Consider the following 1,078,807-nt stretch of genomic DNA (forward strand, 5'->3'; position numbering starts at 1 on the left):
AGTTTTTGACTCGATAAAGTCATTTGAAGTTTCCAAAAAAAATTATTCAGTGACTGATTTTTCTGTTAATGGTGTGGGATATCCTACGTCCCTCTTCTTCACAACCCCATTACAAGGTTGACTGACAAAATGACCCCGGTGCTGTTGAAGAGTAGCTGGGCCAGATTCTGTTTTTGCTTCCTGAGTAAATCTTGAGTAATTTCAGTGAAAACCCAGAGACACTCAATGGACTTCACAGGTGTAACTGAAGTCAGAGTCTGGCTCTATTTTTATTTAAACCTGGGGGGAAGAATTTGCTTTTATGAGAAATTTGAAACGATGGAGGAAAATGCTATAACTAGGAGTGAGGAGAAGGCTGGGAGAGTGACTGGTTGTTGGGAGTCAGGTTGCTATGCTCCTAGGCTTACCTCCATAACTGGCCTCTCTCCTGCGAGAAGCTCCTTCCTTAGGCTGAAGTGCTAAACTGTTAGAAGCATCTTACTTTTCTGTTAGGCTTCTTGCAGCTGAGTCCATTCTTTTTACACCTAGACAAGGAATTAAATTGTGACTTTGCAGCTGACTGCACAGCTTGCTAGATACAGTAGTGTCCTTTCCTTGGGAACTGCAACAAACAGCCAGTCAGCCACCTATACTTGCTAATAGTAATAATAACAGGGAGAGTAATTTTTAAACAGGGAGAGTAAATAACCATTAGAACAACTAGCCAAGTTATATGGTGTATTCTCTATTATGTTAAGTCTTTTAAATCAAGATTGGATAGCTCTGTAAAAGATAGGCTCTAAATTATTAGGCATTACTAGGTGAAATTCTATAGCTTGTGTTATCAAGGATTGTATCAAAATGAACTCTTCCAGCCTTTCTGATGTTATAGCAGGACCTTCAACTACTAATACTCTCAGGGGAGTTAAAGGCAGACTGTAGCATAATAAATCCATGGATGCCTAAGAACTTCATGATTGTCATACCATGGCCACTGGAAACCTTAGAGCAATAGCAGGTATTGAACTCAGATCTTCCTCTTTCAGGAAGCATAACAGCCTACCACTTGACTTGAAGGAGAATCTCCTTTTGCTCTCAGCAGTATAGGAACTATGAGACCCACATGAGCAGTTCTGATTCTATCAGAAGAGGGCACTGGTACACATACACTCATCAGTACATCAGAGTACATTGAGTGTACAGAATGTACAGTTTTGTTCCAGGAGGTGTGACTATATTAATCTCCATTCTCAATCTACACTGATTTCTTATCCATTTAACTTCAGTTGAGTTATCCTTCTGGTTTTCAAATTTCCCTATAGCTCTATACCAGCTGACTTTTCTAACCCCGTAGTCACCTGTGTTCTTTCTTATGTGTAAGGGGACTATTGCCCCCTTACTAACATTCAGTGGGGGTGTTTTAGTTGCTAGCTCCCAGTATTAAAAAGAGGGAAGGGTCGATGGGGAATCAGGACCCTGAGACTGACAGCCCCCAGGTACAATGGGGAGAGGCCAATGCTCCAGGTCAGCCTGAATGACAGGGTGGGCAGGCTAATCAGGGAGTCAGGAGGCCAGGGAGGTCCCGGATTCCCAGGTGAACTGGATTTGCCTGGGTCAGACAGAGTGGGGCCAGGTGCTAAGGGGAAAGCAGGGGCCCAAGCTAAGCTGGGGAGCAGAGCTGTGCCAGCTCCAGAAGGACCAGAAAAGCAGCCCAGAGAGAGCAGACCCTGTCCTGGGAGCAGAGCTGCAGCCCCAAAGCCAGAGGCACAGCCCAGAGAGAGCAGACTTGCCCTGGGAGCAGAGCTGCAGCAACCAGAGCCAGAGGGGCCAGAGAAGCAGCCAAGGGAGCTGGAGGCAGAGCAGCAGCAGCGCTGAGATAGAGTGGTGGGGCTGGGGCTGGAGCAGCCCGGAGCCGGGTGTGGTGAGCAGCTAGGGAGAGCGAGGGGGACCCTGGGCAGCAGGCCCAGCACAGGGGAAATGGCTCAGCCAAGAGGCTCTGCAGGCCAGGCTTGGATCGTAACCCCGACAGGGTGGGGGCGACACTGGAAAGAAGGGTCCTACCATTTAGAGCCTGAGACCGTGTGGCCACCATCAGAGCAAGTGTCCAACCCACAGCATCCCTGCAGCACGGCCAAGGCCTGAGAAGAAGGCCTGGGACTTACAAGGAACAGAGTGTGAACTGCCCTGACATTCCAGAGACACTGTTTGTGAAGTTCCCTGCCACAGAGTGGGTTGATGTGTTTCCTTTAACCTTTCCCATTTTTTCTTATTCTTTTTAAAATTAATTGTTGATTAAATAACTTGCATTTGCTTTAAATTGTATGTAATGGTCAGTGGGTCAGAGAAGTGCCCAATGCAGAGAGAGTACCCCGGAGTGGGGACACCCTAGCCCCTGTCATAGAATCATAGAATATCAGGGTTGGAAGGGACCTCAGGAGGTCATCTAGTCCAACCCCCTGCTCAAAAGCAGGACCCATACCCAATTAAATCATAGGTGTCCTAGGTGACCACAGCAGGGTTGGGGGTCGAGCCCCCCCAGGAATCCTGGGTCCAGCGTTTTTGGGGTTACGAGGACTCTGCCAGACAGGAGAGTGGAAGGGGAGTCCTCAAGGGCAGGGAGGCCACTGGGTAAAGGAAGTGGGAGCGAGGACTCAGATCCTTTCGCTAGCCCACTTCACCGGGGTAGTGCAGAAGCTAGGAAAGTTTCCCCACAATAGCGGGATTATTCCCCCACTTCCATATGCATTCTGTTTCTGCAATCTGGGCCCCTTCCTGTTTCCTCATTGTAACAATTACTACATAACTAGCTTAATAATTTGAATACATCTGTTGTTCAGTCTTTCAACAGGTAAACTAAGAATGCAAGTAAGAATGAGGGGAAAAAAATCTAAGTCTATATAATGGTTATAATTCAGACAAGAAAAAATGTTCTATAGAAAGACTGGAAAGGTAGTGGTCATTAACCAGGGGGGAAAAACCTAGTTTCCAAAGCCTCTTTTATATTGGGATAATATGTCAGGTCGGTAAAAATTTCAGTCCTGAGGATCAGTGAAATGAAGTCTGTATCCAAAGCCAGCCAGTATGCATAACAGCCATGTAGCACTGTGGCAGTTTCCTGAGTAATGGAGACCGTAAGTCTGTAAAATAGAGCTACTTGCTCAACTGTTTGTAAAGTCATTTATCATAGGAAAGAATCTAATAGAAAATGTACCCTCTAGTCAAATGAGACAGGCCTGAGCTCTGTTCACTTACTTTCTTTTGGTTACCACTACTGACCAGACGGAGAGGTGGATTAAGATTTATTGGGGCCCTGGGCACAAAGAACATTTGGGCTCCCCACACCCTAAGGGGCTAGGGGCACCAGAACGAGGGGAGCATGACTTTTTAACGTGGGCACGGTAGCCTCAGGCAGGTGTGGAGGGGCAGCAGCATGGGTGTAATTTGAGGGAGGCGAGGGTGTTGGCCCTCAACAGGCCTCAGGCCAGAGTCAACAGAAGGAGTGGAACCGCATGTGGTTGCTGCCTCGGACACAAATCCCAGGTGGCAGTGAGGGCAGCCTGGCAGCAGTGAGACCTGATAGGGGCAGCCTGGCAGAAGGAGCCGGGCCCAGGCACTGAGAGAGCCTGGGTGGAGTGCAGCGGCCGCTGAGGCCATGCCAGTAGCAGCAGGAGCTGCACCAGAGGAGCCCTCTCTGCCAGGCTCCTCACTGCCTGCAACCTTTCCGGAGCTCCCCACCACCTCCTTGGCTGGGGTAGGGCCTCCTCTCCCTGCAGATCCTGCAGGTCCTGGGGAGGGGCAGGAGATTGGCCCAAAACCCACACCCCTGGGTCCCAGCAGCAGCGGCATATCCGGGGTGATGTGGGAACACAGGCTGGGAGCTACTCTTGGGCACCCTGGCCCCCAGGCAGGGCAGGCGGAGAGTCTACAGCAGTCCAGGCTCCCTGGGTGTCTCTTACTACTGCCCAGCTCTGGCTTCCAGCCTTGCCGGGGGCGGGAACCCTGGGGGAAGAGGAGGAGCAGGGCCACAGTTCTGGCACCAGTGGCCCCCCCACTTCTACCCAGGTTCTGATGCTCCTGTGGGGCCCCTAAATTGGCCAGGGCCCCTGGGCATGAGCCATGCGGGCCCCTGCGTTAATCCTCCACTGATCATACAGGTTTATGATCTCCATTTTATTTCCTAACAGTGGGTTAAATCCTGCTCCCATTAAAGTTGACATCAAAACTCCCATGCATTTCAATGGGATCAGGATTAGACCTATAATCACTGACACTGTGATAGGTGTGTGATAGAACTGCTCCCGAATCCATATAATAACAAACCTTGTATCTTGGTACAAAGCCACAATCACATGTATGTACCACGTCAGGTTTCAGATCTCTGGATTTCATACAGGTGAGCAGTAAACATATGAAAGATCAATTTATAATTAAAACCTAAAAATTAAGCTGCTTCTATAAGGAGGTTTAGAACTGATTGTCGAACACATTGCCCATTGTTCAGGAACTTAATAGTTTGTAGGTTCGTCACCCAGTTCAGCATTACTTGAAGCTTAAGTGTTTTTTAAACTTTAGACAAAAGTTGTTGCTGAAGATGTCTCGTGTCTAAAGGGATGCATTCTCCTATCTGATTTGTAAGCCTAAGAATTTTAGATACCAGAGAGGGGAAATGTGTGCTGCATGAATGGACTTACTCTATGTCTATCCCAACTGTCCAGAATGCATGAACTAATTCGCCATCACCCTGTCTTGGAGACATTGAGTCATTTCCCCTTTTAAAATCTCCTCTTAAAACTTTCCTTTTCTTTTACTTTACAATTGACTCAGTATGTGATGTGTTTTGTCATACTCCGTAAGTATGGATGTGGTCTAGGGATACATTTTTATTGTATCTATGGAGCCTCCTCTGTTCTCTGCACCTCACTGTATGTTGCATTCTTTAAACCAGGGGTTCTCAACCTTTTCCTATCTGAGACCTCTTTCCCCCACCCCACCCCACCGCCCGCCATGTGCTATAAAAATTCCATGGCTCACCCGTGCCACAACAACTGTTTTTCAGTAGATTAAAAGCCAAGGCTGGTGTCGGGGGTAGCAAGCAGCACAACTGCACAGTGCCCCATGCAGAGCTAAGTTGCTCGGGCTTCAGCCTGGGGTGGAGGAGCTCACGCTTTGGCTTTCTGCTCAGGGAGGAGGAGCTCAGGCTTTGACTTCGACCCAGGCAGCAGGGCTCTGGATTCTGCCCTGGGCCCCAGTGAGTCTAACACTGGCTCTGCTCTCTGATTTATTCTGTCTGAGCCCCTGAAACCTGCTCGCAATCTCCCAGAGGGACTTGGATCCTTGATCGAGAACTGCTGCTTTAAACTCTATGGTCCTGATTCTGCAGTCTCTCCCACCGGTGTAAATCAGGAGTACCGCCCCTGAATACAGTGGAATTATACTGTGAAAGGGGTAACTGAGACTAGAATTGTGCCCTATGCCTTTACCTGTCGTACTCTATCTTGCTGGGACCCATGATGTTCACCTGGCTGACTCACTCAAAGGCTTGTGAAAGAGAATACACTTATAAAATATGCACTAGTGTATGTTACTGATTTTCATCAGGTTAATGGTAACATGACATGATTCTGGTATTTGTCATGCCAATTTGGTAAAACCTTTCAAAACTAGTGGAAAGAGTTGTATAAATAAGTAATTAATTTAATTTCAAATCCATTGAGCTCTCAGGTTTGGTCAGCATCACTCCATGTCTGGAGCTACAGTGTCCTTGTAGAAGCAGTAAGATGTGTTTCTGTCACCACTCTTCTATTATGATACAGCTCCCTGACTCGTTTGAATGACTAAATAGAGATAGACATAAAATGAGGCGTGACAGTTCTTGAATATCTTAACACACCATTTGCAAGCTGTTTGGCCACTATCTCTGCTGTAACTGGAATGACACTGTTCTAGGATAGAGTTGTTCTAAGCATTTACACACCACCTCCTCACAGTGCCTGATCTTGTTCCTATTACAATCACTGCCAAAAGCTCCTATAGACATCAAAGGGAGCAAGACTGGACACTTAACCTTCTGTTCTTATCTGATGCCCTATCACAGGGTGAAACAGAAACAGCTCAAAGAGTTTAATTGTTCCTAAAGGGCTAAAGTTGATTGGATCTGAAGGCCCAGTTTTTTTGGCTGGCTCAGAAGTACCTTACTCTCAGGGGTGCTGGAACAATTTGTACAGTGTGAGTGCTGAGAGCCATTGAACCAAACTGTAAACCTTGTATATGACGGAAACCACTTCAAGCCAGGAGGTGCGGCAGCGGCCATAGTTCCAGCATGTATGTTCGCTTTCCCACCTCCTATTCGTGTCCCTCAGAGACCTGCCTCTACACTCCCTTTCCCTTCCCTCCAAAAAGTGTGCCATTTCCTACTACTGCATGCTTGCTGGATACAGCTGCTGTTCCCTGTATTGACTATTGTGGAGGTGCTACCTAAATCATGCCTGCTGTCCTGCTTAGTCACCTCGTTCATTCAGCTCCTCACACCGCTTGCATTCCCTCTTTCCTACATCTCCTTCCATGCTCTGGCTTCATTCCTCCTCCTTCCTCCACTGCTTCCCCTCTGCATCTCCCACTTCTCCACTCAATAAACACTGTTTTCCCTTCAGCCCCCATGGCGATCACTTCTGGAAAAAAAATCAGAGATGATATTATTGTTCATTAATTTTGTGCAATGCCTGACAACGGGAGCCTAAAGACCAGAGCTCCATTGTGCTTGGCACTGAACAAAGATAAAAAAAAGACAGTCCCTATCCTAAATAGGTGGGTATGATATGACAAAGGAAAGAGGGGAATATAAGATAATAATGACACACTTATAAACCATAAACAGAATAAGCGGCAGTCACAATTGCATTACAATTAGACATGGGTCCGAGCTGAACCCTGAGACCTAAATACCCTGGAACTTTGGTCTGAGAATTTGGGCTCAAAATCCAAATCTAAATGTTGCTAATGGCCCCTGTCTTTATAATGGGCTGAATCAAATGCCTTATTTGAACACCACTGAATTTTGTGAGAAAGGCGTGTTAAAATCCAGATCTGCATCTTTCATAGCATGGGCCCATGTATAGGTAAAAGTGGGGGGGTGGGGAGGGGGAAGCTTCTGATTGCAGTTGTACTGCAAAAACAAAATACAGAAGGTGGCTTACTATAGCAACATTCTTTATTGAAACATTGTAGTCGTACAATGCTCAGAAAGGCTTTTGCAGGCGCGACTTCCTAACACGATAATTATTGATAGATAAATCAGCAGGTTTAAAAAAAAACTATAAAATTCTCCACTACCAACAAACATTTACATTTACGTTTCTCCTCTCTTTTATTTTGTTTTAGTATCCTAATCTAAGAGGTTATGTTGGAGCTGTGCATACAGCATGTAAACTTTTGGAGAATAATAAGTGAAAGTCACTATAGAAGCACAAGAGTGCTTAAGAATGACTTCTAAATGGTTCAGTGAAGTAGATGCTTGAACGGCAATCTAAATTCTATCAGACAAGGTAATGGAGGATGAAGAAACTGGTACGCAGAGTGACTGGAAAACTAAATGATAATGTAAGCTTAAGGTACAGAAGAATTGTTGAGCTTTGATAAGACTTTTGTAAAGGGGGCAAGAGGTGGTAATGTATATATAGATGGGAGGACTGTAATCTGAAACAGGGAAAAGGAATATCCAACTTGAAAAGATGCAAGGAGAGGATCTGGCCCATGCTTCTGTGCTCTAATTGCTTGGCCCAGAGTAACTATGGGTCTACTGCAGGTTTTCGGTGTTTTAATTTAAAACCTTGTACTGTTTAGAGCTCAAGAGATTCTAAATAGTGTCCATTGTCTCACTTATTTTCTCTCATTGTGGATTCCTTGAGGAGTATTTGCTGCCCCTATTATAACAGCAGTCAGTGGAGACTGATCACCTCATTTGACTTTGTAAACCTGACATCATGTGATGGGCAGTAAGAAATAAAGTCAAGGCTGGTGACACTCTCCTGCATTTCTTAGGCTCCCAATTCCCAATGAAATTAATTTAGATATAAATGTTGGGGTGGAGAAAACTGTTCTCATGGTTTAGTGTTTGTGGGCCTCCCAGAAGTAAGCAGACTCTAGGCAGGGTTTTGCACAAAGGAAAGGTAAGGGCTTGGTGGAGTGGGAAGTTGTTTTATCTCTAGGGGACAGTGCTGAAGGCATGACAAGGGGAGTAGAAGAAACAAAGGGGAAGAGGAGGCTGCTATCATTAGGCCAGATTTTCAAAGGTATTTGGGCGCATAGAGATGCAGATAGACACCTACTGGGATTTTCAAAATCACCTAAGCAGGTTAGGCATCTACCTGGAGTGAGGTGCCTAATCTGTTTAGGTGCTTTTGAAAATCCCATTGGGCACCTATCTGCATCCTTTGGGGCCTAAATACCTTTGCAAATCTGGCTCAAACTAGCTAATAGGATAAGGAGGGATGTTAAAAGGAATAAAATCTGAACTGAAGGCCAGGCTGGAGTCTTGCAGGGCCTTGAAGGTAAAGATGAGCCTTTCCATTTGTACAGTAGACAAGAGGGACCAATGAGAGGGTTCAAAGAGGGGAGTGATGTAGATTTGCTTGGGAGAAGATCATTTTTAGCAGCTGCATGTTTAAATGGGCTGGAGGAGAACAATGTCATAGTCATGGAGGCCTGCTAGGAAGCAGTTGCAGTCACTGAGAGGCAGGATGTGGTGTGGGTATATATCAGTGTTATAACCTCTGGGAAATGAAGAGTTGGATTTTGCTGGACTGTGGTGGAAGAAACAGGAAGGATTGGAGACAGCCTGGAAGTGTGAAAGGAAAAGGGAGAGAGGAGTCAAAGTTGACCCCAATGTTGTGAACCTGAATGATGGGGAGAATGGTGGTGCTGTCCATTGTGATGAGGAAAGTGAGGAGGGCTTGTGAAGGGAAAAATGAGGAATTCTGCTATGGCTAGGATTCACTTGGCAGGCCCCCATCTGGTGACAAACCACCTAGAGTAGCATTGCATATCAAAGTGGAATTTGGCAGCTGGATACAGGCATAAAGACTGCAAAGTTTGGCCTGTTAAATGATTAGGGTGAAATTCTGCCTTCAATTACATAATGTCACAATTTAAGGTCAAGCTTGACAAAGCCCTGGCTGGGATGTTTTAATTGGGGATCGGTCCTGCTTTGAGCAGAGGGTTGGACTAGATGACCTCCTGAGGTCCCTTCCAACCCTGATATTCTATGATTCTATGATAAGGCATGTAAGTAAAATGGGGACATATTTTTTTGGGGGGGGAACAAATGTGCAAGTGTGGTAAAGAGGAGAAAGGAAAAGACAATCTCATTTTAATATGAAATGTCAGCTACAATTGTTCTGAAAAAATGGGAATGTTTATTTTTGTAGGTGGCACTTATTTCAGAAAAGCATCATAAAAACAGAACACCAGCACTTTCTATCAATTGTTTATCAATTGTTGACAAAAAATTTCTTCAAATGTTCATTTAGAGTTGAAGTGTTCAGCTCAAGGGCATGTTTCTTCAGCAATCAAAGCTGCTCAGAAAGGAAACCTAAGCAAAACAATGGAGATGTGTGACAAAGCATTCTGAGTAAACAGAGTTGATATATTACTCATGCAACAACAAAAAAGCATTTTTTGTGTGTTTGTATTATTTTATGGATACTAATGATCTGGCTGCTATTGAATACAGTAAAGTAGCGTATGTTGCGCAAAAATTTTAACCTGAAGAGATGACTGTCAATACAAGTAAATATGATAACTATCTTGAAGCAGAAATAATTTTTAAATGTCTAATCAAATATGATTCCTTGAAGACTTGGAAAGAAGCTCAGACAAAAGAAAGATAGCTGAATAATGACTGATTTTTAGCATTGGCTATTGCAAAACATACTCCGTCAATAAGCAAATCTAAACTCCTAAACAGCTGAATTCAAATCCATTTCTATGATTTGTCCTCCCAATAGGGTTAAGTATCTGACATGACTGCACTATATTTGTAGCTGATTGGACAGTGTCATCCATTTAATTTGGATTTGCTCAGTTAATGCACATCTGCTAATAAATATTAAACATATTGACATTAGTATTTATCAAACAGCAGTACCACTCACAGTCTCCAAGCCTTTGCATCTTCACCCAGAAGTGCAGGTGTGCAAGTGAGGAATATTTTGGCAGTTAAGCAAAGCACCTTTCTGATATCAGCCCTGCCCATGTTTTAAATATAAATATGACAAACGGCAGCTTTTCTAAACTACAAGGTACCAATATCCCCAGACCAGATACCTGAGGGGCATCCACAGATATATCAAAGGAGCCTATAAGGAGTACCCAATCCTGTGAAGTGCAGAGTGCCTTTATTGTATGGAAGTTGATGGGAGAGGAAGGTGCGTGCCAGAACATTTCAGGAGCCATTTGGCACTATGCAAGACTGGGCCTTACTCAGCAGGCTGTTGGTAGAAAGGTATCACTGTGTGATGCCTGATCTTTCTCCCATTTAAGTCAATGGCAAGACACCCATGTGTCTTTAATGTATCCCTTAGCAACATCTTACCAGGTTACATTTCACATCTCCTTTTCTTTAAAATGAGGAATTCCCATCCTTAGTGCCACTTGATTTTTGTTGCACAAACATTTTTTGTTGCAATTTCAGGGTAGGTTTATTATCCCTATCACATTTCACACTCCATTGACTTCAGTGAAGTTATATCTGCGTTGATAAGCAATGTGTGGCCCTGTGTCTCCAAATGCAAGGTCAAACTCAGTTTCCTTAGAGAACCAGACCTTAAACAGTGCTAATTGAACTGTTGCCTTTAAAGATAGCTCTTCAAAGTGAAATGTGCATTGGAGATGAGAGAAGAGCCTGCTCCAGACCCTGCTGAAGGGCTCTGCTGTTGGAAAGTCCACCGCAGAGGGACTACGATGGTGCGAGATGCCCAGCTAGTTAGTGCAGTCTCTAAAGTGGGTACACTGGCTGGGGAGGCAACATGAGGGTAGCCAGAGAATGAACTGGTTCAGCTCATTCCCTAGGCAGCATTCATCAGTGGGGCTTTTGTAGAGAGGAGATTGAGCTTGACCTATGCCTGCAGAAATCAGAGGGAAAGCAAATTCTTTGGGTGAATCTCTCCCTGTGATATAGTGAGCCAGGTTGGCTCACAGAGGTGCTATTTACATGTAGACAGGTTTCAGAGTAACAGCCGTGTTAGTCTGTATTTGCAAAAAGAAAAGGAGTACTTGTGGCACCTTAGAGACTAACCAATTTATTTGAGCATAAGCTTTCATGAGCTACAGTTCACTTCATCGGATGCCGCATCCAATGAAGTGAGCTGTAGCTCACGAAAGCTTATGCTCCAATAAATTGGTTAGTCTCTAAGGTGCCACAAGTACTCCTTTTCTATTTACATGTAGTTTGCCAACACGAGTGAATCTGGCCTGATACGTATAACTTGGCTAAATCTCAACCAAAGGGGGTGGTGGTGGTGGATGTGGTAAAATATTTGAAGGGTGAAAACACTGTAATGAAGAGATGGAGCTGTTCAGGGTGGCCCTGGGGACTGCTATCTAATTAGGAGTAATGGAATGAAATTGAGAGTAAGACAATTCAGGATGACTATTAGGAAAACAATTCTTCACTTGAACTGTGGCTTTAATGTAGTCACATCTGGTTACAACTTATTTACAAGTTTTATCTGTTTTATAGAGGGATTTAGTCCAGTACACTACATGGGCATTAAATTCACTTAAAAACAAACAGAAAGGAAATCTTAGGTCTGCCCTGTCTACACTACACCTAGACATCCCAAGGTGGAGAGAATGATTCATAGTATGAGGGGAAAATAAAGAAGTAAATGGTCATGGTTATGGGGACATTTTAACTGTGCTGTAAGTGGGTCTCTTGACTGGGTTGTGTAAATGAGCCCTTAGTGTAGCTTGTATGTAAAAACCCAGAATTACACAAATACAGCAATCTGCATCTGGATTATAGTGCATCATTAGTATTGCAAATACTGTACTTATTTGGGGCTGATACTGCATGGACTGATCATCCTCTGGTGAGGTATTGATACCCAATGAACTTAATGGATGCAAGATGAGACTATGTGGGGTTTTGTTCTTGTGCAAGTTTAAACCCTGATCCTGCAAACATGAAGACACTTAATTTTAAGCATGTGAATAAACCCAGTGAAATCAATGGGGCTAGTCACAGGCTTAAAATTAAGCATGTGCTCAAGAGTTTTGCTGAGTCAGGGGGCTTTGCACAGAACAGGTCCTTTATTTTTCTTTCTTGGTATTATAAAATCATAATTTAATATGTTCCATAATTCATAGTCTGACAGTGACAGGCACACTATGAAATGCTGCATTGCTACTTAGTGATTGTTTGATTGAAGTAATGAAGTCCAGCGGCCACATGCAGTATGCAAGAGATCCAGACAGGTCTTTGACAGTATGTTTTCAAAAATCAGTGGGTGTCTGAACCAGTATATAAAAAACTTGAATGAATCCAACTCACTCTACCACTGATAGAGGACCACTAACACCCAGTAATTGCAGCTAAGAGCTGGAGAACATAGAAAAGGAAGATATTGTATGGGTGGGGAAGAATAAACAGAGGAGGCAAAAAAATTCTGCATTAAGTGAGCCATAAGAAAACATCTTCAGTAAGACTTTCTGTTGACAACAGAGACCCCATGAGTGCATTTTCCCCCCCCTCCTTCCAAAACAGAAGATTTGTGTGTTTTGCAATGCAGTTTTATGCAGCTTGAAACTATAAGAGCACTGCTGGAAAATTGGAAAAACAATGATTTATTCCTTGGCTGAAAGCTGAACAAGAGAAAACACATAAACACTGCACTATAGGCACAAAGGATGATTATTTTTGCCACATGAAACAATTTTTTAAAATTCATGGGGGAAAAGTAATTTTTGACAGAACTGTGTAGGTATTTTAGGTTTTATAAAAATAGCTGTCAAAGAAAGGTTTGTCAGCAACTGCTATCTCTGCTCTGCCATTCACAGCTTGTTTATGGTTTTTCCTGAAAAAGTGGAAGCATTTGTTTATTGACAGATGAATTTATATGATTCTAGCAGACTCAAATCACAAAAGTATAGTAGAGACAAATCCATGGTCTAATTTCAGTTATTTTTTTGATCAATTTGTCTTGTAAATAAATAAATAAAATTCCACATACTTTTTTTTTTTTTTTTTGAGGATAAATACATTGCTTTTCCAGATACAGAACCTGGTATCTCCTCTGAAATCATAGTAATTTGTATGGGATTTTAAAGAGCAGCTTGGTACTAAAATATTTAAAAGTTGCCTTCTGTTTCCTTGACATATTTTATAATTTAGATGCTGCAAATACAGATTTCTCAGGCACTCTCATAAGACATAGTTCCAGCTTCTGAAAGCTCGGATGGGAGATGGCACACCCTGCCTGGCTACTACGGAAAGACTTACACTAGTGCATCCCTAACCAGCATTGCCAATCCCAAACCCAAACCATGAATCAAGCCCTTCCCCCAATCATTAAATTGGCTTAAAAATCATTACATTTCAAAAAAAAAAACATGGGTGTTTTTCTGTGGTTTCTGAGCCTGTAGGGTGTGCTCACTTCACACTTTCAAGCTTTTCTCTGCAACCATGAAGCCTAGAAACTTACTTTAAAAAAAACAAAAACTGAGATTCTCATGCAGTCTCCTGGGGCTTTAAGAAAAATACCTGGGGTCTCTCCTGTGTGCTGCCCTGATTAAGAGGCATGAAGTCTTGCATCTGACTTCCTGTAGATCACATACTTCTAGTCCTGTGCCCTATCACTACAGCTCTCTGTTTTGAAGGTCCCAAGTTTTTACCAGGTATGCTGTGAAGCATGCTTGTGCTCAAAGGCCTAATATCCCGTTACAATCCCATACAAACCTGAAACTGACAATGGCCAGATTTCTAAAGCCATTGAGGCACCTGGTGCGATTTTCAAAAGTGCCTAGGTGCCTAACTCTCACTGATTTTGATTTAATTGATTTCAGTGGGAGTTAGATACCCTGTTATATTTGAAAATCCCACGATGTGCCTATCTGCATCTGTAGGCATGGAAATACCTTTACAAATCTTGCCCAATGAGAATTTCTTGAGGCTACTCTTGGAATACTTCAGGATGTTCCCTGGGATCAGAAAGCAACTCTTTTTGAAGGAAAGAAATAGAGAAGTGCATCTCTTTTGGGTACTTGATGTTTTTTCAGTGTGCAGCCATAAGATTCATATACAAAGAACTGGTTGTTCAAAATGGCTTGATAGTTTTGCATTGCTTTTGGTACTTTCACGATTAATTAAGTGATAATTAATTATGAGGTAGTACTAAAAAGCACTTGTGCTCTCTACTCCACACATTCAAATTAGAACTTTCCATCATGGAAACATGGGATGGAAATTTTTTTTTTAGACTGATATATATGGGGTAAAATCTTGACCTCATTTAAGAAAAGGGGCAGAGCACCCATCAACTTCAAGGGAGCCAGAATTTCACCTCTAGTGTCTACCAAATACTTTAGACACCCCATAAATGGATGCAATTATCGACCCAGACTGGAGTTTTCTTACTAAGTTATTTTAAAATGGGAAGAAGCATATTTTAGGTACAAGCCATTAAAAGTTTGCAAACACACGAAAGCTTTTGCAAACTTACAATCCGTTTTTTTTTTTTTGCTAGTGTGTATGGGTGGAGAAGGATTAAGAAAAGATTAATGTGAATTAGAGAAAATAAATAGGGTCCAATATGGAGCCAATGATGCCATGAGGGGGGAAAGCCTGGGGTTTGCACAGAAATCCCAATAACTTTTTTTTTTCATGTCAGCACCAAGTAATGCGAGTAATGGCAGTATGCAAGATTTTGTTCAATGTCCTCATTAAACATTACTTTCCACTTTTGGCTTGTGGTCAATACAGCATAATTTGCAGTGGTGGAATCCAAGATATTTCTCAAGGCTAGTATTTTGTAGTGGTGGCCATTTTCAGTTTTGATGACTACTGGCACTCCATAAACGGAGAATATTTTATTTCTCTTAAGTGTCTCTCTTCTGGGTATAGCATTGGCTATTTCAACTCCAAAACAGCAAGAATAGTGGTCTATGTCAGTGGTTCTCAACCATTCCAGACTACTGTACCCCTCTGAGGAGTCTGATTTGTTTTGCTTACTGCAAGTTTCACCTCACTTAAAAACTACTTGCTTACAAAATCAGACATAAAAATATAAAAGTGTCACAGCATTCTATTACTGAGAAATTGCCTCTTTTCTCATTTTACCATATAATTAAAAAACAAATTGATTGCAGTATAAATATTGTACTTACGTTTCAGTGTATACAATATATAGAGCAGTATAAACAAGTCGTTGTATTAAATTTTAGTTTGTACTGACTTCACTAATGCTTTTTATGTAGCCTGTTGCAAAACTAGACAAATATCTAGATGAGTTGATGTACTCTCTGGAAGACCTCTGCATATCCTCAGGGGTATGTGTACCCCTTGTTAAGACCGACTGGTCCATGTCTATCAGGAGATGCTTTCATTGAAGAGATTACAAAAGACCATACTAATTTCCATTTATGGAGTAGATTGTAATGGAGTAGCAAATTTATCAGAAATAGAAGTCTGAAATAATCAACATAATTGTACACAGAGTTTAGTTAGGTGGCCTGCATTTGAAAGCCAGACTGTTTGTTTCTCAGATTATGTTTGTTTTTTATGATGTCTTCTTCCTGTCCCTTGAGGCAGAGCAGTGGACTTTGAATAATATAAAGAGAGCAAAAAGACATTTAGTTATCCATCACTTAGGGGAATTTGAGTATAGTACCCTCTGAGCCTGTGAAAGTTGGATCCCCTAGCCTGGAGGGCTAGAGATGCTGATAACTTGCTGGTAAAGTGAGGACACTGTTTTAGGCAAAGATTGTAGCTTGCTAAAATTAAGTTTCAGTCACGAGAAAGTGTGTGTTTTTTTTTTAATCACATTTGTCTCTCTTTTTCTTGCTTAATGTCACTTAAATCTGTTCTTCGTTAATACATTTATTTTTTGTTTTATTACAAAACCATTTCAATGCTGGGTATTAAAGTGAAGTGTGAATCTTCAGCTAACTTAACAGGCTGATGTATGCTCTCTATCTTTGGAGGCAGCAAACGTAATAATTTCTGTGAGTGTCCTGTGAGAGGGACTGGACACTGCAGGGAGACACTACTGAGGAACTTGGGAACTGAGGTTCACCAATCATTACGTTCAGGCCTGCCGACAGCAATTCCGGGCCCCAGGGCCATCCCTGGTAGGGATGGAGGGGCAGAGGCAGGGCCAATCCGTCACTTCCGGGACCACCTGTGCTAACCAATCACGTTGGCCCAGGGTGTACCACAAAGCACAGGGCCCAGAGCGGTCACGCACACCTAGGAGCCCTCTGGCCTGCCCGGGCGATTTAAAAGGGCCCGGGACTCCCGGCTGCTGCTGCTACCACAGAAGCGGCCAGGAGCCCTTGAGCCATTTTACATCACCTGGGCCCCTGGGCAATTGCCCCCTTTGTCCCCCCCTATCAGCAAGGCAAGAGTTTGCTGGAAAGGCACACAGGCTGGTGTGTCAGGGAACTGACAGCTTAGCAACAGCAAAGCCCCTCTCATTCTTGCTAAGGCAGAGGGGTAACACAATGGCTCACAGTTTTAGATGTCCTGAGCAGAATGTCACACAGTAATTTCATTCACAGCTACATTCAGTGATGTCTCAGATAAGTGTACATTAGACTGAACGTCATTTTCTATTTATCTTGTTTGATGGCATGAATATGGAAAGGTCAGTTGAAACTGCAGTTATAAGTGAGCCAGTCCTTCATACCACAGTATGTCCACTAGTTGTTTCCCTTTTCTTTGTCTTCCTAGCTGCCTTTAGAAGTTACAAACCTAATTGCTGCAAATGCCCACCTTATTTTTCCAGTGGCAAATGCTACTTCATTTGATTAGGATTCCTGCTTTGTGTGCCTAAGCAGACCATCTTTTTTTGTTCAGTGATTTTACAGCACCTAGCAAGAAATTAGTTAATGTGGGCCTAGGGCCAATTACAATACTGGGTTACACCTGGAGGATGAGTCAGGCTTGAGGGAGGGAGGAATAGAGGAAGTTCAGAACAGAAGGAGGGAAAAGGCCCATGCAGATCAGAGTTGGGAAAGTTATCCTGAATAAATATAATGTTAACACTTCCCTCCAGTACACCATTTTTATCAGCCTGACCTTATTTAATATTATGATAAATGATCTTCCAAAACTAATAAGTGCTGTAGTGTCATTATTTTTACAGATGATTGTGCTGTATGGGTTAGGAGCAGGAATTATTTAGGTGACAGAAAAGAGAATCAACAAAGCATTATGAGGGACTTCATACTGGGGAAATCCATGTGGTTTTAAGTTCTCCATTGGTAAAACCAAATGATTGATCTTAAAAAAAAGTAAAGAAAAGAAAGCTACAAAGGAATGTAACTGTACCTGTATGGAGCACAAATAAATATTATTAAAAGATTTAAATTCCTAGGGGTAATATGTGATACTAAATTACTTTGGAAAGATCATATTGACTACTATGATTATGATAAATGCAATGGAAGGATCAACCTGCTTAAAAGTATTGCTGAGACTAATTGGGGGTGGATAAGAAAACACTGCTGATAGTATGCAGAGCTTTAATCAGACCAGTTATTGACTGTGGCTGCAAAGCTTTTGGGTCAGCATCAAAATCAGAACTTAAAAAATTAGATTCAATACAAAGAGAGGCACTATGAGTTGTGCACAGTGCATTTATTACAACACTGATATGTGCATTACAGATAGCTGCCAATCTCACTATGAATGAAAATATTGGACCTAAATTTCTGCACCGAAGTTAATGGGAATTGTAATGACAAAGGTATCAAACAAATATGAGGATTGTTGGGAATTTAGTAGACGACTAGAGCACGCATTGTTAGAACTCTACATTCTGTTTGGGTTCAAATGTGGATGCAGGAGTTGAAAGACCAAGAAATGCTAAGTGAAGTCAAAGCCTTCAGATATGGGGAAATTAGTTACGGATGGAAAGCCAGCTGTCCAAATGTGGAGTTAGATTTATTTTATGAACTTAAGGGTAAAAAGGAGACAATGGGTATACAAATGAAGTGTATCAGTATATAGATGAAAAGTGGCGTGTTTTTGGCAAATATATACAGATAGGTCTTAAAGAGAAAAAAAAACATGGGGGGGATGCAATATTGCACTAATTCTTAATTTTGGTATACATCTAAAAGAATATCTGATTATTATTATTTTTGTTAGCTGTCATGACAGCCAAACTAGTAGTAATAATCATAGAACTGGATCTGGGATGTATGCCCAGCAGCAGCAGTGTTTTTTTGGACTTAATATCAGGCAATAAAAAAGGGTGTCTTCTGTATGTAGAAGTGATCTAATCAATGACAGTATATCTCTAATAATGGAACGAGCACAGATAGGGAACCATGTAGCATTATCCGGATCCCAGCACATAGTGAGGTAACAGGAAATGAAATGGTGCACAAAGCGGTGAAGAGCGCTGTAGAAAGATTGACAGGAGTAAACAGGAATTCTAAAGCCTAGTACAGAAAAACTTAAAAGAGGAAAGGCAAAAAAGTTGGATCAGTGAAAAAAGAGGAGCATTTTTTGACATTATCTAGAGTTGAGGATAATGACATACTTTTTTGGAGGTGGGGGGGGAGAACTTGGAAAAATGAAGTGATTTTTGTGCGGAGTACTAACTGACTGTTGTGGTTTAAATGAAAATCTTTTTTGAATAAGCACAAAGATGGACTATGTGAGTGCTGTGAGGCAAAAGAAACAATTGATCACCTTTTATTGCACGTAAGGGCTTTAATAAAGAAAGGTAAAAGCTTTTTGAGGAATTTCAATGGCTTAAGGTAACAAAAGTTACATTACATTCTTTAGTAAAAATATGGGAGAACTGGGGTAGAATTAGAAAGGCATTGCTATGTTACTTGAAAGACACAGGGTAGAATGAGAGAATATAAACTGGTAGGTATTCAGTAATTATAGTTGATGGCAGCTATGGACTATCCAACCAAGTCTGCTTTGTCATGAAGTGGGAAAAAAAGGAGGGAACTCTGCAGTTACTCTCTGGGATTAGAGAGTAGGTGACCAGGAGATATCAAAGAAGAGGCTCAGGTGGATAGTAAGCCTGGGGTTCCTTGCCTGAACAAATAAAGCTGGGAAGGGGCCAGGAGATAGACAGAGCAGCCACCGGGGTGGAGCAGACTCTGAGGGTGCACCCAGAAATAAATGCAGGAACTGGACTTCTAAGGAGAGAGCCATAAAAGGTGTTTGAGAGGAATGGTGAATGATGAAAGGACAAGCCTGAGGAGGGCAGGAGTGGATTTAAGTTTATACTTTTATTCTGGGATTTACTGGAGAATTGCAGGGGAGGGCAATGTGAGTGCTAGCCCAGCAAGAAGGGTGAGCTTAGAGAGGCTGTGGAGAGTCCTGCTGACAGCCTCAAATAAGAAGCAGCCCAGGGAAGTAGCAGGGGTGGGGGGGTGAATGTAGCCATATATTGCCTGCTACCTACAGGATCCCTGCTCTGGAACCCAGAGGAGAAGGAGGGCCTGGGTTCCCCTACCAGCCAGCATAGAAGGTGATAAGGTTGACCAAGAAGGGTGTGAGAACCACAGGATCCAGCACTGGGGCCTGAAACCCTGATATAAGGACCAGGGGTGCTGCAACAGGGGGCCATGGCCCCGCTACTTTTTACTGGCCATAAGGGTGAGCAACTGGGAGCGGGAGAGGAGTGAAGAGGAGCAAGTGGGAGTGGTGGTCTTGGGGGGGAAGTGATGGTGTGGGAGTGGGGCCTCGGGGGAAAGGACAGTGTGAGGGCGGGAGCTTGGGGGAAGGGACAGTGCGAGGGCAGGGGCTCAGTGGGAAGGGGAGGCGTGAAGGTGGTAGCTTGGGGGGAAGGGACAGCACGAGGGCAGAAGCTCGGAGGGAAGGGGTGATGCCAGGGTAAGGCCTCAGGGGAAGGGGGGCACAGTTCAGGCATTGGTAGCCTCCGTACTTTTAGGAAGCTTTTGCCGCTCCTGGTAAGGACACCAAAATAGTTTTTGTTGTTCTGGTGGACTTCCAGTTACCCCAGAAGGGAAAGACTTTAAATGACCAAGTCACAGGACAGTCGCTGGAGTGACTTTCAGTAGGGGGTACTACCCAGGAGAGACTGCTATGCCATGCCTAGCCACAAGAAGGTGCTCTACCAGTGAGTCCACTCTGATACAGGCTTCTAGATGCTACTGCAATATAAATAAATAATAATTAATAGAGGATTTAGCTACAGAACTCCCACTGAAATGAACAGGAGTTATGTGGCTATATCCCCTAGTTGGCTCTGAAAACCTCATTAGGCATACACAGCAATTGTATAATACAGTTCAGATATTATTGCCACCATTTCCCTATTATACAGAGTCACAACCCTTTTATCATTGTGAATGTTTTATGTATAAAACATGTATATTTATGTTGCTTGTTTAATAATATGAAACACTTTTAAAAGCTGATTTGATTGCTGTAAAAATTGCTGGGCTGACAGCAGTGCCCTACATTTATCCAGAGCGTTTCTGTGTCATGTCAGTACAAGCTTTTTCCATAACCGCATCCCCCCCATCTGTCTTAACCATGGCCATCTCTGAAAAGATGAAAGAAAGGAATCCGGTCTTCATGTCCTTTCAGTCCTTGGCCTTTCCTGAGCTGGAGACCGAGGGAACCAATTAGTGGCAAGTACAATGGTACTTAGTGGCAAGCTGCATTAAAATGCCCTGGGGAAGGACATAGGGAGATGGGAATTGCCTGAGCCATTGACTCCAGTTTGCTTTGAAATCCTCTTGATTACATTCCATAGTGGTTGTTTTTTCAGTTGATTATGGGAAATCTCAGTGACCGAGAAGGTTAAGGATCTTGGTTCTCTAGAACCTGAATGTTCTCATCTATTTTCTTATCTGCTGCTCATAATGGTGCAGAGACACACTGTTTTTACAGCCCCCATTAATCTAAGAAGAAAAGGAGTACTTGTGGCACCTTAGAGACTAACCAATTTATTTGAGCATAAGCTTTCGTGAGCTACAGCTCACTTCATCGGATGCATACTGTGGAAAGTGTAGAAGATCTTTTTATACACACAAAGCATGAAAAAATACCTCCCCGCACCCCAGTCTCCTGCTGGTAATAGCTTATCTAAAGTGATCACTTTCCTTACAATGTGTATGATAATCAAGTTGGGCCATTTCCAGCACAAACCTGGATCTCTCCATGGAGATTGCCAAGAAAATTTCATGGAGGTAGTCTGCAATCCATTATAGAAGGTTTCTGGGGGGGGTCTGCCTTATTTCTTCCACCATGGTAGGACATTTTCCCATGCCACTCCAATATTAATTTGGCAGGCATCATCACAGTGCATAGCATAGCAGCATAAGGACCTGGTCTGTACCTGGAGGCATGCAGCAACTGTTCCCTTTCTGCCTCTGTTACCTTCAAGAGCGTGATATCAGCTAGGGTCATCTATGGGAGATGGCGGTAGTATTCATTTCAGTTGCTTGAACAGCAAACACTAGTGCTTTTGTGCCCCCCCCTTGTGATCGCTCGCCCTTCCCCCACCACCAGACAAGGATGCTGAAACCTGGGGGGCCAATAGGGCAGGGATGCCAGAATTGGGGGGGGGGCATGGCTGCCCACTGTTTAACATGGCTGTAGTTTGTGTGGCAGGGGTCAGTGTTGCCCCCACAAACTGCAAGCCTTGGGCAGGCAGGGTGCAGGGACACAGACTGGGGGTTGCTTTTGGGCATTCCATCCCCCTGCCCAGAGCAGGTGGACACTCCGAGCTCCCATGGCATCTCTTACCACTACCCGGGTCCTGCTTCTGGACTGGGCAGGGAGTGGTGCCTTGGGTGCCAGAGAGTGGCAGCAGCTATGGGGGTGGGAGGGTGGCAAAAGAAAATGTGGTGGCTATAGCCCACCGCAAGCCTCCCTCTACCCCCCAGCATCGCTCCTGTTGAGGCTTGCAATTTGGGGGGAGGAATGCCGGTCCCTGACCTCCACACTGTGCCCATGTTACAAAGGGGAGGTGTCATGGCCCACTGGCCACGCGGGTTCTGCCACAGGTTACCCCTCCACTGCTGCAGATGTTCTGGTGCCTCTCCCTGGGACATACCATGGCTGGGACAGCAAACCGGTTCAATAAATACCTTGTAGAAATGATAATGTTCTGCTTTACACTTGTGTGGATTCAGGAGAGTGATTTTTATTAGGGCTGTCAAGCGATTAAAAAAAATTAATCATGATTAATTGCGTGATTAAAAAACATTAATCATGATTAATCGCACTGTTAAACAATAATAGAATACCATTAATTTAAATATTTTTGCATGTTTGCTATATTTTCAAATATATTGATTTCAATTACAACACCGAATATAAAATGTACAGTGCTCACTTTATATTTATTTTTGATTACAAGTATTTGCACTGTAAAAAAATAGTATTTTTCAATTCACCTCATAGAAGTACTGTAGTGCAATCTCTTTATCATGAAAGTTGAACTTACAAATGCAGAATTATGTACAAAAAAACTGCATTCAAAAATAAAATAATGTAAAATTTTAGAGTCTGCAAGTCCACTCAGTCCTCCTTCTTGTTCAGCCAATCACTCAGACAAAAAAGTTTGTTTACATTTTCAGGAGATAATGCTGCACGTTTCTTGTATACACTGTCACCTGAAAGTGAGAACAGGCGTTCTCATGGCACTGCTGTAGCCAGCATAGCAAGATATTTAAGTGCCAGATGAGCTAAAGATTAATATGTCCCTTCATGCTTCAACCACCTTTCCACGGGACATGCGTCCATGCTGATGACAGGTTCTGCTCGATAACAATCCAAAGCAGTGCAGATTGACACATGTTCACTTTCATCATCTGAGTCAGATGCCACCAGCTGAAGGTTGATTTTCTTTTTTGGTGATTTGGATTCTGTAGTTTCCACATTGGAGTGTTGCTCTTTTAAGACTTCTGAAAGCAAACTGCATACCTCATCCCTCTGAGATTTTGGAAAGCACTTCAGATTCTTAAACCTTGGGTCGAGTGCTGTAGCTATCTTTAGAAATCTCACACTGGTACCTTCTTTGCCTTATGTCAAATCTGCAGTGAAAGTGTTCTTAAAATGAACAGCATGTGCTGGGTCATCATCAATAAAACACGCAAGTCTAAACCAATACAGTAAGAAAACTGAATACAGATAAAATCTCACCCTCTGATATTTCAATAAGCTTCTGTCACAGACTGGATGCCTTCCTAGTCTGGGCACAATCCTTTCCCCTGGTACAGCCTTTGTTCCAGCTCAGGTGGTAGCTAGGGGATTTCTCATGATTGCCACCCCCTTTGTTCTGTTTCACCCCCTTATATATCTTTTGCATAAGGCAGGAATCCTTTGTCCCTCTCTGGGTTCCCTCCCCTCCTTCTAAATGGAAAAGCACCAGGTTAAAGATGGATTCCAGTTCAGATGCCATGATCACATGTCACTGTAAGACTTCAAGTCCTCATTCCTTCAAGCCTGACTCACAGGAAAGCCTGCAAGCAAACAGAGCCATCCACAGTCAATTGTCCTGGCTGATGGGAGCCATCCAAACCACCGTTAATGGCCCACACTTTGCATAACTACAATAGGAGCTCAGAGTTATATTTCATATTTCTAGTTTCAGATAAAAGACTGATACATTTATACAAATAGGATGACCACTCTCAGTAGATTATAAGCTTTGTAATGATACATTACAAGAGACCTTTTGCATGAAGCATATTCCAGTTACATTATATTCACACTCATTGTCATAGTTTCATAAAATCATATAGAGTGCAACGTCACAACTTGTATGAGGTGAGCTTAAAAATACTATTTCTTTTGTTTATCATTTTTACAGTGTCAATAAGTGAGACAGGCTAAAAGTCAAGTAGAGTTGGACCTTGCAAAGGGAATTAAAACCAATAGTAAAAGGTTCTATAGTCATATAAATAAGAAGAAAACAAAGAAAGAAGAAGTGGGACCGCTAAAAACTGAGGATGGAGTGGAGGTCAAGGATAATCTAGGCATGGCCCAATATCTAAACAAATACTTTGCCTCAGTCTTTAATAAGACTAAAGAGGATCTTAGGGATAATGGTAGCATGATAAATGGGAATGAGGATATGGAGGTAGACATCACCATATCTGAGGTAGAAGCGAAACTCAAACAGCTTAATGGGACTAAATCGGGGGGCCCAGATAATCTTCATCCAAGAATATTAAAAGAATTGGCACAAGAAATTGCAAGCCCATTAGCAAGAATTTTTAATGAATCTGTAAACTCAGGGGTTGTACCGTATGATTGGAGAATTGCTAACATAGTTCCTATTTTTAAGAAAGGGAAAAAAAGTGATCCAAGTAATTATAGGCCTGTTAGTTTGACATCTGTAGTATGCAAGGTCTTGGAAAAAATTTTGAAGGAGAAGGTAGTTAAGGACATTGAAGTCAATGGTAAATGGGACAAAATACAACATGGTTTTACAAAAGGTAGATCGTGCCAAACCAACCTGATCTCCTTCTTTGAGAGAGTAACAGATTTTTTAGATAAAGGAAACGCAGTGGATCTAATTTACTTAGATTTTAGTAAGGCGTTTGATACTGTGCCACATGGGGAATTATTAGTTAAATTGGATAAGATGGGCATCAATAGGAAAATTGAAAGGTGGATAGGGAATTGGTTAAAGGGGAGACTACAACGGGTCCTACTGAAAGGTGAACTGTCAAGTTGGAGGGAGGTTACCAGTGGAGTTCCTCAAGGATCAGTTTTGGGACCAATCTTATTTAATCTTTTTATTACTGACCTGGGCACAAAAAGTGGGAGTGTGCTAATAAAGTTTGCAGATGATACAAAGCTGGGAGGTATTGCTAATTTAGAGAAGGACAGGGATACCCTACAGGAGGATCTGGATGACCTTGTAAACTGGAGTAATAGGAATAGGATGAAATTTAATAGTGAGAAGTGTAAGATCATGCATTTAGGGATTAATAACAAGAATTTTAGTTATAAGCTAGGGATGCATCAACTAGAAGTAACGGAGGAGGAAAAGGACCTTGGAGTATTGGTTGATCATAGGATGACTATGAGCTGCCAATGTGATATGGCTGTGAAAAAAGCTAATGTCGTCTTGGGATGCATCAGGAGAGGTATTTCCAGTAGGGATAAGGAGGTTTTAGTACCGTTATATAAGGCACTGGTGAGACCTCACCTGGAATACTGTGTGCAGTTCTGGTCTCCCATGTTTAAGAAGGATGAATTCAAACTGGAACAGGTACAGAGAAGGGCTACTAGGATGATCCGAGGAATGGAAAACTTGTCTTATGAAAGGAGACTCAGGGAGCTTGGCTTGTTTAGCCTAACTAAAAGAAGGTTGAGGGGAGATATGATTGCTCTCTATAAATATATCAGAGGGATAAATACCAGAGAGGGAGAGGAATTATTTAAACTCAGTACCAATGTGGACACAAGAACAAATGGATATAAACTGGCCACTAGGAAATTTAGATTAGAAATTAGACGAAGGTTTCTAACCATCAGAGGAGTGAAGTTTTGGAATAGCCTTCCGAGGGAAGTAGTGGGGGCAAAAGATCTATCTTGCTTTAAGATTAAACTCGATAAGTTTATGGAAGAGATGGTATGATGGGATAACGTGGTTTTGGTAATTAAATATTCATGGTAAATAGGCCCAATGGCCTGTGATGGGTTTTTAGATGGGGTAAGATCCAAGTTACCCGGGAAAGAATTTTCTGTAGTATCTGGCTGATGAATCTTGCCCATATGCTCAGGGTTTAGCTGATCGCCATATTTGGGGTCGGGAAGGAATTTTCCTCCAGGGCAGATTGGAAGGCCCTGGAGGTTTTTCGCCTTCCTCTGTAGCATGGGGCACGGGTCACTTGCTGGAGGATTCTCTGCTCCTTGAGGTCTTCAAACTACAATTTGAGGACTTCAATAGCACAGATATAGGTGTGAGGTCTTTTTTAGGAGTGGTGGGTGAAATTCTGTGGCCTGCATTGTGCAGGAGGTCAGACTAGATGATCATAATGGTCCCTTCTGACCTAAATATCTATGAATCTATGAATATTTGTAATAAAAATAATATACACTTTGATTTCAATTACAACACAGAATACAATATATCTGAAAATGTTGAAAAAAATTCAAAATATTTAATAAATTTCAATTGGTATTCTATTGTTTAACTGCGATTAATTGTGATTAATTTTTTTGAGTTAATCGTGTGAGTTAACTGCAATTCGACAGTCCTGGTTTTTAAATAGCAAGACTAGATGAAGCCAGAGAGCAGTGATGCAGATGAAAGAGAATGCACTATGATATGTGTAATGAGATAATGAACACCCCTGGGACAGTGGACGCTAAGCAGAGGGCATGGAGGATTGCTCTCAGGAAAAAATGAACATGGACATTATGAGCAGAACAAAAGCTCAGGAGAATGAACGTGGTAAACAGCAAGAGATGCTGCGGTTTCTGAAGGAACAGACAGACATGTTGAGGCATCTGGTTGACCTTCAGGAGAAACACCTTGAAGCTCGACTTCCTCTACATCCCATCCAGACTGTCATTCCACCCCACTCCACTGTACTCCACCCCGCTCATACATGGATATGTGACAGGCAAAGCCGGTGTGAACAGAAGATGAATGTGCTTTCCCGCTCCCAATTGTATTCCCCTGTATTTCCGAGGTTTACTTCTGTGACACATACTTCTGTGTACAATAAAATTCCATTTATTGAAAATGAAATCATCTTTATTACTTCAAAGTGTGTGGGGGGGGGGCGAGAGAGGGAAACTGAGACACAAAGGGAGGATGTGAATGAGTTCACACAGCACCAAAGCTGTGAATAGAACCCAGGAATCCTGGCTTCCATCCCCTCCACACTCTCTAAGCAGTAGCCCACACTCCCCTCACTTACGGCAGCCATAGTGGTGGCCTCTGTGAGGTATTAGTTGGTGGGTCTCAACCCATTCCCTGGGCATCAAGTACACCCCCCTCACCGGCAGTGTCTTTGGAGGGGTCACAGACTGAATGGAGCATGTGATTGTCTCCCCAGCTGTAGCAAGGGAGGGGGCTCTAATGGTTGTAGCAGGTGGGGGCTGGGAGTCATTTTCAGAGCAAATCAAGAGGTGTATTTCCACGGTTACATTACTACACAGACAGCAGTCACAGCAAAGTTCAGACTATTGGCAGGCACAACACAGAAAAGCAATACACATTACTGAGAATTGTTAATAAAATGGATTTTCAAAGCCTCCCTGAGCCGCATTGCTCCCAGCTGAGCTCTTCTTGTAGTCCTAGTATCTGGCTGCTCAAAATTAGCAGACAGCCTATCCACCTCTAATCCCCACCCTGTGGAAACTTCTCTCCCTTTGTTTCACAGATATTATGAAGCACACAGCAGGCAGTTATGAGGGCTAACTTAATGAGCAAACTGTACCAGCAACCCTTCAAGTGGACAAAGCACATTCAACTGCCATTCTGCACTTGCTGAGCCTGCTGAGCCTCCTCCTTGCTGCTGTTCTGGTGTACAGCTTCATGAGCCATGGGAGTAAGGGGTAGACTGAGTCTCCCAGGATCACTATTGGCATTTCAACATCTCCTATGGTGATTTTGCAGTCTAGAAAGTCCCTGCTTGCAGCTTTCTGAACAGGCCTGTGTTCTTAAAGATGCATGAGTCATGCATCTTCCCGAACCATCCCACATTGATGTCGATAAAACATCCCTGGTGATCCACCAGTGCTTGCAACATCATCGAAAACTATCCCTTTCTGTTTATGTACTCTGTAACAAGGTGGTCTGGTGCCAAGATAGGGATATGCATGCCATCTATCGCCCCACTGCAGTTAGGGAACCCCCAATGCAGCAAAACAATCCAGTATCTCCTGCATATAGCCCAGAGTCACTACCCTTCTTAGCAGAAGGCAATTAATGGCCCCGCATACTTGGATCACAGCAACCCTCACAGTGAATTTTCTGACTTTAAATTGATTCCCAACTGACTGGTAGCAGTCTAGCATTGCAAGTTTCCACACAGTGATCACCACTCACTTCTCCACTGTCAGAGCAGGTCTCATTTTAGTGTCGCTGTGCTGCAGGGCTAGGGCAAACGCTGCACCCAGTTCCTGGAAAGTGGTCTTGTGCATCTGAAAGTTCTGCAGCCATGGCTTGTCATCCCATACCTGCATAACAATGTGATCCCACCAGTCAGTACTTGTTTCTTGGGACCAGAATTGGCGCTGTACCATGTTCAGCTGCTCTGTGACTGTCAACAGCAACCGGGAATTGTTTCATTCTATGGCTTCCAGCCAGGCTACTTCCACGTGGCAGTTCCTCTAGTGGGTCTGGAAATACTGCTGGAAATAAAGCATGTCGTGTTTGTGATACCACAATAGTGCACAGCTCTGCAGGGTCCATGCTTCTCTAGAGATGGTGGATGCATGGGTATGCCAGGCTTTTGAAAAAAGGTGTGAAATATTATGGGATGTGGAGGAAATCAGGGGAGGGAGAAAATGGCATCATGGGATGTTCAAGCCATGTTCCCAGTCCTGCAAGAATGTTTTGCTCCCATGAGGCACTGCTAGCCCTTCCCAAAACTCCCTATGGAAAGTTGCACTGTGGGATAGCTACCCATCGTGCACTGCTCTCTGCATCGATGCAAGCACTGCTAGTTAGGATGTGCTCCACCAACACAAGGAGTGTGGTGTGCACATGCACAACTGACTGTATGTCGACTTACCTTACGTCTATTTAAGTTTGTAGTGTAAACATGGCCTGAATCTTTAATTTTGTGACCACATACTCCTTTTTCCACCGGAATTTTGCCCCATTCTGCGCACAGGAAATATACATACTTCTATTATAGGCAGTGCTAGTACAAGACTGTTAAGGTTGCCTTACAATCCCACTATAAAACCCTGTTTTCAGTTGCTTAAAACTTTATCAATTTTTAACCTTTTGGGCTGAAATTTTACATGCTGGTTGTCTGCTTTTGTCTGACCTTTTTGGGAAAATTTCAAAATGATTGAGCTGTTTCCAAGAATGAGACTAGGGAAATACATGTTTTGCCTATGTTGACAAATTCTAGAAACTTTTTTTTAAAGAAACTCCAGCATTCCCATGCTTTAGAGCAGGGATTTGAAATTTGACAAAGGCAGAGGGTAGCCTTTGTATCAGGTATTGCCTTTTGCCATCTCTGTGAAAACCTGCCCAAATTTGGACCAGTTATAAACCTTTGAAAAATCTCAGTTCACATATGCTCAGTAGAGACTTGCTAGAGTTTAACAGCTAAAATCTCTGAAGAATCCACCCTCACTGAGCATGCTCGAGGCTCTCACAGCTTTTAGCAGTCTCAGCATGTACTGTCCCCTCACAGCTCCTACTACTGACCTGACTGCATATGCTCAGTTGCTCTTTGGAATTGAAACATGCTTCAGCCTAGGACTACAGGGGGCTGAGAAAGAAGGATTTTCCCTGAAATGACTGGCTGCTCCAGGTGGGAGTGGGGCCAGGCACTGAAACTGAGAGCCTGTTTCTCTTGCACACTCAGTAATCCCATTGCTCACACCAGCCAGTGTAGAGGAGGAAGTTGTCTGATTCAGTCTTAGCTAGACCAGCAGGAAGAGGAAGGGGTAGATTGCGACAAAGAGTCTGGTGAGAATGTAAATGGAGTGGTGGTGGGGACTGTAACTGACAATGGTTGCGCAAAGAGACTGGGAGAAGGGGAGAAGGGAATTTTGGAACTTGGAGTTGTCAGGGAAATGGTGATAGACTGGAGCCAGGGGATGGGAAACAAGGAAAGACTGGGACTGGCTGCACAAGGTGGCTGGGACTATAAGCCATTGGGGGAGAACGGGGCAGAAGTGTTGACATTCCTTGACCATTGAAGTCCCTTGGAGCTGTGCTTGGTTACATAAAGTGCCATATAATGCTTAATATTCTGAAAAATCAGATCCTAGATGTCTCAAGTTGGGCACCCAGAATTAGTGGACACTTCTGACCTTAGTTTCTCTGTGCCTCAATTTCTCATCTGTAAAAGGGGAGATAATACCACTATCTCCCATCATATGGATATTGTGAAGATAAAATGTTTGTGAAGCACTCCACTACTATAGAGATGAATTCCATGGGAAAGCCCTTGAGGAAATTAATAATTCTATCTTCAGAGCAGGGTTTGACTAGTGTGCTATAACTAAGGCCAAAGGCCACCCACTGAACAATGAGGATAAAAAATATTGAATAACTGCTCTTTAATTGAACACCATCCATCCTGTGCAGTGTACTGAATGGGGTAGGAGTCCTATGGAAAAATATATGATCATGTAATTAAAGCAGTGGTTCTTCAAACACCTCACCTCCCTTCTGACAACAAAAATTACTACACAACCCCAGAAGAGGGGACCGAAACCTGAGCCTGCCCGAGCCCTGCCTCCCGGGCAATGGGACCAAAGGCAAAGGGCTTCAGCCCCAGGCAGGGGGGCCTGTAACCTGAGCCCCACCGCCCAGGGCTGAAGCCAAAGCCTGAGTCCCACACCCAGGGCTGAAGCTCTCGGGCTAGGGCTTTGGCCCCGGGTGGTGGGGCTCAGGCTTCGGCTTTGGTCCTGGGCACCAGGAAGTCTAACACCAGCCCTGGCAACCTCATTAAAACAGAGTCATGACCCACATTGGGGTCCTGACCCACAGTCTGAGAACTGCTGAATTAAAGTATTTGTATCCTAGGCATATACACAAGGGGGTGGAATTAAGATGGCATAGACAACTTTAATTCTGGCAGTTCCTAACTTTTGAGTGCTTGACTTTGCAACCTTAATGCTCTTTTAATGGGGCTTGTGTGTATGTAATTATATACACACCCACACCATTATTTACCAAGCACTTATACTGTATAAGGCTGAGCACAAGTCACACAAGAAGGACAGGTTTCAGAGTAACAGCCGTGTTAGTCTGTATTCGCAAAAAGAAAATGAGTACTTGTGGCACCTTAGAGACGAGCTCACGAAAGCTTATGCTCAAATAAATTAGTTAGTCTCTAACGTGCCACAAGTACTCCTTTCCTTTTTACAAGAAGGACAGGTTTCAGAGTAACAGCCTGTTAGTCTGTATTCGCAAAAAGAAAAGGAGGACTTGTGGCACCTTAGAGACTAACCAATTTATTTGAGCATAAACTTTCGTGAGCTACAGCTCACTTCATCGGATGCATTCATTGTAGCTCAGGAAAGCTTATGCTCAAATAAATTGGTTAGTCTCTAAGGTGCCACAAGAAGGACAGTTCATGTGACAAAAGAATCTACCCTCTAAAAGAAAAGACAGAGGCTGGGCCCTAGACACACTCTGAAGCCCAGAGGATGGAGTAACTTGGGATAGCTTGGAGTGGTTGTTTTCACTTCTGGTGCGCATTCATACACAAAGAACATTCAGGAACTGCAGGAGTTTAGATTTTGCAAGGCAGGCTGTAACAGCCAGCTGCGCTGCTCCTGTCATCCAGATGTCCATTATTAGCAGCAGGGAGCGGCCTCCAACCCAGGGCCACGAATGATCGCCCAGGAAGTCTAGGGGTGGGTGGGGGTGGGGGTGGGAGTGGGACCGGGACCCAGCCTTCCCAGTAACATTAGGTGCAGCTGTGCTGGGCTCTGCTTCTCTCCGGCTGCCTGCGCCTTGGGCTTCAGAGAGGAGCCAGCAGATGGCGGCGCCTCTCCTTGGCTGGGAGCGGAGTCCCGAGCACGTTGTTTCCAGTGTAAACCCTCGCTTTGGTTACAAACCCTGCCTCCCTCCCCTCCCTCCCCCCTCCGGAGGCTGTGTATCTGTCTCACATTCACATCCCAGCCTGTCACTAGCACATCCGAAGGCGAGCATGGCGCAAAGGGGGCCACTCGTGCCTGCAACAGGGACCCTCCGCAGGACAGCCCCTAGCCTGGCGCTGCTGCTGCTGCTGCTCGGTGCCTGCTGGGCTGCGCGCCCCTCGGAGCAGCGGGGCGGCCGGAGCTCCAGCTGGGTGACCCGGGCAAGCAGGAACCCGCGGGAGCTGCTGTTCCGCCCCGGCGGCGGCGGCGGCGGCGGCCGGGAGGAGGCGAGTGAGCTGGGGCGCGCTGGCGAAGGCGTGGGGGCTGCTGCGGGGAGTCGCTCCGGGAGAGCATCCTCCACCTCCTCCCGCCCGGCCAGGGAGCAGGTCTCTCTGATCAGCACCTCCTTCGTGCTCAAAGGGGACGCGTCTCACAACCAGGCGATGGTGCACTGGACTGGCGAGAACAGCAGTGTAAGTAGGGGCCCCTCCCCAGTCAAAGCCATCCAGCCCGCGGGTGGGGGCATCGTCCCGCCCGCCCCCCCAGCTGAGAGCCCAGCCCCTGCCGCCCCTGCGTTATATGGCCCCAGCCCTCCGCGCTGTATTACGGTAGCTGTTCCCTTCCCCACCCCGCTGCCTCGGGGAGCCTTGCCGGGGGGCCTGGCGTTCCGGCGTCGGTGCAGCAAAGCAGCCCTTTGCTTGCGTGGCTGGAGGCGGCGGGTGACAAGTGCATCCCAGGCTAGGGCTCAGGCAGGTCCAGGGCGGAAACTGGTCTCCTCCTCCTTGGCCACACGCCGGTACTCCGGCAGGGGAGGAAAGAGGGTCGCCCTGATTTGGGGGAGGCCGGGAGGAAGAGATGTGACCAGGGGCAGCGGCAGCAGCAAGTCCCACCCCGGTTGAACGACTTCCCCAGAAAGTTTGGAAAGTTTGCAGCGTGCATCCCGCACATAGATGGAGAAGGGGGTTGGGGGGGGTGGGACTGCACCTGGGGCAGGTCTCCCGAGCTCGGGCTGCCTCCTCTGGCCCGAGACGCTGCTCAGGCTGCATTGGCCGCTGGGGCTAAGGGGCAGGTTGGGGGTGACTTGGCGGGAGGATCGGGCCCGAGAGATGGAAAGTTATCTCGGTTTCTTATCCTCGGGCGGCTGTCGGCAGCTCCAGCAGACGCCTAGTGGCCGGTCACACCCGCCCCGTGTGATGGGGAGGGAGAGAGCAGCGGCCAGAGGATTATCCCCTCCAGCCCTTCATAAAAGTGCCAGATTAAATTGTCGCGGCTCAATCGATTCACCTCAAATCAATCGCCTGCTTCTAATCCCTGGCCCGTGTGCTAAAAGGCCCGAGAGGGTAAAAAAACACAGCGGAGGCACTTGGTTGTAAAACAGTGGCGCCGGGTCATCGGTCTCAGTTTGAGCTTCATTCTTGGGCCTGCTAACGCGCCCTTGGGCAGAGGGCACGGGTGGTGGGGAGGCTCCCGTTCGAACACTTCCATCTAGGGCGTACGCACCCACTCAGCTTTCCAGCTTTCCTTCCCATGACCCTGCTATTCTGTCTCATTTCACAGTTGCACGTTATCTTTTGTCAGCCCCCAAACCCAAAGACCCTTTCATGCCGCTGAAAACGGCGCTCTGTCGCTCCCTGCAGCAGCTGACCCTGGTCTGGTCTCACCTGTGCAAGTCGCACACAAATGGAGGCTCTGCTGTTTGATTTGGTCAAAAATGCATAGAGTTTATGGAGTCAGGTGCCTTGATCTCTCTGCTCAGAAACCCACGGGACCCATTCTGTCCTATGGTGTAAATGGATGGTGAAACTTTTATTTTACTGTATCCATTATACTTCATTGTACTTGCTCCTTTTTGAATCTTCTAACAAACTGGCTTCCTATGTACTGATCGAAGTTTTATAAAAATATTTTGCTGACACTGGTGCTTTTTTGTAGGTACTGTACACCAAGTTTCAGAACTTTGTCACAGTTAAAGCAGCGTGTGACCTTGTAATATTTACATTTAACTAATTATATAAGGCCAACTTCTCTGCTGGGATAATTCCATTAATTCAGCCCATTATCTGTTTTTAACTAATATTCAATCTCATCTTTATTTCCTCTATATCCACAGATGATGGGTATATATTTGAACAGATGGTTTCTGGGATTTGCTGCTTTTGAATTTATCCTACAGTAAGACATTATTTCATAACATTGTGTAGCATAGGTAAATATTACACAGCACCAGGCATTGTGTAATGTCTATATAACCACATAGGCGGTGAAATCTTGTTATGAAAAATCTAGAATGATTTTCTCCTGAAGATTTTTAGCATTTCTGGAAAATCTCTGCTTTATTTCATTGTAGATTAGCTGAGATCCTCGCCTTTGTTTGAACGTGAGCTTTGCAAATTATGCATAGTGTTCATTTACACTTGACTCCGTTCAGCAAGCATGCACTGTGTTTCCCATAAATGTATGGATTAGCATCTTCCCCTTCGGGTTGTCCAATCCACTTTGTGCTAGCTCTGCTAGTGGGTCGCACAAGAACAAGAGCTGTCCTGTGAGCAGGCTGGCTGCTTGTGTTAATGCTTATTATATAATCGGATATTTTCGTGTGTCAGAGTTGGAGTCAGCATCATAAAGCTTGATGCCTAGTTTCTGATTTACTTAGGAGGGAAATGTGAACTGATGGCCATTTTCTTTTCATGGAAAGTATTGCAAATCATTGGCATATTTCTCTAGTTTTGTCCTTTCCCTGTTTCTGCTTTCAGAATAATGCCATTTCTTTTCATGGGCAGTGCTGGCAGGCTGTTAGGGCTATTTTTCTGTCTTGAAAATATCACTATTAAAAAAGTTGGCTCAAGTTCAGATTTTTATGTACAAAAAATGTAACGGCGTTCATCCACAGTACTCTGTGCTCTCAAACAAATACCTTGCTAATCCACACACTTAAAACTAGTGGTCTCTCCCCATCTCTCCGCAAATATTTAATAGCAGATGCTGCAGTGTTAGCTTGTATTGCTAAGATTTCGTTATTTTTTCACGATATTCTACAATGTGTGTACTAGTATATGATGAAGTAGTTTCCTCAGTAGCAAAAATACATGACACTGTCAGAATGGAATAAATTTGATGCATTATCTTATTCTTTTATTGTTTGTGCACTTATTAGTTTACTAAATTCATTAATGTGTGGCGGGACTCCACATCATTAGTGCAAATAGATGTTTGCTACTGTGTTTACTAATTCAGAGACAAAAATGTTTAGTTGTGCTGTGCTATTTCAAAATCATGCTGTTCAGCGTGCCTGCTATCAGCTGGACTGTCCCATAGTGGGCTGGACCAATGATCTGGAGGTGAAAGGCTTTCTATCCCATTACCACACACCTGAGCACCTCGTTTGTTTGCTTAGCATGCTTTTAAAAAATATGTAGGTGGCAGGAATTTTCATCCCCCCTGATTCATTAGACTTGTCTGCTAACATGTTTGGTTGGTTGTGTTGTAGAATATGAGTTGATAAAGCAATGAGGAACCAAAAGCTGCTACAAAGAAGTGATCTGAGGATTGCAAAGAAGGTACAGAACTAGTCTGTCTGAGAAAAGTGGAAGAAGTGTGTCAAGTTCATGCAGTGAGGATGAGATGGAAATGATACAAGCAAATATCACTGTTCTTCATTCAGTTGTGAGTTTAAATACCACAGGCAAGAAAAAACCCTATTGAATTTAACTAAGGACCTGATTTACAATCCATTGAAGTCTGTGGAAGACTTCAATGGGCTCTGGTTCAGGCCCTACATCCATGTTAGAAAGCAGGAGGAACTTTTGATTAACTTCTGATAAGTGTTTGGAGCAAGGAACAATAATCTAAGAGAAAAAATTAATAGAAATGGTTGCCAACTTTGTGCCTTATCTTTCACCATTGTAATAATGTCATAACTCCCCTCGACCTCAGTAGGGAAGGATGGAGCCAGAAGCTACTGAGGGCCTGATCCAAAGCCCACTGAAATCAATGGAAAGATTCCCATTGGTAACAGTGGACTTCAGATCAGGCCTTGCGCCTCCTTGTGAGGTGCTGAGCAGGCTTGGATTCAGGTGGCTATCATGAACCGCCACCCATGCCGCTATTTTTAGCATGCTAGTTCCAGCAGAGCTAGTGTGTCTGCCTACCTGCATTGGGAATCACACCTCCCAGCTGCAGTGTGGATGTAATCTGAGGACAATGGTGCTGGAACAATTTTTATACTGGGAGTGCTGAAGGCAGAAACCTTGTTGTTAATACTTCAAGCAAGAGGGTGTGGCAGCACTCCCTGCACCCCTTGTTCCTGAACCTATGCCTGAGGATGGTGGGAACTTCTTTGGAGGCACTCAGCACTTTGGTTCAGGAGCTAAACTAGTTCTCTCATACTTTACAGTAGTGGTGGTTGAAAATTTGGCAGCAATGAGCTCTAGACAACCATATAGCCTGTTAAACACCTTGCCTTGTAAAATAAAGGAGAAAAAACACAGTAGGATTATTCCCTGGAGCTCCCTGACGGAGAGACAAATAATCATAAATGGTGAGTGGGCAGCTGTTTCTCAGAAGGTTGTTCACCTGCATGAGTATTTCATTGAAAGCACTGCCATGGAACACTCATGTGTGGATCAAGGACAAATAAACAAACTTGGAAAGGGCTTAGACTGCTTGATGTAAATAAATTTTAAAAAGCTCTGTGCTCATCTTGTAAATCCTACTGTGTTTCAAAGGAAGTGCTTAATTTGTAGTTGCATGAGGAGGCCATAAATTAAATTTATCCTTTCCCCCTCTTTTCTCTGCTTTAGAACTCTGCTGTGTACTTTTGTTATCCTTTCTTAGTGTAGTAATTTTTCAGAATTAAAGAAATGTTGGGTTTGATAGCAGAGGGTGTATACAGTTGCAATGGTTGTAAAGTGAGCTTGAATGTCTAGGAAGATCACTGAACACTTCCTCATTCTGTTAATATAGGGAGCCATGTAAATTGCTTCCCGTTTTGTGTCCTCATTACTTTGTTTTGTATGCTGAAGAATTAATTATTTATAAATTCCATAAACAGTAAGCTTGTCCCTGACCTTTTCTGACAGTAGTCTGTCTAGTCAAAAACATTGTTGGGGATGCAAGCCTTGCAAAGTTGGTACTTTTAATGTCAGTAGCTTAGCTGGTTAGTTCATTCCTACAGTCGATGTTTGCACTTCCCCTTCCCCTGTTGCTTCAAAAGTGCAAGGAGATCTGTCTTGCACTTGTACTTCCAAACAAAAGTTTTTGTAAGTGGAACTAATTTCCTAACCTGTCCTAAAAATCATAAATTGGAGGCTTGACTGCTGGGTTGCACAATGTGCCGTTAACATCCACAAGAGGTATTGATTGGTAGTCACTTATCTGATAAAATAACAATACTTTTTCTATCAGGGTATATATCACAATATTTACAGTTTGCCATTTGTACAAATCATCATTATGCTGTGCTAAATGTAATATGCAGCTTTTAAAGTTTACTAGGGATACAGTATTCCTATCTGATTTAGGGGAATATTATTTTTAGTGAAAAGCTTTAAACAAACAATTGTTCTTTAGAAGTAGAGAACTTAAAGCCATTCAGTGTTCTGTGATTACAAAGTAAACAGTTTCTTCACAGTATTGGACTCTTACTGACTCCTATAGGGAATATCTATTTTACCGTAGTGTTCACTTGTGTTTTAAAAAAAATCAAAATTAAGAGAAATACTTGAAGAATGAATCTTATATTCAGATATGATCTTGGATGATGTGTGCAGGCTGCTAAAGTGTTGTGAACAGGACTTCAGCCAACTAGTTCTTAAATCTTCAGTTTCACAGTGTCTGTACTTCCTTTTTTGTTTGCTTGACAATATTAAGTCTGTGCAGTCACTCATTTGCCCAGTAGGTTGGTGTCTTGGTCCTATGTAGCCCTCATAAATGTGTAGCACAGGGATACAATAAATGCATTTATATACTTTTAAAAAGATCCAGCATTTAGTAGTTTATCAAAGAAAGAAAGGTCTGTTGTGTATATAGACAGTAGTTACAGTAGTTATGTATACATAGGAATTTATCTACTTTAACAGCCCAGTTAATCCAGATTTTTCATTATTTGATAAACAAGTATTTTGCTTAATTTAAAAATGTTACTTTTTGCAATGCAGTTTCACCACATATGATTTATACAATCCAGTGACCACTAAATGTATTCTTTTGGCAGATATTTTATTTCATTGGTTTACTGTTTTGTTCAATTTGCAATAAATTGTGCTGTTGGAATCCATAAAGAAGATTGACTTCAATATTCCTGTAGCAAAATCTGTAACTGTGAATGTAACTATTCATCCAAACTAAGCAGCACTCCATCTTGGAGATTTTTGGCTCTCTTTATCATGAGTGGCCAGATTATTGCTTATGGGACAAAAAAGAGAACATAGTCAAAACTCCTGACTTCCCGGACTTAATAAATGACAGATGTATTGCAGACTGCAAGGCAAGTTCCCCACAGGGAGGATTTTTTTTTTTTTAAAGATTCTTTGAGGTGTTGGTGAAAATAAAAACAAAGTTATTCTGAAAGGATTTGCAGAATCTTACACCAAAAGCACTGAGCTTTTTTCGAATAAACTATATTCCAAGTTTAATATAATGATAAAACAAAACATAAACTTTGTAGTTTGTATTATTTTTTCCTCCATTTTACTGTTTTTTCCTTCTTTTGGATGTTCTCTGTATCTCAACAATTTCATCAAGTGAAGGTAGGGGGCAGCACCTCTGTAGACACAGACAACCCAGCCCCAGCACCTCCCAAGCAGACTCCTGAAATTGACCCATACATTCATAATTAAATGTGTGCGCCAACCCTTTTTTTTTGTGTGTGTGGGAAGGATATAATACATTTCAGACCTGATTCATCAAGGAGAGGAGCAGAATGTAAAGAAGTACCTCCCTACTGCTATGGCCAGAGACAAGGTGCTTGGAGGAGGGTGGGGGAAATGAAAATGGAGGTAAAAGAAATGTAGCAACTAATAATAAAGATGTAATATCTCTAATACTGCAGACACACAGTGTGTGCATGGATAAACCAAACCGGGATTTATAATATCTCATTGGAGAAGTATCTAGGTTTTTGGCATCAGGAATATATCCTGAAGTGGAAATTTCAGACACTACCCTTCACAGACTTGACAATACTAGAAACCTATAAATAGAGACATTTGGAGAGGGAAATGAGAAAACTCCTTTTAATGCTACTGATATTCAGTGAGTAGGAGAATCTTTTGGAAGGAAGAAGTAGGGGAAATGATTATTTTACTGAAGAACAGGGACTGTCCCTTATGAATAGGCACTTTCAGTTGACACCTTTAAATAACGTGAATGTCTAGTATGAACTGTTAAGCGATCCTACTGGTTCCTCAGTTCTTATTATATTATTTGCATTGGGTAGCACCTAGGAACTCCAGTCCTAGAACAAGACTCTATTGTGCTAGGCACTGTACAAATATAGACAGAAAGATGCTTCCTGCCCCAAAGAGCAATCTTGCAGTCTACAATTTAATCCTTCATACACTCACTGGGTAGAAGAAATGAGACTTTCATGTGCAGTAGGCATTGGTGCGTAGAGATTGTGTAACGTAAACCTGGCATCTGCACAAACAGATCCTCCTTTTACACATTGATATGTAAACACGTTGACACATGTTGCAAACTCATTTGAAAGTTTTCCTAAATAGATACATTTGTTATTGATGAGTTTAGAATTATGTTGTATTGTGATATTCATGTCTATGTAAATTTTAATAATAGTCATAGCTAGAAACAATATTTTATATATATATATATATATATATATATATATACAGTGTGCAAAATGCCATACTGTTTTTGGCAGTAGTGTGTATCTTTGACTGATTCAGCAATGCATGGAGTGCAGTGGAAGGACTTTGGCCATGATCATGCAGACACTTAAGCACACTGTAATGGTATTAACAGCTGTAGCTCTACTGTCTTCAACAGAATCACTCACGTGAGCGAAGTTCTTCACATGTTTACCAGTATTAAGGATTAGGGCCATTGACTGCAAATTCACCTGGTGAAAGTTAATCAGAATTCTGAAGGACATTAAGAAGGAGTAAGACATATGATCCAGTGTTTAGGACGCTAACCTGAGACTCAGTTCAATTCCCTGCTTCACCACAGACTTCCTGTGTGACCTTGGGAAAGCCACTTAGTCTCTTTCTGCCTCAGCTCCCTACCAGTAAAATGGGGATAATGGTACTTTCCTACCTCACGGGATTGTTGGAAGGATCAATAAATGCATTAAAGATTGTGAGGTGCTCAGATACTATGGTAGTGGAAGCCATTTATGTACCTAAAATAAATTAGATTTTCTATAGCCTTGGCAATTTTTAGTTTTCTTGCAACTACTTCATAATGCACTAAAATTGCAGAATCCTAGAAATTAGAGTTGGAAAAATTCTATTAGATCATTTAGTCTACCCTACTACTAATGCATGCTTGTTCCCATGAGTGGATCTTGTAGCGCTTAGTTCAGCCGATATCTTAAGTGACTGGGCTTCTGTTCACATCTGTAGGCAGATTATTCAAAAGTCTGAGTTTTTGCTGTTAGGACAGTGGGGTTTTTGGTTTTTTTTTGGTAATTCAACCTAAATTTTTCTCTTCTTATTTTGTCTGATTATTCCCAGTTACTCCATTACACCACCTAAAATAATTTTCCTTCCTTCTTAGTCTTCATATGCTTCCGATTCTTCTAAACAGTAATCATGTTTTCACTTTAGTCATTGTTTCATTAAGTAAAACTCACTTAAATCTTCCTTCTTGAAACAGACTTGCCACCTAAGTACCATTATTATAAACACAGACAGAGAGAGAGAATAGTTCTTTTCTGAATTTCCTCCAGTTTCTCTTTCTTCATTACCCCAGGTCCTCCAAAAATAAAACTGTAGAAAAGTCTTTGTTAGTAAACTGTGATTCATTTTTTTCATAATGAGAATTTAAAAGTACTTTGATAAATTTGGCCAGTACTTAAATTCCAAAGGGTTAAAGCTCATTTTTATGCATTGTTTAAAATGACATTGTTTGTTAATATTTTGTTCTTTTAGATGGAATCATAAATTAACAATTTATACATGTCCGTGCCCATTTCCCCTGAGATCTGTCTCTCTTATGTCTTCCTTTTTTAAGCACGTGCCAGATGGTTGAGCTACATGGACAATTGGAGCTGGGCAGGAATTTTTCAATGTACTGTTTGGGTGTTTTTTGGCTCAAAAATGTCAATTCATCAAACTCACAACAGTTTGCAAAACAGGGTTGATTTCAACAAAATTTACAGTTTGAAAAATTATTGGAAAACAAGTTTCAAAATTGTCAACCAGGGATGTTTTGATGACATTTTCAAAATGAACAATTTCTTTTTTGAGTCAAAATGACGCTTCAATATCTACTAAATTTAAACTTTAAAAAGTTGAGTCAAAATTATCAAAATGTTTCAGTTGACCTGAATAAAAAAAAAAGGATTTCCAAAAAAATTTAATATTTTTTTTTTTTACTTTTTGTCCTGATTTGGGATGGGAAGTGTTTTTGTTTTTATAATATTAAATTTATGCTGGATGGGAAAAGCATTTTCCTCCCAGCTCTATGGCCAATGCTGTAGAAGTCCAGTCTCCCATTCCCAGCTGCTCAAAAGCAGAAGGGTGACCAGTAGTGACAGGATGCATGTTTTGTATCACCCTTGGGCTAATGTGTGTAGGCAAGGCAGGTGGCAAGCTACTCTGTGTGCAGTGCTAGTCCATGCAAAAATGTTCTCATGTTGTTGTTGTTACTTGTCTTCCCTCCCCAACATGTAAGAGTTGTGGAGAAGGGATTGTCTTTTTCTGTTTGTACAAGATCTAGTACAATGGGGCCCTGACCCTCGACTGGGGCTCTAGATGCTACTGTAATCCAAATAAATAATGGTGATGCTGATTGAGAATTGAGCTGTTCCACCCTTCAGCTCGGGCTATGTGAAACTTCCCTCTCCCTAGACTCTCTCATTAAGCTACTGCATAAAGGAGTTGATTTTCTCAGCTACTGGAGAATAGCCTGTTTATGATTAATGCATACCCACACTTGCCTCCAACAACCATCGTTCCTGAAAGGCGGATGCTCAAGGGAGTGAAGTTAAAGGGTCAGCAGGAATACATTGAAACTGCTCTTTCAGCTTGGGGCGGTGTTTCACCTTTTTCAACATGACCAGTTTTGAAGAAGTATTGGTTTCTTTGTCGCAAACATGATTGCACCAGGGGATTGTAGGCTGTCACTAGATCTTCCAGGTGTCTAGCTTTATAAGATATTCTTCAGTATCTGGCTCCCTGGGAGTGCGCTTATCAGTTGTTCCTCTTGCAGGATTGGAGTTGTTTGTGGGTCTCTCACACAAAACTAATAAGCAGCGCTCATTAAATCTTAGTGTTGGCCTTCTGTGGTAGACAAGAAGTGTTCTGAATGTCTGTATTTGTTCCTTTTGTGGATCTACATGCTGCCTTGGATTCACCTATATCCCAGATACTGACTGTTTGCAGCCTGAATTTTCCATCTGTGCAATCTTTCTAACTACTTTAAAAGACACTGTCAAGGGTGGGAAACCTAAAATTAGACCTGACAGCTGTTCTTTGGTTTGTGGATCTGCATGTGTACATCACTTCTCTCATCCTCTGTCTTCTCATTCTGTGAACAACAGGGGTATTAATAAATGAGAAACACCTGATCAGGATTCTTGTATATTTCTGTATCCCTGGGGGTTAGAATAAAGCAGGCAGCTGTGTGAGTGCTCACATGGAATCCTGTCACCTGGGCTGGACTGCCCAGTAGAGTGGTTGGGAGTTTATCCAAGTTGCAGCTCTTATTTTAGAGCAACTGGTAAACTTTTGTAGGTCTCTGGAAGTCCCTCTAAAACAGTGTCCCATCTTTTTCAGCCTGCAGGCCAAATACATGATTTCAACCCAGTCAAGGGGCTACAAGAAACAGGTTGGGGCAGATTCTCTGCTCTGTTCTGCCCCCACTTTCTGGCTCAGGCAGCTTGAAGGGAGCAGAAACCACCCACAAGTTCCGGTTGGGAATCCCTCAGCTTCAGAAGGTACAATGGGTTCAAAGAGGGAGCTGCATTCCTGCAGTCACCAGTGGGGGTATTGTCCCTGGTGTACCATAACTAGCCGGTAAGAATTAGAGAAGCTAATTAGAGAAGCCTGTTCTTTCATCTGTCATGGCTGTGATAGAGAATCAGGGAGTCATAACTTGCTGTTGGCTCTGAGCTTCTCTCCTTCTCCTCCCCTGGGTTGGTCTGAGTGGCTGTGTAGGGGAGGGGAGTCAAAGAGACTTGAGATCTGATCCTGCTCTCTTTGGTGCTCCCACCATCTGGCAAGGAAGCAGACAGTGGAGCAACCAGAGCTATGCTCATCCCTCTTAGTCCTTGTTTCACGCTGTCTGTAGACTCAGATAGATGTCACTGCCTTGGCTCCACGAGGCTCCCATTTGGAAGATTAGACCCTTGTGGCTTCAGAGGCAGAAACATTTTTTTAAAAATTGAAAGATGAGATTCAGCACAATCTACATAAACATCTCCTGTGGTTTGAATCTGGCCTGTGGTCGGATGTTTGACATCCTTACCATGGAGGGTAACAGCTTTCAGTCATCACCTCCCTGGGTGGATTTGATTGATCACTTTGGAAATGAAAAGCTCCATATCCCATTACCAGTCATCCAGCTGTGTAATCTATCTCTCTGTCTGTACCACCCTAATCTAACTATTTATATATCCCCCCCACCGTGGTATCTGTGCCGTGGAGTCATCCAACCTCACTCACCCCAGTTTAATAAAAACTCTTAAATATTATGTTTAATACGCAAATGAGGCTCTGTGGGGAACTATGAATATTGCCATAATCCCAGATATCACTATGGATTTTGTTACCTGAATTTAGTTCAGATACTAGTGGATACTTATAATTCATATGACACAAGCATAGAAATGTAGGACTGGAATGAACCTCGAGAAGTCATCAAGTTCAGCCCCCTGCGTGGAGGCAGGACCAAGTAACCTAGACCATCCCTGACAGGTATTTGTCCAATCTTTTCTTAAAAACCTCCAAGGAGGGGGATTCCACCTCCTCTCTTGGAAGCCTATTCCAGAGTTTAACTACCCTTATAGTCAGGTTTTCTTAATATCTAACCTAAACCTTCCTTGCTGCAGATTAAGGCTATTACTTTGTGTCCTACTCCTTCAGTGGACACAGAGAACAATTGATCACAGTCCTCTTTATAACAGCCCTCAACATATTTGAAGACTATTCTCAGGTCCCGTCCCCACTCAGTCTTCTTTTCTCAAGACTCAATAGTTTTTTAACCTTTCCTCATAGGTCAGGTTTTCTAATCCTTTTTTCATTTTTGTTGCACTTCTCTGCACTCTCTCCAATTTATCCACCTTTTTGCTGAAGTGTGATGCCCAGAATTGGACACTGTACTCCATCTGAGGCCTCATACCGATATGACTTTTTGCAAAGCATTCCTCATTATTTTTTTGTTGCAACCTATTGGTACCAAATCTGTTTCCCCATGAAATTAAATATTTACAGGCTGTGACGTAGTGCAGCTATTGAATAAGAATACATCTGGAAGAATTAAAATGAATGACACGTCTTTGAAAAACAAATGTGAGCTGCAGATAGTACAGACAGCAAATGTATGTGGAGTTGTCACGATTGGGCACTCTGCAGCTCAACATTCAGGCTAAGCTGCTCACATGGCTGTAACTGAGCCTTGCAAAGGTGAAGTTAAAAGCAGCAAATGCAGCTGATGCCACTAAATGAAAACAAATTACTAAGGCCATATAGTGTGTCTGTAGGTAAGTTGTTGCACTGATATCAGCAGTTGTTGTGCAGTCCCTGCAGTTTATGCACTGAAGGAGATTGGTAGAATTAGTATGCTTTGATGTAATATGAAAGTGACATTGTCTTAAGGAGCTGAATTATAATAACTGAAAACTTTTCAGGTGCATAAATCCAGTGATGAGCTGCCAGAAGCTGAAGAACCAGTTTCTTCAGTCGCTCCGGGTCTTTGGCAGCACTGAAGGACCCGCCGCCAAAGGCTCGGAGCGAGTGAAGGGCCTGCCGCCGAAGGCTCGGAGTGCCACCGGGTGAGTAAAAATTCACAGGGGAGCCTGCCCAGCCGGGACGGGCAGGACGGTCCCATGGGCCGCAGTTTGCCCAGCCCTTTAACAACTGGTTCTAAACAGGCTTTGAAATTTAACAACCGGTTCGCGCGAACCAGCTCCAGCTCACCATTCAGTAAATCATACATCTTATTTTAAAGACATGAGCATCAGAGAATGTGTATGTATATGGAAGAGTGTGTGTTCTGACACAGCAGGTCTCAAATTCAGGTCTCTGTTAGCTTTTCATTGTTGATACGTTTGCCTATTACTGATCTTTGAGGGCTCAATCTTATCTTTGCCACCAGCTCTGAGCAAGGGGCAGTATGGTGTTGCACTGCCCCTGGAACAGACGAAAAGGCAGAGTTTGACACTCAGTCACAGAGCCATTCTGAGGAGGAAGTACCCTGTACCAGGTGCAGCACACATGTAGCTACACTCCTCACCAAGCCTGGCCCTCTTGCATGGGGAGGAGGGTAAAGTGACAGCTCTAAAGAGGCTGATCTTTTCTGAATGCTGCTCTGCATGATCTGGGTAGTACTCACTTGCCTCTGTCAAGCTCTGACGTCTAACTTTTGCAACTTTTCTTTGTTTTATTATTTTAATCAAAGCCAGTAGATTGTGATTTGGGTTTTTTAAATACTTGATAAGAATAGTGTATTTGCTTATCACTGGGGCAGTGCAGGATTTATGATACCCTTAACTATTCAGTGCTTGATCTTTGGAAATAATGTGATGAAGAGCTATCTCCGTATTTAGCAACCTTTATTTCAAAACTGGTTAAAGCTTTTTGGTTTTGGACTAGCAATCTTAGGGTCTGTCCCTGCAATGATTTTCACACGCTTAAATACAGCCATTCAAGTCAGTGAGACTACTTATGTGCTCATAGCTAAGTAAGTCTTGGCTGGATTGGAGTCTTGTGTGACTTGTAACAATAGTAGGCAGAAAACATAGACACAAGGTTGATTTTAAGTTGACTGAATCCTTTTTTACAAGCTATATTTGTATTAATGCAGGAGTGAAGGAACAGATATTAATGGGAGCCTTCGGTGTGTATCCCGGGAAAGAATTTGATCTTGCTATGGAAAACAACGCAACTACTCATGCAATTAAGCAGAAATGCTGTATTTTCATTATGAGTAATTTTAAGTGAGGACTGCAGTAGGAAATAGGTTGATTCAGGGAGGAGTATTAAGATCAAATTGGGGGAGGGGTGGCACTGGATCTGTGGTTGTGTAGCAAGATCAGGTCCCATGTGAAGTTATTGTGAAGTTTCTATCACCTTGGGCCAAAGTCTTTTGAAAACTTTAATTCTGGAAATACCAGAAAATAGACCCAAACTGGTTCTGAAATTGTAGGTTTGAGGTTAGACACAGGGTTTTGAATTCTATTCCCTTTGTGATGCTGGTAGATCAGGTGCCAGCTCTTGATAAGCTGGTAGGTGTCAGCTGAGCACTGACAAATTCATACCTGGAAACCAGACTAGCTCACCTGTGTGTTAATATTGTTCAAGATAGGTATTAGACTGGTAAAGATGTGTTTAGACTCTATAAAATGCTTGTAAGTTGCTGGATGCATTAACCTTTACTTCTAATATCCGTATTCTATGCTATAAGGTAATATGTAAATTTTGCTTGATCATGCCTGTTCTGAACTTGTGAATCCAGGCAGGAGGAGGGTTCCCCCACCCATCATGAAGGACTATCAGAACTAAGTGGGCCATTGTGAAGCATCACAATACAAAGAGTGGGCTAATGGTCCTGTCACACCTGTGAAGATACTATGCGCAAAGAAGCATGTCCCATCAGCCTGAATTCTGGAAGAGGGAAATAAAAATAGCTGACTTGAAAAGTTTTCATCTTTTTGCTGTTTGGACTCTCACAGGGTGAGAGCTAGGAAACAAAAGCAGAAGTCCCTGGGTTAGCCCTAAAACAGGGGTTCTCAACCTTTTTCTTTCTAAGGACCCCACAACATGCTATAAAATCTCCACGGCCCACCTGTGCCACAATTGGCTTTCTGCATATAAAAGCCAGGATCAGCATTAGGGGGTAGAAAGCAGGGCAGTTGCCCAGGGCCAATGCCACAGGGGGCCCTGCAAAGCTAAGTTGCTTGTAGCCCCTGGCTTCAGCCCCAGGTGGTGGGGTTTTGGCTTTCTGCCCTAGGCCCCAGCAAATCTCATGCTGGCCCTGCTTGGCAGACCCCCGGAAACCTGCTTGCAGCCCCCCAGGGGGCCCTGGACCCCTGGTTGAGGTTCACTGCCCTAAAAGATGTTCAGTGCTGAGAGATTCCTATAACTCTGTTACCTTTTGGAACCATAGACTGTAACTCGTGTATATATGCTGCCTGATTTAAACTGCTAATAAACCTTCAGTTAGTTTAGTACAGGATTGGCTATAAGCATGGTCTTTGGTGTGAGATCTAAGGTACAAATTGACCCGGGGTAAGTGACTGGTCTCTTGGAACTGAGAGCAACCTGAATATTTTGTGATCTTTGGTATAAGTGATCATTTATCACTAAGTCCAGCTTGCCTGAGTAGCAAGATAAACTGGAATGCCCAAGAGGACTGTCTGTGACTCTGTGGTAAGACTGTTATGTTAGGAGTTCACATTTTGTTTCTGGGTTGGTGAAATCTAGTTATAGAACATACCATCAGTTTGGGGTGGCTGCCCTGCTTTTTAACAGTCTGCCCTGAGGTTGGCACTCACACTTCAGACAGAGTGACACCCACTCATGTCCCAAATTGAAAAGGGTTCAGATTTGAGCTTTGGCTTCTGAATATTCTAAGCAGTAGAAATATTAGACATTGTAGCCAGAGCTTAGAATCTTGAAAATGATCCCTAAATAGTTTGATTAAAGTGGTATCTTATTTCCAGCGGAGTCTCTTAAAAATAGCAAATAAGCCCTATTAGGGTTGTGGTGACATTAAAAAGCATTGCCACACCCTGCTATGTGCCATTGTTAAAATAACTTATTGTTTTCATTTGCTCTTAAAATCTAGTAGCAGGTTCCGACTTAGTGAGGAACATGTATTGTTGCTTGAGTTAGAGACTGTTATTTCAGGGGGTGAAACATACATGAAAAACTGTCACCTTGGTGTCTTTTCGCTGTTGTGTACTGAAGCATTTTTTTAGAAATATTTCAATAATTCATTCATTGGAAAGACGGGATATATGTTCTGAATGTTTTCTCCAGCTATCTGAAGTTGGATTAATGCTAGTTAAATGGACAGTCTTGTCTGCTTGAGGATTAATCTTGAATTCAAGGCATTAGTCTTTTGGTACATGAGTGGTAGATGCTCTTAATTACAAGTGAAGTCTCATCTTTTATTTATGAAAGTTTACCTAACATTATTCAAATGTCTGGCCCTTTCTAAATCATTAAGAAATGGATACCTTTGATGTCTGAATGCTTGACTTTAAATAGTCGATCCTTCCTTGTGCTGTGTGGGAAAGCTGTTTTGATGTACACAAGCTTTGCTGCTTGTTAGCTGAAGGCTTCTGTGGCATAATTAGGCTTGGTTTGCTGGTTCGGTACAAACTGTTGGTGGAAATGTTTAAAAAAACAAATAAACAACCCCACCAACTTTCTGATCAAATGGAGAGTCATGGCAGTGATTTGAAGCCCAGTTAGTGGGTTTTTTTGTTTTTGTTTTTTTTAAAAGGCCTGACTGTTGCCTGTCTGTCCCCAAGGGTTTTGGGAAAGGCTGGGGGCAAAGGTCATTTGAAAACCTTCTTGCCCTTTCTTATTTAGGAATGTCTCATGATCTTTTTAAAAAGGTATCTAGCTCTTCCTCTACAGTTTTAAAATGAGCTAGAAGGGCAGCAATTAAATCATTTTCCTGTGTGACAATCTAGTGGGCTATCTATCTCTAGGCCCCAGGGAATTCTCAGCTGGTATAAATCAGCCTAGTACCATTGACTTCAATGGAGCTATATTAAATTTCATCAGCTGTAGATCTAGCTCCTAAATTTTGGTTTCTTCTATAATTCTCATTTGAAAAAAATAGGAGGAACCTGTGTGTGATGGGGTGTGCACCCCAGCCAGGCCCTGAAGGAGTTACTTTGGACCTGAGGGGTCAATTTGTAGCCAATCACTTCTTAGTGCAGGGGTGGGCAAACTTTTTGGCCTGAGGGCCACATTGGGGTTACAAAACTGTATGGAGGGCCAGGTAGGGAAGGCTGTGCGCCCACCCCCTATCCGACCCCTGCCACTTTCCACCCCCTGACTGCCCCCCTCAGAATCCCCAACCTATCCAACCCCTGTGCTACTTGTCCCCTAACCTCCCCCTCCTGGGACCCCCCGCCTCTAACTGCCCCTCCCAGTACCCCACCCCCTGCTCCCTGTCCCCTTTCCACACCCCCGCCCCCTGACAGGCCCCCCGAGACCCCATGCCTATCCGACCCCTTCCCCTGACTGCCTCCGCCCCATCCAACTCCTTCACACAGTGTTGGAAAGAAGGGAGGAGGGAAGGTACAGGGGAGCAAGAAACATATGGAATAGACTCAGATAACTTCACTGGTTCTTCATTCCTCTCTCTCTGCATTTGTCTTTCTTTCTTTTTTTTTTTTTAAATATCTTCACCATTCTCTTTCTCAACATTTTTATTGCATTTGTGTAGAAAAAAGCTGTTCACTCAATCATGGATTCCCCCGCCTGCTTCTGTCTTTGTTCTTTTTGTTTTTACTCCCTTTTTGGCCCCCTGGCCTCCTTTCTGTGCATTTGTTTATTTCATCTTTTTTCCTTCTTTCTTTTTTTTCTATTTGTTTTTCAATATCTGTAGGGTCAGCAGAAATAGACCAGAATAACATGTTACATATAGAAGGGCTGGCAGCTGAAAGAAAACTAATATCCTGGTCAGTTTCCCTCTGTAGCCACTTCCTACAGAAGGAAACTGACTGGAATTAGTTAATGGCGTTTTGCATCAATCTTTCTGCACACTGAACCAGATGCAGAGGAAAAGTGGCCCAGATTGCACAATCCTAGTCACTTTCCCTTTGCAGAAGGCTTCTTCTATGTGGTCTGATTTTAAGAAATGCAGAGTGCTGTAATGTCACAAAGGTATAGGGAGTTGTGGTTCTCAGGTCTTTCAGGATCAGACCTGTAAAGCCTTGCTTTCCCAGGATCTGATCCAAAGCCAATTAAAAGACTCCCATTAACTTCAGTGGGCTTTGGATCAGACACTGAAATACCAAATTGGCTGGGCTGCTTTCATGTCTGGTAGTCAAGATGCATCTAGGGTGACAGTGAGGCATAGTGGATGTCTGTCATAGGGTAGTGAACCTGCTGTACACAGGTATTAAATGAAATCCCTAACTTGCTCTCTTTGAGACTGAACTTAATGGGAAATCTGGGATATTTTCTTGATGACACTTAGTATGGCAACTTCCTTCTTTTTTGTACTTACTGTAACATCATATGCAAACTCAGTTTAGTAAGTACCTTTGTTGATGTGGTAGTATACCGTCAGCATGTCTGAGGCAAATGTCACCATGTTGTGATATGACAAATCTGTCACTAGCTTTTAAAAAAAGACAACCCTAACTGATCTTGAAAAAATGAACCTGTTTAGATTATTCCTAAATATGAGGTAAACAGGGTCAATCAGAAGTTCAGAAAGCAAAAGCTTAAACTAATTTTTTTATTACTTTTAATTTCTTAGAGGGTCTTTGTTATATGTTGATGTCATAAGACCAAATCAGGAGGATGAGATGGATGGGCATTTCTAGAATAAATAATAGAAATATCCAGAACACAAGATGTAGTAGTAATAGAGGACCTTAACTGCCCAGATATCTGTTGCAAAAGAAATATGGCAGAACACAAAAATGTCTGATAGGTTCTTGGAATGTATTGGGGACAATTTATTGTTTCAGAATGTAGAGGAAGTAATCGGGGGATAATCATTTTAGACTTGATTCTGACTAATGGGGGAATTGGTTGCAAATCTGAAGGTTGAAGGCAATTTGGGTGAAAGTGATCCTGAAATGATAGATTTCATGATTGTAAGGAAAGGAAGGAGTGAGAGCAGCAGAATGAGGACAGTGGACTTCAAAAGAGCAGACTTTAACAAACTCAGAAAACTGATAGTTAAGGTCTTACGGGGAGAAAACATAAAGGTAAAAGTCAATTAGGAGAACCGGCAGTTTCTCAAAGAGACAATGCTAAAGGCAGCAAACTATCCAGATACGAAGGAGAAATAGGAAGAATAGTAAGAGGTCAGTATGGCTCCATCAGGAGCTCTTTAATTACTTGAAATCAAAAAGCAATTAGTCCTTGTTTCTACTTTTTGTAGGTTTGTAACGAGGAGTACACAAGAATAGAACAAGCATTATGGGACAAAATTAGATAGGCTGTGGTACAAAATGCATTACACCTAAGAACGAACATAAAAGGTCATAAGAATAGTTCTTAGAAGCACATTAGCAGCAACAGGAAGAAGGAAAGTGTGGTCCTTTACTTACTAAAGAAGGAGAGCTTATAACTTATGTCATCAAGAAAGATGAGGTGTTTAAGGCCTATTTTACTTCAGCCTTCACTAAAAAGATAAATTTCAACCTAATACTTAACACAATTAATATTAACAAGGCAGAAAGAACATAAGGTAAAATAGGGAAAGAACAGGTTAGAGACTATTTAGGTAAGTTGGTTGTATTCAAGTTGGCAGGGACTGATGAAATTCATCCTCAGGGTACTTAATTAAATTGTCATGGGATAAGAGGCAAGATCCTTGCATGGATTGAGAACTGGTTAAAAGACAGGGAACAAAGGGTAGGAATAAATGATAAATTTTCAGAATGGAGAGGGGTAACTAGTGGTGGTCCCCAGGGGTCAGTTCTAGGACCAATCATATTCAACCAAAGCATAAATGATCTGGAGAAAGGGGTAAACAGTGAGGTGGCAAAGTTTGCAGATGATACTAAACTGCTCAAGATAGTTAAGACCAAAGCAGACTGTGAAGAACTTCAAAAAGATCTCACAAAACTAGGTGATTGGGCAACAAAATGGCAAATGAAATGTAATGTGAATAAATGTAAAGTAATGCACATTGGAAAAAATAACTCCAACTATACATACAGTATGATGGGGGCTAATTTAGCTACAAGTAATCTTGGCGTCATCGTGGATAGTTCTCTAAAGACATCCACCTTATGTGCAGTCAAAAAAGCAAATGGGATGTTAGGAATCATTAAAAAAGGGATAGAGAATATCTTATTGCCCTCATATAAATCCATGGTACGCCCACATCTTGAATACTGCATACAGATGTGGTCCCCTCATCTCAAAAAAGATATACTGGCATTAGAAAAGGTTCAGAAAAGGGCAACTAAAATTATTAGGGGTTTGGAACGGGTCCCATATGAGAAGAGATTAAAGAGGCTAGGACTTTTCAGCTTGGAAAAGAGGAGACTAAGGGGGGATATGATAGAGGTATATAAAATCATGAGTGGTGTGGAGAAAGTGAATAAGGAAAAGTTATTTACTTGTTCCCATAATATAAGAACTAGGGGCCACGAAATGAAATTAATGGATAGCAGGTTTAAAATAAATAAAAGGAAGTCATTCTTCACTAAGCACGCAGTCAACCTGTAGAACTCCTTGGCTGAGGAGGTTGTGAAGGCTAGGACTATAACAGGGTTTAAAAGAGAACTGGATAAATTCATGGAGGCTAAGTCCATTCATGGCTATTAGCCAGGATGGGTAAGGAATGGTGTCCCTAGCCTCCGTTTTTCAGAGGGTGGAGATAGATGGCAGGAGAGAGATCACTAGATCATTACCTGTTAGGTTCACTCCTTCTGGGGCACCTGGCATTGGCCACTGTCGGTAGACAGGATACTGGGCTGGATGGAGCTTTGGTCTGACCCAGTATGGCCATTCTTATGTAAGGAACTAGCTGAAGCAATCCTGGAACTGTTAACAATTATCTTTGAGAACTCCTGGAGGATAGCTGAGGTCCCACTAGGACTGGAGAAGGGCAAACCTAGTACCTCCCTTTATAAAGGGGAATTAAGAGGACCTGAGGTATAGAGACCAGTCAGCCTAACTTTGAGACCTGGAAAGAAACTGGAACAAGCTATTAAACAATCAGTTTGTCCATTCTTCAGTAGCTAATCTGTTTAATTGGCATATTCTTCAGCTTCGACACACACAAATTATGAATCTGTCCAAGGGCAACCCTGCAACTCTTACTCAGTAGTCTTTATTCAGGTGAAGTCTTTACAAGTGTTGCAGGATCAGGAACTAATATAGGATCTTCATATTTAAACAGCAGAATCATAAAATAATTTGGAACAATTGTGACTTGACAGAATTTGAATGCTACAAGAAGGAAGACATGGAAGACAATAGCTTTGTTTTTATTTGTATTTCTCTTTGTTCAAGGCTGGTTAAAGGCAATACCAAAACATACTGATGTAGGCAGAGTCAGGATGAGCTCTACCCTGACATCTGGTGGTGAGTCGTAGTGGGTTGTGGAAAAGAACTTCAGGGGCTGATCTCATATGCATAGGCACACCCACCCCGCCTAGATGGTCACTTTGCCTGCTGTAGGAGCCCCAGTTTCTCTGTTGTTGGGGCAGGAATAAACTGTTGTTATCCTGATTATGTGAATCAAGGACTGGAACTGTACTTGGCCTTTTTGTTATGATGGAGGGACTCACCATCCACTAAGCAGCACTCGCTAGGCAAGGGTCATAGGTTCTAAAACCCAGTGAAGGGAGAGAGGCTGGGGATAGGTATCAATACCTGGTGGTATGGGCCCCATGGTGAGGGCCTTACATGCTAATTGTACTTCCTCCTCTCTCCACTCTGGAATATCGGAGCTAATTTTGATTCCATTAGGAATCTAGTTACCGGCTGCTGAGCTGAATTCACTTTGGGCCAATGGTGCACCAGCACCGAGGCTCCCCTACTACAAGCTGAAATCACAAAAGAGCTGAACTGTCTAAGAGCTGAAATCACTGAGCGTTGTGTTAAGTAGTGAGGGAGCCTGAAGATATATTGTGGAGTAGTTTGCGGGACGGTTAGCAGAGCGGCTCTTGGAGCAGAGCAGTTTGTGGGATGGCTAGCAGAGCGGCTTATGGGACGGCTGGCAGAACAGAGTGGCTGGTGGAGCGGAGCAGTTTGTGGGATGCCTGGAGCAGCTCATGGGGGCGGCTGGCAGAGCGGAGTGATTCATGGGACGGTTGGTGGAGCGGAGCCCCATGGAGAGATGGGGCAATTGGCTTTGGACCACGTAAGATGCCCCTTAACGCGTGCCCCCCCCATCTCCACCCAGGTTGGGAGGTAAAACTCTGCAGATAAACTTTCGAACTTTGGGGCTGCAGTGACCAGGGAGAGAGACTTTTTTGGGGTGTTGGACTTTTGGGACTTTGGGTGATTTTGGGTTGCTGGACTCAAGAACCAAAGGGAAAGGACACGCCCCAATCTGCTTGGGGTCGGTTTTTTGCTCATGGGTTGTGTTATGAATCCTGTTGGTGGTGTTTCCCCAACATAATGCCACATTCTTTCTCTCTGTTATTAAAAGGCTTTGCTACACTCAGACTCTGTGCTTGCAAGAGGGGAAGTATCTTTGAGGCGCCCAGCGGGGGTGGTATATATTTGTCCCAGGTCACTGGGTGGGGGCTCGAGCTGGTTTTGCATTGTGTTATTGGAATGGAACCCCTAGATACTGAACCCAGCCCTTGTTGCTGCCAACTCTGACCGGCAGAAGGGTTACACTAGACAGTATGTCTTATACCATAGCTTCAGGGCATATTCAACTGGGATAGCTTTATTAGGTTAACTAAACATAACTAACCTAAAGCAGTAGTATATAACATATCCATACAGTGGGCCTTTTAGGAGGTTTTTATATTACACATATCTACAAATACAATGGCCGTATGAAAGTTTGCAATGAAGGTGGTAAGTAGGGAGATTCAGGGATAGGACATCCTTGAATCATCCTGAGACAAAGGGAGCGGAACCAGGACATAACAGTCCTAGGGTGTTCCTAAGTGCCTTTTGCCTCAGGTATGGCACTGCTTTTAGAGAGCTGAGCTCATGAGCTTCCCTGCTCATTGCTTTCAGTCAGTGTTGAGTTGGTGTTGCATGACTACACAACAGTGCATCTTAGTTCTCCCAAGTAGCGGTGGGTGAAGGGGCAAGTTCATAATTCTTTTCTGGTCTGGGGAGACCAAAGCAGGCGTCTATAGAGACGTACAAACCTCAAACAGCTTGAAAATCTGGTGTCTGGTCTGGAAATCTTCTGAAACCAGCCTCTCTTATGGGATTTACAATCCTATGAGCTTTTCCCCCAGATTTAGCAATATCATGAGAATAGAATGTAGTCGGTTCTGTGCCAGTGTAGGGACAGAGTGGTGGTGGGTTGTACCTTTCCTATTCAGGTGATGTCACACTATGGCAATTCCTGTGGAATTATCAAAGAAGGATGGTCTAATGGCTAAGGCACTAGCTTGGGATTTGGGAGACCCATATTCAATTTCCTATTGTAGCACAGACTCCCTCTGTGATGTTGGGCAAGTCACTGAATCTGTGCCTCAGTTCCGCATCTGTAAAATGCCTTCCCCCCCCTCTTATCTGACAGAACTGTTGTAAGGGTACATTAAAGATTTCAATGTGCTACAGTACTGTGATAATTAGGGCTGTACCAAATGGTACATTGTTGTTGATTTCATGGTCATAGGATTTCAAAAATAGTAAATTTCATGATTTTCGCCATTGAAATCTGAAATTTCACGGTGTTGTAAATTATAGGGGTCCTGACCCAAAAAGGACTGTGAGGGGGTTGTGTGTGTGTGTGGGGTTGCAATACTTCTTCCCTTACTTCTGTGCTGCTGCTGGCGGCAGCGCTGGCTTCAGAGCTGGGCAACTGGAGAGCGGCAGTTGCTGACTGGGACCCCAGCTCTGAAGGCAGAGCTGCCGCCAGCAGCAGCGTAGAAGGAAGGATGGCATGGCATGGTATGGTGTTGCTACCCTTATTTCTGCGCTGCTGCCTGCAGAGGTAGGCCCTCGGTCAGTGGTCGCCACTCTCTGGCCACCCAGCTCTGAAGGCAGCTCAAAAGTGAGGGGGCAACACTGCGACCCCCGTAAAATAACCTTGTGGACCCCCCCTGCAACTCCATTATGGGTCAGGACCCTCAATTTGAGAAACGCTGGTCTCCCCCCGTGAAATCTGGTCTTTTTTGTGCTTTTACCCTGTACTATACAGATTTCACGGGGGGAGACCAGATTTTGTGGTCCGTGACATGTTTTTCATGGTTGTGAATTTGGTAGTGATAATGAGGGTAATATAAGGTAGCTCAGATAAATGAAAGGGACAGAGTTGCACATTAAATAGGCAAGTCATGTTCTCATGTTAAGCCAGTATAGTTTCTTACACTGAGCTTCCATGTGATTTAAAGTGCTATTTCGCTTTTTATCATGCCAGGAATGGGGTCTTAAGATTGATTTTCTTCCTTCTAAATACTTTTCACAGAAAGTACATGTTTCTTACCATGTCAGCTTTCACTTTGCTGTGCTGAACAAAATAGGTGCAGTTTTCTGTTGGATGACTATTTACTTTTGAGTACACAGTGTTTAGATAGTGTTTACCTTCCTTAAACATTTGTTTTTCATACATTTTTATTACTGTTTCTTCTCTGCTTTAATTTGCTAAGGAACTTGTAAGTTTTTCTGAAGACTCATGCATATAGCAGCAGTTAGAAATGCATTCAGCATTATTTCTCTAAAAACAATCTGGATGGTCTGTGATCTGAATCTGCAGGGCCATAAAATATATACGGCACTGTATTAACTTTTACAATGCTCATTACATCAATGCTATATCTGTTGGGTAGAAAATCACTGAAGCAGATGAGAAGTAGTGCTGTTTGAACAGCAGTGTATTAGAAATGCTTTTACAGGAGCTCTTTTAGCTATGAGCTTCACTGCAGGGTTCAGCAAAGAAAATAATTGGTATTTAGGTGTTTGCTACGTAACACACCTATTTCTCCACAGTGGAGGAATTACAAAGCAGTGAAGTGCTGTAAAATTTTTCTTTGCCTAAAAAACCTGCCGTATGAAGTCTTAGTTCTATAATGAGACGTCTCTGTGGTTTAGTGAACTGAGCACAAGGCTGGGAGTTAGAAGGCTTAAGTTTTATTCCTGGCTCTAACATTGTGACCCTGAGCAATAGTCTCTTGGGTCCTGCTCCCATTGAAATTGATGGAAAATTCCAGTTGACTTTGATGGGAGCAGAATCAGGGTCTTAATCTCCTGGTGCCTCAGTTTCTCTATGCCTGAAATGAGGATGTGAATTTAACTTTTGTATTTTTTTAATTTTAGAGGGACATTATTAAGATGCTTAGGCTACAAATTCAATTTACCTTAAATGTACCTACCTCATAATCTGTTCAGCTGTTTCCTTTGGAGGCCTGGAATCTCCACATCTGCTATACAGAAGGTTCACTGCTCTGTTGCTGCAGTATGTCTTAAATGGTTAAGTAGTTAGATGGTTTAATGTTGAATACCCTACTACTTATAATTATAGACATAATAAACCTCTGTATTTATCTTGCACCTAGATATACTTGAAGGGGATTTTAATTTATGATCTGTAGATAATTCATTTTTAATGGGTTTTGCATTAACATTGCTAATGGTCATAATGCATTTGGTTTCAAAGAGCTACCCTATTTTAAGATTTATTGGAAAATAATGAATATTTCACCATCTGCTCCAGGCTGCGCATGAGAAATTAATGTAAATATTTTAGGTTTGGGGTACTGCACCATACCTTTCACTTCCATTACCAAAGTCATGATTGCTTACTCTTGATGGCAATGTACAGAACATGGGGTATTATCTTAGATGGAATCCACATATAAATTGCCCGTTGCAAAACAGCTACTGAAAGTGTCATATAAAAACATGATACAAAGCTATAAAAAGTTTAGAAGTCTTTTGTTAGGCAGCTCAACTACACAGCCAGAAAATGTCAACAAACTGGGTACATGGCAAACCTAATAGCAAGCAAGCCTGCTATCCACTAACAAGAGGAGCCTAGTCCCAACTGGCATAAAAATAGGGGGGATGCGGACAACAGACACTATTTAAAAAAAAAAAAAAGAAAGAAAAGAAAAAAAAAAAGAAAGAAAAGAAAAAAAAAAAGAAAAGAAAAGGAGGTATAAAATTGGTCTGGAATGAGCCTCTGAAATAAATGGGGCTTGCAGAATGCTAAAGTCCGCCAAAAAGGAAGCCTGGCAGACTGCCTCTGGGATGGACTGCTGCAGCCCAGTTCCCTTGGGCTGGGGGCAAGACCATCTCAGTCATTCTTGACTGAACCTAGGGACCTGCTCTGGCCAATTCTAGCTGCTGGGCAGGGTTATAGGCTCAGAAGTGACTCTATAAGTGCTTAGAGTCTAGATAATGAAGGGCTTTGTTTAACATTAAGGCCCTGAATTGAGTTTGCAGTATTGACGGCCACTCCAGTTCTCTGGGGTCTCCATTGCTCCAACCTAGGTTTTGCTGCAGTCACAGCCTCCAAATCAGTTTAACGGAAAGCCCAATTAGGAGTACATTTTACAGTGGTATAGCTTGGATGTGACATGGGTATGTGTGTAGTATTCTCTTGATGTGTGTGTGGAGTTATATACAAAAAATCTATTGTACTCTGCTGTGAGAACAGAACCCAGCAGGAGCTTTGTGGGAAAATTACAGAACAGGAATTAAAGAATAGAAACATAAGAAGTCTCTTGGATGCCTCCAAACCTTTTTACAGTCTTTTGCCGTCTTTCAGTAGCAGTTTCCTTATGCACTCTTAGTCACGTTTACAAAACTGGCTGCCTATGTGGTGTTTACAAAACTGGTGTGTACATTAATCCCCTCCCCAACTGTGCCTGGCAATGTGCTGCTGGGGAGGATTCAGCCTTTGAAGGTACCCACATGTGTCAATTGATGTGAGCAATTACCTGTTTTTTCATGAGAGTGATTACCTGTTTTTCATGCACCGATTTTCGTGAGCTTAATTGGACCATCAATTCTGAAAACCTGGTCCCCAAAATAACTCTGCAGCAGTCCAGCACTCCTGTCCCTTGCATTTTTGTGTGTGTGCTGCCTTATCTGACTCCTAAATGTGTTATACTATTGCATATGTGTTGGAGAGTAGATGTTACAGGTGGCCTTTCACCATTAAAGTGTGAATTTTCTGCTTCTGTTGTTTTCTGTTGTATCTCTAACTTGCATACTAATACAGAGTGTTTCTATGCGTAAATATTTTAATCTTCCCTTCATCTTCTTCCCTCCCAGTCCTCCCTGAAAAAGCATGGAAATAATGTTTACAAACCATTACCCTGGTCACTCTGCTTGTATGTTGGATCCCTGGCTTCCCTCTTTGCCTATACTGCCTATAAGGAGTATAAGCACTTGGAGCAGAGACACTTTCTTGCTATGTGTTCATATATCACCTACACAATCCCTCATCTTGATAGGAGTCTCTAGGTGCTACTGCAAAACAAATAATAATAGACAACAAATATTAGTGTTCTGAATGTGGCAGCAGTTTAGAAGCAGGCATCTCACTGTTACTGTACAGCTTTTAAGTGGCCCTAGCTCTTTCCAGTCAGCTCTGTGGAATTTATTGAGCAGAGTAAATTGTTTCAGGGTCTTTAAGAGCAGCAGTGACCATGTGATGCAATAACATTCACAAATACACAATTCCTTCCCTGCGCATGAATCCAAAAGCAACTTCTTAGAGAAAGGTAAAACTGAGCTACGACCCTGCACAAGCTATGTAAAATAAATTAAAGCCATGTCTGTCGCCAGGACCTTAGTAGTGATAGGATCTCCTACAGAATCATTCAGACAGTGGAAGGGAGAAGCAAAATAATGTTAAGCTCTCTGCCTAAAGGTTTGAATTGGGCTTTCAGACAAACAGAAGTCTAAGTTTCTGAATACAAGACTAGCAAGGAATAGTGAGGGAGCTAATATTAAGGTATTGTGGCAGCCAATATGTAAGGTGGTACAGATGATGAGAAGAATCTTTAAAGGGTAACCAGCACCGTAACAGAAGCCAATATGATCACTTATAAATCTGGGGTGCTGTGATAATACTATCAAATGCTATTTAATTGCACCTGGCACAGTTCATATAAAAATGTTTCACAGCTGATCATGTATTCTACAAGTAGCGTAGGTTACTCGAAGCATCCCTATAGATAATTGAGGGCTGTAATGGCCAAGTCTCTGGGAGAATGATTGAGCACAGGACAACTGAGATGTAAAGAAGTAGGATTTTATTCATATTGATTGCACAGTGCATCACACACCTGTAGGGCTTTACAAACCCAGAGTAAGATATGTTCCCTCCACTGAGGGACTTACAGTGTGCAGAGACCTTTAAAGGACGTGACGTGAGAGTTGGCACAGGTGGAGTCACAGGAGAGCAGTGGCTATGCAAAGAGAGTGGGCTTTAACAAGAGATACGAAGGAGAAGAGGGAGAAAGCTTGTCATGCAGCAAGAGTGAGGATTTAATTGTTTTGTAGGGCCTTAAGAAACTGTGCATTGACTATTTAGTAATATGCACACTGAATATTAAAGATCTCTGAGGTTGACAGTGCTGCTCCTTGGAATCATTCTTGAATATATGCAGTGAGTCAGTGACTTAAAATTCTTTATTAGTGAGGGAAAGAGCACGAGTTTCTTTGAGGTCAAGTAGGCACAGGACAAGAAATGGCCTCTGAAAAACAATTTAGGAGACCTCTAGGGACAGAGAGGTAGGGAGACTGTCAGAGGGTCAGCCATCTTGGAAAATCGATCTGTCACCCAGTGTGAAGGCAAAGAAAGAAGTTTGGTATTTAAGGGAACAGGCTGAAGGATAAGAGGTGTGTTCAGAGAGATGAAAAGGGATAAGTCTAGTGAGGAAAGATGGTCTTGCAATTAGAGCCACAAGGCTCTGTCATAGGCCTTTCTGAATTTGAACAAATCATTTAGTCTCTCTCTGTCTCTTTTATCAGTTTCCCATCTCTAAAATGGGAATAATTTCTTTCTCCCCCTCTTTGTTTTCCTGCTTAGATAAGCTGTTGAATGGAATGACTTTCTCTTACCATGTGTTTCTAGAAAATGTCAGACCAAGTGTTTTGGCTTCACTTCTTTTGATAATCTGTCCTACAGCAACCCACACTCCCACACAAACCAGCTACAGTCTAGATGAATAGTTTTGCCTGATGTTCTCTCCCTTTGTCATATCTGGTATTTAACTGGACTACAGCATTGGCTGGGCCAGTGCTAAGCCATTGTTCTCTCTAAGGGGTTCTATATACACTAATGTTAAATAGTAATAATCCAGATTTGAACTTTGTGACTAAGACCTGTGTCTGACAGTGAGCATCCCATCCAGTGTGGGAGAGGGAAACCCCCCAAAACAAACCACAATGGCTAGATTTCATTGGTGAGCGAGTACTGCCAAGGAGAGGGCACAGTCGTATCCTGCTGCAATATTAATCCTTAACACTCACTTATGCAATTTCCTACAATCTAGAGAGTGTGTTTTAAAACCTCAGTGCCAAATGGTTTGAGTCTCTGTTTGGCAAGCCAGAGGAGTTCCAGGGGTTCTAGAAAATGGTGTTTTTAAAAACACTGCAGGCACTGGTGCACAGGATGTCTGTGGCTGTAACTCCCAGGGGAACTGCACACGATGTGCCATCCATTTTAGGATGGTGAAGAATTCTCTCCTCTCTACATCTGGGCAGCTTCACTGGCTGCAAGAGTAAGGGGATGGAATTCCAGTCCCATCCTGCTGCCTTCCTCGGAGCCTGCAATTGTGACTGACTGAGGTGCGGAGCATGTAAGAGGGGAAGATGGCTTCTTATTCCATCCCTCTCCTTACCTACACAGGGACCAGTTACAGTGTGGTCTTTGGTTCGTACTGCCCCTGAGGAACTGGTTCTGAATCAATAGACTAAGTAGAGGTTATGAGTGAGATGTACAAAGAACACTATGGCTGAGCCCAAGAATCCTTTACAACCACATCTGTTGCCTTTAAAGTAACTCCTTCAACAAACCTGTTTAAGAATAGCTTTTTCGTTTGAGCCTGAAGATGACTTAGGATTTGTACAGTAATTGAAGTGGCAGGTTGTTTCATCACACTTAAGTTTATTGATTCCTTTAGTATATTGGCTTCCTTTCTGCAAAACCAACAGTTTGAATCTCGGCAGCTTGGGATAGATGACCAGGATACGCCTCTTTCCCTAACTGTGCAGACACCAGAGGTTTTTTTATGGGGCAGGGAGGGAGAAATGGTGATGCTCTGAATCGCCTTAGTTTAAGTATGTAATTGTTGTTTTTTTGCTGGTGATTGCAAGATGCTGAGTTGTCTGGCCAAGCTTAAAGTGGACCATCCATATTCCATTTGTCTTAATAAGCAAAAAGGCAGAAGGTAATAGAAATTAATAGGCAAGTAAGACCAGCCAGAAAAGGAATAGTGTCTGATTCTGTCTTGCATACTGCACCTTCAAATGTTAATTTACATGTCTGTTTGCTCAGGAATAGTGCTGTGAGCCAATCAGTATGTCTCTTCAAGAGTAACACATCATGTGCTCTCTCTGAGACTTGTTTGTTCTCTTTGCTGCTTTCCTTAATCTCTAATAAAAGTCATCCAGACTGAAAGGGCATATTTTTTTGCCTTGCGTATGGATAACTGAGCAAAACAAAGTGAGGGGGTTTATCCATTGGCCCATAGAGTAACTGAAGTAGGTTTGGGAAGGGGGAGGAGGGGAAAATGGATATTGTGGCATTGAAATATAATGTGGGCTAATGGAGGAAAGCCTCAAAAGCACTTGGAAGACATTCTGGCTGTCTTGTGTAATTCTGAGTACCCTATTGATGTAAATGTTCTGATTTAGAAGAGAGGCCTAAGAGGACTGATTATATCAAACTAAGATTCAGGACCTCTTAGCAGCACTTAGCTTCCAGTAGCAGGGATATTTAGTGAAGCCGTGTTACGGATACTATATTTTTAGCAGAATGATTTGTGCTTAGATTGCCACAAAGGTGAAGTGACTTCTGTCAAGTTTCCAAGACCAGCCGAGGCATGTTGTTTCCATTAGTGACTTTGGAAAAATGTAGTGGAAGAAATAGAAATCTGAAGCTACCAGATATCCTTTTTAAACGGTTTTCTGAACAGACTTGCTTCCTTTCCCTTACAAGGTGGAAACTTCAAGATACAGGGCCTGATCCAAAAAGCCTATTGAAGTCAATGAAAAGACTTGAATTAAGTGGGATTTGGATAGTCATAGAATATCAGGGTTGGAAGGGACCTCAGGAGGTCATCTAGTCCAACCCCCTGCTCAAAGCAGGACCGATCCCCAATTTTTGTCCCAGATCCCTAAATGGCCCCCTCAAGGATTGATCTCACAACCCTGGGTTTAGCAGGCCAATGCTCAAACCACTGAGCTATCCCTCCCCCATTAGGTCATATAGCGGAAAAGCAGAAGAGAGAGGGCTAGAAATGGAACCTGCTTAGAGGGCCCGAGTCTCCTTCCATTGACTTCACTGGAGTTATTCCTGATTTACACACATGTGCTGGGATGCTATGGTGAGAGGGGTGGTATAAGAACCTGAACAGAACAGAATTCATCTCCAGATCTTCTGTATGGGAGCAAACAATGTGGCCATGTTATAAGGATGGTCTCTTGTCACCCTTTCTGATTGTGCGACTCTAAATCTCTGCCATCTATGCAGGGCTATATTAGTATTGGCCCTCCTATTTACATTCAAGAGTTTACAAGCTTTCTAACAGCCATATATAGGACATTTCTTCTTCTTCTTCTTGTCTTGATAGCTTAGGCATTAGCTGCTTGTTATGTTCACAAATGGGTATACAAGCGGCAAAGAGTCCTGTGGCACCTTATAGACTACAGATTCTTGGCAAAATACATGATTACAGGCCTAGTTAAACTATGTCCAAAGAGTCCTGTGCACTTAGATTGACCCCTTTTACGTCATTTGTGTGAAACAAGGGTAGGTTGTTTTGCCTTTCATGTGAAACAAGGGGTGATACATTTTAGAACTGGAACAATATATTGACTTGACCAACCCCCGCTTTCCCCCTCCCAAAAGCTAATATTTCCCCCCCCTGTAAAAACTGTTTTACTGGCGGATTACAGTGATGAGGAATTTCTGGTGATTTGTATCAAGCAAATCCTTGCCATCTGACAAGAGTGAAACTCTGAGTTGCCAGGAAACAGGAAGGCGAATGTGATGTTAATTAGAGGAGATGATCTGTGTTTGCTTTTGCCATCTAACTTCCTTCTGCTGTCTTTGCATCACTACATAAAGGAAGCACGGAAGGAGCTAAAGATGTAGGCTCCAGCTGATTGTTTCTTATGTAACCCTTCTGCCAGGTGGAGTTGGCAGCAACAAGGGCAGACTCAATATCCAGGGGTCCCTGTTAACAGTACAATACACAACCGGCTTGAACTCCCACTCAGTAATCTGGGGAAAATTAAATACACTCCTGGGTGCCTCTAAGAGGCAATATTTGTCCCTCTTGCAAGCACTGAGTTTGTGTGTAGCAGAGAGAACTTTTAATAAAAAGGGGAAAGGAACCTAGCATTAATTTGGGAAAATGTTACAACCATGATTCGAACACATCTGACCATGAGCAAAACTCCCACCCCAGAGTACATTGCTGCTGTATTTGTAAATTATATTAGAATTTGCTTTGACATATTTCACCTATGTTTTTCATAGTGGGCCTTCACTCAGGTTTTCACTTTTGACTACTGTCATCAGCCCTTGTTCTGCAAACACACATGTAAGCTTAGCTTTAATGGAACTTCAGTGAAACTACTCATGTGCTTAACCTTCAGCATGTAAGTGTTCTCAGGATTGGAGTCTTGGGATGAGAGAGGAGGCTCTTGAACTGAAAGTCAGCAGCTCTGGCTCCAATTTCTGGCTGCGCCACAGATATCCAGTGTCACCTTGGGTAAGTCACTTAGGCCAAAATTTTCAAAAGTGAATACTTTGGGTGCAATGACTTTTGTGTGCCCAAGTTGAAACATTAAGGTCTGCAAGTCTGTGCTTCAATTCTATATCTGTAAAATGGAATTAATAAATTTTCCCTACCTTGTAGGGTTACTGTGAGAATTAATTCATTAAGGTGTGTCTGATGATCTGATATTATGGTGATCAGGGCCATACGAGTACCTAGAGAGAGTGTTAGTATTATCTAATCATATGCCTCTCAGGTTTGATTGCACAGAAAATAGTTGAAATATTTTTCTGGGTACAAGATGATATTGCTAAGTATGTCGAGGGCTGGGCAAAACTTGTGAAGTTATGTGAATGAAGACTTCTTGTTTTGTTCAGTTTGAGTTTGCACAACTTTTTCCTTGTAGTTTAAAACATTGTTCTTTTCAAGTTGGTTCAGTTAAGAACACTACCACTTACTTGTTTCAGATTAAGAGAAACCTGTGCTCTATTGCAGGAATAAAGCCCCACACTGTCAGTTAAATATTAGGCTGGGGTCTTGTATATGGTATGAAAAGTACATAAAATGGAAAAATTCTTCCTTGGGTTAAAGGGCCCAGTCCTCCTGAGGTGCTTTAGTGGCCCTGACATCCAAAGAAGTTTTATAGAATAAGTCTCTGATATCTGTGCAACCCCACTGAACTCAGAAGGGTTGCAAGAGTGTAACCCAGTCCTCTGTATTTATACTTTCATTAGAAATTTTCTCTCTTCCCCTCTCTGCTCCTTTATTCATGTTCTCCTTTTATACTCCTCCTGCTTTCAGTTCCACTATTCACCTTCATTTATTAATGGAACATTTCTTTCACAGTTTTCCCCAATGTGAACGTGAACCCAACTACCCAACATGAGTAGACATGTGGAACCTACAAAGTTCAAGTGGGCCAACATGAGTTTTCCCCTTCTAATCAATTTTCTAATAGTACCTGAATACAGTTTTCAGTGACTTGTTTTCAGTGAGAGATACCACAGCACAACCTTGAGAATTACCCTTGCCCCAACCCTACAGAACATGTAATCTCCAATGCATTGAATAATCCTTGAAAAATTGTAATGCATAGTGTATTTACCTTTAATTTAATCTCTGTTTTCTGTATATACACGCCTTTGCTTTTATCTAGTGCTTTAAGATGCCTCACTGCTGCTCCTTTGCTTTCTTTGTGAACTGGTGGACTTAGCAAGAGTGGATTGTTGTGATGGTCAGTGAGTCAGGGCTCCTGAATGTTGTCATTAGTTCAGTGCCACCATCTCTGGTGTGTAGTCAAACACTGTTGATACTTCTGTTTTATCTGCTACTTTTCCATCACACTCAAGAGTTATTGAAGTTCAGAGATCATTTTAAGGAAGTGATCTAAGTAAATCCACTTTGTGTCTTTAAATATGGAGTAGTAAGAGCATGGGACTGAGAGTCAGGACCCCTGGGCTCTTTTAGGGAGGCACTATTATAGGAGGTGACTTGGAGTGAGGACTTCTGGATTCAGTTGCTGGCTCTGACACTGTTGTTTGTTTTATTATCTGTATTACTGTAGCACCTTGGAGCCCTAGTCATGGACCAGGATCCCAGTGTGTTAGGTGCTGTACGAACACATTACAAAATCTGATGCTGGATGTCTGATATTAATGCTCTGAAATGGATATTTAGGCCTTTAAATAAAAATGGGCCTGATTTTTTCAAAGGTGCTGAGCACCTACAGCTCAAACTGCCTTCAGCTGGGGGTTAGTACTTGTAAAATAAAGCCAGATTTATTTAGTAGTCTAATACCAAGAGTTTCAAAAGTGACTTGTTACAGGTGCCTCAATTTTAGGGTACCCAACTTGAGACTTCCTAAAAGGACTTTCACAGGGTGGGTGCTCAGTACTTTCTGAAAATCAGGTCCCTTTAAGTGCCTCAATCTGAGGGTGACTTAAATCACTAATCACTTCTAAAAATCTTGGGCTCTGAAGTTCATATTCAGTCCAAGTTTAGGCACTCAAAGTTGGAAACACTGGCCTTAGCTTTTTTCATGCTTCAGTTTATCCCTCTGCAAAATGGACATAATCATATGTACCACACAATCTTGCTGTGAGAGTTAGTATTTATAACGGACTTTAAAGTCCTTGAATAAACGCTTGCTATATAAGTATAAAATATTCATTTATTTATTATTCCTGGCTCTGCTGCTGACTCATTTTTTTAGATGGGTTTTTAGATGGGGTAAGATCCAAGTTACCTGGGAAAGAATTTTCTGTAGTATCTGGCTGATGAATCTTGCCCATATGCTCAGGGTTTAGCTGATTGCCATATTTGGGGTCGGGAAGGAATTTTCCTCCAGGGCAGATTGGAAGGCCCTGGAGGTTTTTCGCCTTCCTCTGTAGCATGGGGCACGGGTCACTTGCTGGAGGATTCTCTGCTCCTTGAGGTCTTCAAACTACAATTTGAGGACTTCAATAGCACAGATATAGGTGTGAGGTCTTTTTTAGGAGTGGTGGGTGAAATTCTGTGGCCTGCATTGTGCAGGAGGTCAGACTAGATGATCATAATGGTCCCTTCTGACCTAAATATCTATGAATCTATGAATCATTTCTTTTCTGTGTCATTCTTGCTCTAAAATTAATATAATAGTAGTAGTCTACATTAATCTGGACATTAGTCATATGCATTCCTACCAGCAGATGGAGACAGAAAATCCAAATAAACTTGGCAACATGATTTCCTGTCACAGTCACTTACAACTGAGACATCGACTTCTTCTCGTCTAAACAGGTGGAAACAGCTGAGATGAAAATATTTGCTACTGCTCCTCTCCTCTTTCCTCCCCCCACCCCCCTGCTTCTCTCATTTTGGGATTTATTCTTTAATAGTAAGGTCTCTTCCTCTATCTCCTGCGCCCTACCTCAGACCTTTGTGTAGCTGTGAAGTATGTGTTATCCAAGACAAGAACCACTGTGCAAGGCATCAGTTTAAAAGTATAAAAGGCATTTCAACCCAAAGCCAGTTTATATTTATATTCAGATTGTGGTATTATCTATCTGTGAAATTATTCATCATATTCTTGTGTGAATGCTTTAAATGTTTTAATGTGTTCAGCTGATAACAAACTGCATGCTCAAACGTAATGTTGCTCTTTTTAGACTTGATTAAACTGCATCCTTGATTGTGATTTAATGGCTGTTCACAAGCTTGTTCACTCTTGCTGTTGCATATTAAGTACCGTAGTATCCAGCCAAGTCTGCCAAAGTCTTTTAAGAGCCCATGCTTTCTCAACGGAGATGAAAAGCCCTAAGTAGGCTAATGTTTTGATTTGAGCTTGGGATTGTATTTGATTGTTCTAGACCACCAAAGATCATGTCTGTAAATCTCCTTGGAAATGTTTAAGTGCTGAAAGACTGGCCTCAATGCTGGACTTTTCTCTTCCGAAAATCCTATTTAAATAATTAAGCAAAATCCTTTCAAAGGCAATTAAGCAAAAGCAATAGCAGTCAAAATAGTCCCAACTATGAGTTTTATTACTCCTGCCCTGTCCATTTTCCAAATGGCTATTTGAGGAAACAAATATTATTTCCGTGTAAAAGCTGGTAAAGGCTAAGGACAAGATCCCGGAGTACCGATTCGTTGGGGGTAATCCTTACTTGAACAAATAGTTCTGTTGACATCAGTGGGACTGCTCACCTGAGGACTACTCATGCAAATAAAAAAGGTCTGGATCAGAGTATTTTTATTCTGCCAGATGCTAATGTAAATCATGAATAACTCCATTGAAGTAATTAGAGTTACATCAATTTAAAAAGTGTGACATGAGAATCAACCCTGGTCTTTGTTGTTCCCTTCCATATTGTTCAGTTAAGGTGGCAGCAAAGAAATCACCCAAATAAGCACACTTTTCTCATATCAGTGAAATTACTTTGTAAAAGTATTTGGCCAGATCTGTAGTACAGGGCATGGGAGCAGAAAAGCTGAAGGTTATGATTGAGATTTCCCAGGGTCTTTTCAGCTGAATATGCCAGGTGTGGAGTGGACAAAAGTCTCCTCTTTAAGCAGCTTATACTACGTGGCAGGGATGCAACACAAGAAGGCAGTAAATGCTCATAAAGCTATTCTTAAAAGCCATAAGTTTCCACAAAAGCAAAGATTTCAAATGGTGCCTGTGTAGTCAATCTTGACAACTTTCTTCTTCGTGGAGGCGGGGAGAGAACTCTGCTTACCTCTGCTGGAATTCTACTTCCAGCACCATCTTCAAGGTCTTTGTTGTAGCCAGCACATTGATCCCAATCCTTGCAACACAGATAGCTGAAGGCTGCTAGGGAAATTGAACCCGACTGCCACATGCAATGTCATGGAACAATATGACTGAGCTATCCTGCCAATCTAAAGCAAAGCATTTAGATTCTTTATACCCTCCATATATCCTCTCATTATTCTATGTTGAGACTGGATATCTATCCTAGAGATTTATATAGCCCCCATTATCATAATATCTGAGCACATAACAATGTTTAATGTATTTATCCTCAGAACACCTCTGAGGTAGGGAAATATTCCTATTTTACAGATGCACAGAGACCAAAGGACTTGCCTGGGGTTACATAGGAGAAGGGACTTGAACTCAGGTCTCCTAAGTTAGTGCCCTAACCTTTGGGCCATCCTCTCTCTGAATACCCAGAACATGCTATCTTTACATATGTCACGGAGTCCCCGGGCGATGCTCTGGAACTGCTCCCTACAAAGCCAGTCAGGACTCTGGGGAAGTCTCCTTTCTGTGAGCAGACTGTCTGCAGGACACACAGCTTCCACCTTCCTGAGTCTGACCTCGGAGCATTCAGCATCCTCTCTGCCCCTCCATGCACTTCCCACAGCGAGTCCGCCCAGGCTGAGTCCTGCACCCCAACTCTGCAGTCAGACGTGACTCTCAGCCAGCCACTAAAACAGAGGTTTATTAGATGACAGGAACATGGTCTAACACAGAGCTTGTAGGTGCAGAGAACAGGACCCCTCAGCTGGGTCCATTCTGGGGGGCAGTGAGCAAGACAACCATGTCTGCACTTCACTTCATGTCCCCAACCAGCCCTAACTGACTCTCCCTACAGCCCCCCCTCCTCCTGGGCTTTGTCCCTTTCTGGGCCAGGAGGTCACCTGATTCCTTTGTTCTCCAACCCTTTAGCTCTCACCTTGCAGGGGGGAAGGGCCCAGACCATCAGTTGCCAGGAAACAGGGTGTTGGCCATTCTCTCTGTCCAAACCCCTGCGCATACCTGCCCTCTAGGGCTCTGCAATGGTCATACACCCTTATCCCACCCCCTAGATACTTAAGAACTGCATAAGGGAAACTGAGGCACCCCCACAATATTCAGAGGAAACGTTAAGAACAGTCCCGCTTCGTCAGAACATATTATGAAAGGGATCAGTGAAAAGTCAGAGAGACACTAAGTAGGAGTTTAAAACTAGCCCAGACTCAATCTAACATGAGAAGTGCCTAGACAACACAGTGATGGGTGAAACATCCCTTTTAGTTTATCTGTGGACAAAAAGGGGTGGAATGACATGTGATGAGGTGGTAGGAAAAAGGGACTGAGGAAGTGCAGGCACATTAAGTAGGGTGGTCCCCTGTCTAAAATATCTTATATTCTGATCCCTAGCTAATTCCGGTCCTCTGTATCAAAACAAAAGGATCTATATGAAGTAAATGAGTTTTTGGCCAGATCCTCAGCTGCTATAAATTGATGTAGCTCTGACTTCAATTGAACTGATGTACACCAAGTATCTGGGCCACTGACTTGCATTATTAGTAAAATGTAGGATTCTGAAGTCCTGATTCTTCTCTTGCTTATACCAAGTGTTTGTCTCCTGTCTTCAGCGGAATTACTCTTGATTTACACTTAAATAAGAGGTAAATCAGGCCCTGTGTTGTCTGTGCCTCTTTTAATCTTTGACCAAGTCTGATGTATTTTTATAAGAATAGTGTAGTTTTTGCTCAACCTCAGTTCTGAATATGGGGCATGGAGTTTGGATGTATTTCAGTAAACATTGATTGTTTTGACATACAGTAGATAGACTCTGGTCACCTTAACTTTGCAAAGATACTGAACTCATTAGTCTCCCATTAAACATACTAGATGATACCATGTTTAAATGTAGAGAGCCTAGTATAAAATAACTATTTCACTACAATAGATGTGTGACAGGGTGCTCTACTCACAATAGGTATGGCATCTCCTCCTGGCCATTCTGGGGAATAGCTCACCAAGTTGACACCTCTCCCCCATGGTTGCAAGTCATCCCCCCACCTGTTTCTTCGTCTGCAGCCCCGCTGTCGCTCCAGCTGGTGTGGCCTTTTTGTGACTCAGCCCTCTGGCTAGGTCATTATTGTGGTTTTCCCCTTCTGTGGGAGGAGGGGGAAGTCTCTTCTCCCAAACCGGCTCAGGTGGTCTTCCTACACACTGCCTCATTGGTGCCACTTCCCCGGTGTCTGGCTGGGGAACTCTGGCCCACCCGCTAGCATGAGCTAGTTCATGCTCAGGGACCCTCTAATCAGCAGTCAAGGCCTGTTTCATCCCATACCTTGTTGCATCTCCCTGAGCATTTTCCTGACCTTTTGGCTCTCCCTTCCTTCTCTGGGTCTGCCAGCTTCACCCTCCCTTCTCCTGGGGAGCGACTGGAGGCAGCACATCTCCGCAGCCTCCAAACACTTCTCCCTCTTACTAGGAAATGACTGCCGCCTTTCCCAGCAGCCCCTTCTGTTGCCAGCTTCCTGGCTTATATAGGCCCTGCTTGTTCCTGTACCAGTGAGTTTCTTCTAATTTAAGGCTTCTCCTGTAGTCTTAATTCTCTCTCCTCCCTCAGTTTGCCACCTAATAGACCAGGCCCCTCTGGCCTGCCTGATCCTCAGCCCTTTCAGGGCAAGTGTGGGGAGGGCACCCCATTACAAGATAGAAATCAAAGCAGTTCAGAAGTTGGTAAGAGCTAGGTAATACGGAGGTGCCATCAATAAAGATTACATTTACAAAGACAATGAAAGTATCATATTGGAAGTGGATAGCCCTCCAGTACTGTGCTTTAGAGCACTTGAAGAGATTAAAACTCTCCAAACATGAGTATTCTGGTACAAGCAGCTCCTTTGTGCTTGTATTCAACCCATTGCCTTCATCACTGTCTGCTAAAAGTCCTTCATTTTTCCATGGGGGAACAGTCATTCAACTGAAGTGGATCATGAAATATTTTCATGTGGATCATACTCAGTTTCATTACCGTTCAAGTGGCAGATATTTCCCCTGTGATATGCCCTCTCTTCTTTGGAACCAGCAGAAACATTTGGTAGAGGAAGAACTGCAGTGGATCTTCCTAAGGAATATCTTTTTTTTTTGACTAGTATTTGGAGGTGACTGGTATGTTAGCTCAGATGTTCCTTGAAATTCTTTCCTGTCAGGGGTAACAGCCTGCATAATGCTGCAATTATGCCCATATCCCAACATATAGGACCTTGCTTTCAAAGTCAGCAGAACATTTTGTAAGCATAAATTGAAGTATGATGCTTTGACTATGGGCCTGGCTATCAATTTTTTAAAAAATATTTGTGGCGGACATTTTTATTGGTTATTAATAGAAGCCCAGATCTGTCAAGTACATGATAATTAAATCATTTAAGTGGGAATAGATCAGTGGTTTTGTGAAAAATAGGTAGCTTATTTACTTGAGCTTGAAGAAACTGAGAATTATTGGCTGTTTTAGTTACAATGTAGCCTGAAGTATTTGTGTAATGAAATATGTCAGCTCTTCAGTGGAGTTCACAGAGGAAGAGAAACAGTGGTTTACAGTAAGGGTGGGATTTTTAGAAATACTTGGCAATGCCTTAACTGTCTGCTCCTGTTGAAACAAGTGGGACTTTTACCACAGACCACAGTGAGAGCAGAGCTAGGCCATGTAGAATTTCCATCCCGAATGAATAGTTTACTATACAGACCTAACATTTGTTCTGAATGAATTTTACAAAGTGTTTGGTTTAACATTGTGTTGGAATTTTAGCTGACTTGCTAAAATCAGGAGTTCTCTTCCAAAGGGAAGGAAGTGTTAAAGCAAAATTAAAAACATCTTATACTCTGTTATAGGACCGTCTGTCTTGTTAGCTTCCCACAGAGGTTGAATCAGCTCTTTAAGAACCAGCTCTGATGTTACCACCTTAAAGTAGTGCGAGAAAACACTCACCCACTCTTATTACATCAGTCATTCCCTCTCCTGTCTTAGTGATGCCCCATTCAGCTGTTTCTTCATTGGTCCTTTTCTGCACCAGTCCCTATGCCTAGAATATCCTTCCCAAACTGGTTTGCTAGATCTCTACCCTCATTCAAATAAATCCTTAAGATCACTGTGATGCCAGCAAGAAGTCAGTCAGCCAGGATATTTGTTTTATAAAACATATATGAATTTATATAAACATATGATTTATCACAAATGAGACACAGCTCATTTTTGTTCGAGCATGCTAGGCCCATACCTTTTGCTGTGTAATAGCATCATATTACCGTGATCCACCTCCTGCACTCATTTGTCCGTTCATTAAGTCACAAGTAAAATTAAACTGCAAGTCCTTTAGAGCAGGGAATCCATGCTATACTGTGCAGTTCCAGCAAACTTCTTGGGGGCTGTGAAATAACATAGCCCACACTAAGGGAACAGGAAAGGAAATTCTGAGACATCAAACGCACAGCTTTTAACCCACTGTTTTGTGCTTGGCTCCTGTTGATGTCCTTGGAAGTATTGTGATCTAATATGACACTTAATATGTATGGCATCATCTAAGCACAGTTGGGTACGTAACTGATAGGATTGCAGTCTTAACTTCGCATTTTCCATTCTTTTGAAACATTCAGCGCTTAATTCTGCTGGCTGCGTGTGTGTGTGTGTGTGTCCCCGTCCGTGCACATGTATGCTGGACAGAGGAGAAAATGCATAGGGAGTCCCCTATCCAGAGTGCACCTGTGCAGCAGCTGGGCAGGAAGCTAACCTAGTGCTCCCTTGAGTGCTACACCCTTGTCTGTCCAGGGCTCACAGCCCCTTCCTCCTGAGAGCACCAGTTACCTGAGGACCTGGACATCCCAAACAGCAGAACAGGACAGTGAGCCATTAGGCCTTTAGAATGTTAAATTGCACATGCTATTTCTGTCTTCATCTTCTGCCACAGAGCACTTAAGCAGTCAGGTTCTTTCCTCTGCCTTCAGAATGAATGTGCCTAGCCAGTATTTCAGGTCTGTAGCTGAGTGGGTAGGGAGCGGAATTCCTACCTTATCCCTGCAGGTGGTCAGCTGATGCCCTGAAGCATGAGATTAAAGATCAAATAACGTTTTATGAATTGACTATTGTTCTTGATGATGTTTTTAGGTGATCCATAACACTGAGTTTTAAAAGGATCTTATGTGGAGCCGTAAGAATCCAGGGGTTGCCATATGGCGTACAAAGTGGCTACAAAGTCGTCAGTTCTTAGTTATCCTTCTGGGTGCTAAGTGATTCACAGATTAAAATAAAGAGTGGAAAACACATTGACCAGTGACTGTCTCCAGCGATGCCTTTTTATTTGTAAAAATGAAAGCTGGTTTTGAGGTTGGCTCTCGTCCTCCAAACATTCTACTTGTTGCAAGAGCATAGCATGTAACCTGTCATCTGGAAATTCATAGCTGTAGAAACTGAATATAATTGCTTTTGAGAAGTAGTTATAGCCATTTTAGGGCTCTGTCTATTAAGCATCTTTATGAAAGGAGAGAGCTTTCCATGCACAATATATTTCATGCAGTTTGAAAATCTGTCTCCACAGCTGTTTTTTCTACCCTAACCATCAGCTTAGCTCTGTGCCAGAAGGAACAGAAAATTGTACATTTGCAGACTAGGAAGGCAGTGTGTCTAGATGTTCGCTCGGGGGACTGAGAGTTAGGTCTTCAGGATTTTATGCCCAGTCTCTACTCCTGATTCCCTCTGATTTTAAATCAATTATTAAGTTCAAAAATATTGAACTAAATAATTGATTTAAAATCAGAGGGAATCAGGAGTAGAGACTGGGCATAAAATCCTGAAGACCTAAGGGCCTAAAGTTAGGCTCCTAAATCTGTATGTAGGCACCTAAATAGAAGCAATCTGACTTTCATAGGTGCTGAGCCCCTTGATCTCCTTAACTTCAGTAGGGATTGTGGATGCACAGCACTCCTGATAATTGGGCCACTTCATTGTAGGTACCTAAATATGAATCTAGGAGCCTAACTTTAGGCACCCAGATTTGAAAATTTGACCTATGGGTACATCTTCCATTCACTCCTCTGTCAAACTGACCTAATAAGTCTGCCTAGCTCCAGGGATTTGCTATGGGGAATATCGATAAAGTCCTTTGAGATTCTCAGATTTTAAAAGTGTTTTTTATGGTTAAACAGTGGCTGGTATTTTACAGCTTATGAATAAAGATGTGCAGTGTTCCAGCATGAGGAAGACATTACTTTGAACCCATTACCCAAGCACCGTGCAGTCATTCCTGTAGCAATGAAGCCATCTAGGATGTTTCTGAATATCAGGACTGTGGTGATACACATAACCTAGCTTATTCTGCCCCTGCACTGAAACAGATAATTCACTTATTCTAATGAGCAGTGGGCTAGCTTCTGAGCCCTGGTCTACACTAGGACTTTAGGTCGAATTTAGCAGCGTTAAATCGATGTAAACCTGCACCCGGCCACACAATGAAGCCCTTTCTTTCGACTTAAAGGGCTCTTAAAATCGATTTCCTTACCTCATCCCTGACAAGTGGATTAGCGCTTAAATCGACCTTGCCGGCTCAAATTTGGGGTACTGTGGACACAATTCGATGGTATTGGCCTCCGGGAGCTATCCCAGAGTGCTCCATTGTGACCGCTCTGGACAGCACTCTCAACTCAAATGCACTGGCCAGGTAGACAGGAAAGGAACTGCGAACTTTTAAATCTCATTTCCTGTTTGGCCAGCGTGGCAAGCTGCAGGTGACCATGCAGAGCTCATCAGCACAGGTGACCATGATGGAGTCCCAGAATCGCAAAAGAGCTCCAGCATGGACTGAACGGGAGGTACGGGATCTGATCGCTGTTTGGGGAGAGGAATCCGTGCTATCAGAACTCCGTTCCAGTTTTCGAAATGCCAAAACCTTTGTCAAAATCTCCCAGGGCATGAAGGACAGAGGCCATAACAGGGACCCGAAGCAGTGCCGCGTGAAACTGAAGGAGCTGAGGCAAGCCTACCAGAAAACCAGAGAGGCGAACGGCCGCTCCGGGTCAGAACCCCAAACATGCCGCTTCTATGATGAGCTGCATGCCATTTTAGGGGGTTCAGCCACCACTACCCCAGCCGTGTTGTTTGACTCCTTCAATGGAGATGGAGGCAATACGGAAGCAGGTTTTGGGGACGAAGAAGAAGATGATGATGATGATGAGGTTGTAGATAGCTCACAGCAAGCAAGCGGAGAAACCGGTTTTCCCGACAGCCAGGAACTGTTTCTCACCCTGGACCTGGAGCCAGTACCCCCCGAACCTACCCAAGGCTGCCTCCTGGACCCAGCAGGTGGAGAAGGGACCTCTGGTGAGTGTACCTTTTAAAATGCTATACATGGTTTAAAAGCAAGCATGTGAAAGGATTACTTTGCCCTGGCATTCGCGGTTCTCCTAGATGTACTCCTAAAGACTTTGCAAAAGGTTTCTGGGGAGGGCAGCCTTATTGCGTCCTTCATGGTAGGACACTTTACCACTCCAGGCCAGTAACACGTACTCGGGAATCATTGTAGAACAAAGCATTGCAGTGTATGTTTGCTGGCATTCAAACAACATCCGTTCTTTATCTCTCTGTGTTATCCTCAGGAGAGTGAGATATAATTCATGGTCACCTGGTTGAAATAGAGTGCTTTTCTTCAGGGGACACTCAGAGGAGCCCATTCCTGCTGGGCTGTTTGCCTGTGGCTAAACAGAAATGTTCCCCACTGTTAGCCACAGGGAGGGGAGAAGGTTGAGGGGGTAGCCACGCGGTGGGGGGAGGCAAAATGCGACCTTGTAACAAAAGCACATGTTCTATGTATGTAATGTTAACAGCAAGGATTACCCTGAAAGAGTGTAGCCACTGTTTTATAAAATGTGTCTTTTTAAATACCGCTGTCCCTTTTTTTTTCTCCACCAGCTGCATGTGTTTCAATGATCACAGGATCTTCTCCTTCCCAGAGGCTAGTGAAGCTTAGAAAGAAAAAAAACGCACTCGCGATGAAATGTTCTCTGAGCTCATGCTGTCCTCCCACACTGACAGAGCACAGACGAATGTGTGGAGGCAAATAATGACAGAGTGCAGGAAAGCACAAAATGACCGGGAGGAGAGGTGGCGGTCTGAAGAAAGGTAAGTGGCGGACTGAAGAGAGTAAGTGGCGGGCTGAAGAGAGGGCTGAAGCTCAAATGTGGAGGCAGCATGATGAGAGGAGGCAGGATTCAATGCTGAGGCTGCTGGAGGACCAAACCAGTATGCTCCAGTGTATGGTTGAGCTGCAGCAAAGGCAGCTGGAGTACAGACTGCCATTGCAGCCCCTCTGTAACCAACCGCCCTCCTCCCCAAGTTCCATAGCCTCCACACCCAGACGCCCAAGAACGCGGTGGGGGGGCCTCCGGCCAAGCAGCCACTCCACCACAGAGGATTGCCCCAAAAAAAGAAGGCTGTCATTCAATAAATTTTAAAGTTGTAAACTTTTAAAGTGCTGTGCTTAAAGTGCTGTGTGGCATTTTCCTTCCCTCCTCCACCACCCCTCCTGGGCTACCTTGGTAGTCATCCCCCTATTTGTGTGATGAATGAATAAAGAATGCATGAAAGTGAAGCAACAATGACTTTATTGCCTCTGCAAGCGGTGATTGAAGGGAGGAGGGGCGGGTGGTTAGTTTACAGGGAAGTAGAGTGAACCAAGGGGCGGGGGGTTTCATCAAGGAGAAACAAACAGAACTTTCACACCGTAGCCTGGCCAGTCATGAAACTGGTTTTCAAAGCTTCTCTGATGCGTACCGCACCCTCCTGTGCTCTTCTAACCGCCCTGGTGTCTGGCTGCGCGTAACCAGCAGCCAGGCGATTTACCTCAACCTCCCACCCCGCCATAAATGTCTCCCCCTAACTCTCACAGATATTGTGGAGCACACAGCAAGCAGTAATAACAGTGGGAATATTGGTTTCACTGAGGTCTAAGCGAGTCAGTAAACTGCGCCAGCGCACCTTTAAACGTCCAAATGCACATTCTACCACCATTCTGCACTTGCTCAGCCTGTAGTTGAACAGCTCCTGACTACTGTCCAGGCTGCCTGTGTACGGCTTCATGAGCCATGGCATTAAGGGGTAGGCTGGGTCCCCAAGGATACATATAGGCATTTCAACATCCCCAACAGTTATTTTCTGGTCTGGGAATAAAGTCCCTTCCTGCAGCTTTTGAAACAGACCAGAGTTCCTGAAGATGCGAGCGTCATGTACCTTTCCCGGCCATCCCACGTTGATGTTGGTGAAACGTCCCTTGTGATCCACCAGAGCTTGCAGCACTATCGAAAAGTACCCCTTGCGGTTTATGTACTCGGCGGCTTGGTGCTCCGGTGCCAAGATAGGGATATGGGTTCCGTCTATGGCCCCACCACAGTTAGGGAATCCCATTGCAGCAAAGCCATCCACTATGACCTGCACATTTCCCAGGGTCACTACCCTTGATATCAGCAGAACTTTGATTGCATGGGCTACTTGCATCACAGCAGCCCCCACAGTAGATTTGCCCACTCCAAATTGATTCCCATCTGACCGGTAGCTGTCTGGCGTTGCAAGCTTCCACAGGGCTATCGCCACTCGCTTCTCAACTGTGAGGGCTGCTCTCATCTTGGTATTCATGCGCCTCAGGGCAGGGGAAAGCAAGTCACAAAGTTCCATGAAAGTGCCCTTACGCATGCGAAAGTTTCGCAGCCACTGGGAATCGTCCCAGACCCGCAACACTATGCGGTCCCACCAGTCTGTGCTTGTTTCCGGAGCCCAGAATCAGCGTTTCACACCATGAACCTGCCCCATTAGCACCATGATGCATGCATTGGCAGGGCCCATGCTTTCAGAGAAATCTGTGTCCATGTTCTGATCACTCACGTGACCGCGCTGACGTTGCCTCCTCGCCCGGTATCGCTTTGCCAGGTTCCGGTGCTGCATATACTGCTGGATAATGCGTGTGGTGTTTAATGTGCTCCTAATTGCCAAAGTGAGCTGAGCGGCCTCCATGCTTGCCTTGGTATGGCGTCCGCACAGAAAAAAGGCGCGGAAGGATTGTCTGCCGTTGCTCTGACGGAGGGAGGGGCGACTGACGACACGGCTTACAGGGTTGGCTTCAGGGAGCTAAAATCAACAAAGGGTGTGCCTGTACGTCAAGGAGTATTTCAGGCAGGACTTCACGGAGGATTCCAATAAGAAATGGTGCACCTAAGTTATTGTTCTTATTGGAACAAGGAGGTTAGCCTAGCCTCTGATTGATACATGGCTAGATTTACCTCGCTGCACCTTCTCTGTGAGTGACTGCAGTGTGACCTAGAGGAATGAGTCCCCTAGACAGGGGAGGAGGCAAATGAGTACAAAACAAATCTGGTCTATTTCTTGTTTTGATCCACTCCATCTATCTTTTACATCTTTGGCTGGCAGCAGACGGTGCAGAAGGACTGCATGCCATCCACATCTCATGGCTGCCTGGCAGAAGATGGTACAGTACAACTGCTAGCCATCCTCATCTCTTGCCTGCCTGGCAGAAGATGGTACAATACGACTGCTAGCAATCCGTATCGCCTGCCTGCTCACCATAAGACGGTTCAATAGGACTGACTGCAGGACTAAAGAGAATGACCTGGTCAAGTCACTCCAAATTTAGTCCCTGCGCCCATGTCTGCCCAGGCGCTCCCAGCCGACGTGGCCAGGAGCACCTCGGACATGACGAGGACGGCTACCAGTCGTATTGCACCGTCTGCTGCCACAAGGCAATGGGTTGCTGCTACTGTGTAGCAAAGCCATACCGCGTCTGCCAGCACCCAGGAGACATAGGGTGACGGTTACCTGAGTGGGCTCCATGCTTGCTGTGGTATGGCGTCTGCACAGGTAACTCAGGAAAAAAGGCGCGAAACGATTGTCTGCCTTTGCTTTCACGGAGGGAGGGAGGGAACGGGGGCCTGACGATATGTACCCAGAACCACCCGCGACAATGTTTTAGCCCCATCAGGCATTGGGATCTCAACCCAGAATTCCAATGGGCAGCGGAGACTGTGGGAACTGTGGGATAGCTATCCACAGTGCAACGCTCCGGAAGTCGACTCTAGCCTCGGTACTGTGGAAGCACTCCGCCGAGTTAATGCACTTAATGCACTTAGAGCATTTTCTGTGGGGACACACACACTCGAATATATAAAACCGATTTCTAAAAAACCAACTTCTATAAATTCGACCTTATTCCGTAATGTAGATATACCCTGAGTGACATGTGCAATATCAAACTGATGAGGTAAGAATTCGTTTGGGTATGGTCTCTGGCTTCATGAGCACCCCGTCTGAATGGCCTGAAATGAAACTGTTTGACTATATCACAGAGAAGTCAACTGATTCAGTAAAGTTTCTAGTCTACAGTCTGATCTCATTTGCACTGTTGTTGTTCTGTGGATCACTGTTGAAGACAATGGAGAGGCTTGGATTTATACAGTTGATTCAGTTTGACCATGTGCCTCCGGGTTTGGACCAAACAACCAGAGGCCTGCCTTTTAAAATTACTTGATGTCTATTTCCAAAGGGGGTCAACATGTTACACCCCTTCCTAATATAGGGAAAATGTGGTGTGTGGCTTGTTCAAAAGGACTGGTTTAATAGTAAGTACATTTGATAGGAAGTTTCAGCTTGACATGGAGGTAAAGGAATTATAAAGAGGTTCAAAAGTATGTACCCTAGAAAAGCGGTTCCCAATGTATATTAATACAATTTTGGGCACTTATGCCTGAAACTCTAGGCTCTCCTCCTGTACTGTAATATGGAATGAATGTGCGGAGTGCGGGGGCACTACTGTCTGCCAGTTTGGGGCAGTCCAAACTCTGTTGTAGTTTAAAGTGTGCATTGCTGCACACCTCCCATTCAGCTAAGCCTGCTTTTGCTCCCTTTGAATGTAATGCATTTTGCCATTGAGTTCGGTGGCAGCCAGATTGGATCCCTATTACTGTAACGTAAAGGCCTGATTTTCAAGAGTGCTGAACATCTGCAGCTTCCATTGACTGACTGTCATCTGGAGCTGAGGGAACTTGGCACCTCTGGAATTGTGCAGAACACAGAGGTGGACATGATTCCTCATCCAAGGAGCTCCCAGTCTAAACAGACAGACAAAATAATTCAGAAACAAACTTCCCTTGAGAATGGCTCTGCGATGACAAGGAGAAAGTCAGTCTCGGCTGGGTTTGATTCTGTGAGAGGTGTGTGGCAGCATTTTTCACTTAATTGCATTAACATTGAAAGGCTTTACTTAATTTGATAAAAAAAATTTTCTGAAAAAGGTTGAGATCTATTGCCCACGAATCCTCTTCATGACTCTCTGAAAGAGCAAAGTCTTAGCATATGGGTTCGATTAAACCCTTGATTTAGATCTTTCAAAATCCAGCTGTTGGCGAGAAGCAGTGTGAGAGTTCTATTTTGTATTTTTAAATGATCATTTATAAAAGGATCTTGATTTCAGTTTTTGTCTGTGTGTTTTTGTTTGGGGGGTGGTGGTGGTTTTTTTTTGTTTTTTTTTTAAACTCCAAAGTGCTAGAGCTGCTGAGCCTTGATTTGACTGGGACTACAGTTGTGCAGGTAGTATAGGGACTGTATGTGTTATGATTGCTTGACTTGTTTCTTTTTTTAACTTCTACATCAGCAGCTACTTGGATGAGTCACATTCATGGGATGAATTTTAGCTGGTGTGTACATATTGGCAGAATATGCCTGAGAAAATGTTTGTTTGAAAGGTTGAAAGAGGTGAAGTGAATTCGTTTTGGGTTTCTTAAAAGCCACCTTTTGATTGTCTGTCTGATATTTTTCCCCACCTTCCTTTTTCTAGTGTTGCACAATCTGTCTATACATATTTACGAATTTTCAGTCAGGATTAACCTAACTCCTTCAAAGAGTCTACTAGGAGATCATTGAGGGTGCTAAAACCAATTCTCTGATTCTTATAGGTGTGTGTTTGACTTGTTTATACCCATGTTCTGAATGTAATGAATATAATCTTTCTTTGATGTCCCTCTTTCTGTGGTAATTCATCCATATCAGGATTAGGGAGATGGGATCCAAGATGCTGCTTACTTTGTATGCTCAGAGACACAGTATCACCAAGTGATACCTGCATCCCTTGTCTGCTTGTGTGTGTGTGTGTGTGTGTGTTTGTTGTTGGCCAGCATATGTAGTTAACTACCGTATCTTGTTTGTAAATAATGCAAAAGCAGTGCAGCATGCTCCATTTAAAGTGGAATGTACTTAATAACAATAACTACCGTTTAATGGGAACAATAATTCTGCTTAATGGGGATGCCTTCAGGTGACTTACTGGCACTAGTCCTTTGTTTCATTCTGTTTCTGTTTGCTCCTCAAAGAGCTTTACCCTGGCTTGCCAGAACCCGCAACTACCATCACAAGAGTTCGCTATACCCCCTCCAAGCAGCTGCACAGACTGTTGGGGAGGGGGACTTACAGGCTGCCATTCATCTATCCGATGCGATGCATCCGAGTCACCGGCACCAAGATGTTAGGGGGCTTATTCCTTCGTCCACTTACTTCCCTGTTCCTTCTCGCATGAACCGAGAGCAACAATACCCGAAGTCCAAAGATGCAAACAATTTGATGTTTATTGGGGTGAATTTTCAGCAAGCATGATTCCAGTTTCCTTCCTTAGTGTCCCCCTTCCCAGCTCTGACGCCACAGAGCCTTACCTGTGTCTCTGTCTCTGTTCCTATTCCCTCCCTTAGCCAAACATGATTCCAATTCCCCCACCCACCCCCTGATTGACTGCAGACTATATAGTAAAACTTGAGTTCTGCTTAGCTATAGCTTAACCAATCATTTTACTGAAGTTTAGCTAACCAATCCTAACATATTGTAACATGATTATTTAACCAGTTATATCCCACCACCTTAATTAGTTTACACCCAGCAGACAGGAACAATCACAGAACCAGACAGAGATTATGCAGACAAACAATAGGGAAATGGGGATGACAGTGATAGAACAAACACAGAAATGAGGATTTCACATCGTAGCTATTGATAAGTGAGTTCATGCCAGACAGGATGCTATCAAACTAAGTTACCTTTTACATTTTCTAGGCACTTCCCTTTCTCTGGAGGTGATAGGCATTTTCAGGACAGGATCGTATTCCTTACAGCCCAATAGCACTTTCTTTCAATGTGACTGGTCTGGAATGTGAGGATGTGACCGTTCGCTTCCCAGTTTATGGCTGCCTCTGCTGCTTAGCCAAAGGCCTTAGCCTAAGAACAGGGCCTCAGACTGTCACAGTAAGAGAAGGCTCTTACACTGGCAGACAGGTATTTTGATTCTTTCTTTTATACCTCTATAACTAGCTAAGTGATAAGAATACACCTAAATTCTTCGAGTATAGGCCTTTACAGACAGGCCTGAATATCTATATCCTAACAAGGACTATTTAGAAAAGCCGGACGAGCACAAGTCCATGGGGCCGGATGCACTGCATCTGAGGGTGCTAAAGGAGTTGGCGGCTGTGATTGCAGAGTCATTGGCCATTATCTTTGAATACTCATGGTGATTGGGGGAGGTCCTGGATGACTGGAAAAAAGCTAATGTAGTGCCTATCTGTAAAAAAGGGAAGAAGGAGGATCTGGGGAACTACAGGCCAGTCAGGCTCACCTCAGTCCCTGGAAAAATCATGGAGCAGGTCCTCAAGGAATCAATTCTGAAGCACTTAGAGGAGAGGAAAGTGATCAGGAACAGTCAGCATGGATTCATGAAGGGCAAGTCATGCCTGACTAACCTAATTGCCTTCTATGACGAGATAACTGGCCCTGTGGATGAGGGGAAAGCAGTGTTATTCCTTGACTTTAGCGAAGCTTTTGATATGGTCTCCCACATTATTCTTGTCAGCAAGTTAAAGAAGTATGGGCTGGATGAATGAACTATTAAGGTGGATAGAAAGCTGGCTAGACTGTCGGGCTCAACGGGTAGTGATGAATGGCTCCATGTCTAGCTGGCAGCCGGTATCAAGCAGAGTGTCCCAAGGGTCGGTCCTGGGTCAAGTTTTGTTCAATATCATCATTTAATGATCTGGAGGATGGCGTGGATTGCACCCTCAGCAAGCTTGCAGATGACCCTAAACTGGGAGGCATGGTAGACAGGATACAGAGGGACCTAGACAAATTAGAGGATTGGGCCAAAAGAAATCTGATGAGGTTCAACAAGGACAAGTGCAGAGTCCTGCACTTAGGACGGAAGAATCCCATGCACTGCTACAGACTAAGGACCGAGTGGCTTGCCAGCAGTTCTGCAGAAAAGGACCTAGGGGTTACAGTGGATGAGAAGCTGGATATGAGTCAACAGTGTGCGGCCTCATCCAGGTGAGTACTCACCTGGAGTACTGTGTCCAGTTTTGGGCCCCACACTACAAGAAGGATGTGGAAAAAATTGGAAAGAGTCCAGCGGAGGGCAACAAAAATGATTAAGGGGCTGGAGCACATGACTTATGAGAAGAGGCTGAGGGAACTGGGATTATTTAATCTGCAGAAGAGAAGAAGGAGGGGGGATTTTATAGCTGCTTTCAATTACCTGAAAGGGGGTTCCAAAGAGGATGGATCTAGACTGTTCTCAGTGGCACCAGATGACAGAACAGGAGTAATGGTCTCAAGTTGCAGTGGAGGAGGTTTAGGTTGGATATTAGGAAAAACTTTTTCATTCGGAGGGTGGTGAAGCACTGGAATGAGTTACCTAGGGAGGTGGTGGAATCTTCTTCCTTGGAGGTTTTTAAGGTCCGGCTTGACAAAGCCCTGGCTGGGGTGACTTAGTTGGGGATTGGCCCTGCTTTGAGCAGGGGGTTGGACTAGATGATCTCCTGAGGTCCCTTCCAACTCTGATATTCTATGATTCTAATAGTGCTTTTTAATTAAATGTATATGGGGTAAAAGCACAACTTATAGAGTACAGAGTGACTGCTATTCCTGGATCTCCTAAGGTTTCTATATTCTGTGGACTTTAGAAGGGAGGTGACTTACTGGAGGAATTGGTATGAAACAGGGAAAAGCTGTGCGGCACAGGTAAGGTGAGTATAGGCATCATGGAGAAAATGGGGAACAGGGAATCCTCTGGAGCTCCTCAACCTTGCAAGTCCCATTGCATCACAGATACTGAGTAGTCTTTTCTCCATCTCAGCTACCCTCTTGTCCTGAAGTCCACAGGAGGCACAGCATGAACAGTGTCTCCAGTGAACACTTTAAAGAGTGCACATTTGGGCTGTGCAAACCTTCTGAAGTACTCATTGTTCCTATGGTCCTTCTGAAATCTGGAAGAGCTGCTGCAGACTCTCTTAACATGATGCTTAGGGGAAATAACAAATAACTTCATGTTAATCTTAAAGGAATTTCAGTGTCATATCTTATTAAAGACACTCTGTGGGCCATGAGGATATTTGAACCTGAGGCTATTTAACCTTTTGGTACTTGAAATGCTTAGGCTTTTTTCAATTCCCTGACTTTATGTACATTTTAGTTACTAACACTTTGTGAATTTAAAGTGAAACAGCAATTGTAACACTTCAGATTTTGTTGCAGTTTTTGTTGTTGGTGATTACAAACAAGATCTGCCCAGGATTTGTGAGGTAGGTAATGATTTAAGGAAAAGCAAAAAGGGAAGTTCTTAGTTCTCTGAGATAAAGGAAACAAAACAGAAAAGATGCTGTCAGCATAAGTCAGATGGGTTTTCCAAGCCATTGACAGTAATACAAGATTGATTAACATCTATAAATGGTTGAGTTAAGAGTTTCTTTCTAACCCCTGTTAGAGATTGTCTTGCCTTGAAGCAGGAAGGCTTGTATCCTTTCCAATACTGTGAGGTGAAATCTGGGCTCCACTGAAATCAGGGAAAACCTTCCATTGACTAAATGGTATCAGGATTTCACCCCCCTGCCTTTTAAAATCCTTACTATTGTAACTCTGGATGTTCTCATTATCCTTATAAATATTCCAGTCCTTTTCTTGAATTCTTAACCTCTTTGACTCAGTATGTTATAGTAATGACTTCCATAGCCAGATTCTAATCCTGGCCTCCAAAGTGCTGGCAACCCCTCCCATCTTAGTGTCATCTGCAAAATTTATAAGCATAGTCTCCATTCCAATAGTTTCATTAATGACTAGACTAATGAGTAGTACCAGACCCAGAATTGACCACTGCTGGACCCCACTAGATACATCCTTCCAGTTAGACAGTGAACCATTGATCACTGGTCCTTTGAGTACAGTTTTTCAACCATTTGTGTACCCACTTTATAGTGAAGTAATGGGGGACAGTGTCAAAGCCTGACTAAAATCAAGATATATCATGTCTACTGTGCTCCCCCATCCACCAAGCCAGTAACTCTGTCAAAGAAGATAATAAGGTTGGTTTGTCATGCTTTGTTCTCAAAAAGTCCATGCTGGCTATTCTGTATAATTCTGCTATCCTGTAGGTGCTTACAAATGGGTTGTTTAATAACTTGTTCCAATATGTTTCCAGGTATTAAAGTTTGATTGGTCTATAATTCTCTGGGTCTTCTGTGTTCTCCTTTTTAAAGATTAGTACTATGTTTGCACTTCTCCAGCCCTCTGGGACCTCACCTGTCTTCCATGAATTCTCAAAGATAATTTTTAATGGTTCCAAGATTGCTTCAGCTAGTTCCTTAAGTACCCTCGGATGAATTTCCTCAGGCCCTGCTGAATAGAATACATCTAACTTTTATCTAAATATTCTTTGATCTTTAACCTTCTACACTGATACATTTTAAACTGGGAATTCTGTTACCCAACCAGACAAATTCATTGTTTTGTGAGTCAGGTGCAGTACCCTACTTGGATCAACAATACCTGTATTTGTTGTTTTATTTATATTCTTTAACATAGTGCATATCCACCCAGGAAATGCTAGGAACTTCACAAAAACCCATGCACCACTTAAACAAACATTTGGGTTACCTTAGAGGACTAGTAGTGATAGAAAATTGATGCCAGCTGATAGTTCTTGGTTGACTAATATGAAATGAGTTGATGGTCTGAGTCCAGTCCCTTGTAGAAAGAAGTCTAAGAGCTTATTCCAAAGCCTGTTGAGTTTTTCACTGACTTCAGGGAGCTTTGACTCTGGCCCTGAATCATTAAACCACCGCTGCAGTTGACGTTAATTAATACTCTTGTTGGCAGGCTTAGCAGAGTCCATGGATGGAATAGAGACACAGATCAAATTACGCTGTCTCCGGAGATGGACTTTCCAGTTCATGTCTGAAACATAACACTTTGTGGGAAACTTTCATTTGTGCACAGTACTGGCACAACCTGGGCACAGGCAATGGAAGACTTTGCTTTCCAGCGCTGACTGTATGGCATTCTATATCACCAAAACCCCCAGCAAAACCTTTAAAGACAAAACCACATTGGAATTCATACCTGGTTATAAACAACGGTCTAATATTGTTTGTTCCATCTTCGTTATGCACATTCTCGCTCCATGACGACTCAGTGAGATTGCAGTGTTTAAGAAAATTGGATTTGGTGAGGATTGCCTTTGCTGGCCAAACTGGGGCAAAACTTAAATGTTTGTTTGATTAGCAATGTGTTTGATGTAGATTATAACTATTGCTAGAACATAGATACAAGCTTACTGTGGTCAGAAGGAAAGTTCTCTTCTCTCTTCCCCTAAGGCTCATAACTGTTTTTCATGGTAATGTCTGCTTTGGCCTTTGAGACATCCACATTTCAAAATGACTGTATGATCTACTAGAGTTGCATTGTTAATGAGGAACAAAATATACAGCCTCTCAGGAAGAGAATGAAATTACCTGCTATTTATTTATTTGCACATTAAAGCTTTTTTATGAATAAACAATATATTCATTTCTTCACCCTTCCATGAGATGTGATTTCTCCTTTTGTAAGATATTTACGATTTTATGTAAATGATTGTGATTGCAGAAACTAATCAAACCAAGGATGAAAGTAATCACAGTCTATTGTGTAGGGTATGGCTTCCTCACTCAACTTCAAGCCCCATGTTTGCCTTCACTTCAATAAAATATAAATGAACTCCAGTCAAGAGCTCATTTGGGCAAAACCATTAGACTTTGTTGTCAGAAGTTTGAAGTTCGTTTTCATGCACAAATGAGCCTGCTGAGTTTTAGACTCATGAAGGTTATTTGGGTGGGTGGAGTGGCAGAAGGGGCTTGATGGTTGGTGCAATGACCTGTTGTCACTTTTATGGCGACATCCTGTTAAATAGTATTCCCCAAGTGGATCAACACTAAGCACTTCACAAAAACACATGGACTAGTTAAACATATTAAGGAGAACGGAGACCTTAGCAGACCAGTAGAGACAAAGTTAATGCCAGACAATAGCTCTTGGTTGGCTAATGTGAAATGAGCTGATGGTCTCAGGCCAGCCCCTAGTTGAAAGGTGTCTAAAGGCCTGATACAAAGTCCTTCCATTGACTCCAGTGGGATTTGGATCACACCCAGAGAACACTATTCAAGCTGTCTGGATTTTTGTGCCTTTTAAAATCCTCTTTAGAAAAGCTCTAAACAGAAGGCTGCAGAAATGTACAGAGGGAATACAGATCCAGGATCCCAAGATAATTTTGAATCCAGCAAATTCCAGTAATTTACCATCAACAATCCCAAGCTTTTGGGAAACCTGTTGTGACTAAACTGTCACTTATGTCTTCCGGTGTGTGGTGTCTGTCAGTAAAGGCTTTCTTCCCTGGAACTGCGATCTTGGATATCGAGTTATGCTCTGGACTGACTGACTGAATCACTAGAATCTGCTTTCTATGTGTGCTTTATCAGAGATCATCTGGCAGCCATCAGTGTGATTGACTGACTCTGTGCAAAGTGTCAGGCAAAAGTAACTGAAATGAAGTAAAATGTGTGACAACTAAAGAATAAGCAACAATCTGTCTCTTCAAATGAGCTGTTCTGTTGGCAATTTGTCAAATTGTGCTGGTTTAACTGAAAGTTCTGCTGAATGAATGATATTACTTTATTAAAAATATTCTGTTGAGAACTGCTATTGTTTAAATTCTTCAAGGCAAAGTGCTTAATGACATCAATACAAATCAAGTAAAACCGATCTAAAAATCCTGAGACTGGAATTCTTCTGAGATTATAGTCCTAAATATACTTGCAATTTTAACTGTAAAATAGATATCGAGTTCCACGATCAATGTAAGTTATCATATCTCTCCCCTAGAGCAGTTGCATAGAATCCTGGCCCACAATGATACATGAACTTAATACAATAAGGTCTTTCAGCGATATTGCAGGAATTTGCCATGTCTGTCACATCTCCCTCCTAAAGAAATGGGTGTAACTAAGGTGCTTGATGGGCACCCTGGGGGAGCCTATTTCCTGGACAGAGCATCAGTAACCACATTTGCATTCCCTTTAATGTGAACCACTTTGATATCCTAATCTTGGCGCATGAAGCTCCATCTTAGCAACTTGGCATTTGTCCCTTTCATTTGAAGTGGCCAGGTGAGTGAGGAGTGGTCAGTGCACACAGTGAAATGCCATCCAAAAAGGCAGGGCTGTAATTTGCAGAGGGCCTGCACCCTGACCAAGTGTTCTTTTCCCACTTTTATACAATTTTTTTTTTTCTCCCTTGGGGAAGCAGTTTCTCCCTCAGATACACTATGGGTTATTTCCCCCCTCCCCCCCCGAGCCCTCTGTTAACACCATAAAAGGCTTCCCAAAGTCTGGGCTTACCAAAAATAGGTCTGTACTTAACGCTTCTTTCAGTCTGCAGAAGGCAATGTAACACTGTTTGGGCCAGATGACCTTGTCTGACTTCCCAGTGACAGGAGCAGTACTAAAGTGAGGGTAATATCCTGCCATCCCAATAAAGGATAGTACCTCTTGTCTTGTCTGGGGAGTAAGCCAGTCTTTATAGCCTCCACTTTTGCAGGCTTTAGTTTTGCACTGCTCCCTTCTCCCCCCGCCACCCCCCCGGGGCTGAGATAGACTGTGTCTGCCATCTCCACCTCGCATTTCTCCCTGTCAGGCCTGCTGTCTGAATGCTGTGAAGCACTCTCCTTATGTGGGTCACATGCTCTTCCCAGCTCTGAATGAAAATACAAGTATCTATAGATGCCAGAGAAAACTCCCCCCCTCCCATCCAGCATCAATCTTAACAGCCACTGGAAAGTTATCTGGGCCCCCTTGAGGCCAAAAGGTAGACCCAGGAACTCAGTGTGTCTACACAGGGGTGAAAAACCCATGGCTGGTCCCAGTCACAGGGCTCAGGCTTCACAGCCATTTAGATGGTTTCATCATAGTCACATTGGGCGCAGACAGACAGTTTCACCACACTGTTCACCTCACTGAGTTGTTTTATGATTTTAAAGGACTCCTCTCAGACAGCCTGGAGCCTATTCCTCCCTACTAGAACGAGTACCATAACTTGGTCCCATATCTTATGTCTAACCACCAGATTTTTGGTTTCTCTTGAGCTCTAGCTAGATTCTCATAGGCAAAACTCTTGAATTCTGTGAGGCTTTTCCCGGAAAGCCAATGTGTACTCTACCACACAGACTCTCCTCTCAAGAGGCCATACCTTCCCACTCTACCCTTATTAGGTCCAGGGGTCTCCATATCCTCCTCCAATAGAGTAGTTCAAAGGGAGAGGATCCTGTGGATTCCTGGGGAACATCCCACTAGGCCAAACAGCAGGTAAGGTAACCACATATCCCCATCGCTGGGGTGTTTGGTCAATGAAAGGTTTTAACATCATTTTAAGGATTCTGTTAAATCTCTCAACCAGCCTGTTAATCGGGGGGAGGGAGGGAGATGATCACAAGTGTTGCACACCACATTTTTCTCGTAGCCCTTCATGCAGGGCAGACATAAAGTTTTCCCCGAACAGTCAAAACCTCATGGGGAAATCCTGCTCAGCTGAATATTGCTAGCAAGACATTGACCACCTTTTCTGCCTCTATGCCACCCACTATCCAGAAGCAGTAGCTCTGCCCTCTGTGATCTGATACCACTAGAATATATTCTCCCCGCCCCATTAGCTTTGGTAAGAAGCCCCACAATGTCCATAGCGACCCTCTGAAAGGGTTCCTCTATGATGGGAAGGGGGATCGGGGCAGCCTTGCCATTACCCCTACCCTTTCCAACCCTCAGGACTTACAGTATTTTTGCACTGCCTCAAAAAGCCCAGGCCAGTAGAAATTCAGGAGTAAATGCTGTTTGGTGTGCTGTATTCCCATGTGATCCGAGAAGGGCATAGCATAGGCCAGACTGAGTAGCCTAAGACAGTATGTTTGTGGTACCATCAATTGTCTCTGTACTCCCATGACTCAACGTTCCCAGGGGGCATCCACTGTCTATAGAGTAGCCCCTGATTCCAGATAAACCTTTCCAGGTGTCCTTGTGCCAGCGGGCAGCCAGGGGAGTCTACTGCAGCTCAAGGTTGTTCCAGAGAGGGGTCAGTTAATTGCTCTTGCTTGAATTCCAAAGTGGGAGCTTTGAGGCTCACCTCAGCTGACCAGTGAGGCCCATTCCCCTCCCTCCTAGTGAGAGCAGTGCAACAGCAGGACTCTGAATGGCCCCGGACCATGCACACTTACTGTCGGGCGGTAGCTCACAGCTACTTCTCAGCCTGCAGGTCAGAGGCAGAGCCCAGGGCTCTGGCTTTCTGCTTGTATATCATAAATAACAAAATAATCTAAACTCATGCTAGATTCTAACATAGTATCCCCTACTTCAACCTGGGGCTCTGGTAGGTTTTAGTCCTTCAAAACTTACAATTAGGGTTTTCCCTTGGTTACAAGTTCATCCATCTTAGATCCAAAACCAGAACAGAGACTGGGCAGATCAACTCTTTCTTTGTATAGCTTGGGCCTTTCATCTTGGCCTTCTGTAACAAGTTATCATCAGACAAAGACTCTTTCCTCAGCATGTAGTTTCAAAAGGTTGGGTTTTTGCATAAGTGGAGTTGGGAAATTTGCATTAATTTCTCCCTAGGGAGTCCCCATGAAACCTGCTGAACACTTATTGTCTCAGAAGTCCGTATTTTTCTGGCACATAGTCAATATAGTCTTTTGAACTCCCACTCTTATATCTGTCATGTCTTGCCTCTGGAGAGGTTGCATACAATCCTGGCCCACAATAATACATAAACTTTATACAATAAAGTTTTTCAAGGGTATTGCAGAAAATAGCCATATCTGTCAAAGTAAGCATCTAACATTTTTGTGTAAAATTGATTTTTATCAGCTCTTATATTGTGGCTGTGCAGGAAGTTAAGAAAATGGTATGGTAGCACCTAGAGGTCACAGCCAAGATTGGATTCCCATTTTGTTAGGCACTGTCCAGACAGATGGTAATAAAGAGTTCCTGCTCCAAAGAGCTTACACTATAAATAGACAAGAAAGACAAAGGATGGGAAGGGAAACAGGTTCTCTTCCTTAATTGAAGCTTCCACAGATTTTTTGATCCACTGATTTTGTTTTGAGTAGTGGACAGTCTGGTCAATCTAGGTTGACTTCTGTCAGTGGTTGATTCAAGTCTGGCTCTTTTTCAGAGAAAAAAATTACATGGTTTTGGACCAAAGTTCTCTGCTTGCATGGTGGTAAGGTGAGGTCTTGAGAGGACATACTAATAAGTCTTTTTTCCTTAAGTTTCAGACTTCATTGCTCAGAGAGATAGCAATGGTGTTTGGAAGAATTTTGCTCCAAATTGATTTCCTTCCTGACTGGTGAAAGCCATTGGGAAGAACCAAGCCCAGCGCTGGGATGACTGTCATTTTCCCCCAATGTTTCCTTAAAATTGTCATGTTTGCTTAAGTAAATTTCAATTGGAGGTTTCTTGAACAGTGGCCATACTAATTTAGTATAACTGCAGCTCAAGAAACTAATTTGATAATCTGGACAATCATTGTCTCGTATCTGGGCTTGTCTACAAGGGAGTCTTATACTTGTATAAGCTAAAGTAGGAATTTAAATCAGTATAGTTATACCAGCATAACTCCTTATGTGGGCACTCATATTTTGGTATGAGTCCCTATTTTCAGTTTAGTTTATGTTGCTTTGGAAGCGTTTTAAGCTAAACTGAAAAAAACCTACTCATTCCAGAATAAGAATGTCTGCATGTGGAGCTTAGCGGATATAGTTATACCAGTAAAACTATACTGCTACAATTATACTGGTATAGCTGGTAAAACTTTCCCATGTGGACAAGCCCTAATCTTGCATTTTTGGGTAAGATTGTTTTGAAGACTGTGGCAAATCATCTAACAAGATCTAGATGCTACAGGTTTCCTTTGTCCTTGTTAATCTGGTTTCAGATCTGGTATGACATGAACACCACACTGTTTACATTGGCAATTTATTGGTTCCTTTCCATGAATGTATATCAAGGGCTCATGCTGGTGGTATTAGATCTTTTCAATACCATTGCCCATCATGAGGTGTTGAGTCACTTGGGGATCACAGTGGGAGTGGACAGGGCTGCTTTTAAGTAGCTCCATTCCTTTGTTTCTGAGAGATCCCTGAAATAGTGATGGGCAATTGTTCTTCTGCCCCAATGGTGCTTGCATGTGTATTTCCACAGGATTTCATCTTATCTCTCTTGATCAATATGTCTATGGTGCCGTTAGGAGTTAGTGTGCAGTGCGGACTACAGTACCTTCAGTATGCTCCCTCTCCTGCTTAGCTTGTGTGTGAGTATTCTCCCTTGCTTCCCACTTTCAATCTATTTCAATCACTGTTAGCACTGAGTTATGACTCCATCTATTCTAACACAGAAGGTGTGGCTGAGTACCTTACTCAGTACCGGGTTGATATTGGAACATGGATGAAGGCCAGTTGGCCCAGGCTTAATGCTGGCAAGAAGGAGGGATGGCAGTAAACCAGGGAAAGCAACCAGAAGTTATGGCAGAGATTCTCTCTGCTGATCTTACTGAGTCTTAGGGTTGCCAGATGTCTGGTTTTCGACCGGAATGCCTGGTCGAAAAGGGACCCTGGTGGCTCCGGTCAGCACCGCCGACTGAGCTGATAAAAGTCTGGTCAACGGTGCTTGAGGGCAAAGGCAGGCTCATTCCCACCTGTCCTGGCACCGTGCTTTAGCCCAGAAGCAGCCAGCAGGTCTGGCTCCTAGGTGGGGAGGGGGGGCATGGGGCTCCACGTGCTGCCCCCGTCCCGAGCACTGACTCCACACTTCCATTGGCTGGGAGCTGGGGGTGGGGAGCGCCTGTGGGCAAGAGCAGCGCACAGAGCCTCCTGGCCCCCCCGCCTAGGAGCTGTACTGCTGCTGGCCACTTCCGGGGTACAGCGTGGTGCCAGGACAGGTAGGGACTAGTCTGCCTTAGCCCTGCTGCATTGCTGACTGGGAGCCACCCGAGGTAAGTTCATGCCCCAACTCTGAGCTCCAGCCCCCGCCCCAGAGCCCCCTCCTGTACCCCATACCCCCCCACACTCTAACGCTCTGCCTCAATCTGCAGCCTGCTCCCACATTCCAAATCCCTCAGCCCCATCCCCAATCCTAGAGCCTCCTCCTACACCCCAAACCCCTCATCCCAAGCCCGCACCCCCAGTTAGAGCCCTTACCCCTCCCGCACCCCAACCCCCGCCCAATGAAAATGAATGAGGGTGGGGTAGAGCGAGCCACCGAAGGAGGGGAAATGTAGTGATCGGGGGCAGGGCCTCAGGGAAAGGGCAGGGCTAGGGTGTTCAGTTTTGTGTGATTAGAAAGTTGGCAACCCTACTGAGTCTGTGTCTGATCTCTGAGTTTCCAGTTAACTCCTAGCAGCCGTTAGATCAGGCAGCAGCAGTGAAAAGTGTTTTTTGTTTGTTTTTGTTTTGTTTTTCCTCCCCAGATGCAGCCATTGCTAGGCCTTTAATAATATGTAACTATCTCTCTATCTTCTATGTCACAGAGCAAGGAATTGAACTTGGGATCTCCCAAGTCCGTATCAACTCACAGTTGGGTTATGCTAGTGCATGCTATATGGGATAGAATCTTTAAATCTGTTTAGAAGCTGAAGTTGGTGTGGATGCAACTGCCTGTTTGTTATACAAGGCATTTTACTGAACATGTTACAGGAGGTACTTTGTCATCTGCACTGGCTAGGTGGTGGTTTTGTCCCATAAAGGACTTTGAGAGAATGCCTCTCTCCCCAGGTGATTTGGATATTGCATTTGAGATCAGTGGAGATTCTCAAACTGGAGCGCCTGCTGTTAAAAGGGAGGTACTGGTGGCTTTGGAACTTGCTTCCTGTCCCTTGATTTGAAATAGCACATATACCTTGACATTCAGGGCACACACCAAAGCTCATCCTCTTCTTGGGCTTTGGGGAGGAATGGTAAATAGGGTAAGTATGGTTGTTACCTGGAGACCATGCGGGATTTCTATGATCATTTGACAGGCTTACGTTTTTTATACAGTGAGAATTACCCACTGGGTTTGTCATTTTGTTCTGTAGTTTGTGCTTGAAAAAAACTTGCTAAAAGTTCCTAGGTCCTGCAATAGACACTTTTAATACATAGGTTGAAATAATAATAATAAAAAGAATGATAATGGATCCTTAGTGAATGTGTTTCTTGGAAGTTAATGTATCTAAGGCAGATTTATGAAACAAGTTGAATTCAAACCACTGTGTGGAAATATTATGTTGCTTTGCTAGTTATTCTGTTTTTTTACTGTACATCACTAGATTTATGAAATACATAGATCTTCTCTTTAAACAATCCCTCAAGCCTCAGATTACAAGTTAGTTCCTTGAAATATCAGCTGCATATATTCTGCATTTAACAAATTCAGTTATTAAGGAAGCCAAAAAATGCTTATTCAGTCACTGTGGATCAGGCATCAGACATTGGAGTGAGCTAGATGAAGCATGAAGTTGATCAATAAAATTTATTTTATCAGCATTTCTTAGCAATGAACTTGGATGTTTAAAAACCACCAAACCTAGTCTAACTAGGTTTTTCAGCTGATGTGACTTGAAATGCTAAAGATATTACAAAACAAACAAAAAATGTCCTTTGCATTGAGTTTGTGCGTGATCAGGGGATTTACATTATGTATGAAATGCAATTTGCATTTCATTCCAGGGAAAAACTATATGAAATACATATTTGTGTATACTAAATGGGTTTGAGTGAGATATATGGATCCCGTGAGTGAGAGAAGCAAAATAAAATTAACATACATAAAAACTTTGTGTATCTAATCTTAAAGTTGCATTGCAAACTAATGACCGCATGGGAATCCAGAGTCAGATTGCCATGACATTGCTGGCTTGTACATTTTTACCTCCTTCCTTACTCAAGAAGATTCTTTAAATTCGGACTCAACTTCTGTAGTAAAAAACTTTTCATTATTTCCTTGGTAGTAAACCTTTCTTCTGCTTTCAAGGCTCAACTTCCTAGCTACTGCCATTCTTTTGGCTGGAGACTAGACACAAGGCTGTCCTCAGTGCTGCTGCTTTGATGATTAGACAAATCATAATTGGGCAATGCAAGACTTCTTTCCACCAGGAGCTGAGCACCCTGCTTCCATAATACTCTGTGATCTGTGGAATGAGGCCCAGATCCTCAAAGGTATTTAGGCACCTAACTCCCATTAAAATCAATAGAAGTTAGGCACCTAAATATCTTTGAGGATCTGGGCTTGAGAGACTGGAATGGAAAATTTGGAATCTGATCCTAGACATCATCAGGGCTTTGGGAAAAATTCCTATTCACACCAGCAGGCTTTGGAGCAGGACACTAGTGGTGAATGCTTTTGGCCGCCATTGTCAAGCTTTTATCCCCAAAGTTAGGCACCTAAATCTCTATTTAGGCACCTAAGGAAGCGGCCTTAACTTTTAGAGGTGATGCCCATCATAGCTCCCAATTAACTTCAAAAGAAGCTGTGTGCGCTCAGGATGTTGGAAAGGCCTCTTGTTTAGGTGCCTATATTGTGATTGCTCCCACTGCAGTCAGTGGTATGGACTCGGACTCTTAAGTTTCTGTCTTCAGTCACCTCCGTTTTGAACATATTGGCCTTCGTAGGAAGTACAGTACTTCCCCATTTTGAGACCCAGGCAATACACAGCAATGGCAATGTAGCCATAACAATTTCTTTTCTTACTATTCTCTAATTTGAATTCTAAATATGGTTTCAATCTCAGGTGCTTTGATGAAGAACAATTATAGTGTCAGCCCTAGCACCATGTTGGCGTATTTTTTAATAACATCTAAATCTGTTTCTCCATTCCATTAAACCAGTTTTGTGTCAGTTTATGTCCACGGAAGTCTCCTTTTTAGGATCATGAAGGTTGTCTGTCAAGTATACTATGAGTGTAGACTTAAGACTGATTCTGATCCAGTGCTGGTTTAACTCCAGTGGCTTCAGTGGACTTGCTTAGGATTTACGTTGGCATAGCTAAAATCAGGGTCTGACCCTTGTTTTTCTTTCTTTTTTACTCAAATTGGTTTCATTCTGCTCATCTGTTTAAAAAGTTTCAACAGAGCCAAAAGGATTATTCCTTCGTGGTCTGGGAGCTTTCCTACTCTTTTTGAGCAGTTTTGTTTTGAGAGTAAAATTATGTAAACTGATTGTAGAAAGCATTTTGCAAAACTCACAGCATACAATCTGTGTGAGCTATGGCCTGTTACAGTCTCTTACAGCAAAAATTGGCTTGCTAACTATAGGAAGCCTTGTAACAATAGAAGATTCATTAATTTTTTAGCACCCCACCATCTGATAACCCATCAAAGAAATTAACACAAACCCACACAATTTCAAACTTAAGGCAGACATTGTGGCCACCTTTTAGCAAAACACAGCACTTAACTTTAAGCACATGCTTAATCTATGCTTATTCAAGAAGATAATCAAATGTGTCCTTAAATCCCATTGAAGTCCTGTTAAAGTTAAGCTCATGCTTAAACGTTTTGCTGAATCAGGGCTTATGCTCATTCCAGTGTGTATTGTACAGATTAGGTGGTTTTGTGTAACGTTTGTGCTGCAATATCTAGTCATAATGTGTTATAGTACGGATGAATTATCACCCTCTCTGAAACATTGAATTTTCTTTTAAGAGGCAAAAGTTTTCTTCAAATATTATGAGACACAGCATCTCTGGTATATCACCCCAGCAGTGATGATAGGATGCTTTGTGAGTATGAGAGGGAACTGGACAGTGGGACTTGCTTTGTTTTTTGTTAAAATTCGTATGGAAATATAAATGACAAAGGGTAAGTTCTAAAGTTCTCTATAAGCCTACAGAGTGGGATGGAACTAGCTTTCTCTAATTTGCCTTATTATTATGCATCTCAGTTAAAAGATGTGATCAGTTGGGTTGAAAATAAACTATCCAGACTCTGCGTTAAACTCAAACAAGAATTGAGCCCAAATATAACTATTCATAGCAACTTTTGAGTTAAAAAGAAAATTCAGTCACCAAAAATAAAAAATCACCCATTCCTCAACACCCACCTCAGCAGCTTTGGACAAATTTCTAAATGATTGTAGCTGAGACTCTGTCCCTTAGCTATTTTAATAATAATCAGGAATTTAATCAGAAAAAACATGCTTTGAAGTGTCCCTAACCTCTGTTTGCCAGAAGCTGGGAATGGACGACGGGATGGATCACTTGATGATTATATGTTCCATTCATTCCCTCTGAAGCACCTGGAATTAGCCACTGTCGGAAGACGTGATACTGGGCTAGTGGACCATTGGTCTGACCCAGTAGGGCCATTCTTATTTTCTTATCCCTAGGAAATATCAAAGTTGCTATTTTTTTGGGTATCAGCTGATATGATTCAATTCAGATAGCTGTTCCTGGGTCCTGATTTGAAATCCTACCAAGTGATACGTTATAATGTGAATAATATAAAGATCCTGTATTTTCAATATTTACAAATCAAACATTTTATAAGGAAATTTGGATATGAGGCAGATCTATCAAGACCTCTAACCATGTTGAGAAGTTGACCCAGGAACAAAGTTTAATTTCCAGGGTATATACAATTTTGATTGAAAAAGATGTGGATAAGAAAACAACCCAGATGAAAAGATGGGAGAGGGATTTGGAAAAATAAACTGATCTGGATGGGTGGGTCTCTATATGGGAAAGAGGATATATATCTTCAATTTGTGTGGCTCATAAACTTGTATTAATTACTGTATTGATGGCATTTGACTCCAGTTAAGATCCGTCACGTTTTTGCAAGTAGGGAGGCATTCCGTTGAAGGGGTAGCTGGGAAAGGGGAACATTCTTGCACATGTGATGGTTGTGCATAGGAATTAGATGGTTTTGGGGGGACATTATAATCCCATGACAAAATGCCAGCTTCCTAGAGATACCATGACCTGCTTCCTTAATGCATATTTAATGCTCCAGTAAAGGATCTACATTTTAAAAAGAACAACAAAAATCATTTCTATTTTAGTGTCAGCTAGACTTTGGTACTGCACATTGTTTGAAAAATGTGGCCCCTCCTTCTGTGGAACTGTGGTATAGAAAATATGGACTCTCCTTATAATGGAAAAGGTTTCACATCAAGTACATACACAAGAGAAGCCCAAAAAAGAGAATAGATATTTAGAAATTTGGTCACCTTTTTAGCATACTCAAAGGAAAAGGAGCTCTCCCCAGCCAGCAAGTGAGAATCTTTAGTCAGGTTCTTTGAATATTAACCTGATCCTGAATAACTAATGTATGATGTAGTATGTTAACGTTTTATTTTAACTTTGCCTTAATAAAGGATTTTTGGTTTTTGTGTTTTTTTTTTTTTAAAAGGTGTAGCCAGCAATATCTCCTGCCAGTGATCTCTGACCTGCACAAGGCTGCAGCAGTGACCAGTGTTGGGGCTGTTATTGCTGAAGGCGACACTATCTGACACTCACCCTGTGCTTTTCATTGACTGCAGGCAGGGGTGCTGGAATTAGTGGTACTGGGGGTGCAGCACATCCCTCAGCTTGAAGTGGTTTCCATCATATATGTGGTTAGCAGTTTTGTTTAATGGCTTTCAGCACCCCAGCTATAAAAACAGTTCCAACGCCAGTGCCTGCAGGCCAATTATGGCTGCGTCCTGCATGGATGCACTTGGAAGTTTCTGTGGGATGGTGTTCCTTGCAGCTCCCCCACACTCCGGTGCACCCACACAGGAGCAGCCTTACTCAAACCCAAAGATGGTTGTGAAGTGTAGCATATTCCCACGACTACCTTATGTGATGCTGTACTTAAAAAATAAATTAATAGATGTACCAGATGCTGCTCATCTGGTATAACTCTCAGTACAGGTTCATTGGCTCGAATGGAGCTACTGCAGCTCTTGCCAACTGAGGATCTGGCCCATATTTTTGTGTGTGTGTTCCATTCTGGGACATTGTACATTGAATAGGTGTTTAAAATGCAAAGATGTCTTTAGAATGAGGACAGAACACTTAGGGAGAATAAATGTTCATAATTGACTTCCATTTAGTTTCAAACCTTCTTTGGGATTAAATTGATTCTTACAGTGTTTAGGGCTGGTATCTCTTCCAGTTCTCAAAAAGGGCAGCAGTCTTTTTTTAGAGTGAGATTTGCATTGTCCTACCTCCCTCATCTGCTCCATTGGAAATGTATTTGAAAGGGTTTAAAAAAAGACACTTTTGATTCCTTGCATAGTGATTTCCAGTCAGACTGAGTTTCCTTATGGGATATGGTTTGTCAAACACCTGTCAGTCATTTAATATTCTTTGCTTTGTTGAATTCTGAAAAAAGGGTATAGGATCCTGCTTTAAAATGCTTTTACCTATGAGGAGTGGAATTTTTTATCAGACTCTTTGGCTCCTGTAGCCTTTTCTCGATATGGATCAAGGCACTTCAGGCTGACCGTAGACCCAGGGTCAGAAAGGGGGTGAAGAAGAGATGACCATCATGGAAGACCTTCCCCCCCCTTAGTGTTTATTTTAATAATAAAGCACCTGACCATTGCAAATAACTGCTAAGAGCTGCACGACTGCTAAGATGAAGGGAGACCTTACAAATGGAGCAGCGGTGTGAACTTCATATGTACCACTTATCCCAGTCTTCTACTGAATGTTCTTTTGATTACTGAGAAAATTGAAAGTATTTTTACTGCCTTTGGAAAATAAGAGAAGAATGATGTTTGAAAGACAGTATTGTGCTATTTTATAGGTACAGTACTTCTAGGGTTATCCCGCATCCTTGTTACATCCACAATGCAGTGCTCAGGGCCTCTTAGTGTATAGAGTGCTTTGCTGAACACCACCGTGATGGTGGTGTTCCACAGCAGAATGTTGACTTTGTTTTCAATGAAAAATGTCTCGATTCGAATTTTTTCAAGAGAAGAGAAAGAGACTTTTTATGGGAAAAATATTGGCATGTTCTGGCCAGCTGTACACTGTTCTTTCTTTTTCAACTCTTTTTGTCGTGGCAGTCATCTTGGCAAATGAGTCTGTTTCACAAAATTCAGATCCATGTGCATCCTAGAGCTAAGGTGTTGAGGTAAGCTGGTTTTGAGTTGGTTCTATTTTTGTCTTAATTTAATACTGGAGGTAGTTAAATGTGCATAAAAGGCAATACAGTCCTGAAGCCTTAACATTTCACCTGATGTGCTGGAAGGGAGAATCTTTTACACAGGAACTCAGTGTAATTCAGTGGAATTCCTCCTGCAGGACAGAAAGTGCCCTCCAGGACAAGCGGTATTTTTAAGGTTAAAGGATTTTACCTATATCAATGCTACCTAAGTCAGTGAAACCTTTCCAGTTCCTCTGACACCCTCTTTCAAACACAAACAGTCTTTCAGATTGTAAGTTCTTTGTGGCAGGAACTGTCCTTGACTGCATATTTGTACAGTGCCTTCCACAATGGGGCCACTGTGTGACTTAGGCCTGTAGGCACTACAGCAATATAAATGTTGAACAATAAATTCTCCCCAGCACTGCCTTTCAACTTAAGGGAAAAATTGCACCTCTAGTAAACTGTTTCATTTCATGCCTGTATTTGAAGCTGGTATTTAAATTTTTTAAAAGCCATTTATATGGGTTAGTCAAGGTTTGGTTACTCTTCATGACTAAATATTTGTGAAGCATGATACTTCTCAACACTATTTTTAAGATTGATTGGGCAGATGCTGTCTTTTTCATCTCTTGTCAGATAATGAGTAGGAAATAATGGGTGAAAAAAGATAACCCTTCTGGTACAGCAGTGTTACAGAAGATATGAGGACAATATAGCCAGGTAATATAGTCTATAGCTTGTTACTCCAGGAAGCAGCTTATATGTTTACAGTGTGGCACCGGAGAAACATTTCAATTATAGCTTTTGATTGTTCGAGCTATGGAGGACTCTTGTGACTATGAGTATGCCTTTTCCTCTCAGAATTAACCATTGAACTTTTAGTTTAGCAATATTTAAACTCTTCATAAACTCTAGCAGTATATAAATGCCATTTTGATGTAAATATTTTAATAATTTTTTTAAAAAAAGTAGTATTACCTAGTCACAAAACAAAGGCTACTGAATATTTCATGTCAGCTCTACGTTTAACACCTGCAGTGTAAATTTCAGCTCCAGGCAAACCATACTCCTAGATAGGAGGCAAACATAATACATGATTATGATTTCATGTTTATCCTGCATGATTAATTTCTTCTTATGATATTGAAATTAGCCTGAAGATTTATCAGTTTCAATTTGTTAAGCCAATAATGTCCCTCTCCCCTGAAGTAATATATTAAGCGTGACAGACATCAGCCTTTTAACATTTCTTTTCTCCAAATTCCTGTTTACTTGGGAAGGACTAGTGAGTGGAATCAACTGGGTACACATGTTCACAAATCCCTAGCATGGAAGACATTAGGGTAAAATAAACTTCAAAGTGGTTTTGAGGTCTAACCTGCTGAGTTGGATTATTCTCTGTCTACTCTAATACATCATAAGACATTCCTTGCTGATATCCTGGGCCATGAGCTATCAGGGCAGTGTAAAATATGACCTCAGGAACTTGATATTCTTTTATGCCCAGGGCTAGAAAAGATGTGCGTTCTTTACTTACTGTAATAACACTCTTTTTCTTACTTAAAATTCAGGAATATGCTCATGCTTACTGGCAGGTATAGGTTTGTTAAGTTCAAAACCAAGTGTTGTTGAGAATATAATATTTCCTGGGTGATTAGAGAGAGGAGATCACTTACTTTTCCTGTATGTTTGAGCAAAGGAAAGCAACTAAATGAATCTTGGCCAAAATCGGAGTGCCTAAAATTAGATTCCTAAATTCCTATTGCCAGCCTTAGTGGATTGTTTTATAAAGGTGCTAAATATGTGCAGCTCCCATTGACTCTGGTGGGATTCGTAGGTTCTCAACACTCCTGAAAAACATGCCTCTTCTATTTAGGTACCGACTTATGCATTTAGCTACCTGACTTTAGGCACCTAAGTGTCAGAATTTTGGCTACTACTTCAGTGATGCTGTTTCTTAAGCATGTTTGAATTTCTTGAAACTACAGTCTTCCACTTGTTTAGAGGAGCATGACCCTATGAGTCTGCAAGGAATGGCTTTCATCTTTAATTAAACACAAAAATACAGTACTGTATCCTTCTTGTTCCTACAGTGGGCCTGCATTCCTAGAACATTTAGAAACCTGCCATTGACGCTAATGGAAGGCTTGTATGTTCCAGGGAGCGCCATTACCTAGACTGAAGGTTCTCTGGGGCTGGTATCATGACTTCTTATCTGTTTGAAAAGTGCCTAGCACAGCATTAGTATTATGAAAATAATAACAGGTTTCAGAGTAACAGCCGTGTTAGTCTGTATTCGCAAAAAGAAAAGGAGTACTTGTGGCACCTTAGAGACTAACCAATTTATTAGAGCATGAGCTTTCGTGAGCTACAGCTCACTTCATCGGATGCATACCGTGGAAAGTTTAGAAGATCTTATTATATACACACAAAACATGATCGCAAAAAGAAAAGGAGTACTTGTGGCACCTTAGCAAGGTTTGATTTTTTTCATGCTTTGTGTGTATATAATAAGATCTTCTAAACTTTCCACAGTATGCATCCGATGAAGTGAGCTGTAGCTCACGGAAGCTCATGCTCAAATAAATTGGTTAGTCTCTAAGGTGCCACAAGTACTCCTTTTCTTTTTGCAAATAATAATGCACTATTAGCACAATACCGTGAAGTCAGTGTGATACAGGACAATAAGTTCTCTCTGTGAGCAGTGCTGCCAGTGGGTGTCTGGTTCAATATTTTAAATGTTAATTTATTAGAAGATAATATGAGTAAATGGGGGGGGGGAAGTTTGTGCAAATAATCGTTTTGATGGTACAAGGAAGAGTACTGTCTCATTCTTCTTCACTTATTGCCAAAAAGAAACATTAAAATATAACCATCAAATAATTTAGCACTTGCAGGAAACCTGCAATGGACTTTTGGAATCTGATTTTATGCAGAAGGTTGTCTCTCTCTGCGTCTGTAAGTTTTCCTTACTTACTGAAAGGATCCACCTTGTACTGTAGCTCATCTATGTAAGCACCCTCTACCATTGTACTTGTCCTTTCTCATAAACTCATGATCTGAATTTATCTCCTGTCTCAGTGGTGTTTGTTTATGGAAGAAATGGTTTTTAATGTACTAGGCAGCCTTGCATATTGTCAGAAAGAGCAGCTGGACTTCAGTCTGTCTAAGTAAGGTTTGATATATCTTGGATGAATGTACAATTTGGTGGAAGGCAGGAATTGATGCTTTTTATGATGTTTTGGCCTGCTAATGAGGTTCTGATATGGTGCAAAGACTGGGATGTTGCTGCTAGCATATGATGGAGGGACAGTCAAGCTCTCTTTATATATGGTGTTGATTCTGGTAAGTCATCTATGGTACTTCTAATTGGTAAGGTTATTCTTTTATTGGTTTGATCCAATACTGTAAGTCTGTTAATGACACTAAGACTTGTATTGCATTTTATTCAGGTAGTTGAAATAATTATGCGTCTTAACCGCTAGTACTGTATTTGGAAGAAAAATATTGTAAACGACAATTTATGTATTGGTCAGGTACATTGAATTTCTGCTGATAGTTACAGTGGGTTTTTGCTGCAATAGTTATTTTATACTTTGCACATACGCATGTGCACTTTTGAGCTATACCCATTTCTGTTACATAATTGTATTATGCATTTGTAAGTACCACTGCCTGGCTGTTATGCCCAAAAATAAACAGATGATAATTCAGGCAGATCAGTGATCTAATTCTACCAAAATGGCTACTACACACTTACCTCAGAAGGGGAATGCTGGCTGCAAACTAGTCAGTGAAATAGCTGGCTTGTAGGCTACTTTCCTCAGCATCTCAGATCTATGGCTTATGGTGCTCTCGGGGTCTGGCACTATCCAACTGTCAAGGCACATAGCCCAGAATGAGGCAATAATTAAGCTGACGATGGCTCCTGCTCTCAAATTAAAGTCTCTCTTCCTCCTGCAGTTTCCAGGACGTCTCTTGCTGGTGCCTCTGGGTTCAAAACAAGTGTTTTCACCTGTAGGTATGAGTATACAATTGCCAATATGGTCTGCATGGACAATGATAAAAGCAAAGGCTCTCCCTTAGAGGTTGCAGATGGTAATGCATCTTCTGCTGTGGCCTTCAGAGCAGGCAAATTTCTTTTTTCTTTGCATGGGAAAAATGGCATTTTGAAAAAATAGTTTGCTTTCTGGGGAAATTTTGTTTTCTTTGAAATTTTCCAGTCACCTCTGGTAATTAGCTGACTGCCGGGGATCCAAGTAACTAAAAGACTAGGCAGTTGCTGTCCAAGTTCAAGCAGCTTTCATTATTGGAATCCAGATATAAAGCTGCAATCAGCAGGGTGATCCGTATTCTGCAGGCACAGGGAGTGTGGTGTATGTAATAATCACTTTGTGTATATTGTAGCTTTTTGAGGTGGTTAGAAAAACCATCAGCCTTTTTATTACAGCAGTCAGCTTAGGGTTTCAGTTTATAACATTATCTCAGAAGCAGCACATAAAAACAGCTGTTGGGGAAGCTCTGCATATTCCTGTTCGCAAGGAACTTACACCTGTAGTTGTTTGGTTTTCAGTGGGTAGGTTGAGGTTGGGAGAACAAAGCCACTAAAAGAAGAGACGATTATATTTTTCATGCTTCTCCCCCTTCCCCTGTGCAATAAATAACTTGCGTGTAGCATCCAACTTGTAGAAACACACGCAAAAGCCACTGCATCCTGCACCACAGTGGATGCTAGTACTTGGCTTCATCTTTCTTGAGCATTTTATTTTGGTCCTGATTCTGCAATCCTCACTCATTACTTGTGTGTAATCCCAGCTCAACAGGAATACTGTTTGTTCATCACAATGTCCATGTCTGTATGTATGAGTTCCTAAAAGAAAACACAAAATAGAGTAAAATCAGATTAACCTAACTCCCAGGATCCATACATGACTGTCTACTAAACTCTATTATCATGACATGATGTCTATTCTTAATTTATGTGATCTCTTGATCAACCAAACTGTCAAGGTTCCTTCCCCACTCTGAACTCTAGGGTACAGATGTGGGGACCTGCATGAAAACCTCCTAAGCTTACTTTTACCAGCTTAGGTTAAAACTTCCCCAAGGTACAAACTATTTTACCCTTTGCCCTTGGACTTCCACTGCCACCACCAAACATTTATCTGGGTTTATTTATTAGGAAAGCGTTGTTTGGAAATGTCTTTCCCCCCCAAAATCCTCCCAACCCTTGCACCCCACTTCCTGGGGAAGGTTTGGTAAAAATCCTCACCATTTGCATAGGTGACCACAGACCCAAGCCCTCGGATCTTAAGAACAATGAGAAAGCATTCAGTTTCTGAAAAGAAGGATTTTAATAGAAGTAAAAAGTAAAAAAGAATCACCTCTGTAAAATCAGGATGGTAAATACCTTACAGGGTAATTAGATTCAAAACATAGAGAATCCCTCTAAGCAAAACCTTAAGTTACAAAAAGACATGCAGACAGGAATATCCATTCTATTCAGCGCAGCTTAATTTCTCAGCCATTTAAAGAAATCATAATCTAACGCATATCTAGCTAGATTACTTACTAAATTCTAAGACTCCATTCCTGTTCTGTCCCCGGCAAAAGCATCACACAGACAGATACAGACATTTTGTTTTTCTCCCTCCTCCCAGCTTTTGAAAGTATCTTGTCTCCTCATTGGTCATGTGCCAGCGAGGTTATCCTAGCTTCTTAACCCTTTACAGGTGAAAGGATTTTTCCTCTGGCCAGGAGGGATTTTAAAGGTGTTTACCCTTCCCTTTATATTTATGACACAAACAGATTTGGTGTTCCCAAGGGATTCAGATGTACAGAATTCCACTGTTTATCGGTATAAGGAAATAGTCTTATGTCTGGGTTAAATTATACATGAACATGCCCCCCAGGGGTAAATGCAAGCAGATTGGCCTATTTGTTTAATCTAAAGTAGGTATTAATTTAGGCCAGGATTGTCAAATATGGATGTCTAAAATTAAGCTCCTAAATTCTATTTAGGTACTTAAATAAAAATGGCCCTTTTTTCAAGGGTATTGGATACTTGCAGCTCCTCCTATTGTTGGGTGCTTAAAAATCAGGTCACATTTCTGTTGTTACCTAAAGATGGATTTAGGAGCCTAATTCTGGGCACTCATTTTTTAAAACAAATCTTGATCTCTGTATCTAAGTGTTGTTAAAAAGGTAGTGGTATCAGAATCTATACCCCCAAATGGTGTTGTTTCTCTGCATCATCTCATGAACACAGGAGTGTATTGATTTATAGGTTCTAAGATTTCATAGCTGGGGCACTGCTATTGAGAATACTCTGCCCTCACCACTTCTCTCAAGCTGCATTGTCTCTGTCAAGCTGCATTGTCTCTGTGGAGCATAGGCAGAGTCATGGAAAATGAAGTCACCTGTCAGGCGGCTTGCTTAAGAGCTTTGTAAATTAAGACCAGAACTTTGAAATTAGTTCTGAACTGAATAAGGAGTACTCATGAGCACAGACATGATGACCTTTTCTTACCCTTTGTGGTTTCATAGTCCTAGACTTTGCTGCAGATTGAAAGACTTAGGCTCTGAGAGAGCATCTGTGAAACCAAAGTCCACCGAGGAGTTTGCTGCATTGAGACTATCCTGCTCCTAGTTTCCTTAAAATCAAAAGTAGGAGGTGCTATCCCAACAGCTGTAGCAGCCCATTGCAAGAGAGGCGATCTCTAAGCTGGTTAGAACCCAGTTCTCGTAGGCTTCATAGATCAACGTCAACTTCTTCCACTGTACCTAAAAGTAAATAGGAAGGTAGTATGACCAGTGGAGAACTGGTCTGATGTGGGTAGCTGCATTCTGTGCTGACAGCAACTTCCACGTGGTCTTCAAGGGCTGGCACCTGCAGAGTTCAATGCATTATTCTACCCTTGAGGTCCTAAGGCATGAGTAACTATAAAGATTTTTCCAGTTTTCTGAGGCTCATAAGACATGGCTGAGTGGAAGTGGAAATCTTAAATCAAGGCAGTTCTTCTTTTTGAACAGTTCAAGCAAATGGGTCTTGGTGGTGGCAGTCAGTGTGGTAATGAAAATCTCAGTTACATCTATTGCTTGATGTAGCAAGGTGTGGGGTGACCTCACAAGGGTGCACAGAATTAGGGTTCTTTAGCAGGGACAGAGCTGAGGGACAAAGAAAATTAATCCCTCTCATTGGGTGCAGTATAGATTTCAGCTTAATTTGTGTGGCCTGTGGTGGGGTTTTGTTGTTGTTATAGATGTGTAGAGAGATTTACTTGGCAAATGTGGATACCAATAAAGAGAGCACTGGGAATTACATTGGTGTAAATGAGAGCAGTATGTGGATCTTAAAAACACTGTTATGGTTTGGGATAAAGCTCTTTGAAACTGGGGGTTTAACTGCTGCCCTTCTTTTAAAATAGTTATGAGAAGCCATTAAGATGCTGTTATTATAATCAGGTAGGTGAAACAATAACAGCCTCCACCGCAGACACAATCGTATGTCACCACCTAAAATAACGGCACATGTGGGCAGAGGAGTTTTGCTGACTACTGATTTGTAATTTGTGGGTCTGAGAGAAACGGCAAAAAAGACCAAAGGAGACGAGAGAGAAGGAAACAAGCAGAATACACAAAAACACTGACAGTCTGAGCCTGAGTAAAAGCTGAGAGAGCGAGAGAGCGCGCACATGCATTTTTAGGCCATGTGCTGGCTGAAAGGAGATTGGAACTGTGAGCTAAGCAACAGTCTTGTTTGATTCTTAATGTGTCTAGGTAAATAGGACTTTTTGTACATTCATTGTAAATAAACAGAAGTGCATCAGAGATACTCAACTTCACCATCAATTTCGCTTTCCTGTGGAAACAACCTGCAGGGACCCAAACTTTGGCTGACAGCTCAGGTTAAAAAATAAAAGAGAAACAATATCATTTTTTGCTGTGTAAACTGATTAATTGACCTGTGACTTATTACAGAGCAATGAAACAGATTCTCTAAAGATTAGGATCTGCGTCATTAACATGACTCACTGTTACCTTATTTTTTCCAAAACCCTAATCTGTTTGGAGTCTCATTTTGTAAATTAGATCAGTCTAAAGAACTTAAATAGACAATGGTCACGATGTTGAAGTCTGAAGTGCTCATTTAATTAAACATAATGATCTGTACAATTCAGTTTCAAGCAGCTTAACTAATTCTTGTTTACCAGTGGGCAACCTGAGCTGACATGAGTATTTCTAGGACCAACTGTCATGGAAAACTCCTGTGTTCCCTTTATTCCATTTGTATGCTTCTCCATCTTCTCACTGCTCTTCTCATCTCTTCACTAAACAACACAATAATGTCCAGTGTCTGGTGCCTTGCAGCACTGCCTCCCCTTTGGTGCTAATGAGTGTAGTGACCGCATTGCTGCGGAGATGATGATCCCTGGTTGGTGCAGCATGTGTGTTACCATGCAGAGCCTGGCAACAGCAAAGAAGTCAGAAGCAAGGTTTACATCAGGGAGCACAATATCGAGTGCAAATAGCTTAAAAAAAATCCTGGGGGAAAACCCCCAAATGGTTGCCATGGCGATGTCAGGACTGTCCAGGGCACTGTAAACATCCAGGCTTTTGGCGTTATTCCATTCTAAAGCCTTCGCTGCTGCTGACAGGACAATTATTGCTGCTGTGAAGTAACATCTGTAGCCTAGGATGTCAGTTCAGGAAATCAACTGCTTATGTGACTCCCCAGGAGGCATGGTCTGATGATCCTAACCCAAGGACTCCTAGTCCTCACTCTGAGATACTGACTCCTTCTGTATCCTTAGACAAGTCACTTTAGGGCCAGATTTTTAGAAGATGCAGGTAGGCTTCTAGTGGGATTTTCAAAAGTGCCTAAGCACCTAATGTACACTGATTTCACTGGGAGTTAGGCAGGCACCAAGGCACTCTTGCAAAATTGCCTAGTGGGATTATCATCTTTAGGCACCTAAATACCTTTAAAAATCTGGGGCCTTGATCTCTCCACCCCAATTTCTCCATCTAAAATGGATATAATAATTCTGAACCTACCTCAAAGGGGTGATGTTAGGATTAACTAGTTAATGTCTGGAAAGTGTCCCAAGGATGAAAAGTACTTTCAATTCAGAAGACAAGAGGTTTACAGCATTCATTACATCCTCACAAGGTTATTGTGAAATATATAGAGCTGGTCCTGAAAAGTTAGTGATGAAGCAGTAAGTAGGTTGCTCAGTCTCCCGCCAAGGAACAAACAGCCTCTTGACTGGCAGGACTCTAGACTCCTACAAAGGAGGACACAAACTCGCAGAATTCACAGGTTAAGTGAAACGAATTAGCAAACAAGTAATTATATTTGTGTGATCTTGTTAAGATTATATCCTGTCCATCTTAAAACTGTCATTATTAGTTGTATTTAATCTTTGTGTCACATGGAACAGTATATTATGTTTGACAGTTTCTAAAGTAAGAAGACCGAGAAGCTCTAATTGGAATGCTGGCATTGTATTATAATGCTGAGCATTTTTATCTTCAGAGGGCTTTGCAGATGATTGCTGGCTAATCTCCACATCCCCCTGGTGAGGAAAGTACATTTTATCCTTATTTTACAGATGGTGAAGCTGAGACAGAGGAAGAGTGAGTGGATTAGAACTTGCAAGTTCCTGGGTTCTAGTAGTCTTGTGCTAAAACACTGTCCCCCTCACACCCTGTTCTGTTTAGATTCTTATAGTGCGCCCATCACCCTGGTATTTGATCCTTCACATATGAAGTCACTCTACTACCAGTGTCATGGAGTTCTGTGGGAGTCAGACATAATAATAGTCATTACAAGTAAATTAAAATGTGTGGTAGGATAGGTTTGCTTTCTTTATTTCTGAAAGGATCTGCATATAGGGTGAGTGAAAGATCAGAACTCTTATTGAGATCAGTGGAATCATGCTCAGACGGAATGGAGGATCAGACCCATTGCACTGTCAAAAATCTCTGAGGGGTGCAGTGCTATACACTACAATATGTCTTCTGGTGGTCTGGCATTAAGGGAATTTGAGTTTACTTACAGCTGCAATGACAAAACTAACAGCACTGCTGACATGGTGGTCCCGTTAGAAACTATTGCTTTGGGACTTAAGAGGACACTGTGTGGTTAAAATTAATGTATTTTAAAAAATACATTTCCTTACCTATATTAAAAATGTGCAATGCTCTTCTATTGAACAGTGTAGTAGTTGTGTCAATTTCACTCTGGTTTTCAATCCCTCATTTCTGGCTTTAGTGCATTAGTGGGAGGGTGTGATGTTTGAGTTGCAAACAGAGTTGAGGAAAACTTTTTATGTATTTAAAAATTTTGTTTTTGATCAATGAATAATTCATTTCCACTGGTCTTAAATTTTGTAAAAGCTTCCCCTTACCCAACAAAACTTTGAATTTGAGTCCAAATTTGACCAGCTAGTGTAATGACCACTTTAGAACATATTGGATGACATTTGTGGAATGATTTGGGCAAATATGCAATATATTTTAAATTTTTAAACAACAAAATACCTAATGTGCAGGTGGTTTCAAATACTTTTTTTACAAAACAAGTTTAAATAAAAATATAAATTTTTGAATCCTATTAATACAACCAATAGTAGCCCCTTCCCTTTCTCTTCCTTTCTCCCCTATTACCTATTCTTCCATCCCAACCCTTCCCAATAATTTTGAAGAGATACTTTTTCTTTTCTCTCCTCTTGTTACCTCTGTTTTCTTGGGAAACTCCTACATGGGTACGCTTGTTCCTCAATAAAAGGGAACATTTTCTCTTAGCCTTTACATGAAGTCTATTGGCTGTAATGACAATGCTGTTAAAAAAATCAATATGCAGAAAGCCAAATCATTACTAAGGTTCTCCAGTGAACTATTCAGACAGTCAGTGAGCTCAGGAAAACAGCCTAACTGAGTAAACTGTTCTGTGATTGATTTCAAGTGCATCTGACAGAGTATAATTGTCTACCCATTCATTTCTTCTTCTCTCTCCCCATGCTGCCCCTTTTGGGATCAAATAATCACTAACAGAAATCATAAGCAGCATGAGTAGGAACAGTTTATAGCCTATAAACTATCCTCTCAGTTTTGCTTTCAACAATTTGGTCTGATTCCTTATATGCTAGTTCCTCCTTGTATGATTACCAATCTTCAGAGTCTTTGGGTGATGACCGGGCCCCACTGAAGTCGACGGGAGTTTTGCCATTGACTTAATTGGACCCAGGATTTCACTCTTTAGGGTCTTAACATTTCAATCTCTTCTTTTTCTTTCCTCTCATTTCATTTGTTAAAAACCTGTGGGTGGGGAACCAATCCAGTCAAATGCTAAACACCCTAAAGTTCTACTGATCACAATTGGAATTTATGGTACTCCCTTTCATAGAGAACAAGCTCAGCACTTTAGCAGATCAGGCTGTAATTGAAAATTATGTCTGGAAATAGAATATGAATATAGGGCTGTATTCTGATCTCTTCTCAACAGGTGTGAATCTAGAGTATTTGGACAGAGTACTTGTACTTCAGTGGAGTTACTCAGATTTTGCCCACATTCCTTACATACGTTATAAACTTACATCAATATGAACCACATTAACCATTTCTGTCTGTTCTCTGCAGTATACTGAGAAATCAGTAAAAATTAAGAATGTATTTTTATATGAAAAAGCAGCACTTACAGCCAACCTGGATCTGTCACCACATATTTTGCTTGTTATAAAAGTGGGTCCCAGGACACCTCCTAATTAGCTCTTTGTGGTTCATGAGTGAAGGAAAATTTTCTTCATAGTGTCATGTGTTGCACAAGTCTCCATTGTTATATCTAAGGGACTTCTTGAACAAAGATATGTAAAGAAAAAGTGTTACACCCTTTTAACTAGTGGCAGGCAGCAATATTCTGCTGAAGCATAAAGCAAAAACATGGTTGCAAAACATGACATGCCCAGCGTCCATTTGTAGTTAATGTCTGTTCTACTGTATATCTGAGTGGGTGATAGCCTGATAGCTGATATGCATCGCACAACTTCAAAATAGCACCTATCCCACCTAAAATGACTGTTTTACCAAGTAGTATTCTAATTTACCATATGAGAAGAAACTGAATCTTTTGGAGCATCCACTATCAGCCATTATTCTTTCTTGAAAAATTATTTTGTTTAAAATAGTCTTCTAAAGTTATTCAATAATTTAACATTTTGGATCTAATACAAAAGCTTATTCCTGACCTCTCCATAAACATATACCATTTTTTCATATTCATAACACAAATGGCTATTGAAGGGTACATGTATAATTCAGATCTACTGATCTAGGTATATTTATACTGTGTCCATCACCATGGTATCTGAGCACCTGTCATTGAATGGAACGTCAGGTCTTCATTTTTTTTTAATGCTACATGAAACTAAGCAGCATAATGAGCTAGGACAATGTTCCTGTGTCATATATAGGGCTTTTGTTTTTGGGGTTTAGTAATTTAAGTTTGTAGGGTTTATTGTTAGCAATTTTTTTAGTTCTATGTAGATGTCCAAAAACTGGGGTTTTTCAGGCTCTTTATACTGTAATGAGTAATGTATGCTATATATTATATACATTACTCATTACAGTATATATTACTGTAATCTCTTTGTAATGTTTCCTAGTGAACTTTAAACACTACTACATTTAAGTGGACTATGGAACGTTTAGTGTGTACCAGCAGTGTCTACATGGACCAATTAATTTGTAACACATTAGTGCACTTTAGGGTATGTCTACACTGCAATGTAAACCTAGGATTAGTGGGACTCGACTCCTCTAATACCAGAAGTCCAATTACTCGAGTACTAGAAGTCCAAGATGGTGTTTAGTACCAGCTGACAGGACCACCTGACCTAGTAATGTCACAGCACGGTCCCAGGACACCTCTCAGGAAGGAGAGAGATTAGTGTCGTTAAAGTCTTATTGTTTCTTCCAAATGGCCCATCAAGGCTGATCGCCTGTTGTCTGGTGGTTGTCTCCCAAATACACACACAGATGTAATTGTTACATAGTCAATATTCCTCACTTTAGATACAGAAATGATACATGCATAAAAATTGGATAATCACATTCAGTAAATTATAACCTTTCTGGTGATCCCTTACAAGACCAATCTTGCATAAAATATACCTGTTATGCTATATCCAGATCATAAACATATTTCCATAAAGAATATGGGGTGTAATGTCACAGTTGTGAAGGCCAAGACAATAACAGGGTTCAAAAAAGAACTAGATATATTCATGGAGGATAGGTCCGTTAATGGCTATTAGCCAGGATGGCCAGGGATGGTGTCCTTAGCTTCCATTTGCCAGAAGCTGGGAATGGGCACAGGGAATGCATCACTTGTTGATTACCTGTTCTGTTCATTCCTTTTGGGACACCTGGCATTGGCCACTGTCAGAAGACAGGATACTGGGCTCGATGGACCTTTGATCTAACCCAGTATGGCCGTTCTTGTGTTCATTCTTAAACCTAGGGCTCTGGCATCCACACTGCAGTGCACAGACCAGAGTCAAAGTAACCATAGCCCAGAGTCCCTAGCGCTGCCCCTGAAATGTGGGTGCTCTAGCCCTAGGACAGTGGTGCACTTTGGGAAAACTTTACTGCCTGCCCTGCATGTTACCCAGAAGCAGCTCGCTTTGCAAAAGGCTTGATTGGTTTGCTCTCCATTTGCAAACCCAGGAGACTCTCTGATAGCATGCTTGCAAATCAGTGATCAGAAAAGAAAGGGTTAAAGCTGACCTAAGCTGCTGCTGTTTGCAAAGGGGTCTGGCTTCTGTTTTCAACAGCATGGATTGCAGATTGTTGGGATAGAGAGGCTATAAAAGTTGTCTGATGGAAATGTGGGACACGTCTGGCTGACTCCTAAGACCCAAGTCAAGCAGGGCTGCGTCTACACTGCAAAGCAGTGGGGCTTGGGGCCCAGCTTAACTTGAGCTTGGGGTCTCCAGCCCTGCAAGACCTTGGTACCTTGGATCTGAACTCTGGGTTAACGCAATTGCAGTGTAGACACAAGGGGGTGGGGGGGCGGTAGGCAGTGTAGACATACTCTTCGAAATCACTCCGCCATAGTCCTCAGTACTGCTCCATTTTCACAAGCCGTTAAATACAAGAAATAAATTTCCAGTGTTTATTGGATAAACACAGATTTTATCAGTTAAAATCTAAAATCAGAAGCCCTCAGTGTATAGTATACTACACACCTAACCATATGTGTACCTGAAAAGCATTGTGCTTTCATATGTTATTAAACATTACAATGTGTTCTCAAATGTGAAGTCTCTTTGTACTTTGTTTAGTTCTAAACATTGTTCTGCTCTTAAAAATTGTGTTTGTGAAAATGACTAGCATTTCACATTTGTCATTTCCTGATGTTTCATGTATCAATAATGCGCCATTTACAAGTAAAACAGTTTTTTCTGGAGTTGCCAGGCCTCCAAACTTAACTTGACATCTCAGAGGTGAACTGGGCTCTTTCCTTCTTGTGTATCTCCACTAATAAAAAACAAGGTTCTGCAGGCCAAATTAGGCCCTTGGTGAGAGCTGTTGAACTCCCAGATTTTTCAAAATATCCCCTTTGTGACCCTTCTGCAGTCTCGTTGCCTTTGGTGGGTTTGCACAGGGTGAAGAGGAGTAAAGACAGTTACATATTATAGTAATTAAAGCCCTAGTCAGCTTGGAATATAAACAGCAGTTTCGTTGACGAAGAAAGTGACATTTTTATATAGTCACTCTTCAGAGTACAATGGCATTTGAATAGCTAATGAGGTTTCCATCACTTTCTTTGGAAGACTATTTCACAATCATACTTTCATTTTTTTCTAGGTATTCAGACTCCTTGCTGCACCCTTGATTTTTACCCATGCTAAAATATCCCTCTTTCTCTGATGTTTCCATCTTTCAACTATTTATAGACCATTTCATGTTTCCCTCCTCTACCTACCCCACAACATAGCTATTGCTTAGCCTAAGCTATACAGATTCAGCTTTAAGAAAAGGAGGACTTGTGGCACCTTAGAGACTAACAAATGTATTTGATCATAAGCTTTTGTGAGCTACATCTACTTCATCGGATGCATTCAGTGGAAAATACAGTGGGGAGATTTATATACACAGAGAACATGAAACAATGGGTGTTACCATACACATGTAACGAGAGTGATCAGGTAAGGTGAGCTATTACCAGCAGGAGAGCTGGGGGGAAAAAACCTTTTGTAGTGATAATCAAGGTGGGCCATTTCCAGCAGTTGACAAGAACATTTGAGGAACAGGGTGTGGGGGTGGGGAATAAACATGGGGAAATAGTTTTACTTTGTGTAATGACCCATCCACTCCCAGTCTTTATTCAAGCCTAAGTTAATTGTATCCAGTTTGCAAATTAATTCCAATTCAGCAGTCTCTTGTTGGAGTCTGTTTTTGAAGTTTTTTTATTGAAGAATTACCACTTTTAGGTCTCAAAAAGAAAAGTATTTGTGGCACCTTAGAGACTAACCAATTTATCTGCGCATGAGCTTTCGTGAGCTACAGCTCACTTCATCGGATGCATACCGTGGAAACTGCAGCAGACATTGTATACACACAGAGATCATGAAAAAATACCTCCTCCCACCCCACTCTCCTGCTGGTAATAGCTTATCTAAAGTGATCATCAAGTTGGGCCATTTCCAGCACAAATCCAGGTTTTCTCACCCTCCACCCCCTCCCCCCCACACACAAACTCACTCTCCTGCTGGTAATAATGACAGGTTTCAGAGTAACAGCCGTGTTAGTCTGTATTCGCAAAAAGAAAAGGAGTACTTGTGGCACCTTAGAGACTAACCAATTTATTTGAGCATGAGCTTTCGTGAGCTCACTTCATCGGATGAAGTGAGCTCACGAAAGCTCATGCTCAAATAAATTGGTTAGTCTCTAAGGTGCCACAAGTACTCCTTTTCTTTCTGCTGGTAATAGCCCATCCAAAGTGACAACTCTCTTCACAAAGTGCATGATAATCAAGCTGGGCCATTTCCTGCACAAATCCAGGTTCTCTCACCCCCTCACCCCCCTCCAAAAACCACACACACAAACTCACTATCCTGCTGGCAATAGCTCATCCAAACTGACCACTCTCCAAGTTTAAATCCAAGTTTAACCAGAACGTCTGGGGCGGGGGGTAGGAAAAAACAAGGGGAAATAGGCTACCTTGCATAATGACTTAGCCACTCCCAGTCTCTATTTAAGCCTAAATTAATAGTATCCAATTTGCAAATGAATTCCAATTCAGCAGTTTCTCGCTGGAGTCTGGATTTGAAGTTTTTTTGTTTTAAGATAGCGACCTTCATGTCTGTGATTGCGTGACCAGAGAGATTGAAGTGTTCTCCGACTGGTTTATGAATGTTATAATTCTTGACATCTGATTAGTGATCAATGGCTCCATATCTAGTTGGCAGCCGGTATCAAGTGGAGTACCCCAAGGGTCGGTCCTGGGGCCAGTTTTGTTCAATATCTTCATAAATGATCTGGAGGATGGTGTGGATTGCACTCTCAGCAAATTTGCGGATGATACTAAACTGGGAGGAGTGGTAGATACGCTGGAGGGGAGGGATAGGATACAGAAGGACCTAGACAAATTGGAGGATTGGGCCAAAAGAAATCTGATGAGGTTCAATAAGGATAAGTGCAGGGTCCTGCACTTAGGACGGAAGATCCCAATGCACAGCTACAGACTAGGGACCGAATGGCTAGGCAGCAGTTCTGCGGAAAAGGACCTAGGGGTGACAGTGGACGAGAAGCTGGATATGAGTCAGCGGTGTGCCCTTGTTGCCAAGAAGGCCAATGGCATTTTGGGATGTATAAGTAGGGGCATAGCGAGCAGATCGAGGGACGTGATCATTCCCCTCTATTCGACATTGGTGAGGCCTCATCTGGAGTACTGTGTCCAGTTTTGGGCCCCACACTTCAAGAAGGATGTGGATAAATTGGAGAGAGTCCAGCGAAGGGCAACAAAAATGATTAGGGGACTGGAACACATGAGTTATGAGGAGAGGCTGAGGGAGCTGGGATTGTTTAGCCTGCAGAAGAGAAGAATGAGGGGGGATTTGATAGCTGCTTTCAACTACCTGAAAGGGGGTTCCAAAGAGGATGGCTCTAGACTGTTCTCAATGGTAGCAGATGACAGAACGAGGAGTAATGGTCTCAAGTTGCCTGATAATGACTATGGGACTGATTCTCTTCTTACTTACACTACTGCAAATAGAATTACATCTGATTTACAATAGTGTGAGAAGAGAATACAGCACCAATGTCCTAAAGTGGGGGAGGTTTAGATTGGATATTAGGAAAAACTTTTTCACTAAGAGGGTGGTGAAACACTGGAATGCGTTACCTAGGGAGGTGGTAGAATCTCCTTCCTTAGAGGTTTTTAAGGTCAGGCTTGACAAGGCCCTGGCTGGGATGATTTAACTGGGAATTGGTCCTGCTTTGAGCAGGGGGTTGGACTAGATGACCTTCTGGGGTCCCTTCCAACCCTGATATTCTATGATTCTATGATTTGTGTCCATTTATTCTTTTACGTAGAGACTGTCCAGTTTGACCAATGTACATGGCAGAGGGGCATTGCTGGCACATGATGGCATATATCACATTGGTGGATGTGCAGGTGAACGAGCCTCTGATAGTGTGGCTGATGTTATTAGGCCCTATGATGGTGTCCCCTGAATAGATATGCGGGCAACGGGCTTTGTTGCAAGGATAAATTCCTGGGTTAGTGGTTCTGTTGTGTGGTATGTGGTTGTTGGTGAGTATTTGCTTCAGGTTGCGGGGCTGTCTGTAGGCAAGGACTGGCTTGTCTCCATGTGCCAGCAATGCCCCTCTGTCATTTACATTGGTCAAACTGGACAGTCTCTACGTAAAAGAATAAATGGACACAAATCAGATGTCAAGAATTATAACATTCATAAACCAGTCGGAGAACACTTCAATCTCTCTGGTCACGCAATCACAGACATGAAGGTCGCTATCTTAAAACAAAAAAACTTCAAATCCAGACTCCAGCAAGAAACTGCTGAATTGGAATTCCTTTGCAAATTGGATACTATTAATTTAGGCTTAAATAGAGACTGGGAGTGGCTAAGTCATTATGCAAGGTAGCCTATTTCCCCTTGTTTTTTCCTACCCCCCTGCCTAGACGTTCTGGTTAAACTTGGATTTAAACTTGGAGAGTGGTCAGTTTGGATGAGCTATTGCCAACAGGAGAGTGAGTTTGTGTGTGTGTGTGTGTGTCCCCGGAAAAATGGGGAGGGGGTGAGAGAGCCTGGATTTGTGCTGGACATGGCCCACCTTGATTACCATGCACATTGTAGGGAGAGTTGTCACTTTGGATGAGCTATTACCAGCAGGATAGTGAGTTTGTGTGGGGGGGGTGGAGGGTGAGAAAACCTGGATTTGTGCTGGAAATGGCCCAACTTGATGATCACGTTAGATAAGCTATTACCAGCAGGACAGTGGGGTGGGAGGAGGTATTGTTTCATGATCTCTGTGTGTATATAATGTCTGCTGCAGTTTCCACGGTATGCATCCGATGAAGTGAGCTGTAGCTCACGAAAGCTCATGCTCAAATAAATTGGTTAGTCTCTAAGGTGCCACAAGTACTCCTTTTCTTTTTGCGAATACAGACTAACACGGCTGTTACTCTGAAACCTGTCACTTTTAGGTCTGTAATCGAGAGACCAAAGAGATTGAAGTGTTCTCCGACTGGTTTTTGAATGTTCTAATTCTTGACGTCTGATTTGTGTCCATTTATTCTTTTACGTAGAGACTGTCCAGTTTGGCCAATGTACATGAAAGAGGGGCATTGCTGGCACATGATGGCATATATCACATTGGTGGATGTGCAGGTGAAAGAGCCTCTGATAGTGTGGCTGATGTGATTAGGCCCTATGATGGTGTCCCCTGAATAGATATGTGGACACAGTTGGCAACGGGCTTTGTTGCAAGGATAGGTTCCTGGGTTAGTGGTTCTGTTGTGTGGTGTGTGGTTGCTGGTGAGTATTTGCCTCAGGTTGGGGGGCTGTCTGTAAGCAAGGCCTGGCCTGTCTCCCAAGATCTGTGAGAGTGATGGGTCGTCCTTCAGGATAGGTTGTAGATCCTTGATGATGCGCTGGAGAGGATTTACTTGGGGGCTGAAGGTGATGGCTAGTGGCGTTCTGTTATTTTCTTTGTTGGGCCTGTCCTGTAGTAGGTAACTTCTGGGTACTTTTCTGGCTCTGTCAATCAGCTTTATTATTCTTTCGCATAAGGCAATCCCTCCAGCCTTTAATCATGTTCTGTTGCTCTTCTCGGAACTCTCTCCAATTTGTCTACATCTTTGAGGTAATGAGATGCCCATAGGTGGTGGTATCAGTCTAGTGACTTAAACCTTTAAAATCATATTAAAAATGTGTATATAAAGGAGATCTCTATTACAAGTGTATTGGCAAACACATTTTTATATGACATGCATGTATAATTGCTCTTCTGACCCATTTCAGCAGTGTCTTTAAAGGGGAAAAAGGTGCGTTTCTGTGATTCTGAATGAGTCTGTGTATATTTCACAAGAATATATTTATGGCAAACAGAGCTCAATCCTGCACCATTGAAGTCAATAGGAATTTTGCCACTGGCTTGGGTAGGAACAAGATCAGTCCCGTAATCTGCATGTTGTAATCCGCACTGACTTTCATCCGACTACTGTGTATGTATAGAGGTCACTTGGTCACTTTTTTTTTTAAAACGAACATGGACAGAAGATGCTTTGGTAACCATTTAAAATTGTTTTCAGAATCATTAAGAAAAGATATATTCTTCATATAATAAAGGTTGATTAAGCATGATTAGTATGTTACAAAGTATATGAAATATAAGCTTTATTTCATTTCATTTTCTCTTTATACAGAACACAGGGTATTCATTTAGAATTTACTTGGATAAGCGTCAGGTGAGACGACTAAATGGTAAGAGTATACTGGTCTGACATAGAGATCTTCACAACTAATGAACCATGTGGGCAACAATGGTGCTGCTGATTTCAGATATGTCTACATCATTATTAGTAAATAACAAAACACAGGATGTCTTGAGAAACTTGGAGTTAACAGGTAATGAAGATGGCTCAAAGAATAACTTACATTTCAAATATTTTATTTCTCTCAGTTTAGATTAGTGATGGATGTGAACTGCAAATTTCAGAGCAGGATCCAGATTGGAGTTTTGTCTCAGCCCATGAGAGTGTTGATCTAGGGAAAGGTCCACCACTTGTTGATTGTGGAAAAGATAAGGCTTGCAGTTGTGGATTCTCAAAGTTAAGATATTTTATCCATGATGAAATCCCTTTTAGTTACACATGCATAATCAAATATCTGGCTAAACTCCTGAGGGAAATACTACTAAGATAAATGTAACAGCTGATGCTGCATTATTCGTGCCTAACTCACAGGTTTGTTCCAATTGCACATTAAGACACAGCAGGAGGTATTTCTGATCTCCTCTGATTCCAAGCACAAAATTGCATGTTGTTCCTCGTTAATAGTAATTTTAAAAATAATAAAAGGATGAAGGGAAACTTTGGGCAGAGCTTATCTGATATTATAATACCCTGGAGCGTTAAAGATACTAATAGCGTCTGATCTTTATTAAAATAGTGAATGCCTAGAAAAAGAATGTGTATCTCTGTGTACCACAAAGGCAGTGAAACTCATGCCTCTCTCTCTCTTTGTCTTTGTCTGAGGTGCCTGGTTTCCATCTCTGTGTTTCTATGTATTTAACCAATACCTATCACCATACATCTGTTTCTAATTACACTTTTGTATACAACATGTGCATCATTCTTGCATTTCAATCCAGCACAGGTTCCTAGCTATTTTTTGAGTGAACGTAACATAATATATACACAATACAAATCACAGCTATTCTCTTTGGTTAACTCTGCAGAGTCTAAGCTGCTCAGAGAGACAGGATTGCCAAGCGGTTAGGGCATTAGCCTGGTACTTGGGACACCTGGCTTCAGTTCTCTGCTCTTCCACAGGCAAGATTGTGGTGGGCAAGTCACTTAGTCTCTCTGGCCCTGTTGCTCAAAGATATATATATAATGCAACTAAATACATTTGAGGATCTGTGCCACATCTGTAAAGTGGGGATAATAGTAAACAGGGGAGTTGTGAGGATAAATAGGTTAAAGATTGTGAGATGCTCAGAAGTTATGGTAATGGGCGCTCTATAAGTACCTTAGATAGATAGAACTTCTCCAATATATGAGCAGGAAATACTCACCCCCCCATGTCTCACATACATATTGTTTCTTTAAAATACTTCCCCAATAATACTAACACATACCAGCTCTTATCTCTTCCCCTCAAGAAAATGTTATCAAAGTAGATGTGGGGGTGGCTGGGAGGAGAAGGAGGAGAGAAATCGAGCAAATCATGGAATCAACAAGGCGTATGCTAAAAAACATTGTTCTTTCACTTCCTTTTTTGATGCCCATCCTTCATCCCTATGCTCTCTATTTAGCTTGTAAGACCAACATTTTTCAAAGTTGGATGCCTGGTACTAGGCATGTGTTGGAATTATTAATAATACAGGACACTACCATGACACCAATTTAACCATAACTGCCTTTATTAAATGTGAAGGCCATTGGTATTTCTTCAATTGCTGTAAAATGTATAAAAATGTCTAAATAATAAATAATTTATTACATCCAAACAGTAACAAAACATATATAAGCATGTGACAAAAATACTTACAAAAAAGGCTAAACCCAGGTATGGTTCGACCCAGACTAGTCAGCTCTAACTTGGTCAGGCAAATGTTAGCAATGAACCTTTTAAGGGTTTACTTTTTTATACCCTTTAACAAGCAAGTGATGTCATTGCCAATTGTTGGACCTTAGCTAAGGCCAGATGAAGCAGAGTATTTTTTATATTTTTTTAATATGTATACACCCAATTATTTACTGCACCTGGCAGCCAATTAACAACGTTTAATTTCTATTACCTCAGCCCAAACCTTAAATAAGATAAACTTGTAGTGACCCTTCAAAATACAAGTGTTAACATAACAAGTCTTCTTTCTCATGATCTCATTCTTTTTGGTCACATTGCTTTGGGCCTGGGGCTTATGCTGCTATCCCAACCCAATTTAAAACAATAGTTCACCTAGGTCTAACATGGGCCTGTTGTCCGACAGCATCTAAGTAGTTAGCCTGATTTTTCAGAGGCAGACAGTGTTTCCTGCTGATCTTGAATTAGCTGTTTTGAAATGAGTTGAATTTCATACCAAAATCAATAACAGAATCCATTGCACTAGTGGCCCATTTATTTTGGTTTTAGGACATTGGTGCTGTATTCTCTTCTCACACTATTGTAAATCAGATGTAATTCTATTTGCAGTAGTGTAAGTAAGAAGAGAATCAGTCCCATAGTCATTATCAGGCAGTGGTCATGGAGTGCTTCAGCTGTTCCTCAGGAAGTGGCTCAGTGGCTGAGGAATCATGGAGTACACAAGGAAAACAAGGAATATTGAACGTAAATAAATAACTGAAACCAAAATTAAAAACTCATCTGCCAGGGAGCTCTGTGCTCTCCTAATTGCTTTCAATTGTTTAAACGTACAGTGCAAGTTTAATTCTTGAAGTGAAAAGATAAAGAGAATCCGGTTAGTGAATTTGAGCCTTCTCAGTAGTGATGGAATGTTCTCTTCAGAGTCCCTGGGAAAATTCTTCTGGGAAATCCACCTAATGACAGAGCCAGAAAAGAAACTATAGAGGAGTTATAATGACAGCAGCAATATTAAAAGGGAATGGAATGAGGTTAACGGAAGGTAATATGAGAAGACTGAAGTGCCAGATATCCTGACAACCTGTCAGAAGAGTTGTTCTCTCACTGCTCTGGTACACTGTATGCAGGACAAAGGGATGAATGATTAAAGACACCTGACAAGTGACATTAGAAAGGATGTCACTGAGGCATCAAGTGCCAGCAGAGACGATATGGCTGAAGACTGACATTTCTGGTCTTGTAGAGCCTTATTTTCATTTACACTGAAGCCTCTTTACATCATTTTGGGAGCATAAAAGGGGCCTTATTAATCCTGAGAATTGGGCCCCTTTACTGTTTTATACATCTGATGGAGTGTAGAAGTCTCTATATGGAGAGGACCCTGAAGTCCTGCCACATACCACCATAGTGGTCCTCCTAGAATAAGACCCTGCTAAGCTAGTCACTGTCCTAAGACATTAGAGATTGATTTTCTCAGCCAGGTTTCAGTCAAGGAGGCACTCTCAGTTGGCAGATATTTAGATGCAGCAAAGCTTATTGGGATCAGCACCTTAAAGAAGTCTAGGTTATTCCCAGAGCTTGGAAAGGGATGGGTTATGCTGAGCAGAAGCCAGGGAAGGGATCTTTCTAGGGGAAACATAGGGAATACCCTGTGTGGTCTGTATTTTGTACTTTTGAGTTACTGCTTTTAAAACAGCCTGGAAGATATGTGCAGCTGGAGACATTTGACAAGTTCGTGTCAATTTGGGTTCGATCAGAAATACAGTAAGACCTTACCTGGAGAAAGTGACTTGCAGTCAAACCTGATCACCCAATGATCCTTTTCTCCCCACCCCCTGCTGTTCTGCCGCTGGATGCCCCCCTTCTCTGCATGTTCTCACATTACACACTCGTGCTAGTGTTCTCATGCACGCTCTCTCCATTAAAAGCACATTATTAAGGTTGCAAAGTCAAGCACTCAAATGCTAGGAAATGCCAGAATTCAGGTTGCCTCTGCTATCTTCATTTGGCCTCTTATGCATATGCATTTTGATATAGTTTTCAATGACATGATCACATACTTTTTTTTCCACAGGATTCCTGCCTTATTCAGTGCACAGGACAGACAGTACTCGGTCATTTTTTTTTCCTCCTCATTGTTCAGTTTGTGGGCCGCGGCCTTATTTACTGTACATAAACCATGTTCTGAATGAAGAATTATTAATTTCCTCAAGGTCTTTTTCTATTACTAGAGTATATGAGGGTTTCATAAACATTAATTCATTTATCTTCATAGCACCCCTGTGAAGTGAGGGAGTGGTATTATTCCCAATTGACAGATGGGGAACTGAGGCATGAAGAGGTTAAACTCAAAAGTTTCCATTAATTTGGGGTGCCTAATCTGAGACTCAAAGGAACTGAGTTTTCAGAGTATTTAACATTGTATAGCACTTTGTGTAATCAAGCACAGCTCTAATGATTTCAGTTGCAGCTTTGAGTGCTCAGCACTTCTGCAAATCAAACCTCAGTGTATCAAGTTGGGCACCCAGAAAATAAAGAACACACAGTCACCACCTGTGGAAAGCTTTGCTTATATGACTTTTAAGCATCACACAGGGATAGAATCCAGTTCTCCAGAGCAACATCAACTACCATAATCATGAAACTGTCTTCTCTCTTCCTGCGATCCTCTTACCTCATTCACAAGACACATTCCAATTTACGTGACAAATGAGTCAGGGGTCCTACAGACAACAGCCACCATTCACTACACAATGCTGATTCATCCCTGGAGCTGATCTATTCTGCGCACTGGATGAGGCTGAGGTTCTGTGGAAAAAATAGGAGATGATCATATAATTTACATTTGGTGCATAATGTGTACACACAAGAGGCCTGCATTAAGATTGGACTGATAACCTTAATTCTGGCATTTCCTAACTTTTGAGTGCTTGAGTTTGCAACCTTAATAATCTTTTAAAGTAGTTTTTGTGTGTATAATTTCTTAGTTTTTATAAAAGCAAAACTAAAAAAATTCAGTCAGCAACTGATAGCAGTAGTAGGTTGTCATCCTGTATGCAGACCAGCAATAGAGAGAGAGGAGAGGTACATTTTGTCAGTGGGTTTTACAGATATTTGCTGACAGAAGGGGAATGGTGAGATTCATAAATTTTGGGTTTCATTCCAGGCCCTGGAGGGGACTGTCCTCTAGTGGGCACAGACTCTTATGGTCTTATCCCTCAAGACTGACTTCCTCTGTCCCATTCGGATGTTCCCTGTTCCAGTCCCATTTCTTTCCTGCCCTGGCTTCTTGTCCTAATCCCATTATCCTTGCCTTCCCAGTCTCCACTCCTCAGGCTTCTCATCCCAATCCCAGTTTCCTTGCTTCATCAGCCTTGCCTCCTCCTCCTCCAGACTTACTGTCCAAATCCCAATCTTCCCTCCTACTCCCTAGTATCTTCCCTCCCCACAACTGGTCACAGTCTCTTTGTCCAGTCAGTTCCAGTTTCCCATTCGAGCTCCTGGTGAAATGTGCCTTTCTCTTCCCTGCCTCCCCACAGGCTCCCAGTCCTAGTCTTCCTCTCCAGGCTCTCATCCAGCTGTTTCCCTCACCACCCTCTCCCTGACTGTTTCTCCCATTCTTTTTCCATAGCTAATCCTGCTTCTTCTTGTGTTCCCCAACACCTTGTCAGCCCTGTCTCTCCTCCTCTTTGCTCCCATTTTCCTCTCTGCCGTTTCCTAGTCCAGTCTCCTTGTCCAGCCAGTTTCAGTCTCTCCCTTACCCTCCAGCTCCTTGTCTGATATCAGTCTCCCAGCCTATTGGCTCCCAGTCTCCACCCTATTTCCCTCGTCAGCACCCAGTCCTAGTCTGCTTCCCCTTCCAGCCTCATCTCCCAACCAGCCCAGCCTTCCTTCCCTCCTTCCTGGCTCCTAGTCACACGTTATCTCCCCTTCCCCTCTTATCCCAATCTCACCAGACTACTTGCCTCAATTTACACCTTCCTTTCCCATTTTTGTGCCACTGCCCACCCCCCCAACACCCCAAGAAAAAAATTGCCTGAGGGAGATACCCAGGGTGAATAATTGCAGCCCTATAGGTTAAAGTTTGGCAAAGTTATAAGCACCTGAAAATTATAAGGGGTAGTGTCAGGCAATAATAGGTGGCACTACCAGCCCTGTCTCATAAATAAGGATTCTTGTATTGTTTGAAAGTAAGACAAGACCCCCCCCTCAAAAATTAGAACAAATTCTGTGTTGGGTTCTTTGCTATTGTGGGAGGGGATGGCTATATAATCTAAGCTTCAGGTATGAAATATTTTTATCTTTTCTGGTACCACAGGGTCAAATCCTAGCAGGGTTGACTGAACTCTTCATCCATCTAAAGTACTTCTCTGCCTCCATTACTGTAGTATTTGAGCACCTCACCGTCTATAATACGTTTATTCTTTGAAGCACCCCTGTGAGGTAGGGTGTGCTAATCTCGTTTTACAGACAGATGACTTACCCAAGGTCACACAGGAAATCTATGGCAAAGCAGGGACTTGCACCAAGGTCTCCCAAGTCGTAGACTGGTGCATTATCATTGGACCATACTTCCTTTCTGAGTTAGACACATTGAGTTCTATTCCATTCACTGTTGTGGAGGAGAGGATCTTTTTAAAAACCTGATCTCCTCTGCTGGTATGGGACTGGAAGTCCCACAGCATTTTCGGATGGTAGCCTCACCAAAATACCCCCTCCTCTGAATTTGTAGGTTGGTTTTCTCCTTTGTGCCAAAGGTGTCTGCATGTCAGTGATGTATAGTGTTTGTGAAATGCTTAGCAATCCATGCCATTAAAGGACCACGGCAGATAAGGGCATTATGCTTTGAGGGGCTAAGTGCTCACCACTCCAGTTGACAGGAGTCAAAGTGAAAGTTGTGTGGTATTATGTGCCCATAAAAGTGAAAAAATAAGAAAACAAAAATGCTGAGCACGGGAACGAAGAAAATTGGCTTGTTGAACATTATTTCCTGTCTTTGCTATAGATGCTTCAGTGTAAAATCATTATTGGAGTGAGTGTATTGAAGGCTGCCACTTGTGCTGGATTTGGCATACACCAGGCCATTCAGCTGGCAAGAGATGAAAATGACGCACAGAAGTGGAATTTTTTTTTTTTTTTTTTTACAATGCTGCCATTGAAATGATAAGGACGGTACCCTGGACTTTGGGTCTATTTACTGTACGTTTAGCAGGCTAGACTAGAGTGCTATTGAACATCCCCTGCTAGTCTCCTGATGAAGAGGACTAATCTTGGGTGCTATGCTTGGGATGTCTTGGAGTCCATAGAATAGATTATATGTTGCTTTTTAAGGCAGAAGTTACAATAATTGAATTGATTGTCTTTCATTTGACTCTTGACTGAAGGGAATAAAAAGCTTCAGGATTATTGATTTAGCTTTGCACTCAAATATTTTTCTTTTGTTTCAACTTCCCATAGGACATAGCCTTGGACCACTTATGCAGTTGCGTGAGGCCCTAATGCAGTAGAGATAATGCAGTTCTGCTTTGCAGGAGTCTGAATCAGCAAAGAGCCCATGCGTCTATCGCCTTCGGCTTTTATCAGTCGGGCATCACTGTAGCACCTAAGACGCTTCCTAAAACAAATTAATTAAAGGCAGGTTCCACCAAGTAGTCTTAATTTATTGGCAGGTTGCTGGAATATTATTCTCTTTTATGCCTCTTGGAAACAATTTCTGGATAGATTCTAGCTGGGGAATGCAGGGGTAGAAAATATAACAACATCCTTGGAGGATGTCCCTTCCAGATCAGTGACCAAGACTTTACAACAACCAACAAAGAGATCAGCTCAGAAAATCCATCTCGGGTTTTACACTGGGCCCAGTGGGACAGCGGTTTTGGGGTCAGATTTTCACAACTGGTCAGCACTGACCTAATCTGCTCCTATTGAAGTCAGTGTCTTTAGCGGAAACGGTGTTATATCAACATCAGGCACTTCTGAAGATCCCATCCTGGGAGCCTGGTCAGTGTTGTGAGAATAGTCATACAATGGGACTTCAATTGTCGTGCTTTTAATTTTAGTAGCTCCCCCTACATCTTAGTGCTTTATGTAAACCACAGGAATTTGTCACAAACAGATTAGGATGTGCATAGCAGGTCTGCACACATCATTGATCCGGGTGGTCAGAAAACCCTGTAAGGGAGAACGAGTGGTTTATTCTACTCTTCCCCATCCCCAGCTGCAGTGTTTCTACCCTGGCCGAACAGGTAACTTGTTGCTAATGCACATGTTGGAACTAAGGATCTCTTTCCTCACCCCCGCCCCCCTCCCCCGCTGGTGCATCAGTGCTTTTCTCTTTGTCTCCAGATTGGGATTTACTGTAGAGTAAGTGGACACGTGCCGTAGCCTCTTTTTTTAAACGTTTCAAATTGGATTGTATCTTGAAAGAAATTACCCCCCCCCCTTCATTTTAAAGCAATTTTAAAGGATATATTTTAGGGAGAAATATACTGTAAACAGAGTCATGCCTGAAATCCAATAGAACAAACATGTAATATAACTAGGCATACAAAGAAAACATGAAATTAAACAGAGCAAGTAAGGCCCATTACATAGTAAAAAGAAAAGGAGTACTTGTGGCACTTTAGAGACTAACCAATTTATCTGATCATAAGCTAAAGCTCACAAAAGCTTATGCTCAAATAAATTGGTTAGTCTCTAAGGTGCCACAAGTCTTCCTTTTCTTTTTCCGAATACAGACTAACACAGCTGCTACTTTGAAACCTGCCATTACATAGTGGTTGTCAGGTTTGGAACATACAGACTTCCTCCAACCACAAGTTGAAATCTCAGCAGGCTCAGCAGAGCCACTATCCTTCTGAATCATTTTCACTGAGAACTGTATTAGCATGTGTGGATTTTTAGGACAAAACTCTTTTAAAACAAACGAAAAAGTGAGGTCTTGTCTACTCTGCACAGACATTAAACATCTCACTTTGGCTTTTTCATGTCATAATGCAAGCTTGCCCCAGTGTCCTTGGCCAAAATTACTGCTTTACTTTCCAACTGGTTTGGAGCAGCTGTTGGCTGGCTCTCTGCCACTCTCCACCATAAAATTGTCCGTGTTTCAATGTTGCATGTAGAGTGTTTTAAGAGCTTTGGGATGAAAGGTCTATTAAATGTAAAAATTATTGGTTTATATTAAATATAGTCCTTCCATTAATTTTAGCTCCATCTCCATCCCTAGAGTTAGTGGTCTGTGTGTACCAGGAAAAGTTGCTTGCTTTGTTTGTGAAGAAACATTTCTATGACAGTAACCTGTAAACACAGTGAAGTCCATATCAGTGGTGGAAGTCCTAGAGAACAGGGCACTGGACTGGGACTCAGAAGACCTGTGTTCTATTTCCAAGCTCTGCTGCTGGGTGACCTTCAGTAAACCATTTTCTCTTTTCTGTACCTCAGTTTCCTCACTGATAAAATGGAGCTAAACAAAGATACTTGCTTCCTGTGTAAAGTGCCTTGAGATCTACTGACGAAAAGTGCTATCTAACAGCTTGAGATTATTGTTAGCACCCAAGAGATGCTTCTTCCTCTGTAGATTCTTACAAAGGCATCAAAGGCCATGATCAGTCTCTCTTGTTCAAACATGATTTTTGCAATCTCATCCTTTTAACAGATGTTACTTTTATATGGTATCTTGCATCCAGTAATCTCATAGCACTTTACGAACGTGGGTAAATACTATTATTTCTATTTTGCAGGTGGGAATACTTAGTCTCCAAGAATCTTAAGAGACTTGTTCGTCAGTGGCCCAGGTTTCCTGTCTCCCAGGAGCTTTAATCACAAGGCCACTTTGCTATGCCATGTAGGAGTCACCTTGCAAAAGCCAAACTGCTCTGTGGTTGCTAGGTAATAATGGGCTGTCCTCAGGCCTGAACCAAATTCACTCAGATTTGTGCTTGTTTGTGACACTGTACGGTAGCAAGCTTAAGGTTTTCCCCCTTAGATTTGCACTTCAACTGGACTGTTCAGATTAATTGTGTGAATTTAACTACATAACCCATCAAGGTGTACACTTAACAAGGGAAGCTTGATGAAGCTTTAGAAAAATGCTGCTCTTTATACTTGCTTGCTGGAGCCAGCAACACAGATGACTTTAAAAAAAGTATTGTTAATAGAGAATACCAACACCCTAGGCATTAGTAAAATACTGCAATTTATGTAAAGCTTTTCATTATGGCTCTGTGGGGAGTTTCCAAACGTATTAGCATTTTTTAGACTCTCTTATCAGCACTTCAAAGATAAAGTGGTGTGGGATGAACACTTCTCCATTAACACGTACCGCTTATGCTGATGAACATATAGTATATGCCAAAAATAGATAGGAAAATCTAAAAGGGGAAGTATGAACAGATGTTTTTAAAAATGCAGATAGTTAATTTCTCTGGGATTTAATTATGATCTGTCACAGGGACTCTTATAGAAATGTTATCATGAACCAAAATATCAGTGGAAAATCTCTAACGTTAAGACAAAAATATTCATTGTCTCAGGATATTTTTTGTGAGGTGCTGCTTGTGGGCGCTGCGTGTGTTTCATTAGTGTTTATCTCCAGTTCGTCGTTGTCATGGAAGCTCACAGCCAGCTTGGAGATCTGGCTCGGCGCAGGACTGGATTACTGACCCTAATGCATGGAAGACTGAATTTATTAAGTAGCAGCATTGTCAACCCTAAGGATTTCACAAGGAATTTAAAACAAAAGAGCACAAACCTCCTAAGAAAATTTTCCTCCCAAAGACATTCTCATTTTTGAAAACACAATTAGCATCACTATAGAGAAGTATCTTGGAATGACCAAAAATGAGATTTCAAACCCCTTTAAGTGAAATTTCAATTCTTCTCCTTCGGGGCTGTCAGACTACTTTCTGTCTCTTGTACCAGATTTTGCCCTTCTTCACTCTGAAGAAGACTCTTTTGTATAAGATGTAGATGAGGAGAGCTAAGCTCTGACCTAGATGCTATTGGTTGCAATCAGCCTGGCAGTTGGGAAATCAAAGACACTGAAAAATCTTGCCAGTACATGGGGGCAGAACATGAAAGAGGAGAGTATCATATTCTCTTACAGGAGGTTAGCAACGGCAGTTTCTTGATTTCTACGTTCATAAATTAAGCTGAAGTTAGTGGTAGTGAAATTGAGTAAATTACACACACTAGTATGAGTGGTGGAATATTCAGGGATGTGGGGAATTCTTTTCTGTCGTTATCGTATGAGAAACTAAAATATTTCAGACTTTTAGTAAGAAGAGGCAAAATTCAGAAAAGGTCAGTGCACATGCAGAAAACTCAGATAAGCAGTAAGAACTTGGGTTGCATGTGAAGCATGGGCAAAAAGCACGTGTCAGATCCTTCGCACAGTGCACAGGGTGAAACATCAGAGTAGAGCACACACCCGGAAGCCATCGGAGAGGGGTTGGAAGGCTTGTGTCTGGAAGATAAAGGGAAGGCGTTGCTAGAGATGGGGCAAGCACAGATTCTGATGTGCTGGACAGCTTACAATTTATTGGTGATGTGCACATGACTGCATAACTAATTCCACCTTGTGGCCAACGCAAAGCAAGTCTCCACACATTTCAACTCCTAGCACTTAAGTCTTTGGGCACTGTGTACTGTTCTAGAGCAAACTGGCTTTGTCACATCTTTTCTACATTGTGTGCCTTTTTCCCTCTCTGTTTGCTGAAGGGGCTGGGCCTTTGCTCAATACTGAAGCCGTTGCATCCACCTCTAAGGTGTAAATGTGATATCTGTTTAAGAGAACAGCAACACTACTCAGCAATTAGGGGACCAGTTTGATGCCTATTAAAGTAACACAAAAGATTCCTGTTGGCTTCAATGAATGATGCGTTGGCTTTTTAGACAGATATGTAAACCATCAAATAAAAATGACAAAAATTGTGTGGGCATATTTCAGGAAAATAACCCAGTGGTGGTTTGCCACATGTGTCCTGCCCAAATTCCAATTTGGGTAATAATCCAACCTAAATCTCTCTTGTCATTTCAGTGGGATGTGATGATCTTTTTTACTTCATGTCCTAAAACATAACTAAAATAAATGACCACGTTCTCAGATGCAGCTACCTTGAATCCAGGCAATGCTGTTCTTACATAAGTGGTTAGACACCTACCTAATCTTTACCTGCCCATCTATATACTGCACTATTACAGTAATTGTGAGTACAAGAGCATTTACCCATTTGCACATAGACCGTTTCCCTCTGCTTTTTATCATTTGTCTTCATCTGACCTGCAGAGCCTATTAAAGGGTTTTAAGTACTATCATGAATATATGGGACGCTCCAGAGTGGAGCCAGAAATGGACATAGAAGAATCCTGGGTTTGGCTCCCATGTTTCTTGTAACATTTTGATCTGCGAGTTCAGCATGGGTCTCTTGAACCATTCTGAAGAAATCTCATAGCCACATAGTAAGTAATAGCAGATTCTTATACTTAATACTTAGTCCTATGTACTCTTCCTGAGCCTGGCCATCAGGACGTAATAATACTTAGCAGACTTTCTCCCTGAAGGCTGAGTAGGTAAGCTGTCACTTCGGAGAATATGTACCAGTCTAAAACAACACAGCACTGTAAACATAAACAGATTTTAATGACAGCTGTTGGCTTGTGAACATAGAAATAGTGCCACCAAAGCCTAATTTTTTGATGAGTCCAAACCAGGGGCATTACTAGCAGTACGGCCAATACTCTGGCTCTGTGCAGTAGGAAAATAATAAAACTTTCCATAGCTCTTTTTGTGTGCAGAGCACTTTAAACTACCTGAAGCTGGTATCCTTGCAGAACACATGCTCCGAGAGCTAGGCCAAACTTCTCCTGACCGTCAGTTTGTGTCTCAGTTTCTTGTGATAAAGTAACCCAGGCAATGCCCTTTGTTGGATCTATGTTTGATGGCAAAGGAATAATGATTGGATAAAAGAGCATTTTCTTTGTTAACCACCTATCTAATTTATTTAACCGTGTGTGTGTGTATAATATATACACACGTTACAGCAAACTTTAATAAAGGCACAGTAATAGTGACATTACAGTTTTACTCTTCAAAGCTGAATTGAAGAGTAAAATACTGCAGTATTTTTCTTAAAGGTGCTTGCCAAAATGCCACAGCATCCTTATTTCATGCACTCACTGACAGTCCAACATAAGTCACTGCAGATATCCTTTTTCTGCTATATCCTTTGGGTCATGCTTGTTGGTAGCTGTGACTTATAAGGTACATCTACCGTGCAGCTGGAAACGTGCTTCCAAGTTTGGGCAGACAGACGCGCGCTAGCTCTTTTAGAGCTAGCGTGCTAAAAATAGTAATGTAGCCCCGGAGGTAGCACACGTGGTGGCTTGGGCTACCCGCCTGAGCGTGTACTCGGGTGGCTAGCCCCAGCTGCTGCCGTGCTATGCCTGGCTATGCTGCTGTTTTTAGCATGCTAGCTTGAGTAAAGCTAGTGTGTGTCTGTCTACCCAAGCTGGGAAGCTCGCTCCCTGCTGTAGTATAGATGTATACTTAAAGGCGCGTGTGAAAGTTTTAAGTTTGGGTTACGTGTTTTATTCTTCTGAGTGGTGAGTTGTGGTTCAGGGATTAAATGATGACCTAATCAAGTTCAGAGTCCGTAGGCATCGTGTGACACCACGTCATGTTATGGTTCAGAGAGGTGTGATTCTATCTCCCCCCCGGTCGCCCAGAAGTCCTACAGTGTTGTCCACATTATTTCCAAGTGGAGCAGGGCGCGCTGTGTTAACTCTTTCAGTGCCTGGCAGCACAAGCATATATTAGAGGTAGAAACTGGAGTACCTACAGCACAGTGTAAAGTTTGAGAGGACTGTGTAACTTATGTGACAGAGGAGAGCTCAAAATGGAGAGGCATTTTCTTCTCTAGTGCCCTCAATAAGGAGTGGTGTTAGTACCTCCTTCAACTATTAAAAATAAGGCCTGGTCCACGCTTAAAAATGGTGCCAGCATAGCTACACCAGTTAGGAGTGTGGTCAGAGATGTGATTTTTTTTCCCCCACCCCCAATCTAGCTGTGCTGGCAAAAGCCCAAGTGTAGGTGCAGTTTGCCAGTATAGCTTATTTCGCTCAGGGAACTGGCATAAGCTATAGTGGAAAAGCACTCTTTGGCGGAGTGAGGGTGTGTCCCCTCTCTCTAGAAGAGAGGAGGCCAACGAGCTTCTGGGGTCTCAGCAGGCACTAACCAGACACACTTGTAAGGCTTGCTCTGCCTGGAGGGAGGAAGCTTAAAAAGGGAAAGCCTGCCAAAGGAAGCTGAAGAAACTAGGAAAAAGACTGCTGTGCTTTGGGGACTGCTGGCTACAGGAACAGATCAGCGAAGAGGAAGACAGTTGCAGACCCTGCTACCGGTGAGACTGTGTATGGACCAGGTACAAAGACCAAAAGGAGGGGCTGGAGGCAGACCCTAACCCTGATCAAGGACACTAGAACCTGCAGATAAGCCGAACCCCAAAGGGGTGACTAAGAGACTGCCTAAAGAGACTGACCACCTTTGCCTTTTTCTTTTACTTTGATTCTCCCTCTCCCAAGGTAGGAAGAGGGAAAAGAACCTGTTTGTTTTTGGAAAATCCCTCGTGAGTCACAAACAGCGGAAGGACTCTGCAAGCATCCCAAATCATGGTCTGGTGGGCACTTGGGTGGGGGTGTGTGTGTGTGTGGGGGGGACTGTCACCCAGCACTGGCTGGAATAAGCTTCTCCACTAGGAGGGTTTGACAGTACAGCTGTGCTGTCAAACCCTTCCTACTGTAGACAAGACCTTAGACTCTTCATCTAAAAGCAATGAGGGGAATGCTGCGGTTAACCCTGGAAGTATGAAAAGAGGCAATAGAGATGTCACCCTGCTAGGTAGCATCCTGTCCATCAATTGGGAATAGACAATTATGGCAAATGGACGTGAGATAAAACCCAGGCAGATTGGACCTATCTCAGACAAACACTTGAAGCTTTGTACGACTTGTCATGCCAATGAAATATTAAGAGGATAGGAACTAACCGCTGATGGGGATGTCAGCATTGGTACTTTTTATCACTGATGCTCCAGGCTCCCACTCTTTTACCCTATCCATCGGCCTCTATATCCGTTTAGTACCTGCTTCCCATTTGATTAGCTTTGCTTTAACTCATAATGGAACTCAGTTTCTCCAAGCCCAAGTCTTGTAAATGGTGGGATTTGGAGCAACCTTAGCTACACTGTTTACAGCACTCATGACTCAGAGGTGGTGGAGACTGACTGTACAGAGGGCATCTTAGCTAAATGGTACAGTTGTTTGAAAAAAGATTGGTAACCGCTAGTCTAATTCTTCTGCTCTGCAAAATGTTCCTGTGCCTCAAGTTTCCTGTCTCCTGGTGTTCATTTTCCCCAACCCCCTTTTTGTGCTGTCTTTCTCTCAGGCTTTTTAGATAATCTTGTTAATATTTTGTTCAGCCATCCACTAGTATAAGATTGCAAATGTTAAAATACATCTACTGATGTAGTTGTGTCCTAATTTTCATACTTAAAATGCTGGGCTTCAGTACGAACACACACACACACGACGTATTTGCAGATCATCTGGCTCAGGTCATGGTGTGAATGGTAATTGCAACTGACGTCAACAGTCTTGACTGGCAAGATATGGGAACTGTAGCCTCCCTTTTCTTCTGCACTTAGCGAGCTGAGCTATTCATGGAAACTGCAACTTCTTTTGGGTACTCTTCACTGTTGTTATTCTCCACAAATGAAACCTGGCTTCTTCATCCTAAACAATGCTCAGGATTTAAAATGTTGCCTCCGGGAGCAGAAAGTCTGTTTTCCTGTAGGATAGATATTTTGCTCTCCAGTCTGTTAATTATGGCCTTTTCTTTCAACAGGAATAATTGTGTTATTAATAGTCTTTTCATGAACAGAAGAAAGGCCTCTTTGGAAGGGGAATACTCTAGCTTCACAAAAGGTTTCCGATAGCCTTAAGGTGGATTTATCTGGTGGAGCCTTGGCTAACCTTCATATTAAGCAGACAGAGGCAGTTTAGGGCATATGGGGATGTGAAGCAAATTACAAAATAAATTAAAAGCATTATGGCTCAGCAATATAAATTAATTCAGCTGCTGTAAGCTTCCTCCTGAGAGAGTTGTCAATATCTGCTAAGCTGCTATAGGAGAAAAATAAATTAAGGTGTACTTTATCACTCTTGCTTCCCCTCCACCCCCCAATTTCAAGGGGTCCCACATCTTAACTCCTTCGGTGCCAGTTCATTGTGTGTACTCAGGGAACCACAGAGGGAGTTGGAGCAAACAGCCAATCAGTGGAGGAGAAAGAATGTCCAGAGTAAAAACTGTAAAAATCAGACACCAATGACATCATTTAATGTCCAAAGTTCTCCACTGCAGCTGGTTGTCTCGGCTCTTGCTGGCTTATTTTCGGGAGGGCTTTTCCTGTCAGTTGCTCTATTCCCCAAACTTACATAGCTTAGTGGAGGGGTGGGGGCACATGGGTCCTGGAGTCCCCAGATCAGGTGGCTCCTCCGTTCAGTTCTGGATCTGTGGGGTAGCTAACTCTGGCATTAACCTTCCCTGTGACAGCTGTATCTGCTGCAGGTGCTTGTTCTGAGTGCCAGTGTTATCTGTCTCCTGCTCACTCTCCTGGGACCTGGTCACGTGCTATCAAGTAAAATGTAGTCAAACCCTAGATATGATCAGAGAGGGCAATGGGGAATACCCCCCTTTGCTTATGACACAAGGAAGGGAAGGCTGAAGTGGGAAAACAACCATCCCAAAGAGACACTTGGAACAAAAATCCTAAAATGAAAGAATCTGAGGGATCCAGAACTTGAACACCGATGTGGACTGAGTGGTTCAGAATTAGCTGAAGACTTGAGATTTAGGATCATAGAGAAAACTGTGATTGCCTGTTAGTTAAAAATAAATAATAATCTATTTTGTGGTTTTGGCTCACTAGTTTGCTCAAGGCGTTGTCATGGAGGAGAGGCCCCCGGACACTGAGACAAAATGAAATTGAATACAATTTTATTACTACTTATTACAGTAGCTTCCAGAGGTCTTCATTGAGATCAGGCCCCATTGTTCTAGGCCTTGTCCAAACACAGCAGAGGACAGTTTATGCTCCAACTATCTGAATTAAGACAAGACACATCAAATGGATTTAAAAGATAAATGGAAGGGAAGGGTAACATTGATACAACACAGGGCTACATAAATTAGCTACCCATATCTGGAAAATTAGAAGAAACAGATTAAAAAAATATATAAAATGAGATCTCAGATGTTCCTAAAGGCTCCTGCCTAGCTACAGTTGGTTGCGAATTAACCCTAAGCATTGAGGTTAAAGCAGATCTTGAATGACAAGATTGCACTTTTATAGGTTAGACCTTGGATGGTTTGCTACATATAAGGAGTGGCAGAGAAGAAAGCACAATGGAATTTGTGGCAGAAATGGGCAAATGGCCAATTGAGGCTGACAGCATTGGTGGAGTGGAGAGGGGCAGGGTGACCTAAGATATAAAATGAGAGAAGCAGGGAGAAGCTAGATTGTGAAGGATCTTAACGCTGAAGACAAGGAGCCTGTATATGAGGAAGAGCCAGTGCAGATGGTCAGAATGATGGGCCAGTAAGATAATTTTAGCAGCAGAATGGACCTGCTGGAGATAACATGGATGTTGGGATGGTCAGAGTGGTTGGTGCAGATTCAAGACGGGATTAAGTGACTGGGAGGATGGTGGTGTCACTGGTGATGGAGAGTGTGGGGAGTAAGGGAGGGGGTGGAGGAATAAAAGGAGCTCAGTTTGGTCCATATTAAGCTTAAATTGACTTCACAGTATCCATGGGGGATGTCATGGAGGCAAAACTCTAAGACTCTGGGACGATGACATAATAGATTCTTTTGAACTCCATAGTGGCTGGTTCTGGAATTTTGAAGGAGGCTTCTCCTCCTCTTTGCTTTAAGGAGGGAGAGCCACTCATGTCCTTTGCTAGTCTTCTACTATGATTAAAAATTTAAGCTTAATCCTTACATTATAAAAGCTTTACCAAAAACAACTTACCACAAAGACACATTCCAGAACAACCAAGGAAACTCATGAGCCTTTAACTTTAACCTTTGTCCTCATTTTCCTCTTTCTGATTTCTAATGTTTTTTTCTTCATTTATCTTGTCTCTGTTTGCACTTGGGGATTGGGACTGTGTCTTTTCTCAAACTTTGGACGCCCCGTAAATATTTGTGAGGGAGGAAGATAGGGTTAAATGGGCAGAGGTATGTATGTATGTTGAGAAAGTTGGCACAGAATGAAGTGTTGAATGAAAGTTTTGGAACTTCCTTATGGGATGAAAGCTCACTTAACTATAGGCTTGCACCTGGTATGTGGAATGAGCTACCTGGAGCCTCCTCTACAAGGTAATAGTAAAATATCATTTTGGCTCGGTTCATTTAGGTTCCAAATAGAATGAGGAGATTTAACATGTGACTGTGGATGCTAACAGCTCTGTTCTGTTGAACTCAAGTTCTGTTGAACTTGAGTTCCCCTTCTAGTGCTGATTAAATTATTAGGAGCAGAGTTCTCATAATTGTCTTGTGAGAGTGGGACAGAAAAAACAGATGACTGTGACAGGGCCTGGTTAAAGGGGAGGATGTTGTGAAAAGCCTGGTACCAAATGAGCAAAGAAAAAAAAATTAAAGGGCAGGCGGAAGAAGGTAAACAATAAAGGTAAAGGCGTAGGTGTGCTGTCAGGAGTTAATTTCTTCCCTGTCTTTTGTTGTCTGAACATTAGTGATGGTTAGACAAAATGGTACTTGCTGCAAACAGTCTTGTCATAACTTGGGCATAACAGCTAAGAATGGTGGATGTAGAAAAAATGTTGCATTGCAGTAAGTGAACACATTGTAAAGGAAACTGTGATCAGTAAACAGCAAATGCAAATCAAGTAGATGGAGCGGAGCAACTGATTCTGACCAGCTTTGCTCTCTTTCCTGTTTCCCTTATTGAAGGTTCTGTCACATTATCCTGACTGTTAGTATTATGGTCTCCATTTTCATATGGATTACAGTGTCTCTTTCTGAAACCATCTGGCTTCAGATATCAAATGTAGCTAGCTTTGGCTTTTAAATGTAGCTAAAGTTCACCTCTCTGTGTAAAATAAAATCAAGCCGCACACACATTGACACTGACATGGTGACACTGGGCCTTGGGGAATTTTGTTTCTACTCTTCAGCTTCCTCACCTTCAGTCTTTCTTCAAATCTTGCTCACCTTACTCATGTGAACAGTTCTGGCAACTTCAGCTGGATTGTTTACTTGGGTCTTTACTGGGTGCCAAGCCATATAGGCTCCAAATGTAGGTTTTGATAAATAAATAAAGCTTAAAGGAAAGGAGAATTATAAAAAAAAAACCTAGGGCAAATGGAAATGTTTTAATGATTTTTTAATTTTAATGAATATTTTTTCAAGTTAAATATACCCCAGTGATACTGGAAACTCAACAGCATCTGGGTTAGTGTATGAGAGCCAGAAAGTGGAATTGTCTATGAATGGAGTGGCTGGATTCTAGTCTCACGTTGGTGTAGATCTGGAGTAACATGTTACTCCAGATTTGCACCACTGTTAGAGCAACATCTGGCCCAGAAAGTGAAACTGACCACTATTATTTTGCAGTCCAAGCTGAGTGAGGAGAGGTAATTGAAGAATAAACATAATGCATGAAAAGTAAATTAGGCTTCTAAAATTCTGAAGGCTTAGTAGTAGCATTAAACTACAGCCAGTGATAGGGTCACTGTGGAGCTACAGAATTCTGAGAGAACACCAGGTGGCCTTTGTTCTTGAGAAGACACAATGCTTCCAGGAGCTCTGGGGGAACACTGTTGTTGCTCCAGTCTTGATGAATTATGGCAGTCCCTATGCATGGGTCCAGCTCAGATGGAAAGATAGCAGGTTTGTGACCCTTTCCCTCCTTACTGCTCATTGGGCAGACTAGCAAAAGCAGCATTGCTAATCCGGAGCAGCCCTTGTGCTCAGGGAAGGAGGATTGCCATGTGACAGTGTTGAAGGGATGTATGAGTCTCCTTGCAACCTCTCACTTTTTGTGGGCCTGCATAATGCTGGATATAATCACACTTGTTAACTGTCCTAGCTGAAAGGGACACTTACAGGTAAGAAGTTCTCTCCAGCCCATGCCTAAAATGAAGCAAACAAAACTCTGCTTGTGTTACTCCTTTTAGTAATAGGTTGTGCTGTCAAAACGGAGCAAAGGAGGAGTGAACAATGAGAGGGGAAACTAATCCCATGTTTATACAAAATCATCTTCCTTAGATCTCTTTAGGAGGAACAAAGAGAAGAATGGAGGCAGGGGAAGAGTGTACAGCAAAATTGTGTTTCAATTACTTTTTAGAAAATAACTGTAAACATTTTGCTTCAGAATTTGCTAAGCTTCATTGATTTAACATTGCACTTCACATGGGAATTTTCCTCCTGAGTGGTTAGGTTACATTACACCTGACCTCTTTTCTGCTCCTTTTTAAAAAAGCCTTTTTTTGATAATGGTTTGAAAAACAAAATTAATTTGCTTGTATAAACTGTCTGTACTAACCTGTAGTTAGTGGCCATTGTAGTAATTGCTTGTAGGGGGTGATTATGTTAACATTCAGCAAAAATCTATAAACACGGTGTATCCAAATGCATGTCCCTACTCTGAATGGATTTATTTTTAAGATAAAGTGCACTTGTATATAGTCTAACGTTTAACAAAATCATGCAGTCTATAAAATACACAAGCATAGGTAAATGAAATTAGTATTAGGCTGGATGGGTTTCAGTATTTTGTGCTTCCTCAGTGGTGACTCTGGAGAGTTAATCAACCCTGCCTTCCTTTATAAAATATGGGCTTCCAACGAGCCAGAGAGCAAGAAACAAAAGGAACTCAAGGCTGGAAGAATTATTACAGGGAGTAGAGGACTAAAGGGAAAAGTTAACATTACAGCCCAGCTAATGTTTATATTTATATTGCAAATAGCTAACGAAAGGACAAGGACAGAAATTTGTCCAAAGTCTTCTGTAAAATATATAATAATGATACCCCCGCACTAGGGTAGAGTAATCTACAGACAGAGACATGAAAACGTTTTACAAATATCAGTTGAACGTCCTAACACTTCCATGAGGCAGGTAGGAATTACTGAAGCATTTTTCAGAAAGGTAATCTGAAAGAAAGAGGTTAAGTGATTTGCCCCTGGTAAGTGAGTCAGTGGCAAAGCTGGGAAGAGTTCTGTCAAGCAAATTTTATCAAGGAAAACTTACAAAGCAGCAAATTGTGTTCTAGTTAATTAGCCTTTTTGCAAAAGTGGTTGAATGAATCTTTTGTTTTAATTGTGGAATATTTTTCAATGCTTTCTTTTAAAATTATTCTAACGTTCCTGTGGGGGATACTCCCCCTTTGATGCCATGTAGAGCAACACTTCACTGGTTTTCAGAGCAGCAGTGCTATTAGTTATGCCATGGCATCTCCTTGGGTCAAGGGCCTTGTTACTTTATGTCTCGAGACCTCAGTATACACAGTAGGTATTATGTAAATAATCCATAAAAAATTTTAGTTTATTTCTGCTCTCCATATTCAGTTTATCTTTGCTCATATTTAAACACTTCCAGCAAGTGAATCTGGAGAGTCTGACCAGAGTTCAGCATCCACCAGGAATGATCCTGATTTCACTTAAGCGCCAATTCAGCAAGCTGCTTAAGCACGTGCTTAACTTTAAGCACATGAATAGCTGCATTGACTTGAGTGTTACTAACTATGCATAAGTAGTTTTCTGATCTGATCCATTAACTGGTCTAACAGCATTGGACTCCATTGTCTGTTTTTTCAGTGATATGCTAATCAAAAGGCAGAAATATACTATTGCTAGTCAACTTAGTTGCTAGTCCTAGAGGAAAGTTTGTTTTTATTTGAGTTTATCATCTCTCTTTTTTTTAAAGCAGAATGTACAGTACCTGGTAATTGATCAACTCTGTCTACAGAGGCCAGTCATTGCCTCTTGTGCCCTCTGGTTTGAATAGTAACAGCACATTTTCATGCTGAGTTTAGATGAATTGGCTCCGTATGTGTATGCTGGGTAATGTTCTTTCAAATTCTTGGCATTGGCAATGAATACGAATTTGAACATGACTTGCAGATGTTAAGCTTATTGTAGGAAAAACCGTCACAGCAACTTTAAGCTTCTAATATGTGTCCAAAAGCCAAGGAGGGTATTGGAATTACTGCATTAATTCAGTTGGTATAGGTTTTTTGCCTGCTCTGTGATGGTCTCTGTGGGCATTTAAACATGCTATTGGTGACAGCTTATATAGCTACAGAGCCCCCATAACTTCTTTGGTGTCTGAACATCATGCCTTAAGAGAAATCTACGGCAACTGTGCTGTTGTTGAAACAGATTATGGTCTCCTCTTTATTGGTATAAACCTAGAGTGATTCCTTTGATTTTAGTGGTGTAACTGTGATCAGAATCTGGCCTATTACTTTTTTTAAATTAAAAAGGAGCTGTATTAGGAACGCCAGTTAACTGCAGGGAGACCCCACAGCAAGACTAGTATATAAATGGTATATAAAATGGCGTCCTTTGTTAGCCACATAGTGATTTATTACTAATGTTGACCCATTGCAATCTCGAAACTGGCCATTTCTTATTTTGATGGGGATTTTTCTGAATAATAATAAAATAATAATAATAAATATCAACTAACGAACAACAAATCTTCTTTTTCAGGAATTATTGGGCTTTGAAGACCCTTTTTGTTTTTAACTCAGAATAATGCTATGGAAAAATCTGGATTTAGCATAGTCAGTTAAAAGGGATTCCATGTTTTGTGCAAGAAGGATGCTTATTTCAGCTGCAGTGTTAATTCTCCCTTCAAAAGGAAATGGGAGAGAGAGTCAAAGTGCCAAGGAAGGACTATAATTTTGTCCTATACTGTAATTCTGTTCATTCATATTCTTCTCTGGTGATGTGCAGTGATAGAGAGGATGCTGTTAGTGGGGTTGCACAGGTGTAAATGACTGGAATTCAGTTAACAGCCCTGTTGATGTTCTGTGAACCAGATTAAATTCCAGTTTACTCTCTTGTTTAGGTGTGTTGGATTTGAAGACTAACAATTAAAAAAAATCGGTAAACCTAATTTTTGTTACTACATTCTGCAGGTATGACTCAGAATACACATAGGGAGTAGATCTGTGGGTAAGAAAGTGAAATCAGATAGCTAGTTTTCTGCGTAAAACTATAAGTCCCTCAGGGGAGACTCGTCATTCAAATAACAGTGTGTTGTTGTGCTAAATCCAACATATATTGAGCAAAATAACAAAAAATGACAGATTTTCAAGGAAAATATTAGGTAAATTAATATATCACAGGTCAGCTGTTTTTACCCTAGCCCCTATGTAATCCGCCCCATATCAGAGTGGGGAAATAGTTCCCTCTCACAAATCTAGCATGGCTCCAGCAAGTGTTGGTGCCTAGTCTTGCCACTTGCTTTGTTCCAATATGTACAGGAAGGGTGGTTTCATTATTAAGGAGCTGGATGGGGTCTCAGGAGATCTGGGTTCAGTGCTCGGCTCTGGTGCAGACTTTCTGTGTGAACCTACCCAAGTCCATTTAATCTTTCTTTCCCTGAGTGCCCCACCTGTTCTGAGGGTATGTTCACTAATGCTTGTGAGGTGCTCAGATACTGTGGTGACAGGGTCTGCATGAATAGATAGTGATACGACAGTCCTCTTCTTACAAGAAATAGCCAGCTCATGGAAGGTTTTGTAAGTATGGAGGAAAAACTGCTCTGCCTTTCATAATCTTCTTGATAGAGCTCTTTTCTATAGGACATTTGACATCAAACTCTTTAATTCATTTTCCCAATTTATCAAAACCAAAGCCTCAGCATCTTTTTTAATAGAGGTGAACAAATGAGATATCAATCATACTGTTATACAAAACAAAGCACTCTGAACTCTACAAAGTCCTAGAACATTTTTGGGTAGACTTAAAAAAATATTAATAGTAAAACAAAGATAGAAAATACCAAGCAGCCCTCTAAAGTCCACTCTTTCTGCTCATGTCAACCAAAAATATCTAAAAATATTCTGGGGCGGGTGCAAGCTTCTCCAAATAGTGGCATGACTATGAAGGCCAGTCTTGTATTCATGGGTAGAGCAATATAAAATCAACAGCTGGCATTGTCATGTTTGCTTTGACAGATGGGAAAATCTTTGTAGTGTTTTGAAGAAATATGGGATGGTAATCTAAATATTTCTCTAAGAGATCTGACTTGTTGCAAATAATTTTTAGAATAAAGTCAAACTCTGCCTTCATTATTGCCTTCCTAATGCAGTCCTAGTGGACATTGACTATCCCTTTCTCCCAGGACTCTCCAAGTCCTTGATACTTCTCAGTTTGTGCTATGCATTAGGTATTCTGCTTGGTTTCTCAAAGCACTTCAGTCTAGGGATGAAACATAAAACTTAGGTCTTGAACACTTGGAGTAATTAAAGATCCTGTGGTGTTTGTGTGTAGCTGTATTAGCTAAGGTGTTTTGGCCAAATTCCAGCTTGGGTAATTACATTCTGCCTATCTGAATTCCCTCTGCAGTTTCAGTTGGATATGGTATTTTTATTCACATCCTGTTTTTCATAGAAGTGTAGGACTGTAAGGGACCTCAAGAGGTCATCTAGTCCAATCCCCTGCAGTCAAGGCAGGATAACATAATAACTAGACCATTCCTGAACGTTTGTCTAGCCTGTTCTTAAAAACCTCCAATGATGGAGATTCCACAACCTCCCTTGGCAATTTGTTCCAGTGCTTAACTACCTGACAGTTAGGAAGTTTTTCCTAATGTCCAACCTAAGCCTCCCTTGCTCCAATTTAAGCCCATTGCTTCTTATCCTATTCACAGAGATTAATGAGAACAATTTTTCTCCCTCTTCCTTGTGATCACCTTTTATGTACTTGAAAATTGTTACCATGTCCCCCCTGCTCTTCTCCAGACTAAAGAAACTCAGTTTTTTCAATCTTTCCTCATAGGTAGTGTTTTCTAGACCTTTAACCATCTTTGTTGCTCTCCTTGGATTTTCTCCAATTTGTCCACGTTTCCTGAAATGTGGTGCCCAGAAATGGACACAATACTCTAGCTGATGCCTAATCAGCGCGGAGAAGAATGGAAGAATTACTTCACATGTCTTGCTTGCAAAACTCCATCTAATTCCTCTGTGATGGGGTGTCACCCCCTTCCCCCCAAGGACTGGAAGTGGTTAAGGTGGCCAGGTAGGCCTATTAACTCCACAGACTGCACCTGGAGGAAGAGCCAGGGAGCAGGGATTGATTGCAAACCAGCTCAGCTGGGAAGGAAGAGGCGGGGACTATCAAGTCAGGAAGCTGGCAACAGACTGGGGCAGTAGCCCCTCCCTGGAAGGAGGATTTGGAGGTGGTACACCCAGAGAAAGGGGAGGAACCAGAAATTGTAGGAAGCAGTCCAGGGAAGGAGCAGTGAGGACTTGGGAAGTAAAGCCCGAACTACTGGGCTAAGGGTCTCTGAACTGGAACCCAGAGTAGAGGGTGGGCCTGGTTCTTCTACCAGCCACTGAAGGAGTGGCACTTGAGGCAGTGAATTGGAAAACTGCCCAGGACTGCTGAAGGAAAGACTTGGATATACCCCGGAAGGAAGAAACGCTGAATGATCTGGATGGAGGGCTGAGTCATGAAGAGAAGACCCTGCTTCCTGGAGGGAGAGAGGGGCTGCAGACCAGACAGGGAGCTGGAGTGAGGGCATGCAACTGTGGGAAGGGGCATTGACCTCCTGAGCTAATCCCCAGAATTGCCAGGAGGGGGCGCCAGAGTAGCAATGAGTGGAGCACCCCTCATAACAACCCAAAATGATGGCTTTTTTTTTTTTTTTGCACAAGAGTGTTACACTGTTGACTCATATTTAGCTATGATCCACTATGACCCCCAGATCCCTTTCTGCAGTATTCCTTCCTAGGCAGTCATTTCCCATTCTGTATGTGTGCAATTGATTGATTTGTTCCTGAGTGGAGTACTTTGCATTTGTCCTTATTGAATTTCATCCTATTTACTTCAGACCATTTCTCCAGTTTGTCCCAATCATTTTGAATTTTAATCCTATCCTCCAAAGCACTTGCTTCCCCTCCCAGCTTAGTATCGTCCGCAAACTTTATAAGTGTGCTTTCTATGCCATTATCTATATAATTTACAAAGATATTGAACAGAACTGGACCCAGCACTGATCCTTGCAGGACCCCACATGATATGCTCTTCCAGCTTGACTGTGAACTACTGATAACTACTCTCTTTCAACCAGTTATGCACCCACCTTATAGTATCTCCATCTAGGTTGTATTTCCCTAGTTTGCTTATTGAGAAGGTCATTCAAGATCTTCTCATAAGCAAGTATCAAAAGCCTTACTAAAGTCAAGATATACCACATGAACTGCTTTCCCCCTATCCACAAGGCTCGTTACACTGTCAAAGGAAAGTTTTTAGGTTGGTTTGACATGATTTGTTCTTGATAAATCCATGTTGACTAGTTACTGATCAACTTATTATCAATTGGTTGCTTGATTATTTGCTCCATTATAAGTAAGCTGCCTGGTGTGTAATTCCCCAGGTTATCCTTATTTCCCTTTTTATAGATTGGCACTATATTTGCCCTCTGGTATCTCTCCCATCTTCCATGAGTTTTTGAAGATAATCACTAATGGCTCAGATATCTCCTCAGTCAGCTCCTTGAGTATTTTAGGATATATTTCATCAGCCCCCGGTGACTTGAAGAAATCTAACTTGTATAATTAATTTTTAACTTGTTCTTCCTCTATGTTAACCTCAGATCCTACCTCATTTTCACTGGTGTTCACATTAGACACACAATTGCTACTTTTTGTGTGTGTGTGAAAACTGAAACAAAAAAGTCATTTAGCATTTCTGCCACTTTCATGCATTCTTTTATTGTCTTTCCCCCGACATTAACAGGCCTACCCCATCCTTGGTCTTCCTCTTGCTTCTAAAGTATTTGCAGAATGTTTTTTGGTTACCCTTTATATGTTTAGCTAGTTGAATTTTGTTTTGTGCTGTGGCCTTTCTAATTTTGTCCTTACATGCTTGTGTTGTTTGTTTACAGACATCCTTTGTAATTTGATGTAGTTTCTACTTTTTGCAGGACTCTTTTTTGTGTTTTAGATCATTGAAGATCTCCTGGTTAAGCCAGAGTGATGTCTTGCATATTTCCTATCCTTCCTATGCAGTGGGATAATTTGCTCTTGTGTCCTTAATAATGTCTCTTTGGAAAATTGCCAACTCTCTCTCGAACTGTTTTTTGAATTATGGTGTAGTATTATTTGCTCAGATACCACTCACATGGGCACAAGAGCCTAGATAGATGAAGTCCTTGGCCTACACGAGTCACCAGTGATTTTAGGTGTCTCAGTTTTGAGTGCCCAACTTGTGACATCATAAAATAAACTGATTTGAGGGGAAGATGCTGAGCAGTTTCTGAAAATCAGGCCCTATTAAGGTGTTGCAAATAGAGCACTCAATAACTGAGGTATTCAAAATCCCTAGAAATGTTGAAAATTTAGGCCTTTGTTGACCTAAACAGCTTCTGTGTACCCCAAGTGAGGTGTTTGCTCTCTATCTCTTACCTGCCTTTCAGGAATATTTTGGAGTGTAATTAGTTAAAATTTGGAAAGCACCCTAAGATTCTTGGATTGAAGGCTACAAGGAAGATCAAATTATTTGTTGTTTGTATTGTATTATGTTCTTATGTTCTTATTAGGACTGTTGATTAATCACACTTAACTCATGTGATTAACTCAAATTAATCATGATTAAAAATATTAATCGTAACTAATCGTACTGTTAAACAACAGAATACCAATTGGACTTTATTAAATATTTTTGTATGTTTTTCTACATTTTCAGATATACTGATTTCTACTATAACACAGAATACAAAGTGTAGAGTGCTCACTTTATATTATTATTTTTTGTTACAAATAGTTGCACTATAAAAATGATAAACAAAAGATAGTATTTTTCAGTTCACCTCATATAAGTACTGTACAGCAATCTCTTTATCGTGAAAGTGTAACTTATAAATGTAGATTTTTTTTTGTTATGTAACTGCACTCAAAATCAAAACAATATAAAACTTTAGAGACTACAAGTCTACTCAGTCTTACTTCTTGTTCAGCCAATCACTAAGACAAACAAGTTTGTTTACATCTAAGGGAGACACTGCTGCCTGCTTCTTATTTACAATGTCACCTGAAAGTGGGAACAGGTGTTCGCATGACACTTTTGTAGCTGGCGTTGCAAGGAATTTATGTGCCAGATATGCTAAACGTTCGTATGCCCCTTCATGCTTTGGCCACCATTCCAGAGGACATGCTTCCATGCTGATGGTAGCTCATTTAAAAAAAACACTGCAATAATTAAATTTGTGACTGAACTCCTTGAGGGAAAATTATGTGTCTCCTGTTCTGTTTTCCCTGCATTCTGCCAGATATTTCATGTTATAGCAGTCTCGGATGATCAGCCAGCACATTTTCATTTTAAGAACACTTTCACTGCAGATTTGACAAAACTCAAAGAAGATACCAATGTGAGATTTCTAAAAATAGCTACAGCACTCAACCCAAGGTATAAGAATCTGAAGTACCGTCCAAAATTTGAGAGGGATAAGGTGTGGAGCATGCTTTCAGAAGTCTTAAAAGAGCAACACTCGGATGCGAAAACTACAGAACCCGAACCACCAAAAAAGAAAATCAACCTTCTGCTGGTGGCATCTGACTCAGATAATGAAAATGAACGTGTCAGTTCGCTCTGCTTTGGATCGTTATCGAGCAGAGCCCATCATCAGCATGGACACGTCCTCTGGAATGGTGGTTAAAGCATGAAGGGACACATGAATGTTTAGCTCATCTGGCATGTAAATATCTTGCGACGCTGGCTACAACAGCGCCATGCGAACACCCATTTTCACTTTCAGGTGACATTGTAAACAAGAAGTGGGCAGCATTATCTCCTGCAAATTGTAACTAAACTTGTTTGAGCAATTGGCTGAAGTAGGACTGAGTGGACTTCTAGGCTCTAAAGTTTCACATTGTTTTATTTTTGAATGCAGTTATTTTTTTGTACAGTTATACATTTGTAAGTTCAACTTTCATGATAAAGAGATTGCACTACAGTACTCGTATTAGGTAAATTGTAAAATAGTATTTCTTTTGTTTTTTACGGTGCAAATATTTGTAATAAAAATAAATCTAAAGTGAGCACAGTACACTTTGTATTCTGTGTTGTAATTGAAATCAATATATTTGAAACTGTAGAAAACATCCAAAAATATTTAAATAAATGGTATTCTATTATTGTTTAACGGCGTGATTAATCACAATTAATTTTTTTTAATTGCTTGACAGACCTAGTTCTTATTATGATCATCCTTATTGTTCCCAGTTATAAAAGCATCATGGTTAGCAAAAGACATTGCCAGAAGTTTTATTTACTTCTCAGTATCATTCCACTTGATTTTCTGAGAGGTTTGACCTGGTTCACATTATAACACGTTGCTCTTGTGAGAACCCTTCTAAGTAATCTCTAAAGATATGAGGCTAAATTTTGCCCAGTTATTTTTGGGTAAACTTCCTTGTCTCATAAGAGTTTGTACAGATCTCACTCAAAACAGATTTTGACCCATGAGTTTCAGATGTAAGAGAAATTTCCCTATTACATACTTCATGCAAAACGCAGGCTACAAAACAAAACAAAAAAATCTTCCACAAAAGATACCCTTGAATTTGACTGGGAAAAGCTTTCTTCTTTGGGGGAGGTTAGAGAAGGAGTGGGGCAGCACAATTAGCCTGTATAGGAGTCCTCTAAACCAAAAGCTGTTTGGAAGGAAGCAGATAAAAAGACACTTGTTTGTTGTTCTGCCCTAATATGTTTTCCCAGAAGCTATTTCATAGGTCTTGGACATCTCAAGGTATAAATAGCACAAAGATCAACCAGTACAAGTAGTTCAGGGTGACTGTTGTTGAACTTGGCCTTTTTTTCTCAGAACACTCCTTGGGGCACATTGTGCTGTCATAGACCAGAAACACATGACATGTTGTGTCATATTGCTTAATTAGCAAATTCATTGAAAAATCAGACATCCAATCAGAAAGTGCCACTAGCATCTTATGAGGCCACACCCATGTCTGTGCACCTAGTTGTAACACAGAACTGACTTTATCCCTTTTATTTAAAAATTCCAATTTATAGCAACAAGACACTCCAGGAGAGCATCTCAGGAGATTATTGTATTTGCTAAGTGGTTAATGTCACCGAGACTATGATTTTATGTTTTATAATGTTGCCTGATCCATGCTGTACAGTAGCCCAAAAACATACTACCTATTGTGGCTAACATAATATCCCTACATATAGCTTCCTGTAGTTTATTGCATAACTGGAGTGTGACTTCAAAGTGCAAATTTCTAAAGGCTGCAGAATAGTTGTGCACTAATTAATAGGATTAGATGTATGCATCATGGTTTGAAGAAGAGGATATATAGAGAGAGACAGAGACAGCCTCTCCACTTGTAAATCTGAAGTTGATATCATTATTGATTGCCTCTGCAAATTGTAGTTTGATGTCTGGGGCCAGTGAGAATTACAACAATTCACTTAATGGATTCTGATGTGTCAAGTAAGCAAAGTTGGAGTCCTACAAAAAGTGGAGACATGGGCAAATTACCAGTGCTTAATTTGTCATGAAGGAGGTGCCAGAGTTTAAGCATTTAGGTGGCAGGGCTCAAGCAATTTTTTTTTTTTTTTTTACATTCAGAGCTGATGCAGCAAGCCCAAAGGTCCCAGGACTATGAACTGACAAACCGAGAGGTGCTGAGGCTCAGTCCTGGCAAGCTCTGGCACAAATTAAGCACTGCAGATTATTAAGGAGGAGTACAAAAGAATAGCACAATCAGACAGGGACAAAATCAGAAAGGCTACTGCACAAAATGGAGTTACACCTTAAATACATTAGGAGCAAGAGGAAGGAAAGTATAGGTCCTCTGTGTATTGGGGAAGGAGAGCTAATAACTGATGACATCAAGAAGGCTAAGGCGTTTAATGCCTATTTTGCTTTATTCATCACTAAAAGGATTGATGGTGACCAGATAGTCAACACAACAAGGGGGAAGGAATGCAAGCCAAAATGCGAAAGAACAGGTTAAAAAATATTTAGATAAGTTAGATGTATTCAAGTCAGCAGGGCCTGATCAAATTAATCCTAGGGTACTAGCTGATGCAATCGCAGAACCATTAACAATTATCTTTGAGAACTCCGGGAGGATGGGTGACATCCCAGAGGATTAGAGAAGGGCAAGCATATGTATCTTTAAAAAGCAGAGCAAAGAGAACCTGGGGAATTATAAATAGGTGAACCTAACTTTGATACCTGGAAAGACAATGGAACAAACTATTAAGCAATCAATTTGTAAGTACTTAGAGGATAATAGATTAATAAGGAATAAGCAGCATGAATTTGTCAAGAACAAATCATGCTAACGCACCCTATTTCCTTTTTCCAGGGTTACTGACCTGGTGGATGTGGGGAAGAAGTAGATGTGATATATCTTGATAATAGTAAGGCTTTTGACACAGATCCACCTAACATTCTCATAAGCAAACTAGGGATCTGTGGTCTAGATGAAATTACTATAAAGTGAGTGTATAAGTTGTTGAAGGGCCATACTCATAAAGTAGGTATCAATGGTTCTCTGTCAAAATGGGAGGACATATTTAGTGGAGTCCCGCAGGGCCCACTTAGGGGTCCAGTACTGTTGAATATTTTCATTAATGACTTGGATAATGGAGTGGAGATTGTGCTTAGAATATCTGCAGATTGACACCAAGCTGGGAGGGGGTTGCAAGCTCTTTGGAGGACAGGTTTAAAAATCAAAACAACCTTGACAAATTAGAGAGCTGGTCAGAAATCAGTAAGATAAAATTCAATGAAGATAAATGCAAAGTACTTCACTTAGGAAGGAAAAATCAAGTGCACAACTATAAAATGGGGAACAACAGGCTGGGCATTACTCCTGCTGAAAAGGATCTGGCAGTTATAGTGGATCACAAATTGAATATGAGTCAGCAAAAAAGTCTTATATTAGACGGTTATATGTAAGACAAGGGAGGTAACTGTCCCACTCCACTACGCGCTGATGAGGCCTCAGCTGAAGTACTGTGTCCAATCCTGGGCACCACACTTTAGGAAAGATGTGGACAAATTGGAGTGAGTTCAGAGGAGAGCAACAAAAATGAAAAATGTTTTGAAAACCTGACCTCTGAGGAAAGGTTTAAAGAACTGAGCATGTTTAGTCTTGAGAAGAGAAGGCTGAGGGGGGACCTGATAAGTCTTCTGATATGTTAAGGGTTGTTATGAAGAGGACAGTGTTGAGTTGTTCTCCATGTCCACCAAAGGTAGGACAAGAAATAATAGGTTTAATCTGCAGCAAGGAAGATTTATGTTAGATACTAGGGAAAAACTTTCTAACTCTAAGGGTTGTTAAGCTCTGGAACAGGCTTCTAAGGGAGACTGTAGAATCTCCATCATTTGGAGGGTTTTAAGAACAGGTTGGACAAACATCTATCAAGGATGGTCTAGGTTACTTGGTCCTGCCTCAGCACAGGAGGCTTGACGTGATGACCCTTCCAGCCCTACATTTTTTTGATTTTTTTATGATAAAGTTCTTTCCCTGTTCTAGACACGTCTTCATCATTAAAGAAGGATCAGGGAGAAAGAATTTAGAATGTGTTTAGCTATGAGCTGGCAGTGTAAGTAATCTCTAAATTGGATGGACCAGCATCAAAATAGGTCAGTGCTCAGAGGTGTTTTTGATCCTTTGCCACTAGTGATTTTCATGTGCAACAAAGTTTGGGATGTATTAAAGACCTGCTCCTTGAGCCTCCCATCAGTGATGTAGTTCCACTGATGTCACTTCACTGCATCTAAAAAGCTCAATCCAACTCCCATTACAGCCAGTGGAGACACTCTGACTTCATCTGTGGGAGCTGGGACAGGCCTTAAATCACTGTGGGCCTTCTGTAGTATCCACTACAGTCAATAGAATGACTTCACTGAGGACTAAATCAGGACCTATGTGACTGTCCCTTTGCTATTGTGGAAGCCAGGGTGTCAAACTCATTCATCTCTGAAGAAAGGCTCATTCCATTTTTCCCCATTACTAAAAAATACCTCAAGAAATCTTATTAATCCAATGCTGACTTTTATTTTGACCACTGTTGCACCAGTATTTATTTTCTAAACTTGACTTTTCCCCTTCCCATCCCTTTTCTAGACCTACTTGACTGGTTTTAGACCTACTTGCTGCAATTTTAGAATGTGGTCTTTTATTTCAATGTTTTTATTGCATTTTAAATGACTTTTTGTAGTGCGGTCTTAGGCATGGAGCCCCTTGATCAATAACATTGGTTGGTTGGTGCAACTAGGAGAAGTGTGGTCTTTCAACTCCTTTATACCTGTTTACTTCTTCCTAATCTACCTAGATTTTTATAGCAAGTCCATAACTAAAGTATCTAAGTGCCTTCTACAAACTAACAGATCAATCCCCTAATATTTTATTACCCTTCATCTTTTTTCCCCATGCATTTTAAAGAGTAGTTAATACTTGGCACAGTAATGCAGTGACAGCACTGGAAAATGCAGACGTTTGTTTTTGGACTAGAACAGCAATCATCCCCCATACTCTGTTGACGTGATGTTTAGAAACCATTTTTAAAAGTGCAAAAGTTAATGCCTCTTCTGTGAATTGAACTGGACTGAGAGATTCAATGTATTTCTCATAGGCCACCGAATAGTCATTAGATGATAACGAGCCAGATCTTCAGAAGGTATACATTCAGTTTACACCAGCTGAGGATCTGGCTCAATATTCTGATCATTGCTGAGCTGAGCGAGATCTGAGCCAGTGACCCAGAGGTGAAAAGCTCTGTATCCCATTATCAGTTCCCTGAGGGCATCCAGTCTTTCCAATTTTCACTGTGTTTAAGGATTCATGCTTTCTCAATGATGATTGCCTTTGGCAGAGGTGAACCATTCATAACAAATGAGATTAGACCGTTTCCTTCACCACCACACTTATCCCCCCACACCCTTTTATAACATGACAGTTTAGATAGCCAAGAAAGCAGTTATTTACTAACATTTTGCAGTAGCTGAGCAGAAAAGTGGCACAGCAACCCTCTAACCTAATCTTCAGCTCCAAATCATGCAGCCCGCTGCTATGAATGAGAGGAAATGCGGGTGGCACTGCAGCATGCATATATTTATAGCCCAAATCTTTGTCGTTAACAAAAAAAAATGGAAACCCTCTAAATCTGGACACTTTCTAAAATTTGGACTGGTAGTCACCTATGGACAATCTAAAAACAAGAGGTTTTTTCCTGTAACTTCAGACTTCCTCTTAGCACTGAATAAGAAATAGAGTATGTAGCAGAATCTAATCTAATCTAAACCCTGATGCAGTTTCTTGAACATTATTATTGTAGAACATAAGAAGTGCAAATGAGAGAGAAGCTGAGGTGTGGTGAACTTCAGCTTCAAAGTGCTCGGAAAGAATTGGCCTTCATCAGTAGAAGCAATTTCCCTATTCCAAGAGAAAATGAGTGGACCCAGGATACTGTATCCTAGTCTAATTTATTTATAAAGGTCAAAATGTTATAATTTGTAGTCTACATTTAGACACCTGGATACGAAATCTGATGCAGGAGCCTAGAGGTATGTATTCACTGCCAAAAAAACCCCCAAAACCAACCAAATAAAAACCAAACCCAAACCAAACAAGCCACACCCCTGGCAGTGAGTCTCAGAGTCTGAGTCTACACAGCTGGGCTCACAGGGCTCATGCTACGGCACACTAAACAGAGCAGTGTAGAGATTACCATTTGAGCTGGAGTTTGGGATTTGAAACCTGATGAGGATGGTTGGTCTTAGCGCCCAAGCTCCAGCCCGAGCAGAAACATCTACACTGCTAGTTTTAGTGTCGTAGGATGAGCCCTGCAAGCCTGGGTCTGCAGACCTGGGCTCCCCAGACCTGAGCTCTGCAACTTATTGCTGTGGGTTTTTGTTTGCAGTGTACATGTATGGTAAGTGACCTGATTTTTCAGAAATAGTGACCATCTGTGGCTCAGAGTGAAAGCCAGTTGGTGACCAGCAGCCATGAAAATTATGCCACGTTGATGTAGGTGCCTAAATATGGGTTTAGTTTATGTACCCAGTTTTGAAAATTTTGTCCATCACATCCACTTTTGAACAGAGATATTGGATAGCAAAAGCAGGCCAAAGCTTAAGTTTAGTGCACTCATAATATACCCAGGACACACTTCCTAGAGATCCAAGATACAGCTATGTCCAAATACCTTGCTTTTTTTTTGTTTGTTTGTTTACACTGATGTTATGTCCATTGATTGCTCATGATTTACAATACTGTGAATTAGAACCAAATCAGGTTTCAGAGTAACAGCCGTGTTAGTCTGTATTTGCAAAAAGAAAAGGAGTACTTGTGGCACCTTAGAGACTAACCAATTTATTTGAGCATGAGGTTTCGTGAGCTACAGCTCACTTCATCGGATGCATACTGTGGAAACTGCAGAAGACATTATATACACAGAGACCATGAAACAATACCTCCTCCCACCCCACTCTCCTGCTGGTAATAGCTTATCTAAAGTGATCACTCTCCTTACAATGTGTATGATAATCAAGGTGGGCCATTTCCAGCATAAATCCAAGTTTAACCAGAACGTCGGGGGAGGGGGGGTAGGAAAAAACAAGGGGAAATAGGCTACCTTGCATAATGACTTAGCCACTCCCAGTCTCTATTTAAGCCTAAATTAATAGTATCCAATTTGCAAATGAATTCCAATTCAGCAGTTTCTCGCTGGAGTCTGGATTTGAAGTTTTTTTGTTGTAAGATAGTGACCTTCATGTCTGTGATTGCGTGACCAGAGAGATTGAAGTGTTCTCCGACTGGTTTATGAATGCTATAATTCTTGACGTCTGATTTGTGTCCATTTATTCTTTTACGTAGAGACTGTCCAGTTTGACCAATGTACATGGTAGAGGGGCATTGCTGGCACATGATGGCATATATCACATTGGTGGATGTGCAGGTGAACGAGCCTCTGATAGCGTGGCTGATGTTATTAGGCCCTGTGATGGTGTCCCCTGAATAGATATGTGGGCACAGTTGGCAACGGGCTTTGTTGCAAGGATAGGTTCCTGGGTTAGTGGTTCTGTTGTGTGGTATGTGGTTGTTGGTGAGTATTTGCTTCAGGTTGCGGGGCTGTCTGTAGGCAAGGACTGGCCTGTCTCCCAAGATTTGTGAGAGTGTTGGGTCATCCTTCAGGATAGGTTGTAGATCCTTAATAATGCATTGGAGGGGTTTTAGTTGGGGGCTGAAGGTGACGGCTAGTGGCGTTCTGTTATTTTCTTTGTTAGGCCTGTCCTGTAGTAGGTGACTTCTGGGAACTCTTCTGGCTTTGTGCTGGAAATGACCCACCTTGATTATCGTGCACATTGTGGGGAGAGTGGTCGCTTTGAATGGGCTGTTACCAGCAGGAGAGTGAGTTTGTGTGTGTATGGGCGTGGGGAGGTGAGAAAACCTGGATTTGTCCTGGAAATGGCCCACCTTGATTATCATACACATTGTAAAGAGAGTGGTCACTTTGGATGGGCTATTACCAGCAGGAGAGTAAGTTTGTGGGGGGGGGGGGGGGGCGGAGGGTGAGAAAACCTGGATTTGTGCTGGAAATGGCCCAACTTGATTATCATACACATTGTAAGGAGAGTGATCACTTTAGATAAGCTATTACCAGCAGGACAGTGGGGTGGGAGGGGGTATTGTTTCATGGTCTCTGTGTGTATATAATGTCTTCTGCAGTTTCCACAGTATGCATCCGATGAAGTGAGCTGTAGCTCACGAAAGCTTATGCTCAAATAAATTGGTTAGTCTCTAAGGTGCCACAAGTACTCCTTTTCTTAGAACCAAATCAGATTCTTTTGGGCCAGATTTTGCTTTTGGTTCCACTCGTGTGACTAAACAACTTTTGGCCCTTTTTGTTTAACTACTGCAGGACTCAAAGTATTTACCACACTTCAATACAGTTAATCTTTTATTACTACTGTACCCGTTGCTGCTGAGATCAGTAAGTACAGATGCAGATGTGATCACCCTGAACTGGTACAAGTAGACAAGAATCTACTTAGTGAGACAAAAGAAAGTAATTCGCAACCAAAGGATCTGAGCTCTAGCCCTTACCTTTCATAGGATTCTCTGCCTTTGAGACTCTTGAGGAGGTGAGATAATGTGATAACTATGAAGTCATGCAGGAGAGAACTTATTTCAATAAATATTTGTGGCCACAATATTTAGATCAGGGGTGGGCCAACTTTTTGGCCCCGAGGGCCACATTGGGGTTGCACAACTGTGTGGAGGGCTGGGTAGAAAAGGCTGTGCCTCCCCAAACAGCCTGGCCCCCGCCCCCCATCCACTCCCTACCACTTTCCGCCCCCCTCAGAACTCCCGACCCATCCAACCCCCCCACTCCCTGCGCCCTTACCATGCCAGAGCCAGGACCAGCGGGCCAGAGTGCTGCCCACACGGCAGTGTGGCTGCGTGGAAGCGGGGACAGCAGGGGAGGGGCCGGGGGCTAGCCTCCCCAGCCGAGAGCTCAAGGGCCGGGCAGGATGGTCCCGTAGGCCAGATGGGGCCCACGGGCTGTAGTTTGCCCACCTCTGATTTAGATGATGAGCTGCTTGGGAACTTGATTTCTTTTCCCTCTATATGAAAATATAGTGGGTAAGGCAAGGACAGGCTTTTAGTCTAGATATTTCTGCATTAAATAAGTGGGTTGTGGAGGGAGATCTTCCCGTAAAATTTGTAAGACAAGAAAAGAGTTGAAGGAGCTGAAGTAATCGTTGTTTTTCGTATTTAACAAGCATGCTGAATCTCTCGGCATAAGGGCTTGTGAGGGTGGTCACATTCAACAGGCTGCTAGAAGCAAACCAAACAAGACATCTCTTAATATGTAAAGAAAATCAATTTGAACTGATAGCCTGAAATGGCAGTCAGTTAGTAAAAGCCACAATGCCACCAGCAGAGTCTGATCACATTCCTGGTGGAGCCTGATAGGATTCCTCAGCACAGTGTGTCTTTGCCACCTGTCTCTGATCCTTAGAGTGTGGTTCAGTCTATTCAGATTCAATTTGGTTTTTATTCTTTGAATGCTTACTAGCCATTTCCAAATCTTCATGCAGTTGGAGAGTGACATTGTTAAGAACAGGTGCAGCCAGCTGAAATTATATGGTAATGCTTATAACAGTACTTGCGAGAAGGAAAATGGAAAAGTTTAGTTCCTTCGTGGCAGAACTGGAGAAACTGAATGAGAGACTGGTATAAAATTATTATCCTTTCTCTTTGGTTGCTTTTTCATAGTGAGAGCAGGAGGATGAGCTTGGAGTAAGAAGACCTACATGCTAATCCCAGTCCTGACATTGGTTCACTTTCTGATTTTGGAGAGGTCTCTTAGACCACAATTTTCAATCCAGGGTGCCTATGTCCACAGTAGATGCTTAAATAAGTGACCTGATTTTCAGAGTTGTACGTACAACTCCCTGCAATTCATGGTGAGCATCCAGAGCTCTGAAATTCAGGTCATTTTATTTGGGCATCTAAATACAAATAGAGGCACATCAGGATTGACAGTTTTGGCCTTAATATCTCTGTGTGTGATTTTCAAAGGTGCTGGGCACCCAGGACTCTCGGGAAATTCAGTGGGAGCTCATCACTTTTGAAAATTGGGTCCTTTTTTCCTTGGTTTCCTTGTGGTTAAATTCGGATAATAAAACAGGCCTCACTAAGGTGTTATGAGGCTTCATCAATTAGGGCATGATCCTGTAAGGCACTGAGCATCCTCAGCTTCAACTGATGCTAATGGGATCTGAGGGCACTCAGCACCTGCATGATCAGGACTCTTAACGGAAGATGATATGGAAATTATTAATCTATACCTCAGTGTCAGAACCCCAGTCCACTGGGTCCTTAGACAGTGCGCCTATCGTCTACACTACAACAATATGCTGACCACCACCCTGACCAACAGCCCAAGTGCTCAGGGCCTGTGCCCCCACAGCAGCCATGCCCCAGACCCCTGACTGGCTGGACACACAGCACTATAGAATCCCGGGAAGGTGTCTGAAGCAACAGACCATTGTCTTCTGGTTGCTGCCTAGACTCACTACCTTGTGTAACCTTACCTTGTCACCCGTTGCCTTGCCAGCACTTGCCTTCCTAACCTGCTGGCTGGCTCCTGGGATTGGATTTACTGACTGCTGTGAGAACATCAACCATGCCCGGGACTGCTTCTGATACAGATTGACCTGCTGGCTATCTAGCCATTTGCACACACTTGACCACAGCTCTGGAATGCCCTGGCTATCTGGCTTTTCCATTAGCAACTGTTACAGTTAGCAACCTCCACTGCACCTTCAGTGGGGACTAGCCCTTCACACAATGCTGGTTTATTCATAATGTTTTTTACTTGTTGTTCTCTGGTCTTTTCCACTGGGTGTTTCACATAAATGGTTTGATGAATTCTTTTTTCTTTAAAGAGAATTTTCTGGTGATTGTGCAAAAGCCTCCCTTCCTTTGAGTATTTTCACTACCCTTTTCAGTTTCTTTTTCTGGGTAGTTCACTTAGATTTCCCTATGCTGCTTCAGTATGGTAAAAAAGCAGACGCAGCAATCCTGTCTTTTTCAGAGCAAAATGATTACAGGGGGCAGGTGGTGTAAAAGTACATATTGAATGGAGAATTCCCTACTAGAAAATCAGTTTATTGACTAAGGGAAAGTAGCTTGCTGGGGTAGCGGGGAAGGGGAGAGAGGAATATCAAGATCCTGACTAATTAGAGTAACTAAAGGTCCCATAGCACGTTTAGTAAGAAAAAAGTGCGTTAAGCTTGATATCCTGTCCAAACTGCAACTTAGGTGAACAGAATGTAATTACCTAAGTCATTTATTATCACCTAGATGGCACCATAGGTGAGCATGGTGCTTTACAGGCCACAAGTCTGATTCTTACCTCACTTAAACAGGCTTTATGCTGACCTAGATTGATTGACTTCAATACAATTACTGCTCATTTATATTTGTCAAAATATATGACAAAAGGTCCATGGCGGGTGAATGATGTGGGAAAGACCCTAGGGGTGTGTCAAGCAAAGGGGAATACCACCCCTTGTGGGGTGCAGTTTCTTGCTCAGAGATTGTGAGCTGTCTGGGGCAGGGGTTGTCTTTTTATTATTTATCTCTACAAGACCCCATATTAGAACCCTGATCCTTGATTACTATAATACAAATAATAAATCATAAGAATAGAGTGGGAGGTAAAAGTTACTTATTCTGCTGTTACTTTTACTATTTAAATATTTTATTTGTAAGTGAGGGAGGAGTTTTTCCGTGATCGATTAGCATTGCACTAGTGCCCATACAAGTCTTCAACTCCTGAGTCAGGCCACAAAAATCATGAGATGTAAAAAGACGATACATTCTGGGCTCTTTATATTTGCCTTATGGCTTTTCAGTCTGTACTGGACACTGGGATCATTTTCAAGCTTTTCTCTGCAACCACAAGGACTAGAAACTTACTGTTTTGAGCTGAGCCTCTCACATAACGTAAGAAGCTTGGAGGACCAAGAGCATGACCAAATATTGTGAGTCTCCTGGTAACATTGCAGTGGCATTGACAGGCTTTGCAGAAGAGAACTTGAAGGAGGGATTAGAATGAGAAGGAGGCTGGAAAATTAATTAAATTAAATGTTTTCATGCAGAAGGGGCAGTATGGAAAAAGTACTTAAGAGGAGGTCTCCTATAATGTCAATTGGACCATGTATTTTTCACATCCTGTCCCGAACTATGTATACCTTTGTTCACTCTTAAACCCAGGTGGATGCAGTATGATGAGGGGTGAAATGTTCCCTATATATTCCTTACCTATTTCACAGCTGTGTTGTAAGGATTGCTTAATGACTGTAAAGCATTTTGAGATTCTTGGATAGGAGGAGCTATACAAGTGCAAAGAATTATTATTTGTATAAATCTAAAATGTGTGATTCTTTGTATGAAGACCACTACAAAACATATAGTTTTGATGCTAATCCTGATTTGAAGAACAAAAAACTATTATTGTTGCATGGCTGTGTTTTATGGGGTAGGTAATGCGCGTGCACACCCCCTCCCAAAAAAGCCCCCCAAAAAACCCTACCCCAGTCCCCCAAATTCAAAACAAATATGGCTTTGGATAGAATTTTCCTGTGTGTCCCAATAAAAGGATGATTCACATGTTCAGAGCTGGATTCTGTGTAGATTCCATTCATTCCTCATTTTACTTTTCCAAAGTAAAGTTCAATGGGCATAACAGAAAAGAAATAGTCCATCAGACTTGGTACAACTTCTTTGCAACTACTGTTGCCCTTCCCACTAGAAGTTTTCATTGGTTCTGTCCATGAGAACAACACTAAATAGAAAGAGATGTTAAATTTATGTTCTGTAAACATCTAGATTGGCCAGTTGTACTCAAATTAGCAAAATACATTCAAGGACCTGGTCAGTATAGTCAAAATTTCACATACAGTATCTACATACAGTGAAACCTGCACTATGCACACTGTGTCCGATAGAGCTGGTAGTCTCTTGTACTGATTTAAGCAACCACTCTAAAGTTGCCTGAAGGTTTACAGTATAATCTTGTTCAACATTTAGTTAAAGATCCTCTCTACTGGACATCCGAATTTTGCCTGTCCTTGTGTGTTCACTGTTGCAGAGCTATCTACCACTGATGATGAAAGAGAGCCCAAAGGAGGAAAGCTATTAAAGGGCTAATAACAATGGGTATCTTAATTTTAAAACTCTTTCTTAAACCTTGTCTGATGCGTCGCTCCACAGGGAAAGATAGAGAATGAAAAACCAAATGAAAAAGGCTCTCCTTTTTCCTGCCCTTTACATTACCAAAAGCAGAGACCTGGATCATCTTACCCCAGTGGAGTGTTGTTTTTTGTTTGTTTGTTAGTAAGTTTTCTTGATTTGTTCCAAGAGGAGCCAGCAGTGCTTACTTGTGAACATAACCACAGATATCCAATCAAAGGCAATGAGGGTGAAGCAGATTTATAGTATTACACAGTGTCACATGTTGGCAGGAATGAAGTATTGCAGCATCCCATTGAGAAGAATTGGGAAACTGCCAAATACTAGTTTGGTTGGCTGTGAAGATCAGGACCTTGAATTTGAGCTGGTGCTCTGTGGGGAGCCATTATAGTGATAGGAACATTGGCATGATGTGTTTGCAATAGCCTGTGTTCACTAATGCGTGGGCACCTGCATGTTGTACCAGCTGGAGTTTGTGCAGACCTCTAGTTTTCAGTCCGATCTATAGTGCATTACAATAGTCAAGTTTGGAGGTCACACATACATGGATCACCCTTGTCTGTCTTGCACTAGTGGAGGAGAACATGCAAGCCTACGTGCATTTCATAAATAATTCACCTATTTTGCCTATCATTTTTCCACACTCTGGATAAAACAAGATATGGTTCCAACTACTAACACCTCAGACGTTCATATCTAAGAGCAGATCTTTTTTTAATGGATTTTGATGTTCTGTATGCTACCATATCTAGCAACGCCTGCTTCAAATCTTCCTTCTCCTACCTGTCAGTTCATCATTTCATGCTTCACTGAGTGGTGAAAATTGCAAAACCATCTGTTCATTACTCATGTAGCTATTGTGTGAAATATGAATGAAATATTTCACATCTAAAAGAGTCATTGTCAACTGAATGCAGCTTGTACAGGCTTTGGATCTAGAGTCTAGGTGTTTCCTTTATCGTCATTTATCTCAGTACAGTACCTGTTTAACCAAAGGTACACTTTGTAATTTTAAATCTTTTGTCTCTCTCCCACTCCACCCCATATCTTTCCCATTTTAACATAGTTTGGGGTGTGTTTCCTTTGTGGAGGGTTTGCCCTGGTGTGAATTCACCTGTCCCATTTTATTCAGGCCTTGGCGTACATGTATGTATTGTGGCAAGTGGCTGGTACGATTATCATAGGTCCTGCGCTTCCTCTTCTTGAGGGGTGTTCAGGGCGCAGTTTCCTGCCCCTGAACTAGGGTATCTACTGTCCCACTAGTAACCCAGAGAAGGGTAGTGGGGAGAGAGGGGGACCCGGGCCCGCCCTCTACTCCGGGTCCCAGCCCAGGGGCCCTCGGGATAGTGGTAAACCTCTTGAACTAGTGCTTCCTTCCCCCGGGCTACTTCCCTCTCCTGCTCTTCAGCTTGTGGGGCTTTTTGCCCTCTCTCTCTCTCTGCACAAGCCAGGTGTCTCTTTACCTAGGGTCTTGGTCTTCTGGCCAGCCACGGCACTTCTTCAAACTGCTCTCTGCTCCAACTCCTTCAAACTGCTCTCTGCTCCAACTCCTTTCCCTGGCTGATTGAAGCAGGGGGGTTTTATCAGGTGACTAGCTTCAGGTGCTCTAATTAGCTTCAGATGCTTTTAATTAATCTATAGAAACCTTTCTTCCCTCTACAGGGAATAAGGCTTCTCCACATCCTGGGACTTACATATCTCTCCTATATCACTCTCCTGCTGCCTTCTGGCCATGCTGTATCACAGTATGTATAAGTATGTTGTGTTAATTCTCCCCCCCTCCCCAACCAGCTCTACCTCACATTTCCGCTCTCCATCAGAGCCACTTTTGCAATCTTCTTTTGATCAGGAGTTGTACCTTTCGAAGCCACTGCCAAAATTGTTGCATGTATCAGATGGTGCTGGTTTCCACCACAGCAGGTTAATGTCAGTGTCTGACAAAATTAAATGCTCAACAACGCGCCTGGCTTTTTTACAGCTACAGGGGCCAGCCATATGCCATGATGGAGATGTGACATTATTCATCACACCTTTTAGAGAGTAATTAAATGACATGACTGAATCCTTTGTGGACTCATCAATTTGACTATAGTGAATGATGCAGCAGAAGACAAGAGGTGAGTAGTTTGGCAGAGCTGTGTCTCCAAGAATCAGGATCTCATTAATTGTCTCAGGATGATCTGCGTGCACTAATTAATTTTTTTTCTTTTAAGAAGAGGTACAAGATGTGGAAAAGTTGTGAACTCAGCCCAGATTCTCAGCTGGTGTAAATTGCCATATCTTCTTTGACTTCAGAGGAGTGATTCTGACTTATGCCAGCTGAGGATCAGGCTCTCTGTTTTTAGAGCAAAATAGACATTTCATGAATGAATTAAAATATGATCATCTTTACAGATCAAAGAATAGAAATGCTTTTTGCCCAGTTTTGTGGAGGTGCTAATAACTGAAACTTAATGTTGATTCAAATAACATTTATCTTGATTCTCTTTGACTGTAGCCTTGATTGTATTGAACCTGGCAAATTGCCTGTATTTTTCAGGCACAAAGCTGTGTGGCAAGTTAAACTTTTTTTGTGGGTATGGAGACACATGTGTTTGGAAATCTGTAATGAACTGGTGAAATGGGAACCTGTAACATAAAAATATGGCGCTATTTGTAGCTTTTGTGCCTCGTTGGAGTAAACTTTCACACAGCTTGAAAGCATAGGTATGCTATGCCCGATAGGCTAATGAGTCGGGCTAATCCTGGAATCTTAACTCAGTTTTTACTCAGTAGGATTTTCAGGAGTTGGCTCTCGATAAGTGAAATGTGCAGCTGCTTACTGATATCACATTTTAAAACTGCCTATTGAGGAACAACTTGGTCAGGGTATATATTTTTCTTTTACTTTCATGTTTTCTGCCAGCGAAGAATGAAATAATCATGTTCTAAAATCTGAACAGTTCATTTAACTATATACGTAGCATCGTGTGAACAAGCCTTTGAAAGTGACCCATGGTTTGGTTAACTCTGAGTATGTCAGTAATCCCATTAATTTCTGTGGGATTGCAAATATTTATGAGGAGTACTTCTCGCATGTGAGCGGCAACATGGGAGAGAGTGGGAAGGTGCTTACCTTAACTTTGGTCTTTCCAGACTTCTCAGTGTTTATCTATGTAATTTTTGCTTTCAATTAACATCATTTTTATATGGAATAGTGTATAATATTCAGACAAGGATGCCAGCTGCACAAAGTTTGCTAGGCTAGCCTGTAATTTAAGACTGTATTGTTGCTTTTTAACTTAAAAGTTTATAGCCATCTGGAATTAATCTTTTACCATCAAGAACAAACAAAAAGAGATTCCTTGGCCCCCATGTTCTGTAGCCTCAAGTGATCCCCATTAAGGGAAATTAACCCTTTTGTCACTGAGCTTCTAAGTGTAGCCAATTATAGTAGGAGTAAATATTAGTCTGCAGGTTTATGCTCTGTGTGGTTTCTAGGTTTATACAACGTGAGCTGTGCTGCTGGGTCAGCTCTGATACTACAAAATGACTCCAGGTACAGAAATCTGGAAAGCTGCTGGTGTTTGCTTTGCTAAATAAAGCAAACTGTAAGTCAGATGTTTAATCATGGCATTCTGACAGGTAATAGGGAGCCTAGTTTAATACAGCTCTTTTATTTGCCCTGGTGTATTTCAGAAATAAAGGCTGTTGTGGAGGATAAACTGTTTCTTAATACAAGCCTTGTATGGAACCTTTGTCTTAAAACAGGAGTGTTGTATAACAGTATGAATCACCAGCATGAGAGCTATGCTGATCTAGGGTGGCTTTCCATTAAGAAAATAACCTGCTGGCTTTATTAGTGTTTGTTTACTTTATATCTTTAGGGTCATTATTCTTAAATAGTCTTATCTATTTTCTTTATCTCATAGGAGTGTATGTAGCGGAGAGAGAGGGGATTGGAATGTTGAGCCTTGTCTCCTTTGAGGCTGTTCCTGAACATGAGAGAAAACTTCTTTTGCCTTTCTCAAACATTCCAACCCCATGCCAGCATACCACTGCAGGTGTACATTTTTGAATGTGGCTTTTCTAGTTTCTTAAAGACATTTGTGAGGGGGGATAAAGGGAGGGAGAAGACGGGCTCCTTGTCTCCTTAACAAGGACATAACATCATGCCCTTTCAAAATTTTAGACAGGAGCCTGTTTTAATCCCTTTAATGCCTTGGGACATTCTACATAGCTCCATCTAAAGGGGAATTTGTGGCTGTAGGGCCATGCATTGAATGTTCTGCCCAGCCAGTAGAATTCAACAGGATCATTTTTACATGGTGTAGCCTGGGGTGTGGGCACAGCTGTGGCACGGAAGAAATCTAGTACGCATTTTTACAAAATGACTTTGTTATTTTACTTTGAAGAGGGTTGTACACTTTCTCTGAGTAAGCTGTCTGGGGTGTATGTTTGTGGCTCTAATTATTCTTAGTTTTCTATTAAAGGATCTGGCTTTGCAGCCCTTTTTCACATAAATAGTCCCAATAAAGTATGTGACACTTCCCCCGCCTCCCCAAAGTCTCAAACAACAGTGGAAGAATAGCCGAACATTGAAACTTAAACTAATGGACCAGATTCTGATCCTACTTGCACTAGTGTAAATCTGGAGAAACTCTCGGGTTCACTGGAGTCATTCAGGATTTACACTGGTATAACTGAGATCAGAATCTGATTCAATGACCACAGAATTTTTTGACTGATTTTTAGTTGAATTATTTATTCAGAAAAATGCGGGTAAACTGTATTCACTAAAACGATATATTCTTTACACCATAATGATGGTACTAGTTCAATTCCCCAATACTCACAGCTCCAAAATTCTTTCATAGAGAGATTTCCAAAGGATTGGTATTCTGGATTAGATTTTATCTTTTGGTCCATTTTTTTTTTGCTTTCAGCATGGTGAGTTTCTGATGTTTTAAAAGAAGTGGAATAAGTCTTCCTCATAATGAACTTAGTTAATTGGGTGATGCAGAATGTGAGGATTTGGGAGGTTTTTTGCCCTTGATCTTTGCAGAGATCACTGTGACGGGTTGGATCACAGTTACCCCCTTAGGGCTGCCAACTGATGTGCCGAGGCTACTTCTGCCCTGCTTTCACTGCCAGCTTGGGACTCCAGCACCCTGTCTTGTTGAGCCAGACACGGCAGTCTGTTCCAACACAGACCCAGGGTCTGAACCACATGCCCCAAAGCTGCAAACGTAACTGAAAGTAGCTTAAGAAGTGTTCCTGTCTCTAACACTCAGTTGCCCAAATCCCAATGGAGTCCAAACCCCAAATAAATCCATTTTACTCTGTATAAACCTTATGCAGGGTAAACTCATAAATTGTTCACCCTCTATAACACTGATAGAGAGAAATGCACAGCCGTTTGCTTCCCCCTGCCCCAGGTATTAATACATACTCTGGGTTAATTAATAAGTAAAAAGTGATTTTATTAAATACAGAAAGTAGGGTTTAAGTGGTTCCAAGTAATAGCAGACAGAACAAAGTGAATTACCAAGCAAAATAAAATAAAACATGCAAGTCTATGCCTAATACATTAAGAAACTGAATACAGATAAAATCTCACCCTCAGAGATTTCAATAAGTTTATTTCACAGACTGGATGCCTTCCTAGTCTGGGTACAGTCATTTCCCCTGGTACAGCCCTTTTTCCAGCTCAGGTGGTAGCTAGGGGATTTCTCATGACTGCAGCCCCTTTTGTTCTGTTCCACCCCTTTATATGGCTTTGGCACAAGGCGGGAATCTTTTGTCTCTCTGGGTCCCCACCTCCACTTCTAAATGGAAAAGCCCCAGATTTAAGCTGTATTCCAGTACCAGGTAACGTGGTCACATGTCCTGTGAGACCCTAAGCCTTCATTCTTCCCAGCCTGACTCACAGGAAGGCCTGCAAGCAAACAGAGCCATTCACAGTCAATTGTCCTGGCTGATGGGAGCCATCAAGATTCCAAACCACCATTAATGGCCCACACTTTGCAAAATTACAGTAGGACCTCAGAGTTATATTTCATATTTCTAGTTTCAGATACAAGAGTGGTACATTTATACAAATAGGATGATCATACTCAGTAGATTATAAGCTTTGTAACGATACCTTTTGCATGAAGCATATTCCAGTTACATTATATTCATACTCATTATCATATTTTCATAAAATCATATGGAGTGCAACGTCACAATCAGTTTATGCCTTGAATCATGAGATTTCATTTAGCGCTTTCACCAATAATACACTGTGCAGACTTAATGCATATTTTAGAAAAGAGTGTTGAACAGTGGGTTTTCCATGTGTTAATATATGTTGGGATTCAAGTCTCAGTGAATATTTGGCTTGCTGGGGGAAAAAGTTACTCTTCAAAAACGCTTTTCTGTGGATGCTCCTATTGTTTGTCTGGCTGACTCCAGCTGGTGGGGCTGTTAAGAAGAGGTTGCAGGTAGTTTTGACATTTTTCTTTTTCCTGCATAGGAAAATTTGTTTCACCTTTTGGACTGCTGCTCATCTTCAAGTAACAAATGTTATAGCTTGTGGGATTGCCAGCTGGAGCCAGTTATAACCTGATGAACCAGCCTTGGCCTTAAAGTATTGAGTAGAACTTGTTCTGCCTCACTCTGGTGCTTATACCTGATTTCAGATATTCAGGTCGTTGTTAAAAACCAATAAATTTACTCTGCACTTTGGAAACCTAAAATCATGTTCCCTGTCCAAAAGAGCTTAAAATCTGAGGTAGACTGCTCGTAGTAATAGTATAGTAGCACCTAGAATTATTAAGTGAGATCAGGGCCCTGCTGTGCTAAGTCTTGTACAAACACATAGTAAGAGACAGCCCCTGCCCTGAAACCCTTACAATCTAAATCAGTCAGACAGAGAATGGTGGTAAGGAAAATCAAAGCAAAGAAGGTAAAGAGACTTGCCCTTGGGCACACAGCTGGTCAGTGGCAAAGCTGGGAATAAAACCCAGGTCTCCTGAGTCCTAGTCCAGTGACCCATCTATTGGACCATTCTGCCTCAAGAGAAGGGACACTTGTTCCAGCAGGAAGAGCGGAGATTGAAGAGAGAACATGAGTGAGAGTAAGATGAAGGTATGCCTGGATGCAGTAGGCCTGGGAGAAGGCTGTGAGGGCACTTGACTGACCGTTAGAAACTGCCCCAAGACACAGGAGGTGGCATGATAGAAGGAACAAAGCTAGGAGTGTGCTGTGCAGAGCTATAGGAAGCAAGAAGAAGAAGAATGGGGCAGGCAATTCTGCTGCAGTAGCATCACAAATTGCCAGCTGAATTGAGAATCCAGGATCCCACTTTCAGGATCCCAGTCAATATGGGGGTTGCCAAAGTACCAAGAATCATAATTGAAGAGCAGGAAAGCAGAGCTTAGTGGTGACTTTAGTCTTAGCCCTATTTTGTTTCAGTGGTTATTTGGTGACTAATTTGTGTGTATGTAATGCTGGTGCTGAATTGAGAATCCGCCTGAAACATACCACTGCGAAGAAAGAAGAGCTCTGGGTAGCTTGAAAGCTTGTTTCTTTCACCAGCAGAAGTTGGTCCAATAAAAGATATTGCCTCATCCACCTTGTCTCTCTAATGTTCTGGGACCAACACGGCCACAGCAGCACTGCAAACATACCAGTAGCTACAAAATTACTCACTCTCCCACCCGAACTCTTGTGCCCGGATCACAGTTTGTGCTGGAGTGTCTTTACTGTTAGACCAATTTGAGATGAAAATACAGGGCTCTGAGAAGACAGTCTTCAAAGAAATGAGACTTGGACCAGAGTCTCTTAAATTGATTCTGAAGCCACATGCCAAAATTTGAATGGATTTTCCTTTTTACAGCTGCAACAAACACCTACCCACATTTTTGTGAACCAGGCAGACCTAATTTTCAGGAGGCTCCTAGAGGTCTCTTCTACACAGCTATAACTCTGTGGTTCTCTTTGTTGTGACAGACAATCATGGCTCCTTCTAGACAACAAGGCCCTGGATTTGAGTGAGGGTGAAGATCACAGATGGCTCTGGCACAGGATTGAGACATGGTGACAGATAGTTGTGAGGAATGCTGCATGGGTGTTGCTCATGTTATGCTTATAGTGGGGCCAGATGTCTTCATTTTCTGAGTCAGTCAAGGTATCGCTTTTCATAGGTGCCACACTTAATATTTGGAATAATCCTATTTCAGATCTTAATAACAGCTTCAGAATGTGCAGAAGAAAGAGAGAAACTAATTGGAGAATGAACAAAGACCCTATGGCTAACAGCTTTGTTAGCTGAGCTGTAATAATTCCTAACCATTTCCCCCCACTGCCAGCTTAAAGTAAGTCTGCTGTTGGTCTTTTCCCTTTAAGAATTGTCATTGGAACAGGACTTGCTCTTCTTTTACATGTCTCGGTTTTTAAAATACAGTTTAGAGGATAATAAAAAAAAATGGAATATGAACAATTTGCAAGTAAGAGCCGTTGAGGTTGTAAAAAACCCAGGTAGGGATTTTGACGAGTTGGCATATCTCCTTCCACATCTATAATGTTATCACTGGTGAAAGAGATTCCCCCCCCCCCGCCCAGACAGTCAGCTGATTTATGGCAGACCTTTTATACATCATATGTTGACTCATAGCTCATCCTCATAGGATGAGCTGTGACTAATAGACCTCAGTGGCTGTACTGCAATTTATACAGGATTAGTATTTTAGGAGAATGGTGTGTGAGATTTAAGTAGGAGTAGGATACATTGCAGCGGTTCGTCCTTTGCTATCAGTGAAGCAATCATACGTTCATTTCTTTAAAGAAGCTCCAGGCCAAATGTCAAGAAAAATTAAATCAAGCAGTGATGTAGTTCCGTAGGGAAAACGTATTTCAGTTGTGAAGTATTCATGGTTGTAATCTGTCATTCTGTAGGTTGTGACTTTTGGGTGCACTTACAGGCAGTTTGGCCTGGTAACTGCTGCTTGTTAAGAAATTTGGCTATGATAAAAGACTACTACTTTCTTTCTTCAGTGAAGACTTTAAGGACATATATAAGTAAAGACAAATCCTCTGTGATACAGCATCTTTAGTGGAAGAATATCAGCCCTGTCAACCACTGAGCAAGGACATTAGAATCTTTGAGAACTTTGGTTTCTGGAGTTCGTGAGAGAACTACATTGGACGAGGCTTATCCTGATGTGGAAAATTAGGTTCCTTCTATGGGGTGCTACAAGCGTTACCAGTATCTATGTACATTGACTAAGGAGGGAACACTAAAGATGTTCTGGGATTACTTCTGCAGGATCCTGTACAAGAGCACTGACTTGTGGAGGAAGTGGCTCTTATACTTTGCTTGATCTTTGAAATTTTGCTACAAGTTCTGTCTTTCCTTCTACTATGGCCAGTGTTAGCCCAAGCACGAATAGCTTAGTGCAAAGCCATTTGAAACCAGTGAATAGATCCCCATTGACTTCAGTAGGCTTTGAATCTGGCCCACAGGCAGGAAGATTTCCATTGATAGATTATCCTCAAATCCCAACTCGGAGTCTGTTCCTGAGAGGTGCAGAGTACCAGTTACTACCAGTGAAGTCAGCAGCAGTGGCAAGATTGTGACTCCCAGGACACTAGTCTTGAGTTGCTTCTTTTGCTAAGAAATGGACTGACCTCAAATTTCTCCACATCCCAGTAAAATGTTGTCCAAATGCATTTTGGGAGGATGGGGAGAGGGAAGGAGAAACTACATTTCCCATTAGACTGTTTTAGCCCCAGATCATTATAGATGTTGATTTATAGCAGTAACTGGCCAGTGGCATGCAGTTCACACATGGAGATTAGAGAATGAGCATGGTAGGTAAAGAAGCAGGAGGGAGAGAATATGCCATGCCCTGATGATGAATCAGTAATTCATATTAAACCCTATGTCTATTGGAATGGACTATTCACCAGTCTTAATTGCTAATGCAAATATCCAAAGGATTCTCAGTGACTTCAACAGACGCAGGACTGAGCCTCAAACATATAGTGTTCTCACTGTGAGATCCCATCCTGTATAGTACGGTGTATTAAATCTTCTACATTTTTCAGGTGGTGTGGAATGGCAGTGGCTTTTTATTGCCTTTAATTACAGACATTCGTAAGCCTTGTTTTCCCACTAGCCGTGAGCACTGATGTGTAGAATTCAAATATCCATGTCACACTCAGCCATATTATTTGATTATTTTGAGGTGCTACACTTGGAGAGCTCATATCACTCAGGAAGGGAACCTGTTCAGATGCAAATAGGTGTTTAACTCCTCACAACAAAACAAATGCATGTTTAATACAAGGTTTTTCATTTTGGAAGGGCCACACTGCTTTTATCTTCTGCTGTTTTTCATTTTAGAGATAACAGGCCTGATTCCTCCGCTGCCGTAAATCAGGATTGTTCCTTTGACTTCAGTGACGTTATGCACTTTATACCATCTGGGGATCTGGCCTATTATTGTGCCCACATGTGAAAAGAGTGGAATCCAGTCGGGTCTTTCATGGGATTTTGAGAGCATCACAGACATGAGGGGCTAGATTCTGCTCAGTTATACTAATGTAAATCCAGAGTAACACCAATGAAGGCAATGGAGTTGCTCCATATTTACACCAGAGTAGCTGAGAGCACAGGTTAGCCCTTCATATCTGAAACCAGAAAACATAAAACAAACCGCGAAAATTAGGGAGTCTTGAATCACAAAAACCTCTGAAAAAAATTTCATTGTGTGATACCCTAATACAAGGGATATTTGATAACGTAAGCAGGTTGCACTGAGTTTTGAACAGAGAAACAATCATAAAGAACAACTGCAGTTAATAACCCTTTGTAGCATGCACACGCATATAAATGTATTAACTTTGCTGGCAGTGAGAAATGGGCTAGTGTTCTCAGGGCTAAGCTGCTGCCAGACAGCTTCAGCTTGCTCAGCTGGCACTTATGTGTCTGGTAATCCAAGCTGACACTTGCCATGGCGGCATTACAAGGGGTCACTTTATGGGAGGGTGAACTGCTCTTGATTCCTTTCCACAACACATTATTGTAGGTCAGATTCAGAGATGTCATGCATCTTTCCCCCCCCTCTCCCTTCTGTGCATTGAATAAACTGTCTCATTTTGAGCAGAGTAAGGAAAAGCCTCCTCTTGAGCTCTCTTTGTATTCCCTGGCATCTCCCTTTATGGTATATCCCAGAAGAGTCATGCAGTATATTATGGGAGCTGTAAGGACTAAAGTACTTTGGAAAGCAGTTATTACTTTAGGGAACAGTTCTGTATTGGTAGGAAGATGGGTTGAATGATCTAAAGGATCTTTTCCATTGTACTGAGCAGAAGTTTTTGTTGCACTGTCCACACCAATAGGCAGGTCTTTTCCCTGTGTGGTTACAGTTGATTTAGTATCCATTTACTTGTATGAGTAGTTTAAATTGTTCTTTCCAAAGTGCATTAGTTTGCATTGGTCTTCATTGAATTGCATTTGGTATCATGTTGCTCAGACCCCACACTTTATTAGGTCCATCAGCAGTTTTTCAGCCATCTCTAGACTTTAACCTGAATAATTCCATGTCCTCCATAAACAGTTACCAAATTATTAGATCATTAATATATTAAATATTACCAGCCCTTGTATGGAACATTGGGGCATCCATTATTGACCTTTCATTTGGAAAATGACCTCATAAACCTACTCTTCACTTGCTACATTTTAACCTGTTTCCAATCTATGACTTTGCTTCTCTTTCAGTAGCTTCAGTAACTCCTTTTTTTTGGGGGGGGGGGGGGAAGGGGTTGCTAGTTAGGGCCTATATAAAGGTTATTGGAAGTTTGAACATTTATTGTTTATCCATTGCTTTTTATCCCCTTAAAGAATTCTACTGGATTATTGGAGAGGCATGATTTTGCTTTACACAAGTTGTTCTCTTTTTGTCCCTGTCATAGCTTTTTCATCTAGGGAACAGATCCTCATTTGCCGTAAATCATCATAATTCTGTTTACTTCAGTGCTGCTATCATAACTTGTGCCAGTTGAGGATCTGGTCCTAGATGTTCTATAATTTTTTCTTTGTCATTTCAACCAGTTTTCCTGCTATAGACATTTTTTTTTACATTTTTTGAATTTTGAAATTAAAAGTATTTCTCCCCCCCCCCGCTATAGAAATGGTATTTTAAAATGGGGGATTTATCTCTCTCCCACCCCCAAAAAAGATTACACCCTTTTTTTCCTCCAACCAGTTCTCCTTGCTGGTTCCTAATTGTTAGGGTCAGCCTTTGCAGTGTTTCTAAAGATTAGTACACCACTTACTTCCCTCCAATCCTCTGGTATTCTATTCTATGTAGGTTCTTATACCACGCTCAACACGTTAGTATGAGTGCCTTCTAGTAGGGCTCTAAGCAACTGGATTAACATCTGTCATCTCCCCCAAGGGAGATACTTTTATACTAATTTGAAGGATTGATTTTTGTATTTTTAAGAGGTTGAGTCATTCATTCATTCTCTTTATTATCTGCATCATCACTGTGCAGAGGAGGCCCGGTCATGGCCATGGTGCTGGGAGCTATATAAATACAGAACAAAAAGGTGGTCCCTGCTCCAAACAGCTTACAATTTAAGTATAAGACACAAGACAAAAGATGGATACAGGCAGCCTGATGGGGGAGTATGAGGAAACAATGAGGCAGTATTGGTCAGTATGATAGGCAGTGGTCTTAGCACACCAGCAGCCTGACGGCAGCCAACATTTTTACAGGCATCATGGCCAAGAAAAGTTTTGAGGAGGGATTTGACAGTGAATGATGAGAAGTGGCATTGGGGGTATTTATGGGGAGCACTTCCCAGGCATGTGGAACTTGAAAGTGAAGAGAGGAAGTTTGTTTGATGTTTTAGAGAAGAGGGACCCCATGGAGGGATGCAAAAAGAGGGGTGATATGGTCAAAGTGCCAGGCTAGGAAAATAATCTTTGCTGCAGTCGATGGATATGAGCAGAGGAAGACTGCATTTGCCAAGGTCAGAGAAGAGATGTTGTAGTAATCAAGAGGCAAGATGAGTGCATGGATGAGCGTTTAGCTATGTGGGATGGCAAGGCGAGGGAGGGATGAGCTCGAGTTCCGATGAGAGGCGCAGCAAGGAAAGTAACTGAAATACTTCCCTGATGGGTTGTATTTTCGAAATGGACAACCTACCCTAATTCTCAGTTACTGAGGGACAATCTTCACTCATGGATATATTTGCTTTCTACAACCAACCCTCTGTACAACTTTTCTTGAGTGATGTACCTGAATACTTGGATGCTAATGTCTAGACTGTATTCTTAAATGTATTCACCTAAATGTGGGTTATTGCTGTTTATGCACTATATATATCATATGACTTTTAAAAACAAACTTTGTTTTTGTGGATAATCTAAGCACTACACCCATATGTACAGACACTCTTTTCTCAACCTGTGTATTATATAATTTTAACATTGTGTGACAGGGTCAGGCCAGACGGTTACAGGAGAGCAATAGAAGGCAGATATATTAGCCCCTGGTTAAGTAGGTCCCTTTTCCCTGGGTAAGGTAACAGGGAAGGTTTTTTTTTTTTTTTTTTTTTTTTTTAAAACAGAAAGGAAATTTATTTGTAACAATTACAGAGAATACAAAAGGAGAAAAAAAAACTTAGTAACAAAACAACGCAATCAAGAGGTATAACACAACAGCTTTCAGGAGGGAGAGGTGTTCAGGTTAGCCCGGGCCCAGAGCGGGGGGGCTTCCTCGGCACTCGTGGTCTTCCACCCTCCTGAGTTACCTGGTGGCCTAGAGCGGGGGGGCTTCCTCGACACTCGTGGTCTTCCACCCTCTCGAGTTACCTAGTGCCGCGCCCAGGGTCACCGACCCTCCCTCTCCTGAGAGTGCCCAACAAAATGGGCACGGCTGCGGGGTGGGTGGTTGGGAGGGAGGGGGGGTACACCCATGTATTATAGGACCCCTCCTAGAAAACAATAATGATGGTATTCACAGCAACTAACGGCTGTGACTGGCGGCTCTCGCTCTTTCCCTCAATCAGAGGGTCAGACGGAGAGAACCGGACGGGGTCACCGAGCAGAGAACCCCGGACAGCGCCCACCGCTCCTCGAAGGTGTCAAGGGAGTCGGTGGACGTTGCCCAGAGGAACTCCGCCCGGATACGTGAATGTACTGAGAGCCGGAAAACGGCCTCGCAATCGCAGGACGCCTCATGAGCCAACCTCCGCTCTCTGGTCTTATAAATGGCTGTTTTAGCCAAGGCTAGGAGGAGGCTAACCAGGAGATCCCGCGACTTGGTGGGGCCACGGATGGGGAGTGTATAGATAAAGAGGTGGGGGGAGAAATGAAGCCAAAAGCGCAAAAGAATATTTGTGAGGAGCCGAAAAAGAGGCTGCAATCTGGCACACTCGAAATAGACGTGCGCCAGGGTTTCCCTCACATTGCAAAAAGGGCAAGTCTCCGGAAGGGAGGTAAAACGTGTCAAAAACACGCCCGTGCTCACAGCCCCGTGAAGGAGCCGCCAACTGATGTCCCCGACGGGCCTCGGGACCAAGGTGGAGTACAGGCTGGCCCACCGAGGTTGCTCGCCCTCCAAAGGTGGTAAGAGATCTCGCCACTTTGTATCGGGGCGGGACACCAGGGTGCGGGCATGAAGGGTATGGAGCGTGAGTGTATATAAATATTTCCGTGATGCAACTCGAAAACCGACCGGTTGCAGTTCATGCAGCCGGCTCGCAGTGAAAGGATGAGGGGTGTGTTGGGATCGGCAGGGTAGGGGCCCGATGGAAAGGTCCGGCGGGCCTGGGGTAAGGGATGGGCGGGGCGCGCCCTCGCACAAGGCTCGGCTAACATAAGCCCGAGCGGCGGGGGTCAAAGCGGCCTCCACCTCCTGAAGCACGCGCCGGGGGGTGCGAAGGCTGGAGAGCCCCATGCGTCGAGCGAGCGTCAGGGGATCCAGCCAGTCCCCCCGGTCGTAGTCCAGGAGGTCCCCGACCCTCGTAACTCCCGCCAGGACCAACCTCTGGCGCACCGTGCGGGACTCCGCCGCCTGCACACAAAGTTGGGGGTTGTGTAGCAGGGGCTCCGTGAGGAGATCTGCCCCCACGATGGCCGCCACGGACCTGGTCGTTGAGAACAGTTTCCAGGCCCGGAGGAGGTCCTGGTAGAAATCCGGTAGCCCAGAGAGGTCTCGCGGAAAACCTCTCGGACAAAGATAAAAGAGCTGTCGGTCATATCGGAGCCCATGGAAGCGGCGTAAAAAGGCATGCGCCAATATGCTCCACGTCGAACTACCTGCACTATAAAGGAGCCTCTGCAGGGCCTGGAGGCGGAAAACGCGGACCTGAGTGTACAGACACTTCAGGCCCTGCCCTCCTTCCTTCAGGGGCAAGTGGAGAACTCCAACAGGGGCCCAGTGCAATCCTGACCAAAAGAACTCCAGAATCAATCTCCGGAGGTGGGACAGGAAACCCGGGGCCGGGGCTAAGGTGTTGAGCCGGTACCAGAGCGTGGACAGGACTAGTTGGTTAAGCACCAGTGCTCTCCCCCGAAGGGAGAGACATCGGAGTAGCCTCGTCCATTTCCTGATCCGCTCAATCACGCCGCCTTCCAAATTTTGCCAGTTCTCCGGCGGAGAAGGGTGCGTGGCAGAAAGGTAAACGCCGAGATAGAGCAGAGGGCCGGCACTCCACTGGATGGTCTGAAGCGCGGGTGGGAGGGGGCTTACCTGCCGCCAGCCCCCCACCGCCAAGCCAGAGCTCTTGACCCAGTTGACTCGGGCGGAGGAGGCTGCCGAAAAGATGGCTTGGCATGCCTCCACTCGCGCCAAGTCGCCCGGGTCCTGGACCACGAGGAGGACGTCATCGGCGTACGCCGACAGGACCAGTCGCAGCTCCGGCTCCCGCAGCACCAACCCCGTCAACCTCCTGCGGAGGAGACAGAGGAAAGGCTCGATCGCCAGAGCGTACAGCTGGCCTGAGAGGGGACACCCCTGCCGCACCCCTCGCCCGAAGCTGACCGGTTCGGTCAGGGTCCAGTTGAGCCTAACCAGACACTCCGCGGAGGCGTACAGCACCCGGAGAAAACTCACAAACTGAGGTCCGAATCCAAACGCTCGCAGGGTGCTCAGGAGGTACCCATGATCTACCCTATCGAACGCCTTCTCTTGATCGAGAGACAGGAGGGCGAACGACAGACCGTCTCTCCGCCCGAGTTCCAAAAGGTCTCGGACTAAAAAGAGGTTGTCAAAAATGCTGCGACCCGGGACAGTATAGGTCTGGTCTGGGTGAATCACGTCCGCCATCACGGACCCTAGCCGCAGCGAGATTGCTTTCGCTACGATTTTGTAATCCGTGCTAAGGAGTGAGAGGGGACGCCAGTTTCGTAAATCGCGGAGGTCCCCCTTCTTCGGCAGCAAGGCGAGCACCGCTCGTCTGCACGAGAGAGGGAGGGCCCCGCTCTGCAAGGACTCAGCCCAGACAGTGACTAGGTCTGGGCCAAGGATGTCCCAGAACGCGCGGTAAAACTCCACGGTCAGCCCGTCCATGCCCGGAGATTTATTGGTGGGCATGCGACGGAGGGCGTCCGAGAACTCGGCCAGGGTGAGAGGCAGCTCTAGCCGGTCTCGGTCGCCCACGCTGACCGTGGGGAGTTCCTCCCAGAGCACCCCGCAAGCGCCAGGATCGGTCGGATCCGGGGAGAAAAGATTTGCGTAGAAGTCACGGGCCCTCCCACACATCTCCTCCGGATCCGTGAGGGGGGTGCCGTCTTCCGCTAGAAGGCAGGTGACGTGTTTTTTGGCCCCCCTCGTTTTCTCCAGGGCGTAGAAGAAGCGGGAGCCGCGATCCATCTCCTGAAGGAGGCGGATGCGGGACCGGACAAAGGCACCTCGGGCCCGGTGGTCCTCGAGGGCTCGAAGTTCCTCCCGCTTCTCCCGGCACGCTCCGCAGAGGGACGGGTCCCCGGGGCTGGCGGCCAGGCGCCTCTCTAGCTCTAAGACCTCCCGTTCCAACTGCTCTATCGCCGCATTTCTCCGTCGGCTGGTGCCCCGAGTGTAGTTGCGGCAGAAGAGCTTGGCGCGTACCTTCCCTAAATCCCACCAGCGCCGCACCGAGGGAAAGGCACGCCACTGCTCCCGCCAGGCCAGCCAAAACTCCCGGAAGGACATCACAAAGCTCTCGTCCTCCAACAGGCTGTTGTTAAAATGCCAGTAAGCCGGCCCCGGTCCCTCTGCAAGGAGGGAGACCGTGACGGCAACCAAATGATGGTCGGAAAAAGGGGCCGGCCGAATGGTGGAGGAGTGGGCCTGTGAAAGATGGAGACGGGATAGATAAATACGGTCTAACCGAGAGCGGTGTGACCGACGGGCCTCCACCCGAACGAAGGTAAACGTGGAAGTATCATCTGGGTGATGGTCACGCCAGACGTCCACTAGGGAGTGATAGTCGACTATGTCTCGAAGAATGGTCGCGGCGGCCGGGCTCGGCTCGGCCCCCGAGCGGTCCCGTTCCTCGAGGGTGGTGTTAAAGTCCCCTCCCAGGATCAGGCACTCGTGTGAATCCAGGGTGTCGAGAAATTCGGACACCTGCTGGTAAAATTGCGGCCGCTGTGAGCTCACTTGCGGGGCATAGATATTAACAAAATTGACCACGAGCCCCTCCAAACGAACTCGGAGGTGCAACAAGTGGCCCGGCACGGCCTCAGTGACTCCGAGCACCTCGGGCCGCAGGGTGGGGGAGAACAGGGTCGCCACTCCAGCTTGCCAAGCCGTGCAGTGGCTAAAATATACCCCGTCCCCCCATTCCAGCCGCCACCTATCCTCGGCGGTTGGGTCCGTGTGGGTCTCCTGCAGGAAAACCACAGAGTACCTCCCCTCCCGAAGGTAGGAGAGCACCTGGGACCTGCGGAGAGCCATCCTACAGCCCCTGGTGTTCAGGGTTACAATGATGAGAGGTGTCATGCGGAGGGCTGGGGGGGTGGGGAGTTCTCAGGGGTGGGGGTACTCATGGCCCCCGGCGGGTCGCGTAGCAACCCGTGTCCCATCCCGTGAGTAAGTAACTCTTTCCGGAAGCTGCGGGCCCGCTCGTAGGCCGCGGCACCGCCCTTCCCTTGCCCTCTACCCTCCCTCATAAGGGCTCTCGCGGCCCGAAGGAGTCGATCAAAGTCCCCCCATTGCTGGAGAGCCAGCTGTGCCCTATCGCGGGCACCACGGCATCGTTTCAAGAACTCCCGTAATGCATGCTGCAGCTCATGGGGGGGTAGGGTTACAACTCCCAGAGCAGTCCCTGGTGGGGCTTTTGATGCAGCTTCGTGGTCCGCTAAGGCGGGTAGGCAGGGTGCGGACCGCCGACGGGGTGTCTGACAGGCTGGGGTTACTAACTCCATCTCGTGCCTTGGGGCGGACGGGGATGGCAGGGGGAAAGGTGCAACTCCTGGGGAGTCGCAACTAGAAAACATAAAGACTGCTCCCTGGGGGGAATCTGCAAAAGGCGGAAAAGAAATAACCCCAGGGGCGGCGGTAGCCTTGCAGGAGGAGGGAGACTGAACCGGAATAGGGGTGGGGGCAGGGGCAGAGGTAAGGCCCTGGGCTTCAGGAGGCGCACAGCGAAAAGAAGGCGCCTCCCGAGCAGGGTCGGGGGTGAAGGGGCAAGGGAGGGGGCTCCGAGGAATGCTAGGTACTGGCTCCGGGGTGGTCGTGGCAGCCATGGCCCCAGGCGGTAAACCACTGTCCGTGGGGTGCTCACCCGGAAAGGCAGTCAGGGGGAAAGGGCATGGGGAGAGGGGGCCTGGGGTGAGATTGCCCAAATCGAGGCCGGCCGGCAGTAAATCATCCCCTCCCTGGGTGACCGGGGTCAAATCCAGGGCTTCAATCTCTGCGTACACAGAGGAGAGGCCGACTCCCACCACCCCAGGGGCCTCTCCGCTAGGGCCCGCCTCGGCGGTCACGTCGGGGTTCGTTGGGAGTTCAGGTGGTATCTGGTTAGAAGGGGCTTCCCCCGGGGCTTCGGAGGGGAGGGTCCCCCGCGGAGGGGGGATTCCACCCTCCAATGCTGGTCTATCTTCACCTCCCGACACCAGCGAATGGATCTCACTCGTGGCCGAGGCGGGAGGCTCAGGGTCGGTACCTCCCTTCCTGGTCTTCCGGGGGGCTTCCGCGTCAGATGAATGCAGCGGAGCTCGAGCCCTCCGCTTGCCTCGCTTCCCCTGGACTACAGTCCAGCCCTCCATGGCGTCGTCCGGGGGTGGAGTAGCAGGGGACGGAGCGGGGCGCGGAGGCAGAGGTGCAGGGGTTTGGGGGGGTAGCGGTAAGGCAGCATTAGGGGCGGGGGGTTCTCCTTGGGGCGAGCCCTCTCCTGCACCCGGTAAAAGCTTTGCCACACCCCCCTCCATAGGCTCTGCCGAGGTGGTTACGGCAAGAGTGGGACTCCCGTGGTCGCCCGGGCGTTGTTGGAGGGGTGCCTCTTGGGCCCGGACGGGGGCAGCGGTGGATCGGGTGGGAGGGGGGGTGGTGTCGGGTGCCGGGTGGCCAGGGGTGTCGGCAACAACAGGGCCGATATCCTGCCGGGTCTCGGGGGTCTCAGGTGCCCCTCTCCCCCGGGCCAAAGGGCAGTCCCTGCGGACATGCCCTGCCGAGCGGCAGAGGTAGCACCGGGCCTCTCCGGTGGAATAAAAGACCCTATAGCGGGCTCCCTGGTAGGGAACTAGGAAGGACCCCTCGAGCGCCTCTCCGTCACGCACCCCCGCCGGCAGTAAAATCTGCACTTGCCGGCGGAACGATAGGACGTGACGGAGGGCGGGGTCCTTGCAGCCTAACGGGAGAGGGCTAATAACAGAAACAAGCTTCCCCAGGGCAGAAAGAGCAGGTAACAGGGCAACATTAGGTAAAAAGGGAGGAACGGAGGTGAGGACGAAGCGAACGCCCAGATCTTCTAGCGGTTCCAGGGGGAGAAACACCCCCCCCACCACTAGGCCCTTCTCCACCGCCTCCTGGGCGGCAGTCTCCGAGGCCAGAAAGAGAACGACCTTCCCATACATCTTGGAGGCCGCCACAATGGCCATGGGTCCTACCACTTTCGCCAACGCCTGCACGTATGCCTCCACGTGGGGCGAGGCGGGTACTAGGAGGCAACGAACACCGTGCTTCCTGGTCAGGGCGGGAAGAGGGCCCCGACTACCAGTAATGGCAGCGGAGGCAGTGGGAGGGCGAGATGAGGAGGCGGCAGGTGAGGGGGGGCCTGTCGCCACCCGGGCATACGTCCTGGGGGCCGGGGGAGGGATGGTCGCAGAGCTGGTGGAGGGAACAGCTGGGAGGGGTGCCGCGATCGATGACGAGGCCACTGTGGTGGGGGCGGCCTCTGCCACGGAGGGTCCAGCGGCATTAGCGGGGCCCTTCCCTTTTGGCCTGCTTCGATTTTTCCGTCTAACTGGGGGGGGGTTCCTAGAATCTAGTGGGGCAGGAACCAGAGCAGCAGTAGTAATCGCCCCGGTGCCTCCCACTGCCGATGCCCCAGCGGGGGCGGTGGCAGGGGTTCTAACAATGGAGGCGGTGGGGAAATCTTGAGGGGTGGGCAGGAGGGTAGATGGGGAAGGGGCAACCAATTTCGGTGGAGGGGCCTTGCGTCCCTCCTTCTCTGCCATTGTAAGCAGGGAGAGACAGGGAAACACTGGGAGGGGGGGGGGGGGGGGGCAAAAAATCGGGGTCCGGTAGTAGGGGTAGGCTATGGGGTAAACAATCCGGGGGGGGGGGTGGGGGGAGGACAACCCACCACAAGTGTCCAAAGAGTCTCGCTTGGTTGGTTGTTATGCCTGGTCCAAAAGGCAAAGTCCAAAGCAAACAGCTGGATCCGAAGGCAGATGGCAGATTGCCAGCAGGGACGAAGCAGCGGGGGCCGTGATAGTTGTAATAGTGGTGGGGGGGGTTGGGGGCACCGATGGATCCGGGGGTAGCTCCCTGCTACACCCCTGTGCCGCCGCAGGCGCAGCTGAAATGCAGTCAACTCCCCCCCCCGAGGGTAGAAATTCAAAAGAAATCCCTCAGTCTTACGGCCTCTCTCCACGATGATTCATAGCTGCCCGGGAGTTCTCCGGCCTCTGGCGTCTGCTACAGCTGTTGGCTCTGTCCCAAGGCTCTCGGAAAAAGTCCAGGCAAAAAGCAAAACAGCTGGGTCTGGGGGGGTCCACTCCCCTCTCCGGACAGCAGGTTGGCAGTCCTCCCCCCCTCCTCCGGGGGTTTCAAGTAAGCAAGGAGCAAAGTCCAAAAGCAGGCATCGGGGGGGGGGGGGGGGTGCTGGCGACTGGCCAGCACACTGACACAGCTCAAAAGAACGAAAAAAAACGAAACCAAAAAAACAAAGCGTCCGGCCCAAACGCGGGGGGGGGAAACTAAGCAAAAGGAAAAGTGTGAAAAATCCGGGCCGGGGGGCTTTAGGAAAGAAAGGAAAGCAAATAGCTCAGGAGCGAGTGAAGAACGATTCCGGCTCCTTAACAGGGAAGGGTCCAGAACAATCAGGAACCTTCTGGAGACAATTAAGATGACAGGCTGATTAGAACACCTGCAGCCAATCAAGAAGCTGCTAGAATCAGTTAAGGCAGGCTAATCGGGGCACCTGGGTTTAAAAAAAGGAGCCCACTTCAGTTTGTGGTGTGTGTGTGAGGAGCTGGGAACAAGAGGCACTAGGAGCTGAGAGTGAGAACGTGGACTGTTGGAGGACTGAAGAGTACAAGCATTATCAGACACCAGGAGGAAGGTCCTATGGTGAGAATAAAGAAGGTGTTGGGAGGAGGCCATGGGGAAGTAGCCCAGGGAGGAGTTGTGTTGCACAGCTGTTCCAAGAGGCACTCTAGACAGCTGCATTCCACAGGGCCCTGCGCTGGAACCGGGAGTAGAGGCGGGCCCAGGTTCCCCCCAAACCTCCCAACTCCTGATCAGACACAGGAGTCGTCGACCTGAACTGTGGGTTCAGAAAAACGTCCAAGCTGAGGGCTGCCATGAAGCTCCAAGGCGAGCAAATCCACCAATAAGCACAAAACCCACCAAGGTAGAGGAGGAACTTTGTCACAATTGGCTTTAATAAAAAATTTAAATCTGAGAGATGTTATGCAGAAAGAATGTGCAAGACTTAGACAGGGCCTGGATGTGAGGATCTAGAGCAGAGGTGGGCAAACTATGACCCGTGGGCCACATCTGGCCCATGGAACCCTCCTGTCTGGTCGCTGAGCTCCTGGCCCAGGAGGCTAGTCCCTGGCCCCTCCCCTGCTGTTTCCCCTCCCCGACAGCCTCAGCTCACTGCACCACCTGCTGTGTGGTGGTGTGGCTGGCTCCAGTCGGGTGGCACGGCTGCCTGTCCTGGTGCTCTGGGCGGCACGTCTGTAGCACCGCCAGCCACTGGTGCTCCAGGCAATGTGGTAAGGGGATAGGGAGCAGTGGGGGTTGGATAGCGGGCAGGGGAGTTCGGGGTGGTGGTCAGGGGACAGGGGTGTGGATAGGGGTCAGGGCGGTCAGAGGGCGGGGAACAGGGGGGTTGAATGGGAGCAGGGGATTCCAGGGAGGCAGTCAGAAAGGAGAGGGGGGTTGGATGGGGCAGTGGGGGGCAGTCAGGGGCAGGGGTTCTGGGGGCAGTCAGAGGACTGGGAAAAGGGTTGGTTGGATGGGGCAGGAGGGGGCTGTCAGGGGGCAAGAAGCGGGGGTGGTGGTCAGATAGAGGGCCACACCTGGCTGTTTGGGGTGGGGCACAGCCTCCCCTACCCCACCCTCCATACAATTTTGGAAACCCAATATGGCCCTCAGGCCAAAAAGTTTGCCCGCCCCTGATCTAGAGAGAGAGAGGTCTAAGTTAAATATAACTTCCAGGTTATGGGCCTGAGTGACAGGCAAAATGGTGGTTTTGCCCACAGTGATTGAGAAGGGAGGCAGTAGGGAGTGGATGCGGGGAAGGGAGGAGGGGAAATTAGGAGGTCAGTCTTAGCCATGTTGAGTTTGAGCAGGCTGCTACAAATCCATGAGGAGATGAGACAGATATTTTAGTTTGGACAGAAAGTCCTTCACACCTTTTGGATGAATTATCCCTCATTCCCCATGACGCATTGCGGTTTTAATGGTCAGTTTCTTCCCTCATGGGTACCTCCATCTCTGACAGTGCCTCATCTTTATTACCTGCAAAAATGGCTCTGGGGACAGGAATTTCGCTGTTTTCATCTGTGCAAAGAAGTCATAAACTTTTAATACCTCTGGGCCATAGTCTTTGTAAAGAATCCGATAAGGGTGAAACAGAGCTACTCCTATCTCCCTTCAGCTACTCTGCACACAGAAAAACACAACAGGGAATAAACAGATTCTAACCTTGAATCAGTCTCTCTCGTTCTCTCTCCCCCAAATCCCCCTCTTCTTTCTGTTCCATGCCTGACCTTTCCATCTCTCCAACTTACATTGGAACCTCCAGTTTCTTTCTACCTTAATTCCTCTCTCCTTCCCATCTGTTTCTCTCTTCCTTCACTGATTCCCCTAACCTTTCCCTCTTCTCCTCTACTACCCAGCAGCTGTACGTCTACTGTCCAGCTCCTCTCTTCTGCTCCCCCATCATTTCTCTCTCTCCTCTGGTTCATAGTGGGACTCTCTCCCCCTAGAATCCCCCATTTCTTCTGTCTCCTCTTCTCCTTCCTTTCCTGTACCCATCCCTCCCTTTTACAGTCGGGGTGATCTCCAGTGGCCCTCTGTTTAGCCATCCCAGGCACCTGCTGTAATTACAGTGGGCTCCCAATCACAGGGTCTTCTCAAAGGCCTGCAGAAGTTTTATTTCCTTTCAGACCCTCTCATATTGCTTGCTCTGGCAGGAACCATTGTGGTGGATGGGACATCCTCTAGGCAGTTAGGATGAGGCTTTCAGAACCAAAGTAATGAGTGTACTACTACAAATAATAAAGCTGTCTGTGGTGCAGAAGATCCAATAAGTAATGTAGTAATTCCAGTTCACTCTGCTGCAGCAACCAATTCAGTATTATTAATGGTGTGGTGGCAAGAAGTGCAGGGTACACTGGCTTTTTTGGGCCCTGGAGGTCTCCATTCCAAATCATGCCCAGTGCTGATCCAGCTTGGCTTATGAGATCCAATGAGATCATAGCCCAAAGCTGCATGGCTATAGTGTATGACACACTGTTCTGCCAAAAGCAGCAGTGGGAACTGAACCAACTTCTCTCAAATCAATGACATCTAGAAGCTTATTCTCTGTTTGTGGGGCAACAAGAGTGCAACTGTGTGTTTCTTTGTGTGTGTTTTCTTTTGAAAAGTGTCAATTCAGAGTTTCAAACTCATTTATGTAGCTCTGTGCATATTGATAAATTGGTGGTCAATATGGCTTTCGTGATAAACACTCAGAGCAGATCTGCCATGTCACTTTATTATTTATAAAGACTTTGAGGATACTTTCCAGGCCAGATGACTCACAACTTTGAAGTCACTGAGCAAAGATTCAACCTCTTCTTCACTCAATAGATGCTTTCAGCTGCAAATCCTACTTGTACATTCAGGGCTAAAATCTTGTCTATTGAAAGAGCTGTAGCTTCAAAATGTAGCAGAGCTGTGTTAACGCTTCATTTCCTAAAGTGAATCATTTTGTCTATGAAAGTGTAAGAGCTGGGGACATTAAAAACAACAACAACCACCCTCCGTTCTGTGGAATGGATTCTTTTCTCTTTCTCTCAATAATTTTATCCCACTATAGCAGTAAAATGCAGTGATATGGAATAATTATGCGTTTTAAGCCTTTCCAATTGATATACTGTTGGGTAAATATATGCACTGAATGCTTCAGAGTGACTTTGGACAGCAAAACACAAGGACAATATGAAGAAAAGAAGCATTCACTTAGACTATGGGGTATATTAACAACTTTTACATCATTGTCAGGCTCTATTCAAGATTAAAGTAGGTATATTGACAGAAAAGTGATTGTAAAAGTGTCATTGTGGGGCTGCATAATTTGTCGTCTCCCAATGGCTTCTATTATCAAATTTGCTCAGTTTCCAAGACCAAAGGTAATTTTTCTAGATGCCTGAAAATCTGGGATCAGAAAATCAAGCTCTGCTCTTTCTACTTCTAGCATCACTGCTGGGAGAAAGGGTGCTTTAACTGGAAACTGACTGACAACTGGGTTGGTGATATGAGAGGCAGAATGGAATCCAGCTCAGTTTCCTCTATTGTCTTTTCAGTGTTAGCAATATTACAAATTTGATTTAGTCAGCAAAGTAAACTGGAGGACACCAAAGTGGCAGATATGTTGAGTAAAAATATGCCTTTTTTCAAGGTGATTTTTTCTTAAAGTAGACACTCTCTTTAACTCAAGCCATTGGACTCCCTGTGAATGGCTATAAACTGTGAAAAAGAGATGGGAGAGACGGTTCTACCATAGATCAAGAATGTGCCTAATGTTATTTATGCCTGTTTTCTACTATATTTTCATCTAGTGAGTTTGTAAGCAGTATCCATAAATCTATGGAGGTAACAAAAAGTACAGATACAAGTCAAATGGGAAATTCATAATTAGAAATTTGAGAAATAACATATTAAATATTTTGGATATGTCAAATATATTTAATGCACATCATGTTTTTCACATTCTTATTAGTTTGATTGTGTAATTAACCACTACTTCTAAAACAGAGCTATGTAACTGCTAAAATAGGTAGCAGATAGGGTCATCTCCTTGTACAGTTTAGTATTTTGATGTTCACGGTTGTTTAAAAGGTACGTCTGTGGCTTTTTATTTCTTTTTATCATGAAAACAATAAAATAAATTTCTGGAAAAATGTCTGCCAATCTAGAGGCAATAAAGATAATGATGTGGAAAGTCTTTGGATGAAGATGGCAGCAAAGAACATTGGAGCATTCATGGTGGGAGAAAGCACCAAATCAGAAAAAGCTGAGCTCCTCTGAGAATATAACATTAAAATCATATAAAAAGATAACAATGTAGGGGATTTTTACCTGCCCAGATACGTTGGCTATAGAGTTGCTTTTAAGAAAAAGTTTGATGCGGGAATTGTTGGGTGAAGTTCTGTGCAAAAGAGAAGATCGTTACAATCCCATCTAGTCTTAAAATCTATGAAAAAAACTGTTTCTCAAGCGTTGTTTGCAAGATTCCATACCTTGACCCTGTAAACAGCAATGAGACTAAGGGCTCATCTATGCTTACCGGAGCATCAATACTGCGGCGATCAATGCATCAGTAGTCGATTTAGTGGGTCTGGTGAAGGCCGGATAAATTGACCACCGATCGCTCTCCCGTCGACTCCTTTACTCCATCTGATTGAGAAGCATGAGGGGAGTTGACAGGAGAGCGTCTTCCGTCGATGTCGTGTAATGTGGAACCTGCAGTAAGGAGACCTAAGCTACGTCGATTTGAGTTATGCTATTCACGTAACTCAAATTGCGTAGCTTAGATCGACTTTTCCCTTTAGTGTAGACAAGGTCTAATCCTCATTCCATCTGCAAAGCCTGAGGAAATGGTCTCTGTGCACAGACTTTTGCTAGGGTTGCAAGGAAAAGGAATGTTCTCTCATCTAAAGAGCATAATCCCCCGCACAGCTGCTAGTATAGTGTTAGGTCTGCTGTATTATCTGCAGTCCACTCTGTGGCAGCTACATGTGTTTTGGCCAGTGGATTTCTATAATTTCAGAATCCGCAGTCATTTCTCTAGCTTTGCTTCTATGCTGTCCAATCCCACTTGATCCTCTAACACTTCTCTCTGCTGTTGTGGCGCATAGGAATAGGTAGGCTCCATACAAATATTCTCCATGGCCATGCTCCATCCTTTCATCAGGACCTTGCTAATTCTGCTAACTGAGGCCTTTTGTGGCCCTTTCTGTAAATTGGAAGATTTAGTGTGATGTGCTGCAGTCTACTTTTGGCTAAAGATGAGGGAGTAATTAATTCTTCATGCCCATCTTTGGCCTCTCAGTAGTGATTGTTAACAAGAATACTCAAGAGTGCCAATTTTGGAGGTGGCAATCCCTCTACTAGTAAAGGGATTGGTCATGTCCCATAGGCATTTGAGATCTGGTGGAGAAACATTATTCACCTAGTTTTAATGCTGCATGGATCTAGATTCAATGTTACTGCTGTTCCTACATAAATGTATTGTATAGATCATGCCTTATAATTTAAGGCATAGGATCCATGAAAGAGCTAGACTTGGCCTCAGCCATTAATTGTTAAAGATGCTAGATAAACAATGAAAACCTCTCGGGTGCAAAAGGCTGCTATATTTTAAGACAGTTTTTCTTTATTCATATGATTGTGTGTGGGCTTTTTTTTTAAAAAAATTGCTTTTTGTGGATATGGAGGGCTAAGTACTCAGAGTAGTTGCAGAGGTGCAAATTGGGGCAGAATTTTGTTTTGCTTCTTTTTTTGTTTCATTTGTTTGCATTTAGAAATGAAAATCTTACAGCTTATGGTGGGTGGCTGTATTTATTACATTCATCAACTTACCAACCGTCACAGTAGCACAATAAGGGAGAGAGGTAATATGATCCTCGTTCTATAAAAGGGGAAATTGAGATGCGTGGAACCTAGATCTTGGATGTGGCTGAGTTTTGCTTGCTCTATGGCTAAAAGTTCCATGATGGATAAGTCAGCACTTTTACTGGTACATAGGAGTTAAACTATTTGCCCAACGTCTCTGAGGGAAACGGCATCATAGGCAGGATTTGAAGGCAGGATTTCCTGGCTCCCAGTTGTGTGGTCAGACAGCTAAACTACACAGTCTGTTCCTGGGTATATACTAGAGCTGGATGGATTCATCTATTGTTTGTAATATACATTATCCGAAAAATAACATGTTGGTGGCTTTTTGCTCTAGCTTCAGTCAAAACTCCTGTTGACTTCAGTATCCTGGCTGTAGTAGATTTTATACTTTTCCTAAATTGGCTTTGTAATTATGTTTATAATATTTTCCTTTTCTCTGAAGTTCTCTGACACATGATATGCTTTCCCCATCTGTCTCTGTCCAAATTAAAATGGTTTGTGAGGTTAGTTTTAGTTCTTTTATTGCATCATTATACTGAGCAGCCTGTCAGTGCTTCCATTCTAAACCCAGTTGTATAGGGCTTTATAACACAGCTGTACGATATTATTCTGAGCTGAAACTTGGCTTTAAATGACTCAGACTCAAGGCCACCCCCCCTCCCATCTTTTTTTAAATACAGCTAAGTAAAATAAATTGGTATGGGATGCATTTTGAAGTTAGAGGATCAAATGTTTAGACATGGAATGGTTCTGGAGGTTGGTTTTTGCCCCTCTTACTTAGAGGGAACATGTATCATTAGTATAGTTAGCAAGTATTGGTAATTAGTACATAGAAGATAAACACTTCTAACTTATGAGCCTGATTCTTCTCTCACTGGTATAATGCCATTAATTTCAATGGGGTTACTCCTGATTTACATTGGCATGAGTGGGAAGAGATTCAGGTCCTGTATGTATATGGCTCTCTCCTAATTTACTTCAATTTTTTCACCACTGTAACCAGTACACATACAGAGATATCAGACTACCACAGCTTTTATAGCCTCTTGTGTACACATGTATTGTACTGATAGGTAAGATACGGGTTGAATTATGGTTAAGGCACTGGATGCATTGGTGAGCAGTTTGGATGTGCAATTCCTGGAGACATTGGGACTCATTCTGCTCCTACTTACACCTAACTCCATTGATTTCATTAATGTAAATCAGGAGTAACTCCACTGTGAGAGGAGACTTGGAGTCATGATATATATCTTACACACACACAATCTAGATATATAATTCAAATAAATAAATCATCTTAGGGTCTGTCAAGGTTCCTCCCCCACTCTGAACTCTAGGGTACAGATGTGGGGACCTGCATGAAAACCTCCTAAGCTTACTTTTACCAGCTTAGGTTAAAACTTCCCCAAGGTACAAATTAATTTTATCTTTTGTCCTTGGAATAACCACCACCACCACCACCAAACTCTAACTGGGTTTACTGGGAAACGTAGTTTGGACAAGTCTTTCCCCCCAAAATCCTCCCAACCCTTGCACCCCACTTCCTGGGAAAGGTTCGGTAAAAATCCTCACCAATTTGCATAGGTGACCACAGACCCAAACCCTTGGATCTGAGAACAATGAAAAAGCATTCAGTTTTCTTTCAAGAAGACTTTTAATAGAAATAAAAGTAAATAGGAGTAAAGGAATCACCCCTGTAAAATCAGGATGGTAGGTACCTTACAGGGTAATTAGATTCAAAACACAGAGAATCCCTCTAGGCAAAACCTTAAGTTACAAAAAAGACACACAGACAGAAATAGTTATTCTATTCAGCACAATTCTTTTCTCAGCCATTTAAAGAAATCATAATCTAATGCATACCTAGCTAGATTACTTACTAAAGTTCTAAGACTCCATTCCTGTTCTATCCCCGGCAAAGCAGCATACCGACAGAGAGACACAGACCCTTTTGTTTCTCTCCCTCCTCCCAGCTTTTGAAAGTATCTTGTCTCCTCATTGGTCATTTTGGTCAGGTGCCAGCGAGGTTACCTTTTGCTTCTTAACCCTTTACAGGTGAGAGTATTTTTCCTCTGGCCAGGAGGGATTTTAAAGGGGTTTACCCTTCCCTTTACATTTATGACAGGGTCACATCTTACTAACCCTGACTCAGATGACACATGTTTAGTCTTGAAAAAAGAAGACTGAGGGGGACCTGATAAGAGTCATCAGACATGTTAAGCATGGTCATAAAGAGGACTGGGACCAGTTGTTCTCCATGTCAACTGAAGGTAGGACAAGTAATGGGCTTTATGCAGCAAGGGATATTTAAGTTAGATATTAGGAAGAACTTTCTAACCACAAGGGTAGTTAAGCTCTGGAATAGGCTTCCAAAGGAGGTTTTGGAATCCCCATCCTTGGAGGATTTTAAGAACAGTTTGGACAAACACCTGTCAGGGATGATCTAGGTTTACTTGATCCTGCATCAACGCAATGGGCTGGACTTCATGGCTTCCTTCCAGCCCTACATCTCTATGATTCTATATGCCTGTTCCCATAGTCCTGCATGGAACTAGGCATGTGAGAGAGAGTAATTATCACATTAGTAAGGGTTTGCAGAACGGAGTCCTTACTTATTATTTTGAAAGACTGGCTATTAGGGATCCTTAGAAACTCATTGTTTAATGTTTTCCAATACAAACGTTAGTTCTGCACTGGATTAATACACCATGGTTGGATATGATACACTTTAATAGCTCTGGTAGACCTGCTAGCAAATATAGTCTCTGACATCTTTTAGAGTCCTGACTAGCCCAATATATTGAAACAGCAAATGTCTGTGATCCATTTAATGACCTCTCTGAAAAATAAGTTGACAGAATCCACCATGACTAAATGTGTCTAAGGTGAGTGATCTTTGATGTGCTGAGCTGGGGAGAGCCTTGGTGCATTTGTTCAGATCAAGAATCATCTTTCCCAAAGACCTGGATTAAAGTGAAAGTGACTAGAAATTTTTGTTTGGCTGTCATGGCAGGCACTCGTCCCCGGAACGCTCCCTGGCAGCCCAATATGGAACCACGGTTAACTTTCTGCTTCAGTTTCCCCTAGTGGGCTTTCAGTAAGTTCAGTGAAGCTAGTATAAAGTGAACAGAGCCCATTCAAGGGTCTAGTTTGTTTAACTGTTACCGAAGAAGGAGAAAGCTTGTTTACTATGTCCCCAGGCTTTAGAAGGCCCAGATATTCCTTAACTAATTAACTACCACCCGGCCATAGCTGCATCTGGATTGGCGCATTCTCCATAGTGGAACCTGTCACAGGGAGGGTGAGTACCTGACCCCTCAGAGAGCCCGTCCCTGTGACAGTAACCATTTGTGTTACTTTTTAGAGAAACCTCATTAAATACTGCCATTAAAAATCAAAAAAGTAGGAAAGTTCAAATTAACTCCTCCAAAGTGCATAAAAATAACAAAAGAATGGCATGAATCACGGTTACCTAGAGCAAGACTGAATTTAACCTTCTGGGCCTCTGTATTGCAGCATGTGGCTAGTGCCAAAGGCAGCCTTTGATATGAATGAGTGCAACTCCACTGAAGTCAATGAGCATCATTCTGCCCAGCATCTTGTGGAGGGAATTACACTTGTGTAAAAGGAGTGTAAAGTGCTACCAAATCAAAGAATGGTAACATTTTACGCCCACTTAGCCCAGGGGTAGATGGTTCCACAAGGTTCTAGGCAGTAGACAGTTAAGCTCAATGTAACAAATTAACTGCAGTGGAATCATACCCAGTAACTCCAAGGGCTCAGTTGGGCACACAATATATAAGATCATGCAGAGTAATTATGGATAAACATATATACTAACATTGCATTCCTTAACTTTCACTATTTTCTCCAGGCCATTCCTTTATGTTAATATCTGCTCATAATATTTTTTTTACTGAATCACAAAATAGCTCTTTAGTATTAAAAAGAGGAATCTTGTATAAATATGTGTATGGGTGAAGGCTTCAGGGAGGGAATCCTGGCTCCACTGGACTCAATGGGCATTTTGCTGTTAGCTTCCACTGAGCCAGGATTTCATCCCTCATCTTCACATTTCTTATGGCCTCTTGTGTAAACATAGATAATGGCCTAACTAAAGCTTTAAGCCAGTGTCTGCAAGTGGGAGCAGGCTGGAGATGCGTTGCTGTAGTAGGAATTCCTGGAGATATCAGGCCTGATTTACACCAGTGTGGGAGGAGAAGCCAGCCTGCTGTTTTCCAGAGACAGCTGGGGAGAGAGCAGGCCAGAGTAGCCCATGAAACACCCTTTAAAAGAATGCAGCAGGAATTCAGTTTTGGCTCTGGATCAGTGCTGCAGGGTAGTGTGAATGCATGAGCAGGGTCATGGCTCTTCCTGCACCCCTTCCCACCCACTTTGAGAAGGCTCACAGAGGGAACGTATGAACTGGAATTACAACTAGCCGCTGTGCTTCTTGTGTGCTCTCTCCTTCCACCTCACTTCCATTGTGTATTTGTGCGGGGCTAGTCAGAATTCAGTCCTAAATATGTATTTACTGTAAATGCTATTTCTTATTAAAGCAGAAGTAATATTTTTTTTTGCAGCCATCAGGGTCAGTTGCATGCATATATCTTTTCCTAGCAGCTATAGGAGAAGGAAAAACTCCCCAAAGTGCTTTTGACTTTTCAGGGTTTTTAAGCTTAAATTGACCTGGCAGAAGTCCAGTATGGAAGGTTTTATCTGAAAATAACAGGGTATTAAATATCTACTGTCACTGTTCACATATTTGTTTATTGTTAGTTTGACAGTATATTATGTGTTGAGTTTTTTGGATGGGGTATTTAAATTACCCAAAGGTACATTGGAATGATGACAAAAAACATGCTTCATTCTTTGACTTCAGTGAAATTCGGATTTACATTGGTTTAACTAACAGCAAAATTTGTGCCATTGTTGGATTACAGGTAAGAGTGATTATATTGTCAAAATAGGTAAATTTGTTTAAGCTCCAAATCTTGATAATGTCTCTGAGAAGTAACACACAGAGATTTTTCACTTTCTTGTTTAAATAACAAACTAAAAGTGTGTCTGGACTACGACCATGAGCTCATGCATTCAGCTCTTTCACTTTCAGCTCTCCATTGCGTTCCAGCCATCTTAGGTTGTTGTGACTCCGTTGGTTTCAGTGGTGTTGTATTTGCATAAAACTAGTATAGTGAACTTGAAAATCAGGTCTTCACTTCAGTGGAATTATTCCTGTTTTACGGTGATGTAACAAAGATCTGAGCATGACAGATCTTTTGTTCAACATGGTAAGTTTTATAGGTGGTAGTGGGCCTGAATTATGGGGTCCCACATATCGGCTTTGTCTCTGACCCCTTTCTGCTGTATACTAGATTAAACATCTTGTGGTTGAAGGAAAAAAAAAACCCTTTACTTAGGACTATACAATGCTAAATCGTGCAGGAGAAAAGTGAAAATTATCTTTGCATGTGCCCAGGTGGTTAGACGCATGAGATGAATGAAAGCCCCTATTTGTGAGCCTGTCAAGGAAAAACAATGGACTTTCAGCACATGCCTACATTTTTCCATGTGTTTTTTATTCATAAAAGCAGCATCTTGACATAATATTAGCAGTTAATCATGTGAATAAAGACCTGACTTTGGCAGTTGTTAAAGCGGGAGGCAGAGATGCACAAGAGTGCCATAGTGCTATGTGTTTAGTTCAGCAAGGGAGGGGAAAAAAACAAAACAAAATAAACAAACCCACCACAACATCCCTGGAGTTATTAATGGATAACTTTCAAATGAGAATGGTGATGAAGATTAAAAATCTTAATTCCAGTAAGCACTAAACTAAAATAACAGTTGTGTTTTTGTTGAAAAAGTCTCAGAGGGCCCCTGCGGCTAGCATATAAATGTTTTACCACTGTTAACAACATTTTATTTTAAATTACAATAAATGCAGCTGCTTTGACCAAAAGAACTCCTAAAAGTGAATACACTGACTCAGTGGGTGTAGTACATTAAAATGGCCATCTTCTTGTATTTAAGTACATTTTAATAGAGTCTGTTTGCATATGGTGCATACCGGTGCCAAGAAAAGCAAAGTTGCACATGCCTTATCTTGCTTTCTTACTCCATGTTTTTTTCTGTCTTGAAAGCTGACATATTTTTGTCATTATTATCCCTGTAGTTCCCAGATATTTCAGATAATAGGCTCTAACTTGATTTTTCGGAGCGTGTGCAGGTCTGTAGTTTAGCTTTGGCTTCTTGGGGTGAAGTTTGTGTCCTTCCACAACCTAAACTTTACGCATGTTGGAAACAAGTTTAAATGTGTGGATATTTTAACACTGATTTCAGATGGACCTCAGTGGTATCTGTGGAATAGAGATGGCTCATGGGATCAGTACTGGGATACAAAACTCTTCACATCTAGGTACTTTGCATCTAATTCAGGTCATTACACTCTGTTGCCTGTAGAGGGGGCCTTGTTAAATGACAGGTTTCAGAGTAACAGCCGTGTTAGTCTGTATTCGCAAAAAGAAAAGGAGTACTTGTGGCACCTTAGAGACTAACCAATTTATTTGAGCATGAGCTTTCGTGAGCTACAGCTCACTTCATCGGATGCATACCGTGGAAACTGCAGCAGACTTTATATACACACAGAGATCACAAAACAATACCTCCTCCCACCCCACGGTCCTGCTGGTAATAGCTTATCTAAAGTGATCATCAAGTTGGGCCATTTCCAGCACAAATCCAGGTTTTCTCACCCTCCACCCCCCCACACACAAACTCACTCTCCTGCTGCTAATAGCCCATCCAAAGTGACAACTCTCTACACAATGTGCATGATAATCAAGGTGGGCCATTTCCTGCACAAATCCAGGTTCTCTCACCCCCTCACCCCCCTCCAAAAACCACACACACAAACTCACTCTCCTGCTGGTAATAACTCATCCAAAGTGACCACTCTCCCTACAATGTGCGTGGTAATCAAAGTAGGCCATGTCCAGCACAAATCCAGGCTTTCTCACCCCCCCCCTCCTTTTTTTTTTCCCCGGGGAGACACACACACACACACTCACTCTCCTGCTGGCAATAGTTTGGATGAGCTATTGCCAGCAGGAGAGTGAGTGTGTGTGTGTGTGTGTGTGTGTCCGTGTCCCCGGGGGGAAAAAAAAAGGGGTGGGGTGAGAGAGCCTGGATTTGTGCTGGACATGGCCTACTTTGATTACCATGCACATTGTAGGGAGAGTGGTTGCTTTGGATGAGCTATTACCAGCAGGAGAGTGAGTTTGTGTGTGTGTTTTTTTGGAGGGGGGTAAGGGGATGAGAGAACCTGGATTTGTGCAGGAAATGGCCCACCTTGATTATCATGCACATTGTGTAGAGAGTTGTCACTTTGGATGGGCTATTAGCAGCAGGAGAGTGAGTTTGTGTGTGGGGGGGTGGAGGGTGAGAAAACCTGGATTTGTGCTGGAAATGGCCCAACTTGATGATCACTTTAGATAAGCTATTACCAGCAGGACAGTGGGGTGGGAGGAGGTATTGTTTTATGATCTCTGTGTGTATATAAAGTCTGCTGCAGTTTCCACGGTATGCATCCAATGAAGTGAGCTGTAGCTCACGAAAGCTCATGCTCAAATAAATTGGTTAGTCTCTAAGATGCCACAAGTACTCCTTTTCTTCTTGTTAAATGAGTTTGCTCTCAATGCAGATATGAAACCTACATCAGTTAGCAGTCTCAGCAGGGTTAAATGGGAATGGAGACTGATCCATGGAGATTGCCAGTCCCGAAGGAGGCAGAAGCACGTCTGTGGGGCAGTGAGGGAAAGGTCGTACTACTTTTGTCTGAGCTGTATCTGTGTCGTGCATAACTAGAGGACTTGGCAACTAATTTGGCACATTTCATTCTTTTAAAAAAATGAGTCTAAGGTTACATCTACTTTGTATTTAATATGTCAAGAAGCAAATGCACTTCAGTAATTTAAATGAGCCATTCTGTTATCTGTAAGCATCTTGCTTTATCCCTGCGTGTATATTTTCACTCCATAACCACTAGCAAGAACTGTCATCTGAAAATGAGATGTAAGGAGTTCAGTAAAGAAAGGAGAAATCTCTTCTTTATGATACAATACCGCATGAGGAAAAGATCAATAATACTTTGATCATTACATTTTGAAAATGACCTGACACAAGTCATCAGTGGTTCAGCCATACTAAACGTGTGGTTCTCACACACACATGAAGATCAATATATAAATGCAAGGCAGGTGCGAAAGACAAGTTTAACTCTTTATCCTTGCCTGCTTTGCTGTTTCTTACCAAACTCACTACATGGGTGGCTCTGAGAGGTTGATGTGTTAACATTGCTTCAGCTGGTGCTGCCACATGAGCTTTAGCTCCACCGGTAAAATTCAGGCATGACATTTTCCACAAATGCAGGTAGTAACTGTGTGGAAGCTGTGATAGAGACCTGGCATGCACATTTTTACCCCTGCAAGGGAGAGCGTTAGGGGAAATGATGAGATTGACTATTCTAAATTCATTTGGAACCTGCATTTAGGTTCTGTTGTGTACAGTGATCGGTGTGGGTGACACTCACACATTTGTTCTATGCCCATGCATGCTTGAATGGTGTTGGGATGTGAAGATAAATGGCACTGCCATGCCCCTTTTTTCTCCTCATCTCTTCTTTCTCTTTTGCTTTTGTTTACTTCCTCTTTCTTTTCACTGGTGTTTGGTGCCAGGGTTGTCCTTTATATTCAAGATATTTGGGACTTTGATGATGTGACAAGAATAACTATGTGTAGTACTCTTGGTGTTAAGGATGGTGGTTATAAGTTTTAGTGGTTTAGAAATTAGCACAAACTTTTAGGCATTTTTGAAATCCAAAATCAGTTCTGAATTTTGTAAATGCCCCCTAAGTCTGTAATAACCTAAACCAAAAAGTCTGGCTAGAAAACACTCACATTTTGGGCGGGGAGGAGGGGTGTACTTCAAGAATAGATCCATATTCAGTTACCTTTTGTCTCTGCTGCTTATTGTGAAATTCCAATAAGGAAGAGGGTGTGTGTGTAATGTTCAAGGATTTAAAAAAATCCCTTCTCCCTGCAATTTCTCACACACAAGCCAGCATGGGGTTATTTAAACCAATACTCTGTCTTTACCTGCTCTGCGGACATGCAGGTGGACTGGCAGACTGTTTTGAAGCTGCTGTGGCTAGAGGAAAAAGCTGTTGTTCAAAGGAAAGCCAGCGTTTGAGAAAATAAAGCTGGTGTTATGATGATTGGAGCTCAACGCTGAAGTTTTTAAAGATCAGGTCCCATCAGATTCTTTTTTTTTTAAATAAAAAATCTTTTCTTTTTTCTGAAATTCTAGCTTTTAGGTTAAAATCATGCTGCTCCCTGACCCACAGCTACTTCAAAGGCATTCTGCCTACAGTGGCTGCACAGCTTGGGCTGACTAAGCTGTTGGATGATACAAACTGCTATAGGGTTTGAGATCTCACAGGGTCCTAACATCTGTGGCCAAAAGGCGCTTATTCATTAAAAATGAAATGTAGAGTTAAAAGAAAAATAGAAAAAGATAAACAATGTTGTTTTTTTTAAAAAAAACTTTAAGCCTTTAATTGCTTCTTGAATAATTAAAATGAGAACATGTTAGTGGTTTTCCAAAAACAAAAACTCACTTAACCCGTAGAATAACCCACTCAGTAGTATTAATATTTGTTGTTTGTATTGTGGTAGCACCTAGAGGCCCCACCAATGACTGGTGCCTCACTGTGATGTGTGTACTACAGGTAAGATTCAGTGCTTGCCCCAAAGAGCTTACAATCTCAATAGACAAGAGAGAGAAAATGTAGGGAAAAGGAAGTATCCTCATTTCACAGGTGGGGAAGGGAGGCACAGAGAGATTTAGTGACTTGCCTACGGTCACACTGGAAATATGTGGCAGAGCAGGACATTGAACCCAGATTTCCTCAGTGCTGATTCAATATCTTAGCCACATCCTTCCTCCTCATGGCCCTGTTTCAGAGCCCACTGAACTCAATGGAAAGTTTGATGTGTTTCTCTAAAAACATGAGAGAAACACCTTCCACATGAAGATCTCCCAGGCCTTTACAAACAATAATGAATGTAGCCTCTCAAAATCCCTGTGACGCAGGTATGGTAAATACTCGTTTAACTACCTGAGGAGGAAACGGAGACAGAGAAATTAATCAGCCTTCCCTCGTGTCTCAGGTTCAGTTGCACACCCCACTTGGCCATTCAGCAGACTACTGTGAGGGGATCCAGTGGATGGATTGTTTTAAAATTCTGGTGTCTAAACACAGCCTGACACTGTCCCTATCTTTGGGCCTCTGAGCATGCTGTCTGGGCGCAGATCTTAGATCTCGCATGTCTTCCAGAGATCTGAGACCACATAGCCCCATACCCAAGCCCTAGAACCAGTACTGACCCCTCAGATTTTCCCCGTTGCTTAAACACACCCTCTCCAAGAACTCCACCCAAATATTGCGGTTTACCTTTTCCAGAGGGCATGTGGTAGGTGTAAGGCATGAAGTGCACAGATACTTTGCATAGGATTCTGACACATTGCTCTTTTTAATAGCACAAGAAGTTCTCAGATCTGTATAAAAATAATAAGACCTACATGCCTTTCTCTGGCTCAGTTGCCTCACCACTCCTTAGCATTCTTTGGGCTGGAGCCCTTCTGTTGCAGTGCCAGGCTTGAAACATAGAGCCTTTCCCCCATACCTTGCCTTCTCTGATCTTGGTTGGTCTGTCTCCTGACCAAAACCTCCCGTGTGGCTCCCTGAACTTTTCCCCGAGGGGCATTTTTTAAAGCATTACACCTTGACAGGTTTCAGAGTAACAGCCGTGTTAGTCTGTATTCACACCTTGGTGTCTTTATTCTGCTGTTGATAACATTCCAGTCTTCAACCTCCCAGCCCCAACTGACCCATTGTCCCAAGGTGTTTCACCCTGTATAGGCACTTGCTGAGTTTCAATGACCCACTATTGTCTTTGGTCTAGCAGTGAAGTATCCAAGCCCTGCTAGCCTATGGTGAACTCCATATTTACATAGAGGTATTTCATGATACAGCAGTTTTCATAACAACAACTTCATAGTATCAACCAGAATTCATAAGTTGCCCGGGATCCAATTAATTGCTTTGTGTCATCCCCAGGCCTGACATCCCTCCCAAGTAGGAATTACGGGACTAGTGTAGTTCTATATCTGCAGAACTCCATTAACTTGAGCCAGGTTTCAGAGTAACAGCCATGTTAGTCTGTATTCGCAAAAAGAAAAGGAGTACTTGTGGCACCTTAGAGACTAACCAATTTATTTGAGCATAAGCTTTCGTGAGCTACAGCTCACTTCATCGGATGAAGTGATAAATTGGATAAATTGGTTAGTCTCTAAGGTGCCACAAGTACTCCTTTTCTATTAACTTGAGCAGCACTTTGCACCACTGCCAGTGAGAGCTGAATCAGCTTTGGAACCCACTGCTTTACTAAAGGGGCAGATATGTGAGAGATTGTGGGCCTGATTCCCAGCTGCCTTGCATGTACACCTGTGCAATGTGGGTGTAAAATGCTACCACTGCTCGAAGTGAGTTGAGAATTCTGCTTTGGCAAAGCTCTACACTCACTCTGAATAGGTGTAAATTACGCTGTAAAGTGTAAAGCCTTCCAGAGCCTTGTAAGCGATCACTTTGTGTTTTAGCCTGACTTATTTTATAACCTTTTCATACCATGATTTCTTCATATTTATCTCTGTTATGTTTACACCCACCCCTTTATTTGGTGTCAGTTTCACAGTTGGAAACTACTTATTTAATCCCAAATAGCAAGATTTACTACAGTTGCTTCAGCTTGTTACAGTTTCACTGTGTTGGTTCTAAGTTCAGTGGAGCTGTGTTTTTTTTTTTTTATTTTAAAAGCAGGTTTTGTTTTGGTTAAGAGTCTTTGAATACATAATAGTAACCATTTGACTGACAGGTCCATGGACTAAAAATGCTGTTCATTTTATCCTCTTGTAATAAACCATTTATTGTAACAGTGATGCCATTTATTTTAGCAGTGCAAAACTAACCCCTTGTATCAGTATGAAAGGAACCACCTGGAGCACTAACAATAATTTACATGGCCCTGGGACAACATTCTGCTCTTGATTACACCGCTGTAAACAGAGGGATAGCTCCAAGTACATTCCAGATAATTCTGTTGGCTTCAGTGGAATTACTCTAGGTTTACACTGGTGTAATGAAGAGAAAAATGGGGCTTGGTGTGTCCATCATCTAACTAATTCAGCAATAATGCATGAGAAGTAAATCTAAACTTTGTTGTGGGTCTAATAAGAGCTGCTAATCCTCGTAAGTAAACTACAAACTTGTTCATTTGATGCAAGCAGTATAACTAGATTGGTTCTAATATAAGATAGGTAGTTAGCAAATTTGAGAGGCTGATTGGGAGTATTATTGCTGTGACAACAATAGTTAATTCAAATAATGATAGAGTTTTAATAGACAAGGTTGTCTGACTGAATTAGCAAAAGCAGATTTGCTGAATAATTGGTTCCTTCTTACTATACTATGTCACTGATTCCTCTTTTTCCCGGCTTCTCCCCCGCCCCTACAATTGCAACCATCAACCTATTACAGTGCATTATGCTCTGGGAGTTTTTAAAGTTGCCAGTGCAGAAGGTAAACGTTTATCATTAGTAGGAAAAGACATCCATGGAATATTTGAGCAATGTTGGTAGATGAAATGCAGTATCATCAAAACAAACAAATCATCAAGTCAGCAAAGCCATAGACCTGAAGATGCGTATTGTGGAACAAAGAGAGGAAATGCATTCATCTGAGTTTCAAAATACTGCACTACATTGGAACGACAGCCTCTGACACCAGCTGTTTGATAAGTATAAGCCTGCTGTACCATTCTACCTGCTTCTAGTTTTCTTGAGGAATTAACTTGCTATCGAATCTAGTGCTTTGGAAGGGAAAATTACTGTTCCCGAAAAGCAGGTCTTATGTAATTGTTCTGTTCTTCATTTACTTCTCCTTAACTTGATCTGTTGTCACTTTTCTCTTTTTTTAAATAATATTTCAAGCTTTCAGATAAATGTTTACATGCATTTCTTATCACTTCTGTGTTGAACACTAATACTTTTGTATTTACATGAGCCACTTAACAAGTCACACACTAACATTTTTTACACACACACACTTTTGAGTGCTGCAGTGTTAAAGGTTTGCAGCAAATATCTGCATGGCATGTGGTTTGATGTGGTAGTTAATTCAGTGCAACTTTTTTTGGTACACTTTCCAGTGCAGCATGGATTTGCTTCCAGCTTCAGTACCAGGAAGCAGAGAATTTTTGTAATACATACCTTCTAATTACCAAGCCAAACACCTGGATGCAGATGACTAGAATTAAGGGGAAGTTTGTCTTTCCAGAAGGGCAATCAAACTTTGCCTGTGGCTTCTGTCTCTATAATGAGACAAACCAACATCTTGTACAGCAACATCCGTAAATACTGGGAAAGTTTGGGTATGGATCTAACTTTAGCAGGTTGGGGCCCACCTCTGATTTTAATTTTACATTCTGCAGAGTCCTGATTGGGCCCACACTTTAACTTGCTAACCTCTCAAGGACGTTACTATGGTGATGAGCATGTTATAAAAGCCTATATAGAGTCGAATAGAAACGAGTTATATAGATTAATCAATGCTCATTTTCTTGTGCCTGGGCTTCCTGACTTGTCCTGCAGCATGTGAAATGAGTAATAATCCCCTGCTGCTGTGACCACCATGATCTCTACGCTTCGCTCACATGTAACTAAACGTAGGGGTTGGGTAATTGGGACAATCAGCTCTGCAGATCTCCTAGGCCCCACAGGGCTGAAACAAAGCTTCTGTGTGGCTAAATGAAGGTTTTACATAGCTCTAGAGAAGCAGGGTTGTCTGCCAGGTACCAATAAACTGTTGCTTTTAGGCATGCTTTGTGTCACACCCTTGCAATTGCCTCCCTGTTCAAAAGGTCAAGCTCTGCTCAATTGTGTATTGTGTCCATCATAGCGTTTTCACACCATGTAATGTGTTTCTACTGTCACCTTCTCTTGTCTGTTGGTTCCCAATCTATGATGAATGCTGACCCATTGCTCCAGCTATTTGGCCATGTCTGACCCTACCTGCTATTGCACATCTGTCCAATCCGTGTAATTCTAAGCTATTTCTATGTGGCCTGGTGTGCTCAGCAATGTTTCCCTCCTCTCACCAACTGTTTCTCCTTGGAGCTGTGTGTCGCTTGGCTTTTATGAAGGTACCCTAATTACCCCTTCTGGAATCTACATGGGCCTGACATACTCCCCGGGACTCCATGCTGTGCTGTGTGAATGCATACCTTGGAGCACACTTTTGAAGGGGAATAACACCTTGCACTTCGGGCCAACACATCTCTGTACATTTTTAGTGCATTTGTTACAATCTGAGGCACAGAGACGTGTGTGATCCAGGAGGTCAGGATATGAATTCAGTTGTGTCCAAACTTATTCAAAGATGAGGAGGGCAAGAGTGGGATTCTGATCCTGTTTTCAGTTCAGGCCCATTTCTAGTAGGGTGCAATTTTGCGCTGATCCCCAAGGAATTGAGAAAGTAGGGCTTTTTCATTTCTAATTTCTGGGATTCTCAGAGATCTTTTGCAAATAGATTTACACTCTACGTGCTCTAGGCTGATCTTTCGGAGTTTTCTGACTCTATCTGGAACATTTTCTGCAGCTTTTCTTGATTAAGGAATAAATGGTGCATCCTGGCCAGGTCACTGCCTACCAGCATCTAAACGAATACATCTTGGCTATATAATGAAATATGTAGTTTTAATCTTATGTTTAGTGATTGGCTAACACAGACTGTTGTACTTAAGGTGCAGAGCCCAATTCCAATTAGGCTTTATGATCCCTATATTATGAAGGCATAAATTAGGCATAAGGGTTAAAGTAAAACAGTTTCTCAGGATATTGTAAATACCATTTTCTAAAAACTAGATATTTTTGTAAATCTTCCATTCTGCTTTTGTGATGTGGGAGCGTGTGGGCTTTCTACAACCTTGTACCTTGATCCTGCAAGGGCTTAGGCACTTGCTTAACTTTATGCACTGTGAGTAGGCCCACTGAAGTTAATGGGGCTACTCATAGCGTGTAAAGGTAAACACAAAGGTATATGAAGGATCAGGGCCTTGGTTGCTGCTTCTGCCTCACAAACTTAGAATTTAGCAAGATTCAAAGAGAGATTAGACGTGTATATGGATAACATGAATTTGTACAGCACCTAAGGCATTGGGGTCCTAGTCCATGTTTGGGGCTCCCAGATGCTACTTCAATACAAATAAATAAGAATAAAAATACCCAGAGTTGTCAGTCATTTCTTAAAAAGAAAGGATATAAAACCTCGTGTTTCAGGTTTTAAACGAATCTTTTAGAGATGAGGACGAGACTGATGACCAGCTGATTTAATGATCTAGTGAAACCTTCGGTTTCTGCTGCCATGGTCATACCAGAGGGGTCCTTGGCTACAGCCTCAGTTACCCTGGGATGCTCCAGTTGCTCTCCAAGAAGTTCTGTCACTACAGATCGTAGGGGGCCGGGGGGAGAGGTGGGGGGGGGCAGGAGTATGGTAAGGGACCCACTCTACTGGGTCTCAGCCCAGGCCTTAAGGCAGTGGTTCTCAAACTTTTGTACTGGTGGCCCCTTTCACACAGCAAGCCTCTGAGTGCAACCCTGTCTTATAAATAAAAACACTCTTTTATATTTAACATTATTATAAATGCTCGAGGTGAAGCCTTTTGGAGTGGAGACTGACAGCTGGCGACCCCCCAGGTAATAATTTCACAACCCCCAGTTTGAGAACCCCTGCCCTAGGGTTTATTGAAGCATCCAACCCAGTTATTGAGCTACCCCAAATCATGTTTTCCCCTGGGTCACTTCCTACCAGTCTAGAACGCCTCCGTTTGGGATGTGGTCATTGTCTTGTGGACTCTCCTTTGTCTCTTAACATCCTGTTCAATCAACCTCCTGTAGGGCTTTCAACTCCCAAAGGGAATGGGGGTGGAGGTGGATCCAAGTCCCTGCTGCTGGAGTGGCCTTCACCATGCTATTGCCACTCCCCTCACAGTGCTCAGCATTAGTCTTGCTTCCTGGTGTCACATACAGCTTATTCCCTGCCTCCCCTCCCCCTCCGCCCCTCCCTGGGCTACCAGTGTCCTTTAAACTGTTCCTCCAGTTGAGAAGGCCTCCCTAGACCAGGATTGTCTACTCTGAGTCATGCTTCAGGGTGGGACCTGTAGACCCCATCACTCCTTCATAGGGGGCAAATTACCCACTTCTGTCTGCTGTGGAATTTCTTGCACCTTCATTTGAAAGCTTCTTTTGCTGACTACTGTTGGAGTCAGGATACTGGAATATATTGACCACAGGTCTTATCCAATCTGGTAATTCCTGTGTTCCTGAGAGAAGCTGGATGACACACTGTGGGAGCAGAGGAAACCCAATTGTCTTCCATTAGTAATAGGTCTGCTAGAAAAAAGGATTGCAAAATATGGAAACTTTTCTAAGGTGCTGGAACATGGAAATGAGAATCTACAAGGAAGGCAGATGGAGACCAGCATCATGACCGTTGGAAATTCAAGTGCCTAACTTTGAGAGAGACAAGGTGGGTGAAGTAACATCTTGTTTTCACCAACTTTAGTTGGTCCAATATGACAAGCTTTTGAACGTTAGATAGGAGAGAGAGAGAAACGTCAAGCAGGTATGATTTTATTAATATGGAAAGTTTTCATAGCAGAGAGATTATGGAATGTTGAGAGTGGAAGGAGTATGCGGAGTTAAAAGGTGTGAATGGTTCCGGGGGTTACTGCCTTTCACCTACTGTGTTGTAGCTAAAATGTGGGATCAAGCAGTGCTGCTGGCAGTATTCCAGAGAGAAGTTGACCTTTAGTTCATGCCAGTGAATGAGAGGGTGGGGAGGGTCAGCCAAAAAACTCCCAGGATAAGGAGAAAATGCAGGGAGTGAATGGCACTGAGCTGCATCATCTCTCGGTGCCCTCAGATGGTGACCTCCAGTTATATGGTCGCTGTGGTCTCTGGCCTGGTGGATGGTGGGGACCTGTCCATTGTCTCTACTATGTCTGGAACAGGCTAGGCCTTAGGGGAATCTGCTGGGTCTGGGCCACATCCTGGTCAATAACATTATTCACTGCACCCAGTGCCATCCCTAGGAGGGTACGGGTCACAGGACATAGGCGCCGAGTTTCTAATCTGATGGGGGGTGCTCCCCCTGGCTCTGCCCAGGCCCCACCCCTACTCCACCCCTTCCCCCAAGGCCCCATCACTGCCTTGCTTCTTCCCACCCCTGCTCCACCTCTTTCTGCCCCTGCCTTGCCTCTTCCCTGCCCAGGTCCACCCCTCCACCAAGCACACTGTGCCCTCACTCCTCTCCTCTCCCCCCAGTGCCTCCTGATGCTGTGGGCCAAACACCTGATCCCTGCTGAGAGGGAGGGGGAGGTGCTGATCGGCAGGTGCCACCGGCGGGCAGGAGGCACTGGGGGGAGGTTCTGGTCAGGGCCTTCTCCTAGCCCTCACTGCCCACCTGCTGGTCTGCCACTCGCCTCCCTGTTCGTCTCCTCACCCCGCTCACCTGCCTGCCCACCTGACCTCCCACCCGCCTCCTGCGGGGTCCCCCAAAGCTCGGGGCCTGGGGAGGTTGCCCTGATTCACCATATCCTAGGGACGGCTCTGACAGCAACCGAGGGCATGAGGGCATGCTGTGGAAGGATTGGAAAGGAGCACTCTGGGACATGTAGCTCAGCTGGTAGTTGCAAACGCAGTGTTGATCGATGGCATTCAACACGCTTTCCATATAGGATAATGGCTTGAGACTCAGGGGAACATTTTGTCAAGGTGGTCCAGCCAGCCCTCTCTACCAGGCCTGGGCTGGCTTGTTTTCCTGAGTCTTTGTCTGGGTTCCCCGTGGGAAAATCAGATATAGCGTGATCTGGTTTGCCACAGTAGAAGTGCAGGTTAAAATGTTGCTGGTGCTCCGTTTCGTTGGGGTAAGTGGTCATTGGCCCAGGTTGACCTGCATTGGCTCGACTTGCGGGGTGGGACCTAATAATGGTGGGCGCAGCTCCAGTGCCACTCTTCTTTCTTCGTACTGGTCAGAGCAGGAGCCAGGAACCAGAGGTCAGTAACAGACAGAGTCAGGAGTCAAGCCAAGGGTCAGAGTCAGGAATCAAGCCAAAGTTTGGAACCAGGTGGGGCACAGAAGCAGAGATCTGGAACAAGGCAGGAGGGCAGGAAGAAGGTAGAGTTCAGGAGTCAGGTCAGAAGGCAGGGTCCAATCTAGCTGCTAGCCAGAGATTCACCTAGTTGCTCGGACAACTTGCTATGCCTCTTTCTGGCTTAAATAGTGAGTCTGAGCCAATCAGAGAGGCTGGATGTCTCCTCCAATTGGGAGCTTTGTGGGTAGTGCCAGCTGGGGTCCACCAGTCCAAGCTCACTGCTGGTACTAGTGAGCTGCCAGGTGGTGGCTGCAGTCTGAGGACCGCCTCTAGACCTGCAGTCCCTCACACTGATAAGGATGGCAGCATTTGAAAAATCAGATGTTTTGTTTTGTGGTTAATTCGCCGTTTTTCTCTAGTTTTATTTTCCTCCTTCCACAGCCATCATGAATGTAAATTTTATGTAGCATCTGGTATAAGTTTGATAAATTTCCATTGCATTCTTTTGTCTTTGGTGTGCTAGAAAAAGTAGGGTGTGGTACAAAGCATGTCAACCCAGCGTTCTATGTAGGTATAGCAAGTCAACATTGTGGATTGGCTGAACATGCACTAGAAATACTGCAGCTGAGCATAACGTTGACAACCATGAGCAAATCACTAAGTAATTGTTGGAGGGTTTTTCATTTAATTCAGCATTTCTTGGACAGATTAGCTTCCAAAGTTCTGTGCTGGAGTAATGAAGTTTTACATGAAGTCCCCTATAAAATGTTATATAAATAATATGTCTTTAAAGAGTTATGTGAGTAATTGGTCCTTGACAATAATTATAATGGTGGTTAATCCTTAAAGATCCAATAAATAGATTAAGCTAATTTGGTATTTCCAGAGCACCACTCTATTAATCTAGCTATTTAAATGTTTGTAAATTTAGTTTGAAAGTTATGCTGCTTTAACAATGGGTAAATCAAAGGTAGATGCCCAATCTAATATTTAGAGCAAGGGATTGGTAATTAGGTCTCCCAGCTTAATCTGCCCTCTGCTATTATATAGTTTCCCAATCTGTAAAATAAGCATCATACCTCTCAAGTTGTGAAACATACTGTTTGTAAAGGTCTTCAAGTTTCTCAGATAAAAAAGCATTCTAGAACTACGAAGTGAAGTAGTCAGGCTAGCTAAGAATGTACAGTCCTGTTTTGCTGTCCGTGTTTCTGTTTGTAATAAAATGAATTACAAGATTGATGAAAATGATAAAACATAGTTGTGTAGATGGCTGGATGCAAAGGGACAATTGATGTTTTAATATTCCTTCCTTCATTTCTTCTCAGGCCTTGTCCAGGAAACAAGTTGCACTGTTTTAACTAAAATAATTTGAAACCGGTTAACTGAAGCTGATGTAGATACATTTATATCAGTTGAAAAAGTGGTTATAGCAGTTGAGCTTGTGCCTGTAAATGTAATGACAAACTACACTGATTTAAAACTGGTTTAAATCAATTTAAGAGGGCTCATGCAGATTTTTCACTGGTTCAACGTAGGGCTGTAAAAAGATTACATGGGTGGGGGGAGGAGGAGAAAACCCCAATGTCAACTCCCACTCTGCGCAGCAGACAAGAGGCAGGCTCCCAGTCCAGAGCAGCTTGGCTAGGGGCGGCTCCATGGGGGGTGGGAGGGAGGAGGCGGGAGCAGCAGTGGAGCAGGGTGGTGGGGCACCCCTGCCCCAGAGGCCTGCAGTGGCGCACCCCCCCCCCCCCCAAACACGATGCCCTGGCGGTGGCCCCCCCCTCGCCCACCCCTAGAGCCGGATGTGTCTACCTCTTCACCCGGCTACTGCCACATCCCGTTTCCAGAGATGTGCGATTAATGCTCGTTTTAAAAAAAGCATTAATTTTTTGAGTTAATCACATGCATTATCTGAGATTGACAGCCCTGGTTCAACCAAATCAGTTTAAAACAACACCTTGATTAAACCTTAGCTTGTAGACCAGACATATGTCTCTCTTGGCTGTTTTTGATTCTTGGTCTGTTGTTTCTAAATACACTAAGGCCAAGATTTTCAAAATGGGGCACCTATAGTTAGAGTTCTAATGTGGGATTTTCAGAAGTGCCTAAGGAAGTTAGACTCCTGATTCCCATATGCACTGTTTAAAATCCTACCCGTAGGTTCATATTTAGGTGCCTAAATAAATTGCCTCATTTTCAAAACATCTGAGTGTCCTGTAGCTCCCATTGATTTAAATAGGAGCTGCTGGGTGTTGAGCACTGCTCAAAATCAGGCCATTTATTTAGGCTCCTACACAGAGATTTGGGAGCCTAACTTTAGGAGTCTAAAGGCCTGATCTGAGCCCCACTGAAGTCAGTAAGAGGCTATCCACTGAAGTCAATGGCATTGGATCTGGCCCAGATAGAATAATTCTATTTTGATTTACAGTTGTTACTAAACTTTTAAATACTTAAGTGAAGCTGAACTGGAAGGAATAGTGGTCAGGTAATGTGCATTGATCAACTGCATGTGCAATTACAGAACAAAATGTTGACATGCTTTGGAAAAAGTTGTTTGTTTCCAAATCTATGCAAATGGAAAGGCACGTTCTGTATAATTTGCAGAATTTCTATTGCTTATATTCAGATGTAATATTAAAAAATAAATAGACAAAGCAGGTTGAAAAGCTTTGGACTATACTTTTTCTCTGTTGAAAATTGCTTTTGTTGAAACATACCAGTTTTGATGAAATGTCTTTGGGAAGGTGTGTTGAGATGTGTATTGTCTGTGGCTTGGGGACTTCTGCAATTTAGGGCAGGGTTCAGATTTTCCCATCTCTATGGTTTTGCCTTTTTCCAAATCAAAGTACTGTGTGTGTTTTTTAAATGAAGATGTATAAAATCAAGATGAAGAATTATGCTGGAACCACATTTTTAAGCAAATTAACCATGATAAGATCTTTAATGTCATGTAATAGAATATATTTTTTAGTAATGCATTAAAATTGTCAAACCAGATATGATCATACAGTTAATGAGATTACATTTGATGTAAATTTCAATTCATTATTACAGTCACTGTGTTCATAGACTCTTTAATAACATCAATATGCCATGATAGTTCAAAAGGACAGCTCTGCTGTGGAATGCATTAAATGAGCAGATACAGAGTCTGCAAATATCTTAAATACACATTTTGATGCATTTCAATATTGTAAGATTTTTGTGATATGGTAGTGATTTGCAGATAGAGAATGAAATAGAAGTTAATTAAGGCAGTCCTCCATGCATGTAGAATAATAGCTTAGATAACAGTGTTAGCCAGTTTAATGAAGAGTTGTCTTCTAGATGTTTCTTTTGTCTTTTTAAACCTCCTCCCCCTCTGTCTCTCTCTAGATTTCACCTATTTTAAGCAATTCTTATGGAAATAACTAATCATTGTGCAGAAGTGGCTGGGTGTCCTTGCCTCATTATAATTGTTACAAAAAAGTTTAATTCAGCATGGAAAGAATAACTTATGAGCAACATAACTCACTTTCTCTCTTGCTTTTGGAGGTTAACAAATAATTAACAGACAGAAACTAACATACTTTACCTTTGTAAAGGAAGAGAGAGAATTTTTCACTAACTCAATCTCTTGCCATAGTTCCTACTCCTAGAGGGCTTCTCTAGTCCTCTTTTGGGAGCCATAGAGGTCCCTGCATTTTCTTTTTTTTTTGCTTCATCCATTACCCTCCTTTAAGCAAGGTCACCTGGACAGGGATCTGTTTTTAGAATCTAGGAGGGAGAGGGAATGAGGGATAATTACCTGAGTTCACAAGATTTTAGGGAAAGCTGGTGGAAAAACCATCATACCATGCTCTATGGTAGTGGACAAATCTCAGTGTGTACCTCCTGAAAGGCAAAGGTTTGAAACTTTAAACAAACAACAACATTAGTAGTTTTCTATTATTTTAAGCTGAATTAAAGACGAGAAGAGGCTTGCAAAGAGGGAAACATGTGGCTTGAACCTGGAAGCATGGCAGGCTGCCATCCTTCAGGGCAACCCCAACAGGCGATCAGATAGAGGGTACCAAGATTAATCATTCTTCCTTCTCAGCACTCAAAAGACTGCTTCTCTGGGAATGAAAAATGCAAACTTGAATCTGGAGCCTGAGTCTCTATGTGGCATTATATTTTGCTGCTGCTAGGTTGATGGGCCAGTTAACATGTCTTACACTAGTGGAAGGGGGAAGTCTTTTAACCCTATTTTAGAAGAGGTAGTCTGACAGGGCAGGCCTTCTCCCACCCTGGGGTCCCTCACAAACAGTCTTGCATGCCTCTTGCTTGTCAACATCTCTGTGAGTTTTAGTGATGGTACCACCACCACACCTCCATCACATTCCCTTTGTAGCACTTGTAACAACAGGGTCCATCAGCCCTTTCTTCAGGGAGTGCTAGTGATCCCACCAGCCAGAGACTTAGCTTCCTTTGGGCTCTGCTATCCCCACCCTTCTTTGTCCTTCCTTCCTGTGCTTTTAATTAATCTCTCCACCCGGTGGGATAATTAGCTTCTTAGCTCATGCACCCCCTGTCAGCTCAGACAATTAAGTACTCTCCTCCTCCATCAGACCCTTCCTTGTGGAGCTAAGTAATGCTTAAGTGACCAGAGTGCTGGGTCAGCTACTGGCTCTTGGAACTCCGTCATAGGCAGATAGTGACTTTCTATGGTAGGTCTGAGCCTTCCTGTTTTCTTATTCAGAAAAGGTGATGGCTGCCTTTGCTTCAGGGAGCTGAGATTTAAAATTGAGTCACTCTGATAGCTTTCTTTTCGTTATCCTGTCAGCAGGAAGAGGTCAATCCACTTCAAGATGATGAAGACCGATGTATCACAAGCAAGGTCAGAATCTCACTGCATAAGGAGCATAGTCTCCTTCCCAGCATTATTACATACCCAGTCAGAGCGTCACCTCAACTAATTTAATCTTGCAGAGACTATGGTGCCATATCACATTTTAAACCCAATCTATGCAAGCCCAAAGCTTTGCTAACAGGGCTGTTTCATTTTCTGGCTTTACAACAGAAGCACCAATAAATGTATGTTAGTGGTGAATTGTCAGGCTCGGGAGGATTGGTAATGGACAGTGGAGCCTTTCAGCAATTAATTGCTTGTCCAAATCCAGCCAAGGTTGAGAGTGTCCAAAAGATGCTTGTTACCATGTGATGGCCCAGCAATGGCCCATGATGCTGTTCAGTGTTTAGATACCAAGTGATAGGTACCTTGTGTGGCCAGTGATTAATTGACACAGCCCCCAGAGTTTTCCCCTCCAAGACAAGTTTAAGGTATGTTGATGAGCTATTGTGGGGAAGCTTTCATTGCTTCTGCCCTTCTTGTACCAGTTCAACAGCTAGTCAGGGGGTGTCTGTCTTTAAGGCTGTTAATGTGGCATATTCAGAAAAGAAGAATGTTTGTTGTTTCCAAAAAGAAAAGGAGTACTTGTGACACCGTAGAGACTAACCAATTTATTTGAGCATAAGCTCAAATTAATAACAATTACAACACTGTTAAATTTCTGATTTAAATAGCTGAAATCATTAAATTTACGATTTTAAAAATCCTATGACCATAAAATTGACCAAAATGGACCGTGAATTTGGTAAGGCCCTATTAATAGGAAATACTTTAGGTATGAGTATTTTAACCCAAACTATCATGTGTTGGTTTCTTTGCATTGTAAGGTCTTTGGCCACAATCTTCCCTTGTTCAAGCAAAGATTGTTTTCAAATATTTGAAGTCTCAGGATAAGTTTTGCATTAAGAGAAATGGGGAAAAAATCTTTCTTTTTGAACATCCCATCAACCAAAGGATGGACGGAATGAGTAGCTGCAGTATAAAAGACTTTACATGGGGAGTAATTGAATGGAAGGTGATATTTCAGTTGCAAGGTTTGTTGACTGACTTCCATAAACTATCACAACAAAGACTAGATTGGAATATAACCTTGTAATTGGTCAGCCATTGTGTGTGATCATCAAGTAGTAGGCACAGAAATGACTGGGCATATCCATCTCTTTCCTAATTTTTCTCTCCTTCAGTCACTCTCTAGCTCTTCCTATTTCAATTCACCATGTAGAACAGCTGCCCAAGGCCAGCTCCTGCTGAGCCAGTCGGATCTGGGAGTGCAGATTTTCAATCCTCTTCCCTGATAGGTTGTGGGTGGAAGTTGGACATAATGAACACAGACAAAAAATGCTTCATTTAAAATAAATACAAAGCCCAAGCTCTTTTTGGATGGGTCAGATGATGTGGTGGGAAAGTCAGTTAGCTGTGTATTCCATCTGTGCTCCAGTCTGAGTGAAATGATTATTAGTGTAGGTCATAGAGCACCACACCTGCAGTCCAGTCTCTGTGGAATCAGTAATTACGTGTTAATTAACAAGTCTGGAATGAGTGAGAGTTTGCATGTCAGCAGATAATCTATATGGTGACTAATAAACTGCAGAATGTTTTCAATTAGCAGGCTTGAAAAGGAAATCCCAGTGAGCGTTTTGCTTGGCTGGGTAAGGACTGAATGAATGCACTCTGTTGTTACGGCTCACAAAATAGGAAAGTGGCGAATTTAGAGAGTACATTGTAGAAATTGAGACCTTTAGAGTGAAACATTTATGTTACAGATCCTAGCGGCTGCTGCTATACATTGATGAAGTCATTTAAAGTAACTGCAGCAAAATGTACTAAAGTATAAGACAAGGGGAAATGTTGAGAATTTTCCATGTTTGCCCAATGTATTTTTTAAAAAAAACCTGATTATAAGTCTGAAATATATTTTTATTAAAAGTTTAACATGGGCAAGCTGGATGTGAGTCCAGGATGAATGGAAACAAATGCTGCATTCCTTCTTTGAGGTAGATGCTGGGAGCAGGAATAGCTCAATCACTGTTCTGAACCTCAGTAAAGTATTCACTGTGATTTCAGCATATAAAATTCCTGCCATGACATGTTTACATAGTAACTGTCAAGAGAAATGGTATTTCCCAGTGACCTGTCTATTTTGATTCACCTTATTTCTGCCCCAAACACCATACCTAAGTCCAGGCACACGCTCTAGGGCAGTGTTTGGAGAGGTGATTTTAAAACAATTGCATGATGATTTTAGTTTTTCTCTGTGAGACAATATTAGAATGGCAGGCAAAGGTTTGACCTGTTACAATATTGGATCACAACTTTTAATGAGATACCACTAAAGAATGCCCATGCACAGGGAGCATAGCTATCCATTCTGGCTGCTACCCTCATTGTAAAGTGAAATGTAAAACATTTATTCTCTGCATTCTTCAGGTGCTTTAGATAGACCAAAGGTGGTCAAACCATCCTAAAGGAATGATTATTTTAAAACCTGAATCTGAGTGGATAGGTTGTGTTCAAAGTTGTAGTCTAGGATGATGGCAATGGCCCAGACCATTTACCTCATGTGGAAAAACCTGTGAGAAAGGAGCATTGGGGGAGAAAGTGGCCACAAGGATCCTCTATGGAAATCTCCCTTTATTGTTATAGTGGGGTTTTCCTCCTATTGGGCCCATCTCAGAACCTGGTGGATTCCTGGGGATCATGGGAGGCCCCAGCCATTCACACTGAGCCTGGCTCTAGTCCACAGCAGGGCCCTCCTAGGCTCCCTGGTAGATGGCTCCATTGCTGCCATGTTATCAGGGCCTCCTTTGCATGAGGCTACTTCTGGAGTTCATGGGGAAACATGGGGGATCTACATAGAAAAGATAATATAGCCTAACCCCATGTACTCCTCCACCCAGTGTTTCTCCCCCAAATTGTGGGCTGTGTGGCGAATTCTCTGCTGGGACCAGGGAAGCAATGATGCCAGAGCTGGCTGAGTCTACTTTTCTTGTGGATGTGAAGAGGAGGAGGAACCTTCCATATGTGGGTTAGGGGACACAAGTGGGCCAGAGTTAAAAATACCCTGAAGAAAAGGTCTTTAATGGAAGAGGTGACATATGCTTAGCTGTAGTACTACTGACACCACATTATGTTTGGTTATAAACATATTGCAGCAAGTGGAAATTCAAGAGGGCAGCAGAGCATGGGGAGGAGGTGACCAGCCCTCTGTGGAGAAAGAAGTGGTTCGGGACTATTTAGAAAAGCTGAACGAGCACAAGTCCATGGGGCCGGATGCGCTGCATCCGAGAGTGCTAAAGGAGTTGGCGGATGTGATTGCAGAGCCATTGGCCATTATCTTTGAAAACTCATGGCGATCGGGGGAGGTCCCGGACGACTGGAAAAAGGCTAATGTAGTGCCCATCTTTAAAAAAGGGAAGAAGGAGGATCCTGGGAACTACAGGCCAGTCAGCCTCACCTCAGTCCCTGGAAAAATCATGGAGCAGGTCCTCAAGGAATCAATTCTGAAGCACTCAGAGGAGAGGAAAGTGATCAGGAACAGTCAGCATGGATTCACCAAGGGCAAGTCATGCCTGACTAATCTAATTGCCTTCTATGACGAGATAACTGGCTCTGTGGATGAGGGGAAAGCGGTGGATGTGTTGTTCCTTGACTTTAGCAAAGCTTTTGACACGGTCTCCCACAGTATTCTTGCCAGCAAGTTAAAGAAGTATGGGCTGGATGAATGCACTATAAGGTGGATAGAAAGTTGGCTAGATTGTCGGGCTCAACGGGTAGTGATCAATGGCTCCATGTCTAGTTGGCAGCCAGTATCAAGTGGAGTGCCCCAAGGGTTGGTCCTGGGGCCGGTTTTGTTCAATATCTTCATGAATGATCTGGAGGATGGTGTGGATTGCACCCTCAGCAAGTTTGCAGATGACACTAAACTGGGAGGAGAGGTAGATACACTGGAGGGTAGGGATAGGACACAGAGGGCCCTAGACAAATTAGAGGATTGGGCCAAAAGAAATCTGATGAGGTTCAACAAGGACAAGTGCAGAGTCTTGCACTTACGACGAAAGAATCCCATGCACCGCTACAGACTAGGGACCGAATGGCTCGGCACCAGTTCTGCAGAAAAGGACCTAGGGGTTACAGTGGACGAGAAGCTGGTAATGCGTCAACAGTGTGCCCTTGTTGCCAAGAAGGCCAATATCGTTTTGGGATGTATACGTAGGGGCATTGCCAGCAGATCGAGGGACGTGATCGTTCCCCTCTATTCGACATTGGTGAGGCCTCATCTGGAGTATTGTGTCTAGTTTTGGGCCCCACACTACAAAAAGGATGTGGAAAAATTGGAAAGAGTCCAGCGGAGGACAACAAAAATGATTAGGGGACGGGAACACATGAGTTATGAGGAGAGGCTGAGGGAACTGGGATTGTTTAGTCTGTGGAAGAGAAGAATAAGGGGGGATTTTTTAGCTGCTTTCAACTACCTGAAAGGGGGTTCCAGAGAGGATGGATCTAGACTGTTCTCAATGGTAGCTGATGATAGAACAAGAAGTAATGGTCTCAAGTTGCAGTGGGGGAGGTTTAGGTTGGATATTAGGAAAAACTTTTGCACTAGGAGGGTGGTGAAACATTGGAATGTGTTACCTAGGGAGGTGGTGGAATCTCCTTCCTTAGATATTTTTAAGGTCAGGCTTGACAAAGCCCTGGCTGGGATGATTTAGTTGGGGATTGGTCCTGCTTTGAGCAGGGGGTTTGACTAGATGACGTCCTGAGGTTCCTTCCAACCCTGATATTCTACAAATCTATGATTACACTCTTGGAATAAGCGCAGTTTATGGTGAATAACAGCCAGGTTCAGTTCTTATGGGTCACATGGATGTACCCTACTGGGTCTTGTTTGCAGGGGATGGCAATTAATTATTTGTTGAATAATTCAATGCAAGGAAATATCTCCTCCTCTTTATCCAGGGCACCTCGGGCCACACCCAAGGGAACTACTACACCTTAACCCAATGTTATCTGCAGATATTCATGGCCTGGGCCCCAGTCTCAAATTCTGTGAGCTCCTGGCAACTTCAGAGGCACTGGTGGCTGGTCCCCCATCTTCTAGCTTTGTTAGGCAGGGTTGCTGGCACCCATGCTGGCACCCAAAGCCTATAAAGGTGTTAAAATCCCGTCAGGCAGCTGTCTTGATTGCAGGGTGAGAGATAGGAAGCCAGAACTGTGCAAACTGAGTTTTATAGTTGATCATAGAATTAAGGCCAGAAGGGACCATTAGCTCATCTAATCTGACCTCCTGTATATCACAGGCTATTAAATTTCACCCAGATAGATACTCCAATAGTGGGTCCAATAACTGGAGTTAGACAGAAGCATTTCAATCCTCTGGAGACTAAGCTGGCACAGGTACCACAGGCAGAGAACAGGGGAAACTGAGGTGCCCCCCGTACCCAAGGCCACTGCAATGGTATGGAATTGATTAGATGAGTTATGCCCATATGGCCCCAAATCCCTGTTTCTCCTCCTGTTTCCTGGTGAACAGCCTCAGATTCCATCTCTGCAGCTGTGTTGGGATCCTGAGTCACTGACAGAGATCCTGACATCATATCGGACATCTCCAGGTCCAGTTCTTTGTTTATCTCTTTTTTCCTGGTTCATGGAGCCATTGTTTTCCACTTTCTCTCATGATTAAGGTGCAAAGTACAGATGTTGATCTACTAGTGAATTCGGCTGTGTGGAGGTGCAAGTCTTGAGGACTCAGCTCTGTGTAAAATAGGCTAGTTTTCTGCCAGACCAGACCAGCTGTTATACTAAATCTCAACCCCTTCAACTTCGTGGCACCTGGTGTTGCCTATCTTTGCCAGGCTTCGATGGAGTACATATGCCACACTGGTACTAATAGGTTTAACTGGAACTAGAGAGTTTAATTAAGGCATCTGAAAGTTGTGCCAAGACTAACTAAAGATGAAGCCCAACTGGGAGAGGAGCTCAGTGGTGAGTATAAAGGGAGGAAGTGCAGATGAGAAGGGGGCTACAGGGAGAAGAACTCTCCAGTCCTCCTTTGTTTGCTGGGGAGTGGAGGAAGGCCTAGAAAGAGGCATATCTACAGTAAGCCCAGGTAGGGGCTGTGGGAAAGGGCCTGAGGGGAGGCCAATGTAGAAAGAAGTCCAGTAAGACAGCAATGGAGAACCTTAGCTGCTCACCACAGGAACTTGGAGAAGAGGGAAGGCCTAGGTTATCCTACTGGCAACCAGAAATGGTGGTGCAGAAACCCCCTGATCCAAAGGGGAGGAGGACTATTGAGTTTGGAACCGGGCCTCCAGGGAGAAAGCCCTGTGAGATATCACTATGCCCAAGAGTGGGAGGACAGCCCTGCAGAGTCTGGGAAGGGGTGAAGAGGCTGCAGAGGAGTGAGCCTGGGTAGGGGTGAAGAGTTTGAGTTTAGGTTTAGTTGATTGGACTCCTTGTTTACCCCTGAAGGAAAGCAACTTCAGTGTGACCTGGCTGGAGGGTCATGAGAAGTCATGAGAAGGGGCAGACATCTGCAGGACTGGAACGATCATCAGCAGGGGATTCTGGAGGCAGAACGGAGCAGCTATTCAACAACAGCCCATTAGGTGGGAGCGCCAGTGGTGATTCAACTTTTCTGCACAGTCACACACTAACTTGCTGTGTCTGACCAAATTAACTTGGTTTAGGATCTCTTCCTCTCCCCAAAAGGATTCCAGTCATAGCCTGTATGTAGGCCTCAGGCCAGCGGGTAGCCTTTTTTGTAGGATGGTCCTCATGAGAGACCGCAGCAACAGAGTGAGAAGCAGGATGTATTTATCACTGTGAAAACACGATGCAACTTAGCTGTGCATTGTGTGCTGCTGTATTTGTACAGGGAAGTGGCTTTGGGCCTGCTTCACCCCTGTGCAGTATGTGGACCAGATAAGCCACCAAAGCAGTGTCTGAAACACTGCAGGACAGTAGTGGGAGGTCTGTTTCCACTGTTAAGGCTATTATACCAGTTAGCTCTGTCCACACTGGCACTGCACTGATGGACACTGGTACCATGGAGGACCACATGATGGCCAGTCTTGCTCAAAGCAACTGATGGTGGTTGATACACATACCATTGGGGTGTTCTTGTGTGTGGACATGAGGTGTGCTTCAGCTGTATTACACAATGGTTAGCACCCCAAATTTCTTTAGAATAGACAATGCCCTGTGGTAATGGTCAAGTCATTGAACCTCTCTGTGACTCCATTTCTCCATCTATATAACAAGGATAGTACTGATTACCCTACCTTATAGAAAGAAAAGGAGTACTAGTGGTACCTTAGAGACTAACCAATTTATTTGAGCATAAGCTTTCATGAGCTACAGCTCACTTCATTGGATGCATTCAGTGGAAAATACAGGAATGCTATTTATTAGAATTGTTTTCTGAATGTTTGTAAAGTGCTAATAATTAATATTATTTTTTCTCTAAATGACTTGTTCCAGCTTGTGCCAGTTTAATGCACACGATACCAAAATAAAACATGAAAGACTTTTTAAAAAACTTTCCAAATGTCTCCCTGTTTTTGGGGTGCACTTTCAGATAATTTATTTGCTTGCAGTTCCCATCACAGAACCTGGAGCAGCACTTACATCTTGTGCATTTTGAATCTTAACTTTGACTTGCCATACTACACGATATGCCAAACTAAAAATACCAGTGGAAGAACTGCACCAGTTCCCAGGGATGCCATGTCTGGTTTGGTCAGACCAGGGAATGGACAATGAAAGAGGTGGCACCCTTTGTTTCCATTTTAAACTACCATGAAAAGAAAGCACATTAAGGTGGGGGCCAAAGAGCTGCCTCCAGATTGCTGCCTTTCTGCACCCCAGGTGTCTCCATTTGTACAATAGGAATTATATCACTTGCATATTTTTACATGGTTTTCTGGGAGTTTCATTCATGAATGTCTGTTAACTGCTCTGAGACTCTTGAATGCAGAACTGCAAAATGGTTAATGAATACTAAACCATTTCCTCCACTGTCTAAGTTGAGACCATTTCCAGTGGTTTTAAGTGCAGGGAATTGCTCTCAAACTGGTAGAAATGTTCTCAAAAGGGAAGTAATTTGTAAAATGTCGCCACTGTACAAAACTCCACAAAAGTATGAAATTCCAAAGGGAGGCTGATGCTCCATTCTTAATGCATGCATATGGCAGGGGTTCTCAACTGTTTTCTTTTGGAGATCCTCTCAACGTGCTATAAAAACTCCACAGCCTACCTGTTTTTTCTGCATATCCAGTAGATTAAATGCCAGCATTAGGGGGGTAGCAATCAGGGCAATTGCTTGGGGCCCCACACCAGAGGGGACTTCATGAAGCTAAGTTGGCTTCAGCCCCATGCAGCAGGGATTGGGCTTTGGCTTCAACCCTGAGTGGTGGGGCTCGGGCTTCGGCTTTCTTCCTTGAGCCCCAACAACTCTAACAATGGCCCTGCACTCTGCTTTATTTTGGTGGACCCCCTGAAATCTGCTCATGGCCCACCAGGAAGCCTTGTACCCTTGGTTGAGAACCACTGGCATATGGGACCTGGTGTTGTAATCAGTACTGTGTGGGCAGACTATGGAAATCAACGAGGCTCTGTATGGATGCAGGAGTCCACTCACACAGATCTGATTGCAGACTTGAGGTTGTTGAACAAAATCCTGCCCTCCTCTGAGCTCCCTGAGAGAGAGAGAGAGAGAGAGAGAGAGAGAGAGAGAGTGAGTGCACTAAAGATAGAGCGGCATTCTGAATTTGGTATTTTCTCCCTTTGGGCATTTGAAGTTGGATCTTTACTATTATTTTTGCGTAGTTTTTGGTATTTAATTTTTTATTAGGCATGAGAATCTGAGGACTCATGAACGAGTCTCTTTTTGAGAAGCATTGTGATTTCACTGGATAAATATTTAAAACATGGCTAACTCAGTAGCCAAATGGATACAGACACTCAGTTTCCTTTGAGATAGCCTCTTAACTGTATACATATTTAAAAATCATTTTTATCATCTCCTTCTAAGTCAAGTTACTCTGCAGTAAGCATCTCTGATTCTCCCTTGAAGGTAATAATTAATAACAATTGTAATAATTAATAAAACAGTAGTTGCCTCTTTTTTTTTTAGTAAAATGTGTTGGATTAGGAAAATATAACTGGGTGTTTATTTTATTTTTCATGTGCCCTGCAAGCTGTGAACAGCTGTGAGAGACAGACTAGCAACATTCTGATAAGCTTGTCTCTTCTCTTTTTGCCTGCTTTCTGTGTATACTGCCTCTGAAGGAACTGTAATCTAGATACCAACTGTCTTTACTGGCCTGGGAGAAATCAGAGCTGCAGAGGATAAACTGATGCAAAAAAGAAATCCTTGATTGCTAAATGCATGGTTAAATGTTAACTTTCTATTAATCACCATTTCCCCTCTCCTCCCCACTGCAAAACACATGTGCTGTACTGTTTTAACAATACTTAATCAACAATAACAGTGGAAAATAATTAATATTTTTATACCAATTATTTCCCCCAGTGATAGAAAAAAAACATAATGGAATAAATCTGGCTTCCTGTCTGTTGCTGGGTTCATATCAAAGTGGTGGTTTTGACCTATAAAGATCTGAGTGGTTTGGATCTTGGTTACCTTAGAGACTGCTTCCCTCTCTATTATACCACAGCTGCAATGCTCCAGGTTTAAATAGGAGAGTAGGGTGGCTGCAGATATTTTCTGGGTCGGGCCCTTGAACAGGAAGAATGTTTTTGTGGTTAAAACCATGGCCTGGGATACTGGAGTTGGGAGGAACACTTCCTGGCTCTGCCACATAGATTCTATGTGACTTTGAGCAAGTCACTTAATCTTTCTGTGGCTCAGTTCCCCATCTATGAAAAGGCTGGATAAAAAATACTTTATCTCACAGGGATGTTGCGAAGCTACATTTATTATTATGCAAATAGCCTCTGTAATGGATGCCAGATAAATGCCTATGTACACAGGAACTTGCTTCCACCCGCACAGGGCCCAAATCAGTTGACCATCAGAGCTCACTGCAGGGTGACCCATTCACCCAGGCTCGTGAGAAGGGATTAGATTATGGAGTGTAGAGCCCCAATCCTGCACACATTTAAGTGAGTACATAACATTACGCCTATGAGTAGCCTCATTAAACTCAGTGAGGCTACTTGTGGGTGCAAAGTTACTCATGTGCCTCAGTGTGTGTTTGGGGCCTAAATAAATTAATGGGCAGTGGAAACCATTAACCTTGATATGTTGAGTGGGTGGGAGAAGGTTTGTACTCGATATTAGTTTAGTTTGAAAGTGTTTCCATATTGTGCGCATGCCTAGAGAACAGGATTTAGCTGCATTTTGTAAATTAAAAATAAAACTGATTGAATCATAGAATATCAGGGTTGGAAGGGACCTCAGGAGGTCATCTAGTCCAACCCCCTGCTCAAAGCAGGACGAATCCCCAGTTTTTGCCCCCAATCCCTAAATGGCCCCCTCAAGGATTGAACTCACAATCCTGGGTTTAGCAGGCCAATGCTCAAACCACTGAGCTATCCCTCCCCGCCTTGGTCAGCAAACTTTATAAATCCGCATTTCTCAGATGCACTTGTGCACAATCATGGAGTTCAGATTTAAGAAGTTCAACCCACCAGTTTAAGAGAGAACTTAGTCAAGGCATGTTAACTCTCTAGCCAGTTTTACTGGGCTGCCCTAAAATAGAGACAATTATGGACTCTCTATCCTACAAGAGGGTGGGGATTGGAGAAGAGCCTTGGCTTCCCTAGCAATAAGACGAGAGTTTATAAATATTCCATATTTGTCCTGTTTTCTTTGTGATCATCTGAACCATCCAGGCAACCACAAATTTGAAGTTCCTCGGTGGTAGCTCTGAAGCTGGTTTGCTGACAGGGCAGTTACATTTCTCTTGGCTGATTACAAGACCACGGTCCATCAAACTTGAGAGAACAGCTTCCTAATTGAATGGAATCCATAATTATTTTCTCTTCTTTGCATTTTTGACATGTATGGAACTTTTACTCTTTTCAGGCTTTGTTACTCTTTAAGAATTTTGCCAAGGGGATTTTAAAAACAATTTTTTTGTTTAACTGCAGCAGTGGTTCTCAGGCTATAGTTAGGAGCGTATTACCAGACAGCAAGATGCAAATTAAAATTTTACTTGAAAGTGTATTCCTTTTGGTTAGGTTAAAAAAACAACAACCCCAAACAGCCCAGTTTCCATTATATAAGGAAATCATCTGGTAGCTGCAATTCTGAGGTTTGGTGGAAATGCTACAAACTTACCAACATTTGAAAGCTATAAATAAAATGATGTGGGTGAAAATAAGGCAAGGGCCTTCTCCTGCAAAGCTTTACTCACATGAGTAGTCCCATTGATTTCCCTAGGGGTTACTCGCTGGGATAAGGCTATGCCAGATGGGCCCCATGCCTTTTAATTTTGCTTGAAATGCATTGGAATAAAAGAGCTCTTTGGAGGTACAAAATAGGTCTCTCTTTTCCCCTCTATATGAACAGTCAGCATGTATGAGTGAGCAGCAGACTGGGTCAGGTTGAATTGTTCTGTTAATCTCCACAGCACACATTCTGCTCAACCTTGTGAGCTGATTTTGTGGTTCACATTGTGAACTATCTTAGAACACCTCATTAGCAGAGGATGATGGCTTTATTTGGGGGAACAAGTAATAAAAACCCTTCCTTTGGTTAGAAATGAGCAGTTTAATTTTAATGTGATGACAGCCTGATAGCGAGGATTAGGCTTGCATTAATGCTGGAGCTTGGTGTCAGAATGACAGAGAGGAGAGCTATCTGCACTCATGCATATAAACTAGCCCCAGTGAAAAAAATCGAAAGGAAGAAAACCTGCTGTGTTTTTAACTTCTGAGGCTTTTCTCTCCTCTGTCAGCTCAGTGGACATCTGTTAAGTAGCAAAACCTTTATATGGAATCCGTTTCCCTGAATCTTTGTTTTCTGGCTGTAAGCAGCCATCATTTGAAACTATAACGATGAATAAAATACCAAAGGGCAATGCATCAGATGCAGTTTTTACTGCTAGTTATAAGGAAAGCATTTATATAAGTGAATATACATGAAGCAGTGCTGTATTTTGCCACCATGGGACTCTAGCCACAGAAAGTTTCCACAGCGTCTGTCCTAATGGGAACATTTAATCTAGCAAAATGTTTCAATAAATAAAAGATTTTAAATAATCTTGACACCTTTGATTTATATGATACTTGTCACATGTGTCACAAAACTCTTTGCAAAGATGGGTAAGTGTTATTCCCATTTTACAGAAGAGGAAAATGAGACACACAGATAAATAACTTGCTGCTACCTTGTGGTCCCTATCCACTCTTGATTGTTCCATCCCTCTATTGAATCTTGTCTCAAGCAAGACTGTAAACTTGGTGGTGCAGGGTATGTCTTTTTCACTGTATGTTATACAGCACTACAGTAATATTAATATACACAAATAATTTCAGGTAACACAGTGAGAGAAAAGCAGAGTGGGGAATAGAAGCCAGGCTTTCTAACCACTAGATCAGTGGTTCTCAAAGCCGGTCTGCCGCTTGTTCAGGGAAAGCCCCTGGCGGGCTGGACCTGTTTGTTTACTTGCCACGTCCACAGGTTCGGCCGATCACGGCTCCTGCTGGCCGTGGTTCGCCGCTACAGGCAAATGGGAGCTGCAGGAAGGGCGGCCAGCATGTCCCTTGGCCCTTGCCGCTTCCCGCAGCCCCCATTGGCCTGGAGCAATTTTAACCAGATTAAATTATAGATGGAACTAATGTATATATGAAGGGGATCTGACGTAACCACTTTATTACTACTGATTGATTGATTGATCCATCCAGTAGAGGGCAGTTCAGGGGTTTTCAGGACAAATTTTTTGGTGGCTCCGAGTGTGGCCACCAACTCTTGCTGGTGGCCGCTCTCATGCTTTTTCCTAAAATACTTAATTAGCTTTAGGAAAAACCAAAAAATACACACATAAACACATCCAAATCACTGTAATTTATTTATTGCTAGCTAGTAAATCTATTGTAAAAAGTGATATTATCAAACATAAAAGTATCACTTTTCACAGAAGACTTACTCAGCCCCAGCAAGCCTGAGCTACAAATTAAGCCCTGTATGGGGAGTGGTCAGGATAGGCAGTAGGGGCCAGGGGCGATGGAGTTAGGGGAGACAGTGGGGGCCGAAGCCCCAGAGCCAGAGCCCAAAGCCCTGTGGCTGGGGGACAGGATGTAGCCTGAAGTCATGCAGCTGGAGCCTGCTGCCCCACCACCTCAGGGGTGAAGCCCAAAGCCTGAGCCCCGCCATACCTGTGAAGATGGGGAACTCACCAGCTGCCTGCACCTTCAGCGTTGTGTCCCAGCTGTCTCCAGTGGGGGGCAGGGCCCAACCCTACTTGCAGCCCCTGCAGACAACACCAAGGTGGTGCATCCAGGAGCAACAGGGAGAGAGAGGGACTGCTGCTTTGCCCCTCCATAGCTCAGTGGTTTGAGCATTGGCCTGCTAAACCCAGGGTTGTGAGTTCAATCCTTGAGGGGGCCATTTGGGATCTGGGGCAAAAATTGGGGATTGGTCCTGCTTTGAGTAGGGGGTTGGACTAGATGACCTCCTGAGGTCCCTTCCAACCCTGATATTCTATGATTCTATGAATCACAGCCCAGGAGGCTGTGGCTGCAGGAAAAGCAACTGGTGGCCACATTTGAGAAATGCTGTGATATATGTGTAATAGAGATCTGTGCATTGAAATTCCACAGGAACACAAATAACCCCCCGTATCATGGTGTATGTGCAACCCCACTGTTAAATGTTTGTTACAAGCCTCCCCAGTGTGTCTGATTCGCAAGGATATGAGTCTGCTAGAGCTACCAACAAGTAGATTTAGTCCTTTTGCACAAGCTGTAGAGACTCATGCTTTAGCTCAGGAGGTCTCAAGTTAAACCCCAATGGCAGCTGAGAAGGCACTCATTGTGTTAGAGTATCTCCTGCTGAAGTAGAAAATAATGCTTGCAATGAATATTGTGGAATATTCATGTGAATAATCAGATTAGATAGAGCAGGGGGAAGGGATATTCCAATTAATAGTTCGGGCATCCTGATTAGCAGTTGTCCTGACTGGACATGGTTGCAGTTCTGTCCTCTTTGCCTTAAATGTAATAGGCATGATTGCATCCCTCTGGCATCAACTACATATATGTATACATGGAGAGAGCAAGCCAGACACACACAAAATATCCAGCACTTGCAAGGGATGGACTCACTAGTCTAAAAGGGGCGGTTTGGTAGGGTGGTTGGTCACTGAACTGGGATTCAGGAGACCTGGGTGCCACTAATATATGTGACCTTGGGCAAGTGGTTTCACCTCTCTGTGTCTTTTCCCTCCCACTCTTTGTCTGTCTTGGCTGTTTAAATTGTAAGCTCTTTGGGGATGGGACTGTCTTTTGCTATATGGTTGTGCAGTTCCTAGCTCCCTGGAGCCCTGATCTTGAGGGGGGTGGGTCTAGGTGCTACCATATGGTTCATAATAATGATGTATTTTTTCCACCTCTAAACTTTGATAGCTTATGCATAATCTTCTGTGAAATGTCTAGCTGTTCATTGTTGTTCCACATAGAGGAAGCTGAAAGAACATTAACTTGGCACTAAAAATATTGAATTTTAAAGCAAGCAGATCAACTATAACCATTTTGGGTGTTCTGGCACATTTGTATTCTCTAGGTTAAAGTGCTATTTATTCTCAGTACTGTTGACCTGATTTTAATCCTAGCTACATTAATGCCTACAGCCATTGCATGGAATATATTGAGTAGAAAAATAAATTCATTCTTACAGAATGATGATATAACAGTGTTTTTAAAAGGTCAGAGATGGAATTTGTTTTCTGAATGTTGTTGAAACTAGCATGCTTGAGCATTTTGAAATTCAATATGCCCTTATGCCAAGTGAACACTCGCAGGGAAATAAGGGCCTTATCCTATTACTTGGTGAGCCCGCTTGCCTCCCATGTTATTCAATGGCTGTTGAGAGCACTCAGTATCTCTCAGGATTGAGCCCTGTGAGTGCTTTTTAAACATTGCACAGCTCCATGCTTACGCAAGAATAATAAAGAATAGACTTCCCGGCATATCTGAGTAAATCGGGGAGGGGAGGCAGAATAAGTGTTAAATGTTCACATTTGTCAATTCTAGACACCATGGAATGAATGGATGATAGCTTTGGGAATCATGATGTATATCCTAAATGATTCTGCACGCAGCCTCGGAAATCATGAGTGGCATCATTTGAAATCTGCGCACCAACTATTCTCTAGTTTTCCCTTTGTTGTCAGTCATCAGCTTGGCACTGCACGCTATTATTATACTATTGTATATCTTTTGTGAAGTGCATTGAATTGTCTTGGCAAGATAAAGCTCCATCTAAGGGAAAGTCACAGTTGTAGGTGATAAACATTTGGTGAACAAAGCAAAGTTCACAGTATCTGTTTTCTTTTAGTGTTATCCAAGGACATATACAATTTCTAGGCAGATAAAGTGTTTACTTAAAAGTGGGAGGAGGAAGAACTAGAGATGTCCAAAACATCAATGAAATGATATTTCATGAAACATCATAACGGAATGAAAGATTCCAGATGGATTTTTGCAGATTTTTTGGCTTGAATAGAAATATACTCCATGAAGCATCCATGGGCATTGACTTTTGTTTTTGCTGGTGGGTGCTTCAGCCCCGAGTCCCCATTCCTGCTCGGCCCCTCGCCCCTGTTCCAGCCCCTCCCCTGAGTGCGTCCTGCCCGCTCCTCTCTGCCCCCTCCCCCAAGCACCTCCCACCTGCCACTCGTTCCTTTCTGCCCCCTTCTGCCTTAAGGGCGAGGGACAGGGGGAGGGTGTGGAGAGTAGTGAGCAGGGGGGTCTCAGAGGAAGGGGTAGAGGAGGGGCGCAGCATGGTTGTGGCCACAGGGGAAGAGGCTGAGCGGGGGCGGGGCCTTGGGGCGGAGCACAGGCAGGGCGATGGTCAATGGGTGCTGAGCACTCCCTTCCCCCCCTCCCCTGTGGGTGCTTGAGCCCCAGAGCACCTGGGGAATTGGTGCCTACGGAAGCATCTACATTGTGACTTTGTTTTTACTTGGTGTACTCCTATGGAAAGAAAGAGATGTTTATTAAAGGGCTGACTGATGATTAAGCTAATTTCCTGACAGATGCTTTCAAACACATCAGAGTGTCCAATTCATATGTGGATTTGGGTAAAGTGCTTGATGGTTGGACATGAGGAATGTTAGTATTACAGAGGCTCAGAAAGACTATAGGCCCAATCTGATCTCCTTACTCATATCAATGACACAACTTCTGTTTCCTTCAACGGGAGTTGGAATAGGTCCAAAGTGTCTGGTTAGAAATAATATATTTTTGGGAAAAAATTCCATACCTCTTTTTCTTACACCTGAGACCATTAAATTTACCAGGATTTAAAAACTGATTTTTCTTTTCACCATTTAATCCCATTTGTGTGCTTTTAGTTTGTTGTTTTTCTCTCAAACTTAACAATGAACCTACACTAGTTAGTTTCAATTCTATTTTTGGAAGTATTTCACTTCCTGAATCTCTGGGGAACATTTCATTCAAACAAAATGCTTTTAACTGAATTGTTAAAGTAATTATAAAAATATTGAATTCATACTAGGTTTTTTAAAACATGTTTTGTTTGTTTTAAATACATCTGCATTTAGGGTCTGTGCTTCTCACCCTTTTAAAGTGAGAACAGGTAGGTAAAGAAGACAGAGGAATTATTTCAGATTCACATTCAGTACTGATGTATGTAAACATATAGCAATACAAAAGCAGTGGAAAACTTTTTTAGTGTTCTGTTCTTTGTGTGTGGTTCAGAACACATGCAGGAGTGTATACACCCCTGTAAACAGAAAAGTTGCCAACAGATTTCATAGATTCCAAGTCCAGACGGAACTATTGCGATTACCTAGTCTGACCTCCTGTATAACATAGGCCATAGAACTTCCCCAAAATAATACCTAGAGCACGTCTTTTTTAGAAAAACATCTAACCTTGATTTAAAAAATGGTCAGTGATAGAGAATCCACCATGACCCTTGGTAATTGTTCCAGTCGTGAATTACCCTCAGTGTTAAGAATTTACACCTTAATTACAGTCTGAATTTGTCTAGCTTCAACTTTCAGCCATTGGATTGTGTTATAGCTTTCTCTGCTAGAATGAAGGGACCATTATTAAATATTTGTTCCCCATATAGTTCCTTATAGACTGTAATCATGTCACCCCTTAACGTTCTGTTTGTTAAACTAAATAGATTGGGGTCCTAGAGTCTATCACTATAAGGCATGTTTTCCTTTAATCCTTTACTCATTCATGAGGCTCTTCTCTGAGCTCTCCCCAATTTATGAACATCCTTCTTGAATTGTGGGCACCAGAACCAGATACAGTATTCTAGCGTGGTCACACCAGTGCCAAATGCAGAGGTAAAATAAATAGGGTTGTTGATTAATTGCAGTTAACTCACATGATTAACTCAAAAAAATTAATCGTGATTAATAGCAGCTTTAATCACACTGTTAAACAATAGAATACCAATTGAAAATTATTAAATATTTTGGATCTTTTTCAACATTTTCATATATATTGTAATCTGCGTTGTAATTGAAATCAGTGTATATTATTTTTATTTATTATTGGAAATATTTGCACTGTAAAAATTCACCTCATACAATTACTGTAGTGCAATCTCTTTGTCGTGAAAGTGCAATTTACAAATGTAGATTTTTTTTTGTTACATAACTGCATTTGAAAACAAAACAATGTAAAACTTCAGAGCCTACAAGTCCAGTCAGTCCTACTTCTTGTCCAGCCAATCGCTAAGACAAAGAAATTTATTTACATTTACAGGAGATAATGCTGCCCTCTTCTTACTTACAATGTCACCAGAAAGTGAGAACAGGCATTTACATGTTACTTTTGTAGCCAGCATTGCAAGGTATTTGCATGCCAGATATGCTAAACATTCATATGCTCCTTCATGCTTTGGCCACCATTCCAAAGGACACTCTTCCATGCTGATGACACTTGTTATAAAGATAATGCATTAATTAAATTTGTGACTGAACTCCTTGGGGGAGAATTGTACGTCCCCTGCTCTGTTTTACCCTGCATTCTGCCCTATATTTCATGTTGTAGCAGTCTCAGATGATGACCCAGCACATGCTGTTCATTTTAAGAATGCTTTTACTGCAGATTTGACAAAACGCAAAAAAGGTACCAATGTGAAATTTCTAAAGTTAGCTACAGCACTCGACCCAAGGTTTAAGAATCTGAAGTGCTTTCCAAAATCTGAGAGGGACGAGGTGTGGCGCATGCTTTCAGAAGTCTTAAAAAAGCAGCACTCTGATGCGGAAACTATAGAACACAAACCACCAAAAATGAAAATCACCCTTCTGCTGTTGGCATCTGACGCAGATGATGAAAATGAACATGCGTTGATCCACACTGCTTTGGATTGTTATCGAGCAGAATCCATCATCAGCATGGACACATGTCCCGTGGAAAGATGGTTGAAGCACAAAGGGACATATTAATCTTTAGTGCATCTGGTACGTAAATATCTTGCAACGCCAGCTACAAGAGTGCCATGAGAACGTCTGTTCTCACTTTCAGGTGACAGTGTAAACATGAAGCGGGCAGCATTATTTCCTGCAAATGTAAACAAACTTGTTTGTCTGAGTGATTGGCTAAACAAGAAGTAGGACTGAGTGAACTTGCAGACTCTAAAGTTTTACATTGTTTTTTTTTTTGAACGCAGTTGTTTTTTGTACATAATTCTACATTTGTAAGTTCAACTTTAATGATAAAGAGATTACAGTACAGTACTTGTATTAGGTGAATTGAAAAATACTATTTCTTTTGTATTTTTTACAGTACAAATACTTGTAATCAAAAAGAAATATAAAATGAGTCCCTGTACCCTTTATATTCTGTGCTGAAATCAATATATTTGAAAATGTAGCAAATATCCAAAATATTTAAATCCATGGTCTTCTATTGTTGTTGGTTCAGTGTGATTAATCGCAATTCATTTTTTTAAATTGTGATTAATTTTTTTAATCACTTAACAGCCCTACAAATAACCTCTCTACTCCTCCTCAAGATTCCCTTATAGATTCCATACAAATATGGAAACAAAGACCAAATTCTCCTTTACCTCATCAAACAGAAGTAAATATTGTCTAGATTTGTCACTGTTGCATTTCTAGCTAACGTTTTCAGACCTTGTAGCAACTCCTTTTTTCCCTTTACGGAAAGGTGATATTAAAAAAAAAATGTTTCTCATTCCAGGCATTTTGATATTTAATGAATAATTAAGAAGTGTCTACATTAGGGTAAACGCCTTTAGTATTAGGAGGGGATGGTATGATGGGATAACATGATTTTGGCAATTAATTGAGCTTTAAATATTCATGGTAAATAGGCCCAATGGCCGGTGATGGGATGTTAGATGGGGTGGGATCTGAGTTACTACAGAGAATTCTTTCCTAGATATCTGGCTGGTGAGTCTCACCCACATGCTCAGGGTTCAGCTGATCACCATATTTGGGGTCGGGAAGGAATTGTCCTCCAGGGCAGATTGGAAGAGGCCCTGGGGGTTTTTCGCCTTCCTCTGTAGCATGGGGCACGGGTCACTTGCTGGAGGATTCTTTGCACCTGGAAGTCTTTAAACCATGATTTGAGGACTTCAATAGCTCAGACATAGATGAGAGGTTTATCGCAGGAGCGGGTGGGTGAGATTCTGTGGCCTGCGTTGTGCAGGACGTCAGACTAGCTGATCATAATGGTCCCTTCTGACCTTAATATCTATGAATCTATTATTTTTTTAAATTAAAAAGGATTGGAAGAGGCTTTTTCGTATATATTTAGCTGCAAGTTGTCCCCATTAGGTAACATTTTTCATTTGCTCCAAAAGAAAAGGCAGTGGGCAAATTCTTCCCTGGTGTAACATCTCTGAGATCAGTAGGGTTACGGCACAGATGAATTTTGCCCAATGTCATTTTCGGTAACTTAATTTAGGCTTAATTGTTTGGCATAATTGCCAAGTGTACTATCAGTTTTATGATGGTTTATGAGAAATGGCCTCAGTCAACCATTGCTAACACAATGACCCTCTAAATGAAATGCTGCATCACAGACTACTAGTACTGGCATAAATATTTTTTGATAAGTAAATAAATGAGGTGACACAAAGAGATTTGGGGTGAATTCATCCAGCTTTAGGAGAATGAATAATTGTTCTCCTCCCCACACCCACCTCTACTGCCCATTTCAGCAACTCACTGCATGGTGAGATCCAGCATAAGCCATCCCCAGAACAGAAGGACTGGTCTGTCAAAGATAATATCAGTAGTTTGTTTCCCATTTGGTATCCTTGGCACATGGATGGACTGTAATAACAGTATAGCAGTCGAACACTGTTATTATAATCACATTGGAGAGCCTGCTGCTTATGAATAACATTTTTATAATGGGGGAAGGACTGGGGGCGAAACCATGCAAAATAACTTGTGTACCAGCAACCCGAACAAAAGGCTAGTGTTTCCTAACTGATATTTTAATTCAAAAGACCAGGGGAGAAGGCTGCCACCAGCAGCTATAGTGCTATATAAAAACTGACCATCATGCTGTTGTAATAACAACCCCCAAATCCTTACATTGAATTAATTAATAGAGTTCTTGCTTGAATGTTAGGAATGTAATGTTGTTTCATAGACCCTTCCAGGTGCCCAGGGTGGCTTTCTACTGCAAATGTAACAGTCCAATTACAGGCATAATAATTCTTTATTATTCTAGCATCAAAAAAGGATTGAGTGGATGCATCAAGTGGATGCTCAGCAGAGAAGAAAGCTACTGAAGTCAGGGTTGGTCCTTTGCTATCCAATGACCAGAGATTGTGTAAATATGAATCTTCATGTCTGTGAAAGGAAATAACAGGAATAATTCTACTGTGAAGTAGCCTCCCTGTAAATTTCCCTATGTGTGAGTAATGTACCTTTACATTAAATTACATTCCTCATCTGTGTCTTGTAACAGTATTTCCATTAGTTTCTCTATATTACATACAATCTTTAAGGCTTCTTTCAAGCTGTCTCATTAAATATTTGAGGAAGGTGAGCATTACCTTATGGAAATGCTAATGATCTAGGGCTAGATTCTGATCTGTTTCACTTGTGTAAATCTGGAGTATTTCAAGGCAGTTGAATTGTTCTAGATTTATGCTGGTGTAATTGATATCAGCACATGGTCCTTAATCCTGAGTGGTGTAACTGAAATCACAGTCTGCACCCCTAATTTCCTATTAGATTGATGTGCATAGCTCCCTTTATCCTTAATGGATGTTGCACACATATTAGAAGACTAGACCCAATTAGGAGCTGTCTAAGAAGTGAAATGAAAATGATAAAGACTGAGTCTTGGGTGAGGTATTGTATTTATTTTATGGGATTTTAAAGGATATTATAACATTTAAATTATCTGGTGCATTAGCAAATGGTTTAGATCGGCTTTGGTTGATTGACAGTAGTGGGTACATTTTAGAAAATTATTATCCACATTGGGATTTTCATTTTGCTGCAAATTATATTATTTTTGGACAGGTAAATTGCTGTTGCTCCCAGAGGATGAAAATAGCGTGTCACTTATTATTTGACTTTTAGCAATAATTAAAATGCATTGGTCCGTTATGCTCAGGTAGTATTAGTAATGAAGCAGGGCCCATTTACTTATGTGAGTGAGTTCTGAGTCCTTAAGGAATCGGAGGAGTTTTTTAGTAAAATAAATTGGGTACCCTGTGCTTCACGTCACAAATCACCCTTCACAGTTTGACACTTGTAAGGCATCCAGGTAATCTGCCCCAGAGACAAGGCTACAAAGTCTTTCACTTAAATTGAGGGTGGGCCCACTCCAACTCAGAATTAAGGTAATTGAAGAACAGATGAACAGAATTTTACCATTCCCACATCTTTCATTATATTTGGCTACAAGAGAAGATTCTATTTTCCAGTGTAGCTACTCCTGTAACTTTTATTCAAGGCCATTGAAATCAGGAGAGGGTGTGGTTTAAGAAGTAAGTACTTTGTTAAAAGAAAACGTCTTGTCATCTGAGCTGATCAAAGACCATAGTCCAGACCTTCCAGGCTTTGTGAAATGGCTGATGGGAAGGAACTAAGGTTTAAAAAAAAATGTTATCACTCTTGCTTGCACTTGAAGGCTTTTTACCAGTGACTACATTTGGAAGGTTTCAGAGTAACAGCCGTGTTAGTCTGTCTTTGCAAAAAGAAAAGGAGTACTTGTGGCACCTTAGAGACTAACCAATTTATTTGAGCATGAGCTTTCGTGAACTACAGTTCACTTCATCGGATGCATACCGTGGAAACTGCAGTAGACATTATATACACACAGAGACCATGAAACAATACCCCCTCCCACCCCACTGTCCTGCTGGTAATAGCTTATCTAAAGTGATCATCAAGTTGGGCCATTTCCAGCACAAATCCAGGTTTTCTCACTCTCCGCCCCCCCCCCCCACACACAAACTCACTCTCCTGCTGGTAATAGCCCATCCAAAGTGACCAGCTGTCCTATCTCGGGGCCTCTCCTTCTGCCCCTCCACTCCCACGAACATGATACAGTTCTGTGGTGACCTAGAATCCTATTTTCGACATCTCCGACTCAAGGAATATTTCCAAAATACCTCTGAACAACATACTAATCCACAGAGGCCTCCCTACCAACACTACAAAAAGAAGGATTCTAGGTGGACTCCTCCTGAAGGTCGAAACAGCAGACTGGACTTCTACATAGAGTGCTTCCGCCGACGTGCACGGGCTGAAATTGTGGAAAAGCAGCATCACTTGCCCCATAACCTCAGCCGTGTGGAACACAATGCCATCCACAGCCTCAGAAACAACTCTGACATCATAATCAAAAAGGCTGACAAAGGAGGTGCTGTTGTCATCATGAATAGGTCGGAATATGAACAAGAGGCTGCTCGGCAGCTCTCCAACACCTCTTTCTACAAGCCATTACCCTATGATCCCACTGAGAGTTACCAAAAGCAACTACAGCATTTGCTCAAGAAACTTCCTGAAAAAGCACAAGATCAAATCCGCACAGATACACCCCTGGAACCCCGACCTGGGATATTCTATCTACTACCCAAGATCCATAAACCTGGAAATCCTGGGCGCCCCATCATCTCAGGCATTGGCACCCTGACAGCAGGATTGTCTGGCTATGTAGACTCCCTCCTCAGGCCCTACGCTACCAGCACTCCCAGCTACCTTCGAGACACCACTGACTTCCTGAGGAAACTTCAATCCATCGGCGATCTTCCTGATAACACCATCCTGGCCACTGTGGGTGTAGAAGCCCTCTACAACAACATTCCACACAAAGATGGACTACAAGCCGTCAAGAACACTATCCCCGATAATGTCACGGCTAACCTGGTGGCTGAACTTTGTGACTTTGTCCTTACCCATAACTATTTTACATTTGGGGACAATGTATACCTTCAGATCAGCGGGACTGCTATGGGTACCCGCATGGCCCCACATTATGCCAACATTTTTATGGCTGATTTAGAACAACGCTTCCTCAGCTCTCGTCCCCTAAAGCCCCTACTCTACTTGTGCTATATTGATGACATCTTCATCATCTGGACCCAAGGAAAAGAAGCCCTTGAGGAATTCCACCATGATTTCAACAATTTCCATCCCATCATCAACCTCAGCTTGGTCCAGTCCACACAAGAGATCCACTTCCTGGACACTACAGTGCTAATAAACAATGGTCACATAAACACCACCCTATACCGGAAACCTACTGACCGCTATTCCTACCTACATGCCTCCAGCTTTCACCCTGACCACACCACACGATCCATCGTCTACAGCCAAGCTCTGCGATACAACCGCATTTGCTCCAACCCCTCAGACAGAGACAAACGCCTACAAGATCTCTATCAAGCTTTCTTACAACTACAATACCCACCTGCGGAAGTGAAGAAACAGATTGATAGAGCCAGAAGAGTACCCAGAAGTCACCTACTACAGGACAGGCCTAACAAAGAAAATAACAGAACGCCACTAGCCGTCACCTTCAGCCCCCAACTAAAACCCCTCCAATGCATTATTAAGGATCTACAACCTATCCTGAAGGATGACCCAACACTCTCACAAATCTTGGGAGACAGGCCAGTCCTTGCCTACAGACAGCCCCGCAACCTGAAGCAAATACTCACCAACAACCACATACCACACACCAGAACCACTAGCCCAGGAACCTATCCTTGCAACAAAGCCCGTTGCCAACTGTGCCCACATATCTATTCAGGGGACACCATCACAGGGCCTAATAACATCAGCCACACTATCAGAGGCTCGTTCACCTGCACATCCACCAATGTGATATATGCCATCATGTGCCAGCAATGCCCCTCTGCCATTTACATTGGTCAAACTGGATAGTCTCTACGTAAAAGAATAAATGGACACAAATCAGATGTCAAGAATTATAACATTCATAAACCAGTCGGAGAACACTTCAATCTCTCTGGTCACGCAATCACCGACATGAAGGTCACTATCTTACAACAAAAAAACTTCAAATCCAGACTCCAGCGAGAAACTGCTGAATTGGAATTCATTTGCAAATTGGATACAATTAATTTAGGCTTAAATAGAGACTGGGAGTGGCTAAGTCATTATGCAAGGTAGCCTATTTCCCCTTGCTTTTTCCTACCCCGACCCCCTGGACATTCTGGTTAAACTTGGATTTAAACTTGGAGAGTGGTCAGTTTGGATGAGCTATTGCCAGTAGGAGAGTGAGTTTGTGTGTGTATGGGGGTGGGGGGGGGTGAGAAAACCTGGATTTATGCTGGAAATGGCCCACCTTGATTATCATGCACATTGTAGGGAGAGTGGTCACTTTGGATAAGCTATTACCAGCAGGAGATTGAGTTTGTGTGTGTGGTTTTTGGAGGGGGGTGAGAGGGTTAGAGAACCTGGATTTGTGCAGGAAATGGCCCACCTTGATTATCATACACATTGTGAAGAGAGTGGTCACTTTGGATGGGCTATTACCAGCAGGAGAGTGAGTTTGTGTGTGTGGGGGGGCGGGGCGGAGGGTGAGAAAACCTGGATTTGTGCTGTAAATGGCCCACCTTGATTATCATGCACATTGTAGGGAGAGTGGTCACTTTGGATAAGCTATTACCAGCAGGAGATTGAGTTTGTGTGTGTGGTTTTTGGAGGGGGGTGAGGGGGTTAGAGAACCTGGATTTGTGCAGGAAATGGCCCACCTTGGTTATCATACACATTGTGAAGAGAGTGGTCACTTTGGATGGGCTATTACCAGCAGGAGAGTGAGTTTGTGTGTGTGTGGGGGGGGGCGGAGAGTGAGAAAACCTGGATTTGTGCTGGAAATGGCCCAACTTGATTATCACTTTAGATAAGCTATTACGAGCAGGACAGTGGGGTGAGAGGGGGTATTGTTTCATGGTCTCTGTGTGTATATAATGTCTACTGCAGTTTCCATGGTATGCATCCGATGAAGTGAGCTGTAGCTCACGAAAGCTCATGCTCAAATAAATTGGTTAGTCTCTAAGGTGCCACAAGTACTCCTTTTCTTTTTACATTTGGAAGGGGCTATTTCTTTCCATAGTGGAAAGAAGTCATGAAAAAATAAGGTAACATTTATGTCAGCTGATGGGAATCAAATCAAGTGCAATGGAGTGGGTGATCTTTATTGATGACTAGGTGGCAATGATACATATCACCCTCTCAGCAGAACTTACCAATTGTAAAGATTGTTTCCTTCCTAAATGTAACAGGTGAAGGTTGTCATGCTAGATGGATGGAATGAATTTGAGAGGACTTTGAGGATTCTTTTAGGCATGTAATTGAAGGGAATCAAGAGAGAGCCTGTTAAACTTTGAGGTACAGCAATGAAAATGTTATCATCTGTCTGTGAGCTTGTCACTTGATCCAGAGAAAGAAACAAACTAACTATTGATACTTTGAGACCAGAGGAACTTGTTTCTGAGCAGTTTGTATGTGTGGTAAACAACTAGTTTACTGCTTGCCTTTGCTTAATTGAAAGCTACAGGAGGTTAATAAACCACTGAAATGTTTTAACAATCAGGGGCTTGGCTGAAGTACAAAATCGGGATTTGAAATAGCATTAAGGTCTTGATATAAATCCACAAAAGCAAGGAACTTCAGAGCTAAGGCTTTCAATTCATCATTGACATAACATGTTGTCCCCAGGCATTCCTACACACATGGTAAAAATTAAAGTGGCTTTGCAACCTAACTCTAGCATTTGCTATTGAGATCCCTGTAATGTCCAGGCACGGGGGGATGAGTTAAGAATAGAATTACAGTTTGGTTCTGAATTTTCTTGCTTCTGTTAGCATCAGGTGGTCTTGCAGCAACTATCTCAACACACAAAACTTGAGTTTAAATTCCTTTTCCTTAAAGATTATCTACTTAGGTCCCAATCTTACAATTTACAATGTGGGCTAGATATCAGTTGGCACACCAGTCCATTTGCACATTGCAAATTGTAGTACTGGAGCCTGAGACTGCAATTTCTTTGGGGGCAGGGCCCCTTTTTGTTTTATGTCCATACTGTGCTCTGATTCTTGACTGCAGTCTCTAGCTGATACGACATTATCATTATAAGTGCTAACAGAACAATAGTATTATCATAAAATTTGATGTCAGCCATATTAGTCTGCAGTCTCTTTCTCCAAATCAGTACTGTATACTGTTTAGGGACACAAGCACTCCATGTATTTTAATATTTTTGTACTTATTAAAATAGTGTAATGAAAAGTAACTTTTTCTGTCCATCATTTCTAACAAACAGGAGTGTCCTGGCTAAGAGGCACTGTCTATAGTGAAGCCAGTTCCAGACTGCACTAAAGGCATTGAACTAGGAGAAGAGAATTAAATGCTGTATGCACAATGATGTAGTAAGCAACACGCTTAGTATGTAGCAAACACAAGTGTTCCTCATGGTGCTGAAGCATACAAAAATGTTGAATGAGCTACTATTTCTGCTCAGTAGCTGAGTTTCCAACTTAAATATTTTCTTGCTTCAAAACACCAGAACTCCCTCACAAGAGCTGCCTATTCTTATTGCTCAAATTAAGGTCTAGATCTTAGAATCTGATCTGTGCGGGCAGACTCTTATGCCTGTGTGTGGAATCCTGTTAAAGTCAATGGGGTTCCAGTGCGTGTGGAGGTCTGCTCCTGCAGTTCACATTGTGGCATTGGAGCCCAAGTCATGGCTTTGGTCTAGAGTTAACTGGATGAGAAACTGGCTGGGCTACCATCCCCTTTTTCCATTGAGGGAAACTGGGGCATGGCAAGTGTAGTTTCAGGTGTAATATCGGCTTCTTTTGTCTACTTCCTTCCCCTCCTGCACGAATTGGTGTTTGATATGTTGCAGTCCTATCTCCTAATTTAAATAAAAAGTTTCTGTCCCGTCTTGCTAGGTGATAGACCCCCTCCCCCCCGCCACCTCAGTACACAATAGAATCTGTGATTATGGCCCGAACCTTCAAATACTTATGCATATATTTAACTTTGCATGTGTGTTACCCATTCACACATAATAGCTTCTCCATGTCCTGTACTCCTGGTAGGGTCGCCTATGGTGGCAAGGTCGAAGGTGAGGTTTCAGACAAAGTGCAGCCCAAAACAACATATCCCAGTATAAGACCTCAACGGCAGAGCAGGCGGATGAAACAGGATCACCTCTCAATAGCTGCGAAGGCAGATGAAGGCTGCAACGGTGGAGAAACCCCCGGTCGTCTTGGACCTCCTTGGCACTGGACACAGGCTCCTCTTCCGCCAAGATTTGTGTGACTGCTGATGTGTGACATATTAAGCTACTCATGCACAGTCTTCTCTCACAGGAAGAACTTTTTCCCCACCTCCATGCATAAAAGTCCTGCAGCGATGGATGAGTGGCGTCAGGGACAGGTGAAGTGATCACCTGGAGTCCCTAGTCATAGAATCATAGAATATCAGGGTTGGAAGGGACCTCAGGAGGTCATAGAGTCCAACCCTCTGCTCAAAGCAGGACCAATCCCCAACTAAATCATCCCAGCCGGGGCTTTGTCAAGCCTGACCTTAAAAACCTCTAAGGAAGGAGATTCAACCACCTCCGTAGCTAACCCATTCTTGTGCTTAGTTACAGACCCACATGCAGGCGGAAGATGGTCATCATATGTCCCTGGGCTGGGATACAGAGGCATTTTCAGCAGCAGCGGTCATGACTGAGCAGGCCTTTTTAGGAACCCCTTTGCTCACCCCATATGGGGAAGGGGCTAGAAAAGGTGCCCCAAACATTGGCTATCCCACCATACCTGACTGGATAACCATGTCCAGAGGAATTACTCCCAATGCAGTGAAAAAATGAACATTTTTTTAAAACTTGGAATGTCCGTACCCTACTAGACGACTCAAAAAGTTAAAGACCTGAACACAGAACAGCAGTTATTGCCCAAGAACTCTTGAGGTACATCATCAACATTTCTGCTGCCAGCAAGACAAGACATGCAGGTGAAGGCCACTTGAGGAAAGAGGGTGGTGGTTACACTTCCTTCTGGAAAGGAAAACCAGCAAGCGACAGGTGAATACACAGTGTTGGCTTTGCAATCAAGAACCTTCTAGCCAACTGCCTGCCTGAGCTCCTTGTCAGCATCAATGAGCGCCTTATGACCCTCCACATCCAATTGGTCAATAAGTCATTTGCTACCATTATCAGTGCACCAACACTTGATGCTGATGAAGAACAGAAAGAATCATTCTACACTGACCTTGATAAAATTCTGTCTATTCCAAAAACATATAAGATAATTCTCTTAGGGAACTTTAGTGCAAGAGTTGGCTGAGATTCTGAAGTATGGAGTACCACCATTGGGAAGGAAGGTGTGGACAAGACCAATTCCAATGGCATCTTTCTAATCAGCAAATGTGCAGAGCATGATCTTGTGATCACAAACACAATTTTCAGAGAAAGCAACATGTACAAAACAATTTGGCAACATCCCCGTTCAAAACAGTGTCACCTCCTAGACAGTCATTATAAGAAAATAGGATTTAAGAGATGTACGAATCACATATCATGAAAGGAGCTGATAATCGCTGGAGTGACCACTGCCTGGTGAGATCAGTCATGTCCATCAGGATTGTACCGAAACAATCCAAATCATACAGCTGGCAATACAGCATCCAAAGACTTCAATCCTCAGTGCACCAAGAGAACTTCCAAACACTCCTCAGTGAAAAACTGGCTATATGCACACCTGGAAATGACAACCCAAGTGTTGTAGAAGACTGGGAAGCCCTAAAACAGACCATCCATGAGGCTTGCACGGAATCCATCGACCTTGTTACTTGCTACCATCAGGAGTGGTTTGATGACAACAACATTGAGATCACAGACCTTTTGAACCAGAAGAGAAAAGCTTTCTTCGACTGGCAAAATCATTCAGTGAGAAGCAGAGCTCTTTTCATCAGCTCAAAGCTGAAGTTCAAAGGAGGATCTGAGAAATTAAAAACAAATGGTGGGAGGACAAAGGAAAAGAAATCCAAATATTCGCTGACAGACATGATATGCGGAGCTTTTTTTGTGAGACAAAGACTCTGTAAGGACCAAGCTCATGTGGCCTCACCCTGCTGAAATCTAGAGATGGTAGTACCCTTCTTAAAGATAATGAATCCATCAAAGAGCTCTTGAAGGAACACTAACAAAAGCTTTTAAATTGAGAATCAACTGTGACTGATGACACCATTGACTCTATCCCTCAGCACCCAATCTGGGAAACTCTTGCCAACCTACCAACACCTGAGGAGGTCCGCAAAGCAATTAAACAAATGAAAAAAAATAAAGCACCAGGTCCTGATGGCATACCAGCTGAAGTACTGAAAGTGGGGGGAGAAACACTGACTAACAAGCTTCACTTGCTGCTCCTCAAAATCTGATGTACTGAAGAAATCCCTGCTGACTTTTGTAATGCTACCATAGTCACCATTTTCAAACAGGGAGACAGGGCCGACTGTGGCAACTATTGAGATGTTGCCCTCCTCTCCATTGCTGGGAAGATTCTTGCTGGAATCTTACTGAATTGCCTGCTCCCTCTTGCAGAGGAAGTACTTCCAGAGTCCCAGTGTGGCTTCAGACCATCATGAGGCACAACCAACATGACTTTTGCAGCCAGGCATATCCAGGAAAAGTGTCAAGAATGAGCCCAGGAGCTGTATATGGCCTTTATCGATCTGACCAAAACCTTTGACTCTGTCAGCCGTAAGGCTCTGTGGAAAATCATGTCAAAGTTTGGCTGCCCAAGCAAATTTATCACCATTGTAAGACTCCCTCATGAGCAGATGACTGCCTCCATCCTGTGCAGTGGCTCTACCTCTGAGCCCTTTTGTCGTCCGAATTGGTTTAAAACAAGGTTGTGTACTCACACCCACCCTTTTCTCCGTATTCTTAGCAGCTATGAAAATGTTAACCCAAGACTATTTGCCACAGGGCATTGGCATCCAATATTGGACTGACAGCAGCCTCTTCAACCTTTCTCGTCTCCATGCCAGAACTAAAGTAATATCGGCAACAATAACTGAACTCCAGTACGCAGATGATTCTGCTGTAGTTGCACACTCAAAGGAGGATCACAAACGGCCCTTAATTGCTTCTCTGAAGGTTACAAAAGCCTACGGCTAACTCTGAACATCAGCAAAACAGAAGTTCTCCATCAGTCAGCTCCAGGTCAATCATCAGACCCAGCAAGGAAGATCTACATTGACAAAAAGAACGGGAAAATGTAGAATACTTTGCCTGTCTTGGTAGCCATCTCTCACAAAGGGCAGACATAGATGTCGAGATTCAGCACAGAATCTGCTATGCCAGCCTTGCATTTGGTGGACTGTCTTGCCAGGTGTTCAACAATCACAACATCAGAACACACACTAGACTTTTAGTTTATAAAGTGGTGGTAATCCCAACTCTCCTCTATGGTTGTGAGTCTTGGGTGACCTTCAGAAAACACCTGAAAAATTTAGAACGTCAGCACCAGCATTTTCTTCGTAAGATCCTCAACATAAAGTAGGAGGATCTCTGCACTAATGCCAGTGTCCTCACAGAGGCCAACATCATCAGTACTGAGGCCCAGATTATCCAGCACCAGCTGAGGTGAAGCGGGCACTGTGTGCACATGCCTGATGTACACTTACCAAAACAACTGCTGTATGCCCAACTCACCAAAGGAGAAAGGAAATGAGGAGGCCAAAAGAAACACTTTAAAGACAGTAAACATCAAGAGATGTGGCATCAACACCACACACTGGGAGACAGTAGCCCAGGGTGGGGATAACTGGTGAAAACTTGTCAGAGGGAACATCCATTTTTGAGGAAAATTGCCTTGCCCTGATCTCAGAAAAGCTCCAGGAAAGAAAAGACAAACAACTGTCATGCAGCAATCATGGCCCAATTCTGACTTCCAACACCACCTGCCAATGAGCCTGTGGCTCAAGTATCAGACTCCTCAATCATCAAAGGACTCATAAAAAATAAACACTTGTGAAAGAGATCATCCTCGACCTTGAGGGATCGATGACATATAGTAGCATTGACCTCAGTGGGACTGTTTGGATGCATAAAGTTATTCAGGATCAGAGACTGCCTGTCTGTCCAAGAAAAAACATGAATCTGACTGTAAAAAACAACAACCACCCACTGACAAATGAACACAAAAATTATTATATTACATCAGATCAATGGTCCATCTAGTGTAGTCACTGTCACTAACATTGGCAAGTGCCTACTGCTTCAAAGGCAGGTGCAAGAAACCCTATAGCAGAGGTGAAAGTAAGCCGGTACGCCCTGGTACGGCATACCGGCAAGAGCTGGATTACCGTACTGGGGCAGCCAGGCTTCCCCAGGGGGCAGTTTAAAGGGTTTGGGGTTCCCAGCAGTGGCTGGAGCCCCATGCCTTTAAATTGCCTCCAGAGCCCTGTTGCTGGAGCCCTGGGGTAGCGGCTGCAGGGCTCTGGCGGCTATTTAAAGGGCCCCAGGCTCCCCTGCTTCTACCACCCCGGCCCTTTAAATAGCCGCTGGAGCCCCGCCGCCACTACTTCAGGGCTCTGGGGGCAATTTAAAGGGCTGAGGCAGTAGAGCAGGGGAGTCCCAGGCTCTTTAAACAGCCCCCAGAGCCCTAGGGTGGGGGGTGGGGCCCGGGTGCTATTTAAAGGGCTGGGGCTCCAGTGGCCTCTGCTGCCCCGGTCCTTTAAATAGCTGCTGGACCCCCGCTGCTTCCCCAGGGCTCCGGTGGCTATTTAAAGGGCTGGGCTGGTAGAAGAGGGGAGCCCCGGACTGCTGCTACTGCTACCCTAGGGGGGGCACTTACCTTACAGGGTGGGCTGGGGCTGGCTCTGACCCCCTCAACCCTGCCCCTTCCACCCTAGGCCCCGCCCCTCCCCTCCTGGGGGCCAGAACTGGCTCCAATGTACCTGTAAGTCACTGGACTTACTTTCACCCCTGCCCTATAGTGGGCAGCTATGGGTTACTATCAAATGCATATCATAAATGCTAATGATACTGAGCTCCACCATCAGCTAACTGGAAAAAAAAATTTCTGCGAAGGATTACAGTACGTGTAACAGGAGCATTTACATTGTGTTGATAGCCCTTTAACTTCTATATTTTTGATTGTGCAGCCTTAATTGTACACCATGAAGTTTCTGTTTCTCATGTATTTTGTTGGGTTAAAACAAACAAAAATATCTTGAGCTCAGTAACACTAGTGCTTACCTGTTTCCAGGTGCATGCTTTAAAAAAAAAATTGAACTTCCCCCCTCTGCATTCCTCTTTATCCCTTGTGCCTGTGTCTCACTGATCTCTTCTGTCACTTCAAACCATCATTCTCATCTCCAGTTCCTGCTGTTTGGAACAGTCATGTTGTATCCCTCTACTTCATCAACTTGCCTTATTGACTCTCCATTACCCATTGGATTTATTCTGAAAACATGTCTTTCCTCCCTTGTTTATATCTCTTAATTTCTCCCTCCCACAGTTATTCATTATTTCAGCCATTAACTGTATTTCACTCTGTCAGAAAGTTTGTTTGTTTGTTTGAGAGATTCTATAGAGGATGAAGTTGTATAATATTTGCTTGATTATGTTAATTCTACCTGGTGCTTATCTTTCTGCAACAATGACATTTGTTTGCTTGAAATGTTCCATATCACTTCACATCTCTGTGTTGCAAAACTGCATAATCAGGTTGTCTTATCTATGCTGATTATATAAATGAGTTTGGATAGTGGGGAGGGACAGTATGATTATTTTGCTACCATCGCCTATTAAAGTGAACGACAATTTTTTTATTAGAAACATAAAGAAACATTATGCTGCCACCCACGATTGCTGTTGTAGCAAGTGTGAGGGGAAAAGATATCAGAGGAAAATGCTTTGACATGGAAGTATTTCTATGTTTTCTGGAAACTTTTACACAGTGAGCATCATTCTGACGTCTCATTCCGATGTCTTGATTTGCCCGATGAGCAGAGTTAGTCCCAGCAGGCCTGATGCCTCTTCTCTGCCTGAAACTTGATGTAACTATTTACCCCAGTACAATGTGTATGAAAACTATCATTCTGATAGGATGAAGCATTTCGTGTCTCCTTTGCACAGATGTAAATGACCATCCATGGGGCACAGTAGGGTAGAATCCAGACTACATGTATGGGACAGACTAAGGCCAGGTCTACACTACAAACTTTTGCTGACATTGGGACGTTAGACAGAGCGTGATCAACCTAGCTGTGCCAGCAAAAGCCCCTCGTGTAGATGCAGTTATACTGGCAAAATTACACTTTTACCAGTATAGTTTATTCCACTCCCTGCCACTGCCCCAGCTGCAGTGAACTGATACTGATAAAAGTAAAAATTTTCGGTTATAAGCTGCTTCCATTTTGGAGCTCTTTCTTAGTATAGAATAGCTATACTGGCAAATTTCAGAGTAACAGCCGTGTTAGTCTGTATTCGCAAAAAGAAAAGGAGTACTTGTGGCACCTTAGAGACTAACCAATTTATTTGAGCATGAGCTTTCGTGAGCTACAGCTCACTTCATCGATGCATCCGATGAATTGAGCTGTAGCTCACGAAAGCTCATGCTCAAATAAATTGGTTAGTCTCTAAGGTGCTACAAGTACTCCTTTTCTTTATACTGGCAAAGCCTTCCAAGTGTAGAGCTGGCCAAGAGAGTTCAGGGAGGAGACAAGTACTGCATAACTTTGCTCCAGTGTCAGTTAACATTCTAGCTTGTCCTACTCATGTGTGTGTACAAGAGCGTTGCTTTACTAACGTGCAAAATGGCTTTGTGTCAAGGAATAGCATTGTCATGTTCGGGAAAACTGCATTTTCTGGCACAGATGAGCTGTGGTTTGTGCTCCCAAGGAATGATGTTTTCCTTTGCTAGGTATTTCACAAATGAATTCCTTAGTCTGAATTTGATGCCATAGTGTGTGGATCCATGTTATTCCTCCGTGGTAAGGTGTACAGAACCCCAAACATACGCAGCAGTCTGTTATAAGGCAACATAGCCAAAGCCAAGAAGCCTGCAACTACCACTTTCATTAACAGTAATTATCCTTGAGCAGCCGTGATAGGAGCAGAACCCTGAATGGTTATTAGCTCCAATTGTTATGTGATGCATTTTCAGGTTCCTGTACTGTTTTTTTCTCCCTGTTTAAGAATAGACCGAGGGGACAGCAATAAATTCTGGTTCCTTGCTGTTAGAGGGCAGAGCACTGAAATAAGAGTGGCTATGCAAAGCCTTTTTCTGCCTTTTTTGGGTTTAGAGCTAGTTGTTCACTGCTCAGTCCAAATTAGGATGTTTTTTAACATATCAAAATGGGCTCTGTTATGATCAGAAATCCTCCTGCCTTTCTGTGCTTCAGAGTCTTCACAGCAATGAGAACATTTCGCTATCCCTTTTCTCAGTGCCTGTATTGTGCTGTTTAGTTATATGTTGTAGTAAATTAAAGTGACAGTTACTGCAGACATGCTTCAGTTCAGATTTGTTGTATTTGTTGACGTATGTGTGCGTGTCACTGGTGAATAGAATTACCAGACTGGCACACTTACTGCCATTGAAAATCTTCCCAATCATTGAGACTGTTTAGCTTTTTTTATCTATCAACTAATATCCATTCTCAGTAGAAGTTAAATCATATACCTACATGAAAGGATTTTAAATATTTTGACAGGTTTCAGAGTAACAGCCGTGTTAGTCTGTATTCGCAAAAAGAAAAGGAGTACTTGTGGCACCTTAGAGACTAACCAATTTATTTGAGCCTCTAAGGTGCCACAAGTACTCCTTTTCTTTTTGTAAATATTTTGAATATGTCTTTAACGTACACTCTGATAGATATGTCAATATCCTGGACAAACCTTATTGAATAATATTTCAGTATTTTAGGAGTATTAAAAACATATTAATGCAATTGTGTATTACTGTGGGAATTTAGGGAGGAGGCATGACTAATATAGAGCCTGGGAAGTGCTATGAGCTTCAGAGGACTCTTTGAAACATTTGCTAGACAAACAAAGTTAAGTGGGGTCCTAGGAAGTACTTGGGAGGAGGGAAAGGCAACTTCTCACCTCCAGACCCAGCAGTTTTGAATCTGTGCCCTGAGGAGAAACCCTTTGTCTGCTGATTGCCTGTTACATGAGGACAAGATCAGAGGCCCAAACTGGGTAAGAGTGGCTCACAGATTCATGGGGTTTCAGAGTAGTAGCCGTGTTAGTCTGTATCCGCAAAAAGAAAAGGAGTACTTGTGGCACCTTAGAGACTAACAAATTTATTTGTTGTTTGTTATTCATGGGGGTGGTTCTGAGTTACTTGCACCAGGCCTATTGGTTGAAACTATAATGAAGAATAGAATTATCAGACACGTAGATAAACATAATTTGTTGGCTTTTGAAAAGGGAAATAATGCTGCACTAATCTATTAGAATTCTTTGAGTGTGAGCAAGCACATGGACAAGAGTAGATATAGTGTACTTGGACTTTCAGAAAGCCTTTGACAAAGGCTCTAAATCAAAGAAAGCAGTCATGGGATAAGAGGGAAGGAAAGCAAAACAGGTCTGCTTAGACAGTCTGTCTTGCTGTGGAATTCACAGGATAGGCAGGGAACTGGGCAGCCTGGAATAACTTGGTCAGGAGGGAGAGAGACATGCAACTCTGCTCAAGAGAGGGGACCACTGGGGAGCCAGAAACTTGAAAGTATGTGCCCTTGCTGGACCACCACGGTGAGAGGAAAATAGAGGTCCAGTTGCCCTGAACTGTGACATACCTTTTATGAAAGTTCCTTAGATATTATACACTCACATCAAGCAGTTGCTCTTTATAGCCTGTATTAAGTTCTTATTGTAACATCCCTTCTTGAAATGAGACTGAGTTATGAAAGGATTAATACATTTCTTTGCATATAAAACAAATCTGGTAAAGATCTGATCAACTCTGTCCTGGCCTGTGGGTAATAATAGTCCTTCGCCCTTAAATAATACTGCTCATCTTCAAAGCTCTTCACAAACATTAGTTAATTAACCCTCACAACACTATTGAGGCAGGTAAATATCTTAGTTTTTTATTGTGGTGGGAGGTAAATTGAAGCAGAGAGGTTAAATGACTTGTCCAAGGCAACAGAGGGGGAATCTGTGTCACAGCTAGGATTAAAACTTTGTGTTCTTGGCTCCCAATCTTGGGCTCAGGTCACTAAGACATTCTGTTTCTCTGTGAGCGCAGTCCCTGGGAATTGCTGAAGGGAGCTTTGGGTGAGAACATAGAACAAGGAAAGGGGAAAATGTGGAAACAAGAGGAGAATCCTACTAATCTCTAATTGTGCATTAAAACAGGGTGGCTCAGTGCTGCTATCTTCCCCTCTTACTCTTTGTGAAACCTATGAAAAAAAGCACTTGGTAACTTACTTCTTTGAAGGTATGTATATACTTAATGGCAGTTTGTAGAATACCAACACTGCATACCTTTGCACGGGTATAAATCGCAGTATACATGGTTAGGCATGGCTTAGGTGAATGGAGGGGAGAGTGCCCTGCATTTCTGAACCTCCTGGGTAAATAACTAACATGACTCTATACCTGCCCAAGCAGAGCCTCCCCATTCTGCACTGCTGTTTTTAGCAGTGTAGTGTCCAGCACCTGGAGCCTTTCACTGCAGCTACATGTGTAGTGCCTGTACTCTACATGTTTCCAAAAGTGTAGGCATAGCCTTAAAGAATGCCAGGTAGATTAAGAATGGAAGATATTCAGAAATGCAAGTACTCATACTGTACCCTGGAATGCTAGGATAAGGAATGGCAGTGAAGGATTTTGGAAGTGAGGGGAGTGGTACTTTTTATACCATATTATATTCCAAGTTCTTTGTAGGAAAGTTGCCCTGGGGTGAGCTCACAGTAACCCAGATTTTAATAACGTAGATCTGGAGACAGGTATTGTTGTATGTTCTATTTCAATATATTAATATACACATAGTGGATTTGTGGGATGCATTTTTCTCTTAATATTTTTTGTTCAAGTTCTGTGTTTCTACATATGAAAATATTCTCATGTCATATATGGAGGATAAATGAGGATTTGGGGCCTGATCTTCTGAGTTGCTGAGCACCTTCTGTGAGATTACTTAAGTGGGAGTTGAGAATACTCTGCACCTTCATGCAGGATGCTGGGCACCTCGTGGGATTGGGCCCTTGATGTACAGAAATCTTTTGGTGTTTCTAAGGAACATTATCAAAGATTGCAATCAATAGTGCAATACACCTACTAGTTATTCACTTCATTCTAAATTGCATTTGGGGATTAATGGTAGAAATCCCTGTATTTGTAAAACAAGTGTGAGTTTCACAGACCCATGCTTACAACTGAGGTGGTATGATATAGAATATCCTTTGCACATCAGTTAATGCACCATTGACAGTGATTACCCTTTGTGGGGAAAATAGAACCGTACTGTAGCAGAACTGAGGTATGAGCAAACAATGAATGCTGTGTACTGCGGTATTGTTTAACCTCTGTACATTGCGTGGATGGTAGTAGGGATTATTACCTAATTGAAGCTAAAGCCCAGGGCTAGGAGTCAGGAGATCTAGGTTCTGGTTTTGCTACTCTCTTGTTCTCAGAGTTGAGGCAAGTCATTTAACTCAGCAAAAAGAAAAGGAGTACTTGTGGCACCTTAGAGACTAACCAATTTATTTGAGCATAAGCTTTCGTGAGCTACAGCTCACTTCATCGGTTGCTGTAGCTTACAAAAGCTTATGCTCAAATAAATTGGTTAGTCTCTAAGGTGCCACAAGTACTCCTTTTCTTTTTGTGAATACAGACTAACACGGCTGCTACTCTGAAACCTGTCATTTAACTCAGTGGTTCTCAACCAGGGGCCCAGGGCCTCCTGTGGGGGGGGCGGGGGGGGGGTGGCACAAGCAGGTTTCAGGGGGTCTGCCAAAATAAACCAGAGAGCAGGGCCAACATTAGACTAGCTGGGACCCAGGGCAGAAAGCCCAAGCCCAAGCCCCGCCACTCAGGGCTGAAGCCAAAGCCCGAGCAACTTAACTTTGCAGGGCCCCCTATGGCACGGGGTCTTGGGCAGTTGCCTTGCTTGCTACCCCCTAATGCCAGCCCTGGCTTTTAATCTAGTGCATATGCAGAAAAACAGTTGTTGTGGCACAGATGGGCCATGGTGTTTTTATAGTGATTTAACTTGTCTCTACCTAGGCTTTCCTCAGTCTAAAATGGAGGTCATACTTGCCTGTTTCATAGGGGTCATGAGTGATGTAATTAATGTTTACACTTCTGTGACGCTCCCTCTGAAGATCTTAAAGCACATGAAAATGTATTGCTATGGAATCCTATGGTGAGTGAGGCAGTTGCAGCTCTGGGCCCATGCTTCCTGGTAAAGAGACGAGTGTTGTGATAAGGTGGGCTAGAGCTGGGTGAAATGCGAAGGAATGCATGGAAGGGTGTGGAGATGCATCGTCTTGATGGCAGTTTTCTGAGGCTTTAAAATGACAATCTACTTAATTAATAACTGAATCCTTCTAAGAAATTTCCGTCTCCATTTTTTTAATCCCCCTTCAGCATCTGTTCGCCTGTAGACTAGATTGGATTCCACATCTTTAAAAAACAAACAAAAAGTGCTTCCAACATTAAATGTACACACTCCCATGGGTTTTTTCCTCTACATTTTTTATAGCCTTAGACCCCAAATGATGTGAGATTTTAACTCTGCAGGTTGCTTACTGATGTTGTCCACAAGGTTCAGTCACATACTAGCCAGTGCTGCAGAGGAACAGGAGCAAAAATTTTCAAAGTGTCTAAGATTTGGCTTCTAAATCCATATGTAGATTCACAAATAGGAATTGTCCTGGTTTCCAGATAAGTGATTGATACCTGCATGTCCCCCTGAATTCAGTGGGAGCACAGGTTGCTCACCACATTTCTTAAATAAAATCAGCTTGATTTTAGGACTATGGATTTAGTAGCAATTAGACTCATATATTTGAAAATTTGTGCCAGAATTCCCAAATTAATTGTTTATATTGATAACTAATCTTGAAGAAATCATATGAAACCACAGATGGTGGTCTTTTAAATCACATGAATAGCAGAAAGAGGGGAACGATTTGTGTGCGCAAAGAACTCCTGTTTACAAACATCTTAATCTCATTTACTGAGGATAGAAGACTTGGTTAGGCCACATTTAAATGAAAGGCATTATCAATAAATTGCCCATAGACAATGGGTGATTAAAATGTGACTAAGATTTCTCGTCCTGTCAGAGGTGGCCTATAACATCTTACCAGTTATATCTAAGGTAAAACGGTAAAGCTGTCCAAGTATCTACAGTATTCCCTTGGGTTCCCCAATGCTTTTTATTGCAAATATCTTGAATATTGCAAATATCCAGATTATCTAAGAGGAAATAATTATTCAGTTACCTAAGACAATTGGTGAGTTTTAAAGAGCTGTCATTGTATGCAAACCTACATATTTGTTTCCCCTTCAAAGTTATAATTTCTGATTCACTTTTTTACTGCCTGTGTCTAGACCGTCATGTTTCTTTTAATTTGTGTGACCTTATTACTCAATAACATTTATCAAGGAACCATGTCCTGATATATATGCCCCCTGTGCTTTGGACTATTAGAAATGGATAGTTCAAAATGTGCCTCTTGATTTCAAAATGCTTTCCATTTTGGTCTTGTAACGCACACCTTTTTCATTCATCCTTTTAACCACTTTAGTGGGAATGTTTCTCTCAGGAGTAGCTATGGCTTTCTAGGTTAAATTACACGCCTGTGTTGTTATTTGACTTCACACAGACATGTGATGCCGCAAATTATGAAGATGTTATGGATAATCACAGCCAGTACAATCTGGAGAGGCTGCAGGATTTCAGATTATAATATGGAAGAAATGAGAGAGGAAGAGGATAATTTTATTAAGAAAATTTTATAAAAAGTTTAATGAGTAGCCCATCAAACTGGCTTAAATTTCTACAGTAAAAGATAAGGGACCATATTGACTTGGGGCTGATGCCAGTTTAAACCCTGGCAGATTATCAATACGGTATTTATGCCTACAGACCTTAACCAGGTTGGGTCCTGATTGTGCTACACATGTACAAACAAATAGCAAACCACCATCCGTGTCACAGATCCTAGTGAGTGCCTTGTTCTAGCCACCCACTAGGACTTCTGTGAGGGGAATCCAGACTTCTGTGCTCTGGGTCCCTGCAGTGAGGTAGGCTTCTAGAGCCTCAACATTTTGCAGCACTGGTTTCCCCCTTGGCATCTCTGGCACAGTTTCCTATGTACTGACTTTCAGTCTGCCACCACTTCTTGGGAACGGGGCTCCTCATCCCCTCTGCCTGAGGCCTCCAGGACCAGCACTGACCCCCTGAGATACTCCAGTTATTTAAACACACTCCTTTCCAGAACATCTCCCCAAAGGTGTGAAGCTTCTGGTCACAGCTGAACTCCCTCAGGGGCGCACAGTAATTGTAAAGCAGTCAACACATGCACTTTGCACAGTCTAATGACTTCATGCTCTTCTATACTTAATCATGTAAAGCACTAGAAAGTACAGATCATACAAAATGAACACATCCCTACCTCAGTATCCATTTCAGGGTGTACTTTGGGATAATGTTGTCCAGAATCCTTGGAGCCATCTGGGCTCAGAAAAGTGGGCAGGTTCCCCTATGAGGCTGCTATGTGCTAGGTGACCTCTCTCCTGGAGCCCCTTATCCAGCTTCTCTATGTTTCTTTTTTTAAACCCCTCCTGGTCACCTGGCCTCTTTTGTTCTTCTACTATCAACTTTACACTGCTTCTACTGTCCCCTTTTCCTTCAGAGGAATCAGCTAAATGGGTTCTTTGAAGGATGCAGCTATGGATTTTATTTATTTTTAGCATAAACTTTTGTGAGGTTTAAGTATTGTCGTTAACATTAAGTATTCCTATTGTCTCTTTCTGGGGTGTATGTCCTACACAGGATATCAGCGGTGGTGTAGCCACTTACATATATACGCACAGATGATACAGTAGTTTTTCATAATACCGCATCACAATATCAATTAGAATTCGTAAATTGTACTGATATAGCCCCGGTTATCATACTCTGCTTCTAAGAGTTTACAGTCTAAAAGACAAGATTACCAGGTGAGTGAAATAAACAAGTGGAGAGGGGGAGGTGGGGTTGGTAGCAATAATAATGACATCAGTGGCAATAATCACAACTTGCCTGTTAAGCCATTGGCAGAGAGCCTCAGTGGCAGAAGCCCACTAGGGGTTGGCTAAGTAAAGCAGCAAGAGGAAAGTAAAGGACTCTTGCAACTGCACTTTTTACGCTCTGCAAAAAATAAGCTGGCCAAGAACACAGCATTATCTGAGAAAACAGGGGCCTATACTGACTTAGAACAACCTGTCATCAGCCTCTGCCAACAGTTTCTCACATAAACCAAAAATGCCCCTTTACCCTGTTTGCAGAAAACCTGAAGGAATGTAGTTTTGGTGACACTACCTGTCCTACCTCATGGTCATTCAGCTTTGGGGTGCAAAGGGGCTTCCTAGCTTAGGGAAATGTGATTTACACTGTCCTTATCCAGCATTTATGGCCTTGGCCCACGAACTGGGTAAACTTCATTTTGCTGCCTGTGACAATGGATTTCTTAGTTTGCGTGCTTGTAATACATGGGGGGAAATAACCTGCAGCCAGGATTATAGCATTGCATTCTCACTCTTTCAGTACTGACTAGAAGGTGCTCAGCTAAATATGAGAACTAAATATTTTTGATTTGGAGGGAAAAATCCCAAAATTACTAAAGCCTTCATTCAGCTAAAACTCCCATTGAATGACAGCCTTGCCTGAGTAAGGGCTATGGAGTTTGGCCTGAAGTCTAAAAATGGGTGGTGGTGGTTGTTTATGTACATTCTCCACTTAAACATGTCCTGTGGATAGTGTTAGGACTCACTGCATATACATGCCACTGCCATGGATCCGAATAACCCTGCAGGATCCATCACAGTCTATTGTATCAAGAGGTTGTTGTTTGAATAGCCTCCCTAGTTACAGGTCTACAGGAGCAGCTCATTTCTTTCCCGCCCCATACCATAACTCCTAATTACATATTTATTCAGTAAAACAACACAGCTAAACAAATTTCCTCAAACTGTATTGCCTAGAGCCGTTACAGACTATTGTTGGGTAATTAGGTAGTTAGAAAATTGTTAAAGCGTGCACTGAATTTGGAAGAAGCCTTTTTTTTTTCCATACTGCTGCGGGAGGGGAAAACAAAAAGGAAATTCAGCTAAGGAATATAAAACCGACATTTAAGTAATACTTAGGGTTTTGGCTTAAGCTCAAAAATTCAAGGGAATCAGAGTTCAGGCTGAAAATCCATGTTGACAATCAGTCCATCGGAACACTATTGTGCCACCTTTTTCACAATGGTGTGATGTGAGGCTGGGATGCCGTGCCAGCCTTGATTTTCAGCTTCAGCTTTGAATGTCTATGCTTTTGTGCCTATAAATCAGGCCCTTACTGTTGCATAAACATTGAGGTTTTTTGTAACTGAGTTTTAGTCTTAATAGTACACTGTGCTGTTTCTGTGGGAGTAGAGGAGAGCCTGAAAGGCAACCATGTTCACAGTAAGTACACAGCACTCTTGGAATGATGAAGTGTCAGCATCGGCTTGGTCCTTTTAACCAGAAGTAAACCTCTGTAAGAAGTAGAGAAGGATTGTCCTGTGATCAAAGGAGAGGTTTGATCTCAAAGCCAGGAACTAGTGAGTTCTAATACTGCAGTGTTGCTGATCCCAAATTACCAAAAATCACAAGTTCGACAGCCCAAAATAATGTTTTATTTAAAAAAGTGATGGGCTCTTATTTCCTTTTTGGCTTTTGAGCCTTTAGGATGTACTCATTAAATGTGTTCAGGCTTTGCTCTGCAGCCACAAGTGCTAGAAAATTACAATAGCCATAAAATCACAAAGGTTGGAAACACTGACACTGACTCCTATGATAGGACAAGTCACTTAGGCCCAAATTTTTAAACATACCTAGGCTTTGCTGTGCTCAGCGTTGCAAACCCTAATTGATTTAGGAGGCTTAAATCTAAATTCCTGAATCCCTTTGGAACATGAGGAGTTCAACATGACAGTCAATGGGATTTAGGCTCCTAAGTGCCTAATTCACTTTCAAAACTGAGATTTAGGCTCCTAAATCAGGCATTGCAATGCTGAGTGCAGCAATGCCCAAATACCTACACACCCTTTTGTCTCTCATCTTGTCACAACATTGGCTATAAACATGGCAGCACCAGCACTTTCTGACCCCAAGAAGGAGAGAGTATTTGCCACACTCTAGTGCCCCCTTAGGCTGATATGAATTAAAATTGATAGGCTCTGAAGGGAGTGGCTTGGCTGGAAGAAAGCTTGCTCTTTATTCAGTGCCTTCAAGGTGGAGAATAATTCAGGGGTAGGAAAGGATTCTTTGAGTCTCATGAGTCATGCATGGGATCCCATTTAAAAAAAAGAGCAGAGAAGACAACTTACAAAAAATTTACTCTTTCAGGCTCTGTGTTTCCAGAATTAATCTTAAGAGCAGCTTGCCTGGCAATACAGGAGTTCTATTTTACTGGTATTCAAATAAATATTTGAAACAGGCATAAGGTTTGAGCTGAAATTAATTTGAAGTACATTAAACATCATTTTGGAAAATGTTACTTGTATCATAACTGTGTTTACAGAAGCAATAGAGTATAATGAATTGCTATATATTTCACTCAGTGAGCTATTATCTCTTGCCTGCCTTCCTCCAATTTTTATATAAAAACCAGGGATCATTTATATTCTGAACCCATCTGGGAAATTGCCATGCAGTTCAAAGTAATCTCCGGATGTTTGGAGTTTAAATTCATCATAAATTCCAGCATGCTTTTTAACAAACAATGTTAATATATTTCATTGGAAGATCATGCTTCAGGTTTTCAGCTGAAGTTAACCCAAAGCCCCCAAACAGATAACCATATATCTGCTGCTGCACCCTAAATTCTCTGACATGTCTATTTCTTTTTTGTGGAGGGACGATAATTCCTCATAGCTTCTGAGCGGCTCGACAGATCTCATGAGAGACAGACTCAATATGAGCTGTGCTGTGTGACCACGGACACTATAATATATAAAATATATACAAGGCACCTTTCTTTTGAGGACTTTTGTGGGGAAAAAATTCAGGTGCCAGAAAATGAAGGACAGTTCTACCAAGCACAAACTTAAATAGTTTTGTCATCCTGCTCTTTTATTTGCAGCAGGAAATACTGTACTGTGGTTTCAGATAGTCTGATTCTTTGGCTGGAAAGAGGACTTGAACTTTTCAGATTCCCTGCTGTGAATAAGTATCCTACTAAGGCTTGCTTTTTTCCTAATTCTCGATTTAAATGCAGTTTCAATGAAGTCTTACTTTGGAGCTGACAATCTTTCTGGGAAATTATTGCAGGCGTGGTGAACTTTTGGCTCTAAAATTTTGAATGAAGAGCTGATGCAGAGGCAAAAAAACTAATTCCTTTCCTCCCCTTCCCCGAGACTTACTCTCCATTTGAAACCAAATAAAAGCATGAAAGACATTTCGTTAAACATTGCTAATGACAGTTTGCATTCTGCACTTTTTTCTCCTAGGAGCACAGTTTGTTTTCTGATTATCTGAATAGGAGATATTTATTAATTTATTTCTAATCTCAAATATTTTAATGTAATCTCTCTTACTAAGCCTGAACCCAAGAATCAGCTAAACCATCATGCTGCATATCTGATAGTTGAGCAGTATGTCAAAGAATGTATCACCTGTATACGTGAAAAAAGGTTTAGCTTTAAATCCAGGTTTCACAGTATCTGTGACTTATGAAAAAGTGTACTAGTGTTAATTGTTAGTCATTGTAATAGCAATACATTAATTGGAAAAAAGACTGGACTGGGGACTAGTTAGCTCACTATTAGGTTGCTAGATCAAATCTAGCCCAATTATATAGTGATGGTAAGTTGCTTTACAAACTGATTAATGTCTTATGTGATGCAAATTTGGCACACAGTATACTTTCACGGGTGTCCACATTAATAAAGCCACGATCATAACTGGCTATTGTTAATAGTCTTGGCACAGAACATGGGGCTAGATTTTTAAAGGTGTTTAGGTGCCTAAAGGTTAGGGTTAGGATTTAGGTTTAGTGTAAAATGCAGATGCAGCACCATGTGGGATTTTCAAAAGCACCTAGCTGCATCTTTAGGTACCATACCTTTTGAACAGTCTGATCCATTAAGGCTAAATTCCTCAAGCTACACTTGGAGAGGGTCCCTATATGTCAGGATTGTGGCGTGAAGGCACAGCAATGTAATCTTCTCCACACATCATATGCCTATACTGTTTTTATTATGTGAAGAGGCAAAGAATTTCTGTCTTCAGGGGGTGACAGTTTTTTCCAATCCTAAATTCACATGGGAAAAAATGCAAGTCAATGAGAGGGTACTCTGTCTCAAAGGCAAGTCAGTAAATCTGTGATCAGTTGTATATGCAAGAGTCCCTAATGAATGAAAATAAAATCTTTACTTGCAGTAATTATTCAGCCACTAGACATCTTTATGTGCTCAAGGCAAGAGATGGTCCTTGCTTAATAAGGGACACAAAGCTGGAACTCAAGCTGTGTGGGAAGTCTCTATTTGTTTGACTGTAGTTGTTTTGTTTAACAAATGAGAGATTCTATATATCATGATTAGGGCCCTGTGAAAATCACTGTTTATTTATTTAGAAAATTCACCACAGTGCAAATGGAAAAGTATAGAATTCCACAGAGTTTGCATGGAATGAATTTTACAAGTAATGTTAGTCAATTTCAAGGAAAAAAAATGTAAAAGATCTGTGTGCCCTAAATAAGAACATAAGCAAAGATGAATTTGCAGAGTAAACACTGCAAATTTATGCTGTAGTAATATAATGCAATTCCCCTCCCTATTTTTTAAAATAGTAAAATTTTGAGAGTGTGAAGTTATCCAAATAAAAAATAGACAAGCATTTCTGGAATTTAAAAAAACCCTATCCGTTTGACTTCATGCTAAGACATACAACTACTCAAGATGGAAATATAGAGATGAATTAAACTATAGAGTGGGAGCAGAAAAAAACACCCCAAAACAATTACAGCCCCAATCTTACAAAACTCCCATTTGGCTTCAGTGGGAACAAGATTGGTTGTCATTTTCTTTGGGGTTGTATATCTTGCAGTGTAAAGATCACGTTGCATAAACTAAATCTATTAGTGATTAGGAATATTTATGATGACCATAAAATGTGATTATACTAACAGATGAAGTTCTCACTGCACTAGGGTGTATGGACTGAATACATAGTGATGAAAATGCAGCGTATGGCATTCAAATGGTATTCTTCTTGCTTTTCTACCTTAAATAGCATTGTAAAACAGAAGCACTTCATTGACTTTTGATGGTGAGATTTTCTTTGTTATCTCAAAAAGTGGAAGAATAAAAGGATTAAGAACCAGGAGACTGAAGTCTCTTCTTGGATAGCTTGCTGTCCTCTTGGTCAATATGGCAAGAAATGAACTCCTATTTTTAACTCCTATACCCCATCCACATACCCTGTTCGTCACTGCTGCGAGCAACATCCTTCTCCGTATCATCAACTTTTACGGCCTTAGGGGTTTTCCTCTCCTTCCATGTGCCCTGCCTCCCATCCAGGCTATGACCAAAATCACAGCACTTCAATAATCTGGCTGTCCTGATTCTTTCTATTTGTTCCAACAGCTAAATCACTCGTACAGGCCCTAGTCGTCTCCTGGTTTGACTACTTCATCCTCCTCCTCCTCCATCTTCCTGAGACCCAACTTGGTGCTTTCTAAACTGTCAAAAATGCTGCTGCTTTTTCACACATTCCTCAGACCATGTCAACCCCTCTTTGAAGGCCTCCAATGGATCCTCATTGCACCTCTGTCAAGTTCAAAAGTCCAGGTCTTCTTTTCAAGGTTCCATATAACTTAGATCTGGACTGTGTTTCTTTTTCCCCCCCTTCCTTTTAAATTCTCCAAGTCCCGCTATTCCACGAATGATGCTAGCCTTAACATCCCTTTAATTTTCTTCTCCAACTCTTTGTTTCTCTTCCTTCATTCATTTCACTCCTGTACAGAGAATAGTCTTGGGTTATCACATTAAACTGGATCTTGCGGGAACTGGATTCATTTCGTATCTCTGCCAAAGATTTCTTGTGTTACTTTAAAACTCTCTGTGTCTCAGTTTCTAACCTTCTGTCTGTATGTTGATCTTTTCCCCCACACCCACTAAACATATTGTACTGTGTAGGGTGCCTAGCATGCTGGGCCTCCTCAGTTTACTGTAATACTTCCCCATTCCCCTCATTTGTTTGTCACTTGTCAGATGCAAAAATCTGAATAGTAAGCTCTTCAGGTCATGGATCTGTCTCTCTGACTTGTTCTCTACAGCACCTACCACACTGTGTCACTGTAAAAATACTACTCGTGTGTGTCCATAGTGATGGTAATATTTCTGGGTTATTTTTAATTTTAACTTCCAGGCTGCAGAATTTCTCAGCCTTCCATCTTGCACTTCTTTTTTTGTGACGCTACAACTTGCTTGTGGCTGGGAATAAAAAAAGAAAGTTTAAGAAGCTTGTCAAATGCTTTGGGGTTCAACTTTGAGGGTTTTTACCCTGTTTAAAATGACCAATTCTTTAAATTTCAAAGACTTTCCACCACATTTTGGCCAAAAGTGTGTTTTTTGAAAAGATAAAAGCCACAGTTCATGTAGATCCTACTATAATTCTGTACTATGATGCCAGAAATGCATGTTTGTTTCAAATTCCAGTATAAATAAGCCAAGCTGATAATGAAGGATATTGATTTTTTTCCAAAGAAAATATTGCAAGCAAGAGAGTAGAAAATATGTTCAGCATCCTCTTGGGCTTTACTCTTCAGTGAAAGCAAACTTTACAATGTGAATAACCATCTCATGGCTGAAATACTTTCAGTAAACTCTGCCTGTCTTTCAGCTTCCTTCCCAGCCTTTCATCTCCAGAGTCTCTCTCTTTATTCTTTCTTTCTCCTTTGGTCTTCTTTAATAGCTACAAGTCCCAGAACGCAGAAGTCTCTTAGATGAATGCCTGACCCAAAGTCTTGATGAATATAGCAGAAGAGTCTGCCCCTATAAAAATCTCTCTCCCCATTGTTAAGGGCTTGTCTCTGTTTTGTCTTGAGGCTCAGGTACAGGGGAAATTATCAGCTCATATCTGTTGACTATAAACCTTACCTTTCGTATGAACTATCTTTAAAATTTTCAGTGTATCTTTGGCAACTGAAAGCACTGCAGTTTCTTTGTCCTTATTCATCCTCCTGCACCTTCTTCATTCTTTTAGTGTCCAGTTGTAATATTCTACATAAACTGGGATCTTTAACCCATCAGCATGACTTTTCTATTAATAGAAATCTCCATTGCCATTTGGTTTTGGAAGCTTTTCATTTGGGCTTCAACCTCCATTCTCTGTCTACAGCACCCTGACCCAGATTTTTAAAGGTATTTAGCCATTACTGTGCTCAGTGTCAAACAACCAACTGATTTAGGAGCCTAAATATCATTTCCCAAAGGATTTAGGCTCCTGTCATGCCTGAACTCCCTTTGGAAATGAGATTAAGGCTCCTAAATCAGTTAGGCACTGTGACACTGGACACAGCAATGCCTAAATACCTTTACAAATCTGGGCCTCTGTCTGGAGGTTTCTGTTTGTTGCCTCTAAATTCAGATACCTCTTTATTTGTATGAATGGTCCAGGCCCTTAAGAAGTCTGGCAAAGACTTTCCTCACCTCTCATAGGGTGCATCCGTACAACAGCTGGAAGCTGTGATTCCTAGCAGGGGTAGACACATTTGTTAGCTCTGGTCAAGCTAGTGCCCTACAATTAGCAGTGTGGCCAAAGTGGCTGGTATGGCAGCTCAGGCTACCTGCCAGAATACAATTCCGCCCAGCTCTCTGGGTATGTATTCTGCTGACTAGCCCAAGGGACTGTCTGTACTGCTGCAGCCATGCTGCTATTTTTAGCTAGCCCTTGTCAGTCTACCTGATCGGGGAAGCACCGTCCCAGCTACTGTGTAGACGTACCCATAGTTGGGATCAGGAAGCCCATGGGGATACTTGACCTGTCATTGTTTGCTGTATATAGAGACACATTATTACTGTTTGTTTGAGGATCAGCAGCATGCTCAGTTGTTTATGGAACATGAAGGAGACATGGGCCTTGCTCTGTGGGCCAATCCACAACCCTAATCCTGCAATCTGATTCATAAAAGTGTTTGCTTTTGCCCCACAGAACCTCAAAGACTTCACTGGAATCCTGGTTGGTGTATGGATTCACTCACTCAGACAGAAGGATGGTGGGCTCCTGGGAAAAAATGGCAAGATTAGGCAGTGGTTTTCTCTCTCTGGTGCCCATACAGTGGTCTGCGTGAAATAAATTGCCTAGTGTAGTTCCTACTAAATAGATTTCCATGTCTCCAAAAAAAAAAAAAAATCAATTGTTCTTCTTTTTGACACGATTGAATGGTCAGATTTAAACTGCCTCCTCCCTCCTAAAAGTAATGCCCCGGCTCAAGGCTGAGGCACACTGTCATCAAAATTTTGTAGCCTCATTGAATGTATTGTATCTGTACTCAGTACTGACAAACTATCAGCCTTAATGATTCACACACATTTATTATTTGTATTACCGCTGCACTGCATGGCCCTTGTGCCCCATCATGATAGGCACCGTACAAACACAGAACCAACAGAGGGTCCTTGCTTCCTTGAGGCAATAGTTCAGTGGCAGCAGTCCTGCCTAGTGACAATAGCTCTGCCCAATGGCAGTTGCCCAGGCAGGAGCAGGGGAACCCAAGCCCTTCCTACTCCACCAGGTTCCAACCCAGGGCCCTGTGCAGCCCACTCGATTGCTCATCCATCTTCATGGTGTATTCAGCTTTCCCACAGCTTCCTTGGGTCACTTCCTACCCTAGCGCGCCTCTCCTCTAGCCATTCTCTGTGGGACATCACTTCGAGCATCTGGCCTGTGTCTCCATTGTTGGTTGCTGGAGTGCCCTCCCCCCACCAACTCGATGTTGGCTCCACTCGGGTCCTCCTTGGGGGCTTCCGGGGCACATCCTGCTCCCTGGCTTGCTAGTCCCTGACTGAGCTGCCTGGCTGGTATTTAAAACCCGCCTCCTCTCCAGGGATGCTGGAACAATTTTTATAGTGGGGGTGCTGAGAGCTGTTGAACCAAACTGTCAACGCTGTATATAATGGAAATCACTTCAAGTCGGGGAGTGCGGCAGCATCCCCTGCAGCCTTAGTTCCAGCACCTATGCTCCACTCTGAGCATGCTTGGCAAGGCATGGGAGTGGGGCCTCTTTAGTCGATAACAGTTCATTAACCCTGTGATGGGGGGGGAAACGTTGTCGCAGGGGGTTCCTGCTTAGTAAGGGGTTCATACACCCTGCCACACAACCCAAAATACTTCAAGTGCAGAATATGGAAAATATAAGAATTCCACAAGAGCAAACATAGGGCTTCATATTCCACAGCAGAATAACTGTCTTGGTGGGCTTTTTCTTGTCGCTCCTCCTCATTTTAGATTCACCTGCCCCATCAGTTTGAAATCTAGTCATTTTTCCCCCTTCAAAATGACACCTGCTTCTGAATCCCCAACCATTTTTTGTGGGTCTGTAATGGTTTTAAAACCGCTTTTTTTACCCTGACTGTTTGGTGGGTCTTTCACCCTGCAGCAGGAGAAATTTGACTGACTATGCAGGAAAAAATGGTGCAACTGACTAGACACCAGATTCTATAAAATCCAGAAGTAAGTGTAACCCTTCTGCCTGTCAGAGTTGGCAGCAACAAGGGCCGGGTTCAATATCTAGGGGTTCCATTCCAATAACACAATGCAAACTGGCTCGAGCCCCCACCCAGTGACCTGGGACAAATATATACCACCCCCGCTGGGCGCCTCCAAGAGGCAATACTTCCCCTCTCGCAAGCACATAGTCTGAGTGTAGCAAAAAGTCTTTTAATAACAGAGAGAAACAATGTGGCATTATGTTGGGGAAACACCACCAACAGGATTCATAACACAACCCATGAGCAAAACAACCCCACCCCAGGCAAATTGGGGCATGCCCTTTCCCTTTGGTTCTTGAGTCCAGCAACCCCAAATCACCCAAAGTCCCAAAAGTCCAATGCCCCAAAAGTCTCTGTCCCTGGTCAGGGCAGCCCCAGAGTTCGAAAGTTTATCGGCGGAGCTTTACCTCCCAACCTGGGTGGAAATGGGACGGGGGTAAGAGGCACCTTACGTGATCTGAAGCTGACCGCCCCATAGCTCCATAGCGGCGCTCCGCTCCGCCAGCCGCCCCACAAAACTCCTTCGCTCAGCTGCACTCCGCTCCACCAGCCGCCCCACGAACTCCTTCACTCAGCTGCGCTCCGCTCCGCCAGCCGCCCCACGAACTCCTTCGCTCAGCTGCGCTCCGCTCCGCCAGCTGCCCCACGAACTCCTTTGCTCAGCTGCGCTCCGCTCCACCAGCCGCCCCACGAACTCCTTCACTCAGCTCCACGGCCCACAAGCAGCTCCTGCCATCCACACACTGCTCCGCGTCGAACTGCTTCACCAGCCGTCCTGCAAACTGCTCCACAATATATCTTCAGGCTCCCCCACTACTTAACACAACACTCAGTGATTTCAGCTCTTAGGTGAATTCAGCTTATAATAGGGGAGCCCCAGTGCTGGTGCACTGTCAGCCCAAAGTGAGCTCAGCAGCCTATAACTAGACTTCTAATGAAATCAAAATTAGCTCTGATATTCCACAGTGGAGAGAGGAGGAAGTGCAATCAGCATGTAAGGCCCTCACCAAGGGGCCCATGCCACCAAGTATTAATACTTGTCCCCAGCCTCTCTCTCCATTCACACAGTTTTGGAACCCATGGCCCTTGCCTAGCGAGTGCTACTTAGTTGATGGTGAATCCCTCCATCATAACAAAAGGCCACGTACAGTTCCAAGCACAGTTCCCATAATCAGGGTAATAACAATTTATTCTTCCTGCCCCGATAACAGAGACACTGGGGATCCCACGGCAGCCAAAGTGACCATTTGGGCAGCTATGGTCTCATTCTAGGCGTGGAGGATGTGCCTATGCAAATGAGATCAGCCCCTGAAGTTCTTTTCCACAACTTGCCACACCTCACCACCCGATGTCAGGGTGGAGCTCATCCTGACACTGCTTACATCAGCAAAAATGGAGGAAGAAACTGAGGAAAGTACTTAATTTATTCTTCTCTCATCGCTTTCCGTTATAACAATCTTTGATGGTACTTGTCACAGTAATAGCTAAACAATGTTTCAGTAGGAAGCATGATCATTAAGGACCAAATAGCGATAGGGTCTATTTTCTTGCCTCTCTGACCAATTGTTTGGAAAGGGAATTTTTCAGCCCATTGCTTAGGTTGATACCTATGAGATCTTCATACTGAATCCAATTTTGTGTTACGTGCTTCCATTCCCTTTCATCTGTTTGTTCCTACAAATTGTTCTTTTGGAGATGATGTATTGGCATCTTGAAGTTTGTTTACATGTTTTCAGTGATGATATTGTGCATGCAGATTTGCCAAAGTAAGGTGGTGTCTGAATAAAAATAGTCTCTCTGTATTTAGATTGCAGAATCTTCCATCTGGGGTTTTAGTAATTAGACTTCTTATTAATTAGATGTAATAAAGCTGCATAAGGTTAACAATTTATTCAAAATTGTGACATGAGTAATTGGATGCTTTAATTTTTATAATTTAACTGTAAATACTATGATATTGCTAATACATTCAGGATGTCCATGGTTTCCCCCCTTTGCAGGTTTTAAAAATTCCCTTTCAGTCATTCACGACACTTCTGTGGTTGCTATAGTGATATCAATTTCCTGTTTCAAATTATTACACTTCAGAGAGATACAAGGCTTTTTTAATCTCAAATTTTTCTTTTTAATTTCAATCTCAGATTTTACAGATGCTCTTGATTCAGGACAGAAATACTTACAACTTTGCCCTATTTCTTCTGTTATAGAGAACAGAATAAATATAAAGCTTTGTGCTTTTTTTTTATTCATGGGGCCAGTGAGAATTCCTTCTGTTTTATTATTAATGTTACTGCATATGTTCTGTGTTTTCCACAGTACGCTTTACAAATCTTATGTTCTGTTTTCATATGTGTCATTTAATTATGGAATCACCTAGTTGACCAGTCACCTACTTGACCAAATCAGCAACAACTGCATCTAACTTAATGAAACTTATACCTGTATGAAAAACAACTTGCTAAGTGGCATGACTGCTGGTTGGTATGGTGATGTTGACAGCTAGTCTTAGAAATTGCGTTGTGCCTAGCCTCCAAAAGACAGTTTAATAGAGGTGGGATCCAGAATAGAATAGCTTGTGTGCCTGTGCTATAATAAAAAGATGAAGTGATGGTTACTCCAGACAGGATCACCAGCTTATCAGTCTCCCAGCCTCTCTGTATGTATGTCAAAGGACACACAGTGTTTCTATTTTCTGAGAGTCTCTTACAGCTTGGGGATCAAACTCCTCAACTGATACTTCAGGTTCTGTTGCTGTACTCATGTTGTCACATCTCATGGTTGTGCTTATCAGCTGACTTATATTGTGTCTGGCAAGTATGTCTTTTGATGGAGTATTCTTGTTGATGCATCCATCCTAATAGACTAAAGCCTTGCTCTCCTCCGAGTAGTGTGCCCTGTTCATTGCCATGATTGCCTTGATCTTCTGACAACACACAACTTGGGCATGCTTTGTGATACAGTTAGCCCAGTGCAGCTTTGTTCCAGCATATCTATCAGAAAACACCTTCCTGTTCTGGAACAATTAATTCAAATGCTCAGCAGTTGCTTTGATAAAGCCTCGAACCACATCCCTACACCAGTATGGAGTTAAATACATTTGCAGAGTTTAAACAATAGCAAAGGGAAATTTTAAGAATAGGCTAGGGAGAAAAGAAGGGATTTGAGGAGGAGGAAAGAGCATCGCAGAGAGATAAAGGAAAGCAATTCCATATGGCAGGGGATGCTGAGGGGAAAGGCACATGTGGCAAGATCGAGAGGGAGCAGCAAGGGCAAAAGACAGACTATGTCCATGAAATAAGCTGGAGAAGTGCATGAGAAGATTTAAAACCAAGGAAGGCAGGTTTGAATGGGATGAACGCACAATCAGTGGAATTGTTTTACTAAACTAGGCAATGTGGCAGCACTTCTTTGTAAAAGGAAGAAGGCAGACAAGAACGCGCAAAATGTTCTGGAGATCAGTTTCTAATTAATGTAGTTCTTCTCTATGCATCCTTGGTTGGTGTGGAGGTTGTACCCCCTTTTATGTCCAAATTAGGCTCTGTCCAGTCTTGCTGTGTTCTCTATCGACTGCTGTCTCCCTTGAGTAGCTATGTAAGGTATAGCCAAATGGGTTTTGTTCTGTTGTTCAATGAAGTTTCCCATATCAGTTTGTCATAATCTTCATTTTCACTTCCATGTGCTGGCTTTTGTGACTCACTTTTCTACCTAAGCCCTTTGTTCATTTGTGTTTTTCTCAGAGAAAATACTGCCTGAAATAGAAATGGTTAAGTCTGTCTTATAATAAGAGCTGGACTTTCTGCTCACTTACTCCAAATTTACACTGGTGTAACGCAGTTAAAATTGATAGGGTTACATTGGTGTAAAATGAGGGTGGGGGGAAGACCACTGAGTTTTTAGTCCCCTTTTAATTCCATTCTGTCCGATGAAAGTGCTTCTATTACTAAGCCCATCAATAAAAGTTGTGGTGGTGGGGATGGGTGTGCATGAAGAGCTGTAGCTAACTGTACTATTGCGGTATCATTGGCAGGATACTTAGACTGCTGGAAATGTACTCCATGCTGTTTCTTACTTAATTTGACTACTGTACTGAGCATCTTGTTTTAGATTATTATTTTTTAGCTGCCTTTGTGTAGGTATAAAACGAATGCCACTGCCACTCTGCTATGGTTTTAATAGCAGAGAAGAGAGAGATTTTTATCTGACTTGATTCTTTGAATCTTTTTCATACAGAGGTGACCAGAACATTAAGCTCTTAACATGCACCATGTGTGCAAGGGCTTGTGCCCTTTTAGCTTCTTTAGCTGGAGATCAACTGTGTTTCTTTTTCTGTTAGTATTTTTTTTTTAACGTTGGAAATTCATGTCTTGTCTATCTTGGAAGACACTGTGGAAACACTTCTCCCCCACCCCCTTCCTGGCACTCATTTAACTCCAATGCCTAATGAACACCTAGTTGAAAGGATTTTTTAAAAATTAATATTTCAATACCATTTTCCCTCCAGCTAAGGTAAGATTTACTTGCAATAAATATCTCCGAGAACCCCAAGGAGTAATCCAGCTAGACCAAAAAAGACCAGTTCCGACATTCCTGATTGTTTCTAAACATAAAAAGGCAGGAAAAAGCTGGATTAAAAAAAGGGGGGTGCCTATTCAACTAAAAAACCCTCCTTTTCAGGTGACTATTTGTATAGCATTTTCAGTCAATCGGGTGCTGGTGTAGCTGGTATAAAGGGATCCTAGTGCAGTGTTGACGGTCAGGCAATAGATCTCCAGCTCTCCCTCCTGTCTTCCTCCCACCTTCCCCAAGTTCTATCAGAAAAAGGGGGGCTGAAAACAACACACAGACTAATGTAATGTTTGTCTGACTTAGCATAATGCTCATAGCTGAAAATTCCTTCTCTCCCTTATTTGGTTATTACTAAAAATTGCAGTATTCAGAAATATAACATTGCACACCAATCACAGATTCCCCCAACTGGAAGGGTGCTTAGACATTCTATCACAGTTACTCTTTACCAAGGCCAAGTGGTTCTTTAGTGATAGAGCTCACTTATACCTGTATGGCACTGTCCATAGCAGTGAGCAGCTGCAGAGATGCCCCAACCTGGAGTCATTGTGTCACTGGTAGGGACATTGCTCCAGGCACATAGCCATTGTGTTGCCATACTTGCATTGAGTGCTTTGGAAGGCCCACTCTGCTCCTGATGGCGATAACTGAGCATAGCTATGGCCCCACCCCTTCTGCGAGGCCTAGCACTAGCAGAAGCACTAGACCAAGGTCAGGTCTGTGCTACAAATTTACATCGGCGCAGCTGCACCAATGCAGCTGTAGCGTGTCTGGTGAAGAGAGATCTCCCGTCAGCTTAATAACGCCACCTCGGCCAGCATAGCACTGTCTACAAGAGAGGTTAAGGTTGGTATAACTATGTCACTCTGGAGTGTGGATTTTTCACACCCCTGAGCAATGTAGTTACACCAAAGTAAGGATGTAGTGTAGACCAAGCCCTAGGAAAATCTACTTAAAGGATGTGGGACTCTATCCTGGGAAGCAGTGACTCTAGAAAAGATTTAGGGGTCATAGTGGATAATCAGCTGAACATGAACTCCCAGTGTGACCGTGGCCAAAAGGGCTAATTGTGATCCTGGGATACATAAACAGGAGAATCTCGAGTAGAAATAGAATATTTTACCTCTGTTTTGGCACTGGTGTGACCACTTCTGGAATACGTGTCCAGTTCTGGAGTCAACAGTTCAAGAGGGATGTTGATAAATTGGAGAATGTTCAGAGAGGAGCCATGAGAATGAGTAAAGGATTAGAAAAAGTGCCTTATAAGAGACTCAAGGAGCTAAATGTATGTAGCTTAACAAAGAGAAGATTAAGAGGTGACTTGATTACAGTCTGTAAGTACCTACATTGGGAATATGGATTTGATGATGGAGTCTCAAATCTAGCAAAGATCTAACATGATCAAATAGCTGAAAGTTGAAGCTAGACAAGTTTAGACTGGAAATAAGGTGTACATTTTTAACAGTAAGAGTAATTGACCACAAGAACAATTTACCCCAGGTCATGGTGGATTCTCCATCACTGGCAATGTTTAAATCAAGAAATGATGTTTTTCTAAAAGATTTGCTCTAGGAATTATTTTTTGGGAAGTTGTATGGCCTGTGTTATACAGCAGGTCAGACTAGAGGCCTTGGAATCTATGAATGTGCACTCAATATTCAGGGATTGCAACTGTGCCCAACCTTTGCATAGGGTCACATGGGAAGGGGAACCACATCTGTAGTTTCCAAACCCTCTTGTACTCCCACACAGGGCTGGGCACAATTGAGCCCAAAGAATGTGGTAAGATGACAAAGGAAAGGTTTATTATACGTTGCTACTTATCAACTAGTTAGTATTTTTGACTCATAAGCTACATAGGTAGAGCCAGAAACACTGTTTAAAATTAATTTGGTCCTCCAAACTGGAACTATATTGCCCATAAATATAATGAGAAACCTGGACTTTACTGTAAATGCCTTTCCAGTGATGCAGTTGATATGGCACATTGTTACCCATAATATCCAAGTACTACAAGAACTCTGCATTGTGTCTTCCTTACTCGCTGCTCTGGTTTGCAATCTCATTACAGTGAGGTGGGTTCTACTGTTACTTTGACTAGCTGTGATGGAGAAATCTTAAGACAATAAGCATGTGTTTTTTGTCATGATCTATGCTATTAATAGGTCCAATTAACACCCTTTCTTCTCCTTCTCAGCAAACTCTTCATACTGGCCCAAGCCTATTGGCTTCCCAACCTGCTTTGCAGCAGGATGGCATAAGTGGCAACCCTATAACTTTAGGCAAGCTTAAGTTTCTGCCAGAAGAGTTCTCTCAGCCTTAGTTTCAGGATAAGGGGGTTCCAGGCAGAACTGGAAGATTTTGTTAAAATCTGTCACTTCTACAATAATAAAGTATAATTATTCTGTTTAGCTGCTTGAATTGACAGGTCACCAAACTGACTACTGTAAAGTAAGAACACCGCCAAGTTGAATGCTAGGACAAGGCCTATTGTTTTGGGAGCAAGTGGTAGGAACTTGAAAATGAAATAGTACTGCTTATCAGGCACCATCGTGTCTGATACTAGAGTTCCGAAGTACTAGACTTGCAGTAAAATCCAAGAGTCCAAAGGGAGTCTAAACGGTGCAGTGATGGAGACCAAGAAGTAGATGTCATGAGTGAGGCTAGTGCAGCAGTAGTCTGGAAAGCAGAGCCTTGACACTGACCTGTGAGCCACCTTTGAGTTCTGTGATGACCTCTGTTAGTGGCACGCTGATACACTATGGAAGAGGAGCCTGGTCAGGGAGTAATACAGTTATGTTTCCTAGTGAGTCAAAAGCTATGATGATTGTAACTAAACCAGCTCCCATTGCAGGATCCCAGTCTCTGAAGTAAACCTCAGCCAGACACTTTCACCACTGCGATTTCTCTCACCAAGGGACGCAAATCAATATCCTCCACCTGCTTGTTTCCAATTTACATATCATGCAGATGCAGCACCAGTTTTCCTTCTCATTTAGCTGTAAACACTGGAAGAGATTCTAATTTCTGATCTGTCTGTTTTGTGCTGGTCAGGCACCTGATACCCAACTATATGCAAAATACCTATTGAACGCATGAGAGTATCTACCGTCTTATCTGAAAACACTCATAGGATTTATACCACCCTTACTAAGGGCTGGTCTAGACTACAGGATGGGAGATTGATCTAACGTAGCTGAAGTCGACATACTTAGATCTACTTACCGCGGTGTCTTCAGTGCAGTGTGTCGATTGGGAGACGCTCGCCTGTCAATTCCCCTTGCCCTGAGATGGAATACTAGAGTCAATGCTAGCATGATCAGTGGTCAATTTATCGTGTCTCTACTAGACACGATAAATCGACCCCTGCTGGATCAGTCACTGCCTGTTGATCTGGCCAGTAGTGTAGACATGCCCTAAGGGCCAGATGTTCAAAATTTGCCAACTCCCCCCCCCCCCCCCCCCAGCCCCCTTTTTGTATTTTCAATCTGTGGATGTAAATAATTGCAAGTGAAAATCAGGTCATGTTCATGTGTAAGCACCTGATTGCACCTATAAATCAAATACTTAGAGGAATAAATAACCAGAATTGCAGCCACAATCATTTATGCAAAAATTGAGGATGCAAAAATTGAGAACACATTAAAATCGGGTTTAAATTGGACTCTGAATACCAACCAACTTATGGTAAAAATATCTGACTTCCTGAAAATCTCCTGTTGCTCAGTTCAGAGAAGACTCTGATTGTAGTGGTATTGTTCAGACAATGCACTAGGCCCTCTGCCAAGGGATGAGTGCTGCAGATTGAGACTAATGAAAGAAATATTAATACAGTATAGCATGTCAATTATCTTGGAAAGGTCTCCAGCAGCCATTTATCACTTAAACTTCACATCTTAAAGCCAGCTACCAAATTGTGTTACATGTTTGAATAGTTCTGCCAAATTTGATCCATAATTAACTTTCATTTGTTGATAATTTGGACATGAATTTTTATTCAAGTTATGCATCTTTGTCAATTTGATGAAAATGGCTCCAATTTTAATGTTGTCTTAGATGAGTGATGTTGCTCTCCCATTTAGAATGAGCCATATCCTCAAATACCCAAGAGGAAAATATACCCAGAAAAGTCAGGGCTTTTTTATTGTTCACATCGAGTCCATGTGGGCTTTTGTGACCTAAATTGTGACCGCTCTCTACAGAGGAGTGATCAACAGGTGAGGTGAGCTGTTTGACTTTATAGTATATCTCTATCTCAACAGCATGATAGATCTTAGTAGGGTTCATCATTAGGGTAACCAGATTTCCAAAGCACATCGGGCCAAGTATAAAGGTAGTGTGGGGTATGATTTTGTTGAGGTGTACACAAATGTATTATTTTGGGTATCTTGATGGTATGGGAGGGGAGCTTGTGTCAGACACAAGAGGAGCAAGGAATCATTGGGAGATCTCATGATAGGAAAGGGAACGGTGGTGACACATTAAGCTTCCTGGGGCTTGGAATGAACTATTGTAGGAACAAAGGACCCCCACAAACCTCACCACCTTCTGCTCCAACTGCAAGGCACGCTTCTGTGACCTTTCCTTCTCTAACATAAACACACAGCAGCATTTATATTTCAAAGTAACAACCATCCCCAACCTTACCAAAACAAACCACTCCCTCTGCGCACACAATTTCTCCCCTTGAGGAAGGGATGAGAGAGGATGAACCATACGGGACAGATGTTAGTCACGTTGTTCAATGCACTACTGGAAGGTGCTCAGATACTGTGGTCATGAGTGCCATGTATAAACCTGCATAGAATAAACAGACTACAAGTTGGTCCTTTCAGAGTAGCAGCCGTGTTAGTCTGTATCCGCAAAAAGAAAAGGAGGACTTGTGGCACCTTAGAGACTAACCAATTTATTTGAGCATGAGCTTTCGTGAGCTACAGCTCACTTCATCGGATGAAGCTCACTTCATCGGATGAAGTGAGCTGTAGCTCACGAAAGCTCATGCTCAAATAAATTGGTTAGCCTCTAAGGTGCCACAAGTTGGTCCTTGATGCACATATGCGCTTAGCCAGCCAACAGACAGTTTCACAAGCTTAGCTGGCTTCTTCAGCTGGGTAGTCAATAGGGGTTTCGAAAAAGGACCAAATACTTGTATGTTGGTAACAATATGTAATGCTCTGAAGACGGGGGAAGACCTGGTATCCAAGGAAACATGGTTGTCCTATTAATCACAGATAATTTTCATCTCAGATTGTCTTAGCATAATAAACCACATTAAAAATATAGCTGATTAATAATTTCACCTATGTTTACACAGCAAATGCAAATGAATTCATGTTTACACAGCAAATGCAAATGAATTCTGCTTGAAAATCCCCAGATAGTTCCCTCTACCTTGTCCTGCATTTGATTTAATTTACCATGGATTAAATCCCATCATCACCACACACACCACTGCAGATGGTACACACATGGCCTAGGCATTCCTAAACCTACTTTAGGAATAGATCACTGGGCTTTGAGTCAAGAGGTTTGGGGTTTATTTCCTGTACTTGCACTACTTTACTTTGTGGCTGCAGCAGAGTCATTTGACCCTTGTGCCTCATTTTCTCCACCTTTACAATGGGCAATAGTTAAGTATCAGTATTTTTTAATACATTCATTGAGTTCAGTGAGACTACTCAACTGCTTAAGGTTGTTATTACTTATGTGTATTGTGGTAGTGCCTGAAGTCCTGGTCCATGAGTGGGGCTTCTGAGGTGCTAGGGGCTGTACAATCTGTACTAACAAAGTTAGGCACATACTTAAGTACATTGCTGAATCAGGACTTATATTACTCAGTGATGATGCTTTAATGCATAAATACCAGATTGCCTACAGTACCTGGTGTAAATATCCAGAGACATTTCTGCATGTGCTCCCAGTTTTATGTTACTTCAAAATGCCGATGGTTCATTAGTATGGTGCTAAGGCAAGCTCTACAAGGAATATCTCAATTTTCTTTGTTTGCAACAAGTTGAGTAATTCCTTGATAATGGAGTGTGGAGGATTCTGCTTGTCTGAACTGTACTATAAATAATTCTGATGTGTACATCCTTTGAAATGTATAACTGAAAGAAACTGTCAAACATGATTTTCATTCCTTAATTTTGTGCATTCATCAAAACAAATGTACAGTATTGCTCACTATGTGTTATATTTTATTTCTTTGGGATTATGTATATCTCTGTTCAGAGAGTTCAAGCCTTCTGATCAAGGCACAGCCCGTGGATGGTGTGAGGCCGGTAGTGGCCCCCCGGCGCACTGGGACCGGGTTGTCTTGGAGTTTTCTTGCAGTCGAGTTGCTTGGGAATGCAGCAAGCATTCTTTTGATATCCTCCATTTTTTAATAACTTGCTTTTATTTTAGTATCTCATCTGTTTAATGACTGTTAGAAATGCCTTTTTAGAAACTGAAACTCAAAATATAATTGTCAACATAGAACAAATATACAGGTCCTTCATTCACTTTTACATAGGGACATAGGACTGGAAGTGACCTCCTCCTGGGTCATCAAGTCCAGTCCCCTGCTATCACAGGCAAGCCCATTATATAGTTCTTAGAATCATAGAATATCAGGGTTGGAAGGGATCCCAGAAGGTCATCTAGTCCAACCCCCTGCTCGAAGCAGGACCAATTCCCAGTTAAATCATCCCAGCCAGGGCTTTGTCAAGCCTGACCTTAAAAACCTCTAAGGAAGGAGATTCTACCACCTCCCTAGGTAACGCATTCCAGTGTTTCACCACCCTCATAGTGAAAAAGTTTTTCCTAATATCCAATCTAAACCTCCCCCACTGCAACTTGAGACCATTACTCCTCGTTCTGCCATCTGCTACCATTGAGAACAGTCTAGAGCCATCCTCTTTGGAACCCCCTTTCAGGTAGTTGAAAGCAGCTATCAAATCCCCCCTCATTCTTCTCTTCTGCAGGCTAAACAATCCCAGCTCCCTCAGCCTCTCCTCATAAGTCATGTGTTCTAGACCCCTAATCATTTTTGTTGCCCTTCGCTGGACTCTCTCCAATTTATCCACATCCTTCTTGTAGTGTGGGGCCCAAAACTGGACACAGTACTCCAGATGAGGCCTCACCAATGTCGAATAGAGGGGAACGATCACGTCCCTCGATCTGCTCGCTATGCCCCTACTTATACATCCCAAAATGCCATTGGCCTTCTTGGCAACAAGGGCACACTGCTGACTCATATCCAGCTTCTCATCCACTGTCACCCCTAGTTCCTTTTCCGCAGAACTGCTGCCTAGCCATTCGGCCCCTAGTCTGTAGTGGTGCATTGGATTCTTCCGTCCTAAGTGCAGGACCCTGCACTTATCCTTATTGAACCTCATCAGATTTCTTTTGGCCCAATCCTCCAATTTGTCTAGGTCCTTCTGTATCCTATCCCTCCCCTCCAGCGTATCTACCACTCCTCCCAGTTTAGTATCATCCGCAAATTTGCTGAGAGTGCAATCTACACCATCCTCCAGATCATTTATGAAGATATTGAACAAAACCGGCCCCACTACCGACCCCTGGGGCACTCCACTTGACACTGGCTGCCAACTAGACATGGAGCCATTGATCACTACCCGTTGAGCCCGACAATCTAGCCAGCTTTCTACCCACCTTATAGTGCATTCATCCAGCCCATACTTCTTTAACTTGCTGACAAGAATACTGTGGGAGACCGTGTCAAAAGCTTTGCTAAAGTCAAGAAACAATACATCCACTGCTTTCCCTTCATCCACAGAACCAGTAATCTCATCATAAAAGGCAATTAGATTAGTCAGGCATGACCTTCCCTTGGTGAATCCATGCTGGCTGTTCCTGATCACTTTCCTCTCATGCAAGTGCTTCAGGATTGATTCTTTGAGGACCTGCTCCATGATTTTTCCAGGGACTGAGGTGAGGCTGACTGGCCTGTAGTTCCCAGGATCCTCCTTCTTCCCTTTTTTAAAGATTGGCACTACATTAGCCTTTTCCCAGTCATCCGGGACTTCCCCCGTTCGCCACGAGTTTTCAAAGATAATGGCCAATGACTCTGCAATCATTGTTTATTATAAACTTATAAAGCTCCATCTTAAAACTAGTTGGATTGTTTGCTCCCACTAGTCATATTGGAAGACTGTTCCATAATTTTACTCCTCTGATGGTTAGAAACTGTGATGGGGTAGTCTGCCATACAGAACAGTAGTGCCTAGTGGTCAGCCCACCCTGCCACTTGGCATGGTTCTTTAGGGTTCATAAGGGACCAATAGATATACATAGAGTCCTAAGGGGATGAATGTTGCTTGGGGAAGGAATTCTGACACTGTACCTTTAAGGACCTGAAACCTTGCAGAGAGGGCAGGGCAAGGTGCCCCTCTGACCAATCAACTGGGAAGGAAGTGGGTGAAGGCGACCAGCATAAAAGCTGCCTTCTCCCTCACAGGAAACAGACACTGACAGGGAAGGCAGCTTGCTGAGATGTCCATCTTGACAGGCTAAGTGGAGCAGGTGCTCAATGAACAGAGCTGGCAATAGCCTAGCAGCTGACATTCCAAGGCAAGAGGGCCTGAGACACCAACCCCAGCTCCAGAAGAGGCTGAGGAAAAACCCCTGCTTGAAGGCGAAGGAGGACAGGTTACCTTAAGGCAAGAAGCCTAAGATACCACTCCGAGCCCCCAAGGGAGGACTGAGCGGGGACTCGTGTCTGGAGGAGGGAGATAGTGACTGCTCTAAAAGCTAGAGATGGAGAAACTGTTCTCAGTACAAGCCAGGCTGCTGGAGCGAAGGGCTGGGAGTGGTTTTGACAAAGCACCTCCTGAGTTGGTTAAGGGGAAGCTCTGGGGAACCACAGATCCAGGCAGTGACAGCAGAGTCAGGAGACAAGCTGAAGACATTGACAAGCAGAGTGAAGACAGGAACAGCTCAGGGAAGTGGCAAAGGGATTGAAAAAACAGACCTTATCCACCCAAAGCAGGGTTGCTGGGCTGGAACTCAGAGTAGAGGGCGGGCCTGAGTTCATAGACCAAGAGCTGTGAGGCCAGGATGGGGATTGCAGGCTGGGTTTAAAAAGTCATTGGAATTTGGGTTTTCTTATTTTTTAGACTTCTGTGTTTTCCCTGAAAGGGGAATTGAGTCGCACCCTGGCCAGAGGGCTAGGCCACATACAACGACAAACTGTTGTGGCACCAGAACAACTGAAGGGGATGCTAAACTGAGAGAACCCATGCAACACCACACCTGGATGCTAGGAAATGCTGTTGAAGTGAGAAGTGCAACTACAAACACCTTTTATTTCCAGCCTAAATATATTTTTGGCCCGTTTATACCCATTTGTTCTCATGCCAACATTGTCCTTTAGCTTAAATAGCTCTTCCTTCCTAGTGTATTTGCAGAGAGCGAATCATATCCACTCTCAGCCTTAATTTTGCTAGGCTAAAGAATCCAAGTTCTTAGTATTTTCTGGTAAGAGAGGCTCTCCATTCTCCTGATCACCCTGGTTGCTCTTCTCTGCTGCACTTGTTCCAGTCTGAATTCATTTTTCTTTAACATGGATGACCTAGAATTGTACACATTATTCCAGATGAGGTCTTATCAGTACAATGACATCAGTACTTCTTCATCTCTACTGGAAATACATCGTCTGATATATCCTAGGGTTATATTTGCCTTTTTTGGAGCTGCATCACTGTGGTGGCTCATAATCATCTTGTGATCGATTAATGCATCCAGGTCTTTCTCCTCTTTTGTTGTTTCCAACTGATGACCTCCTTCCCCGACGTTATAGCAAAAATTCTTATCAGACCTTGGACTTTGTATTAGAAAATTTCAACCCACCTGTCGGTCCAGTCCTCAGGGTCATCCGATTCTTCTTATATAATAATCCAATGCTCCTCTGTATTGACGGTGCCCCCCAACTTTGTATCATCAGCATAATTCATTAACACCCTCCTACTTCTTGTGCCACGGTCATTAATGAAAATATCAAATAAGATCTGTACCAGGACAGATCCTTGAATAAGTCCACTAGTAGCCTCCCTCCAGCCCAATAGTTCTCCTTTCAGTGTAACCCATTGTCCTCTCCTCTTTAGCCAGTTCCTTATCCATCTTCCAGTTCTTGTACTAATTCCCATCCTCTCCAGCTTAACTAATAATTTGTCATGTGGTACTGAGTCCAAATGCTTTACTGAAGACTAGCTCTCCTGTGTTTCTGTTGCCTCAAGAAATCCCCCCCCCCCAAACCCCAACAACCAGTTATCAGGTTAGTCTGATCTACTTTTGGTAAACCTATGTAGCATTTATCCCATTTTCCATTTACCTCTGTCTTTAATTTATTCTTTCCTTCAAAACTCGTTGTTACAATGTTTAACAGACTGATAGTGTTTTGTAGGCCGGCACCCTCTACTGGATGGCATCAGAACCACTGTACTGTGGCAAAGGCACTATACTGCTAATGGAGATGGCCCTTCAGCTCAAGCGTGAATCAAGTTCTATACTCAGTGACACCAGGAGGATTGCAGGATTGTGTCCTACAGCGATATCTATATTTCATTTTACTGCCTAAGGCAGGGTTTTAGTGAGGCTTAATTATTTGTAAGAAGTTTGAGATACCCGCGCGAAAGATGCTATAGAAGAAAAAAACCTGTGAAATAAGAGGCACTAATTGCAAGGATCTGGCACCCTTTTTCATGATAAGCACCTTACGTCATTAAGAGCCTCCCTTAAATAATGGGACTACTCACAGAGTAGGTTCTACTCAGTGAGTAAGAATGGCAGGCTTTGGCCCATAGTTAGTACAGAGTACTCTGCTTAGGTTTGTACTTTTATCCTTTTCTATTAACACTGTGCCAAATTCACCACTGGCAAAAGCAGCTGCGGTACCATAGTGCTCAGTGGAACTGTAAATTTACTGTATCCTACCGTGGCCATATTCTGTCCCCTCGTTCATATTTATGACTCACATTGCTCTCTCACTGGCTTTTGTGGTATTGCCTTTTCTCACTAACAGATGGGCTCTTAAAAAAAGAGATTTAAATTTCTGTGTAAAGGGGACCCAAACAGGTTGACTCTGTCTGTTTGAGTAATGGACATCCATCCTCTCCTTTTGTTCTGAGCTTATATATATAATGTGTGTGTGTCATTTATATACATGTGTCAATTCCAGCTGTGCACATGTTCTGTCTTTGCTTATAACCCATCATGCCTATTTCATGCAGCTTGGCCAGGTCTCCTCCAATATGGTGCCAGATGTTAGTTTTAAGACTGAAGTTTTTGCACTGAAAATAGCAGTACAGTGCACAGCCTGAGTGGTGCATGGAAAATGTGGCTGGATTCCGTAATGCTAAAGACATTCTCGTTCCAAATTACACCTGTGTCACACCATTGAAGTGAGTGGCTGGAGAACTGAATTCTTCTGTTTCCATGGCCACAGAACGCTAGCGAAGTTGCTGCTCTCACACTGTGCCTAAGTGGGGGAGGAGGGTTGTTTGGCCACTGGATCTACGGAGCGGGGAATCCACTAGCTATGCCTCTGTACCCCTTGTCCATGATTATGAATGGAATCTCCTGACAACAGAGTCTGTCAGGAAGTTCTACTTGCATGGGCACTCCACAGTACCACAGCATGTCATCCCTCCTCTCTCTTTAGTCTTTGGGGCCTTCTGTACCTGCAGGGAATGGAGAGGGACAGAGTTTTGACCTGGGCATTGATACATCCTTGTTCATTTGGTAGATCTGATTCTGCTCTCACACTAGTCTAAATCAGGAATAACTCATGGTAGTACACTCATGTAAAATTTGTGGATAAGGTGTTTAAAGCAGTATAGGGGATTTAGCCAAACATCACACCGAAGTTTAAAGAGAAATGTGTGGCTAAATCCCCTGGACTGCTTTGAAAATCTCTCAGCATGAGAGAGAATCAGACTCAATTAGTATTGTAGCTTGTTGTAACCAGCAGTCCATGTCAGATAATCCTCAATTTAGGTTTAAATTAGACAGTCTGGGCCCAGCTACTATACTTGTGAAACTCCAGTAAGGTTAGTCTGAACGTAAACAAAGCACAATTTGGCTCACTGTTTGAAAAAAAAAAATCTAAGTATTTGAAAAACCCAATTTCTTTGTAAGGTTTTACTACTACACTCCTGAGATTGTCCTTTTTACGATATTTCTTTTTTTAGGGGAGAAAATCAAGCCACAATGACTCTCTCTGTTACGTTATCAACAATGGCAGCAGAGCGCTTGCTGTTCTGAAGACAGTGCCTGTTAGCTTTACAACTCACCAAAATTTGTTGTCTAACCATTTTTTGACCTAAACCAAAAAATTTAGCAGAAAATTGGACTGTGGTGACTTTCATAAAAAATCTCTAGCCCCCATTGTTGTAAATGTTCTGCACATCCCTCTCTGGCATGTAAATTAGGCAAAATTCTTTGAAAGGCTTTTTAAAAGTCCTATATTTAAGATTTTACTCTGTTAGCACTTTAAAATGTTGACTGGCTGCAACAAGAGGTAAAAGACCATCACTTAAATGGATCACTGTCTTAGTCTACAACAGAGACTGTTACACAGTCATCTCTCTGAGTGGATGCCCATATAATTACCTTCAGAATTCACAGAGTTCACTGCAAGATATTGCAAGATACTACTAAAGTAAATAATGTAACTTTTAAGGATTCCGCATTTACAGAATTCATTCTGTAGTGACACTATCAGACCACAGGCTTCAGGGCATCAGAAGGCCTCTAAAAGGGGATTAGGAAGAGATACTTTCCATGGTATGATATCTTATTACACCATTATATGCATTATGGGAAGTTTATTCTTTCCTTTGGACCATCTGGCATTGGCCTCTCAGGCTGTGCTTATACTTGGAGCTAAGGGTGTGATTGATAGCTCAAGAAGACATACTTCAGCTAGCTCTCATCAAGCTTGTGTGCTAAAAACAGTAGTTGGACCACAGGGTCTGGGTGTGTTTGAACTCGGGATGCCTAGCCCTTGCTGCCACTCCCTGCTGCCCATGTTACCACAGCTACACTACTATCATTAGAGCACTGGCTTGGGGAAAGCTAGTGTGAATATGTCTTCTGGAGCTGGGAATCGCACCATTAGCTCCAAATATAACTGCAGCATCAGACAGACTTCCAGCTTAGATGAACCATTAGGTATTTCCCATAAGACTGGCTCAAGGTATTTACCAAAGGCCACGCTTTATAGTGGTAAGAATATATCAACTTTTGGATGAATTTGGGCATTGTAGTCCAATTTTTTATGCTGAACAACTTGAACAGTAGAACTATTAGCTTGGAGGACAGATGGATTTTAAACAGCTTCTTCTGAGTCACCGATGCCAAATAGTTGATAAGAAGTGATGTATTATAAATGTCTCCTTTTAAAAATTGGTAACTTGATCTAGAAAAAGGAGCAGCTGTAATAGAATACATTCTCCTTTGGATGTACATGCGTAGCAACTAATGGGAGTTATCCTGGTGCATCAAGATAGACTGTATAACTGATGATATTCATGTAACTGATGATCCTGTAACAGTGGCTGAGTCTATGCGGGGAAGAAAGACTCTGAATAGCTAATTTCAATTTTGCAAAAATCATTTTTTCCTAACTGCCTGTTTTAACCCTTCATATTAAGACAGGCTTAAAAAGAAGTCCTGAAGTTCTTTAACCTAATGAACATATGGTCATCTGCATGGGGGAGGGGAGAACATAAGATGCTGAAGTAAAATTTCCAATTTTTAAAAGATCAGCGACTTGGATCTTGCTGTATACTCAGCACTTACAGAAGCATGACAGGAACTTCACAGCTCATCCAATGACCTTTTACAGCTATCAAAGATCTGAAAAATGCAGATGCCACCAGGTGCAATAGGAATGTAGAAGATCGTCTACAAAAATATTCCACATGTTAAGGAAACAGAGTTAGATTCAGAATCAATTAAATAGCTCTCCTTCTCTTCATTATGTTAAAATTCACTCAGGTTTGAAGAAATTGTGCCTACTACAATAGCACTGGTACAGATAAAATAAATTCCGATGGAAGAACTTTCCATTAAAATGCACTAATTCTTTAAATGTAAAATGTTAATCTCCCATTGATAAGTAAAGCACATTGGCCAAATGCATGAATGGCATAAAAAACTGGTTTTGGAGACAATTACTACTCTTTGTGTAAGTCAGCAAAATAGTGTTTAAAGGATAATCAGCTTGAGCTTTTGGGTCTTGATTCAAAAAGGCACTAAAGCACATGCTTAATCTTAAGCAGGTACTTAACTGCTTTGATGAATCAAGGCCTCTGTGCTGAAAGTGCAGGGTCGTTCCCCGTGGATACTCATGGTTGGGTTGTTTATAAAGTGAAGACTGTAGAGGAATTTAAACTTCTGGGCAGCTTAGATGCCTGGGCTCAGCCTCCCCTGTCAAGGGAACATGTAGCACACTAGCTAAGTGTGTGTTAACTTGTCTCCCTCTAATACCTGGCTTAGACAGGGTGAGCCTTCTATGAAGTCCTGCTAATGGAGCTGCTCTTTTTGCACACTAGAGGCCTGTACGTGTAGTACAGTCGGTTGCGACTTCTCTGCCCAGGAAGTGCTTGTTTGGGGCAGAGTGGAAAAGGGGCATCTCATATTTGTGATGAGTGTGTGTAAATCCGCGTTTAGCCTTTGAAAATCAACCCCACAGTGAGAAACAAAACTCCATGCTTGTTTCAGTATACCTTGTGAATTTACTGGGGCCGCTTGGCTTTTTTATTTTAAGATTATGGTCTTTTGGATTAGAGATTTTACACTGAAAATATCTTGTCACAAGGCTGTCTTTTGTCTTGATCAGCAGCATTCAGTAAGAGAGTGAATCAGGAAGTCTTTTGGCATTAGTTTCTATTGTGTTTTTAATAATACATCATTATCTTCTTTCTACTTCATAATGGGTTACCACCTCAGAGTCCTAATAGCTCTGTGGCAATAGCAGGATGGACCCAGTGGAGAGATCTTTCTTGACTGAAAATAAATGGTGACTCCATTCTCTCTCTCATAAAAAGAGGCATATTTGCCAAGTTCATTTTGTTAGAGATTAATCCAAGCTTGTAGTCTGGATCTTGGATTTTGATTTCATCCCATTATTGTGCTCTGTTAAAACGGAGCTTTTAAGCTAGTGTACGGAAAGAGCTAAAACCATATGTTAGGTGGGGTAGAGCCCATCTGAGCTGTTCATAGGCTTCATTCCCTGACATGCACATCCTTTATGTGCTGACCAGACTATGCTTGTATCATCCCACAGTGTAATTGAGCATGCTCCTTCCTGCAGCTGCAGGGTCTGAGCAAGACTCTCCTTGCAACTGCTGCTCCTGGTAGCTGGGGGTCCCTGGCACCAGGCAACTAGAACCAAACCCGCAGGCAGATGGTCTCTCCTGTGCACTCAGTGCTCCCTCTGCTGGGCCCAGCATCGTGGAAGAACAGGAAAAAGCAGCTTGACGCAGGGTGTGCCTACACTGCAAATAAACACCTGTAGTTGGCCTCGGTCAGCTGACTTGGGCTCGGGGGCTGTAAAATTGCTCTGTAGACATTCGGTCTCAGCCTGTAGCCTGAGCTCTAGGCCCCTGTGAGGGGGAGAGTCCCAGAGCCAAGGCTCCAGCCTGAGCCCGAATATTTATGTAACCCATGCCTGCTTGGTGTTGTGCCCTGTCCACATCTAGTGGCACCTAGACCATCTAGAGATTAATGAGTCTGCTAGAGCCTGAGCTAAGAGCCATGTGGCTTTTAGCTCATGCAATAGAAGCTCATACACTAAACTTAAGAGGTCCCAGGTTCAATCCCGCCTGTGGATGACTAGGGTCTGTCGGTGTTGCATTTACACCAGTTTTACACAGGCCAGCTGTCAGGGCTGGTGCAACCACTAGGTGAACTATTCCTCACCCCAGAAATTTGGACTGTGGTGAGCATGCCGCCCCACTCTGCTTTTCTCCCTCCCAGGCTTGCATGCCAAACAGCTGATTGACGCCGCAAGCCTGGGAGGTGGGAGAAGCGGCGGCGTGCTCGGGGAGGAGGTGGAGCAGAGGTGAGCTGGGCCGAGGGAGGGGGCGGCGGGGAGCTGCCGCATGGCTCCCTCGGCCGAGGGAGGGGGCGGCGGGGAGCTGCTGCAGGGGGGGGGCGCCTCAGGGTGTATGTGGGGGGTGGGGAGCTGCTGCAGGGCTGGGGGCGGGCGCAAGGTGGAAGTTTTGCCTAGGGCACAAAACATCCTTGCACCAGCCCTGCCAGCTGCAGGTGTTTAATTGCAGTGTAGACATACCTTCAAATGCAGCGTTGTGAGAAGCAGAGATGGGACAGGGACAGGAGCCCTAAGATGGGGTGAGGAATAGGACCAGAGAGAGGCAGACTGAAACTGTGGAGGGAGTGAGGGGAGCTAGGATAACCTTAATTCTGGCATTTCTTAACTGTTAAGTGCTTGACTTTGTGTTAGCGGGGGAGTGGTCCCGCCATTGTGGGGAACTTTCCTCGCTTCTGCACTACCCCAGTGAAGTGAGCTAGTGAAAGGATCTGAGTCCTCACTCCCACTTCCTTTACCCAGAGGCCTCCCTGCCCTTGAGGACTCCCCTCCCACTCTCCTGTCTGGCAGAGTCCTCGTAACCCCGACAAAGCTGGGCCCAGGATTCCTGAGGGGGCTCGACCCCCAACCCTGCTGTGGTCACCTAGGACAGGGGTGTACTCTCCGGGGTACTGTCCATGCACTGGGCACTTCCCTGACCCACTGATCATTTCATATAATTTAAAGCAAATACAAGTTGCTTAATTAACAATTTAAAAAAAGTACAAGGAAAAATGGGAAAGGTTAAAGGAAAACACTTTACCCCACTCTGTGGCAGGGAACATTATAAACAGTGTCTCTGGAACGTCAAGGCAGTTCACAGTCTGTTCCTTGTAGGTCCCAGGTCTTCTTCTCAGGCCCTGGCTGTGCTGCAGAGATGCTGCGGGTTAGACACTTGCAATGGTGGTGGCCACACACCTCCGGGCTTTGCGTGGTGGGACCCTTCTCCCCAGCATCAGCCCGCCATTGAGTTAAGATCCCCCTCCCAGTTTGGCCTGCAAGGACCCTTGGCTGGGGGCATCTTTCTGCGCTGGGCCCTTTGCCCAAGGTCCCCCCTTGGCTGGCCCCAGTTGCTTAGCACACCTGGCTCTGTGGCTGCAGCCCTGCTCCCAGCACAGGATCTGCTCTCCCTGGGCTGCTTCTGTGACTGCTCCCAACTCTGACCTGCTTCCTGGGCTGCTTTTCTGGCCCTCTGGATCTAGCACAGCTTTGCTCCCCAGCTCAGCTTGGCCCCTGCTTTCTCCTTAGCTTGGCCCCACCCTGTCTGACCCAGTCAATTGCAGCTCACACAGAGGATAGGATCCCTCTGGCCTCCTGACTTCCTGATTAGCTTGCCTTCCCTGTCATTCAGGCTGACCTGGAGCATTGGCCTCTCCCCATTGTTCCTGGGGACTGTCAGTCTCAGGGGACTGATTTCTCATTGACCCTTCCCCTTTTAGTACTGGGAGCTAGCCAACCAAAACACCCCCACTGAATGTTACTAAAGTCCCCTTACATTTGCAACCTTAGCATTCTTTGAATGTAGTTTATTATTTGTAACACAGTAGCACCTTGAAGCCCCAGTCAAGATCAGAGTCCCATTCTATTCCATGCTGCACACACACAATGAGCTTACAATCTAAATTAACAAGACAAAATGTAGGTGGGGGGGGGCAGGAGGAAGTACTATTCTCCCCATTTTACAAATAACTCAAGTGTTTGAAACTGTCCAACATGGTAGTCTTTGGAGGATACTGGCAGACATCGGGATTCCAAAGCATTTAATTGAACTCATGCCACTTCTCTTATCTCCAACACCAGACCCTGGTGTGAACTGCAGCATGCAACGGTATGTGGCTTTCCACTGGGCACGTGTGAGACAAGGGTGTATTCTGTCCCCAAGCCTTCTCAACATGTATGCAGATGTTATTTTGAGACAAGCCCAGAAAGGTTTAGACAAAATGGAAGGAGCTGGGATTTCCATTGGTGGACACAGCTTAGCTGACCTTGGATACACTGATGGCATGACACCCTTTGCTCAACCACCGAAGCAATGCAGTGAATACTGGAGTCTGTAAAAATAGTCAGTGAGGAACATGGAGTATCCATGAATACGGCAAAAACTAAATGCATGCACAATGACCTGACTAACAAAAACAAGAGGCAAGTGGACAGCATAATTAACAGTCAAGTTGTAGAGGCAGCAGATGAATTCAATTATCTGGGATTGTGCAACTCGAACTAAGGAGGCTGTTGAAGGAAATCAGAAATCTAGGAGTGGCTTGCTCAGCGATGGCCTCCCTTAAGAAAGCTTGGAAAAACTGTGGCTTCTTGAAGCGTACAAAGGTTCAATTAGTGAAAAGCTTAATTTTTTTCATATGGACTTATGGATGTGAATCGTGAGAAATTAGTGCTGCTGAGAAGAAAGCCTTTGAGATGTTGTGGTGGCAAAAGACACTTAACATATTTCCAGGACAGAAAAGAACGCAAATCTTATGTTAGAAGGATTATTAGAGAGAAGCAGACCCTATTGTCAAAAATCAACCTGCACAAACATATGTACTTTGCTCACATCAGGTGTAGAAATGGAAATTAACCTTGAGAAAATTATCATGGAAGGAAAGATGGAAGGCCCTTATAGTAGGGGATGACCAGCAAAGAGATGGATAGATGGCAGATCACTTGGAGTTCAGCTTCTGAGCACTCAAAGCTAGCAGTGGATTGAGAAAGGCTTCTGAAAATTTTTTTATGATGTCAGCAATATTCAGATGTGAATAAATGGATTTTTACTTACACTTGTGGAACTGAAACCTCAGAGAAAGGGACTTGCCAAAGATGACAGCGGGCATCTGTGGCAGAGCTGGGAATTGAACCCAGATATCTCAAGTGCTAGGGCAGCATCTTAACCACAAAGTCAACCCTTCTTCTCTTCTTAACCCTCACCTGGCCCAGCCCAGCCTTACCTCTACCCACCCTCTGCACAGCCTCCTGGAATCCTGGGTGCACCCCCTAACTTGCACAACGGAATGGCGCCAGTTCCACTGCCAGGGAATCTTCCAGAGCTATTGGGTGAAGCTTCATCCCTAAATGTTTGTTCTCTGATGGAACCAAAGCATGCTGTCAGCTGTGATAGATTTCAAGCTAGATCAACTGTGTTTTGAGGGCGGGATGCAGCAGATTAAGGTCTTTAAGCAGTCAAAATTTAAATCTTAAATTACCAATTGCGTGGCTGACCGGAAAAGAAAATGTGAGGAGAAAAAAAGAGCCTGTAAACATGATGATTAAGTGGATCCTATTCGGAGTAAATTATAGCATTCCTGAATGAAAGCTTTCTCTTTAACAGAGAAATCATTAAATGTTAAACTGACACTATTATTTGCATTTTGCTGGAAATACTCGCGTGTGCAGAAAAATCCATTTTAATTAGTGCTTGAAAAGAAGTCTCTCATACAGAGCCATGCCTGGTAGGTATTTTTATACTCAGTGAACTCATTTTATATTATGATGATTTCCTCTAATTTTTAATTAACATGTCTAAGTTAGACTTGAGGAAAATGATCAGTGTTTCATTAACTAGCTCACACTTGGAGATCTATGCAAACCTAATTGATATGGTTGCTACAGGGTACTTTGTCAAAATGAGCCATTCTGCCATTACCTTTCTTTCCCTTTCCTTTCATTCAAATAAATGTGAATAAGAGGCAAACTGCAGTATCTTATTTTTTAGGCTCTTAAGTGACAGGACATTAATATATTACTACTAATAATAGGTCACATTTCCATATAGCTTTTCATTCAAAAGGATCCAAAGCACACTTGACTGTGCATATAGATCACTCATCTATCACTGATGGATTCAGTGGCTATTCCACACACACACACACAACAATACACAACACTTAGGAGGAGAAGTGAAAGTGTTTCTCGCTGTCACTCTGCAGGAAAACGGCATAGGCTAAAATGTAAGCATTCAGTTAGAATATGCCTGCTAGACTGTACCAAACCCACTCCCCACTCACCTCCTAATTTACAGTATTGTTATGATCAAAAGTGGTCAGAACCTTAGTTCTATACTTGTGATCATAACAATATTGTACAGTAGAACCTCAAAGATACCAACACCAGGGTTACAGACTTCCCGGTCAACTGGACACCCTGTGGAATCGGGCGTCCTCAATCAGGCAGTAGCACAGATGCAAAAAAAGAAGAAGAAGAAGAAAAAAAAGCAATACTGTATACTGCCTCGGGGCTTTAGTGCTGGGGCTCATGGCTTCAGCCACAGAGGGTTGGAGCTGCAGCTTGTGGGGGGTGGGTGTCAGGGCTCCAGGCGGGTGGAGGGGGGTTCAGGGCTTCTGACCCTCGGGCTTTACTCCGGGGAGGAGTGTTGGGGCTCGGGGCTTCAGCCCCGTGACACTGTTTCTGGCTTCAGCCCCGCGGGGGACACCGGAGCTCCAGGCTTTAGCTACAAGGGGAGCACCAGTTTCAACTCCAGCACTCCCCCCCGTAGTTAAAGTCCCATGCCCTGGCACCCCCTCTTGGAGCTGTGGGGAGCCCTAAACCGTGGCGCTCACCATGATGCTGAAGCTGGGAACGGAGCTTTGGGGCTGAAGCCCCGAGCCTCAGTGCCCCCCACCATGTCTGAAGCGCTGAGCCCCTGGTGTTCCGTGGGGCAGAAGCTCTGAGGCCCCCTGCCAGGAGGCCTGGCACCATGAGGGTCAGAAGCCCCGACTCCCCTCTCCCCCCGCTTGGAGCCCTAACACTCCCCCACTCTGCGGCTGCAGCCCCAGTCCCTCATGTGGCTGAAGTTACGGACTTCAGAGTTACGGAACATATCAGAGTTAGGGAGAACCTCCATTCCTAAGGTGTTTGTAACCCGGAGGTTCTACTGTATATCTGAAAATTGGATTGTATATCTGAAAGATGATGCCATCCTCGGAAAATGGGTTCAGGTGTTTGAAGGCAGTGTCACTAGTGGGTGGAACACTGGACTGGGACTCAGGATACCCAGCTCTGCCACTGCCCGCCTGGGTGATCTCAGGCAAGTCACTTCATCTCTCTGTGCCTCCATGGCACCATCTATAAAATGGGGATAATGATACTGACCTTTGTAAAGCACTTTGAGATCTACTGATGAGATGTGATCTATAAAAGTAAGGTTTTGCTATTATTTTAATAAATGGATACATTCATAATGACTAAGTGAGTGGGAGGTTAAGCTCTTCCATTAGGGTTTTAAATCCATAAACTGTAGTAAATAAATGCAGATCTGAAGATACAAAATATATAAAAAAACATGATGAAAATTGAACCCAACAGAACTCTATATGCAAAGTATGTACTATGTCATGAAAGTGAATTAGATATGGTAGAGTCAATGATTGGAAACAAAGGGTGGTTACACTGGAGATGCTGTCCTCTCTGGACTCACCATACTGCAGTGAAAAGCTGGGTCTCTACTGTTTGCTTGTAATGTAAAAAATCCAAGTCATTGCAATAGCTGTAGTGTTGATATGTTACAAATGTTGCAAATATGGTTTTATAAGCCATTATTAAATGATAGTAGATGTTTCTTTACACTTCACTTATAAAATATTTTCTTGCTACATCTTTTGTGGTGTGGTGTAAAAAGTCAAAACTAAGCATTTTTAAATTCAAAATATCATGCTGTCTTCTTGAACGCTAAACCTAGGAGCAACAGGAGGAATTTTGGACAAAATATGATGAAATAATGTAGGAATAACCTTGGCCCTCTGGTACATAGTGAGAATAATAAGAACTTACATTTCTTAAAAGCATCTTTCATCTTGAAAGATCCCAGAGTATTTTATAGTCCTTTTATTCATATATATATATATATCACTCAACCAGCACTGAAATGGAGCCACTGGTGGGAGCAAGCCCACCAGGAAGCAAAATGTTAATTTTCTCAAACCCTGTCATCTTCCTGCTTTAGTTGGTTTCAGGAGAGAAACTATTTTATCTGCAGGTTCACTTAACACCTTTATTTGTTTCCTTGACATGTATGGATTCACTGTGGATTTAGACATAGAACAGATGAATTCATTTAGGTGATGTGATCATTATTTGCTAAGAGGACTTTAATACAGCATCATAAAGCACAACACTAGAGTTAAGGTTGCGTTTGCAATTTCAAGGGTTTGGAATTTGGTTTTAAAATTTTGGGATAAGAGGACTCTAGCCAGAAACAGTTATTTTTATTTAATGACTTTTTATTGCTGTTTTTCTTTAATTTAAAATATGTTTTTTTAAGCAGCACAAAGGTAGTTCTTTTGAAACATGCTGTCCTAGAGTCCCACCAATCCCTCTTCATTTTCCCATTTACTTTGCTTCAAGACTTCACATGATAACAGACTTGCCCATCCAGATGAGTCAGATGAGATATTTTCCATGATCTGTCAATGGGAAACAGTCAGTGGAGTCACTGCAGAGCAATATGGTGACTAATAATTACAGATCCAGAGGAGAGGATCTATTATATTGCGCTTGTATGAATAGATCCTTCTTACAAAAATTAATGGTGCTATTTGAAAGCTTTAATTGTAGATAGCCACAATCAAATTTTATTCTAACACCTTGCTATTACTCATGATATTTAAACCGTTTCATAAAACAATGAATTGGATATGCAATTAGTAAATGTGGCAGTTTTTGTGCATATCAGTACATTGCACACAGCCCTGGATGGACCTTTAATGTCTGTTACATTGGGGACAGGGAACGTAGAACAGAACAACGTGGCTGTCACCAAATACCATGATATATTAAAGTTCCTTCTAGTCAGCGACTGTGGAATTGGAGAGTCAGCGTTCCCAATGGTATTAACAGAAAGGAGACCATCTCTGGCCAGAATAGAAAACCTAAGCAGCCTGATTCATTGACAACAATTGGAGTTGGATCAGACCGAAAGAACTGAACTATGGTTTGGGACTTTATTTTACCTTCCCTGGCTGATGCATCTGCCCACTAGCTTACACTAGCTCTTAGAATATCTTGTTCATGGAGAGTTGCCATTGCTCATATGGAATTTTGAAGACTCCCATATTTTTTTCCTATTATAAATCTTTGGCTGCCTTTAGTTCCCATGTTGCAGCCATTCTTTATCTCACCCAGGAGTGGACTGAAGCCTCCTCTTGATGCCTTTCATTTTAATGACTTAATTGGTCAGAGTGATTGTTGATGAGTTACATGGGTTGCCCCTTCTTCCCAAGGGACAGAACATTCGAGATAGCATTTGTCATACTTTTAACGATTTAAGGGGAAAAAGCTGTCACTTGAGTTAAATTGCTGTCTTCAGAGACTAAAAAGACCTTTCACCCTCTCTGGGCCCAGGGTGGCCTTTAATAAATAGGAAACATGATTTCTTTCGCTGGTAAATGCAGAATCGGTGTCTTTTTTAAATTGAATGGATTTCTGCAGATAGAGGATGGAGCTCTGAACTGAGCAGCCTGTAAATACAGACCTGAAATCAGGTTTTTTATGTGTTGAATTCGAAATACCTCCTGGTCTTACACTCACATTAAAACCCCTTTTACTGCTTTAAGAGTGCTCTTTCATTCAGGAGATACCAGTTCTTTTATTTTTATAAAATTCAAAGCTATACTGTGTTAAGTAACTAAACTTGTTCTTGCACACGGTATTCTCTCCTTTCAAATCTTCAAAGGAAAGCTTTAGTCATTTTGATGTATGTGCTCCTGTAGTAATCACAAAGGCATTTTTGCTACGTGTAGAACTGCTTGAAAACCAGATTAAAGCAGAGCTGAGTTAGAACAGTTATTTCACCATTTGTGAGGTTGATGTGCCTAAGGGAGACTCCATTAATTTCCTAGGAGGAGGGAGGAGGTGGTTCAAGAAATCTTAGGGAAAATTGGGAAGAAAGAAGAGGAGAAAAAAATGTGTGTTCCATTATTTGTATAGGACAGGGCTAAACCATCAATAGGTACCGGTTATTCTTCATTTGTTGTGTCCACTGTGGAAACAATCCATCTGAAGAAAACTCCAACAAGCTGCCTTGTGTGGAGGAATAAATGCACTATTTTCTCCCAATATTTTTCCAGCAAAGAACTTGTGTCCCCTCTCCTAGTCCTCGGTCTCAGAAAATGCTGACTTTTGGGAGATCTCAGCACTCTGTCTGTGCTAAGGAGAGGAATGAAGAGTTTGAGAAACTCTGAATTAGAACAATCTCTTTTGTTTGGTTCATGGAACTTATATATTACTTTGCATGTAACTTGCTTAAATCTTCAAATGTAGATCATTAAAATTTGACTCTTTGATATTATATATAGGTTAGCTAAATAAGGAGCCTGAGTATTTTCAGAGATGTTCACTGGAGCTTGGATATGGATTTAAGTGTCTAACTCAGGCACCTATGTTTGAAAATCTTGGCCTAAATGACTTGTCTGTCTCAGGCTGCATGGAAGAGCTGAGAATGGAAACCAGGACACAACCTGATTCTGTCTTGGGATTCAGTTACTAATTACTAGACCATCCATATTGCCTTAAGGTGACAAGATATTTTTGCTAACTAGTTGTGTCCATTCTGGACACCTCTTTCTCTAAGACCTTGACTCTGCTTTCCAAGACCATGATGTGCATTGCCACCTATTATCTGAAATCAGCTGTAGAATTTGTGGCAACGTCACAAGATTTTTATTGATGCACCCTTAATTTTAGGAGACAGGAGTGCAGCCCTAAAGATAAATATACTTGAATTTTCAATCATAATGAGCAAAGAATATATTTCTCTTGAAGTATTGAGACTAAAGAAGTTGGACATTATTCTAGGCATGTGAATTTTTTTTTTGTATCTGTAGTCTTGACAGAACTTTTGCAAAATATAAGATTTTAGTTTTGGTGTGGATGAATTTTCTTGTTTAGATTCATGTCTGTGGAGCTGAGATCATTTCTAGTAATCTATCTCCATTCATCTTCTCTAGTTTGTAGTTACAACAGTCTTGTATCTAGCAATGAATGTTTGTTGAATAGACTGACCTTCAGAAGGAAATGTATGGGTCTATCTTCAGGGTACAACAACATGTATCATTAAATTGAATTAGTTCTCACTTGGTTTCCGTAGGGTATGCTTAGAGGTCCCTTATGAACTGCAATGTCATTAGGTCATTGTGAAGTTCTGTGTTTATTTTAAAAATATAGTATTGGTTGCATTTGCTGCATATTAGACGCATCAAATCTTGGAGTCCTTTGGGAATTTTTGATTTTGTCAGCAATTATTTCTTTTTGCTTTTAAAGAACTTTTTCAGGGTTAGATTCACTTTTAACCTCTTCAGATTTCCTACATCTTCCAGGCTGCTAGTTGTGGCTTTGTTTAGATTCCCATTAACTTCATTGGACTTTGGATCAGGCTCAGAATAAATGCTTGGGGAGGTGGGAGGAAAAAAAGCCCACCTATTTAATAGGAATAATCATGTAATTAAATTGCATTTATGCTTCTTGGGCCACTTCACCTGTACTATGTCCACTCATCCATCTCTGGCAGGACTACAGCTACTACTTCAAAGCTTTGGCTGTTTGGAGTTGCTCACTTTTGTTGTTGTTGGTTTTGTAGCAAGTTGATTTAAAACAAACAAAAAAGTCTCTGCGCCCCCTGCTCACCTCCCACCCCCCCCACAAAAGTAAATTGGCTTGAGGCCAAGGATGGGTAGTGTTTCGTCCTGCACCAGTGACATGTATTAAGGTGCCATACCTCATAAACACGGTAGGATTAAAACCTGGTGGGCATAGTGCTGCATAAATCAGGAATTCTACACCATTAAAGTCAGTTGTGTAGAACTGAAGTGAGAACAGAATTGGGGCTGGGAGATTTGTGCTCTTCAAAAAGGAGAGGGCTAGCTTCTCAGTAGGGGGGCATAATTTTCTTCTACTCCTGGCAGATCCTGAAAGATCAGAATTCTAAACTTGTCTCATTGTCCCTGCTCTGCCTGCCACTGACCTCCTGTGTTACCCTGCGCAAGTTGCTTTGTCTCTTTGGGTATGTCTGCACTGCAGTTAGTCACCTGTGGCTGGCCTATTCCACTGACTTGGGCTCACGGGGCTCAGGTTAAGGGGCTGTTTAATTGCTGCATAGATGTTCCGGCTTGGGCTGCACGTGGAGTTCTTGGACCCTCCCACCTTGCAGGGTCTTAGAGCCCAGGCTTCAGCCCAAACCTGAACATCTACACCACAATTAAACAGCCCCTTAGCCTGAGCACTATGGGTCTGAGTCAGCTGGCACAGGCCAGCCGTGGGTGTCTAATTGCAGTGTAGACCTGCCCTTTGTGCCTCCATTACCATTTGTAAAATGGGGTTAATAGCACTGTCCTACGTCACAGGGGTGTTAAGGAGGAGTACATTGAAGATTGTGAGAGCTCGGATTTGGTGATAATGGGCCATATACGTATCAGAACTATTCTAGAACATTTGTTTCCGAGAGGCTATAAGTTAGTTTTAATTTTTCTCTTTTGCTCTGCTCTATGCTATTAGACCAGTGTACTGATCTTTACAGACAAAGGGATGAAAATGAATAGTCTTAATAATATTTTTAGAAACTCTCAAAAATATTTCTGAAATAATTTTGGGAAGAGACAAAGTATGTAAAATTTCAGGCCCGATGGGAACAGCTTCATTAAGAGGCTTCTCTGAAACTGCATTGCAGCCTTAATGATCACCTGGCAAATGCTGAAATACAAGAGAGTGCCTCCAAAGAGTTAGTTGCAATCTTAATTCTTTATTATAGTGAAATATGTATATGATTAATCAAGGCCTGGCATCCTTTTCTGCTTGTATCTCCTTAATCTGGAGGTCAGTTTGAAAAATGCATTGGAGCTTTAAAATTGGAACTTGTGAATATCTTGAAACTTGGCTTTAAGATATCCAATTGCACTAAAATTCTGGAAAGTGGCTGAGGTAGAACATAGTCTCTGTGTGACAGAACATGGTTGGTAGCTATCCAAACTACATAGCACCTCAGTGAATATGGGCATATCTCCTATCAGATATGGTGTAATTCCACTTAATTATGGTGGCTCTGGACTGTTAAAGTAATTGATACAATTGACAGGGTGGGGTGAGGTTAAGTATGAGGGAAGACTGAAGGTAGCTAAAAAACTCTGTACTCTCAAGATTAGAAAACTTCAGGTTTGGCTGTGGATCTGACTGTAGAGACCTCTCCAGAGCTCCCCTGGCCCTTTCCAAGGTTTTCTCCGATATATTTGGCTGCTAGCCAGCTTTTGCAAATGCTCCCAAGCCCTTTCTAATACTCTTCTGGCCCATTTGCATGCTCCCTCAGCCCTTCTACACCCTTTCCAGTGACATAGATACTTGATTTCAGCTGCTTCAGAAATAATGCAGAAAGTTAAATGTACTTTGCACCTCCCAAAGGGGCTGGTGCTGATCTCTTATACCAGTTAAGCTCCATTAACTTCACTGGAGTTAGTCCTAATTTTTCTTGCTGAAGCAAGATCAGAGTGGCCCAAAGTGGATGGAGAGTCTCAGGGTATGTCTACACTATGAAATTAGGTGGAATTTATAGAAGTCGTTTTTTTAGAAATGGTTTTTATATAGTCCATTGTGTGTGTCCCCACACAAAATGCTCTAAGTGCATTAAGTGCATTAACTCAGCAGAGTGCTTTCACAGTACTGAGGCTAGCGTTGACTTCCGGAGTTTGGTTGCACTGTGGGTAGCTGTCCCACAGTTCCCGCAGTCTCCACCACCCATTGGAATTCTGGGTTGAGATCCCAAAAAACGTTGTCGCAGGTGGTTCTGGGTACATGTCGTCAGGCCCTCCCTCCGTGAAAGCAATGGCAGACAATTGTTTCGTGCCTTTTTTCCTGAGTTGCATGTACAGACGCCATACCACAGCAAGCATGGAGCCCGCTCACTGTCACCATACATCTCCTGGGTGCTGGCAGACACGGTACTGAATTGCTACACAGCAGCAGCAACCCATTGCCTTGTGGCAGCAGGCGGTGCAATAGGCCTGGTAACCATCGTCATCGTGTCCGAGGTGCTTCTGGCTGCTTCGGTAAGGTCGGTCAGGAGTGCCTGGGCAGACAGGAGCGCAGGGACTAAATTAGGTGTGACTCGACCAGGTCATTCTCTTTAGTCCTGCCGGCAGTCCTATTGTACCATCTTCTGCCGAACAGCCAGGAGATGTGGATGGCTAGCAATCCTACTGCACCGTCTGCTGCCAGCCAAAGATGTAAAAGATAGATGGAGTGGATCAAAACAAGAAATACACCAGATTCGTTTTGTATTTATTTGCTCCCCTCTCCCTCACTCTGTGAAATCAACAGCCGACAATTGTTTTGGTGAGGTCTGTCAGGGGCACCTTGAAAAGTTTAATGGAGATTCAGTCCTGCCTGAAATACCGGGGGAGGGATAGCTCAGTGAGTTGAGCATTGGGTTGAGCTAAACCCAGGGTTTTGAGTTCAATCTTTCAGGGGGCCATTCTGTGTGACACTTGTTTTTGTTTCTCCTTGATGTAAAGCCACCGCCTTTGTTGATTTTAATTCCCTGTAAGCCAACCCTGTAAGCCATGTCGTCAGTCGCCCCTCCCTCCATCAGAGCAACAGCAGACAATCGTTCCGCACCTTTTTTCTGTGCAGATGCCATACCACGGCAAGCATGGAGCCCGCTCAGATCACTTTGGCAATTAGGAGTACATTAAACACCATGCACATTATTCAGTGGTATATGCGGCACCAGAACCTGGCAAAGCGAAACCAGGCGAGCAGGCAATGTCAGCGCGGTGACGAGAGTGATGAGGACATGGACACAGACTTCTCTCAAAGCACGGGCCCTGGCAATGTGGGCATCATGGTGCTAATGGGGCAGGTTCATGCAGTGGAACACAGATTCTGGGCCCAGGAAACAAGCACAGAATGGTGAGACCGCATAGTGTCGCAGGTCTGGGATGATTCCCAGTGGCTGCGAAACATTTGCATGCGTAAGGGCACTTTCGTGGAACTTTGTGACTTGCTTTCCCCTGCCCTGAGGCGCAAGAATACCAAGATGAGAGCAGCCCTCACAGTTGAGAAGCGAGTGGCAATAGTCCTGTGGAAGCTTGCAACACCAGACAGCTACTGGTCAATCAGGAATCAATTTGGAATGGGCAAATCTACTGTGGGGGCTGCTGTGATGCAAGTAGCCAACGCAATCAAAGATCTGCTGATATCAAGGGTAGTGACCCTGGGAAATGTGCAGGTGATAGTGGATGGCTTTGCTGCAATGGGATTCCCTAACTGTGGTGGGGACATAGATGGAACCCATATCCCTATCTAGGCACCGGTGCACCAAGCCGGCGAGTACATAAACCGCAAGGGGTACTTTTCAATAGTGCTGCAAGCACTGGTGGATCACAAGGGACGTTTCACCAACATCAACGTGGGATAGCCGGGAAAGGTACATGACGCTCGCATCTTCAGGAACTCTGATCTGTTTGAACAGCTGGAGGAAGGGATTTACTTCCCAGACCAGAAAATAACCATTGCGGATGTTGAAATGCCTATAGTTATCCTTGGGGACCCAGCCTTCCCCTTAATGCCATGGCTCATGAAGCCATACACAGGCAGCCTGGACAGTAGTCAGGAGCTGTTCAACTATAGGCTGAGCAAGTGCAGAATGGTGGTAGAATGTGCATTTGGACGCTGAAAAGCGCGCTGGCGCAGTTTACTGATTCAGTTAGTTAGACCTCAGCAAAACCAATATTCCCATTGTTATTACTGCTTGCTGTGCGCTCCACAATATCTGTGAGAGTAAGGGGGAGACGTTTATGGTGGGGTGGGAGGTTGAGGCAAATCGCCTGGCCACTGGTTACGCGCAGCCAGACACCAGGGCAGTTAGAAGAGCACAGGAGGGCACGGTGCACATCAGTGAAGCTTTGAAAACCAGTTTCATGACTGGCCAGGCTACGGTGTGACAGTTCTGTTTGTTTCTCCTGGATGAAACCCCCCGGCCTTGGTCCACTCTACTTCCCTGTAAGCTAACCACCCGCCCCTCCTCCCTTCGATCACCGCTTGCAGAGGCAATAAGGTCATTGTTGCTTCACATTCATGCATTCTTTATTCATTCATCACACAAATAGGGGGATAACTGCCAAGGTAGGCCGGGAGGGGTGGTGGAGGAGGGAAGGACAAGACCACACAGCACTTTAAAAGTTTAAAACTTATTGAATGCCAACCTTCTGTTGCTTGGGCAATCCTCTGGGGTGGAGTGGCTCGGTGGCCGGAGGTCCCCCCCATCGCATTCTTGGGCATCTGGGTGAGGAAGCTATGGAACTTGGGGAGGAGGGTGGTTGGTTACACAGGGGCTGTAGTGGCAGTCTGTGCTCCTGCTGCCTTTTCTGCAGCTCAACCATACGCTGGAGCATATTAGTTTGATCCTCCAGCAGCCTCAGCATTGAATCCTGCCTCCGCTCATCACGCTGCCACCACCTTTCAGCTTCAGCCCTCTACCTCTCCTCCCGGTCATTTTGTGCTTTCCTGCACTCTGACATTGTCTGCGTCCACGCATTCGTCTGTGCTCTGTCAGTGTGGGAGGACAGCATGAGCTCAGAGAACATTTCATCGCGAGTGCATTTTTTTCGCCTTCTAATCTTCACTAGCCTCTGGGAAAGAGAAGATCTTGTGATCCCTGAAACACATGCAGGAAACAAAGGGACAGTGGTATTTAAAAAGACACATTTTATCGAACAATGGGTACACTCTTTCACGGTAAACCTTGCTGTTAACATTACATACATAGCACATGTGCTTTTGTTACAAGGTCTCATTTTGCCTCCCCCCACCACATGGCTAGCCACTCCCCGCTCCCCGTGGCTAACAGCGGGGAACATTTCTGTTCAGCCACAGGCAAATAGCCCAGCAGGAATGGGCACCTCTGAATGTCCCCTTAAGAAAAGCACCCTATTTCAACCAGGTGACCATGAATGATATCACTCTCCTGAGGATAACACAGAGGGATAAAGAACGGATGTTGTTTGAATGCTGGCAAACATACACTGCAATGCTTTGTTCTACAATGATTCCTGAGTATGTGCTACTGGCCTGGAGTGGTAAAGTGTCCTAACATGGTGGACAGAATAAGGCTGCCCTCCCCAGAAACCTTTTGCAAAGGCTTTGGGAGTACATCCAGGAGAGTTGCGAATGCCAGGGCAAATTAATTATTAAACACGCTTGCTTTTAAAACATGTATACTATTTAAAAAGGTACACTCACCAGGGTCCCTTCTCCGCCTGGCGGGTCCGGGAGGCAGCCTTGGGTGGGTTCGGGGGGGGGGGGTACTGGCTCCAGGTCCAGGGTGAGAAATAGTTCTTGAGAAATAGTTGGGAAAACTGGTTTCTCCGCTTGCTTGCTGTGAGCTATCTACAACCTCATCATCATCATCTTCCTTGTCCCCAAAACCTGCTTCCTGGTTGTCTCCATCTCCATTGATGGAGTCAAACAACACAGTTGGGGTAGTGGTGGCTGAACCCCCTAAAATGGCATGCAGCTCATCATAGAAGTGGCATGTTTTGGGCTCTGACCCGGAGCGGCCGTTTGCCTCTCTGGTTTTCTGGTAGGCTTGCCTCAGCTCCTTAAGTTTCATGTGGCACTGCTTCGGGTCCCTGTTATGGCTTCTGTCCTTCATGCCCTGGGAGATTTTGACAAATGTTTTGGCATTTCGAAAACTGGAACGTAGTTCTGATAGCATGGATTCCTCTCCCCATACAGCGATCAGATCCCATACCTCCCGTTCGGTCCATGCTGGAGCTCTTTTGCGATTCTGGGACTGCATCATGGTCACCTCTGCTGATGAGCTCTGCATGGTCACCTCTGCTGATGAGCTCTGCACTCACCGGCAGCTTGCCACGCTGGCCAAACAGGAAATGAGATTCAAAAGTTCACGGGCCTTTTCCTGTCTACCTGGCCAGTGCATCTGAGTTGAGAGTGCTGTCCAGAGCGGTCACAATGGAGCACTCTGGGATAGCTTCCGGAGGCCAATACCATCGAATTGCGTCCACAGTACCCCAAATTCGACCCAGCAAGGCTGATTTCAGCGCTAATCCCCTTGTCGGGGGTGGAGTAAGGAAATTGATTTTAAGAGCCCTTTAAGTCAAAAAAAGGGCTTCATCGTGTGGACAGGTGCAGGGTTAAATCAATTTAATGCTGGTAAATTCGACCTCAACTCCTAGTGTAGACCAGGGCTCTGAAGCTGAGCCCTAGCATGTCCTTTCACATGCTGGAACAGGAGCAGAGTATCAGCACTCCTGTGGAAATGAAACCAATTTTTTTAAACCAAGGAACTGTTAAGGAACGGTGAAGGAAATGGAAAGTTAAAATGAAATAAAGAAGTAGGAGACGGCAAGGAGAAAGAAGGAGGAAAGAGGGCAGTCAACTCAGAATGTTTCTGTAGTGTTCAGTTGTTTGGTTAGGCATTCCCCAAGGCTTTGCTTTCCAGACCAAACTTCCTGACCAGTATCCTAGTCAGTCTATCTAATATATTTATATGGCTCCCATTGCCATAGTATCTGAGCACCGCACAGTTTCTCATGTAGTTATTCTTTCAATGCCCCGATGAAAGGCATCATGGACTACTGGATAAAACATTGGACTGGGACTCAAACCCTGAGTTCTGTTCCCATCTCTGCCACTGACCTACTTAGTGTCCTTGGGCAAGTCACTTCACCTCTCTGTGTCTGTTTCCTCATCCATAAAATGGGGGAAATGATACTGAACTTCTTTAGTAAAATGCTTTGAGATCCACTGATGAAAAGTGCTGTATAAGAGCTAGGCATTATTATTATCCCTTTCTAAAAGGTCGTATGCTATTATAGTAGGTTTTCACATCTGTAAAACACCAAATTCAGGTAATAGCAGCAGCAGCAAAGTACTAAATAATTTCCCCATTTCAAGGTTAATGAGATTAAAGATTTAGGCATTGATCCTGCATTAGGATCAGCTAGTAAAAGCACCAGCAGCCTCAGTGGGCTTGAGAGTCATGTTAACTAATATGATGTTAAATGTAATTTTGTTGTCAGAGTAGAGGGGGGGACAAGTCATGATTAACCCCATGGCAACTGGTCATGATGATTAACTCTGATTCTGGTGATAGATAAGCAGCTGTGCAGGGAAATGTGGATGTATTTGCCAAGATATCTAAATCAGATGAGCATTCTTCCCAGGTTACGGTATCCTCTGTAAATGTTTCCATATGTCCTGCATTATGTTACTTTGCAAAACTAAGATCTTAACCATAATATAATATAATTAATATAAAGACCCTTGCTTGCTTTAAAGAGGAGTCAGTGACCCAGACCGGAAATGTATTTAAATATTTCAAATGTTATGTTGTACTGTTGGTTGGTTCAGTCACATGACAGGGAGTAACAGGGAACCCGCAACATAGGATTCTATCTTTGGTAAATTGTGTCTGCAAACAATCGATGTTCAAAGTACGTGCTAAGCTTCAATATTGGGCTATTGGAGTATCTAGGGAAGAGTAAAAGCAATTGTAAATACAAATGGAAAACATCAGCTTTGCTAGATGATCTTGAATTTTAATTGGGAATGAGAGAGAGAGTGTTTTAACAATGGTTTAGCCTCTGTAGAGACACTCAGTCCATTTGGGAATACATTCTTTGAGATACAAAAATAGATGGTCTCCTAATTCAAACTTTGTTTTACTACAATCAAGCCAGGTGCAATGTTAAAAAATAATTTTTGGGATCAAGAGGAAAAAAGAAAAAATCGCACTTCATGTTTTGGAAATTTATTCTCTTAAACCTACTTCTCGGAAAACTCCCTCAGGAACTTGTAATGCTACAACAAATATGTAAACATCTAAAAAGAGTTTACAGGTTGCTTGGGAAAAGGAAATTTTAGCACATTTGAGATTTTCATACCATCTAAGGCAATGTCTTGATCTCTTGGGACCATATTGGAAAGCTGAGTAGGGTAGACAGTTAAAATTAGACAGTTAAAAGAAAGGGCTAATGCCCAAAGTCTGTTATGGGTTAATTCTAAGGGCTTGTCTATATGGGGATATTCAGGAAAATTAATCTGAATTAACTAAAGGTATGAATTTGAAGTGGATTAGTTAAACCACATTACATTCCTGTGTGGTTGCAGTTATTCAGAATTAAAGTCAGCTTAATTTGGTTTATCTAAATTAATTTCCAAATTCACTTAATTCACAGCGAATTAAGATAAACCAAATTCACTTCCAAAGTGAATTATGCTAAACTGAATTAAAACCACTATAATTCTGAATTAGAATGTCCGTACAGAGATTTAATGTTGTTTGTTTAATCCACATCAAAATTCACACTTTTCGTTAATTTGGATTAGTTTTCATGGTTGTCCTTGTGCAGACAAGCCCTACGAAAGCTAAGGAATAATGGCAAAAACCTCAGCATAATATGTACAGATGTTGGCCAACTGTAGACTGTAGGGCCTGTTGATTTGAATAAGGAACTCCAGTGTTGAGGTAGAAGGTAGGTTGCAGAAAACCATAGCTATTCCTGCACCTGCTCATGACAGGGGTGTAACCTTTTCTAACCCTGATCCACGTCAGGTGACAAGCTGGACCCAGAGAATAAAGAGCATTTTCTTACCAGCACTCCTGTGGAACACGGAAGGAGGCACTGGGTCAACAACCCATGCCAGCCCCTGCTCAGCTGGGGCCACCCCCTACCTACATCTCATGGGCAGGCAGGCTCCCATCCTAACCCTGGAGCAGAGGGAGCCCAGCTGGTGGGAGGGAGATGGACAGGATCAAGCAAGGAGGAAGAGGGGGAGAGAATGATAGGGGCAGGGCCTTGGGGGAAGAGGCGGGGCAGGGGGCAGGCCTTGGGGGAAGAGGTAGGGAGGGTGGAGGTTCCAGCTCTCCTGCTGTAGTGTCCGGTTTTCAGAAATTAGAAAATTGGCAACCCTATTACGGTGATGGCTGGAACCGACAGATGTCCAGTAATGGAGGGTACTGGACATCTGTTGATACCCGACTGTCCTGGTATCTCTATTTGTTCTTACTTTTGGTTAATATTTTTTTATTTGCATTTACCTTTTTTGTAAAGTTTCATGGCTTCTATAAAGTTTTTGGCTTTGTTTTGGCAGTCTCAGGCACAATGACAGTGGGGTTAATTATGCCAATTGTGGGGAACTTGGGAGAAGAAAGACCAAGAAGAAATAAGACTTATGGGTAGGTGTGTGGAGGAAAGAGAGAAAGGGATATGTTTCCTGGGAACATTTGGCCAGGAGCACACCACAAGCCATGACACACATTCCTAGGCATGCCCCTGTGCAATGCCATGGTAACTGCCTCTTTCTTTGAGCCAGACCCAGGATTCTGGGGTATGTCTGAGGTAAAATGGTTGCAAGTGGCTAAACAGGTTGCACTAATTTAATTAAAATAAAGAATCTGTTTAGCCTAATTCTCCTCTGTCTCTGTTTAATAAAATTACTTGGCATTACCCATGATTTAATATAATATAATAATATAATATGGAGAAGAATCAGGCCCAATTTCTTCATTGCCTTTGCGCTTCAAATCTCTTTGCTCAGAGGCAGTGCTGTCCCTCACCAGGGCAGCAGCACATACAAATATTTGGCTACTATCCAAGCTGCAAAATGCTTTATAATTAAAAAGTCCCACTGAAATGAAATGAAATGTCTGCAGAGTAAATCAAGGACCTGCTCTTCTAAATGAGGTGTGGAATTCCTAAGGTCCAAACAGACTTTTCTAAAGAGATGCCTGTAAATGTTTGGATTCATTCATTAATTTTCTGAAATCAAATACAACTGTGGTTGGTAGGATATTTGTTTAAGTAACATGAAAAGATGACTGCAATAAAGAGGATTACACTGAAGGATGATTGTAGAATAGCTGACCTATGTTTTTTCAGATGCTGGGATGAAATGCTTTGGCATAATTGAAATGGCTTTCAGCCCCTCCGACAACCTATGCATCAGTGTTTTTAGATTGCTGGACGTCTGTTAATGCTGTATAAGGGCCCAAAGATGGCTGTGGCTTTGTCTAGCCAATAAGTCATTTTTCATAACTTCATTTCTGATGCTGTGTAGGGTGTCTTTGTTTTTAAATAATTTACCAGCCCCATTGAAGAAGACAACATTGACATATATTCATAAGTGCTATAACTCTCTATTTGTGGATCAGAATTGGACTGCAGATTAGGTACCTCAGTGAGGCATTCCTTTACTACAGATGACTGCTACAGAATACAATTTACAATTACCCTGAATGAATGGTTGTCAGATATGCTCTGTACACTGGCTTTCTGATTAGGTGAATTGCTGACAGTCAGCAAAGTGGTGGGTACACTGGAATTTCTTGTTTGAACCTTTCAGTGTGAAAGCTCTGTATTCTGAAGAAGGATTTGACAATGCTGTGTGACAGGCTTTGTCTATTTGGGGGGTGTCTTGGAGTGTTATCCATAAGGGTTAAGAGAAAAGGGCACAGCTGAGCTATTAAAAAAAAATCACAACCTAGTGAGCTTTTCTATATGTGATATCTGGGCAGCCTAATTAAAGAATAAAGTTTCTTGCTTGATATTGGCAGATGAAGACTCCATGATACATTGCAGTGTCATTGAGAATCGGCAGTAATTTTAAAATTACATGTATGGGAAGCACGGGGATACAAAGTGTTGGTTTAATACAAGTAAGATTCATTGCTGTGGATAGGCAAGTGTAATGAAACATAAAGTAATACGGAACATTACTTTTTGTATCTTCTAATAATTTTTCCTCTGGTCTGATGGGCCATAATTATATTCTCAGGGCCCATAAAAATCCTCTGGGAAGATTTCTGTGATCTGAACAAACATCTATTGGTTGAAGAAAGGGTGGCCCAAACAGTCTCCCTTAATAAACTGAGCCAATGGGCACTTTTATCTGACAGTGAAGTTTCCTCCTTCTCCCTATCCAGGCTGAATTGCCAGCAAACCTGTAGTAAGATACTAGGAACAGAATAAATAGCTGACATGATTGGAACATGCCTGGAGCTGGAGCCAGGAGTTTGTGCAGTAGATCTCTCTCAATGGTTAGTTTCCTGAGAAGTCTTGGGTCATGTTTCTTTCTCTTGATTTTATAAGTCATGTTGTAACCTATTAGAACTAAACAATTTTTTTAAAAATTAAACACTCTTTTTTTAAGATGCCTCCCAGCTTTTATGTTTCTATACCAAACACCAACAAAATGCATAGAACAGAATGGCCTTTCGATTGTGCTGTCTTTAAACAATGTGAAAGTTTTAATATATTTTAGCGAATTAAGATCTGATTCTGCAGTTTTTTGCATCAGTATAAATCCAAAAGTAACTCTATTGAATTCAGTAGTATTACACCACAGGGAGTGAGATCCAAACTGTCTCAATTTTGCATAGTGCCCTGTACATCTATGGCACTATGTAAATAATGCAAATTGCCTGGAATTGTAGAGTCTTCCTCCACTCAAAATCTCCAGGGTATAGCAATTTACATTCTTATATGTTGCATAAATCTGTACCAATGTACTAATTACCTTGATAATCAAACCGAATGGATAAAATTTCTGTTTGCAAAAGATTTCATCTGGTGGTTAGGAATAAAGCTAGTGATAGCTAAATAAAAGCATGATCCAAACTGTTGGAGACAACTGATGTTGACCCCACATTAACCAAGCTAACAGCTGTGCAAGGAACCAGAGGTTCTTCCAATTTTACCTCTTTAGGGTTGCCATGGTAACTGGTGTAAGAAGAACTAATATGGACTGGCAGTGAGTGAAAGGAAATTTTATTTAAGTGATCCAAATCTAAAATGTAACAGCCAGCACCATGCAAGAGTTGTGGACTAGTGCTTCACGCTATTTGGCTAATGAGTTTGTCTTCCTTTGCAAATAGATTGTGAGATAAAACATATTTCTTGTTACTGGATTTTCTCTCTCGAGTGAAGACCTTATTTTTCAATGGGATTTAATCTATGTGTTAATTTTTTTTTTTTTTAGTTTTGGTAACGTGGATGAGTAACACAGACAGCACAGTGCTCTCTTGGAAAACAGCCACCTCTTCTAAAAAACTAATGATGACATATTTCAGTGTTTGTTTTTGGTCTTGCACAGAAGACCAAAGCGCCTCTTTCTGGATGAGATCCAGTAACGTTGTTTAACACTTTGGATAAGATAAATTTATGTCCATAGAAGCCAAGACAGCTGCATTGTAAATTAGGACTGGGGACTAACTCAGCTCTTCCTGCTGTGAAAGTCATTCAAACTGATTGGACCTTGTGGTTTGTGCGCTGAGGGGAATTTATGTGATAATTTCCACCCCCTCCTCTCACGAAATAAAAAGGAAAGTTTTACAAAATGGAGATGTTTACAGAAGATTTACAATTGCCCCACTCATGTCCCAACCCTACAAGCCCTGCTCTCTCCAATGGTTCAGGAAACTAGTCTACTAATATCCAGATCAGAACAGCTCTGAAAATGCTCTGTTGTTTTTTTATTTTAGCTCATATATCTGTATATATTTTTACTCTCTTTCTGTGTAGGTGATTCTGATCCTTACCAAGTATTACCATACTGACATGGGGAAGGTGCTGGAGAGCTCTTTGTGGAGGTAAGTACTCAACCTTTTCCTACATTCCTTGTTCCTATGCTGACCAAAGTAGGACTGCTTCTCGCGTCCTTTTATCTTTTGAAGTTTCCTAATGGGTTGAATTGCTGACTCTGTGCCAGATATAGGGTTGCCCAGACTTGCATCTTTTTTATGGACTGTGGTTGACAGAAGAAGAACTTAAAAGGGGATTAACAATTTGTACAGTGGAAATAAACAACATTAGAGGATAAGGTATCTTTCTGAGGCCACATTTTAAAGAAAAACAGAATTCTAACTGTAAGTTGGCATCAGGACCCAATTCTCCTCCTCCTCCTTTTTAAAAAAACTCCCAGAACTTTAGAAGTTTTGCACCAAAGTTAAGGGTACTTAATGTAGTCATTATTTTAATTGCTAGTAGCTTTTGCTGTTCAGCTCTGTTTAGTTTAGTAAATTATCTGTAGGTGTGGTGTATCTTTCTGGTGTAACTTGGAGCCTGTCCAGATTGTGTTACATCTTCTGATGTTTGGAAACCTGTAATATTTCAAATATAACTTTTAAAATAATTTTTCATTTAACCAAGATTTACCAATGACTTTGTCAACTTTGTCTCTTGTGCGCGTACACGCTCACACTCTGACGTGCACACACACAGACGTTTTTAGGGTTTCAGACACAGATACGGAACCAGTTAAATTCCTGTTACACCAGTACAACCCCATTGATCAAGATCAATATTTTCTTTTCTAAGGGCACCAGCGGCAGATGCAGGGTCATTAATTTTCCATGCTGTTTTTCTGCCGAAGTGCTGGGTTTTTTTCCAGGTGAACTGTTGTCAAATATCCAGTTGAAGTGATGGGTGCACTTTAATGTGTGTATTTAAAAAAATCATACTTCCTATTGAAAAATCTTTCATTTAAGTGCTTTGGTACTGAATAACAAGCCACGTATTGTACATTCAAAGTCATGGAAATATGTTTGTCCTGTGTTTCTAGATATACTTTGTACACCCTGCTGTTCCATCCACCAAGATGGGTTTTCAACAGAATACTCATGTCGTAAGCATAGATCACATGCATTTTAAATATAGAAGTGTTTCCTGTATTACTGATAATCAGGGGCCCCAGAAATCCATTTGTAATGGAAAAACATGGAATTTGCGTTTTTATAGAGAATCTGTAGTTTTTACACTTTGTGAAAAAATAAACACATATATTAAAAAAATTTTACAGAAAGTATCAGTGTCACTTATTCAATGTGCACAACCTCCCCCTCTTGTGGTTGATTTCTGAATGTGCTTTAAATTTACATAGCTAAACATCCTCCAATAAACTGCTTCCGGCGTATAGAGGTTACTCAACGGGGTATAGTGTTTCGTATTTTAATGCATCTCAGATTTCACTTCAGCTTCCAAGACTAACTCAGAAAGTGAATAATGTTAATATAAAAACAATTTTTGCTTTATTTTTTGTGCATTTAAATTCCCCCCTGAAAATATAGAATACAGACATAGAATTATTTGGTACATGTAAGAAATGCAAATTGCAATTCTATTAATTTTATTATTGATGGCAATGATAGGCTTTGAACTTGCTTAAAAATTGTAAATATATCAATAAAACACTGTGTTCAACTGATACCTATATGTATATCATGGGTAGGGAAACTAAAGTTCAGCATTTCATTTTAATTGTAGAAAAACATGGATTTTTATGTGTTTTTTTTAATCAGAGAATTTTGGTTTTTTTATCATGGAAAATTAGGATCCCTGCTGATAATGTAGGAACAATACTATTTTTAATCTGTAGCTGGAGACATTTTCCTGAGCCTTACTAGATAACTAAATAGTCAACACAAGCAATGAGGGAAGGAAACATAAAATTTCCAGGAATGTGAATTTCTGACACAGCCTGAGGACTTGGGTTCCAGAAATCTGCAACCAGAGTATATAGTATCTCCATTAGGGACGGATATGGAATCCAGATTGTTGCAAACTCTCTAACCACATAAACGCCTACATGGAACGTTCCTCACCATACGTAGCTCATGCAAGGGGAAGCCACAATTGCAGTCCTTGAACTCAAGGGAGTGCAGGCTTTGCTCCTTATATGTGGCCTCACAGGTCCACAGCACCCCAAAAGGAGCCAGGCGAAGGCAAGATCTATGGTCTGGCCTGGCTCCACACCCACTTGTGAAGTAGGCTGGCTGTGCTGGTTGGAGGAGTCTGCGTCCTCTTAATCTGCCCAGGTTTCCAACAGTAGAGTAGCCCTGCACCACCCAATATTTGTGCCAGTGGCTAAAGAACACAGTCTGCCCCAACCTCTTGCTGGAATACTGTACATTTTGCATAAGGGTAAATAGTACCTCTTTGCTTCATACCAGGTACGTGATAACTAGCATGTTATCTCTGAGTGTGAAAACTGAAGAATATGAGCCTGATCTGGCCATTTTCTGCAGAGTGGCCTTGGTTCCCACAGACCCCTAGAGGGAGTGGAGGGCACTCAGCATCTTTCAGGGTTGGCCCTTTAAGGGCTATGACAATTAATTTGGAATTGCCATTTAAAACTCCCAGCTTGTGGGATGGATAATTTTTCTTTTTAATCTTTGCACAACACCTTGTGTGAGAGAATACAACCAAATGAAAATTGGGATTACAGCTGGGTGAATTTTTTTGGTTGATTTATTTACTCTCAGAAAAATGAAGAAACTATTTGCAAATTCAGGTTGAAATTGGCAAATCATTTTTTGCTAGCAAAGTTTTGGCAATTTTTTTTTAAAGTCAAAATTGTTTGTTTGGACACTTTCGAAACAAAACATTTCAGGTCTCATTGGGCAACTCAGGGCTGATCTATACAGCCAGTTGTAGCGTGGCAAGCCAGGGTGTGAATCTGCAGTGTACCAGCACTTCCACACTCTAGGATTTTCACTGCGCTATAGCAGTGTCCATCTGGGACGTTACTGTGTGGCAAGCTTGCGTACTGTATTCAGGGCTTGCGTAGCCTGGCTTGCCACACAGTAACTTGCCATGTAGACTAGCCCTTAATTAGATTTTTTTTAAAAAAAATGTGCATCCTCCCGTTTGGAAACACAATAAAAGGAAATGAAAACCCCCAAAATTTCAGTTTTGGTTTGACCCGAAATGATTTTTTTTCCAGATTTTTTGGTGAAGCCAATGAATTGAAAAATCAATTATTCAGATAGTCCTAAAATTGCATAACCACGTGTTGTCTTCCTGTTAAAAACTGTTTGCCCATGTAATGTATGTGGTATGTGTCTAGTTTGCTAACTATAATTCAGTATAATCATAGAAATGTCGGACTGGAAAGGACCTCAGTAGCTTAATTAGGGTCCCACACTGAGGCAGGACTAAGTATTATCGGGACATCCTTGACAAGTGTTTGTCCAACCTATTCTTAACAACCTCCAATGATGGAGATTCCACAATGTTCCTAGGTAATTTGTTCCAGTGCTTAACTACCCTTACGGTTAGTGAGGACGTTTTTCCTAAAGTCTAACCTAAATCTCTTGCTGCAAGTTAAGCCCTTCTTAAGCCATTAGTTCTTGTCCTGTCCTCAGTGGATAAGAAGAACAGTATATCACCCTCCTCTTTATCAAAACATTGTACGTACTTGAAGACTGTTATCTTGTCCCCCTCTCAAGTCTTCTCTTCTCCAGACTAAAGAAACCAGATTTTTGCAATATTTCCTTGTAGATCATGCTTTGTAAACCTTTAATAATTTTTTTGCTCTCTGCTGGATATTCTCCAATTTCGCCACATCTTTCACAAAGTGTGGTGTCCACAACTGGATGCAGTACTCCAGGTGAAGCCTTATCACTGCTGAGTAGAGTGGAGGAATTACTTCTCATATCTTGCTTACAACACTTCTTCTATTCTTCTTCCCAGAATAATGTTTGCCTTTTTTGCAACATTATTACGTTATAGTGGATTACAAACTAACTCATGTTTAGTTTGTGATCCACTTTAATCCCCCAATACTTTTCTGCAGTACTCCTTCCTAGGCAGTCATTTCCCATTATATATTTGTGCAAGTACTTGTTCCTTCCCAAGTGGAGTATATTGCATTTGTCCGTATTAAATTTCATCTTATTTATTTCAGACCATTTCTCCAGATTGTCAAGAACATTTTTAATTCTAATCCTGTCCTCCAAAATCCTTTCATCCCCTCCCAGATTAATATCATCTATGCCATTATCCAGATCATTTATGAAGATACACTGAATAGAACCAGATCCATGACAGATCCCTATGGGACCCCACTTTATATGCCCTTCCAGCTTGACTCTGAACCATTGATAAAAACTCTCTGAGTAAGTTTATCTATCAGACAAGACTCTTTCAAAATTACCCATTGGGACCCTGCACTTTCAACATAAACATTAAACATGCTTCAGATAATGCTGTTATTTAAGAGAATTGCTTTAGGTCTGATTCTGCTCTGAATACTCATATAAATGAGGTGTAACTACACTGAAACCAGTGGAGTTATATCATCATAAAACTGGTGTGAGAAGAAATCAGGCCTTTCCCTCTGCTTTCACACAGTGGATTTACAAGATAGTTTGCCTTTTAAAACCAGAATGAAGCACCCCATGAGGAAAATGCTTAGGAGTAGCCTTAGAAAGAGTTGGCTGTTGATTTAACAATCAACGTATGTTTCTGGAATGCAGCTGAAATAGGAGCCTGGAGCAGGGGTTTGAAACTGGAACTGAACTTTGTGGTTTGGACATAAATCTACTTTTCTGTAAACAGGAGTTAAAAAGTGAATATACTCAGATTGTAGAATGTATTCAGATTACAAAACTACCCAAGGACCCAAAGAGAATAAGAATAGCATTTAGAATAAATCCCGTTTCTCTTGAAAGCTTCATGTACCGAACTGTGTGCAAAAAACAAAAAAAATTGGTAAACGATGAACCATAGCATAATAGAAAACTGAATAGTTGTACTTTCTTTATTTAGTTATTTCAAGATAGCTGGTATAAATGGAAATATCTCCATTGAAAGTCAATGGAACTACATCAGGTTACACAAACTGATGACCTGCCCCAGTGTATTCCTATGTAAAATGCCTATTTTATTAAAGATTTTTTTTTTGCTCTTTACACTTCTATTTGTATCAGAGCAAATACATAATAAAACAGATGTGGAAAAAAATCATAGAGACTTTTGGTTATGGGGAAAAGCCATTCAGCTCTGCAAGGTTTGTATGTTCTAATGGGAATTAATGCTGTCATATTATTTCCTGAATGAGCCCAGTATTTGTCTCTCTCTCAGTTGTCTTCCTGGCTGGAAAAATCCCACACATTTATTGTTCTCCGTATGGGGGCAACAAAGGTACTTTAAAGGCTGTAGATAAAGGTATTGTAGCACTCTGACTGCTATTACAGTAGAGTCACAGGGTTTCCTGCAAAGCCCTGTAGAATCCTAGATCTAAAACAAGGTTACTGAAAATGTGGCTTTTTAGCTTAATGAAGTCTCTATTAGCTGCGTAGCTAAACCGATCTTTGTTGTTGTTTCCTAGTGCAGCTCATGTACAGGGTCTATTTCTGATCTTGAATACTATGGATTTAGTTGAATTCATCCTGTTGTCAAAAATGTCAAAGAGATGAGAATCAGACCCACAGTAAAATTATGCTAATTTCACAAAATGGAAGCCACAGAGATGAGGGAATCAACCTCCAGGCTTGAGTCCTCTGGCCCAGATAATTACATCTAGGCAATCCAACCTCATTTCTAGTTAACAGCATGTTGTTTCATGTTACTCTTGTTCCCGAAAGGGGTGCCAGTCTCTTTCGCTTTGTACTCTAGTGCCATCCCTTCCCTGAAAGCCTTCCCTGATTTTTAATTTACTTACAAGTTACTTTAAAAGGAACACTTTCAGTTGGTTTTGATCAGTTTTACTCTTTTTGATGAAGACCTTCAGACCATTTCCTCACATCAAAATTCTTCGCTAAAATCTGACTCCAGACACTATTTAGAGAATTCCTTTATTTAGGACCCAATTGTGGTCATTTGGAGTTGTGTGATTAACTCTGATCAGTGTATTCTGAATCTTTAGTGCAGATCTGTCCCACTTATCACGCCACCAGACAATGTTGTCCCTCTGCTGAGAAGTAGCAGGTGTCATGGCCTTGCAGGTCAGCTGTCCGTTGGAGGAGAAATCGCTGACACAGCCTGGGCGTATGCTTCGTGTAGCTTGTTTTATTTAGGGCAAGTCTACTCTGCAAAATGAAGTTGACCTAAGTTACATTGATGTACAGCCACCACAGTAATTAAATTGCTTTTGCATGTCCACGCTGCGCTCCTGGTGTCCACGGTGCACGTCCTCATCAGAAGCACTTGCATTGATTTAACTGTCAGTGTGGGGCACTGTGGGATGGCTTCTGAAAGCCAGCAACAGTTAGCTGATGTAAGCAAGGCAGTGTCTACACTGACACTGCGTTGACCTAACTACATTGAGCTAAGTGCTTTGCCTCTCATGGAGGTAGTTATTAAGTCAGTTTAGTGGACGAGTTACATCAGTGGGAACTACATTTTAGTGTAAACGCTTACAGAGTTAGGTTGACATAAGCTGCCTTACATTGACCTAACTCTGTAGTGTAGACCATGCCTTACATCGGAGTTGGGCAAACTATGGCCTGCGGGCTAGCCCCTGGCCCCTCCCTGTCTGTCCTCCCTCCCCCCCAGCCTCAGCTGGCTGTGCTGCCAGTGTTCTGGGTGGCAGGGCTGCGAGCTCCTGCTGGGCAGTGCGGCGGTGTGGCTGGCTCTGGCCAGGCGGCACGACTGCCAGACATGGTGCTCTGAGCGGCATGGTAAGGGGGGGCAGGGGATCCCAGGGGGCAGTCAGGGGACAGGGAGCAGGGGTTGGTGGGATGGGGCAGAGGTTTTGGGGGGCGGTCAGAGGATGGGAAATGGGGGGTTGGATAGGCATGGGACTCCCGGGGGGCCTCTCAGGGGGCGGGGGTGTGGATAGGGGTCGGGATAGTCAGGGGACAGGGAGCAGGGAGGGTTGGATGGGGGGTGGGGTCCCAGGGGGTGGTTAGGGGTGGGGGGTCCCATGAGGGGGGGTCAGGGAACAAGGAGTGGGGGGATTGGATGGGTGGGGAGTTCTGGGGGGGCAGTCAGTGGGTGAGAGAGGGCAGAGGCCAGGCTGTTTGCGGAGGCACAGCCTTCCCTACCTGGCCCTCCATATAGTCTTGGAACCCCGAAGTGGCCTTCTGGCCAAAAAGTTTGACCACCCCTGCCTTACATATATCCACCAGCCCTGGAGCAGAGGTGGTGAGGCAATCCTCTCTTTCAGGGATCTCAGTGCAAATACAAGACGCTAGTTCCCAGGGAGCAACCCTGCCTCAAGAAATGATTCTTGATAAAGAGATTCAGGCAAAGAGGAAGTTCCCTTGCTGCTTATCACAGCTACTCGAAAGAACCTGCATCAGAAAACCAATGCCACTGCATTTCCTTCCCAGACTAAAAACTTACTCTCATGCTAAGAAAAAGAGCCATGTGAGAGTGTAACAGCTCCACGTGGTGATCTCTGCCATCTGTGTGCTGGGTGAAATTCTCTACATGTACCAGACTGGATGATCATACTGATTGCTTCTGGCCTTAAAAACCTTTAAATCTATAAAAATATTAAGTAGTATTATTGTCCTTGGGCTACAGAAAAGCCTCTTTCAGTTCTGAAACTTGCTTTGCCATTATCCCTTCTTCTCTTTCCCATCACACACACATCACATAGGCTTGGGGTACACCTAAATTTAGGTCAAACTACCTACATTGCTCAGGCCTGTGGAAAAACTTTGCACCTTGTGCAACTTAGTTGCATCAACCTAATCTCCACCATAGATGCAGCGAGGTCGGTGGAAGACTTCTTTCATCCACCTACCTATGGCCTCTTGAGGGGGTGGATTTACTACAGAGGTGGGAAAACCCCCTTCCATCGCTGTAGTAAGTGTCTACACTACAGTGCTACAATGTCATAGCTGCAGCTGTGTTGCTTGTAGGATGTGTAGTGTAGACCTACCCTTATTAATTTTTTCTCTACCAGTGAATCAGGGGGTTTGGGGAGGCTCAGTGGCCCAGTTGAAAAGGGGTGGTGACTGGTATCTATTCTCTGTGCCACTGAAGTTGCAATAGGAGCTTGGAGAGGGGAGGGAGACAGGAGATGGAATCAGATGTTCCAGATCAGACTGAAAGGAAAATAGCAGTTTGAGGCAGGGTTAGACTGGGATTCATACAATAACAAGAGAGACTCTGATTTTGCATCTGGATCTATACAGTCTGACCCCTGTACCCATGCAGAACCCTGTTAATTTAAGTAGGTAACTTCAATCTGCCCATGTGGGTTAGATTGTAGGATTGGATGCCTACGTTTCAGTTGGCTGCAAAGTCTAATAGTTGAGTAATAAGCTGGTGAGTGAATGGTACTTGGTAATCAAAGTGCTAACAACCCTGCTAGGTCAGCAGTACTAGCCAGTACTGATGAAATAGAAACACAAATCATCATGGAAGCAACTTTGGGCACCCATATTTGAAATTTAGGACCAATTATTCTATTTTAAATAAGCAACAGCTAGGAAATTCATACTCACACTTAGCACTTGTCTTCAGACATGAACTAATTAGTCATCATAACACTTCTTGGAAACAGGTAAGTAAATATTATCTTTATTTTACAAATGGGATAATTGAGATGTTCAGTGACCTTCTGAAAGTTACACAGTAACTCAGAAGCATGCATGGCCACAGTTGGAACTGGCCAATTTCTAGCTTTCAATCCTGTTGTCAGACCACTAGACAACACTCTGTCTCTGATATGGATTCAGCTTTTCCCTGCTTAACTTGTTATAGATGATGAATAATAGATGATGATGATTACTAATAAAGTTTTAATTGCGTAATTATCAGGCTGTAATGATATGGTAGTGCTAACACTACTCACCATGTAATTGCCATTGTTCCCAGTGGCATTATCATGTAGCTAATGCCTTGCTACAGCAAAATATCGTGCATTTTTGATGTTAACTATGCTGTTTAACTCCTCTTGGCGTTTTATGATGAACCCGCCATTTGTCAGTTCTCAGAACAGTGCATGATTTTACCCAATCTACCTGCTGTCATTGGGGCATGGCTGAATGACAGATCAGAAAGGTCACTTTCTTAGGAGAGGCAGCTGCTTCTTTTTACACACACACACACACACACACACACACACACACACACACACACTCTTCAGACATCAGTGGGGCATCACACACATGCACACACACGAACTCTTCGGACATCAGTGGGGCATCAACACATAATGACTGTAGGCTGTCCTAGCTAATATCCTCTTCAGAGAGAACCTTGTTTGTTTAGGCACATTTCTGAAAAGTGCCAATTCCCAACAGCTCTAGGCACTTAGACAAATATACAAAAGTAGGACTACATTACAAATATTACAGTAATAATATATACATATATATATGTATATATTAATACATATATATATTATTATATATAATATAATATATATATATATATTATTAATATATACATTACAGTATTTCAACAAATTCAGCAGGGAGGATCCCACACAGAAATTACTCTGCCATCTTTTAAATCATGGTGCTTTTAGTTCAAGCACATCCACTGATTCTCACTGCAGAGGTATCTCCCACAGAGACAAACTAGTTAGTTAGTTAGCTTCCAAACCATTTAGGGCTTTATAGGAGAAAAACTACACATAACCTCCTGGAAACTAATAAAAAGAAACTTGGTGGTAACTAATTAAAAAAAAAGTGTAGACTGCGGAGTAATATTTTCTCCATTTGAAGTTCAACCTAATATGCGGGCAGCCATATTCCACACTAACTTGCATTAGATGGTCTTAAATTGCGGTTCTGCTCTGAATAGTGACTTTGTTGGAATGGGCTTGGTGGATGGCGGGAGGGGAATCCAGTTACTGATTTGCTTACTTTCTGAGGAGGGAAAAAACAGAAGTATTTCTAATTACTGTACTAGCCCAGAAAACTCAGCTTGGGATCTGAAGTCAAACTGAGTTTTCTCTGGCTAGTTCATCATTGTCAGTAAATAAAGATCCTGTAAATGAAAGCTGCCCACATTTACATCTGTACAACTCAGTTTTCCTCAAATTGTGCCCTCAGTTGCACCTGTGCCTTCATGAGATGATTTTGGAGACTGTTGAGTTGCAAATATGGCCCTGCAGTTGGAACTTGGTCAACAATTGTATATGATTTCACATTTGCATAACAACATTTCATTGAAGTCAGTGTGATTTGTTCATGTTACAAAGGCCACATCTACACTGCTCACCGGATCTGCGGGTAGTGATCGACCTATCGGGGATCGATTTATCGCGTCTAGTGTAGATGCGATAAATCGATCCCCGATCACTCTGCTGTCAACTCTGGAACTCCACCAGGGCAAGAGGCGGAAGTGGAGTCGACGGGGGAGTGGCGGCTGTCGATCCCGCGCCGCGAGGACGCAAAGTAAGTGATTCTAATTCAATCTAAGATACGTCGACTTCAGCTACACTATTTTTGTAGCTGAAGTTGCGTATCTTAGATGGATTTCCCCCTCCCCCCTCAGTGTAGACCAGGCCAAATACTCTACTATGGATGGAGCAGCACAATTTTCATTTACTTAATTTTATTTTCCAGCATTTAAAATGTTTGGTTGCTAAATTACACTCAGAAAGGCAATGAGGACAACACACTATTCTGGCAGTCTTAACTTTTGCATATCCAGGATATAAAATAGATACTTTATATACTCTTTCTGATCTAGCATGAGGCAATTCCAATGATCCACAGACCCAAAAGGCTGTCAGTGGTTCCCGTACAATAGAGGCCCTTATGCTACAAAGGCTTAAGCACATGTTTGACTTCAGTGGGACTACTCATAATATGTAAGGGTAAGCAATGCATAAGTCTTTGCGAGTTCACGGCCTGTGAATGCAGTCTTACTTACTGTAAGCTACTGAGGGCAGGGACTGTCTTTTTTGTTCTGTTTGTACAGTGCCTAGCATAATGGGGTTTTGGCCTGTGACTGGGGCTTCTAGATGTTACTGCAATATAAATAATATAATGAAATCTATTGTATATTTTGATTTATAATATATAAAAACATAACTACTATGTATGATAGTAGTTTACATAAAGTCATAGGCAGTTTTTTTAATTAAAATTACCCATAATATCTAATCCACTTTGAAGCACTTGTTTGCAAAACAATTATTTTTCAAAACTGAGAGTCTTTGGGTCTATAACCACAAAGTAATCCAAGAAGTGGAAATTTTGTTTTATTAATTATCTGTATGACTTTTAAATTGCTATTTTTTCTTAACTATAATTTGGTAAATATATAGTCAAAGAACATAAGAAACAAATGACAAGTTGCGGACTGAGTACCCAACTGTCATTTCCAATTTGATACCATTTAAAATAGTTAAGGTATATATCCTTAACACAGGCTTTATATTGTTAAGAATAGACCCTTATCTACAGTATACAGATGCTAAAAGGTACGGGTGTAATACAGCAGAGCCTTGTTAAATACATAACCTTGAGGCACAGAAATGTTATTTCTTTAGGTTAATGTTTTGTTTTTGTTTTCTGTTTCTGGTTGAAGAATTTAATCATAGCAGGAATAAATTACTGTTGAATCTATTTTTACTTTTAAGATACAGTATTTATTTAAATTGATAATCCCATTTCATTTTTAATTCACTGAGATTTATTCACATAAGATTCTGATTCGTTTAACAGGAACAGGTTTGTTGAAGTTTCATTATAGGCACAGGATGTGGGGGAACTGCAGCATCTCTATTTAGTATTTGCCTTGAATGAGTTCCATATTTTGTGGGCTGCTTGGCTCTGGCTATTGGAAATATACAGTCTTTCATCTCCACTACTAGGTCACTTGTTCAAAGCCAGCTCAGGTCAGTAGTCGCTGAAAATTCTTGTCCTCTGTTGGCTCTTTCATAGTCTCAGTCCAGTCTCTAATATGTTATCTACACCACAAAAACTACTACCCCAACTAAATTGGCATCTTTCGTGGAAACCTCATAATGGAGGCCAGAGATGAGCATGGAGCTACAACTATCTTCCTGAGCCCTAGTGATTTTTTTCTGCAACTCATGGCTAAAGCATGTGTATGGGATGGAGAATCTTGTATTGGCACTGCCAATGATACACCTAATCTCTGATGAAACTGAGAACTTGAATTTGCAGGGCTTTCATTTTGGCATGTTTCCCCAAAAATAAATTCACAGTAAAACTAGCTGACCTACAGTGTGTTAGCTAACTAGGAGTAGGACCATGCTGTGTTGGGTTGCAGTCCATTAACTGTGGAACCCAAGAGTCCATTGTTGCAGTCCATTAACTGTGGAACTTACTGTCAAGAGAGTTGATAAATACTATTTCTCTTAGATGCCTTTTCCTATTCCATTCCAGGAGGAGGAATAAAGAAGGAACCATGTATGACGGATGCTAGTCAGATTGTTTAGCACTTTTTTGGAAGGGGCCACGGTGATGGACAAGTTATAAGAATCTGAATGGAATAGTAATAATCAAACTCCTCAGAAATGGTGAGCTCATGGCTTACAGAAGGCTATGTAATCTAGAGGATAGGGCATTGGACTGGGAATAGGAAGATCTGTGTTCTATTCGTGGCTCAGCCTACTGTGTACACCTACTGTGTAACTTGGGCAAATCACTTCATCTTTCTGCACCTGATTCCTCTCCGCCCCCTTTGTCTTGTCTGGTTAGACTGTAAGCTCTTTGAAGAAGCGACTGTCTCTTATGATGTTTGGTAAAGGGCCTAGCACAGTAGAACCCCAATCACTGTCAGGGCCTCTAGATGCTACTGTAATTAGAAATTGTAAAGTTCAGTTATTGTAGCATTCTGTCTCCCTACAGCTCTTGACTGAAGGCTGAGGGAATAGTGAGTCCATCAGATGACACTGACATACAGTGAGCATCCCACTCTGCTACAAGATGGCTGTTGTCTGCACCGACAGGCAGTAACATAGTGAGTCTTCTCAGCTGTTGTTTGCAAATGCTGTTGTGCAAAGGGGTTCACTCCTCTTGCTTCTCTGAGTATTCAGCTTCTTGCATCCCTTATGTGGTGTGTGACATCCTCATAGCTTTGCTTAGTCCTGCCGTACATGCAGAGTCTGCTCTAGTGAATCCACTCCTAACCAACTGCAAATTAATTTGGTTGTTGGGGCTGAATGAATGAACAGCTGTGTAGTTAATTATGCAGAATGGTATAGAAAAATGTAGTGCTAATGTTTTATACCCTCATTATCCCTGCAGTATGGAATATATTTTTCAACATGACAATGGCTAAGGCAATATTTCCCACATAATTTATTTATTACAGACACAGTGTGGTATGCAGCTTTCTCTGCCTTAATTCTGGCAGTAAGGAGGGGTTTAGAATACTGAAACCTCAATGCAACCCTCTTTTTAATTCATCTGTAATTGGGGTCAGGGAAATGGGGGGAGGAATGCAGTAGATAAATTCATCATGTAGAAAGATCTACATATGCTGATTTGTCTTGCTGCTTGTGGTGCAGCAGATGTATCAATGGATGGTCCCATCTTCACCTCCTGGCCTCTTCTAGGGTGACCAGACGTCCCGGTAAAATTGGGAGTGTCCCAATTTTTAGTTCTTTGTCCCGCGTCCCGACCGATGCATGGTCGGGACGCCATTTGTCCCAATATTGCAGGTTTGGCTGCTCTGGCCGCTTTTTTTTTTTTGCTTCCCCCATGTGTCCTGATATTTTGTCCGTTTCATCTGGTCACCCTAGCCTCCTTTCATCGAACGGTTGGCTATTGACTCCATCATTCCAAGCTGCCTTTCTACCCTCTTCTGTTTTATTTCTGTTCCACCTCCTCCCACTTGTCTCATGCAGAGTACTTTTGAACCACCATGAATAAGGTAGCAAGAACGTATTCTCTCCATTTCCTCAAGTCACTGTTTCTCCCTCTCTTTTTTAGTTGCCTCTTTCCTCTTTCATGGTGCTGTCTTTTGTTTCATCTTCTCCTTAACCCCCAAACCTTCTTGTCAAGGACTGATTGTCATTGGAGAAGCTGCTTCTGAAAGAAGGAGGAAGCTCAGCTTCTCAAAGGTATTTAGGTACCTAACTCTCATTGAAATCAATGGGAATTAGGTACCTTACCTGCCTTTGAGAATCTGGGTCCAAATCCTTATCAAAGATGTGCATTAAGTTCCAGACATGTCATGTGCCAGCTCTGTCCAGTTTCCTTTGCAAAGATGTTCTATAGCTACTGCCTTGCTACTGACGATGCTCTTTCCCACAATGCCCCAAACCTGCACTTGTCTAGTAACAGCCTCTGTGAAGTGGCCTGGGCAGGTTGTGGAAAGATTGGTGGTCTCTGAGTTTACCTGATCCTAGCACAGTAGATTAGAACTAGAATTTTGAATTCAACTCAGAAAAAATATGGAGCCAGTGATTAATGTGTTCACGCCAGCTTTTGTTGTTTAGTAGAAGAGCAGCTGTATTAATTGTAATTTTTGTCTGGCATGTACCTTAATCACCAAGTAGATATCGCTTCCCTTCATGGGGGTGTAATCCAAATCACAGCCTGTCCCTTTCTGAAGAGAAATCACATCAGAGTAAAATACAACTCTGGGCAAAGAGCAGAAGCCAGGGTGATAAGCAGTGAAGAGCTCATTGTGCAGTAGTGGGATATGTCATTGAATAAAGAACTTTATTACAATACAAAAAAAACCAAACCTTTCAACCTTTTGTATCAAGTTGTGCAGACCATCTTATTATGAATTTTACTCTCCAAGTATTTGAATACTGTTAGCATTTTTATCTTAATTTTTACCATATACTATCTTCTATTAATTTTGTAATGTAGCTTTGGGATACACTTTGCATGGAAAAATGCAGTCACAAATAAACCTGTGCTGTACTGAAATATGCTGACCCAAGGTCTGAGATTTCCTTTCTCTGTATGAAGTTTCCATCCAAAATGTAGGTCTCCCAGATTTTAATAGTATTTTAACTTGTCTTTTGTCCGACTCACCTTATACACCAGAATAATAGTCATTTTTGTTATATCTCAGCTTTTAAAATAATCCAAAATGAAATTCACTTATTGGTTCAGTGCCAGTTCCAGGTGAGCTTCATTTAACTTCTGAGCACCTTTGACACAGTTAGCAGCAGCTTAGCTGGGAGCCTTTCATGGAAGAGGACCAGGTTTAACTCCCTGTTCAAAGTGCTCTCCTAATTAAATCCTCATGGACGGTAAAATATTCTGCTGCACCGCTACGGGGCAGTGCATCCAGGTGGAGAAGAGTTAGAAGAAAAAGCCCATTCCTCTGCATTTTAGATGGCTTAAGGGAAATTTATGAACCTTCCAATGTTCCAGTGTAGAAAGCTTGCCAAGAAGCACATTTAAATAAAAAGAAAAGGAGTACTTGTGGCACCTTAGAGACTAACCAATTTATTTGAGCATAAGCTTTCGTGAGCTGTAGCTCAAATAAATTGGTTAGTCTCTAAGGTGCCACAAGTACTCCTTTTCTTTTTGCAAATACAGACTAACACGGCTGTTACTCTGAAACCTGTCATTTAAATAAAATTAAACAAGAAGAGAAAGTTAATTATTTAAAGATCAGAAAAGTGTGTTGTGTATAGTGAGTTTTTCTTTGTTCAAATTACTGCGCTGTCTGAATGGTTTAAAATCAAGAATCTCTTAACTGCTTGGTTACAATGTAGAATAAAATGCAAAAATATGAGGAAATTAATTTGACTGTTCAAGAGAGATCAGTCTTTAATAGATCTCTGCAACATGGACAAAAAAAGCTAGGAAGTTCTAGAATTCCAGCCTTTCACTTGCACTATTATGTAAAACACAGATGGTTGGGTTTCCAAAGAGCGCATATTAATAATCACACTCGAAATTTCTTTAGCACCTTCCATCTGATGATCTCAAGGTGCTTTACAAATAACAGTGCTCTTCAAGTGTAAATAAATACACAGGTAAACAATGAATTTTTTCTGAATTCCAGCTATCCAAATTTCCATGTTATATGATACTCTCATCAGGTCCTGTGTTTACCCTTTGTTTGGAAGACATTTTTTTTTTAAAGAAACCTCTCCATTTTATAAAAACTTTCCTGAAATTCCATTTTTAGAATTTACTTGTATTATTATCTTTATTTCCCAAAGCATATCTGTGGTAGAGCTGGGAATAGGACCCAAGTTTCCTGCTCCCAGATTTGTGTATTAACTGATGACCATTTTTCCTCTTCTCACCATTGAGAAGTTAATTGTGCATTGCATGTACAAAAATGTGGAACTACTTTCATGTGCACTAGGTACTTCAGTTCAGCTTCTGTAAATAATTCTGGATTTTCATAAATACTTCTGTGAGGCCTATCTGCTTCTTTTTTAAAATACGTAGTCCACTCTGTTAAGTTTTGGGGTGATATTTGTGCTTTTCTAGTTATATTAAAAAGTCACATCAGCTTTGAAATACGTGGCCATAGCGTTGACCCAGCCACTTATTTTCATGCTGTTATTCAGGCATGAAATTGAGGTTTACTTAAGCCTTACTTAAGGATGTTAGTGACTGGAAATTGTTTACAGGGGAATTTGTAAATTATGAATCTGCCTGCAATTTTTGCATACATACATTTGATGCATCTTTTTTGGAAGTGTAAAGTACAATTTTCAAGATAGCTTAAGAGCATAACGAGCCTAAATTCCATTTTCAAAAGTGAATTAGCTACTTAGGCTCATTGAAAATCAGTGAGACTTAGCTCCTAAGTCACTTTTGAACACAGGACTTAGGCTTCTAAGTCACTTAAGCACTTAGACGTTTTTACTGCCGGTCTCGTATGCACTGAACACTTAGGCACAAGGATGTTGAATTAAGGGTTCCAATGTTTAACTTTGTGTCCTTCCTTTTGTTAAGGATCACAATCTTTTCGATTTAATTGTTGGTGCCTGAAGTCCTCCATTGTTTATGAGATTTTTGCCTGCAACTGCTGTAATCTACTTCCCGGTCTATTGTTTCTACCCACAGAAGTATAGTCTGTTATGCAGTGACTCCCACCCACCTAGATAATATGTGCAGCAATTGGATGCAATACAGGTACTCCTAAATAAAATAATCAGACCGGTGAGAGGTTTGAGCAGTGTTTTCCCTTTAAAGAATAGCATGCCACAGGTAAATGCTGTTCCTTGTGGTCACAATGTTACAAAGATCAATTTCAGCAGAAGAGGGAGGAAAACTAGCACATGTCCTTTGCAATCTTTTCCTTATACATTTTTTCTGTCATTTACAAGGTGGAAACTCACAAAGCAAGGCTTGTGAGGGGAAAGAATTCACATATCCCTCCCAAATTCTGGGCAGGCCACGAGTGCTTGTGTAGGGGTGAACTTCATATAGGTTTTCCGAGCCACTAGAGCCACATACTTGTGGATGTTTCGGTATCTTCTTCATTTTCGACTAAATTTTTGTAAATGGCATCTTATTGTGGGTGCCTAAGGTTTTGAGGGCTCAGTTTGGATACTCAGAATCACAGGCTGCTTTTGAAAATCGCTGCTTATGGAATGGAAAAAATCCCTGAGGTATAGAGAGAAGTTGGTGGAATCTTATCTCCTGATGTCTTCAAATCGAGACTGGATACGTTTCTGGGATATACATTCAAATACCAGTTATTGGCTTCAATACAGGGGTGACTGACTGAAATTCTGAGACTTTTTTTTATACGGGAGGTCACAGTAAATGATCTAATGGTTCTCTTCTGACCGTAAAAATCTATGAAAAGTTAAGATTTTTCCAAGATCCCAGAGGTCTTTGGGAGAGCCCTAGCCACAAGACGATCCCCTTACTCCTATTGACACTTAACCATGGGAATGAGAAATAAATGTTAATCAAAGCACTTTAATACCATCAGAAGGCGTCATCAGGGACACACCTATTTTGACATTGGTTTTCCTTCATTCTCCAAGTTTTCTCTTGGTAAAATGTTGCCAGGCCCAATAACCTCTTATTTTTTTAAGAAAAGTCATATAATTAATCTAGATGGCTATTGTTGAATTTTCTTGTGAGGCTTCTTTCCACTCTCCCTTGAAGGTTGGTGTGGTGAATAAATTAGTGCATATTTACAAAGCAAATGCTGTAATGGCAATTAGAATTGAACCTGGAGCTGCCAGGCACTTACCTGCTTTTGTACCTTTTGCCTTCCTGAAGTCCTCCACCTCTGATATTTTGCTTGTTGTGGGTGGGAGCAAGGAGGGGAAAAAAACTCGCTGAAAAAGAGTCATATACTCGTTCTGCTTTACTCACAGCCAGGCTGGGTCCCCAGTCAGCAAGTCATTAAAGGTTTTCACTGCAGCAATGACTTAGAAAGACCACAACGGCATATTATTGCCACAGGAAATATGTTTCCCTACTTGCACCTTGACATTGTTATTAAAACAAACAAACAAAAAAGCAAGCAGTATTTTAGGGTCCAAAAGTGCAGTAACACTACTGCAAGCAATAGAACTCAATCTTCAGCTGGTGTAAACTGACCTAGCTCCTTTGAAGTCAGTGGAGTTGCACTGTTTTACACCAGTGAGGATCGGATCCTGAGACTTACAGTCTTATTTATACTAGCTGACCCCTAGTTTTTTTAGGACAAACATTGCACAATGCTGTGGCCTTTATTTCAGAAGAGGGTAGGGTTGTTTTTTTTTTCCCCCTTGATGGCATGTTCATCTTGGCAGGTTCTCTGTGGATGACTGGAATAGTTAAGGGGTTAATCTTGTAGACATTTTGCAGATGAGCCTCTAAAGCGGTGAAGGGGTTAATCTTCATCTCAACATTGAGCACTTTTCTGAGCTTGACATTTTGCATGGCAGTTTTTCCTGCATCACAAAGCATCTTCATTTGTGCAGAAATTCAATGATCAGACTTGGGGTTGGAGGGTGGGAGAAAAGGAAAGGCTGGTCATGCACAGGTTAGACTGTTTCAGCACAGAATTTTATAGGCATGAAAGTCCCTCAGGCATTTTTTCTCATGCAATAGCTGATTATTTAACTTCATTTTTTTAAAAGAATCTATATATTAGGCTATAAACTTCTAATGTATTTGTTCTTGGCCTTTTTACCTGTCCTAGTATTCCTTCTTTCACAGGTGAGTATCTTCCTTTAGCCTCATTCCTCCTTATCATTTAGTATTTTTGTCACTTAGTTCAGTGGACAGAAGATTCCAGGGAGGTGCACTGCAAAGGAAAGTGGATGTGGAATAGGTTCCTAGTTACTCTTGATCTCCTGGTTGCCTTTTGCCTTTGAAAACAAATGGCAGGAATCCCAGTGGCATGTTGGGTATAGTCCTTTCCCCCCATTCCCCTGGCAAAGTTCCCCCAGTCCCACCTCAGTACTCAAACTGGGATAGATGAATGATGGTGAGTTTGCCACGGGCATAAAGGCAATAGTTAGATGTGCCACAGTTGGCTTACAATACCGAGCTCTGCGTGTGTGTAAGTAAATAAAGTGTTGTGTGACCAACCACTGCCATTATATATAAGTATTAGAACCTGATTCTGAGAGGTGCTGAGTACCTTCACCTTCTAGATGGCACCACTCAGAACCTATTTTTAAGGTATTCACATGATATGGCATATGTAGGTCTTGTATCTGGTTTTTCTAATAAGAAACTACGATTTGCTCAAACTTAGGACTCAGGGAAACTGTCTGCAGTGATCCACCTTGTGCTGTTAAGTCCTGATCTAAAGCTCATTGAAGTTGATGGAAACACTCCATCGACACCGATAGGCTTGGAATCAGGCACTTATTTGTAAAATCTAAAATAAGGCAAACATTTTCAAAAACGACTATTGATTCATGGACACCTCCATATTTGGATGCCCCGCTTGAGACTAGAGCTGGCCAAACCTCAGAATTGCTAGTTCATGGGAAATTTTGACACTTTTTTTACTTTGGTTTCAGTCCAATTTGGAATAAAACCAATTTTTTCAAAAATTTCTATGAAATTTTGTTAACACAGACACTTTGTGTTTCTCAAATGAAAGATGCTCCCTGGGATCGCAGCAGCTTCCGACTTTTCTTTTCAGTTTCACCACTGCTATTTATAGGGTGACCAGATCACAACAGTAAAATATTGGGACACATTGGGGTGCTGTCAGCCCTGCCCACAGGCCACCCCCACTCTGCCCCAGGTCCCGCCTCCACTCTGCCCCAGGTCCCGCCCTTTCCCTCACTTGGCCCCCCCGCCACCACGCTCTTCCTCATCCCCCGGCCCGCTGCAGGCTTGAGGCGTCCCTCCTCAGTCCCCCACCCACCACTTGCTTCTTCACCCCCCCGCCCACCGCTAGCCCGCCGCTTGCCTTTTCACCCGCCCCACCTGCCACTTGCCTACTACGGCATGGACTTCCCTTCTGCCCAGTGGGTGCTTGCCTGCCCCCCGCCTCTTCCCAGCCCTGCACCGCCCTTGCCCCCATTCCACCCCTTCCCCCAAGTCCCTGTCCCTGCCCTGCCTCTTCTCTGCCTCCTCCTCCTCCCTCCTGGAAAGTCCTAAATGACAGCAAACAGCTGGTAGGTGGCGGGGGGGCAGAAGCGCTGGGAGGGAAGGGGAGAAGCTGGGATGCAGCGTGCTGGGGGAGGGGGAGGAGGGAGGAGCTTGGCTGCTGGTGGGTGCGGAGCGCCCGCTAATTTTTCCCTGTGGGTGCTTCAGCCCCGGAGCACCCACGGAATCGGCGCCTCCTTCCTGCTCACCTCCTTACCTGAATATCAGGACAAATGGAGTTCCAATTGTACATTGATCAGGACACGAAACAAAGGGTTAAATATCGGGACAGTCCCGATTTTATTGGGACAGCTGGTCACCCTAGCTATTTAGTAGAGAAAAAACTGAAAACAACCTTGTCAATTTCAGTCAGCAGCTGCCCAGGGCTCCAGGGCAGCTTCAGCTACCAGAGTCTGCTGCTCCAGGGCAGTTCTGCCATGAGGACTGTTCTGGGGAAGGGGACCTCAGGGTTTCCAGACTCTGGGCTCTGTAACAGCGAATCTGGAAGGAGACCCTGGCATAGGGGAACTGGCCTGGATCTGTGAAACCTTGAAATCTCGGGATTGGCGGCTGTGATTGCAGAGCCATTGGCCATTATCTTTGAAAACTCGTGGCGAACAGGGGAAGTCCCAGATGACTGGAAAAAGGCTAATGTAGTGCCAATCTTTAAAAAAGGGAAGAAGGAGGATCCTGGGAACTACAGGCCAGTCAGCCTCACCTCAGTCCCCGGAAAAATCATGGAGCAGGTCCTCAAAGAATCAATCCTGAAGCACTTGCATGAGAGGAAAGTGATCAGGAACAGTCAGCATGGATTCACCAAGGGAAGGTCATGCCTGACTAATCTAATTGCCTTCTATGATGAGATTACTGGTTCTATGGATGAAGGGAAAGCAGTGGATGTATTGTTTCTTGACTTTAGCAAAGCTTTTGACACGGTCTCCCACAGTATTCTTGTCAGCAAGTTAAAGAAGTATGGGCTGGATGAATGCACTATAAGGTGGGTAGAAAGTTGGCTAGATTGTCGGGCTCAACGGGTAGTGATCAATGGCTCCATGTCTAGTTGGCAGCCGGTGTCAAGTGGAGTGCCCAAGGGGTCGGTCCTGGGGCTGGTTTTGTTCAATATCTTCATAAATGATCTGGAGGATGGTGTGGATTGAACTTTTAGCAAATTTGCGGATGATACTAAACTGGGAGGAGTGGTAGATACGCTGGAGGGCAGGGATAGGATACAGAGGGACCTAGACAAATTGGAGGATTGGGCCAAAAGAAATCTGATGAGGTTCAATAAGGATAAGTGCAGGGTCCTGCACTTAGGACGGAAGAACCCAATGCACAGCTACAGACTAGGGACCGAATGGCTAGGCAGCAGTTCTGTGGAAAAGGACCTAGGGGTGACAGTGGACGAGAAGCTGGATATGAGTCCATAGTGTGCCCTTGTTGCCAAGAAGGCCAATGGCATTTTGGGATGTATAAGTAGGGGCATAGCGAGCAGATTGAGGGACGTGATCGTTCCTCTCTTTTCGACACTGGTGAGGCCTCATCTGGAGTACTGTGTCCAGTTTTGAGCCCCACACTACAAGAAGGATGTGGATAAATTGGAGAGAGTCCAGCGAAGGGCAACAAAAATGATTAGGGGTCTGGAACACATGACTTATGAGGAGAGGCTGAGGGAACTGGGATTGTTTAGTCTGCAGAAGAGAAGAATGAGGGGGGATTTGATAGCTGCTTTCAACTACCTGAGAGGTGGTTCCAGAGAGGATGGTTCTAGACTGTTCTCAGTGGTAGAAGAGGACAGGACAAGGAGTAATGGTCTCAAGTTGCAGTGGGGGAGGTTTAGTTTGGATATTAGGGAAAACTTTTTCACTAGGAGGGTGGTGAAACACTGGAATGCGTTACCTAGGGAGGTGGTAGAATCTCCTTCCTTAGAGGTTTTTAAGGTCAGGCTTGACAAAGCCCTGGCTGGGATGATTTAATTGGGGATTGGTCCTGCTTTGAGCAGGGGGTTGGACTAGATGACCTCCTGAGGTCGCTTCCAACCCTGATATTCTATGATTCCCAGCAGTCCACCTTGTGAGCTGGTAGGAAGCCAGGAACTTTTCTGTTGTAACCCTCCTTATCCTTTGACAAAATGTAGTTGCACTTGAACTGTTTCTTTGAAAGAGCGTTTTGCTGGAAAATTTCCAACCTACTCTGTGAGAGACACTTCAAAGAAGCCTAATTTTCAGAAATTGAAAATTGGGGCTCTTTAAAGTTTCTCAAGTTGAGCACCCAAAAATTGAGGCATTAGTTACTTTTGGCTCAAGGCCCCAGTGCGAAAAACGTTGTGCCCGGAAGATTAAAGATCTCAGGCTCTTCCAGCCTGTCAAAAACAGCAGGAGCTGCAGCAGCAAAGGGCCTGTACTGAGAACGTCCTGCTGCTGGACAGATTTCCAGTTCAAGAGAAACCCAACTGGTCTTACTTAATCATTGTGACAGGGCTTGGGAGTAGAGATCCACAGCCCCTTAAATAACTGGGTTTCCATTGCTTCCTTTCATAGGGAGTGACAGTCTTTAAGGAAGGGTGGTTTGTGATTAAGATACAGTGCTGGACCATTCTGCCTTAATGGGGTACTTTAATGAGTGACTGTGGGTTGTATTTTTGTGTGATCTCAGGTGAGTCACATCAGCTCCCATCAGTGCCTCCATCCTGTGCCAGTAAAACAGGGATCATAATGCTTTCCTGCCATGCAGGAGTGTTGGGAACTTAAACTCATCAATGTTTGTGTAGTGTTTGGACACCCTGGTGATGAGCCCATGAAAAAGCACAGTCGGTAAAAATAAACAATGGCTTTGTACACAGCAGATGTTAGATGTTGGCTACTGAGTGCTGAGTAGTTGCTTTTTCCCCCTCCCCTGGTAAGTTGGGTACTGCTCTGTTTATTCTGTGGAACAAAAAGCATAACCAGAGAGAAATGTTATACTCTGCTTCAATGATCCTTCCCTGTAATGTATTCCATGGGGTTAGTACTGTATGATGTTCTGATGGAAAAAATTAGAACAATAGAATTTCAGTCTAGCACATGTTAAATGGATTAAGAACTGGCTAACTGACAAATCTCAAAAAATAGTAGTCAATGGGGAATCATAATGGAGGTGTGTACAGTGAGGTTCTACAGGGATCGGTATTAGGATTTGGCACTATTCAACATTTCATCAATTATGAGGGAGTAAATGTAAAATCATTGCTGATAAAGATTGGCCAAATGGTGAATAATGATGAGCAGTGGCAGATCGAGGGACGTGATCGTTCCCCTCTATTCGACATTGGTGAGGCCTCATCTGGAGTACTGTGTCCAGTTTTGGGCCCCACACTTCAAGAAGGATGTGGATAAATTGGAGAGAGTCCAGCGAAGGGCAACAAAAATGATTAGGGGACTGGAACACATGAGTTATGAGGAGAGGCTGAGGGAGCTGGGATTGTTTAGCCTGCAGAAGAGAAGAATGAGGGGGGATTTGATAGCTGCTTTCAACTACCTGAAAGGGGGTTCCAAAGAGGATGGCTCTAGACTGTTCTCAATGGTAGCAGATGACAGAACGAGGAGTAATGGTCTCAAGTTGCAGTGGGGGAGGTTTAGATTGGATATTAGGAAAAACTTTTTCACTAAGAGGGTGGTGAAACACTGGAATGCGTTACCTAGGGAGGTGGTAGAATCTCCTTCCTTAGAGGTTTTTAAGGTCAGGCTTGACAAAGCCCTGGCTGGGATGATTTAACTGGGAATTGGTCCTGCTTTGAGCAGGGGGTTGGACTAGATGACCTTCTGGGGTCCCTTCCAACCCTGATATTCTATGATTCTATGATTAGCCCCTGGGCCAATGGGGCCGATGCTCAGGGACTCCTGTCAATTGGGAGGCCCTGGAAAAATGGGCACCCCATGCCCGAAACCACTCCGCCCACCTGGTGCTCCTGCTGGGGAGTAGGGGAAGCCCCCGAACTCCAACCCCGCTCCCTGACAGAAGTGCTGGGTGGGTGGGGAAAGCCCCCATGCTCTGACCCCATTTCCCCGGTAGGAGCCCTGGGGGGTGGGGACTGCAGGTAGAAGGGGTGGAGAGGGCTCCCCAAAACCCTAATCTGCCTCTGATGATGAGGACAAGGCATACAGAGCAATCTGGATGGCTTGGTTATCTGGGTCTGTTCAAACTAAGTACATCAAAATACAGTCAAATACTAAGTCTGGCCTCTAGGAACAAGGGATGAAGGCCATATCAATAGAATGGGGGTTGGTATCTGGGAAAGAAATTACTCTGAAAAGGAATTAGGTGTCATAGAGGACAATCAACATAATACAAGTTCCTAGTGCAACGTTATGGCAAATAGGCTACCGTGAACCTTGGCTATATAAACAGAGGAGTAGTGAGTAGGAATAGGGAGGTGATTTTACCTCTAGATAAAGCATTGATGAGACCAGTACTGGGATACTACATAAAGTTCTAGTTCACGATGTTGAAAAATTGGACAGGGTGCAGAAAAGGAGCCTCAGCAATTATTTGAGGGCTGGAGAAAATGCCTTATAGTGAGACACTTAAAGAGCTCAATATGTTTTGCTTATCAAAGAGGACTCTGAGAGATGATTTGATCATGCAATGTATAAGTACCTTCATGGTGAGAAAATACCAGGTACTAAAAATGGGCTCTTAAATCTAACAGAAAAAAGGCATAACAGGAGTGAATGACTGGCAACTGAAGCCGGACAAATTCCAATTAGCAATAAGACACACACATTTAACAGTGAGGCTGATTAACCACTTTGAAAAGCTGCCATGGGAAGTGGTGCACTCAGTTTCTTTATGTGTTCAAATCAAGACTAGATTCCTACCTGGAAGATATGCTTTAAAAGTTATTGGGACCAATATAAAGGTAACTGGGTGAAATGTAATGGCCTGTCTTATATAGGAGGTTAGAAAAGATGATCTAATGGTCCCTTCTGGCCTTGAATCTATGAATCTTCTGCACAAAGTAGTTCAAGATGAGTGGCTGATATCTTCCTGATTAGATCATTTTTGTATTATGTTCCCATGTCACTAGGGCTAGCAAGAAAACAAAAATTCCATTTTACAAAAAAATGAGATTTTAAAATTTGTTTTTGTTCTGTATTAGAGCAAAACTGAGACGTTTCAAAATTTTGAGAGAGAGAGAAAGACACAGACACCCAAGAGTTGGTTTAAGTTTCTGCAGTGCCTGATTCAGAGCTGGAACTCGAACCCAGGTCTTTCACATCCCAGGTGAATGCCCATACCACCAGGCTATTGGTTGTTTATGGATGGAGCTTTCTTTGGCTGTGACCAGAAATTCCTTCTTGGATCTGAGACACCTTCCCATCCAAAAAACTTTTCACAAAAAAAGTTTAGGTTTTAATAAATCAGCATTTTCAGATGAAAAAAACATTTCATCAAAAAAATTCCTGACCCAGCTCTGTTTGTCAGTAGTGTGAACAATTTAAATCTTGCTTAAATACTTGGTTACATTTTATTTATTAATTGATCTCATATAAATCAACTTGTAAACTCTTTTCCTAGTGTTTTAAATAGCTGCTGTTGGGAAGAAGGAAGGCTGAAAGGATGTTCCCTTGAGGCCAGAGGAGAAGTGGGGAGGTCCTGCTGTGTGGGGAAGAGAGCTGTGCTGAACCCTGAACATGTCTCATCTAAAGAATCCAAACCCATTCTTCTTTGTAACACTCTTTTTCCAGTTGTATTAACATCTGCAAATTTAGAGATTTTGGGTGAAATCCTGGCTTCTTTGAAGGTAATGGCAAAACTTCCATTGACTCCAATGGAGTCAGAATTTCACCTTATTAATTACAGTGGTTGAAAACAGCTTGAGTACTGTTCACACAGTCAAGGGAACTGGAATCTGTTCCCAACTCAATTATTGTCTTGCTGTGAGACCTTGGGTGAGTCATTTAACCTTTCTTGACAGTCTCTTAAAAATAATAAAGTGGTTGGAGAGCTACGAGAGAGTACAGTGCAAAGCTTTACTATATTTTAAAAAATTATACATAACATGAACAGGGATCCTGTCACAAACATCCAACTCTTTTTCCACTTGGAAAGTTTCCACTTGTGCCTACTCTTTATCTCCTGCTTCTAAGATAGTTTTCTTTCCATCCTCTACTCATCTCTTAGTCTGATTCTTTGCCATTAGTCTGTGATGTGCAATCTTGTCAAATGCTTTATTTATTTTATTTAAGTATATTACATTCAAAGAATTTTTAACATCAAAGCCCTTCCACTGACTCTAGGATGACAATAACATTAAATGTGTTAGTCTCTAAGGTGCCACAAGTACTCCCTTTCTTTTTGCGAATACAGACTAACACAGCTGCTACTCTGAAATAACATTTTCAGTGAGTTCCAGTAGATTGCTTAAGCATGACCTTCCTTTACTGAGATATCCATGCTGGCTATAGCCATAATCAAACTCTTGCTTTCGATATATTCCTGGACTCTGTTCTTTGAAAACGGGCCCCAGGAGAGATGAGAGTAGGGAAAAGGTAGTTGGTTGCATGCCATTTTTGTGCTCCCATCCCCCGGAGTAGCCAGGCAACGATTCAGCCTGCTCATAAATTAGAGCAACTTCAGGCGTGTTCTGATTTACACCTGTTCTTCGTCACTCCCTATTCCCCTGGCTTAGAGACAATGGGTCAAATTCTCAGTTATGCTGATTCACACTAGCAGACAATGTGGCCAAATAATACTAGGTGACTGTGAGAATTAGCCATCTAAATGTTTTACAGTGCTTTGAAATTATGATTCTTTAAGTGTGAAATATTATGAATATTTATTGTCCTAAACTATGATATTTTTAGTGTTGGTACAATAGCACTGTTCTTTTTGTAAAGGTTGACCAGAACGTATGATCATAGGTACTTCTGACCCTCTCTGATGGACTATCATTTAGTATGATGCCCCAAGGAATTAAATGCAGAAGTTCCAAACTACTGCTATTTTGCTGCATCGCGATCAGTGCATTGTTACCGAGACATACTTATAAGCTCCTGATTTGCCTTCTCTGCCTGAAAAAGAAGCTCTGCCTGTCCTGTGCTCTTTGCTCTTGCAAGTGGGTATCATGCTAAGAGCACCAGTTTCAGGTCAGACTGCATTCTACAGGATATATACCCCAGACTGGTGGTATACTCTAGCACAGTGGTTCTCAAACTTTAGCAACCCGAGGACCCCCATTTTTATTTAAAAATTTTCATGGACCCTGTGACAGGGCAGAGTGGCCCAGCACTGGTACCACAGGGGTTAACCCTTTCTTCCTGGCAGAGGAAGCCACGCCTCTGAGGCTCTGCTGGGCGTGCTCGAACTGGAGAACAGGTATAAAAGCCTGCAGAGCTGCTCAGTCTGGGCTGCCTGCCAGAGGGGAAGGAGGCTCACTGCCAGCTCCTGAGGAGGGACAGCCTATGCTCCAGGATCTGGAAGCCAGCCAAGCTGGGATGTGCCCAGACCGAATACATCACAGAAGGGGAACTGACCAGAGGACCCCCTGAAATGGAGGACCTGGAAGTTATGGTAGGAAGTGACCCAGGGGAACTTTAGAGGAAAATGGTCTTAGAGCCGCACAAAGGCTCAGCGTGTTTCAGGTGGATCCCTGCCGAGCCAGTGGTAAGGGGAACTTGCCATTAACAGGGCCCTGGGGTGGGATCCAGAAGAGAGGGTGCGCCTGGGTCCCCCTACCCCTCCAAGCCGCCTGCCCCCTTTGGAGGGGGCTGGCCCAGCACGGGAATCACATGGACTCTGGCCGCTAGGCCATACTATCTTGCCTGTGATGGGGGGTTATATGGACTCTGGCCATTGGGCCACACAGCCCTGACGTTTGGGGCGAGTTACATGGACTTCAGCCTCTAGGACTCACTACCCAGATGAAGGGGGTGATGGTGCAGAGAGGCAAGTGTGGACTTGGGAGTGGTGAGGCTTCAGCACCCCATCCCCCCCACCCCAAAGGGGCGGTAAGGTGCTAAACCCTTCACAGATCCCCAAACCCCCTGCTCAGGCCCTGCCCCCACCTCTTCCTGCCACCGCTCCACCCCTGTCCCTCCTTTTCCTCGTCTCTTTCCGCCCCGCCCCCGAGTGCGCCCTGATCCACTCCTTCCCCTCTCTCCCAGCGCCTCTGGCACGCCGCTGAACAGCTGTTGCCTGGTGTGCCAGAGGCACTGGGAGGGAGGGGGAAGAGTTGAGGGAAGGATGGGGAGGAGCTGATCAGTGGGGCCAGCAGACCCCCTGGAGTAATCTCGTGGACCCCCATGTGTCCACCGACCCCAGTTTGAGAAACACTGGTCTAGCGTAAGAGTTCACCACACCAGTAACAAATGCGTGCTTCCAAAATACGACACTAGTTATTATGGAGCCACAGACAATCCCCTTTCGGCCTTCTCGTCCCTCATGCACCACCCAGACAAACCAGACTTCTGTGATAAAGCAGAAATCACATATATTAGGTTCTTCCAGTTACAAAGAACCAGACACGTACCCCAGGTCAAAATAGACTTCAGATCTTACCCGAAGCGCACGCTGGTAGCCAATCCTTTAGTAACTAAAAACTAAAGGTTTATTAATACAAAGAAAAAAGGAAGAGAGTTATTAAGAGGTTAAAATGAATCCTATAGATTTCAGTTGAGTTCAGAATTTGTAGATCAGGATAATAGCATTGTTTTTAAATCTTCCAGTTTGTAATAAGTCTCTCTCTGGTTCATCCCAAATATTGGGGTTTTGAGTCCATTGTTCAGAGCTCTTCTTTGTTAGAAGTCATAATCCAGACATGTGGGGGAGGAAAGAATTGATGTCACAGCCTCCACTTTTATATCCTCCACTCATGTGCATGGAAAGTTACTGGCACAAACATGCAGTATTGGATCCCATGTCCTTATATGCCATCGCTGAGTTATGAGGCATCCACTGTCTACATGCCCTGTAAGGTGTCCTCGGGAGGGGCCTATTCAAAGAGTTGTTTATCCTAAATGGCCGATCAACCACGGCTGACTGGTCTTGATGTAAATTTGTCATGTGGGTGTTACTCAGGAACACACACAAACACAGCAAATAGCCATAACTTTAGATACATTGATGATACACGGATTTAAACAGGATAACAATACTTAGCAGCTCATAACTCTTCCAATGATACCTTACAAGACATACTTTGTACAAGATTTATTGCAGTTGTATTAACAGGGGTAGCAGCAGTGATATAAATGGTCGTCTTTCTTTCTCTACAAAGTCACAGTGGGTTTGGAAGGAGACACTTTTTTTTATCTGCTCTGCTGTGTAGGTATGTTATGTTCACTCCCTTATTGCAAAGGGAAATTTAAAAAGATAAATATTCCTCTTGAAAAATAGCTTTCTTAAATTTTTGGTATGTCAAAAATGCTTTTAAAATGATACTACACAGTGAATATCTACACAATTGATAGACTTGACACCCATAGCATTTAACAGTACATACCATCCAGTGTATGTTGAAATGAATCAGCAGTTTCAATTCTGTTGCTGCCAGCAAAGGAATTCAAATAATAACCATAAACTCCATTAATTGACACTCATTTGATCTTTGTTGGCAGTCTCATCAGAAAGGCCAGGGATTTGGTGGCATGTAGAGCTGGAATGCACTCTTCTGCCTGGAATTGTTTCCCTTCAGGTCAAAGTTTGGGTATATTAGGTGATAGTTTAGATAAGTTTGTACTGTAACTACCTGTTCTGTATGTGCTCTGTGGATAAATGAAGGATGTAATTTTCCAGGACTTTTAGTTGGCACATTTTTTACTAGAATTAGGGTTTTTAAAAACTGAAGTCCATTTGATTCAATAGCTGAGAAACTTACAAGGAGTCCTTACTGTGCAGAGTTCTTTGTATTTCAGTAGCTCCTACCATATGGTGATCTCTACATGCTTTACTAATGCTAATGACTCTTGTTAGGATATAGATATTCAGGCCTGTCTGTAAAGGCCTGTACTTTAAGAATTTAGGCGTATTTTTATCACTTGGCTAGTTAGAGGTATAAAAGAAAGAATCAAAATCACTGTCTGCCAATGTAAGGTCCTTCTCTTACTGTGACAGTCTGGGGCCCTGTTCTTAGGCTAAGGCCTTTGGCTAAGCGACAGAGGCAGCCATAAGCTGGAAAGCGACAGGTCACATCCTCACATTCCAAAGTAGTCACATGGAAAGAAGGTGCTATTGGGCTGTTAGGAATACAATCCTGTCCTGATAGTGCCTATCAGCTCCAGAGAAAGGGAAGTGCCTAGAAAATGTAAAAGAAAACTTAGTTTGATAGCATCCTGTCTGGCAAGAACTCACTTATCAATACTGGGATGTGAAATCCTCACTTCTGTATTGTCTTGCCATTATAGTTCCCACTTTGCTATTGTTTGTCTGTATAATCTCTGTCTGGTTCTGTGATTGTTCCTGTCTGCTGTATAATTAATTTTGCTGGGTGTAAACTAATTAAGGTGGTAGGATATAATTGGTTACATAATCATGTTACAATATGTTAGGATTGGTTAGTTAAATTTTAGTAGAATGATTGGTTAAGGTATAGCTAAGAATATTACTATATAAATTGGGGCAAACAGGAAGTAAGTTGGGATTCGGAAATAAGGAAAAGGAACTTGTATTTAAGCTTGCTGGAAGTTCACCCCAATAAACATCGAATTGTTTGCACCTTCGGACTTCGGGTATTGTTGCTCTCTGTTCATGTGAGAAGGACCAGGGAAGTGGGAGAGTGAAGGAATAAGCTCTCTAACAACTCTCACTAAAACTCCCACCAGGTAGGAAAGTTTTATAACAACACCCAGAGCTGGCTCTAGGTTTTTTGCCCCCCCCAGCAAAAAATTTGCCGCCCCAAGCTCCGAGAGTGCAACTGCCCAAGCAAAAAAAACCAAACCCAACAAAAAATGGGTGGCTGGAATGCCGCCCCTGGAATTGTGCCGCCCCAAGCCCGTGCTTGCTTTGCTGGTGCCTAGAGCGGTCCTGATAACACCTACACAATAAATGAGTAAAGGAAGTCAGTAACTTGAGGACACAGACCTTAGTATGGGGAAAGGCAAATCTGCATTGCTCGCTGAGAACACGAGGAGGTAGTACACCATAGTGGGGCACAATGTGTATAGACCCGGGTCTCTGTCTTTGGAATGTCTAGCATTATAGGAGGGACTGAAATTCTTCTTACCGTTCTCTGAGGGATACAAGTGTGGAGGTTTCTTATCCACAAGCCATCTTTCCTCCTACTCCCAACAGAGTAATGTATCCAATTAATTCCACAGAATTGTATTTAAATAAATTATAAAGGGAAACCCAAATATTTAAAATGGAAAGGTTATCCGTGAATGCTGCATAAATGAAAATGATGAACGAATAAATCTTCCTGGTTACTATTATTTTAATGTTGTTCATAAGGAGAATCCTAATAAAGGTCTGAATAAGTTCAGGACTTAAATTTGCAGTATGCTAAAATGCAATACTTAAGAGCGCCTTGCTATATTCTAATTACCTAAGCATTTGTAAAACGGGGATGGCACAAGAGAGAAGGAGAGGCCAACTTCTGGAATTCAGAAATGCTTTAAATTATGTTTCCCAAATATGGATTTCATTTAGGTTTTATAAGGATGTTAAGTGAATAGCAGTGGGTTATTAAAAACATATTTATTGATGCTTGGCATCTGTGTTATTGATTATTAAATGTCTCCGTGTATAAAACATTTTAATGGCCACTTTCTATTTCAGTAACTGTCTTGTTAAATCAGTCAAGTGTGTATTTGTTTACTAATTTTAAAAAATTATCCGAAGTTCTCTTTTGTACTGAGCTTCTAGGCTTGGAGTGAGTGAAAATGTTAGAATTTATTTAATGTTAATGGACATGGAGGAGGCAAAAAAATCCAAGATGGATCCTTTATCATGTGAGATATGGTTTGGATGATTGTAAGCTGAATCCTTGCTCCAAGTGACATTTAAAGCCATTTTGAGCAGGCAGAGACAGATTCCCTCTAGCACTGGGGAATCCTGGGATGTTGTAAAGCTGGCACAGCCAATTTTTGCTTCTCATTCCTTCCCTCCCTCTGTGCACACGGTGTATAGGGGGAAGTGAAAATAAGGGCCGCTAGGTGTGGGAAGGGGCAGGGGTGGAGCACATAAGAATGATTAAAGGATTAGAAAACATGCCTTATAGTGACAGACTCAAAGAACTCAATATATTTATCTTAACAGACAGAAGGTTAAGGGGCAATTTGATTACAATCTATAAAAACCTATATGGGGAACAAATATTTGGTATTTAGCAGAGAAAGGAATACCATCATCCAATGGCTTGAAGTTGAAGCTAGACAAATACAGACTCGAAATAAGGCATGCATTTTTTACAGTGAGGGTAATTAAACATTGGAACAATTTACCAAAGGCTGTGGTGGATTCTCCATTACTGTAAATTTTTAAATCAAGATTAGATGCTTTTCTAAAAGATCCGCTCTAAGAATTGTTTGGGGAAAGTTGTACAGCCTGTGTTATACAGGACATCTGACTAGGATGATCACAACAGTCCCTTCTGGCCTTGGAATCTATGAACAAACCTCCCCAGCCAGCATAATTCAGAAGAGCTTTTAGGCTGCGCTCAGTTATTCTACAGCCAGTTTCAGACCCTGGAAGCCCCAGGGTCAGGGTAGGAGGAAGCCTTCAGTATTGGACCCTTTAGGGAGAGGAAATAGACTTTGGGAAGCAAATGGAAGTTATATGGAAAGGAGAGTTGCAGCCCAAATAGCACATGTCCCTTCAGTGCAAGGCATTGTATTTAAGAGGCTAATGTTTTCTGTAGAGATAATTACACAGCTAAGAGTGATGCAGATTTAATTATGCTAATCAGTAGAGGCAAGAGAAAGCAAACATCAGATTTTAATTTTAATTTCTGATTGGCTCTAGAATTTATTCTTCTTTGTCAAACCTGGTGAGAGAGGTTTGTTGGCTATGTATGTATTTTGTACATGGAAAATCTGTAAAATGTTAATCAAGGCGAATGGTCTGCATTAAGATAATCTGCTGACTTCAGCCAAAATGGAACATAATGTAGCATATAAATTCAAATATTTTAACTATCCTTTCACATAAATATTTTTAATTCTTTCTTGTCATGTGGCTATCACCACTGTTGACTTCAAATCCACTAATGAGGAAAGAAGCTGTAATAACATGCTGTCTGCACTACCTTTGTGTAAAAATGTGTGATGATAGGTAACATCTATCCCTCTTATGTTTACTGCCCAGATGACATTTTGTCAGACTATTTGGAGGGAGGTGTTAGAATAGGGCAAAATTAAGATCCATTAAGAAAAGGAGCCCATAATGAAAAAGCATTCTTTCCTCCTCCTCCATCCTCCCCCCCCCCCCCGTTAGCAGCATCCCTGGGAAAATACTCTTTGAGAGGGGCGGACTTCATGAAATATTTGGCCATGTGTTCTTTGTACATTTACCATCTGGCCTTCTTTTTTCTTTAAAAAAAAAAAGTTCAGATACATAGTATTTAGTATGAAAAGAAGTTGAAGCTAACCAGAATCCAGTTTTTTGCTTTAGGGAATAAAAGATATTGTATATAAAATTGAAAAGCAAGGGATGTTTGTAAAAGCCTTCCACAATAGTTCCAAGTATCAGCCAGCATTTTATGTAGCCAAGATTTCAATGGAAGCAACCAGTACAGGGGTCAATTGCATCAGTTAGTGTTCAGCAGTTGTACAGCCCCTCATATCCATTAACTGTGGCACATAATTACATGTTTATTTTTGTGGAGTTTTTTGTTTGTTTGTTTAAGGGTAGCAACCACAAATCTTCATTTTCCTGTCTATTACTTACCTCTCTGCTCATTTTGTATTACTAGTTACAGATTCTCTGTTAGCTTTCTTTGAATACAGTTGTTTTGCCTTGGGTATTTGTGTATCTGTGTGTGTGTGTGTTTCTGTCAGTCATCTGTCTGTCTCTTAATATCAAGACATCCACCTGAGAGGTGGTAATTTCCCCCTTTTATTCAATGCACACAAGTAGGTGGATCAATAACAGAGGAGACCGAAATGTCTCGAGAAATTCCAGTGGATTTTAAACAGACTGTGTGGATCAAGTTCTCTTTATAAGTTCCTAAATGTTTCCACACGTTTAATTTGCTTTGATGTACTTTTGACAAAAGTTTTTAAAATGTAACCTCCACCTTCGATCTGCCTATGCTATCGGAGTTAACTAATTTTGTTGCTATGGAGTGGTTTGAGAGTACTGTATCTCACACAATAAGCAATGAAAAATTGGATTACCTCAGAGGAGATGGATAAAGTTGTAATATACTGCCTATGTTTCAGCAGGGGGATTCCAAATGTGTGGGATGAGAGAGGACAGTAGCTGAGGAAGCTTTCTGTGGTCAGGGATTAAAAACTGCAGAGAAATCCTGTGGAAATAATCTCATGCTCGCTCTCCCTTTTTATTTTCCTGCAGAAAATACAGATATCATCATTTAAAAATATAAGTGACCCAATGCAAACCAACTAAACTGCACATTGTTTTGTATAGTAACTGAATGGGCATTGAAAGTGTTAAGATCAGTTTAGAATACATTTTGCTTTTACTTCATTTGACCAAATCTGACTTGTACTTTAATTTATCACTTAAAATCTATCTTTCATAATTAATAAATTTGTTTATGCTACCTGAAGCAGTGCGTTTAGTTTGAAGCATGTCAGAGGCTCCCCTTGGGAGAACAAGCCTGGTACATATCAATTTTTGTTAAATTCACAAACTCATATAAGCTTGTGGCTTCCAACAGGTATTACTGGCAGGCGTCCAACGAGTATTACTGCACCAGCAAAGGAAGCACGTGCTTGGGACAGCACATTTCCAGGGGCGGCATTCCAGCCATCCTTCCCCACCCCGTCCCTGCTCAATCAACCAGTGAGCCCCTGCGTGGGGCAGGGCGGTGGGCTCAGTGCGGGGGTCCCGGCCCGGAGGTGGTCCCTGCCCTGGCCCCCCACTGCTGGGAGAGCAAGGCGATGCGGCTCCTGCCCCCCACCGCACGTCACAAGTGGCGGAGGAGCCGGAGCGGAGCCCAGGATTGGGGCAGGACCCATGGCCAGTAAGGTCCTTACCTGTCCCCCAGCCGCTCTGTCGGTTACTGTCCCCTCTGCGGAGGTGTGGCCAGGTCTGAGATAGGGCTGGGGGCCCACGGGCGGGATGTAGAGCCCTGAGCACTTCACTCCAAACACTGCTATAGCATTATGCATTCTTTTAACATTACCAGTACCAGTGGCTTCTGGTGAGCGCAGTTTCTCAAAACTGAAATTACTAAAAAATTATTTGAGGTCCACTATGTCTCAGATAGTTTGTCAGGACTCGCATTAATTTCAATTGAAAGTACCACTGCAAAAAATTTAAATTTCACTGAATTATTAAAAGACTATGCAAGTATAAAAACCAGAAAAAATCAGTTCATATAAATTCTTTTAATTTATGAGAAACTGGGCGCACTGGAAAACACTGTTTTTCATTACAGTATATAGTTGAACCCAAATTGTTTGTAATTTGTTATTTTGTTAAAATTAAATGAGTACACTAGTAGGAAATTGTTTTATTTCACTAACTACAAATTCTCTGTTTTCATTTTTTTTAAATTTTAAACAGTCAAAAAAAAAATTGCAAAGTGCAAACGTGTAAAAGCCAAAAAAAAAAAAAGGGGGACGGGGCGGCCAAAATTTTTTTTGTGTGGGGCGGCAAAAAACCTAGAGCCCGCCCTGATCACTGGACACTGCAAGATGGAGGTTCCGAGAGTTGTGTCTGGGAACAGAGATATTGGCTAGTGTCATTCAGTTGCAAGTAGCTGGGAGCAGCTTACATGCCAGAGGCTGTGCGTGAACAGCCGAGGAGTGGGGGTTCTCACAGCACAGCAGGGTAAGGGTGGCTCTCAGAGTCAAGGATTGGAGTGACCTAGCAGACCACCGGTCCAGACAACACCAGAGGGGAACATCGCAGTGTGTATGAGTATATTATTACACATGCACTTCTATAGAAGTGCAAGACTATGTCTGTGTTTGTACACATGTAATATGTCTGTATATGAAGTGTGTATTTGTGTGTTATATATAAAATGTGAGCCATGTAGGGTGGCAGTAATTGCCCTTTTCACCATGTACTTTCATGGGGAAAAATACCAGGTACTAAAGGGCTCTTCAGTCTAGCATCAAAAGGTATAACAAGAACCAGTGGCTGGAAGCTGACGCCAGACAAATTCAAATGAGATATAAGGTGCACATTTTTAACAGTGATGGTGATTACTACCCATTGGAACAGAGGACAAACAAACAACTGTCAAAGGAAGTGGTGGATTCTCCATCATTAGATCCTTTTCTGGAAGAGAGATGCTTTATCCAAACACAAATTATTGGACTTAATCTGAGAGTGACTGGGTGAAATTCTATGGCTTGTGCTGTACTGGAGTTCAGCCTAGATGATCTGTTGGACCCTCTGGCCTTAAACACTATGAATCTAAAGACATTAACATCAGTGCTGTGAACTAATCATACCTAAGCTTGGAAGCTAACAATTGCATTAAAATAATCAGGGTGGTAAAGATGATGGAGGTTGGCCTAATGGTAGTACACTGTGTTGCAGTGAAAATGATCTTGGTCCATGTCAGAACCAGGGTTTCTCAGTCCCTGGATTGGCTGATGTTGGGCATGCTGTTAAGATGGTGGTGTAATTTGGTAAGGTGAAAAAACAGAGCCCCAAAATATCATTTTTTTCTGCCTTTGTCTTGATTGTACCTTTTCACATGTAGAAATATTGATGTGTTTCTTTGCTGTCTTTCCTGGAATCAAAGGGTTGGATTCTTCAATCCGCCAAGTTCACTTCGCGGTGCTTTTACTTGCGCCCCAGTGATTTGGATTTGACAATTCCCCCTTTGTAAGAGGAATGTCCATGGGCCTTAAAGTGCTGGAGGCAGCATATCCACCTGTTATACCAGCTGTCACCTCACCCGTAAAGTAAAGGGGCGGAAGGGGTCTGAGAGGAATAAACTGAAGGAATGCTGGAGGCGGCAGCTTATACCAGTTTTGGGTGTTGATTCGGCCCCGGCTTCAAGTTCTTCAGAGGCGTGGTGGTAACTGACTGCCTCCAGGCACCACTCTTCACTGTGTCCTAGTGGAGCTCTGACAGAGTGGAAAATGGGGGTTCACTTCACTATTTGGAAGCTTCTACAATGTCAGGGTCTTTGATGAAAAATAAATAGGCTCAAACAGACACTCTGATCAGTCCTCTGTTCTTTGTTATGTAAATCTCTCTCTCTCTGCATTCTATCTGGAAGTATTTTGGCATTCAAAGACCGTTGCCATCCTCAAGAGCATAGAGAAGAAATCTTTAGGATCAGGTGGACAAGATCAACTTTCTGCAATTGCAGAGACTTACACTGGTGGCCTCTGTTCCCATCCATCTTGTTCATCTGTGTTTTGTGTAATTTTCTAATTCATTTTCTTAAAGCTACAGTAAAAAACTGTGTAATGGTTTCATGCAATAGTATGTAAGATTTTACATAGTCAATACTCTGGGGAGGCCTTTATGTATAGGATGTCCTTAGGGGTCTATTTCTTTTTATTTATTGATTTTTGGTGTGTGCATGACCCAGGAAGTCAAAATCTCTTTCTAGCTGTTTTCTCAAATTTTAAGTAGGTTAGGAAGGCTTCTATGAAGTCATCAGTTACCTAGTTACTGCACATAAATGTGTTCCCAACTGTAACAGGTTTCAGATTTCTGGCTGAATTCCTTCTAGTCTGTGTCAGAAACCCCACTAACCACAGACAGCTGCAGCTAAACAGAAATAATAACTCTGTGGAAGTGCCTTACACTGTACAGCAAATTGGGCTTCAGTTACTAAAATGCTTTTTGCTGTTTTTGACTGTATACTGTTGCCAGGATTAGATAGGGTATTTGGGATGATATAAATTTTAAGTAAACCTTCTTGTTACTTTTCTTACTGTCAAAACATTAAGAGTAATTTGGATTCAGGGAATTGTTTCCAGTGACCCGGATTCATTTGTTTTACCCAACCAATAAAATTACTTTTAAATATTTAATAACATCATGAATAAAGAAGAAAGGGGGAGGAGGAGTCAAGGCATTAAAAACTTAAAGGAATAAGCAAATCTGCACTATAACAAACTCCATTCTCCCCCTTTTCTTGTCTCTGATTGGACTTTTTTTTTTACAGGGGAAAACCTTTGCTTGCAAGTGTCAATTATGGCGTTAAATATCCATGTGGGAGCGGGAGGAGAGGGAATTGGTTTAAAAAGAGCTCTCTGGTTCTGATTAAAGTCTGAACTGCCAAAGCTAGACACACATACACAAATAAGAGAGAAATAAAGAGCACAAGATGGGAAAATGCAGGTTGTCTTTGATACTTGCAATTCAGCTAAGTTAAATTCTTGCTAGACAGAGAGCAATAGTAAAAAGGCGAGAAAAATTAGTTGGGGTGGAGAATGACACACTCAGGGAATGGGGGAACGAACAGCAAGGGACTTATTTCTTCTTCTCGGGAATTAATTAGGACACCACTGTGACAATGTTGAGGTTACCTCATTTCGCTCTCCTGAGCCAGTCTAGTCAGAGTACTTATCTGGATTAGGGAAAAGAACTATCACTGGTACATGGTAAATGTTTGGCTCCCAGTAGCTGGTGGTGGCAGCGGTGATCAGAGTGGTGGTGCTGATACAGATTGATATATTGGGAATTAATGTTGCTGTCCACAGTGCCCTGCCCTACTGAATAAATTGCCAAGTACCTGCTCCTAATAGGAAATGGTGGAGGGTCTGATTTCTGACAGAGCCATGCCTAGGCGAGGTGAATGTCACACCTAGAAGAGTGATTGCCCTGTAAAGAGCAGCTGAAGGCTGCAGTGAAGGGGGACGCTGAGAAAATGGCAGGGAGTGAGAGAGGTTTCTGCAAGGAAGGCCCTCATACCAGGGGAGTTGAGAAGTCCGAGCCAGGAGGCTGAACTCCAGCTAGGTAAAGCCTGTGAGTTATTGTTGAATTAGGATCAAACTATCAGAATGAAGGCTGGGGATTCCCTGTATAAGGGGCAAGAGACATTGAATAGGGGTCAGGGCTTGGCAGGCCAAAACCCTGAAGAGAGAGACTTTGAGTTGGGACTCGGCTCCAGGAAGAAGGGCTGGGTCTCACTCTCCCCCTTTATTAGGAAGAGACACTGAACTGGGGCCGGTCCTGGAGAGCCAGTGTGTATCCAGAGGGCTGAATAAATTGGACCCCTAGAAGGGGAGTGTTTAATTAACTTTGGGTTGTGTTTTTGAGTTATTGAGGAACTAAGAGGGGAAACAGAGGCAGGTGCTGCAGAGTTACCTCTGGCCATGAGGGGGCACTTAAGAGGCGGCTGACCTTGTTACAGGGTGGAAACCTCATTCCATCAAAACAAGGTTCTGATAGTCCATATATAGATGCTTTCTTTCATCTTAAGAAAGGAAATATCCTAAGTGTATGGTCTCCATCTGTCCATTAGGAAGAATGGTAATCCAAACATCTGGCTGCTATGGAAGAAAGAAAATTGTTAGGAAAATTATTTTCTATTTTAACTATGTAGAAGAATTACTGTAGGATAGTAAAAAGTGGAAAACATAGACTTGAACCTTTATGGTAAAGAACTATATAATGGAGAGGTGAAAAGAACAGTTGGGTTAATTAGAAATAGGGTTCTATAAATATTGCTCTAAAAGCCATATTATTTTTTTTTTAAATTCTCTTTATATATGTTTTGAACCATCTTCTAGAATTCTGTATTGTGGATGCAATCCACCATTGCATTCTATTGTGTGGATCAAAAAACTTATAGAAAAGTTACCATTTTCTGTTAGAAGCTGTAAGATTTTCCAGAAGGGAAGGGAATATTGTCAGAGACTTTATTTTGCTGTAAACTCAATGTGACTCTACCTTTTTCGAGCCTTTAATCAATAATGAGGACTAGTGCTCTGGAATAATTTTAGAAATGTTCATAATTATAGAATTATATTACTGTAGAATGTGTATGACGTTTTTGTGTTGCTAATATAGCTATCTGTATCTATGCTAATAAAATGTGTTAATACAGGCATCTCTCCTTAATTTGTCTTGCAGTCCTTCACTTGCATACATGAGGGTCTGTTAGTGCTAAAAACCATGTGCATACATCTCTTTGCCTCAACTTTTCTCCGTCAGACACAGGGATTTTATATGTCCTGGTGGACAGAAAGCCCACCTATTTTACACCTTCTAAGATGCGTGCAAAATTAGAACTGTTTGAAGTTGATATCATGGTCTCATTTTAAAATTAACCCACAGCAAATGTGTAAAACAGTAATATGAACTGTATTCTGTAAACTCTGCCTCCAATTTTTGATGCTATGTGTTTGCTTTTCATTTTGTCCTAAAATCGCTTGATTGTTAAGGGAAATGTGCCATTTTCCTTTCATTTGTATCCTGCAAAACATTATCACCTAAGGTAGAAATATTTAATATTTTGAAGATGCTCCTTTCTGTCCAGAATGCAAAAAATGGCTTCCCCTCAAAATCTGAGTCATTAATCTCTTGGTGATATGCTGCATCCTTTGAAATGCACTCAGAGGTAGAGCTGTGTGAAACTTACATATTTTCCTCATCAGGGGGTTGTGCAAACAGTGCATGGGGGTTGCGGACAACGTGGGCAACGGAGTTTCTTCCATTCTGGTGCTGTAGAACTGTTGCATGCAGGACTCTCATGGGGCATGATAAAGCCATTATAAGCATTCAGCATAGGTGAATCCTGGTATCAGTGAGGCTGCTTGGTAGTTGTGACTTTACTAGTAAAGTCCATGCTGAGATGTCATGTGGAGTGAAAGCCACAACCTACAGCTTTGGGTACCTGGACATGAGAAAAGATGCATTTATATGTGTGGTACAATAAACGTGCCTCTTAGAATTGGTATTTGGTGTATTCAGCAGATCACTGTAATGGTAATACAGTTTTCCCGCTTGACTTTGGAAAGCATCTTTAAACCAAAAAAGGGGAAAGCCTCTTCAAGGTGTGTGTGTGTACATCAGTAAGTACCTGTGTCTTTCCACAAAGATAATTTAAAAATATATATTTTAGTATTTTTTTCTACTTTTGTATTTCAGTGATCAAAACCAAAATGCCATGAGAGCAATTAATGTCATTATCTGTCCATTCCTTTATCTGGAGCATTGAGGATAGAACTTCTAAATGAGATCATGGCTGTTTTTTGCATCTGGAGATCAAAATAACTTTCTGATGGAAAGACAGGGCCAGCTACTGAACCCATTGATGTCAAAGTAGTAAGTGTCCCGTTGATCACCTTTAACCCAGGACTATTTTGAAAGGCAGGCAACATGTGACCACATGGATATTACACAGTTAAGAACAGCAGTGAACATAGGCACATTTTACGAGAAAAATTTAGGTGTTTTGCAAGGTGTCTTGAGCCATACATAGGTCAGACTGTTAATTGCAATGTAGTGCAACACAAGGGGCAACTAGTGTGTGCTTTGAGTGGGATTGCATCTGACATTTGTGCTCTATTTAATATTTTCTTCTCTTCAGGGACCACCACTCTTAACTACAGTGGGGGAAATGAATCCTTCTCCATGCCTACCTGAAATTCAGAAACTCCGTGCACTAGGGAAATGCTAAGTGTTTGGACTTTAAACTCTTGAGGCTTAGACTCAATTGTATTAGTTCAGCCTCAGTAGTGGCAATTCTTCCTTTTCTCTGTCTGGAATGAGGAATAATTCTTGCATAGACTTCACCCATTATTGACTCTGGAAAAAACAGCTGGCCAGCTTTAGGTGAATTCCTTATCACAATCTTTGTCATTGCAGCCTTACTGGCAGTGAGCCGTAGCACTTAACAAGAAGGAAGGTTGTCATCCCGGGAGGGAAACAGCCTAGTTTTAATGACAAATGGTTTCGCTTATTCGGCCCTAACTACACATTTGGCTAGAAGACCTTTTATCAGCTTATATCTTCAGTCCAAATTAGGTTTGAAAAGTAGGCAGGAGGAGCTGAGCAACATTTCTTTACCATCCTATTGGAATATACAGTAGCTAGAGCAGGGCTGCTGGCCACAGAATGGATACATAGATGTACCTCAGAGAGGGAATGCAAGTCACAGCCCTTTCATATAACAGTTGATTGTATGTTGCCTGATAACAGTTTTTGAGGTTCTTAGCAATGATGTGTTATTTCTTGCTTCCTGGGTGGGTGGAAAATTTTAAAACCATTTTGATAAACCCTATGAATGTTACTTTGGAAGGATTGGTCAATCTGATTCTTGTGGGACTTTATGCCAGCTTCCACTGCAAATGAATTCACCAGCATTCTTTCTTCAGTCTTACTAACAGGAAACTAATTTAACAGATGAAGGTTTTTCCCATTTCTTTCAAGGGTGAAATGCAAAGAGGACAATTTATTCAAAGCATCTTAGAGGACACATTGGTCTGTGTATGATAGAAGTGTCTAGTTTTGATCCTCAATCATGGAGGGTGAAATTCATCTCTGTGCAGAGAGCCACTTCAAGGCCTCTGAACCATTTAAGCCACCCTTCAACCCATAAGCTATGTGCTCGAGTGTGCACAGAGCTGAACTTCATCTGGAGATTTTTTTGTCTAGTTTATGGGTATAGTTCAGATGTTAGTACTGTATTGGGTTACCAGTGATTGAAAATACAGGTGTCTAGCAGGCCTGCTCTTTCAGTGGAAGTTTTAGATGCGCAACTATAAGCCTGCGGGTTGTCGTTCTAGAGGGAAGGAGCTCTTTGTCACCATCTATTGGTGAACTGGAAAAAGGGATGGAATGAGCCAGCCCTTATTTGCATGTTTCATGTCCACCATCCCACTATGAACATTTTGATAATTTGCATTAAAATTCATTTTAGTTTTGAAATGTTATCCTCATTGTGTAACAAAGGGGCAACAGAAATGTACTTAATATGCCCTGAGTGAGGAGTTGCCATAAACAGACCCTCAGTCTTGCAAGAGGGAGTAGTGGAGCGTGGACATAAGACACAGACAGGGAGAGGAAAGGGTTCCTATCTTGTGGCAAGGAGTAAATTTCTTCTGACAAGGACTCTAGTCATGGGTCCTAAACTCCATCTGCAGTGCAATGATAGAGCTGACTGCACTCTGGTATGGGCCCCTTACCCAGCACCACGAGGACCACCATTAGAGCCATAATCACCTGAGCAGGTTAGGGAGTGTAGCCTGAGGATCCAGGCTTAGCTTTGTGATGAGATGATGTGGAGGTGTTGGCATCAAGCTGCCTCCTGAGTGCAAGTGGGGGAATAGTCCCGCTACTGTGGGGAACTTTCCCAGCTTCTGCACTAGCCCGGTGAAGTGGGCTAGCAAAAGGATCCAAGTCCTCGCTTCCACTTCCTTTACCCAGTGGCCTCCCTGCCCTTGAGGACTCCCCTTCCACTCTCCTGTCTGGCAGAGTCCTCGTAACCCCAACAAGGCTGGGCCCAGAATTCCTGGGGGGCTTGACCCGCAACCCTGCTGTAGTCACCTAGGACAGGGGCTAGGGTGTCCCCACTCCGGGGTACTCTCCCTGCACTGGGCACTTCTCTGACCCACTGACCATTGCATACAATTTAAAGCAAATGCAAGTTATTTAATCAACAATTAATTTTAAAAAGAATAAGGAAAATGGGAAAGGTTAAAGGAATCACATCACCCCACTCTATGGCAAGGAACATCACAAACAGTGTCTCTGGAACGTCAGGGCAGTTCACAGTCTGTTCCTTGTAAGTCCCAGGCCGCCTTCTCAGGCCTTGGCCGTGCTGCAGGGATGCTGTGGGTTGGACACTTGCTCTGGTGGTGGCCACACGCTCTCAGGCTCTAAGTGGTAGGACCCTTCTGCCCAGTGTCGCCCTCGCCCTGTCAGGGTTACGATCCAAGCCTGGCCTGCAGAGCCTCTTGGCTGAGGCGTCTCCCTGTGCTGGGCCCACTGCCCGGGGTCCCCCTCGCTCTCCCTAGCTGCTCACCGCACGCAGCTCTGGACTGCTCCAGCCACAGCTCCACCACTCTGTCTCTGCGCTGCTGCTGCTCTGCCTCCAGCTCCCTGGGCTGCTTCTCTGGCCCCTCTGCCTCTGGTTGCTCCAGCTCTGCTCCCAGGACTGGTCTGCTCTGCAGGCTGCTTCTGTGACTCTGCTCCCAGCACTGACCTGCTTCCTGGGCTGCTCTTCTGGCCCCTCTGGTTCTGGTTGCTGTAGCTCTGCTCCCAGGGCAAGTCTGCTCTCTCTGGGCTGTGCCTTTGGCTTTGGGGCTGCAGCTCTGCTCCCAGGACAGGGTCTGCTGTCTCTGGGCTGCTTTTCTGGTCCCTCTGGATCTGGCCCAGCTCTGCTCCCCAGCTTAGCTTGGGCCCCTGCTTTCCCCTTAGCACCTGGCCCCACTCTGTCTGACCCAGGCAAATCCAGCTCACATGGAGGATGGGACCTCCCTGGCCTCCTGACTCCCTGATTAGCAGCCCTGTCATTCAGGCTGACCTGGAGCATTGGCCTCTCCCCATTGTTCTTGTGGGCTGTCAGTCTCAGGGTCCTGTTTTCCCCATCCACCCTTCCCCCTTTTTAGTACTGGGCGCTAGCAACTAAAACACCCCCACTGACTGTTAGTAAGGGGGCAACAGTCCCCTTACATGACCACTGCTAGGGCTGTAATCACTCTAGCTGGGTTAGGTGGTGGAGTTTCTGGACCCAACCTGGCACAGAGACAATATCGTGGCAAGAGGCAGCAGTGCAGCAAGAAGTGGTGTAGTGGCAGCAGCTGGGCAAGAGATGACACAGGTGACAGCAAGGGGTCCCTTCACAGAAGCCAGGCAAAACTCCCCCCTCAGGGCTGGAGATGGACCTGCATGACTGCACTCTAGGCCTTGGGACTTTATTAATCACTGACAACAAACTGTGCGTGGGGATGCACCCGAGGGGAAGGAAAAAAAATGAGGTGTTAGAGGGATGTTCTTTGAACAGTCACAGACTGAGAAAATGAGGTAAAGGACTACCGCTAAAGAAGCTGTGGGATGGGTGTTTTTACTTCTTTATATAAACTTACTGTTTTTTCCCAAATCAATGCTGTGTTCCTTTACCCCTTTGTAACGTTTTCTTGTTTTGTACACACTCGGTGCTTGTAATGAGTACTGTGAAATGTGTCCATAGAAGGTGTTCAGTTTTTCCAAGGTTTTTGGGTGGGAGCTCAAACCACTGGTGTTTGTTTATTTTAAGAGGAACCCTGACTAGATATTTGAACCTGGCCCTTCTTGGTGGCCCTGCTTGTTGCCAACATTACCTGGCTGCCAACAACATTTGGCTGAAAGGTTATACAAGGAATGCAGAATTTGGCACTTGCTATCAATATTTATGAATGAAATTGATGTTTCTCATTTTTGAAGTGGGAACAATGGCAATATTTGACAAAGGTTTGTCGTGTAAAGACAGACTGTCCATCAGAAACCTACTTTGGCCTGTTTATACAAGCAGTGGTAGTGCAAACAGCTTGCACTTCAGTTGTTTGTATTCTTTGGAGAGAGAACTTTAGTTCTCCAGGGCAGGGAATTTTGAACCTTACATAAGCCCTAAATTCACATGAAATCCTTGGAGGCAGAAGGAAAAAAAACCCCCAACTAAATAAAAACCCACCACTTAGTTTTATTTTCGAAGGCTTGTATTTATATTATACATAATTCTAAAAGGTTACTACCATCTGATGAAGTGATGCATAAGGAGTCTATTTAACTATTAAACTATTAAAATATATATATATATATGTATGTATAAAATAAAACAAAACCCCACCTTTATGGAACCATCAAAATATGTTTGTATCAAAGCTGAGTAACTGCATGACCTTATTCTTGTAACTCTCATCATATCTCACTTCCTCCCTTCTTCTGTTTATTACTGTCAGTGCCCTGTTGAAAATTAGGGGCTGATGTTACAAACACTTACACAGATGAGTAATATTACTCATGCTAGAAGTCCCATTTGATGTCACTGGCACAAAAAGTGTGAATAAAGTTACTTGTGTGTAAATGTAGTGTTTGTTTGCATTTGAATAATTTCTTCAGTTTTGAGATTGCTGGTTCCAGCTTTCCCCCCCCTATTTTTAAGTATAGGGAGACCAAGCCACATGTTACTCAGTTCAGATGTTTGTGCTTTTACCCCCACTTTGTACATGATTTCACAGTGTAGTGCACAGAGGTTTTTGGGGGCCTAGGGGCAAAATCTATAATTGAAGCTCCCTCCCCCCCTAAAAATTACCATGGAGATGAAAGAGGGGAAGGGACAGAGGATCAGAGGGCCCTGGCCTGTGGGGTTACTGCCCTACACATGAGGATGTACCTGTCCCTGAGCTACGGCCCTGCTACTAGGTGGGAGTGGTATCTCCAACCTCTGGGCACTTGGCTTGGCCGGTTGCCTCAGGTTTGGTGTGGTGATGCACTTGACAGTGGGATCTGGGCCCAGCCAGACTGAGCAAGTTGCTCCCTGCATTATTGATGACAGATGCCAAACCTGAGTGGCACTGTGACCCTGTGCACCGGGTCACAATGCCTTTCACCCAAACTTTGGCCTGACCACCTTAGAATTAACAAGTGCTACAAGAACCTTTAATCCATCTCTGAACCAAATTTAAGAAAGCCACTGCTTGACTAACTTATAGACTGGGGTTGATTAGGCTTCCCTGCCTCTTGCCCCCTTTATTCATTTTTAAAAACATATAATGCGAAACGAACATTTTCAGTGTAAAATAGTTCTTCTCAGAGGGAATACCAGCCAGCTGAAACAATGGGCTTTTGGCTTCATATTTTCACTAATTACTAGGGAGGATTTTTACTTGAGGCTCCATTAATCACAAATCCCCAGAAAATGACTCCTGGAAACACATGAGGAACAATGACTGAACTGAGGGAAGTGCTGGACCGAGGAGTCTTCGTGTGTGGGGAGTGAAGAGCAACAGATGATGCCACTCCCTGCCTTATATAGCTTTAGCATCTGGTGGGAGCTCTTTGTCCCAAACTCAGTTTGTGGAAAAACACCGACATAGAATCATAGAATATCAGGGTTGGAAAAGACCTCAGGAGGTCATCTAGTCCAACCCCCTCCTCAAAGCAGGACCAATCCCCAATTTTTGCCCCAGATCCCTAAATGGCCCCCTACAGCCTGTCATAGGAAGGCATTTTGATAGGTAGATTTTTTTTTAACACGGTCCCTTTTTACATTTATTTCCCCCCCCCTTTAAAGCATGCACCTCCATTATACCTACTGGAGATGGAGGAAATTTCGATCCATACTTCCCTGTTAGATCTTCTCTCTCCAGTGGGCCAGAACAACCCCCTGATTACAAACACACCATACTCACCATAGTGAAAATTCAGATCTGGATCACCACCATGAATCTCTGCCCTATTTTCATTACATTTAGTAAATTTTGATGAACAATTAACATTTGTATGAAAAAAGTCTTATGAAGAGCATCAAGATTTATACAGCCTGAACTGTGCCTACCATGCAGCATCAGGAAATAATACATATGTGCATTGTTTCAGGATGGTGCACATTGCCATTATTTTTTTTATGGAAACAGCAGCTTCCGATTACAGTGAACGAATATCAGCAATAGGACAGCATGCAAAATGCCTGCCATGAAGTAGAGTCCTGGACTTGCACCCCATCCCTGATGGAAGCCTGACTTATCACTTCTTTCCCTGATCTATTTGAAAGCATGACTACTTACCTTTTTATCCATTTATAGCTACCCACCCAAATGTGTTTTTCTCTTAATTAAATTAATACACAGATTAAAATTCCATGAATGAGGAATCATGATTAGAGTGGCATTAGCTATGGGTGGGCCCTAGGAATCTTTCCTCACCTAGTGGTGAAGTATATCTGACTCTAACCAATTGTGTTCATACACAAGGAGGCAGTATGAGTCTTAATCATTTGAGGCTGTCCAACACCATATGTCACTATGCAGTATTGCCAAGCCCAAGAGACTGAAAATCATGAGTCAGGCCCTCCAAAAATCAAATGGCTTAAATCACAGTTTTTTTTCTTAAATAGGGTTTGGATTATTATTGTTGGCCTTCAGTGTTTTGAGCTTTTAGGGTTCATATTTTCCAGGTTTTTTTCTACAACACCGGGGACTAAAAATCTTCCTTAAACAAGGTGGAATTCTTGCTTAATCTCATGGCTTCAGCAACTGGACTTTAAGAAAAACACCAAATATTGCAAAGCTCAAGGTAAAATTGTGAGAGCTGGCAACACTGTTATGTCACTGATATTTCTATATAAATACGAATTAAGTGTCATAACCATTCTGCTGTGTATTGAAGTCCTGATTTACACATTCTGTCTGTGCACAGGGAGTTTATTTTGAATTATCATTTGGCTTACGCTGCAGGAAGCAGCTGATTTAAAAACAGTTCAAAATTCTTGATGTGCTGCATTAGAGGGGAAAAGTCTGAAGCATTTTTGACTAAACAATACAAGTTACTTAAGAACAAAGCAAAGACCAGGGGGAGTCTATATTATCTAGCATTTTATTCCAAGCTGCTTGTGATTGGGGTCACAACATCTAAGCTACTTTATAAGTACATGATGAAATAGCTGTTGAACATTTGAAATTCACTGTATGTTGTGTGCTGACAAGCACATCGTAATTTTGTTTCAACATACAAACAATATTTAATATATTAGGTCTAGATTCTGCAGTTGGAGTTGTATATATGTACTGCCTGCTGACTTAATAGGGCACTATGTAGCACAAGGGTCCTGCCCAAATGAATCTCATTGCAGAATCTGGGCCTTAGATTCTTTCTGCTTCATTTTCCAGACAGGTTCTGAGTTCCATGTTTCTCTGCCACAGCTGAAGACATCACAAACATCCAAAGTCATGTAGGGAAATGCTCTGCTTTAGAGGTGTGTTTGTGTGTATGATGGGGTGTATCTGGCTCTTCAAGATCCACTGCAGGAGGCCCTGCAGCCCTACTACAGCCTGTCCCAGGAAAGAGCAGCGAAGATAGGTCCTTCAGGTCTGCTTAGAGAAGCATTGTGGAAGCAGCCAATCAGAGCCCAGCAAGCTTAGATAAAAGGAGTGGCAGGGTGTTAGTAGGGCTTGCCCTGGCCGGGGCCAGAGGGGTGGGATATCTGGCTGGCTGGCTGAACGCACACACGCATTCTGGACAAAGGAGCTTGATGGGTTGCATTTTCTAAACCTAGGAGCAAGAGGACCTGAGAGCTCTAGCCCTAAGGTAACAGTCAGAGGTAAGAAGACCAGGTGGGCCCAGGCATGTAGCTGCAACCAATTAAAGGAATCAGAATGTGGTTGATGTTTATAGGGTCCCCAGGTTGGGACCTGGAGTAGTGTGCAGGCCCAGGTTTCCCCACTGGCAAAGTGGTCTAAGCCCTGAGAAGGAGAAAAGACTCATTTAGAAGCCCAAATGAAGGGTGGGATTTAAAGGATCCAGAGATGGGACTCAGAGGAACAGCCGTGTTAGTCTGTATTCGCAAAAAGAAAAGGAGTACTTGTGGCACCTTAGAGACTAACCAATTTATTTGAGCATGAGCTTTCGTGAGCTACAGCTCACTTCATCAGATGTTTACCGTGGAAACTGCAGCAGACTTTATATACACACAGAAATCATGAAACAATACCTCCTCCCACCCCACTGTCCTGCTGGTAATAGCTTATCTAAAGTGATCAACAGGTGGGCCATTTCCAGCACAAATCCAGGTTTTCTCACCCTCCACCCCCCCACACAAATTCACTCTCCTGCTGGTGCTAGCCCATCCAAAGTGACAACTCTTTACATAATCAAGTCGGGAGGGCTGACAGTTTATTGAACGCTTTGCTACCCTGGAAGGGGTTTGTTTGTGTTGACTGTGTGACTTGGGCTGAGCCACTGACATACAGAATGCCAGGAGTGGGGAAAAGAGTTAATTACCACATCCAGCTGCTAGAAGGCACTCAAGAGATGAGTGCCCCCTGTTACAATATGTATTAAAAAAGTTTGAGTGCTGTCAGGTTAAAAACTCAATATAATTGTGTGTATGTTTAAAAAGCATATTTCCTTATCTGTGACTACTAAAACTGAAATGTTGGGCAAAAATCTCATTTACTTCTCTATTTATATTCATTTATTGTTTATGTTGCATTTTGTTTGAACAAAGAAAACAGAAGGGACAGCTTTGAATGTACTCACTGGTCATTGTTGTCCAGTTGACAGATGTGCTGGGATAGAATAGAATTAATTCATGATGATGGCTGCTTTCTAGTAAGTTTTATGTTTTGGTTCTCTGGCTTTTAACACAATGCTGCAGTGCTTGGATTTCAAACACTAGACCTGATCCTTCAAGGTAACCATAGTTTCCAAGGCCAGGAAGGACCATTATGATGATCTAGTCCAGTGTTTTCCAAACTCTGGTTCATGAACCCCTGGGGGTTTGCAAAATGTTACAGGGGGTTTTTTGGGGGGAAAAAATCCCCTAATGGCGGACAGAGCTGTCCTCAGTGTGATAGATATGCTTGTTTTGATCTGCTTAGCTCTTGGAAGTCCAGGGGCTCCGGGCTGCTAGCCCCGTGCTGCCCGGGGTCCCTAGGGCTAGCAGCCCGGAGCCCCTGGACTTCCAAGAGCTAAGCAGATCAAAACAAGCATATCTATCACACTGAGGAGATTTAAACTTCAAGACTCCTTATAAGAAATGTAAAGGAAGGTGGATATTTTTTGCTGTTTTTAAAATTAAATAGGCAGCTAGTATTATTTTTAAAATTATTATGAAGAACATGTTTAAGCTTTATTCTAACGTGCATTTGTTGTAACCCTGGACTTCTCAAGACCTGAATGCTTGTGCAGGAGGAACTCTTTGAATTGGCTTTTTAAATACCTTCGTGGTGTTTCACATCTGATACCCCCTGATGAAACATAGGAGCCTTGTCTTATAACGGGCTTATTCAAAGTGATACAAGCTACAAAAATGAGATCTTGGAAGTGTGTTGCCATTTTCATAATGTAATAAAAATACTGTAATGATAAATAATAATTAATAGTGTGTAATAAGCATCTCATAAAAACAAATTTTATATATTTCCAAGATCACTGCTTTTATAATTTATACTTTGGTAAAGGAGAAAATCCCTGGAAATATTCATTTTTAGGATGAGGTTTGTGAGACTTGACATTTTAGTGAAAGGGGTTCACAGGTTGTTAAAGTTTGGGAATGACTGATCTAGTTTGATGTCTGGTATAACACAGGCCATACATGCAACTTCCTTAAAATAATTCCTAGAACACCCTTTTTAGAAAAAAAAAATCCAATTTTGATTTAAAAATTTGCAGTGATGTGGAATACAGCCCAGCCCTTGGTAAACTGTTCCCATGGTTAATTACACTCACTCTTAAAAAATGTATGTCTTTTTCCAGTCTGAATTTGTCTAGCTTCAGCTTCTAGCCACTGGATCCTGTTATACCTTACTCTGCTAGATTGAAAGGCCCATTATCAAATATTTGTTCCCCCTAGAGGTACTTAAACTGTAATCACATCACTCCTTAACCTTCTCTTTGTTAAACTAAATAGACTGAACTCTCCGAGTCTGTCACTTTAAGGGATGTTTTTAATTCTTTAATAGTTTAATCAGACATGGTATATCTTGACTTTAGTAAAGCTTTTGATGTGGTTTTGCATGACCTTCTCATAAACAAACTAGGGAAATGTAACCTAAATGGAGCTACTATAAGGTGGGTGCAAAACTGGTTGGAAAACCATTCCCAGAGTAGTTTTCAGCGGTTCACAGTCATGATGGAAGGACATAATGAGTGGGGTCCCTCAGGGATCCGTTCTGGGTCTGGTTCTGTTCAATATCTTCATCAATGATTTAGATAATAGCATAGAGAGTATACCTATAAAGTTTGTGGACAATACCAAGCTGGGAGGCGTTGCAAGTGGTTTAGAGGACAGGATTAAAATTCAAAATGATCTGGAGAAATTGTCTGAAGTAAATAGAATGAAATTCAATACAGACAAATGCAAAGTACCCCATTTAGGAAGGAACAGTCAGTTGCAGACATACAAAATGGGAAATGACTGCCTAGGAAGGAGTACTGTGGAAAGGGATCTGGGGTTCATAGTGGACCACAAGTGAAGTATGAGTCAACAGCCTAACGCTGTTGCAAAAAAAGTGAACATCATTCTGGGATGTATTAGCAGGAGTGTTGTAAGCAAGATATGAGAAGTAATTCTTCTGCTCTACTCTGCACTGATTAGGCCTCAACTGGAGTATTGTGTCCAGTTTTGGGCACCACATTTCAGGAAGGATGTGGACAGATTGGAGAGAATCCAGAGAAGAGCAACAAAAATGATTAAAGGTCTAGAAAACATGACCTCTGAGGGAAGACTGAAAAAATTAGGTTTCTGTAGCCGGGAAAAGAGAAGACTGAGGGGGAACATCATAACCGCTTTCAAATATTCAAAAGGTTGTTACAAGGAGGAGGGAGAAATTGTTTTTCTTAATCACTGAGGATAGGACAAGAAGCAATGGAGTTTAGGTTGGACATTAAGAAAAACTTCCTAACTGTCAGTGTGGTTAAGCATTGGAATAAATTGCCTAGGGAGGTTATGGAATCTCCATCACTGGAGATTTTTAAAAGCGGGTTAGACAAACACCTGTCAGGGATGGTCTAGATGATACTTAGTCCTGCCATGAGTGCAGGGGGCTGGACTAGATGACCTCTCGCAGTCCCTTCCAGTCCAAATCTTTTTCAGAGTTGCTACTTCTGAGGATAGTCTCCCATCATGTACATATGACCTGCAGTCGTTCTCTCTCTCTCTCTAGTACAGACCCATTTATGCACGGATGTTGGGAGTCAAGCCATCATGAAAGCGGGTTAAGAGGGCCGTGCTGAAAAAAGCGTCTATGATTCACTTAGAAAAAACCGCTGTTATTTTCTGCTCTTTCTGGCTCTCATTTTTTTTCTTTCTTGTGAAGTCTGTCATTTGCCGCAGATGAAACGCGTTCGGGGTCGATTCATTGGCTGATCGGCTTTCTCCAGAAATCGATACCTGCACTATGCCTTGATGCTTTTTAAAACGACTTATAAACCCCTTGCTGGCTTGGAATGATTCATTCCCCGTTAAATTTCCAAATTTTGTTGCTTGGGTTTGAAGAATTGGCCCACTTAGCGGCATTCCTTTCAGCCTTTCCTGAGCAAACCCCATGCGCATGGCTTTGTCTATTGTGGGTTTTGCTGAATAGTGCACACGTTTTCACTTAAGCCCTGTGGCAGAATCGATATTTTGTACAAAGCCATTCAGTTTAGATTAGTTTTTTTAGCCATCCTCGGAGAGCAGATTCAGCAATCCCAATATCTTTTGAAACTTTGGCCTGGGTTTCTCTGCTATTTACTCAATCTATTGCAGCTAGCTTTCCTCCTACAGTGTAGGAATGCGGATGCTTGCCCTCTGCCATTATATTAGGCCTGCGGTTAAAATTTTCGAATGTAGTGTGTATATACGTTACTATAGAACTACTATATATTATATATCTCTCTAGCGTGACAATGCCTAAGCGTGTGTGATACATCTTTACCAATATCGGTAAAGACGTACAACGTGTTTCCACTCTGCACTTCCTGTCGATTTCTATGTCATTGAGTTAGTGAGCAAATCTGTAGCGCTACATAGCAAGTTCCTGTACCGCGTGTTAATGAGTCTTACGTGTTAAATAGGTAGCACTGGGAGGCATGGCGGTACTGCATGTTAAGCGAATTTGCGTGTAAACGGGTCTGTACTGTATTTACATATAGCCATATTAAAAAGCATATTTTGCTTGTGCCCAGTTTACCAAGTGATCCAGATCCTGCTCTGAATCAATGACCTGTCCTCTTCATTATTTACTACTCCCCCATCTTTGTGTCATTTGTGAACTTTATCAGTGATGATTTTATGTTTTCTTTCAGGTCATTGATAAAAGTATTAAATAACATAAGGCCAAGAGCCAATCCCTGCCGGACGGCACTGGAAACACACCCGCCTGATGACAATTCCCCATGTAGAGTTTCATTTTGAGACCTATCAGTTAGCCAGTTTTTAATCCATCTAACGTGTGCCCAGTTAATTTTATATTGTTCCAGTTTTTGAATCAAAATGTTGTGTGGCACCAAGTCAAACACCTTATAGAAGTCTAAATATGTTATGTCAACGCTATTATCTTTCTCAACCAAACTTGTGATCTTGTTAAAAAAAAAGTTGTTTTAATCTATTTCCATAAACCCATGTTGATTTGCATTAATTGCAAATTGCATAATTATTCTCATTTAGTTCTTTATTAATCAAGTCCCATATCAGCTGCTCTATTATCTTGCCTGGGATTGATGTCAGGCTGACAGGCCTATAATTATCCAGGGCATCCTATGTACCCTTTTTAAAAATTGGCACATTAGCTTTTCTTCCAGTCTTCTGGAACTTCCCCAGTGCACCAAGCCTTATTGAAAGTCAGCATTAGCAATCCAGTGAATTCTGCATCCAGCTGTCCTATATCTCTTGCAAGTTATCTGGAACTGTTGATTTAAAAATATCTATCTTCAGTGGCTTCTGTCTAACATCCTCCAGAGATAGTAGTAAAATGGAAAGTGTTATCACCATATGATGAGATTATATACCCCCCCCCCCCCGCGTGCGCACGCACACAAATATAGAAGAGAAATATTTATTGAACACTTCTGGTTTTTCTGCATTATTATTGATAATTCTTCCATTTCCATCTAGCATTGACCTATACCATTGTCAGGATTCTTTTTGTTCCTAATATATTTAAGAAACTTCTTATTATTATCCTTAACAATCCTGGCCACAGATTTCTCCTTCTATACCTTTGTTTCCCTTATCAATTACTACAGTTCCTAACTTCTGGTTTATATTCATTACTATCAACTTCCCCTTTCTTGCATTTGTTATATATTATTTTGTACAGATGCCTTCACTTCCCCTCTAAATGAGGTCAGTTCTTTAGCCTGCTTAGCCACCTTTGATTGTGGGATTTTGGCTTTTGGGGCATCCAGTGAGGTATTCATAAATGATTCCCGATCATCATTCACATTTTTCTGATTAAATTCTTTCTCCCAGATGATTTGGCTCATAATTGTTTTCAGCTTTGTGAAATTGGCTTGGTTAAAGCACCAAGTACATATATTACTGAGCAGCTTCAGGTGTCTTTGCAGGAATTAGGCCCACTGGGCTCAGTACATGGAAATATTCAAAACCCATTATTGAAAACTATATATTAACACTGGATTTCATAAAAGCTATTTTTACAAAACCATAATCGAGCTTCTCAATAATGTCCCCTTAAATCTTTTCATCTCTTATGGTTTTGGATATTAATTATTACTGTTTTAAACAAAATATTATTCTCCTTCTAGAAGATGTGAGTGATTCCATGGTGCTACGTTTACAGTTTGTCAGCTTGATTGACTTGAATTCCTTCCTATGTGGCCTCTGAATTTTTTGTCTTTCTACCTCTGTAATTGTAAAAAATTCATTGCAGTGTACTGTGGTACAACAAAATGTGTGCTCTGCCTTAAAATGGGGTGGTGGTGAGGGAATGAAACCTCCCTATTCAGTGTTTACATGAGTTGGTTTAGTGGAATCCAGATTTGAGAAACCGAGTTCTTCTGCCCAATAAGTCAATTGTCCATAATTTACTAACAGTCAAAGCCTGTTATTTGCTTGTCTTTCCCTTACTGAGCTGACTGACTGGCTTGAATTTCATGACTAAATGAATTTCTAAGCAGTAGTTTGTTCCATTCTGGCTTTAAGGCTTAATGAGAATGTAATGTACCCCATCTGAGGTTTCCGTTTGATCTTATAATAGTAGGAAACAGACAAGGAGATTGCACTAATCATTAAGAATTAGTACACTCATTTCTCTCTACTCTAACCCGAAGTGACTGTCTAATGTATGGTTTGGAGTGGGTCATACAGTCAAACAGGTTATATTATCTTGCTTATATAATGGCAGAGACAGAATGTATGTATGTCAAAGTGGTTTAGAGAAGGCTGGCCATCTTTGCAAATGTCACTGTGGTAGCAAAATTAACTGGAAGGGGGCCCAAAGCTTATAGGAATATAAAGAAATTTTCAGTGGGGTTAGTGTGCATCTCTCCCCCAAAAGTTACTTCCTGTCCCACAACTGACCTTGTTTTCCTCACCATTCTTGCAACTCAGAGTTGGCCTTCCTCCTTCTGCATAAAATTAAAGCTCATCTTCATTTCTTCTGAAGCCTTCAAGAATTCTGCTCCTGCCAGCATCTTTCCTCTGACACCTCTTCCTGTTGTAGCCTTAGCTATAGTTATGGGTTACTTTAACCAGTTACTCACCCCAAGGTGAGGGTTTATATCTACTTTAATCTGTGAGAGTTCAGCCCCCCAATTGACTTCAGTAGAGAGGTACTCAATTGAAGGGCTGTGGTACACAACAGGAGCAACACCGTGTTCTTTCTGTAATTACTTTTATTAGCCAACTAAATGACATTACGCACTCTGCAATCAGGTAAAGGAGAGAGAAAACAATGACATGTTTAGCATTGCATTACTCACACCATGAATTGAGGAGAAACCCGAAGTGTCAGTTGTCCTACTCCTCATCATAATTCTCATCACCATCAGCATTACCAATGGTCTTCATCCAGGCATCTCCCAAGGCACCCAGGCAGCAATACAGCTTTTACAGTGTGTTATACTGAGGCCCACTGGGATGTATATATAGTTATGAAGGTTTTAACCCCTTTTCCTTATTTGAACTTCCACATCCAATCACTTTTGGGCTGCCCTGTTTTCCTTGTTAGTTCCCCTTATACTCGTTAATATTTATATCGCCTTATCACCATAGTAACAGGCAGTTACTTTAAGGAAGTCACTAACATTTCACCTTGGCTATGAACCTTGTGTCTACCAATGACTGGTAGACATTATCCAAATTCAGTAGTTATTTTCCAAACATTAGCATATCAAAACGTAGACACAAGCTCAGCAAATGTATTATTAACTAACTTATGCTAATTTATTTGTAGAATAGGATAAGTTTGCTCTAAGTCCTAAGGCCTAATTCAACTAAGCTACATGTCTTACAAGCCTGAGGCCCTTGGACCCTGTGTTACAACATTAATTAATACTTATATTTCATCTCTATCCTAAATATACAGGATATTTTAATTGTTGGCTATACCTTTCTTTCTGTACCCCTGAAGGTTCTCGGTTTGCTGCACCACTAGATGCTTCTTCTTGTGAGTTGTATGGCATTTGGATGGTGAACAAAAAGGAACACAGGCTGGAAAAAAAAGCATTTCCCCCTACACTGATTATTTATTATATTTCATTACAACAATGCCTCTAGACAAATGGTAGTGAAAAGGAGTAGAACATACCAGTACAGTGAACAGTATGATTGTAGCAAATATCGCACATGCTCTGCAATTTCTTTCACTTGGTTTTGTTATGTAAGTGGGGATATGTTAGGAGGGAATTAGCTAGATGGAAAGACGAAGGGTTGGAAGCTGGGGATGGTGGATGAGGGAGCTGGAAGGGTTAGCATTCTCTCCCCTGTGCTGACTGTGCTATCTACTCAGTTTAACAGATTGGATCTGCAAGATGCTGGACAGCTTTAGAATGAAAGTGAGAGTGTATGCAGGAGTATGCCTTTCTCCTTCTGTGCACTCACTGTTTGTTGGCTTCTTGCTGCCCAATTGGCTTCTTTCTCTCCACACTCATTAATTAAAACTGTTGCCTGGGGTTTCTCAAGCCTCTTGCCCCATTTTACCTCTTTGTAGTTATATAGCATAGGAACTGTGTGTGTAGGGTGCTTTGTGTCTGGAATATTGTGTGCAGTTCTGGTCTACCATGTTTAAGAAAGATGATGGGCTACAAGGACGATCCAAGGGATGGAAAACCTGTCTTATGAAAGGAGACTCAAAGAGCTTGGCTTGTTTAGCCTAACCAAAAGAAGGCTGAGGGGAGATATGATTGCTCTCTATAAATATATCAGGGCGATAAATACCACAGAGGGAGAAGAATTATTTAAGCTCAGTACCAATGTGGACACAAGAACAAATGGATATAAACTGGCCATCAGGAAGTTTAGACTTGAAATTAGACAAAGTCTTTAAACCACGATTTGAGGACTTCAATAGCTCAGACATAGGTTAGAGGTTTATTACAGGAGTGGGTGGGTGAGATTCTGTGGCCTGCGTTGTGCAGGAGGTCAGACTAGACCAGTGGTTCACAAACTTTAACAACCTGTGAATCCCTTTCACTAAAATGTCAAGTCTCACGAACCCCATCCTAAAAATGAATATTTCCAGGGATTTTCTCCTTTACCTGAGTATAAATTATAAAAACAGTGATCTTGGAAATATTAAATTTGTTTTTATGAGATGCTTATTACACACTATTTATTAATTATTTATCATTACAGTATTTTTATTACATTATGAAAACGGCAACACTCTTCCAAGATCTCACGTTTGTAGCTTATATCACTTTGAATAAGCCTGTTATAAGACAAGGCTCCTATGTTTCATCAGGAAGTATCAGATGTGAAACAGCATGAAGATATTTAAGAAGCCAACTCAAAGAGTTCCTCCTATACAAACATTCAGGTCTTGAGTAGTCCAGGCAAAAAATGCACGTTACAACAAAGCTTAAACGTGTTCTTCATAATAATTTTAAAGATAATACTAGCTGCCTATTTAATTTTAAAAACAGCAAAAAATATCCACCTCCCTTTACATTTCTTATAAGGAGTCTTGAAGTTTAAATCTCCTCAGTGTGATAGATATGCTTGTTTTGATCTGCTTAGCTCTTGGAAGTCCAGGGGCTCTGGGCTGCTAGCCCTGTGCTGCCCGGAGTCCCTAGGGACAGCTCTGTCTGCCATTAGGGAGTTTTCCCCCCCAAGAACCCCCTGTAATATTTTGCGAACCCCCAGGGGTTCACAAACCTGAGTTTGGGAACCACTGCATTAGACTATCATAATGGTCCCTTCTGACCTTAGTCTATGATTCTATGATTGCCTGGTTTAGGAGCCAGGAAGGATTTTTTTCCCATTCAGCTCAGATTGACTGAGACCTGATAGTGGATTTTGGTTGTTTTTTGTGGTTTTTGTTTTTTGTTCCCTTCCTTATAGCATCTCGGCGAGGCAGTTGGGTTAAACAGGGATAGGACTTAGAAATTTAACATTAGGAATTCTATGAATATTTAGAAGCCCTGTAAATCCCACACTAGATGCATTTAAATGCCTGGTATGGGGAGACTGGGCAGGTAGCCCCCCACTCTGGTGTCAAGTTTTATAAAGGTGCAGCCTGCTGCTTAAAATTCATCCCTGTGTCTGTCGTCCTTCACTTGGATGTCCTAATCAATGTGCATAGTGAAAATTGCAGGAAGCACTCTTACCTCATTAGTTTTCCTTGGGCCCTGCTTGAACTGCTTTCAGCAGCTGGGGTGCCTGCTCCAGAGTATGACCAGCTCCTCTTTGCAGTTTCTTTTCCAAAGCCCAATGTGTCTATGGGAAACAGGAATGCTGCATGGCTCCTAGTGCCTCCAGAGCAGTGGGGTCTCCCCTATACTGACATACAAATGTTATGAGACTGTAGGCTAGGTGACATTGGAAGAGCAAGTACCCATATGTGAAAGTGAAAAGAAGTAGCGGAAGAAGGATATGTGACACAGGTGCAAATAGTTAGTGAGAGTCCAGCAAAAATCTATAAGTGTGGTACGATCCCTCCTCTCCCCCCAGTTATTGCAATACCTGGCCAAAACCAGACGGCAAGTTTTTTTATAAGGGAACTTTAAAAAATGCCTTTACATCTGTGTGAATCCTGCTGTCAGTTACCCTGGTGTAAATCTGGGGTAACTAATGTAAATTAGAATAACTTTTCTGAAGAAATTAGCGTCAGTGAGAGCAGAATTTGACCCATGTATTAAGCTAACAGCATCACTTGAAAGTACCGCCCTAGCCCAAACTTTCAGTCCCCCATGATGCCCCTGCTGAGTCAATGGAAGTGCTCCTGGTGAGGATGTGCACCACCGACAGAAGGAGCCTAGTGTGGACATGAACCTCCGCCGTAATTATTATTGTGGCTATAAGTCGACTTAACATAGGTTGATTTACATTTGTCGTGTAGACATACCCTTAGTGTGTTTGCACTTTAGTTCTGAATTGGGTATTTGAGTGGTCTGTGTTTTTTTGTTTTGTTTTGTTTTCCCCCCAGAGCCTCCGTACTGAATATATTTTGGGATACACTTTGTGTTGCAGTTTTCCTACCCCCCTTTTTTCCCCCAAGATGTCATATGGTTCCCACCTTTACTGATTTTGCTTTGCATACATCATGGGCCTGATCCAAAACCTGTTAAAGTAAATAGGAGCCTTTCCACTGACTTCAGTGGGCTTTGGATCGTCGTGCCCAATATGAAGAAGTAGCTTTGCTGGTGTTATCTCTGCAGATTGGCTGCTGGAGCTGTGAGCAATACCCATCAGCCCAGGGCACTGGAATTTAGGTTCACTCCTGAAACTCAGTGTCTTTTGGCTGTCATAGATGTTAGACTGAAATATCAATCTAGCCAAAATAGCCTGAAATTAAGGTATTTCCTTTAGGAAAAAATGTAAAATGAAATTAACATCAAAAGGCATTCTGTTGTTTCTTTTAAATAGGTACGTTAAATCCTGACTTGGTTTTCCTATATCTTGGCTTAACATCGGCAAGACTCAAAATTTAAGTGTGGAAACAAAGGGTAGTATTTCAGCTGTGAGCTAAAATTCAGTTCTTCGGCATGTGACCAGTCCTGGAAGATGGCCAAACTGGAGACTTGCAGAGGTGTTACAGACCTAGGCTCCAAGCCCACAGACCTTGCCTAGGTAAACTTACTGATATGAAGAAGTAATAGGAAATATGTCTTAACGCATCAAGACAATAATGTAATATATGTAGTGAAGTGGGAAGTTATCCTGGCCTGTTGAAAAACACCTGGACTTTCTTGTTTCGTTTCTTTTCTTTTTTAAGTTAAGCAAATATGCTACAGATTTTAAGTCCTATGGAAATAGCAAGTTCTCGCTAAGTGTAAGGATCCAGTGTTTGTACAACAACTTCCATTGTTGTTTAAGTGTCCATGTGATATAGCCTTGTTCCTCAATTCCCTCATCCTCTCCACCCTACCCCACAGTGCATCAAGACTGTCGGCTCATGGGCAGAATAGTGGTTAGGCCTCTTATGGGTGATGTCATAATGATAAACTAGAAGGGAAGTAGATCTCTGAAAAGACCAGCACAAGGACCTAAAACTTTCCAGCATTTTTTTTACTATTCAATTCACTTTCGACAGACTGTCAGCTGCACTTAAATACTATGGTGACAGGCAATTTTTATTTTGGTAATTTCAGTGTGACTAGCCAAAAGCTTGATTGAGTTGCAAAGAGAATGACCATACAAGTGTGGAAATGACGATGCATTGCTTTAGAACGCAATATTGATGTTAAAAAATAATCTATGCTCTGTTTGCTGCACTAATACTGGCAATATGCTCTGAACAGACAGTTTTACAACAACACAGACAGGGTTATTTACTCTTTCAAGGTTCTGCTGAGCTTTTTTTTTTTTTTTGTAAACTAGAACTGAACACTGGTTTTTGCAAGAAACCTTACGCTTTTTGGTTTCTCGATGACAAAACATATAAGGAAGTCCAATGGCTTTTCTTGGTATATGAACAACTTTTACTGACTGGAAGTAACAATGTGTCAGAAGAATCCAACATTTGCAGAAGAAAGACTAGCTGCGCAATATTATCGTTTGAAATGTTTTATCATGCACTGGACAAATGTCTTAATTTTTCACTAAATCATTTTGTATTTGAACAAAAATCATATAAATGGTAAATTTAAGCTTAGACCCTGGTGCAACAATACCAGGAAGCTTAAGCCGAAGGTGGGAAGACGGCAAAGGGAGCAATTCATACTATAGCCTGGGTTTAGTGAACCTAGGAGAACTGCCTATGTATTATGTACTAGGAATAAACACTAACACAGTGGTTCTCAAAGCCCGTCCACCACTTGTTCAGGGAAAGTCCCTGGCACGCTGGACCAGTTTGTTTACCTGCCGCGTCCGCAGGTTCGGCCAATTGCGGCTCCCACTGGCCGTGGTTCGCTGCTCCAGGCCAATGGGGACTGTGGGAAGCGATGCGGGCCAAGGGACATGCTGGCCGCCCTTCCCGCAACCCCCATTGGCCTGCAGCAGCGAACCGCAGCCAGTGGGAGCCGTAATCGGCCAAACCTGCGGACGCGGCAGGTAAACCCGGTCTGGTGCGCCGGGGCTTTCTCTGAACAAGCGGCGGACCGGCTTTGAGAACCACTGCTCTAACATACAGTCTGGGGTCAAGATTTTTTTTAAAAAACCTAAACCATAAGTACCTCAAGCAGGCTGACTTTCAGAAGTCCGGAGTACTCACCAACTCCCACTGAAGTCAGTTGGAGCTCTTGGGTTCTCAGTGCTTTTGAAAATCAGGCCACTTATTTTGGTACTTACATGTCAACTTAGTAGCTTGACTTTAGGCTCCTATTTTTGCAGATCTTGGCCTTGGTCCTCATTTTTGTGGGCTTTATTCTCCACTGCCTTTCATCTTTTGTGTAATCTTTTTCAAGGCGAGTGCAAAGTGAGTGTAAACGTGCAAGGCAGAGGAGAGTCTGACTGTTTAGCTGCAGCCACTCTGAGCACCAGAGCTTGTCAAGTAGGGAGGACTTTGCTTTCCTTCCAAAACAGCAGTAACACTTAGAAATGTTTGAGAAGATGAAAACTGTAACAACTGGATTTGTGAAACACTTTGTAGTTTTATTTCAAGTTTATACAAAATACAGAGGCAGCTCTGCCAGACACAACCTGGAGAGTCCTGTCACACCAAGTATGCATCCTATAACTCCCTTTTACCTTCCCTATCACCTTGGAAAGTTTCTAGGTTGTTAAAATTGGTGCCATCTAAGTACTGAAGAAGGTGAGGTAGTAGATTTTTTAAATTACTCACTAACTCAAAGCAATCCAGTGCATTCTTCTTTTGGTTCTGGATATTTTTTAAATATAGAGACTGACGTGTAACTGCAAGATGCTCAATTAGCACTCCTCCCTAGAAGTTTCTGGAATTGGGTGTGGTAGTTTTGGGTTTGCTCAGTAAGTTCTCTGTAGCTGGACTCGGACTCCATTGAGGGAAAGTAGTCATGGCAGCTGCTTTGCAAAAGGGCACGTGTACTGTGTGGGTTGGGAGAAGCTGTGCCACAGGAGCAGAAAGCAGGTTGGTTTTCCCAGACTCTGAAGTATTTTGCAGCAGGTTAGTGATATTGTTAACCCTCCAACAGGGAGGGTCCTGGCAGTGTTAAATTATCGAAAGGGGAAATTGGGAGGGAAAACTAATTTCTTTTATTTCAATTGTATACTTTGTTTGATTTTAGCCAAACTGTTTTAGATAAATTCTTAGCTAGTATGATTAACCAACCTTTCTCTTATTTGAATGTGATGATGGTGAAAGTCATTTATATTTTGTGAGCCTCAGTTTACTATTTTCTTAGAACAGTGTGGTTTTTTTAATCTATATACTTAGACTGAGTAGTTGGTTAATTGGTTAGCTGTCTAGCTAATGGAGTGATTTCAGCAGAGGAGGAGAAAGAGTCTGCATGGCTACCAGTTGTTGATCTTACAAGCAACAGGAGAGAAAATATTGTTGCAGTTCTTTTGATTTAGCAGATTTTGACTGTGCAGATTTTGGTGATCACAGACTGAGTTCACTGTTTCTGTGGGGACTGACCTGTTTAGATCTAATTTTTCTTTATTTACATTTATGTATAAGTGTGAAAATAATGTATGTGGATTATAAAGTAGCCATGTTATGTTGTAGAAACTAAATTGTTAGTAGTATTTAATATTTTTCTTAAGGTTTTATAAAATAGGTACTTGGGAATTAACTTAATTCCTTTTGTTCTTTTTTAACTTGATTGTGGGGAAGTTGACCTTGTGCAATCCTTGTTCACAAACCTCAATGACTGAGTTCTGGGTCTCCATGTCTTTTTCTATGGGAGTCGCTTTTAGGCACTAGGAGAAGGTCAGGGCAGTGAACTCTAGCCCACTCAAACTTTACATTGGCACAGCATTCCTAAGGAGTACAACCTTCAGGGAACAATCACAGATGCAACTGTGAGAGGATTGTTTGAATTTGAAGGGAGGTTCCAATATGTGGAAGCTGACCGAGAATAGGAATTCAATTTTTCCATTTGCAACTGGGCTTTTGAGTGAGGCTGGAGAAGTGGAGATTCCTGGCTTGAGAGTTTACAAGGTGCATTTTGAACAGGAATCCTTTTATGGAGTCAGATCAGTTAAGGAACTGTTGGGTGAGAAGATTAGTTATCTATCTGTTCTGTACATATATACTGAAAGGATTTCAGTCCATCCTGTTGACAATGGCTTATTAGAGTTCACTTGAGGAATGAGGCCATATTTTCTCTTTATCTGCAGGTTTTTGTTTTGTTTTTTAGGATGACTGCTTCACTGCTTTTCCTGGAGTTTCTGTTTAGGCTCTTTGTTTCTGTTTATAACAAGTAGGTGTGTTCCTCCTTTTAAAGGGTACGAAAGGTTATTCTTTAGTTTGCAAGATGTCTCCTGTAGTTACTCTAAGTTAAGAGAAGTGTTTCAGGAGTATGTGTAGCCTTGAGTAGTTAAAACAATTAGTCCCTGATGAGAAGATGTGCAGACAATGTTATATTTTGCATTTGTGTTCTTGGAGGTAGGATTGAAAGATAACATATAGGTCCTAGGTTCTGTCTGGGCTCTGCCACCGACTTTATCTTTGATGCTGTCAGGGGAATATTGGAAGAGCCTTCTTTGAGCACACTGCAGAAGATTTGCATGGCCAGTTTGGGGCACTCAAGAAACAAGAGGAATATTCAAATCAGAATGTGGCTGATGCTTGTTCTTTGAAAAAATCTGCTCTGTCTAGCGGGCATGCAAGCTCTCAGGGCATTCATGCCTTACCTGGGGATTATCACCACAGACCGCACTGTTGTGTGACACTATGCTTTCCAGGACTGCTGTGCTCCCTGTTTCTAAATGGCATAGCCTCAACGCACAATTGCTCCATCCAAGGTCATTCAAACAAAACCTTCCTCAATCATCTCGGGGTATCTGTAACATGTGAAGACAGTATTAAAAACCTTATCAGCACCTGCACTGATAGGAAAGCATCATATAAAGATCTGAGCTGGCAATTGGTCAATGGTTTCTAAAACCAGGTATTGGAATGTGGAATATGGAGCAGGTATAGGGCAATTTCTACACAGTATCAGCTTATAGTCACTTTGAAGGGCAGTGGGGCTTCTTGCATGCTTAGATGACTAGTAAATGTCAAAAAATGGGTGTGCCTCCTGGAATCTGCTTTGCCTCAGATTGAGACCCGTGTAGAAGATAGGCATCTGGTGCCTATTCAAGTTGGTGCCCCTCTGGAACAAAAGTTTTGGCACTTGGCATTGTTGATGATGGTAGTCAGGTCTATCATGGGAAATCCCCAATGAAGGAATATTGTCACTGAGATGGTTGCAGGAACCCAAGAATGTATATAAAGAGGTTCTGTTCACAGCTCTTCCCCTTGAATGGTTGCTATGGAGGTCCATTATAGACCCAATATTCCTGAGTACAACATCTTGAAGAACCACAGTCACTGTAGGGTAAGTAACCATTCTCTCTTCGTCAACTATGTATTAGTGTGGATCACAGTTTGGTGAGCAGCAAGCAGTGTCCCCTCTGGATGGTGGGAACTGCATCAGTCGATGATTGTCGTACTGTCACCTTGAATTTGGTGGCTGTCAGGACTGATGCCATCCTTGTAGTCCTTACTGTCCAAAGCAGTTCTGGTTGAAAGACAGGCCACAGATGTCCACCCAAACACCTGGCTAGCTTCGAGTGCAAGCAACATCCTCTGCCTGCTTCAGGAATGTGCCAGTTTCTCAGATCTGCAAGGCCACAATGTGGCATTAACTCACTGACTTTTTTTGTCAAGAGTTATGAGTTGGGTTGAAGACACTGTCATCAATCCTTCTCATCTCCATGCCAGAACTAAAGTAATATCAGCAACAACAACCAAACTCCAGTATGCAGAAGATTGTGCTGTAGTTGCACACTGAAAGAAGGATCTACAAACAGCCCTTAATTGCTTCTCTGAAGCGTACAGAAGCCTAGGGCTAACTCTGAACATCAGCAAAACAAAAGTTCTCCACCAGCCAGTCCCCGGTCAATCATCAGACCCAGCAAGGAAAATCTATATCGACAATGAATAACTGGAAAATGTAGACTACTTTGCCTATCTTGGCAGCCATCTCTCACAGGCGGCAGACATAGATGTTGAGATTCAGCACAGAATCCTCTGTGCCAGCCTTGCCTTTGGCAGAGTGTCTTGCTGGGTGTTCAACAATCACAACATCAGAACAAACACTAGACTTCTAGTTTATAAAGTGGTGGTAGTCCCAGCTCTCCTCTATGACTGTGAGACTTGGGTGACCTACAGAAAACACCTGGAAAACCAGCACTTTCTTCAGAAGATCCTGAACACAAAGTGGGAGGATCATCACAATAATATCCGCATCCTTACAGAGGCCAACATCTTTAGTGTTGAGGCTCTGATTCTTCAGCACTAGCTGAGGTGGAACAGGCACTACATGTTCATGCCTGATTACACTTACCAAAACAGCTGCTGTATGCCCACCTCACCAAAGGAGAAAGGAAAGGGGAGGCCAAAAGAAATGCTTTAAAGACACCCTCAAGATACACATGAGATGTGCCATTGACACCATACACTGGGAGACAGCAGCCCAGGATAGGGATAACTGGTGAAGACTTGTCAGAGAGGGAATGTCCACTTTTGAGGAAAATCACCTTGCCCTTGTCACAGAAAAATGCCAGAAAAGAAAGGACAGACAACTGTCACGCAGCAATTGTGGCCCAACCCTGACTTTCAACACCACCTGCAGTGTCTGCCAACAAGCCTGTGGCTCAAGGATCAGACTCCTCAGTCAGCAAAGGATCCATGAAAAATAAAACCTGTGAAAGAGATCATCCTCGACCTCAAGGGATTGCCGACGACACTAATGCAGATATAGGATAGTGAGTAGTCTGGATCGTTAGACTGTATTGCCTCTCTCCTTGACCCCCTCTGTGTGCTTTCTGCTGTGTCTAGTCCAGATGGCAGGTCACAGTGACACTGAATTCCTGCCTAATTTGGACTGTCTAGTCATAGGGCAGCAAATGTGGTCTGTAGGGTGTGTTCTGGACATGCAGCAGGCAGTCTGATGCCATTCATGTCCCCAGGGGTTCTCTAAAAGGACCAAGCATTAAGTGCAGTGGTGAACCTGACTAATACAGAGAGGGCCTGGGTCCTCTTTCATTTCAACACAGATGCTGGACAGGCTCAGGAGTTCCTGTGCCTCAGCGAGGCTGAGGATCATCTGCCAATATTCAGACCTTGTTACCAAACAAGTGTGAGAGCACTTTCTATTCTGAGCGTCAGCCTCCCTCACCAGCCACTTCCTTTCCCTGAGTTGCTTGGACAGTAGACAAAAGTCAGTATTAATTTATTAATGCATCCATCAAGCTGTGTAAGAGAAGTGTCTAGTGAAGTTCCACCAAGTCTAATGGAAAGTTATCTTCAGAGACTGAGGATTTTCTGAAGTTTTGTAGGATGACTGTAGGGACGGGAGGAGGGTCTGGGTTAGCTCAGGGGTTGGAGAGGGGTCTGATGGGGGCAGAGGGTTGAGGACACATGTATAAGGATTTGGAGTGGGCATTGCCAGGAGACTGAGGGACAGCAGAAAAGGAGTTGTACTAAGCTTAATCCCCTACCCTAAGTCTTGACATATTTGCCCCCAACCCTTTCCACATCCTCCCACTACCTCTTCTAGTCCCTGCCCTAAATCCTGAGACTTCTCCCTGTCCCAATACTAGTCCTATAAAACCTAAGTAAATCGTCAGTCTTTCTGAAGATAAATTTTCACTAGATACCCTCCCTTCAGTAACTTGAAACATTATAATTTCTCATGGTCCCTTAGTGAATTTTCAATCCATGTGGCAGTGTTCAAGAGAGCTTTTATAAGGGCAAGGGAACACACATCTTACTAAACCCCAGATATATTCCGTGCCTCATGCTCCTAGCAAACACCAGTTTTGTAATTCTATCAGACATAACCTAACCAGGCTGCTCTGCCAAGCCTTTGTGTGTTCTAGCTATAGAATATGTATGTGAGGATACGGAGTGACTGCTTTGGTCAGTTCATTTGCTTTTGAGGGGGAGTGTACATCACAGCAGGAGCTCTGCTCTTCCCACCCGCCCTGCTTCTGACCCTAGCAAGCTATTTTCCATACAAGACCACCGGCTCTTGCACAGTCTTGCCCTGAATAGTGCAGGAAAGATGATTTTATTATGAACATAGTTTCAAATGATATTCATAGTTATGGTACCCCATTTTTCACTTTAACTAGCCAGAGCTATTGGTTCTTGACAGATGAGCTTCTCACTTTGTTTTGGATTTGCTGCAAAATGTGTGGTGACTAAATAACCTTGTACTTTGACATGTTGAACATATGGCAAATGCTTTCAATGCTAATTGATAAAATGGGGCCAAGATTTCATTAAAGTGAATGCAGATGCCAAACAGAAGGAAATAGTGAGAAACCTATTTGTTGTAATTAATTTAAGAATAATTTTGGAAAACAAAATTTGCCTCGTCATGCTGAAAGCTACAGGAGTGGATAAAACAGCTTTACATAATATTCCTTCTTTTATCAGGAAAGAATTCTAATTTGTTACTAAGGCTTTCTTTGTAAACAGGTCTTTGTGCTTTGTTCTTTTAGTGTCCTCTGCTACAGGCAGTTAAAAGTAATGCAACAGATAAGTTAGAGGAAAAAAAATTAAAATTGGAGTCCTGGCAGCTTGGCCATGTGTGAATTTGTGATTGTGTTCCCTTTGCAGCTCCAAGCAAAGAAAAGTTCTTGCACTTCTTTATTTCTTGTCTTGATACATATACTCAGACAATGCGAGAGTCAAAGTCAGTGATAGATTTCCATGCATGAGACCTTTGAGACAAACTGGAATGGAGCTGTAAGAAATCAGTAGCACAATTCTACATCTTAAATTGATCTTAAAACCTTTTTTTGGTGTTGAAAGACCAGGAGTTGCCTGCAGATGAGTATTTTCTAAGAGTGGCAAAGGGGAGAATGTGAAGTATGATAGTTGGGATGGTGGGTGTATGCATGTCACAGGTCTGTTGTACCCTGCGGTTTTACTGCTGTATAATATGCTAGATAATCCAGCCTTTGTCTCAGAATTCTGTTCTTGTATCTAACCTTTCATTTTAAAAATATGAAAGTTTCTGTGTATGATAAAACCTTCCAAAAGTTAAGTGGGTAGATAGAGGCAGTTTTATGCCCGTCTGAGTCTACAGACAGCCTGTACAAAATAGCCGCGGAGGAGGGTAAGCTGTCGCATTTATCTCAGTGGATTGTTGACTATCAAATCTAATGATACAAATGAGAATATGAGCTATTTAACTATTTCTCTGCTGAACATTTTAAAATCTGGCCAATATCTTTATCCCACAAACCCAAACTGGCCTCAGTTCAGGATGTCTGAGCTCAGGCACCACAAACTGAATTGCTCTAGTTCAAAGATCTCACAGACTCTTCAAAATGGGTACCTCCAGTTCAAAGAATTCATATGCTATGCCTGTGCAAGATAGGGTAGCTAGCATGCTTTGCAAAGAGAGTAGCTCTGCATTTCTTTTTTCCTTTTGTTCTAGCTTCTTTTTGCAAACACTCAAAACACCAATGACAACTCATATTAAGGTTGAAAAAGCATGTGCACAAATGTCAGGAAGTGCAGATTTAAATGTGAACAATCAAAATAAACTCTGCCCTTTTTATATCCGCATTAAAATAGGATCCCTAAATGTTCTAACATATTAGACCATGTGATCACAAGACTGTGTGAAGTAGCATTCACTTGAATATTGCTCATTTGGTCAAAACGAGAAAACGTATCATATGAATGTGTGATACTAATATGTTGTAACTTACTTATCCTAGTGAAGACAATGCATGCAAAAGACGTGCCCATGCCCTGTGAGACTGTGATTGTCCTTTGACTTTGTCCAGGGGAAGAAGTCGGGTTCCTTGTGCTCTCCCCTTCTCTTCCCTCATGGGGCACACTCTTGCAAGGGCCAATCTGTCCCAGAACAACTAGTTTTAGAGGGAAACCTGTTCATATTACAACATGCCTCCCCTGTGTATATGCGAACTTCAGATGTGTCCAGGTTGATGTACACGCAGTTTACTAAAACATTATTACTTTTTTTTGGGTAGAGCTGGCTTTGTTATCCTTCACTGCCACAGTGAATGTTTTAGATAGGTGGTCAGTTTTCACGCCATGGGTTTTAGCAAGGGCTTCAGCTGTTGAAGACCTAAATCTCGTCTTTGGACTGCTCACACTGGAGACAGCATGATCACTCTTTTTTTCCACTAGCATTGCCATTTCCTGTAGCAAAAAACTTAAGCTTATCTTGATCACTTACCCACATCTGCTGTGTTGGATAGAATGAGACTTCTGAGCAAGATGGTGACCAAATGACCTTCTGGCTTCATAGAGTTAGGTTTAAAGAAATCCTGATGTAGGTCTTTTTTCTGTTGCTTTGCATCTTCTATCCTCCTTACTTATGTAGATGGCCCAGACTTCTAGCCAGGTGAGCATTTTCTGTGTGTGTGTGATGTTAATTCTAACACACATCTAGTCTCCATGACTTTTATCTTTATGACACCACCTACGCTACTTAATGATAAGTCTGTGCACTGAAGATTCAAACTTTAAATGCAAGGACAGTGTCTTTCACTTTTTTTCACTGTCAGTAAATTTATCCAGTGTCCCAGAATCATTGTTGAGACTTTTGGTTAAAAGATAAACTGAAATAAAGACTAAAATAGGAGTACAAAAGCTGGACTGTGTCCTTTCAGATTTTATAAATCGTACTGGGAAGCTTTCAGTTGCAAAATTGCCACCTTCTGAGGCTTTCCACTGATGCACTTAATCCCTTTAAATTGGTGCCAGTGTCCACTTTTTCTCAAAATCCAAGAATAAACTGTTGTCAACGTTCCTCCCCCACTCTGAACTCTAGGGTACAGATGTGGGGACCTGCATGAAAACCTCCTAAGCTTACTTTTACCAGCTTAGGTTAAAACTTCCCCAAGGTACAAATTAATTTTATCCTTTGTCCTTGGAATATCCACTGCCACCACCAAACTCTAACTGGGTTTACTGGGAAACATAGTTTGGACACGTCTTTCCCCCCAAAATCCTCCCAACCCTTGCACCCCACTTCCTAGGAAAGGTTTGGTAAAAATCCTCACCAATTTGCATATTTGCATATTTGCAATTTGCATATATGCATATTTGCAATTTGGTGACCACAGACCCAAACCCTTGGATCTGAGAACAATGAAAAAGCATTCAGTTTTCTTACAAGAAGACTTTTAATAGAAATAGAAGTAAATAGAAATAAAGAAATCCCCCCTGTAAAATCAGGATGGTAGATACCTTACAGGGTAATTAGATTCAAAACATAGAGAATCCCTCTAGGCAAAACCTTAGGTTACAAAAAAGACACACAGACAGAAATAGTCATTCTATTCAGCACAATTCTTTTCTCAGCCATTTAAAGAAATCATAATCTAACACGTACCTAGCTAGATTACTTACTAAAAGTTCTAAGACTCCATTCCTGGTCTATCCCCGGCAAAAGCAGCGTACCGACAGACACAGACCCTTTTGTTTCTCTCCCTCCTCCCAGCTTTTGAAAGTATCTTGTCTCCTCATTGGTCATTTTGGTCAGGTGCCAGCCAGGTTACCTTTAGCTTCTTAACGCTTTACAGGTGAGAGGATTTTTCCTCTGGCCAGGAGGGATTTTAAAGGGGTTTACCCTTCCCTTTACATTTATGACAACTGTGTTCCAAAAATGGCCTGTGATTTGCTTCTGTATCTTCCACTGGATTTTATTACCCTCTACTCTCTTCCACAGAGCCTACAGGAAATAGAGGCTATAATTTCGCTTCACAAAAGAAATGCATGATTACATCACTTAATTTTCAACAGTGTGCATGTTTAAATGTATGTGCAGTTTTGTGTACACTAAATTTAAACATACAATACTTCTCCCCTTAAGACCCTCCATCATCCCTCTATCCCACAACTACTGTACATGCATGTGTAATGGCAACAGACCCCAGTCGTTGGCAGGTGGAATCGAACCTGGGACCTCAGTGCATGAGCCTCTACCGCATGAGCTAAAAGCCAGCTGGCTGTTAGCTAAGGCTGTAGAGCAGACTCATTTAACTCCCTCAAAGTGGTCTTGGTGCCACTAGATGGGACAGAACAACACACACAGGAAGTTACACATGGGTTACACATGCATGTTGGTTTGCACAAATACCCCCAAAACTGTTTGGGCACATATATCCATCCCATGTTCATTTGTGTGTGCATGGGAAAGCTTTGAAGTATAGGACCCAGATTCTGAGAGGTGCACAAACTTTAGCTCCAATTAACCTTGACTGTTTCTGAAAGAGCAGTTATATCTTGGAACAAATATGTGAAGATACAATAAGAGAGAACTTAGAAAGATTAATCCTTAAATGATTTATAGATCTATGCTGATTTTCTTTATAAAGATTTCTGGAGAATCACGTTAAGAGAAACAGATCAAACATCATTTGTTCAAATAAAGGGCATAGTGATAACTCTTAAGTGTACTGGGCAAAGAGTAAAAAGACCCTCCTGTGAAGAATTGCATATGAAGGTGAAACTTTATTTAGTGGGCTAACCAAATTCAAACTAAATGCATGTTAAAGCAAACTAAGCTTTTTAAATCAGACAAACATGAAGTGGGGAGACGTAGGGTACATACAGTACATTCCACTGAGATGGTGTTGCATTTCATAGAGCAACTGGACAAATTTTCTACTGGCGTAACTCCATCCCAGCATGCAATTTCCCCCAGCTATTGGCATGTGAAAGCACTCATGGTGCTGCTGAAGACTTGGGGAAGCATGGCATTCAATACGGATTACAAGTACAATCATATTATGTTAGGTGATATATATAATATGAAAAATAGATTATTTTTTAGCCCACAGAGATAATATAATATATTAGAGCTCATGAAGAGTTCTCTTCATTTTTGCTTCAAATCACTTCTGATCATGAAGATAGTGATTACTGTAGGGTAGGAAAGCAATTTTTTTCCCTCTTGTTCTGGAGCTGTTGGGTCTCAAGCATGATTATTCATTTGTAAGTAAACTAACTCACGGTGTGCAAAATTTGAGTTTTTGCAGCCCCAAAGCAAGAAATTGGAACATTTAACTGCCACAGTCTGAGTACATCTTCAGGAGGGAAAGATCAATTGCTTTCCAGGTGATCTGTAGCCCTTCAATTTGTAATGCAACATATAGACTGAGGTTAGTGCACTCGTGGATAAAGCTGAAATAGAAATTGCCCTTCCCAAGACAATACAGATAAATGGCAGGACATAAAATACCTCTCCTTTTAACAATACAGCCCAGCATCCCAATTTCATGCAGTCAAGAGTTGAATTGCTGGACTTGGAGACAGGAATCTTGGCGCGTGACTATACCCTTTAGACTATCATGCAAGAAAAAAGATGTTCCATGAAGACTCCAAACCAGAGAATTACAAAGAGTAAAGGCTTATCTGTCCTCCCATCAAATCCACACAAATTTGCAATGTGCTGAATAACCTGTGGACGTAGTTTCGGTGAAGGTGGATGTTCCATGTGTCCTCCCAGAAGTGCCTATATTGGCTGCAAAATGCTGCAAAAGCACTTTAAATTTTCTTTGAAGCGGTAGCAGGCTCAGAATACAACAAATAGCCATAGCAACCAGCTCAAATGTGAAAGGTCTCTACTATGTATGGCATGGAGCTAGGGGTATTGGATAGCATCTGCTGAAGTGGGTAGAGAGCAAGTACAAGCCTGAAAGGTGAGAGGATAATGGGAATGTGATTCTGAATCTCAGGAGAGACAATCCCTAACAGTGGAGGTCAGACTGTAAGAGCAGAAAACCTCTGACTTTGATATAAGTGTGTTATAAGACATGAGACAAAGCAGTAATGTCTGTAGTGTTTCAGACATAATATGTCTGTTGTACCAGTGCACATCTGTTAGCTCTGGAGTGATGCTCCTTTTGTGCACATGTTGCTGGAAATACAGTATACGGTTGCATTCAATCAAAAAATTCAGAAACACAATAAGATGAATGGGGATGGATCATAAGCATAACAGATGACTGAGCCATTCAGATATGCATCTTTAATAAACACCATGAGCTCAGTCAATTACATACACCCGAACACCATAAAACCCACAGTGCACTACTATATGCATGTGGTCGGTATGGTAACAATATGAGTTCCATATGGCAAATAAGTCCTATATTACATGAATCACTGGTAAACCTCACAGGTAACCAGATTTCCCCAAGAACCAGACTCTATACTGGTATCAGTATCTCTTATGCTCAGAGTGGCATAAATGAAAGTACAATCTTCCTCAAAAAGATGGTCTGCTTTCTCCCTGCTTCTGGGAAGGATAATACTGAATAATGGTCAGTTTTGATCATTCCTTCATTGTGGAAGATTAGACCCACTTTGCTCCAGTTTACTGAACATATTAAGTCCTGTTCAGTGCATCTGGTGCCCCCTCTACTGCCCTAGCTTGCCTGGGATCACCAAGTAATTTTTTGAGGTGCTGTATCCTCCTCTCTTCTTGAGAGTTGTGGGTGTAGCTTGTACCACTTTTGTCAAATGAATGCCATATACTAGAGGGGATAGTCAGGAAATAGGATTTCAATGCCATTCCCATCTCTCAGAGTAGCAGCCATGTTAGTCTGTATTCACAAAAAAGAAAAGGAGTACTTGTGGCACCTTAGAGACTAACAAATTAATTTGAGCATAAGCTTTCGTGAGCTATAGCTCACTTCATCGGATGCATTCAGTGGAAAATACAGTGGGGAGATTTATATACATAGAGAACATGAAACAATGGGTGTTACCATACACACTGTAATGAGAGCGATCACTTAAGGTGAGCTATTACCAGCAGGAGAGTGTGTGTGGGGGGGGGCTTTTGTAGTGATAATCAAGGTGGGCCATTTCCAGCAGTTGACAAGACCGTCTGAGGCTTGTAGGTGCAATCACGCTATTTTGTGTTGGGTGTCTAGCACAATAGGGTTTGATTGGTGCTTGTAGGTACACTCACAATACAAATCATATAGTTACTCTGTTCAGTAAAGGGAAGTTGAGGAGGGAAAAGGAACAGTCTCAGTTTAGCAATATTTCTACTTGAGATTTAGTAGCTTGTTATGCTATTAAAAGCCATTCTGTTCAATCAGTGTACTAATTGTTTTTGATTGAGATTTAAGGGATGCAGTGGAATGGGGTGTACGGGATGTGGGTGGGTGGGGGCAGAGGGAGACAAGGAAAATGTTGCTCTTGTAAAAGGATATCAAATTCCATATTTATTTTATTGTGGTATTATTGCTTACATGAATGATTGATACGTGTTTAAAGTTCTTTAGTATGTATATCTGTAACTCATCTACCCTAAAAAGTATTATAAGTTCAAAGTGCAAGTGTGAATCATGAAGCATTGATTTGGCTACTGGTTCTCAAACTATTTAACATCCAGACCTTCTTTATCAAAGGAAATAAACTAGGAGGAGAGAGACTCAAGAGAGTAATAGGGAGTGGATGGCAATTCCCGTTTTAAGGGTGAGACCACCATAAGTGGAATCTCCATCTGAACAGCCATGAAAAAGATGTGCTTTTCTGTGTGTGTGCGTTTAAAGGTTGACATTTCTGAAATTATCACACACACACATTATCAGAGGAGTAGAAGTGAAGAAAGACTAAAATATGATTTGGTGGCTTTTGAAATTCCATGATATTTGGAGGTCTGACTCATGATTTTTGATCCCTTGAGTTTGGAAATACTGCAGTATTTTAAGCATATTTGCAGTTGTGTTGGACTGTGTGTCCAGAAGGAGCAATGGTCTCAAGTTGCAGTGGGGGAGGTCTAGGCTGGATATTAGGAAAAAATTATTTCACTAGGAGGGTGAAACACTGGAATGAGTTACCTAGGGAGGTTGGAGACTCTTCATCCTTAGAGGTTTTTAAGGCCTAGCTTGACAAAGCCCTGGCTGGGATGAGTTAGTTGGAGTTGGTCCTGCTTTAAGCACAGGGTTGGACTAGATGACCTCCTGAGGTCTCTTCCAACCCTAATCTTCTATGATTCTGTGAAGTCATATTTTGGAGCTAATAGCTAACTGTTGGGGACACTGGGGCATGGCCACTAGGTAACTCGAGGGAATGGAAGACGAGTGTCGATGAATCCCCCTCGCACTAGGCCCAAGTGTCCTTGGCCTCCCCTCCCTCCCTGCCCGCCTGGAGGCACTCGCAGCAGCTATGCGTACTAGGCCCAAGTGTCCTTGGCCCCCCGCCTCCTGGAGGCACTCGCAGCAGTTATGCTGAGGATCTGCAACAATATGTTGCAGAGTCAGACTGCCTGAAACTAAACAAGGCCAAACATAACCACTATCTTTATTTGGATTTTGGTTAAATGTCAGTGGCACAACATGTTCAGGTATTTTTACTCAACAGACAATCAGCATTCTGTTGACATCAGTGTAATTTGCACCATCTTGTAAATCATAATGTGCATAAATTATTAAGAATAGATTCAGCTATCATCAGGGGCAGCAGATATAATAGGCCAGAGAAGGCTAAGCCTTTCCTCGTGCAGCTGCCACCGTCCTGCCGCCGGACACCTGGGCCGCGGTGGCCCTGCCCCTTCCCCAAGGCCCTCAGTCTGCTGCTGCCTGCCTGCGTGCTGCAGCTTGTCGCGTCCATCCTCCTTGGGGGCGGGGGAGTGAGGAGGGTACGCAGTGAGCCAATGGTGAGCGGGAGGGTCTGGAGGGGGAGTGAGGCGGCTCCAAACACTGGGGCTGGCACGGGGTGGCCCTACCACTACCCCATCCCTGTACATGGACTCCTGCAAGGGGGGAGTCTCACGCAACAGGGACAAGGATTTTGGGGACGAGGAAGATGATGAAGAGGTGGAGGATGAAACCGTTCTCCCTGACAGCCAGGAAGTCACCCTGGATCCAATACCCTCCCAAGGGAATGCGGAGAAGGCACCTCTGGTGAGTGTACCTTTGTAAATATAATACATGGTTTAAAAGCAAGCATGTTTAATGATTAATTTTCCCTGAAGACTTGGGATGCATTTGCAGCCAGTACAGCTACTGAAAAAGTCTGTTAACGTGTCTGGGGATAGAGTGGAAATCCTCCAGGGACATCTCAAAGAAGCTCTCCTGGAAGTACTCCCAAAGCCTTTGCAAAAGGTTTCTGGGGAGGGCAGTCTTATTCTGTCTTCCATGGTAGGACAAGTTACCATGCCAGGCCAGTAGCACGTAGTCTGGAATCTCTGCATAACAAAGCATGGCAGCGTATGGTCCCGGTGTTTGCTGGCATCCAAGCAACAACTGTTGTGTTATCCTCAGAGTGATATCATTTATGGTCACCTGGTTGAAATGGGGGAATTTTATTAAGGGGACATTCAGAGGTGGTATTCCTGCTAGGCTGTTTGCCTGTGGCTGAAAAGAAATCATCCCCGCTTTTAGCCATGTGGTGATGGGGGGGCGGGCTGTTCATGCTGAGCTGTTTGCGTTTGGCTGGCAGGGATCTTCCCTGATACTAGTCACGTGGTGGGAGGAGGGGTGAAGCGATCATCCCAGAGAATTGGGGGGGGGGGGGTTAGTTGGGTTTGTGCTGCACGTTAACCCGAAAACTGCAGCCCCTCCTTTTAAATGGCCAACCCAATTGAATCACCATGAAATGGCCAACCCAGTGGGTGCTTGAAATGGGAAAGGAGGGCGCTGCTGTTTGAAACCATTCACCATGAAAGAGTCTACCCATTGTTCTCTAAAATGTGGCTTTTTAAACACTACTCTTCTTTTTTTTCCTCCTGCAGCTGCAAATGTTTCAACGCTCCCCCTATCATCTCTGTCCCAGAGGCTAGCACAGATAAGAAGTCGAAAAAAATGCATTCACGATGAAATGTTCTCTGAGCTCATGCAGTCCTCCCACACTGAAAGAGCTCAGCAGAATGCGTGGAGGCAAACAATTACAGAGTCCAGGAAAGCAGAAAATGAACGTGAAGAGAGGTGGCAGGAGCAAGATGATAGGTGGCGGCAGTGTGATAAGAGGAGGCAGCAGGCAATGCTGAGGCTACTGGAGGATCAAACTGATATGCTCTGGTGTACGGTTGAGCTGCAGGAAAAGCAGCATGAGCACAGACCGCCACTGCAGCTGCTGTGTAACTGCCCGCCCTCCTCCCCAAGCTCTATAGCCTCCTCACCCAGACGCCCAAGAACTCGGTGGGGGGCCTCCGGCCACCTAGCCACTCCACCCCAGAGGATTGCCCAAGCAACAGAAGGCTGGCATTCAATAAGTTTTAAAGTGCTGTGTGGCCTTGTCCTTCCCTCCTCCACCACCCCACCCTGTGCTTCCCTCCTCCACAACCCCTCCCGGGCTACCTTGGCAGTTATCCCTCTATTTTTGTGATGAATAAATAAAGAATGCATGAATGTGAAGCAACAACGACTCTATTGCCTCTGCAAGTGGTGATCGAACGTCCCTTGTGATCCACCAATGCTTGCAACACTACTGAAAAGTACCCCTTGCAGTTTATGTACTCGCTGGCTTGATGCTCCGATGCCAAGATAGGGATATAGGTTCCGTCTATGGCCCCACCACAGTTAGGGAATCCCATAGCAGCAAAGCCATCCACTATGACCTGCACATTTCCCAGGGTCACTACCCTTGATACCAGCAAATCTTTGATTGCATTGGCTATTTGCATCACAGCAGCCCCCACAGTAGATTTGCCCACTCCAAATTGATTCCCAACTGACCGGTAGCTGTCTGGCATTGCAAGCTTCCAGAGGGCTATCGCCACTCACTTGTGAACTGTGAGGGCTGCTCTCATCTTGGTATTCTTGTGCTTCAGAGCAGGGGAAAGCAAGTCACAAAGTTCCATGAAAGTGCCCTTACGCATGCGAAAGTTTTGCAGCCACTGGGAATCGTCCCAGACCTGCGATACTACGCGGTCCCACCAGTCTGTGTTTGTTTCCTGGGCCCAGAATCGGTGCTCCACTCCATGAGCCTGTCCCATTGCCACCAGGATGTCCAAATTGCCAGGACCCATACTTTGAGAGAAGTCTGTGTCCATGTCCTCATCACTCTCGTCACTGCGCTGCTGTTGCCTCCTCACCTGCTTTTGCTGGTTCTGGTTATGAACATACTGCAGGATAATGCGCAAGGTGTTTACAATGCTCATAACTGCTGCAGTGATCTGAGCAGGCTCCACGCTTGCCGTGGTGTGGTGTCTGCAGGAGAGTAGAGTTGCAGCGGAAGTGGTGGATGAAGATGGTTAGCAGGCCTACTGAACCGACTGCTGCCAGCAGCACCAGGACACAACAGCGGCAGTGTCAGTGAGCTAAGCTGAGCGGGCTGTACGCTTGCCATAGTATGACATCTGTAGGAGAGCAGGAAAGCAGAGTTGCAGTGGAAGCGGTTGCTGACGACCTGCGAGGTGGATTCATGAGAGCAGGAGAGCAGAGTTGCAGCAGAAGCAGGAGCCCATAACGGCCAACATGGAGAAATTCACTACTGAGACAAGAGCAGGAGAGCAGAGTTGCAGCAGAAGCAGTGGTTCGATGACTACGGTTAGCCGTCCTACTGCACCATCTGCTGAAAGCAGTATGGTGTCCGCACGGAAATAAGGCGTGAAAGGATTGTCTGCCATTGCTTTCACGGAGGAAGGGGCGACTGACGACATGTACCGAAAGCCACCTGCGACAATGTTTTTGCCCCATCAGGCATTGGGAGCTTAACCCAGAATTCCAATGGGCGGCGGGGACTGCAGGAACTGTGGGATAGCTACCCACAGTGCAACGCTCCGAAAGTCAACACTAGCCACGGTACTGTGGTTGCACTCCACCGACTTAATGCGCTTAGTGGGGACACACACAATCGACTGTATAAAATCGCTTCCTAAAAAATCGACTTCTATAAATTCGACCTAATTTCATAGTATAGACATATTCTAAGGGTATCATCATTGGCTCTATATTACAGCAAATTTTGTGCCAGAGTCTTCTGCTACTATATTGACCAAACTTGGGCTAAAGAATGCTGGTTTTGAAAACCACAAAGTTAAGAAATAAAAAAGCGAGTGCTCAGGTAAGTGCATCAGGGCCAGTGAACAATTAGTATGACAATACATGCTATTTTGCCATTTGACTAAATCCTCAAAGTTCTGATTGTGTTAGCAGCTGAGTCAATGCCTATTCTTCCCAGTGATATTGCTGCTTCTGATAGGATTTAGCAATGACACTCGTAGAAGTGACATTCAGACAGCACACACAGTAAGTAACCAGTACAAAACCCTAAAGAAGGAGATCTTCAAAATCTGAAGTCTACAGTAAAGATGTGTAGTAGTTTGTTCTTTACTCTCACTAGGAAGAGTATAATTTTGCTTCCAGTTTAGAAAGCTGGCACAGATGTGTGTTTGAAAAAGCAGCTTCCAATGGCTGTTCGGAGTCAGTTCTATTGTTTATATTTAAATTCCATATAAACAAAGTAGTAATCTAAGTAGTTACTCTAGCTGTGCAGAAAGTCTTATGCAGAAGAATTCCCCTGCACTGTTTGATGGGGTGTAGGTTCCAACTAGTGGATGAAAGTACAGAAGATTTTTGTTTAGGAGGGTTTTTTTGAAGGAAGACCTGTATTGCATTTTCATTGTCAGGACAGTGCAAATTTTCCCATTGTATATGTATAGCAGAAAGTTGTTGTTGTTAGAAAATCAGAAAAGCAACCTTACTTAAGAGAAGTTGGGGTTTTTTTTAAATAAAAATGTCAGACTCTCTCTCCAAACTGCATCACACACACTGCATACGTCACAGAAATGATTTGCAGGCATGTTCTAATTTGAGGGGCGTGTCATAAATATAAAGGGAAGGGTAAACCCCTTTGAAATCCCTCCTGGCCAGGGGAAAGCTCCTCTCACCTGTAAAGGATTAAGAAGCTAAAGGTAACCTCGCTGGCACCTGACCAAAATGACCAATGAGGAGACAAGATACTTTCAAAAGCTGGGAGGAGGGAGAGAAACAAAGGGTCTGTGTGTCTGTCTATAGTCTGTCTTTGTCGGGGATAGACCAGGAATGGAGTCTTAGAACTTTTAGTAAGTAATTCTCGTGTAAAGTCTGTGGGGTCCAAAAACGCGCACACAGAGCCATTATGTACTGTCCGTTTTTCTTCTTAATCTCCTTACTTCAGATACACCAACTCCAGGCATACTGAACTGGAGTCTTGTGGTGATCTCTGTATAAAAATAGACCTGTACTTTTTGCCTAACCACACCCTTTGTAGTTTGTTCTTCCTACCACCCAGTAAAGAATATTCAGAGACAATGGACCTGACTCTCCTCTTGCCTATTTCTTTCAATGGAGTTACTCCTGATTAACATTGCTGTTAAGAGGAAAATCATGCTTAATATTTCAAAAGCTGGCCGTAAAGCTGTCTATAACCATTTTGGTATATTCCATGCTAAAGACAACTGGAAGGAACTATACCTCTGGGCTAAATAATCCTTTATTCAGACTCTCAAATTTATCTTAGTGCCATGTAAATCAAATACACTTTTTATTATTAAATTATTTACCTTGGAAATGCCAAATTGTGCAATTAAGGATGAAGAACACATTATTTCTCTTAAAGAAATAATTGCTGCTTCCTAATAAGCTCCATATTCCGTTATGTTTCTCTCTCTTTCTCTCCTCCCCCCTTGCTTCCCTTTTGAGCTTTTGTCTCTGACTTGGATCTTGGGAGGTTGAGAGCTCTGCAGGGAAAACTTCATAAATGCTTTACAAATCTTCAGTAAATTAGGCTCTAAGTTACATCAAAGTAACTTTTGATCTCATTAGCTACAAAAAAGCATGTCTTGCTGCAGAATTTAATAGTGATTGCTGAATGAGATGATCTGTTTTGTGCTGGCTAGTATAATCTCCAGTATGGATTGATAACTAGTTAGGCAACAGAGGTTTTGCTCTGTGGAAATGATACATACAGTAAACAGTTCAAATCCAGGACAAAGAATTGCTGAAGATGTAAAGAAACTGCATTGTCCAATAGATATTTTGTTATTGATCCAGTTATTGTTGAGTACCTTCTGGACATGATTAAGTGAACCTGACAGATTTCACTTTGTAGTTGTAATGTTAAAAGGGAGAGTGCCTAATTCAAGTAAGTATGAATGATCTGAATTCTCACTAACAGGAAATTTAAAGGCAAATTTTCTGTTTAGTAACTACAACTTTAAAGAAGACGCGTAGGTTGTGGTAGGGTGGTACTAGAGCCATCACGGCTGGTGACTAAGGCAGAGTGGGGAAGTTGTACAATTGCTTGTTTTTATCATTTCTATTAGACCTTGTACCTTTCAAAATGATACTCATTAAGTTGTTCTTTAATTGGAAAACAGCATAAAGCCAATAGAGACAATGGTGTCTCTGGGAGATAACTCTCTTTCTGGTCTGGATCTGAAGGTAAGGCAGCAGGGTCTTTTCAACATCAACAGACAGCAAATTAAATGAACTAAAAAAAATATTTTAAGGTGAAAACAAAAAGGCTTATTTAAGCCTGAAAAAATTGTTTTCCGAGAAATTTAACAAAGGTGCAAATTGTATATATTTTCCCAGGAAACAACATATTTTGTGTATGTCGCGGTGCTTCGGAAAAAATTGGGCACATGCTCTTGATAACTAGGCATCCAGTGTTGGTGATAGATGAGAGGATAAATGAGGACTGATGTTAGAGGAAGCACCAGGCCTGTATGTTCAGATTGTTGGATTGTTGTTATACCACTATTACATGTTAGGGTCCTCTGGAGCTCTGATGAAATGGAATGGAACTAGCATCTGTCCTGTTTTATTAAAGTATGACTGACTGCTCCAGACTCTCATTATGTGAAGCTCATGTCAAACAGAGAAGCTCTTCTCAGTCCACACTGTACCAATAGACGTGGGTGATCCTGCTTGTTTTTAACTGAAGTGCCAAAAAAGTCCCTTCAGGGATGCTCCTGTCAAAAAGGTGCAAATTGAGTTACACCTAGCAAGGGAGATAAAAAAGCAATAAGAGGTTCTATAAAATACATTAGAATTAAGAGAAAGAGAAAGGAAAGTGGTAGCTCCTCTACTTAGTGGGGAAGGAGAGCTAAATAATAGTGGATCATATAAAGAAGGCAGTAAGGTATTTATGCCTATTTTGCCTCAGTCTTCTCTAAAAAGGTAAATTCTGGCTCCATAATTACCATGATTAATATTAACAAGGGGGGAAGGAAGGCAAGGAAAAAACAGGTTAAAGAATATTTAGATAAGTTAGATTCAGTATATTCAAGTCTGCAGGGCCTGATGAAATTAACCCTAGGATACTTAAGGAAGCAGTTTGAAGCACTCTCCGAATCACTATAGTATAGAAAACATAGTTTTCCATCTTCAGAAAGAGGTCCCCAGGAATTATAGACAAGTCAGCCTAACTTTGATACCTGAATAGATACTGGAACAAATTATTAAGCAATCAGTTTGTAAGTACCTGGAGGATAATCGGATTATAAGGAATAGCCAATGTGGATTTGTCAAGAACAAATCATGCCAAACTAACCTAATTTCCTTCTTTGACAAGGTTACTCACCTACTGGATTAGGGGGAAGCAGTAGGCATGATGTACCTTGCTTTTAGTAAGGCAGTGGTCCCCAAACTGTGCAGTGCGCCCCCCCCCCCCGGGGGGGTGGAGGGATGTGGCAGGGCCTGGGCCAGCTCCATGAGGGAGGGGAGGGAGGGAGCGCCACCCAGTCCAGTTCTGCCCCCAGCTCTGCTCCCTGTTCCCAGCGTCTGCTCTCAGCCCTATACCTAGTGTCCAGCCCCTGGCCTGGCCCCCCACTCCCAACCACGGCTCCCAGTGCCCAGGCCTGCTCCTGGCGCCAGCTCTCCACTGCAGTTCCTTGGGGGCCCGGGCCAGGTAAGTGGGGGCATGAGCAAAAAAGTTTGGGGACCACTCTAGTAAGATTTTTGACACAGTCCCACATGACATTCTTATAAGAAAACTAGGAAAATATGGTGTGGATTAAAATAATGTCAGGTATGTGCAGAACTGGTTGAAGACACTACTCAAAGAGTACTTATCAGTAGGTTGCTGTCAGACTGAGAGAATGTATCTAATGGGGGGGTCTGTCCTGGGTCTGGAACTAGTCAATATTTTCATTAATGACTTGGATAATGGAGTGGAGATTGGATGACACAAAGCTGGAGGGTGTTGCAAGCACTTTGTAGGACAGTACTAGAATTCAAAATGACCTTGACAAATTGGAGAATTGGTCTGAATTCAACAATATGAAATTCAATAAAGATGAGTGCAAAGTGCTACACTGAGGAAGGAAAACTCAAAAGCACAACTACAAAATGATGGTACTGCTGAAAAAGGATCAGAGGGTTATAGTGGCTCACAGATTGAATATGGGTCAACAGTGTGATGCAGTTGTAAAAAAGACTAATATTCTGAGGGAGGTAATTATCTGGTGCTATTCAGCACTGGTGAGGCCTCAGCTGGGGACAGTCCAGAGGAGAGCAACATAAATTATAGAAGTTTTACAAAACCTGATCTACGATGAAAGATTAAAAAACTTGGGCATATTTAGTTTTGAGAAAAGAACGCTGATGGGGGGCCTGATGACAGTCTACAAGTATGTTAGACTTCTATAAGATTCCTTATATAAGACTATAAGACTCTGTGTTAGACTTTGTTCTCCATGTCCACTAAAGGTAGGACAAGAAGCAATGGGCTTACTCTGCAGCAAGGGAGATTTAGATTAGATATTAGGAAGCACTTTCTAACTATGAGGATAGTTAAACCCTGGAATAGGCTTCCAAGGGAGGTTGTGCAATCCCTGTCATTGGAGGTTTAAAGAACAGATTGGACAAACACCTGTTAGGGGTGGTTTAGGTTTACTTGGTGCTTGAGGTCCCTTCCAGCCCTACATTTGTATGATTCTATGATCATGAACCCCTACTGGCTATGTTTTATTTCACCACTGGTGTTTGCTATGGATTAATTGGCCAGAGATTTATATCTCTGATATAATTTAGAGATCATTTATCAGGCTTGCCGGTACTCACCCAGCTCTGAGGTAGACTCTTGGTAGGCTATGTGTCACCCAGATGTTCTTTACAGACTCCTGAGAGGGTTTGGGTAAATGCTTCTTCAGAGCAAGATCTTACTGTTTTGTGTGTACTACTGAAAGAAGATAACATTTTAGTGGAACTGTATTTCCTGATAAATAACTTAAATCTTTTATCAAAGGAACTATACCTGGAACAGAACAGACAGCTATAACTAAGGCTGCCTAAGTGTTTCCATTCGAATTCACTCTTTTGAGTTACTTATATCTTTCCCAAATTACTCTTTGTAGGCGCTAATAGTCCAGGCTTGGTCTCTACCCAAAGTTGTTTTTTCCTCCCCCCAAGAACTTTGGAGCCAGAATGGTTCAAATGCTTTTGACTAGGAGGAGAGTTCAGAAAATTAAACAAAACTAGCCTTTCCCCATCATTATACAATATTCTTGAAAATACAGCCAAAATAGCTGGTGTAGGAAGTTGAAGTTTGGGATGGAAAAAGCAGCCGTTACTGAGAAGTGCATTTGGGTGTTTTGGTTTTGATTATACAGAGTCACAAACCTCTGCACATTGTGTAACTAGTACAATTTTTTTAATGTACCTGGTGCAATTTGTGTAACTGATACAATTCTTTAATACTCATCAGCAATGTTTCAGAGTGAACTTGGGCTGTACTGCACATGGTCGGTGAGTCTTGGAAGCATGCGCTGGGCCATGCACACTTTGTGAAGCTGCTTATTATTAATTTTATTTAAGCACAAAAAATGTACTTGACTCTGGGCAAGATAAAAAATGAAAGCCCTTGTCCTGAAAAGCTTTCCTAAAACCTGCTTTGTGAAGTGTACATTGAATGAGGTAGGATGTATAAAAAATAGTATGAATGGGTCAAATATTGAGGTGCCCAATGAGGGCCAGAATGTGGCTAGTTTTGTATGGGTGTGTATATGCACCTTCTGCTTGGGAGCCAGTCACATTTGCAGTCCCTATGCTCTCCTGAGCCTTGATAGTGCCCCCAGGGGTGCAAGGCATCCCACTAGTATCAGAATGGAGTTGGGGCCATTGCTGCTTTCCCGTGCACCAGTCAGAGAGGCTGGTTGGCTGCAGAAATTCAGCCAACTTCCAAAGGGGGATGGGATGCTGCGGCTGTGCACCGGGGTGGTCTGAGAAACATTGGGGCTTTCTGGAGCACTGTGCTTTCTGGTGGTTCCACTTGGTTAGTTCAGCTCTACACCACTCCCAAAGTGGTCCTATCAGATCAAGAAATGACGTGGTCCTTCATTTTCACTCCTTTAAATGGGCAAACTCCCATTGGCTTCTGTGGGAATTTGCCTGATTAAGGACAAATGTGTAACTAACAAATGAAGCAAGGACATGTGGCTGTGACCCCAATATCTATTTCCAGAAGCAACAAATAGGATTGGGGCCTGATTTTGTTAAGTGTTGTATAAACATAGAAAGATAGTCCCTGCTTTGGGTAGCTTAAAATAATTAATGTATGAGGAAAATAACATATTTTAAAGACATTAACTATTTGAGAATAGACACTTTTAATTCAGTGTAGAGTTCGACATGTAAATATAAAAACAAAGTTATACTACATTAGAATACAGTTCTGTTTTTTGGAGAGAAGCTGTGGCATGTGAAAGTTCAAATCAGTGTCATATTCTTATCAGTTAATACAAAGCTTATTATCCTGCTTAAACTTAAGCTTAATAAGACCACAAGTTGATAATGCAATATAAAAAGGAAACCAAACTATGAAGCTGACATTGCTTTATTCTGAGTTACATTTTGTCTTTGTTTACTGAATGGTAGTGGAGGTAAATCCCAAACAATCCTTGAAATGATGTGGATGGCATTTACATTTTGTCCCAAGAAGAATAGCAAAGAGGCAACCTAACGTGCTTACATTTCCATTGACAAATAATGGCAGGAGATAGTAAGACATAGCTGTAGACATTGCAATCGTAAATCTTGTACAAACTAATAGCATTATGTTGCTGTGGTAAGGTAGCAGGAAACGAAGAATATTTTATAGCCTTCATGGAGAAAATAGTCTAGTGGCATGCTAGGACTGTGTGGTCCTGAATCAGACCAATGGCAACACTAATCTTGTTTCTGTTCTTGCTGATTTTATAAAACCTATTACTTGGCTATATCTAGTATGCTGCTTTGGAAAAGGAAAAATAATGGATTTTGGGGTGTGTGTTTTTTGTTGCTTTTTTTGTTTGTTTGAAATAAATCAATATTGGTTTTGGTCCCTCACAGGAGTTCAGGAATGTGACTGGAAAAGAAACTTTCTTTCTACACAATGTATCCAACTGTTTCTCTACTGTTTTTCAGGTTATGAAGAATAACCTGTTACTGCATTGCTTTATCTCAGGTTTTCATAACTGAGATTCAGCCTGCAGTACATTACGAAGTTGTTTGTAGCTCAGAAGATCCCATAGCATAGAACAATAGGATCTACTTCACTAGATAAAATTGATGATAATCAGGGGTAGTAAGGTACATTAAATCACCAAAAATTAATCAGAATTTTAAGCTGAATTGATCTGATCCAATGCCAACTGAAGTCAGTGGAAAGACGACTAGTGATTTCAGTGGGCATATTGAGGCATTCATTTACATGATTTCAGACTGTATCTGAATGCCTGCTTTTTTCCCTTTGGTTACGGTAAAAGCCTCATTAATTTTCCTTTCAGATAGATGTGGTTTGGAAGAGCACCCAATACAAAATGTTGACAAAAATAAACTGGGGGGGAGAGAGAGAGAGAGTCATAAAATAACATTGAGTCACATTTTCGAATAGCCCCCATAATTACTAGAGAGTCTGATTTCAAACACCCTGAAACAAACAAATTTGGAATTAACCCTTAAAACACTGCATGGTTCCAGGTGCAGTGGATAGGTAGGAGAGAAGAAGGAAGAGATTGGCAGCTTGTAGGTGTAGTTTCTTTGTGGGAGGATTAGGCAACTGATGAGAACACCCACGCAGGGAACAGGAATAATCCATCTTTCAGCACTGGAGGGCATAGGGTGGTGATAGCTGAAAGTGCTAGCAGTGCTTGTGCCCCCAGGAGGTGGTATTTTGGGGCAGGAAGGGCTAGCGTGAGGGAAGGACCATTGGCTGTACTGGTTTGGTGCTAGTTTCTCATGTTGGTTAGACTCTTACTTCCCTGGTCCATGACTCTTAGGCACTATTGTAATAGAAATAAAAATAAAAATGAAATAAGCAATGGATGATGAATCAGGCCCAACGTGCCCTGTACGAGGTGGACCTCTGCTATCTCAGTGAGCCATTCATTTAGTCCCAGATCCAACAAAGCCCTTCAGTACATGCTTAACTTTAAGGATGTGAATAGTCCCATTGTCCTTAATGGGAATACTCATATGCTTACAGTTTGGAATGTGCTAGGCAGAGGAACACAGGAACTAGATCAGATCCACAGTTTATTAAGTCCAGTATCTTCTCTCCAGCAGTGGCCAGTGCCAGATGCTTCAGACGAATATGCAAAAAACCTCCAAATCTCTTGTAATTAGAGATTGGTTTAAGCTTTGAAACATGAGGCTTAATATCTCTTCCAAAATGTGTTGATATTATAACTCTGGATATTCTTTTATTCCATGTAAATGCCCAGTCCCTTTTTTTAATCATCCTAATTTTTTGGCTTAATCATCATCTTGTGGCAGTAAGCTCTACTGTTTGGTTATCTGTTGTTTGAAAAAGTATTTCCTTTTATCAGGTTGAATTTGCCATCTTTTAAATTTCACTGAATGTACCTTTTTTCTTCTGTTTTTGAGTAAGGCTATGTTTTAGTCACAGGTATTTTTAGTAAAAGTCATGGACAGATCATGGGACAGTCAACAAAAATTCACGGCCAGTGACCTGTCCATGAGTTTTACTACATACCCCTGATTAAAATTTTGTGTGTGGGGGAGGTGGCCCGGGGAGGGGAGTGTGGCGCTGCACGTGCTCGGTGACAGCAGTGCCTGGGTAGGGGGGCATGGCCCGGAGGTATGACATAGGTGCTCGGAGGGGATCACAGCCCGGGGGGCACCACAGGCGCTGGGGAGTGGGGAGGGTTGACAGGGCTGGGGCAGGTTCCCTACCTGGCTCCTGGGAAGCAGTGACCTCCAGCTCCTAGCTACATGAGCTGCCTCTGCTCTGCCCCAAGCCCTGGTTCTTCAGCTCCCATTGGCTGGGAGCTGCAGGGGAGGTGCCTGTGGGCAGAGGCAGCACATGAAGCTAGGAACTGAGGGAGAGGAGTTCCTGCTGCCCTTCCAGGGAGCCCCCACCCCAGGTAAGCACTGCTCACACCCCAATCCCCAGCCCTGAGCCCCCCCACACCCAAACTCCTGCTGCGGGGGGTGGGGGAGCCTGAGACTGCCCCACCAGCAGCTGGTGTGACTGGCCCAGGGGATGCCCGAGCTCCTCAGGCGGCTCCCAGGCCAGCCGCACGGGCCGCTGCAGAAGTCATGGAGGTCACACAAAGTCACAGAATCCGTGACCTCCGTGACAAACATGGAGACTTATTTATGAGACACTCAGAAGGAGAAGCTCCAGATCTAACTTCTCTATGCCAGATTTTCATCGTGCCCCTCTTATTTGTCGTCTTTGTAAGGTAAACAATCCCAATACTTTCAGTCACTCTTCAGATGAGGTTTTTTCCATGCACCTAATGATTCTTCTAACTCTTTTCTGAATCCCCTCCAATTCTGCAGTTATCCGTTGGGATTAAGCATATGCTGAAGTACTTTGCTTTATAAAGATGGACTCAAACACATGCTTAAGTGCTTTGCTGAATTGGAGTGTAAATTAATAGCACAGCAATTTATATTAATATTTTAGTATGTCTAAATGGGTCTAGTTCATTTACTGACTGCACGTTTTTATTTTTATTTATATATTTTACTTTAGATGAAGATAGTAAAATAACTTTTGAACACGCCAGAAAAGATTAAAGAAACATATATTTTTAAAACTTTCCTAATTTTCAAGGCTCTCCATGGCTCCATCCCCATTGGACTGTGTAGGTTACTCCAGGTTCTAAAAGACAAGTTGATGAACAGGATCATAGGAGCAACAAGAGGAAAATCAGTGGGAGAAACAGCTCAATATCTTAGATGTCTAGACACAAATGCAAGGAGTAGGGGAAATAAACAGGAAGAATTAGAAGGATTAGTACATAAGCTAAATTATGACATAATTGGTATTACAGAGACTTGGTGGGATAAGACTTATGACAGGAATATTGGTATAGAGGGCTATAGCTTGTTCATGAAGGTCAGGCAAGGTAAAAAGGGAGGATATCTTGCACTATACATTAAGAATATATACACTTGTTCTGAGGTCTGGAAGGAGGAGGGCGGCAGATCAATTGAGAGTCTGGGGTAAAGATAAAAGGGGTAAAAAATAGGGGTGATGTTGTGGTAGGGCTCAACAATAGACAACAAAATTAGGAAGAGGAGGTGGGTGAAGCATTTCTAGAACAAATAACAAAAATATCCAAAACACAAGATCTGGTACTAATGGGGGACCCATTCAACTACCCAGATATCTGTGGAACAGTAATACAGTAAAACATCAAATTTTGAATAAGTTCTTGGAGCGTACTGGAGACTTTTTGTCCTAGAAAGGGAGGCACCATTTTAGACTTGATTCTGACCAAGCCGGAGGAATTGGTAATGAATCTGAAGGTGGAAGGCAATTTGGGTGAAACTGATCATGAAATGATAGATTTCACAATCCTAAGGAAAGGAAGGGAGTGAAAGCAGCAGAATAAGGACAATGGACTTAAAAAAGCAGACTTACCTTATCTACCAGTTCTCAGTTTATCATGGGAAGAAAATCTAAGGGAAAAAGTTGTTCAGGAGAACTGGCAGTTTCTCAGGGAGACAATATTAAAGGCAAAACTGCAAACTATCCCAATAAGAAGGAAATATAGAAAGAATAGTAAAAGGCCAATATGGCTCCATCAGGAGCTCTTTAATGACTTGAAAATCAAAAAGGAATCCTACTAAAAGTAGAAACATGGATAAATTACTGAGGAGTATAAAAGAATAGGACGAACAAGTAGGTACGAAATGAATTACATCTAGCAAGAGACATAAAAGGCAAGAAAAAGAGATTCTTTAAATACATTAGGAGAAAGATGAAGGAAAGTGTAGGTCCTCTGCTTAATGGGGAAGGAGAGCTAATAATTGATGACATAAAGAAATCTGAGGTGTTTAGTGCCTGTTTTGCTTCAGCCCTCACTAAAAAGATTGATGATGACCAGATACTCAACACAACAAGGCGGGGGGAGGAATGCAAGCCAAAATAGGGAAAAAACAGGTCAAAGAATATTTAGATAAACTAAATATTCAAGTTGGCAAGATCTGATGGAATTCATCCTAAAGTACTTAAGAAACTAGCTGAAGCAATCACAGAACTATAGCAATTGACTTTGAGAACTCATGTAGAATGGGTGAGGTCCCAGAGGACTGCAATAGGACAAACTTAAAACCTCTCTTTGAAAAGGGTAACAGAGGTCCTGAGGAATTATAGACCAGTCCTCCTGACTTGGATTCCTGGAAAGGCAGTGGAACAAATCACTAAACAATCAGTGTGTAAGCAGAAAACAGTAGACTTGATATATCTTGATTTCAATAAGGCTTTTGATACAGTGCCCAATGACATTCTGATAAGCAAATGAAGGAAATGTGTGGTGTTCGATAAAATTACCAAAAGGTGGTTGCACAGCTGGTTGACGACCATACTTTCAGTAATTATCAGTGGTTCTCTAAAACTGGGAGGACATATCTGCTGAGGTCCTGCAGGAGTCTGTGCTGTGTCCAGTACTATTCAATCCTTGAATATTAAATAACTTGGATAATGGAATGGAGACTATGCTTATAAAATTAGCAGATCACACCAAGCTGGGAGGAGTTGCAATAACTTTGTAGGTCAGGGCTAGAATTCAAAATGACTTTGACAAGTTGGATGAAATTCTATGAAGATAAGTCCAAAGTGCGACACTAATGAAGGAAAAATCAAATGTACAATTACAATACAGGGAATAACTGGCTTGGTGATAGTACTGCTGAAAATGATATGGGTGTTAGAGTGGATTGCAAGTTGTATACAAGTCAACAATGTAATGAAGTTGTAAAAAAAGCTAATATTCTGGGGTGTATTAACAGCAGTGTTTTATGTCAGACATAGGAAGTAATTGTCCCACTCTACTCAGCACTGGTGAGGCCTCAGCTGGAGTACTGCATCCAGTTCTGAGTGCCACACTGTAGGAATGGTGTGGACAAACTGGAGAAAGTCCAGAGGAGAGAAATCTTACATGTTTAGGCTTGAGAAAACAAGTCTTAGGGGGGCACCTGATAAATCTTCAAATATGTTCAGGGCTGTTCTAAAGAGGGTGGTGATCAGTTGTTCTCCATGTCCAGTGAAGGTAGGGCAAGAAGAAACTCTGAAGTATAGTTAAGCTTTGGAATAGCCTTCCGAGGTATGTTGTGGAATCCCCAGTATTGGAGGTTTTAAAAAACACATTGGAAAAACACCTGTCAGGGATGATCCAAGTTTACTTGTTCCTTCCACAGTGAAGGAGGCTGGACTTCTGAATGCCCCTTCCAGCCCCACACATCTATGATTTTGTGAGTCTGACACCACTTTTTAAGAAACACATTTGCATTTAGGTTGGCAATCTATATGCCAAATGTTAGCCTAATGATTTTAAGTGGTCAAGATATTAAATCTACACCATATATATGAGTTTATAGTAGAAACTTTTACTGACCTTTAATGATGATGATACAGGGTTTCATTTAAAATAAATGAAATAAATAAAACACTTTGGAACAAATTCGTTCCCTTTGGTTATAACACATCTTGAAGTGTATCTTACGCTGTAGTAATCTTTCAATGTATGTTAGACACACCATATTTTAAAGCTTTGTGAGGGATAGATACACATACACAAACAATAAAATGATTGTATGAATTTTGGGGAAACATTTGGTAATGTGGATTTGTTAGGATTAACTTCTTCCAAGGTCAAGCCTTTTGTGAAGTGGGAGTATAGTGGGAAATATAATATGGTTTGTCTGGTTTTTCTCATTCTCCCTGGTGGTTCTGTTCCCAGCGAGTAACCTGAAGCTTTCAAAAATCCACTTTCATTCCATAGGGATAACTTTCTGGTAGTCGGTCAGCCTTCTAGTCAAATGTGTCTGTTGTTGGGTATTGACATCTGTGGCCCTGACCTTCCTGTGAACTCTCTAGGAAGTCTAGAACAGCTTTTTCTGTGTTTCATTCAATGTACATGGCAAAGATTCACTAATTAAATTTGCCATGGTATGCTACCTTTTGAAACACTGTTACATTGCTGTTAGATTTCACTTTTTCTTTTGTGATTCCCTGTCTCCATTTTCTTCCACAATCTCTGGAGCACATCAAAATAATTGTCATAAACAGAGTCGAGACCAAACATTTAGAATATTGTTCTGCTTCAATGACAAGCGGATAAATGTGTTATTGAGGGATATTGTATACAAATGGGGCTCTAATGACGTCAGGCCTGAAGAAATTATTATTCAATCACTAGTACATTAATTTTCAAAAATTAAATCATGCATCATTTCCAGGGTTGTAATAAAATAATTACTGTCTGCACTTTCTCATTACCAACTGGTTTGCTCTGATTTCTGTATGTGAAAGGGACTCTGTCACTTAGTGAGGAGTTTTATTATAGTCAAAAATTTTTACACATTTTATAGTCTTGCGTTCAGCTCCAAGAACTACGTGTCTAGTTAGGAAATGAATCCACCGCACCAAAGAATCTGGCAAGCTTCCAGATTTTAACTACTTAACATGAGGATAAAGGGCAAGTTACTCTTCCTAGGATGGAAAGAATAAAATTAAACAAAAGTCAGTTGTGCTAAATAAGACAGAAAACACCTTCCTAGAAACAATAGTTATATTGATAAATAACACAAACAATTAAAGCACACCAATCAGTTGTCTGTTAGTTCAGTTTGCCTAGCCTGAACTAACAACATCTAGGAAACTAAGCAAGCAGAATAAGTAGCAGCATCAGGTCAAGGCATAAGTTTTCATGACATTTGGGTTTGGGGAGGCTGAGTGAGGTAGTTGATAGAAAGAGACTGTCTACAGAAAAAATAGTGATATTCAAAGGGTGGGAAAGGCTGAGTAGGAGAATGGCCTGAAAAAGTCCTGTTGCAGAAGGATGGAGAAGTAGGGAGCATAAGGGGAACGGAGAAGTAAAGAGGAGGTCAGAATACTTCTACACAATGCAGTCCAACTTAGGGAAGCAAGAAGGTAATGAGGCAAGATCTTTGATGTGAGTTGGGGGGCCTGGGTTCTAGTATTGGCTGTACCCAAGACTTCCTTGGACAAGCCTTTTAACTTCTCCATGCCCTATCTGTAAATAGGGAATAACATTTACCCAACTTTGAAGATCTCAAAGCATTGTATAGATAAAGTGCAAAGGATTCTCATTTGTTAATTTTACAACATCTTATTCATGCACCCATCTAATGGTGCACAGTAGTCACAACAAAGTACCAACGCTGGTAAGGTCAGCAGAGCACAAAGGGCTGGTGCAGGGAAATAGTAATGGTGGGTATGGGAATTTATCAGTGGCTATGGAAATGTATCAGCAATATACTGATGGGTTGGCAGCCTAGGAGGTGTGAACTGCGTTTTGAAAAGGGATGGGAATCAGCCAGGTGCTAGGAAGCACAGCGGCAGACTGCTTCAGATATTGAAGCTAGTACAAGAGCTGCATAAGATCAGCCTCCAACAGAGAAGAAAAGGGAATTGGAGGTTGAGACGAGGTCTCAACTGGCAGAGAGGGAGCATGTTAGGTACAGGGAGGGATGAGATGATAAATAGTAAGTAAGTGAATAATATAAGAACAACGGTCCATCTTGCCCAGTATCCTGTCTTCCAACAGTGGCTGGTGCCAGATGCTTCAGAGGGGATTAACAGAACAGGGCAATTATCAACTTTCATCCAGTCCCAGCTTCTGACAGTCAGAAGTTTAGGGACACCCAGTGCCTGGGATTCTGTCCATCACCATTTTCCCTAATAGCCATTGGTGGACCTATCCTCCATGACCTTTTTAATTATTTTAAAACCCACTTGTACTTTTGGCCATCACAACATTCCCTGGCAACAAGTCCCACAGATTGACTTGTGTTGTGAGAAGTAGTACTTCCTTATGTTTGTTTAAAACCTGCTACCTGTTAATTTTATTGGGTGACCCCAGGTTCTTGTGTTGTGTGAAGGGGTAAATAAAATGTATGCACTTTCTCTGCACTATTCATTGATTTTATAGACCTCTCTCATATCCCCCATTGCCATCTCTTTTCAAAAATGAACAGTCCCAGTCTTTTTAATCCCTCCTTGTATGAAAGCTGTTCCTTATCCCTAGTCGTTTTTGTTTCCCTTCTCTGTACCTTTTCTAATTCTAATCTCTCTTTTTTGAGATGGGGTGACCAGAACTGCACATGGTATTTAAGGTGTATGTGTACCATGGATTTATCTAGTGGCATTATGTTATTTTCTGTCTCATTAGGAAAGGGATAGAGAATGGGTCATAACATTCTGTTAGTGTCCTTGACTGACTGCAGCTGCACGTTCAGCAGATGTTTTCAGAAAATTTTCCACAATGACTCCAAGATCTTTCTTGAGTGGTAACAACTAATTTAGATCCCATCATTTTATTGTATAGTTGGGACTATGATTTCCAATGTGTATTACTTTGCACTTTATCAGTGTTGACTTTCATCTGCCATTTTGTTGCCCAGACGCCCAGTTTTGTGAGATTCCCTTTGTAACTCTACATAGTAAACTTTGGACTTAAGTAATTTTGTACTGTCTACAGTCTTTGCCACCTCACTGTTTACTCCTTTTCCAGATCGTTTATGGATATGTTAAATAGCACTGGTTCCAGTACAGGTCCATGGGGGCCCCCACTACTTACCTCTCTCCACTGTGAAAACTGACCATTTATTTTTAACCTTTTTATCCTACTTTTAACCAGTTACTAATCCATGAGAGGGCCTTCCCTCTTATCCTATGACTGTAAACTTTGTTTAAGAGCCTTTGGTGTGGGACCTTGTCAAAGGCTTTCTGAAAGTCCAAGTATACTATATCAACTCAACCACACTTGTCCACGTGCTTGTTGACCCTCAGAGAATTCTAATAGATTGGTGAGGCATGATTTCTCTTTACAAAAGCCATGTTGACTCTTCCCCAACAAAATCGTATTAATCTATGTGTTTGATAATTCTGTTCTTTACTATAGTTTCAACCAATTTGCCAGGTACTGAAGTTAGGTTCACCAGCCTGTAATTGTCAGCATCACCTTAGGATCCTTTTTTTAAAAATCGGCATTACATTCACTATCCTCCAATCATCTGGTACAGAAGCTGATTTAAACAATAGGTTACTTACCACAGTTCTGCAATTTCATATTTGAGTTCCTTCAGAATTCTTGGGTGATGACCATCTGATCCTGGTGACTCATTGCTGTTTAATTAAACAGTTTGTTCCAAAACCTCCTGTACTGATACCTCAGTCTGGGGCAGTTCCTCAGATTTGTCACCTAAAAAGAAAGGCGCAGGTGTGGGAATCTCCCTTACATGCATATCATTCATTTAGCTTCTCCACAATGTCCTTGTCATCCTTGAGGGCTTCTTTAGCATCTCAATCATCCAGTGGCCCCACTGATTGTTTGGCAGGCTTCCAGCTTCTGATGTACTTAACAGATTTTGAAGACCCTTGAAGATGAGGGGAGAGATTTTGTAGTGGCTATGGAAGTGAATGGAGAACCACTGGAAGTCTTTCAGGATGGGTCTTACATGAATATGTTTTCACAAACAGATGTGACATTGTAACATGCTTGAGTTTGGGCATGAGCAGTTTGGGGAGGTTGTAGAGGAGGGGAGATGCAGTAATCTACAGCTGTAGGCAAGTTTGGACAGATAGCAGGAGCAGCAGCAACTGGAAGGGAAGGAGGACTGCTGCTTGGGGATTTCAGTTTCTATGACTTGTTTTCTTGGAAGATGGACTACACTTTCAGCCTGACATCTGGCTGTCTTCCCATGAAACTAAGACTCAACTTCAGTGCTACTCCTGAGCTTTCCCTTCACACCTGTTAGTCATCTTATGCTAACGCTGCTTTTCATTCTCCTCATCACCCACCGGGGAAATCACAGGAAAGATCATCAGTACAGCCTGGTTATGGAAACATGTTCAAATATAATATAATACTATAATTTAAAAATATTCACCAAACAAGAAACACATCGCTTATATGATTCTAAGGCCTCGTCTACACTACAGGGGGAGATAGATGTAATTTATGCAACATACTTAGGTCCACACTATGCTATGTCGATGGGAGGTGCTTTCTCATCGACTACCCTTGTGCTTCTCATTCAGGTGGAGTACAGGAGTTGACGGGAGAGCGACCTGCAGTCGATTTAGCGGGTCTTCACTAGACCCACTAAATCGACTGCCAGTGCATCAATCACTGCATGTTGATCTCCCAGTAAATGTAGATAAGCCCAAAATCTCTTATTTCTGTTAACAGTCAAATGCTCCAATAGATACTCTTTAATCTCAAAATGGAATAACAATGCACACACTAAGAGGAGCTCTAGTTAGACTTGTCAAGATCCAGAACTATAAGCCTTGCTATTCATTCACTGATGTTCCAACTTGCTAATGTTCATGGCTGTTACATGTAACATTAATTAAAAATATCATCCATATTCATTATTTTACTCATCCATCTCTAAATCAGATTTATAGATCACTGTGCATTTTTAGATTAATTTTACTACCTAATGGAAGGTACATCTATTATTCAAACACTGAGGATCATCCATGTGTACACTTTCTTTTCTTTTGCAGTCAATAGGCTCCCATCCATGAATAACAGAGAGAATAATGCTGAAAAGTGCATTTTGAGATCTTAAAGACAGTAGTGCCAACGCTTATTGCAAAGCGTGGTCAGGTTATTGAATCCTTTTACTATGCTTCTTTCTGCTTATGCATCCCCAGTAGGGTAATCCTGATTCAGGAAGGCCCCCAAAGAATTGTATTTCTGTGGCTGGATTAACTGATATTTCTGAGAACTCTCCACATTTTTTTTCCTTTTAATTGATCTCCATCTCTTTAAAAAAGACTGGTAGCTGTTCCTCTGGTGGATAAGGTCTGGTGCCCCCATTCACCAAAGCATCCATATTAAAGACAGCCCTTAAGCACATTCTAAAATTCCATAAAGGGATGGGTTTATGCACATGCTCAATTGCCCTCCTGACCTGAATTCTGGATACAGGTTCTTTGCTCTTATACTATAAAATCATAAGAATATGAGATGGATCGGACATACTGTGTATATCTTCATATCTATCCCAATAAACGTTCACAAAAGAGGTGGTAAAGAGCTGGGCAAATAAGTGCTATTTTTACTATTTAATATAACTCTTTTTATTGTTATTCAGTTATTATATTATTCTGTATAAATATCAGTTAATCCAGCCACAGAAATATTCTCCAGTGCTTTGTCCTGTCTAATGTTGACTCAAGTGATGTGGTTTCCCTCACTATCCTTAGCAGAGCATATACCTCAATCTAACAGATCTCCTCATTAGGATTTCCCCCCCTACTATCTACCCTATTTTTTCCCAATGGCTGCTCCATACATCTATCAGACAGCATTGTTAGAAAACAGCACAGTGCTCTGAGTCTTCCAAGGATGAGCTCCATCTCTCATCAACATTCCCAGGCCCTCTCGGATTGGGAACAAGTGTTGGGACCTTCCAAAGTTTGCATGTGTAGTGTAGTTTGCATGAACATGGATGAGAAACGCCGTTGGTTTTGGTGAACCATAAACATTTATCAAGGTACTTTTTTGTGGGGCTGGAATGGGGAAAGGAGGAAGGTAAGTTTGATCTCTGCTCATCGCATGGTGAAATTCCAAAAAAAGAATTCTCGGCACAAGCAGAGACTATACTCTTGATGATAAATCGTATCTAGCTAAAGTGGGGGCAACTTTAAAAGAGAACGGCTTTGAACAACTATTCTATAAAAACTGGATGCAGCTGTAGAATCCCCAGTGCTGAGCTGCAATGTCAGACTTCTATGCTAACCTTACCACACGGGGTACATATTATTTTTCAAGGTATCTTCTGGTAAGTCAGTTATGTTTCCCTTTGTGCCTTCTTCTGATCCCCCTTCATTCTGCCTCCTTTGTTTGTCCTTTTTCTGTCTACCAAAGATTTACTTGTCAACACTAATGCCCGCAGTGTTACCAGCTGAGTGATGAGGCTGTGGCAGTAGGGCCAGCCATTGATTCTGTGCATTTTCAAACTTGGCATGTGTCTCTGAAAAAGGCAAGAACTAACTCCCAGGCTTCGTGCATTCACCTTCTGAACCTGCTACTGATGGCTGTTTTGACATTCTCAATTGATTGACTAGCCTGTGCACTGAGCCCATTCTTTAGCTGGCAAAACCTGTCTCTTTTCACCCAGTTTTCCTTTTTCACTTTATCTCCCATTTTTCTTTTCTCTACCTAACATGCCCTTCTGAGGATTGCTATTGGGGTGGAGGCTGGAAACTGCACTTGCCTGTTGAAAGGCTTTGTCTGTCTCAGTGTGAAGTGTAGGAGGTGATGAAGCTGAAAGGTGATGATGTTTTGTTTCTTTTTCCTCAATAAACACTTTAAAAATCAGCAATGGCATTTTAAACATGGAAATAAATAAAAATAATAAGCTTCCAATGCAACACTATAAAAATAAAACTAAAAATATTCCATGACTTGTAAATTTTCCGAGCAACACATTTTTATTTATAGTTATAGAAAAAAATTTGAGTCCCATGGTATTGGGATTCTGTAATAGCTGCTGTGTGGATTGCCCAGAGGGAGATGCTCTCGTATTAGGAAGTCATCAGATTCCCTAGTACTTGTCCTACATCTACAAGATGAATAAAAAAACACTTTTATTTAAGGGTTACTCTTCACTTCTCTGTGCAAATCACAAGTGGAACAGATCTTAGTATCACTCAAAGAGGTAAAGCGCTTCAATAATAATACCAGAAGGAGATGGGCAGTGGATCCTATATAAGAATATTACTCACCGCTAGCAAACATACTGGTGCTTTATAATGAATTTTATATGCAGTCAGATGATCATTTTGGGACAGGGGATATCTTGTGCAGCTCCACTTATGCCAATGTTTTAGGCCTAACACCTAGGGTTAATTTGCCCCCTCAGTCTCTAGCTCAACAAAGAGCAGCGCGCTAGCCCAGCGAGTGGCTGGCAGAAAGTCACTGTGGTCCTTTTCCCATAGCGTGGTGACCTGGCATATGCTGACCCTTGAAGCACTCGGACAAGAAAAGTCGTTTGATGTTTGTCCAGACTGTTAAGTTCAAGCACCTTGTTTTCACCTTCAAGGACTTGCACAATTCTGTCTCTGCTTACATCACTGTTCTCATTTCCTCCCCTGCCTCTTGCTGCCTCTCCTCCCCATATGCCTCCTTCCCTACCACATCAATTGGTTTCTCATCCTCATGCCTTTTCCCCCCATACCACCCCCTCTGCTTGAAAGTCCTTTTCATTTGTTGAATACTAAATAACCTCTCATCTCCCTCTTTCAACACACTTCTTCTACAAAGCCTTTCAACAATGATTCCCCCTCCCAAATTTCCCAAAAGACAAACAGCCAAACAAATGAACATATACCGGACTGTCACTAGAACACGCTATATAGCGTGAATTCTCATATAATGTGGTCACGGCTATGAATCCTAAATTTAATTACTTTAATTGGAATTCATTTTAATGCAGTCCCTGCGTTAACGCAATACCGTGCATGGATCCCAAATCCCGCGTTCTAGCGAGGGTTCGGTGTCTATGCATCCCTTTGAGATTGGATGCTTAGATGAGGATAGCACATGTACAAGGTCCTTTCCATATACATAAGTCTGAAAGACAAACAATGGAGAAAGAAGTGGGGGTGGGGGTGAGAATACAACATGCCAACAGAGTGCGCAGGACTGTTGCATAAACTATCTCCAAATGATCTCCTGCATACGAATTATTCCTTGCAGTCTTAATGTCAGTGGAGAGACTCAGACAAGGAGAGGGCAGTAGAGGGTCATTGGTTTAGGAAGGATGTTCCATGTATAGGAGTTGGTGTTGGGGTGTAAAACAGCTTACAACGCTGGTATAGCAGCAGGGCTTGGGGAGTAATAGAAATAGATGACTTGTCTACCGTATGGGTCTGCCTTGGATTGTTTGTCTCTGATTTATAGCAGAAGCTTGTTGGGACAGCAACTGTATCTGCTTCTGTTTGTTAGAGACTTAAATGGAAGAACTTTGGATCAGGATCTGCCCTTCCCAAATGTTTTGAGAGGTTTGAATCCAGTATTCTTGTTCTGGCCCTTCTCTAATGTTTCTAGAGTCTGCAGATCACAATTAGAGCTTTTTAAAAAAAATCAAGTACTGGCTCTGGCAACTGAGGGGTCATCTTGTGTTAGGACATTTTTGATGCAGCTTATGGTACCTGTAATGTGCTTCAGAGAAGCTCCCATATTAAAAGCATAGGGGAGAGGGAATCAGATTCCCCAAAGTTCAAAGAAATCTATAAAAATAATTAGCTTCAGAAGACTGTTGATTCATAATTAATTATTCACAGCAGAGTTTCCCTGGCCCAATTTGGTCCTACACTTTTTAATCTCCTCAGTTTGTCTAGTTTCTTTGGTTTTGTTTGTAAATTCATATTATTTTTTTAAATGTCAGAGTTAGAATATAATCTTGCTTGTGTCTGTCGTGGAGCTACAAATCATAGAATATCAGGGTTAGAAGGGACCTGAGGAGGCCATCTAGTCCTACCCCCTGCTCAAAGCAGGACCAATCCCCAATTTTTGCCCCTGAGCCCTAAATGGGCCCCCTCAAGGATTGAACTCACAACCCTGGGTTTAGCAGGCCAATGCTCAAACCACTGAGCTATCCCTCCTACCAATAGGAGAGCTAGTCATCATGCGGATTAGATAAATGTACAGTGAAGCATCCCAAGGTGTAATATCATTCTACATTTCTGCCTTCGTGCAACACCAGTGGAAACATCCACGTGAGTGTATTCTTGTTTTACATGGCAGTGCTGTGCTCAGACAGTTACACCCACTTTGGTAAGGAGTGCAAAGCAGTAATAAGAACTACTCCAATTATTTTTAACTGGAAATGCAAGCTGAAGCCTGGCTAAATGTTCAGGTGAAGTGGAGAATTCCCTAATGCTGGTTTTCAGTTGCATGTCTTTTGTGCTTTATGCTGGCTTCAGCTGTCTAACGTATGGAGCGTGGTTTTGCACCGTGGTGTTGTAAAACGGCGGACAGCTTTGCTTTTTCTCCCTCTCTCTGTGCTAGTTCCAATACAGAAGAACCACGGAGTTACGAACACCTCGGGAATGGAAGTTGTTCCTAACTCTGAAATGTTCGTAACGCTGAACAAAACGTTATGGTGGCTCTTTCAAAAGTTTACATCTGAACATTGACTTAAGACAGCTTTGAAACTTTACAGTGCAGAAGAAATAAAATGCTGCTTTCTCTTTATTTTTTTAGTAGGTTACGTTTGAGACAGTACTGTACTGTATTAGCCTTTTTGTGTGTGTGTGCTGCTGCCTAAGGGTATGTCTTCACTAGTAACGATAAGGCACTTAAGCAGCCTTTAACATTGCTAGTGAAGACATATCCTTAGGCGGCAGCAGTACACACACACACACCCTCCCTGCACTATAAAAAAACCCACCTCCATGAGGGGAGTAGCTACCAGTGCTGGGAGTGTGGCTCCCAGCACTAGTGCACCGTCTACACTGTTTTTTCACACCCCTGAGCAGGAAAGCTTCAGTGCTGTAAAGTGCCAGTCTAGGCAAGCCCTAAGGGTGTACGTTCAGTTCCAAAGGACTGGGCAGTTCGTAACTCTGCTGTTCGTAACTCTGAGGTTCTACTGTACTTCACTCTGGTTGATATTGATTTATCAGCATCCAACGGCATGGTAGGCATCTTCCAGCACAGGTAGAAGACAAGATCCCTGCCCTACAGAGCTTACAAACTAATGCTGGACAAGAGGAAATAAAGTGAGTAACAAGATGGTATAGATGACTTGGAAGGCCAGAGGCAACACTGATAATGAACATACAGTTACTAAGCAAGGCTAATACACATCTTAATGGAGCCAAAAAAGTTGAATGAAATAAATTGATAGGATGAATAGGTAGAATATTTAACTGGTCAGTTTGATCAGCTTGTTCCTCTCTCCCCTTTTTCAATACATTTGACTGAGAGTGAGAGTAGGATCTTTCTGGTCTGTAATTTGCTTTAGGTACTCGGTTACACATGGATAGTTATTTGAGTTTGATAGATTTTTGAGCTTGATGGATCTTTTTTGATCCATCTTGAAATATTCCTAGATTTCACGTGTAACACCGACAGACCCCGGTCATCAGCAGGTGGGCTCAAACCTGGGACCTCTTGAGCTTCGTGCATGACCTGAAAGCTAGCTTGCTGTTAGCTAAGGCTGTAGAGCAGACTCATTTTATCTCTCGCTCTCTAAGTGGTCTCGGTGCCACTAGATGGGACAGAACACCACACCCCGGAGGTGTGTGGATTACAAATACAGTTCTAAGTATATTCTTGGTCAAACAGTTATGTCTGATACTCTCCTATGTGTCTTATGGACAATGGTTATAATTAAGTATTCACAGCTAGTTTATATTTCAGGAAGCAGGCTTACTATGTTCTCTGAGCTGTACTGGCTCATTTTACCTGTTGAAAAATCATTATATTGTTTTTCTTTTATACATAGATTCTAAACATGCTTTATGATCCAGAATAATTCCAGCTGAACAATTTCCTTACTCCCTGGTGCTAAACTGAGTGGTCAACCTAGAGAAGAGTCTCTGTTAATTAGTCTGTTGTATGTCTGTTAGTCTATAAGATGCCATAGGACACTCTGCCGCTTTTACAGTTCCAGACTAACATGGCTACCCCTCTGATACTCTGTTAATTAGCTATTCCCAGATTTTTGCTGGTAAGATTACGACAGAAAACATGTTAGAAACATTGATTACATTTATTAGAAACAGTCAGTAGATATTTCTATCTGTGAGGTTAAAATAGGCATAGCCACAGACTTCTAGTGCAGCTGTATGGACTGACTGACAGGCAGTGTTTTAATAGATCTGAAGCTAAGCCCGTCTCATCATTAGCAAACCTAGGTCTTTGCAACTGGGGATCAGGGAAAAGGGAAATGGGGTAGGTGGTTGGGATCAATATGGAGGAAGTTGTTACCTCTCTTAGAGCTGTTGTTTCAGGCTCTCTCCAGAGTAGACTTTGCCCAGCATCCATTCTCATTCCTTTTATATTTGGAAGGTATACTTTGCAACAGGAAGGACAAGAACATTTAAAGCAGAGGTCCTCAAACGGTGGGACGTGCCCTCCTACGGTGGTGTGGAGGAACATTTGAGGCAGACAGTGCGGCAGGGTCCAGGTCAGCCCCCACAGGGGGTAGGACAGGAGTGCCACCCAACCCTGCTCCAGCCCCAGTGACTTCTGCTCCTGGCGGCACCCCTGGCCATGGCTCCATTCCCTACCCCAGACCTGACCCCAGCTGCAGCCCCAGCCTCGGCCCTCTTACCTCTGTCCGCCTCGCCCCCAGCTCCCGTGGAGGGCGGGGGGTGGGGGGGTGACACGCAGACAGCGGTAAGGGGGCCATGACCATGAATAGTTTGGGGACTACTGCTGTAAAGTTTAGGTTCTGCAAATAAGCCTTTTGGGGAGGGCTTCTCCTACCCACCCACCCTTTGATTCACTAGTGCTTCTTAGTAAAGCATTTCACTGTAGCACAGAGAAATATCCTGAAGTATGAGAAACTGAAGTTGGTCAAAGTCACACTGCTCTCGGACAGTGAAATATCCCATGGAGTTAATGGAATGGTTAGCCAGAGGGAGTTAATAGAATATTTAGCCAGAGAGAGGGAGCAGTTGGAAACATCTGGCAGTTTCTGAGAGGATTAAACAAACTGAGCAGGTAAAATGAACAGGACGAGTGTGGAATGATGAAAGAAATATGAGCAGTAGGACTGTCTTGGGATCAGTGAAATAAATGCTCTACCAAATGATGGAGAAGAGTTGGAGTCTGAGTTTGCTCCTTAGATTGCCAAGGTCAACCCTGGGGTGAAGGAGTGTGTATCTCATGTTTCCCATCAGTGGTTGCCCCCCCCTTCATGTACAGGAACTCTTCACTTAAAGTCATTCCCGTTAACGTTGTTTCATCGTTAGGTTGCTGATCAATTAGGGAACATGCTCGTTTAAAGTTGTGCAATGCTCCCTTATACGGTTGTTTGGCAGCTGCCTGCTTTGTCTACTGCTTGCAGGAAGAGCAGCCCGGTGGAGCTAGCTGGTGGGGGCTTGGAACCAGGGTGGACCGGCAGCGCCCCTATCAGCTCCCCGCTCCCCTAAGCTCCCTGTGCAGCAGCCGCCCAGCAGGCTTCCGATTGCTGGCAGTTCAGCTGTCACTCCCACCACTGCCATGTGCTGCTCCTGCCCTCTGCCTTGGAACTGCTCCCAGGAGCCTCCTGCTTGCTGTGCAGGGGAGGGGGATTAATGTCAGGGTGTCTCCCTCCCCCTCCCCGGATCGGCTTTAGGCACAGCAAAGCAAGCATGGGCTTGGGGTGGCACAATTCCAGGGGCAGCATTCCAGCCTCCCTTTTTTCTTTTTTTGCTTGGGCAGTTGCACTCTCGGAGCTTGGGGCAGCAAAAAACCTAGAGCCGGCCCTGCCCCCTACTCCTGCCCCCTGCTTACCCCTTCTCCATATAGAGCAGCGTGGGGACAGGACAGGGCTCAGGACTGTGAGAGCTTGCTGGCCGCAGCTGCTGTCTCAACTTCCTGATCTTTTTAAAGGCAATGTACATAGAATAGTGTCAGCATACTTAAAGGGGCAATGACAGGTTTCAGAGTAGCAGCCATGTTAGTCTGTATCCGCAAAAAGAACAGGAGTACTTGTGACACCTTAGAGACTAACAAATTTATTAGAGTATAAGCTTTCGTGGGCTACAGCTCACTTCATCGGATGCATAGACTGGAACATATAGTAAGAAGATAGATATATATATACACACACATACAGAGGAGGAAGTTGCCATACAAACTGTAAGAGGCTAATTAGTTAAGATGAGCTATTATCAGCAGGAGAAGAAAACTTTTGTAGTGATAATCAAGATGGCCCATTTAGACAGTTGACAAGGTGTGAGGATACTTAACATGGGGAAATAGATTCAATATGGGTAATGACCCAGCCACTCCCAGTCTCTATTCAAACCCAAGTTAATGGTATCTAGTTTGCATATTAATTCAAGCTCAGCAGTTTCTCTTTGGAGTATCTTTTTGAAGCTTTTCTGTTGCAAAATTGCCACCCTCAAGTCTTTTACTGAGTGGCCAGAGAGGCTGAAGTGTTCTCCTACAGATTTTTTAATGTTATGATTCCTGATGTCAGATTTGTGTCCGCTTTTTTTTTTGGAGTAGAGACTGTCTGGTTTGGCCAATGTACATGGCAGAGGGGCATTGCTGACACATGATGGCATATATCACACTGGTAGATGTGCAGGTGAATGAGCCCCTGATGGTGTGACTAATGTGATTAGGTCCTATGACGGTGTCACACACCACACAACAAAAAACACTAGCCCAGGAACCTATCCTTGTAACAAAGCCCAATGCCAACTCTGTCCACATATTTATACAAGTTAAATTAAAACAACAATAAACAGTTAATTGTGAAACAGTAAAACATTTTAACATCTGCCACCAATAACTAAATTAGAAACAGAGGCTTGCAAATAAGGGGAGAATCCTCCTTTCTCCCTCATCTCTTTTCAAAAATCACTCATTATGTAAAAAAAAAATATGAACATACAATTTCATGCAACTGAAGTCAATACAGCCTGCCCTCTTTGGAAGGCTGTGGGAGAGAGCCATACATTGCATGTTATAACTGATAGATCTAAGTGTAAGCGGGGGAATAGTCCCGCTATTGTGAGGAACTTTCCTGGCTTCTGCACTACCCCAGTGAAGTGGGCTAACGAAAGGATCTGAGTCCTCACTCCCACTTCCTTTACCCAGAGGCCTCCCTGCCCTTGAGGACTCCCCTTCCACTCTCCTGTCTGGCAGAGTCCTTGTAACCCCAACAAGGCTGGGCCCAGGATTCCTGGGGGGCTCGACCCCCAACCCTGCTGTGGTCACCTAGGACAGGGGCTAGGGTGTCCCCACTCCAGGGTACTCTCTCTGCACTGGGCACTTCTCTGACCCACTGACCATTACATACAATTTAAAGCAAATGCAAGTTATTTAATCAACAATGGGAAAGGTGAAAGGAAACACATCACCCCGCTCTGTGGCAGGGAACACCACAAACAGTGTCTCTGGAACGTCAGGGCAGTTCACAGTCTGTTCCTTGTAAGTCCCAAGCCGCCTTCCCAGGCCCGGGCTGTGCTGCAGGGATGCTGTGGGTTGGACACTTGCTCTGGTGGTGGCCACATGCTCTCAGGCTCTAAGTGGTAGGACCCTTCTTCCCAGTGTCACCCCCGCCTTGTCGGGGTTACGATCCAAGCCTGGCCTGCAGAGCTTCTTGGCTGAGGTGTCTCCCTGTGCTGGGCCTGCTGCCCAGGGTCCCCCTCGCTCTTCCCAGCTGCTCACCACACCCAGCTCCCGACTGCTCCAGCCCCAGCTCCACCACTCTTGTCTCTGCTGCTCTGCCTCCAGCTCCCTGGGCTGCTTCTCTGGCCCCTCTGGCTCTGGTTGCTACAGCTCCGCTCCCAGGACTGGTCTGCTCTGCAGGCTGCTTCTGTGACTCTGCTCCCAGCACTGACCTGCTTCCTGGGCTGCTCTTCTGGCCCCTCTGGCTCTGGTTGCTGCAGCTCTGCTCCCAGGGCAAGTCTGCTCTCTCCGGGCTGTGCCTCTGGCTTTGGGGCTGCAGCTCTGCTCCCAAGTCAGGGTCTGCTGTCTCTGGGCTGTTTTTCTGGTCCCTCTGGATCTGGCACAGCTGTGCTCCCCAGCTTAGCTTGGGCCCCTGCTTTCTCCTTAGCTCGGCCTCACCCTGTCTGACCCAGGCAAATCCAGCTCACACAGAAGACGGGACCTCCCTGGCCTCCTGACTCCCTGATGAGCCTGCCCGCCCTGTCATTCAGACTGACCTGGAGCATTGGCCTCTCCCCATTGTTCCTGGGAGCTGTCAGTCTCAGGGTCCTGATTCCCCATAGACCCCCTTCCCCTTTTAGTATTGGGAGCTAGCCAACCAAAACACCCCACTGAATGTTAGTAAGGGGGCAACAGTCCCCTTACATAAGCAAGAGGTCTGACCTATATGGTATCATTATTGGAGAGGCAGCATGGATTTATCTTGGGGATGGGAACTGGGAATGCTTAAATTCTGAATTGGGGCTCTGCCAATTGAATTGTTTTGTGGCTTTGGACAAGCCACTTAACCTCTCTCTCATCCTTTCCTCCATCTCTACAGCCATGGATGATCGTTATTTGCCTGATGGAATGTTATGACAACCATTGCTATGATACTATTTGTACAGTTCTTTGAAAATGTAAAGGACTCTCTTTGGGAAGTGCTAAGTATTTTTATGAAGTATTATTCTTGCTGAGTGAGCATTATCTGCCAATCCTGACCCAGTACACCATTGGAAGGCAGAGGAGGGATTTGAAAAGTGTGGCATATGTATCAACCTGAAAGAGACTAGAGCTGTTGAAAATTCAGTCACCCGAATTGAGGTTTTTTTAAAACCTAGTCAAAACTTGTCGTCTCTGTGGGGCAGTGAGTCTTACCAAGGCAGAAGGCACCAAGTCTTTCTACTGAATTAATGGATTCCACTTGGAATTATTCTTTGTAGTCAAATCATAAAAGCATACAGTTGATAGTCATACGAATGACATTCTGAAGAATGAGTGTGATTGGAAGTTTGGAGGCACTTAAATATTCTGACTACCCCTCAGTTTAATTGGAGAACTGAAGCTTTTGCTAGTGAAAGTTAGAATAAGAAGGGTGTTAATAATGCATTCATCCAAGAAACCTTGGATCCTAGTATGGTGAGTGGAGTATTGAGGGGTGTGGTATGGATATTGATCTCAAAGGCCCAAAGAGTTAAAGATGTTTATCAGCTCTTTCAGTGTCCAGAATTAAACAGTGATAGGTAGATTCAGGGTTATTTTAAACAGGGGTCTTGGTGTTGTTCAGTTACTTGGAAAAAAACAAATATGTCATTTAAATTAAAAGTTTATTGATTAAACACAAGAAAGAACATGAAATCAAAATAGGCTTTTATATTGAAACTGTGATGGAGTGATTATGTGAAACAAACTTAGTCAAAACCTTTAAAGTCTTTTTCCTTTTGGAGACAAAATATTAGAGTCTCTTATTTTCTGAACAGCCTTTCTTTGACTAAAAGGAAAGGGTTAATTTTAGTCAGTCCTGATGTGTAGAGGGCATTTATTTACCCTGTTTTTAACAGACACACACAAGGTGGAGGAGAGACAGGATAGTAAAGATGGGTGAAGTGCAGCTTTTGTTGATGTTTTTGGAACACTTGTGTAGTTACAAGTGTATGCTTTTGGTTGGCAACGTAACCAAGACACATGCTGCTTGGATTCTGGTTTACGATTTGGTCAGAGATGTCATCTGATTGGATCTTTTCTTCTTAGAAAAAGCAGGCTTGGATGCATACAGCATAGTTGATTTCAGGCTTCGATGAAAAGCTAAGAGAGTGAAAGATAGGAGAGAAGGAATGAAAGGGGGCAGAAAATAACTAACATGGGAAGGGGAAACAGAGCATAGCATACATGCCTCTGCACTGCTGGCAACTAGATATCCCCACTGATGGGCTGAGGATTGGATGTCATGATAATGTAGTAAGTTTCAGCACTTTCAGGTGAAAACAAAGTTCCTTGAACAAGATTAAGGCCAGCAGGCCTTCTTCTCAGGAAGAAAGTCCTTTAGATAACTCAAGATGAGTTGCAGTGGTAGCAGTTTGGGGGATGAGCTGAGATTCAAGGTAGGACATGTGACGGGGTCGGGCCAGATGGCTATAGGAGAGTAATAGAAGGCAGATATATTAGCCCCAGGCTAAGTAGGTCCCTTGTCCCTGGGTAAGGTAACAGGGAAGGTTCCAGAACAATCAGGAACCTTCTGGAGACAATTAAGACAGGCTGAGTAGAACACCTGCAGCCAATCAAGAAGCTGCTAGAATCAATTAAGCAAGGCTAATCAGGGCACCTGGGTTTTAAAAAGGAGCTCACTTCAGTTTGTGGTGTGTGAGGAGCTGGGAGCAAGAGGCACTAGGAGCTGAGAGTGAGAACGCGGACAGTTGGAGGACTGAGGTGTACAAGCATTGTCAGACACCAGGAGGAAGGTGCTATGATGAGGATAAAGGAGGTGTTGGGAGGAGGCCATGGGGAAGTAGCTGTCGCACAGCTGTTCCAGGAGGCACTCTAGACAGCTGCATTCCACAGGGCCCTGGGCTGGAACCCAGAGTAGAGGGCGGGCCCAGCTTCCCCCCAAATCCTCGTCGGACACAAGAGGAGTTGACCTGGACTGTGGGTTCAGAAAAATGGCCAAGCTGAGGGCTATTGTGAAGCTCCGAGGCGAGCAAATCCACCAATAAGCGCAAGACCCACCAAGGTAGAGCAGGAATTTTGTCACAGACAGGAGATGAGAGGGAGAGCTGAGCTGAACCGATCGTGTCTTTTTTCAAAGTCTCTTTTTAAGGAACCCAAAAAGGGGGAAAGTGGGTGACAGTTCATCTCCTTCATTATTTTATCTCCCAATTAGTCCTAGCATCTGTCATACCAATTCTGGTCTGTGAACATCTGGTTCCACATCTTCTATTTTTACCAAGCATAATTTCAACCATCCTTAGATTATATGAGCATGGCCTTTTGGTTTAGACAAATCCAGCTTCTTTGGTTCTTTTACACATCTTACAACATTAAACATCGTAAACAATTTAACCTATTTTCATGGTTATTGTAATATCTAATGAACTTCCACAAACTTTTAACATTTTATCTAACAATAGGGGTACACCTCGTAGGTCCAATAGTCATAACAGAGGCTTAGTGCATTTTCTCTGAAACTACAGAGGTGTTTTGCAGGCCCCTAGGGCAGATTTGCCAATTTGTGAGAGTTTACAGAGCCTCTCAGCAGATGGCAAGATACTATGAATGGAAAACTGTTCTAGCTGCGTCAAGGAGGTTTAAGGCGAATCAGGAGCAGTGAACTATACAACCATTGACAATGGATCTCTCCAATGAAGAAATGCATGGGCTGCTCTCTCTCTCTCTCTCACACTCACACTCTCTCTCTCTCACACACACACACACACTGATGTCATGAATGAGAGTTTTTTATGTTCATAATAAAATTCTCAATATATGTAATGACTTTGAAAGTACTTTCTAAGGGCAAAATCCTGCCATTTTTGTACTTTGATACACTGGGAAGTAAGAAGACACAAGCAGCTTCTACAGCACTCCCTGTGCACCCATTAAGCAGCTGGAGTGGACTCCAGTCTAGTGCTTCATTGGCACTAGCCAAAGGCTCAGCTAATTTACCTGTACACATGCCACAGGGGTGTATAATCTAGTTTGGAAAGATCCAATGTGCTGCATTTGGTGGCCGGAGAGAGCTAGTGTGTGCCCATCAGTCTCAATGAAGAATTGTCTTTGTGTTTACTTCACCTGAGCCCTGTCTGTTATCTATCATAAGGGAAATTATCATTCTAAGACATCTAAAATGCAGTATATTTGTGTCTGTAAGGGCAAAGGCTAAATTAAGAGTGGGATGAAATTCAGACCCTAAAAATAGTCAGCTGACATCAATTCTGAACAAACCCAGCAAACCTCAGTCCATGCTCCCCTGCTGCTTAACAATAAGTAAGTCAGCAGTGGGGAACAAAAATCTTAAAGAAGTCCTAGATCTCTCTCTCTATTAATTTCTTAGAAATTACAGATATCTATTTAAACACAGATCTCTTCACAACCTTATGGGGACTATAGGTTAATCTTGGCATCATTTTTAATTTCTGAGTTTTAATATATCTGGCTTAAGATGAAGCCCAAAATGATTGCACAGATCCCTGTACTTAAATGGCTATCTCTTTCAGCATATGATGTTTTACCAGCCATCTTAGATTTCTATAACCGATTATTGGATTAAAAATGTTCTAATAGGTATGAAACTTTTAACTGATTTTTGTGTGTGTGTTTTGGCTTCATTTGTTTTTTAGTAGTTTGGCATGTACTATTGTCTCATTGTGGCTTTTGATACACTAAGTTCATATGACATTATCCAAAGGAATTGCCAGATGAGCTTCCTAGCTCAGCTATATTTCACTGGGAATGAATTTCATTATCGAAGAGTGAGTACCTAAGAGGCAAATAGACAGAATCTAGTTCGTCCTGAGATCAGAGGAAATTGCCAGATAGGCTTGTGTTTGCCTAGCAATGTATGCTTCACCCAAGTGACAGCAAGAGAATATTGCATGGCAGAGACCTAAAAAAAGAAATACTTTGTATGATTTGAGATAACGCAAACGATTGGTATCAGATGTAAACTTACTAATAGCTTTCACTTAAGTTGTGCTATTATAAATGAGCTTGCAGGTATAAAATTCTTTTCCCCCCAAGACCTCCAATCCACAACATGAAGATTAAAAGTAGTACAATGTCTGATAACCTCATTCACCAAAAAATTTGCTTTCTTAGTCTCTAGGTCTCAAAAGCCTGGTTACAAACTAGGAGGAGGACAGTGGTTATCTTTACAATTGGCAAAATTATAAAATTACCAACCTCAGTTGGGTACAACTAAAAAAAAATTTAATTTGCTAAAATGTTTGACTTTATTACTGCAGTTGCTATATTTCCTGTACTGAAAATAGGAAACAGTGCTGTAAATGTGACTACGCTTAGTATGGTGCTTAGATCCACAGTTATGGGTGTGGTACACGAATAGAACAGAGTTTGTTGTTTGTTTTTAGCAGAGCCTTTTGTATGTTGGGCACTAAAACACACACCATGTAGTGGACTATAAACGCAGCCATGCAGATTTCTAGCAGGTCTGCAAAGGTAAAACCCGTCACTTTTATTTAAGGGAGGATAGTTAAATTCAAACATTGAGACAAATTAGCTGAGAAGATAGCTGTCAACCCAGACTTACACATTTTGACTATTATTAAATGTAATTTCCATTGGACAATATGTTTTCCTGTAGCTGGACCAAGACCTTTGCAAATTCAAAGACCTGGCATGGGTTAGCTATGGGGCCTTTACCTTTTTAAGTTGCTGGTTCAAATCTAGTCCAAGCTGGTAGAGATTAAGCATTCTTACATTCTGAGGACTCTTTAGTAGACCACATGTAAAGAATCAATGCTTAGCCCAGCTTCTAGTGGACAGGTATTCCATATCAGAAATAAGTACCATCACAAAATTGATATTACTTGGCACACTTGGGAAACTGAGACTGAAATTCATCAGAATGGCCAGAATTTGTACAGGCAGGAGGACGTGAGTTCATACTTCCACCCTTAGTTATTGTCACTCCAGGCCAGGGCTAAGGCACATTGGCATGACAGTGATTGTTATCCCTATGCTCTATGGCTCCACTTTTATTCACTGAGTTTCTCTCACCATTAGCAAGTCTTATTTGAACTCCAGCCCACCACTTATCCCATCTGACCTAACCAGCATTGCTGCCTCTGCCAAATGCAGTCTGATCAGGCTTCTAATGTGAAACACTAAACTTGTTCATAGTTTATGGTAGAAAAACTAATGAAATGCTCCATTGATTATTTGATTTGATCTCCCCAATGTCATGAAGACTGAGAGGCAGCATTAGACAGGTTTAAGCATACAGGATTGGGCTTGAATGGGATAAGGCCATGACTGTTATGATAAGGGATTACTAAAGCCTCACATAATCTATGTGTTTTATTGCTTCGATGACACAACTAATACAGTATTTTAGGGGAAGAGGTTGAGACAGAGCGGAATAAAAGATCTTCTGAGATTTACAGATTTTTCTCTTGAATAGGGTTTTTTCATAATTTCTTCATTTTTTTCCTTTGAGTCTGACTTTTTCAGTAGTCTAACCATTTTTCAACATTTACATGTACCCTATTTTTTCTCAATTGCGGAACTGAAACAGTTCTGAATAGCTGATATTACAGTATTTAAAATATACGTATTGAATTTGGGCTTTACTTCATGGTTAAAATCTTGTTAATTGGTGGTTTGTGACCTCACTGTTTGCCAGTGAATCTGGGAAAATTGCTTGTTTTGGCTATCTGATAATCCTTTTTTTGGAACACTGCTATTAAAATTCTACTGAGCCAGGCAGAAATGGTCTATGTAAAAAATGTGTGCATGGTTACATTAGTCAGTATCAGCAACATTCTTGTCCTTGGGCCCGATGATCCCAGATTCAAATCCCAATTTAGAGACCTGGATATACTCCAGCCGCAGTCGTAGCACCCCAGCAGGGTGTCTGGTCCCATGGGTGAGAGACCGAACTATATTTGTCTTAGCAGCCTGGGCTCTGAAATTGGAATGGTAGCATACAAAGGAGAGTAGAGGAGTTCAGCATGGAGCACAGTCTATATTCCTTTTTGGGGGGAACATATACTTCCCAACCCTTATAATTGGGATGATGCCTCTATGGAAACAAGCATTGATATTCAAAGAGCTTTCCTTTATAAGTGTCTCCATTAAGTAAATAGATGTAGGAGTCATAGCAAAGCAATTTGTTGTTTAGCTTTAGAAAACAGCAGTGATCTGTGCTTACTGAATTTTAAAATAGCATGGAAAAAGTTAGAGCAGAATTTGGGAAATCGCTATTCAGTTCTTGTTCAGTGCTACAAAAAGTTGAGTGATGCATACAAATAACACTAATTAATTTTTCAGTAGGAAACCAACACTTCATGCATACTGATTCTCACAACACTGGCATGAAATTGGTTTCACTGTTATACTGGGAGCAAGAGGCATTATTGCAGAGAATTATAATGTGTGTAGAAGTGCACTGTATAATCAGCAGTACTCAGCCTTGCAATCTCATTGGCTAAAAGGTTTTAAAATGGGAAAATCTATAATCTTTCTACTTTTCCCTGTTACATTTTCAAAGTGAGTATTTTTTAAATTGAAATATAATTTGGTGACATTCACCATAAGTAATTAAACTCTGATCAATACATAACAAGTGCAAAGGTTGCCAGAGTCCTTAAATCAGAATAGATGGCTAGTGGTATGCAACGGCAGACTTGAAACTGGAAAACTTTTTGCATGTGAAATCCTGTTTGCCTACAAAGCACAAGAGTACAACAGACATAATTATTTAATCCTAGAAGTTCTATCTTAGGATCTCCAAGTGTTCCATATTGATTAGTGAAGGCTCAAAGTACGTAATAATAATGTCCTTTTATCTAGTAGAGGTCTGCAGGAGCTTAAAAAAATCCCTGTAAGGTTGGTAAGGGCTGTAGTTCGCATTGCAACTTCCTTGCATTTAACAGAATGAAAAAAATTAAGAGTATCTGAGCTCTTTGGTAAAGCAGAAACTCTGACGTGATCTTATGTTTTGTAATATGGAGAGGAAATTCTCTAAAGTGATCTTACAACAGAACAGTTCAGAGGAATAATAAATACTTAACAGTTAAAAGTTCGTCAGTGCAGGTATGTTGATTTACAGGATCGGAGGATCTGGCCCATATTGTGTTTTTCATCTGTAGATTTCAAAGCTTTCTAAAGGAGGGCAGCATTATTAAGGTACCTAACTTATAGGTAATGGAGTTTGAAAATTTTGGTCTAGACCAGAGGGGCCTTTTTCTTTCTGAGGGCCCCCCAACATGCTATGAAAGCTCCATGGCCCACTGGTGCCACAACAACTGGTTTTCTGCATATAAAAGCCAGGGCCAGCATTAGGGGAAAGCAAGCAGGGAAGTTCCCTGGGGCGCCACGCCACAGTGGCCCCCACAAAGCTAAGTTGCTCAGGCTTTGGCTTCTGCCCCAGGTGGCAAGGCTCAGGGCCCCAGGCTTCAGCTTTCTGCCCTGGGCCCCAGAGAGTCTAATGCTGGCTATGCTTGGAAGACCCCCTGAAACCTTCTCATGCCCCCACCCCCCCCAGGGGCCCCTGGATGCCTGGTTGAGAACCACTGGTCTAGACCCTTCTCACTCCCAATTCACAGGTCTGCATTGGTATAGATACTCATCCTGGGACCAAGGGTAATACTGTCAGATTGAAATATGTTCCAGTGGTAGGGCATTATTGTGGGACCTAAGAAACGCAGATTCAATTTCCTGCTGTGCCACGGATTTCCTGCGTGACCTTGGGTAAGTCACTTAGCCTCTCTCTGCCTCAGTTTCCCATCTGTAAAGTGGGGGCTATAGCACTACCTCTTAGTGGTGCTGTGATGATAGATACATTAAGATAGTTAGGTGCTCAGATACTACAGTAATGGGGCAGTATAAGTATCTAAGATAGCTGAGGTCACTAAACACTGGATAGCAAATCTTCCTCTGGTTTCTGTGCTGAAGGACAGTGAGCAAATTCGCACAAAAGGTACAAAATACTTGTAACAATTAGTATGGACATGCTTGTCTCTTTAGAATATAATAAATATAGCACTTGAATAACTTGAATAATTATGGGTTCAATCTTTCATTCATTTAAGTCAAGTATTGTCATTGACTTCATTGGATGCAGAATCAGACTTTACACATTTAGAGCCCTACACAAAATTCATTTTGACTGTCCTTTGAGATAAGTAGGTCTTCTAGCTTCTAGTCTCATGCTTTAGGGGCTTCTCTATGTAGCAAGTTAGTCCATGGCAAATGGGACTAAGCACCAGCTTGCCCTGCAATTACGTACTGTAGCAGTGACCATATGGGGTGCAAGTTGATGCACAGTCGATTCACACCCTGGCTTGCCTCATACCATATACAGTGCACCAGCTGGCTGTGTAGTAACATCCCATGTGTCCGCTGCTACAGTAGAGTGGAAGTCCTGCACTCTGGGACTTCTGCTATACACTAGCTGTGACCAAATTGGATGTTCGTACATGACAAGCTGGCATGCTGTAGATCCGTACCCTGGCTTGCTGTGAACTAACTTGCTCTGTAGACTAGCTCATGCTGCCTCTCTGTATGGCTCCTTTAAAATGTTATGGTGTTGATTAATCTGCCGTTATTATTTGGAGTGTTTATGAAATTTCTTGACTGGCTCCTACTCAGTTAGCTGGCAATAGCAATTCATTCTGCAGGGCAGACAACCCAAACAATTTCCACCAAGCTATTGTATAAGGAGGATGGATCTTCAGGAAACATCAAACAGTGCTGCTGTTTCAAACTGGGGAACAGCAGGGAATAAATTTTTCACAATTCTTGTGCTCTGTGCAGGCCATGACCTTGTTAATAATACATTTTTGCCCAAATGGAAAATTTGAACCAAACTGAGATGTAGCTTAGTATTTCTGATGATTTTTCAGTCCCACATCCTATGTAACAAAAAACTCAGTCTAACAGACCTGCTGTGTAATATCATATTGCTCTGTCTGTAGTCGCACATTTTCTGTATTCATTACAACTCAGAATTCATGCTTTAAATTATTTGGGGGCATAGTCTACTCCCTGATCTTTGTGCAAAATTCCTATTGATGTCAATTAGAGTTCAATATGAAGAACAAGGGTTGAATGTGGATCTTTGAATGTACAATAGTCCATTGTTGTTGCTTTTTTAACAGAGTGGTTTTAATAATAAGGACATTACAAACTCAGAATAGAATGATTTCTGTCTGTATGAGGAAGAGGAAAACTTTAATGCCAGCCAAAACAGCAACTGGTTTGGGATTGTAAGAATGTGCTAGAGCAATGCTTTGAAAAATGATTTTACTGCTGATGTTATGGTATTAATGCAGGTACTGTATAATACTTGGCACTTACATAAAGTCAATAGCCATTTTCATCTGAGGACTTTAAAGCAGTTTATAAACATGTCTTTTTGTTAATCCTTCATTCCTGTAATTAAGCTAATTATTAAGCTTATTTTACAGATAAACTGATAACCTCTGTACCACAGTTGGCTGTAAAATGGGTTTATGACAACCACTTTCATAGTGGAAGAGAGGAATAGAACCAGCGGTTTTAGACTTCTACTCCTCTGCTCTGTTGACTAGATCATACTGCTGTTGGTGGTTGTGATGGGGTGGCTGCCCCTTACTTGGAGAAGAGAGGTTAATAGAGCCCTAGAGAGGTTGCATAGGAGGCAGCCAATCAGAGAAAGGCTGAAGGAAGCAGCCGATCAGGGCTAAACAGGTCCATATAAAAAGGGAGCTGCAGAGCAGAGGAGTTCAGTTCTCTCCTGGGAGCCCAGGGATGAAGGACTGTGTCTCTGGTGGGGAATGCTGGAGAGAGCAGTGCTGCAAGCAGGGACTGGGGAAGCTAGAGAGAGCTCCTGACTGGCTGCTGGGGCCTGCAGGCTGAGGCCCTGAGGTAAGGGCAGAATAGGGTGCTGGAGACACAGGGGAAGCAGCCCCAGGATAATGCACTGCAGTTGCCACTGAGGGAAGTGGCTGAACAGAGATTGCAGGTCCCCCGGAAGAGGGGGAACACAGAGTGTGGCACAGCCGGAGGCAGTGTTGCTGAAGAGGACGCTGCGGTCCTTGGAGAGACATGGGTCCTAGAGTAGGAGTGATGGCAGCGAGGCACCACCCAAAGAGGGTGCACTACCATGCAGAGCTAATTCCCAAGACAACCAGCAGGAGGCGCCACAGTAGTGAGGGAACCCTGTTGCAGTGGTCTTCATAGGATATAGGACACTGTAAGCAAGAACAAAGTCTAGAAGCCCAGCTAGGTATGCCCCCTCGTGTTGAGTTGCATTTTTACTTTTATCCCACAATATTTTTTCTTCAGATGCTGTGCTTTAAAATCATACTAGCTGCTGCAACAGCTGCCTTTGATACTCTGTTTTCATATATTGTATTGACAAGTCTGTGTAAAAGAGTGCCTCTAATTCCTTTTGTGGCAGCTTTGTCCCTGTGTAAGATCTTCTCTCTTGTTATTGAGTAGGACACTAATTCAAACAGCCTTGTGAAGTCAATCTGATTTATTCCCTTCAGAATTTTGTATATCCCCAGATTTTTCTCTTGAATGTATTGTGGTATATGATTACTAAATTTATACTCTTTCCATTTTTTTAAATTTTATTTATATCTTCTGTTTCTCTACAGTGTATTGTCTGAGCTACTTATCAGGCCATGTTCTTAGTATATCTAAGTCATTAAGAGTTTTATTACCTCCTTCTGTATTAGCTGTAATTTTATATCAGTACATTTTACCTTTCGCTGGCCTCCTTCTGAGTCATTGATCAATAAATGGAACAAAATCAGTATTAATACAACTCATTTTTTTTTTTTAGTTTCAAGCCATTGCTCCTTGTTGTTCTATTTTCTACCACTGTAAACACTCCCTCACCCTCTCTTATACTATTACCCTGTATGCAAGCTATACATATTGCATTCTCTTAACCTTTCTTGGAGGTCTCATCTTAGAATCCTTTCATCATTTTTGTTGCCTCTCTCTGAATTCTCTCTAATTTATTAATGTCTTTGTTTGTAATACGGTACCCAAAACTGTGTGCACTACTTCCAAGCACAACTGATAAATAATTTATTTGCAATGAATAATTCAATCTATATTCTATTAATGAACTGATCCAGATTTCTGTGAATGCATCCATTATTCGTAACCATTTGCCAGATAGGCTGAAATTTGTGTGCATAAACTGTGGCATTGAACTGTTCATGGTATACAACTCTTAACCTAAGGTCCTATATATACACAAACTTACACTGATTTAGTTAAACTTGTGCAAAGGTCTCATCTTTCAGTGGCGGAAAAGTTAAACAAAAATAAGCCAAAACCTGTGCATTTTTGATTTAAGCGATGTACGCTGAAACAAGGGGGTTCATGCAGCCTTTTGCACCAATTTTACTAAATTGGTTTAAATCCTACTCAAAGTTTAACCAGTACCATACTCTGGATATAGATAAAAGCTTAGTAATGTTGATTCTGCTCCCTGACTGCATGAGTAAATAGAAAAACTAATAATAGCAAAATGACAAATAGTAAAAATGAACACAGGATATATGCAAATATATAAAACATAAGAATGGCCATACTGCATCAAAACAATGGTCCATCTAGCCCAGTATCCTGTCTGCTGACAGTGGCCAATGACAGGTGCTTCAGAAGGAATGAACAGAACAGAGCAATTGTTGAGTGATCTATCCACTTTCCCAGCTTCTAGGATTTCTAGGGTTTAAGGACATCCAGAGCATTGGGTTGTGTCCCTGATCATCTTGCCTAATTGCCACTGATGGACCTATCCTCCACGAATTTATATAATTCATTTTCTAACCCATTTATACATTTGGCCTTCCCAACAGCCCATGGCAATGAGTTCTACAGGTTGACTGTGCATTGTGTGAAGAAGTACTTCCTTATGTTTGTTTTAAACCTCCTGCCTATTAATTTTATTGAATCATAGAATCATAGAATATCAGGGTTGGAAGGAACCCCAGAAGGTCATCTAGTCCAACCCCCTGCTCGAAGCAGGACCAATTCCCAGTTAAATCATCCCAGCCAGGGCTTTGTCAAGCCTGACCTTAAAAACCTCTAAGGAAGGAGATTCTACCACCTCCCTAGGTAACGCATTCCAGTGTTTCACCACCCTCTTAGTGAAAAAGTTTTTCCTAATATCCAATCTAAACCTCCCCCACTGCAACTTGAGACCATTACTCCTCGTTCTGTCATCTGCTACCATTGAGAACAGTCTAGAGCCATCCTCTTTGGAACCCCCTTTCAGGTAGTTGAAAGCAGCTATCAAATCCCCCCTCATTCTTCTCTTCTGCAGGCTAAACAATCCCAGCTCCCTCAGCCTCTCCTCATAACTTATGTGTTCCAGACCCCTAATCATTTTTGTTGCCCTTCGCTGGACTCTCTCCAATTTATCCACATCCTTCTTGAAGTGTGGGGCCCAAAACTGGACACAGTACTCCAGATGAGGCCTCACCAATGTCGAAAAGAGGGGAACGATCACGTCCCTCGATCTGCTCGCTATGCCCCTACTTATACATCCCAAAATGCCATTGGCCTTCTTGGCAACAAGGGCACACTACTGACTCATATCCAGCTTCTCATCCACTGTCACCCCTAGGTCCTTTTCCGCAGAACTGCTGCCTAGCCATTCGGTCCCTAGTCTGTAGCTGTGCATTGGGTTCTTCCGTCCTAAGTGCAGGACCCTGCACTTATCCTTATTGAACGTCATCAGATTCCTTTTGGCCCAATCCTCCAATTTGTCTAGGTCCTTCTGTATCCTATCCCTCCCCTCCAGCGTATCTACCACTCCTCCCAGTTTAGTATCATCCGCAAATTTGCTGAGAGTGCAATCCACACCATCCTCCAGATCATTTATGAAGATATTGAACAAAACCGGCCCCAGGACCGACCCTTGGGGCACTCCACTTGATACCGGCTGCCAACTAGACATGGAGCCATTGATCACTACCCGTTGAGCCCGACAATCTAGCCAGCTTTCTACCCACCTTATAGTGCATTCATCCAGCCCATACTTCCTTAACTTGCTGACAAGAATACTGTGGGAGACCGTGTCAAAAGCTTTGCTAAAGTCAAGAAACAATACATCCACTGCTTTCCCTTCATCCACAGAACCAGTAATCTCATCATAAAAGGCGATTAGATTAGTCAGGCATGACCTTCCCTTGGTGAATCCATGCTGGCTGTTCCTGATCACTTTCCTCTCATGCAAGTGCTTCAGGATTGATTCTTTGAGGACCTGCTCCATGATTTTTCCAGGGACTGAGGTGAGGCTGACTGGCCTGTAGTTCCCAGGATCCGTCTATTGGGTGACTCCTGTTCTTGTGTTATGTGAAGGGGTAAACAACACTTCCTTTTCACTTTCTCCACACCATTCATGACACCCTTAGGGTGTCTCTCTTCTAATCTGAACAATCCCAATCTTTTTAATCTCTCCTTTTATGGAAGCAGTTCCATGCCTCTTATCATTTTTGTTGCCGTGCTTTGTACCTTTTCCAATTCTAAAAGATCTTTTTGGAGATGGTGTTACCAGAACTGCAGACAATATTCGATGTGTGGGCGTGCCAGTAATTTATCCAGTGGTATTATGATATTTTCTGTCTTATTATCTCTCCCTTTCCTAATGGTTCCTAATATTTTTAGCTCTTTTGACTGCCGCTGCGTATTGAACGGATGTTTTCAGAGAACTTTCCATGATGACTCTAAGATCTTTTTTCAGTAGTGACAATTAGGCCCCATCATTTTGTATGTATAGTTGGGATTATGTTTTCCAATGTGCATTATTTGTATCTATCAGTATTGAATTTCATCTGCCATTTTGTTGCCCAGTCACCTAGGTTTGTGAGATCCCTTTGTAACTCTTTGCAGTCAGCTTTGGACTTTATTATCCTCAGTAATTTAGTAAAAAGAAAAGGAGTACTTGTGGCACCTTAGAGACTAACAAATTTATCTGAGCATAAGCTTTTGTGAGCTACAGCTCACTTCATCAGATGCATGCACTCTGATGAAGTGAGCTGTAGCTCATGAAAGCTTATGCTCAGATAAATTTGTTCGTCTCTAAAGTGCCACAAGTACTCCTTTTCTTTCTGCGGATACAGACTAACATGGCTGCTACTCTGCAACCAGTAATTTAGTAGTATCTGTAGAACTTGCCACCTCTTGTTTACCCCTGTCCAGATAATTTATGAATATGTTGAACAGCACAGGTCCCATTAAAGATCCTTGGCGGATATGTATGATAGATGTGCTACTGCTGAACCATTTGTGTGAACAATACCCCTTTTAGACGATTGACTGCAAAGGGGATGGAATTCACCTGTAGTGGAATTTATTGCTGGCCGTCTGCACAGGGATGAATTTCACTTAGCGTGAGTAGTAAGGTGCATGAACCCAGCTAAACTGAACAGTTCATCCAAATTCAAATGCATGTTTTCATTCACTGTTATATCAGCTATAAGAGAGACCAATCCTCCCAGCACTTCCTTTGGCCTACATTTACACCCTTGGCATTTGGATTTTTTGTAGTTAATCACTATTGCCAGATCCCTGTGTATAATGCAGCCATGAAATCTCTTTGCTCCAGACTTGTGTTTGGGGAATACACATTTTCATTTAGACAAAACAAAAATTTGCCCCTTCTCATGGGAATACCAGTACTCCTTTTCTTTTTGCGGATACAGACTAACACGGCTGCTACTCTGAAACCTAACTCTTAGTAGGTTCTGTTTTAATATCCTCCAGAGTTACTAGTGGAATGGAAAGAGTATTATCACCATATGATGAGATTATATCGTCTGTTTTTAAGGAAGGCTTTAATTCATAAGGCTAAAATGAATAGAACATTGAGATTTAAATCAGCCAGTCTGGCTGGCTAATGTACATCACATTATTTTTCCAATAGAAAGCCCACTAAAAATGCATTGCCCTCAAAATATCCATAATTACATGGGATTTTTCATTTTTAATCTTGTTGGAGCAATAACAGCCATACAAGTCATTTCCTTAAAATGAATGTGTTACAAAGGTCTTCCTTGTTGCCTAAAGATGTGTTACAAGCACTGAAATTTGAAATAAGGTTGGGGAATATACATGATTCTGTTTTAATGAATAATGCTCAGAAACCTCATCAATGGGCAGGGAAGAATGAATACAGCAGAATGAACCAAATGGAAGAAAATACAAGTATAATACAAAATACAAGTACAATACAAATAATTTCCTGGGCGGACCCTCGGTTCTGTGTAACACAGCTGAGCTCTAGTACCAAAGTATGACCTAAGCAACTAAAAAACAGAAAAAGATGAAGGAAAATACGAAAAAACAGAGCTATTGGGATGGATTAAAAAAATCAATGATATAAAAAAAGCTTTTAATTTAAATTAAATGCAGGCTTATTAAAAGAACAATTTAAAATTAAATTTGTAATTTCATAACTTGTGTTGAGGCCTAAATTACTTATAATCTATTAAAAACATTTACATACAAAAATATTAGCAATATGTGTTTGCTGTCAAGTTTTAAAGAAAGTTCTACCAGTTCAGTGGTTTGAGTCACCGGCTAAACATCTAGAATCAGAGTTTAACTGCTAAACCAGCTTTTGACAGCAGTAGCCTCTTCTGCAGGTACAGAGAGAATATTTTTTCATTTCAATTTATTCAACTAGTTCAGTTCAATGACTAGTTCATTCAAAGTTAAGAAACCAAATGGGATTTGAAAAAGCAGGAAAGCTTGTTTTCCTCTTCTGGTCGATGAATAAAACATAGGTGTGAGATGATGAGGGGTCTATTACAGGAGTGGGTGCGTGAGGTTCTGTGACCTGCAATGTGCAGGAGGTCAGAGAAGATGATCTTCATGGTCCCTTCTGATCTTAAAGTTGCTGAGTCTCTGAGATCCACTTGTTCTAAAAACTTGATGGACATGGTGACCAGAAACAATCATTTCAATTCACTATCTACAGATAATACTTCCTTTGCTTAATAAATCAGTTTTAAATTTATTTTTTTATGTATCCAGCACATTTTAGATAGTTTTGTTTTTAATTAAAAAAATTTAAATTCTGTGTTTATGCATTTTAAATTGAATTTTAATTCCATCCAACTAGAGCTTCACATAATAGAAAGTAGAAAATTAATCATCAGGAAAATAAGAAATGCACCATTTACCGTTTTCTAACATACTGAATTTTACATTTTTAATTATCCGAATAAATGCAAATTAAGTGATGTAATTGCTTACATAAATGTGTATCGATATGTTGCAGCCTCCCACCTAGCAAAAAGAAGCTCCAAATTTAGTTTAAAGGCAATAGTTAGTACAAATCAACATGTTTTAATGGTTACCAACCAATAAGAATTAACCTTTGGTTAGGAAAATAATTAAAGAACAAATGCGAAATTAAAATTTATAATTTAAAATTAAATCAAGTTTTCCTGCTTGCTGATTTTAAATCCTGATTAAAACCTGTGATTTTTATCTTGTTTTGATTTAAATCAGATCACCCTGGAAGCTATTAAGTTAGCTAAAAATTGATTGCAAGAATAATACAGAATGCAGTATTTGAAATATATATCCTACAAAAGACATGTGAGATGTAAGAGAATTCTGAATATTGGCTTAAAGTTTTCTTTTTGGTATGTGTATAGCACCAAACAAACTGGGACTTCAACCACTCTTGGGGATCTTTAGGTGCTACTATGAGATATTTACTAGTATTTTGATATCACTGACACATAGAAGCAATGAGATCCAGCAGAGATGGCATTGACATGGACAGGTCTGTCAACCCTAACAATGGCTTAGTCTCTTTATCTTTGTTTACCACACAGAGCCACTACCCTTGTCTCTTAGATCATTTAATGCTACAGCATCATCTTAAACATCTGCTACTGATAACTAAACAATGAATTTCAAATTTGAAATGGCAGTTACACAGCTTTTTTTTTCCTAATTGAAAGATAATATCTAGTTAGTACCCTGTCATTATCTTTTAAATGTACCTTATGTTATGTGGGCTAGATTCACAACAAAGTCTTCAAAATTGTGCACTGATTATGCTGGCTAATTAATGTACACCTACAACTGTATATGGTAATGTCTGTTTTGGGGAAGACATAGATGTCCTTTCACTATTGCTGAGAAATAATTAAATAAATTAGTAAAAACATAGATGAAGAGTAGATTTTTTTTCCTTTGAGGAATATACTGTCAAATATGATTGCTAAGAACCAAGTTCAAGAAATCACTCGGGGGACTTAAGCATGTGCTTAATAGCATACATTTAGTAAAATTAAAGGTAATTCCATGTTTAAAAAATTAGCGAGAACTATTTTTGTTTGGATTTCAACCAAACAATACAAACATTGCAGCATTGGTCTAATGCATGAGAATCAGGTACTGAAACTGGTTTGTCTTTTTTCAGTATCTAGGCACAGTGAAAATGTGGAACCCTCTGTCATCAACTCGCATAAGGAAATATTGTTAGTTTGATTTTTGATTTTTCCTTTTAACAGAAAGATTCTGCTTTTAACTTTGTAGACTAGAAACCCTGAAATGAATAACAACTAATCCACAGAAGTACTACTATATACTAGCAGTGGTTCTAGGAGTGATAAAGCTTGGAAGTTGGTAGACTAGTCAGAATCTTGTGTATCCTGGAGACATTAGGTTATTTTCCCTCCAGTTACACTCATGTAAGCCCATTGAAGTCAGTAGGGTTGCACGAGTGTAAATAGTGTTGAATTTGGTTAAGTGTAGGTACTCCATTGCTTTAGGATCAAGTCTATTATAAATCCTGGTGGGGGAAAAGACATTCAGCTATAATCCATATGTTGTGATGCCTGCTACTTCCATTGCAAAACAGTTTGAAGGAGAATGTCCTATTTGAAATAGTAAGTCTCTGAAAAACTACTTCTTACTATATTAATGATTAACCTCCTTTTGGGATAAGTGCCATTCATCTTGTTGGATTTTGAAAAATAAATTGTGAACTCAGGATGATCAACACGTTCAATGAAAGAGTACATAAAATGTTATAATGGATTTCAAAGGACACAAGCAACGTATTTGTCAATATTCAAACAAAAAAAATACAAACTTGCCTCTGTTATGTAAATGTAACTCTGTCAAAGCTTGAAACTGCTTTCCTTACTGAAGTGGTTGTCAAGGTTCCCTCCCCACTCTGAACTCTGGGGAACAGCATGAAAGACATCCTAAGCTTATTTCTACCAGCTTAGGTTAAAACTTCCCCAAGGCACAAATCTCTATTTGTCCTTGGACGGACAGTATGCTGCCATCACCAAGTGATTTAGACAAAGGTTCAGGGAAAGGACTACTTGGAGTTCCTATTCCCCCAAAATATTCCCCCAAGCCCTTACACCCCTTTCTTGGGGAGACTTGAGAATAATATCCTAACCAGTTGGTTACAAAGTGAGCACAGACCCAAACCCCTGAGTCTTTAGGACACTGGAAATCAATCCGGTTCTTAAAAGAAGAATTTTATTTAAAGAAAAGGTAAAAGAATCACCTCTGTAAAATCAGGATGGAAGATAACTTTACAGGGTAACAAAAGATTCAAAAACACAGAGGAACTCCCTCTAGGCTTCGTTTCAAAGTTACAAAAAAGAGGAATAAACCTCCCTATAGCAAAGGGAAAATTCACAAGCTAAAACATAAGATAACCTAACACGCCTTGCCTGGCTTTACTTACTGTTTTTGTAATATTAGGGACTCGCTCAGGATTTGTTTGGAGGAGATGGATTTCTGCCTGGCCCTCTCAGTCCCGAGAGAAAAAAACACACACAAAGAGCACAAACAAAGCCTCTCTCCCGCCCCCGTCGTCCCTCGCCCCCCCCCCCCAATTTGAAAGTATCTTCTTTCCCCATTGGTCCTTTTGGTCAGGTGCCAGCTTCTTAACCCCTTACAGGTAAGGAGAAATGTTAGGCTACCCTTAGCTGTACGGTTATGACAGTGGTCTTCTCTCAATTTATCTGCCGGTTTGTTGTATGACTTCTTAGACCCGCTGTGCTGTTGGCTTTGATCATCGTTTTTTTTTTTTAAAGAATATTGAAGCATCTGTTTTCAAAGAAAAACAAAGGATTGCATGGAATTTTGCAAACAGAGAAAAAAACTGTGGATAGTGTCCATTTCAGCTGATCTATAATGGAAGAAATCATAAGCTAGGGAGCTATTTGAGCATTCTGCACATGAAGCATGCAGCTTTAGGTCGCTGAGCTGATAAAGGCCAATATACTGAGTTGCAAATATATCCCCTTGGTATTTTTTATTCTTTGCTATTGTGTTTTTACAAAATATGAAAAAAATCAGAAAACAGGAGTTAATACAATATATAGACTACCCATGCACAGGATGGGGGAGGTTTTCGAAACACAAATGGAAGTTAGCCACCTCACTCTCATTGACTTTGTGTCTAACGGCCATTAGTGTCTATGAAAATCTAAATAATTGTGTATGAACAGGAGTTCAGATGCTGTCTTTCAGCCTAGGTGGTCTGAGGGGTTCCTTGTTTATACAGATATTCATAAAGTGAATTTGTAAAGAAAGAATTAAAGACCAGGAGGAACAAAGACTCTCATAACTATTCAGTATGTCTATGCTTGATCATAGGAAAATGATGTTTAGAAGAATGTTTATTATAAATAATAAGATTAGAGTAAATAAAATAATTCTTCATATTTATCACATTTATTATGTTGAATACTACCTTAATGCATGAGTAGTCAAGTTAGTTTAATTGGGGCTATGCATAGAGCAAAGTATGAATCAGTGTAAGGGTGTCAGAATCTGGCCTTAAGTGATGTTTGGAATAACATTTTTTCAGATGTTTTCCTTTTTGCCCCCATAGGGGCTCCCACTAGCCCCCAGTTCTTAGAGGTGTAGGACCAGATACGATTTTGTAGCATGCGCTATCGGCTTCACAAGGATTTTTGCCTACTTAAAGGTCCTGATCCTGCAAGATACTTAGCACCACCAATTCCCCTTACAATGGGAGTTGCTGGCTCTTGACCTAATGTAGGAGCGCTCAGCATCTTGCAGGATCAAGCCCCATATTCTACCGTATCTGGCACATATATAGACAATCACAAGCACTGTATATCATGTTCAAGGTACCATTGAGAACTTGCCTGTTCTCAAGTTCATGGAGCTTTTGGGGCATGAAATAGCTCAATCAATCTGGGCTTCCACAAGAATATGAAAACAGTTTTTCATGGTGTATTGTTTCAAGCTGAGATTGGTTCCATAGTGAAATCACATGGTACTATTCATTTTTTGGTTCACTAAGCCTTTCTCATTTTAACTCTTTTCTAAGCCATTTATAGATTTTTATTGTACACTCTAAAATAGGAGAAATCTTAGAGTTTCTGATATTTATCCAGGGCCCCAAACCCTTGAGTTTCCCTGGAAATCACTTATTGCTTATATACAGTGTCCCATCCCCCCAGATACCTGTGAGCTGAGGTCAGGAACTGGCAGTAGCTCTCTGCTGCTGCTTCGTAATATGTTCGCAAGGCCCTAATTTCTCCATAACTTCTGATTGGGGAGGCTAAAGGGAAACATTATCTTGAAATTTCATCGTAAACCGAAATTTCAAGAATGCAAAGTTGCTTGAAATTGAAAAGATTTTTGAAAAATTCAAAGTGTTTGCACAGTTCTAATGATTATAAATTAACAGCACAACACAATCTTAATCAAACAGTACAGCCCTGCTAGAGAAGAATTGTTTAGGTTGAGATGAGGGTGAAATAGAAGTGAAGGATGGAGATGAAAAAGAATTTGTAGGTTGAATATCATGAAATCTGTTGGAATGTAAAATACTCTGCCTATGTAAGTAGTTGAGGTTCTGTCACTTGAGACATTTAAAACCTGATTGCATGAAGCGCTAGTAATATGGGGGTACTGGAGTTGATGATCTATCTGGAATTTCTTATGACTAATTTCTGCTACAAAACATTTAAAAAGAGGTAAAGCTTGAATAGTGTGTGTCAGTGGATTTTGTCTAATTTCCCATCACAATTTCTGTGTTTTTCATTAATGTAGAATTTTTTAATCTGCAAAAAAAAAAAAAAAAAGTACTTGTGGCACCTTAGAGACTAACAAATTTATCTGAGTATAAGCTTTCGTGAGCTACAGCTCACTTCATCGGATGCATGCAGTGGAAAATAAAGTGGGGAGATTTTATATACACAGAGAACATGAAACAATGGGTGTTACCATACACACTGTAATGAGAGTGATCAAGTAAGGTGAGCTATTACCAGCAGGAGAGCGGGGGGGCGGCGGGAGGGAAACCATTTGTAGTGATAATCAAGGTGAGCCATTTCCAGCAGTTGACAAGAACTTGTGAGGAACAGTGGGGGGTGGGGTGGGAATAAACACAAGGGGAAATAGTTTTACTTTTCTTCAAGGATCTACAGCCTATCCTGAAGGACGACCCATCACTCTCACAGATCTTGGGAGACAGGCCAGTCCTTGCTTACAGACAGCCCCCTAACCTGAAGCAAATACTCACCAGCAACCACACACCACACAACAAAAACACTAACCCAGGAACCTATCCTTGCAACAAAGCCCGTTGCCAACTGTGTCCACATATCTATTCAGGGGACACCATCATAGGGCCTAATTACATCAGCCACACTATCAGAGGCTCGTTCACCTACACATCTACCAATGTGATATATGCCATCACGTGCCATCAATGCCAAACTATTTCCCGATGTTTATTCCCCCCTCCCCACTGTTCCTCAGATGTTCTTTTCAACTGCTGGAAATGGCCCACCTTGATTATCACTACAGAAGGTTTTCCCACGCCCCACCCCCGCTCTCCTGCTGGTAATAGCTCACCTTACCTAATCACCTTACCTCTTGTTACAGTGTATATGGTAACACACGTTGTTTCATGTTCTCTGTGTATATAAAATCTTCCCACTATATTTTCTACTGCATGCATCCGATGAAGTGAGCTGTAGCCCACAAAAGCTTATGCTCAAATAAATTTGTTAGTCTCTAAGGTGCCACAACTACTCCTTTTCTTTTTGCGGATACAGACTAACACAGCTGCTGCTCTGAAACCTGTCATTAATCTGTAAATGAGCAGTTAAGGGATCCTGCCAGTTTGCCATTACTGTATAATCTCTCTCTCTTTAAAATATAAAACATACATTACATCCCGATCCATATATGATGGCTGCCATCATGGCCAACACCAGGGATTGATTTAGGAAACTTCAGAGCTATGAGAGTCTGAGCCAGGAGTTGTAACAGATTTACATCCTCTGTGGGCTGAGCATAGAGGAGGCATATAACAACTGACCAGTGATTTATACAAACCCCATTCAAATCAATGGAAGTCTTTCCATTAACTTCAGTCGGGTTTGGATTAGGTCCTAAATAAAGAGCCAAGAGTTTGAAAGGAATATAGTCCCAGGATACTTTATATTATGTGAGAGTTTTGTATGTTTTCTCATAGTATCCTGTATTGATGGAGTAGAAGAAATATATAATGAATAGAAATTGTAAAAAATATTGCTCGGGCATGTAGGAATGATATCAGGAGGGCCAAATCGCACCTGGAGCTGCAGCTAGCCAGAGATGTCAAGAGTAACAAGAAGGGTTTCTTCAGGTATGTTGGCAACAAGAAGAAAGCCAAGGAAAGTGTGGGCCCCTTACTGAATGAGGGAGGCAACCTAGTGACAGAGGATGTGGAAAAAGCTAATGTACTCAATGCTTTTTTTGCCTCTGTTTTCACTAACAAGATCAGCTCCCAGACTGCTGCGCTGGGCATCACAAAATGGGGAAGAGATGGCCAGCCCTCTGTGGAGATAGAGGTGGTTAGGGACTATTTAGAAAAGCTGGACGTGCACAAGTCCATGGGGCCGGACGAGTTGCATCCGAGAGTGCTGAAGGAATTGGCGGCTGTGATTGCAGAGCCATTGGCCATTATCTTTGAAAACTCGTGGCGAACCGGGGAAGCCCCGGATGACTGGAAAAAGGCTAATGTAGTGCCAATCTTTAAAAAAGGGAATAAGGAGGATCCTGGGAACTACAGGCCAGTCAGCCTCACCTCAGTCCCTGGAAAAATCATGGAGCAGGTCCTCAAAGAATCAATCCTGAAGCACTTGCATGAGAGGAAAGTGATCAGGAACAGCCAGCATGGATTCACCAAGGGAAGGTCATGCCTGACTAATCTAATCGCCTTTTATGATGAGATTACTGGTTCTGTGGATGAAGGGAAAGCAGTGGATGTATTGTTTCTAGACTTTAGCAAAGCTTTTGACACGGTCTCCCACAGTATTCTTGTCAGCAAGTTAAGGAAGTATGGGCTGGATGAATGCACTGTAAGGTGGGTAGAAAGTTGGCTAGATTGTCGGGCTCAACGGGTAGTGATCAATGGCTCCATGTCTAGTTGGCAGCCGGTATCAAGTGGAGTGCCCCAAGGGTCGGTCCTGGGGCCGGTTTTGTTCAATATCTTCATAAATGATCTGGAGGATGGTGTGGATTGCACTCTCAGCAAATTTGCGGATGATACTAAACTGGGAGGGGAGTGGTAGATACGCTGGAGGGGAGGGATAGGATACAGAAGGACCTAGACAAATTGGAGGATTGGGCCAAAAGAAATCTGATGAGGTTCAATAAAGATAAGTGCAGAGTCCTGCACTTAGGACGGAAGAACCCAATGCACAGCTACAGACTAGGGACCGAATGGCTAGGCAGCAGTTCTGCGGAAAAGGACCTAGGGGTGACAGTGGACGAGAAGCTGGATATGAGTCAGCAGTGTGCCCTTGTTGCCAAAAAGGCCAATGGCATTTTGGGATGTATAAGTAGGGGCATAGCGAGCAGATCGAGGGACGTGATCGTTCCCCTCTATTCGACATTGGTGAGGCCTCATCTGGAGTACTGTGTCCAGTTTTGGGCCCCACACTACAAGAAGGATGTGGATAAATTGGAGAGGGTCCAGCGAAGGGCAACAAAAATGATTAGGGGTCTGGACCACATGAGTTATGAGGAAAGGCTGAGGGAGCTGGGATTGTTTAGCCTGCAGAAGAGAAGAATGAGGGGGGATTTGATAGCTGCTTTCAACTACCTGAAAGGGGGTTCCAAAGAGGATGGCTCTAGACTGTTCTCAATGGTAGCAGATGACAGAACGAGGAGTAATGGTCTCAAGTTGCAGTGGGGGAGGTTTAGATTGGATATTAGGAAAAACTTTTTCACTAAGAGGGTGGTGAAACACTGGAATGCGTTACCTAGGGAGGTGGTAGAATCTCCTTCCTTAGAGGTTTTTAAGGTCAGGCTTGACAAAGCCCTGGCTGGGATGATTTAACTGGGAATTGGTCCTGCTTCGAGCAGGGGGTTGGACTAGATGACCTTCTGGGGTCCCTTCCAACCCTGATATTCTATGATTCTATGTAAGGATTGATTTGCCTGGTACTGTGAAATATATTGAATGTTGAACAGATGGTGTAGATTTCTATAACTCTATATGAACCTTGCTCCTATGTATCTTTTATTATACTTTGTAACAACTAACTTATGTAAATTTTTGTAGAGAGGGAATGTTGAAGTCTGCTAGTGTTATAATATTGCAAATGGACCCTTTGAGTTGGAAATGGGATTTTTATTTATGTATTTATTTATTTATTTATAATCTCCTTGCAATTATTTAGAGTTTGATTGGATAGTGTAAGTCAGTGGGCTGCTAATGAGTGATGAAGGATTGTTTAAGCGGCAAAGAGTCCTGTGGCACCTTATAGACTAACAGACGTATTGGAGCATAAGCTTTCATGGGTGAATACCCACTTCGTCAGATGCAGGGATTATTTGTGGCTTATAAGGGGGAACCAGCCTCAACTTTAACTATGGAGTTGGGGTAGGTGCTCCATAAAAATTATGATGCAGCCAAATGACAGAATGTGATGCACAAGAAATGAACCTGTATCAGAAAGTGTGGACTGAGTTCCAAATTTTCTCTCTTTCAGGAAGCTTGAGTCATGAGATAAGGTTGGTTCCTCTCTAGACTATATGAGGGGAATCATAGAATCATAGAATCATAGAATATCAGGGTTGGAAGGGACCCCAGAAGGTCATCTAGTCCAACCCCCTGCTCAAAGCAGGACCAATTCCCAGTTAAATCATCCCAGCCAGGGCTTTGTCAAGCCTGACCTTAAAAACCTCTAAGGAAGGAGATTCTACCACCTCCCTAGGTAACGCATTCCAGTGTTTCACCACCCTCTTAGTGAAAAAGTTTTTCCTAATATCCAATCTAAACCTTCCCCACTGCAACTTGAACTTGATTGCTCTGTAAAAATTGCTGTGGCAGAAAAAAATATTGAATAGCAACCAGTAAAAAAAAAAGTAGACAGGCAGAAAAGAAGAAAAATTAAGATACTGTTTGCAAGAGACACTCCATCAAGCAGTGAAAGAATTTGTTCTTTCTCAATGTGCTATGCTGAGTCTATATTGTTTCAGGCTGCTGAATCTTGTACTCAGTCATTCTTCCAAGTTCTTTGGCTAGTCTGTTCCTTTTTTAGTTGTTGACAGTAAAAGAAACCTTCTCCAGAGAATAGTAGTGATAAATGAATAGAAACCAGAACATCTATCTTAGTTGTAATTATAACCTTGTGACTTTTAAGGGGTGCTTGAGGGATTTCTTGCACAGAAATTCCCTAGAAGATGTTCATTCATAATAACAGCATCCCCAAATGAAACTGGCAGCAAACCTTTCTCAAGGTCAGTGAAGTATTAAATCATGTAATATTAGTTAAAGGGTGGGAAATTGAACTCTTCAGTCTAGATATTGTTGTCATCTATATAGTATATGTCCTCAAACCTGGCAGCAACAGATTGCTTAATCCTCTCTATCCAGTGCTGACATAATTATATTGTTGACTTGAAAGAACTGAAGTAGAAGCTTAAAGGTAATTAACAGAAATGCATTAAGACTGGCATACCTGATTTACCTTGGCATCCTAGACAGGGATAACTGATTAAGCTGACCTGCATGGAACCTGAATCAGTTGTTTGGAACCAAAAATAATATGCTCGACAAAACTGCTTTGGGTTGCATAAAGTGTTGCCTCATAAGTATTAGGTATCTCTTCTTCAGTGGGAAGGATTTATTTGTACAGCATCTAGCACAGTGGAGCACTGATCTTTGATTTGAACCTCTTAGTAATGATGAAATAGTATCATATGGGACTTGAGTATAGCTATGGAAATTTATGCAAAAAAAGCAAAACTTTGCCAACACTTCCCGTTCCTCCTCTTTTTGAATGAAGTCTGTCATGGTTTCTCTAATGCACTCTGTCTTCCCTTGTAGAGATTCCCCAGTGGCATCCTATCCAGTATTTCTACCCTTCATTCTCCTGCACAACTTCCCCCCACTGCTTCTCTGATTTTAGTCACTCCTGATAAAATATATCAGTCCAGATATGAACTTCAGGGCTCAAGAAGCCTATAGTAATAAAGGGGAGGGAAACAGTCTTTCCTTTCTGTTAATAATATATATTGTTCTTTGAATAATGTTTAGCTTATTGAATAATATTTAGTTTTGTTGACACATCCCTGTATCTGTGCTAATTGTCAACTAGAAAACTAAGTGGCATTTTTACACAGATGAGAAAATAACTGCAAAATATGTGAGTGCCTAAGCAATACAAATAGCAATGCAAGAGTAAGACAGTAAAATGTTGCATTAGCAATATTTTTCACTGAAGCAACAAAGAGTTGCACTACGTTCCTTAAAATCATTATGATAGGAATAGGACTAGCTTGGTTAGCCAGCCAACCAGCCATCCTTAAGTGTGAAAAATGATATATAATCAGCTAGAGAGGAAAATGGTATGGACGAAAACACATTTCTTAATGTGCTGGGTAGGGGCATATTGATTGTGAAGCAACCTGCAGCCTTCCATTATGAGACCATCCTGTTTATTATCTGTGTCTGCCTCTGGTGAAAGAGGTGTTCTGGAGCACGTCATGTTAAAAATTCCATTCCACAGGCAGAGCCAGCACAGCAAACAACACAGCACAACATAATGTGCAAGCAGAAAAAATAACGCCCATCATCCGTATGTGGTGCTATTCCTAGAAAACTGTTCTAAAAGGGAAGGAGGACTTGTGGCACCTTAGAGACTAACCAATTTATTTGAGCATGAGCTTTCGTGAGCTACAGCTCACTTCATCAGATGTTTACCGTGGAAACTGCAGCAGACTTTATATACACACAGAAATCATGAAACAATACCTCCTCCCACCCCACTGTCCTGCTGGTAATAGCTTATCTAAAGTGATCAACAGGTGGGCCATTTCCAGCACAAATCCAGGTTTTCTCACCCTCCACCCCCCCACACAAATTCACTCTCCTGCTGGTGCTAGCCCATCCAAAGTGACAACTCTTTACATAATCAAGTCGGGCTATTTCCTGCATAGATCAAGGTTTTCTCACATCCCCCCCACCCCCATACACACACAAACTCACTCTCCTGCTGGTAATAGCTCATCTAAACTGACCATTCTCCAGGTTTAAATCCAAGTTAAACCAGAACATCTGGGGGGGGGGTAGGAAAAAACAAGAGGAAACAGGCTACCTTGCATAATGACTTAGCCACTCCCAGTCTCTATTTAAGCCTAAATTAATAGTATCCAATTTGCAAATGAATTCCAATTCAGCAGTTTCTCGCTGGAGTCTGGATTTGAAGTTTTTTTGTTTTAAGATAGCGACCTTCATGTCTGTGATTGCGTGACCAGAGAGATTGAAGTGTTCTCCGACTGGTTTATGAATGTTATAATTCTTGACATCTGATTTGTGTCCATTTATTCTTTTACGTAGAGACTGTCCAGTTTGACCAATGTACATGGCAGAGGGGCATTGCTGGCACATGATGGCATAGATCACATTGGTGGATGTGCAGGTGAACGAGCCTCTGATAGTGTGGCTGATGTTATTAGGCCCTGTGATGGTGTCCCCTGAATAGATATGTGGGCACAATTGGCAACGGGCTTTGTTGCAAGGATAAGTTCCTGGGTTAGTGGTTCTGTTGTGTGGTATGTGGTTGTTGGTGAGTATTTGCTTCAGGTTGCGGGGCTGTCTGTAGGCAAGGACTGGCCTGTCTCCCAAGACTTGTGAGAGTGTTGGGTCATCCTTTAGGATAGGTTGTAGATCCTTAATAATGCGTTGGAGGGGTTTTAGTTGGGGGCTGAAGGTGACGGCTAGTGGCGTTCTGTTATTTTCTTTGTTAGGCCTGTCCTGTAGTAGGTAACTTCTGGGAACTCTTCTGGCTCTATCAATCTGTTTCTTTACTTCTGTAGGTGGGTATTGTAGTTGTAAGAAAGCTTGACAGAGATCTTGTAGGTGTTTGTCTCTGTCTGAGGGGTTGGAGCAAATGCGGTTGTATCGCAGAGCTTGGCTGTAGACGATGGATCGTGTGGTGTGGTCAGGGTGAAAGCTGGAGGCATGCATGTAGGAATAGCGGTCAGTAGGTTTACGGTATAGGGTGGTGTTTATGTGGCCATTGTTTATTAGCACTGTAGTGTCCAGGAAGTGGATCTCTTGTGTGGACTGGACCAGGCTGAGGTTGGTGGTGGGATGGAAATTGTTGAAATCATGGTGGAATTCCTCAAGGGCTTCTTTTCCATGGGTCCAGATGATGAAGATGTCATCAATATAGCGCAAGTAGAGTAGGGGCTTTAGGGGACGAGAGCTGAGGAAGCGTTGTTCTAAATCAGCCATAAAATGCATCCCCTTGTCTGCACTGAAATAGGTTAAAATAATCCTGTGTCTAGGATAATTCCATCATTGTTAAAGAGGATAGTCCCAAGGATGGGTAGGAGATGCATATATATACCATCTTTTGGATGGGGTCTTTTAAAAAATGATTTATGTAGCAACCTAATTGTATCAGATAATTTACAGATGAAGATAAAGTCCCTTCTCTGAAGAGCGTAGTCGCAAAGAGGTATTGTTTGTCTGGAAGCTGTCAAACTTCTACTGGAAAGTAGAAAGTTCATCTTATTCTCCAACAAAAGTGTCAGGTACTCAGAAAACAGCTCTTCCTGAGTCCTGTGACATTTTCCAAATCTAAGAATAAGTCATGAGATTGTAGAATAGGAAAAGAGGAGGAGGATTGATGTAGTTCAAGCTAGACAAGAAGAAATTAAAGCTCAACTGCTTTGAAAGATGGATTCCTCCCAGCAGAAACTGAAAGAAGAACTGCACATAAGAATAGAATGTGGAGACAGGTTGCTGGGAAACGGATTAATGAGCTGGAAGATAAATTTGAGAGGAAAAATTAAACAGCAGATAGACTCTGCCTTTAGTGTCACAGAGACTGATAGCGAGTAAAATTTCCATTTTAAATCCTCATGCTCCCAATTTTCAAATTACTACATGTTTTATGATAACCTCTCCTCAACAAGACAACAAGGGTCTGACTCTCCAGTGCTTTTTAGTTGTGTAAAGATGTATACACCTTCTGAAAGGGGGTATGAAATGTTACCACTTGTATGAGTGGAGAATTCTAATCTGGTAGTATTTTATACCCACTCTGAAGTCATTGTTTAGGTGTAAATTACGACAGACAATGCAAGAGGGGGTGAATTGAGACTTATGTACTTACCAGGACAACAACCAATGATGTACAGTGGTAAATCATACTGAGAAACATTTATCAGCTAAATGAATCTGGTCAGCTGACTCAGATGAAGTTTCTTTTCTGTCAGCCACTGTAGTCTTCTAATTACTCAGTACAATGAAGGAAGCAATCTGAAACCAAAGGCAGGAATGAATTACTTAGCTTTGTACAAAACTAATTCATGCATGGATTAAGCGTATGTCCAAAAGAATGGATGAAGCAGTTCAAGGACTAGTTTAGAATATACAAAGGCTGGTGAAGCTGACATTAAACTAAGTTGCCATTTCTGAGATACGTGATACATTGGTTCAAAATCAATTTTTAGATACTTGGGAGTCCTTTAGAGGATCCCAGGACAATGGAGAACCGGCACCAGTTGAAGAAATGCAGTACTGTAAAAGGTTGATTTATGGAAATGGGTCATATTCAGCAACAAAATCCAGTGCTTAAGAGAATATCCAAGAAGCATCTTAAGACTTGAAAGTGTAGTGACATGGGTATGGATGGTGCAACTCCACTCATCCGTTTAACCAAAAAGCAAAACTAGCACTTTTGAAGATCGGTTATAGACAGATAAGATGACAAATGAGGAATTAAGAGTTAAATGTATTGAGATATCCAGGGCTAACACCTTGTTATGGAATCATTTTATAAATATATTTTGAAAAATGTGTACACTGTAAGTAGCTGTCAGTCACAAACTTCAGACTCTTTCTTTTTGCAGATGCTGCTTTGGCAAGGTGCTGTACTAAGTCACACCAGTGTAAATTTGGACTCAGTCCATTGATTTCAGTGGAGTTTTCTGAATTTCCAGTAACGTAACTGACAACAGCATCTGGCCTCTGGTTCACAACATGACCTTGAACTGAATGCAGAAAAGGAGGAGAAGCATGTGAAAAAATCACCTACGAGGAAAACTTGGCTAGAGCGATGGGTGAAAATGATGGTTTTTGCAGGAGAGTTGTAGGTAGAATGAAGGGAAGAGATATTAGGTGTGGTGGGCAGGGAAAAAGTTGCAGTAGTCAAGGCTTAAAATTGCCATAGCATGAATTAGAACTTTGGGAGAAGGGAGGAGAGAGAGAAGGATAAATGATGGGTTCTTTGCCAGGATATCGCGTTGGTATGGATGTGGGTATATGAGAAGACCAGCCAAAGGTGACACCAGGTTGGATGTGTAGAGAGTGATGGTGGTTAACATTTTAGGGGTTGATTCTGCTCCCATTGATTTCATTGGTGCAGGATTAAGGCCATAGAGAATTGGAAGGAGGGGTATTTCTGTCTTTGGAAGATTGGATACAGCAAACCCTTTTGGACCATCTCTAGTAATGAACCGTCATACAAAGAGCATATGTGAAAGAACAGGTAGAAAAGAAACATTCAGGGCATTCTAAATACATTATTTTTCAATTTTTGGGGGTGGGAGTGTGGGAAAGACATTTTGTTTAACTGACCCACTTATGATAGCATGCCTTACCTTAATTAGCGTGCCTATTTGCCATCTATTTCTCAAAATATGCTAATAGGCTTTTTTCTCTGAATAGATTGAAGTGCCACACAAATTGCTTCCCCAGTTCAAATAATGTTTTACAGATTAATTTTGAAAATGTGAACAAACTCTTGGGTAGCATGGCTCCTTCAGTGTCCCTCCATGAAGATGATTATTTAGTCAAGCAAGGCTGTGGAGACAATCAGTATCATAATCTTCATTGGTTGTTCTCATCTTTTATTCTCTCTTTTGCTCTCTGTCAGGTTCTGAACAGTTATGTGCCAGGAGAAGCATCATCTTTAATTCTGTAGTGAACAAATTCTTCTGCTTCTAGCACTGATGTAAAATAATGGGTCTGACCTTTAATTTCAGACCATAGTCTTGTGGGAGAAAATGAAGCATAATACTTTTTCAACCCCTCTGCTTCTGGAGGTTACCTCTTTAATACAGTCAAAGGCATGGCAGTAACAAGACTCAGATTCCTATTTGGGCAGTTCTTGGGATTTAATTTAGAAGCATTTAGGAAGATGATAAAGGGTTAAATTAAGTCAACACAAAATATGCCCGATCTAAGGAATTCGAAGTACTTTACAAAACAATTAGCTACATCCCACCATGTCTCTGGGATGAAGGTAAATACAATTAATCCCATACATTTGGCCTTAACCAAGCCCCAGACTCAGGTCAATATACAAATCAGATCTTACCCACAAATCATGCTGTTGCCAATCCTTTAGAATCTAAAGGTTTATTCATAAAAGGAAAAAAAGATATAGATGAGAGACAGAATTGGTTAAATGGAATCAATTATATACAGTATGACAAAGTTCTTGGTTCAGGCTTGTAGGAGTGATAGAATAAACTGTAGGTTCAAATCAAGTCTCTGGAGTACATCCACAATTGGGATGGGTCTTTCAGTCCTTGGCTCAAAGCTTCAGTGTAGCAAAGTTCCTCCAGAGGTATGAAGCAGAACTGAAGAAAAGATGGAGATGAGGTATCAACCTTTTGTAGTCTTTTCCAGGTATAAGAACGCCTCTTTGTTCTTACTGTGGAAAATTATAGGAAAATGGAGTTTGGAGTCACATGGGCAAGTCCCTGCATACTTCGCTGAGTCACAAGGCGTATCTGCCTTCTCTCAATGGGTCAGTTGTATAGCTGATGGTCCTTAATGGACCATCAAGCTGGCTAGGCAGAGCTGACACCAACTTGTCTGGGGTGTCACCCAGAAGCATAGCATACGTTTGAAATACAGACAGTATAGAGCCAATATTAATAACTTCAACTACAAAAATGATACACACATATAGACAACATAATCGTAACCAGCAAACCATAACCTCTCCATAGACCCCTTACACAACAACCTTTATACAATATTTGCTGCAAATATATAACAGTGGTTGCAACAGTGATCTATACAGTTTCAGATTGTGTCAATAACGTCACACATTCAACTACCTGAAGGGAGGTTCCAAAGAGGATGGAGCTCGGCTGTTCTCAGTGGTGGCAGATGACAGAACAAGGAGCAATGGTCTCAATTTGCAGTAGGGGAGGTCTAAGTTGGTTATTAGGAAAAACTATTTCACTAGGAGGGTGGTGAAGCACTGGAATGGGTTACCTAGGGAGGTGGTGGAATCTTCATTCTTAGAGGTTTTTAAGGCCTGGCTTGGCAAAGCCCTGGCTGGTATGATTTAGTTGGGGTTGGTCCTGCTTTGAGCAGGGAGTTGGACAAGATGACCTCCTGAGGTCTCTTCCAATCCTAATCTTCTGTGATTCTATGATAATTTGAATTTTCTTTACCACTGAAATACTAGAAAATGAAACTTAGGAAAGAATTGTGTATTGGCTAGAAGATGGGCTGGATAATCTGATTGAAAAAATCTATCTCAATCTTTTATGATTCATAGAATCATAGAATCATAGAATATCAGGGTTGGAAGGGACCCCAGAAGGTCATCTAGTCCAACCCCCTGCTCGAAGCAGGACCAATTCCCAGTTAAATCATCCCAGCCAGGGCTTTGTCAAGCCTGACCTTAAAAACCTCTAAGGAAGGAGATTCTACCACCTCCCTAGGTAACGCATTCCAGTGTTTCACCACCCTCTTAGTGAAAAAGTTTTTCCTAATATCCAATCTAAACCTCCCCCACTGCAACTTGAGACCATTACTCCTCGTTCTGTCATCTGCTACCATTGAGAACAGTCTAGAGCCATCCTCTTTGGAACCCCCTTTCAGGTAGTTGAAAGCAGCTATCAAATCCCCCCTCATTCTTCTCTTCTGCAGGCTAAACAATCCCAGCTCCCTCAACCTCTCCTCATAACTCATGTGTTCCAGACCCCTAAACATTTTTGTTGCCCTTCGCTGGACTCTCTCCAATTTATCCACATCCTTCTTGAAGTGTGGGGCCCAAAACTGGACACAGTACTCCAGATGAGGCCTCACCAATGTCGAATAGAGGGGAACGATCACGTCCCTCGATCTGCTCGCTATGCCCCTACTTATACATCCCAAAATGCCATTGGCCTTCTTGGCAACAAGGGCACACTATGGACTCATATCCAGCTTCTCGTCCACTGTCACCCCTAGGTCCTTTTCCGCAGAACTGCTGCCTAGCTATTCGGTCCCTAGTTTGTAGCTGTGCATTGGGTTCTTCCATCCTAAGTGCAGGACCCTGCACTTATCCTTATTGAACGTCATCAGATTTCTTTTGGCCCAATCCTCCAATTTGTCTAGGTCCTTCTGTATCCTATCCCTCCCCTCCAGCGTATCTACCACTCCTCCCAGTTTAGTATCATCCGCAAATTTGCTGAGAGTGCAATCCACACCATCCTCCAGATCATTTATGAAGATACTGAACAAAACCGGCCCCAGGACCGACCCTTGGGGCACTCCACTTGATACCGGCTGCCAACTAGACATGGAGCCATTGATCACTACCCGTTGAGCCCGACAATCTAGCCAGCTTTCAACCCACCTTATAGTGCATTCATCCAGCCCATACTTCCTTAACTTGCTGACAAGAATACTGTGGGAGACCGTGTCAAAAGCTTTGCTAAAGTCAAGAAATAGTACATCCACTGCTTTCCCTTCATCCACAGAACCAGTAATCTCATCATAAAAGGCGATTAGATTAGTCAGGCATGACCTTCCCTTGGTGAATCCATGCTGGCTGTTCCTGATCACTTTCCTCTCATGCAAGTGCTTCAGGATTGATTCTTTGAGGACCTGCTCCATGATTTTTCCAGGGACTGAGGTGAGGCTGACTGGCCTGTAGTTCCCAGGATCCTCCTTCTTCCCTTTTTTAAAGATTGGCACTACATTAGCCTTTTTCCAGTCATCCGGGACTTCCCCGGTTCGCCACGAGTTTTCAAAGATAATGGCCAATGGCTCTGCAATCACAGCCACCAATTCCTTCAGCACTCTCGGATGCAACTCACCCGGCCCCATGGACTTGTGCACGTCCAGCTTTTCTAAATAGTCCCTAACCACCTCTATCTCCACAGAGGGCTGGCCATCTCTTCCCCATTTTGCGATGCCCAGCGCAGCAGTCTGGGAGCTGACCTTGTTAGTGAAAACAGAGGCAAAAAAAGCATTGAGTACATTAGCTTTTTCCACATCCTCTGTCACTAGGTTGCCTCCCTCATTCAGTAAGGGGCCCACACTTTCCTTGGCTTTCTTCTTGTTGCCAGCATACCTGAAGAAACCCTTCTTGTTACTCTTGACATCTCTGGCTAGCTGCAGCTCCAGGTGCGATTTGGCCCTCCTGATATCATTCCTACATGCCCGAGCAATATTTTTATACTTTTCCCTGGTCATATGTCCAACCTTCCACTTCTTGTAAGCTTCTTTTTTATGTTTAAGATCCGCTAGGATTTCACCATTAAGCCAAGCTGGTCGCCTGCCATATTTACTATTCTTTCGACTCATCGGGATGGTTTGTCCCTGTAACCTCAACAGGGATTCCTTGAAATACAGCCAGATTCTATGATCGCAGAAGATATTGCCATCTTAAACTCCCTCTTATGATGAACATTTGAGTTCTTTTCTAGTAAAACTGGGGTAGAGTTTTGAATCTGTCTTTTGACGTCAGGTTCACTTTTTTGGGGAAACAAGCAATGGCCACTAACTCAGTTAAATATGCAAAGGTATCCAGGTCCACAAATACGGAAAATAATTTAAGTTAAATTGAAAACCAATCATTCAGAAAATCAATTGATACGTAACTGTCAGGGCCGGACTCCCACTTTTATTGATTTGGAGGGTTAATACCCTCAAAGTAGCCTACCACCCCAAAATGTCGTCTCTTTTTAACAATCATCTCTCCTATTTTTGTTCAGTAGAGGTCTTCAAACAGATTAATGAAATCTCTATCTGAATTTTCCCCAGTCATTGATCCAGATTAAACAAGCTGTCCTTTATCAAATGGCATTATGGTATTCTCGAATATGCATTAGTTTCTCAAATTTCAGCTGTTGTATTTAGTCGCCTAATTTAATAATATATCTATTCAGAATAGAATAAACACTCATAAGATTTCCCTTCCCAACCTCAGCCGGTTATTTATTTGGAATGTAACGGAGAACGCACCAACACTCTCTCTATCTCTCCCATGGTGGGAATGGCTCATGACTTTTGCCCCATCTAGGGTGAATCTCCCTTTATTTTCCATAACATTACTACATCCAGAAACTTCCCTTCAGCTGCAAAGAAGCATAAGGAGAGATGGAGGAAGCACAGGCCATGACACATTAATGACCTTTTGGAGAACACAGTACAACAGTGGTAAATTAAGGTTTCAAAATTACCCAACATTCTATCTCATCAGTATTTCCAAATGAGACAAGTGTTGTATAAATAAATACTCAGGACAAGGTATTAATCCTACATTTGTGAGAAAGATTTTGAAAAAAAAAAGTCAGGCATAAGAAAATTGTAAGTTACCTTACTTTGAAAGAGCTTTTCACTCCAGTTTGGGACAAAAAGAAATTTGTGCAATATCAGCACTCCTTGTGGAATGCAAATTCAGAATTTCGACCTAGTCTAATATCTATCCCTTGCTTGGCTAGCTTCTTTCTCAAAAGGTCTTTCTCTCTCCCATCCTGAAAGCATTTCCTCACTCAGTGTGCTCTGTTCTTGCCAGAAGCTGATTTCCATTTTTTTGTCTTTGGTCACCATGGCTGACAGCTCATGCTCAAATAAATTGGTTAGTCTCTAAGGTGCCACAAGTACTCCTTTTCTTTTTAGTATAAAAATACAGTACAAAGAGCAATGGGTGGGGTTTCCACAGTTACTGAACATATATGAGAATTACCATAACTCATCAGACGAGCAGTCCAGTATCCTGTCTCCAATACTACTTGATGCTTCAGGGGAACTTGCCATAATACCAATATTGAACAGCTATAAAATAGCTAGGCTTGGCAGAATTTGATTTTTATGTCTTTATAATTTTGATGGGGAATATTGATTATTTTTAAGCTTTTTAATTTTTTTTATCTATTTTAGATTTTCACAGTTGCAGGAAATTATGGGGGGAGGCAGACAATTATTTAGTGACCGTAGACATTGAGATTTAAAATGTGAAAGCTTTTTAACTGTCAACATTGCATGTCAAAATTATACCAAGTAAATAGCCTTATATTTAACTCTCATATGTTCTAAGCAGCACATTTACCTATCTGTAAATTTCTGTTACTATCAATGGAAATATTTTTTTCTAGTTTCTGTGTGTACAGTGAAATTGATGTTTACTGACATTTATTGATAAATTCCTTCCAAGCCTAAAAATCATAAAATCATAGAAATGTAGGACTGGAAGGGACCTCAGTAGGTCATCTGATCCAGTCCCCTTCACTGAGGCAGAACTAAGTATTATCTAGACCATCCCTGACAGGTGTTTGTCTAACCTGTCTTAAAAACCTCTAATGACAGATTCCACAACCTCCCAAGGTAGTTTGTTCCCGTGCTTAACTACCCTTATTTAGGAAGTTTTTATTAATGTCTAACCTAAATCTCCCTTGCTGCAATTGAACCCATTACTTCTTGTCCTGTTCTCAGTGGATAAGAACAATTTATCACCCTCCTCTTTATAACAACCTTTTACATACTTGAAGAGTGTTATTATGTCCCCCTTCAGTCTTCTCCAGACCCAACAAACCAAATTTCTGTCTTTTCTCATAGGTCGTGTTTTATAGATCTTTAATCATTTTGGTTGCTCTCCTCTGGACTTTCTTCAGTTTCGCCACATCCTTCACGAAATGTCATGTCCAGAACTGGACACAGTATTCCAGTTGAGGTCTTATCAGTGCTGAGTGGAGTGGAAGAATTACTTGTTGTGTCTTGCTTACAACACTTCTTCAAATAGATCGTAGAATGATGTTCACTTTTAAAAAAAACAGTATTATGTTGTTGACTCATATTTAATTTGTGAAAATCCCTAGATGTTTTTCTGAGTACTCCTTCCTAGGCAGTCATTTTCCCATTTTGTGTTTATGTAACTGATTATTCCTTCCTAAGTGTAGTACTTTGCATTTCTTCTTATTGAACGTCATCCTATATATTTCAGACCATTTCTCTAGTTTGTCCAGATCATTTTGAATTCAAATCCTGTTCTCCAAAGCCCTTGCAACTCCATCCAGCTTGGTATCATCCGCAAACTTTATAAGTTTACTCTGTATGCTGTTATCCAAATCATTTATGAAGATATTGAATAGAACCAGACCCCAGACAAATCTGTGAGGGACTCCACTGGTTATGCCCATCTAGCTTGATTGATAACTATTCTCTGAATATGGTTTTCCAACTAGTTGTGCAACCACCTTCTAGTAGGTTCACCTAGGCTATATTTCCCTAATTTGCTTATGAGATGGTCATGAGAGACAGTATCAAAACCCTTACTAAAGTCTATATATATCACATCTATTGCTACCCCTCATCCACAAGGCTTATTACCCTGTGAGAGATGGATATTAGTTTGACATGGTTTGTTCTTGATAAATCCATTACAATTATATTCTGACTATTACCTATCACCTTATTATTTTTTAAATGATTACAAATTGATCATTTGCTCCAGTATGTTTCTAGGTATCCAAGTTAAACTGACTGTTCTGTAATTCCCTGTGTTGTCCTTATTCCACTTTTGATAGGTACTGTATTTCTTTTTCTAGTCCTCTGATCCTCATGATCCTCCATGAGCTCTCAAAGATAATAGCTAATGTCTCAGAGATCTCTCCAGCCAGTGCTTAAGTAGTCTAGCATGTATTTAGTCAGATCCTGCCAACTTGAAGACACCATCATAGGGCCTAATCACATCAGCCACCCTATCAGAGGCTCGTTCACCTGCACATCTATCAGTGTAATATATGCCATCATGTGCCAGCTGTGCCCCTCTGCCATGTACATTGGCCAAACTGGACAGTCTCTATGTAAAAGAATAAATGGACACAAATCAGACATCAAGAATTATAACATTCAAAAACCAGTCAGAGAGCACTTCAGTCTCTTTGGTCACTCGATTACAGACCTAAAAGTGGTAATTCAACAAAAAAAATTTCAAAAACAGACTCCAAAAAGAGACTGCTGAATTAGAATTAATTTGCAAACTGGATACAATTAACTTAGACTTGAATAAAGACTGGGAGTGGATGTGTCATTACAAAAAGTAAAACTATTTCCCCATGTTTATTATTCCCCCCCCCCGCTGTTCCTCAGATGTTCTTGTCAACTGCTGGAAATGGCCCACCTTGATTGTCACTACAAAAGATTTTTTTCCCCCGCTCTCCTGCTTGTAATAGCTCACCTTACCTGATCACTCTCGTTACAGTGTGTATGGTAACACCCATTGTTTCATGTTCTCTGTGTACATAAATCTCCCCACTGTATTTTCCACTGAATGCATCCAATGAAGTGAACTGTAGCTCACGAAAGCCTATGCTCAAATAAATTTGTTAGTCTCTAAGGTGCCACCAGTCCTCCTTTTCTTTTTGCGGATACAGACTAACATGGCTGCAACTCTGAAACCTGTATTTTGTCTAAGTAATTCTTAACATATTCTTTTCCTATTTTAACTTCAAATACTATCCCATTTACACTGATGTTCACTATAGTCGTGTCCATTCCCAGCTAACTTTTTTAGTGAAAACTGAAACAAACAAGGCATTTAAAACTTCAGCTATTGCTGAGTTTTCTGTTATTGTGTTTCCCTTCTCATTGAGTATTGAGCCTATCCTGTCCTTGGACTTCCTCTTGCTTCTAATGTATTTGTAAAATGTTTCCTTGTTACCCTTTATGTCAGTAGGTAGTTTAACTTCATTTTGTTACATGGCCTGTCTAATTTTGTCCCTATATTCTCATGTTTTTTTTTTTTTTTTTTTTTACTATTTATCCTTTGTAATTTGACGTAGTTTCCACTTTTTGTATGACTTCTTTTGAATTTCAGATCATTGAAGATCCTCTGGTTAAGTCAGAGTGCTCTCTTACCATACTTTCTATCTTTCTTGCGCATAACCCATCCCAGTGGTTCTTAACCTTTCCAGACTACTGTATCTCTTTCAGGAGTCAGATTTGTCTTGTGTATCCCCAAGTTTCACCTCACTTAAAAACTACTTGTTTATAAAATCAGACCTAAAAATGCAAGTGTCCCAGCATATTCTTACTGAAAAATTGCTGACTTTCTCATTTTTACCATATAATTATAAATAAATCAATTGGAATATAAATATTGTACTTTCATTTTAGTGTGCAGTATATAGAGCAAGCCATTGTCTGTATGAAATTTTAATTTGTACTGACTTCGCTAGTGTTTTTATGTAGCCTGTTGTAAACCTAGGCAGATATCTAGATGAGTTGATGTACCCCCACTCCCCCTGGAAGTTCTCTGTGCATCTCCAGGTGTCGTGTACCCCTGGTTGAGAACCACTGACCCATCTCATCAGTTAGTGGTTAACTCCAACCTCGAGGAATAATTGACTGCTTGTGTGTGTGTGTCTTGTTCTTGGAATTATATATATATATATTTTTGTATACATTGTATTCAGGTCTACTGAATTTTCATCTCTGGGCTTTTTAACCCCTGACTACCAACCCCTTAGTTTAAAAAATAAAATAAAAAGACCTCCAGCATGTTTCAATGTTTTGATTCACTAGAATTTACTGGTGTATTGTTACATTTAAGTAGTTTCTTTTTTGTCCATGATGCTCTCTGCTTTTGCTGCATCATGTCTGGGGGAAGTGCTTTTATGTTTGAGAGGTGCCCCTCCCTCCCAATGTAAAAGATTAATTTTAGTTTTCATGCAGTGTTGTCAAACATTAAGCTTAAGTTAACACAACCAACGCATTTGCATATGATAGTGTAATAGCTTTGATATTACAGGAGTAAAGATCCGATGAAGGCTAAATGAACATATATGAAATAAATATAAACTCAGTTTGGCCTTCCAGGACTTTTAAATTTGTTGTTAATTTAGATAAATGTCAGAAATTACATTTTTGACATCTCATTAATTAAGTTGATTACAATAGAGGTGGTAAGTATGCTAAGTACTTTAAAATGTGAAGTGGGAACTTTGATTGCAAGAGATGACTGAGAAATAGAGAGGAAAATCAAAATGTTTTTTTTGCCTTCTTCACTGCAGTGTCATATTTTTAGACAGAATCAACATGGTTTTATGTCAATTTATTAAAAATCTTTCACGGTTTCTAAAAAAACTGAATTAAGTTCAAATGATTTTCCTTTTAATCGAAAACTTGATTATACTGTCCAGATGCTGAATTTTGGGGCAGTTCTTGAGGTCTGGTGGCATAGTGAAGTGGTATATAGGGATCTTTATTGGGGTCCCCAAACTTGATCACATGCTTCCAGGCCAGCAGGGACTAAGTTGCTATGGATCTAGTGCACTTGGCCCCATATAGGGCAGAGAGAGGAAAGAAGGACGGTCTTGTGATGAAGGCACTGGACAGGGATGTAGGAGATTTGTGTGGTTTTAGGAAGTCACTTAATCTCTGTCTATCTGAATTCCCCACCTGTAAAATGTGTATGTTTACCTGGATCGATATTGGAATCAGTGTTGCCAACTCATGATTTTATCACAAGTCTCGCAATAATTTTCTCTTTTTCTTGAACATCCACTGCTGAAACTGGTTATTAGTTATGAATCTCAGCTTTTATTTTAAGTAAAAGCTAAGTTTCTAGCTCTCATGATTATGGAGACAAGCTTAAAAAACAGAGAGGCAGACACCTCAAATGTAAGGAACTGGCACTAGAAAGTCTCTGCAAACAAACAAAAAGACACTAAAATTTATGGTATATAAATTATGAAATTTTTAAAATAAATCTTAATCTCGTGATTTTTGGGAGCCTGACTCCCAAATTTTCCCCCCATTTTGGAATGTTTGGGAATGGCAGTACTCACAGGGTTGAGCCTTTTTTCATATTTGGCTATCTGGCAGGAATCAATATCCTTAATCTATTTTAGCACCGAGTTCAGATTTAGCCTTTCAAATAGAATATTGATAGCTTGGGACAAAATTTGTCTGATGATATGCTTCATGAAAATGGAACTTTGGCAGAACAACAGACATCCTTGGATTTTTGCAGGGTCAGCCATGGTCTCCTACAGTGAAAATTTGGCACCTCATACATGAGAATAATTTTAAAAAAGTCTCTTTGACTGATGGGTTAGTGGTTAAATGCTTCTAAATCAAGAGAAATCAGGAGGAAAAATGGAGTAAGAGACACTTTAGTGGCATTAAAATTGACCAACATAACAAGAATACAAAACACAGATTATCTCCTCTTTGTCAAGAGCATGTCCTGATAGAAAATTAAATGAAAAAGGAATGCTAAAATGAATTAATTGTACTTAATGTATTACAAGTGTCAACCAAGTTGTCATTAGATTTTAGTTGATTCTTCACCATCCTGATACACCATGTATCAGAGCCAGGGATTTTGAGCATAAATTTTAAGGAGATGGTGTCATAACCAGGGATCCTAGAAATTTGTTTGCTGTGGAAAACACAAAATTTGTGTTTTTACAAAGAATCTTTAGTTTTTACATTTTATGAAAAAATAAAAATATATATTAACTAGTAACTTAATTTTACTGAAAGTGATAGTGTCACTTATTCAGCGAGCACAACCTGTCCTTATTGTGGTTGATTTTTGAATGCACTTTAAGTTTACATAGTTAAACATACTCCAGTAAACTACTTCTGGCATAGAAGATACTGTGTATAGGGGTTCGTGTTTTAATGCATCTCAGATTTCAATTCAGCCTCCAGACGTGACTAAAGAAAGTTTTGAAAAGATGCTGAAAACTTTAAAATTCACCCCTAAAGACCATATTACTGACTTTGACAAGGACAAATTTCACGTTGATGGTAATGTGCATTTCCGTACTGTATGTAGCAAGGCTATCTATAGATTACAGTCGAAGGCAGACAACTGTAGAATGCATGGAAAGCGCTAAACAAACTGTGAAAATCATTTCCTCTGGATTTAAAAATTTCATTTGTACTTTCCTTGATTAAACTTGCATTCCAACTTTTTCAATGTCCACAATGGACAGCTAAAAATGTAATTGGATATTGATTACATTTTAGCCTAAATAGATTTCTCCTGCTAAAGATAGTGACTATAGCTCTGTTATTCCAGATTTGAGAACCTCTATAAGTCTGCATTGAGAGAAAGGCAAATCTAAAAATATTTTGCAATTTTTTGGCATGAAAAATACCGTCTTTGCTACTGTAAACATTCTGTTGCACATGTAAATGTTGCCTAGGTGTCTCCATGGCACCTTTTCATAGTAAAATATAAGAATAGATACACCATATATTATCTTTAATTGAGTATTGCTCATAATTGTGTCCCCCAAACATAATTTTTCTCCTTTATTAGACAGATGAAGTCAGGGGGAAAGATACAGACATATTTCCCTTCTCATATCACCCAAAGATGATAAGGAAGGACTAGTTTTTGGGGGGGAAGAGAGAGGGATGGGAGGGTATGTTTGTTTGTTTTTTAAAACCTCTACAATCTATAGGGGCACCCAGGAACTTTGATATGAAGAATCAGATACTGTTTGTAACAATTAATGAAGCTGGGGGACTGTAACAGGGTCCCTGCAGGGCCCTCCTTGCTCCTGCCCCCGCTGGGCTGAGAAAGTCACCCAGAGAACTTGGTGCAGTGCTCATCTGATGCTTTTATTTACAGGTTTTGTTCCCGCCACCTTTACACCATACAGATAGTCCCCTTCTTACAGTCCACCAGCAGGAGAGAGGGGGCACGCTATCTATCTCTGCTTCCCCTCACTGCCTTTCCTCTATGGCAGCTTACAGCCTGTCCAGCTCCTTCCCTGGCTTCCTTCCCCTGTGGCTTCTATCCAGCCCCAACCTGATGAGGCAGCAGCTGTTCCAGCTTTCCCAGTTAGGGCCAGGTGATCTACCCAGCTCCAATTCACCTCCCTTAGTTGGAGCTGGAGTGACAGACGGTTGGCTAAGCAGTTTTCTGCTTAGCACCCTGTCACAGGGACAGTCAAGGGAAGATTAAGTCATGTTTTGCTACCTTGTATTCGAATTCCATAGTACAATAGTATTTACAGTGTAGGTAGGAGCTTTGATATTGCGCTCTAATATAGTAAAATGGCTTACATGTTATAATTGCTGTGCTTTTTTACTTATAGAAACAGCCAGAAAAGCCTAGGAATTCCAAATGACTTAGTTAACAAACTTGGGAAAGGGAAGACGCAGTGCCTAAGGGAAAGGATAAATGGATTGATTGCCAAAAAGAGAATTAGGTAGTCAAACAGATGCAAAGTATTATCATGTAACACTGCAATGGATATAGACAAGATGGCAAGGTGTTATTGTATAGAGAGAGACTGAGTCTATGCTATGACAAGGAAAGAGGTGGGAAAAGTAATGAGCAGGAAATGAGGAAGCATTATGATAAGGCGAGAAGGCTTAGATATTTTAACTTTTGATTTATGTATTCCCAGTTAGTAGTTTAGAGATAAGGACTAAAAACCAAACTATACTCTTTAAGGTTCAAGCCTCAGGAGGATGGTTACAGATAATTTAATTTAGTGGAGGACTGTGAATGACACAATAAGTGATAAAAATTAAAAACTTTAACATAAAATAGTTAAGCAAACAGGCATTACAATATAACCATGCCCTGCATTTATACTTGTATTCTGAGATGAAATGCATTTAGAGGTGATCATTCCCTGAATGGGAAGAATGGGTATAATCCTTTCTCTAAAGATCCTTGATGGTGGATGGGTACGCCTATCTAAAATCAAGGTCTTACCCTTTTTATAATAAATTATAGTAACAACCATTAGTGAATTAATGTTTAATCTACCTTTTACCATATCTATATTTCTGTTACCATAATTAAATATTTTCTACCCTCTCATTGGTTATTGAACATTAAACATCATCTGAATTAGCATCAGCATAAATATCATATCAATTTCTGTCAACATAGATTAACATTTGATCTAAAACACTTGTAAAAACCAGTTAGAACCAAAACATGTTTACACCATGACCTGAGGTTAAACTTGCCTCTAACTCTAACTTGCCTCTGAATTGTCTAACTTTGTTTTACATATATTTTACCAGGCTTTGCTTGACTATTGGCAAGCCTATTATTAGGAAATAGATTTCTGGGCCTACTTACCTTTCAACACATTTCTATATAACATAAGCAAGCATTATCTCTGTCGGTTACAATATAAAAAGAATGATGCAGAAAAAGAGGAATTCGATGATGAGATATGAAATAAGAGAGGAAAAGAAAGATGGGATTTAATGATGTGGAAGAGAGGTGATTAGGGACGAAAGAAAAATAGAATTTAGAGATGAGAAAATCCTGTTAAGTTATCCAATACATCTCCTTGCCTCTGCAGTATATTTTTCTAATTCAGTGATTCTTAACCCTTTCCATGCACAACCCCCCTTACCATTTAATCAGAACTCTACTCCATTTAATTGTATAGAAAGGACTCAGAAGTTGCAAACCCCAGACACTTATTGTAACCTCCAGAATAAGAACTTTTCTAGTGCTTTGTCCAGGCTAGTTTTAAGTTATTGGGTTTTTGTTTTTACCTGTGGCTCTCCAAAATGTTCATTCCACTAGTCACTTTAGAGGAGAAACCCTCTGATTTAACACCTCTCCTCCAAAAATTCCAGTTATCTCTGTTGCTTGGATTCCATTCTGTAGACCAACAGAAAGGTCTCTGCAGGTCACAACCAGTGTGTCACTTTTTTAGACCATGTTACTTTGAATGCTTCTATTGTCATTCATTTCAGTGTTGTTTTTATCCAAGCTGAGTAGGTGAAAGCAGCGGTATGGCGCACAGAGCACACAACACTCCCATTGGGAAAGGATTCATGCCATTTTGTCTCCTTTTCCTTTTGATTTAATGTAGCTTCTCACAGTATGTCTGTTACCAGGCCCATTCGCTTGTCTCATGGTTATCTCTTGCTCTTCTTTTTAAGGTATGGTATAGGAAAATTTACCTGTCTATTCCTCTAGAAAGCTACTTGAGAGACATTTACATCACAGTGAAAATTATGGTTCTTCAGACATCATTACATTCTCAAAGATGTGACCATGTTCTTTGATATCATGTTCTTGAGACTTAATTTGGCACGAGCTTACCTTTCAGTTGAAATTTGATTTATCTTGGACTTTAAGATAGTGATAAGTGTGCATCTTTCACTGAAGGAAATGCCAGCAAAATTATGTAAAGAAACTCTATCCAGTTTTCATCAGAGAACAGTTTAGATCATAGAATCATAGTACTGGAAGGGACCTCGAAAAGTCATCTAGTCCAGTACCCTGCACTCATGGCAGGACGAAGTATTACCTAGACCATCCCTGACAGGTGTTTGTCTAACCTGCTTTTACAAATCTCCAGTGATGGAGATTCCACAACATCCCTTGGCAATTTATTCATGTGCTTAACCACCCTGACAGGAAGTTTTTTTTTCCTAATGTCCAACCTCAACCACCCTTGCTGCGGTTTCAGCCCATTGCTTCTTGTCCTATCCTCAGAAGTTAAGGAGAACAGTTTTTTTCCCTCCTCCTTGTAACAAGCTTTAATGTACTTGAAAACTGTTATCATGTCTCCTCTCAGTCATCTCCAGACTAAACAAACCCAATTTTTTCAATCTTCCCTCCTGGGTCATGTTTTCTAGACCTTTAATCATTTTTGTTGCTCTTTGGACTTTCTCCAGTTTGTCCACATCTTTCCTGAAATGTGGCCCCCAGAACTGGACACAATACTCCAGTTGAAGCCTAATCAGTGGGGAGTAGAGTGAAACAAAACAAAATGAAACAGAAGGACATCAAAAGCAGTACCTATGTAGTATGATAAATGGGGCTCTGTTTCAAAGTCAGCCAAAGTGATGAAGATATAGTGAACCATCTCCTAAAGTAGAATGAGTAAGAGGAGAGGATTTGCTGCAGTAGAATGTGGATAAGGAAGGCTGTCCTGTAAAGTTACAGGAAAAAATTGGTCCAATGTGCTGGGAGAGAGGGGAAGAAGGGTCAGTCTTAAAATGGCATGATTTATAGTCTATTAGACTGGAGAAAAACTAAATCTGCCACTGGTAAACTAGTTGCTTGTGGAGGTCCTGAATAGTACTGGGTATTCACCATTCATGTAGGCATTTTGTTTCACCTATATTGTTTTTAGACTTTCTAAAAATGTCCTTAGCATCTTGAAGAAAAGCCACCCCAGTTCAGATATTTGAATCAATGGGCTTCCTATAGAATAGAGAGGATTATTTAAGTCACCTTATTATAACATTTTTTGACAATATACTGTTATGCCCATCTTGTAAATAGGAGAACTGAACATGAATGGGGGAGTGCTACACTGAATCTTCCACCTCTGTGCCCAAACGGTGCCACAAGTCTATTAGATCAGCCTGCAATACATCTCAAAACAGTTCTGTTTGCTGAGCAATGTCAGGCTTATCTAAGTCCTTAGTTTTCAGTGTCACAAAGTTGCCAAGTTCCCATTAGTGATGGTCCCAGTCAGATAAAGCTTGCTGAAATCAAACCAAATCTGAAGCAAGCTGCTTTTATTTCCCAAAGTCAGTGGCTAGTAAATCTATCTCCTTTATTTTATTTTTCAAATTAGGGCATTGTTTACTTACTGTTAAACTGTAGATGCCATTAACAGCAATTTAGTGGAACAGCTTCTTGAGAAAAATTATCGGGAAAAAAACCAAATATCCAAGCCAAGCCTCAATACCACGTACTTAGGGAATGCGTTTAAATATGGAAAAGTATTCATAGCGACTATTACTTTGGCATTTTTTCTTTTTTTAACAAAATAGGGGGGGTTAAAAGAAATATATGTATATATCTAACTATATGCTTAGAAAGATAACTGCCCCAAAAATCAAATTGTATGTGAGGTGAAATTGGACAAGAGGGCTGCTGAAAGGAATTTTTAAAGAAGTATGAAATAAAATAGGATAGCAAAAGAAAGTTAAAGGAAGCTTCAAGTGGCAAGAAGAGAGGAAGTATTCTAAATTTATAATGGCAATTAATTATGCATTCATTGCTTTTGAAGAGGTCAGACATGATGAATTTAAATTGAACGTGAGGATGAAGGCAGTGCTTTGGATTAGAGGCATTACATCAGGGTGATAGAGGAAGAGAAGGGTAGAGAGAAAAGTAGATGAAACAAAGGGGAAAAATTGGAACTTTGAGGCAATAAGTAACGAGGATATTAAATCAAACAGATCCGCCTTGTGGCTAAAATGATTAATGATTCCTGGGCAGTTGAAAATAGTGATAATTTGTTAGCCATAAAATTACACCGAAAGGATGTTGAGGTTGCTGTGGAAGTTAATAAAACAAGGAATTTCTTAGTGGAGTCTCGCCTCCACACAAAAAATGGACAATCATTAAGGAAATTGTTAAAGAGGCACTCCATTGTATGGAATTTAAAGGTAGATTCTCCTCATACATGCATATATTTTTCTCCATGACTTTAATGGGTCCTATACATATGAATCAAGTAGACAATAGACCTGTGAAATAGTCGTCTGGAAATCAGCCTTAATGCATTTTTGTGGCATCTGTAACGTTTACATTGCACCATTTAGTTGGTAAATATATTTTTAAAAAATCAAAAAGGAGGTGTAACTGGGACTTCAGGCAATGCTGCACAATACAGCTTAGGACAACTAAGTTTGGGATAAATTAAAATGTCTCGGTCCACTCCCTGGACTAGTGGAACCTAGCTTACTTCATAAGTAGGGCCAAATTCTACTCAGTTGTTCTGGTATAAATCTAAAGTAACACTTTTGCCTTTGATTGGGTTACTCTGTACCAATTTAGTATTTGGGATGTGATGGTACCTCATTACTCAAGCATCTGTCTGTTTAGGAGCACAGATACTAAGATGATAGGGGCCTTACAAGCACCTAGGAAGATTTACACAGTACTCCTTACTATGATATCTGAGCACCTTCTGCAGACAAGTTGTTTGATGCAAGCTATTGCAAGGAGGCTTCAGGAGACATGAAGAATATACATATACTGTATCAGTGTGAATCAGAAGTCAGATACTTTTGTTGTTTTTTTCAGTCATAGGCACAAACTTAATTTACGTAAATACCAGGGTGGAAGGAGTCCTTCAGGAATTTCATTACTGCATTGCTGAGCTAAATATTTGCAAAAGAGAGCTAAAGCAGAGAGGCTTAGTAGTTAAGAAGTAGAACAGTAAATAGAATTTCTTTGTCACCTCAGGCTTTTACAGTACCACACATAACATAAAAAAAGAGATTTTTCCCTTGAAGGTGTTTTCATGCACCAAATTGTCCCTTGGGTATGGGGCCACCAGAACAGGACACTGACCAGCTAATTCCCCTATGGCAGGTGATATGATTCGCTGGTTTTAATGTTGCCCCAGCTCTGCCTGAGGGGATACAGCAGGCCACACTATGTTTTAGAATTTTGCCTAATTAGAAATACTGTTTTTAGTCTGTTGTTACATAAGATTATTTATTCACACTTGATCTCTACAGTAGCAGTGGCCTGGTACCAGAAGAGAGACATCATTAGATTTAATCAACTCCCCTTGCATATTAAACTTAAATTGTGAGGCACTGCTCTTTTCACCTCCCTGCACAGTACAGTGGCCCCAGTCTAAAGCCCACTGAAATGAGGAGGAGTCTTTCTGCTGAGTTCAGAGTGCTTTGGATTAGGCCCAGTATCCATTGCCAGTTATTTGCTTGCTAATTTAATTATAGCTAATAATTATCAGTAAATGCATTTGCATTGCCCTCTAATTTCAAATTCTCCGTGCAGCAGAATTTTTGCCTTGACAATGGGTGATTGCATGGTCATAGTTGGGGGGAAAAACTGGAGGTTTTAACAGTTGAGTATGGACCACTGAACCTTTTGGCACAAGGCAGGTAGGAGAAGGGGCTATGGTTTTTTTGATACCCATAAAGCCATTGAGGCTTTTGATGTTCAGAAGCGGATGTGCTCCTCTTTTCTCTCCCCGTTCTGGAAAGGCAATCAGGTGACTAAGCCCTTAACAGTTGTTGATTGCCCAGTTTCATCTCAATTTCAAATCTGCCACTGTACCCAACACTGCCAAATGATCACATTAGCTTGATGTTTCTGCTAAAATTATCGGCAGTGAAACAAGTTAATACTGACTTATCAATTTTTGTCTTAAGACTTCAGTTAGTTCCCACCTGAGATGAACAGGACAGGTTCACAGCTATCTGATCTATTGTTTCAAGCTGTTTGCAGACTCAGACAGCTTAGCATTGGTTTACACTCTTATCACATTATAAAGGTTTTATTGGCAACCGTAAATCATAGAGATTAAATTTTTCAAATAAAATTTTAACAGCAAGGTTATGCAGTAGCTAACTATGTGCATTATGCAGCAATTTGTGCAGCCACATAGTGAAAATCTGTACAGAGAGTTGGATTTAATATGCATTTATCTCTATATCCACAAGCAAGTCAAGTACTCTATTACAGAGGACAAAATCACTGTGACCAAATTACATTCCAAATCAGTTGCATCAGTGACCACCAACAAAATAGCCGGGCAGCTAGCTAGTGGCAGCTATGTGGCAAGGGGGAGCAGGAGCTCAGATTCGAGATGTGGAGGTTGTTTCTCAGAAAGGCAATTTACAAATTAGGATCAGAATTTCCCTTTTTTCCTCTTTGCAGCTCGCCATTTTAATACACCAGTGCTAGCCAGGGAACATCTTGACTTAAAACCCTCTGCTAAGGCTTTTCTTTTCTTCTTCACTTTCCTGGTGATTTGATGTGATGTCATTTCCACCCCCTTCTTCTTCAAGTAGAACTGTGCTGTTTTTCTTACTTTTAATAAGGCACAATAGGGAAATTCCTTCCCTGCTAGGACCCAATCAAATTTTCTCATCAGTTAGGCTTGACAGCAGGTTTAACACATTTCCTAATTACAAATGTAGTTACTTTATTAGAACAAACACGACCCCAAACCTTTCTCAAACCTGCTCTGATAAATATAATCTTGAAAAAGACTTCAAGGGTAAAGCTCAGCAAAAGAGAGAGGGGAATGGGGTTTATGATTGTCACTGTAAGTAGCTGGTCAGTTCACTTTTCTTTTCTTGGGAAAGAGAGTGATAGGCTGGCAGTGGAGTAAAGAAGGACGGGTAGATAGAGTGATAAGGTCTAGATAGAGTGACCCTCAAGTGTTAGGAGCTTAAGGAATTGGAATTGGCGGCTGTGATTGCAGAGCCATTGGCCATTATCTTTGAAAACTCGTGGCGAACGGGGGAATTCCCGGATGACTGGAAAAAGGCTAACGTAGTGCCAATCTTTAAAAAAGGAAAGAAGGAGGATCCTGGGAACTACAGGCCAGTCAGCCTCACCTCAGTCCCCGGAAAAATCATGGAGCTGGTCCTCAAAGAATCAATCCTGAAGCACTTACATGAGAGGAAAGTGATCAGGAACAGTCAGCATGGATTCACCAAGGAAAGGTCATGCCTGACTAATCTAATCGCCTTCTATGATGAGATTACTGGTTCTGTGGATGAAGGGAAAGCAGTGGATGTATTGTTTCTTGACTTTAGCAAAGCTTTTGACACGGTCTCCCACAGTATTCTTGTCAGCAAGTTAAGGAAGTATGGGCTGGATGAATGCACTATAAGGTGGGTAGAAAGTTGGCTAGATTGTCGGGCTCAACGGGTAGTGATCAATGGCTCCATGTCTAGTTGGCAGCCGGTGTCAAGTGGAGTGCCCCAGGGGTCGGTCCTGGGGCCGGTTTTGTTCAATATTTTCATAAATGATCTGGAGAATGGTGTGGATTGCACTCTCAGCAAATTTGCGGATGATGCTAAACTGGGAGGAGTGGTAGATACGCTGGAGGGCAGGGATAGGATACAGAGGGACCTAGACAAATTGGAGGACTGGGCCAAAAGAAATCTGATGAGGTTCAATAAGGATAAGTGCAGGGTCCTGCACTTGGGACGGAAGAACCCAATGCACAGCTACAGACTAGGGACCGAATGGCTAGGCAGCAGTTCTGCGGAAAAGGACCGAGGGGTGACAGTGGACGAGAAGCTGGATATGAGTCAGCAGTATGCCCTTGTTGCCAAGAAGGCCAATGGCATTTTGGGATGTATAAGTAGGGGCACAGCGAGCAGATCGAGGGACGTGATCGTCCCCCTCTATTCGACATTGGTGAGGCCTCATCTGGAGTACTGTGTTCAGTTTTGGGCCCCACTACAAGAAGGATGTGGATAAATTGGAGAGAGTCCAGCGAAGGGCAACAGAAATGATTAGGGGTCTGGAAACATGACTTATGAGGAGAGGCTGAGGGAACTGGGATTGTTTAGTCTGCAGAAGAGAAGAATGAGGGGGGATTTGATAGCTGCTTTCAACTACCTGAGAGGTGGTTCCAGAGAGGATAGTTCTAGACTATTCTCAGTGATAGAAGAGGACAGGACAAGGAGTAATGGTCTCAAGTTGCAGTGGGGGAGGTTTAGGTTGGATATTAGGAAAAACTGTTTCACTAGGAGGGTGGTGAAACACTGGAATGCGTTACCTAGGGAGGTGGTAGAATCTCCTTCCTTAGAAGTTTTTAAGGTCAGGCTTGACAAAGCCCTGGCTGGGATGATTTAATTGGGGATTGGTCCTGCTTCGAGCAGGGGGTTGGACTAGATGACCTCCTGAGGTCTCTTCCAACCCTGATATTCTATGATTCTAAGGGTCTAAGACTGCTCCTCATGGACCCTGCCGTGTGTTTTCTTGGTTTGTGTCCCCTTGCTCATCTCTCTGAGTGCACCACCTCAGGTCTTAAGCCTCACGCCTTTCTCTGTAACTGTGGAATTCCACAATTCTTGCATTCTTAGATGGGGTCCTGGGCTACAGTATCCCATGTATCAACCATGCTCACCCAGCAGGTACAACAGTGTTTGGCACCTGTGATTCTTCCCAATGGGAGTCTGGGACCAAACAGCCTCCTTAAAGTGTTGTTTATTTTAACAGTAGGAACAAAACCTTTATAGAAAAAAGAGAGAGAGAGTGTGTGTTCCTTTTTAAACTGCTACAATTCTCTTGCTCTCCTGGTTCCTAGGCCTTGGCCCTGATCATCAAAACCAATTCTGTGTATAAACCAAGAAGTAGAATCTTCAAAGTTCATAGTTTGGGCTTTCTCTTAATGACCCTCAATTATTTACTGTGGGTGGCTTATCTTGAGCAATTGTTTCCTTTCCTGCTCGTTTTTCCTGACAGCTGTCCTACTAAATTAAACCAATATATTTAGACAGTAAAACGGACCAATAACCAGGTCAACATAGTGTTTGCACATTATTACAGAGCAACTCCACTTCCGCTGCAGACCCAATCTTGCCAGGAGCTGAGTGACTTTAACTTGAAGTCAGATTGGGAGATTGAAATGCTCATCAACTCACATGATAGTGTGCTACATTGAGAGATTAACAGATGGTCCATACTAGCTGTACATTAAGAGACAGATGTGGTGGTAGTTAAATTGGGTAGCAATGCAGTTACTTATGTAAGGCTTTTGATGTTTTTTTAAAATGTATTAATAGGGCCAAATGTTTAGGTATGGGCAGGTATCTCTGTTTAAGCCACAAAAATTACATGTGCACCAGTTGTATGCATAAAACTCACATTTGCATGTGCACAAAAGGCAAATACCTGTTTGAAACAGGTGCAATCATATATTCACCATGCTTGTTCACATTCTTAAAGATTGCCACACTTGTGTTTTCCTGGGTGCAAGAGGAATTGCATTTCCATAGCTGTTGGACCTCCACCAAATTGCCCTACACTTCTACTTGGGAACCAGAAAACAAGAACATCCATATTTTCAAATGCTATGTCTACTGATTTAGCATACATGTAAGATATGAACGTGTGTATAAGTTAAAGTAAACTTTAGTAAAATAAAGACAAACAGTACGACCACAAAGCCATGTCACTCCCCATGTCTCTCATCTTCCCACGCTGCAACCACTAACAAGTCCTTTCCTTGCTACAAAAGCTGTTTGAACAGCTGTGTCTTGTTCCCATTCCTCTAGATCACCACACTTTCCTTTTCTGGGCTGCTAGGGGAACTGCATTCCACAGCTGCAGGACCTCCACTAAATTGCTGCACACTTCAACTTGAAAACCGAAGAACAAGAGCATTCATACAGCCCTAGCCCATGATTCTACTTATCACTTATAATTTCAGAAATTTCAAAATTATTTTTGCAGAACCAACAAGGGTTGTTCTTTTTTAGGCAAGTACAAAAGAATATATACAATGAGCCATGTTATATTCTTAGGGCTTGTCTAGATCAGGGGTCGGCAACCTTTCAAAGAAGAAGAGCCACTTTTTGTTTTTTCTCTATGACCAAAATATTTCGAGAGCTGCATCACATGCAAAGCTACTTGCAGAGTTAGAATTTATCAGCTAATAATAATTGAACATATTAAGGTTATTACTACTCATCAATACTTTTAATGCAACTTGTACCATTTGAATTTGTATATAAACAGGAGGTAGCCCTGGACTGGGACAGGGGATTGGGGTACACGAGGGGGTCTGGGAGGGAGTTTGTGTGCAGGATGGGGGTTCTGACCTGGGGCAGAGGGTTGGGAGGGGATGCACGGTGCAGGCTCTGGCCGGGAGGTGCTTACCAGAGGTGGCTCCCAGCCAGCGGCGCAGCAGAGCTCTAACCCATGCCACTCCTGGAAGCGGCTTGCTGCTGGCACATCTTTGTGCATCCCTGGTGAGGGGAGAGGCAGCTCCATGCACTGCCCCCACCCCCATCCTCCCAACTCCCATTGGCTGGGCCAGCCAATGGGAACTGTTGGGGCAGCGCATGCAGGCACAGGCAGCACTGGGAGACCCACTGCCCCCCTCCCTCCTCAAGGGGCCAGCCAAAGAGCTGCATGGGGGCAGCCAAAGAGCCGCAGGTTGCCAACCCCTGGTCTAGATGAACAATTAGTGAACGGCAAGCTGAGATGTAAAGCTAGGGTGCATTAGTGTTCTGCACGCTAACTATCTGTGCCGACCCTTGCTACTGCATGCTAAAAGTTCCCTAGTGTGATCTGACCTGCTCTGCTTTGAAATGGGAGGAGATTAAAGAATAGTAGGGAACTTTTACTGCAGGGCAACAGGGTCCACATGGATAGTTAGCGTGCTGTAGATTTGTACTGCAGCTTGCCACACACTAACTACTTGGCTAGACAAGTCCTTTGCTACACAAGTGTAAATCTAGGTTTCTCTAGTGTAAATTTGGAGCAATTCCAATAGAATCAGTGGGATTACTCCAATCGTACGTCGTTGTAATGAAGAGTGGTATTTGACCCCACTGTATTATTTTCTGTGGATATAGGACCTGACTTTTCCACCGAATTACACCCAGTTAATGCAAGTGCAACACCATTAGTTTCAGTGGAGTTACCCCAGTGAAAAAATTGTGTAATACAGTGGATAATCAGATCTGTAGTCACTAGGTTAGGTGATCAGGAAAGAAGAAAATATTATGGATCTATTAATGTGTCTGTGACCATATGCTAACAGAGTCAGTGTGCTGGTAATATGTACTTTTTTATATATATATGGAACTTGTCCAATACACATAGCAGAGTAGGAGAGGAAGTAGCTAAATTCTTTTTTAAAAGGTGTGTATGTGTAATTATGCGTGCGCACACACACTTTTTTTTTTTTAAAGAATTTAGCTACTCCCTCTCCTACTCTGTGTATTGGGCAAGTTCCATTATCATTCACATTTTTAAGATTAATCAGCAGTAAATTGAAGTCATGAAAGTAAAAAAAATTAGCATTCATTCTTCCTTTTTCTGAGCCAGAGCTCATCTTTTATATCTGAAAGTCTAAAATATCTGTTTTTGTACTATTTTCTATTGTCAAAGCCAGGCCCTGTTTGCCAGAGGGAAGGTGAATAAAATGTATCACTTTAAAATATATGTATATGTTTGTAAAATACTCAACCTTCAACAATGTAATTTGAATTAGTTTATATGATTTTGTATTTAGACAGGTATTTATTCTTTATTGTGTTGTTTCGCATCATAGTATTTGATCACCTTTGTATTATATAAAGATAAATAAATAAAAGTAAACCAACACAAAAATGTTAAAGCAATAACAATCAATCTATGGGCAAAATGTTAGAAGCACGAGTTATATCCATTCCATGACAAGGAAACAATGCAAAGTAGTATGCTTACCAAAAACTTCATTAACAACTAAAAGCAGCAACATGACATATAAATAAATCTGAGAACACAAAACATGAGCTCCATTAAACAGAAGTGTAGTCCCATGCACAAGGTTAAATATTACTGTCTACAACTTGTTCCATTGGATCTAAGATTTGTAATAGGTAGCATTTTTGTTTTGGAGAGGACGGATGATCTTGTCATGGAACCAAAGCCCTTGCTTGTATCAAGAGTCCAATTCTTTTCCTGGTTGTGCTGCAGCCTTCTAAGGTAACTTTGGGCAAAATGCTAAAGCCAGAAGTTTCAAACTTAGTGTCTAACTTTAGGCACTGGAATCTATATTTAGACACATAAATTGGTGACACAATTTTCAAAAGTGCTGATCTTTGACACTTCCTGTTAACTTGAATGGGAGTTACAGTTGATCAGCACTCTTAAAATCCAACCACTTAGATGCCTAAATATAGCTTCAACTGCTTGACTTTAACTTTGAACATTTTGATCATAATCTCTCTCAGATTTAGGGACCCTTTGTCTTGCCTGTGACCAGTACCAACGACCAGCATCCACACTGTCCAGATGCAGCTTCAGATCCAAGAGTCCAAATATGAACCACCTGAAATGTGGAGAAATTTGGGTATTAGGCTTCAGACCTTATTAATATCTGAAATGGTTCACTCTTGCTTATCATACCTCTATGTAAAGCCTGCTTTCTATAAACCTGACCCAAAGGTCTTTGAGATCAGTGGAAAGACTCCTACTGACTAGGGTTGCCAACTTTCTAACCCCAGAAAACCAAACACCCTACCCCACCCTGTCCCTAGGCCACACCCCTGCCCCTTCCCAAGGCCCTCCCCCGCTCAATACATTCCCCTTCCCTCGGTGGCTCACTCTCCTGCACCCTCACTCACTTTCACAGGGTTGGTGTGGGTTCCAGGGTGGGGCCAGAAATGAGGGGTTCCGGGTGTGGGAGGGGGCTCTGGGCTGGGGCAGGGGTGCTGGGGGGCCGGAGCGGGTGAGGGTTCTGCCTTGGGGTGCAGGCTCTGGGGTGGGGCTGGGGATGAGGAGTACAGGAGGGGGCTGGGGTTTGAGGCAGGGGGTTTGGGTGCAGGGGGATGAGGGCTCCTTCTGAGGGTGTGGGCTCTGGGGTAGGGCCAGGGATGAGGGGTTTTGGGTGCAGGAGGGGGCTGCAGGGTGGGGCAGGGGGGTTACAGGGTGTAGGAGAGGTCTCTGGGCTGGGGCAGGGAGTTGGCATACAGGGGGGTGAGGGCTCCGTCTGAGGGTGCAGGCTTTGGGTGGGGCCAGGGATGAGGGATTTGGGATGCAGGAGGGGGCTTTAGGTTTGGGGTGGGGCTCAGGGCTCGGGCAGGGGGTTGGGGCTTAGGTGCGGGCTTATCTCCAGCGGCTCCTGGACAGCAGATCATAATTCACAACTTTACAAACGCCTTTGTAAGTATTTCACAGGGGTACCCGTGCTACTCCCCACATTTGCTATAGGGAATATAGAATATTGTTGTCTAGTTGCAAAGATGACATTTTAGGTCTTTCTGGATGGCATCCTGCTGCTTTCCACCCATCCCTCTGTTCGCTTTTTTCATGGAAGATAGGTCCATCAAATGGCTATTAGCCAGGATGGGCGGGGATGGTGTCACTAGTCTCTGTTTGCCAGAAGCTGGGCATAGGCGACAGGGAATGGATCACTTGATGATTACCTGTTCTGTTCATTCCCTCTGGAGCACCTGGCTTTGGCCACTGTTGGAAGACAGGATACTGGGATAGATGGACCTTTGGTCTGATCCAGTATGGCTGTTCTTATGTTCTTTATTTTTTCTACATTATGCATTAATTCTCTTTCTTTCTCCATCAGAGACAGATGGCAAGTTGGTGATATTAATGAGCTCCCTGCTGCCCAGAGAAGTCAGACAGAAATGGTTTGTGTTCCTGGACTAGCAGACAGCTCACACTTACTAACAGAATGTAGCTTGTGTGTCGAGAGACTTGACACATGAATACTACAGCACATAACACTTTTCTTCACATGCACCTGTGATCTATGTTCCCCACTGCAAAATACTAGAAAAAAAATCTTGACCTCTGCTTAGTATGCTTGTTTGATGACTGCAATTAATTATACAATATCCATCTCCTTTATGGAGATGGAGGGAGCGTCAGGCTGGCACACATGGCAATTGAATGCCCTGCTTCTCTCAGATTAGCACACTGGAAAATAAAAACAACACCTGCTGTTTCTTAAAATTATTTTTTGAACATTTTAAATACTTTTATTTTGGGTGGGGGGAGCAGAAAGCTGCTATTTTTGGGCTAACTACAAAAGAACATAATTAATTATGGGAGCTGCAGGCCTCCAAGATAATTAAACGCAGTTATCCAAAGATTCAAGATGGATTGTTATTTTTTCTTTTAAAAAAAAAATGTGATTCTCAAAAGTGATTAGTAGTAGGGGTGTGCTTAAAGATAAGACAAGCTGATGGGAAGGTCCAGTAGTAGCAATCATGTGAGTGACCCAAAATTGTGGACTAAGTTCCCAAAGACTGGAAGTATTGTGGATGTTGTCCTTCAGGAAGAAAACACTCTGTATCACATGTCTGCGATCCCTTCTGATACATTAATGAAATGTTCTTGGTGGTCTCCTGCAGAAGATTTGTCAAGGTCTCCACAATCGGGGGAAAGCTGCCATAACTCACAACCTTTGAGTAAATGAGAAGCAAAAAATGTTTTAAAATAAATAAAATGTGACCTTGGATTGTGGCATTTCATGGCCAACCTTGAACATATGACTACTGGATAGGTGTCTCTCCAGTATCACAGTTACCTTCTCTTCTAAGAGTAGATAGTATAAGTAACTTAATATAAAGGATAACTATAGTATCTCAGATATATATGGGTCTGGGGCCTATTTCTAAATGTTGACTTTTTAAATAATGGCCAGTCTATTTACTATAATGACTGTGTATAAAAGATCGAGAGATATATTGAGAATGGCCAGGCCAATAAAAATAACTTTCAGAAAAGGATTGTATCAACTTGGATGTAAATAAATAAATAAAAATTAAATGGAGTTTACCAAATGCATGGTTTAAAAACCTCAAATGTTTTAACATTTTGTTTATTTTTGTTTTATGTTGCAACAAATCCATTAAAAATTAGAAAAGTAGCCAAGTTCACCACAGGCTTGAACAGATGTGATGCCAGTAATTTCAAATTACTGCCACTAAAGCCAGCTCCGAATTTGAAGGAAGGTGTTTGGTGTCTCTTTTCAGTCCTGCCTTTTCACTAGTTTTCAGCTTGCACATAAGAATGGAGCCAATCCAAAAGTGACTAGCTGACTGCATCTGAGCAACAGATAGCGTTTTACATTTGTAATCTCATTAGAAATGAAACATGACTTCTTTTGTGCAAAAAAACCCCTAAGTTTGGCTTTAGGGAAAGGTATGTCCTTGTTTTATGTTTTTGTTTTTAAAAAGGACATACACAATAAACAAACCATGTAAAAGAGATAAGCAGTACTAGCAGGTTATGAAGATGAGTTGGAACTACTGCTATTGAAGGAGTTGATAAAATAACTTAGATTGTATTTAACCATGCATAAATGTATTGACATATTTCCTAAATGAAGAATAAGGATTTAGACCATTTTTCAATTACATCCAATCAAGGAGAACCAATTAAATAGATAAGTGAAGTGACACTGAATTAACTTTAAGAACTTTAAGTACTCTACATACTAAACTATAAAACATGCACACCAATGCCATCATGCCATGGTACTCATAGGTGAAAGACACTTTAATTTTCAGAAGCTCTGTTTGGAGAAATCTCTTTTACAGGTATGCATTTGGTACTTAAAAAAACAGAAGTGGACAATTCTGAGAAAAAAGTATGAGCCTTACGAAAAAAAGTTATTTTAATTATAGGTAAAGTTGAGTACCTTTTGAAAGATAAAAGTAATAACCATAGGTACCAGTCACTTATTTCTGGCTTTTACTGAAGTTATTTTTGTTGTTAGTTATTATGAGGGAGATTTTTAAAAGCTAGAAAAGAGAGTTAAGTACCCAATCTGTGTTAAGTATTAATTTTTATTATGGCAGCTCCGAAGAACTCTAAAGGACAAGGGTCCCACTGTGATAGGCAGTGTATGGACATGGCTATGAAAATCTCTCCCTGTATTGTAAATTTAAGTACAGCTTTTCATCCCAGGAAATCTCAAATCACCTCTCAAATCATATAGATACTTGAATCACTTCACACTACAGAACTTCATCAACCTCTGGTGTACAGCTGAAGTGAGAACTGTAGCCAGAATTTAGGCCACCAGGACTAACAATACTTTTTGTGAAAAAAGAGACATGGAATCTTTAATTACTGCAAATGATCAGTAATTTGATTTTACATCTCACCAAAAGGCACAGTGCCCCTAATGCCATGTTGTGACATTGATCAGAGATAATATGTCCTTGACTCAAGTTAACAACACTAGTTCTTACAGGACCCTGATTTCTTCTTGGAGATATACATTTCATCTAAGTACCTTCTTGTCTCAACTGTGTTTCTTCTGAGATCACAGTCTGAGATGGCATGGTTACCTACATTTTTTAAGTTATATTTGATATTCTGTTTGCCAAAAATATTGATCTTGGCATTGTTTATAAATATTCTATATTGCCCCTATAGTAAAATACTAGTTGTACCAGGGAAATAGTTGCTGGGTAGTATGAGTCGCTTTGGAATGTTTTAATATGTTTTCACTTGATTTGTGCTAAGAGTACTTACCTCCAGTTTCAGATGGATGTAGTTATGAAGTTTTCATTCATTAACATGCTTGTGTTGTGTCAAATTAGGTCTGGGATTCATTCTTTACAGAGGTTGCATTGAAGAGTAAAATATGATGGAGAGAAAAAGGGTAGAGCTTTTGTGAATCGACATCATGAAACTCTTTCTAAGAAATCATATGGGATTCCCAGCTAATCTTTATAAAATGCCACCCACACACAAATTGTAGGAGGGATCTAGGCTGAAGTTCTGTATTTGGAAGTGTTTATGCTTCCTACTTCAAACATATGCCTATAATACTGTGTTTCAAGTAGAAAGGTAGGGAATTCTCTTCCAGTAAAAATAATATGAGAAAAGACAACTTTTTCATCTTGAATAAGCCACCTCTGCTTTAAATATGGAGAAACTTTGGAATTTTGGATTTAATGAGGCTTAAGTATGTCAACATTGGAGGCTGTTTGCATTTGTTAAATATTTGGCATGCTATGCTAACTGGCATTGTTATATTTCCTCCGTCAGAATCCTTTTTTAACTTGTTGGTTTCTAAGCCATAAGGATTTGGCTCTTTGGGTCCTGCTTTTATGTTAGGTCATTCCTTTCAGTCTTACCTTGTCTCCTCTTTCTTCTCTGTCTCTCTTTGTACCACTGCCTTTTATTTAGTTGTTTGTTTTATTTTTGTGGTTATAAGGCAGGTGTTGATACAGATCCATCAGCATGGATAAAGCAAGAAGAGGAAAATGATGCACTTAAAATGTGAACTCTGAGATTGCCTCGCCTGGGCCATCAATAGCCTATGTTAGACCTGTGTCCCTATTCTAAACTGGTGTCTTGATGTCCAGGGATCCAATCTTCCTCCCATGCTGGTCAGTGGCAAAACTCCTATTAAAATTAATGGGAGCGAGATTGGTTGGCAAACCGTTAAATCTGGAATCCGCTGAGTTGGCACTCTCACTTTGATGGGTTGTACATGTCTCCCAATAGCATCTTGTGGTTGATTGGGGTAGCATATGGTTCTAAAAGGATCTCATTTCTAGTCAAAACATAGTCCTGGTGCCATGAGGTCTATGTTTGTTGTTTGGTTAGCATTTACTAACAGTTGCTACAGTTATGCAAATAACTGTGGTAAATGTATAGTGTTCGTTGGCAGATGTTGACTTTTCCAGTGATGATCACTTTACTATATTGTAATGAAAGTACTTATGTGGAACACATTAATGTTCCAATGCTGCAACATTGAAGTCAGTGGGAATTTGGCCACTAATCTGAAATGCAGCAAGATCATGACATAAGGCTTGAGGGCAGTACATATTTAGAAAAGTCCACGTGGCTCTTCTTCCACAAATTTGGGTACCTTACCTGATCCCTTGGCAGGAGGGAAGTGAATGGACAAAAATATGTAATTGAATAAAGAGTTACTGTTTGGCTTTGATATTATCTGAAAATAAGGGTTACTGTTTGGCTTTGATATTATCTGAAAATACGGCATGGCAATCAGGACTGTTTACTGCTTTTTCATATGACCAAAAATAAATAAATAAAAATTTAGCACCACCAAGGATCACTTAAATTTATCTAATGGGAGAGTTTCTTAGATTAGCTAGGTCAGTGCTGGTATATTGATGCATAATTCTTTAATGAAGCTACAGTAGACTAAAATCAGATGCTCCTACCAGTTCAATCTGTGGCAAATTATATCTCGTTTAAAAGATCTTTTGGGGCTTATGGACATGCCTAAAATAAAAGGATCCACTGATACCTTGATGGTAAATTAAATAGACTGTTACCATTTGGGGGAGGGATAGCTCAGTGGTTTGAGCATTGGCCTGTTAAATCCAGGGTTGTGAGTTCAATCGTTGAGGAGGCCATTTAGGGAGCTGGGGCAAAAATTGGGGATTGGTCCTGCTTTGAGCAGGGAGTTGGACTAGATGACCTCCTGAGGTCCCTTCTAACCTTGATATTATGGTTTTTTTAGCATCAGATTTATTCAGATTACTACTGTGACCTCCTGAAAGTGATCATTCTTTTCAAAAAATGGTAAGAATGTTAATATGTTGCATAGTCCAAATCCAGCCTTGGGCTTTGGGCTGCATCTTAATAACATCAGTAGAAGTGTCCCTGTTTTACCAAGAAGGAACTTGACTCTATGTGCTTAGCGTTATACCAGTACATGCAACGATATGTTAATATGAAAGATAGGTTATTGTGTACAGTAATATAAGATTGGAAACTGATGCAAAACCTGTCACAGAGTAAAGTAATCTGAGGCACTGTTTGACGTGGAGAGGCAGGGAAGAGATGACGATTCCCTTGTTACCATAGTGTAGCTTAGCTTAATTATTATGGAGAAGGGCATAACAGAATGCAGGTGGAGTTATCTGTGTTATCTGTTTAATTTGGAAGGCCTGAATTAATCCTTTGTAGTGATGAGAGTATGCTTGATATTTGAAGTAATTCTAGGAGCCAGGGGCTTTCGAAACAAAACAATCTAATTTTCATATCAGGTAAATATGCATAGGCCAGATTAAATGCAGGTTTTGAAATGGATATTGTATCCAAATTATGAATTGGTGGAGGAAGATGAACTGCAGATCCAAGGAAAGGGTCCCAAAAAGGATCTCAATCTGAAGGTTGGTGTTAGTCATTAGGAAGCATTAAAAGACTCCTTCACCTGGTAGTGAAGTGCAATGTGGAACCAAAAGCTCAGGAAAATGGTTGAGAGCCTGGTCTTACCTCACTGCAATAAAAACACCTGTGGCTGGCCCGTTTCAGCTAACTCAGGCTTGCGGGGCTTGGGCTGTGGGGCTATAAAATTGCAATATGGATGTCTGGGCTCTAGCTAACATGGATGGGCCATGGGTATTTTATTGCAGTGTAGGCATACCTGGGAGTTTTGTCAATTGGCACATATACAACTGTGTTGACATATTAGTTAGAATATAAGGCACACGAAGGCCTTGTGTAACTCAGCTGTCATATTAGTTTGCTTAGAGGCACTAAGGTGCTGATCCTGTGAGGTGCTCACTTCACTGTGTATTGCAGGTGTTTGGTATGTCTCACGATGAAGTCCCCAGTGGACTATTGCAGCATAGATACAGAATTTAATAGAGCACCAGATTAAGAACTGACAAACTTTTGTTAAGAAAATACTCACTTGTGTTGATGCTAAATTAGCAAGAAATTGTTCTAGGCACTGTGATAGAAAATCCACAAACCTTGGTAATAGATGGCGCACAGCAAAAGTTACAATGTACTTTTGCATTTTCCGTGCCTTGCTTTGACACATTAATTGATGTCCTAATTTATTTTCAGTTCCTTCTGTTACCGTAAAAATCACGATGTCTGTCCATTTCTTCCAATATTAAACAGTTTTCCAAGTTTCATGCATTGATTTGCAATTCTTTCTTTGCAGTTTTATTACTCCCGTTAATAATGGAAAGATGAACTGTACAGCAAGCTTTGATCATCATGAAAAGAAGTTTTCCCTAGTAAATGAATTCAACACTTACATTTAATAAGTGTATGAGAATCACTATGTACAGATGTAGCTAACTTAATATAGAAAAGAGCATAACATTAGACCAGCCCCTGCAAACACTTACTGTGCATCATTGTTATTATTGTCAGCAAACCCATTGGGTATGTCTTTTGAAAACATAGTGGCCTGTGGGGACAGATCATAGTTGTTAGCATTATGCTCAGTAGTAAGTATTTGTAGGATTAGAACTGAATTCAGCCTATGTAGTTCTTAAATTGCAAAACTTATGCCACTTGGAAACATTTTTAAACTGATATGAAAGTTTTCCAAGTATACTAACAATCTACATGAAAAAGAGGAGCTAAGAAGGGTTTGTAGTTGTAGCAATGTGATGACTCACTGGTGTGGCGCCTCCTGCTGGTCATCTTGGGAATTAGCTCTTCCAGACTAGAGTGCCCTCTGCAGGCTAGAGGCTAACCTGCCGCTGGCCCCCATGTCCCTCCCGGACCCCGGTGCCCCTTTACCTTGGGGTCCTGCCCCCTGGCAGTGCCCCCACACTCTGGGTCTCCCATCCCAGGGGAACCCCCAACCCTCTAAACCCACCTTGCCCCAGTGGCTACTGCCAGTCATCATCTGCCCCCTGCTCACTGGGGCAGACTGCAGTCTGTAAAGGCCACTCATCATTGGCAAGGAGGTTAGGACTTGCTGCCTTTGCCTGTCCTCAGGCTGCCCCTCTGCAGCCCAAGTACCTTTTTGGGCCTTTAACGAGGCCTGCAGCCTGGGGGTTTACCAGGCTGGAGCTCCCCAGCTCCCTGTACTCTTCCCCAGCACTGCTCTGCTTCAGGTACCTTGCTGCCAGACAGCTAGCCCTTCCTACTCCAGGACAAGAGGGAGGCTTTTCCAGCTTCTGGCCCACAGCCCTCTTATAAGGGCCAGCTGTGGCCTGATTGGGGTGTGGCCCCAGCTGTGTCTGCTTCCCCCAATCAGCCTAGCTGTTCCCAGCCACAGCCCTCTCCAGGGCTGCTTTAACTCCGTCAGGGCCAGAGCGGGGTGACCACCCCGCTACAGTAACCTCCTCCAGACCTGGAAGCTTTTTTCGGCGACCAGGATTCTTTAAAATACAGCCAGATGGAGAGGTGGTGGTGCTGAAATAGTCACTTTGCGTAGAGTACTGAGTGGCTTTCATTCTAGAGCAACAGGTGGCTGTGTTTTGACTGATATATTGCTGACTGAGACGTTCAGGCATGAGTGGACTTTACCTTCCCTGAATTCTTATTCCACATTCCTATATATTCTGGGGATTCACTTAATTATTACCAGGACTGTTGCTGTTAATATTGCATACTGTGTAGCATATGGTGGAAATTCTTTCATTCTTGTCTCTCAGTATTTTGACACTCTGAACAGAGGAGGAATGGGCAGATTGTCGGTGCATCACTGAAGCTGTTGTAAAGTCCTTGGGTTGTTTTCCTCAAGTCAGGAGCCAGTATTATGCCGCTGTTTTTCAGGTAATGTTGTTTAGATGGAAAGCATTTCTGTGACACTGAACGTACTTGCGGCAGCAGTGTCAGGAGTGGTAGCATTTCTCTCACACTCATGTTTCAACGAGGAGCCAAATATTGCCACTTTCGAACCGGCAAGGGTGGGAGCCAGAAGAGTGACTGTGCCTGTTAATTTTCTCTTGGATGTTTTCCCCATATTTCATGCATTTGAGATTGACTGAATTTGGTTTTAGACAGGAAGCATATGGCAGTGGGCAGGAGAGCTAAGACTTCAGTGAGATACAGAACACACAAAAGAAACTGCATGAATAATTGAAACCACTTGTTCTGGTTGAGCAGCTCAGCTGAATATTACAAGTTTTTTCTATGAATATTAGCTGATATTTTAAAATTAAATTATTTCAATTGTGTGCATGCCTCTTTTGTGTTCCTGCAAATAGATTTTAGCAAATGGCAGGAGCTGCCAAATCAGGTGCTGTTAAGTAAATATTGCAGAATGCTCATGGAAAGCAATTCAGTATCCCAACCTGATTCTAAGATCCCAGCCAACCAGTCAGGGACTAAGACAGGGGTGGGCAAACTTTTTGGCCTGAGGGCCACATCGGGGTTCCGAAACTGCATGGAGGGCCGGGTAGGGAAGGTCCCTATCCGTGCCCTCTCACTTCCCGTCCCTTGACTGCCCCCTTCACAACCTCCGACCCTTCCAGCCCCCACTGTCCTTGTCCTCTGACTGCTCCCTCCTGGGAACCCCTACCCCTAAGCGCCCCCCCGGGACCCCACCCCCATCCAACCCCCTCTGCTCCCTGTCCACTGATTACCGTGACCCCTCTCCACACCACCGCCCTCTGACAGGCCCCCCGGGATTCCCACGCCTATCCAACTGCCCCCTGCTCCCTGTCCCCTTACTGCCCCACTCAGAATTCCCGACCTATCCAACCACCCATGCTCCTTGTTCCCTGACCGCTCCCTCCTGGGACCCCACCCCCTATCTAACCCCGCCCCGTTCTCTGTCCACTGACTGCCCAGGGAACCTCCTGCCCCTTATCCAACCCCCCACTCCCCACCCCCTTACCATGCCACTCAGAGCACCAGGATTGGGAGCTGCACCGCCTGGCTGGAGCCAGCCACGCGGCCGTGCAGTCTAGAGAACTGGGGAAGGCCGGCGGCTCTCGCAGATGTGCAGCTCGGCAGGAGCTCGCAGCCCCGCCACCCAGAGCTCAGGTGGCACTGGGAGCTGAGGCTGCTGGGGAGGGAGGACAGCAAGGGAGGGGCAGTGGGCTAGCCTCCCTGGCCAGAGCTCAAGAACTGGGCAGGACGGTCCCGCAGGCCATAGTTTGCCCACCTCTGGACTAAGAACTTAAATTATATGATCTGTGTGTCCAGTCAAAGCTGCTCAAAGTTCACGTACTGACTACTCTCAATAAATTTCTTGTTACAAGTTACAGACCAGGAATTACTTAACAAATAGTTTGACGACTGCAGCTGATTTGAAGACAATTTGTGAACGGAAAAGCAGTTGAAATGCATTGAATAAATTATTTGTTGTTCAACCAGTCTTTTAAAAATTGATGTAGTGAAATTAAGTTTAGAAGTGTGAGCAACAAGGATAATGTCGAGGTGAGAGTCTGCTATAGACCACCGGACCAGGGGGATAAGGTGGACGAGGCTTACTTCCAGCAACTAACGGAAGTTACTAGGTCGCAGGCCCTGGTTCTCATGGGAGACGTCAATCACTCTGATATCTGCTGGCAGAGCAATACAGCGGTGCACAGACAATTCAGGAAGTTTTTGGAAAGTGTAGGGGACAATTTCCTGGTGCAAGTGCTGGAGATGTTACCCGGGGTTCTTTCAACCCAAAGCTCTTGATAACTTTTACTCTCTGCGAGGTGGTGTCAGGAAATACATCAGGGGAGACATGGCCATCCGACCGATAGATGGATGGCACAAACAGGACAACACAAGAGTGCTTTCACTTAAAGCTAAACTTTACTTAGTCTCAAGCACTTACACACACGTCCGCAAGAGGTTTAAAACACCCCCAACCCTTGATAATTACCAAAGATGAGTGTGGCTCTCGAGTAGCACAGCGGCAGCCTGTCTGCTAGTGGGGAACACAAGATGCATCCAGAGGGAGAGTCCAGTCCTGAAGAGTCCCCCTACCTCAAACTTTTTCCCCTTATTTATACATTAGTAATAGAATGACATGTCCCTTAAAGCAAACTTGTTAAGTAAGCAGTTTCAATGGTCAAGCGAGAGGTTCCTTCTGATTATCGATTAACCAGGTGTGGGTTTTTCCAGAGTTTGCAGCCATGAGGCCCCAATAGACATTCCTGAGGCACATCCTGCTCTTCTAAGATGCATGTATCAGCAAATTCAACACAATTCTTATCAGGAAGGACGCGGGGTCAAGCTGCCCTCTCTGTGGCACCCAAAAACCCCCTTCCCCTCCTGCCTTGGTTAAGCTAAGCCTGCTGACCTTGCTAATTTACAGCCTGCTGACTTGGCTGCTTTTTGTAATAAGCCATAGTGGTTTCAGGCACTTTACTGGTTTGCCAAAGTTTCCCCGTACAGTTTCCCCTCCTTAAAGGTCATAAGGGGGCCTTTACATGATTGCTGTCACACCTTTTCTGAACGTAGCTGAGTTGAGATCCAACGAAAGCTCAAGGCTCTCAGCTGAGACCGAGCAAATTATCTTCTTGTTGGCATCCCATACTTAGCACACCAGCATAGCAATTGACAAGCGATTGCCTTAGCCTCCTTTCCTAGTTGAGGGAGGAGTGACAAGTTCGATATGTTCCTTACCCGGGGGTACAAGTGCCGGTGGCAGTAACCATTGACTCATCTGTCGGGGGGGGGGAGACTTGCAATTGCCGGATTTTGCGCCATATCCAGCATGTCATTAGGCTGGTAACAAAATAACACTACTATTTAGCACCCCAAGATTACTATGATGGGGTGTAGGGCCGAATTCAGGATGCCTGTGCCAGTGGGGGACCATCCCAATAACACTTCCCACCAGTGGTGTGACAGGTCCTGGCCAATTCTTGCAAATAGCCATTTAATTTCATTGGCATTATGATGCGCAGTAACCATGACTCTGCGCCCTTCCTGTTTTGCAGTATGTAACTGGTTCTGTAAATCAGGATGTACAAGCAATGTTTGTAAAGCAGTTAAATCCATTCCAAGGGGCACAGGTTTTACAGTAGAATACAAAGTATAAGACATTTTTAACTGACTATAGTTAAATTTGGATACATGAAATTCGAAATCACATCCCGTAATTGCTATATTATGACAGAAACATTTATAGCATAACTTCATTTGTCTGCCAATACCTCTATGTTAGGAGCATCCAGCACTCCAACTTCTAATCCAGTTCCATCCAAACCAGTTCAATACATTTCTTGGGAGCCTTTTCTTTAGGCTACCCACCCCTCCTGGCTGCCGGGCAAAATCCAATAGCCTTCAGTAGTTCACACTGAGATAGTATTAGGGCAGCTATACCATCACTATGCCTTTCTTTCCTTATATCCAGTGTCATACAACACCCAGGTGCATTCAGCTGGGCTTCCATGCAGGAAATTAAGTAGGAAGTAATAATTGGCAAGTCTTATTCTTTTAGTAACCCATGTTTTTACATACCCTATTTTCCCGTTGGTAATTTCACTTTGTGCTTTAAAACTTTTCATGCCCATCCTTTTATTCCCACCAACAGATACACCTTGTGTCTCATGCATATTTTGCTTTTAAATGTGCCTTTACCGCCTAAGGGTGTTTCCCTGTTAACAGACTGGCGTTTCTGTAAACACATTTAAAATGCTTGTTAATCCTTTTCTGCCTAATGTAGTATTTCCGTTTTTGTAACACAATACACAACAATGCTAGCAACAAGACAAACAACACAAGACAAAACATAAAACACAAAACACAATCTTTGTCGCGACAGTAGATACATGGTATTCTGGGTTGCTCTTTATCTGGTACCAGCTTTTCCTGATTCTCTGAAAGACAAAAAGAACATGTTTCTACCCCTTTTGGGGTGGCAGATTCTTGCTTAAAATATCCATTCCTTTCACAAATATCCTTGCTGATTGAATCATAGACTTTAAGGTCAGAAGGGACCATTATGATCGTCTAGTCTGGCCTCTTGCACAACGCGGACCACAGAATCACACCTACGCACTCCTGTAACAAACCCCTAACGTATGTCTGAGCTACTGAAGTTCCCAAATCGTGGTTTAAAGACTTCAAGGTGCAGAGACTCTTCCAGCAAGTGACCTGTGCCCCACGCTGCAGAGGAAGGCGAAATAACCCCAGGGCCTCTGCCAATCTGCCCTGGAGGCAAATTCCTTCCTGACCCCATCTAACATCCCATCACAGGCCATTGGGCATATTTACCGCTAATAGTCAAAGATCAATTAATTGCCAGAATTAGGCTATCCCATGATACCATCCCCTCCATAAACTTATCAAACTGTCTTGAAGCCAGATATGTCTTTTGCCTCCACTGCTCCCCTTGGAAGACTGTTCCAGAACTTCACTCCTCTAATGGCTAGAAACCTTCATCTAATTTCAAGTCTAAACTTCCTGATGGCCAGTTTATATCCATTTGTTCTTGGTACTGAGCTTTGGTACTGAGCTTAAATAATTCTTCTCCCTCCCTGGTATTTATCCCTCTGATATATTTATAGAGAGCAATCATATCTCCCCTCAGCCTTCTTTTGGTTAGGCTAAACAAGCCAAGCTTTTTGAGTCTCCTTTCATAAGACAGGTTTTCCATTCCTCGGATCATCCTGGTAGCCCTTCTCTGTACCTGTTCCAGTTTGAATTCATCCTTCTTAAACATGGGAGATCAGAGCTGCACACAATATTCCAGATGAGTTCTTACCAGTGCCTTGTATAATGGTACTAACACCTCCTTATCTCTAGTGGAAATACCTCACCTAATGCATCCCAAGACTGTATTGTAGGCAAAACAGAGGAATTACCCCCATACTTTCCTGTGTTTTTGTTCTATAGGCAGGCTAGGTTTCAATGGCTCCTACCTTTTAAGGGTTTAGGGGAAATTATCCTACTATTCAGTTATTAAATTCATGAGGTGGTGTACCTCAGTTTTTCTTCTTATACAGCAGACCAAGTTTGTAATATTCTTTCTGCTGTGCTAAGTTTTAAGTGTATTCACAGGTAATAGCTGAGAAGCATCATTACCATATGACCTTAAAGGTTTTTTCAAAAATCATACACACTATCCATTGTTACCAAGGTACTTCTTAACATTAAATTATCCCAATGTTTAATATTAACCTCAAATCTATTAAAAACTTCAGATTTTAGCACTGCATACACACACAAAAAGAATGTTTTTCCTACTTAGGGTTAACCTGTCCCTCTCTTATTTTTAGGTTTGACTTCTTTTTCCACCTTCCTCTATCAGTAAAGTAATTTGCATTTTCATAGACGCTTTCTGGCTTTTGGATCCAAAGCCATCAGCAGCTCAGAGACCCTCTCTTAAAAGGGGACACAATCAACTTCCACCTGAGTTTTTATTTCTTTTCACTTTCAACTTCTACTTCCAAAACACACAGTGATCTGAAAAAGAAAACACAACCTACTGTGGCTCCCTTTAGAGCCCAAATAGGATTTTAGTTAAGTAGCATGTTTTGTTTGCATTTCTTTGCACATGTCCTGGGAAAAATGCACATTCCTTTCATAGTTTAACTTCTATAACATTATATTAGCCATATCAATTTTTACATAAGGTGTAACAGTTTCTTTTGTGCTCACACAGTTTCCATGTACCTTTATTAAAGTGACAGTCTGATTACTCAGAGCCGCCTTAAGGCTCAGTGTTTCTAATGTTGCTTCCTTATTTTTGTGCACCTTACCCCTGCTGTTGCTTCAGAGGGGCAGTGTCTTTTTTTTTTTTTAAATTTCTTATACTACAGCTCTTATCTGCTATTTTGTTAGCCCCCCCCCAAAAATCCAGAATTTCTCCCCATTCTCCTTGGGTTTGACAGCCCTGTTGGAGCCAGGACTTTGGTCTTTTAAATAAAATATTGAACTGTATAAAGCATTGAGGTACCTTAAGGGTTAAATGATAAATACCAAAGCCAAACAACACTAGTCACCTTTGTCTGGCAAAAAAGTGTTTCTCAGTTTTGCAACTTGGAATGAAAGATTCAGATCGCTTTTTAGTGGTCGTGTTTAAAACCAAACCAAACCAAATAACAATTTATCTTAAACCCACAAAACAGAGTTTCACAAGCCAGGAGCACCAGCTTTGGTCCCAAACACTCCACACACTTACACAGTATATACACACACACACACACACACACAGATGCGAGCGTACTCTTCTGCTTCACATCCCTTACACTGCTTTAATTTTTACACAGCTGTACATAGATTACATTGGTATATATGTGGGGTCAGGTAAGTTCCAATAGAAACCCATTACGTTCTTTTGGCAAATTTGACTCAATTGTTCAGTCAAACGATTCAAAGCAGACTGTCTTTTTTGCCTGGCTTATTTATAAACATTCCTTTGGAAAAGGGCCCATTATTCCTTCAGAATGGCTGAACCAAGAATTCTTTTTCTATAACACTTTTTCTGTTAACATTTGTCCAAGGTTCAGCTGCTTAATTCCCTCCAGTCTCTGCAGAGTTAACTTCTAACTCTCTTTATCTGTTGCCTGCCTGCTTGTCTGGGCCTGATCCTGCTTTCCTCCCTGAACCGCCCCTTCCCATGGGCACAGGCTTTGTCCCACTAACAATTTAGCAAGGAGGTTGGGTTCCTCAACTTGCTCCCACCCCTCCTGGTCCCTTTTCTTTGTTTCCTTTCTCTCTTGTTGCTTTGGGGTGGTCATTCTGCCAGATAGGTAGCGACTCTTTCTGACAGAAGGCACAGGTACTTTGCTATTGTTTACTGTGTTGGACTCTATCAGTTCAGTCCAGAAGCGCTTAGGCTGCGTGCAGTGTCTCTACTGAATTCGTTACCAGCACAAAATTCTCTGTTACTCACACATTCAAGGGCACCCACCTTTTCCCCAGTTCCTAGGGCTCCAGGCAAAAAGCACCTAACTTAACTCCTCTGTGGGTTCCGGGCTCTACTCCTCCATGGGCTCCGGGCAAGTACCCATTCCCTGTAGACTCAGAGCAAACTCCCTTTCCCTGTGGACTCAGGGCTTAATCTTTTGCAAGTTTACAGGGTCTTTTACCAGTGAAAGAGCCTTACACAGTAATATCCTACATAACTGCTATTTCTTAACAATCACCAAAACAAAATGCACACACAGACAGTGCTCACCACTCCCAATAAGACAGATGGACTTTTCCTGATGGCCAGTCAGAATCAGGTCCACCTGGGGGACTCCAGTTTCTTCACGGTGTCATTGGCAGAGTGTTACGGTCTGGAAGCTCTGATCTTTGGGGCCGCGTCCTGGAGTTGGTTCCCTGTCTCTGGACATAATTTCTCCACTCAAGCAGGCAATCAGCCTGAGTTCTGAGTCCCAGTAACAGAATGTATCTGTAAATTAACTCACGAACTGCGACATGGGAACTTGTAGGGAGTGACCCCACGCCGCTGTCTTTTACCTCCTATTGCAGTGGACAAACTACAAACTGTTTGTACCATCCGTCTCCTTCCTCTCTACCAATCCTCGCTGGGGCCTCCAAATTCTGTTACCTGGGGTTCTTTCAACCCAAAGCTCTTGGTAACTTTTACTCTGTGTGAGGTGGTGTCAGTAAATAAATCAGGGGAGACATGGCCATCCAACTGATAGATGGCTGGCACAAACAGGACAACACAAGAGTGCTTTCACTTAAAGCTAAACTTTACTTAGTCTAAAGCACTTATACACATGTCCTCAAGAGGTTAGTAAAACACCCCCAACCCTTGATAATTACCAAAGCTGAGTGTGGCTCTCGAGTGGCACAGCGGCAGCCTGTCTGCTAGTGGGGAACACAAGATGCATCCAGAGGGAGAGTCCAGTCCTGAAGAGTCCCTCTACCTCAAACTTTTCCCCCTTATTTATACATTAGTAATAGATTGATATGTCCCTTAAAGCAAACTTGTTAAGTAAGCAGTTTCTATGGTCAAGCGAGAGGTTCCTTCTGATTATCGATTAACCAGGTGTGGGTTTTTCCAGAGTTTGCAGCCATGAGGCCCCAATAGACATTCCTGAGGCACATCCTGCTCTTCTAAGATGCATGTGTAACCCTTCTGCCTGTCAGAGTTGGCAGCAACAAGGGCCGGGTTTAGTATCTAGGGGTTCCGTTCCAATAACACAATGCAAAACCGGCTCGAGCCCCCACCCAGTGACCTGGGACAAATATATACCACCCCCGCTGGATGCCTCCAAGAGGCAATACTTCCCCTGTCACAAGCACATGGTCTGAGTGTAACAAAAAGCCTTTTAATAACAGAGAGAAACAATGTGGCATTATGTTGGGGAAACACCACCAACAGGATTCATAACACAACCCATGAGCAAAAAACCCACCCCAAGCAAATCGGGGCATGTCCTTTCCTTTTAGTTCTTGAGTCCAGCAACCCAAAATCACCCAAAGTCTCTGTCCCTGGTCAGGGCAGCCGCAGAGTTCAAAAGTTTACCTGCAGAGTTTTACTTCCCAACCTGGGTGGAGATGTGGGGGGGGGGGGTTAAGGGGCACCTCTCCATGGGGCTCCGCTCTGCCAGCCACCCCATGGGCTGCTCTAGGCATCCAACAAACTGTTCTGCTCCACCAGCCGCTCCGCTCGCTGTCCCGCAAACTGTTCTGCTCCACCAGCCGCTCCACTTGCCGTCCTGCAAACTGCTCCACCATATATCTTCAGGCGCCTCCACTACTTAACACAACACTCAGTGATTTCAGCTCTTAGTAAGTTTAGCTCTTTTGTGATTTCAGCTTGTAGTAGGGGAGTCTCAATGCTAGTGCACCATTAGACCAAGGTGAATTCAGCTCAGCAGCCTGTAACTAGACTCCTAACGGAATCAAAATTAGCTCCGATATTCTACAGTGGAGAGAGGAGGAAGTGCAATTAGCACGTAAGGCCCACACCAGGGGGCCCAAGCCACTAAATATTAATACCTGTCCCCAACCTCTCTCAATTCACAGAGTTTTGGAACCCATGTCCCTTGCCTAGCGAGTGCTACTTAGTTGATGGCGAGTCCCTCCATCATAACAAAAGGCCAAGTGCAGTTCCACTGTCCTTGATTCCCATAATCAGGGCAATAACAATTTATTCTTCCTGCCCCAATAACAGAGACACTGGGGATCCCACAGCAGCCAAAGTGACCATTTGGGCAGCTGTGGCCTCATTCTAGGCGGGGTGGGTGTGCCTATGCAAATGAGATCAGCCATTGAAGTTCTTTTCCACAACTTGCCACACCTCACCACCAGATGTCAGGGTGGAGCTCATCCTGACTCTGCTTACACATGTATCAGCAACTTTAACACAACTCTTATCAGGAAGGATGCGGCGTCAAGCTGCCCTCTCTGTGGCACCCTTCCCCTCCTGCCTTGGTTAAGCTAAGCCTGCTGACCTGGCTAATTTACAGCCTGCTGACTTGGCTGCTTTTAATAATAAGCCATAGTGGTTTCAGGCACTGGTTTGCCGAAGTCTCCCCGTACAGAGGAACCAAGTACGGGCAGAGCTCTTCTTGATCTGCTGCTCACAAACTGGGAAGAATTAGTAGGGGAAGCAAAAGTGGATGGGAACCTGGGAGGCAGTGACTATGAGATGGTCGAGTTCAGGATCCTAACACAAGGAAGAAAGGAGAGCAGCAGAATATGGACCTTGGACTTCAGAAAAGCAGACTTTGACTCCCTCAGGGAACTGATGGGCAGGATCCCCTGGGAGAATAACATGAGGGGGAAAGGAGTCCAGGAGAGCTGGCTGTATTTTAAAGAATCCTTATTGAGGTTACAGGGACAAGCCATCCCGATGTGTAGAAAGAATAGTAAATATGGCAGGCGACCAGCTTGGCTTAACAGTGAAATCCTTGCTGATCTTAAACACAAAAAAGAAGTTTACAAGAAGTGGAAGATTGGACAAATGACCAGGGATGAGTATAAAAATATTGCTCAGGCATGCAGGAGTGAAATCAGGAAGGCCAAACCACACTTGGAGCTGCAGCTAGCAAGAGATGTTAAGAGTAACAAGAAGGGTTTTTTCACGTATGTTAGCAACAAGAAGAAAGTCAAGGAAAATGTGGGCCCCTTACTGAATGGGGGAGGCAACCTAGTGACAGAGGCTGTGGAAAAAGCTAATGTACTTAGTGCTTTTTTTGCATCTGTCTTCACAAACAAGGTCAGCTCCCAGACTACTGCACTGGGCAGCACAGCATTGGGAGGAGGTGATCAACCCTCTGTGGAGAAAGAAGTGGTTCAGGGCTATTTAGAAAAGTTGGACGAGCACAAGTCCATGGGACCAGATGCACTGCATCCGAGGGTGCTAAAGGAGTTGGCAGATAAGATTGCAGAGCCATTGGTCATTATCTTTGAAAACTCATGGCGATCGGGGGAGGTCCCAGATGACTGGAAAAAGGCTAATGTAGTACCCATCTTTAAAAAAGGGAAGAAGGAGGATCCTGGGAACTACAGGCCAGTCAGCCTCACCTCAGACCCTGGAAAAATCATGGAGCAGGTCCTCAAGTAATCAATTCTGAAGCACTTAGAGGAGAGGAGAGCAATCAGGAACAGTCAGCATGGATTCACTAAGGGCAAGTCATGCCGGACTAATCTAATTGCCTTCTATGACAAGATAACTGGCTTTGTGGATGAGGGGAAAGCGGTGGACGTGTTGTTCCTTGACTTTAGCAAAGCTTTTGATACGGTCTCCCACAGTATTCTTGCCAGCAGGTTAAAGAAGTATGGATTGGATGAATGTACTATAAGGTAGATAGAAAGCTGGCTAGATTGTCGGCCTCAACGGGTAGTGATCAATGGCTCCATGTCTAGCTGGCAGCCGGTATTAAGCGGAGTACCCCAAGGGTCGTTCCTGGGGCCGGTTTTGTTCAATATCTTCATTAATGATCTGGAGGATGGTGTCGATTGCACCCTCAGAAAGTTTGCAGATGACACTAAACTGGGAGAAGAGGTAGATACACTGGAGGGTAGGGATAGGATACAGAGGGACCTAGACAAATTAGAGGATTGGGCCAAAAGAAATCTGATGAGGTTCAACAAGGACAAGTGCAGAGTTCTACACTTAGGACGGAAGAATCTCATGCATTGCTACAGACTGGGGACCTAATGGCTAGGGAGCAGTTCTGCAGAAACGGACCTAGGGGTTACAGTGGACGAGAAGCTGGATATGAGTCAACAGTGTGCCCTTGTTGCCAAGAAGGCCAATAGCATTTTGCGATGTATAAGTAGGGGCATTGCCAGCTGTTCAAGGGACATGATCGTTCTCCTCTATTCGACATTGGTGAGGCCTCATCTGGAGTACTGAGTCCAGTTTTGGACCCCACACTACAAGAAGGATGTGAAAAAATTGGAAAGCGTCCAGCGGAGGGCAACAAAAATGATTAGGGGACTGGAACACATGACTTATGAGGAGAGGCTGAGGGAGCTGGGATTGTTTAGTCTTCAGAAGAGAAGAATGAGGGGGGATTTGATAGCTGCTTTCAACTACCTGAAAGGGGGTTCCAAAGAGGATGGATCTAGGCTGTTCTCAGTGGTAGCTGGTGACAGAACAAGGAGTCATGGTCTCAAGTTGCAGTGGGGGATGTTTAGGTTGGATATTAGGAAAACCTTTTCACTAGTAGGGTGGTGAAGGACTGGAATGCGTTACCTAGAGAGGTGGTGGAATCTCCGTTCTTAGAGGTTTTTAAGGTCAGGCTTGATGAAGGCCTGGCTGGGATGATTTAGTTTGGGATTGGTCCTGCTTTGAGCAGGGGGTTGGACTAGATGACCTCCTGTGGTCCTTTCCAACCCTAATATTCTATGATTCTGTGAAATCAGTTTAATTCCTATGGCCAGCACGAAAGCCATGTTGTGACTCTGGATACACTGAGTTCACTAGGTGAGAGATGAGCCTGTTGAGAACAACCTGTGCAAGGATCCTCCCTGCTATAGACATAAATGAGATTCAGTGATGGTTGTCAAAGCTAGATATACTTCCCTTTCTTTTGTATATGTACCTCCCCTCCCATTCCCAAAGATAGGGTAAGTCTGCCTTGTGGCTTTTTTACCCAACTTTGGGAAACTGGGTCTAAGGCTCCTCTGTGTGCTCTGCAACTGTGTTGTGTGTCAGCCAGGAGCAAGGTTTTATTCTGTAAAGAAACACAGAATAGGATTACAGTCTGGCAGCCTCCTTTCTGCTTGCTTGCCTCATGCTCCCAGCTTCAGCCATGCTGGAACTTTCAGGAGGGCAGAGGGGACTTCCTGGTAGGAATCAGAAAGTTCTCCAAACATGCTGTAGTAGTGCATAACCTGTAGTTCCAGCTGCTGCTGCTGCTGAATCACACTGGATCTTGGGTTATAGATAGATTATGAAAGCATCCTTTATACTTCTGGAGCATGGTACCCTGTTCCTATGCGGTCTTGAAAAGGCAGGAGAGTTTCCTGACCAGGTGAGCACCTCCTCAATTGTATACTTGAGATGAAATACCATTGGGGCCTGGAGACTTGCCCATGGACAGCTGCTTGATGGCCCTAGTAACCTCATCTAGAGAAGGGTCCACGCATGGCTCCTCTAAGACAGATATGCTGTGGGAGTGAGTTGATGGCTTCATCAGACATAGCAGATTGACAGTTCAGGAGACTATCTAAGTGCTCTGCCCAGCAAGAGAAAATATCGGCTTTGTCTGTGAGCAGCCAGTTAACATCCCCTGTGAGAACAGGGGCTGTATCACTGGATTTTGGGCCGTACACAGCACAGAGACCTTCATAGAAGGCCTCTGTGTCATGCATGTCATGCTTCCTGGAGTCCTACAGCCTTCTGCTCCTCCCACTTATCAAATCGCTGAAAATGCTCCATTGAAATACAAGCCATGCATACTCTTTCACTTAGAAGTTTTTTCTCTTTTTCTCCACTTGATGGTATGAACATAATGATAGCTGATTTCATAGTCTGATGGAAAATGAAACAGCAGCTAGACCTCATAAAAGGCCAAATTAACCCTGGTCATAACTCCAGCAGCATTACAATAACAAATGATTTAACCCAAAAATTTTTGGCTTTCATAAACTGGTTGGTGGTAATGGATCTATAATGGCTTCATGGTGGTGGTTGTATTTTTATTTTATTACTATTTAATAAAAACATCTACAAGAACTATTTTTATAGGTGACTAAAACTTTATGAGTTCTTAATAATTAGTAGATAATGGGCAAGTCAGAAGGGTTTAATATAATAGCTATATCATCATGTTTGAAATGAATCACATTGTTTTTCACAGTGTGAATAACTTAATGCTTTTTAATAATTTAAAATTCCCTAACAAGCCATAACCCTTGTATTCTCTTATCAGTTGTCCCTGCATTTACAAAATAAGTGACCTTGAGCTCACTTTCTGTTGTTTTACTCATCTTTTTAACTGTGTGTATGCTTTCATATAGTATTAACCTTCACCTTTAGACTCTTCAGTGTGTAACTAAAAGAGAATGAATGGAATGCTTCTTCTAACTTTGTTTTATGCAAGCCAGAAGCTGAATGTTCTTCTGCCTTCCTTTAATGGGAAAGTTGAGGAATCTACAGTTTAATTACTTGTGTTGGATGTGAACTCGTTTCTCTGTGTAGAAACGTGAGTAATCATTACAAAACTCTGGGATGGATGTACAAGGTGTAATTGAAAAAAAACATAATCTTTAAATGCTAATCAAAATGCAACCCACACATCTGCTAAATAGGCCGGGTGAGGCCAATGCAAATACAGGTGTTACGTGACCATTCATTATAGGTTAGCCAATTCCTGAAGATAAAACGTGAATGTTAGAGGACAATTTTTTGTGGACCTTGATAGGTCATCTAATTAACATATATTATGCTCATAAATGTCATATTATAAAGTGGCTAAAAATGTGAATGACAAAATTAGTCCAACTATATTGGATAGAAGTTGAACAAAAGATCACCTTATTTTCTGAGAGAGGGTTGTGTGTCAAATCAATAGCTCTGTAATAATCATGAAGAATATTCATTTCAAGCAGTTTTGCCATCTTGTTATAGGAAACCCATCCTGAGAGAAGGATTTTGTTTGATCATCCCCTGGAATAATCTTAATGCAGTTCTGTGAATGAGAGAGAGAGAAAGAGAACCAAACATTAAAATGCTCATTTACTTCTGAATTCAGCCTTTTCTTCTAGGCTGTGTTCTGTTGAGTCTCATCTGACAGGTTTGCTGTTGGGAATCTGGGAAAGAAATCTTTTTTTTTTCTTTTTGGTACTTTGTAGCTACTAGATTTGAAAGAGTGAAATGACCTTGAGTTATGCAGAATTCTCCCTTCCAAAAATTGCCAAAAAAAAAAAAATCAGATGACAGGTGATCCTACTCTATCGCTAGTATAGCAGTCTTTGAAATAACACTAGAGTCCATTTTGGAGAATGTGCATTGGCATTAGTCATTTAAGTTCTGTATCCAGCACTGAACGGTATATGTTGTTGTCTTCACTTTCTCGCAATGACATACCTGATGACCCCCTGGGATGATGTCATGCTCTCCCTAAATCAGAAAGTAGAATAATGAAGATTTCTTTCTTGCTTAAAGTACATTAAAGATAACTCTCCTATGCCAAACTCACTATTCTTGGATATTTTCAAACCTAAAAAATGCTGACATCTTGTCATTAATACTCTTGTAAATTCTGAAGTAAACGGATTTCAAAGGCACTTGACTGTTAGTGTGCAGACAAGGTCAAAGAGTTGAATGACAAGTGCTCCTGGTACAATAAGACTATCCATCAATCAATTCTACCAGCAAGTTCTTTAAAAAGACAAGAGAATGGAACATGACAAAATAATGCGTTGAAAGATATATTTGTAGGAGGTCCATTTCAGCATTTTTGAACTAGTAGTTCATAAAGAAAATCAATTATGCATGGCTTAGAAATGGATTGGCCCCGCATTGAACAACCTAGTTTGCAATTTAAAATTGCTCAAAGGCATCTTGTCACTAAGTCTAAAAAATGAATTCAGAAATTGGAAAATAATCCATTCTGTCAAATTAAAGCTTTTTTGGTTCCACCACCACTAGAAGAATTAATATTGGTCTAGACAAAAAGACAGGAAATAATTGCAGAAATAAAATCCTACAATGGAAAGGAGATGGAGTGATGACCTGGTGGATCATTTCTGTAACTCCCATGATTCTCTGCTGGGGTTGCAGTGTTCCATGCAGTACAGTGGAAGGAGATGGACTTATTGGGATCCATTCACTTAGTAAGTCCGCACAGCTGAAATAAATGAAACACATTAATTTGGTCTAGGAAACATCAAGTTAGTAGTGATGACTTTCTGATGTTCTCACACTGCTTAAAAATAATTTGACTTCAATTATTAAGTAGTCTTCAGTAGGAGTTGTTTCAGTGTAGCAGCCGTGTTAGTCTGTATTCGCAAAAAGAAAAGGAGTACTTGTGGCACCTTAGAGACTAACAAATTTGTTTGAGCATAAGCTTTCGTGAGCAAAACAAGCTATAGCTCCCGAAAGCTTATGCTCAAATAAATTTGTTAGTCTCTAAGGTGCCACAAATCCTCCTTTTCTTTTTAGTAGGAGTTGTGTGAGCTGGGGGATATTTTCACTGTCACTGAGCTCAACAAACATGGAATTTAGATGTTCATTTGGACATAGTTCAAAAGGTAGGCCATCTTAACCTAATTTTCTGATGAATGCTTTTAAAACTTAGGCTATTCTGTTCTATCTCCATGTGTTTGTGGTGCCATTATGTTTTGTTTCCTTAAGTTTAATGTGCTGTTATTTTTCTGAGATAGTCATTCGAGAAAATGCGCTAGGAGTCCGACGTTAAATTCAGCTTTTCTATTTATTTTATAGGAGAAGGACTAGTACTAAATATAGATGGCTGGTTTAGAGGTGTTAGAAGAAAGGGTCTGTTCTCCCAAATAGATCAATGTACAGGAAAGAAAAACAGTTATCCATTGCATGGAAATTATGGACCAGGCCTCTCATTTTTTCATTAGCATGGGATAGTTTTTGTTGTTCATTCTTTGATTATGTGGTATCAATATGTTGAATTACTTCACCAGCATTCAACACAGAGGGCACCTTAAGTCAGTGGTTTTCAAACTTTTTTTCTGGTAACCCAGCTGAAGAAAATTGTTGATGACCGCGCGACCCAACGGAGCTGGGGATGAGGGGTTTGGGGTGTGGGAGGGGCTCAGGGCTGGGGCAGAGGGTTGGGGTGTGGGGGTGAGGACTGTGAGGTGGGGCCAGGAATGAGGGTGTGGGAGGGGGCTCTGAGTTTGGGGGAGGCTCAGGGCTGGGGTAGGGGGATGGGGCACAGGGTTTGGGTGTGGGAGGGGATCAGGGGTCTGGGCTGGGTGTCTAGACTCTGTGGTAGGGCCGGGGCTCAGGGCTGGGGCACGGGCTTACCTCGGGCGGCTTCCAGTCAGCGGCGCAGCGGGGGTGCTAAAGCAGGCTTCCTGCCTGTCCTGGCACCGCGGACTACGCTGTGCCCCAGAAGTGGCCAGCAGCAGGTCTGGCTTCAATGGGAGTGCGGAGCTTGTGCTCGGGGTGGGGGCAGCACGTGGGGCCCGATGCCCCCCCCCCCGCCTAGGAGCCAGACCTGCTGCTGGCCGCCTCCAGGGCGCAGCGTGGTGTCAGAACAGGTAGAGACTAGTCTGCTTTAGCCGGGCAGCACCGCCCACGGGACTTTTAACACCCCAGTCGGCAGTGCTGACCAGATGCGCCACAACCCAGTGCCTTACATTCCGCGACCCAGTACTGGGTCGCGACCCGCAGTTTGAAAACCACTGCCTTAAGTTATATCCGAGGTTTTTTACTCAGTCAATACTCAGGAAAATCCCCAATTATGTCAGTATGTGACCTTGGGCAAGTCACTTTATATCACCCTGGAATAACAATACATTCTTTCCCCTCCCCTTTGTCTGCTTAAAATGCAAGTTTTGTGGGGGCCTAACTCTTACTATATGTCTGTACAGTGCCTAGCAGAATGTGTTTCCTATCTCTGTTAGTATTGCAGTAATGCCTAGAATGACTAATTAATCATTACTGTATAATTGTAATTTAAAATTACAAAGCTCCTCAGAAAGAGACTGTGTATTCATTAGCAAAACAAGATTAAAATGAAGTGTTAGGAACTCTTTAAAAATGCAAGTCCCATGGGAGTAGGCCTGACGCCAAGAGACACAAATTGTTGTAAATACAAAGGGTCTATCACTGCACTCATTTACATCTGCGTTGTTCCACTGAAGTCAATGTGGTTGCTTGGGTGTAAGTAATGGTAACAGTTTGTATACAGAAGTTACAGCAAAACCACAAAAGATCCATCAATGCAAGAAAATCAAACAGAATGCTGCTGCAGTAGCAGCTTTTCCCTGCGCTGTTTTGGTGTTCCATAGCTTTGCAATACTATGACATTTGCCTGTGCCAGTGTTTGATATCTGATGCCCTGCTTTTGTGTCATATAATTGACTGCCACACTCTGCCTTTAGTTAGATCAGGATGTGATGTTTTACTTCATGCTCTAAGAAATCCTGAAAATACCACAAAGGGTGGGAGTGGACATGTGAAGGGACTAATTATGCCAGTTGAAATGCCCCTTAAATTTTTTCTTCTCATCATAAGTGGCTGAGCAAAATAACCATCTGTCAGGGTTCCTGCCCCACTCTGAACTCTATGATACAGATGTGGGGACCTGCAGGAAAGACCCCCTAGGCTTATCTCTACCAGCTTAGGTTAAAAACTTCCCCAAGGCACAAATTCTTCCTTGTCCTTGGAACGGTATCGCTGCCACCAGGAAGTGAGTTAGACAACGATTTAGGAAAAGAACCACTTAGATTTCCTATTTCCCCAAAATATCCCTTCACCCCCTTTCTTAGGGAGGCTTGAGAGTAAACAAGGTGAGCACAGACCAGTCCCTTGGATTTTTAGGATACTAAAAACCAATCGAGTTCTTAAAAGGAGAACTTTATTATGAAGAAAAAGTAAAAGAAGCACCTCTGTACAATCAGGATAGAAGGTAATTTTACAGGGTAATCAGATTCAAAACACAGAGGATTCCTCACTAGGCAAAACTTTAAAGTTACAAAAAAAAAACAAAAAAAAACAACCCAGGAATAAGCCTCCCTCTTAGCCTAGGGAAAATTCACAAGCTAAAACAAAAAATAATCTAACGCATTTCCTTCCTATTACTTACAATTTGTAATCTTAGATGCTTAGTTCAGGTATGGCTTTAGGAGATGTATTTTCCCTGCCCTGGTTCCTCGCTGTCCTGGAGAGAACACAAAGAAGCACACAACAAAAACCTTCCCCCATAGATTTGAAATTATCTTTCCCCCTTATTGGTCCTTTTGGTCAGGTGCCAACCAGGTTATCTGAGCTTCTTAACCCTTTACAGGTAAAGGAGGGATTTTATGCTACCCTTAGCTGTATGTTTATGATGCCATCGTTTTCAGCTTTGTCAAGCATCTAGGCAGATATAAAGATAGTGTAGGTGTTTTTTGGAAAGTACTGTAGAATATGTGTGTTAAACATGCCTCTCTTGTCAATTGAGAGAGATCTGTTGAAGTTTCCACAGTGATTAAATGAGTCATTAAAGAAGATTTGTTATAAATGTGTTTCCTTCATGTACTACTCTGGAAAAAAATTCAGAGTACTCAGAATTTTTTCCAGAGTAGGACATCAAGTTCAGTTCAATACAAGAATTATATAGAACCAAAAAGCTATCTAGGCATTGGTTGGAGTATTTTTTCAGGGCCCCAGAATTTACAAGCCAAATCTTGCAGTCTCTGTTCAGTCCTTAGATATTCCCTGAATTACCTCCTGGCCAGCTTCTAATCTCTGTTTTTATAACATCTGGTGAACCTGCACTGATCTATGGTTTTGTGTGGAATCTATGTAAAACTTGCTATTTGCCATGTAAACCAAGGTGAAATTTCCTTTAGTTTTGACTGAATTTTCCTTTGGGTTTGGAGTACATTCAAACCAAAAGCTAAAAACGAAAATCAGTTTATGAATCCGTGAAAACAGATGCCCCAAAACAAACAAACAAATAGTTCACATGCTACTGTGCAAACTGAAAGCCCATCACATGTGTGGGACTGCAGCCACCAAGTTGCAATCCAGATCCAAACATCTAAGTTTGAGAATGTTCGACTCCTCATACCCATTGTGATATATTGGCCTTGCCTGTTTGCGTAGATATTTGGTATAGCAAGTTCTTTTGTGTGGTCTTTCAGTTCCAGAAACACAGGCCTTACTCTCATAGCTGGAAGAAAGACCAGAAGTGAAATCCTGGTTCCACTGAAGTCAATGGCAAAACTCTCACTGATTTCAGTGGGGCCAGGATTTCACCCTAGAAAAGCTTTAGACAAGTTCCCTTTGTGAGTTAATCAGTAATTGTGTTGGTTATCTGCAGAACCCGGTTTTGTTACACAGTCTCTACCACTGTGGGTAGCTCCTGAATGGTACCTAGATATCCTGGAAGAGCTGTAGTGTATATAATAATCTTTGCTTCTATAGTGAGAATTCACACGCTTTAGCAGGAATCAGGGTCATTCTACTTCTGCCGTCCCCCACCCACCCACCTACTGTCTCTTTTAATGCCAGATATTATTTTGGGATTGAGGTTTTCAGCTCTCTTAGTGCTTCGTATTATCTTTACTGTAGTGAGCAAATCTTATTCTGTGGGGGTTGTTTTCACTCCCATTTAGAATTGCATGGCAGCAATTTATGGTGGACTGAGTTTCCATAAAGAGCAGTTAGTCATCATCAAGGGAATGAATGTATTAGGGTGTCACTATTGCCTATCAGCCCTGACACCCTGTACAGCATGATGTCAGCTGTGAGCATTTCTCACTGAGACTTTTTGTATAAACAGGATCCAGGATGGCATTTAAAAAAAAAAAGCGTCTTGGCTGCACCAAATCGTCCCTCTATTTATCTCTTGATTATATTTTTAGAACGGTCATTATCACACTGTAGAGATGCTGTGGGTCCATGTGAGTGTGTTAAGTGCCATCAAAATAGCTTGGTTCTAAACTTGCCGCTATGAAATGTCATGTTCTCAGTTTTGAAACTGTTACAGAAGAGGCTGTATTTGTGCTTCGATACTGCTTCCTGGTGAGTCGTGACGCAGGGCAAAATGTGCTGCATTTGCCATGGATGGCCTGTGTAATCTGTCTGCATAATTTAAAGGAACACTTCACTGCCTCATCTGCTGCTAATGGTCTAGCTGAGACTTGCAGAATAGGTTCTGTCCTCTTATTTTAAGAGTTGTAGTGATGACACTGCACTGTTTATCTTGTTTCTGGATCTCTTTTGGATTTATGCCTGGTGAAGGACTTGGAAGAGTTGCTATTGAAAGCATAAAGAAAAAAAACAAGAAAAAAACCCCAACAACCCTATCTGCTGGGGTTTTATGCCTACTTGCCAAGTTCAACAGCAGGCCCATCTATTGTTGATCAGTTCTGCCCTCACCAGGTGTCACTGCAGTTACAGGAGAAGGACTACTGAGAATTTAAAGGAACTTAGAGATGATTTGGCCACACAAAGTTCTAAACAAAATGTATAAAAAAGATTCAGCAACTGGATAAAGCTATTAGGAGGTGATGACTCTTGTCAGTAGAAAAAAACAGAAACAAATCCTGCTGAAGTGATTATGGGGCATTTGAATTCCCCCAGTCACCCTGGTAACTTCAACAGAGCTTCCGAAATGTGCCTCCTCCTCATATTAATTACATACTTTACTAGTCTGCTTTACAAAATGATGATCCAGGTGACACTCACTTATTGTAGTTTTAATGTGTGTTTCGACTATCTGATCTTGTTACAAAACTATCTGAATATTGTAATGACCTTTAATACAATGTGGCAACCTGGCTAATGGGCAGACACTTCTGAGGCAGGTGGTTTACAACACAGGTAATTATTTCTGCTTTGAGGTAGATGCAGACCTGTATTCCACTTTCGGTGGGTGTGTGCCCAGTGTGCCAGAGCTGGAGACTCTTGCCTAACATTACCTGTAGAGGGGTGGTACTCATGCCTCATGGCCATAGCCCTTCCCCGGGCAATATGAGGTGGCACCATGCCAACCTCCCGCAGTTTCTTCTTACCACCCCTGGCCAGAGTTGGAGCTCTGTGTGGTTGTAACCTCACAACCTTGCAGTTAGTCTTAGACTAGCATTTATTGTATTTAGTTGGTATTAGTGTTAGTTTAGTGTGTGTTTGTTCTAGTAGTATTGCTCTTCCTGGTGATGCCCTCACTGGGGATTAAAGACTGCCCTTCGTGTGGGGGAGCAATCTGTAGCAACGGTGCCTGCTTTGTCTTGGTGAGGCCCACCTCAAAGAGCATTGTTCAATCTGCAGATCATTCTAGATGACTAGAGAGGAGAATAAAAATATTGTTCGAGCATGCAGGGGCTGTAATCAGGAAGGCCATGGCACAATTGGAGTTGCAGATAGCAAGGGATGTGAAAGGTAACAAGAAGGGTTTCTACAGGTATGTTAGCAACAAGAAGAAGGTCAGGGAAAGTGCGGGACCCTTACTGAATGGGGGAGGCAACATAGTGACAGGTGATGTGGAAAAAGCTGAAGTACTCAATGCTTTTTTTTGCCTCGGACTTCACAGACAAGGTCAGCTCCCAGACTGCTGCACTGGGCAACACAGTATGGGGAGGAGGTGAGCAGCCCTCAGTGGTGAAAGAACAGCTTAAGGATTATTTTGAAAAGCTGGACATGCCCAAGTCCGTAGGTCCCAATCTAATACATCCACGGGTGCATTATGTGATTATGCCTGATGTGATTGAAGAGCCATTGGCCATTATCTTTGAAAATTCATGGCGATCGGGGGAGGTTCTGGATGATTAGAAAAAGGCAAATATAATGCCCATATTTTAAAAAGGGAAGAAAAAGAACCTGGGGAACTACAGAATGGTCAGCCTCATTTCAGTCCCCAGCAAAATCATGGAGCAGGTCCTCAAGGAATCCATTTTGAAGCACTTGGAGGAGGGGAAGGTGATCAGGAACAGTCAACATGGATTCACCAAGGGCAAGTCATGCCTGACTAATTTGATTACCTTCTACGATGAGATAACTGGGGAAAGCGGTGGATGTGATATATTTTGACTTTAGCAAAGCTTTTGATATGGTCTCCCACAGTATTCTTGCCAGCAGGTTAAAGAAGTATAGATTGGATGAATTGACTATAAGGTGGATAGAAAGCTGGCTAGATTGTCAGGCTCAAAGGGGAGTGATCAACAGCTTGATAGCTAGTTGGCAGCTGGTATCAAGCTGAGTGCCCCAGGGGTTGGTCTTGGGGCTGGTTTTGTTCAACATCTTTATTAATGATTTGGATGATGGGACTAGTTGCACTTTCAGCAAGTTCACAGATGACACTAAGCTGGGGGGAGAGGTAGATATGCTGGAGGGTAGGGCTAGGGTCCAGAGTGACCGAGACAAATTGGAGGATTGGACCAAAAGAAATCTGATGAGGTTCAACAAGGACAAGTGCAGAGTCCTGCATTTAGGAAGGAAGAATCCCATGCACCGCTACAGGCTGGGGACCGACTGGCTAAGCAGCAGTTCTGCAGAAAAGGACCTGAGGATTACAGTGACGAGGATCTGGATATGAGTCAGCAATGTGCCCTTGTTGCCAAGAAGGCCAATGGCATATTGGGCTGTATTAGTAGGAGCATTGCCAGCAGATCAAGGGAAGTGATTATTCCCCTCTACTCGGCATTAGTGAGGCCGCACCTGGAGTATTGTGTCCAGTTTTGGTACCCTCACTACAGAAGCGATGTGGACAAATTGGAGAGAGTCCAGCGGAGGGTAACGAAAATGATCCGGGGGTGCGGCACATGACTTACGAGGAGAGGCTGAGGAAACTGGGCTTATTTAGTCTGCAGAAGAGAAGAGTGAGGGGGGATATGATAGCAGCCTTCAACTGCTATCTGAAGGGGGGTTCCAACTACCTGAAGGGGGGTTCCAAAGAGGATGGAGCTAGGCTGTTCTCAGTGGTGGCAGATGTTAGAACAAGAAACAGAGGTCTCAAGTTGCAGTGGGGGAGTTTGGATATTAGTATTTGGATATTAGTTTGGATATTAGGAAACGCTATTTCAGTAGGTGGGCGATGAAGCACTGGAATGGGTTACCTAGGGAGTTGGTGGAATCTCCATCCTTACAGGTTTTTAAGGTCAGGCTTAACAAAGCCCTGGCTGGGATGATTTAGTTGGTGTTGGTCTTAAATACGACTTTTTAAATTGGACAGCTGTATACAAGTTTGCAGACCAGCTGCCTGAGGCTTCACGGGAAGAGTTTTGGGCTTTTGTGAAAGAAGACTACTTGGTGACCAGAACATCCTTGAAATCTGCCCTGGACATTGTAGCCACTTTGGCCAGGATGATGGCCTCTGTGTTCAGCATGCAGAGGGCTTCCTGTTTGCTAAATTCCAGAAAGTTAGGTGGGCCATCGAGGACTTGCCTTTCGATGGTAGAACCCTGTGCTTGGAGAAGACCGATCACATACTTCACTCCTTTGAGGACTCTAGGGCTATCCTGAGATCCTTTGGGGTTTACAACTCACTGGCACAGAGGTGCCGCTATGATGCTTAGCAGCAGATTACCTTTGAGCAGCCCTTTCCCTTGAAGCAGTGGGATTACCCTAAAAAGATGGGTAGCTCCCACAAGGAAAAGCTGTCACACTCAGGGTTGGGCCAGCCTACCCAGCATTGTCAAAGCCCATTTTGACTCATTGGTCCAGAGCACTGTTCCAGTCATTGCTCCTCCCTCCTCATCCCCTTGCCCCTTTGGGGACAGACTGGTGCACTTTTACAGCACTTGGGGCCTGATTACTTCTGACAACTGGGTCCTAGACATTATCAGTTTGGGTTATGCCAATCAGTTTATCTCCACCCCTCCTCCCCACCCTTCCTCCCTGTCCCTTTTCAGGGACCCTTCTCATGAGAGTCTGCTCATCAAGCAGGTCAGCTTTTTGCTGGCACCAGGAGTGGTGGAGGAGGTTCCACCGGAACACTGGGGTCACGGCTTCTACTCCCAGTATTTCCTGCTACCCAAATACAAGGGTAGGATGAGACCCACCATCAACTTTCTCAGCCTCAACAAACATATGAGATATATAAGGTTCCCAATGGTCACTCGTTCTACTATACTCCCTGCATTATCTCAGAATAACTGATTCGCTGGTCTGGCCCTCCGGGACACCTACTTCATGTGCCAATTCTGCTGAGCCACAGGAAGTGTATTCACTTCATTGTAGGACAGTGCCATTTTTCAGTACACAGTCCTGCCTTTCGGCCTCCCTGCTGCTCCCAGAGTCTTCACCAAGTGCATGGTCATGGTTACAGCATATCTCAGGAGACAGGGAATCCACATCTTCCCATACCTCAATGACTGGTTAATGAGGGGCAGATCCAGAGAGGAAGTTCTTGCTCATGTTAGCACCACATTATGCTTGCTTGACCCTCTGGTTCTCATTCTAAACACTGGAAAGTCAACCTTGTCTCCCACTCAAAAATTGAGCTAATTGGGACCTTGTTAAATTCCACAAGAGAGAGCACACTCCAGGTCACTCTGCCTAGAAGTGATCAATCTGTGGCAATTTTGCAATGAGGAGGATGTTACTCTGATAGTTGTACATTTAACCAGGGTGCCAAATCTTCTTGTGGACCATCTCAGGAGGTATTTTTCTCTGAGTCATGAGTGGTCTCTGAAGATGAGTGTCCTCCAGGTCATCTTCACAGTGTGGGGCATTTCCACGATCAACCTATTAGCCACAATGAAAAACTGGAAATCTCGCCTGTTCTGCTCTTGGGAGGCCTCACTCCGGGCTCCCTCTCCAATGCCTTCCATTGCTGCTGGTGATTGATTCTCCTGTATGCCTTTTCCTCCAGAATCTATCAGGTCATTCTCAAGTTCAAAGCCAATTGGACCAAGCTTATCCTGATAGCCCCGGCAGAGACAGTGCTTGTTCTCCAAACTTCTTGCACTTATGATTCAGCCTCCCATACCAGTTCCCCCCATTCTGACCTGCTCACTCAAAACCATGGCCATGCTTGCCATCCCATGCTCAACTCCTTGCACCTCATGGCATGGCAGCTGCATGGTTGAATGAAGAAGAATAGCAGTGCTTGGTGGCTGTCCAAGAAGTCCTACTCAACAGTAGAAAGCCCTCTATCAGGATGACTTACTTAGCAAAGTGGAAGAGATTTTTGGTGTGGTCCTTTGCCTGGGGGATCCAACTAGCCCGGGCTTCTATTCAGGACATCTTGGAGTACCTGTTACGGCTTCATAAATCTGGACTTGCGATCAGTTCACTGAGAGTTCATCTGGCTGCAATATCAGCATTTCATCCTCCTATTCATAACAAATCAGTCTTTGCCAATGCTATGGTGATATTTCTAAAAGGGCTTCTCCATATATACCCTGAAGTCCAAGAACCAGTCCCCCTGTGGGACATAAACATGGTTTTGGTAGCTCTAATGGGCCCTCCATTCAAACCCCTAGAATCCTGTCCACTGCACCTCTTGTGTCAGAAAACCATGTTTCTGGTAGCCATTACATCTGCAAGGTCGGTGTCTGAGTTGCAGGCTGTAATGGCAGGGCCTCCTTACACACAGTTCTCCAAAGACAAGGTAACCTTATGACCATACTCAAAGTTTTTTATCCAGAATGGTCTCTCACTTTCATGTGAACCAGGCAATGTATTTACCTGTATTCTTCCCTTAGCTTCATTCATCCATGAGGAACAGTACCTCCATACTTTGGATGGTAAATGATGTCTAGTCTTTTATTTGGATAGGACTGAACCATTTCTTTGCTTCACCTGTTTGTGTCATCTGCAGACTGCATGAAGGGGCAAGCGGTCTACAGACCATCTCTAGATGGATAACATCTTGTGTGAAGACTGCATATGATATAGCTTTGGCTATGCCCCCTCAGCCAATACGAGCTCATTTGATGAGTGCGCAAGCAATGTTAAGAGTGTTCCTCAGTGACATTTCGATGTTGAACGTTTGCCGGGTGGCCACATGGTCATCCATTCATACATTTTTGGACCATTATGATGATATCGCATCTATCGAACTGAGGGGGATTAGGGCAGTGCCACCTCACATAACCAGGGGAGGGACCACAACCATGAGGTGCAAGCGCTGCCCCTCCATGGGTACTGCTAGGCAAAAGTCGCCAGCTCCGGCACACTGGGCACACACACACCTAAGTGGAATACACGTCTGCATCACATTTCAAAGAACCACAGTTACAGTAAGTAACCATTTCATCTTGTTGCAGGACAGGAATTCATAGTGATTCAGACTGAGATCTCAAGGTATTGAGTAAACACAGTCAGTTAGAATCGTTTTGTCAGTTACAATAGCTTAAACGTGAAATTACTTTTCTTTAAATTAGAAATGTAGGAATTGTCATACTGCATCAGACCTATATTTCTTCCAGGCAGTCCCCTGTCTCCAACTGTGTCAAGTACCAGATGCTTCAGTAGAAGATGTAAGAAGCCACACAGAAGGCAGGCAGATGTGGGGTAATCTGTACCCCTATCCTGAAGGTCTCCTCCTATTCCTAATAGCTAGGGATTGGTTTATACCCTGAAACATGAGGTTTTATCTCTCCTCCAATAGTCTTTTTGTTAGCATTTAACTATTATAACCCTGAATATTTTTGTTATCCATATAAACATCAAATCCCTTCTTGAATCTTCCTAAATTCAACAACATCCTGTGGCAATGAGTTCCACAGTCAAATTACAAAGTATTTCTTTTTCAGTTTTGAATTTGCATCTTTCAATTTTGTTGAATATCCCCTTCTCTTTCAAAGTGTAACAAGCTGTGGCCACATGTATACAACCACAGCAGTCATAAGTGCAAATTGAAGCCAGGACCTTCACCCCCAAGAGTGCAAACCACTGCAGCTCAAGCTAAAGAATATCTCCTTTTATCTGAGGATAGGTAGCAAGTTATTATAGTTGCGGAGGCCAGTCACTAAAAGAAGATGCACACGCATACTTAAGTTAGTTTATTACAAGATCACCAACTCTGTCTTTTTTCCTGAGAGTTCTTGTTGCAAGCAGAAATGTTCGTTACACAAATACTCACCTGTCTTGTTCAGAGAAACAGATATTACAAGATACCTCATTAAAAACATAATGCCAAATTCTTCCCTCAAGAACATCCGTACAGCTTCACTGAGTTCCCTGGTGCTGCCTGGGTGTTAACAGAGAAGTAGAATTTGATCAGCAGGACTTTCAGTTGTGCACATTAGTGTAAATAAAAAGCAGTGAGACTGAACTAGCGTTTTTCTGTGGCAGATTATTGTAAACATTCTAGAGGAGCTACAAACATGGGGTGTTGATTAACAAGAATATATCTGTTAATTACTTATTATCAATCACATCAGTCACACAGGAGTAATAATACTGGAAGAGATACAAGAGATGTAAGCACTATTCTGTTCTTCAGCAATCTCGTTAGTAAAAGAAATGTTGAAAAATTGCTTTATAGCCCTGAGGCCTTTTTTTCAGTATACTCTGCTCCCCATCACCCCCAAAATGGATGGGACTTATGAAAGGCATTATAATGAAGATGGATTTGAAGTGCTCATTTTCATCTTTTTAGGTACTGAGCAAGTAGTTATGTGAAACCACTTGGTTTTTTTTTTCCAACTCAGTAAGTCCAGAAATAGGCTGACCTTCTGAAGCAGAGTCTATATATATTAAAATTTTTATGCATAACAGTCAACTTCCTCCCACATTTTCTGATCCAGTTAACATTTTTATGGCACCAGAGAAAGCAAATTAATATTTATCACTTTATATAGTGCTGTATGAATTATCAACAGTGGTATTTTATTTATGCTTTTAAAGTGGCTGTAAACTCCATTCCCAGGTGAGACCTTAATAGATGAGATGCTGGATTCTCTACTACTTAAACTAAAACTTAACCCGTCTCGACTTTTTCATGTACATTGAAGATCGCATTATAGAAATAATAGAAATGTAGAACTGGAAAGGACTTCAAGAGGTCGCCCCATTTATCCCCCCACCCAGGCTGGGGTATGATTAAATGTACCTAGACCATCCCTGAACAGATGTTTGTCTAACCTGTTCTAACTTGGGGATGTGCTAGCCTGACCCACTTCTGTATGTTTCTTTAGCTCTAAATCTGAAATTACTAAGAAAATATCAGCTACATGATACATATCTGTCATCTGAGAGAAGGATTTGGCCCTGTCTTCTTTGCCACTAGCAATGCCACTGTACAGCACTATGATTATTCGATTTAAAGACCCCTTACTTGCTGTACTTAAAGTATGTTCTGGTCTTTGCCTTCCAATGTGTGCTGTCCAGCATACCTGATATTTTGATGAAGTATGGCAAAACAGCTACTTCCAAATGGAAGTCCTACCTAACCTATCAACTTTTCAGTGCAATAGCAAGAGTGCTCCTTTTTTTCTCACTGGGGACAGTCAAATTAAGAGTGTTTTCTAAAAATCTTAGTTCCAAATCCCCCAAAAGATCAAAATGTCAGGAATTCAGAATTGGAATGGCCACTTGCAACTATATTAATTTTTTTTATTTTCTAAGCAGATATTTTGGAATTAAAGTTCCTTGTTCTAAAGAAGACTAGCCTTAAATCTATGTTCTTGTCAGTAAAATGACAGGAACATAGGGAAATCTGGGAGTTGCTGCTGGTCCTTTGCTGGTCTCTGCAGGGCAAAATTTGTGGACTAATAGTTTATTTGATGAAAAATGCAATTTTGGTCAACCCAAAACAATTTGCAAATTTCATACTAATAGTTTTAACCATGAATGGTGATAATGCTGCCCACCTCCCTTATAACTTTTAATCCAGTACATAGGGTACTCATTTGGATTGTGGAAAATCCCAGTTTCAAATCCTTGCTGTGGAACAGACTTGAAATCGACCTTTTCAAGTCACTGAAACATTCCAGATTTGGTTAGATCCCAAGCAATTTGTTTATTGATTTATTTTCCTGGAACTGCCACTGGACTGAAAAATTAGTTATTTGCCCAGTTTTACTGTACACTCCTCTCTGGTGGCTGATACAGTGACAATCTTCATGAGTACATTTACCATATATATCTTGCCCCATGCTGCAGTGTTTTAAGTGTAGAGAAGCATTCGACATTGGTGAGGCCTCATCTGGAGTACTGTGTCCAGTTTTGGGCCCCACACTTCAAGAAGGATGTGGATAAATTGGAGAGAGTCCAGCGAACGGCAACAAAAATGATTAGGGGACTGGAACACATGAGTTATGAGGAGAGGCTGAGGGAGCTGGGATTGTTTAGCCTGCAGAAGAGAAGAATGAGGGGGGATTTGATAGCTGCTTTCAACTACCTGAAAGGGGGTTCCAAAGAGGATGGCTCTAGACTGTTCTCAATGGTAGCAGATGACAGAACGAGGAGTAATGGTCTCAAGTTGCAGTGGGGGAGGTTTAGATTGGATATTAGGAAAAACTTTTTCACTAAGAGGGTGGTGAAACACTGGAATGCGTTACCTAGGGAGGTGGTAGAATCTCCTTCCTTAGAGGTTTTTAAGGTCAGGCTTGACAAAGCCCTGGTTGGGATGATTTAACTGGGAATTGGTCCTGCTTCGAGCAGGGGGTTGGACTAGATGACCTTCTGGGGTCCCTTCCAACCCTGATATTCTATGATTCTATGATTCTAAGCCCCAAGTTCCAGAACTGGTTTTTGACAAAAGCCTGGGAATGGACAAGGAACAAGGCCTGACACCTGAGGGCATACGCTCAGAGAGACCAGGAAGGAGACAGACTTGCAGGTAGCCCTATAACCATGATACTAAGAAGAACAAGAAGAAGAAGGTGATATTTAATTGAAATAGAAATGTTACTTAGCCATTCTTGAGTATGGCTGGACAATTAGCCAAGGGGGGAGAAAATGAGAATGCAGTATTATCTGGGAGTTTTCAAACAAATTGTCCAGATCACCAGTTTAGATGGGAACAGATCCAATAAGCCTGTCACGTTATTTGTATAAATGAGCATGTACATTTACAAAAAGAGGCAGCTTTCCATAGTACTGTAATGTACATCTGAATTGAATCATGAGATGCTCAGCTATCACTAGACTTTTCCCACAGCATCTTTAAGTTATTATTAACTCCTAGCTAAAAGCCAGCATGAAAAGAGCAGTATATCTATTGTTCATTGTTTTTCAAATAGGGCTGTCAATTAATCACAGTTAACTCATGCGATTAACTAAAAAAAAATTATCCCAATTACAAAAAATTCATTGCGATTTATCGCAGCTTTAATCGCACTGTTAAACAATAGAATACCAATTGAAATTATTAAATATTTTGGATGTTTCTCTACATTTTCATATATATTCTATTCTGTGTTGTAATTGAAGTCAAAGTGTATATTATTTTTATTACAAATATTTGCACTGTAAAATGATAAACAAAAGAAATAGTATTTTTCAATTCACCTCATTCAAGTACTGTAGTGCAATCTCTTTGTTGTGAAAGTGCAACTTACAAATGTACATTTTTTTGTTACATAACTGCACTCAAAATCAAAACAACGTAAAACTTCAGAGCCTACAAGTCCGCTCAGTCCTACTTCTTGTTCAGCCAATTGCTAAAACAAACAAGTTTGTTTATATTTACAGGAGATAACGCTGTCCTCTTCTTATTTACAATGTCATGAGACAGTGAGAACTGGCATTTGCATGACACTTTTGTAGCTGACTTTGCAAGATATTTACGTGCCAGATATGCTAAACATTCGTATGCCCCTTCATGCTTTGGCCACCATTCCAGAGGACATACTTCTATGCTGATGACGCTCATTAAAAAAATAATGCATTAATTAAATTTGTGACTGAACGCTTTGGGGGAGAATTATGTCCCCACTTTCTGCCATATATTTCATGTTATAGCAGTCTCGGATGATGACCCAGCACATGTGGTTCATTTTACGAACACTTTCACGCAGATTTCACAAAACACAAAGAAGGTACCAATATGAGATTTCTAAAGATAGCTACAGCACTCGTCCCAAGGTTTAAGAATCTGAAGTGCTTTCCAAAATCTGAGAGGGATGAGGAGTGGAGCATGCTTTCAGATGTCTTAAAAGAGCAACATTACGATATGGAAACTATAGAACCCGAAGCACTAAAAAAGAAAATCAACCTTTTATTGGTGGCATCTGACTCAGATAATGAAAATGAGCATGCATGGATTCGCACTGCTTTGAATTGTTATCGAGCAGAACCCATCATCAGCATGGACGCATTTCCCCTGGAATGGTGGTTGAAGCACGAATGGTTAGCATATCTGGCACATAAATATCTTGCAACGCCGGCCAGAACAGTGCCATGAGAACTCCTGTTCTCACTTACAGGTGACAGTGTAAGCAAGAAATGGGCAGCATTATCTCCTGCAAATGTAAACAAACTTGTTGTTCTGAGTAATTGACTGAACAAGAAGTAGGACTGAGCGGACTTGCAGGCTCCAAAATTTTACACGGTTTTATTTTTAATGCAGTTTTTTGTACATAATTCTACATTTGTAAGTTCAACTTTCACGATAAAGAGATTGCACTACAAAGCAGTGATTACCTATGTACTTGTATTAGGTGAATTGAAAAATACTATTTCTTTTGTTTTTTTACAGTGCAAATACTTATAATCAAAAATAATCAAAAACAAATATAAAGTGAGCGTTGCACACTTTGTATTCTGTGTTGTAATTAAAATCAATATATTTGAAAATGTAGAAAACATCCAAAACATTAATATAAATGGCATTTTATTATTGTTTAACAGTGTGATTAATTGCAATTAATTTTTTTAATCGCTTGACAGCCCTATTTTAAAATGCTTTCAATTTTGGCTTGCTGAATAATCCTTGTGTCTCTTGAAACATCTCCATTGTAATTTTCCTGGATTCCACAGAAATCTGCCATTTGACAGAAGCCCTCTTCGCCATAGAGATTCCTTTGGCTGAAAGAAAGCTAGAGTTAACCCTCAAAGGGACAAAGTAGAAGAGGGCATGTCAGGAAACGCATTTATAAGTGACCCCCCCTTTCGTTTCCCAGTGTGCTTTTCTTGAGAATAGATGAAAAATGGAGAGCAAACATTTGTGACTGAAATGTTAGTGATTTATTAAATTGGAAACTAGAAGTCTCTCTGCAGTTTTATTATTAAACTTTGAATAAAATACTAATAAGTAACAGTTTATATATTTAAATAATAAAAATGACTGACAAAATGAAACGTGAGTAATATTGAGTGGTTATTATGTGAATCCTCAGTGTAGAATGTATATAACTATACTTATTCTAGTATACTACTTCTAGTACTAATTCTAGCCCAAATGGGGTCGTTCCCAACTTTAGAGTTGTTCAGATCGCTGGTTTGGTGAAGGCCCATCTCTAGACTTCTTGGAAGCTTTTCCTAGATATTGCTGGAGCTCACATCAATACACCTGTCATAAGTTAAAAATACACTGTGCTGTCCTTGCTGTAATCCTATTATTTCCTTTAGATGAGTGTTATTTCAACATGGTGTTATTACTGAGAGAGGTGATTTTTCTTTAAGAAAACCCATCCGGGAGAATGGCATATATTTCAGTGGGGACATACACTTTTAAAGCAGTCAGTACTATCTCTGTGGCCTGTCAGAAAAAGGTTGTTGCTGGTGCCTGAGTTTGTACATGAGTAATAATGCAGTTCTGAAAATCTGGTGGCTTTATCTCTGCTTCTATGTCTTGAATGGAACGTGCCTTGAATGCTGAAGGCTTTTGTGCTTTTGATTCCTGAATCCCACTTCATTAAGTTGTGCTGCATTAAAAAAAAGTGTGTGTGTGTTTGTGGGAAATTCATACCCTTTAGCACAGATGGACAGGGAGCAGTGACTTATAAGGCATCCAGAATTTGCTGCTTATGCTGGAATTTCTCACTGAAAGCTAAACATGTTATCTGCAGTGTTCCTGAGAGCAGCAGCTCAGGCCTGATCTAAGAAATCAGTTGAGTTAATCCTTCACAGCTTCTCACTGTGGCTTGTAAAGTTCCAGTCCCTTGGTAAAGCAAAAGCAGAAATCACATCCAGTACAAATAAGCAACACTTATCTGTGTAACACTTTTAAAAATCCTTCTTCACTCTTTGCGCCAGTTGAACACATGGGCATTTTAAACTAATTTGTGTCCTTGAAACACCTACTTCACGGGTTTTAGAAAGGAGAGAGAGCTCAGGGGAATTTATCTGGCATGGTAAGCATAGTTATTTTTTTCTGGCTCCAGAATTCTTTTGAGCTTTTGGATCATCAGCAATTTCCAGCTGCAGACTCCACCCAACCTATCCCCACCAAAGACATCTGAGTAGCTTTTTAAAGTAACGTTACATGTCTCTCTAGATGGGGGATCAAAATGTTCAATATATTTGAAAACATTAAAATCAGGAATGTTACCTGTCTCTTTACTGGTGCGTTTTCATAGGCATGCAAAATCCCTAGAATAGCGACACTGGTCTGAGCTCAGTTTAACAAACAAACAAAGAAAAAATCTATTTGTTACTGGAAGAGGGTTTTCTTCCCTCAAAACAGCTTCCCTCCCTCCTGGAGGTAGGAACCACACAGTCTTCAGCTTTCCAGAGTTACTTCCAGAGGTGGGGGTCCTTCCCATCTGGAAAAGCTACATCTGCTAGGATCTATATGTGTAACAGGAAATCCTTTCCTCACTACACACTGAAAAATAACAGCTGTTTGCATATGCGAAGTCCTTTTAAACTTGAAACTTCCTTAAAATGATCAAAGTTGGACATTCTATTTGCCATGCTGCCTCCAGCTTCAGCGTTTGCGCAAATAATCTTCGTCAGGTACTTAAGTCAGTGGAGACTGATGGCTTCTCAACACTTCCCAAGAGCAGCTCCGTTCCTTGCAGAATCATATAACATGGTTATACACAATAATTTGTGCTCATTTTGCTCGGGATATTGCAGGTGCAAAATTAGAAGCTGGGTTGGGATGTATGGACAAGAAAGGTAGGGCTAGCCCGTCAATCTTGAATGATAGAGAGGAGGCCTTCAAAAGGGAGGAAGTTGCAGTCCCCACCCAGGGGTGCACAAGGAAGATTGTCCTAAGCAGCAGACTGTAGGAGTGACTCCTGAACCTGGAGAGGGAACTCCTAGCCAGGGGACCTGAAACCCGACCCTGAGGAGAGTACAGCGGACTCCCAGGGTAAGATGGACAGGTTGAGTCTGACTCAGAGACCAGCCCAAGTGGTTGCCTAATTCCCCTCTATGCTGGTGCTGGATCATTGGCAGCACTGTAGATTCATTGATCCCCCTCTTTGCTGGGAACACAGGGAGGGAATACCCCTGAATATGTCAGGGCTTGTGGCTTTCATTTTGATCCCCCATCTGGAGAGACTTAAGAAGGCCCACAAAGGGCAGCGCACCTCCCGGAAATAGTAAGGAAGTGAGGCCTGTGCGGGAACACCCAGGATAGGTAACTGGACGTGGTCATAGAATCATAGAATATCAGTGTTGGAAGGGACCTCAGGAGGTCATCTAGTCCAACCCACTGCTCAAAGCAGGACCGATCGCCAATTAATCATCCCAGCCAGGGCTTTGTCAAGCCTGACCTTAAAAACTTCTAAGGAAGGAGATTCCACCACCTCCCGAGGTAACGCATTCCAGTGTTTCACCACCCTCCTAGTGAAAAAGTTTTTCCTAATATCCAACCTAAATCTCCCCCACTGCAACTTGAGACCATTACTCCTTGTTCTGTTATCTGCTATCACTGAGAACAGTCTAGAGCCATCCTCTTTGGAACCCCCTTTCAGGTAGTTTAAAGCAGCTATCAAATCCCCCCCATTCTTCTTTTCTGCAGACTAAACAATCCCAGTTCCCTCAGCCTCTCCTCATAAGTCATGTGTTCCAGTCCCCTAGTCATTTTTGTTGCCCTCCGCTGGACGCTTTCCAATTTTTCCACATCCTTCTTTTAGTGTGGAGCCCAAAACTGGACACAGTACTCCAGATGAGGCCTCACCAATGTCGAATAGAGGGGAACGATCACGTTCCTTGATTTGCTGGCAATGCCTCTAGGTATACATCCCAAAATGCCGTTGGCCTTCTTGGCAACAAGGGCACACTGTTGACTCATATCCAGCTTCTCATCCACTGTAACCCCTAGGTCCTTTTCTGCAGAACTGCTGCCGCGCTGTTCGGTCCCTAGTCTGTAGCGGTGCATGGGATTCTTCCGTCCTAAGTGCAGGACTCTGCACTTGTCCTTGTTGAACCTCATCAGATTTCTTTTGGCCCAATCCTCTAATTTGTCTAGGTCCCTCTGTATCCTATCCCTACCCTCCAGAGTATCTTTCTCTCCTCCCAGTTTAGTGTCATCTGCAAACTTGCTGAGGGTGCAATCCACACCACCCTCCAGATCATTCATGAAGGTATCAAACAAAACCGGCCCCAGGACCAACTCTTGGGGCACTCTGCTTGATACTGGCTGCCAACTGGACATGGAGCCACCGATCAGCACCCCTTGAGCACGACATTCCAGCCAACGTTCTACCCACCTTATAGTGCATTCATCCAGCCCATACTTCTTTAACTTGCTGGCAAGAATACTGTGGGAGACAGTGTCAAAAGCTTTGCTAAAGTTAAGGAACAACACGTCCACTGCTTTCCCTTCATCCACAGAACCAGTTATCTCGTCATAGAAGGCAATTAGATTAGTCAGGCATGACTTGCCCTTGGTGAATCCATGCTGACTGTTCCTGATCACTTTCCTCTCCTCTAAGTGCTTCAGAATTGATTCCTTGAGGACCTGCTCCATGATTTTTGCAGGGACTGAGGTGAGGCTGACTGGCCTGTAGTTCCCAGGATCCTCCTCCTTCCCTTTTTTAAAGATGGGCACTGCATTAGCCTTTTTCCAGTCGTCCGGGACTTCCCCCAATCGCCATGAGTTTTCAAAGATAATGGCCAATGGCTCTGCAATCACATCTGCCAACTCCTTTAGCACTCTCGGATGCAACGCATCCGGCCCCATGGACTTGTGCACGTCCAGCTTTTCTAAATAGTCCCGAACCACTTCTTTCTCTAGGGGAGGAACCACTGATGACTCTGTTACAGGATCTCTTTGAAATTTGGCTTGGTAGTTTTTGTGACTGATTCTGTGAATCATTAAGCTACAGGTGGTGCTTAATATATTGACAGTTCACCTCCATAAATAGAGGACAGAAGAGAACTGGAATTTCAGACTTCGGTGTTAAGCAAGTGCAACTTTAACATAAGTAGAGTTACACAGGCAAGCACCAGTTCTGAATTTTTACTGTTACATATATTTTGTTGTTAACTAGTAATGAGCCTACTTAAAAAGGAGTGATATGCAGAAGAGCTATTTGAAAATTTTTGCATTATTTTTTGTCAAAAATGGCCTTTTAAATAAAATCAAACATTGTTTTTTAAAAGAAGAAGTCTATGTTGGAAATTTTCCATTATTTGCAAAATTTTCCATGATATCTTTTAACAGTTATTTTCCAAAATCATGTTAACATTCTTAACCCATGTTTTGTTTACTGAAAATGAGTTTATTGATGAGCAGATGGTTTTAATAATTTTCTTAGATCAGGCCTGAGTGCTCTCAGGAAGGCTGCAGTTACCATTTTTAGCCTTCAGTGACAAAATCCAGCATAAGCAGCAAGTTCTGGATGTCCTGTAAGTCACTGCTCCCTGTCCATCCATCTGTATTTTTATAAGCTATCATATGCAGGTGGCATGTCCATTATGATAATGGCGTACCTATTATTTTAATAGTCTGTAAATCTATTCATTTTTTTAAAAAGCCATCAAACTCATTGATGGCAAACTTATTTCAAATAAGATGCTCCTAAATATCACTTGGAACTTTGGGAGAATCCAAATATGTCCTAGTAATACTTTGTAGTTGACGTATTCAGTCACTTTCTGAGGACAAAATTTCCCTGGCGAGCAACTATGGGGCATATCCTCAGCTAGTGTAAATTGTCATAGTTCCATTGAAATCAAGATGAAGGTAGGTTGATTCACTGAAGACAGCAGGAGATGTTGGGTTCTCCATGGATTCTACTGGCTTTCTTTACAATTTCGTTTGCCCCAGAAATAGTTGTCCAAAGAGAGAAGACCCTCATGTGGAACTTGACTGCTCTTCCATATATGAATGAGAATCCATCTGAATCTGCTGGTATAGTGGAAGGATGTTGAAGTGCGGAAGAATAACAGAGCTTGGGTAGAGTGACAAGGTGACTGGTGTGGTGAAAGAAGGCTGTGGTAAGGATAGGGAACTGGATTCTGCTCAGTGAAGAGAGGAAGGATGTCACTATAAGTATGCTGCAGCTGGAAGGACAGAGAGAGTATGACCTGATGGTATTGCATGGGAGGGAGGACAGTAAGAAGTTTACCCTTGCACTGTAATCTTCCTGAATATAAACTTGTCCAACTTGTGCATGTTGGAACACATGCTCTGATTTTGTCATGTGATCTGCTCTCCCTGGATTGTAGAAATTCCAGTTGTTGACAGATTCAGACAGAAGATCCTCATTTTTCCTTGAACCATTTGTGCTGGCAAATGTGAATGCTGTTCAGATCATAAGGTATGCTGATATTCCTTCTCCCCTCCAGGCAGAGTTCCAAATAAACTTTGTGGATACAGCAAGAGCCCTTAACACAACACCTCTGCCAATCTGGACCCTTCTGCTTGGGCACAGTACAGATATTAAGATGAATTTAGACCATACATCTGCTTGAAACTCTTCTTCTCTGATTTTTTCACAGCTAGTGTGTCCCAGAAAATACAAGAATTTGACTGTTTAAAATGATCTCGCCTTAGTCTGGAAATAGCTCAGAAGTCATAACCTCCTTGTAGGGAGCCAGGGTGGCTTCCCTCCGAACCAGAGAGTAAAGAGCCACCCTCTCAGCCTGAGTGGGCGGGGCCAGACCAAGTTTATGCCAATCCCCGGAAGGGGAGGAGTGGGACAGGAAGTACAAAGGGCGGGGCCCGTTGCCCAGTGAGGAGAGCACCAGGGAGGGAGACAGACACAGGCTGTTGGCTGCTCCCTCGCGATCCTGCTCCCGACCCAGGGGAGGCCCTGGGCCAGGAGAAACCTGACTGGGAGGAAGGCCTGGGGCGACCAGGACTGCCAGCCGCTGAGTACCCGGAGGACCTGGAAGGGTTCAGTTGTAGCCCGCGCCAGCGTGAGTCCGACACAGAGGGGGAGCTGGAGCTGCCAGCAGCGGAATACCCGGATGAGCTGGAGGGACCGGAGAGACCCGCTTGAGAGACCAGGGAGGAAGTAGCCCAGGGGCAGAACTGCACCGTGTGGTGGGTGTGTTTGGTCAGCGGACGTGGATGGCACCCCGCTGACCGAGTGGTGGGACCTTTGGCCCCCGCCACTGTCAGGGCCCTGGGATGGAACGCAGTGGAGTTGGGTAGGCCTGCGTTCCCCTACCCCGGCCAACCTGCCTTGGGTAGCAGAACTGTGCGCGGCAGACTCGTGCCGGCGCTCCCCTGCCTGAGGGGCGCGCGGCAGACTCCGGCCAGCACATCTTTCCCGCTAATTCCCCAGTGCCCAAAAGGTGTGACTAAGGCCCGCCGGTGGGACCATAACTCTCCATCGCCCCCTAGGGGCTCGGAGGACCGATTGAAACCTGTCACACTCGTCTTTTATGACAACTTTATTCACTTAATTCAGGTCTTTTATTCTGAGTAGTGAGACTAAGCAGGAATATTTGGACAAGTATCTTTGAAATGGGCTATCTTCCTTGTTCTTCTCTGCCTGGATCATTCAGTTGTTACCTTGATACAAATGCAGACATAGTTCCTCCTGAGTTGGTACTCTCTGATGGCTCTTTTGCAGGATTCTTGGAACCATCTCTCTATGAAAATTGGAGAATTTTAAAAGAATTTTGTCATGAACTTGCCCCTGGGCAAGTCAGTGGCCTGGCATTCCTTTCCCTACAGAATGCACTAGTTCCCCATCTATGACTTGCATTTGGTTCTGTATAATTTCAGTATGCCTGCTTGATGCCAGCAGGTTTTAGTTGTAACTTTAATTACTGTTTTGTCCATCACCTCAACCAAATTAGGTTTAGAGTCTGTCCATTCTTATTTTTTTCCGTATTTTAGTTAGACTGACACAATATAAAACAGTATGGTCACTATGTATTTGATTTCTACGTAATTGTTTGTCCAACCTGAATTGCTCAGATTACATTTATTTTATAAATACATCATTGTATAGCGGCAGGTTATGCAACACTGTACAATGAAAGGATCAAAGCCACACAGAAATCACTGTAAAAATATATAAACCTGAAATTTGGTCCCAAAGCAATGTCAATATATGCATGAGGGTGCTGAGTATGTGTGCATGTGCAGAAGCCTAGATCAGTCATTATAAATACATAACATGTAACAGTCCCTGCCTTACTTTTTTTCTGGGTTGGTGAAGAGAGAAGGGAATTAATGGAAATGTCCTGTTGGTTGTTTCCATGGGTAAGATCCTGGCCCATGACTTCATCCCTTTTATGCCAGTGCAAAGAAAACAGAAAGCTGCCCTAAGCTATGTATTTTTCTGATTGAGGGGAATCTCTGGGTGGTGAAAAATGGGCATCGCTGGCTCTGTATGAGCTACTCCCCATTCCCCAGCATCAGAAACATCCCTCGCTGGACTAGGACATGACCAGGGTAGGAGGAGCTATGGCTAAACCATACAGTGCTCTGGACATTTCACAGCAAAGGGGTCCCAAGAGGACCATTCTAACTGGTGTAATTTCAAGCAACGCTTAAGCTTTGAGCTACCCTTTGAAGATACAATCAAGGAGCTCCTGGGCTCTTTGCTCAGTTTTTACTCTTGCTGTATTCGGTCAAGTTCCCATTGTCTTTAGTGATATGGAGTAAGTGACAATAGAGAGAGCTGATCAACAGGAAAACAGCAGAATGCAGCTATAAGGAATCAAATAATCTTGCTGAATTTTCTTTCAAATTGTTCCATTGGGAGATGGGATTTATTTCTGCCCCCAAGTCACAGGGGCTTGCACATAAACCCAACTGGCTCCTCTAGAATTGTCTGGGGGCGAGAGTTATCCATGTGAGGCAAGTGCCCCCTATGGCCTGAACTCCTTTGAGCTGCACTGAGCGGGCTTCCTCAGAGGGGAAAATCCCAAATACGGAGGGTCATGTGGCACAACTGAACCATGAATGAGGAATACAGGATTTGGTCCAGGATGTTTAGGGTTCAGGTTTTTAGCTTATAGATTTGATAAATTGTTTGCTTTGTTCAGTAACTGCAGTGATACGTACTTAAAATAGTCACAAAGGTTTGACTAATTGTAGTTCTTCCATGAAAACAAGGCTATGCGTGCACGCTACCTTTAGCTGTAGCACACATGCGTAGTTTTGTGCTTAAAACCTGTTGGAGGTCAAGCATTTGCTTTGCTGTTTAAGTCTCAGTACTGCACTGATGATCTGAAAAAGAAACAGATGTGTGGATGTCTTCAGTAAAGATAGTTTCATAGTAAGTCTACTTTCAGTCTTGTGCTAAATCCTTCTCCCACTGAGTGCACACACTCCCTCTGAAATCAGCTTCTTTCAGTAAATTCATGGTGAGCAGGATTTAGCCTCTTTAAATACACCCTAGGTAAATAACCTGAGGCCATTAGTACTGCAGTGGAGGCCTCTGGTACTGCAATGATGATAAGCATTTTCACAGGTTTATCTAAAAATATCAGTGTCAATTTCATAGAATCATAGAATATTAGGGTTGGAAGAGACTTCAGGGGGTCATCTAGTCCAATCCCCTGCTCAAAGCAGGACCAACGTCAACTAAATCATCCCAGCGAAGGCTTTGTGAAGCAGGCCTTAAAAATCTCTAAGGATGGAGATTCCACCACCTCCCTAGGTAACCCATTCCAGTGCTTTACCATTCTCCTAGTGAAATAGTGTTTCCTAATATCCAACCTAGACCTCCCCCGCTACAACTTGAGACCATTGCTTCTTCTTTATCTGCTTGTGGTCATGGACGTGTACTGAAGTCATAACAATTCCTGTGGTTTTGTATGTGTTTTACATCTGTGACTGTAAGCATATTGTATAGCATCAGTACAACTCTATCACTTTGAAGAACTGGATAATACAGAGAGGCCAAAAATTTTTCTCAAGCCTTGAGCATTGCTCGATAGTTGCAAGTCCATTCTACTACCTAATGACCTAACAACATAGAAAACTAAATTGCTGGTATGGAAGCATCAAAAGTAGATACCTGGTGTAACAAAGTACATTTCAGAGATGGTTGAAATACTGGGGCCTTTGGGAAGCACTTATAGCTGTTCAATGTTTCTTTCAGGTCATCGGATTTTGGGACATTATATACAAAGCTGAATCTGCAGCCCGGGATTACAACAGTCATTGACAATTTCTACATTTGTCCCACCAACAAAAAAAAGGTATGTGGCAAGAAAATATTCCTCTTTCCTAGAGATCCAGTAGCTCAGGCTAGAAAACTCTCACAGAGGAATTAAGACTCCAGAAATTAGTTCAGTAAAGCACATTTTCCAGAGCTAAAATATAAAGGAGTAATTTTCATAAACATGTTGATGAACTTCAGTAGAACTGTGACCTCTGGAAATGGGATATACATTTTAGAGGGACAATGCCAAGCAATGATGATCTTATGATCTTTCAATTTTTAGAATATCTGTGTGGACAAAAACTGTGGGCAGGCCCAGGGGTGAGTGTAGTCTGTGAGGCCATTGATTAAGGAGTAGGGTTCAGACCCCAGAAACTGTAGTTCCTCTGAGAGCCACGCAAATCTTGTAATCCACGGTAGATAAATGACCATCTCTTCATAGGGTCTGTCCTGCTGCATCAGCTTCGGGGCCTCCTGACTCCATCTGGCCTCCCTGGCAGGGCGGCTGCATTGGAGCTGTACTGCCCGATCCTCCCTTCCCTGCAGCTTCCTCTGGAGCTCACATTGAGAGGGTTCTGCTACACTAAGGTTGGTGTAGCTGAGCTGGCTACAGGCCCTCATCCCCCTGCCTCATTCTATGCACAGATTCTCAGCTTTTTTGCATGTTCTTTGGTGAGGTCTAAGGCTGGGCTGAGCTGGTGCTGTGGAAATGGTTGACAATCCCTCCACTGGGGAAGAAGATGGAAATTCTCATGCTGAGCTTCAGGGAATGATCTTACATCACTGAAAAGATATATTTTTTAAACTTTTATTTAAAAATTCCCCTGCACTGTTGGTGACCCCAGTAGCATTTAGGTTAGTGCATGAGGAACTGAAGTGAAATGAACTATAAACAAAGGTGAATTTAACCAGTTAAATGTGGCTGCCTGTGATGAATGGAAAATAGAATGCAAAGAAACATGGTATTTATAAAAAAATTTTTTTACAATTCTTGCTGTTTTAATTATGTAAAGTATTGTAAATAATAAGTGCAATAAGACATTTATGAATAAAGAATTTTATCTTGAAAAGTTCCTTTCAACCACAGGATAAAGTAGGAGAATTGATTTCATGCAGGGTCCATTGATTAGACAGACAATTTTAGCTGTAGTTATCTATTTGTTCTGCCTAATCAAAAATCAGTGATAAACTCAAGGAACCTGCCTGGGTGATTAAGTGCTGTTTTTATTTCTCCTGGTATTGTGGCTGGAGTCTCCATGACCTACTGAAGCAGTAGACGAGTTAGATAATATGTATTTAATCTGCTGCAAAGCTGGTAACAATTTTCTTATTCATCAAAGTGGATCTACCACCAGGCACAAAATTGTTTCTGAGCAGCATGCATCTCAGAGCTGGGCTCTGCAGATTATTTCAGGGCCAAAAAGAAATAATAAATAATAATAAACAAAACTTATTCATGTAATTTTCTGGAATGAAGACAAAAGGATGAGGCAGGATGGGAAACCTATGGAAAATTCTGCACAGCTCATCCAGCTAATGTGTTCTACATGAAATTAAAACCTGCACAGGCTTGCGGGGATCAAGGATAATGTAAATCTGCCAGTTTGGAGGGAAAAAAAGAAAGAAAATGAATAGTGGTTGCAGGATTGCTGCTGAATTTCATGAACAAAGGACATTCTGATACATAGAAAAATGGCACATTAACCCAAACTCAGAAAAATCTGATTTATGTTCAGGGTAACTCAAAGTACTTAGCACTTAGCGCAAAGACCCTCTTTAGCAGTTTAATGCTATATTAGAATTCAGCTCTTAAATTCATTTCATTTTGGTCCTCTATGAATGTGCTATTTGATGCTCTGTACTTTGCTCTTAAGATGTCAACCTACTTTAAACATAAAAAATTCCTTACATTTTAGTGCCTGTTAAAGGTGCCAGAGTGAACATTTCTAGAAATAAGTCCTCCTTGATACAGGCATAATACAAGCTGCGGAATAAAGCTGCTCTGCTAATATACTTCAGAACTGGCTTGGAGGAACCACACTGATAAGGAAGTCAGTCTCCATGCCAAAAATACCAGAGGCAGCCATGCCAGCCATCATGATAGTAGCTTTTGTGGTGAATGGTGCTTGACTAAGACCACCAATTTGTTTCACGAAGGCCATTTGGAAAGGATGGCACATTCATCCCAGTCTGGTTGGTCCAGCATCCCACTGCCAAAATCCTGAGCCACTGAACTGATCAGGAGGCAGCCATAGCTCAGCTGCAAAGTGTTGAAGAGCACAAGACCTAGAGGCTATCCCTTGTTGTCTGCAGTACTCCAGGCTCAAGAGGGAGCACGTGTGGATGGGGCAAGCCACTGGCCTCTCCCCTATGCAAAGTCTGGCACCTGCTGAGGGACTTGTTACAATTGTTTTAGAAATAACATGAAATTGCTAGTTTTCTCCTCTATTCCTGGAGTCATCCACAGACACAGTATGCCTGATCTTCCTCTCACACTGATTTAGTTCCATGGATTTAAATTAAAAAAATTCTATTTTTTGCTTCTCTATAAGGTCTCAGTCTTGCAAGGTGCAAAGCATACTGGCCCCAGTCTGGCAAAGGACTTACATATATGCTTAAATTTAAGAACAAGCAGTCACATATTCCCATTCGGCATTTGGAGGATGAAAATGCATCCAAAGAAGCAGAGGCAAAAAATGTGTGCAGGGTTTTTGCATATTAATTATCACAATTTTAATTCTATTCCACATCATCCTTAGAGAGTAATGAATGATATTTCTTATATAATTCTCATAATCAATATCAATTTTCTAGTGTAACTGAATGATTTTCTGTGGTAAAGAATCTGGAAGGCAACTCTTTTACAGCTGGCTGGAGAGGTATGCAAATGGTGGGGAAGCTTTTAAAATAGAATGCAACCAGATCAATGTGAAAAGTGGCAAAAGGCTGTGGTTTAGTTCAAGGTTTTGGCTGAGTTTATCTATCTGCACTAATATGCAAACTCCTAACTTGAATAAGAGTTTCATTGAATGTACTTGGCACATTCACTAGCTATCATGCTGTACAATCCAATGGACTGAAAAGTGCAGTTTACAGTATGAATCTGAAACTGTACTGAAAATATTCAATCCCTGGGGGCTGCATGGGTTTGCATTTTTCTAAGAAGACCAGTTGTGGAAAAGTGACAGTTCTTACCTCTCTAACCCAGTGTTTTCAGCAGGGGTTCTCGCAACAAAATTTTTGGTGGCCTCAGAGGGTGGCCACCAACTCTTGCTGGTGGCCTCTCTGACAATTTTTTCCTAAAATACTTAATTAACTTTAGGAAAAACAAACAAATAAGCACATATACATGTCCAAATCATTGTAATTTATTTATGTAGGGGTTTTTTTCAGACTCAGTGATAAAAATAGTGTACAGTTGTCTCTATTCTTTACTGGACCTAAACAAAATAGAAACATAAATAAGGCACTTCGCATGTTTTGATTTTTTTTTTTTTTTAGATTGCTAGTTAGGAAGTCTGCTACTGTGAAAAGTGATATTTTTATATTTGTTAATATCACTTTTCACAGCAGCCTTACTCAGCGCCGGCATGCTGGGGGACAAATTAAGCCCTGGATGATGAGGTGGGTAAGGAGGTGGGGGGTCAGGAGCAATGGGGGGCTGGAGGAGGCAGCGAGGGTTGAGGTGATGACAGAGGATGAGTCCAGGGATGGAGCCCAAAACCCTGCAGCTGCGGGACAGAGCCTGTTGCCGCATGGCTAGAGCCTGCCGCCCACCACCCCAGGCTGGAAGCCTGAAGCTCACCGCCTCTGGGAAGGTGGGGAACTCACATTGGTTGCCTGCTCCTACAGTGTTTCTGGCTCCAGACAGGGGTCGGGACCAACCCCTGCAGGCAGCCCCAGGGAAGGAGCCTCTGCTTTGCCCCCCACCCCACCCCGGGCCTGAAGCAGCATCCAGGAGTCTGTGGCCACAAGAAGAGCCCCTTGTGCCCACGTTTGAGAAACACTGGTTTACAGTGTTAAAAGTTCACATAATTATATTTCCTTTTATTAAGAGGCATATTTGTAAATGCAAATGTTACATTGTTAGAATCGTGTTATTTTCACCAGCTGCATGGAAAAGGGATTATGTAACAGAATCAATTACAGGATAAACTGATGGGTAGACTTCAGACCACACAGTGGAGGAGAACAAATCCCTTCAGAAAGCCATGGTGGGTCCTTGCTTGGGAGGAAGAGGGCTAAGTAGGATGTTGGTCCTTTTCTGTGTAGCCATCTTATGCATCTGCAAATTATTTCTGTTGCCCACTGTGTGTGGGATCAAAGGAGGGGCCAGGAAGGCCCCACATGAAGTGACATATCTCACCCCCTTAAACCTCCTCCCAGACAAAAAGCTTGTGCACTAACCAATGGAAAACTGAGGAAGCATTAATGCTTGCTCCACACTCTGTGACACCCCCTTCAACTCAGGAGAAACCTGCAGCAAATGACAGCAAAGATATTGGTCCTATCGTGCTGATATGGTTGAGGAGAGGCTGCAGATGAATGATGAGGGAGAGTGGACCTGTGCAACTAGCCTGGCATTAATTTGTTCATTTTGATGCACTTATGCACAGGACAGCCTTTGAACTGACCCTGACATCAAATAGTCTTACGAGTTCACCACATCAGGGCTTATCCTGATCTATGGTGGGCTGCACATATGTCCACTGACCTTGAATTTTCTTACATTTTAAATAATGGAACTAATTTAAATGTCTGCTCTCTTCTGCTAATATTGCCCGTAGAAAACTGGTGCAGGCATCCTTGAATTATACATGCACTACAGAAAAATGGAGTCTGATCTGTGGCCTTCTATTCCTTGAAATAATAAGGTATGACTGTGGATTGGAAGTGATGTGATTGAGCCACCCAATGCCTGTATTATATAGAATCAACCTTTCAGTCAACTAAAAAGGAAACCTTTCACGTGGAAGGGGATTAGTTATAGAGTAATAGGGATGGTAATTACATACCAGTTTCACTGAGATAAATTACAAGTGATAATGCATAGTATGAAATTGTGATTGGGATGTGTGCTGGGTTTTTTAAAGACAAATTTAGTTCACCCCTGGATAGTGTTTGTAGTTTCTAGAATTAATGTCCTTGGGATTTTATGGGGAGAATCCTTACAGATTTTGCTCTGAACATACTTTAAATGTACATTTGACAAATATTTTTGACTCCCAATGCTCCAGATGTTATGGATGTGCTAAAGGAGCACTTATGCAACATAAGGAATGTAAGTCTTGTTCATATTAGAGAAAAATAGACATTCTCTGTGGCTATGTTGATTTATTAGTAAAACGGGCTGAACAGCTAAGCTTCCTATTTGCTATGCTAATCAATAACTTCACATTTTCCAAATCTAAACAGTACATTAACAGGCAAAACCTACATGCCTGATGAACCACACAGAAACCTTGATGTAATAAGGAGGAAGTGGGCTATCTGTATAATAGTTAGATTGATGGTACTTTAAAATTAGCTTAAGTATAAAATATACACCATAGAGAAGGGAAATCTCCCATGGAGATAACACTTCCCTAGTCAGAAGAATGGTTTGAGACATTTTTGCAACCATTTGAAGATAAATATAGGGCTGCCACATTTTGCCATTTGTCTTGCAGGGCAAAATAATTGACAGTGAAACTTCCATGAGGCCACCTTTTGTAAGTAACTTTTTGTCTTAAAGAGACCACTCCAGAATATGTCCAAACATGTTAAGTAGAATTCGGCTCCCCCTTTGTTAGAGACAATTTCCGTTAAGCAGGCTTTTTCTGTCTGTTCCCTAAGTGGTTGCTTAAGATAGGTTTTGCTGTATTTGCGGTGAGGCTGAGTTGTGATGTTCTAACATTTGCATCTACATGTTGTGATGCTGCATCAGTGCATAATAGTGTTGCACCTACTAGTGGTGATACCGTGTCAGTATGTGATAGTCTACTCACATCCAGATATTGATGCAACATCATTATGTCATGTTGCTGTGAAACTTGAACTCAGTGCTGATTGGTCTATAGCTTCCAGGACAGTGTATTGCCTATAAACTTGGAATTCATTCAACTGGTACAGATGAATACTACTAATCGGTTTACTGTAGGAGACTACTCCCATCAAGTAGATAGAATTAAGAGTCAGTGAGGGGACTGAGAGTCAGCAGTCATAGAATCATAGCATATCAGGGTTGGAAGGGACTTCAGGAGGTCATCTAGTCCAACCCCCTGCTCAAAGCAGGACCAATCCCCAATTTTTGGCCCAGATCCCTAAATGGCCCCCTCAAGGATTAATCTCACAACAGCCCCTATTGCATGATTAGGACGGATTAAATTTTTGTTGGTAAATGTCAATAAATGCTGATTTCACCATAGACACAAAATGATAAATATTTCCATTGAATATAATAGAAATGTACAGATGGGAAAAATGAGAAAAATGCTGCTTGAGAAAATTAGAGTCAAACTCCAGTTATTTAGACTTTTGCATTAGGCTTGTTACAAATGGACTAACGAATGAATAATAAAAATAGGTATGATTGGTTGATTTAAGAATATTATCGTTGTATATTTTGACGTGTGATGTTGGCAGTTTGTTTTAATAAAGTTTAACTTTTCAAATCTCAACATTTGCCATCATTAAATAATTATTGTCTGATTCCCCCCATAATTTCCCAGAATTGTGAAAATTTAAAATAGATAAAAATAAAAAAAACTTAAAAGTAAACATAGGTATCATGTGTATGCAGCATAGTTGCAGTCGTGTCAGTCCCAGGATATTAGAGGGCAAGGTGGATGAGGTAATATCTTTTATTGGAGCAGCTTATGTTGGGGAGAGAGACAAACTACACAGAACAATTCTTCTTCTGAAAAGCTCTGTGTGGCTCTAAAGCTTGTCTGTCTCACCAACAAAACTTGGTCCAATAAAAGATATTAGCTCTCACCAGCCTCGTCTTTCTCTGGATATTATCAGTCAAATAAAATACAAATCTAGTTCTGCCAAATCTACTCATGCCATTGGAGGTTTTGCCATTGACTTCAGTGGCACCGGATTGTGTACTATGTGATTCTGGACGAGTCATGTTACTTTCCTCTGCCTCAGTTTTCCCATCCATAAAATGAGGATAATACTTACCTTTTTTAAAAAATGAAAACTGCTATATAAATACAAAGTAGTATTGTTGTTCATGACGAGGCCAGCACTCCCAAATCAATAGTTTGTATGCGCTTTATTGTATAGTGTTAGAGAAAGAGGTTTGTCTCTTAGTGAAAATCTAATTTACAGACACTTTCTTTGCCAATCTTTTGACCTGCCACCCAAACCTAGTTTCTACCTCTCCCTGTACTGAGCTTGCAAGGCATCCCCTGTTCTTATTAGCAGGTATGGTTATTAAAACCCACTAGGTTTGAGCTATTGACAGAATACGGTTCCCCTAGTACATGGAAGACTGCTTTTTGAAAAAGATAGCATAAACCTTATTTTGATTTAACTTCCATTCAATTTAGCAAAGCCAGTACATGATATGATACTGGTGAATTATATGTGGCAATGAGTGAGTTGTAGACTGTCATGAATTGTTTGTGGATTTATCGTGGCATGTGGGATAATTACTTATTAAGGTCAAGGAGTAGTGTAGGCAGAATGGGTTAATATTTGAACAGACAGTCTTGTATTATTAGTGTATCCTATAATTTCTTTAAAAAGAAAAGGAGTACTTGTGGCACCTTAGAGACTAACCAATTTATTAGAGCATAAGCTTTCGTGAGCTACAGCTCACTTCCTCAGATGCATATCGTGGAAACTGCAGCAGGCTTTATATATACACAGAGAATATGAAACAATACCTACTCCCACCCCACTGTCCTGCTGGTAATAGCTTATCTAAAGTGATCATCAGGTGGGCCATTTCCAGCACAAATCCAGGTTTTCTCACATCCCCACATGTGAGAAAACCTGGATTTGTGCAGGAAATAGCCCAACTTGATTGTCATGCACATTGTGTAAAGAGTTGTCACTTTGGATGGGCTATCACCAGCAGGAGAGTGAATTTGTGTGGGGGGTGGAGGGTGAGAAAACCTGGATTTGTGCTGGAAATGGCCCACCTGATGATCACTTTAGATAAGCTATTACCAGCAGGACAGTGGGGTGGGAGTAGGTATTGTTTCATATTCTCTGTGTATATATAAAGCCTGCTGCAGTTTCCACGATATGCATCTGAGGAAGTGAGCTGTAGCTCACGAAAGCTTATGCTCTAATAAATTGGTTAGTCTCTAAGGTGCCACAAGTACTCCTTTTCTTTTTGCGAATACAGACTAACACGGCTGTTACTCTGAAACCTATAATTTCTTTGACGTTTAACTTGGAGAGCTCAATTGATTTCTGAAGCTGACCTTTTGCAGTGACATGTAACTTCTGCATTCTCCTGGTCTTTGCTTTGTTCCTTGTTAAAGAGATATAGTCCCTCCCTTTCCTTTGCATGCTTAATATATGTTGTTTGGTTTTATTTTTACAAATTTCCTTCCTGAACACAGCACAAATGCAGAATAAAAATGTAATTCACAGTAGTTAAGTGAAAAATAAAAAGTCTAATTTGTGGAAATACAACATAGGAGACTTAATTGAAAAAGGAAAAGAACTTTGATCAAGTGCTAGGAGATGATTGTGCATATAATTCTGCATTTGAAAGACATCCATTTCACTCCTGGTATTTTTGGGAAGTGAAGGAATCCAACTATTGTATTTTCAGCAAGACTTTATTTCCCATTATGTCAAGTAGGGGCTTTCTGAGTAGAGCAATAGAAATTGTCGGTCAAAGACATCTAGGAGAACTAAGAAGGAACATTTGAAGCTATTCCAAGCAACTGAGGCAGTAAGTATTACTCGATGAATGGTTGGGGAGAGATAGGTAGTAACTGGAAAATGTAGAGTGTTCATTTGGAATTGGGACTTTATCAGGTTTGGGGCAATTTGCAACATTCAGATACAGGTTCTCATTTCAAAGCTCTTCAACCTAAAATTCAGAGATGATCAAATCTGGGTTTTTTTGGCTCAGGCCCCATGTCTGAATCAGGGTTTTATGGCACAGAAACATCTAAGGTACCTGTGAAGTACAGCACTGCCTAGTTTTTGGATGAGGGGTGTTGACTTTCTCCTAGACATTCCCCTCTCTCACAGCCGGCCCACCCTTTGGTGGTCTGTCCTTTCAGTGACTCAGCCCTCCAGCCAGGTTGTGCTTGCTCCGTCCCGTTTGGGGTATGCATAAAGGGTCCACAATCAGGGAAGTCTTCAGGATCAAGTGAGGGATTCAGAGCTTCCCCCTTAGGTCAGGTCTCGTGATGTGGACTCTTGTATCTTCAGGATCTTCCATCAATTAGGTGCCCTGCCAAGGGATAGGCTTCCATAGTGTCCCCTAATTAGGGGTTGGTAGGGGACCCCAGACCCACCTTTTCCTCCAGGCTCTGATCCAGGACCTGATGTTAGGCAGCTAAGCTCTGCACCTTGCGGTGCTTTGTGACTGCCTCCCTGGATCACTTCCTACAAGCCTGCTTTTCTCCCAGGTTAAAGTAAAGAACTGAACATAAAAATAAAGTTTCTGACCTTCAAAAGCCACTAGTCCCTTCTTTGTAGGCTGGGTCAGGTCACTGTCATCAGGCCTCAGGAAGCAAGAGCTCCCATGGTGCTCCTTCTCAGGAGCTCAGAGTGCATGTCAGCTCACCTCCACTGCCTGCCTGCCACTGAGCTACTCCACTTCCCCTTTTAAAGCTCCTCTTCCAACTTGTGCAGATGCAGTGGGTCAGGGCTGCATGGGCCCTTCTTCTACAGAGTGGGGTTTGTCTATCCCATCACAGTACCAAACAGTGTGGGTGACAGGTCACTTGCTCTCTCCTCCTTCCGATTACTCCTTCAGACCCATATTCCTTACTACATTAATCTCCTCAGCAATGATCTTTCACCTGCTCCTTAAACTGAACAGGTGGCCTGTGTTTTTAGCACATCTGTAGGAGACTGTAAATTTATTGGACTTGGAGATGTGCTGTGTATACCCCACGCTGGAGCGAGGAGAGAAGGTGAAACTAAATGTCCTGTAGGGGTGACCAGCCAGATGGTCTGCTCCACCTCACAGAACTTCTGTTACCTGTCAGATAGCTTTCTGGCCTGAAGAGGCCTGTAGATAAGACTGTTTAATTCCTTGTTTCATTTGTTTGTGATAAAGATTGACAGGATCATGCCAGGGGACTCACTGCAAAGACGTAGAGCTCAGGGAAATCTGGGTCTTTCCTGAGAAACCAGGCTGAGCTGTATAGGGACAGCACTACCATTTCCCTTTTTAGAGTAGCAGCCGTGTTAGTCTGTATTCGCAAAAAGAAAAGGAGTACTTGTGGCACCTTAGAGACAAACAAATGTATTTGAGCATAAGGTTTTCCCCCTTAATTTCACAGCCTGATGGTGCTACAGCCCTAGGGTAGCCTTGCAAAAACAGTTAAGGATCTGGCTTAAATCTTTTGTAAGGTTCTGAGTACATCCCTGCTACAGCTGTGTAAACCCTATAATCATGGTAGCTAGAGCTATGGGAATAACCGACTTTTCAGTTTGCAGGCAATTCTGAAAAACAAATTAAGATAAATGTGTTTTGACCCAAACCAACCCCTCTTCCCCCACCCGAATTTTTGGCAAATCAAAAAGTCAGCTGGCCAGCAGCCCAGTGATTAGGATTCTTACTTAGGAGGAGGGAGATGTGGGTTCAAGTCCCTGCTCCAGAGGGGGGATTTGAACTTGGGTCTCTTACATCCAGGATGAGTGCTTTGACCAGTGGGCTAAAGATTAGAAGAAGGTATCACTACCACTGCCTCTTCCAGTGTTGTGAATAGTGCCTAAATCTGCTTGTGAATCTATCCCGAAAAATTGGAATGATTCATTCTGATAAAGTCAAAGCAATTCAATGTGACAGTTCAGAAATATTTTCATTTTTGATTTAGATCTAAACAATTACTCAAAATCGACTGAAATTTGCAAAATGTTTTAATTGACCCAACTCTACATTTTTTCAGTGCATAATATATTTTGGCCAAAAAATTTCACTTGGCTCTAGAGAGAGCTTCTCTCGTGCAACATGGAGCCAAACATTTCTGCAGAGTTCAGTATCATGGAGAATTGAATAATAATGAATAGCAGAGTTTAGGAGGGGAAGCAAGTATAGTGGCCAAGGGAGAGAGTTGCTTTCATACGATGTTTGAAGAGAGATGCAGTGTTGTTGATATAGAGAGATGCAGGAAATCTGCTCCAGATGGCAGCAGCTGCAGAGGAGGAGGCTGTTGCACCAATAATGCTGAACTTGTGTGAAGGGAAAGAAAGGAGACAGATGCTAGATGAGCAGAGAGAATGGGAAGAGGATGATTCACAATCATTTAATAGTACAGTATATCAAACTGCATGCCTAAGCAGTTGAGTCACAGAGAACATAGATGAAAGTGGAAGCTAGAGGAGGAGGATGAAAAATTCAGTGGTGTGTTTTTGGAAATTCTTCTGAGATAACTTTCTTGTTTAAGAGAAACCATACTCCATAAACCCATCCTTCGTGGAATATCCTCTTGTCTATATTTATTATAACAACACTCTTCCGTTGAGATAACTGCTTTTCTCGAAATATTTTAGAGAGTTTTATGAACACTTATAAAGCTTCACCATACATCTAAAGGCACGTGTTATTGTTCCCATTTTATGGACAGGGAAGCTGAAGCCAGGTGCTGTCAAGGCTTAATCAAAGTCTGGCAAGAAATAAGTGTTAGTTCTGGGAAGAATACTCAGGAGGGAGTGAAAAAACTTGTAAATGTTCTTTGGAAAAAGAATTTTAATGCTGTTCAAAAGGTCTGCAAGGACAAATTATGGTACACACGTTCCCTAGAGAGACAGAAAATAGTGTTATTATGTATTTGGAACATAGTCTTCATCATGCTGCTGCGTCTTGTATCTCTCTGAGAACCAGTGCATTTCTTCATTGTGTCACCAATAATAAAAAGGCAACGTGAATCATGAATTCCACACTTCATGCACTGTTAGCATTTTCAAATCTATCAATGTGTCAAATTCTGTTCTCTTTGCTGCAGCTGTTCCGCTGCCTCCTGCTCATGCTGACCACACAACTGCCTCCTCTCCTGGGAGCAGCGGTGCAGCAGGATTTCTTTTTCCTTTTCAGTGGTTGGCATGGGAGTGCAGTGGCAACTAGTAGTGCTTAACTCTCTGATATTAACATTTGACAGGACTGACAATACCCACCCACTGAGAACCCCCTCTGGTGTCCGGCCCCTCCACGCCCTCAGAAATGAAAATACTGTCTGAGCTCGTCAGCTGCTGCAGTCATGCTGTCACCACATGATGTTCGTGACCTTGTACAGGACCGTTAGTTGTCTGTAAATTTCACAGCTATATATTCTGGTGTTCTTGTATGTTCCTACCAGAAATACAATGCCTGGTGACACTTGTTTTGAGGGATGCAAAGTGGCAGCGTGCTACCTGGTTTCAATGTGTTTATGCTCTGTACATATATTAAAGCAAATGCTGAATACCCTTAACCCCCTGTCATAAATATAAAGGGAAGGGTAAACCCCTTTGAAATCCCTCCTGGCCAGGGGAAAGCTCCTCTCACCTGTAAAGGGTTAAGAAGCTAAAGGTAACCTCGCTGGCACCTGACCAAAATGACCAATGAGGAGACAAGATACTTTCAAAAGCTGGGAGGAGGGAGAGAAACAAAGGGTCTGTGTCTGTCTGTAGTCGTCTTGGCCGGGGACAGAACAGGAATGGAGTCTTAGAACTTTTAGTAAGTAATCTAGCTAGGTATGTGTTAGATTATGATTTCTTTAAATGGCTGAGAAAAGAATTGTGCTGAATAGAATAACTATTTCTGTCTGTGTATCTTTTTTGTAACTTAAGGTTTTGCCTAGAGGGGTTCTCTATGTTTTTGAATCTAATTACCCTGTAAGATATCTACCATCCTGATTTTACAGGGGGGATTTCTTTATTTCTATTTACTTCTATTTTTTATTAAAAGTCTTCTTGTAAAACACTGAATGCTTTTTCATTGTTCTCAGATCCAAGGGTTTGGGTCTGTGGTCACCTATGCAAATTGGTGAGGCTTTTTATCCAACATTTCCCAGGAAAGGGGGGGTGCAAGTGTTGGGAGGATTGTTCATTGTTCTTAAGATCCAAGGGTCTGGGTCTGTAGTCACCTAGGCAAATTGGTGAGGCTTTTTACCAAACCTTGTCCAGGAAGTGGGGTGCAAGGTTTTGGGAAATATTTTGGGGGGAAGGACGCGTCCAAACAGCTCTTCCCCAGTAACCAGTATTAGTTTGGTGGTGGTAGCGGCCAGTCCAAGGATAACGGGCGTAATATTTTGTACCTTGGGGAAGTTTTGACCTAAGCTGGTAAAGATAAGCTTAGGAGGTTTTTCATGCAGGTCCCCACATCTGTACCCTAGAGTTCAGAGTGGGGGAGGAACCGTGACACCCCCATTGGCCTCAGTGGGTGTAGATGGCCTTCAACACTTTTCAGTATTAGTCCTTTAGTGGTGGGACAGGAAGAGGTCAGGAGGCTGGGGATGGTGTGCCATGTGATTGAGTGTGGGGCAATGCAACTCTGTCAAAGGTTCATCAAGAGGTAAAGCAGAATTTTTGATTTTTTCGTTATACCATATAATCATCTGGCTCTGTAATAGTGAAACAATTATCATTTTGTATGAAAGAGCCTGAGTTTCCCTCACAGAGCTTGAAACCATGTGTACCTCACGAGATCAACTCCTCTCTAAAGCAGTCCCCATTTTGGTTTGTTTTACCAGCTAAAAGTGGTCAGACTTTTCTTTCTGTGGCACTAGTGTCAAGGACTCATCACCCTTTCCTTGCTGTGTGATCTGCTTAATCTCCATGGTCCCAAAATAGTTCCTGAGTTGATACTGAGCTTGAGTCTTCTACAAGATAGCATGTATTAGTCTGTCTCCAAACTGTTGATTAGACTCCTAAGTCCCAACAACACTCACTCTCTGTCTTTCTTTTTTTCTTTTTCTTAATGTTTTTGAAACCTCCATTATCATAAAAGCGGTCTTTACACCAGGGGCAATCTGGTGACTAACTCAGAGAATTGTTAGTCAGGAGACCTGGCATCTATTTCTATGACCTTATGCAAGCCTGAATCTCTCTGAAGCCTGATTTTCCACTGTCTTGCACACTGCACATTTATATTTGTGCAAAATGGACATAAATATATTACTATATTTGATAACATTTTACACCTACCCTGACGTTAAATTATACAAAGTACAAAGCAGTGCAGAATGAGCTGCATCTGTGCCTTGGTTTCCCCATCTGTGATCCTTGTATAAATGCTGAGTAGTGTTCTGATTCAATTTAAAGAGAGCTGCATATTTATAATGCATTTCTGTAGACCCATTCCTATAGTAACTGAACACCATTCTAGTATCAGGAGCATAGTAAAAATAATTATGTTGTAAATATGCTTCCCTTTTCTTAAATTTAATTCATATTTACATAACACTGCCCTTTCAGAACATGTGATAATCCTCACTTCACCCCTTTGTGGTAAATAGATGGGGAAATATTTTTATTCTTATATGGCAGATGAGGAAATTGAGAGAGAAGTTAAATGGCTTGCCCCGAATGGAACGTGGTGTATCTATAGAACTGCTTGGACCAGAATTCAGGGAGGCTTGACTTTCATCAGTGTGCTAAATCCTCCAGCCCAGATTGCCTCTCCGGACATTTAAATGGAATTCAAATTTTAATTAAAATGGAAGTTCAGTTTTCCCATTCTTTTTCAAAATACACTAAATCAACATGAGGAATTATTGTGATGTGGGCTGGCTAGAGAAATGCCTGCCAGGTAGCACTGGGGAGTTCTGGAGTGTTTGTCTTGCCAAAGGCTAAAGATTTGCTCGTTGCACAAAGGGCTATGCTTCCTGTGTAACTATGACTACCGGTATCAGAACTGGATCTTTGGGAATAGAGCAAACATTTCACATGTCAATTTAAGACATTACATGCCTTGGTGTTTGTTTATTTATTTAATGCTAACATGTGGTAGGTTCATTTAAATCAGCTACATCTGTGGAACTAAAGCTTTTCACATGACATCAGTTGGATTTTACTTAGCTGTTTTAAGTCCAGTTCCTTTTGGTGCTCACAGTTTCTGCGTTACATAGGAGAGGCATGAAAAAACGACTGCACCTTTGATCGATGGTTAGATTTTTGCCACCCTGACTCCTACTGCATAGCACCTTCTCGCTCAGTGGTCCCACTGAACACAATGGGCCAGAACCTCAGCTGGTATAAATTAGCCTGGTTCCACTGAAGTCAATGGATCTATGCTGATTTACACCATCTGAGGTTTTGGCCAAATGATGATATTTCAATGCACTAAGGTACTACTCAGTGAGAGAGAAGGTGACAAAATATGGTCTAGATTAATGTGCATAGACTCTTGATTATAAAGACTGTGTTTCAGTTGCAAAGAAGGGTGTTGGGGTGGTGTCTCCTTGTTTCTTGATCTTGCGTGCTGAACAATATGGGAGAGGGCACAAGTTTTCCCTTTATTCTTATTGAAAATTATGGTTTATTTCTTTCCTCATCAATCTATGGGAACCATTGTTCTGGAACTGATTGCCACTCAGCAACCTATGATGCCATTAAATACAGTATAATACCATATTAAAAATACATTGTGCTTATCTGTTGCCCTCCATCATAAGATGGCATATCATTGTACACACATTATTGAATTAATGTATCTTCATCGCATCCCTGGCATTTAGGAATAATTAATATTAATATTCTCATTTTACAGATGTGGAAACCTAAGTGACTTGTTCAAGGAAATATGTGGGAGAGATGTGAATAGAATCCAGGTTTCTTAATGTCTCTGAGTCTTAATCACAAGCCCATATTTCCTCCTCCCTAAGGAAAAGCAATAGATGGGTTAAATACAATATGTTTCTCTAACAGTCCAAAGGGAATTACTGACTCAAGGAAGGACCCACTGATATGACAATTACTCCTAGCAGCCAGATGCGTAAGAGTTCATTTCTGGAAAAGGACAGATCTCCCAATATTAGTGGCCTAGAGAAATAAAGTATAGGAAATCCTTTCAGTGGTAAAAATGATAGCCTTATATCGGGATCAGTAAATTTTGTAGTATGGTTACTGTTTCTGGAATTTGAACAAACTTAGTACAGAGATGTAGATAAACATAAATGTTTTTAAAGATAACATATACAGGTTGTGAATAAGATTTGTTAATATTTATATGGGAAGTTACCTATGCTAATCATAAAATAAAAAATTATGAAAAATGTTCCTTCAAATGCTCAGAGGTAATGGGAGGTACAGCATGTTCAGCACCTATGAATAGCTAGAAATTTATTTACATGCTAAATATGGATTTAGGAGTGTGACCAGGGTTCTGGGGGGGGCACTCTGAGATTGTGCATTTAGGGCAAACTGCAAAGAATGGGGCAGACAATCTCCCAAACTGATAGTATTCTGATTCTTAGATTCACCAAGCCAACAACAAAGCAGCTTCTGCAATACCTGACTGGTTACCCAGAAGCCAAAACACAGTTCCCTTAAAGCAACCCAGCTTTGGGCTCCCACCGAGACAGACCACGTCAAATATGATGAGGATTACTAAAAATCTTGTTCATTATATAAAAAAATCTACCAATCCCAAAGGATTGGACACATTACCTGCCAGGTTAATGTATATCTCAGATCTTACCCAAATACACACTTACAGCTAATTCTTATTAACTAAACTAAATTTTTTTTAAAAAAAGAGAGTGAGTATTGGTTAAAAGATTATTATACATACAGGTATGAATAGAGTTCTTAGGTCAGTTTCATAGTAGAGATGAAAAGAAAAGGAGTACTTGTGGCACCTCAGAGACTAACCAATTTATTTGAGCATAAGCTTTCGTGAGCTACAGCTCACTTCATCGGATGCATACTGTGGAAAGTGTAGAAGATCTTTTTATACACATAAAGCATGAAAAAATACCTCCTCCCACCCCACTCTCCTGCTGGTAATAGCTTACCTAAAGTGATCACTCTCCTTACAATGTGTATGATAATCAAGTTGGGCCATTTCCAGCACAAATCCAGGTTTTCTCACCCCCCCCCACACACACACACACAAACCCACTCTCCTGCTGGTAATAGCTTATCTAAAGTGACCACTCTCCTTACAATGTGTATGATAATCAAGGTGGGCCTTTCCAGCACAAATCCAGGGTTTAACAAGAACGTCTGGGGGGGGGGGGGGGAACAAGGGGAAATAGGTTACCTTGCATAATGACTTAGCCACTCCCAGTCTCTATTCAAGCCTAAGTTAATTGTATCCAATTTGCAAATCAATTCCAATTCAACAGTTTCTCTTCTGCTGGCAATAGCTCATCCAAACTGACCACTCTCCAAGTTTAAATCCAAGTTTAACCAGAACGTTTGGGGGGGGGGGGTAGGAAAAAACAAGGGGAAATAGGCTACCTTGCATAATGACTTAGCCACTCCCAGTCTCTATTTAAGCCTAAATTAATAGTATCCAATTTGCAAATGAATTCCAATTCAGCAGTTTCTCGCTGGAGTCTGGATTTGAAGTTTTTTTGTTGTAATATAGCAACTTTCATTTCTGTAATCGTGTGACCAGAGAGATTGAAGTGTTCTCCGACTGGTTTATGAATGTTATAATTCTTGACATCTGATTTGTGTCCATTTATTCTTTTACGTAGAGACTGTCCAGTTTGACCAATGTACATGGCAGAGGGGCATTGCTGGCACATGATGGCATATATCACATTGGTGGATGTGCAGGTGAACGAGCCTCTGATAGTGTGGCTGATGTTATTAGGCCCTATGATGGTGTCCCCTGAATAGATATGTGGGCACAGTTGGCAACGGGCTTTGTTGCAAGGATAGGTTCCTGGGTTAGTGGTTCTTTTGTGTGGTATGTGGTTCAATAGCATAAGGTAATTATCCAGTAAGCAGTTCATAGACAGTTTACTACAAACTTCAAAGAGACATATATTACACCCAAGTTTCATCTACATGTTAATATTCCCTTTTGATCTCTGAATTAATAGACGGGAACCATCTCTTTATATGGTTAACATCTAACAAGATATAAGTAAACACATACAATTAGTATTACCTCTAATTCTCTAAGAATACAGGTTTGCATTTCAAAGCTCTAGTCCATTTAACATGGCTATGTTAGCTATTTATAAGGAATAGCCCTAATTACAATTTAGATACTTCTCTAAAGGTTGAATTTGGGTCATTTAGCCTGCAAGTTGCCTAACCGTTTCTGGCCCTGTGTCACAAGGAGCCTAACATTAGATACCTGGTCTTAAAAATCTTGGCCCTGTGAATTAGGATGGGAAATAATTCACATAGTTCACACATTTGGTTAACATTTACAGAGTGAGGAAACAGACACAAAGAGCCATGCTTTAAGCAGCACCTAGAGAACTCCCTCATCAGGAAGTTCCAACATTTATTAAGCTCCCCACTGCAACACATTCTAGTTCTCTTTGGTAACTTTGGAGGATCAGGAACCCTCTAGGCCCCCTACAACATTTACTTGCTGTAGCCCAATTAAAACAAAAAAGATAACTGGAATAGTGGGAAGGTATAAAGTGACCAAATCTTTCAGCTATGCACGGTTCCCTCAGATGTACCACAACACTTCGGGCTTGTATAATGTCTATATAGCAGGGACTTTGTTTCATAGTTTTAAAGCACGCTGGTTTACTTATTTATCTCGCCTGGAGATCCTTCAATTCATTAATAAGAGAATTTTCTTTTTTTCTTTGCTAACAGGCCAATTCATTATATTGATGCTCACAGACTATGTTTGTGCAGCACTCTTCTGTTTCTTTCTCTTGTACATGTAGTGATCTATGATTTGGATAATTACTAGTTGTTTATCTTGTCTTGAACATTTGGATAGCACATATTGTTTGTTTTTTTCCCCTTTACTTCTTTCCCTTTGGATAGACTAATGCAGCCTGCCAGCAGCTGAGAGAATACTATTTGTTATTCAAAGATACTACCAGGTTACCCACCACTGCATTTAAATGAGGCTCATAGTGTAAGGCTAATTATCTCCCAGCCCACTCCTCTCTCGTTCTGTGAGGATCATGGGACTTGAACCCCAGGGCAGCAGGCTACACTTTCATGCTGCTACCAGGCAGACAGGGCAGAGCCACATCTGGTCAACACACCATACATCCAGGGAGACCAGTCATTTCAGAAAGTGCCATCCATGACAGAGAAGACTGGCAGCTCCCCACATGACCTCTGTTGGATCTAGCCCTACTATTTATGCCTCGAGAGAGTACCAGGAAGTTGTCTGTGCCACTAGGGAGATCACTGACCTGCTGCTGAGACAAACCCTGCCTTGTTCCTGTCTCCTTGCCCTGCCCTTCGGTTCCTAGCTATTGACTCTGGTTTGACAAGGGGTGGGTTCGAGCGCGGCCATGCAGGGACATGGACCCCCCCCCACAATAATTGGCGGGGGAAGCAGAACTGCTTCGGCCCCTGGGCGTCGACGAGGGGTACAGAACTGCTCCTGCTTCTGGGCTGCAGTGGGGAGAGCAAACTTCTCCAGCCCCGAATCTGTGGTAGGGAGAGAGTTCTGTGCTCCTTGCTGGGGCCCTGGGGCTGGAGGAGTTTGTTCTCCCATCCCCAGCCCACCATAATAGTACTGCATCCCCCTACCTGTGCCCACCCAAGAGCAGTAAAATTAAATTCCTGCACATGCCTCTGGGTTTGATTATTGCATGGTGCAACCCTAGTCTCTTGTCCCCAGCTATTGACCTTGGCGTGATACTTGGCTCTAGATCTCAGCTGCCAACTTTGGCTAAACCTAGGGTTGCCAACTTTCAAATAGCACAAAATCTAACACACCTGCCCCTGCTGCTGCCCCTGGCACTCACTCTATCCCACCCTCACTCAGTTTCAACAGGACCTTTTTGAGCGGGCGTTGCTGGCAACGCTAGCTCAACCCCTCAGGCCAAAAAGCCCACAATTCGGTTCCTGTCGGGTTCCTCCACAAAGAGAGAGAGACCCATTCATGTTAGAAAAGGAAATTATTAAACTGTTCAGCACCTGTGTCACTGACAAATAGATGGCCAGGTCATGATTTACCAAACACCACAATGTGACTCAGAGACACAACCCAGGAGTCCTACTGCCTCCCTTAACCACAGATTAATTTGCATTCTTCATCTAATGAAATTATCCATGGGAAGCGTTGAGGTTGTAAATCTGTTCTGGGGTCTGTCAGTAATGGCTCAAGGGAAGCATTTCAACAAGAATCTAAAAAAGTCTCGGCTCGAGCGAGCAGCACCCATTTTTTTAAACAGATCAAAATGGAAAAATAAACAAATGACAGAAAATAAAACAGATAATTAATTGCCATGTGGTTCTAGCTCCACCCTGCAATCTGGTAGTGGTGATAATGTTACTATTATTGTTTTGCAAAAAGAAAAGGAGTACTTGTGGCACCTTAGAGACTAACAAATGTATTTGTAAGTCTCTAAGGTGCCACAAGTACTCCTTTTCTTTTTGCAAATACAGACTAACACGGCTGCTACTCTGAAACCTGTTATTATTGTTTTGGGAAACCTAAGGCAAAGAGAGTTTTTGCTCTTTGATCCGAAAGTGGTGATATTCTAGGTCATTTCGATTGCTGAGGAAGAAAGTTCCATAGTTGTACAAGAGTCAGCAAGAAAGCTCTGAATCTAGCTCCTACAACTTTGTTATCATACACAGCTCTTCAGGAGCACAGAGATATGGAAGTTCCTTTCTCACAGAAAGAGGCAGTTCCTCAGAGAATTTGACAGCGTTGAAGATTAGCACATTGCTCTTGAACTGGATCTGATGATCGGCAGATATCCAGTGTAGTGAAAGGAGCACCAGGCTGATGATCGTCCACCTAGGGGAGTTGTTTAGCAGTGTACAATGCTACATTCTGGACTTTCATTGGTGCTCGTGTGTTGAATTCCAAGTATAGAACATTGCAGTAATAAAGTCTGGATGTCCTGGACCCGGCTTGTCCGTTAGTAATGGGGAAGCCTTTTAGCCAGTGTAAGTTCAGGGAAGTGTTTCTAGTGGTTATGACTATTTGGGTCTAGTCTTGGTCCTGAAGCACCTGGAGAAAATGCACTGCTTTGATGATACGCACCTCTTGATGAAGGGTGATGCTGTGGCACCTCTTTTTCTTCAAAATCCTCTCTGAATTCAATTCCTTTCTTTCAAAACCTCCAGGATATGAATCTCTTTAGCATTTGGATGTCAGAATGATAGATGCCTTAGAAATACCTAAAACAGAAAATTAGATGATAGTTGCTGAGGTATTCATACTCCCCCATGGTCCTCTATACAGGAGACTAATTCAGGATTCTATTTAGAGGGGCTATGATCCAAACTAATTTCTCTCCACACCAGAATAAGAGTATGTATTATGGGAGGCAGAGCTGTCTAGCAGTTAGGGTTGGCAACTGGAAGTCAGGACTCCTGGGTTCTGTACCAGCTTTGCCACCAGCTCATTGTGTGATCTTTGACATTCTGCTTGACCTCTCTGAGTATCATCTGAAAATGGGTAAAATGTCTCACCAGGGTGTTAGAAGAAGTAATGGATGTTTGTAAAATATTTTGAGATCCTATATGATGTAGTTTTTATTGTTTATCTAAAGTAACTATTGGTCTGTAAGATTTGCAGATTATTTCCTAAAGGAGTTCAGCTGGGAATCAGGTGGGCACAACTACTTACCACAGATAACTCCTAAAAATGACAAGTTCACTTAACTCACCTTGGTTGTAACAGTCTGGCCATATATTATCTTATGATGAATATAGCACAGCTAGTATCTATGGAGCCCTCACTCATTTTCAGAATTCTTTGGCAAACAAATTAGTTATTAGTGACATTGACCCATTGGATGAAGAGTGGCAATTTGTTATCTGAAGTAATAGGGCAGCATATGTTTCACAGAAGTATGACTGGCAGTCTAGAAGCTTGCAAAATATGTTTCTGCATTCAGGGAATATAAACATCAACCTCCTACATCTCAGGAGGTGTTAAAACCACGTCTTATGAGTCAAGCTGCAGTCAAATTAACTACGTCAAGTAAGAGCAAGCAGCATATTCAAAGTACTGTCAACTCTGTCTCTCCTCCTATTTGCCTTTTTTCATTACAGAAAATTTGTCATGATTTCTTGAAGTTCACTGACTGGGAAGGTGCACTAAGCCACTAAAGTCTCTCTTACTCATGTATCTTCAAAAGTTAATCCCACAAGTCTTAGTTTATATTTCTGCCTCTGCTCTCATAACTTTCAAAAAGTTACTGATTTATTTACCTAAACTCTGATGCTGGGGGACTCAGGGGACCTTTCTTTATTCTGAAGGGAAATCAGTGCAAGATTGTCTATTTTGGGGGGATGATGGCTTGCCTGCCAGACCAAGAACCCAAAGTTGCAAATTCTGCAGATCCTTCATGCAACAGTTTAGTGGAGTGTGTGTCCAATCATAAAAGTCATTTAGTTTAGATAAGAACAAAAGAAAGGTGTGATGGGATGTTCATCCCCACACTAGCCTGGACAGCATTAATGAGACTGAGAAGGGACTAATTAACTGGATAGTTCATCTCTGAGGGGAATTAAGTGGCCTATGCAATCCCTGATGGAACCCAAATGAGATATTGTAAGAGCAAAGAGGCTGTGAGATGGTGATCTTTCAGCTGAATGTAAAAACAAAGAGCAAGCTGATAAACTGCTAAAACCTAAAATGCTAGGGACAGTTGAAGTAAGTTGCCAGCTACCAAAGTATTTGACTGAAATATAATGCCATTAGAGCTGACCAATGATGAAATAACCCAAAAGCATAGGAGAAGATAAAGTGTTAGTAAGTAACCGACTAATTAGTAAACGAGGAGGAGAAAGCATGCTGTCAACAGATGTCCTGATTACATTTGAGGGAGGGAGAAAGTAACAATAGGATTTCAGATATTCAGAACCAAATAACTGTGGTGGTAATTACAGTCCAGCATATAAAGGGTGTATAGGCAAGCTAAAGGGATACAAAAGACAAAAATGGTTAATAACCTTTCTTATGCAGAAGCTGTAAGGAGACTTTCACAGCATCAGATGGAGAAGGAAGAAACAATAGCACAGGAAAAGGGGAACTGCAGACACAGCCTCAATCTATAAAAATAAAAATACTGCAGAAGAAACAGGCAATCATATGCTAGTAATGAAAAAGGTTTATTGCATTTATGGTAGAAATGATAAATTGTACATCACAAACTGGGAAAAAAATCAGAAAAAGAAAATTATAGCAAGGGCAGCGGAAAAATATTTGTATATTAACAACTTGTCAGTGGACCATATTCATGCAATTTTGATTGAAGTTAATGATTAATATGACTAGAATGGGGAATATCAATATTTTGTCAGAATACACACAGTCTGATAGCACATGTTCAAGAACTAAAAGAAAATATCCTGGAAATGAAAGCTATATCAGTTGTTATATGTATCCAAGAAACATGGTTGGTTGATAAGCTTGTGTTTAAAATTCCTATAGGCAAGACCGAAAACTAGGAAGAGGAGGAGACGTTTGCACTTTCATAAGGGAAAGATTAAACTACATAGCAGTAGAGAACAGAGATGTAAACCTAGAATATAATGCTGTTGAGATCCCAATGCTGCAGAGTAATATTTCTTTAAGGATGTATAATATCTATAACCCATGTGGAAAATTAGAAAGTTCAGAGCTACAAGAAATAGTGAAGAATGGTTAAAGAACAGATATTATATGTGGTGACCTAATAGTCATAATAAATTGTGGGGAAGTAAGACAACTGATAAAAATGGTGCATGCTTAGACAAGTTCATTAATGAAAACAATCTAGTGCTTGAAACAATGGCACCCCAACTAGATTTAATAAAGCAGATGGTAGTTTTTTCTGCTTTGACCTGCGAATTGTAACTGCAGATATTGCAAGTAAATGCAACTGGAAAATACATAAGGAAGAAGGAATGGGGAGTGATCATTTCCCTATACTTATTACTTTTCAAGGACAAGATAAGGTGGAAGGCAATGGAAAATTACCCACCTGGAATTTTAAGAAAACTAACTGGGAGCTATTTACAAGTAAATGTACTGAATTTGTGAATGATTGTTGTGTGAGTGATGACAGAGAGAATTTCAATGATAATGTAACAAAGGGATTAATTGCAGCAGCTACCGTAGCCATATCTAGGAAATTGAAATATTCCAAAACTAAAAACTCACTTCCATGGTAGAATGAGGAGTGCAAAATGTCAGTTAAAGAAAGGAAGAAAGCGTACAGAAAAGAAAAAAAAATACAATCAGTAGTTAAGTATAATAATGAAGTATAAAAGAAGTAGGGATATAGCACAAAAATTATTAAAAAAACAAAGTATTGCGGGTAGATAACTAAAGAAAGCAAGACATTAGAAATATACAGGAAAATTAGAAGAATGAATGGAATTAAGACTAAGTAGCCACATCCCACTCTTACTGGAACTGACAACAGAGTTAGAAGTTCTGATAATGAGAAAGCAGAAGTTCAAGAAGAAACTTTCTGAGGGGTGAGTAATGATGAAAACCAAATTGAAGTTTTCTACCAGATTAAAAGGCAGTTCATTGAAGAGAATCATGATCTATTATGTATTTGTGGTAAACTTGAAGATACTATACTGAATGGTTTTGTATGTGAGAACTTTAGAAAGTTATTGATGTCAGCAAGAATACATCCCCAGGTAAAGATAATATATGTAACTTACTGTTTAAATATCTCTCTGAAAGCAGTTTGAGGGTTATTTTGGGATTATTCAATACTATATGGGAAAATGGAGTGGATACTGGTAGGGTGGAAACAGGCAGTAGTAATTCCAATACGAAAACCAGGCAAACTATCCACGAAAGTGGATGCTTGTAGACCAGTTGCCCTCATGTCTGTCTAGGTAAAATTATGGAGAAAATGGTGGATGAAAGATTGGTTGCCTATTTGGGAAACAATGGCATCACAGAGTAGGCACAGAGTGCTTTTAGAAGAAGAAGATGCATGGGTGATCATGTTGCTAAATTAGAAACTGAAGTACAAAAAAGCGTGAAGCGCATGGGTTTCATGATAGGTGTCTTTCTAGATAATAAAAAGGCATATGATAGACTATAGATGGAAGACTTATTGTTCAAAGTATGTGCACTAGGGATGAGGGGAAGAATATATGAGTTGACTTTTTGAGTAGAAGGTCCATGCAGGTCAGAGTTGGGAAAGTTATGTTGAATATATACAATATTAAAAATGGTACACCACAGGGAAGTGTTATCAGCCCAACCTTATTTGATAATTTGTAAATGATCTTCCAGAACAAATAGGTGCTCAGGTAAGTGTCACTCTGCTCGCACATGATTGTGCTCTGTAGGTTGGGAGCAGGAATAATGAGGTGGCAGAAAAGAGAATCAACAAAGCTTGAACGAGAGACCTCTGACAAGGGAAATGCATGGGGTTTCAAGTTCTCCATTGCTAAAACCAAAGGATTGATCTTTATAAAAAGGAAAGTCACAAAGGAATATAAACTGTATCTGTATGGAGAACAAATAGAGGTAGTTGAAAGGTTCATGTTCTTAAGGGTAATATTTGGTACTAAATTATGTTGGAAATATCATATAGGCTATGATAAAGATAATTGTACACATAGGATTAATCTGCTTAAAAGTCTTGCTGGGACTAACTCAGGGTCCGATAGGAAAACACTGCCGATGGTAATACAGAGCCTTAATCAGACCAGTTATTGATGGTGGCTGCCAAGCCTTTGGGTCAGCATCAAAATCAGAACTTAAAAAATTAGTTTTAATAAAAGCTCAGGCACTGTGAATTGTGTGTGGTGCATTTATTACAAGATCTGTATGTGCTACATATAGCTTCTAGTGAAATGCCCGTTACACAAATGAAACTACTTAACCTAAATTTCAGGGACAAAGTTAATGGGAACTGAAATGATGAAAGTACCAAACAAATTTATGAGGATTGTTGGAAATTTGATAGGCAAACTATAGCACATGATGATAGAACTCCACATGCTGTACTAGTTAGGGTGGATGCAGGAGTTGAAAGATAAGGAGAAACTTTCAGTCATAGAAAAATTAGTTATGGATGGAAAGTCACATGTCCAAACATGGATTTAAACATATTTCATAAACCTAAGGGTGAAAAAGAGAGTAGGTATTAAAAGTGAAGTATATAGTACAATAGATGAAAAGTGGAGTCTGTTTTATCAAATATATAAAGATGAGTCCAAAAAAATAAAAAACAGGAGGAGTCAGGATGGCATATTGTATCCCATAAATCTGACTATGTAGCCAAACTGGGAGCAATAATGCTAGCATTAAATTAGATCTGGGATGTACACCCAGCAACAGTGGTCATTTTTTTGTGTGCAGTCTTGAGCCTTATAGTGATGAAAAAGGGTGTCTTAGTATGTAGAAGTGATTTAATCAATGAAGTTATATTTTTAATAACAGAGTTAGAACGGATGGGGATACGTGTAGCATTAGCTTGGATCCCACAGCATATTGAGATAACAGGGAACAAAATGGCAGAAAAAGCAGGTAAAAATGCTGTAAGAAATAAAAGGATTGACATAGTAATACTTTTGAGTAAACAGGAATTCAAAAGCATAGTACAGAAAAATTTAAAAGGGGCTGTCATAAATATAAAGGAAGGCTAACCACCTTTAAATCCCTCCTGGCCCGAGGAAAAAACCCTTTCACCTGTAAAGAGTTAAGAAGCTAAAGATAACCTCACTGGCACCTGACCAAAATGACCAATGAGGAGACAAGATACTTTCAAAGCTGGAGGGGGGCAGGAAACAAAGGGTTCTCTCTGTCTGTGTGTTGCTTTTGCCCAGACCAGAGCAGGAATGCAGGTTAGAACTTCTGTAAAGGGCTAATAAGCAATCTAGTTAGATATGCATTAGATTCTGTTTTGTTTAAATGGCTGATAAAATAAGTTGTGCTGAATGGAATGTATATTCCTGTTTTTGTGTCTTTTTGTAACTTAAGGTTTTGTCTAGAGGGATTCTCTATGTTTTGAATTTGATTACCCTGTAAGGTATTTACCATCCTGATTTTACAGAGGTGATTCTTTTACTTTTTCTTCAATTAAAATTCTTCTTTTAAGAACCTGATTGCTTTTTCATTGTTCTTAAGATCCAAGGGTTTGGGTCTGTGTTCACCTATGCAAATTGGTGAGGTCTTTTATCAAGCCTTCCCCAGGAAAGGGGGTGTCGGGTTTGGGAGGATTTGTGGGGGGAAAGACATTTCCAAGCTGGCTCTTTCCCTGTTATATATTTGTTAGATGCTTGGTGGTGGCAGCAATAAAGTCCAAGGGCAAAAGGTAAAATAGTTTGTACCTTGAGGAAGTTTTAACCTAAGCTGGTAAAAATAAGCTTAAGGGGTTTTTCTTGCCAGTCCCCACATCTGTACCCTAGAGTTCAGAGTGGGGAAGGAACCTTGACAGGGGCAAAAAAATTGATTAATGAAAAAAGAGGAAGAAGATTTTTTGAATTGTGCCCTAGAGTTGAGGATTATGGCATACTTCAGGGCACGGGTAGGACTAATGAGTGCTTTTGTCTAGAGTACTAGCTGGCCATTGTGCCTTAAACAAAAATCTTTTTTGAATAAAGACACAAAGATGGACTATGTGCACTCTGGAAGATGAAAGAAACAATTGATCACCTTTTCTGGGTATGTAATGGCTTTGATAAAGAAAGAGAAAATCTTTGTGAGGAATTCAAACATCTTGAGGTAAAAAATACATTATGTGACTTGGTAAAAACATTAGGCAAATGGAGTATTATTAAAAAGGTGTTGTTCCATTACCTGAAAGATACAGGCTGTGTGAGAAGATATAAACCGCTAAGTATTGAGGAATTGTTGCTGGTGGTGTCAATAGACTATTCAGTCAAGTCTGCTTCACCATAAAAAAGAAAACAAAAAGGGGCTGCAGTGAGGAAGTCTGCAGTCACTCTCTGGGCATTACAGAGGGAAAGGAGGAAACCCAGGGGAGAGAGTAGAAACCCCAGGAATCAAGGCTCTGAAAGAAGGCGTTTACCTAGAAGGGTGGTGGAGCAGAAGCCTGAGAGAGGTGGAGTAGTGAAAGGCTCAGGGAAATGGCAGCAAGATATGACATTGCAGACCTTGACTGCTGATTAGAGGGTCCCTGAGCTGGAACCCGGAGTAGAGGGCAGGTCTGGATTCCCCCAACCAGCCACTGGGGAAGTGGCACAGTCAGGGCAGTGGATTTGAAGACTGCCTGGGAGAGTTCAACCTGTGGGACTTTGATACCCTGGAAGGGGGAAAAGTCATAATGACCTGGCCAGAGGCTAAACCACAAAGAGAGTGCACCCTGAACAGAGAGGAGAGCAAGGCTGTGGGGAACACAAACGAATGACAGAAGGGGTATCTGATCTGGAAGGAGCTAATCCCTGGAGAAGTCAGGAGGAGGCACCCTAGTGGTGAGTGTATCCCATGACAAATGATCATAGTGTTTCAAACTAATGGTCCATTTAGCCAAGTATCCTGACCGTGACCAATGCCAAATGCTACAGAGATAATGAACAGAACAGGGCGATTTCAAGTGATCCAGTCCCTGTTGTTCAGTCCCAGTTTCTGGCCGATGGAGGTGTAGAGACACTTGTGGCATGGGGTTGTTGCATCCTATGTCAGCATGACATACCAGAGTGAAATCCAGAATAATGAGTAGTGGTGTCACTCCTGCCTTCTCACCTGGGGTTCCCTTTACATTGCTTTGTTGCTGCAGCCTCTGGCCTGGACTGCTCACAAACAGCCTCCAGCATGCAAATCACTCCCAGCTATGTCTGTGTGTATTGCTGCCGCCAGCCTGCCACACCTTGGCTCTTACCAGCCTTGGTTATATTGCAGGGTAACCCCAACACAGTCCCGGTCTTAGATTTTCCTCCAGCAATGTACGTCCTGGACTGCCCAGCCCTCTCCTGGACAATACAAGTTTATATAAAGTCTATTATTTCTTTAATAGAAATATTAGGCACGTAAGTTGCTTTCCTAAATAGAGTTTCCCAAACACTTCCATTTAAACACACTAGATTAGGTAAAACATTAAAACAAGTTTATTAACCACAGAGAGATTTGAAGTGAGTACAAATAATGAGGCATAAAGGTCAGAAAAAATTACAAGAAAAATAAAGATAAAACACAGCTGGTGCCTAACTTAACAAACAATGTTAAATTCAAAGCAAGGTTTTCTCACCCTGTGCTTTCAGCAGTCTTACTGACCAAACTTCTTAGGTCAGGATCCCTTCTCCTAGAATCCAACAAATGCTTCCTTTGTTGCTTCAAGTGCCGTCAATGCAATGGGCAGAGAGAGAGGGGGGTGCCTTATGGTGTTTGTCCCCCCTTTTTACAGTGTCAGTCCCCCTCTTGAAAAACATTTCCAGCTGAGATTCAGGAGACAAAGAGTCTATGTGGAAGGACGTTCCATGTTGTTTTTTCCCCACTTGTTTGAACTTCCTTTGTCTCCCATTCCTGCTTAATGACTCTGTTTAATGCTTAGATGTAAATAAAGCAGAGCACACGTTCCTTTGTTTAGGACAGGCCTGTTTGCCAACTTCTGCTCGGGGAAGACTGTGGTTTGGAATATGTTTTAATAACACGATACAGGGAAATCTTATAGCTTCACATACAATGTTGCCACACATTTTATCAGAACAATATTGACCAGCAAATTATGAGTTTTCAAATGATACCTTACAAAACATATTTGTACAAAGATTATTAGAATAGTGTGTAGGTTGTTGACCTAGGGATACATTCTGTCAGTCGGCTAATAGCAGTTGATGGATCTATCCTTCACGAATACTAGTTATAATTGTACCTGCTGTTTATTAGAACTTCCGTTTTGTGCAGAAAACAAATTATATCTAGGAAGCTGAAGCAGAGCCATCAACCATGAACAGCCCTACTCTGGGGAGGACAATGTGGGGAAAGCTATTCACAGTCTTCTATGCCCAGCAGCCCATATGGGGGTTGTAGAAGGAAAATCCTAGAGTAAGAAGAGAAGCAGGAAAAGGTGTCAGAAACTACTTTTAAAGTGACATGCTGTCTAGCAAGGGGGGACACTGCATTGCCAGAACTGGAGGCCGCCGCAGGAGGAGTGGGGGAAGGAAACACCCAGCCTTCCTTAATGACTTGAATGAAATCCAGAGAGTACTCAAAGGGGCTGAAACACAACTAAGGGGCATTGCGTTCAGGAGTTCATTTTGCCGACAGCTGTAATACTCTGTTGTGATTATGAGTGAAGTGTGAGTGTATTTAAGAAGTTCCTTTGCAAAGCCTGTGTTTCTCACTTTAACTATCACATGGCCCCGAAGATAATAAATCAGAGTGCCCATAGGGGTGGAGCTCTGGGAGAAGCATACACAGGTGAATGGAGAGGTTTTGGAGGTGGGGGGAAGTCAGCACTGGTCTAGGGGTTTATGGTAGGTGAACTGCAGCATCCCATATCCCAAAGAAGGGGACCAGAGTATGCACCTGTGGAGTGTGCTGTAGAAGCCCAGAGTTTGAGAAAGTGACTGGATTCTGCTCAGACCCAGGTTTCTTGGATGCATTTGAGATCCAAAGGATTGGTCCAATATAGCAGACTGGTGACCGTCCATTAGGTGGGACTCAGCCTGGTGCTTCAGCCAACTGAGAAACATATAACAGGTCTAGCAGCCAACCTCAATTGCAGCAAATAGAGCATTCCACATTCTGAAATAATTAACAGCTTCAGTGCTGGAGCATAACCACCTATCAGTGTTCTGGACTAATTGATTGGTGTCACACTGCCATGCAAACTGAATATGCTTAAGATATCGTTTAGCAGCAGTTGCATCCATTATAAGTGGTTTGAAAGATCACGAGCTTGACTTAAAGAAATAATTCCACTTATGCTTTGGTGGTCTTCAATCAGAATTTCTGTATTTAGTTTCCTTACTCTATCCTTTGGATTTTTAGTACTACTTGCTGAAAAAGTAGTAGAGGAATGGGAAGGAAGGTTGCTTGCCTCGGAGGTGAGCCTTTTCCCCTTCTGGTAATGCTTCTTCCGTTCAGAATTCTTCTTCTTGTGAAAGTTATATTTATAATAGAATACAAAGAAAGTCAGAAAACCCCATTCATCTTCTATCTCTTTTTACTTTCAGTGAAAGTGGAAAACAGAACACACTAGAAAGAGTGACCTTTTATGGTTTTTTTTCAGATATTGAAAAAATAAAATGGATCAATATAGACTTGGCCAATGCACTTTGTACAAAATTGATTAATTGAACCATATCCGTTACATACTGGGGAAACTCTACAGTACTCTTTCAGGTGATATCCTAAGCAGAGGTCCCATGCTTTGTGAACAGATCTCATGTTTTGTGTATCACTTATGATTAAGCCTCAGATTTGGTCACAGATCTCTTTCGTAAAAATCATGGAGAGATCATGGGCAGGAAACAAAAATTGATGGAAGCCTGTGACCTGTCTATAATTTTACTAAAAATATCCCTGACAAAATGGGGAGGGAGAAGGGTCTACCACCCATAGCAGCTGGGAGCTCTGGGGTCCCCCCCCCCCATGGCTGGGCTGCTGCAGAGGGGCCCCACTGTGTGCTATGGCTGGGTGGCTGTGGGGAGTCCACCGCTGCGGCTGAGCGGCTGTGGAGTCCCCTTGCTACTGTTCATGTCTGGGTGGCTGCGGGGGGGTCCTCTCACTACCCATCGCTGCTGGGAGAGTGGGAGTTCTGGGGTCCCCTTGCTGCCTGCGGTGGTTGGAGCTGTGTGGGGGTTCCCTGCTACCCTCGGCAGCTAGGAGCTGCAGGGTGCCCCCTCACCCTCAGCAGCTGGGAACTGCAGGCTCCAATCGGCGGAGGCTTGGAGCTATGGGGTCCCCCTGCTGCCCAGGGGCTAGGAGATGGTAGCTGAGAGCTGTGTGGCCTGACAGCTGACAGTTCCAGCCCTGGGGCAGAAAATGTCAGAGAGGTCTCTGGAAGTCAGGATTCCAGATGTTCGCAGAGGGGCATTTAGCAAAGTGTTATGCGGAACATAAACTAGTTTTACCTATGTCATGCTTGCTCTATTCACATGCTTCATCAGCCACCTAAAGCCTACAGCTTTTATCTGCCACAAGAAGTGTAGCATTTTAAACAGGTTCTTTATTATACAATGTACTGTGAATATCTTTATCTGATGACATAATTGTGGTACACAGTGTAACCAGAGATGTACAATATGCAATAAAAGTATGATAAGAAATGTCACCAGTGCTCATCCTTGATTAAGAATTTATTTCATTCTGCTCTTAACAAGGATTGACTGGATCATGGGCCATTTCATTTAGGAGGCTGCATGTGAGAACTGTTGATTTTTAATTCTCCTCCATTGATTTTCAGAATGCAGAGAGCACTTGTTCCCTAATGGCTCCCTATGTTAGTATTTGCTTGCAAATTGAAGTCAAAGATAAATGGCTTTCAGGATAATATCTCTCAAAGGTCTCTCACTTGGGGGCTGGTGGTTGTTAGCAAAGCTGTGGCGGGTTTAGAAAAATTCTGTGTCAAATATAAAGAGCATTTCCTGAGTCTCTAAATGCAGAACAAAAATGGTTTATTTCTTGGCCTGATGTTGTGACAACCTCCAGCTGATTGATAATTCATTACAAAGAATGGTCCAGTTTGTCCACATTTCCCTATAAAAGTGAAATGCCCTATACTTTCCTTAATGGACGTTCAAATATTTTTTCCCCTGCATTGTTTTTCGTCAGCACACCATAGATTTTTAAGTAAAGAAGGAGAAAAATATGAGCTTTTATTTACTTTTATTATGAATGTCTTCACATTTGTATTAGAGCACAGCAGCATTTGTGCGTTTGCTAAGACTGAAAGTTTTCTCCTGTCTAATAGAAAACAACACTTTGAGATGGCTACAGATTTATTTTTAGAAATCTGTGCCAATTTGTGAATGAGGCTCACATGTAAACGCAATCTGTGGTATGTTTGGATATTTCAGGTTTGGCTGTATGCAGTCACTGGGACACACCACAGCACTATTGAATATTGTTAGCTTTTGTGCCCTTGACTGCTAATTAAGGGGCCAGTACTCTTTATTTGCTTCTGACTGAGGTCAGATTTTCCCTTCTGGAAAGCATAGATGTGTATGTAGGGCCTAATCCTCTGAGACTTCTGAGAATGGGAATTGAGGGCCCTCAGTTCTTTGGGGAATTGGTCCATAGATAATGGGCCTGATTTTCAGAAGTGCTGAACATCAGTAGCTCCTGTGGACTTCAGTGGGAACTGTGGTTACTCAGTACCTCAGAAAACTTGACTTGGCATGTCATGTATTTTTGTATGGAACCTGTGTGGACTGTAATATACACCTTCATATTAGTTCTATATAGGCTAATATGTGCCACAGACATCTAATATGGGTAAAACATATGCTACTTGCATAGTATTTATCTCTAAATCACTTAATTATTTTCATCACATAGTGGGGAACTTCAACCAGTGAAAGTTTGGGCTGAGGAATGACTGCTGAATAGGACCCTATTGTAAATCCTGCTATGCCTTACACCTTGATCTCTTTATATGTGGTCTGATTTGTGTTTCTACAGATAATATAATTGATGTACTGTTTTTTACAAAAGCCTTCAACAGCAGCAACTCAAGATTTCTCTGAAGAAATGGAAATTCAAATACTTCCACTTCTTCTTTATTTTCCCGCTAAAAGAGGCAACATAACCTGTAGCAAACAGAGTGAAAATTATTTTGCTTTTCATATCATTCTTTGCCTGTAACACACCACACCTGTTTCTTGGAAGGGTTTTGTAAAAATGCCTGATTCTAGTTTTGTGGAAGAGATCAAATCATAATATTATTGGTAAAACTTCTGACTGTTGTCTTGTAGAAAAAATAAGGGGAGGTCTTCAAATGATGGGCTTTACATGTATTCCACTTGGAGTGTGCATGCAGTCCACTCTCTGGGACAACAAGATTTTTCAATAGCAGTGTCCACTGCTGCACCCATGCGCCCTTTGCCTCCTCATGCTCCAAAATGAAGGTATAAGGGGAAGTGCAGACCAACTGCCTTTCTATTTCCTTTCCATCATCTGTGGTCTAAGACAGAACTTCTCCAGTGTCCGCAGCTTTAGCTTGTGTTCTTTGTCTAGTGTAAATAGATCTGTTCTGAGAAAGGTTTATTTTAGTGTAAGGAGTAGTTTTAGAAAGCCTTTAGTGATCTAGCGGTATGCCTTGCCTAAATTTGTCAACAGGTTGCCTCAGGAGCACAGATTTCAGTTCAAAGCAGTTACTGAAGAAGGGAAATTGCTGTCCAGGTCTTCTCCCAGGCTTCGGTAGATGCAGCAGAAACAGCGTCCTGCTCTGTGGCAACATGAAATGGGCTTTGTAATTCCAATTATCCAGATTCCCCCAAGGAAGTCCAATAAACCACAGAGAATCTTCTTTTGCATAATCTATTCAGTGAGAAAATGGATGAATTGTTACAAATGCTCAAATACCCCAGCACCACAAAGAAAATATTCACTTAATCTTACCATAGATAATAGACCACTCCTCACCACTTGTACCTTTCTATGAGCCTCCAAGAAAATGTCAAAGAATGCAATGCAGAAAGGAAATTGGTCCCCCTTCCTTCTCCTCTCAGTCCCAGCCTTCTACCAAGCAGTCCTTTTGATAGGATCTTTGAGAGCTGCAAACCAGTATTGCCACCAAGTCTGCTCAGCTCAAATTTCCCCCACCCTTTATGGTGGTTGTCCTTGGCTGGAGCTTACTTTTCCTTGGTATGGAGCCATATAACACCAGATGGTTTCTGGAAATCATGACACAATAGAGTTCCTGTCCAAACACCCTTTCCCTGGCCCTCTTCAGGGACCCCCACTCATGAAAGGTTACTCAGGCAGGAAGTCCTTGTTCCAACAGGAAGCTATAAAAGCCAGGGCCACACCATAACAAGGGGAAAGGATTTTACCTGAGACCTTTCGTCACCCTTAAGAAGAAAGGAGGCTGGAAGCCCATACTAGATCTCAGACAGCTGAATGTTTTTGTTGACCACCTGAGGTTTAGAATGACCATATTGGCCTCTATAATCCCCTTGCTAAACAAAGGTGACTGTTCTCAGCTCTCAGTTTGAAGGACTCTTATTTCCACATAGACAGATATGCACCTAGGAGGGTCCTGCATTTTACCTAAGGCCACTATCAATACAGAGTACTCCACTTCAGCCTTTTGACTGCACCAAGTGTGTTCATGATGGTATTATTGGTAGCGGCAGTGGATCTGCATCATCTGGTCATATCAGCGCTCCCCTACCTGGATGACTGGCTGTTCCCAGTAAAGTCAAGCCAAAAAGTTGAGCTAGCAACTCTATTCCTAGGACTTCAAGTAAATGCGGAAATGTGCACTTTGGCTCCCATGCAGTCTATAAACTTCATAGGAACACCCCTGGATATGGTCACAGGCAGACCATACCTATCTCAGGACCAGTTCCAAGCTATGACAGAACTCTTTATTCAGCTCCGAGTGAGCTCCCAGATGACAGTACAGTCCTATCTAGCCCTCAAAGGGCATCTACACGTGTCACATGTACATATTTGACTCCCTTTTTCAAGACTCCATTGTGATTTCTAAATGTGTGGTTGCAGATTGTCTGTGCACCATCAGGCACAGTTTGGATGTATGGAGTCTTGACCTCACTCACCTCGTGGGAAATCATGAATAGGTGTTCCCTTTATACTCTCCCAACCCATGAAAAGATTCATTACGGATAGCTTCCTGCTAGTTTGGGGAGCCTGTCTGGATGAACATATGTCTCCTGCTGGGTCCAACTAACTTGTGTTTAGGTTACACATAAAGCTATTAAAACTGTGTACAGTACATGAAGCTTGCAAACAGTTAGTGAATTTTATCTGGATCCTACATATTTAAGTTATGTACAGTTTGTTACATCAGCAAGCAGGGAAGGGCACAAAATCAATCCTTTTATGGATAGAGGCTGTCAATCTCTGGAATTGGTGTATCTGTCGTCATATCTCTCTCTCAGTAATGCCCCTATCACGGGTGTGGAACATTTGGGCAGATCACCTCAGCAGGCATTTTTCCAAAGAACACAAGTGGGAAATACATGACTAGGTGGTGCACAGCATCTTCCAACAAGGGGAGGTTCCTGTTGTGGGATCACTTTTTGTCCCCTGAGAACAGGAAAAGTCCAACCTGTTGCTCCCGATTAGCTCAGGGCCCCAGCTCCAGAGTACAATGGTTGGAACTGTGAATGTACACGTTTCTGCCATCCCACCCTTACCACAAGTCCTTAGGAACATCAGACAAGGCAAAGTGACAGTGATCCTTGTAGCTCCCTTGAGGCTGAGACAGTTCCTGTTCAGCAGAATCCTCCAGATGGCTGAGCACCCATGCATCTGCGTTCAGCACCTACCAGACCTCTTGACCCTAGTCAGAGACAAGGTCTTCCATTGCAATCCAGTGTCTCTCCATCTGACAGCTTGGTTTTTGGATGGACAATTAATTTAACTTTGGGTGCCGCGCAGTGCTTTGCTGTTGTAGCTCCCAACCTGGGCTGCTCACATACAGCCTAACAGCATGCATGTCATACACCCTGAGGGTCTGTGTATAGCTACAGCTCTGTTCCAGCAGCTCTGACTCCAACAGCCCGTTAACAACGCTCCAGTCACACTCTGGCTTTCACCAGCCTTGGTTACTACTTGCAGAGTGAACCCAACGCGCTCTCAATTCTGGATTTTCCCAAAAATGTGTGTTCTGCACTGTCCAGCACTCTCCTGGACAGTTAGACATTAAAGGTCCATTGCCCCTGTAAAGAGTCAACATGCAACAGTTTGCTACTTTAACTTGAGTTACCAAACAGTTCAGTTTAAACACAGAACTTAATTGGTTTAGATTAAAAAATAAAATAAGTTTATTAACGAAAGAAGATAGGATTTTAAGCGAATTCAAGTATAAGGTGTTAAAGTCAGAAATGGTTACAAGAGAAATAAAGATAAAATGATTTCTAGTAGCTAAAACTTAACAAGCTAGATTTGGTTCAAGGTAAAATCCTCACCACAAATTTCCAGCAACATGACTGAGAAAATTCTCAGGTCAGGTCTCTCCCGACCCCAAAGACAAAGGGCTGGTTCCTTTACCTTCTGAGGTGAAAGCGAGAGAGAGATAGCTTGGGGTTTTCTGCTCCTTTCTTTTACAGACCAGTTAAACTTTGAAGTGGATTCTTCTGACGTTTACCCCTCAAAGCAAAGTTTATTTAAACAGTAAAGAAGGTGACATGGAGTCTGGGGATGAAGGAGGCTCCATATTCTTTCTTCTCACCTGTTTTTTCTGAAACACAAATTTACTTTGTCTCCTGCTGTCTCTTTTCCTTGCTGTCTCGAGGACGCTGTTTACCACTTATATGTAAATTGAGGTAAACACACATTTCTTCATTCAGGATACTTCTGCCCTGGGCAGGGCCATGTGGTTTTGAACATGTGCTATCATCATCATACAGGGGGATTTCATAACTCTACATATAATGTTGCTATTTACATTTCACCATGATACTACTGACCAGCAAGTTATTAGTTTTCAAGTGATACCTCATGAGGCGTAATATTTACCCATCTTCCAAACTACATGGAAATGAACAATTTGTAGGATAAATAGTATAACTGAAGTCTTGCATCAGCATGTTTCATTTTTTAGTCATGAATTACTGATGTGCTTTGTGTGCCACAGATTTGTGAAATCTTTTGTTGTCTTTATGTTTATTGCTTTTGGGTCTTCCCGCACACCTCCCCACCCCCGCTTTGTAACTATGCTTATTACATCGGATGGAATTTTATTTTGTTTCTTCACTGCAGCTTTCCTGATGACTTCTGCTGAGATAAAAGGATTAAAACCACCATGGGATTCCCTACAGTCACAGCTTGCTCAGCTGTGCAGTGATGGGCAATGCAGTGTTCTGAAAGCAACTGAACTTTCCAGAAAAAAGCCAGAGCTGACAAAGCTGTTTCCTGTGTCTCTCTGTATTGCTTGCAGCTCAAATATATGTACAAAGGAGTGGTTACAGGAAGGAACATTAGTCAATAGTATTTTTTAAGAGAGTCATCTTTTCTTGGCAATATTGTTGAAGCTAGTTTGGAAATTGCAGGAGAGGGGTGGAGGCTCCCTGTGAATGGGGGAGCACAGCAGGGGAGCGAGGGAAGGTACTAAGACTCGGTGGTAGAAGGGGAGGCAGCTGGCTCCAGGCTGGGAAGGAGGGTCCTGGGGGTTCCTACTTTTTCCCAGGCCCATTCGAGTTGCTCCAGGTCTCAATCACTGCTCCCAGGCCCAATTCTAGGCCCCACAATGACAGTTTGACAGTTCAAGCCCTGCTGTGTCCTGTTCTTGCCTCTGCCCCCTCCTCCAGGATGTGTGTGAGCTTACTCATGGGCAGAGCCCCCACAGTATTTCCAGTGCAGGGATGCTAGCCCCCGCTGCTGCCTAGCTGGTTCCATTAACCCCAAGAATGCTGTTCAGTCTGGGTGCCTTCAGAATAGCCCGACATCTTTGGCCAGATTTGCCCTGGCTTTGATCTTTGCAGAGTTGTTTAAACCCAGTCAGAACAAATGTAACGTGGGTATAAAATACTATCAAATCAGAATGGTGGGGCCAGCCCATATGTCTCTTGGAACGAACAAAACAAAAAAGATATCTTTTAAAGCAACAAATCCGCTGAGATTAATTCCTGTGAAACGAAGACTAGTACTAGGGGAATGGTCACAACATAGGACCTAAAAAGATAGCATAGAGAGGGTTTTAGATGGGTGTTCTTTACAATGAGGTGAATAGCAAGGGAGGGGGGAGCATTTAAGAATAGTATAAAGTGGGAGACCAAATGTTTCTGAGGAATTAAATCCACTAATTCTGCCTGTAAGGAAAATAGCTGTTTATTTGGTAAATCATTTGAAATGTGGTTGTCAAGAAATGTTTGCAGTCTCCTTTCCAGGGTCTTACTGGTTCTATGATTTATAAATGGAACTTCCTGGATAAACAAATACATTGGGCCAGATTCCCTGGGGTGCTCTGGCTGTTTTATGTGGGTCCAGAGTGCAACTAAACTGTAAAATAAGCCAGTTTTACAGCTGCTTTGTGTTGCTGTAGTAGCCCAAAGGAGCCAGAGTGTACTGGTGAATCTGGCCTATTATTTGTGCAGGCTTTTACACCACGGTAAAAATAGAGAATCAGGCTCAAATTATATAAACCGTTTGCATTACTAAAATGACCCTAGGTGAACTAATTGTATATTTCACAATACATATTGTTTTTTCAATTCTTTTGAAAAACTTCCCTGTGAAATTTGTCACAGGTCTTATACCCATGGGACTTACCTTGGGAAGTCATTTACTCACTTTATGCCTGAGTATTCTCATCTCTGAGGTGGCTAATAAAACTTATTTTTGACACAGTGATATGGAGGACTTAATTAAGGCACACCGAGTTCCTTGGGTGGAAGGTGCTAGAAGTGCACAATATTATTTTAGTCAGTATCTACTACAATACTTAAAAACAGCCAGGCAGATTCAGTTTGAAGTTTCAATCCTAAGACTGTGTCTTCAGGCTTTTTGCCTCTCCAAGTCAGGCCTTTCTAGTTATTTCAATGTGTTTAATTTTGTATTTCCATGCCTTTAATGTTGGTCTGAAACAGCTAAAGAATCTGTTTTGCAAATCCAGTCAGTGTGAATGAGACCACTTATGCAGTCGGCCCAGTTATGAACTGTAGAAGTACAGGGCACTATGGCAAGGTAAAATGCTGTAAAGCAGGCTGTATAAATCCTTTACAATAGGCCTTCTGAGCTCTGAAGTCACCAATTGCTTACTGTTCACAGCAACAATGCAAGAATGTGTTTTGCTCCTTTCCTACAATTGGCCGCAGATTCTGTTTTAAAAATCTATTTCCCATTTCCTCTCCTTGGCATGCTGTCCCCTTTGTTAGCATCTGAGTTGGACATTTCCAAGACTGCAACACTTCCTGGCCTTAAAAAAAAGTCTCCTTGTGTCACCCTCGCTTTAGTGCCTAAGCCAGACAAGAATTGGTATCTTGTTAGACTGAGAGCACCAAGAATCCATGAGGGGACGGCATGAATACCATGCTGTTGTAAGCAAGATGACCCAAACTGGCTTGGTTTTGTTGCATTATGTATATTGATATTGGTTCTTTTGTCACTTGGCTGACTTGTCAGTTAATCGCTTCCCTGTTTTCGAGCCCAAATGACATTTTGAAGACCAGTTGGTATTGGGGCTCTGTTGTGTTGGAGTGAAAGATGTGTGAAGCTCTGGTTTGGAATGCACTGAATGCTGCTTAGTTCTTGTGGCAGATGTCATTAATTATGGTTTCCCTCCGAGCAAAAGGTTTGCAAATGCCTTTGTAGCTTGTTCATTGGTAAAGAAGAGCTGTGTTGTGGGAACACAGTGAAATGTTATCCTCTCCAAAGTTTTGTTTCCTTTTTCTATGCCTTCCATACTTTGCTATTTATTGTCCTGCTTCTCTTTTCTAATTAGAAATAGAATTTACTCCCTCCTCCTCCTCCTCCTCAGAAATCTCTTTAGGATGGCCGTATGTGGCTGAACTAATTTATACTTTGTAAGAATTCAAAGCTCTTTACAAATGCGAATGAATTAACTCCCAGTTGTGCTGTGAGGTTTAAAGGTTGTTATCCCACCTTTACTTTGCTATCTGAGGTGTGATTGCAGCATGAGTAGAAATACCCATAATATCTTTACCGGCCATAGTATGGTTAAAATAGCAGCGTAAATGCGGCGGTGTGGGCTAAATGAGCTCACCAGGGACCCTGAGCCACTTGCTCGCATTGCTAGCGCAGGCCACTGCATCTACACTGATATTTTTGGCCACATCGTGTGGGTACTGCTAGCATGGGTCTGTCTTCCCAAGCTGCAGTCACCCCTTGGATTGCATTGTAGGTATACGCTAAGGATATGTCTACACTGCGCACCCTACAGCGGCACAGCTATGCCGCTAAAGCTGTGCCGGTATAAGGTACTGTTGTCTGATCTTTAGATTATGTCCACACCTGCGCTTTTCGTTGGTAAAATTTTGTTGGTCAGGGTGTGGGTTTTTTCGCACCCCTGACCGACAAAAGTTTTACGGATGGAAGTACAGAGTAGACATAGCCTAAGGGTATCAGGAGGTGTTATTGCAGCTCCTGTAGGCATACTGGAAGGAGCTTGTATCTAGCTAGATAAAAGCTAGTTTGAGTAACAGTAGCAGTGTAGCTGCGGTGGCAGGAGCAGTAGCAAAGACTAACTTCCTGGGTACAACCCCACCAAGGACCTCGGGTACAGACTCAAGCAGCTAGCCTGTGCTGCTTCCCATGCTGCTGCAGCTACATGGCTGTTTGTTGCTCGAGCAGTAGCTTAAGTATGCCTGTGTGAGCTGCAGTTGGCATCCTGATTGCAGAGTAGACAGGCCCCAAGACCCAGAGAGGTGGAGTGGTTTTCCCAGGGTCACCAGCAAGTGTGTGGAAGAGTCAGGAATAGATTCCTTCCATTCTAACCAATAGCCTGTGTGCTTTCTCCCTTTATTTTGCTGAACACATGCTTTCAATATGGTCAATGATTGTACTTCTGGGTGCTTGACTATGTGCACAGGATTTTAGGAATCCTAAGTTTAGGTTTAGGAAGGATTTTTTTTTAACGTATACTCTTTAAGAAGGAGTTAGATTTACAATATTGAAGTATCAGGGGGTAGCTGTGTTAGTCTGTATCCACAAAAACAACAAGGAGTCTGTTGGCACCTTAAAGACTAACAGATTTCATTTGGGCATAAGCTTTTGTGGGTAAAAAACCACTTCTTCAGATCCATGGAGTGAAAATTACAGATGCAGGCATTATATAATGACACATGGAGGTAACACTTCCTCATCTATTACTGGGAGTGGACTACATCCACGCTGATCGAATTGGCCCTGTCAACACTGGTTCTCCACTTGTGAGGTAACTCCCTTCTCTTCATGTACAAAATGTACAAAAAATGTACATTCTGTACTGCATAGCAAAACTGGGAACCCATTCAGCTTTCCCAATAATGCACATACTGATGGGCTTTGTTTTGTGTTGGCATTTTCATCAGCTTTGCTAAGAGTCAGCATCGATACCCAGATCAGTAAAGCTCATGTGGATTTAGTGATTACACAATTCTCTTCTCCCAAGACCAAGTTGGCAATTGCAGAGCGTACTATATTTTCTCCTCGCTACATTCTTTTACCCCTGTTAGCTGGGGATGAGAGGTGTCAGAGAAGACAAAGTTTTCAGTTGTTTTCCTCCCCTTATGCCATTAAGGTTTACTAGGGGTTTCTTTTGTGGAGGAGAAAAATGAAAGTTTCCAAGTTACAGGCTTGGATCTGAAGTAGGCCTAAGGGCAATGACCATCAAGTTGAAACAAACCGTTTTGGCTTTAGGAAAAAGTAGGGGGTGTCAGTTCAGTTAATGATCTAAAAAAGCTCCTTAGGACAAAGACCTTCTCTTCCTCTTTGTATTATGTCATACTGAGCACACGAATTAATAATAACAGATGCAAAGATTTTATTATATAAGCTGTTGAAGTGACCTACATGCCAACTGTTGAGTGTTTATATTTTATTTCTGACTACAAATTTAATATTATTTATTTATTAGATTTATGGCCAAAAGTATGCTAGGGACTTTGGAGAGTTTTATTTCTGATCATCAATTTAATAAAAGTATCTATATTGTTTCCTTTAGAATTTACAGAAACTGTCACTCAGTGGAAGTGTGTGTGTGTTACACAATGAAAGCAAAGTTCAGGCTCAGTAGATGTGTACAAGTGGAGTGTCAGTCATGACAAACTGATGGCTAAAGTCTCTGAGGTGGGAGCAACTAATTAATTTCATTTAGCCCATCTGGATGTATGCACCGACAGTTCTACAAGTGGCCAGTCTCTCAGATTCTCTCTCTCTCTCTCTCTCCATGCTTTTGCTGAAAAAGGTACTGTATCTTTTTAGAAATACAGACCATCATTTTAGGGGGAAAATGACATAAATCAGTTAGAGCAGCGAGGAGAACTTTAATTCATTTAATAAGTTTCCCCAAGACTGGTTGTTCTTACCAATGAAATATTAATTATTTCAGGACTATTACAATTACAAAAGGAAAGCATAGAATGAAGGTAGCACAACATAGGTATTTCCCTTTTCACTTTGTCTAGTAAGCATTAATAATTATTTCTCTATTTCTGTTGTCTCTGCTTACCTAGAATAGGGCCAAATTCTCTGCTGGTATAAATGGGCATAGCTTCATTGACTTAATGCCATTAGAGAGTTTGATCTCCTCCCTCCATGCAGTTTCACTGGTGGTGATAGAAGGGATTTCACTGCATGGTCTGGCACAGATGTGTTGTGTAAATTGTGATTCAATACATCCTCACCGGTGCTGACATGTGCAAATTGCATCTCACTACACAAGCAAGGCTCTGAACACCTGGGGGGGATTCACTGCCAAGGAGGGGCAGGGAGTGTTTCCACTACCACCCTCCCTCAAGGGATATGTCTGAGGGACACAGATGTAGTATGTAGGAACCACAGGCTGTAGTGCGGGTGCATCGTTTACATAATACATTGTGGTGGCATTGTTGGTGATTATGAGAATCACTGAACCTCAGTTGTGATCTTGGCCAGTCTTACCCTTAAAATCATGATTGTTCCCCTCCTATCCACAATCACATAACATCCCATGGCAAGCTGCAGCAATTGCTTACGTGGAAAATTAATACAAGAAAAGAGTTTATGTGTAGTACAACTTAGCAGATGGAAGCAAGGAACAGAGTTAGTATATCATCGACAGATCATGGTAATCGGTGGGCAGAATTGAACCGGGGACCTCTGGAGCTTAGTACATGAGCCTCTACTGCATGAGCTAAAAGCCAAATCCCTGTCAGCTAAGGCTGTAGAGCAAACTCATTAATCTCTCTCTCTAAGTTGTCTCGGTGCCACTAGATGGGACAGAACACCACACCCAGGATGTGTGTGGGTTACATTAGCACCAGGTGGCTGACTAGCTCTGCATGGACTACCAGCCAATGATCCACAGGCCACCAATAGTCTATGGACCACTCTTTGAGACCCACTGCTCTGGACTGCAGACTTCTTGGATAACTGAATAAGGCTTGTTCAGAATTGACATGACACAAACCCCTTATATGGTTCCCTTGTGTAAATTATGCCAAAATTTGAGAGAGCTCATGTATGAGCAGCAGTGTTTCATGGTAGGCTATAGACGATGCTGCTGATTTTGCTCTCATTTACACCAGTTTGGCTTCTGCATAATTCCACTGATTTTTAAATAGGTTGCTCGAAATTTACACTGGTGTTTGGGATGCCCCATGGTGCCCCATGGGATGCCCCATACTAACATGGTGTAGCATGTTAGTGCTTCAGAATTGTATTCTTCTCATAGCTTATGACTGCTGTAGACATGTTAAGAAACAAGTGCAATCGGTTTTTTATGATTTGGATAGAGAGAAGATGCCAACAGTCTGAAAACAGCAGAACGCCAAGCCTGTTTCAGACAGAGAAAGAGGTGTCAGCATCAAATATCCAGTGCTCTAAAGGCAACATTCATTTTTCCTTTGCTAAATAAATTTATGAATAGAGACTGCTCTGCCTGGAGCTCAGCACTATGTGGGCAGCTTTCCTGTTCTAAAGTTCACAAGTAAAAAAGCATTTGAAAGGTCAGTTCGGTGGCCTAAAGGTAAGCACTGTGCATTATGGCATTAGTAGTTCTCCTTGTGCGGTGACAGGAGTTGAGGAAGCTAAAGAGGAAGGGTGCTCTGTTTTGGGTTATGGGCAGAGAGCACATATTACTGATCTTCTGTACCTCACCTGCTGCATTAATGGAGCTCTGAGGAGGAGCTCAGTTTAGCTCTCCTGATACAATTTAGTTGTCACAAGAAACTTGTATTCAGGACCATGCTGGATCTGACCATTGGTCCCTCAGTCTCCAGCAGTGAGCTGTACAATATTTTAGAGGAAGGCAAACAAAGAAAAAAAAGTTAATTTGCAGTACAGTAGATGGAGGAAAAAGCTCTTTCATTAACCACAGAAGAAATTAGTATGAGAAGCAGGAAATTTAATTATCCTCATAGCCTTAGTTTGCATATCTTCAGATATTTTTACATTGTTTTAAATTACTTTGTTACATTTATGAAGGTTAAATTTCAATTACTTTGAACCCATATTTACATCCAACTAAAATTTTATCTAGTTTTACTTTTTTTAAGGACAAAAACAATGGGCCTGAGCCCCACTTATAAAATTGCATCAATCAGCAGGAAATCCATTTAAATCCTAGGACTTACACTAGTGTAAAAGCAGTGTTAATGAAAGGCAAATCAGACCCACCTGCCCTGGGGGCTAGGCCAGTTTCCAACATGAATTAGAGCATGCCTGGTTGGCAGCTGTGCCAGGATGTGCCTACTGCACATCTGTTCCCCAGAAACATCTTAATTTAGTTCCTAGAGCCACAGAAGGATCTGTTTTCCCTCCTACACACCTCAGTAACATTAATAAATTTTTTGTGAATGTGCGTTCTGGGACAGATAGAAATCGTTCTTCTTACATCAGTTTGCACATGTTGCATCTGGGGAGTCCTGCGAGGTCCGATCTGCTGGGTTTTTGGCTGCTTTCATTCAGCAAAACAATATATAGCAGCCAGAGGAAAGCCAGTACTGTGATTTACTTCCTTTGTAAAAGATCAAGCTCAGCCTAGCTTAGAAATTCCACTGCATGGCTAGGCTTACATGGTGTGAACTGCCCCGATTTTCCCTGCCTAAATGGGTACAGCGTGACAGGATATATAGCTGGTGCGAAAACTCACAGCTTGTCATTGGCAAGGGCAACTAGCAAATTAAAAAGCCAAGAAGTACAAGAAAGTGAAATAACCAGGTGGAACAACCACTAAATCTAATGCAGTTTCTGTCTCTTGAGCCTTGCAGCAGTGGTGATGTGTAGCTGCAGCATCTTAGCAAATTTCCTTTTCTATAGCAGCTTTCATGTTTTTCAGCTTTTCCTGAACATTTCCACCTTTTGAGAGTGTATCGTGCTACTGTAGCTGTTGAAGAGGAGGCTTTGTGTTTAGCTCTTAATGCTGTGCTCTTCATTCATAGGGAGCAGTGGCTTGGAAAATGCCCCTCCTGTCATTCATAATAGGATTTCCTTTAATGTTGGCTCCTCAACAGAGAGAGAACCATTAGTTACTCAGCTGTGCAGCGGTGAATGTCATCTGAATAGCTGGCTGAGTCATTTCTGAGTTATTTAACATGTTGGGAGTAAGCCTAAAGGAGTCCATCAGCCAAATAGTATCTACGTGGATCCTTACCAACAAAGACCAGTTCTAATTTCAATGGTATTTTAAATCCAAGTTAATAAAAGTACAGGGGGTGATACTCTAATCTTTGTGAAGCTTTGTTGTTATATCAGAATGCTAATGAGCCTAGTAAATTCATTATTATACATTTTAAAGGCAAAGGGGATGGTAAATATTGAATAAACAGCTGGGTCAGCTTGTTGTTTTGGTAACATAAAATAAAAACATGAAAGATCAGTAGGTTGTCCTTGTAAAATCTGAAACTGTAAATATGTGATCACAAACGCAGTAGCTGCGTCATTATGGAGAAATGTGAGTTTCCTGTTTCTGTTCTGTTGTTTAAGGACTGGTCATGTGGCTTCCCATGTGTAGAAATTCACAAACTGTATTGCTAAAAAACAGCATTATTTTAAGATCTACACATCTCAGTGCTGGAGATATACAGAGTCACTTGCTTCACGTTAGCTGACATTCTCACACTGCTGCCTTCATTATCTTGGAAGCAACCCAGGGTTAAGTCCGTATCAAGGCCAAGTAAGAATAATGATATCCCTTCTAATTCAAGGCATCTGCAGACAATACATAGTTGGCACCCAGACCTATGATTCCATTACAGCAAAGGCAAGAACAACACCATCTCTGAGCTGTCCCAGTGTCTGGGCAACATCAGCACTGGATGAAGAGCAGGCAGCTGGAGCTAAATCCCGTGAAGACAGGATTGATGCTGGTGGAGAAAGGGGAACGTTCTGAGGGACTTGGAACTGCCACCACTGCAGCAGCACTTTCTGTTGAGGACATTTGCTTCTAGAGAGCCAGAACTTCAGCTGCTGCAAATTGATGAAGTTAATGGAACTACATACACTTACATCTGAGAATCTGGCCCAGATGGTCCAGAGTCTTGGCATAATTCCGGGTTGTTCCACTATAACTGAATATCCGACAGCTGGAGTGGTAAAAAATGTCATGTTCTATCAGCAGCTAGCCAGAAGTCCTGCATCCCATCTTGTATGATTCAGACTTGGCCAGTGGTGATTTCCACAAACCAAACAAAATAAACAAACACTGCATTCACTGTAATCATTTAAAGAGCAAGTGAAATGCTGTTTAGAAACAAATAATAAAACTTGTATGAGGTCATTAATGGACAGATTGTACTCCCAGTTGCCTTGGTATAAGCACTCTGATTTCACTGGCTTTATTCCAGCTTTACACTGGGGTGGCTGACAACAGAATCTGGCTCTAAGAGTTTACATGTCTGTGCCTGAAGTTGTAAATAGAGGGCACATTGACCTTAGCAGAGATTTGAGTGTGCAAGAATGCAAGAACAGGCCCAAATAAAGTTTAAAGTAAACTCACAGGATTTTTTAAGAGCCTATCCTCCCTTATGAAATCATTCTATATAATTTAATATAAAATTATATCCATGCTATAGAATTTTATAGGCTGGTTCAAGAAAGTTATAGAAAAAAGATATTCTGTTAAATTCTGTAGGTCAGATTCTACCTCCTTTACTCATACTAAATAGCACTCATCGGGGAACCTATGTGGCATTGCTCAGTATAAATAAAGGTGGCAGAAAATGGCCCTATATGTTTTGGAGTAATTTCTTTAGAACCTTATTAAATGCTATAGAACCCTATTGATTTTATCCCTGTGAAGTTATATAAGACTTTTCCATAAATATTGCCAAGGCCTTAATTCAGAGTTCTGTTTCTCCTCCAAGAATTAATGAATACCTATTATAGTCTCCTCCTTCCTGTGGGCCAAGTCTATTCCAAGCATAGAGTGCAGCATGAATAAAGGGGCCATGATATGAGTAGAAGAATGAGACACCAGGGACCATTGAAATGGGAGATAAAAATCAAGGTACATTTCAATAAAAATAAAACCATACTTGTATCTCAGAAAAGGAATGGATTCACATTATATGAAATCATCCTGTTAAAAAATCTGAGTCTCTCTATTTGTAATCTAATAATTTGTATATAACTGTATAACAATCTGCAAAGCTGTAGCATCTTCTATTCAGGGATCTCAAAGTGCTTTCCACATGTGACTGTAAACCAGCCATGTGCTACTGTCTTCATTTTACAGATGGGGAAACTGAGGCAGAGAGCAGTTAAATGACTTTGCCTTGTAGCAAAGCCAGGAACAGAACCCAGGTTTTCCAATTCCCAGTTCTGTCACGTACTGCATTTATGTATGGGGCTAGCTCTGTTGTGGTAACTGTAATACCTTCGTCTTCTTTAGTTGATTGTGTAGTGGGCCGCAGTTGTTAGACAAGCCCAGAGGTTGTCTTAATGGCTGTTGAGCAGCTGTGTGCTGCTCTGCACCTTTCCTCTGGTTTGTGAAGAAGATTCTGTCCACTAACACACACACACAAAGCCTGTTCACTCAGGCTTAGCGCAGAGGATGACAAATAGACTCTAGGATTTTCAAACTGATGTAAGGACAGAGAACTTCATTCATCTTAGAATGCCAACTTGCAAATCTCTTCTTAATATTACTGAGGCACACAGAGGAGAGAGCAGACCCCTTGGTGTCTGCAGAGATCAATTTCAGATGTTCCAAAAATTTAAAAAAGTTAGTTTAGTTACCAATATTATAAGCTTTAATAAAACGCCTGTGTATTCCTCCAAGACGGGATTTGTTAGAACTAACACTGAGAAGTAATCAGTTAGAAGTAACACTTTTTAGATTAGTCTAGATGCAGATTTCATTTTACAGTCACCACTGCTAATAATATTTTTAGCAGAACATGGGGAAATGTACAGTTCAACATTCCATACAGCTAGAGATACAGTGCATTACTACTTTCTTTTCTGCCTTTCTTAAGCTTTGCCATAGGGCATTTCTGGCACGCTTACTCGTTGCATTATGGTTGCACTTTTGGACAGAAAGAGTGCATGCTGGATAGAGAACACATAGTAAAGAATGTTGAGTAGCATAACACCATCCCTTCTCATGGACATTCAGTGGTATAGAAGTACGTGGAAAATTAAATGGGCTCGTTCCTGGAGCCTTAATACTCCAGCTGTCCTACAGCAGATTTCCTGTCCTGCAGGTGAATTTTACTGAATTACACTGAGTTCTTCTGATTGATATTCCCTATTGCATTTCTGCATGACGTGTGGGTTTAAAGGCATCTGTGTGAACCTGAAAAGGTTTGAAAATTTGGTTTGCTTCAGATAGGTACCAAAATATCCAGACGTTTCCTTAAATCTCATACTTGGCCCCTTATTTTGTGATGACACCATCACTAATCACCTAATTCTGATCTCCCTTATATTGGTTGTACACCTGTGAGAATCTGTTGAGCTACTCCTGATATCTTCCTGTAAATGAGATCAGAATCATATCTTATAGTAGTAGTCGTAACTTGTACTGATTCGTATGCTCCTGAACATTTCAGTTGTATGCCCTTGACCTTCAAAACGTCACAAGTCTGTCCCTCAGATTTTTCAAACAAAATGAGACCCCTTATGATGCATTTGATGTTTAACTTAATTTTGGCTTCATATTATATATGAACAACAGAATAAATAATATTTGGTTCAGTGTTTAATCCAGAAAAGTGTGTGTGCACTCTTTGTCTCTCCTTTCAGCTCCTGTAAATGCTGATTGACGTATGAGGAAAGTTTAATTGCACCAAAAGTAAATGTGGTTGGATGCAGCAAGAAATACATTTGCTTTAGGACTCACAGTCTGGTTTATTAGAATAAACTGGTTTACTGCTCTGCCAAGGCCTGTTAGGAGGGTTAGAATGAAGACACATGCTGCATCTTGCCTGCTCCACATAGCGATCAGATGTAGCCAGTCAGTCACTATTATTAAGAGATGTGGTGAGGGCAGTGAGTCGCTGTGGAGATGACAGTGTAACAGACTCCAGATTACATCTGCATGCAATACCTCATGTTCATGGCATTTGGTTTTGCTGTGGCTTTGTCTGAGCCATGTTAACAGCACTGAGAATTAGCTGTGTACGGCTGTGCTGAGCAATGGAAATGGGCTTATCTGACATCTAAATAACATTCCTAATGGAACTGCATGTAGAACTTACTCCTCTTTCTTGGTTACCTCATTAACAATGCCTTGGCTTGGGAAGCATGGACCAAATTCTGCTTGATCACATAGGAATAAGTCTGGAGTAACTGTATTTGAAACTTTCTTTCACTGCATAAAATATCTAACCACCAGGCTAGATATTGTGCTTTGCAGACTGTTGGGTTCAAGGCAGGCATGAGGACAAAGAGTAGCTGATGTTTAGGTCAGTAGCCTAAATAGCTGCTCAAAGTAATACAGTAATGGTGTGAAGACCATTCTGTTCTGGTGTGAAGACCATTACTGCTAATCACATTTCCTGGTCTAAACAATGCCTGAGAATGCTGGTGGGATGCATTGGCAGTCTGAACTATTTGGTGAAAATGCGATAATTTGGAGCAACTCATATTTTTATAATTTTATTTATAAGCATATTTCTCAAAAGGTTTGACAAAGCCTTTCATTATAGAACAGCAGTAGAATGAGTGCCCATAGGAAAATGTAGTTGCCATTTAAAGCTTGGCTATATCACTCTTACAGCTGCCTACATTAGTGTCAAGTAATGAGTAGTGGCGTGAGTGAGAGGCTATTGGCAGGACAATGGCTCTTCTTAGTGTAAAAGGCCATTGAATTTTTAAACTTTGAGTGAACAAACCACTACCTAAACAGGCAGGCAGGGAGACTTATGTTGAAGTTAATGCCAGCACATCCAGGTGTTGCCATTGTAAAGCAGATTAAATAAATAGATGCACAGCAAAGAAAGGAAATCTCGTATAGGGCCAGCCAATTAAAGTCACTGGAAAGATTCCCAGTGGCTTTAATGGCTCCCATAATGCATTAGTTCTGCTGAATGCTCTGCAGCACAAGTTACGCACTTAATGCCACATTGTTGACCCCTTACTCACAACTGTGAGCAGATACTTTAATTGCTCACCAGTGTGTCATAAGAGTTCAAAATCTGGCCTTTAATAATCAAGCACTGCCATCCAAAAGATCTCAAAGCATTTCACAAACATTTAAAGCATTTTCCCCATACCCTCCCCAATTTACAGCTGCCCTCAACCTTCAAAAGTTGTGATGTTTCTGGGGAAGCTGAGCTATGAAATGATTTGCCCAACATCATACAGCAGTTTGGTGACAGAGCTAGGAATACAATGCTAGTCTTCTGACTCCCAGTCTGGTGGGCTGTTCACTGGAGCATGCTTAGCTAAGCAGAGTTTAGTCACAGGTGGCATATGTCCAAGTTCTTCTGCTCAGTCCTGAATTTGGCTGTGACATTTAGTCAGAGTTGTAGGTATTGCTCATTGAGTTACCTGATAGACCATTTACCTTGTCCTACGTGATTTACTTGGACCTCTGTTTGCTCAGTTATCACCATGTTCAACTCAAGGTTTGGTAAATTGCAGTCCAATGTTTCTGATTCATTTAACATTACAGTTTTTAAACAGTAGTGTTCATAGTCTTGTTCAACTTGTTTGTAATTACTGAAAAGATTAGGTGGTGCCTATCTGCTAAAATATATTGGATGGGTAATTAGAGAGGCTGCAGAATATTAAACAAAAGATAAACAGAAGGAATGAAAAGGTAGGCAGTTAAACTGTTTCTGCTTTGCCATAATTTAGAAGTTGAAGTTTCTAAAACTCTAATTTTTTCATAGGGTAACATTTTTTTCACAAATAAATATTAGACACTGCGACTAGTAAAAAGGAAAAATATGCTACTTCATTTTTAGAATCCTGCAGACATTGGCCAGACTCAGAGGTGACATTATATCAGTAAATCAGTATAAATAGGTGTAAATTACACATATTCTGAAGAGAGGTTGGGATTGTAGCAGATAACGTGATGGACAGGACTGTTAAAAGCAGGCCACTCATTACCTGACTCCAAGAAGTTACCCACTTTCCTCTTGTTTAATCCTTGAAACCTGAAATACCTATTGATCCAATGTTAACTCTTGAATTTTTGTGTCAGAATAGGTTGTAGTTTGTAGGCTTAATTGTGGAGGATTGTCTGACATACATCTAATGCCACACTCAACTATTTTCTTGAGGAATTCCTCCAAGAATTCCTTTTGCTCCTATTGTAGCCCCTAGAAATATCAGAAACTGACGTATGCAACCTTAGACCTATGCTAGCAATTGCTCAGTCAGTTCACTTGCTTTTCTTATGGGCATTATTTTTGAGAGTAATAATAGTTCACAGTAATATGTATATTATTTGTATTTATATTATTTCTCTCTGCACCCAAAGGTGTGCTAAGCACTTCCCAAAGCAGGAAGACATGATCCCTCCCTTGAAGGTCTGTATTAGGCACGATGTAATGTGAGTATAGCAATATAGAAGAGAGGTGGAGAGGGAAGATGGATAGCACCAATAAGATTATGCTCAGCAATGGCACAGCACATAGAATGATGAATAAAGAGAGTTGGGGGGAGCTGTTTGCTTTTTGGTCCTTGCTAATTGACCTCATTCCCAGTTCGGGGCTTTATCGGGTCTTTGCAAAGTAAGCTGTGTTCTTTCTGCACCACCACACATCCTTTCCTAACCAACAATAAGAGCTTACCTGGCACAAGCATAACTCACCTTGCACTGTGGAGAATGAAGCTCATGTCAGAACAGACTCCAGCTCACTCTGCATCAACTATATTTACTCTGCACTGCTGACAGCAGTAAAAAACATTATTTTCTCGGTAATCTTAGCAGATATCTCTCTCAAGACATGCAGTCATAAAATGTGGCACCATTTCGACAGAGTCCCTCTCCTGATCATAGTGACACTTTAATTGTCATAATACATTCAAATGGTTTCTAATGTATATCATAGGTGGGATACACATAGTTTAGTGGTATATGCCTCAGATCTGGATTCCCTGAACTCTCTGGAGTGACAGTTCAACTACTAGCAGGGTTGACTAATCCTCTTCATCTTTTTGAGGCAAATGAATGATCTACCCTGAAATTTACCACATAGGTGTCTTTCCATTGAGTTTCTAACAACTGAAGTCGTGTTTCCTCTGTCTGGATGCTAAATATCCTATAGAACTTTTAATAAAGGATGGGTTTTGCATTGTATCCTTACAAATAAATAATCCTCCGTCCTCAGCTGTTGGATAACACACCCTGCTGGTTGCCATCCTGCCACCACAGAAGCAGCAGCTTTTCCGTGGGACTATCAGTATTTAGTATAAGTGCTTTGAGATCTTTCAGAATCTTTTAGTACTTTTGCGAAAAGTACTAATCACACAATGTAAATACCAAAGACGTTGTCTGCAGATCTACTGAGTGGGCAGTTTTGCTCTTGTGAGGATCAGCAGCAGGAGCAGTTGGGGTATTGACAAGAGCAATGCCAGCTTTTGATGCTTCCAAGAGTTGCAGAAGGCAGAGGCAAATTAACAGTTCTTGGAGAAAACAGTAGTGTGTGCTACCAGGCTTCTGACAGATGGGTTTCTGTAATAAGGCCTCCACTGCTGTTGTTGACTTAAGAAGTCAAGGGAGTTAACACTGGATCAAGACGATTTCAGAAGGTCTCAGGGATTATCATGGGAGGTGGGCGGGTGATATTATTGGGACAGCCTAGAGATTAGTTGGTGATAAATCAGGCGAAGACACAGAATGTAGACTGCAACAACAATATACTGAAATTATTATAAAGCTTGTGTGTGCAGGGCGTGTCTTTTCATCTTAAAACGTCACTTATGAAATATAACACCTTCACTGCTGTTTTCTGTGGGGCGATACAGAACAGTAGTATTCTTTGAAGTGCCATTGGTCCACTGGAAATGACACTTCTAAGTGTTAATGCCACGTATCTGATAATATCTTTGAAACACTGATGCTCCAGTGGAAGATGGGAGAGAGATGGATAACAAGAATATCCAGAGTTGTTATCATTAATGATGATACAATTTTTGGGAGGGATGTCAAAATTCATGGATCAAATCTTAAACACTCTCTAACTGTTAAGAGATCAGCATGAGACCTAATGTGTTGGGGGAGGGCATTATCCCAGATCTGTGGGGTTCTTACATCTTCCTTTGAAGCATAGTATTGTAGAGGCACAGGGTTAGAAGGGACCATAGGGGTCAACCCCCTGCCCAGATGCAGGATTTGTATCATCTGGTGCTGGAGACAGGATACGGACTAGTTGAACTGTGAATCTGGTCCTGTCTGGTAATTCCTGTATAGAGAGAGTGTGCCTAGTAGGAAAGCACAACAGAAGAGTGTAGCTGAACTACTATAGAAATCATTATTATATTAGGTAAAAGCAGGTACAAAGTTAGGTAGCAAGGAAAGGACCTAGATTATATAATGGCACAACTCAAGGGGAATCTATTTGTAAGTGGCAGAAATGTGTCTGAAGTATTGGGAGGCAAATCAAGTATATGGAATAGTAGTGAGTTTGCATATTGCCTCATGAATCCGTTACACTCAGCAGCCTGAAATAGTTGTGTATAGATGTATGTAGACACATTGGGGTCCTAATCTTGCCTGGGGCCTCCAGGCACTAATATAATACAAATTATACATTGAAATCATAATAATAATATTAGAAAGCATTGGAGATGCTGTTAGCATTGTAAAGGAAATAAAAATAAACCAGGGTTTTCTTTCTGATACTGGAGAAGACTTTTAAATAGACAAGGCTAAATCCAAAAAGCCATTTCAGACATTTTTCTTACTAGGTCAGATCACTGCCTCCTTGGAAAAATCAGTGGACGGTCTAATGATACAGAGAGAGAATACCAGAAGTTTACACTAACTGTACAAACAGAGAGTGGGATGTTTGGGATTCTTGTCACGCTCAGAAACAAGATTATCTGGGACCAATGGTGCCGCAGGAAATGTTATAAACAACTTGTCACACACATCCAAGAGGGCATCTTGTAAGCAGCAGATGGGCAAAGCTAATCAGGCCAGGGCTCAAGACCATGAGCAAAAGAGAGAGAGACAGCTTAGCAGGAAGCCATAGGTGTAATGTTTATCTGAGGTTTTCTTTTTTTATAAATGAGTAGTATTGCAATAATAAGCTGGTAAAAAGAAATGTAGAGCTAGATAGCAGAGAAAGAAGCCCAGGCCCTGATGATAACACAGCCAGGCAGCATAGTACAGTGCGCGTGAATGCAGAAATTCTGATATGTGGCTGTGTTGTGAAAAACAAACTGTGCTGTGAACACCGCTTAGCGGTATTTGTGATAACTTGACTCAGACGAGTGCCATGAACCAGTTACAGAATTACTCCTGAGGGCATTCTGCGCCAAAAAATACAAATTCTGTGCATAAATACTTTAAAATTCTGCAAATTTTATTTGTCAGATAAACGTGGAGGCTCCATCATGCTGATGGGGAACACTGTGCAGCTCCTCTTCCCCCCCCCTCTCTCCCCCCGCCCCCCCCCCCAGGACCTGGACTCAGTGGTGAGGCTGCACCCAACCCTGACACACCACAAGGACCAGACCTGCCCCTGAAACACCCCATCGCCCTGCTGCTCCGTGCCAGGTGTGGGCAGACAGGCTTAGCAAGGCAGGATCCAAGTGTGGAGGGGCTTAGTGTGTGGGGATCCAGGTGTGGGTTGAGAGGGTTCTGTGTGTGGCAATCTGAGTGCAGGAGTGATCTGGATGCACAGGGGCTTGTTGGGGGGTTGTGGGTGCAACGGTAATGGGACTCCGCAAGGGGGTCCAGATGAAGGTGGTTGGGGCTCAGCAGGAGGGGATCTGGGTGTGTGGGGGGGGATAGAGCTTGGCAGGGGAGTCTGGGTGTGGGGGGCTCAGTGGGGGGGTCCAGATACGGGGGGGTTTAGGCTCAGTTGGGAGGGGATCCAGGTGAGGGTGGCTTGTCGGGGTGGTCCAGGTGGAGGGGGAGTGGGGCTCATCGAGGGGTTCTGAGTGCGGGGGGGTGAGGCTTGGTGGGAGGGTCTTGGTATGAGGTGGTCAGGATGGATGGGGGTTGGGCAGATGGGGGAGCAGCTCCCTGTACATGGATCTCTCCCCCTGCTGCTGAGGAGCGATGGGTGCAGGAAGCAGGTGGAGGTCGGGGGAAGGATTTGCAGAGCTTCCTGCAGCTGAGGGAGAAATCTGGGGATGGGTCTGACCTGCCCCTAGATGCTTTGCTTTGCAGGGGAAGAGGAAGTCCTGTCCTCCCAGCCCAGGTGGGACTAGCAGCTGAGCCCGGCAGGGTAGGAGCTACCAGCCGGGTCTTCCCCAGTCCCGCCCCACAGTGATTTACCTCTCTGCCAGCTTCCCTGGGCACCTGAAACGTACTGCTGTGGAGGGTCGCATGACCACTTTTGTGGCTTCCCTTTGGTTCCCCGTCAGTTGGAAGTTTTCAGGTACCATCACTATAAAACAGTAAAACAGTTGGCTGAAAGCAGGGACTCATTGTCAATGGGTCTGCAGAAAAAGGTGGGTTTTCAGAATGAATTTGAAGGCATTTGATTTGTAAATAATTGAAAAGATGGGGCTAAATTCTGCTCTCAATTAAAGCAGCATAAATCCAGACCAATCCTAACTTCAGTGGAGTTATTGCAGATTTCCATCCCTTTAATTGACAGCAGAATATGGCCTGTGCTGTGCTATTTGCTTCAGATTATATTATAATGGTAAGAATGGGTTGACAAAGTTCATCCCTCATATTTTACCTACATCTGACTGTCAGTGCAGCATCTTCCTCTTAGGTGCAGACCATGCAAACAGCCTCCTCAGAGACTAATGGAAGTGTCATTTGTGAATGAGAGCTTGCAAAGTTCCTGTAAGAAAAAAGCAGCCACTTCTTCCCCCGGGAGACCGAGCTTGTCACCTGTAGGCTGCTTTCAATTTTCTGAGTCCATCAGGCAGGTCTGCACGAAAGTTGTGTTCTGTATTTGAGTTGAAAAATTCATGAAGATTCTTGATTGAAAGACTGGGAATCAGATTTAATTAGTTTTTACCATGTAAATATGTGGGATTTCTCTACAGTGGTCTGCTGATGTTTTGCTGAAAAAAGCATTGTCAAGACTGGCAGTGATGAGAAGTCCCATATAATTCTAAAGTAAAAAATGTATCGATTCTGATGACAGTTGCTTGGTTTCTTCATGAATTTGACTTACTTTAAAGTGTTGGGTTTTTTTTTTTTATGTTGTGGTGCTCCAGTAATGCATGTCAGAACAATATATGAAGATCTTGCAATCATCTGCTATACAGGAGAAGTGAGAACATAAACATTACTTCTTGCTTCATAAAGAAGCATATTAATCTCACTCCACCATACTTTTCTAAAGCTCTACAGTGGATAAATGATATTACAATTCTTCAAGCATGTAGGGAAGGGAAAGTCTATTGCTTTACTTACGCTGTCAGCTATCATTGACAACATAAACCCTGTATTCTTACTGATGCTGACAGTTTGTAGAAGTCATGAAAAAAATGAATTCTTACTCAAATATGCTGCTTACCTAGAGTACATTGTTAATGTGAGGTTCTATTTCTGGATGGAATATAAAATTTCTTATTCAGTAATCCTCTTTTGATGTTACTGTTTCATTTTCCAGTCTGTATTCTAAAAGCTATAAATATATCAGTGTGATCATTTAAATGTTAAACTTAGCAAGTATGGTAACTCCTGGATAAAATCCAGTTTTTTAAAAGGAAAATTAAATATATGCATACATAGTGTTCGTGTATCTCTCCCTATCTAGTATCTTATAATAATGTCTTTAATATATCACAATATATAAACAACAAAACCCATGTAATTACTCTGTTATAGGATGATAATTACAAGAGTAATTCTGCTTTGTAATCACAAGTGTTAACGTCTGATACAATGTGTGGATTGCAGAATGACTCCAAATGTAATAATTTTGTTTTGTGCGGGCCATAAATAGACATGTAAGTACACGGCAGTAATATGAGTTCTAATTGTAATGTAATTAGAGAATAATTAGATAGCTATTTGTCTCTTATAAATTGGTAGCTATATTTCCTGTAAATGTCAGCTGTACCTTTTAGTGTTTCCATTTTCTTTGATGCAACTGAAGTAAAATGTCATTTCCCAGTTGACTAAATCCTACATAAATACAGTAATATAAAATTTTAAAATGTCAGCAACAGCTTAATTTGAAGAAGACCATTATTTCTCTTTCTCTCTCTGTATACTCAGACATACAGATAGTAGGGAAAGGGAGATGCATGTTTTCATCACTGCTGTTCACGATGAAATTTCAAACAGCATTTTAAATCTCTCCATCACAAACAATTATATGGTGTAAAATAGTGGTCACAGCTTTAACGATACTAAAAGGGACGCTTAAGGCACCACTCTGTGAGAGAATCTGAAAGGGATTCTGTATAGAATTAGGCACTACGTAGCGTGACTATGGATGGTGAAATCTGACCTTTGATTTTTAGGGGCAAGAGTGATGTTTCAGACAACCTGTACCTTATTTATATGAATAGATTTGTTCATGATTTTAAATTACAATTCAAAACTGTTTTATGGGGTATAACAGTTCTCCTCATTGTTATGGTGCAAAGTACAAAAGCATAGTGCTAGTGCATCCCAATCAAATACTGAAATTGACGTAAACCAATGTGGCTCTGAAGAAGAACTGGAAAGCTTGTCTCCCTCATCAACAGAAGTTGGTCCAATAAAAGATACTGCCTCACCCACCTTGTGTCTCCAATATCCTGGGACCAAAATGGCTACAACAACACTGAATATAAACCAATGTGAACACAATTCATCGTTTAAATGATCTAAAATGAGTGAACTGCAGGATAAACGTGATAAGTAATTAGATTTGATATCTATTTGTACTTGGAGCTTTGGCAAACTTACGGAAGTGCTGCACAAGAACGTATAAAAGGTATCTCTCTGGGACATAAGGGACTAGAAACGAGATAGGAAGTCTTACAAGGAAAAAATTTCATTGAAACATGCAGCTTCATGGAAAGCTCAGGCTTCTGTTTTTACATGTTTATTTTTAAGCTGAGAAGATAAATGAGAGAAGGGGAACTTAGGACACCAGGTGGTATGTGTGAGGGGTGTTCTGACTAGAGTCTTCACCCATTCACTGTCCCTTTAATAGAATTTGCTTCCATTAGGAACATAAAAATTGCCATAGTCGATCGGATACAAGGTCCATCTGACCCAGTGTCCTGTCTTTAACAGTGGCAGGTATCAGATGCTTTAGAGGAAGGTGTAAGAATCAGACAATAGGCCGATCTAGGAGATGATCTGCCTTCCATGTTAGGTTTCAGAGTAGCAGCAGTGTTAGTCTGCATCCACAAAAAGAACAGGAGTACTTGTGGCACCTTAGACACTAACAAATTTATTAGAGCATAAGCTTTCGTGAGCTAGGTATGCATCCGATGAAGTGAGCTGTAGCTCACAAAAGCTTATCCTCTAATAAATTTGTTAGTATCTAAGGTGCCACACGTACTCCTTTTCTTCTTTCATGTTAGGTCTCGTCCTGATATGTACTAGAATTGGCTGAAGGCCAGTTGTTTCATATCCCTTCTGAATTTTTGTGTGTGTGTTAACAATGTTAACTCAGGATATTTTTGTTACCATATAAATGTCCAATCTCTCTCTTAATTTTGCTAAGTTCTTGGCCTCCATGATGGCCTCCATGATTTTCTGTGGCAATCGGTTCCAGAGTTATTTATGCTTCGTGTGGGAAAAAAAAGTATTTCTTTTTATCACTTTTGAATTGACTCCTTTACGTTTCTTTGTCTGTTCCATAGATGTTGTATTATGAGACAGGGAGAACAGAGGCCCATGTACCATTCATAATTTTATATACTTTAATTTTGTCCCCTGCTAATGTCTCTTTCCTATGGTAAACAGACCAAATATTTTCAATCTCTCTTCAAAAAAATAATTCTCTGCTCACAAAGGACTCCTAGAAATACAGGTAACCCTATATAAATTGAGCACGTCTATTGAGCACGTGCACACACACATACCATGGATGCAACATATGCACCAAGTAGAGTATGGAATCAGAAAATGATGTTCTGGCTGGTCAAAGACCTGGATTTGCAACTACCAGGCTGATGAAAGCTGATGTTAGCCTCAGAAAATCCATCTCATATTTTGGAGGGTAGGGAGACAGCAACGTCTGTCTTCTAAACCAAATATATTGATTAAGGCTGTCTCTGAATGGCGTTGCTGAATTCTCAGCTCCTCACCAATGTAATGGAGTCAGAGAAATAAACATTTGATGCCTGGTTTGGAGATCACATATAGAAATATAAAGCATGCAAGAAGTCCACAGAGATACATAGGTGGGTTTAAACATGGTTTTATGAATGCAGCTAAGCAGAATTTGAACTACCTTTCTTCTTGTCACCTATGGCCCTTTTTTCCTATTACACTTTCCCCCTTCTATCCTTTCTTCACCTATTCATTAATTTAACACAGCTAGAGACTCCCTTATCACCTTAGTTTGGACACATTTGGTACTTAAACCTTTTATTTTTTCAATTGTGCTGACTAATGAGTTATATGACTATGTTAAGTCACAGCAGAGCTGATCACCATAAAACCAGGGCTGGTTAAAAAAAAATGCATCAAAACTGTTTTTGATAGAACATTGGGTTTTAGTCTAAGCAATTTTTTTTCACAAAAAGTATCTGCATTCCACAGATTTTTTTCATTTAACAACCAAATGCTCCCAAACCAAACTATTTCAGCTGAAAACCTCATGTTCCCATTCTCCTCTATGGGCCAGACTTCCCAACTGAACTACAGCTCTCATGATACACCATTGGCTTGATTCCCATGATGCATCACCTCTCCTCTGAAGAAGGGAGCCCATGATACATAATAAGAAATGTAGTCTGACCCATGAGTCCAGAATTTCCAAATCAACATCTTTCGGGTTTAGAATTTTCACTGAAAATCTAAATTTTCCTCATTAACCCCCCCCCCCATTTTTGACCAACTGTACACACAAAAAAGTTCCATATTTTGCTCCTAATTCCTTGACCCATTTGATTTAAATTGTAAAACAAGTGCATTATCATTATGTAAGAAACATTTAGCTTTAAAATCTAATTTGAAGTGATTTTAATATCTCATTGCTTTCAAATTATGTCATCTTGACATGGATTCCTGTGTTCCTTACTGCCCATTCTTTTTTCCATGATGGTTATAGTCTCTTGTGTGTATAAATATTTCTTCCACTTTCCCATTATGATCACTCGCAAAGGCATCTGAAGATGGCCATGGCTAACTGCTTCCCAGAAAAATCGCTCATCGGACCAGTGGTCCAATCCTGTAAAGGCATGTGCTTAGCTTTACACAGAGTTGTCCCATTGAAGTCAATGTACTTCTTACATAAAGACTTTGCACTTGTTCTATAATTTAAGTGAAGTCAGCAGCGTCACTTATAATGAATATAATTGAGCATGAGTCTAATGGCATGTTTACGCTGCTCCGCAGTTCAGACTATGTGGGTATGATATGTGCACTGAAGTGCTGTGGTATAACTGCATTTGAAAGCTACGGACATGAACTAAAGGTTTCTACCTGATGTTAGTATAGTCCAGTTTGAAGAAGACTATGTTAATGCAAACTAGGAATTTTTCAGTTTGCACCCACAGCATCCACACAGAAGAGTTATGGTGCTGCTATTCATACCCCCATAGTCCGAACTGTGGTGCAGTGTAAACATGCCCTTAGACTCATGCTTAATTTTAATTGCTGCAATGTAGACATGCCCTGAGTCTTTCCAGGGTTGCTGCCTAAGATGATAAAAGCCTGGGAAACCGTTAGTTATGTGGCAGAATCTAGCCCTCAGTTTTGTAACATTGGTTTGGGATTTCTGATGGAATGGTATGCTTATTGGGTAATGCAGAAACTGTACTAAAACCATACTGTACATAGAAATTGAGAAACCCCAACTTTTTATACAAGCAGTTGCTTTATGTAGTTTAGAGTATATATTTTTGTTGAAAAAATACTGTTCTTTTAATTGTCAGATTCCTTGCACCTAACCTTAGACAAAAGCTGATCATTAGAAAAAGACAATGTATATGACAGACTCAGTGGCAAGTTTAAAGTCATAAGTACATCTGCCTATCCACTGTTTCTCTTTATGTCTCAAGGAGTCTGAAGATTCTATAAGCAGAGTATATTTCATAGGTGGCATCTGTGCTGGCTAACCATGACTGTGTTCAGCTAGGACCGAGTAGCTAGCATAGCCCTTGTTTCAGCAGTATTTACATATGTATGTAACCAGAGAGAGCGGGAGAAGAAGGGTTGACTCTTTATCAATCATGCCTTACATTATGCATTCCAGTCTTAATTCTGAAAAGAGAATATTGAAGCTATTAGTGTATGAATTATTAATACACTAATGAATTATTACAATTATTAATTGTATGAATTATTGACTTTCTCCGTTTTTGAAAATTTGGGCCATACATTATAGAGCCTTACTCTCCTCTCGCCTACACTGGTGCAAATCAGGAGTAACTCCACTGATGTCAGTGCAGTTACATTGGTATAAAACTGGTGAAGATGAGATGAGACTCAGCTATTATGTGTGTATGACTAAACCTTGGAATGAGAATTTATGGTTAGACTTGGTTACATTTTGGTTACATATTCCTTATGGGTATCATATTGCTGTAGAATAATAATTTTAGGTATACTTAGAAGCTTTTTCTTCCTGTTTATGGAAAATAAAAATGCAGTGTAAGTCAGTTTGTTGGGTAATTGCAATAAGTAAATGCAAAATGGGTGCTTATAGTCCTTATTTTATATCTAATTGGAACATTGTCACTTCTTAAATTTATTAAGAGACATCGTTACTATTTAAGCAAAGTTCTTGAATATATATTGCACTTTCTTGACTGTTATTGGCATTATAATATATACAACAGATACACACTTAAATTGATTGATTAATCCAGGTGCATACTGTAGTAACAGTGCTTTGCTTAGGTAATGAAATCGTGGTGCACAATTTCAGTGTTAAGTCATACACTTGAGAATGGGACTGCATCTGATGTAAATCTATGTAGCTTTATTTACTGTATTGGAGCATTGTTAATATACTTCAGCTTGAGCATATGGCCCTTGGTTTCTATGAGCTTCTCTAGGATGAAAAGGATAGTCAGTATGCATTGATCTCTTCTTTTATTGCTACAAAAAGGTATTCTAGGCTTCTAACATTTTCCAGATACACATTGTCTGAGATTTTGAACTATTTCTCTAACAATTTATTGCTCAATTACTTAAATTATTTATTTCGGAGCCATTGAGGGAATCTGTAGAAATGTTCAGGAGATTAGGTGACAATGGTAGTAGAAGATTGTTTTGAATAGGTTTCTTCAAAATCAAGTTACATCACAGTTTTGTTGTCTTGTAAGCTTTTAGTTTAATTACTAAAAATATCTAAGAAAATAAGTAAGTCTCAATTACCATTTTTACAGAGATCTCTGTTGCTTAATTGAATCAGAAATAATTTGTTGAATTGTTTTACTGATGCGATATTTCAGACAGGTACATTTTAATAACGCCATTAAAATTAAGTATATTATTGTTGATCGAGTGCACTGAGAAGTATTAGTTAGCTCTTGGCCAGTATTAACCTGAGTCATCAGGTATTCAGATTTCAATACAGAACCTTTTATTTCTTCTTCTTAAGACTGAATAATGAAAACAAAAGCCGGACATTTGCTGGAATTATAATCTAAAGAAAAATAATTCGTAAAAATCAGCAATGATATATTTAAGATATGAGGCAAAAAAACAACAACCCCCCACCAAAATCATGACCTTGTGAAATACTCCCCTCCCAGGCTTCCATAGCTTAAAGGTAGCTAAATTGATGTCTCCTTAGAAGAGACAAAACATGAGAAATTTCAGCACAAAGAGTTCATGTTAGGAGTGATAAATGACTGAAAATCGGGGTTAAGAATGAAAAAGTCTTCTCAGCCATAATAAGTAGGTTGCCATTGTCACTATACCATATACATATATAGACAGTAGTATTGATCCTTTATCAAAGCTCTCTAAAATAAAGCACACATACTTAAATCTCTGATTATATTTGGGGATTTGCTTGTCTGGATGACTTTTTCCTTCTGTTCTTCCAGTAATTGGTTTGTTTGACATCTGCTTCTGATGATGGAGCTGATTCCTTTGAAGGTTCCCCTGCTGATGAACTTAATAAAATTCATGATTACAGCAGAAGTTTATGCTATATGGGGTGACAAACATTTTTTGGATTATGTTTTGCTTTCATTCTTTCTATTCCAAAAGTAAATGTTAGCATGGTTCTTTGAATTCATTATTTGGCAACAAGGGCTAATTTCAGGACCAACCTTTGACTTCAGAACCTAAAATGAGTCTCCCTAATAGGATGCATTCTATAAACTATGTGGACATTTGATATAGAGTACAGTTGTGCTCATTATAACAAGTACTTTAAGGAGGGCTGCTGTCTTTAAAGCTAGAGACATGACTGACCTGTGCAGTGTTTTTTGGAAAGCAAGAGGTGTTATATCAGGGATAGTTAATCTGACCCTCCATAGTACATCACAATTATGTCATGTAAGTACAGCTGGAAGAATATTTGTCTGGCATTAAACCACAGAACTCAACTCTTTAAGACATCAGCTTACATATAACAGTTTTAGATCATTCATCCCTCTAGTTTTTGATCTATTGTGAAAAGCAATGCCAAAATTTATGGACTCAGTCATATGACAGACAAATTCCTCAGGATGCTTTGAAGAAATCTGACAGCTTCAATTTAACTTTACTAATGTGATAAAATGTTTTTTAAAGGGATGAAGAAATAGCTTTATGTAGGGAACTGCCAGGAGAAGTGTTGGGTATTTGGTTTTACAAACAAAACAAAGCGTCATACTAATGGGTCAGTAATTAGGTCAGCATAAAATTTGCTAAACAAACCAAACCTCCCTAGATTATTGGATCCATAGGGGAAGAGGAGACTAGAAAGTTCTGAAATAGGCTGAACAAAAGAGAAATTCAGTGGATTTTACAATCAAACTTCTTTGGTTTAGACATTTTGAAAAGTTTGTTTTTTGAGTAGTAAACAAAAGATAGAGATGACCCAGAACCAAATCCTTACCCAGACACCTACTGGGTTTGCAATGTTCAGATCTGAATCTGAAACTACTGGTTGGTCACTCTTGCTATAGTAGGCTAATCTGAAACTCTGGATTAAAGCACCCTCAAACTCTTAGAAGGTCCAAATCTGAACTACATGGCTCATCTCTAGTATTACAATAGACATCCCCCCCAAAACCACATTAAGGTGGTATTATAATAATTTTACAGATGGGGAAACTGAGTCAGAGTGTGGGTACTGTAAGTATCTTATCTAAGCATATACAACAAATCAGGGGCAGGTGTGGGATTAAAGTTCAGGAGTCTACTAAACCATAGCTTCTACACTATGTTAATCTCCTTGCATTGTAATATCTCTTATATTCCTTGGCAACAAAAAATAAGAAAATGAATCTTCTCCCTTGCATTGCAGATCAGGGCAGTTTACTGAATGTTATTCCATAAACACAGCAAAGGGGGAGGTTCTGCTTTAATACTAAAATACTAAGCATTTTCATCTGAATTTCTGAAATGGTTTAATTGCTATTAAGGATAACCACTTGTTTTTTGCCTCACTATAATAAATAATGCAATTTTTGCACTTAAATCCTTTCACTTTGACATATCAAAACCATCACTTCATTTAAGTATCAGAACACCCTGTCGGATAAGCACTATTCCCATTTCACAGATACGTACATTAAAACACACGGAGGATGACTGACTTGCCCAAGTGTGCACAGTGTGTCAGTTTTTGGAATCACTAGTTCATGCTTCTTTCATCCTTTTGACTAAAGTTATTTGTATTTACTGTAAAAATCACTCATCTAGCACCTTTCATCTTCTAGTTTTTTTAATATCTAGTACCACGGGGCTTATGTCGATTTTTATGTTACATCAATTCTAAATGCTCTTAAAATCAAATGTGTAAAGCTTGTCCTTTAAATAGATTAATATAAAATGTTAGCCCTCTGAGGGGATAATATGTCTATTTTCTGGAAAGTTGTGACATCAGAATGAGAGGTGGTCTATAGGATACTGTGCTATGTGTGGTTAAGTTGTCGGTTCAGAAAGGGATGTGTTAAAGGCCAAATTGAACATAGTGTCACAGATCCAACTGGACATCCCTTGCTGGCTACGCACTGGACTACTGTGCGGGGAATCCAAACCACTGTATCCCAGGATTCCTGGGTGTTTTAACATTCTCTGGGTCTCAGCAGGCTGCAGCACCCTTTCCTCCCTTGACCTCTCTGGCACGTTTCCTGGGCACAGTCTCTGTCTCCTACTCTTTCACAAAAATCGAGCTCCTCAGTGCCTCCGCCCCGCCTGCCCCATCGTAGGCCCTTAGGAGAAGTGCTGACCATAAAGATACCCCAGTTGTTTAGACACCCCTCTCTCAGAACTCCACCCAAAGAAGTGAAGCTTCTGGTTTCAAGTTTAACTCTCTCTGGAGGCACACAGTAGTTGCAAAGCAGTTAATATACTCAGACACTTTGCTCAGAGTCTAACACATTTGCTCTTTTACTTAATCATAAAGCACAAGAAAGTACAGGTCATACAAAACAATAAACCCTACACACATTTCCCGACCTCAGTTTCCTCATCACTACAGGACATTTTGGGGGCAGGGATCAGAGACCCTTGGGTAGTCCAGAGTCCTTCTGTTTCCTTCTGCTCTTCAGTCTCACAGACAAAGGTATAACATGACCCAATGGCTAGAAGTTGAAGCTAGATAAGTTCAAACTTGAAATAACGTGTAAATTTTTAACAGTGAGAGTAGTTAACCACAGAACGGTTTTTATCACTGACCATTTTAAAATCAAGACTGGATGTTTTCCTAAAACTTCTGCTCTAGGAATTATTTTGGGGGAAGTTTTATGGCCTGAGTTATACAGCAAATCAGACTAGATGACCACAATGGTCTCTTCTGGTCTTAGACTGTATAAATCACGGTATGGATTGTGGGCTGAAATATGGAGCCTTCTTCCCCATCAGTTAGCTTGCTTGAAAGCAGGAAGGACCCCCTTCCTACGGCAGACCCCTACATGCTGGATTGCTTCTCTCTCCTTTTGGACTAGAGACAGAATAGCCAAAGACCTCCAAAATATGAACTCCTTCCTCTTTATAACTTTTGGCCCGCTTTGTCAGGTGACCAGCTGACAAAGCTTCCCCATGGGAGCACACCCCTGCGGGGTTACTTCGTTCCCAAGGTGACCTCTCCCCTGCAATAACTTTTTTCTCCGGGTTGGAAGACAGTCTATTGTTTAGAGCTATTCCATGTCAGTGGAAAAGGACTTCAACAACTCTCTTGCTATTCTTTTCCCACCAGCCTTTGGAATTTCAGTGCAGCTTGGAGGCAAACAGACCATAGAAAAGGCAACAGGCTTCACGTTTAGAAGGATACGTAGAGTAAAGTAAAGATACATAGAGTTCATAATCTCACACAGAATTAGTAATTTGTATAGGCAGATTCCCAAATCATCACTCATAGTATGCCTGAAAATAACTAAGCTGATTCCATATGGAGTTCCTTACTCTTGATACTCAAATAAGGATGTACTCCTCAAGAAAGGAATATAATATACACAAGGGGTCGTGTTTTAATACATCAGTGCTTTCTATATTTCATCTTTGCTAATTGGCAGGTTTATGGAATGCACATGATATTGGGTGCTGTGACTTTTTTATAGTTTTCTAAGTCTTCTGCCAAGTTTCAGGAGAAGGTAAGGATGTAGTGTATTGGGGGAATGGATCTTCAAAGCGCACCCTCACACAGAACAGCACAAAAACTTCTGTCAAGTTATTCTTTTCTAGTTAAGTATTTACACTATGCTCATCACCCTGGTATCTACGTGCATACATTTATCTTGCCATAACTGCATATGTTTGATTTTAAAGGATTCATGTGCTTTCTGCATTATGAGCCAAATTTAAGCCATGGATTTTGTAGAATTTATGTTAATAATTATATTAAAATGACATATAATTAGAAGCAAAATTGCTTCTTTTATTTCAATTGATTTGTCATACTAAGCAAATTTTGAATTGGTGTTTCTGTTGATTTTACTAATCTGAATGGGTGAGAAACAGCTTCAGAGGAAGAGGAAATATTGATAACATATAGCTAAACTGTTAAATGAAACCACAAAAAATGTGTCATAAAAACTGGGGACCACTAAAGACCATATTATATTGATCTGTCATTGCACAATGAAAAGAAATCTTAGAATAATAACTCATATTTCTATGCATATTGATTTTCTGTTTCAGATTATAATTGGATTAGAAATATGTTGAAAACCTTTGTTAATTAACCATTCATTCAAGTATTGACAGTTATATGTTTTTTTAATATTACCTGATGCCCATTATGGAAGAGCTTGCATTCCAAGCAAATGGGTGTCTGCTGTCCTGTCAGCCATCTAGGAATGACTGCATGATCCCAACAAATGTATATTTATATTGATTTGCATTGTTTTCCCAGTTGAATGCAATGCTTGTGAAAAGTGCCCAGACTGACTGCCCATGCATATGAAATCCTCTTTTCAGCCAGAGAAATAAGTATAGCACATACAGCAGCTGTGTAAGCTTCTGAATACTACCCTTTCAAGAAGGGATCACCTCTAGGGGTGAGGGACTGATAATCTTCTATGCCTTTTCTGTCCTTAGTCTCTCAGAGGAGACATCAGGTAAGGTTGACAGTTGTTGTTGACACCTGTCCATTAGAAGTGGATTAAGATTACCAGGTAATTTAATATGAATAAGTGAACCACTACCAGGTAATGGCTTTAGGTTAATAAGAACCTGAGCCAATAGTGGTAGATTCTATACTCAATTATCAAACCCACTTATGATTTACATATCTAGGACCAAAACAGATGCATTTTAGGAGTGATTTTTCTCTTGTGCAATTTGGAATTAGAGGTTTAATCCACCACATATTGGATTTAGAGAGCAGCCACATTATCACATTTCTTATGGAAATGTAATGTAAAGAGGCACTCTTTGCTTTCATTTAAGTACAGTTTGCGTTGCTTATGAAAAATCAGTACAACAGCTTTTACACAAAATGAATGTCTGATACCAAAACGATCATGGCGCAAAGGAGCCCTTCTGGTCTCTCAGGGTAATATGTTTGCTGTGCATGCACCATGTATAATGCATAATAAATGTCATTGTGAATTTTTTTGTTGCAAAAATTTTTTTGCATGCATAATAGCATCCTGAGGCACAAGATTTTCCCATATAACTCCCACTAGTATTGATGGGAGTTTTCATGTGTAAATCCCCCACTTGGAGATGAGAATATCAAATGCTTCCTTACTTCAGTAGTGCAGAAAACCAGATAGTTTCCAAACAGAATAAATTAAAGTCTATCCCTGCACCTTATTCATGAGAGCAATATCACTAACTTCCACAGTGTACCTCTGTGAACAAGGAATATTCGAATGTGTAATGATTTGCAGGACAAGGCATTTAGTTATTTCCAGTTTACTTTTTCCCAAGAAATACAGCCAGCACAAGTTAGCCCTTGAGTGACACGAATAAGATGCAACTTTTCATGTAAACAACAAAGCCTTTAAAACTTAAATAAATAAAATAAATGCACGCATCTTATATTCCTCTCAATTATAAGTTTTAATATAGGATTTTTTTAAAAACGTTAAACTTGATTGTGCAAACTGTACCCATACAAGTTGTCCCAATGATATCAGATTTGTGAGTGATCCCTACATGCAGTTCCTTGGAAAGAGGAACTCTACCCCATCATGGGACAAATCTCTGTGAGGAAAATTTTCTGGATAATACATCCTTCTCCCTCTCTGCTTCCCCCCCAGTACACACTTGTGGGATTTCTTGCAGGAGGGGACAGTTGGGTCTCCTCTTATTTTTCTTCTTCTTTCTTTCTTCTATTCTCTCTCTCTCAGGCTCTGATCCCATAAGCACTTAACACACATGAGTAGTCCCCTTGAGTTCAGTGGGGACTACTTTTGTACGTGAGTGCCTGCAAGATCATATTCAAAGATGTAAATTATTTGGGGCAGGTGTTATCTGTAGATGTCACACAGTACTGAGCACAGTGTCAGCACTATAAACAGATAATAAATGATAACAATAATAATAATAGATCTGGCTTAGAGCTATCAGAGTGCAAAAAAGAAAAAGCATAGAACACTTTTCTTAAGTGAAAAATGCTTTCTCCCTTATGCCTGGATAATTCAAAAGTGGCAGAATGGATATTGTATCAATCTTTCCAAAATATTTTTATTCTGAGCCAAAGACCAGGCATGAGAAATTTCATCCCCAATTATATGTTTTTGAAAGGGTTACACATGACTGAAGACTCTTAGAATGAAAGTGCCATCTCAGCTCGACCTTTAACATCCATCTCATTATGATGCTCTGATAAATGGCCCAACTAGTTTTTACTTTGGAAATTTGTACTTAAAATAAATAACATCATGGACTAAAACCTTGCATGCCAAGTTTCATCCCAATATGAATCATAATCAGCTACATCTAAACCTCTGACAATATATGTTTGGTATCCAAAAATGCTGACACAAGCTGTGTTGGTGGTGGTGTTGATGTCCAGTTGGGGTTCAGTAAGCCCGATTATGGTTGCGTAGTGAGAAGTGCGAATATCATCCACAGGAGGACCATGGATGAGGTGTGGCTGCAGCACTACACCTCTGCTTTCAGAATAGCATGTGTTTGTATTATTTGTATTTCCGAAACATGCATCCTTCCCTCTGGGTGCATTACACACAAAAGAGTCACAATCTTCCATTAAATTGGAAGGCAAATATTTCCCAGAATAATGACAACCATCTCTATAATTTAAAGAAAGGAAGAAACAGTATCACCAACCAAACACAGGCAAGAGAAATATCCTTTCCAATCAGTGATTTGGTATATTTTTCTCTCAGGTAGCAAGTTGCTTAACCAGATTCTGATGGGGCTTACCCCCTGTCACCTGCAAGGCCAAGAGAAAAAGCCAATTTGTTATACTCTGCACTTGGGGAGTGATTAACTAATTGCCTCCTGGCCAAAGGCATGGAGCTAGGCCTTATAAGTAGATTGGGGGAGCTCAGTTGGGAGGAGACTGCAGAGGAGACAGGTCTCTTGTAGAGAGAAGTCCTGGGATAGGATTTAACTGACAGAAGACAATGGAGGAAGAACTCTACAGAAGCAGATTAGGTCTCTTCGGGGAAGGGGCCAAAAAGAGAACTACAGTGGCACCTGAGGGGGCAGATGATGTTTTAAGGTTTGTTTGGATTTTCATTTGGAATTTCTCTGTTAGTCCAGAAGGGATTTAGACATGCATGTCACTTGGCTGGAGGGTCAAGCTACAAAAACCTAGAGGGAGAGATGGGAGAAGACAAAGACTGGGAAAGGCCTTTCCAGGGCCAACCGAGAGCCCAATAGAGGGTGCCAGGGAAAAGGACTCTGTGCAGCCCTGCAACAAGAGACATTGGGGTCCCCACAAGATGAGGACACACTATTACACAGATAAATAACATGGTCACAGTACTGCTGTCCTGCAGCTATTGCCCTGTAGCTCAGTTAGATGAACCACCTTGTATTCCATAGCATGTACTACTGTAGTGGAAACAACCATCATCACCTCCTTCCAGTGGTACTTCCAAGCCATCTGGATTGGCAGCATGTTCTGAATCACGCCTATTAATCTTTGTGACTTTTATTATTTTGTATCATTCCAGTAATCTTTTCAATTTGTAAAAGTTTGCAGCTCTAGGAAACCTGATCACCCATTCAGAAGTACACCTTACGTCGTGTACTGTGCAAGGGGACTCATAGGGGAGATTGAGGGCACTAAATGGGTCTGAAGTAAAAATTAGGCTACAAGTATATTATGAAAGCTCTTGAAACTGTAAACCCTCTATATCCCAGAATTTCATGTGGCTTAGAAACCCCTATAGGGGCAGCTTTTTAAACTTTGAGAACGGTGATGGCTTAAAATAGGGCATGTCTACGTTTACCTCAGGAGCGATCGGTCCAGCGGGGGTCAATTTATCGCGTCTAATGAAGATGTGATAAATTGACTGCCAAGCGCTTTCCTGTCGACTCCGGTACTCCACCGGGGAAAGAAGCGTAGGCAGAGTCGACAGGGGAGTGTCTGCTATCGATCTACCGCAGTGAAGACACTGCAGTAAGTAGCTCTAAGTACGTCGACTTCAGCTACACTATTTTCATAGCTGAAGTTGCGTAATTTAGACCAACTTAGCTGGCCCTCCCCCGCCCCCAGTGTAGACCAGGCCTATGGTCTAAAAAGGTGGTAAAGTTCTTCTAATGGGACTGTGTAGTGTAACGATCACATTGTTAAGCACTGGCTGACATATCAAAGTGGTTCATAAGTTCTGGGTCCTTTGTGTAAGATGTTAATAGTTTATTTGAAATGCAAATGAGGGTGAACTAAATTTTATTATGAAACCACGTTTCACATTTGAAGTCCAACTTTGATGTGTGATTATGGAAAGAGAGTTTCTGAAATTTGGCTGCAGTTTCTACATCAGCTTAATGTATTCTTAGGGAGTTGCTTTTGTTTTAGTTAAAAGATGTGGTAGTCTAACAATATTTTTTTTTAATAAAATTTCCTTTCTTCCAAGACATCAAACAGCGTTGCTACTGTGGCTCATTTGTTTATCTCAAATGGACTTGGAAGTTATTTACTGGAGAGGGCAGGACTTGTGTACTGACATTCAGATTTCCTTCAGAGACCCTGTTTTATACAGCTCCACTTACGCTACTGACTGCTGATCAATAACACTTGATTGAAAAACAAACAAACAAAAATAAAAGCTCAAGAAGGTCTCCTGAACACATCTGCCTGCATTGCCTCTGTGAAATGAGAGCACTTCCTATCTTTAGCTTTCTGCCTTTGTCTTAAGGTATAGGCAGTGTGTCAGGACTTTAAATTAAATCCTCCTCATTTTTAGGACCTTTCTGATATTTTTGCACTGAAAATGTATAATTTTTTTTTTTGCAGAGCCATATTCTCCAATTCCCTGCACAAAGTGTAGTCATTTATAGTGGTGCAAAATAAGTATGTAAAAGCCACTGTTCGGCTCTGTAGTGTTCTCGCCCCACTTTGCACAGATGGAAATGATCACCCAACTTGCAAGATAGTGAAGAATCAGGCCTTGAGTGAATGGTCTGTCACGTACTACTGAAACTCTTAATATATTTGGCTTGTTGTTTGTATGGCTTAGGCTGTGTCTTATTCTTATTCCAGTATTCAGGAAATGTCAAAGCAGGTCGATAGGTACTTAAATTGGTTTATCTAAATGGAAAAAAATACTCTTTCACTACCATAGCAAGACCATGAAAAATTTGAATCAGGATGAGCATCTTCAACTTGTAGAAGGAATGGGAAGGAGAATGTTATTTTTATAAAAAAAATGAATGGTATGCCCTCAACTGGAATACTGTGCTCAGTTCTGGTCACCCCATCTCAAAAAGATATAGCAGAAATAGGTTGAGAGACAGAAGATGAGAATGACTGGGCATAGAAAAACTCTCTCATGTAACAAGAGATTGAAAAGATCTAAAAAAAAATGAATGAGAGGGTAAATAAACTACACAGTATCGTCACTAGAGAAGGCTGACTCAGAACTTCCAGTCCTTATTTTTATAATAAAAATAACAAATGGACACTGATTTAAACTTAAAGGAGGGTAAATTGAAAACTGATGAGAGAGAATACTTTTTCATAAAATGCATAATTAGCCCATGACACCCATTGCCACAAGCTGTCATAGAGACCAAAAGTTTAGGAGGATTAAAAAGGATTAGATATTTATATGGATAACAAGAATATCTGGAAAAAAGAAAAGGAGTATTTGTGGCATCTTAGAGACTAACAAATTTATTTGAGCATAAGCTTTCGTGATCTACAGCTCACTTCATTGGATGCATGCAGTGGAAAATACAGTGGGGAGATTTTATATACACAGAGAACATGAAACAATGGGTGTTACCATGCACACTGTAACCAGAGTGATCAGGTAAGGTGAGCTATTACCAGCATGAAAGGGGGGGGGGAAAAAAGAATATCTGGATTGATAATGGTAAATACTACACAAACCTCTTCAAAAAAAGCCCCAGAGAGCTTTGGATAGGATCTTAACCCTTCTACTTTGGGGCAAAAGCCAGTCTCTACTGTGAAGATTATAAGTTAACTATCTCTGGGGAATCCTACTGCCTACTTCAGCTTGTAGCAGAGCACTGATTTGATCCAGTATGGCAATTCCAGTGTTCCTATGAATAGTGTGACTTGGGAATTATTTTTAGGTTATAGATCTTTACTTTGGAGAGAAATGAAATGAATGGACAAGATAAAAAGCAAATGGCCTTGAGGAAAACGTTTCAACATTAATTTTTTGTTTATGTAAAATAAATGTACTTTCTGAAACCTTCAGATCTGATATTGCTAGATTCTCTTTTTTCTCATTTATTCAACTTCTTGCAAAATTTATTGTTATCCATTATCAGAATGGAGGCATCTTTTTTGTTCCGGATATACTAAAATCAAAATAGCAGCAATATTTCAAAAAGCACAGACTAAGGCAGTTTCAATGCATTTCTGGCTGGGAAGAAGAGCTCAAAGAAAACGCAAAGGAATTCAAACAGATTCCAGCCTTTAAATGCTAATTGGGTTTTTCTGCTATGTTGTTGATAGAACCTATAAGGAAGAGAGGGGGAATTCATTTTTGATACAGATAATTAAAGGAAGAGGGTGTGAATAAACCTTTTTCTTCTTCTAGATATATCACTCATTTGAGCACAATTACTAATGGTCAGTGTAATGTTTTAGTTTTTATTGTGTTTGAAGTTTAATTAACTGTTACTTTATTATTTTTATTTATTATTTATATTTTGATAGCATTTAGAAATGTCAGCCCCATTGTGCTAGACATTATAGCTGGTTAGAAAATGTTATTTTTCTTTTTCTTTCTTTCTGCAGAAAATTTAGACATTTTGGTTAAAAAAATAAATAAAACGTAAATATTTCAGCTGAAAACTGAAATATTTCAATTCAGAAATGCTGCCACAGTTGTAGCTTGTTCCCATTCCTCTCTATAGATTGTTTTCCCTGGCTGAATTTCATCCACCATCTCTTAGTGAGGGGAGGGAGGTGCGTAAACCGAGTCCAGTAGCTAGGGTACATCATGGGAGATGAAGTCTAGAACCCAGCCCATTGAAATGAAGGAGACATCGGATGATTTAACTACAGTTCCATGAGATACTGCAGCAGCATATCAAGTTAAAATATTTCAATTTTTCAATTAACACTTTGAATGACACTTTTTGTGAAAAATTTAATTTAATCAAAATCCCAATTTTTCCATCCAACTGTTTAGATGGAAAATTTTCAACTAGCTGTACTAGATACTGCATAAATGTATAACAAATAAATGATATCTGCTCTGAAGAGCTTACAGTTTAAGATCAAACAAGTGGATAAAACAGCATGTTATTTAGAGATGGCATGAAGCAACAAATAAAGTTGTGATCTGAAACTCAATTACATAGTGCATTTCTAGCCTCTGTACTGGGATCAGCTCTCTCTCTCTCTCTCAGTACATTCTGCAATGTGGGCTCAAGCCTTAAGTCCTTAACTGCCAGTGCTAATGATTTCCTCTAGTGACATTAGTTGGCTTCAATACAGTTTCTGAGTGAATGAGAACTAAATAAGGAATTCAAAACGGGGCACAAAGGACTATATTCAATAGTGTCAGCTTATTTGGGTCACACTGTTGATGCATGGCATCTTTAAACATGACATAAATGGCTAGTTAAACTGGGTCATGGGTTTATGGTTGCTTTGCCTCACATGTTCGAAGACATGTATACCGGTGAACCTGGCCCCACATTTTTAGCTTTTATTTGTGGAACCTAGGGCATTTGCTCCTTTGGATTAAGTCTGTGAAGTTAAGCCAATTGAAAGCTGGTGTAATAGGAGGATTAATAGTACCATAGTAACTAGAGGCCCCACCAAGATGGTTTATGACACTGTACACACACATCGTAATAATAGTCCCTTTCCCAAAGAGAGTACGATCCAGTTAGACAAGACTATTTTATGAAATTTCGCTGATATAGATAAGGCTTGAGTATGTCTATGCAGAGCTGCTGCTGTAACTTGACAAAGTTTACACCTCAGCTATGTCTTTGTGTGGTTTTTTTCCCCCATGCATTTCAGTGATCTCATCTTCCAGTGCTGCTACTAACATTTTTTGAGGCTATTTTTTTTTCTGTTGGTGAATAAAGCACACTGATTTAAACATGGATTTCAAACACAGGGTTTTCCTGCTCATTAGGATCACTTAAAAAGGGATTTCCTATCTTCCCGCATTCCCTTTAGAAGTGGCATTACAATATAAATATTATAATGTCCTGCTGAAGAAACCTAATATAGTTGAAAACTAAGTATAGTTACATGTAAATCTGATATGGGTAGGCAAAGTCATTGCTCTCCTCTCAATGCAGCATGTGCCCATATCCACACATTTGGTTAGCATCCAAAACACACACCCTTCTTGGAGTTCTCCTTTATTCTTAACTTCAGAATAAAACTATATAAACCTTAGGATTTTTCAGGATTACTGGCCCAATAGATATGGGGGAAGCTGTAGATGTGATATTTCTGATTTTAGTAAGGTTTTTGATGCAGTCCCCCATGACATTCTCATAAGCGAACTAGGGAAACACAGTCTAGATGAAATTAATATAAGGTAGGTGCATAACTGGTTGAAAGAGTAGTTATCAATGGTTCACTGTCAAATTTGGAGGATGTTTCAAGTAGGGTCCTGCAGGAATCAGTCCTGGATCCAGTATATTCAACATTTTCATTGATTACTTAGATAATGGAGTGGAGAGTATGTTTCTAAAATTTGCGGATGACACCAAGCTGGAAGGAATTGTAAGCACTTCAGAGAACAGGATTCGTATTCAAAATGACCTTGATAATTGGTTTAATTTCAGGAAGATGAAATTCAGTAAAGGCAAGTGCAAGTATTGCATTAGGAAGGAAAAATCAAATGCACAACTACAAAATGGGGAATAACTGGCTGGGCAGTAGTACTGCTGAAAAAGATTTGGGGGTTACAGTGCATCACAAATTGAATATGAGTCAATAATGGTGATGCAGTTGTGAAAAAGGCTATTATTATTTGGAGAGTATGTAAAAAACTGGTGGTAATGTCCCCCTCTACTCGGCTTTGGTGAGGGCTCAGCTGGAGTACTGTGAGTAATTCTGGGTGCCACACTTTAAGAAAGATGTGAACAAACTGGAGAAAGTTCAGAGAGGAGCAACAAAAAATGAGAAAACATAGAAAACTTAACCTATGGTGGAAGGTTAAAAGAACTGGGCATGTTTAGTCTTGAGAAAAGAAGACTAATATGAAACTTGAGAACAGTCTTCAAATAAGTGAAAGAGTGTTATAGAGAGGACTGTGATCAATTGTTCTCCATGTCCACTGGAGGTAAGAGATGAATTAATGAGCATAATCTGCAGCAAAGGAGATTTAGGTTAGATATTCCAAAAAAACTTTCTAACTATAAGGATAGTTAAGCACTGGAAAGAAAGGGGTCCATTAGAGATTTTTAAGAACAGGTTAGGCAAACACATGTCAGGTATGGTCTAGGGACAGTCCTGCTTCAGCACGGGGGTGGACTAAATGACCTCTGGGGTCCCTTCCAGCTCCACCCTTTGATGATTCAGTTAGCTTTCTCCTGATTAAATTATTCTGCTTCTTCCCTGTAAAGCCCCTTAGGTCTGATTTGACTATAACCCCCTTGTCATGCTGATTCAGAAGGAAACACAGACCCTTTTATACTATTGACTTGGGTCTAGTGAGAGCCGTCTTGTCTAACAGACGAGAAGGATCAGCAGAATACTATTTCACCATGCAAGGTCCAAGAACTTGATGGCTTGTCAAAATTTCAAACTTTTGGGGTACCTAGTTAAGCACCTAAAGCTTTTTGGTTTTTTAGGCAGCTAAATAAATGCCCTGATTTGCCAAGGTGCTGAGCAGCCATGGTTCCTAGTGACTTCAACTGGAGATGAAGATGATTGTCCTCTTTGCAACTGAGTCCACGTATTTTGAAGTGAATGTAGACGATTCACTTTGAGCCCAAACTTAAAAATTTGGGTCTTAGCCTCTTTGTTCACATGATGTTATGAAAATGAAGTAAAGTGCTTTGGTCTATTATATATGGTCTATTAAGTGCTATATGTGGGCCATTATGAAAAGGACATGAAAGATAATCTAAGCAAGCAAAGCAATCTAAGCAAAAATGGGTAACAAGTCCTGTATTCAAGACATATAATCAGTATGTGAGGAAGATTTAAATATAGCCACTGTCTCTAGTTTTGTTTTCAATTAATAGCTGACAGGTGAAGGAAAAAGCAGATACACCATTAACTTGGACTTGTTTCAAATTCTGCAAATACCATTCCTAGGCAGCCAGACTCATTGGGCTTCTTTATATTTTAGTTCTTAATGAAGAAAGTGAGTTTAAGGGAGCAAAAAAGAGTTTGTGAGCTTGTAACTCTCCATGCAAAACTTGAGTTCTGTAGCTAATGAGGAAACTTGCCAAAGTTTCCCAGCTCTGCTTCAGTATATACATGTATTAGTCCCCATAAATCAGTTTGCCTGCTAGCCCAGCCTTGTTAAGCAGAATAGAAACTCTCTAAATAAAGTCAGTGTGTATAACAAAGCTTTAAGATCACTAACGAGTAGAAATGTTTCAGAATGGGGATTTTAAAAAAAATATTTGAAGAAGAAAATGGTATCATGTTGAGGAATGGAACAATGACTTGATCTGACCTATCACACTCTGCTTAGCAATTCACCCTCAAATGAAATAAGACCTAAGAATAAGAGAGAAAGAAAGGGTCATCATAATATAGAAGGTTACTATAGTATTTATCTTAAATTGTTAGTATTCACACTGTGGTCCACAGACCACAGTGGTCCATTGGAACATTTCCAGTTGCTCTGCGGAGGTGCCCTTGTCACAATGGTGAAGCACCGTGACATTTGCTGCTCATTACAGATAAGGGCAACACTCGCTTAGGCTTTCCAGAAGCTATTTTGACCAACTACACTAAAAATAATGTTCAAAGCACTTTTCTTACCATCTGTATGCCTGTTTCGTGTCTCTCTTGGTCAAGTATTTGTTTGGTGCAAATTCAGTGATGGCCAGATTTGCAGAGGACACCAAAATTGGAAGGGTAGTCACCAGAAAAAGAAAAAGGGTGGGGGGAATTAGAGAATTGGGAGCTTTGGGCATTAAAGCAAGATTTGGTACTAATAAAGTCATGTACCCACCATAGATTAAAAATGAGGTGTTGTAACCAAGCTGTCAGTTGGATACCAGTAAAGTGAGTTTATTGCAGTTGTCTGATTTTCCTTTCTCTCACACCTGTGTAAACTGGCAATTACTCTGCTAAAGTCAATGGAATTATATCCGTGTAAAACTGTTGAGAAAGGAGAATAAGACTTAGTACACTCTGACTGCTTTCTGCTTCTCCAGTGATTCAAAGCATCTGTAAAGCTGTCTTAAAATGGGTTTAAATTACAAAGAATTTACCTAAAATTAAATTTCATTAAGTGGGGTTTATAGTTGCATTGTGTTGTTGAAGCAGTGGAAGGCAGCCAGAGTATATCAGTGAATCTGGCTCAATATTTGCATTCTATTTGCTGCAAAGAAGGAGTGGGATTAGAGTTGGGAAGGGAGGTGTCCATGAAAAATTTGCTTTAAGTGATTAACAATATGAAAAAGCTTGAGAGCCATCATCCCAAGAAATTAATCATGTCCAACTTAGTCCTCCTCATGCTTTCCCTCCCTTGGATCTTTCTTAATCCCTGGAATGTTTACTGAAGTTTCAAAATAATTATTTTCTCTGTCTGAAATGTTTACTAAAGTTTTATCTGCCTCCTCAGTGGGAAGCTACTAGTTCATACTGACAACATTCTGAATTAATATTTGTAAGAATTTTTTTCAAAGTTTCAAGGGAGCTCAGAATTATCCTTGCAATGGGACTGTGGTTGCAACCTTAACTATATAGTGGCTGTCTCCCCTCCACCATAAACCACACAATATAACAAAAAAAGCATTTGATATTTTTTTCTGAACATCTAACTATACATTGTGATGGGGCAAGGCCAGATGGCTATAGAAAAGTAGTGGGAGATAGATATATTAGCTCCAGGCTAGACAAATCCCTGGTACCAGAATAAGTGAAATGGCAGCTGTTCCAGGTCAGTTAAAAGAAAAGGAGTACTTGTGGCACCTTAGAGACTAAAATTTATTTGAGCATGAGCTTTCGTGAGCTACAGCTCACTTCATCGGATGCATACCGTGGAAACTGCAGCAGACTTTATATACACACAGAGAATATGAAACAATACCTCCTCCCACCCCACTGTCCTGCTGGTAATAGCTTATCTAACGTAATCATCAAGTTGGGCCATTTCCAGCACAAATCCAGATTTTCTCACCCTCCCCCCCCCCACAAACTCACTCTCCTGCTGGTAATAGCCCATCCAAAGTGACAATTCTCTTCACAATGTGTATGATAATCAAGGTGGGCCATTTCCTGCACAAATCCAGGTTCTCTCACCCCCTCACCCCACTCCAAAAACCACACACACAAACTCACTCTCCTGCTGGTAATAGCTCATCCAAAGTGACCACTCTCCCTACAATGTGCATGGTAATCAAGGTGAGCCATTTCCAGCACAAATCCAGGCTTTCTCACCGCCCCCCTTTTTCCCAGGGACACACACACACACACACACACACACAAACAAACTCACTCTCCTGCTGGCAATAGCTCATCCAAACTGACCACTCTCCAAGTTTAAATCCAAGTTTAACCAGAACGTCTGGGGCGGGGGGGGGGTAGGAAAAAACAAGGGGAAATAGGCTACCTTGCATAATGACTTAGCCACTCCCAGTCTCTATTTAAGCCTAAATTAATAGTATCCAATTTGCAAATGAATTCCAATTCAGCAGTTTCTCGCTGGAGTCTGGATTTGAAGTTTTTTTGTTTTAAGATAGCGACCTTCATGTCTGTGATTGCGTGACCAGAGAGATTGAAGTGTTCTCCAACTGGTTTATGAATGTTATAATTCTTGACATCTGATTTGTGTCCATTTATTCTTTTACGTAGAGACTGTCCAGTTTGACCAATGTAAATGGCAGAGGGGCATTGCTGGCACATGATGGCATATATCACATTGGTGGACGTGCAGGTGAACGAGCCTCTGATAGTGTGGCTGATGTTATTAGGCCCTGTGATGATGTCCCCTGAATAGATATGTGGGCACAGTTGGCAACGGGCTTTGTTGCAAGGATAAGTTCCTGGATTAGTGGTTCTGTTGTGTGGTATGTGGTTGTTGGTGAGTATTTGCTTCAGTTACCAAACATTCTGGTTAAACTTGGATTTAAACTTGGAGAGTGGTCAGTTTGGATGAGCTATTGCCAGCAGGAGAGTGAGTTTGTGTGTGTATGGGAGTGGGGGGGTGAGAAAACCTGGATTTGTGCTGGAAATGGCCCACCTTGATTATCATGCACATTGTAGGGAGAGTGGTCACTTTGGATAAGCTATTACCAGCAGGAGAGTGAGTTTGTGTGTGTGGTTTTTGGGAGGGGGGTGAGGGGGTGAGAGAACCTAGATTTGTGCAGGAAATGGCCCACCTTGATTATCATACACATTGTGAAGAGAGTTGTCACTTTGGATGGGCTATTACCAGCAGGAGAGTTTTTTAGGGGGAGGGGGGCGGAGGGTGAGAAAACTTGGATTTGTGCTGGAAATGTCCCAACTTGATGATCACTTTAGATAAGCTATTACCAGCAGGACAGTGGGGTGGGAGGAGGTATTGTTTCATGATCTCTGTGTGTATATAATGTCTGCTGCAGTTTCCACGGTATGCATCCGATGAAGTGAGCTGTAGCTCACGAAAGCTCATGCTCAAATAAATTGGTTAGTCTCTAAGGTGCCACAAGTACTCCTTTTCTTTTTGCGAATACAGACTAACATGGCTGTTACTCTGAAACAGGTCAGTTAGGACACCTGGGGCCAATTAAGAACTTTCCACAAGGCAGGGAGAATGCTAGGTTGATTGGGCCACCTGAAGCCAATCGGGGTGGCTGAAACTAGTTAAAAGCCTCCCAGATAGTCAGGTGGGTGTGCATGTCAGGAGCTGTGGGAGGAAGTTGTGCTGTTGGAGAGACTGAATAGTACACACCGTATCAGGCACAAGGAAGGAGGCCCTGACGTAAGGGTGAAGTGGAGTTTGAGGAAGTGAGGGCTGCTGTGGAGGAAGTAGCCCAGGGAATTGTACATGTCATGTTTCTAAAAGGTCAGCTACCACAGCTGATACTGTTAGGGTTCCTGGGCTGGAGCCCGGAGTAGAGGGTGGGCCCGTGCTCCCCCCCACTTTGCCCCCTGATTAATCACTGAGACTGGGAGACAGCAGAGACTGTGCAAGGAAGGATAGCTTCTCCTCACCTCCGTCATTGGCTTATGATGAAAATGGCTCAGTAACTGTGACCCTTGTCTCTAGAGAGAGAAGGGTTACGTGGAGGGTCACATTGAGCCTCTGAGGCTAGTGAAATCTGCCAGGAAACGCTAGCAAAATCTGCTAGCGAAATCTGCCACGGAGGCAAGGACAGAGCTTTGTCACAGTATACATACAGAAATAGAGCTAGACCCTTGCATCAGCTCAAAAAACAGAGACTCTGCCACTCAATGAAAGCAGGATTGGGTTCATATCCTCCTTTGTAATCACAGCTATCAACATCAATCATCATTAATAGCTGCTTCATTACAAACTATTCTCTTCAGATATAGGAGTACCAAGGAGATTTTGCCATGTGAAAAGTATGCAGAGGTAGTAAGAAACCATTTTGAGCTTCTTATTTATTAGATTGAATGCTTCAAAGCCAGGACTGTGTGGACAGAGCCTACTGTTATGGACTGGAATGTAGGCAGTCTGGTTTAGTAGTCAGAGCAGGAGTCGGATCTAGTGGACAGAGATGGCATCCAGGTTGCAGAATGAAGACTAAGGTCAGAGTCAACTGCCAATTACCAGAGCCAGGGGTCAAGCCAGAATCAGAACCAAGAATCCAAGCTGAAGGTCAGAGCCAAGGTCAGATACCAAATGCCAGAGCCATAGGTCTAGCCAGAATCAGGGTTAGAAGTCGGAGTTGGAGCCAGGGCTGGTAACTAGTTATTGGGGGTGAGGTGTAAGGACAGGAAGTGGAGGAGAGGCAAGGATCAAGCACAGGAGTGCAGTGGGAACAGGAGCAAAGGCAGTGGTGAGGCAGGAGCCAGGAGTGGAGCAGGAATTAAGAACAGGTGCAAGAGGCAGATACCAGCAGGGTCCAATGCAGTCAAAACAGAAGATCACCTTATTGCTCAGACAAACTTCCTGTGCCTCCTTCTGACTTAAATAAGAACATAAGAATGGCCATACTGGGTCAGACCAAAGGTCCATCAAGCCTAGTATTCTGTCTTCCGACAGTGGCCGATGCCAGGTGCCCCAGAGGGATTGAACAGAACAGGTAATATCAAGTGATCCATTCCTTGTCGCCCATTCCCAGCTTCTGGCCAATAGAGGCTAGGGACACCATCCCTACCCATCCTGGCTAATAGCCATTGATGGACCTATCCTCCATGAATTTATCTAGTTCTTTTTTGAACCCTGTTATAGTCTTGGCCTTCACAACATCCTCTGGCAAGGCTTTGGTTGTGCATTTTGTGAAAGAATACTTTTGTTTGTTTTAAACCTGCTGCCTATTAATTTCATTTGGTGACCCCTAGTTCTTCTGTTATGAGAAGGAGTAAATAACACTTCCTTATTTACTTTCTCCACACCAGTCATGATTTTATAGACCTCTATCATATCCCCTTTAGTCGTCTCTTTTCCAAGCTGAAAAGACCTGGTTTTATTTCTTTCTCCTCCTACAGAAGCCGTTCCATACCCCTAATCATTTTTGTTGCTCTTTTTGGAACCTTTTCCAATTCCAGTATATCTTTTTTGAGATGTGTGACAACATCTGCACACAGTATTCAAGATGTGGGCATACCATGGATTTGGCAATGTGATATGATATTTTCTATTAGCTATCCCTTTCTTAATGATGCCCAACATCCTGTTCACTTTTTTGACTGCCGCTGCACACTGAGTGGATTTTTCACAGAACTATCCACAATGATTTCAAGATCTCTTTCTTGAGTGGTAAGAGCTAATTTAGACCCCATCATTTTATATGTATAGTGGGATTATGTATTCCAACATGCATTATTTTTCATTTACCAATGTTGAATTTCATCAAATAGTGTGGTTGGACAAGTCGGTGGAGCCAGGCAATCCTCCAATCAGGGCTCCCCAGGTGGTACCTTGGCAGATGCTATCATCCTACTAGCTTCTCAGCCCACCAAGTTTCAATAGATAATGGGTGGAGGCCAGGAAGCAGCAGCTGTCTCGGAACACCCAAGCCTGCGTTCAAGACGGGACATCAAACCTACATGCATTGTAGGTACTACAGAAATACAGATAAATAATAATTATATCTTTAGAATAAAGCACTTTGTTCATACTCTAGATAGACGGGGTCAGATTCTTCAATATGTTTCATCAACTATGCGCTGTTCAGGTGGCACAAAGAGGTCAGATTCTGGCTGTAGTTGGTCACTGGAGAATTTCCCTGGTGGATGGGAATTCCTCATGGGCAGACAGCTTTTCAGTCAACAACATCCCCCCTCCCAACATGCATAGGGAGGTATGCCATGGAAGAAACAGGTGTGTGAGAGCAGAGGTCTTGCTGTGTTGATCCTCTGCTGTTTTAAGTCATAGCAGCCCCTGGGCTGTTCTAACTGACATCAGAGCCAGGCTAGCACAGGATCAGGGCATTGTTACTGCCTCCTTGGCACCCCACTCCCTCACCTTCCTTGGTGAGTGGAGTTCAGATCCCAGGGATAATTGAGCCAACAGTATATAAATAAGGTAACGGGGGATGGGCTGAAGAAAATAAGTGAATGAGAAGTTTATCATGTATCTTGCAAAGTGCGTTGCTTTTGTCACTATTTTGAAACTTCTGTTGTTCTGTTAACACTTCTGAAGGAGTACCTATGGTTTAAAGGCCTTATAGAATCGTGTTTGCAGGCAGGAAAGGAAGGGACATGTGGGGCAGACTGGGTGAGGGAATGGATTCCAGGGGTAGGGAGCCTGTATTTATAGGGTTATGTTGTGTTATCATTTAGTTACCAATAAAGCCAAACCCCAAAAATGAGATGATTTTGGAGACTAGCTCAGGGACTGTGCAGTGTTGAGGATGGGACAGGGACTCAGACCATTCCTAGGGACATATGGAAGAATGTCTGTAGGTGAAAATAGGAAAAGGGAATTATTTGTGGCATGTGCCAAGGAACTGGAGCATGAGGAAAAAGAGTAAAAAATGACAAGACCTAAGAAATATTCAGGAGCTAAAGTATACAGAGCCCTGAAGGCATGGCAAAGGTAAACATTTTGTGCACAAGATGATAGAAAAGGGTGTGAAGTGGGGCTGGACATGGCAGAGTAACAGGTACGCGAGATATTTTGGATTTCATTTTGATAGACTGAATGTGAGAATGCAGGGAGAAGGGAGAGGATATCTGGAAGTAGTTAGACAAACCTGACATAACCTCACTATGCTCTTTGGGCTGGGTCCCTTTCTTCTTTGATCTTCCATTGTGTTCTACTCTGGGGTTTGTGCAGCACACAGAAAAGCAGGACAGCCGGCACTGTCTATTTTGCCTGCACTGGACCAGCTGCTTCTGAGATTATGTGAATTTTTTACTGTTACTCAAGTATAGCTGCTGCTGACTGTTTACTGAAAGAGTAATTACTATTTTCCCATTTTAACAGGATTTTTCCTGAAGAAATCAGAGCACTTGTATCTGTGTTTGTTTCCCAATGATCTAGTGCATTCCCAGTGCATTTGAATTGTTCATTATCCAGATGCTGCCTACATTAAAAGGAAAAAGGTAATCTACCATGTAGCCTGACCTAGTACTCGCTACAAAAATGAACTAAATTCATTCCAAACAATAGCAAATAATGTGGGCTTGTCTCATGGGCTTTCCCCTGAAAATTTTATACACAGCTTATAAACATCACATCTGTGTGCATGTGCAGTTTGTACGGATGCCATTTTGTATAAAGAGCTGTCTTATCAGTACTGGAGTGAGTCAGAATAGCACTGTAGGAGCCATAGGCCATAGTCACTTTTGAATTCAGACCAATTTTTTCAGGGGGATGAATGGAGAAGCATGAATCAATACAATAAAAGCAAAAAATACCATATTTCTTTTGAAGCATGTTCATATCACCACCTGGTGAAGCTGACAAAAACATAGTTTCCGATCCTCCAGCTGGATTTGCACAAGTGGGCTCCTGCACCCGTGTGTTGTCCCATTGATTTCTGTGTGGCTTCATGAGGGCGTACAGGTCTGCCCATATAGATGCATTGGTATGATTGGAGACTGGGGGCCTAAACCCCGTTGAAGTCAATGGGACTTAGATGACTAACTCACTTAGGCACTTCTGTAAATCCCACTGGGTGCCTATTTGCATCTTTAGGCACCTAAATTCCTTGATAAATCTGATCTAAAAGCTCAGTCCTGCACAGTTACTATGTCTTCACTTCTGGGCATAACCCCCCTAGAACTACAGGCAGGAATAAATGTAAGCATGATAGTAACTAGTAGATCAGGCAACAAGGCTTATCTCTTTCCACATTCTCATTTTTACTGTTATAATTGCTTGTTTGTCAAGCATCAACAATGTGCTATATACGAGGCACAATAGAAGACACTGCCTTTGCCCTAAGGAGCCTGCAATTGCAGCCCAAAACTTTCAACTGTTCCCTGATTTTTGGTGCCTTAAATTTTCTGTACCTATCTTTGACTGTGTTTGACCTGATTTTCAGAAGTGCTGAGCACCTAAAACTCCTGCTCAAGTCAATCAAGGCTGTAGGTGCTCAACACATCTGAATATTAGAAACAAAGGAAGATGGGGATCTCACAACTGGACAGTTTTGCAAATTGGGCTTTACATACACAGCTAAGAAACAGACTTAAATGTATTGGGAGTTCCTTGCTTACTATAATTAGAGCATCTTTTAAAAATTATTTAATAATATGGTGGCATAACAGCCTTTTGGCAAGGATTAATGATTTTCTTGCAGGATACACCTTTCTGGTGCTTGCCTACTATACACAAGAAAAACTTTCATGCTGTTGTGATGTTTAAGGCTCTCTGTATTAGAGCTTCACTGATAAATGGCATTGATCTAGCTGGTTTAACTTTAGTTCATTGTCTTTCTTTATACTCTTTGTTATTTCTTGTCTCCACTTTTTCTTCAAAGATATCTTAGTTACACATTCATCTCTCTCTCTCTCTGATAAAATATTAGGTATGGAGAGGCAGACTTTGTAAAGTAAACTCTTTGAACGTTTTCCAGCAAATTCAAATTCAAACCAATTTTTTCTATATGTGAGTGTTTTTTCCCCTAACAAAAGTGGGTTCTTTGCTCTGTATTAGAGACAGAAGAACAACCAACTAAAAGCTAGGATGACCTAGGCTGATGCATCAAATCAGTTGGGCCAGATTCTCAATAGACTTCAATAGAACTATGTTGTTTGCAGCTGCTGCAGATCCAGCCATATATGTTGTAGAGACGGGCATGACCAGAAGTGCTTGGAGTCCTGCCCACAGATTAAACATAGACTTCTAGATTAGTCCATTTCTAATGATAATAGATATACTATATGTGAGAATTTCTCTTTCCTTGTCATCTCCCTTAGTTTAGCCCCTTTCTATATCCTTTCTGCTTCTCTGCTCCATCTCCCCTTCCCACCAGTGTTTTTTCCAGATAATTTTTTTCCTTCCTGCTCCTGTTTTTAAGTCTCCTGTAAGTAGAAGAGAAATCCAATAGTGTTCAAATCAAACTACGATGTTTGGATTAGGCAAAATGTGTTCACGCCTCTTTAGTATTAAAGGTTTCGGATGTGCTAGTTGTTCCTGTTTCTGAAACTTTTTCTTGCATGTAGGTATTGAATCACTGCAGGAACTTTTGAATGTTAAGGGATAATTAGACCACTCTTTCTTTCTTGATGTACCTTGAACATCTGCAATGTTATAGGCCTACAATATTGCTGTAAAAAAGTCTAACAAAATGTTATAGGCACTTTTTTTGTGATGCTTCTGGCAGCACCTTTGGCCTGTGAACAAATTGGAGTTGAGTTAATCCAAGGTGAATGGCTTTTTGTTCACAAAGGTGTTCAATTATTCATGAGCTACTTTGCATCCAATTCTAAAACTTCTGGGTGATCAAATGATCAATGCTTTTCAGCTTGTGGAACACAGTTCTGTGCAATAGTTCAATTCACTAAGGAAAGGAGTGTAAACAGAATTAATATGAGGGTAGGTATTATGCACAACTAAAAGCTCCAGTGCTAGGAGCTTATGATCTTTAGTCTCCAAGGTGCCATGTTGTTGTATGACTATGCTGTCCATATTTCTGTAGCCACAGTTTACTACAAAATGGGACGGGAACTCTTGTGGACCCTGGATACTCAGGTCTAGCTTGTATAATATGGGCAATGTGTAATATGCTGTCTTAGTGTATGTGACAGTGTCCCTCTTATAGTTTGGCCCCAGTGCTTGCTACTTAATGGTAGCCAATTGAGTTTCTTTAGCTCAAGTGGCAGATGCTAAATGTCCTAGATCTGAAGTCATGACTTATTTTGTACAGTGCCTAACACAGTGGGGTCTGGGTCCATAACTAGAGTTCCTAGGCACTATGGTAATGCAAATAAAAAATCATAACAATAATAATAATGGTATTAAGATCTGACTCCTTGTGTATTGTAAGATGTACTGTATACAAACAATACAAATTCAGTCCAGTCACTAGTGGTCCACAGAGAGCTGGTTGGGGACATGTTACTGCATTCCCTCCATGTTTCCAACTACTCAATTACATTTAAAGAAGTTAAAATACATTAAATAGTTTCCTAATATTATTTTTTCCGTAAACAACTGCAGATTCCTCAGGAACATTATGTGCTTATAAAAAGGAGGCGAGGTTGTCCATGTGACTGTGAATTAGGGAGGAGGTGGCCTACAGCACAGTATCTTTATTAAGATATAGCCCATGCTATTAATGTTTTTTTTTTAAGAAACCTCATAATAAATGACTGGAATGACCTGTTTCTGCAAATTGTTGGTTTCAGAGTAACAGCCGTGTTAGTCTGTATTCGCAAAAAGAAAAGGAGTACTTGTGGCACCTTAGCCCCTCTGCCATTTACATTGGTCAAACTGGACAGTCTCTACGTAAAAGAATAAATGGACACAAATCAGATGTCAAGAATTATAACATTCATAAACCAGTTGGAGAACACTTCAATCTCTCTGGTCACGCAATCACAGACATGAAGTTCGCTATCTTAAAACAAAAAAACTTCAAATCCAGACTCCAGCGAGAAACTGCTGAATTGGAATTCATTTGCAAATTGGATACTATTAATTTAGGCTTAAATAGAGACTGGGAGTGGCTAAGTCATTATGCAAGGTAGCCTATTTCCCCTTGTTTTTTCCTACCCCCCCCCCCCCGGATGTTCTGGTTTAACTTGGATTTAAACTTTGAGAGTGGTCAGTTTGGATGAGCTATTGCCAGCAGGAAAGTGAGTTTGTGTGTGTGGTTTTTGGGAGGGTGGTGGGGGGGTGAGAGAACCTGGATTTGTGCAGGAAATGGCCCAACTTGATTGTCATGCACATTGTGTGGAGAGTTGTCACTTTGGATGGGCTATCACCAGCAGGAGAGTGAATTTGTGTGGGGGGGTGGAGGGTGAGAAAACCTGGATGTGTGCTAGAAATGGCCCAACTTGATGATAACGTTAGATAAGCTATTACCAGCAGGACAGTGGGGTGGGAGGAGGTATTGTTTCATATTCTCTGTGTGTATATAATGTCTGCTGCAGTTTCCACGGTATGCATCCGATGAAGTGAGCTGTAGCTCACGAAAGCTCATGCTCAAATAAATTGGTTAGTCTCTAAGGTGCCACAAGTACTCCTTTTCTTTTTGCAAATTGTTGTTTACTGTAATTGCATATCAGGAACAGCATTTGTTTCAATTAACATCTAAGAATATGGCATAGACAATTGGCACCATTTCTTCAATTAAAGAAAAGCTGTAATGTAGTAATAATAATAATAAAAAAAGATTTTCTAATCTTTACATCTAATTTCAAAGGAGAGTTAAATCATTAATAACTTTTCAAAGATGTGAACTTACATAAAAGAAAATGAATAAGAAGCAATGCTGCAGGAAGCTTCCATCTAGACAGCTTGATGTCATAATCTGAGACACACAAAGGGTTATGAAAACATAAGTGAGAGATTTTCAAAGGCATCAAAAAGTCAGATTAGGAATTTCCCAAAGTGTTTGGGCATTCAGATCTGGGATTTGGTATGGGTCCAACTGCAGTAAATTACATGTAATGTAAGTCTTGTATTGCATTATGTACTTTAAGCTACTCCCTAATAAATATCAGAGAATTTCCCCTAATTGCCCGAAATTTGAAACTTTTCTCATACATCTGAATGGTGAGCAGCACTTTCTGTGTTTCATCGCCTGACTTAACTTCCTGAATGGAAGTGCAGTATCATTCAAATGGCTTCAGTCACTGAGAGATACCAGCACTATGTACAGTAATGGAGTTTCTGAAACAAAGGCAAGTATTCCTCAAAAAATTAAGCATTTCCTAAAACACAGTCTATATTTTTATTTAAAGTTAGGCTGTGCTCTTATTAGGGCCCATGTATGTGCAGTGGAGTGAGGGAGGACAAAAGAAGCCTTGCATCTGGTACACAGGACCTCGGACAATTGCAGTACCTGTTCTCTCCTGAGCAGTGTCATGTTCCCACTTGTGCTTTCTGGGACTGTAGCTATCCATAAAGGAGAGGGAGGAGACAGGGCCATGGACCTCATACATTTCCACACCAGCCAGCAGAGCTGACTTGCTACTAGAGCTGGTAATGAAATAAAAAAAGGTGACAAAAAATTAAAAACTCGAAATTGTTTTTGTTTCATGTGGTAATTGTTGGTTTTGAAAAAAGGCCATTTTCCTCTATATTGTTGAAAAAACTGTGACTATGTCTGTTTGCCTCAAAGTGACATGCACACTGTGCCCTTCTGCGGGATGGTACAGCATGCAAGAGGCATTCTTAGTACCAGAGGAACAGTGTTTTATTGCGCTTCCCTCCCCCCCCCCCCAGCTCAATGAGGCTCTACACAGGCCCCAGCGGGAATCTAGCTGCTTGTTGTTTTAGCTTTCAACTGTGGCTTTAAATGAAATGCATTAGTCCCATTTGTATAAGTGTCCAACATGAAATGATTCTATCATGATTAGAAAGGTAAATGATAGATTTATTTTTTCCATTCAGTAATTTGACAAATTGAATGATCAGAGTTCATAATTAAGAAATTAGTTTCTTGGAAAGCTCTGACTTCAGAATTAATGAAGTAAAGACCATAGAGTTTACTGGGGATAGTCACATCTCAGTGAACATACAAGATATTAATTACTGGTTTAGAGCTGTGTGCGCTGTGACGTGTGTATGAACCGAGGCCCTCTGATAAGTTAAGAAAGACATCTGAGAAATCTAGCATTAGTATTTCCTTCTCAGAGATTTATATTAATTGTAGTGTTAAATAATGTTCTTTATTATTTGTATTATCGTAGCGCCTCGGAGCCCCAGTCCTGGACCAGGACCCCTTTGTATGAGAAATGCCAAAACAAAAAAAGACAGTTCCTGCCTCAAAGAATTTAGAATTCCATGCTGCACTCCAGTTTGCTTCCTGCCAAAGTATACTGCATGTTTGGGATTTGTGATTCCAGTGACGACAATATTTCCCTGCATGGAAAAACATTAATAAATGCACTTCATCTTTTAAAACTGTGAAAGTAAGGAAGGTTCCGTTCACAGGGGATTTCATGTTAAAAATAATGAAATTTCTAACCCTAATTTTCCTTGGTTAAAATAGTACTAATATTGGCAAGGAGTACTGCTTGGTACATATCAAAGTTGATTTCTATATGTTGGCATCACAATTGGGTCCAGTCTTAGTAGTAATCACTTGGAAAAATTAGGGCCAATACCAATCACATTAGTACACAGCATTTTTTTCCCAGTACAGGATTCTGTTTACTGAGATTACAGATCATTAATATTTTGACCTAAAAATAGCTGTAAACTTTCGCTGCTAAATTGTTGACTGTTCTTGGCTACTCCTGTGGCTAACAATCAAATAATCAAGCTAAAGCTTGTCAAACTAATATTAGCAACTAAAATCTTATCCAGCTGATAGTATTCCTTTTTAACATATCCTAATTGAAATTGAATTTACTTGTTCTTAATTTTAATTACTTGTTCTTAATTTTAACAAAGAAAAATATTGTTCCATCTTGTAGCAACTTCTTGAAAAATGATTTCATGTAGGACAAAGGTAAATGCTCTTAGTTTTGAATTTTAGATAGGTCAGTAGGAAGGTGTCATGGAGGCATTGATTAGAACTCCACAGGTTAAGGTTGAGTTCTGTTTTGCACTTAAATCAGGGATTGAACCTCTTTTGGATTTTTATGAAAAAAATAGAGCATATGCTCCCCAAACTTAAGCACTTACTCTGAGTACACAATAAATTTTCTGAATATTTACATCTTCAACCCATTAGTCTCTAAGTAAAAGATAATTAAACACTGAGTTGTTTAAGAAAATTAGCATCTGTGTCAGTCTGTTCTTTTGTCCAAATGAATGTTCCATGCCATTGAAATTAATTGAAATCTTACATATAGGATATATTTGAAGAAATTAGGTTGTAATTAAGCTAAAATATTAAGTATTGTATCTAATTATTATGATTATATAGGCTTATATACAGGCTCAGATAACTTTTTTAAATAGGGTACTTGCAACAGAGATAACTCAAACAATCATCACTCTTCCTTTACAACTAATTTTCATTCAACAGTTCTGTTGGTTGTAATGACTCCGTGGCATGAGGAAGGCATGTGTCAAGAGTTCTCATTGGTAGTTTATCTGGCCAAGCTGTCACTATTCTTTATAAGATTCAAGGCCTGTGTACCTTGAAAGGGTTCCCATGGCACTGCTGCCTCATCTGTAATGTTCTGAGAAACTGAAACAGGAACTCGTGGGTTCCCTGGAAGCGCAATCATTGACACTCACGTGCTGAGCTCTCCTGCGCCCCTTTTACATCATGCCAATCTTACTACAGCCCTTTAAAACAATGTCAACTATAAATTACGGGTCAATTTTTGTGACCACTTTACATTACTTTGATGCAAATGCAAATCATCTGTAAACCCAGGTTAGCAGTCTGGTGCACTCTGGCTGCCTTGCACTATACTGCTTTGGTGTTCTAGTGAACCATAACTCTACCCTTTAGGAATGCTATGTGAGGGGAAAATATGTCTTTAAAAACCAGTTTAATCTAATCTGGCCTCACAAACAGTAAAATGCCTTAATTATAATCACATGGTTATTGCAAGACATCACTATAGGGTAGAGTTAAGGTTGTTTGGGTACCTTAATTGTACATTTCTTACCTTAATAAGTTTGGATTTCTCTTAAGTATAACATGAACTCTGAATTTTCAGAGATTATAACATTTGGTTTCAGGAAAATTACAACATCCCTGTAATTTTTATTTTTTTACTCTTAAATTACGGATTCTGTGAAATGTAACTCATCATAATGTAGTTTTGGTCTGTGAACCTTTTATCTGAGACTTTGAGTATGAAGGACGATAATGAATTAGTTATGCAGATGTTTACAGGAAGCTCTTCCCAAGCTTGAGGGCTAGCCTGGAAGAACCATGATGGTGCTTGTTTGAAAAAAAAATGTAACAAGTGGGCAATGGAGGTTGGCTTTATTCGCCAAACCAACATGGTTTAAGAAAAGAGTTAAACTGGTTTAAGTTTGTATGCATTACACAAGTTTATGTATCCATTTAAGATTGATTTAGTTAAACCAGTGCAACTTTTCCCATGTAGATAAGTCCATAGATGGGCACCAAAAGGTTAAGGCCAAGATTTTCCATAATGAGAGTACTCAATATCAACGAAAATCAGACTCCTTATTTATATGCCTAAATGTGAATTTAGGAGACTAACTTTAGGCACCCTTTTTAAATCTTTGCCTAATGACCTGCCCAAGGTCGCACAGTGTGTCAATGGCAGAGATAAATAGAACCCAGGAGTTATGTTCCCAGTGATATGCACTAACCGCAAGACAATCTTTCTTCTCATTTCCCTACTTAGTGGATTGCACTCCTGCATTTGACTTTCCACACCAGTCAACAAGATAAAATTATTGGCTGCAGTTAGTGAAATGTACTAAAAGAATACTGAAGGGTTTATGGATGAAAACTGCTATAAAAATACTAAGTTTTATTATTCTTATTTATTATTTGCAAACATAGGAATTTCATAAAGTTTACTGGTAAAGAAGCCTTAGCACATGGCTTGAGTTTCTGACTGTCTTTTGTGTTCCAAAAGCTTTATTCATCAGTTAAAATATTTAGTTAAAAAAGTGGTTGATAGCATGTTTCTGGTAACATGGAATTTATTCTTGGGGTGGTGGTGGAAATTAACATATGAATGACTAGTTATGAAAAATCATTTTAAATTAGCAACATTTCCTGCTGCCACTCTTTGCCTCTGTTCTTGAATGATGGTTATAGGGCTCCCTGCCACAAATACAAAGCAGCACCTGTTAGTGATTTCAGGGCTACATTCCAGTCACCAGCGATTCTACAAGGGGTTTTCTTTCAATGACCAATCATATTCACTAGTTATTGCATACAATCAATTTTCCAGCCTGAGGTCATTTCCCATTTTTTACCTATAGTCCTCCTTTCCTTCTCTGTCAGTTAGTGTGTGTCTGTGTAAAAAGGGCAAGGAAAGGGTTGTATTATCTGTAACCATTCAAAATGAAAAATTATATAAATGAAGGGCCATATTCTTTCTTTTGGACTCCTGCTGATTTAAAAGGGAGCCATATACAAGAGCTGGACTTTTCACTAAGAATTTAAATCATTGTCAGTTAAGTTGAGCAGTTAAATTAAGCAGTTTATAAAGCTTCATGCAATTGCCTTGCTCTGCAAGACTAGAAATGCATGTAACCAACAACAAAAAAACAGAACTCCCATCTTCACCTAGACCTGATCCTGTTCCCTTACAAGACAATGGGTACTTTGTATTACAGTGCTTTGAAAATAAAAAGTGCTTTTTATTATTACTGTCAGATTTTATTTCTTGTACAATTTACAGTACCCCCAACAGGAAGACATTAGGAAAAATTCACTCAGTAAGTCATGGAGTCCGTGATTTTTTTAAAATAAAAGTTGTAGTGCAGTTTTATTAGCTGAAATAGTTCAGCTTTCTGTACCTCAGTTTCCCCATCTGTAAAATGGGAATAATGGTCCATATTGATCCTTGTGAAGAAAGCAATTTGAAAATTTACAGGTGAAAATACTGTGAAAATATTATTACTGTTACTAATACCACCACACTGAAAGCAAGATATTACATCACCGTGGCAGCTAACAAAAAAGAAACCAAGAACCTGAATATGTAAAAAACGTATGCAAGGGATGTACTTAGCTCACAGTACTACTGAGCATTTATGTGACTAAGGTGACTGAAGCAGAAGGACATAGGGGGATACAGTTATATTCTATCTTCACATTAGATTAGAGGACAAAATTATAACCGCTTTCGCACACGTTGGGATGTGTAGCAATCTGCCAAATGCTTCATTTTTGGAATGCCATTTGTCCAAGAAAGAAATAGAAATCCATTACATAATAGCACTAGTTCATAGTTGTTAAGGCTAAATCCATATTTTTGTGGGGATTGCCATTCTGAAACAGATCATCCACTCCTGTTGCCAACTACGGCCATTGCTAGAAGCTTCAGGGGAAGGCATAAAACCTCATGGGGCTTGGGGAGATTTCTTTCTTACTCCAGTTGATCAGCTTATGTCCTGAAACATGAGGCTTGATGTCCCTTTTTGCTTAAGCTAGCTAGAATAAATGCAGATGCCATTCTTGTTCCTAGGTTTATCTAATCATTTTAAAATGTACTCAGCTTTTTGTGTCAATAATATGCTGCAGTGAGGAATATCATGGGTTCATTTATATGCTCTTTTGAAAAGATATATCACTGTATTCATTTTGTAGGGAAAGAGATGATTTTTGTTACTTGTGTAGATTCAGGTTATAAATATTATCTTTTGAAGAAACCCTTGTGGATTGAACCTGTGATTTGCTTATGCTGAGCTAGTCTACTAGTTTAAATCCCTATACTCAGAATTGGGAGTACCACAGTAATATTAATTATTTTCAAAGGCCTTTGGAAAGAACGTAGTGTCTACCACTGTGCCTCTCATTTAAACAAAATCGTAACAATACGGATGAGATGCTTGCTTCAGCCTTTCTAATATGAGCAAATAAAACATGGAGGGTGAAATCCTGTTCCTATCAAAGCCCATGGCAAAACTCCCACTGACTTCAATGAGTCAGGGAACATTTTATTTAGTGTGTAGGAAGGCAGGGCATACTTCTCTCAACAAGGTACCTGCCACTGCAGTGTCTGGTGAGATGGTGCTAGACAGGCGCCCATTAGGAGTGTTCAGAAAATGTAAATAGACGGTTAATGAACCAAAGAACAAAGTTAAAATGTTACATTAATTTATAGCCAAGCAAAGGGTCAGATTTGTGGCAGGAGGTTGCTACTTTCTTGATGTGATTTGTGTTTGTTTTGTTTTTCTTCCTTTGTCTCTGTTGGGATTCACAGTGCCACAAGGCAAAAAGGTTTGAGTGTATGAGTTAGGCACGTGACTTGGGAATGGGAGCGGCTTTTAGAGTGTTCTTTCTTGGTCAAGAGAAGTGAATTATATATTCAGCACTTCAGTAATGAATAAATAAGCAAAGGGGAAAGATACACAATGTAATTTAAGATGCTGAAAGCAGAAAGGGGCAGGATGGATATCAAGAATGTCAAGAGAGCTACACCTAACATTGGGCAAAATGGTACAGTGCCATTTGGTTGAAATTTCTCTCAGAATACTGCTATTTTTTAAAAAAAAATACATGTTGTAAGGTTAACATGATGACACAGACATTGGGTAGTGTGAGGCCTACACTCTTTGTGCAGCTGCGTATGACCTAGGCACAAATACCTGGCCTAAGGTACAGTCATATTACTGGTCCACCTGTGCATTCTAGCACCAGGGCTTTCTATTTCTTCCTTTCCATTTTCGTCTTATGTCAGCGGCATTTCACCACTGTAGCAGGGTGAGAAATAGGTTTGCCTCCTGACCTCTCTCTCTTTCAGGGCTGGCCTTACCATGAGGTGAACTGAGGCGGCCGCCTCAGGTGCCAGATTGGGGTGGAAGAGCGCCACTAGGATCCAGAGTGTAGAAAGTTGTGTCTGCTCCTGGTGCATATGTATTCTCTCTGCACTAGATGCACAGAGATGGTGGAGTGCTGTGCTGGAGGAAGGAGGGCACAAGAGACATAACAGGCAGGCAGGGGAAAAGGTGAGAGGGAATAACAGAATGCAGCAGGAGCTGCAGAGAGAGAGAGAGGAGGAGGAGCCTCTTATGTACCTCTCTAGCACCCCCAAGAGCCTGGACTTATTAACACCAGCTTCCTAGAGAGCTTCCTGTTTCCTACTGCTTCCCTGATCCCACTTCAGGAGAACAGGCAGTCAGCTGAAGTAGTAGGAGCCAGTTAGGCCCTTAAGACGCTGATATCTTCCCTCACTCAGGCCCTGCTACCAGCCTGCTTATTTGTCCCCTTCAACTGAATGTTGAGAGCCGTTATAGCTGGCACAGAACAGCAGTCATTAGTGAAAGAAGAAAGCATCTCTCTGGGGCAGCATGCAGAAAAAGAAAGAAAGCAAAGGAAGCTTTTCTATCTAAGCAGGAATGCGCTCTCCTGAGATACATAGACACAAATGTTCACAGTGAGCCTTCCGGTCGCAGTGAGGATGTGCATGGTAAGGAGATGCCTGATCTTCCAGTTAGTCAGAGTTCAGATGACCTGGCAGCTACTGCAGCATCCATATCTCCATCTCAAATGGATGTAACCATGCACATTGCTGAAGAAAAGTGTAGATCAGAGAAGAGTGTGGTGGAGGCGCAAGAAGCAGCTGCCGCTGAGTTTAGTTCCTTAAGTCTGGATGATCCAGGACTGTGGACCCATTTGAGCAGTAGCCTGAGGGACTTCCTTGTACTGCACGGGCCACAGCAAGTGAAAAACTTCATTTTCCCCAAAGACAATGAAAATAGACGTTTCCATCTAACACATTACTGGCGTGAAATCCCCAATGGTGACAAAGTGGAGAGGCCATGGCTTATGTACTTAAAAACCCAGAATGCTGCGTACTGTTTTTGTTGCAAACTCTTCCAGTCTAATGTTCCAGCCACATTGGGTTCTACAGGAACAAAGGTCAGGAAAAATCTGGCTAGCAGTCTGGCATGCCATGAGAAGACAGGAAATCACCAGAGAGCATTCCATAGGTGGAAAGAGCTTGAGATGAGATTAAGGTTAAAGGCCACCATAGATGATCAACATCAAGAGGCGATTGCAGCAGAGTCTCTTTATTGGCAAAATGTTCTGAAAAGGCTCATTGCCATTGTGAGAGTACTTGCTACCCAAAACGTAGCACTGCATGGCACTTCAGATCAGCTGTATGTGCCAAACAATGGAAACTTCCTTAAAATTGTGGAGCTGATGGCTGAGTTTGATGCTGTACTGCAGGAGCATCTAAGAAGAGTCACCACCCAAGAAATGTACACACACCACTACCTTGGAAAAACAATTCAAAATGAGATCATACAGTTACTGGCAACAAAAGTCAAACATAAGATTGTGGCAGATCTGAAGTCAGCAAGATACTACTCTATTATTCTGGACTGCACACCTGACATCAGCCATATGGAACAAATGACTTTAATGGTGCGTTTTGTAACCAACAACAGAACCTAGTGAAAATGTCCCTGCAATGGTGACTGTCAGAGCATTTTCTAGAATTTATTGACATTGATGATACTACAGGAGTTGGTATGATAAATGTGCTTCTTAAAAAGCTGGAAGATATGGAAATTGCAATAGCTGACAGGAGAGGTCAGGGCTACGAGAATGGTGCCAACATGAGAGGGAAGAACAGAGGAGTGCAGACACGGAACCGAGAGTTAAACCCTTGAGCTTTTTTGTCCCATGCAGTTCTCATTCATTGAACTTGGTGGTCAGTGGTGCAGCATCAGCTTCTAGTGAGGCTGCTGAATTTTTTTAATGTAATTCAAAGCATCTATGTATTTTTCTCTGCATCGACTCATCAAATTTTGAAGCAACTTCGGGGAACATCCTCTCTGACACTGAAACCACTGAGTGCCACACAATGGGAAAGTCGAGTGGAGGTGATAAAGCCTATTAAACACCAAATTGGGAAGGTTTCAGAGTAGCAGCCGCGTTAGTCTGTATCCGCAAAAAGAAAAGGAGTACTTGTGGCACCTTAGAGACTAACCAATTTATTTGAGCATAAGCTTTCGTGAGCTACAGCTCACTTCATCAGATGCATGCAGTGGAAAATACAGTGGGGCGATTTTATAGAGAGAGAACATGAAACAATGAGTGTTACAATACTCACTTTAACTAGAGTGATCAGGTAAGGTGAGCTATTACCAGCAGGAGAGAAAAAAAACCTTTTGTAGTGATAATCAAGGTGGGCCAGTTCCAGTAGTTGACAAGAATGTGTGAGGACCAGTGTGTATGGGGGGGAAATAAACATGAGGAAATAGGTTTACTTTGATCTCTATCAAGCGTTCTTACAACTACAATACCCACCTGCTGAAGTAAAGAAACAGATTGACAGAGCCAGAAGAGTACTCAGAAGTTACCTACTACAGGACAGACCCAACAAAGAAAATAACTGAACTCCACTAGCCATCACCTTCAACCCCCAACTAAAACCTCTCCAGCGCGCCATCAAGGATCTACAACTTATCCTGAAGGACGACCCATTACTCTCACAGATCTTGGGAGACAGGCCAGTCCTTGCTTACAGACAGCCCCCCAACCTGAAGCAAATACTCACCAGCAACCACACACCACACAACAAAAACACTAACCCAGGAACCTATCCTTGCAACAAAGCCCGTTGCCAACTGTGTCCACATATCTATTCAAGGGACACCATCATAGGGCCTAATCACATCAGCCACACTATCAGAGGCTCGTTCACCTGCACATCTACCAATGTGCTATATGCCAGCAATGCCCCTCTGCCATGTACATTGGCCAACCCAGACAGTTTCTATACGCAAAAGAATAAATGGACACAAATGAGACGTCAGGAAATATAACATTCAAAAACCAGTCGGAGAACACTTCAATCTCTCTGGTCATTCCATTACAGACCTAAAAGTTGCAATTCTTCAACAAAAAAACTTCAAAAACCCACCCCAGAGCATGCACCCCAGCTGGAGCCCTCACCCCCTCTCACCCTCCAATGAGAGACTGCTGAATTGGAATTAATTTGCAAACTGAACACCATTACATTGGGCTTGAATAAAGACTGGGAGTGAATGTGTCATTACACAAAGTAAAACTATTTTCCCATGTTTATCCCCCCCTCAACTGTTCCTCACACGTTCTTGTCAACTGCTGAAAATGGCCCACCTTGATTATCACTACAAAAGGTTTTTTTCTCTCCTGCTGTTAATAGCTCACCTTACCTGATCACTCTCATTACAGTGTGCCATTGTTTCATGTTCTCTGTGTATATAAAATCTCCCCACTGTATTTTCCACTGCATGCATCTGATGAAGTGAGCTGTAGCTCACGAAAGCTTATGCTCAAATAAATTTGTTAGTCTCTGAGGTGCCACAAGTACTCCTTTTCTTTTTGCAGTTGGGACGATAGATGATGCCAAAGTTGCCATTATGGAGGATAATGCTATGACAGGAACTGTTCATGGGAGAACAGTAGCAGAGGGAAATGGAATCACCAGAAACATGCATAACTTCAAATTTCTGTGTAGCTTAGTGTTGTGGCATGACATACTGTTTGAAATAAATGTTGTAAGCAAGAGGCTCTAAGGTGTTGACCTTGATATATCTGGAGCAATGGTACAACTGGACAAAGCAAAGTCATACCTACAGTCTTACCGGTCAGATGAGGGATTTTAAAACGTTCTGAAGGGTGCACAGAAGTTGGCAGAGGAACTTCACACTGAAGCTATTTTCCCACCCATTCAAGAATACAAGAATCACCAAAGAAGAAGACATTTTGATTATGAGGTGGGGATAATCCCATAAGAGACCCCAAACAACAATTCAAAGTTGAATTCTTTAACCAGGTGCTAGATTGTGCAATACAATCAGTTGAACGTTTCATGCAGCTCAGGGAACACAGCAGTATATTTGGGATGTTGTATGATATTCCAAAACTCCTCTCTATACCTGAAGAAGACCTACACCAGCAATGCAGGGCACTAGAGACAGTGTTGACAGATGATGACATGCGCGGTATTGATGTGAGTGATTTAGGTGATGAACTGAAAGCCCTTTCAAGATACATTTCAGCAGGATCTTACAGGGTAATTAGATTCAAAAACATAGAGAACCCCTCTAGGCAAAACCTTAAGTTACAAAAAAGATACACAGACAGAAATAGTTATTCTATTCAGCACAATTCTTTTCTCAGCCATTTAAAGAAATCATAATCTAACACATACCTAGCTAGATTACTTACTAAAAGTTCTAAGACTCCATTCCTGGTCTATCCCCGGCCAAGACGACTACAGACAGACACAGACCCTTTGTTTCTCTCCCTCCTCCCAGCTTTTGAAAGTATCTTGTCTCCTCATTGGTCATTTTGGTCAGGTGCCAGCGAGGTTACCTTTAGCTTCTTAACCCTTTACAGGTGAGAGGAGCTTTCCCCTGGCCAGGAGGGATTTCAAAGGGGTTTACCCTTCCCTTTATATTTATGACAAGTAGACACTGTATAGAGATCGAGGAAGCCCGTATTGCTGCAAATTGAAACTTATTAAATATATATCTACGTCTTATGCCACCATTTATTAGGACTTCTTATGCTAGGATTATCCCAATCCCAAACCTCCGTGCAATCCCAGCTGTTTGGTGTTTGTACAGTAAATAACAAAATATGCATCTAACCTAACAAGTTGTTATTACTGTTTGTATAAAAGAACATATCACGCTTAGTAACAGGACATAATAATAATATGTATTTTCCATAATACATTGAGTGCAGCATATTGAAATTAAGGTAATTGATAAACATTGAATTTCTGGCATGGGGTCATGTTTTATTATGATGGAATACATGGAATATTTGAGTAATGCCTTTTTTATTCCAGGCATTAAAACCTCACAATTGTGTTAAGAGGAAAAAATGAATGTTTCATGTGGGCTGGAAGTGAAACAAACTATTTTAAATTATATGTGCCCTTCTTCATCAAAGCACTTAAACATGTTTTGAAATGTTTTGCTGAACTGGGATGAGATTACTCACATACGCAAGCATCTTGTTAAAGCACAGCCATAGCACATGTATGAGTGGAAAATAGGTTATCTCTGAAATAATTTTGTATGTCACACCCTGGAATAAATTATAAGAATTTCAAACACTGATCAATTTCTAATTAAAACTGTTAGGAATTATTGTGGTATAAGAGTATTTCAAGTAGTAATAGAAGTGTGGTAAAAGTAATCTTTACCTCTCATTTTTTTCTTTGTTTTTCTTTGTTTTTTGAACTAGGAAGCAAGGTCATCCACTGGAAGAATCCAAAATACATAATTAAGTGCAAGCACGATATTCATTTTAAAATATTAATTTGAGATGTCCAGGAAAAGTTGAAACATTTTCAAAGATAGATTCCTAAATGTGTTACCTTGGAGTAGAATAAATGTGACTACATCTAGCAACTAAAAGGATTTTAACTTTTAAATATTGTATATTCTCTTGCCAATTTAAAAGAATAATTCAGAAAAGGACCAATTTAATCATGTCACAATGAGACTTGGAGTGCCAAGTTTTATCTTGGTTTATCTTAAAACCCAAGACTGCATAAAAACATAACAGATATAATTAGGTTTGACAAAGAAAATATAAGTTTTGAGACAAAGTATATTGGGCAGAATTAATCTGTATATTTCCATTTTAACATTCAGTTTGTAATGGTTCTGCCTAATCCTTGTGTGAAAAGTTCCATGTAAATGACAAGCAAAGGTGATAACATATTTACAAAAAACTTAGCCTCAAGCTTTTGTACACAGCTTTAAACCATTTCAGGTAAATATTGCTCAAACTTACATTTTCAATCATTGCAACTGAATACTTGCACTCCACACAGTCAAAAGCTTTTTCTATATTAACTAAAGGACTTCCATTTGTTTTATTCAATTGAATAAAGTGACCATTTTCAGTGTCTAATATTTATTGAAGGTAACTTTAATCCCTCTGTAAATATTAGGATATAAACCTTTCATTCTTAAACCCAGTATTTTATAGGATTTTTAAAATAATTATAACAGAAAAACTTTACCAACTACTGTTTTCTTATTCTCACCCCTCTTTTTTGTATTTTGTTTATTCATTCATTTGTATTCCCATAATTGCATATATCATATCTTATGGAAGTAAATCAGCATAATTTTGTCTACAAATTTATGTGGACTCTAATATGTGAGAACATCGCAATTTTAATGAAGTTATCCTTAAAATTCCTCCGTAGTATGAAGGTATTATAACCCATATTTTAAGAAATTTTTATTTGCTCGGGTTCATACAGGAAATGTGACAGATGGAATTCGAAGTAAGAATTACTCAAACTCCTTGATTAACAGTCAAATATTGTAAAAACAAGACTACGAACATTGCTATAAGACTATTAATCTTGTCTAAAAGCCTTACAAAAAACAAAGGGGCTAGGAACTATATGGGATGTAAGTTATAAAACTGCCATAAGAACTTCCTTTTTAATTTATGTCTTAATGATTATGTATTTGAGGGGCCACATCTATGTACTGTAACAGCATCCAAATACTATAATATTTTATTTGTTTTGAAATAATATTTATAAATTTACAGCAATTTCTCTATGACTTGTTTTGTAATGCCTTCTTTCTTGTGCACAGAATCAATGCTAGCATTTTTAATTTTCAACTACAAAGTCAGTAATTTGTTTATAAAATTTCTTTATAAAATATATTTTATGTATCAGTGAATTTAATATTTTCTTCTGAAAAATGAGCATTTGATTGTCCCTTACCACAAATTAGTTTTTATAAACCCTTAGAAAGTCCATCTTTTGTGGAATTGTTCACTTTAAAAAGCCTCTTTCAGATTGCAAAATCTATTAAAAACTCTTCGCTGAATTTATTTCGGCTTTTTCACTGGAATAGACAGAGTACAAAGAAGTATTTCTTGTCCATCACTCTCCAGATGAATTTCTATTTGTTACAGTTACAAAAAAGAATAAATATTCAATCTGTTAGCTAAATTGACTCTTCAGGATGTGATGAAGCTTGGGATATTGTACAGCTTGTTCTAATTCTCCAGCAGGAGGAATAGCTTATAAATTAGTCCTATTTTTTCTGCCTGTAGAATGCCTCTGTTGTACTTAACTGTTTTACATTCTGCGTATTTATTGTAATGTAATGATTCAGTGTTCTTTTCCAACTGAATGATAAGCCATCCTGGTAGCTTTTTGAAGAGACTGAATTACAGAAGTACCATCTTCAGGCTAGCTGGGGAATATGAAATCCTTGGGCCAGATCCACAGAGGGACTTAGGGATCCACTAAGGTGAGTGCCCTAACTAATGGACTTATAAAGAGATTCTCACTCTGTCTCTGGCCCCATTAATAATTAATTAAAGTGAAATGGCGTCAACAAAAGATGTTGACAGATGCTGTCATCACAATATCCCATAAGTCAGCAGTTTGGGCACTCACCAGAGAAGTGAAAAAACTCTATTCGAATCCCTTCTCCTCATCAGGCAGAGGGGAGAATTGAATTGGGGTCTCCCACATCCTGGGTGAGTTCTCTAACCACTAGGCTAAAGGTTATAAGGGATTCTTCATAGTACCCTTCATGGGACAGTTTTGTATTGAGTTAGGCAGGTGCCTAAACTGCAGTTCTTAATTTGTAATGAAATAAGTGGCAGGGCTCAAGCAATTATTTTACATTCATAACTGATGCAGGAAACCCAGAGGTGCTGGGGCTATCAACTGCCCAGCCTAGAGGTGCCAGGGCTCAGTTCTGACACAAATTAAGCACTGCTAAGCTGTCTGACTCCAGGAGAGGGGTTCCTGGCTCACAAGCGGAGACAGGTGCCTTCTTGCAGCCCAGATTTAGGAGCTTACCTCTTTGAAAAGGGCATGGCTTAGGATACACCCCTCTTATTCACATCTCCCACTGGTTAGCTTAAGCAGCTCCCCAATTAGCATGCTGTGTTTTGTGGATCCCATTCTCAGGCACCTATCTCTCCCCATTCATTATATAGGGAGCCTCAGCACCTATTTCAGGGTTTGTGGATTCCAGATCCACCTAACTCCCTTTGTGGATCTGGGCCCTTCTTAGTCAAGAACACTTGACCAGTCTGACTCCTAATGAGAACAGATAACTCTACTAGTAGGTTTCCTCTAGACATTTTGGGCCCTTACTGTGCTGAGTGTTATTGTCTGTGGCCAAACTGGGCATGAACTGTGACTCTGTAAATTTTAATGATTTATAATACTTATGCTATAGTTTTCTCTTTTCAAATAACTGTACAAACAGTAATGGAATAATTGCTAACATATGCTGCCTTCAGGATTTTAAAGAGACAAATGGCAGTATAATAACTACTGCACCTTTACTACAATATAGGCATTTCTACTTTTTACATACATGTGAGTGAATCTGTCCCTACATGGTGCCAATGAGACCACACAGTATTCAATTTTAGGAGCCTCTCTACTCTGAAAAGATATTGACAATTTTTATGAAATTTGGAGAAAGGCAACAAATATGGGGATGTTCAGTGCAACTTTTTGCCTAGTATGATGTCCTAGATACTATAATGGTGACAACTTAGAAATGCCATAGACTGATTACCTTAGAAGGATTTTTAAAAGCGGCAAAGAGTCCTGTGGCACCTTATAGACTAACAGATGTATTGGAGCATAAGCTTTCGTGGGTGAATACATCCTGGACAACGATCCCTCACTTTCACAGGCCTTGGGAGGCAGGCCAGTCCTCGCCCACAGACAACCCACCAACCTGAAACATATTCTCACCAGCAATGACACACCGCACCATAGTAACTCTAACTCAGGAACCAATCTATGCAACAAACCTCAATGCCAACTGCCCACATATCTACACCAGCGACACCATCACAGGACCTAACCAGAACAGCCACACCATCACCAAGCAGTTCATTCACTTGCATGTCCACCAATGTAATATACACTATCATGTGCCAGCAATGCCCCTCTGCTATCTACATCGGCCAAACTGGACAGTAGGAGAACCTGTAGGAGAACACTTCAGCCTCCCTGGACACACAGTAGCAGATTTAAAGGTAGCCATCCTGCAGGCAAAAAACTTCAGGACCAGACTTCAAAGATGAACTGCTGAGCTTCAGTTCATTTGCAAATTTGACACCAGCAGCTCAGGATTAAACAAAGACTGTGTCTGGCTAGCCAGCTACAAAAGCAGTTTCTCCCCTTTTGCTAGAAGAGGGCTTTATCCTCCCTGATTGAACTAACCTCGTTATCCCTAGCCTGATTCATGCTTGCATATTTACACCTGCCTCTGGAAATTTCCACTACGTGCATCCGACAAAGTGGGTATTCACCCACAAAAGCTTATGCTCCAATACGTCTGTTAGTCTATAAGGTACCACAGGACTCTTTGCTGCTTTTACAGATCCAGACTAACACGGCTACCCCTCTGTTACTTAGAAGGATTTTTTTTACTCTAATTTCTTTCCATCTATGACAATTGACAATTATATTTTTTAAAGCACAATGAACCCAATATCTCCATGCAAATATACAATCCACTAATAAAGTCACACAATATAGACATCACTCTTGCTCAAATGAAAAGAGAAACTCTTGTATACTACAGGAAATACTTTTTATCTAGGGAGAAGGAAGGTGCTCTTATTGCTGTATTTTATGTAAAGAGAATGACTTCTCAGTGGTAAGTGCATTTTGTCAGGGCTTTATTTCCTCTAATTATGGCATCAATTCTGCTATCACACATGACTGAAATCCAGTTGGGAGAAAAAGGAAATGTTGTTCTGAGGGGAATTAATTAACATTAATTCATTAACATCTATCATGCAACTCCATTTTTAATAATAAAATATTTAGAACTGAACATATTTGCCAGTAATAGTTTTGTATGGCTAAGATTACCATGAGAAATCCATATAACAGAATGTATTGTGGAGCCCCTCTAGACACTCACATTTTTGGCAGCACATTTCAGCTTTCAAGACTCTTTAAACACATGGCCTCGGTAATTGTAAATTAAGTGGCTGTCATGAACAATGGAACATATCATAATACCAGGATTACATGCCACTGAGGAAAACAAAGAGGGCTGCCATATGTTGCAGGATTTGCGCTAATTGAATCCAGCCAATATAGCAACAAATATTTAGCCCTCTCCCGTCCACATCCCCTCCCGCCACAATAGCGGACACATCTACAGCTGCTACCGCTGGATGATTATGGACTCATTTCCGGAAACCACTCTCAGAGGAAAGTTGTGAAGCTAATATACTCCAGAATTGAACTGTAATTCTGTTTCAGCTAACCCACAACTGAAGTTTCATAAATTAAGTGGCAGTGGGCAGGGTCCCAGATCCATGCTGGAGGAACTGCAGGAGTAAGAGCAGGCACAGAAGGTTGCTGATAAGAAACGTGTGGAAGCATGCTGAGTGTGGCAACAACCTGATGCCAGTATTGAAACTCACCCACAAAGTTAGGCAGCTCTACATTTGTGACTGGGCTCGTGGAAAGAGTGATAGGAATTCTGTAGGAGCCTGAGGAGGTGTCTCACCAGGTGTGACAGAATTTCATGTAAACCTGGTGCTTATTTTACAAACAAAACAATTTATTGAATTCAAATTGATTTATAAAAATGTAGAGGGTTCCTATGTGCTGTATGATTTAATATTTTTTTAGCAATGCATTGGAATGTAGTATGGTAGGATGTATATACAGTAGAGCCTCAGAGTTACGAACACCTCGGGAACGGAGGATGTTTGTAACTCTGAAATGTTCGAAACTCTGAACAAAGCATTATGGTTTTTCTTTCAGAAGTTTACAACTGAACATCGACTTAATGTAGCTTTGAAGCTTTACTATGTAGAAGAAAAATGCTGCTTTCAACCATCTCAATTTAAATGAAACAAGCACAGAAACAATTTCCTTGCCTTGTCAAATCTTTTTTTAAATTTTCCCTTTATTTTTTTTAGTAGTTTACGTTTAACACGGTACTGTAATGTAGTTGCTATTTTTTTTTTTGTTTAGTGTTTTTTTTGTTTCTGCTGCTGCCTGATTGCATACTTCTGGTTCTAAATGAGGTGTGTGGTCGACAGGCCAGTTCGTAACTCTGATGTTCATAACTGTTAGGTTCTACTGTATGGAGACTGAGAAGAAAGGAACAACCTTTACTCTCGCCCCCCCTCCCCTCCCATTCCTCCCATACAGGGGCAGCTACAGCTTATGGACTGCTCCATATACTAGCCCCTTAAAAAGTCAGGAGGAGGACATGGGTCTGCCTCTGTCTGCACAAGCTATCTGAACTGCCTTTGCTGGAGAGGGGAATGCATGCTTGTACCCCCTAAGGAGTTGGTGCAGCAACAGTGCTCCTCAGCAGCTCTGGGAGTGGAGTTTCTGCTGGAGAGTAGCGGCTTTGCCCTGCCCTCTACTTAAAGCTTTGGAGCAAGAGATTGGATAAATGAGAACTGGATCCAAACCATCCATTTTTCACTTGATTTTTCTAAACTTGATAACAATGGTATTGCGAGTTCAAATCCTGGTTGTTTTTGCCTGTCTCGCATAAGAATTGCTTTAGTGGCCACCAAGCTTCTTTTTTCTTTAGTGGCTTGCATAGGCCTAGTCAGGATCACTCATTAAATGCTATTCTTAAATGTGAGTTCTGAAGCCACTTTTCTGCTCAGAGCTGGTTCTGTTGGAAAATGGATGTCTTTTGGTTTTGTTCTTAAACAGAGGAGGGCCACATTTCAGGTCAGACTATTTATCGGAAAAGCACTTCAGAGATAAAAACAAGAAAGCTGAATTTATCTTGCAGTCACAGCAACATCCAGCAAATAATGCTGCAGGCTCCCTTAACTCCTGTGTCTGAGACCAGCCAACCAACTAAAAAGAGCTGTTCATGTCAATATGGATTCACAGTTTCAGCATTGCATATTAAAGGATCTGTGTTTTCTCAATTACTCAATTGTTTTTCTTGCTCAGGAGGTAAACAATCCTAGTTATTTTCAGTCATAAAGGTTCTCATTCCCTTTGCCTTCAGTGGGAGTAGAGGGCATTCATCAGCTCTTAATATCAGGTATAAAATCTGACAGCTACTGTTTTGTTAGCAGTTTTTGCTACATCAAAAAGAGTTAACAAAATAAAAATGGGGTGGTGGGGCGGTTGTATTGCCGCTTAGTGCAATGATTGAAAACAAAGCAACACAATAGGGAAACCTGGACTTATTCCAGTATTTAGTCAAAATAGTCATTAATGGCTAATTTAAATGTGAGCATACATGGCAAGTGTGAGTTTTGATCCCTTGTATCCCCTTTAATCAAATGATACCTAATCCTTTTTTACCTTTTTTTCTTTTTTTATAGCATGAATCATACCTTTTTGAAGGTGGCATTCTTATCTTTTGAATTGTATTTACCTCAACATTTAATTTGTCACTAGCTTAGATATTGCCATCTGCATTGTGAGCTGTGACAAATCAAAGCTGCTCTCATAAATATTCAGTAAAAGCTATTTGTTGAGGTATAAAAAGAATTATATTTATTTAACTCTTGTGTATATTCAGAGTCGCATCTACTGAATGTTAGTATTAAATATTTTTTTACTGTGTTTTACTACTGTTGGCTAAGGAGAATATGTTGGATTCTGTTCCTGCTTATGCATTAACAGTGTTGTTTACTAAATTACCATTAGTTATACCTATTGAAATCCACTGAAAATAGTGGGTTTGACCATGTCACTAAAGACATAATTTAAGTCAGTGGGGTTACACAGGTGTAATTGGCATAATATAGTCTGTAGAACCTTTATTACTGATGGTGATGCATTTTAAAAATTTCCAGTTGACTTTCAGATTCCATGCTGAGTTTGCAGGGGTGGCAGATGGGGGGAAAATGCCATAAACTGAGCATATTGCATATGGAAATCACTGAGAGACAATAAATTCCAGGATGCATCTTTAGTCACTTTTAAGAGCAGAACTGCACTTTAAACAAGATTTGGATTTGATTCAGTGCAGTTAGGGAAAATTCTTGTTTTGTCCAGTTTACCCTTCCTTAGGGGCAAATCTCTTTTTTTCCTTCATAGACTCTCCTCCGTGGTAGCAAATGATATTATCAATCATAGGACATGATACTATGAAATCTATTTTTTGTAAAGCAAATGTAAGAACCAATATGTTTGCAGTTGCAGGTCCCATTCTTAGGGGCCAGACCTTGAGACATACTCAGCTCATTTAGGAAACTTTTGAGTTCTTAGAACTGGACATTGGTTAGGTTCAGAGGCAAGCCTTGTTCAAATGCAGTTGCATTCATAAAGATGGCCAATTGGTTAAAGAATTCAGTGCTGTATCTTTAACATCTCTAAAATTGCACATTTTTGGATTCTGGCTTTAGAGGATTAAAGGTGATTTAGGTGGTTGTTAGAAGTGGATTTCACTGAAGGCTTTGAATAAAATCCTGATCTCCTATTCAAAGAAGATATAAAGCTGTAATTCTTTCTTTGATGAAGTCCACCACTGTGAGATTTGACACTTGAGTCCCCATTGTATTCTGTACACGCATGATGGATTTCTGATAAAAGTATATGCTGCTTTCTCATCTGGCTTTTTGTGTGTTTATGTGGGGTTATTAGAGAAGATATAAAACATCTCTATCCATTTTGTTGTCGGTGTTCTGAGGGTAGATAATAGGAGTTCTTCTAAAAGAGTTTATTATATAAATGCAATTGTAGATAAAGAGAAATGCAGTGGCTCATTGCTATGAGAGAGAGAGAGAAAAACCACCTCAACCTCTCCTTTTAATTGGTAGTAGCATTAAAAAATAGATGTACTTTGCTTTCTGGAGAGTTTTATAATGCTGTGCTCAGTGTAATGTTCCTCCCTCCTTAATACTTTTAATAAAGATGAAGAATTTGAGTTTTGTATCATTGACATGCAGCAGTTTGGCATAAAAACTAACTAAATCTAGCTACGGTCAGAACGTTTAGGAAGATTTCCTTTGGACTGGTTAAAACCAGATTAATCCTCTTATCCTGACTTTGCCCTACTTGAACAAAGTTGCTGCAGTGAAGTTATAATCTCTTAAACTTAAAATATTTCTACTAGTTGGTCTTAAAAAAGAAAAAAAAAAGGCGAAACTAGGACTCTGAAGTCAGAATGGCTGATGTGATCCTAGGTGACATGTAGTCAGCAAAATCCCAGAATGCAACCTTGTACAAATGGGCTAGTCATGACATTTTCTCCCATCAAGCATATTGTGACATCTGTTTTATTTCCCTTCTTTTCTCAAAAAATGTTCTATTTTGCTGACCCAGGATGGTGCTTTCTATTAAAAAAAAAATCCAAGCAGCTACCATTCCTTATGCGCACAAGACTTTTGCCACCTCAGTGGTGAGATTCTATGTGTCACATGAGTAATGTTCCAAGTGGTTTGTGGAATGTAGGTACATGATTGCAAAGTGTCTGTCAATAGTAACCCTTAGAATGCTACCAGACGTCAAGGTGAATAACACATGGAAACTGGGACATCTTGACTGCTGGGTTGATAGAACAAGGAAGTTCAGGTCAGTAGTGTCAGAGTTCCAGAGATGGTTGGGCATGAGCCACTGAACCTGTAATCTGTAGCCACTGAAGTCTGTTAGGGATGGTACCACCCTACTTCTCAACCTTAAAGTAGCTCAATCTGTTTACCTTGTCAAAAAGAAGATTGAGATGTGACGTGATTTTGACACATAAGTACCTTCACAGGGAGAAAATATCAGATACTATCGAGTTCTTTACTCTAAACTAGCAAATACACGCATAACAAGAATCAATGATTTCAAGTTAAAACTAGACAAATTCAAATTAGAAATTAGACACAGATTTTTAACAGTAATGGTGATTAACTATTGGAACAAACAGGGAAATAGTGGATTCTCCATCTCCATCTTCGGATCAAGACTGATGCCTTTCTGGAAGATATTTTTTTAAAAGGTAGTTTTCTATTGAGGATTTTCCTTTTTGTCTCAGGCATTTTCTTAAGCCATAAGATGGTTATTTTTTTGTATTTAAATGTAATTATCACTTGGTACTGGTCCTGAAAACATCTATAATTTCAGCTGGAAAAAAAGTTCAAAAATATTCCTCCTAAACATGATTTCTGTTACTGTCAGGCCATTATATGTGGTGATGTTCTATTTCAAGACTGCCACTACTGCCAAGTAGTACATTTGTAGAATGAATTTTAAAAAAAAAAATCCTGCATTTGTTTGCCTCTTGACTAACCCCCATTGGCTCACTCTATTTTCTTCATCAATGTCTCAGTCTTTCCTTTCTCTTCTTCTCATAGATCATTCACACTCATCTATGATTTTGTAAATTGGCTCTCTTGCCAACTGCTTGTCATTCTCACTGATGTTGAGCGGGCCATTGCTAGCTTCCTTCAGATATTTTTGGAATGATCCCTGTATTTTACACACAGTAGTAGAACCCAAAGGTAATGGAATTCCTTTCTGTCCTTGAATCCTTTTTTATGGAAAGGTAACAAGAATAAATGTACTGTGCAGCTATATTTCTGTGTTCTTATAAATAGCAAATTCAAAAGGACAATATATAGGCAGCGTCCATTTGTTATTCTGTTGTACTTCAAAGGGAAATATTTATACTGAAGGTACTGTAAATACAAGTTGCCATAATGTATCACCCATAATTCCTAGCATCCTCAGCAACAGAAGCATTTTCTTAACTGTAGGTCGATAGTTTAGTCTCCTGTGGGTTGTAATACATTGGTCTCATTCATGTTGTTGGGTTCAATGTGCAGGTGGATGGGTGGTGTTGGTGGCCTGTGATATACACGGAATCAGACTGGATGATCCAGTGGTCCCTTCTGGCCACAAACTCTGTGACTGATTGTGAGGCTTGTATTGATCAGTCATTGTCTCTCTCCTCTCCACCTGTCCTGTCCTTTCCAGCTGGAGTCAGTTTCTTCTGCTAATCAGTAAGAGAGATGTAGTTGTTGCATTGAACACTGTCATTTTGCCGACTCCTTTGTAGGTAGTGCTGAATTCAAGCAATCCATTTGAACTTGGAGCACTGGGCAAGTAGTAGGAAGAGAGAATAAAGACAACAGAGAATGATGGAAAATGGCGCCTGCATACACACACACAAAGTGTCAGGAAGATGTGGGTGAACAGACACACAAAAGAGAAAGGAATAGCGACAAAAATGCTTCCAGAAATAGGGCCTCTTCTCAAGTAACAGAGTAACAGCCGTGTTAGTCTGTATTTGCAAAAAGAAAAGGAGTACTTATGGCACCTTAGAGACTAACCAATTTATTTGAGCATAAGCTTTTGTGAGCTACAGAAATGCATCCGATGAAGTGATCTGTAGCTCACGAAAGCTTATGCTCAAATAAACTGGTTAGTCTCTAAGGTGCCATAAGTACTCCTTTTCTTCTCAAATAAGAGTCTGGAAACAATGGGGAAGACCATGGAGAAAAACCCTGAAACTTTGTCACACATTTTAATGGGACATTTCAAAAATAGCATTGCCACTTCTGAACAAAATTAATTCTAGAAACGCTTCATCGGAATGTCTACTGTATGGTAGCCATCTGCTTTCAGTCCAACAGTATTTGTACTTAATTTGCCTTGATGAATTAGTGATATTAATATTGCAAACAAAAAGGGAAATTGATATCAGATTAGTGTTATGCTGTACAAAGCACCTTTGTAATCTTTTATAAGAGAGAAGGCAAATACGCCATATTTATTGAAAATACAACAGTTAGCATATGCTTTTCAGTCACACAACATACCCACAAACACACACACACTCGCAAGTCCTGCAGATGGTCTTTATAGTTACCAGTCTGTTGTAGCTCAAGTCAATCTAATGGCCAGTTAGATTGAGCATGAGTGAGGAGCTAGGCTCTGTCAGTCGCGATCTGATGCTCCAAGGCTTTGCAGGACTGAACCCGGAGTTCCATGGCAAAACACCCCATCTTTATAGTTGTAAATTCTCATTTGAGTCCATGCATTTTGCAATGTCATCCTGTAATCATTAGTCTTTAAGTGGTGGTAATCTTGGGGGTTTCTGCTGCTATCATTTGATGGTTATTGTCGGGCTTCCCATCATTATCTCCTATTTGTTGTCTCGCCTTCAGGGGTGCCTGCCTCACCTCTGAGGTCATCAATGCTGCTAACATGTTTAGCCTCGGACACAATGGATATTTTCTGATTGTCTCCTGGCGTTTCCAAGTCTCTCACTTTTTCTTGACCATCTGGACATTTGTGATGGCTTTCACACCTTCTCTTTTCCTGATGTATGCATTCCTCATTCACACAAATAGTCTCTCACAGAAACCTTCAAAGGTATACAGAATACCTTGTAAATTAAGTCTTGCTAAATCTTATAACTAAAACAATTCACATTGGGGCTTCAGGCCCTCATCATTTCTCTAATCTATTTATCATAGATACAATACAAAATCCTGTCTTTTGCTTACTCAATCTTAAAACAAAGAAATGTATATTTAACTAGAGTGCCTAATTTATAATACATATAGGAAACCATAGTAGACATTATAACTTATCCTAAAACGAAAGGGTGACCATAATCAGTCATAAGGATTGTTCTGGTCTGTCCCTGCCTTAACATCAGTACAGACACTGACAGTCTGTCAGATGCATTCCTACCAATGTCTCAGAGGGGCATTCCTTTCTGCTATTCAAAAAGGATGGCTGGTAAAATGAAATCAGGACATACATTAGTACCTCTGTTCTTATAGTACAATTATAAAATCCTGCTCCTACATAGGCATAGCTTTTAGGTGCACTATGGATAGTGTCACCAAATGATATATACGCAGTGATCCAAAGTTCTGAGAATGAGCCCCACACTGTACTCGCTCACTAGACACAGTGGCACCATCTACTTTACTCATAATATGCACTCTGGTCTTGTTATAGCTTCTAGCATTTGTTTAAAATTTAAAAGCCTAGGAGCATGCTTCATCCCACTGTGGCGTGGTGATGGAGAGGAAGCTCAGCTCAGATGTCACCTCTGATTTTCTCTGAGGTCTTAGATTTTTACTCATTTTTTTTCCAGCTGAACTGAATGAAGGACAACGAGGACTTGCCCAAGGTCATACAGTCAAGTTCATGGCTCAGTGACTAATTTTCGCATGACTTCTCATCTAAACACCTGATCACATGGTCTCATTAAAAATGAACAAGAAACAAGAATGTGCAGAAATCCCATGCAAAATAGTGACATAGTTAGGAATTTTGTTATTCTAGCTGTGTGATTTGATCTTCAGCAGAAAACAAGCTCTCCTGAAACAGTGCTATTGAAAATCACCAGGCCAGGCAACCAGAAAGGGAGTCACTACCTTCAAGTACTGTCAAGACTGGAAGTGGTTAAAATTATTTTCACATCTAATTATTTATTATATACAGTATTTGAACACCTTTAGGGAGAAGAAAGCATGCACTTAGTAACTGGCTTCAGTTTTAAACTTGACTAAATAACTTCATATAATTTTTTTATAATCACTTTAGAAATAAATAATATGTAATTATATTGGTTGCAGAAATATCCAAACGCATTTTCTCTTTGAATGAGGCTCTGCTTTGTTTCTTCTCCATGGTTTTCTCAACTCTGACAAAGCTGGCATTGTCACATAAGCCTTAAGGCACAGTGTGACTACAAGTACATGGAAAGCATTGCCTGTTTTACAAAATGCCTTGTAGCAGAGACAACGGGACTGCTCCTATATTTTCTATGTAAAAATTGTTCAACATCAGCAAAGTTTTCTGCACTGTTCAAGACACAAAATATAGGCAGTCCCTGCACTTAAGAGCATACAGTCTAAAAAAGACAGATATGGAGTAGATGGGACTTAGAAGCTCAGAAGATTGGCTGCCCAAGGTTTATTGTTGTTTACTCATATCTTGTGGGCAATAATCCAGATCCTCAGATAGTAAATTCTGCTACATGGAAATCCTTGTATTTGTACTCCATCTAGACTACTTCTCATCAGTCTGTTCTTCTTAAACATCAAAAGGGCGGGTCATTACTGATCCTGTTGGTGTACATGCTGTGACATGAAGTGCAGCATGTGTTCTGATTGAATCTCACTTTGGCACAGAAATAAAATTGAATCTTGACAGGGTGAGATGGGGGGGTTATTACTTTGCACAGGTCTGCCACAGAGATACAGGGGAAAATGGAACCTTAAGGCCTGACCCTGCTGCCATTAGAGTCAATGGCAAAACTGCTTATAGGCCTGATCAAAAACCCATTGCAATCCCTGGGGGTCTTTCTATTGACTTAAGTGGGTTTTGGAGCAGGATTGGGTTCATAAACAGTCGGAAAAGGGTACTGGAAATCTCCCCATTGGCCATCTTATTGTGTTTTAATAAAACACCTAGAGCAGGGGTTCCCAAACTTCGTTTGCGGCTTGTTCAGGGTAAGCCCCTGGCGGACCGTGAGATGCTTTGTTTACCTGAGTGTCCTCGGGTGCAACCACTTGCAGCTCCCAGTGGCCACGGTTCGCTGTTCACAGACAGTGGGAACTGCGGGAAGCAGCACTGGGCGGGCCACCACTTCCCACAACTTCCATTGGCCGGGAATGGCGAACCACGGCCACTGGGAGCTGCGAGCGGTTGTACCTTCGGACACTCAAGTAAACAAAGCATCTCGTGGCCTGCCAGGGTCTCACCCTGAACAAGCCACAAAGCAAGTTTGGGTCACCCCTGACCTAGAGTAAGGGCTTGAGTTGTGAGAGGATTACTCATCCCTTTGAAGGTGATGGTTGCCCTTCTCTCTCATGTTTACTGAAGTCTTTGGGAACTGAGGACACTCAGCACTACTCAGAAGGCACTAAGCAGCTCACAGGACCACTGTAGCATCACTGTGACAAGCTCATAAAGGGTGAATTTACATTTCTATAGAAAGTATTACAATGATAACTTAATTCTCCTGTCTGCTGATTGATTCTGTCTGACCTTCCTTTCCAGTTAGCTATATTGGAGAATCTCACTAATTCAAATTAATGACTTGGAGACTTGTTATACAATCACTGACTTTGTGAACTAGTGAGTAAGCAAGCACACAATTTTTTTCTTTTATAAAAAAGGCAAGGATAATGCATCACAAAATATACTTTCTTCATTTATTTGACCAGTGGAATTTAATTTTAATTAAAGACTTCCTAAGATGCTGATAAATAGCCTATGGTATATTTCATAAAATTCATGAATTCTTAGTGAACAGCTTAGTAATTAGCAAATCTCACTACACATTTTATAAATCTGTCCTGAGAATGAACTGTGATTTCTTTTTCTTTTTTAATGCCAATTGTAGAGTATACGAATAAATAACTACCAGGGTGCTATTCTATTTATCTTTTAGGATCCATGTTTTCTCAGATTAATAACACTGCTGTATTCATTTTAGAAATAAATAGTCCCATGGAATCTATTTCTACTGTACATTAGGCTAAGGTACATTACAAATTTTTAATTTGTAGAGGAGCTATTAAAATTATATATTAAGACACTGTCTTGCTGCATCTTTCTCTCCCCCTCTGAAATTTTTACTTTCTTGTTTTCAGTGGCTGCTTACTATTAACAAATGGAAGGAAAGCTGATTTGAGCTAGTATGACATGACTTCCTGGGGGCCATGGGCACTTCCAGTGGCCTTAATTTTTCTAGATGAGCCATGACTTTACTACTGAATTGTCATGTTATCTTTCCCTAAAGTGATGGTGCTCACTACTCCTTTGACGCCTTGCTATGACTATGTGGTTGCCAGGAGCATTTACCTTTTCTTTTTTTTCTATATAAACAGGATTCAACTACTGAATTGTCTTTACATCTATGGTAACAACCATGTTTTAGCTGAAAGGTCAATTACAGTCATGTTGGTAAATGAAGGGCTTTAGAGATCAGAAGCTAAGTTGTGACTAATCCAATCTATCTGTGACCAGCACAAAGGTGTGGGTTGGTGTAGGAGGCCAAATAAGTCAATACATTTTTGAATTATGTGGCCTGCATGGAGACATCTTTTGCAAAGATCAGGGCAGCACAAATTAATGTCTTACAATAGTCAGAGTCAGACATATGTATACACTAAGCCCCTAGTCCTGTGCGGTGCCTAGAGCTCTCATCTTGCCATTGAAGTAACACAGAGTTGAGAGGAGGGACTCTGGCCGGTCAGGAGATACTACGCTGTGCACTCTCATCTCCTTCCTGTTGCTAGCTTTTGTACCAGACAGCCATGTTTGAATAAGTGACATTTGCCATTTATAACTATGTATTTTGTGAAAGGGCTTCAGCAGTTTCATCTCACTACATTACAGTACTTTACTCTAGAATGTGTAATAGGATGATTAGGGCTATAAAGCCATGCTGGATGTAACATGTGTCTTGAAAATAGATGAGCAGCAAGGTAGTTGCCATGGGTTTGTTAGCAATCAGTGCATTGTCTCTTCATTGCTGTTTAGCCCTAGCTCCACGGGTCCAATTTACTACTTCATAGAGGTGAGGAGTTTCAGAATTGAACAAATCCATACAGCCCTATTAGCCTCCATTTCATTGGTACCTGACAACAGACATGAAAAAGTGTACTCTCTGAAATCACTTACAAAGGGAACAATGCATCAAATACATCTGGAGCTAGCGAACAGGAGTTTTGCAGAGGACTGCTCCAGGTGAAGGAGGAGCAATTACGTGACCCTTGGGGTAAGTTTGTTGTCTGTTGTGTGTGTATTTGTGTGTGTTGTGGTGTGCTTGCTGCTGGACTGAAATATACCATGTGGTCTGTTCGTTTGGGGGACCGTATGCTGACCGTGTGAGTGCTGTGCATAGTGGCCTACTAGGCAAGGCTGACAGCTTCTTAATGAGGCTTTGATCCCTAAGCCCTTTAGCACCCATCAACCCTTAACCGGGGCTACTCAGGAAGACCAGGGCTTTAAAAAGCCCTCTCCTAAGCGACCAGGGGAGTTTTGCAAGGGAGTTTACAGGGGGAGAGCGGGGGGGGGGGGCTATACACATTTAACATTCTGTAAAATTAAGCCAATAAACATCCCTGATAAAAACAAAACAACAACAAAGAAACGAGCTGCAAGGGTAAAAAGAGAATGCAGGCAGAAATCCAGCAACAGAGTGGGGGTTACCCGGTTTATTACACCCAATGCGGCATGTATGATTACCTGCCCTATGGACAGGTGACATATGTGTGCATTCGGTGCAAGGAGCTCCTGGCCCTCAGAGACCGTGTACGGGCTTTGGAGACCAAGGTGGAGGAGCTAAAGGAGACAGAGGTACATAGATGAGACTTTCCGGGACACAGTAGAACCGTCCCACCCCTGTCTGACAGCCTCTGTGCTATTGAGGAGAATGAAAGTCTCAGGGAAGGAGAACAGCTAACTGGAGCAGAGGGAAATGATCCCATAGTTGGGACCCTCCTTCCAGATCATGTTATGGTATCCTCTCGCATTGAGGATAGCTCTCCAGGGGAGGGAACTCCAGTTAATAGGAAGAGACAGGTATTTATGAGGGATTCAATCATTAGAAACATAGATAGCTGGGTTTGTGATGACCAGGAGAACCGCATGGTGACTTGCCTGCAAAGGTTGCGGATCTCTCAAGATATCTAGATAGACTTATGTGTAGTGCTGGGGGAGGAGCTGGTGGTCATGGTACATGTAGATACCAATGACATAGAGAAGGATAGGAAAGAGATCCTGGAGGCTAAATTTAGGTTGCTAGGTAAGAGATTGAAGTCCAGGACCTCCATGGTGGCTTTCTCTGAAATGCTTCCAGTTCTACGCGCAGGGCCAGACAGACAGGCAGAAGTGCAGAGTCTCAATGCATGGATGAGATGATGGTGTAGGGAGGAGGGGTGTAGATTTATTAGGAACTGGGGAAACTTTTGGGAAAGGGGGAGCCTATACAGGAAGGATGGGCTCCACCTAAACCAAAGTGGAACCAGATTGCTGGCACTTAAAACTAAAAAGGTCGTAGAGCAGTTTTTAAACTAAAGGCTGAGGGAAAGCTGACAGATGCAGAGGAGAATGTGGTTTGGACAGAGACATCCCTTATGAGAGGATCTACTAATGAAGGTTCTCTATGTCCTAGTAAGGAGGAGAGGATGAAAGATGATAAAATACAGGTAGGATCTGATGAGAATCAGTCAAATGAAGTGAGCTGTAGCCCACAAAAGCTTATGCTCAAATAAATTTGTTAGTCTCTAAGGTGCCACAAGTACTCCTTTTCTTTTTTCAAATGAAAAAAAGTCTAATTCAATTACATCATGTAATGGGAGACAGCTAAAAAGTGACAAGTTTTTAAAATGCTTATATACCAATGCGCTGGCATCGGTCTTCACAGTTGAGGATGTGATGGAGATTCTCAAACCTGAGCCATTCTTTTTAGGAGACAAATCTGAGGAACTGTCCCAGTTTGAGGTGTCATTAGAGGAGGTTTTGGAACACATTGATAAACTAAACAGTAATAAGTCACCAGGACCAGATTGTATTCACCCAAGAACTCTGAAAGAACTCAAATGTGAAATTGCAGGACCACTAACTGTAGTCTGTAACCTATCATTTAAATCAGCTTCTGTACCAAATGACTGGAGGATAGCTAACGTGCCGCCAATATTTTAAAAGGGCTCCAGAGGTGGCCCCAGCAATTACAGGCTGGTAAGCCTGACTTCTGTACCGAGCAAACTGGTTGAAATTATAGTAAAAAACAAAATTGTCAGACACATCGATGAACATAATTTGTTGAGGGAATAGTCAACATGGTTTTTGTAAAGGGAAATCATGCCTCACTAATCTAGTAGAATTCTTTGAGGGGGTCAACAAGCATGTGGATCCAGTGGATATAGTGTGCTTAGATTTTCAGAAAGCCTTTGACAAGGTCCCTCACCAAAGGCTCTTAAGCAAAGTAAGCAGTCATGGAATAATAGGAAAGGTTCTCTCATGGATTGGCAACTGATTAAAAGGTAGGAAACAAAGGGTAGGAATAAATGGTCAATTTTCAGAATGGAGAGAGGTAAATAGTGATGTCCCCCAGGGGTCCGTACTGGGACCAGTCCTATTCAACTTCTTCATAAATGATCTGGAAAAAGGGTAAACAGTGAGGTGGCAAAATTTGCAGATGATACAAAACTACTCAAGATAGTTAAGTCCCTGGCAGACTGCAAAGAGCTACAAAAGGATCTCTTAAAACTGGGTGACTGGGCAATAAAATGGTAGATGAAATTCCGTGTTGATAAATGCAAAGTAATGCACATTGGAAACCATAATCCCAACTATACATATAAAATTATTGGGTCTAATTAACTGTAACCACTCAAGAAAGAGATCTTGAAGTCATTGTGGATAGTTCTCTGAAAACATCCACTCAATATGTAGTAGCAGTCAAAAAAGCGAACGGAACGTTGGAAATCATTAAAAAAGGGATAGATAATAAGACAGAAAATATCATATTGCCTCTGTATAAATTGATGATATGCCCATATCTTGAATAAAGCATGTAGATGTGGTCGCCCAATCTCAAAAAAGATATATTGGAATTCGAAAAGGTTCAGAAAAGGGCAACAAAAATGATTAGGGGTATGGAATGGCTGCTACATGAGGCGAGGTTAATAAGACTGGGACTTTTCAGCTTGGAAAAAGACGACTATGGGTGGATATGATAGAGGTCTATAAAATTATGACTGCTATGGAGAAAGTAAATAAGGAAGTGTTATTTACTCCTCACAACGCAAGAACTAGGGGTAACCAAATGAAATTAATAGGCAGCAGGTTTAAAACAAACAAAAGTATTTCTTCACAAAATGCACAACCAACCTGTGGAACTCCTTGTCAGAGGGCATTGTGTTGGCCAAGACTTATAACAGGGTTCAAAAAAGAACTAGATAAATCCATGGAGAATAGATCCATGAATGGCTATTAGCTCGGATGGGTAAGCATGGTGTCCCTAGCCTCTACTTGCCAGAAGCTGGAAATGGGTGACAAGGAATGGATCACTTGATGATTACCTGTTCTGTTCATTGCCTTGGGGCACCTGGCATTGGCCACTGTTGGAAGACAGGATACTGGGCTAGATGGACCTTTGGTCTGATGCAGTATGGCCATTTTTTTGTTCTTTTGTTCTTAAAATTCTTCTGAAATACTGTGGTAGGAAAACTATAGCTGTTGTATTTAAACTGTGATCTGTGACTTTCTAGGGAGGCAACACACAGTCTATCCCCAGGTACATCTAATAGTTATATCTTATTTCTAATATCCTGCATTTTCCATACTCACTTTAGTTTACATACTTGGATTATGTTCGTGCATATCCATAGTACAGAGGTCATCATTGTAAGAACAGTAGGACCAAGGAACAGACTGCTTCAGGAGGTTGTGGAAGCTTCTTCACTGGAGGTTTTCAAAAGGAGGCTGGATAGCCATCTGTCTTGGATGGCTTAGACACAACAAATCCTGGATCTTGGCAGGGGGTAAGACTAGATGACCCTTGCGGTCCCTTCTAACCCTATGATTCGAATCTTTACATTTTACTTTTGTAGGCAAGTAATGATAATTTGAGGCTTTCACAATGTCATGGATATGTGGATCCCATTGCTGGACTCTCTCCAGACTTCTGCATCCAAATGCTGAGTCCCACATGCCCTTTGCCCATGCCTACCAAGCTGAGTTTACTTCATGACTTTAGGCACACGCTCCACGTGCAGATCTCATGTCTGACATCTCTCTTGGCACTGCGGACCGTGCAGCCCAATTGACTAGGTCCTGAAACTAGTGCTGTCTTCTCCCAAGCCTCACTAGCAGCTGTTGTACGTTCCCCAGAATCCCATTGCGGGTGTGAGCATTTTGGCTTACCACTTACGTTTGCAGGGGCAAGTGAAAGCAAACAGACAGACTTTGCACAGCATTCAAAACTATTACGTTTCACTTAGCATTAGAAATACAAGGTCTATATAACATACTTAACACACCATTATGCATTTCTCTGGCTTGAGTTCCTCATTACTCTCATAAATTCTTTGGGCTTGGGCAGAGTCCTCTGGGGAGCTTGGGATCCTTCCTCTTCATCTCATGGTTTCTTTGAAGAAACCATGGGGCCTTTTTAGGTCTGTTAACTTTCCCTACCCGTGGTTGATCCCTTAGTAAAACTGGATACCCCTGCTTCCTTTCTTCTGACAAAAGCTTTCAATCTTCGTTTTTTGACTTTATATGTCTCCCTGCCGGCTGGGGCTGGGTTCTTTATTCTCTTGCTGAGGATTTTCCAATCCACCTCTCTGCAGAGAAGTTGGAGGAACTAGTGTTTCTACGCACATGGACCACTGTCCCAAGGTGCTTTCACCTAAATAGGTGACCATTAAAGCCTAATGATCCACCATTGTATCTGGTCAGGGTCAGATGTGCTACAACCCCTGTCAGTAAACGGTGGATTTCACATCCATCCACATAGAGGCATTCCATGATACAACAATTTAATAATAAAAACTTCATAACATCAACCAAAATGTATACATTGTACATAGACAGATTCCCCAAATTGTCTCAGTTACAACCACCTTGATGTCAGTTAGGCAAAAGATAAAATTGTAAAGCACTTTAATAACCACTGAATAAATGGCCTTGTGTAAGCCTTTAATGATATATTACTCAAGCACTCCAGTCCAGTCTAGACAATACTAGAGAGATGTATGCAGTCGGCAGATACACACTCTACCCTTAGCCCCTTGTCATTTAATGAATATACTGAATAAGTTGTATGCAAATGAAGAAAGCAAAGCAAAAACAGCTGAATTAACAAGATGTGTCTTGAGCTTCCCCATGCTTTCATCTTTTCACTACCCACTCTTACTTTATCTAGTTCAATTTTTGTGCTCTTCAGGGCAGGGTTCTGTTTATAAAGAGCTTAGCACATTGTTGGCATTTTACAAATAGTTAATAAAGGCTTGGAACCATAAAATTCTATCTGTTATGTCAGAAAGGAGAGTCCTCTTTTTCTAACAGGAGCTCAGTGTTAATCAATTAAACTTATTCTGTAATGCAGAAAAAATAACATGTAGGACAAGTGGAATTGTAAGACTTTGGGAAAGCATAATCACAATTTTCAGATGTGGTTCCTGGGGGAAATCACAAAAAGATTAGCTTAATTTGGAAAATTTACTTGATTGACTAAAACAGTTGCCCAGAAAGTTTTTCTTTTCTTCACTGTGAGAGTAAAACTCTTTGTAAAGATCATGTTGTCTTAAATGAATCTACTATGAAATGAGACTGTTTGATAATTATTCCTTAATCCAAATTTAGTCCGCCCCAGTGATGAATGCAGAGCAGACAGATATCATGTTTCAGCTGTGAATGAATGCCTATCAAGACCTGATAGCTGCTCATCAGCTGGGGCTGCAAGATGCATTTTTGAAGGATAGAATGAAGGTCAACATTTCAAAAATGTTTTTTTTTTAAATTGCATGTAGTCATTTTGCCTGTGAATAAATGTGCAAATCAGATAGTACCCAGTGTGCCATGTGCAGATAAATGGACAAAAATGTGCAGATAAATGGACATTGTAAATAAATGTGCAAATTTAAAAGCTGGGTTGAGACCACTTTGAGACAGTCATACAGGTTACTGTTTTACACTGTTCAGTGTTGCTTTGGGCCAGAAATGCCAATATTTGTAATTTTGTGTATCAAACCCTGTATTCTATGTTATAAATGTATGTAGCTTTCAGAGTTTCCCTGAAGGAACAGCATATGTCCAGTTAAAAGAGCACTTCTAAAGTACTGTAGATGCACACTATCTATCATGATGATAGCAATGGAATGACTTGAAAGGCAAAAGATCATGTTTGACTTAAAGTTTTGCATGCATAAATATGGGGGGTTAGTCTCCAGAGTTATATACAAAGGCCAGGAAAGCACATTGTATGATTAAAAAAAGGTATAGGATTTGGCTGGTGAATTAAATGAATATGGGGATGAAGTGCTGCCATCTTTGGGTAATCTACTATAATAGCATACGTCGGCTATAGAAACTTATGTAAATTACCAATTTGTAGATGAGTGATGCAGGGTGGCATTTGTCTTCTGTGAGCATGCCTAATGTTAGAAAACCAAAAAATTAGCCTAGTCATCGTCTTTCCCAAACTTTCCTATAAGAGGTATGATACCCCAGACCCTTTCTTTTTCTTGAGCTGTAACGGTGGGATGGTTGCTTTAGCTCAGTCAACCTTTAATAAACAGTTATTAATGATTTGTCAGCAAAAAAGGTTTTGCTCACATTTGTTAATATATTATGCCATGTGATGTGTAGTATCACCACAGAGTGAGGTCTAATCATGTAACTCCTTAACCCTTTTGGCTACAAAATATTAAAGGAAAATAGCTGCAACTCCCCAAATTCTTTTTCCTTTCATGAGCAGAGCTGGTCAGAAATTTCCCATCCCGCTGGTCTTTTTGTGTACAAAGATAATTGGTGAGTGCAAAAGCAGGTTGACGGGCTAGGTATACGTTATGGCATACAGCAATGAGCACATGGAAAGATTATTTATGACATGATAACAAACCAGTCGTCGACATTTCTCAGAACTAGAGCTGTGCAAAACTCAGTGGTTTTGTTTCTCTGAACGTTCTCTTCTTTTCGTCTGCAAGGGTGGCAATACCCAAATTTCACTTCGCATTTCCAGTGTGAAGAAAGGCAAATTCTCAATGCAAAACTCAGCCACAGCTGCCTAATTTTACCTGAGTTGGCATAGGAACTACATAGACCTGCTCATGACAAAGGAGTTTGAAGCAAAACATATGTTGGTCCTATGTTTTGCTAAAGGTGGACCCTGGTCCACTTGGACTTTTCAAATCTCAGTAAATATTTCAGCGAATTTGACCTTCTCTTTTGAATTGGTAAGGAATAGAGGCAATAGAATAATGAGGGAAAAAACCCGAATTTATCTGATGAAAAATGATAGTTGAATACATTGTAAAATCAGGGAAATTTTAGATTTAAATCTGGTTTCAGATTTGGTTGCAATAATTTCTAATGGTTATATACAACATTTCAATAACAGAGGATGTCTTGTATTTTTTTAATCCATTGGTAGCACTGGTGTCTAAATGCAACAACTGGATCAAGTGTTGTGGTTAGCAGCATTCTCAAGCCCAGTGATGCCCAGACAGCCATGCACAGATGGAACTAAGGGCAGGATTTATCCCATTAACTGTCCATGTGAATGAAAGGGAAGTGAGAACATACTAAACTTTATACGGAAAAAAAGATTGGACTAACATCTATCTCATTAGATTGGACTAACATCTATCTCATATGGCCCCCGTCACCATAGTCTCTGAGAGACTAGCAAAAGCTGACTGTGACCATACAAGAGCTATACTTGGTCCCTGGTGAGCTAAAGATTAGTCTGTGTTCTGATACCACGACTACTGCATACGGGCACAAGAAAAGCGTGTTTGGCAGACAACTGGGGAAGAATGTTTGTGGGAAGGCAGTGCTTCATACCCAGAATTGTAGAACTGAGTAAAATTCTATGCTAATGAATAGGGTTTTCTTGTTTTCTTTGTTATTATTATTATTATACGTGTTTTGATTTTTGATTATAAACCTCCTTTGAGGAAAACCTCTTGCTGACTGTACCTGTGTTTTGCTTCTGCTAAGACCAATTTACACTGAATTATCTTTGTTGGCTTTCAGTAGCAATTAATCACAATCCATACCAGCATGTAATCAGCATATTTGTTGTTCTGATAGCTGATGAATTGTTTCATGTCTGTGACTTCATGCTTTCTCTATGACTGTTCAGCTGTTTTGAGTATCATCTGTCATTCCCATTTGCCTTTTTGAATGGTTTTGCACATGCTACTTTCTGAATTTCTATATCCATCTCATATTTTTAACCTGGGGTGTAAAAATGGTTTGTTCTTTAGAACAGCCATGTAGCAACAGTGGTATAGTTATGGGGCTTGACGGATCTAACAATGAAGAAGTAGAATTTGGTTGATTTACATGGTTATTAAATAAAGTCTAACTGTGAGGGTCACTGACACTTACTGCAAGAAAGTATTTTTAGAGCTTTATGTTAGGTTCCCTCCTACATACACACATACAAAGCTGTGATTCAGAGATAGCATGCAGGTATCTATGATTGCCAGTATTCACTCTGCAATGTTATGTCCACTGTTGTAAAAAACCAGCATCAAATGAATGTCGCTCAAGACACTGAGAAAATCGCCTAGTCTTTAGGAATCATGATGTAAGATTTTTAAAATCCTGAATGTCTGTGCCCAGGACCAGATGGTACCAAACTCACTAAGCAGTGGCATATGATGATTTTACTGTTGAATTTCATGGCAACTGTCCTTCTACAAGGATATTTCTGTTGCTAACAGTTAATTACAGGAATCGTTCTAAAGGGATATTTTAAAAGGAACATCTTTAATTTGTAGAGCAGTTTTCATCTTTGGCTTTCATTGCCACATCAGAATCTTAACATTTTGGTAGTCCTTGACTGAGGTCCCCTGTGGGATGTGATTCATTATAGCAAATTTCTAGAATACTGGGAAATTTCTTCCCTATTCTTTAAATATAGTATATCCGTACAAGTGTACATTGAATCTCATTACTGCTGACTCTGAGGATATGTTTTTCATTGTATCAGTGTACCATTAGCATAGAATTTAAGTCCATCTAGTATGCTTTTGTGATTGCTGCTTCATTTCCAGCATAACTGTAGTGACACTTAATGTGCTTCACATCTTCAAACTTCTGCATAAAACATTAACAATCCTTGTACCACCCCATGATAGACGTGTTATCATCTCCACTTTACAGAGGGGGAAACTAAGACCTAAGAAGGTGAAGGGACTTTCCCACAGTGAGCCAGTAATAAAAAGTTAGTCAAGCAGCATTGCTGTGACACAGCCAGGGTTAAAAATGAGTAGTTCTGATCAGTTCCAGCAGTCTTGAAGCTTAAATGCCAGACCATGTTGCCTCTCTGGAAGGAAAAGAATTATTTTTTTAAATAAAGTATTATGAATCTAGTGATGGCTGCATTAGGAAATAGGGCATTTAATAAAAGAAAAATATGGCTATTGTATTTTCTTGCCAAGGAAGTGTGATTATGAAGGTTCCAGACAGATTTCTAATTATTCTTATTCAGTTAATAGGGCAGACTATGCAATTTATTTGTCTGGTTCTGTATCTTTGTAAAGAGAATTCCAGCTTCCAGTTAAATGGCACTTTGCCCTCTGTTGTCTTTTGCAGAATACTTATTGAGCATGGGTTTCAAATTTCTTATGTCTCCAGTCACTCTAACACCAGTATTTCTCTATTTAGACTCTCCTCCTAAAGGCGACTTGTTGATAGTTAGAGTGCCTAGAAGTTTTTTGTCATTTTATGTGGATGTTTGATAGTTGAAGAACTGGTTAGATTCAGTTGTAAAATAAGAAAACTAGTTGCATAGCTGAAATGTATATGGTCAGACTCCACAGCAGTCCAAAAGAGCTACTCCAGTTCACTCCAGCTGAGGACCTGGCCTGTAAATTATTGTGTGATTAGTTATGGTTAATATTTGCTCATAGTATTGTCAGAGTACTAGGGAACCATAGATTCATTGTGTATACAATACACGTAACTAAGGAGTAGGTATATTAAAAAACAAGTGTTTCAAGTATATCTTTATCTATGAATTATGTCTTCGTATCTGCTATCAGTCTTCAGTTGTCTAAGGTCATTTTAAAGAGTGCAATATTCTTTTTTGTGTGTGTGTGTGTTCGTCAGAAGGAGAGAGAAAGAGAATAAGTATTGGTTCAGTGCTTGTAAAAAGTGAGCTTGACACCAATCCCCTTTATCCACAGCATCGGCAATGATCGGGAGTGATTTCCCCACACTGCCCATCTAAATCTGCCTCAACTTTGACCTGACCTGGAGTGGTTACCAAGGGCCTATGGCTACCACAAGAGTGAGAGAATAGTTCTATCCTAGGAGTCTCTACCAAGATAGCCAACAAGGCTGATGAGAGCCATGTTCTGCAATCACTTTAATTGTATTTTGCATGTTTCCAAAATGGAACAGAAAATAGACTTTTCATTCAAAGCAGGGGCCCAGAATACATCTATAGTGGAGGAAGAACTGACTTCCCCTTACAGATCTTACTGTATATTAAATAGTGCTTGAGAGTACAGTGATGAAAACTTCAGAAACATTGATGGAAAATATAGTAGTTAGTCGATTTTCTCATATTTTTCTTTAATGTGAAATCCAGTTTAGCAAGTAATACAGTATTTCACTAAGTATATGTTTCAAGTTGGGGCATCAAATTCTGCTGTGTGATGCCAAAAATTGATAAAATGGTAGCACAATATTGATAAAATGGTAGCACAATACTAACACCAATTCCCATTTCGCCTATCACTTGGAGATTCCATATCACAAATGAGTGGCATATCTATATCCGATTGAAACATCACCAGCACTGCACTGAAGTATTAGCAAATTTCTAGAATCTGTACAATGTACTTTTCTATCAAAGATACATCTGGGAAGAATAAAGGGTTTAAAAAAATAAAAAAGATGGGGTCAATATAAAGTTGTTCATGTATATTTGAATTTCCCTTAGGTGAAAAGTCCAGAGGACTTCATATAGTAAAGTTCAGTAGTAAATACCATTTAACTATACTTGCTTTTCCCAATCCCCATTCATTTTTAGCTATCAGATAATTCAATATCCAAAGACTCAGCCCTTGAAAAATTTGGGCATGTGGGTGTGGAAAACTGAAGCAATAAAAATTGAAGCAAAGGCCTAGAAAGCTTCACAATTTCAGTTGTCAGAGGTTAAAATATGCTGACTTGATTAAAATTCATAGGGCTCTGGCCATCCCATAGTTGTTTCATGATGTAAGTTTTCTGCAGTGTTGCTAAATATTTACTACACACACAGTGTGTGCTCCATCGCTAATGGTGAGGATGCCATAAAACTTGAAGCCAGTATCTACATCTGAGTCACTAGCATATTCTTTTCCTTATACATGAGAAGATCATATTCAGACTGTAAGCTCTTCAGAGCAGGGAACAGTAAAGATTAATTGAGAGCAATCCTGCAGAAGCACAAGTGGTGTTCTTTTGTGATTGTTGCAAAGGGTCCTTTTTCCAAATGTTTGTTCCTTTGAAGGTCTTTTCCTCTGGCCTCTGTGTGAAGTTTGTTTTATAAAATTGATTTTTTGGCAGGTAAACCCTAGGAGGCACATCTAACACACATCGTATACATCTGTTCCTCTCTGATACTGAGCCCTGCTAGAAACATTCCTAAGCCTTTCAACTGCCAGATGGCCTTATGTGTTTTCAGCAGAGCTTTTTCTTTTTGAACCCGAACTCAGATTATCCAGGTCTTTTGCTCCTGTTTCATAAATTGTGAACAGAGCATTAGGGAAATACTGGAATGCACCATTTGTTTTAATGACACTTGCCTGTCAGTTTCCATTTCTGAGTGTGCTAACATTTAGGGAGAAAGGGATCCCTTAGGTGTATTAGATGGGGGACTAACTACATTTTTTGTTTGGCATTTGTTTTGTCATTTGGCTGTTGTGTGCAATATGCGTGTATTGAACCAGAAGCATTTAACTATGTATGGAGCAAAGTGATCAGACAACAGACCAGAATCAATTTAGATTCTGTCATCTTGTAAGATGCAATAAATGGGTTTTGTACTTTCCCTATTTTAATTGATTTTATAGTTTAACTGCATGTCTTTTGATTTAAAGAATCCTACTGCTTGTGTAACACCGACAGACCCAGGTCGTTGTGGGCAGGATCAAACCGGGGACCTTTGAGCTTAGTGCATGAGCCAAAAGGCAACTGCCTGTTAGCTAAGGCTTTAAAGCAGACTCATTTAACTCTCTCTAAGTGATCGTGATGCCTCTAGATGGGACAGAACACCACACACAGAAGGTGTGTGGGTTACATATTTCCCCTAGCTGAGAAAGCGCATCCCAAGCTTGAGTCTTCCCAGTTGAAATCCCTGAGGAGTCCCCACTTGTAACACCAACAGACCCCAGCCATCGTCGGGCAGGATCGAACCGAGGAGCTCTGGAGCTTAGTGCATGAGCTTCTACAGTATGAGCTAAAAGCCAACTGGCTCTTAGCTAAGGCTGTAGAGCAGACTCATTAATTGCTCTCTCTAAGTTGTCTCGGTACCACTAGATGGGACAGAACATCACATCCAGAAGGTGTGTGGGTTACACTTGCTGATTACAAAAAGGGTTTTTTCCCTCTACATGTATGTTTGGTCTTGCTTAGGTTAAAAAGATTAAAGCGTCTGGTGTTTCCCCATCAGTATAATCATGCAACCTTCATTAATATTAATAGAAGATGCTTCATTCATAGGGAGATGCTACAGGTCATTCAGTCTGGTTTTACATCCCCTATGTTAATTATCAACATAGTAAAATTTTCGGTCACCTAAGTGACTTAGCAGCCTAAGTCCCAATGAAAGCAACGTTACATTTGTAGATATAGATGTAAATTCTCTCTCTCTCTTGCATGCATGTACATACACAGAGAGAGAGAGAGAACAGGAAATACCACAATCAAGTCAAATGCCATGATATGGTTAAAATTGATATTTTTATACTGATCATTTGCAGAATATCAGACTAAGCCCTATCCATTGCTTTTAAAAATAATGGGAATGGATAAACAAGCTTGGAGAAAATGTAATTACCTTGAACATCCGCCCACCCCTCAGACTCAACCTGAAATGAACTCTTCCTGAGACTTGATTTATGGACCTTATTGTGGAATACTGTGTGTGTCATGTGGTGAGTAACAGATAATAAAGGTAATGTGAATGTTTAAAACATGGAGAGGAGCTGAAACACCTGTGAATGGTCTAGTGAATGCTCATGGGCTTGGAGCTTACTGTGACTCTGATAATGAGTTGCTTCATGGCCTGAAGTAAGACACATTCTGTGGTCTCATTTTTCTCTTTTGTAACCTGGGGTTAAGAGGGCCTTATCCAAAGCCCATTGAAGTCAACAGAAGTCTTTCCTTTGACTACACTGGGCTTTGAATCAGGCCCATAATGCAAAATTACCAACCTCCCAAGGTTATTATGAAGATTAATTATGTTTGCATAATGTGTTGAAAATGTAAATCACTACCTACTGTAAGTGCTGGATCAGCTTTGCAAAATTGACGTGCACTATTTACAAGAAAAGACATAAACTATCCATCTTCCTTTTGCCATGATGGTGGTTGATAATGAAAAGGAAATGTATATTCTCTCTTAAAAATATTGCTACACCCAAGGGTAATTGTGGGATTAGAATCTCACTTGGCTGTGCTAGATATTATTTCATGAACACAATGAGTGTTTCCTTTCTGTGACTCTGGCATGTTCCCTTAATCCCCAACAAGTCCTATTGCATGTGTTCGACCACGATAGGGACATTAAGATATTCTAGCCAAATGCAGGGATAGATTCTTTGCTGGGGTATCTGAATAGCAGCTGTAACTATTCCATGGCATAACTGAAGGTAGTACATTTAGATGAGTTCCCACAAGACACAGCTCGTTATATAAGTTAAATACAACTACTGTCCCATTTGAGAGCCCAAACATCTCATGTCATATTTGAATCGCAATGATCCCACAAGGAGTGAAGGCCGGAGGTCAGTGAATGAGCAATGCAGAGAGTCAGACCCCTAGGACAGGCAGAGAAATCCTTCACTTTCACACAGTGATGTCATATTTGGAATACTGAAACCAGTTAGAACCACTCTGGGCTTGTAGCGCAGTCCCTGTAGGCATGTTAAGAGAGTAAAAGTGACACATTAATTTTCAATTCTATTGAGCACCTTTAAATACGTTCTGCTTCCTGCTCTCTGGTATGTCTGTGCCCTTTCCATGTAGAGATTTGTTTAAAAGCCTAGTGTGTCACAAGAATCTATTGTTTAAACAGTATTTTAAAATGCTTGTGCTTGGAAACTAAAGACTGTTAAAAAGGTGATGCAAATGGGCCAAACATCTTTACTTTTTTTGTTATAGTCTTTGTTTTACTGATTATTTATTCCTAACAGGATTTTACTTATTTTAATACCTGACATTTTTCTGCCCTGTTATCCAGTAAGGTGCATTTGAGATCAGGCAGTAATAATGAACTTTTGAGGTTAAAATCAGGGACAGCTGCAAGGTATGTTTTGCAGTCAGAGAGAATTGCTTGTCATGAGGAACTCTGCATCCGTAAAGAGCCATGGGGAAGCTGCTGTCTCTGTACATATCTTTGCAGAATAATATAAAGATAACCAAAGGCACTGTGAAGCCTGTTTTTAATCCTGACTCTTTCACGAAAAATTCCTGAAAAATGATCAGTGAAGCTTAGAGAATGCACTCAAGTGCTGAAATAAATAAATACATTTCGCTGTGGCTGAAGAGTGTTGGACGTAACTCTCTCTGGATCTGAATAATGCAACACTATGTGTTAGTTATGGTGGTCAAAAAAGAGTGGTCTGAGCATCTTTCTTCCCCACAGGAGCTATTAATAATCATACTCTGACAAATTTGAATTATATTGGAGTCCCATATTCAAAGACTTCTGGGTGCCTTAAACAAAACAAAAGAATAACTGAAATCACTCTTTCCAAATAAACTACAGTGAGAGCAAGAAAAAGGACAAATAGACAGGGAGGGCAGAATAATCGAACCCAGCATCCCTCATACAAATGCCCTGTGAAAAAGCTCAGTCAAACACACAGGCGGCTCAACTTGAGTCTGGCCTGAAATATTCAGGTGAATAATGATTGAGAGAATCACAGGCCTCTATGGAGAACGTATCAGCCCATCCAGATTATGCCTTTTGATAGTCAGCAGTTCCTGTCCTACCAAATTAAACTGGCTGCCCAGAAGACGGGATGATAGGACATTCTCCAGGTAGATAACACTGATATTGCTCCTGGCTTAAAATACTAGAAGTAAATTGTTGATCCTCCCTTGCAGGATGATAGGCAGGGCAATAAGACAAAAGCCTCTGAGCAACACGCTTTTACTTTGTGCAGTATTTACAATTCATATGTAATATAACTCATCCAGAAGTGACAAATATATGAGTCCTTGTGGCTAGTCCCAGTACTGACAAAGAAAGCTTAAACTCTGAATGTCTATAAGATGGGGGAAAAAAACATTTCTGGACACTGCTAAAACTGCAGCTCCAAATTAAGGTCCCACTCCAAAAAAAAAAAAAAATACGACTCCCCCATTGCTCACCTCATCCAGATCTCTAGAGCAAATAGATATGGCAGGAATAGAAAAACAAAATTCTTCAGAAGCTTCCCCCACCAAAGCAAAAATACCTTTTACTCTCTTTTTATCTTAACATTTATTTTGTTTCCATATCATTACTTCTTGACTTTTATCCAGGCCAGGCTTACACCAACTGTTTCACATACAATGCGCAACCTGAGTAGAACAGCAAGATAAAGCAGAGATTACATCACCATGACTGATGGTAACAGTAGAACATAGATCTTCAGGGTATTCTTAGTATAATGATGATACCTCAAAACATGCTTCCTAAGGGGCAAAATGTGACTGGCCCTAATGTGCTTGTGCAGGAGAGTAAAGGCCGCACCCTTTTGCACTGCTCTCTTAGGGCTCCCAGGATCTTGGGCTGGGTGCTGGGACTGGGAGAGGAGGGCATGGGCTATGTGCTGGGTACTCTCCTCTGCTCCTTGAATAGGTGGCTGGAGAGGGGATGAAGGTGAAACAGCATGATGAGGAATATGTTGCACCCAGTAGTGAGATATTGCAATTTACTTCATCTCCAGGAGTAAATTAGGGAGCAGAGGTAGGGAAGGGGGAAATTATGAATCTCTAAAACCCAGCTCTTTCCCAGGGTTCCTCTTTGGGTAGTGTAGATAATTGCTGCCCTATAGATAGGGCATTGAGCAGTCTAGCCCCAAGCAGATCTCCTACTGGCCTCAAGTAAACATTGGACAATAATGGGGATAGAACCAGACCACAAGGGAAAACCCTCGGTACCACCAACTAATATATCTGCATATAGGAAATGCAATCATAGAATCATAGACTTTAAGGTCAGAAGGGACCATTATGATCGTCTAGTTTGACCTCCTGCACAACGCAGGCCACAGAATCTCACCCACCCACTCCTGTAACAAACCCCTAACTTATGTCTGAGCTACTGAAGTCCTCAAATTGTGGTTTAAAGACTTCAAGATGCAGAGACTCCTCCAGTAAGTGACCTGTGCCCCACGCTGCAGAGGAAGGTGAAAAACCCCCAGGGCCTCTGCCAGTCTGCCCTGGAGGAAAATTCCTTCCCGACCCCAAATATGGCGATCAGCTAAACCCTGAGCATGTGGGCAAGACTCGCCAGCCAGACACCCAGGAAAGAATTCTCTGTAGTAACTCAGATCCTACCCCATCTAACATCCCATCACACGCCATTGGGCATATTTACCACTAATAGTAGAAGATCAATTAATTGTAGAAGATCAATTAATTGCCAAAATTAGGCTATCCCATTTTAGCATCCCCTCCATAAACGTATCAAGCTTAGTCTTGAGGCCAGATGTCTTTTGCCCCCACTGCTCCCCTTGGAAGGCTGTTCCAGAACTTCACTCCTCTGAAACCTGCATCTAATTTCAAGTCTAAATTTCCTTGATGGCCAGTTTATATCCATTTGTTCTTGTGTCCACATTGGTACTGAGCTTAAATAATTCCTCTCCCTCCCTGGTATTTATCCCTCTGATATATTTATAGAGAACAATCATATCTCCCCTCAGCCTTCTTTTGGTTAGGCTAAACAAGCCAAGCTCTTTGAGTCTCCTTTCATAAGACAGGTTTTCCATTCTTCGGATCATCCTAGTAGCCCTTCTTTGTACCTGTTCCAGTTTGAATTCATCCTTCTTAAACATGAGAGACCAGAACTGCACACAATATTCCAGATGAGGTCTCACCAATGCCTTGTATAACGGTACTAACACCTCCTTACCTCTACTGGAAATACCTTGCTTGATGCATCCCAAGACCGCATTAGCTTTTTTCACAGCCATATCACACTGGCGGCTCATAGTCATCCTGTGATCAACCAATACTCCGAGGTCCTTCTCCTCCTCTGTTACTTCCAAGTGATGCATCCCGAGCTTATAACCAGAATTCTTGTTATGAATCCCTAAATGCATGACCTTGCACTTTTCACTATTAAATTTCATCCTATTACTATTACTTCAGTTTACAAGGTCATCCAGATCTTCCTGTATGATCTCCGAGTCCATCTCTGTATTGGCAATACTTCCAGCTTTGTGTCATCCACGAACTTTATTAACACATTCCCACTTTTTGTGTCAAGGTCAGTAATAAAAAGATTAAATAGGATTGGTCCCAAAACCGATCCCTGAGGAACTCCACTAGTAACCTGCTTCCAGCCTGACAGTTCACCTTTCAGTGTGACCCGTTGTAGACTCCCCTTTAACCAGTTCCTTATCCACCTTTCAATTTTCATGTTGATCCCCATCTTTTCCAATTTAGCTAATAATTCCCCATGTGGAACCATATCAAATGCCTTACTAAAATCAAGGTAAATTAGATTCACTGAGTTTCCTTTGTATAAAAAAATCTGTTACCTTCTCGAAGAAGGTGATCAGGTTGGTTTGGCACGATCTACCTTTTGTAAAACCATGTTGTATTTTGTCCCAACTACCATTGACCTCAATATCCTTAACTACTTTCTCCTTCAAAATTTTTTCCAAGACTTTGCATACTACAGATGTCAAACTAACAGGCCTGTAGTTACCCAGATCACATTTTTTTCCTTTCTTAAAAATAGGAACTATGTTTGCAATTCTCCAGTCATACGGTACAGCCCCCGAGTTTACAGATTCATTAAAAATTCTTGCTAATGGGCTTGCAATTTCAGGTGCCAATTCCTTTAATATTCTTGGATGAAGATTATCTGGGCCTCCCCGATTTAGTCCCATTAAGCTGTTTGAGTTTGGCTTCTACCTCAGATGTGGTAATATCTACCTCCATATCCTCATTCCCATTTGTCATCCTACCATTATCCCTAAGCTCCTCATTAGCCCCATTAAAGACTGAGGCAAAGTATTTGTTTAGATATTGGGCCATGCCTAGATTATCCTTAACCTCCACTCCATCCTCAGTTTTTAGTGGTCCCACTTCTTCTTTCTTTGTTTTCTTCTTATTTATATGGCTATAGAACCTTTTACTATTGGTTTTAATTCCCTTTGCAAGGTCCAACTCTACATGGCTTTTGTCCTTTCTCACTTTATCCCTACATGTTCTGATCTCAATAAGGTAGCTTTCCTGGCTAATCTTTCCCATCTTCCACTCTTTGCAGGCTTTCTGCTTTTTCTTAATCACCTCTCTGAGATGCTTGCTCATCCAGCTTGGTCTCCAACTCCTGCCTATGAATTTTTTCCCCTTTCTTGGGATGCAGGCTTCTGATAGTTTCTGCAACTTTGACTTGAAGTAATTCCAGGTCTCCTCCACTTTTAGATCCACAAGTTCTTCAGTCCAATCCACTTCCCTAACTAATTTCCTTAATTTTTTAAAGTTAGCCCTTTGAAATCAAAAACCCTAGTCACAGATCTGTTTTTGTTTATCCTTCCATTTAGTTTGAACAGAATTAGCTCACGATCACTTGAACCAAGGTTGTCTCCTACAAGCATTTCTTCTATGAGGTCCTCACCACTCACCAAAACCAAATCTAAAATGGCATCCCCTCTTGTTGGTTCAGCAACTACTTGGTGAAGGAATCCACCAGCTATCGCATGCATCTAGGAAAATCTGAGCCCGATTATTATTACTAGCACTTGTCCTCCGGTCAATATCTGGAAAGTTAAAGTCTCCCATGATCACACAATTCCCATTAGTATTTACTTCATTAAAAACATTAAAGAGGTCTCTATCCATATCCAAATTGGATCCCGGCAATCTATAGCACATCCCAAGCACTATCCTAGGGGAGGCTCTAGTAGCTTTCTTCCCCAATGTGATTTTTTCCCAGACAGACTCTGTCTTATCCATTCCATCACTTCTTTTTTCTTTACAGTCTACCTCATCGTTGATATACAATGCTACTCCACCACCTTTGCCTTTATTTCTGTCTTTCCTAAACAGCACATACCCTTCAATACCTGTACTCCGGTCATGACGACTATTCCACCATGTTTCTGTTATCGCTATAATATCTGGTTTCACTTCCTGCACCAGTAGCTCTAGTTCCTCCATTTTGTCACCTAGGTGTCTCACATTACTGTACAAACATCTTATTTTTTGCTGTTTGGCTTTGCTCACATTCTTTACCCGATTAGGCACAGACATTCTACCGCCAGTGTCACCTATTAGACTGGTATCTACACTACCCTTCCTCCTTATGTCCATTCTCCTACCCACAGCTGCATCCTTTCTTACTTTGTTTTCTTCCTTCTCAATGTTAAAATCCAGCATGGAGATTACCTGGACATCTCCCAACCATCTCCCCCAGATTTCTAGTTTAAAGCTCTCTTAATCAGTTGTGCCAGCCTCCATCCTAGAAGTCTATTTCCCTCCCTACTCAGGTGAAGTCCATCCTGAGAGAACAGTCCTCTGTCCATGAATGCATCCCAGTGGCCATACATCCCAAAGCCCTCCTTATAGCAGCATTGCCTGGGCCATCTGTTGATCATCATAATCTTGTCACACCTTTGTTGCCTTTCTCTAGGAACAGGCAGAATCCCACTGAAGATCACCAGAGCCTCAATTTCCTTAAGCGTCTTCCCCAGCCTGGCACAGTCTCTCTTGATATGGTCCAGCAAGAATCTAGCCATTATCATTTGTTCCCACATGAAGGACAATCAGTGGATTCTTTCCCACTCCCATTAGGATCCTTTTCAGCCTCAGGTCCATATCCCGTATCTTAGCACCCAGCAGACAGCACACCCTTCCTTTCTCTGAATCAGCTCTAGTTACAGGCCTGTCTGTTCTTCTCAGTTAAGAGTCCCCAATCATGTAGACCTGCCTTTTCCTGGTGATGGTGTGATTCTCCAGTCTATCCCCTGTTCCCTCTGGCCGCAAGTCCTCTCGATTCCTAGTCTCCCTTGCAATCCTCTGTAACCCATCCTGTATCCTCCTGGGGCTCATATTTGGTGTTATCTCCATTGATTCTTCCCCTCTTCCTACAGGACTAGCTGCTCTTCTCTTCTTCCTTGCCCTCTCACCTTCAGTGACCACTGCTGTGCCCCTTCTTCATTGTCCAACTCTGCAAACCTGTTCCTGAGCTCTATTTCTCCTTCACCAGCCCGTCTTTTCCTCTGCCTGGTTCTCTTAGTCACATGCTTCCACTGTCCACTTTCCTTAGCCAGCAGTCTCCCCTCAGAGTTCTTTGGTCCTGTTTCCATCTGCAAGTCTGAGCTTTTCCCTTCAGCCTCCTCATGTCTTTGCTCCATCATCCGCTCGAACCCCCTTCTAAACTCAACCAGAATTTCCACCTGCATCTCCAATCTTTGGATCTTTTCTTCCATCAGCTCTACCAGCCGGCACTTGCAGACAAAACTCTTTTCAGGTACCCCCCCCCCCCCCCGCCCCGGATCATGTACATGCCACAGCTTCCACATCCAGTCATCTTCATTGTGTCTTCCATTGCTTGGGTCACTACCGCTGCTGCCTCTGTATCTGTCATAGCCTTCCCACCTAAATCCTGTTAGTCTGGGAAACACAACCACACCAAAACACCATCACCCACAGCAAAACAAACCCCCAACGAGCACCAAAACACTGCCAGAACACCACACACTCCCTTCACTAGCCTGTCTGTTAGTCTGCCTGGCTCTCTTAGTCTTCCCGCCAAACTCCCCTTGTAAACTCCCACTCAAACTCCCTGTTTACAATGCAATCCTAGCATTCAAAAACTTGGGACCAGTGTGCGTATGTTATATTGGCAGGGGTGGGGGTAGTCATAGAGTGTATGTGTTTGTGTTTGTTGTTGTAGCTGTGCTGGTCTTAGGAGATGGCAGAGAGGAGGTGGGTGAGTTAAAATCTTTTATTGGACCAACTTCTCTTTGGTGGTGGAAGAGACAAGCTTTTGAGCTTCACAGAGCTCTTCTTTAGGTCTGGAAAAGATAACCAGAGTGTCACAGCTAATTACACAGTGGGACAGATTGTTAAGTATAAGGGGTTAACACATGTTGCAAGAAACCACTTAACATGAAATAGGCAATTAACACCTCTGCAGTCACAGGATTAAGAGGACTAACGTAGATTACAAATTGTTGTAATGAACTATAAAATCAGTGCCTTTGTTGAAACCGTGATTTTTAGTGTCTAGCAGAGTTATGAATTTAAGTTTCCAGGCTTGCCTTTTGAAAGTGTTGTGCAGGTTTCCTTTGAGGATGAAAGGTGAGAGGTCACATATAGAGTGATCACTTTGTGAAAAGTGTTAACCTGCAGAGTATATCGATGCACACAGAGTATACTGATGTTCCTTCAGACCATCGTCCCTGCTGATTCCATGCCATTAGCAGTTAAGGGCAGCAACTCACAAAGATTTGTTAAGTATTTGTTTTGCGATTCTGAATTTTAATCTGATATTTCACCTTTTGGGCTATTCTCCTGAACTCTGGGGAGACAAACAGATGCCAGCCTCTGGGAATCCTATTAGCCCATGTGAACTTTCAGCCTAGGGCTAAACCAGGGCCGCTGGGGGGAGGGGGGGAATGGGGCAATTTGCCCTGGGCCCCACAGGGGCCCCCAGGAGAATTTTCAGGGGCCCTCATGAGAGTTTTCAGCGGCACTTTGGTGGCGGGTCCTTCAGTGCCGCCAAACACACCAGGAGTGAAGGACCCGCCACCGCAGACCCGCCACCACTTTCTTCCGCTCTGGGTCTTCAGCGGGAATTTGGCGGCGGGGTCCTTCCATGCCATGTCTTCAGCAAAGTGCCCCGAAGATCAAAAGCAGAAGGACCCCCGCCGCCGAAGTCCCCAGGCCCCGTGAATCCTCTGGGCAGTCCTGGGCTAAACAGCGCTCTTACCATTGTGAGAGTCCTTGGTTGTATGTAAGCCCAACTAGCTACTCTTTAAAACCAGTAACTAATCCCTTCCTTTAAGTGTAGGTGAAAAAGGACAAAGATCCAGCATGTCACCTAACACCATGATCTTGACCGGTGGCTGACCAGGCCTGACAGGACCAACGGCCTGGCTGCTGCTTCCTCCTTCCTGGGATACTCTGCTATCCAGCTGGTTCTCAGAAGCGTATACGTGGTTTCAGTTTGACTCTCCAGAACTCCATAGGAGCACTGCCACTGCCCAGGACTCTAAAAAATTTTTCCATCTCAAGAGAGTTTAATTTGGAGTTTTCCTTCTCCTAGGTGAGTCATCAGCCACAGCTAAAGGGTCCCATCTGCCCTGAGAGCCTGATTTTAAGGCACCAGTCGCTCATCTTTCACACACTCACGTTTTGTTTGAAACATCTCCTTCACCAGAAGGCAAGTGGGAAGAGTTTGTTTGTCAAAGGCTACATGTTAACTCTGGCCATTTGGAGCATTTTTTATAGACTGAGAGCTCATCCTCACATCCATCCCTGGCTGTGGCAACACTTTAGCCCTTTTAGGATCAGGTTAGTGGCAAAAGCAGGAAAAACCACAACTGTAAGCCAGGCTGCAGAACAGGGTGGAAATCTGATGACCGATAAGAGTGGGTTATGTTAAATGGATGCCCAGATTGTTTAAGGGACAACTACACAAAACCATGAAAAGACCAGTTCTTCTGTGTCAATCAGAGACATGGGTAACCAAGTGAGGCATGTGAGAAGACTTAAAGCCATTAAAATGAGATGTTTGAGGGTCGTGAGAGGGGTGATGTTGCTGGACCACATGGGGAGTGATATTACACAGTATCAGAGAGAAGCTGCAAGAGAGGGGGTTGAGATGGTATGGACATATACGAAGGATGACTGAAGGATGAAATGTCTGATTAGACATTTGAGACTAGTGTTTGTGGAAGGAGAACAAGAAGATGGCCAAGGCAACGATGAATAAACTGTGTACCAAATGGATATGGAGCAAGCTTTGGACTGGCAAGCCTGGAAAAGACTGAGCTGGTGACCTGACCCCAAATAGCTATGAAAAAGGGAAGAAGAAGAAGAGGTGAGAGTCTGATGCTCCTGACTCAGCACACTACAGATATAACAATGGACAAACCAAGTGTCCTGCCACTGAACATGGTTGACCAAGCAAGTAAGTTTGTGCTCAGTCAGCCTTATGCAGTGCGTGACACATGACATATTCCGTTCCAGTGCAACATGACATGTAATTTTGTATGCCATGTTGCCCTAGTCCATAGTAATCTACTGGGACCTGCATCTGGTAAAAAGATGCCTCACATGGGATTTAGTGGCAGTATTATATATACTGGGAAGAGTATACTGTGTCTGAATCTGTTTGGGTGTGTGTATATATTTTTCTGTTATATTAAATGAAACATTCATCATTTTATAAACATGAAAATGTCTTCGTCTAATATACACCCCCATTTTCAGTTTACCTTAATCCCACCATATTGTTTTTTCACCATACTCAATTTTTGTTGTGCTTCTTCAGAAATAATGTGTGTTTCTAGAGCTCATTTATATGCTCAATTTCACTTAGTCACTTATTACTGATTTCCAAAAATGCAAGTGTGCATTTACCTGCATAGATATCCACACAATCTCATTCTCTTACCACAATAGTGCAGACAGACTCGGTATTTGCACCCAGAAATGGTCAGTTATGGATCTATGGCCAATTGGAGGATGAATACAAAGCATGCAATTATAAGTGCAGTTGAGTATACCTGCTTTTTGAAAATTAGATCCTTTGTGGTTTTGGTTATCTCTGCCATTGGCAAAACATAATTCTACTCTTCCCACTGTTTCAGGAGCATACTGATGGGCTCTTCATTTGTATATTGTTGTTATAGTCGTTTATAAATACAGAAAATAAGGTAGAACCTTGATTAATTGAAGGGCTTACAGAACAATAATCATCAGATAACTGTGAAAGCTGATTACCCATGGACCCTGCATGCTGACTTAAAAGCTTGCTTGCTAGCTCCTTCATTATACTTCCTTAGGGCCATCAGGCTAGCAGGAATCTACGTTTTAGGATATCAACACATAAGTCTTTATGTGCTGAATCCAACCATCGGAGCATATCTGTCCTTTGGAGAACAGGTGTTGGGATAATCAAGATGTGATTGTTTTGATGCATGGAAATGTTCTAGAAACAATAAAACCAGGGGAAGGGGAGATAAATTCTATTTTCTAATTTTGTCAAAAGTTGGAAAATTAAATAAACAAACCTGAAAATTGTCAGTTTTTAAAAAGGCAAGCTTTTTTAATTAAAACATTTTTGTTTGCAAAATTTCTACCAGTTCTAGTATTTTGGTATATTACCTACTCCTGTGTGTGAAGTAGTTTTGCCTGAGTAGTTATCCGTACCACGGCTGTACTCACAGTCCCTGCAGCAAAAGAGTTATAATATAATTCAGTTCCTAAGGTTCAGCACACCACACTGCTTCTTCCAGGCAATAATATTCTTCCTGTGCTGTGGAGGTCTGTGCTGTATTTGCTATTCTGGATATGATCTAAACTCTGAAACAGTATCACAGTTTTCATTTTGTGGTTCATTTCTGTGCTAAGTACAATCTGGTCTCTTTAGTTGTCTGTCTATACTTCTGTTCTATATTAAGCTAATGGGTTGTGAGGTTTTGGGTTTTTTGCAATAATTTCAAATCCTTTTTTCTGATTAGGTTGCTGAATCATTTTTCCTTCATATTCCCCAGTTTCATTCTTTGCTCCTGGACTAATTATTATACAAATCCTAGGTAAAGTTCACTACCTGAAGGATTTTTGAAATAGTGCTGTCTCCCAAATTGTAAAATGTCAAATGTTTTTAAGAAGATCTCATTAAAGCCTATACAGTAAGCTATCATTACAGCAAAATTAAAGAGGCAACCAGAAGAACAACATCAATTATACCAAATCCCTAACTATTTTAAGCAGTCCAGTTGGGCTACCAGTGTGTTTAAAAAGCTGTATATTTCATACTTCCCACTTTGTTCTCCATGAGGCCTCTTCTGTCCTTACTGCATTCTGACCAGGATTCTGAATTCTGAGGTTCCTAAAGATCTCACGACTAGATACTATAAGCATCAGCTGAATGTTTCAGTCTTTGTTATTCTTTGTTGTATTTTGTTCCAGAGTAATCAGACTCTTATGCAACACCCATCACTCTGTGTGTGTGTTCTCATGATATGTCCTGCCCATTGCCATTTTGTTTTTCTTGATCTTCTAAAATGTCTGATTTGTCTGGTGGTTTGTTTGCTGATTTCATAGCCTTTATATCATTTTCTGTGTATTACTAAGTGGTAAGTTTCTGGTTGGCTTTCTTGGGGGAAACTTCAGTTTTAAATATACTCCTAAATATTCGTAAAACACTCAAGCCTAGCCTTATGCTTCTCTTACCTTTTTATTTGGTATCTCTCTTGTTCAAGGAAGCGTTTTTCATTTTGATTCGTCAATGTTTTTTTTCTTCTGTGTTGGTTAGAAAAGAGGGATAGCAAGAATTTGTTCTCTGTGAAGGTACGTGCAAGTACTTATGTAACCTGATCAGCCAAGTACCACAAAAGTTGCTCAAATTGATTATATACAATTGTTTCCCCTACTTACGTGGCAAATAACTGTTGTAAAAGGCAAATTGTGCTCTCATAAGAACATAAGAACGGCCATAGTGGGTCAGACCAAAGGTCCATCTAGCCCAGTATCCTGTCTTCTGACAGTGGCCAATGCCAGATGCGCCAGAGGGAATGAATAGAACAGGTAATCATCAAGTGATCTATTCCTTGTTGCCCATTCCCAGCTTCTAGCAAACAGAGGCTAGGGACACCATTCCTGCCCATCCTGGCTAATAGCCATTGATGGACCTATCCTCCATGAATTAATCTAGTTTTTTTTTAACCGTTATAGTCTTGGCCTTCACAACATCCCCTGGCACAGAGTTCCACCGGTTGATTGTGTGTTGTGTGAAAAAATACTTCCTTTTGTTTGTTTTAAACCTGCTGCCTATTAATTTCATTTGATGACCCTGAGTTCTTGTATTATGAGAAGGAGTAAATAACACTTCCTTATTTACTTTCTCCACACCAGTCATGATTCTAGAGACCTCTATCATATCCCCCCTTAGTCATCTCTCTTTTTTTCCAAGCTGAAAAGTCCCAGTCTTATTAATCTCTTCTCATATGGCAGTGGTTCCATACTCCTAATCATTTTTGTTGCCCTTTTCTGAACCTTTTCCAATTCCAATATCTTTTTTGAGATAGGGCCACCACATCTGCATGCAGTATTCAAGATGTGGGCGTACCATGGATTTATATAGACATTGTCTGTCTTATTATCTTTTTCTTTCTTAATGATGTCCACCATTCTATTCGCTTTTTTGACTTCTACTGCACGTTGAATGGATGTTTTCAGAGAACTATCTACAATGACTCCAAAATCTTTCTTGAGTGGTAACAGCTAATTTCAGTCCCGTCATTTTATATGTATAGTTGGGATTATGTTTTCCAATGTGCATTACTTTGCATTAATCAGCATTGAATTTCATCTGCCATTTTGTTGACCAGTCACCCAGTATTGAGAGATCCTTTTGTAGCTCTTCGCAGTCTGCCTATCTCAAATAGTTTTGTATCAAAACTCTCAATGCTAATATAAATCCAAAATAATTTAATTTTAATGGAGTTACTTTGGATTTAAACCAATGTCTAATATTTAGTCAGCAATGCATATGGCAAACTGACAGCCATACATATCTGAATACTATTGTTTGAACTTGTTTGCCAGCTAGCCACCCTACAGTAAGACAGAATGTTGTGGGAAGGATTGTCCACAGTAGATGCTATATAGAGTAATCTACTAATGGTTCTCATTTTTTTCCGGTTTGGCATCATTACTGAAGAGGCAGATTAGAGTAAGCAAATATATAATCTGAAGTCGCCTTTTTTTTAAAGTTTTGTTTTAAAGTAAGGTGTTCAGTGATAGCTAACCTAAGCAGGATATTTCAGTCCATCACAATGTCACTAACGGCATTAAAGAACTGCTCTTAGACACTGACCAGCAGACAGTTCATGTAGGGAGCACCAATTATTTATCATAGCCACCTTTTCAAGTCCTGGCATAATGAAAGTTCCTCCTTGACTTCTGTGGACCCTTTGTCAATGGAAATATTCTTCCATAGAGGCAGATTGAAATGACTTGGACAGTAATGATGTCTCAATCTAGCACTGAGCTATTCCTATGCTCAATTTCAAGGGAACAAGGAACTCGCTGGTTTGATACTGCTTTGCTGGTGTTAATATGACTCAGTGTTGCTTTTGCCCTTTGGTTCATCTTGGAAACTCATTCTCTTCCACTAGCTGAATTATATTGTTAAAACAAAAGAAGAAAACTAGGGCTGTCAAGCTATTAAAAAATTAATCACAATTAATCGTGTGATTCAAAAAAATAATCGTGATTAATCACACTGTTAAACAATAATAGAATATCAATTATTTAAATATTTTTGGATGTTTTCTATATTTTCAAATATATTGATTTCAATTACAACATAGTTTGGGAAATTGCTCAGCAACATGCATTGTAAATGGGTGTTTTCAAAAACTGTTTGGCATTGATCATTTCAATTGTCAACAATAACAGCTGTACAGATGTGGGCCAAATTCTGCCTCCTAGAATCTGGGCAAATGAATGCCCTCAACAACTGGCAGCCTCACAACAGATATAGCTAAGAATCCTCCCATTGTGCCAGTATGAAGGCACACAGCAGAACATTTTATGACCTTTCTTACAATGCTTCCTTGTCTTTAGTGTACTGCATATACAGAGCTGACAAATTTCATCCTTCAATCTCCTCAATTGCTCAACTTTTGCAAACATACCCTGTACTTAAACAAAAATGTTGCTTACTAAAAGCATATTATAATCCTAATGAGTTGTGCTGAAACCGTCGTAAACAGTTTTTGAAAACACCAATTTACAATGCAAGTGCTGAGCAATTTCCCGAACTGTAAAAAGTCAATAGATTCATAAATTTTAAAGCAAGATGAGACCATTGTGATAATCTAGTTTGTGTATGTAATGTTGCCAAGATTTGTGATAGTACCACAGGTTTCTAATTGGCCAGTCTCAGCCTGATTCCAATCTCACATCATATTTATGCTGGTGTAACTTCATTGATTTAATGGAATTACTCCATATCTACACTTCTTACACATTTATACCTGGCCTATCACTGTAGTCATTATTTGATCACTTCTGATTTGATCCTGTTGTCTAGTCTGTAAATTCACAATCTTATGCACAAGTGACAGTGTATCAAAACCTGGTTAAGAAGCAGAAGCTCAGAAGGCAGGATAGGAATCTCAAGTACTATACCTTTTAAACTACACTTGAAACCACAGAAGAAAGTAGCAGGTAACAGTAGGTTGCTATCATAAAAGTTTGAGCAGGTCTGAGGTGTCATCCAGAAAAGGGTAGTGGTACATATCTGTGTTAGCCTTTATGGGTATGTCTACACTGCAGTTAGAAACCTGTGGTTGGCCCATACCAGCTAACTTGGACTTGCAGTGCTCAGACTAAGGAGCTGTTCAATTTCGGGGTAGACGTTTGGGCTGGGGCTGCAGCGGGAGCCCAGGCTTTAGGACCCTGCTAGTTGGGAGGGTTCCAGAGCTCGGGCTGTAGGGTATCTAATTGCAATGTAGACATACCTATATTAACAGCCATTTTTCATTCTCAGTTATACCTCTCTGTTGAATTCTTTGGAGTTTCTGCAAATGAAGGCAGAATTTAGCCATAAATGTATTGGAAAGGGATACTCCATGCAAAAGACTAATATTTGAAGTTCACCTGTCGGCTGTGTGGATATTGGGCTGTAACTGCACTGGAAGAGGGCCTGGTAAAAAGGGTGAAGAAGAAAGAAAAATGCTTTAATAAATTCAAACTCCTTACTCTAATGAATGTTGCTTGCTTGATTGTGTAACTTTTAGGTAGATTTGAATTGGGATAAATGTCAATGATGACAACTTGACAGCCTGACTTTCTTAAAGGGCTTTTCTGTCTCCTTTCCCCTTTAATGAAGTCTGTGGTGATTGATGTGTCTCTAACGAAGTATAACACAGGTCATTCCACTAAACAGAAAAGGCTTCTATGAATGACATCAGAGCCATAATCTAACAATGGAAACTGGATTATTTCTGTTTCATCTGATAGGAAGAATCTATGATGTTACTATAGTATTCTAAAGAAATATCCCCAAACTTATACTGTTGTTTCAGGCACCCATTGAGAGCACCAAGAGGATATCTGATTGCTATAGAAGTAAATAAAAGAGAGAGAGAGAGGGTGGTTTCAGCATGAAGCCCTGGACTGGAAGTGAAGATCTGGCTTCAGTTCATAGCTCTGTCCACAGACATCCTGTCTAAACTTGAGGAAGTCTTTTCGGGCTGAAAAAGTGGGACTTTTTACTCATGAAAGCTTATGCCCTGTCAAGGTTCCTCCCCCACTCTGAACTCTAGGGTACAGATGTGGGGACCTGCATGAAAAAACCTCCTAAGCTTATCTTTACCAGCTTAGGTCAAAACTTCCCCAAGGTACAAAATATTACCCCCGTTATCCTTGGAATGGCCGCTACCACCACCAAACTAATACTGGTTACTGGGGAAGAGCTGTTTGGACGCGTCCTTCCCCCCAAAATACTTCCCAAAACCTTGCACCCCACTTCCTGGACAAGGTTTGGTAAAAAGCCTCACCAATTTGCATAGGTGACCACAAACCCAAACCCTTGGATCTGAGAACAATGAAAAAGCATTCAGTGTTTTACAAGAAGACTTTTAATAAAAAATAGAAGTAAATAGAAATAAAGAAATCCCCCCTGTAAAATCAGGATGGTATATATCTTACAGGGTAATTAGATTCAAAAACATAGAGAACCCCTCTAGGCAAAACCTTAAGTTACAAAAAAGATACACAGACAGAAATAGTTATTCTATTCAGCACAATTCTTTTCTCAGCCATTTAAAGAAATCATAATCTAACACATACCTAGCTAGATTACTTACTAAAAGTTCTAAGACTCCATTCCTGTTCTGTCCCCGGCCAAGACGACTACAGACAGAGCCTTTGTTCCTCTCCCTCCTCCCAGCTTTTGAAAGTATCTTGTCTCCTCATTGGTCATTTTGGTCAGGTGCCAGCGAGGTTACCTTTAGCTTCTTAACCCTTTACAGGTGAGAGGAGCTTTCCCCTGGCCAGGAGGGATTTCAAAGGGGTTTACCCTTCCCTTTATATTTATGACACGCCCCCCAAATCTCAGCTAGGGTGAAACACTGGCTGGGATTTCTTCCTGGAGCTCTAGGAAAACAGAGTTAATAAGACACATGCATCTCTAAATATACTACCAAGTACATAAAGACTAACAATATTTTCCACATCTCAAGGACGATTTTAACCAGTTGATTCTGGGAAACTTTCACGGGAGAGTGCATCAGCCACTTTGTTAGAAGCTCCTGAGATGTGTTGGATGTCGAAATCAAAATCTTGGAGAGCTAAACTCCACCGAAGAAGTTTTTTGTTAGTTTCTTTGACGGTGTGAAGCCACTTTAGTGCAGCATGGTCGGTTTGCAGGTGGAAACGCCGTCCCCAAACATATGGGCGTAGCTTTTCCAGAGCGTAGACAATGGCATAACATTCTTTTTCAGTGACTGACCAGTTGCTTTCCCTCTCAGACAGTTTTTTGCTGAGAAACACTACAGGGTGGAATTCTTGATCAGGTCCTTTCTGCATTAAAACTGCTCCCACACCACGCTCGGATGCATCTGTGGTTACTAGGAACGGTTTGTCAAAGTCTGGGGCCCTTAGTACAGGGTCAGACATGAGTGTCGCTTTAAGCTTGTTAAAGGCCTTCTGACACTTTCCGGTCCACTGAACAGCATTTGGCTGTTTCTTTTTGGTTAGGTCTGTCAGTGGGGCAGCGATTTGGCTGTAGTGCGGTACAAATCGTCTGTAATAACCGGCCAAGCCTAAGAAGGATTGAACCTGTTTCTTTGACTTTGGGACAGGCCACTTTTGGATAGCATCCACTTTGGCCTGTAGGGGGCTGATAGTTCCTTGACCCACCTGGTGTCCAAGGTAAGTCACTCTGTTTAGGCCTATTTGACACTTCTTAGCCTTAACAGTTAGTCCTGCCTCCCTTATGCGCTCAAGGACTTTTTGTAGATGTTCCAGGTGGTCTGCCCAGGAATCCGAAAATATGGCCACATCGTCAAGGTAGGCGACTGCATATTCTCCTAATCCCGCTAGGAGACCATCTACAAGTCTTTGGAAAGTGGCGGGTGCATTTCGCAGCCCGAAAGGGAGTACATTAAATTCATACAGCCCGAGATGTGTGATGAAGGCTGACCTTTCCTTGGCAGATTCATCTAGCGGTACCTGCCAGTACCCCTTGGTTAAGTCCAAGGTAGAGATGAACTGGGCCCTTCCCAGTTTCTCTAATAGTTCATCTGTGCATGGCATGGGATAGTTGTCTGGGCGAGTTACAGCATTTAGCTTACGGTAGTCCACGCAAAAACGTATTTCCCCATCTGGTTTGGGAACTAGAACCACTGGAGATGCCCATGCACTTTCAGAGGGGCGGATTACACCCATCTGTAACATATCCTGGATCTCCCGTTCTATAGCAGTTTTAGCTTGAGGAGACACCCGGTAAGGTTGGACCCTAATTGGGTGAGCATTACCTGTGTCAATGGAGTGGTATGCCCGTTCAGTCAGTCCTGGGGTGGCTGAGAACGTTGGCGCGTAGCTAGTGCACAGCTCCTGGATCTGCTGTCGCTGCATACGCCCAAGGGTCATGGAGAGGTTCACCTCTTCCACACCACCAGCACATTTCCCTTCGTAGTAGACACCTTCAGGCCACTCAGCGTCGTCTCCTCCCTGGGCTGTAAACTGACAAACCTTTAATTCTCTGGAATAAAAGGGCTTTAGAGAATTAATATGATACACCTTAGGCTTTCGGTTGGAGGTGGGGAATGCTATGAGATAATTAACAGCTCCCAGGCGCTCCTGGACCACGAATGGCCCTTCCCACGATGCTTCCATTTTATGGGCCTGGAGCGCCTTTAAGACCATGACCTGGTCTCCTACTTTGAAGGAACGCTCTCTGGCATGTTTATCATACCAGGCTTTTTGCTCTTTTTGAGCATCCTGTAAGTTTTCTCTAGCAAGGGCTAAAGAGGTTCGGAGGGTGTTTTGTAGGTTGGTTACAAAGTCCAGAATGTTAGTTCCTGGAGAAGGTGTAAATCCCTCCCATTGCTGCTTCACCAACTGCAATGGCCCCTTAACCTCACGGCCATATACAAGTTCAAATGGGGAAAACCCTAAACTGGGATGTGGTACAGCTCTGTAGGCAAAGAGCAACTGCTGCAATACTAGGTCCCAATCATTGGAGTGCTCATTTACGAATTTACGTATCATGGCCCCCAAAGTTCCATTAAACTTCTCCACCATGCCATTTGTTTGATGATGGTAAGGAGTGGCAACCAAGTGATTTACCCCATGAGCTTCCCAAAGGTTTTTCATAGTTCCTGCCAGGAAATTAGTCCCTGCATCTGTGAGGATGTCGGAGGGCCAACCTACCCTGGCAAAAATGTCTGCTAGTGCCTGGCACACACTTTTAGCCCTGGTGTTGCTTAGAGCTACTGCTTCCGGCCATCGGGTGGCAAAATCCATGAAAGTCAGTATGTACTGCTTTCCTCTGGGTGTCTTTTTCGGAAAAGGACCCAGAATATCCACAGCTACTCGCTGAAATGGAACTTCAATGATGGGGAGTGGCTGGAGAGGAGCTTTGACCTGGTCTTGGGGTTTTCCCACTCTTTGGCACACCTCACAAGACTGGACATAGGTAGAAACATCCTTGCCCATTCCCTCCCAGTGGAATGACCCCCCCAAACGGTCTTTGGTCCTGTTCACCCCAGCATGGCCACTAGGGTGATCATGGGCTAAGCTCAAGAGCTTGGCCCGGTATTTAGTTGGAACTACCAACTGTCTCTGAGGATGCCAGTCTTCCTGGTGTCCCCCAGAAAGAGTTTCCTTGTATAAAAGTCCTCTTTCTACAAAAAACCTGGATCGATTAGAAGAGCTGAGAGGCGGTGGGTTGCTCCGTGCCGCCGTCCAAGCTCTCTGGAGGCTTTCATCTGCTTCCTGTTCGGTCTGGAACTGTTCCCTTGATGCTGGAGACATCAGTTCCTCATGGGATTGTGGACCTAGGCTTGGTCCCTCTGGAAGCGATATAGGGGATGGAGCTGTTTCTGTTGACTGTGAACCGCTCTCCGCTGGTGCACTATGTTGGGATTCAGGCTCCGGCTGAGCCTCTTGTGTAGGGTTATCGGCTGCTGCCAGTTCAGGTTCGGTGGGGCCCTCTGGTGTTGAGGTTGCAAGTACTGGATTCAGTGCTGACACGGGGTCTGGTGTTGGTTGTTCGGCTGGTTCCGGTTCTGGGACTGGTTCCGTCTGGGTCTCTGGGACTGGATCCACTACTGCTGTTGCAGACATTGGCCTGGGGTCCAGGTCCATCACCTCTGACTGGGTCCTGATAGAAGTTTCCGGAACAGAGCTAGGCCTCACGGCTTGTTTAGCCTGGTTGCGGGTGACCATTCCCACCCTCTTGGCCTGCTTCACATGATTGGCCAAGTCTTCCCCCAACAGCATGGGGATGGGATAATCATCATAGACTGCAAAAGTCCACATTCCTGACCAGCCCTTGTACTGGACAGGCAACTTGGCTGTAGGCAAATTGAAAGAGTTGGACTTGAAGGGTTGAATCGTCACTTGGATCTCTGGGTTGATTAAATTGGGGTCCACTAAGGAAGCATGGATAGCTGACACTTGTGCTCCGGTGTCCCTCCACGCGGTGACCTTCTTCCCACCCACACTCACAGTTTCCCTCCGCTCCAAGGGTATCTGGGAGGTATCTGGGCCTGTGGACCTCTGGTGTGATTCCGGTGCAATGAACTGTAATCTGTTGGGGTTCTTGGGGCAGTTGGCCTTTACATGCCCCAGCTCGTTACACTTAAAACATCGTCCAGCTGACGGGTCACTGGGGCGAGGAGGGTTGCTGGAGAACGGGGTGGTGGGACGATAAGGGGTCTGGAGGGTTCTTTGGGAGGTAGGTGGGGCTTTGGGCGGCCCCCGGTAATAGGGTGTGGTCTGGGGTGGTCCCTTCTGGTCTCCGCTCCAACTGCGACCAGTTTTCTTCTTCTCTGCCACCTCCACCCATCTGGCTCTAATCTCTCCTGCCTCAATTACAGTTTTGGGTTTCCCATCTAGGATGTATCTTTCTATTTCCTCAGGAACACCCTCTAAGAATTGTTCCATTTGCATTAGGAAGGGCAAATTTACTGGAGATTCAACACTTGCTCCTGATATCCAGGCATCCCAATGTTTTACAATGTGGTAGGCATGTCGGGTAAATGACATGTCTGGTTTCCACCTTAGGGCTCTGAACCTCCGACGAGACTGCTCGGGTGTTATCCCCATTCTGACTCTCGCCTTGGATTTAAACAGTTCATACTTGTTCATGTGTTCTTTAGGCATTTCAGCTGCCACCTCAGCTAAGGGTCCACTGAGCTGCGGCCTCAGCTCTACCATGTATTGGTCAGTAGAGATGTTGTACCCAAGGCAGGCCCTTTCGAAGTTTTCTAAGAAGGCCTCAGTATCATCACCTGCCTTGTAGGTGGGGAACTTTCTGGGATGGGAAGTGGTACCTGGAGAAGGATTGCTAGGGTTTGTTGGTATATTCTGCTGGGCCTTTATCCTCTCCATCTCCTCCACATGCTTCCTCTCTTTTTCCTTCTCCTCCTCCTTCAGCCGCATGAGTTCTATCTGTCTTTCATGTTCCCTTTGTTTTTCCTCAGCCTGCAATTTGGCTAATTCCAGCTGTAGTCGAGCTGAGGATTTGGCCATTCTAACCTCTCTGTTTTTAACTAACTTTACACCCGAGGTTTAGAAATAAACAAACAAAACTTGGCTGTAAAATTTTGCTGTGCTGGAATAGAATACCTATTCTCTGATAGTGATTGTCAGCCTACAGAAAAAGACAATTCCCTTGTCTCTGCTCTGGGCCCAAATTAAAGCAAAAAACCTCCAACTACTTGGAAACCTGCTTACCCAGCCCAAAGAAGAAAAAAAATTTCTTTTCAAACCTGTGCTCCTTGTAAAACAAAAAAAAAATCAAAATCCTAAAAAAAACCCTGCCACTTTTGTCTCCAGGCAAATGGGTAGAGCACACACCCCCTATTTACTTTTAGGAAGAAAAGAAGAAAAAAAAACCCTCTGGGTTGGAAGACTGTGAATTTCCCTGCAGGAGTTAAGTACCCTGCCTCCAGGCAAAGAAAACCTGCAATTCACAAGATAATCCCCTTTTGTCTCTGCTTGGCCACAAAGCAGAGAGAAACCAAGCTGCTTTCAGTTTCAAAGCTGCCTTCTGGACTTCCTAAAAATTCCTTTTTAAAATCTGTATTTCTAGTTCAAAAAATCTCAACTGGATCTCAAAATGATTTCAGGTTAATCCCACCACGCTGCCACCATGTCAAGGTTCCTCCCCCACTCTGAACTCTAGGGTACAGATGTGGGGACCTGCATGAAAAAACCTCCTAAGCTTATCTTTACCAGCTTAGGTCAAAACTTCCCCAAGGTACAAAATATTACCCCCGTTATCCTTGGAATGGCCGCTACCACCACCAAACTAATACTGGTTACTGGGGAAGAGCTGTTTGGACGCGTCCTTCCCCCCAAAATACTTCCCAAAACCTTGCACCCCACTTCCTGGACAAGGTTTGGTAAAAAGCCTCACCAATTTGCATAGGTGACCACAAACCCAAACCCTTGGATCTGAGAACAATGAAAAAGCATTCAGTGTTTTACAAGAAGACTTTTAATAAAAAATAGAAGTAAATAGAAATAAAGAAATCCCCCCTGTAAAATCAGGATGGTATATATCTTACAGGGTAATTAGATTCAAAAACATAGAGAACCCCTCTAGGCAAAACCTTAAGTTACAAAAAAGATACACAGACAGAAATAGTTATTCTATTCAGCACAATTCTTTTCTCAGCCATTTAAAGAAATCATAATCTAACACATACCTAGCTAGATTACTTACTAAAAGTTCTAAGACTCCATTCCTGTTCTGTCCCCGGCCAAGACGACTACAGACAGAGCCTTTGTTCCTCTCCCTCCTCCCAGCTTTTGAAAGTATCTTGTCTCCTCATTGGTCATTTTGGTCAGGTGCCAGCGAGGTTACCTTTAGCTTCTTAACCCTTTACAGGTGAGAGGAGCTTTCCCCTGGCCAGGAGGGATTTCAAAGGGGTTTACCCTTCCCTTTATATTTATGACATGCCCAAATAAATCTGTTAGTCTTTAAGGTGCCACCGGACTCCTCGTTCTTTTTGTGGATACCCCTCTGATATTTAGGGCTACTGCTTCTCTCTCTCTCTCTCTCTCTTTTCATTTTTTTTAAATAAGGATATTGTACCTTGTTTGAGATCGAAGTTATAACCTGTAGCATTAAGGAGTCAGATTTCATACAATGGATATATTTATTCACAGTAGGGATCTGTCAAGAATGATTTTTTAAAATTATTATTTCACAGAATATCAACTGGTTTTATTTCTCCTCAGATTGTAATAAAAATATTGTTGTTAGTATATCCTGTAAGAAAACTGCTCAATGTGAGGGTAAATCTGACATTTTCCAATCAGAGTCATAAAATACAAAGGTTAGCCATTGGACATAGATGATAATGATCATTTTTATAAGGTTGTGTTGAGATTTTTGTCTTGATGAATTGCACAAAGACCTGCTGGGTTCTTATATTTCTAAACCAGCAAGAAACAATCTTCAGAGGCCCTTAAAATGATTTTCATAAATATACATGCTGCATAGCACACAGCATAATTAAGAGACGCTCTCAGTGTGAATGAGATCTTTGAACAATTTGCACTAACAGGATGTTTCTCTTGAATCTCACTGCCATGATGTATATTCCCATTTGCATTAGAACATGCTATTATTGTCATTAAACAATAATCACACTCACTATATCCTCATCTGAAGCATTAATCATTTAGCAAGCCCATTGTGCCTAGGTGAAAGGTTGGGGTATGTCATGAACGCTCATCAAGCTGCCATTCAAAGTATACTTTTCAGAACTTGGATTCAAACCAGAGTTAAAGAAATGTATGTGGTTGCTACAATAGCACATTGTTGTCTTCTGATTATATGCAAGACCACTGTCTCCACCCCAGAGTCGGGACCTTGTGGGTGTATGCTCCCGAAGACACCCTCTCTCCCTCCTTCCCAACAACCATCCTCCTTGATATCAGTAGTTCAGGACTCTGTGAGACGACAAGAGAAAAAACTACATGACAGATGTTAGCCACGTCACTTAATGTACTACTTGAATACACTCCGATACTACGGTTATGAACACAGTAAAGAACCTATATGACATAGAAATATTAAATAATTCAAATTTTTTATTATTCAATTGAAACCATAAATCTCCTAAGGTACTCAAGGCTTAAAATGTATGCTATAAAAACTACTTATAAGCATCTTTTTGTCACACTCCAGTTGTGAATTCTAACATTTAACTGATTCAGTGCCCCGGATCATACAGCATACCTCATGTCAGCATCTTGAGAATACACTCATAACTCTTTTAATTCATTTTTTATTATGCTAGGGGCTGTGGCATAGGAAAGAATAGGAAAATAAAGCTAAAATTAATAAACCAATAGGAACAAAAATACAAACACTGATAGTGCCTTGTTCCTGACAAGGTCCAGTCATTAATGTAATAATGTAGAAACCATAATATATAACTGGTATTTAATGGTTTCTAGAGACTGTTTTATTTTCCATTCCTGTCATTACAGAGAAATAATAACACTTATGTGTCAGTAGATGCATTGAAATATTAAGTTTTATTGCTATTTGTATAAGTTTAGTAGCTGGAACACAAACTTATTTTCAGCAATAAATCTTTGTCCCATTTTAAAAAGATCTTTCAGATTTTTCTACTGTTTTTTAACTTGATTCTTCTCTGCCTTACACCAGTATAAGTCAGGGCTAACTCCACAACATAAAACTGGTGTCACTGAGAGGAGAATCAGGCCCTTTATTTCTCTTAGAACTACAACATGGATTTTATCATTACCCCAGTGATCTGAAGAAAATCTATTAATTGTCAAGAAAGGGAGTGATGATTTTATATTCAGTATAATATGTGGCCACATAGAAGCATGAGTACTATGGGTGAATTCATGAGGACTGAGATTTTAGCAACCATGAGGACAGATGAGCAGAATTAGTAGGTGATTAATAGCACATGTTTCACTGTGTTTTTGAAAAACTGTTCTTTCACAAAAGTAAACCTGATTAAGGGCTCAGTTTTGATCTCTGATCCAGATATTTGTGCAAAGTGGTATTAGAGAGGATAGTAGCAGCCTTGTCTCAAAATGATAGCTTCAGTATGGTAATGCTATCCTCCAATAAATACATTAGGATAAAGATGCGTCTGTGTTGAAAATCAACAAAGAATAGTGATGTGGTGTGACCAAAGATGAAGTTCCTTGTTTTACACACTAGGGGTGAAATCCTGACCCTGTCTAAGTCAGTGGCTAAACTCCCATTAACTTCTGTGTGGCCAGGATTTCACCCCCGTTATTCACATACATGTGTCTGAAACTGGGGCACACCTCATGAATGATACATATTTTAATGAGACAAGGTGGGGGATGTAATATCTTTTATTGGACCAACTTCTCTGAAGTTTGTCTCTCTCACCAACAGAAGTGGTCCAATAAAAGAAATTACTTCCCCCACCTTGTCTATCTCATATCCTGGGACCAACATGGCTACAACAACACTGTATACATATTTTAATGCACTGTCTAGAAGAAACAAACCACAAGAGACTTCTTGGGAAAGTATCCAATATGATGCTTGTACCCTAGGTGTGATTTGAATACATCAAACCTAATGAAGCCAAACAACCCTATGAAAAATCCACACTCAAAACATGTGAACTTGTAACACTCACTGTGAGACTCTGGTGCTAAGCCAATGAATGGATTACACTTCCTCATACTCAACATATGGCTTTTTTTTCACTTGTATAACTACAATATAGCTAATTATTCTTAATTTATTAAGTAATCCAAATATCATCCATTCCAAGTTATTAACATATTGGTAGGTGCTAAAGTCAACATTCTCTTCTGAGCAGTGAGATTGCGTAGTGATCATTATTGGATAAATATAGAACTATTAATTTTATATTAACTCTTTTAGTTAACTGGCACTCAACTGTTTTTGCCATACGGGGCATTTCTTAGCAACGTGACAGGCATGTTATGTTCTGTTTGTGACTGAGGATAGCTGTATAGGCTCAGGCATGCTGTAGACAAAAAGCCAATTTGGGATAATGCCTTTCATTTCGCTCAGAGGCAGCACCCATGTCCTAAAACATTTCAGTCCTAAAAGCAAAATGTTGCAGTTAAAGATGATCACAAACCACAAGCCCAATTCTGTAACCTTTGATCACTGTCTTCAATGGGACTTTTTGTGTGGATAAGTATCAGCCAAGTGAATAAAGGGTACAGGATCAGGCCCCAAAATCCAGAATCCTATCACCCCTGGACTTTTGGAAAGATCAGATGTGGATCTCGGCTTCAAGGCTCTAATTACAATAAACATATATGTGATTGTGATGGACTGTGTTATGTGTGGCACAGAAATATCCTTGAAGCCCATTCTAAGTCAACAGCCAGAGAGAGTGACATGGTCTATAAAGCGGAAAAGAGTCCTGTGGCACCAGTCTGTTAGTCTATAAGGTGCCACAGGACTCTTTGCTGCTTTTACAGATCCAGACTAACACAGCTACCTCTCTGGTACATAGTAGATAAAGGCCACTTTGGCATAAACCCACATATTTCCATGGACAAGGATAAAATACTAGATTTTCCAGGAGCCCTTAGGGGCAGGAGGCAGTTCTTGGAATAAATAATTGATGTCTTAATCCTCCCAATACTCCTACGATGCAGGCAGGTATTATTATCCCCATTTTATAAACAGACATCGTGAGACACAGAGATGTTAGTGTGCTCCTTCAAGGCCACACCCCAAATCACGGAGAGAGCCTGGAATGCAACTGAAGAGTCCTGATGCTACTCTCACCTTTAGTATAGAATCATAGAATCATAGAATATCAGGGTTGGAAGGGACCCCAGAAGGTCATCTAGTCCAACCCCCTGCTCAAAGCAGGACCAATTCCCAGTTAAATCATCCCAGCCAGGGCTTTGTCAAGCCTGACCTTAAAAACCTCTAAGGAAGGAGATTCTACCACCTCCCTAGGTAACCCATTCCAGTGTTTCACCACCCTCTTAGTGAAAAAGTTTTTCCTAATATCCAATCTAAACCTCCCCCACTGCAACTTGAGACCATTACTCCTTGTTCTGTCATCTGCTACCATTGAGAACTGTCTAGAGCCATCCTCTTTGAAACCCCCTTTCAGGTAGTTGAAAGCAGCTATCAAATCCCCCCTCATTCTTCTCTTCTGCAGGCTAAACAATCCCAGCTCCCTCAGCCTCTCCTCATAACTCATGTGTTCCAGTCCCCTAATCATTTTTGTTGCCCTTCGCTGGACTCTCTCCAATTTATCCACATCCTTCTTGAAGTGTGGGGCCCAAAACTGGACACAGTACTCCAGATGAGGCCTCACCAATGTCGAATAGAGGGGAACGATCACGTCCCTCGATCTGCTCGCTATGCCCCTACTTATACATCCCAAAATGCCATTGGCCTTCTTGGCAACAAGGGCTCACTGCTGACTCATATCCAGCTTCTCGTCCACTGTCACCCCTAGGTCCTTTTCCGCAGAACTGCTGCCTAGCCATTCGGTCCCTAGTCTGTAGTTGTGCATTGGGTTCTTCCGTCCTAAGTGCAGGACCCTGCACTTATCCTTATTGAACGTCATCAGATTTCTTTTGGCCCAATCCTCCAATTTGTCTAGGTTCTTCTGTATCCTATCCCTCCCCTCCAGCGTATCTACCACTCCTCCCAGTTTAGTATCATCCGCAAATTTGCTGAGAGTGCAATCCACACCATCCTCCAGATCATTTATGAAGATATTGAACAAAACCGGCCCCAGGACTGACCCTTGGGGCACTCCACTTGATACCGGCTGCCAACTAGACATGGAGCCATTGATCACTACCCGTTGAGCCTGACAATCTAGCCAGCTTTCTATCCACCTTATAGTGCATTCATCCAGCCCATACTTCCTTAACTTGCTGACAAGAATACTGTGGGAGACCGTGTCAAAAGCTTTGCTAAAGTCAAGAAACAATACATCCACTGCTTTCCCTTCATCCACAGAACCAGTAATCTCATCATAAAAGGCAATTAGATTAGTCAGGCATGACCTTCCCTTGGTGAATCCATGCTGGCTGTTCCTGATCACTTTCCTCTCATGCAAGTGCTTCAGGATTGATTCTTTGAGGACCTGCTCCATGATTTTTCCAGGGACTGAGGTGAGGCTGACTGGCCTGTAGTTCCCAGGATCCTCCTTCTTCCCTTTTTTAAAGATTGGCACTACATTAGCCTTTTTCCAGTCATCCGGGACTTCCCCGGTTCGCCACGAGTTTTCAAAGATAATGGCCAATGGCTCTGCAATCACAGCCGCCAATTCCTTCAGCACTCTCGGATGCAACTCGTCCGGCCCCATGGACTTGTGCACGTCCAGCTTTTCTAAATAGTCCCTAACCACCTCTATCTCCACAGAGGGCTGGCCATCTCTTCCCCATGTTGTGATGCCCAGCGCAGCAGTCTGGGAGCTGACCTTGTTAGTGAAAACAGAGGCAAAAAAAGCATTGAGTACATTAGCTTTTTCCACATCCTCTGTCACTAGGTTGCCTCCCTCATTCAGTAAGGGGCCCACACATTCCTTGGCTTTCTTCTTGTTGCCAACATACCTGAAGAAACCCTTCTTGTTACTCTTGACATCTCTGGCTAGCTGCAGCTCCAGGTGCGATTTGGCCCTCCTGATAACATTCCTACATGCCCGAGCAATATTTTTATACTCTTCCCTGGTCATATGTCCAACCTTCCACTTCTTGTAAGCTTCTTTTTTATGTTTAAGATCCGCTAGGATTTCACCATTAAGCCAAGCTGGTCGCCTGCCATATTTACTATTCTTTCGACTCATTGGGATGGTTTGTCCCTGTAACCTCAACAGGGATTCCTTGAAATACAGGTATTCCTTGAAATACTTCCTTGAAGTACTACTGCCTCCCTTTGCTGCAGTCTGGCATTTGGGGCAGAGGTATGAATGATTTTTTCATAGCCAACACACCTTTTAGATCCTACACTGAGTGAAACGGTTTTGAGGATATTTAATTTCATTCTAAAAGTTCTGTTAGAAACAGACCATGCATCTCTTGCAACCTTGATCAACTTTTGTGTTATGCTGTGAGCTTTGGGACATAGTTACTGTAAACAGCTTTCATTTTGTCAAAATATAATTTTTGTTGCCATCACCATTCTCCATTGGCAGGGCAAAATGTTCTCCATTGGCAGGTCAAAATTAGATCCTGTGAAAGAAAATTATTTTTCTTTTCTTCATATTTAACTAAATGAGTTAAGAGTTAATAAATGTTATTTCTGATGTGTTAACCCAATAATACAATATGGTAATGAATAATAGAGGGAAAAAAAGAAAATAACATCTCACTAAAAGTGCTCAAGATAGGAGTAGGTGTAGATAAAACACTGGCATAGAAGAGAGCTGTAAGCAAACAGGCCTTTATTATTGGATAAGTCAACATAATACTCTTGCAAAGTATGATCATGTGACAATGTGAGAACAATAGGAACTCTAAAGCAGCATATGTGTCTTCCTAAGCTGGCCAAGATCCAACACAACTGCATGGCACACTGGGCTATTTTTTAGTTAAAACATTTGACGGACCCACTTACATGAGTGCTACTTGTTAAAATAGCCTGTAACTTGCGCTACTTGTTCTCCTTCCTCTTCTGTGATAGCGCTTGTCAACTTCCAATTTTACTTAGACATGAATAACATAGACAGCTTAAAAGCTGTATCCTTGGGTTAAGAAAAATAATTACATAAATTCCCAGCATGAGCATGATAAATCTTGGATATTAATGACAACGTTAAGTGGAAATATGTATGGTAACATGATATCCCATGAACCTTTCTGGTGCCTTGCAGACATGCAGAGTTTATTCTGCCTTCAGTCACACTGGTGTAAACCAGGAGTAACCCCACTGAATTTCCTAATGCAAAACTCTTCTTGTTGATGGGGTCTAGTTTTCCACCATGAAAGGTACTACTGTGGAGTATGTTTAACCCCTGGTTAATGATATATTATGTGAACTCGTAGTTAGGCAGCAAAATGTAATGTGCTGTCTACTGTGCTACAGATAAACCTCAGTAAAAAGCAACATCTTTCAGCAATGTAAGGAGTAACACTCCATAGAGCTAGTTTTAGATGAGAGTCAGGCCTGCATTGGAGTCAAATATCACCCAGATGGTTGTAAGTTACTGAGGGTACATCTATATTTGAGCTTGGAGGTGTGAGTCCCAGCTCATGTAGATGAACCCGCACTAGTACACTTGAGTACATGCTCAAGGGGCTGGGTGGGTTTCTACTCAGGGGGCTGGCTGAACTGCCGCATGTGCTGTCCCGGCCACACTGCTATTTGTAGGCAATATGTCAAGCAGAGCTAATGTAGGTTCATCTGCATGAGTTGGGAATCACACCTCCCAGCTCAAATGTTAGACATAGCCCGGAAGTTGTATACATGTTCCACAGTAGTAACTTTTAGGGTGGAAAACTAAAGCCCAGCAATAACAAAGATTTTGTATTAGGAAATTTTAAAATCCTCAGTGTTTAGAACTCCAAATCTGTCTTTCTCTGGGTACAATTTGTTTCATTCATATCCAGTAGGATGGAGGAGCAGTCTTTTATGGCCAGGGTATATTTTACTTCTGAGTGTGAACCATTAAAGCAAGCAGAATGGGACACTAATCCAGACAAACCAAATGAGTGGCCTCAAAAAATGTGACTGATTTGTATCTCAGTTTGAAATGTTTCTTCTTGTGCCAAAATCTGCATATTCCACAAACACCATACAGGATGGTTCACAGGCCACAGGCTTGGTGTTTGTGTCTTTGTGACCTTTCACACAATTGAAGAAGCTATGCTTCCCTCCACCATGTGGCATGGTGATTTGATTCCCTGCCCTTTCCAGAGATGCAGAGCACCACAGCACATTGGTAAATCATTGCAAACTCCCATCTACGATCTCCAATATCATTGCAGTGCACTATGAAAAAAATAGCTTAGCTTCTCCACTCTTTGAGTTTCAACTAGCTCTGGCCAATTTGACATTTGTTAATCTGAGCTTGTTTTCCAGGTGACCAGTTCACTTTTTTAAAGTCTTGCAGTCATTATTGTCAGATAGAATGGTGACATGCAAGATTCTTCAGGCCTGAACCTCCATTTTTCAGTTTTATTGTCTCTCTCTTTCTGTAGTAATTGTCCTAGCAATTACAATAACCTGAATCATAACTAATGTTTCATTAATACCCACTGCATTCCCATGATTCAAGTCCAGAATTGTTTACTAAGTCACATTCACAGCTTCAAGATGCTCAGAACTCTAATGCAGGCAAGCCTGGAATGTGGAGTTCAAAATACCAGATTTTAGCAGATTCAGGTTTGATTTTAGGCATAAATTTGGCCTTGTTTCCAGAAGTACTCAGCAATATAAAAACTGATGTGAATGGGAGCTGTAATTGTTCAGCACCTCTGAAAATCAGACTGTCTTCCTAGCAGTAGCATAATGAATTAAAGGTGTTACATCAAGTTTACACTGGTGTAACTGAGAGCTGAATTTGGCCCATTATGTATAACTCTTTCACCTGAGTTGTTAAGAGAGACGCTCTTTACTGGTATAAATTTACATCAGTGGTGATTTTTTAAAACAGCCTAATTCTCATTAAGTACCTAAATAACAGCTGAGTTTCAAAAGTGCTCAGCACCCGGCAGCTCGCAAGGTGAAACTTAGAAATATTATTATTTATTTACATGCTTTACCAGTAGCACCTAGAAGCCAGGGTCCCAGTGTGCTAGGCACTGTAGAGACATTAACAAAGGGATAGCCCTGCCCCAAACAGTGGTAATTTAAGTGATAGCTAAATAAATAAATTTGGAAATGTGCTGAAATCTTTTAAAAATCTTGCTCTGATTGTGGGCACTGAACCATTTTGAATATGTGGCTCTTAAGGTTTTTACCATTTACTATTGCTACGATAGTGCTACATCCTGGTCTAGGTCACAGCTGTACAACCCCCTTCAGCACATCTGTTTTACCCAGATACAACCAAGAAAAGAATTTGGCTGGTAGCTCCTAAAGGTGCTTTGATTTTTGGGATCCTTCAGGTGCTGTATAAATGTACAACATGATTATTATAATCAGACAAAAACAATAAGCAGAAGGTGTTACACAAACAATGAAAATGGATCTGGAGGCATCTTGCCATTAATGGCTGCCTGCCCAGGTGATCTCTCTCTCTCTCTTAAAAGTAAACTGTGTGGTATGTCTTCATGTGCCCCATGGGGCTTTTTGTTCTCAGAAGCAATAATTAAGTTATAGGCTTATTTCTCTATACACTTCTCCTTCTTGTCTGCCTATTAATTCAGAGAAATGCCTAGGAGCAAGTTGCTGAAGCGAGGTAGATTTGAATGTGAGACATCGTCAGAAAGGAGGAAAGGAAATAACCTTTTTTTTAACCCCCCTGCCACCAGGCTGTTTAACTTGCTATAAATTATCGAGAACTGTTAGTAAATTAGTATGCCACCTGGGACAGTGTGTGGGATTATTGTGTGATTTCTATTTACTTTTCTGGAATGGGCTGCAGTCTCAGATGAGTGCTTCTTTCAGGAAACTCACTTGAATAAATGACAAAAGGCCATTTTTTCTGGGCATAAATTACACCAAGAGTTTTTAATTAACTTTTAATTACATGAAAGAGGCTCTTCATAACTCTCAATGTTTTTTTGTTTTATGACTCAGCCTTTCTGGCTGCTCTTACAGTCCAGGCTCCACACAGCAGATTGTGTTGTACTAGAGTTGTTTTGAAGGTAGTCACAAAGATTTTTTTAACAGTGGTACCTCAAAAACACTTGGTAGCGAAGCCAGTAAAACATCCTGCACTTTTAATCGGTGGCTAACTGTAGTCTGGGGCTGTAGTGAATTAAAATATGAGGGGAGGACAAGCTGGAGAGATATATGAGAAAGGCATTTATAAACCTAAGAAAACAGTCTTTGATGTATCCAGCAGTGGTGATAATATTAACAGGTATAAAGTACAAAGAAGCAAAGTCTGGAACAACGTGAAGAGTGGAAAAGTAATTTTGAGGATGCTCCAAAATGGAGATGGGTAGGTAATACTCAACCCTAATTTCATATAGTGCTAGAAAATTAAATTCATAGGGATAATTCATGTGTCCTGGAACCAGGGCCAATTCCAACAATGGTGCAAAGCCTGCTGCAGCAGGGGACCAACGGATCTTGAGGCCCCTTCCCATTGGGGCAGGTTGACATGGAGTGAAGATCATGCTCCAATAACAGGTGGTGAGGAGTACAGACTGTGACAGATTGATAATGTTTGTAATATGCTGAACAGCCCTTACAGAATTAAGATACATTTTATGGAATTAAGTTAAACATTACTGAATTAAGGTTAACAACTTTGGAGTTTGTTGTATTAGAAATGCAAATGTTTATGTACTGTTGTGAGATTGTATGGAACTGCTTTAGCAGGAAGACAAAATTTATGCCATCCCTAGAAGGTATTAGGAATTTCCAAAAGTCTTTTTGGAACAATACATACAAAATGGATCCCCTAGGAAATATGTTAGGGTGATGGGAATACAAATTCTCCCCTTCAAAGCCAACCCTTTGAAGATATGCCGGAGGGGGACACCCATTGTGCACACATTACACACTTCTGGAAACACCCGTTCAAAGACCCTGGTTTGTTTAAAAAGGAAACTGAACATGTTATGAATGTGCTTGTTCTGAGTTGAAGCTCTGATGAACTTGAAACCACAAGGAAGCCACTAGGGTGGGATGTTGAAAGATTATTCTTGCAAGAGCCCATGTGAGAATTGGGGTAAACCCTGGCAAATTTATAAGCATGCACATAGGTTCTTTGATTTGTTTTAATATGTTTTCTCTATAACCCTTTTTCCCTTAAGAATGAAGTAGACTTGCCTAGAAAACTCTGTATGATAACTTACATTTGTAACAATCACTCTATCAGTTTCTGAAGAAAAATCAAGCAGGTTTGTTTTGACAGGCTGTCTTTGCTGGGAAGTAGGCATAGAAGGTAGGGAAGCGCCCAGGATCTCCAGCCGAGAGAGGCAACAGCTGGAAGCCTGAGAATGGGTGCCCTTGCTGAGCTACTGAGAGGAGATACAGGTGCAGCTGCCCTGAACTGTGACACAAACTCCTTTGTGCTAGTTTAAAACTCTCTATTCCTTTCTCTATAGGTTCTTATACCATGATCATCACTGTAGCTATCTGAGCACCTTCCAGTAATTCATTAAAACCTGAATCTTGGCAGAGGGTTAGACTAGATGACCCTTGCAGTCCCTTCTAACCCCATGGTTCAATGATTCTATGATTAAGCCTTGTGGCTAACATCTGCCAGGTGTTTTTTCTCTTGGCCTCTCCCTAGGGGGAGAAGTGTGTGTGAGATGCAGTGGTTTGTTTTGGAAGGTTTATTGTGCACGCATGCACACACGCAGAGCTATCTGTGTTAGAAAATGGAAGTTCAAAGAAATGTGCCTGGCACTTATAGTAAAAGTTTGTGCGCCTTGTGAAGGTCCTTTTCCTGTCATGGTTCATTCCACAGTCTCAGGCTGGCCCCTGAGAAAGTGCCGTCTCCTGCACACAGAACTTTACCCGTTACTGTAAAAAGGGCCGTTGTGCCAGTGGAATGGAGTTATTAACCACAGTCTCCATCATGGAGCTTTAGTCAATCTTTTAGGGATCCTGGGCCCAGGCCCTTGTGTGCCTTGAAGATGAGGACTGAGCACTTGAACTTGATTGTGTAGTCTATGGAAAGCTAGCACAGGGAGCTGAAGACAGGTTTGATGTGCTCATGGTTACTGTGTTACTCTGGAGAAACACTGTAATGTTCTTTTTCGGTTGAAGTTTCCTAAGGGCTGAAGCCTTCGTGCCCAAATATATTGCATTCCTGTAGTCCAGTTGAGAGGTGACAAAAGACATGAGTAACTGAGGCCAAGTAATTGTTTGCCAGGGTGGCAGGGAGTCTTCTAGCCAACTGGAGATGGTATGTGAGAGTTTAGCATAAGAAATCCAGGAGCACCCCAAGCTGTGGACTGAAGTGACCAATTGTGCATTTGTGCCTTCAACCAAAGGAAATTGCACCATTGCTGTAAACTCTTTCAAACGTTTTCCTGTGCCTCTCTGGAAAACCTCTGTCTTGCTTGCGTTCAGCTTCAGCCAGCTGTTCTTCCTCCATGTGCTGATCTTATCCAAACACTGGTAACAGCATATGGTTATATGTGTTGAAAGATAAGTAGAGCTGTATCATCTGCATATTGCTAGCACTTGAGTCCATGTTGTCTGACTTGTTCATTTAGTGGCTGCATGTAAGTGTTGAATAACACAAATGAGAGAGAACAGATTATTATGGGACTCCACAAGAGAGCGGTCTAGTGGTGGAGGTGCAGTTTCCTATCACCACTCAGAGAGAGTGTCCCTCTGGGAAGGACTCATTCCATTTTAGCACATTACCCTGTATCTCTGCCATCACTCTTAAGTGTTGATGGTCAAGGCTAGTGCACAGTTATCAATGATTCACCAGATCCTTGACACTCTGTACTGTGGATGGAGTGCTGCTGTCCTAGCCTTTAGAATTAGGTGGAGGGCATGAGTTTTTGTGGATAAATCAGAATCTATGGTGATTAGTTATTAAGCTTTTGATGCACATTTTATTTTAGGATTACATAAAGCTGCACAAGAAAGAACAAAAACTAAAGTCCATGAGAGATTATGGTGTGTGCCTTCTCTGTGATATGCTGCATGATCTCCGCCTTACAAAACGTCAGTTACCTTCACCTGCACATCTACCAATATGATATATGCCATCATGTGCCAGCAATGCCCCTCTGCCATGTACACTGGCCAAACTGGACAGTCTCTATGTAAAAGAATAAATGGACACAAATCAGATGTCAAGAATTATAACATTCATAAACCAGTCGGAGAACACTTCAATCTCTCTGGTCACTCGATTTCTGACCTAAAAGTGACTATCCTTCTGGTAATAGCTCATCTTAAGTGATCACTCTCCTTACAGTGTGTATGATAAACACCCATTTTTTCATGGTCTGTGTGTATATAAATCTCCTCACTGTATTTTCCACTTTATGCATCCGATGAAGTGAGCTGTAGCTCTCGAAAGCTTATGCTCAAATAAATTGGTTAGTCTCTAAGGTGCCACAAATCCTCCTTTTCTTTTTGCGAATACAGACTAACACGGCTGCTACTCTGAAACCTGTCAGTTACCTTCTGCAGACTCTTAGAAGTTTTAAAATGAAATGTAGAGAAAATAAAATCATATGTTACAAGGCTGCCTACATGCAGATAAGAACTTGAGCTTCTAGAGGATTCAGAATATCTCCCCATTTGTTGTCACCCTTTCTAGGGAATATTTCAAATTGTCCCTTTACTGTTTAACAGGAAAATTTCTTCAGTTGTTGCCCTAATTCCTTCCACAGGCTCATGGTCCCTATACCCTCCAAATTCAAGATTTGGGAGCGCACAATCAAATGGCTTTGCAGATGACACGGCTAGCATAGAGGGACATTTGCTATGCTATTAGGCATCCTAGGAACAAAGGAGGTTTTCCTGATAGAAGTCTTTGACCTGAGTTGTGCCTGGTGAATAATTTGCGGTACCCAATTCCTGTCAGGAATCACTTAACACTGTTGTTGGTCTGAGGGGAAAAAACAGTTGCTACGAGTGGGCTGAGCTCTACTTGCATCTTAGAAATGAGAGCATGTCAATCTAAAAACAAAAGGAGAGAGAGAACTTGTAAAACTAAATTCTGCAAATTAAAGTTGAGAGGTACATTTTTGATGGAACACCTGGACAGTTTCCAAATGTGGAAACAGTGCTGGAGCACAGCAGCAAATCACTAAGTGAGGTGGCTTATTTTGATCCCTTATGACTAACATAGACTTTTATAAGACTAGGAGTATTTGTGGCACCTTAGAGACTAACAAATTTATTTGAGCGTAAGCTTCCGTGAGCTACAGCTCACTTCATCAGATGCATCTGATGAAGTGAGCTGTAGCTCACGGAAGCTTACGCTCAAATAAATTTGTTAGTCTCTAAGGTGCCACAAATACTCCTTTTCTTTTTGTGGATACAGACTAACACGGCTGCTACTCTGAAACCTTTTATAAGACTGTTTGATTCAAAGGTGAATATATGCAATTCCCTGTTCCTTTTTATACTGTTCATATGCGCGCTAGTACAAATAGCTGATTTCAACAAGAGATGTGCAAATCTGCGTATCTGAGATTAAAAGTCAGCCTTGGATTGAATAAGGCTCCCCCCCCCCATAAAGTTAACTCTAAGACACTGAGACTACCAAGCAATATCCAAATCTTAGCTATAAACATCAATATAGGGTAACTGGGTGAAATTAAATGGCCTGTGATATATAGGCAATCTGATGAGATGATCTAATGGTCCCTTCTGGCTTTAAAAGCTGTGAATCACTGAAGGTGTTAATAAAAATCACCTTCTTGCAAAGTAACTTTGAATGATAAAAGCAAATAATGCGGGGTATGAACCCTGATTAATATTTACTTCCATATGAGCCATAGTTGCTTGTCTTACTTTAGTTTTTCACTAAGAGGATTGGTCAGGTTAGGGTGTAATGTGAAAAAATTCTGGAGGTGTCCCTTGCCCCACATTGCTCTGTCAATGTGTATTAGCACTTGTCTGTATCTGTTTGGTACTTCCACTGCCTCCATTCCTGTAGTATCCGAGTGCCTTGCAAGCATTAATTAAGTCATTCTCCTAACACCCCCATAAATTAGAGAAGTATTTTCTAAAGATGGGAAAATAAGCCCAGGGAGATTAAGTGACTTGTCCAAGGTCACATGGGAAAGTTGTGGCAGAGCCAGGAACTCAGCCCATCTCCTGAATTTCAGATCAGTGCATTAACCACAAGACCATCCTTCATCCTCAGTCCTATTCTAGTGGAACCAACTTTATGATCTATGAGCCTGATTCCAGTCCCATTGAAGAACATGGCAAAGTGCCCATTTACTTTAATGATGCAGTGTCAGGCTCTGTATTAAGAAACATGACTTATGTCAGGCTGATGTTTTCAGACCTTTGTATAGCTTTCTCACTTAAAGGAATTTAACAAATAAATCAATCACTTTCATTTTCTTTTCTTGTTGCTGCCATACTTTTGCATGCCAAAACAAGCTCCTGAAATCTTCCTTGCGACCTACATTAGCAGTCCCCTCACTCCCAAGTACACAAAGCTCTGGAATTTCAAAACAAAATTACTTTAAAAAAACCAACAACAATCTAACTGGAGATTGTTGGAAACTTCTTACCAAAACAAAATATAAGTAAAAAACTTGAGTAAGGGGATTTGTTTCCTGTTTTCCTATTTGCTTGATTTTTTTATTTTATTTTATTTTATTTTATTTTATTTTATTTTATTTTATTTTATTTTTTGCATTAAAATGTGACCCAAAATAAGAATTCATATCTAAGGTGTCATGTTTAGAGTGGGGGGAAAGTACATCCCTTAACTATGATGGAATATATATCTGAGATAGGGAGCTCCACCCCAGAATAGCCAATAGCCCAGTGGTTGGGGCACTCACTAGGAGGTGAGACATCCAGGTCCAAGTCCCTGCTCTGCCTAATTCACATCCCAGGTGAATGGCTAATGAATATTTAATTATGTATATCAACTGAAACACCTGAGCTGAGCATGGAGAGAATCAGAACAGTGAGTTATCTTGGCAGATCTGTAGGTTTTCTAAAAACCGACCTTTATCAAAAGTGGGCACTGCAGAGTTGCACAAGCCGGAATCCTGATCTAAAAGACATGCTCTAGGAATTATTTTGGAGTGCTCTAGCCTGTGTTAGATGGGAGGTCAGACTAGATGATCACCAGAGTCCCTTCTGGCCTTGCAATCTATGAAAGGTTTGCTATTTACAGTTCTGCTAGAATCAGGGACAGCAACACTGAATGCTGTTAAATGTAAAAGCTCTATTCTCCAGTGAAGTCCTTTCTTTATTAATGAGATTCAGCCTGATGGGACCAAAAATTACTTTAAAAGACATTTCCTTTTTGCTCTTCAAGGGCTTTTTTTCCAGTCCATTTCAACTGGATATCAAAGATAAGGGAAATATTTCACTAGAAAGAGCTTTTATAATTAAGCTTTGTAGCCTACATAAGTGAGATGTAGCTGAATTCAAGTGGAAATTAATAATTATATTTCCAAGGCATGCTTTTGGTGCCCCAATAAATCACACAATTGGCTGTGCGTAACATGGTATGGACTTATGGCAACTCTTTCCTTAAGGTACGTCTGTTACCCTATATTTTAGAGGGGAAGGGCTGTGTAATCTTTAGCGAGAGCTAGACCATCATATAGGTTCTTATAGGAGTAGGTGCTTACTGAAGTGCTCTCAAAACCCCAGTCAGGTTTCTTCCCAGTTCCAGCTACCTTTTTTGTACTTTTCTGTACCTTTCAGGAGAGAGCTGGTCCTAGAATCCAAATATGTGAGTAAATAAAATGTATGAGACTGGCTTTTTCTAGTGTGTAGTGACCACATAGTTGGTAGGGGCAGGTAGGAGAAAAGGTGTCTATAACAGAAATACATGTACACTTATGATACATCACAATGCTCAAATGTTTATAAAACATAAAATAAATACATTCGATTTTCCCAAGCAGCCTGGCAAGGAGAAGACGAGAATCCTCCTTAAGCTCACTCCAGGATATTTTAGTGAGAGTTAATTGTATTCTGTCAAGATGAAGTGAAAATATGGTCCCCAGCTGGGAGAGCAAAAACAATTGGTTCCCCAGCATAAAGACACGGAGATCTTGTTCAAATCCCATATGCTAAATATTTAGCCATGGAAACTGCCTTTCTGTCCTTCCTGTCTTCTCTCTATTCATTGTATGCTAAACTAATTATTGCTATTCCAGTAATTGCCCTTAGAGCAGGGGTAGTCAATAGGTGGACTGCAGTCCAAATCCGGATTGCCAGGTGTTTTTGAGCAGATGCCAAAATCTTTTTATATACTTACTATTGTTATTTTTTATTGTTTTTCTCTGGCGTCTGGACCTGAACTATACCTTGAACAAGAAATGTGCACCTTGGAAAAAAAAAAAAAAAAAGACTACCCCTGCCTTTCAGGCTAGTGCTATCTTTGCTGCCTACAGATTTAAGGCCAGAGAGTGGGGACTGTTTGCATCGTCCTTTCATTCGATTAAAATACATATGCAGTCATTTGTTCTGCGTACAGTATCCTGCTTGGAAAACACTGTTGTTGTGCTTTGTGATGCCCTGAGGCAGAAAATATATGCATAGTTAACTGGGGAGGAGCGGGAGAAGGTGGGATCTGTAAAGCAACTTCTTGAATTATAATAATGTGCAAAAAACCCATATGTAAAAGATTAATGTCTGCCCGCTTCGTCTGGGAAATCGTAACCAATTGTGGAGATGTTAGGTCTCCCTCTTATTTTTTTTTCCAATATATAGAGAGAAATTTGCTCATTTCCATTGTGCAATCTAATTTTCTTGATTTCTTCACGTTGTGCAGAATGTCCGTATTGTATGAGAAATATAAAACCTGGTTATAGAACATTCCCCTACTGTGACAAGAATTGGTGGTATGCCTCCCCCACTGCCATTACTAATCAAACTGTTGACTTAGAATAAACCTGGGTGCAAAGACTATCCAATTTAGTTCTTGCATTTTAAAGGAAACCAGCTGAGAGAGATGTGTATATTTTACCCCATGTAACAGGATGATTTAAGATTTTGCTGTTTTTAAATACATAAATTATACACCCAATACACTAGATGGTCCATTCACTCCAGTAGCTTCCAGTAGCCGTGCCAGTGTTTGACCTTCAAGAGAACCACAAGACTTCTCTGTTTTAATTCTATCCCTGTTTACATTGCAGTGTCTTAGAGTACCATAACATGATGCTGTAGAAACTTGCAAGTTTACTCCAACACTGACACCCATGTAAAATGAAGTTAATTGTCTTAATCCATATTTAGACTCTAAAGGTGTATCTACACTGTAATAAAACACTGTGACTAGCCCAAGTCAGCTGACTAGGGCTTGGGCTGTGGAGCTATAGAATTGCAGTGTAGACATTTAGGCTTGGGCTGGAGGCCAAGCCCTGGGACTCCATGAGTGGAGAGGGTCCTGGAGCTCGGGCCTCAGTCTCAGAGCTCAGGCTCCAGCCTGAGCCCAAACGTCTACACTGCAGTTTTATAGTCCTTCAGCCCATGCCAGCTGATACAGGCCAGTCACATGTGTTGTAGTGCAGTGTAGACATCTCATAAGGCCCCAAAACACTTAAAGCTATGCTTAGAGTGCTTAAAGTTAAGAATGTGCTTGCATGTCCTGCTGGGTTGACTGGGTGTTCCAGCTTAGATGTTCATTCTCTCTCCAGCACACTTCATGTGCTACCATTCCAACTGGTTACCAGCTCATGTTAACATCTTGAGCCCTGAAAGGTTCATTGCGCATCACAAGTGTCTAACACGCTGTTGATACTCCATAATAAATAGCACAGCTAGTAGTGTCAGATTCAGAACGATTAACTAAACTGCTGTACGCAGTTTCTATTAGCCCTACAAGGAGTGTTTCAAGTAACCTTTCATTTTTTTATCCTGATTTTATATAAGTCCAGTAGATTTCTCAGGAGCACTTCTTAACATTTCCACCTTATATAATTGACATTCCCTGTTTACAGTTCACTTGGAAATCATCTACTGTTCTGGAATGTATCTCTTGAGATTTATCTGTGATACTTAAAAATTTACAAAAGGCCCTCAAGAAAACCTAAAAAGCTCCATAGAACTGAAAATCAGAGCTCTAGAAGAAGCTATGAACAACTAGAGTGTAACAATAACACAGTATCAAGGAATATAAATATGGGGGGGGAGTTCGAGTGCATGTGGGCACTTACTAAATTCAGTAAATAAATACGAGCCAGTTTTCTAGCTCTTTTTAACCGAAAACAACTGATACAAATGCATTAATAACATTAGGGTTTGTGAGGGGTGATTTAGGGACAGCTACAGGAGAAAACCTGACAATAAAACTTGTACCTGCAAGGCATTTTATTCCTCTTTCTGCCTGGAATTATCTTGGGTTGATTCTTAAGATATTGTTTTTCACCAGTATGGGAGGAAGGGGTCCATAACTCATTTCAGCTGTGCCACTCATGAGTTATCAGGTCTTTCATACCATCTGAGATAAAAATCATAACCCATGGCAGTCCATTTTGTGTGTTTTATGAAAGCCCTCTAAGAAACAACATCTCATTTACAATAGGAGCCTGTAGCAAGAGTAATTTCTGCATCAACCGATCACATCTAATAACACATAGATAATGTAAATTGTAAAAACAACAAAAATAGACAGGTTAGATACTTACGTTTGAAAAATGTTGAGAATGTGGCTGCAGTGCTGATGAACTGTTAACCACTGTCTGGAAATCTGTATTTTGTTATGAAGAACAGTTAGTTCCAAAACTCAATGAGTATGGTATGCGAGGCACATGAATCAGCAGTTTTAAGCTATTTCATCACTAAGGGCTGGATCCTTCAGAGTATTGAGCACTCTTGCCCCAGTTCAAGGCACTTAATCTGTGCTTAACTTTGTCCATGTCCCATTAATGGAAATTAATTGACCTTAGTGCTATAGCTCATCAGTGTAGAGTTTAGGCACATTCTAAAATGCTTTGCTATATTGAAGCCAGAGTGCTCAGCACTTTGCAGGATCGAATCCTAATAGCCACATCCTCCAACTTCAGTGGGAGTTCACTTTAATGGGAAAAACTTCAATATGACTTGAAGATGTTCACAGGCATCATTCAGCATCTTATTAGGAAGGGTCTGAAATATTTAAAAAGAGCGTTGCTTATTTCTTTAAGCTTTGTTTATAACTCAAAGAATATTAGTTCTTTTAATTTTAGAATATTTCAGGGTTTGTTTTTATAAAACGGCATGAATCAAGTGCTCTCTCTCCCTTGCTTACAATAGAAAGCTCTATTATTGCAAGACCATAGATAATTCCTCATGATCGTTCCTCATGTTACTTAACTATTCTGAGTATTGTCTGATGTTATACAGATGTTATGGGATTACCCATGTGCTATGTTTTTTTGTTTTGTTTTTTTAGACTTGCTAATTAAGAAAAACTTTTATGTTGAGTTTAGATTTTGAGTGGAGCTGTGTTTTGTTCTGCTAGGAGTCCTAAAAACATGTTCTCAAAGTATCTCCAATTATAGTGCAAGTGAAACGTTTTTTACTGAAGTCTGGCTAAAAATGCCCTCTGGAAACCCACTCTGGTTCACTTAAAGTAGTAGATAGCAGTATTTGTAGTAGCAAGATGTTGCATTAGTGGATCTAGCAAATTTGAGCCCTGATCCCAGATGTTACACACTGTGAGGAGTTCTCTGTAGGATTGGGGCAAAGTAGTCTTCCACAGTTCAATGGGACTACTCTGTGCCTAAAGTTAGCCACATATGTTAAGTCTTTCTGGGATCAGTGTTTAAATTTGCTGTTCCACGGATGCAACATCCTGCTACTACTACTATCCACTACCTCCAGTGAACCAGAGGGTTTGCAGGTGGCATTTTTGCCCCAGAGAGAGAGAGAGAGAGAGTGTGTGTGTGTGTGTGAGCGTTGGCCGCATGAATTTGGAGGCATTTGGTTCAATTTCTGAGAATTTAATGATTACTACAGTTATGTTCAGATTGGAAGCATTTTATATACCTATCACGCTGCTGGCCCTTTGTAACCATAAAATTATTAAGATAAAAATAAGAGATGGGGTAATTCTAAGAGATCCAACACTTTTTATTTACTGTGTTTTGACCTGTAGAAATGCTACTGAACTATTTTTTAGCTTATTTTTCCATTATATGCTTTTCTTCTCTCTTTCTGTTGGGAGGAAAGCAGGAGGGGGAAGTGGGGGAGTCATTTTGTTAGTTTAAGGCTGCCAGGTGCTGGGACCAAATCCAGAATAATCTCCAGCTTTTCCTTTCTCCCACAAACGCCATTGTTGACACCGTACTGCACATTGGCTAGATGTAGGAAAGGGAAGTGGGGAGGCCTGTGGTAACTCCATCTTAGGCTGATCATTAGAGTTCTGATTCAAAGTCCAGGGAAGTCAGTGGGAGTCTTTCCACAGACTTCAGTGGGCTTTGAATCAGGTGTTATGTCATCAGCCAGAAATGGGTGCTGAAGTACAGTATGTATAACTCCCACCCTGGTCCCTGTTCAGCACTCTTTACTATATTGACTAACACCATTGATTTCAGTGAGAGTTTTGACTCCCTTTGAGAAAGAAGTGTTTAATGAAGCAACTTTAGAACTATTAGATCAGAGTCCATTAGATTTTCAAAGCATTGTACAGACATTAACTTATCATCACAATATTCTTGGGAGGTAAATAAAGGCATATTATCATTCTGACTGGGTAGTTGGGGAAACTGAGACACTATGGAGTTTAGATGTTGCTTGTAATTATTAGAATTGGGAACACTGGCTGTTGGGAGTCTGAAAGGACAGGAAACAGGAAGGAGGGGGGAGAAGTTGAAGAGGGTGAGCTACTGAGGGTACAGCAGCAGCTTGGAAAAGAGGTTTCCACTTTTAAAAAATAAAGTCCTGTTGAAGTTTGTTAGTACCTTGCCTGGCTACTACAACATTTTGGCGAAAAGGATGGCTCTTCTGCCTCTGAACCAGCTGCACCCTTTCTACAAAGCCCAGGTGAGCCTCCAATAGCTTTTACTGCCTGGATCCATATGTTTGAGACTTATCTGTTTGCAATCAGTGCTACAGAGATTTCTGAAGTAAGAAAGCATGCTCTGCTAATCCATTGCCTTGAAGCAGAAGGGCAGCGTATATTTTACACTTTTACCCTTGCAAATGATAAATATGAGACTGCACTCACTGCATTAAAGAACATTTTTGTACCAAAAATGAATGTAGTAGCTAATCACTACAGATTTCGCCAGCATGAACAGAAACCAGGAGAGACTATAATGCAGTATATTGCTTCCCTGAGGAGTCTGATTATAAGTTGTGACTTTGGGAATATGGCAGATGAGATGATTAGAGACCAGCTCATTGAGAAAACAACCATGCTTCGTGTAAGAGAATGTTTACTTCTAGAACCACAACTTACACTAGAAAAAGCAATAACCGTTGCTACCCAGATTGAATCAGCTACAGCTGAAGCCAAAACAATGATCATGGATACAGGAGGCATAGTCCAGGCTGTGACTCCTTTGCAGAAAAGTTCACTATCACTGCAAACAAACAATTACAAGAGGTTTCAGAGTAACAGCCGTGTTAGTCTGTATTCACAAAAAGAAAAGGAGTACTTGTGGCACGTTAGAGACTAACCAATTTATTTGAGCATAAGCTTTCGTGAGCTACAGCTCACTTCATCGGATGCATACTGTGGAAACTGCAGAAGACATTATATACACAGAGACCATGAAACAATACCTCCTCCCACCCCACTCTCCTGCTGGTAATAGCTTATCTAAAGTGATCACTCTCCTTACAATGTGTATGATAATCAAGTTGGGCCATTTCCAACACAAATCCAGGTTTTCTCACCCTCCTTCCCCCCCCCCCCCACAAACTCACTCTCCTGCTGGTAATAGCCCATCCAAAGTGACCACTCTCCCTACAATATGCATGATAATCAAGATGGGCCATTTCCAGCACAAATCCAGGTTTTCTCACCCCCTCCCTTTTTTTCCAAAAACACCATCACAGGGCCTAATAACATCAGCCACACTATCAGAGGCTCGTTCACCTGCACATCCACCAATGTGATATATGCCATCATGTGCCAGCAATGCCCCTCTACCATGTACATTGGTCAAACTGGACAGTCTCTACGTAAAAGAATAAATGGACAAATCAGATGTCAAGAATTATAACATTCATAAGCCAGTTGGAGAACACTTCAATCTCTCTGGTCACGCAATTACAGACATGAAGGTTGCTATCTTACAACAAAAAAACTTCAAATCCAGACTCCAGCGAAAAACTGCTGAATTGGAATTCATTTGCAAATTGGATACTATTAATTTAGGCTTAAATAGAGACTGGGAGTGGCTAAGTCATTATGCAAGGTAGACTATTTCCCCTTGTTTTTTCCTACCCCCTCCCCAGATGTTCTGGTTAAACTTGGATTTATGCTGGAAATGGCCCACCTTGATTATCATACACATTGTAAGGAGAGTGGTCAGTTTGGATGAGCTATTACCAGCAGGAGAGTGAGTTTGTGTGTGTATGGGGGGGGGGGGGTGAGAAGATCTGGATTTGTGCTGGAAATGGCCCACCTTGATTATCGTGCACGTTGTGGGGAGAGTGGTCGCTTTGGATGGGCTTCAGAGTAACAGCCGTGTTAGTCTGTATTCGCAAAAAGAAAAGGAGTACTTGTGGCACCTTAGAGACTAACCAATTTATTTGAGCATGAGCTTTCGTGAGCTACAGCTGTTACCAGCAGGAGAGTGAGTTTGTGTGTGTTTTGGGGGGGGGGGGGGGCAGGGTTAGAAAACCTGGATTTGTGCTGGAAAGGCCCACCTTGATTATCATGCACATTGTAGGGAGAGTGGTCACTTTGGATAAGCTATTACCAGCAGGAGAGTGAGTTTCTGTGTGTGTGTTTTGGGGGGGGGGGGGCGGGGTTAGAAAACCTGGATTTGTGCTGGAAATGGCCCATCTTGATTTTCATACACATTGTAAGGAGAGTGGTCACTTTGGATAAGCTATTACCAGCAGGAGAGTGAGTTTGTGTGTGTAGTTTTTGGAAAAAGGGCGGGGGGGTGAGAAAACCTGGATTTGTGCTGGAAATGGCCCACCTTGATTATCATACACATTGTAAAGAGAGTAGTCACTTTGGATGGGCGATTACCAGCAGGAGAGTGAGTTTGTGTGCGGGGGGGGGGGGGGGGAGTGGAGGGTGAGAAAACCTGGATTTGTGCTGGAAATGGCCCAACTTGATTATCATACACATTGTAAGGAGAGTGATCACTTTAGATAAGCTATTACCAGCAGGAGAGTGGGGTGGGAGGAGGTATTGTTTCATGGTCTCTGTGTATATGTCTTCTGCAGTTTCCACAGTATGCATCCGATGAAGTGAGCTGTATCTCATGAAAGCTTATGCTCATATAAATTGGTTGGTCTCTAAGGTGCCACAAGTACTCCTTTTCTAATTACAAGAGGAAAACTAATGAAAAACCACCAAATCAGCAAATTCAAAATACAGTAAAAGCATGCTTTCTCTGTGGATCCCCACAACACCTTGCAAGCTACACACGATGTCCGGCAAAAGTAGGTTAGAGCAATCATTGCAAAAAGATTGGGCATTTTGCTAAAGTATGTCGCAGCAGCCAGTTCAATCAACAGGTGCATGCAGTCACAATACCAGATGTTACTGTGCTGAGCGTGGACAAAATCACTACTGCACGTACTCCAGAACAAATAAAGTGCACGGTGAATGTTTCCGCCGTACACTCAGGCAAATTACATTCTATTCAGCTAATGTTGGACTCTGGCTCAGCAGTATCTATACTACCTGATTCCATCTATTTGCATTACTTTAAAGGTGCGCCTCTTACTGAACCCAGCTTCACTTGGTGTGCTATTTGAAAAACCATATTCCAGTACGTGGCTGCCTGCCAGCAATTGTTACTTTTGGTGATTGCTGTGTAACTGCAGAGTTCTACATTGTCCACAAAGGAACTCCTATCCTTAGCAGAGATATATTGGCTGCTTTAAATCTCAGGGTAGTTAATGGATGAATTGATCTTCCTCAACAAAGCACTCTTGCGGTACACACACCAGTTTCAGCTGGGACCCAACACCAGGTTGAGGAGAAACTCGGCTTTGCTTATGGGTTTCTGCATAAAGTTAAAATGCGGAATAATGTGATGCCTGTATGACAGAAATTACGGCGCTTACCATTTTCAGTCAGGGAAGCTGTTTCAGAGGAACTTAGATAACTTGGTCAAGAGGACATTATTGAAGAGATGAACTCCTTGGAATGGGTTTTACCTATAGTAGTGACGCAGAAGAAGAGTGGAGGCATCCACCTTTCTGTGGACTTAATGGAGCCAAATAAAGCTATTGTGATTGACAGCCATCCTCTTCCTCACATAGAAGAAGTATTTGCAGAACTCCATGGAGCAAAGATATTTTCTACTCTTGATTTGCAGAGTGCATACCACCAGGTTATGTTGCATGAAGATAGCAGAGGCCTCACAGCATTTATTACACAAGGGACTATTCTGTTTTAAACGTGTTCCATACTGTCTCGCATCTGCCCCAAGTGCCTTCCAAAAAATGATGTCATTGATTTTGAAGAATCAACATGGAGTTCAGTGCTATTTGGATGATATTATTGTGTTTGGAAATACTTCAGAGGAGCATGACAATAACCTGCAGTCTGTACTAAACTGCAAAGCAGGAAAGCAGGCCTCAAGCTCAGTAGGTCCAAATGCAAACTTAGACAAACTGAACTCTCCTCTCTGGGGCATACAATTTCACAAGCTGGACTAAAACCTGATCCGGCTCATATCCTGACAATTTCAAATGCTCCTCCTCCAACAGATTTGCAAACCTTACGTTCCTTCTTGGGTCTTACCTCCTGGTATGCAAAATTCATTCCCAATTATGCTTCTGTCATTGAACCGTTATGAGAAATACTATGGGGAAGTTCAACCTTAGTGTGGACAGTGGATGCGCAAGCTAGTTTTGAAACAGTGAAAGACTAGATTGTACATAGTCCAGTACTTGCAGTATTCAGTCCTGCATTGCCCACAATTGTAACTACAGATGCTTCTGATTATGGACTTGGGGCTGTCCCCACACAACTTCATGAGGACAACACAGAGAGGACTGTTGTATTTGCTTCAAGGACACTAAGTAATGCTGAGAGAAAATATTCTACAGTCGAAAAAGAAGCACTTGCTTGTGTCTGGGCTACTGAAAAATAGAAAACTTACCTGTGGGGCTGCACGTTCAAGTTGCGCACAGACCACAGCCCTTTGACAAAGTTGCTCATCACGAAAGGACTGGGAACAGCAGGATATCGTATTGCTAGATAGTCTGCAAGACTGCTCTCTTTCAATTATGAACTGGAATATAAGCCTGGAAACCAAAATGTGGTAGCTGATTGCCTTTCTCGCCTGCTTTTGCCTTCACCAGATGGTCCACCGGAGGAGGAGGATGTAGTGGTTGCGCTTATTACAAGCACTCTTACTGCAGTTACAAGAGAACAATTTCAAGCTGCTTGTTCAGCATGTCCAATTCAACAAAAACTACAGGAATTTCTGACAAAGAGATGGCCCAATAACCCTAAAAACCTGGGCCCAGTTTTGCTGCCTTATTTTAGAATTCGGGATGAACTTTCTTTGCTCAATGGCTACAAGGTACACACCAGCTACTTGTGCTAGAAGAATTACAGTCAAAACTCATACACCTGGCACATGATACTCATCAAGGAATTGTCAGAACCAAACAACAACTACGCAATCTGTATTGGTGGCCAGGGGTGGACACTCAATCTAAAGCACTCATAAAATCCTGTTTCCTTTGCCAAGTGCATGATAAGTGACATGTACCCCTCCATTACAGCCTGTTTCTCTTCCTGAATCCTCATGGGAAAAAGTGGCAATTGATATTGTAGGACCCTTTGATACTGCTCCAATTGACTGTCGTTATACCATCACCTCAATAGACTATTTCAGTAAATGGCCTGAGGTAGCGTTTACATCACAAATCTCTTCTGCTACAGTAATTAAGTTCCTCTCTTCAGTTTTTAGCAGGGAAGGTAACCCCAAAGAACAGGTTTCAGATAATGGTAGTCAATTTACTTCCCTGGAGTTTGAAAGTTTTCTAGCAGAGAGGAACATTTTACCCAGAAGGTCATCCCTATACTACCCTCAAGCCAATGGGGAAATTGAACGGTTTAACAGAAGTTCGAAAGAGAGTTTGCAAACGGCTAAACTGGAAGGGCGATTGTGGATAACCTTCACTACTGATTTCTTGCAATCATACCAGGTTACACAACATGCCACAATGCAAAGATGACCCGCAGAGTTACTGCATGGGAAACAGATGAATATTAAACTGACCATTGCTGGATTGTTAAAGTCACGACCTGAGGCCCCAACCGAGGATGATGTGAGAAAAACAGTTGAACAGAACCAAGCAAAGTCTAAGGCTTTCACAGACAAGCGGAGGGGTGCTAAGGAACCAAAGTTTCGGTTTCAGAGTAGCAGCCGTGTTAGTCTGTATCCGTAAAAAGAAAAGGAGTACTTGTGGCACCTTAGAGACTAACAAATTTATTAGAGCATAAGCTTTCATGAGCTACAGCTCACTTCATCGGATGCATTCAGTGGAAAATACAGTGGAGAGATTTATATACACAGAGAACATGAAACAATGGGTGTTACCATACAGACTGTAACAAGAGTGATCAGGAAAGGTGAGCTATTACCAGCAGGAGAGACCAGGGGGACGGGACCTTTTGTAATGATAATCAAGGTGGGCCATTTCCAGCAGTTTACAAGGACAGTAGGAGGGGAAATAAACAAGGAGAAATAGTTTTACTTTGTGTAATGACACATCCACTCCCAGTCCTTATTCAAGCCTAAGTTAATTGTATCCAGTTTGCAAATTAATTCCAATTCAGCAGTTTCTCGTTGGAGTCTGTTTTTGAAGTCTTTTTGTTGAAAAGTTGTCACTTTTAAGTCTGTAATTGAGTGACCAAAGAGATTGAAGTGTTCTCCAACTGGTTTTTGAATGTTATAGTTCTTGACATCTGATTTTGTGTCCATTTATTCTTTTACGTAGAGACTGTCCAGTTTGACCAATGTACATGGCAGAGGGGCATTGCTGGCACATGATGGCATATATCACATTGGTAGATGTGCAGGTGAACGAGCCTATGATAGTGTGGCTGATGTGATTAGTCCCTGTGATGGTGTCCCCTGAATAGATATGTGCACACACAGTTGGCAACGGGCTTTGTTGCAAGGATAGGTTCCTGGGTTAGTGGTTCTGTTGTGTGGTGTGCGGTTGCTGGTGAGTATTTGCTTCAGGTTGGGGGGCTGTCTGTAAGCAAGGACTGGCCTGTCTCCCAAGATCTGTTAGAGTGATGGGTCATCCTTCAGGATAGGTTGTAGATCCTTGATGATGCGCTGGAGAGGTTTTAGTTGGGGGCTGAAGGTGACGGCTAGTGGCGTTCTGTTACTTTCTTTGTTGGGCCTGTCCTGTAGTAGGTAACTTCTGGGCACTCTTCTGGCTCTGTCAATCTGTTTCTTCGCTTCAGCAGGTGGGTACTGTAGTTGTAAGAATGCTTGATAGAGATCTTGTAGGTGTTTGTCTCTGTCTGAGGGGTTGGAGCAAATGTGTTGTATCTTAGAGCTTGGCTGTAGACAATAGACCGTGTGGTGTGGTCTGGATGAAAGCTGAAGGCATATAGGTAAGTATAGCGGTCAGTAGGTTTCTGGTATAGGGCAGTGTTTATGTGACCATTGCTTATTAGCACCGTAGTTTCCAGGAAGTGGATCTCTTATGTGGAGTGGTCCAGGCTGAGGTTGATGGTGGGATGGAAAATTGCTGAAATCATGGTGGAATTCCTCAAGGGCTTCTTTTCCATGGGTCCAGATGATGAAGATGTCATCAATGTAGCGGACACATTTGGGGACAATATATACCTTCAAATCAACGGCACTGCTATGGGTACCCGCGTGGCCCCACAGTATGCCAACATTTTTATGGCTGACTTAGAACAACTCTTCCTCAGCTCTCATCCCCTAATGCCCCTACTCTACTTGCACTACATTGATGTGGTTAGAACAACATTGTTTATTGTAATTGGGAGAGTTTCTTAAGAGAGGAGGGAACGTGGTGTTTAGATGTTGCTTGTAATTATTAGAATTGGGAGCACTGGCTGTTGGGAGTCTGAAAGGACAGGAAACAGGAAGGAGGGGGGAGGAGTTGAAGAGGCTTAGGGAGAGCTACTGAGAGTGCAGCAGTAGCTTGGAAAAGAGGTTTCCACTTTAAAAAGTCCTGTTGAAGTTTGTTAGTACCGTTCCTGGCTACTACAACAGACACAGAGAAGTTAACTGACGTGCCTGAGGTCACACAGGGAATCTTTGACAAAACAGGGAATAGTTCTCAGAAATTCCTGCATCTCAGCCTTAAAATCAACCCACTAAAGAATGCCTTTCTTCTAATATCCAACTACCATATAGTTTAAAAAACATAGCACTTCATCCACACAGCTCAGTTTATCCTGCCTCTTGTGTGTTGAAGGTTCTTCCCCTGCATCTCCCTATTTTTCTCAACATGCTCCCCTGACTCTCAGATCTGGTCGATATCTGCTGTGTTTTAACCTCGGTAATAATGATGTCTTATTTAGCAAACAAAGACTGACTTAGCTCCTGAAAACTGCTGTTGTATGATGGACGCGTCCCAGTGACTGCTGTGACTGAATAACAAGCACCCTTCTGATGAGGTGCATCTTCCTTGGCTATTAACATAATGTGAGCCATAAATAATTATTATTAGTAAGTTAATCAGTCTTTGTTATTCACTCCTCCAGGTCTGCTCAAATGCAATCCTGCCATTGGACATGTGCCAGTGCAGATACCTGGGCCTAGCACTGTAAGCTTTCTGAGGGAGGGCTGGTCTGTTTTCTGCTTTTTATACAGCACCGTGCTGTGCTCTTGTCACTTTATGTTGTATAGTAGTCAGCCCATTGTATGTGGGACCAGCTGGATCTTACCAGTGGCTTTCACTTGGGCTTAATTGAACTTCTGCTATTTGTTGGTGATCTGGGCAATATCACCACTAAGTAGATTTTGCTTCTATTTTTCTTTTTCACGGTCTTCTCCCTTAAAGTAATGGCAGTAAAACACAGGAGACTAAATCCTTCATTACACATCTTTTACTACATGTATAGGGCCCTAACAAATTCATGGTCGTGAAAAATGTGCCATGGACCGTGAAATCTGGTCTCCCCCCGTGAAATCTGGTCTTTTGTCTGCTTTTACCCTATACTATATAGATTTCACGGGGGGAGACCAGCATTTCTCAGATTGGGGGTCCTGACCCAAAAGGGAGTTGCAGGGGGTTGCAAGTTTATTTTAGAGGAGTTACGGTATTGCCTCCCTGTCTTCTGTGCTGCCTTCAGAGCTGGGCAGCACCAGCAGCGCTAGAAGTAAGGGTAGCAGTACCACAACTCCCCCTACAATAACGCTGCAGCACCCCCCCACACACACACACACGCACACAACTCCTTTTTTGGTCAGGAGCTCTGCAATTACAACACCATGAAATTTCAGGTTTAAATGGCTGAAATCATGAAATTTATTATTTTTAAAATCCTATGACCGTGAAATTGGCCAAAATGGACCGTGAATTTGGAAGGGCCCTATACATATGCAAGAAATTATGTTAGTATTTTTCACTTATATTATCGCTCTCTCTTTTTTTTTTTTTTTTTGCTGCATTCCAAGACAGTGACAAAGTCTATACTTTATCTTAATAGCTAGCCTGACAATGTAAATGTCAGGTTCTCTCTTTGAAACACTCACATAACTCCAGTTAATGCTAATGTGAGTTATGCATGCACAGCAAAAGATGAATGCACACCTAAGTGTCTTTGTTGCTTATTTAGAAGCCATATGGTTAAGCAGAAAAGTCAGAGATAATTTAATAGAGTTTTATAGTTTCACTGAGAAATAGTGGAGGATTCCAAAGGGAATGATGAAAAGCTATAAAAAAGTTATGAAAGGCTTAATTGAAGTTTAGAAGTGATTAAAATCTATTCTGGTTTCTGGGCCCAAAGCTATTCAAGCAAGTAGTTATTCATTTTGAGCTAAAACCACCAGCCATCACCATTTCATTCTGCTCTCCTGAAGGTATGTCCCTGTTACATTCATGAAGCAGTCGCAAGATCTTTTGCTAAGGGGACGATCTGTTGCTACTTGTCCCACTTAAAAAAAAAATCAAAGCTTGTTATGGAAAGTGCCTGATGAGTGTGCAATATTTTATCTGGAATATCACCCTCAATAAACAGTGTACTAGTCATGGAGTACATGTGAGTCTTTATGTATTAGTGGAGTGGTGATGTGGATATCCAGTATACTAGCAGAGGTGTGCGAACTCCTTAAAAACAGAAGCTAGAACTTCTGGTCTTTTTGGATAAGAGCATGAGACATCTATTGTATATACTACTCAACTAAGGACTTTGGGCAAATCATTCCCTCCTACACTATCTATGAAGGGGTGCAGAGAACTCTTTCAAACATGGTATTACCAGCAGTTGCAATTGTATTAAGTGTTTTTCATGAAGTCCAGCTCCTGGAGGCAAGTTATTTGGTGAGACTCTCAGCTTTCATTTAAAAAAGTTCGAAGTCTCAAACCCTCATTGTTTTAGAAGAAAGCTTGAGCCTGTCTCCTGATTTTTGAACACTTGGGGTTGGCAATGCTGCAAATGACCAAAAGTCGTGGCTGGATGGAAGTTGAGCTTAAGTGGCATCATGCCCTCACTCTTTCAACCCTGTAGAAGCCCCTTCATGTGACCTCTGTGTCATGTGGGCCTCATAGGTTTTGTGCTGTGTTTGGTGGAGCCAAACAAGAGTCTATCTATATGTCATCATTCCTACACAAATACCTGGGCGTATGCCCATGGGAAGTGATGTTTGCCCTGTTAACATTTAACTCTTCTAGACATTTCTCCAGCAATATAGTGGGGAATGGTGCTAATAGCTAGGCCTTGCTAACTCAGCCTTACCCCTCCATGGATTGCTTGAGATTTCCCAGATTTCCCGTCAGATTTTGGGACAGTTGTTTGGAACAACAATCCCTATGCATACCATGGGTGACCAAACTTAGAATTACCCTTTTAACTTTGTCCCTCCAACATCTTTTTTACATAGATTCATAATCTGTCTGTTTTGTTATTGTTTAGTTTAAAACCTGCCAAAGATCTAGCTAGGTGGACAGCTTTACAAGAGTAGGTTCAAAGGGATGAACAAAAGTCTGCTGGTCTTCATAAAATCTATAAATAACTATCTTTGTTTTAACAATATTGTTTTAATTACCACATACCCCTATGGAAATCAGTGTTTGACACATGATCCAGAACAGTAATAGCTTATCTTGAAAACAAATGAATGTTTACGATATGGATGACAGCTTTACTTTCTCTTTCGTGTGTGAGAGAATAGGCTTATTCTAATATGTTTCAGACTCTCAGTATCTTACTATGACAGGTTTCAGAGTAACAGCCGTGTTAGTCTGTATTCGCAAAAAGAAAAGGAGTACTTGTGGCACCTTAGAGACTAACCAATTTATTTGAGCATAAGCTTTCGTGAGCTACAGCTCACTTCATCGGATGCATACTGTGGAAACTGCAGAAGACATTATATACACAGAGACCATGAAACAATACCTCCTCCCACCCCACTCTCCTGCTGGTAATAGCTTATCTAAAGTGATCACTCTCCTTACAATGTGTATGATAATCAAGTTGGGCCATTTCCAGCACAAATCCAGGTTTTCTCACCCTCCGCCGCCCCCCCCCCCACACACACACAAACTCACTCTTCTGCTGGTAATAGCCCATCCAAAGTGACCACAGTCTTTAAAATGTGTATGATAATCAAGGTGGGCCATTTCCAGCACAAATCCAGGTTTTCTCAACCCCCCCCCCAAACACACACACACAAACTCACTCTCCTGCTGGTAATAGCTTATCCAAAGTGACCACTCTGGATGGGCTGTTACCAGCAGGAGAGTGAGTTTGATTTTCATACACATTGTAAAGAGAGTGGTCACTTTGGATGGGCTATTACCAGCAGGAGAGTGAGTTTGTGGGGGCGGGGGGGGAGCAGAGGGTGAGAAAACCTGGATTTGTGCTGGAAATGGCCCAACTTGATTATCATACACATTGTAAGGAGAGTGAGCACTTTAGATAAGCTATTACTAGCAGGAGAGTGGGGTGGGAGGAGGTATTGTTTCATGGTCTCTGTGTATGTAATGTCTTCTGCAGTTTCCACAGTATACATCCGATGAAGTGAGCTGTAGTTCACGAAAGCTTATGCTCAAATAAATTGATTAGTCTCTAAGGTGCCACAAGTACTCCTTTTCTTTTTGCGAGTATCTTACTATGTTAGTTCACCCAACTTTGTATTTAGAAATTAATCTTGAATATAATGAGAACAATCTGTGTGGTTTAGTAGTGTTGGTTTATTTTTAAATAACATGTAGATATAGTCAGAATTGTGAGTTAGGTACCAGCAGACGCTGTCTACAGTCACTTTCATAGTGTTTCATCCCAAACATTGCCCATTTAAGAATTGCCAGGGGTGGCCAGTCCACACAGGCGAACTAGGCAGTCACCTAGGGTGCCAAGTTAAATGCGGTGTCAAATTTGAGGGAAAAAATCAAATTTAAAAAAAAATGAAAAAGATGAAAAAAATACAAATAAAATAACGAAGATGCCATTATTTCAATTCTCATGCGCGTATGGAGGAATATGAATTATAATTCATTTTGCTACATTTCTGCGAATTTATTAATATGTCAAATCATTTATTTACTGCAAAAATAAATAATATTTCAGTGAGGTTTTTTTTTCAATTTGTGATGTAGGGTCGAGATGACCCACTCCACAATTTTGATAAGCAATAACTTAGCCCCAATGAAACACATCCACCAGAAGCAAGAGCTGCAATGCTATAGACACCTAACTCAAATATACATCAGGATTGCATAGCCAGAAATTCACGTAGAGTGGAGATATCACAGGTTGATACATGTCAAACAGTCATTTTAACATACATTGCAGGTAGATGGTTAAGAATCGAGCGAATACTTTGGAAAATTGTGTTTCTTGGTGCTAAAAAATAAAGAATAATGTTTTTCAGCATTATAAATCCAAAATGTGAGTATCTTTAAGTATTATTAACCCTTAGCGTTATTATCCGGCTGCATAATTAAGAAGTTTTCTTTGTTATAACTGGTTCACGTGTAATAAATAAGGTCTATAAAAGAAAAATAACAGCATTAACTGCTAGCGCTTAATAGACTACGAAAGTGATGATGTCACACTCCAAGCGGGTAACCGTGAGGAAAGATTACTTTCCAAACAACCGGTGTTGGGTTATAACATCGAAAAAGGTCATTTTGTTTCCATGTAAACGCTGTAACTAACTGCTTTAATAGGTAAGTGAGTGTATGTTACTAATCATTGAACCTTTAAGCAGTGAAAAGATATGTTGGGATGGCTGCAGTGTGGTTTAAATTGCCAGCCATCTGGTGTGTCAGCCATCCTTAATGCTATAATGCTTGCAGTTGGGAGCACAGTACAAAACAATATTCAAATGCCTCATGGCAGAAAGAGGAAAAAGATAACCCTCAGGAGCTGAGTATCATAAATGGAAGGCTGAGAGGGAAAAGGACCAAGCAAAACAGCAGGGATCCTTCCTAAAATATCTTCTCTTTCATCCAAATAAAGATGGAAGCAGTTCACAGCATCTAGATGAAGGAATTTTACTTGGAGAAGGAGGTTAGCTCACATCCGCATGGAAGCAGTTTGGAACATCAAGATGAAGATATATTGCTTCGAGATGAGGACAGCTCATATCCACAAAAAAGCAGTTTGGAACTCAAGATGATGGAAACTTACTTCTAGATGAAGGTAGCTCACAGCATCAGACTGATAGGAAGTGGAGAAAATGTATTCACCTTCAGAGACACATGCAGAAATTGACATAAATGAAGTAGAAGGAAGAAAGGATGAGGAAGTTACAAACAAGTTACAGTATGGGGACCCAGCTCCATGGCCCAGATGTGATGACCGTGTCCGGTAAATTCTCATGGAACATGGACCCGAACAAGTTCATGAATTTCCCTTCCCTAAGGTTGGAAATAAAAGAAAATTCTCTGCTCAGCATTACAAGAGTAAACTTGTTAATGGGGAAGAAATTCATTGAAACTGGTTACAATACTCAGTGTCAAAGGACTCTGTGTTTTGCTTTTGCTGCAAGTTGTTTAGAAATCAAGCAATTGGTACATCACTTACTGAAAATGGTTCAAAGGACTAGAAAAACATATCTTCAATTCTCTCTTCACAAGAAAGAAGTACAGAACATTTGGAATGTTTTCAAAATTGGAAAGAACTTGAATTACGATTGAAAAAAGGAAAAACAATCGATGAAGAAAATTTACATGTGATCAAGGAAAAAGAAGAATATTGGCAACAAATATTAGAGCATCTGATTGTGTTAGTGAGAGTTCTTGGTGGGCAAAATCTAGCATTCCGCAGCCGCGGTAGAAATGAAAAATTATACATGCCAAGTAATGGAAACTCTTTAAAATTTGTTGAATGCCTAGCTTTGTTTGATCCAGTCATGAAGGAGCATCTGCGTAGAATAACCAATCATGAAACATAGGTTCATTTACTTAGAAAAAAATATGCAGACTGAACTGATTCAAATCCTAGGAAATGCCATTAAAAATAAAATTGTAGAAGCTGCGCATTCTGCAAAATACTTTTCAATAATACTGGACTGTACACCAGATGTGAGTCATGTTGAACAAATGACAATGATCATTCGTTTTGTGGATATGGAAAAGTCTGCAGATGAAGATAATGCTGAAGTGCTCATAAAGGAACATTTTTTGGGTCTCATACACTGAAGGATATGGCTGGAGCATTTATGACTGAAATATTCTACAAGAGCTTAAAACAATGTCATTATCTGTTGAAAACTTACGTGGATAAGGCTATGATGATGGGAGTAATATGAAGGGTAAAGACAATGAATGATGGAAAACAATCCTAGGGCCTTTTTCGTTCCTTGCAGTGTGCATTCTCTGAATTTGGTTGTCAATGATGCTGCTAGATGCTGTTTGGAGGCAAGCAGTTTCTTTGACCTGGTGCAATGTGTTTATGTGTTTTTTTTTCTCAGGCTCAACATGCCGTTGGGAGATTCTGACTCGCCATGTGAATTCTCTAACAGTGAAACCACTTAGAGAAGATGGGAGAGTGACACTGATGCTTTGAAGCCTCTTTGCTATGAACTTGGAAACATTTATGATGTCCTAATTGAAATTTCTGATGATACTACCTTTCCTGGATCATCTGGCAATGCAGCACATTCAGATGCAGAAGCTCTTGCAAATGGCCTTTCCAAGTTCAAATTTGTGACTTCACTCATTTTGTGGTATAATATCCTTTTCGAGATTAACCTCATTAGTAAGCAGCTTCAGGAAAAGAATTTGAACATACATTCTGCTATTCAAAAACTGCAGCAAACTAAAAATATTCTGGAGGAATTCAGAAGTGATGAAGGGTTCGAAAGAACACTGGTAGATTCTCTCGAACTTGCTGAAGAAATAGACTTTCCGACAGAATTTGAACCAGAGCCAGTTCGCATTTGGCAAAAGAAACAGCAGTTTTCATATGAAGGACGAAACACTTCTAATGCATTTTCATTTGAAATTGGACTGAAATACCACCTAGCTGTCGTGTACAAATCTATTCTGAAAATTTCGTGTCTCTATTTTATCTGATCTCAGAAACATTGGTTGGACAGACGGATGGACAAACCGAATAATTAAGCCTCTGTTTAAAAAAAAAAAAAAAAAAAAAGCTTAAAAAACATTAAAAGGAGAAAAGGGACAAAATGTTTCCCAGTTTACCAAAAACCTCAGCCTAGATCTACCCTTGGGGTTTGGGGGTGGGGGGCACCGATTGCATGGTTTGCCTAGGGTTCCAGTTGCTGGCAGCTAGTCTAGGGCCGCCCCTGAGAATTACATTAGTAACCTGTGAGAAAGTTGGTGAAACATACAAAGAAGCACATTATAGCTGCATTCAGCTTTAATACCAAGGTGTGGCCCATATAGAATACTGGTCCTGATATGCAGTGCTCCATCTTTATTAAGGAAATGCAATTTTATGGTATAGAACTCTTTTGGGACCATATTTGGCTCATGAGCTGCACATTGGCCAGTGCTGCTTCAATTTATACAATTAAATACATTTTATTTGAATATTGTGTCCTTACAGGGGATCACAAAATGCTTTACTCAGAGTTTATAGACACCTAAAGAGAAAAAAAAAGACATTAAGGTGTGATGAGAATGAAAGGTAAAATTTGTAAAGATAACATTTCTATAACCTCCCCTTATAGATTCACATAAAAATTGCATATTTCACACTCCCATGTAAATCATAACGTTAAACAATACAGAATCTTATGCTGGTTATAGGCTACATCCTGCTTACTTCAATGGATTAGTTATATGAACAAGGCAAGCAGGATGTGGCCTCATATGCTTGAAATGTTTTGTTAAAACTGAGAAAAAGAATTAGTGTGTGATCCTAGGGGTGTATGCAGGATGGCCCCAATTCAGCAAAGTACTTGAGCCTATAAGACCATCTCTATTCAGCAAAGCACTTCATGCGTTACTTTAAGCACACGAAAAATCCCATTGACTGTCTGTGTACAAGTAAATGGGAATGCTCATATGCTTAAAGTTAAGCATGTACTTACATATCCTATTGAATCTGGGCCTGTGAATAACCTATTTACAAATTTCTTGCTGAGGAACAGAGGCAATAAAAGCTCAGGCCAGCTGTTGTATCTGTGCAAGTTTACCAGGGAGTCTAATTTTTTAAACTGCAGTTCTACTCCAAAAAGTGACCGACGCCTAGTATGTGCTAAATTGCTGCCGCTGCAATCAACACAGCTTCATCGATTTAATGGGTCTGGTGAAGACACAATAAGTCGATGGGAGAGCGTTCTGCTGTCGACTTAATTAATCCACCTCAACGAGAGGCAGAAGCTACGTCGATGGAAGAGCTTTAAGGCAATGTAAGTTACTTCAACTTAAGTTATGTAATGTACATAACTTAACTAGCATAACTTACATCGACTTACAGCATTAGTGTGGAGTAGGCCTAAGTAAAGTACTATTGTGCTTTACGCGAGGCACAGTCAACCTGTGGAACTCTTTGCCAGAGGATGTTGTGAAGGTCAAGACTATAACAGGGTTCAAAAAAGAACTAGATAAGCTCAAGGACGATAAGTCCATCAATGGCTATTAGCCAGGATGGGCAGGGCTGGTGTCCCTAGCCTCTGTTTGCCAGAAGCTGGGAATAGATGACAGGGAATGGATCACTGATGATTGTCTGTTCTGTTCATTCCCTCGGAAGCACCTGGCATTGGCCACTATCAGAAGAGAGGATACTGGGCTAGGTGGACCTTTGATCTGACCCAGTATGGCCATTCTTACGTTCTCAATAGATGCTCCCTGAGTGTGTGTGTTGTCATTTCTGCTTCCACTGCTGACTACCATTCACTCTTGTTTGCAATGCAGAGCCACCATAACTATGGGAGAGAGATCAGGATTCTCTGCTGACTTGTGCATGATCAACTGAATATTTTAATTGTTTTAATTGCAAAATTTGTGTTGTTGTTGATGTGTGAGCCAGAAAGAACACAGCTGGACTTTGAAATTCCACGTTGCATTTGCTGGGCTAGCGGTTAGTAAAATAATCTTTTTATTTACAAGCGGAGTACATTTGATCTGGAGACATGCTACAAATGGAACCTCACAATGCCATTTTCAAAAGCCATGCTGTAAGATTCTGGCAGGCTTTGAGGGTGAAGAAACTGAAAGGAGTTTGATTCTTATTAGATTCTGCAACGAAAATATTTCTTTGTTACTGAAAGCCCTATATGAAGTCCATGCAATCAGACAGCCAGCAGCTGCAACTTTTATTAGGTTTGAGTCAAAGTAATATCCTGAGATAAAAAGGAAATGCAGATAATTGACTGGCATTTATTTTTGCAAAGCATCAAAGTGAGATTGCTATCTGATCCAAACAGAGAGAGCACTGTTCAGCCATATGAGGATGTTACAGACCAGTTTCATCCCTGGTGTGTCCCTATTAACTTCAATTTAGTTACAGCAGTGATTAAGCAAGCCATTTGTTTATAAAAATAGCTTCACTACACAAAAGGATTAGCTATTTAAATGGTCACATTAAACAAGATATTACTAGAATTACTCCTTCCTCAGTAGTTGGAGCTCCTGCAAGTGGCTTTATCAACCCTGGGACAAGGACCGCAATAGAAATAACGGGATTAAACTCAATAGCTTTGAGATATGTGTAGGGTTGCCAGGCACCCATTCTGACAGGAACACCCGGTCAAAAAGGGACCCTGGTCAGCACTGCTGATCAGGCCGCTAAAAGTCCAGTCAGCAGCACAGTGGGGCTAAGGCCGGCTTCCTGCGGCTCCCAGAAGTGGCTGGCATGTCTGATTCCTAGGCGCAGGGGTGGCCACAGGCTCTCCGCACGCTGCCCCTCCCCCGAGCACCAGCTCCGCAACTCCCATTGGCTGGGAACCATGGCCAGTGGGAGCTGCAAGGGCGGCGCCTGTGGTTGCAGACAGTGTGCAGAGCCCCCTGGCCCCTCTGCCTAGGAGCCAGACATGCCACTGACTTCCGGGAGCTGCCTGAGGTAAGTGCCCATTGGCCAGAGCCTGCACCTTGCACCCTAACCCCTTGCCCCAGCCCTGAGCCCCCTGCTGCACCCCAAACCCCTCATCCCCAGCTCCACCCCAGAGCCTGCACCCCAAGCCGGAGCCCGCACCCCAACCTGGAACCCGCTCCTGCATCCCGAACCCCTCAGCCTCAGCCCAGAGCCCCCTCATGCATCCCAAACCTCTCATCCCAGCCCTACCCCAGAGCCCTCACCCCCTCCCACACCCCAACCCCCTGCCCCAGCTCAGTGAAAGTTAGTGATAGTGGGGGAGAGCGAGCAATGGAGGGAGGGGGGATGGAGTGAGCGAGGGCGGGGCCTCAAAGAAGGGGCAGGGCAGGAGACACAGGGTAGGGGTTGGGAAAGTGGTGTTTGGTTTTGTGTGATAAGAAAGTTGGCAAACCTAGATATCAGGTAGATACTTTGGATACAAACCTGCAAGGTGCTTAGTATAATCAGCTTGGACTGATTTGAAAGTTTATGGAGCCTGGCACCTGCTCAGGAAATTAATGGAAACTGGGTGTTCAAATCCCCTAGATGGCTTTGAAAATCTCAGCCACAGTGTGGTGCCTAATTCCTACCATCTCCTACATTTATGCAACAGAAATAATGCTGCGTTGCCTTCTAATATTGGCATTGAAAAATTCTTTATATAGAAACAGTGTTCTTAAATGTATTACCCTTTTTCGTTTTTAGATAATTCTTGTGAGTTCTTCACATAATGACCGGGACCAGAGCCTTTTCATGAGCATGGATGAAGGAGCCACTTTTCAAAAGCAGCCCATTACCTTCTTTGTGGAAACCCTGATTTTTCACCCAAAAGATGAGGATAAGGTGATTGCTTACACCAAGGAAGGCAAGGTAAAGCTTGGGTGTTCTTGACCATCACACAATGTTTCGTATTAACCTAATCAAATTGTCATGACTTGCTGATTAGGTTTATATAACATGAGTTGCCTAAGGTGAAGGAATACCCAGTTCCTGAAATGCTCCTTTCTTTATTTCAGTAAATTATATCAGTCTCAAAATGCCAGTGTCCTTTTAGAGTATTTTCATTCTCTGTCATTTCTTGTTGATACTGATATTGGCAATATAATCTATCCTGTAACGTAATTATAGTTAAGTACAATCCTAGAAACTTATTTTCCCCTAGAAATTGGCCATAAGAAATTCTATAGTATAGTAGAAAGTTAACTGAGCTGAAATATTGGCTCCAAAGCCATTCTTGGTTGTAAAATAAAATAAAATGAAATAAACCTTTGTTTAGGTGTAAAGCAGAATAAGATTCCGTAGAAACAGTACATCTGTAGAAAAGTAGAAGAATGCTTTCTTTGAAGTATTCAGACCACGTACAGATTTAGAAGTCATATCAAATTATTTGTAGACTTTCAGTAGTGTTCTGGATTACTGCTCCTTAAAGTATAAAGATTTATGGCATTTTTCTGGATGTGTTAATGTAAACACCTGCAGTTGAGCACATAATCCAGTAAAAATGTATATGCAATATTTTTTCATAGCACCAGAGCTAAAGCTGTAAAATCATAGAGATTGTGGCCCTGATTCTGGTCTGTCTTACTCTTGGTTTGTATTGAGATAACTCTATTATTACTCCTGATATGTGCAACACTGAGTGAGATCAGAATCAGGCCCTTTAAGCTTTGTCACCATGTATGGAGAGTTTATCTTGCTGATGTGATGAAGGGAGTAGAGAGCAAGTTGTTCATTCTACAGTAAAGTATTGCATAGATATTACTGAAGTTTCATTGAGCTACCTTTCAGGAATTGAATCTAAAGCTATGCTCAGCTGATCACCAGTGGTTCATGCTGTTCCACTATTTGAAAACAAGGCTACATCTAGAAGAACTAATGACAGCTTTGACTGTTTCTGCCTTACAAATATCATGGTGGATTTCTTTGTTTTGTTAAGTCAGTTTTAGGTCCTAACTAACATACAAAAATGTTCTGAAAATTTGACAACAGCAAAAATATTTACATGGGGAAAATACAGCACAAAAGCCTTCATTGTGGAAACCTCTGTTTTCAGTTGCGTTTCTGGTGGAATAATCTACTAAGGGAAGTGGTGGAAGTGCCGATTAAAATTAGACTGAACAAAACACTAGAAAATGTGCAATAAGTAACAATCCTGTATTGGCCACGAGAAGGATTAGGTGATCTAATAGATCTTTCCTTTCTATCAGTCTTACAATTAAAGCAGTGAATCATAGGGACATAAAAGACCAAATCGTGCAGTCTTTACTCAAGATGTATGTGAGAAAAGCTATCATTGGCTGGAAGGGGAGATTTGCCTGTGTAAATCTTGAGTAAGGACTGCAGGATTTGTCCTAAAAAGAGTAGAAGAGAGAAATTCAGAGGTAGAGACGAGGGGTAGAGAGAAGGAAGAGGTGGAGGGCAAAGTTCAGAAGTGGCATAAAAAGAGAATCACTGTGTTGAAATCCATGGCCCCAGAGGTAACATACTCCTTGAGAGTCTGGATCATAGTCTGGATCCTAGAGTTTTATAATTATATTTCCTAAGTGAAAGAAAGATGTATCAGAAAACTCATGAGAACAAGCTCTCTCATTTTTACAGCCTAAATTTGCAGACCCAAGAAGTTCAGATAATTTGGATAAACTGAGAAGAAGCTTTCTAATCAACCCATTACTTGCAGTAGCATTTTTGAGTGCACAAGAAATGCAGGATTGGGCTCTTTGACAACTAGCAATCTGTAAGCTTCTGTCTCCTGGAGCATCTCAATATTCTCATGATCTGGCTTGATTTAGTACCTACTTTATATAGCAAAACCTGGATTGTTCTTCTATTGAGTACCCTGTATTTTATTTAAATAAAGCTCCAATCTCTAACTGACACTCTGTAAATGAATACAGATCTAGTCAGTGCGGTTGGGTTAATCCACTTACTGGCTTACTTTCTTTTTTTGGCTATCAAAATAATAATGAACATCAATCAGTTGTTCACTGAGACAATATAAATGCTTGATTTCACTTTTAAGACTTGACAGGGATCACAGGAGATTTTAATTGTTTCTTTGAAAACTGTGTGAGGGTGGGGAGAAAACCTGAACTTCTGTATTCTGTGGCCTTATAAAAAGTGACTATACTAATTTAGTGCAAGGCTGGTAATTAACAGAATAAAAACTAATTCAGAAGTCTTTGCTGAAACTGAAAGTTTTGCCTTTTCCATTAATACAACTAATACCACAAATCTAATTTCAAATTTGATTTTTGTCATGGGTAATCAAAAATAAAATACACGATGAGCCAGAGTTTTCTCTCATTTAGGGCCTGCTTCAGCATGATATTTTAGCACATGCATAAATTTAAGCATGTTGAGTAGTCTTACTGAATTTAAGTTAAACACATTCTTAAATACCTTGCTGAAATGGGGTCTAGCTCATTACTCCTAGATATGCCTCTTTTTATTATGATAAATTATTCCTTCCATTCTTGGTGTTTTAAACTCTTCAACTTTGTGTTCATTTAGTTGTTTTTTGGCCAACCTCTACATATTTGTATAGGATACATCTATGCCAAATTATATATCTTCTCCATTTTTCTAATCCTTAGCAAGTCATTCCAATTCACATCCTTACCAATTGTTGTTCTCCCCTGAACTCTCTTCATTGTGTCTTTCTGACTGATAAAGGCTGGTGCTATTCCAGAGATGCTTTCACCAAATTCATAGACAGAATGGTATGTCCCTTTTCTCATTACATGCATTTCCTATGTCATATATGCAGCCTAATACCGCCTATAATTTATACCGTAAACAGCAACACCCTGTACAGTGAATATCCACAATACATTGTCTCCTATTCTGGTCACTTTACTTCACATTTCCATGGGGCAAAGCCCTGCTACTATGCATTATAATGCATGATAGTTGGATAGTGTTGTTCTTTGGCCATTCATATTATTTCTAATTACAAAAATTAATCAAGAAAAGGTGCGTAACTGTACATTCTTAAATATGTAGTGTAACAGGGTCGGGCCAGATGGCTATAGGAGAGTAATAGAAGGCAGATATATTAGCCCCAGGCTAAGTAGGTCCCTTTTCCCTGGGTAAGGTAACAGGGAAGGTTCCAGAACAATCAGGAACCTTCTGGAGACAATTAAGACAGGCTGATCAGAACACCTGCAGCCAATCAAGAAGCTGCTAGAATCAATTAAGGAAGGCTAATCAGCGCACCTGGGTTTTAAAAAGGAGCTCACTTCAGTTTGTGGTGTGCGTGTGAGGAGCTGGGAGCAAGAGTTGCTAGGAGCTAAGAGTGAGAACGCAGACTGTTGGAGGACTGAGGTGTACAAGCATTATCAGACACCAGGAGGAAGGTCCTATGGTGAGGATAAAAAAGGTGTTGGGAGGAGGCAATGGGGAAGTAGCCCAGGGAGTTGTAGCTGTCACACAGCTGTTCCAGGAGGCACTCTAGACAGCTGCATTCCACAGGGCCCTGGGCTGGAACCCAGAGTAGAGGGCGGGCCCAGCTTCCCCCCAAATCCTCGTTGGACACAAGAGGAGTTGACCTGGACTGTGGGTTCAGAAAAATGGCCAAGCTGAGGGCTGTTGTGAAGCTCCAAGGCGAGGAAATCCACCAATAAGCGCAAGACCCACCAAGGTAGAGCGGGAACTTTGTCATAGTAAATTACACAGTATGTAATATCCATAATAAAAGCACAATATGTACATAATGGACTCATCACTTTCACTTGTGCCTCTCCTGTTACAAACAAGTGTCTTTCTTAGTATTCCCTGTGAGGCTCTGCAGCACAGACTGTGCCTTAACAGATAAATGAGGCCTTACATTGAAAGGGAGAAGTTTTCCCTATGATTTTCATCTGAAATATGGCGGGGGGGAAGGAACCCAGTGATGTGTAAATTAAATGAAATAACAAATACAAGGGACTTCAATGTCTGTGTATATCTGACTTCTTAAAGCTGTGCTGGGGTTACTTTATATCTACAAAGGTCAGAACATGCAGGGATAAAGTGAGACAGGCTAAAAGTCAAGTAGAGTTGGACCTTGCAAAGGGAATTAAAACCAATAGTAAAAGGTTCTATAGCCATATAAATAAGAAGAAAACAAAGAAAGAAGAAGTGGGACCGCTAAACACTGAGGATGGAGTAGAGGTCAAGGATAATCTAGGCATGGCCCAATATCTAAACAAATACTTTGCCTCAGACTTTAATAAGGCTAAAGAGGATCTTAGGGATAACGGTAGCATGACAAATGGGAATGAGGGTATGGAAGTAGATATTACCATATCTGAGGTAGAAGTGAAACTCAAACAGCTTAATGGGACTAAATCGGGGGGCCCAGATAATCTTCATCCAAAAATATTAAAGGAATTGGCACCCAAAATTGCAAGCCCATTAGTAAGAATTTTTAATGAATCTGTAAACTCAGGGGTTGTACCGTATGATTGGAGAATTGCTAACATAGTTCCTATTTTTAAGAAAGGGAAAAAAAGTGATCTGGGTCTGTTAGTTTGACATCTGTAGTATGCAAGGTCTTGGAAAAAATTTTGAAGGAGAAAGTAGTTAAGGACATTGAAGTCAATGGTAAATGGGACAAAATACAACATAGTTTTACAAAAGGTAGATCCTGCCAAACCAACCTGATCTCCTTCTTTGAGAAAGTAACAGATTTTTTAGACAAAGGAAATGCAGTGAATCTAATTTACCTAGTTTTCAGTAAGGCATCTGATACCCTGCCACATGGGGAATTATTAGTTAAATTGGAAAAGATGGGGATCAATATGAAAATGGAAAGGTGGATAAGGAATTGGTTAAAGAGGAGACTACAGCGGGTCCTACTGAAAGGTGAACTGTCAGGCTGGAGGGAGATTAGCAGTGGAGTTCCTCAAGGATCAGTTTTGGGACCAATCTTATTAAATCTTTTTATTGCTGACTTCGGCACAAAAAGTGGGAGTGTGCTAATAAAGTTTGCGGATGATACAAAGCTGGGAGGTATTGCCAATTTAGAAAAGGACAGGGATATCATACAGGAGGATCTGGATGACCTTGTAAACTGGAGTAATAGTAATAGGATGAAATTTAATAGTGAGAAGTGTAAGGTTATGCATTTAGGGATTAATAACAAGAATTTTAGTTATAAGCTGGGGACGCATCAATTAGAAGTAACAGAGGAGGAGAAAGACCTTGGAGTATTGCTTGATCATAGGATGACTATGAGCCGCCAGTGTGATATGGCTGTGAAAAAAGTCTTGGGATGCATCAGGAGAGGATCCAGTAGGGATAAGGAGGTTTTAGTACCGTTATACAAGGCACTGGTGAGACCTCACCTGGAATACTGTGTGCAGTTCTGGTCTCCCATGTTTAAGAGGGATGAATTCAAACTGGAACAGCTACAGAGAAGGGCTACTAAGATAATCCGCGGAATGGAAAACTTGTCTTATGAAAGGAGACTCCAGGAGCTTGGCTTGTTTAGCCTAACTAAAAGAAGGTTGAGGGGAGATATGATTGCTCTCTATAAATATATCAGAGGGATAAATACTGGAGAGGGAGAGGAATTATTTAAGCTCAGTACCAATGTGGACACAAGAACAAATGGATATAAACTGGCCACCAGGAAGTTTAGTCTTGAAATTAGATGAAGGTTTCTAACCATCAGAGGACTGAAGTTTTGGAATAGCCTTCCAAGGGAAGCAGTGGGGGCAAAAGATCTATCTGGCTTTAAGATTAAACTCGATAAGTTTATGGAGGAGGTGGTATGATGGGATAACATGATTTTGGTAATTAAATATTCATGGTAAATAGGCCTAATGACCTGTGATGGAATGTTAGATGGGGTGGGATCTGAGTTATCCAGGAAAGAATTTTCTGTAGTATCTGGCTTGTGAATCTTGCCCATATGCTCAGGGTTTAGCTGATCGCCATATTTGGGTCGGGAAGGAATTTTCCTCCAGAGCAGATTGGAAGAGGCCCTGGAGCTTTTTTGCCTTCCTCTGTAGCATGGGGCATGGGTCACTTGCTGGAGGATTCTCTGCTCCTTGAAGTCTTTAAACCACGATTTGAGGACTTCAATAGCTCAGGCATAGGTGATATGTTTTTCACAGGAGTGGGTGAGTGAAATTCTGTGGCCTGCATTGTGCAGGAGGTCAGACTGGATGTTCATAATGGTCCCTTCTGACCTTTGTATCTACGAATCTATGAGGAGAATGCATTCTGAAGGTTCTGATTGAAATAAGGTAGTCTTTGAATGAATAGTGTTATGTATTGCGCATGTCATGGAAAGAGAATTATATCTGTGCTACTGACATTCCTTGTCTCAGTGTTCTTGTTGTTATTAGCACATTAATTTCTGAAATTAACTGTGGTGGGAAAGAAACCAAACCCAGTGTTACCAACTGTGACCAGTGCAGAGGAAGGGAGGAAGGTCCTGGCCCATCCCCTGCCATCTCCACCTTACCTCTTTTGAGGTAGCTGTTGCTCCTTGGGGTGCAATCAGGGAGCAGTCTCTGTGCTTATTAGGATCCCTGTTAAGCAAGCATTTTAAGTAAAGCTGTCAAGCAATTAAAAAAATCGATCCGATTAATCGCGCTGTTAAACAATAATAGAATACCATTTATTTAAATATTTTTGAATGTTTTCTACATTTTCAAATATATTGATTTCAGTTACAATGCTGAATACAAAGTGTACAGTGCTTACTTTATATTTTTTATTACAAATATTTGCACTGTAAAAAACAAAAGAAATAATATTTTTCAATTCACCTAATACAAGTACTGTAGTGCAATCTCTTAACATGAAAGTTGAACTCACAAATGTAGAATTTATGTACAAAAAAACCCCTGCATTCAAAAATAAAATAATGTAAAACTGGTTGAAGCACCAAGGGACATATAAATCTTTAATGCATCTGGCGTGTAAATACCTTGCGACGCTGGCTACAACAGTGCCATGCAAAAGTTCAGGTGACATTGTAATTAAGAAGTGGGCAGTATTATCTCCCGTAAATGTAAACAAACTTGTTTCTCTCAGCGATTGGCTGAACAAGAAATAGGGCTGAATGGACTTGTAGGTCCTAAAGTTTTACATTGTTTTGTTTGTGAGTGCAGTTATGTAACAAAAAACCCCTACATTTGTAAGTTGCATTTTCATGATTAAGAGATTGCACTACAGTACTCGTATAGGTGAATTGAAAAATACTATTTCTTTTGTTTATCATTTTTACAGTGCAAATATTTCTAATAAAAAATAATATAAAGTGAGCACTGTAAACTTTGTATTCTGTGTTGTATTTGAAATCGATATATTTGAAAATGTAGAAAAACGTCCAAAAATATGTAATACATTTCAATTGGTATTCTATTGTTTAACAGTGTGATTAATTTTTTTGAGTTAATCATGGGAGTTAACTGCGATTAATCGACAGCCCTAATTTTAAGCTTTGCAGAATTGGGGCCTTGAGCATTTGTAATTGGCTGGCCCCTGTGTTGGAAGAACCAAGGGAGGAAAAATTCCCTTGTACTCCTTCCTCTTGAACAATCACAGCAGGGTAAGCAACAGTCTGCTCCAAAATGAAATTGTACATTGTTTTCATGGGAAATAAGATGTCATTGACAGAGTGTTTCACTCTTATTTATATATATATAAATATAAATAATTTTATATATATATAAATATATATATTGTGTGTGTGTGTATATAAATTTTTGTGTGTATATATTAATGTTAAGGAAGTTTGTCTTTGTTTCACTTGATCAAAAAGATTCAAATGTTATTGCTTTGGAAAGCATTCTAGAAAATTCCTTGAACTGACTTTGATTTACGTGAAATCTGTCCTTTTAATAGCTTATTTCAAAGTCCCTTGGTTAACCACTGTCTTTTAAAATTTAAACTGTTAGCAGTGCTCTACCAGCTAATATTTTTCTTTTTTCTTTGAAGCTCTATGTGTCAGTTGACTTGGGGAAAAAATGGACTCTTCTGCAGGAACGAGTGTCAAAAGACCATATTTTTTGGTAAGAGGCATACATTGTTGTTAGTCTCCAATGAACACATGAAAGGAAAAAGTATCTGATACTATTCCTCCTAAGTGTTTCCTGAGGCAGGAGGAAGGATAATAAAACAAATTTGACATCTTTTGCAGGGGCAATTCTAGTCTCCTGTTCACCTGGGTCCAGTCTTGCAAATTCAGACTCATACTTATTCAGGCAAGGAGCCCCAATTGAATCGAATGTAAGAGTTTTCAGTACTGTGATCTAGTGACGTTGGTTTAGAGAGAATTTTAATGTCTACTCAAACTGCACTTCATTTTACAGATAAAAGTGATCTCTAGAAGCCAGATGTATCAATCTCAAGGGAAAAATCTATAAAGTTAAAGGCTGAATCTGGCATTATCTACATCTGTATAGAAAAATGTTCATTGCTTGGGAAGCAAGTGAAAAATCATGTTTTTGTCCAATTGGCAAAACATTTGCTGTCTTTCCACAAATATGGTGGGTTGTTTTCCCAGGGAGGAAAAAAAACTGTTTGTTGAACTAAAATGGCCACTGTTCTATGAAAGTTACCCGAAGCCAATCTGTGAAAATGTGTGACTTGTTCCAGAATGGAAATGAAAGAGAAGAAAAATTGTGGTCAGTTGTGGAAGTGATCAAATTTTATATTTAACTAATTGCCTGAATTCTGTTGGGAAAAAAAAAAACTAAAAAAAATCTCAGCTTCCACATGTGGGCTTTAATATAAAAAATACAGAGGGTTTCATCCAATTCTAATTTTAGCATTATTTATTATTATTTTGTATTCCAATCATACCCACAAAGTGCTAGACACTGTCTATCCACACAGGAAGACATGGTGTCTCCCCAAAAGATCTTATCATCATAGTTCCTTTGGTATTTCTGAACAGCGTGAATTGCATTGCAGTGTATCTTTATCCTTGTGCAGTCATCTCTGGCTTTCAAGATTATGGAGTTAGCCAGCTGTTGGCCTACACTCTAATGGACTTAACTAATTTCAGCTGCCTTCCTAACTAGTGCCTGCACTTGCTGTGTTCCCCCTCCCCAAGTTCTTTAGGCAATTGGGGTATGTCTATGCAGCAAAAAGTCAGTTGACTCAGGCGTGGGGCGTTTGTGCTCCAGGGCTAAAAATGGCAGTGTAGATGTTCAGGCTTGGGCTGGAGCCTGGGCTCTGAAACCTGGTGCTCTACAGGTGAGGCGCTAGGCCCTGGCCAACCCAGCAGTCACTCTGCTGAGCTTCTTATTTGGAGAAAGAACAAGAGGACTTGTGGCACCTTAGAGACGAACAAATTAATTTGAGCATAAGCTTTCGTGGGCTAAAACCCACTTCATTGGAGGTTTCTCTTTGTAAAATATGGAGATTATAAAGTGAGGGATAATATACTAAATACATATATATATAAAAATATCATGGTCAGATTGGAACCTGGCAATCCATCCCAAGTGCAGGTTAGCGTGTAGAGGCACTGCTCCAGAAGTGGGACCGGTAGCAAGCTGTGAGTCTGTGTCACGATCTGCTTCCTTCTTGGAAGCTACCTGTGTCACAGCTACCTGTGTCAGCTCTGGTGGACCTCTTTTCACCTGCGTGGGAGAAAGAATACCAGCTCCTTTCCCCCCCACAACTCCGTCACACAGTAGGGCTGATCATTGAGGCTCACAGCAGTATGTTTGTGCCACAAATGGCCAAATTCCATTCAAAACTCACATCAGCTGGGAATTTCCAAGGTAAGATAGATCCTTCTTCCTACATAACCATCATTATGAAGGTTCTTTTGAGTCTGTCTTAGCTACCTTGTCCTATACAGTCAAATTTAGAAGCAACATTCTGGGCCAAATTCTGCTCTGGTTTATTTCCCATTTTCTTCATTGGGGTTGCACAGGGTATATAAGTCAGGACGAGGTATGGTTCACTATCTTTAATTAGAGAAAAAACTTATAATGTGCTCGTAGTTCTATCATCTTGTGTTTTTTTAATCCTTGGCTATTATGAAACACAAATTAATAACAATTATAAAAGAAATCAGAACTTCCTTGTTCTACACACTTGTTTAATGATGGTTTTCTTATCCTGTTTTAAGTATATTTAGTGCAGATAGATTATGACAAACTGAACATTATATCAGAAATTAAAGCTAATTCTGAGTGAGTGTTACAAAAGCAAACAAACAAACTAGGAGTATTTCTTCTATCTTGGGCCCCGATAAGGTAGGGAAGACATTACAAATCCAGGAATTCAGTGGGATTTAAGCACATGCTTAAAGTTGAGTATGTACTGTACTGAGGTATTTTCCTGAATAGGGAACTTTCCTAAATTAATGAGACAGAATCAGGTTATAAATGCGGAAATTTTGGTTAAATTAGATAAATAATGGTTACTATTACTACACAATCTTATTTGTTTGAGAGCTTGTTCTTCACATTCAACACAGGTGACTGTAACAGTATTTAAACTAAGTAGTTACACTCTCTCTCTGAAGTACAGTATATAGTCTGTGTATATTTATATATATTGCATGGTGTGTGTGTGTATATACACACATACACGCACACCATATAAAATACTATATATATGCACATACACATACACCAGAAGGAATGGACTAAAGGAGCTGAGAGAGGTGCAGTCTCATCCAGGTCATATGACAATTGATCCAAAAGAACAGAAGGCACTTACAAGCCAGCAGACAAAACACTTAGAGAGAGCCTACAGAGATCATCACAGAATGTAGAGATGGAGAATCACCCACGCAGAGCGGGAAGAAGCTCCTCAGAGAATAGTTTCCTAGACTCAAAAACAGGTGACAGAGAGACAGAAATAGGTCACTCCCTGGGTCACTCCTACTGTGGTTGCCTGCTGACGAGTCCAAACTATTTCAAAGACAGTGTAATCTGCTGAGTCTGTGGTAAAGACCGGACTCCAACTCAGCTATGTTCTAGCAACATCTGGGTGAAGGGACTCTGTGGGACTCTGGGTGTCAATTATTTTTTTTAGTGTTTATATTAAAATGTTTGGAAAATAGGGAAGATGTATGATGATCAGTGGTACCAGAGTCAGAGGGCCCATGTTCAGTGTTTACTGAGGGACTGCTGTTGACAGGACACCAGTCTAGTGTAACAGGGAACGCAGGCTGGAAGCAACTCAGCCATGTGGACAGAGCAGTGCAAAGGGTTTAATAAAGTTCCATTTGTTCAACTTAACCTGAATTCATCTTCACTCTTTGCATATGAAACACTCATACTCTGGGAGTACCTAAAAGGTAAGGACAGACTGGGTTTACAGTACACCTCCACATCTTATACCATATAGTCTTAATTATATCATTCAAGTCCTCTCTACTGTGTATGGTCATCACATGCTTGTTAGACATTACACCACTACGCCTTAAACTAAGTTTACTTTGGCAGACCCTAAAGTATCAAGCTTGCTCTCTCTTAACATTGAGCTAAATTCACTGCTGATGAATAGGTGAAACTCTATTGAAATCAATGGAAGTGTGTCTGTTTACACCAGAAGAGAAATTGGCCCTTCTCTTTCTCAACTTTACAAAACTATCTTAACATCTAGTGTTAACAAAACTGGTTTTAATAAGGTCACTTTTAGTTCTATATTTATTACCTACTCCTCCCTTATACCCACCTATCCTTGTTCTCTTTGTTTTTTTTCACCCTCGGTTTGTGGTATTAACTCTTCTGCCAAGTAAAGTCCACATATGCTCTGTCCTCTACAATTCCGTTCAGAGGTCAGGAGGCAGAACCAGACTAGTCAGCCAGTGGCAAGGAGAGTGTGACCCATCCCTGGAAGATCCAGCCAGAGATTTTTTGTTTTGCCTACTCCGCTGCAGATAGGCTTTTCCAGATCTCCTTGTTGCAAAGCAGAGCACGTCAGAAAGTGGAATTTCTGTCCAGTATTTTGACATTTTTTTAATGTCCACAATGGGGATGAAAAGCCAAAATATTGAGAAGAAAAATAGAAGATAAAAATAAGAAAGAAAATAAGAAACATTTTGAAGACTTAAGAATAATAATAATAAAAAACCAGCTTGGAAATATTGAAAAAAAAAACTTTGACATTTTTCAGTTGAATCAAAATGTTGTGCCTTGAAAAAATAAAATGTAGATTTGCAATGGACATTTTATGTCAAAATATCAACTCAAAACTATTTAATTTCAAATTAACATTAAGAAATGAAATATTTTGTTTATTTAAAAGTGTCACTTCAGAAAATTGAAAAATTGCAACAAAATCATCATTTCTCCATGAAAAGTTTAAATTTCAACAAAACATTCTTTGATCAGAAACTTTTGTCACAAATTTTTGACCAGCTCTATTGCTGAACAGAAGCTGAAACCAACCAAACCTAACCAAAATGGGATGTTTTTATTACAGTTATTTAGCTTAATGGATTTTAACCCTGATTGACTCGTGTTTTATCAGGTACTTAGCATACCTATGGATGGGGACTGTGGGGAGGTTTCTCTAGAAATAGCATTATTTGGCCTTGTCCTGAAAGAGGTGAGGCACTCACAACTCTCAGCGAATTCAGTGACTGTTGTGGGTTAGGCCCATTTTAAAAAATAAAAAACATAATGTAATAACAATTCCCAAGAGGAGAAAATTTCATAGTTTGGGATTCCTCTCACTCCGTTGATATACAGTGAGTTGGACTCTACAAACCTTACTCATATAGGGTGAAATTCACCTCTGTGCAGAAGGCTAGCACAAGATCTATCCACCAGTTAAGTTCTGCTTAAGTAACACGTCAGTAATGCATGGGCTGCGTGTTGGCTGTCTACACAAGGGCTAACCTCACCCCAAGACAGTCATAGAATCATAGAATAGAATATCAGGGTTGGAAGGGACCTCAGGAGGCCAACTAGTCCAACCCCCTGCTCAAAGCACGACCAATCCTCAACTAAATCATCCCAACCAGGGCTTTGTCAAGCCTGACCTTAAAAACCTCTAAGGAAGGAGATTCCACCACCTCCCTAGGTAACCCATTCCAGTGCTTCACCACCTTCCTAGTGAAAAAGTTTTCCTAACATCCAACCTAAACCTCCCCCACTGCAACTTGGGACTATTACTCCTTGTTCTGTCATCTGCTACCACTGAGAACAGCCTAGATCCATCCTCTTTGGAACCCTCTTTTAGGTTGTTGAAAGCAGCTATCAAATCCCCCCTCATTCTTCTCTTCTGCAGACTAAATAATCCCAGTTTCCTCAGCCTCTCCTCATAAGTCATGTGCTCCAGCCCCCTAATCTTTTTGTTGCCCTCCACTGGACTCTTTCCAATTTTTCCACATCCTTCTTGTAGTGTGGGGCCCAAAACTGGACACAGTACTCCAGATGAGGCCTCACCAATGTCGAATAGAGGGGAACAATCACATCCCTCGATCTGCTGGCAATGCCCCTACTTATACATCCCAAAATGCCATTGGTCTTCTTGGCAACAAGGGCACACTGTTGACTCATATCCAGCTTCTCATCCACTGTCACCCCTAGGTCCTTTTCTGCAGAACTGGTGCCGAGCCATTCGGTCCCTAGTCTGTAGTGGTGCATGGGATTCTTCCGTCCTAAGTGCAGGACTCTGCACTTGTCCTTGTTGAACCTCATCAGATTTCTTTTGGCCCGATCCTCTAATTTGTCTAGGTCCCTCTGTATCCTATCCCTACCCTCCAGCGCATCTACCGCTTCTCCCAGTTTAGTGTCATCTGCAAACTTGCTGAGGGTGCAGTCCATGCCATTCTCCAGATCATTAATAAAGATATTAAACAAAACCAGCCCCAGGACCGACCCTTGGGGCACTCCGCTTGATACCGGCTGCGAACTAGACATGGAGCCATCAATAACCATTGAGCTCAATGATCTAGCCAGCTTTCTGACCACCTTATAGTCCATTCATCCAGCCCATACTTCTTTAACCTTCTGGCAAGAATTCTTTGGGAGACCGTATCAAAAGCTTTGCTAAAGTCAAGGAATAACACATCCACTGCTTTCCCCTCATCCACAGAGCCAGTTATCTTGTCATAGAAGGCAGTTAGGTTAGTCAGGCATGACTTACCCTTGGTAAATCCATGCTGACTGTTCCTGATCACTTTCCTCCCCTTTAAGTGCTTCAGAATTGATTCTTTGAGGACCTGCTCCATGATTTTTCCAGGGACTGAGGTGAGGCTGACTGGCCTGTAGTTCCCCAGCTCCTCCTCCTTCCCTTTTTTAAAGATGGGCATTACATTAGCCTTTTTCCAGTCATCCGGGACTTCCCCCAATCACCATGAGTTTTCAAAGATAATGGCCAATGGCTCTGCAATCACATCCGCCAACTCCTTTAGCACTCTCGGATGCAACTCGTCCGGCCCTATTTGCTTGTGCTCGTTCAGCTTTTCTAAATAGTCCCGAACCACTTCTTTCTCTACAGCGGGCTTGTCACCTTCTCCCCATGCTGTGCTGCCCAGTGCAGGAGTCTGGGAGCTGACCTTGTTTGTGAAGACAGAGGCAAAAAAAGCATTGAGTACATTAGCTTTTTCCACATCCTCTGTCACTAGTTTGCCTCCCTCATTCAGTAAGGGGCCCACACTTTCCTTGACTTTCTTCTTGTTGCTAACATACCTGAAGAAACCCTTCTTGTTACTCTTAACATCTCTTGCTAGCTGCAACTCCAAGTGTGATTTGGCCTTCCTGATTTCACTCCTGCATGCCTGAGCAATATTTTTATACTCCGCCCTGGTCATTTGTCCAATCTTCCACTTCTTGTAAGCTTCTTTTTTGTGTTTAAGATCAGCAAGGATTTCACTGTCAAGCCAAGTTGGTCGCCTGCCATATTTACTATTCTTTCTACACATCGGGATGGTTTCTTCCTGCAATCTCAATAGGATTCTTTAAAATACAGCCAGCTCTCCTGGACTCCTTTCCCCCTCATGTTATTCTCCCAGAGGATCTTGCCCATCAGTTCCCTGAGGGAGTCAAAGTCTGCTTTTCTGAAGTCCAGGGTCTGTATTCTGGTGCTCTCCTTTCTTCCTTGTGTTAGGATCCTGAACTCGACCATTTCATGGTCACTGCCTCCCAGGTTCCCATCCACTTTTGCTTCTCCTACTAATTCTTCCCAGTTTGTGAGCAGCAGGTCAAGAAGAGCTCTGCCTCTAGTTGGTTCCTCCAGCACTTGCACCAGGAAATTGTCCCCTACCCTTTCCAAAATCTTCCTGGATTGTCTGTGCACCACTGTATTGCTCTCCCAGCAGATATCAGGGTGATTGAAGTCTCCCATGAGAACCAGGGCCTGCGATCTAGTATCTTCTGCGAGTTGCCGGAAGAAAGCCTCGTCCACCTCATCCCCCTGGTCCAGTGGTCTATAGCAGACTCCCACCACGGCATCACCCTTGTTGCTCACACTTCTAAACTTAATGCAGAAACTCTCAGATTTTTCTGCAGTTTCATACCGGAGCTCTGAGCAGTCAAACTTCTCTCTTACATACAGTGCAACTCCCCCACCTTTTCTGCCCTGCTTGTCCTTCCTGAACAGTTTATATCCATCCATGATGTTACTCCAGTCATGTGAGTTATCCCACCAAGTTTCTGTTATTCCAATCACATCATAATTCCTTGACCGTGCCAGACTTCCAGTTCTCCCTGCTTGTTTCCCAGGCTTCTTGCATTTGTGTTTAGGCACTTAAGATAACTCACTGATCATCCCGCTTGCTCAGTATGAGGCAGGAGTCCTCCCCTCATACTGTACTTGGAGTCCTCCCCTCATACGTGTTCTTGATGAGTAAGGACTACGGAATGTGCCCTATTTCATTTTCAGTTAGAATTAGGGAAATTGTTTCTTTATTACTATATCTCAATCCTTAAAGAATTTATTTTCCTCAACTAAGTGGAGTATGTCGATCCTGTGCTACAGAAATCTATTTTTCAAAATATAGGCTCTTTATTTTCGCGAATGGTTAAAAAAAGACTTTATTTATGAAGAGCTCTTGCACTCTGGAGACCAAAGTTCAGTTCCTAACATGAAATCCTATGTGAGTAATCAGTCATAGCTGGAATCATGGATGTCAACTGTAGTGGGTTTCTGGCTATTGAAGTGCCAAGTGAAAAAGGGGATTTCAGACATGTCATGCCCTTAAGGAGGGGGAAGTGGAGATAGGATTTCACTGAGTCTGTAACACTGAATTTTGTGTGAAAGGCTTTTGACTGTTAATCCAAGAATCTGTATGGACAGTCATTCTTACATTTGGCTTGATCAGTTAAGGTAATATTTATTTTCACTTTTGTGCTGAGATCAATATGACAAACAGCTCCAGTACTGCTATTAAAATGAGATGGGCTGGGAGAATATTTTCATTAAAAAGTATTTAAACATGGGGGCAGACACAGAGCAGGGGACACTGGCCTGGTAGGACATTGAATGAGCAGTTGACAAATTGATTTTCAAAGATGATATAATGAATTCCCCTTGCCACGTCCTAAACATAAAGCAGTTGTAACTCAAATATATTATTATATTGTGTAAATCAAATTTATTTGTCTCACCAAGTAACTCAAATTCCCAGGAACCATTATCCTTTAAAGCTAATCAGAGCAGACATTTGCAACAGTGTTTAAAAAAAAAAATCCCCACAGTACTGTATGTAGTAAAAACAGTTTTTCACCTGGTCCTTCCATTGTAAGCAATGAATAATGCTGTTTTCACTGGATTTCTAAGGAGTGCTTTACTGTTGAACTGACAGTGTGAATTACTGAAAATCAGTTTCAGTTCCAGATCTTGAACCTATTAACATTCTGATAAGCATACTGTTATTATTAACGGGTTATATTAAAGCGGTGCTGGAGAACAGAGAGTGCAAACTAGCTAGTTTTCACTGGGTCTTTGATAGGAGGCTCATGTAACAGTGATGAAGAGGGTTTTGTTTGTTGTTTTTAGAGCTAGCTTATTTGAGGATCTCTCTGCATCAGCATGCACCACAGTAAATTGCATGAAATATTTAACAATGGAGCCCTTTTGTGTGCTTCTTGAGGAACCTAATTAGTGTAGATGAGCTATACATCCATGACAGGTTCCACCTGATTAGGTACCTAATTCTTGCTTCTCTTGAATAAAATGAGATTAAAAAAAAGAAATCATCCCCTGTCTCTTCCCCCAAATTAGCCCAGGGCATTTAAAATACAGAAGTACTGCCTATGTGGAGATCATATCCAAAGGCATCAGCTTTATATTATAGTGTGTGAAGGGTTATTGTTCATGATCCACATTTCAAAATGTACTGTGTGTTAACAATTTGTGTTTTTGACTCCCATATATTATGTGACTGTAGGTCAAATTATAAATGACCACTACTGCTTTTCTGATATTTTTTGTGATTGAAGTAAGTGAAAGCTGTTATGAGCAGCTCACAAGGATGAGAAATAATTAAATAAAATAACAATCTTGGTTAAAACAATATTAAAGGCTTGACAAACTCAGACAAAGGAATTCTGAATATAGAAATTCTTAGTGTTCTTACTGAGAAATGTAAAATGTGCACAATGTGTGAGTGTATATTTGTGTAGACACAGACACAGAAGCTTGTTTTTCTACTCCATTATATCATTTTTATGCTGGTGTAACTCCCTTCAAGTCAATGTTTTGCACAGTGTAAAAACTGAGTTAACAGAGTTGAGAATTAGGGTCCGTGAGATGGGGGCTGAAAGGAACAGAAGAGGAGCTTAAACCTCCCACACACACACTAAAATTGCAGGGAGCTCTGCATAATTAAGCGGCCTAAGTGAGAACCTATTAATAGCTGTTTGTATCAAATCCATCTAAAAGATCAAATTCAGGGCACTCATGATGTGTATGTGGGAACAAAAGTGGCCAAAACCCATGAGGACTGATGTAGCACTGACTTGCGCCTTGTTTAGTCATTTATACTCTTCTACAGTTGGGATGAGCCACTACCAAATCAGACTAGTAGTTTCACACTCACTTTGCTACAGGTATACACAACTCCACAATAGAGCTGGTCAGGAGATGAGAACATGAGAATTCAGGACTGGAAGAGATCTCCTAATTCATCAAGTCCAGCCCCCCTGCTATTACAGGTGACCCCATCCTATAATAATACACTTACCAAGCTCCATCTTAAAACCAGTAAATTTCTTGCCCCCGCAACTCCTATTCAGAAGTTCTTCCAAAACCTCCTCTGGTTAGAAACCTCCTTCTCTTTCCAGGCTGAAATTACTCACGGGCATTTATACCCATTTGTTCTTGCACCAACATTGTCCTTTAGTTTAAATAACTCTTCTCCGTCCTTAGTATTTACCTCCCTGATATGTTTAATGTCCTCCTTCCTCCATCTCCCCCCCCCCCGCACCCCGGGAATATTTCACCCAAACCAAAAAAATAGTCAAAATTTTCAGTGGAAATTTTTGACTTTTTGTCAACAACAAAGTCCTTCCCCCAAGTCAGCTGCTGGCAATCAAATATCAAAAGATATTGGGCTGAAAACTGCCACAAATTGAGGAATTTTTAGCTGAACACTGATGAAAATTAAAAATGATCAATATTTTTGGTTTTTAACACAAAATCTAACATTTTCAAGGAAAGCAGGTACATTGAGAAAATACTTGTTTCCTTGAAAACCCAAATTGATGGAAAATTTGTAGACAGAAGTAGTCCACAAAGTACACACCAGTTGAAAATCAGGCATTATGGAGCCCACATGCCATAGATTCTCCAGGGCTGCAGAAGTGGTATTCTAAGGTGGGCAACCTTGTAGTATATACCCCACAGATCCACCACGCACCCCACACTGCTGAAATCAGTTATGCACTTGGCACTAGTAATCTGTGTGAGCGGCTGAGCAGGCTTTCCTGAGCCAGCTAGAATAATATTGCTTGTGTATCAATAGTAACTCTGTCTGTATTTGAGGACAGACAACAAAAATGATTTTGGCAACAAAAATGATTAGGGGGCTGGAGCACATGACTTATGAGGAGAGGCTGAGGAAACTGAGATTATTTAGTCTGCAGAAGAGAAGAATGAGGGGGGATTTGATAGCTGCTTTCAACTACCTGAAAGGAGGTTCCGAAGAGGATGAATCTAGACTGTTCTCAGTGGTACCAGATGATAGAACAAGGAGTAGTGGTCTCAAGTTGCAGTGGGGGAGGTTTAGGTTGGATATTAGGAAAACTTTTTCACTAGGAGGGTGGTAAAGCACTGGAATGGGTTACCTAGGGAGGTGGTGGAATCTCCTTCCTTAGAGGTTTTTAAGGTCAGGCTTGACAAAGCCCTGGTTGGGATGATTTAGTTGGGAATTGGTCCTGCTTTGAGCAGGGGGTTGGACTAGATGGCCTCCTGAGGTCCCTTCCAACCCTGATATTCTATGATTCTATCATTCTATGAAATGTAAAGAGGGCCTGGATATGTCCCACAGTATTGGTAACATCCAACTGAGCTGTCCATCCATGAGCTGCATGTATTGTGTGTGTCCTGTAAATTAGTGTTTCCCATACTTTTAAAAATTTATAAGTCTTCTGCACCCACCAGGTCTGCAACCCCACACTTTAGTAATTCTTAGATTCCAAGGCCAGAAGGGACCATTGTAATCATCTAGTTTGACCAGCTGTATAACTAGGCTTGGCAGACTTTTTAAAATCATTTCAATGGATAATATATTATTATTTTTGAGCATTTTTTAATTTGTTTGGAAAAGTATTGTGGGGGTGCGCAGTCAGACAATAATTATGTAATCACAGTAGACGTTGAGCTTCAAAAAGCTAAAGCTTAATAACCATTAAAACACAAATTGTCAACATCACATGTTGAAATACACAAAGTAAATATCCTTAAAACAATCTTGAATACGTTCTCAAGCAGCATTTTTCTTATTTTGCCTATCTGTAAATTTTGATTATTATCAATGGAAATATTTTTTCATTGGTTTGTGTGTGTACAGTAAAGTCAATGTTTAATGATATTTACTTATAGAAACCTAACCTTCCAAGCCTATATATAACACGGGACACAGAACTTCCAAATGCTTGTGTAGATCTTCACAGTCTAATACTGTATCTTCTTTGTTACACGCTTTGAGGACCAGTGAAAATAGTTAACAATGTTGACCTTTAAAGCACCATTGGCATGTGAGTTATTTAAATGAAGGGAGCAGTTCACACTTCAGAGTTATTGTTTCAGGCTGTCTGCAAACTCAGTGCATTGGTTACACACACTTCATGTTTTGAGATTTTCTTTGCTACCATAACAACCAGAGACTGAGTTCTTAAAAAATGAAAGCTTGAGACTCTGGAGAACAATTCAGAGATCTATCCATGCCTTACCCTTTGTGGTCCTGAGGGGCAGCATCCCACATTTTGGGAGACATTGCTGTATATTAGTATAGCTGAGACTCAAATCTAGACCCTGATGATCTAAAGGTTACGCTTTTACTAGATGAGCCAAAAAGGAGCCTCCCCTATGTAAGCTGAATTAAACTTGTCTCAGCTGGTGGTTGTTCTTTAAGTATCTTACAGAATTGTAATAAAGTGAAACACAGTTTATATATACAAAACATGTATTGTCTGTACATTAATGTTTTTTTAAAGCTAACTTGCCTGTTTTATTATTGGACTATTAATAGGATCAAGTCCACATTCAGTGGCTTATGTATAGTTACAGCAAGTAGTTATGTTGGAAGAATACAAGAAAAACATCTGAACCAGAAACAAACAAACACATACACGCTATTTTCCCCCACCAAGCTAAAAAAACCCAAAACACTTTCATTTATCCACATCGGTTTAAATAATTTTTTAAGGGGAAGAGAGCATCTGGGGATCATAGAATATCAGGGTTGGAAGGGACCTCAAGAGGTCATCTAGTCCAACCCCCTGCTCAAAGCAGGACCGATCCACGACTAAATCATCCCAGCCAGGGCTTTGTCAAGCCTGACCTTAAAAACTTCTAGGGAAGGTGATTCCACCACCTCGCTAGGTAACGCATTCCAATGTTTCACCACCCTCATAGTGAAAAAGTTTTTCCTAATATCCAACCTAAATCTCCCCCACTGCAACTTGAGACCATTACTCCTTGTTCTGTCATCTGCTACCACTGAGAATAGTCTAGAGCCATCCTCTTTGGAACCCCCTTTCAGATAGTTGAAAGCAGCTATCAAATCCCCCCTCATTCTTCTCTTCTGAAGACTAAACATCCCCAGTTCCCTCGGCCTCTCCTCATAAGTAATGTGTTCCAGTCCCCTAATCATTTTTGTTGCCCTCCACTGGACTCTTTCCAATTTTTCCACATCCTTCTTGTAGTGTGGGGCCCAAAACTGGACACAGTACTCCAGATGAGGCCTCACCAATGTCGAATAGAGGGGAACGATCACATCCCTCGATCTGCTGGCAATGCCCCTACTTATACATCCCAAAATGCCATTGGCCTTCTTGACAACAAGGGCACACTGTTGACTCATATCCAGCTTCTCGTCCACTGTCACCCCTAGGTACTTTTCTGCAGAACTGGTGCCGAGCCATTCGGTCCCTAGTCTGTAGCGGTGCATGGGATTCTTCCGTCCTAAGTGCAGGACTCTGCACTTGTCCTTGTTGAACCTCATCAGATTTCTTTTGGCCCAATCCTCCAATTTGTCTAGGTCCCTCTGTATCCTATCCCTACCCTCCAGCGTATCTACCACTCCTCCCAGTTTAGTGTCATCTGCAAACTTGCTGAGGGTGCAATCCAGACCATCCTCCAAATCATTTATGAAGATATTGAACAAAACCAGCCCCAAGACCTACCCCTGGGGCACTCCACTTGATACCGGCTGCCAACTAGACATGGAGCCATTAATCACTACCTGTTGAGCCCGACAATCTAGCCAGCTTTCTATCCACCTTATAGTCCATTCATTCAGCCCATGCTTCTTTAACTTGCTGGCAAGAATACTGTGGGAGACCGTGTCAAAAGCTTTGCTGAAGTCAAGGTACAACATGTCTGCTGCTTCCCTTCATCCACAGAGCCAGTTATCTCGTCATAGAAGGCAATTAGATTAGTCAGGCATGACTTGCCCTTGGTGAATCCATGCTGACTGTTCCTGATCACTTTCCTCTAAGTGCTTCAGAATTGATTCGAGGACCTGCTCCATGATTTTTCCAGGGACTGAGGTGAGGCTGACTGGCCTGTAGTTCCCAAGATCCTCCTTGCTCCCTTTTTTAAAGATGGGCATTACATTAGCCTTTTTCCAGTCATCCGGGACTTCCCCCGATCACCATGAGTTTTCAAAGATAATGGCCAATGGCTCTGCAATCACATCCGCCAACTCCTTTAGCACTCTCGGATGCAACGCATCCGGCCATATGGACTTGTGCTCATCCAGCTTTTCTAAATAGTCCCGAACCACTTCTTTCTCCACAGAGGGCTGGTCACCTTCTCCCCATGCTGTGCTGCCCAGTGCAGTAGTCTGGGAGCTGACCTTGTTTGTGAAGACAGAGGCAAAAAAAGCATTGAGTACATTAGCTTTTTCCACATCCTCTGTCACTAGTTTGCTTCCCTCATTCAGTAAGGCCCACACTTTCCTTGTCTTTCTTCTTGTTGCTAACATACCTGAAGAAACCCTTCTTGTTACTCTTAACATCTCTTGCTAGCTGCAACTCCAAGTGTGATTTGGCCTTCCTGATTTCACTCCTGCAAGCCCGAGCAATATTTTTATACTCATCCCTGGTCATTTGTCCAATCTTCCACTTCCTGTAAGCTTCTTTTTTGTGTTTAAGATAAGCAAGGATTTCACTGTCAAGCCAAGTTGGTCGCCTGCCATATTTACTATTCTTTCTACACATCGGGATGGTTTGTCCTTGTAACCTCAATAAGGATTCTTTAAAATACAGCCAGCTCTCCTGGACTCCTTTCCCCCTCATGTTACTCTCCCAGGGGATCTTGCCCATCAGTTCCCTGAGGGAGTCAAAGTCTGCTTTTCTGAAGTCCAGGGTCTGTATTCTGGTGCTCTCCTTTCTTCCTTGTGTTAGGATCCTGAACTCGACCATTTCATGGTCACTGCCTCCCAGGTTTCCATCCACTTTTGCTTCCCCTACTAATTCTTCCCAGTTTGTGAGCAGCAGGTCAAGAAGAGCTCTGCCCCTAGTTGGTTCCTCCAGCACTTGCACCAGGAAATTGTCCCCTACGCTTTCCAGAAACTTCCTGGATTGCTTGTGCATCGCTGTATTGCTCTCCCAGCAGATATCAGGGTGATTGAAGTCTCCCATGAGAACCAGGGCCTGCGATCTAGTATCTTCTGCGAGTTGCCGGAAGAAAGCCTCGTCCACCTCATCCCCCTGGTCTAGTGGTCTATAGTAGACGCCCACCACGACATCACCCTTGTTGCTCACACTTCTAAACTTAATCCAGAGACTCTCAGGTTTTTCTGCAGTTTCATACTTGATGAGATAATGAACTTTAAATGTCAGCCCAATCCACATTAAAACAGATCAGTTGCAGCCTCTTGCTCTAGAGTGTTACAGTGGAAATGAAAATATATGTACAGATGCAGACCTTACTTTTGTCACTGCCAGGTGCTGCCATTGTGTGGAATGAAGCTGTCAGGAGGCAATTGTCAATTCTGGGATATTAAAAGAAGTATGAAAAGCCTAAAGCTATTGACAGACATCAAAATCTATGTTTATGAAGCCACTAGTGATAAAGTATGGATCTGAGAGGTTATTTAAAGTGTACCCCAAAAAACAGTCTTTGCATTATTGATGACAAATGGTATCTCCATCTCAACTTTTGAAAATTTCAGCTTGAAGTTTCTGCAGGTTTGTTGCTCGGTTGTATGGGGTCAAGTGCAAAAAGTAAAATATTCAGCAAACAGCATTCTTCTTCTCTGAAGAGCAACTGTTGAGCTATCATGGTTGATTTGACATATTACAAATATCTAGATGGATAGAGATGTTCCACACTGTGAAAAAGATTGAAGATCTTCCCACCATTCACATACACCTTAGCTTAAGCCATTCTGTGGGTTAAATAGCTTCTCTGGCTTAGGATATTGTTCACAAAATACCACAATAGATTTTAGAGTAGCAGCCGCGTTAGTCTGTATTCGCAAAAAGAAAAGGAGTACTGGGGCACCTTAGAGACTAACCAATTTATTTGAGCATAAGCTTTCGTGAGCTACAGCTCACTTCATCAGATGCATTCAGTGGAAAATACAGTGAGGAGATTTATATACACACAGAACATGAAAAAATGGGTGTTATCATACACACTGTAAGGAGAGTGATCACTTAAGATGAGCTATTACCAGCAGGAGAGCGGGGGTGGGGGGAAAGAAAACCTTTTGTAGTGATAATCAAGGTGGGCCATTTCCAGCAGTTAACAAGAATGTCTGAAGAACAGTGGGGGTGGGGGAGGGAATAAACATGGGGAAATAGTTTTACTTTGTGTAATGACCCATCCACTCCCAGTCTCTATTCAAGCCTAAATTAATTGTATCCAGTTTGCAAATTAATTCCAATTCAGCAGTCTCTTGTTGGAGACTGTTTTTGAAGTCTTTTTGTTGTAATATTGCGACTTACCAGTTGGAGAACACTTCAATCTCTCTGGTCACTCGATTACAGACCTTGATTATCACTACAAAAGGTTTTCTTCCCCCCCACCCCCGCTCTCCTGCTGGTAATAGCCCATCTTAAGTGATCACTCTCCTTACAGTATGTATGATAACTCCCATTTTTTCATGTTCTGTGTGTATATAAATCTCCTCACTGTATTTTCCACTGCATGCATCTGATGAAGTGAGCTGTATCTCTCAAAAGCTTATGCTCAAATAAATTGGTTAGTCTCTAAGGTGCCACAAGTACTCCTTTTCTTTTTTACAATAGAGTTTGCATTTTGCAGACCGATTTCTCAACAAAAGCAAGATTTTTCTCTTGTTTGTGATCTAGCAATTTCCTGCCTTGTCTTATCTCCTGTTCTCACATCTCACTTCTCTCCCCATTAATTTTGTCCAAAATACTGCTGCAAATATCTTTCTCACTGGTTCGTCTGATCATGATTTTTCTCATTGTTAAGAGCTAGCTTATGACTTTTCTACAAGCCCTGTGTATAGGGCAGCATGTACCTTGGATCATCCTAGGAGCAATGCCGGGGGGGCCTTGTGCCCCTCAGAGACACGCTTCCCTCCCTGCTTCTCCCATCGTCTGTGGGTAGGAGTACTACTTTGCTGCTGGCACACTACCATGTTGCATCATGTGTGCTAGCTAGCAGATTGTGTGGTGGATTCAAGGCTCCACCCATTCCTGACACACCTTCTCTGGGGGATGGGTAGCGTCTACATGCACAGTACCAAGTCATAGTCTAGTTCTGAGTGTCACACTACTACCCATCTTTTTCCATGATCAGGTCAAACTTCTCATCTGCACCTTTAAAGAACTCATTAGTATCTCTATTCACTCACTTCTCTCATCACATTTTCTCCTCCACACCATTTTATTGCATCCTAACCTTGTCCTCTTACAGAGGACTTCTACCAATCCTACTTGGAGGGCTTAAGTGGGATTAAAGTGGTTCATAGACCTTGGGCTGGCCCTCTGCTCACAGATGAATACTATCCATTTACAATAGCACTTTTAAGACACACTTTTCAGACACAGAAGCCGTGGGATGGGGGAAGCCCCAACAGCCCCTGACCCCCTCCCCGGTAGAAGCTGTGGGATGGGGGGAGCCCCAGCACCACCCAGCCCTGTCCCTGGCAGAAGCTGCAGGATGCCAGGGGAAGCCCCCAGTTCCACCCAACCCTGTCCCTCGCAGAAGCCTCAGGGCAGCAGGAGAAGCCCCTGCCCCCACTCTCTGGCAGAAATGCCAGGCGGGCAGGGCAGGAGAAGCCCAATCACCTGGTCCTCCACAGAAGCTTGGGAGTGGCAGGGGAAGCCCCAGCACCCGCTGTGGCCCTGGGCCTGAAGGAGCTCTCACTCCCTGCTGTGGACCCGGGACCGTGGTGCGGGGACAGAGCTTCTCTGGTCTTGGGGCTGCAGTGGGGAGGCAGAAAGGAGTGAATGGGTTGCAGGGGGATGCAGTGGGGGGTCAGAATGGGGAACCCTGGGTGGAACAGGGATGGGCCCCGGGGAAGGGGCAGAAAGGGGTGGGGCCTCGGGCAGGGCCAGGGGCAGAATGGGGGCTGGACCACAAGCGGAGGGATGGGAAGGGGCCCCCCACTTGCTCCGGCCCAGGGCCCCAGGGAGCCTTAATCTGCCTCTGAGTCTGACCCTTAATCTTTCCCATAAATCAGTCCCACCAATGCCATAATCAATCAGTCATTAAACAATTATGCAAGTTCAACATAAAGTATACTCTTTATTGCTCATAACCATACCAAGATCATCATTTGCTCTAAGTATTTTAGTGATTTTTAAAAAGTATCCAAATTGCACTTTCTCAGTCCATGTATTTGCTCCCTGTGTCTTCATGTCATATCTGCTTACTTTACGGGCTCTTATATTTTGCTAGTGTTGGCATTGAAAAGCCAATGCAGTTGCGGATGTGTGAGCTGGATTCTGTTTTGCTGGGTGTATTGTCAGCAGAATTGTGTCACCTAAATGTTCCTTGCAGAATCTTCCTTATGAACCATGTTGTAGGAGGCAGAAAGAGTACCACTTCATTTTCTAATCCTAGGCTGAGATAGAAGCTCTGAGGTTTAAAAATAATCTTTTAGCTGAGCAAATGTGACAGTTATCTGTTCCGAGAGAATCAGTCTGGATCCCTGTTATTTCTTTTATTAAGTTAAAATGCACCTTTAGTTCCATTCTCAGGATTTCCTACTGAATATTATTCTTCATTTTTGAATTGCTTTGTCAAAAGAGAATCTGTACTTCCAGTGAATGTGCCTAACAAAGAGTAATTGATTAGTTATAGGGGCTGTGTGTCAGGTTTAGAAGATTTCTAGTACAAAAAGAACCCCAAATATTTCTTAGCAATATATTTGCCCCTATTGTCACTAATGTCAGAGCTAGTTTTAAAAGAGAATGTGCTAACGTTCAGTACTGTATATTTATGAAATTAGGAAAGGATTAAACTGGGATTGCCTCAGAAAGATCCAGTTTTATTTACTGTTCCCCACCTATTTCTGTTCCTTTCTCCAGTTGAACTTAACGTATATCCTGGTGGTTTGTGTGTTCTAGTAATGGAGATTCTAGTAAAACAGAAAAAGCAACGCATAATGCTGAGAACAGGAAATGTATGATTTCCATCCATATAATCTAAAATTATAAATGGGGTTTATTTTAAATGGCCAATGAGGATGTGGGAGCAGTTTAGTACAAAATCTTTCTATTTTTCCATCCATGTAATTACTATTCTGTAGCAGGCCCAAGATAACTTAATTATATTATGTTCTCAGGGCCATTGCCGGAGTTGACAGAGACCCTGATTTGGTTCATATGGAAATCCAGGACCCCAGTGGAGGTATGCTGATGAAAATGATAGCAATAGATACCTGGTGTATGGCTGTTTCTTTTGATTTTAAAGACTACTTTTTGCATTCATTTATAAAAAAAAGTGGGAAGAAATATTTTCCACTTGTCAGATTCTTGCTCTGTTTATATGTATTCAGCAAAACTGTCCTGATATATAAAAATGTAGTATGATTTAAAATGTACTTGTTTTCCGCTCTGAAATAAATTGAAGTCAAGATGCTATGCTCCAGTGAAAAAGTCCATTAATAGTGCAATTTGTTCTGGCACTTAAACGTTGAACATTTTTTCCTGATTTGCAAATACAGCTGGCAGTGCAATGTAGTGCTGGATGAGTGTCTGCTAGAGTGAATCCTCGCATGTGTCAGCTCCACTGAATTAACAGTCTTTTCCCCGAAAATCCTTATGTTACACATTCAACATAGTTTTGTTTTTGTTTTTAAAAAAACATACTAGTAGTTACAAAAAGTACAAAGTAGACACTTCAATTACAACATATATGTGTCTGTCTTCTTAGGAGTTCTACCCTTGAAAGATGATTTAATTCTGCAGATGATCATCCTACCTCCTACACACTATTATACATTAATTGTAAAGGATGTATAACTTAACCTTTCAGACCGTGATAGCTCTTTCCCCCCACCCCTGCCCTCAGCACTGTGAAAAATTAAGGCCAACCCTTAAAAATCAGGTACCTAAAGTTCAGCTCCCAAATCCAAGTGGTCACATGTCACAGAAGCTCAGAACAGTTGCAGGACCCAATGAGTTTTTGAGTAGTTGGTTGGGTCTAGTGAGGGGAGATTCAATAGGAGCTGGATGGAAGAAAATTTCCCATTCATTCAACAGAATAGTGGTACGATTACCATGAGACCGTGGCATTGCCCTGATGCTACATTCGCCTCTACTGTTCCTGCAACCCTGTTCTTCAGAGGACAGTGGCCAGTCAAGGTTACATGTGGCAGAAGATCCATCATCGTGACCTGGTTCCTCCTCAATTCCACCCTTCCCTCAAACTGCTGTGTGGTGATAATTCCATTTCCTAGATTAATAGATTCTTAAAATGATTCCAAGTGGGTCTGTGAAGAGCGAGCACATTTTTTTCCCCTTGAGAATTCTCTCTTACCTCCACTTGCCTGATGAAATCATTTCCATTACACCTGGGGCTCTCCAGTTAGAGAAAAAGAGTTAGGGATTTGTCCTTTGGTTTTTTTTTAATTAGATGTGAACTCAGCTATGCATTTGGCTCCGTATTTTATGTGCCACCAAGGCCACAATGATAGTGGCCATTTGCAAAATTCATGTTCACAGATGTATTTGGAAGTTTAATGTCCTCAAAATGCAAGGGGGGCAAGGGTTGGATCCAGCATGTTTGATTTTTGCCCATTTCTAGATTTTATAACTCATTCTGTAACTTCAGAATAGAGTAGCAAAAATAGCTGTTGATTAACTAGTATCCATGTAATAGTTCACCGCTTTTTTTTTTTTGGTTAAATTCCATGAGAAAGTTGAACCATGTGCATTGAATCTGATTCCCTCAAATGAACTATCACAAGTAATTGTGTTGTGTTTATTTTCTAAAGAAGAATCTGAGAAAGGAACACTGTTCTCTTCCATGATTTTTAATACATTTATTTCCTGGCTGAGTCCTTTAGTGCTTTATCTGGCCCTGTTGAGGTCAATAGAAGTTTTGCCTTTGACTTCAATGGAAGCAAGACCTAGAGACTAGAGACTTTACTAGTTTCATGCTTGTCCATGTGAATTATGACTAATTAAAGGAATTTTGATGGCACTTGGCTGTGTTTGCCCCAATTTCCTTGTGAAAATAGTTTGGAGATAAGCAGTAGAGTATGGACTCAAGCTGCTTCAGATCCACGTACAGATTTTAAAACTGTCCCAAAAGTTTGACACTGTTTGGATTTGGTGTTCTGGTTTGGACCTTCTCATAAAAATCTTGATAAATGGGGTCTTGGGCGGTAAGTTTCTTATCACACTGCAGGAATAATGAAACACATGAGTGCTAAAGCTTTGCTCATTCAGACTGTGACAGAAGCGAGGTGATGTGTAGTGTTCTTATCTCAGGTTTGGGAGATAGGAATTTCCTTCATGGGCATGGGCAAGTCACTTAGGGCTGGACTGACTGTGTGCTGTACACAGAGCTCTATAGTGGGACAGGAGTTTGCTAGGCTCCACCATAAGAGAAGTTCTGTCCCATAGCAGCTTGGCGTACACGGTAGGTGGGAGCACTTTGCTCCATCCATTAGGTGGGAACAGATTGCTTCCCTGATCCACCAGTCTGCACCCCATCTGGGGTGACTCACTCAGTGGAGAAGAAGGAGTGGAGCTGTGCTCGTGACAAGGGCTGCAAATATTGTGGGCCAGAGCCTCAGCTGGTGCAAATCAGCATAGGCTTTTTATGCAGGCCATTTACCAAATAGACATTTTCACTTGCGAGGAAAATCCTAAAGCATTTTATAGAGAATTATAACATGTCTGGAGAACTTTGAAACCAACCTTTAAAATTCCATAGCAGGGATCTGTGTATTCTCTCTTAAATTCTATGGGCTTGATTCTATTTTCACCCAGTTTTACATGAGGGGAATTTTCTGGATTTCAACTACAGGACACCAGATCTCCACTGCTGTAAATGAGTGATCTGGCCATGTGAGGGGCCCTTGTGCAGGTCAGGCAAGCCTCCACTCTTGAACACCTCCACAAGGGCCATTCATCATCTATTCCTTAACCTTTCTGGGCCTCAGTTTTTCTGACCATGAAATGAGGCTAATACCTTCTTACCTCTGAGGAGTGAGGTGAGGATTCAGTAGTTAATGTGCATCTAGCACTTTGGAAATTAAAAGGTTTCTGCGGGAGGGTTAGGTGTAATTATTTTATAACTGACTATACTGATTAATGTGATGCTTCCCCCACACAAACAGAATGTCAAGATATTTGCTTCTCTGTCTTTGAAAATGCTGTAACATGTTTCTCCCCCTGTCCTCAGGTTATCGCTACATCACCTGTCAGATTCTGAATTGCTCTGATAAAACACCAATAGTCCAGTTTGCTGGCAACATCGACCAGGATTCCTTAACTGTACAGGATGACTACATATTCCTCCAGGTAATGTCATTTACTGCAAACACAAGCCAATGTTAAACTAAAATTGGGAAATACAAGCCATACAGCAAAACAGTAGCATAAGAAAACAAAGAACCCTATTGCTGTGTAGAGATGGATTAAGAATCTTCACATACAGCAAGGCATTCCGTATCAGTCTTATGAAGGATGACACATTTTTGACCCAGAGCAAACCAGCTGATTACACCCCCTTAGATTTTGATTTATCGTTTGATTTAGATGTAACTAGATTTGCCAAGATTTAGGTTGGACTATTGGGACAAATTCCTGCTGCAAATTAGGCAGTATTTAGCATTTGGAGTCAAATCCTCAGGCTCTGTTCTGGTTTCTTTTCACTGCTGTGACAGCACAAAGCAGACAGAAAGCTGCCTGAGTGGTAGCCAAGGGAATCCTTAGATGCTGTAAAGCCAGCGCAGCCAGTTTTTTGCTCCCCAACTGCTTACGTAGTGAGCATGTTGGGAACGGCCCCGGAGCAAATACCACTGTGGCCAGTCCTCAGCTGATGGAGTGACCCTTGTGTCTCTTTAGAACCACTCCAGTGGTGCAATTTAGACCAGACTTTAGATTTCTCCAAGTTACACTGCGGCCCTTTCATCCAACCAGCAGTCACAGGGTCTGGGAAGCAGCAATATGGCAAAAGGCCATTTTCCCCCCTTCCAGTTTCCCCATGTGTGAGTTTGGTGCAGCTGAAGATAACACGAGTCTGGTCCAATTGCAGGCCAGCAATCCCGGAGGGATCAGCCAACATTATCCCAAAGGATGGAGCAGTCCTACTGCAGGCTATTTGGAGAAGGATTTTTCCCAAGCCATCCCCGAGTTCCCTGTAGGGTGGTGTTTCTATGCATTGCCCCCTACTCAGTCCTGTGGTAAAATGCCACAATTTAGCCCCAATTTGATGTCATCTGCTTGCCGCAAGCCTTATCTCCTACAGGAAAGCAATATTGGTTTTGCTAGGTGGTATTAGAGGAGATCTCTCTGCTCCACAGCCTTGGGGTACATTAGATTGGCTTTTCCACAGCTTTCTTCCCTTGTAGCCTGTTTCTTTCAGAGGAATTGTGTACACTGGTACAGAGACAAAGAAACTGACATCCATGTTGCTGAGCACAACAATCTGGAGGTGCACATGACAGGAAATACTTATCACCACAAACCAACTATGAGAAATGCAACTGGAAATGAAATTTTGAATTAAAATTGGCATTTCCCAGCCCAAGCTGCTCATTGGTGGCAGCCATTTTGCTTAAAGGTGGCTCCCACCAGGCACGTTTTAAAATTCATTTCACAGTTAGTAGATGGTGAGAAGTGTTTCTCTCCATGTGCACTTCCAGACTGCTGTGCTCAGCAAGACACGGGTAGTTTACTCTTCAAGCATCTGTGTTATTTTAGGACAGTACATATTTGTAGGCAGTATTGTTCTGATCTGATGCCAGACACGGGCAGGCACAGCACAGAGGAATGAACTGGAAATCTACCCATATCAACTGAAAGGTAACATAAAACCACTACCAACAAAGTTATACAATAAATAGTGTATTCTCGTCTCCCGGTGAATTGGCCCTTTTTTGATGGTAGTGGAAGTGACGTGCACTTATTCCATGGGAGGAATACATCCTATCAGTGTTTCCTTTCATAGTATTTGCAGTAAATTTCACTGATATAGTGTCTTTCGTTCACTGGATCACTGTAAAACAAACCTAGTGTAGACATGGCCCTAGATATATGTGAGTTCTTCAGGATAGGAACCATTCCTTCTTACACTTCCAGCTTCCATGGAGTTAGGGACTAATACTGGGAGAGGAAACCAAATGGATGTCTCCCAGAGCACCAAATACCCTGATAATATTGCAGTTGTAAAGCACAGAACATAAAGCTGTTGTCATACTAACACCGTCGTAGCTTTTGTGTAATAAGGAAAAGCTGTCACTCCATCTAATTACTTGGACTAGGCAGCATCAGATGTGTCTCCAGCTTTGTTTCCCTGCAGTAATTCCACACCAGCCACAAGGACCTGATTTCACTTGAAAGACCAGGAAATCTATATTTACTGTTTAATGTGATGGATAAGACTGGTATTTAACAAAAATTAAAAAAATTGAAGGGGTTTGGTTTTGTCTCTCAGTTAACAACTCACATTCTGAAAGGCTTCATGTTTGTTATGCTACAAAAAAGGAGATGGACAGGAAAGAAGTGTAGAAATGGCCACTGTTCAGTTCGTTGTTACATTTAAAATATTCAGGCAGCTAGATCGGCGGTCATGCATCAGTTCTATTTTTACCAGGCAAAGGTCAAATTTGCATGTTTCAGCATAGTTTGTTTTTCGAACCAATTCCTTTTTTTAGACACGTAATTAAGTATGTGATGCTCTAGGGCCGAATCCCAGGGTCCTCAATTTGTTTCAACTATGGCAAACGCCAACTGATTTAAATAGGTGTTTCATCTGAGTAAAATCCCCAGCATTTATTCCTAAAAGTTTATTTTGAACAATACATTAAAACTTAGCTTTTCTGTGTATTTTTCATGAATTGGACAAAGGTGTTCCTTCAGGAATTACATTGCCTTAGTAGCTGCCTTCCATATAGCCACCACATTGTGATGTTTTTATCCATCACCCCTTCCTATGCTCTGGGGGATGCCTTTTCTGAGACAGCTGAGGTAGAGAAGACTGAGGCCAGAAGGGTTCACTGCACATTCGCCCTTTAAGCCAGCTTCTACTATGGCAACCAAGATTTTCTTCTGCATTAATCAAGCTTCGTTTGAGAGCTTGGAGTAGAAATTGCCACATATTTTCTGAGAAATAGGAAAGCTGCCTTAAAAACCTTTTCCCTGCCACAATGGAGGTGGCTTTGTCAGATGGGTAACTTTATTATTTTGATTCAGGGTATCCCCCCCTCTACACAAGGCAGGGATAAAGGTTGAAAAGAGGGAAAAGAAGGACCTGAATAATTGTTCAGTGCATGGCGTTGGATTTAATAAGGGATCCCAGCCTCCTCTAGATGCATGAGTCCACCTGTCTCAATGCAGAAGAAAAGTAGCAAAGACAGAGATTTGGATGCTAGGTATATCTTCTAACTAAAGGCACAAAGTTTGGCCATTAGTGCTGCTGACCTACAAAATGGTTTTTCTTTGCACGGTAATAAACCAGAGAAAAAAGTTATATATTTTAATTTTACCTTTTTTTAAATCAGTCTGTTACTGTTAATTTATAAAGCAATAACTTTTGATAAATCTAGAGTCAGTGGCTGAATTGCTGTTACCTAGGGGGAGAAGTCAGTGGTGCTAACCACGGCTGCAGAGAAGTGTTTTGGAAAATGAGAAATATTATTTATTAAGGGCCGAATTATCTGCTAGCATAATTTGATGGAGCACCATTGACTTCAATGGAAATGTGCCAGTTTACCCCAGTGAAGGAACTGGCCCTAAATTCATGATAGTGAGGTACAGTAGGGTATACACTGTCACTTCGTTGTTTTAATCCATCAGTACTTAATACAGATATGTTGCTACTTTGAAAAAGATCCTTCTGTTGTTGTTCTAAAAACTGCAAGGAAAGGCAAGGCTTGCAAATATCAATATGTCTGGTATGACATCAGGAGAGAAAGGTGGAAATGGAGAACATCTCCATGCTAATTTTCCATTCACTAGCTGCTTTTGCTTTGTTTTCTATTTAGGGGAAATCTTTTCAGGGCTTCTGGATTGTTTACATGGGGCCCAATTATGCCCTCCGTTACAGAGGTGAAAGGCCTATATTCAGAGCAAAAGGAGTGTCACCCATATTGATGAAGCTAGAATTGGGCCTATAGGATACAGTTAACCTATTTTCAAAATCACCACTGCACCAATAGGTTAAATGTTGCACTGTTACCAACCGTGGCACTTCTGGGAGACTTGTGCCAGAAAATGATTGATTTTAGCTAGAAAATGCTTGTCCAATATAGGGATTCAGAATGCTTTATATAAACCTTACACTATGATTTATTCAGCCTCTTGTGTTCTGTTTGAATAGTGCACTTGGAATAGCAGTTTTAAAAGAGAGACATGGTAGATGAGGTAGTATTTTTTATTGGACCAGCTTCTGTTGGTGGAAGATACAAGCTTTCAGGCTTCACAGAGCTCCTCTTCTAGTCTGGGGAAGGTAACCTGAGTGTCTGAGCTAAATACAAGTTGGAACACATAATTAAGCATAAGGGATTCACACGTGCTGTAGGAGACCACGTAAAATAAAGTAGGCATTTGAGGGATTAGCAGGCAGTGCGGTGTGCTACAAATGCTTGTAACGAGCCATAAAATCATTGTCTCTCATTGTCTCATACAATATCATCAAACAGTTACAACACATATTGGACGGGAACAACATTCTGAAAAAAATCTTTCCTGAATCCACTCTTCTAACCTTGAAACAACCTGTTAAGCTCATCGTTGGAAGCAAGCTCCCCACAGACCAGGACACACCAACTCAAAGTGGCACCAGACCCTTCCAGAACAACAGATGCAAAACCGGCAGACATATCTCCACTGCTATGATAATCAATATCTTCCCACAAGATTCGTGATCATACACATACCTATCACAACACGTGGTATGCTTCACCCAAGATGCCCCAACAACAACAATGTGGGTGAAACCAGTCAATCACTGTGCCCTCAAATGAACTTCTACAGAAAAATGATAAAAGACAAAAACACCCTAACACCCGTGGAGAACACTTTTTTTTACAAAGTGATCACTCCACATCTGACCTCTCAGTCCTCATCCTCAAAGGAAACGTGCACAACAATTTCAAAAGGCGAGCCTGGAAATTTAAATTCATAACTCTTCTAGATACCAAAAATCATGGACTCAACAGATACACTGGATTTTTGGCTTGTTACCACACTGCTAACCCTTAATTGCCTACTTCATTTGAAGTGGTCTCCTACAGGAGAATTGTGTGGATCCCTAATGCTTAACAATTTGTTCCATCTAGTATTTAGCTCAGACACTCTGGTTACCTTCCCCAGACCTGAAGAAGAGCACTGTGAAACTTGAGAGCTTGTACTTTCCACCATCAGAAGATGGTCCAGTAAAAGATATTACCTCACCTACCTTGTCTCTCTCATATTGTGGGATCAACATGGCTATAACAGCACTGCAAACTAGTTTTAAAAGATACTAGTATTCACTTCCAGTTTATATCCTCCTCTGTCTCTGTAGGATGAGTGTCTCTTGCCCTCTGTGCCCATGCAGCAGGTTGTGAGAGCAGAAGAATGAGCTGCCCACAGAGTGAGACATTAGTGGGGAGATGGGCTGGGGGTAAGGAAAGGATGGCGTCCCAGTGCACCAGCCAGCAGAGGAGAAGTCTATACCAGTAGCAGATTACTTCTTTCTGCAAAACAAGGGAGGAAATTATGATTGTTGGAACCTGTTGTCTGTTCCTGGGGTGACATAGCCACATGCAACCCCCTGCTATCAGCTGAGAGTAAACTCTACCTGGTCTTTAATCAGTAGTCTGCAGTACCACTACTGCAGGAATGTCCAGATACTGTGACAGTGGAAATGAATACACTACAATACTAATATTGCATGTATGTTTAAATTGTAACAAAAAATCTGTTTGCGTCTTTATGGACAATTGGGTTTAGTGCCAAACTAATCCTAGTTTTCCCTTTGTTTCTTTGCATAGACAACATCAGCAAATCGGACTAAATATTATGTCTCTTACCGTCGAAATGACTTCATACAGATGAAGCTACCAAAATATGCATTGCCAAAGGTAAGTGCACACAACTTATATTTCTTTCCACTATCTTTTTTGTCTTCATTCCCCTTTTGATCAGGAGTAGGCTTCTTCTGTGCCTATTAATCCTCACTATTTTGCTTATTTTTGCTTCCATACGGATTTCTGAATTCTTCCTGAGGTGTGTTTTTGTTTTGTTGCCTTAATGTGCATCCTTGAAGTATAGTAGCTTACATTGCAACTCATAGGACTGAAGAGCAGAGGCTAACATACTTGTCATCTGTTACCCCAATAACTTTCAATGATACAATGGTAATGTAGCGATAGTGAGTAACCTTTCAAGAATCAATTACAGTTTAATGTCATATGGTGTCTTTCTGCTAGAAACATGAATGGAAATAAGAGAATTTTACCAGCTGATGTGTGTTTTCTGTCACCAAAGAATCAAAAGATATTCCCTAGTCCCATCAGAGTGACAAGGTTGGCGAAGCTAATTGAGGAATTCCTGTGCTCTGATATATTTTTGTAAGGACAAGGCTTTCTGTATTTGCATAGCACACTGGTAATAAAATACAGGCATATAGTATTTGCATACAGCCTAACTGATGAGATTGAGGCTTTGCAGCACACACAGTATGCTCCATATATTTATGGATAGCTGGAAGGCTTCTGCAATCCCTGAGCAGAATGACTTGGTTAAGTACAAGAGTAACTGATAAATTTTATGTCTGAATTTTATGGATGGTGTATGTTTAGGTCACTACTTTACTGTTTAACATGTATGGAATTTCTTTCTTTCTTTCTTTCTTTCTTTCTTTCTTTCTTTCTTTCTTTCTTTCTTTCTTTCTTTCTTTCTTTTATTTTAAAGCAAAGAATAATTTGAATGATTCTTTTTTCTCCAAGTTTTTTTAATATATAATAGTTTTTTAATTTTAAATATACACATAGCAACTAATAAAGATACTGTTTGAATAAGAAGCTGGAACCCCCTTCTCCTCCTCTAGGTATAGCTGCTTTAAAAAAAAATCATAACCAAGGCCAAATAAATATATTAAACCCATCCACATAATATTTATTTGAATGTTCGGAACGGCATCCAAAGTAGACTTTGTGGTCTCTTGGGTGAATGTGTAATTAGGAAAACAACAGGAGAAAGAATATAAATTTCCAAACATGCAAAAAATCAAAGGGAACTATATCATTTACAGAGTCACAGAATTTAAGCCTTATTTCACATGAAAGAAATGAGTTTGAGAGTGTTGACAGAAACGGTATTTCTCAAATAAACTTCACGGTTTTCTGTATAATTCAAGAAACGTTGCAGTGACTCAGCACATCAGTCAAAGTCTTTGGTTGATTGTTTTTATTTCTTTGTTTGTGCTTGTGTTTATTTTTCATTTTTAGTTACGCTGATTGACAGACTAGGATTTTAATATAGGCAGGTATACATGGTGGGGAAGAAAGCACAGGAAGCCTCTTCCTCTTACCTCTCAAAGCCTGTGCTGGAATCTTCACCATTGGAGCTGGGTCTCCACTGTTATATCTAGTTTGCTGCTTTGTGGACATGAACAGCCCTATAGCCCCTCAGTTTATATATTGCTGTCCTTTATAACATATGCCAACCTAACAGTGTGTTGTGACCCTAACCAGTTAATGTTTGTAAATTGTTTTGAGATCTTTGGATAAATGGTCCTAGACAAGTGTGAAACATTATTCCATCAGCTTCCAGGAAATTTAATATATTTAAAGATTTCAGGAAACAGACCTCTTTAATGCATGAAAGTTGATCATAATAAAATGGATGCATGGTAAAGATCCTTAGTTCCAAAGGATGTTTATCACTCCTTTGTCAAACCTTATTTCATTTTTGATGAGTTTGCAAGTTTAGCTGCTAAAAGTAACTGCATAGATGTAGAACATTTAGATTTTTGTAAGGCATTTGACTTAGTACTGTATGGCATTCTGTTTAAAAAAAAATCAAAGTACAATATAAATAAAGCTCACACTAAATGGATTAAGAACTGTCTGATAGATCTTAAAAGTAGTTGTCAATGTAGAAACATCTACTAGGGGTGTTTGTAGTGGGGTTCTGCAGGGATTGGTACTAGACCAGAAGCTATTTGTTATTTTAATCAATGGGCTTGAAGTAAATATAAAATGATTGCTGTTAAAATCTTTCTGTGAATGATACAAAGATTGTCAAAGTGGTAAATAATGATGAGGACAGGACTACCTGGGTCACTTGGAATCTAGGCCCATTTAAATAAAATGTGTCTTAATAAAGCCAAGGGCAAGGTTATACATCAAGGAAGAAGTTATGCAGGCCATATCAACAGAATGTGGGGGACTCTTTTCTGAAAAGCAGTGATTGAAAAATGATTTAGGGGTCCTATTGGACAAACAAGTGAACATGAACTCCCAGTGCAATGCTGTGGAAAAAAGGGTGAATGTGATTTTTGGATGTATAAACAGGGAAGTAATGAGTAGGGGTGGGGAGGTGATTTTATCTCTGTAAATGACATTGGTGAGACAGGTATTGGAATATTGCATCCTGTCCTGCTGTCCCCTTTTTAAAAATTATGTTGAAAACTTGGAGAGCATGGAGAAAAGAGTTATTTGAATGCTGGAGAAAATCCTTTACAGTGAGAGACTTACGGAGCTCAGTTTGTATAAAAGAAAATCAAGAGGTGACTTGGTGGTAGGTAAGTACCTTCATGGGGAGAAAATATTTGGTACTAAAATGCACTTTAATTTAGCAGATACAGGCATAAGCCAAACCAATCACAGGGAGCTAAAGCTAGACAAATTGAAATTAGAAATAAAGCACAATTATTTAACAGGGAGGGTGATTATCCATTGTAACAAACTACCAAGGGAAGTGATTGATCTTCCAGCACCTGAAGTCTTCAGATCATTACTGGATGCCTTTCTGGAAGATACGCTTTAGTCAAACACAAATTATTGGGCTCAATACAGGAGTAATTGGATGAAATTATCTGGCTTGTGTTAATCAAGAGGTCAGAAAATTTGGTCTTAAAATCTATGTATCATCTATATAGGGCACTCACTTGGTTTACTGAGAGCATGAAATTATCCAGTGAGTATTAGTATTCCAGTGTCTCTTACATACACAAAACTTCTAAACATATACCTTTTAGATATGCTTCAGATGTAGCCTGGATTATTTGATGTGCTGCTAGATGCTGAGTCCTTTGTCCCGGAGTGTCCAGGCTTGACTGAATAAATGAATTAGATGCTAATTGTTTCATTTGGGATAGATTCAATAACCTTGTTAGGAACACACAGACGGTTTTATCTGGAAAAGTATGCAGTGTTGCTGTAGCTGTGTTGGCCCCAGTAGATTAGAGAGACCAGGTGGGTGAGGTAATATCTTTTATTGAACCAACTTCCGTGGGTGAGAGAGACAGACTTTCAGGCTTATACAGAGCTCTTCTTCCATTGATTTAACTACTGCCTCTTAAACAGGTGGATTAACTGCATCAAAAAACCCCCTTTTCGTTGCTGTAGGAAGCAGCTACACGACAGCACCCCAGTGGCAGTGCCGTAGTGGTGACACAATAGCAGCTGTAATGTAAACATACCATGTTTCTGCTTTTCAGGTGAACAGAGTGAGGCATCAGAGGGTCTTCTTTCAGGTGGGCTCTGCAGCCCTATGCATGTCACAGAGCAGAGTGGTTCCCTACATAAAAAGGGGAATTGTGGGCAAACCAGAGAGTGCGGCAGGCTGGGAAAGTGAGTCTGTCTAGTGCAGTGGTGGGCAGCACACAGCCCGTCAGGGTAATCCGTTGGCGAGCTGTAAAACAGTTTGTTTACATTGTCTGTCCACAGGCACGGCTGCCTGCAGCTCCCAGTGGCCGCGGTTCGCCATTCCCGGCCAATGGGAGCTGCGGGAAGCGGTGGCCAGCATGTCCCTGCGGCTCATGCCACTTCCCGCAGCTCCCATTGGCTGAGAACAGCGAACTGCGGTCACTGGGAACTGCAGGTGGCCATGCCTGCGGACGGTCAACGTAAGCAAACTATCGCAGCCTGCCAGCGGATTATCCTGACGGGCCACGTGCCCACCAGTGGTCTAGTGCTAGGAATAGCTATGATGGAACACCAGATGCTATGTGTTCTTAGGGAAAGAATTTTTGGCACTCCTTGATGTTCACTTCCTTCCTCTGTGCAAATGTCTTGTGTTCTGGTTTTGTGTGGGGAACCAGGATGAATATTTTAAAACTGATCGATTTTTAAATGTTGTTTAGCCTTAAGTTTTCCATGGAGATTAGAATGATTTATGTTGATGTCTTCTTGGTTTTCTGTGTTTGTGCACACATGCAAGTGCATACATATCCGCGTGCACACGCGCACACACACACACACACACACACACACACACACACAAAATAATATGCAGTGTATTTGTATCTTTTGGATCAAATTCAGGCCATCCATTTCACAAATGTGTATGTCACACATACATGCAGGCACCCTGGATGTCCACAGGGATTGGACCCAGGACCTTCAGCACCAAAAGCCTCCTTTAGTTGTGAATAAATAGCTGGCTGTTAGAGTTACTGAGGTCAGCCTCTATCAAATTCACAAGTACTAAGCAACTATTTTACATACTGCCCCTGTTAGGCAAGCTAGGATCTAGCTCTGCAGGAGTTCCAGTTGCACCTGGCCTGCCTTTTTGCAGCATATCATGGCTACATGCATATAAAACACCACAGTCATCTGTGGATACTAGACCGGGAACCTAGGCATCATAGCACAAGCACTGGTGCTGTTGCCAAGGCAGAATTCCTTTAGCCATGAGGAATTAACAGCTCTTATAATCATTTGAGTCAGTCACTAGAGGGAGACTGGATCATACCATACTAAGCCTGTGTTGCACAAGCAGGGGAAAAGACATAGCCAAGTGTTGCGCCTCACTTCAGTCTTCTCCAAAATGTACTTTGCAGGCCAGCCACAGCTGGGGAAGGGGTTTCTGGAGCATTGTCCACACTTGTTAGTGTGAATGCTTCTTGACCCAGCTGCCTCATGATTGATGTAGTTGACTCCTGTATTTGTTGGGACTGATATGCATGCATTACTGTGTTGACTGCTACCAATCAGAATACTGAATCACTTGTTTCAGCATTCATGGATGCCCATCTGCTCCCTAGAATAGAATAGGGCTTGAAAATCTGACCCTGTATTTTCAATAAAAAGAAAAGGAGTACTTGTGGCACCTTAGAGACTAACCAATTTATTAGAGCATAAGCTTTCGTAAGCTACAGCTCACTTCATCAGATGCATATCGTGGAAACTGCAGCAGACTTTATATATACAGAGAGAATATGAACCAATACCTCCTCCCACCCCACTGTCCTGCTGGTAATAGCTTATATATAAAGTCTGCTGCAGTTTCCACGATATGCATCTGATGAAGTGAGCTGTAGCTCACGAAAGCTTATGCTCTAATAAATTGGTTAGTCTCTAAGGTGCCACAAGTACTCCTTTTCTTTTTGCGAATACAGACTAAAACGGCTGTTACTCTGAAACCTGTATTTTCAATATCCACTTTAAGGTAGTGGGTCTATACTGAGTCTTTACTTCTTTACTTTATCTGGTTTGAACCAGATCTCGTTATGTGATGCTGAGATAGGTTTCAGAGTAACAGCCGTGTTAGTCTGTATTCGCAAAAAGAAAAGGAGTACTTGTGGCACCTTAGAGACTAACCAATTTATTTGAGCATGAGCTTTCGTGAGCTACAGCTCATTAGATTGTAAGCTGTTTGGGGTAGGGACCATCAGTGGAGTCCTGGTTCACGGCTAGGGCTCTAGATGCTATGGTAATACACATAATAAATAATAATGTTGAAACCAATTTACTCTGTTACTATAAGACCCATTAAGAGTCAGAATAGGTTAGCAAAAACCACTGAGAAAATGAAGTGATTTTCTGTCAGCTGTGTTAGTTTAATTGTTGCATGGAAGAGTCTAATAACTCTAACCCACTTCTCACCTTTGTAAATAACCCTTGGTGGTGGTAATATCTCTTCATAGGCTGCTAGTGCTACAAGTTTTTCCTGCATTCACTCATTCCAAGTTAACGTAACTAGATACTGACATTTTATAATGTAAAAGCAACATTCTCTTTTATTTCCTACTGCAATTTAGAAAAGCATAATGCATGGCTCTAAAAAGATAATGGAGTGGAAATACTGTGAATGAAAATGTCTGTTTTTTTTACTTGATCTCTATGTATCTGTACTATATTGCCACATGGATAATAAAATAAAAGTTTCCAGGTAATAGAAACCCAGGCAAAAGAGAATAGGAAATAAACAACCTGCTATTGCCTCAGAAATGGCTCTGTTTCTTTTACCTTTTCAAAGTGGTACATGGCTCTTTCGTATACGCTTTTCACCAAATAAATAAATAAAGAGAGAGAGAGCAAGATTTTCTTAATTTGGCTACCACCTGGAGATTTTTCTGTCTGTGAAACTTAAATCTACAAGGCTTAAAGAAAAATATGCGTTAGGAAAACAAAGTTAAACTCCTCTCTGGTGGGGAGAGAGGCTGTCTGCAGCTGCAACAAGACTTCCACTCTGTCGTCCCCATGCACTGCTGGAGGGGCTGGTGAGGAAGTGGTGCAGAGACTATGTGGTGCATCCCACATGTACACTTAGTGGTGCTAGTGAGCGATGAAGGAGGAAAGTTCCCCTTTTAGGATGTGCCACAGCAATGCGTGTATTGATATCTACTTATCACAGAGGTGTTGGGAGATTTAATCATCATTATAAACCAGGATGAAGGTGTTGATGAAAAATATTATACTGAGGTATCAATTACTGAATATGCATGACGTAAGGCTAGATTAAAAAAACAACAACAACAAAACAACCTCTCCCCCTTTGGCTTTTGTACCAGATCTGATTTTTGGATAGGGGCTGGTGCATTTTTCCATGGTAGGAAGTCAGGTTTAACTAGTATTGAAGATGATCCATGATTTTCTTCTGACTTAACTCTATACAAATGCTATCAGTGAAGTTCCTCCTCACTACCACTGAAAGCAGAAGACTTTTGGAAAAGGTCCACACAGGTTACTTTGGTACCTCACTATAGGCAGAAAGTAAAGGATTAATGAAACATTGTGGACATTTGTCAGGAAATTGTAGAGATTAGATTTCTGCTGTATGAATCTGGAAAAGTTCTTGCACGTGTTCCTTGGTGGGTATTTACTGTTCCCTGAAAGAACACACACAATTGTGTAGAAATAACCTACACGTGTCAGTTTCACTCAAATGATTTAATGCACCTGATTGAGACAGCTGCTAAGACAGGTACTGAACACTGTTAGCGCACATTGGTGTCCATGAGAATTGATGGCACTTTGAAGGACTGGGCCCAATATATAGTAAATGTAACCACTTCCTGCATTACTTCCAGCTCTGTGCTAATTTGAGTGTTTGCCTTTTCTGGTGTAGCTGTCAGATACAGGAAAAGGAATCTAGCTCAGAAGTCACCACGAGGGGAAAGCTGTCAGGTTTGCTACACCCCCTACATGGCATGTTTAGCCTGGCGAGCCTTTGATCACCAAAAGGATTTTGTAAGCAGTTCTATGTCAATTAATTCTGTTTCAGCACCCTAATGCCAATCACCTGGGCACGTGTACAAGATTAAACACCATCAATCTGAAATTCACCTTTCTGTCTGCAAATTTTATCCTCTATACTCAAAAGTAACACCTAAAATCACTCTAACTGAAAAAAGTTACAGTGCTTATGCTTAAAAGGTTCCTTCCATTTTGAAAGATATTGCTGTTTCCACTGGTATTCCCCATTTTAAGTGAGTGGAACATCTCTCAAACCACTAGAATCTTTCAAAGTGGAAGAAACTCTTTTTTTTTTTTTAAGTGCAACTAATTGAGTGGGGGAAAACATTTTCAACTTGTTTACGCTTTGCATTTTACAGCACTTTATGGCCAGTTTTACTATGAGGGGTGGGGGAGTAGGTTACACCCCAAACATATCCCTGATCCTCTAGAGCTGACCCCTGTGCAGTCCCATTGATTTCAGTGTAGACACAGGAAATATGAGGTTTAGCCTGATATTATGGTAGACAGTCATGAACAGAGCTGAATGAATTTTTTGACCAAAACTTTTTATCACCAAAAAATTAAGATTCAGGTTGACTGAAATATTTTGTGAAATAGATTTTGCCAAATTGTTTTGGCGGGGTGCGGAGAGAGGAGAGGGAGAAACCAAAAGGTGGAGGGTGGCAGAAAAATCAAAATGTTTCCTTTTGACATTTTTGAAACAAAGCACTTAAATTTCTCTGTTCAAAATGATGTTTTGGTTCAAAAATTTACTTCAGTTTTATTTTTAAAATATAAAAGTTTCTTTAAAAAATCAAAAGAAAACATTTTGTGTGTGGTCGAACAAAATATTTCATTCTACACAAAATGATTTTTTTTTACTTTTCGGTTCACTTAAAATTTTGATTTTTTTTTTCAGTCAACCCAAAATATTTTTTTCAGTTTTTTAGATCTGCTAAATGAAGTGAAAAATCACGCAGCTCTAGTCATGAATGTGAGAGATGATGATGATGAAGGGGAGGGTATGACAGGATTAGCTGGCAAAACATAGCGCACAAGAGAGGGGTCAGAGGAAACAAGGATTGAGATATTGACAGGGAGGCATGATGCAAGCCTTATAAGTGAAGAGGAGCCTGAACTATATTACTGTTATTTAGTGTGTGCTCAGTGCTGTACAAAGCACACAGGGAGACATGGTTCCTGCCTCAGAGAGCTTACAAACTAAAAAAATAAAATAAAGCAGAGGCAATGCAGTGAGGTGACCTGGATGGTCTTTTCTGACATGGGTTACCTTTGGGGGAAGAAGTAAGCTTTGAGGAGCGATTTCAGGGAAGGATGGGATGACACTTGGCATAGTAAATGGGGCATTCCAGGCATGAGGCCACATGAAAGAAGGCATGAGGATGATCTCAGGAGAATCATAGAATATCAGGGTTGGAAGGGACCTCAGGACGTCATCTAGTCCAACCCTCTGCTCAACGCAGGACCAATCCACAGTTAAATCATCCCAGCCAGGGCTTTGTCAAGCCTGACCTTAAAAACCTCTAAGGAAGGAGATTCCACCACCTCCCGAGGTAACCCATTCCAGTGCTTCACCACCCTCCTAGTGGAAAAGTATTTCCTAACATCCAACCTAAACCTCCCCCACTGCAACTTGAGACCATTACTCCTTGTTCTGTCATCTGCTACCACTGAGAACAGCCTAGATCCATCCTCTTTGGAACCCCCTTTCAGGTAGTTGAAAGCAGCTATCAAATCCCCCCTCATTCTTCTCTTCTGCAGACTAAATAATCCCAGTTCCCTCAGCCTCTCCTCATAAATCATGTGCTCCAGCCTCCTAATAATTTTTGTTGCCCTCCACTGGACTCTTTCCAATTTTTCCACATCCTTCTTGTAGTGTGGGGCCCAAAACTGGACACAGTACTCCAGATGAGGCCTCACCAATGCCGAAGGAAGGAACTGAATGGAGTGTGAGGCGGGATTGACTGATGGAACCAAGGTGTTGCAAGTACTGATGAGAGCAGGAGTGGAAATGATGTGCAAGATAGGAAGCAAGTGGAGAAATTACATTAGAAGGGATGACAAGCTTGGAGAAGCAAGCAGGGAAGATCATTTTAGCTGCAAGGAAGATCAGTTCTGCCGCAGGGGGCCCAAATGAGCAGCTCTATAATTTGAATATGGAAATGAAGGTACTAGTGGTCAAATGTTACATGAGCACAGTAAATATGCTAGAAAGTACACCAAAACCTGACTTGAGACAGTAGGAGGATTCCAGGTTCTTGAGGACTTTTAAAGTCAGCTGAAGGGCCCTGAGCCAATTACATCAAATAAATAATGTGCAGGTAGGAAGGTTAATGGCAAATTAAGAGGGCAGCATGGCTTTGAATAGCCTACAGAAGGGAGGAATGAATGCATAGCTTACAGGATCTGCTGAGATCACAGCATGACACAGTGTGGCTGCAGGCAATGAATTAGATATAGCAATAAAAACTGCCTTCTTTGGAACAAGATATTTTCTCTCTCACATAATATCTTATTAGTTAAACCTTTCCCTCCTGACAGGAAGTCCTGCCTAGCAACACATCTGCTAAAGGCCCAGTCTTGCAAAGTGCTAAATGTCTCCTGTGAAGTGCTGAGCACCCACTGTAGTCAATTGGAACTCACAGGTTTCAGAGTAGCAGCCATGTTAGTCTGTATTCGCAGAAAGAAAAGGAGTACTTGTGGCACCTTAGAGACTAACCAATTTATTTGAGCATAAGCTTTCGTGAGCTACAGCTCACTTCATCTTAGCAACTTACAAAACTGGGCCCTAAATCGGTTAAGCTTTTATCCTTGATAACCATTTCTTCAGCTTAGCTCTAATAGTGGAAGATGGTAATATGAGCAAGGCAAGGGAACAGGAGGGGGGATTATTTGTAACTTTCTTTTAGTTTGGTTTGCACAACCCATGTACCATTCAGAAGTTTAAAAGATGTTTTAAAACCAGGTATGAAACTTGCATCTTTCCTTACTTCCGTTAATTTCCTCAGAGTTATATTAGCAACATTTGGCCAGATGATGTTCCTCGGAACTGTTGGAAGGCAGTATAACCAAGTAATGGGGTTGTAAATCGTTGGGGAAATATATTGAAATAGATTATGCTGAAAAAAATCAGTAATCCTGAACTGAAAAATAAAAATCTTCAGTGTAAAACCTGAATGGAACAGACTGTGCCCGAGAAGGGTGAAGGGCACATTTGGTTACCCTCTGTTAATACAGACTAACACGGCTGCAACTCTGAAATCTGTTAATACCAGCATTCTAATTCCTGCCAGACACATAAAAAGTAGCAACTGATGTCTTGAACAGGATGAGTACACACTCCACTTTCTTACTATTGATAGTTGCAATTGGAAGAGAAGAGTTAGTGAAACATACTAATTAATATAAACTCCTCTAGTCTGGCCTTCTTGCCTTCCAGCTGTCCCCTGCCAGTCTGTCCAAAAATCCTTTGTTAAAGTCATCTTCTTCTCTCACTCCTCCAGTCATGTTAGCTCCTCCTGAACTTCCATTGATTTCCCATCTCCTAACACACAAAATTCAAATGCCTCATCTTGAGACACAAAATCACATCTATTCTTGCATCCATCTACTTCTCTGCTCTTACTTACCTCTTCCCAGGCCTCTTGCCTTTTCTCCTTACTGTTGGATTTTTCCCTTATTTACATCAATGCATATCAGGAATAACTTCATGGATGTCTATACAGCTACATCAGGGTAAAACTGATGTGAGATGAGAATCAGATTAGTCACATCTCCCATTCCCAGTTTTGTTCCCCCTGTGTCTGGTACCAGTCTCACAGTTTATCTGAAAATCACTTTATCTTTTCTCCTTTAAATTTGTGCGTAAACCCCACATCTCTAAGTAATCCCTCCTCCCACATTCTGATCAATAGTAGCGCTCAGAAACACCCTCTTTTGCACTGTTGTCCTATGTTTCATCCTGCGTTTGCTTTTCTCACTTTATTTAGATTCTAATCACTTGGGGCAAGGAACATGTCTTATCTGTGTTCTGTAAAGCATTGTGTATGTTTATGACACATTATAAACATTTTACTATAATAATGCTCTTAAGACTTCTGCTGAAGGGCTGCTAATAGCTATGACAACAATTTAAGGGGTTTTAGAACTTTTCACTAATGGATACCCTTTCAAACTCTTTATTCCTGTACTCTTTAGTAATTTATTTCTCCTCCCCCTCTATCCCTGTTAATTGGATTGGCAGCATAACCATTCTCAGGCTGTGTCAGGGAAGGCAAATATGATGTTCGTCATGGGTTATGGTGAACTACCAGATGTTGCATACCCATCCTCTTGCTTATTTATTAATAGTGCTGGCAATTTAAGACAGCAGAGTTCCATTAATGGGATTCTAAAAAAAAAAAGCTACTTCGGATTCAATACAAGTTTTACTTGCAATGCTTTGGAGAATGGCTTTCAGATCAACCACATGTGGGAGGTTTTATCTACAACAGAGACTCAACCACTGGTTCATTTGTTTTGGCAGATGTCTCCGTGACATTTTAAAAATAATTTGGAGTGGTGAATTTGATTCAACGAGACATTGAGGTTAACTCCTTTTATATACAAAAATGTTTTTGTCTAGCTTTTCATTATATATACTTTTCAAAGAGGTGCTCGCTGTGCAGTGTAATCACTCCTATATGTAGTCACCTCTTCTTCTGCACCTAGTCAACTCTTGTTACTTCTATGTAAAGAAATAGAAAAGTAATAAAGTTGTTTGTTACATATTTACTCAGATGTCATTCCCTCCTGCCACCTATCTGTTTTTGGAAGCTCTTCTCAGAATTCCTTCTAGGTTGTCAGTGTTTTTCCATTAATAAGGTGACCAGAACTGAATACAAGATGCCCGGTGGTTATTGCAACCAAGTTCGTGGAAAGGGGTAATAATCTCTCTCCCCTGATATGATGCTTCTGTGTATGCAGCCCAAAATTGCATTGGCCTTTTTGCTGCCATATCCTATTGCAAACACAGGTCCAATTTTCTGTCCACTATTACTGTCTATTTCAGCATTGCTACTTCCTGATTTCTTCCTCTGATTGAGTATTTGTGTATTGGACTATTTTCCTCAAGATGTATTAGCCTGCATGTTTCCCTGCAGAGGATGGAGAGAGGAAACAGGGAGTCCAGTAAAGAGACTATTGCAATAAGCAAAGCATGAAATTATTGAGGAATGAATGCAGAATGTTGTTGTTATTATTTAATATGTATATTACAATAACACTCAGTGGCCCTGCTGGGCTCAGTGCTCTGCAAACACATAGGAAGACATGGTCTCTGCCACAAAGAGTTTTTCTCATTCTCTAGGTCCTTTTGTAATATATCTCTGTCCTATTTGGTGGTTGCATTTCATCCTATTTTAGATCTTAAGAAGAGTTCATGGACTTTTGTCTATTTCTTGTAATTCACAAGTAATTCACATTCTGTGTCCTCTCAGTCTTAGGCATCTCTGCTGCAAATGTGAATATTGGTGGAGGTTTTGTGATGCAGAAACCTGTTGACTAGTAATTGGTTTAAGAACTCCAACTCATTTCTAATAAGAAACAAAAGCACCTCCTTCAGGCATTAATAAGTGGTTTGGATTCCAAATTCTAGGTGAAAATTCTATATCCCATAATCTGAGAGAGATAGGATATAGTAGATTTCCTAGTACCTAGGCTGAGAGAGCTCAGAGTCAGGGATCTTTAAGGTGTATCTGTTTTCTCTGGCACTTGACTCTCATGACTAGTTTGTTTTTTGTCATGTAGGCACAATAGTATCTTTTTTTTAATTGCCAATTATGATTCATCTTGTATCTTATTTCTTTTTCTGCAGGATTTACAGATTATCAGTACAGATGAAAACCAAGTATTTGTGGCTGTTCAAGAATGGTACCAGACAGACTCGTATAACCTGTACCAGTCTGACCCACAGGGTGTATACTACTCCATTTTACTAGAGAACGTCAGGAGCACTAAGCAGCCAGAAGAGAATGTCCTGATAGATATTCTGGAGGTAGGGTGCTGTGCAAATATTAGAACTTTGTTGCTTTCTGTCTCTTCCCTTGTCTCTCCTACATTATGTTGTCAGCAACTCTAATTATGAATGTAATTAATTTTATAGTGATAACATTCTCCCCAATTTTCTAGAGTGATGAGAAGGGAGTATTGTATTACTCTAATTCTCCCTCTCTATCCTCTTCCTCCTAAAGTGTTGGTCGTTTTATAAAGACACAGTTTCCACGGATGTGCAGGAACAAGTTTAGTATTTTTCACTTTCTTCAAATATTGGGTCTGGTGTTATTTCAAGTACTGAAGAGTCAAGCAGTAAGATTCAGTTAGCACTAGTTTATTGTGGAAGGAGGAATATAAACAGCTATGAAACTGTCTTATGTAACAAAATTTAGCTTCTAGGCAATACAACAATACTCTTTTTGGCCTTACATTTGTTTTATAGTTTGTCCGCATTTCAGATGCTGGCTGCTTTGTCTGAGAAACCGATGAATGTAATTATCAGATACTATGTAAGTCCATTCATTGAATTTTGCTTACATACTTTTTTTTTTTTAACCAGCAAGCTCTTTAGCCAATAGGGTCTCAGACCAATAGCAATTGTACGAACCTAGTACTGGGTCTTTAACATGTTGACCTCGACAAATGAAGAGCCAACAACATTAGATTTGAGTCAGACCACAAATCCTCTTGCTTTCTGTAGGTATTTTTCCCTAGAGGCGCTGCTGTGAGAGGAGCCATCTTTGCAAATACTCAACTCTGTATTTTAAACCTGCAGCAGTTGGCTAAAGAAAAAAGGAAAAATAGCAGTTTAGGGAAAAATTGCCATCAGTTCTCTTGTTCAGAAAGAAGGTAATGACAACACTTTAATTTAATAGTCTGCTTCCTCTGGAGCTTTAAAAAATATTCTTACTAAATGCACAAGACTTCTTTGCAAAGGATTCGCAATACTCCTTAGCCTGGCAAGTAGGGTTAGGAAGGAGTTAAATGATTCTCTCTAGTATTGTAATTGGAGGGGGGAAATGATGGCTTGCTCCAAATTTTTCTAATCTCCTCCACCTTTATATAACTCCCTCTTTTTCAATAGACTGCAGTGGGACAAAGAGGTGTGACATAATTACCACCCTCCCAATTCAAGCACTGATGACTGTAGGGGGGTTCTGCAGGGAACGGAGGGTATGGGAAAAGGCCACCTTCTTCCTCTTGAGTAATCCCATGTGCTGATTTTAATGACAAAATATGTTTTTGCTGCTTTTTTGCTCCTGTTAGCTAGGCAGAGCCAGCACAGCTAAGAGGAAAGAAGCTGGGTTCTCGTCTCCTCCGGCATCTTCTAGAGCATGGGTTCTCAACTGGAGGCCACAAAGAGGTGTTAAGGGGTCACAACCACTCTGCTGTTCCCTTATTACTAAGGAATTGCCAGTATAGAAAAGGTTTGGGGCTACTGATCTTGAGTATTGTTTACTAAAGTCCGTTCAGTTTCACCTGTGCAAGCCCACTGAGGTTCAGGAGTTGCAAAAGTGTCACTGGGGCAATATCTCTATTATTGGTGATGCACAAAAAGAAGAGATCCTAGATTATTTGCAAATTCCAGATTTAGTCTGTAGAGCTGGCTTTAAAAATTACTTATAATGGAGCATATTTAATAAGGAATGATTGAGACACAATAAACATGGAACCTTACAATGCCATTCTTACGTAGTCAATTTTCAGAAAAGAGCTGCACTGTACATGGACAAATTTCTCTGCCTACATGTAGAAAGTTTAAAACTTGCAGATCATTTCTGCAATATGGTGAAATACAATTAGTGTTTGTTTTCTCTACTAGAATGTGATGAGCAATAATATCTACAAGGGTTTTTTTGTGTTGACTTAGTTACACTGTGCAAAGTAGTTAATAAAAATAAGGCTTTAGGGATTGCTCGGCAGTTGTGATTTTGAGTTTTTTTCTGACTTGGGATATCTTGCAGAGTGTTTCAATAGAAGTGTCTTGGAAAAAAAATCTTCAACTCGAAACACAGACAACCCTCAATGGATTAAGAATTTCTCTTTCAACTAATGTATAATTCTGCTTGAAATTTGCACAGTTTGTCTTGATTATCTTCCACTGGCCTCATTTCATCCTTTACATGTGCATCTGCTTTATAGTCTTTTAGAGATTTTCCCCTGTCTGCATTCATTTTCCTTTATATCCTTTATCTCTTTTGTACAGTACATCTTTTCTTCTCTTGTTGCATATGTGCGCAGGGACTAACCTCTAAAATATATGTTGAAAAGAAAGAAAGAAGCAGTGAGCATCGATTCAAAGTCAGTATGGTCTTGAAATACTGTACCAAATGCTGTCAAAGTGAACCAGCCGCAAGCTTAGCATAGAGATCACTGCAAAACAAGCATGTTGATATCACGTTTCATGAAAAGAGTGGGAATACTCATAAGTAAAGGTCACAGCACTGGACACTTGATTTACAGCATACTCCTATTGTGCTAGCAATTGCTTATTTAATATCCCAAACTGCAGGCCTTACTCATACATTTATTCCCCAATCATGAGACTTGGCCCCATTGATTTCAGCTGAGTGCTTGTAATATTTGCACAATTGTCCATCAGGTGGTAACTACACACACTGTATGTTGCAAATGCTGAGGCACCCTCTGTATGCTCCCCCTTCATAGTAAAATGGCACAGAAAAGTTCTGCAATAGTTACTACAGAACAGATCTATGGTAGTTAGTACGTATCATACGGTCTAGCCATAAAAAGAGAATGACTGCCGAACAATAGGAGCTGTTGGCTGCTGAGTGCTGTTGAAAATGTGCTGCTTCACCTAGATGCCTGAACAGGAGCTGAACTCTCTTGAAAACATGGTCATTTATTTAGGTTCCTCTATGGGAGCTGCTAGGCCCTGAGAGCTTGAAAATCAGGCCTCATATGACTCCCATCACCAAACTATCTGAGCATTTTACAATCTTTTTATGTATTTATCCTCACAACATCCTTGCTAGGAGAGGAAGGACAAATATCCCCATTTTACAGATGTGGAACTGAGACACAGAGAGAGAGAGCCTAAGTGACTGGCCCCTAGCAGGTCTGTAGCAAAGCAGGGCATTGAACCCACATCTCTCAATTCTCATGCTAACACTTTAGCCGCTGGGTGATCTTTCCTGTCTGTGGGCTTTGGATCAATCCTGGGTAGTCTATCACCATGCAAATTATCAGTAATAAAATAATAATTAGTATCAAATCTATACCATGTTAACAGGTCTGCTGTCCCATAAGTCTGCAGGCAGAGCTCTCATTAATGTTAATATCAGAGGGAGTTTGGAATGAGGGCAAATATACTCGTAAATATTACAGATTGAGAGGGATGAAAGAGTATGCAGAATAACAATCTCAGTGAAAACTAGCCATTCCTGATTGTACCAAGAGCTGATGACACTTATTCAAGTACAAAGCTGTAATAAATCCTCAGGTTATGTTAAGCATCCACATGTCTGCTGGAGAGTGGGAGAGAACATTTGGGCCTGAATACAGGGAATGGCATTTAATCTGGCAAAGTGTTTTTCTTCTTGATGAAAACTTTAAAGAGTGTGATCCCAAAATCACAGGGCAAGCTCTCAGTTTTAAAAGTCTCTCTTGCCACACACAGGAACTCTCCTTGCATCGCTTCTTCTTCTTCCTTTAGCACATCTGTGTCCCTCCATACACCCTACTCCCCAAAAAGTAACATTCTGGTCCTGTTGTACTTCCATTAGATTCTGGGCCAGGTTCCTCTGAGAAGGTTCTGAGAGCATAGATACCAGAAGGGATCATTATGATCATCTGGTCTGACCTCCTATATACCACAGGTCATAGAACTTCCCCAAAATAAGTCCTAGAGCAGATCTTTTAGAGAAACATCCAATCTTGATTTTAAAATTGTCAGTGACGGAGAATCCCAACCCTTGATAAATTGTTTCAGAAGCTAATTATTCTCACTTTAAAATGTGCACTTTATTTCCAGTCTGAGTTTGTCTACGTGTTATACTTTTCTCTGCTACACTGAAATGCTCATTATTAAATATTTATTCCCCACATGGGTACGTAATCAAGTCACCCCTTAATCTTCTCTTTGTTAAGATAAATAGATTGAGCTCTTTGAGCTCTGTAAGGCATGTTTTCTAATACTTTAATTATGCTCATGGCTCTTCTCTGAACCTCTCCAATTATCAACATTTTTCTTGCGTAGCTGACACAAGAAAGGGACACACTATTCCAGCAGCCATCACAGTGCCAAATATACAGTAAAAATAACCTCTCTACTCCTACTCAAGATTCTCTTGCTCATGCATCCCAGGATGGCATTAGCTCTTTTTGGTCACGGTGTCAGACCGGGAGCATCTATTCAGCTGATTATTCACTACAACCCTCATATCTTTTTCAGAGTTGCTGCTGCCCAGGATAGAATTCCCCATGGCATACTTTCCTTTTTCCTAGATGTATACGTTTACATTTAGCCGTATTAACATACGTATTGTTTGCTTCCGCCCAGTGATCCAAATCACTCTGATTCAGTAACCGCTCCTCTTCATTATTTACCACTCCCCCAATTTTTGTGTCAGCTGCAAACTTTATCAGTAATGTTTTTATGTTTTCTTCCAGATCATTGATAAAATTGTTAAATAGCATAGGGCCAAGAATTGACTCCTGCCAGACCCTATTGAAAACACACCCACTCTATAATGATTCCATGTTTACAATTACATTTCATATAATTGTATTTTATATCGTTCTAGATTTTTTTTATCAAAATATCATGCAGTACCAAGTCAAATGCCTTACAGAAATCTAAGTACCAGTATATTATGTCAACACATTACCATTATCAACTAAACTTGTAATCTCCTAAAAAAAAGTATCAAGTTAGTTTGAGAGGCTCTGTTTTCCATAAATCCATGTTGTTGCATTAATTACAATACCCTTCTTTAATTCTTTATTAATCAAATCTCTTATCAGCCCCTCCATTTTCTTACCTGGGATCAGTGTCAAGCTAACAGACCTGTAATGACCTGTGCCATCCCATTTACCCTTTTTAAAAATTGGCACAACATTAGCTTTCTTCCAGTCTTCTGGAAGTTCTCCAGTACTGCAAGACTTACTTAAAATCAACATTAATAGTCCAGCAAGCTCATTAGCTAGCTCTTTTAAAACTCTTGAATGTAAGTTATCCAGACCTGCTGATAGAAAAATGTCTGATTTTAGTAGCTGCTGTTTAACATCCTCCTGAGATACTAGTGGAGGGTTGTCAACATCACATGATGAGACCATATCATCTGTTTTCCTCCAAATACAGAACAGAAATATTTATTGAATACTTCTGCCTTTTTTGCATTATTAACGATAATTCTATCATTTCCACCAGTACCATAGTTAAGATTTGTTTTGTTCCTAATACATTTAAAAACTCCTTATTTTCCTTAATTCTGCTGGCCATAGATTTCTCCTTGTGTCCGTAGGCTTCCCCTAGCAATTTTCTGCAATTCCTAACTTCTGATTTATATTCATTACTATCAACTTTCCCTTTCTTTTGTTAAATATTGTTTTTTTGTTTTGTTTTGTTTTAAACTGCTGTTGCTTCCCTGCTAAATCAATTTGGGTTTTTTAACCAGTATGGCCTTCTTTCCTGATTGTGGGATTGTGTCAGAAATCAATGGTTCAGGAGCCAGATTAGTGATCAGCATTACCCAAAAGAGCCACAGTAGTTTGCTGCACATTGATCTCTTTCTTTCTTTTCCTTTTACTATGAATTTTTATTGGAAAAGTTTTCATAGACATTTTAAAAGAACAAAAGACAAATATAAAATCCAAGAAATTAAATGAACATAGCTCTGTTCATCTAGCTTGCCCCCATAGTCTTTAATTATAGTACCCAATCACCCTCACTTCCTATTGAAGGATGGAGCACATAATAACTAAACTAAACAAATGTCTAGGGTCAGCCCTGAGCTGGAGCAAAATAGCATAGCTGTATTTATTTGGCTGGCTTTTAGTCATACCCCATCAACTCCACACAGGGGGACATTAAGGACTACCACATGCACTGACCTCTGAGAATCATGGTTGCTCTATGTGTAGCTGAAATGGACATGAATGTTCTTCTCCCTTCTTAAGCTCCATACATTTATTACGTTTGTAATGTATTTGCTATTTAACTTGCACAGAATTTTTTTGGAGTGTTTTGGTTATTCAATAACATTTTATTGTCTGGAAAATAATTCATCTTCATTAGTTCCCAATATATCCTGCAGAATGCCTAGCAGTACTGAAAGCACCCACTTACTTCTTGTTGTACAGTGTGGCACATCTCATAGAATCAGTGACAAACACAGTGTAATAATCATAAATGTACACCAAGCACAACACAATTCCTAACAGGCCCCAAAATAGCAGAACCAGGTTGAGCACAGTATACCACAGTGCTTTACTGTGGCTCACTGTCCAAGTGCCCTTTCAAAGCCTTCTTGAGCTGTACAGTCTGTGTTGAGCTCTTCAAATAGCCTTTGGTAGTGGCTGTTCAAACTCAGCAGACAGCTGCTCCACCTCTGTGCTCAACCCCCACAGCAACTTTTCCCCCCTTGCTTCACAAATATTATGCAGGACACAACCGATGGCTATAGCCATTGGGATGTTTTTTTCACGCAGGTCCAATCTAGTGAGTAGACAATGTCAGCATCCCTTCAGTCTGCCAACAGCACATTCAGCTGCTTTTATGCACCTGCTGAATTTGTAATTGAATATTTTCTTGATGGTGTTGAGGTGACCAGTGTATGGCTTCGTGAGCCAGGGGAGCAAGGGGTAGGCTGGATCCCCCAGGACCACTATTGGCATTTCCACATCATCAGTGGTAATCTGCTGATCAGGAAAGAAGGTCCCTATTTGTAGCTTTCTGAACAGTCCTGTGTTCTTAAAGATGTGCGTGTCATGCACCTTCCCTGACCAGCCAACGCTGATGTCGGTGAAGCATCCCCAGTGTTCCACAAACACTTGCAAAACCATAGAAAAGTAGACTTTTCTGTTGATGTACTCTGTGGCAAGTTGGTTTTTGGGGATATGCATGCCATCTATTGCCCCACCATATTTCAAGAATCCCATAGCTGCAAATCCCTCTACTATCTCCTGCACATTCCTGAGAGTCTCAGTCTCACGTAGCAGGAGACAATTAATGGCCCTGCACACCTGCATGAAAACAGCCTCCACAGTGGATTTTACAATTCCAAAATGTTATCCCACTGATCAGTAAGCAATCTGGTGTTGCAAGCTTCCACAGTGCAATTGCCACTTGTTTCTGTGCTGTCAGTGCAGCTGTGATTCTGGGCTCTGGCACTGAAGGGCTGGGACAAGCTTGGTATACAAATTTTTTATGCCTTGCACATCTGAAAGTTCTGCAGCCACTGCTTGCCATCCCAAGACTGCATTGCAATGCGATCCCATCACTCAGTGCTCATTCCTCAGGCCCAGAAGTGAGGCTCCACCATCTGCAGCTGCTCTGTGAATACCACCAACAAACTTGAATTGGTTCTTGCTATGTCCTGCAGCAGTCTGTCCTCTACAAAATCATCACAGTTCTTGCTGAATCAGTTCTTCTTGTGGCTCTGCAAATACCAGAGGATCATGCATCCTGTGCTTGCAATGCTCATGACAGTAGTACAGAGCTGTGCAGGCTCTATGCTTCTGTCGGAGATGGCAGACAGAGCGAAGGGCAGTGCAGGTTTGTGAAATTTTGGGAAAATTATGGGAGATAGATGACATTATTGGATGGACAAAGTTGCGTGCTGGGAAGTTGACCCCTTGCTCTCAGTCACCCCTGCGTGATTTGTTCTGCCCCACCATGGATTGCCAAAACTTCCCAAAAGAGAGTGCACTGGATGGTGCTGAGTTGCACATTGGGATACTCGCCCATAGTGCACTGCAGTGTGCATTGGCACAACCACTGCTGGTGAGTATGCACAGTGACGACTCAAGGAGCCACGTGTGCCAGCAATATAGTAACTGTGGCAGCTTCATGCCAACGTAACTTGCATTGGCAAGAGTTTGTAGTATAGACATGCCCTTAATGTCTTGAAATATGTTCAGAAACCAAAAGCACCAAGTGTTGCAGTTTTTTTAAATGTCCACTCTCTTCCCTTTTTAAGAGTAAGTAAGTATCTGGAATATTGAGTTTGTAAGGAACTTCTAAACCAGGAATGATCTATGCTGAAGAAGTGTTTGCAGGCTGGTCATTAACCCTCTTAATTTTATGCTCCAGGTCAGAGGCGTTAAAGGAGTCTTTTTGGCCAATCAAAAAATCGATGGGAAAGTTACAACTCTAATAACCTACAACAAAGGCCGTGACTGGGACTATCTGACCCCTCCAATCTCTGATATGAATGGTAAACCAACTAACTGCAAACCTGTAAGTGGTTCCTTTTAATGACTCCTATGTTTTGTCCAGTGTGCACAAGAACTATTCATAGAATATGCTGATATATAAATAAGTGAACAGTAGTTAAATCATCTCAAGCACCTAGTACCAAGCTATATTCTCCTCTAATTTACACTGGATGTAGATGTATGTATTCTCTATAATCGTGCACCTTCACAAGTTATTGGGCCAAATTAATCTCTGTTTGTTCCATCTGCAGCATCGCACCTTCTTATGTTAGGGCTTAATTTGACTTGTATGGGACAAGTGTGCTCTAATTTGCCTACCATGCATCCTGATCCAAGGCAATCAGTCATTTATTATTAATTATTTTACACAGCAAGGAGCTTGTCTGGGAATAAGAGCACTTCATCAATAGGATTAAAAATATGAATACCTTTTATTTCTGTTTTTGCATTGTATTATTTTATCTTAAAATACAATTACCCTATTATGGGTGAGGGGGGAGTTACACAGTTGCCTGGAAATGTAAATCAAATAGCTGTCAAAACCCCTTTTCTTTTTGTGAATGGACGTTATTACAGTTTACGTGTCACAGCTACCCACAACATTTTGGATTTTTTGTTGAGACAGCACTGTCAAGCAGATCCCCTGTGTCTTTCTCCCAGGCTCTCTGCTCCACTGGACTCTTAGATCTCTGCATTGGGGGCAAAATATACGTCTGTAGTCAGGGGGACAGACTAATGTTTATCCCTCTCTGCATAGTAGGAATAAAAGACTGAGACTGAGGGAGATGTTGACTCACTTCAGAAGACTGAACTACAGCAATACATGGTTCATGCTACAGGGCTTGATCCAAAGCCCACTGAAATCAGTGGAAGACTCCCATTGACTTCAATGGGCTTTGAATCAGGGTCTCAGTCCTCACTTAGGGTGTGATCTTGCTCCCATTAACTTTAGTGGGAGGACTATTGAGCTCCATGTACTACTGTGGAAAGAGCAGAAAGCAGTAAGTTAATTAACCAGAGATACGATCAAGCTCACTCCAAAAACATCATTTAAAAATATTTTTCATATCATGATTTTTTTTCATGACAGAAGATGTTTCACTAGAAATAGTTGTTTTTAATCTAATTCTCTTTTAGCTGATAAATGCATAAAGGCAGACCAGGGATGATGATAACCAACAACAACAAATAAATCTTTGGTGCGTTTTATTGCTTCTTCAAAAGATCCAAGCAGTCACTCTGTCACAAAGTTATTTTGTGCTATAATTTCACACTGTCTCTGTCTGAATTGCAGACCTTGTTTTAAGGCCACAGAAATATACAGAGCCAGGGTAATTGGTTCCCACTAGATACATCACACTAATATTTTATTCTGGACCTTGCCTTGTGAAATTCAGTCACTTCCCCGTTTTTGTAAGGCAGTTCTCACTGCATGCTAGTTTCTGATTGTGCATTAATTACCAAAGTAGCAGAACTGCTGTTAACAGCTTGTAAAATACTGTGTTCTTCCTCTTATCCTTAAAGCCTGATTGCCATCTTCATCTCCATCTCCGCTGGGCGGACAATCCATATGTGTCAGGAACAGTCCATACCAAGGACACTGCACCTGGGCTCATAATGGGCGCAGGTAAATGCACAAAATTGCTTTTTTTCCCCAAAACGTTGTTTCTTGTGAATCACATTTAGTCTTATGAAGAATAATATATTGACTGTATTATAAACATTGCCCTAGTGCGCTTGCGACTGAATACCACTGATTTTAGGGAATTTGACTGGTCAAATGTGATTGGTCAAATTGTTGAAATGGAGGTTATCAACCTTTCTGCTGGGTAGCCTGCAGGGATTGGAAAGAATTATTTATCCCAAGATGTCACAAGTGAACAGGTGCATTGTGTGTATCTAACTATCTATCCGTCATTTATGGTCCCCATTACCATAGTGTCTGAGTCCCTCACAATCTTTATTCTAGCAGCCCTGTATTTATTCTAACAGCTCTGTGAAGTAGGGAAGTGCTATCATCCCTATTTTCCATGCAGGGGAGTGAGGCACAGAGAGTCTAAGTGACTTGCCCAAGGTCACACAGGAAGTCTATGCTGGAGCAGGGAATTGACTCTAGGTCTTCCAAGTCTTTGGCAATTGTCCTAACCACTGGTCTAGCCTACTCTCTTCATATTTATATGGTGAAATGTTTCATCTTGTTTTGCAGGATCGTGTACTAGCCTCTGAGACCATTGTTGTAATCTAGTATGGCAAATCTTTTTTTTTCTTTACACTTAATGCACATATAATTATCTTACAGTATTTATTAACTTCTTTATCCATGACAAGGCAGGTATGAGAGATAAGGTGAAAGTAGCTATTGCAGCAGCGTGTTGGAGTCAGGTTTGGATTCTCTGTCATGCCACGTGTACTCGTATTGCATCAGAGCAGTGGTCCCCAAACTTTTTACCTTGTGACCCACCTTACCCCTGTCTGCACCCTTCCCACGGAGCCAGAAGTGGGGCCATAGGTCCAGGGGGCCGATGCTGGGGCCACAGCTTGGGGTAGGAGCATGCAGCTGCAGCCGGGGGCGGGGCCCCAGGCATGGGGCAGGCAACCAGGGCCTGGACCAAGTGTGGAGCTGGGCACCATTCCCTCCCTGGCCCCTTTGGCGGCTGGTCCAGGCCCCAGCTGCGCCCCCTGAATGTTACTCCACATCCCCCTAGGGGGGCGCTCCCCACAGATTGAAGACCTCTGCATTAGAGAGAAGTGACTAACTACCTGTAACATATAAAATCCCCATAGATATGCTGGCCAGTCAATATAAAAAATGTCCATATAAATCTGCTTTGTTTTTTTACCTTTGTCACTCAACAATTCAGTTCCTCTGAATATCATGTTTCTTCTTCTTCAAGTTATTGAGACATCAGGTTTGAGCTACAACATCAGCTTATCAGTTTATTTAGGTTTTATTTTCTTATTTTTGTGTCTCACGTTACATTTAAATTAAACACACACGTGCGCACACACACAGCTGCTCTGTTTGGAAAAAATATATTTTCTCATCGTTATTGGATGTTCTGTCTCAGTTTATACCAGTGGAAGGTTTGACACCATCAGTTTCTTTGATAAACTCTGGCAGATGGCATACACCTTCCAAAAACAAAATGTAATTGCTAATTATTGTTTAAATTGTTCTGTGGCTACTGAGGTGAAAACCGTGGTGAAATCCTACCCCACTGAAGTCAATTGGAGTTTTTCCATTGACTTATGAAGCCAAGATTTCACCCAATGTCTTTAAACTTCACTTTTCTATAAAATATCCAAATTAGGTATTTTTAAGTTACATGCATGTATCTTGGCATTTTTTAAAAGAAAAACAACTTCCTTTGTGGGCAGACATTATAGAAAAGTATCATAAATCTATTCTATTGTATTCTGTTCTTTTATATGTATGATGCTCTCATCACCGTAGTATCTGAGCACCTTCCAGCAGTGCATGAAGCAGTGTGACCAATATTGGTTACATGTGGTTCATTTTTTCTCTCAGCCTCTCCCTCTCTGTGTGCACTGTTGTGTTTGGATTTGGTAGGGTTGTTTTTGTTTATTTTTAAAAGGTGGGTTTATATAAGGAAAGGCTAAAGAAGTGTGCCTTGCCCTTGCAGTAGAAGGTGGTGAGGCTAGTCTGAGAGCAGCCCCTGAGAAAGCTCTGTCTCCTGCAGGGATGAGCTGTATTCTTGTGTTAAAAAGTTCTCTTGTGCCTGAGGAGTACAGTTGTCAATCACAGTCCTCATCAAGGCATTTTAGGCAATCTTTTAGATCTCCTGGGCTCAAGCCTGTGAGAACTTTGAAGATATGGACCAAGACCGTGAACTAGACTTGATTGTTCAAATTAAAATGCTAGTTCAAAAACTAGTTCAAATTAAAATGCTTTCCAAACTATGGGGCTATCCCTAATAACCCTTACCCACGGGAGTAGTCCTTACTCCAAGGAGTAGTCCCACCGAAGTCTGTAGGGCTATTCTTGTGAATAAGGACTTTTCCATGGTTAGCAGTTTGGAAGAGTTGGCTCTAAGTGCACACAGGAGTCAATCCGCAGCTGAAATACAGCTGTCTGTGGCAGCACAAGGGAGCAACCAGGTACACAGCTGGCAGACATCTCTCTACAAAACAACATGTGGTGGGAGAGGAGGAAAGTTTGGCCAAGAACACTGGGGCAGACCTATATGCTGACAGAATATGCCATGGAATCATTGATGTCCAAGTCAACCAGGGAGAAAATCTTGGCTTTTGAGGCCTCTTCTGAAAGCCCCCTTACCCAGCAAACTACTTGCACCAGGGAAGAGGAAAGGCCAAGTCAAATAACATGTATTACCTTGGTGTCGAGTCTTTCAAACCTGGTGCACGTAAGTGATGAAATGAGAGGTGTTCAGTCTTATCTGTCAAACTTGGTACAATAAACACACACTTCTCACCAGACATTCTTTACACCCAGAGACAGCCTATATTTCCTTTGGGGCCTGGTCAGAATTGATGAACATATGCAAATCAGTAGGGGTAGTGAGTGTTTCAACATGTATGAGAATCAGTGCCTTTGGGCCACATCATGCTCTGAATGAAATAAATGGGAATTTTACCATTATATTCAATGAGAGAAGGAGTAGAATGTTGGTGTGCAAATCACAGGGCTCAGGATATTAAACTGTACATTTATTTTAATTTCAAATAATTATAATTAAATAGAGAACAGCATTAATACCTAGAGTGCTTGGGACAGAGACATTAATAGGATGTTAACATTGCATCTTTTAAGCCCCAGCATTTGTAATTTACAGAATGAAAATTCTACTTTATTAAAATTTCATAAATAGTTCTGAGAAATAAATATTGTTAGTATTTAAATGTATGTAAATTGTGCAGACACAATATTAAATTTAATAGCGGCACATTAAAACATTATTTTAAATAACTAGTCTTCTCCCTTTAAGGAATGTAATAGGATTTTACATTTACATTTGATTTTACTGCATTTTAATCTCAGCAAAAGCTTCTATGGTATAAGCTATTCAACATGGGCCAATTGATGTGTAAATTTTTACGTTCAGCCTCAAACCTGTAAAGGATTCTTCTGTGAAAAATGCTAAGAGAAGAGTAAATTTTCAGATTCCAGTTTACTGACTTTCTGTTCTTAGCCTCTTTTCCAGTTAATAAATCAAGCAAATAGTACATATTGCACTCTTGAACAAATTGCAGAGGTTAATTAAAATATATATTGAGTACTTCAGCAGCTGTACAGAATGGTTAAATTACTCTTTGTCACCTCTGGCCCAGATGTGCTGTATATGTTTTATTAAAGTTCATGTCTTCATGCATGGAGATTGTATGTTATGACACCATTGCAGTACAGGAAAAAAGAACAGGCAGATGTTTGACTTTTACTAACACACACAGATTCTGGGGAACCCTCAGGGTTCTCCAGATTTTCTTGCCCCGCACCCTCCCATTATAAAACAATAACTTCAAATTGCCAGACAAACACCACTTGGCTGGGGCAGGGCCATTTGACCAAAAAATAGTTTTGCCTTATTGCTCTATGATGTGACTATTAGTTTTGAAATAAAAAACTATTGGCTGGCTAGCCGTTGCTTGAAGCAAATCACATGATTATGTGAGCTAACAATGTGTTAGACATTACAGAAACATCTGGAAGAGGATATGCATGACATTATGTGAAATTTGGGGGGGAATACCCCATATTTGAAGAATTTAAACCTATCCCATTCTGGGTTGCATTTGGGTACCCATTTCTTTGCATTGAAGCATGTCTTCCATAATGTAGACAAGAAAAAGATTTGAAAATTAATTAATTAAATAAATGATTACATAACACATGATAATGAATGGAAAATGTATTACTGAAAAAAGTTAAAACGGCATGAAAATAAAATAAACAAAAAGGTCACACACTGACTTGGGTCATAGAAGGGGTGTCAACAATGCTCTGAGTAACACTAAGTTTTAAATTGTGTAAGAAGAACAGAAACTAAAATTGAGGGAATTCACTTGAAGTAATTCAAGATAGTGGGCAGGACTATTGGTATACCTTTTTGATTGGCTGAGAAAGATTCACATGATCTTATAATGACAGGTTTCAGAGTAGCAGCCGTGTTAGTCTGTATCCACAAAAAGAACAGGAGTACTTGTGGCACCTTAAAGACTAACAATTTATTAGAGCATAAGCTTTCATGAGCTACAGCTCACTGTATCAGATGCATAGAATGGAACACATAGTAAGATATATACATACAGATAAGTTGGAAGTTACCATACAAACTGAGAGGCTAATTAGTTAAGATGAGCTATTATCAGCAGAAGAAAAAAACTTTTGTAGCGATAATCAAGATGGCCCATTTAGACAGTTGACAAGAAGGTGTGAGGATACTTAGTTTAAGGAAGGTTTCAGAGTAACAGCCTTTTGTAGTCGTAAACATCCATTTTTTCATGCTTTGTGTGTATAAAAGATCTTCTATACTTTCCACAGTATGCATCCGATGAAGTGAGCTGTAGCTCACGAAAGCTTATGCTCAAATAAATTGGTTAGTCTCTAAGATGCCACAAGTACTCCTTTTCTTTTAGCTTAAGGAAGTAGATTCAATATGTGTAATGACCCAGCCGCTCCCAGTCTCTATTCAAACCCAAGTTAATGATATCTAGTTTGCATATTAATTCAAGCTCAGCAGTTTCTTGTTGGAGTCTCTTTTTGAAGCTTTTCTGTTGCAAAATTGCCACCCTTAAATCTTTTACTGAGTGGCCACAGAGCTTGAAATATTCTCCTGCTGGTTTTTGAATGTTATGATTCCTGATGTCAGATTTGTGTCCATTTATTCTTTTGCATAGAGACTGTCCGGTTTGGCCAATGTACATGGCAGAGGGGCATTGCTGGCACATGATGGCATATATCACATTGGTAGATGTGCAGGTGAACGAGCCCCTGATGGCATGGCTAATGTGATTAGGTCCTGTGATGGTGTCACTTGAATAAATATGTGGACAGAGTTGGCATCGGGCTTTGTTGCAAGGATAGGTTCCTGATTTAGTGGGTTTTTTTGTGTGGTATGTGGTTTCTGGTGAGTATTTGCTTCAGGTTGGGGGGCTGTCTGTAAGCGAGGACTGGCCTGTCACACCAGGGCTGTGGAAGACCAAGTTTGAATTCTTGCTGAGGAGCACAGATTTGATCCCAGGTCTCCCCTTTCCCAGAGAGTGCCCTAATCACCAGGCAATTCTGGCCTGGGTCTCTCGCCATCTCTCCTGTTGATGTTGTGCCACTTTGTATAAAATACTTGAATAGCGGGTCTCCTGTGTCCCCAGTGAGTGCACTAACCAATGGCCTAAAAGTTATGACACAATTAGCACTATATCTTTTGGTTATTTTGCAAATCTAGGCCTTAAAAATGCCCAGAAATAAATATTTTTTGACCCAAAACAGACTTTTTGATTTGCCAAAATTTTTCACCAATTTTTGGGTTCCGGTCAAACTGAATTTTTTTTATTTGTTTTTCTTTTTGATAATGGCCACCAAACTGAAAAATGAGTTATTCTCCCAGCTCTACTTATTACCTCATGTAAGGGTAGGTGTTCCAAGCCAGTATAAAGGGCAGTGTGAAAGAAAGCATGGAGATGAGAAAAGAAGACAGACTGGTGACGCTGAGATGCTGGCAGAGTGAAGTGAGTGGGGGCTATGGGAGAAGAGGGAAAATCAGAAGCTATGATACGAAACAGTACCATGAAGCTAGAGCAGGGGTTCTCAACCTTTCTCTTTCTGAACACTCCTTCCCCAAACATGCTATAAAAGCTTCACGTACCACCAGTGCCTCCTCCCCCGAACATGCTATAAAAGCTTCACATACCTCCAGTTTTTCTGCATATAAAAGTCAGGGCTGGCATTAGTGGGTAGCAAGCAGGGCAATTGCCTGTGGCCCCATGCCACAGGGCCCCACATGAAGCTAAGTTGCTCAGGCTTCAGCTTCAGCCCCAAGTGGCGGGGCTTGGCACATGGTGGAGCTGCGGCTTTCTGCCCTGGGCCCCAGCAAGTCTAACACTGGCCTTGCTTGGCAGACCCCCTGAAACCTGCTCATGGCCCCCACGGGGGCCCGGACCCTTGGTTTAGAAATGCTGAGCTAGAGGAGATTTGTGAAGAGCCTTTCAAGATCAGGGCAAAGTTTGAACTTGGTGAAGAAAGCCGAGAGAGAGGTGACTGACCAGTGAGGGAAGATCGTGAACTTCACAGCAGCTACATGGAGCTTCAGAATTTGCTTGGGATTTTTTTTAACAGAACTTTTCAGATTGTAGCTCTTCAATATTTTTTCAGTTGCGTTGCTTTATAATGTCTTTCACTTCATCCTTCTCTCTCATGTGTTGGCTTCTTTTCCTGGGGCTGTTCACAATTTGGCTATTTCTCACTTTCTGTGTCACTTGATTGCACTGGCTGCTATTATGCACATTTTTTGTTGCTTTCTCTTGATTGCTACATTTATTATGCATATGGTTCATTAATGGTTGCACTCAGTTGGAGGCTGGAAGTGTTCAAGACACTTTGACTGCTGGTGAAATCCTTATTGTGTTGCTGTGTCTGATTTTTCACTCTATCTTTGTCTCTATATTTTCAGAGTTTCTTTAATTTGAGGGGTTTGTTCAGTTAGTTTTACCTGATTATCTATTGTTGTAAATTGGTTTATATTTTGTAGTGTTGTTAGGCAAACTTCTGGCACTGTGTAGCTGTCTGGTCTTGTCTAGCAGGTTTCTTTATGCAGTCGGAGACTTGACTTTAATAACATATATAAAGGGAACCATGAGAAATGCTGCATTGACAGCAGTGGAAATTTAAGTCACTTATAAATCCACAGAATAGGTGCAGTACACCCAGCAGCAATCATGTTTCCCTGTATGCATCGCCTACATGTCTCTTAACTCTGACCTGGAGAAGACCTAGGGCTTGTCTGTGCTGCCCTGCAGTTTGGACTATGGGGGTGTGAATAGCAGTGGGCACCAAAGTACTGTAACTCCTGCATGTAGATGCTGCAGGTGCAGGCTAAAAGATTCCTAGTTCACATTAACATAGTCCACAGCTGAAAAGGTTCATTCCTTTTCCCAGTGCAATACATCGCCTCTCTGCCAAGCATGTAAGCAAGAGCACCATTGGTGGCCATATTTTTGACAAAAACACATTTCTGCACAACAAAAACCAAACCTACCAACTCATTTCACTCATAGAATCATAGAACTGGAAGGGACCTCGAGAGGTCATCTATTCCAGTCCCCTGCACTCAAGGCAGGACTAAGTATTATCTAGACCATCCCTGACAGGTGTTTTTTCAACCTGTTCTTAAAAATCCCCAGTGATCAAGATTCCACAACCTCCCTAGGCAATTTATTCCAGTGCTTAACCACCCTGACAGTTAGGAAGTTTTTCCTAATGTCCAACCTAAACCGTCCTTGCTGCAATTTAAGCCCATTGCTTCTTGTCCTATCCTCAGAGGTTAAGAAGAACAATTTTTCTCCCTCCTCTTTGTAACAACCTTTTATGTACTTGAAGACTGTTATCATGTCCCCTCTCAGTCTTCTCTTCTCCAGACTAAACAAACCCAATTTTTTCAATCTTCCCTCATAGGTCATGTTTTCTAGACCTTTAATCATTTTTGTTGCTCTTCTCTAGACTTTCTCCAATTTGTCCCCATCTTTCCTGAAATGTGGCACCCAGAACTGGACACACTACTCCAGTTGAGGCCTAATCAGCGCAGAGTAGAGTGGAAGAATTACTTCTCGTGTCTTGCTTACAATACTCCTGCTAATACATCCCATGATCCCAGCTCATATTACTCAACAGCAAATGGATGGTAGTATCTTTCAGTCATCATCAAATTAACTACCTAGTATGAAAAACTTTCTATCCCAGTAACTGCTACTACTGCTGTTTAGTTTTCAGAAGAACTTCCTTTAGCCAAGGCACTTTGCAATTTAAAAAAGTACAGTTACATTGGAGAGAAGTACCAATAAGAGAGAAAAGAGATAAGAATTTTTAGTATTATCAGCATATAAACGATAGCAAAAAGCAAAACTAGCAATGAGTTGTCTACTATAATCTGTGCAAAGAAAGACGAGGAGTGGACCAGGAACGGAACCCTGTGGTATGGAATTAAAATGGAAAGAGAGTTTGCCAACCGGTGAGAGCCAAAAGAAATGCTAGGAAAGATAAGACTGGAATCATGAGAGTACAGAGCTTTGTATTCCAAAGAAGCAGGTAGTCAGTAGTAATGAAAGAAGTACAAAGGGCAAGGAGAGTAAGAACATGAGAGGGGAAGAGAAACATGTTTAGCAGAGGAGAGGAAATTAGAAACAGACAGGAAAGCAGTCAGTGGAATAGTTAGAGATATTCTGGCTGTAAAGGAGATCAGATAATGTGGTGTGAAAGAGAGGTTCAAAGTTAGGAGTGAACAAGCATGGTCCATAACTTTAAAGAGAAAAAGAAGATCAGAGATGTTGGTTTAAACCCTGAAGCTGCCCAGGGCTCCCTTTGAACTCACCTGTCTTTCAAATTATTCTCTTTGTTTGCAATTGTTTTTTGTGTTCCATGCTCATTGTATTTCCCTTCATTAGCATATTCATGTTTTGCTACTGTCTATTTTCTTTTCTTTGTTTTATATTGGGTGTAACAGACATTACATGATATCCTGTATGCAGTTACCCAGAAGGGACGTGAGAAAGTTTGTGCTTTAATTTGCTAGGATTGTTGCATAGATTTTGTTCATTTTTGTAGGTGTCTTTTAAGTTTGATGTTCCAATATCTTTTTAAAAGAATTCCTGATTATGGGGTTGGTCCTGGAAAGTGCTGAGTCCTCTCACAAGATGCTGAGTCCCACTGAGATCTGTAGGAGCTGAAGATACTCAAAGCAACTCCTCTTTACTTCCTTTTCTCAGTTGACTTTTAGGATTGGTAGTGATAGTTTCTTCAATAATTAGAGAGCGGTTCACACCAAAACCTAGATATTAATATACCTGAATTTATGGGGAAATTTGCATCTGAATTCAGATCCCAATTTTGCAGCTCAGACCAATCTCTTTCAAAAGGGTGCTTGCTATGTTGGTCCCAGGATTTTAAAGAGACAAGGTGGATGAAGTAGTATCTTTTATTGGACCAACTTCTGTGGGTGAAAGAGAAGCTTTTGAGCTTCACAGAGCTCTTCAGAAGAAAATGCTTGTCTGTTTCACCCACAGAAGTTGGTCCAATAAAAGATATTACCACATTGTCTCTCAGAAGGAGGAATGTTTAACAATATTTAATTGTGATAGTTTTCTGTGATGCTGGCATCTCAGTGTAAAAGAGAACAAAAGAATCCAATGTTACTATAACCAAAAGATTCGAGCACTGTAATTTTTAAAAGGACAGCAATGTATATAAAATGAACAGTGTTTCCAAAGGGTTCTTAGGCCTTGTCTACACTACACAGTTTTGTTGACAAAAGTCCACTTTCGTTGACAAAACACTGGAGGTGTACACACACTGAAGTGCTCCTCCCCTAATGTAACTCCCCTACTATGCCAAAATGGGCGGTGTGTGACTCCTCCATTCAGAGAAGCTGCGCACGCTCAGACCGGGGCCCAGCCCCGAGGCCTGCCCCTCTCAGCCTCCACCCCCTGGTCGCACTCAGCCCACTCCCGCCTGCCTCTCGTGCCTCTGCCCCCTCTCCGCTCGCACCTGTTCACCCCCTCCACAGCCCCCCACCTGCTGCTTATGCCTTTTCACCCCCTTCCCTGGCCCCACCCACCCACCGCTCATGCCTCTTCACTTCCTCCCCTGGGCCTCCCCCCTCCCGCCCACTGGCTGGCCAGCTAGCTATCTGAGCTGGCCGGCTGCTCATCACTTGAGCAAGGTCCCCATGTGGGCAGAGAGGGGACAGGAAGAGGCAGAGCCTCAGGGGGAAAGGACGAGTGGGGCCTTGGGGCGGAGCACAGGTGGGACCACAGCCGGGGCACCCATCCTTTCAGTGGTGGTGCACTCCAAAGGCAGCAGGCTGGCTGTTTGGGGAGGCTTAGCCTCTCTGACCACTTATACCTGCTGCCTATGTATGCCAACATCATAAACCCACCTCAGTGAGAGGCATAGGACATATATCTGTGTACTTAGGGAGATGCAGTGTCTGTGTAGACACTGACAGCCGGGTTGCTGCTGGTTCTCTGCTCCAAGCCAGGCTGCCACTCAGGCTCCTGGCTTGGGCTGCCACCTGGGCTCTCCACTCCACACTGGGAGCCCTGCTGCTACCTGGGGTCCCAGCTCCCCAGTACCCGCCAGGAGCACGGCAGGCTACCGCACTCCAGGTGCACATCTCCCCGTCAGAAGTGAGAAGCCCCGCACCACTGCCCCCTGCTCCTGGCTGGGAGTGTGAAGGTGAGAAGCGCCGGGAGGCAGCTGGGGTCCTGGTGGGTTGCTGCGCAGAGCTAAGGGCCCTCAGTCCCCCACGTTGCCCCTCTTCAGTCGGTGGAAGCACTCCTAGAGAGGACGTGCACCACTGACAGGAAAGTAGTATGGACATCAGCCACTGCAATAATTAATGTGGTGGCTCTAAGTCGACTTAACATAGGTCGACTTAAGATTGCAGTGTAGACATAGCCTTAGATGATTAAATGGTCAAATGTTTCCTTTCTGCAAGCGTTGATGATGTGGTTGTAGTTTTCTGCATCATTTCCAACTCTGAGCTTTCACTGTGATTGCTGATTTCACTAGATCCTTTCTTAAACCTAGAACAGTTTTATGTTAAAAACAAATAATCTTCTTGTGCAATTGTATTAGTAAAATCTTAGGTTTCAGTTCCATATGTGGCCTATTCCAGAGCTCAACCACCGTTATAATTAGAAAGTTTTCCAAATGTCTAACCTAAATCTCACTTGTTGCAGATTAAGCCCATTACTCCTTGTCCAACCTTCAGTGGACATGGACAACATATGATCACCATCCTCTTTATAACAGCCTTTAACATATTTGAAGACGGTTATCAGGTCTTTCCTCACTCTTCTTTTCTCAAGAGTAAACATGCCCAGTTTTTTTAACCTTTCTCATAGGTCAGGTTTTCTAAACCTTTTCACATTTTTGTTGCTTTCTTCTCTGGAGAGTCTCCAATTTGTTCACATCTTGCCTAAAGTTTGGCAACCACAGTTGGACACAGTACTCCAACCAAAGCTTCCCCAGTAGATCAGGACAGTGACCTCCTGTGTCTTACACCCCAGAACAATATCAGTCTTTTTCACAACTGCATCTCGTTGACTCATATTCAATTTGTGATCCACTCCAACCCCCAGATCCTTTTAATCAGCGCTATCACTGAGCTAGTTATTTCCCATTTTCAATTTTCAATTTTATTTTTCCTTCCTGAGTGAAGTACTTTTTACTTACCTTTATTGAATTTCATCTTGATTTCAGACCAGTTCTCCAGTTTGTCAAAGTCATTTTGAATTACAACCTGTCCTTTAAAGTGCTTGCTACCACTCCTATCTTGGTGTCATCCGCAAATTTTATAAGCATATTCTGCACTCCATTATCCAAGTCATTAATAAAAATATTGGATAGTACAAGACCCAGGAGTGACCCCAGCAGAACCCCATTAGATACACTCTCTCAGTTTAATCATAGAATCATAGAATATCAGGGTTGGAAGGGACCTCAGGAGGCCATCTAGTCCAACCCCCTGCTCAAAGCAGGACCGATCCCCAATTAAATCATTCCAGCCAGGGCTTTGTCAAGCCTGACCTTAAAAACTTCTAAGGAAGGAGATTCCACCACCTCCCTAGGTAACGCATTCCAGTGTTTCAGCACCCTCATAGTGAAAAAGTTTTTCCTAATATCCAACCTAAATCTCCCCCACTGCAACTTGAGACCATTACTCCTTGTTCTGTCATCTGTTACCACTGAGAACAGTCTAGAGCCATCCTCTTTGGAACTCCCTTTCAGGTAGTTGAAAGCAGCTATCAAATCCCCCCTCATTCTTCTCTTCCGTAGACTAAACATCCCCAGTTCCCTCAGCCTCTCCTCATAAGTCATGTGTTCCAGTCCCCTAATCATCTTTGTTGCCCTCCGCTGGAAATTTTTCCACATCCTTCTTGTAGTGTGGGGCCCAAAACTGGACACAGTACTCCAGATGAGGCCTCACCAGTGTTGAATAGAGGGGAATGATCACGTCCCTCGATCTCCTGGCAATGCCCCTACTTATACATCCCAAAATGCCATTGGCCTTCTTGGCAACAAGGGCTCACTGCTGACTCTCATCCAGCTTCTCGTCCACTGTAACCCCTAGGTCCTTTTCTGCAGAACTGCTGCCGAACCATTCGGTCCCTAGTCTGTAGTGGTGCATCGGATTCTTCCATCCTAAGTGCAGGACTCTGCACTTGTCCTTGTTGAACCTCATCAGATTTCTTTTGGCCCAATCCTCCAATTTGTCTAGGTCCCTCTGTATCCTATCCCTACCCTCCAGCGTATCTACCTCTCCTCCTAATTTAGTGTCATCTGCAAACTTGCTGAGGGTGCAATCCACACCATCCTCCAAATCATTTATGAAGATATTGAACAAAACCGGCCCCAGGACTGACCCTTGGGGCACGCCACTTGATACCGGCTGCCAACTAGACATGGAGCCATTGATCGCTACCTATTGAGCCCGACAATCTAGCCAACTCTCTATCCACCTTATAGTCCATTCATCCAGCCCATACGTCTTTAACGTGCTAGCAAGAATACTGTGGGAGACAGTGTCAAAAGCTTTGCTAAAGTCAAGGAACAACACGTCCACTGCTTTCCCTTCATCCACAGAACCAGTTATCTTGTCATAGAAGGCAATTAGATTAGTCAGGTATGACTTGCCCTTGGTGAATCCATGCTGACTGTTCCTGATCACTTTCCTCTCCTCCAAGTGCTTCAGAATTGAAGTTTGACAGTGAACCACTGATAACTACTCTTTGAGTAGGGTATTTCAACCAATTGTGCAACTACCTTATAGTAATTTCATCTAGCCACGTGTGACTGTGTCAAAAGTCTTACTGAAAGCAAGATCCATCTTATCTGATACTTCCTCCCATCCAATAAGCCAGTAACACTGTCAAAGAAAAAAATAGGGTTGGTTTGACATGGTTTGTTCTTGACAAATCCATGCTGGCTATTCCTTATAATCCTATTATCCTTTAAGTGCTCACAAATAGATTATTTAATAATTTGTTCCAGTGTTTTTCCAGGTATTGAAGATAGGCTGACCAGTCTATTATTCCCCAGGTCCTCTTTGTCCCCCTTTTTAAAGATACATACTATGTTTGCCGGTGTCCTATCCTTTGGGACCTTGCCCATCCTCCATGAGTTTTCAAAGATAATTGCTAGTGGTTCCAAGATAGCTTCAGCTAGTTCCTTAAGTACCCTAGGATGAATTTCATCAGGCCCCACTGACTTGAATACATCTAACTTATCTAAAAATTCTTGAACCTGTTCTTTCCCTATTTTGGCTTGCATTCCTTTCCCCTGTTTTTGTTTGTTTGTTTGTTTGTTTTTTAAATATTAATTGGGTTATATATCACCATTAACCTTTTTTAGTGAAGACTGAAACAAATAGGCATTAAACACCTCAGCCATCTTGATGTTGTCATTACTAGCTTACTTTACCCACTACGTAGAGAACCTACCTTTTCCTTCATTTTTCTCCTTATCCTAATGTGTTTAAAGAACCTCTTCTTGTTGGCCTTTTATGTCCCTTACTAGGTGTAATTCATTTTGTGCCTCAGCCTTTCTGACTTGGTCCCTACATTTTGTGCTCCTCTTTTGTTCACCTCCTCAGTAATTTGTCCATGTTTCCACTTTTTGTAGGACACTTTTTTTATATATTTCAGGTCATTAAAGAGTTCCTGATGGAGCCATGTTGGCCTCTTTCTATTTTTCCTGTTTTTTCTTTGCACTGGGATAATTTGCAATTGTGCCTTTCATCTTGTCTCTTTGAGAAACTACCAGGTCTCCTGAACAGCTTTTTCCCTTTAGATTTTCTTACAGTGGGACCTTACCTATCAATTCTCTGAGTCTGTTAAAATCTACTTCTCATGATCAGTCATGATCATTTCATGATCACTTTCACGCAAACTGCCTTCCGCCTTCAGATTCGCTACCAATTCCTCCCTGTTGGTCAGAATCAAGGCTAAATGACTTACTCCCTGGTTACTCCCTACACTTTCTGAAACAAAATGTTGCCTCAATACCTCCAAGAATTTACTGAAAAATTTATGTTTTGCTGTATTACTTTTCCAACAGATGTCTGAGTAGTTAAAATCCCTCATTACTATCGTGTCTTGTGTTTTGGATATTTCTGTTGTTTGTTCTAGAAATGCCTCATCTACCTCCTCTTCCTGATTTGGTGGTATGTATTAGGCCCCTACCTGGCATCATCCCTATTTCTTACCCCTTTTATCTTTAGCCAGGGACTTTCAGCTAGTCTGCCTCTCACTTCCTTCTGCACCCCTTGATGTATAATGCAATACCTGCTCCTTTTTTATCTTGCACATCCTTTAGCCCGCTGCCGGTCTGAGGTTCCATCCCCCGGCTCCTGCCAGCCAGGGTACTGGCTGCCAGTCCCACTCAGCCCACTGCCGGTCTGGGGTCCCAGCCCTGCACACATAGAGCAGGTGCCTACCTTCTTCCTGGTTCTAACCATTCTCTTCCCCTCTCTCTCTGCACTGAGCTGAGGGTGGGAGTGCACTGAGCACAGGGCTGTGGGTGAAGGAGCAAGCTGGGGGTTGGGGTGCAGGGTCTGGCCAGGAGCTAGAATGAGGGAGGGGGCTCAGGGTTGGGGCAGGAGGTTTGGGTGTGGAGTGCTTACCTGGGCATCTCCCATTTGGTGCGAGGGGTGCAGGTGGGAATATGTGTGTGTGTGTGTGTGTGTGTGTGTGTGTGTGTGTGTGCAGGAGCTCCCATTTGGTGCGCAGGGTGGGGCTGGGGATGTGGGGGGTGCAAGAGTCAGGGCATGGGGTGTGGGGGTGTGTGAGGAGGGTGCAGGAGTCAGGGTAAGGGGCTGGGTATGTGTGGAGGGTGCCGGAGTCAGGGCTGGGGTTGTGGGGGGGTGCAGGGGTGAGGGAGAGGGCTAGGTATGTGTGAGGAGGGTTCAGGGGTCAGGGCAGAGGGCTGGGGTGTGTGGGGGGTGCAGGGGTCAGGGCAGAGGGTTGGGGGTGTGGGCTGGGGTCGTGGAGGTGCTCCCAGCCCCCTGCCCTGAGCAGCTCACGGCAGGGGGCTGGAGGGGATATGCTGATTCCACCCCCTTCCCCAAGGTCCCCAAGGAGCACTGTGGCTCCAATTTTCCCTCTCCCCCTCCGTAGCAAGGGCCGTCAGCTGATCAGCTGCAGGGAGGGAGAGGAGGAGGGGCAGGAACCCAGCACACTGGGGGAAGAGGCGGGGGGGGGGGGGAAGCTTGCTTGCCCTGCAAGGAGAGAGTGGGGGGGGGGGGGCAGAGAAGAGCTGGCCGGGCTGGGCCAGGCTGGATTTTTAATGGCACGCTGCTGTAGACAGCAGCGTGCCATTAAAAATTGGCTCGCATGCCACCTTTGACACACAAGCCATAGGTTGCCAACCCCTTGTCTATAAGGTGCCACAGGACTCTTTGCCGCTTTACCCTGTTGTAATTTTCCATTTGACTCCCAATATCTGGCTCTGTTTATGCTCACATGTGAGTTTTTGTCACCTGCCCCCTTTGAAACTAGTTTAAAGCCATCCTCACTAGGTTGGCACCTTGGCTCAAAGATGGTCTTCTACTTCTTGGTCAGGTGGATCCCATCTCTTCCTAGCAGACCTTCTTTCCAGAACAGCATCTCATGGTTGAGGAAGCTAAAGCCCTCCCATTGACACCATCTGCAAAGCTATGCACGCATCTCCAAGATGCACGTGTCCCTCTGTAGGCCCAAGCCCTCAACTTAGAAGATGAATACAACCTACACTCTCAACTCCTTCACTTTGTCTTCCACAGCCCTGTAGTGTTTGCTTGCCTTACCACTCGACACAAGTAGTATGCAGGGGCGGGGCGGCCTCTATTCCACCCCATAGTGGCCTAGGGGGACTGAACTACATGCCTGCTCTCTGACCCTGAGTGATGGTGACAATTTGTGTGTTAATTTGGCAGGTGATGGTGACAATTTGTGTGTTAATGGTTTATAAAGCTTTAACATTTTGAATATCAACATCTAGTCTCACTAAATAATTGTCTGACCCCCACTATTATTTCCTACAACTGTGAAAATTAAAATTGCTAAACAGCTTTAAAAAACACTTAAAAATACATGTTGATATTATCCTTCAAAATTAAAATTAAAAATAGAATTCTGCCATCCTACGTATAAAGGTCAAGAAGCAATTTTCCCCTCAAAGAATTGCATGGGTTGTTTGTTGTACTTGATTTTGATTTTTTCAGGGTGAAGTGGGTTGAAGGGAGGATTGGTGATCATCTAAAGCATCAGGTACAGCTACTGTTAGATGTCAGTAGTAGGCTAGCTCCAATAAATTCTCTGATAGAATTTTCTGATCCCATTTTAGCTGTTATTAGGGTTAAATAGTTTAAAGTTAAGCTATTAAAGAGCCAAGTACTCATAATCTTGATGGTGTAAATGGAACATATAACTTTCAACAGTGTTTTCTCTCAATCTCTCTCAAGTCCCTTGCATCCTGAATAAACCCTAAGTGTGTGTTTTCATATCTAACACATTTGTTTATATAGTATGTTAGTAAAATTTCATAATGATATCCTAATCTCAAGTGTATTCTTTCCGTATGTCTCTTTTACTTAAAAAAATCTGACAAATGTCATCTATTTTTCCCTGAGAACATACAAATCATACATTTAAGGCAAAATCACCTCAATAATATCACTTAGGTGCAAAAGCATACTGTGATTGCATCTGTTCTAGCTTACTGTAAACTGACTGACAGTTGAACAGTTGATTATTTGAAGAGCAGCTTGTCACAAGATAGAAATCTATGCTTTTGAAACTATTTGTTGAGATCTTATGTCACAAGTTTGCTTTGCAGCCCTCTGAAGACTAGCTACTGCTCTTCAGTGTTTATTGTCAAAATATAGAGCCAGCTTTTTGGCCACTGTCAGAATAGAGTATATGATTCTACTTCAGGATCTTTTTTTACTTACACAGTTTTTGATACCTACTGTTTTTAAGTGCTGTAAATCTTCCTTCAAATGTTCCTTCCACTGAATAAAATCAGCCAGATAAAACAGGAACAGTGGTTCAGGATGAATAAAGAGGCTAATATGGTACTTTACATAATGCCATAAGAGAAAAGAAAACCACTCATTCTTATTTATTGCTAATTTTTTGCAGTGCTTCTGCCAAGGTAATCGCAAAAGATATTCACACAGCCTGAGTCTGAGAGATTCTTATTCCAAATACACTGATCATTGCTTAACCCTACTGGGGGTTAAGGGATACTATAGAATCATAGAATCATAGAATATCAGGGTTGGAAGGGACCCCTGAAGGTCATCTAGTCCAACCCCCTGCTCGAAGCAGGACCAATTCCCAGTTAAATCATCCCAGCCAGGGCTTTGTCAAGCCTGACCTTAAAAACCTCTAAGGAAGGAGATTCTACCACCTCCCTAGGTAACGCATTCCAGTGTTTCACCACCCTCTTAGTCAAAAAGTTTTTCCTAATATCCAATCTAAACCTCCCCCACTGCAACTTGAGACCATTACTCCTCGTTCTGTCATCTGCTACCATTGAGAACAGTCTAGAGCCATCCTCTTTGGAACCCCCTTTCAGGTAGTTGAAAGCAGCTATCAAATCCCCCCTCATTCTTCTCTTCTGCAGGCTAAACAATCCCAGCTCCCTCAGCCTCTCCTCATAACTCATGTGTTCCAGTCCCCTAATCATTTTTGTTGCCCTTCGCTGGACTCTCTCCAATTTATCCACATCCTTCTTGTAGTGTGGGGCTCAAAACTGGACACAGTACTCCAGATGAGGCCTCACCAATGTCGAATAGAGGGGAATGATCACGTCCCTCGATCTGCTCGCTATGCCCCTACTTATACATCCCAAAATGCCATTGGCCTTCTTGGCAACAAGGGCATACTGCTGACTCATATCCAGCTTCTCGTCCACTGTCACCCCTAGGTCCTTTTCCACAGAACTGCTGCCTAGCCATTCGGTCCCTAGTCTGTAGCGGTGCATTGGATTCTTCCATCCTAAGTGCAGGACCCTGCACTTATCCTTATTGAACCTCATCAGATTTCTTTTGGCCCAATCCTCCAATTTGTCTAGGTCCTTCTGTATCCTATCCCTCCCCTCCAGCGTATCTACCACTCCTCCCAGTTTAGTATCATCCGCAAATTTGCTGAGAGTGCAATCCACACCATCCTCCAGATCACTTATGAAGATATTGAACAAAACTGGCCCCAGGACCGACCCTTGGGGCACTCCACTTGATACCGGCTGCCAACTAGACATGGAGCCATTGATCACTACCCGTTGAGCCCGACAATCTAGCCAGCTTTCTACCCACCTTATAGTGCATTCATCCAGCCCATACTTCCTTAACTTGCTGACAAGAATACTGTGGGAGACCGTGTCAAAAGCTTTGCTAAAGTCAAGAAACAATACATCCACTGCTTTCCCTTCATCCATAGAACCAGTAATCTCATCATAAAAGGCAATTAGATTAGTCAGGCATGACCTTCCCTTGGTGAATCCATGCTGGCTGTTCCTGATCACTTTCCTCTCATGCAAGTGCTTCAGGATTGATTCTTTGAGGACCTGCTCCATGATTTTTCCAGGGACTGAGTTGAGGTTGACTGGCCTGTAGTTCCCTGGATCCTCCTTCTTCCCTTTTTTAAAGATTGGCACTACATTAGCCTTTTTCCAGTCATCCGGGACTTCCCCTGTTCGCCACGAGTTTTCAAAGATAATGGCCAATGGCTCTGCAATCACAGCCACCAATTCCTTCAGCACTCTCGGATGCAACTCGTCCGGCCCCATGGACTTGTGCACGTCCAGCTTTTCTAAATAGTCCCTAACCACCTCTATCTCCACAGAGGGCTGGCCATTTCTTCCCCATTTTGTGATGCCCAGCGCAGCAGTCTGGGAGCTGACCTTGTTAGTGAAGACAGAGGCAAAAAAAGCATTGAGTACATTAGCTTTTTCCACATCCTCTGTCACTAGGTTGCCTCCCTCATTCAGTAAGGGGCCCACACTTTCCTTGGCTTTCTTCTTGTTGCCAACATACCTGAAGAAACCCTTCTTGTTACTCTTGACATCTCTTGCTAGCTGCTAGTATAATAATACTAATAAATAATAGTAATAAGTGTAGTTTATTAAAGAGTAAGCAAGAGGCACCTGTTAAACCTTAGGGACTGACCATTTTCCTAGAGTTAATGGAGATGCCACTGTGGGGCAATGTGTGAAGAAAGAGGTAAGTTTGTGAACTCTCAGAGGAGGCTGGGACTCACAGCAGGAATGTGTTGCATTCTACACCCTTCCCCACCCCATGCTAGGATCCTTGCCCCTTCCTTGACTTGTAAGCATAACTTGCCCCACTTCACTTTCCAGCCAAGGCCTACCTCTTGCCTCATACTACAAAGCACCAGTGGGTATGTGGAAGCAGGAGAAGATGTGGTAGATGGTTAGATAAACTATGGAGTCCAGAGTGGCTGACCATCTGGTGTGTGAGGGCAATTTGGCACTTTTGCAGAAGAAGCTTCTTCCCATGTTCATCGCACAGGAGCAGTGGGGTTTAGGATGGGCTCTAGTTAGAATGAGGGATGTGAGAGAGATTGAATAAATCCAGGTGCAGGGAGAAAGGTGTTGTGGCAGGGAAGGAGATGAGAGAACCAGGAAAAGAGATGACACAGCTCCAGTGTCCAAGATAATTCGGAGAAGTTCTGGAAGTCTGGGTAAGTCTTCTTATGGGCATCTCACAAACCATGCTGTTTCTACTCAGGGGAGTCATTTTAAATCATATGGATTAGCCTGACAGTTCCCACCCTGCAGTTACTATCCATCTCTCAACAACCAATTATGTGGAAATTAAACATATGTAATAAAAACACAGCAAATATTAATTATTGTTATTGCAGAAAATAAAGTAATCCTACTTCATCATTTGGAGCCAGGGTGCACTTGTGACTCTCATTGAAATTAGGCCAGTCCCAGTCAAGGATCCCAGGGCAGAATTTGATTTGATCCTCATCTGTTTTCCTGCCTATTTTGCTAAGGAGAGAGGTGACTGTATAAGGAGAGAGGTACTATATAAATGCAAGCTTTGCCTTTTTATTTATTTATTTATTTACTTGCTTTCTTTGTGTCCAGGTAATCTGGGCTCCCAGCTGGTTGAGTATAAAGAAGAAATGTACATAACATCTGATTGTGGGAATACCTGGAGGCAGGTAAGGAAGGAGAAATAAGACACTTGAAACTAATTTTGAGCATCAAATTACTATTTTCATTGATTGATTGATTGTAACAACAATTATCACATTTAATGTATTAACTAATTAAGCCTTCTAATCCTCCTGTAGATGTAAGTAGCTATTGTTGTTCCCATTTTACTTTGAAACTGAGATGAAAGGGGAGATTTTCACAAGCAGTAGTGAGAATTAGGTTCCCAGCTGCTATTGATGTTCAGTAGGAATAGGGCACCTATTTTCTCCCTTTGAAAATCTCCTCCTGAGTAACTTGCACAAGGAAAGTGCAAGTCTTTTTGGTTTTGGTTTTTGTTTTTTGTTTTTTTTTAATCATTAGCCTTATTTCAGGATATTCAGAATGTATATACTCAGAGGTCAGACTTAGGATGCTCACATGCAAAGGTTTTGTACCTGATTAGCTAGAAAGGAAGAAAATCTTTTTTTCCCCCAGTTTAAAATTGGTCAGACCTTTCCCACCCCCCCCCAATGATGTTAATAACAGAATAATAACAACACCTCAAACTTTCCACAGAGTTTAAAATCACTTAAATCTTGTGCCTTGTGGCCATTTTGCAGGGGTCATCTATCTCCTATTGTTGTCAATGAAATCTCTGCCTCCTGACAGCATAGGAAGTCACCATCTTCCCTAGCTTGACTGAAGTTGGAAGCAGTTGGCGATGGTGGCCAGTTTGAAAGATGGCAATTCTTAATGAGTTTTTCTGAAGGGAAAAGCTTTATGCCTCAACTTCTGCTGATGGATAAACTTTCAGTTCTGAAAAATAGCAGCCAAAATAAGCATTCATCCTACATATTTATTTTCAATTGCTACCTGCTGCACCAGATCAGATCAGATCAGTAGAGGAGGGAGGAGGACACAAGGGTTTGTGTATGATTGTGTGCATGTGCAGGGAATGTAGGAGGTGCAGTAGAGATGGGGAAATAGGGGTAAGTATGCAAGGAATAAAGAGGATATGGAAAGGAAGGGGGAAATGATGTATGGGCATGCAGGGGTGTGTGAGAAGGTGTAAAGACAGGGAGAAACTGGAGGACAGGAGGGAGAGGTGAACCAGAATATATTCTCTACAGCTGCTTTGCACTGCTCTGGTGAAATAAGGTAGCTATAAACCCACCTTAAGTGACCAATATGGGAATAGTATAAAGCAGCCACAGCATACCTTCAGTGAAAATAGCCCTTAAGCTGAAATCTTTAAAAATGCTTTAAAGTTGCTGCTTCATGTCTTCACATCATTAGAAACATCACATGGTAATAGTCTATTTGGCTTTATTTTGTGTTTGTATATGAAATTTCTAATTTAAAAAAAAGACATTCCCAGTTAAAAACTATAGTAAAATTGCTGTGATGTTGAGAGTACATATCACTAATTTAAGGTAAAATACATTAAAGGGATGTTGTAATTATCCCAATACCAAGTGTTATGATCCTAGGAAATTCAGAGTTAAGGTTAACTTTTTAAAAAATCCAAACCTAAGATATGGAATGGACATGCACAGTTAAGGCACTCAAGCAGCTCAATCTTTGGATAGCCTTAACTGTGCTCTTTAAGGACAACATGAGGGAGAAAATGTGACTTTTAATATTTTGTTTAATGTAATCTGAAACAACAAACATGAAAATACCTTAATCATAATCTTATGATAATTGCATGGCATCAATTAAGTTTTGAATTTCCTGGATTTACACTGTTTGGATTTGGGATCATTACAAACATCACTGTAATGTATTTTACTCTCAATAACAAAACACAATAGTATAACATGAAAGATGAACATGATATTAAATCAAATAGGTAGTAACCTAAGGTCCTTCAGGAAATGAAAACCAGCTTTGAATGAGATTCCTTCCCCACTCAGGCTTTATAACAGTTTTGGGCCTCATTGAGCAGTTTTCTGCTGTCCATTTTTTTAAAACCGCGACTGGCCTGTCTAGTATTGAGGGTGATTTTAGTATTTTTCCACTTCGTAGCGTAACACCGACAGACCCCAGTCATTGGCGAGCGGAATCAAACCTTAGACTTCTGAAGCTTAGTGTGTGAGCTTCTACTGCATGAGCTAAAAGCCAACTGGCTAGTAGCTAAGTCTGTAGAGCAGACTCATTTTATCTCTCTAAGTGTTCTCACTGCCGCTAGATGGGACAGAACACCACACCCAGAAAATGTGTGGAATACAGTAGCACTCTGATAGTGATGATGATTATTATTATTATTGCAGAAGAGTGTAGCACCATTGTGCTAGGGGATGAGTAAACAAATAGTAAGAGACAGAAATTACCCAAGTAGCTTGCAGTTTAAATAGACAAAAAAAATATTGGGGAAATAGCATTATCCCTGTTTCACAGGGTGGACATCTAAGACTCAATTGTGAGAGATCAATTGTGTGGTCCAAGGTTACACAGAAAGTCTGTGACATGGCCAGAAATTGAAGCCAGATCTCTTGAGTTCCAGTCCAGTGCCTTAATTACAAGACCATCCTTCTCTCTACATGATACCTCTGTATTAGACAAGGTAGAGAAACCTTTGCTTAATCAGGACAAGGCTCAGCAACTTTGTAACCATCCAGGCACCAAAGAGAGGTACAGATTTTCTTCTCCAAGCAACCAAGAGATGGGTAGCATCTCTAACAAGCACAACAAGCAAGAGAGGCTGGAATCACTCCCTTTCAACAGCCAGGAAGAGAGAGTCAGCTAAGACAATTGTAGGAAAGTGTTCCAGCTTGGAATTTAGGAATGGATTTTTCTTGGTGAACTACACAGGGGACTGGGTGCATTTTTGCCTAGCTTTGAGTTCAAGGTAATGCAGAATTAAATCTCATAGGATAAATCCTCACCAGGTGTAAATCAGCATGGCTCCATTGACTTTATGCTGACTTTTACTAGTAGAGAATCTGTTCTGGTGTATCAACAGCTATTGCAGTAACAAAGACATAAACAATACACCATGAGAGAGAAAACAGTTGGCATTATTATGAAGCAAATAAAATTCCCTAAATATTACAAAAGAGCTACAAAGGATGGAGGACGCATGAGGTTCCAATGGTGTTGCCCTGTAGCAGCTGGCCACCTGAAATGACTAAACAAGTTCTAGTTAGTGGAGATGATCTCTAATTCATTAATTTGATTGTAGTTATGGAGAGAATTATGATTTGCACAGTTGAGACTTGCATATTTGAACTGCTTATGAGCATAGATAAGCATGCTGCGGTGGACTAGAAGCTAGGAGCTCCTGAGTTCTAATGTCCGCTCCGATGCTAACTTCACTTTTTACTTTGGGAAAGTCCCTCTTAGAGGATAGGGGTTACCATGTTTCCTTATGTGGGAATTTGGGGTAATATTTATTTCTGTAGTGTACTTCATTGGGTGAATTAGTTCATGTTATTACAGTGTTCTGAAGATGAAAAGCTACTCCTATAAGTGCTAGGCGTTTATACTGTGAACAAACAGAAAATTAGGAAAAGATGGAGATACATATTGGTGCTATTCCCTGTGTATCTTAATGGAAACAGAGGGCTTGACCACACTCACCTAGGCATTATTTATTCCTCTTGCTCGCTAATGGAAGGTAGAAGGTTATCGCAATATGATTTTAATATTCCTTTCTGTTAAAGCATTGGCAGAGTGCCAGTATTATTCACTGGAAAGTGAATTAGTCCTGGAACACTTTATGCCCTTTTCAACTGCACACTCAAGAATAAATAACACTACGTTGTATTAGATGCTCATGTTGTTCATAACTATTTTCTATTGGCTCTGCCATTTTGATGGTTTAGACCTACATCTAACTTATCGTGAGTCTTAAATTATATGAATTATTGCACATGCATATTATGGGCCCAGGTAAGAAGTCCTTCCTTGGTCTTTAGTCATAGACTGAATAGAGACTTAAAAATTAAGTCCTATGGGCCTGATCTGATACCCATTGAATTCACTGACATTCTTTCCACTGACTTCAGTGGGATTTGAATCAGGTCCTGATCTGAAATTCTTCCATAGATTCAATAAATGTTTCTGTTTCTAATTAAAGTCTTGTTTACTGTTGCTATTTTCAGTCCCTTCTCTATAGACAATATTTACACCAAAAGATAGATATAAAAACATTCCAAGGAACAGGTGAAATTAAACAAGCAATCAGTACCAGCAGAACGGAATCACAGCTTTAAGAAGAATATAGAGTAAAACTATGGTACCCAAGCAATATAACCATGAGCTGTACTTCCCTCAGTGGTATCCATCCAGCTCTAGCGCCCTCTGAAGTGGCACACGTATGCATCGGTATAAGGGGAGCAGCCAGCTGCCCTCTCCTTCAGTTCCTTCTTACCACCAGTGATGGTGCTGGAACGTCCCCTTGCCTCAGCAAGCTTTCCTTTTCAACTGTACCTACTTGTGAATCTCTTATATATATTTCTGAGAAAGCTTGTATAGTTTGTTAGTTCCCTTAGTGCATAAGTTAGAAATAGTTAGTTAGTCCCCTATGGGACTTAGCCTAGAGACAGGGCATGGTCTGATCCCCAGGCTTCAAGCCTTGTGACTACTGCAAAAAACCTATGCCAGACAGTGATCCCCATCAAAGCTATCTGAAGTGTTTGGGGGAGACCCACGTGGACAACAAGTGTTGTAAAAGTTTCAAGCCGCAACCCAAAGGCGCTCCTTATGGAGTTGGCCCTTACACCGGCTTCTGAGCTGGCTAGATCAAACTCCTCTCCAAGCACCACAGCATCCCCATCCCTGGTACCTGTTAAAAAGCAAAGAAAGACCGGGAGAGGGCATTCTCCTATGTCCTGTAAAAGGAAGGAGAGAGCCAGAGCAAAACGCAGGGCAGCTCCTCTCCTCTGGACGATGACCAGGCTGCAGCACCCGGTGAGCTGTCGAATCCCCTTTGAGACCCCGGGAAGCAGCAGAGGCACTCAGTACCTGGCGGTACTGTCCATGCCAGAGGCCTTTCAGGCTGCTAAGGACATATTGTCCCTTCTCATGCCACCCATGCCGAACCAGAGGGGTGCCCCATTCGAGGGGTAAACCAGTCCTGGGACCTTTCCAGTGGTCCCCATCAATGTGGCACCGCTCCCCGATGAAGGGGGTGCCCCACCAGTGTTCACCTGAGCACTGCTGCCAACCCCCCGGATATGGGTCGGCTTACCTGTCAGCATTCCCAGCGTAGTTCCGAGGACTCTAGGCAGCCTTCCCCAGGATCCCAGTGCCAATTGGCAGCTCTCTGGTGCAGACCTGTGGAGGCACCTCGCCAGTCCCCAGAGTCCCGGCACCGATCCCCAGAGCAGCCGAGTCCATCTCCAAACTCGTGGCACCACTCTGGAGAGTCAAGATGCCAGTCCCCAGAGTCCTGTCATCTGTCTCTGGTTCACTGCTACGGATCCCCATGGGCACGTCAACGAGCTCCTGAGCCAAGATGCTGATCCTCTCGCTCCTGCTTTCACTCCTGGTCCATGGAGCAGCACCGCTCTCAAAGTGTGAGGTGTCAATCACTGGGGTACAGGCACTGTTCTACCAAACGCTGCCACCGGTCACTGGAGGCGCGGCACCGAGAGCCATCTTCCCAGCACAGGTCAGCAGTGGAGACCTACACAGAGGGCTGACAGCCCAGGAACAGGGTAAACAGGCAGCATCAGTACCGTCCTGGTCCCTCAGATGAGTCTCTCCCTCCTCAGGCTCAGAGAGTGAGGAGGAGGATTTGCTTGCAGTCCAAGGCCACCCACTTGGGGCATCAGCATTCCCATCGGGACCACCAGTGGCCACAGGGCCTCAGGGCCAGTGGCTGCCTCCCTGGCAGCTATGGAACCCCTCGGGGTTTTCCCAACAATCACAGGGGCACCAATCAGACTCAGGGCATCTGAGAAACAGTGACAGTCTCCTGCCCACCCCTGGACTTGGAAGCGGAGTCAGCGCAAGGTCCCCAGGATCAGCCAGCCTCCACTGAGGCACCCCCGGTGGAGGCTGCAGAGTTGGCAAACCTGCCGTTACCTGCCTCCTCATCCTCTTCACCTGATGAGTTGGTAGCAGGACCTTCCCACATGGTTCCCAAGGATGATGTAAAGGGTAACCAGGAGCTTCTAAAGAGGGTGGCATCTAACCTGGGGTTCGAGGCTGAGGAGTTGGCGGAACCCTCCAACTCACTGTTTGATTTTTAAGCGCAGCAGTCCCTTCCAAGGTGGCATTGCCCGTCCACGAGACAGTGGCAAAGCTGATCAAGGCCTTGTGGCCAACTCCCTCCTCCCTGCCCCCCATCTCCAAGCAGGAAGAGAGAAAATATTACGTCCCTACTAAGGGATTTGAATACCTGTATACAAACCCCACTCCAAGCTCACTGGTGGTATCAGCAGCCAATGATAACGAAAGACAAGGCCAACCGGGATTGACCCCTAAGGATAAGGAGGCGAAGATGCTTGATCTCTTTGGCAGAAAGATTTATTCTATGGCCAGTCTCCAGCTAAGAGCGGCCAACCAGCAGGCCTTACTTGGCCATTATGATTTTAACATCTGGCAGTCCATGGCTAAGTTTGCAGACTTGTTGCCAGAGAAGCCCAGAAAAGAGTTCCTGGCTATTCTGGATGAGGGCAGAGCTGTGGCAAGGGCAGCCCTCCAAGCAGCCTCAGATGCAGTGGACTATGCTGCCCGGACCATGGCTTCGGCCATTTCCATGAGGCGTGCATCCAGGTTGCAATCGTCAGGCCTGTTGGTGGAGGTTCAGCAGTCCATCCAGGACCTCCCCTTCGATGGCTTGGCACTGTTCATGGGACAGACAGCAAGTTACATGACCTGAAAGACTCTGTGCATTACTCGATGCATTATGCCATCACCCAGCAGGCCAGAGATGATGCTGGATTTGGCAATGCTGTGTTGCAATCAACACGTCTATGAACTCCTACCAACCTCGGATACTGCTTGGGAGTCACTTAAAATGGAATGGACATGAGCAATCACTCGAAGAAGAAAAAACGGTTATTAATCTTTCGTAACTGTTGTTCTTCAAGATATGTTGCTTATGTCCTTTCCATGACCCACCGTCCTTCCCCTCTGTCAGAATTCCGGCAAGAAGGATATGAGGGAGGGGAGAGCCGCCGGCACTCCGTATACCAGCACATACGGGCGTCACTCCAGAGGGCGCCAGAGCCAATCCCCTACGGATACCACTAAGAGAAAAACTTACAGCATTGGTTCACGTGGTGAGCACACACACCTATAATGGAATGGACATGAGCAACACATCTCAAAGAACAACAGTTACAAAAGGTTACTAACCGTTTTTTTTTTTTATTTGAGCAGAAGTTCAGAGCAGGTTTGTAGAGGAATCCAAACTTTGCTTATCCGATTACATCTGATCAGATCCTTTCGAAGTGCATCTAAAATTAGTGTCTATCCACTGCTGAATTCTCTAAAATATGCAGCTGTATGTAATAAGCAGACAGGACTATAAATTTCTCATATCTGGTGCTGGTCTGTAAATGGAAGAGAGCCAAAGGGATTCTTGAAACTACAGGATTCTTTTTAAATAAGTTCTTATTAGGTGAGAGAAAGATATGCAGCCAAGCTTCTAGCTAGGGTGTTCCTGCTTTATGAATGCTTCCTCATTCCTTGGAGTGAATGTGAATGTACTTGGGGGGTAAAGAGTTTTCTTCTACACTTCAGTCTATCACTGATATGGCTTCAAAATGGGTAAAGAAAAGCTGTTAGCATTGTCGGTATTTTCTCATTCTCAAAGGCAAAGTAAAGCAAACGTCTTGTTCACTTTTCTTTGTCAGGTTGTATAACGGGTACAATGTCTGTGTATTAGTTTTCAAGGAGTGTGCATTAATGCTCACTTTATCTCATGCTGCTGTGTTAAATGAAGTTTGACAGACATCTGAAGCAAGCAGACACTCTCTTATGACAAATCTCAGATGTAGAAAGGAAAATATATTTATTTATTTAGTGCTTCCAGTGATTCAGGCTAAGCTTTTTCCTTTTTTTCCTTTTCCTTCCTCATGCTTTCATCAGTTATTTCGGCTCCGGGCTTTCAAAGGATTATTTTAATTTTCCTGGTATATAGTCTCCATTAAGCCTAGGTATTGTTTAGATAGGTTGCTGTTGAAAAGTCTGCGCTGACCAACAGCTGCCCCACAATAGTGTGAGATAGCTAATATTTCCCTCTGCTTAAAATAGGAAATAACTGTGTATCTCAGATACCATTGTATACTAACTTGATCAATCTAGCCTTTGTAATAGTAATCACCATACTCTTATTTTCCTTTGGTTGTTTGGCTGCAATTTCAATAGTTTATGAATATCAAGAATATTGAGATTCAGGACTTCCACCAGAGAGATTTTTGTGCAAATCTTTGAGCTGTGGAAAAGAGAGGGAAGAACCCTACATTTATCCTCAAATCTTGGTTATGATTCATCGCTTGTGTCACCAAGCCAGTATCACATATGTCCTAACTTTTTAGACCATTCAAAAGTCACAAAGTGACCTCATTGTTAAACTGCACAGAGTCTATAGTTAGACAAAGTAAGTATTAATAATAGCTTCTTTATCCTGAAAATATAACTCATACCAATTTACATCATGTTCTGTACATTTTGAAGAATGTGTTAGAATTTCACAGACAGAAATAACTTTCCTGTTTTTCTTAGAATTACACTTCAAGGCATGCTATTTTGCAAGACATATAGAATATGACAAATACCTTAAGTAAGTTGTTAGGTCACAAAAAGATATATAGTGGGAAAGAATAAAGAATGCATATTGTTAGAAGCACGAGTCTGGGCTGAGATCACCTACCGGCATTTTTACTTGATTGTGATTTGAGCCTGAACATTTCCCAATTCACCAGCATAATTTTTTTTTCCTTCACAACCGAGAGAACTTGATCCACATGGTAGAACCAGTCTTTAATAACTGTGTACAATGTAGGAGTAAAACTAATTATTATGTACTTTTGAATTTATTTAACAAAGCAGACTGTTAGAAAGCCATAACTTGATAAGTATTTTAATAATGTTTTGGTAATGCATTTTATTTTTTCCAACCCAGACATCTGCTTGGTCTTTTTATCTGATTTCTAGGTCTTTGAAGAAGAACATCACATCTTGTATCTGGACCATGGTGGAGTCATTGTGGCCATCAAAGACACTTCTATCCCTCTGAAAATACTCAAGTAATGCTGCAGTCAGTTATAGTAGGGTTATTACATATTCAAGACCTCAAACATACTTCAGAATTACTCAATAATGTGCTTTTCAGTAAGTTTGTGTAAGAAATCTAGGTGGAGCCACTTTAATTTAACATTCGTTAAACCAACAAAATGCAGGTGGACATTTTATTAAAGGATTCCCAGTGGAGTTGTTGGTAAAGTAGTTTGCTACAGCATTAATAATAACACTTGTTTTGCGTCAGTATGGCCCTGTTCATTCAAAAGCTTCCCAAAGTGGACTGCAATACAAACTATACACAGAGGTCACTTAATCCACCACTAAAATCCAGTGACTATTTTAACAGTATACACTACCATTGCCCTGCAGATTGGGGTAGGGAGTAAACTTATAGCTGTAGGATGCATTTAGGGAGGCAGTATACAGTTGCCCATGTTGGAATTTTGGAATAGCACGCAGAGCTATCACCTCTAGAATTATGCAAAAAGTAATGTATATGTACTGAATGCAAGTGATCAATGCTTCAATTTTACATAATGATATTTTACATAATGATAATTCTGACACGTATATGAGCCAAGTTTGTGATCAATTGTCTGGGGAGCGCATATATGAGGAATTAGGGTGAAATATAGGAAAGCAAAGAGATTTCTTGTTTTTTTGTCATTCAGAGGAGGATTATTCCCAGTTTTTGCAACTGTGTGTTGGTGATCCTGAGTCCTATGGAATCTCCTCTTGTGATTTTATCCAACATAATACCATAATTATAATATTTATTTAAGAATGCAATGAATGGAAGACATTTCTCTCTTTAAAGGTTCAGCATAGATGAAGGTCAGACATGGAGCACACATAATTTCACCAGTACATCAGTTTTCGTAGATGGGCTACTCAGTGAACCTGGAGACGAGACATTAGTCATGACGTAAGTTTTTGTTTATTTAGGCTACCTGTCAGCAATGCACTTAATCATGGGCTTAACTTTAAACAGGTGAGTAGTCCCTGCATCTGGAGCTTTAGTGTCTTGCAATCATGTGGCCTTTCACCATGACCAGGTCTGAACAGCACTAACAAGCAGCCTATCCTTAAAATGATCTGAATCAGATATTTCAAATGTAAATACGAAGCATTGTGTTTTATATTCTGTTTTTCATAGTTATGACCTGAAACAGTGGAAAATTATGGGCATAAATGGATATCTGAAAACTGTTCTTTCACATTATTTCCCCTCTGTTTTCTGCATACTCTAAGGTGTTATTCAATAATAATAGGTTTCTTGCTTTTTATGTTATAGAAATTGTCTTCACAGTGTAAACCAATATGCTGTTGTCCTAGTAACCTAGCATTGTAATAAATTATGTGTAACCAAACATCCTGTAAAAAAATACACATTCTCCCCACTTCTCTGTCGTTTTTGTGATGGATCCTATTAATAGAATTTAATATAAATATGGGCCTGAGCCACAAAGTTTGCTTTCGTATATGCACTTTCCCACTCTGGTCCCAAATTCTAATATTATTAAACAATCTGATCCTAAGAAACAAATACTCAATCAGTACCTCTAGCCTTGTGTTGATTGGAGGAATAGGTGGGGAGGAAAAATGAAACTTAAACCCCATTTGCACATATTTGGGAGCTGTTTTGGGACTGGCAGAGCCCCGAACACTTAAGGGCCCTGAAAAGTAGAGATTGGCCTGAATACAGTGTGTTCCCAGGGGCTGGAAATGGAGCTGCTGCATTGCTGTGTCAGCAGCTCTTCACTGACACGTGAGCCCATCTATACACCAGATACTCCCTGGAGCTGTTTCCACCCCCTTTAACACCCCTTCTCACCACCAGAGTGGCATAAAGGGATTGCAGCACAGAAGCAAATCGGACCCACTGTAATTAGAGCAGATTCACCCTGTTGAAAGCCTCAGAGATGAATTTGGCCTGTTGTCATCTCACTATCTTTCTGCCCCCAAAAGCAGGTCTTATGATTTCTTGTTGTACTTTCTGGTCTGGAAAGAAATCGAAGCTTTCTCTGTTAAATCTTCCTGGGATTTTTCTCCTTTCCCAACCTTTCTTCCCTCTGTCAATGATGAAGGATGAGACCATGGCTTCTTGTCTTAACTGCTGGTACCAAGCTGTGTACAAACCACTGGGTCTGTTGGGGATGTTGAGGGAGTTACTATGCCTACCTTACTCTTAGAAATTTTGAAAGTGCCCAGTCTCTTAGAAACCTACGTAGGAGAAGATTCACTCCCCATCTAAATTTGGTTCTCCCACTTAGCCACCTCCTACAACTACCTGTTGCTGCTATGGTGAGCTATTTTTGCCTCTGTATACCTAGGTATAAAATTTTACAGAGAGGCTGTTATGCCACAGTTTAAGATTTCAGGAAGTTAAAATGTGGTTCCATTTTGAAAAGTGACTCTAAATTTCCTCATTAGATTTCATGTTCATCTCTCATTATTTCCGTATCTAATTTGCTTTGTTTACAAGTCAAAAGATATATATATATATTTTTAAGCTAACAGTCCAGTGAAGTCAGGCTGGGATTTGAGAATCAAGCTTGGTTCTTTCTTTCTGAGGCATTGTTCATCCCAGAATTAAAGTTTGTTTTGTTTGTTTGTGATTTCCTCTAGGACAGATCCAGTTTTATCCTATATTCCAAGGACCTGAGCACAGCTCTGTTCACAGCTAATTAATACCAATGTTTCAGTTGACATAATGTGAGAGAATGCTGGGAAGTGACACAAAGTGCCACTCTTGCAGGGACTTAACATGTTGCCTTCCCAGTGGTCCCAGCATTTATAAGTGTTGGTAGGAAGGGGCACCACATTGCTCTATCATTGGACATTGAAGCTGGAACTCCATATTTAAATTTTCACTTAAATCCTAACATAGACACCTCCATCCACTGAACTCCCTCTCTTCCCCGCGTCAAAAAAACCCAAGTATTAAAACACCCCAAGTAGAGTTTTGTCCTCAAAAAGGAAGGTGGGCGAGAGACCCCATTAAGTCCATGAGGGACTTTGCTATTGTTATTGATTTTATGTGGAAGGCACTCAGATACTGCGGTGATGGGAAGCAATATAAAACCCTAAAATAGAAAGATAGATAATCCAACTGTGAATCAAAATTTTAAAACATTATATATATATATATATAAAATATTATACAAATATAATTTCACATGGCATTTGCATCTGGTTCTGGTTTAATATACATGATGGAAAGCTTCTTCAGTTATTTCTTTCTTAGCATTTTGTGTATCTCTCTGTTAAATCAGTAACTCATTCCAATACAATGTTTTTTCCCCCTGTGTTTGTCACTGTCTGAGAGTAGAAATAACTCCTCCATTTGCCAGTTATTTCTTAGTTTTTACACTTGCCTGAAGCTGTTTGGCTAACGTGCCCTTGGAAAACCTGTCATGTTCTATTTCAGCATCTCTTACAGATTTTTTTATCTCATTTGATCTGTAGGGATATACCATCACTTTAATCTAAGTTCTTATCAAAATAATCGTTGGCACTTTCTGTGGGGCCACAGATCCACACACAGCACTCTGGGTTTAGGGTCTGTGGATAATATGATGGAAACTATTGAACATGAATTGCTTGGCTTGCTTAATGTAACATTTCTCATTTGAAACATCACTGTAACATTCAAAAGTGATTGCAAGAGATTTTCTACTTGTTCATACAAAACTAGTGAATAAGGGCCTATGATGACCATTTGGGCAGTTTTTTTCATGCCATAAGGGCAACTGGACTTCCATGAGATTATGCCACTTAATTTTTTTTTAATCTGTACATAATGGCTGTGTGGGGCACTGCAAATCCTCTAAAACATGCAACATGTTAAAAATACGCCCTCCAAAGTATGTAAGATACCTATAGCTCTGATCTAAGATACATAGATTCATGAGCAAAGTTATCATCATCTTCCAAACTGTGGATCTGGGGATCAGATTCTCATACTTTTACTGCAGTTTAGCAGCACCTTACCGCACAAGCAGTCCTACTGAAGTCACTGAAAGCAGAGTAAGTTACTATTCAAAGTAAGTAGGGCAACCACGCTCTAGTCCTTACAAGATTTGAAACACTGTACCATATTCACCAATTTTGTATGAATTAAAGGGAAGAAAACGTTCTGCACAATGTGTTGCTAGTTGTATTTATTTCAGCTTGCTTACCTCACCTGCCTAATGCTTAACACATATGAGTGCCCTTGCCTGCTTGTCCTGTTTGATTTCATGTCAAAAACCTTCTGTTATACTTCCTCACTAAGGGCATGGCCACGGTGCAACTGGAGATGTGACTGCAGCTCAGGTAAGTGACCCTGTGCTAACTTTAGTCTAGCGAGTGCGGCTGAAGATAGAAGTGGGCTAGGAGCGCGAGTGTGTTCACAGAGTTCTGGGCAAGCCTGTGCAGACCACACTGAAATTTGCACTCTGCTGCGGCTTCGCTGCCACTTTTAGCCGAGCCAGCTGCACTAAAGCAAGCACAGGTACGCCTCTACAAGCTGCCATCATCCTTCAGTTGACATGTGGACATACCCTAGTGTGAGGAATCCAGATCCTCCTTTTAAAACCTCACACTTCTCGGGTCAATGATTGATTTTTACAGTAACTTGCTGCTTCTGAGAAACGTCCTCCACTGGGATACTTTTCTGTAGAAACATATCTTCTACCTTTTCCATGAGACAGAGGTATGAGACAGAGGCTGAGTTTTCTGCTGACAAGACAAACTGGTACATACTAATAATTATGGCTCTGATAGCAAATTGATTATAGTATCTTCCATCACGAGGGATCCCCAAAGCACATTACAAACTAGGGAACTGCTTCTGCACCTCTTCCTTGGACGAAATTCTAATTGGTTTTGGAGGTCTGTCCCCTCTTCCCCACCATCAATAGGAATATTGTCCAAGTAAAGAGTGCAGGATCAATATACTCTGCTTACATCATGAGAGATGGAACCATCTCTGGCATAAGAGGGCAATAACCAGTGGTGGGTGCAGTAACACTGTGCAAGTGTATGGGGAGGGTACATTTTGGTTAAGCCTTTCAGGGCTAATGCATGTTCCTTCAAAAAATGTCATGGGATCTTTTAGGTATACACAGAGCAGATACAAATCCAGGGCAAAATCCTGGCCCCCATGAAGTCAGTGGCAAAAGTCCCATTGAATTAAATAGGGTCCGGATTTCCCCCTCAGCTTTTAAGATTTCATCCAAAAGATAGATACATAATAAACATTATGGGAAAAGGCATCATTGGACCCAATAAGATCCCGAGTCTGTGCTCCACTGAAAGCAAAGGTAGGAATAGTTCTTTAATGGAAGAAACAATCACAAACCCAGTGTGTTTTGTTTATCTACCTAAGGAGGTTGGAGAGACAAGGTGGGTGAGGTAATATATTTTATTGGACCAACTTCTGTTGGTGAAAGAGACAAGCTTTTGAGCTACACAGAGCTCTTCTTTGGGAGGAGTGGGGTTGGACTGAGCCAACTTTGGCTGTGGCTTGAACCTGTATTTTATGTCTAAATCTTAAAACATTAAACCATTCCTCAACCATATCCAAAATAGATACATGCAAATGACAAAAAATATGCATTCCACTCTGTTCTACTAAGTTTTGAGCACTGTGAAGTATATATCTTGTGGAGAGAACATGTGCCATGTAGGCATCAATATGCAGTTGTATTGTATTAGAGTTCTGTAAGTAAAGAACCACATTTCAGCATTCATTGTTAATTCAGTGAGGATTTGTTAATGTTTTTTTCTGAATTAAATGAAATAAGTACAGTAATTTTATTTAAAATAACACATACTCAAATACAGTCATTTTTATTTTGTCTTAAGGTCTTAAAGAGTGAAAATTACTACTACATAATGTTATACTTTATAATATATTGCACTGGGGAAAAAAGTCTGTCTTGTACTTACTAGCACTGAGTTGAGTAATGGCCCCACTTAGTGGGAAAAAGGAGGAATTTTATGTATGTCTGAAATACTGACAACTCTCTTAAAAGTAAGCAGCTTACATAGGGAAGGTTTCAAGCCTGTGTTTTTTTAAATAACATAAACAATATGCATTATTGTACCCCAAAGTCTAGTTTAGTTAGAATTGCAATATAGCCCTGGTATCTGTGGCATCTTTGATAGAGCAGGCCACAAGGACTTGTGGACCCATTTGTTGGGCCGTGTCATGGGGTTGATTCACCTGCCACCCTTCGGGAGGGGGGTGGGGTGCGTTACAACCCCTCAGTAGCATCTATAGGACTGTCCTCAGTCACGGGGCTGTGTGGCCTTGTGGCCTTAGTCAGTGATGCAACCCTTGCAATCGGCAGCATGGCCTAGTGTCCAGAGTCAGTAACTCAGCCCTGGTTATCAGGGCAGTGCAGTCTAGCAGCCGGAGTCAATAATACGGCCCTCGCTAGCAGGGCAATGCGGCGTAGCAGCCGGACTCAATAGTGCTAGTGAGCTGTTGGGCAGTGGCTAGGATAGGGGACCCGGGCCTGCCCTCTCCACTGGGTCCCAAACCAGTGCCCTGTCGGGGGTGGGGCTGCCCACTACCTGCTTGGCGGGGATCCTACCAAAACACGCCAAGCCTGTCTTCGGTTCTACAACCACTTCCCCGCCAAGTTTCCCTGGGTCACTTCCTACCCGACAGTATCATATCTGGGTCTCCGCAGCCTCTTCCCTCTCTGTGGCATCCCAAGCCAGTGGGTCGGGGTTCAACTCTGGCTGGTTGGCTGGCCTCCACGACCTGGAATGCCGGCAGTCCTCCACCAGGAGTATCAGCAGCACACCTTCATCCTTGCCGGTGGTCAGCCCAGACAGAGCTGATGTGCTGCTTTTTATATCCTGTCTCCAGTTGGAGCATGCCCAGCAGAGCCGAGGGGGCATGGCCTCCTTGGCCCAGAGGGAGTGGTTAACCCCTGTTGCACCAGTGTGGGGTTCATACACCCCGTCACAGACCAGATGTAGGGATTTCCTCAAGGAATCCTTATAGGGATTCTTTTCCTTCATGCACTGAAGCACCACGATGTCAGATATCAGCAACTGCTCATGTTTCTACAGAGTTCTTTGCTGGGGTCCTGCAAGGTTCCGTCATGTCCGTTCTGATTTTTAACATGATTATATGGCTGCTGAGGGAGGTCGTGAGATCTTTGGACTGCAGTACTATCAGAGCTGATATTCAGTTGTCTGTCTTTCATTAAACTCAGCTTTCATAGTCTCTAGTGGAAGCAGGATCTTGGATAAAAACTAGCTAGTGTAAGCTTGATCCAGACAAGATAGCAGTGATATTAGTGGGTTACATATTAGAGGGAAACATTTGGAGGAACTGACTAGATTTGTGACTGCTGTCTCTACTTAGGGGACAGAGTTTTGGGTTCTTAATGGGTCAATTGCCCTTTCCCGTGTGGTAGTGGTAGCACAATATGCTGCCTACAGGTTGTAGCTATTCGTTTGCGATGTGGAACTCTTCACAGTTATCCAAGTCTGTATCAATTCAGTGTGTGATGCTACGATGTACTATTTCCTATTTCAGGAGGACAGTCCTTTTCTAGTTCCTATGTCAACCAAACAGTGGAGATGGGCTGGGAATTAGGAATCTTGATCTAACATAAAAATAATTACGTTTTATTTAAATCCTAACTGGGCTTTTAATCCATTTGATCATATATTGTTGTAATTGCTTTGGCTACATTATGGTGACACCCACACTCTAAGTGAATGTAGCCTGAGATCTCTCTACTCTTATATGTTGGAGTCCCAAAAAGGGATTTCATACCCATCGTAAAATATGTCAAGCTGGCCATAAATTAGGTTAAATACTGAATCTGAAATTGCATTAGCCCCAGAATAATAATTGCTGAAATATGAAACAGTTTAAAATGTATTTTCCTGAGACAGTAAGTCCTCAGACAGTCCCAGTCGTAGCTAATATATTTAATGCAGGAAAGGAAGCCCTGTTATCATGAGCAAATCCCTAATCACACTTTGCAGCATAATTTATTTCCATGGATGCATCCATTTAAATGAAGACTTTGCTATCCATTTTGCAAGTGATTTAGGCAGGGAGTTTCATAGAACTTGAAGGGTAGAGCCCTGCATGGATACAAAATTTATATCCGCATCTGATCCACAATCCGCAAACATGGTCTGTGGACCTCTGTGGATATAAAGCAGATATCCACAGATTTTCAAGGCTCTATTGAAGGGGACTAAATGCTGAACTCCCACTGAAAGGCAATCGGAGTTGGGCACTTGACTCCCTTCGAACCTTGGAAAAGCTTTGAATACTTGAGAATGTTTTATGATCAGCACAGCATATAATGAAAAGGAGTACTTGTGGCACCTTAGAGACTAACCAATTTATTTGAGCATAAGCTTTCGTGAGCTACAGCTCACTTCATCGGATGCATACTGTGGAAACTGCAGAAGACATTATGTACACAGAGACCATGAAACAATACCTCCTCCCACCCCACTCTCCTGCTGGTAATAGCTTATCTAAAGTGATCACTCTCCTTACAATGTGTATGATAATCAAGTTGGGCCATTTCCAGCACAAATCCAGGTTTTCTCAGCCCCCCCCCTTTTTTTTTCAAAAACCACACACACGAACTCACTCTCCTGCTGGTAATAGCTTGTCCAAAGTGACCACTCTCCTTACAATGTGTATGAAAATCAAGGTGGGCCATTTCCAGCACAAATCCAGGTTTTCTCACCCCCCCCCCCAAAAAAAACACACACACACACAAACTCACTCTCCTGCTGGTAATAGCTTAATTGATTATCATACACATTGTAAGGAGAGTGATCACTTTAGATAAGCTATTACCAGCAGGAGAGTGGGGTGGGAGGAGGTATTGTTTCATGCTTTGTGTGTATAAAAAGATCTTCTACACTTTCCACAGTATGCATCCGATGAAGTGAGCTGTAGCTCATGAAAGCTTATGCTCAAATAAATTGGTTAGTCTCTAAGGTGCCACAAGTACTCCTTTTCTTTTTGCGAATACAGACTAACACGGCTGTTACTCTGAAACAGCATATAATGTTATGTTTTTTCTTATGATTCAATCAGAAATCCAGATAGCGAGAGGAAACCAAGTGTAGTGACTGAATAACAACTCTGGGAGTATTTCCAAGCTCTGTCTCATATTTACTAGGGGATCTTAGGAAAGTTGCTTTACCAGTCTGTTCCTCAGTTTCTACTATGTAAACTGAAAAAATAATGACTCCCTGTAACTAAGGAGTATTCTGAGGTGCTTGTATACATTTAAGGAAATAATATAGCTTCAGTAAGGTGGTTCAAGTTCAGATGGAAGGTCCTAAAGAAGTGACAGTATTATTACTAATATGAAATAAGAGTCTCTGCTGTAGTGAAACAAGGATTTTGTGTAAGAAAATATTCTATTTCATTCCTGTTAAATTACTTCCCCCTGATTACAAGCCTTATCAAAGACAGTAATAGCCAGCATCCCTCAAGAATAAAGTTTAAATGTAGCTTAAAAACTACATTAATTCTGTCTTAGCCACCAAATGATGCAATCAAATTAAAAAATGATGTGCTCATAAGTGAACTTGGTAGAAATGTATTAAGTTGTTATGGCAATTGGAACACTGAATTTAAAGTTATGGATCCCAAATTCTAGCAAATACAAGTAAATGAATTTCTAAGGTAATTAGAATTTCTTTCAAAAATTATATATCTTGGTACCATCTTTCACGGTTACTACAGAATTGATTTGATGGCTTTCTAATGAAATCCAATTAATCAAGTAGAATGTTTTACTAGCTAATGAATTAATATTATCTTGGTATTCATCTTATAATCATCACTTACACTGTCCCCACCATTCCGTTTTTTCCTCATATGATTTTATTGAACATAAATATTTTGCATGTGAGCAATTAGATTATGATTGGTTTCGTGGTAACCAATATCAGATCCTTCATTTTTGGCCTTTCTTGGGATCCCATTTACATTGTGTCCTTATTTCTTTCTTCTGGAGAATGCTCCTTTAGTTTAACTCTGGTGTTAGGGGTTTGTTATAGATATAGATAACGGGACTTATGGGGCCAAATCTTGAAAGCAGCTCAGTAGAGTGGATGCCCAATGGGTGCTGAGCTGTTCTGAAAATCTTGCCAAGGCTGGATGTGGTTATTTTAATAGGTGATCATGTTTTCCTCTGTTGAATATATGAAGCCAAGGATTGTTACAGATTGGGACATGTGAACCCCAGAAACTCAGGGATGAGCTATACTTTACCATGGGAAAGGCTGAACATGTGATGTGCGTGCGGTGTTTTATCTAACATTGATCTTAGTTAGATGGAATCAAACCAGCCCCCATGTGCATCTATGTTTCTCCTTTGAGCAGGTGGCCTGCTGGGAAGATCATATCACTCCTGTTAGCTAATAAGAAATTCTCCTTTAATTCATATAGTGGAGGTCTGTAATTTTGGCACTGAAGGGATTAAGATCTACTGCCCATGTTACATCTATGTGGATTACTTCATATATGTAATTTATGAACCCACATTTTATTACAGTGTCACCTACTTACTGCCTGAGTCTGAATCCTCAGTGAATCACAGTGATCCTTGTTCTTTCATGACATCCATCCATCCATCCATCCATCGTACATAGTTTTAAAGTCCTAGTAGTTTCACTGTTTTAATAGTTTATAGATAGATGGGGTGAGTGAGGTAATATCTTTAATTGGACCAATTTCTGTTGATCAGAGAGACAAACTTTCAAGATACACCGAGCTCTTCTTCAGATCTGGAAAGGTACTGAGACTGTCACAGCTAAATACCAGATCGATCATATAGTTTAGCATAAGTAGTTGGCACGTATTGTAAGGGACAATTCAAGATGAAGTGGCCCCTAACTCTCCTGGAGTCCCAGGACAAAAAAGGGGGTAGTGGATTACAGATTGCTGTCATAAACCATAAATCCAGTGTCTTTATTAAGACCATGATTTTTAGTGTCTAGCAAAGTTATGAATTTAAGCTCCCATGTTCATTTTTTGAAAGTGTTGTGCAAATTTCCTTTGAGGCTCAGGTATGATAGGTCAGATGTAGAGTGATCACTTTGTGAAAAGTGGCAAAGAGTCCTGTGGCACCTTATAGACTAACAGATGTATTGGCGCATGAACTTTTGTGGGTGAATACCCACTTCGTCCGATGCATGTAGTGGAAATTTCCAGAGGCAGGTATAAATATGCAAGCAAGAATCAGGCTAGGGATAACGAGGTTAGTTCAATCAGGGAGGATGAGGCCCTTTTCTAGCAGTTGAAGTCTGAACACCAAGGGAGGAGAAACTGCTTTTGTAGTTGGCTAGCCATTCAGTCTTTGTTTAATCCTGAGCTGATGGTGTCAAATTTGCAAATGAACTGAAGCTCAGGAGTTTCTCTTTGAAGTCTGGTCCTGAAGTTTTTTTGCTGCAGGATGGCTACCTTTAAATCTGCTATTGTGTGTCCAACGAGATTGAAGTGTTCTCCTACAGGTTTTTGTATATTGCCATGCCTAATATCTGATTTGTGTCCATTTATCCTTTTATGTAGGGATTGTCCAATTTGGCCGATGTACATAGCAGAGGGGCGTTGCTGGCACGTGATGGAGTATATTACGTTGGTGGACGTGCAGTTGAATGAACCGGTGATGGTGTGGCTGATCTGGTTAGGTCCTGTGATGGTGTCGCTGGTGTAGATATGTGGGCAGAGTTGGCATCGAGGTTTGTTGCATGGATTGATTCCTGAGTTAGAGTTACTATGGTGTGGTGTGTCGTTGCTGATGAGAATATGTTTCAGGTTGGCGGGTTGTCTGTGGGCGAGGACTGGCCTGCCTCCCAAGGCCTGTGAAAGTGAGGGATCATTGTCCAGGATGGGTTGTAGATCACTGATGATGCGTTGAAGAGTTTTTAGCTGAGGACTGTATGTGATGGCCAGTGGAGTTCTGTTGGTTTCTTTCTTGGGCTTGTCTTGCAGCAGGAGCCTTCTGGGTACATGTCTGGCTCTGTTGATCTGTTTCCTTATTTCCTCATGTGGGTATCATAGTTTTGAGAATGCTTGGTGAAGATCTTGTAGGTGTTGGTCTCTGTCTGAGAGGTTGGAGCAAATGCTGTTGAAAAGTGTTCACCCACAGTTGATATATGTGGTGTTTTTGTCTTTTATCATTTTTCTGTGTGAGTTCATTCAGGAGTGTAGTGATTATCTGGTTTCACCCATATAGTTGTTATTGGTGCATTTAGTGCACTGGGTGAGGTACACCACATGTTATGATAGACATGTGTAGGTCCTGTGGATCTTGAAAGGTGTTTTTGGTGGGTGTTGATCATTATAGCAGTGGAGATATGTCCAACAGCTCCATCCAGGAGTACCATGCTGGACTTCCCTTCCCTACCACTTCAGCCAATGATGGATCTACCTTCTGATGCATGGGATCTGTCTGTACCAACCTCCTATACTCCTCAAACACAGGGATGAAGTAAGACCTTTATTTCCCGAGGGGTATTTTTGCCTTACTGTACTTGCAGTCTCCTCTTCTATCAGGTCTGGTCCTCCTCAGAGACATCAGTACAACAGAGGAAACCATTTAGAGGAATCCATCAGAGGAAACTCCACTACATCTACAAGTCAGAGCATTCTTCCTTCAGTACTGACAGGGTGATCGGGGGAGGTCCTGGACGAATGGAAAAAGGAAAATATAGTGCACATATTTTAAAAAGGGAAGAAAGAGAACCCGGGGGACTATAGACCGGTCAGCCTCACTTCAGTCCCCAGCAAAATCATGGAGCAGGTCCTCAAGGAATCCATTTTGAAGCACTTGGAGGAGAGAAAGGTGATCAGGAACAGTCAACATGGATTCACCAAGGGCAAATCATGCCTGACCAACCTGATTGCCTTCTATGATGAGATAACTGGCTCTGTGAATATGGGGAAAGCGGTGGATGTGCTATAGCTTGACTTTAGGAAAAATTTTTACGATCTCCCACAGTATTCTTGCCAGCAAGTTAAAGAAGTATGGATTGGATGAATGGACTATAAGGTGGATAGAAAGCTGGCTAGATTGTCAGGCTCAACGGGTAGTGATCAACAGCTTGATGGCTAGTTGGCAGCTGGTATCAAGCGGAGTGCCCCAGGGGTTGGTGCTGGGGCCAGTTTTGTGCAAAATCTTTATCAATGATCTGGATGATGGAACTTCAGCAAGTTCACAGATGACACTAAGCTGGGGGGAGAGGTAGATATGCTGGAGGTCCAGAGTGGGTCCAGAGTGACCGAGACAAATTGGAGGATTGGGCCAAAAGAAATCTGATGAGGTTCAACAAGGACAAGTGCAATATCTTGCACTTAGAAAGGAAGAATCCCATGCACCGCTACAGGCTGGGGACCAACTGGTTCTGCAGAAAAGGACCTGGGGATTACAGTGGATGAGAAGCTGGATATGAGTCAGCAGTGTGTCCTTGTTGCCAAGAAGGCCAATGGCATATTGGGCTGTATTAGTAGGAGCATTGCCAGCAGTTTGAGGGAAGTGATTATTCCCTTCTATTCAGCACGGGTGAGGCCACACCTGGAGTATTGCGTCCAGTTTTGGTCCCCTCACTACAGAAGGGATGTGGACAAATTGAAGAGAGTCCAGTGGAGGGCAACAAATATGATTAGGGGGCTGGGGCACATGAGGAGAGGCTGAGGGAACTGGGGTTATTTAGTCTGAAGAAGAGAAGAGTGAGGTGGGAATTGATAGCAGCCTTCAGTTACCTGAAGTGGGGGTTCCAAGGAGGACAGAACAAGGAGCAGTGGTCTCAAGTTGCAGTGGGGGAGGTCTAGGTTGGATATCAGGAAACACTATTTCACTAGGAGGATGGTGAAGCACTGGAATGGGTTACCTAGGGAGGTGGTGAAATCGCCATCCTTAGAGGCTTTTAAGGCCCAGCTTGACAAAGTGTTGGCTGGGATGATTTAGTTGGTGTTGGTCCTGCTTTGAGCAGGGGATTGGACTAGATGACCTCCTGAGGTCTCTTCCAACCCTAATATTCTATGATTTTCTATGACAGCACTGCCCTTAGAACTTGAGCTGATTTCTGTATCAGAGTAATCCAATGATCTGGACGAACCTGCGCCCCCTTTGAAAGAGATTAGTCTGGATAGAACCTTTAGGAGAACTTGGAGCCATCCTCCTCTCAGACATGACAACCAAAGGGACCTTTGGAACCCAATGCTTTGAGGGCCCCCACAGCCAATGAACTCCTCATATCAGCCTTAATTGGACACCCGGGATCCATGCAGGAATCACAGCAACCACCTTCCCTAGCCAGTACCTGCAGGCTCCATCAGCGTATGTGGCAGAGGCAGATCTGATGGTTCCGATGGGTGTATCATCCTCTTCACCCAATGAAGCTATTGCTCAGTTATCCCCATCCCCACCCATTATCCCCATCCCCACAGGCAACACCAAGAGCTTTTACAGAGGGTTGCGACCGAGCTCTCTTGAGAGAGTCTGTGACATGCAGCACAGACTCCTGGACATCCTTCAACCCTCTAGCCCTAGCAACATGGCTCTCCCAGTGAACAAGGCCATTATGGAACTGACTAGCCCAGTGTGTTTCCCTCCCAGATTACAGGACTCCATGTCAACCCATCTAACAAGTGTGATAAATGCCTTGACCTTTTGGGGTGGAAGGTATTTTTATCTACAAGCCTCCAATATAGAATTGCTAAGTATCAGGCCCTGTTAGTGAAATATTATTTCACAAATTACACTAAATTTGTGCCATTCAGAGATAAACTTCCGCAGGAGGACAGGGCCTGATTCCAACCCCCATCAATGAAAGCAAGCTGATGGCTAAGACATTGCCACAGGCAGCAGTGGATGCAGCATGTACTGCATCTAGAGTCATTGCCGCACTGTCATGAGGTCCAAATTGTGGTTTCTCTCTTTAAGGTTTCCCTGGGAGGTTGAAAATACCATTGAGGACTTACCCTGGCTGAGTCTAATCTCTTCAGTGAGAAGATCAATGAGTCATTTCATTCCCTTAACAACTCTGGGACAATCCTCCATTCCCTGGACATTTGCACCCTGGCACCAAAGATGAAAAACCTCAAGCAAATCTACAAATCCAGCCCCAAGGCATTTTATCACTAATCATGTAAACCATCATGTAAACAGCAGAGGGTGCCAACCCCCAGATACCCCACTTCCTCCATCTCAACATCTTCCGCTGCTCAACCCACCTGTCACCAAGGAGTTCATTTTGATGGGACATTCAAGAACCATGTACCTCCATTGATGCCATTACATACTGTCCCCCAAACCTTCAGTGATCATCTCACCCTCTTTGTGCACACCTGGAGGGTAATAACAACAAACAAGTGGGTACTGGAAATCATCCACTTCAGCTATGCTATCAAGTTTCTCTCCCCTCCCCCTCACTAATCCCCTCCTCAGCCCCTTTTCAGGGACCACTCTCAATAGGAAATTCTCCATCAGAAGGCGGTTTCTGTCCTTCAGCAAGGGACCATAGCGCAGGTGCTTCATCACCGTCAAGAAAGAGGTTCTACTTTGTAGTTCCCAGAGAATTGGAGGTGGGAGACCCATTTTGTATCTTCAGTAGTTAAATGTTTTTATTTACAAGTCAAGATTCTGAATGATTTTGTTGGGATCAACAACTCACTCCTTAGAGGAGGGCATGTGGGTTGTGGCTCTTGACATGAAAGGTGCTTACTTTCGTGTAGGTTTCAGAGTAACAGCCGTGTTAGTCTGTATTTGCAAAAAGAAAAGGAGTACTTGTGGCACCTTAGAGACTAACCAGTTTATTTGAGCATAAGCTTTCGTAAGCTACAAGCTGTAGCTTACAAAAGCTTATGCTCAAATAAATTGGTTAGTCTCTAAGGTGCCAGAAGTACTCCTTTTCTTTTTACTTTCGTGTAGACATTCATCAGTCCCCACAGAACTTTCCTTGGGTTTCTGGTAAGACAAGAACACTATTAGTTCAGAGTACTTTTGTTTGACTAACCACAGCACAAAGGTCTTCTCAGTAGTGGCAGCCGAGGTGAGACAACATGGTTACACCATGTTCCCATACCTTCCCAGTTGGCTACTAATGGGCAAATCCAGTCAGGAAGTCCAATCAGAAACCATATTTGTATTCAGTCTCCTGGCATCCTTGGCAGTCTGCATCAACAAAGAAAAGTCCACTTTGACTCCCACAAGCACTATAGACTTTATAGAAGTGACCCTAGTTTTGATCTCAACCATGGCCTACCAACCTTTGGAGAGATTCCATGCCATGAACAACTTGAAAAGAAAAGTCACTCTCAGTCTTCAAACCATAGTCAAGGTCTGTCTTTCCCTAGTAGGACACATGAGCTGGTGTACTTATGTAACTTCATTTGTCAGGCTCCATCTTCATTATCTGTAGGTCTGGCTCTGATCTGTTTACTCTCCATACAGAGACAACATGAACATCAAGGTAACAGTTCCTGACAACACTGTTCTCTTGTCCACAGCAAGTGCATGCAGGAATATCTTTCACTGCACCCACATTATCACGGATGCATCCCTCATAGGACAGGGATCCCAGATGGACCATCCAGGTTGCATATCTATCTACTAGAGCTGAGAGCAGTCCCCCTAGCCTGCAATCCATTCTTTCCACTAATTTGGTCCCACCATATCCAGGTAGTATTAGATAACATGATGAGTGAATTCTACATAAACAAACTGGGTGGAGCAAGATCCTTTCTCTGTGTGTAGAGGCAGTCAACTTACTGAACTGGTGCATTAGAAACTGCAAAACACTCTTGGTAACATACCTACCTGGTGCACAGAATTCTCTGGAGGACAATCAGCAGACACTTCGCCACAGACCACGAATGGGAGTTACACAGTTGCATCCTGAAAAAGATTTTCACCAGTAGGGAATGCTATCACACGTTTGCCTCACAGAGAAACAAAAATTCCATCCTTTATTTCTCCAGAGCAGGTCTTGGCAGGGATCTACATGTGTTGCCCTTCTATTATTCTGGACAGACCACCTGAGGTATGCCTTGCCTCCCATTCTACTACTGCTGCAGGTGCTGCGAAAGAGTCACCACAACAAAGCTAGAGTCATTCTCATCACACCCAAGTGGCACAGACAATTCTGGTTCGCAGACTTGATGTGGATGTCAGTCTGCCCTCCCACTGCCATGTGATCCTTCCTGGATCTGGTGACCCAGGCTAATGGCAAGACTAGACACCCCAAACTAGGCCCTCTCTGCCTCACAGCCTGGTATTTTGATGGACACCAGACTTAGAATGTTCATGTTCAGAGACCGTTCAATCCATTCTTAATCAAAGCGGATAAGAGTCAACCAGGAAATGCTATTGGGCTAAATGGAAACATTCCTCCACCTGGATGCAAAAGAACCATTTGTCCTCAGAGATGGAAGGTACTCCTGCTACTCTAGACTACATCCTTCACCTCAGGAAGTTTCACCTTCTGTTAGTTCACTGCAGGTCCAACTAGTGCCTTCCATTCTTCAGTGGATGACTAAATTATTTTTCTCACCCAACAATCCTCAGATTCCTGAAAGGCTTCACTGGAGCCTTCCAGCTGATAATGAAACCAACACCACAATGGGACCTCTATCTTGTACTTTTCTGCTCTTGAAGAAGAAATGGACGTTATTTACCTATAACTAGAAGTTCTTTGAGATATGTCATCCCTATCTGTATTCCACGACCCACTCTCCTTCCCCTCTGCTGCAAATCTTATCTGATTCATGGTGAGACGAGGGACTGGAGAGGCATCAGTTCACACTGCCACTTATACCCTTAGTTCAGAACACAAGGAAAACAACTACGCAGGTGTGGAACAACGGACACTGCTTTCAACAAATCTCTAATCTCAGGTACATGGAATACAAACATACCCATGTGTGGAATGCAGATAAGGACTACACACATCTTGAACAATAAAGTAACCTCAATTTATGTCAGAGCTGGACCATGGCTCCCCTGTGAAACATAAGCATCCATTCGGAATAGTCCAGTAGTCTGAATGTTCTTGAATGGGATCTCTGACCTCCACCTAAACAAAGCTCATGGACATTACCTGCTCCCACCAATGTTTTATGGTAGGTTGACAGTGTACCTACTCACTATACCTGGTCACCATCAACTAGTGTAGGTTCTGGGCATAGAAGGAAGTAGAGGGGTAGTCTGAATAATATTAAAAATGTATTTGTTCTGTAGGAAATCCTTTTTTCGGAGTCAGCAATGCGACACTGGAACCACACACTTGATCACATGTCTTGGCACCTGTGTCAAAAAAAAGAAAATATGAACAGATTGAGAGGTTCCGTAATGCACAGGTGACAGACTGTTCAGGAAGGAGTCACAGAGGCAGATAGCTGCATTAGCAGAACATGAAGTCTGCATTATTTTAGTACCTTGCATGAAAAAAAGAACAGACATCAAACATGGCAAAAGGTAGTTCATGCTTGCCAGCCCAGCAAGTCATACTGCAGTAGGCATTGTGGAAAACCATGAGACTACTTAGGTAGTCATTATCTAGTGTATGTAACTCCCATATGAATATCAGCATATCCCATATGAATATCATCAATATAGCAGACTATGGCTCCCTTGTCAAACTGAGCTACAAAGGAGTGAATCCTGTAGATCCTGATGAGCAATCTACATCCTGAGAAAAATGGATGCCATAATTTTAGGATAATACCCCCATTGGTCCAACAACATTTTTGAGATTTTGTATATGTTGCTTCTACCTCTGAGCCACTCCTGGTTTTTTGGGGCACAATTAAAGAAAAGAGGGCAGAAGACAGGTCATCTAACTGCTCAGATCCCAGAGCGTGGCTATACATTATAAAAAGGAGTAAAATAAGCAAACTAGAGGAATGCATGTTTCTATTTAATGAGGGACTTTGGTATTTGTCAATGACGCACTGATATCCCATCCTCGTGTGTTACAGCAAAGTTTTCCACGAGCATGCACAGCTCTATCATTATAATGTAACAGCATGGGCAAAATCCACGTCTCTGCACTGGGTCTGAATAGCAAATGTAGAATTATAAGTGAAGAGGGAACAAATCCTCCCTGAATCTTTAGCCCAGTGGTGGGCAACTTGCAGCCCGTGGGCCTCACGTGGCCCATCAGGGTAATCCTCTGGTGGGCTGCCAGACAGTTTGTTTACATTTGCACAGCTGCCCGCAGCTCCCAGTGGCTGAAGTTCGCCATTCCCGGCCAATGGGAGCTGCGGGAAGCAGCGTGGGCCAGAGGGACGTGCTGGCTGCCACTTCCCACAGTTTCTATTGGCCAGGAACGGCGAACTGCGGCCACTGGGAGCTGTGGGCAGCCGTGCAAATGTAAACAAACTGTCTGGCAGCTCACCAGCGGATTACCCTGGTGGGTTGCAGGTTGCCCACCACTGCTTTAGCCTGTGGAGCCATTCCACAACCCCTCTTGGAGCCCCAGACCTTTGTGCCTATAATCTACAGAAGCAATCCATGTGCAATCTGCAGATCCACCATTCCTATCATTCTATCATTGTTCCTAATTTAGTTCTACCTGTTCTAAGGGCTGGGGGACAGGAGGTCACATGTAACAGAACAGTGCCCAGAGAATGCAGGCCCCAAATCCTCCCATCTTCTGCTTACCTCTTGGTTCAACTGTGGACTTGGCCAAACTTATGGGCACAACAAAAGGAGTAAAGTAGTCAGTGGATGCTGCTAGAACCTGGAATAGGAGTTCTGTGGAAGCACTGAACAGAAAACTGTTCACTTCAGAATCAGACTTAAATTCTTTGGCAATTATGCCACATGAGACTGAATGAGGCTCTAATTCAAAGCACAGATATATCTGACTTTTACCCAAACAGAGTCCTTATCCTTGCTAATTTGTTGCTGGATGTCATACTTACTCATTTTGTTTTGGAAATAAATGGCCTCACTTTAGACATTGTGACTGCTTTGAAAGCACAGGCAGGTTTTTGAACTTTAATGGAGTTCCCATTTTGGTTAGAAGGAAATTGACTATTTTGGGCTATCCTTTACTACAGCTTAGGGGGTACTGAGCCTTTAGATGTAACTCTTTAGGGATAGGAGTCAGAATTTCTTCATGCAATGCACTGATGAAAAATAATTATAAACAATAATACATGTTTTACACTTATCCCAAATCTAAGAACATATATTACAAATCATTAACTATTTGAACCTCACAAAATCCCTGTGAAGTTGATCAGTAGTAATATTAGCATTTTATGGCTAGGTAAGGTAAGGCACAGACAGACTAAGGAACTTGCATCAGGGTCACATAATGAATGAGTGGTGGAGTGAGAAATTGAACCCACCAGTCCTGACTCCTATTCCACTTCTCTAATGACTAACACTCAGCCTCTCTTATCTTATTGCAGAAACTCAAAATATGTCAACCATAAAGGGGATAATTAACTAAAATGTCAGACCCTCATTAAAATCATGTATATCTCTACCTCAATCGCAGAACAGTTTACTGGAAAAAAATAGTTCTTTAGTAAATGAGCAATATCATTTCTTATGGTTCGGTAGACAATTGACAGATGTTTGCTCCCCATAGAGATCTCCTGAAAATGTATATCAAAAGCTGGGGGAAGTGGATAAGTTAAGAAGCAGCACTTTTATTTTCAGCAGAGGGCACTGTAAATAGAGGGGGAAGTGAATAATAATGAGAAATCTGTGAAGTATGAAGATGATTTTCCACAAGGTTTTTACTTTTGCTCTTTCTGTTCAGAGTCTTTGGTCACATCAGTTATCGTTCAGACTGGGAGCTGGTGAAAGTAGACTTCAGGCCATCTTTCCCCAGGGAGTGCACTGAAAATGACTATGAATCTTGGGACCTCACAGATCTACAGGTACTGGACACACAATGATCTTGTGTTAATAATAATACATAGTGCTTATGTAATGCTTTGATATTCATTGTACTGTACAAACATTCACTAATGAGTGTGGATTTCAGCACACAGCTTTGACAACCCCAGAGTGATTTTCAGGGGGATGAAAATAGTCCATTGCTGTTTTTATCAGTGACTTCAGAATGGCTTAGTCATTATACAGGAGATAGATTTTGTGTTTCTTTTATTATGTAAACTGGGCTGGGGAAGGAGGAAGTATACTTAATTACTTACCACAGTAATAGGTGGTCGTGATGGATTGTGAACTGTTAGGCACACACTGGAAATTAAAACCCATCTCACCAATTGAAGCAGTTTGAACATGCAGTTACATGTTCTGCCAACTTCCCAACCATGCACTGTACTCATATGTAAAGCACCAGAAGTAATTCCAGAATCTCAGTGAACTAATCATGTATTAGAGGCCAGTTGTTTGGGGCAATTGTTCTGTATTAATGCATTAATCCCAGTATCCTGGCAAAATTTAATTTTTGGCAACTACATTCTCTGTACTATTCTCTTTACAGTGTATTTTTTGTATAGACCACTTTGTGATCCTTTTGGATTAAACAAGATATATCCCTGTTAGTCATGATGCTCACTGTCATTGTTATTTTTACTCTTCTCCCTGTGAATTTATTCCCTTTTCTCCTTCTGTGCCTCTTTCTCTAAGTTTCTTCTTCATCTGCCATTCTGTAGTATTCCAACCAAACTTTCCTTCAGCACTTATTCATTGAATATATTATCACTACTGCTATACTCCTCCTCACCTGGGGCATGTTAGGTATGTACTTAGAATGTAACATAGCCCCTAGCCTTAACAAGAAAAGTACATTGAAACAGTGGAATTACACCTCTCCATGGACGTTTCAGAAACTGGAAACTTCTGAAATTATTTTAAAAATTGATGGAGTATTTAAAAATACCCACTTACAAGTACAGAATGTTTAAGTGACCATTCTCCAGGCATAAGTAATTGAGCTGTGCATATAACTGCAGAATTAGGGCCACAATTACCCATACATTTTTTAATGCATATCGTTAGACTTCTGCCCTTTAGAAAATATGTCTCAGTATCTGGAGAAGATAACTCTGTGTGCCATATGTGTATTGTGAATGATCCAGAAAGAGTGTTCTAACAAAAAGGAAAAAAAGAAGCAGTTGTTATTCATTATAATGCATCATAAGCGTGTACGAAACTGTACAGTTGCAGAACTGTGCTACAGAAATAAATCACTGTCTCAAACCGTTAATCACTATTGCTATTATTATTTATTTGTATACAGTAGCACCTAAAGACCCAAGTGAGATCTGGGCTCCATTGTGCTAGGGAGCTGTACAAGCATATAGTAAGAGACAGTCCCTGTCCTGAAGACCTTAAAGTCTAATTAGGCAAGACATACAAAAGGATAGAAGAGGAAAAAAAGTATTAGTATCCCCATTTTACAGATGAGTTCAGAGAGATTAACAAGATGTTCAAAAGTGACAAGATTTCAGGAGTCTTTGTTTTTGAGTGCCCAACTTGAGACATCTTAAATAGGCTTGTTTTACAGAAAGTGTGGAGTAAATGCCATCTGAAAAACCCCTTTAAGGTGTCTTATATCTGGCACCACAAACCAAGACGCTCAAAATCAGTAGGCACTTTTAAAAGTCTTGACCTAAATGCCTTCCAGAGTTCACCCAGGAAGCCTGTAACAGAGTCAAGAATTAAACCCAGATTTCCTGCCCCTGAGCCTTAGCCACAAGACCAGCCTTTCTCTGGCTACAGTCTAAGTCACAAGTGGGTGGACTTCATGACAGTATAATTTGGAACAAACACAGAAAAATAAAACTTCTCATAGCTTTGGTTTTTACACTCCTGTGCTTTAATGTTCAGGGTGATCGCTGCATCATGGGTCAGCAGAGAAGTTTTCGGAAGAGGAAGATTTCATCATGGTGCATTAAAGGGAGGAGTTTCACATCTGCTCTCACATCCAAAGTTTGCGAGTGTGCAAACTCTGATTTCTTATGGTGAGCCTTTCTATGGATTTTCACAGTTATCCTAAAGATGAAGTGTGTGAGAGTCTGGGATATATAAACCCCACAACTTTCCTAAGCTGAAAACAACAATAAAACACCCCGGCAGGATCTGAATGAGAGGTTGTTTTCCCAAATGTTAGATCTGTTTCTTTTTAAAAGGCAAAATTACTGCAATAATCCTATTACTGTTTATGTTGGTGGGTTTTGCAAGCAATTATATAGAATATCATAGCATGGCAGAGTAATGCAGAGCTATTGTTATTGCCATAGAAGCTAAGTGCTGTGGAGTTTCTTCTGAAAAACAGAACCACAAAAGCTCTGACATTTTTGAAGTAAGGTGTCAGGTGGAAAAAAACAAACTAGACAAGTCCTGATGTTTTTTTTACTCAGGCAAATTCCCATGGAGCAAAATGTGAATGATGATCAGAGGATTTGACCTATGGTATTTAATACAAATCCTCTCTAGTTCTGAGTGAAGTGGAGGAGAAAGCGTGGTCAAAGAACCCCTTTAAAAAAACTAAGCTGCCAACAGAGAGAATTCTATGGAACTCATTCACAAAACTTTTTGGACCCAATCCTGCTCTCAAATCACTGCCTTTGAAATCACCCTGAGGGCAGAACTGGGCTCAGCATGTTGTGTGTTGGCTTGGTACGAGATAGTATTCAAAAATAGGGTCTCCCTCACTTCTACCCAACCACAGAAAACAGATTTGCTAATAAAACAGGGGCGCTAACAGATTAATTGGATTTGTTTTGCAGTGATTATGGATTTGAACATTCAGCACCTCTGAAATCAGAATCCAGCAAGTGCTTTGCTAACTTTTGGTTTAACCCAGAATCACCCCCTGAAGATTGTGCATTAGGGCAGGCCTATGCGAGCAGCACAGGGTAAGTATTTGATACTTTACCAGCATTCAGGGGGGAGAGTACTCCTGCAGAGGATTACAACATGGCCTTAGGGAAAAGTAAATAAATACTCTTTATAGTTAAATTGTTTGCATCAAAATTGTCCATAGGTAGGGTTAGTGTGTAGGATGGTTTTAGTGGGGGGAAGGGCTAGGACTTGTAGGAAGGGCCACGGCACTGTCAGCTTGATTTTTTTTAAAATTGATAAAGCACCCTTTAAATGGTATGTCCTGATTTTTAAAAAAAAGGTTTTAAGGGTTTTTCTACTCTTTGAAAGCAAAAGCATCAAACATGCAAAATATGTCCAAACCCAAGCGCCCACAAGTCTTGTCAAACTCCAAAAATCATAAGATAGGCTTAAAAAATAAGGAGATTTGAGATTTTTTTTTCATTTCTTTTGTGATATTTAAGCCTTTAGGGATGTGATGAGCTTTACAGTTACTAAAGGAGTGAAGGAGCATCACTGGGCCAAGAGAGCCCACCTCTCAGCAGGTGCAGAGCATGTTCCAAATGGAGGATCTACTCAAAAGGAGACTCTGACAGTCAGGCAGGGAGGGAGAGTGAAGGAGAGACTATCCGAAGGGAGGAAGCCAGTTTGCAGCTTTTGAGGACAAAGCAATCCACAGGAGAGGGTCTGGACTGTGGGTAAGACCCAACTGGGAGGATAAGGGTCTGACCCTTTTCCCTCCCTTGACTCTCTGATGAGGGAGAATAACTGGATACTTGGACGAGAGCTGGGGAATGTTTGGTTGACTGACTGAGCTGCTGGGACTGACTGGGAACTCCCACTGGGGGAAGTGGGCTGCGACCACTCCCCAAACTAAAGAGAGAACAAAGAGGAAGGAAGCAGCCCAGGGGAGGCAGCTCAGGTGCACCACGAAGAGGCAACTGAGTCATTCCACACCTCTCCCCCTGGGGCTCTGGGCTGGGACCCAGTGGAGAGAGAGAGCCTGGGCCCCCAACGTTTCCCTTCCCCTCAAACCCCCAGTTGGTCCAGGAGAAACCTGGGGCACCAGGGAATTGGTGGGCTGGCCTCAGAGTGAAACCCCACTACAAGGTGCAAGGAATCTCAAGCCAAGGCCTGCCCGTTAGAGCTGCTGGCCTCTGAGTAAAACCTGCTACTGGGGTCACATTTTCCTGCTTTTCTTCACAATGATGAGAGTTAGAAACTTTCTTTTTTAAAATATGTGAAAGGTGAGATTCTTAGGTAACCACATGCTTCCAGGAGCTGGCATTTTCAAGAAAGCAGCAAACATCAAGAGACTAGTGAAAAATCACTAATGTTGGCAACAGTGCACTGCTTCCCATTTGTCTCCTGTTTGCACCCATAATTGGTGTCTTTTCAGTTTCAGTGTTGCTACTACTATTACTAGTAACCAACTTCTTGCAGAGCCGTAGTTAGAGCGTAACAAATGTATCTGGGCATAGGCTTTTGTGGGTTAAAACCCACTTCATCAGATGCGTGGAGTGAAAAATGATGCATCTGATCAAGTGGGTTTTAGCCCACAAAAGCTTATGCCCAAATAAATTTGTTAGTCTCTAAGATGCCACAAGGACTCCTAGTTGTTTTTGCTGATACAGACTAACACGGCTACCACTCTGGAGCTAGAGCATGTGAATGTGCTCCCCACAGAGCAGCGCATGAGGGATTCAACTTGCCATGTAGAGAACAGTCCTCAAAGGCCCTGAATAAACAATCGGAAAAGAGAGAGAGAAATATTTTTCTCTAAACTCTTTTCTGATCATCTTAGGAGCTGTTTATAACAATTGTAACTACACATTTTTCGGATATGACTTTAAAGTTGGCAGTGACCCTTTAATTTTAATCCTTTAATTTTATTTTGGAGCAATTTACCCTCTGATTCAAATAATTTACAGTTTTAGGAATAAGTATATATCCTCACTCAGCTTCTCCTTCTTCCCCTCATGTCCTCAGGGGTAAATAATCTGCAGTGAATGTATTCTTTTCCTAATCCTGTGGAGAACTGAGAATCAAAGGAAAGCTTTACCGAACTGTAAACAATAGCGCACAGAACATACACTACAATGTAGTATGATGTCTGTGCTGAGAATAAGTTGCAGCTGGCAATAACATCATCTTTCTCAGCTGCATAGATTGGGACCAAATGTTGAAATGTCAAATCAGGAAAGAAAATCACAGTTTGCTTTATCAGTGAAAATCCGTATTTTGTTTGTTTGTTTTTTGGTAGTGTATGGCCATTGTAACGTAGCATGTTTGAACTCAGAAGGATGAAACATCAATTGTGTTAAAAAGAATGGTTAAAAATAACAAACCTGAATAAAACTGATTCTTGCACAATTGCAGCATAATCCTGAGTGCTTCCTTGTTCACCCTCAGCCAATCTTTGTCAGGCTCTATTTTTTATTATTCTGTTATGCAAAATTTGTATTTTAAAGTGTTTTAAGAGCCACGCAGGCATAGAGTAGTTCATCAGCACTGGAATTAGCTCCTTGGGAATGCAGAAGCTGTTTGATCTGATTTCCATCTGAACTTTGGGACATTGACCAGCCCCACTGAGAAGTCAATTACCATGTGGTAGTATTGTTATACTGTCCTGCAGTGCCCCCAGTGGCACCCACCTGCTATTCCCCAGTCCTGTGTGCTCACTGCTTACTGTTTTATGCAGGTACAGGAAAGTGGTGTCTAATGTATGTGAAGGTGGTGTCGACTTGCAGCAGAATTTAGCCCAGCATATGTGTCCACTGATTGCTCCCAAAAGACTGCAGATTAGCATCAAAGGAGAGAGCCTGGCTGTGAAACCTGGAGAAGACATCACCTTTGTAGTCACGCAAGAGCAGGTAATGAAGAACTTCAGCCTCTTAAAAATGTCAACGCTCGTTTAGAAGTTATTTCTAGGCACTAATTTCTCTCCTCTCTGGATGGTGGGTGAACCGGGATTAGCCCATGGCTTAGAAATAGGTGCACAAACCTTTCTGTTGCTACTGCTGCATCCATTTAACCAAATGGAAGTATTCAGTGAACCTACAAAAATGATAGCTCTGTCTAAGAAACTGGGTTCACCCCTCAACAGCGTTTTTCTCCACTGTTCCTTAAAGACATCATTCAAAGTAGCAGCCGTGTTAGTCTGTATTCACAAAAAGAAAAGGAGTATTTGTGGCACCTTAGAGACTAACCAATTTATTTGAGCATAAGCTTTCGTGAGCTACAGCTCACTGCATCAGATGTGTAGCTCACGAAAGCTTATGCTCAAATAAATTGGTTAGTCTCTAACGTGCCACAAATACTCCTTTTTTTTTTTTAAAGACATCAGCAACTTTGAAAATTTTAGCTTAAGTGAGTTAAGTGCCAACTCGCTTGATCTGCTTTGAATATTCCAGTCTTCAGTGTTAGGGAGGATTCAAGTGAATTGTAAAGAAATTGTACTTAAAATCATGTGGAAAATGGAGTAGAGACAACATTAATACAGATAAAATGTTCAACCTCAGTAAAGGCATGGAGGGATGATGAAGCCAAAGAGCCTGAAGTAAATTCATGCATTTCAGCAAGGCTGTTGATACAACCTGCGCCCCAGATTCATTACTACCCACAGATGGGGGGATTAGCCATCATATCCCAGATTTTCAAAAAGGTACAGCACCCACAGTGTTACAGTGGAAGCTGCTAGTTCCAGATTTGAAAATCTGGACTTTGTTTCAGTGCCTAAAATGGGAGCTCCTATCTCTTTGTTGACCATCTGGCCCCAATTGTGGGTACTGAGCACTTGAAAATCTGGCTCTGAGCTCTTTTAGTCTCGCCTATCAAAAAAGTGAATCACATCTTGTTGGTAATCAGGTAAAACATAAAATAAAATCACCAGGTAGTAAAGGATAATCACATCTACTATGTATAGTCCTTATTGATAAGTTTCCCTGTGTTGCCTAAAAGAGGCAATACCTTAAAGGCATAACCAGACTGTAACAGTCTGATCTGTAGGATGGAACAGTCTGATCTGTAAGTTTGTGGTTCTTAACACTTTCTCATTAAGTGCCAGATTCTGCCATACTTTCTCTGGTTGAGTACTACTTTACTTTGTCACTAATCCCATTGATTTCAAAGAGTCTGAAGGAAATTCATGCATCTCAGCAGGCCTGAATTGGGGATACTTGCAGAGTAAGTTACTACTTAATATGTGGCAGAATCTGGCTCTAAGTAGGTATTGGCCTTAGCTATGGTAAGGTCAGATATATCTCCATTTCTTTTCCTAATTCTCTGTGCTGTCATCATTTCATTATTAGTAAAGAAACAGCACTTGACTATAATCTGAGAGCTCAGTGATTCATCATTTCTGTTAATTGTGATGGGGCATCTAAAAATATGATTTTTGTCAGAGTAGGAATTCTGAGACTTGAATGTGTTTCTCTGTCAACTGGTAGAACACCTAAGACATGCAAAGATGCTCAAAGATCACAAATGGTATTCTCTCTCTCTCTCTCTCTATTAGTGATAGCTATGCATAATACTCTGAACTATAAGTCTCCTTTACAAGAAACCTAACAATTTGCTGCCCCCTATGGCTGAGAATCAATAAATCCATAATAGTTAGAAGCAGAACGGCAAGTTTTACACAAGAGACCAATTAGATCTTCTGACAATTAGTGAGCTTACGGGATAGATCCAGTAACACCAAAGAGATGTAGTATTATATCTATCTGTCACACAATATTAGTTTATTGCTGTATGTGAATACCGGTTATTAGTTTCACAGAAGCAAGAGGCTTTGGCTCACACTGTGTTCATCTGAGTGATACATTACTGAGTTTATATCTAGTAATATTATTAACAACAAGAAGAAGAAAATAAGCTGTCCCAAGCTCTGCTCGCTCAGTCCACAAAATGCATGAATAAACAATGTCAAGAAAATCCACTATTCGCAGAAGAACTATGTAGATGTGTCCAAGTTCCATTTAATTTAGCTGAATTTTTCCTGTGTTCCTCTTTTGTTATCAAACCATTAATATCTTCCTATTTTAGAGAATGAAATCAGTGCTTTGAAAACGTCAGGGTCCTTAAATAGTATTATAGTAGGAAGGGCATTGTGAGAACAAAACATTCATTAAAACTCAGATCTGGTTTACAACATAACACCTTACTCCTATACCCCCCTGGAGATAGTATGTAGGTGCTTTGCTAGCATAAGAAAGCAAACAAGCAGTATTTCCACTTTAGTGTCACCTAAGTGAATTGCACTTACAAGGACACAGCTGAGGAATCTCCTTTGCTTTAAACTTTTAATAAGGTATTGTCTCCTCCACTAAATTCCACCCATCTGTATCCAAAGAAAATGGTGATTTGAAGAAAATGTTCACAGCAGAGGAGTGTACAAGGCAATAAACTCCTTGTGGGTGATGCATTCTGGAGTTGAGGCATTTGAGAACTATGCAGGATCTTCATTGTGAGCATTCTCTCACCTTGTGAACATTTTTTCCTTTTATCTGACAAGACAGAAGAAAATTCATCCAAACAGCAGCACTTAAAAAAAATGTTTTCCTTTCCTTTGTAACGCAAAGATCTGAAAGTTCTTGTCTGCTGTTGCCTCCTTTGATCTTCTGTTAACATCATGTTTTGGGATGAGGTTTTGAAGTATGACTTTTTCAGAAAGTGGCCAGTGTGGAAATGGAATAATGAAACTGAACATATAAAGATTTCAGGGTCATTTGGGAGGCGATAACACGTGATTTTTCAATGCTGTGATTGGCTGAAATCCTTTTGTAGTAATATAATTATTGTAATGCACTGTCAGGTGAGTAGCTGCATGACTGCCTTTCCTGGATGCAATCAGAACTGTTACAATGCATGTCCTAGGCAATGTACTGCTAATGGAGCGTCTCCTTTAGCTCCAGTCATGTGGCTCTGTCCAGATGGGAGAATCTGAGTTCTGTACTCACTGTTATGAATATCCATGGTGTGTAGCTTAGTGACAATGTAAAGTCATAAGTGGTTATGTTTTTTGTTTTAATGAAGTTGCACATTGAAGACAATCTTCATCATCCCAATACTTTAGGCCTGACTTTAGAAAGACAGTGTCATTTTCATGAGCACTTGGCAGAGCTATAATGAATAATAAATTATAGCAGATGGCTAAGGTGGTATAAATGCTATGCTAGCCATAGTAATACTGTGCTAACGCATATGCTATGTCAACTGGGTTTTTGCTAGCACAGTAGACGGGGCTTAAGAGTCCTAGATAAAGTCAAAGAATACTTATAGATTGGGATGGCTCTGCAAATCATGTTGGTCATATCCAGAGGCGTGGTCAGTGTAGCATAATGCAGTTACAACCTGTTGACTAATCTGGAATATTTTATCCTCATTAAACTGGATCTGTGTTACAGATAAGGGAATATTTATATAGACACACACAGAATCATAGAATATCAGGGTTGGAAGGGACCTCAGGAGGTCATCTAGTCTAACCTCCTGCTCAAAGCAGGACCAATCCCCAATTTTTGCCCCAGATCCCTAAATGGCCCTCTCAAGGATTGAACTCACAACCCTGGGTTTAGCAGGCCAATGCTCAAACCACCGAGCTATCCCTCCCGCCCCACATCACCACTTGTCCTAAACTGTTTGGAGTAGGGATTGTCTTTCTGTTCTGTGTTTGTACAACACTTACAACAATGGGGCCTTGATCCATGGCTGGGACTCCTAGGCACTACCATACACAAATAAGTAATAATAATGTGTCCTGTTTCTTTGAATCTTGGCTATTCAAAACATCTCTGATCTATTTCTTCTGCTAGGGAGATATTCTAAACACCAAGTACCAGGTGGACCTTGGAGATGGCTTTAAGGCAATATACGTGAACCTCACAATGACAGGGGAACCTATTCGGCACCGTTATGAGAACCCTGGGATTTACCGTGTCTCAGTCAGGGCTGAGAATGTTGCCGGGCATGAGGAGGCAGTGGTGTTTGTTCAAGTTAATTGTAAGTTGTGCTGTTTTGTTTTTCTCTGGTTTCACGTTTGCAACTTTACCACAAGTTGATAACACCTATGGGGCAGTGATTTCCAGAAGAAATTATATTGAAGATATTATCACCAAAATACATTTCTTTGAATGTGCTCATGCAGTAATGCACCTGCTGCACATGGTTAATGCAGATAATTGTAAATGGGGGAAGGTATTACCAATCAAAGGGAGACCTTACTTTAAAGGGAAGCATGATCTAGTGATTAGATAACAGGAGCATATAAGGCAGGAGTAGGGGTATCTGTGTTCTAATCCCAGTTGTGACACTAATTCCCTCTACGGTTTCAGGTACCATTTTCAATCTTGGGTGGTTAAATTTAGCCACGTAAATACATATACAGATACTTAAGTAAGTGACCTGATTTTCAGAGGTGTAGAGATGATGTCGTCTCTTCCCTGATTTTCAGAAGTCTCAGATTAGTGGGAGCAGTAGGTGCTCCCCATTTCTGAAAATCAGATCATTAGTTAAGATGCCTGAATCTAGATTTAGTTGCCTAATTTTAGCTACCCAAATTTAAAAATGTTGGCTCCAGTATATATTGACTTAACTGTATATTGCAGTGAGAATGTGCAGTACCACATGAAATAGACCATTTATTTTTCTTTTAATTAAAACCAAAATAAAAACCATCAACTAGAATTCAAAGAAAAGAAACAGCAGTGCACAAGGAATAGCATGCTCCATCAGAGGTTTAATGTACCTCAGTCAATTCATAATTGAAATAAAACAGGCAGCTCACTGCTGGAACTGCATTTTCCTCTCCTTTCAGAACTCCTAACAGCTGTTGCTTCTCCTGTTCTTAGATAGGTCAAATAGAACCCCAGAAACAAATAAAAAAAAGGCAAGTTACTTCTCTTGTGTTCTCCAAGTACTAGCTTAAGGCTTTGGGGAGTGGGATGGGTGGCCTCCATCATGAATCCTGGAACCAAGTAGAAAGCAGTAAACGTTTGAGCCTCTGCAGAGATTGGAATGTTTAGTGCAAGTCTACAGGAAATGGACAGTGGCTCCAGCTACCCATATTTCCCTTCTGTTAGCCAGAGTCTTTGAGATGCAGCATTGTCTAGCAAATGATGGGAGTAAAGAGATCTGGGTTCTATTCCTTCCTCTGCCCCGACTGACTGTGTGACCAGTTAGGGCCCTATCTTGTGTCCATTCAGATTAATTGCAAAATTCCCATTAAAAGCACAGGGAGCAGGATTAGGCCCATAATCTCTGTGCCTCAGTTTCATTATCTGTTTTTTTTTAAATTTGTGGTAGTAACATTTCCTTACAGCATAGTGTTCTCAGCTTTAATTTAGTAATTGTCAGGTGCTTAGATGCCAAGCTGGTAGATTTGATAAACAGAAGCAGGGAAGGAGAGTGGGTGAGTATGGATCTGTAGAAGCAATATATGCTGCGAACTTTCTCCCTTGAGAATTGTCGCACTCTTGGGAGGCTGACAAGCAGTAAGATGCCCTGAAGGAGGGCTGAAGGATTGCCTTCCCAAAAAGTCCCTGTGATTTGGCCCCTATATCGTGAGATGAGTGAAGGATGTAAATGGAGTTTCATGTGGTGGATTTACAAATGGCAGCGGGGGAGGTATATTTCTCAAGCATAAAATTAATGCTATATCTAATCTGGTATTGGAACACTCATTTGATTAGGATTGAGTACAAAGGTCGATCCACTAGGATAATTTCTAAACTGATTTTGAGTCCCATCCCCCCTCGTATCTCCCTCGGTATTCCCATTGGACTTTTACCCAACGTCACAGACAACCTTGGAGTCTTATGAAAGTATTTTGTCTCGTTCAGGGTGAGTAGATACTTTACATCTGATTTATGCAGGCCTGATAAATTGTGAGGTTTGAGGAGGATGACCAGGACTAATTAAAATGGAATCTGGAAATTCTGGAGGAATTTAGGTTGTGGGCTCAGAAACACCTTATCCCGTGGAATATCATGAAAGTGGAATAAGCCATAAACCCCAGTATCTCAAAATTCTTTTTACCTGATGTAACAGTCAGTAGGAATGTAGTTTTGAGGGACAGAGGGAAAAGACAGAGTTCATTAAACTTGTCAGTACTAAACTCAAGCCCCATGAATAGGAAAAGTCCCAAACGGCAGGACAGATATGCACCAGATCTTTAAAGAAACTTTTCATAGTAGGATGAACCAATATTATGGTTCTTTGATCCAGAGGATAAGATGCTGCAGCAGCCTAGTAAACTTTACCAGAAGCTAGAGCAAGCCTCAGTTCTTTTAAAAAGCAAGTTGGACCAGAATAAAGGGAATTGCTGAACGACGTGGATCTGTGTTTTGTTGCTTGTCTACAGTGGATGTGAAAGGGATTTGTTTTTGTGAGTGAGTTAGTATTGGGCACCAGGTATATTTTTAAAACTAAACCTACAAAAATTATAGTCTGGACAAACAAAAGTCTTGCAAACCAACTAATCAGTAATTGTTTCTCATTCTGTCTGTTCAGAGGTGTGATCCCAAAACACGCAACATCTTCTTCCAATTCATTCCAGGATGCTGTGACTCAGACAATCAAAAGAACTCACAATTACTAATAATTAGCTAATTCCACCTTCTCTAAGAGTGAAACCATAGCTCAGAGGGGCACTTTTCTCTGGGAAAGCTGAAATAACATGTAGTTACAACCAAAAATCAAGACAGTGATCCTGTTTGCTAATCTGACTAATCCAGACATTTTATAGATGCCCTCCCCCCAAAAAAAATTATTTCAAAATTAAGTAGTTTCTGTCTTCCTTTTGTAGAGGATCCGGACAGCTTTAATCCACATAGTCAAAAAGGGTTTGTTCCAAGTTTAAGAGATTTTACTACCATTCCTGAATTTTCCTCAAGATATTCAGCGGCTAGGGGAGTGCTTTAATTCAGCTTCTTAAAACAACTATTGAAGAAATTCCATTCACTTAAGATCACAGTATGTTGAACACACTAACTTGGTTTTAGAGTTATTTGAGAGAGAGTTTAATAAAAACAGAAACTCTTGTGTTCAAACAAAATTGCACACAATCTGGCCTCTGCGAAGTGGAGAGAGGTAGGTGTATGCTATATGGGCCACCTGCTCTCAGGGAGGAGAGATCTCTCAGAGTATGTCTATGCTGCAGCTGGGAGTGTGCCTCCCAGCCTGGGTATACAGACGCACCAGCTTTGCTTGAGCTAGTGCTCTAAAAATGAGTGTGGATGGTTTGGCATGCGCTAGCCTCCTGAGTATGGATCCAGGGAGTCAGGCAGACTTATACTTGCGAGCCAGCCCGTGACACTGTCTGCACATGCTCTACTCCCAGGTGGTAGGCATCCTCCCAGCTACAGTGTAGGCATACCCACAGTGAGTGTGAATTGGACGTGAATGGGCAGTGATGTAATTAGTGCAAGGAGGGTAAGGAAAGGCTCAGAGTGATGTCTGGATTGAGGCTAATTGCTCTGAATGACAAAGAGATGTTTAGAGTACAGAGAGAAATTATAAAATGGATTTGTTATATATAATGACTTACATGACGTTTGTAAAGCACTTTGGGTTTCTGAAATGGAAGGTGCAATATAAGTAAAAAAATAAGTGTTAAAAGCCTCCAAGCTTTGAGTGCTTTTCTGAAACAAATATAACTCATGCCTCCTATAAAGATTTTCTTTCAATAATATTATTTTAGTAAATATTTTTATGGACCCAAATACAATGAGACTAGTAAAAACCCGATACAGAGATTTTAAAGTGATGCAGTTTTTGTACTCTGCCTGCAAATACTTATAGCTGCAGGTATAGCCTCACAAGGTAAAACTTCAGAAAGGAACAAACTTACTCTAAGAGCACGTGTTTAATGTACAGAAGTTATACATTTAAATTTGAGAACCAATTAGCTTCTAATAGACAGATTTTTAAAGTATGTATTAATTGGATATTATGCTGAATATTAGCCTGACCGCTGATACTTCATAATGAAAATGAACAGTCAGCATCATTCTTCTCAGATTTTGCCTTAAAAATATCAGAGCCCTGGTAGAATTTCCATCAATTTTATCTTTGATTACTTTCCTTTTCCATCTTTTTTTTTCAATTGGGCTAAATTTACTTATGATCTTCTATGTCAGACTTGCACAAGAAAGACTCATGCAGGTGCACCAATAAATCACATTGTTCTGGATTTTTATTTGTGACCTCCTTTGTTTAATTAAAATGTCCATGACACACCTTCAGCTCTTTTCATTGATGTATGCAGAAAACAGGAGGGAGAAAAGTAAATTCAGGACCTTGTTCTGTGCAGGTGAGACTGCTGCAGAATTGCTGAACAAGAGAAAAAGCAGAGGCATTCAATAAATTGATGGATTCTTGATTAATGGCCTTTTTGGAACTCTATTCAGCTCCACTGCAGGCTTTACATCTAGAAGTGGTTCCAGTCATTGGGAGAAACCAGGAGATGAATTTGACAGCCATCGTATTGCCCAAGAACCCTAACTTGACAGTCTTCTACTGGTGGATAGGAAACAATCTTCAGGTACACACAAGATTTCACTGGAGATTTTTTTCCAGCCTCTCTTCAGTAAGGATTATGTCTAAGTCCTATTCCTTTCGGGAAAATACTGTCCTAGTATACATGACATTTTGCAGAATACCTAGGGGGGAGGGATAGCTCAGTGGTTTGAGCATTGGCCTGCTAAACCCAGGGTTGTGAGTTCAATCCTTGAGGGACCCATTTAGGGATCTGGGGCAAAATTGGGGATTAGTCCTGCTTTGAGCAGGAGGTTGGACTAGATGACCTCCTGAGGTCCCTTCCAACCCTGATATTCTATGATTCTGTTTCAAACAGTCTGTTATACCATCTATTAAATGTTATTTAAACCCCATTAAATGATCATGAATTTTCTTTATTGTTCCTTTCCCATTATTGCTATTTTTGTGATTCATTTTTTTTATTTTCATAAACAAACAAAAATACAAAAATATAAATGACTTGCAGTTTGCATATGTTATCAGGTACCACACATTTCACAGGATATCCCCTAGCATCTTTAATTTAAGCACCTTTATTGTTTGTCAAAGCTGAAAAATCAGACAATAACACAGGCATAAGATGTTAGGGTCGTGGTAATAATCATCAATCATCATCATCAATCATAAAAAGACACATACAAATAAGCAGAAAAGAGGAGGAGGAGACCTCAGGTATAACAGAAGTCTGGCATTATTTGAGCCATCTCAGAATCCCTTATCCAAATGTATCAAGAAACAGAGTCCAGTTTTTTTTAATTCATATCATTGCTCTCCACATCAATAGGCTGTTCTTTCTTTCGCTGCTTACTCAGTCAGGTTCAAATACCAGTGCTCTATTTTGGGCATAAACCTACTCCTCCATTTTTGTAAAATCACATACTTGATAATCATTGCAGCCTTCAAGAACCAAAGTCTTGGTGGTGGAGTTAAACCCAGCGTAGTAGGTACATAACCTAAGGTATAATTCTCAGCTGAGGATTGATTGCTGAAATCAAGCACCATTTTCAGTGTTATGTCTGCCTGACTGTTGGACAGTCCCATAGCATATGCTTCAGCGTTCGTTTTTCTTTATTACAGTGCCAACAAACTTCAGAGGATAAGGGCCTCATTTAGCACAACCTCTGTGGTGTCCATTATTGTTACTTATGTATAAATGGAAATTTCTCATTTAGAATCAGGCTACTTCTCCAGATCATGTCCTTTAGTGGAGTCACAATTATATTGCAGGTTTCAGAGTGGTAGCTGTGTTAGTCTGTATCAGCAAAAAAAACAAGGAGTACTTGTGGCACCTTAGAGACTAACAAATTTCTAAGTGGGTTTTAGCCCACGAAAGCTTATGCCCAGATAAATTTGTTAGTCTCTAAGGTGCCAGAGTACTCCTCATTTTTTAATTATATTGCAATTCACCACCTTTAAGGAAACTGTGATGTAATGCATTTGGGATTGTGGCATCAGTGAATTATGAGAGCTTCTATTTATGTGCTCATTAGCAGAGATGGGAATTGAAATACTGCACAGAAATATATATTGCTGACTAAGGCCGTTTCTGTGATGTTATATTCTTTACAGTTTGTTATAGAGGGATGAAGTTAAGTCTAAAAAGGAAGAAGACAAAAAAGGTGCTCATACACCATAATTATGGTCGTAGGTGGGTAGATAGGTTAGATACATGGATCATAAAACATTACAAATCTAAATCTACTGGGACAGGATTATTCTTTTCTGTTCATTTGGGCTAATTATCTTTCAAAATTATTATTTTTAAATGTATGAGCGCAATATAGTGCTCATAAGAGAGAGACTAAGATTACTGCCTGAGGGAGGAATAGTTCAGACAAGCACCATGTACCAGTCCATTATTTTAGTCTTGGGTTGGTCTTGAGCCTGGAATGCAAATCAGGTGATACTGTGTGGTGGATCTGTGATGTGCACAAATATGGACTAAGCACCTAATTCTGCACGGTACAGAGCACCTCAGGTCCCTTTTGACATCTTTAGGAATTGCAGAAGTGCAATAGCGCACCTGTATGGATCGGGCACTAAAGTCAGGCCACAAAATTAATTTAATTGTAACTGATGAAAGAGTCTGAACTCAGGTGTGTAGAGGGGAAAGGCCTATGCACTGAAGGCCTGACCCAGAGCCCAGTGATGTCAATGGGAGTCTTTACAGTCATTTCACTGGGCTTTGGATCAAACCCTAATAGTCTGTCAGTTATATTAGAAGGAGGATTTGCTCAGTCTTTAAAAATGTGTGTCCCTAAACTTTGTAACTCTAAAGTCAAACACTAGATTTTGAACACTGTTTAAGTATATTTTATATGCATTTTCTGAATGAAGGACTATTTTAGTTTTCAAGTATCCAACATAGGGCAAGCATACCTGGTGGTAGAAAATTGGAATTCGCTGACGTGGTTAACCACTGATTAAAATCACAGAAAAAAATCAATCTGTTATTTGATCGTTCCAATATATTTCCATCACTAGTCCTTCACACACTAAAACTTCTTTCATAATTCTTCGTAACATTCTTTTTTTTAATTTTCCTTCTTTTTTAGCCACTTCTCACTTTGGACAGTTTTTTGGTGACAAGATTTGCTGAGACAGGTGAGGTGAGAGTTACAGTGCAGGCCTCCTGTGGGAACTCCATGCTGCAGGATTCCAAGATTGTCCGAGTTTTTGGTGAGATAATTTTACTCCCTCGTTGTATTTTTTTTTTTCGGTCCATTGCATGTACTTTACAATTGCCCTTAGAGACCAGATCCTACTGTGAAATTTTATCCAATGCCATGTTAAACTTCTAAACTTAATACACTAAACTGATCTGTAGTGAAACTCCATTGAAATGGACAGAGAAAGGCTAAGGAAGAATTTGACCTGAATCCCTTATAGAAAATGCTACCATGTTATTCCAAAGCACTACAGATAACAGTTGTGTTAAAGCAGCACTTTGGGCCATATCTGTAGAATGCTATAGAACTTATATGTTTTTATAATATTTTTAGTCATTCTGTTGATCTTACTACAGAACGAATAATGTGAGGGAAAAGAGGTTCAGTGGGGCACATACTTTTATAATAAAAAACATGAAAGAATTTGCTTGTTGTGATAACATCTTTTTGCTTAATGATTTGGGCATTTCTCTAGGAGTTTGGATTAGAAAGAGCTGCTGAAAAATGTCAAATGACCTTTTAGCTAATGTGCTGCATTGTATCACAGTGTATTTTACTGTGCCTTGTAATGTGCTGACGAGGCCTGATGTACCATGAAAATGTAAGAAGGAAGAGGAAATATTTCAACTTGTATATCTGCTGTCAAATCTGGGTATCAGGGATATCTAACAAGTCTTACTTTGCTAAGGCTTGCAAATATGGAGAGCTAAAGCCTTCATATATCCTGGGGACACATACTTAGCTATTGTCCTAATATTCCAAGCAGACTCTGCCCTTTTTGCTTGTAATATGCTTTTTAATATAACATAATGGCAAACACCAGGATTCAAGCTAAATAGAGTGTTTGTAAACCTCTTGCCCTGGAACAAATGGATTTTATGAATACCTGTGATACCATTTATAAACCCGTCAGCTTTTTAGAAAGCTTTAAAAATATAACCCCATTAGCATGGCTTGTAAGCCTATCATGCTTCTTACTTTTCACTACTGCAGCTGCTGTTAGTATTGGCAAATCCTGAGTCAAAGACCAACAGGGCATTGGGGTTGAGGAAAATAAAGAAATCCTTAGAAAAAATAAATATAAAAATATGGTTCTGTCTAAACTGCCCAAGAGATCATGTTTGGATCATTCATGCATTCCACAGGATCTCTTTCTCTGCTTTGCATTAGGTTCTTCAGGTATGCTTCCAAGGAGCCTGTAAGGAGAAAGGAAAAAATAAAGTCCTGTTTACTAAGGAACTGTCCATTTCTAGTATTTCAGTTATTTTTGGATTACATTCATAGAAATGTTGGGAGTGTAGCTTATTTATTCTTTTAAACAATGCAGTAGTTAGCCATTGCCATACCATTTCTATTCATGTTTTCACAGCTAGACTATAGAAAACATAAAGAAGTATTTATTTTGCATGAAAAAAGGAGCATGCAATGGGCAAGAACCAGATGTTTATGTTTAAGTAAGAATCAAGTCCATAGAATCATGCCCATTAAAAATAAAAGAAACCACAGCTTTATGTGTGGTGTGATATCTTAATGAAAAATGACCAGAAAGATAATTATCCATGGAGTATATGAAATTTGACTTAACATTTTCCATGTTGCCTTTGATTGGTGGCTAGAAATATTTAGACATAAGATGCTGGGAAAGTGGGGAAAATACAAAAATCTGGTATTGGTCCATGGTATCGAATAATGTGAGGGAAATAATGTTAGATTGTAAACTCCTTGGAGCCTGAACTGTGTTTTCTTCTTTTTTAGTACAGCACCTAGCACAATGGGGTCCTGGCCTGCAAATGGGTCTTGTAAAAGCTTCTAAAAATACAAATAATAATAATTAATAACGCTAACAGACCTTTTTTCCAGAGTTACTATTTTCTACAAAACTGTTTTTCCCCAATTCTCTTTGAATTATTCAAAAATGTTTCTTTTCCTGTTTCCAGATCATTTTCAAGTCCTTTCTCTAAAGTTTACTAAACATCTGGACATGTACAACCCCAACATACCAGAGTGGAGGGAAGACATAGGCCTGGTAGTAACACGACTTCTTGCAAAGGTGCTCTCTCAGTTTGCTCGTAAACTGCTCCTTCTCCAGTCATAAAGTTGAAGGTTAAGTTAATGCCTCCCCATTTAGAAAAAACTAGGCAGAGCAGAACAATAAAACTATCCCCATGAGTGACATTTAGAAGCAGTTTGAGACCAGTGTCACTTGTGTATACAGGCCATAGATTACATTATTGCAATACTGTCAGTTTCTTTCCAACACAGGCTAATAGGGAATTAACAATAAATACTCCTCTCAGGGATTTTGGGGCCAGGTGGAAATATTAGCCAATACTGTTGACCTTGGGGGAAAAAATGTAACATGAATGTGATGTAGTTAGGGGTTACACAAAGGGTACTATAATATACAACACTTAGTCTTTGATTGATTGTTTGTTTTTTTTAAATAATTTACAGCTTTGCATGTGTAACTCTGAAAATTACAGAAAATATGTAAGGAATTAATTTGCTGCAGCCACTTTATGTAGATTGCAGGTATGAATAAGACATAGATTCAGATTCAGGGCTTCATTTATGCTAGAGCTTGCTAGGGCTCAGTCCCAGCACCTCTAGGCTTAGCAGTTCATAGCCCCGGTACCTCTGGGCTTGCCACATCAGTTATGAACATAAAAAAACTGCTTGAGTCTCCGCACCTACTTGAGCCCTGGCACCTCTTTCATTACAAATTAAGCACTGCTCAGATTTGAACGCTGAATTGTCCTGTAGGTTACTTAAGTCAAGCTTCACATACCAGCATTGTGACATGGATAAAGAGTAATGCTGTTAAGGTAGGGAGCACTTGAGTGATAATATTCAGATGCACACACTGCCAGAGATAAGCACATATTGAATTCTGTCGTGGAGCATATCAGTAAGTTATGACCCCAGAAGTAAATATTTATAGAAATAATTATCACCAAGGAAACACAGAGCCATATTGTCAAAGGGCCCCCAGTGAAATTAGTGGCCTTACAATGAATTTGCACCAGTATAAACCAGATCAGGATTCTGACCTTCTGTTTTACACCTATTTCACCCCAGTTTATAACCCCAACACCTACTAAATGCCAAATTAATGGAACTCACTCTATCACACATCAACTTCTACCCATTTCATAATGTACATCTGCCTGATTAGTGTCTTCCCTTCTTCCTCCCCCCCCGCCCACCCAAAATCAAATTGGCTCTACATCATAACTTTTAAAAAATCATATACAAAAAGTTAGATACAGTTATATGGATTTCAGAGACTGTTCATTTGACCTAAGGACTATGAGATTTGACCAGTTCTTTTCATTAAATTCTCACAACAGCCGTCCTAGATATATATCACACAACAGAAGAATTTGTGACGAATGGTAACATTTTCAAAAGTGATGGTGGCATTTAGAAGCCAAAGTCCTACTGAATTTCAATACGACTTGGGCACCTAAGTGTCTAAGTCACTTTTGAAAATGGAACTTGTACTTCTAAGACACTTAGGCACTTTTTAAACATTTTATCTTGGAAGATTACATGCTCACTGCACAGTTGTGGTAAACCTGCAAACCACTTTGGCTTCAGTTCACTCTTTCCCATGATACCATTAGAGCTCTTTGATATGATATGTGTGATAACACTTCTAATTTTCAAAGAGCTTTTCAAATCTCTGCTAATTAATGTAAGGTTATGTGCAGCTTTCTGGCTTCCAGTGACTTCCATAGAATTCTCTCTACATATTAAAAATCTTAACACCAAAGACCAGATCCAGAAGACCATATGTGAAAGTAGCTACATATTTTATTTATTTTTTGTATAATACTGACAGTATAAAGTTAGTATAGCATACAGGCCTGTAAATCTTTGCATGTCTTTGTCTCTGCAGGAAACTAATATCCCTGAAGAAACACTGGTGACTGTGGTGAAACCTGGTCTGCCCACAACTGCTGATTTGCTTGTGCTGCTTCCAGCAAACCAGCCAAAGCGGAAGAGAAGTGTAACTACTGATAAGGTAGCCAGACCAATCTGTGTCTGATTAGGGCCAAATCTTCATCCCATTGAAATCAGTGGCAATACTCCTACTGGCATCATTGTTGGGCCTTACACACCTCAATGTCATCCTATTCTTGGCATGACCTATGTAAGAGCTAGCAGCAATTGCGGTCCTTGTCTTTAGTAGAGTGCAGTGCCTGCTCTTTCCCTGTGCACTCTGGGATGGAATCTACCCCAAAGGCAACAGGAAGAGAGCAGGCCATGGTCTTGCCTCCTACTCTAGTCCAGCCCATAATGTGGGATGGCATGCAGTGGGGAATATGCTGCAGTCCCTGCATTCCTCTCCAAGCTCCTCCAGAGTGTCTCCATACCAGTCTCCATTTGCACAAGCCAGCTCCAACTGGTATCAAAATATTTCTCAGGGATGGCTAATATTTGTCTGTTGTTACATCTGCAACTAAAGTGATAACATATTGGTTTATAATGATCCAGTAGATTAAAATTCTCTAATCAGGAGTACAAACCTGTGGAAACCACATATTTAGAACATTAACATTTTTGATTAGAGGAGAGGCATCCTCCTCACTGACTTAAAAAATACATTAGACCTCAGATCCTACTGACTCAAGACTTTAGGATTTGGCCTATTACATGAAGAGCAGGTGGTTTCTGTCCTAATGGTCAGGAAGCTTATTCAGGTACTGAGGCAACAGGAGCAAAGAGTTTAAGTGCAAAAGGACAAAGCTCAAATATGAGACTTTCCCCTATCTCCCATTTCCAAGTGAAATATGCTCAGTGGGAAGGGGTCCTAGTTCAGTAGAAAATCAAAATTTGTCCACTGGCCCTACCTCTGATTTATAATGTATGACATTATGCCTTTTTTCCATAAAATGAATGTCTCAGCTCTGCACCAGTTTTGCGTTTCAAGCATTATCAGTTAAAAGGAGTTATCATTTCAGAAACCATTAGTTTTTAAGAGACTAGTTCAGGAGGGGAATATGTTACAAATAATAAGGTTCAGCGAATAGGCCACAATATCCATCTAGCCAGAGTGTGTCTACTGGTAGGCAGGCCCAAGCTCCCAGGGCAACATGGTACAAAAACCTCATTCATGGAATTGCTTAAAGAGGCAAATCTCAAAGTATTTTGATGTGACTTCTGAGTATTGGAGCAGGAGACTTTAAACTTAACTTTTAACTTTCAGAATTGGGTAAATTAGGATTGAGAATGGTCCTAATGCAAGAAAAAACATCCTTAGGCTCCCCCTCCCATCTCAATGTGACGTTCTGGAAGACTGAAGTGACAGTTAATTTCCAGGAAGCACTGTATTTTAATAGATAGCTTACAAAGCCCTATGTGAATTGTGGCTTGCAGCCAGGTGGGTGTCATCACCTTGAAACTCTTAACTTCTTTGCTCCTTTTAAGGAACGAGATGCTGATTTATGATGAAATTGTATCTTTTTCTGTTCCAAGTTTATGTGGAATGGACCTCTTCAATAGTTAAAAGCAACAGATTAAGGCAGACCCTTTTGTCCTGCTGTTTGTTTTCTTTTTAAAAAAGAATACCTAAATTATTCAGATTAGCTCCTTTAAAATCTCAGCCATTGCTAGTGGTCTGCTTCCAGGGAGCTCGAAGAATACCATCAGTTGCCTTCAATGCTGCCTCAGTGTTTTCATGGTCAGATCTGAACCACCTTTCCGGATATTCCAAGAGGAAAGACATGAAGGGCTACACTGAGCTGCTAATGATTTGGAGAAATTCCTAATATCAGGACTGGATAAAAATGAAAGCAATTTAGTATTGCACAGTTTGTATCATAAAGGTCCCCATCTGAGAGCTAACTTGTGGCTATTGGAGCACAAAAGGGATGCCAAAGTCAGGATTGAAAAGATAAATCTGAGAGTAGCTATATATTTTTCATCATACTTATATGTTGCTGACAGAGTCCAGTCAGCATTCAGCTGGGGGAGGGGCACACAAAAGGGCTTACAGATACCAGGAGCAGAAAAAGCACCTCCATGGACACTGGAAGGAGTGTGTTCCCTGGTAACCTTTTCTCCACAGTGGGAAGAGGTGCAGCATGCAGCTTCCCCACCACAGCCCTAGAGCTGCTTACTGGTGTATAAGGCAGTGTCGCCCCGGGCACACCCCTACTGACACACCCTGTGTTGAACTTGGAGTGGAGCTATAGGTGCTAGCAGCCACATCTTCACCACCTTAATGTAGGCAAGGCAGACCACTGAAGCTACTGGTGTGCGTGCATTTCTGTGCGGAGTGTTCTTTTTAAAGAGGAGATCACAAATTTTTATAACATCTACGATTGTACCAAAATCTGTGTTACTCAGTAAATATCCTTCCAGAAAACGTCCATGGCAAACTTACCACCCTAAGGCCTAATCCAGTGTCCAATGAAGTCAATGGAAAGACTCCATTGACTTCATTGGGTGTTGGGCTGGACTCTTACTTATCACTTGTGACAAACCGCCCATGTTTATGGATCATTCATTCTTGATGTATAACTGAGAGGAGAACCTCCAAGATCTTCAGTATTTCCCCCTTTTCATGTTTCAACAACGGGACATTTATTCTGCTGATAGCTCCAGTTCTGAAAGTTGGTGCCCTGGCATTCTTGTGAGGCTTTGTCATGTACTGAGAATGCACTCTGAGTCTGCCTATTAACCTGGGCAGCCCTTATGGACTCTACTTTATAGCTGTACTCTGAAATGTAAGTGAAATTAATGTCGCTATAAAAGTTTCAGATCTCCATGTCATTTCAAAAGAGAACTAGATAAATTAATGGAGGTTAAGTCCATTAATGGCTATTAGCCAGGATGGGTAAGGAATGGTGTCCCTAGCCTCTGTTTGTCAGAGGATGGAGATGGCCGGCAGGAGAGAGATCATTTGGTCATTACCTATTAGGTTCACTCCCTCTGGGGCACCTGGCACTGGCCACTGTCTGCAGACAGGATACTGGGCTGGATGGACCTTTGGTCTGACCCAGTATGGCCATTCTTATGTTCTTATGTGTTACTCACTTGCTTGTGTCTCAAAGGAATTTCACTAGGAAGAACTACTTTTAGATCTGGAATGCTTATGTGATTTGAGAATTGCTGGTTGTTTCCAGTTAAGTATGGTTCAAGTACAGAACTCTGTTGGAGAGAGACTGAGTAAATATATTTCAGCAATGGTTGCATTATTTTACAAGTTGCTGTTGATACAACTGTCAGAACTATTCCTCATGTCAGACATGGAACAGAATAGTGGAAACAATATATGGCCAAGTCACTAAGTTGGGGATAAAAAGTTAAGAATTCTCTGGAAGAATTCTATTGAAAATTAACTGAGGCCCAAATTATGTTACCTTTACACTGAGTGCACAAAGAGTCCTATTTAAGTCAATGAAACCATTTATGGACTGAGTGTGGGTATGGGGATCAGAATTTGGCCCTTTGTGAAATTCATGCAAATACTATAAGAGAAACAGCAAGGGCTTTTCTACCTAATAGGCTGTGAGGGCTTGTCAAAACCGAGCACAGTAATATAAAAAGAGCCTCTCTTAAAGGTTTCATAGATATAAAGGCAAACTTAGGGAGGGCGTGGAATCTCCATCATTGGGGATTTTTAAGAGCAGGTTGGACAAACACCTACCAGGGATGGTCTAAATAATATTTAGTCCTACCTTGAGTGCAGGGGACTCCATGGACTAGATGACCTCTCAAGGTCTCTTGCAGTTCTATGATTCTCTTAAACTTTTAATTTGGCATCCTGTGGGGAGCGGTATCTTGTACTAAGGAACAGTCTATAAAACTAGCCTTGATCCTCTGGAAAATTGCCTATGTTGAAGATGCAAGCAAGAGAAAGAGAGGGACCAGACGATGTGTCTGACAGTGGTGGGATGTGGTGGCACTTTTAACGGTGCTGTTCCACAAAAATGTGGGAGATCATATTTTAATATGCTTTGTCCCCATTAGAAAAATAGGAGAAACTGTTTCTATGTGGATGGAAATAACTGTTTTGACAGAATCTTCTTAAAAACATGTTACAAACAGCCAGCCAGCCCTAGAGATAAGCAAGTGAAGTAAAGCATGACATGCACTGAATTATCAAGCAACAGTTACTTTTCATGTGTAAGAAATCTAAAGTTCCAGAGAGGCCTGTCTTTTGGTATCATTAGAAGAATATGTATATTGGAGACAGGTATCAATGTAGATTATTCATTGTGCAAGTTACAGTTCGGGTGGGCCCAATAGCTCCCGTAAATGAAATGTTATCTGTCACATAATGTGGAAAAAAGTAAAGAGCTCCATAAGGGGAAGACAGATTTGGATATAAACATTTGTAACTTTCCAACATTGATGTGTTGCACAGATTCGAATGATTTTTAAAACCAGAATTGCCTAAAAATTTACAACTAATTGAAACGGTCAACAAATGTCTTCGGGTTTCTCACCATATTGAATGAACTTAGAGGTTTCTCAATTTAGTGCATTGAATTTCTCAAAGTTGAACTATGTGGAAGATGCGTGACATTATCTCTCTTATGTTTTCAGAGAATAGCTGCTATAAAGCAGGCCTTGAATGCACATAACATCAGCTTTTTCCTGAGAGAAGGATATTGGGTCTTAGTGACGTTAGCCAGCTCTGATTCAGGTAAAAACCCAATCTATAGATTGCTATTAGAGTTCTGAGAGAAGTGTTACATTAACTGGTTTCTTCTGCTGTTTGTTAATTTAAAATGTACCATCAAAGCAACTTATTTTACAGTTTTTCATTATTTGTTTGTGATACCCTGTTAGAAGCTTGAAAACACTCTGAGTGCAGGAAGTGGGAGCCTGCAAGGATTTTAAAAATTAATACTTGCCACTCCAGGCTTGTATTAAACTCCCAAGATTACAGCTTCTCTCTGACCTTGGCTTGGTAAACGCTGCCAACACCCAAATGCAAAAAAACCCCTTGGACCCAGGAAGGAGCACTTGGGAATTCCTCCCCGTGGTGTACCCTCAAGCCCTTTCACCCAACCTTCCGGGGAAGAGGTGAGAGAGAAAACAAAGGAAATTAGCTGTTGCCACCAGCTAATCAAACTGCATATGCACAAACCTCTTAGGACACCAAAAATCCAGTCCTGTTCTTAAAAAAGGTAAATTTTATTAAAAACAGAAAGAAAATACATCTGGAACTTAGGCTTTTGCTAGATTTTACAAAGAGCAATTCCAAAAATCAAGCACCCAAAATAGCTTTCTTCGGGGTTCAGTTTAAGGGTTAGAAGCAAACAAAAGCATCTCGGGTTAGCACAGGGGAGTCCATAAGCGAATAAGAAATAAAAGAAATAACCCTAATCGTGTCTTTTTAGACATTCTCTAATTTTACTTACATATCTGAGGCTCCAGATAAGTAAGTTCGAGGTATGAAGTGATAATCTGTAATCATGCCTGGCTTAAAGCTGGTTACAGCATTACTGCTCCGTGTCCCTACAGCTGAGAGAACAACAGACAAAGGGAAAGGTTTCAGAGTAACAACAGCCGTGTTAGTCTGAAACAAAGGGAAAGTTTCTTTCTGAATTTTAAAAAGTTCTGCTTTCCTATTGGCTCTTTTGGTCAGGTGCCCACTCCTTTTCTTTTACCTGTGGGCTTGTTAACCCTTTACAGATAAAGCAAGCAGAGGACAGACCAAGAAGGATTTTACAACTCACTGGCTGGCTGGGTGTCCTTCAAAGTGAGCTACTCCTCCCCCGCCCCTCATGTATCACACTCACTTTTGTCCTTTTCACTAAAAAGTAGACAGATTATCAAACACTGGCCAGCTTAATACAGGCACAAATTGAAAGCACAGTTTTGGATGCTCAGATATCAGAGTCCCCAATTTGCCAGCCTGTAAATTTGGACCCACAGATCCAACCTACAAAAGTAGAGACAAGGACTGAAAAGTTTTCTGCATTTGTGTGTGGGTATTTTATGAAGGGAGCATACAATGAAAAGGCTGTGTTTTAGCAGCAAGGACAGCTTCAACTTAAGCCCTCCCTGACAATGTCAAAGCCTCTTTGTTTGTGCATGTGCATCATCATTCATGACACCTGTTCTGTTTGTTGCTGTACGACACTGACCCAGCAAAAGAGCAAAGCACATCGGGCTCTATTCAGATGTGTCATAAATAGTGATATAAATTATATATTGCCAAGTTAGTTCCCAGGGCAAAATAAGGCACATCCTCTCTATATCTTAGGTTCCACTATAAGACTCATCACTGTAGTTTCTAATCTGAAAGTTACCGTAGAAATCACTTGTGTTAAGAGCCAGTATTCCCTGGTGGGAAGAACAGAGACTAGAACTGAGGATTCCTGAATTTCATTCTAGACTCTGGCACTGTGTAACTGTGCAAGTCAATTGACCTTGCTCTATCTCAGTTTCCCCATCTAGAAAATGAATATAATAATGTTTATGTATGTCAAGGTTCCTCCCCCACTCTGAACTCTAGGGTACAGATGTGGGGACCTGCATGAAAGACCTCCTAAGCTTATCTTTACCAGCTTAGGTCAAAACTTCCCCAAGGTACAAAATATTCCACCCGTTGTCCTTGGACTGGCCGCTACCACCACCAAACTAATACTGGTTACTGGGGAAGAGCTGTTTGGACGCGTCCTTCCCCCCAAAATACTTCCCAAAACCTTGCACCCCACTTCCTGGACAAGGTTTGGTAAAAGCCTCACCAATTTGCCTAGGTGACTACAGACCCAGACCCTTGGATCTTAAGAACAATGAACAATCCTCCCAACACTTGCACCCCCCCTTTCCTGGGAAATGTTGGATAAAAAGCCTCACCAATTTGCATAGGTGACCACAGACCCAAACCCTTGGATCTGAGAACAATGAAAAAGCATTCAGTTTTTTACAAGAAGACTTTTAATAAAAAATAGAAGTAAATAGAAATAAAGAAATCCCCCCTGTAAAATCAGGATGGTAGATATCTTACAGGGTAATTAGATTCAAAAACATAGAGAACCCCTCTAGGCAAAACCTTAAGTTACAAAAAAGATACACAGACAGAAATAGTTATTCTATTCAGCACAATTCTTTTCTCAGCCATTTAAAGAAATCATAATCTAACACATACCTAGCTAGATTACTTACTAAAAGTTCTAAGACTCCATTCCTGGTCTATCCCCGGTAAAGACAGACACACAGACAGACACACAGACCCTTTGTTTCTCTCCCTCCTCCCAGCTTTTGAAAGTATCTTGTCTCCTCATTGGTCATTTTGGTCAGGTGCCAGTGTGGTTACCTTTAGCTTCTTAACCCTTTACAGGTGAGAGGAGCTTTCCCCTGGCCAGGAGGGATTTCAAAGGGGTTTACCCTTCCCTTTATATTTATGACAATGTATCATATATAATAGAGAAATGTGAGGGCTGATTGACTATTGCCTACAGTACCTTTGGAGATCCTTGGAAAAATGGCACTATCCATGCAAATAATTACATTATTTATTTAGTTAGTTATTTATTTCATTTAAATTTGTCCTCTCTCCAGCATCTGTAAGTTGGTCTACAAATTAGTTTATGGTGCTACCTATTTTACTCCTGGGGGAATGGTGCGCCCTGCGCGGGGCGCAGAATTCACACCTTCCACAGATTTCTTGGCTCCCCCGCAGAACAATGGGGGAGCAAAGAAATCTCTGGGGTTCACACGCCCCTTCTGCAGCAGCGCTGGCGCGTCTGCTGAGATCAGCTGGCATCAGAGATCAGATCACTGTGGTGGGGTCGGGGGAGGGAGGCTAGTCCTGGGTCCATGGAGAGACAATAAGGGGGTGAGGCGGGGCACCTGAGTGAGAGAGACTCACTCTTTCCCTCTCGTCCCTGTTGCTGCGTCCTGGGCTTGGAGGCATAGGGCTGTGTGAAGCAGGCTCTGTCCCTGAGGCAGAGTAGAAATGTAACAACTAAACAGGCAGGCTTCTCATGTTATCATTGTTAGTTAATTGTTCCCATTCTTAGTCAATTAAGGCTCCTTTACCTTGCCAGAGTGGTGTAAAGGAGCCTTATTGTAAATGACAGTAAGGGAATCCTCAGCTAGGAAGGTCTGTGTGCTTTCTTGCTTTTTTTCCTGTGCCAGAGAGGAACAATGGGGTTAGATTACAGCTCAGGATCTATTTTACTTATCCATTTAAAACAAAATGCAGGACAATGATTAGCAAAACCCTATGACTTTCTTGTGTGAAAGTCTGAGTAATTTAAAGCTACCTTCCATTTTACAGAACACCAAAAACCAAAATAAAAGTAATTCAATTTAAATGAAAATCCAGGATTATAACTAGATGACAGGGTCTTGGTTAGCAAGTATTTGTAACTTAACTTTCATGCATTTAGGAAATGCTGAACAATTATGATGATTTTTTTGGTATCGTAGTTTAAATAAATTACCAAAATAAGTGAAACTGGTGTGATTATATTGAATTATTCTGACAAATAAAAAATGCAGAATTTTGGATTTGTTTGGTGCAGAATTTTGGAATTTTTGGCACAGAATTCCCCCAGGAGTACTATTCGAAGAAGTGACAAGGAGATGGTAAAAATAAAAATCTAGTGGTTTTTATTTAAGAGATTCAATAATAAGGCAAACCCAAGATGATGATTGGTCTGAAAGCAGATTTACTAAGCTCTTCAAATATATGTCTTGCATTTCAGACTCTCAGAGAAGTGGAGGAGGCAGTGGATACTGGGCTATAGTGGTTCTCTTTGTTATCTGTCTAGTTGTAGTTGGAGCCTTCATTCTCTACAAGTTTAAAAGGCAAGTAAACCTTATATACTTTAAGAACTAGATTTGTTCACATGTATCATTTCTTGAAAAGTAGCCTTTTTTGAAGCAATGCACTGATGGGTCTCTAGCTTTTAAAGCCCATGTTTTTTCTGAGCGTTTCAGACATCAAGGTTATAACTGATGTTGACGTAGGTAAATAGCAACAATGTGGGAGCGCGTTCAGCTTGCATCAATACAATCACCAAAAAATAGTCATTCTAAAATATATTCCTAATTATCTACTCTGAGGAGTAATGAGTAACCTAGGCAACCAGGACAATTAATTGATCCACAAGTCTAATTTCTTACCAAGAAAACAAAACAAAATGATGTGGAATTTCTCTGTTGAACATGTTAGAGTTTGATTACTGAAACAGTGCCACACAGGTTAAGAGTATCCAGCTGTGATAGAAATGATAAGTAAGAATTGAGTCCGCACGATAACGTATTAGGGAGGAGATGAAGAAGCTATGGAAGTGGCCTTAATATAAAAAATATGTTCTTGAGGAACAACTGATACCACATAAGCTGTGTAAGCAAATACTTATTCCTTTAAGAACTCTAAGACACTTTTAATCTGCATTTGATTATGGAGATGAATTCATTATTGTTCAGGTGGCAGGTTACTGGCTTTTTTATGCTGGTTTATGTATTTGTTTTATTATTTGGCCATGGTCCTGATATTTTTTGTTAGGTACTCAAAAGTCTTCAGGTTTGAGCAGTGTGGGAATGAACATTTATTATCATTTCACAAAATCTGCAGTCTTTAGTCAGTGAAAACACCTATTGATTAGGCCCATTATTATTTCAAGATGGATTTTTATTTAAAATAAACATTCTTTTAAAGGATAGACTAGGTACCATGCTGTGCTAGCGATAACAGCAAGAGTACAGCATTTAACTGAGAGTTCAAGTTAGCAACCATCTTTGTTATCTCATTAGACAGAGGTGCTTTGTTTCATGGAGGAAGACTCTCTTGGCTTTCCAACCGTGGAATCTTAAATTTCTTGATATTTGTAGTGACTTATTGTTTTATAGGATGAAACACAAAATTTGATATCAGACTCTGTCTACAGCTGAATAAAAATAATAAAAATCCATTTAGCTATTCTGGGTTCCCAGAGCAACAAAAAATCATCAAAAAAAAATGGATGATGTGATGCAATAATGTTATTTCATTTGCAGTACATTGTGGGTTGTCTGTTTGTATTACAAGATCATAAAACTCGGTGGCGGTGACTGTTATGAGACATTGTGATGTACATCTCTTGATTAGCCCTTAATTTGGAGGCAATTAGACAACAGACACATTTAATAAGCGGCAAAAGAAATATACAATATTTAAGAAAGAAAAAAAATATTTTTTATTCATCTTGATTCCTTTCTAAAATGGCCTCTTGGCTTATTATTTTCTGAATGGGACAGTTATTGCAGAGGAAGACTGTAGGAATGCTAGGAATTGAAACACGGCTTTAACTCCCCTAATACACTGGAATTTCTCAGTTGAACAGATCAAACTTCAGAGCCGGATCTCACAGCATCATGCAGCCCCCAGCAAAATTTGATTCTCCTGAAATGGAAAGCAGGGGGCTTAGAGACAGATATTACTAGAAATGGGTTAATCACCTGAAGCAGAGGCTCACCTATGAGTCCGGCTTAAATTCATGAGTGCACATGCTTCACAAGATCACATTCCTCCCCGAATGAAAAATGTAGAGTAAAGATTCCCTAGAACTGAGATTCATAAAAACAGAGCATCTGCAGCAATCTCTCCTAAGGTATGTCTACAGTGCAATAAAAGACCCACAGCCTGGCCATGGCTGGCCCTGATTGGCTGACTTGCGCTTGTGGGGCTAAAACTTGCAGCGTAGACATTCAGGTTTGGGCTGGAGCCCAGGCTCTGAGACCCCATGAGGGGAGGGGGTCTCAGAGCCTGAGCTGCATCCTGAGCCTGAATGTCTACACTTCAATTTTTAGCCCTGCAGCCTAAGCCCCATGGCCCTGAGTCAGTTGATCTGGTCTCTGAGACTGGGTGCTGCAGGTGTTTTATTGCATTGTAGACCGCTAGAAAGCAAACATTATCCAAAGACAGAAATCCACAGAGCACTTAGTTTTATAGGACCCGGATCCACAGGAGTAGTTGGTCCACCTAGACAGAGATCGACAAGCAGAAAGGGGTAATTTCCCTGCCAGAAAATGCTGCTGAAGCAAGAAACAGTTCAGAGAACAAAACTGAGTATCTCAGAGGCAAAAAGATCTCCTCCTCCTCTTGGCTTCAGACTGCATGCATTAGACAATTATCATGGTGCCTCAAGCTAATGATATGCTGCCAGATTCACTAGTATGCTCCATCAGCTTAACCATCCAGATAAACTGGGATCATGGCGCATCCTGTCACTGGAACAGCATAAAGCAGCTGGAAGGTTCCAGTGACTCTGGCCCATTATCTAGCATGGATCCGGAATCTGCATATTGTTTTTCAAAGCAATGTCATCTTTATCAGTGGTAATTCAATCAAAGAAAAATCCTCCTTTTCTTTTTCCGATGTATTTTTATGTTTGTGATGTTTTTCCTAGTAGGATTTCTTCATTCCTTCAGCAGCACTCTGAGCGGGGTTCCATGGTGTGGGGTACTCTGCAGTAATATAGACAAGACAAACAGCACAGTGTCCACCACGCAAAGGCAAGGGAAGGAAAATGATATTTCACCCACATCAAAGCTGTCATGTATTTAATACATCACTAGCAAAAGAGCTGAAATCGTCCTTCTTTTATTTTTGCAACAGCAGGAACATAGATTTCATCATACCAGATTAGACTATTGTTTCCTCTATTTAGGTATTTTGCCTACTTTAGTGGGAGTACATTTGATTCTTCAGAAGAAGAGAAAGATTTCTGTCTTTTCACAGGTTTCAGAGTAACAGCCGTGTTAGTCTGTATTCGCAAAAAGAAAAAGAGTACTTGTGGCACCTTAGAGACTAACCAATTTATTTGAGCATAAGCTTTCGTGAGCTACAGCTCATTCATCGGATGCTGTAGCTCACGAAAGCTCATGCTCAAATAAATTGGTTAGTCTCTAAGGTGCCACAAGTCCTCCTTTTCTTTTTGCCTTTTCACAGTCTCAGATACCTCCTCTCCCTCCCCTTTACCCCATTCATTTTAAAATCCTGTTAAAAATTACACTCGTTGTTGTTAAAAATATCCATGGACTTGCTGCAACCAAACTCAAGGATCTTTCTCTGTATTCACCCCCTTGCATCCTGTCCTTGAGTACCACCACCAATCTCACCACTCTTGGAGCAGAGTTTCTAATCTTCCCTCATCATTGATTTCCCATCTCATTTACACTTTCAGAAGAAAACCTCCCCTCCCCCCACCTTTGCCTATATTACTATTGTGTTGCATGAGAGCAAGTGTAGTCCCAATCCTAGCCATTTAGTTATAAAAACAGGTACTAATTTGATGATCCATATTTTATTAAAATCAAAATAATACCATGTAGAAAAGGCAGACTTCCAAAATGAATGGGACAAAGTAAGTCATGACTGCTCTAAAGCACAAAGAAGTCATTCATCTGAACATTAACCTCAAAACTAACACCACAATAAATACTCTATTCAATGTATTTTCATTATTATTGTTACTGTTACTTTAAATGCTGATAGCATGCTCCAGTACTCTGTATTATTTACATTTCAAAATCTTTAGTAGTAAGAAACAGTAGGAGGGGGATGAAAGAAAGATGGCCGAACAGACACACTATCCCTACTCATTTAAGCTATTCCTATCCTATTCCTCATGTAGTATCTGCCTTCTGAAGCCAGTGATTATGGTTTATTCATTTTCTAGAGGATAGATTAAGCGTTTCTTTGGAATATAATATGCATATAGTAAACAGTGTGTGTTCTAGGCTGATTAGGGTTGTAATGTAGAAAAAACACAGCCCTACTGTCCAGAATAATTTCTAGAAAGATGTGGGACCAAGAGACCATATACCTCTAAACTCTTATTGGTTTAGAATATCAGAATTCCTTTTTAATAGTTATTTAAAAGCTGCTGATGCTTTCTTGTAGCATGAATTGTATTAGGGCACCTAGAGCTGGTATCGGCATCTTTTTATCATTATTTAAATAAACATAAATAAAATGCCATCTTTCTCCTGAAGAGTGTCTTATCTCCTGGTTATGAAGACCCTTGGAGCCAGGACTGGGTGCTTTGATTTGCTATATATATTTTTAAATAAACCTTTTCAGTATGTTTTAATATTGTACAACACTGTGACTACCTCAGCAGAGGGGTTGATGAAGACACTATGGAAATTAAACTATGATGTCATACTGCTATTGTTCCCAGCTGGGCCACTGACTCTATGCAACCAGGGGCAGTTTGCTTTACCTCTCTTGTCTTCAGCAGCTATTAAACTGAGGTAACCTCAGGGCTGCTGTAGTGCAGTGTTTCTCAGTTGGTGGGTCACGACTCCCAGGGTCACGAAAGGCAGTCGGCAGGGGCAGGGGGTACGAGGCACTGAAAATGTTATTACAATCTGAAAAGCTTGCTGCACACCCTGACCTGTGAAGGTCCAGTATTGTCTGTCAATCCCTCGAAACAACACACACATAAACTTATTGTTGTTAGCATTGATACAAGGTCACAAAATTTCTTTTAACTTTGAATAAGGTGTTGTCATACTGCTGCAGAGTAAGACATAACTAATTGATGCTTTGTCATCCTTCTATGATGACATTTTCGGAATGCAAGAAATATTATTTATTCACATGTTTTCAGCTTCAAGTGTTTTTTTTAAATTATTATTTTTTTAAAATTATTAAATCAGTAAATATCTGAACAAAAAACAAAAAAGATCTGTGTTTATATAGAAATCCTTATATCAAAACCAGGCAAGTTCTTGATACCTATCTAGAAAATTCTTATAAAATGTAATAGGGATAAAACCAATGAGCTTTTGTAGATATTAGTAGGAAATCTATAGCTATTACTCTAAAATCCTATAGAATTAAATAGAAAATGTATTACCATAGAGTTCTATTGGCTGATTTAAAAATTCAGTGGAAACATTGTTCTTTATTTAATTCTATAGGATTTTTCCATAGGGGTTTGAGGTTAATATGATTAATTGTATATAATATGAAACTAAATTCCATCAAAGGATATTTTTCCTGTGCTATTTAGGAAACTGCCAGGCAGAAACGTCTATGCCCAGATGCACAACGAAAAAGAACAGGAGATGACAAGCCCTGTTAATCACAGTGAGGACACCCAGAACATCATCCAGGGTGAGGAGTTTATTGATGATGATCTGGATTCTCAAACGCTAGGTAACGCAAGAGGTAACTTCACCTTCACTTTATTAACATCTCAATTAGTATTTTGTTTGCTTTGTTTTTTTAAATTACGTTTTAATGTTTGCATTTTTAGTATCTTCATTTTTATACTCAGCTTCAAGAGGAATCGATTGGTAAACTGCTAACAAGGAAACACTTCTTTTATCCTCCTTTTTTGTTTTGTTTTAAATTCAGTCTATTCTGCTGATTTTTTATGACATGCCATATAAATACACAGTATGTAAGGTAGTACAATGCACTGTCATGAGATATATGTGAACAACATTAGGAAGATCGTACAATAAGCAGTATAGATTATAATTGATTAACTTCACTAGCATTTAAATTAACTTGAGCATGCCCTGAAATCAAAGTGTAATGAATTTTAGGCAGAGAGAAATGATATGTAGAATGAATGTTTCCATAATGCAGGGTAGATTATAAGGAGGTGTCCTCTCTTTTAGACACATTAAATGAATTCCCAAATACAAAACTTCATTGAATTCATCCTATTTTGAGTCCTGACTTGCCAGTATCCAATGGACAGTCATTAGAATTCCCATTCAGGAATCTTTTATGAATGTCTCTTAGAGCAGATGATTCAAAGTTAAATGAAAGTGCTTGTCTAGGCAATTCATGAGTATGCTGAATGTAATGTAGAGAGCTAGTCTAAAATATTCCAAATGTATTGAGAACACAGAACAGCCTGAAAAGTGTAGCTCACAAAGGAAGATCGTCTAGTGCTGCTTCGGACAACTCTGTGAAAATGGAACATCTGACCCTAAATCTCAGGCTTTTATAAAACTGGCTGAAATGGTGGTAGAGACAGACAACTGTGAGGTTAAATGGCTTCATTAACCCTACATAGAGGGCTAAGATCAGCCACGGAGGGCAGACGTCCTGGAAGTCCTTCTTTATCTCTTTGTTATTCTTACTATCTATCTCTAACTGTCTTTTGTTGTTGTTTTAATTTTCCTTAGCTGAACCATATGCTGCCATTTGCTTTGATTTTAGCTTTGATGAAAGGGAAAAAACATATTTCACCTGGAAATTGTTTTTGCCCAGATCTGTACGTTTTTTAACAAATTGCACACACTAAAATTCGTTGTTTTCATGAAAACCCTTCAAACAGAACCTTGATTATACTACAAAGCTCTACCAATACTGTAGCACTGCAGATGACCCTGGGACACAAAAATTGTTTGCATGACAAGATTGTTTCAATGATCTCATCTCTAGAATAGACTCCTGAATGCCAAGGAGGTACTCTCAGGGTTCTTCAGTTAATGTGAAGCACTCATAGCCACTTAGCGTATATCAGGTACTCTTTAGCCACAATCTTCCTCTTGCAGTTGTGTAATACCTCTTACTGTTTTTGCATATGTGCTGCTTAGGATGAAGGATATGGGAATGAAGAAGCTCTACCCGGATTTACAACCCATTCAAAAATAATCTCCTTGCCTGATCACTGTAGGCTATATTTGGTCTGATCCTGCACTCCTTACCTTCCATTGAGGTCAGTAAGAGTGTTGCTTGAGTAAAGAGTCCAGGACCAAGACCTGCCAATGAGGAAGTCTTAAGTTAGACAGTTAACAAATGCAAATCTGAAAGTGACCTGCAGTTCTGCCAGGTTGTCAGCACCAGCAGACATCCAGGGGAACAGGAATAGCTCATGTCCTTGGGTCAGAGCCATCTATGTTTATCAGCTGCCAGACAGTGTTAAAACATATAAGACTTTTTCTTGCTATACTTCTACACCGTGCACTTTTTGTTGTTTGCCTTCAATATAGCCTTCAATAGCACCCAACGCTACATAGGAAATCTTCCTAGTTGTCTCAGTATTGTGCTGTTTTGTCTGGCTGAAGTATGAAGCATATCACCATCCCTACTGAAATATTAAATTCTGTTTTATGTCATTATTTTCAGCTGGTTCATATGCTCTGGAGATTCCTACTTATGCTGATGGGATTTTCCCCCCTATTCTAGAGATCACTATCGTAGCCTCCTCTCCATGCACAGCTGGGTTTTACAAACCTGGTTTTCTGTTTGCTCTCTCTCTTTTCATAACTTTTGAATTGTCACAGTACAGTATTTCCAGACTCACCCATCCACTTTTTTTGTTTTCTATATATTTTGTTGCCTACTTTATCGCAACCCCCACCTTGGGACTCCTCAACTCCATTTCCTTGCAGTGACTCCTTCTGGGAGAGGTGGAAACTTGAACAGCTACAGAGTTCCCTTATTGCTGATGCCGATCAGTGTCCAGTCCCAGGTCAGTGGCATGTTGAATGGAAGCCTCAGGTTCCATTCTCCTCCCTCACCTGCTCCCCTCAAGACAACTACACCTTTTTAAGCTGCAAAGAGAACCACCTTATGCTGTCACTGGGATAGAAACACTAGGAATTCTAACAACCATCATGAGCAGACACTTTAAAGCACTGAAGTAGAAAGTATGTTGTAGGTACACTGAGCTGCTGCACCACCTGCACCTGAACTGTTGTTTGATAAGACAACCATCTAATTTGATTGTCTTGTCTCTGCAATAAAAGGGGAATGTATAGTAAAATGCTCAAAATATACTAATGTTAGTATTTTGTTTTTATATTTTTTTAGGCAATCACTCAGGCGTGGTTTTGAGCATTAACTCCAGAGAGATGCACAGTTACCTGGTTAGCTGATGTTTACAGCTGAACACAAAAACCGAAAGACTCTTCTCTGTATTGTTTAATTTTTCCCTGGGGATGTCACCAAATGGCAAACATGGCTGTACCTGCTGGAGGAAAGTAGGTTCCTAAACAGTCTTGAAATTACAAGTGTCCATCATCTGTTACTGTAGAATGAGAACTTGTTACAATTCAAACTCAAACTAAGGTAGCAAATTTGTAGCCCTTGGCATACTAGATGCCACATTTTCTCTGTCCTGTATATGTTCTAGTTCTTTATGTTCAGTTTTAGAAGGACTGGACTTTAGTTCTTTTTATTGGCTAGGGTGTTCAGTGGAAGACTGAAATTCAACAGCCCTGAAGAGTTGACTTTAAAAAACCAGTAACTAGAAAGTACAAAGCAGATGGCTGGTTGTTCGCTCCAAATTTGTACTTGTTTAAAAGGCGGGGGCTGCCTGTTCTAGTTCAGCACTATGAGAGGAATGAGTAAGGAGATAAATGTACTCCTTAGCTCCTCTTCAATCCAAGTTCTTACCTTTAAAATGTGTGAGACAATCTAAGGAGCTTCAGCTCACTATGTGAGTCCCTGCTATAAATTGAATAAATAATGTGTTAAGACTTTTTGCAAGTAAAATGAGTCCTAAGAAACACCAAACAACACTCCCCGAGCCCACCCCACCCAAAAAACCCCACTAGCTTGGTGCTACTTCCAGACCAGGTGCTTTCACATCTAGAGGCTGGTTGGTATAAGTTGCTCTTCTGTCGTCTTCTAACTTAAGCACCTCCATCATGGCAGTTGCAAGACCAGTTATTATATAATAAACAATTCTGACTGCCTGTCCCTTTTTCTCTTTTTAAAAGTGTAAATACCTCTTTTAAGTAGCTTTTTGTATGTTTTTAAAAAATTTCTAATTTGAGGGCAGAGGCCTAATATATGTAAGAATTCTCCCCCAACTAGGTCAGTACAGCACACCAGAACCTTTAGTCCTACAGATACTTGGAGTTTCCCTATGTGTTCAGTTCCTGCCTCTGATGTAAGGAAGAGCAAACTCGCAGCTGAACTTCACCACCTTTGACGTGTTTGACAATCAGGAAGGATCATAGCAGGGAACTGATGCAATTTAAGGGATTGCACTTCATCAGTTTCACCACCAGGTGTCACTCTTATTCCCTCATCACTGAGCTGGGCCCTATTTCTGCAGGGAAGGGCAGTGAAACTGTCAAAGGAGCCAGATTGGGAGAGGCATGTGGGAGGGTCAGTTCAGAGTTTGCTTATCCCCAGGAGTCCTAAGGCATCACTAAATCCACATCTTGCAGGTTGTTTGTATGTGGGTTTTTGTAGGGATTTGTGTAGGAAATGAACCACAGCATGGTTCAGCCAAATGTTTGGCATCCCATGTATCACAGCTGCCTGGAATTAGGACACTCTCTCAGAAACCTATTTAATCTTTTCACCTTTTGCCTTGAACAGGGGATGACTAGCTCTTTTTTACTCACTGAATGTTGTACTAATGCTTGTAGCTAAATTTCCATACCACCTTCCTTAAAGGGATTATACTCAACTATATACTTGTGAATGACCAAGCAGTCATGCCGGTGAGACAGAATGGCACTATCTAAAAATTCTCCTATGCAGTAGGTCGCTTTTCCATGTAGCCAGGGAATTAATGATATCATGAAATATGCTTTCTTCAGAAACAACATGTTAGCATGCCACCTCCTATGTGGCAATATAAGCTCTCACAAAGCTCACAGAATCTGTGTGTGTAAAGCACAAGAAAATCTAGTTTAGGAACGAACAGTATGAAAGTGGATGGGAACATGTAAGGTCTGAATGCTTGAAAAGAGTGGCAAGTGCATGCCAACTGCTCAGGAAAAGGTCTGTTTGTAACCATCTCACAAAAATTTCATCTTGCAAAGCCCTACAGGGCCCTGCAAACTAACCCACAGAGAGATAGTAAATACTTGAGTTGACAATGCTGTATGCAGGACTAAGTATAATTCTGACACAGTCATAAGAACCAAAGACCAAAGGTCCATCTAGCCCAGTATTCTGTCTTCCGACAAAAAGAAAAGGAGGACTTGTGGCACCTTAGAGACTAACCAATCTATTAGAGCATAAGCTTTCGTGAGCTACAGCTCACTTCCTCAGATGCATATCGTGGAAACTGCAGCAGGCTTTATATATACACAGAGAATATGAAACAATACCTATTCCCACCCCACTGTCCTGCTGGTAATAGCTTATCTAAAGTGATTTCCAGCACAAATCCAGGTTTTCTCACCCTCCACCCCCCCACACAAATTCACTCTCCGACAGTGGCCAATGCCAGGTGCCCCAGAGGAAATGAACAGAACAGGTAATCATCAAGTGATCCATTCCTTGTCACCCATTCCCAGCTTCTGGCAGAGGCTAGGGACACCATCCCTGTCCATACTAGCTAATAGCTATTGATGGACCTATCTTCCATGAACGTATCTAATTCTTTTTTTAACTCTGTTATAGTCTTGGCCTTCACAACATCCTCCATTCATCCATTAGTGTCTGTGTCCTGGATTTTCTGAGGTGAAGTGCCAATACAAAATCATTAGTGCTTTGGAAGCCTACAGGACTGTTGCACCATGGGCTAGCCCTATTCACCAGCTCCTTACTGGTTTTAGGGGAAATGAACTAGAAATAATACAGTGAAACAAGATTGCAAACAACTTTTCCTGGGAAGTAAATTCAAAATAGGGCAGGAGAGTGGAGGATTGAACTCTTAAATAATGTAAAGAATTGAACTTCTATATTAGAGTCTTTTTGTTGGTCTGCTTGCAGGCTAAGGGAATTATAGGGACTAATTCACATACACTAATTTTATGCTTTGACAACTATTTTTATACATTTACAACAGTTTAATTCATGTTTCTGTTGACAGGAAACTCCTGCTGCAAAGCAAAATATTTAACTGTTGCGCAAGACTCTACTAGTCATTATCATTAATACTTAGCACTTATGTATGATGCTTGTAATCTTCCCAGCATTTTCCAACATTAACTAATTTAATTCTTGAAACACACCTGTGAGGTTGGTATAACATGACTCACAAATGTGGTGAGACACTGTTTTTTGAGGAGTTTTCAGTATTATTATGTCTGTGTAAATAATAGCCAGTAGACAATAAAGCAAGCCTTTTGAGTTCCTGACCAGAATGCCTTTATAATGGATTATTTCTAAAATGGGAGGACCTCATTCCCATGCAATGTGACTTGTTTTTTGTTTAAATGAAAATTCATACCTTTGATAGAGTTTGAATCTGTTTAATTATGCCCATGGGAGCACATTTTGTTTTTAAAGGAAGAAGTGTGTATATACACACACACACTTTTGTATCTCTTTATACAGAAAGATGGACAAATGCACAGAAATAATATGTACACACACGTGTATATATAGCTGTGTACACACATTTATATTGTGATGAACTGCCAAAATCTTAACAACCGGTTCCCTCCTCACCCCATGAGGGGGTCGTTGCCCACCCCTGCCCCCCCAGGACTTCTTCCCCATCCAACCTCCCACATTCCTTGTTGCTCCCCCCCCCGGGACCCCTGCCCCATCCACCCCCTTCCCGCTCCTCTGACTGCCCCCAGAACCGGTCAGGAGGGTCTCATGGGCCACCGTAGTGGGTGCCCACCCCTCCCCTAAGAGCCAGAAGGACCTGCCGGGGGGCGAGGTGGGGAGTCCCAGCGGTGCTTACCTGGGGCAGCTCCCAGGAAGCATCCGGCAAGTCTCTCTGGCTCCTAGGGGCAGGGTAGCATAACTAGGGGAGGAGCAGGGGGAGCGGCCACTCCCCACTGATCACATCAAAAGTGGTCCCTTAGGTGCCGATTCCGTGGGTGCTCCGGGGCTGGAGCACCCACAGGGAAAATTTAGTGCATGCGGAGCACCCACGGGGAAAATTTAGTGCGTGCAGAGCACCCACCGGCAGCTCCGCGCCCGGCCCCAGCTCACCTCACCGCCGCTCCGTCTCCTCTCCTGAACGTGCCACCCTGCTCCGCTTCTCTGCGCTCCCCACCGGCTTCCCGCGAATCAGCTGTTCGCATGGGAAGCCTGGGAGGGCTGAGAAGCAGGCAGCAGCTTCGCACTCAGTCCCAGGGAGGCAGAGGTGAGCTGGGTCGGGGAGCGGTTCCCCTGTGTGCCCCCAGGGTTACCTGCTGCGGTGTGGGCGGCCCTCCTTGCGCCTGCCACCCTCCATCCCCCCCGCCCCAGCTCGCCTCTGCCTCCCTGGGCCTGAGTGCGAAGCTGCCGCTTGCTTCTCAGCCCTCTCCGGCTTCCTGCACGAACAGCTGATTCACAGGAAGCTGGGGGTGCGGGGTGGAGAAGCAGAGCCGGGCGGCGCGTTCAGGGGAGGAGGCGGAGTGGAGGTGAGCTGGGGCCGGGTGCGGGGCGGGGTGGGAAGCTGCCGGTGGGTGCTCTGCACCCACCAAATATTCCCCTTGGGTGCTCCAGCCCTGGAGCACCCATGGAGTCGGCGCCTAAGGCGCCACTTTTGGCCGGTTCCCTCATGGAAAAACCGGTTCTAAAAGGGCTTCTAAATTTAACTACTGGTTCCAGCGAATGGGCTCCAGCTCACCACTGCATCTATAGATATGCACAGAGGCATACACACACACAAACCCTTATAATTATATTAAGTTCTAAGTGAGGAAGGACAACATTACGGGTAAGGAACAGGATTTGGGAAACAGGTGACCTGGGTTCTATTCCTGTGTCAGACAATCTTTGTGCATGACTTTGGGCAAGTCACTTAGGCCCAGTCTTTCAAGATATTTAGAAGCCTAACTCATGAGAATTAGGTACCTAAATAACTTTTAAAATCTGGGTCTTAACCTCTATGTACCTAAAAATGGGGATGGTAATACTTATCTATTTCACAGGGATATCATGAGGCTAAATGTGTTTGAGATCCTCCAAATGAAAGGACTATACATGCAAAGTATTAATCATTAATTATTTCTTTTTCTTAATGATTGTTAGGATTAAAAGTATCATTTAAAAGGTTATGAATAAATATGGAAACCAGTAGCCCCACACAAAGGTGTTAAGAGTGTTAAAAAGCAAAAATGTAGTTTCAGTCAAAGATAGCTTATGGAATAGCTAATTGTTGTATGTTGGCATCGTGACATCGCCATTGATTTTGCTAATCTGCACACGGCTTACTAATGTCTTAAATTTATTCGCATTCTGCAATGTTAATGAGTAAAAGACCTTATAATGTGGGTTCAGTGAGCCACTCACCACATCGACGTCTACCAGTGCTGGTACTGGACTATAAACAGCATAACTGACCATCTGTTGGCCTCATCTACATGTTGTTTCCTTCTTAGAATGCCAAGTGACTGACGCTGTAAAAACCATGCCTTGAGTTCTAGAATGATCCTTGGAGCCTTGACTCCTTCTCAGTAAGGCTGTCTTAAACAGAACCTAGGGCTAGGGCTGCCACCTTGGATTTCCTCTCTACATTATGTGGAACAGCTTCCGGGGGCTGATTTAGACAATTTCATTTCAGTTTTAAAACACTTCCTTCGTAGCAAGCTGCAGCATACTCACAAATGCATTCAAGAGGTTTACAAAATACCCCCTCCCCCCACATAGTATAAGTGAACTCCTCAAAAATAAATGCAATAAACTCCAAGGTGTGTCTGTGATACCTTTGGAGCACAGTTCATTGTGGTCCAGCCCCTTGTGTAGGCATTTACACCAGGTTAAAGCGGGTGTAAAATGCTTCCTTATTAGAATGATGAGTAGTTCTTTACTCCTTAAACAGTCTTCAGATTGAGTCATACATTTCTCATCAAATAGACTGAAATGAATGGAGGTACTAGAGGATTAAGGTACGGGTATTAATCAATGTTAGAAAGGGTGGTACAGGCTAGCCCCATGTTAACAACTGTTCAATCTTTGCATGTGAAATACCTTGGCAATGCTCGAGTTGTACGTACAACAAAAAGGTTATTTAGGAATAGATTTTGATACCCTTAAGCATACTGTGTCATAATTTACTCCACAAATAGCCCTGTTTGAGTTCAGTGGGACCACTCATGTAGTAAATAGTAAAATCTGAGTAAGAGTGTCAGAATCGGGTACTGGGATTCATCAAGATTTCCCTCTTTCATTCTGCATCCTATTTACCTCTGTTTTCTTTTGGCCAACTCCTGATACATTGAATTGTGCCTTACTTGAGTTGTATGATTTCAATGAGATTATTCAGGGAATCAGGTGCTTTTCAGCATGAGTAAGGATATCAAATTCTGGTGCTTCAGTTCTATAGTTACTGCTGGTTGGACTAGTGTAGCCAGATCAGTGTATCTCCATGTATCACCAGGGGCTAGTACAAGAATGAGACATTTTTCATATAACCTTTTAATGATTACTACTTGTTTTGCCTTTTTGATTAAAAATCCTCTCTAATGTTTTTGAGAGGCCTTCTGCCAGTAGATAGTGCCTCTTGAACTGAGGTCAGTAAAATGTAACTATAATGGTGGCTATTCTCCTCTACACTGTGTGATCCTGTGTGTGAAGAAACAATTTTCTTTCTCAAAGAATAAGAAATATGTTCATTTGTTTGCAGTGTCTTCTTAACATTTTGGTTCTAGGTGTGTCTTGACTGTTTAGACTTATCAAAAGTTTACTACATTGTAACTAGGCTTATGGCTATTTTCATTCAAATCATAGGTTTTATCACATACCCAATTTTATTTCATTGAAAAAATAGATTTGTTTTTGAGGGGAAGGAATTTTTTTTATTTTATTCCTATTCATTGGCATTCAAAGTCTTTGTTATACATGAGCATTTGATTGATACAGTGCTAAAGTCACCATCTCCATTTATATTTCAGCTGTTTAAGATTAGAATAAAAACTTCACATTATCTCCAAAATAATGAATTTTGGTTGGGAAGTTATTTTCAAGCATTTAACTTTTCGTATGTATTTTTCAGATCATTTCCAACTCAAAAATTCTATGATCTATCAGCTCACCAGTACATTCAAATGTAAACTTGTTCCGAGTATATTTTCTATTTTTTTCTCGAGTCTAGTCCCAAATGAATATGGCTTCCACAACTTTCCTTGTGACACTTATACAGTCTAATCAAGCTAATCTATGGAAGTACTTATATGATCTCCATCACTATAGTATTTGAGTGTCTGGAAGTAGAAATAGTATCTGCCCATAATTGTTTATATGATATTCAGCCTAAATATGTGAGTTCTTTATTTCCTCTTAATATTTTTAGTGGTAATCCTCTCATGCCATACTGTCTAATAAATCTTTACCTCTGATGTTTATGTCCTTCATATTTTTAGACTTTCGCTAGATAGTCACTTAAAAGCTCAGACTCATACAAATGCGGCCAGATTCTCAAAAGAGTTCCACTCCGATTTAGACACCAAAATAAGTGGCCAAATTTTTGAAAGTTATTCAGCATGTTGGGTGCAGAGCACTTTTGAATAACTGACCCTGGCAAGAGAGATGAAGATAAGACGTGCCCTAACCACTGAGCAATGGAATAGTCTGATGTGGACCAGTCCCTTGGTTTCTCCTCTTAAAGCTGTTCCACTTTGGATAGAGTCAGTGGAGCACGGAGACTGGCTCCTGGGTCTCCCAGATCCTGGGTGAGTGCTCTAACCACAAGGTTATAGAATCTTTCGTATGCTCACTTGTGCTCTCTCTTTCTTATTCTCCCTCCCCCTACCTCCCGCTCCCGCCATTTGAGTGGTCTGCTCCAATAAGCAGCTTCTGAGCATGTCTGCCATATTGGTGCCCTCAGGCAAGTTAGGGGGAGAAATGCCTATTTTCTCCTGGTTCATGTATTGCTCTGGTGCTTAAGATTATCCAGACACCTAGAGTGAGATTGCAGTGCACAAGCTCTGATGCAGAAACATAGGCACCTAGGGAACTTTTTTATTGCAAAAACTTAAGTGTGAAGTGAGCGTAGGCACCTACAGCATTCAGCAGCAGCTGAGTGGGGGTGAATACCCATGAGGCCTGATTCTAGGATTTAGGTGCCTAAGTCCCTTTGTGATCTAGCTCTAGGACATATGGCCTTAGGACTGCAGAAACATATAGTTACTATCGCATATGCATACCCTCTCCCTCTCTCTAAATGGATGAAAAAAAACCCAAGTGACATTAATTGTCACTAAAAGGAAAAAGTGGAGACATTCTTTTACACTGACAATTCTAATGATAATGATTTCTTTGCAACACCTGAAAACATTAACTGCATTTGAACTTTATTGATCATTCTTGATTTGTTTTTGTAGAATTTACATTATCATGGTGTGATAATTGATTGCAATAGAAAGGGTGTAAAGCCTTGCCATGTAGCGAAAATTCATACAGCAGTATACAACATTTCTTAAATACTATGCCTTTGTAGTGTATTTTCTTAGTACTATAATAGGGTTATTAACCACTTGTGAGACCAGGCTTTTTAAATATCATATGTTGAAATGTATCTTGTTTTTATTTTGCATGGTGCTAATGTTAATGGGCCGAATTCTGCCTTTTGATGCTTATATCAACTCCCTTTGACCAGAACACTAGCTGCTCTAAGGTCAAAATTTGGCCTACTCTGTACAAATGTGGTATCATTTCTCACTTCTTTCTTGTTTACGTACTTCAATCCAAATTTGGGTTCTGCACTGTAATGGCTCACGTAGGAAAACAGCAGCTTTTTAGACTAGTGGCCTTTAAGGCAGACAATCTGGTTATGGATTATAACAAAAAGTCAATAGGGCTGTGTGAGATGAGGAATTTATCACCTCAACAGCAGGAACACACACATCTGCGCATACACAAAGGATGCGAGGCAATAAAGCTACAGCCTGAGGCTCATGAGTGCCGCTTTGCTGATAAATCACTGATAAGTGACCCGGATTCATGGAAGAGAATTAAGACCAGAGAAACATTGTCAAATCCATACTGGAACTTTCTGATTGTGCTTCACCCAAAGTCTTGCAGGGCATACTACATACTGTTTTTTCAGGGCATAGTACATACTAAATTTCTATTTTTTGAAAAAGGAATGAGTAGTGCAGGAGAGGTACAATAGGTTTCCACATGAGTCTTTCCCTTATGGTATCCTGGAGTCAGGTGGTGGTTGGCTCATAAAAGGTTGTCTCAACTCAGTTGCTAGTGGCTGTTCAGCCACATCATAAAAACTGCCTTATAAGGCAGCAAATATTTTCAGTCTCCCCTGAGTTTACCTGCACAATTCCCAAGTTTTGCAGAGGAGGGTTGGGGTTGCGGGGGGAGTTGCACTGATGGGAAAAGCCAGCTCCAGATGTGTCCTCTCCCTTGCATAACTGCCTTGTCAAATTCTTCCCTTAGGTCCTCAGCTGATGTGATGGAACTCTGTTCCCTGCAGCTGAGAGAAGTGGGGACAGGAGAGGGACAGATTAAAGGACAAGGGTGCAGTGGTCCAGTGTCTTGTGGAATTTCAATAGGAGCGCCCACAGTGAACTGAGACATCTGCCAGGGAAATATTGCCTCCTCTTCTCCATCCCATATGCATCTCATTTCTTTCTGCTCAAGTCCATACAACTCACTGAAGCTTAAGGTCTCTTCCTTGCCTGCTGCGCTGACCATATCACCCCACTAATTCCAGACCCCTCCAGTGGTTTCCTTTGTAATGCTGTATCAGCTTCAATCTTTGACCTCATTTTCAAGACTCAGTCTATTCAGTAAAAAGAAAAGGAGTACTTGTGGCACCTTAGAGACTAACCAATTTATTTGAGCATGAGCTTTCGTGAGCTACCGCTCACTTCATCGGATGCATACCGTGGAAACTGCAGCAGACTTTATATATACACAGAGAATATGAAACAATACCCCCTCCCACCCCACTATTCAGTATAACTTTTGCCTTCTGCTTGGCTCTTCTTCTTCCTCTGTGAATGACTTATTTGTCTGAAATAAGCCACAGCTTTGGGTTTATTATACTATGGCAGGCTCTTGGAAGTTTTGCTTTCTGCACTTTGGGCTAGGTCCAGAAAAGACCCTAAGCATTACAATGCCTAACTGATCGTGCCTTGCTACCTAGTGGAATCCATAGCCCCAAGTTAGGGGTCCAGGCTCCCTGCACAATGCCAGGAGAGAATTACTCACCTAAGAATGAGATCTATAGAAGCCACCCTACTGACTGGGGAGCCTCTTAAGCTAGCCAATTGGAAATGCTGAGGCATGTGGCCTAAGCCCGACCCCTCAAGGGGAGTTAGGCACCTGACTCCAGGCCCAGCCAGAAGCACCTGTCTCTGCTTGGGATGCGCTCCTGGAATTAGGTGCCTAACCTTGGTTTGTTACAAGACATGGAGGAGAAGAAGGTGATGGGGGCACCACCACCTCCCTTATTACTTTTAGCCCAGTGGTTTGGGTACTCATCTGGGATGAGGGAGACCCAAGTTCAATTCCCCACTCTGCCTGGTGAGTGGAAACGATTTGAACTAGGGTCTGCCCCCACCCAGGATAGCATCCTAATCACTGTGTTATAAGATAGTTATATTTCCTATTGAAGCTGTTCCATTGTATAGTCAGCAGGTAAGAGAGAGAGAGAATGATGCCATAGCCTAGGGGTGAGGGCAGGAGTGGGGAGACCCAGGTTCCAGACCCCCCTTTCTGTCCCACTCCCTCCTCTGGCTGTTTTGTGGAGTGTTAGGCATGTTCAGGCCCTGCAGGTGAGCTAGGCAGGGGAATGCTTAGTTTGAAGATCGTGCTGGGGCTTAGGCCTGAGATACGAGGCTGGATGCTAGGTTGAGGTGGTTGTACACATGCTCACTGGCAGCAACTTAGTGTCCAGGGAGCTTTTGCAGTTGAAATTCAGTACCTAAGGTGCCAGGTGAGTTAGACAGCCAGTGAGCAGGGGTGGCTCTACCAATTTTGCTCCCCCAACCAGGCACCGCCAAATTGCTGCCGCAGCGGGAAAAGCGGCTGAGCTGCCGCCGAATTGCTGCCGCAGGACACGGACTGCTGCCCCATTCTGAATACCACCCCAAGCACCTGCTTGGAAAGCTGGTGCCTGGAGCCAGACCTGCCTGTGAGAATCTTAGTGGCACCTAAATATTGAACTTTGCCATCTGAAGTGGCAGTTAGTGGCCTAAATCCTTTTGTGGATCTAATCCCCCGCCCCATTATTTTACCTCCCACCAGCATTTGGAACAGTTTCTTCTTCATTTACGCTAATTCCAGTTCTTCGAGAGTCACTCCTTTCAGCTAGCTTTCTACCCAGAAGCACCCACCCCTGTTTTACCTCACCTCACGGTTCTTCAGCATTAGTCCATAACATGAGCTACGTTAAAGAAAGCATAGACCAAAGATCCATCCAACGTACCTGCTCCATCACAGGTTTGATGTTGCACCTCTTCCTTTGTTCACATTTTAGCGAAGCACCTGGAGCTAATCACTAAGTGATTTGGCCACTTTGTTAGCCAGACTGTCATTCGTTTGTTTATCTCAAGTTTCTGTTTTTTCTCTCTCTCTCCTTCTCTGTGTTTTTCTCAGCTCTTCCTTTCACTCATGTCCTTTCACATTCCTAGTTGTCGGTTGTCCCTGCTCCCATCATCTGGTGTATATCCCACTACATGCTACCATGCTTTTCCTAGTCCTTTGTTTTGCACTCTCTTCTTCCTCTATCTAGGGTTTTATAATGAAATCCAACACCAGAGCCGTTCCATCCACAGGATGGACTAGGGCAAACACCCCGTGCTTCGGGGGGCCCCGCACTTCAGGATGTGGGGTCCAGGGTGGCCTGGGCAGTTACCCCAGCCTGCCCCGCTCTGCTCCGCCCCACCGGCTCCCAGGGTCACTTGGGGAAAGGGGCGGAAGCTGAAAAGAGGCGGGGTGGGGATTGGGGGAAGGGGCGAGGAGGGGGCAGAGCAGGGATGGGAAGAAGCTTGGGTGGAATGTGGGTGGGGCCTGGGCGAGAGGGGGTGGGTTATCCTGGGCCCTGCCCAACGCTGCAGTATCTGAGCAGATCTCGCAAGCTAATAATCAAAAATCATACCATGCTACCATCCCTATTTCTTCCCCTATTCTCTTTTATATTAACTCCGTCTCCCCATGTATTCTCTCTGTCCTCTTCCTTTCTGTTGTTTGCTGCCTTCCGTCTCTCCCAAGCATCCCAATCTTTTAACTTCCTTTTAGAGCCTCTAATTTTTCCAAATTGTCTCCTCCTCCCTCTATCTCTGCCCTCCTGCCTTTCCCAGGGCTCTTCTGAGCAATTTCCCCCCTCCCACACCCACATGGCTCTCATCTCTGTTCTCTTCACCTCTGGCTCCCTCACTAATCTGAGCCTGGGCTATGAGTTATAGTGACACCGCCTCGTCTGCCACTAATAGGGCTGCCGACTTCCTAATCTCACAAAACCGAACACCCTAGCTCCACCCCTGCCCCGAGACCCCACCCCCTGCTCACTACATTGCCCCTCCCTCAGGGGCTTGCTCTCCTCCCCTCACTTTCACTGGGCAGGGGCTTGGGGTGCGGGAGGGGGGCGAGGGTTCCAGCTGGGGGTGTGGGCTCTGGAGTTGGGTTGGAGTGCAGGACGGGGTCCATGCTGGGGGTTGGGGCCAAGGGATTCAGAATGGTTCCCGGCCAATGGGAGTGGGGAGCCAGTGTTCTGGGCAGGGGCAGCACCCGGAGCCCCCCGCCCCGCCTAAGAGACAGACCTGCTGGCTGCTTCCAGGGCGCAGCGCGCAACCAGGACAGGCAGGGACTAGCCTGCCTTAGCTCCACAGCACCACCGACTGGACTTTTAGTGGCAGTGCCGACAGGAGTCACCAGGGTCCCTTTTCGACAGGGCGTTCCGGTCAAAAACCAGACACTTGGCAACCCTAGCCACTAATAATCTTCCTCTCTGTCTCTTCTACACACTCACACTCACGTTCTGTCTTTGAGCTGTCCTTTTCAAACCCTTCCTCCCTCCCTTTACACACACCCATATCCCAGTCCCCCACTGCCTTCTCCCAGGGGCCTTTCCCCACCTTAGTTTCTAGGAGAGAAGAGTGCTGCTGTCGCATGCATGTGGCCACACAGCATGCCTTCTCTTGTCCGCCAAACACTTGGCCAGGTGCCGAGGGGAGGGAGGGCAATGAGGCTGGGCAGTCCCACAAACATGGACCTCCCTGCTCACTTCACTGGTGCCTGAGCTAGAATGTGGCTTACTGGCTCAACTGCCCTGGGATGGGGCTTCGCTTACGTAAGATGGGACAAGTCACTTACTAGAAGGCGGGGCAGGTGTAGGGGCTGTTTGCCCACTGGGTGGCATATGGTTGCTTTGTGTGGCATTGCTTGCTACCCACTCAGGTGTCCCCAGTGGGCAGCGGGGAAGGTATGAGGGGATGAGCCTATTCCTCACTGCCAATACAAGGGTACGAGTAACCCAGGACTGCCAGAGGACAGTGGGGTTTGGCAGAGTCAGGTGGGTGAGAGGAGCCTAGAGAAGCCGGTGGAGGGGGGAGGAGGGAATTGCAAGATTTCTGGGGCAGTTGTGGAGGGTGGAGCCTGTGGGTTTAGAGTGAGGCAGTGTGAAGGTGGTGGCTGAAGGGGGAGAGGTCTGAGAATGGGTGTGCAGTTCAGAGATCCTGGAGCAGCCTGAGGAGGTATGTAAGGTCAGGGTTGGGAGGAGGGAGGGCAGCGTTGCTAACTCTTGTGATTTTATCACAACTCTCGCACTCTTAAAAGTCATGATTTATGAGGAGAGGCTGAGGGAGCTGGGATTGTTTGGTCTGCAGAAGAGAAGAATGAGGGGGGATTTGATAGCTGCTTTCAATTACCTGAAAGGGGGTTCCAAAGAGAATCATAGAATCATAGAATATCAGGGTTGGAAGGGACCCCTGAAGGTCAAAAGAGGATGGATCTAGACTATTTTCAGTGGTAGCAGATGCTAGAACAAGGAGTAGTGGTCTCAAGTTGCAGTGGGGGAGGATTAGGTTGGATATTAGGAAAAACTTTTTCACTAGGAGGGTGGTGAAGCACTGGAATGGGTACCTAAGGAGGTGGTCCTTCCTTTGAAGTTTTTAAGATCAGGCTTGACAAAGCCCTGGCTGGGATGATTTAGTTGGGGATTGGTCCTGCTTTGAGCAGGGGGTTGGACTAGATGACTTCCTGAGGTCCCTGCCAACCCTGCTATTCTATGATTTAGTATTTTTCTTAACGCCCCAGCTCCTGGAATTAGCTATTTACAGGGCAAGCTCTGGTTTCATTTTCTTTGAGAAGGTAAGTTGCTAGCCTGCATGGTTGCAGAGAGGCTTTAGAAAATCTGAACCTTACATGCTCCAGCACCGGGAGGCATATGAAAAGAACACAAGCGTCTTTTTAAAATCTGACCATTATTAAGCCAATCGTGTGGTTTTCAGGGACCTGATGGACATGTTTCGAACAGGCGGGGGTTAGAAATACTTGGGGGGAGGGGAGGGCTGCAAAGGGCTGATGGAGAGTTGATGAGGGAAGGCAGTGGCTGGACTGGCTCTTTCACTGCACTCTCTTTGAGCCCTTCCCAGTGAAGCCATGGTGCCACTGGAGGCTCCCTCTGCCAGCTCTACAATGCCCCAATTCCACACTGCCTGGACCCCACTGAGAGCAAAGGAGATAGTCTCTCTGCCCATTGCTTCCAGGGTGGCCTAGTGCTTATGTGTGATTCCAGCAGGGCTGCAGGAATGAGGAGCAAATGTGTGAGTCTTGCCCAAAGTGTGACATTTAGCAGCCCTGCATAAAAAGGTCAGTACTAACAGCCACAGCACTGTGTTTACATACGGGGTAATGATTGTGAGCCACATTCGTGTTTGCTACCCAAGCTGCTCCTTAGCTTTTCCCCTGTATCAAGAGGTAAGGAGATGAGTCACAGAACAGCTATTCTTTATGGCATGTTCCCTGGAATTGATGACGCTTAACGCATCATCAGTTACAGACATTGTAACATCTGCAACTTCACAGTTTTGTAGAGGGGCTGTATTCAGCCAGTGTGGGACAAAGGAGGAATGGGGCTTGGAGGCCAGGTCCTACCATATGAAAAATTAATGGTGATTGGGTCCCCCCCACCCCGGGTCTTTTTCTGAGTGGGCCTTCTTCTGGAATCGCTCTGCTTCCAACTCCACCATTAAGGTGGGTTGATGGGGCAAAGTGGGAGCAACTCATGGGCTGCATTTCTGTTTTCCCTTCTGTGCCCTTTGATGGGAGAAATTTGAGGTCAGAATTAGGGTGATTAGATATCCCGATTTTATAGGGACAGTCCCAATTTTTGGGTCTTTTTCTTATATAGTCTCTTATTACTCCCCACTCCCTGTCCCAATTTTTCACATTTGCTGTCTGGTCACCCTAGTCAGAATAGCAGATTGGTAGAGGTGAAGATTTGAGTAAATTGTCAGAACTCAGTAGGGAAGTTTGCACAGTGTTTGCCTACATTATATTTGACTCCGTCCATTGCTACTTTATCTGCTCACTTTGAAAAACACACATATTTACTATGACTCCCTTCCCACCAGCTCCACTCATACCATTTCCCAATGATAAAGATGTTGGCAAATAATATAGTGTTGCAAGTGTAGCTTTAAGAGAAAGCAGCCACCCCCGTCTCCTGACTGAGATACAATAATTACAATAGCATAATTTTATATTTATGAAATTGCAAAACTAAACATTTTAATATATTATTGGGGAAGGATCATCAAGCTGGAGAATTTTCCATTTTCTTACTCTAGGTTAAATGTGATAGTATGAACATTTTTAGAATGGCTGTAGCCTGCATTTGTAGACCATGCAAATGATCATATAGCTTTTACTGACATTGCGTGTGTGATTAAGATAAGAAGGATTTGGCAAAGAGACTAGGTCAAAGTCAGACTTGAGGATTTGGACAAATCAAGCAACAGCTCTTGATTAAAACATGAGAAAGGAATAGAAATGAAAGATGACTTGTGAAGGTTTGTGAATCACATTATCCCTTCAGTGTATACTATTATTTGTTGGCATTACTGAGCTACTTCAGCCCTCACAACTGCACAACTCCATCAACTTCATTAGAATTACACTTTGTGTAAGAGAAGGCGGAATCTGATATATAGCAGTGGGCCAAATTAACCTCTTCTCACTCCAGCTATACTCGGATAAGCAGTTAACTATGTTACCTGTAATTGTTATGCCTCTGGTTATCCTGACAGCATTTAGCACAAACATAAAAGAGATGAAGCCAAGATGTAACTTACTCAGCTTCCAAAATTCTTTGAGTTGCTTTTATGAGCAACTGCTTAACAATGTATTTTTAGCTGGAATTCGAACAACCGGCCCCCTGCAACCCACTTAAATGCTCTTAGCAGTAATATACCTTTAACATCAACAAGATGCAGTCCTCTCTTTTTGCCTCCACATTTTTTCAGAGTTGTGAAAACAATACTGCCCTACTTTCCTAGGAATTTTGACTTTGTCCAAGCCTCTTTGTACACAGCATCAGGACTCAAGGGAAGAATGAAATTAAATCCATAATTAGTGCATTGTCAAAAATGAAAAGAAGTTCTTTGTATATTTTTTGTAAATATGTAACAGATTAAATGGCAGTTTTGTAGTGACGTGATGTTTTGGAGAACAAAGACTCAACTATGTTTGAATATGCTTTAATGTAACACGTAACTGTGATTCAGTTGCACAATCAATAGCTTAATCAAAAGTCTTGTGCAATATGTAGTGCACATACATAACCAAGTTTCTGTTCGTGGTCCACCACCAAATTTTAATTATATTTATAACCTGCACAATGCAGATTTAACAGTATTTTCAGCTTCCAAACATGTAGCAGGCAAACTACTGTATACGTACCTGTGTACTCCACTGCATCCAAAGGTATGCATTTGTCTTGAGAAACTGCACTACGGCTTTTTCTTTAATAAAATTTGTTTCTAAACTATTTGCATGCATTGTCTTTTTGGGTTAAACTTTTTTTTTTTTTTTTTTTTTTACTGTGAAACAACCTAATGGATATTTTTAGTGCAATTGTATTGACAAGTATAAGAACATACTGTGTCAAGCCAATGGTCAATCTAACCCAGCATCCTGTCTTCTTGCAGTGGTCAGAGGGAATGAACAGAACAATCATCAAGTGAACCCATCCCCAGACATCCAACCCTATATCAAGCATCCCCTGCCTAATCAAGAGGGATTTAGACATCTTTGTAACTGAAAAACTTAACAGAGCATTAACTGCAGCCTCACATACGGTTGTATGTGAAGATGCTGCTATGCCACCAGAAGAGCTCCTTACCTCCCCAAGACAGGGTAACTGTGTTGACAGATAAATCCCTCCCATTGACACAGGGGGGGTTAGGTCATTATAACTACATCACTCAGGGGTGTGAAAAATATAAACCCGTGACATAGTTAAACCAAAATCGGTCAGTACCATGATGGCTAGCCATAAAGTTGGATGTATTCAGTGGCCCTGGCCTGAGCCCCAAGCTGCAGGCTGGAGGTGAGCCACTGACAGCTTCAGGGGAGTGAGGGTGAGGCCTCGTGGCAGAGCATGGGCAGGGCCCCAGCCTGCGTTTTAGAGACTTAGGTTCCCTGGCCTCCGATACCCACCACCCCTGGTTACCACCTCCTTCCTTCCTTCTCCCAGCCACATGTCCCTATCCCCGGAACCATGGGGACTGTCTGCTGGCATCTTTCTAAGGTGCACAGGCACAAAGATGAATTCCTGGAGCATAGATTCTACACCTGGCGCCATCTTTATGATGCAGTGGCTGCCCTTCCTCCTCCAGCGTGGTCTGGATCGCTCAGGCTGTGGCGTGCTGGCATTGTGTAAGTCAGGTGCAGCGAAAAACAGGCTGTGGCCATACTTGTGCCAGTGAATGGTTCTGGCAAGGGCTGAGGCAGTGGGGAAAGGCCCTTGCCAGAGCCTTTCCCTGTTGCTTGAGCTGTTCGCTGTGGTGGAGAAAGACTCCACCAACTCCCTACTGTGGGGCAATAGCGGGACACGGCAGGCATGTTTGGGAGTGTAGTGTACATACCCTAAGGTGCTGGCATATTTTTACTCTACTTGCTTAAGCAGTGCCTTAGCATCTATGCTAGAAAGTCCCTCGTGGGGCAGGGGGGGGGGGGAGGAGGGATGAGGTGGCATGCAGTGCCGTGTCTGAGCTCTACTGCCTCCTGTACGTATAGACACAGCCTGAGACTGGATTCAGCCCTTAAAGGCTGCAGAGCCTAGGTCAGTGCTTTATAGTAAGTCATGGGCTGTTCTGATCGTGACTTGTTCGCCCCCTTAAGGTTGAGCGGTCTGTGACGCTAAGGTTTACTGAGCACCTGACTATGCTGGTGTACGATACCAGCTCAGTGCAGGGTAGTTGTAGCTGTGTCAGTCCCAGGATATTAGCACTACGGGGGGGGAGGGTGGGGGGGGGTGTGACATCATAGCTTTTAGTGCAGGCGGGGGGCGGGGGAGGATCTTAAAAAAAAAAAAATGTTGGTCGCCTCAGCATGCGGCCACCAACTCTTTCTTGCTGGTGGCCACTTTGACCAATTTTTCCTAAAATAATTAACTTCAGGAAAAATAAATAAATATTCACATATACATGTCCAAAGCATTGTAATTTATTTGTGGGGGGCTTTTTTGCAGACTCACTAATGTACAGTGGTGCCCCTGCCCAGCCACCCATTGCCGCTGACACCTCCCCCCCCATTCCTCCTGGATCCCCTCCCCCCCCCGCCATCCCACTGGCTTCCCCATCATGCCCACAGGCCCTGTGCTTCCCCCACATTACCCTGAGGTCCTTCCTGTGACCTCACACCCCACTCCTTGACCACGGTGCCTCGTAAGGCTGGCCCTGCTGAACCCTGTCGTCATTGGGCTGAAGTCCAGAGCTAGTAGGGGAGGGTCCTGAAGCCCAGAGCCCTGCCACCCCAAGGCAGGGACTGAAGCACAGCACCCACCCCCAGCGCCCCACGGCTGAAGGGGGGAGAATGGTTAAACTCGCCCTGAGACCCGCAGCTGATGTGGGGGGGGGGGGAACTGCAGCCCTCCCACAGAGCACCTGGGCGCTGCAGGGAGGGGCTGCTGCTTTGTCCCCCTCCCCATCTTTGCCAGGAGGCTGTTGCGGCCGCAGGAAAACCCACGGGTGGCTGCATGCAGCCACATTTGAGAAATGCTGTTTGAGTGGCCCAACGGCTGTTGGTAAGTGGGAGAGAGGGACTTTCAAGTCACACAGCGCGCTTGGTCAGGGCTGGCCATGGAATGCCCAGCTGCGCAGCAAAAGGCAAGGTGGAAGAGCTTGTTTAGCATACGTCATTAGCACATGTTATAAGTAAGGCTACGATTTAGTCATGGGTATTGTTAGTAAAAGTCACGGACAGGTCATGGGCAATAACCAGGGACTTGTCCATGCCTTTTACTAAAAATACCCCTAACTAAATCTTAGGTGCTGGGGGAGGGGTGTGTGCGCTCCAGCGGACACTGCTGTTGAGGCAGGGTGGGTGCTCTGGGGGTCACTGCTGCGTGGGGGGGAGGAGCGGCCTGGGGCGCTGCCCCAGGGCAGCACTTGGGACCAGTTGCCTGGGCCGATGAAGGAGCAGCTGGTGCGGCTGGCCCCAGTGCCCTTCCAGCAGCTTAGGTTGCCCTGGGGTCAGCTGCACCAGCCCCTGCAGCTGCAGAAGTCCTGGAAACTGTGACCTCTGTGAAAGCCTTGCAGCCTTACTTATAAGGCAATGGTGCCCATGGGTGGAAAAACCTCCCTCCGACCCCTTCGGGGAGGCTGGCCCTGCCTCTTCCACACAAGACCCTGCCCTGCATGGCAGGAGCCCTGAGCCCCCTTCCCCACCCGCCCCCAGCACAGCTAGAAAAACCCCAGGCTGGCCAGAACCCCAAGCTCCTCCCCATCCCTGCTGCCCCATCACTTCGGGGCTGTGTGCTGAGAGCCCCCTACAGTTACTGCCACCCAGCGCTGGGTCCCCCCACCCAGGCAGCTCTCACTGGTTTTGCGAGCAGTCAAAGGGGACTGAGAGCTGCAGAACAGCCCCGGGGCCCTGAGTAGCAACCATATGAGGAGACAGGGAACACTGCGGGTGCCCACTCCATGGCAGCAGCCACCCTACCCTGCCCAGCTCTGGCTTGCTGCCTCCGCCTTCACCGGGGGCAGGGGAGATGAGGTGGGGTATGTGTGCACGTGTGTGTGTGTAGCTGCCCACAGGACTGGCCCCCTCGGCTGAAGGCACTGCAGTTTAGGGGGGCAATGCCCCCCATATTTCCCAACTCCGCCCATTGGCTCAGGCTCCGTGATGCTCCTGAAACCAGCCCGCCTTCTTGAGACCCACTGTTGTAAGGGCCTATTCGAAATAGAATGGTCTGTTAACACCCCTGCAGTCATAGGACAGAAAAAGGTGGTTAGTGGGTAACAGATTGCTGTAGTAAGCCATAAAGACAGTGTCTCTGTGGTCAACACATGATTTTAGTGTCTAGCAGAGTTATGGATTTGAGTTCCCAAGCTCCTCTTATGAAAGTGTTCTGCAGGTTACCTTTGAGGATGAGGACTGATAGATAGAGAGATCACTTCATGAAGAGTGTTCACCCACAGGTGATTGATGTTTTATCATTTTCCTATGTCAAGTTTCAGACTAGCAGCCGTGTTAGTCTGTATTCACAAAAAGAACAGGAGTACTTGTGGCACCTTAGAGACTAACCAATTTATTTGAGCGTAAGCTTTCGTGAGCTACAGCATCCGATGAAGTGAGCTGTAGCTCACGAAAGCTTATGCTCAAATAAATTGGTTAGTCTCTAAGGTGCCACAAGTACTCCTTTTCATTTTCCTATGTAAATTCAGTAGAGAGTGTAATGATTGTCTCGTTTTATCCACATAGTTGTCAGCGGGGCATTTAGTGTACTGGATGAGGTACATCACATATTGTGATTGTGTAGGATTTGTGAGTCTAAACCAGCAAAGGGGGCACCCTTGTGGTCCTCAACTGGGATGACTGTGTTAAGGAAGCCGACTGACAACTCTGACACCACCTATTATAAGGAACTCAGCGAAGACCCCCAGTCACACCACATTTTACCCAGGAACTTAAGGATATCATAAAAGCCTTCCCTCAACCCCTCCAAAACAAAGTCCAGAAACTCATCCCCCCCACAAACCCACCCCAGGAACAGTCTACATGCTTCCCAAGATAAAGAAAGAAGGGAACCCAGGCAGACACGTGATATCTGGCCATGGCACTCTTACTGAATGCATATCGGGACTGATAAAAACCATCCTCAAACCAAAGGGCTCGCTTTCTCTAGGACACAATTGACTTCCTCCATTTACAACCTCTCTCAGAACACCATCCTTGCCTATATGCCCTTGTCCCTTCCCTATACACCAACATCCCCCACAATGATGAGATAGCTGCCTGCCTCAATTCAAGACAATGGACAATCGTCAGCTATTCACCCCAAACACATTGCCAAACTGATGGATTTCATCCTCAACAATTTTACAGTCAACAACAAACACTTTGTCCAAAGCATGGGACCAGCCATGAGTATGAGCCTGGCTTCCCAACTTCTTCATGAAGCTGTACTTCTGGACAAATATACCACAAAACCAATGATATACCTGAGTTACATCCATGATACGTTCAGTCTCTGGCCAGATGGCTTAAACGCCCTCAGATTACCACCACTTTAACAACCGCCACCCATCCATCAAACTCTCTCCAGAACACGCCAACAATGGAACCCTACAGACAATCATATACAAGAAACCCATACACCTTCAATCACCCCAACCCACCAAAAAAAAAATCTGTTATATACAGTCAGGCACTCAGATACCACAGAATAGGCACTGAGGCAAAAGTCAAGGCTATGCAAACTGCCTTCACCAAACAAGGCCACTTCACCAGAGCAGTAGATTCCATAATGGACTGGGCCACCCAAATACCCTGGGAGACTCTGCGGCAACACAGAAATAAAACCCCTCTGACTGCACACTCCTAGTTGTCACCTACTACTCATATTTGGGGTGGCGGGGGGGGGGGGGAAATCATCAAACAACTACACCCCATACTTGATGCCACCCGCATCCTGAAAGAAATCTTTCCTGAACCCCCAGTTCGAGCCTTCAAACAACCCAAACTCATCATAAGCAAGCTCCCCACAGACCAGGACACACCAGTGCAAAGCAGCGCCAGACCCTGCTGATACAACAGAGGCAAAACCATCTCCATGGCTACAACACTCCTTTCAAGCTCTATGGGCCCTACTCATGCTGCTCACATCATGTGATGTAGCTCAGCCAGTGCACTAAATGCCCCACTAATAACTATGTGGGTAACACCAATCACTATGCTCTCAAATGAACTCACACAGGAAAATGACAGGCAGCTCAGTCAAAGTCCTGAATGCTGCAAGAGCAGGGTAAGAAAGGTCAGTTCACTGGCACCTGACCTGACGTAGTTTTTCTTCTTTTTTAAACCTCAAAAAATAGGGCTGTTGGTGACCAATGTGGACGGGAAAAACTGGCTGTAGAGTGCCTACTAGTCTCGCACGCTGCAGCCAGCCTTCCACTTTGTTTGCCCCACCGTAACAGGTGAGCAGCAGCTAAACCAATAGTGGAGTCAGTCCAGCTGATAAACCACAGTCGTTTCTGACCTAAAACAAGGCTTTCATGGGAGCCCGTGTTGTTTGTTTCTTTATGGAAGAGTTGTGTACAAAAGTTGGACAACTGGAAGAAAAAGCTTCATAAATATGTGCCGAGAACTTTTCTTTAAAGCCATACATGGCAGTCTTGCAACAGTAATTACAGAAAGACAGGTCGGTTTTAAGACATCTATTGGCCAAGATTTGTCAGCCCATGCAATGACACCTCATGTGCTTGCTATAAGCAAGGCTGGATTCAGGCATCAATGAAAACATCATGCTGACCATGCACAGAGAGAGCGAGCAAGTTTTCCTCCGATGGGCAGCTGGGATTTAGAGGTAAAATAAAAAGTACTTCCATAGCAATAGCAGAGCCCCTCATTAAAAAAAAGGAGTCTCTTCTAATCTCAGGTTACTGTGTTTTACGTCCCAAGAGCAGTTCTCTAGCTGTGCAGGAGGCTAAGCATTAAAAATGGTTAATGAGGGAATGTATAAGTAGAAATAAAACGTATTGAACCTCCTTCTCCCCTTTCTCCCAGTGGTGTGTCTTCTATTGCTGTCCATGGAGCAATGAAACGTTATAGTACAAGGGTGGCCAAACTGCAGCTCGCAGAGTCCTCCATGCCCCCTCCACCCCCCATTCTCTGCCTATTGGGGGCGGGGGGCAGACTTGGGGCTTCTGCCTGCGGCGGGGTGGTGGGGCTAGGGGCTTCTGCCAGAGAAGATTGGTCCCTGCTGAGAGTGGGGAGGGGGACACAATTTAAAGGTTCGGGCCTCCCCACCATCTTGAATCATGCTCCCCCTCTTATCATCAACAGCCCCTCCCTGTAGCTCCCAGGTGTTAGCTCCGCCTGGCAAACAGCTGGGAGAGGCCACTGCTTTAGCTCCATGGGGCGAGGCAGCGGCTGTCCCTGCAGCTCCCAGCTGTTTGCTGCTGCCTCTGCCCAAGGCGCAGCTCTCAGCTTGCCGGCTCCAGCAACTGCCATGCAGGGAGGGGCCCAGTGGAACCATGTGACCGAACAGGGCCAGCAATCCCTGGCAAAAATCACATGCCGCCCCATGTGTTACCTCTGGCTTCTGCCCGTGGGGACGAGTGTCTTAGGGCTTCAACCGAAGCCTCGAGCCTGGGCAGGTGCCTCCCACAGGGCTGAAGCTCTGAACTCCCACTCCCTGTGGGGCTGAAGTCCTGAGTCTGGGCAGGCACACCTCATGGGACTGAAGCTTGGAGACTCTCCTCCCACTCGGGCTGAAGCCCTGAGTCCCAGCTCTCAAACTCAGAGGGTCAGTAAATTTGGCCACCCCTGTTATATGACATCCCAATGCAACATGCTAAACTTGAATGCAAAGGGCTGGGTTTCTCAAGCCCCTCATTTCCAAGAACAGGAAGTAAAATAATGCTCACACACTACCCTGGTGTTTTATTTGCTGTCTGCTTTAAAAACAATAACCAACAAATTACTTTGCAAATCTCCAAGAGTAGCCATTTTTCAATCCCATCATAAACTTGATTAAATTCCTGTCATGCAATTTCTGGGTCATAGATATATAAATGTTTTCCCCCATTTTCCAGTAAGCTTCTTCTTTTTTTTTTTTAAAATTACATCTGGAAATCTGCATCATTTTCTTATGAAACTCACTACTCTGATGAATGTGTTTACTCTGACCCCAGTGGTTTTTTTAAAAAGGCAAAGAGGGCAGGGTGTGTGTGTGTGTGTGAGAAACAAGCTGCTCACTACATTTTAAATTTCTGTTTAAAAGACATTCTCACCCTTACCACATCACATGCAAGCTGGCCTGAGATAAAGTACCAGGAGGAACAGTTTGGACTAAAAAAAAAAAAGGTTAATAAAGGCAAAACCCCCAAGAAATAATGCATTGGCAGCAATTACCAACCCATTTAAAAATGAATGATGAACCAAGGAACAGCAGCTTTTTCCCTTTTAAAATCTTGTCAGGAACATGTAGTGATAACTATAAGGGATGAAGCAAAAAGTAATTGGAAAAACTTATTTCCTTGATGCAAGTAAATTAATCTGATTATCTAATATACTCTAATATAGGAAAGACCTTAAAATGGTTCATTGTTTTCATGTAGTGACAGATGCAGAGTTTTTAAAAAGTGACAGAATGCTGATGGACGACAGTATGAGGCTATTTTAAAGGGAAAATGCTTTTGTAGCTGCTAAGAAGAAAACTGCTTTAGCTATTTTTAAAATAGGTAACAGTTGCATTTGATGGAGAAGCTGACTTAATAAAAGAAAGTATATTTTGTCCCGATACTATTGCCAGTGAGGCGACATTGTCAGCCTGTTTCAAATTCCTAAGCACTGAAATATGCATATCGGCACTTAAGATTCCTTTGATAATCCCAGTTTATAAGGGAATGAGATGCCCAAATTCCACTATATTTCAATGGGATTTGAGTTCCTAAGAGCCAAATTTTTAAAGGATTTTAGGTTTTGCTCAGCTGCAGTTTTCTCCTGCCACAAACGCTAAATGTCCTGAACTTTGTTTCACTTGTGTGGCATTACTTAGCCTTAGAGCTCCAGCTTTACAATTGGCTTTTGGGAAGCTAAAGGGATCACAGTGCAGTTCAAAAAAAAAAAGTTGCAAGTATCTGGAACAATTGTAATAACTTGTGCCTCTTTAGAACCCATTTAGATGAGTCATGCCAGGTACATTTTGATTTTCTTCTATCTGATCTATTTAGGTATTAATACCATGCTCCTCTCCATGGTGTCAGAGTATCCCATAGTATTCTTGTCACCAAGTTAAGGAAGTATGGGCTGGATGAATGCACTATAAGGTGGGTAGAAAGCTGGCTAGATTGTCGGGCTCAACGGGTAGTGATCAATGGCTCCATGTCTAGTTGGCAGCCGGTATCAAGTGGAGTGCCCCAAGGGTCGGTCCTGGGGCCGGTTTTATTCAATATCTTCATAAATGATCTGGAGGATGGTGTGGATTGCACTCTCAGCAAATTTGCGGATGATACTAAACTGGGAGGAGTGGTAGATACGCTGGAGGGGAGGGATAGGATACAGAAGGACCTAGACCAATTGGAAGATTGGGCCAAAAGGAATCTGATGAGGTTCAATAAGGATAAGTGCAGGGTCCTGCACTTAGACGGAAGAACCCAATGCACAGCTACAGACTAGGGACCGAATGGCTAGGCAGCAGTTCTGCGGAAAAGGACCTAGGGGTGACAGTGGACGAGAAGCTGGATATGAGTCAGCAGTGTGCCCTTGTTGCCAAGAAGGCCAATGGCATTTTGGGATGTATAAGTAGGGGCATAGCGAGCAGATCGAGGGACGTGATCGTTCCCCTCTATTCGACATTGGTGAGGCCTCATCTGGAGTACTGTGTCCAGTTTTGGGCCCCACACTTCAAGAAGGATGTGGATAAATTGGAGAGAGTCCAGCGAAGGGCAACAAAAATGATTAGGGGACTGGAACACATGAGTTATGAGGAGAGGCTGAGGGAGCTGGGATTGTTTAGCCTGCAGAAGAGAAGAATGAGGGGGGATTTGATAGCTGCTTTCAACTACCTGAAAGGGGGTTCCAAAGAGGATGGCTCTAGACTGTTCTCAATGGTAGCAGATGACAGAACGAGGAGTAATGGTCTCAAGTTGCAGTGGGGGAGGTTTAGATTGGATATTAGGAAAACCTTTTTCACTAAGAGGGTGGTGAAACACTGGAATGAGTTACCTAGGGAGGTGGTAGAATCTCCTTCCTTAGAGGTTTTTAAGGTCAGGCTTGACAAAGCCCTGGCTGGGATGATTTAACTGGGAATTGGTCCTGCTTTGAGCAGGGGGTTGGACTAGATGACCTTCTGGGGTCCCTTCCAACCCTGATATTCTATGATACTATGATTCGATGATTTCTAGTGAGCTGCTGAGGTATTATGCATTAATTATGTTAACAATTACAAAGAAACTGTGATATAAACACTTCTTGTTTTGACAGGGTAATTTTTATTAATAATGCACATAAATCTGTCACACCTAGTAGGCGCCAGTCCTTTTTCACACTCTAAGACTTCCTGGAGAACAAACTAGAAAGACAGAAATTAAATGAAGCTAAAGACACACACTTGCAGGTGGGTCCATTTTGGATTTTTTCAACATGATTTCCCATGGATGTGTCTCTAAAAATTAAATACATTGAGAAATACAGTAGAAAGAATATATTTACAATTATAATGGGCACTGCCAACATATCCAATAACAAAAATAAAACAAAAGCTTTTTTCATGTTTCTTGCATGCTTTTTTCCCCACAGAGATTTTTAAATATGATTTTGTTTTTTTTAAAAATACAATAAGGAAATAATTACATTCTTAATATGAGAACATTATCTTACAACATACAACCAGACCCAATTAATTTGAACGTGTCTAAAAATGAAAAACTGAAACTAAATTAAGTATTCTCTGTTAGAAAAATCAAAACACCAAAATCATCCTATAAAAAACACCTTTGGTCTTCCCAAAATTATGATCTGATATTTAAAAAAGCACCTGATACAGTAATAGGAGTTTGTTTAGGAAGCACATGTGTAACATTATCTCAGAAGACATAGAAATGCGATGATTTAAAATAGAAGAGTTTTCTCTTTAAAATGTCATACTGTCCTATTGCTGAGTTTGCCTGGTAATTTTGAAATTTCAAAACTACGAAAATACAAACTTTGTTGCTTTTTATTAAAATTTGTACAGTAAGAGTAACGCGCAAAAAATGAGTATTTCACAGCACTGAATATGTTCTGGAAAGAGGCTATTTCCGGAGTTTAGTATATTCTATATTATAATACCTTGGCCATTATATAGAATAGTCTTAGCTAGTATGCTAATTGCAAAATATTAGCAATGTACTTGCACATTTAGTTACATAATATATCATTTAGAACAGGCATTTGGGGTCCCATTCTTAAAGGTGTATGTGGCAGAATGGAAGAATCATTACATGGAGTCGTGCATCTTAGAAGCAGCCTGCAATATCTGTTTGCTTAGAGGAATTTCCACACTCATCTCAGACATGAGATAAAAATTTAACCCCACCCTCCCTACAAGTCACTCCTCACTGTGGGGAAAAAAGTTACAGAGACAATCTGGGGGAAAACAGACTCAAATTAGTTAGGCTATTGGCTGTTCAGTGTTATTGATATAGGACCACTTATTAACGACAACTGTTTCAGCATCACACATGTTGACTAGAGGCCTAATTTGCATCATAAATATGTACAGATATAAATTAAATATTTAGTGAAATATACAAATAAATAACTTTTGAAGTAAAAAGCCTAAATGAACTTACTTTTGCATCAAACTTTTTTCCTGATATTTCTGGGATACTTTATAGCACTATAGTCCATATCATGCAGCATAACTTGTGCCCTTCACCTAGAAAATGTTAAGGTCAATCTAAAATACAATACAATAGCCAGCTTTGAAAAAGAGACAATGCTGACATGTATTTCCCCACTGTATTTGCATTATTGTGGACCCTAAAAAAGGCAACAAGGCCTACTGCCATTTTGGTCCTGATCCTGCACCACTGAGGGAGCCTTGTCTTTGACTTTAATGTGTAACAGAATCAGACCCTGAGTAGTGGGCCATTATGACCCACTCTTTCAAAAGTGCTCAGGGCCCACAACTGGGGCCAGATTTTGGGGCTGCTGGGTGCTGAACATTTTAGCCTATGGTTGTAAGCCTGCAGTTTGCATGTGTGTGTAACGTCCATGGATGTCCTTTTGCACCTTACTCTGAGTTTTACATACCAGTGTACATTTATAAAGCTAAGTAAATTATTACCAATGATAGAACTGCAGGACTGGGACATCAAGTGATCTGTTTTTCCCTTGATGTCTGTATCTGCAATGTTGCCAACTCTTGTGTTTTTATCAAGAGACTGGTGATATTTGATGCTTTATTTAAAGCCCCAGCACTTGCAGACAAGTGATTATGTCAAAATTTCAACTTTAGTTTCAAGCCCTCCTGATTGTAGAGATAATCTTGAAAACGTGACCTGAGTGCATTATAAAGGCTCAAAAAACAGAAGACAAATAGAAATAACTTTTTTAAAAAACAAAAGTTTCATGATTTTTAAGCTGCTCTCAGTAATTTGACTCATGAATTTTGAACAGTTGGGGTTGGAAATAAGGCATCTGACTTTTCAGCAGAGACACATAGATAACAAAAGGAAAACAGACTTCTAATTATTCACAGACTAAAAGGAAAACCCTGTTTCTTGGCAAACAGAAAATGAGTCCTCTCTCACAAATGGTCTTGTCACTTCTTATTTCATCATCGTGTATAAAGGAGATTGGAAAATCGTATTTCCTCAAAAATATTATCCAAGTTCTGAAAGGACTGCAGAAAGCAAATACAATAGAGTTATAAAACCTGACTTTAACAATGTTAAAACAAGCAAAACAAAACTGCACGAGCCTTTTAAAGTTGCTGTTATTTAAAAATTAATTTTAGAGGCTGTCAGTGGGATTTTTTTGGGAGGTGCAGAAAGGAAGCAACATATAAAAAGGACTTTGTTGCCTTTTTTAAATCATGCCCAAATAATTTTTAGACTATATGAGAGAAACTGTTTGAAGATGACAGGTGCTTAGGAACAACAGCAACACTAAAAAGAACATATTAAAATGCATGTTTCAGAGTAGCAGCCGTGTTAGTCTGTATTCGCAAAAAGAAAAGGAGTATTTGTGGCACCTTAGAGACTAACCAATTTGTTAGTCTCTAAGGTGCCACAAGTACTCCTTTTCTTTTTATTAAAATGCATGGCAGCTTTTTGTGCCCTGATGACAAAAGCATCTGTCTAAAATGTATCAAAAAATGATTCACAGCCAAGTTGTCATTCCATGGTCGTCTCATAACCATTGAGAAAAGAGTGGTGGGGAAGAGTTCCTGACTTCCCAGCTCAAACAAGTCATGTCGTTCCTGTGGAAACATTTCTTCGATCTCCTGCCAAGTGAACAGGTAACAGCTGAATGAATCCTAACGAGCAAGCTTGTGAAAAGTCCTCTCTCAGGTGGTGGAATTCTGAAAGTAAAAATTAGCCTTAATAGTAAAACATATCTAAATGTATATGATTTTATCTGGGTCTCAAAGCGTGCACCAGTCTTGATTTCCATTCAGGACTTTTGATGCAATGGCATTTACATTGTTGTTTTAACCTCTTTCAGCAATGTAAACTTTCAGTTGCAACTATATGCTCCTTTTTACTAAGATTTTTACAAATAAAGTTGGAAATAAAGAGTTACAGATAATAAAAAGGGGCACACTCAGTTACACAATAATACAGTAGAAAGAGTACAGTCAAATGAGGGCCAAGCTACTGTTAACTGAACATAATTATAAAACCTTGTCACTTGACACCATTTTACAGATGCGTCTTTCGCAGCCTATGTCTTGGTCCATATGAAGCAAGGCCTTTAAGCAAAGGAAACAAATTTCTAATGCTTATGTTCCATTTTTCAGCTCCCATTCCTAGAAGGGAAAAATAAAAGACGAGGAAATATTATAGAAATCTAAGTGTCTATACATAAGTGTACTCTGTATGCTATTATCTAAATCACAGATAAAGATATTGAACAGAACCTGACCCAGAACTGATCCCTGTGGGACCCCTCTCAATATGCCCTTCCAGCTTGACTGTGAACCACTGATGATTACACTCTGGGAATGGTTTTCCAACCAGTTATGCACCCACCTTATAGTAGCTCCATTTAGGTTGTATTTCCCTAGTTTGTTTCTGAGAAGGTCATGTTGAGATGTTGAGACAGTATCAAAAGTCTTATTGAAGTCAAGATATATTATATCTACCACTTCCTCCCTATCCACAAGGCTTGTTACCCTGTCAAAGAAAGCTATTAGGTTTCTGGCGTAACACGCTTCGTTACTGATAAATCCATGCTGTTACTTATCCCATATCATCTTGTAGGTGTTTGCAAACTGATTGTTTAATTATTTGCTCTGTTATCTTTCTGGGTACTGAAGTTAAGTGCATGACCCAGATCTGCAAAGTTCCCGGAACAACTGCACACAAGGGCACAGGACATTGGGCAGAACATGCAGCCACAGTCTTTGGTCTGAAGTATTATCTGTGGAGCAATTACACATCTGATTCAGAACTGGGGGTGGGGGGGAGGAGAAGGGAGCGAGGTCCTTCTTCCCCCATTCCCATTGCAGAGATAGGATAATAGAAATGTAGGGCTGGAAGGGACCTCAAAAGGTCATCTAATGCAGGCCCCTGTGCTGAAGCAGGCCTAAGTAAACCAAGACCATCCCTGACAGATGTTTGTTTAACAGGTTCTTTAAAACCTTAACAATGGGGATTCCACAACCTCCCTTGATACTTAACTAAATTATCCTTATGTTAGAAAGTTTTTCTAATGCTAATTGGGCTTGATGCTGGATTCCTGAATTTGTTGCTCATTCCATAATCTTTATCTTGCTGCTGCTTAATAGCAATAATTTATCTTGTTAAGATAAATAGGTGCATCACTCCAACTGCATGATCCTTTTTGATGTTACAGTCATGGCAGTGCACCCGTGGTGACCCATAGCTGGTGTCCCTTAGGGATGCATGAACAGAACAGGCCCCAGAGTCTGAACTTTTAGATTTGAGTTGGTTCGTTAAGCATAAACTTCTCCCCGACTCCGTTACTCTCAGGAACACCCTCTCAGGCTCCTGTATTGTCAAAGATATTTCTATTAGGAAGCCGGAGGTTTGAGAGTCCCTCTGCTAGACGGGCTGCTCTGTTCTAATTCCTCCTGCTTCCCCTTTCAGAGGTGCACAATGTATGCTAGAGTAGTCTCTAACCAGACAGGCCCCAAAGCCTGGGAGATTTGCGGAGAGCAGCTACTCCAGCAGAGTGTGTGCAGCCCTGAAGTTACGCAGTGCCATATAACGCTCAAATGAGGGAAGTAACAGATAAAGGGGCTCACAGCAGAGAGAGTCAGCGCACCAGGGGTCTGATACAGAATGGACAGAGCTGGGGAAAGAGAGTAAGAGACAGACAAGGGGTAGAAATAAAAAGATAAAGAGGATCAGATAAGTATCCAAAATTTTCAGGGCTTACGCAAACACATCCTACCTATTGTGAAATGTATCCATTACTAGGGACTTTAGTGTTAGCACAGACATGAAATTGGCCTCACCTCCCACACACTATGAGGGAGGTTACATATGCTGAACCAATTCCACTCTCCGGATGCTCACAAACAACTCCCACTGATTAGTCAAATCATTAAGGGCCAAATGGCTCCCTAGGCTTACTCATAACTACACAAGGCCAAAACATTAAGTGCCAAATTCCACCCTCATATTTGTGCATTCAGCTCCCATTGGAATTAATGTGAGATGCAGATGCATAGCTGATGGTGGAATTTGGCTGTATCTAGTTTTGAATGAGTTCAGTACAGTTTGGGTTGTATTATCTAATTCAGCTAAATTTCACTGTTAATATTTGGAGTATGAGGTTTTATGAAAAGGTGACAACAGCTGTTAAATCTGAATTCAGTATGTGGAATTATTTCCCACTGATAGAAAAGTAGCTTCGTATTCTTTTAAATAGTCTAATCCTACACCCAAGATTCTTCCAGAAGAGACTCTGACTAACCAGTAGTGTTCTTTAAATCTTCCATTCACAACTAACAGAGCAGATTTTGCTGCATTTTGAGCAACTCTTGTAGGTTGTAAAATACATTAGTAAGTGAATAATTAAATTGCCAATATATAGTCTCTTTCATCCCAAGAACTTTACTTTTCTGAAATGGGGAAACTGAGGCACAGATAGGGTTAGTGACTTGCCTTATGTCACATGACAAGTTTGTGGCAGAGCAGGAGAGGACTCTCAGTTGCATGTCATAACTACTAGATGGTGCTCCCTCACTAATCCTTTGCTAAAATGCATTTGTTTGTAAATTCTGCTTTCAAACACTGCAAATATCTATAATGGATGAAAAAATATATATCTTAGCCTCAATGAAATGTTAAAATGCTTCCTAAAATACAACACGTATGGTTGTTTTAGACAAAAGAATGGAGTGCAGTATGAAGAACAGATGTGAAGGATTCTGGTTTATAACTATAGTTAGCAATGAACAGACCAAAACAACACAAAGATCTCAGACCCATGCCAGCAGTAACATCCCTTTTTATTTGCTATATGAGTTGTTCAGTAACATACCTTAACTAGCCAGTTCAGCCAGGCCCAGAGAACTGTCATGAAAATCCCATTTAACATAAAGCACAAGTAGCACGTATATTAAAGACTATATCAATGGGGTAGGAATGCAAAGTTTCATCCAGGCACTAGTCAGAACAAATTAAATTCAATGGATTTCTACTTTAATTGTACAGCAAGAGTGGTTGCTTGCACAGTGTATTTTCAATTACTACAGCCTAGAACTATTTAGCTCTTGCATCAGCTGGCAATGATTAGATCTGATATTCCTTTGATTACTAAAGCATTGGGTTTCACAACGACACTAAATACTTATTGACTAAACCCATTAGCGTAATGGTGAAAGGACTAAAGGACCAGTCTGTATCACAGGCCGTTTACAGTGAACTCCATAAAAGAACAGAGACAGATACGGAGTCAAATCTATCGTCTTAATGCAGTATTTCTGTTCTTCTGTCATCTGGTTCCCCAAATTTACTCCATCAGAGTGAAATTAATCCCTGTTCAGAGGACCAGCATGAAACCATGCACCACTTAATGTGAATGCAGACCTTGGGCCAGCCCTCTATACTGCTGTGAAATTTCACCCTTAGACATTCAAGCAGCAGGAACCCATCTTTCCCTCACCATGAATAAAGGAGAGATGAGAAACATGTCATGAGGGACAGGGGCAGAAGAAGAAAGTCAAACAATAGATGTTCTCACCTTTGCTTTTCGAAGGACATGGCCTCGACACGGTGAAGTACTTGATGAAGGAGGTTTCTTCAGCACTGCTGCACTGTTCACTGGTATTGAACATTCAGTATCACTCGTATCACAACTGGAGATAGGAGAGTTTTCCAGAGTTCGGTGCTTGAAAATCGGAGACTGACAGACAGAGCAGACAGAATGAAAATCTGAGACTGGGCAACGTTTCCTCCAAAATATTCATAAAAATAAAAATCTTCAATTGGGTAAATTTTTCTCCAGATATTCACGTAAATATTATTTATTTAAATTTAGAACTGCAGAAAACTACAAGTATTGTTTTAAAGTTATGAAAAGTACATTGACAGACAATCCTTTCAAACATGAACTACACTGATTAGGACAGCAAACGTGATTTCCTGAATAAGCAAAACAAAAGAAAGTAAATAGTTATATACTCTGTGATGGCTGCTTCAGTTCCCTCTAAATGACTAAACAACAGCGACTAGGTGGGCCACCACAGTGAACCAACACAATAACTGACCATTGAACCAACACAGTAATTTTGTCCACATTGACCCTTGTGATATTAAAGGTCTAGAGAGGTTAAGCTCTTTGGGGAAGGGACTGCATCTTATTATATGTTTGTACAGCTCCTAGCACAATGTGGCTGTGGCCTCTAGGCACTTCCACAATACAAATGGTAACACATGTTCCCTATAATTCCATACTATCAACTCAATTTCATTGTTGAACAGGACACCAGGTGCAGGAGAGCAATGGAAATAATTCAAAATAGAGCTTGGCTGCTTTATTTTCATGGCCTTTATAGATCATATGCCTGATCCGGCAAGATGCTGAACACTCTCAGCTCCTATTCCCTTTCCTGGATGTAGTAAATGCTCAGTACTCCCATCTCACAGGATCAAGTCCCACACAGTTGGGAGCTTTTCTGAAATCATTCAGCTGTGGACATACCTGTGGGCTTGAGGTTCCTGATTTGGGCTCGATTGCCAATCCCAGTGTGATGCCGCCAGCCAAGGCTTTCTTCAGGCTCTCTTTCACTTCAGTCAGTTCCAACTCCAGATTTACACGCTCTGTCTCCTTCAGCTTACATTCTTCTTCAAGCTTCCTTAACTTATCTTCAAGAATAACTTGAGTCTTCCTGCCTGAAATCCAGAGATGGGTGCTATGCCAACAACAGGCTACAGTTGATGGACTCAGTGCTAAACGGGGTTCACTTATTTACAAGTAGGGAACAAATGCTTTAAAATACTTGGCTACCCAAACAGCTACACACACTGTAAGGTTTCAGCCTCATTCAAGTAAAATGTTTCGCACTTCAGACAATGCTCAGTGCTTCATCTGGGGCAATTGTTCACTTTCTAGCCATGTTATTTTTCAGTTAGTCTCTGTACCACAAAAATGGAAGTAGCCAGTGATTTTTAAAAAATGGTGACCTTCCTTACTTCTCTGTGAGTTGCTGATAATTGTGATAGCGTCTTTTTGAGTTAAATGCGCTAATTGCACAAATATATTTGTATAGCAATTATAGTCTAATTTTACATATTTTAACACAAAAACTGAACCTCATGTTACACCTGTAGCAAGCAGTTTGGATTTTTGAAAAATACATTCCAGGCCCCAGGAAAGAATTCCATTTGGTTAGCTAGAATTCTTGGAGTGCCAGGCTCTAACACAATAAAACACCTCATACCAGCATTGACTTCAATGGCAGCTCGCAGGTCTTTCCTTTCTTTTCGGAGCTGAGCCAACCTGTTCCTCAGAGCTTCTTTTCTCCTTAATAACTCCTCCTCTTTGGTTTGTAACCTCTTCGCATCTGCCTCAACGCGGTTCTTACCATATTTATACTGATCAGCATCTATACAGAAAGATTAAAGAGTAATGATGATTTTATTCAGCTAACTCCTTCTCTGAATGGCTTAGAATCTAGGAACATCACTAATCAGAATTTGAGATGGGACAAACAAAATACAAATACCCCTGAAACTTTATGCTCTCAACTTTGTGACCTGGGCCCTTCTCCGATCTTTTTGGATAAAATAAGCAGTGAAAGAACCCTTCATCTATCCATCAAATCCAACCGCACCAAAACCTTCTGCAATGTCTGAGAAAGTTGGGTTAAGGTTTTTTCTTTTCTGTTTTCACTGGCTTTTCCCACACTCCTTGATCCCTGCTGAGATTTGAAGCACAAAAGCTGAAATAATGTGAGAAAGTCTTGTTTTCAAGAACTGTCTGGAAGAAATGGAAAATACCTGACACCTTGCAAGACACCTGTTCTAAGAATTCCTGCCTGAGAGTGCAGACAAAACAAGTTCAGAAGCATGCAAAACTTTTCCTCTGCATACCCAGACTGAATCTCTGACCTGAGACTTAACTGAATAATGAAGCTGGAAAACTCCCAGTTTTCCAGCTTCGCTCCGCCTCCATTTCTACCCCATGCAAAAGGTTGAGGTCCCCAGACATGTGCCTCTTCTCTCCCAGTGAGGATAGACTCTGACAAAATGGCAGATGTCTCACTCTCTTTTCCTCTGCCTAGGAAACTTATTGGCCTAGACTCCTCTGGCATCTTTAAGTCAGAGATGTTTACACCCCCATTTCCTGCAGAATGGGGGCTGAACCGCAGAAGATTTTTTCCCTAGATTTCAAACCTATTGGACTCCACCAAATGTCAAAGCATTTTATAACCTTCCAAATCTAGAATTAAATATTTAGATTATTAAATCCCATACTAGTATAGATTAATTTCCATAAGACACTATTACATTTGTATAAAATGTCATTAGTTTCATCTATATTATCATCATTATTAAACATTTATATTATAGTAGTACTGCAACGAGGTTGGGCCCCTAGAACTTTTCCAGAAGACTCTTCCAGAAGACCCTGGCATGAGAAATGTAATAACAGAACCTTCCAAGTAAAAATCTTGAGGTAAGAGAAGAGGGTGCTAGTACTTACTGAGGTTACTAAATGAAAAACAAGCCTGAAATTCAGCAGTCTGAGCTCTGGTCTACACTAGGAGTTGAGGTCGAATTTAGCAGCGTTAAATCAATTTAACCCTGCACCCGTCCACACGACGAAGCCCTTTTTTTCGACTTAAAGGACTCTTACAATCGATTTCCTTACTCCACCCCCGACAAGGGGATTAGCGCTGAAATCGGCCTTGCTGGATCGAATTTGGGGTACTGTGGACACAATTAGATGGTATTGGCCTCCAGGAGCTATCCCAGAGTGCTCCATTGTGACCGCTCTGGACAGCACACTCAACTCAGATGCACTGGCCAGGTAGACAGGAAAAGGCCCGCGAACTTTTGAATTTCAATTTCCTGTTTGGCCAGCGTGGCAAGCTGCAGGTGACCATGCAGGGCTCATCAGCAGAGTTGACCATGCAGAGCACATCAGCAGAGGTGACTATGATGGAGTCCCAGAATCGCAAAAGAGCTCCAGCATGGACCGAACAGGAGGTATGGGATCTGATCGCTGTATGGGGAGAGGAATCCATGCTATCAGAACTCCGTTCCAGTTTTCAAAATGCCAAAACATTTGTCAAACTCTCCCAGGGCATGAAGGACAGAGGCCATAACTGGGACTAGAAGCAGTGCCGCGTGGAACTTAAGGAGCTGAGGCAAGCCTACCAGAAAACCAGAGAGGCGAATGGCTGCTCCGGGTCAGAGCCCAAAACATGCCGCTTCTATGATGAGCTGCATGCCATTTTAGGGGGTTCAGCCACGTTGTTTGACTCCTTCAATAGAGATGGAGGCAACATGGAAGGAGGTTTTGGGGACGAGGAAGATGATGATGATGAGGTTGCAGATAGCTCACAGCAAGCAAGTGGAGAAACCGGTTTTCCCGACAGCCAGGAACTGTTTCTCACCCTGGACCTGGAGCCAGTATCCCCAAACCCACCCAAGGCTGCCTCCTGGACCTTTTATTAAAGAAATCACGAGTAAGATAGGTTTTGAAAGGAGAGGCCTACTGCTTCAACATTTTTGCCACAATCTCAAAAATTCATACCAGCAGCTAATGAATTGTGTGTTTGAACCAGTTATTTTTTGTTGTTTCCTGTTTTAGATTATTATAAAATCCTCAAGGGAGAGATCATATGCACTTATGGATTTATACAGCTCCAAGCACACAGCTGATGTTTACCTAATGATTCCATATGTTAATAAAATGATAACCAGAGATACAGGGACTGATTCTGATTTCACACCAGTTTTACATGGACTTCAATATAGTTACTCTGATGTAAGGCAGTTCAGAATCAAGTCTTCAGTCTGTCTTTCCATAGTGATGGTTATTAAAAGAATCTACCTGCTAGCACCACCAGTCTGGTCTTTACCTTGCTTGCTAGCGGGAAAGACACGTCATGTTTCCAGATGCCCAAAGTTACAAAGCAAGATCATTAAGAGATGCACTTACTCGATGCTGTGCGTTTCACACTTGATGCTGATTCAGATTTCTTCTGTTGGTTGTTTAAAATTCTCCCTTTTCCCATGATCCCATTTGCAGTTGCAGGGCTTTTTTTGCCCTTAAACTGTTTGAAAACAAAATATTTATGCAATGGTAACTATTATTGTACAGCTGGTGCCATAGTAACACTTTCACCACGAGCAAAGCTTGAAAGAATTGTTTAAAACAGTCTGCCTTCTAGCAGGCTGTTCATATGCTTAATTGATTCTGTTGGAAACAGTGCATTCTCTAGAGACTGTATCATTGAGAATTGCTTATTCAGTAAGATCAGAGGCTGGCAATCACTGGGAATTGTGAGATTCTCTCTCTCTCTTCCTGTTCCATCTGTGACAGCATCACTGTTGCTAATTTGTTCAATTTTTTTTAATCAAAACTGGCACATTTGAAGAGTGATGCTCTAATGCAGCTAAGTGGTACTTTGTAACAATTTTCTATTGCAAAGCCCTTTAAAAAACATAGTAGGGATGCACATTACTTTCATACCCATCACAAGAAGCTGTAGAACCATCAGCCTTGCCCACTCACAGTGAGGTACAATTTTAAACTGTTGCTTATATATTACAGGTCCTTATTAGGTGCATTTCCTCAGAATTGCATTGCTATAGTACATGGATGCCATTTCCAAATTAAATAATTAAAACCACACAACTTTATCCATAAGGAGTTAATCAACTGATTCTCTCCTAGGGTACCTCCAACAAAACAAACTCACTGAAAAAAGCAAAATTAGGGTGGTTTTCGTATCACATCCTTACAGTGGCTAGACACAAGCTCTAGCAAACTACTAGACAATATAAGAACATTTCAGAGCCCCGGAGAACACTCTGCTGCCAGTCTCTAGGAATGAAACCACATGGACAGACAACAAGAGCATTCTGGCCAATGACAAGTTCTGCAAAGTGCAATAGGATAGCTAGGTCATAGGGCAGTTAGGGCTTTTGAGATGATAATCAGCATCTTGGACTGTACCCAAAAGAGGAACTGGAGCCAATGCAGAGCACAGTATTAGGAGGTCGCAGTGGCCTGCCCAGTTTCAATGGGGGTTGCTATATTCTGGATTAACTGAACCTTCTATGTAGTGCTGAAGGGGAGCCCAAAGTAGAATACATTGCTGCATTCTATCCGGGCGATGACAAAGCTATGGATAACTGTGGCACTGATCCTATCCGAAAGAAAAGATTGAAACTGAACCCCCTGCAAGATGTAGTGATAGGGATGAAATTAACTTGTGCACCCTGGGTACAAAGGAACATAATCAGAGCCCCATTCACACTTTGTAACTGTTGATAAATGCGGGCTTTTAACAGCAACTACTGGACATTTATAGTAGGATATAGAAACAGTACAGTTGTGAGCTGTGCCAGATAATTTCTCTGAATGGTATGCAAAGACATAGTCCCTGTCTATTCACAGAACATTTTCTTCATGCCATACTATGGAATATTTCCTTATGTGGTCAAGATCGTAATTTCATATTTATTGCTACTCCTTTGTTGCATCCTGAGCAACAGGTTGCAAATAGAATCCAACAGGCAAGTTATTTATAGTTCTTTTCTGTCACCCTCACTCAGGCTGAGTAGCTCCTTAACCAACCAAGAAGCCCCACTGAATTCAACAAGGCCAACCCCAGCATAATATACTATACTAGAGGGGAGTAAGGGTGGCAGAATCTGGCACTTAATTACTGGAGAGCAGTCTGCAATACTGGCTAGCTGCCAGGATCGCATGTGGGTTTCCTGTTGGAGGTGTGCATGACTGAATACAGGGGTCAGAATTATCCTTTTCTTTCTCACTTGTTTTTTCCATTTAAAAAAATTATACTGCTTCCATCATTTTATCCAGCTCTTGAAACATTATCTAATTCTTCAGAGCAGTATTGCAGAATAATTTATTACAAGACACTCAATCAAAATAGCAGCTTCTTCACTAGACATGCAAACTGACTGGCTAAAACAGGGTCATGGTACTAAAAACATTATCTCTATAATTTTCTTTTAACTGGTCAGCCAGATGAGGTCTACACTAGAAATTTTTGATGGCATGGCAATGTCGGTTAGGAACATGCTTTCATTTGTAATCTTTCTACATCAGTAAAAGCAAAAGGCAAAAAATTATAAAATTATATTATAAAGGCAAAAAAGTCCTTTTTCCAGTGTAGCTTATTTTGCAACAACACACTTTTGCCAGCATAAGCTGAGTCTACAGTAGGAGTGTTTGCCATTATAGCTGTACTGGTAAACCCTTTCTCTTGTAGACTAGGCCCCAGTATTCCTAAAATGACTGAATAGGGATTTGTTAACCTAAGAGTAAAATTCACCCTTATACAAAAGGCTGACAAAAGATCTAGACAAGTGCCACTTAAACTATCTTTTGAGCCCTATTTTGAAGGCTTAAGTGTGACCTAAATGGTGCATAGCTTTTGTACTGACCCTCTACAAAGGGGTGAATTTTTTTACTACTTATTAAATGAAGGATTCAGCTGCTCTATAAAAGGTAGAGGATTGGACTCCCTGCACATACAAACAGCATCAATGTAGGAGGCTTGGATCTAAAAGTCAAGAATAATTTTTTAAAATTAAAAAGAGAAAAAAATGGTTTTGGTTGAAGCATACAGTGATGCTTATGTTATTTCAAACACTTTCCCCTTTGCAATACAATGAATAAAGGTTCTCTATTAAGTCTTGTAAATCTAAAAGTCACCTCATGTGATTCTTGTACAAAGGTCCATTTGTTCACAGACCTGTATCTACACGTATGTTCCTTACAATACATATTCTGTTTATTTGTTTCTAGATGCTTTTGAAATATACCAATAAAAAAGTCTGAACTGGTGGTGCAGAGAGTAACCTACTACTGCACTCTATTTTAGTCCAGGAAAAGATGGGCCTAAACCAATAACCCTGAACTTTGCTGCTCAGGCCCATCTCTGGTTCTAACATTAGATTCATAGTTTCGTATGCATAATTAGACCATACTAATGGTCAGGTAAGTAATACATATTATTTCAGATGCATCAAACAAGTAAAAGACTACATTCATTTTACTATTCTCTTTAAATTAGGCTAATAACCGGATTGAGAATTGCATGCCATTGTTCTTCACAATGGCTTCAGATATTGTAATATAGCTTATGACTGTAAGCAGGGAATCTTCGATTTCTCCATGGAAGAAAGCAACAGGGCAGTTAGTTAAATATAGTTACATTGTATGTTTCAGTAAACTAGTACCACAGTTAAAACTAAAATGCCAAGTATTTTATCTAATAAAAACAAATCATTTAAGGGGCCAACGCTTCAAAGGATGGTGCACAGAAATTTGCACATACAACTATTGCACGTTATAGCCCCTTAAATATTTATATGTAATATTTTTTGTTACAGTGGCAAGCTGTGCTGAAACCCCCAGTAGGAAATATGCTGAAGCCAACTTAAAGCCAGAAGAAGGCCTGCCGTTATACGGCTAAATTTTGGAAAGTTATGCCTATTGATCCAGCTACAGCACCAAGAACAAGCTAAGCAGACATTTTATGGACAAACAGGAAGACAGCACCTCTACTTCAGAATTTACTATTTAGGTGAAACTCTTACTTGTAGTGGGCCCATTTAAGTTGCAAGCATTCTAGTGTTAAAACCAGGCCAGTGAAAATAGCCCCAGATACAAACAGAATTGTGCTAAAAGGCTTTGTTACAGTATTAAACATTGTAGTACCTGAGAGCCAGATCCCCGCCCCACAGCAGAGGTGTTAGTGACAGACTGAGCAGAGGACAGATTGCATGAGACAGGGTTTTTGTAATGGTTAGAGGAGAGTTTGTCAGTAGATAACCTATTGGCTTTTCTCTCAGCAGGTGGATAGCGTGCAAAGATTTTCGGAGACGGCAAGTTATCGTACAGGCCTGCGTTATCATAAAGCACTTCTTCTCCCATATTTCTGCTACGAGAAGTAGGAAAGCCATCTTCCAATTCCCACTGCAATACACACACTTTTGCTGTTAGTAAACAAAACATCATGCAGAACCTATCCAAAATTAAAACATAAGCAGGTTATTTAGAATCATTAACACCCTCTGAGTTTAGCAAGATTTTGATTTTTCCTGACATTTGAGCCAAACTGGTCTAGAAAGACATGGGTTGCTATGGCGTGTTCGGATGACTGGGGAAAAGGGAGGATCATGTTACCTATTTCATAACCTGAATTTTCTTGTGTTTTCTGTTAAGCAGAGAAAAGGGGACTGTGATGTTACCCCTTATACTATTATTTGATTATTATTATTACTTTCCAGTTAGTAATTCTGAGAAAGAAAGCACTACAGTGCAGATGTTGATAATTACTTCCTTGTATAAGATAGGACAATAGTGGGGTACTCATGGGCAACGTAGATGAGTCTTCAGGAAAATCTCTAGGACATATTTTGCTAAACCTGGCTTGGTAATACAGATTTTCAGACCTGGCAACTATCAGAAGCTGTAAGGTTTTTCTTGAGGCCATGTGTCTTTTCAGGAACTACCGGCTGCTTGTGCCCTAGCTGCTTGTATTTTTTTTGTTGGAAAAGTATTACTTAGCTAAATACATATCCCCAATAGCTCCAGGCCATTTCCTCTTTCCATAAGAATGGAAAACTCAGTAACACTCACCGAGTGATTCACTCATTTAATCTTAAAAGAAGTTGTGGGTCTGAATGCCCAAGATCCTTCCTTAATCCACCCTGTCTGCATGAGTGCCCTCTTCAGATACAGTCCCAAGCACATATGCATCCCACTCACCAAACGCTTCGGTGTGTCCTACTCCTTAGAGATTTTTCCCTACTACTCCTCTGACATGTCATCTTGTGACATCTTATGTCTTGTTTGTGACATCTTATGTCTTGAATTTCTGTACATTTCTCTCAGTTCAGACTCAGGTCTCAAATCTGCCTTTAAGATAGAGCCCAAATGAGGAACTATGCTAAGCTGCAGCACCCCCAAACAAGGGTCTAGAGAGCATATGCCACTGTGTGCAAATATGCACTTTCCCCCTCTCTCCTACACAGGACCAGCTCTGCAGGACAATTCAGAGGGTGAGGTGGGACCACGGCCTTGCCCTCCGCCTGCTCTCCTTGGGATGAATAGCACAACTGTCAGTGGAAGCCTCGCCTTGGAGATGGATAGCCCTACTGTCAGCTGTTCCCTGGATAGTGCCATATTCCTGCAAGGGAGCACAGAGTGAGGTCTGACGGCTTGTTGCCCTTTCTTCACAACTTACAACACACAGCACAGGGCCTGGCACAATCAAGCCCTGAATTTTGCCTTGGTCTAATGAATGTTTCTTTTAAAAAATTCAAGGATTTTATTAATGGATTTGGCACAAATTGATCAACAGGCAGCTGTTTGTGTAAATATATGCCTGCTCATGAACAATTTAATTTAAACAATATGTCCCACTCCCCCAAAAGTCTCCAAATGGGAGAGAGGTTTTGTGGTTCCTGATTATGAAGAGTAGAAAACTTGAGTTCATCTGGAATCTGCCCAATGGCACTCAATGAGGTAATACAGTTTTCAGGTGTCCCTGTGTTCAACACATATAAGCCATTTGCGCTGTAAAGATTAAATTCTTACCGATCCATTTATGCAGGGAACATCATCATAATGAAGTGCCATTCCACTGGGACATGCGTAGCCATTGGTAGTGCTTCCCCGATATGGATTAGTAGATATAACACGTCTGTTCATAAAACTATGTAAAACAAAAAACACCACTTGATCCTTAGTCTTCAAGATGATTCAATGGTGCTACACCCACATTTGATTATCTGTCCTTTCTGGAAGCACAGAGCTTTTCTCTTTGTATTAAAGCTATAGATAGTTTTCCTCCTTCTGCAACCTCCGTGAAAGAAAAATAAAGCTCTGTATTTTACTCATATCCGGCTGCTAATATCTAATATCGCAACATATGGTTCTGTACCATAATCATAAGAGAAAGTGTAGGATTGTGTGAAAGCCAGGATGGAAACAGCTGTTTCCATCCTATCATGTTACATGTTAATCTGCTGATATAAACCAGTTTGCCAGACCACAATACAAATTTTTCTCCTGTGTCTATATAGGACAGAATGAAGAAGGTGTGCGTGCACATGGGGGAAGGAGAGAGGGGGAGGGGGAGAATGAGCCAAGACTTTACTACAATCATTTTAGGAACTGGAGCAAACCAAGGTCCAAATCCTGCAAATGCTGTGAGTGTGGAACTGTGAGCTGATCAAAATTTTTCAAATGATTTTTTTTCTGGCAAAGGAAGCATATATTTGAAAACCAAAATTTTCATGAAAACTTTTAGGTTCCAATCACTTTTTTCAGTTATATGAAAACTTTTCTTAGAATCTTTTGAAATGTTCTGTGCATTTTTTAAAAAATATTTTTATTTTTGGTTTGCTGCTGTGTAACTTTTGACTGGGGACTGATTATGGCATGTTGTCATGTTCTCTGGACTCCTTGCCTGGATGAGCGTGCACTCCAGCTGCCTCTCACACAGGGGTGTGAAAACTCTGAAATGGAAACTTTTTCTTATAGTTTTGAATGTTTTTAATTTTTTAAAAAGGAACAGTTTTGATCCAGCTCTTGTGGGATCCTTTATCTATGCAGACCACTACTGACTTCAGTGACGCTCCTTGTGACAACGAAGGTCTATCCATGTGAAGCAACTTGCAGATTTGGGCCCCAAGTAGCAATAAAAAAAGTTACCTACCTTTCATAACTTTGTTCTTTGAGATGTGTTCCTCATGTCCATTCCATTCTAGGTGTGTGCATGCCCATGTGCACAGTTGTCAGAGACCTTAACTGATGAAAGGGACAAGTCTTGGAGCTTGAGATGCATAAGGGTACTCTAGGATGGACTGGTTGACCTCTGACCAGCAGCCTTGTATACTGAGCTCCCCAGCCCAGGTCCGAGGTATTGGAAACTAGAGTTAGTGTCTGATTGGTCCGCCATCTCTTCTGCCTCTAGGCCTAAGATAGTGGCCACCCTTCGGAGCAGGGCTTGGTGTTCCTTAAAGTCATCCGGTGGGTTAGCACAGGAGGATCCCACCACAGCCTCATCTGGAGAGGAGGATGACGACTGAACCGCTGGGGAGCGGGGAGCCTGGGGCATCATCCCCCTCAGGGGAAGCGGGGGGCTCTCAGGGTGGGCACCTGTCTCTCCACCTCAGCGTATACTAGCGCTTCATGCACTAAGCCTGGTGCCATTTGGAGCTTGTCCAATGTGGTGACTGACGATTGGTGAGACAGGGGCATCGGCATAACTGGCACACCCCAGGCATCCCAATAGGGCCATTGTCCTGGCAGCAGGGCCAGTGAACAGAGCAGCAGAGCTGAGGTGATGCAACCTCAGGAGCCCAGTCGCAATGGTGCTGTCTCAGCGAGGGGTTGAACTCCCTCTCCGCGCTCAAGGAATCCTCCTCCAGTGACCAGGGCCTGAGTCTGGCAGCTAACTATCGCCATGGGTGACCAGTGCCTTGAGTATTCACACCGGTGCAGGGAGTAGTGGGAGCGGCACCATGTTGGGGACTGTGATCATCGGTGTGGAGAGGGTCAGCGCGAAGATGACCAGTGCCAACTATACGGCGACTGGCACTTCCCCCTGGGCGAGTCTCGACGTGAAGGCGTAGACTGGGAGCATGGTGCCGGCGATCTGTGGCAGCAAACTGGTGACCTGGGCAGATATGGAAACCAGGAGCATGGCGAAAAAGGGCTCTGCCCAGCTCCGGAGATCAGTGGCACTCACTTGCTTTCTGGCAGGCTTTCATGGCTGGCTTGCCCTCATAGGGAGCCTCTGCCGGCTCCCTCACCGCATGCGGTGCTGGCTATGGTGGGAGAGTCCTTTACTCTCTGGGCACCGGGAGCTGGGAAGGCATTGACTCTGCCATCAGGCTGCGTCCCCTACTGCTCCCTGGAGTCAGATCCCTTAGGGGGGGTAGGAGGTCCCCTTGGGGATGTGCCCCCTTGTGGCTCCAGCATGGGCAGACGGCCCGAACAGGGTCCTTTACCCAATGCCCCTTGGTCTGTCTTGCTTGGTACTGGGTCCTGCTTCTTAGACATCTTCTTGGGCACCAACAAAGGGGATGAGTGCCGTGTAGAGTCCAGTGCCGGGGGTGCTCTATGCACCGAGGCCAAAATGCTGGGCACTGCATGCAGCTGGGCTGGCTCCGAGGCTGAGCGAAGAGTGGCCTCCAGGAGGAGGGCCCTCAAATGATTGCCGTGCTCTTTTTGTGTCCTGGGACAAAAGTTCTTACACATGCGACACTTTTCTTTAACCTGGGATTCCCACCGGCACTTCAGACAGCTGCCATGCAGGTCACTAACAGGCAAAGGCCTATTACAGTCAGTGCAGGGCTTAGAATCACAGAATCATACAATATCAGGGTTGGAAGGGACCTCAGGAGGTCATCTAGTCCAACCTCCTGCTCAAAGCAGGACCAATCCCCAACTAAATCATCCCAACCAGAGCTTTATCAAGCCTGACCTTAAAAATGTCTAAGGAAGGAGATTCCACCACCTCCCTAGGGAACGCATTCCAGTGTTTCACCACCCTCCTAGTGAAAAAGTTTTTCCTAATATCCAACCTAAACCTCCCCCACTACAACTTGAGACCATTACTCCTTGTTCTGTCATCAGCTACCACTGAGAACAGTCTAGATCCATCCTCTTTGGAATCCCCTTTCAGGTAGTTGAAAGCAGCTATCAAACCCCCCCTCCTTCTTCTCTTCCGCACACTAAACAATCCCAGTTCCCTCAGCCTCTCCCCATAAGTCATATGTTCCAGTCCCCTAATCATTTTTGTTGCCCTCCACTTGACGTTTTCCAATTTTTCCACATCCTTCTTGTAGTGTGGGGCCCAAAACTGGACACAGTACTCCAGTGAGGCCTCACCAATGTCGAATAAAGGGGAACGATCACGTCCCTCGATCTGCTGGCAACGCCCCTACGTATACATCCCAAAATGCCATTGGCCTTCTTGGCAACAAGGGCACACTGTTGACTCATATCCAGCTTCTCGTCCACTGTAACCCCTAGGTCCTTTTCTGCAGAACTGCTGCCGAGCCATTTGGTCCCTAGTCTGTAGCGGTGCATGGGGTTCTTTCGTCCGAAGTGCAGGACTCTGCACTTGTCCTTGTTGAACCTCATCAGATTTCTTTTGGCCCAATCCTCTAATTTGTCTAGGTCCCTCTGTATCCTATCCCTACCCTCCAGCATATCTACCTCTCCTCCCAGTTTAGTGTCATCTGCAAACTTGCTGAGGGTGCAATGCACACCATCCTCCAGATCATTTATGAAGATATTGAACAAAACCGGCCTGAGGACCGACCCTTGGGGCACTCCACTTGATACCGGCTGCCAACTAGACATGGAGCCATTGATCACTTCCCATTGAGCCCAACAATCTAGCCAACTTTCTATCCACCTTATAGTCCATTCAGCCAGCCCATACTTCTTTAACTTGTTGGCAAGAATACTGTGGGAGACCGTGTCAAAAGCTTTGCTAAAGTCAAGGAACAACATGTCCACCGCTTTCCCCTCATCCACAGAGCCAGTTACCTCGCCACAGAAGGCAATTAGATTAGTCAGGCATGACTTGCCCTTGGTGAATCCATGCTGACTGTTCCTGATCACTTTCCTCTCCTCTAAGTGCTTCAGAATTGATTCCTTGAGGACCTGCTCCATGATTTTTCCAGGAACTAAGGTGAGGCTGACTGGCCTGTAGTTCCCAAGATCCTCCTTCTTCCCTTTTTTAAAGATGGGCACTACATTAGCCTTTTTCCAGTCGTCCGGGACTTCCCGGATTGCCATGAGTTTTCAAAGATAATGGCCAGTGGCTCTGCAATCACATCCGCCAACTCCTTTAGCACTCTCGGATGCAGCGCATCCGGCCCCATGGACTTGTGCTCGTCCAGATTTTCTAAATAGTCCCGAACCACTTCTTTCTCCACAGAGGGCTGGTCACCTCCTCCCTATGCTGTGCTGCCCAGTGCAGTAGTCCGGGAGCTGACCTTATTCGTGAAGACAGAGGCAAAAAAAGCATAGAGTACATTAGCTTTTTCCACATCCTCTGTCACTAGGTTGCCTCCCTCATTCAATAAGGGGCCCACACTTTCCTTGACTTTCTTCTTGTTGTTAACATACCTGAATAAACCCTTCTTGTTACTCTTAACATCTCTTGCTAGCTGCAACTCCAGGTGTGATTTGGCCTTCCTGATTTCACTCCTGCATCCCCGAGCAATATTTTTATACTCTTCCCTGGTCATTTGTCCAATCTTCCACTTCTTGTAAGCTTCATTTTTGTGTTCAAGATCAGCAAGGATTTCACTGTTAAGCTAAGCTGGTCGCCTGCCATATTTACTATTCTTTCTACACATCGGGATGGTTTGTCCCTGTAACCTCAATAAAGATGCTTTAAAATACAGCCAGCTCTCCTGGACTCCTTCCCCCTCATGTTATTCTCCCAGGGGATCCTGCCCATCAGTTCCCTGAGGGAGTCAAAGTCTGCTTTTCTGAAGTCCAGGGTCCATGTTCTGCTGCTCTCCTTTCTTCCCTGTGTCAGCATCCTGAACTCAACCAGCTCATGGTCACTGCCTCCCAGGTTCCCATCCACTTTAGCTTGGACTAATTCTTCCCGGTTTGTGAGCAGCAGGTCAAGAAGAGTTCTGCCCCTAGTTGGTTCCTCCAGCACTTGCACCAGGAAATTGTCCCCTACCCTTTCCAAAAACTTCTTGGATTGTCTGTGCACCGCTGTATTGCTCTCCCAGCAGATATCAGGGTGATTGAAGTCTCCCATGAGAACCAGGGCCTGCAATCTAGTAACTTCCGTGAGTTGCCGGAAGAAAACCTCGTCCACTTCATCCCCCTGGTCCGGTGGTCTATAGCAGACTCCCACCACGACATCACCCTTGTTGCTCACACTTCTAAACTTAATCCAGAGACGCTCAGTTTTTTCTGCAGTTTCATACTTGAGCTCTGAGCAGTCATACTGCTCCCTTACATACAGTGCTACTCCCCCACCTTTTCTGCCCTGCCTGTCCTTCCTGAACAGTTTGTATCCATCCATGATGTTACTCCAGTCATGTGAGTTATCCCACCAAGTCTCTGTTATTCCAATCACATCATAATTCCTTGACTGTGCCAGGACTTCCAGTTCTCCCTGCTTGTTTCCCAGGCTTCTTGCATTTGTGTATAGGCACTTGAGGTAACTCGCTGATTGTCCCTCTTTCTCAGTATGAGGCAGGAGCCCTGCCCTCTTGCATGCTCCTGCTTCCTCCCGGTATCCCACTTCCCCACTTACCTGAGGGCTTTGGTCTCCTTCCCCCAGTGAACCTAGTTTAAAGCCCTCCTCACTAGGTTAGCCAGCCTGCTTGCGAAGATGCTCTTCCCTCTCTTCGTTAGGTGGAGCCCGTCTCTGCCTAGCACTCCTCCTTCTTGGAACATCATCCCATGGTCAAAGAATCAAAAGCCCTCTCTTCAACACCACCTGCGTAGCCATTCGTTGACTTCCACGATTCGACGGTCTCTGCCCAGGCCTTTTCCTTCCCCAGGGAGAATGGACGAGAAGACCACTTGCGCCTCAAACTCCTTAAACCCGGAGACTGGGGCATGCCCTGCCTGGGGCAAAGTCCCCACCAGGACCCTAACTGCCTAACTACAGTACTAAACAGCTACTTACTAACTAATCTACAATAAACAAAACTATTTAAAGCTGGAACACGAAGTCGAAAGGGAAAGAACGGCTGATCACTTGCAAGGCAAGGGAGAGAGGCACTCTGACCAACCACCACAGGCGGTAAGAAGGAACTGAGCGGGCATAGGGCCGGCGGCACCTGATATACCGACACATGAGCGTGGCACTCAAGGGGGTGCCATAGCCAACCCTACGGATACCGCTAAGGCAAAAGTCTCCAACAACTGTGCACGTGAGCACATACACACCTAGAACGGAATCAGCATGAGCAAGCACTCGAAGAAGAACTATGATTCAGAGAGGAAATTGCTTTCACAAATGTGTAGAATGAGGAACAATGTTTTCTGCAGATATTTTTAATATTATTAACTAACCATTGTCAGCATTTAGAGCCTGGTCCTGTAAGGTACTAATACTCTCAACTCCCACTTAATTCAATAGGAAGTTGAAAGCCTTCAATACATTTCAAGATCTGATCCTCAAGAGAATGAACATACTGCAAATGTCACATCAAGCTGTAAAATAACTGAGAAAATAACTAGTGCCGTACTGTATGTTTTGACATATTACACTGTTCACAGTCTTTGATTATAATCAGAAGACATTATATATTGCTTTTGAAAATATAAACCTGGTATCTCTCTATAAATCAAATGCCAGATTAGAAAATTATTGTGCACAATGTTCACTGCTACATTTTTACTACTGATATGCTCCTTTTAGAACTCTTTCTTTGTGTGTATAGTGAAATTCACCCTACTGCAGAGGGGCCAACACAAGGCTCATGTGCTATTTAAGTCCTACTTTAAGCCCTATTTTTAGGGGTCAAATGGAACTTAAATGGCAAATAGGCACAGTGGTGAATTTCACTCTTATAGTATTATCCTATAATGATCTTGTGCAATAATCATGGTCTATTATAACATCCAGTACAGAATTCCACTATTTTCTGTATTAATGTTTCACAGCCAAAACATGTTTCCTTTGTGACAGAGGCTTTTTGATCTTCTTCCTCACAGCTGAATAAAAGTTCTTGAAGAATTTATAGTTGTTTACAATTAACAGCTTTGCATAGCATGTTTATGTTGCAATCCCTAATGTGGAAAAACTCTGATCTACTGACTCCTTGTCCTATGTAAAATTGGCAGAATCTGGCTGAGGTCCTGATCCAGCAAAAACTTAAGTAATTGAGCAGTTTTATAAACAGGAATAGTCCAGTCGAACTCCATGTGTGTTGTTACTGGCATGTGTAAGTATTTACAGAATCAGGTCTTGCCTTTGTAAGTAGTTTTCCATTGTAATCTGGATTTTGACACTTCCCTCCCACCCCCACCTGCCAACCAACACTTCAACCTGAAATTTATCACGTCTTCTTCCACAGGAGCATTTTAAAAATATATATATATATATATATTAGAATTGGACAAGATGATCATGAGATCAGAGTTTTCAGGGGGAAAAAAATCATAATTCACCATTGTAAAAATGCTCCTAACTGTATCATAGATAGCTCTAAAAACAAAAGCGTTGTCAAGAAACTCCAATATTTTTTTCTGCTATCCTTGATGAGAAACACTACCCAAATATTTCTGGACTATATTTAGAAATATAGACAGCCCCTACCTCAAATATTGTACTATCTAAGTATAAGACAAGAGGGGATTGGGGGGGGGGGGAGTGCAAGGAACCAATGAGATGATATTAGTCATATATGACAGGCAGTGGTCTCAGCACACCGGCAGCCTAACTGTTGTCAAATGTATTGTAGACATCACAGCAAAAGAGAGTTTTGGAGGAGGATAGTGAGGTAACTTTATGGATGTTTATGGGGAGCTCCTCCCCATCACAAGGGGCAGCACGGGATAAAGCAGAAAAGTACTTGTTGGAAAATGGAACAAGTGACAGAGTCTGGCATCATGGGTTAACTGGAGGCGAGAGTTGACATCTTGATAGCAAAGGAGAGATGACAGGCAGGATTGGAGAGGCTGCAAAGAGCCTGGAGAGCGAAGACACACAGTTTATGTTTAATGTGGGGGAAAACAGGGGAGGGATGTAAAGAGAGGGGTAACATGATCAAATGGGCCCCAGTCCATGACTGGGGCTCCCAGGTGCTATGGTAATACAAAACAAAAACAATCAAAGGATAGGGCAGAAAAGTGATCTTGGCAGGAGCATTCTGAATGGATATGAATGGGGCAAGACTGCATTACTTGAGGCTAGAGAGAAAGATGTTGTAGTAACTGAGATGTGAGAGTTTTTGCTATGTGGATGGATAAGAAAGGCCAAGTCATTTCTCATTTCCCCTTCTAATATTACAAGAATAATTGGATCAGAAGTTAAGAGAGACATGCCCAAGGTTGCTTGCTGATAAGCTCTTACATTCACTTTATTGTGGTACAACAAATTTAAACAAATACTGGATAGGGAATTTTTATTATTTTGCAAGTTAGGTTTGGCATTCCTTTCTAATATGTGGTCTAGTTGCACTTATTTTTTCCACTTGGTTTCAATTAATATCACATTTGTTCATAAAATGAAAGCCAAGCAGTATTCAGGCAAAAACATTTCCATCCGGCTTCTCTCTTACATGTGGTTATCACTGGATGCTGATGGAGGCGAAAAATGCATGTCACAGGAAAAGCTTTTTTGAGCCCTATTAACTTCAAAATGTATATAAGCACAAGCCTCTAAACTAACTGCATTATAATTCGATCAAAATTACTTGAATTTGACAAAAATGGGATTGTGGTAAGAGATGAATCAACCCTGATTTCTATCAAAAGCCATTCAAACTAGAGCAGGGGTGGGCAAACTTTTTGGCCCGAGGGCCATATCGGCGTGCAAAACTGTATGGAGGACCAGGTAAGGAAGGCTGTGCCCCCCAAACAGCCTGGCCCCCACCCCCTATCCGCCCCTTCCCACTGCCCGCCCCCCTCAGAACGCCTGACCCATCCAACCTCCCCCTGCTCCTTGTCCCCTGACCGCCCCCTCCCAGGACCCCCAACCCCAAACTGCCCCCCTGAGATCCCACCCCTTATCCAACCCTCTCTGCTCCCTGTCCCCTGCCTACCCCCTCACCCCCCGACAGGCTCCCCAGGACTCCCATGCTCTATCCAACCCCCCTTGTTCCCCGACCCCTGACCGCCCTGCCCCAGAACCTCCGCCTCATCCAACCGCTCCCTGTCCCCTGACTGCCCCCAGGGGCCCCCTACCCAACTCCCCCACTGCTGCGTGCACTCCGCCCCCTTACCATGCCACTTGGAGCAGCAGGAGCTCGCAGCCCCACTGCCCGCACGGCAGCAGCGTAACTTCAGGGGAGGGGGGACAGCAGGGGAGGGGGGACAGCAGGGGAGGGGCCGGGGCTAGCCTCCCCAGCCGGGAGCTCAGTGGCCGGGCAGGGTGATCCCGCGGGCCGGATGTGGCCTGTGGGCCATAGTTTGCCCACCTCTGAACTAGAGCATGAATGAAGTGTCTCATTTTTCTACGCTGCAGCCCTCCTGACCCTTCACTGCTGAGAGTCTGATAGTATTTGCAACAGAAAGCTAAACTAGGTTCTCACCCTTTAAGTATTTTTAGTCTATTCATATTTATGATGGCTATATTGAGCTTGATTCGACAAAGTGTTGAATCCCAGTAATTTCAATGGGAGTTGAGGGCACTCAGCACCTTGCAGGATCATGTTCATAAAGCCCTAGTAAACTGTCTGGCCAAGATATCTTCTATCCACACTTTGCTGTCCTGAGGCATATACTAACAAAATCTTCATTGTGTATTGAATTCATGTATTGGCATGAATTTCACAACTGCGAGTTTTTAATCCTTCAGCAAGGAACAATTGGATGTAGTGGGTCTATGAGAAAGACAAGGTGGGTCTTTTATTGGACTAAATTCTGTTGGTGAAGCTTTCGAGCTACACAGAGCTCTTCTTCAGGTCTGGGAAAGGTAGTCAGAGTACCACAGCTAAATACAAGGTGGGAGAGATTGTAGAATCACAGGACTGGGAGGGACCTTGAGAGGTCATCTAATCCTTTCCCCTGCGCTCATGGCAGGACTTAGTGTTATCTAGACAAGAGTTCTCAAACTATGGTTCACGGACCACCAGTCGTCCGTGAGTTCCATTCAGGTGGTCCGCAGATAGTTCCCTCTGAGGTGTGCCTCTGGGCAGCTGCACACGAGAGAACGAAGGGCCACCCACCTAATTAGTGGAGCCACGCAAGTATGGCTCCACTAATTAGGTGCCTGGACCCTGGAGAAGATGCACGTGTAAGGTGAGGTGGTGGTCTTGGCGGAAACAGGAGGAAGGGCCAGTGGGTTGAGAAGAGGGGGTGGGGGGAATTTGGGACATGCAAGGCTGCAGCGGCCAGAGGAAGAGGCGACTTTCCCCAGCTCCAGGGTTTCAGCTGCCAGGGAGAGACAGCCCTCCTTCCCAGCCTCAGCTCTGTGGCTGCTGTGGTGGGGGAGAGACCTCCCACCCTCCTTCCCAGCCTGGGGGCTGCCGGGGCAGAGGAGAGAGGGAGAGATCCCCCTTCTTCCCAGCCCCAGCTCAGGGACTGCTGCAGCGGGGGAGAGAGGGCACATCCATCGGATTAGAAAGGTTAGATTAGAAAGTAAGACTAGTGATATTAAAATATGAGTTGTGTGCTTTTATTTGTAGAACAAAAAAAACATTAATTATTAAGGTTCTTTTTAACATAGCGCTTTTATCCAATAGTTAGCTAATGGTAGAAACAACATTTGGAAAGATCATTAAGTGGTCCACGGAGACCCTCAGCAATTTTCAAGTGGTCAGCGAAAAAAAAAGTTTTGAGAACCACTGATCTAGACCATCCCTGACAGGTGTTTGACTAACCTGCTCTTAAAAAATCTGCAGTGATGGAGATTCCACAACCTCCCTGGGCAATTTATAACAGTGCTTAATCACCCTGACCAGTTAGCCTATGGGTAAACACATGTTGTAAGAGATCATTTAAGATGCAGTGGGCAATTCACACCTCTGCAGTCACAGGACAAAGGAGGGTTAGTAGGTTACAGATTGTAATGACACATAAAACCAGTATCTCTGCTGAGTACTGAGGGCTAAACCAATTCTGTGAATTTACATTAGTTCTGTTAAAACGCGGAAAGTGAATATAACCAGCGTAAACTCTTGTGACTGAATTGTGGCCAAGCTTCAACTTATTTGATCATTTAAAGCTTTAGGGCTGCCAGTAAGAAGGGGTTAAAATAGCACCCAATTACTAGATTCCTCTTACACTGTAAGTGTGAGAGTTGAATACATCATAAAAGTGGACATATTCTGCCTCTCTTGTAATACTTAGCCGGATGCCAGCAAGATAATCTTAAACACATCTCGTATGCTCAGAGACTCAAGATTTCAATCCCTCAAGTGTTTAATATCTTGCCAAAAAGGGAAGGTTCGATAAGGTCTCTTGATATTAGAGCTAATGTAAGGCTGTAAATTCTGAAATTACTGAAAACGCCCTTAAATTGCTTTTAATGCATCTTACCAGAAGGTCTGTTTTGCAGCTTGTATGACACTTGCAGTCATCTCCACATCAATATAGTCATAGTGCAGAGCTCCAGGATCTGTAGCTGAACCGGTTTCAGCCAGTAAAATCCCAATCCATCTGCCCATGTCTTCAGATGATGAAGGCTATGAGGATGAGAAGATTTTATGTAAACTCAAATTATCACTGAAACAATAGGCTTTTTCATATTAATTACTTCATAATTACATGAAGTAATTATTTTACTAACATATTGATATAATGATGCATGTGAAGTTCTGGATCACCTTTGCCAAACTAAGCTAACAAAAAGTAATATTCACTGAGGTTATTCTGTCATAACGAACACATTTAAAGCAACATGTTAATTGATTATGTAGTAAAGCAATATGAACAGTTCCAGCAAAATAACGAAAGCATACATGCATGAAGCCAGTGTATCTAGGTATGCACCTTCCTTATTTTAGATTTCAGAAAACTGAAAGCTGAGACAAATGTTTTCCACTACACGGCTAAGCTTTTAAGAAAGGTAACTTGTCCAAATTGTAGAGGCAGGATAACCTTGGACAAAGAAATACTAGAGCAGGTTGAAAAATGGAGGGGGGGGGGAATTAAAATGGTGGAAATCATTCTAGTTTTTGAAATTCAATGATTTTCATTTTTTGAAAAATTTCATAAAATTTTATAGGCATTTCAATATTTATTTACTTTAAGTTTCTTTATTCAATGTAACAGACTCAAAGATTTTTTTCCTTTATCTCAATTTCCTTACCATAGTTCCTCTTCTTTATACTACACTTCATTCATTTCCTGTTCTTGTAAATCATCATCCAAATAACCTGTATTGTGCATACGTAGCATGATCCTTCTTCAAGGACAAGACACTGACCTCATCTGCACTTAAGAAAACCTGAGTGTTCAAAGTATCTGACCAGAGTCTGAAAATGAAAGTCGGCCTCCCACTCGTTTCCTTACATGTTATCTTTATCTGAGGTTTCCAATTTTAACCAATAAAAAGGCAATAGAGCTACCATGGAGCAATTTTTCATAGTTCAAGTTTGTTTTTAAAATAAGCACTGAAAAGAACTTATTTTAGCTCATATGAAATTTCCTATTCTGTTTGTTTTATTCTGACTTTTTTTGGGGGGGAGGGGTTCCTACCCTTGGATTTGTTGCAAAGACATTAAATAATACAACTATGGAGCTCTTTAGTGTAGTTTTCCATTTTACAGCTATTCCCTGTGTTAAGCAAGAGCGTATTCTCTCAGATCGGCTCAGTGGTTGTCAATAGCTGTCTTCTCTTGGTCTTTGGACTCACAGAATCCAAGTCTAGAAGGGGCCATTGTGGTCATCTTGTCTGACCTCATGTGTAACACATGCCACACAACTTCTCCCAAATAACTTCTACAGCATGTCTTTTAGAAAAACGTCGAATCTTGATTTAAATATGGTCAGTGATGGAGAATCCACCATGACCCATGGTAAGTTGTTCCAATGGGGTAATTACCCACACCGCTAAACAATTTCTTGTCTGAATTTGCCTTGCTTCAACTTCCAGCCATTGGATCATGTTACACCTTTCTCTGTTAGACTGAAGAGTCCATAATTAAATATTTGTTCCCCATGTAGTACTTATAGATTGTAATCAAGTTACCCCTTAACCTTTTCCTTGTTCAGCTACGTAGATTGAGCTCTCTGAGTCTATCACTATAAGGCACCTTTTCTAACCATTTAATCATTCTCATGGCTCTTCTCTGAACACTCTCCAATTTATCACCATCCTTCTTGAATTGTGGACACCAGAACTTGACGCCGTATTCCCAGCAGTAATCACACTAGTGCCAAATGCCAAAGTAAAATAACCTCTCTACTTCTACTTGAGATTCCCCTGTCAACGCATCCAAGGATTACATTAGCCCTTTTGGCCACAGCATCGTGCTAGGGGCTCATGTTCAGATGATTACCCAATAGAACCCCCAAATCTTTTTCAGAGTTACTGCTTCCCAAGATAGACTCCCCCATCTTGTAAGTATGGCCTACATCCTTTGTTCCTAGATGTATGCATTTACCTTTAGCCATATTCAAAGTGCATATTATTTGCTTGCGCCCAGCTCACCAAATGATCCAGATCACTCTGTATCAGTGATCTGTTCTCTTCATTATTTACCACTCTAATTATTTTTTGTTATCTGTAAACTTTATCAGTGATGACTTCATGTTTTCTCCCAGGTCATTAATAAAAATGTTAAAAAAAGTATAGGGGCAAGAACCTATCTGTGTAGGACCTCTCTAAAACCACATTCATTCAATGATGATTCCCTGTTTACATTTTGAAACCTATCAGTTTACCCGGTTTTAATCCTTTTAAAGTGTACTATATTAATTTTATATCTTTCCAGTTTTTTAATCAAAATGTCATGTATCTTACAGAAGTCTAAGTATATTACAACACTACTACCTTTATCAACCAAACTTTTAATCTCATCGAAAAAAGATATCAAGTCAGTTTGACAGGATCTACTTTCCATAAACTCATGTTGAATGGCATTAATTACTTCCATTAATCACTCTTATAATTCTTTATTAATAGAGTCCTTATAAGCACTCCATTATCTTAACCAGGATTGATGTTAGACAGACAAACCTATAATTATCCAGGTCACCATGTTTACTCTTTTTAAAAATTGGCACAACATTAGCTTTCTTCCAGTCTTCTGGAACTGCCCCAGTGCTGCCCATCTGCGTGAGACATGCATATTTCCATGGAAGGATGCTTCGCTCACTGTGGGCCAGTGGTTTGGAAGAAGTTGATGCTCATAAAATAAATGCACCTATATCACCTTTATAGTGCAGGCAGTACTATTGGTACAGGTCACTTTCTTCTGGCAAATCTGACCCATGCGCAGCAGAAAGCAGACTAGAGAGGACACTACTTTGGGACAAAAAGAAAAGGAGGACTTGTGGCACCTTAGAGACTAACAAATTTATTTGAGCATAAGCTTTTCTGAGCTACAGCTCACTTCATCGGATGCATTCAGTGGAAAATACAGTGGGGAGATTTATATACACAGAGAGCTCACGAAAGCTTATGCTCAAATAAATTTGTTAGTCTCTAAGGTGCCACAAGTCCTCCTTTTCTTTTTGTGGAAACAGACTAACACTGCTGCTACTCTGAAACGTGTAACGAGAGTGATCAGGTAAGGTGAGCTATTACCAGCAGGAGAGCGGGGGGAAGAAACACTTTTGTAGTGATAATCAAGGTGGGCCATTTCCAGCAGTTGACAAGAACGTCTGAGGGGACAGCAGCACTAAGGCTATTTGCAGTACTGGAGCTATTATGCTAGCTTTTTCCATCCAATGCTGGAAGAGTACACAGTGCTTAGCCTTGCTTGAAACAAGTCTAATGTAAACGATGGTATAATGGCCTGTGTACAACTGGGAATGTTTCACTGATGTGCATGGTAGGAGGCCCAACTTGTGGCTAGGAACCAATTTCTCTAGTATAGATATACCACCTTACGATGACTTCAGAATAACAAATCTTAAAGTTGATTAATATTCCCAGGAGAAATACAGATCCAGCATTCTAATCTTCAGTGTAGTGAGCCACAGCAATGTTATTTAATTAGCGCTCAGTCATTTGTATTCTGAATTACCTCCTTGATAGAAGACTAACAGGGGAGGTGCATAGGCACTTATAAAGGGAAGAGAAAAGGTCAGAGTGGAGAGAGAGAGAGAGAGACAGCAGAAAACATCTTAACAGGGAAGACTGTTGTGAGTTAAAAATCAACAGTATTAGGGTTTGATTTAACATCAATTCTCATCCAGATAAGTCTCTTTTGCCTGTAACTCTTAATTTGTTTCTTTCTGTAATGATTGTTACCCAGCTCTGTAACTCTATTATTTAACTGTGGAAAGCATTTTGAAAGGCAGGTTGTATGAACGAGGTCATGTAATTAGCCCATATGCATCTCTGCAAAGTATGCACATCAATAAACATCGCACCTCTAACACTGCGACCTCCTGCCCATTTCGAAGCAGACGGAATGTCAAGGGATGCTTGGAATCCAAGCCTGGAATGACTTCACAGCCACGCAGAGGAATAGAAACAATGTGGGTCTTCAGATCTGTTCTGTCCTTATGGAAAATGAGCTTATTATCTTTCACTCTGCACCAGCGTTCGCGCCACCGGTTATTTGAGAGCACATTCAGATATCCTGCAATAAAACAAAATATGAGATATTTTATCCTTCACATTTTTTTAAAAATGTTTTTTCGATGTAATGCTAGTTCATATAAAACTTATTCCTGTACATGCAGATTGAAAATCCAGATGATTTTAAGAAGACAAATAAATGGCCTTTTAAATTTTTTTTATTGAAACTCTCACTGTACCAGTAACTCAGAAAGCCTGGCCTATAAAGATTTGATCCTGGTCATATTCCGAACATATGCAAATGACTGTGCTGAGTTAGTGACAGTTCTGGCTGAATATTCCAGAGCTCTCCTGCCACAGGGTTTCCCCGAGATTTTAGTAAAAATGGAGGTAGCAGTGTGGGAGTCAAGAGGTGTTCCCACCGTGAAGCCCAAAGTAGGATGATATTTAAAAATACGATTTAAAAGGTTTCAGCATATCCTAGACTACACTAGAAACATAACCTGCTCATGTGAGAGTTACAGGCACAGCTGATTTGTGCCCACACAGCTTTTTCACAACTGAACCATATTCTACAGTTCTATGGATACATCCAGATCTATCACACTGCTAATTGTGTTTTCATAGTGCTTTCTGTGGAAATAATGACAGCTAACCCATGATGATTCAACAAGCAACACAAGGACTAATGGACATGCACATAAAACAGCACCAGCAGCACATGGGACTAAGCACTCAAAAGACATCCCACTGCTTAGAGAGTTGGAAGGAAGCAAGATCAGTTAAAGTGGTTACACAGGCATGATTATGAGGTCCCAGCTGCACAGCAAAAATATGAATGTTATGACCTGGCTGCAGGAAAACAACTGTATGCAACCTAAGCTGCTGATGAGGGCAAAACACCATTACAGCGGCCATGGTTACCATGTGTTATTAATCACGTTTTTTGTGTACATGCAAGATGTGTAGAACCAACCATGTCATTAACTGGTTACAAACCCAGTATATGGATGGTAAGTTAAATATGGTGGTGGAGTTTCAGGTAACTATGTGTACAGGGCACTGGGAGAAAACCCTGTGCTACTGTGAGATGATCAGGGAGTGAGCTTGTGTCTATAATGTCTGACAACAATTCCATAAAAACCCATTTGGCAATTCATTCTACTTAGCTAGAACAGCTAAACCAGAGAGGTCAGTTTTACCTCTGCTGTTCTTTGGGTTCACAGCAGGGGAATTTTAAAGCAGAATAAAAAAAAAATCTCCACTGGGATTTCACTGAAATTAAAATAAGTAACTTAAAAACTAAACAAAACAAAAAAACCCCAAGAACACCTTCATATTAGGTTTAGTTTAAGCCACTAGTTTATACTGGAAGAGAAAAATACCTTTGAACTTGGCTCCCAATCACATATGGTTCATGAATTATAGACAGTATATTTCCACTTCCAAAGAGAGTATTAAAAGAGGAAAGGATTGAATGACATCTTCTTCCGGGCAGAATTTATATGAAATGATTCATCTTTTACCTCATTGCCGATTTTCATTTTCAGTTACAAGGAGGAAAGCTCTTAATCATTCTGGATAGCTATCTTTTTGGTTTTCATTTAAATTATGTGTTATATAGCTTAATTTTTCTGGGTTTCCATTCCAACATCACAGTTACAACTTCAGGGCTTGATCCAGCAGGATATATCAGCATATCTGAACTGTGCAACCCTTGGAAGATGCCACCAAAAAAATAAAAACCCCAACAACAACAAAAAGTGGAAATCTGGAGAAGGAAAGAGCTTCCTGATCGTGGTTACTTAGGATTCTCAGTATTGTCCACCCCACTCAAGCCCCACCTTCTCCCTCTTGAACCAGAGTTGGTGCAAAATGATACAACCACAGGGATGGAAAAGCCTTCTCATATACATTGTGGCTGACCTATTTAGGAACGATGAGTGGTTCCTATTATCTAACCCAAATCTCTCTTTTTTCTCCTATTGTGCCTCTTACAGAAGCTCTCCCAGTCCAATGTAGTCTCCCTGAATTAAAAGAGGACCCCCTCCACTTTTTTTCCCCTCCCAAATGGCCCTATTTAACTTTCAAAAATCAACATGTATCCAAGTCCTGTGCATGGTCTTAAGTGGGGGACGGTCCAGGGGAGAAGGAGAGACAGCTTTGGACGGAAGTGGAAACACAATTGAGTGGGGAAATAGCCTACAAGAAATTTGTAATCTTGTGAAGTTTTACACAATACCAACTAGTTTGAAAACGATTGCAGTAGGGGCAATTGTATATGAACGGCTAGGCTGGGAGTCTATAGTGCTTTCATTGCAGTGTAAGCTTAAGAATCTAAAAGCATCAAATCACTTACCACATGTTGGAACATCTTCCTCAGCTGATGAGGTCTGTTCATCTGTTGATGGCTTCTTCTTCCCTAAACTGATGATCTTTGTTATTTTTTTCCCGGTTACTTTAGTCACTGTGCCCTTGGTCTCTGACTTGGAACTCTTCTTCCTCTTAACTATCAAGAAAACAAACATGGACATCTTAGTATGTTTGACTGAAACCAATTATATTAAAGCACATGGATCAAAATAGACACGAAAACAACTGCACTGCAGATATACAAGCACGCACAAAACTGACTTAATTCTTAACACAAGCATTTGGACAAAACAGCTACCTTCTGACAAGAGACGCAAAGTTGCAGGCATCATTAATGCTGATACCCATATCACATGCCCAGCACAATATTAAAAACATGGCACACAGAAAGGTAAGACTAAAGCAAGTTTATCATTAAAATTCATCAGTCGAATTGCTCCTCTCCACTATAACCATCTTCTAATTTAGAAGTGTGGTTGGGGTAATTCCATGCTGTACATTCAACCTGACTACACTGGAACAAAAATGGAAGTTGGATGATCTCCTGTCATTGTTCCTGAAAAGCATTTCCAACATAATGCCATGGCAATGAATCAAGCCTTTTTTTTTTTTTAAAGTAAGTATATGCCTGGCAAAAACATCCCTGCTATTGGAACTAGGTAAAGGTAACTATACAGATCAGAATGGGTCTTTGAGAAAGGCATGTATTATAAGATAACTTTCCTTTATAATGGAATAATCAAGATCACTTAATGCTCCCAATGACTGGGAGCTGGTGTTCATTTTTATGGAAAGGACAGTGCAGAAAAAAATAGTTTACTAGATCTAATCAATATATATGGGAACTTAAAGTAATGTATGAGTATTATTGGTATGAACATACAGATTGGTGCTGAACTTAACTTGCTTCCATTAAAGTGAACAGGATCAGTGCTGAGGACACAACTTTCAAAAGTGGCTAAATGACTTAAGAGCCTACATAATATATTTTTAAAAAATATAGCAGACAATCACAACCAATACAAAAAAACAGAGCTGCACAAAACCAGAACCATAATTATCTGTCTTGAGTTTTATCAACAATATAAAACTCAGCCCCAACTATTATTGCAAACATGGGCCCACCTTGAGTTCAACCTTAGTTGATTTGTGGCTTTGACAAAAAATGAAATTTAACTTAGTGGTTTTGACAGAACTGACAGTTTGTTAGAACCATCTTTCCCCCTCTCCACACACACAAGCACAAAAAGCAGCACTCTGTGGGTCTGAACTGAGCCCCCCCAAAAACAAACAAAAGGTTCATTTGAAAGATATGAACTGAAATGTGAAATGTTGATTTAAGCACAACAATGTTAAAAAAATAACTGGTACAAATTATGTGAATTGGTAACTCACGGGAAAGAATGTACACAAGAGAGAAATAGTTCAGAAACTCTCAAGCCACAATTTGTTGTCTTTTTTTAGCCTTCGTTATTTGTTAACACGGGAAATCATTAGAAATTCCATCTGTCATCAAGACTGTCTCTTTCAGTAAGACTCTGCCACCAACGTATATGCAGCAGGGGAGTCCTTTTTTCACAGGTGAAAGTGGATTATCTGAAAACCTTCAGTAGAATGATGATTTGTGTATGGGAGCAAAAAGCTAAATCCTGCCCATGGATCTGCAGGGCTGATGTAACCTAATATGGTGCTGTCCCTACATGCAATGAATTCCCAAAGTTCTAGGGAAGGAGAGTATCCCATCTGCTTATATCATCATGAGCATAGGGAGACAGCAGGAGGCAGCACTGGACTGAAGACGAGCTGCTATCCCATACAGCAGCAGCTGAAGAATATCTGCAGCTGTGGAGTAGGGGAGGGAGGGAAGAAGAACGTTTGTGTCTGCGTTTGGGGAATAAATGCTCACATCCCTCAGAACTCAAAGAAAGACAAATCAAGCTCAGTAAGGTGGAAAGTGCAAGGGAAGAATTCCCAGCTCCAGGAAAATGCAGTGAAAGGAGCCCACGTGAACTCTAATGTTCTTGCTTCCTCTACCTTCACTCCGCATGGCGTTTTACTCCGCCATGGAGAAGAAAGGTAGAGGAAACAATATTTCTCCCAACCTCTTTCTCCTGCAGTATGTAAAAGGGATACATCCCCTGATCTCAAGACAGATTGGCAAGTAAGCCATTTCTTCTCACCTTCTTCACCACCGCAGAACAAGATGCTGGTGGAGAGAGGGGGAGAGTAGAAGCAGGTGGGCAGCAGCTCTGTGGGAGCAGAAGGGAGATCAATGCACAGTGAAGTCAGCTTCCCTTCACATGGCTAACTGAGCTTTCACTCTCACTGTTACAGCTGATTTAAAAAAGAACCTGCAACTCATTCAGAACCCCTTAAAATGATTTAGTGATGACAGCTATGTGTTAATGCATTAAATGTCAGTATTTAAATCTCTTCACTACTATAAAAGACTGATTCTACCATGACAGAGTTGAAGGCCAAGAGTTTCAAGTGACTAGTGCTTTTGATTACCCAGCTTCAGACACTTCAAATGGGCCTTATTTTCCGAGGGTGTGCATTCAGCACACTTTTGAAAATCAAGCCCCTATAAGGTGCCTCAAGTTGGCCACTCAAATCACTAGTCACTTGTGAAAATCTTGGACTATGCACATATTTTGGACTTTCGTACCACAGACACATGCAACCAGCATGGGGGTCTACAGAGACACAATTTTTTTTGCCTTCTGTAGTTTTATGGAAGTTTCTGTAGTATGTAAATGTAGCCATACATTTTGGACCTAGAAGTCATAGTGAGCTACTATGTTCCATTCTGTTGACTGGGGTGTGGAGATCTATGAATTTGGGAGATTTGTTCAAAATCTCCATTGGAAAAGGAGGGCAAAGATTACAAACTAAAACACCCAAAGGAAACACACACCCAATGGTGTCAGGAAGGGGAGGCACAGTGCAACTTGCCCAAAAGCCAATGCTGATGCAACTGTTTTCCAATAGCGCTTCCATCAGCTTTTTCACACCTACAGGAAAGTACTGGTTAAAGCAAATGTGCTCTTCTGAATAAAACTGAATATCTGTATATGTCAAGCTAACTAGCTTAACTAGGTTGGTATCACCTGTTTACAGAAATCTTTTCTTCAAGGGGAAACAAAAAGATAATCTGGGGATTGATTTTGCAGACCTTACTCAGGAAATTGAATTTGGAATGTCCCTCAGCTTGGAATCGAAGGACTGGGAACAAGGTTTCTGACTCCAAAGTGGAGTAGATCATTTTAAAGTTATTTTGCATACATGATTCTTGTCTTCCCTTATAAAATTCTATGATACCCTTCCTGTTTAAAATTATAGGGGAAAACCTTACATACAGTTAGTGGTTGGCTCAACTCCCCCATAGAAGACAGCGTACTTTATGAACACAGGAAAAAGTCATTTAAAAACTTACATATGGGCCTTGATCCTGCTGTCACTTACATCAACGTTACAGGTGGATAACTCTCATAACTAGCAAAAAGAAAAGGAGTACTTGTGGCACCTTAGAGACTAACCAATTTATTTGAGCATAAGCTTTCGTGAGCTACAGCTCACTTCATCGGATGCATACCGTGGAAACTGCAGCAGACTTTATATATACACAGAGAATATGAAACAATACCTCCTCCCACCCCACTGTCCTGCTGGTAATAGCTTATCTAAAGTGATCATCAGGTGGGCCATTTCCAGCACAAATCCAGGTTTTCTCACGCTCCACCCCGCCCCCCCACAAATTCACTCTCCTGCAGGACAGCAGGACAGTGGGGTGGGAGGAGGTATTGTTTCATATTCTCTGTGTATATATAAAGTCTGCTGCAGTTTCCACGGTATGCATCCGATGAAGTGAGCTGTAGCTCACGAAAGCTTATGCTCAAATAAATTGGTTAGTCTCTAAGGTGCCACAAGTACTCCTTTTCTTTTTGCGAATACAGACTAACACGGCTGTTACTCTGAAACCTCTCATAACTAGAATGGAGATATTCTAATATCCACCAATGTAAAGGTTTACGTAATTCAAGCTTGGTATAGTTCAACTTTCAGGGTAGACATAAAGACTAATTACATTACTTACAAAGCGTTATTACCTATTCCCCAATTCATAAAAGAAAAAAATTATTATATTCTTTATGCTGAATATTTAAAACACACTCGGCATATGGGATTCACCTTGTTCTTTTCCATTACACACAGCAGCGATTCCATTTTCTATAGCACCCTCCCCATCTGAGCTTGGCCTCTCAGAGGACAATTTCTGCATGGACAAAATAAATTAAGTCATTTCTCATGCGGTCACACTGGCCAAATGATGTGTCATGAGTCAAATTAAAGTTACGCTTATTATTAAATTAAACACATGCCAAGCATCCATCCTGAGAACAAATAAATATGAGATAGTCAAGTGTTCATTTACATTACATAGATTTCTTATGTCACCACACAAGCATTAAAAACAAAATAAAACTAAGCCACATTAGAACTGTATTGCCAAATATATCCATTCTTTTATCCTTTTAAGAGTAATTTAAGACTAATCATGTTACCCATAACAATGTTACCCATAATATATTTTTATTACATTTTTTGATTCTAAAATGTTGCTCTCTATTAATGTGCTAAACAACAAGTGCTCATTTTACATAAAAGAAATCTTCAAAACTAGATCTTTAATGAATGCTTCAGGTATACATTTACAACTTACAACCTACCAAACACAACACATTTCTATAGGTAGAATTTCCGTATTTTCGATGTGCGTAAGTAAAGATCCCTTGCTGGTATGAACTAGAGTAAATGGTGGATTCTCTGCAACAGGAAATCTTTAAATCATGATTTCAGTAACTCAGCCAGAGGTTATGGCTCTATTACAGCAGTGTGGGGGTGCGGTTCTGTGGCCTGCAATGTGCAAGAGGTCAGATTAGATTATCACAACGGTTCCCTTATAGTCTGAGACTATAAAAAGGTCTGTGAAATAAGAGACTAGTAATTATGTGTATATTACTAATAAAAAATTAAAAATCTAAAGTTTATAAAATAGCTATTACCTAAAATGTGTGGCATAAACAAAACTCATATGTTGTGGTGTGCCATAAAGCTTTTTATTGGTATCTGTTTAACACAATTTACATAACTCAATCATGGCTTCACCACTTATGAGTAACATCGGCATCCCAAATTTGTGGCAAGGAAAACTTGATACCGCACCATCCTGTATTTCCTTCCCAACCGGTACAGAGTAACTGGTGCTAAAAACTTAATTGAACAGACTCTTTTCTTACATACACTGAAAGGTCTGAAATGCTACCTGTACAAATGTGTTGTTTGTGTAAGGCTGTCAATTGTAAATGTATATCTAAAGCATTCATTAAAAATATCATTTTGAAGATTTCTTTAATCTATGAGCACTTCTTACCTGATCTTGCTGTTTAACACATTAATAGACAGTAACATTTTAGAATCTCTCTCTATATATAATATTGTAAAACAGGCAAGGGAAATGTCTCACGACAATTAAACAGCCCCATGAGCTCAAATCAGTTGGCATGGGCCAGCCCCGGGGGTCTAACTGTAGTGTAGATATACCCTTAGTGAGTCAGGGAGCCAGGTATCTCTGTGTCAAAACATGAGCACTTCACAGGCTCTCAACACTGCCACCTCGCTATGCCAGGGGTGCTCAAGCCTCAATACAGACTGGAATTCCTCTGCCAGGCCTCCAAAACCCCAGTCCAGCCCATCATATCCCCACCAACCATTCCTCCCCAGGCTCCGCATCCCTGCTTGTTTCCCTTTGTCTCCACAGGTCCATCTCTACACCAGAGCTCACCCACCATGTCCCGTGCTACTGAGCATGCCTGCTTGTAAGCATCTAAAACAAAAAGCTGCTGATGGATATGAGTTGCTGAAGTTGGCCAATTTTGCGTTGCCTGAATATGAGGAATAATTGTGTGTGTATTTCATTTAAAAAATGGCCTCTTCCAGAGATGTTATCAGAATGTGAGAGAGAAATTTGGAGTCTTTGGGAACTGTGCAACTTATGTAGAGGAACCCAAAGAAATGTGAGGAAGAAGGGGAAAAATTTCCACAAACGTGGCATCTTAAAATGTTTCCTCTACAAAAGTTACCAAGTATTTTACTGAAAAAGCTACACAGTTACTGTGCCAAATGTAGAGATTGAATTCAATCATTAATTGGAGTCCTGCTTTAAGGGTAAATGCAACCTGAACTTTAGAGTCACTGTTGACATCTCCATAATATAACACCATCATCTATCTTTGCATTAGTAATACTTTAACTTTACCTTTTCCAGTTCTGTCTTGTGTATCGGAGAACTAGATGATGGTCCATCTGAATCTATTGCTCCAGTGCAGTTGCTGCAAACGTCTTTTATCACCTTAAAAAGAAGTACAAAATGGTTTCATTGACACACAAGTCAAAGAACAGAAAAATTATATTTTGCTGAGCAGAGGACTTTATTCGAGATGAAGCACTAAGAATATTTGCTATCCTGAAGGTTAAAACAGCAGTGTGGAAATTATTCTCTTTATCCACAGGCAATATGTTAGGCAGGCTGCCACTGCTTGAGCTTCTCCACACTGCCTCACTAAATTGCTTCATGAATGACCTGGAGGAGCCATAATGTCTAGAGGTGAAAGGTTTCAATTTCTAGACTAGCTAATCTCCAAGCCTCTCCTGAGTAAAGAAGCTGCCAGCACTTGCAGTAGTTTTGCAACATGAACTCAGCTGACACCACCAAATTCATTTCGTTATGACTAAAAAATGGGATTAGATCCAAGATCCTGCAAGCCAGGGGACAGCACTGCTGCCTAGTATGCTACCCAGCTGCTTTTTTTCTAATGAAGAAATAATGATGTGCTGACCAAATTGCAGATCTGTATCAGATACTCTTGAGTGTGTGGTTTAAATGGATTTTTCATATTCATTATGTGATGTTCAGTGGTCACAGTAACATTGGCACTGAAGCATAGTTCATACTACTTGCAAATATCTCTTAGGAAATGTGAGTTATTTTATGCGCCCCTCCCCTGCAAAGAAAGAAAGAAAGAAAGAAAAATCCACAGAAGGAGATGGATTTTGATAGAATTTATGGGAGCTCAAAAACTGCATCTGTAAAATAAGGCCTCAAAAATATAAAGGCAGAAGGCTTTTACTTTTCCTGTTTTCTCTGTGCACACAGTTTGGTTTTGATTCTTAGATAGGGTTGCCACCTACCAATCTTCATACTGGAGTACCTGGTGTTGAGGGGAATATTTGAGTTCTTGATTGCAAATGCCTTAGAGAGTGTAGATATCGCCAGAAAAGTGACTATGTAAAAGTGGGACCTTCTTAATTAACAGCTCTCCTCCCTGGGTGTAGTCAGAGCAGCATCTGCTGACCTGAATGACATATATATGCTTTTACTCCCCTTTGCCCTTGCTAATACAGCAGAGTCCACCCAGCTAAGAGAGAAATGCATTTTATTGTGCTTGAGGCATCATTAACAGAAATGTGAACTAAGTTCCAAATGTAGGGCCAAATTCTGCCCTCATTTATTCTTCTGACATCACATGATTTATCTAGCGAGAGAACTTGGCTCACAGAACCTTCACTCCCAGTGACGGTACACAAGCCAGAATACAAGCTTAACATTCAGATCCCAGGCTGTTTGCATGGCTGAAATAAAAATATCTTTTTAATTGAAAACTGAACAAATTTGATATGGAAACCATTAAGACATAACAAAGATGGCATCAAATAATGTCCTTTTCTAGTTACTAGAGCTGAACCTCACTTTAAGGGCATACTAAGCAAACCAAGTGTCTATCTAAAGTACTTATATGGCCCTGTTATTGCAGTATCTGAGCAGATGGGGAATTGAGGCACAGAGAGTCTAAGTGTCTTGCCCCAGGTCACATAGGAAGTTGCTAGCAGAGCAAGGAATTGAACCTAGGTCTCTTGCTTCCAGGCTAGCAGCCTGAACACTGGACCATCCCTCCTCTCAGGCCTATTGACACTCTACTCCCTTCCTCCCTGGCACCCCAAACACACCCACACTCTTTTGGGGACCACAATGCATGCAATTTTGCATCTTGAGGTCTGGCCCCAGCGCTCGCTCTCTCTTGTCAGTAGCAGGGTATGAATACCACTTAACAACTTTGGCATCAAGACCAGATATAGATACAACTTATGGTCAGATTTAATTCCTGTGCTTCAGTTTAGTGGAAGTATGTGAGTGTTTTATTTGTAAAGAAACTTGACCATTCAGTTTCTGGGAACATTCATTCCTGTCTCCTGTATGACCTTGATACAACGGCTCATGTTTTCAGCATCTGGTCACACCACACAGTTAGTTAATTTTGGCAAAGGCAGATAGTAATGGAAGTTACAGACAGAACAGAGGGAAATGATTTGGCAGCAACCACAGAATAGTATGTGCAAGTCATGCACTCGAGTAAATACTGTTCTTGAAATACCTCACACACTTAAGGGAAAGCTTTCCCAAAGTGCTTAGTTGGGTTTTAATAGAATTTTGAATAAAAATGATGCACAAATAATGTTGATCATAGGAAGCTCATGGCAAACTCTGAAGCACATGCATATTCAAAAATTCAGTTTGTGAACATTTTTGGATTCAAGGGATCCATCTTCAGCTGGTGAAGATTGGCTCATCAATTTCCAGGTGGAACATTACTGTGTTTTATTCACAGTTTCAAACTTGTACTTCCATGGTGTTCTGGATGAGTGCTTTGATGCCCCTTTTATAATTATGTTGCCATAATAATTGCTGTTTTCACATGCTCATAGTTTTTACTCACAACTTTTGAAGCTGAAACATCAGTGTGGCCAACTCTCATGATTTCATCACGAGTCTTAGAATATATGTTGATTTTCTTAAAGCCCCAGGACCTGGAGTCATACGAATACACAAGAGCCTCAGCTTTCATTTAAAACAATGAAGTTTGCATTCCTCATGGTCACTGAGAAAAGCATGAAAATGTGATCTGAACGTATCGTAATAGCTCAAAAAGGCACATAAAAAGAACCCTAAATTTATTTTTAATATAATCTCATTACTTGGGGATTTGAGTCATGATTTTTGAATGCTAATACTATCTCTTGCAGTGTCTACTCAAAAAAGAGGCTTTCATGGAAAGACTGAACAAAATTCCTTCAATATTTTAGATTTCAGTGTGAGGGGTGGGTGGGAGAGAGTTTTCCTCCCTCTCTCGGTCTCTCACACACACAGACAGGAGTAGCGTTCATATATGCCACCAGCCGACACTGATCCATTGAAGAAAGTCAATCCAAGTTTGTATGAAATGAAGCATTATTTTAAAGTTTAGGACTACATAAAATCAGCACACTGCAAGCTTTTCATTTTTTTGATCACTTCAAAGCTAAACCACTTAAAATAAACTTGACAAATTTCAGCCCCCAAAAGTTAAAAATATTTCTGGTCTTAGCATGTGAAAATGGCTTTTTGGAATGAAAAGGTTGAAAACGTGTAGGCTGGACATTTTTGTGCAGCCTGAACTATATATTCATATTTTTTTTCAGTCACAATAGTGCCTGGAGGCCCCAACTGGATCAGGAGTCTGTCGTGTGAACTATTGTACCAACATAGGTCTGATCCTACAAACACACACATTGTGTCTTATTGACTTCAGTGGCACACAAGGTAAGCGTGGATCAAGGCCACATAAAGACAGAGTACCTGCCCCAAGGAGCTTGCTGTCTAGGTGTGAAATCCTGGTCCCACTGAAATCAATAGGAGTTTTGCCATTGACTTCAATGGCGAGGATTACATTCCTGGTGTTTGCAGGTGCTGGGCCTACATGCTCCAACTACATAAGCATTTGAGTTAATTATAGGGTGCTCACCTGTACTGAACTCATCAATTTCCACAATTACTATTTACTATTTTAAATGAACACTATCAAGGCTGGACGGCCCAGTATAGGACCTACCTTCCTTTCTTTTACATGCTTGTAAAACCCAAATGCTCTAGTCACCTGAATTTATCCACCATCTTCCATGAGACAGGCTGCAGATAAGATACCAGCTATGTCGTAAGCCAGAGAACTGGTTGCCTGCTATGTAGAACCCTCCAGAAAAAGAAAAACTTCTCTGCATTCCATAGAGTGGCAGAGATGCGCTAAGTGAGAAGAACTTGAGTAAATGAATTCCTTGCCTCCTGGCCACTGCCTCCTAACTCTGAAGATAGTAATACTGTCTCTTTAAAAGTGGTGGCTGGGGAGGGTTCTAGATAGGAGTGCTAGAATGAAACAGAGGGAGAAGAAATAGCTTTAAGGCCAAGCCCCTGTTTTTCTTATTCTCATATAGCTCTTTGCTCTGTGTTAGAAGAAGGCGGTTATTTACCATTATCAAATGTGACAATGGCATCCTGAGTCTGTCCGTCTTTCTTTTCAGCCTGTGTGAGTTACGGCCCTAGTACAGTACCAACCAAGTGCTGGATGTTTTACAGGCAGATATGAGAAATCCCCTGAAGACCTCTCCGTCTAGCAATTCACATAAGTAGCCCCAGCAGGCTAAGAGGGAGAGAAGAAATAACTTTCCCACGCCACTCTCCAAGCACTAAAGACGAGCTCCTGCTCCCCATTGCAACGACACACCTCTTATAAAAGCACCCCTAGACTTAAATGAAAAGGACCATCTCCCCTGCCCATTGCCATTGGTTGGGAGGAGCGGAGAGTGGCAGGGGACTTCAAACGAGCTAGCAACTATTAAGATGGTCTTTAGTCCACACATATCCCCTTTAAAATTCGCTCCCATCTGACATTCAAACAGGCCAACTCCCATACACACTGGCCTGTGTTATTAACATCAAACCTACTGCCATATATGGCAATTGGATCAGAGTCTTGTGAAAGGAGCGTTGGGCAGCTACGTAATGTTGCTTTAGGCTCTGGCATTGCAGTACTGCTACAGATGTGGAGGTACCCCCTCGGAACGGAAAGCTGCCTCCATCGCCCTCTGGATGCGGATATTATTTGAGGCCAAAAAGCTCCCCTTGTAATCACAGATATGATTTTCTACAAACAGATGTTTAATACCCGTTTTATGAAAAAAAATGCAAAGAAAGGAGCTCAACCCATGAGCTAACAACCCATGAGCTAACATGATTACATGTGAAAGAATGGGAAATTATTAGGGAAGGAATATTATCTAGTGGTTAAAGCAGGTAACTGAGTATCAGATCTCCTGGGTTCTCTTCCCACACCTACTGCAGACTGTATTTGTGACTTTTAGGAAAGTGTAATTCTGCCCTAGAAAGTGACTATACAAGTACGACATGTGTGGTTCCATATTAATTGTTTTTCTGATTTTCATATCACATGTACTCATTTTACACATAAAGATTCTTTTTCTTACTGCCAGCCCCCCGAGCCCACTCTGTACTGTGATAGTAAAGCTGTATCCTTTCATATCAACAACAATAGCAGAGATTCTACAAGCCAGACTAAACTTTCAGGTACACCTCTGTCACTCATGTAGTCTTCGGGTTATGCCCTCAACAACACTTACATAAGCCCACTGGTCTTTCATGGGTTTGCACTAGTGAAACTGAAAACAATCTGAAGACTATGGGGTTGTACAGTTAGATGAGGCTAGATAGAGCCCATTCTGACAGACATGGATGGAGTGTGCAAATACGTTTGTAAAAAGCTTCTTTTCATATGCAAACTGAGCAAATGTGACATAGAAGTCTGTCAGGCACAACAAATAGAGAACCACACAATACCACTTTTACAAAGCCACTTTTAAGACACAACCACAATTTAATCTTTTTTGTGTCTCGGTTTGCCCACCTGCAAAATGCGGGGAAACAACCCCTCACAGGGCTATTATAGGGCGTAATACATTAATGTTTGTGAAGTGCTTTAAGAGCCTTTGTTGAAAGGTGTTGTCAAAATAATATTATTCCTATATCGCATACAATTACAAAATTAGTCCTATACAAGCTTAAATTGATGAGCAAACTGCTATGGATTTAGTTTACTCTCTACTGAAACGCAGGCCACTTCTGGAGGGAGACAGAAGCTATTTAAGTGCACTTAACATGACACAATAATTTAAGTCAGGCAGTTTCAAAAGACTAAGGGAAATTTAAACAGTAGACAACATGCAATTACCAGAGATGGAAAATGGCAAGGACGCTTGTGCTAACAGTCTTACGAAAAGGACTGTAGCATCTTTAAATGACCACATCTGGGCACAGTCTCAGTCTTGAATATCAGGAAAAAACACTTCATAGTGTCCTCTACTCCAGTGTTGATGGACAGATTTAGTACTGACTCAGAGGGCAGAGGGTCACCTATTGAATCACCAAAAAAGGCCTGGTTACCTACCTTTCCGTAACTGTCCATTCCCTTCTAAGCGTGTGCACGCCCACGTGGACAGTTGTCGGAGACTTTTGCCTTAGTGGTATCCCTATGGTCAGCTGTGGCAAGGAGTGCCGTGCTCATATGTCAGTATATCAGGCGCCACCGGCCCTATGCCCTCTCGGTTCCTTCTTGCCGGCAACTCCAACAGAGGGCTGGGAGGGCGGGTAATGGAATAGACATGAGCAACACATCTCGAAGAACAACAGTTATGAAAAGGTAGGTACCCGTTTTTTTTCTTCTTCGAGTGCTTGCTCATGTTGATTCCATTCTAGGTGACTCACAAGCAGTATCTATGGAGGTGGGCTTAGAGTTCACTGCTTGGCGGCTTGCAGTACTGCACTACCGAAGCCAGCATCATCCCGGGCCTGCTGGGTCAGCGCAGAGTGTAACGTGAAGGTATGGACCGACGACCAGGTGGCCGCCCTACAGATGTCCTGAATAGGCACTTGGGCCGAAAAGGCTGTCGAAGAGGCCTGAGCCCTGGTAGAGTGGACGGTGATGATCATCAGGGGCGGCACCTTCGCTTGATTGTAACAAAAACGAATGCAGGCAGTGATCCAGGAAGAAATTATCTGAGTGGAAACAGGGTGACCTTTCATTCTGTCGGCCACAGCGACAAATAATTGCGTTGACTTACGGAACAGCTTGGTACTGTCAATATAAAAGGCCAGCGCTCATCTAACGTTGAGGACATGCAGCCTGCACTCCTCTTCTGTCTTGTGTGGCTTCGGGAAGAATACCAATAAGTAAATATCTTGGCTTGAATGAAACTGAGAGACTACCTTGTGAAGGAAGGCTGGGTGCAGTCTTAGCTAGACTTTGTCCTTGTAGAAAACCGTGGAAGGTTAAAAGACCTCCTGAATGAGGAGTTGCTCATGAGAAGGGTCCTTGAAGAGGGACGGGGAAGGAGGATGGAAGGGTTGGTCGGCTACAAAGTGCAGGGTATAGCCTGACGAGACTAATGCGAGCACTCAGCAGTTCAAGGTGATATGGGACCAGGCTGACTGGAAGGGGCGGAGGCGGTTGAGGACGATGGGGACCGGATTCCGGTGCAGTGACTGGGGTATCGTCCTCGGGTGCACCCTCAAAATGACTGCTTTTGGCTGCGTTGGTCCCTGGAAGGACCAGGCTGGGTAGATGGGCGAGATGACGACTGGTGGCGTCGCTTAAACCCGCTGTTTTTGTCCTCCTTTTCCTAGGGTCCAGATCGAGGGGCACCCCAAGATCTTGACAACGGCGGAGGCAGTGGTGGACAGAATGGCTTTCTAGCCTGCTGAGGAGTATGCAGGCCCAAGCAGCAAAGGGTAGCCTGGGAGTCTTTAAGGCCATGGAGCCTTGCATCAGTCAGCTCTAAGAGAAGCCCCATTCCCTCGAAAGGGAGGTTCTGGAGGGTGGATTGCATCTCCTGGGACAACCCGGAGGTCTATAACCAGGAGCTATGCCTCATGGATATTGCAGAGGTGACCACCCTTGACGTCATATATGTAGCATCCCAGGCCATCTGGAGGGCACCCCTAGCTGCCGCTTTGTCACTCTGGTGGAAGAGGGCCAACTCCTGTGCTCGATCATGTGGGAGGCTCTCCCTGAACTTGCTGACTGAGTCCCAAAGGTTGAAATTGTATCTGCCAAGTAGGACCTGATGCCTAAATTGGAGACTCGCTGTTGAATAAATCTTTCTGCCAAATAAATCCAGCCTCTTGGCATCTTTATTTTTGGAAGTGCTACCCACCTGGCCCTGCCTAGCCCTTTTGTTGATGGCAGACAAGACCAGGGACCCCGCGGAAGGGTGCATGTATAAATATTCAACCTCCTTTGTGGGGACATAATACTTCTTTTCCACCTTCTTGGATGTGGGCAGAATGGAAGATAGGGTCTGCCACACTGACATGGTGATCTTCAGGACCCCTGGGTGAAAGGGCAATGCCACCCAGTCTGGGGCAGAGGAGGGGATGACACTGAAGAAGTCATAGGGCTCCTCAGCTAGTTCCTCGACCTCCACGTTCAGGTTGGTGGACACCCTTTTAAGTAAGGGCTCGGTGCTCTCTGAAGTCATCGGGGTTGGGGGCTGCTGGTTTGCGAGGGCCCCGCCACCGCCTCGTCCGGGGACGACTGCACCGCTGGAAGGAGGGGAGCCTCCCTGTGCTGTGTCAGGGACTGTTCTTAAGCCACTGGGGCCTCCTGTGAAACTTCAGCTTTGGATTCGGCTCCTTGCTCTGACACTGGTGCCGGCTGCGCCAGGGCTCTATTGTCCGAAGCCGCCTGGGGGGAGCAGTGGGAATACAGTACCGGCATAAGAAATACCCCCACAGGTTCCACTATTGCCACTGGACGGGCCATTACCCTTGATCCCATGCCGGTGCCGCAGGCACCTTGCAGCCTCCCAGATAGGGGATGATTCGTCCTTTACAAGGGAAAGACTGAACTGTCCCTCTGAGCCAGACCACTGCCCTTCTGGTGACCAGGGCGGGGCTGTGGAAACATGAGTCTGTCGACTGACTCTCTCTGGTGGTACAGGGAAGGCGAGGGCCAGTGCCTGCCTGAAGAATGGTACCGAGTCCCGGTGATCAGTGCCATGACCAGGAACGATCTCGTGCTGGAGGGGAGTGACACCTGGGAGATCTGCAAGGCGATGGTGACCTGCACCTCGGCGATCTCTGGTGGGAGGACCGTCGGTACTGGGAGTATGGGGATCAGCACTGCGACTCCAGAGTTCCATGTCTCGTAGGTGGGGAAAGCGGTGTCAGCGGTGTCTGAGATCTGGGCCTCCTGACCGGAGACCAAGGTTGCGGTACCGGGATCCTTGGCCGTGGTGAAGGGGAATGACACCTGTTCCACTGCCTTTAGGGGCGGTCCCATAGCTGGTTTCGTCATCTGAACCGGTATTGTGGCGGGATCTGCAGTGCGACCAGGTGTCTGTGGTGCCAGTCAGCCTAACTGTTCCTTGGCCGCTGGGCCTGCTTCAAGTGCAGATGTCCCTGCAATGGACCGGGACCCCCTACCACTCCCCAGAGCCAGAGTGGGTCCCTGGCTGGGCTGTGGGTCCAACCACAGCAGTACCCCAGAGGGCCTCCACTGCGGGCATGAGGCCTAACACAGGTCCTTTGCCCGAAGTCCTCTTGTGCAATGCCTGTGGCCCAGTCAATTTAGACCACTTCTTCGGTACCGGAGAGGGGGAACGGTGCCTGGCAGATCCTAGTGCCAGCGGTACACTGTGTGCCGATGCCAAAGTACCGACATGGAGTCTGAGCGTGAGAGCTCCGATGTTGGGCGCAGAGCAGCCTCCATGAGGAGGGCCCTCAATCACATGTCCAGGTCTTTTTGAGTTTGAGGACAAAAGTTTTTGCAGAGCCAGCACTTTTCGTTTCTATGGGGCTCCACAGGGCGCCACAGCCGACCCTACGGATACCGCTAAGGCAGAAGTCTCCGACAATTGTGCATGTGGGCGTGCGCACACCTACAATGGAATCGACATGAGCAAGCACTCAAAGAAGAACTCTACTTCCAGAAGCATCTAGGTATACCATCAACATTTTCCATTAGTAACCCAGCCCAACCCTGCTTAGCTTATGAAAGCTGATGGGATCACAGCAAAGGGTGGTATACTTGGAAACATTAAACTAAAGAAACTTCACCCAAACAATGCATAAAATTATAAAAAAATGAATATGTTTTGATTAAATGGATTTTTTAGATTGTCTTTCATACAGTACTTGACGACCGAACACTAGAAAGCACGCTCTAGCAAGCAATACTGCAACGGCTAGAGGATGGCCTTCACGACTACTCCGTCTCCGTAATGGTCATGATTTTGGACCTTAAGGCCAAAGATATCTTTGGCATAAAATTGGTTTTTTGTTCAAAGACCAGTTTTCATATGAAGGGGTTGCTTGCAACACAGACCCCATTTATCTGCATGAATGAAGTCACTAAAGGAAATATATTGCTGTAATACCATTTTATAAGTAGTATTTTATTTTCTTAATCCACTACCTCTTTGGGGCATGATAAACAAGTGTAATTTCTCACAGCCAATTGGATATATTGGAACAAATATTCAGAACATAGATCCGTAGCTGTACACATGCATGCGCATTCTCAAACATCCACTGAAAAAGCTCACTTTTGGGGCACAAAGAGTAACTGTGCACATCTTTTCATGGGCATGGTTATAGGCGCAATTCAGTGTTACTGATGTAATCTCTATAGCAGCCTGGAATCTGTACTGGTTATGCTTGGTGCTCTGAAATTCTGACAGACCGGTGACATCAGCTATTCTTCCAACCAAGCATTCTTTAGCTGGTAAGCCTGAAACTGCCTATGTGGTTTGCTGTCTAGACTTTAGATTTCTCAGCTATTTTCTGGTGTCATCTCTATAGAATTCTTCAAAATCGTCTACATATGTACTAGAGTTTAATTTCTCTACCATCATATAATCATACTTGAACTGACGTTTTAAAATCAGTTGCTTAAGTAAAGTAATGTATATTGTCAAAATTACACCTTGGCCTGTTCAGTCTAAAGGAAAAAGTACTAGCTTGAGACTTAAATTTGGATCCTTGCATGAGAACAACTTGTGCTTGGCTTGCAAGCTGGCCCCACGGGTACATATTTTTGAAGAAGATGGCATCCCCGTTTGATAGGTGGAAATGGAAGTGTTCTGATAGGAGGAAAATAAAGATCCAATCAGCCCTCTTGTCTAAAACAGTACAATAGTCTCAGACGTTTGGGGAACTACGTGTGCTGGATATAGTCATGGCTATATTTCCAAGGTGGGTGAAGCAATTCCTGCATGAGGATATAGAACTTAAATCTTGCCCATGCAGTGTCTATTGTGCAGAACCATCAGCTGCTCTGCTGCACTTGCAAAGTGTGAGGCTGCTAACACTAAAACAATACCAACCTCAGATATCCCATAGCATTAACATGTGTAGATCTTCCCCGTTTCAGAGATCGCAACCCCATGCAGTATCTTTAAGTAGTGTTGCATTAATTTATGAATCGTTCATGAAGGATTGAGTTCTACTTTATACATCTCATACAGGAACTACAAACAGTATGGGGTCATTTGTAAACAACACCAGAGAAACACCATCCCATGGGGTGGCTTGAAAATACTGTTTCAGGCTGGGTCTTCCAGAGACCTAGAAACAAAAAGTGTGGGACATATAAAGGATCAGTGTAAACAAACTAGGGGTAGAGTTGCTAGGTGTCTGGTTTTCGACTGCGGGAAAACTAGTCGAAAGGGGACCCTGTCGGCTCCAGTCAGCACTGCTGACCAGGCTGTTAAAAGTCCGATTGGCAGAGCAGCAGGGTTGGCAGGCTCCCTGCCTGGTTCTGAGGGGCTCTGGGGAAGTGGCTGCCATGTACATCCAGCTCAGGGGCGGCCATGGGGGCTCCGCACGCTGCCGCCACCCCAAGTGCCGGCTCTGCAGTTCCCACTGGCTGGAAACCACAGCCAATGGGAGCTCCAGGGGTGGGGCCTGCACGCAGTGCCTCCTGGCTGCCCCTCTGCCTAGGAGCCGGAGAGACATGCCGCTGCTTTCTGGGAGCCACTTGAGGTAAGTGCCACCTGGAGCCTGCACCCCTCACCCCTTCCCAAACCCCTGCCCCAGTCCTGAGCCCCCTCCTGCACCCAAACTCCTTCCTGGAGCTCACACACCTCATCCACTCCTGCATGCCAACCTCCTGCCCCAGCCCTAAGCCTCCTCCTGTACCCCAAACCTCTCATCCCTGGCCCCACCCCCAGAGCCCATACCCCTCCCACACTCCAACCCCCTGCTTCAGCCCAGAGCCCCCTCCCAGACTCCAAACCCCTTGGCCCCTCCCCACAGCCTGGACTCCCCTCCAGCACCCCAAACCTCTCATCCCCGGCCCCAGCCCAGAGCCCTCACCCCCTCCCACACCCCAACCCCCTACTCTAGCCTGGTGAAAATGAGCAAGTGAGCAAGGGTGGGGGAGAGCGAGTGACGGAGGGAAGGGGGGGAAGCAGTGAGTGGCGGGCGGGGCCTCAGAGAAGGGGCGGGGCCTCGGGGAAGAAGCGGGGCAAGAGTGTTCAGTCATCTGTGATTACAAAGTAGGCAAACTGGGGGCCCACATTTTGACTGGGCAAATGGACAGGATATTCTGTCCAAGGAGAGGTCCCAGACTTGCTGAAGGGTTGAACCTATTTGGGCCCAAAGGAGTGATGTGTCATTTTTGGTATGTTTATCAGTAAGTGTGTGGGAACTTTTGTTGTTTTTATATGTCTTCTCTGTAATGCTTTGTCCTTAAAATAAATGTACTCTGCTGAGAAAGAGCTGTGTGGTCACCTGTAACTGCTCAATATACTGGTCATAGCCCTTGGAAAGTAAGCAATGCAGAGGTGCTGGCCGTTAGGCAGACTGGCTTGTGGGGGATGTCACAGTGTATGGTTGGGGGCTGTGCAGCCTTAAAACCCCTGGTCAGGAGGGAGAGGGATATCAGTGGCTGCCCAAGAGAGGTGATGGCTCGGAGCTTGAAACCTTAGGTGGATGCCCCTGAGGGACCACAAAGGGAGAATACAGGTGCAGGTACCCTGAAACTGTGGCACTTCCCTGTCTGACAATCAAATCTAGAAATCACAAGCTGGGGACAGAGATCATGGGAGGGAGTGCCTCCCAGCTGACTGAAAGACAGAGGGAAATTGAGGGCCCCATCATCTGCCCGCTGAAGTCAATGATCTATTTCACTGGAAAAAGAAACCGGGACAGTCTGGAAAAAGCTGTGTTTGGTCAAGAACGCCAAGAGTTCCGACAGCCAGGAAGAATCTTCAGCACTAAAAATGCTTCCCCATCTATTTGTAGGAGAGGACACGCCCCGCAAAGCCACTCCTGCCAACACAACACGGTGAACTCATTCCCAGGATTGTCCTTTCCTGCACACATCCACACACATTGCAGGAGCTCACAGGGAGTTATGGTAAACAGGAAAACGAAACAAGTAAACAGTAAAAAGAAAATTCGCGGCAAAATAGTGCAAGTTGAAATCTGATGTATCTGATTTTCCATTGAAAAGTAGTGTTTCTAAGCGGCTGCAAGCACAGCATAACCTGCTTTCGGATTGTTCTGGAGCAGGCAATTTGTATTGTGTAGTATGGCGTATGTGATAGCAAAGTTGTAATCCTGGAAGTTGAGAGGACAGTAGCCTTGCCATGTACTTGAAATAGCTTTATTAATGGAAAGCTTTGTAGTGTGATGGAACTGAACAAACTACTGTCAATCTGTCTCCAAATGTTCTGCAGATTGCCTACTCTTTCACTCTCAGCACAGATACAATTTTGCAAAGCTTTTTTTTTTAAGTAGTAGGAATGTGCCTCGTATGTGGAAATAACTATCTCTGCCTGTGTCTGTGAAGACTGTTTTGTGTATAAATAAATACATTAAACATATTTTATGAAAGAAAGCCTGATAAGCGCCAATGCATTCAGCATTGCAAAATCCAAGTTTAGAACAAGACAGGAAACAGCAGTGCATTTAGTATGATCTAATTACAATGAAATTCCTTTGAAAAAGAATGCGACAGACTAATGCCATTTCATTCCAATCAGTTGCCATATGCGTATGCAGGACAGATTCCAATCAGTGTTCATGAAATGTTAAATGAATTAACAGGGTACTTATTCAGTGCTACTTTTTAAAAATAATAATTAGATACTGGTGTTATAAATAGCCTATAAGAGCTCACTGTTACTTTCTATGAAAATCCAAATTTCAAATCCAGAGATCAGAGGCTGCTCTAGACACAGGCAAGCTAGGCAGTTGCTGAGGATGGCAGATTTCAGGACTTCCCTTGGTTCCTTTCTCCCTTGGTTCCTTCCAGGAATGGGTGGCAGGTGATGAGGCTGGCGGGGCTGCCAGTTGGGGCTCCCAGTTGGGGCTCCCAGGAGCATGAAACGGACACCAGCCGGGCCGCTGAGAAAGTGCTCTCATCCCTAGCCGCTCCCCACCCCTAATGCAGGTACAATTGTGGCTGCAGATGCAGCTCAGAGATACTCCTGGCAGCACTACAAGTGCTGTCAGGGCTTCAGCCCAAAGCAGTGACCTGCTTGGCTCCATGTCAGCACCCAGCCCACACCTGCTGCCCAGCGCCCAACCTCTGGAGACCCTGGTGCCTGGGCAGCTCTCAGGACTTGCCCTGACTGCTAACCTGGACTCACACTGCAATGGCCCTGTACTACAAGCCTGACAGTGAACAGCTCATCTGGAATGGTATGAGTGGCATGGGGCTTGCTGGGGACCAGGCAGGGGTGCAGGCTTGGGAGTGAGGAGTACAGTGGGGCCTGGGTTGAGCTGTGTGGCTCCAGGAAAAGAACTGCAGTGTGGGTCAGGGAGGGATGGAGGAGGCTGGGGAAGGGTTACAGGAGGCCGATGGGGAGTGGGCCCAGGAGGTGGAGGACATCAGGGAAGACTTGTGGGAGCAGGTCCATGACTCCGGGGGCCGGGGGAGGGCGGCGTAGATCCCTGCCATAAACTTTGAAGCAATTAGAAGGAAGGTTGTCTTATTTTGCGTAGGGCGGCCTCTGCCTGAGATATTAAAAAGCAGAACAAAGGCTAATCTGGTGGTATATAGAATTACAGATTAATTTTCCATTCAGCAAGTCACCATGCAGTCATGCCTCTGAAACTGCTCTTCACTTCTCTTTTCATAGGAAGCCTACATGCCATCAGGAAATTCTTACGTGTTTAATCAAACCGTGTTTAGAAACATACAATTTATTCTTAAGAAAATAAGTACCATATATGGTTACATCAGAGCAAAGCATAGAGAACGTTGGGTGGATTCTTATGTATTCAGACTTGTAGCTGCTCTTAAAATGCTGGATTAAAAGTTTTGTTTAAAAAGCCACTATAGCTGAAGTGATACTTTCCCACACTACTTCACTGACCTTCACATCTGAGAATAGTGAAGTCCAACATAAATACTAGTAATCTGGTTAGGATCTGAAACTACAGTACTTGCATTGGGAACTTCCACATTTCTAGACACTGAACAGAACAGAGTGAAAAATGGCAAAATCCTGATTCTCAGAAGTCTGCATTCCCAGGACAAACTGCAACACATGACATGCTGCTAGAACAGGCTTGAAAACTGGACTCAATCTTCTAGACAGAGTGAAACGTACCTACACTTCTGCCTGCACAAAAAACATGCTCCCTGCAATTGACAGTACTCCTACAGCTGTGCCTGTGTTTACTGCGTAATGTACTTAGAGTAACATATTGCCAATTATCTTTTTCTTTAATACATTTTAAAGTGTTACGTCTTACTGTGTCTCTCCATTTGTTATATATTCTTTCCCCTTCTGCTTTCATCCCTCTTTCTCCTATCATTGCTCAGGATTAATCTTTTTCCTGAAATGTCATCTCCTCCCCTTACGGCTCTTCCTCATTCTTTTGCTACATCATGCTCTCTAATTCCTCCGCCACTTTCTTCCTCTCCCCCCTCCTCCCTCTTCACACAGACATCTGCACCCATCTACAGAGCTGACAGGTGTTCTGTATCTCATGGGACACAGTCGCCTGGCAACACTGTCACACCTACCCATAGCTCTGCAGGCAAGAGCTGCAGTTGTGCCTTCTGATCTCTATGTCACCTGCTGAGCAGGCAGCCAGTTGCTTCACTCTCACTGTTCCCCCTGCTGGATCCCAGCTGGAGGAAGGAGTGTTGGCACCAGCAACACAAGGTGAGAGGCCCAGCAGGCATCAGGCTCTCTTATTTTGCCCCTACAACTGTCCGCATCCAGCTCCACCTGGCTTCTCACAAGCAAACACCTCCACACCCGTCAGAAGACACGCCCTAATTCCCCAGCCAACATCAATTCCCCCACTGCAGCTTCCCTCAGCGACCAGCCAGTCCCAGCAGCCCCAGGCGACCATCAATCAAAAACCCCTCTAGGCACCCCGTACTGCTTTCAGCTCCGCCGCTCACCCAGCTGCCCTTAAGATAGCCACCAGCTGCCCCCAGTCATCCCCACTTTCTACTGTCAAGATTTTGGCCAATTCCTGAGCCTACCCCTACCACTGTTTAGGCGGAACATGTTTATCATAAGCTGAAGTTTATGGATATATGCAAACTAGCTCATGAACTAACTTGCATAAAATGCCACATGGAGCTGTGCAAAGCATAGCAGCTATGCATCTTCGTACCCACCCATAGTCACAGCCACTCTCTATCACACTTGCTATCTGGTCACCCTATTCCCTTGCTATATCAGAACGAAGCAAGCAGTACCTGCGTCTTTCTGCTCAATAGACCCACTGCCTACTCCAGGTTTCAATTTGCCCCAGTCAAAAGGGATTTTTCAAGCCCTGCTCTAGGTTTGGTAGAAAACATTTTCTTCTATGTGCACAAAGAATTTCTTCCATAAACCAGGGTGTTAAGAAGATAAGTGAACAATGTGTACTAATCTCTGCAACTCCCATCCACAACATACATGCCACCCAATGATTCTGCATATGAACTCAGTACAACTACTCACACACATAGTTACTCAGGCACATAAACTCTCACAGGATCAAGGGCCCAAGAATGTAAATATGAGTGGATCCAGAAATTTACTGGTATGAACTTTGAGTGGCTGCTTCACTCATGAATGGCAAAACCATACATTCTTGTAAGTTATGCAGGTCAAGCCAAAGGAATACCAATAAAACCTTTAAAACCTACGTCATCATCTATTTTGCATTAGACAAAATTTACAGAAACCACTCCCCCCATTTTTTGTGTGTGCTCTAGAAAGTTAACACACACTTTACTGGTATTTTTTTCCTCTCTTTCTGCCTTGGTTACAAATTATTTTTTTTGAAACACCAACAGTAATGCTAGGCCCTGTGGAGCCAGCTGCCTTTGAAACAAGAGTTCCCACTGCACAGGCTTAAGCGGGAGCAAAAATGATGCAAAGCATGGTATTCATTTGAAAGAAAATGAGGGTTGGCTTTTTATTGGCATAAAACCACCATTTCTGGCCTTGATTCATCACAAGATAGCAGTGTAGTGCTGTTTCAGGAGTAAATATTATACTATCATTTTGGGGAGAAATTCTACATTTGAAGAGAAGAAAACATTTTCATAACAGATTTGTTAGTTTTTTAAACAGGGAGAAGGAGGTAGCTGTGTGAAAGCAAATCACTAGTTACTTGTTAATTAATTCTAAAAAACCCCCAACAACCCAAAAACCTAAAACCTACTGTCTTTTGCTTGTATTTTTTTTTAATCAATACCAAAACTAATTTCAGTATTTTGAAGTTACAGGGCAAAACGTCCTTCTCCCGTCTCAATATTTAGCATCATGTGGCATTTTAATAAATACTGATTTGTTTCAGAGACTTTAGTGGCACAAAGCAGATCTTATGATTTGCTCTCCACGGATTCAAAATCCGGTTTCTCATAAAATTGTACTCTTGAAAGGGGCTGCCTGATATTTCATGTGAACAGCAGAATTCAGTAAACACAGCCATTTCTATTAGGGAAGAAGCGTCATCATACAAGGCAAAAAGTGAAAGGATTTTGTCAGTGGCAGGTGAAAGAGCTCAAAGGCTGGATATATGGGGCCATTCTTCTGAACAAGGAAAAAAAACACCCAACTACCTAAAACATTAATTTAAAAAACAAACAGTCATATTTTCATATCTCACCTTGTAATATCAATTGATATTGAGTAACCAACACAGTGTTTTATTGTCAGAAATGTTTTTAGATATGTAACTGGTCAGAAACCGTCCAGTACCTTCAACCACTGTTCTGCCTGCTCTTTGCTCTGTACTGCTAGAACCAGGGCATCTGTTCCTTGGTGAGTGATTTTCAGCTCGTGCTTCTTCTTTTTACTGTCTTTGGGAATGTATGTGATACTGCAGTCATTCAACAGCAATTCCATCTGAGGTTGCTGATCCTTGGAACTTTTATAACACTAAATAAAAAGCAGGTTATTAGGTTAAAACTTAATTTCACGCACTTCTGGTGAAAGCCCTTACTATATAGCAGTACTTCACTGCTTTAGCTTTTCTCACTCATCCCCTTACCATCTGCCAAAGTTATTCAATGCTAACTTGGCATCCTTCTCTATCATCCCCTTCCCTAAAGTGAAATGGTTGCCAGATTGATATTACTGGAGACTGTTTAATCACAGAATAGGTACAGCACGGGGAATGCCGTTGCAGGCCTTTTTTAATATACCTACTGTTTTTTTTACCTACCAATAAGCCTCAACCCTGAACTGGATAAGAGAGTCAGGGCATAGTTCAGTGTCCATGCTGGTTTACTCTTTGCTTCCTCTGCTAAGACTGATATGAATTTTTCTCCCCCTCGACTGTGAGAAACATTAGTGAACCCCCTTCAGATGCTGGGTCATTGATGAACCTGGCCCAGATTTGAAGCTGTGACCTAAAGGTGAAAGGCTTCACACAGCATGACTCATTTGATGAGTCATCTAGTGCCCATTCTGAACTTCCATCCTTCAGTTCTTTCAATCTTTCAGTGTAGTTCAGTTTTATTAGGCTGTCATACATAGAATAACAGATTTAAAACAAAAACAAGTCAAGATCATAACATTGTGTGCCTGTATTTCCATGTCCAGTTACCGTAACTACATGTGCAAATTGGTCTTTTTACCCCATCTACATTTTCATGTGCATGTACAATAGCTATTTGGATATTAAAAAAGACCAATCTGCATATGCAATATGGATAACCCAACGAAAAAGGTAGCCTAACAAATGCACATGCATTTTTATACATGGAACTGAGACCCCTTATTTTAAAATGTTGCCTTACCCACTTCACATGTTAAGATTCAGGAACATATAGCAATTGTTAACAGGATATTACAAACACTACAATCAAGGCTGAGAAGGGAATAATTTAAAACCAATCACAGTTTTCTAATTGTTTTCCTTTCCTTTCAGGCTAAAATTTCTTTGGCCTGGTCTCAGCTGAGTGGTAAATAGTTTTTTGAGGAAATTTGTTTTATAAAAAAACATACTTAAGTTCTATGAGCATGAAAAGCCACCACCACCTTTTATCAGTTTAAGAAGCATTTCTGCGGCATATCTTGATATATATTTCTAGATTTTATTTTTCAGAGTATATATAAGAAGTTTACTAAAAACACACATTTACATAACAAATAGTGCCAGATGAGGATGTATAGAAAGCAATTATTGGCCAAATTATTTATGCTGAATGTCTGGTTCTGATCTAAAATATCACATTTTGGTTTCAGTTGAATGCTGCATTTATAATATAGGGAATAACTAATCCCTAAACACATATATATTTGTATTACTTTCTGCAAAAATCATAGGATAAGTCTTCTAGGTCTTTCTTCCAATAGTAAACTAATCTTGTTTAAATCTCCTGTTATGACTTTTATAACAATTTCTTAGACCACACAAGTGGTTAAAGGAACATGTGGTTAAAGGAAAAAGAGTACCACCAGGATTTTAAATAAATAAATAAACTTAATTGTAGAAGAAATATAATGTGCCTTTTTAATTTCTCTTTCTTTCTCTATTTTGATTTTAAGCTTCTATCCTTCATTCCAAAAGTCTGATTCTGATCTTGCATATGTTGGCATAGATCTGGACTAACAACAGTGAATCCAACGGATTTACACCAATATACGAGTGAACAAAATCAGTCAAACTTTTTTTGACAATTAAAATATATACAATGCAAAAATAATATCCTTAAAGCATAAATTGAACTGCCCATTTAATAACAATTTCCCACCATATTTACAGCAACCTCTTATCTGACCATCTATGGCCCAAAATCTGTCCGTTCCCCCTTCAGCCAAAGTAGATGAACTTTGCAGCATACTCAGAACATTGACAAATCTGGGCCATGGACGACCAATGACGGAAAATGAATTGCTAAATTGAGGACCCTGCCTTTCTAGAATATCCCTTTCCAGGTGCAACCAAGTTGGGATGCAGCCATCATAAACGCATCTGCTAATTGCAACTTTGTGGGCACCACACAGGAAGAGAGAAACAGACCTCACGTGATTTAGGGTGCAGTTTAAAACCCTTGTATGTTTTTCTAATAATATAGAAATGAAAACCTCTCATAAGCAGAGCCGTCCCTAGAGTACGGTGAATCGGGATGACCGCCCTGGGCCCCACGCTTTGGGAGGCCCCACGCTTGGTGAGGAGGCGGGCGGGAAGGTGAGGTGGGAGGGGGGGCGAAGAGAAGCCCCCCTACCAACCTCCCCCTCTCTTCAGTGCCTCCTGCCTGCCGATGGGCCCCACCAATTGGCACCTCCCCCTCCTTCCCACTGCCTACTGCCAATCAGCTGTTTCGTCTGGAGGCGCTGCGGGGGAGGGGAACTGGGTGGGGAAGAAGTGTGGTGGGAAGAAGCGAGGCAGGGCCTTCGGGGAAGGGGAGGAGTGGGGGCAGGGCCTACCGGAGCCAGGGGGAGCACCCCTCAGCTGATAGAAACGCAGCACCTATGTCCCAGGCACCGCGCTCTCCTAGGGTCAGCCCTGCTCATAAGATAATCCTTTCTTCACTAAACAGAAACAAGTCTTGCAGCAGGGAGTTTACTAAGTCATGGACCTGCAACTGCTGACCAGTATATGAAAGAAACATAATAGAGTTCTAGAGAATGAACACAAAGACATTTTAATCACTTCCATCTTTCCTTTCTATGATGCAGCTGTGAATTATGTGAATATTGCATCTGTAATTACAGCAGAACAGATGGTGAAGGTTTAGTTTTAAGTATATACATTACAATAACATATGCTGCCAAGTGATTGCTCAATCTACCAAGGGACTTGTTTCTCTCTAAGGGTCTGATCCAACAGCTCTTATATACGGAAAACTCTCACAGAATCTAGTGGGATTTTTGCCTCCATAAGGGTTGGGTTTGCAAGGTTTCAGGGATGAAATATATTAGGCAGAAATAGGCTTCCGGCTATGTTCTCTGCATCAGAGAATTTTCTAGGGTATAAGTTTCACTGTGACAGGTTCCATGTTCTAAGTGAATTTTAAAAAAGCCATCAATTGATCAATATGGGGCCCTTGGTCATGCTCTCTGACAGCAATATTAAACTTGATCACTATTTACAAAATATTTACCATAAGCCATTTTCCTTTAAAAATAATCACATCTTTAAATTACAAACAAAATCTAGCCAAACGAAATAAAATAATAATTACCAGTAGTTTGTTTTCTTTGATAACACACAGTAGTTTGGTCCATTGTCCAAATCGCTTCTTTCTCAAGAGGAAGGCACAAATTTTGGCATCCTTTACGAGGTCCATAGAAGCCTCCTCAGAAGGCCACTGATGTCTCATTTTTTTCCCTTTTCCATCCTCCTCCTCTTCATCATAAGATTCATAAGAGCTGCTCATAGCATCTGAGTCATAATCTTTAAGAAAAGTATAAAAGTACCCAGTTAAAACTATCAACCATGAAACACACCTATAAAACTGAACAACTGTAACGGATCTATTTTAAGTACTACCTTTTATTCTAAAGACAAACCAAAAACAATATATTTTTCAATCCTCCGTAATATGAATACATTAAGTTTATTGAGTATGAGATGCTATAAAAATGAGAACTGCATCATCATTAGATTTAACTATAGAACCATAATTATACCCCTGGAATTTTAACTAAAACTATAACTTGGGAATTAATACTTAGCACTTAGATACTGCTTATGTTGAAAATGCTACTTGCAATTTCATTTTCCCCCCTTTTGCAGCTTTTCTAGAGGAAGCGATTATAATCTTTCCCTATTCCTTAATGCAATACTAAACTCTTCCTGACAATGTCTGCATGGAAAGAAAGAAACGTAAATATTAAGGACCTAGCATGTAGAGAAATAAACATAGAGTATGACACAGCTCACAAGGAATCAAGTATTTCTGTATGTTTAAATATTTACACCATATACAGTAGAAAAATACAGGTCTGTACAAAATGTCATACAATTATAACAGCAACAAGTTACAAACCATGAGACAATTAATGCTAATGTAGACAGTGCCATTGATTGCATCAGTGCCTCTGCTGATGTTGAAAGCATTCTGAAGAAACTCTCCCCTTATGTTCCTTAGCCTAATCCAAAGCTCATTGACATCAATGGCAAGACTCTGATTTAAGTGGGCTTCTTATCACTCCCTTTGTTATCAAGAGCCAGGAGTTAGCTCTCTACTACTTGAAAACTTTGTTATCTTTATCAAAGAACTCTGTACCCCCTTACTAAATGAGGACCTTTCTGCCAGCTGGTATGCCTAGAAGCTCCAGAAGATACAATCCTTCCTAAGCTGTGGAATGACAGGGCTCAGCAATAAGCCAATGCAAGGCAGCGGCTAAAAGCTACAAATGAATCTAAAGTTAAGAAACACGACAAGGTTTTTATTGTTTAAAAAAATAATAAATGGAATAAAAGGGAAGGGTGGAAAAGGTTAGGGATTGTCTATTATTTAATTTAAACTGGCAAACTGGGAAATGGTTTTATATTAAAGACTGTTCATTTTCTCATAATCATGTAAAAATAATATGTGAGATCTCCATCTCTTCTAATTACCTCCCTGAAAACCAGGACAAAAGAGCCTAAACAAAAACGCCTTTCTGGTGGGGTTATCCAGGAAGCTCTATGAAAGTTTACACTACTAAATTAGAAAATGCCTAGGAGGCCACTGATCAAACTCAGACATCCAAAAGAACACCCACATGTTACCTGCAGAGACAGAAGAGTTAAACTGGTGAAATTACTAAACATGAAAATGCAGAATTCAGTAGTTAAACCAGCATTTTCAGGGAGGCCTGACTATCTCCTTGCCCTAGAGTGATATCCAGAATCCTGGTCCATCCCTCTGGCAACAACAATCCTCCTTGAAAGGCAGCTCCTGACTCACACTACATTCTTCCTGTATTCAGGACCAGCAATTCTTTCAGGGGCCATGAGTTGCCTCCTTCCCCTCTTCCAATCTAACAGTGATCTAGGGCACAATTAGGCCACCCATGTCCTGCTCTGCTCACAGCTTCTAGCAGTGGGGCTGGGGCGATGGGGGTGAGGTGGTGGTGTCCTACTCCCTGTCTAAAGCCATATTTTCTTTTTTAATTTTAAAGTTTGTTGTGACTCTACTCTATTCTCTGCCACCAGACTCCCTCTGAATGCATCCGATGAAGTGAGCTGTAGCTCACGAAAGCTTAAGCGCAAATAAATTGGTTAGTCTCTAAGCTGCCACAAGTACTCCTGTTCTTTTTTCTGAATCTGAAAACTCCCAAAGAGGTGGCCAGCAGTGGTGGAGAGCAGAAAAGACGAAAAACCACTTTTCCATCTGCATTTTTAGTGTACCTGACACTGAGGAGGCAAAAGGCAATATTGTATCTGTCTTTGCTGTATTTTAATAAACCATTTCCATTTTATGGGATGTTTTAACTTTCTCATATTCCACAAAAGAATGTTCCACCTACCAAATACCATTGTTATCAGTCATCTCCATACTATATTATGAAGGATTGGTTTCTTTTTACCTCAAGCCCCAAGCAAATATCTTGTTTCCATCACTGCTTTTCAGCACAGTAATTTGATTAACCACTGCACTTTTTTTCACAACACCTACATACTTTCATCAAGGTTATTAATATCCCAGTTATGGAGGTGCTAGTGGGGACTCAAAATTTAAAGGTTCAGTTTTGTATTTCAAGTATGCATACACACAGACACACACCACCACATGCCACTCTGCATCCAACAATTTACAAAGTCTTGATTTGGAATGTATATACACATTATTAAAAAAATATATATAATTACAGACCAAGTCATATTTTATAAGACATCTTATTTTGGCACATTGTTTTGACCCAGAGTTCTCCCTTTGGGCTGTGTCATTTATCCCTGCATAAAATACTTATTCACCTGGCTCCCTTCTACCCCAATTTCTGTTGCCATCATGGTACAAACAAGGGCAATTATCAATACTGAGTAACCATATAATCTTGGCACTGTAAACCCTCGCCCTTCCTCACAACACCTCCTCTGTGCTTCCTTATTCACTTTCTCCACATCATTCAGGCTTTTATAGATCTCTGCCATAAGCCTGCAGATTTAAGCTTTCCTTTTAAAAAAAGTTTCTAGTCCTTGCTGTTGCAAAGATAACCTTCCAAGTGTGATCTGAATGAGAAAGATGCAGATCCACTGAAGTAATTCAGAAACCTGATGGCAACAAAAGGGAAACTGACAAGCAAGTTGTCAGTTCAACTGTTTACCAAGACAAGGAGCTACAGCAGAGGTGTACAATGGTGATCTTCATGGCAAAGATTTTTTTAAAAAGTTAGGGGAAGGGGGAGTAGTGAGACCTTACCCCACCCCCTCGGCAGCAGAGAGGATACTGTGGGAGGACAGGGTAGTCGAGAACGCCAACCCAACACTCAGAATACATTAAGGTTGATGCAAAGAGAGATTGCTCCTTTTTCCCCAGCAACACAGGGTGGAGGGAAGGGGTTCAAGACTATCCACACTCACTAGCCAGAGATTAATGTCTCTATAACCTACAGTGACTTGACCTTCCACTAGACCTCAAAATTTCATACCAGCAGAACACACACAATGATCAAGATTATTTTAAAAAGGTGTTTAAAGTTAGACTCCTAAATCCTCATTTAGGTTCCTAAACTAAGTGGTCTGACTTTCAAAAGTGCAGAGCATCCAGTAGCTCCCACTGACTTTTGAGTCCAAGCTCAATTGTAATATGTACTGTATAGGAAGAATTCAATTTTTTTTAAAATATAATTTCAACAGATAATATCAATGTTTATTTTAAAGCAATTTTTCCAATTTTTCTCAATTTTAATGTGGGAAATTATGGGGGGTTCAGACAACAGGGAAGTCAGACACCAATTTAATTACAGTAGACCCTGGGAGTTAAAAAATTAATGCTTTATAACTGTCAAAACACAAATTATCAACATCACATGTCAAAATATACAAATTAAGTATCCTTAAATCAAACTTTACTAAGTTCTCAAGTAGCATTTTTCTTACTTGCCTCACTGTAAATTTTGATTGTTATCAATGGAAATATCTGGGGGGGAGTTGTGTATGAATGTGAAATCAACGTTCACCGACATTGACCATTAAAAATCTAATCCTTCCAAGCCTAGTTACATATATATACTTTTTGGCAGAGCCTGATGGTTATTCTAGTATCTGTTGTATGAATTACATGCTTTTCTGTGTATAAAAATACAAATTGTTAAGGAAAATAATATACTCTAACACATTTTCACATTATTCCGAATAAGGTATTCAAAGGATTAACCTGAAGCTAATTTAAAGTAGGTCACTCTGGATCAGTATTTTTCAATAAATGGAGATGGAAAAAGAAAGTCATCATCAGCTGAGGCACACTTCAACTTGTTCTTATCTGCAAATAAATATTTATTTACAGACCACAGATAGGGAAATCACCATCATTTTGTTTTCATGAACTATACTCCTGTGGATTTTTCACCTTTTTATAGGAACATAGAAGATGTGAGCCTATTTACTGTTAATTATATTAGAAAAAATATTCTTATTACAGTAGAACCTCAGGAGTTACGAACACCAGAGTTACGAAATGACCGGTCAACCACAGACCTCATTTGGAACCGGAAGTGAGCAATCAGGCAGCAGCAGAGAAAAAAAGAAGAAAAAAACAAATACAGTACAGTACAGTACTGTGCTAAACATAAACTACTAAAAAAAATGGAAATGTTTAAAAAAAGATTTGACAAGGTAGGGAAACTGTTTCTGTGCTTGTTTCATTTAAATTAAAATGGTTAAAAGCACCATTTTTCTTCTGCATAGTAGCTTCAAAGCTGTATTAAGTCAGTATTCAGTTGTACACTTTTGAAAGAACAACCATAACATTTTGTTCAGAGTTACAAAGATTTCAGAGTTATGAACAACCTCGATCCCCTCGTAACTCTGAGGTTCTACTGTATGAAGAAACATATACTAGAGAGAGTTACATCTGGTCGAACATTTATTTAATCCATTAGAGCTGGCATTCTCTCTTTTTTTCCTCCGCTTCTTCATCATGCTGTTCTTGTAGTCTGGTTCCTTAGAATCTGTGTCTTCTCAATCACATCCACCTCAAAAACAGCGCTGTACCCTGGCTGCAGTTATTACGAGTAAAGTGAGTTTGGTGGTTTTATTTTAGTCACTTATGTTCGTATTATTCACAAAGCCATAAGACAAGCTAGCACAAATGAGCTCAATGGGAATTTTGCTGGAGTAGATGGGTAACAAGCACTGAAGAAGGCCTACGGTGAATTTAGCCACTAACTTTACTACAAATAAACAGAGTTGTTGACAGTACTTATATTCTTCTAGAGGTGTTAAAGGATTCGATGACAAATATAAAAGGTAATGGAATTCAGCAGAGTTGAGGCAACATAGGTTATGAGTTACGCTAGTTATGCATAGAACTTTTACAAAAGTTATAACTTTGATTTATGGAAGTGGGGGATGGTCCATCTCCCCTAAATGTTCCTGTGGGTCTGGACGGTAATGAAGGTCAATAAAAATAAGTCTGAAATTTGGTTAGCGTGTTTTGGGTTTTAGCTCCACAGAAACAACTACTGTACAGTACTTTAAAATGCAGCTAATATTTTCTCCTTGAGCTGGACCCTTGCATTTAGCAGCTAACCGCGAACTGGCAGTTCACTGGGTCAGAGGGTGTGAGCAGGACCACCCTGCACTACTTCTGGGGGAGAAGCAGGGAGTGGACAGTCCCTGAGCACTGCTGAGGCTGAGCATGTCTACATTCATTTTACATTTTTTTGAACTCTTATTTTTTTGCCCCAATTGCCTAGGTTAAGTTATTCCTATTAACAAGTGCCAGATTTTATTTGGTTTTGGTTTTTTTTTATGTTTAGAGCTAATGCATACATACCATTCTCCAAGAAAAACAAAGGACTCTCCCTAATCCACGGTGTACAAATGGCACACAGATCATTTGTTAGTGTTATAATGTTTCTCTTGTTTTATTATTTAGGAGAACAGATTTTATTTAGTCATTCATTTAGATTTAAACAACAATAAAAATGGTCTAACAAATTTAGGGTCATGAATGATGATGATCCAGCAGAAAAGTATTCGTACAGAAGTGATGAATTAACTCTGCCAGACAATAAATAAGAGCAGCAAAAGAAACCTTTTTACCTCCTCCAACCCACTGGAAAACACCCTCCATCTTTTAGCACTTAAATGTCCAGCTCACTAAACCTGCACAACTGTTCAGTGGCAGGCATGCCATCATTCTATCACTGTGATCCAATCATACGTCAGTGTAAGATAGATTAGACTGGGTAAGTATCTGGATATGATCATGGGAGACCTGAATGCTGAGATAATTGGTTTTGGTGATTAATTAGGAGGTAGCACTCTGTCCCCGAGTTGATATTGAACTAGTGTCACAGAATAGCATTGGAGATACTGGTCACTCACATCAGAAACTGCTGTGGGGTCCAGCATGCCTACCTGATCCCCCTGTCATAAACCAGCCACAATCTATCCTTATAGACACAGACAATACTGAGCCCTTCATATAAAATTCTTAACTATAGAGGATGTAAAGAGAGAACAGTTTTCTTTTTTGTTTATGTCTTTGTGTTTTAAAGCACTGAAAGTCACTAAAACTGACAATTGCTTAGGATGGCATCAGGATATATATTACTCACTGGAAGTGATATATTCAGGAGCCTTTCCAGGACTAAGTGGCACCGCCTCCTCATAGTAGCCTTCAGGAAGGGACGATGTTGGTAGCGGTGGAGGCCCATTATCTGGTGGCTAAATGAAGAAAGAAATGAATGAGATCAAAAGGCCAACAGATCACTGATCAATAAAATGCACCTAAGATGTCCGCTAATGTTCACTGCTAATTATGGGACCACTACCAAGGTTAGCAATGACAACTAATTCTCTTGTGACTTTTTGCTTCTTTATACAACAGAGGTTGTGGAGGGTAGCAGCTTTTGGAAAGAAAATCGGTCCAAGTTTCAAGCTCCCCATGGGTTGTTATAATAAAATAATAGGTTAGTCGTTGAGATTAGCAAAGCAGCAGAAGGAATTTAGCCACATCATCTTCCATATCCTGATGATACATTCTGAAGCCTCAAAGGGCCCAAATCTGTCTCCATTGCTCATGTCGAGTAGTACCTTACTCTGTAAATACTACAGGTGATTCCAGCAGGACAACATGCCGACTAAAGTATTACTCAGCATCATCAGAGTAGCAGAACTGGGATAAAGGATTGAAACTACATTAAAAAATACTCTTACTATGTAAATATTAAGAAGTCAAAAACGTTTTACAGTCTAACATCTTGAAAAGAAGACTTTTTTTTTTTTTTATTTAAGAACTATAAACTCAGGATCCTACAATAGAATCCATGTAGCTGGACTCTATCTTTGCATGGAATCCCATTCAAGGATTTTTCTGTGCAGACAATTGTACAGGATCAGGGCGGAAGATGCTAACAGTGTGCTGTTTTCAGAGACACAAATGTTCATGTTGTAAAAGGACATAAATATACCCTCCACTAACAATGCACAGACCATTTTAATACCAAATTCACTGGATTGGAAGAGACCTTTGGTGGATCACCTAGTTCATAGTTCAGGGATCAGTTAGTTCTTCAGTTACATTATATTTCTGAATGAATGAGTTAATCCAAATAACTTTATGCAGAGCCTTCTGCAGGTGACAATATAATAGTTCAGAAAATCGACACTTACTGATAAATATTCAAATTTTAAAATGCTGGCTTTCTAAATATAATCTGTCTTGAATTTTAAACACTAGTTGCTGATAGGCTGATACAGTAGCAAGGTAAATTTTAGTATTGCATGATTTATACCATATCAGGTTACTGTCATATTTCTTTGACAAGCAGGAAAACCACCATATTTTATAGATTTCACTCATGTTTGCTGCAAGATCTTAATCCTACAGTTTCACACTGAAGGGAATTTGTATACCGCCTTTCAATGCCACAGGCTTATTGTATGCTATGTTACATCTTTTTCTACACCTTATCTCTGGGTAATCTCATTTGCAAACACAAATTCAACTACCATGTCAATGCTGAGAACTCAGATCTACCTCTCTATTTCAGACCAGTCTCCTTTTGACCAAACAAATATCTTGTCCTGTCTCCCTGACATCTCCTTACAGATATCTAATGACAATTCAGGCTCAACGTGGCTAAAACAGAGCTCTTAATCTCCTCCCTCACTCCCAAGTCCTCTCTGCTACCTCCTCTCCCAATCACTAGGCACACCACCATCCTGCCTGTCACGGAGGCCTGTAACCTGGGTATCATCCCTCCCTTCAGGTCATCAAATTCACGCTATGTCTAAATTTTACTGATTCTTTCTGCATAACATCTCTAAGCTACAGCCTTTTAAAATCCATCCTCATAGCTAAAACTCTCATCCAAGTGCTTATCTCATGTCTTGATTACTGCAACATCCTTCTCTCTGGCATCGACAAACACAATCTTGCTCTGCTTGTATCCATTCAGAATGCTGCTGCATTTTCCAAGAACATCACTTTGACCATGTGTGATCAAATCTACCCCTGTATTCACAGCCTACACACTACATAGTCTACTATAGTAATCTTTGTACAAAATACATCTTGTGAGGTAGCATTTGAAAACTAGTAACTCACTGGTCCATAATATCACAGTGAAATGTGTGTAGCAACATTATATGTAACGTCATAAACATGAGCTGAACACATTTTACACCTACCAGACAAGTCAGTTTCTCAAAGACAGAGCAAAAGCTGATACTAGCCAAGTATCATCAAACCTGATGGGCAATCACCTGTCAAATGGCCATTCTTTGGCATGGATGAGGGGCAGGAACAAACAGATCTTCATTTTAGTAAACACCACCAACCACTTTCTCTACCAGACATGGGGGAAGTGGAGGAATGACAAAGGAAGCAGCCCTTTGACTTTGGGAAAGATCCTGACCTGAAATTTGGTAAGCCTTGTTGCTGGGAGCACGTGGTAAGAATTTATCTTGAACGAAGTCCACTTTGTTAAGTTTTAGCACGAGAAAGTGTTTTATCTTTATCTCTCTTGTAACCATTTCTGACTTGAATTCCTTATATCTGTACTCCTTTAAAATCTCTTTCTTTGTAGTAAAATAAACTTATTTTATTTTTTAATCAAAACTAACTCTGTGTTGTGAATTGTTTGGTAACTTCGATTAAAGTAGCAAACTGTTGTATATTGTTCTCTTACAGGGGCATCGGACTTAAAATATCTCAACTATCACTGGAAAGGGCTGGACACTTCAGAACACATGTTTTCTAGGGAAAATCTGGGACTGAGACTGTGTTGGGGTCAGCCTGCAAGTGGTAACCAAGGCTGGTGGAAGCCAGAGTGTGCTTGGAGTGTGCTGGCAGGCTGGAGCTACACACAGACACTCAGAGTGTGACCTGCATGCTATTTGTGAGGAGCCTAGGCTGGGAGGTACAGCAGCAAAGCATTGTGAAGCACCCCAGGATACAAGGCAGGTGGCAACACAACCCCTCACTGGTCTGGATTGAATCCTGGAATGTCATACCATGTCACCCCTCTCTTTGCATCCCTCCGCTGGCTCCCCTTCTCTATCACACATAACATAAGCTGCTTGTATTCACTTTCAAGGCAATTCACAGTCAATCCCAACCTACCTATCATTCACTATTGAGCTGTCAATGCTCACCTCTGATGAGCCCATGATGACAGCCTTCGTCACACTACATTTTTAGACAAACACCTTGTCTGATTCTGCTAAACACATGATCGGCCAAATAAAATAATCTTTCAAGTTCATCGGTTGCTGCATAGAATCATAAAATATCAGGGTTGGAAGGGACCTCAGGAGGTCATCTAGTCCAACCCCCTGCTCAAAGCAGGACCAATCCCCAACTAAATCATCCCAGCCAGGGCTTTGTCAAGCCTGACCTTAAAAATGTCTAAGGAAGGAGATTCCACCACCTCCCTAGGTAACGCATTCCAGTGTTTCACCCTCCTAGTGAAAAGGTTTTTCCTAATATCCAACCTAAATCTCCCCCACTGCAACTTGAGACCATTACTCCTTGTCCTGTCATCCACTACCACTGAAAATAGTCTAGATCCATCCTCTTTGGAACCACCTTTCAGGTAGTTGAAAGCAGCTATCAACCCCCCCCTCCTTCTTCTCTTCCGCACACTAAACAATCCCAGTTCCCTCAGCCTCTCCTCATAAGTCATGTGTTCCAGTCCCCTAATCATTTTTGTTGCCCTCTGCTTGACTCTCTCCAATTTTTCCACATCCTTCTTGTAGTGTGGGGCCCAAAACTGGACACAGTACTCCAGATGAGGCCTCACCAATGCCAAATAGAAGGGAATGATCACATCCCTCGTTCTGCTGGCAATGCTCCTACTTATACAGCCCAAAATGCCATTAGCCTTCTTGGCAACAAGGGCACACTGTTGACTCATATCCAGCTTCTTGTCCACTTCTTGGACCTAATCACATCAGCCACACCATCAGGGGCTCGTTCACCTGCACATCTACCAATGTGAAATATGCCATCATGTGCCAGCAATGCCCCTCCGCCATGTACACTGGCCAAATCGGACAGTCTCTACACAAAAGAGTAAATGGACACAAATCAGACGTCAAGAATTATAAAATTCAAACACCAGTCAGTGACTTCAACCTCCCTGGACACTCAGTTACAGACCTAAAAGTGGCAATTCTTCAACAAAAAAACTTCAAAAAACAGACTCCAATGAGAAACTGCAGAACTGGAAATAATTTGCAAACTGGACACCACCAAATTAGGCCTGAATAAAGACTGGGAGGGATGGGTCATTACACAAACTAAAAACTATTTCCCCATGCTCATTTTTCCCCCTACTGTTACTCACACCTTCTTGTCAACTGTTTGAAATGGGTCATCCTGATTACCACTCTAAAAGTGATTTTTCCTCCTGCTGATAATAGCTCACTGTAATTGATTTGTCTTGTTAGAGTTGGTAAGGCAACCCGCATCTTTTCATGTTCTCTGTATATATCTATATCTATATATATATAGGTTTCAGAGTAGCAGCTGTGTTAGTGTGTATTCATAAAAAGAAAAGGAGGACTTGTGGCACCTTAGAGACTAACCAATTTATTTGAGCATAAGCTTTCGTGAGCTACAGCTCACTTCATCGGATGCATGTAATGGGACAGGGCTGGATCTGGGGAAAAGCCGTTGCCTTCAGCATATTGTGGCCAATGGTGTATGGGATTATTCAAACAAAACTAAAAAGGGGAGGGCCAGGTATGGAGATATGAATTTTTTCTCAACCTGGGATCAAATAGAGAAGTCAATCTCATGTTCCCCTACAGTAACCTTAGTGAAAACAATACAATCTTTCAATGTCATGCAAATAACACCACTCCTCGTAAGGAGAATTACCCTGTACCCTTTGGGGGATACTACTCCTCCTTTGCAAACACCTATATGACAAATGGGTGCAACCAACCCTTCCTGGCCTTAATAGGCCATCACTGGGTGTGTGGGACCAGAGCTTATACCGCACTACCAGCTAATTGGTCAGGAATCTGTTATCCCGCCTGACTCTTCCCACAATTCTGAGTGCTAGGAACCTTCCCTCGAGAACGCCTCCGCAATTTCAGGCGAAAAAGAAGGGACTTAACAGATGCCCAATGGTATGTAAATAACATAAGCCCCTTAACCTGGGAAGAGGCCATTGGCGGTTCCTTAATACCATTAGGGGGAGTAATACACCATGCAAAAAGGCTCCTAAGGTTACAAGCAGTAGTTGAAATAATGGCAAATGAAACTGGAGAAAGTTTAAGAGCCCTGGCCAAAGAAACAGGGGCAATCTGACAGATGGCCCTCCAAAACCGTCAGGCATTGGACATAGTGCTGGCGGCAAAAGGAGGGACTTGTGCTCTCATTTGGAAAAGACTGCTGTGTGTATATACCAGACAACACCAATGAGGTAATAGATCGTGCTAGCCACTTAGAACAAATCACATACCTTCCCCACAAAGAGCCAAGTTCTTTATGGAAGTGACTAAGTAACCTTTTCAATTTCTCTGGCATAGGAAACTGGTTGTTTCAGGGAGCCCTAACTCTCCTGTTTGGAATCCTAATAATTTTTGTATGTTTTCAGTTACTTTCCTGTTGTATCCAAAATTGTGTCAGGCATGCGACACAGATAGCTGCCCCAAACCAGAGTGCTAATTTGATGATTTTAAATATCACTGATGAACAAAGAGATAAAGAACGATTGATATGTGGAACCCAGTAATTGTTGGTCATTGCGTAGCTTGACCAAAAGGAGGGACTGTGAAAGTAGAATGAATTATATTGAAATTATAATTCATTAAAGAAATGCTGCTTGAAGGGTTTGTTGAAATATAGTTGTCAGGAAGAGAAACATTAAGGAGTGTGAGACAATGGGTCCTCAAACTAATTAACTTAGAGCTCCTACTGAGCTAGGAGATTGGTAAACGTTAGTGTGCAAATAAGATATGTATGTATATTTGTCAGTTTCTGCTTCCTTTTGTCTCTTATGTTAAATTGGCTTTCCCTTATCTGTTTAAATAAAGTTAGCTTGAGCTTTTGCAGGAGGCTCACATATCTGGGTGCACTGGCAAAGCGCTTTGCTAATAAACAGAGTGGTCTGACAAATTTTGTGAGTCTTGAATCTGACTTTGACAATTTGACAACACATCCGATGAAGTGAGCTGTAGCTCACGAAAGCTTATGCTCAAATAAATTGGTTAGTCTCTAAGGTGCCACAAGTACTCCTTTTCTTTTTATATCTATCTATTTATCTTTTTACTGTATTTTCCACTCCATGCATCTGATGAAGTGGGTTTTGGCCCACGAAACTTATGCCCAAATAAATTTGTTAGTCTCTAAGGTGCCACAAGTAGTCCTCGTTCTTTTTGCTGTAACCCCTAGTCCTTTTCTGCAGAACTGCTGCCTAGCCATTCAGTCCCTAGTCTGTAGCGGTGCATAGGATTTTTCCGTCCTAAGTGCAGGACTCTGCACTTCTCCTTGCTGAACCTCATCAGATTTCTTTTGGCCCAATTCTCTAATTTGTCTAGGTTCCTCTGTATCCTATCCCTACCCTCCAGTGTATCTACCACTCCTCCCAGTTTAGTGTCATCTGCAAACTTGCTGAGGGTGCAATCCACACCATTCTCCAGATCATTAATGAAGATATTGAACAAAACCAGCCCCAGGACCGACCCTTGGGCACTCTACTTGATACCAGCTGCCAACTAGATATAGAGCCATCGATCACTACCCATTGAGCCCGATGATCTAGCCAGCTTTCTATCCATCTTATAGTCCATTCATCCAGCCCATAACTTCTTTAATTTGCTGGCAAGAATACTGTGGGAGACCGTATCAAAAGCTTTGCTAAAATCAAGGAATAACACATCCACTGCTTTCCCCTCATCCCCAAAGTCAGTTATCTTGTCATAGAAGGCAATTAGGTTAGTCAGGCATGACTTGCCCTTGGTGAATCCATGCTGACTTTCCTGATCACTTTCCGCTCCTCTAAGTGCTTCAAAATTAATTCCTTGAGGACCTGTTCCATGATTTTTCCAGGGACTGAGGTGAGGCTGAGTGGCATGTAGTTCCCCGGATCCTCCTTCTTCCCTTTTTTAAAGATGGGCACTACATTAGCCTTTTCCAGTCGTCCGGGACCTCCCCCGATCGCCATGAGTTTTCAAAGATAATGGCCAATGGCTCTGCAATCACATCCACCAACTCCTTTAGCACCCTCAGATACAGCGCATCCGGCCCCATGGACTTGTGCTCATCCAGCTTTTCTAATAGACAACCAATTAGATCAACCAATGTTGGATACCTATTAATGCTGAAAAACTGAGAGCGCATTGAGGGCAAGACTGCCTGTCGCCCTATGCATTTTCACACGGGAGCAAACGGGTGCTAGCTATGAGCTACCTGCATTGCCGGACACCACACAGGGTGGACAGCAACCTCTGTGGGGCTGGCATTGCCCCTCTCACACAAGTGGACAGAGCTTTGTTCTGAGGCAGGGAAGAGGGGGAAGTAATTTCCTACTGGTTTATATCAGTTGCAGATTACCTCTCTTTGGAGCAAGGGGCAAAACTAAGTAATGAATTGTGACTCTTAGGGTCAGTTTGCTCCCTGGTCTGCTCTTGGATGTGTGCCTCCCCTTGTCCAGGAAGACTTTAATGTCCCAGTCTAGCCTTAAACTATTTTCCCATTGTGTGTGTGTGAGATCATATGTATATGTATGAACTTCCTATTATTAAACCAATTCATCTAGGAAATTTTGGTCTAGCGAGTCATGCATATTTTGATGCAGCACAGATACAAGGCTTCTAAGCTATCTTTTATTCAGCAATAAATAAGAGATTCCAACAGAGAACTGAAAAATGCTTGTTTTTAGTCTAAATGTTATTCAAAAAGAAAGTGGGAAAAAAAAGAAGGGAAATGAAACACAAATGGTGCTTGTCTGAATTCGACCCCTTTAGAGCACTGGTTACTTCACACAGCTGGAGCGGGTAAACATGTGCAGCCAATGTCAACACAGATGGAATCCATTTCTGAATTAACGGGGCCCTGATTTCTGAAATGTATTTTGCAGTTCTTGCCATAGACAAAGTTTTAAAAACAATGAAAATCCCCCAGCACAATGGCTTTTGAAAGAGGCACAAACAGTAGAAACAACTGAAGGCACTTTTCAAAAATGTCCATTATAAAGAATGTTTTCTGATTAAAGTGAGACAGCTTGCTTTTGTCTTTTTTTTTTTTTAAAGCAGAAACATAGACCACATTCAAAGTCTGTACTGTAAACCCCTGTGTTTTCTATGAGATCTGGCACTCCTAATGCTTTGTGCAGCAAATCAAAAATGTATGAATCTACATACAGACATTCTGATTTATTGATATTTATAATTATTTTTTTAAAAAACATGTTATTGCTAGTTGCATTTCAATTCACTATAAAGTTGTAAATTTTTCTGGCAACTTTTCAAGAGCAGAACTTACATGGAATGCATCAAAACAGAACATCTGATTTCAATAAAACTTTATGAATTCATCTGCAAACGACAAGCATCCCCAAATGCAACTAGCTTGCTTATTAGATAAGATGATTGAGTCTGATGAAAATCAGGTAACCCTGCACAACTAGACAAATTGCTCCTATTTTTTTTACTTTTCTATCTGTCATATATCTTCTAATATTTAAGTTGGTATTATGTTACTACCTTTACATGAAGTGCATCCTGACAACCTGACTACCTAGAGTCATTAAAGAAGCTATTGCACTTTCTGTAAGAGTAGCTATGATACCTCTATGTCCTTGCTAAATTTCTATTTTGTTCTAGCCAAACACTACAGATTAAGTAGTTACAGTCTCACCTGGCTAGAGTATTCTTCATTTCCTATCTGTAGCAAACGGCATGGGACTTGGAGGGACTAGAGATGATTGGCAAAGACTCTAGCGCAAGGATGAGATACTGACCAAGAAAGTCACTACTAGTGGCAGATGCAAATTAAGCACTGCTGCTAAGTGTACCGAAAGAGGTGCCAGGGCTCAAGCAATTTTTTTACATTCATAACTGAAGCGCTGGGGCTAGGAACCGCCAAGCCTAGAGGTGCTGGAGCTTAGCTCTGGCAAGCCCTGGAACAAATTAAGCACTGCCTAGCAGGGCATACTTCCCGGACTACAATACAAATAACTGTGGAACAGGACACAGAGTACCTTCAAATCTCAGATGAGAGGCTTCAGGCATTCCAACAAAGCACCAAACAGCATTGGGTACTACATGCAGTTTACAAAAAATGCAAGATCATACCGCAGGGCTGGCCACATTGCAAGGAGCAAATGCCACAGGAGTTTACCCACTACAACCAGGTGAATCATCAGCTGTACATGCAGGACAGGATTTTGTTTAAAGGAGACAAAGCAGTAATTCCAGCAGAGTTAAGAGCTGACATAATGAGATGGATACACACTTCACACCTGGGGACAGCGGCTTATATGAAATGAAACAGGGAACGTGTCTAATGGCCAACAGAGAGTGTCTAATGAATGCCCAACAGAGAGTGTATATGCAACCGTGTGAGGTGTGCAAAGAGTATGGGGACTAACAACAGATGGAGACTCTATAGCTTCATGAAATCCCACCCAACCCTGGGGAAAGACTGGCACAGACCTGTTCACTTTTAATGACAGGAACCACATGGTTACAGTAGACTACTTCTCCAATTTCTGAGAAGTGATCTCTCTAGAGGACACTCAGGCAAGGACTGTGATTAGGAAGTTGCATTTTGCAAGGTATGGCATACTTGGCATGCTATGCTCAGACAGTGACAGTACACTGCACCAGAATTAAAACAAACAATTCAGCGCCAAATGGGAATTTGAGCACAAGGTATCTTCCTCTAGGTACCCAAAAAGGAATAAGAAGACAGAGTTGGCAGTAAAGACAGCCAAGAGACTGATGGTAACGGCAAAACACATAGGAAGGGGGGATCCCTCCCTCACAATGTTGGGTAATCGCAATACATGCTCCCCAGGGATCAGATTGTAGCCCAGTACAGAATTTGAGATATTTATTAAATAAAATTTGTACAGTACACACCACTTAAATGACAAAAGGCAGGCACTCCATGGCACAGTGACAGAAGAAATGTGGAATTAATTTACCTCAGAGATTCAAAAGTAAAAAGAATGAAAAAATTAAATTTCTGTTTTATTTAGGATTAATAATGAAAGATTAATACATATCCACTTGGAGGTGTCACTTAGACAACTGGAAATATACAGATGAAGAACCCAGAAAATAAAGAAAAGGCAGAACGAATTTGTATATAAAATCAATAAGAATTAGTCTATGTACCAAAAAGGTACAGGTGTAGAGAGAAGAGCGATGGTCCTTAATCAGAATTCTGGCAAATACCTCGATATGAATCCCAGGAAAATGGATTTAAATTATAGTCTCTGTGAAAGTACCAGTCAGACGTGATTACTGATTTTTTATTCTAACTGTGCTAGGCACTTTCCTCCTGAAGGAGCTTACAAGGTATTCATGCAGATGGCATGATGAGGGGTTAAGACAAGAAACAGCAGACACAGGGAGAAGAAGAGAAAGTTGACATGGCAATGCCAATTAAATTATGCCATTATTCTGTGAAGGTTTGTCCACAGCATGATATAGTGAAGAGTTTTCTTTTAAAAAATGAAACAAAACAGGAGGAGAATTTGGGTAGGATTTTCACAAGTGGCCAGCATTATCCTAACTCTGCCCCCATTGAAAGCAACAGGAGTTATATCATTGACTTCAGTGGGAGCAGAGTTAGGCCAATGATGAGTGCTTTGGAAAATTTCACCTTTAAGTTTAAGCAAGTTTAAAAGAGGAAACCAGCTCAGGAATGGCATCGCATGGATAGGGAAGACATGACAATAAGAAACTAGCAACAGAAGGTATGTCATTCCATGGATAGGGATGACATAGCAATAAGAAACTGGTAACATGATGAGACCCGATCACAGCAAATGAGAGTACAAGCTGTTGATCGCAACCAAGGGAACGTGTTCCCCTGGGGGTACTCAGAGGTCTTCAATGGAGTACGTCAACTCATCTAGATATTTGCCTAGTTTTACAACAGGCTACATGAAAAGCGCTAGCGAAGTCAGTACAAACTAAAATTTCATACAGACAATGACTTGTTTATACTGCTGTACATACTATATCAGTGTTTCTCTACCCAGGGGTCACAATTTATTTTATAATTATATGGTAAAAATGAGAAAGTAAGCATTTTTCAGTAAAAGGGTGCTGTGACACTTTTGTATTTTTTGGTCTAATTTTGTAAGCAAGTAGTTTTTAAATGAGGTGAAACTTGGGGGTACGCAAGACAAATCAGCCTCCTGAAAGGGGTACAGCAGTCTGAAAAGGTTCAGAGCCATTGCTCTAGAAAAGCAATAGCAGCAACAAACAAAATAACACTCTTATAGTCCAGTGGGTCGAAGTTCACCAGCAGATCTAATACAATTAGAAGAGATGACATTCTGCTTCATTTAGACAGACAGTTAGGTCACTATATATGCCTTTAGTAGAGCAATTTGAGTCAACTGTAAACCCTAACTGTAATGGATTGAGCAAATGGCTGAACTGTAGTAAAAGCCAATCCAAGACTGTATGCCCTTGCAGGCTGGAGAAGAAGAAAGCTTTGAAATAGAATTCAATTTATGTTATTCTTCATAAAAGGGTGTCATAAAAGTCTCAGAATTATATCACTTAAAGACATTCCTATGATGCTATATACAAATGTGAAATAAAGAATAATAAATAAAATAAAATAAAATAAAATAAAACAAAATAAAATAATAATAATACCCAAGACCAATTCAAGTATCAGGGAAAACATAGGAATGGCAAAGGAAACAGAATTCTGAAGGACAACATAGCCAGAAGAAAGGACAGAAACTGTAGGCATCCAAAGTCTGAAGTTTTTAGCTTCATTTACTTATGCAAATGCCTCCCCAGATGATCTCTGGACCCAGACCCACAGAACCAGTTACACATGCACATTTAACAAAGACATGGCTAGAAGGGGAAAAAAATTTTCAAAGAACCAGCCAATCATCTTCAGTTGAGGAAGGCTGTCCTCCAGTCACTGGAACATACACAGGTTTGGGTTCCGTCCAGAGTCTTCACTGTAATTGGATACTCAAGATTAGCTGCAAGAATAGCAATAGATGCAAGAATCAGCCTTTTCCATGTCTATGTGGTCACGATGCTGCACCCCATGCTGACAAATGTTACCCTGGTCATGGCGACCCACGGAATTACCACCTCCAATCTTGAGCACTGCAACATACAGTGAGGTCAGTGGCAGACTCAGGGACAGAATCTAGCTCTGACTCCCAGCCCTGTGCTTTAAACACAAGACCACCCTGCCTCAGCATTTGAGCAGCTAGCTGTTGTTATAACGTATGTATAAGTCTGAGTTATATTGTCAACTGTTTGGAGCAGGGACATCATCATTTACATGGCTGCAAAGTGTTTGCACTTTGTAAACAATAACTCTAACATTTTCCTCTGAGTCCCACACATGTTTTGTAGAAACTCATAATCTGGACGTCAGCCTTCTACATTTAACGTATTTTAACTTCAATATTTGCGAAAAAGATTTTATAAAATATCATACCAGTTGTAGGCTAGAAACATAGTCTTTTAAATATTACCATTTATGAACTAATAATCTGATTTGAAACCAACAATTGAATGCAGATCTGTATTTATTGGAATATATATATTCAATTTACTCGGGCTCTGTCATCTTAACATTCAACAACAATATTCAAATTCCTCTACATCCCCCAATGGCTGGAAGGTACCTCAGGGACCAGACAAAGAAAGGTAGCTGGGACCAGCCATGAAACAACTGCTTACAGACTACAGTGAAGCACTGCAAATTCTCTTAAAGAAGCAAGCATGCAAAATATACCTGATTAAAGAGGGGTGGTATTTCCTGCATTTTGAAGAGAACCTCTTGACATCTCTGTATCTAGAACCTTACTGAATGGGGGGCTACCTGGATAACAACTCCCAACAGCATGGCTACAAGACAAAACCTACCCTTTCATTAAATACTAGCAATGTACATGACACTGTACAGACACAGAATATGTTGAGGTCCCTCCAGTGGACTTTGGTCTTATATAGGCATAGATAAAACTAGGGGTGGAGATGAAGTGGTCTTGTAATCTTGCATAAGGCATCATTGACATGCATCCCAGAAGAAAAGCATTTTGGAGACATTTGAAGGAGAAGAGGAAAGTTGGTTGGTGCATAAAAAGAGGAAGACAGACACTACTTAGCCACTTTCATAGCCCCCTGGCAGAGGGAAATCTGAAATACTTGGGGAAAAAACTGGTGCCAGCCTGAAGCATACAAGACTGTTGATAAAGGAGCTCAAGCCAAGAAGCAAAGTCCCTAGCTAGGTTCAGTTCGAGGTGGTGGTGGGGCGAAGAAAAGACAGGTCTGGAACATTTCTTGTGCTTGCTTGGAAAGAAAACTGGAGTGAGGTCAGAGCTATTAAGAAAGGGAGCTGTAGAGCAAGGAGCTATCAGGGCTTCCAAGAGAACAGCGTACAATTTGCCACAAGGAAACTCAAATCAAGAAGAATGGGTCATACTCTCATTGTAAATGAGGAAGTAAAACATAGTGACAGTTGCAGAGTGATCAGTAAAAGCAAGCATATTTCCAGATCACATATCAGCACTACTGCACACAAGTCAGAGACAGAAAAGTGAAGAAAGAGAGCCAAATTGGATTGTGGGGGTCTAATGCTGAACATGTGTTACTTTTACATTCATCTGAAAATGTAAGTATGCTATTGATCGAAGTTAGCCTCATCATAGGGAAGCAATAGGTTTAATATCGTAGTTTGGGGGGGGGAGAATCAGAATTTTTAATAAAATTCTTTTCTAGTGTCTTTTGAAAATATTTTAAAGTATTCTTTTTAATACACTATGGTAATATAAAGAAATAATTTGGAAACAGTATTTTTATATTGTGGTGTGAGGAGGGGAAACCCAGACACAAGGATCACTAATGTTACCTTCGCTACTAAAAACAGATTTAATCTAGTCATTTGTCTTTGTAATATGTCGTTCTGTATTTGTGAGCTGTAGCTCACGAAAGCTTATGCTCAAATAAATTGGTTAGTCTCTAAGGTGTTACAAGTACTGCTTTTCTTTTTGCGAATACAGACTAACACGACTGTTACTCCGAAAAAAGACACGTTAGTAAATGTACAAACAGTATTAGAGTCACAGAGTCTAAGGCCAGAAGGAGCAACCAAACACCTCGTCCTACTGACTGTATATCACAGGCCACCAACACCACCCAGTACCTGAACACTAAACCCAACAACCAAAATTAGATCTTCCTGTATAATATTTGGACCTCCTCTGCATTGACAATAACTCCCAACTTTGTATTATTACCAAATTTCATTAGCAAATCCTTTGTGCTAAAGCCATTAACAAAAATATTGAATAAGATTGGTCAGAAGACTAACCTTTGAGGAATTTCACTAGTAACCTCCTTCTAGTCCGATAATCCACCTTTCAGCACAACCCATTGCCTTCTTCCCTTTAGCCAGTTCCTTATTCATCTTACAGTTCTTTTAATGAGCCCCATCTCCCCTAATTTCACTAATCATTTCCCTTGTGCTACTGTGCAAATGCTTTAAGTATATCAGATCTACTGCACTTCCCTTTTCTAAAAAATCAGTTATTTTCTCAAAGAAGGAAATCAGGTTAGTCTGGCATTATCTACCTTTGGTAAACACATGTTGCATTATATCCCCTTTACCATTTACTTCCATTAATTTAATTATTCTTTCCTTCATGAACCACTAGCGTGTCTTTGGCTGTAGCCTTAAAAGTAATAAGCTGCCAACAGAATCTACAGTACTAAAAATCTAGCATTAATGTTAATTATGGAAGATGCTATTCAAGGTCCTTTTAAATTGAAATCATTAGTCAGCTTTTAACCATACTCAAATGGCTTTAATCAATTAACTTTTATTGAATTTACACAATTTGACCTTTTAATACAAGGAAGGAAAAAAGCTAATTTCCAGCATTTTTCTGAAAGGAAAAAATATGTAACAATGTCGTAGAACTCTATTTTTATAAGGGAGACCAGACAGTAATGAGTAATATTGAACCCTAGAAGAAGTCTTGATATAAAATAAAGAGACACAATTTCCTCTTTAGTATTCAAGAAGTGTATTTTTCTTATATCGTAATCCTATCTGTGTGTTCCAAAGAGAACCCAGAGAGTTGGCATACTTCGTGTTTACAGAGTGATTCATGTAATTTGCAACATCTCACTTTAAAAAATCCTTTTGATTTCACTACGGATTTTCTTCTCCTAGGGCACCATCTCCTTTTTGGCATTTTCTAATAAAAGTCTGTGAGTATACCTGACAGAGAGCAAGATAAAAGGAGGCTGTCAAACTGATTCCCAACAATAGGAAGCCCATTTATATGGAACACTCCTACAGAGTAAGTATGTATGTACGTGGGGAAGTGTAGGGCGTAGAATTGACCTACTCTTTTGATTTATGCCTATAGGGAGTCTAGCACATTGCTGGACACTTGTTGTGGTTAAATAGTTAGGCTGTCAGTGTTCCAGGAAAAACAAAAATATGCATGCACTGTGGAAATAATGCAAAATAACTGTGTGCGCTGTTGGATTTTTTTTCTTCTTTTTTTTTTATTGCACAGAGCATTATCTCTGAAATCACTGACAGCCAGATGAACTATGACAACTGTGACAAAGTTCCTCCTCTACCTTGGTGGGTCTTGTGCTTATTGGCAGATTTGCTCGCCTTGGAGCTTCACGGCAGCCCTTGGTTTGGCCGTTTTTGTGAACCCACAGCCCAGGTCAACTCCTCCTGTGTCTGACCAGGAGTTGGGAGGTTTGGGGGGAACCTGGGCCCACCCTCTACTCTGCGTTCCAGCCCAGGGCCCTGTGGAATGCAGGTGTCTAGAGTGCCTCCTGGAACAGCTGTGCGACAGCTACAACTCCCTGGGCTACTTCCCCATGGCCTCCTCCCAACACCTTCTTTATTCTCACCATAGGACCTTCCTCCTGGTGTCTGATAATGCTTGTACTCCTCAGTCCTCCAACAGTATGCCTTCTCACTCCCAGCTCCTAGTGCCTCTTGCTCCCAGCTCCTCACACACGCACCACAAACTGAAGTGAGCTCCTTTTTAAACCCAGCTACCCTGATTAGCCTGCCTTAATTGATTCTAGCAGCTTCTTGATTGGCTGCAGGAGTTCTAATCAGCCTGTTTGTCTTAATTGTTTCCAATTATTGTTTCCAGTTTCCTGATTGTTCTGGAACCTTCCCTGTTACCCTACCCAGGGAAAAGGGACCTACTTAACCTGGGGCTAATATATCTGCCTTCTATCACTCTCCTGTAGCCATCTGGCCCGACCCCGTCACACAACCTAATGCATGGAAGTTATGTGTTCTGTCATGCTGTGGATAATTTATGCTAGTCTTCCTTAGGAATATCTGAACAGCAGGACCTACAGGATATTATGTCATTGCTTCACTGGAAAGTTATTTTTAAAGCTGCTTGATGATGCCACAGTAGTGGGATCCTAGGTGATAAACCAGCAGCAGTTGAGCAGGACATGGAGCATCTTCTCTTTTGTTACTCCAAACCCATGAGCAAGGACCATTGTTTGCAGTGTCACAGCAACAGCATCTTCTACAAGAGAAATAGTACAAATTTAACGATAGGGAAAACGTACACCAAGACATACTCAAGTACTCAGGCTAGAAAGGAAGGTTACTTACCTTTTAATAACGAGAGTTCTTCAAGACGTGTGGTCACTATAGGTGCGCTTGCACACCATGCACCCAAGACTGGAAGATTCTTTATTAGCAATGCCCGTTAATCTATGCCTGCATCCTTTGCCTCCTTGAGCTCTGAACTGAGGGCATAGGGGTTAGCACAGACCAACCGGATATTCAGTTCCTACTCTACCTTGAATAAAGGGAGGATCCAAGCAGAGGGGGGAAAAAAGGCAGGTTGTGAATACCCTTAGGAACGGCATCTTGAAGAACTCCCAGTTACTGTAAGGTAAGTAACTGTACTCTCTTCTTTGAGTGCCAGTTCTTATGGGTATTCACCGTCAGTGACTCACAAGCAGTACTCACTGATGAGGAAGGGGATGCAAGGACCCATGCTGAACCATAGATTGAAGCACTGTGGTGCCAAAGTATGCATCAAGTAAAGAAGCCCGGTTCAAGGCATAGTGTCTGGTAAAGGTGTGCAATGAGCTCCATGTTGCCACTCTATAGATTTCCTCTAGAGGCATACTTTGGTGACAAAATACTGAGACAGTGTGTGCTCTAGTAGAGTGGGTCCTTAAACGCTGAGGAGAAGAGTCTTCCATCTGTTCATAGTTGGATACAAGATCCATTTGAAAAGTATTTGAGATTAAATTGCTTCCTTTTCATCTGCTCAGTGAATGAGATGAACAATCTCAGGGATTTTCTGGAGGGCTTAGTCCTCTACAGGTAGAAAGTCAGAGTTCCATGAATGACCAGGGAATGTAGCTTCCTGTCCACTCTGGAAACGTGAGGTTCCTGATAGAACACTAGCACATGAACAGTCTGATTCAGGTGGAATTCAGAGGGAACCTTTGTGATGAACTTGGGAAATAACTTCAGGGTCACTTTGTCCTTATGAGATATGCCGTAAGAGCTGCAAATTTCCCTACTCTCCAAGTGGAAATGACTGCTTTAAGGAAGGCCATCATGGTTAGATGGAGAAGTGAGCAGGAAGCCAAGGGTTCAAGTGGCAAATTCGTAAGTGCTGCCAACACCAGGTTGAAATCCTAACTAGGAGTTGGTGCTGACACAGGAGGAAAGGTTCTGAATAAAGCCTTTTAGAAATCTCATGATTATAGGGTATCAATAGACTGTATGAAGCCAAGCTTAGAGGCAACTATGGTGGAGCCTTGAGAAGGGTTCTACATATGTGCAGGCAGCCATGAGGCCTAGAAGAACTAGGCAGGAACAGGTTGTCCTCTGGGCTTATTTGGAGTCAGACAATTACGTTCCTTAACACAAGGAACCTATCTTGACGTAAACTGGCTTTGGCGGTTGTCCACTCCAGCTTCGCTCCACCAAATTCTATAACCTGTGTTGGGATTAAAGTGGACTTTTCTAAGTTTACTCAAAGTCCTAAGGATTGTAGGACTCTTAGGAGGGAGTGTGCCAATGACTGGACTTCCTGGGATGAATGACCCGTAAGCAGCCAATTGTTGAGGTAAAGTAACATCAAGTCTGCCCTGATGACGACAGTGCGCTGCTACCATGGCAAGCGCCTTCATGAACACTCCTGGGACCACTGAGTAAGCTGAAAAGAAGGACTCTGTATTGGTAATGTTCTAGGCTCACTGTAAAGCACAGAAATGTCCTGTGGGCTAGGTGGATGTCTATATGAAAAGAGGTATCCTTCAAACTGAAAGCTGCAAACCAGTCATCTTCATTGAGGAAGGGGATTATAGAGACCAGAGTTGTCATCCGGAATCTCAAATAATGTACGAAGATATTCAATTCTCTGAGATCTAAAATGGGCATCCATCTGCCCTGTTGTTGGGAAATGAGAAAATATCTCAAATAGAAACCCTTTCCCTACGACTCTACGGCTCCTAGTCAAAGAAGGAAGCCCAATTCCTGTTTGAGAAAACTCTCATGAGAGGGGATCCCTGAAGAGGGATTGGAAAGGGGGATTGGACGAAGGGATTGACAGGAGCTCCTTTTTACCATAGTAAAGGGGTGGAAGAAAGCAAAGTAATAAAAACATACAGTAAAATAACAGTGTAACGGGGAAATGTTTGTGTGAGAAAATAAACAGCCAAAGCTGTTTGCCATGCACAATGTGTTTGCAAAGCTCTATCTTCTAACTTCTTTCATCATATCATTTTGATCTGTTGGAAACATAGGAGCTTCTGTTAGGATGCCGCGGGCTCATGGGACAGCACTGGAGGTGGGTCCCTCTCACCACCATTCTTTCTCTCTTTCCCCTAGCCAAGCATGCTAGGAAGTACGAAGTTAAGAAAAGACCAGGCATACAAAACACTATAATTTTGCAATATTCCTCGATCCTTAATTGAAGGTCTCTGATTCCACAGACTCACTTGGCACTCAGAAGAATCCCTTTCTCGTTGCAGTGGGAATCAGTCCTGTTTAGAACTTTCAGTCACAGGCCCCCTGGCTCTAAACTGGCTCAATTTCAAAGTCAATTTTCACAATATCTTCCAGCAATAATTATGTTACTTCAGAATTGAAAAGAATTTAACTGCTGCAGAAATTGTCGACATATTGGGCCCTATTTATAGCTCATCCCCCTGTACAGCTTTTTTAGTTTTAACTATATTTATACATTGGTATAAGAGAGACGAGAATCAGGCAAATTTCTTTGGAACCAACAGAAAAGCTTAGTTTGGCGGCAGTTTCTGCAGCCAATTTACTGAATGGAGCCTACATGCGTACTGGAAAATAAAGAATTAAGTTGGCTTGATTTTACGGGATTAGCACTTGAAGCACATCTTCAAAAATCTGCAGGCATGTGCATATATTTTTTTGTGATTTTCTTGTATCTCCTCCATAATTTCCACTGGATTTTATGTTATGCACTTCTTGTACGTTTTATTATCAAACACTATAACCATGGAATAGGTTCTCCAGATTCCAGTGCGTACTAACGTGCATTTTTGCATCCACTCAAATTTATTGCATAATAATTCTATATAGTTACCTGCAAAGAATATTAGCACACATTTTTGCTGAGTATTGCCAGATTTTATATATAAATTAGTTATATGGCTATCACTAGCATAAATATTTGTGGTTTAAGAACATCCACAGTTAAACTAGATAGGATTTTTTAAAATTTTGTTTCAAGACATAAGCCAAAACACTGATTGCGGTTAGGAAGAAACTACTCCGATGATCAGGTTATTCCAAAACTGTCCACTATGGGGATTTCTGCACCTTCCTCTGAAGCATTTAATACTGTCCACCGTCTCAAGATGAATAATGGAGAATAATGGCACACTGGTCTGATGCATTACATCACTGCCTTATAAAATGAGTAAAACAAAAATGTCAATCCGGTAATTTGAAAAGAGATTAAAAAAACATCCTAAGGTCATCCAGTCTCTCTCGCACACCTTGGGAACACTGAATTCTGCATTGCAAGCTAAACATAGATACTTTATAAAAAGTACATCTCCTTAGTGGGGACTCATCTAATACCTTTCATTAGGAAGTTGATCAGGAATAAGTAAGAATCAGCACAATTTATCAATAATTAATCCTCTCTAATATCAGGGCTAAAGTTGTTGTCAAAACAGTCCAAAGCAATTCTTTGCAGAGTCACTGCTAGGAACCTACTTACATTATTTTCTTCTAAGCTATTGTCAAGTCAATAATAAACAATGACTAAAACTTGTTTATAATTAGGTTACTTTTCAGCAAAACAGCTGCTTCCAGCTGGACGATTTTCAATGGAGATCTCAGTCCAGCTCTCATATTTTCTATAAACATCACTAGAAACTTAAAATTTTACTCTTTCAGAGAATTTCCTGTTCTAGAAAGCGAACTACATTGGACAGCATTAAAGTCCTTTCTTCCCCTGCAAGCCGGTTTGATTTTTCAGACTCTGGGCCTCTATTTTGTTAATTATATATTGCAAAAAGAAAGGTATCATCATGCTGAGCTAGCCTGAGGAAAATGAGAGTAGCTTTCTTTTAATTATTTGTGTTAATGGTTATCACAATAATAGTAAGGAAATATTTTCTACGGGCTGAATGTACAGTTAAATTAACACATACCAGCCATTGCTGAGGTATCTCTGGTAGAGGCATCTGAGGTGGGGCAGGCAAACTAGGCAAACTATTGGAAACTTCTTGTTTCTGTACATGTTCTTTTATTTCAAAACCTGCAGGAAAAAAATGCATGACACATAAGACAGTAAACCAAAGTATTAAGATGGGACACTGCTCCACTATATCTATTTACTTATTCACACAATCTCTTAATTCTCCATTTCAAAGAACTTCTGAAACATTTTTACCTGAACATTTGTTTTTAGCATCCAAAAATCTACCAACACAGAACAGAGGTTGTATTCATCACCTTCATAAATGGCAGAGGGTAGAGACCAACACAAGCTCCCAGAATGTGGATGTGTAGGACACAAATTTCCCTCTTGGCCTCATTCCCGTTCCCCGGATCATAATTGATTTCCAAAACCACAGCGATGAATGTCTTAGTGACTTAAAACACAACTTAATAGGATCGATGCTATAATTTAAGCTTCTAATAAAACAAAACAAACTCATGCTCACCCACCTAACTGTATATGAGAAAGCCAATCCAGTCTATTGAATACCAGATACAGAAAACTATTCAGGAAATAGTTCTAGATTAGTGGGAAAAAAATCAGAATTTAAGGGAGCTAAATCAGTGATTCTCAACCGGGGTACATCAACTCATGTAGACATTTGCCTAGTTTTACAACATGCTACATAAAAAGCACTAACGAAGTCAAGAGAAACTAAAATTTCATACGACTTGTTTACACTACTCTATATACTACACACTGAAGCGTAACTACAATATTTATATTCTAATCAATTTATTTTATAATCATATGGTAAAAATGAGAAAGTAAGCAATTTTTCAGTAATAGTGTGCCGTGACACTTTTGTATTTTTATGTCTGATTTTGTAAGCAAGTAGCTTTTAAGGGCAGTGAAACTTGGGGGTATTCCAGACAAATCAGACTCCTGAAAGGGGTACAGTAGTCTGGAAAGGTTGAGAGCCACTGATCTAAATAGCCAGAGTTTGAACAATTCACTAGACATCTAATAACTGCTGTTTACAAAAGGAAGATATAGAAACTGGGGATGTGCCAGTGGAGTAGAGGTTTCCCTCAGCCATCATTTACTAGACTAGAAAGTGTCAACAAAAACTATTTGAACAGAGTTACACAAAAGTTCTGTCCTCTAAATATTTTTTGCATAACTCTCAATTTTTGTTATGAGGAACAATGGTTTCCAAAAGGTCTAACAAACAACAGGGTTTCATTAGTGCAACTGCCTCTGGAAAAAACTCAGAAGAGAACTTGGAAGTGAAAGGGAGGTTAAGTGTAAAAGCTGTGTCTTGAGACTCCTACCAGTCACTCCTGCCCGACAGTCATCAAGGAAGAACAACAACTCAGTAAAATAAATTTGAATCCCAGTCACTCTCTTTTCATAGGAATGTAGTATAGTTTATCCAAAAAATCAGCTTGGGAGACTAGGTGTCAAGGTTCCTTCCCCACTCTGAACTCTAGGGTACAGATGAGGGGACCTGCATGAAAAACCCCCTATGCTTATTTTTACCAGCTTAGGTTAAAACTTCCCCAAGGTACAAATTATTTTACCTTTTGTCCCTGGACCTTATTGCTGCCACCACCAAGCATCTTACAAATATATAACAGGGAAAGAGCCCGCTTGGAAACATCTTTCCCCCCAAAATCCTCCCAAACCCAACACCCCCTTTCCTGGGGAAGGCTTGATAAAAATCCTCACCAATTTGCATAGATGAACACAGACCCAAACCCTTGGATCTTAAGAACAATGAAAAAGCAATCAGGTTCTTAAAAGAAGAATTTTAATTGAAGAAAAAGTAAAAGAATCACTTCTGTAAAATCAGGATGGTAAATACCTTACAGGGTAATCAGATTCAAAACAGAAAGAACCCCTCTAGGCAAAACCTTAAGTTACAAAAAGACACAAAAAACAGGAATATACATTCCATTCAGCACAACTTATTTTATCAGCCATTTAAACAAAACAGAATCTAACGCATATCTAACTAGATTGCTTACTGACTTTTTACAGGAGTTCTGACCTGCATTCCTGCTCTGGTCCCGGCAAAAGCAACACACAGACAGAGAGAACCCTTTGTCTCCCCCACCACTGCAGCTCTGAAAGTATCTTGTCTCCTCATTGGTCATTTTGGTCAGGTGCCAGCGAGGTTATCTTTAGCTTCTTAACTCTTTACAGGTGAAAGGGTTTTTTCCTCTGGCCAGGAGGGATTTAAAAGTGGTTAGCCTTCCCTTTATATTTATGACACTAGGGTTCATTTCTTCAACATTCTGGCACAAATTCAATCAATGGAGGTGCATCCTGCTTACCCCAGGGCTAAATTTAGCTCTTTAGTGTTTTGTTTAGCTTTTACATACATATTTGAACATCTCTGTCTGAAGCCACACAACTCCCAAAAGTGCAATCAATGATTAAATGCTTCTTGTCATAACACTGTAGTCCCAACAGGTGTGAAGTAATAGATGAAAAAAACAATGCTGATAAAACAGACTATGACTAGAGGCCAGAGATAATTCCTTCTTCCTAAAAAATCAAGTTTAGAGATATTTCTTGAAAAACTTTCAAAATTTTTTTTAAAAGGTCAACTTTCAGTTGTGCCTCTTCATGTAGGACAAATCCATCTTTAGAATTTTACCCATTTGCGTATTCTTTCTTTGCTTTCTTTTGCGGTATTTGATTGATAACTAGAAAGTTAAATAGGGAGTTTCTTTCTGGGACAAAAAATCAAAATTAATCCTGCTGAATAAATAATTTTTTCTCACATTTTTATTAATTTGTTTGCTAACAGACAAAGCTGTGTGTGTTAAATAAGGATGTGCCCCAATAGCCCATCTTGCATTTCCTTATGCAGTGAAGTCAGAATGATGATCAGCCATTTCTATAGAAACAGGCTATGCTGTCAATCACACTATTGTAAATTCCTTCCAGGCTCCAGCAACTGAATAAACTTGATTTTTGGAGGACGAAGCCCTGGTTTTTCCACAAAACAAGGTGAAGCAAAATGGGCTTGACCGAGATTTAGTTTAGAGTTTTCATTTGTTCAAACGTGAAACTCGAAAGGGAATTTCAAGAAGCAGGAGGAACATACATATAAATGAAGGCCAAAAGATTATATCTGCATGTAACCCTATGATGCGTACGGTTAGACCAGTGATATTCAGACCTCAGTGGTTCAGGAGCCAAATCAGTGATCAACATTACCCAAAAGAGCCACAATAGTGTGAATTCATTGTTTCATTTACTATTTATAAATGCAAAATGACTCACCAAGTATTATTATTTCGTCAACTACAATTGGTTAATAACAGAGTAAAAGCATCCTGTTTGGTTAATAAACTTAGATTGGTTAATAATTAAATTGCACAGTATTTTAATATCATGTGCTGCAAAGAGCCACAGGAGACACATTAAAGAGCCACTTGCAGCTTGGGAGCCTCAGTCTGAGTATCACTGCATTAGACTAACTCATACTCGTTAAATGCAGTGATTAATTTGTAATGAAAGAGGTGTTGGGGCTCAAGCAATTTTTTTTTTTTTTTTTACTTTCGTAATTGACACAGTAAGCACAAAGGTGCCGGAACTATAAACTGCCAAGCCTAGAGGTGCCGGGGCTCAGCTCTAGCAAGCCCTGGCACAAATTAAACACTGGTTAAATGTAGTCTTCATGTCACACCACTGAAGTCAATGTTCAGTGGTGGTACAATGCACATGCTCATGAAAGATTTATAAAAGATTCCCTTAACAAATAACTTAAACCATAACTATCTTGTACCTGAAGTGTTTCAATGAAATCCTACTCACGCCCCCTGCCAAATGACACTTTCTTTACAATGTTTGACAGCTTTAAAAACCTGAAACATTAAAAAATTCTGGAAATGAACAGCTAAAGGATACAGACAATTTCCACTTACACATAATCCGTGATTACCATTCCCGCAATCCTTAATTTTGCTCACTGTTTTCTTCAGTGATGGGAATATACTGTTGGGTATATACAATTGCATAGCTGTGTAGTGAAGACTTTGAAAACAGTATAGTCCCAGGGCACTCTATACCACAGTTCCATAAATTCTCTCATAGTGTTGTGTGGGCGGCGTAAAAGGATATTTTAAATGACCAGAAATAATATGATTGTTCAGTTTGGTTATATGGTATTGTATGTTTATGTATTCTTTTATTGTATGCAACATAAAGAAAGATCAAAGCTGTGCAAGGAGATGGGAGTACTTAATGTTATATCATATAACAGACATAAAAAGAAACTTGCTTTACTTTATAAAGGCACTCAATATTCAACAAAGCTTAGTTTAGTCTTTTTCACAAATTACTAATATTTAATATAATAATTATAAATTCTAGATAACAAACTTTTCCTCATATCCATCTGACCTTCATTATAAACCTGAATGCCAAATACTAATAATATTTTCAACTACAGATTGATTCACTTGAATTTATTGTGTGTGCGTGAGAGAGAGAAAGAGTTAGTTAGCTAGTTAGTTAGTTCATATAAGCACTCTTTGGTGATGATCCACGGTACTGTTTTCAGTCAGTTAAGGTAAGTTAGGACTTCACTTTATCATATCTATCACATGCGCCCTGTTGGGTATAAAGCTTTTTGCCCACGATTGAACACTGCAACCATAAACAATGTTCTGTACCTTTAAATCATAGCCAGAAACTTGGTTTTATGGAGTGAATCAATCTATAATAAAGATTGATTCACTGGTTCAATTACCAGTGTGGAATGTATGGAATGGTGGGTCTATGCTCAAAATCTTTGATTGTAATGGCACTTTGAAAAACAACATAGAGGTGACTGTGACAACCACACTTTGTATTCAGATGTTTTCTTGCCACTGATTAACCTAACAGGAATTTTAAGATCTCAAGATCTAGTGTATGCACTTGGTAGTGTTTTGCAGTGAACAAGTTTGTACAGTAGAGATAGGAGATTAACTGGGTAAGGCCATATCATCTTAAAGTTTCTTCTAAGCAGATCTTCCAATTTTGTAGTTTCTCCTACAGTTACAGCATCTAGACATTTTTAACTTGTAAAGTACATATAGGAATCTGGAAAATAGTAGGTAAATTTTATTCAGAAGTGTTCAACATTTAGTCGCATGGAAAAATCCACTAATGGTCTATAGTCTTTGATCTTCCTTCTTTTAAAAATATTGTGTCTTTGTGTCATGGAGGAAAACCTGATAACCCATACATCTAGCAAATCAGTGAGAAAGGTACCTGATGCCTTTTTTCTATATTTGTAGAGTGGTTCCTATGACAAGATGATGTCCAATTTCCTGTTTGAAGAGGACTACGGTTACGTGAACTAGGATGCTTTCAGACTGCATCCACAACATCCACATGGAGGAGTTACAGAGCAGCACTTTGTTGTGCACTGCTATTCACATCCCCATAGTCTGAACTTCGGGCAGTGTAGACAAGCCCAAAGTCTTCTTTGAGGCACTGAATGGAGATTTGTATTTCACAGAGACAAAGCAAAGTGTCACCCATGAAGACAGCAAATTTAAGCTCATTATCAGAATTCCCTAAATCTCTGGGGAACCAGTCAGCTATTGCAAGTAGTTCAAGAATGATAGAAAACAAGAGGAGGTGACAAAGAACACTCTTGACTTGTGCCTCTCTTTAAAGAGAGAGTCCTTCAGAAGCCATTCAAATAAAGGAAGATATATGACAGATCAGTTTGCGATGGAGGTTATAAATTCATTTTTTAAACTGTAGTTCTCCAGTACTACAAAAAGATAGTCCCAAAGAATCTTAACTAACATCTTTTCTGCATCTAATGCTAGAAAGCCATTTTTATTCATTTCTTTAATATGATGAATAAATATTATTTAATATTATAAATTGTGGCTTTCCCTGGAATGAAGCCAGGTATTTGGTTTCCTAAGCATTTTGCTAATACTTTATTTTCCAGGCTGGTTAGTTATACTGGCCAGTATGATCTACTACAGTCTTCTGGATTTTTATCTTTTTTCAGGGGTATGGTTATACTGGCTTCCATACAAGAATTAGGCTATTTTCTTTGTTCAAGGGAGTCACTGAACATTTGAAGTATTCAAGGCACCAGAAGCTTCTGTAAAGCTTTATACACCTCATGCTGACTGTGTCCAGCCCATGACATCCGCCATTTGGAAAGTCCTTTGTAGCATTTCTAATTTCAACTGCTGGTATCTCACGTCAAATTTGACTTTTTTATTTTAGCAATCTGCAGGATATTTTTTGGTTTTCCAAAATTGTATGTTGTAAAAGAGATCCTGAAGATGGCAAAAAAAAATTTTTTTGGTAGCACTTAAAATGTGTCTGTTATCTCTTTTTGATCAGTTGCTTTATTTTTCTTCTATTCCATTTGCAAGTATAACAATTGGGACTATAGTTGAATGACATATTTTGAAAGCTTACACATGTGATTAAAGAGTGCATTTTTACCTATATTGTACAACTGACATACGTAGGTTCCTTTACAGTGGGGAATGAAATGTATGTCACACTTTTACTATATTCAACAATTTTGAAAAGCTCCTCATCAACTTACTACTTTGATTCATGAATATAAGTTTTTACAAATATCAAAGGGCAAAGTTAAGGTCATGGGGTATTTTAAATAGAATAGGGTGACACGAAAGTGAGGAAATTATTGGAGAACACTAACTCTAAAAATTCTTCTCTCCTCTTCCTCTCCCCCACAAAAAAACTTCCCAGAGAACAAAATTTCCCTGGGGAGAGTGTGGCATGCGAGGGTACATGGGGCAGCAGGCATTCAGGCCCGGATGTTGAAACCTGGTGAATGGGGAGGGTCTCAGAGCCCAGACTCCAGCCTGAGCATTTACACTGCTATTTTTAGCCCCACAAGGCCAAGTCAATTGACGCAGGCTCTGAGACTTGCTGCTGCAGATCTTTTCTTTCTGTGCAGACATACCCTGAAGTCTCAGAGACTGGCTTCTTTTTATGAAAGTTAGGGAGGAAGGGGTTTGGAGAGAAATCAAAATTAGCATACAGAGCAACTGCCAATGCTCCATAATATAACGCTATTTTTCAGTCAATACCACCAATTGCAAATGCATTCACAATCTAAATAAAGTAACTGCTTAATTCACAGATCAGAAAAACACTGTGGTTGGCAGATTATCTGCAGTACGATAAATTACTTTGCGGCTAGATTGTGTTAACATTCATGTAGTGGAAGACACATGTAATAGCTTAGTTCCAAGCCCTTTGTTACAATTAACAATAAAAGGTAACAAAGGAAAGCACTCAGAAGCCTATATTTATTTTTTGCCTGGTTGTATGTCTTTTTGCTTTGTTTCAATTTGGCTTTCAGGGGAAAAGAGAAAAACTTTGAGCATAAACTAATTCTTCCCATTCTGCAAGGAACAAAATAAGTCTCTGACACTGACCTTTTGATGACTGTATCCTCAGGAGAATGTTAGTTATTACTGCTTTTTTCTCCCTGACAGTGGATGTTAGATATTCATGGTCCAAAAGTTCAAGAAACAGACGCAATTCAACTATTAATTCTTCCATGGCTGAAAAAAAACAACAAGAATTAACTTTTCTAAACATGTAAACTTGATTTAAACAGGCCTGTGAATTCTCTTATTTAAAAACAGACGGCTATTTCTTGTCAATTTTATTTTAACCTGTACTCTCCCCCTCCCCCAAAACCCACATATACACCAAAGATATGTCTACACTACACAGACTATACAAGCACAACTGTGTCATCATAGCTATGCCAGCATAACTATATAGTCTACATGTGGTCCTCCACACTGATGGAAGGGGATTTTCCATCAGTGCAGGAGCACCACCTTCACGAGTGACAGTAGCTACACTGACAGAAGCATTCTTCCTTTGACATAGCTGCGTCTACACTGTCAACCCATCTGCCTGTCAACCTAACTTTCAATGTAGACCAGGCCTAAATCTAGCTGGGAACATATTGCATGAATTAGCCACAGTGTCACCCATCCCACCATTAGTCTCTGGTGAACCACCCTGCTCACCCTTCCTCATAAATGTCAGAACGGAACCTGGCCGGATTTTTTTAAAAAACACTTTTTTTCTTCTTTTTAGTGTCATTTAAAATGGAAAAGGTTTTGACAAAAATTTCTAAATGCATTGACATTTGCAAAATTTTTCATTTTGGAATTTTGGGGAAAATCTCCGCCCCCCCCATACACCCTTAAACATTCCATCCATTGTTTCTGGTGGGGGGGGGGAGAAAGGACGGGATTAAAAACAAACAGGAATGTGATTTTTTTCCCCTAAAAAAATTTAAAAGAATTTTGCAAATATGAAAAATTTTATTAAAAAAGAATGAAAAAGTCTCAGCCCCTACATTTTTCATGAAATATTCCTTCCTCCTTTATTTTTTTTTTATCAGCTCTACTTAGAACATGTAAAAACAAAGTGGATCCAGATACTCAGCCCCCAAACTAAGCAGCTCCACACTCAGAGATGAGGAGGCTCACAGGTCCAAAGGTTCAGTGGGAGGTAGTTTTTGCACATAGGCCCTATGTAGGTGTCTGCACAGATAGCAAGGTCAGTCCTAGGACCACATCATTTGTCCCTGCTGTCTACGTCCAGTGCTAGCCTGGAGTGTTGACTATTACATAGTAGGCTAATTCTCCAGGCATCATCATCTTGGCAAAGAACTCTCCTCTGAGGGTGTCTAATAAGCTAGGGACAGGGTGATGCTACAGAGGCTTCTGGAGTTTGCAGGGATGCAGTCATACAAACGCTATGTGATAAATGAAGTAGTAACAGTAGGAAGAAGTGTTTGGAAGGGCTGGATGTTGTGGCTGAGAAAAGTCTCTCTCTTATTATTAGCAGAACCCCAATGTGCTAGGTTTGTATAGGACAGGTAGGAAACTTTAGTCCACATACCAAAGAACTGTAGATTACTCAAAAATGAGCAAAGACAAATACACATGTTTTTAAGGACTATTTCTTTGGCTATCAGATACACAATGGTATAAGACTTCTGAGAAAAGCATTATTAATGTGCGGGACTCTGTCTGGATTTAAAACAAAATACATACACAAAAAAAATATTCTTTATTTTGCCCCTGGAAAGAATGAAGCAGAAATAAATTTCCTTACCTACTTTGCTCCTTCCTTGCCTTCCCTCCCATCATATCCACACGTTTGTTTCCTAATACAGTATTTCCATAAAACCAGTTCCTACAGTGCAGTGAAATAAGTGACTAATCTGTTCATATGACCATCAATGTGCATATCGCAGCTTGCTGAACACTGCACATTGGTACTTCATTTGCAAATGTTTGAACACTTTGTCTTTAGAAATGGCCATCCTTTTTCAACACAGGCCTTCTCTGAGCTCATTTTTAACTCTTTCGTATTAACAGCTTTGAATTGTTTTATTCATTAAATGACATATTTCCATAGTCCATGACTAAATTACGCAATACCAATAATATAACTACATTCTTAAGATATGACATTTAATGCAAGAGTGAAGTATTACTGTGAAACAACTGTGAGCTGGAAGAGCATACTGGCTAATAGTCTCTAACTGAGAAATGCCCAGCACCCCGCTGTATCTGGTCTCACCCCGGGCTCCCTGTACCATATCTCTAGCACTGCTTCAGTCAGGATTTTTTTGAAACTGCAATAATGTTCACCAAGCTCTTGTGTATAATTGTGACCATATGTTTTACAGTATGATGTGGTCCCATTCCTGCCCCTATTGAATTCATAGAATCATAGAATATCAGGGTTGGAAGGGACCTCAGGAGGTCATCTAGTCCAACCCCCTGCTCGAAGCAGGACCAATCCCCAATTAAATCATCCCAGCCAGGGCTTTGTCAAGCCTGACCTAAAAAACTTCTAAGGAAGGAGATTCCACCACCTCCCTAGGGAACGCATTCCAGTGTTTCACCACCCTCCTAGTGAAAAAGTTTTTCCTAATATCCAACCTAAACCTCCCCCACTGCAACTTGAGACCATTACTCCTTGTCCTGTCCTCTTCTACCACTGAGAATAGTCTAGAACCATCCTCTCTGGAACCACCTCTCAGGTAGTTGAAAGCAGCTATCAAATCCCCCCTCATTCTTCTCTTCTGTAGACTAAACAATCCCAGGTCCCTCAGCCTCTCCTCATAAGTCATGTGTTCCAGACCCCTGATCATTTTTGTTGCCCTTCGCTGGACTCTCCAATTTATCCACATCCTTCTTGTAGTGTGGGGCCCAAAACTGGACACAGTACTCCAGATGAGGCCTCACCAATGTCCAATAGATGGGAACGATCACGTCCCTCGATCTGCTCGCTATGCCCCTACTTATACATCCCAAAATGCCACTGGCCTTCTTGGCAACAAGGGCACACTGCTGACTCATATCCAGCTTCTCGTCCACTGTCACCCCTAGGTCCTTTTCTGCAGAACTGTTGCCTAGCCATTCGGTCCCTATTCTGTAGCAGTGCATTGGGTTCTTCCGTCCTAAGTGCAGGACCCTGCACTTATCCTTATTGAACCTCATCAGATTTCTTTTGGCCCAATCCTCCAATTTGTCTAGGTCCCTCTGTATCCTATCCCTACCCTCCAGCGTATCTACCACTCCTCCTAGTTTAGTATCATCTGCAAATTTGCTGAGAGTGCAATCCACACCATCCTCCAGATCATTTATGAAGATATTGCATAAAAAAATAAAATTCAAGTTCTACCATTGACTTTAATGCAAACAGGATCAGGAGTCTACGACATAGCTGATACACTGCAGACAGACTGAGGGAGAAAACATGTCGGTTCATTATATTGGGAGGTACCAACCCCATCTAAGCCCAGAAGCTAAAATAATAGAAAACCCATCCATAATTCTGGCTTGTGAAGCAAGTATACAAAGAAAGATCTTTATGCAGCCACCAAGCTTTTCTGTTTATTCTCTCCCCACCACACTCAAATCAGTGCTCAGACAAATAGCACTGTTCTGAAACAGCAATGAGCTAGAGGAGCAGTCTGTATAATGACACAGAAATCAATCATGAACAAATAGTTAAGATTACATTTTTGCAAATCCCCTTCAGAAAGGCACTATTCATCTACTGAAAGACACTTATCTGCCCCATCCAAGTCTTCTATTGCCTGGCATGTTTTTCTACTTTAGCTGAGTTGTACAGCTACTTTTAAGTTAATTGTGCATTCTTTCAAGATGTATATTCCACTGTGGCTTTTAGAAAGTCTCTTTAAAAGGGTAGCAAAAAATGATAAAATATCTGCTCAAGCCCCTTCAAAAATCAGAATCTAAAAGGGATGCCTTATTTGCTTCTTGGTAAACTTGCTACTTGCTATTAGCTTGCTATTATTTTACATGTCTGTTTCAAGACAACTACATCATTTCCAGTTCCATGTGTATTATGTAGTCATTTGCACCTTTGAAAAGTGTGTGTAAAATGCTATCAAGTCAGAATGGTAGAAATTACATTTTTTTCCAACTTAAAATGTAAAAGTGTTCAGAGGAAATCTTTAAAACATTCTTGTAATGTTATATATTTTCTATTTCATCTGACTTTTCAACTGTGGGCTATCCTAAACAGTGCTGCAGGAAACCACATCTGGTTCGCAAGTTTTGCAGTAACATGAAGGTGCTCCAAATGTTGGAATCAGAAATAAGAACTCAGAAGAGGGATCAATGATTGTGTGACACTTTTAATATTTTGGTTAACAATATGACTTTATAAAATTCTGCAGACCCTTACATGACAAATGGTACATTAAAATCCAATTCCTCAGCATCATTATAAGTACTAAGTAGTATTAGCCCCATTATAGAGGGAGGATAACTTCATGTTCCAGGCCACTAAGGCTATCTGGGTTCTATTCCTGGCTCTGCCACAGACTTCCTGTATGACATTGGGCAAGCCACTTAGTGTGTGCATGTCTCTGTTCATCTTTGTAAAAGACAGGCAATGCTAAACCTATCTGAAGGGGGTATTGTGAAGATAAAATCATTAAATATTTATGGTGCTCAGATACTAAGGTGAGGAGTGTCATAGTCATTTAAACTTATAAATACGTTTAAAAATGGATAAACAGAGGGGCAGAGAGGTATTCGAATGGCACTTTTGTAGCCGGCATTGCAAGGTATTTACGTGGCTGATATGCTAAATATTCAAATGCCCTTTCATGCTTGGGCCACCATTCCAGAGGAAAAGATTCCATGCTGATGACGCTGGTTAAAAAAATAATGCGCTAATTAAATTTTGACTGAATTCCTTGGGGGAGAATAGTATATGTCTCCTGCTCTGTTCTACCTGCATTCTGCCATCTATTTCATATTATAGCAATCTTGGATGATGACCTAGCTCCTAGCACAGGCTGTTCGTTTTAAGAAGACTTTCACTACAGATTTGACAAAATGCAAAGAAGGTACCGATGTGACATTTCTAAAGACAGCTACAGCACTCGACCCAAAATTTAAGGATCTGAAGTGCCTTCCAAAATCTGAGAGGAACAAGGTGTGGAACATGCTTTCCGAAGTCTTAAAAGAACAAACACTCCAATGCAGAAACTACAGAACCCGAACCACCAAAAAAGAAAATCAACCTTCTGCTGGTGGTGAAAATGAACATGCATCGTTCCGCACTGCATTGAGTCGTTATAGAGCAGAACCCGTCATCAGCATGGAATGGTGGCCGAAGCATGAAGAGACATATGAAACTTTATCGTATCTTGTGACGCTAGCTACAACAGTGCCATGCGAACATCTGTTCTTACTTTCAGGTGACATTATAAACAAGAAGCGGGCAGCATTATCTTCTGCTAATGTAAACATACCTGAGCGATTGGCTGAACAGGAAGTAGGACTGAGTGAATTTGTAGGCTCTAAAGTTTTATGTTGTTTTATTTTTGAATGCAGTTATTTTTTTCATAATTCTACATTTATAAGTACATAATTCTACATTTATAAGTTCAACTTTTATGATAAACAGGTTGCACTACAGTACTTGTATTAGGTGAATTGAAAAATACTATTTCTTGTTTTTTTACAGTGCAAATATTTGTAATAAAAAATATGAAGTGAGCAACGTACACTTTGTATTCAGCGTTGTAACTGAAATCAATATATTTGAAAATGTAGAAAAGATCCAAAAATATTTAAACAAACAGCATTCTATTATCGTTTACCAGCACAATTAATCACGCAACTAATTGTGATTAGTTTTTTAATTGTGTGATTAATCGCAATTAATTTTTAATCGCTTGGCAGCCCTACTGATTTTACAATAAATAATACAAAAAGCTGTATAAGATTTTAAAAGCAACAACAACAGAATAATTTGCTAGATTTTAAAAATCGTTATAAATATTTCAAACACAATGTTTCTGAAATTACTTCTCATACTATCCTGCCAGGATCTGAATTTAGAGGTCTGTTTTTCTTCTGCAGAAGCTGATGGCATCATAAATACTTAAGAAAATCTATGGAATGTAGCTCCCTACTCTTCTTTAAATTTATGCAGTGCCATCAAATCTTGAAGAAACTCCATGTTTATTGAGTAGAGAATGGATGTCTCATCAATTAGAGTGATAGGTCCCTAATGTGCTCTTACACTTGTCATGCACAAATCCAAAATAATGACACCTCAGAAGGGTTTCCAACTTTGGGATTCAAAGTTTTTGAATTTTTCAAATGACAGCACATAAAACCTACACTCAGATGCCAGAAAAGGAAGACAGCAAGGTAAAAATCATCAGGGAACGACAATTACATAGTGCTACAATTTTTGTTCCAAATCAAAACTAAAATCAACTGGAACCGAAACAAAATAATGATGCAGTTATCCCAGATCTACATTTATGGGCACTATTCTAGAAACATTGTTTAAAAATAATTTGAAGTTTTCATTGCAAATTGATTTTAAAATTCGTAGGAACAGTGCCATATAGTGTACATAGTCTCCCAAGTTTTCTTAAACCAGAAGCAAAAAGACAAGAATGAGCTGATTACAATCATGTTCAGATTGTTTTTCTTCACTCAGAGTGTAGATGTCAATGGGAGCTAAGGTACAAATAAAGCTTGCTGAAAACTGGTCTGGTGGTTTTAAAAAGGTTATGGATGTTTAATAATAGATTAAATTTATATTTAGTTTCCAAACTAGAAAAGCTTTGGAACATTAGGCTGGCTCAAAATTTGTGTCCTTTCAAACTACTGAGCTATTTCAAAAGCTCATTATCTCAGACTCTGGATTGTCTAATTTTAAACATTTATATTTAATTTCCCAAACTGATTTTACTCAAATGTGGTTGCCTTGTACATCTGATTAAGACCAGTCTTCAGGTCAAATATGAAAACTATGTATTGTAATTTAGTGTATTTACATTCATTTGAAGTTCCAATTTGTGTATTATCTAATTAAGGTCATACAGAGAGGCCATATTTTAAGACACAACACAAAGACACATATTTTAAGGAATAAGAGTTGATGTTGAGTTTTCAACCTTACTGCTGCGTTTACTGACTTTTCAGACCTTGGACTTCAAGGCCATAACCTTGTCTTAATACTAGTTTTTACATGAAATACATTAAATTAAAATAAAATATATACACCCTCCCATAATGGTTAAAATATTTTACACACAGAAAGATGTTTAAGGATGTGATACAAACTACAGGATAAGTATAAACAAAAATGCTCCCCAGCCCCCACACTACTTGGAATCACTTTAAAACACGGACATTTTCCACTCCAAAATTCAAGACTCCATTTCCTGTGAGCAGCTACGACACCTGGCAGACTTAGGGTTAGAGGCCCAAGACTAATGCTGTTAAAAATATACAAAAGTATGAGGAAAAACAAATCCATGTCTTTCAGATGACCACATTTTTGGTTTTAGACAGTTTTTTTAGGTCTAGCACTTGCAAAAACCTGAAACACACAGAAAACAGACTATACCAATCCACCACCTGAATTTTCAAATCAGCATTTTATCCTAAAGAAAGGAGCACAGAGAAGCTGCCTGCAAGAACTAGTTTATCAGCATGACCAGGGTATGAATTAATGTCTGCTACCATGGAACTAAGCCCATTTCTACTGAAATGAGCTCATCATCGTAACCATTAAACTGTGTCAGCTTCTAATCTACCCATGAGAGTGTTTTAAAAAAAAAAAAATGGGGGGGATGGGGAATCTATGAGGAAAGCATGAGGCTGAGCCTGTGTTTTATATAATCTGTTGTACACCCATTACAACTGCCAGATGGTGGAATAAGTTCCTTTCACGGCTCCTTCCTGACCATAAATGGCAACGGCCCCCTACAGAAACACATGATTTCTGGAAGCAGGCAGTAATAGCAGATTCCACATTAGGAACAATTCTTACTTTTCCCAACACACAACTGGGAGAAATCTACAGTAACTGAAAACTGCGTCATGATCCTACTAGCAGGACAATAACCTGTTCACAATAGCTAGGCAAATGGACATTGTTTCCCTATTTGCCTCCATCTTTTCAAGAGATCTCTAGAGACCCTTTAAAATGCTCTTCTTTGATTTAGCTAGAGAGACTTCAGCACCTTTTAAATATGACACTAATGTGATCTCTTCCTCTAAATAGTGTAAATAATGGAGGTGGAATAAATGAAAGAGGAGGCTGCTTCCTCCTGAGCATTGCCTAAAAGACTTAAGAATGTTCCTAATGGAACGTCTACACTGCAATAAAAAACCCGCGGCATGGCTGCAGCTGGCTCTGGTCAGTTGATTCGGGCTTGTGAGGCTCGAGCTATGGGGTAAAAATTGCAGTGTAGACGTTCAGGTTCAGGGTGAGTGTAGTGGATGTTGTACTTATGAAGTAAGCAGATTCTCTGGGTCCAAACCCTGAATTTTCACAGGGACCAGAGGACAAAAGGTGGAAAAAAGGCATCAGCTCTATGGGATGGTGATGTTTATTATTATTTGTATTATGGCAGCATTAAAAGGCTCCAAGAGAGATTGTGACTCCACTTTACAAACACATAATAAGAGACAGTCCTTGCCCCAAAAGCTTACAATCTAAATATACAAGACAAATACAGGGGAGGGGTCTAAATTAGCTACTGCCACCCAAGAAAGAGACCTTGGAGTCATCCTGGATAGTTCTCTGAAAAAAAAATCTGCTCAATGTGCAGCAGCAGTCAAAAAAAACTAACAAACGTTAGGAACCATTAGGAAAGGGATATATAATAAGGCAGAAAATATCATTATGCCACTATATGAATCCATTATACACTCACACCTGCATGCAGTTCTGGATGCCCCATCTCAACAAAGATATATTAGAATTGGAAAAAGTACAGAGAAGGGCAACAAAGATTATTAGGATTATGGAACAACTTCCACATGAAGAGAGAATAAGAAGATTGGGACTGCACATCTTACAGAAGAGACAACTAAGGGGGACGGGGGGAAGATATCATACACGTCTATAAAATCATGAATGGTGTGGAGGCAGTGAATAAGGAAGTGTTATTTAGTCCTTCTCATATTCAAAGAACCAGGTTCACCCAATGAAATTAAAAGGCAGCAGGTTTAAAACAAACAAAAGGAAGTTCTTCACACAACACAGAATCAAACTGTGAAACTTATTACCAGGCCAAAAATATAACTGCATAAAAAAAAGAATTAGATAAGTTCAGGGAAGATCGGTCAATCAATGGCTATTAGTACGGTTGCCAACTCCCCAGGATGGGCCTGGAGTTTCCAGGAATTAAAGATTAATCTTTAATTAAAGATGTCACGTCATGAAACTTCCAGGAATATGTCCAACCAAAATTGGCAACCCTTGCTATTAGCCAAGGTGGTCAGGGATGCAACCCCGTGCTCTGGGTATCCCTAAACTTCTGACTGCCAGAAGCTGAGACTAGAGGACAGGGGATGGATCTCTTGATAATTGCCCTGTTTTGTGTGCACCAGCCATTGTCAGAAGACCCAGTATTGGACTAGATGGACCACTGCTCTGACGCAGTATGGCCATTTTAATATTGTTATAACTATCCCGAGGATGAAGTGAAACACGGATAAGATCCCTCAGCAGGGCACTTTATCCCCAGAATAATATAGGTGAGCCCAGCTAAAAAAAAAAAATAGCAACGATCCTTTATTCCAAACCTGAAGCCACCCAGATTGTCACCAACTATCTTTCCAAGCAGCATGAAGAACAGTAGAGACAAAAGACATAGCCACCAAACACTCCTCCTGCCTCATACATATTTATGGTAATCCTTAATGAGCACCATTACAGTTACAACCCACATGTATTCCTCCTTTTTTGTTTCTTCCACTTCAGTCTTCAAGGCACTGGCTTGTACAAACTTAGGTTTCCAAATAAATAATCTGAACTCCTACTGCTGAAGTCAAAGCATTAAGGCAATAAAACAAGAGGTGGGAAAGCAGATAAGGAATGTTTGGGCAAGAAACAAAGTAGCCAAAAATCCTGCTCACTCATCTACAGCTGTTTGACTGACAGACTCACTGGAGTGTAATCCATTATATAGGGCAGATGGATAAGGCTTTTTTTTCTTTTCTTTTCTTTTAAGTACAGTTCAGTGTTTTATGCACTACCACAGATTTTAAAGAAAGTCTGCTTTTAAACAAGTTCATAGAATCAGAAAAATCAAAGAGCTTGTGATGAAGAATTAATATTATAATTATTTAACATAATATTAATTGTATAAATTAAGCTAGTTGTAACAATGTGTTGCACAAATAAGAAATTTCAGTAACTAAGAACAGAAATGTAAAGCATAATCCACTTAAGTTTTTGAAGTTTTCCTCTAAAGATATATTTTTCAAGCAAAAAATGTTTTTTTTCCTCCCCAAAATATACTCTGAAAAGTACAGACATATGGATCTCACTCCACCTTGGAGTCCAAACTAAATAGAAAGCCCAGGCCATGCTTATTTTTCAGTGAATTTTGTTTCACTTTCCTTTCCAGATTCCACTATTCTTACCAATGAAGAAATTTGAGTTTCTTACATTGCAGCGTCTCCGTTTATTTTGGTTCACATCATCTTGTCACCATGACATTCCAAGTCTTGCTTCATAGCTCATACACTAACTCAACTCCTGTGTTGCATCGAACCACAGAAGATAAGCAACTGTTACAGTACCAACAAACACACTCAGGCAATGAAGTCTCATATGCTACAAAAGGTGGACAGAAATTATGTGATAGAAGACAAAAGCTCTGCCCCAGACTCCAGATCTCAGTAGCAGATGGTGGCCAGATACACAAAAAAGACTCGAGGATATGGGTAATGCATGTTAAATAAAATAAATTAAAGCATACAATGCACCCCATGAGCTCATATGGACCCTGCTTGAGGACTGCCTGCTTATCTGTTTTTAGGTCAGGATCTCTGTTACTCAAAGAGCAAAAATGTCAGAAAGCAAATTAACTAATTCAATTGAAACACAAACTAATGTAACGATGGAGGGAGACATACATAGAAGGCAACCACTGGATTTTTCAGTGTAATGTTTCTATTTTTGTACTAAGCAGTCTAATTCTTGTAACAGTACCTCAATCACCAGCAGCTAACACTTAAAACCTCTTTTACATTCATAGGCATGTATATTTTAAATCGATTATCTTCCATGCAAACTAGGAATATTTTGTATTATGTGAATTTGACATTAAAGCTTCTCTGAGTATTTGTCTAGTCTGTTACTAATTTAAAAAGGGGAATCAGATGATAAAACCAGAATACGTGGGACCATATCCAAAAGTCCTTCCACTCACTTTTGACCAAGAAAGGGTGAAACAAAAAAACAAGTTAGGACTTCAGGGTCTGAACCACAGTTTCTATCAAGAACAGAAAAAGCCCTAGAAAATACACAGGGGAAAAAACTTGCACAAGACTGATTAAACATATAGATCTTTTCCATCTCCAGTTTCCTACCTTCTCTGGTATTTGGCAAATCTTATGTTGCCTGGGCTGTCAAATATAGCTGTGAGTGTAACAGAAATTTAAAGCAGAGCCTTTGAAAAAGTACATAAATTCCCAAGAGGTTTCAACAAGTCCTCCAAAACAGCAAAGTCTCAAACTATATCAACATTGCACACTAAAGAATGTTATGAAGGTTGCAAAGTTAAGCATTCAAAAGTTTGGAAATTCCTGAATTTAAAGTTGCCTATGCAATCATAATTTGGCCCACTTGTACATTTGCATTATCATAGAATATCAGGGTTGGAAGGGACCTCAGGAGGTCACCTAGTCCAACCCCCTGCTCAAAGCAGGACCAATCCTCAATTTTTGCCCCAGATCCCTAAATGGCCCCCTCAGGGATTGAACTCACAACCCTGGGTTTAGCAGGCCAATGCTCAAACCGCTGAGCTATCCCTCCTGGTATAGTCTTTAATTATATGAACTCCATACTTTATATAAACCACACACTTTATTTTCCACAGGAACCCTGCCACACTCCGTGCACAGGATGATGGTGCTTGCTTAATGAGCGGCTATTCTATATTTTGTTTTCTCCTCATTATTCAGTGTGCAGCCCAGGCCTCATTTACTGCACAACTATTCAAACCCTACTCTAAAGGCAGAATTAATTTTCTCCTGGGTTTCTCTATGGCATTCATTACTATAGTATGTGAGTGCTTCACAAATATTAATGAATTTATTTTCACAACACCTCTGTAAAATAGGAGGTATTATTATCCCCATTTTACAGATGGAGAATTGAGACAAAGATTAAGGTCAAAAGTTTCCAAAGATTAAGGTCAAAAGTTGCATTTTGGGTCTTTTAGATTGGTACGACCCAGAGCATTTATGGTATTACAGATCTAAACCAACAGCTTAAAATCAACTCCAAAACTAAGACACAACCAGTGCAAATCACTGAGAATTGGTTTAATGTGCTTGCAGAAAAGATATGCCCAACTTAACAAGTGGGCCACTGAGTTCTACACCAGCTACAGTGTCCAGGTGGATTTAAGATGTAGTCCCATATAGCATGCATTGGAGTACACACAGAGGGATCTCCTGGCAGCGGAGCTGCTGCAGTTCTACCGAGTAAGGTAGGGAGCAGGATTCTGGGAAATCAAGCATTACTGGATGCAAGAACCCTCTCCATAGCCATATACAAGAAAGACTGGATGCAGAACCACAAAGCAAAACCCACTCAGAGACTTGCTGTGTGAAAGGGGTCACCAGTAAAAAAGTTTGAGAACCTCTACCCTAACCAGTTGTCCCTCATGGTTTCTTTTTTCTCTCCTCCTGGTTATGAACAGCATCAATGTGGGGCTTGGACAGTGCAAATTACCAAAATTTGCATTAAGATACATTTTACAATCTACGGAGACAAAGCAAAGGAAGTGAAACGAAGTATGTGCAGTAACTCAGAGCCCAGCCACTCTTCTAAGACAGTTTGTGCGGGGTGCATACCACATGGCATTAAACTAAGACCAAATAGTTTAGAAAGCTTTACTTTAGAGATCCACTGTGCTGGTAGCACAATGGACTGGAGAGGAACAGGAACTCTGGCAGCATGGATTTAGTGTCAGCTCTCTACGAGGTTTGGGTCAATCCCGAAACCTAAAAATAAGTCCACATCAGATATAATGTCTAGGCACAAAGGCATAACCAAGGATGGACCCTCATTATTGACTTTGAAATTCCCTGGGCCAAATCCTCAAGACCAAAGACTAAGCTCTGAAAATGTGCTTGCAATTGCAGCTATTTGCTCACACACAAAAAACTGATGAACATGTACACTTTACAAGTGCATTTTTAGAAACCCATTAAAAAGCTAGCCCCAAGGGTCTAAACTATATTTTGAAATTTCTTACAAAAATAGGACAAATGACAGTTTTGAAAATGCATATTATATAGTGATTAGAAAAGAAGGGCTTCTTAGGAGACACTGGTGAAATCCCGGATCCACTGAGGTCAATGGCAAATGATATTTTATCAAATAAATTCATATTAAGGTCTTTAAAATAAACAAGGAGACTTTCTCACTTAAATACATATTCTCTTAGACGACAAAAAGTCATGAGTGCATGTAGACACATAAGTGTTATTTACTCAGACCCAAAAAACTCCAAAATTTTCAAATATCATCATCGTAACTGGAAATAGTACTCTCAGTAGCACATTTACATCTATGCTGAGACACAAGGGCCAAAACAGGCAATCTGAAAGATTGTATAGGTGAATCAAAAATATGTGAAAAGTCCTACACAGTAATTCCTATGCCCAACTCTATCAAGACAGTAAACAGTGTTACAGAGAGGTTAGATCTATGATTCTATGATAGATTTCAAAAGGAAAAAGTGACTTCAGCATTTTGTGGCATATTGCATGCATGTAAGGGAAATATGAGAGATGTTCTGAACCTGCTTTTCAATTGGGTTCTCTACAGTACACTGAAGGCAGGACAGAGCATGCCAGCAGCTATTCTCAGAGAGAATTTAATGGACAACAGCTGCAGTTTTATCTGCAATGTGCTCATATACAGAAATTCAGCGGAAATCTGCCCATGATTTTTCTGTCTGTTGGATTTTTATTTTATTGCTTTAAGTTATAACAACATGTGGCTGGCTGAAGATCTATCCAATCAGGCTTCTCCGCTTAACAAAAATTATAATATGGATCTTGAAAAATCATGTAAGTGCTATATTGCTTTAATTAGTCATATTTACAATGTTGTACTCAGGGGTGGAACCTCCAAAACTTTATGAAGCATAAATATGTGTTGCTATATTGTGTGAACAAATTAAGCTTTTAATTCACCAAGGCTGAATACAATTTTAGTTTTTGGTTGTCAAAATGTTCTTGAAGAGTACTGGTTTTCAGAGGGAAGAGTTAGCTGAAAAAAATGCACATCCTTAAAAATCTGTTTTAAAACATTTTCAAAAATTACTGCAGCCTTCCTGAACATGAAGCTTGGACTATGGACTGAAAAAAAACAACCTACCCAACCAACAAAAAGCCCACTCAAATATATTTATACACTATACAGGCAGATTGTGAGTGAACAAATAGTCATCAGAACTGCATAAAAAGTGTGTCATCTTATCATATCTGTTAATTAAATGTGATGCTCCAGAACCTCATCTGGTGTAAATCGCCATAGTTTCATTGATTTCAATGGCACTAACCTAATTCACACCAGATGAGAATCTGATCTACTATTTTAACGATATATAGATGTCATTTGAATTGAGCATCAAGAATGAAAAATTAAATCAAATTTGTCTAAATGCTAACACAAAAACACTAGATGCCAATGATAAAATCATCTTCCTCTCCTACTACTCCATCCACCTCTCCTCCCCTGTCTGAATCAGTTCATTGGGTTCTTGTCTCTTACAATATCCATTTCAAGCCTTATATTCTCCTCTACAAAATCCTACATAAAATCTGACCCCATTGTTTTCATTTCCCCCTGCTCCTCTTCCACTCTCTACATTCTATCCATTTCCTTCACCTTATTATTCTCTAAGCTCCCTGCATTCTGTCATGCTGCTCCATATGCTTGGCAAGTCTTCCTCTTCTCTGCCAAACATCTTCTCTTCCCTGACCCCTTGAAATACCTCCTTAAACACACTTCTTTCAGCACTCCTTTCCACAATGATCTCCACACTCTCCCTGCTCTAACAGTTGTGCCCAATCTGATCTTGCATCTGTTTTTCTTCCCAACCTTTGGGTTAGACTCTGCAAACCCTTTTCCAGTCCCTGCTCACTTAAATAGCTCCACTGAATAAAAATCAAGCCAGGTTTGAAGAAAATTAGTGGTTTGTTATTTTAATTATTGACATTTAATACTTGGTAATTTCACTTATGGGCAAAAGGAGAAAAATACACAAATAGCTGGATTCGTGTTCTTCCCGCCAGAAGCAGAACATGAGAGATATAAGTCAGCTGTCAGGAAACAGTGACCTCATCATTTAATGTCCAGTAGTCTACTGTAATTAAGGAAACTGACCTGCCAGTTGTGTCTGATCCCTGCTTACTTAAAGCTGGTCCTTTCCAATCTTGCAAATTATTCTCCAGTGGTACAATGTTTCATAACACTGCAGAAATATGTCCAGAGATTCAGTGCTGCCAGAACTAACTGACTGAAAATTATGCATGCAGCACTTCAACTGTCATTACTGTAAAAGAAACATCTATATGCTGCAACACACAAGTCCGTACGTGGTATCCTCTGACTTTGTTACATACATTCACCAAGCTGTACTCTCATGTAGGTAGGTTAACGTGATTTTGAATGCATTCACTAAGAGGGACCCCACTGGAGTCAATTTAGTTTCGTGAAAAGTGCCAGAATGACGGCCCTGGTGAAGGAGTCCTCTCCTCATCCACAGAATGATCACAGCTCAGGCAGTGTGTAATTCCCACCACCTGCATGCCCCATCTTTGACCAATCACCAATTTATCAGTGGTGGAGGGGCTCTCTGCAGATTAACAAGATCCTCACCAGGAATCATGCGTGCCACCTGTCTAGTACCTTAACTCGCTGGATCATTTCCTGAATAGCAAGCTCAACAATAACTGACTAAAAGGTGCCGCTCATGACTGAGCAGTTCTTCCTATAATCCCAAGTAACATTAAAGGGTCAGTACTGCCAGATACGCTTCCACCAACATCTCACATGCAAAAATCCCCACACCTTACTGATTTTTAAAGAAGTGGCTCAGTTTGTAACAGGTGAAGATTTTTTGTTTGCATGTTTTGCTTTTCATGGACCAAAGAATCTCACTGAGGAAGCCTTGGATCTGTTGGTCTCAGAGTATTATCAGTGTGTCTACTTACATAAAAAGCCATCCCATGGCATCACAACTAAAACAATACAATACTTGTCATGTCCTCAGCAGTACACACATTAGCATGCACCAGCCTTCTGAAAACAGCCCCAGGAAGGACCCAGCTGGTTGGAGTCCTGATAGCAATCAGGACCCTGCTGGCTTAGCCAATCACCAGCCAAATTTATTACACAAAAGTAAGAGCTATCAATGGCAAACATTTGACTACTTCCCTCATCTCACCATCTGCTGCTTCTGCTGCTCACTTGAAAATTAATAAGGCTGTTATCTAAATCAGAAGCTAATGCTACATCTGTCTTCCTTAAAATTACAGATAATTACTAGACTGTGCACATAAATGCTCTTGCAATTAGCATAAGGATTCAATAGCCTCTAATCTGACAGGACCATTTCCTTTCCTAAAGAAAAGGCTATAACGTTTCATCTGCAGTTGCAATCCCTGAATTAAATTGAATTGGTTCTTGAGATTTCATTTTTCCCCCCACTTCACCCACAGAACAACAACAAAAAATCCAAAAATGACTTTTGAAAGACATAATAAAAGTGTGCCTTTGATACTTAGATATAAAAAAAACCTAAGGACTGCCATTGCGTGTATAAATGACATCTATAAGCCCAGCTCGTAGTGCCTGTTCTCACTCTTGGCCAAATGAGATTGATTTTTGCCCTCTAAAGACTCATTCTTAATACTTTTCTATTTTCATCTGGCTCGAGCCAGAGCTAGAGTAGGTAATGTGAAAGAGATTAAATCACAGATGTCTTAAAGAGCCCTAAAACTCCCTGATGTTAATATTTTCAAAGGATCCTAATTCTGTTTTCTTTAATCAGGTAAAGCTACCAGAGGTCATATATGAATTTTTCCCAATTAAAGCCATGATGCTGTAGTCTTAACTTGCACTAGGAGAATTCATTTCACAAACCTTCAGGAAAACAGTCCGAAGCAGAACACTGAAAACTTCTTCCCCAGTTACGTCCCACTTGAAACACCATTCAGTCTTAAAGGGGCACTGTCAAGTAAAAAAAAAAAAAATCGTATTAAAAAAGTCTGTTTGAGTTTCAACAGGAGTTTGAGTTCCAAAAGGAGTTTGAACTTCTCACCATTAATGAAGTAGTTAGTTTCACTTTCTTATCCTCAAATACTAGCAAAATTTAATTTTTTGGGTTGTCAGCCCTATGGTGAAATGTTATATCCAAACAAAATCTATATTCACTGAAGTTTAAATACAATGCAATGAAAGCTTATGCCCAAATAAATCTGTTAGTCTTAAGGTGCCACCGGACTCCTCGTTGTTTTTGTGAATACAGACTAACACAGCTACCCCTCTGGTTTTGGCTTTAAACTACTTAGCGACCAGCTAACTGTTAAAGATAATAAAGTAAGTGGAATGGGACAAAAGGCTCCACTGCACCCTAGATCTTCTCCAGTGTGGTCCTTCTTTTTATACTGGTTATATGGGATACACACTGGCAACAGAATAATGAAAGCTCAACTTAGCTTTCTATAATACTAATACCTGCCAGTCAAACAATGGCAGACTGAAGGACAAAGACAGGACAGCCAGTGAAATAGTGGACCGCTGTATTTCAGGAGATTTACCATACAAAGGATATGTTTTGAAGAAGCTAGACTACCACTGGAGTAGGAGGAAGGAAAGATGGTTAATTTGGAGTCTGTAAACCTTGACAGTATCCCTTTAAAGAAAAAAGGTCTGTCACTGCAAGCTTGCTTGTTTATATGAATGATGCAAACACATTTTTGGCAAAAGATTTTTCCACAGTTTCGATTTTGTGCTAGCTTGCCATGATTGTGCTTTTTCTTAATTGTTTGTTAATTGCATGCAAAGTGAACAGATGTACATCAAGTCAAGCTCTCCCTTCATTCCAGATTTAGGAGTGATGGAAAATGACAAATGGACAAATCCAGAAAGGAATTACAATGAAGGCATTGATTCTAGAAAACAACCTTTATCCTCTTTAAGAGAGAAGATGAAAAAGTGCAGCAGATATTAATCGCATATAACATTTATGTAATATCTTACATTTTAAAAGTGCTGTACAAACGTTAACTGCTTCATCCTTTTAAGGCCCTATAGAGGAAGGAAAGTATAACTACCCTTGTTTTACAGACGGGGAAGGTGAAGCAGACATGTTACGACCAAACTCTTCCATATCTAGGTGCCAAAGGCTAGGCACTTAAGGTGGGAATTTCAAACATGCTCAGCCTTTGCTTAACAGCTACGATTGAAATCAGTCATAAAATTAGACTAACCAATCATAAAAAGCATCTGTGCCTCCTTCTGAAAACTGGGTCATTTTCATGTATTTTAACTTTTGGCTCCCACAGTTGAATATTAGGAGAAGTCGTCCTAAGGGACTTAACTAGAAAGTAATAAGTTTTGTGTAAAACTATTTTTAAGTAAGCTTCTGATAGAACGAAGGGAATTATATATCCCTGCTATACAATTCTGTAAATTGGTTTAAAATCCTACAGAATGTAATGAAGATCATTTTAAAATAATAATTTCTATAGAACTCTTTTGATTCAGTTCCTGTCAAATGTCACTGAACTTTACCAGGGCCTCATGCCAGTGATTCAATTGCAGAACCAAAGTACAAATGCAGCTGTTTTAGCTACCCGTGTGCAGTCAATCCATAAAGCCACACTGCCTCCAATAATGAGAAAAGGCCACACTGGCAGCTTTCTTAAACCATGAAGGGCCACACCTAATTTGAATGAAATGGACTGCAGTTGCCTTCATGCCAAATAGGGAAGTGTGAGATCATGGGGACAACAGATCTCGGCACACAATGCCAACACGCAGCATAATGGTCCATTCAAACAGCCTGCAGAACTAGATGATTTAGTTGGGGATTAGGTCCTGCTTTGAGCAGGGGGGTGGACTAGATGACCTCCTGAGGTCCCTTCCAACCCTGATATTCCATGATTCTATGCACTGCCCTGCATTCCACTCCTGGACTTGAGTAAGCAATTTATGAGTAAGAGGATTAGATTTCAAGCCAAGTCAATGATCATCTGCAGCCTGGATTAATTAAACTGACTTCAATTTAACTTTTTATTGTGCATACAGTAAGAAGAAATGTTTCATATAAAAATTTTAAGTGCCAGTATTTTCCCCCGCACCAATAACAGAATACTGTTTGTGCCAGGGCACATTCTCATCATATGTGGAGGGAGTAAGGTGGCTGGCACAATTCTTGTTAGCTACAAAGATAGTTGCCCAACTCATTTCCCAGGCACCAGGATGAAAATATATCCCACTATGTAAGCTAAGCTTTTGATTCTGGAGAAAGAGTGGGGGGAGAGATTAAATAAATTTAAATAAAAAGAGTCATGAGGCACAAGGGGAAAAAATAACTGAAATGTTCATGTAAAAATTACAAATAAAAGTTCTCAATTTCACTACAGAAACTGGAAAGGACACATTTTGAAATGGATGGAAAAGTGTATGGGGGTCTTAAAATGCTTTAAAATAGGCTGGTTCAATATTTTGAAAATTCTGAAGCACTTGTTTTTCAAAGCACCTCAAACATTAGCCTTCACAACATCCTTGTAAGAGGAGCATTATTATCCTAATTTTACAGATGGGGAAAACAGAAGCAGAAAGTTGCCCCAACCATTAGAAGATGACAGGGAAAAAAGGACCAGCAGGGAAAAAAGGGAGGAGGTGTTGCCTTATATATTAAAAATGTATACACTTGGACTGAGATTGAGATGGAAATAAGAGACAGACTTGTTGAAAGTCTCTGGGTAAGGATAAAAGGGGTAAAAAACAAGGGTGGTGTCATGGTAGGGGTGTACTACAGACCACCTAGCCAGGAAGAAGAGGTGAATGAGGCTTTTTTTAAACAGCTAAAAAAATCATCCAAAGTGCAGGACTTGATGGTGATGGGGGACTTCAACTACCCAGACATCTGTTGGGAAAACAACATAACAAGGCACAGATTATCCAACAAGTTCTTGGAATGTATTGGAGACAATTTTTTATTTCAGAAGGTGGAGACAGCTACCAGGAGAGAGGCTATTCTAGATTTTATTTTGACAAATAGGGAGGAACTGGTTGAGAATTTGAAAGTGGAAGGCAGCTTGGGTGAAAGTGATCATGAAAGGGTAGAGTTCATGATTCTAAGGAATGGTCGGAGAGAGAACAGCAAAATAAAGAAAATGGATTTCAAGAAGGCAGACTTTAGCAAACTCAGGGAGTTGGTAGGTAAGATCCCATGGGAAGCAAATCTAAGGGAAAAACCAACAGAAGACAGTTGGCAATTTTTCAAAGAGACATTATTAAGGGCACAAGGGCAAACTATCCCACTGTGTAGGAAAGATAGGAAGTATGGCAAGAGACCATACTGGCTTAACCAGGCAATCTTCAATGATCTAAAAATAAAAAAAGAGTCCTACAAAAAGTGAAATCTAGGTCAAATTACAAAGGATGAATATAAACAAATAACACAAGTATGTAGAGACAAAATTAGAAAGGTCAAGCCACAAAACAAGATCAAATTAGCTAGAGACATAAAAGGGTACCAAGCAAACATTCTACAAATACATTAGAAGCAAGAGGAAGACCAAGGACAGGGTAGGCCCACTACTTAATGTGGGACGGGGAGAATAACAGAAAATGTGGAAATGGCAGACATGCTTAATGACTTTTTTGTTTCGGTTTTCACCAAGACGGCTGATGATGATTGGATGTCTAAGGTAGTGAATGCCAGTGAAAATGAGGTAGGATCAGAAGAGGCTAAAATAGGGAAAGAACAAGTTACAAATTAATTGGACAAATTAGATGTCTTCAAGTCACCAGGGCCTGATGAAATGCATCCTAGAATACTCAAGGAGCTGACTGAGGAGATATCTGAGCCATTAGGGATTATCTTTGAGAAGTCATGGAAGACGGGGAGATTCCAGAAGACTGGAAAAGGGTAAATATAGTGCCCATCAATAAAAAGGGAAATAAGGACAACCCTGGGAATTACAGACCAGTCAGCTTAACTTCTGTACCCGGAAAGATAATGGAGCAAATAATTAAGCAATCAATTTGCAAACATCTAGAATATAATAAGGGGATAAGTAACAGTCAGCATGGATTTGTCAAAAACACATCATGTCAAACCACCCTGATAGCTTTCTTTGACAGGGTAACAACCCTTGTGGATAGGAGGGAAGCAGTAGACGTGGTATTACTTGATTTTTGTAAAGCTTTTGATACTGTCCCTCATGACCTTTTCATAAATAAACTAGGGAAATGCAACTTAAATGGAGCTACTATAAGATGGGTGCAAAACTGGTTGGAAAACTGTTCCCAGAGTGGTTCAGAGTCATGCTGGAAGGGCATAACCAGTGGGATCCCCCAGAGATCAGTCCTGGGTCAATTTCTGTTCAATATCTTCATCAATGATTTTGACAATGACATACAGAGTACACTTATAAAGTTTGAGGACGATACCAAGTTGGGAGGGGTTGCAAGTGCTTTGAAGGATAAGATTAAAATTCAAAATGATCTGGACAAACTGGAGAAACTGTCTGAAGTAAACAGGATGAAATTCAATAGGGACAAATGCAAAGTACTACATTTAGGAAGGAACAATCAGTTGCACACATACAAAATGGGAAATGACTGCCTAGGAAGGAGTATTGTGGTAAAGGATCTGGGAGGCATTGTGGATCACAAGCTAAGTATGAGTCAACAGCGTAACGCTGTTGCAAAAAAAGCTAACATCATTCTGGGATGTATTGGCAGAAGTGTTGTAAGCAAGACATGATAAGAAATTCTTCCACTCAACTGGAGTATTGTGTCCAGTTCTGGTGCCACATTTCAGGAAGGATGTGGACAAATTGAAGAAAGTCCAGAGAAGAACAACAAAAATGATTAAAGGTCTAGAAAACATGACCTATGAGGGAAGATTGAAAAAATTGGGTTTGTTTAGTCTGGAAAAGAGAAGACTGAGAGGGGACATGATAACAGTTTTCAAGTATCTAAAAGGCTGTTACAAGGAGGAGGAAGAAAAATTGTTCTTCTTAACCTTTGAGCAATGGGCTTAAATTACAGCCAGGGAGGTTTAGGTGGAACATTAGGAAAAACTTTCTGTCACGGTGGTTAAGCACTGGAATAAATTGCTTAGGGAGGTTGTGGAATCTCCATCATTTGAGATTTTAAAGAGCAGGTTAGATAAACACCTGTCAGGGATGGTCTAGATAATTAGTCCTGCCATGAGTGCAGGGGACTGGACTAGATGAGCTCTCGAGGTCGTTTCCAGTTCTATGATTCTATATCAGTCAATGTCAGACACAGGATTGGAACTCAGAGATACTTAATTGTACGCTACCCAACTCCATCCTCTACATCATCCACTTTCTCTTTAAGAAAGAATTACTATGAGATTCCTCAAGAAGCAGCTAGCTACTCTATAACTGATACCACACGGACATCTAACAAATGAATTGCTTTTAGTATTCTTACAATAATACCATCTAGTTCTTGTAGTGCTTTTCATCCATCAATCTCCAAGTGCTTTACAAAGGAGGTCAGTATCTTTATCCTCATTTTACAGACTGGAAAACTGAGGAACAGGGCAGGAAATGGCTTGCGTGTGGTCATTCACTAGAGCAGTTTTAAAGCTTTTATGAAAAGGTCCATAAAATCCAAGTCCAGTGCTCTAGCCACTAGGCTGCATTGCCTCTGTGCCTAATGGAGGGAATTCACTTCTCCAACCTCTATGGCATCTCTCAGCTCTGCCATGATGATCTGCACTATTATATCCATTTTGGAAAATGACACACATTTCTCATGGGTTGTCTCTAATCAGCTTGACACACACTTCATCTGATCTGCAACCAACCAGCAGCTATACAAAAATACATCCTTCTCCTTGTGAGAGTGAATATCATCACCTTCTTGAAAAAGTCAAAGCATTCCCATGCTGCAATCAAGAAACAGGCCACACTGGTTTGCCCCAGGAGGCTCCTGTAACCCTCCAGAACCCCTTTAGAGAAAAAGGCACTCAGCTGCAAGATTAATGCACTGCAGATCCAGTGGAGTAATAAAACCAACAGAACCTCCCTCTTTATTTCACAAATAAATTACCATAGTTCACTAATGAACTATGTCAGAAAAAGAGGAAAACAGAAGACTAGAATGTTGGTGGTGCAAAACCCTTTTCAAAATCACACAGACAACTGCACCAGAATTCTTGCAGGTACCTACTTGCTTAGTGAGCTTCCAGAGTGTCATGTTCTCTAAGAAATAGGTATAATGAGACACTTGAGTGTCTAGAAACACAGTTAATGGGAGTAAGACTCTAGTCTGAACTTCCTCAGTAAAAAATCAAAACAAGCCACCAGTCATTCTTTCAGTAATGTCAGGACTTTTCCCGGTATAAAAAAGAAATGAAGAAGTCACCTTTTATGATAAAGTTTTAGTATTCAGGGAGAGCACATAAAAAAACCAAGATCAATCCTCATTTACAGGTTACATTTCTAGAACATATAACAAAGAGAGAGGGTCACAAAAGGTGCAAGCGTTTGGGTTTAATCTGTTCAGCCCAGGAAATGGTGAGCTTTTTCTAAATGAACAAATAAATATATGCCTTGAAGCCTCCCCTCTTTTGAAGTAAACAACATAGAGCTAAGTAATTTAAGAACAACAAGGAGAACAAAAACAAAGAATAGCGAAAGAGACTCGGAGGCAACATGGAGGTACAAATCTTAAAAATGCTGAGTCTGTGGAGAGGGAAGATGGGGTGAAAGTTCACAAGTGGCTTTCAAAGGCTGCTTTTTATAATGGCACTTGGACAGCATCCACATAAAGCATGCATACCCTTAGCCATGAGTCTCCCCAATATTGTTTTGAGAGCTGTTCCTCAAGCGGACAGTGAGCTCAGTCTTCCACAAAACACAAGAGTGGATACACTCCAAGCCCCGAAAAAGTTTATAATCTAAACTTTCTCTGACCAAAAAAACCTCCTGCAAATTGTGTTTCATTTTGTTCTCCTTTATTTATTTTGGCCTTCTGGAAAAGTATGTTATACTCATGGATGCAAAAGTCTCTTTGTAGCCAGAATTGACTCAGGCTTGCAGGGCTTGGACTCCGGGCTGCAAAATTGCTGGTTAGACATTTGGGCAGGAGCCCAAGGTATGCGACCCTGCAATAGCGGAATGTCCCAGAGCTCGGGCTCTAGCCCGAGCCCAACCATCTACACAGAAATTTAGCCCTGAAGCCAGAGTCAGTTTAGCCGGACCAGCTGCAGGTCTTTTATCCCTGTGTAGATGTCCCCTAATATTGTAATAAGCCCATGGCCAGCAATAGTAGCCACTAAGCTGCACACTAGAGTTAACAAGAATTTTGCAGCAGCAGCAGCTGGAGGAATGGAGGAAGAGCACCTGAGTTCTAAAAGCACAATGCGCTTGAACTAACATCTCTGATCGTTAAATAGTTCTGATACTCTCCAGTAGAAGATAGTGAAATACACACAAACACTCGACAGATGAGTACAATATTTTACACTCTTCTAGCACTTTCCAGCCAAGGATCTCAAAGTGCTTCAAATTCATATAATGAACTTAGCTTCACAACCCCTGTGAAGAAGGCACATCTTCCCATCTGTAAAACAGCAGAAATGTCAGGTGACTTGCCCAAGGTCACTTAACGGAAAGGGTGTCAAAGCAAGGAACAGAATATTGATCTCTTGATAAGTAGTTGTGTGCGCTAAGCACTAGATCACCCTTCCTCCCATTTCAATCGATTTTAGTGTTCAGGAAAGTCAGCAGGCTCACAGATCCAGTGCCAGAGGTTCTCAATACAAAGAAGACACTGAACTGATTTCTTGCAACGACCTGCTCATGTAGCTCTTCCTTGCTCTGGAAAGAGACCGAAATTCACTCTCCGTGCCAGCATCACTTTTGTTGAGGATACTAGCAAAGGTGTCAAATTGTTACAATGGTAGTTTTTGTAACTTCCTCTAGGGCTGAACTATCAATGCATAGTACAAAAACCCATGTAACAGCCTTTATATAGCAGTAATTTTGTGTGTGTGTGTGTGTGTGTGGGGGGTGTTGCAAGGTTATTGTAAGGGGGTCGCAGTATTACCACCCTTTCTTCTGTGCTGCTGCCTTCAGAGCTGGGTCCTCAGCTAGCAGCTGCCGCTCTCCAGCAAGCCACCTTTGCAGGCAACGCAGAAGTAAGGGTGACAATACCACGACCCCGCTACAATATCTCTGTGACACCCACACACACACAGTCCCCTTTTGGGTAGGAACCCCCAGTTTCAGAAATGCCTGTCTCCCCCATGAAATCTGCATAGGGTAAAAGCATACAAAAGATCAGATTTTCCTGGCGGGTGGGCGGTACCAGATTTCACAGTCTGTGATGCTTTTTCATGGCCACAAATTTGATAGGGCCCTACATATGAGTAAAAAGGAAATTATCTGCTTCTTGGCAACTTCTCTTATTTAGGGAGGTCTTTTATTTTTTTTTTTTAAATGACTCTCTCATTAAAACAAACACATTACTCATCTCCAGAAGGAAGTGTGACTTTTCAGGGGGGGGGGGGGAAGTCTTTCCTAGTCAGACAATTTCTAATCCCAGGAGAATGAGTAGGATAAAAGCAAGATTCATTAGATTAAAATGATCTGTCACAAGATAAATGCCAAGTTTTTCCTAAGTTAACATCTTGCCCTCTGAAGCAGAAACTCAATTCAATTAAGTCAAATATTTCCTGAAAATATATAAATACAAATATTTTTCTTTTAAAAAAGTGTATTATATCCTTAATTAGTATGTTTATACAAAACAGAATTTATTTATTTTGAAGGGTACAAAAATAAATGTTCTGATATCATTTGGGGCTATTTTGCCATTTAAAACAGTAATACATTTTTGCTTTTAAAAAATAGCTTTAAAACACCTGTTAATTTTAAGCATCTCAGTACCACTGTGAAGTAGATAGATAACTATTATCCCATTTTACAGAAAGGAAAGCAGAAGAAACAAAGGGTTGTATCCGGCACCATGTCATGCATATTTTGAGAAACTGAACACTTTCCGTTCAGTAATGAAGGTGCTCAGCACTTCTCAGGACAAAGCCCCAGTGTCAAAATTTTCAACCCTGAATGCCTAAAGTTTGGCACCAAACTTCACAACAATTGGTTTTCAGAGATACTGTGTACCCACATTTCAGTTGCAGGTCCACAACCCCTATGAAAACCAGGCCCAATCCGCTTAATTCTAGACATCAGAGTTTAAAAAGTTTGGCCTAAGTAAGCTGCCGAAGGCTATGCAGTGAGCTGGCATCACAGCTAGGAAGACAACCCAGCTCTCCTGAGTCCCTGTTGTGGGCTTCATCCAGGAGGCCTTCCTTCCTCTTGCATTATGCTTTATTAGGCACTTCGCCTTTGGTTGAGTACTTTCTAAACAAAATAAAAACATTATTTTGAACAATATAGAATTAATGACAATGACACAGTGTGGCTAAACATTAAAAAAAAAAATCTTCAGGGTGTCAGAATAACATATATAAGATCTTGCCAACCCTCTCCTCCTCTCAAACATGTGGCACCACGTTGTTTTATACCAATATCTAATTTTAGTAAAACTGACACTTAAACGGAATGTTCAACCTATAAAATCCACCCATGATTGAAGTTCAATATTTTACACTTTTTTATTTTAATATTTTAAATGCAATATTTTAGGGGTTGCATTTAAAATAAGTGGCTACTCAATCCAGCAAAAAACAGAATGTAGATTCTCTGTACCATCATGTTCTTTTCAGATCTGTAGGCCTTGAGTCTCAAACTGACAGGGCACAGGCAGACTGCTGCACCCAAATGGAGCCCTATTGAAGTCAGTGGTGAAGTACTTCACCACATGCTGTCATTTACAGGATCAGGCCCACATTCAGTGGAATCATGGAAATGGAGAAGGGACTTCAACAGGTCATCTATTCCAGCCCACTGCTCTGAAGCAGCACCAAGAAAACCTAGACCATCCATGACAGGTATTCGTCCAACCTTCTTCTTAAAAAACCTCCAGGATTCCACAACCTTCCCTGGAAGCCTATTCCAGTGCTTAGCTACCCTTATACTTAGAATATTTTTCCTATTATCTAACCTACATCTCTTTTGCTGCTTGTTGTCCTACCTTCAGTGGACATAGAGAACAACTGATCACAGCCCTCTGTAAAATAATAGGTTTTAATGTATTTGAAGACCATCAGGTCCCTCCTGCCCTTAGTCTTCTCAAGATTAAACATACCCAGGTTTTTTTTAACCTTTCCTCGTAAGTCTGGTTTTCTAAGCCTTTTATTAGTTTTGTTGCCCTCCACTGTACTCCCTCCAATTTGCCCATATCTTTCATGAAATGTGGCACCCAGAAATGGACACAGTACTCCAGTTGAGGCCTCACCAATGCCTAGCAAAGTGGGACAATTACCTCCTGTGTCCTTTCCCAGGCCTGAAGAAGAGCTCTGTATGGCTTGAAAACTTGTACCTCTCACCAAGAGAAATTGGTCCAGTAAAATATATCACCTCACCCACCTTGTCTCTCTAAACTATTTTTTGTGAATACTTCCTAAGCAAACTCATGCCACAAAAGAGAACCGGCAGCCGCCCTGGAGGGATGATTCTTATTTGCCTCTAATAGCAATAGCAAGAGTTTGGAGGGGGAAAAAAAAAGAGAATATAATTAAACATAGAAGAAACCATGTGATTGATTTCTAGTTGCGAACACTCAATATGACTGTCTCAAGGCTGGCGGGGGTCATTGGCACACTGCTCAGAAGCCGCCTCATTTTTCTCCTTTTGGGCTCAATCCAGCAAAGCACTTAGTGCTTTAGAGGGGTAGCCGTGTTAATCTGTGTCAGCAAAAACGAGGAATCCTTGTGGCACCTTAGAGACTAACAAATGTATTTGGGCATAAGCCCATGAAAGCTTATGCCCAAATAAATGTGTTAGTCTCTAAGGTGCCACAAGGATTCTGTGTTGTTTTCACTTAGGGTTTGTGAATAGTCTGCTCACATTCTTAAAAAGTTAAGCATATGCTTAAATGCTTTGTTGAATTGGTCCAGAGCGCTCAGCTCCTTGCAGGATAGAGCCCTTATTCTCCTTGCCCCTTAGAAGGCAAGATCATGCCCTGGATGCATCTACCTTCAATTGACTAGAGGAGATCACTTGAGAGCAAGGACACACATGCACAGAGACACACACACACGCACACCCTTCCCTTTGGCTTAATGCGCTGTCTCGACATCCCCTCTATTAGCCTATAGATTGAGCTCTAGAGCCCCACTCTGAAAAATTCCTCTGCAGACACATATAAATCCATTTCTTCCTCTACCATCTATTATTATAAAAGACCACATTCAATTAAGTGGTCTACACAGCAAAGAATTTAACATTTTTCTACAACCACAATGGCAAGTGCAGGCGTTGTTTAATCCAACAGCAATGACTGTGTTGGGAATTTCACAGAAAGAGATTCTCTTTTCCCACAGAAGCTCAGGCACCCTAGACATAATTAAGCCCTTAGCCGAATTCTCTACAGTTCTCAGCAATTGTTCTGGGGCTTTTCTGAGGACTAAAGCTTTCTTGGCTGTCACAGTGAAAATAAAAGCAGAATTTTTTCACAATAAATTTGGAAACAGCGTCACTTCCCTCATTAGAATAAAATACAAATAATTACAAAACAGAGCTATAGAGGGTTAATTTTCAGGCACCATTCAGACTTTCTAACGTAGTATTAGCAAGGCACAAGATTTGTTTTCATAGATTAACATTAGATGTGGTTTGGGATGCTCAGATTGCTCTTTCCACTTAGAATCTACTGATCAATCTCTCTTCTCTCCCTCTCTCTGCCCACACTCTCCAATTAAATGTTAGCCAGCACACAAGTAGATTGAATCTACCTTTTCCCTATTGGTTCATGGTAACATGCATCCAATAGTCCTGATCTCTTCCCCCGCCCCCTTGCTGAAGTTAAAGTTTTTACTTTTCAAGATAAGCTTTTTAGGGTTTCCTCCCTCCCCCCCTCACAGACACACTTTAATTTTATTATAAAAGGGAAGTGAAATGCTTCTAAAATGTACTAGATTCACAGTCTTGAAAACTCAAGTATTCCATTCATAATATAGCACGGCACCTGGAGTGCAAACTTGCCTATAATGCCCCATCCTTGACCTGGAGAGAGTATATCTCTGGGCAAGAGGCTCTTCTGTCTCTAGGAAGATGCTTTATTATTATTGTTTAAAGTGCATCCATTGTGCATCAGTTGCGGTGGGAATTATTTTGCAAGAGATGTCTCTCAAGAACTAGACTGAGACCTCCAACTCAGTTCACGTTAGCCAGTGAACAGCCATCAGATGGGGGCTTTTGATGTGGGCCAGATTTCAACTAGAGATCTTAAAAGGTGAACAGTCCCAGGAGTCCAATTACTAATCTCCCAAGCAATCCTGTCCCCCAAAGGACATTAATTGAATCAGATAAGGAAAAGGAGAGCTCCCCTTACTCAGATAAGTTAGCAAAAGCAGAATCCCATTCTTTGGTAATCATATGGAATACGTAGTAGATCTACCACTGCAAATATATATATATATTAACAATTGTAAAACTGGTATGAAAGGAAGATTGTACTTGGAACCCATGACCTTATTCCAAATCTGTGGGAATAATCTTTCTAACATGTGGTCTGATCCTCAGCTCCTACTAGTCTAGGTGGAGTTTGTGCCTAACTGCTCATATGCACTGTCATTACCATACAGCTAAGGGTAGCCTAGAATTCCTCCTTACCTGTAAGGGGTAAAGAAGCTCAAATAACCTGGTTGTACCTAACCAAAAGGACCAATGGGGAAAGAAGATACTTTTAAATTGGGGGGTGGGGGGGAGGCTTTGTTTGTGCTCTTTGTTTTTGTGTTCTCTTGGGAAGCAGAGATGCACCAGGTCAGAAAACTCCTTCTCCTATAAACCATCCTAAAGTGAGTCTCAATATTGCAAAAAGAGTAAGTAAATAAGGCAGGGCACATTAGATTACCTTTTGTTTTCAACTTGTGAATTTTCCCTGTGCTAAGAGGGAGGTTTATCCCTGTTTTTTAACTTTAAAGTTTTGCATAGAGGGGAATCCTCTGTGTTTTGAATCTGATAACCCTGTAAAGTTACCTTCCATCCTGATTTTACAGAGGTGCTTCTTTTACCTTTTTTCCTTTATTATAAAGTTCTGTTTTTTAAGAATCTGGTTTACCTATTTGGTTGGTATATTATTCTCAAGCCTTCCCAGGAAGAGGGTGTAAGGCTGTGGGGGGATATTTTGGGGGAATAGGAATTCCAAGTGGTCCTTTCCCTGATTCTTTGTCTAAATCGCTTGGTGGTGGCCGCATACTGTCCAAGGACAAAGAATTTGTGCCTTGGGGAAGTTTTTAATCTAAGCTGGTAGAAATAAGCTTAGGGGGATTTCATGCAGGTCCCCACATCTGTACCCTAGAGTTCAGAGTGGGGAGGGAACCCTGACATGCACATTCAGAAACAGTAAGTTACAATACAAAATAACAACTGCAACTGGTAGCTGTTCAGTCCAAGTTTTCTTTAGATTTATGAGTGCCTCCCACTTCTTGTACTTCTCTTTTATCAGGGATAACTCACCACAAATTGAGCAAACCAAAAATGTTTTCACATGAAAAAGAAATATTTGGTAAATCTGAAACTGTAAGAATGTAGACTAAACTGTTTATGTTGTGAGCCCTGGTTAAAATTATTTTAGATTATACAGAAATGAAGTGAGAGAATAATCAAAGCTAAGAATGTCACAAAAACAAAGAGAAAAATTGCAAGATGCTCTATTATTATATATTTTAAATGATAGGTTCTGAAATAAACATTTCTTTTTAAAAACATTGAAGGTTAGTATATGATCTCTCTTTAATAAGCTTTTTTGTTTCATACTTACAAAAGTTTGTCTTTATTACTGGACATATTCTCTTTTTAATACCCTAGTGTCCCTTCATTTAGCATACTGTAAATAAACATGAACACTTGAACACACAACTAGGGAATAAATATGAGAGTTGGCCAAATAATTAAAAAATGAATCACTTAATTTATTAGATGTCAGATGGAAAATTTGTTAGAAATTATTTAATTTATTATTTGACCATCTAAGAATGTAGAAGATACATGTATCCCAAGTGACACATATATCCATACAGTTCAGACAGATACTAAATGACTAGATGGTAGTCAATCTCAAAGCAGAGCACTGCTTTGTGGGCCTTGTTTTTTGCTGACTCCAAAGAAGGTGTAATGCAGGGGGGAAATGCTGTTTCTATACTGCTAAACAAAAATTGATCCTCTGGGGTAGGATTGAAAGGCGAGGAGACTATAAAGATGGGGCAGAGAGGTACACTTTGACATCAGTTACACAGCCATAAAGCTAGTGATTTTATTCCAGTTTTGTATTTTTGTAATCCAGGGTCAGAATCTGACTGAGTGTAGTGGTTAGAACAGAAAACTAGGAACTTGGACTCTGACTCTGTCACGGACTTGCTGTGTGACTACGTAAATCATTTAATCTCTCTAGGTCTCAGTTTCTCCATCTGCAACATGGGAATAACACTTCAGCCTCACAGGTGCTGTGAGACTTAGAGTTATTAATGCACTGAGATCCTGATGAAAGAGGTTAGAAAATGCAAAAGCACCCTAAGTGACCTACTGAAGTGGTTGTATTAAACACTTAAGAACAATATTCTAATAGGTGTAGTTCCCAGAAGAGACACAACATGTAGACTGAGGCAGCCAGCTAAGAGATAACAACTGTTGTAGATGTGAAATCACTAATCCTGGGGGAATTCTGCACCACTGCACACGTGCAGAATTCATGTTCCCTGCAGATTCCCCCCCAACCCCGCAAAAAACAGATTCTCCCAAGGAGGCACTGAATTACACCTTTCGACCACCAGGGGCTGATGTGGCACAAGAAGAGAGGGCCGGAGCACCCAGCCGTGGAGAAGAAGGAGGCAGTGGCTGCCTTCCTCACAGCACCCTGTCCATGGGGCCAGGTGAGGAGACCCAGGATGGGGGGGGGACAGACATGGGCAGCTCGGGGGTCACAGACTGGGGTTCAGAAGGGCTAGTGGGGGGGACAGACTGAGGTGAGAGCACAGGAGACAGTGGGGTGACAGCATTGAGCCAGGGGTTGAATAGGAGTGGGGGTGCAGGGACACATGGGGATGGGGCAGGCAGGGTGACTGTGCAGGGGTGCATGGCCACGTGGGGACAGGGGAGGAGGGGTGGCTGAGTGAGGGTGCAGGGACACATGGGGACAGGCGCAGATGTGACTGCCTGAATGGGACAGGCCAGGGGGCAGCTAGCGTCTGCATGGGGGAGGCTCCCCAACTCCCTAACAATCCTTCCCCCCCAAAAAAACTGTTCTATACTTCTCCCATCCACCCTAAACAACCCTCCAGGGTCACTGCCAGGCTCCTTCCCAACAATTATTTCCTGCTCTCAGCTCTTCCATTACCCCTGACTCCCGCAAGCCTATGCACTGCTTCTGAGGGGTGCAGGAAATAAGTTTCTGTGTTGTAGTTTAAATGAATTCTTACTCAAAGGTCTCTATTAATATGCCTAGTAAAGACTCTGTTTGTCAAAAAACATTTCCTTAATCTTTTTTGTTGTCTGTATTGTTACAGGCATACTTGCAGACGGGTATTTTGAAATAAATTACCAAAATTATTGAAACTGACATGACTATATTGTGTTATTTTGGCAAAATAAAATATGCAGAATTTTAAAATATCGAGCACAGAATTTTTAATTTTTTGGAGCAGAATTTCCCCATGAGTAAAACACTTTCACCAACACCCGCTCTCGAATATCAAAGTGATGGGGGCCTCTGTGCACAATTATGGAGTCAGTGGGTTCAATTCTCTCCTCATACATAAACCAAAGTGACTCCCTTAATGTCAATGAATTTACTCATTCCTGATTTGCACCAGCATAAGAGAAGTGTGAGGTCTATTTATTTCAGTCATGCCTTGAAACTTCAGTACTGTACAGTGGAAGCAAATATTTCAATTATTAACAGTTTTGCGCATGTATGTGCTTTCACTTCTGATTACTGCACTACTGCAAATCTTATCTGACAAAGCAAAGAATCGAGGTGTAATTTGCTTGTCAGTAACTGTTACTTTAAACTGCCAAAGAAAAAGTTGAGGAGCAAAAGTTACTAGAAAATGTATAAGGTATTTCATCTCATTGAGATGAACATCCTATAAGGAATATTAAAACATGAAGGCCAAAATGCTCACATTTGGATGCCTATATCCACATTTGAGAGTGTAAGTGCCAATGGTGAGATTTTTCAGAGATTCTAAGCATCCGTAGTTTCCATGGAAGTCACTGGCAGCACTGGGTACTCTGCTGGCCCTCACATTAACATGCAGGCACTGTACTCTCTCTCAGACACTTTCCCTGAAAACTGGTGAAGAAAGTGAGAATAGCTTTATGCAGGTATTATTTTTTTATTCAGATTTTTACTGAGCTACAATTAAAAAAACAGCCACTCATTCAGTGCCTTAGCTGGTCATGTCCATCTAGTAAAAAAAACACATGAACAAACAAATAGATCTGTCAGTTTATTATGCCCAACCAATTCAAATACACCAGCTACACACAAATTTCACAAAAGTTAAACCACCTGCAACCATTACCATTATACACATCACCCATATCATGGGCAAAGGAGAAATGAAAGATGTTCCAAGAATCTGTATGACAATGAATATTTAATCAAGATTTGCATTAAAATTAAAATCAAATCATACCTTTGGAACATATTAGAGCTTATTATTACTTCATTATTACTAAATTGTTAAAACAGATATTTGCAAAATATTTCAGTACACTTCCATACTCCAAAACACTTCAAGGTCTGTGACCTGATTGTCATGAACCTTCTCTAAAATCCTGGAACCTTAGTACTATCCCCAAATTTTATTTTAAAAATGAGAATGTTATGAGTAAAATTGAATGTAGCATACGCTAAAAAGTTCCTGGGTCCTGTTACTCATTACCAGGAGAATAGCAATCCAGTTACGCAGAAAGTTCATGGTTTCTGCAGATTTAGGATTACCCAGTTGTATTTGATAGCTTTTCCCTTCATCTAATCATTTGCATCTGGACTTTAAATAAATCAAATGTTTTCCACCATCTACAAAAGTAAAACAATGCCACCAATAAAAATATGCACTTTCTATCTTTAATGTGGTGTTAAGTACACTATTTAATTATAACCACTTAATCACAGTAAGTAAGCTGTAGCTCACAAAAGCTTATGCTCAAATAAATTGGTTAGTCTCTAAGGTGCCACAAGTACTCCTTTTCTTTTTGCGAACCACTTAAAAGTTTACAGACCTAACAGAAAGTTACCCGTAACTCAAACATCCACCTTGGGCCACTGAAGTGTATTTATAAAACATATATTGATCTATGTTACCATGCGAGTTGGTTTTTTTAAAACATTTAAAATATAACTAATGTTCATATTAAGTATAAGGGATTAGAAAGGATTCACCCCAGGCTGAAGTGTTTCTTATTTCCTACTATCACTAGAAATTTTTTGAAGAATTTCCCTGCATATTGATTGCTTTACATGGCCCTGTTACAGAAGTGCAAAGTGCTTGGTAACCACTCTCATTAAATAAATGAGGTACGGAGTAACCAAAAAGAAACTCCCAGTTGAATGTCCTCGAGGATAAGTTTTCACTGCAGAGTTACCTCAGATTTTTTTAATAATTTTAATAATAGTATAATATTAATAGTATTTAATTTATTTAATTATTTAAATTAAATAGTATTTAATTTAATATTTAATAATTTTAATAATAGTATAATATTAATAGTATTAATTATAATAATAGTATAATAATATAATAGTAATTTTAATAATACAAATTATCAGTATCTGGGACAGCCTCACCTGGATGTGAGCAGCCACACTGCAATGCCATAACCGAGTTACTGTGTCCTCACTGGACACACACTGCACTCCCCTACGTGTGTCTCTAGGACTACTATCTAGGACATATCCCATAGTTATTTGCACTGCAGTAAGATGAGCTGCTCTATGATTCTTTTTCAGTGAATTATAGAACTTGTCTGTCCTCCTAGGCACATGGGGGGGGGGGGGGGGAAGAGACAGTGGGAAGGCACTGGAGGACTATCAACATCCAAGTGATCCATGCAAAGAAGGAAGGTTACCAGCCCTAGTGAAGACCTAACTCTGCTTTTGGTCTGCAGCCACAGATGAGTCAGTTGGGCTGACAGCTTCACACTTGGGTGAGAGTGGGTTTAGAGCAGGGGTAGTCAATAGGCAGCCCGCGGTCCAAATCCGAACAGCCATAGTGGACCACGGGGTGAACCGGAACTGGGGTCTTCAGCCCTGTGAGAGGTGCGCCGGGACTCAGGGATTCGGGGCCTCAGCCCTCCAGGAGGGCACTGGGTTTCCCGCGGGTTTGAAAATATTTACTGAAGCTCTGCTCCAGTGGGCTCTGGCTGCATTTAAGCCCTGTGCAGGGCTGACAGTGGAAGCTCTGCTGCACAGGGCTAACTGCCAAGTAACCCCTGGAACCACAGGGTTAAAGTCGCTGCCAGCCCCCCCGCCCCCACAGTCTAAATCTGAAATGGTGCCCCTGAGTCATGGACCCTGCAATTAAAATGTCCACAATTCCACCTAAGCTGCCAAGGGGTGCGTATTTCCTGTCTGTCTTGCAGAAACCTCCTCTGCTTGGCAGCAAGGGAAAGAGCAGCCAATCAGGGCTGCTGCCGGAAGCAGGCGGTGCTCTCTGCCCCAGCCCCTCAGCAGGCACCATTCTTACAGGAGACAGGAAGGAGAAGGAAGAGTTCATTGGCTTGCTGCAGCTCTGCTCTTCCCTTTCCTTTACTCCTGTGACAAGGGGGTGGCTCTTGTGCCTCTCCCTTGACTCTTCTCCCTCCCTGCACCCCCTCTCCCTGGCCTGATTGGGGTAAGGGGAGTGAAGTGCCCCAAGAACTGAAGGAGGAGCAAAGGTGAACCTCCGGCGCTTTTGACGTTTAACGGCACTGTGTTTAAACATGGCAGCAAAAAAAAAATAAAAGGAAAGTTGACACCAAAACGTGTTCATTTAAAGAAGAAATGCTTACTGTTTTATTTTGCCACAACATCCAAAGGGTCAACAAGTACTGTAGGTTTAATTTGTACAGAGACTGTGGCTGCTGTTAAAAGTGGGAACATCAAACAGCACTACAAAACGAAGCACATGGACTTTGACCACAAATATCAACTGGATTCCAGTTTAAAATCTGACAAGAGTGCTTCATTAAAGGATGCATCTTTTCAGAGCACAATTATTATTTAAAAGGCTACTTGTGTTCAGGAAAAGGCAACTGAAGTTTCATTAAGGTGTGTGTGGGTAACAGCAAAACACAGGAAACCTTTTATACATATGCAGACATTATTAAGCAGTGCATGGTTACTACAGCTGATACCTTTTTTGTGGGGGGCATTGTTGACGCCTTCAGACAACTGCCACTCCCAGATATGACGACTGTTAGGCACGCTGAGATGATGGCACAGGGCATTTTCAAGCAGTTGTGTGAGAAACTGAAAATTGGAAAATTTTCTATGGCAGTGGACTGAATCCTGTGATATCAGGGACACAGAGCAGCTACAGTTGTATGTCTGTTCTTTGCTGGGGTTTTTTTGTTTTTGTTTTGTTTTTTGATGAAAAGAAATTTGGAGAGGATTTGTTGTCCCTTATACCACAGAACAATCACACAACAGGTGAGAATTTGTTTAATTCTGTTTAAACTGTTTTGTCTAATGAACTTTTTGACATGACTCAGTGCTGGTGCTCTTGCCATGATCAGTAGTCACCGAGGGCTTGTGAAATGTCTGCAAGATCGGAACCCCAATGTGATTTCCTATCTCTGTGTGATCCATCAAACCGCACTTTGTGCGAAGCTTAGCGATGAGTATGCTGATGTAATGTCAGTGGTGAATAAACTTGTCAACTTCCTTTGGTCCAAGTTAACACTGCAACACAGACAGTTCAAAAGCTTTCTTTCAGAAGTATTTGCCCATTACGGTGACCTGTTGGTTCATAATGACATCCGCTGGTTGAGCAGAGGGCAAGTACTAAAAAGGCAGTGGGAAATTAGAGTTCATGTTGGCAGAATATCTACATAACATTCCAGGGAAAAAGGCAGAAGAGCTACACCCTTTTTTGAGGGATGCCACAAGCATGATCATCCTGGCCTTCCATGTTGATTTAACAGGTCAATTAAATTATTTCAACTTAAAGCTACAGGGGCAAAATCTCAATGTAGTGGCTCTCCACAGCAGCAGCATCTCATTTCAAAACAAACTGAGTCTCCTGAAAAGTGATTTGGAAACTGGGGAGATGCTGAATTTCCCAAGGCTACTAAGTTGCCAGGACACTGCAGATGTGACTCAGATGGCATTGTCTCTGGACAGGCTTCTTCAAAAACTTCCAGCAGAGTTTCCAAGAATTTGAAAGTGTAAAAGACATCTTCCTGTTTGTAATGAACCCATTCGTGATACAAACAAATGGCACTTGGAGTGATCAAGCAAAAGCATCCTTTCCAAATGCCGAAAAAGCAAAACTACAGCTGGACCTTACTGATTTACAAGAGGATGAAGTGCTTAATTTGAGGCACACTGAAACTACATCAGAAACTTTTTCGACAATCTTTGTGCTGGACTCCATGTAGTCACGCTTGAGGAAGGTGACATTTAACAATTTGACTATGTTTGGCTCGACATACATGCGTGAGTCAGCATTCTCAACAATGAACAACATTAAATTGCGTAATTGCTCTGTTCTGACCGATAATCATCTGTGCAATTGCCTCCGTTTTGCCTTGACTGAACTCACTCCAAACTTCAAGGCCCTAGTCCAGCAGAGGACCTGTCACTTTTCCAACTGATGGCGAGCAGTATTTATTCACACACATTTTAAATTTGCACTGCTATATAAAATTACTTCTTCAGTAGTGAAACTTGTCTTAAAAGGCACTTCACAGTAATTATTCTTGATTCTTTTGTGTAATACACATGTAGGTCGGTGCACATTTCTTATTGGAAAGACTTGAATCATAAAAGATGAAAAGTTGTGTTTTAATGCTAATATTTGCATCTGTTTCAAATTTTATCTAAGTACTTTCTCAAAGTCTCAGATGTAATTTATTACATCTTTCTCGGAGGTTATTTTTAGATTATACAGTGCTTTGATTTTATTTTTCATTTAATGCACTACAAATATAAGCCCTGGGTATATTACACAGCATTGTATGTGTTCCTTGAACAGGGGCACATACAGTGCGAAGAACGTTTCTCTAGAGTCCGGACCTTGACCAAGAAATTTGGACCTTGACAAAAAATAAATTGACTACCCCTGGGTTAGAGATAACACTTGAGTAAGACCCTGAGTTAACTCTGTAGTAAGGACATACCTCTAGTGACAGGTTTCAGAGTGGTAGCCTTGTTAGTCTTGTATCAGCAAAAAGAACGAGGAGTACTTAGAGTACACCTTAGTACACCTTAGAGATTAAGAAATTTATTTGAGCATAAGCTTTCGTGGGCTAAAGCCCACTTCATCAGATGCATGCAGTAGAAAATACAGTAGGAAGATATCTATCTATCTATCTTCCTACATCTATATATATAGATAGATGCACACAGACACACAGAACATGAAAAAATGGGGGTTGCCATACCAACTCTAATGACAGTAATCAATTAAGGTGGGCTATTATCAGCAGGAGAAAAAAAACATTTGTAGTGATAATCAGGATGGCCATTTCAAACAGTTGACAAGAAGGTGTGAGTAACAGTAGGGGGAAAATTAGCATGGGGATATAGTTTTTAGTTTGTGTAATGACTCATCCATTCCCAGTCTTTATTCAAGCCTAATTTAATGGTGTCCAGTTTGCAAATTAATTCCAGTTCTGCAGTTTCTCGTTGGAGTCTGTTTTTGAAGTTTTTTTGTCGAATAATTGCAACTTTTAGGTCGGTAATTGAGTGTCCAGGGAGGTTGAAGTGTTCTCCAACTGGTTTTTGAATGTTATAATTCTTGACGTCCGAGTTGTGTCCATTTATTCTTTTGCAAAGAGACTGTCTGGTTTGGCCAAGGTATATGGCAGAGGGGCATTGCTGGCACATGATGGCATATATCGCATTGGTAGATGTGCAAGTGAATGAACCTCTGATAGTGTGGCTGATGTGATTAGGTCCTATGATAGTGTCCCTTGAATAAATATGTGGACAGAGTTGACACCGGGCTTTGTTGCAAGGGTAGGTTCCTGGGTTACTGTTGTGTGCTGTATGGTGGCTGGTGAGTATTTGCTTCAGGTTGGGGGGCTGTCTGTAAGCGAGGACTGGCTTGTCTCCCAAGATCTGTGAGAGTGAGGGATCATCCTTCAGGATAGGTTGTAGATCCTTGATGATGTGCTGGAGAGGTTTTAGTTGGGGACTGAAGGTGAAAGCTAGTGGCATTCTGTTACTTTCTTTGTTGGGCCTGTCCTGTCATAGGTGACTTCTGGGTACTCTTCTGGTTCTATCAATCTGTTTCTTCACTTCAGCAGGTGGATATTGTAGTTGTAAGAATGCTTGATAGAGCTCTTGTAGGTGTCTGTCTGTGACTGAGGGATTGGAGCAAATGCGGTTGTATCATAGAGCTTGGCTGTAGACAATGGATCGTGTGGTGTGGTCTGGATGAAAGCTGGAGGCATGTAGGTAAGTGTAGCGGACAGTAGGTTTCCGATATAGGGTGGTGTTTATGTGTCCGTCGCTTATTAGCACTGTAGTGTCCAGGAAGTGGATCTCTTGTGTGGACTGGTCCAGGCTGAGGTCGATGGCGGGATGGAAATTGTTGAAATCATGGTGGAAATCATGGTGGAAATCAAGGGCTTCTTTTCCATGGGTCCAGATGATGAAGATGTCATCAATGTAGCGCAAGTAGAGTAGGGGTGTTAGGGGACGAGAGCTAAGTAAGCATTGTTCTAAGTCAGCCATAAAAATGTTGGCATACTGTGGGGCCATGCGGGTACCCATAGCAGTGCCGCTGACTTGAAGGTATACATTGTGTCAAGAATTATAACATTCAAAAACCAGTCGGAGAACACTTCAACCTCTGTGGACACTCAGTTACAGACTAAAAGTTGCAATTATTCAACAACAAAAAAACCTTCAAAAACAGACTCCAACAAGAAACCGCAGAACTGGAATTAATTTGCAAACTGGACACCATTAAATTAGATTTGAATAAAGACTGGGAATAGATGAGTCATTACACAAACTAAAAACTATTTCCCCATGCTAATTTTCCCCCTACTGTTACTCACACCTTCTTGTCAACTATTTGAAATGGGCCATCCTGATTATCACTACAAATGTTTTTTTTCTCCTGCTCACAATAGCCCACCTTAATAGATTACTCTCGTTAGAGTTGGTATGGCAACCCCCATTTTTTCATGTTCTCTGTATTTATATATCTTCCTACTGTATTTTCCTCTGCATGCATCTGATGAAGTGGGCTTTATCCCACAAAAGCTTATGCTCAAATAAATTTGTTAGTCTCTAAGATGCCACAAGTATACCCCTAGTGGTTAACTCTACATCTACCTTTTCTTTGTAGCATTTGAAGAATTCCAGAACTGTAACTTAATTGGAATTAACATCGTGCCAAACAATAACATTCAACATAACTGAATTTTTTGTCTGAATTGAAAGCCAGAGTTACAAAGATGAATCTGTCAAGCATGCGATATAAATATGGTTTAGAAGGATTAGATTTTTATCAGTTAATGTCAGTAAACATAGATTTCATTGTACATACATAAATTGATGAAAATATTTCCATTGATAATAATCAAAATTTACAGATAGGCAAAAGTAAGAAAAATGCTACTTGAGCATGCTTAAATCATACTATTAGAGTATGATTTAAGGATATTTACTTTGTGTATTTTGACATATGATGTTGAAAATGTGTGTTTTAACAGATATCAAGCTCTAAATTTTTAAATCTCAACAGCTACAGTCTTAAATAATTGTCTGATTCCCCCATAATTTCGTGCAACTGTGAAAATTTAAATAAAATAAACAAAAATTCCTAAACACCATAATTTACACAATTGTGAAAATTTACATTGAAAAAATAAAAGTTTAAAAATAAACATTGATATTATCCATCAAAATTATTTTTTAAATTGAATTCTGCCAACCCTACATATACTCATTATAGCTTCTGATGTTAGTTTAATGTGACAGATTTTGTAAATTTCAGAAAGCTTCTTTTAATAAGTTTCAGTCTGTCCAAATCTAAGAGTGTGTTGAGAGTTTGTTTTGACCCCACTTGCTAGAAGAAGTTTTCCCTGGTTTCAATTACACCTCTTAAAAGTATAGTTTTTGGTAAATCTTTTCTTTCAAGCAAAGAGTAAAAATGATTTTTTTCACTGGGGAATTGCAAGGAAAGAAAGTTTGGCAAACAATATCAAGAGGATTCTTTTTAAAAAAAGATAAACTGCAGACCGGTTCTAACCCATATTTTTTGTTTTCCTGGTCTACACATACAAGGTTCTCTTTGCTTATTTCTGTTATACCATAAAACAAACATTTATAGTAAACATACATGAAGCATGTGTGGTCTTCATTTTGCTGCTGTGTTTTGGTCTTTCCATTGTTCTCTTTTTAAAACATTCACTGCATATGACAAGCTGTTTCTAGGGAGCTACCTGGAGAAAACTTCAAGAGTTGGTTTAATATTCAGTGTGCATGTCCCTAAAGAGAGTCAGTATCATTTTTAACATTTCACTTTACATCTTCCTATTGTCACATGTCACAGCACTTTCTAAACACTGACTTAAGCCCAGCATCACCCCTGACTTGGGTGCAAAATAAGAAAAATGCAGTTTTAGCAAAGAAAAAGAAAAAAGGAGAACAAGAAAGAGCAACACGGATGGTGAAAGGTAAAGAACAGAGACAAGGAAAGAATTGTGGAGAGCGGTTTGTGATTGCAATTTTGCAACCTTTCAGCATGAAATGTTTATTAAAAAAATGGAATCTTAATCTTGATCATTATCTCTGTTTTTTGTTTTTGTAACAATGTGATTGTATTTAAAGCAGTTTGAAGTCTGTCATGTTTACACAAGTGCGTGGGGTCTGACTTAGAGAAATCTAGTCTGCCAAAACTAATTGAACCAAAAATGTCACTGAAAGTTTTCTTGTTAAACAAGGGCGAAAAGCCATAACTATTGATGTTGCATTCTACATAGAACAGGATGAGAGATAGAAAACATGACATGTAGTGATTGTACTTTCTTATAAGTATTATTTCCACACTCAATTAGATAATATTTTATAAATCAATTGGGCAGTGATATTTGGAATGACTCCATGGTGGCAACTTCTCTGGATGGCTAAAGTCCCAGTTTTTAAGAGTGAGGCACCAATTAGAATGAATGGGAAGAAGAGCAACAGAATGAAGTATAAAGGGGACCAAAAGAAAATACAACTCAAGAACAATTTGCTCTCTTCCTCCAAGTCCCTTCCTAACACAGCTGCTTGCCCAACCACTTCCTCTAAGTGGTTGGTCTGTTATTTCCACCACAAAACTCAGGCTACACTAATCAGGGATTGCTAGCCTATTCTAGGTACATGGTCTTCTGTACAGAAAAATCCAACAATGGCTGAAGTAGGAGTTCCTGATCTCTTACCACAACCAACTATTTTCACCATAGAATGGAAAGTGACTTCCACTCCAGACTAAATTGAGAGAGGTGGACCGGACAGCACTTATTCCACAAGAACTTTGTCTGATGGTTGATTGTTGCTCTGTGAGCGACCAAAAAGTCTGCTTTTGGGCAGACTGCAGTCTTGTGATGGAGATGGAGGGAAGACGAGGGGGGAGGTTGTACTGAAAAGAATAGCTGAAAACATGGAAAATCCTGTAGGTCGTAATCAAAGGCACAAAATCAGTGGGAGTTTTGCTTTCGGTAAGGACTGCACAATCAGATTTGAATAGGATAATAGAAATAAGTACAGAGTAATACTATATATTAAATAAAACATTGATATGAAGAGTAAGAAGGGGGAAAAATTGGATGAATAAGAGAAAAGGAGGAAAGAACTGAAACTTAAAAGAGTACCAATAATGTTTGGCACCTGACGTTCCTTTCAAAGACTTACAGCTTTAGCAGTTCATCCACGAAAGTTAAAACATTTCTACAAAGATAAGTTAGCTACTGTATTATCATCCTATATGGAGGCATATAGTTCCCAAAGTTCATTGAGTGAGTCAGTAGCCAAGTCATTAATAGCTTTGGCCCCCAGACAATGTTTCCTCATGATGTTTAAGTTCATATTTGATGAGAATTAAAACAATAAATAAAAGAAAACTGACACAAAAAGACTGAAGGAAAGGGAAATCAGGTAGAGAGAAAGGAGATTTGTGGGGAGCAGGAGAAGAGGAAGAGACCACAACACAATGTTTACACAGTATTTTATTTATTTTATAGAATGATTGCTTCCAAATTGGTACTTAAAAAGAAAATGAGCAATTTTTGCTCTGTCTGGCAATCATATAGTTATTTTGGATTTAGTTACCATGTTTGGCATCACTGTGTTAAAGAAAAGAAAGGAGAGAACCAGGTCTGTCACCTGGCTACAGAAAAATATCTGTATTATGTAGAAGTAAGACAGGACAGCAGTATGCTAAGCCCTAGTCTCTTTATAAGTGGTAGCCCTTTAAACAAACAATGTTAACATCAACTCACCGCTTTCTTACTTAAATCATTACTCACAAGGGAGTGAGTACTGACACCTACAGGCAACAAATTTCAGGATATACTAGGTACGTGCTGCACCTGCGTCCTGAGTTACACCAAAAGAACTTTCTACTCTTCAAAATGCATTTATCTCTCCTCATATACTACAAGCACCAGAGCCTCCTTGCCTTCTGTTCTCAATCTTTAAGGACCTTTTTTCTGCACCAACTTTCCAGGTTGTGTATGGATCTCATAAGCTTACAGCAAGCGGCTAAAAAATGCTGACTTCTCTCTTTGTGGTCTCATCTCAACACTGGCCGAAACATATTAGCTTTTTCTCCAGTAAATTGTATAATAGCATAACTAAATTAATCTCAGTGCTTAAGAATTTTCAATTACAAATAATATTTCCCTATCTAAGAGGCTTGAGTATGTGGTCAAGTTATACTTCGTTTGAAAACAAGGCTTAGAAATAAAAACTACACTGCTTCAATTTTCATCTAGAGGACTAGCTCCTCAGACTTCATCTATTTTCCCGTGACATTCAGTGATGTGAACAATCACTCACAATCCACGGATGTAACATTTGCTCACCCAGTTTCAGATGTGGCCAGTCTCCACTTAACCTAATTATCACTAAAAAATACTTGAAATGTAAAGATTAGGTCTGATAGACTGTTGTCCTATCTCCATGCTACAGAAACATTTCTCTATTGAGATCATGATTATTGAGCCTAAAGTCAAACTTCAGAAGAAAAAAAAACCATGAAACATTACTGGACTGTTAAACTTTACCATTCTCTTTGCATTAGGTACTTTCTAGCCTTTAAAAAGAAAGAGCTGCACTGTAATCAAACTAGCTAATACATTCCATAAAGATACGAGATAATACACATATTTGGAATGTATTTCCCCATGGGCGAGAACCAAATGTAAGTCTACCTGTAGCTATTGCTTGCATTTGAAAATAATTATAAACATTAAGGCCAAAGGTGGCATTACTGTAATTTCAGCAGTTCACAATACTTGAATGTGGTTGATATAGAACACATACACACACAAATAGCTTTTGCATGTGTGGTTAATAAATCTTGGCTGTTGCATCTTCCAGTTGTTTTGTTATAGAGTGACCTATCCAACACAGAATTTCTGTGGCCTTCCAAGCAAGGCATGCTCTGATAACCTGCTGAAGAGCAAATATACATAGCTTAACACAGTGGTGGGCAACCTGCAGCCCATCAGGGTAATCTGTTGGTGGGCCAGGAGACAGTTTGTTTACATTGACCGTTCGCAGGCATGGCCGCCCACAGCTCCCAGTGGGCATAGTTTGCCGCAGGTTGACCACCACTGCTCTAACAAGTCAAAGGAAAAGCAACCTTGCTGCACAACACCCAGCCCGCATTTTCCCTTTCCATACTGGTACTGCTCCCTAAACAACAAACATATATACATAATATAAATTACACACACAAACAAATGCATGCCCAGGGACCTTCAGTGACCTTCCAAGACCTCAGAATGAGTGCCATTGTTCCCATCATGCTCCATAAAACTTGATCCTCCCACCCCCACCCCACTCAGGATGTCTTCCTCCCTCCCCTCTCCCAACATTTGTGCAGCACATTAAGCTACAGTAACAGTGACGCTCATACCATCTGTAACAAGGAAAGAGGGGGTGGAGAGAGATGATAGACTCATTATCTATGCAAAACCAAGAGAGAGAGAGAAAATGAGAGAGATTCTCACTTGAGAGAGACTGATGGAGGGTGTCAAAATTCTCTTTCACACTTCAGAAAGTGATGCAGTCCCCCATTTCTTCCAAGGAGGAAGACTAGGAAGGTAGTCTGCAACCTGCCCACACCTGGCTTTAAATAAAATATTCAAAACAGCCTCAAGGCTTGGAAGACCCGGAACCCAGCAATACCTAAACCTCACAAAAAAAGGTGAATTTTCTCCCTTTCTGAAAAGGTCCCTCATGAACATCAAAAGGGGGAAATTAATACGTTGTAACTTAAGAAAATCATAAAAGATGCTCTACCAGAAACTAAATTATTTGAAGCTACTCAGTCTAAAGCAGCACAAATTAACAGCTTCCCTTTAAACTTCACTCTTGTTACAATGTGAAAGGTTTCTTTCCCTAATTTTTCTGACTGTATTATTTTGGGAAGCTAAGGTAACATATTTATGAGAGTTATGAACTTATTAAAAAAAACCAACATCTCAATTCAAATCTCTCTCAAAGAGAAAAGATTCCTTTACATTCTGATACACCTTTCCTCTCTATTTACATTGCACAGTCATATTTAAATAATTAATAAGAAACTGTTTTCATATATAACTCTCTCAAAGTCAAAACTGATTAATAACTTACTAACATTAGGAGTGGGGAGATCTTAGAAAAAGTGTATCATGCACACTTTCTTATATTTGCAATCTAAGCTTTTAAAACATTATATAAAGAGTCCTATAGAATGCCACAAGAATGGTTATTTTAGAAAGACATGTATAGAACTGAGTCCTATAAATATCCCTGTCTCTATTTTCCCTCGTGACTGAAACTTTGCAATAATATCTGGACAGATTGAATGGTAGCAGATAACCTGTTCCCCTCACTCCATAATTGATTGAATTGGCCCTGGATCCATTTCTTTATGTTCTCCCAATTTATCAGATAAGCAGATCAATGTTTTCCTACAGTAGCCTTTTTTATCATGCAAGGAAAAGGTCAATGAAGCACTATTTATATTGCCATTGTTACATTTCATACATATGTAAACTGTTCCTCCTATTAAAAATGATTTACAGAAGCGTCAGAATGTTCAACATTATCTCATGTTTTCTTCTCCGCTGCTGACACTGGTCCTGGTCTACAGAGAGTCTAAGGCACAAACCCCTTGGCAAAATCCAGACCTGAGGGCTGTTCCCAGCCTCCAAAGCAGCCATATAGTATCAGCCTGACCACTCAACCCTGCCCCCTCCCCAAGGGCACCCAGACCTTAGAGGATGTCAAAGAAGCAGCTCCTCTCAATATCTTAGCATGTGGTGGGGGCTCTGTCATCCTGTATCTGAGCAGCAGCCAAGGCAGCTGATTGAAGCAGGCCTAGAGACCCTCTGGCCCCTGTCCACCACACCTTTCTGCACTTAGTCAATTGTGATTAGGATCAAAGTACAGAGCCATACAGCAAGGCAGCAAGGGAATAACATGGGCTAGGCTACCTATGGGAGTTTTCCTGAATAAGGACTGAGTTAAAAGACTCAGGATTTGGGCCATGAGCCCAAAAGCCATTGGCTTTTATGCCTTTGAGTGACAGAGAAAAAACAAGAAGAATATCTGCTCTCAATTACACCAGTGAAAATCCAGATTAATTTAAATGTAATATAATTTCTACAGATTTAGACTGGGGTAAGTGAAAATGAGTGCAGAATTTTATGCAGAGCATCTGAATACAAGGGAGCATAACAAATACATGTACAACTGCACTGTTCATAGTACAATCTACACAACCATGTCTTCACTGCAAAGTTAACTGAAGTTATAACTCAAGTATTGCCCCTAATTCAGCTCCCATCCACACACAAAACCCCTTAACTCATGCTTTTAACTCAAGTTGGCTGGCCTGTTAGGTCTACACGCTAACATCCTAGTTAGCACCAATTCTCAGCTACTAACATGACCACTTTGCAGTGTAGACACAAACAGGCTAGTGCCACTCGCAGTGGTGCTATTCCTCCAGTGCTTTCCCACAATTCCCCATGTGCCTGGAAAGAACAGACAAGTTCTCCCACAATTCATGAGCAAAGAATTTGCTGAGTGTTGTTCAGCCTACTGAAGTGCATAGTACCATGAGATGTGCCCCCAGAAGTTTCAGCGTCGCACACCAGCGAGTGCAGCACCAATATAGACACAGGAGCTCAGAAGTGTGATTTTGCAATGTCCTCTCTCGGTCGAACTGGACCAACTCAAGAAAGCTAAGCATAGTTGACTCAAGCTAACTGTCGTGAAGACATACCCAGAGTATTTGTGTAACACCGAGCATGACTGGGCCCCAAACCCTTTTGGGAGCTACCAGAGCACAAATAATGTGTAATAATTATTTATGTGAAGTGGATATCCTTTAACTTTCCTATTACTGAACTTTTTTTTGACAGCATGCAAACAACTTCCTTGTCATGCCACACAAGTGTGTAGAATCACAATGAAAAGGCATGACACTTCAGGCAATATGAGACAAAGTTTTCTTCAGGCTAGAGGCACTCTCCAAATTAGTCCAAAACTAACTGAATTTTTTTTAAAAAAAAAAAGACTTTGTCAGAATGTTGATAAAGAGGTAGGATCAGATGGCTGGCCAGCCATCCTCTGACAGAGGAGAATAGACTCAGCTCCCACCAAGCAGTCTCAAGGCTCCAGGTGAAGTTGCTTAAAAGAAAAATATTAGGCACTTTCATCATCTGAAAGATTGAGCACATATGCTACTTATGTAGTATTCCCAGCCCACTTGTCAAGGAGTACATGACTCAAGTCCAGAATCAATTCACATGTAGAATGTGCTGTAACTAGATTGCTGGGTCAGACCTCCCTACCTTCCTAAATAAAGACCCTGTATGCAACTTATAATTCTAAGTCAAAAACTCAAAGCAGCATTCGATAGGTGATTCGCTTAAGCGTTCACAAAGTTATAAATATGTATAACACTGAACGTTGCTAATTGTTAACCATTAATTGGGGGTGAAACGCATCCCCATCAAAGAAGGCCTACACAAAAAGCCTTCAATACCCTTGTAGCCCCACTTTTCAGGCTGAGGGAGCTGTTTAAGCTTAACAGATAGCATAGATGTTCATTGGCCAACCAGATAGGGTGCTAGCCTGGGATTTGGGACCTTCGGCAAATTGCTTAGTTTCTCTGTGGCTCAGTTCCCTATCTGTAAAACGTGGATAACAGCACTTCCAGGGGTGTTGTGAGGATGAACAGATCAAAGATTGTAAGGTGCTCAGATACAATGGTAATGAGGACTATATAAGTATCTGAGAGAGCCACATCACCTCCTGGAAGGCCTTGTTATACAGATTATTTTCTTATGTTACGGATCCTGATTATCATGCTATAATGTCAGGGACAGTGTAAAAATATCTGATGCCCTTATAATTTAGCTTTATTTCATCCTTGTTTTAATACATAATGATTAACACAAACTCCAGCTGTTCCCCATATTATACCTCCTTGTAAAGAACATGTAAATACATGCTTGTCTAAACTAAACTCTAGCTATGTGGCAGTCTAGATTTGAATGAATTTGATGTGTTTATGAACGGTACTTTCTTATAAATGCTACAGAGTTGCAAATTTCATCTCTCCAGATCCTAACCATATTTAACACTTAATCTTTCAGAAAAAAAAATGCTTTGTTTTGAATGGAGTACAGTTAAAACAACTACAGGAATGATTCTCCGCAATTGTTCTCGTTTTGAAGAATAATAAACAAACAGCTTTTCAGAAGGGGGCAGGCGGAGGGATAGCTCAGCGGTTTGAGCATTGGCCTCCTAAACCCAGGGTTGGAAGTTCAATCCTTGAGGGGGCCACTTAGGGATCTGGGGCAATAATTGGGGATTAGCCCTGCTTTGAGAAGGGGGTTGGACTAGATGACCTCCTGAGGTCCCTCAATAGAATAGAATTATTCTATGCTTCTAAGGTCATGTACTGTAAGTAAGATAATCAAAATAAAGCCATCTTCAAATAGGGGATATTATTCAGCTTTAAATGAAACTATTCATAAGAAGTGACATTATTAATAAAAATAGCACACTCTCCAATACTTAAAATACATCACAGAAAGGCAGCAAAACAATGAAACAAAACAAAATAGAGATACTGGAGTTATGTGCACTAATATACTTTATGGGTAAAATTAACTCCAATCCAGGGAGCTTGCACAAGGCCCTTTGAACCACTGAGATGTGTTATCTGACCTGATGCAACAAAGAATTTAAGGACACGCTTAATTTTAACTATGCAATTAGTCCCATAGACTTGAATGGGCTACTCACATGCTTAAAGTACTTTGCTGATCATGAATTACACATACAAATATACCATGCCTTTATATTTCCATTTCCTTTTTGAGAGGTTTTGGTATTGCTGGGTGCTGGGATACAGGATTCCCAACACTTTAGGCTACTTTGTACATTGTTGTTTAAAAATAGGGCCCAGCTACAAATAAAAAAAACCACCACACTAAGGGGATCAACTTGCAATACCATATTTTACATCAGATAGGCTGATGAAAACCACATTTTTCAATTGTCTATTTATATGGCCTCTCTATATCTCACTGTAGTATCTCACCAAGGACTGATATTTATATATAAACTCAAAATTATCAGTTTTCTATGGACTTCCTTTTCAGTACTCAACAGAAACAAAAGTTTCAGGCATTATTCAGAAATAAGTTTAATATTATAAACTGGTTCACATGTAACTGGTTGAAGCCAGACACTACCTCGTCTAAGAAAATATGGCCTCCATGTGTACCTTTTAGAACAGCATAGGAATCAAAAGTTTTCCCACAAACTCTAGCTATATAAACCGCTGTCAATTTACCTCACACTGCTGACTGCGAAGTACAAGGCACCGTGCATGGGCAATTTCCTTTTCACATTCTCTATAGTAGAAATATTCTTTACAGTGACTTGAGGACAAGGTTTTTTATTCTTTAAATATTGCTGAATCCTATGCAAAGCCCCATTATTTTTAGCCTGTTATTTAATTTTCGTAACTTAACTTACACAGATGCAAATGATTTAAACTACTGATGTATTGCAATACCTCCATCTACATGGAAAGTCTCCTCGTAACTAATAAATTAACATTTGGCATACAGATGGTCTTCCATGAGACCCAGACATTGCAAAGCAAACTTCTGCAAAGATGGTGAAATAAATTTTATAGGAATACCTGGTAGGGCAGCTGGCATATAGCAGACAATTTCTACCATAAAACCCATTTTGTTAGGGTTATGTCTCTACTATAAGAAGTTCATTTCTGGGTTACCAGTCTCATCTATAAGACATTTTTATTTACTTTCATCAACTTCCAGAATAATACATAAGCAGACATTTAAACAGTCTGGGCCAGTTTTTCAGAGTTAGGCACACTCCGCTACATTTGCCGATATTTGGGCCCACCAAATCTATGAGTGCAAAGAGTCAATATGTTTGCACAAATCCAGGAGATGGCCATCCCTTCATTTATACCAGTTTTAATCCCATGTAACTCCATTGACTTCAGGCAAGTTACTTCTAATTTACATGCCTGTAAATGCGAGGAGAGTTGCATGCCCAATTTTAGAGGTCATAAAATAAGTGTACACAAATGTATGTGCATCTAATTTGAAAATCTGATCCCATAATTACAACATACTTTTCAGCATTGCTGGTTGAGACATCCTTTGCATATATAAATCTCAAAAGCTGCTTTGATTAAAAAAATAATTTGGCAAGCAATGATATTGTCATGTAATGTAGTGGTGAAGCTATTGTATAGCAAGATCCTGCAACACTTACCCAGCCCTATTAGAGTCAATGAAATCAATCACAAGAGTAATAATAATGAACACTAATCACATTATTCACTTCTTTTTAAGATGTTTTGGTAGCTGCAGATGAAAGTTTGTACATAAATGTGAAGTAACCAATAATATGCCCATTTTGTAGACAGAGGAAATGAGGCATGGAAAGGACTAGGCTCAGATTTTCCAAAGTGCCCACTAATTTTGGATATTTCAATTTTTAGATTTTTCTTTTGTAGATGTACTGAGCACCTACAATACTCTCTAGTACTTTCATATGGAGTCTCACAGGTTTCCATCATATCCTTCCTTTTGTTCGGCAAGTATACGAGCCTGTTGCAAGCATGGGTGGTTGTGCCTTCAGTTCAGGATGACTTCCACCTTTATGTTTCTATTTCTTCTAACTCAGATGGTTCAGCTGAGTGCTTTTCTTAGTGTCTGGTAGGCTCTCAAGTAAATGAGCCCTAAATCATTAGGGGTTTATAGATCGAAGCAAAATAACAACTTCCCCTAGGTGCAAATAAGTTTCCAAGTGTTGGTCATAAGGACTGGTGTCTGTATGACACACTGCTTGGTTAGAGGGCATCCTCATTCTGCTCTAGCTCCATCTTCCACACAGTCTCATAGCACAGCCTCACAGAGAGCACACTTTGTTCATGCTTCTTTCATTTCATGACAACAGCAGCAAGTTCAATGTAACAAACTCAACTCACCAAGCACAACCAGGCAAAAAGCATGCATGGGCACAACTGCCACCTGAACATCCAGAGCAGCCAAGGATGTAATAACATCCCGTAAATTGCAACAAATTGCAGATCCTCCTACTTTTCCCAAACTCTGCTCAAAGTCAGGGTGCAGATTTATATAACAGCCAATTCTTTCCCCTTTCCCAGCTGATCAACACAACTGCAGCCTCATCTGGATGGAGCCTCAGCTAACTAGCTTCCATGGATTTTGGGTCATTCATTCCAGCGCACTAGCAGGTCAGATGACATGGAGACACAGAATTGGCTGTTGTCAGTGAGTAGACCACATCTCCTCATTCATCCTCCTAACAGAGGAGGCAATGAACCAGAACTCTGCCTCATCCTCCAAGAAAAAGCCCAGATACACTCACTCACTCTGACATTATCAGAATTTTATTCTGCTCTTATTTCAATATCCCTGTTAGTGTGAGGGATCGCAGGCCTCCAAACCCACGCCTGCGGTTCCCCAGGCAGCTAAACTCCCGCTAAGCTGCACGGCCACATGGTCACGCAGCTGCCTATTAAGCACCACACAGGCCCTCAGGGCTACGTCGGGGAGATATGCCTTTCCCCCAGCACAGACCTGCCTCAGTGCCCCCCCCCGGCCCCAACCCAGCCCGAACCTGCCGTAGCCGGGGGACAGGCAACCCTCTGTCCCAGCCCTGATCCCCTCATCCCCGGCTCCACCACAGAGCTTGCACCTGCAGCTGGAGCCCTCCCCCCGCAACTCTCTGCCCCAGCCTTGAGCCCTCTCCCACATTGGGCCTGATCTTGCTCCCTTTAAAGGCAATGGCTAGACTTCTATCAAGGCAGGCGTAGGCCCATCATAAGGAAGATTACTGTTCTTCTAAGGCCATGTCTACAACACTAACAAGCTTACAGTGGCACAGCTGTACCGATACAGCTATGCTGCTGAAAGAGCGCTCGTGTAGCCACGTTTTGCCAATGGGTAAGAGCTCTCCTGTTGACATAATAAAACTAGATCAATGAGCAGTGATAGCTATGTTGGTGGGAGAGCGACTCCCACACACATAGCACTATGCGCACGAGCGCTTATGCCGGCAAAACATATGTTGGTCTGTGTGATTTTTTTTCACAACCCTGAGTGACAAAAGTTTTGATGACATAGGGGCTAGTGTAGACATGGCCTAAGGTATGTTTCTTTCTTATTACATTTAAACACAAAGCAAATACATAAGTACTAAATGTTACAATAGGGTAACAATGTTAGCAGTGTTATTAGCTACTTTAAAACTATACAGGAAAATGCACCTTGAGTGACGGCTCGCAACCAACAAAGCTTTTACATTCATGTGTGTCTCTTCATTGTTTTTAGTACTCGTTTAGCGGTCTGAAAATAGCATTTACTACTAGTTTGGTGCTTTTTCATTGTGTGAACAGACTGCCCCCATTCTTTCCAGCTTCCTAAGTCTGGCAAAAAAATCTCACAAAGATTGTCTGTTAAAATTTCATGGGGGGAGTTAGTGGGGTAATAGATTTCAAAATAGGATATTTAAATTCACTTATAACCACTCTTTCTTGGCTTGGAGAAGTCTTGTTTACACTGTAACTCCTTCTCTTCATGCTGCTTTTGTGTAAATGTAATAGAAGAAACAGTTTCCTTTTTAACAAGATGTTAAAATGAAGGGAAAACAACATAAAATTAAATATAACACCTTTGAAAAATCAAGTGCTAACTAGGTTTACATTTTTTTATTCTGTTTGTAAAATGAACATTGTAGTTGTCTGTTTGGATTATATGCTAACACAGATCTCTCATGCATATGTGCAGTTCTGCCTATGTTGCACAAAGAGCTACTGTTTACAGAGTAGTCTTACAATGCTGCTTATTTTCACACTAGATTTCCTTTTAAGAGCTCCATAGCTGGATTTTAAAAAGAGAGACATGACATGAAAAACAAGTTTATTCAACATAAAATCATATAAACATTGTGAATGACCACATACACAGAGAAATACATAAACAAAAATAAACAAATCCTAAGCAACCATTACACATGGATCACCAAGGCACGACCATCAGCAAAACAACAAGGAGCCCGGTGGCACCTTAAAGACTAACAGATTTATTTGGACATAAGCTTTCGTGGGTAAAACGCCACTTCTTCAGATGCATGGAGTGAAAATTACAGATGCAGGCATTATATAATGACACATGAAGGGAAGGGAGTTACCTCACAAGTGGAGAACCAGTGTTGACAGGGACAATTTAATCAGGGTGGATGTAGTCCACTCCCAATAATAGATGAGGAGGGGTCAATTCAAGGAGAGGCAAAGCTGCTTTTGTAATGAGCCAGCCACTCCCAGTCCAAATTAATGGTGTTAAATTTGCAAATGAATTTTAGTTCTGCTGTTTCTCTTTGAAGTCTGTTTCTGAAGTTTTTTTGTTCAAGTATGGCTACTTTCAAATCTGTTACAGAATGTCCAGGAAGATTGAAGTGTTCTCCTACCATCACCAAGTTCACCCAAAACACTGTTAACACACCAGGGTCAGCAGAAAAGTGTCCAGATTACAAGTCAATTTATAAAAGGTGTAGTCAATCTGCAGGAAGGTGACACTCAGTGCCCTGAATAGCACATCACATCCCTCTCCGCCACCGCTGTCATTGTGAAATTTTAAAACAGCCAGTTTGGCCTGACCAGTAAGAAACCAGGAAACAGGCCCTACATGCGTGCTGTATCTCACTCCAAGAATAAACTGGGGAAAACCATTTCCAAACTGCTAACAAGCTGTTGAAAAACTTCTAAAAGAGGCTTCTCCTGCAGCTCACAGGGGCTAGAGTAATGAAGTCAACTGGAGAACTTTCTCCCATCAGCTTAGAGCATCTGCACTAGCCGTGCTACAGCAGTGGCCACTGTTAACTCTGGCTACACTACAGAAGTCACCAGGCACTGAAGAGGCCATTGTAGAATGGAGGCAAGTCCAGACTCTCTGAGCAACCAGGTGCTAGTGGAAACAAGTGAGAGTCAAAACCCATCTCCCCAGGATGACTGAGAGAAAGAGAGAAGGGGTACCCAGGCCAGGGGCACAGAGCAGAGCAGCTGCTGAACAGACTGAAGACAAAAAGCCAACACCCCGCTGGCCAGCTCGATGAGCCCCTGGTTCCCCTCATCTAAAGGAAAGAACAGCAAAGCAGGGCACAACCAGTGGTAACTGTTCCAAAAAAGAAAATGGTTGATGTACCTCTGAATCCGGTCCAGGAGCCCTGGGGGAGGTTCCAGATACACCAGCTGGTGTCACAACATTGAGGCCACAAGGTTGCTGGCAACCAAAAACCATCCCCAAAAAGAAAGGCCTGGAAGAAGCCATCATTATTTCTACAGGGAGTTCTGCTCCTTCTTATCAGCCCTCTCCCAGTTCTTTAACATATAATGTTCAGATCTCCCTCCCCGCCCACCAAAAAAACCCCAAAACCCCAAAACTTCAATCCCACAAGTGCCTCAGTGCAATTGCTGGGGCAGTAATGGTAGACCGCTGCACTGCCAAGACCCCGGTAAGATTGAATTGCTCTTAGCCCAATTGATTCAGACAGAAGATGCTTGTTCATATACTGACACACAAGTGGAAAGTGCCCACATGTCACCCTTAGATGTGATAAAATCTGAGACATCATTGGCAATGACTGACAGACAAACTGGAAAAGCATCCAGTACCACTGGCACAGAGAGGCTGGTCAGTCAGCTTCTAAGGCTAGGGCTTATGTCAGCAAGGAGTACATCACTAAGGGGTGTGGGAAAAAACACAGCCCCTGAGAGACATAAGTTTTGTCAGCGTAAGTAGAGCCTTCCGCGGATACACAAATGTGTGTCTGCATCTGATCCACCATCCACAAAAATTATCTGTGGAAATCCACGGATTTGCAGGACTCTATGTGGGGGTTGGACTGAGGCTCCAAGCTGCCCCCCTCCCCAGCCGGGTCAGTGAGAGGTGTGCTGGCAGCTGTGGCAGACCCTCCACCTGCCCTGGCCAGGGGGCCTGAGCAGCCCTGGCCCATGTCCCTGCCCTCCACCCACCCACCCCCGCCCAATATCCCTACCCCCCAGGCCATCCACCTAGTCCCCTCGCCCCCCAGCCCAGGGCAGGTGGAGGGATCCAGGCTCACCTCAGCTGCCAGCGCAGCTCTCCCCAACCTGGCTCTGGCCAAGGGGTGATTCAGAGCCACAGCCAGGCCATGATAAAAGCCAGGCGGGCAGCTGTGGGGAGCTGCGGTGGACCCTCCACCTGCCCTGGGCGTGAGGCCCAAGCAGCCCCTGGCCCATGTCCCTGCCCTCAAAGCCCCTTGCCTAGGGCAGGTGGAGGATCTGCCCCGCGGTTCATCACAGCTTGCCCACCCGCTCTCCTGAGGATTTGCAGAACTCTAAGCATAAACAGTAGTGTGCACAAAGCTATGTTGGTGGGAGAGCTTCTCCTGCCGACATAGCTACCGCTGCTCATGGAGGAGGTTTTATTATGTCGACAGGCGAGTTCTCTCCCATCAGCATAACACGGCTTCACAAGTGATCTTACAGCAGCACAGCTGCATCTGTACAGCTCTGCCGCTATACTCTTGCTAGTGTAGACCCGGCCTTAGAAGGTGCAAGAATGGCTCCAGGCATACAAGATCCCAGAGAGAGGGCATCCCTGAGAGACATCTCATCTAAGACCTCCATTAATCTTTAAAACACTAAAAACATTATGGTATGAGTAAAAAAAAAAAATGAAGTACACAGTGGCCCAATCCCAGATGCTTCTAACATTTTAAAAAGAAAGCCATGGTCAGCTCTATCAAAAGCTCTCCCCTAGTCCACTGAAATAAACCCCAAATCCAGATTAAAAAACTGGTTGAATCATTATTTAAAAACACAGCAGATAGGGATATGTTTGATCAAGGTACATCAAAGGGTCCAGATAGTCCCTCAGATGATTTGCTAGGCCCTGTATATAACATTATAATCTGAACAGAGAAGGGAAGTAGGTCTCTGGTTTCATACATCACAAAGGTCCCTTTTCTGGAGCAGCATGGCGATTATTGCCTGGCAGCAACTGAGGGGTTGCTCCTTCTCCTAGACATAATCCAACACCACCAGTGGGTTGGCAGAGTGGCAGGGGGGAGGAGAAATCAGAACCAATAAGATACCAGAAACGTTTATAAAATTCGGAAGGCAGACCATCGATACCTGGGGCCTGTCTTGCAGAACTCCTTTAAGAAGGGAAGGGCATCCAGATGCTGCTTCTCCCTGCCACTCAGATGGGGTGACTCCTTGTGCAGCTCATCCATCATCAGCATTTCAGGCAAGTACAGAGCTCTGTAAAAGGAAACTGTTACTTTCCTGGTCCTGGTAGAATCAGCCATCAGATGACCACCAGGCAGCCAGAGACAGTGAATCTGCTGGCAGTCCCTAGTCTCTCTCTTCAAACTGAAACAAAAAACAAAACAAAAACAACCCTCACGGAACCATCAGTGTCACACATCTGGATGAAATGAGTTCAAACCACAGCTCCCTGCACCTTCTTCTCCATCAAGCAACTCAGAAACTGGTCTTCTCAGTAAGAGACTGGTGCATCTGTGCCACATTCCCCACATCAAGGCTGTCACGAAGATCCATGAAGGTCCATTCCAAGGCACTCACCGCATGATATACAGACTGCAGCAGCCTGAGTGTTCTGCTGGCAGAACAACTAGATTTGGACCTTCCCGACATCCCACCACTGTCTCAGGGACTCAAACAAGGACTTTTTCTCCCGACAATACTCCCAGAACATACCAAATGCCTGGTGGAAATTCAGGTCCAGCAACAGTTTGGCATTAAAGCCTCAGTAGGAAGCACAGGCAGAGAGAGGGAGACACATGCTAACAGAAACACAACAATGGTGAGAAAAGTGTGTGGGAGACATGGAAGACTGAACAAATATATTCACACTGGATTTCACAGTGTAAAAATGAAGTGATTGGGAGTAAGTAGCCTTTGGCCAGCAGTACTGCCTAACAATAGAGTGAGAGCACCTCCAGACATCACTATCCCAAAAGTCTGCAGGAAACAGTGCAGTTCCCTGGCTGACTTTGCATGTGGCTCTTCATGATTTCTGTCTAAAACCCAGTCTACAGTACAGCACAATAATACTCTCAGGATCACAGCAAAGTAAGGCCTGGAGAAGCATCTGCAGAAAGGAGACATGGCCGCCCAGAGTATGAGCACAGACAGTAAAAAAAAAAAATTAAAAACAGCACCACCAATACATGCCTCCACCTGGAGGAGTCGGCCCTGAACCATTAGGATAGCCTAATTTTGGCACTTAATTGATCTTCGACTACTAGTGGTAGATATACCCAATGGCCTGTGATGGGATGTTAGATGGGGTGGGATCTGAGTTACTACAGAGAATGCTTTCCTGGGTGTCTGGCTGGTGAGTCTTGCCCACATGCTCAGGGTTTAGCTGATTGCCGTATTTGGGGTCGGGAAGGAATTTTTCCCCAGGGCAGATTGGCAGAGGCCCTGGGGTTTTTTCGCCTTCCTCTGCAGCGTGGGGCACGGATCACTTGCTGGAGGATTCTCTGCACCTTGAAGTCTTTAAACCACGATTTGAGGACTTCAGCAGCTCAGACATAAGTTAGCGGTTTGTTACAGGAGTTGGTGGGTGAGATTCCGTGGGCTGAGTTGTGCAGATGGTCAGAATAGATGATCATAATGGTCCCTTCTGACCTTAAAGTCTATGATTCTATGATCTCCTTCAGAGAGAAGCTGCATCCTCAGGAGAAAAGAACAGCTATCCCACACTGGAGCCATGGCTTGAGAAACATTCCCCTTCCCATTCCTTCAATAAGTCCCCCTGGTGATCAGGAACTGAATGTGTCTCTCACAAAAAAACAACACTGGCCCGTTTTTGTCTGAGAAATTCAAAAAGTTGCACCCTCCTATGACCAACCCAGCATGTATTAATATTCAGAGAGCCAAGGCTGAGTAGCACCATAGAAGGAGGAAGAATGATTGTTCCAGGAAGTGGGCAGAAAGACAGAAGGATAATGGAATTGGGCAGAAAGGAGAAAATGAAATAAAGCTAGGAAAATAATTTGTGTTTTAAAATATGCTAGCTGGCCACTAGGAGAGCCTTGGGTTGACCACAACTAGTGAAATCATGTTAAAACACAACTATTTTCCTAGTCTAGAGATGCCCCAAGAGTCGCAGGAGAGGACAAGGCTAGGGCCCTGATGCAGCAAAGCATATAAGCATAAGTGATCCCACGGACATCTGAAAAGCCGACGAGTCATGTGAGCAAATAAACTCTCCAACAGATGGGTTGCTTTTCCTTTCCGCAAAGGAATTTGTTTTATTTGTTTGGGTTTATTTATTTAGTTGGTTGATTTGTGGCGTTGTTTTGGTTTTTGCTTTTATTTGTTTTTAAAATGGGAAATTTTGTACCTTCCCAGCTGTTTTTTCATTTTAGATGAGATCGTGATTGTCAAATATACTTTTTCAACAAAAAAAACTGGAAATGTGGTTGTCTTATGTATGCAGGTGGGGTCCAACCCAACTAAACTAAACATTATTCACACTGGCTCTTGACCAGAAGTTTCCCCAAGATATTTAAGGTTGGGTTTCTTTGGTTTCTAAGCTCACAACAACAACAACAACAACAAAATCACACCCTGGGCTTTCATCTCTGGATGAGCTGTTAGGGTTTTCCTAAAGGACCTTCTATCCACCTGGTAATTCCCTGGACCAGAGAGAATCTCACTGCTTTTTTATGCTCATCATTATAAGCACATGGTGTGGATGAGGGGTTGTCCAAGTAGAACAGTTCTGCACATCCGAGCAAGCTCTAGACCATGAAGACATTTGTTTTTTTAAAATACTGAGCACGATTTTTTCATTTTAAAGAGGTATTCTTTAGTAATGGGATATTTCAGTAGAAAGTGGAAGATCTGGTTAGTTCGTAGTTTGCAAGATGGATTTTTAATACCATCTTTGCGTCTCCCATCTCTCAGGGCAGGTCAGGAAACTACCCGCACCTCACCATAAACTAAAATAGCTTCAGGGTTTCTCTAACTTACACTCAGCTGCCAACAGGGGACAATGCCAGATCTGTAGAAAGACAGTAGTATTCTTGCCGTCGCCCCTTTCCCCTGGACACGTAATCAGTATACCCCCTGTGTTGCGGACTGCGAGTAGTCTACTCGTCACACCCATTGTCTAACACAGTCCTTAGCTCAGCTACTGGATCACAGAAAAAAAAAAACTGTCACACTTCTATACCACAGAAGCCCAGACAGACTTTGAAACCTCACTGGAGCAAATCATTCTCCATTGGAGTCATGTTTTTTTCAAGCCAGCTGGAAAATTAACCTCAATGATTCCATATGTGAGGACAAGTATTTTTGCAAAAATATTTAGTGTTTTTTTGTGACCAACTCTACTTAAACGCTTCCATACACATCTGTTTATTACGCCTTTTAGAATTTGTTTGCCGGCATGTGATGCAAATAACTTCTGCTGAGACTTGCCTAGTTTAGCAAATAAGGTTGGATCATCCTATCTCAGCCACTGGCTTAACCAGTTAACAGTTCAAGGCAGTATTTTTTTTTTAAACCAGCGAGAAGGTCAATACCTTAAACATATTTTAGGAAACAAGAGCCGGTCTCAGCCAAATAGACTGTGTGACAATGGAGTCTGTAATAAACATCTATGTACATGGCTTCGCATACTGGGCAGTACTACAGAAAAATGAAATTAGATAGTGCAATTTTGTTTGTCATAATTGCCTCCCATTCTCTTATCCTACAGGAAAATTCCTTACTTTTAGCTAAGACTCTGCCTAGAAGGAAGAAGAGAGGTAAGGGGACAACTGTCAATTGGATACAGACTAACATGGCTACTCCTCTGATAGCTGTCTATTGTGCTGAGCCTTGAAGATGAAGACAAGAAGCTTGCACTTAACGCAGAAGGCAAGCGGAAGCTAGCAAGAGAATTTGAAAAGGGGAATGATATGGTCTGAGCAGTAGAGGAAAAGGATAATCTTTGTGGCAGCATTTTGAGTAGATTGTGGAGCGGAGGTTTGGACGAGCAAAGAAACTCGAAGCGGTAAAAAGCCTATGTCTATGAGGTCATGCTATACTCATAGTATCTTGACAAAGTTGCTAGAAACCAGTCTGTAAATGCCATCTAAGCTCTGGAGGATGGAAGAGCAATGCAGGAGGCTAGAACCAGGAAGACAGAGCCTTTGTTAACTGGTGTCAACCACAGATTTTGTTCTGGGCTACTTGACCCAAGGGTTCCTCCTGTCCTTCATAATGTCAAAGGAACCCTGCTGCCAAACTGTCAGAGGTCTTAAAAAAACCAAAAGGGGGGGGGGGGGGGGGAGAGGAGGAGGAATGAAAAACTTAATTATATTGAAAGTAATTCCTCACCAACCCAGAGCAGGCCCAAGAAGAGGGAAAAGTTCAAAAGTGTTAAGAACAAAGAATGTTTGCATAGAGAAGAACAAGGGAAGGGTACACAGTACTGCAGGACAACTGTCCAGGGTGGGCTGTCAAACCCTTTGCTTCTAATGTAGGCAATACCTAGTCAGTGGACCTCACAGCGGGTTGTCTTCTCCCCATATTCTCAAGACAAATTGCCATACATCCACTCATGCAGCTGCCACCAGTGATGAACGAAATACTGTAACACATGTTTCTAGTTTAATACTCTCAGAACTCCATCATCGGACCACAGCCACAACACCATAGAAACATTTGCTAAGGCAATAACCAACCCTCCCACCCCTGTAAATGAAAACACCCACTCATAGGTTCAAATCTTTGAAAAAACACATCAATTCATTTAAGAGCAAGAGCAGTTCAAAAACCTTTATTTACTTTGCATCACCCAGATTTGCAGCAAGTAAATGAAAATAAACAACAAATCACATACAACCCACAGATAAAACCTCTCCAGCACATCATCAACGATCTACAACCTATCCTGGAAAACGATCCCTCACTGTCACAGACCTTGGGAGGCAGGCCAGTCCTCGCTTACAGACAGCCCCCCAACCTGAAGCAAATACTCACCAGCAACTACACACCACATCACAGAAACAACTAACCCAAGAACCAATCCCTGTAACAAACTCTGTTGCCTACTCTGTTCCCATATCTACTCCAGCGACACCATCAGAGGACCCAACCACATGAGCCATACCATCAGGGGCTCATTCACCTGCACATCTACTAATGTGATATATGCCATCATGTGCCAGCAATACCCCTCTGCCATGTACACTGGCCTAACCGGACAGTCTCTATGTAAAAGAATAAACGGACACAAATCAGACATCAGGAATGGTAACATACAAAAGCCAGTAGAAGAACACTTCAATCTCCCTGGACATTCAGTAACAGATTTAAAAGTAGTCATCCTTCAACAAAAAAAAACTGCAAAAACAGACTTCAAAGAGAAACTGCAGAGCTACAATTCATTTGAAAATTTAACACCATTAATGTGGGCTGAATAGGGATTGGGCGTGGCTGGCTCACTACAAAAGCAATTTTCCCTCTCTTGGTATTGACACCTCCTCATCAATTATTGGGAGTGGACCACACCCACCCTGACTGAATTGGCCTTGTCAACACTGTTTCTCCACTTGTGAGGTAACTCCCTTCTCTTCATGTGTCAGTATATTTATGTCTGCATCTGTAATTTTCACTCCATGCATCTGAAGAAGTGGGTTTTTTATCCATGAAAGCTTATGTCCAAATAAATCTGTTAGTGTTTAAGGTGCCACGAGATTCCTAGTTGTTGTTTTTAAACAAATCACACTGATCTCTTAATTAAATAGCGCTCTGCTTGGGGTCAGAATTGAGCTGTTTTGACTGTGGAAGGAAGAAGATGTGATGCAGGCTTTGTGAATGATTCATCAATGAATCTGCAATTTATAAGAATCTCGTGCAAGTCTGTCACGTTGATTTAAAACGGTTTCATTTTATTAGACCAGACCAGCAGCACAATGTACAAGTCAAAATCTGTCAATGAAGTTAGCGCAGATGGGAAAAGCTCATCGTTGTTTGTTTTGTTTAATTTAAAACCTACAGTAGTTCCCTTTGTTTCTCTCCCTAGACTAGACAGCATGTGGCCTGTGAGCCACACAGATAGGATGTGATAAAGCTTTGTGCCATATCTGATTGATGACTACACTAGTAAATTCTATGAAGGCCACTCCTCAATTCCCAGTTTGCAGCTGGTCTTGATAAGAAATGCCTAGGCAATTTAACCACGTATGCTAATTGCTAGTAACAATACAAATTATATTCTCCCTCATCACTTCTTCCATTCCCCTTTTATAACAATGACATTACCATGATAAGGGAGCATAACTCAAACACCTGTAAATCGCTCTAGCATCTGTAATTCATCTCTTAAAAATGTAAACCAACTAGGTAGAGAGACTTTTTATTGGACAAACAAATCATTCCTAACACTCAAGTTTAGAGGCCTAAAATGCAGGTGCGCACCTTGATCATCCTAATGCTTAATATTATTTGTTAGTTTAACAAGAACGTGTCCCATTAAGTAGCTTTTAGTTTCCCCTTTTTTCCATGAAGATAACATGCAATTATGAATAGTCTATTAAAGATCACAGTAGTAGTTTAGTTACTATGGATGTATGAAATACACCAAGTTTCTGAACTCTTATTTTAGATGAACTGTAAGGGACCTACTCCTTAGCAGTGGCTACCAGCAGAGGATGTATTAAATGAACCAGAAGATTGGTCAGCCAATCAAGTGGAATGACACCAAGTTCTTGTGTTCTATAAATGTTTAGATATGATTAGGAAAGGGATAGAGACTTCAGGGATTCACAACCATGATACGATGACAGTTCCCTAATGAATAATGTATACTTAGTACAGCTCACCACAATTACCTCACATACACAAATGCTGCATTTTACCAGCTGAGGGATAAAATACCCAATCTCTGAGACATCAGCAACAGTACAGATTGAAGTGAAAGCACCTGTGCACTGATTTCTGATGCTTATTACTGATGAATGATGGGATTTTTTTCGTTCAGTATTTAGTGCTTATAAAGCCTTTGGCCCAAGTGCAGAAATTATCTGTATCTGCCCTGGAGCAAAAAAAGCCATCCCCATCAGTTCTAAAACATGTCCTGACAAAGATATGTCCAAGGAGAAAGCCCGTCAGAAAACAGAAATCCCAGAATTGTCTCAGAACTTATAATTAAACAAGTGGTGCACTGTTTTTTATAATTATTCCTTTTTACTTTTTAAAAAATGAGATTAACTTTTATTATTTATGCAAGAGTTTTGTTTTGTTTTTTAACATCAGTTTCTAATTATTTTTGTCAGTTATGCTGGCAAACACACTGTCTACTCCCAAGGTGCTTGTATTTTTGACAGCAAAGCCGTTATAAAGGAAATTCAAAAGCAATCCTTTACAGTAACATTTCCCCCTATTTATCTTGATAGACACAGCAGCAAAATGTGCAACAGAGGGCTTGTCTACACTTGAAATGCTACAGCTGCACTGCTGTAGTGTTTCAGCGTAGACACTCCCATCGGTGCAGGTAATCCACCTGCCTAAGAGGTGGTAGCTAGGTCAATGGAAGAATTCTTCCGTCAACCTAGGGCTGTCTACAGTGAGGGTTAGGTTGGCTTCATTACACTACTCAGGGGAGTGGATTTTTCACAGCCCTGAACAACATAGTTAGACATTGATCAGTCTGCCCCACAGCCTAGTATAATCTCCAGGGCCACTTCCACAATGAGTGGAGTGCCATTAACTCACATTGACTTCAATGGGAATTGAGGATGCTCAGCAGCTTGCAGGATCAGACCTTACTGCATCATGCATGCTTTGAAACACATTCTGCCCTTGATGGCACAGCTGTGCTTACACCACCTTTTGACTTTATTTCTGATTATTTCCCACCCTATTCCTGTAAGCATCCCTGAAAGAAACAAACATAAGTAAGGCCACTTTCACAGTCACTCATGCCATCCCATTAACCCAGCCAAAGGTAGAATGTGATGCACTTCCAGGTAGAAAAATAAGTGTTTACATTATTTTTCTCTTTGATTACCTTGTTCTTACCTGGTAAATATGCATTTAAGTTTTTACAGTTGCCTTCCCACAAGAAATCTAAATGCCAGATCTCAGTGACTTTTCTAAGAGTCAGGCTATGTCTACACTTGCAGAGTTTTTGCACTGTCAGTTTCACCAGTGATAGTGAACCAGTGAAAGAAAAGCACTGGTTTGTGTACTCACTTACTTCAACAGGCGTCAGAGAGTGTTTACATTTGTAGCACTTCCATCGCAGATGAGAGCAGTGCACTGAGGGCAGCTATCCCACAGTGCAGCTCTCTCTAGTTTGACAATGGGTCTTGTGGGAAGGGGGCAATAGTGTGATCGCGGGGCATCCTGGGTCCCTGCACAGCCTCCTCTCCCCAAACACTGATCAGCTCCAGCAGTTCAGCATGGGTCCAAGCAGGGGATCGTTTGCTCCACAGAGCAGGCATTGTCTCCTGGCCAGATGATCAGTGAGCATTTGCCAAGAAAACAGGAAGGGGAGTTTCAAAGTTCCCGGGGCTTTCCTGGGGAAAGGGTGGATGTCTGTTTACCTGGCGTCAGAGCAGCAGAGCTGCTGGCGAGAGTGGTCATCTAGGCACTTTGGGATATCCTGCGGAGGCTAAAAGCTGTGTAAACAGGAAGAACATGTCTTCACTTGCACATCACCGCAAAAGCATCACCAGTAAGAGCTGTATGCCTCTCGTGGAGGTGGTTTTCTTTTTGAGGTGAAAGTTCTGAGTTTCAGGTAATTTCCATTAGGTCTAAAATCTGGATTTCATTGAAAAACTTAAGAACATTGCCTACAGAAGTATATGAACCTAGATACCTGTCCATTTCTGTGTTCGCAGTGAATAATCAACAGACGCAGTGAATAATCAATAGACACAGTGATAACTAGGTGGAAACACAAAAATATATCCACAGACAGTCATGAGTCCTGTAACTGATCGGTCTAGATGGAAAAAATGCATCAATCTTTTGAAGAGGCTGCCAATAAAAGGGTTTTAGAGTGCACAAAATAGGCACAAAAACATAAACTAAATGTGCCCAATCATTTGGAAGAAAAAGTAGGCCATCTCCACCCCCTTCCACTTATCAGGATAGATTATCTTTTTAGATCAATATAAAAACACACCTCTTCACCACACACCTTTTCTAAAATAAAGGAAACAGCTTTGATCAGCGTGGTTAACCAAGTGGATGCCTGGTTAACCATACTCCCCTTGACAGAGGCATTTGAAATGAACGTTTTAGATAAATGCCTGAAACTAAGCCAGTACCTCTCCATACACTGCTAAGGAGCACTGAAGTGACAACTCTTTGCACTAGGGCAGAGCTTCTCAAACTGTGGTCCGAGCTCCATTCAGGTGGTCTGCAGATTGTTCCCTCTAAGATGCATGCTTGGGCGGCCGCAGACGAAAGAATGAAGGGCCACGCACCTAATTAGTGGAGCCGCGCAGACATGGCTCCACTAATTAGGTGCCTAGACCCTGGAGAAGACGCACATGTAAGGTGAGGTGGTGGCCTTGGGGGGAATAGGAGGTGACAGAGGGCAATGGGGGGAAGAGGGAATGGGGGGAATTTGGGACATGCAGGGCTGCGGCGGCCAGAGAAAGAGGCGACTTTCCCCAGCTCCAGGGCTACAGCTGTCGGGGAGAGATGGCCCTCCTTCTCAGCTTCAGCTCAGGGGCTGCTGCGGCAGGGGATAGAGGGCACATCCATCGCATTAGAAAGGTAAGACTACTAATATTAAAATATGAGTTGTGTGCTTTTATTTGTAGAACAAAAAAACATTATTATTAAGGATATTTTATAGAGAGCTTTTATCCAAAAAGCTTTACAATAGTTAGCTAATGGTACAAACAACATTTGAAAAGATTATCAAGTGGTCCGCCGAGCAATTTTCAAGTGGTCTGTGAAAAAAAAAGTTTGAGAACCACTACACTAGGGCATTCTGTTTCAGGGAAGCTTTGATGAGTAGCAATGACAAGATGATTCACATTCTAACCTTAGAGTTGACTTTCCTTACACCACTGAAAAGGAACAACAAACAGAATAATCTCCTGAAGACGCAATCACAATGTACTTATTTCCTACAGCCATAAACATCCTTTCCCACCTTTAACTTACCCTAAACTCATAGATGATAAGTTTAGAATACCATCTAAATTCTGCTCTTATACCAAACTGCACTCAATGGGATTGTGCAGGTGTACTACAGTACAGAATCTGGCTCCTTTTGCTTTCAGTGATAGTTTCTTAAATATAAATAAATAAGATCTCTCTCTTTTAAAAGGTCAGAAATTCTCCTGAATTTGGAGAAGCCTTGGAGACCATTTTATTATCTTGCTTGCCTTCCCATAGCTCCACCTAAAGCTTTGGTGGAACCCTTGGCAGGTACATACTTTACGGAAAAGGTCCCTCCAAAGCATAAGTTCAGCATCTTCTGTCTATAAAGTCCCCCACTAGTTCCTTTTGATAAAGCACGTCAAAAGTACATGGATGGCTAGGCAGATTAAATAGAACTTCAGTATTTATGTTCACAACGAAACAAAAAAATACTTCAGTCCAAAACCTGTAAGGTTTTAAAACACTATCAATGACCGGTCTATTGAAGCTCCTGTGTTCCGTGCATTTGTTGGTGACCGCTAGCCCCTCCTTTCAAGAGATTATGATAGACAGGCTATTTGGAACAGCTCTGACCCAGGTGATCTTCCCAAACCCTAGCATCCAAGATTCTATTGGAGAGCTCATAATACCAACATAATGCTTATACTGTTGCCTAGAGATTTTTCTTTGACAGAACACCAAACAATGGCTGACTGATGGGAAATAAGTGCTCATTATTCCATGTACAGGACTGCCATTAAAATCCAGTGTGTTTTCACAAAAATAGAGCAGAGTGTACTCTCCTTTTCTTTTCAGAATCCATTTTAAGATTTTCCTGGCTATTTCTGGTAATCCTGTTGCCATGGTAACACAACTCAGCCATCACCCACTCTACCTAGTGTCCAATGCACCACCAGATCTCCTATTCCATTGCCATTTTCTTCCAAAAGACAAGATATCTTGTTTACAAAAGCAAGGTATTTGTGCAGCTTTTTCCTGGGAGGTGACCAGGAGGCAGAGGAGATGGCTGAGGAATACCCAGTAGAGGAGAGATGGGTGAAGTACTCTTCTTCCTTTGCTAAAGTATCCCAACCAAACTACCAGCTGCCAAACCAGCTGATATCTTTCCCCCATCTGCCATGCCTACGCAGACCTGACATAGAAAAATTAACCTCATATTTCCCTAGACACCCCTTCCAGCATCTCAGAGAAAGTTATTGCACTTTGCTGCCTACAGCAGTACCTCCACAGTACCGCAAGGCTGTGTGTGGGAGGGGAGGGGTAATCCATTTGTGAAAAATATCATAAACGGTAGAGTTGATCCATGTTGTCAGAATATAGTTTTCTCCCATGGAGCAAAACAAAGAGTGCTATCAACAGAAATCTTCAGAGGATGTGAGGTTGGAATGACCACAACTTTACAACACAGTGTTTTTTGAAGGGATCCCTCTGCATTTGGGGTCTGCTTCATTATTTTATCATTCTGATCTTGCTTGAAACCATCACCCATGGTCCAAGCATGAAAAACTAACTAACTAAAAATCTATTAAGTGTGAGGAATAAACACTAATGAAACAAATGGGAGAGGACTGGAAAAGCTGAAGTCTCTTCCATCCCTAACATCCATGGAAAGGAAAGATGGTGATTCTTCTCTGAGTCACATGTATATTCCTCCATACTACCCTCCCGCTCCAGGCAGGTGAATCCCTTCCTTTCTTACAATCAGTTGCAGTCTTTGAACTCTGTACACAAACTAGAGAATGTGCTCTATTTCCAAACATCTCTCTCTGTTGCCTCACTACTCATTTTGCAACGGGCTAAATCTTGGGTACATTTCACCTATCTCCAAGCAGAACCGACAAAGTAAAAATTGAATTTAAAAAAAAAAATCCCAGTGGAATAAATCAAAATACGTCGCTGTGAGCTGAACATCTTTCTACCAATCACACGGCTGCTTTTCAGTTTTAACCTCTCCGTTAAACAGGAAATACAAAGGAGGGGGTAATATATTGGTGAAGCCAGTGGGGATAGGTCTGGAAAGATGGTTCTTTTTGCCTTCGCCCTTACTGACTCCGGGACTGTAACATGATGCAATTCCCCTCCCCCGCTTCCGTGCTGAAACGGGTTGAAATGGCAAAATCGGGGTGGATTGTCCCAGAAGCTGAGGGGAAATAATGAAACCCTCTGCCGTGCAAAGCAGCAGCCTCTCGGAGTTGGGGCAGCTCCTCAGACAGGCTGGTGCCTTGCACTGGAGATTGGAGTCACAAGGATCACAACCAGATGGCATAATCTGGGAAGAGCTCAACCCGGATTGTTGCTCTTTCAAACCCTACGCAAGGGTTGCATCATGTAACAGCGCCGGGGGCGGGGGGCGGGGGAACCCAACCACCAGAGATCTTGCAAGGGGGGGAAACAGTAACTGACTTAATGCTACCGCCCGATGCTCTCGCTCCATCACCGCTTTTTCCATGTGCTTCTCCCAGCCAAAACAGAGAGGGACTTTTTTTGTCTCTGGGCTAGGTGCTTCCCAAAGGACTTCCAGCTCCGGGCTGTTCGCAGGGGCTGCCTAGGGGATCAGAGCCTGGCCAGAGAAAGCCCCGTTCTGGTTTCAGAGCCCCCTCGGCCGAGCCCAGCGCCCCGTTTCTGCCTTGGCATTGGGGCTGGCTGGGGGAGCTCTGCAAACAGGGAGCCGGGAAAGGGGCAGCGGAGCGAGAGTGGAAGCAGCAAAGAGACATTTCCTACCTCGAGCCTTGTCTTGCAGCAATTCTCCGCGCAAAGCCGGGCGCCTGCCCACCCCGAGACCCAGCGCAACAATGGGGAGAGGGCGGGCAGGGAGCCGCGGCTCCACTCCAGGCCGAGGGGGAAGGAGGAGGCAGCTGCCGCGAGCGAGCCCCACACGCCCGGGGAGTATCATTCACACATGCCAGAGCCGGCCCAGACTGGCGGCGCCGCCGCCCAATCAGCCGGCAGCGCTGGCAGGAGGCGGAGCCAGGCAGAACAAAGGCGGGAGGGGGAGAGCCCCGGCCCCCGGCCTCGGGGCAGGGCGCGCGGAGCCGAGCTGCTCTCTGGGGCCTGCGCCCCGAAAGGATATAGCGGAGTGGGGCGCTACGGCATCCTCTGGGTGAATGCTCCCTGGGGACAGGCAAGGAGGTACCCTGGGGAAGAGGGTCTCGAGCACCATCCAGAGGACTAGGGGGTTGCAAGAGGAGCCAGCATTTAGGGGACTAGGGGGTTGCAAGAGGGGGCCAGCACCATTCAGGGGACTAAGGGGTTGCAGAAGGGATGAGGTGCCAGCAAGGGAGGTGCCAGTTCTTGGAGCCCAGGAAGGGTCATGTGAGCTCTAAGGCTGGGGCCAAGCGGAGATGAGAGGGGGTGCGGGGGGCATAGAAGGGGGCTGCTCGATGCTATGGATTCTACCTGGGAACAAGCAAGTGCTGGGGGGTGGGGGGGGGGAATGTATGGTGAAGGGAGGTAGTCTCCTGGTGGGGAAACAGGAGAGGCTGAGGTTGGAGTTGCAAGCCTGCTCCTTGGGAGGAGTGAAGGGATACAGTCTCCTCCAGAACCCTGACTCTTATTAAACGACACTTCTACCTGCATTTTATCCTGAGTCCTATATCAACTCAATACGGGATGCTCGTTACCCTGTATTTCAGCATTAATTTCATGCAGCAATACAGATGTCTGGCTGCTTACCATGAATAAAATATGGTAAGTGACATTCCTTCCACATGAGCTTTGTACTGTAATCATTGTAGCGCACAGGCAGTTGACCTCTATTTTACCAGTTATCAAGGGGCCAGTGTAAGCCCCACAATCCGTCTCTTTGCCCTGTGCTGTCAGTGGACAGGCTCATGGTGCCTGGAGATGCTACAGGCAGAAAGCCTGCACATAGGGAGGATGGATGCCAAGACAGAAACATCCTGCTGTTCAAGTCAAGTGGAACCCGCCTCCTCCAGACTTTCATCCTTCTGCTCTAGTCCAACAGCATTTTCCCTAATCCTACCAAGGGATGTGATCAACTGGGATAAAGCAATCCAGAAGTCTGAGCCTGGCTATATTGAAAGTTATACCTGTTTAAACCAAACCTTTGATTTTAAAACCCATTTGGTTAAAATGGTGCACAATCTTGTGCATACACTTTTAAATCAGTTTATACCCAGTTTATATTGATTTAGCTTAGGTCAGTACAGGTTAGACAAACACCTACTGGGAATGGTCTAGGTATAGTTGGTTCTGCCTAGGTGAAGGGGCTGGACTAGATGACCTCTCGAGGTCCCTTCTAACCTTACATTTCTATAATACAAATCATATTTAAATAAGATTAATGATGCAAATTAAGATGAGTAAATATAATTTAAACCAGGTGTAAATTAAATGAAAACTGTCCATAGAGAATTTTGGACTGATTTAGCTACTTTGGTTTTTAAACATATTTGAAGTTAAAATGGTGCACATTGGAATATAGACAAGGCAATAGACAGGCACTGATTACTATCAGTTTTGATATGTTTGAATGTTCCAATTGTTTTAAAAAGAACATTAATTTGCATGTACACCTAAACTTTACACACCTTTGCCCAGGAACTCCTTAAATTATAATATTATTATATCTTTGGGGCAGGGCTTGTGTTTGTACAGCACCTAACACAATAGGGACCCGGTTCCTGTCTGGGGCTGCTAAGTGCTACTGAATACAAATCAATAATGATAGGGAAGGACAGAGGTGCTCATCTCCCTGTCTTGCCCATGCCAAGATGGGAGGTAAGACAACAAGATCCGCAGCATCCTGGGGGCAAACAGTGGTGAGGACCTCCAGCTTCTTCCTGGAGATAAGATGTGGGTGTGGAAGCGGGAGACATCCTTTGTGAAGACAAATTTAGCTACAAATTATTCTTAGGGATGTAAAAAGAAAAAGAGTACTTGTGGCACCTTAAAGACTAACCAATTTATTTGAGCATGAGCTTTCGTGAGCTACAGTTCACTTCATCGGATGCATACCGTGGAAACAGTTTTCCACGGTATGCATCCGATGAAGTGAGCTGTAGCTCGTTTCCACGGTATGCATCCGATGAAGTGAGCTGTAGCTCACGAAAGCTCATGCTCAAATAAATTGGTTAGTCTCTAAGGTGCCACAAGTACTCCTTTTCTTTTTGCGAATACAGACTAACACGGCTGTTACTCTGAAACCTGTCTTAGGGATGTGCCATGCTTGAAGTTTGGAGACTCCAATGGTCTTTTTTGTTGTTGTTGCTCTTGCAGTTTTTGGTTCCCGTATCTATGTTTTAAAATATATTGCCAGAAAAAAAGTTTGCTGGTTACAAACTTTTAAGAATTGCTTTCTCATGGCTGAGTGACATTACGCATAACTTATGTGGCTCAGTTTTGTAGTCAATATTTGTGGATGTTAACTCTTTCGCCTTTAATTTTTATTTGCTTACTACAAAAGTGGAGCATATGTCACCCTTAGATGAGTTACATTGATTTCTGAATCCCACTTGTAGCAATTTTTGTTTATCTTTTGGTAAGTTCTCTCTTTTCACACTATGAAAACTGATAACATTGCATTGGAGTGTCTTTATAAGGAGCATCTCCACTGAGAGGGATCTCTCTTATTTCTCTTCTGTATCTCATGAAATATAAAATTGTTTACGAGTCCAGGGGCCATCAATTTCTTCAACCAAATATGCAATCCATTATGTTAACCCGTTGTTGGCAAAAATATTGTTGGGGTGTGCCAATGCCATGTTTGGGAGTTTTACATTTTAAAATGTGATTGGAGGTGGGGGCAGTCCACTGTGGTAGCTACAATATGGAATCACCCAGGCAAGTGGGGCAAGGTGGCTGGCTATGCTCTCCTCACCACTAGTGAGCTGTGAGGAGCCAGAAGGGAAAATAGGGCAGAAGCAGGGACATCTGGACCTTAGGCCTGTGGATGTGCAGCCAATTCCCATGGAGGTTCATAGCTAGGCTTGGTCATGAGGCTAATCTGAGTTGGACTTGGCATGGCAAGAGGGGCATGCTCTGGGACCAGCTGATACCCCTCATACATGCTTTGTACACCTGGGTAAAAATTATTTGGATTTTTTTAGTGGGTGGACTTCATAGAGGACTTAGAGATTTAGGGCAGATCATGAACCTTTCTCTGGGGGTAACTGTACGCTGGTTTGAAATGCTGCAGGGAAGGGTAGTGTAGGGAGCTGCCTGGCCTTCTCAGATTGACAAGGCTAAAAGATGAGTGAAGCACCTGGATGGGGAGAATTGGTAATCACACTCACCCTAATTCATTAATTAATGTGAGAGAAAGGGGTCTAGCAGAGCAGGACATGTTAGAAAATATCAAAGAAAGAATGCTCAAGTGGTTGGGACTTGTACACCATAAGGAAGATGGGAGACATGCTAAGCAAGCATTGAATTGGATACCTGAGGAAGGAAAGAGAAAGTGAGGAAGGCCAAGGAAGAACTGGCAGAAGACCATGACAAAGGATATTGAATGCACTGATATCATTTGGGAAGAAGTACCACAAATAGCAAGTGACCCTAATCAGTGAAGGATTAATTAATTAGATTTTACTTATATTTTAGCACTGCTGATGCATCAGGCCGTGTAGTCCCTCCAGTGCTGGAGCCAGTGAATGACAGAATAACAGTCAGGCTATAAACAAGGCATGTCAGATATATAATAATTCAAATATATGCACCAAAATTTGCAATAGCCAACAGACAAAAAGATACATTTTAAGAACAGGAGCAGCTTTGTATGGGCAATGGTGGGCATCAAGAACACACCACAGAAGCTGCTCTCCATGCCCTCTGGAAGAGTACCAGGTCTGTTGCCAAATATGCAGTGGAATTTTGATGTCTGGCCACAGACACCCACGGGAATGAGGCTGTGCAGTGACACCACTTTAGGCAGGGGCTCAACGACTCTATCAAAGATGAACCAGTACGGGTGGAATCTCCATCTAGCCTGGGAACTTTAATTGATTTTTGCATCCAGATTGACGATTGACTAATGGAGAAAGCCCAAGAAAAGCATGCCACTCAATCCCCAGTGTCCAGAACTCTTCTGCCTCCCATGGTCTCAGTTGTCCAGCCCCACCTCTCCACCAACTAAAAGAAATATCATCAGGCACTGGAGTTGTGCCAGTATTGGGGGCTGCAGCAGAATGCCCGCCAAGTGCCCATCCACCCTGGGTCAGTCTCATGGAGTTCATTCACCGTTTGTGCAAATTCTCATGGTTGTGTCTGGGGAATCGGCCCTGGTCCAGTCTAACATCCCTTGTGTCATTCACTCACCCTGTGGCCTCTCTGTCTCTGACTTGGGGTTCTCTCTTTTTTTGTGACTCAGCCCTCGGGCTAGGTCACTCTATAGTCCCCACTGTGACATTACACTCCATATTCTTTGTGGAAATATGTTTATGGTATGGATATGGCATAACTGAGATATACTTTATGCCAGATGGCTCATTTAAGATATCATTGGAAAGGTTATGATTTACTGAATGTGATTATCCAATTTGTATGTATCATTTCTGTATCTGAAGTTAGGAATATTGACCATGTATCCATATTTCAAATGTGCTACTTTGGGTTTCACCCACAACTAGCCCTTCAGGTAAAATAATGAAAAGGCCAGACAGAGCTGATGGCCCATTAGGAAAGACAATGTACTGTGAAAGAGCTTACTTAGTCTTCCTATGAATGCTCCAGACAGTCTGTGAGTAATGGCTACTACAACCCCACAGAGACATGGGTCAGAGTTACCTGGTACTGGACCCCTGCCCTCCTTGGAATGCCAGTGTTTTTCCCTGGAAGACAAAGGGTTCCTGCCATACACAAAAGATATATAAGGCAAGGGAGTGACATCATCATGATTCTTCTCTGCCTCCCCGCCCAAAGAGACATTAAGAAATACCTGAAAGGAAGAACTGAACTGAGGGGAGAAGAGTTGAGCCCAGGCTGGAAGATTGTCTAGCCTATGACTGATAACACCTGAAGATTCAGCTGTATTGGCCTGACTTTCAAGAATCTCTGTAAGCTGCCTGAAACAATTTTTAGGGTGAGAAATTACTATTTGTAGCCAATTTCTTTGGTGAATCAAGCTTAGTTTGTGTGTTTTGTTTTATTTGCTTAATAATTTGCTTTGTTCTGTTTGCTATTCCTTTAACCACCTAAAATCTGCCTTTTATAGTAAATAAATTTGGTTGGTTTATTATTAAACCCAGTTTGTGCAATTTCTAATGGTGGGGGCAAGGAGGCATGCATATCTCTCTTCACATTGAGGAAGAGAGTGAATTTTTATGAACTTGCGCTGGGCAGATTTTTCTATACAGTGCAAGACAATATACCTTTGGCTCTGTACTTCAAAGGAGGTAGGCACCTGAGTGTTGGGGAAAGTCCCTTAAACTGAGTCTTCCCAGAGCTGATTTCAGTGTCTGTGTCTTTCTGCAGTGGGGTATAGCCCTGCCTGTGTGTGTGTGCTGGAAGAGGCTTAAGAGCCTGGCTCAGCAAGACAGGTAAACGGGGGCCCATGTTGACAGAACAGAGGGGCTCAGTTGTATCTCAGCACATCAAGTGGCACCTTGAAAGGGGGCAACCCGTCACAACCCCTTCCAGGATAGAAAGTCCCTCTGGACTAGCTGTCCGGTTGGCATCTCCCACAATTGTATGCCACTTCCCAGTGGCTGGTAGGGGAACTTGAACCCATATGCTACTCTGAGTTCAAGCTCATGGACCCTACAATCAACAGCCAAGGTCTCCACAGTCTCTAATTGTGCTGCTCTTTCTTTGAGCTGCTTCCTATTCTTCCTCCAACAGACTTTCTTCTCTACCTTCTGGGTAACCTTTCCCTCAGGGCCAGGATCCCCAGGCTTCTCTTTCTCCCTTGGTTTCTTCTTTTTCCCTCTGTAAGCCTAGAGAGTGACAGCCAGCTTCCACACTGAAGCCCCTTTCTGCTGCAAATGTCCTGGCTTTATACCTTAGTCAGCTTCTCCCCCAGCTGGGCTTTATCAGTCATTACTCATTTTCATTCAAGCCAGACTCTAAACCCAGGTGCGGCCTATAATGTTAACTGGCCACCTTAACCCCTTTGGGGCTGGTATGGGGTGAATGTCTCATCAAAATTGGGAAATACCAGAGCCCAGCCCCAGTAGGGGAGCTAGGATTGGGTCAGTGCTCCACTCCTCCCCATAGTGAATCATGCTGCCCCCGCTTTACCAGAATCTTGGTAACCCCTAATCAGCACACTTCCTCGCTGCATCTGTTCTCCATGGTGCTAACGGGCATGCCATCCCAGCTCTAGTCAACAGTCGATCACATTCTGCATCATGCTCCAGCTCCTGAAATGTGGCGCCCAGAACTGGACACAATACTCCAGTTGAGGCTGTACCAGTGCGGAATAGAGAGGAAGAATTACTTCTTGTGTTCTGCTTACAACACTTGAAAAATTCTCATGTTCTTCTGAGTACTCTCACTGGGACATTTCACAACACCTGTATTTACATAGCACTTCTTCCTAACTACTCTTAGTTAAGTAGCTTTTTCCACTGATTAACATGAAGTATTTTCTTAGCCTTATTTATGTCGGATGTACTGAGTCAATCATTTATTAAATTTAGAGTTAAGAGCCATACGTTCATGCTGCTAAGAAAGTATGACCAGATTAGTAGTTTTACAGTGCTTTCTGATGTAATGTAAAGATACAGTGGGTCAAATGCTGAGGTGCTTACAAATTTTTTTTCTCCAGGTAAAAAACATTCTGTGTTCTACTATTGTATGTTCTACTACATCATTCACCTGTTGAGTTCAAGGGGATCTGATGGAGTAAGGAATTAACAGAAATGTGCACCGACATTAGCTTGGTTTATGTACATTTTCTCCCTTCATGATACTTAAAGCATTTTGAGATCTATGCATGAAAAACACCATGTCAGAGTAAGTATTATTATTATGTTTGCATCTACATATAGTGCAGGGATCGGCAACCTTTGGCTTGTGGCCTGTCAGGGAAAGCTGCTGGCGGGCAGGGATGGTTTGTTTACCTGCAGCGTCCGCAGGTTCGGCTGATCGCAGCTCTCACTGGCCGCGGTTTGCCGTCCCAGGCCAATGGCTGCTTCCCACAGCCCCCATTGGCCTGGGATGGTAAACCGTGGCCAGTGGGAGCTGCGATCGGCCGAACCTGCGGACGTTGCAGGTAAACAAACTGTCCCGGCCTGCCAGCGGCTTTCCCTGACGGGCTGCGTGCCAAAGGTTGCCGATCCCTGATATAGTGGGTCCAATTCTATTCTTATTGACATCAACAGAAGTTTTGCCACTGATTTCTTAGTAAACGTAATGAAACCTTCTCCTTATGGAATATAGTAGAAAAGGAAGACAAATTCTTCATTATGGACTAAAAAAATAGCTGTGCCAACTTAAAACACTGCTTTATTATTATTGTTATTAATAATCTCCCACTTGCTGCTCAGGACTGTATTAAAAGGGACGTAAAATTGTCATGACTGCCCCTTCCTGGGCACGCAACTTGTTTTTGACATTAGTGTCTCTGGGTCATTAGCGCAGCCCTTTCCCCCTCCAACCGTCCTCTCAGGACACTTGCCTGTAAAGACAGAGCAATCCTAGCTGCTTTTCCTAACTCTATTTCGAGGGCTTTGTAGATCTGTTCAAACCCCATCTTTTAATTATGCCTCTGATTTCTGAGTTTGAAAAACCACTGAAATTTGATTGAATCAGATTAAACAAAACAATAGCTGTCAGTAACTTGTCTACTTCTTACTCCAGGAGGGGAAAGCTTAATCTAGCAGTGCTTCCCTTCCTGATCACAGTCTAGTTTTCCCGACCCCTTCTGTGATCCTGCTTCCTCTTTCCTCAGAAACCAACCACCCATTCTTCAAATTCAACCCCTTCCAAGTTCCAGGTGGGTAGTCTGGGTGCAGGAGTCTGAGCCGGTGTGTCTCTGTGCACTCAATGGCATGTGTTCTTTTCAGTCTTCATACTACACATATTCCGCCATGCAATCCATGTAACAACACTTATCCTATAACATCATCTCATATCATACAATTTTAACATTGTTCCTTTTCCACAAAAATCATCAGTCCTCATGGGCACAAGGGAATATATTTCTATCTAGTGGCCTGCAGCACAAACCATTTATAAACTATGGCTTTCCATGGACAGAGCATAGTCAAAAGTGATGCCAAGATTCTTGTCCTGACTCACTGCCTAAGACAGAATCTCCCTCAACAAGCAAAGACACAGCAGAGAAGCAAGTCTCTTCATATCAACAATCTCTACCCAACAGCAGGGTATAGCACCAGGCCATCTAACTGGTATCGTCATCCAAATATTTCTCTATAGCAGAGACTGAGCTGCTTGTGCCACAGGGAAAAAGACATATACTTGACTTGTGTATCATCAACATAAAATGATACCTAACCCTGTGTTTTGAACTGATCTCACAAAGAGGCTTCATATACATGTTGAACAACATGAAAGAGAACAGCTCCACATGTCAGTGACAGCACACAGTTGCAAATCATCATTGATTGATTCATATGACACATCACAATTGTCCCTCAGTTGCCCAATTAACAACTCCACAACAAAACTGGATGCTACTCTAGTGGCAGCTGAAGAACATTAGGACCATCCCTGACAATGGCCACCTCAACTCCAAAAGAAGGCTGGGACGTAGATTGTCATAAGTATCCAAATCCACCCAGACCTGAAAAGCAACTGCCTTTCCAGCCACCCTCCCACAAATGTGGTGGTTGCAGACTGCATTCCAGTTTCAACAGGGGGTTCTTCAGAAAGTAAGTCAAATCAAGGCAAGGAAGCACAGTACCTGTCAGGAAGCAGTAGATCTTACAATCAAAAGACCCAGAGAGACAGCACTGGAGCTGATCTATCTTATCTGCAAATAATATAACAGCATCCTGCTGGTGATCTGCTGAAGGTCACGAAAGCTCATGCTCAAATAAATTGGTTAGTCTCTAAGGTGCCACAAGTACTCCTTTTTGAAGGAACTAAGGAGAGTGAAGCAGTATGGCTTGATCAGGCTGTGCACTTCCTACCTGAAAAAGCTCAGCTGCATGGTTCCTCAGCATTTCATGTGACTGAGGAGAAATTGTGTCTTTTGGCATCAGTCATATCTCCTCTGACCACTCACCTGAAATCCTTGTACAGAAGGTGGTCAGTTGTACGCTATGTAACTTCCCGCAACTGTCTCCTTCCCAATCTGCACCTCAGCTGCTTCAGCTCTCAGAAATCTGAACAGTGGACTCCAGACAGAAGAAACAGCCAGTGTACAGCAAGGAATGAGGGAAAAGACACCCATCTCCTCTGATAATGGCGATCAGGGAGCTGACGGATTTCCTGTATTGAAGGGGAGCGCAGATCAACCCCAGGTCTAGTGGGTATTCATTTGTCACAGGATTCATTTGTCTCAAAAGCCAGGGTGATGAAATAAAACTGGCTTCGGCATTGATGTGTATGGGGGAATAACTGAAATGCGTAAGGTGATGGCCAAACCATGCAACAGGGGAGACCCAACTGTCTGAGATACACAAATCGGTTCCAAAGACAAAACATGGAATCTTAGAGGGGGGAAAACCACAAAGACTTCATTGCTGCTATGAAGACATATATTGGCACCTCATAACTGACGTCTATAAGCACAGAAAAATAGCCCATTGGAACACAAGAGATAGCAGCATTTAGTGTTTTATAAACTGTGAAAAGCATTGCCTAAAGCAGTGGTTCTCAAACTTTTGTACTGGTGACCCCTTTCATGTAGCAAGCCTCTGAGTGTGACCCCCCCTAATAAATGAAAATCACTTTTATATATATTTAACACCATTATAAATGCTGGAGGCAAAGCGGGATTTGGGGTGGAGGCTGATAGCTCGTGACCCCCTGAGTGGTCCCAACCCCCAATTTGAGAACCCCTGGCCTACAGAATGACAGATGTTCTGCTAAAAGTCCAGGTTTGTAACAGCCATTTCTGGATCACATTACTAGATGGAAAATCCTGACAAAAATTTATGTAATTACCCTATACCACACTTGTGACATGTTATGTAGATTTCCCCCCGTGATTTTCCATTTTATAGTGCTATTTAGGATTGGCTGTTGGAACACTGCAGACCTAGGAGAATACTGATTACTGATTGTGTAAGTCTATTCACATTTAATAGATGTTTTAGGATACTGCATGTAAAATAAATGAATAAAACCATAATCTGTATCTCAAAAATAAAGATACATTTTAGAAATTAAGAGGTCAGATTATAGATTAAAGATACACTGCAATGGAAGGTGTGATTTACAGTTTGTGGTAAGCATATCTATGGTAGGTTTAATCTAGCTAGCTTGCTAAAAATAGCAATGAAGACACTGGTGCTGCTGTAGGTGGTCAGACCTAGTGATAGTCAGGAACCAGAAGTCAATGATGGAGACAGAGTCAGGAGTCAAACCAATAGTCAGAGCTGGAGTCAGCAGCCAGGGCTGGCATCGAAACAGGGAATCTGGAACAAGGCAGAAGGGCAGGAACCAGGAACAGGACATGACAGGCAGTGCTTACTTTGTAATGAAAGAGGTGCTGGGGCTTGAGCAATTAGGTGATGGGGCTCAAGCAATTTTTTTTACTTTCATAACTGATGCGACAAGCCCAAAGGTGTCAGGGCTATGAACTGCCAAGATGAGAGGAGCCAGGGCTAAGCCCCTGGCACAAATCAAGCACTGATGACAGGATAGGAAGGCAGGAATCAGGAGCAAGGCAGTGCTCAAGAGTCAGGTGAGAAGGCAGGGTCCAATGTAGAAGCCAGCCAGAAATTCACCCGGTTGCTCAGACAACTTTCCTGTGCCTCCATCTGGTTTAACAGTAAGTCTGAGCCAATCAGAGAGGCCAGATGTCGCCTCCAAATTGTATGATGCCTATGGTGAACTAGGGTCCACCAGCCCATACTACCTGCTGGTGGTACCAGTGAGCTGCCAGATGGTGGCTGTGGTCTAAGAACTGCCTCGGACCCAGGTCTGAGATCCATGATACATCACAGGCATGGACTGTAGTGCAGGCTAGCAATGCAAGTACATATCCAGGGGGACTGGATCAGCTTGCACAGCCTACCAGCACATCTCTACTGCTGTTTTAATGAGCTAGCTAGATTAAAGCATGGGTATGTTTAAATAACCTGCAAATCATACCTCTGATTGCAATGTAGACATAACTTCCATCACAATAAGTCTGGTTTAACAGTTCTGTCTGTGTAAAATGGCCTTATTGTGAACGAGTCAGAGGCTCATTGGAAACTGAGTGATTAACCAATATGGTACGCAAAACATCTTTACTAAAATATATGTGCAGGGTAGCTGTGTAATGAAAGTGTCAGAAATGCTTATTAAGGCAGTATATTTAAAGACTTACAGTATCA

General features: G+C 41.8%; 2 protein-coding genes across 4 annotated transcripts; one reads left to right on the forward strand and one right to left on the reverse strand.

Moving 5' to 3' along the window:
• The first annotated feature begins 31,996 nt into the window (after nt 1–31,996).
• Nucleotides 31,997–875,796, forward strand: SORCS2 (sortilin related VPS10 domain containing receptor 2). Its single transcript, XM_073342594.2, has 28 exons — nt 31,997–32,415; nt 309,246–309,313; nt 526,255–526,354; nt 723,528–723,692; nt 731,757–731,830; nt 751,177–751,241; nt 754,248–754,366; nt 760,045–760,134; nt 773,558–773,737; nt 782,012–782,158; nt 783,661–783,763; nt 804,485–804,561; nt 813,650–813,741; nt 814,554–814,661; nt 834,515–834,635; nt 836,554–836,687; nt 837,456–837,584; nt 840,251–840,422; nt 844,365–844,551; nt 848,958–849,091; nt 851,643–851,766; nt 853,694–853,806; nt 855,658–855,783; nt 860,316–860,415; nt 864,437–864,539; nt 869,738–869,895; nt 872,082–872,161; nt 872,503–875,796. The coding sequence occupies exons 1-28, from the start codon at nt 32,014–32,016 to the stop codon at nt 872,524–872,526; spliced, it is 3,495 nt and encodes a 1,164-aa protein (XP_073198695.1). The 5' UTR covers nt 31,997–32,013; the 3' UTR covers nt 872,527–875,796.
• A 23,343-nt stretch (nt 875,797–899,139) lies between these two features.
• AFAP1 (actin filament associated protein 1) lies at nt 899,140–1,067,281 on the reverse strand. Of its 3 annotated transcripts, XM_073342599.2 has the most exons (19): nt 1,067,118–1,067,201; nt 1,013,987–1,014,073; nt 996,688–996,816; nt 989,226–989,332; nt 968,438–968,546; nt 961,906–962,117; nt 958,472–958,651; nt 940,623–940,715; nt 938,495–938,579; nt 934,290–934,439; nt 931,780–931,991; nt 927,775–927,920; nt 916,165–916,282; nt 914,281–914,538; nt 910,522–910,636; nt 907,793–907,957; nt 907,054–907,244; nt 906,094–906,255; nt 899,140–902,686 (listed from the first exon to the last, which is right to left on the reverse strand). In XM_073342599.2, the coding sequence occupies exons 2-19, from the start codon at nt 1,014,054–1,014,056 to the stop codon at nt 902,660–902,662; spliced, it is 2,529 nt and encodes an 842-aa protein (XP_073198700.1). In that variant the 5' UTR covers nt 1,014,057–1,014,073; nt 1,067,118–1,067,201; the 3' UTR covers nt 899,140–902,659. The 3 variants fall into 3 exon arrangements, with proteins under 3 accessions (XP_073198700.1, XP_073198699.1, XP_073198702.1); XM_073342598.2 differs by lacking the exon at nt 1,013,987–1,014,073 and having other exon boundaries at nt 1,067,118–1,067,281; XM_073342601.2 differs by lacking the exon at nt 914,281–914,538.
• Between the last annotated feature and the right edge of the window lie 11,526 nt (nt 1,067,282–1,078,807).

This window comes from Lepidochelys kempii, chromosome 4, assembly GCF_965140285.1.
Source record: "Lepidochelys kempii isolate rLepKem1 chromosome 4, rLepKem1.hap1, whole genome shotgun sequence".
In the NCBI taxonomy this organism is placed as follows: domain Eukaryota; kingdom Metazoa; phylum Chordata; order Testudines; family Cheloniidae; genus Lepidochelys; species Lepidochelys kempii.

Excerpts from the sequence above, each read along its gene's own strand:
- SORCS2 (XM_073342594.2), top strand. The coding sequence starts at position 32,014 with ATGGCGCAAAGGGGGCCACTCGTGCCTGCAACAGGGACCCTCCGCAGG. Across the intron at positions 751,242-754,247 it reads AATCCAGGACCCCAGTGGAG|GTTATCGCTACATCACCTGT; the intron begins GTATGCTGATGA and ends CCCTGTCCTCAG. Across the intron at positions 855,784-860,315 it reads GAAGTGTAACTACTGATAAG|AGAATAGCTGCTATAAAGCA; the intron begins GTAGCCAGACCA and ends TTATGTTTTCAG.
- AFAP1 (XM_073342599.2), bottom strand. The coding sequence starts at position 1,014,056 with ATGGTGTTTCAAGTGGGACGTAACTGGGGAAGAAGTTTTCAGTGTTCT. Across the intron at positions 910,637-914,280 it reads GGCGGGGATCTGGCTCTCAG|TTTAAGGGCAAAAAAAGCCC; the intron begins GTACTACAATGT and ends GTTTTCAAACAG. Across the intron at positions 902,687-906,093 it reads ATGTCCTTCGAAAAGCAAAG|GAATGGGAGCTGAAAAATGG; the intron begins GTGAGAACATCT and ends TTTCCCTTCTAG.